Genomic DNA, 845,161 nt, shown 5'->3' on the forward strand with positions numbered 1-845,161 from the left:
AATGATGTATTCTCTATGCACGCCTTGTTCGGAATGTTTGTGCATACTGAAAATGAGGGTTTTAATAGGGGGGACTATTTCAGTCCGTGCTGCGCACAGGCACCTTGAACACGCGTGGTGTTAGCGAACATTAAAATTGAGTACATGTCGTTATTACATTATTTTTTCCTATGGGTGTGCTATTGATTAGTACACCGCCATGGGTGTGACATGCTGCGGTGGTTGTAGCCAGGGCCTAGAGTCTTGGATGCATTGCCGTAGGCCGTAGTCCGAAGGCCATACTTCCAAGACTCTAGGCCCTGGCCACAACCACCCAGCATGTCACACCCATGGATACACCTGTAGTATTGCTTATCCATTAGATGGTTGTGGGGAGTGTGTACAGTCTTGGGGGCATGGCCACAGGCCATGCACCTAAGAACAAAGTTATAAGCACTGGAGGTATAAGCCACTGCACACCCATACATTGTAATATCTATGGACATACAGGTAGGAGTCTACGCTCTGGCCAGAACCACTGAAGCATACCACCACTATCGATACACCCCTACTACCGCACATCACTCAGGTGGCTGTGGGGAGGATCTGCAGTCTTCGATGCATGGCTAAAGGCAATGGACCTGAGAACACACTTGTCAACTCTAAAGTTATAAGCCAACATGGATTTCACATAGTGCGGTGGTTGTGGGCAGGACTTATAGTTTTGGGTGCATGGCTGCAGGCTGTAGGCCGTACACCAAAGAGTGTAGACCCTGCCCACAAGCAGTGCAGCATATCTCATTCATACATCACACCCATACATTTGATTATGTATCTGGTAGGTGTGGGCAGGGCCTTGGCCCTCATTAGGAATCCGGCGGAAAACCATGGTGTTAATAGCACCATGGTCGATGCCGGAGTCCGCCATTGCGGAATGGGGAAATACCACCCCATTCCAAGGTTGGCGGGGTGGTAATTCCCAATGCCACCATGGCCCTTCCCCATTCTTGCCCCATAGGGCATAATGGGAATGGGGAAGGCGGTAAGTACGGTACTGCAAATTGCAGTACCGTACTTACCTCGAGAGTCCCATTGCGGGCCCCTACATTAACGGCTTGCCTAGACCAGCCGTTAAGGTTGGGTCCTGCAAAGGGACCTCGTAGTAAGGCGTTAAGGGTTTAACGGCGCTGACACCTTTTACGGCGCCGTTAACCCCTTAACGCCAGGGTCCTAATGAGGGCTCTAGAGTCCTGGGTACAAAATGAGTGCATGCTACAGTTATAATGTTTCATTTCATTGTATGGGTGTGTCACTCATTTATAAGCTGCAGTGGTTGTGGCCAGGGCCTAGAGTCTTGGGTGCATGGCCGTAGGCCATACTTCCAAGACTCTAGGCCCTGGCCACAACCACCGCAGCATATTACAGAAATTGATACAACTGTAGTATTGCTTATGGGTCAAATGGTTGTGGAGAGTGTGTAGAGACTTGGCTGCATGGCCAAAGGCCATGCACCCAAGAACAAAGTTATACGCACTGGAGCTATAAGCCACTACACACCCATACATTGAAATATGTATGGACATACATCTAAGACTTTAGGCCTTGGCCACCACAACCCCTGCTGCATATCACAGCTATAGATATGCCTGTAGTATTGCACATCACTCACAGAAAATGAGGGTTTTAATAGGGGTACTATTTCAGTCTGTGCTGCGCACAGGCACCTTGAAACTGTTCTAAGGACACGCGTGGTGTTAGCGAACATTGAAATTGAGTGCATGTCGTTATTACATTATTTTTTCCTATGGGTGTGCTATTGATTAGTACGCCGCCATGGGTGTGACATGCTGCGGTGGTTGTGGCCAGGGCCTAGAGTCTTGGATGCATGGCCGTAGGCTGAAGGCCATACTTCCAAGACTGTAGGCCCTGGCCATAACCACCACAGCATGTCACATCCATGGATACACCTGTAGTATTGATTATCAATTAGATGGTTGTGGGGAGTGTTTTGGGTGCATAGCCAAAGGCCATGCACCCAAGAACAAAGTTATAAGCACTGGAGGTATAACACACTGCACACCCATACATTGTAATATCTATGGAGATACATGTAGGAGTCTATCATCTGGCCAGAACCAGTGAAGCATAGCATAACTATCCATACACCCGTTCTACCGCACATCACTCAGGTGGTTGTGCGGAGGATCTGCAGTCTTTGGTGCATGGCCAAAGGCAATGCACCGGAGAACACACTTGTCAACTCTAAAGTTATAAGCCAACATGGATTTTACATAGTGCGGTGGTTGTGGGCAGGACGCACAGTTTTGGGTGCATGGCTGCAGGCTGTAGGCAAAACATCAAGTGTAGACCCTGCCCACAAGCAGTGCAGGATATCACATTCATACATCACACCCATACATTCGATTATGTATTTGGTAGGTGTGGGCAGGGCCTAGAGTCCTGGGTACAAATTGAGTGCATGCTACAGTTATGTTTCATTGTATGGGTGTGTCACTCATGTATAAGCGACCATGGGTGTAATATGCTGCGGTGGTTGTGGCCAGGGCCTACAGTCTTGGGTGCGTGGCCGTAGGCCATACTTCCAAGACTCTAGGACCTGGCCACAACCACTGCAGAATATTACAGAAATTTATACAACTGTGGTATTGCTTAAGGATCAAATGGTTGGGGAGAGTGTGTAGAGACTTGGCTGCATGGCCTGAGGACATGCAGCCAAGAACAAAGTTAAACGCACTGGAGCTATAAGCCACTTCACACCCATTTATTTTTTTTATTAAACATATTTTTATTGTTTTACAGTGTAACATAGTACAAAATAACAGAGTAACATCCCCTTAGATCCCCCCCCCCTCAAACACTCCCCCTCGGGAGGCGTGTTCAATATTCCAACTTTCCTCAGGATCGTCTATGAGGTAAATATGTCCGTGATTCTGATATTGTGCGGGCACCATTGTGCCATATAGTCTGAATGTAGGTATTCCAGAACTCCCCCCCCACTCCTTCACGAATGACCCATTTGAGCCCTGTAGATGGTGTGTGATCTTTTCCATTGTCATTTGAGACCAGCACTTTTGCAACCAAGTGTATATTAATGGTGGGTCTTGTTTTTTCCAGTTTTGGGCGATAGTGGCCCATGCCGCTATGACTAGGCTCATGAAGCTTCCTCTTGGATTGATGCCCTATCATTCCGCATAGCCACACTTTCTCCCCCAGTTGGTCTGCCTCTGGGAACATCTTATTCATTTCTGTTATTAGTTCCAACCAGAATCCTTTGACCCCTTGACAGTCCCACCAGATATGCCTCCACGTGCCGGCTTCTGGGCAGCCTCTCCAACAGCGGTCGGGCGTTCCTGGGTACATATTGTTAAGCCTCTCCGGAGTGTAGTGCCATTGCGTGACTATTTTTATCCACATTTCCCTGGTCTGCACCGCTCGTGTTAGTTTGGGAATGCCCGCCCACAGCTTCTGCCACTGCTGAATTTGGATCTCTTCCCCTAATGTTCTTTCCCATCTTTTCATGTAAGTCCATTTTATATCTTTGTCCTGTGTATTGATGAAGTTGTATAGTGTGGAGATCAGTTTCTTAGTTCCTGAGTTGGATAAGATGTATTTTTCGATGGGGTTAACTCCCTTGTGGCCGCCTGGGTAATCTCTGGCGTTGCCAGCCAGTGTGTGAGCTGTTCGTACTTTTATCTATCCGGCTTTGTCAAGTTCCACATAGTTTTACAGTCTGCAAAGGGTCGTACTTCCTTGTCTAGGAACATTTCTCCTATTTTCCTGCAGCCTGCCTCTTCCCATTTCTCAAAGGGCCCGGGCTCTTGTCCTGGTGGGAATTGTGGGTTCCTACAGATGGGCGTGAATGGTGCTGTCGCCGTGGTCATGTAGCCCTTCCGTGTCTGTTCGTCCCATGCGCTCAGTGTAGTTTTCATGATTTCACTGATGCGGAGATTCGGTGTCTATGTTGTTTTAGCTTCCAAAGGATCTCTTCCAGCGTAGTTCTAATGACTGCCCTATCTTGAGTTACCCAGATCGATTGTTGGTCATCCCCCAGCCATTCTTTCAGGACCCATAATTGCGCTGCTTGGTAATATTTCCTGAAGTGTGGTAGTGACATTCCCCCCTCTTTGACATGTGTCGTGAGGATCGATCTCGTGACCTTTGGGGGTTTCTTATTCCAAATATATGAAGAAATTGTCTTTGACAGTGCTTTGAAGAATGAGTTAGGAATTGTTATCGGGAGGGTGTGGAAGTGATAAAGTAGCTTAGGTAGAATATTGATTTTCACCGACTGGATTCTATCCCACCAAGAGATCCTCAGAGGGCACCATCGTTGCATGTCCTTTTTCACTCTGGCCAGTAATGAGGGGTAATTGCCTTTGTACAGTGAGTCCACCCTGTGCGTGATTGTGATGCCCAAGTACCTGATTCCTTCATTTGCAATTTTTAGACCTTGTGCTCCCACCGCCCTTTCCTGTGCCTCTTTGTCCCCTGCCAATAATAGTATTTTGGATTTGTTCCTATTGATTTTCAGGCCTGATATCTCCCCAAATGCCTCCAGTTCCTGCATCGTACGTGGCAGGGACTCCCCATGATCCTCCAGGGCGAGTAGCATATCGTCAGCATATGCTATCACCTTATCTACCTGTCTACCTGCCATCACTATCCCTTTTATTTGGGTAGTTTCCCTAATCCTAATTAGCATCGGCTCCAGAAATATCGCATATAGGAGGGAAGATAGTGGGCATCCTTGCTTTGTTCCCCTGGTAATCTCCACCCTGTCTGAGACTTCTCCGTTGATTGCTATTCTTATTGATGGGGAGATATAGTTGGCTTTGACCATTTTTATGAATTGTTCTCCAAAACCCATATGCTCTAGCGTTTTGAAAAGAATGGACCATTCCACCCGATCAAAAGCCTTTTCGGCATCGAGTGAGAGTAGTATAGCTGGCGTATGTGTAATGCCTACTTTTTCTATTAAGTGTATCACTCTTCTTAGGTTGTCATGGGTTTGCCTGCCTGGGATAAAGCCTGATTGATCTGGGTTTATTAGGGAGGACAATAGCGGGGAGAGCCTGGCTGCAAGGATCTTTGTGTACATTTTTTAATCTAAGTTTATCAATGCAATTGGGCGGTAAGAACCAGGGACGGAGGGATCTTTGCCTGGTTTGTGGAACACCAGGACCTTAGCCTCATTCATGGATGGGGTTACATTTCCGCTTTCTTTGAAAGTGTTTAGTAGTTTTGTGAGGAATGGGGTGAGGATATCTGCGTATATTTTATAGAAGGGGGCCTTGAAGCCGTCTGGGCCTGGTGCCTTGTTATAAGGGAGTACTGCTATTGCTTTCTTCACCTCTTCCTCCGTGATTTGGGTTTCTAAAGCTATTTTCTGTTCTTCCGATATCTTTGGGATGGGGAGAGACGGCAGGAATCTGTTTTGATCGCCCTCGTCTGGGTGCTCAGTCGCGTAAAGTTTTTGATAGAACGACTTGAATACCTCCCCTATGTCCTTTGTGCGTGTATGGGGCACGCCTTGTGCATATTTAATGTTTAGAATGGTTAATGATTTTTGTTTTGCAGAGAGTTGTCTGCCTTGTTTGCTTTGATAAAGTATCTCTGCTTGAGATAGAGGAGGGATGTCTCTGCCTTTTTATTGCGAAGCATATCCAGTTGCCCTTGCGTGTGTCTCAGTGCTTTCTTAAGGCTTTTGGTAGGGTGTATTAGAAGCTCCTCTCATATATCAGTGAGTTATTTTCTAGTTCTCTTTCCCACCCGTGTTTTTGTTTGTCCTTGGTCGCTTTGAGAGCTATCATGTGTCCCCGGGTAACTGCTTTGAACGCTTCCCAAACCGTACCCAATGGGACCTCCCCCGTGTCATTTTGTTCGAAATATTCTGCTACCTTGTCCCTGATTGCTTCTCTAGTCACCGGGTCTGAAAGCAGATCCTGAGGGAGTCCCCATCGCCAGATCCCCCCACCCTTCCCTGGGGTCTGTACGTCCAGCCAGAGTGGGGCATGGTCCGAGATTGCGATTGGGCCAAGTTCCATCCCTTTCACTTTGCCCAACATCCCCACCGACACCCAGAAGTAATCTATTCGCGACATTGTGTTGTGGACATGCGAATAGTATGTGTAGCCTTTGTTTTGGCCCTTCAGTTCCCTCCATGCATCACACAACGCCATCTGGTCCATTCTTTGCTTGAGATGCCTGGATGGGGCCCCATGGTTCTGTGATCCCCCCGCGCTCCTATCTAGTTGCGGCTGCCATGCCATGTTGAGGTTGCCTCCCAGTATTCTCTCCTCCTTCGCAAACCCCTCCAATTTCTCCATCGTATCCCGCATGAATCTGTCTTGGCCAGTGTTTGGCGCGTATATTGATGCCAAAGTGAGCCTAGAGCCCTCTAACAATACATTGGCGAACACAACCCTCCCCTCTCTGTCTGTCTGCTTATCAATTAGTGTTGCGTCCCTTACCCCCAGTGTGGCTATTAGAACCCCCGCTCTCTTTTCTGTAGCGTTCGATTGTGCCAGTACATTGTACCCTCTGAGATAGACCTTCCGTCTGTCTTGTGCTCTTATATGTGTTTCCTGGAGTAGTAGGATGTCCGCCTTCTCCCTTTTAAGCATATTCTCTATTTTCTTCCTCTTCACTGGGGAGTTCAGGCCCCTAAAGTTTAACGTTAATATTCTGATTTTCCCCATTGCAGTTGACCATGATCAGGTGTCATGTGAGCCCGAGTGTTGTGATCCCGGCTATCTTCCAGAGTAGCCCTCCCGTCCCTCCCCAACTTCCCAACTCCCCCCCCATTATAAACAAACAACCAACTTTGATCCCGAGGAGGGCCCGGGTACCTGTGGATGCTAGGGCGTTGCGCCTATTGCTCCCTGCCCTCTGGACTCGGGTTAAACTTTGCGGGGAGTCCTAAACCCTGCATATTCCTCAGACCTTCTGCGTGTTTGTACCTGATCCCCAGCTGGGCCGCTGGGAATTGCTTTTTCCGAGTTCCTTCGTAGAGTGCCTCTGCAAGTTCCGTAGTCTGGGGGGTGCCCCCTAACAACGTCCTGTATGGGTGTTCCTCTACTCCACTGCTGCCGGTTTGGTGTTCCCCCTACCATTTGATTTCTTTTTCTGCCGAACCACCTCCCAACCTCTCAGCCTTTTTTGCAGTTCCCTTTTGGCTTTGATGCCCCTGTCACCTTCCTCCTCTGCTTGTATGTCCAATATATGGAGCCCTTCTTCCCAAGTTGTCACTCTCCTTTGTTTCCCTTCCCACTAGAATAGCAGGCCAAAAGGGAATGTCCATTTGTACCTTATTTCTTTTGCTATCAACTGTTTTATTAGTGGTGCCATTTCCCTCCTCTTTAGTAACGTCACAGATGCCAGGTCCTGGTAAAGCTGTATGTCTGCCCCATTCATCCTTATATGGTCTGCCTGCCTCGCTCTCCTCAGTATATGTTCTTTCTGTGGGTACGATGTGAGGGCTGCCAGTACGTCCCTAGGTCTTTCCCCAGGGGCGCCCGTTCTTTTCGGGCCCACTCTGTGTATTCTGTCGATCCCTAGGATGTCTGCTTCCTGTGCTTCAATTAGGTCCCTGAACACTTCCTGTACCGCTTTCTTAAGATCTTTGTCCAGCATGATCTCAGGCATGTTTTTAATGCGGATGTTAGATCTGCGGGACCTATATAATCCTCACATTGGATTTCTAAGTTGTGTGTTAATCGCACTAGGTGTTCTTGGGTTTCGCCATTTTGTTGTGACTCTTCGTCCACGTTTTGCACAATTTTCTCTAGAGTGTCCGTCCTTTCTTCCAGTTTGGCTACATCTTGCCTTAGGTCCTGAACTGCCTGTTTCATGTCGTTCCTCATCGTGGCGAATTGGTCTTGAACCATCGACATAAGTTTGTCTTGCAGCTCTACGAACCAGGCGTGCATGTCGGCCCTTGACAGGGGTTGGTTACTTGCATTAGGGGGGGGGGGGTGGAGTCCAATGGTGGTTCATTCTGCGACCTTCCCCTGGTGGTTATAGGGGTATTGGACGCCCACATTTGGTGTATGCTTGAATCTTGTCAAGCCGACTGCTGGTTTGGTTGCGTCGCACCCCCTTTCCCCTTTGCCTCGGACATTGCCCTTGCAGTGTGAAGTACTCTCTGGCTTTATTTACTCCTTGGCTGCTACGTTGTGCCTTGGGCGCTACTGCGTAGCCGTTCTTGATTTGGCAGGGTGAGCTTGGTTGATAGTGTGCCCCGAGTTATATTGCCTCCTCTCTTCAGAGGCGCTTGTTCGCCCTTCAGTCTCCGGATACCTCTTGCCTAGTTACTCCCAGTGCTGTTAGGAGTTCTGGGGGTAGAGTCCTTGACTCTAGTCTGTCTCTTCCCGTTAACTCTGTCCAAAGTACAAGGGCTGAAGTGTATGGGGATTTGCCCCCTGGATGCAGAGTGGCTTGGTTGGCCTTGTGGGGGAGCCTGTGTGCAGGTGGGGTGGGCCCTTTCACCTGTATTGCAGTCCGGCCCGTCACTGAGACTCCTCTGGTCCTTGGGCTGTAAGCTTCCTTCGATCTATTCCTCACGTGCTAAGGCCCAGCCACGGCTCCAGATTTCTAGCGGGAGCTCCTCTTGCCAGACATAGTTTTACCAGGAGACGATGCAATGCCGGGCCGCCGCTCCCATTGTTGTTCCGTTCCCCGGCGCATAGTGTGCTTTGCTAGGAGGGGGGAGGGGCGGATCCAGCGTGGCCCGCCCGCGACCCCCTGCACCTCGCTCCGGGCGTCCCCTTCGCCGGGTGGGTATGTGTTGGAGTGCCTGTATGCCCCGGCTTGTCGTCCGCAGACAGGTCCATGTCCCGGTCTCTCCTTTCACCGGTCGTTCAGGGCACGCTGCGTCCTCGGTGGGGGAGGGGTGGCACTCCGATACAGCGATGCCTCTGCTCGGGCTCTCCCCCGCGGCGATTCTCCTTCCCGTAGCAGCGGTGAGTCCGGGGAGGGTCGGCAGCCGTTGGGGGTGCTTTTTACCCTCGGATCTGGTGCTAAGTGAGGTGCTTCGGTGCGGCCCGGCAGGAATGAGACTCAAGCACGTCTCTCTGCCCCGGCGGCCATCTTGGAATCCCACACCCATATATTGAAATATGTATGGACATACATCCAAGACTTTAGGCCCTGGCCACAACCACTGCTGCATATCACAACTATAGATACACCTGTAGTATTGCACATCACTCAGGTGGTTGTGGGGAGGCCCTGCAGTCATGGGTACATGGCCGACGGCCATGCACCCAACAGCACATTTATACATACTGTTGTTACAAGGCACAATAGGTGTGATATGGTGTGGTAGTTGTGGCCAGGACTTAGAGTCTTTGGTGCATGGCCAAAGGCCATGCACCCAAGAACAAAGTTATAAGCACTGCAGTTGTAAGGCACTATGGATTTTATACACTGCATACCCATACATTCAAAAATCTATGGCCTTACACTCAAGTCTGTAGTCTGTGGCCACAACTACTGCAGCATATCACAGGCATAGGTACACTCGTACTATGAAACATCATTCCTTGTTCTTTCTGATTAATGTTATGTTTGTTGCCTTGTTGCTATTTTTAACAGCAGTTAGATACCTGTTGGCGTATTCTAACTGTGCATTTGTTGTTATGCTTCTGTGGTATTCATTTATCTGTGTTGTTGTTATACACTCTTGGGCAGTTAGATACCTGTTGGCGTATTTTAACTGTATGTAGGCTTTCACTTCATTTTTTGGTAATGTTGAAGTACACATTAGTCATAAAATTTTGGCTTTAAGAAGATTAAGCACGCATTTGTAAGATTAGCTGGCAATCTCTGCTTTAGAGTAATGGTGCTATCATTACATTCCACCCATCCACATTTCTTTTTAATGTATGCAGTGTAGTGACCTGCATTGGTTGTAGCTCCTGCATGGTAGATTATACCTACTGTTGTAAAGGTTTTCTTTCCAAGTGACCCTTGACTGTGTGTGAATCCAGTCAGCTTGCAGTTGTTTTTTGTACCATCTGCATTATAACGTAGCAGCATAAGTATTATGTACTTACTATGAGTTTTTATCAGTAGGGTGGAGCGATTGTCTGAATTGCACATAGTACATAATCTGGCATGGTTTGCATTCTGTACCAGTTGCCGAAATGGAATAGATTCACAATTAGGTATGGATATATACACAAATCGCTCACTTGGGATTTGTTCCTGTATGACATTGCTACAGAGAGTGCAAGTATGTTTCCACATGTATGAAATCTGGAAGATTTCATTTATAGGTATGCTTTTGTTTTCCAGTACTTGTAGTAAATACATTAGAAATTCCTGTGGATCTTCTTGTGTGTTTATAGAGAATCTCACCATTCCAGCACAGTAGTCCAAATCTTATCTTATTCCGTAAACACTGTACATGTTGTCAGGATTGTTTGTTGCGTTTCTATGAAGGACTAACATTTGCAAACACAATTGGTCTGTACTGTGTAAGTAAATATTGTTAACAATTGGTGGCAATTGAAATAGAATATTCATTGCGACATTTGCATAGCAACTTACACCAGTTTCATTTGAAAATTTGAATGGACCAGTTAGTTCCATATCAGAGTGTTTTTTTGGAGTTTCTCTTCCTTTTTTGAAGTAGTACCTGGTTTACTTTCCCTAATAGGTGGTTCTTTGCTTGTGGTAATTGATTAACCTTTTCCTTCGTTTCTTTTCTTTGAAGGATTTGCTGTCAGATTCTGTTGCATTTCTGATTGAATTACTTTTCTTTTACCACGTTTTCATTTTTCCGGAACATGATATTGTTTCAGATGGGGGTGTACAGTGAACGCAGTCTATTATATTCTAAAATGCAAGGAATATCAGCGGTCACTTTACTTGCATCAAAGTTGATTAGAAATAGACTGTCAAGTGTACGTAAGCGTGATAGTGCTACGTAGCTCATGCTTTCTTTAAAGACTGTTTCTTATATCTATAAATGCTTTGTCTAGGGTAAGACCTTGGGATTTATGAATGGTAACTGCATTTGCAAGAGTTAGAGAAAATTGCTCTCTACGTACATACATGTCTTTGAATAGAAGGAATCGAGCAGTTGAGTGCCCTATCCTTTTCACTTCTCAAAGTTGACAAAGCGAATATTGAGAAACTGAATGTTGTTGTCACATGGGTATGATTGAAAGCCAACAACTGTACCCAGTGCACCATTAACTAGCCCTTGCTCCACATCAAGGTTACGTTTAAGCATTATTCTACAATTTAAGGATAATTTTAATATTTTTTCCAACCCAGCTGTATTGGATATTGAATTTTCTAAACTACTTAAGTCTTGTTGTGGCTTGCTCACACATGGGTAGTGTCATACCATGAACGTCTAGTTTGTCTGTGGCGCAAATTTCAATTATGGGTTGCATTTCTTTACTTCACATTGTTTCATTGAATTTGACACAGCTTGCAAGAGTTGGCATTAAGGCCATACAATTGACATTTTTGTACGCCAATTGTTCCATAACATCAGTAGCACATGCATTATTGCCATAAAGTGCATGAATGTGCCGGTTTTTCAATATTGCTTGTGCTTCCTGAGATAGTACACCAACTCAAATACTTTTTAGGATGTTGGCATAAGTGAGATCTGCAGATTGCTGCATGTTTTCTGTTAATTCTCTGTATTGGAAATGTTGCCAAAGGTTGACATTTCCTATGCTGCCAACAGTTTTACGGCAGAGTTTGTGTCCTACGGTTTTAAAAAAGAGGTTCACCTTTCACTGGTGTCAATTGTAGAAGATTTCCGAAAACGATAATGTGCTTCCCTGCAAAGAGTTCTTCATAGTTTGTTTTAAGTACTTCTTGCAATCTGAGGTGAATCAAAGCCAACATTAGGTTGGAGACCATGCTCACTTCATCTATTAGTAGCATTTTCATTTGCTTTAATACTCTGCGTAGTTCCATTGCAGCTTCTGCAGAAAGTTTGTAGTAGTCTAATTTGTTTTGGTGTTCTACTTGAAGTAGTAGTAATCGGTGTAAAGTGACACTGCCTATGTTGTAGATAGCTAAACCTGTGGTGGCAGTTACAACAGCTGACAGTTTGTTTTTGTCAATTGCTGAAGGAACTTGCTGATGATTTTGATTAAGAATGTTTTTCCTGACCCCACTTCACCACTGACGTACAGCAGTATTGGTTTGTAATTTTGGCAGGTACATTCTTTATTTTCGTGTTGTACACCATGTGCAATTTGTTTTATTACGTCTTCAAAAATGATGCGCTGATCTTAAGTTTTGCTTGTTGTACAGTTAAGTCTTCTATATTTTCTTGATAGTGACACATGGGCCCTCATTACAACACCAGCGCTAAACCATGGCGCTATTAGCACCATGGTTGGTGCCGGTGTTGTAAGGGGTCTGCCATGGTTCAATGGGGAATTAACACCCCATTCCAAGGTTGGCGGGGCGGTAATTCCCCATTGAACCAGGGCCCTTCCCCATTCCCATTTTCGCTCCATAGGGCTCTATTGGAATGGGGAAGGCGCTAAGTACGGTACCGCAAATTGCGGTACCGTACCTAGCACCAAGGTCCCTTTGCGGGTCCCTAGGTCGGGTCCCGCAAAGGGACCTCATAGTAAGGTGCTAAGTGTTTAACGGCACCGCAGCCTTTTACTGCGCAGTTAAACACTTAGCGCCAGGGTTCTAATGAGGCCTTTGGTGTTTTCCACTTCTGTCATAGCTAATTCTGCCTCATTTGCTATTGGTGGCTGTCCTAGTGGTTCTTGACTTCCTGTTACAGAAGGTTGACTACTGTCGGAAGAGTCTTTATCTAGTTGGGCCTGAAGTTCTTCTTCGTGTTGCTGTTCATTGTGCAACATTGCTTTGTACTGCGTGAAGTTCACAATGGTGATAGTGCTTTAATTTGCTTTGAAAGCATCTTCATAGCAGTCATAGTTATCTACTATCCCTTCCTCTTTTCTCCATGGTTTAAAATGTTGTAGCAGAGACATGTAATATAGTTCTTCCTGTTGAGGAGTTTTTAATGTCAATTTAACATGATTAATTAAGCTTCGTTTTGTAAGTTTCACTAAGCTGCCTTCACAATCTGGGACTCTATATCTGCCTTTGCTTTCATCAGGTTTTATATATCATTTTTGTATGCAAAGTTTTGAGCTATGTGATATAGACAAATGCTTTCCAAAGTGCTACTCCTGGTCGGATAGAATGTGGCCAGTAAATTGTTTTTTTAAAATGTCTTGGCTATTGGGATCATTTCTGGCAATTGTTTCTATGTCCTCTTATGATTTAAGAACTCTTTTTCTAGATTTAGCAGGACCAAGACTTAGCCATACTATGTTGTCTGATTTTCCGTACAAAGCAGTACCAGTTAAACGATCTGCTGCTTCATAGGCGCCACATTCTCTATGAGAGAACATTTTTATGCCTAGGCTGTATAATTTCTGAGATAGTGTTTTGTCTAAGTCGTCCCAGAGGCCTTGAAGCGCTGTTTTTTCTGCTTTTGTTAAGTAGGCTGTAACATATCGTGCAACAGCAGTGGAATTGTGTGCAATGTACTGCACATCTATGTTTGCATTCCATAAGATGCCAATGATTGCATTGTAATCATTGATATATTTACATTCTTCGGTTCTTTTTATGTAGTACGTGTTCTTAGGTGATTTACCTTTCACACTGTGTCGAACTGAAGACATGAAGTTGTTCACTTCACCTGTTCTGTAACTGGTCTAGGGAAACCAAACCGGCATTTGGTGTAGTATTTCCCTTTGTTTTTGTATTTGCAGCGACAATATTTGCCACATTTGTGTCTTTGAAATTGTAAAATCTGCCAGTGCAGGTCACTATGTGTCCGTTGTGAAGGGATTTCACCAGTGACATATTTTTGGATGAACTGCAAAACAGTGGCATCAGTGTCGTGACCAAATTTAGGTGCACCTTTGATCCATAAAAGCATGTGAATATGTGGTGCTCTTCTCGCTTGGTATTCTTTTCTCCAAAAGAAGTGCTGCACTTCTCAGAGGAGAGGGACAGTTTTATTGCAAATAAAGTGTAGCATAGCAATGAAACGATGATGGAAATATCTTGACACATTAACTGGATCTAGAGAGCAGTTCTCCAGGTGTTAATAAATGTATGTTGGTTTTGCTGTTTGATATGCGTAGGAACTCATGTAAATCTTCCCATGCATATTCTGCACAACTTAGTGTAACAGACCAAGTTGGTGGTCCAAGGTTTCTGATCATACAACGTACGTCTCCGTGCCATCGGAACCAGTATTCTTTTTGTACCACGCATGTTTGCAAACAAATTTGTTATACTTGACTGTAAACCCTCATATTTTCTTGTACTTTTTGTATTAATTGCTTAGCTGACATAATTTGAAAGTGGGTTCCAGATTTAAAAATGTGTGCATAGGGTTGCTAGTTCACTTTCAAAGAGTAGGTGGAATATGTATTCCACATTTTGTCTAAACCTGGGATCTTGCGAATACATTCGTAATGAGGGGTATTCTGATGCCATAATATGAGTGGGTCTATAATCGTACCTTCCACCTTTGCCAGTAGGAAATAGCAGTGGAAAAGCATGTGCTTCTATACTCTTTTCCCATATACTCATTGGTGAACCTTTGGTTTGTCGCATTTGGTAAGTTTCTAGTGCATCATCTATGCTTTTGTTGGAATGCAATGGATGAATTGTGTACTGGTCCAAAAGAGTGGATACTGCAGTAGGATCCAAAAGCTCGAATTGTCCAGTTTCTGATGACTCTTCAATTATTTCAGTTGTTTCCCTTAAGCTTTCTTCAATATTTATTTCCTTGTAGTATTCGTTATTGTCTTTTAGATATTGCAAGGCTTGTCTAACTTTATGTAAGTCCACCAGTTGTTGCCAATTTTTTTTGTCTTTTGTTGGTACACCATTTACCAAGACAATTAAAGAATGCTCTATTGAACGTTGCACTCCTTGAGTGTGTACATTTTCTGTAAGATCTAATGGCAAACAAACTACTTTGCCACGAATGCCTTTCACCAATTCAGAGGGAGGTAATTTAGCTGTTGTTGGGTGAAGGAGTATAATTGCTTTAAATGGGTGAACGGTTTGAATTAGGATGCTCTCGTACAATGAGTTGTTGCAGGGTTTTTGGTAGTGGGAACAATTCCAAATTATTTGTGATAGCATGTGAAGGACTTTGGTTGTTGTCTAGTTTTGTAGTGCAGTAACTACAACATATTAGGGGTTCACTTATTTGATATTTGTTTTCGGCTAAAAGGTAGAGAGCTAATTCAAACCATTTGGAATCTTCATTGTCTTCTATTTTGTATGCTATGTCTATATTTTTTGTGTTCCTTTTGTAAAACATTCTGCGGCAACACACACACACATGGTTTATTATTTCAGCCGATGCACTTTTAAATTTTAGTATTTCTTTTTTGTATGTGCGTAATAGAAGGTTGCTCTGTGCAGAAATGTTGGTAGTCTGTTCTAAAACTATTGCATTTTGTAAGTGGCTTTCACTTCCAAAATATTTTCTCCGAATACAGTCAATTTCTTCTTGTAGATGTTTGGGCGTACCATGCAGAAGAGTTATTTAAATTGGCTAATTCTGAAGCTGGACTTTTAGCATAGTATATTTTATACACTAGATTTCTTACATTTAAATGATGTACTGATATCCTTTTGATATCATGGAAGGTGCTTTTGCAAATAGGTCCAGAAATGCAGGCTAATGAATGTTCTTGTAGTCCTGTGTATTTGCGCACTGGACAGATATCCATATTTTGCAGCACTTTCATTTTAATTTTGTCTTTACCTTTCACATACTGATTGAGGAACTGAAGTAAAGATTTGAAAGATTTGTTAGAAATGGTACACATTGACGTGCACGGCCACTTGTATAGTGAACGGTCTGGTTCAGTCAAATCGAGAGGTAAATCTGATTTTTCACGGGATACTTTTCTAAGCAGAGTTTCTTGTTCCATGATGCTATTATTGATTTTTTCATACTCTCGTCCACTGCTATGGATGGCAATTGTGTTTGTTTGATTTTGTTTGTATGCTTCGTCATTAAAATATGGTTCTGTGGTTGTTGTGTGACTCCATTCACCTCCACAAATTTGTAAGAAGTTATTTTTGTTCACATTCCGTTTATTGCTAAGTTTCTTTTGCAGTTTGGTACTTAGTTTTGTTAGTGGTTTCATTCTCTTTAACACTAATATAAATAACTTCCTTTTGAGAATGATTGCACTGTCCACAAGAGCTTGTAGGATTACTTTTCTACGGTAGGTTTTAAGGGTTGAGGATGATATCGGTCCTCTTCTTATTAGATTCTGAAGGACTCTGTGGCGAAACATTTTTGCTAAATATTTTTTTTACTATAGGTTCTTGTTACTATATCAGGATTAATAGGAGCATTGTTAGCAGTACTGGTAGCCGATTTTTTGTGCAGAGTTTTGTGCTTCGTGACACATTTTGTTGGAGGAGGTAAGGTTTCAGTAGTTGAAGCTTCCTTTGTTTTGGTAAATGACTATTAGCTGTTTTGTTCCAACGTTCTCTACAAACTCTGCTACAGATGGATGCTTAGGTTGGCAACTTTTATTTTTATTTGCTCTAATTCTGCGTTCTTTTCTATGGACTTGTTTTTTGGTAGGCATTTTTTGGGGTCTGTTGAAAAAAAGAAGGCATGGTTTGGTCTGTTGCACAATGTATGTGTGCTGTGTGCATGCATGCACAAGTTTGATGGGCAAGCTCTTTGTGGTGGTGTGTGAATGTGCATTGGTCTCTTACAATGATTTGGGAAGGCTATTTTTCTGTTTGCATACTACTACAATGCGCTTCAGATGAGAGTAGAAAGTGGGCTAGTAGTGAGAAGCATTAATAGTGAACGTACTGGCATAAAATTGAAACAGCTATTTGTTTTCTAGTACTAACATTCTAAGGGAGCTGTATGTTATTCGAGTTCCAAACATACGGGGATTTGTGAGTCATTCTGCCTGTTATTCTTTGTTTAATAAATGGGGATTTGTGGGTAGAATGGTTCAGAAATCACTGTTTTCTTTGGTGTGCAAATGAAATACATAACCCACACAGTCTGTTTGAGGAATAGTTAGAATATAAAGGTCGTACTGTACTTACGCTTTTTTGCAGAATGACTAGGTTTCTTCGGATATGACGTTTGCAGTGTAGATGCTGTTGATTTTCAGGAGAGTAGTCTTCCCTGCGATTGTAAAAAGAAGAAGTTAGTAACTTTGTGCGTTTAAAGCTGTGATGTTAATGCAGACGTTAATTTTGTATTTTTCGTCGGAGTATTCTCCTTTGATATTTCAACACAGTGCATGTGTGCATTTCACTTCACTATGTGCTGCCTTTCTATGTTACTTGCAGTATGTCAGTTGCACGTGTTTCAGAAATTAGTACAATTTTTATGTAACGAAAATGTCTTCTTTCTTTTAAGCTGTGTTATCTATAGCAAAGAGGTTTGTAAGCGATAGGTCATTATAGTAAATGGGGAAAATTTCTGTACTTTCATATTATAAGTATGATTTCGAAAAATCGGGAGACCCTCGAAGGGAGATGTCACCACAGCAATCGGGAGTGTTTACTTTTTCTCATACGATCGCATTGGAAGTAGCATTTATGTAGGCGGTACACAGTAAAAAATTGTGCCATTTTATAATGGAAAATCGAGTTTCGCACTAAATAGGGAGGGTTCCAACGTATGTATAGGTTAGGCGGGAGACAGTAAGAAGTAGTGTGGTTTGTCAATGAAAAATTGGACATCTTGTACTTAAAGGGGGACCGTTGGTATGTATTGGCTATGCAGATTTAGTGGCATTAATTTGTTTAAATGAAATCATAAAGGTTGCACATGTTCCCCGAGTAAAATATGCATACCTGTAGTTTATGCGCATGCATATGCGCATTGAAACACTTGTGTATAGGTGCGTTATAAATGCCATATCATATCATATTATGGAGCTGTACGTACAAATCTGCGACACTTGCACAGTAGTTTTTGAAGTAGGTGATTTGCAATGATATGCGACTTGCATTCAGAGTGATCAATAGTACATTTGAAGTGCGAAATTTTGATGACGGAGTTAGATGTAGGGATGGTTAATGTGATTGGTGGATGGTTGTGTGACTGCTTAGCTGTGTCCAATGAGGAAATGGAATCGCGAGTGATGTGGAAAGGGTAGAAGGACTGGCTAAGAGTTACGTGCCGCACGTATACAACGCTTGTCTGCGGGTAGGGTGTGTCACATACGGGTCTCTACAGCGAATGCAGCATGGAAAGGGGACTGTGGGCATTAGCCAATCAGATGTTCACATTGTTCCTTTGTGTCAAAAGACGGTGCATATATTGAAGATGGCAGAGGCGCAGAGGGCCAGGGTTTTGGTCCTTGGAGATATTTTTGTCCAAGGTTTACAGCTCTATGCCGAAAGCAGGCATGTGGCACATCATTTTGATGTGAGAGGAGTGGAGGTGGAGAGGAGCGCCGAGACTTATCGCAATGTTGCATCACTTCTCCAAGTTTGCACCGAGATGCGTAGGATAACCATTCCTCATGTGGTACTTTTGCACTACAGTGCTTGCCATTTGGGCTACGTGAGTTCATGTACTTTGTTGAAAGATTTGGAACAGTTGGTTGAAGCAGTCATGAACATCTTTCCAACTGCAAAATTATTTTTTCTGGGTTACTGCCTAGAGGAAAATGGGGCAATAGTTCTGTTTTCTGTCCTGATTGTATTGAGAGGTGTAACATCAATCCCGGCATGTGTGCTTTTATTTTACGTGCTGGTATGTTTTTCTGCAGCCACGAGAACATTGTTCCCACTAATGCGGCTTATTTTGAAGCAGATGGTGTTGAGTTATCTTCTTTGGGAAATGCCATGTTCTTATGGAATGTGAGGCTTGCTTTGGAGAAGGTTCTGTAATGGTTGCAGGAGTAAAGTAAGAACAAAAAATATTTTAAAAAAAACAAAACAACAGGTGTCTGTAGGGCATCTGGCCCAAAAAAAAAACATCTCTTTTCAGAGCCCTCTTTAAAGGGGAAAAGGGGAATAATATTTAAATGTACAGACGTCACGCTCTGATCCTGTACGTGTCCACGAGCGTGGCGGTAGTTTGCAGGCGGCGCCTATTACCAACAGGGATTTTGGGGTGGAGGCGCATGCAAATGAGAATGTGCAAAGGTAGGGATTGGTCAGTGAAGGTCAGTGGGTGTGTTCTGTATGGAGAAATTTAGTCAGAACGTCTTTTCCCTGACAGGACACCAGACAGCCATGGCTCTGTGTGCTCGAAAACAGATTATCTGGATTTTGGGAGACTCATGGATACATTGGTTGAAGGTGCATGCAGAAAGTTGCGGTCTATCTGCAGATTTTGGATTTCCTCATGTGGAAGTGCACTGGCATGGTGGCCGTGGAATGAGGTGACTGGACTTGGTACCTCTCTGCGCTACTTTACAGACAGAGCGTCATCCTGATATACTTATCATTCATTGCGGAGGAAACAGTTCAGGCCACATTTCTGGAATTTCTTTGCAATTTGCAATGAAGGAAGGACATTCCAAAGTGATGGACATGTTTCCAAATTGCCAAATACTTTTTTTCCCATATTGCACAAAGACAAAAGTGGCTGCGTTCTTCTGCATTTGGTCCACAAATGGAGAAAGCGAGGCGCAATGTCAATAAGGCTGTTTGTACCTTTCTGAGAGATGTTGGCATGTCCTCATTCCACAATGAAAACATTTTGTTTCGCAGCTCTTTCATTTTTCGCAGAGATGAAGTCCATCTCACATATGCTGGCAATCAGATTTTTCTTTGCAATGTACAACATGCATTGCAACTTTTTTTGGAATCATAGTCAACTATTTGGCAATCTGTTTTTTGCAACCTACAGTTTTTGAAGCACACACAACACCACCGAAAAGCTCTTTTCAGAGCCACTACTTACGTCCAGTGAAAAGTACATTGGTTTTGCTTTGCTTGCACCCTCCATTTTTGTATGTCCTACGACTGTCCGCGGACTTTTCAAAAAGTGCGAGGGGGCCTACAACGATCACTTGATGGTTCTATTGTTAAACAGAGAAAGGCGGCTCTGAAAAGAGCCTTTTTTGTCATTTTTGTAATTTTCCAGTTTACTGCTTTTGTGGAGACGACACACTAGGAGAGGAGGGCAAAGGAGGGTAAGGAAGGGACACCAACCACAGGGATAAGAAGGGCCAGGTGGAGAGAGAAAGATATAGGGTGGGCTTTACTTAGGTTAGGCAGCAGTTCTTCTGGTGCTCAGTGACCGTAGCCTCAAAAGCACTTCGAAGACTCTCCCCCCTGCAGAGTACTGCGTCACAGTACACACACAATATCGTGACTCTCGAAAGATAAGGGTCAACAGCATTGCGAATGGCTTGTGAAGCAGCTGGAGGGATGCGCTCCCCCACAGGAGTGTCTCTTGTGGTGAGAGGATTGGACACAGGGGGTGCTGTGGAGGAACTCAATCTACTACATTCTTCACATGGCACCACCTTGCGAATGTCCGCACTGTGGAACGACATTAGGTATCATTTCATGGTTGTCGTACCAAAGCTGTACGCACCAGGTCTCCCGCGACTCAGCACCAACTGGCACTGGTTGCACCTTGCCAGGTTCGCACATGCTTTCGGTACGTTCCCAAAAACAGAAAACAACCGCCACACCCACGACTCCCGGCGAGTGTTTGTAGTGCAGCGTTCCTCCAGCTCATTGTCTTCTTCCTCGTTCTCTACATCCTCACCCGTATATCCCTCTGCAGGCCCTTGGGGAGGTGGTGGCGGTGGAGGGTTTGGGGGTGGTGCTGAGGCTAATGCAGCAACAATAGCCATGGATGCCATAAGGATGATTTGCCTAATGGTCGCTACAGCAGTAAAGGCATCACAATTGTAACTGCTCTAGCCAGAAGCACAACGAAGATGAGTTTGGGGGTGTGGCCATTTATATGGTTCGAGGGGTGCGGCTCGTGACCATATTGATCACTCAAAAGCGCTGCAAAACTTGTAAACGATACGTTCACAGGTAGAGCTATTGCATGGGACATGTCAAATGGTGATTTTATACTGAAAAATAATTTCCCATGTATGTGTAAGTTATTTTGCAATGTTGCAGAAGCAAAGTGCACAAATTAGTACACACGCTCAGCGTGGGTGCGGTCACATGATGACATCCTAAACACATCCGCAAGGGGAAAGCGTGCCCGCTGGACAGCAAATGCAGACTAACAAACGTGCGCATGTGCGCCAGTGTTCTACGGACAGTGTTTGGGTCCTGAAACTAATTAAAAGTTCGACACAAGTGAGACGGACAGTTAGGGACAGGCGGGATGTTCGCATTACTTATGGGTGTACTGTGCATGTGCGTACCTGATCTGATGACTGTACGGACAGGTCCAGGGTCCTTAGGACACCTCCATTTTGTTTGACAACAGACATGCCGGCCACCGCGCCTGTTCTACGGACGGTTTCATCTTGCTGCGGACGATACGGACAGGTATAGTGTCCTTAGGACACTTCCAATATGGCTCATTTAGATACATAATGGCCATCTGGTATGTTCTAGGAACATGTTTTATCTCGTTTGTGAGCGGTACAGAGAGGTATAATGTCCTTAGCAAGCCCCATTCTGTTAATTTACGCACAACTTGCACAGATGGTGTATTCTAAGATCAGTTCCATCTTGGTTGGCAATGGTACGGGTAGGTGTATTGCCGTTAGAACATCTATATTATTTTGCATACGGCTAGCTCGAACAGACGCGCTGTTCGCGAACATTTGAAGTCTTTTTAAAAAAAGGTTTTTTACTCAAACCCTTACTCTACAACAAATATACAAAAACTTTCTAAAAACACACACACTTCAATCAACAGAAATACAGGGGGATGCAGACACTGGCACAAATATAGGGGTATTAGGGTTCAACACAGGCTGACTGTGAGGTGATGATTTGTGTGGGGAAGAAGGGATGGATGTTTCATCAAAACGTCTATTTTCTTCTTGAAGGTTTGGGGACGGTTCACTAGGGAATGGAGAAGGGGGGGCAGGTACAGGTGGGACAGTGATAACATATTTTTCCTCTAACAAATTCCTCGACAAATTGCCTTAAACTGTTAAAATTGTCATTTAGTGTGTTCTTTTTCAGCTCTATCCTTTTCAGCCTGTTTTCCTCTGTGCCGTGTGTTGGCATTTCTTCTTTTTTTCCTGATCTCGTATATATATTTATTTGTATGTTAAATGCCCATAAAATACTGACCATTATGTTGCTTATGCAGAGCACTGTGTACCATTCTATCGCTATCTTCGGACATTTCGCCATGCGGAAAATTCTCCTCCAGCCTCTCCAAAGTACTGCACATTTCTATATCAAAAGAACAGAAAGAAAAAAAATGTTCTGCCCCTCATACCAAAAAAAGTACACACACATAAGAAAAATGAAGTTGACTTACTCTTTTGTTGCAATTTGTCTTCGTTGAAGTGCGTGCATGTACTGTCAGTCATTGGCTGCAGAGTTTCTGTGAGGTACTTACGTTGGAGTCATACTTTCTTTTTTTAATGGTACAATCCATTTCATTCTACATGGTCATTAAATGCATGGTTTTTGTTTCAGACGGTTAGGTTTCCCTATTTATTTACTAGTAATTATAATGTCTTTATGTGTCCTTTTTCAAAGTTTTTGTGTAAAACAATAGTACAATTTCCGATGCCCCTGACTGTTTGGGTAGTGGTGACCTCATCCGCGCCCGTCCGCAGACAGGCACTCAGTCCGTGCCTTTCCAATATCGATAGGGAGGGGGTTCTGTATGGTCTATGTTATATGTTTATAAAGTAATCAAATGATACTACATATCTCCCAAGATCACATGATGATACTGTATATTCAGCAAAAAAACTTTATTTATGCGATGTTATGATTAGGTTCCCCTTCTGAAAACCTATGAAATTCAGTTAAAAAAAACGTTGTTAAAGGGACGTTAGGGTTAAGTTGCTCTACTAACAACCTGTACAATTCACTAAAAAAAAAAAAAAACTTTTTTAAGGGGACGTTATGGTTAAGTTGCCCTACCAAAAACCTGTTGTGGAATTCACACAAAAAAACTTTATATCCGTGACATTATGGTTCAAAGTAAAACCGAAAACCCCCTGAAATTCGCCAGTTATGGTAGGCTAAGCAACCATAACTGCCCGCACTACTGTGCACTGTTAACACTAACATCCAGGACATCAAAAATGACATCACAAATGCCATTGATGACATCACTGATGACATCACATGTGCAGCCCCTTCATTTTGCTCACTGCCACATCTAGGCCAGGTGGTTTTATTTACTGACAGTCGGAAAGTTAACTTTCAAAAAGTATTACATTTATAGATATTGCTATTCTCACATGTTCTTACAATACTTTTCTTACATTTTAACCCCTTAAGTGCCAGGCTATTATTGAAGTCTATGTAAAAAGGATGAGTATACTCGTCCTTGGCACTTTCGCATCTTATGATGTACATATATAGGGGAAGAAGCAGGCCTGAAACAAAGCTATCATTTTTGTGCGTGAATACAATCATGTAGATTACACACAGTTGCTAATGATACTGCCTCTTGTTTGCTTACTGTACTCTCCATATATAAGCCCCATATGGGTATGCATTGTGGTATATTTATGTTTTTTGTGCATTACTAGAAATATGAAGTAAGTGATGCATTATTAGCAACTTAGTACATGTTTCACAGACCAGAACAGTCTGATACAGAAGCATTCACTGTTTTATTATACAACTTTGGAAAGTGCAAATAGAGCACCTCTATGGTGTATGCTGCAGCCTCTACCTACATTTGTGTATGAGTAGGTTCCTGTATTAGAAAGAATACTGCAATGGATTTTTCTTTAGAACCCTATATTGCGTGATGAAGTATGTAGTTTATTACACATGTCCCAATAACCCCTGATACTTTTTTGCCAACATTACATTCACAACCCCTTGTCTGAAAAGTAAATACACATGTGATGTCATCAATGACATTTGTGATGCCATATTTGATGTCCTGGGTGATAGTGTTAGCAGTGCACAGTGGTACGGGCAGTTATTGCTGCTTAGCCTACCATAACTGGGGAATTTCAGGGGTTTTTCGGTTTTACTTTGAACCATAATGTCACTGTAATAAAGGTTTTTTAGTGAAAGCCCCACAGGTTTTTGGTAGGGCAACTTAACCATAACGTCCCCTTAACAAAGTTTTTTTTAGTGAATTTATATATCTATAGGGGCATGAAACATGATTTGATTAAGGAGATATTGCTCCTTTTCTATCCTGGAGGAGATAGAAGGGCACAAATTACACTCCCATAGGGGGTATTTTTAGAGAGGATTCCTCAGGCAAGGCTGAGATGAAGAATGCGTGTCATACTCCAAGATGGAGTATTTAGAGATGAGATACTTTCACTAGAGAAAGTAAAGAAGGCAATCGTAGAAATTATAGTGAACATCTGTTTGTGGTTGTGAAAAATATTAGTGCAAAACGTTGACCTGTTTTGTATTAGATCGTGATAATATAGGATGTAGGCTAAAACTATAAAACGATAGTAAATAATTCAACTAGTTATTAGACTCTAAAAAACAAGCAATTGGCGCTAATCAATCATAGGAGAGTAGCATATTCTTAGATTGTCAATAATAAAAGAAGCATAGTACAAATATATAGAATCATAAATGAACAAAGAAAGATAATATTATTGCGTAGGCTTGGAAATTGTTTTGAAGGATATTTTGCGATAATGAGTGGCAATTGATGGTGCTGGCCAGATAATAATTACAGTAATAACAGAATAAAAGAACTAGTAAGTATTGACAGTTAAAAATGATGTGTCATTATGGGGGACACTCCCCCTACTACACTTGTGCAAAACATTAGCGAGCTACAACCCCAATATTAGGTAGTACCATGCCGAATGGGTAAAAGGCACGGCTGACAAAATGTTCAAGACTTGGCCTCAAGAAGGTTTGATGTCAAGAACAGTATTGCAACAAATGACAACATACTTACATGCTGCATATACAGGGAAGAAATTACAGTAAAGATCAGCCATTTTAGAACTATGGAAAATGTTTCAGAGCGAGAAAGAAGACCTGCCCGAAAAGGAGTGAATACTTAATCAAAATAAAGGGGGGACATAAAGCCCTCGGCTCCTCTTTCTCTTCCTAACAATGATAGTTCAACTGAGGAAAAACAGGGATTTTAACCTCAAAAGGAGTTAAAAGCAGCAGCGGGGTGTATAAATCAGACATGTGTGCCCCCTGCTTATAGTAGTGAGGAAAATATAGAAGAGAGCAAGATTAAAGAACGTAAATATATGTCAGCATGCGATGAACATAAAGAGCGTGATGAAAGAACGGACAGACAGATAGTAATAGAAGAAGAAGTTAAGAGACAAAAAGGAGAGAAGGATGAAGCCAACGAAGTTGAAGTGACAATAGTATAGAAAAAGTGGATGGGAGGACGGATATTACTCAAATTAGATGGAAAGGGTATCGACAGTGTTAGAGAAAGTGAAGAAAGACGAACGGGGAATGGAGGAAAAGGAACGATAAAGGGCATACAAAGAAGGGAACAAAAAAGAGGAAGCAAAAGTAAGAACAAAGAAGGTATGAAGAACAGAAAAAAGAAAGAGCAGAGAAGAAACGTGAAGAAATGGAAACCCAAAGATCGCAAAGAAGGTGAGAGGAAGAAGAGAAAAGGTAAATGGGAAGAAGAAATGAGAAGGAGTAGGGGACAAAGGGATGACGAAATAGATCACATCGTTAATAGATGTGTAATACCAATTTAAGCACAAGAACAATGGGAAGAAGAGAGAGGGTCACAACAGCCCTGAAGGGAGCTGCAAGGGATACCTAGAATACAGATATGGGCTGATGAGCATGAGGCAGAAGGCATAGGGAAAAGGATTGTGGATTTATGTAGGCAAATAAGGCAGAAAGATGGTTACAAGACCAAAGGGAGCATTGAAGTATTGCCACTGAAAGAAACAGGAGAGCGAATGGATGACATAATGGACGAGCATAGAACACTCTCCTTAAGCAGACTAGATTGTGATGATGAGGAAATGGACAATAGCCATACCAGCTGGGTTACAATAATGTCAGACAAAGAAAGGGAAGAAAGAAAAAGAGCGCAAAGAGAAGGCACATGCAGTTTTTCAATAGATTCAAATATAGAAAGATGGGTAAAGTGGTCAGATTTAGAAGAACCAAAAGAAAAAACACCAGAACCGACATCATATTCCGAAACGACTACAAGTATGGTCGCCTAGCGAATGGGATGTATCCCCACATTATGTAAGTAGATTAAGGTCATTGCCAGGACGAAGATGAACAGGTGAAACTGGACCCACCTGGAAGACAAGAAGTGTAGGTGGGTACGATTGCAAACCAGGAATTACACAATTCCCGTTATAATAGAAAGGGGGAGGACCACCACAATATATACGATGGCCACAAATGGATAAAGATAATTTGAAATGTAAATTACCTAATTTGACTGCATGTGTGGGAAAATGGATCTATGAGTCCGTAAGAATGAAAGCAGGAATGATGTTAGCAGTGGGTGACACAAAAGGCCTACTAGCAGCTATTTTAGGGGAGAGAGAAGATGAGATTTGGAGACGAGTAGGATATGCGAGTGTGACAGCGCTAAATATGATACATGATTGAGCGCCATTTAATAATTGTAGAGCAGACATATTGAGGGCACTTAGAGTTCAATATCCTGACACATCAGACATGGCTGCGATTATGACAAGGAAAACGGGTGAGGACGAAGATCCTGTTGCTTTTATTCAGGAGATTCAAGAACCTTGGCGTCTTGAGATGAAGGAACCATGGGATAAAACAGTAGCATTATTCTATTATATTTGATGTCAGGTACTGCCAAGCCAGTGAACCGGCAGATGATGAAACAAGTAGGCATGGAAGCGAAGCCATGGCCAGAAATACAGTTAACCATCGTACATCATCGCCGATTATTACAAGAGAAGAATAAGAAAAAGCTGAGAATAAAAAGCAGGAAGAAGCAAAGTTAGTTCAGAAACAATTGTCAAAATTTGCCATAGAAGGAACAGTATTGACGAGTGGTGAACGTTTGGCCATACAAGAGTTACAGCCAGCTGTAAGGAAGGCATGCTATTAAACTGTAAAACAGACACAAGTGATCATAGTTCAAGGGTGTTTATTGAACTTCAATTGGGTTTGAATCCTAAATCTGAAGATGGGAGCAGGCTAGGACCATCGAATAATAATAACGCAGTCCTAGTCAAGTCTATAAAAATAAAAGGGCCTATACTAATAAACCTATTGTCAGTCCTTACTTCTAAATACAAATAGTGTGGGAAACAATGTTATGCAAAAGGAAAGTGTTAAAGAAAGGATATGTCAGGATATTCAAGCTGTTGGCTTCCCTTCCCCATGTTTTCAGCACAGGACAAGGTGGCACACTCGAGTTTAGCACACTCTTTGGCTTCTTTAGCACAAGTATGCAGTCACAACTTCAATATCAACATCTTCTGTGTCAAAGATTCTTTGACATTCAAAGGGCCTCATTACGGGTCCGGCAGTAGCCATGCCAGTAAAACCGGCAGGTAGCCACCGGACCCATAATGAATTACCAGCACCTGACTACCCGGTGCCACCGGGCTATTCCAAGTCCGGTGGCCGTGACGTCAGGCGCCGGTAATTGTGTTAGTCCCCATTCCCATGGAGTCCAGTAGGACTCCATGGGAATGGGGACCTGGGAGTACTAGCACCGTTAACAACTGTGCCAATGCTTCTGTGAGAACTCTGCGAGAGGGTGCCGTCCCGCCCAGCAGGTCTGACCCTGGCGAGTGGGATGGCACCTGCCTGCAGAGTTGTACTGTGCCGGACCGGTAACAACAGTGCCGGGAGGCTTACCAGCACCATTGTTACCGCACTGGCACAGTTATAATGAGGCCCAAAGTCTCTTATTTCAGAGGGCCTGATGCAACGCAACATACATTAAAGTTAATTTCTTCTTAGGATTTCACATATGCAACTTCTCTGGTGATTTACTGTTCACCCTGGGTTCCCCTCTGCCGGGCTGAGACCCACTTTGACACAAAATCTTCAATTGGTCTCTCTCCGCTGGGCTCGGACCAAAGTACTTTTTCAAACTTTCTCTAATTCATCAAAATTGATGATTTTCGACTGTCCGCAGGATTTATCTTGACCCGTCGCAGGACCACTTCAATTTACAATTATTCATTCCCTTCTCGATATACCCTTTTTCTCACTTTCACTTTTGCCACTTCTCAGCTGGATACCTTACAGAGACCTTCGATTGAGCACCCAAGCAGTACCGGACCACTCTGTCAAAGGTATAATATCTTGCTTTAAAGTTCAGATCAGCAGTTCAACTTTACTTGCTTCTCTTATCACACACGTTTTAACAATGTTTGTTTCAGTGCTCCCCATGCACTGTTGCTGTTTGCAACCTTGGCTTCAACACAGACCGGTTTTGTATCAGTCTCCCCAACTCACCAGCTGTGTTGATGGTACCACGGTGGCTGGTGATTCTCGCCGCCTTGATTATTGACGCCAGAGGGCCATCGGGCATCTCCGACACACAATGCAGGATTCTTCAGCCTGGTTTCCTGGTCTTACATTTTCTATTCTCGAGGTTTTGGGAAAGTAACAGTTGCTTGTCGAAAAAGTCAAGGGAACTTCCCTCTTTGCGATCCCCTTCTGTTTTGCTGGCTTTCCTCTCTCTTTCAGCTGCTGTCTCGAAACTGCCGTTTCCTTGCGTGCTTTGCCTCACTTAGAGTTTGCTCGCGTGCTCTGCTTTTTATCCATTTGGGGAAGCTTAATGGAAGTCAGGTGTGTGTGATGGCCAGTAATTGGCTAACCATTGTATTGGGGCACATCAGGTATACTAATGGGTTGTTATTCTGTTTTCTCTCATAGCGGGATGTCCATGAGAAAGTGTTCATGTTGTAAAAGCGGGGTAGATTCCTAAATATCCTACCTGGTAGGATGGGGTAAAAGTGTTACAGGGAAGGGGATGCCGTGTCTCACCGTCCGGTTTCCTACTGCCCGAAGACCCCCTCACCCAGGTGATCCTCCAGCACTGGTCCACCCCCAGGAACTGGATCCAAAAGTGATGGCTGCGTCCTGGCCACCTGGGTGACAGATCCTCCAAGATCACACGCAGAATCATATACATGTGTCACAAATACAGCAAACGCAACAAGTTCTGTTGCAATCACAGTCACCACAAGGGCAACCACAGCAAGTGCCTATGCAAACACAAGAAGTGCAGACCCAGCAAGTACAGACACAACAAGCAATGGTGCCACAATGGAATGCGAATACATGAGCCCCATACGCATCCACACCCAGGATAGGGAGTGTGACAGTAGTAGGAGGGAATCCTTTTACAGGTACAGGGATGAATTTATATCCACAATATGAAAGCCCAGAGAGTGACCTGATGTGTTCAGTGCCATCAGTGACACCAGACCCCCAAGAGAAACCAAGGGACAGGGTAACGAAAGCGACACATTCCTGTGTTTGAGAGGGAAAGTAGCCAATGTCTGGCTTTGCCATGAGTGTGCAGGAATTTGTTGGGGCTGTGAGTTTAGTTCCTTTTACTGGTGAATTACCAATTTCTATAGGAGAACCTAACGTGTCCATGCCACTATTGTATTCTCGGCAGACACCAGTTAACATATAATGATGTGACCTGATGACAAAACTTAGCACGACAATGGGTCTCATTACGAGTCAGCCGGTCCGGGAAAATAACGGTTGTGGTAAACCCGCCGCCACTGTTTTCGGACCGGCTGATCTCGAGTTCTGCAGGCGGGAGGTGTCATTCCCACCAGGTCTGACGTGGCGGGTTTAACACCACCCACCTGCAGGCGGACGTGGAAACACCGGCACCATTACAAGATGGTGCCAGTGTTTCCACTTCCCCGTCCCCATGGAGTCCTATAGAATTCCATGGGAATGGGGATTTACCAAATTCCGCCTCCAGAATTACCAGGTCACCGGGGTTGTAATGCCCCAGTGATTCCGGGAATCACAGAGGCGGAATGGTAATACGAGTCCAGCGGTAACCTGCCGGACTCGCAATGAGGCCCAAATATCTTTCACTGACAAAGGGGTAGTGTGTTCTACTCCAGGGATACATTAATTAGCTTTTACAGGTCAAACAGCACTACAAGGAGTTCCTTTAGAGCCAGAAGTATCTTTGTATGTAGTAAATATTTTGTTGACATGGCTTCCTGGATTGATAGGTAAACTGTTGAGAATACCTGATACATTGTTGTTTAGGCCATAAATACCTATGGATGATGAGGAAGGACAGATTGTTCCCATAGAATAGGAGGAAGTGATAGTGAAAGAAGAAAGGGTAATTATTCATGGGACAGATGATGAGGGAAGAGCATGGAGAACAGGAATAGCCCTTGACAAAGGATACAGACTAACAGAATTGACAGATGAGCGTCTGTTTAGAGGTAAGAATTCAGATGATGAGTTAGTATTTTTCATAAGTCTCACTTACTGGATTAAAGTTGAGAATAGAGAAATAACACAGAGAATGGAATAAAAAAAAGAAAACCACAATATTTCGAGGAAGAATTAGTAAAGGTGGCAAGCATCTTGTGGACCAATAGTCCATATGACGTGGGTCTATTGAGTAGAACAGGAGCAGTTCAAATTAAGCTCAAGCCAGGAGCAATTTTGCCATGGGCAAAGCAGAACCCCATGTCCAGAGAAGCACATGAAGGTATATTTGAAACCATTTCCGCTTTAGTACAGCAGGGAATGTTGGTGCCATCAGAATCCTCATGTAACATGGCTGTGCACCCGGTGAAGAAAGCTACAGGGGGGTTGTGAGATTTATTCAGAATCCACGTCCCCTAAACAATATTGTCGAACAGAGTTTTCTCTTGTTCAAAATCCAGCTATGAGATTATGTAACATGCCAGCCAAAGTCAAATATTTTACAGTTACTGGGCCTCATTACAAGTCAGCCGGTCCAGAAACAACAGTGGCAGTAAATCCACTGCCACTATTGTTTCCGGACTGGCTGATTCCGAGTCCAACCGGCGGGAGGTGTCACTCCCGCCAGGTGTGACCTGGCGGGAGTAACACCACCCGCCTGCTGGCGGACATGGAAACGCTGGCTCTGTCATTGACGTAACCAATGTTTCCATGGTCCCCATCCCCATGGAGTCCTATGGGACTCCATGTGAATGGGGATTTACAGAATTCCGCCTCCAGGTTTACTGGGTCACCGGGGTTGTAATGCCCCAGTGATTCCTGCAATCACGGAGGCGGAATGGTATTACCGGTAGGCGGCAGCCTGGCAGTTTTTCCAGCACGGCTACCGCTGGACTAGTAATGAGGCCCATAGACTTAAAAACTGCCTTCTTTCAATTCCCCTTCATGAGGACTCCCATAATTTGACCTCATTTTCGTACTGAAATCAGCGCTAGAAACATTCAGGATTACCTCAGGGGTACTGTGGGTCCCCATCGATCTTTAATGGGGTCCTTCAGATGGACCTTGGTAACATATAACTTGAGAGCACAATAATTCAGTGCATAGATGATATATTAATGTGCAGCGAGACAGAAGAAAAATGCAGAAAAGATTCAGTTCAACTAATGACCATACTAGCAGAAAATGGATATATATGGTAGACAAAGACAAATTGCAATATTGCCAGGAAGAGTTCCTGTACATAAGACAGCTAATCTATCAAGAAGAGAGAATAGTGGCACCGGAGAGAGCAGAAGCAATCATGAAGACTCCTAAACCTGAGAAAGTAAGGGAAATGGAACAATTTTTAGTGTTACGCTCACCTGGTCTCTGCGGGGACGTTGGGGCATAGTTGGAGCCCTCCCTGGATTTGGCTTCCCTGGATCTTGCTTTACCCCCAGCTATGGCGATTTGGTCTGGTCAGGTTGCTGGCAATGCCCTGTTATTTTGCAAAGATGAGCTCTCGGTCCTGCATCTCTTCAGCAGGGGTGCTATAGACAGACCCGGTTGCTTCCCTGGTCTGTATGTGTAATGGCCCAGACCGGCTGCGACCAATCCTCATGGGAGGTGAGTGCAGATAACAATGATTATTGTCCGTATGCTCCTGTAAAGTCTTTCCCAATGATTATTGTCCGTATTCTTAATAATGTCTTTCTTTTCCCCTATTGGTGTTGAAGATGGCTCTGCTGAGCATGTTGCTGACAGTGTACCCACGCGGTGTCAGAAAGGAATGGAGCAGACCCCACTAGAAGGTAAGTAGGGTTTCTAAATGAAACGCAAGGCTTAGGTGTTGCACGGCCAAGCGTCAAATGTTTATGCGGTTTCTAACCTTGTGCTGTCTTTATTTCTTGCAGGGATGGCCTGGCGTCGGAAGATGGAGAAGGGCTATCCGGGAAGCTGTTCGCGGCTGCGAGATGGAAGAATCGCGAGGATGCCTGACAAGAAGAAGACTTCTGCGTGAATGAAGACTCCGACAGGTGAGGAAGAGGCGCCCAACAGAAGATAGATTCGAGGAGAAAGGTAAGGTGTGCGCTGAAGATACTGGCGTGAAGCTCGTAGTACTTCAAGCGGCGGTGTGGCTGGCTTCAGGTAAGTTGCGCGCTGAGGATGCGGGATCGAGATTGGATGCGCTCCGGGCGATGGTATAGCTGGATCCAGGTAAGATGCGCGTTGAAGATGTACCAGCTGGAATCAGGTTGGTGCGCGCCAAAGATGTACAGCGGGAATCAGGTAGGTGCGTGCCAAAATGTGAAGCTGGAATCAGAAGATGCAGAGCTGGATACAGGTAAGAGCTTCACATGGCGGGAAGCGGTACGCTGCATACAGCAGATTAACGCAAAGCCGCAACATGCGGGTGGGGCCGGCTTAAATAGTCTGGCCCTAGCCACTCCCCTTTAGCTCCGCCTTGTGGCCCCACCTCACCACTCCCATAGATGATTGCACGTGCCTTCCAATGCTTTCTAATGGCCTGGATACAGGTGCCTTGGACCCCGAGTGTGCAGAGCACACTTTCTTATGAGCCTGGCGCCAAGGTGCCAGGACAGGGTCCATTTGGACCCTTTGGAAGGAGGAAATAAAGGCCCTTGGTTAGTGGCCATGACATTTAGGCCTATGTAATTATTGAAGGTCCTTGATTTTTCATTTCAATACATATATTCAACCACTTTTGAAAGAACTTAAGGATGCACAGATAGGTAAAAGTGAGATAATATGGATAGATGAGATGACTGAAGGATTTGAAGAATTAAAAAGGGTGATATGTACAGCCCCGGTTTTAGGAATTCCACACTAAAACAAAGAGTTTTACTTATTCTCACATTCAAAAGTAATGACAGCAATCCTCACACAGAAAACAACATTAGCACATGGACATAAACCATTAGCCTACTATAGTGGGATTTTAGAACCAGCAATTAAAGGATATTATCCTTGCAAACAAGCGTTAGCTGCTGCTGCTGTCGCGATTGACAGAGCTGTGAGTATTACAATGGGGTGCTCGATGTTATTCATCGAGCATTACTTTTTCACCATTTTAGAAAAATTGAAAAGCACATTGGGCCTCATTATAAGTTTGCTGATCCGGTAACAATGGGACCGGTAAGCTTGCCGGTACCGTTGTTAACGGACCGGCAAACTACAAGGTCTGTTCGCGGGTGCATTTTTGCCCGCCAGGTCTGACCTGGCGGGCGAAACAGCACTCGCGAGCAGCCCATATCGGATGCACCGGCACCATTCATGAATGGTGCCGGTGCATCCGACCTCCCCATTCCCATTGAGCCCTATGGGACTCGTGGAACTTCTTCTCTTGCTTCACTGTCAGCGGGTGCAGGAGAGGTAAGAGTCTCTCTTTTGTAATGCTTTACATCATTCAGGTATAACCAAGCTTTTCTTCCTTCTATCTTCACTGTGGTGGGAGTGACCCCCTCTACTAGGTACGGTCCTTCAAAATGAGGCTTATTCCAAGTACAGACAAAACTCTTTACAAGCACTGGGTCACCAGGGTACAAACTAGGTTGTTTCAGCAGGTCCATAGGATCAATTGTTTGGCTGTCTTCTTCAATCTTCTTTGATCCTTCCCTCCGATGTTTTATTTGTAAGGAAATAAAAGAAACACTAGCGGTCATATTTGTCAAATAATCATGCATCTCATCCCCTAGTGTTTTTGCTACACTATATGCATATTTCTGTTAAGTGGGAGGAGCAAGGGGTACTCTCATGTGGCGTCCAGTCACCAACTCATGAGGAGTCAGGTGGTGATCTAAGCCAAGCTGGTTTCTCAGTGCAAATAATGCAAGGCATAGGCAATGTAACCATCCCTTCTTCAAAGTAATTTTGATCTTAGCCATCCTTTTCTTAAGGAGTCAGTTTAGCCTCTCATAAACACCATTCACCTGTGGGTGATTGGTAGATGAAAACTTGTGCTTCATGCCTAATAAAAGAGTGATCTGATCGAACATTTAATTTACAAAATGTAGCCCATTGTCAGGACCATTCGGTCTAGGGATTGCTCCTCTCACAGTTCGCAATGTGTGCCCTGCTATAAACATCTGGCAGACACTGCAGTTCACAATAAACTGTGCCACATGTTCTAACAAAGTTGGTGAAACCCAATCTTCTGTGATTATGGCAGCAAGAATCTGGGCCTCATTACAAGTCTGGCAGTCTGGAAATAAGGGTGCCGGTATCAACATACCGGCACCGTTTCCAGGTCATTATACTATGAGAATGCCTGCAGGCGCTGGTGCTCCCGGCAGGTCTGACCGTTAGCAACAGTGCCAGTGCTTCCATGTCCCCATTCCCGTGGAGTCCAATAGGACTCCACGGGAATGGGGACTTATAGTTACCGCCACCTGACATCCCGGGCCACCGGGATTTGTAATGTCCCAGTAGCACCAGGCTATCAGGCGGCGGTTGTTAGGAAAGATTTATCTTTACTGCACCTTTCCTTCCATCATTATGGAACCCCCAAACGTTTTGCTTATATTTTTTAATCTGACCTGTACTTTTTACACTGCAGTGAAGCCCTAAGTTTCACTACATTGACCTTTGCTCATATGTTATGGGGAAACTGATATGTCCTTCAGGCTGTCAGTACTGTGAAACCTTGTTTCCCTTAGTCATGTTACTGTGTTACTACTTTTGGTTACTTTTGTATCACTTGTGGTAGCTTTTTATCATTGTGCACAGCAGCTTACACTGCAGTACAATGGGGTGCATTTTTGTTTTGCCCTAAACTAACACTCAGAGAATATTTGGTTACTCTAATTGTGCTAAAAGGATAAGCCGGTGGCAGCAGTGACTTTTTCCTACTTTTTGGGGATTTTCATTTTAGCCTTACTGCATTTACCGCGTTTGGCTACTAACTGTAGCTACTGGCCAAACGTGGCCGTGCCACGAGATTTTTTGCTTGTCCTTTTGCAATCTTGTTCTTTAGCTTTCTCCCTGGCCTAAGACGCCAGGAAAATCCAGTGCCCGTGAAAGCAGGATCTTTTGGTGGGCTACTGGAGGGCTGTGTGTGTTTGCTGGCAGGATGTGGGCTGGGACTGTCTGATCCCAATCCACAAACTGATTTCGGTGTGTCTGAGTGGTATGCATACATTTCATCTCCAGTGGTCCTGATTGGACCACTGCTGGGGTGTGTGTGTGGGCTAGTCCTGCTATTGGCTTATCTGGCTTTTAGGATAAGAAAAGGACTCCTGCACCCATTCTTCAGCCATCCTGGAGAAACCTGAAGGAGCCAAGTATCCTGTCCAGCTATGAGACCTGCGAAGAAACCTGAGACCTGACAGACGGAGGCCTGGCAACCAACTTCTGCTGCTGTCCTGGAGGAGCCCTGTCTTGCTTGTGATGTTTAGTAGTCCTGCAAAGGAGCTGCGACCCTTGGAGTGGAGGGACCATCCATTCCTGACGTCTTCTCGGTGCCCTGCCAAAAGAAGGCTTCGGAAGAGCCCTGGAACCGTCCTGTGGCTGACCAGCTTTGTTTTTGTTAAGGAGGAGTGTTTCCAGTCTCACTGCGCCAACACATACAAATTTAAGACACTGCTTGGTTTGCAGTTTTATTAGGTGAGTATGGTACAGCCTAACACGTGTTTCGAGCAACACTGCTCTTCCTCTGAGGCTTGTACATCAAAATTAAAATTAAATTAAATATTGGTCAACCATATAAGGGGTTGTAAAGGTAACAAAATAAATAACGAGAAAAACATAGAAATAAATGCAAAGCAACCATAAAGTGCAAATTCATGGATTTCAAAATTTAAGAAGTACCATGGGGCAGTAGGGGTGATATGACCCCCAATTTTTTAAGCTTTGTTTTTGGGCTACTATGCTGCCGGCGTCATCGTACCAAGTTTTGGCCTGAAACTTGGAGGATCCTCTGCTGGCCCTACAAGACTACCTCATGTGAAATTTCACCATCGTAGCATTGAGGGGACTCCAGAAAGGAGGGAAAGTCCTTTTGCATCGCCCTGATGCAGTAACCACCATCCAAAATAGCTTACCTGACCCGAGTCCAGTCCTGAGAGGGGTCATGCATCAAGTTTTGCTGCATTCTTCAATCGAGAGACCTTGCAACAGTGAAATACACCAGCTGGCGATCAGCTCAAATCTGCAACCCCAGTGAATTGAGGACTGCGACTTTCAGCGGTAAAAGCAACATTAGGCCCTCTACCTTTGTCCTGCCAGGTCTGGGGAAGAATCGGAGTATGGGAGTAAGTTACAGAGCTTTTAACCTACCCTTATACTCCCATTATAAATCAAAGGGATTATAATAAACTCAATGATAAAGAAATTGGCTTTGCCATTGCTTTATTGCACAAGGCATCTGACTGTTGGGGCTACTTTTGGGCATTAGTCTAACTTGAACTCTAACCCTAAGAACCCCTTACTGGACCCCAGAGACCCTACCTGCATTTTAGCTAGGGATCATCTCTGTGGACTGTTATTGCATGCTACTATTCTAACCTTTCCTGTGCAGGAGTTTCTGATGTTTATTATGCCTTATAACAAAGTGAATCTATATATGTATTTAATTTGATAATGTGTAATAAGTCTACCAGCCAGTAGTCATTTTTCTATAGTGTGTTTTGGCCATAAATAAATAACTGTATTTGTATACATCCTGTCTAAGTGTAATCTGTGATTCCCATTGTGTGACCTCATTGTGGACCCTTTACAAGCTAACCACCTCTGAAGAACTTGGCCTAGACTGCCTGTTACTGCTACCAAAACTGGTTTGGCTACAGCTTCCCAGAGTTGTTCCTGTCACAATCTAGGTTGGCCTTCTAGACATCGGTCCACCAGGCCAGAGAATAGAAAATAAGTCCTAACAGCGGTACGGCTGTTACAGGGTTGCCGGAAACCCACCACCTACTGGCAGATTTTCCGGCAACCCCTGTAATGAGGCCCTCTCTCTTTAGTTGTGTGCGCATTGTAGTGAAGCTGCTCCAGTGCCACCTTCAAAAATGCTAGAGGCATAACTGTCTTTCCAGTGCCATCTTGTCCCCATATAGCCTCTGTGGGAGATAAAGAACACCCCATCTCTTCCATAAATCCTGATCTTCTTGTGGAGCTCGACCTTGTAGCTCAATTAACTGTACAATGGACAACATATTAAAACCTTCCTTCACCATCATACATTGCTCTGACATTTGCTTAACACTTTTTACTTCAAAATCAGAAATATTTGGAAAATATGCTGCCCTTTTCACTTCAACTTCCGCAGCTTTGTTACCACGAGAAATCATGTCTGCCCTCTTAGTATGGGCTGTGCATTTTACCACAGCGATAGCTAATGGGAGCTTTAGTACCTTAATGAGTTCATCCAGTAGAGACGCATGTTGCACTGGTGTGCCGTCTGCATGGAGGAAACCCCTCATTTTCCAGCGTTACAATCCTGCATGTAAGTTAATGTCAAATAGGCAGAGTCAGAGTAAACTGCCACTTCCTCATCTTCATATATCTGAAGTACGGCTATAATCGTCACTAATTCTACAGTCTGTGCTGAGCAATGTGAAGGCAATTTTGCACTTGTCACTACTTCAAATTCCCCATTCTTTTTTTAGATTTACTACTGCTGATTCTGTATGCCTCTCTCCTGTTCTTTGGTACATTTTTGAAGAACCATCAATGAATAGTATTCCCCTCCCACCAGGAGCTTTTTCTTTAACATGGGGAATATCGTCATAATACTCAGTATATGTTGTGCAGTCATGTACTTAGTTCTCCTTCCCTACTGGTGCTGCTATAAATGTGGCTGGATTCACTACTCTACATCTAACAATTCTGATCACTGGGTTCAAAATAATCAGTTCATATCCTAATGCTTTTTGTGTAGTCAATGGGCCTCATTACAAGTTCAGTGGTAGCCTTGCCGGTAAAACCAGCAGGCTGCCGCCGAACTTGCAAATTTTTCCAGCGCCTGACAATGGGGAAATACAGGTCCATTACAACCCTTGCGGACCCTTTATTTCCCCCTTGCCAGGCTGCGAAATGTATTACTCCCCATTCTTATTGAGCCCCATAGGGGCATGGGAATGGGGAGTAATGCAGATGAGATCGACTACCAAGAGCCAAAACAAAGAACAGATGAGGTAAAAAGAATTTGAACTATTGACTATTCCCAAGTTTAAAGGGAAAGCAAAGAATCAACTGAACAATTGCAGTGAGGCTAAAGAGACAGAGTCTTGGAGATAAAACACAAAGTTTCCGCAACACTTTATGTTGCCTATAACGTTGCCTATATTTCTGCATGCTGTCTTTGTATACATACTTCAATCTTAAATAGCTTTAGTGAGATGACACGTTGATATTGGCAAATTTTGGTGAAATCCTAAAAACAGTTCTATCATTTGCAGGATCATTATTGCAATAATATTACAATGTCTATTATAAAAGAGTGTGGTTGTTATAAAGAGTAACACAAATTACATGTTGATGAAAGATAATGGGAATTTTCTAATTTGTACGAGACACATTGGCAGCAAGAAGATCGATGAAGTCTTTCGCAATACTTCTTGTAACTTCATTTTGTAGAATATTTTGGCTTTTCTTCCTTATTATTATTTTTTATTATTATAGCGTTTCATCAAATAATCTTCTATAATGCAGATGAAGTGTCTAGCAATAAAACATTTATTTCTATCCCTAACAAAAGCACAAGTGATATTTTCCCTGAAATTTCCAAGCAAATGATCCGACTTAAAAGAGATCCTGAAGAAGATCCTGAGGATATAAAGACATACGCTGATAATTCAGCCCATTTAAAGAATAACATGTGGCATCAGCACATGAAGGAGGTGGGTAGAAGAACATCAGGTGAGAGCTGCTATGTGTGTTTTCTCATCCCTTATGCCATGAGCACATGCAGAACATTTATCGCAAGAGAAATACCTATACATGATGTGAAGGGCCTAAGCCATCTAGCAGCATGCGCAAGAGAACAATTTGAAGGAAGATGGGCAACCCTATGTTGGAGGTCGAAACAGATGTTCCTATATGAAGATGCATACATATAAATGCAGAAAATTGAGAAGGACACAGATTGGAAAAGCAGAATGCTCCTATATTCATTCACAGGGTTCGACTTTGCCGGGCGCTGGGAGCTATTTAGCTCCTGGTTTGGATGATTCAGTGCCTGCTAACATTACACTTCATTGTTTTCAAGCGCTGGCATCAGCGCCTGCTGTATATCGAGAGTATGTGCTGCATTTACATGTGAACACCAGGTGGCAACAAAGCAGACACACAAGCAGAGTGAGAATGCAGAGAGGCATACAAGTGGCAGTCATTAATCTTGTGATCAGAGTTGTTCCCTGTAGAGGGTTTAGTGCATGCAGAAATTAAATGGGGCTTCAAATGGACTAGCACCCCGATATACATTTTTAGCTCTTTGCTCAAAACGGTTCCATGTCATTTCATCGTGGGCTCTTTTTTCTCAGGTTTTTTTACTGCAGATTTTTTAACGAAAAAACTCAACATTTTTATTTTTTTTATTTTTGGGGGATCCATCCCCAAACCCCACCCCTTTTAATTTGTGCTATATTCCAGAACACCCACACCCCAAATATATATTTTTCTAACCCCCCTAAAAATTCCGGTGAGTTTTTTCCCTAAAAAAATCTGCAGTAAAAACCCTGCGAAAAAACATCCCGCGATGAAAGGACATCATACTTTCAAAACAAGACAAGGCAGTAGATTTCCCCCAGTCTGGAGAGGCCAAATCTGGTTTGCTTTATTTTTAATTTTTACGAGGTTGAATTCAACCTCGGAATCGATTTGTGGTAAAAATGAGAAGGTCACAGTCACCATCCTCTCACCAAGCTAAACTAATGGGTCTGTTTGACTACCATGCATACTGCCCACTGGAATAGGTGAGCAACACATCCATCTGAAAAGAAATCAGTGAACATCATTTTTGTCTGATCAATTATGTAGTTTGTAATGGTAACCCATGAGCATATGAAAAAAGGATTTAGCGTGCAGAGTATTTTTCTTTTCCAAAAACATCATGCTGCCTGGTGAATGTACATCATGGCTTTAAGAGCAACAGCAACAGTCTCTGTGAGATGAATTCATGTGCCAGAAGTGGCATTTGTCATTACAGTGCATGAATCCTAACATTACAACAAGAATTGTAAGGAAACATTTTGATGGGGGACAAGTTACTGCACTGCAGTTTAGTGTTCAAATGTGCATTTCCACTGTTATGGGTCCAAAGAGTTCTGTTGAGTCATCATAAAAAGTGCAATACTTTGGCCTCAAAATTAAAAAATAATTAGCTTTCCCCCCTTAGAGACATTGATGCAAGGTTCAGAATTATGGATAGATAAAAGTATGGGTCTAGGGTGTAGAGTTATGAATATCTGGATTGAAGACTCAAGGAGGAGTAACTTTTATCTGCACCACCAAAGAGTTAACATCTGTGCAATATGGAGAGAAAGCTGTATGGGTACGATCCAAATAGAAGGCACTAGGGCCTTAATGAACTTTGTGAAATGGGAGGTTGCGTGCTCCAAACCCATAGACCACCTGTAAGGGCCTATAATATATGATAGACAGTGAAAAATGTGCTGGGTCTTGGAAATCCACATTCTGCCCAAAAGCTATCTAATGATCCAATGTAGTAAATTCATTTAGTCCATTGAACAAAATACACACATATTTTGGATTGTTTTATTGTCCCATGCGTAATTTCTTCAGCTGACACGTGTTTCGACCACTCTAGGTCATCCTCAAGGCTGACATTGGATATATATTTATCATAGTCCAAACAAAACAATGGTGCATATATTTGTGCAAGAGGTATAAAAACAAAAACAATAAAAAATTGGATTGAACTTTACCCAACATTGTTGAGAGATATATAATTCACAAAAATCAAATATCGTGAATACATACCAATGTGAAAATGTCACAAAAGAGGTATTGCAGGAGCGGGCAAAACAAAACAAAAAAATAGGTATTTATATTAGATGCTCTGCATTGTATCTCTGGTGTTAGTTGGTGGAACACCCATGTTCCCGTGCATTCAGATTGCGTGTCATTACAGTAATATAAATGTACATCATACTTTGGTGAAAAAGGATGGCCCATATTTGTCAAGCCCAGCCTCATATTGCCGGAAAATAAGAATCAAATGATGAGTAAGTAAGTCGCAGTCAAATGCGCCAGGGAGCAAACGGTTCCCTGGCACACGGATGTATTAACACAGATGTATTGTAGGCTAATGCAACCATCCTGTCTAGTGCTTTAGTGTTAACACCTATGTTATTCCAATAGCAGAAATACCAACCAAATACCTATGGGGGGATTTGCCATTCCCTATGTTTGCGAGGCTCAGCCTATAGTATCCAGGCCCGGCTGGTCTTCCACATTAAAGTCTCTTTCTCTGACTTCCAAAATAATTTTTCAACCAAAATGTTCACAAAGATCCCCCTCTGCTGGGCTCCCACCTTTCATCAAACAGTTCTCATAGGTCCCCCTCTGTCGGGCACAAACCTCTCACAATAAAGCTCAACACAAAGTTGCAAGGGGGCTCCTTACCCCAATCTTATTACACTTTGGGTCTCCCTCAGTCGGACTCAGACCACTTTCAGATGTCAAAGTCTTTCGAATGTACGCAGTTTTCGTTAAAGACCACGGCAGGACCACTTCGTCTCAAAGTTCACTGTTTTACTTTCACTCTTCCCTTCTCTAGGAATGAATCTTCTTTATCTCACTTTTGCTGTTCATTCGCTTTCTCGCTTTAAACAAAGTACCTTTCACTAAGACTTTCGAGTGGGCTACTTCCTTTCACCAGACGACTCCGTTACTTAGTATTGCTGATTCCCCAGCTGTCCTTTACATCATAGTTCACTCACAGGTCTGCCTTTCTTTGCATGTCATTCACACGTATGCAGCCTTCACTTGCGATATCATGTTTCTATTTCAAAGGTTTACAAACACCGGTCTCTCAGGTCACTTGCCTTCTCACCGGCTGTGTGCATCATTTCCTGGGTTTTGCGATTTCTAATTCATGAGTCAAGGTTAGTACCACAGGCTTGGCCTCAACCTCCCACTTGTGCTGTTCACCCATGAGGGTGGCTGACGTCCTTGAAACACAATGCGATCTTCGCTTGTGGGATCTGCACTTCTCCACATGTCTTTCACAGCCTGTCAGAGGCAACGACCTCCAGTAGGGAACTTTTGGGGTTTTCTACCCGCAGCTCTCGTCCCTTCGTCCATTGCTCTGCTCCTGTAGGTTTGCCTTTGTCCCGGAAGTTCTGCTCGTACTTGTGTTGCGCCTTGCTCAGAGTGTGTCTTTAGGTGTTGCCTTTTATACGTGTGAAGAGAACTAATTGGTATCAGGTGTGTGCACTTGAAGCCAAGTGCCTGATCCAGTATGATGTATGAGAGTTAGTCTTGTTACTCTCAGTCACCCTCTTCCCCAGCCCAGTGTTTGTGTAAAAACGGGGGAGTTGGGATCTCGGAGTATCCTAAAGAATAGGATGGGGTAATGAACAAAAAAGGGGGAATACTGCATCTCACTATTGGTTGCCTCACCTCCACTCCCTGAAGACCCCTCACCCAGGTGATCCTCCTGCACTGGTTCACCCCAAGGGTCTGGATTCAAAGGTGATGGCTGTGCCCTGGCAACCTGAGAGAGAGATCCCCGGGGACCAACGGGTGGGACACCTACTGGTTTTTCGAATACACTTCCCCTATGTTTGGTAGCTGCATCTGTTTCACAGGGAAACTGGGAAAGGAAATAAGTTCCCCTATTCTTTACCTTTTCGGTGTTCTACAGTGAAACAGTAGGGTTGCAGGCCTAAGAACCATTGCATGACTTGAGGGTTAGAGTCCTTTCATTGACTTATCTATACTAAAGTTGAGTGGTCAGAGACAAGTGCGAACTTCCTCCCTAGAAAATAGTACCTTAGATGGACGATTACCCATTTGATGGCAAGGGCATCTAATTCCAACACAGAGTAGTTCTTCTCACATGGGAAGTGTTTATCTGGAACAGGATAATAGGATGGGGTGTTCTAATCCATCGTATATTTGCAATAAAACTGCTCCTAACCCTGTGAGAGAGGCATCTGTTTGTAACACAAATTCTTTGGAAAAGTCTACTACTTTTAGGTTTGGGTTCAGACACAAGATTTGTTTTAGGCTGTTGTAACATGCATCGTTGTCATCAGCCAAATTAATCTTCTGGGGTTCAGCATTTCTTAGTTTGTATGTTAACCTAGCTGTTCTATCTGAGAAATTTGTGATAAACCTATGGTAATAACCAATCAATCCTAGGAATGCCCCGAGGTCTCTCTTGGTCTTGGACATGGGGGCATCTAGGAGGGGTTTCACTTTTTCTTGCTGGGGCTGGACACTGCCATTCCCTACAAAGAAGCATAAGTATTTCATGGCTGATTGAGCCAGCTTACATTTGGATGGATTGGCAGTTAAGCCAGCTTCTCTGTGGGTTCTCATAATAGTAGAAAGATGAAAAAGGGTCTTCCCAAGTTTTACTATAAATGACTGTGGGGGTCATTACGAGGTTGGAGGTAAGGGGAAAACGATGCCGGTAATGGATTACCGGCATCGCTTACCACGCCGCACGATTATGACACTCCAACCCGCTATTAGCGGCACCGTAATTAATGGTGCCGCTAATAGCGGCAGGGGCACGGGCACGCGACTCTTCATGCCGGCAATACCGGCATGGTGTAAACAGGAGAACATCACAAGTCAGGCGGACATGCAAATAAAAGCCTACTGAAGCCCGAAAAGTACCTTACCGGCATGGAGCAAATACCGGCATCGCGGACCACCCGTAAAACGGCCATGTGCAGTGTTCCCAACTGTCACAGGTGTACACAATCAGCACAGGTGGAGGCAATATAGACTGGGCCAGCACAAAAGGAGCACACCCCACCCCTTCCCACACCCAGTCACACACCAAAATTATTCCAATAATACTAGCAATGCTGGGGCTGGAGAACACGATTGCAGTGGAACTGCTCCAACAACAACAACAACAACAACAACAACAACAACAGGCAGCACAGAGGAGACGCAGGAGGAGAAGGAGGCTGAGGTAGGCCCAGCATGCCCCACCAGTGCAGCCACTGGTACCACGCAGGCAGCCCCCAATCCCTCACATCAGAGCTAGTCCATTCAACCTAACCCCTGAGCAGATCCACACCCTGTACCGTCTGGACCGGGACACCATCACCACCATTGTGGACATGATACATGACGACATTGTCAGCCTGATTGAAATACGCACCGCCATCCCACCCCTACTGAAGGTAGTGTCTGTGCTCCACTCCCTGGCCACAGGCACCTACCAGCACACAGTGGGGCACATGCATGGCATATCACAACCATTATTCTCACGTACGCTGAACCAAGTGCTTGATGCCCTCCTGAAGCACACAGGCGACCACATTTACCTACCACAGACAGCCCAGGAGATCTCCAACACCAAAGTTGGTTTCCATTCACTGGCCAGCATCCCTGGTTGCATTAGCGCCATCGACTGCACCCATGTGGAATTGGTGGTCCCACATGCCATGGAGGTAGTGTACCGCAACCGTAAGTTATACCACTCCAACGTGCAAATGGTATGTGACTCAAACAAGATCATCACACATTGTTGTGCCCGATTCCCCGGATCAACCCATGATTCAATGGTCATGCGGAACTCTACGATACCACGCTACATGGAGCGACATGCAGGGCAGAGATCCTGGCTTCTTGGTGAGTTGCATGTTAGGCTCATGGAAATGCGATGTGGGTAGGTGATTGGGGGGAGCCATCTTCACCTGGCTGAGATGGGGGGGAGAGATGCATACTTCACCTGGTTGAGATGGGGAGGGAGATGCATACTTCACCTGGCTGAGATGGGGAGGGGGAGGAGATGCATACTTCACCTGGCTGAGATGGGGGGCGGGGGGAGAGGCATACTTCACCTGGTTGAGATGTGGGGGGGGGAGAGATGCATACTTCACCTGGCTGAGATGGGGGGGGAGAGATGCATACTTCACCTGGGTGAGATGGGGGGGGGAGAGATGCATACTTCACCTGGTTGAGATGGGTGGGGGGAGAGATGCATACTTCACCTGGTTGAGATGGGTGGGGGGAGAGCTGCATCCTTCACCTGGCTGAGATGGGAGGGGGAGATGCATACCTCACCTGACTGAGAGTGCCTGAGAGAATAGACCATGCTCATACCCCAAAGCTGGCCAGACTGGACCCGACACCTGACCCAAAAGTGCAAGACGTAAACTGCCCTACCATGAAAATGATGCAGTGTTACAGCCATCCCATAGCCATCAACATGTGCACTGTACATAATCAGACCGTATCCCCCGCAACACAATGAAGCTATAAGCAATTAGTATGGCCAATGCACAGCACCAAATACCATCAACAGAAAGGACAGTCCTCCATTACTGCGTACAAAGGAGTCACATGAGGGACAAATACATTAAAACACCACTACACTAACACAGAGGTCCACCAAAACTGCATGTCACCATTTGTCGTGCATAGTGAGAGCATCATGAGGCTGCCATCAACGGTGACAGGATGAAAGCATAGAAATGACTGAACATCAGCCAGATCATGGGAACAACCAGCACCAGCGTGGACTAACACAGTGCATGATCACTCACAAGGAATAGGACTCCCCTGCGCCCACTAGACGATGGCACGCACACCTGTCCATAGGAGGAATACACACATAGCAGTCACTTCGTGTGTCTCTATTCATGCATGGATATGTGGTAGCAAACAGGAAATAAATGCATGCTATGGTGTCATTGATACAGGTCCCATATGATGTGATGACTTACACATAATCATTGTTGCCCTCATGCAGGTTATGCAGGCTATCCCTTGAAGAGGTGGCTCCTTACCCCAGTCCGGAACCCGCAGAACAGGCACGAGGAGGACTACAATCGTGCGCATACCCGTACCCGTGTGGTGATTGAGCAGACATTTGGGCTGTTGAAGGCATGGTTTCGCTGCCTCAGCAGGTCTGGTGGGGCACTCCTGTCCGCCATGAGAAGGTGGGCAAGATCGTCATGGCATGTGTAATGCTACACAATATGTGCATCAGACGGAATGTGCCTCTGCCCTCTGACGCTGAACTGCAACCACCTGACGATGAGGAGGGTGGAGGTGGGGCTGCACTTCAGGGAGGCAGCGATGCACAGGAGGGACGTGACATGCGCCTGACTCTGATTAACCAATGTTTCTAGCACACATGGATGGGGGGTGTGACATGGAGGTGGCACTCAGGGCACTGGGTGTGTCAGAGACACGGACACTGTAGACTGTTCACCAATAAAGCACATGTACACAATAAGCAATATCCACACATGTGAATTATGATATTCCAACAGGTGTATTAAGGAAACAAAGTGCACAAGCCCTCCATCCCACACACCCTCTCCCCCTCAACTCCCCCACACACCCTCAACTCCCCCACACACCCTCTCACCCCTCAACTCCCTCACACACCCTCTTCCCCCTCAACTCCCCCACACACCCTCTCCCCCTAAACTCCCCCACACACCCTCTCCCCCCTCCCCACTCAACTCCCCTACACACCCTCTCTCCCCTCCCCACTCAACTCCCCTACACACCCTCTCCTCCCTCTCCCCTCAACTCCCCCACACATGGTGTGCACTTGCATGCACCGTAAGTCAACATGAGTTCAGGATGCCTGCCAGAGCCTACACCCCTTCTCCTCTTCCGGCATCAGGTGGACCCTTGGCCGACCTGCGCAGGTTCCGCCCAGACCTACGCAGGGGGATGGACCTCATGGAGCTGGCATTCGGCGATGTAGCAGGTTGTTCGGCCACCTGTGCCGGAGCCATGGCCTGCATTGCTGCCACCATTTGTGAGAGTACCTGCCTCATTGCTGCTAATTCGCTACAAATGTCTTTTGGAGCTTGTCTCAATAGCAGATCTGATGGAAGAGGCACATTCCCTTATCTCATCCCTTGCATGTCCACATTCTGTGATATGCTGGGTTAACAGCCCTGCCAGCTCCTCCTGCCGCTGTTGAATTGCCCTCATCCCCTCTTGGCTGATTGGGGCACTGGTGGAGCTATGATGTGCCACTGCCATTGTTGGTTCCTCAGGCAGGCTTTGAGTGGGGCTGAAACTGGTGGCCCATGACTCCCCAGGAGACAGCTCTTGCCTGTTGATGTTGTCAATGCTGGTTGCTGAGAGTTGTGGCGAATGCAGTGGTCCTGTAGCGGCAGTTGTGCCTTGTGTGAGACTTTCAGCCTCATTGTCGGACACGGCTGCTGTGGCAGCTGTCTCCCCAACAATACTGCTGGCACCCGAAACAGTGCCTTCAGCCACTGGCTCCTGGGTGTTGGTGGCTGGTGTGGGTGCTGTGGTGTTGGCCGTAATGGAAATTGGTGGTGGAGGTACTGGGGTTGTCTTGCCATTGCGCAATACTGCAGCTTGCCCTCTTCCCCTTGATGTAGAGGGGCAGTTTGGTTCCTCCATGCCCCTGGCCTTCTTGTGGGGTGTTGTGGCATCCTCCCTGGTGTCCTGCTCATCAGTGTCTGATTGCGTGCCTGTGGGGGAGCAAGAGAGGGAGGGCATTAATGATGGGTCAATGTGCATCAGGGATGCATTGGGTTTGCTATTTCTCTATGGAATGGCAGAAGATTGTCATTGGGGTAGTGACATACGGGTTGCTTGGCTTTTGGGTGGGTAATGAAGGGATGCGTCTGGGAAGAGACATATATGGGGTGCATCATGCATGTGGACGAGTTGGTGCCGTGCACTGCCTGTAGGCAGTCTTGCAAAAATGTGTCTGGTGGACCCTGCCTTCCATCATTGCACTGTCAGTTCAGGGGGACATCATCGTGTTGTACTTTAGAGTGTTTATTTTGTGACACCTACCTGCATCTGCCGACGACGGGGCTCCTCGCTCCATGTCTCCCACTCCTTCTATGGCCTCCAATCCCTATTGTGCTTGCGCAGATCTTCTCCCACGGTTGCAACTTGATGGCGGAGTCCTCACCACCACCTGTAGCCATCCCCCGTTTCCGGTTGACCGCAAGGATGTTGCGCACGCATAAGCGCAGGTCGTCCCAGCGCTTCCGGATGTCTTTTGGTGCGCGCAGGGTGGTGCCAACGGCACTCACTTTCTGTGCCACCTCCGCCCATATGGCCTTTTTGCGCAGCAATGCGGGTCGGGACATGTTGGTAGAGAAAACTACCTCTGCATGTTCCTGCAGCGTCTCGGCGAGCATGTTCAGCTCCTCCTGTGAGAAGCGCTCCTTGCGCAGGCGGTCTGCGCTTTTTTTGAGAGATTTTGGCATTATTAGATGCAGCAGGTTATGGTACAGGTGAGGAAGAGGTGTGGTCGGGATTGGGGTCCTGGTTACAGAGGATGGCAATGGATTGTGTTTTTAAAGATGGCTGCTGTGCTCTTTCCTGTTCCTGTGCGATGATGCTAAATGCGGTGACCGCTAATACAGATGGCTTGGATGGCGGTGGAGCTATCTACGCTTCGCACAATGCCGGTAAGGGTGATTTGTCGCCCTTTACCGGCATGGCGTTAAGGTCGTTACTGGCATGGCGCAAAGCTTGTGCCCGCAAAGTCGTAATAGGCCGCTTTTAGCGGTCTATTGCCAGCACGGACACAGTATTTGCTCCATGCCGGTAATGACTGGTACTTACCTCCAACCGCGTAATGACCCCCTATGTCACAGAAATCAGAGTAGGGCTGTAATACCCTGTCCAAAAGTCATTGGAAAGTGGCTGGGGCCCCATTCAGGCCAAAAGGGAGGACTTTGAACTGGAATAGTCCAAGGGGTGTCGAGAAGCTGTCTTTTCCAGGTCCATGTACTGGGACCTCCCAATATCCCTTGGTTAAATCTAGGGTTGATAGGAATATGGCATGTTCACGTTTATCTATAAACTCATGGATGCGTGGCAAAGATAGGCATCAAAGGTACAAATGGCATTGACCTGCCTGAAGTCTATGCAAAACCTCCAAGAATTATCAGGTTTAGTTACCAACACATTAGGGGAGGATCATGGACTTGAAGAGGGCTCAATTATGTTTGCCTTCAGTATTTATTTCACTTCCTCAACCACTATTTATGTTTGTGAGGAGGGAATAAGTGCTGCTTCTCTCTCTTCCCAGATTTCCTGGAGCATGGGTCTTTCTTACTGCAAATAGGACCCATGTGATCATGCGATCCCAGTCCTTCCCATCCTCATCTACCAATTTTCTCAAAATCATGTAAAGAATTTTGGGACTGGGATCTCGGAGTATCCTAAAAAATAGGATGGGGTAGATGAACAAAAAAAGGGGGAATACCGCGCCTCACCATCGGCTGCCCCACCCCCACTCCCCAAAGACCCCTCACCCAGGTGATCCCCGGGAACTAGCGGGTGAGACACCTTCTGGTTTCTCAAATAGTATTGCTGCGATTCTTGTAAGAATAATCATAGGACAGTGCAAGAAGACAGCAGACAGGTATTGTGATGAAGATAAATGTAAATGCTGTGACTGACTAGCACACGCAAACTGAAAGCACCACCTGCAAACACCTGAAAGGAAGTACTCTGGCACCCCCAGTAACAAAGTCTCATCACCCCAAGGATCATAAGAACTATGTGGGTGTTCCATCAGCCGACTGGGTAGTGTTGCTATAAGACCTGGAGTATGCATGAGCACAAAAAGAATGCAGGGACCTGAGGTGGGTGACGAAGATATGGGCCCTCATTATAGCTTTGCCGCTCCAGAAACAACAGTGCCTGTAAGCATAGCGGCACCAGTGTTTCAGGACCAGCAAACTAGAAGTCGGCCTGCCGCTGTGCCCGACAGGTCTGACCGTGCCAGGTGCAGCGGCCACAGTAGGCAGACTTGTGATAGGTTCACCGGCACCGTTACTAACAGTGACGGTGCTCCTGTGTCCCCATTCCCACAGAGTGCAACAGGAATCTATGGGAATGGGGATTAACAAAATTAGCGACGCCTGACTTCCCGGCCGCCAGACTTGGAATAGCCCAGTGGCACCGGGAAGTCAGGTGCCAGTAATTCATTACGAGTACGGCGGCAACCCGCCAGTAGCACCGGCAGGGTTACCGCCGGACTCGGAATGAGGCCCATGGATTCTGAAAAAACCACAGTGTGAAGAAAAGGTTAAGACAATTGAGGAGGTGGTTGAGGACTTGACCAAAGGGGGGGAAAGTAGAGAGGCAGATGTACATGTCATCTATAGTGGCCGCCCCCTCACCTCTGTCAAGAACAACAAGAAGATATTGTGCATGACACCAGGTATCATCAAAATACTGAATCGGAGATATGAGATGCGTTATGCGCTCAGACAACTGTATCGAATGTACCCTCGATGTGACGTGGTGGAAGGCTGTCTGCAGACACCACTGAACATAGAAGAGCTATAAGTGAAGTCTGACAAGTGTATCATGACATCATGAAGAGAAGACACAAAGATGCACTGAAACGATATGCGAATACTTAAAGAATGAAGAAGTAACTGCAATAACAAAGTGAACATATAAATGCGAATACGAAGAAACCATATACACTAAGAAGGTAAGTGAAAAGAGATGCAGTAGATGTATATACAGCAGCCTTGATGAGAAAATGGACTTTGACTCTGTATAAATAGTAAGCAAGAAGTCTGCAGAGCTCACTGGTGCTGCACTACAGCTCTGTGCAAGAACAAAGAATATTTACTTGGCTTGGGATCAAGGATGCCACAGCAAGAAGCAACTGAAAGGCCCAAAATGAGTCAAAGAGGATAAGCTACATAAGCACAACATATTTCTCTTAAATTATGCTAGCGAACTACAGAATCCTGTTTAAAACTACAGGATGAAACTACAGAATAGACTGCCTTTTGTAGTCTTTGCTGTTATCTATGTTTTGTATTTCATGAGAACATTGGCCTTCATCCCAGAAAAGGCCTACATAGTAATCAACGGCCATGTTTATTCAATAGGAGTGTGATTTACCAGGCTCAAGGCCAATGGCGCGCAACCCGGACTATTCAGAAAACGTCTACGGTACTTCATTGCAACATGAAATAGCAAATATTGCAGCCTGTATTTCACTAAATATGGAAGTGTTTTCATCACACTGCGTTTCAGCAAGAAAGGATGATCTGCGACTCAGACCACATGCTATATTAAGCATGGATAAAATGGGCAGTCTAAGGAAGGCATGGTATCAAACAGTGAAGACAGACACAAGTGATCACAGTTCAAGGGTCTTTATTGAACTTCAAATGGGTTGGTTAAATGCCTATCTAAACCTAAATCTAAGGATGGGAGCAAGCTACGACCATCAAATAAAAATGAGTCTCCGTCAAAATAAAAGGGCCTATACTAATACACCTATTGCCAATCCTTACTTCTAATACAAAGTGTGTGGGACAATGGTGTATGCAAAAGAAAATGGTTTAAGAAATAATGGGCCTCATTACGAGGTATGTGGTAGACGGATAACGGGGCCGGTAGAGATGGCGGCCCCATTATCCCTCTACCGCCCCCTTACGAGTCTCCTTGCAGGACCGCTAAGGATGTCTGGTAAAACTAGGTGTCCTTAGCGGGTACCGCGAGCAGACCAGGATGCAAACAACGGGCCCATCATTAACGGGCCCGTTGTTTGCATCCTTCCCAATCCCATTGAGCGCTATGGGGCTCAAATGGGAATGGGGATGTACCGGCTCCGGGTTCCCGGGAAGGGGAATTACCGGGCCCTTCAAGGTCAGAATGACCCAGTAATTCCCCATTCCGGGAACATGGACCCGGTACCCGGTATGAGGCCCAGTATGTCAGGATGTTTGAGCAGTTTGCTTCACTTCCCAAAGTTAATCTAACAGCCTTAATTTCTGTCGATAGAAGTTACAGATTTGGCCTAGCCTCTTAATAGGTCCTTCTTTTATGGATATAAAGGTATCCCTGGGGCAAGGTTGAGTAGCTAGTAGGCAGTTTGTTGCTCACCTTTCAATATGGGCCCAGATTTAAAAAAAAATGATTTTCTTCCCATCCCAATTGCTCAGCTAATCACTCAAAATAAAAATAAAAGTTCCCTAGGTCTTTGTCCTCCTGACAAGGGTGTAGTATCCCTTGAGATAGTATGAGTCGTGCCTGTAATTCGACTAGTTTTGTTAAATTCTCTTGAAGACAGGCTTCGGCCTGAATCTGATGGGCAGCTAGTTGCGCCATGATATCTTCAAGGTTGGCCATGTCTTCCGGGGTTTCCTCCGTGACACTTTCTGAGTCCGAGAAAAAAGGGTCCGAGAGTGTTTTGAAGTCGCTTGACTCCTCTGAACGTGTGCGTAACGGAGGGGAAGACCTGGGTAGGTATATCTGTATACCAGATGGACCAGGAACCAACACTAGTCTGGTACCAAAAAGAAACAGTTTGTGGGAAGGTGGATTCAGGGCCCTAGGTCTAATGAAGATGTGTGCAGGTCTTATTTTTAAGACTATTCAATCCCATTGTTGGATATTATAGTGGGAGAGCGCAGTGCCTTAAGTGGCACCACAAAATGAGCCGGGGCTCATCAAGGGGGCGTGGCCTAATGGCGGGGGTCCCGCTGGCCAGTTAGGCCACGCCCCCTGACGAGCCTCGGCTCAATAGCTACTGGCACCCCTGCCAGGCAGCCTTTTGTAGAGCAGCACCCTCTCCCCGTTGGGGAGAGGGTGCTGATCTCTACATTTATTTTCTATAGGCTAACCTGGCAGGGGATAGCGTCTCGCCTATTCAACCTTAATGGCGGCACTGCCCCTCGCCAGCTGGGGAGAGGCAACGTCACCATTAAGGCTGATAGGGTGAGGCCGCTGGAAGCAGAGGCCTTTTCCTAAAGAATGAAACTCCCCCGAATCTGCGGGAGCTTCAGTATTTAGAAAGCAAGGCCTCTGCTTCCAGCGGCCTCACTTTGTCTCCATAATGGTGGCGCCGGCCCACGGGCTTCCCTTGCTTAAAGGGATGCCTCGTAGGTGCGGCGCCACCATTATGGCGGAAAGGCATTTTTTTCTGAAGCCTGAAGCTCTCGCACACGAGCGAGAGTTTCAGGCTGTAGAAAAAAATGCCTTTTCGTGTAGTGGCCGGGGCTGCCAGGGTAGAATAGTGGGCCCCGGCAGGGCCCCGCCTCAAAACGAAATTTCGGAGCCTGCCAGGGCCCAGCCCCGGCAGGCCCCGGCCCACTTAAAGCCCTGGGAGAGCGGAAGGGTATCTACCAATACCTGGGTTTTGAAATAAAAAATCTTGTTCGCCTATTGGGACTTGAAGCTTGGAAAACTAGGTCTCTTTTATGGTGTATATTCTGTCAGACTCAAGTAGTTCAATAATTCTATTTTCTCTTTCTGGTGGTATGACGATTACCAGCATGGGATTTCAATTATTGTCAATTGAATCAATTCCCATGCCTGACACTACATGTAAGGAAGCTATATTAACCATGGATAAAATGGGCAGTCTATGGAAAGGCATGGTATCAACAGTGAAGACAGACACAAGTGATCACAGTTCAAGGGTCTTTATTGAACTTCAAATGGGTTGGTTAAATGCCTATCCAAACCAAGGATGGGAGCTAGCTACGACCATCAAATAATAATAACACAGTCCTAGTCAAGTCTCTGTCAAAATAAAAGGGCTTATACTAATAAACCTATTGCTAATCCTTACTTGTAAATACAAAAGTATGTGGGACAATGGTGTATGCAAAAGAAAAGTGTTCAAGAAATAACATGTCAGGATGGTTGAGCATTTGGCATCCCATCCCATGTTTTCAGCACGGTGCAAGGTGGCACATTCAAGCTTCCACACACTCTGGCTTTTATGCCACGAGGATACAGTTCAAACCATAGGCATCAGGACCATCTGTCAAAGCCTCTTTTGCAATAACAGTCTCTTACTACAGAGGGTCTGTCGTAACAAAACAAATCTCAAAGTTCCATTCCTATTAGGATTTTCAAATGCACCAGTTTTAGCTTTTAATGTTCATCATGGGTCTCCCTTCTTCAGATGGAGACCCCCTTTTTTCCCAATGTTCACACTTGGTCTCCCTCGTTCGGGCTCAGACCATGGAACTCTCTCATTCGGGCTCGGATTCTCTTGATGTGGATCTCCCTCTTTCAGGCTAGGATCCCCTTAGTATAAAAATCAAAGACTTTTGAATATGCAATGGTTTTTGCTTAAGCCGTTGCAGGACCACATCGATTCACTTCATACAATTGTTTTCATCAATCTTCTACTTTCATTTCTCTTGATGGAATACCTTACAGAGACCTTTTTATTGAGCACATTCACAGTGATGGACCACTATATCAATGGTATCGTATCTTGCTTTCTCAAGTTCAAACATTAATCAGCAGTTTAGCTTTACTTGCGTCTTTCCTCACACGCGTTTAACATTGTTCATTCCAGTGCTTGTTATACAATGTTGCCGCTTGCAACCTTGACTTCAATACAGACAGGGCTTGAATCGGTCTCCCCAACTCACCGGCTATGTTGATCTCTCTGTCGCTTCTTTGTTCCTGGAGCCAAGGACGATACCACAGCAACTGCTGCTCCTCCCCGCCTTGGACAGTTACGTGGGAGGGCCTTTGGTATCTTCGACGCACAATGCAGGATTCTTCAGTCTGTTTTCCTGGCCTTACGCTTTCTGCTTTGAAGGTTTCTTAAAAGTAACAGCGTCTTGCCCAAAAGCTCACATGTATTTCCCTTCTTATGAACCCTTCTGGGTTTGCCGTCTTTCTCCCCTCGTTCAGCTGCCAAATTGAAACTGCTGTTACTTTGTGTACTTTGCCTCGCTCAGAGTGTGCTCTCATGCTCAGTCTTTTATCGGTGTGGGGAAGTTTAATGGAAGTCAGGTGTGAATGATTGTCAGTAATTGCCTGACTTCTCCTGACCATAGTAGCGGGACATGTCAAGTACACTGCTCATGTGTGAGTCTGTTTTCTCCCAAAGCAGGCTGTCTGTGTGGAAGTGTTGTTAAGGAAAAGGGGGGTTAAAGTTCCCACGTATCCCATTTGGTAGGATGGGGTAAAAGTGTTACAGGGCGAGGGATACCGTGTCTCACCATCTGGTGTCCCACTCCCACTCCCCAAAGTCCCCTAACTCAGGTGATTCTCCCGCACTGGTCCACCCCCAGGAACTGGATCCGAAAGCGAAGGCCATGGCTTGGCCATCTGGATGACAGATCCCCGGGGACTAGCAGGTGAGACACCTTCTGGTTTCTCACAGCAGACATAGAAAATACATGCCATCCCCCCATGAGACATAGAACATGTTGTGGAGGCATCCTATGAATAATGTGAATAAGAGTGAAGAGACAAAAGAGCATGTAAAACATGCCAGAATAATTATAAGCTAAAATGTATTCACTTAGGGCCTCATCACGAGTTGGGCAGTAGCCCTTAAATGCGGTGGTAACGCCATTACGGCTGCATTTAAGGGTTGGCCCAATCACGAGTTTGGCCCTGCCAGAAAGCGATCACCTCAAGCTCTGAGCGGGGGTGGAGAGGGCATTTTCAGTACTATTAGGCTGACGCAATTTGTGCCGGTGCTAATAGCACCCTCAGCCAACCAAATGGGAATGGATATTTACTGCCTTACCGCTACTCTTAATCCAGTGCTAATAGCATTGGACTGAGTAGCAATAATTCTATTTGCGTTGGCCGTATCCTGGTGCAATTATCGCTGGGATACCAGCAACCTTGTGATGAGGCCCTTAGACTCTTCATTAATTACTAAACAATATAACATACACATTTCTTCATGAGATGAGCCAGCTGCAGCAGGTACTGGTCAGAAGACAATCTTCAGCCCCTGATGATTGCAGATGAATCAGGGATGTTTAGATGTTTGCCACACAAAAAAGTTCCAAACAGTTTTCTTCTGCCAGGATTCAGTTTTGGTGTATTGAGAAGTAGGAAGGAGCTCCCATTTGTTGGAGGAGAGCCTCCCACCACGGCAGGAATCCCCCTTTGGCCATTCTGGTATTCTTCGAGTATATCTCTAGTCCACTGCAGTACTCTGTTTGATGCTTCTATGAAAGTCACTGTTGTGCTAGTGCTGTGTATGTTCATATCCAGGGAATTTTTCAGTTTCAGTGTTAGTTGCAGGAACTTCAGTGGTGATAGCTTCATTTCAGGTCAGTCCAATTGCAGCCCCTCAGTCCGTACTGGTAGATGCACAATGTAACTGTAACAGTTAACAACATTTGAGACAGTGATCAAGCTGGCAATCTCCACAGGCACCACCGTATGAATCATTGAACAACACACAGTTCATGATGCTGAACAGCATTAGTTATTGGTAGAGCTTTTCTACTGAAGGATTCCATTCAAAATGTCCCTCAGCATACACTCGGTTGAGTTTGAATTCTTCTTGCATGTGCTGATCTTAAGAATGTCCTGGCATCTTGTGTGGGGTGTTCTGTGAAATACCTGAGGGTATCTCACATAACAAACATTGTGAAACCCTTATTCAGGTGGCCAAAGAAGGGCTGATCCCCTCAGATCCCAACTCGAGGGGTGAAAGAACGAGAAAGGCTTGCCAGGATGGGGAAACCCGAGGTTATATTCGGGGGAATAACCCAAGGGAGACACGGTTTTGTACCGAGGGAAAAGGAGAGGACGAAATCTCAGAGGCTTTTGTAGGATACAACACCTCTACCTCGCCTCCTCCCGTTCAATCTCTCCTACCCAGATCAAATGACCCCTCTGTACAGAGCCAATCCCCTAGGATCTCCAACCCGCCTGCACCCAAAGATTATTTATCTCAGACTTCCTTTTTCCCTATGTCCTACCTGAATACTCCCAGTCATTTTCTGTCCCGTCCCTCGGATAATTATTGCCCGCACTCTCAACCTGCTCAGGCAAAATACTACCATTCCCACAATACCTCTTGTTTATTTCACGACCCTAGCTATTCCCGTTTGCCTCACAAACCCTCCTACTCATTTTAAAACACACCCTTCTGAGTTTACCAAAAAAACCCCTCTAATACGAGGGTTGTAATCCCGTATAGCACTGTTTCCCAATCCTACCCCGTAGAACAATCTGACACTCTAACACCCATCCCTCCTTTCTGACCCGAACACCTTTTTGCCCCACGAAAAATGACTGACTCATAAAGCTGTTTACCTGACATGTCCTGACACAAGGGTCAGGCAGAGTCAGGCAATTAACTCGAATCACACACACCTGAAGGCCCCTTACTTTCCCCCACAGGGATAAAAGGTGGAGCAAGAGAGCACAGTACGAGCAAGGGCCGAGGACAATAGTCCAAGTGTGCTGCAGCAGATGCCAACCGTACATGGAGAGTATTGATGCTGATAAGTCGAGGAGACTCCTGCTTCCGTGGTACAGGCCTTGACTGCAATAAAGAGGAAAGCCAAGTGGTTCATCACAGCCGGTGAGTCGAGGGGAGAGCTGATAAGAACCTGGCTGTGTTGAATGAAAATTGCATAGTGGCAAAGTGAAAGAAGTTAAAAAAAAACTAACATTGTAAAGGGGAGACAAGCTGCAGAAGGGGACCGGCAACACATGGGTGCTGCTCTGGTCGATCCTCGTCTGAGTGAAACTACAGATACCAGAAGGCTGTAGGAGAGCTGCCAGGATAGGTCAAAGTGGTCATGCAGGAGGTCAAGCAAAATCCCTGTACAGTCGAAAGCCTTTGACCTAAGAACTAAGAACTATAACGAGAGCAAGGGAAGTGAATCCCGCCAGATGAGAAAGGAAGGGAAGTTAATCCTGTGAACATTGAAAGTAAATGTTAATGCGAAGTTGGAAAGAGTGAACCTGGAAGAGGGATGCTGACAAGAAGGGGGCAAGTCTAACGCTCCTAGAAACAGTGTGTTGAAAAGAGTGAACCAGGCCGAGGGATGTCCACTGGAACTGTTTAAGACATAAGCCATAGTGAACCCGGTGGAGGGAGGCTGAAAGCAAAGAGCGGTCTACGCCTGGAAGAGGGGGATCCAGGGTTGAATCCATCACCCGAGAAAAGCCACAGTGAACCCAGTGGATGGAGGCTGAAAGCAAAGAGGTGTCTGAGCCTGGAAGAGGGGGACCCAGAGGTGAATCCATCACCCAAGAAATACGTAGAACAGAACTTTGTGTTTGTTGGTTGTTTTGTTATCTGAAAAACCTATCAGACCCTCGGGACCAGGAGACACACCCACGAGGCCCTGATATCGATAGGAACAAGAGTCAGCACCCGGAAGATGGAGACCCAGGGGTGAAGAATCCTCACCCTAAGTAAAACAGGAAACAGACTTTCATTTTGTTGAAGGTTACTTTTGTTTTGTTATTTGAGTACATCAGACCCTCGAAGGCAAGAGAATTGGCCATTAAGGTTCCTGATAAACTGAAACAGAACTGTCGATTCATACTGGGAGAGCTTGAGTGTGTGCTGTGCTCGAAGATCCCACCTTACGCCGTACTCAAAACATCGGCAAGGGGGGCCCAAGCTACCTCTTCCTGACATATTATTTGCAAACACTTTTTCTTTTCTTGAAAATTACCCCACACCCTTTTTGTATTAGTTGTAAGGTTTGGCAATAGGTTTCTTAGTATAAGGCCCCTTTTTATTTGACATGATGCCACTAGGACTGCCTTATTTTCATTTGATAGTTGACGCTTGCTCCCATCTTGGCATTTTTCCAACCTGCATACAGTTTAATAAACATCATTGAACTGTGATCACTTGAGTCTGTCTTTACTGTTGCCACCATGAGTTCCTTGCAGTTCCCACACAGTTCTTGAGAGATTACAATTGTACTGTAGAGTCCTTACGATACACACAGGCATCGTTGTAGGGCACCTCATAGAAAGTTTGTATCCATTGCTTCTTTACTCAATGCATAGTGCCCCAGGACTGCAGTTCTTCGCACAACAGAGCAGTTTCTGCTGGCATGGGAATATTCAGGATCCCATGCAGTGTCCATGACAAGGAGTCTTTGTTCCACACCGATATTCTGGAGAATGTTCTCTTGAGTACACTCAACAAGGTGTAGTTGGACTCTGAATGACCTGTCCCTGACCTTGTCTTGATTGATTCAGTTCTGTCAGATGCTCTGGTCATGTTTGTGTAGACCATGCTGTAACACATATGATGTGCAGAAAGGTCAACAATTGCTTGTTGTAGATCCTGTAAAGTTTCCTGGTCCTCTTGGATGACATAGCCCCACCACAAGGGCTCGATATGGTAGTTTTGCTATGAGAGGTTTAACCTTAGAACACATCCTTACGTCCCACCTTAATATGGAGCCAAATGACCGATATACCCGAGAAAGCTATGACATCCTGGTGAGACATTTTTACCTTGTCTGCGCTCAAGTTGTAGTATATAGAGCCTTGGGAGGTGCCCCAGCAGCACCCAGACCAATGTTAGCAGGGGGATGTGGGGGGGAGAGACTTCCATTCCAGTCCCTAAAAGCCTTACTGGGCACTTGTTGCACAAGGCAGGAGGACATCCCTGAATGGTATTCCACTAAGCTGAGCCAGCTAGAGGCAGTATAACCTGAGGTCACTCCTCAGCAAAAGTGGAAGGTGCAGGCAATTATAATACCAGCAGGTTGTAATCCTCCCATAGAACACTGTGATACTTTGGTTTCAGTATACAGTTGGGTATACCTCCATTTAAGTGGGACTCCTTCAATTGCAGCACTAACCTGCATTCTGAAATACATATAAAACACCCAGTTAGCAGAAGCAGCAATGGGTTTAGGGCTGGCAATAGATTCTAAATGATCCGACCGCGGCTAATTTTGCCACGGCCGGAAAGTTTGCATGAGAAAGGTCCGAACTACCAAAAGTTTGCACCTTTCTCATGCGAACACACTTTACATACTGTAAAGTATAGTGAGCAGGGTGTTGCGGGGGACACCCCTTAAGCCCCCGTTTTGTGTTTTTATTTTATTTTCGCGGGTGTGCTGCAGGGGTGTCCTCCACAACACCCCGCTCACTATACCACACAGTGTAGTGAGCGGGGTGTTGTGGGGGACACCTCTGCAGCCTCTGCAGTCTTTTTTTAAAACTTACCTGCAATGCTACCACCAAAGGTTCGAACTTTTGGTGTTCGAACCTTTGGTGGTAGCATTTTCCGGTCGTATTGTACGGTCAGACCTTTTTTTTCCGATCCGATCGTACCTTACCCTGGCAATAGCTAGGGGCAATTATCCCATGGTAGAAGGAGTACTAATGCCCCTCATAAAAGGTGAATCAATACGACTAGAGGTTCTCAGACACTTAGCAGATTTGCCCAGTGACCAAGAAAGGAAACTCCAGTTTGGCCACATATTAACAGCTATTTATAGGTCCTTAGGCAGCAGGGTTGGACTGGGGCATACAATTGTCTTGGGCTCCAATGAAAAAGTGGCCCACACTTGCAAATGGCAATTCATTCCTTTTGTGATAGACTATCTGAATAGTACCCAAGAGTATGTTTTTTGATAAAATGTGATGCAAATTGTGCATTTTAAATAATATTTATTCAGCAACACTGGTGGTCAAGACTACTAGCCGCATAGTGAAGTAACTCATCAAACTGGCCCACATTAACCAACAAAGTGGCTCACTAGCATTTTGCATTTCTGGTTTGGGCATTGCCCTATTGCCCTATGGGCCAGTCTGAGGCTGCTAGGCAGAGATCACCTGGGTATACACCCTGGGGAAAGGCAAAGGAAGGAATCGGGTGAGAATAAGCACTCTCAAAGAACACCACCTACTAACCTCATTGGTACCGGACAGGAACCATGCAGGGATACCTTCTCAACTAGAGGAAGAAAGGGAAGCACAAGGGGTTACAGTATGCCCACTGCCAATGAAGAAAGGGAGTCCTTTTGTAGAAGATCGTTATCTGTAGAGAGAGAGCTAGTATCCGTCCCAGGCAAGAAACTAGATGGGACAGAAGACCCTATAAGGGCAGAAGTGGGGAGAAAAGCACCTTTCAGTTAAGAGATAGGGCTCAGTTTAGGCAGCCAAAAAGGTACAGAGATGAAGACTATACTTCTTCCCTTTCACAGAAAGAGAAGAAACAGGCTCAGCCCCCAATGGAGAGTAAAAGCCCAGAGAGAAGAAAGGAGAAAGGAAGCAAGCTGCAGCTTTGAGAATGGACAATGGCAACAATGGTAGAAACTCTAAACCAGACTCCTAGGATAATGCCAGAGACGAAAGATCCAAGGGAATGGTTAGTGGTACAGTTGGACACTGGCACACAAGTCTCCATATTCAAAGAAAGACACAATAAGCTTTTACATCATAAACCTGCTAAACAGTAGAGGTTAATGCTCCCACAGGAAAAGTGGTTGAGGAGACTAAAGTGTATATAGTTACAATCCAACTTGAAGGGGAACATCTACGGGGAATAGAGGCACTATTTTGGTCAAATATGCATATTACACAAAATGGCCTTTTAGCAGACCATGGGCCTTATCATTGGTTGGGCAGTAGCCCTTAAATGTGGAGGTAACACTATTACTGCCGCATTTAAGGGTCCGCCCAATCCCGACTATGGCCACATTAACCTCCAGCTCAGAGCTGGAGGTAAATGCGCCATTATCAGCGCTATTAGCGCCGACGCTGATAGCGCCCCCAGCCCCATTGGGTCCAATGGACCCAATGGGGAATGGGCAATAACCGTTTCCCCGCTACTCGTGATCCAGCGCAAATAGCGCCGGACCAAGTAGCGGTAACGCTATTTGCCCTGGCGGTATCCAGGCAGTATTACCGCCGGGATACCGTCAGTCCCATGATCAGGCCCCATAAGTGCCACAGGTTACATGCTAGGGAAAGCCCTAGAGGGGATTAGGTAATTAAACCAACATTTTCAGATAAACTTGGGACAAAGTAGTGAACGCCTGTGCAGCCTCATGGTCGGATTTAGGTGCAGTACAGTTGTACATAAATCATGTATGACATGCCAGATCGATGACATTAAAGAGAAAGGCAAGGTTGCCATCCTACACCACCTCTCTTCTGCAGCCCATTTCTCCTCTGCTGTCACGTGGATACAATCCTTCTTGGCCAACAGAACCATGAGGGTTTTTTCTTCCGCGGCAGCAGCAGACCCTATCCCCATCACTTGTGGTGTCACACAAGGATCCTGTGTTTCCCCCACCCTTTACAACATCTTTACAAAGCCTCTCTTTGACAAACTGGACCATCTGGGTGTCACCTACACCAACTACGCGGATGACAACCAGCTACTCCTCACCATCTCTGGCAACTACAGTGTTGATGTCACCAGGATCAACGAAATCTTCTCCATCATTCAGGCATGGATGGCCACACATGGCTTATGCCTGAATGATGAGAAGACTGAACTTCTCCTTGTCTGACTACTTGCCCCGACTACTCCAACATCATCATCGACGGCAACACTATTCCCGTCGCTAAAAATGTGAAAACCCTCGGCTTTTATCTCAACGCCAATACTAACCTCAACAAACAAGTTAACACGACCGCCTCAGCTACCGCCTACACAGGAAAACTAATTAGAGCCTGTAGACCTTTCTTATCCACTAATAGCTGCCTCACGCTGGCTAGGGCTCCCATACAATCTAAGCTAGACTATTACAATAGCCTCTACCTAGGTGCCAACCAATCCATAATCAAAAAACTTCAGGTTCTCCAAAATAATACGCTACGAGCAGCACTTAACATTCCTAGGCGTGAGCATATATCCGCCACCAGAATATCATACAAATGGCTTTCCATTCAACAAAAAATTGACTTAGAAACTCTCTGCCTCACCTACAAAGCCCTTAACCACCTAGCCCCTCCCTACCTCACCAACAAATTCACCATGAAACCGGCCACTAGAATCACTAGATCTTCCAACTCTCTATGCCTCACCATGCCCAGATACACCTCTAAAAGAGCCGCGGCTCAAGTTTCACGGTCCTCGCCTCTCAACTCTGGAACACCCTGCCTTTGAACATTAAATCGACTAAATCCTTCCAATTATTCAGGAAACCTGTCATTGGCTGGTTACTGATTAAAACCAACCTTAAGCTAGACTTAGCCTACTACAAATTGTATATATTGTACATGCCTCAACTGTAAGTTTTAACTACCTCTGTCTGTATATACTGTACATAACCTTACAAACGTTTTACTGCAAATGCTTTATATATTGTGCCATGTAACCTGTCCTAAGCGCCCTTTTACTCCCGGGTCTGGAGCGCTATATAAATAAAATAAACAAACAAACAAACAAACATTGATTACCCTTCACATACAATGGCAAGTGTCTGCAACACCAAAGCCTTGGGAACAATACCCAAACAAAGCACAAGCTATGCCACATTTGAAAGTAATTGTGAATCAGTTATTGGAACAAGTGGTTCTGATACAACAGGTATGCCCCTGCAATACAACATTAATTCCAGTATCCACACCAGATGGTTCATATTGATTGGTAATAGATTTTAGAATCTTAAATGCTAATACACGCAAAGAGACTGTACAGGACATACATGTTTCATGCCTTCTGGGTAACATACAGAGACACAAATATAGGACGGTATTGAAACTGGGAATGGACTTGATACACAATCTACACAGTCTTTGGATAAAGAGAGTTATACATGCACAGGTATAATGTTTTAAGGGGAAACTGTTTTGTTTTACTAAACACTGTAAGAAAGGCATGGTATCAACAGTAAGCAGTACGACAGACACAAGTGAGCACTGTTCAAGGGTGTTTATTGAACTAAAAAAGGGGTTTGAAAAATGACTATCTAATCCTAAATCTACAGATGGGAGCAAGCTATGACGATCAAATAATAATAACGCAGTCCTGGTGGTATCTTGTCAAAAGAAAAAAGGCCTATACCAATAAACCTATTGCCATTCCTTACCTCTAAATACAAATAGTGTGGGAAACAATGTTACAAAAAGAAAGAAGTGTTCACAAAACGATATGTCAGGATGTTCGGGTCGTTGACCTCCTTTCCCCATGTTTTCTGCACGGGGCAAGGCAGTACACTCGAGCTTAACACAGTTTATGGCTTCTCTAGCACGAGGATACAGTTCAATCTTTAGCATCATGGCCTTCCGTGCCCAGGTCTCTTGCCTTTCAAATCACTTCATTCACAGGGCCTGATGTGACAAACAATACGTTATTTTCCTCTTTCAGATTTTCACAAGTACTCAATATCTTAGGCGATTCACTATTCACCTCGGATCCCCCTCAGCCGGGCTCAGATCCTCTCAACACAATGTTTGCTAATTATTTATGCCTCCAATTTCTAGTAGGATTTTCTTTGTCGGGTGACTCACGGTTCACCCAGGATGCCCCTCAGCCGGGCTCAGATCTCGGATACCCCTCAGTCGGGTTCAGATCTCGGATCCAGCTCAGTCAGGCTCATATCCCTTTTAACACAATGTTCAACTTGTCTCCCTCTGCCTGGCTTGGACTAATTCCAATTTCCAATATAACTTTAAACAAACTTGCTTTAACCAAAAGCTTATAGCTGATCTCGCTCTGCTGGGCTCGGATCTATATGTTTTCATCAACTATCGAAGACTTTCGAATGTGCACAGGGTTTTGGCTTGACCCATTGCAGGACCACTTCGATTTCACAACTTCTTTGTCACTCTTCACATTTGCCACCTTTCAGCTGGAAACCTAAAAGAGACTTTCGAATTAGCACCCATGTGGTGCCGGACCACTCTCTCTACGGTATAGTAACTTGGCTTTAAAGTTCAATCACTCATCTTCTGTTTAATTGTGTTTGCGTCGCTTTCCACATGTGCTCCATACAAGGTGTTCTTTAGTTTTCACTATACAATGCTGCTGCTTGCAACCTTGGCTTCAACACAGACCGGTCTGGTATCAGTCCCCCCAACTCACCGGCTGTGCTGATGTCACTGGTGCTGCTTTGTTGTAGGTGCCAAATACACTACCAACAATTCTCTCTGCCTTGACTATTGACACAGGAGTGCCCCGAGTACCTCTGACAAACAATACAAGATTCTTCAACCTGGATTACTGGTTTTACGTTTCCTATTCTTGAAGGTTCATGAAAATAACTGTCTTTCGTTCAAAAGCTCAAGGGCTCTTCCCTCCTTGCAATCCTCTTCAGTCTTGCTGTCTTTCGCCTTGTATTAAACTGGCATCTTGGAACTGCTGCTTCCTTGTGTGCTTTACCTTGTTCAGAGTGTGCTTTCGTGCTCCACCTTTTAGCCATGTGGGGAAGTGTGATGGAAGTCAGGTGTGTGTAATTGTCAGCAGAAATATTGCCTGACCGTGCCTGACCATTGTATTGGGACATGTCAGGTTACGGCTCGGGTGTTAGTCTGTTTTTTCTTGTAGTTAGCTGTCCGTGTTTTTGTTGGGAAAGTGGGGGGCTTGAGTTCCTAAGTATCCTACTTGGTAGGATGGGGTAAATGTGTTACAGGCAAGGGGATACCGCGTCTCGCCATCGGGTGTCCCACTTCCACTCCCCGAAGACCCCTCACCTAGGTGATCCTCCCGCACTGGTCCACCCCAAGAAACTAGTTCCAAAACCGATGGCCGTGTCTGGGTCACCTGGATGACAGATCCCCAGGGATTAACCTGGTGAGACACCTTCAGGTTTCTCACAACACCCACAGGGGTACAGGCAGTCCTGGGCTATTCTCTAATAGAATGCAATCCCTCTTAGAAGGCATATAGACATGCTGGACATATGTAGATGACGAATACAGTACAGATGAGAACTTTGAACTCTTGGAGAAAGTGACTTGATCATTAGGACATTTGTAGCATATTCAATTTCAAGAAGTATAAGTTAGCCCGTAGAGAAATCATATTTCTGGGGTTTCCATTCTCTGATGAGGGACGGGGACTTGCTCCGCTGGAAAAGTTCTACGGAAGTTCCAGTCCGTTTTACATGCGGTGGTAACTCAAAATTCCAATAGATTCTGTTGCTGTCTCCTGACTGAGTTTATGATGGGTGCGTGTTGGTACTAACTGTTTTAAATGCAGAACAACAATATGATGCTTCAAAGGTAGGCTGAACGAGCTCCCGCAGAGTCTGTGCTCGGAGAAAGAAAGCAGGCCTTTCGGAGATTCTTTTCGTGCCTCGTTTGGAAAGATGATGGGAGAGCTAAATAAATTGCATGCAATGCAGGGAATAGGCCACACGGCAAATATGGAGTCGCGCTCGCTCCACAAGGCGTAGAGAAATGTGCACACACCTGTAGAGCCCATGTACTGTTAAGCAATTGAAGGCCATACTTGGCTTTTTTTACTTTGGCTGATCATATGTGGAAGACTATGCAGCATTTGTGAAAGCACTATATGAGTTGTTGAAGCATTCCAACAAACTTTGATGGAGAGCACACACGCATCCCATACCATGTCTACCAACAGATGACCCAAAGTAGTCCGCTTCAGGACAGGAGCACAGACAAGGGGCCTCATTACGAGTCAGGCGGAATGAGTTAACGGGTGCCGCTAATGGATGCGGACCCGTTAAACCCATTCCGCCTGATTACGAGGTACCCTCACGGGACCCGGTAAGGTCGCCTGATAAAACCAGGCGTCCTTACCGGGTCCCGCGAAGGGCCAGGGAGCTAACAACGGGCCGGTTGTAATCGACCCGTTGTTAGCTCCCTGCACCCATTCCCATTGAGCCCTATGGGGGCTCGAATGGGAATGGGGAAGATCCGGTCCCGGGTTCCCTGAGGGAGGAATTACCGGGCCCTCCCAACTCGGAATGTCCTGGTAATTTCCCATTCAGGGAACCCAAACCCGGACCCGGTTTTGGAGGCAGCCATGCCGCCAATAGCAGCAGCCAAAGCCGTATTTGTTGGTCCAATAACTCCTACATATGTAGTATGTAATCAATGAGAGACAAAACCCATAGCATACCATCTACATGTCTATACAATTTCTGGGCTACACCTTGCTCCAGAAGAAAAGATTTTGGTTGCTGTACAAATGATAGCGCTGAAGCAATGCAGATAAGGCATCACTATAAACCACAATATCTATAAATGCATGATCTGATGTTGTCTCTACAACAAGAAGCAGAGGCAGCAGTAAAACATATCCCTCTTTGGGTGTTTGCAAATGGACTATACTGGTATTGAAGTGCCGTTCCAGCAATTGGGACACCCTTTAAGTATTCGCTGCCTGTGCTGCTGTAATGGGGAGATTCAACCATAACAATATGTTTGAAAACCAGGATACACAAACAGAACACTTAGGGGATACATCAGCTCAGGTTGGTGAGTTTCAAGGCCTCCTCCTTGCACTAAAACAAATTGATCCACAAAAGCCCACTCTAATTGTTTCTGATTCAGACTATGTAGTGCAAGATTATAACTTCGACCTTCAATGGTGGCAAGCCAACTCATTCAGAGATTCTAAAGGCAAGCCAATATTGTCAAAAGAAATTTGACAAAGAATCTGGTACATCAAGAAGGCTAGTCCTCTCATCTGTATTATGCATACAAAGGCACACAAAAAGGATTCTGTGTACAGTGCATGCAATGAGCTTGATGATCAGTCTGCAAGACAGCGGACTGCACACAAAGTGGTAGGGGCATTAACACGCTCAGTCACATACATAGATGAGGACATAAAAGCATGTCTAGATGCAAACAGTCCTAGCCCTCAAGGGTTCCCCACAACTTATAACCATAGTGTAAAAGGGAATACAGTGATAGTCACTATACCCAAGTCAAAAGGAGGCCATGTTGACATGGTAGTACCAAACAAACAGGATAGGTAAACATTAATCTCTGCAGCACATGCAGGTGTAGCCTCAACCCATTTTGGGATTTCAGCTACTACACAACTTGTACAGGATAGATACTGATGGCCAGGGCTTAGTAAAGAGACATGGCAATACATAGCAAATTGCCCTAAATGTCTCCATAAAAGTGTGGATAATTCCCACAAACCACCAGTAGGCACACTAACAAGGGCAACAGTGCCTTTTGAGTGCATGTATATGGACCATATAGGTTCATTGACACCCTTCATCAAGTACAAACATGTGTTAGTTGTGGTGTATTCTTGCACTAGGCTCACTTGGCTAAAGAAAGCTGATTGTAAGAAGGTCATAAAGTGTTTGCTGTCCTTGGTAGCTATGACAGTACCGAATTTTCTCCAAAATGGCAATGGGCCAGCCTTTTCAGGCAAAGCCTTAAGAGAGACCCTGTCAAGCTGGGGCTGTACGCTTCAGTTCTCTAACCCATGTTGCCCACATGCTAATGGAGTCGTAGAGAGAGCCAATGGGATAATAAAGCAAGCCTTGACTAAGTGCATCCTTTCATCTGGGGGTAATTGGGTGAGTCACGTACCTATAGTGCAGCCTAGCATAAATAATCTACCTCGCCTTGCTCAATGTGAGGGTAAAGCACCTTCTGAGTTGCTGTTTGGTGCTTCTATGCATATGCCCGATTTACACAATTCTTGAGTTCTCCCAACAGGCCAAATCAGCTGCTCCTCATAAATCTCCTAAGAGACTCCATCAATGGTGAAGAAGCACCACAGCATAAAGACAAAGAAAGGTCATAGACCGAGCAATCTGGGAACTAATTCCTAGAGAAGATTCATGAAGACTCATGACAAAAAAGAACTTAAACCGTGCTACTGACTTCCTGTGAAGGTACGGAAATGTAGCTCTGCCTCTTGAGAAATGTACTTGACAAGTGCCCGTCGACCATCTTAAGCCAGCTCCAGATGGTTCTGCCCCTGTTCCCGAGGGAGGAGACTCTCTTTCTTGAACAACCTGATAAGCAGGCAAGAATAGATAAAAATGTGAAGTTAACAATAACTTCAGAAACCTCCATGTCAAATGAAAACATGTCTATTGTTCCAGGAACCAAAGTGCCAGAAACAAGGCTAGAAACAAAGTAGAGCGCAACACCCATCGTGAAGATGAAGATTTTCCTCCATCTAAAGTGCCCAAAATCTTACATCCTTTTTGTTGGAATAGTAATCATGTTTTGCATTTTTGCTTTGGAGAAGCCTTTGAACCCTAGAGGCCCTTTAACTCAAGGTAACATGTGATACTATGGATGGGACGGAGAATAACTTCTCAAACTAAATAATAAGACCGACTGAGGCAAATAACTCTGTTTTAATATCAATTGTACAATGGACATCAACAGACGTCACACAGCATAAACTCGAATACATTTGATGAAAAACAACACATTTATACTAAAGGTTCGTCATAAGTGACATCATACTACGTGGAAAATTAAGAAAACATACGGGAGATTGTGGTTGGATCAAGGGGAACGTCTAAGTATACTTTCTATATTGAATAGGATCGTGATTGGGTCTCTATAGTCAGGTGGGCATTCATGCCCTCTCCTGGTGCAAGCCATAGCGCAAGTCATCTTCGACAATAATTAGAAACGCAACACTTCATTGGCTCTCAAACCTTAAGGCTCTTCGTTATACAGCCTTCTATAATTGGTTTGCACGCTTGTACCCTTCTGGAACATTTGATGCTCTAGCAGCACGTTAGCAGGTACCCCAGGTGCTGGTGGGTGAACATGACCGTGTCTTCCCCACCCAATTAGCCAAACATCTCTCATCACTCCTCCCGTCTGCCATGCACATTGTCTTTGAACTCGGCCTTGTAGTAGCTTCTTGTCTCTGGGAATATAAGGGAGTGTAAGCACTCCCTCTCTTCAATCTGGTGCGCCATGCCCATCGTCTATTTTCACCCTCAGCTCACATGATCAGAGACTGTGAATCTGCTCGTTTCGAATTCAAGCCTATTCTTTGCTGCAACACACCTAGATTTCAATCCTTCTTCCTTCATGGAGACTTGCTTACTAAAATAGATTATCGAATGTCCAGAACTCATACATATAAGTTGGCGGCACCGCCTGCTGTCTATATACTATGTATAGCCAGCCTTATGATTACTTAGTCTACTTGTATTGCAGCATCTGTACAATTGTAAAACGACTTGTGTTTTCCTGCAGTGCTCTTCACACATGCAAACTTCATTCCGCACATGAAAGTCTTCTGAATTCTTTGCTTTGCCATCAGATTCTATATCACCTATGCATTCTCTTCTCGGTGATGTCACCAGCTTCTCCTTTTCACATCTTCACACTTCTTCAGTCGTTTCTCTCAGGAGACCATCAATCTTTCTGGGATACTTTTTTTTTTTTTTAATATATTTTTATATCACATGGGGCTTTCTTAGTGGATACCTCACCTCAAAGATTCTTCATGGTATAGGTACCAATACTGGCGTTGCACATGTTGCAATTTCCGGTTTCCTGCATATAGGAAAGATAGGGGCGTGACTTCCTATAGAGGCATTCGGCTGCGCCTCTACACTCCCCCCTCTGGTCGAGTCATCGACCACTCCTTCACCAGATTCGACATCTCAACATCCTTTTTTGAAAAATCGCTTTTTTGGAGTCCAAATTTTCATGACTCCTTTCAGAGATCCTGCTGATTTGACATGTTCATCGATACTCCAGGTCATGTGGCTACATTGGCCATTCGGGTTACAGTAAATCCATCGTCCTACTTGTTGTCTCTGGATACAGGAACTTCGTTCCCTCTGGTGCTACGATAGTTTCCTTTATGTAGTCTCCGATTTCTTCATCTGTCAACTCCTTGGGTCCAAACCCTGATTCAGCATCTATCATGAACTTCCTTCCTACTGCTTTCTTCGCTGTCTTCTTACAATGTGTAATTATTATCCTGATTACACAGAATCCAAACATCACCATCACAAGTATGGCTCCCAAGAGCTTGAAGATATTCGCCGTCCATTGTGGAGCCCATGAGAAGATGGATGCGAACCAGCTGTCATCCGCTAGGTCTTCAGTATCATCTTCCATGTTGTTGTGCAGGTAGGTCAGCAGCGTCATGGCCTTCGTCAAAGTCCCATTCTCATCATCATGAGAAAGTATGAAAGTGAAACGTGATTCGCCGATTTTGGCGCAAACACCTCCATCCGTTGCTGTGATCATATCAAGGACATATCTGTTCTGGAGGGTCATCAGCCTTATGGCCCTCAATTCCACCTTGATCGCATTGATCGTGTTGATTGCCTGCAAAAGTTTCCATCTGGTAATCTGTACCCATTTGGCATTGGCCATCGTCTGGTTTCCTGGCATATAGATAGTCGTAAAGACCGCTGCAGTCTGGCTGAACAACCTGTGCTCATACAAAATAGCATCAAAGGCTTGTATTGATTTAGCAGAGAAATAGTTCTCCCTCTTGGTTCGATTGAGGAATTCAAGTGATCTCCTCCTCCTTAAATGGGCATCTGCTTTCAGAAATTCTTCAATATTCAGGCCACTTTTTGGGATCACTAATGCTGGAATGTGATAGGCACCAGGGAACAAATCCCTCCCCAATCCTTCAGCAGCCTCATATAAGCTCTGGACCCACAGGCCCAGTAATGATCCATTAGAACTACTGTTCCATCCTTCATGCCTAGTACATCAAAAATTATTCAGCCACACTGATGATTTGCTCCAACCTTTCTTTTACCATTATTTCTGAAGCATAGGGCTGCACTGGCCAGAGGCACTATGTGCAAAGGTCCTCCTTTGCCGTTGACCCATGTTAACAGGTTCACAATCTTTGGCCAGTGGTGCTTGCATTCATTCTCTGCTGTATTTATAAGTGACTCATAAAATCCTGTTATTGCTGCTGCCTTGCACACAGTCAGGCCTTCTGCCCATCCTTCCTGAGTCAACACTGTTCCTTTAATTTGTAACTGGCCTCTTTCCTTGCATTGCTGTATCTCTTCTGGATTCTTGCCTTTACAATCTAGCATGTTGTTTTCTTCTCTTCTGATACCTGCCCCATTTATTCCAGGCTGTTCATATCTTATCACTAGATTTCGTGTTTCTCTGGCTTTTCTTTTGTCTTCAAATCTTGTACATAATTGTCTTCTCTTGGAGACTTCTCAGTCACCCATATCAAGGATGCTGTTCGACCCTGGCACTGACCTTGTGTTGAGCAGAGGGCAAGATGCGAGAGGCAATGAGCTTTTTGTACTGGTACTTCTGTTGCTATGAAGATCTTAGAGGTGCCCCACAGCATAAGGTATGAGTGCACAAACATAGCAGCTCTCCTTACACATTTTTTCACCCATCTTTTTCATGTGGTGATACCACATGTTATTACCCAAATTTGCTGTGCTGTCTAAATATGTGTCAATATGATCATCTTCCTCTGTACTCCATCTTCCTCTGTACTCCTTTCACGTCTTCCCAAAAGAATGGTTGCTGCCCGTGGAAATAATTCTAAAGCAGCTCTGCTCCGGGCAGAGAACACTAGAGAGCTAGGTTTGCTAGTTGTTGGTAAGTGGAGTGGGGGAGGATCAAAGGAATTTCAGCTTTCTTCGGATCAATAAAATAATAAATCAGAAGAAACAGGAAGGCACAAAGCATAATTGTGAACACATATGAAAAACCAACATATGAAACCCCACCACTTGTGTCATACTTGTTACGCTCACCTTGTCTCTGCAGAGGCGTTGGGGCACAGTTGCAGTCCTCCCAGGGATGAAACTCCTCTTGTCTGTTTCTCCCTCTGCGTCTGTGTGGGGAACTGTGGTGATGAGCAGTGCGGTTCCTGCGTGAATATAAGGGTGGGGTTGTATGAGTATGCAGCCTCTGGTCCCTGTCCCCTTCTCCAGACCTCTTCTCCCTGGATGTGGCTTCCCTGGGGTTGCACTACTCTTGAGGCTCAACTGCTGAATGATGATGATGATGAGCTCTCCGCCCTGCTGCTTCTGGCAGGGGCGCTTGTTGAAGGGAACTGAGTTCCTTCACTGGTCCCTTGCCGTGGAAGTCCAGGTCAGCTGCGACTAGTCCACTTCTCTTGTGGGTAAGTGTTTCCCTCGTTTCCACTTGCCCGCTTGTCTTACAACCGTTGCAATTGTATTTGTATGTATTTGTATGTAATATCTCTTTTCTCTGCTCTCTCCCCTTGCAGGTGGTGTAGCGGTGCCAGCGGTAGCTGCGGTAGAAGAAGCGGAGCCGGCGGTACGGAGGAGCGTGGCTGAGATGGTACAACAGCTGGTAAGTAGCCTTTAATGGTGCCTTAGGGTGCACGTTGGGTTTTAAATGCGGCGCGACCCTGGATTGGTTGTTTTTGGGAGTTCTAACCTTGTCTTGTCTTCTTTTCTCATTTCAGGACTTCGGCTTCGTGGGACAGAGAGCGCAGGTGGTGCAGCATTGATTCGGGATCTGCCAAGAAGATGGAGCGTTTCCACGAGATGCGAGCCAGGGTCCAGGTAAGGATGCTGTTGTTGCAGGATCATGAGGTAAGTAGCTGGTGCAGGCGGCAGTGAGCGTCACGTTGCACGGAGGTGCTAAGCAACGTGAAGCGTTTGCTTGAGGGATCAGTGGGTTTCCATAGTCTTGTTCCCGGCCATGTCCAATAGCTCTGGCTAGACTGCTGCCACGCCATGCCACACCAGATCAGTCAGCACCTGAAGACCAGGCCTAGGGAGCCATGCCCGATGAGTCAGCACATGGGGATGTTCTCTGGAATAAAGGCTTCCAGCACCTGGAATGTTCTTGTAAAATAAAAGCACTCCAGCTCTGAAGTAAAATAAAAGCACTCCTGCACTGAAATAAAATGTGCACTGAAGTAAAATAAAAGCACTCCTGCACTGAAATAAAATGTGCACTGAAGTAAAATAAAAGCACTCCTGCACTGAAATAAAGTGTTCCTGCTCACATCTCTATATGAGCCTGGCGCGTAAGGCGCCAGGACTGAGTCCAGCCAGGGCCCCTGTGTTTATGAGTCCCAAAGGGACATAAGTGAGTCAATTGACCTATTGCCCCCGTCACTAGATGGTGTGGTTTTTGTGTTCTGGAGCCCGTGGCCATGACATTGTGGAATCTCTTGGCCTTGCTCACTTTCTAAAATCATATAATTTTCAAGATTCCTCATTGTGCCTGTGTACTACTTTAAGGAAGGAAACCCCTTTTTAATCAGGCAAACCTCCTTGTCGCAGGGCCATTTTTAGGATCATGCAAAAAAAGTAGGTATGTTGACACTACGTCCAACAAGAGAAGGCTAAGTTCTAAGTATAAATATAAAAACAGCAAGTAGGATCCTTTGGGCATTGTCGTTTGTCAAAACCATAGCTTCAATCGATCAAAGTAAAGAATGAATCGGGACACTGCTCCCTTTTCCAGTTGTCGAAAATTAATTCAAAATCCAGCTCAGGCATTTTTATGATGCATTGACAATTTTCTAAAGTTCATTTCCGAAGAACTGTGTGGTTTAAGAAATGAATTTGCATGCCTGCTATAATATATATAAGGAGTGTTCAGGAGAGCCACAGTCCATGTGCAAATCTGCACTCATCGATCAATCCTTTGGTTTATTGTCCTTCTTCCTCGTCATGGATCGAGTCTGCACGTGCTGAAATTCTTCTCGTCTTGCTTTCAAACTGATCGTTAAGGGTGCGTTGGCCTCTCCAATGCAGGTTTTAACATCGCTTAAATGGATCCAGGCTCATCTGCGTTGAGCTTTAACTGCAGGTGGAGTAATGTCTTCCACAACAAACTGGCCAACGAAGCTAGGCTCGTGCCACTCTCTGGTAAAGTTCCAAATTAGGACTGTGTCACCAATAAACAACTTTGGTGCTGATAATAATTCAGAAACTCTGGCTGCTGAATGGTCTTCCTCTCTGTTCTGAGACCGACCCCCCCTGGCGCTTGAGTTGATCTGAGATGACAGAGATACTAGTGGTCATACATATTAAGTACTCATTTAATTCATTTCCTAACAGTTTTTCAGAACTCTGGGCATCACTTTTGCTCCTCGATGGCGGATTCAAAGGCATTCTCATTAGTCTCCCTGTCACTAATTTGTGGGGTGTGATCTGATGGTCCGAACCAGGCTGATTCCTTAGGGCATATAGCGCTAAAGGCAGGCAATACAGCCACCCCATCTTCCGTGTCAATTTTAGCTTGGCGACTCTCTCCTTTAAGAGGCTGTTGAGTCTCTCACATATTCCGTTCGCTTGGGGGTGATAAGAAGAAGAAAACATATGTTTAATATTTAAAAAAAATCCTATTTGTTCAAATACTTCATTAACAAAATGAGGTCCATTATCTGATCTCAGCACTTCCCACACTCCCCATCTTGGAAAGACTTCACATACTAAAAACGTTGCTGCACAAGTGGCATCAGGGTGTGTACAAGGACCTGCTTCAATCCACCTGTAGAAGGGACACACAACCACTAGCAGATACCTGTATCCTCTACGTACTTGCAGCATATCAACATAGTCAATATGTAAATGCTGAAAAGGACGATTCGGTCGAGTAATCACTCCTTTAATTTTTCACAGTGAGTGCCCAGTGGTAAACTTTTGACATACAATGCAATTTACTACATAAAATGCAATGTGTTCTAACAGGCCCGGTACGAACCAGTCTTCTGCAATAGCTGCAGCGCGACTCTCCCTAGTTCCATGCGCTGGGTAGTGCAGCTGTTCAAGCGTTACCCTCAATAATGCCACTGGCCTCACTAATGCCACTAGCATTACCGGCTTTCTGGTACTGTCTTCTCGAAAGAACACCCCCTCCGTTTCCATAGCTCTTGCTCGTCGTGTGGTGCACTGCCTTGGATCTCCATTAACTGAGCTCTTGATAAATGGTTAAACCCTTCATTTGCCACCATAATCTTAACCCCTTTTTCTTAAACATCTGGAGCATCAAAACTTGAAATATCTGGTGAATATGCAACCCTTTTGGCTTCTGAGTCTGCGGCTTCCTTCCAGCGAGAAATAAAATCAGTTTGCTTAGTATGTGCTGCACATTTAACTATTGCTATGGCTACTGGGTGTTGTAGTGCCTTAATAAGCCTGTCCAATAGTGATACGTGTTGCACTGGAGTGCCGTCCACTCTGAGGTAGCCCCTCCTTTTCCAATGTGCTAATCCTGCATGCACATGCGACGTCACATAGGCGGAGTCACTGTATATCGTCAATTCCTGCCCTTCGTGTTTTTCAAGCGCTGCAATAAGCACTACCAATTCTGCTGCTTGGGCTGAAAAGTGAGACGGTAGTCTTGCACTTGGCACAACCTCAAACTTGCCGTTTGTTCTATGCCTCACTACAGCTGTGTGTTGTGACTGAGTGTCGTGTAGGCAGAAGAGGTCTCCGTCCCCAAATGCCGCACAGAGAGAACCCAAAGTCACCCAAGTCACCCAAAGTCACTCTCTGTGCAGCCGTTGAGGCCACAGGCGGAGATGTTCAAGCCGAAGTGCTAGAGGGAGAATCCGTGAGGCAGTCCAAACAGTCCGTGGTCGAAAGCCAATAATCACCAAGTAACAAATCCAAGGGGAAATCCAAGAAGAGTCCAGTAGAGCAGGTCAGGTCGATTCCGTGAGTAGTCAATGATCCGAAGTACGTAACGCCAAACAGGATGCAGAGCACAGCTGTGAAGCAACGAGTACCTGGGTTTCCTGGGTTTAAGTACTTGCGCTTCTGGTCACGTGATGAGCGCTTCTGGTCATGTGATGCGCAGCTGGGTCACGTGATCGGGCAAGCACGTCACGCGACCTTACAGTCCCGCGACGCGGAAGCCCGATGCTAGTCCTTCGTGATCCCAGGCGCCAAGGTAACTGCCAGTGAAGAAACGGCCGTAGCCTGAGAGCAGTCCTGTTATGGACCAGGCGCGGCCGCGCGCGCGCAAGGCATGTGAGTATCCACGTGAGTCCCGGAGAGGAGAGGGAGAAAGGGATGAGCGAGACGGGGGTTGGGGGAGTGCTTTGGAGACCACACGATCCCGGGCCAGTGGTGTGCGCGTGGGAGGAATCGTGACAGAGCCCCCCCAAAGGCCCATGACCCCGTGGGCAGGAAGGGTGATCCCGGTGAAAACGAGCCACCAACCGGGGAGCGTTGACATCGATAGCGGGGACCCAAGAGCGCTCCTCGGGGCCATAACCATCCCAATCCACCAGATACTGCAAGCGCCCCCTGTAGAACCGGGAGCCCAGGATGGAGGACACCTCGTACACATCAGAGGACGGCAGGGACACCGGGACAGCAGAGGCGCGCAAGCGGGAAGGGGCTGGACATGGCTTGAGGAGGGAGACATGAAACACAGGGTGGATCATCCACGACCCCGGGAGAACAAGACGGTACGTGACAGGACTGATTACCCGGGACACCACATTGCTTCCTGAAACCCACTAACCTCAAGTGACGGGTAGAAAGCCACACCCAGGAACCCACCGTGAAACTAGGGGCTAACAGACGCTTCTTGCCTGTCTGGACCTTCATAAAAGACTGGGCCTCACGGAGATGCAACATGGTCTGGGCGTGGATAGATGACAGATCCCTAAGACAGGCACTAGCGGCCGGATTGGTGGAGGCCGCGAGGTCAGGGATCAGCAATGTGCGGAGATGCTGGCCATAGAGGACATAGAAGGGAGAGAACCCAGTGGATGCATGAACCACATTGTTGTAGGCGAATTCAGCGTGTCGAAGGGCACGCAACCAAAAGCACTCCTGCTGCAGGATCAGACAGCGCAGATACTGCTCCATGGTCTGATTTGTCCTTTTGGTCTGACCTTCCGTCTCCGGGTGGTAGGCCGAAGAGAACCGGACATCTATACCCATTAACCTGGTCAGAGCACGCCAGAAGCGAGAAGTAAATTGAGAACCCCGGTCAGAAATAAGGACAGAGGGCAACCCAAATAGACAAAAGATGGAATCAAAGAACAAGGTGGCCAGGACGGAAGCGGAGGGTATACCCTTACAGGGGATGAAACGGGCCATCTTTGAGAAGGAGTCCACCACCACCCAAATAGTATCATAACCCTGCACCCGGGGAAGTTCTGTAATAAAATCCATGGTTAATGTATGCCACGGTCTCGGAGGCACGGGTAAAGGGAGCAGTAGGCCCAATGGGCGTCCCCTATGGGTTTTGCATTGTGTACATACGGTGCAGGTGTTGACGTAGCAATCCACGTCCCTCTTCATTCCCGGCCACCAACACCAGCGTTTCAGGAGACATAACGTCCGGCGTTGGCCAGGATGACCGTTCACAGGGGCATCGTGCGACCATTCCATGGCCATATCGCGTGTATCGACAGTGGGCAAGAACAGGCGGTTCAACACATACGGGAGACCATCATGGAATACCGGATCCCACTCTGATAACTGGTCGGGGTGCAAGGAAACCCAATTGCGTACCGCGTCCACTAAGGGCACTGAGGGGGTACATAGACAAATTACCTTGTTGTTGTCCAACAATGTGTCAGGGAATTCTGCCAGAGAAACCCCCCAGGGAGAGCGTGACAATGCATCGGCTTTGCCATGTGCGGGACCAGCCCGATGTCGGATCTGGAAGTCGAATGCCGCGAAGAAAAGATGCCACTCACCTGTCGACTGTTAAGACATTTTAGGGATGCCAAATCCTGCAGGTTTTGGTGATCTGAGAATACCGTGACTCAATGCTTGGCGCCCAAAAGGTGGTGTCGCCAAACGCGGAACGCGTCCATCACCGCTAACAGCTCCTTCTCGGTCACGGTGTAGTGGGACTCGGGGGTAGTAAACTTGTGGGAATGGAATGCAACCGGGTGCAGGCGACCCGTGGACTGACATGCTTGGGACAAGACAGCACCAAGAGCAAAGGAGGAGGTGTCGGCCTCTACAATAAAAGGGAGTTCTGGGTCAGGATGCTGGAGAACAGCGACTGTAGTGAAAGCAGTCTTTAATGCGTCAAAGGCCTTCTGATGTGTATCAGACCAAAGAAAGGGGACGTTAGGGCTGGTTAATGTGGTGAGGGGGGACACAATGTTTATGTTTATGTTTATTTATTTGTATGGCACTCCAAACCCAGAGGTAGAAGGGCGCTTAAGAATTTGGCTACAGAGTTGAGAAGTATCTGTGTGTTGCATACTTCGTACATGTTTATAATATATAAATATATATACAGTGGTCAATAAACAGAAGCATATGCAGTGCGTACAATATACAATTTTCAGAATAAATACAGTGTCTAAACCAGTATCCGCACGGGTCTAGAGTTAGTGGTGTCATTCTTTGTTTAGCAGCCAGCTGATGACCTGCTTCCTGAAGATTTGGAAGGATTCGACAGTTTTGATGTTAAGCGGTAGGGAGTTCCAGAGTTGGGGGCAAGCACTGTGAAGCTTACCCCTCCCGCTCTTTTTAGGTGGAACCTGGGCACTAGTAGGCAAAGAGTGTTGGAGGATCTGGTGAATCTGGTGGCAGGTTTCAGGGTGAGTTTATTGGCTAGATAAGGTGGTGCTAGGTGATTGAGGACTTTGTACGTGAGGCAGATGATTTTTAGATCAATTTTTTGGCGCATGGAAAGCCATTTGCAGGCTTTCCTAGTGGCAGAGATATGCTCTTGTCGGGGAATGTTGAGGGCTGCGCGTAAGGTGTTATTTTGTATTACCTGCAATTTATTGAGTACGGATTGATTAGCGCCTAGGTACAGGCTGTTACAGTAATCCAGTTTGGATTGTATTAGGGCCCTGGCAAGGGTGAGGCAGCTGTTGGGTGATAGGAAGGGTCTGCTGGCCCTAATGAGCTTGCCGGTATAGGCAGCGGCTGAGGCGGTCATATTGGTGTGTTTGCTGAGGTTGGTGTTGGCATCTAGATAGAAGCCAAGGGTTTTTACGCTTTTGGCTATGGGAATGGGATGACCATCGATGGTGATGTTATTATAGCAAGGGTCAAGTTTAGTTAGAGTGTTGGGGGAGCCGACAATTAGGAGCTCTGTTTTCTCATCATTCAGGCAGAGACCATGGGAGGCCATCCATGCCTGCATGATGGAGAATATTTTGTTGATCCTGGCGGAGTCTTCTTGGTAATTACCAGAGATAGTGAGGAGTATCTGGGTGTCATCTGCGTAGTTTGTGTAGGTGACACCCAGATGATCCAGTTGGTCAAATAGAGGCTTTGTAAATATGTTATACAAAGTGGGGGATACACAGGAACCTTGTGGGACCCCGCATGTGATGGGGATGGGGTCTGCTGCAGCTGTAGTGGAAAAGACTCGTATGGTTCTGTTAGCCAGGAAGGATTGTATCCATGTGATGGCAGGGGAGGAGAAGTGGGCTGCGGTGGCAAGGTGATTACAGAGGACCTCATGGCTGACCAGGTCAAAGGCCGCTGAGAGGTCTAGGAGGAGTAGGATAGCGGCATTGCCTTTGTCTTTAATTTCATCAATCTGGCTTTTGAGATCAACAAGGGCGGTTTCAGTTCCTTGTTGAGGTCTGAAGCCAGATTGACGTATTCCTAGCAGTTGGTTGGATTCTAGGTATTCCTGAATTTGGATGTAGGCGACTCTGTCCAGGATTTTCAGTAGGAAGGGGACTGTGGTGATGGGCCTGTAGTTTGTGGGTGTGGCCGGGTCGAGGGATTGTTTTTTCAGGAGGGGGAGAACCCATGATTGTTTTAAGTTGCTGGGGATGGAGCTACTGGTGAAGGATAGGTTGATGAGTTTGGTGATGAAGGGGGAGAGCTCTCTGGCTGCATCTTTTATGATTTGAGCCGGGCAGCTGTCTCCTTTACAGTTAGAGGGTTTCAGGGATATGATGATTTTTTGAACTTCCAGTATGGTGACTTTTTTGAACGAGAAGCCTGCGCTAGTAGTGTAGTTAGGTGTGGGTAGGTTAAGGTTGGTGACATTGTTGTTGAGTTGTTGCCGTTTGTTTTAGATTTTAGTTTGGAGTCCTAAAATTTTATTGTTGAGGGCGTTCTGGATGTTGGTGCACCAGGATTTGTCTTTCAGGCAGGTTTCAGGGGCGAAATAGGGTTTTCTAGTTCCTACAGAATTTTCCGTCCCCGGAATTTTCCGTCCCCGGAACGGATGCGGACCAGGTTGTAGGCTCCGCGGAGGTCTAATTTGGTGAAGATAGTAGCGTGTGTGAGTCGATAGAAGAGAAACCAAAGATGAACCTCCTGTAGCAATTCACAAAGCCCAAAAAGGACTGAAGAGCTTTCAGGTTCGCAGGAACAGGCCAGTCCAAAACCGCTTTCACCTTGGAATGGTTCATGGACAACCCTCCGGGAGTGATATAGAACCCGAGGAAGTCAACGTTATCAACGTGGAACAGACACTTCTCCGGCTAGGCATATAACGAGTGTTTTTGCAACCGTGACAACACCTCATGAACATGGCGTACATGCTCTTCCAGAGATTGAGAAAAAATCAGGATGTCATTGAGGTAAACCACAACGTAGACATCTAGGATATCATTCATAAACCTCTAGAAGGTCGCCGGGGCGTTGCACAGCCCAAAGGGCATGACTGTATACTCGTACAAGCCGTACCGGGTACAGAAAGCGGTTTTCCATTCGTCCCCGGAATGGACGCGGACCAGGTTGTAGGCTCCGCGGAGGTCTAATTTGGTGAAGATAGTAGCGTGTGTGAGTCGGTCAAGCAAGGGCGTGATGAGGGGAATACGGTACCGGTCTTTCCTTGTGACCGTATTCAGGCGTCTATACTCTACGCATGTGCGCAGATCGCCTTCTTTCTCTCGGGCCAGGAGGTTTCAGCGGAGAGCTGGTTAAAACGGGTTATGAATTCAATGAGGGAACCCCTACCCTGACTCAAGTCCAGGAGTTCCAGGTCCCGGGACTGGGCTTTGTGTCTGGTATCAAAGACCCTGGACTTTCAGTGACAAGGACATCGAAGTCATATAGGGCCAGGTTGTCTTTCTCCAACAAGGGGTTGGCCCATGCAGCAGCCACTCCAGCCAGATGGGAAAGGGTGAACGCTGCTTTTGTGGTGGAATCTGGGAAAGCCTGAGGTCGGCACAGAAAGTGCAGTTTGCATTGGTTTAGGAAGGTCCTGAATTTCTTGGGATCCCCATAGTATCTCTCAGGAGCTACCAGCGGGAACGGGGTGGGTAACACCACGGGAATGGGATTCTGAGGTGAGGGAACCAGTGGCGGAACGGGTTGAGGGACAGGGGGTGTATCTCCGAACTCCGCATCTGGGGGCAAAGGGTGTCTGAGACTCTGTATGTTGTCAAGGCGTTGGTGGATAGCCGTGTTGGCTGCTGCCATGTCAGCTCGTAGCACTGTGATGGCTTGGATTCTAGCAGTCATGGATCTTCAGCGTTCCCCTCCATTGCCTACATGACAATAGGCTTCACAGTCTGTTGTGACTTGAGTGTCGTGTACGCAGAAGAGGCCTCCGTCCCCAAATGCCGCACAGAGAGAACCCAAAGTCACTCTCTGTGCAGCCATTGAGGCCACAGGCGGAGATGTTCAAATATCGGACCGCGAACCTCTGGGACCCCACGCTGCTGCAAGAAAATGCGGATTAAGTACCAAGCAATAAGCAATAAACCACAGTATTAGGAAAAACGTAAAGGTCTTACCTAAGGAGGTCATTGTAGATATGATGAACCTAATGGGGAGGTCTGGGACCCACGTGGACTGAATTACCTCAAAAGGAGTAGTAGTCGGCTTATCCGCCTGTTAGCAGGAGTAAACTGTGGAGCTGAGAGACAAGAAGTCCAAAGAGTCGAAGTGCCAGAGGGAGAATCCGTGAGGCAGTCCAAACAGTCCGTGGTCGAAAGCCAATAATCACCAAGTAACAAATCCAAGGGGAAATCCAAGAAGAGTCCAGTACAGCAGGCCAGGTCGATTCCGTGAGTAGTCAATGATCCGAAGTACGTAACGCCAAACAGGATGCAGAGCACAGCTGCGAAGCAACGAGTACCTGAGTTTCCTGTATTTAAGTACTTGCGCTTTTGGTCACGTGATGAGTGCTTCTGGTCACGTGATACGCGGCTGGGTCACGTGATCGGGCAAGCGCGTCATGCGACCTTACAGTCCCGAGACGCAGATGCCCGATGCTAGTCCTTCGTGATCCCAGGCGTCAAGGTAACTGCCAGTGAAGAAACAGCCGTAGCCTGAGCGCAGTCCTGTTACGGACCAGGCGCGGCCGCGCGCGCAAGGCATGCGAGTATCCACGTGAGTCCCGGAGAGGAGAGGGAGAAAGGGATGAGCGAGATGGGGGGCGGGGGAGCGCTTTGGAGACCACACAATCCCGGGCTAGTGGTGTGCACGTGGGAGGAATCGTGACACTGTGCCAGTATGCCTTTTCCCACTTGTCTGATTAATTTTTGATGAACCATCAATAAAGAGAATCTCCCCACCTGACACTGTGTTTTCCTTAACATGTGGTATGTTATCATAAAACTCCTTGTAGTTTGCGCAATCATGCACATGGTCATCCTCTGCCATTGGCTCAGCAACAAATGTGGCAGGGTTCACTATTTTACATCTAACAATTTTAATTGCTGAATTAGATAAAATAACTGTGTGCACAGAAGCCCTCTGAGATGTCAGTGTACCCTTAGTTTTCTCCAAAATGGCAAACAAAACATGCTCTACAGAAAGTGTCATGGAACAACGCAGTATAATCCTTGCAGACTTCTCAATTGCGAACACGGCTGCTGCCAATGCTGTTTGCGTGGAAAATGCCCTTTCAAAACTGGTTCTAGCATCCCACTGTAATATGCCAGGGGTTTGCACCCTAGTGTAGTTCTCTGTGCTAGCACTGCTGTCATAACTGTCCCATCAGTGTGTGAAAATAAAAATGATTTGTCAGCATAATTGAGAACAAATTGCTTTTTTCAACTCTTCAAATTCTTCTTCTCCTTCATCAGTCCATTCTATTTTCTCATTATTTACCTGTGTTTTCTTTAAAGCCTGCAAAAGGGGTCTTGTGTATGAGCTATAGTCAAACACCCAGACTCTCACATATTTACATTATCTCAAGAATCGCTGCATCTGTTTTACCTTGTACGGTTTTGCAGTTTTCAAGATTGCTTCAGCTCTTTTAGGTATCACCGTCTTTCCCTCATGTGAGATTAACTAGCCTATGTACAACATCTCTTCTTGGCAATACTGTAACTTCTCTTGATCTACTTTGTATCCCTTGTCTGCAAGGATAGTCATTAGTTGAATCGAATCTTGTCTACACTCACCTTCTGTTATGCTACAAATCAGAATATCATCTACGTACTATATCACAGTACTCTTCAAATAGATATTGTCAAGATCCATCTGCAGGACTCTATTAAAGATCAATGGGGACTCACAGAACCCCTGGGGCAGCCTAGTATGTTTCAGTCAAATTTAGCGAAACTTACAGGAAGTTAAGTCATGTGAGTTTTTGTGCAATGGAATTGAGAAGAACGCATTCTTTAAATCAATCACCGTGAAATATTGTGCTTCTACTGGGATACTACATAATATTGTCGCTGCATTCGGAACTAAAGGAAACTTGCCCTCTACAATCTGGTTAATCGGTCTCATGTCTTGTATGAATCTCCACGACCCTCCCTTTAATTTCTTCACAGGGTACACCACGGTATTACACAATGACGGTACCAAAATACCTTAATTCATTAATGCCCTCATCTGCTTCTTGAGACATTGGATATTGCCTCACCTGAGTTAAAATTGCTCCTGATTTCAGTTTTATCTTAACCTCTCCCACTCCCTAGGCCTACATCATAAGGGCCTGTAGTCCATAAAACACTTGGCACCTTTTCCAAGTCTTCGTGAAAGAATGCTGGACGCTGTCGCATTATTGCCATGCGCTGTGGGATCTCCCTTTTCTCTATTCAGATCCAATATGTAATGCACATAAAGAACACCACTTCATCATCTGCTGAATCATCTCTAGACATGTCATTGTCAGTGACGTCAGTCAATCTACACTCTTCCCCATGGGCAATCACTCTTCTCCATGGCCAACCCTCAACATCTGTGCCTTCGAGCATTACCATTTCCCCTCGTACTATGGCTGCATCTAATTCTAAGGGAATAGTCTGTCACCCCTCTTCGTCCATAGGTACCTGTGGTCCATACAGGAATTCATTAGGTATCCTCATAGTCCTTCCCACTAAGCCAGGTAGCCATGTTAACAGAATGCTCACCGCTTTCGGGCTCCATCGTCACCCCTCGCAGAGCCATTTGCCCTATAAATGCCAATATAAACTCACCCACGTTCATATAGTGTATCCATGGAGTGGAACACACTATACCTTCACCATTAAAAGAAATCGTCATATTAAGTTTTGTCATTAAGCCTCTTCCTAGAATATTAACTGGTGTCTGCCGTGAATACAACAATGGAACAGACATATCACATTCTCCTAAAGAGACTGGTAATTCATCCGTAAAGGGAACTCGACTTGTAGCTCCAGAGAATCCCTGAGCATTCATGGAATTTCCCCGACATTGGGTATTTTCCCTCTCGTATACATGAACGAGTAGCACCAGTGTCAACTAAAAATGAAAAGGATTTGCCTCCTATCGTCATATCAACCCTTGGTTCTTTTTGAGGGTCTAGTGTCAAGGATAGTACTGAACACATCAAGTCGCCCTGTGAGCTGTCCTATTGTGGATTCATACATACCCCTGTACATGTAAAAGGATTCCCTCCTACCACTGTGACACCCCTATTCTAGGTGTCAATAATTGCCCTGTGCTTGCGTTCTGCTGTATCTGCATGGTGTCGTGCTGCGACTGCCCTTGTGGTGGGTTCAATGGTGCTTGTTGTAATTGCTGCGGTTGCGGTACCTGTTGTGGTGCTTGTGCCTGATACACTGTCTGATCTTGGGCATAGCCATCCCTAGCCTATGAGGTATATGCTGGAGGATAAGCTATCCCCCGTCTTGAGTATTTATCATTTCTGATATATGCTTGGCTTCCACATGTGCGCGCAATGTGTTCTGTCATTCCACACATCCCATCCAACATATAGGAGGGTTTTGCCTAATTAGCCCTCCTTGATAAAATCTCCTTGCACATTCTGATTCTCATTCTGCCGATTCTGAAACCCACTGTGGGTGTTTTGAAATCCACCCCTTCCTCTGTAACCCATGCCTCTACCTTGTGGTATGAACCCCCTTCCTCCTTGATTAATTGGGCGCTGATTATTTGCATGCAATGGGTCCACTGCTTGGTGTACTTCCAGCCCTTCTCCGCTTGTTAATACCACTCCTTCTATGGCATATTTAGATTTTTTTTGTGGACTATCTTAGCTTCCTCAATTTTTCTAGCATTGTCTTTCTTTTTATTCTTCTCTTGTAACAGCCAACAGTGCTGCACTATAGTGAACTGTATTTCAGACCATGGTGTTGCTTTCATCCCCACTGACCTCTTAAGGTGCCTTTGTACTGGCTCAGGCAATCCCTGACACAGAATGTGGTGAAATACTGCCACTGTATTACTCCACTGCTCAAGAGTTTCAAGAGACCAGCGCTCTTGAATGTCTTGAATGTAAGCAAGCAGATCATCTTCTTTCATTTTTTGCGTCACAATCGCTCCCATATCTGATACATCTAGATATTGTACTCTAAGGGCTCTCCACACATCTACCCTACAGTTATTAAATGGTACTCCATCGTGCACCATGTTTTGTGCTGTGACACTCGAATAACCTGCTCTCGTCCAAATATCATCTGCTATTTCCCCAAGAATAGCTGCTAGGAGAGCCTTGATATCCCCTATTGCTAAGGTATTTCCTCTGGTCATTTTCTCTAACTCGTAAATCCATTTTCCTGCACCCACCGTTAAACTGGGGAGTTTGCACCTTAAATTATCCTTGTCCATCTGTGACAATGGAATATACTGTGGTCTGGCCCCTCCCTTTTCCAATAAGGGAAACTGCGTAAATCCTATTCCGCAATACGCTCCCATCGTTTGCCTGTCCATGGTAGGAACAATGGTTCGTGATCGCCTTCTTCCCTGCAATGACCTCAGCCTGCTCACATATGGCGGTTACTCTCCCTTCTCACTATATATCGTCCTCTAGGACACTCTGGATATGCTACAGTATCTGGGGTCCTATCCTTAGGTTGTTCTAGATCAGACCATCTTACTCACTTGTCTGTCTGCAGACATCCCTCGGTACTGAATACACTTCCTCCCTCCTCCCCATAGAAGTTTTCTCTCTCCTCGTCTGACATATCTATCCCCCAGCTAGTATGGCTCTCCTCTCTTTCGCCCTCATCTAAAGTCAGCCTGTCTAAGGACAATGCTCTATGCTCAATACTAAATGGGTGGCCTTCTTCGCTTCGTGATTGGAAGACCAGGGATCGATCTGCCTTCCCTCGGCTTCCCAATTTGCTACCTTCCCTAAAATCCTGATAGGCTTTATCGATCCTATCTCCGATGCTCCCTGTATCTCAATCCTCACCTAATGTAACCTTAAATTACCCTGGCGTTTCTCCCTGTAATGGGAGGAACTCTTCTATGTCACTCCATTGCATCACTGGACTTGGCTCCATTAATTAATTCTGAATGCGTTCTCGTTGTCTCCTTTTTCGTTCTAACTCTTCATCTACTTCTCTTCGCTTTCTTGCCTCCCATCTAACTCTTTCTTCCTTTTTCACTTCTTCTCTTCTTTCCCCCGCTCTTCTTTCTTCCTCTTCCTTTTGTCTCTGTATCCTCTTATCTCTTAATTTCTGCACTTCCTATTCTTCTCTCTGCCTATCCTGTCTATCCGGTTCTTCCATTGTTCTCTGTCTGTTATCATACGTCCTTTGTTCCTCTGCCCTTTCTTCTGTTGCTCCTCCTGATACAGCTGTTCTTGCCGCTGCCGGCTCTTCCTTTTCTGCTCATCTTCCTTTAATCTCTTTTCTCGTTCCCTGTCTTTTCTATCTTGCTCGTCTCGATCTTCCCTTTGCCTAACTTCCTCAATGCTTTTCCCATCTAGCTTAAGCAATATCTGTCCTCCCACCCATTCGTTCTGTTGGAGTGTTACTGTAACGCTCACCTGACTCCCACGGAGGCGCTGGCCTGGTTCGCGCTGCTGTGACCTCTTCTAAGGTGATGCGCAGGGTTGGGAAGATGGACTGGACCGGGCCCCCAAATCTGGCTCGTCTGGCTCGCAGAAGTATCCTTCTGTAGGCGAAAATAGGGGATTAACTGTCTGCGGGGTAATGCAATCAGCCTCCCACTTTCCCCTCTAACCCTCCTCGAAACCCTTCTGTGATTCCTCGTAGCGTCTCACCTTAGGGTCTGGAAGGACGAGCTCTCCATCCTGCTTCTGATGCAGGGGCGCGTTGGTATCGAGTTACTTCACTGGATTTTCTGATTGGTGAGAACCAAACTTGCTTGGCTTCCAGGAAAGTTTTTTGATAAGAGGTTCCCCTTGTGTCCATGCATTAATGTACTAATGCTAGTGTCTTTTTCCCCATAGGGGCCGGGGTACGGAATGCCGGGGAACAGGCACCGACCCGAGATGAGAGGTGAAATCCTTGTAGAAATCAGGTAAGTCTTTAATGAGCGTTTTTTAGTAATGTCTTTTCATTCGCTCATTAACGCTGATGTCTCTTTTCCCCTTAGGGGCCGGGGTCCGGAGATGCCAGGATGCGGCGCGGACCCGAAATGAAGAGGGAATGAATCAACAGGTAAGTCTTAACATGGAGATTTAGCTTTCCTTATCCCCTTCTCTCTCTCACCTTTTGTTCTGATCTATTTCTCCCTAGGCGCTGGGGCGTGACTGTGAATCCGGATGATCGCTGCTGAACATGGAGGCGCCCTGTAAAGGTGAGTGAAATGCAGCGCTGCAGCGATCGACGCGATGAGCTTTTAAATAAAAGTCTTCCTTTTCAGGATTGTCGGCGAGATGTCTCCGGGATGCGGATTTAGCAGGTAAGGACTTTTCCTTCTTCTGTTCTCTTCTTCTCTTCCTTTGCAGGTGATCCAGGATGCTGGCAGGCGTGGCAGAAATCAGGATGCAGGAGCAGACACGGTGAGCGTCCAGCTGCTAGATGCAGAACAACGCGAAGCACGTGTGGCTGTTCGGGTGGGGTTTAAATAGCCTTGGAAGAAGTTCCAGGTATGTATCCTTCCTCCAATCAGGTATGTATCCTTCCCCGGCCACGCCCAGATGGTAAATTAGTCCCACAGGTAAAGTAGTTCCTTTCAGGCCTCAAGGAGGCCGGGATCCTGCAGCATGGTCTGCATCAGGTAAGTGCACCCAAGCACTTCCATAATGAGCCTGGTGCCTATGGCGCCAGGACTGATGTCTTTTATGAGCCTGGCGCCATAGGCGCCAGGACACTGTCCAAAGGGCCCCTATATGGGGTTGCTGGGTCCTTCCTTGGGGACTGGATGTCCGCTTTCGGGGATGCAGGGCTTGAACCGGCTCCCCGGGAGCGGGCATCATGATAGCACTCCCCCCCCCCCCCAAGGCCCCTCCCAAGGTTGTTCCCTCTGGAGTTTTTGGTTTGTCTGGGTAGAGTCGGTGGAATTTCCTGACTAATCGAGGTGCATGCACATGGTCGCTGGGTTCCCACGACCTCTCCTGAGGTCCGTACCCCTTCCAATCAATTAGGTAGAACAGTTTTGACCTAAACATTTTTGAGTCTAAAATGTTCTTCACTTCGAATTCGGGCTCCCCATCTATTAGAATAGGTTCTGGAGGTTTGAGTAGTCGGGTTCCGGGTACCACTAGTTTCAGAAGTGACACATGAAAAACAGGGTGAATTTGCATACTAGCTGGTAAATCAAGTTTAACAGCCACTGGGTTAATTATTGCCGTAATAGAATAAGGTCCCAGATATTTTGGGTTAAAAGTTCGAGGCCCTTTGAGTGGTAAATGTCTGGTAGCTAACCACACTTGATCCCCAATCTGATACGGAGGTGCTTTACTCCGATGTAGATCAGCATTCTCCTTGTATTTTCTCTTGGCTTGTTGTAAATGCGTAGTTGCCTCTTTGAAGGCTTGGGTAATTGTAGAATGCAGATGTTCTACTGCAGGCATTCCGAGGTTCTGAGGCTGGTCAAGGTTTGAGGTTCGAGTGTGATGCCCAAACAAAGTATAAAAAGGACTGTGGCCAGTTCCAGAGTGTACCGAATTATTATATGCGTATTCGGCTATCCAAAGAATGTCTTTCCAGTTGCTTTCAGATAGCTTTAACATATACCGTAAGTATTGCTCAAGGGTCTGATTTGTCCTCTCGGTCTGACCATCGGTCTGAGGGTGGTGACTGGTCGATAATCTTACGTCGATCTCCGCCATTTGACAACATTTGCGCCAGAAGTGGGAAATGAATTGGCTTCCCCGGTCAGAGATTAGTATAGATGGGAATCCATGTAGCCGAACAATATTTTCGAGGAATTCTTTGGCTAGGACAGAAGCTGAAGGTAAACCTTTCAAAGGAATAAAGTGGCCCATTTTGGAAAACAAATCCACAATTACCAGAATAGTATTGTACCCCGAACAAGGAGGCAGGTCCGTAATAAAATCCATTGTTAGGGTGTGCCAGGGTGCTGGCAGTATGTCTAGAGGTTGAAGGAGACCGGCTGGTCTTTTCTTTTGACTTTTATTTTGGGCGCAAACACCACAGGACATCACAAAAGATTTAACATCTTTTCGCCAAGAGGGCCACCAAAATTGTCGTTTCACCTTTTCCTCTGTCTTGGCAATACCGGGGTGTCCCTCTATTAATGCATCATGATAACCGGAAATAACTAGTTCGTGTAATTCCTTATGTGGCAGGAATAAGCGTCCTTGGAAATAAGGTAAACCATTATCTATAGTAAAGTATGATCCCTTTTGTATCCAATCCTGTAAGGTTGTAGAGTCCAGGAGTTGTTTCACTCTGGCTTGAATGTCTTCAAGCGTCTGTAACAAAGTCATCCCTAGAATCCTCTGTTCGGGAATTATTGGTACTGGTTCTGAGTTTGTACCAGATTCTCCCATTCCAATTCGGGATAAGGCGTCTGCTTTGCCATTCTTGCAGCCAGGTCGATAGGTAATCACGAAATCAAATTCAGCGAAAAACAAAGCCCATCGGAGCTGCCGTGATGACTGAGCCTTGGCGGTTTTCAAATACTGTAAATTCCGGTGATCAGTGATCACTGTGATGGTATGTCGAGCACCAAGCAGATAATGCCGCCAGGCTTTAAAAGCGGACTTAATGGCTAACAGTTCTTTGTCCGTGATTGCATAATTAACCTTGCGTGCCGAGAATTTTCTGGACCAAAATGCTACGGGATGCAGTTGGTTGGTTTCGGGATCTCTTTGGGACAGGACAGCTCCCATGGCTAGGCTGGATGCGTCAGTCTCGACGACATAAGGGAGATCTGGATGCGGGTGTTTCAATATAGGTTTTAAATCCTGAAAGGCCTGCTGGGCTTCTTCAGACCATTCAAAACGTTCATTTTTCCTCAAGAGTGCAGTAATGGGTTGTACCACGCGTGAAAATTCCGGGATAAACCTGCGATAGAAATTGGCAAAGCAGAGCATGCTTTGAACCCCTTTTACAGAGCTAGGTAATGGCCATTTGAGGATGGCATCCACTTTTCTTGAGTCCATTCGGACTCCTTTGGGTGTCAGGATGAAACCTAGAAACTCGACTTCTGTGGTATGGAAAACACATTTCTCCAATTTAGCAAATAGTTTGTGTTGGCGCAGTTTTTCACGTACTGCCCTGACTTGTTTTCTGTGATCAGATTCCGAAGAGGAGTACACCAGAATGTCATCGATATATACGACAACACAAACATCGATGAGTTCCCGAAGGACATCATTCATGAAGTATTGGAAGGCAGCCGGCGCGTTACACAATCCGAAAGGCATCACCTGGTACTCGAATAATCCGTATTTAGTACGGAAGGCAGTTTTCCATTCGTCGCCTTCTTTAACTCGTACCAGATGATAAGCCCCCCGGAGATCTAACTTGGTGTATATGCAAGCGTCCTTCACCTGGTCAAGGAGTTCAGGGATCAGAGGCAGAGGATAACAGTTTTTAACCGTTATCTGGTTCAATGCGCGGAAATCGATACAAGTTCTAAGGTCGCCTTCTTTTTTGGGAACGAAGAACAAAGCCGAGGATGCCGGGGACTTTGACGGGCGAATAAAACCATTAGCTAGGTATTGATCCAAATATTGTCTCAAATGCAGATTCTCAGGTTCGGTAAGGGCATAAATCCTGCTACAAGGGGGTTCTGCACCAGGCACCAGATCGATTTGGCAATCGTACGATCTGTGAGGAGGTAACGTGTTGGCCTGTTCCTTTTGGAAGACGTCCTGAAAGTCTTGGTATTCCGGAGGTAGTTGCATGGAGGCAGAGGTTACAGATGCTAGATTAATCTTCAGGTTTTCTGGGTAGCAGGTTTGTGTACAATCCGGGAAGGTTATTCTCTTAGCTCGCCAATCAATTCGAGGACTATGTGTCTCTAACCAAAGGATTCCAAGAATAACCTGAAACTGTGGAGCCTTGATTACATCAAACAACACCCTCCCGATGGCCGTCGGGACCAATAAGAGTCACCTCAGTAGTGGAATGTGTTACCGGTCCAGAGGCAATTTCAGTTCCATCGACTGTGGTGATGACATCTTTGCTGGTTTTAGGACGGAGAGGGAGGTTAATCCTAGAGACCAATTCACGATCCACATAGTTTCCAATTGCCCCACTATCGATGTATGCCTTTATTGCATGCAACCGCTTAGGCTGTTCTGGATCTACGAGAACCATTGGCACAATGAAATGCGAGGTCTGAGAGTTAGTTTTCAAGCTCGGCAAGCGGACCCCTACACTTGTCGGGCGGAGTCGTTTCCCGAAACAGAGTCTTCATGGTTTTTATCAGCGGCTCCTACCGCCTTTCGGGGCGGCTTTGCCGTGCAATCTCGTAGAAAGTGTCCAGAATTCCCACAATAAAGACATAATTTTAACTGCCGCCTCCTTTCACGTTCCTTTTGAGTTAAGGGTCTTTTAACCCCTCCAATTTGCATAGGCTCAGAGACATCAACTCCCTTGGGATTAGCATGGGTCTTGACCAACACCCGGGTCTCAAATCTGGACCGATCTGCTTTTCTGTTTTGAAGTCTGTGATCCAATTGGACCACTAAGTCTATATACTCTGTGCATTCTTGGGGCGGATTTACAACTTGGGCCAAGACATCTTTAAGTTCTCCGCGTAGGCCTCGATAAAACAACGTGACTCTTTTATCCTCTGGCCATCCCGTTTCCACAATTAGTCTATTAAAGGTTGCAATATAGGATAGGAGGTCCTGATTGCCCTGTCGCAGGGATAGAAGTTCGTCATCCAGAGCCTGCCCCTGAGAGTGTCGAGCAAATAACCTTTCCATGCTTGCTTGAAACCTTTGAAAATCACAGAGAATCGGGTCATCTTGAGTAACCAGTGGAACTGACCAATCGGCAGCGCAGCCGCTGAGATATGACAATACAAAGGCTACCTTGGTCTGATCATTAGGGAAGGCCCCAGATCTGCATAGGAAGTGCAAACGACACTGATTCATGAATACGGCGAATCGTTTGGGGTCCCCAGCAAAGCGTTCGGGTGAGGCCAGCGGCATGTTTCCAGGTAGATTAATCTGCACAGGGTTACTGGAAACCACAGGAGCGGGGTTCCCTCCGGAACCGGGTAGAGGAGTTTGCCCAGCTTGACTTTGCAAAAGCTGTCTGGCCAGGTCATCAGTTCTTTCCTTTGATATTATTAATTCTCTCCTGAGGGCATTAGTCTCTTGACGAGCGGCATGTATTTCGGCCCGTAATTCCCCCAGTAATTGGGCCAACTGATCAGTCTCAGAACTTTCCATAGCGCCTGGGTGGGAATTTGTAGGAAGGCTTCGCGTTCTGTAACGCTCACCTGACTCCCACGGAGGCGCTGGCCTGGTTCGCGCTGCTGTGACCTCTTCTAAGGTGATGCGCAGGGTTCGGAAGACGGACTGGACCGGGCCCCCAAATCTGGCTTGTCTGGCTCGCAGAAGTATCCTTCTGTAGGCGGAAATAGGGGATTAACTGTCTGCGGGGTAATGCAATCAGCCTCCCACTTTCCCCCTCACCCTCCTCGAAACCCTTCTGTGATTCCTCGTAGCGTCTCACCTTAGGGTCTGGAAGGACGAGCTCTCCATCCTGCTTCTGATGCAGGGGCGCGTTGGTATCCAGTTACTTCACTGGATTTTCGGATTGGTGAGAACCAAACTTGCTTGGCTTCCAGGTAAGTTTTTTGATAAGCGGTTCCCCTTGTGTCCATGCGTTAATGTACTAATGCTAGTGTCTTTTTCCCCATAGGGGCCGGGGTACGGAATGCCGGGGAACAGGCACCGACCCGAGATGAGAGGCGAAATCCTTGTAGAAATCAGGTAAGTCTTTAATTAGCGTTTTTTGGTAATGTATTTTCATTCGCTCATTAACGCTGATGTCTCTTTTCCCCTTAGGGGCCGAGGTCCGGAAATGCCAGGATGCGGCGCGGACCCGAAATGAAGAGGGAATGAATCAACAGGAGATTTAGCTTTCCTTATTCCCTTCTCTCTCTCACCTTTTGTTCTGATCTTATTCTCCCTAGGCGCTGGGGCGTGACTGCGAATCCGGATGATCGCTGCTGAACATGGAGGCGCCCTGTAAAGGTGAGTGAAATGCGGCGCTGCAGCGATCGACGCGATGAGCTTTTAAATAAAAGTCTTCCTTTTCAGGATTGTCGGCGAGATGTCTCCGGGATGCGGGTTTAGCAGGTAAGGACTTTTCCTTCTTCTCTTCCTTTGCAGGTGATCCAGGATGCTGGCAGGCGTGGCAGAAGTCAGGATGCAGGAGCAGACACGGTGAGCATCCAGCTGCTAGATGCAGAACAACACGAAGCACGTGTGGCTGTTCGGGTGGGGTTTAAATAGCCTTGGAAGAAGTTCCAGGTATGTATCCTTCCTCCAATCAGGTATGTATCCTTCCCCAGCCACGCCCGGATGGTAAATTAGTCCCACAGGTAAAGTAGTTATTTTCAGGCCTCAAGGAGGCCGGGATCCTGCAGCATGGTCTGTATCAGTTAAGTGCACCCAAGCACTTCCATAATGAGCCTGGCGCCTATGGCGCCAGGACTGATGTCTTTTATGAGCCTGGCGCCATAGGCGCCAGGACACTGTCCAAAGGGCCCCTATATGGGGTTGCTGGGTCCTTCCTTGGGGACTGGATGTCCGCTTTCGGGGACGCAGGGCTTGAACAGGCTCCCCGGGAGCGGGCATCATGACAGTTACCTCATCAGCTTTATCCTTCTCTCCTTTCCATCTCTTAATTTTTTGTTCTATATCTGTCGATACATTTGATCGCTCACCTTTCTCTTCCGTATTTTGCAAGGCCTTAAAAGTCTCCTCTTTTCTCTTAGTCTCCTCTGGATTATCGTCACTGCCATAAGCAGGTGTTTCGTATATTGGATTACTATACCCCATTGCCGCTTTAAGTGCTTTTAATGGATACAACCCTGCGCTTTCTGTACCATCGCTTTTTGCTTCAAGCGAGGCAAGGGGAGCCGAGGGCTTGGTACCTTCCTCTTTGCACGGATTAAGCATCCAAACTTTAGGTGGCGGATCCTCTCTCTCTTCCTGGTACATCTTCCAAAGCTCTAAAATAGCTAACCTCTTCTCTAATTTCTTTCTTGTGTATGTAGCGTGCAAGTGTGTGGTCATGTGTTGCAATACCGCTTTTGCCAAAGATTTCCCTTGTGGCCATGGCGTGACCATCTTATCTGCCGTGCCTTTCACCCAATCTGCACTATACTGTTTGAGCTTGGGCATGTGTTTTGGCAAGGTTTTACACAAGTGCATTAAAGGACTAACATCTTCCATTGTGGCAAGTCTCAATTGACTGTCAATACTTACCGGTGCTTCACAAAAAAATATGTTTTTTTAAAAACAACAAATATGAGCGTACTCCAGCAAATAGCAGATCAAAACCTCTATTTTCCAATAGTCTCAGTCTAGTTTTAAGTCAGTACCGACAACTTCTCTTAGCTAAATACTATATTTTCTCAACCTTTCCTTAGATTTCTTTACTTTGTTGTCGCTCTTCGACACTTCTATACAACACAAATACAGACAGACTAGTCGACTCTTCACATTAATCCTCAGCGCTTTTTCCTTATTTCTGCCCCTAAAATATACCCTGATAGGGGTTTAAGTCATTATCTTACAGGGATCTATCTTCTGCGTAGCCTAGATGACTTCAACTGAAGTGTGTAACGGCTTCTTATGAAATTCCCTTGAACCAGAACTCCTTGGGCTTCTCTCCTTATCTCTTATCTATATACGCAAAAAACACCACTCCTTACTTTTCTTACACTATTTTTTAAGTCCCCTGTTACTTTTTAATTACCACAATCCCATGCACTCAATTTGTCATTCCCCTTAGGCTACTTACCATTCGCTCTTATAGCTCGAGGCCTTCGTTATCGACTCCAATGGACGACTTTCACTTTCCGTCCGTTAAGTGCCTGTGGAAACAAGGAGGGATTTCGTCAAAGAGGGGCCCGTCCCACCTGTATCGATTTCCTTGTAAATTTTCTATATCGGCCGCTCTCCACAGGAAACCTTGCGATCTTCCGGCTAGATGGCGAAGGGCACTCGATCGTCCGAAGCACTGGAGTCTATAGGGCGATGGGTCTTAACGTCAACCATCCGACATGCTACCACGTGAACCCTATAGGCCCTTTTACTCAAGGTAACATGTCATACTATGGATGGGACAGAGAAGAACTCCTCAAACTAAATAAGAAGACTGACTCAGGAAGTTGCAAATAACTCTGTGTTCACATCAATAGTCTAAAGCTGGGAGTACAATGGACATCATTGGACGCCGCACAGCATAATCTCGAAACATTTCACAAAAAACAACACATTTATACAAAATGTTCGTCATAAGTGACGTCATACTACGTGGCAAATTAAGAAAACCTACAGGAGATTGTGGTTGACTCAAGGGGAACGCCCAAGTATACTTTCTATATGGGATATAATCGTGATTGGGTCCCTATAGTCATGTGGGCATTCATGCCCTCCCCTGTGCCCCCTTCCCAACATCTCACTGACACGGCTAACTTCTCCCAATAAGCTACTGCCTGGATCACCTCCTTCCTGGAGGACCGAGCTATGAGGGTCTTGTCCGACCAGGCTTCGGCCTCCCCTTCCCCCATTGAGTGCAGAGTGCCACAACGTTCATGTACCTTCCCCCCACTATCTACAATCTATTCACCCTTCCCATGTTCAGCGACCTAGAAGAATTCGGTATAGCTTCTACCAACTATGCCGAAGACACACAAATTCTTCTTCCCCTAACAGGGAACTATGAACAAGACCTCAACACCCTCCAGAAGGTATACGGACGCATCCAGGCCTGGATGGCAGCCAATGGCCTCTGTCTAAATGGGGGGAAAAACTGAAATTCTACTGGTAGGCCGAAAAGAATCCCTAAAAAAATTAGGCACCAAATACAATTCCTTCAGTATTGAGAACACTAATCACAGCCTCTACTGCAGTAAAAACCCTTGGTGTATATCTGGACACCACCCTATCAATGGACAGGCAAATCAGCGCCATCTCAGCTTCAGCTGCACTCACAACAAAAATCATAAAACGCAGTCAAACCCCACCTGTAATCTAGGAACTGTCTTAACATCGCTAGAGCCACAATTGGCGCAAAACTTGATTACTGTAACATCCTACTCCTAGGCACATCTGCAAATAACATTCACAGATTGCAAATTGCACAAAACAGCGTCCTGAGAGCCGCCCTCAGCATCCCCAGGAGAGAGCACATCTCCCAGGCGAGAAAAGATGCCCACTGGCTCCCTATCAAAGAACGCATAACATTCAAGGCCATCACGATCACACACAAATGCCTCGCTCAGACCACCCCAGCCTACCTAGTAGAAAGAATACACCAGGCTCCACTCTACAGACCAAAACGTGACCAATACTCTCACCTACTCTCAGTCTCAGCATTCAACAGAGCCAAAGCCGGTGGCACCAGCTTTGAAGTACTAGCCCCAAAAGCCTGTAATGCGCTTCCGGTTAGCTTAAGAAACAAAGAATCCCTCACAGTTTTCAGAAAGGTACTAAAAACAAAGTTATTTAACTAGACCACCTCCAAATTGTACAGCCTCCTACACTGTTCCTATGTAACCATGGAACACCTTTAAAACTGTCATTTACCTGTATTACTGCTTATGTACTATCGGTGCTATTTGTATCACTACCTCTGTATATCTGCCTTCATGTACTTCTGCTTACTTACTATATATGATATTTGAATCACTGCATCTGTAATATCTGCCTTCGGGTAATAGGTGAATATTCTGTAACAGCGCCACGATGCCCAAGGGCCACTGGGCGCTCTATAAATCCAAATAAATAAATAAAAATAAATAGGGCAAGTCATAGTGCAAGTCATCTTCTAACATAATTAGAAACGCAACACTTCATTGGCTCTCAAACTATAAGGCTCTTCATAGTACAGCCTTCTATAATTGGTTGGCATGCTTGTACCCTTCTGGAACATTCGATGCTCTAACAGCACGTAAGCAGCTACCCCAAGTGCTGGCGGGTGAACTTGACCGTGTCTCCCCACCCAATTAGCCCAACATCTCTTATCACTCCTGCCGCCTGCCATGCGCATTGTCTTTGAACTCGGTCTTGTAGTAGCTTCTCATCTCTGGGAATATAAGGGAGTGTGAGCATTCGCTATCTTCAATCGGGTTTGCCATGCCCATTATCTATTTTCACACTCTGTGCACATGATCAGAGGCTGTGAATTTTCTCTTATTATAGCCTTAATTGTCTTTAATAAAGAAACTTGGCACCCATGGTGTGCTCTCCTTGCAATTTATCAAGCGATACCTCGGCTTCTCACGTTTTACTGTTCTTCTCAGCTGATAACCAGTTCTTGGCTGCTTCCAGTCTTTGACATCAAGACAGAAAGGTAGAACAAATGTGGAATGAAGTGGTTAACAAGTAATTTTTTGGCTTAGTTTCTCCCTTCAGAAAATGCCTAAAATCCCACCTTAATAAGAGGATGAACGCATATGAATGCCAGTAACAACATAACAAAATTATATTTTTCCATCATTACTGGCTATCTATATAACTAATTTCTTTATGCATACACACCAGAGTACCAACTATTCTCAATACAAGCTGCTGTAAAATACATCATCACACTTGCACATGTAAGAATAATGTACCATCATTAGTATGTAAAACCTAATGCTTTTTATGTCACATTTCAGTGGGTTTGGAAAGTAAATTGCACATTTTGGAAGACATTTTTCAAACTATTTCATGGGGGGGGGAGAACCCCCCCCCCCCCAGATCCCTAGTGCTATGGTGTGGGCCTGCTCCCGAATTGGGACCAGGAGTTTTACACACCACCAGCTTTCAACCTCACCAGCCACCACTGCCGATACCTAAACCAACAAAGGTGAACGCCATGCCGATCACACTACAATGCCTAAACTTCCAGCAAAAGCTTGCTGTGTTTAAAGCATATTGTGCTAAAGGGGTTATACAACAGTAAGGATCGAAGATTCCCCTTTTCAACAACTTTTCAGTGGAGGTATCCAGGTGGCATAAAGAATGAATTTATTTTAACCTGCTATTCGAAGCATTGAAGAGATCCGACCATTGCTACTACCTTACATTTCCTGCAATATGGTGTTTTCAACACTTTCAGCACTCGTTTGAATCCCTGGGGATGCCTGGTACTTTCTAAAACACCACAACTTGGTTGTTGCATATCGTACACGGGAAATTGTCAAACCAGATCAACGCAAGGGATACTGACCAACAGCCACTCCCAAAGCTAATGGAAAATGACCCAAAGAAAACCCAGTGGCCAATCTACATGTCTGACAAAAGACCTAAGAGATGAAATGGCAGGACAGCTATATTGGACTTAGTACTCATAATGGTATCTGTAGCCTGATTGGATGGATCACTGAAGATATGGGATATATGCTCTGTTGCTTTTACTCTACACAGTCACTACAATTGGTTATTACTGTGACCTGCCCCGCTGCCATGCTCAGAACAACCCATGGCCCTATGATCGTCCTGGTCGCACCCTTACGACAAGTTAATGGAGATGGCTCAATCATCAAAGACCTCTCCCTCCATACAAGAGGCCACTACGGTACTGCTTCACTTAAGGCAGACCATCTATTGTCCCCCTTTGCAACGAAAGCCTTTTTAAAATTATTTATTTCAAGATTCATGCTATGCATAGGGCTGATTGTGGGGCTTAAGTGGCCTTCCCTATGACTCTTATATTGGTTGCTTGGTTTCCTTATTATAGTCCTACCATTAGACCCTAATGTTGATGGGGTTCTGTGTGAATTACATATGGCAAGTTTGAATGCTGTTTATATTGTCTAGGCACGTATATTTCATGGCACGACATTCAGATATGTGTATGCACTGATGAGCCGAAAAATCAACTCATTATAGATCCCCTATTGCTAAAACCATTGAACAGGGTTACACACGCACATCAGATTAGGCGAGGTCACAACAAGATTCAGATGAAGAGAATAGACATATCAAGGTTTATGAGCCTCAGAGGCTATGTGATATTTTTACTTGTTTTCAGATGAATACTCTAACATGCATAAAGATTAATATACAGGGGTTGGAAGACCCAATCAAGGCTTTTGAAATACATGAGAGACAATCACACCTTGATCAAATAGAATCAGCTAAATTACGAAGGAAATGGGTGGAGTAGGTAGTGCATGCGCCATACCATAAGAAACATGGTGTTTCCATCTTGGTTCACAAATGTTTACTCCTCCCGATTCTCAATGCCTTAGTTGACCGAGAGGGGAGATTTGTGTTGACACACAGGATGCTTTACCAACAGCGCAACACCCTTATTAACATATATGGCCCAAAAGACGATACTCCTGGCTTTTTCACGCATGTTTTTGCAAGATGTGCATCATTCATGGGTCAATTGACACTTAAGGGAGGGGACCTTAACATCTATCTATCACACGCACTGGACGGACAAACAACAGCTCATGCTCCCCACCACATACCCCATAAGAATAGAACTGTTCTCGCCCTGATGGATGAGCTTCATATAGCAGATTTATGGAGAAAATTACACCCCCCGGTTTTAATGAAGATTACCCTTCCAAATGCACCTAAACAATCCCCCACTTGGAGACTGAACTTGATGACATTGCAGTACCCAGCCTTTACAGAACATTTGGTGGAGGTCACCAAAGACCTTTGGGCTGAAAGCATAAGTGAAGAATAAAACTCATTCAGATGCTGGGATGCAGAGAAGGCCTTTCTCAGGGGGTGTTGCATCTCACGTTGGGCTCATAAACTTAAAGAATGGACATTTCAAGAATTCCCCCTGACTTCTGAGCTCCAAATAGCTGAACCCAGGCATAAGAGAACTGTTGGCAACACTGTGCAAACACTTGAGTCCACAAACTTAGATCGGAGGCCAAACACTGTGCTACAAAGAATGTACAAAAGGTCTTTTCCAAGTAGTCGCAAACCTTCTTTGAAGAGGGGGATAGACTTATATGGATGATGACTGACATTAAAAGGACAGCAACAGGCCCAAATAATCAAAATTATTCTAAATAAACTAGGAGAGACAATGATTGGGTATAGAAATATCAATGCACGCTTTGCTGAATACTGAAAAGAATTGCACACAGCTGTGCCACTTAGGGAAGAAGATAGGTTATGATCTTTTCTGCAACAAATTCAGCTCCCTGCAGTTATGCCATAAGAGCTACTTTCATTAAATGCTCCAATTTTTGAGGCAGAGGTCAACAGAGCCATTGCGGGTCGTGCTCCTGGAAAGGCTGCTGGAGCTTATGGCCTACGCATAGACCTTTAAACGGCATTGAACGCTGGTGCCGAGACTGATGGTGGTGTACACTGAAGACTGTGACTCGGGCTGCCTTCCAGGGTCCATGTTGGTCGCAAACATTGTGGTTCTTCATAAACCTGGCAGGACTGCGAGGATTGTGGCTCAAAACGGCAATATCACTCATCAATTCAGATGCTAAAATATTGGACAAGCGTATGGCTGGGTGATTACAGTGGCTACTCCCTAACCTTGATCAGCAAGACCAGATGGGGTTGATACTGAACCGACATTCTTCTGACAACATGAGACGCCAATCACATGTAATCTCAGGCTACCCAGACGAAGAGGATATCATTTTATCCCTACATGCTAAAAAAGCATTTGCCAGAGTGCAGTGGGATTATATGTTCACTGTCTTTAATACATTTGAAAGAGAGGGACGCTTTATCAAAATGATCTTACTAGTGTACCATAATCCAACTGCGATGGGTGTTACGAATGGCTATACCTCTGAGGCGTTTCCACTGTATAAAAGGCACACGCTAAGGCTGTCCGCTATCGCCACTCCTATATGCATTGGCTATTGAACCACAATCCTCAAAAACACGGATGTAGAGCAGATTGAGGGGCATTACTAGAATGAATGAGGAACATCGTATATCTTTATACGTCAATGATATTGTACTATACATTAGTAAATGCTCCTTGTATCTGCCACGCTATGTGAGATCCAAAAATAATGTCATGTAGCTGGGTACAAAATCAATTGGGACAAATCAGAGGCAATGTCACTGAGGACTGACATACCATGGGATCTGGGAGGGGTAGCCCATTCAAGCTGCATCTGCACTCGATTAAATATTTGGGGATGCGGTTAGCCCTGACCTAAAAGAGTTGGTTCAATTCAACTAACCTACTTCTTTGAATAAGGTTAAGAATGGCCTAGCTGAATGGAAAATACTGCCACTATCACTTACTTGCAGGATCAATGCAGTGAAAAAGAGCACCTTGCCCAAATTAAAATATCTAACGCAAATCATCCCATTGCCTCCAACTGTCTCCTTGTTCAATGACTTAGAGAGGCATATGGCGCAATAAGAAAGCAAGGCTGAATATTAAAATTGTGCGGGTGCCGGAAAATGATGGAGGGCTGGCGCTACCATCCTGGAGGGAAAGCTATCTTGTGGCGCAAGTATGCTTGCCAACAGATTGCTTAATGATGAGGATGTCACTAATTCCATTACTGCCATTTTTCCAGTATTAAAAACAATGCTTAAGTTACGAGCAGATACAGAAAGAAATAGAGAAAGAGGAAGGAGGGGAACAATCTCAGAACAATATTCTTGGTTTTTGAAGGGTTAAGATGGAGAAAATGAGAGCGCATCCAGAACTTAATCGCGGAGAGGCAGTCAGGGAGTGATGAATGGAGTAAATCAGAGAATGATGAGATAGAGATGTAAGAGTCCTCATGGTTAAAAGGTGACAAGGAGGGAGATTCCAAGATGGCCGCTGTGAGGTGAGGACGTGTTCCACAATCCTCCGTCCTGGCCTCTGAAGCACGCCAAGGCCTACATACTGCAGAAACCACAGCACATTGTCACGACCCACACTCTGAAGACCCCCTGGCCAACCTATGGGCCAGGGAGAGTTGATTCCAGTCCCCACTAAACCCAATAAATTGCAGCCTGGGCCTTCTTGGGGCCAGTCCTGGTGCCTTTGGTGCCAGGCTCATGTTTGAATATGGACTTGTGCTTGGGAACTACTTTTCATTAATGCCAGTCATGTGGAGGCATCCTCATAACCTGGCTCCTTGAAACCAGGCTTGCAGTGTAGTGTTTTTGGGTGTGGTACCATGGGGACTATTTTACCTGGACTTCTTTCTTGGAGCTATTTAAACCACACCCAAATAGACTGACACGCTTCGCGTTAGTTTGCATTACTGCAACGTAACGCTCACCGTGTTCAGCTTCATGCACGAACCTCGTAAGAACAGCACCTGCAAAGGAAAAGAGAAGACATGGTGAGAAAAAGGCAGCTGCTTAGCTGGACTTCATCGCCAGCGGTCCGCAGCTCTTCCAACCATCATCCTGGAACCAGCGTTCCTTCAGATCGACGGACCTGTAAAAGAGAAGAAACAAGGCATTAGACATTGTACAATTAACGAACTGTGCCGAAAGGCTTACCTCGCCAGCCGCTCCTCAATCAGCCTCACTACGGAAATTCCATACTCCGGCCGAGTACCGCAACCTGTGGAGAGGAAAAGATAACAGGTTATCAAAGGCAAGGCATCTTAAGCGCAGCGCATAGCGCCTACTCACCGCATCAAGGCGCTCCAAAAACACCCATTCTTACCGGCGAAACACAGATTCCACCTTGCCACATATTGGACTTCCACGTATCTAGGAAGAAAAGACATTGTTTAAAAGGCATGCAAGAACAGCAATATTCAAAACAATAAGACCTACCTGAAAGACTCAAGACGGGCCGGCATGAGTGAAGCAACTCGATCGCCATTGCCCACCAAGCTCAACGTGCCCCTGCCAAGACAGCAGGACGGAGAACCCGCCAACATCTAAAACAAGGCAGAACTCTTCCGCTGGTCGCATCTGGGCATCGCAAAGAGGGACATCTGAACCCCAACTGCTGGGTGGTGCCCCCGTGGAACCAGGTGAGCGTAACACACATGAAGCCAAGCTCCCTCGGCAGGGGCCAACCCCTCTCCTGCACTCCTAGCAAGGTTCGCAAGCCTCCCCAGCAATAACACCAATGAGGAGCTCCACGGCCCGGCAGAGACACTTTGGCAAGGTCTAGTGGACGCAGCAAAAACAACGCCGTAGGGTGGATCAGAGAGGGAACTCCAGAGGGTGTCAACTCGGAATATACCAGGTGGTGGTGAAGTGTCCCCCCGCACAAGGTGGAAGTGGGGTGAAAGCGGACCCTGTTGGGCGAGCAGGATAAGCGGAGAGAAAGGGTGGGGGGAGCCCCCCTACTTCCAGAAAGTTGCACAGAGGACACCCATAGTGACCGTCCCCTCCCCTCCCAGGCAACCAGAGAGCGAGGCCACAGGAGCCGCACGACGGAAACGGCCACAGAGTCGGGGGCACTGAGGAGCAGAGGAAAGAGGAGCAGGGCAGCGGACCATAAAGGGGTGTGAAAGGGGGCCAGCAATACCGGTCACACTAGCCAGAGAAAGCCGGAGGTACCACATTGAAGGTGAGCGGGAAGCCCGGCGGTGCATGGCCCGGACCGGCGCTTCCTCCCCTCGCCCTGCAGGGAGGAACAAATAAGTGGCGGAGCGAGGGAGGGAACCAGAAGAGAGGAGCGCTGCCACTGATCACAGTTGCCCCGCGCCAGGGTTGGAGGAGAGGCCCCCCTGAATGATACAAATCTGCTCAGCTTCACGTGAGGAGCTAGGCCTCCCCCCTCCTGCCACAGGAAAGACTGCAAGGCAGCTTCCGTTCCAGGAGCGGCCGCGGAGAAACATTGAGGACAGTGGGAGCGGGAGAGCCGAGAGCGGCACGCAGAAAGAGGGGAAACAGAAAATAAAGGAGGAAATAAGGGGAAAGAGGGATTGTGGCGTGGTTCCCCACCTACAACGCAGGAAAGGACACAATAAGGGGTACAGAGGAGACATTACCAGCATCTAAAAGAAAGCAGTGAAAAGGTCCTCAGAGCCAATGTTGCCTTGTCTCCCTCACAACAGTAAGCTTTAGTGATCATAACTGGTGACTTAATACCGGTCGGACCTTGTCCTGGGGCCACATAGGGTGTAGGAACCATTGTGCCACAGGTGGCTGGGGGACCCCCCCACGAGTCTCCTCTAGCTACAGGCGCAATATCAGACCTCAAAATCACTGCAACATCCACTCAACCTCTGGACACAAAGTGAGAGGAAGCAGGTTGCGAGGAGGGACACGGGAGCCAAGAACTACCCACAGAAGGTCAACAGCCTGTGGGCTAGAGAAATCCGAAATGGGACGCTGCTACCAAGCAGTGCAAAATCAGAACAGCCATAAGAATACAGAAAACCACAAAACTAACTGACAAACATGAAAAGGGGAGGAGGCAAAGAACAGGGCAAGCTCAACAGAGGTGTACCCGCCTGACAGCAAGGGGGGAACAATTGAGCCAGTCACCCCACAGCACACCACCGGCCACTGGCCCCCCACGAGAAAACCAACGGATGACAACATCCATGGGCCCCGGTCAGAGAGCCCCTGATGCCAGGGGCAAGGTCAAGAAGCACCCCAACGAGAGCTAAAGGTACAATGAAACGCCAAGAAGGGCAGCTGGAAAGGTGCTGGAGGCAGAGACAACTGGAGGAGGCCCAACGTTCTCACCACCACAAGAGACAGCAGAGACAGACACCAACAAAACACCCAACACGATGCCATCAGACAAAGAGGAACTACTAAACTGCTTAAAAGGCATGGAAACCAAGATGACGAACACATTCCAAAATCAAATGGAGCAAACGAAGGAGGAGTTGAAATCAGCTTGAAATCAGCCCTACAAGAGGTCAGAAAGGAGATGAATGAATTGGACAAAAGAGGGGAGGTGGTGGAGAATGGCCTATCCAGCATGGCAGAGGAAGCGAAACAATGCAGCATTTTGCTGGAACAGGTGGCCAGAGGACCTAGAAAACAGATCCCGCAGATCCAACATCAGGGTCAAAGGCTTAGCAGAATCAGTGATGGACAATGACCTAAAGGACGCTATGCAGCAATGCTTTAGCAGCCTGTTCAATGGTACCCAACCTAAAGGAGTTTGGATAGATAGAATACATCGAGTGGGCCCCAAGAGAAAGGAACCGCAGACAAGACCCAGAGATGTGTTGGTAGCCCTGTCTTCGTATATCCTAAAGGAAGTCATTCTGAGAGCCGCAAGGTCTCAAACGGATCTGACGGTCAATGGAAGTCGTATTCAGCTTTATCAAGACTTGGCACTCTGAACGCTACATAAGAGAAGACTAATGCAACCGGTCACAAAGGCTCTCATGGCAAAGCATATATCCTATAAATATACATTCCCCTTTCGGGCTAACCTTTACTTGGGAATGCAAACTATGACAAATTAGCATGTGTGAAGAGGGCCCAGCACTGTTATACATGGACAAGGACCAGAATTACATGGAGCACAACCCAAAACAAAGCACCTCAAAAGAAACGGTCAATCCATGGGAATGGACGACAGAAAGGACGAGGAGGAGCGGAAGGGAAAAGAAACTCACAGGCCCCTACAAGAACTAAGAATGACCCAGGAAGAGGCATAAAACAAAACAAAGCACTTGTGAAACTAAACTGTCAAGGTGGCCAGAAAGGAGGGAGAAGGTCGCCGGAAGCATAGACTGAGAGCCTGGATGGAGGTAGGAGGGCGACACAGGGTATGAAAGTATCCTGGCGCATGGACACCCCGGAGGGGATCTTGGCCCAACGCCCATGGGACGAGTCCAGGGGGGATTCTTTGGAATCCTGGCCACATTGGGACAAAGGGAAAGGGAGAAGTTGGGGTTAGGGAGTGGGGAGGGTACTGGGGAGGGAAGGCAGGAGGGGAGGGAAAAGGAAGGGAGGGAGAGACACAAGATGGTTTAGAGTCCAAGGAACGAGGGGGAGGTTCAAAGCTTGGAGGGACAGGAACTTAAGAAGGAAGTGTGGTAGTGGCCAGAGGCAATATGGTAGCTTAACCATACCAAATGGCTGAAGCAACAATAGTAACCCTGAATATACAGGGGCTGAACTTACCAACGAAACGGCTTGCAATTCTGGGTAGATTGGTAGAGATACAAGCATTGATAGGGATCCTGCAAGAAACGCATCTCCTCCCCGGGGATGAAAGGAGGATGGTCCATAAGGCGTTCCCCCAACAATTCTATGTCAAGCGGGAAAAAGACGAGAGGGGTAGCTACATTACTCAACCGCTACCTGGGGTTTAAGAAGCACCATCTGATCAAGGACACAGAAGGTAGATACCTGGGCCTTAAGGGCACTATAAAAGGTCACACCTACATGATAATTGCACTTTTCGTTCCCAATGAGAAACAAGACACATATAAAACAGGGATATTGCGGAAACTGGGAGGCTGGTGCGAAGGCCATGTAGTGATAGGCGGGGATTTTAACTGTGTGATGGACCCGGCATTAAATAAAACACTCCCAGCAACAGCGGTAGATGGGAAAAACAGGAAAGCATTGGGAAAGCTCTTTAGAGACCTGGGGGTGATTGAAACATGGAGGTTCTTCCAGGAGAAAAATAGGGAATACACGCTTTACTCAGCGGTACACAAGGGATACTCTAGGATTCACATGGTCTTAGTATCAGCTTCTCTGATCCTCCAAATGACGAAAGTAGAAATAGGGGTGAAGTATCTCTCAGACTATGCACCTGTATTGGTACGTATGGAAGTGGGCAAGGAAGAGGGGGGAAGACCGCCACGTTGGAGACTAAAAGAGATGATACTGAGGGACATTTCGCTCAGAGCACATATGGAGGGAGCAATAATGATAATGGAGAAACGGACTGGAGTATAGTGTGGGACACTGGGAAACCGGTAGTTCGGGTGAATTCATATCACAAGCAGCCGCATACAATAGAGAGAGAGCCCTCATCACACAGAAACTCGAAAGGGAGGTAAGTGAAGCCAAAAGACAGCACAAAGCCCGACAGACACAAACATCACTACGAGCCCTTAGGAAAATTAGAGCTCAGCTGGAAGCACACATTGCAGACCGGACGGCAAAACTCTGCTGAACACAAAGCAAACATGTTATACACAGGGAGGGAAAGCGAAAAAATATCTAGCAGCTAAATTAAAGACACTAAGATCACACAACTACATAACTCTACTTAAAAAATGGACAGGGGGAAGCATGTACGGAGGAGTTAGGGAAACGGGGAATAATAGTGCGGTTTCATGAAGGACTGTTAAAACGGGAAAACTTGGTGCCCGAAACCCAAAGAACCTACATGACATCGAGCCCCCTGCCCCAGATCACAGAGAACAACAGGCACACACTAGGCGATCCAATAACGGCCCAAGAGGTCAGCGATGCAATTTCAGCATTACCAGCTAACAAAACACCGGGCCCTGACGGGCTGGGAAATGGGTACTATAAGACATTTTGCACACAGCTACTGGCACCACTTACACAACTCTTCAATGTCATCCGGGAGAAAGGTTTGATCACAGCGGATATAGGGAAATCCACAACGATACTAATTCTGAAACCAGGGAAACACCCCACCGACTGTGCCAGTTATCGCCCCATTGCGCTCTTAAACACTGACACATAGATTTATGGTAAGGTATTGGGAGGCACATTAATGAAGACTCTTCCAGGAATCATACATGTTGACTAAGCAGGGTCCATCACAGGGCGACACACACAAGATAATGTTAAACGGGCCAGTGATATTATTAATCTGGGGACAAGAACGGAACAAGGGTTTTCAGTGGCTACGCTTGATGCCACCCGGTCCTTTGACAATTTAGATTGGGAATATCTGAAGCTGATATTGGAGGTGTTCGGGTGCGGACCCAACTTCACTAGGATGGTGCTAGCAAATTTCCGAATCCCATCTACGAGCTTCTTGGTCAACTGACAATGCTCGGAACAGATTGAAATAAGGAGAGGCACACGGCAGGGCTGTCCCTTTTCCCCTCCTTTCCCCTCCGATTATTGCAATGGCAATGGAGCCCCTCGCGGTGCATATCGGACAAGACCCGGAAATTAGAGGTGTGACATGTGGGAAGGCTATAAACAAAATTGCACTATATGCGGATGACATAATGCTATTTCTGAAAGACACCAGAAACACACTACCTAGAGTAATGCTAAAACTACACAAGTTTGCCAGAATATCAGGGTTCTCCATGAATTACTCCAAATCAAAAGCACTAAACATAACGGAAGAGGGGGAGGTGATTATGAAACTGGAGAAAACATACCCCCTGATCTGGGAAAAAGAGACCTTAGAATACTTGGAGATAAACTTAACAAGAGGCATGGGAAACCTGTATGGAGCAAATATTAAACCCCTCTGGAAACAATTGCAAGATGATATGCACAGATGGGAAACCCAAGATCTGTCCTGGTTTGCAAGACCCTCCTCTCCCGAATGCGGCAATATTCGCCTTCATGTGGCAAGGCAAAAAAACAAGGATATAAAAGAAAATCTTAGCGTGCCCAACCCTCCATGGGGGCCTATGGGGTTCCTGACATAGAAAGATAAATACTGGTGGCGCACCTAGCACCTATGTTGAAATGGCCAAGAAGCCACACAGTAAACAGATGGTGTGGGATAGAGCAAGCGGTCACTACACGCCCTCAACACTGGAGCCCCGAGAAAGAGGTGGTCAATTACTGGAAGCCACTAGGATGTCCTTATGTAGCTGGGACAAAGCACTCGGTAAGAAAGAAATTTGGCAAGGACTAGGTTCCCTTTCCCCTCTAGCACATAACGCAGACTTCACTCTGGGCCTACAACAGAAATTCTGGGAGGGGTCGACGGGTGCGGGAACAATGACCCTAAAAGACATGTACCAAAGTGGGGCAACCCTGTTGTTTGAAGAATCTAAACAAAAATGTGGCATTGGGGAGAAGGAAAGATACAAATACATGCAAATTAGACATTGGATCTCCCAGCCAGCTGTGAAGAAAGCAGGCAGTAGAACCCCAGTTGGGCTTGAATTGACCATGCATAAGGGTTCGACCTCGAGAGGGGTAACTAGAATATATAGGCTATTGAACAACGCACAAATGGGAGACAAACTTCTGTGCAAAGATAACTGGGAGAAAGACATAGGAGAAACTATCATGGAAGAGGAATGGGGGCAGATTTGGATGAGGGCGCATACAACATCCAAATGCACAGCGATGAAAGAGTCAGTTAACAAATTGTGTTACAGGTGGTATATGTCCACCCATCGCCTACACAAATAAACGCAAAATACCCTGCTCAGTACTGGATACAATGTGGTGGGAGGGGGATATGTATCACATGTGGTGGACATGCCCAAAAGCTGTACTATACTGGAAAGAGGTCCAGGGGCACATAAAAGAGATAACGGGAGTGACTCTGCCAATGGCACCAAAGGTGGTCCTACTAGGAGCAGTGTTAGAAGGCACATACGCAGCAACGGGGCATAAGGCTACCTTTATCACACACTTACTAATGCCAGCGAGAATGACACTGGCACAAGGATGGAAAAACAATTTGGGCCCGATAATAGCCTGGTGGTAGGTTAAGATATGGGTGGTCATGGCAATGGAAAAAATATGCGCCCTAAAAGCAGGGCAATACTTGAAATTCCTAGCGATATGGAACCCCTTGCAGGAATTTGTGAAAGACAGAGAAGCCTGCTTCCACAAACCGTCGCTACTTAAGAACGTTAATGTTTGCTGAGTACCAGAAATCAGGCAAAGGACTGCCCACACGAACCTTACGGAAAACTCCAAATAGAGAAAGGACACCTGAACCACTCAAATCAAGTTGGGAGAAATGGGTGGGGTGGATACCTGTTGGGTGAAAGGGACATGTGTTAGAGAAGTAACGTAAAAACTTGGGAGCAACTGAGCTGTCACAGAACTTAACGAAGGGTGAACAGTAAATGACATGGTATGTACGCAAAACGCACAAATGTGATTATAACTGTTGTATCCCAACTCTGCTCCTGATAAATAAATACAACTTGTTGAAAAAAAAAAGGTGACAATGAAAACTGAAATATTGAATAGTAAAATAAAGAGGGCTAGTGTACAATAAGAAAAGTAGAACCCTGAAACAGAAAGGTAAATGAGAAGATTTCCCAACATATGAAACAGAATATGTGCAGTCAAAAAGATAAGAAGAAACCACGACAGAACAATATCATATACACACTAAGATAAGACAGAGAAAAGCAGAGAATAGAAGGATCCACCATGTTAAGAGCAGCAGGCGGAGCAAGAAAATTAACAGAGTAGATCATAACAAGAAGAGATTCAAACATTAGTGACATGCTAGAAAGCAGTTTCACTAGATTGAGCATTACCAGAACCAGATTGTAAAGAGGGTCTAAGGAAGTTTGATGCTGTTAATAAATAGCACATTGTAGACGTTTGGGGGGAAAAGGAAGAATTGAAATAGGGCAATAGTTGGCAGAAGGAGAAGGATCAATGGAAGACTTTTTGAAATTGGAAGAATGGTAGCATGTTTAAAAGCTAAAAGAAACATACCAAAATAAAGAGAAGAAATTAAAAGAGGTCAAATAAGGAAGAAATTGTGACATGGAAAATCTCTAAGGGAGCACAATAGGATTTGATGGTTGCAGAAGAAGAGATACTGAGTTTTCAGAAAGAGGAGGAAAACAGGAAAATGAAAATGAAGCAGGTCGAGGAGAAAAAGAGAGGGCATGAGAGTAAAGAAAAGGAGGAACAAAGATGATCAATCTTTGATGTAATGTAAGAAAGCTAAATCCATCTCAGTGAGAAGAGAATTTGAAGAATAGGAGAAAAACCTGAAAAGGGAGCAGTTATGCCTGGAGATCTAACCAGCGGGTTGAGTGGGGGAGGATCTGAGTTGGTTGCAGAGAGTGTATGTACTGAAGTTGAGACTTTTGTCTAGATGGAGCAAGGAGTAGAGGAAGGGCAAGGTATGAGCACAAGCAGTAGCCAAGTTTGCTGAGCACGAGGGTGCAGATCAAAATTATCATAGAGTGGTAAGCAATAAACACATTTTCCAAATGTGGTGGTTAAAAAGAGCAGCAGACGCATGGGTAGTGTTGAAAAATTGCAGCCAGCGGCTGCTCTCTAAGAGGACCTCATGTTTGTAAGCCTTAGGTGAGGGGGCAAGAAAGTCAGGTGGAGCAGTGGAGAGCCATCGAGGGGCAGATTGCAGTGAGACAATTGGTAACGTGTTCTGAGAATGGCTGTGGTGAAGGAGGGAAATGGGAAACAGATTTGAGTAATGTCATCAAAAAGGTGATAGTGGAAGCCAAAGGATGAGATAGGTCACCAGGGCAGAGGTACATAAAGTAAAGGCCAGCTGTCAAATGACTGATTCTTGAAGCATGCCAACAGGGAGAGGGATGGGGTCAGAGGTTTGTGATTTCCCTGACATTTTAAAGGAGTGACCTTCTAGGTAGAAGGCATTTCAGGCTAAAGCAGATTTGCAAATCGCAAGGTGCTGGAAGGTGCAGAGAGAAAAGTGGTCGGCAGTGTCAAAAGTGCAAGAGAGTTCCAAAAGGGTGTGTATAGAAGAGAGTTTGGAGGGGTGATGACCCAAATGCATCAGAGATACATATGGAAACAGGCAGGAGTGTAGTTTTGAAGGAGTGTTTACTACAGAAGCCAGATTGAAGTACATCTCCAAGGACATTATCCTCAAGGTATTTAGTATTGTATTGTAGTTGTCATTTATATAGCGCCTTTTCCCCATTTGTATGGCCTCAACACGCTTTGTGGTAGGAGCGCTCTTGGGGACCGAAGTCCAAGGTATGGGAAAGTTCTCAGAAAAGCTTAGAGTGTATGTGTGCATTTTGCCAATAGTCCAATAAGCAACCCAAGAGGTCATGCATGTGGATGGGTGCTGAGGGAGGTCACGACAGAGCGCTAGTGAAAGAGACTTGTTATGTGTCCAGCTAAACCAAATTTCTTGTAGGTTGTCACTGTGTTCTAATGGCAGAGGTGTTGAGGCAAGTCTGGTGAAAGGAGGTGAAGTTGTGAGTGTACAGGTAGACCAAATTTGTCGTAGTCGTAAGCTGCATTCTAATGTGTTTGGTGGATAGCCGTGCCTGTGGCAAATGTCCACCGAAGTGGCGTGTTATAGGTACCTCAGGCTCAGATGGAGCTTAACTTTGATCTTGCTGTTTGTTCAGATCGTCTGTGTGAAAAGAGAAGGTACCCTCCTAGCCTCTTCTAGGCACTATGGACAGGCTACCCTAAAAATCTTCTAAGCGCATTAAACCGGATACCTTAGTACCTCTTCTAGGCATGACAGACGGGCTACCATAAGATCTTGGGATCATAGGATTCTCTAAAATGCAATAGACAGGCTACCCTTATATTCTTCCTTTATATCTTCTAGGTTCGATAATAGGCTACCGTCAGGCCTCTTCTAAGTTCAATGTCAAGTATACTTGCATATACCTATGTGTATTACAATGGCTAACTTATAGATCTTCTAAGTGCAATGGATAGGTTATCGTCATATCTTTAAGTGCAATGAACAGGCTAACATTATAAAGTGCTACACAGGTGCCCACTCCCAAGTCCATCTAAGTGCAGCACACTGCCTACCCTCAAATCTGTCTAACCTTCACAGATCTTCTGAGTGCGATATATGTGCTACCTTCTCAATTTCTACAGTTCTTCACATGCAATACATCTGCTAATCTACACAAGTTCTTCTATGTGCAACACACATGCTAACTTACCCAATATCTTCTACCCCCAATCCATCTAATTGCAACACCTTTCCTTCTCCCCAAATCCATCTGAGTGCGGCAGATATTCTACCCCCAAGTACAGCTAAGTGCAATAAATTGGGAAAGGGTTCTGACAATACTGACCCAGTTGGTTGGAAACACAATACCACAATGTCCCAAACTAACCTTTATCCATATTCTGGGGGATGCAGTAGGTTTGGGAGGAGACAAGAAACTGATAAACAGCATTGTTGTTAGCCAAAAGAGATTTGGTAATTAAATGGGGAGTCACTGAAGTCCCAACAGTGGCCAACTGGAAGAAGGGACTGGACCACTGTCAAACAGTGTTTTTTTCATATAAACTAAGCATTGCATTTTATGTGCTATTTCACCTTTCCTTAGGTCATCTGAGATGGTTGTGTTAAGACAGCCTGGGGATTTGTCCAGATGGAGACCCATAACAAAAGTGGTTTCAGTCTCAGATAATCCACTAAGTACATGGATCCCAATTCTAAGTGGGTCAAAAAAGTCAAGCCCCCTTGCAGGACTAATTTTCGCAATGTTCCAACAGTGTCCCCTCGGTATAGCTCCAAGTGTCTGAACCGTATGCCTTGGTTTTGATTTCGCATAGACCGACTATGTGATGTATTGAAAAATTGCCAATGTTTTGGCAAAATGAAGCATTCACTTGTGTCATACACTTTTTAATATCGGTTGTCCATGACAGAGTGCATAAAAAGGGAACCCCCAATTGATCTTATTAGGGAGCCACTCCTCTTTTGGTTTTTGCACTATATGACCATAGTCAATAGTGTCCTCCTCCCCCTTCAGGGTTACAAGCTACAAAGACCATCATCCGCATAGAGTAGTAATGAATACGGGCAACTCGCTACCGCTGGAACCAATGCCAGAGAGTTCAGCAAGCAGATAATTGATGTATAAATTGAAGAGGAGTGGGGCAGCACACAGCACTGCCATATTCCTCTCCCTGATGGAAAGGGTGCAGCTAGATCACCATTTGGGCAATATCTTACTTTAATTGCAAGGTCTGAATGCAAACTTTGCAGAATGTTTAATAATGTTGCGGGAATCCCTTTGTTCTTCAATGTGGACCATAATTGGGCCCTATGCACAGTCAAATGCCGGCGATGGGTCCATTAATGATTACAAGGAAATTTGTTGCGCTATGAGAACTACTTAACAGGAGATTCAGAGATTGTTCATTTGTACTCATCCCCTCTCTAAAACCATATTGGACTTCAGCTAAAGGATAGAATTCCTATGGCCAGTCAAGGGCCTTCCAAATAACGTAACTGCTGCAACTAACAGGTGAACTGTTAAAATTGGGGAGAGTATTGTCCATTTAAAAGAAGTAGGAACACTGGACTTACAAACCGCATTAAACACAGCTGTTAAAACTGGTACCAAAAACCTAAAGTCCAACTTAAATACATCACCTGGGCAAAAATCAGGACCTGGACTCTTTGGTTTGTTTCTTTCAAAACCACTGCCTACTCATGAGAAAGTCATAAATACTCCACTGAAAGTAGTTGAGTTCCATGTTAGCTCACTAGGGCTTGTGGTTTGCGTTTCACAGCAGTGTTGATTCATGTAATGCTGCAAAATGTTTAACCCAAGCGACCTCAATAATGTTGTTCTCACAGACCGATTTATCATGTCCACCTCTGGTTGCACCTGGTATTTCCACCTTATACCTAGGACGGTTAACTTCTCCCTCTGCCCCTGGTTTATTGTCACATCTATCTACCAGGAGTTTGTATTTTTCAATTCTAAATGCCATATTATACTAAGGTGGAACCTACTTGTTTCCTACTGCTGGATCTAATTTTGCTTGACAGAAGGGGCACTAGGCTAGCAATTAGTTTGATGAAAGATTCTACAATTTCACTAGGATCCATTAACTGCAGCAAGACCTCGCCTTTTGGGTGATTTAGGCTCTTGAACAGAGACCATTGGGATGAAGCAAATTGCTGACCATTTTAACGATTGCCTATTTCTCCCTACTGGTCTTCAGGTATGAGCTGTTTTCCCCAGAGTGCATTTGGGGTTTGAGTCTTAGGTCAAGCAGCACAACCAAAGGATTATGATCACATTCAGGGTGATCTACCACCCTCATATCTTTCACCAATTATCAATTCTCTAATCGCAGCTCAAAGTAGTCTAGAGTGCTGCTTTTCCGTGAGCCTCTCTTTTTTTGTTAGCCTCTCCAGGAAATCTGGGGATTTTCGCCAATTAAGTATCCTAAAGCCCCTCATGAAAGTAGACTAAAAAATTGACCCCACCATCTTTCCTGAGGTCAGATAACAAAGTGCGCTGTAGTTAAAGGTGATGTTCTCTTCCTCATCTGAGGGGTCCTGGTCACTCTGTGAGCCCTATCTTCCAGATTACACCCCCCGCCACAATCAGTATTCCTTCTTCCGCCCCATTCTCCAAAAGGTCATCAATCAACAACCTAACATTGTGAATTTTCCATTATTTGGACCCTTTGTTAGATTGTAAAGGTTTACTGAAATAAGGGTAAAACGGCACTTAAATGACATTTCACTGTTAAAATGACATATACATCAAAAAAGAGTCTATGGAAAGAATATCCCCTTTTTATCGTAATCCAAAGACCCTCCCCAATTATTTCATCCCCTTGTGGATCTTTTTGCATTTGGGCATACACACAAAAACATCCATCTGGTGCAATTACGTCTCAGGTTTCTTGGATAAAGGCAACATTTGAAGTTCTTGCAAATATTAAGCAGTCTTAATCATCCATTTTTGAAGAGATCTGCTGGTTCCAATTGCCAATGGGGAGAACTGTTTGACTCCCATAAGGACCATCCACTTCGGATTCCCATATTGATTCGAAGTCATTCAATGTTGTCCATGTTGCTTAGTTCATCAAACCTGTTTGGTACTGCTATATGGGAGCAAATAGAACGTTCAGAACCTAATGTTGGCTGCTGACCTGTGAAAAGCCAAATTAGCATGTGATGGTAAGCATCCTTCAGGGAATTACAATGTGGGTGTGTGTTGTCACCCTGAACTTGTCTGTAGGTAAAGAAGACCATAAGAGGCAGGGGGACCGGTCGAGCATAGTCCTCAGGCTCACCCCGTTTTGCTTGGGGACAGTGAAGAGCTTGAAATAAACCCCTGGCCCTTCGGAAAATGCTCCAGAGCTCCCATTCACGTACGTTTATGTGAGAGGCACTTCTAAACCCACCTGATGCAGGGCGGGGAAAGAAGAATCAGAAGGTTTACCTGTACCAAATGGAAACCACAGATAAAACCCAGATGTCTTTCATGAGGTTGATGGAACCTGTCACAAAATGCCTCCCACCAGAGATGGGTGGACCCAGACAACCAAGCCATTTTTGCTTCTCACTGTGTGAGGGCGTGGTTGGTGCTTGATGGACAATAAAAACCTGTGGTCATTGGGCACGGTCTCTTTATGGGTATGCAAGTATATCTATCCAGTTGTCAGTTTCCTTTCAAGGAACGCTCGGCAGCCATCTGAGGTCCTAAATCTAAAATCTTCGAGCTAGACTGGAAGGTCTTCTGAGGATGCTTTGGCAAGATCAAAGATATGGCTGCAATGGCAGATTTCATTATGAGCTCCTAATCAGTTAATCCATTGAAGAGTTTACAGCCCTGCACCACGCACTTCGCCCACCTCACCCCCAAGGGGGTGTTCTAGCATCTTGTACTGAACATCCAGTTGAAGACCAGCTGCTCACGAGTCTTTGAATAATGAGGTAGGAGGGAAAGCAGAAGATCCTGATTGGGTCAGCAGAGGGTGTGAATGAGGATGCAGACTAGTGTTGGCCAATGGGAGTCATAGGTGCATAGTGAAAGTCAGAAAAAGCATGGTCAATGGAAGATACATCAATAGGGGAGGGAGGCAGGACAGAGGTCCTCACATCTACAAGGTAAGGGGCAAGAGAGTCCTGCTTGAATTTCCTCTTGTTCATTGCAGAGGGGAGAAGGGGGAACAGTGGCTGGAGTGACGGAGATGGTATGGTGAGAAATTGAGTGATCAATGGAGGGGTGATCAATGGAGGGGTTTCAATAGTTAGCTCAGAAGATGAGAAAGAAGCATAGAGAACGTCAAGGCGAAGAGACCCCCCACAAGATAGGATAGGCTAGCCATAGAGGGAGTGTTCAGACTGGAGGAAGTTATGTTCAAGGAAGATGGCTACGGAGTCTCCCAGCATGACAATGGGGATGTCGGTGGGAAGTGACTCAAGAAGGTTCAGGCAAGGGAAGGAGTTGAGAGGGCCAAGGGGTTGAAAGCTAGCTAGATCAAGGAGAGGAATAGGAGTGGGGAGTTGAATATTGGCATAGTCAAAAGAGGAAAGGAGATGTCTGAGGAGTTGTAGGAGGGCAGTGGTGAGGGCCTTATTAATCCTTCACACAGCTCACTCCATGCGCCTCTAGCCTGAATTTGGGACTTCTTGTCATTCCTCACAATACTGTCTAAAGGCCCTTCTATTGTCAGACCAAATGCCTGAGCTCTCCTCACACTAAATCTGATCCCGCTCCACACACAAAGTCGTGGCATGCATGCAAAGAGGGGCACAGGAACCTAGACACCTCCAAGTGTCAAAGCCTGAGGTAATATCTATTGTGTGCACATATGCATGGTAGAGACCTGCAATGGCAGCTGAAATGGCAAACATGGCGGCTGTCATGTCATTGCTCGCTTTCATTCTGTGGATATTTCTTTGTACAGCATAAAGGGGCACAATATGTGGGAAAAGGCCAGTATGAAGTTCCTGTAAGGGGTTCCTGGACCACACGCAACCTTCTCATCGTATATCACTGACATGGGATTGGGCCGATGTGGAAGAAAAGCATGTAAAGCCATTTTCTGTGATTTTGTCCTCATCCGCTTCAAGTCAGAACGAGGCGGGTATTGCTGATACTCCTTATCCTTTCACTGCTCAGCCACCCCACCACTCTTAGGATTCTTTTTTTAACTGTATCTGAATCTGTATTGCAAAATGATGATAGCATAGCTACCAACCGGCCTGCAAGTCCAGGGCTTGCTTGCAATAAAACACAAAACACTCAAGCCTGCAAAGGTGTGTGAAACCCCCTGGCAGAGCAGGCAGAGATACAAGGTTATCATTTTACTAAAGTAATTATTCTTTTAGATGCAAAGTGAGCCTTCCTTCAGCTTACAGTGGCATTACTGAGGTCTGCTTCTCTGCAAACAGTAACATGGCATTGACCCTGTGATCTCCTTGGCTTTGTGCAGGCATGGCAGTCCACAAGTATTTCTCATTGCTCGCCTCATCAGGGGAACAAGTGATTTATGTGTTATGGGGGTCCAATTCACAAGTTGTTGGTGAGGAGCACTTAAAAACAAAGCTAATTTCTGAAAATAACAAAAAAAGCATTCACTGGGCAACCAAGTATACACTTGCTTACCTTTTGGTTAATTTTAAGACCAGACAATTGTATTTGCTCTATTACAACATATATTTATTAATGATGTTTTAATATGCAGAGAAAGCCATTAATAGTGAATACAAGATCTCAGAACCATTTGGTCTAAGACCACAAGGCACTCCAGTACAATCACACCACTTCCCAATGCTGATAAAAAAAATACTGAAATGTATGATAACAAACTCGCATCATGGTAAGATAACATGGTACTTCAAAGCTGAAGCCCTTAAGGGCGTAGGTTTTCATTAGAAACTATGAGATGAGATTGTCTCCTCATTTGCTATTAATGAAAGCTTGGTAGACTCACCCGGGGTCCTATGGGAATCCTTCAAGTGTTACATTAGGGGAGTGTGCATTGCCAAAGAGGCTTGGATCCTTAAGTTGATCAGGAAGGAGCTGAAAGCCAACAAAATCAAACAAAGTTCTGGAGAATGACTTCCATTTGACCGGGGACAAAACATTGAGGCAGATATTAAAAGGGACTTCGATAGATTTCAGGACAATGCTTTGCGTGAAGTTAAATTCCTGAGCAGGGCTCATGAAATACAACAGTATGGGGAGGGACAAAAGCCAGGAGCCTTACTAGCTAGAATGCTTGCCAGGGAGAAAACAGCAACACCCATAGACTCAAAAGAGGATCAGAAGGGTACCCATGTACGGTCGACATCTGGCATAACTGAGATGTTCCAGGAATTTTATACTGCTCTGTATGCTCCGAGTAGGTCTCAATCTGGGTCAAGCATCCAAAAATATTTGGATGAAAAGAAGCTTTATTGATTGCCCATTGAGCAACGAGAGGCACTGAACTGGGATATATCGGTTGAAGAGATCCTAGGTGTTATTAAAGGGCTGCCTGGTTTGAAGGCGCCGGGACGTGATGGCATAACAACTGGATTATATAAGGCTTATGTGACCACCTTGGTGCCGCACCTACACAGAATGCTTCAGGAATCAGTGGAGCAAGGTATTTTTCCTCCGACACTTCAAGAGGTGAAGATAACATTATTGCACAAACCTGGGAACCATCCAGACGAATGTGCATTGTATCGACCAATCGTTTTCATTAATGTTGATAGCCAAATCTATGCTAAATTGTTGGAGAACAGACTCCTTCCTCTTTTGCAGGGCTTGATCCTCGAAGATCAATCCAGATTTATCCCCCGACGGAATACTACTTATTGGTTGCATTGGTTCTTTGGGCTTCTCGATATAAAAGACCCAGCTGTGTCAGCATTTTCCGTACTCCTGAGTGCTGAAAAAACCTTTGATTCGGCTGTACCGGTTTTGATTTCTTGGGAAAGTTGGGATGGGTTCTGGGTCAATTTCTCAGGTGGCCCTCTTGTATAATTCCCCATCAGCCAGGATCACGATGCATGGGATGGTGTCGGAGCCCTTAGTAATGGGCAGGAGGACGAGACAGGGAGGACCTCTCTCCCTACTGTTATTGGCTCTGGCTATGGAGCCGTTTGCTGCCCTATTGAGGGATCAGCATTTGCATAGAGGGATACAGTTGTATTCCCATAAATTGAATGTTGCATCTGCATGATGCAACATCATCTTGCATCATGCAGATGATGTTGTGCTGTTCATTAAGGAACCAAATTAAAACTTAAATCCAGTGATGAGACATGTGACCAGATTCGGTGAACTCTCGGGTCTACAAATAAATCATGTAAAATTTGCTTTTTACCCGACTTTTACAGATGACTTTGGTATTAAATGGGAATGGGACTACGCTAAATACTTGGGGATAGAGGTATCGCGAGACTCGGACATCCTCTTCTGTGAAAATTACAGTAGAGTGGCCGACAAACTTAAAGAGCAGGTGAGGAGATGGTGCGGTCTCCCACTATCGCTAATGGGACGTATTGCGGTAATTAAGATGGTAGTATTGCTGAGATTCCTTTATCTCTTTTTGAACATTCTGCTTCTTCTCCCATCATTTGTACTCGACTCGGGGGGGATCATCCTGGACTTTCTCTGGGCTGGTAAACAACCCGGGGTTAAATGTGAGACACTATCACAGCTGTTAATTAAAGGGGGATTGGCACTTCAAGAGGTACTATCTTGCGCCTTAGGCCCACTTATTATCTTTCTGGTATGCCGAATGTTCAGTCAAGCCACACGTACAGATAGAAAGGGCCATGGCTGCCCTGGCTTTGCTACGGACTACGATACTAGCCAGGAGTAACTATAGACCCAAGGTAGCAAACATGGTGTCATGCACATTTGTAGCCTGGTATATAATAGAGAGAAAAATTGAGGTTATTCCCTGCTGATCCCGGCCAGATATGTACATGAGATGGGAATCACACACAAGAGGGCATACAATGCACTAGTAACTAAGCCTGGCATCGTAACACTTGGGGATTATTATGTAGATGGATCCTTTTTGTCGCTGGGGACCTTAAGGGACAGAGGGGATGATATTCCGCTGGACATATTTATGTACTTTGGTTTTAGGAATGAAGTCAGGGCAGGATTCCCCTCCTTTCCTGATCAACCCCCTGTTTTTACACTTCTACATGATGTTATCAGTGCGCAGGGAGAGGGATGACTGGTGTCATGGATATAGAAAGGACTCATGTCTGGGATTCTGTATGATGGTGATGCCCACAGAAGAAGGTGGGAAACTCAGCTGGGAGTGGAGAGCTCAGACGATGATTGGGGGTATGTAATGTGCCACACCAAGACTGCATAATTTAATGCTAGTTATAAAATGATCAATTTCAATATTCCGTACCAGACATACTATACTCCAGCCAGGCTGCACAAATATGACCCTGACTAAACACATCATTGTCCACGCTGCAGAACTGCTGGGGCAAATTGCTCACTTAGATTGGACATATTCCCAGATAGCTGATTTCGGGGAGGTGGCTTTTGAGAGTGTCTCCCTTATCATGAAAGAGCATATCGAGATGGATCCGATGCTGGCTCTGCTGGGATTGACTGGCGGCCTCTCCGGACACATGCGTAGATTAGTGGGGAATCTATTAGTCTTTGCTTGCAGGAGGGTTGCTACGGCTTGATGGAAGGGACCCAAGCCTAAGGTAGCATTTTGGTTTGAAGACCTTGCATATTATTGCGATATGGAAGCAACATTTATTCATACCATGTCCTTGCATGCACGTCCCCCGGATGCATAGGGCCCAAATGTGCAATATTTGTTGTCCTCTTCAAATGATGAGATCTATATAGGTGGTCAAGACATTGGGGGTCATTACGAGTATGTTGGTAAAACGGCGGTAATATCGGTCTGGCAGTGTTAGTTAGTGGTGGGGTGACTGGTGGAAGTACCACTGTATTACAACCTTGTGTGGGCACGCACACCACCCCCACTGGTAACAGTGATACCGCCAAACCGGTATTAACAGCAATATGCCTTTGCTGGAAATACCACCATAAAAACTGCGGTATTACCGATACCAGTGGCATATCTGCCGGTGGTACTTGCTGCCGGTATCGCCATGACGGGTAATACCAGCAGCAGAAATAACGTTGCAGCCAGAACAGGAACCACGGCAGTGGCCATGTTTAAAAACTCAATCCACCCCGAATTACTGCTTTCCTGCTGGCATCCAGTCCCCATAGTTGTGGCAAAATCATGCCACAAGACAAAAAGGCCTGTCTACCAGACCTCTGGTTCTGTAAGCTAAAATTCACAGAGGCTGAGCTAACTACATTAACAGATGTAGTGGTGAAGCATGCCGACGAGCTCTTCAGCAGAAGGAAGAGAAAAACCTTGGCCCAGAAGAAGACAGCTATATGAGCTGACATGATGACAAGGGTGAGGGCAGTGGGAACCATACCCCATAGCACCAGAGATTGCCACAAGCACTGGGACTACCTAAAGGTGAGGTTCTGCAGCCTCATAGCCAGATACCGGAGGGAGAGAGCCAGCATAGGAGGAGTCATGGTGGAACCCCTCCACCTCACGCCCTGGCAGGAGACGGCCAGCTCAATACTCTATATGGAGGGCATTGAGGGGATAGGGAGCATGTAGGCTGGAGCAGGGACCCCAAGTGATGGTGGCTCGCAGATCTGACACCATGTCCATGTGAATGTAATATCCAAAAGCATGTGTGCCCGTGCAGAGATGAACAAAATGGGCACAGGAATAAGGCAACACATGGAAGTCACAGTAAATGGCCAGTGAGCCCACACATGTGGCAGGGGAGGCCGGTAATCGTAGCAATGCAAATGCACTTTAGTCGAAACGTGCATGCCAACAAATGGACACATGAGAAGCGCCTATGTGTGCCACGATAGTTCATGTCCGAAAATGAAGCCCCACTGCAGCCACAACAACAAGCCACCTTGGCAGCCCATCAGGCAATGAACACATGCATGTACCGTGTACACCCTCAGAAGGCACTACCACCACCTAGTAGTAGCAGCACACATTGGAGCGATAGCACCCAAGCCAACCACATGAAATGTGCATGTCTGGGGGACACACAATGTTGTATGAGTGTCATGCAAGCCTGCAGACATTTCTGCTAGATGACTAACAGCATGTCATTTTATTCCCAACAGGAACACAGTCCACGGACAGTGACGACGCCGACCCTCCACTGTAGGCACATTATCTGCTCCCACCCCTGCTCAGACCAGACACCTTGCCAGAGGGAACCAACAGCAGGGATGGGCTGCTGGGCTACCACCACCAGCAGCACCACCACCACCTACCACCGCCGTGGACACACCGGCAAGTCCTGTGGATGACACAATCCTCTTTGCAGCGCTCAGTGGCCCCTCCACCGGCTAGCAATGCCGCCGATATGACACAGCCAGCACCTGTCATGCGAAACAGTGCTGCTGTGTCTGGAAGATGCCGGGGATCAAGCACGCCCTCCTCGCCATCATGGGCAGTGCAGCCACTGCCCCCTGATGGCAGAGCCCATGTGGACACCATAGATGAAGATTAGGAGGATGAGGAGGAGCACGAGATGGGAGGTGCATCTGAATGCTTCAGCCCTGGCTCTCCACACAGTCCAGCATATCTGCCTGTGCCCAGTGTGTCATCCATCTGTGTGCGCCTGCATGCCATTGAAGAGTGGCATGTTTCCATCGAGGATCTGGTGGGTCAGCAGTATCAGGAGATGCGGGATATGCATGAGTGCATGCAGGGTTGCAGCTTCCGAATGGCCTGGTCACTCTGCCATAGCACCACTACCATGACCGCAATGGGGCAGAGGGTGCGGGAGCTCACAGAGGCTACCTCCGCCTCCACCAAGACCCTGCACCAATGTATGTAGCTTAGCCTGCAGTCCATGCGGGACCAGGGGTCACAGCCCTCCACCTCTGTGACCCCACAGAGGGATCCCTACATGGTACCCCCAAGGTGCTGCTCACTGCGCATCCTAACTGGCAAGGAGCCAGTGAAGAGCCGTATGGCCAAGAGGCAAATGAAGTGACAGCTGGACACTGCCAGGGTGTTGTGAGGGTGGGTTTTTGGGGAGGATCTGTTGAGGGTGCATTTTTGGGTAGGGTGTGTTGAGGGTGGGATTTTGAGGAGGGGGATGCTGTTCTTGGGAAGGTCGTTTCATGTTTCACGTTCTGGTGGCATATATGGTAGGTCATGCTCAATATTTTTTGTTTTCGAGGGGTCCATTTTATAATAGAGCAGAAACTATATAGAATACGTATTAAACACAAACTACCCCTGTCTCCTGTTTGTTTAATGTGATTTACAGACCATACATTATGACATCAAGATAATATGTATCATCATGATAAAATACCCATACTCAGTTCTCTTATGCTTATACCAAATGTACCTGTTGGTTAATTTATTTTTCAACAGTAGTTTCCTGTTATAGCTTTTCATATACAAAACATCACAGTATAAAACTATACATTTTTCAAGGGTTATACGTAGACTGGTTTTCTTAATATACCGTCCGGTTGTAAACATTCAATTTGTTTCAAATTAAATTCTTTCTTTTTTTTTGGTTTTTCTACATACAGAGAAATTTTGTCAAGCTAATATGTCTTTAGGATGATGTGTCAACGCGTTTTGGCCTCTTTTCAAGGAAAAAACCCCATCCTTAAGTAGGATTTTCCAAAGGCCTTCGTCAGGACAGATGGTGCTCTTTTTTGCTAATAAGTCTTCTAACCCGCAATATACAGTTTTCTACAAAAAATAAAACCAAAAACACTCAGATCACTGGGTTGATTGATTTGATTAAAACAATTTTTGTTATGTCATAATAAGGTCTACTCTACTAACCTTTTTGGTATACTTGAAACAGGGACCATTTTCTTGCGAAGGTCTCGTTTAGTGAGGCCACTAGTTTAGCTGTTGGACAAGCATACAGGAAGCCTATCTTAATATGAGTTAATTTCTTTGGCCCTCATTACGACCCTGGCGGAAAGCGACTGACCGGAGCGCCACAGCGTAAATAGCGTTTCCGCCATTGCACGAAGGAGCAAAGTGCGGCCCATTCCGACCCATCGGGCACGAGCACCACGGCATGGCGGAAGTGCAAAGTCCGCGATGGCGGAAATGACCCCAAAACGGCCCACACCGCCGCCGTACGGCGCCCTAGGTGCAATACCGCCACCCCTCTTAGCGGTCACCGCAGTGTGCGCCTACCGGAAAGTACGGTGCCCGGAAATATACGGAAACGGAAGTTAAAACATGGGCCCGGAACGGGAAACATCCCGGCGTACACCTATAAATACACTAAAACCACACAACCACTAAAATCACTACCCCGAAACACACCCCAACCCGCCAACCACCCTAGCGAAACCAAGAATAATGGGAAAAGCAGCGAAGAAAGCGTGCGACCGCAAGCGGCAGGTCCACTTCTCCCGTGAGGAACTCACCGTGCTAACAGAGACCCTCCAGGAGAATGCTGCCGTCGTCTTCTCCACGCAAATGACCAGGACGGCACTTGCAAACAAGAAGGCCATATGGGCTCTGGTGGCACAGCGGGTAAGTGCGGTGGGGACCGCACCCCGCACCCCACAGCAATGCCGCAAGCGATGGGACGACCTGCGGATACGCGTCCGCAGCATACTCTCTGCCAACCGCAACATTGCCACAGCCACCGGGGGAGGTCCTGAATCACCCATCAAGTTGACCCCCTGGGAAGAAATCTGTGCCTCCACCATCGGAATGGAGAGCATAGAGGGAGTCGGAGGGATGGAGAAAGGAGTGCAGACATCCGAAGATTCAGGTAGGTGGCCCAGATAAAACAATGCCAAATCCACAAAGTCCATTCATGTGAAGTACCATGTGTCCCCATAGTGCAACAGAAACACATGTCCAGGAGAACGTCCACACACATCGGCCTGATAGCGCACGTTAAAACCCACAATAAATACATAATTAATTAAAAACCCCTAAAACACGCACTACACGTGCAGCAGGCACACCCTAACTGCAGGCTGCCAAACAACTGCACCCTCACTCCACACACAAATGAAACCACCCCCAAGACCCCGACCCAAATCACCCTCAGGCACCACCCCAATGCATGTGATACAATGCCATTCCAATTCCCACTGACCCATCAATAACCCTCGCCCTCCTTTACTCCACCACAGGGTCCGATCCAAACGACGAGCTACAGGACACCCCTACCAGCACACCTGCAAAGAGGGCCAAGACCAACGGCCAGAGACCCTCCACCTCAGCTGCACGCATCAAGACACGGCAGCAGCACAAATCAGGTGGCAGCACAGAGGAGGGAACATCAACAGGCACCCCAGCAGCCAGCATGCCCACAACACCACCACCACAGGTCCCCCCAACGGATGCCACAGAAGGCACTGCCTCTGGTGGCAGCAGCACCATAGGTGACACCCCATTGATGGCAGCATGCTCCGACACAGAAGACGGGGATGTCGAGGTCAGATCCATCCATGACCTGTCCCAATCCCCCTGTCTGTCCCCTCCCGTACAACATGAGGATACCACGCAGGGGCACCCACAAGACGACGACTGGCCATCCCCCACAAGCCCTGTGGCAAGGCAACATGAGGACAACAGCCCCTCTGTGACACCACCGCAAATGGCCATGGCCCAGCAGAGGCAACAGTCCCTCGACAAGTTAATCGTCCAACAGCAGCAAATGGCCACACTCCTCAAGGGCCATGCCGATGAATGTGGGGGCACCAAGGCAGACATAGAAACATCAACAGAGACACTTAGGGCAGAAATGGAGAGAGGTACAGAGACGCTAAGGGCACAAATTGAGAGTAGCACCGAGAGCCTGAGAGTCCAAATGGAGAGTAGCACCGAGAGCCTGAGGGGGGAACTGCATGCGACGTCCAAAGACGTATGTGCCGAACTTGCCGCAGTGCGCCGTGTGCTCACTGAGCTCTCGCAAACCCTTAGGGACATGCATGGACGTGAGCAGGCAGACACATCATCCGTTGCAAGTTCCGTCCAGGGCAGCCCCCAACGTAGATCTGGAAGGAACCTGCGCTCCACAGGCAGGGGTGCCCCTGATACCCGCAGAGGGGGCATGCAATAGCGACAGCCCACTGACAATGAGCATCTTTGGACACTGGTGTTCGGGGGGGAGGTAGGAGGGTGGAGGGGGTGTGTTGGGCTCACTTGGGTGGCGGGTCGATAGGGTGTTCAACATGATATCACATATGCCATAAAAAGTGCACGATCAACCAATGAGAAGTGTGGACATTGATCTTTGTGTACTAGGCCATCATAGGCGTACAGTCCATATTGTGCATGTCCCAGACACACGCAGTGCCACGAGTCCCGTGTCCATGCATCAGCCACCAGGCGTGAGTGCTAGAAGCATACATCAATGAGATGCTGACGAATGTCACGGCCCTCCGGTGCCTCGCAGACTCCATGAGGTGCTGCCACATCCCCACCCTCATCATGACCATCTTCAGGTGCTTGCAGTTCTGCGTCAGGGGGCATGGGCACATTTCTACGTACGCACATGTTGTGGAGCATGACACATGCCATGACCATCTTTGCAACCTTCTCATGGCGGTACAGGAGTGCCCCGCCAGACCTGCTGAGGCAGCGGAAACGACCCTTCAGTAGGCCGAATGCCTGTTCAATGACTACACGGGTACGTGAGTGGGCATGGTTGTAGTCCTCCTCATGCTGGTCCCGTGGGTTCCGGACTGGTGTGAGGAGCCATCTCTTCAGTGGATATCCAGCATCACCTGTATGTGGACGAGAAACGTATGATGTGGAATGCCATTGATACGTACGCACACCCCCCCCCCCTTCCTGGCAGGTCATTGACAATTCACATACCCCACATCATCATGCATGTAATGAGACTCACCGAGTAGCCAGGATCTGTTCCCTGCGTGTCGTTCCATGTAGCGTGGTATTGTCGAGTTCCTCAAGACCATAGAATCATGGGTTGATCCAGGGAATCGGGCACAACAATGTGTAATGATCCTGTTGGAGTCACACACCATCTGTACATTCAGGGAATGAAATTGTTTTCGGTTGCGGTACTGGGCCTCCATGGCATGTGGGACGACCAATTCGACATGGGTGCAGTCGATGGCACCAATGCAACCCGGTATGCCGGCAAGTGCATGGAATCCCACTTTTGTGTTGGTTATTTCCAGCTCCGAGCGTGGTAGAGAGATGTAGTCGTCTGCGTGCTTCAGGAGGGCATCGAGCACTAGCAATAGTGTCCGTGAGAACAGTGGCTGAGAAATGCCATGCAACTGTCCGACTGTGTGCTGGTAGGTGCCTGTGGCCAGGAAGTGGAGTACAGACACCACCTTCAGTAGGGGTGGGATGGCGGTTGGGCTGTCTATCATGCTGACAAGGTCAGCCTGTGTCATGTCCACAATGGCGGCTATGGTGTCCCGGTCCAGACGGTAGAGGGTGTGGATCTGCTCATCAGTGAGGTTGAACGGATGTGCTCGGAGGCGTTGAATTGCGGGCTGCCTGCGTGGTGGTAGTGGCTGTGCTGGTGGGCCTTGCTGGCCCTGCCTTGGCCTCCTCCTCCTCCGTGCGGCTGGTTGTAGTTGGTGTTCGTCTACTTCTTGGAGTCGGAGCACTTGCAGTGCTATCAGGTCCCCCAGGGCCAACATCGCGAGTCCTGCCGGTAGCATTTCGGTGTGGTTGTGGGAGGGGACTGGCTGTGCAATTTATGTGTTTTCAGGCTGTATGGCCTCCACCTGTGGTGATTAATTCCACCTGTGCAAACTGCTCTCCCCTTTGGCCGAGCACGTCCCGCGCACAACGCTGCAATTCGGTGAATGGCATCTTGCTATTGCAATCATGTATTTGTACCCGATGGCCGTGTAAGATTGGTTGATATGTTCATTCTGCTGTGGTCCCATTGTTTCACGTACTATCTGTGCAGTCGCGAACAGACTTGTGAGGGGTCAGTGGGACGTAGTACTCGGTTAACGGTGGGCCCTCATGCATCACTGTACCGAGTTGCAACGACGGGCGGGGCGTCCCATTCGTGGGTGAAGGCAGTTGCCATTTTCACACACAGCCGCACTCGATGGGATAATTAGTGATTTCAAACGGCCACAGATGCCTTTTCGACGTGATGTTGCAAATGAGGAATTCGAAGGGCGGCGCTTTCGGTTTCCAGCTAGCGGCGAGGAGATGCCCACAGGTCTGACTGCAAATGTAACGTTCTATTGTTCTATGTCCTTGAGACAGGGCCCATGGCGAGGGAGCAATGATTGATATGAATAGTTTGGGATGCGCAATAGCTACGTGGGCGATGAGGCCGTCCGTTCCCAAATACATGTTACTTCACAACACTGGAATTACGGGCTGGGGCACTGTGGATTTAGCAGGCTGCATAACGCACAGACTCAATGGATGTTTCTAATGTCATGTGAGTAATTATTCAGGCATTTTGATCCCGGGATGAGGGAATGATGGATGGATGCATGGGCAGGTGATTTGGTACAGAGTTTGCCATGTACAGGGCTTCTTGGGATCTATCCGCCTCCCCTACGCTATGTGATGCAGGGCTGCCATAGTGGGACCATCGTCCATCTGGCCTTGTTGAGCCCTCCCTGTCTCGAGGCGCCCTCAGACACTCGTTTGTGATGGTGTTTGCACCTCGATATAGATGGTTGTGAGTCGCAAGTGGTTTTGGGGTGGTGATGTTCCTTTGGAGTGGGCTAGCATGCATATGGCTGTGGATTTCGTGTGATCATTGAAGTGAGTTGTTGGTATGTAGTTCTGATGGCCATTCTGTTCTTTTTCTTTTCTTTTTGTTGACAGGTATCTCCTCCCCTTTTGCCACTGCCATCTGTATGCCACTCCTGCAGATGGATTTTACTCCCGACACCTGCTGCTTCGTGTTAATCAGTGGAGCAGCATTACGATCTTATGGGACGATCGCCAATGGCCCACATGCCCTTACGCAGTACTGGTGGCTCGGAGCAACATTTCGGCCTTTCAGCTGGACTAGTGCCTCCCCATTGGGACGGCCCTGCGGTTGTGTGCGCTTCCATGTTGCCTTTTCGTACGTGAATGTGGCTCTGTGTACCATGGGGGAACAGGGCGACACACAGGTAGTGGCTGGTCGTTTCTTGCGGAAGCAGCCCACAATGGTGGTTGGTGTTTTGGATTTCATGGCCTGATGGCTGTATGTGCTTGGTGATTTTGATGTGCATAAATGTCTATTCTGATTTGGCCCGTGTAGCGTTTTTCTTTGCAAGTGATGTGGCATATGCCTATTTGGGGGGCGATGTATTGTGAGGAGATCTGCATTGGGTTCCAGCTTCGGGGTTTAGTTGCGTGGTACTGTGCTGTGCGCGTTTGCCTACGAAGCCCAGTGAGGTCAGGGATGGGGGCTGCCAATATGCCAGTTTGAATGTTGTCATGCTCAGGGGCGGGGGATTGGGTTTTGTGTAACAGATGCCGGTCAGCCAGGTGGACTGGTTGAATGATGTGGTTTTCGGTATATTGCTGGTCACAGGTGCCTGTGTTTGCGTGCGTTTCTTGGTGGGGGACTGTGGTCATGTCCATTGGGATGGCTTGTGTATTCGTGCCATCTGTGCCCTGCAGCTCCCATTGGCCCCTGTTGTGTTTCTTTTGTTCGTTGGCATGCATGGGTGACTTGTACATTTCAATGGTTGCATTGTGGCTTCATTGCACCTACGGGGAGTTGTACTTTGTGGGCAGGGAGCGGTGTACAGGCACTCAGTGGGGCCGTTTACGGTTGATTCGCGATGCCGTACTTCTCGCCATGGCGGTATGGTCCATTCCGCCATGCCTGATGGCGTTAGGTACATGTCCGCTAGGGTCGGAATTGGCGTACCGTTGCACCATGGTGGTGTTTGCGGTTTGGCATGGCGCGCGCGCGCGTGCTTGGTGCAGTTAGCGTTGGCGTTCACTACGGTGTCGCTAATGGCATCGTACTTTGCGGTGACGGGTCATAGTCGCACCGAGCGCTATTCGATGGCGGTATTGCATTTCCGCCATCGTTTTTCGATTTCCGCCAGGGTCGTAATGAGGGCCTTTGAAAGAAGTGTTATATTGCCGGTTAATTTATGAATTAACATACCTGTAGCACACACCAGATTTCCAATTATCGTAAGGTGTTGTCTGTGTGACAATGTAGACAATGGCCCTCATTACGACCCTGGCGGAAAAGGGTTTACGCCGGCGTAAACCATGGCGCCCCTTTCCGCCTGAGTACGAGTTCCCGTAGCGCCATGGTGATTTTTACGCCTGCTTTTTGCAGGCGGAAAAATCCATGGCGCTACGGGACTTGTTGTTAATTACGCCACCGTAATTTACGGTGGCGTAATTAACGCCTTCCCCACTCCCATTATACCCTATGGGGCAAAAATGGGAATGGGGAAGGGTAAATGGGGATTGGGGACTTACCGCCCCGCCAAGGTCGGAATGGGGCGGTAAGTCCGCCAACCACCATGGCGGAGTTGGCAGCTTAGCGCCATGGACCATGGTGCAAATTGCACCATGGTTCTCCGCCAGGGTCGTAATGAGGGCCAATGTATTTATTTCTCTTGCTTGGTTGGCCATAAAGGACCCTATCTAATACACGTGGTCTGCATTGTCATGTATACCCTCGTGTTGTATAAACATATTTCGGCAAAGTTACACACCCATATTGTTAGGTGTGACCCTCCCATGTGTATTGCCCCTTTAAGGGGATGTGTCCCTCCCACGTGGGTTGCCCCTTTAAGATGGGCCATGACTGTGTCATGGCCCAAGATGAATAAAGGGAGCCCCTGCAGGCACGTGAGACAGAACGGCTGCAGACTCCATAAGAGGTTGGTCTGAGTCCGTGTCTCACTTATTGATGTAGGCGGCAGGCCTACCCGTGGAGGCACAGGCCTGCAGGTCCTGTTGCCATGGGACCCCTTTGCCAGGACGGTGGCCTAGGTCCGCATGGTCAGGAGCCTGGCAGGCTGTGCCCCCACCCCGATGGCGCTGGTGTCCCATAGTGCCACGGGGCCTCCCGGATGGACATGGCAGGCCCCAAACTCCCACAGGCGCTGGGCCTGTTTGGTGCTGTGAGGAAGCAGCACCCAGGGGCGCCTGCCAGATGGACATGGCAGGCGACCCCCAACAATGGCGACGAGGAGAGGGGCCCTGCTTGCCCCGAAGGAGATATGGTGCGGGCCCATCTCCACCTGGGCCCGCAAAGGAGGTAGGCTGGCGAGCTGCCTGCCAGTCCCCCGCCAGAGGCGAATCAACTCGGCAGCTGCGCTGCGAGAAGGAAAGTTTGTGCCCCGGGGGAGATGTGGCTGCCCCCGTGTGGAGGTAGCGTGTTTGCATCTACTGGGGGCCGCCAAACAGCTGAGGCAGCCCCGTCTCGTGGGCGGCGTCGGCCGCATGAAGAGGAGCAGCAGGAAAACAAAGGATGGCGGGCCCGACTCCAACGGGGCCCGCGAAGTAGTGACGGTTGCCAGCCGCTGCCCCACCCATGTGGGGGAGGTGAGATCTGTGGCTCTGGCCGCGTGCGTGGCCCCCCCCCACCTGAGGGGAGAAAGCTGGCCCCGCGGGGAGCAGAAGTGCCTGCGGCGTCGGCCGCGATGGGGAGGCGCTGCCCCTCTCCCGTCCGGGATCGGGAGAGGTGCGGCTCCCAAGAGGAAAGGAGCAGCATCCGCCGCAATGGGTGGATGTGCCCTGCATGCTTCAGCCCCGGCCGCGGCCCACAGTAAGAAGAACGGGTGTCGGAGCCCGCGATGGGGAGGAGGTGCGCCCCCCCCCCCCAAAGAAGATATGAAGTGACATCCACCGCGGAGGGGGAGGAGCAGCAATGTTCGAAAAAAAAAGAGAAAAAAATTGCAAAAGGGAACTTTTGCCAGCAGCAGCCCATCCAGAATCCGGGCCTGCCGCGGCGAAGAAGAAAAAAAAAAAAAGTGGGGACGGAGCGCCTGATGTGGCAGGGCTGCAGCCCCTGTGCCTGGACGATGGTGGCACGCGCCCGCAGTAAGGTGGGCTGTGCCTGCTCCCGCTGGGGGTGCCGACATTTCCCATTCCCGGGTGTGTCTGCCCCGAGGGGAGAGGGGCACCGGCAGTGCTGCTGCTCCATTCTCTTGCACCACGGTGCAAGGTATCTGTGTTTCGCTGCAGAGGAAGGGAGGTTCAGAGATTCTCCCATCTGCGCCTGGATGCTGCCACCTGAGAGAGAGTGGAGAGTGTCATTCCCCACTGGTTCGCCCCCAAGAAGGAGAGGCCCCGCCAGCATGGGGAAACAAAAGGGGAGGGCCCAGTCACTCCCCCATGATAAAAGAATAAAGCGGCCCCAGGCGGCCGCTGGAGCACGACTTTGATCCCGGACCTACGGCAATGGAAGGAAGCTCCGGGACCCCTAGCGTCAAATACATATAAAACAGAAACATCCTGCTCTCCTTGTGCGTGGATACACACTGACACACTCCCCGCATCTGCAATCTTCACCACGATGAACCCGTCTTCACCACGCTGAACCTTGAATAATTATGTTAACATGAAGGAGATGCCATCTTCATCTAAAGCCTTAAATGTGGCATGTCTTCCAGGGTAGTTGTTTAACTCCTACCAATACAGGGTGTAGCGTTGTCTTTTGCGTGCTGGTGGGCAGGACTCCCAACCAAAGACACGTTAAATCCAATACGTGTTGAAGAGTAAATACGGTTTTGTCATTTTCTTTGTTGTACACCATACATTGAACATCACCAACCTTCTAACTTTGTAAGCTTTGTGGCACGCCACTGTGGTGTGGGCGGTCATACCGTGAGAACATTCTGTGCCCCTCCACAGTAGGTAAAGGCTGCACATATCGGTTTAAAAAAAAGTACATTTGGTATTTCTGAAGTTGGAGTGCAGCAACAATGCCTGAAGGCAGGTAGGGTGATGCAAAATCCTCCCTGGGGAAGAGGATGACGTCAATTGGCCAGGGACGTTTGTCGACCAAGGCGAAGCATCCATCCAGTGGGATGCTACAGTCAGGAGCCTGAGAGGATGAAAGCACCCCGGGGAGGACACCAGACTGCTTGGGGTGACTGCGGCTGCGCCTCCGCAGGGCCAGAGCGACATGTATATGTGCGCGTGCTCCCCGCCGGAGTAATTCAAGATAATAGCTGCTGGCCCTGCGAGACCAAGGGCCACTCAATGAGCGACAACAGTGTGCTCTACCCACCAGCATGGCGAAAGGGCCCTCAGCATGATCCGGGACAGATGGTGAGGGCCAAGAGGTGCTTCCACCTGGAGCAGCAACTGGACCGGGCTGCCATGATCCTCGGCCGACAGGTGGTGAACTCGAAGCACAGTGCCCAGTCCAGCGAGGCAGAGAGGAGAGCCATAGCCCTACTCTGGGCCCTGCAGCGGTGACCTCAAGAATGTGCGCCGTTCTGGAGTACTGCTGCAGTGCTCTGGTGAGAGCAGATCGACCACCTGCCAGAGCCCCAGCACGATTATAAGCCTCGGCGGTGACTGTTACTAGGGTCGAGCACCCAAACAAAGAAGGGCGATGGCGGCATCCCTGCCTGTCTCTGTTGTGGTGGCAGCAAGAATCAGAGTCCCAGCGAGGTCCCCGGATGCCTGGCGGTGATGGAGACATCAACGGTAGACAAGAGGTGCTCCAGCAGCCAGTCCCAAGGCGCAACCCGTGGGGAGTGCACAGGACAGCAAGCGGAGCTACGGCACCAGCACCCACAGGGACCACAACACCTCGACAATAGGACGTTCACCCTCATGTTCATCGAGGCTCCACTCTGAGAAACCGGGTATCGCGGTGCACCTGCTCTGTCGGTCCCAACCCACACCTGTGATGCCAATCCAGCCCAGCGGTGGCAGCCGTGCAAGAACTGGTACAACGTTACAACAGTCAGAAGGGAAGGCCAACCAGCATAGAAGTGACTATCTCCCGGAACAGCGCCAGCGAACCCCGAGCCACCCTGCCTACCATGTCAGTGGCCCTGGCTGCTTGCTACTAATCACACCCTGCATGCGATGCCATCGAAGGACCAAGCTAAACAGCGCTTGGGGGCGATACCTGCCGGACCCCCTGAGGTCCGCCGACAGTTTGTGTCTGACCAATCAACCGGGCGGCCCAGGGCCCCAACACCAAGAATCAGTACATCGATCAAGAGATGGGTTGCAGCTCATCATGAGTGCTTGTGCGCCCTCCTGTACTCCTGGAGGAAAGAGATGAGCCAGATCGGGAGAACATCAAAGACGAGGGGGGTGAGTGATGTCCTGTCACCCCGTACGCCATCAACAGTACATGGAGCAGCCTGGATGCCCCGCGAACGGCATATCGCTGCTCTGATCTGAACATCAAGGGACTATGCTGATGTGGCCCCTGGTACCAGCCAGGTGCGGCTTTGCCGGCTGTGAACTGCACCATCAATGGACCTGGACTCGGGAGATGACTCCTGAACGGACGCTGAGGGAAGGTGAACTGGTCTCCTGATCTCCTGCAAGTGCTTAAAGAGGACTCAGTAATCCTATGTGTTTTGATGCTGTGAACCTGCATAGTAACTACATGCTTTAAGTGGTCTCAGTAGAGAATAATACGGTGGGGCTGTGATCCCGCAGCCGCGAGTTGTGCATGGAGTGCCAGCCGCCCACCATGGTGTTGTTTGCGTAGGTGCTATCCCAAACCCCAGGTTAATAAAGGGGTTTGTCAAACGGTGTTAGAACTACCTGTGTTCCTCCAGCAGCTCACCGGCCACGACTGGCACATATTGAGTGTGTGTAGAAATGGGTTAGTAGATGTTGTGTTTGTAACTGTTGACACATGCGTTATTGGCATAACCTGTTGTTGGGCTACACCACCAGTCCTAAGTGATAATTAGGTTGCTGTTCAGTAACCGGTGGGATGCATGTGTGTTTCAGCAAGTTTGTTTGTTTGTTATGAAAAAGGAGGAGTGTTAGGTGTGACCCTCCCATGTGTATTGCCCCTTTAAGGGGATTTGTCCCTCCCACGTGTGTTGCCCCTTTAAGATGGCCATGACTGCATCACGGCCCAAGATGAATAAAGGGAGCCCCTGCAGGCACGTGAGACAGAACGGCTGCAGACACCATAAGAGGTTGGTCTGAGTCCGTGTCTCACTTATTGATGTAGGCGTCAGGCCTACCCGTGGAGGCACAGGCCTGCAGGTCCTGTTGCCATGGGACCCCTTTGCCAGGACGGTGGCCTAGGTCCGCATGGTCAGGAGCCTGGCAGGCTGTGCCCCCACCCCGATGGCGCCGGTGTCCCATAGTGCCACGGGGCCTGCCGGATGGACATGGCAGGCCCCAAACTCCCACAGGCGCTGGGCCTGTTTGGTGCTGTGAGGAAGCAGCACCCAGGGGCGCCTGCCGGATGGACATGGCAGGCGACCCCCAACACATATGTCTTAATAAAGTGTAATACTGTGGTCAATTTTTAACATTTGTCCTGCTCCGATGTTCAAGTGCATCTCCAATTCATAGCGCTGTGTTACACTAAATACACAGATACGTTTTCTTTCATTTAGATAATGACTGATTCACTGCGTCACTAACACAGTCGTTTTCAGGTATGTTTCAATAATGTTTACCTCTTGGATCTTCATTATTGTCAAATTTTTTAATGGCAACTTAAATGCAAAAGAGGAGAGGGCGCATTCGCATTCTGCCGTTACTGAGGGCAAGCCCCTTCCGTCGCAGCAATGTATGTATGAGCGCAGCCTTACCTTGTGTTTACTTTATAGTATGAATCATATGCTGTCCCTAAATCCATTTATTGAACGTGTAAACTAGGGGTAGAGTGGTTTAAAACGTGCGTCTTGTTTCCGGCATCATTTCTTAAAGGTATCTCTCTTCAATAGTGTTTGTGATAGTGAAGATAGAAAGAGGACTCTGCTTTTGAGCGTTTCCTATCTTCAGTTGTTGATTCCACATATCTCATAGTTACGTTACGTTTAAACAGAAACATTAATTCAAACTTAAGAGTATTTTCTCTCTATAAATAACCCACGATGAGCTATTTATCCGGACTTTGGACATAAATCGCCACATTAGTATATTAGCTTGAGAAATCATCTCTCCTATGACGTTTCACCTTCATTTGATTACAAAGGATTTTTTGGCATACATTCTTTTGTTTTTACATAATCCTCAAAAAGTACATCACATTACAGTTCTTCATTAATAAATCTTACACATTCGTGGGTCTTATGCATTTTAGTTCTTTTACCATTTTGATCGTTCATAAACATAATTTCACCTTTACTCGGATACTGAAGTGCTATTTCCATTCAGTGGACCTATTGTTACATTCTATGACAAGACTGGAGGCGAGCATTATGCTTCAACTTCTTTATTTACTACCCTTCAGCAGTTTCAACAAAACTATTTCAAACCAAACCAAGAATGTTCATATGTCCATATAACTTTCGTTTTCCTGAAACTACAAATCCCAAAGTCTCTGTAGTCCATCCTTCCAGCTCAGCTATGACCACATCCTGTCCCTGAGCTCCTCCTCTTCTTTTACTGCTCTTCACGCAGATAAGTCACGTTCTCTCTACTTTCCAGTTAACGTGTATATGCATTGCAATAACTGATGTCTAGATACTATTATTTGACTTTAAGTAGCATAACGACTGTAATATGCCATAGTTCAGTGAGTTTTATGAGGAAGCGCGAGCGTAGGCTCTACTAGCGCATAGCGATATTCGGACGGCGTCGGTTCGAGTTTCTCGAAGTACGGCGTACCACTCCGAGGACGCAGTAGGAGCTCCGGCAGCCGCCTTGGCCCCGTGCTGTATTCCTGGCACTTCAGGGGGCGCCGGCGAGCCGCAGAGCTCACGGAACCCGCGCTGGCTCTCCCCGGGAGGTAGCGCAGTTTTCGGAAAAAAAAAAAAAAGGCAGCCGTCAGAGCGGCGGATAAGGAGCGCAGAGGCGGGGCCAAGCGCTGAGCGCAGACAGCCGCCAAAGACTGATACGAAGCGCAGCCCTCTCCCTCCCCCTCCCTCCTTCGCGTGGGCGGAGCGTGCCGAGTGCCGAGCCGCGTCGCATTTAGACTGCGACGCGGACCGAGACACCGGCTCCACTGTGTAAGCACACAGAAGAAAGCTGAAACCCAGCCGAGCGTCGAAGCGTTTGACTTCATTTGCGGGAGCAGCTCCCGGAGAGAGCTGAAGGAGGAAGCAGGCTGCTTCAGCTCCCGTGTGGATTGAGCTGGCTAACAGCACACGCACACGAGGCAGAAGCCTCATAAAGACGGTCAGTGTACCCAAGCCTCCTCAGGCATAAGATATATCTCATCACGAGGCAGAAACCTCATAAAGACTGTCAGTGAACCAAAGCCACCTCAGGCATAAGAAGTATCTCAGTAGTCCGGTGCAGCCACGAAAAGAAAAAAAAAAAAAAAAAAAAAAACAAATTTAAAGAAAGGGAATTTGGAACCCTGATAAGCAGCTACTAGGAAGTGGACAGCGAAGACACCTTCTCACAGGTACCAAGGCACAGAGCACCCCTTGTCATGTCCGAATTCGAGTGGAGCGAGGAAGAGCAGCCGCTAGACCTGGCTGCCAGTTTCAAGGAGGTGCTGGGGAGTTCCCTAGTAGATGTGGTGGCGCAAGGGGTAAGACCCTTACAGGAAAGGCTGGAGACCCTGGAAGCAATGCTTCATCAGCCTAAAGAAAGCACCATAAGGACTCGCAGCTGGTCCATCGAACCCTCAGGAACAGGGTATACGGGGAGTATCCAGGCCCGCAAGAGGAAAGCCTCTGCAGACCCCCAGGGCCCTTCAGATGGGGCGAATGATAAGGCCCCGGAGGTCGCCGACGCCTTCGCGAAGCTTAAGAAAGCATATTTGCAGCGTCAGGCCGTGCTGGACCTCGCGACCCCCTCTCCTGGGGAAGAAAAAGAAGGAGATGATGACCTAGGCTCGGAAGAAGAGTCAGAGGAGGGAGTACTGCCTCCTCAAGAGCCGGAGGACCCAGTCGAGGAAGATTGGGCTAAGCCCAGCGGGGGGAAGAAGACCCGCAAAGAAAAGCACCTCGAGGAGGAGCAAGACGATATGTTCGATCCGGATGCCATTAGAAATCCGAGATCATCCGACTGGCAGCCTTCTCCGAGAGTGGCTCAATATATGACGGCGAGGCTGAGGAAGGCCTTAGGTAAGGAAGTGAGACAGCGTCTACGAGCAGAATGCCCTCGACCTGATCTACCAGGGAAGGTGGCGGAAGCTCCCGAATTGGACCCTAAGATGCTCACCTTCGTCTCAAAGACCAATAAAGATCCCCGTAAAGGGATAGACAGATCCTGGAAGAGCTGCCAGGAGAAAGTCCTGGACTTAGCCGGTCCCCTTGCCAAGATCATGGACCTAGCAGAGAGGGCAAGGGACACGGGCGAAGAGGTGGACCCAGAAGCCCTAGCAGGTTGGGCGCAGAGAGCGGTTTGCCTACTAGGTAATGCGAACTCTGCCATAGCCTCTGAGAGAAGAAGAGGACTGCTTCTAAAGATAGACTCGAAGCTTAGTGACCTGGCATCCTACGAGGCTGGAGAGGCCGCCCAAGGTTTCCTGTTTGGGGAGACATTTGGAAAGGAAATGGGCCGCTTTGTAGGCACTTACGCCTCACTGGAGAAAGCGCAAGCATCCATACGAAAAATCTTCCCACAGAGAGTTTTTGCCGGGACCGGTCGACACAGGGGTCGCTCGACCGGTCGCCAACAAGGAGGTAGAAGACCCTCGAATTACAGAGCACAGTATTGGGAAAACAGGCAGCAAGACACGTTCTTCCCAGCCAGAAGTCGCAACCCCAGAGGGCGACGAGGAAGAAGTTCCGGACGAGGCCAAGGGTTTACACCAGGTGAGAGCGAGAACCTATCCTCCGGTGGGAGGGAGGACATGTATGTTCTGGGGAAACTGGCGCGCGCTTTCCAGCGATGCCTGGATTTTGCAAACCGTCAGAGGTCTGCAGCTAGAGTTTATTCAATATCCAGTACAGACCACTATCCCCCAGCGCCCGCACTTAGCGAAAGCGGAGCAGGAGGCTCTCAATGCAGAACTAGTGCAGTTAGAAAAGAAAAGGGCCATAGAAAGGTGTCCCGGGGCCCCGAGCTTTATCAGCAATATGTTTCTCGTTCACAGGAAAGAGAAGGTACGCCCAGTGATCAATTTGAAAGAATTGAATGGATGGATAGTCTACCATCATTTCAAGATGGAAGGGATCCATCAGCTCAGAGACTCCCTGAGAGAGGGGGACTGGCTGACCAGGCTAGACCTGAAGGACGCATACCTTACAATCCCAGTACAGGAGCAGTTCAGGGGATTCCTAGCTTTTCGCTGGAAGAAGCATTTCTGGCAATTCAGGACAATGCCATTCGGGCTGTCATCGGCGCCTTGGGCGTTCACGAAGCTGATGAAACCAGTCGCCGCAGCCATTCGAGAGAAAGGCATTCGGCTGATTATATACCTGGACGACCTGTTGCTTCTTGCAGAGGATCGTCAGGCGCTGGAATACCAGACGAAGTGGGTACTAGACCTGCTGCAGTCCCTAGGGTTCCTAGTGAACACGGAGAAGTCAGATACAAAGCCGGCGCAGAGGTTAGATTTCCTCGGCTTCATCCTGGATACAAGGAAAGCCACCCTGGAGCTACCGGCGAGGAAAATACGAGACATCAAGAGAGAGATCAGAGCATGTCTAGCGAAGAAAGTGATTTCTCTAAGAATCCTGGCAAGAGTAGTGGGCCTCCTAGCAGCCTCTATCCAAGCCATTTTTCCGGGTCCCTTACACTACAGAGCATTACAGAGGTTAAAGATAAGACACCTGCAGCAAGGGTTGAGGTATCACCAATCGATACCACTAGATCAGGAATCTATAACGGAACTGGAATGGTGGTTGCAGAATATGGACGCCTGGAATGGGCGTGCCATATTCGGAGACAGGCCGGACCTCGTGATAGAATCGGACGCCAGTCGTCTAGGATGGGGTGCCCGGTGCGGAGAGTTGCAGACTGGAGGCAAATGGAGTGTAGAGGAGCTCAGCCTCCACATAAATTGCCTAGAGCTCCTAGCGGGCTCTTTCGTGATAAAGACGTTCACAAGAGACAAAGTGAAGTCTTGCGTCCTGCTGAAGATGGACAACATTTCAGCAGTTCGCTACATAAACCACTTAGGAGGGACAAAGTCCAGGATGCTAGCCGAGCTAGCAAAGGACTTCTGGCATTATTGCCTAAGGACAGGGACATCAGTGACGGCAGTGTATCTGCCCGGAGAGCTGAATGTAGTAGCAGATTGGAACTCGCAATACCTCACGGACTCCAGCGATTGGAGGTTGGATCCAGAGGTGTTTCAGAGGTTGGTCCAGAGATGGGGGCCTTTGCAGACAGACTTGTTTGCGTCGCGCCTGAATGCACAGATACCCAGTTATTTCAGCTGGAGATTGGATCCAGACGCCAAGGGTACGGACGCGTTCTTACAGGAATGGGCAGGCGGCACGCATTACGCATTCCCTCCATTCATGATGCTGAACAGAGTGCTGGCGAAGTGTCGGAGGGACAGAGCGGAGCTAGTACTGGTAGCACCGTTGTGGAAAGCGCAGGTGTGGTTCCCGACGCTGATAGAACATCTGATAGATCTGCCGAGGGTCCTTCCGGAAGGAGAGCGATTGCTCACGGACCCAGCTGGGCAGTGTCATCCTCTGAGAGTGAGGGGTACACTCCCGCTCATCGCGTGCAGGATATCCGGAGACGATGGGAACTGCCGGGCATTTCGATGCAAGCGGCGGAACTTATTGCCGAATCCTGGGCTCCATCGACTAGGAGGAGCTACGACACGGCTTGGGCCAGGTGGACGGATTGGTGCAGAAGGAGAGGTTTTCATCCCGTTTCGGCACCTGTAGTAGCCATTATAAATTTCCTAGCACACCTGTTGCATAATGGGAAAGCTTTCCGTACTATCGGAGTATACAGATCAGCGATCTCAGCAGGTCACAGTCCGATCGAAGGGGTGCCAGCAGGCTTTCTGGTATGCAGGCTTATTAGAGGAGCTAAGTTCAGAGCGCCACCCGCTCCCAAATATACAGTCTTATGGGACGTGGCAAGAGTATTGAAATTATTGGAAAGCTGGCCGAGAGATAGATACTTGTCTCTCAAGCAGTTATCAGGTAAACTGGCGATGCTGTTATGTCTTATATCCTGTAAGAGGGTATCGGATGTTAGGGCATTAGAGATTAATAGAAGGACATTTGGACCAGAAGGGGTGACCTTTATAGTAGTACAAAGGACTAAGTCGAACACAACCTCAGTGCACTATCCCTATTTTCCAAATAATAACAAGTGGTGTGTAGCTAGTTGCATATAAGAATACGAAGCCAGGACGGCAGAAGTGAGAGCGACAAACGCGAATCAGTTGCTAATAGCGCGCAGGAGGCCTTTTCAGGCGGTAAAGACAGCTACCATTGCGAGATGGGTTAAAGAGGTGATGCTAGCAGCAGGTATTGATTTGAAGCTCTATGGGGCGCATTCAGTGAGAGGGGCCATGGCTTCTAAAGCATACAGGACGGGAGTTCCATTGCAGGATATTATGGCAGCTGCTGACTGGGCGAATAATCAAACTTTCAGAGTATTTTATCTTAAACCATCTGAGAGTTTAGCGAGCACAGTGTTGGGACAGCTTTGAACAAGCATAATGCTCGCCTCCAGTCTTGTCATAGAATAAAGATTACCCCTGCTAACTGCGCAGGGAGTATTAATTCTATTAAAGACTAGGAGGCGAGCATTAGTTCCCACCCTCACAAGTTTGATAATCATATTGTATAGTGATAAGGTGTGGATATGATGACAAACTAGCTGCCACCCTGATGTTATGTTTATGTTCTCTCTAGGGGAAGAGCAGAAGAATAATTGATGGATGAACTAGAAGGTTTAAGCCGTGGTGAAGTTAATTGTTGGAGTTCGTGAAGTCCTTGCTCGGTTCGCGGGACGAGAAAGTTTGCTGACAAGCCATTCAGAGCACGTAAAAGAGAGGAGGAGCTCAGAGACAGGATGTGGTCATAGCTGAGCTGGAAGGATGGACTACAGAGACTTTGGGATTTGTAGTTTCAGGAAAACAAAAGTTATATGGACATATGAACATTCTTGGTTTGGTTTGAAATAGTTTTGTTGAAACTGCTGAAGGGTAGTAAATAAAGAAGTTGAAGCATAATGCTCGCCTCCTAGTCTTTAATAGAATGAATACTCCCTGCGCAGTTAGCAGGGGTAATCTTTATTATTCACTTTGGTGTTTTTGTTGTTAAATATTTATATACTTATTCTACATATTTCTTCTAAATTAAAGGCATGATGTTCCCTTTTAATTAGCCTATTTGAGTACTCACTCTCACATTCAAATATATTCACAACCTCAATAGAGTCATAATGTGTATACTTGCCAACCCTACTGATTTAGGCAGTAAGCTACTGCTTTTTAAGCAATCCTACCGACTACAGATTTGGGTGACAGATCCTACTGCTTTTTACAGTGGTAGGTAATTAATGTGACTCTGAGGCAATTAATCTGTCCGTGCGGTGGGCAGGTAAATGATACATTTGAGTGATGGGCTCAGATCAATCCACTGACTTGACAGCTACAGAGACATGCCAACATTAGTCAGGCCCTGAGAGGGAGATTTCACAACAGCAATCGGGAGAAAGTATTTTTACCATAGGATTGCATTGAAGTTATAATTATTTGAGGCGGGAGACAGTAAAAAATAGCCTGATTTTTCATTAAAAAATCGGGAGTCTCCCGCCTAAATCGGGAGGGTTGGCATGTATGGCTACATGACTCTGCCCTGCACTCTTGCCGGGACAGACCTTAGGTGAACCACCAGTGAAGGCCAGTGGCAGAGCGTACCACCATCACACAGCATCTGCCTATCAGACTGAGGAGGTTATCCGTCTCCATGTTGTTCAGTGGTCAACCAGCACTGTAGGAGTAAATATGTATTGCCTGGGCTGCTGCTACAAAACAGTGGCAAACATTGCCTACTAGTTCTGTGTGATTATTTTCTGTGAAGTTAGTCAACTGTATTTGGTGTTAAGTTACCATTCATAATTATACATTTTAAACATTTGAGCATCTTTCCATGTTGTGCTGTTTGATGAGTTGTGCATTTTAGAATGCTCCAGTGGTGCCAACAATGTATGTTTTGTAATTTCCTGTGATGTAATTGTTATGCTAATTATTATTTCTGAAACTTGAAAAATCCTACATCTTTTTGGTCACAGAATGTTGGCAAGTATGAACGTGTGAGATACAATTGTTCTTTGTTCATTCTTTGCAATTCTGTAGAATGTGTACACCTTCTTATTGTGCATACAATTTTCGTATTAGTCCCATAAATGTTGCCTAATGACCATGCCTATTTTCAATATGATCACATCCGCAATGGCCATGCTTCTAATGTTTCACAATATTGTTAAAACATTATTCACATCCATAAGATCTGTGTTGCATTCAATTTCTATTTTTCGTGGAAGGAGGAAGTATTCTACTATATTTAAGAGTTTCCTCCCCGAGTTAACACATGATATTCTTAGAAAAATAGACTCCATTCTATGGCTGAGTTCAAGCCCTTTTTTACGCTGTCCATTTTTTTGATCCATTTTTGTTCCAATCTTAAGTTCTAAATCTCTGTCGCCTCCCCGAATTCTTGCTTTTACAGTTTGAATCATGACCCACTTAAATTCTGTTTTATTTATTTTATTTTCTGTAAAGTTCTGTTTTATTTGTAAATAGTGGTCTACAAGAGGTTTGTCAGGTACACTGTTTTTCGAACACGACCGCTGTTCACATATGCGTTGTCGCACTGGTCTTTTTGTTTTCCCTATGTACGAAAGGTAACAAGGGCATTTTATCCCATAAATCGCCCATGGTGTTTTACAGTTAGTGAATTCACTCAGATTCCACTTGATGTGATTTAGATCAATACCTTTTGCATTGGTTGTTAGATCAAATACTGAACATTGTGCACACTTATGGTGGCCTATTACGGGTGGCAATGCCCACAATGTGGTTTGATCTGTTCTTGATTTAGGTTCCTCTTTGTACGTATGTACCAGCATTTGTTTCAGATTGTTTGTTTTCTTGAATGCGAATCTCGGTTTTGCTGGATGAAAATCAGGTGTGTTCACTAATAGCCAATGTTTCAGTATACTCTTTTTAATTGCTGAACTTATTGGGCTGTATGTTGTAACACACACCATTTTATCTTCTTCTACATTCCTGGTGTGTTTTATTAAACAGGTCTCTCATCTTGTATTCCTTGCTCTTTTTCTTGCATTTTTTATGCATTTATTTGGATAGCATTGTTCTTTCAGATGGTTGGTCAACTCCTGTGCATGTTCATTGTATTGTCAGATGTCAGTACAATTTCTTCTAATATGGAGAAATTGATCATAAGGTAAATTTAATTTCAGATGACTCGGATGATAGCTGCCGTAGTGAAGTAATGTATTCTTCTCAGTTGGTTTCCGAAATAGCATAGTTTATAGCTTTCCTTTGCTTGCTTTTTTAATCATTAGATCAAGGAAAGGGAACCTGTGTGTATCTGCCACCATGGTGAATTTGAGAAAAGGATCTTGGAGATTCAGCCATTCCTTATATTGGTTTAATTCTTGTCTTGTACCAGTCCAGATAGTGAAGACATTGTCTATATAACGATTCCAGGTTCTCATATGGTGTCTGTATGGATTATGGTCCTTGAAAATGAAAGGGGCTTCAAAAGTATCCATACATAAATTCGCGATTTCTGACGCGAAAGTCGCTCCCATGCTTGTTCTGTGTATCTGCCGGTATAGTTTTGTTTCAAAAAGGAAAATATTCTCTGTAAGTGCCAGTCTTGTGCATTCGAGAATAAATGCAGTCAGACCCCTGCCGACTGGGTCAGGTCTTGGATATAAGTATTCCTTTAATACTGTTAGACTTGCAGTTTGCAGTATACTCGTAGAAAATGCTTCAACATCAAAGCCTACCAAAATATCGTTTGCTGCTACCTCAAGATTGACAAGTATGTTAATCATATCGGTATTATCCCTTACATAGGACTTCATTTTCTTTACGATTGGCCGTAGGAACAAATCAGCATATTGGGACAGAGGTTCTAAAATGTAACCAATAGCTGAGATGATAGGTCTACCCGGAGGGTGCTTATCATCTTTATGCATTTTGGGCAAGATGTAGAATGCAGCAAACGTGGGATGAGGTTTATTCAAAAAGCGTTGTTCATCTTCCTCTATCCAACCTTCTAACATGGGATGTTAGATCATTTATTTCTTCTTGAAGTCTTTGGGTGGGGTTTGTGTCAAATAGTTTATAATGATTTTTGTTATTCAGTATCTTCATAACTTCTTTTCGGTAGTCGTCCTTGCCCGAGATTACGATTCTGCTGCCTTTGTCGGTCGGTTTTATCAAGAAGTCGGTGGATGCATCTAGGTGTTTAATGGCATCTCGTTCATCTTTAGTCATGTTATCTCTTGTATAGTTCTTGCACTTGATAATGTTTTTGACTTCCTTAAGCACTCTGATAAAACTGACCACAGCAAGGGAAAATAGAAAGCACTACAGGCCTCAAACTGCCGCCCTCTTTTATGCCACTGCCAGCGACGATAAGCCCGGAAACAAATGCTTTAGAACACAAAGTGCTCGCACAACACAATGTCACATTCCAGTCCTTGCATGCTGATTCAACTACTCAGGGGGCATGTGCAGTCTGTCATGGTATGTCTTGCAGACTGCTCATAGCCAACACTCATTGCTTTCATGGTTTGTGATTCACAAGGCAGCATGCCATGGTGGGTGGTTAGGGCCTTTGCACTGCCTGTGCATTGCTGCCATGTATGATTATTGATGGGAGTATGTGTTACATGTGCTGGTTGTCTATGTGGATACCCTTATGGATTCAAATACATGGTGACCTGAGTGCATGGCATGTCAACTGCCAGTGTCATGTCCCTTAGTTGCACTTTAGCAGAATGTCACTCCATGTATGCCAGTGGTCCTCACACCATTATATGACAGACACCCCATGAGCTTGACTGGTGCTTGTGGGCCATGCACCTAGTCGTTCGCCAACACCCTTAGGTCGCACAAAGGGTGTCGGGGGTGGCCAGGCTATACAGAAATGCAGAGAGACGTTGTGGTAAATACTCTCCTTGTGTAACATTGTACTGTGTGGTCTTACTTTGATTCAACTGTAATATTGGCCATTGGTGATTTTATCAAATGTCCTCTTTGCCCTTTTTCCCTGATTCTTGGGGTATACCCTGGACATATTTTGGACAACCCTAGGTGAGCCAGCCCCCCAGTGGCAGCCCATAGATGTTGTGGGATATGTGATGTTGCATTGTGGTACCTGTACTCCAGTGTGTGTAGCTGGCCTGTTGGGGTAACATGCTTTGGCATTTACTGCAGCACTGTGAGAAATGTCCTACTCCTGTGTGTTGCATTCTATCATGTGCGGCCTGTGCCAGCGGGCACTGCATGAACAGGGCCTTGTCAGGGCAGGCAATCTCCATGTGTTATCCCCCCCCACCGTCACATTGCATGTCACTTGTACTGCAATGTTAGTGTGATGGTACATGTACTCACCTAATATCCAGGTCCGTTGGCGTCTGTACCCCTCCATGCATACCAGCAGAGTGCTGTTCCACTGGATCATGGCATCATGGGTCGATCTGGGGAAGCGGGTCTAGAAGTGCGTGATGGTGAGGTCTGCATCACAGGTGACCTGGACATTGAGTGAGTGGAACTGCTTGCGATTCCCGTACACCTCCTATTATGTCTGGGGTTCCACCAACTCTACATGGGTAGAATCCAGTGCTTCTAGCACATTGGGCATGTGTGCCAAGGCATAGAATCATGCCTTTGTGGCATTCACCTGTGCCGGGATGGTGGGTATGGTGATATGCCGTGACACATGGTGCAGCAGTACTTCCGGCACCTGACTGAGCACATTCGAGAATGTAGACTGGGAGATGCCATGCAGTGTGGCCACAGTGTGTTGGAATGTGCCTGTTGCAAGGAAGTGCAGGACCAACACCAGCTTCACCAGCAGTGGAATGGCTGACCTGCTGTTGATGCTCCTTCCAATTTCCTCCTGGATCAGGGTCATCAGATCAGCGGTTGTCTCCCTGTTCAGCCAGCACAGGGTGAGTATCTGGCTGTCTGTGAGTGTCCATGGTGATGCCCTGATGCAGGGTATGGGCGCTCGCCTTCCATGGCATCTCCTCCTCACCATCCTCTGCCTCCTCCTCATCTCCTCTTTTACATGTTCCTTGCGTTGGTTCTCTAGCCCCTGCAGCTCAATGTTCAGCTGGAGCAGCTGCATGTCTATGAGTACATACACCAGTGGCAGCATGGTGGTGTTCGGATTTGTGGTTGGAGGAGATGTGGCCCTTTTGTATCCTTCATGAGTGCATTGGGTGCACCTGTGGCTTCCTTTGCATCACCAGTATGGTGGTATTATCACCATTTCCTATTTCATAATGCGCTGGTAATACTGTTGTGCCGGTAATACCAGCGCTGGTCCTGCAGTCGTCGGACAGACCGTTGCTGTACTTTCCTGTGCGGGTATTACCATTGCCGATATCACCAGTGTCGGAAAAAACAGCAATGGTATTGCTGCCAACTTGTGATTCACTGGTGGTGGTAAACGGAATTATCGCCACTTTTACTGTATACGGCATACTCGTAATGACCCCCATTGAGTCGTTTTGTATATGTGTTATGTATAGATATTCTTTATTGTGTTGCTAGGGACCTAATTTCACCAAAATGCCAGGAGTAGCGGAAGTGATATCACATGACCCTTGGCCTCGGATGACATCAGAGAAAGTGATGTCATTTGGCCCCCAACCCCAAGTGACATCACAGGAAGTGATGGCACAAGTCCTTTCACTGCTTGACAAAACCGCAAGTGGCATTACATAGCATTGTTCCTCAGTACACTAAGAAAAATATGGTTACGATATCAATGTGATATATCTTATTTATTTATTTATTTAGACATTTATATAAGCACACCAAGCCCATGGGAATCCAGGAGCTAGTTACAATAAAGCAGCGAAAAAACATAGGACAATTATAGAAATAGAGGTAGAGGAGTGTCAGTTAAAGAGGTGAGTTTTTAGCTTTTTTCTGAAGATGTAGGACGGTTCGTCTTGCAGGTGCATGGGGACATCGTTCCAGAGAGTGGAGACACGGACTGGGATGATGGACCCCACAGATGTTTTGCAGTTGAATCTTGGGGTGATGAGGCAGTGTTTGTAGGCAGATCTTAAAAGTCTTACAGGGGAGTGTTTTTTGAGTTTTTGTGCAAGGTAAGATGGTGCATTGTTATGTAGACAGCGATGGGTGATGGAGAGGATCATGAAGTTGATTCTCTCTTTGACTGGGAGCGAATGGGTGGATTTTCTGGCTTCTGGAATGCAGTTGCACTTGCCAGTTTTGAAGGCTGCTTGCAGTGCATTGTTCTGTATCGTTTGAAGCTTGCTCTAATTTTTGACAGATGCGCCACAGAGCAGTGATTTGCAATAGTCAGGTTTGGAGCATATAAGAGCATGTGCAACTTCAAGCCATTTTTTTGCAGACAGGAAAGGTTTGCTGGCGGTGATGAGCTTTATGGCGTATCCAGATCTCGAGACAATATGATTGACCTGACGAGTTATGTTTAGCGAGGAGTCCAGGTATACACCAAGGGTTTTCACTTAGGTGGCAACAGGGATATTATGTTAATTGAAAGTGAAGGCTTTGTAGGCATGGCTAAGTTTGTCTAGGCAAGTCAGGGGGCTGGGGGGCGATGAGGAGAAGCTCTGTTTTTCCATCATTGAGGCAGAGGCTGTGTGTTTATATGGCTTTGTAGATCATGTTTACTCTGAGGGAGTCATGCGAGTAGTTGCTGGAGAGAGGGGCATGAGGATTTGCATGTCATCAGCGTAGTTAGTGTAAGAGATGCCTAACAAGTTGAGGTGGTTGAATAGTGGATTTGTGTATATGTTGTACAAAGTGGGTGAGACACATGAGCCTTGCGGTACCCCACAGGAGGTTGGAGTGGGGCACGCAGAGGCTTCATCAGCAAAAACCCAAGAGGTTCTGTCAGCTAGGAATGAGGCAATCCACTTAGCAGCATCTAAAGAGAAATTAGCTGAAGATGTGAGGTGGTGACAGAGCGTTTGGTGGTCGACAAAGTCAGATGCTGCGGATAGGTCCAAAAGTAGGAGAAGGGAAAGGTTGCCCAGGCCATATGCACCATCTAGCTGATTCTTGAGATCCAGAAGGGCTGTTTCGGTTCCATGCTTTGGGCGGAAACCTGGTTTGCCGAATCCCCAGAATATGGTGTGATTCTATGAATTCCTGGATTTGTACGCAGGCGACTCTATCATTAACTTTCAAAAGGAATAGGACTGTAGTGATAGGTCAGTAATTGGTGGGGATTGAGTGGTTGAGGGAGATTTTTTTTAGCAGCAAGGAGATCCAGGATTCTTTGAGGACAGGTGGGACGGAGCAGGTGGCGAAAGAGGAGTTCATTATGGCAGGGATGAGAGGGAGAAGTGGTTTGGCACAGTCCTTTACAATAGAGGCTGGATAGGTGTCGCCTTTACAACAAGAAGGTTTAAGGCCTTTGATAATGTTGCCAAGAGTGGAGATACAGGTAGGTTGAAACTGGAAGGACGGAAGGTTTCTGGGTTCTGCAGGCGGTGGTATAAGCTGGGGGTGCTGAGATACAGGTTTGTTTGTCTTCAATCTTCGTTTGAAGTAGTGCAATTTTGTTGGTGAGGATATACATTTCATACAAGAATGGATCGGTTCTATGTCATTATCTCAAATATTAAAGGATGTTGGGTGGTTTTTAATATTCAAAATACTTGAATTTGTCAAGAGTCGAGGACCGCAAGGAGTATGAATACCTCCGTCCCTAAGCAACCAACAGCGAAATAGAAGACACTCGCTGGTCGAGGATTAGGCCCACAGGTGGCAGGAACACCAGATTCTCCGGATGGCTGCTGAAAAGGAATGGGCAGATTAAGTGAATGCAATAAGTGCAGTGGTTTCTGTATAAACAATAATAGAGACTCCTACCAGGAGCCAAGATGTTGATGTTACTGGGAGATAAATCCGGGGTGGCAGGAAATGCAAGGGTAAATACCTGTTCCCTCAGTGGGTTAAGCAGCAGAAAGAGCACTTGGAGGAATGAACTGGCGCTGGAATAACACACTGGAAGCACCTGCAGACTTAATCTGAGTTCAAAGTAGCTGTGGTATTCCTGAAACCAGAAACTGAAAGCAAGTTCAACTTCCGAGTCAACTGAGCCAAAAGGGGGAAATCCTTAGAAATCCGTGGACAGTCCAGGGTCAAGCAAGCTGGTCCAAGAGATCAAAGATGCATGGTTTGAAAGGGTGAGACGAGCAGAAGTCCAAAAAAAACAAAGTCTGTGGTCCAATAGACAAAGTAGCAAAAGAACAAGTACAAACGCCAAACGCTGAAACAGAACAGCTGAGAAGCGCTGCTCGGCGGAATTGCAGCTGATTTATGGAGCAGTGACGCAACTCGAATCACGTGAGCCTATTGCCTGCGCAACGTGACAGGTGTCGCCATTTGCTGTGCGAGAGTCCAATGAGCCTGACTTTGGGCCTGGCGAAGTCCGGGACGCTGCATCTCGTTTTTTCAATTGAGACGAGCGTTTCAGCTTCTGGCGTTGCGTTATAGAGGTTCAACTTTTGTTCATTTGCGTGTAAGCACGCCACGGGAGTTGCCATTTCTGGTACAAACGATAGCTCCTCCCGTAACGTCTTCTCCAATGGCTCATTTGCCTTCCCCTGACTGAAGGAACAGACCCCTGATGCTGGTGCAGAGATGTATAGGAAACATGAGACCTAGGGAGAGTACCTAAGTGTGCCTGTGAGTGTGGTCTGGGGTGAGTGCCTGAGTATGCCTGTTACTGTGTGTGCATGACAGAATTCCTCCCCCTATGCCCATAGAAATTGGGGGTTTCACCTCCAAGCCCCCCTTCAACCTTTACCCCACCCCAACCCTGCTTCATACTCAGACGCACCTTTTCCCCAGCACCCCCTTACATACAAAAGCACTCTGAAACACACACACGCAGACACACTCCTTCCCCTGGCTCCCTCCTCACCACAAACACTGTCCACTTTCATACAAAGATGCATGCAAACACACACTTTCCTGTAACCCATCTTCCCATGCCCATCTCGGTCATGTCAGCCCATGCGCGCACTCGTATGTGGCAGGGGCATGACAGTTAAGATTTAGAAAGACCTCTCGGAGCATTCTCAGAGCGGTCTTTCTAAATCAGTCTTTCTCATTTTGAGGTAAATGAAAAATACTTTTTGACCTAATACCTAATGGATCACCATATGTAGCATTAATATCAGTTTGTATAGACCCATATTACTACATTTCTATGAATGTAAGCAGACGTCCAACACAACAACCTGGACTATTTTACATCACTCGGGCTAAACTGTAAACAGACAGAGCATCTCGAAGAGGCCTTAAACCCAAAGCGCAGACATCCAGTGCCTGCCAAGTGTTTAGCCATAGACTGGAAACAGCAACTGACCAACACAAGTCCAACCAGAAAAACAATGGTCTGGAGGGTTGCTCAGAGCTGTGCCAGTGGATATGAATGATTTTAAACCTTCCAGCCATCATCTTTCTGTTTTACCTATTTCGTAAGTAACCCACAGTTTTTTTTGTTAGATGGCAGATAGAGGGGAAGGATGTGTTGCAGGTCACAGTAATTGCAGGGCTTTTTATTAAAAAATGTAAACAGCAGCAGCAGCTCCACGTCATCATGACATCACCCCTAGAACAGCCTGCTGGGCCTACAGACCTAGACTACTCCTCGCTGATGACGCCCAATGAGGCCGAAACATGCCCGGAGATGATTGTGGTGTTGTGCAGAAGTAATGTGACCTAGCAGTTTGGGTGGGATGGCCCATTTTGGGGTGGGACCAGGCCTGATTTGCATATGGGCTTTACCCCTCCTGTAGTGGCTTAGCAGGCTGAAAAACAATGGTTTGGAGGGATTCCCACAGCTGTGCCAGTGGTTATGAATGATTTTAAACCTTCCAGCTATCACCTTTCTGTTTTGCTTATTTGGTAAGTAACTTACATTTCTTTTTGTTAGATGGGAGGCAGAGGGCACATGTTGGAAGATGTGTTGCAGGTCACCATAATTGCAGGGTTTTATATTTTAAAATGTAAGCAGCAGCTCCACGACATTACCCCTATGAAAGTCTGCTGGGCCTAGAGACCTAGGCTACTCCTCACTTATGACGCCCAATGAGGTTGGAACATACCTCGGGATTCTTGGGGTCTAGTGCAGAAGGGATGTGACCAAGCAGTTTGGGCTGGACTGTCCCTTATGGGGTGGGTCCAAGCATGATTCCCCCTTCTGTAAAGGCTTAGCAGGCTGAAAAACGATGGTCTGGATGGTTGCACAGATCTGTGCCAGTGGTTATGAATGATTTGAAACCTTCCAACCATCACCTTTCTGTATTGCTTATTTGGTAAGAAACCCACAGTTTTTTGTTAGAATGGCGATAGAGGAAAAGTATGTGTTGCAGGTCAGAGTAACTGCACTTTTTTTCATTTTAAAATGTAAACAGCAGCAGCTCCATGACATCACCCCTAGAAAAGGCCAATTTTATTTTTCTCTTTAGTCCTTTATATCTTGCTTAATGCCATCATCCTCCAGCTTCTAAGCACTGGAACGGGAATTGAACCCATGTTGCACTGCATCCTCTTGCTCACAAACCAAGTGCGCTGCACCTACGCTATCCCTCCAAATATATATATATTTTTGCTTGAGAAAGCAACAGATGGTTTATTTCAAAGACAGAGGGCAACTTCATGTAAATTACTGATCTCACCTTGCATCTATCTGCAGTGTGCCTGTGATGGAGGTGCCCAGGAAGGATTGGTGGCAGAAGCCGCTGGGGTACAACCCTCTCATCACAGGCCCAGTGGCTTGCTGGATGTGCAAAGTTGATAACGAGAAACACTGATGAGATTTGCGTTCATGCTTTGCTGTCACTGAGAACTGCAGGTTGCTCTTACCCATTCCCAGCTAGCTGGACCCAGCCCCCCTACCCTTCCTGTTGCTACAGTACCGGGGTATGAGATGCACAGACAACCCTGCCTCTGAACACAACCATTCAGGCATTCCTCACTAATGGACTGCCAACCTGTTAGTGATGGCAGTTTTGTGTTTTTTCCTGCATCCCTGTAATTACTCCAGCTAACGAAATTGAGATTCTAGGTGAAAAAAACCTGTGGCATATTTTGCTGCATTTAGAACCGCCTGATTTTGGTGCAACACAGATATCTGCTCTTGGCACTGCCACTTCTACATATTGGAACGCTTAAAGTTATATACACTATTAAACAACTATTACAAAAAAGTAAATCAAAGTTAACTGCTTGTTTCTGATTCTAATGTAATTGTCCTCATTAAATGTGGTGGGTGGGTTCACATTGCATTATGTCATTTTAGGTTGGTGGTTAGAAATATACAAATTAGCCCAACATTCACATTTTTAAAGGGTGGGCCATGGGGAAGTGGGGAACTCAAGTGACCAACGGCCCACTGTGAATGGTTGTCTGCAATGAAATAAGGCCACATTGAACATTCCTGCATCACGTCACCCCTCACTCCAACATCTTTATATAATATCTTCGCCCTCACTAAACACACACCTCCCACAGAACATGTAAACAACCCGCGAACACTTTGCTGCTGGGCAAGGAAACCGCGGGAATTTTATATAAGCTTTTAAACACGGTCCTTTGCCATAACAGCTTAATTAATCCTTCAATTTAGAATCCGGGGTGACATCGGGAAAACCGGATGGTCTGGCATGAACCAGGTCAGCGTACGCCTGGATTCCTCAAGGTTGCCTGGAGGCAGGTGATTAGTAACCGGCCCATGCGAAGCAAGCTTCCCGGTCTGCACGCTGTGTCCACAAGCTGTTGCTGAGATCAACACACTCGCCTAGCAACCGAGGCCACGACACAGCCGTGCCAGCAGGCCTCAGCGTGAGGCGAGGCTTGTGGCTGTTTACAAACAGGATATTCCCCTTGGAGAGTTTACACGCTGCTTTCACAAGTGTGACTCTTGCATTTATTACACCTGCACCCCAACCACCCACGTTCCGAACTAGCAATGGGGTCAATTGTTCCATCTTCTACTCAGGCCGGACTCCAGGATTCTATAACAGTCGTGACACCAAGATGCCAATGGGAGCAAATGACATCAAGGAAGTTCTTGAATTTAAGATACCCGGAGAAAAATCAGAGACATTTTAAGCATATCTAAAAACCATGCTTGAACTGGGAAATATAGAACCAGCATGCTGCCGTTCATGTAATGTGTTCACATAGTAGAGTGGCCAGTGAAAAGGAAGTAGGGTGATCAGTGAAAGATGGTGGCTGAGCAGTGGGGGGGGCAACAAGAGCAATGGTGATACAGGAAAATGACTAGTGAATTCAGTTGGTGTGACCCTCTGGGAGAAGCTAGCACAGCTAACCCCTACTATAGACCCCTAAGCATTGGAATAAATCAAAATAAACATTGTTTCCTAAAATAATTTTGACGAAAACACATTTTTGATTGGAAAAACATATGGTCACTTTATTGAAGTCCTCCTAATGGCCGGTTGTAGCCCTGCTCAGGCCCAGCCCTGCCCATTTTATGTGCCTGCACAGGGCCAGCTGATTCCAGCCGGCCCTGGGGACACGCCCCTTCCACCCCCACCCCACCCCTGCGGGGGGAGGTGAACCTGGCTCAGTGGGGGCAGAGGGGCGGCCCGCTATGCCAGCTGCCCCTCTAGCGCCCCCTGCATGGGATGGGGCATCTGCTGGGTGGCAAGTGAAAATGGCATGGTGACAAGTGAACGAGGCAGGCTGACCCCCGGCATGGAGGCATGCCTATAATTGATTGACAGCAAATGAGGCAAACTGTACCCAGAGATTTAATTGCAGAATATTCGTCAGGCACATTTTTCATTGCAGAATATTCTTTAACGAGAAATTCACCTAAATAAATACTGTAATTTACGGCACTGATAGTACGTTTGGGAAAGGGTATAATGCTTTTTAGGGGTGGAGTTGGGGGCTAAAGGGTGGTGCGGGGGGCTAGTTTCCGCTATATTTTGCTGCTGCTCTAAAATTCAAAATGGAGATAATTCAAAAATGAAATCTTTGCAGATGAAAAAAGTCGGTGGTAAAAACGCATGGAAGTGTTCCAGTATCATGAGTAGGTAGGTGAGCTCACTCCACTACTCTCTACAGAATATGCAATCGGTTAACAAAATGATCCCATTTTTCAGAGTGCCTTCAAGGGTTGAACAACCAAGGAAGAAGGCTTACAATGCAAGGGGTCCCATCTTGGACAAGAAGAAAAGGTTGGTTTATCAGGTGTAGCATGATCTGAAAGGGGCAAAAAACCATTGCATCAGTTAGTGCTTCCCTAACCATTTCAGTGAACCGTAATGAACCTGGTGCACTCCCATGTGACTTCATCCCACATAGGTTTGGCAAAGACTCAGGACCATGTCCTTTCCTGATTCTATTGAGCAGGAATATATCGCCATCTTAAAGTACTATGCATCTTACAAAATATGTCGAAGACCATAGCTACCACTGTTCTAAAAGCACATCTTCAACCCCCTCCAGGGGTTAATGAGCCTTTTAGTTGCACCATCACGGACATCTCGGTACCTTTGGAACCTTGCAAGAGCACAAACCAGTCCAACTTGTCATTTTCATTGACTCTCTTTGCCACCCAGAAAACACTGCTAGTGTCTGCTGAATTCTAGCCATTTGCGTTGGTCTACAGGAGGGAGCCTCAAGTTGTCTTGGCATTCTGAAGGAAGGATGGGAAAGTTCGGTCGCAGCTGAAGGAGAGACGTGGGAGTTCATGCAAACCACCCAAGAGAGACTGCCTGATTCAGAACTTGGCACAGCTATAACTACAGGGCATCCAAGCAAAATAGAAGTGTTTCTATGGGCCTCATTACGAAGAGGGCGTTAAGGGGTTAACGGCGCCGGTAAACGTGCTGGTGCCGTTAACCCCGTACCGCCCTATTATGAGGTCCCCTAGTGGGAATCGCTCTGGACGTCTGGTTTTACCAGACGTCCTTTGCGGGTCCCGCGAGGGGACAATCATGCTAACAACGGGCCCGTTATTAACAGGCCCGTTGTTAGCCGCATCCCCATTCCCATTGAGTCCTATTGGGCTCAATGGGAATGGGGATTAATTTTTACTGGGTCCATGGAATGGGCAATTACCTGGTCCGCCAAGGTCGGCATTACCCGGTAATTGCCCATTCCATGGACCCGAAAAAAAATCATTACCTGCGGCAGCCGTGCTCTTAATAAGGGCTCGGCTACCACCAGGGTCCTAATGAGGCCCTATGACTGAGAAGTTCACTGTGGGCGATCTCGTGCTTGTCTCACTCCTGACATCAGAACATAAGCTAATGGTCAGATGACATTGACCTTACAAAATCAGCCAGGTACTCTGCAACCTCAATTATCACATCCAATAAGATAACAGACGAATGACCACTCATATATACCTTGTGAACTGATTAAAAGCCTGGGATAAATCTGTGGAACCCAGCCTCATGGCACATTTAGTGGCAGATGAGAGGGAGAATCTTGCCGCCACCTTGACAGAGCTGATTCCGAATGATCTGAATGGTAATCAGACACAAGATCTGCAAACCTATTTGTGACACTTGACCAGTGACTTTGTGGACCGGCTTTAGCGAGGAAAGGGTTTGTGTACCCCATTTTGACCCATCTCAGAAAACCAGTTTGATTGTGGGCCAACAGGTAACTGCTGGCTTGCTGGAAGGCTATTGAGGAAAAAGGCAAAAAGATGTGAGCTCACTTTGTTATCCAGCCCTCAAAAAGTCACTGGTTGTCTCGAATTGTCCTTGCCCCAAAGCCTGATAGTACCTTGCACTTCTGCATAGATTTTGGGAAGATAAATGAGATCTCCCGTCATTGTGCCCTCCAATGCCTAGGATCGATGAAATGATTGAAAGAATGGGGCCAGCCAAATACATTTCTACCCTCAATATAACAAAAGGCAATTGACAAAACCCTGTTGCTCTGGAAGATCAAGAGAAGTCTGCCTTTGTGAACTCAATGGGGATATTACAGTTTACCGTCCTTCCCTTTGAACTGTACTGGGCCTGGCCACCTTTCAAGGAGTCATGGGCACCATACTCCAACAACACCAAGCATTTGCAGCGGCATACCTCAACAACATTCACATGAGACATCTGTATCTGGTCACCAAGAGTCTGAGGAAAGCATGACTGAAAGACAATCCAGCCAAATGGCAGCTGGCTCTACTCTCAGTCAAGTACCTGGGATTCCACATTGGTAAGGGGAGTGTACAGCCCGAGGAAGAAAAGGTAAGGATTATCCAAAATATCCCAACTCCCAAGAACAAAATACGATTGTGGGCCCTGCTAGGCCTTGCAGGATATTGCCAATTCCTCATTCCCAATTTTTCAACCATCACTGGACCACTCACTGCCCAACTGAAGGGACCAAAGGCCTAAGTGCTAAGAAGGCCTTTAAGCTATTGAAGAGCTTCCATGGCCATCCACCGCTCCTAATCATGCCACACTTCAAGGATCCATTTGTCCCACAAAAAAGCCCTCCCAAATAGGTCTCGGGGGAGTGTTGTCACAAGTAAAGAATGGGTTGGAAAAACCTATCCGTTTTATAAGCAGAAAAGGTTACCTCTGAGAAAGAAACTATGCTACTATTGAGCTGGAGTGCTTAGCCATTAGATGAGCTTTAGAAGCCTTAACATATTAACTTTCAGGCCACAAGTTTACCTATATGGCTACAGACCATGCTCCATTAACATGGCTATAAAGGACCAACAATGCAACCTGAGATTAATGAGGTCCCTAGCTCTCCAGCCCTATTCTTTTTCTGTTGTACATTGAGAGGCCCAGTTCCAAATAAATGGTAACTACCTAATTTGGTACCAGTAGGAGTTCCATATGAGAGTCATAAAGATGGGGAGATATGTTAAGAAGTCATGTTCCTGATAAGGAGGACTATTAGAGAGGTTACCAAGGGGGCTGGGTGTCTCCTAAAGGCAGATGATAATGGGCCTTGGGGTGGCATGGGATTTATCCCTGTCACACCACTTAATCCCCTTCCTGCGGCAGGGGATGATCACAAAGACACAGCACTGGCCCTTTAAAAGCATCAGGGTTGCCCCAAAATCATCACAAAACTAATGCACAGCCAGCCCTGTGTCCCAGTAGGAACCAATCAATCATTTCTGTGCTCAAAGATTCAACTAGCACAGTGTTTTTAAGCCAGTCCAGCCCACGAAGGGGGATACACATGGTCCTTTTATGGGAAGGTGACATTCAGAACAAAGCCAGTTACCTTATCATTAGAGGAACTCTGGTGCCAGCCAGAGTGCACACTAAACCCTCAGGATCCTTTTCATTTTGTAGAGTTCCCCACTGTGCAAGAGACAAAGATGCCAGGAATACTTTGAAAGTTCTCACACAGCTTGCTGACAGGTCGTGTCCAGTTCCTGAGTAATAACAACTCTTAGGGCTCCCAAACTGCAAGCAAGATGATCATAGTGTCCGTGGGCAAACTAAAATCCCTGTGGTTACACTTTCCAACTCCTGTGGAATCGGCAAATGTTTAAATATCATACCAGGACAGGTATAGCTTTGCAAAGGATATCTATTTCAAGGAATTACCATCCAGGTTGTTGAACCAGTCCTTTAAAGTCTTGGTCTGCCCTCAGGCGCCCTCAGTAAGCCCAGCTGAGGTATACAGGTAGCCAATCACAGACCTCCACTAATTCTCTAAGAAAGGTGCAGACACTGCTCAGCCTAGGGAGTGGGATCACGCTACTATATAAACTCCAAGCCCCAGCCAGTGTGGGGGTTTGTAGAGGGTTGTGGCAGACAGTTGGTGCAAGTTGGTGAAACTGGAAGGAATTGGTGACAGGAGTGTGGAAATGAGATAGAATGCTACAGGGGGACAAGGAGGTGAAGGAGAGTGGGACAGGGGGGAGGTGAGTGGACATCAGGAGGAAGTTGACAAACAGCAGAAGGAGGTTGAAGGAGAGGTTAAGGTGGAAGTGGGTGAACATATTGAGAAGGTTGGTGGACTGAAGCACATGGAAGGAGAAAATAAGTAGGAGGTGGTGGGCATCAAGAGGAGAATGGTGAACAACTTGAGGAGGTGTGAGAGATAAGAGACAGTGGGAATATCAGGAGGAGATGGTGGAGAACAACAAGGAGGTTGGACTAAAATAGCCAGGTGGGGTGACATCAGGAGGAGAGTGGTGAACAACTTGAGGAGGTGTGAGAGATAAGACGATGGGAATATCAGGGGGAGATGGTGGAGAACAACAAGGAGGTTGGACTAAAATAGCCAGGAGTGAACTGATAAACAGCATGGGAAGGTATGAGAAAGCCAGATGGGTCCAAGGGAAGAAGGATGGGAAAGATCTTGCTCTACAAATATTACGTTTGCATGAACGTGTTACAAATTATTTTGTTGTTCTGGGCTTTTGTGCTGCCCACCCAGCTGTATGTTAGGGGTTAAGATTTCACCTTGACCACCAGTATGTAATCATCCAATACATTCTTAGTGGGAAAGAGAGAAGGGCAATCTTCATGGCAAAAGGCTTAATCAAGGTCACATAGGGAGTTTGCGGAGTAACCAAAAGCATTGTACTGTGGTAAAGGATGTTTGGACTCTCTGCCACAATGGCCAATGGCGTATTGAGTTAGCGCGGCATGTTAAAGAGCCATACTTTTACTGCTTTCCTGAAGGTCAGAAATTCCTCCATTGTGCATTTTCTCTAGGGGAGTGAGTTTCATCGAAATGTAGGAAACAACAAAAACTCCAAACTTCTTTCTCACATGTCATTGCTAGTCCTGAAGGCTCTATTTGGTCTGTACAAGGAGACTTTGCCTTGCAGGAATTTTGTTCCTTGGCCATAAATTGCTCTGTGTACAATGCAGAGCATTTTGAAATAGAGCCCTTTTATCGACTGGTCACTAGTGTAGAGATCTTAGTGCTGGTGTGATTTGTTACCTCTTGCTGAATCGTCGAAGGAGTCTTGCTGCTGTGTTCTGAATCAGTTGCAGTTTTTGGGTGATGTAGTCAAGCATGCCAAGGTAGATGCTGTTGGCATAGTCAACTCTTGGCATGATAACTGAGATAATGGTGAGGGTTCTATGTGGAAATGTGAGAAGGGGCATGGTGCATCAGTAGGAGCGTAGTCGGAAGACACATTTCTTCACTACTGTGTATACCTGAGTTCCAGTGTTAGCTCGTAGTCCATGAGAATTCTGTGATATTTTAACACTTTAGTTGGTTCCGGTCTGGTTCCCATTTTCGTCGGACATGGTATAGGTGGTTGCATAGTGGGGGTGATGCGATATTATTTCAGTATTGTCCATGTTGAGTATAATATTGTTCTAGCTCATTAACGCATTGATGTGAGAGAGGCAATTGATAGCAGTCTGGTCTGTATATTTGCTGGTTATTGTTATTTGGCATTTATATAGCACTCTATGGGCCTCATTACATGTTGTCCGGTAAAAATCGGAATTTAACTGCATGGCGCTATCAGAGTTTCCGCCCTCGCAAGAGGCCGCTAATAGCGTCCCATCACGAGTACGCGGACACGAGCATAGCGCCATGCCGTAAATGACAGTACCGCCCTGCCGCTAAATTCCCCAAAACGCCCCTTACCGGCGTCATCCAAACCGTCGATAGCGCCTCCGCCCTCCCGCCACCTGTAAATAGCGGTCACCGCTATTACCGGTCACTGTTAAAAAGCGGAACCGGAAATTACGCCATCGCACAGGAACGGGAAAGAGCACGGCGGCCATCTTTAAAAACACAATCCATTGCCAACCTCTGCATCCAGGAAATATATCCAGGGAACTCCGACCAGGAACCATACCGGATAGCCCGAAGATGCCGAAGGCCCTAAAGAAAACAGCTGGTCGCCAGCGCAAAGAAATATTTTCCAATGAGGAGCTTGTGATGCTGACCACCACACTTGCTGCCAATGCAGAAGTAGTGTTTGTGAATGACATGCGGAGGGAGGCCCTCCTTAAGAAAAAGGCCATCTGGGCCGAAGTCGCACAAAAAGTCAGTGCTGTGGGCACTACCACCCGGAGTGTCAAGGACTGCCGCAAGAGGTGGGACGACCTCCGGGTCCGTGTGCGGAATATATTATCAGTGAACCATAACATGGCAATGGGCACAGGAGGTGGCGCAGAGTCCCCATTGAAGTTGAAGGAGTGGGAGGAGATATGGCCCTCCACGATTGGAGTTGAATCGATCGAAGGGGTCGGAGATATGGAGCTTGGCGTGGCCATTTCAAACGATGGAGGTGAGTGTATACACCAAACAATGCGCAGTGAAGGGTGAGGGGTCCCCCAATCATGTGTCCATATGAATGCCGTGGATCCAACCACAAACAGACATGCATGCATCACCACATACCCGTCCAAAACGGACCAATCATGCATGAGCCAGCCAACATCCCCATTACCTGCCTCCACACTGAAGAGCCCCAAATGCATTGGACGGCATGACGTATGCATCCTGCATAAGGCAGGTCGACCCATAGATGATGATTTACCCCTTTTCTCACACCTGCAGGATCACACACGGAAACTGAGAAGCCACACACTTCAACACCTGCTCACGCACCCAGGAAAAAAGCCAGGAGGGATGCCACGGGGGACACCGCCACATCCTCTAGGGGACCCAGGAGGAGTGACCATGATCACAGGGACAAAGGCAGCAGTAGCAGCAGTTCGACGCAGCCAGAGGCCATGCCTGCTGCCGTCGTGGCACCCACGGGAGTTTGTCTCCCAGCAAGTGAAGGCAGCATTGAGGGAGTGCACTCTGCTGCCACCAGCTCAACGGGTGAGGCAGCAGCCACTGCCCCACTTTTGGATGCGGAGGTAGCACCTGGCATTGAGGATCTGAGTCAGAGCCCCACACCGACACGCCCCTTACTGTCAAGCCCGATGTTCTCACCAGGTCCGTTTAGCCAAGGCGGATCACCCACCCACAACCAAGATGTGTCATGGAGCCCCCAGGTATCCTCACCTGATGCCAGTGCAATGGATCCAGGCGCATCAGCCATCCCACTGGCAGCCACCATGCAACATGACCTCCCAGCCATCTTTCAGCGGCAGACCGAAATCACTGGTCTAGTAGGGCAACATGAGGCTGAGACAGGGCACCTGAGGGAGGACATTGGTGCATTTGCACAGCAGACAAGGGAGTGCATAGAGGCATGTACCACCCGGATCTGCGATGAAATGGCCCAACTAAGGAAGGCCATGAACCGCATTGCAGATGCAATTGAGCGCAGTTGCCCACTCCCAACCCAGGAAGAACAGGGCCCCGCCTCCTCAGGGAGTTCACGGCAAACTAGCCCCTTACGCCGGTCTATGCGCAACCTGAGGCGCACCACATAGCAACCACCCGAAGACGGAGCAGGCACTGACAAATAGGGCCATCAAGGACTATCTGCCACATGTGGAGAGGGACACGTTCACGCCTTGAGGCTCACGTGGGAGTGTTGTGGGGGGAGGGTGGTAAGGGTGTATTCGGGAGTGTTGTGGGGGGAGGGGGGTAAGGGTGTATTCAGGGGTGTTGTGGGGGGAGGGGGGTAAGGGTGTATTCGGGTGTCTTGTTGGGGGTGGGGGGTAAGGGTGTATTCGGGGGTGTTGAGGGGGGAGTGGGGTAAGGGCGTTTGCACAGTTGGGGTCATGCACTTTCTGGTCACATTATGTTCGAAATACACTGTTCTGAGGTTGAAACACAGGCATGGTCTCCATCATTGTGTATGTGTGATTTTCTTTGGGACAGGGGCCTTTGTGGGCCTCAAAATGGGCACAAGGGCAACAATGCACATCTCTCCATCCATGATATCCCACCTTTGTACATGATGCTATTCCTGATTCAGATGCTGACGCAGATCCTGTCCCGCCGTGCCATCGCCTCTTGCATGTCCTGGCAGAGCATTTTACCCATAATCATCCACATCCACATCATGCTCATCTGGTGGTTGCATAGTGGCATGGGTACATTCTATCAGATGCACATTTAGTTGTGCCTTACACATGCCATGGTCATCTTCGCCTTGAATCCGGGGGTTTGTTGGATGCCCTTGTGGTATTTCTGGGTGCCCTGGTAGTGCTTGCTGCGCCAGTCTTGCCCTCCTCCTCCTCCTCCTCCTTCGTCTCATCTGTGCTGCCTGTTGTTGTTGGTGCTGCACTGCAATTATGTACACAGGTCCATGTCATGCTGCTGGTATTGGGACCATCTTGCTGTGGGAAGGGGTGTGGGAAGGGATGTGGTGTGCTCTTTAGTGTTGCCTGTCTCCATTGCCTCCACCTGTGCTGATTGTGTCCACCTGTGGCAGATGGGAACACTGCTGAGGTCTGTTAACGTGTGGTTTTCGTTGCTGTTATTAGTGCCATGCCGGTAAGTGCTTTTTGGGTCTTTGGGATGCCGGTATTGTCATGTACGCATGGGTTGTGATTGCGTGCTATTAGCGCCATGGCGCTATTTACGGTGTGGGGGTCGCCCGCACGCGGCCCCGCCGCTATTAGTGGCACCGTACTTTACGGGTCCACTAATAGCGGTGGGTCCGGGTCGTGATCGGCTTGGGAGAATAACGTTGCCAGTATTTCATTACCGGTAACGGTATTCCCTTACCGGACAACGTGTAATGAGGCCCTATATATCATTGGTATGACCTCAAAGTGCTTGTGCGTTGAACACCTTTGGGGACCGTAGTCCAGGTCATTCGGGAGAGTAAGGTAGTATAAAGTGTTTGTGTGCACTCAGTATGTGTACAGCTAGTGTGAATTGTCAGATGGAAGCTGCATCCTAACATTAGGTGCGGTGGTATTGAGAGATCAGTTGAATGTGTGCAGTCAGGTGATTGGTTTCCGAGGCTGCATTCTGGTGGCATTAGGCCTATTTAGGACGTATATGTGTGCATCTAGGCCGATTATTTTCGTGGGGTATAGCTGCGTTCTAGCAGGATGTTGAGGTGTTCATGGAATAATGTTTGTATGTGAGCAACAAAGCCAAAGTTGATCAAGGGGTATAGTTGCACTCTATTGTGTGTTGGTGAAAAGTAGAGTGAGCACAGTGGTAGGAGAGGTGAGTGTCTGGAGTGGGTGTTATATTCCTACGAGTCCGCAGTTCCAGGATTACACCCTGGATCTGGATAAGTTGGTGGCGGTCGTCCTAGTGATTCGTTGAAGTGACCCTCTGAGGTTAATATATCGCTAGGAGCAGAATAGTGGAGCGCCAGCAGTTTGATATCCTAGAGCCTGCAGGACGCTAAGGTTGTCATCAGTGGTGCTCATTTCTTGATTCAGTCAAGGTGACTTATTGGGTGCTTTCTGTCATCTCACTGCTCGGTATTCCCAGAACATCTGTCTATGGTTGTAAATACTTTCGGATGTAATGTCACTGTAGTCGTGGTCTATGATTTTGATGGGTTTCAGCTGCCCTAGTTGGTCCTAATCCGGTTTACGGAAAGAGTCAGGTTTTTAGCGCTTTGCGGAATGCCATGTAGTCTTGGTTGTGTCAGATGTGCGGAGGGAGTGAGTTCCACAGAGTTGGGGCCAAGGTTGAGAATGCAGACCCTCCAATCCTGGCTGAATTGGAGGCTGGGATCACTAGTAAGAGGGCAGAGCTTGATCTTAGGGTGTGATGGGCGGTAGGATTTTACCTTTTCTTGTAGGTAAGCTGAGCCAGTCTTGTGTACTGTTCGGTGGGTAATGCAGAGGGTTTTGAAAGTGGCCCTTCGTCCTACAGGGAGCAGTGAAGTGTGCAGAGAGCTGGGGAGATGTGGTCCCTGTGTCCCAGAGCAAGGAGGAGTCTTAGGCAGCGTTTTGTGCTTTCTGGAGTTTGTTAAATTGGTATGGCGGTGCACCTAAGTATAGGGAGCTGGCATAGTCCAGTCTCGACATAAAAATGGACATAATAGCGGCAAGTCTGTTGGGATAGGTGAGGTAAGGGAAAATGGGTCTTAGGAGTCTGAGCTGACAGTGACAGGATTTTGATACATTATTGATCTGACGGGAGAGGGATAGGCCAGAGTCCATAGTGCAGCTAAGGTTTTTGACTATTTTGACTATTTTGGAGGGAGGAGGGGGAGTGCCAAGGGATGGGGGCCATGGCAGTGGTTGTGGGAGAAGGGCAGTATTGCTGCACACCATGATCTCAGTTTTATCTGGGTTCAGAAGGAGGTGGTTTCTTGTCATCCATCAGTCAATATTTCTGAGAGATGACAGGCATGCCCCTTGGGGTACTCCAGTGTTCACGTTTCGAGAAGTTGAGGCAGAAGAGGAGAGGAGAGTGATGTCTTTCCTGTTGTTGAGGAAGGAGGCAATCCATTTTAGTGTGGAGTCTCAGATTCCTAGGTAGTGGAGACGGTCAAGGAGGATAGAATGGTTAACGGTGTCGAAGGCTGCAGACAGATCTAGGAGAATCAGTGCTGCACAACCTTCCCTGTCCACAGAGACCATGAGATTGTCCCAGATTGAGATCATGGTGGTTTCTGTTCCATGCCATGGTCTGAAGCCTGATTGGGTGGGGTCGAGTTGTTTGTTGGTTTCTACAAAGCGGTTCAGTTGAGAGTATGCAGCACAGTCAATGAGTTTCGACCAGGAATTGGGTGTTGGAGATCGCTCTGTAATTCTTAGGGTCAAGGGGGTTGAGAGATGCCTTTTTTATGAGCGGTTTGACATGCGCTTTTTTAAAGGTCTCTGAAAAGATGCCAGAGGTGAGGGAGTCGTTTAGTATGCTCCTTGCTAGTTCTCCTGCACAAGTGGAGGAGAATATTTCTTTCAGAAGGGAGGCGGGATAGGGGTTAAGGGGGGCACTCATTTTTCGAGACAGGGTTGAAAGAGTCGAAAGATGGCATTGCAGTGGTTGGGGCAATAGAATCAGGAGGGGCTGGTGCGAGGGAGGGGGTGAGGGTTCAGAGTTTGGTATTAAGAGTTGCCATACTGTCTCATGCTGTGTTGTCGAAATGCAGCAAGAGATAGTCGCAGAGCGTTTGCATGGGCGTGGTCTGGGTGGAAGTGCAGGTGGGTTTCATGAATTCGGAGATGATCCTTTGGAGTTCTTTGCTGCTGCTGTGACTGTTCAGGATTAAATAGTACATTTATAGATTATTTTAATATTACCTGCATAGATGTAGCATGCAAGTCTGTGGGCCTCATTACACGGTAGGCCCTAAAACCATGGCGCTATTAGCGCCATGGTTCATGCCGGTAATTTACTGGTACCGCCTTGGAGGAAAGGGGAATTACTGCCCTATTCCAAGGTTGGGAAGGCGGTAATTCCTCCTTCCTCCATTGCCCTTCCCCATTCCCATTTTTGCCCCATAGGGCATAATGGGAATGGGGAAGGCGCTAATTACGGTACCGCAAATTGCGGTACCGTAATTAGCACCCCGGTCCCTTTGCGGGTTCGTTTTTGAACGCCTGCTAAAAGCAGGCGTTAATGTACCAACCCGCAAAAGGACCTCGTAGTAAGGCGGTAAGGGTTTACCGGTACCGGTAAGATACCGGTACCGGTAAACCTTTACCGCCTACCGTGTAATGAGGCCCTATGTCACTTGATGAGTTTCATTAGAGGAATCATGTAAATGTTGAAAAGCAGTGGTGAGAGGGTTGGGTCTTGTGAATCAACACATGTTTGAGGTTGGGCTAAAAGGGGGTAGACAGGAGGTTACTGTTCTTTCCATCAGTAGTGCTGATTCTCTTCCTCACATAGGCCTAAAACCAACTTGTGCCTGGTCCAGTTGGATTCGATGATGCGTGTCAGGGTGTGTCCAGATATGCATAGTGTCACGCTCATCTGATTCCCATGGAGGCACAGGCCTGGCTTCGAGTGCTGATGCTTCTTCAATGGTGAAGCGCAGGACTCTGATGATGGACAGGAAGGGCTCCTCTACTCTGGCTTTTCTGGATCGCAGGAATATTCCCCTGTGCGTGAAAAGGGAGTATTACCTACTGACGGAATAATGCTCAAGCCTCCCACCCCCTTCCAACCCTCCTCGATACCCTTCCACGATTCCCCGTGAAGTCTCACCTTAGGGTCTGGAAGGATGAGTTCTCCATCCTGCTTCTGATGCAGGGGCGCGTTGAAACCCAGTTACTTCACTGGATTGAGGTTTGATGGGAGTTCAAAATAAGCTTGACTATTCAGGTGAGGCGCTGTAAGAGTTCTGTTGCAAGTTCAAAAGTTCAAGCTTAATAATAATGTTCATTGTCTTATTGCAGCAAGCGCTAATGCTTATGTCTTTCTCCTCTTAGGGGCCGGGGTTCGGAATGCCGGAGATATGGCGCCGACCCGAAGTGTAAGTTCTGTATGAGCGTTCAGGTAATGTCTTTGCATTCGCTCATTCAATGTCTTTGTCTTTTTTCCCCACTGGGGCCGGGATCCGGAATGCCAGGAAGCGGCAGAACCCGAAATGAAATGGGAATGACCCAACAGGTAAGTCTTAGAAGGAAACTGAGCTTTTCCTATTTCCCTTCCTTCTCTCACCTTGTTTTCTTGTCTTTTCTCTCTAGGCTCTGGGAAGTGGGTGCGGATCCGGATGATCGCTGCTGAAGATGGAGGCGCCCAGGAAAGGTGGGTGAAATGCAGCACTGCAGCGATCGAAGCAAAATGCATTTAAAATGATGTCTTCCCTTTCAGGATCGTCGGTGTGATGTCCCCGTGATGCAGATTTAGCAGGTAAGGTCTTCTTTCTCTCCAATTCTCTCTTATCTCCCTTTGCAGGCGACCCAGGATGCTGACAGGCGTGGCTGAAGTCCAGATGCAGGAGCTGACACAGTGAGCGTCCAGCTGCGAGGAGCAGAACAACGCGAAGCGTGAGTTGCTGATCGGGCGTGGTTCAAATAGCTTTGGAAGAAGTTCCAGGCATGTATCCTTCCACCGATCAGGTATGTATCCTTTCCCGACCACACCCAGGTGGAAAGTAGTCCCACAGGTAAAGTAGTTCCATTCAGGCCTCAAGAGGGCCTGGATGTAGCAGCATGGTCTGCATTAGGTAAGTGCACATTAAAACACTTAAACACATGTCTAGCTTTGTGAGCCTGGCGCCTAAGGCGCCAGGACAGGGGTCCAACATGAGCCTGGCGCCTACGGCGCCAGGACTGTGTCCAAAGGGCCCCAGCTTGGGCCCGCTGGCACTTCCCTGGGGGGAATGATGCCTGCCTCTGGGGTTGCTGGGTCGGACCTTGCTCCTTGGAGGTAGGCATCATGACAGTACCCCCCCTCAAGGCCCCTCCCAAGGTTGTTCCCTCCGGGGGTTTTGGCTTGTTCGGAAATCTCCGGTGGAACCTTTGTATTAATCGAGGTGCGTGAACATGGTTACTAGGCTCCCACGATCTCTCCTGAGGTCCATATCCCTTCCAGTCAACAAGATAGAAGAGTTTTGACTTTAACACCTTGGAGTCTAAAATGTCTTTAACTTCGAATTCTAATTCCCCTTCAATTTGAACTGGGTCTGGAGGCTTGGACAGTCGGGTCCCTGGTTGTACTGGCTTCAAAAGTGATGCATGAAAAACTGGATGAATACTCATGTTAGACGGTAAATCCAGTTTAAAGGCCACGGGATTGATTATAGCCTTAATGGGATAAGGTCCTATGAATCTGGGATTGAAGGTTTGCGGGCCCTTGAGGGGTAAATGTTTTGTTGCTAGCCATACCTGGTCTCCTACTTGGTAAGGAGGAGTTTTACTTCGGTGCAAATCAGCATTTTCTTTATACTTTTTCTTGGCTTGCTGTAAATGAGTTGCAGCTTCTTTGAAGGCTCAGGTTATTGTGGAATGCAGATGATTTACTGCGGGCATTTCCAGGGTCAGAGGTGGATCTAGGTCAGAGGTCCGAGGATGGTGACCATACAAAGTATAAAAAGGAGTTTGTCCGGTTCCAGAATGCACTGAATTGTTGTATGCATATTCTGTGATCCAAAGGATGTCTTTCCAATTTAACTCGGATTGGTGTAACATGCACCGAAGATATTGCTTGAGAGTCTGATTGGTTCTCTCGGTTTGTCCGTCGGTCTGGGGGTGGTGGCTGGTGGATAACCGCACATCTATTTGTGCTAGTTGGCAACATTTCTTCCAAAAATGGGAGATAAATTGACTTCCACGGTCCGAGACTAATATGGAAGGAAGACCATGTATGCGAACTATATTCTCCAGAAATTCCTTGGCCAAGGTGGAAGCTGAAGGGAAACCTTTTAAAGGGATAAAGTGGGCCATTTTGGAGAATAGATCCACAATTACAAGGATAGTGTTGTAACCAGCACAAGGAGGCAGGTCAGTTATAAAGTCCATTGACAAGGGGTGCCATGGTGCCGGTGGAATATCCAAGGGTTGAAGTAGGCCGGCTGGCCTTTTCTTTTGACCCTTGTTTTGGGCACAAATTCCGCAAGACAATACTTTATGTCTTTTCTTATTTCTTATGACAAGACTTTATGTCTTTTCTCCAAGAAGGCCACCAGAAGTGGCGTTTGATTTTTTCCTCCGTTTTAGCGATACCAGGGTGTCCTTCCATTAATGATTCATGATGATGGGCAATAACATGTTCTTGCAATTCTTTACTTGGCAGAAACAACCGCTCCTGGAAGTAGGGTAAATCATCCTTAACGGTGTAATGAGGACCCTTTTGACTCCATTCCAGTAAGGATGAAGTTGTTTTACTTGCGTTTGGATGTCCTCAATAGTTTGCAATAAAGTTAGGCCTAAGATTCTTTGTTCAGGTATGATTGGCACAGGTTCTAAACTCGAATTGGGTTTTTCCATGCCAATCCGGGATAAGGCGTCCGCTTTACCATTCTTGCAGCCAGGGCGATAGGTAATTACGAAATCAAATTCCGCAAAGAATAGAGCCCATCGGAGTTGTCGTGAAGATTGAGCTTTGGCCGTCTTTAAATATTGTAAATTTCTGTGGTCCGTAATTACGGTGATGGTGTGTCTTGCCCCGAGAAGGTAGTGACGCCAAGCCTTGAAAGCAGATTTAATAGCCAGTAACTCCTTGTCGGTAATTGCGTAGTTGATTTCAGGAGGAGAAAATTTCCTGGACCAAAAGGCCACAGGGTGTAGTTGGTTAGTTTCTGGGTCTCTTTGCGACAGGACAGCTCCCATGGCCGAACTGGATGCGTCGGTTTCCACAATGTAAGGGAGATCTGGGTGCGGGTGCTTCAATACAGAGAAGGTAGTGACGCCAAGCCTTGAAAGCAGATTTAATAGCCAGTAACTCCTTGTCGGTAATTGCGTAGTTGATTTCAGGAGGAGAAAATTTCCTGGACCAAAAGGCCACAGGGTGTAGTTGGTTAGTTTCTGGGTCTCTTGGCGACAGGACAGCTCCCAGGGCCGAATTGGATGCGTCGGTTTCCACAATGTAAGGGAGATCTGGGTGCGGGTGCTTCAAAACAGGTGCAGAGGTGAACTTGGTTTTCAGGTCCTGAAAGGCTTGTTCGGCCTCAAGAGTCCATTCAAAGCGTTTGTTTTTCTTTAGGAGAGCTGTGATGGGTTGGACTGTTCGGGAAAATTCCGGAATGAATCTTCGATAGAAATTGGCGAAGCCGAGCATGCTCTGAACTCCCTTCACCGAACTAGGAGATGGCCATTTGAGGATGGTGTCCACCTTTCGCGAGTCCATTCGGACTCCTTGAGGTGTCAGGATGAATCCGAGAAACACAACTTCTGTGGTATGAAAAACGCATTTTTCGAGCTTTGCAAATAGTCTGTGCTGGCGCAATTTCTCAAGAACTGCCCTAACATGTTTTCTGTGATCGGATTCTGAAGAAGAGTACACCAGGATGTCGTCAATATAAACAATGACACAGACATTGATAAGTTCCCGAAGAACATCATTCATAAAGTACTGAAAGGCGGCAGGTGCATTGCACAAACCGAAGGGCATCACCTGATATTCGAAGAGCCCAAATTTGGTGCGGAATGCAGTCTTCCATTCGTCGCCTTCTTTTATACGCACCAGGTGATAAGCTCCTCGGAGATCTAACTTGGTGTACACACAAGCGTCTTTCACCTGGTCGATAAGCTCAGGGATCAGGGGCAGAGGATAACGATTCTTAATCGTTATTTGATTTAGGGCGCGATAGTCTATACATGTTCTATGGTCGCCCTCTTTTTTCGGCACGAAGAACAGAGCTGAGGAGACAGGAGACTTGGACGGGCGAATAAAACCATTGGCTAGGTACTGATCTAAATACTGACGCAAATGCAGGTTCTCAGGTTCCGTAAGAGCATAAATCCTACTACAAGGTAGTTGAGCATTGGGTACCAGATCGATTTGGCAATCATAAGACCGATGGGGAGGTAACGTGTTAGCCTGTTCCTTCTGAAAAACGTCTTGGAATTCTTGGTATTCTGACGGTAGCTGTACAGGGGTGGAAGTTGCTGAGGCTAGACCCATAACTGGATTTTTTGGATAACAAGTTGGTTCACAATCAGGAAAACTTATCTTCTTTGCTCGCCAGTCGATTCTGGGATTATGTGTTTCTAACCAAGGAATTCCAAGAATTACTTGAAATTGTGGGGCCTTGATCACATCAAACACGATTGCTTCCCGATGTCCATCCTGACCCACCAGTGTCATTTCAACAGTGGAATGCGTTACAGGCCCTGAGGCTATTTCGGTTCCATCTACTGTAGTAATGACATCTTGGGTTACTTTCGGGCGGAGAGGGAGCTTAATCCTGGAAGCCAATTCACGGTCTATGTAGTTTCCAATAGCTCCACTGTCGATGTATGCTTTTACAGCACGCAACTGCTGAGGCTGTTTTGGGTCCACGAGCACCATTGGCATGACAAAATGCGAGGTCAAAGATTTTCTTTTCAAGCTCGGCAAGCGGACCCCTACGCTTGTTGGGCTAGGTCGTTTCCCGAATCAGGTGTCAATAAATCGTTATCAGTGGCTCCAACCACCTTCTTAGGTGGTTTAACCGGACAATTTCGAAGAAAGTGACCGGAAGTCCCGCAATACAGACAAAGTTGCATTTGCCGCCTTCTCTCTTGTTCCTTCTGCGTTAATGGTCCTTTAACACCGCCGTTTTGCATAGGTTCGGATATGTCGGTACTCTTGGAGTTAGCGTGGGTTTTGATCGGTACTCGGGTTTCGTACTTGAACCGATCTGCTTTTCTATTTTGAAGTCTGTGATCAAGTTGAACCACCAAGTCTATGTAGTCTGCGCAGACCTGGGGTGGATCTACTATCTGAGCTAGAACATCCTTAAGCTCTCCGCGCAGGCCTCGATGAAACAATGTGATCCTTTTGTTTTCTGGCCATCCAGTTTCCACAACCAGTCTATTAAAGGTGGCAACGTAGGACAGGAGATCCTGATTACCTTGTCGTAAGGATAGCAGTTCGTTATCAAGGGCCTGTCCTTGAGAGTGTCGAGCAAACAATCTTTCCATGCTGGCCTGGAAGCCCTGAAAATCCTGGAGAATGGGATCATCCTGATTTACCAATGGAATAGACCAATCGGCAGCACTGCCACTGAGGTAAGATAGTATAAAGGCTACCTTGGTCTGGTCGTTAGGGAAGGCCCCGGGTCTGCATAGAAAGTGTAAACAACATTGGTTCATAAAGACGGCATACTTCTTGGGATCCCCCGCAAAACGTTCAGGCGGGGCCAAAGGCATGTGTCCAGGTAGATTGATTTGTACCGGGTTATTCAAACCCATTGATGTGGAAGTACCTCCGGAATTAGGTGAAGGAGTGTGCCCTGCCTGGGCCTGCAATAACCTTTTGGCCAGGTCATCAGTTCTTTCCTTGGATAGGATCAGTTCTCTTTTGAGAGCGTTGGTCTCCTGGTGGGCTGAGTGCACTTCTGCCCGTAATTTCCCCAAAAGCTGGGCCACCTGATCTGTCTCGGAAGTCTCCATAGCGCCCGGGTGGGAAATTGTGGGTAGGCTTTGCGTTCTGTCACGCTCACCTGATTCCCACGGAGGCGCAGGTCTGGCTTCGAGTGCTGATGCTTCTTCAATGGTGAAGCGCAGGACTCTGATGATGGACAGGAAGGGCCCCTCTACTCTGGCTTTTCTGGCTCGCAGGAATATTCCCCTGTGCGTGAAAAGGGAGTATTACCTACTGACGGAATAATGCTCAAGCCTCCCACCCCCTTCCAACCCTCCTCGATACCCTTCCACGATTCCCCGTGAAGTCTCACCTTAGGGTCTGGAAGGATGAGTTCTCCATCCTGCTTCTGATGCAGGGGCGCGTTGAAACCCAGTTACTTCACTGGATTGAGGTTTGATGGGAGTTCAAAATAAGCTTGACTATTCAGGTGAGGCGCTGTAAGAGTTCTGTTGCAAGTTCAAAAGTTCAAGCTTAATAATAATGTTCATTGTCTTATTGCAGCAAGCGCTAATGCTTATGTCTTTTTCCCCTTAGGGGCGGGGGTTCGGAATGCCGAAGATATGGCGCCGACCCGAAGTGTAAGTTCTGGATGAGCGTTCAGATAATGTCTTTGCATTCGCTCATTCAATGTCTTTGTCTTTTTTCCCCATTGGGGCCGGGGTCCGGAATGCCAGGAAGCGGCAGAACCCGAAATGAAATGGGAATGACCCAACAGGTAAGTCTTAGAAGGAAACTGAGCTTTTCCTATTTCCCTTCCTTCTCTCACCTTGTTTTCTTGTCTTTTCTCTCTAGGCTCTGGGAAGTGGGTGCGGATCCGGATGATCGCTGCTGAAGATGGAGGCGCCCAGGAAAGGTGGGTGAAATGCAGCGCTGCAGTGATCGAAGCGAAATGCATTTAAAATGATGTCTTCCCTTTCAGGATCGTCGGTGTGATGTCCCCGTGATGCAGCTTTAGCAGGTAAGGTCTTCTTTCTCTCCAATTCTCTCTTATCTCCCTTTGCAGGCGACCCAGGATGCTGACAGGCGTGGCTGAAGTCCAGATGCAGGAGCTGACACGGTGAGCGTCCAGCTGCGAGGAGCAGAACAACGCGAAGCGTGAGTTGCTGATCGGGCGTGGTTTAAATAGCTTTGGAAGAAGTTCCAGGCATGTATCCTTCCAACGATCAGGTATGTATCCTTCCCCGACCACACCCAGGTGGAAAGTAGTCCCACAGGTAAAGTAGTTCCATTCAGGCCTCAAGAGGGCCTGGATGTAGCAGCATGGTCTGCATCAGGTAAGTGCACATTAAAACACTTGAACACATGTCTAGCTTTGTGAGCCTGGCGCCTAAGGCGCCAGGACAGGGGTCCAACATGAGCCTGGCGCCTAAGGCGCCAGGACTGTGTCCAAAGGGCCCCAGCTTGGGCCCGCTGGCACTTCCCTGGGGGGAATGATGCCTGCCTCTGGGGTTGCTGGGTCGGACCTTGCTCCTTGGAGGTAGGCATCATGACAGTACCCCCCCCCTCAAGGCCCCTCCCAAGGTTGTTCCCTCCGGGGGTTTTGGCTTGTTCGGAAATCTCCGGTGGAACCTTTGTATTAATCGAGGTGCGTGAACATGGTTACTAGGCTCCCACGATCTCTCCTGAGGTCCATATCCCTTCCAGTCAACAAGATAGAAGAGTTTTGACTTTAACACCTTGGAGTCTAAAATGTCTTTAACTTCGAATTCTAATTCCACTTCAATTTGAACTGGGTCTCGAGGCTTGGACAGTCGGGTCCCTGGTTGTACTGGCTTCAAAAGTGATGCATGAAAAACTGGATGAATACGCATGTTAGACGGTAAATCCAGTTTAAAGGCCACGGGATTGATTATAGCCTTGATGGGATAAGGTCCTATGAATCTGGGATTGAAGGTTTGCGGGCCCTTGAGGGGTAAATGTTTCGTTGCTAGCCATACCTGGTCTCCTACTTGGTAAGGAGGAGTTTTACTTCGGTGCAAATCAGCATTTTCTTTATACTTTTTCTTGGCTTGCTGTAAATGAGTTGCAGCTTCTTTGAAGGCTCGGGTTATTGTGGAATGCAGATGATTTACTGCGGGCATTTCCAGGGTCAGAGGTGGATCTAGGTCAGAGGTCCGAGGATGGTGACCATACAAAGTATAAAAAGGAGTTTGTCCGGTTCCAGAATGCACTGAATTGTTGTATGCATATTCTGTGATCCAAAGGATGTCTTTCCAATTTAACTCGGATTGGTGTAACATGCACCGAAGATATTGCTTGAGAGTCTGATTGGTTCTCTCGGTTTGTCCGTCGGTCTGGGGGTGGTGGCTGGTGGATAACCGCACATCTATTTGTGCTAGTTGGCAACATTTCTTCCAAAAATGGGAGATAAATTGACTTCCACGGTCCAAGACTAATATGGAAGGAAAACCATGTATGCGAACTATATTCTCCAGAAATTCCTTGGCCAAGGTGGAAGCTGAAGGGAAACCTTTTAAAGGGATAAAGTGGGCCATTTTGGAGAATAGATCCACAATTACAAGGATAGTGTTGTAACCAGCACAAGGAGGCAGGTCAGTTATAAAATCCATTGACAAGGTGTGCCATAGTGCCGGTGGAATATCCAAGGGTTGAAGTAGGCCGGCTGGCCTTTTCTTTTGACCCTTGTTTTGGGCACAAATTCCGCAAGACAATACTTTATGTCTTTTCTTATGTCTTATGACAAGACTTTATGTCTTTTCTCCAAGAAGGCCACCAGAAGTGGCGTTTGATTTTTTCCTCCGTTTTAGCGATACCAGGGTGTCCTTCCATTAATGATTCATGATGATGGGCAATAACAAGTTCTTGCAATTCTTTACTTGGCAGAAACAACTGCTCCTGGAAGTAGGGTAAATCATCCTTTACGGTGTAATGAGGACCCTTTTGACTCCATTCCAGTAAGGCTGAAGTTGTTTTACTTGCGTTTGGATGTCCTCAATAGTTTGCAATAAAGTTAGGCCTAAGATTCTTTGTTCAGGTATGATTGGCACAGGTTCTAAACTCGAATTACGTTCTTCCATGCCAATCCGGGATAAGGCGTCCGCTTTACCATTCTTGCAGCCAGGGCGATAGGTAATTACGAAATCAAATTCCGCAAAGAATAGAGCCCATCGGAGTTGTCGTGAAGATTGAGCTTTGGCCGTCTTTAAATATTGTACATTTCTGTGGTCCGTAATTACGGTGATGGTGTGTCTTGCCCCGAGAAGGTAGTGACGCCAAGCCTTCAAAGCAGATTTAATAGCCAGTAACTCCTTGTCGGTAATTGCGTAGTTGATTTCAGGAGGAGAACATTTCCTGGACCAAAAGGCCACAGGGTGTAGTTGGTTAGTTTCTGGGTCTCTTTGCGACAGGACAGCTACCATGGCCGAACTGGATGCATCGGTTTCCACAATGTAAGGGAGATCTGGGTGCGGGTGCTTCAATACAGGTGCAGAGGTGAATTTGGTTTTCAGGTCCTGAAAGGCTTGTTCGGCCTCAAGAGTCCATTCAAAGTGTTTGTTTTTCTTTAGGAGAGCTGTGATGGGTTGGACTGTTCGGGAAAATTCCGGAATGAATCTTCGATAGAAATTGGCGAAGCCGAGCATGCTCTGAACTCCCTTCACCGAGCTAGGAGATGGCCATTTGAGGATGGTGTCCACCTTTCGCGAGTCCATTCGGACTCCTTGAGGTGTCAGGATGAATCCGAGAAACTCAACTTCTGTGGTATGAAAAACGCATTTTTCGAGCTTTGCAAATAGTCTGTGCTGGCGCAATTTCTCAAGAACTGCCCTAACATGTTTTCTGTGATCGGATTCTGAAGAAGAGTACACCAGGATGTCGTCAATATAAACAATGACACAGACATCGATAAGTTCCCGAAGAACATCATTCATAAAGTACTGAAAGGCGGCAGGTGCATTGCACAAACCGAAGGGCATCACCTGATATTCGAAGAGCCCAAATTTGGTGCGGAATTCAGTCTTCCATTTGTCGCCTTCTTTTATACGCACCAGGTGATAAGCTCCTCGGAGATCTAACTTGGTGTACACACAAGCGTCTTTCACCTGGTCGATAAGCTCAGGGATTAGGGGCAGAGGATAACGATTCTTAATCATTATTTGATTTAGGGCGCGATAGTCTATACATGTTCTAAGGTCGCCCTCTTTTTTCGGCACGAAGAACAGAGCTGAGGAGACAGGAGACTTGGACGGGCGAATAAAACCATTGGCTAGGTACTGATCTAAATACTGACGCAAATGCAGGTTCTCAGGTTCCGTAAGAGCATAAATCCTACTACAAGGTAGTTGAGCATTGGGTACCAGATCAATTTGGCAATCATAAGACCGATGGGGAGGTAACGTGTTAGCCTGTTCCTTCTGAAAAACGTCTTGGAATTCTTGGTATTCTGACGGTAGCTGTACAGGGGTGGAAGTTGCTGAGGCTAGACCCATAACTGGATTTTTTGGATAACAAGTTGGTTCACAATCAGGAAAACTTATCTTCTTTGCTCGCCAGTCGATTCTGGGATTATGTGTTTCTAACCAAGGAATTCCAAGAATTACTTGAAATTGTGGGGCCTTGATCACATCAAACACGATTGCTTCCCGATGTCCATCCTGACCCACCAGTGTCATTTCAACAGTGGAATGCGTTACAGGCCCTGAGGCTATTTCGGTTCCATCTACTGTAGTAATGACATCTTGGGTTACTTTCGGGCGGAGAGGGAGCTTAATCCTGGAAGCCAATTCACGGTCTATGTAGTTTCCAATAGCTCCACTGTCGATGTATGCTTTTACAGCACGCAACTGCTGAGGCTGTTTTGGGTCCACGAGCACCATTGGCATGACAAAATGCGAGGTCAAAGAGTTTGTTTTCAAGCTCGGCAAGCGGACCCCTACGCTTGTCGGGCTAGGTCGTTTCCCGAATCAGGTATCAATGAATCGTTATCAGTGGCTCCAACCACCTTCTTAGGTGGTTTAACCGGACAATTTCGAAGAAGGTGACCGGAAGTCCCGCAATACAGACAAAGTTGCATATGCCGCCTTCTCTCTCGTTCCTTCTGCGTTAATGGTCCTTTAACACCGCCGATTTGCATAGGTTCGGATATGTCGGTACTCTTGGAGTTAACGTGGGTTTTGATCGGTACTCGGGTTTCGTACTTGAACCGATCTGCTTTTCTATTTTGAAGTCTGTGATCAAGTTGAACCACCAAGTCTATGTAGTCTGCGCAGACCTGGGGTGGATCTACTATCTGAGCTAGAACATCCTTAAGCTCTCCGCGCAGGCCTCGATGAAACAATGTGATCCTTTTGTTTTCTGGCCATCCAGTTTCCACAACCAGTCTATTAAAGGTGGCAACGTAGGACAGGAGATCCTGATTACCTTGTCGTAAGGGTAGCAGTTCGTTATCAAGGGCCTGTCCTTGAGAGTGTTGAGCAAACAATCTTTCCATGCTGGCCTGGAAGCCCTGAAAATCCTGGAGAATGGGATCATCCTGATTTACCAATGGAATAGACCAATCGGCAGCACTGCCACTGAGGTAAGATAGTATAAAGGCTACCTTGGTCTGGTCGTTAGGGAAGGCCCCGGGTCTGCATAGAAAGTGTAAATGACATTGGTTCATAAAGACGGCATACTTCTTAGGATCCCCCGCAAAACGTTCAGGCGGGGCCAAAGGCATGTGTCCAGGTAGATTGATTTGTACCGGGTTATTCAAACCCATTGATGTGGAAGTACCTCCGGAATCAGGTAAAGGAGTGTGCCCTGCCTGGGCCTGCAATAACCTTTTGGCCAGGTCATCAGTTCTTTCCTTGGATAGGATCAGTTCTCTTTTGAGAGCGTTGGTCTCCTGGCGGGCTGAGTGCACTTCTGCCCGTAATTCCCCCAAAAGATGGGCCAGCTGATCTGTCTCGGAAGTCTCCATAGCGCCCGGGTGGGAAATTGTGGGTAGGCTTCGCGTTCTGTCACGCTCTCCTGATTCCCACGGAGGCGCAGGTCTGGCTTCGAGTGCTGATGCTTCTTCAATGGTGAAGCGCAGGACTCTGATGATGGACAGGAAGGGCCCCTCTACTCTGGCTTTTCTGGCTCGCAGGAATATTTCCCTGTGCGTGAAAAGGGAGTATTACCTACTGACGGAATAATGCTCAAGCCTCCCACCCCCTTCCAACCCTCCTCGATACCCTTCCACGATTCCCCGTGAAGTCTCACCTTAGGGTCTGGAAGGATGAGTTCACCATCCTGCTTCTGATGCAGGGGCGCGTTGAAACCCAGTTACTTCACTGGATTGAGGTTTGATGGGAGTTCAAAATAAGCTTGACTATTCAGGTGAGGCGCTGTAAGAGTTCTGTTGCAAGTTCAAGAGTTCAAGCTTAATAATAATGTTCATTGTCTTATTGCAGCAAGCGCTAATGCTTATGTCTTTTTCCCCTTAGGGGCGGGGGTTCGGAGTGCCGGAGATATGGCGCCGACCCGAAGTGTAAGTTCTGGAGGAGCGTCCAGATAATGTCTTTGCATTCACTCATTCAATGTCTTTGTCTTTTTTCCCCATTGGGGCCGGGGTCCGGAATGCCAGGAAGCGGCAGAACCCGAAATGAAATGGGAATGACCCAACAGGTAAGTCTTAGAAGGAAACTGAGATTTTCCTATTTCCCTTCCTTCTCTCACCTTGTTTTCTTGTCTTTTCTCTCTAGGCTCTGGGAAGTGGGTGCGGATCCGGATGATCGCTGCTGAAGGTGGAGGCGCCCAGGAAAGGTGGGTGAAATGCAGCGCTGCAGCGATCGAAGCGAAATGCATTTAAAATTATGTCTTCCCTTTCAGGATCGTCGGTGTGATGTCCCCGTGATGCAGCTTTAGCAGGTAAGGTCTTCTTTCTCTCCAATTCTCTCTTATCTCCCTTTGCAGGCGACCCAGGATGCTGACAGGCGTGGCTGAAGTCCAGATGCAGGAGCTGACACGGTGAGCGTCCAGCTGCGAGGAGCAGAACAACGCGAAGCGTGAGTTGCTGAACGGGCGTGGTTTAAATAGCTTTGGAAGAAGTTCCAGGCATGTAGGCATGTATCCTTCCACCGATCAGGTATGTATCCTTCCCCGACCACACCCAGGTGGAAAGTAGTCCCACAGGTAAAGTAGTTCCATTCAGGCCTCAAGAGGGCCTGGATGTAGCAGCATGGTCTGCATCAGGTAAGTGCACATTAAAACACTTGAACACATGTCTAGCTTTGTGAGCCTGGCGCCTAAGGCGCCAGGACTGTGTCCAAAGGGCCCCAGCTTGGGCCCGCTGGCACTTCCCTGGGGGGAATGATGCCTGCCTCTGGGGTTGCTGGGTCGGACCTGGCTCCTTGGAGGTAGGCATTATGACACATAGGTTTCCAGATGTTTGGATCGGTTAGGGATGTTTGATACTGGCCAATAGTTGGCGCGGTCAAAGGAAATCTTTGAGACTAAGTTCACAGATTAGAAACTCCTAGTGACAGTTCCTGGTTCCAGCAAAAAGTTAACGAGTTTGTGAAATATTGTGCACAGGATTCTTTGCTGAGGATGTTCTTGCAGATGTCTGGTGGGCAAAGGTCTGCTGGGGAGCCAGCTTTGTTAATTTCCTTCACAAGTTTGATAAAGACTTCTGGAGAAATGACTGTAAAGTGGTTCAGCCTTGTGGTTGTGTGTGGGCGTGTGCTGCAGGTGATATCATTGATCATGTCATTGGGCTTGCACAATGATAATGCCTTTGTTTGTAAAGTGGTTTGCAAGTTCGTCACAGAGTTTCTCAGAGGGAGTAGGGTTTTTTTTCTATGACATCAGGTTTCTTTTATCGATGATGTTGAACACATTCGCTCTAGTGCAGTTTCATTGCTTTTAGGATTGCTTCTTTATGAAACCGTATCTACTTTTGGTAGTTGATTTTGTCCTGTGGATTATAATGTTTCCCCCTTGCTTGTTCTAGTTTCTGGTTTGTTGTCTTCAAATCTCAGAGGTTGGGGTAAGTCATCTCCTGGGCTCTTTCTTCTGAAAGGGGATGAATAATGCCTTTGATGCTGCTAAGTCTAATACTTATGTGATCCATCTTGGGAGTGTCTCCTTTATTTCTTCTGCCGGAAGTTGGTCCAGGAGAAAGTTGGTTGGTTTCCAATATAATATTTAGCATCACTGGGACGAGGGATTTCCAATTTCTCTTCTCAATTGGAGCTAGATTTATGTGGCTGGTGCGTACTTGCACTGAAGCATGAATCACAAACGGTATTATAAGCTGGTCGCTCTAGAGGATGTGTACCAGGGGAGTAATTGTAGATAGGCTTTTTGTGAGGAAAACTGCATCCAGTTCCCCTTTAACCAATTGTTGTAGGTGCGTGCTGGCTAGGTGAGAGGTTAGCGATTTGGAAGAGTTTGCATTCTCCTCTTTGAATGCGTTAATAAAGTCACATAGTATGATCATGTGTTTGTGTTCCAACTGTAATGCAAGGTTATGGCGTTTGCAAGTTTCTTTCTGAATGTCGGGTTGCATGTGGGTGGTCTGTAAATGATAGACTGGTTTAATGGTCCAGTGATATGTGGAGGAATAGTGATTCACAGTCGATGATGCTTAACAATGTTGTTGCTGTGATTCTTACGTGTTCTTTGTAAGCTACGACTAGCTCTCCTCTTTTTCTCTTTTCCCTTTGCAGTTGATTATCTAACTTTGAAGTTGTTAGGGAGGGATTTGTGTGCAACAACTTTAAATTCATCCAATAGCTAGATTTCTGTGTGGAATGGCATGTCCATTCCCCCCTTTGCTGAGGAGCTCGTCTATCTCTGCGATGTGCTTCAATATTGAGCGGGCAGTGATGAGGTTGCAGTGAATCCTATTGCTTTCCCGGGTCTGTTTAATCATTAGGAGTCATGCAGGAAAGAGAATTCGCCTTCGGTTTCTCTTGTTCCTTGACCCAGTAATTGAGTTCAGTTTTGAGAGTTGATTGAGAGACTTGTGTTGCTTCTGGTTCTTCATTGAGGAGGTTGAGTAGGTTGCATGTAGGATCAATGTTGCTTCGCAGGTGCTTGTGAATTTGTGAGTTAGTATTCTGTATTGTCTCTTGTCCTTAGTGATAAAAGGTGTGTTTGTGTGGGTTGCTTCTCGTCTTGCCCTCTGATCATTTGTTAGTCCGTTGGTGGTGACTTCCTCCTCTCTCCCGGTGTAGGTGTGAATTCATTGATTGGCCAGGTGTGATGGTTTGTAGTTGCACAGGTATCGCGAGACATAATGTGATTTCGTCTCACATGTCACAAAAGGGCTCTCTTCTTTGAGAAGGGTTTGTGTAAGGTTTCCCAGAGTATTGAGGTTCCATGAAGCAGTTGTTTGCAGTGTTGGCTTTTTTGGCTAGTAATTGCACATGAAGGTTCATTCTTGTCCGGCATTCTATCCGTGTGCAATGTATTTTGGTGTGGTTCTTGGAATTAGCTTACAGGAAAAGGTGGTGCGAACAGTCTGCCAGGATCTTCTAAGTAAACAGAGATTTTTATTCATTAATGTATTATAGTCTACAGTGAACAGTCTTACACTGTCAACATAAAACATAGCACACAATCTTCATTTAAATAAAGTTACAATATTTTCACATCATTTCAACAAAGATAAAATGAAGCCAAGTTGTTTACCATTTAAACAGTCTTTCAAAAATCAATCTTCCTTTAACATATCAATATTATTTAGGCCTCATTCTAAGTTTGTCTGTGCAATTAAAAAGTGGTGGTAAATTCCGTTATGGCCACTTTTTTGGTGGTCACTGAATAACTACTGCATTTACTGCACCACCAAACTCTACGTTTGGCCATGAAGTGGAGGATTTACCTCCAGCATGATGCTAGAGGTGAATCCTCCACTTTAACCCCAAAAATCGGTGGATTTACTATGGCAGAATTACAGCTTGCAGTAAATCCGTCAAAAAACCCATGGAGTCCTATGACTCCAAAAAGGGGACTAAAAACCGCCATACCACCCCTCGGAATTCTGTGTTAAGTCCACAGGATCGAGTGGCGGTAATGGTAACCGATTTTGGCAGTAATTAGCTGGATTAACCATTGAATTACTGCTAAACTCGGAATGAGGCAAACGTTTCCTAAAACCTCAGATGTTCATTCTCCCGACTGTTACAATACAAATGAGTTCTGTACAAATACTAAAACTCAATGTCCCTACTTTCTTCATTGGAAACATTACTTAACTGGCACTCTCAGAAGATTAATTCTGAACAACATACATTTTCATCTCAATCTCTGGTCCATGAATTTTAATATATACGGCTGAACAGTAGTACATCTAGGGACATTATCTTAGGCATTGCACTGCCTATGACTTGTTTTTTTAAGAGATTTTTATTTTCTAGTCAGTGCCATCTGTTGGTTTTCATTTTTAATTGCATCTTGACCTCTTGTGGGCCAGGAGAAATGGGCTGATCCATCATTCCAAGTACATCAACTAACACTTCAATCAAGGCACACCTCATTGCATGCAGAGCATACCAAGAAGAAGGGGGACATCAGCTGCTGTAGGCAGACACTGACCAAGTCTCTACCAAGCCAGTTCCACGACGCCGAGCAGGACCAATACAAGACAGAGATTCAGATATGAGGTAAAAAGAAGGTTATTAGGGGTATTTACAATAGTGGTTAATATTAATAAAGGAAACATAAATGGTGATGTTCCATTTCACCACCTCCTCTGCCTTTTTGATGTTCTCTTTCTTAACTCTCCTCTATCTTTCTCTCCTCTCCAACTCCTTTCCAATACCTCTCTCCACCTCCTCTCCAAGTCAATTTTCCATCTCCTCTCTGACCTTCGCTGTGCCCTTTCTCTATCTCACTTCTGCCACCACATTTCACCTCCAGCAACCTCCATAACTTGCTTGACATCTACTCACAACCACACTACTTGTCAATGGCTCATTTCTTTTATAAAGAGTTCTTATAAAAGAAATGGTCAAGAAATCTAACACTGCCTTATTCTATCCCTCTGATGTTCCTCTCTCTCTACTACTTACCTCCACTTTGATCTGACTCTCTACTGCTCTGTTTCTCCCATCTCCACACCACTACTACCCTCCCCTCTTCCCACTACTGCTACTTTCCCATCTCCACACTATTACTACTCTCTACTCTCATCACTACTACTACTACTACTACACTCCCATCTCCTCACTACTAATACTCTCCCCTCTCTGCAGTAGTACTACTCTCCTCTCTCCACACTATACTGCAATCCACCCACACCTTCTGCTATAGTCACTCTCCTTTCACGCCCTCAGTCACTTTCCCATTCACTCCCGACTGCCCTTCTATTGTTCTCACTCACGCATCTTGCATGCACACCCAAACACAATAGCCACTTTCTCTCACCAACAGATACCTCACCTTGCACACTCCTTGAGCAATTCCCATCAATACTCCTCTGCACCGCACTTCCTCTGGCTGGTCTCTTGGTCCTCCTTCTCCCTTGAACACTCCCAAACAACCCACACCTACCTTCCTGTTTTTTGTTCCTCCTGTTTATCCCCCCTCCCTTCCTTCTCCATTGGCTCACTTCCTCACCTAGTTTCCCTGGCCACCCAATGTGTTTCCTTTCCCAAGGGAGGTGTTGCACTTGCCCAAACATCTCAATGGGGTCTTAAGAGCTGCTCTTTTCTGATAGGAAATTTAAACGTTCTGCCCCTTTCCCTCTGACCTATCGTTCTTACTGTCCTCCTTCAGACCTGATACCTCTACCACTAACACTGCCTTCTCGAGCTTCCAAGCCCTACTATATGACTAAGTCGCCTCTCACGTCCCACTGGTAGCTTTCACCGCTAAGTCTCAGCATTCTTAACCATGGGTCACCCATTCATGCGCTCTCTCCACACAGGTGTGTGTTGGCTGCTGCACAAATGGAGGCGGATCCATTCATACAAGGTCCTGCAACTCTACCTCTCTGCCCTGAACTCTTGCTAGTACTATCATGATAGAGTGAAAAGGAAATTCTACCTCACCCTTATTGACTCTCACTGCAACCATCCTCGATGTCTACAGGGCACCCTAAGCTCACTCCTCATGCCTCCTTAACCTATGACTATCAACTACACTGTCCCAGCTAATGGCCTAGTTGAATACTTTGCTGCAAACATTTCCAAATGAGAGACTCTCTCCTGACCTTCCTCACACTCCCTCCTCCTAGATTCTACACTCTGCCTACTCTACCATCATCCTCTGCCTTTATCTCCCTCTTCAGTCACACTAATACTGAAGAAATCCTATCTCTACTGATGAATGCTAACTCCTCTTCTGCGCCATCAGACGCTCTTGTTCCTCAGCTCGTCAAGCTGTGTGCCATTTTAGTGGCCTATCACCTCACTGAACTCTTCAACCTGTTGTGAGGAGCCAGGAATGAGATGCGCATACAGGGGGTTCATGATTTTGGCCATAAACCTTTCTTGACTAAAGCAAAGGGGGTTGGAAAAGCCTCTCTGTCACTACACTAAGAGGTGTTTCTCTACCTCACACGAAATTGAGGGTCTGTCAGATGTCAGAATGTCCAAAGCAAAATGTCCTGTGTCCAAAGTACTATTCTGGCCCTCACATTCTAAAAATAAATTCTAAGGTGGAAAGGGAAAATGTCTTCGGCCTTGAGTAGTGCACAAATGTTCAAAAGGAAATATGTAACTCCAAAACAAAGGTTCCAGGAGTATATAGTTCCTTGATTTAGACGGGGGTTCCCCTCCCCTGGACTTCTCTTCATTCTGCTTTGAATTTTCAAGAATATGAGTTCTTTAATTTTCTCTTGTTCAACAACATAACTGGTACACAAACCAACTTGGCTGTTAGCCTTTGTCTTGACAGGATACTTGGTGTACTCTCCTGCCAGGTTTCTGCTCCTTTTCAATATCGTTGAAAACAGCCTTTGTTCTCAGGATCTCTTTAGATGAGATATTTCACATACATTTGTCCAAGTTGTCCTGGTGTGTTTCCCTTCCAGGGCTTTCTCCCATGAATGCACGTGTACTTGCATCCATCTGGTATACTTTCCTGCCAGGGTTTTCTTATATAAACTCACTTGCAACTGCTTGGTATACTCTCCTGTCAGGGCTTTCTTGTATGAACACACTTGCAACTGCCTGGGATACTCACCTGCCAGGACTTTCTTATATAAACACACTTGCAACTGGCTGGTATATTTTCCTGCCAGGGCTTTCTTATATGCCTTAAATATGCCTAGTATATTCTCTTACCAGTGTTTCTCTCTTGTGACTTCAATCTGCGTGGTATCTGCTGTTGCCAGGGCTTTTCTCATATATGCACTTTGCCCATTTACAAACTTGGCAGTCTCTTATCTTAGCTTTGTTCTGTCTCTTTAAATGATATTCAATAGCACTTTCTTTCCTGTATATTGCATTTGTCGTTAGATGCTTTTTTTCGGCATGCTTTCCAATGCGCCCCGGTGTCGCCGCTTCCCTCGGGTGGACTCACTGGTTCTTGACAGCACGTGGAGGTTCTCCTTTGGTATGCATGCAACAGATTTTCGGCATTCCGCTCCGCTCCACCGCCTCTGTGCTGCAGCTTCTGTCTCTCTCGCAGCTCCCAGTCACCTGCTCGGTGTCCCTCCTGGCTTGGGAGGTGGGAAAAAGGCTTTATAGTGCCTGCAGATGCTTTGTAGCCCTACTCCTGCTTTGGGCATCCCTGCAGCGGTCCGTAGCTTCCTGACAGCTTTCCTCGGTCTTCTCGATGAACCGGTTGGCTCGACGGACCTGGTACCAGCACTGCAGTCTCTCGGTCAGAACCGAGAGGCAGTGAGTTCTCCAGCCAGCGTCTGACGGTCACCTGGTTTGCCGGTTTAAATCTCCCAGTATCCGGCAAGCTCTCGCAACATCTAGAGCGCGGCTTGCTCTCTTGGTCTTCAGTAATCTGCATCGCTCGGTGCACCTTTCTCGTCACAGTACCTTCGCATTTAGGAAAACAAAAGTCAGTTCTTGATAACGTGTATGCAGAATCTGGGACAGTATTTTCAATGATCTTGAAAGGCATATCAGTTCTTGGTGCAGAGTATGGGAAGATGTTTTCAGGAGTCTCCTTAGGTGGATAATGAGTGGGGGTATGACAATAGGCCATAAAGTCATGGGGAATGGATGGGGTATCCACAAAAGGAAAAGGGGGATACCATGTCTCGCCTGATGATGAACTGCTACTCCCCTGAGGGTTGCTGCCCCCCCATGTGTTCCTCCCTCATATAGCTGCCAGTGATGAGGCACCCGTATCTGCAGAGATATCGGTTGGATAGGGTTTGAACGGTTGTCTAAGAGAATATCTGTTGTCATACGTGGGATACACTGACTCCCCTCGGGGTTGGCCGAACAGCGACTGGCATCTCTCGTTTCTCATCCTTTGGGCCGTCATGCACAAAGGGGACACAAGGGCCATCCCCAGGATGCTCTTGAAACACTCTCTGGTTGACTTGTCGACCACTTCTCCAAACGTATTCACCTTTGCCCTGGGGAGGCAAACCTTCATTACTCCTCCTAGATGTCCATAGAACCTTGCATTGTCATCTAAACTCCATGTCACGTAACACCAACCTACTTCCAAGTTGCACCACACCCACTTTCCCCCAATATTATTTGTAGTCGTTGGGATCCTCGAACACTAACCTTACCAGGAACAGTGGACACCCTGTTATTTGTGTTCTAAGAGTATCTCAAGCCGCTATCATCTTGTCTTCCTCTGAAGTTGTTTCAGCTAATACTTCCATGCCTACAGTTTTTTCTGTCATTTTTCAGCATTGTGTGATGCATATCCTGATCACGCATAGTGTCGCTAGCACCAGTATTAGTGCTGCCAGCAACACCTTCAGTCCGTTTTCCATCTATGTAGGTATCCATGAGAATATATATGAGAGTATATATGACATGAGAATATATATGACAGCCAACCTTCATCTTTTCCTGCCTATTTTGCTACTTCCTACATTTTCATCTGCATTTGTGACAATCTGGTAACTGCCTTAGTTAGTGTTCAGTTATCTTCATCATTTGCTGGAATAAATGTGCAGCAAGAAGATCCGATCTTGACGCAAACTCCTCCTTCCATTGCTTTGAGAAGATCCAGAACATACCTGTTCTGGAGAGCCATCAACCTTACTGCTTGGAGCTCTTCTTTTGTGGCGTTGAAGCCATTTACAGTTGAGTTTATTGTTTGCATCAGCTCCTACCCCGTAATTTGGAGCCATTTTGCGTTTGTGTATGTCTGTACTGCAGGAACCACTAATGCGAAGAACATCTCTGTTCTGCTGAACATCCGGTGCTCCAGTGGTATGTCATCCAGAGGGTCTTCCATTGCTGACGGTATGTAGTTCCTCTCTTCACCCTAGTTAATTCTACTGACCTCTTCTTTCATCTGGCATCGTCCATTTTGGGAAAGTCCATTTTGATGGCCTTTTGTGGTACTACTAATGCTGGTATGAGCACGTCCTTCCCCAGTTGGGTGGCAGTTTTTCGTATGCCTTGGACCCGTAGGCCCAATAGCGATCCATTAATACTGCTGTCCCAACTTTCATGCCTGGAGCTTTTACTGTCGGCTTGAATTCCTTGTTTTCTCCAATCTCTACTGCTCTGCCATTCTGGAAACATAATGCTGCTTTCTTCAGGGGTTTCATGGGAATTGGTCCAGCATCGTTTTCCACCCAGGTCAGTAACCTTGCACTTGCTTCCCATTCCTTCAGCCACATGTAATTTTCTTCATGAACCTTACGCACTGGAACAGTTAGGAGCATATGTGCCCTGTTCCCTGCTACTCCTTTTTTCCATCAAAACAGGTCCACCCCTGTTCCTCCAAAACTATCAAGGACCACATCGACTCCTTGGCTCCTGCCCTTGCTGACTTCTGCAATCACTCCTTCACCTCTGGAGTCTTCCCATCCCCTCTCAAGCACTCCATTGTGCACCCCCTTCTTAAGAAACCTTCTTACGACCCCTCCTGCCCTGCTAACTATCGCCCAATCTCTATCACTCCCTTCCTGGGCAAACTCCTGGAGCAACTGGCCATCTCCCTGCTTAATCTCCATGCTGAATCTGTTGGTAGTCTTCATGACCATCAGTCTGGCTTCAGAGCTGCCAGAAGCACGGAAACTGCTCTCCTGAACATCCGTGAGGACCTGCTCTCGAATCTTGACTATACACTCCATGTGTTCTCATTTTGCTTGATCTCTCTTCTGCCTTTGACACCGTCAACCATACATCCTGATCAACCGTCTCTGTGATAACCTGGGTATCACTGGTCAGGCTCTGGCGTGGCTGTCCTCTTTCCTCTCCAATCGACCCTCCCAGGTCCAACTGGGGTCTTTCCTCTCTGACATCTTTTTCTCTACCTGTGGTGTCCCCCAGGGATCTAACCTCTCTCCTTGGCTGTTTAACCAGTATCTAGCACTCCTCGCCCACCGCATCGCCGCTCTCTGCCCCAACTTTCAGTGCTATGTGGATGATACCCAGCTCATTTTCAGGCTACCCTCGGCCTCCTCTTCTCCTTCCCTCATCTCTGACTGTCTTTCTGCTATCCAGGAATGGTGTGCCGCCAACGACCTCTGCCTTAATGCCAGTAAGACTGAGATTCTACTCATCGGCACACCCACTCCCTCCTTCCCTGCAGCTCTCTGGCCGGCCTCTCTTGGCCCTCTTCCTGCTCCTACCTGCAAGGCAAAAAACCTCGGGGTCATCTTCGACTCCACACTCTCCTTCTCTCCTCACATATCCGACGTCTCTAAGAAGTCACACTACCAGCTCCACCTCCTCCGAGGTATCCTTCCTTTCGTCTCCTTCCCCCAGAAGCTCACTGTCTCTGGAGCCCTGGTTCTCTCGAAGCTGGACTACTGTAACAGCCTCTATCTAAATCTGCCTGCCTCTACTCTCCGCCCTTTGCACTCATCCAGAACAGGACTGCGAGACTTGTCCTTAGCCTCAAGCCCAGGGACCGTATCTCTCCAGGACTGAAATCAATACACTGGCTCCCAGTGACTGCGAGGATCAAGTTCAAAACCCTCTGCATTGACCACAAGGCCTTCTGGGGCCTTGGGCCAAAATACCTTCAACTCTCTCTTCCTAAATATCTTCCTTCTCGAGCTCTTCGCTCATCCGCCTCCAACTCCCTAAGGGTCAGCCGCTTCTCCAAACAACGAGTTGGGGGCAGATCTCTCTCCGCTGCAGGGGCCTCCTTCTAGAAAAGCCTTCCTGCCTCCCTGAAACTTGAGGAGAACCATCCCCGGTTCCGGAAGCACCTCAAAACCTTCCTCTTTGCCTCTGCTTTCTCTCCCCCTCTCCCCTGCTAAACTTCTGAAACTGCACTGAATCTGCAACTGGGCCACTCACCGTTCCCGGTCCTTGGCCCAGCCACTCTCCCCTGCACTGCCTCCCTGGCTACCCCCTGCACTGCGGGACTGTGTCTGTATCCCTACAGCCCCCCTTCCCAGCACTTGTCTGCACTTATCTCGCACTTACCACTAGCTGGCCCTTGTTATTTATCTTGTATGCTATTAACCATGTAATGCACTCTCCCCTCTCCACTTCCCCCTGGCACTTTCCCTTCCCCTCTACCCTTGCACTTGCGCGATCTGAATGACACCTGGCCTAGTAGGATCGTTGTCTGTCTCCCCTTGTTCCCCACCCCCCCGCCTCGTCGCGCCTTGAAACACTTGTGTATAGGCGCGTTACAAATGCCATATCATCATTATCTTTCGGCTCTGTATACTTGGCCATATACAAGCATATGTGGTCTTTCCCAGCATCCTGATTTTCCTCCTATTTCTATTCACCCTTTCTTAGGACATGGTAATTCTTTCAATGTTAATGTTTTGTCTCCCCTTTTTGTGGGCCGTCAGTGATATATTGTATAGCCTGGTCCTTTTTCCAATAACTGTTTATCATGTCTAGTGTTTTTATATATCTGTCTTCATAGGGAAATGTTGCTTTGGACATCCATCTTAGCGTTGCCATTTTCCATTGGAATTTTCCTTGGGTGGTACAAATTGCTCAGTACATAAGGCATTGTGCTCTTGCTGCTGGTATTTCAGTTGCCACAAACGTTCTGTAGGCACTCATGGTATAGGGGATAGGAGAGCAGACATAGCAGCTCTCTTCAGTGGTCTGTTTACTTACTTTAGTCATGTGCTTGTACCACATGTTATTGGATACTCGGACAGTATCCGTGAAATAGAGATCAACCCCGCCTACATCTACATCAACATTGCGTCTAGCTCTCCTTACTTGTGTGGCAGTGCTTACCTCTCCACCTGACATGGTAGACACACTGGCATGACTTGTGGTTGTATTAGTAGGGGTCACCGCTTTGTTCTCTGTAGCAAATGGCATTCGCCAAAAAATAAGAGTAAAAATGCCAAACTAAAAAAGACACAAGACAACATTTTCACACTTTTAAAATGGCATTCATTACTTACTCCGCTTCGGAATCTTGTGTAGTTTTGAAGAAATTGATGAACCACCTGAAATGTGCTAAAAATGTGTTATTATGTTATTAGTACTTATTATCTTTAAGCTCTATGATCACAATGTTGTGCTAGTGCAATAAAGAACAACTGTTCCGACACAATGCGTGTTCTAAGGTCATGAAGCACTGCAAGTACGGATGGATTTCCTCCATGAAGTTGTGGGTATGTTTTGGACAAATAGGCCAGGAAAACACTGAATAATAAATTGGGAGAGGGTCTCCTTACATGGTTGCTCCTAACAAAGATAACAAATTGGCCTTGAAGGGTCGCAGGGTGAGGGTCTTTGGGAAGTATGGGGCATTGGAAGGCAACAGTCACAACTTTCACAATGAATGCTGTCAATGTGTGAAAAGAAAAATAATAAACAAACAGTGTACCCTCACTGTGGATGTGTAGGAAGTCCTTTCCATATCTCTCTTGCTCTGGAGCGAGTAATCATGGGTTGACCGCTGCTGGACTGCAATGCCCCAAGGTGATCCTTTTGCTCTTCTTCTTGTGGAACATTTCAAGGCATGCTTCTAATGCAGCAGGGGGTGTCTGCAGCTGCGCTGTGCCCCCACCCAGCACAAGAAAGCTTGCAGCCCCTCAGGGAAATGACTCGGTTTGAGTATGAATCACCCCTTCCCAAGATGGCAGCCGCAGAAAGAACAAGAAACATTCTCCAGGAGGAGGTACATACTGCCATTGTTGCTCCCGATTGGTCGAATCAGCTTCCTGTGGCCCAGCCCTTGTTCCACCCGACGGTGGAGCCGGCATCATTCCAAGGCATGCTTCAAAGCAGCAGGAGCTGTCTGCAGTTGTCCGCTGCTTGCCGCCATTACCCCTTGCCATCGCACACGGCACCTCACGCCTCATCATGGAAAGCAAAGGTAAGCTCAAAGTACTCCCAAGTACCGCCGGCACTCACTTATTGCCTCACTATGTTTTACAGCCTGCCGCATGCTCACGCCATACTCTGCTGCCATGCACCAACCCCTTTTCTCCATCCCGCTGTTACTCCTGATTCATCCGAAAACTATCACCATGATTCACATAGTTTCACCAAAAATTGCCCACCCATAGCACCAGGCGCATCCAAGTCTGCACACTCAACCCTCCATACCTCCCGCCGCACACACACACATTCAGACAATGTAGATATTCTGCCAATTCCCCACTGTAACAAGCTTATGTCCCTCTCTACCTCTGAGGAACTATCAGCGTCTGCCTGTGAAGAGACAAGCCCGCCTGCTAGCCTCCTCTTACCTAGACAAGCCCATGAGTCTTCCATGAGCCCTGCAGACATCCGCACAAGTCCCACTGCCCGCCTTACAAAGCCACGCCTATTCCACTGGTTCCAAACCTGCCAACAGACCACCAGGTAAGCAGCCCTCTACCACTGATTCTCATCCCCCAGCTACTCTTGCCACGGACCATCAGCCACACACTTCCATACCGCCTCATGTAAATGGTCGGCACCACCCATCAAGGAAGCCCACAACTCTTCTACCGCCCCACCTCCACCACACTCACATGAATGCTCCAATCCACACAATACACCTCCCCAATCACTCATCTCTCCAGGGAACACCAGATTATGCACTCACACCACCAGGAGCCCACCCACACACCTCCCATCCTCTATCTTATTGAGAAACACTCACCTGAGCGCTAGATGCAGCACCAAGCACCACCTCTCCGAAACACCAACCACAGGCCCCACGCTTAAGTCAGCACTCAGTTCACCCACTCATGTACTAATAACAACCACTTTATCTTCAAGCCTCAGTCCCAACCCAGTTCCTAACAACACTAAGCTAAAAACAACTGCTGTCACCATTCCTACCCTAGAATCACCCCCTCAAACATCCCACCACTCCAGGGCGCCCTCATTAATGCTAGGTCACTCCCAGCCCACGCCCTAGATATAAATGACCTCATCACTGCCCAAAACCTAGACCTCCTAGCCATCACAGAGACATGGCTCCACAAGTCTTCCTAGCCCTTCCACCAGGCTACACTGCCATAAGGTGCGGCAGGCCGGACTCCCGAGGGGGTGGTGTTGCCCTTATCTACAGGGAGTCCCTTCAAGTCAGACCCTGCAGCAACTCCAAGGAGAAACACTGAACACTTCGCACTAAAATTGACCACATCTCCAACGGACTCCATCACCCTACACATTCTCTACCGGCAACCAAGATATACAGTCACTTTCGAGGAACATACCAACTACCTGCTAGGCAGCAACATCAAATCCACCACCAGAGCCATAATCCTAGGTGACTTCAAGCTGGGCCCTTACGACCCCTCTGACGCAACAACCACCACTGCAGCAAATGTACTTTCAGACCTTAGCTTCACACATTGCATATCCTCTCCCACCTACGATGAAGGCAGAACCCTCGACTGGATAGCTGACCTGAACAGCCAGGTAACCATCACCTCCAACACCCCATGTCCATGGTCGGAACACCACATCATCAGCTTCTCCTTCCTACCCTTAAACAACCCATCGGCCCGCCTCCTACACTCCCACCTACTCTGTCCCGTAGCTCGTGACTAATCACCAAAGACACCACCCCCTCACTCAAGCGCCTTACCTCAGTACCTCTGGAGATATCCGACCCCCAAGCCATAGCTGACCTATATGCCATCACCCTCACTAATGCATTCCCAGAAAGGCTAAGCCCACTTGCCACCTCAACAGCCCACAAATCCGCTAAAAACAGCCTTTAACAAATTTGCCAAATAATACAAGCAAGCTATTACAGCTGCAAAAGCCCAATTATACAACACTAGAATTGAGAATGCCAACTCAAACTCTAAGAAATTGTTCAAAATCCTAAGAGAACTTGAGACACCAACCACAGCCCCTAATCCCATTGACAAAGACGAAACGTGCTGCACAAACATTGAGAATGCTATGCATGAGTAAATCTCCCTACTACAGAAAATAATTGAACAGAAACAGAGAATAAACAACCCCCTAACCACCCACACGCCTCCAAAGTACACCCGGCACCTGCCTTCAAATTCAAGCAATTATTTGAGGCCGAAACAGTCAACATCCTAAATAACCTTAAACCCTCCAACTGCAAGGGTGACATCTACCCAGAAGCTACTTTCAAAGACTGCTCAGAGCACATAGTGCCATCAATCACCAAATGTATTAATGCTTCCTTCGCCAATAACACAGTTCCAGTGAGCCTCAGGGAATCCTGGGTCCACCCACTACTTAAGAAACGTCATTGGAACCTGCAGCGCCAAATAACTACTGCTCCATAATGACAATACCTTTCCTCCTGAAGATCTTAGACAGAGCAGCATACAACCAAATCCAAGACTATCTCAAATCTAACCACATCCAGGTATGCAGCAATCCCGCTTCCGTCGTGGCCATGGCACTGAAACAGCTCTATTAGACCTTAAAATCTAACTCGATTCATTCAGAGATGAGGGCAAACCAGCCATTCTTCTCTTGCTAGACCTATCTGCTGCGTTCACCCTTGTAGACCATCCCACTCTATGGCACCACCTCATCACCTCAGCCAATTTCTCCCCCGATGCCACATCTCGTATAGCCTCCTTCTTGGAAGACAGAGCCATGAGAGTCTTCTCAGACACTGCCAGCGCCTCTCATATCCCTATCCCCTGCGGAGTCCCCCAAGGTTCCTGCATCTCCCCTTCCCTCTACATCATATTCACAAAACCTCTTTTTGACATCCTGGATGAAATCAACATATCCTACACTAACTATGCCGATGACACACAAATCCTCCTTCGCTTGTCAGGCTGCTACGAAGAAGAACACACTGTCTTAATAAAATCTATTCCATGATACAATCATGGATGGCAGCTAACTACCTATGTCTAAACTATGACAAGTCCGAGATCCTACTGGCAGGCCCACCTGCAATGCTGCGGAAACTCGGTCCCCAATAAACCACATTCACTGGTGTAGACGGACACCCAACCCAAGTATCGGCCGCCTTAAAAACACTGGGGTCTACATAGACTCTGCGCTCTCCCTCACCAAACAGGTTAATGCAATTGCCTCCTCAGCAGCTTACACAGCCAAACTTATCAATGTCGCAAGACAATTCTTAATCCCACAGAGCTGCTTAACCATCGCCAGAGCAACGACAGGAACAACACTGGACTATTGTAAAGCTCTCTTTACAGGAACTTTAAAACGATATTGATGGCTCACAAATGTTTGAGCAACTGAGCACCGCAATGCCTAGCCTAAAGAATTGAGACATCCATATCCAATAGACCAGTAAGGTCCACCTATGCCCACCGCCTCACCCTGCTTAAAACCAAAAGAGCGAAAGGAGAAGGGGCGAGCTTCCCAACGATAGCAGTCAACCACTGGAACGAGCGGAGTGCTCCTACTGGACATTCCGCAAAGCTCTAAAAACATGGCTTTTCACTTAACTGATAAGTACCCACTCTGGCCTCTGAACACTGTTTGAAGTCCTTAATCTTCTATTCATGCTGTTCTCTCCTTTGATGTGAAATGTACTATATAGTTCGCTAATATTGTATCATGTTATTGTATCATGTAACTGGTCTTCCAACAGCGCCCTGGTGCCTCAGGGTTTGGGCACTTTACAAATGTAAAAATAAATAAAATAAATAAAATAAATAAATACACGTTGGCCCTTTTGCTGTAGTTTCTAGGAGGGGCCGCTGCTCGACAGGGCTTGACGTCCCCCAGGTAATTCCACGCTTTCTTGCCTTTGATTTTCACTGGCCAATCTCTTATTTCTTCTATAGCATGGGGACCCATGAATCTCGGTTTAAGCCAGGTCCTTGTAAAATCTGGTAAATGGACTTTGTCGCCGGGGTAAGGTTGTGGTTGGTTCAGTCGTTCCTCGTTTGTTTCTCGATTGTTGCTCTCTTCTTTTCCTTTGGGCCTCTCCCATTGAGCCTGCAGTTGACGAAACACAAAAGAGGCACTAGCCATCAAGGCAGTTGTGTACTCATACATTTCCTGTCCCAATACATCAGACATTTTTTCGCTATCAGTCAGCATCCTAGTGGGAGGAGTCAGGGGTAATCACATGCGCCGCCCAGTTACCAACTCATGTGGAGTTAAATGGTGGTGGGACCCTGGTTTGTTGCAGAATGCGAATAAGGTTAAGGGCAAACAGTGTAGCCAGCTTTTATTCAATGTTTTCTTTACCTTGGCTATGTTCTCCTACGTTCGCTCGTTGAGGCGCACACACACTCTGTTCACCAGCGGGTGGTACACACAGGAGAATTTGTGTGGTGCTTCTTTCCCAGGGTAATACTTGCTGATTTCTCCACCACAAATGCTCCGAAGAGTAGTGTCCTCTTATTCCTGGGTCTAGTTTCCTGCTGTAATATGCTAATGGTGGGGTGACCCATGGTTGTCTCCCGTGTCAGTACTGTGGAAACTACTACTCTGTTGGAGTGTGAGAATAAGTAAAATTCTTCTTAATAGTCTGGGAATAGTCTGGGATCCCTAACACTGGAGCTGTGCATATTGCTGTCTTCAGCTCCTCAAATGCTTCAGTCATTTCTTCTATTCACTGAAAGGTACCCTCCCCTCTTTGTGCTTCTTTCAACGCGCTTAATAATGGTCTTCTGTAGGTGCTATAGTCAAAGACCCATGCTCTGCAATAATTACACAGTCCTAGAAACTGCTGCATTTCTCTTATGGTTGTGGGATTTGGGGTTTTGCGTATTGCCTCTACTCTTTCTGGTGACACCTTCCGCCCCTCTTGCGATATTAGTTGCCAAATATATAACACTTCCTTCAGGCAATATTGTAGTTTGTCCTTGTCTACCTTGTACCCCTTCTCCGCTAGTACAGTCAACATGTGAACAGAGTCATTCCTATACTGTGTTTCTGTTTTGCTGCAAATCAAGATTTTGTCTACATATTGTATAACAACACTTTCTAACTGTACATTGTCTGAGTCCATCTGGAGGACCCGGTTAAATATAGAAGGGGACTCACAGTACCCTTGTGGAAGCCTAGTGTGTTTCCATTTCTTATTTCTATATAGGAAGGAAGTTAAATCTTGTGAGTCTGGATAGAGGGGCAGATAGAAGAAAGCATTTTTCAAATCTATAACTGTGAACTGGGTAGCTTCTGTAGGAATGCCTCACAAACTTTTTGCCAGATTCAGAACTAAAGGAAATTCTGCCTCAACAGTATGGTTTAAAGTGCACAAGTCTTGTATAAATCGCCACAACCCCCCTATTGCTTTTTTCACAGGGTACACTGCTGTGTTGCACAGTGACTCTGATGGTATTAGAATACCTTGCTTCACTAGGGCTGCAATGGTCTCATAAATGCCCTCATCTCTCTCCCTCGACAGAGGGTATTGTTTTGCTCTTGGTAGAATAGCTCCTGGCTTAAGTTTGATCTTGACTGCTCCTATTCCCTTAAAAGAACCCACGTCATAGGGACTTGTGGTCCATACGCCACTGGGGACCTTAGCCAGGGCTTCCTCAAGAAATGACGGCGGGGCTTGTAGCATCATCACCATTCTCTGTGGTACCTCCCTGTAGTGTATTTTAACCAAATATGTAGTGCTAATATCGAACACCATCTCATGATCCGATCGGTTATTTTTGAACAATTGTTCATCAGGGACGGTAGTCAGACTGTACCTTTCTCCCTCTGCAATCACTGACATCCATGCCCATCCGGTGTCATCTGTCCTGTGTACTGTTATTCTGTCCTCCCCCACTACTACTGCCTCTGGTTCTAGAGGGATCACCGTCTCCTCTTTCCCGTCTAATGGTAGTTCTGGTATGAATATGTACTCATTTGGAAGGCGCCATAGTTTTCCTTGAATCCCCGGGAGCCATGCTATTATTACTTCAGCTCCATATTGGAATAATTCTGCATCTGCTGGCACCCTCCTCTGTACCGTGCGGCTGCAATAGGCTTCAATAATTTCCCTCATGTTTAGCAGTTGAATCCCAGGTGTGGAACACACTATCCCTTTGTTATTGAATGAGATGGTCATGTTGAGTTTATTCATAATGTCTCTCCCCATTATGTTTACTGGTGTCTGTCGAGAATATAACAAGGGTAGCACTAAGTCACGCTCCCCTATAGAAAGTGTAAGATCGTCTGTAAAAGTACCAAATCTGTTGCCCCAGAAAATCCATGCGCATTCATGGCATTGCCCGACATTAGATACTGCCCCTGTGTCTACAAGAAAGGAGAAGGTCTTGTCACCTATTGTCACCCCTAGCCGCAGTTCCTCTGCCGGGTTGGGTGTAATCGATAGGATGGAGCACATCAGGTCTGTCTGTGGGCTATCCTATCGTGGGTATAATGACATTCTGCTCCCTGTGAATGGGTTGCCCCTACCACAGTCACCCCTCCCAGTTTCCGAATGGTAGTCATTCCCATGAAGTCTGCGCGTGTTAATGTCCCATTGTTTTGCTGTGCTGTGTATGGTGACTGTGTGTTACTCTGCATCTGCGGTGCAGGTGGTGTCTGTGAGTACTACTGTGCGGCCGCCTGCATCTCGGGTGTCTGTGTCATTGGTTGATATGCCTGCGGGTATGTGTTCGATGTCTGCACTGGTCATTGTGTTTGGTCCTGAGCATAGTACTCAGTGTGTTCTCCCTGATATGTGGGCTGATATTGCGCCCCCCATTCTGTTGCATTTCCCACCTGCTTCTAAACACCCTGGAAATGTGTCCTACTTGCCCACACAACCAGCACTGAGGTGGTTCTCTTATTGGCCTTGGATATCCTCCTGGAAATCAATCTGGGCCTTGCTGTATTGGGTGTCCATACCCTTGGCCCCTCAGTGGCCACCCTCTTCCTATGAAACTGTGATGTGCATCACCACGCCCCATGAAACCTCCTCCCGTGGGCGATGGTCTGTACTGTGCATGTTTATTTATTTATTAAATAGTTTTTTTTAACGCGCCTAATACTGTACCCGAGTTTGGTTTCTAAGTGCAGATCCGGGATTCAAACCTCTCTTGCTCTGCGTGGCCTTGCTTCCAAGACCAGCGCATTACCCCTGTGCTATTCTCCGGTCATGTGAGGCACTTTGTCCCTCCCTGCTTGTTAACATTGTCCCTTCCATGGCATATTTTGACAATTTCTTCTGCGCTAGATTTGCTTCTTCTTGATTCCTTTCTTTGTGTTTCTTGCTTGCATTTTCCTGCATTAACCTACAGTAGTATACTATTGTGAGTTGAATTTCAGACCACGGTTTTGCCTCTATCACCACTAACTCTTTGAGCTGCTTTTGCACCTGCTCCGGCAACCCTTGACATAATATCTGATAGAATAATCCCACTGTTTTGTTCCACGGTTCTCACGTTTCAAGTCTCCATTTCTCTTGAATAGCTTGAATGTACCATTTTGATAAGCTGGGGACAAAAAATTAAAAAAAAAGAAAAGTACCCTGCGGCGTCAGCTTTAATCCACGTTAGTGGGAGGAGCTGACACCACAGGGATAGCAGGGTGTGGGTGGCACACACAGAGGTGTGCCGCCGTCAAGGTTAGTGGGGTGGGGGGTTGGGAGGCAAAATGCCGGACGGGGATGCAGGCACAGTGATCTATCTGATCACTGTGCCGTGCCATAATTGGCATCAACATTTTCGTCGTTGCAGTTACGGGCGGCGCAGTGATCACATAGATTTGAGCTATGTTCCCTACTGGCCTGCCCCGCACAATACAAACCCCCAAACACATACACCAGCTGTTGAAGGGATCGTTCTGTGCCGTGCGCTGAAAGTGCAAGTTTCAACTTTTTCCTACACTTCATTTAAAACAAAAACATTCCAGAAAGCTTTCTTTTTAAAATAAAAGTATAGGAATAGCACAACTCAATTACAAAAATTAGAGGAGCAACTCTCCCAACAGCTCCCGCCCACTTCGACCCCTGACAACATGCGTGTGAACACAGAAGCGTAAAAAAAGGTCAACGGAAACAGAAACTGAAAAATCATACGTAATGCCACGAAACAAATCTCATAAATTGGGCACACGCACAACCCATAAAAAACCCAGAAATGCAGAAACATTAACAAAAAAGAAACCTGCTTTTGCATACACAGATCTATCAAACAGTCTTACCAGACGGTATTACACAAACTGATCGAATACCAAACTTACCTACTCAGAATTGACCGCATTTTTTGGGTCGAATTCGTTAGGTATTTTGGTTAATTTGTATTAAATAAAGGGAATAGGTTAAGGTAGGTGTGAGGGGGGGAGTGCGGGAGGCGTCTACCCCCGCATCATTACTCCCCACCACATTATTTAAAACAATTTGAGCAAAAACAATTTGGTCAATTCTCCAGTAGGTACATTTTTTTCAATCAATTCACGGTAATCCCACACATGTAGACACTGACATTGCATACCTTACTCAGGAAACAGATATACTATGATGTCACAAAAATATACAGAAATGGCCACGGACGTTACACACTTTAAAAGGAAGGGGGAATCAGCTGACAAAAAAAAAACAATATGTTATAGCAAGTTCAAATTATTACATTTTAAAAAGTAAAGCCTAACAACCTTAGAAATGGTAGTGTTAAGTTAACTATAAACGGTCAGTCCAAATAAATTATTTAACGAAAATAAATACATTCCCTTTGACTATAAATCAAACTGAAACTTAACACTACACCACTACTTCATAAGGTTCACTTTAAATATAAAATAGCCTACCTCAATATTATAGTTAACGTTATGTGACATAGCAGACCATCCAACTGTCCCGATATACCTGGTACATAACTTTTTCTAAGCTAGTGCACCAGGTATTCTCTGTAGGCTTTCCTACACAGAGTTGTCCTCATATCTGGGAGTTGTATGCATGCAGCAAATGATCTGCTCACCCAGCACTCCTCAGACTAGGCACACGCTAACTCAGTGTAGACAGATTTCATGTGTATGCCTGCTGGCAGAGCGGTTTGTGGTTAATGGTGGAATAAACAACAGCATTACCTACATTGCTGGCTATCAATTCCCGGTACCTTGATCAAGGATTGACCCAAGTCTGTAATAGGATGTGAGGTTTAGTGAACAGTATGCTGCACTCTCATTTTTAACTGTTTATAGGGTTAACTGTCAGCTTACATACCATATCAATTACTAAATGCAGGTGACCTTATCAACTGATTATTTTGGTGTGTTTCTTGAAAGTACAGCAGTAAAACTCAAAGCCTTTTTACACTCACATAAATGTGCATTATGGTACATGTAGTCACCCCCAAGCTACCTCGCTGTGAAGCTAGGCACTTCTGGAGGCCTACAATGCACCAGAAGCAAGGACATGTGCAGACCTGAACTCCGCCCTGCAGGAAGGAAAGAACCAGAAGACAGGTCTTCTCTGTTTACTCCACCAAAGTCTGGAACCTCCTCCCTGACAACACCCGACTCGCCCCCTCGCTTTTATATTTCAGGAAGGAGCTCAATACCCTCTTCACCTTTAGCACCCTGCTCCCTTGTATTGATCCTTTGCAATCTGCTTCACTTGCTGTTTACTTCCCCCAATGACTTGTAAAGCACTCAGTTGCTTCCCGAAGCTCAATAAATGCCATGATATGATGTGGCATTTATAACATGCCTGTACACAAGTGTTTCTAGGCGCGACAAGACAAGGAGAGGAAAACAAAGGGGGGACAAAATAATGATCTTACTAGGCCTTGTGCCATTCAGATTGCGCAAGTGCAGGGAAGAGGGGAGGGGAGAAGTGCTAGGGGTGGGTGAGGGGGGGAGAAGTGCCACAGGGAGGGGAAGGGGAAGTGTAGTTAACTCACAAGTGCAGCCAGCGGGTGGCTCATAAGTGCAGAGAGAAGGGACTGTAGGGTTGCAGATACAGACCCTTAAGTGCTGGGGAGCCCGGAGGCAGTGTGAGGGGAACTGGACGTGCCGGAGCCTGGGCCCGAGATTAGAGGGTGACCAGGTGACGAGTGCGCGGAGCAGTCAGGTGCATCAGCAGGGGAGAGGAAGAGAGAAAGCGGAAGCGAAAGGGAAGGTCTTGAGTTGCTTCCGGAACCCCAGGTGGTTCAGCTCAAGTTTGAGAGAGGCAGGGAGGCTGTTCCAGAGGAAGGCCCCAGCCGAGGCGATAGATCTGCCCCCAACAATCTGCTTGGAGAAGCGTCTGAGCCTCAGAGAGCTGAAGGTGGATGAGTGGACAGCTCGAGAAGGAAGATGTTTTGGAAGAGAAGGTTGGAGGTAGAGCAGTCCCAGGCCCCAGAAAGCCTTGTGGATGATGCAGAGGGTCTTGAATGTTGATCCCTGCAGTCACGGCGAGCCAGTGAAGAGATTTCAGAGCTGGAGAGATACGGTCCCTGGGCTTGAGGCCACGGACAAGTCCTGCTGTCCTGTTCTGGATAAGTTGTAAAGGTCAAAGAATAAAGGCAGGAAGATTTACAAAGATTCTGTGGCAATAGTCTAGCCTAGAGAGGACCAGAGCTCTGGAGACAGTGAGCTTCTGGGGGACAGTGAGAAAAGGAAGAATACCTCTGAGGAGGTGCAGCTGATAGTTTGACTTCTTAGAGGTGTCAGAGGTTTGAGGAGAGAAGGAAAGGGTGGAGTTGAAGATGACACCAAGGTCCTTAGCCTCACAGGAAGGAGCAGGAAGAGGGCCCAGAGTGGGCGGCCAGAGAGAGAGAGGAAAGGAGGGAGCGGGTGTCCCAATGAGGAGGATCTGAGTATTACTGGCATTAAGGCAGAGATCATTGGCGGCACACCATTCCTGAATTGCTGCCAGACAGTCTGGTATGAGAAAAGATGCAGATGTGGCTGAGGGGAGCCTGAAGGAGAGCTGAGTGTCATCTGCATAGCATTGAAAATTGGGGCAGAAAGTAACGATGCAGTGGGCAAGAAGTGCCAGGTAGGGGTTGAAGAGCCAGTGAGAGAGGTTAGAGCCCTGGGAAACACCACAAGTAGAGAGAGAGATACAAGAGAGGAAAGACCCCAGTTGGACCTTCAAGGGTCGGTCGGTGAGAAAGGAGGACAACCAGGCCAGGGCCTGATCAGTAATACCAGGGTTGTTGTGGAGACGATTGAGCAGGATGGCATGGTTGACCGTGTCAAAAGCAGAGGATAGATCAAAGAGAATGAAGACAGTAGGGTGATTAGAGTCAAGATTGTAGAGCAAGTCTTCACAGATGTTCAGGCAAACATTTTATGTGCTCCTGGCAGCTTTGAATCCAGACTGGTGGTCAAGGAGGCAACCAACAGATTAAGAGGGGAGATGGCCAGATTTTCCAAGAGTTTGCCCAGGAAAAGAGTGATGGAGTGTAAGGGAGATTTCTCACACAAGTGCTAAATTCCCTCTACCTTAGAGCCCTCCAGGTCCTCTGCTATATTTTGGAACTTTTCATTTTCAATGTGTTTTTCTTATGTGTTCTTTGGTTATGGAGTTTAAAACAACTCCAGTGGCATCATCTTTTTCTGTGTGTCACACAGCACCTACAGTGCAGTGGCACAGGGATGTCTTTTAGACTTCCAAAGGTTTAAATACCTTCTCTGGGTCTGACTACCGTCTCCCTGAGCCTGTAAAGTTAAATGGACTTTACTAGTCTCTTTAAAGGGATGGTCTAGTAAACATTTTTATTTTAAAAATAGATAGGCAACAAAAAAAAAATACTAGCATTCTCAGTTTTAAAACTTCCTATGTAAAATGTTGAGCTATTCAAGCTCAAAATTCGCAAAAGCAAGCACATGGGCGCATCCATTTTGTGAAATGAATGCCCCGCCTGTGCTGGCTTTTGCTTTTGCGGCACTAATGAAGGAAAAGCCAGCAAGCTGTAGTAAACAAAAGCTACCGCTGGGTGGCTTTCCCTTCATTAGTGCTGTAGGCGGAGGACGGGGACCGGAGACCAGAGCAGGAAAGCTGCAGCTGAATCTCGGTAAGTGCTATTTATTTATTTTTTTAAAATAAGCACTAGCTGCGTTTTTTTTTCTAAGTTTTCCGGGCTGGAGGAGCCCGGAAAACTTAGAAATAAAACCGCAGCTTTAAAAACGTTGTATTTATGTTTGCGGTCGCTTTTGAAGCGACCGCAAACATAAATACAACGTTATTGTGTTGGAAAACGCTGCGGAACCGCAGCGTTTTCCAACACAACCGCGTTGTTTCTGCCTGAATCTGCTTTCCCATTTGGGGCTCTCAGGCTCCCCAAAGGGAGCCTGAGAGCCCCAAATGGGAAAGCAGATTTAGGCAGACACAACGCAGCATTTAGCATTTCCCATTTGGGTCTCCCGGGCTCCCCACGGGGAGCCCGAGAGCCCCAAATGGGAAATCAGCTGCAGGTAGAAACACTACGCGGCATGTAAACATAACCGCGTTGTGTTTCTGCCTGCTGTGGCTTTCACTTTGGGTCTCCGGTGCTCCCCTGGGAGCACCGGAGACCCAAAGTGATAGCCACAGCAGGCAGAAACACACGCGGTTGTGTTTGAAAACGCTGCGGTTTTTCTTTCCGAGTTTCTCAGGCTCCTCCGAGCCGGAGGAGCCTGAGAAACTCGAAAAGAAAAACTGCAGCGTTTTCCAACACAATAACTTTGTATTTATGTTTGCGGTCACTTCAAAAGCGACCGCAAACATAAATACGTTTTTAAAGCTGCGGTTTTATTTCTAAGTTTTCCGGGCTCCTCCAGCCCGGAAAACTTAGAAAAAAAACCGCAGCTAGTGCTTATTTTTTAAAAGGAAATAAATAGCACTTACCGAGATTCAGCTGCAGCTTTCCTTCTCTGGTCTCCGGTCCCCGTCCTCCGCCTACAGCACTAATGAAGGGAAAGCCACCCAGCGGTAGCTTTTGTTTACTACAGCTGGCTGGCTTTTCCTTCATTAGTGCCGCAAAAGCAAAAGCCAGCACAGGCGGGGCATCCATTTCACAAAATGAATGCGCCCATGTGCTTGCTTTTGCGAATTTTGAGCTTGAATAGCTCAAACCTTTACATAGGAAGTTTTAAAACGGAGAATGCTAGTATTTTTTTTTTTATGTTGCCTGTCTATTTTTTAAATAAAAAATTTTACTAGACCATCCCTTTAAGTGTACTGACCCAGCCCGCCCTATCTCCCTATAGAGTGCTGGAGGGGTTGCTTAGCTTCCCCTGAGTCAAAACACTCATGTAACAGTAAAATGTTACCCTTTTCTACTTTAAATGGCTGGTGGCAGTGGTTTAGATCAAACTACCATGATTTTTTTCGACCGCTAACAACAGAAGCTAAAAAGCAGGTCAGCCATGTTTTTCAATATCGCGCCCAAGACCTATCTGTAAAAACAGACTCGGTCATCTTTTTTCGCCATTTCTTTTAGGAAAGGTCCTTCTTGTGTTTGTCTCTTCGCGCCAAACCAGGTTTGATGCCTTTGTTCGTTGGCCTTTGGCGGGCTTCAGTGCTGAAGCCCTTCTCTGGCGCCTGAGTGTCTGGGGTGGACAGCATGTGAGGGAGGTGCCCGAAACTCCCTGTGCTTAGTCTCCTAGGAGACCTGAATGCACTCTGGCGTGATTGGCCGGCTGGCTGTCCAGCAAGGACAGCCACCCAGCTGTGTGAATGACTGCAAGGCTGGAACGAACTGGGGAAAACTGTTTAAAAGCGGGTCTCTGGCATTTGGAAAGCAGAGTCGACCACTGGAAGGAAATAACCGAAGACGAGCTGAAGGAAGAGGACTGCTGCAACTCCTGGACGACCGGTGAAGCCCTGCTGCAGGTCCGAATTGCATGAAACTCCATCGACAGAGAAGCCCTTCAAGGTTAATTTCTTCCCTTGAGTTTGGTGGGAACAACCAACTCGCAAGCCACCTGAACACCGTCCCATCAGGTCGAATTTTCATCAGAGAGCTGTTGAAAACTGGATAGCCGGAGGGAAGGAAACCAGCTTGTGAACTTTAAGGCACTCACACCTTAAACCGACGTCTGGCTACTTGTCTTGGCAGTGCAGGAACCTACTGATGTCCTCCTTCCTGTCTCCACGACTGAAGCTCAGGAACAGCGAGATCTGCTCGAACAGCCAGGAACAACTGCCTCAGTTACAGCTCTTCTTCATTAACAAGGTACTGTGCAAACGCGGTCCGGAAATCTTTTCGGCCATCGAGAAAGTGCATGAAACTTTCCTCAAATACGAAGGCTTGGCCTTCCCTTAACATTCGTCAAACTTTTCGCCTAGCCATATTCTTCTAAACTCTGCGGCAAAGACTTAACCGTTATCTACCAGAACTGTGCTATCCTATACAAAAGACTCTGAACCATTGACTTTGGCCCAAGCCTATTCAGAAGAATTGCTGGTTGTATTTAACTGTAACCCTTTGCCCTGCCTATGAATGTATTTGGGTTGTCTATTCTTATAACCTTGTCTTTTTACCCCTTTATTAAGTATCTGAAATGCCATTTTGGTCCCACTTCATTTGGAGCTAAACTTGTTCATTTACTTACCGGTTGTATTTTTGTGGTTTATTAGTGTGTGATATTGAGCTGCTTATGCTGGTGTAATGTTTTCTAACTGACTGAGTAAATACATGTACATTCATTTACCAAAAAACCATGAGTAAGTGTATATTTGAATCACTGTGTTTGTTGGTCCTTTGTGAAACTTGTTCTACTGCTCACTTAAACTCTTGAGATAAGTCTGGCTGCTCAGCCATCGCTACCACTTTACTGTGTAGTACAGCCTTGCACCAAAGGTGAAATTGTGTTTGCACTTGTAGTCCTAATTGCCTGTCGTTTTCCTAAAGGGTACTGCAGGTGATTCTGCCTAACATGGAGATCGGCGATAGTTAGCCGGATAGGAAGGATCGGCCGAGCGCTTCTTTAGAAAGGGGTGCACAACAGGGTGCTTAGGGGGAGGGGAAAGTTCAGTGGCAAAGGAGTGATTGCAGAAATCGGCCAAGGCTGGAGCAAGGGTGTTGATGTGGTCCTTGATTGTTCTGGATGAGCAGGGGAGAACCTGCATTGACGAGACTTCATAGATCAGACTTGTCTAGAAACATTGTCAGGGGTGAACAGGGGAAAGGGGGAGAAAGGAGGAGGAGAGACGTCTCAGATGGGCCAGAAGTCATAGAGGAGGAGGAAGAGGAGGTAGAGGAAGAGAGGATGAACAGGATGGCTGAGTTTTAGTAGTGAAATGAGAGGTCAAGGATGTGCAGAGGGCCTGGGGGGGAACAGGAGAGGTAGAGACTGCAGCAGAATTGGCCAGCTCCTTGCAGATTTTGAAAGGTTTGGCCTAGTTGTTAAATGCCGCGGAGATGTGGGCATGGATGTAGGCTCTCTTCTTAGAGAGGACAGAGAGTCTGTACTGCCTTTAGAGCAGGCGGCAGGCCATTTTGTCAGGGGGTGCGCCCATTGCCCTCCATTTCCTCTCTGCCACTCTACACTTGCGTTTAAGTGAGGCGAGGTTGGTACTGTACCAAGAGTTGCACTTGGATTTGAGCTTCAACAGATTCTCATGACAGGGGCATGGACAACCAGAGTGTTAGAGATAGAGAGGTGAAGGTTAGAGAGGGCTTTGTCAGGGTGTGAGTCAGCCAAAGGTACAGGATGATGGGAGAAAGTAGCGGCAAAAGCCTCAACTGAAACACGCTTCATGGGTCGGATGACCGAGAAGGTAGGTGGCAGTGCTGGAGACGGCTTGACCTGAGGGGAAAATAGAGATGTGGGAACAAAGGATAAAGTGATCACTCCAAGAGAGGAGTGATGAGAGGGTTAGAGAAGGCGAGGTCTGAGGAGATCAGAACATCCAGGATGTGCCCTGCAGAGTGAGTCGGGCCAGAGGGAAGAATAGAGAGAGAGAATTGCAGGGGTTGCCAAAGAGTTCTGAAGAAGGGCTAGTAGCATCCAGGTGGATGTGCAGGTCTCTGAGGAGAAGTTGAGAAGTAGAGGCAAGAAGCGAGGAGGAGAGGTCTGCCCACTCAGAGAGAAAGAGGGGGCGACCTGGCCAGGTGGCCTGTAGATAGTGGCCACAGTGAGAGAGAGGCCAGGAGAGATAGAGAGCCAGCAGAGCAGGCATTCAAAGGCATTCAAAGGAGTAGTGCTGCATTGGAATGAGAGAAGCAGGGATCCACTCTGGGAAAATCAAGGCTACACTCCCACCGGGACGCTAGGTTCTGGGTTCGGAGAGGATCTTGTAGCCATCAGGAAGTAGAGTATCAAAACTCGTGACAGAGTTGGCTGTGAACCAAGTCTTGGTGAGACTGAGTACATCCAAATCAAGCTATTCCAGGAGATGGCAGATATCAGGGGAGTGTTTGACAACGAGAGTTGAGAGTAGCGATGTGGAGGGTTGTATAGTAATTGACCTTTTCACAATTGACCTCAGGAGAACTGACCTAATTTTGAAGGTCAATTAGGATATATGTGCGGGGGGATACCCCCCATAAGCCCCACCCACGCCAAAACCCCCTGCAACTTCCCACCCAATCCCATTATGTTATTTATAATCCAAAATCAACCCAATACATATATAAACCAACTAAAATAATATAAAGGTCAATTGTGCAGAAGGACAATTAGGACCACTATAATTAGGTCAATTGTGCAAAAGTTCAATTGTAAAAGGTCAATTTGGGTAATATCATGTGGAACAGGTTGCCATATTTGAAGGACTTCCGGGGAGGGGTACAGGACAGAGGTACACCCTGCAGAAGTGTTGGAGGTGACAGAGGATGGGCAGAGGAGGAAGAAAAAGAAGGGTAGCCAGAGCGGGAGAAGAGAGTACCAGAGGAGTGGCAGAGGGAGGCAACAGGGTGGTTAGTGAAGCAGCAGGAGGTGCCGAAGAGGTGGCAGAGGAAGGAGAGGAGGAGATTGGCCTGATGATAATGTAGGCTTCTCTTTATGGTGGGCGGAACAATGCTACAAATGCTGTAGAGGGAGGAATGCAAATGACGCAAGTTAAATACCATCAATTACAGAACATTGCCTGGATGTTTAGTTCCTACGGAGAGGCTGTGCATAATCACCACCAATAGCTGCAATTTAGGTGTTGGACGTGCCATTTTTGGCCTTATATCTATGATTCGTTTGCCAGGTTTTATATATATATGTTGGTTAAGCCCGGATGCCTGCAGGGCGATTGAACAGAACTCTGCTATTTGGCTGTGCAGATTGTATCACTGTGCGAGTGCAACATCGGGCTGCTTAGCCCCGCCCAATCAGGAAGTGCGGAAGATAAAAGTACGCCCCAGCGACCCTTGCAGCGTTAAGCCCAGACGCGTGAAGGGTGACTGAACAGAACTCTGCTGTTTGACTATGCAGATTGTATCACTGTGCGAGTGCAACATTGGGCTGCTTAGCCCCGCCCAATCAGGAAGTGCAGAAGAGAAAAGTACGCCCCAGCGACCCTTCCGGCGTTAAGCCCGGACATGTGAAGGGCGATTGAACAGAACTCTGCTGTTTGCTGCTTTGTTGCTCCTTAAAGCCTGGACAGCCGGGACATCTTTAAACATTAGAGGTGCAAGGTAAGGAGCCGCGGTCTTGGCCACGGGTACGAACCCCTGCATTACAATACTTACCAAAGGCGACCCCCCAAAACTGCCCTGTGCATCTGACCTTGCCCCTCCTTCATTGCTCTCCACCGTTCGGGCCGTGTTCATCAACGACGCAGCTCACCCTTCTCTCCTGAATATGCTATGCGGAACGGTAACCATAATACCGCAACCTTAAATATTTTCAATCTAGGCTAGCCCAATTCCTGGGGACTGTGGAGTGAGAGCAATACGTAGTTTATCCACCCTGTAAGTGCTGCAGCTGCCTCAAATGTTCGATTCTTCCAGGTGGTATACAGTGTCCGGCATGGATGTAGCACCTCTTTCTTACAGGCTTGCTGAAATAAAAACCGGCTCTGAGGAATGTGGGCCTTGGCCTTTGACTCAGTGACACGCTATACTTTGCGGTTCAAACCTTGCCATAGATCGAGCTCTCAAAAGGAAAAGAGTCACCCAACGATACTGGACCTCGCTGTAAACACCTTACCTGATATGCAGGAACAAAAGGAAACTTCAAAGCATATGATCATTTTACATTGACACAAGAACCTGAGATTCTGCGGCCGATGTCCTCAATCTTATGATCTCTGACTTAGTGCACTAGTTACGATGGAAGAAGAATCTGCATACTCCCCACAAAATGACTCTATAAGTGGTCCACAAACAAGACAACGCTCAAAAGCATTGCCCACAACTACCTATGCAAAAAAACTCTGAAATCTACTAAAAAAGATGATCAAAAGATAAATGAATCTCAGAAAGAGGATTTACAATCAAGTATTCCTCCATACCTCCAGAACATGCTTATTGCGGTAACATCTCAAACAATGATTCCTTTTTTAAAAATGCAAGAGGCATGTGTGCAGGTGAGTAAAGATCAAGCGACACTTCTTGCCCTCATTCACACAAAACAGATTTTCATTGAATCTTTTGTCCTCAAAATTCAGGACTGTTTAGATTATGAGGCCAAAACAAGCTAAATGTGGCAATCACGCCTTTCGGACATAGCCAGAAATGATTGGGCCAATAAGACACAGCTCACTTCAGATTTCCTCTATCAACCGTACAAACGCCCCGCTAATAACTGAGCCACAGTACGGACACAACCAAACCAAAGAAGGCGTAGCAAATAAAGATAGGATAGACACGCCATCAGATGACCCCATCAATAATCCCCATTTGACATTGGCTCCAAATTCCAATGGCTGTCCAAAGGATTTGAACCCTCTAATCAAAAATAATTAAAATAAACTCAATCCTTCAGCAAGTAACTATGCTATCTTCACTCCTACGGCGCAAAATGCAAAATGTCAAAGAAAGACAAGAACAAAAAAAAGACAAGTCGGTTCCATGGCTTTTCTTAGAAACCTTACCACGCCTAAACCAATACTTGAAAAGCCCCTTATGAAAAACTCACTTGGAACAAACATCTCATCATTACAACGATCAAATTTGCCAGCAAAAAGATCATCGACGCCTCATGATAATTTGCAAACTGATGAATTAACTGAGGACGTGCAGCTAGATATGCTGCTAAATCTAACACCGCATTTTGATGAGGAACTAGATATTTCAGAAGCACAGATCCAGCTAAGCGACACTGTGCTTGTGATCGTGGATGAATACGAGCAATCAGGCTCAATGCAGGAATCACAGATGACTCTGTCGTGTGAAGGATATCCAACACCACCATTGACTCACTTAGGGCACAGCCAAAACACTCTGGTATGGAAGTTCCTCATATCCAAATACTACCTTTGACAAATCAAACACCAAATACTGCTTTAATACAACCAATATTTGTTAACCCGTGAAAAATCACAACTTCACGCGCTGTCTCTCTGAAAAGAATACAAAAAAATGCAGAAGAATTGATTCTTAACCAAATAAATGTTCTGCGTCTATTCAAAGCCATCCCCAATCTAAAAAACATCACCAGACAAGATATTTTGACAGTAGAATTTACTGATGAGAGACATTTGGATATAATTCAGTTACTCCTCATATCTAGTAACATAAAACAGCTCATCATTAAACAAAAGAGCTACCTAACTTTGCTTGTATTTGAAGTACAAAATGCAGAACCACAAAAAGAAGAGCAAATGGAAAAAACTTTAGGAAAAAAAGGATTATTGTTAAAACAAGACAGCTGTTTTGGCAATTATCAAGGAGCAGTGAGAGACTAAAACATCCAAAGAAATAGCTGGACTAGAGAAAACAAACACCAAGAGCTTCACAAGTCATATCAAAAACAATCCGATCATAATGACCACCACATACGGAGAGTAATGGATTGGTCACAAACAGTATATTAGGAGACAACAGACGTTACTCAATAACCACTATTGCAACCACCTAATTGCAAAATGTCACTATGCTCCTGGAATACGCGTGAAAATAGCCATCTATTTAGAGAAAAGACTGACGATCTGACTCAATATGACATCATCTGTATCCAAGAATCGTGGCTCTCAACTCAACCGATCTGTGATGGCTACACTGTTATGATGACACTTGCGATAAAGAGTAAAAAAGGACGGCCATCTGCAGGTATGTTGACCTTAATTAAAGTGGACAGCAACCTCACAATCGCGGAATCAACTAATTTCAATGAATGGATCCAAATCAACGTACTTAGTCTAACCAAGGCTGATCCGCACATCAAACCTGAACTACTCGTCATAGTTAATAACTATTGGAATCCTGTGGCCATTGCCGACGAAACATATATTGATAAAGCTTACACAGGAATTGATTAAACCGTCTTAAAATATCCAAAAATCAATTTTATACTGTGTGGTGATCTGAACCTGCACATGTATTATCATGCAGGAATGCTGTTAGAAACAAATAACTAGTCACCCGTGCTCAACGCTGGATTAAAGAAATGTCAACCAGAGGTCTATCTAGAGTGCACTTCTTGGACAAAGACACCAATAAACTGTCCCATACGTGGATTCGAGGCACATCTGGTGCCATCATCGATTACATCTTTCTTTCCGAACTGATCCACTCAAAACTCCTTCAAGTTGGAAATGTGAAATCAGAGAACAGCGATCATACTATTCTGACAATCTCGTGGCAAATGTACAATCAGTTGAAGGAAAAATTACATCTCCCAGAACTGACATTAAATCTGGGTTTGAATAGATTAAACATCTCCCACGATGATCTGAGAAATCTGTCTGATCTAATCAACAATAATTCTCTGTCAGACACACGATGGTTGAATTATCCACAACTAGTGAATACTTTCAAGCTCCTCCGAACATCAGAAAACCAAAAGACCCACCATCACACACATGCCTCCTCAAACATAATTGTGAACAAGAAAAAGGAATTTAGACGTGCAGTAAAAAAAATACGGCGACTTCCTCAAGTAAATCATGAAAAAATAAGATTACTCAGGCAGCAGTATAAAAACTGGATGAAGCGCAATAGAGCTTTGCAAAGCCTAAATGATGCTGAAAAAATGCTGCAAGCTCTAATCAAGCACAACACAAGAGATTTGTGGAAACTACTGGACCCTCAACTGGTGTCCGCAGATAAAATGTCAACAGATGTGGATGAACAGGGTTGGAAAACACATTATATGAACCTCTACAAGAACAGCAGCAATGTAGATAACCAGGCCCCACATCGACAAGAAAACCTCTGGATCTTTACTTGGCAGATTGAAGATATCGAGAGGGCGATCACCAAACTCAACTCCCCACGGGCGCCGGCCCCAATGGCCTTTCAAATGAAATTATTAAAGCGAGCAAACCAATTTGGATAGACATCTGCTCCCAAATCTTCAAAACAATTGCCAAAACCAAGACCATTTAACCATCATGGCAAAAAGCAGTACTGTTACCAATTTATAAAAAGGGCGACACAAAAGATCCATGTAATAATAGACCCATCGCCCTCCTAGACCCATTGGGAAAGATTTTTGCTAACATCCTTCTGGGAAAACTAAACACCTGGGCCAAAGCAAACCAGATATTCGCAACAAGACAAACAGGTTTTGTGAAGCATGTCGGCACAAATATCAATCTACTCCTATTGAATCTGTTAAAACAGGAGGCATTCAACAACAAAAGACAAATATATGCAGCATTTATCGACCTCAAACTGGCGTTTGACTTAGCCAACAGAAGTCAGCTGTGGACCAAACTACATCTATGGGGATGCCCGGATGGCATATTGCACGCAATAAAGCTTCTCTATAATAACACGTCCATTAGAGTCAGACTATCAAAAGATGGAACAGTCTCAGATGACATCACAACATCCAAAGGCCTCAAGCAAGGCTGCCCATTGGCAGCGACATTATTCAATCTCTTCACTGCTGATTATGAAACCGAGACCAATACCCCGCTGGCAAACCAGCCAAAGTTAAATGCAACAAGCCTCCCCTGTATTATGTATGCAGACAACATTGTTTTATGCCCACACACCCCGAGAGGCCTCCAAACAGCCTTGTCAAAATTAGAGGCCTATATGAAAGCAAATCATCTTGAAATAAACACTCAAAAGTCGAAAGTTATGCTACTAGCACTGATACACAGACAAATAGGCCAGCAAAAGCAATGTTCCTGAACGACCAAGCCTTAGTGCAAGTAACAACTGTGAAATATGTAGGGATCTGGCTGAATCAATATCCCACAGAAACCAACTGGAGTAACCACTTGCAAACGAAAACGTTATCATTAGCCTGCCAAGGTCGCTATATACACCAAAAATATGAGAAAATCTCAATGCAGCCAATTACAACATTCTACATGCAAAACGTTGTGGCAATCCGGCAATCCTTCTCTATGGAAATCTATGATCAAACGGAACGATATAGCTGCGTCTAGAAGGTCTTTTTTGGAGGAAAGTGCTGCTGTTACCACAGTCATTCCCAATGGCTCGTTTCACATATGAACTGGCACTTCACTCACTGAAATCACTCTACATATTGGGAAAACTTGATCTATGTAGGAAAATCACCACAGATCTCCATACACCGGCGCTAAAAATATTTCAAGAAAAAGAAAGTACAACACAAGCAACTACCCTGAGAGCATGGAAAAAACAATGGAAGACATTAGAATTATGGCAAATATTTCAACAGAATTGCTATCTCTAACGCCCAGAAAAAGCAAAAAAAAGAATTGCCCACAGCGACTGGATAGCGACTATTGAGGCTAAAGCAAACTTCAAACTTAACCAAGAATGCAAATTCGATACCCATCCAATAAACTGCCTCCCATCCTATCTCCAACACTTTCCATCTGCCCAAGTCAGAGACACTTTTTTACGTTTCCGCCTAAATTTGATACCAACTCGAGAACTATTGTCAACTAGGAAACTTTTACCAAAGGAAATGGCTTTTTGCAGATTCTGCAAACAAGAAAACGAGTTTGAAACTTTGAAGCATATTGTCATCTACTGCCCAGCTTTGACTGATGCAAAGGTTTTTTATTTAGAGACATGTATCTATCCTCATCAATTCAACTTGATTCCGAAGACCAATTGGCTAAATTTCTTCAAGGCGGAACCAAAAAGGAAATTTTCACCATTGTCCACTTTCTAAACACGATTTTAAAAGAAAGTGGAAAAAAAAGAAAGAATAACTAAATACATTTTATCTGATTACGATTCTTAAAACGGCATATACTAAAGATGAAAGGTTTAAAATATAAACCACATCATTTTAAATAATATATATATATATATATATATGTGTGTAGGTAATAGCCTGTACAGTGAGTTTGATAATATACTTGGTTTCAGCAGCAGAAATCCTCGTTGAAGTTTCAACATTTTTTATTTTTCAGCATTTGACACGGCTTTTCCAACATTTTCGGTGAGGGTGTTATGTTGGGAGTTGGGGATCCACACAAACTTTCGATTTGTGCACTCTCATGTTTGAGAGTATGGAGTAGCAGTGTAAAGAGTTAAAGTTTGACTAGCAGTGGCATGGATATGTGTGGGTTGTTTGTAATTATCTAAACTTTTTGCATACAATAATCTTAAATCCCACTAAAAAAAGATATTCACGTCGGTTCGGTTAGGATGTTTATCAGGTAGGTAAAATATATAAAAAGCATGCACTTTTCTTAAGTAATTTGAAGAAAAAAAATAAGTATGATTTTCTAGAAGAGACGAAAGAAATGCAAATGTAAAAAGGGGGCTTGTCATCACGGATTCATGTTATGAGGTGCAAGCAGGTTTCTTCTAACGGAGACGGGCTCTGGGGAACCATGGACACTGGTTATGTTTTGGAATGCGTTGGCTTACATTTCAGAAACTAATGGTCAGCTTCAATAACTTGTCTGGACACGACGGGGGTAACCAAGACACAGTACGTGTTGGTGTCTGGAGAGTCTCCCTCCTCTTCTCCCTGTGGTTGGGGGTAGAGGCTGTGACATTATGCGTAGTGCCTGGGACACAAGGGATAACCTGCGTCACGTAATTAGCGTAGTCTGCCACAGGGATACGGATTTGCTTAGGCGAGTGTTTGCTGTTCACTTGTCTCTAAGCGCGCGGCTGCAGAGAGACGGTTACTAGGACGCTGCTTTTGGCTCTCCGCAATTAACGTAAACTGAGGACGTTCCCAACACTACGGACAGTAGGTGGGACGATCAATCATTTCAAAAGGACCAATCAACTGTCAATGAGTCAGAAAAAAAGTGATTCTGACAGCTAGCACCCCCAATGAGATCAGCCAATGGAAAGTTAGTTTCGGGTGGGAGGTGACATAATAACGTGATTGATGGACTAGCAGCCAACCAAAATCGAAGATTGATCTGGAAGGCGTGGAACTACGCGTCACTCGTCCAATAGCTACTCGAGTATTGTGAGCGAAGGGCACGCTTTCTATATAACACGAAGCGCAGGCGGTTGGTACTTCATTCACTGAAGACTTCAGACGTCTGGTCTGATTATCTGGCAAAGATAATACACACGAAACAAGAATATGAGGGAAATTGTCCACCTGCAGGCCGGCCAGTGCGGCAACCAGATTGGAGCCAAGGTAAGATTTCAGAGTGTAGTAGTTCATTTCACCCGGTGCTTGCTCCTTTACAGTCCTATCGTGACGAGAGGCGTTCCGAAATGTAAACTTGAAGCAACGTACTTAGTTGCAAGTTGGAAAGTGCGTAGCTGCGCGTCTAGTCACAATATGGCGCTCCTGCTCCTATTCTAGAAGGAGTGCGATCCTGAGAGTTACTGGAAACTTCCAGGTTAAGCCAACGTCTATCTCGTCTCACCCGCGATGGGTTTGATGTCAAGCAGTAGGTTCGATGGCGCGTGCAACTTTTTACCGTTACGCGTTGGGTGGTGCATTGCTCTTATTTCGTATCCTTTCTGTTTATTTACAATTCGTTTAATTTTCTTAGGATGGGTACTCTGGGACTACTTGGTTGCCGCTTGCTGCTCTCCACTGCAAGGCTGGCGCGCGCTAGTTTGCAGGTGGCGGTTATTTACCTGACGACAAACCAGTTGACGTTTGAAATTATTAGTTTACCACATGAGATTTAACTACCGAGCAAGGCACCTTGAGAAACGGCGGGTTCTCTCCTATACTATTGGGTCGAGGGGGAACGGAACTTGTCCGTCAAGTTCAACCGTACGAATGAATGTATGTGTATACCTGTCACAAGGGAGTGCTTGGTCGTCTCATGGAAAGGCCGCTGAGTGACTGCCTGCATGAGGACGATTGGTCGCTAGGCTCCTCATTCCGACGAATGTCGCTGACCAGGGTCCTGAGCCAACGCCCGTCTCTAAAGAACTGCGTCATCAGAAGTCTGTTTCATGGCAGCTCCTCTGCGCGCTAGTGGATGAAAAGAAAAGCTAATTAGTCATTTATTTTTCAGTTCTGGGAAGTGATAAGCGATGAACATGGCATTGATCCCACCGGTACATACCATGGCGACAGTGATCTTCAACTGGAAAGAATCAATGTCTACTACAACGAGGCTACAGGTAACCCCGATACAAACAGTATTAAACTTTAGGGCATTATCACATGTATTCAATTAAGAAAATGCTATGTTGATGTGGTTTACGAGACGTGTTGCATGTTGATGTAACAACGGACCTGTTTAATAGCTCCTTCAGAAGTCGAGTATTTTGACACATGTGAGAACTACCTTCATTGATCGTTAATGGTTAAACCAGCCGTGGACATATTTACTGTTTGCCCCTTAAGTACAAGGTAAATCCCAGGAAACCTTCACTGAACTTTTTTTTTTTAAACGGTATATTTTATATGGCCTAAAGTACAAGTAATTATTTAAACGTCAATTATCCACCTCTGGATTCGATATTGGCAATTACGATTTGGGGTGAAGGAGATGTCGATAACCCTCAAGGTTGGTAGGCAATTTCCTTTGTTGGGTAAGGTTTGGCACATCTTGGTCGCACATATTTTGCCTGGTGTTATATTCGCTGATCCCCGTTTTCCTTACTAACTAATCCCTGGGTAGATGTGAAAGCAGATTACTCAACTATGTGCCTGTGTACGATGGAAATATACTTTTATGTTAACTTCTAACGTGGCCTCTTATTTTTGTAGGTGGAAAATATGTACCCCGTGCGGTTTTGGTGGATCTTGAGCCAGGAACTATGGACTCTGTGCGATCGGGGCCTTTTGGCCAGATCTTCAGGCCAGATAACTTCGTCTTCGGTTAGTATATTTTGTATGTGTTTATTATATTTTTAATTTTTTACACACTCGCCTTCTCTTCTCCCCCCCACCCCCAAAAAAAATATGTGGAATAGAAGATGGGTTTTGACTTGTGTTCTACGGTTATATAGTGGCACACAATGGCCCTGTCCTAGAAAAACGAACCACCTTTGGTAGGCATTAAGAACTTCGCTGTAAGGACACATACCTTAACTGCTGCTCTTCTCGGGAGTTTTTTTTTAATTTTTTTTTATTTATGCTAGGGTGCACAGTAGCCAGTACGGCCTTGAAACAAGGCTGCTTAGTAGTTCCTTGTTCTGTCATCTGCCCAGGGCGAGTTTGGGTTCCCCTAGACATGGCACTTCCTTTTTTTTCTATAGCTTAAATGGGTTTAAACGAGCTCCAATTACTCATGTGGGGAGAACAATAAAGCTTTAGTTCGTGATCCGGCTTGAGGGTTTAAGGTTGCAGACCACAAGGCCAGGCAATTAAAGGGATGGTGGGTTTGCAGGACCTAGGAGCAGGATGAAGACCATTATGCCAACAACCTAACGTGTCATGTATGTTTGCAATGCCTCCAACTCTGCCTAATTGGTTTGGATGTGGACAGTACGTTACTAAGTAGTATTGAGATCATAGTGAGGTATATTTTTCTCTTGCTGAAGTCGCAGTTTTGTTCCCTGGGCAGGAACAAGACTTGAATTACCTAGTTCGTCTATGTTGGGCACAGGACCTTAACAATAAATTGACAGGGAGGGGGGCTCTCGAAGATGTCTCCTTGGTAAAAATGTTACTGCTGGCACAGCCCTTCACGAATTCCACCTTATTTTCGTGTTCTATGTTGGGCACACGAGCTATGGAACGTTTTACATCCGCCAGAATATAATGCTGTATTTAGTGTCCCTGTTTACAGAGTTAAGGTAAGCTGAGCCTGATTAATGGTGCACTGCATCCAACAACTGTATATGCTGTCTGCAAGGGATATTATAATTCCATCTGGAAACAATCCGGGCCTGGCCTCCTGTTGCAGTTCGAATTTTGCAGTGCTTGGTAATTCTGACTGTATACAGATATCTCCAGCAGGTGCCTTGCCTCGATTGGAAGGGATGATGGGTGGGTCTTAGACAACAGTGGATACTCCTATTTCAAGGATATTGCTGGTGTCCAAATATCCAGACTTGTATGAATAGCCCACTTCATATAAGCTTCTAGAGAGGGATCTTCAATCATGTTCCCCCTGCATTCTCAACACGCTCCAATATGCTAGAAGAGAAACATTACTTTTTCTGCTGCTGCTTTATAGCTTGTCTTCTAGAAGACCTTTAATAACTTGGGATCTCTAATCGAGTTATTCTGAACATGCTCCAGAGCCCTCTGCAACGTAGCCCGTTGTATGCACCTCCTTCGTCCCCTCACACGCAAGTGGCATTACGAGTGTTCCTAAAATACTATTCACGTTTTCTCTAACACAACCCACCTGGTTTGTCCTTCAAAAGAAATTCTGCTTCACTACTTACCCCCTACCAGAGATCACACAGGCCACCTATGCATGGTCTTGTAACTCTCACATCAAAAATGGTTACACCATCCAGATGGATACAGTAAATGTAGTCTATCGTCACTTGAGTGTGATTCCTGCCATCAATACAGGCAACGGTTAACCCATGTTGGTTTCTCCACCTCCAGCTGTAGGTGCTGGGATTTCCCTTCAGACTTTACACTCAATCCTGCACCACCACACCCACCAGATTATTCTTTCTAAACGCTAAAGAGTAGAGGGCATTACCTCAATCGCTACCCTTGCAAAGAAAATGTACACCATTCACTTTTTTTACCTAGCTTGTCCTTCAGTATTTTACACACCCACTCAATTAGGCGCCCCCCACCTCCACTTTTGACGATCTCGCAGCAGTAACCCTGCTGTCATTCGGGCAAAGTGTTTGGATATTGGACAGTGGCAGGGATGCAATGTGGTCCAAGACATGTTCTGGAAGGCTGCTTCAGTGTGAGCTTTAGCTCATGTAGTGGAGAAACGTGTTTTTTTTATTCATAGTAGAGAAGCCAGTTATAGGTATACGTGTTTGCTTGTGGTCACTTTTGGCATGGGAGGGTTAGAATGTGTATTCTGGAAAGTATAAACTTTGAGGTACGCAATAAACTAATCCCTATTGGATGGTACTCTCCAGTGTATTTTGAATGCATGTTCCAAAATCTGAAGGACTTTGATGGTAACTCAGGGTGCAAGGTGTTAGCCCTTAACAGGTTGATGCAGTGCTGCAAGAGCTTGCTGCTCAGTCCTGCACTTAAGATGCTGGAGTCTGGCGTTAAGCGCAATATAAATGAATAGGAGTAATTTTAAGATGGATTTCCAGTCTTAGTACAGTAATGGAAGCCCTTTTGGTTAATAATTCTATAAATGTGTTATTTTTCAGGTCAGAGTGGTGCTGGTAACAACTGGGCAAAGGGACACTATACAGAAGGTGCTGAACTTGTGGACTCAGTATTGGATGTAGTAAGGAAAGAAGCAGAGAGCTGCGATTGCCTTCAAGGATTTCAGCTCACCCACTCGTTGGGAGGTGGTACTGGCTCTGGAATGGGTACCCTTCTAATCAGCAAAATCCGTGAGGAGTACCCAGACAGAATAATGAACACTTTCAGTGTGGTGCCATCCCCCAAAGTATCAGACACTGTTGTTGAACCATACAATGCCACACTTTCTGTTCACCAGCTGGTAGAAAACACTGATGAAACCTACTGTATTGATAATGAAGCACTGTATGACATCTGCTTCAGAACCTTGAAGCTCACCACTCCAACTTATGGTGACTTGAATCATTTAGTGTCTGCAACTATGAGTGGTGTTACTACCTGCTTGCGGTTCCCAGGTCAGCTAAATGCTGACTTGCGTAAACTTGCAGTAAACATGGTCCCCTTCCCCAGGTTGCACTTCTTCATGCCAGGCTTTGCCCCACTCACAAGTCGTGGTAGCCAACAGTACCGTGCCTTAACTGTTCCAGAGCTAACACAGCAGATGTTTGATGCTAAAAACATGATGGCTGCTTGTGATCCGCGTCATGGCCGGTACCTTACTGTGGCTGCTGTGTTCAGGGGCCGCATGTCCATGAAGGAAGTGGATGAGCAGATGCTTAATGTGCAGAACAAAAACAGCAGCTATTTTGTTGAATGGATTCCAAACAATGTCAAAACTGCTGTGTGTGACATTCCTCCACGTGGGTTGAAAATGTCTGCTACTTTCATTGGTAACAGCACGGCCATCCAAGAGCTATTCAAACGCATTTCGGAGCAGTTCACTGCTATGTTCCGCCGAAAGGCCTTTTTGCATTGGTATACAGGGGAGGGTATGGATGAAATGGAGTTCACAGAAGCCGAGAGCAACATGAATGATCTTGTGTCGGAGTATCAACAATATCAGGATGCTACAGCTGAGGAGGAAGGAGAGTTTGAGGAGGAGGCAGAAGAGGAAGTTGCATAAAACTAACATGTCTGTAAATTTGGTTGTAAGATGTTTATTTGTTAACGAGAACCTGTTTAACTGCATTGTTCGTTTGTTGCCCTGCTCCTTGTGTTCTGCATTCTGTTTCATTTCCAATGCTGTACAGACCTGCACCACAATAAAAAAAGAATTTTTCGTAGTGGCGTGTCTTGCTGTTCTGGGCTTGGTTGAATGCTTGATGGTCCGTGCACTCCTATATCAGAGGGTATTGCTTGAAGGGCTGCTTAACAGCTCCGTGTGTAAAGCCTTGCTTGTAATTTTCCCTTGTATCGTCACCAAATGTTAACCCATAGCTCCATCTAGCACCTGGGGTGGAAAAAGGTACAGTTACTATTTAGGTAAGAATATTATTTTCTGCAAGGTTTTACAATTTACAGCAGCCTTTGTTGATGTATACTCGATGCATAATTAGTAGCACATTTTCCTCCATCTATAGAACACCGTTAAGCATGGTGTCCTCTCTTCCCTTTCTAACCCAACCCCCGAGGTTGAAGATGGGTCCAAGTTATTTTGGTGACTGAAAAGGGTTCAGGTTGTCACCTGGCAAGAACAATTCAAGATATTTTTATAGTCCCATTTACTCATGCCAATTATCTAGGTGCAAATCTAATTCTTGCAATATGGGTAGTGCTGCTGCTCAAAATGGCGTTATTCCACAATCCTGCATGCTCTCCAATTACCCCGAAGCTTTACTCTGGTGCAACACGAAGTCAAAGTTGGGGTGGGCCGTGTAACTGGCTGCAGAACATGTTCACTTGTGCAAAAGTGGGTTGTTAAAGCGAATTAATTCTCCCACCTTTGGAAAGGGGTGGTTCTAGCAAATAGTATTAAGAGCGAATCAAAGAGTTTACAAAAAAAAAAGCATCGTCTCAAGACTGCATCTGTTTGGTTTCCCCCCACCCCACACGATACTGCAATGCAGGAGTGCTACTCTGCCTGCTAAAAGGAGGGAGGGGGCGAATACTGAGGCATTTTAATAACTGCGTGTGGCTTTTGCAGGTGAGGGAGGCTCACCTGCAAATACCACAAGTGGCTATTAAAGGCTTGAGTTGAAGATGAACCTACTCTGGCATGCTTGAAGCAGCCCATAGGCCTTTTCTTTATGCATGATGTCCTGGTAATACACGATGAACTTGGAAATGCACCATAGCTTCAGTGAACTCCCATCACCTACAAGAAAGTCATGGCCGTTAAAGTGGGCTGATGGTAATGGCACCAACTGTGAAAACGGACCCTGAACTTCGTGGTTACGCTTTAACGGGTTTGAGTGGCCGGCCTAGTTATTCATCTTAGTCAACAACTGGCCCATTCCAAACGCTTCCTAATCAACATGGAGCTTCTGGTTTTACTTTTTTTATTTGGCTTGGACAAGAGAAATCGTGAATTCGCTCATCATTTGCACAAACAAAGGATGGCGCCTCGGATAACCTATTCCCTTTGGTACCCGAAGAATGAACATCACCTGCATGCTTCCAGTGTTCTGAAGCGAAGCTGGCCAGTAGGCTTCCCATGCCAGTAGCTGCCTGCCACCTAAGTTTAAGCACCTGAACGTTCTGAAGGTGCCTTAATGTGGGCAGCAGTGCTGGGCTGCTTTATATTTCCATTAACATTTTCAAAGACCTCCTGCGGGTGCTGAAAGAGTACGTACAAAAACCGAAACAAAACCTACTCTCTCAGAACAGCTAGCTTGCAGTACTGCGCTTAAATTCTGGCTACCAAAGCCTTGTACAGTGCTCTGCTGCTCTCGAGCTTGGTCTTCACTTTGAACAAAATGTTTCGGAATGCAGGATTCTATGTTTATTCACCTGCATACGGAGCTCCTTGATATGCCAGGGTGTTTAGGATTAGCAACCCAGCTGCATGGAAATTATTCCAAATGCTCATGGATCACATGTTGGTTTTGTTCACTGTAGAAAAACACCACTCCACTTAATTGCCAAGCTGTGAGTAGACCTGTTCAGTAGCATGAGCACATTAATTTGGATCGGGTCACACTAGTCCTGGCAAGACATTTAATAGGACTGCTGCATCTTTACCCCTCTAATCGAGAAACGCAAAGTGTGACTTTAATATAAGGATTTCCTCTCCTTCAAACCATTTTTCCTATGGCTAATCAAATGTAAAACGGCTTTTCTCGTAGCGGGCATCAATGCCAAGAACAAATGAGGTGTAATATCTTGTAGGGATCTGTGATATTATTGTGCTTTAATAAGGATGAGGTAGACTAGTCTTTCTGGATGTTTTTCCTGCAAATCCTTCTGGCATACAAATATTGATCTTTTCACAGCCAAGTTGTTTAATCTTCACATTACAGCTATGATATCTTGCACGAATTAAGATGGTTGGCAGGCTTCATGGTCTAGTGATCTATAGTCCTTTCAGACACATGCAGCATTTGCCCCCACATGCATTTTGTGAAGTACACAAGCGAGTGGATCATTCTAGTGGGATTATTACCTGCACCCAGTTAATGACCTGTTGCCAAGCAAAGTCCCACTAGTGGGGTCAGGGTCATTATCCCGTGTGAAAATCATCCCTTGAAAGTTTATAAGGCTACACCATGCAAGTAGCAATAAAGGTTTTGGAGTTGGTGGCATCTGTTTTAAGTATTTTACTCGCTAGTGTGGTTGCATTTTGTAATTCTTAAATGCCCGTGTTGTCCTTTAAGATGAGATTTTTGATCTCATAGAGAAGGAAACGCCTGACTTCCAGGTAGTAGCAACGTATGGGGAATTAATGTTGGGTTTCTGGATTAAGAGTGGTCCTAGCTAGCAGGAAAACTGAAGTTAGCTTGGTGCCAACTATCCAAAACTGCCACTGCAAAGAACTTAAAGCTGCTTGGTAACAAATGGACCACTTAGCACAAGGGTGCTGCGTCACTCGGGTGGCTGGGCAGTGGGTGAGTATGCACATCTTACTGTTTCCAGCCACATGAGGCCCTTCCGTGTGTGGCACCAACTTTATTGTGGGGAGGCAACCAGGATCCCCTCCCTGCTGTCTCCCCACTCTCACCCCAAAAACATACCTTACCCTTTTCCCCATGGACTGGAGCTTTGTGCTCTGGTCCCAGTGCTGCTCCTGCAGCCATAGAGATTTTTGGGAGAATGGGGTTGTGCAAAATGCAGAGTTGTCGGGGGTGGGGGATGGGTGCGAGACATGGGCTTTGCTCGGTCTTGCCTAGGCTCAGGTTGGCGAGCTACTGGCCTTGTCCGCCCCTGGTGTGGGGGTGATTGCCATAATCGTAGCACACATGTGTGTAAACTAATGTAGGGGACGAAGACTGGCACATAGTGAAATGCCATATGCTAACCCAGCGAACCCCTCTTATGTTATAAAAAGTCACCACCATGCCTATTAAGGGTAGTTTGTATGCTTTTGTATTCACTACAAAGGATGTTGCTAATGCTATTGTTAATATCACCTGATTGCTGGCATGATTTGTGTCCGGATTTAGTTGCTATCGGGGCTCCTGTAGACCATTTGTTTCAATTCACTGATTAAGACTGGCAAGGTACCAACTACCTGGAAAATCTCAGCAATTCACACAATTAACATAAAAGGAAATGGAGAGGCCCTCGGCCTACATACACTTTTCCCTCCTTGTTCCCGGTTGAAAATATTTGGGAGGGTCATGTTTACGAAACTGAACCAATGAGCAAGTTAATAACTGAACAAATATTCAGCTGGGATTTTGGATGAGTTTGGGGACAAGTAACGGGCCCTTAATTTATACTTGGTTGTGCCTTACTTGTGTCTATAAAGAAACTCATTTGCGTATAGGGGTGTCATGGTATTAGTTTTATGGCGGTACGATAACCTTCTTGCCAAATGACGGTATATCATGGTTATCGCGGTATAGCAGGTGTAGTTAACTAATCTTAACAAATATTTTCTTAAAAGGTCATAAATTGTCCGATTATTATCACAAAAAAACCAGGTACCCAGCATCAGAATTGGGCTTTTCAACATACTTTCGACTGAAATACCACCCCTTGCTTCCCCCAAACAACACAAAGACACGTGTGGAGAGGAGGAGGGGGTGGGGGGAGCCCTGCTGCGACTGACAAAGCAAACTTAATAGCTTTTCTTAAGTGCTCATTTAGGCTTTTAGCTCCCCCGCTGGCTACCGGTTCTAGTTTGCCCATGAAATTCAGGTCTGACGGAGTCTATGAACTGGATTCTCCGGTATGCTTATAGAGCCTGTCAGCCAGCTCATCGTTCCCAGCTTTGCATGGGGAAAACGCAAGTTCAGGCACTGGGCAGCTTTCAACACAATTTGCACAAAGTCGGCTTATCTTTGACCCGACTACTGATCACAGAAAAAGAGCGGTCACACCAGCAAGGCTGCATTTACTAATGTGGCCTCACTTTCCCTAAGCTCTTGTCTGCCAAACAAGGCCCCCTTAGCAGACGGCATATCCAACAGTGCAAAGCAATAGCTAAGTCTCTTCTTAAAGTTCCTTTAGAAAATGAAAGTTTGTTTCTAATATTTGCTGGGTGATGGGTTCAACCCTGGGTCCCAGTCATCTGGGCACAGACCCTTCTTGATTTCCTGTTCACTTTACTCTCAAGTGTTACAGGATTTACTTCTCTTTCTTACTCTTGATGCAGGATTCACTTCCCTTCCTTTCTTTCAATGTGCGATTCACGTCCCTTGCTTTCTCTCAATGTGGGATTCGCGTCCCTTGCTTTCAAAGTGCTTGTAGATCAACATTTTTTGATTGTATGCAGATTTTGCTTGACACTCTATATGACCAATTCGACCTATTTCGCGGGCACTCCTATGGCCTTCTGGTACTTGTAGTTTCTCTTATATGCGGCTCGACCAGAGTCTCTTGAATTAGAACCCATGTGGTGCTGGTTTCCCTTTGCAACTGGTCTCCCCTTCCACCTTTTTACTGTTCATTCAAAGTTTGTTAAACTTGGTATAAACTTCTCACTTTGCGCTTCTCATTCAACACAGCCCGGTTCTTATCGATTCTCCCCTCGACTCGCTGGCTGTGATGATCGGCCTGGCTGTTGCCTCTCTGGACTCAAGGCCGGTACCACGGGCGCAGGAGCTTCCCTCGCTCCTGCCTTTCGGCATAGGTTTGCCCCGTGTAACGCTGACATCGGCTGCAGGACACTTGTGCTATTGTTCGCGGTCTTAGGCTCTCTTCCACAATGGTTCTGCAGGACTGGGACGAAAAGGGCAAGTGCACTTATCTCCTCACCACCCTCTCGATTCCTACCGCCTTTCTGCGGTACTTGCCTTGCTCGTACTGTGCTCTCTGGCTCCACCTTTTATCCCTGTGGGGAAGGAAAAGGGCCATCAGGTGTGTGTGATTCTGATCAATGTCCTTACTTTGCCTTACCCTTGTCCTGGGACATGTCTAGGGGCGCCGACTACTAGGGTTCTACCGGACCGGGGCACCCGCTGGGAGAATTAATGTGGGGTCGAGCCCCCTCCGGCACAGAGAGAAGACGCAGTATGAATGGCCCTTTGTGTTGGACTCCATACTGAGTCTCTCTCTCTGGCCCATGGCACAATGGGAGTGTCACCTAAGCTGTCTCCACCAGGCCCCCTGTTGGTGGTTAGGCCTAGAGGGGAGGGTTTAGGGACAGGCCATTGGCATGTCTTGCACCTTCTGGGTCACGCACAGTTCTGCCTCCAGTAGGCCCACGTAGATACAATGTCAACCGGCCTGATAACTCGAGGATGAGGTAGATTTTTATTTTTCTCGTCATTTTGGCCTGCTCTTCCTTCCTCCCCTACTTTCCTTATCCTTCTCCCCCTACTTCCTTTCTCTATCTACCCCCACAGACCGCCACTCTCTTATTTGCTTTCCCACAGCCCGTTTGTTTTTCCCCGGTCCCACAACACCCCCGGGCCCTGCCTCTTCACACTTAACTCGCCCTTCCAACCCCCCTCATCGCACACCCCACCCCAGGGGTGTATCCAGCATTGCAAGAGTAGGATGGGGGAGGGCGAGCCACAAAAAAGTCCTGCTACACCCCCCCAAGTGCAGTGCACACAATTCCATACATCTCACTCTTGCCCCCAAGCGCCCCCCCACCCAAAATCAGCTTCTTTGGTAACATTAGTGGCCGATGGCATTTTAACACATACACATAACAAAAAAATAAAACTGCAGGAAACTCCTCTATTACAGCTCTGTCCGGGCTCTGTGGGGCAAAATACATGCAAACCTCCGAATTTGCATATGCTTTACACTACATACATCACCATAGAAATATGACCAATAAGAGTATGGCTTTAGTTGTATTCTCCCCATTCTGCATGCAAAGTCACAATAGCATCATGTAGAATAATGTGAGCCTAACAAATCCCCCGTGGGTTTTCCTAAAGCATGCAGCATCTTGCACCCTTCACATTTCTCATTTTCTTAAGGGGAAAAAGTACCTGCTAATAATCACCCCCCCCCCCCATAATCAGTGCATAATTGCTGCCTTTGTAGTGCTTTGATGAAACACAGAGCAAAGTGTCAGGGCCCGGGACAGCTGCTCTGCTGCCAGAGCTCTGTGGGACAGTGTCTGGGCAGAGGGACACCTCCCCCGTTCGGCACCCTCATTGCCAATGAAGTTGCTGAACGGGAAATGTGTCCTGCTGCCAGGACAAGGAGTGTGCTGAGCAGGAACAGTGTGCTGCTCGGCACCGTCATGGTTCTGCCAGGTGACCTACCTGAGGGGCCGAACAGGAGTGGTGTCCTGCTGCCAAATGTCATGGTCTGGCTATTGAAAGAGCCACTGGAGGGGCAAGCTTCCCCACATGGACCTGCCTACATTTGGAAATCAAAAGCCCTGACATTTATGTGGTCAGCTGTGCGTGCACTCCTCGCGGCACCTCTAGGTACTATAAACCATGCCCTCGCCTCCTCGCCATGAAGCTCTCTGGTAAACCTAACCATCCAGCATGATATGGACTGCCTGTAAAGGACCTCTCTGTAATGGGGTGTCTTGCAGCAGAGACCCGATCAGGCTAGAGGGTAAAATCTGGCAACAAATCCTGACTAAAACGGAACTGCATGACCCAAACCCAATAACGATGAGTCTAGGAGTTAAATCTGAAAGTGCTGCTAAGGAATACAGAAAATAAATGCGCACAGGGAATGGGAGATGTGAGGGTTGGCTCTATGGTGCTGGGGGAGATCTCCTTCATGATGGCGTATGGAGGACATTCCTCGAATTGGGGAACCAACATGACCTGTCTGTGGGATAATTCCTGATGTATGTAGGAATAATGTGTAGAGCCATAGGACGCTGACAATTGCTGCCAGAGTAATTAACATTAGGCACGTTTCTGAGGACTATGCCCAAAACAGGAGACAGAGGAAGGCCCATTTCCACAATCTACCATACACTCTTAGATTTCATGCACAACAGAGCGCTAAAGGCTAAGGACTGGAAGATAGATTTGAGTACACTGCTGACAGATACACAACAGAGTGCAATATACAGTTACTTTAATAATATATGGTGTGACATATGGTTCAAATTGATACAGCATACCATACTGGGTAGAATATACCTGACCCCAGTGAGACTCCCAAAAATGTACCAGGCTGCCCCAGACTTATTAGATGCAAGAATTTGGGTGCAGGCATACTACACATGTTATAGAACTGTTCTGTCCTACAACATTTATGGCAGGGTGTGCTGATAAATATGTAATGTGGGAGCTACTGGAATTAAACAAAACCCAATAGTATGACCTGTTGGAACTGTACATACTCACCTACACCACTCCCCCACATTTGGAAATCAAAAACCCTGGCATTTATGTGGCCTGCTGTGCGTGCACACCTCGCTGCACCTATAAGTACTATAAACTATGTCCTCACCACAACTAAGGTTACATTATAAAAGCGGGGTATATATATATATATATATCATGAAAACACGGAGGAAAAAAAAACCACACTCCACGTGTGAGGACAAGAAGTCCCAAAAAAAGGAATAACCACAAACTCGAGTGAAGTAAACAACACGAGTTTAATATATGGTAAAAACTTTAACAAAATGGACAAAACACACAGCAAAACAAAACAGGACGCCAGAACTGTCCTGAACGACGCGTTTCGCGCTACACAAAGCGCTTGATCACATTAGGGAGACTTGGAAACACTGACGATAGATATTGTAGTTTAGTCCTTTTTCCATGTCCATATATATATATATAATCACACAGCCACGGTAGTTATGGTTAAGTTGCTGTTTTCATAGGAAGAGCACTTTTTGGGTGGCTTATAACTTCGCTCCCCCTGGACGAATCCTCACCAAACCTTGCAAAAAAAGTATATGGGCCACTCTGAATTCGTTTGCAGAGTTTGGTGATGTTTGGCCCAGGGGGGGAAAAGTTATAAGGGGGGTCCCAAAACATCTTTTTTCTCATAGAGTGAATGGGGGAAAAACTTTGCGCACGCCTATAGGCCAAACCGCTGGACGGATTTTCCCCAAATTTGCGGCAGGAGGAGGAACTTGGTCCCGAAAGCGTGCTTTTGTAAATTTGGTGCCAATCCGTCCAGTAGTTTTCTTTAAAACGACCAAAAAGTATGCCTAAAAAAATTAGTGATATCTATGTCTGCTCCACGGTCACACTTCCCTGTTCGCTCCGTGGACAAGATACCGATTGGCTAAGGGGCTCGCGTCATGACCGCAGGCACGCGACGTGTCCGTCGATTGGCTGGAGTGAGGCGTGATGTGCGTCGGATTGTTTGGATGCGCCTGACATCTTGGATCAGGCGGCGACCAGAGGTGAAATGCTGTTTCGGAAAGTGTTTTGGTGTGTCAGAGTGCTTGGGGAGGTTCAGAGAGTAAGAGATGGGTGACATACTGTATTTGTTTAGGAGGCAGGTGCTAATGATGTATTCGCCATGCCCGCCCTGTCCGGGATGTTTGTAATTACTGAAAATGAGAGGTCTCATAAGGATAGTACTTCCATCCGTGCTGTGCGCAGGCAACTTGAAACTGTTCTAAGGACACGCGTGGTGTTAGCGAATTTTAAAATTGAGTACATGGCGTAGTTAAAATGTTTGCTTCTATGGGTGTGGTACTGATTTATAAGCCGCCATGGGTGTGATATGCTGCGGCGGTTGTGGCCAGGGCCTAGAGTCTTCGGTGCATGGCCGTAGGCCATACTCCCAAGACTCTAGGCCCTGGCCACAACTATTGCAGCATATCACAGCAATAGATACACCCGTAGTATCTCATATCTATCAGGTGGTTGTGGGGAGGGCCTAGAGTCTTGGGTGCATGGCCAAAGTTATAAGCACTGCAGTTATAAGGCACCATGGGTGTGATATTCTGCGGCGGCTGTGGCCAGGGCCTAGAGTCTTGGGTGCATGGCCGTAGGCCATACTCCCAAGACTCTAGGCCCTGCCCACAACCACTGCAGCATATCACATTCATACATCACACTCATACAATCGAATATCTATCTGGTAGGTGTGGGCAGGGCCTAGAGTCCTGGGTGCAAATGGAGTGTATGCTGCAGTTAAAATGTTTCATTCTATGGGTGTCCTAATGATTTATAAGCCATCATGGGTGATATGCTGCAGTGGTTGTCGCCAGGACCTTGAGTCTTGGGTCTGAAGTTATAGGCACTGAAGTTATAAGTTAGCATGGGTGTGATGTGGTGTGGTGGTTGTGTGCACGACCTAGAGTCTTAGGTGCATGGCTGCAGGCCATGCACCCAAGACCAAAGTTATAAGCCACCATGGTTTTGATATGCTGAGGTGGTTGTGGGTAGGACCTACAGTCTTGGTTGCTTGGCCGCAGGGTGTAGGCCGTAGGTTATACATCCAAGACTCTAGGCCCTGCCTACAGCCACTGCACCATATTACTGCCATAGATCAGACGTATAGATTCGATTATGTATGAAATGTGTGAAATTATACTTAGTATTTAATTTGTTGAGATTCAATATATTTCTTACATGACTTTAGTACTTGGAGGAAATATTCTTTTTCAATTTCTGTGATAAAAGAAAAGAGCATGTTAGTGTTTGTATTTTATAAAGACTTATTACATTGTATAATAGACATTTTAGCTTTTTTTTTACCCTCATATTTAGTTTACAAACCGGTGTACTGTGCATTTTGCTCAGTTTCTGTGTTTGTTTTTCAAATCATTGGGTCTGGGGGAAAAAAATCCTTGTTGGATTAAAAAAAACCTTTATTTGCTATGCTACCAACTATTTCTTTGTTTCCTTTGAGTGTTCACTTGTTGTTTCTGATTAATGTTCTGTATGTTGGCTTGTTGCAGATTTTTTAAACAGTTAGATACCTGTTGGCGTATTCTAACTGTATTTTTTGTTGACAAATCAGTGGTATTCATGTATCTGTGTGGTTGTTATACAATCCTGGGCAGTTAGATACCTGTTGGCGTATTATAGCTGTTTATAGTCTTTTAATTGAATTTTTGTTATTGTTTAAGTACACATTAATTATTACATTTTGGCTTTAAGAAGATTAAATACGCGTTTGTAAGATTTGCTGGTAATCTCTGCTTTAGAGTAATGCTACTATCATTACATTCAAACCATCCACATTTCTTTTTAATATATGCAGTGTAGTGACCTGCATTGGTTGCGACTCCTGCGTGGTAGATTATACCTATTGTTGTGAAGGTTTTCTTACCAAGTGACACTTGACCGTGTGTGAATCCAGTCAGCTTGCAGTTGTTTTTGGTATCATCTGCATTGTAACATAGAAGCATTAGTATTATGTAGTTACTATGTGTTTGTATCAGTAAGGTGGAGCGATTATCTTAATTGCAGATAGTATGTAATCTGCCATGGTTTGCATTCTGTAGAAGTTGCTGAAATGGAATGGATCCACAATTAGGTATGAATACATACACAAATCGCTCATTAGGGATGTGTTTGTGTGTCACATTGTTACAGAGAGTGCATGTATGTTTCCACATGTATGAAATCTGGAAGATTTCATTTGTAGGTATGTTTTTGTTTTCGAGTACTTGTAGCAAGTACATTAGAAATTCTTGTGGATCTTCTTGTGAGTTTATAGTGAATCTCACCATTCCAGTACAGTAGTCCAATGCTTGTCTTATTCCGTGAACACTGTACGTGTTGTCCGGATTGGTTGTTGCGTTTCTATGAAGGACTAACATTTGCAAACACAATTGGTCTGTACTGTGTAAGTAAATGTTGTTAACAATTGGTGGCAATTTAAATAGAATATTCATTGCTACATTTGCATACCAACTTATGCCAGTTTCATTTGAAAATTTGAATGGACCAGATAGTTCTGTGTCCGATGATTTTTTCAGAGTTTCTGTTCCTTCTTTGAAGAAGTACCTGATTTACTTTCACTAATAGGTTCTTCTTTGCTTGTGATAATTGATGAAGTATTAGCTTCTTTTGTTTTCTTTGAATGATTTGCAGTCAGATCCTGTTGCATTTCTGTTTGAATTAGTTTTCTTTTACGTTTTCCTTTTTCTGGAACAGGGTATGATTTCAGATGGTGGGTGTACAGTGAATGCAGTCTACTGTATTCTAAAATGCAAGGAATATCAGCGTTCACTTTACTTGCATCAAAGTTGATTAGAAATAGACCGTCAAGTGTACGTAAGCCTGATAGTGCTACGTAGCTCATGCCGTCTTTAAACACTGTGTTTCCAATATCTATCAATGCTTTGTCTAGGGTAAGACCTTGGGATATATGAATGGTGACTGCATATGCAAGAGTTAGAGAAAATTGTTCTCTACGTACATACATGTTTTTGAAGCGAAGGAATCGAGCTGTTGAGCGCCCTATCCTTTCTACTTCTGAAAGTTTGTCAAAGAGAATATTGACAAACTTTTTTTTTTATTTATAATTTTTTTTATTTTTTATAACCAACACACCAAACATTACAACTTAGAGGACATTTACATTCAAGTCTGTTGCAATATAGTCATACATCAAACATTACAGTCCTCCCCCCCCCATTACCCCGAGCCCTTATTTCCATGCCGCCCGCCAAAATATCTCATTGTGCTCTCACCTCTCCTGCGCGGAGTCCCCTTCGGGACCCGCCTTGGGGGTGGTGCCTGCTAGTGTAGACACCAGTTGCCTCCATTCAATCAAGGGTCCCACTTCTTCCTCCCCACCCCTGCTGATTGCTTCGTACCAGACTGTCGTTTCAGCATCCGCCCATTTTAGGAGGTCCGTCCACCAGACCTCTATTCTGGGGCGCCAGGCGGCCTCGCAGCACATTGCGATTCTACGCTTAGCCAGAATGTAGGCCAGGTCCTTCATTTTACTAACATGCTTCAGGTTACGCGGTCTGGCGAACACCCCCAGCAAACATGCCCATACTGATTCAACCTCCAATGTGATCCCTTCCTCCGCAAGGCGCAACTTGATCTCTGTCCAGAATCTGCCCACCTCCGGGCAAGCCCAGAACATATGTATTAGCCTCGCTTGCTTCCGCCTCTCCACACCGTGGACACTTTTGCGCTGCTGGGTTCCCAAACTGGGCAATCCTACCGGGGGTCATATATGCCCTATGGGTGACATAGAGCTGTATCTGCTGAAGCCTTGCGTTGCGAGACACCTTCTTGTGGTACCTCTGAACTCTGTCCCATTGTCCATCTAGTAGGGGTTCTCCCACCTCATCCTCCCAATCCCGTCTCAATTGCAACACCTCCTTACCCACCCTGGACATCAGTAACTCATATATGCGGGACACTTTATGCCCTCTCTCCAAGATGTCATACATTGTCTCGATGGCCATATCTGGTTCCTCTGATAACTCGTCCACAAACCATCTGTCCAACACCAGTTTAATAATTCTAGTATGGGTAATGTGTTGGCCTGCATGCACTGCGGTGTCATCCATCAGCCTACTAAAATCTAGTGCCGCGCCCTCTTGCCATACATTCCCAAGGGTCACAAGTCCCGTTGATTCCCAGTATTTACGGACCGCCATTATCAATTGCGGGTCCTCTCCGCACACCGCTACCAGTGGCACCTTCGGGGAGCACGGAATCGGGATCCCCACCAGCTGCCACGTTTTGTTCCAGATTTCCCAGCCCAGCTTCGGGAGCCCTGCCCTTCCCTGCACCTTAGCCTTGGGCAACCACACCACCTCCCTCAAAAAATAAGGGGCCGAGTCCTTATACAGCAGCCTGGTCTCAGCAGACTCTTCCTCGGACAGCCACCTGGTCACGTACTGAAGTTGTCCTGCCAGATAATACAGCTCAAAGTTTGGTAAATTTATGCCCCCTTTGTCGCTCGGGTTTTGTAGCTTCCATAAAGCCACCCTCTTTCTGCTATTGTGCCAGATGAAGCCCCTACATAAACTATGGAGCATTTGAAAAAAACGTCTGTGGAGCATACATGGAATATTCACAAAGAAGTGCAACAGTCTCGGCAGTACTACCATCTTATGCAGCACCGCCCCGCCCATCATGGCCAAAGGGAGCCTACACCAGAACCCCATACTGTTCTTAATACCTGCTACTGCCCGCTCCGTGTTATGTTTGTCCTCCACTGAGTGGTATATATCAATGCCTAGATACCTAAAGGTCCTGGTCTGCCAGGGTATCGGCAAGACCGGCAAGTTCTGCACTGGGACCCTTCTAAATCTTCCCAAAGGGAACAAGCTCGATTTCTGGGGATTCACCGCTATGCCCGAGAGGGTGGCATAATGTTCCATAACCTCCAGGACAAATTACAAGTTTTTCTCTGGGAAGCGCAGGTATAACAGGATGTCATCTGCATACAGCGAGGTGGGGTGCGTCCCTCCCCTTGTGGGGATGTCAATCTCCCCATACTGTTGTCTGAGGCAGATTGCGAGCTGTTCCAAAGCAAGGATATACAACATGGGCGACCATGGTCAACCCTGTCTTGTGCCCCTGCTAAGCTGCCACTTGTCCGAGATCATGGCGCCGGTTTTAACCCTGGCGGTTGGGGAGCTATACATTATTTTGGCCCACCTCAGATACCCCGGCCCCATGCCGTACTCCCTCATCGCCGCCAGCAGCCACGGCCATCTCACCAAATCAAAGGCCTTAATTGCATCCAACGAGGCTATCGCCATTTCGCCCGGGTCTTTCTCAGTTTGCTCGATTATGTGGTGGAGTCTCCTAGATTGTCTGTTATATTCCTTCCTGGTACGTACCCTGTTTGATTGGTATGGACCAGTTTCCCTATGACGCGTTTAAGCCTGTTTGCTAACACGGCTGTAAGAATCTTACTATCTGTCATGATTCCTGCCCCTCATGTCCCCAGCCCTCCAAGATGTCAGGATGGAGCCAGGCCACGATCACCTACATGGCCCTCAAGGGCCTCTCCATCCCTCCAAAGACCCACTTGGAGTCAGACTTGGCGTTTGTGGCACCAGACTCACTCACTCCCATAGGATAACATTGGGGATTGGACTTGTAGTGCATTGATGGGGAAAGATGGATGCCCTCACATATTTCGGTTCCCAGCACTGCATGTGCGGTCTAGTCTTTTGGGTGTGGTTCAGCCCAGAGGCACCTGGGATACCCAGAGACTATTTAAGCCACACCCAGGCTGAGAAACATGCTTTGCGTTTTCTGCACCTGCAGCGTGACACTCACCGTGTTCGGATCGGTCTCCAGTAGGCCTGCATCTTTCTTCTGCGCTCAGCTCCTGCAAGAACAAGAACACTGTTAGGAACAGCCTTACCTTGCGGCGCTTCTGCCCATCAGTCATCGCTCCTTCTGTTCTGCGGGCATCTTCGGCGGTGTCATTCCCATCCCGGCACGCCGCTTCCTAAGGAAAAGGGAAAAGAACAGAAAAAAGGCATTAGTAAGCATTCTGTAAATCTTCGCTTATTTTTAAATACTGTCCGAGCTTCAAATGCTTACCTGAATCCCAGCCGCTCTGGGGGAACTCTGTCTCTGGAACTTCTCATCCATCTGCAAGAGGGAAAAGACACTCCAGGTTAGCGTGGAGACATCTAGAGGTGCCGCATATCGCGCTTACCCACAGCATTTGTTCTTCATAACCGGCATCCACGCTGAAAACGTCGCTGCACCTAAAAGACACAGAAAAAGAACTTAGTTCATTGCAAATACGAAAGGGGTGCATCGCGCATCGCGCTCTCGCTCACCTTCAGCGCTACTCATCTCAGCAGCACGCCGCCATCCCCGGACGCCGGCCATCATCTAAGGAAGGAAAGGAACGAAGTTAGAGAACTGTTCAAAAGACTCATTATACTTACCTGTCGGACTCTTGCCAGTGAAGTAACTAGGCAGCAACGAGCCTGCATCAATCAACGCGCCCCTGCGCTGAAGGTAGGACGGAGAGCACACTATCCAAGAAAAGAAGGTGAGCTGTGGATCAAAGGGAAGGGTTGGACCCCGGTGAAGAAGGGGTACAAGCACACAGAGACAATAGGGAGTTAAACTCTACCAATCCTGTGTTTCAGGCACAGTCTCCAGTCGAATAGCCTCCAGGGAAGGGTTTGAGGTCATAAGAGGTGAGAACAGGCTGAGTGACGTCCCTGTGGATACCAGGTGAGCGTTACACTATAGTGGTTAAGCATGGACAAGGGTCGGTAAGATCCGCAGTCCGAGCCTGGTTTGCCTGGTTTCAGGAGTGGGATTATTACCACCTCCCTCAGGGACATCGGCAACTCCCCTTGTTCATACGCCTCGTTTAACATGGCGAGCAGCGGGGGGAGCACCTCCTGCTTGTATGTTTGATAAAATTCACTCGGGAGCCCATCTGACCCTGGGGCCTTACACGTGGGTAGGTGATGTACCACCATCTCTAGTTCTTCGAGAGTGATTGGGGCGTCTAAGTCCTCCCGCCCCTGATCACTAAGCTTGGGCAATCTTATATCCTCCAGGGTTTCCCGGGTCTCTCTTGCCATCTCCTCCCCCGTGTCCTCATATAAGCGCCTGTAGAATCTGAGAAATCCCTCATTTACTCCTTCTTGGGTATCCCAAGTCTGGCCATCTTCGTCCTTTATCTCCCTAATCAATGGGCGCGGCCTTTCGTTCTTGTAAAGCCACGCTAGCAACCTGCCCAGTTTATCACCTCCCGCATGTTGCCTCTCAATGTACTTTTTGTAATTTAACTTACAGAGCCTGTCCAGTGCCCACTGCTAGCCTGCTGGAGTAGGGCCACCCTCGCCGTATCTTCCTGTGAGGTGCATCCCATCCGTATTATGTCTTCGAGCACCCTCTCTGTCTCTTGCAGCTCCCGCTCTATGCCCCCTTGGAGCCCTCTAGACTTAGATATGGCAACGCCCCACACTACTACTTTAAACGCCTCCCATAAGGTGCCCTCCGACTGCACACTGCCAGTGTTAATATCGAAATATTCAATTATGGCCTCCCTTAAGTCCTCTCGAAATCCCGAATCCTGCAAGGCCTCAGCTCTGAGTTTCCACGTCGGGATTCTTGCCCTGGGGGGGCCTCTGCCTCCACTCCACCACTAAGGGGGAGTGGTCCGAGAGCACTCTGGCCTTGTATTCCGAACCTGTTATTTCCCCGGCCATGCCCGAGGACACAAACATGTAATCCAATCTGGTGTACAAGTCATGTGGGGCCGATTAGTGCGAGTACTGCCTGTCCCCCGGGTGTAGCAATCTCCAAATGTCGTCTAGATCAAAATCCTGCAGTAGGGCCGTTTGTGCCTTCGCCGCAGGGGTTGGTCTCTCAAATTTCTTATCGGACCTGTCCATCTTGGGATCTATTGTACAGTTAAGGTCGCCTCCCCAGATGGTAGCGCTGCGCATCAGGGGGCTAATTTTGTCATATAGGGCCCTGTAATAGGCCTCTGTGTCCTGATTGGGAGAATATGTATTCACAATGTTGACCTCCCTATTCTCCAACATCCCCCGCACCACTAGCATTCTCCCATCTGGGTCTGGCATGGATTGGAGCAGCTGGAAAGGTACATGAGGTGCTACCCACGTGACCACCCCCCTTGCATATGCCGAGTATGTAGCTCCTGAGGTGGTTCCCCTCCACTTTCTCTTGACCACCTCTAATTTGTCACTGGTAAGATCGGTCTCCTGTAGCAATGGTAGATCGACTTTTAGCCTTCTCAGATACATCATTACTTTGTTCCTTTTCAGGTAGCTGTTGAGACCTCTTACATTCCAGGTTACAATCCGGAGGCTATCCATAGCCGTGTGAAAAATGTACCGCCTCCCACTGGCCACCCCCCCCGGATCACCGTTCCAGTCCCAGCCAGCATGAAATTGGGCTCGTTCCCCACCCTCCCCCAACTTGGGCTCTCCAACTAGCCCGCTCCCCACCCCCCACTCAACTGTTCGAAGCGTGCAAGGTCCGGGCAGTTGTGTTTATGGTCACTTCTTTCTCTAGTTCATCCGTGCGTTCCGCCATTTTCTGCACGTCCAACCTGAGCAAGTTGACCTCCTCCTGCACTGTGCCGATTTTAAGCTCCAACGCTGCCTTAAGCTCGGCAGCGGCTGCCCCTAGCTTGCTTTCCCACGATGCCTTAAGGTCTGCAATTGCCTCCAGGATCTGCCGGTCGACGCGTGTAGAAGTGATGTCCACTGGTAGATTCTTGTCTTTAGGTCTCGCCCCATCCGCCTGTTGTGGGGTCTTGGTGAAATCTTCCATTGTAGGCTGCTTCATCTTGGATTTGAGCAGTATGGACGCCGTCCTGCCATCTGGCATTCCTGTGGTCACAAGCGAGGCCCACTGGCCCCTTGTCGCGGTGCCGTAGAACAAGTAGGCCTGCAGTCTCGCAGTCTCACCGGCCGGCCAGCCGTATGTTGGGGGCCCACTCTTGGCCCCTGCCTCCCACCAGTTCCGGGTGGATGCCGCCACTGTATGTGTAACCGCTCTCGGGGCCCCTCGAAAGTGTCCTATGTCGACTGCTTCAGGTCTACAGGGCGCTTGTGCACCGCCAGTTCTATGGAGCGCACGTCCACTCCCATTTCTGATGACCGCCTGAATAAGCAGCACAGCTTGGGCTCTTCACGATTATCCTCTAAGCCGCCACCTCGGCCGACCAGGGACCCTGTCCCTCAGGTTGCCCATCGAGGCCTCCTCCTCAATCCTTCTGTTTCTTTGTTCGGAGAGCTTGTACGGCCGCCATCTTAGATTCCGGGCGCTGTCCTCCACCACCAGCACAATTTTTGCGATAGCCGCACTAATGCTTAGTGAATTACGGGCGGAGTGCCGTCATTCAAAGCAGCTAGGGTTCCCACCGACTCTGGTCTGTCTTTGGTGGCGAATGTTCAGGATTACGGTGCCGATGCACCCAAGGATCATTCCGGATTGGCAGGAGACGGTCTGAAGCGCGTCTTACTCCATGGCCGCCTAGCCACGCCCCTGTATTGACAAACTTAATGTTGTCACGTGGGTATGTTTGAAAGCCAACAACTGTACCCAGTGCCCCATTAACTAGTCCTTGCTCCACGTCAAGGTTACGTTTAAGCATTACTCTACAATTTAAGGATAACTTTAATATTTTTTCCAACCCAGCTATGTTTTCTAAGCTATTTAGTCTAATTGTGGCTTGCTGACACATGGGTAGTGTCATACCATGTACGTCCAGTCTGTCTGTGGAGCAAATTTCAATTATTGGTTGCATTTCTTTTTTTAACATTGTTTCATTGAATTTGAAACAGCTTCCAAGAGATGGCATTAAGGCCATACAATTGACATTTTTGTGCGCTAATTGTTCCATAACATCAGTAGCACATGCGGTATCGCCGGGTTTTCAATATTGCTTGTGCTTCTTGAGATAGTACAGCAATTCTAATACTTTTAAAAATGTTGGCGTAAGTGAGGTCTGCAGATTGACGCATGTTTTCTGTTAATTCTCTGTATTGGCAATGTTGCCGAAGGTTGACATTTCCTTTGCTGCCAACAGTTTTACGGCAGAGTTTGTGTCCTAAGGTTTTAAAAGTAGGTTCACCTTTCACTGGTGTCAATTGTAAAAGATCTCTGAAAACGATAATGTGTTTTCCTGCAAAGAGTTTTTCGTAGTTTGTTTTAAGTACTTCTTGCAATCTGAGGTGAATCAAAGCCATCATTAGGTTGGAGACCACGCCCACTTCATCTATTAATAGCATTTTCATTTGTTTTAATACTCTGAGTAGTGCCATTGCAACTTCTGCAGAAAGTTTGTAATAGTCTAATTTGTTTTGGTGTTCTACTGGAAGGAGTAGTAATCGGTGTAAACTGACACCGCCTATGTTGTAGGCAGCTAAACCTGTGGGGGCAGTTACAACAGCTGACAGTTTGTTGTTTGTCAATTGTTGTAGGAACTTGCTGATGATTTTGATTAAGAATGTTTTTCCTGAACCAGCTTCACCACTGACGTACAGCAGTATAGGTTTGTAATTTTGGCAGGTACATTCTTTATTTTCGTGTTGCATACCATGTGCAATTTCTTTTGTTACTTTTTCAAAAATGGTGCGCTGATCTTTTTTAAGTTTTGATTGTAGTACAGTTAAGTCTTCTATATCTTCTTCATAGTGACACATGGTGTTTTCCACTTCTGTCATAGCTAATTCTGCCTCATTTGCTATTAGTGGCTGTCCTAGTGGTTCTTGACTTCCTGTTACAGAAGGTTGACTACTGTCGGAAGTGTCCTTATCTAGTTGGGCCCGGAGTTCTCCTTTGTGTTGCTGTTCATTGTGCAACATTGTTTTGTACTGTGTAAAGTTCACATCGTTGATAGCGCTTTCATTTGGTTTGAAAGCGTCTTCATAGCAGTCAGTTATCTAGCATCTCTTCCTCTTTTCTCCATGGTTTAAAAAGTTGTAGCAGGGACATGTAATATAGCTATTTCTGTTGAGGAGTTTTTAATGACAATTTGACATGATTAATTAAGCTTTGTTTGCTAAGTTTCACTAAGCTGCCTTCACAATCTGTCACTCTATATCTACATTTGCTTTCATCGGGTTTTATATTATTTTTGTATGCAAAGTTTTGGTCTATGTGGTATAGACACATGGTTTCCAAAGTGGTACTCTTGTTTGGGTAGTATGTGTCTAGTAAATAGTTTTTTTAAATGTTTTGGCTGTTGGGATCATTTTTGGCAATTGTTTCAATGTCCTCATATGATTTGAGAACTCTTTTTCTAGATTTAGCCGGACCAAGACTTAGCCATACTATATTTTCAGATTTTCCATACAAAGCAGTACCGGTTAAACGATCTGCAGCTTCATAGGCGCCACATTCTCTATGAGAGAGCATTTTTATGCCTAGGCTGTACAATTTCTGAGATAGTTTTTGTCTGATGATAGGTCATTCCAGAGGTCTTGAAGCTCTGTTTTTTCTGCTTTTGTTAAGTAGGCTGTAACATATCGTGCAACTGCAGTGGAATTGTCTGCAATGTACTGCACATCTATGTTTGCATTCCATAAGACGGCAATGATTGCATTGTAATCATTGATATATTTTGATTCTTCTGTTCTTTTTATGTAATACATGTTCTTAGGTGATTTACCTTTAACACTATGTTGAACTGAAGACATGAAGTTGTTCACTTGACCTATTTCTGTAACTGGTCTAGGGAAACCAAAGCGGCATTTAGTGTAGTATTTCCCTTTGCTTTTGTATTTGCGACCACAGTATTTGCCACATTTGTGTTTTTGAAATTGTACAATCTGTCCATGAAGGTCACTATGTGTCCTTTGTGAAGGGATTTCACAAGTGACATATTTTTGGATGAACTGCAAAACAGTGGCATCACTGTCCTGACCAAATTTAGGTGCCCCTTTAATCCATAAAAGCATGTGGATATGTGGTGTTCCTCTGGCTTGGTATTTTCTTCTCCAAAAGAAGTGTTGCAATTCTCTGAGGGGAGGAACAGTTTTATTACAAATAAAGTGTAACATAGCAATGAAACAATTTTGGAAATATCTTGAAAAATTAACAGGATCTAGAGAGCAAAGTTCTCCAGGTGTTAGTATATCTATGTTGGTTTTGTTGTTGTTTGATATGCGTAGGAAATCATGTAAATATTCCCATGCATATTCTGCGCAACTTAATGTAACAAACCAAGTGGGTGGTCCAAGGTTTCTGATCATACAACGTACATCTCTCTGCTGTCGGAACCAGTATTCTTTCGTACCACACATGTTTGCAAACAGATTTGTTATGCTTGATTGTAAAACCTCATCTTTTTCTTACACTTTTTGTATTAATTGCATAGTTGACATATTTTGAAAGTGGGTCCGAGATTTCAATGTGTGTGCAACTCCGTAACATAGGGTTGCTAGTTCACTTTCAAAGAGTAGGTGAAATATGTATTCCCAGATTTAGACAAAATGTGGATCTTCAGAATACATTCGTAATGAGCGGTATTCTGATGCTGTTATCTGAGTGGGTCTATCATCGTATCTTCCTCCTTTGCCAGTAGGAAATGGCAGTGGAAAAGCACGTGCTTCTATACTTTTTTCCCATATGCTCATTGGTGACCCTTTGGTTTGTCACATTTGGCAAGTTTCTAGTGCATCATCTATGCTCTCATTAGAGTGCAATGGATGAATTGTATAATGGTCCAAAAGAGTGGATACTGCAGCAGGATCCAGAAGTTCAAATTGACCAGTTTCTGATGACTCTTGAATTATTTCAGTTGTTTCCCTTAAGCTTTCTTCAATATTTATTTCTTTGTAGTATTCATTATTGTCTTTCAGATATTGCAAGGCTTGTCTAACTTAATGTAAGTCCAAGAGTTGTTCCATAATGTATTTGTCTTTTGTTGGTACACCATTTACTAAGACAATTAAAGAATGCTCTATTGGACGTTGCACTCCTAGATTGTGCACATTTTCTGTCAGATCTAATGGAAAATAAACTACTTTGTCACAAATGCTTTTCACCAATTCAGAGGGAGGTAATTTTGCTGTTTTTGGTTGAAGGCGTATTATTGCTTGAAATGGGTGTACTGTTTGAATTATGATGCTCTCATACAAATTGAGTTGTTGCAGGGGTTTTGGTAGTGGGAATAATTCCAAATGATTTGTGATAGCACGTGAAGGAGTTTCGTTGTTGTCAAGTTTTGCAGTGCAGTAACTGCAACATATTAGGGGTTCACTTATTTCGTATTTGTTTTCTGCTAAAAGGTAGAGAGCTAATTCAAACCATTTGGAATCTTCATTGTCTTCTATTTTGTATGTTACGTCTATAGTTTTTGTGTTACTTTTGTAAAAAGTTCTGCGGCAACACACACACACACATGGTTTGGTACTTCAGCGGATGTACTTTTAAATTTTAGTATTTCTTTTTTGTATGTGTGTAATAGAAGGTTGCCATGTGCAGAATTGTTGCTAGTCTGTTCTAAAACTATTGCATTTTGTAAGTGGCTTTCACTTCCAAAATATTTTCTCTGGATACGGTCGATTTCTTCTTGTAGGTATTTGGGTGTACCATGCAGAAGAGTGTTATTTAAATTGGCTAGTTCTAAAGCTGGACATTTAGCATAGTACAGTTTATACACTAGATTTCTTACATTTGAATGATGTGTTGATATCATTTTGATATCATGGAAGGTGCTTTTGCAAATAGGTTGTGAAAAGCAGGCTAATGAATGTCCTTGTAGTCCTGTGTATTTGTGCACTGGACAGGTATACATATTTTGCAGCACTTTCATTTTCATTTTGTCTTTACTTTTCAAATACTTATTGATGAACTGGCGTAAAGATTTGAAAGATTTGTTAGGAATGTTATACATTGACGTGCATGGCCATTTTTATATTGGACGGTCTGGTTCAGTCGAATGGAGAGGTAATTCTGAGTTTTCTGGGGATACTTTTGTAAGCAGTGTTTCTTGTTCCATGATGGTATTATTGATTTTTTCATATCCTCGTCCACTGCTATGGATGGCAATTGTGTTTGTTTGATTTTGTTTGTATGCTTCTTCATTAAAATATGGTTCTGTGGTCGTTGTGTGACTCCATTCACCTCCACAAATATTTAAGAAGTTATTTTTGTTGACATTCTGTTTCTTTTGTAGTTTAGTACTTAGTTTTGTTAGTGGTTTCATCCTATTTAACACTAAAATAAATAACTTCCTTTTGCAAAGGATTGCACTGTCTACGAGAGGTTGTACGATTCATTTTCTATGGTAGGTTTTAAGGGTTGAGGATGATTTCGCTCCTCTTCTTATTAGATTCTGAAGGACTCTGAGGCGGAACATTTTTGCTAAAATACTTTTTTTTACTATGGTTTCTTGCTAGTATATCAGTATTTATAGGTGCATTGTTAGCAGTAGTTGTAGCCGAATTCTTGTAAAGCATTTTCTGTTTTGTGCCACATTTTGATAGAGGAGGCAAAGTTTCTGTAGTTGAAGCTTCCTTTGTTTCGCTAAATGACTGTATTTCAACGTTTTGTACAAAAACTGGTAGAGATGGATGCTTACTTTGGACACTTTTATTTTCATTTGCTCTATTTCTGCGTTCCTTTCTACAGACTTGCTTTTTGGTAGGCATTCTTTGGGGTCTGTTGAAAAAAAAGGTGGTCTGGGTTGGTCTGTTTTACAATGTATGTGTGCTGTGTGCATGCGTGTATGAGTTTGATGGGGAAGATGTTTGTGGTGGTGTGTGAATGTGCATTGGGCAGTTACAGTGAGTTGGAAAGGCTATTTTTCTGTTTGTCTATTACTACACTGCTTCAGATGAGGAGAAGCATTAATAGTAAACATAATGGTATAAAATTAAAACCGCTATTTGTTTTGTAGTACTAACATTCTAAGGCTTGTGTATGTTATTTGTGTTCCAAAAACACAGGGATTTGTGCCATTCTGCCTGTTAATCTTTGTTTAATAAATGGGGATTTGTGGGCAGAATGGTTCAGAAATCGATGTTTTGTTTGGTGCACAAATTACATAAATAACCCACACAGTCTCTTTGAGGAACAGTAAGAATATAAAGGTAGTACTGTACTTACTTTTTTTTGTGGAATGACCAGGTTTCTTCAGATATGTTGTTTGCAGTGTAGATGCTGTTGATTTTCAGGAGACTGGTCTTCACTGCAATTGTAAAAGGAAGAAGTTAGTAATTTTGTGTGTTTAAAGCAGTGATGTTAATGTACACGTTCATATTTCATCTTTTGTGGGAGTATTCTCATTTGATATCTCAACACAGTGTATGCGTGCATTTCATTTCACTATGTGCAGCCTTTATATGTTATTTGCAGTATGTTAGTTGAACCTGCTTCACAAATGAATACCACTTCAGTTCATGAAATTCCCTTGTTTTTTTCCAGCTGTGTTGTACATAGCAGAGAGGTTTGGAAGTGATGGGTCTTTAAAGTAGATGGGAAAAATTTGAATACTTTCATATTATAAGTAGGAATGCGAAAAATCGGGAGCACCTGAGAGGGAGATGTCACCACAGCAGTCAGGAACGTTTATTTTTCTCATAAGATCGCATTGGAAGTAGCATTCATTTAGGCGGAAGACAGTAAAAAATGGTGACATTTATTCATGGAAAATCGAGTTTCGCGTGTAAATCGGGAGGGTTAGTACGTATGTATAGGTTATGCGGGAGATAGTAAGAAGTAGTGCGATTTTTCAATGAAAAATCAGAAGTCTTGCGCTTAAAGCGGGAGCGTTGGTATGTATGTATTGTCTATGCAGATTTAATGGCATTAATTTGTTTAAATTGAATCATAAGAGTTGCACATGTACACTGAATAAAATATGCATACCTGTACTTTGTAATCATGCAAGTGGGTATGCATGGAGCTGTAAGTAGAACTCCGCGACACTTGCACAGTAGTTTTTGTAGTAGGTGCTTTGCAATGATATGAGACTTGTATTCAGAGTGATCAACAGTACCTTTTAAGTGCGGAACTCTGATGACGGAGTTAGATGTAGAGGTCTTGGATGTGACTGGTGGATGGTTGTGTGATTGCTTAGCTGTGTCCAATGAGGGAATGGATTCGCGAGTGATGTGGAAAGGGTAGAAGGACTGGCTAAGAGTTACGTGCCGCACGGACACCGCGCTTGTCCGTGGGTAGGGCGCGCCACATACAGGGTTTTATAGCAAATCCAGCATGGAAAGGGGACTGTAGGCATCAGCCAATCAGATGTTGACGTTGATTTGTGTAGAAAGAGAGTGTGTGTAGTGAAGATGGCAGAGGTGGAGACAGTCAGAGTGTTGGTGCTCAGAGATATGTTTGTCCATGGTTTACAGCACTATTCAGAATGTAGACATGTGGCAAACCATTTCGATGTCAGATGAGTGGAGGTGGAGTGGAGGTGGTGTGGAGTGCTGCGACTGATTGCAATGTAGCGGCAATTCTCCAAGTTTGCAGAGATATGTGTAGGATGACCAGTCCCCATGTGGTAGTTATGCACTATGGTGCTTGCAATTTGGGCTACGTGAGTTCACCTACTTTGTTGGGAGATTTGGAACAGTTTGTTCAAGCAGTCATTAACATCTTTCCAACTGGGAAAGACATTTTTTCTGGCCTACTCCCTAGAGCAAAATAGGACAACAGTTCTGTTTTTTGTCCTGAAGCATTGGTAGGTGTGCCATCAATCGCGGCATGCATGCTTTCATGTTAAGAGCTGGTATGTTTTTCTGCAGCCGCGAGAACATTGTTTCCAGTAATGCGGCTTATATTGAAGCAGATGGTGTTTCTTTATCTTTTTTGGGACATGCCATGTTCTTTTGGCCATGTTCTTTTGGAATGTAAGGCTTGCTTTGGAGAAGGTTATGTGATGATTGTAGGAGTAAACTAAGAAGAACCCCCCCCAAAAAATACAAAATAACAGGTGTCTGTCAGGCATCTGCAAAATAAACAAAAAAAATGGCTCTTTTCAGAGCCCACCTAAAAGGGGAATACTATTTAAATGTACAGTCGTCACGCTCAGATCCTCTACATGTCCGCGGAAATGGCGGTAGTCTGCAGGCAGCGTGTATTACATAATGGGGATTCTGGGGTGGAGAGGCATGCAAATGAGAATGAGCAGAGCTAGGGATTGGTCAGTAAAGTTCAGTGGGTGTGTTCTGAATGGAGAGATTTAGTGAGAACGTCTTTTTCCTGAGAGGAGAACAGACAGCTATGGCTATGTGTGCTCGAAAACAGATTATCTGGATTTTGGGAGACTCATGGGTACATTGGTTGAAGGTGCATGCAGAACGTTGTGGTATATCTGCAGATCTTGGATTTCCTCATGTGGAAGTGCACTGGCATGGAGTGTGTGGAATGAAGTGGCTAGACTTGGTACCTCTCTGTGCTACTTTACAGACAGGGTGTCATCCTGATATAATTATCATTCATTGTGGAGGAAACAGTTTAGGGCATTTCTCTGGGATTTCTTTGCAATTTGCAATGAAGGAAGGACTTTAGAAGGTCATGGACATGTTTCCAAATTGCCAAGTAATTTTTTCTCGTATTGCACAAAGACAAATGTGGCTGCGTTCTGCTTTATTTGGTCAACAAATGGAGAAAGCGAGACGCAATGTCAATAAGGCTGTGTTACGCTCACCTGGTATCCACGGGGACGCCACCCAGCCAGTTGGTCGTTGGTGCCCTTCCCAATGATTCCCTGGTGTGGTCTCGGTGTCGATGGGATTCCGCCTGGAAATGAAAACTATATTAGGACTGGGCGACCAAAGTAAATTTTCCCCCACCTCCCTTGTGTTTCCAGCTCCTCCAGGTTCTCTCCTCACCTGGTTGCCAGAATCGGTGGGCCCTCCGTCCTGCTCTCTGGGTAGGGACGCGTTGTCTTTTGTGGGCGCGGGCGGTCCAGTTACTTCACTGACTGCTGCCCTTGTAGTGTCTTTCAGGTAGGTCTTATTGCGATTGATGGCGTTGTAATTTTTGCATGCCTTTTCTCTGTTCTAAATGTCTCTTTTTTTATCTCCCTGGGAGCGCGGAGTGTCCGCTTGGTGAACTGGATATGCTGGTTCTCACCGGGAGATGATGGCGCGCTATAGCGCTATGATGCAGTAAGGAGGCGCTTTGCGTAGCGCAGCGATGTCTTGTCCTCACTGACCTGTGCTTTTCTCTTTTCGTAGGTCGCGGTGAGTTCCCAGCGCAGATGGAGCTCCGGAGCTATGCCGGCCGAAAAGCAACCAACCAGGTAAGTCTTTAAGCGCTTTGTGGTTGTAATGTCTCCACTACCTCCTTTAATGATGTCTTTCTCCTTTTCTCAGGTCCTTCGATCCGGGCGGTGAACTCCACCAACAGAGCTGCCCAGGAGCTGCGAGCAGTGAAGGATTATGAATGCAGGTAAGATTTTGCTGCGAACAAAATGTTCTTGGTTTTTCTGCAGGTCCGGAATTCACCAGGCTTGTGAGAAAGCTGGACACGGTGAGCGTCTTGTTCGGGTGTGGTTTAAATAGCCACTGTAAAGTAGTCCAGGTAAAGTAGTCCCTAGGCCACCACACCCAAAACACTAGACTGCATAACTTGGTTCTAGGAACCAAGCTATGTTGATGCCTCCATGTTGGCTGAAAGCCTAAATAAAGTAGTTCCTCAAGCAGATGTCTTTCCTTACTGATGAGCCTGGCGCCAAAGGCGCCAGGACTGGCCCCAAGAAGGCCTGGGAAGTGGATGCAAGGCCTTATTAGTGATCCAAGCCCTGATTCTACCTGGCCAATGGGCTTGCCAGTGGGGATCAGGGCTGAGGGTCGTGACAGGCTGTTTGGCCTTTCTAAGAGATGTTGGCATGTCCTCTTTCCACAATGAAAATATTTTGTTTTGTAGCACATTCATTATTTTCTTAGAGATGGAGTCCATCTTACTTATGCTGGCAATCAGATTTTTCTTCGAAATGTACAAAATGCATTGCAAGCTTTTTTGGATTCTTAGTCGCCTATTTTGTATTACATTTTGACAAATCCAAGTTTTTCAAGCACACAAAACACCACCAAAAGGCTCTTTTCAGAGCCACCACTTACTCCCAGAGAAAAGTGCATTGGTTTTGCTAGGGCTGCACCCCAAATTTTTATCTGTCCTAAGACTGTCCGCAGACTTATAAAAAATGCGCAGGGCCCTGCACTGTTTATTTGACACTTCTATTTTTAAACTGTGAAAGGTGGCTCTGAAAAGAGCCTTTTTTGTGGTTTTTGTTGTTTTATATTTTTCTTATTTTTTTTTACACACACACTAGGATAGGAGGGGAAAGGAGGGTAAGGAAGGGACACCAACCACGGGGATAAGAAAGGGCAGGTGGAGCGAAAAAATGTAGGTTGGGCCTTATTTAGGTAGGTAGCAGTTCTTCTGGTGCTCCGTGACCGTAGTCTCGAAAGCACTTCGAAGACTCTCTTCCCTGAAGAGTACTGCGTCACAGTACATACACAATATTGTGACCCTCGAAAGGTAAGGGTCAACAGCATCGCAAATGGCCTGTGAGGCAGCTGGAGGGATGCGCTCTCCCACAGGAGTGTCTCTTGTGGTGAGAGGATCGGACACGGAGGATGCTGCGGAGGAACTCAACCTACTACGTTCTTTACATGGTACCACCTTGCGAATGTCCGCACCGTGGAACGAAGTTAGATGTCGCTTCATGGTTGTCGTACCAAAGCTGTACGCACCAGGTCTCCCACGACTCAGCACCAAGTTGCACTGTTTACAGGTGACCAGGTTTGCATGTGCTTTTGGTACGTTACCAAAAAAGGTAAACAACCGCCACACCCACGAATCCCGGCGAGTGCTGGTAGTAGGGAGTTCCTGCACCTCATTCTCTTCATCCTCTTCTTCCTCGTTCTTTACATCCTCACGTGTATTTTCCCTCTGCCGGCCCTTGGGGAGGTGATGGCGGCGGAGGGTTTGGGGGTGATGCTGAGGCTGATGTTGCAACAGCAGCCATGGATGCCATTAGGGTTGGTGAGATAATCTCCACTACAGCACTAAAGGCAGCAAAACTCAATCTCCAATCACCAGAAGTACAATGAAGATGAGCTCGGGGGTGTGGCCTTTTATAGGGGTGGAGTGGTGCGCCTCGTGACCATATCAATCACTCAAAAGCGTTGAAAAAGTTCCAAACAATATGTTGAAAGCTAGGACCATTGTATAGGACATGTGAAATGGTGATTTTGTATTGTAAAATAATTTGGCATGTTTGCATAAGTTCTTTTGAAATGTTGCGGAAGCGGACAAAGTGCGCAAATTAGGACACACGCTCAGCGTGGGTGCAGTCACATGATGACGTTGTGAACACATCTGCGAAAGAAATGGGTGCCCGCAAGACGCCAAATGCACAGGAAAGGATGTGCGCATGCACGCGTGTGTTCTACGGACAGTGTTCGGGTCTTGAAACTAATTAAAAGTGCGACACAAGTGAGACGGACAGTTAGGGACAGACTCGCGATGTTCGCAAGACTTACGGGTGTGGTGCGCATGTGCGTAGATTTTCTGCTGACTGTACGGCCAGGTACAGTGTCCTTAGGACACCTCCATTTTGTTTGACTACGGACATGTCGGACACCGTGCCTGTTCTACGGACAGTTCTATCATGGCTGCGGACGGTACGTACAGGTATAGTGTCCTTAGGACACTCCCATTTTGTTCATTTACGGACATCCCAGACACCTGGTGTGTTCTAAGAACAGTTTCATCTTGGTTGTGAACAGTGCAGAGAGGTAGAATGTCCTTAGGACGCCCCCATTCTGTTGATTTACTGACATCTTGGACTGCTGGTGGGTTCTAAGAACAGTTCCATCTTGGTGGCGAATGGTACGGGTAGGTGTATTGTCCTTAGAACATCCATATTTCATTAATTACGGACAGGCCGAACAGACCAGGCCGCGGACATTTTAACTCTTTTAAAAAAAAAAAAATGCCCAAACAATTCCAGTAAAACTAACGTAACATTTTCTTTTATTAAACACACTTAAAGCAATTAAGAGAGAGAGGGGGAAGCATACACTGAAACAAATATAGGGGAATTAGGGCTGGTTGTGAGAGGATGAAGGGATGGAAGTTTTGTCAAAACGTTTGTTGTTCTTGAGAGTTTGGGGATAGTTCACTGGGAAATGGAGAAGGGGGACAGGTACAGGTGGGACAGTGATATCTGATTTTTCATTTGACTTGGTCCTCCACAAATTGCCTTAACCCATTAAAATTCTCTTTTAGCATGTCCACTTTGTCTTTTATGTGTTTCAGGGTGTTTTGCACTGTGTCATTTGGTGGACTTTCTTCAATTTTTCCCTGGTCTGTTAAAAATAAATATATATATGTTAAGTGCCCATAAAGTACTGACTATTAATTTGCTTATGCAAAGAAGTGTGTACCATTATTATCGCTATCTTCCGACATTTCGCCATGCGGAAAATTCTCCTCCAGCCACTCCAAAGTACTGCACATTTCTGTGTCAGAACAACAGAAATACATTATTTGTTCTGCACCTCAAACAAAAAGTATACACACATATAAGAAAAATGAAGTTCACTTACTACTTTCTTGTAATTTATATTCGTTGTGTTTTGTTTGTCTACTGTCGCTCCTAGCTGCACAGTTTCTGTGAGGTAATTACGTTGGAGGCATATCTTTTTTTGTTATGGTATAATCCATTTCATTTTACATGGTAATTAAATGAATGGGTAATGTGTGAGACGTGTAGGTTCGAATGGTTATTCATTAGTACTTATGTGCTGCTTTTTAAACTTGTGCATTTTTCATATGGCATGATAGAACAATTTCAGATACCCCCTGAATGTTTGGGTAGTGTTGATCTCGTCTGTGCCCGTCCGCGGACAGGCGCTCAGTCCGTGCCCTTCAAATATCATTAGCGAGGGGGTTCAGTATGTTTTATGTTACATGTATATAAAGTAAGGGAATTATAGTACATATCTCCCAAATTCACATGATGAAAGTGTATATTCAGTAAAAAACGCTGTTAAAGGGATGTTATGATTAAGTTGCCCTACTAAAAAAGTATGAAATTCAGTAAAAAAAAAACTTTGTTAAAGGGACGTTATGGTTAAGTTGCCCTACTAAAAACCTGTGAAATTGAGTAAAATAAACTTTATATACGGGACGTTATGGTTCGAAGTAAAACCGAAAAACCCCTGAAATTCACCAGTTATGGTAGGCTAAGCAACCATAACTCGCCCCACCACTGTGCACAGCTAACACTAACACCCAGGACATCAAAGATGACATCACAAATGTCATTGATGCCATCACTGATGACATCACAGGTGCATTTACTTTTCATGAAAACTCTATACAAGGGATTCTTATTATAATGTTGACCAAAAAGTGTCAAGGATCATTGGAATAATTAGTGCATTAAGCAATGCATTGATATAAATAGCATTCTATTATGAAGTTCTATCCAGTATACTAAGCTACTCATGCAGAAACATAGGCAGTGTGCAGCATAAATGATGAAGGTGCAATATTCATAATCTTGCCATGTTGAATAGTGAAATGATAACTAGTTTCTTATTAAAGTTTTGCGTACTGTGAAACATGTAACAAGTAGCTAATAAAACCCACTTAATACATAATTGCATTATTACAGAAAACACAGAGACAACAACACATACAAATATGAGAATATACAGGGAAAGTGAAGTAAGCAAAAAAGGAGAAGTAGTAGCAGAAAGAGTTCATAACCCAACTGATTATCTTTATGCAGAGAAATGATTGCTCTGTTTCAAAGCTGGCTTACCCTATGTATGTGTATCACTTGATGTGACTGGATCCTAAGGAAAGGAGTGTGAGTACAATGTATACAAATATGAGCAAATACAGGGAAAGTACAGTAATAAAAAAAAACTATGAGAAAGTGCTGATAACCCTAATGATTATCTTCATGCACAGAAAGGATTGCTTTGCTGTCTTTCAAGCCTGTGTCTTCCGCTATGTATATGTTTCATATGATGTGACTTGACCGTAAAGGAATTACTGTAAGAACATACTTGAAGGATAAGTCTACAAATACAGTACCTTTTCAATTTTTAGTTCTTGATTGTTACTCAACAAAACCATGTGGCCTAGATATGTCAGTAAAGGAAAAAAAGGGGGAGCCAGACATGTGATGTCATCAGTGACATTTGTGATGTCACCTTTGATGTCCTGGGTGTTAGTGTTAGCAGTGCACAGTGGTGGGGCAAGTTATGGTTGCTTAGCCTACCATAACTGGCGAATTTCAGTTTTTTTTTCGGTTTTACTTCGAACCATAACGTCCCGTTTATAACATTTTTTTTAGTGAATTTCACAGGTTTTTAGTAGCGCAACTTAACCATAACGTCCCTTTACAAAGTTTTTTTCACTATATATATATATATATATATATATATATATATATATATATATATATATATATTACAAAAAACAAAGTCAGACAACGCTCCGAAAACAATATCCCCTTTATTCAAAAACAGCACACTAGAGGGGAGGCCCCCTACTGATGCCACGTTTCGCCCTACTCCGCTTTGCCCAAGTGGTTGTGTACACAACCCCCCCCACCCCTCCAAAAAGAATATTTAATATTAGGAATCTGAACACCATAACACCTCAATTGCAACTTACTATCTTCATCACTAATGCATTTTGACCTGCAAAAGATAAACCCCATTATATTTTTTCAAAAGTACAGATGGGGAAGCAGGGCAAGATTCGGGGGGGGGGGGCATGTGGCAAACTCTGGTTTGAGGTTGGAGCCAGTACCTGGTGAAAACACAGGCCAAACTGTGCTTGCTTGTGAAATAACACATTTTTGTTTTTAAAAAGAGAACACGCACGTCCACCTGATGCTACGAGACAGTGACTGGGATTTATCTTGGAGGCACTTACTGCAGAGTTTAGAAATGACGTGGAAGGGTTTTTAACCTGACTGCTGATCAGGTACTGTTGCCAGGGGGTGGCAACTGAGAACCAAAAGAGGCCCTGGAAATAATTTTCAAAGTGGCCCCATATTAGCAAGCCCAACCCTTTTCCTATGAGACCATTTGGAAATAAAATAGGTTATCATACAAAACAGGCCCAGGGTGCATAGGGCTAACGGGAAATCTCCAGAGTTCCCTACAGGCGAGTCCACCCCCGAGTCTGTTGCTGTGCATGTCGGGTCTTTTTCCTTCATAAGATTAGTGTGGCAAACCTATAGTAGTTGGCCACGTATTCTGGTGATGTGCTAAAGAGTGATTTACTGAAACCGTAGGGAAGAAATAGATAGCATCTAATGTTTATCATACACACAACACCAGGGTAATAAGAATAATACATATATTCAGACAGAAGGCGGGCCTAAAACAATGTTGGTGTCCAATGTTAAGTCTCTGCGGTTCTCAGGGGTTGTAGTTTCTCTTGCACCAGAGCACAGTGACCCAACATTTTCCATAGCCTTTCTGCTGACACAGCAATACGGTCTAGCGTAAAACCTGCCATAGCTTCCGGTGGGCATTTAGACCACCTTTGGGGTGAAGGTTATGTTACGGTACGCAAGGTATAATGCAGATCATGGCAAAGCAACGTTGCCCTTTTCATCAAGAAATGTCTTTACTTGTACTTGTTTTCCCTTGAATTCCAAATGTTTTTTTGGTGGTGGTGGTACTTCTTGCAGCTGAACCTTCTGTTTAGCGATCATGTCGTCTCGTTCACCCATCCTAGTGGTGTTGCTCCACCTTTTGAGGGCTATTACAACCTGGATGATTATAGAGGGCTGGATTAGGGGCAGTGATGGCTTACTGGAATGCAACTGGAAGGCTTGCATCTCCTTCTTACTTGACTTAGTAAGAACATGCTAGCTAATGTTTCCACTGTTCTGCAACCCCCACCCTTTCAGCAAGTTGGCCACTAAGTACAAATGTGGTGATATTACTGCCGGCAATGTCACTTTCGTCTGTCTGAGCAACTCCCGGGAAATTCATAAGTTGGCTCCCCTGGACATGTAAGGTAAACTGCTCTGGTGCTAGTTTGTTGTCCTTTTGTGTTGTGTGAAAGTGATCGTATTGGAAAAGGGGGGCGGGCAGTTGTTTGGAACATCCAGCGAAAAAAGGATGGGTAACAGGTGTTAAAGGAAGGTGGATACTGCGTCTCACCCATCGGTGTCCCACTCCCTGAGGACCGCCATCCAGGTGATCTTCCCTCACTGGTCTACCCCAGGAACTGGATCCAATAGCGATGGCCGTGTCCAGGCCACCTAAATGACGGATCCCCGGGGACTAGCCAGGGAGACATCTTCAGGTTTCTCACACTACGCACACCTCCTGCTCTACCGCAGGCGTGCCCACACCAGCGCACACTCCCTATCGGGTGGCATGCTCTAATATCTACACTACTACGGCCGATCATCCTCCCCTCTCCATGGATGCATCCTATACACCATAAAAATAATCTATCCCTTCCTCTCCGTAAGCATTCACTACTGTGCAGTGTCTTCTTGCACGGTTATGGTCACGTCCTGGATACTCTCAAGTCCCCTCATTACTGAGCTTCCACCATGGGATCACCCTTCCACTGAGCACAGGATGTCACTCGGGACCCGGCGGACCTTTGCAAACCTGCCATTTGCTGGGCCACCTCTGTGATGCGCTGTGAACAGGTCTGCGGTCACCAGATCCAGGTCCTCAGGGAGGGTGGCCTGGATACCCTCAGTGGTCTGGGGAAGACTGAGAGATCTCGCTGGGGCCTCCAAAAATGTAGTCAGGGGTCCACCAATTAGAGCAAAATAAAAACCATGTACTCAAAAAGTAGAACAAACACTGGGCAAGAAGCAAAGCTGTTTATAACAGCTTGGTGGGCACAAATCAAACAGATCTGATCGAGAGGCTGGCATCTGAATGGAGTATGAACAGTTATTTTATGCCAAGAAATACAACGGTGTGAAATCCAACAAAACCCTTGCAAGTTTGGGGAACTCCCTTTTTCTAATTTTCCCAGTGATTTCATTGGCTTATGGCCATTACCTTCTCGAAGTTTACGTTGATTAGTGAAGCGTAATTGAAGCAAAGAGTTTAACAGTTTCCCATTACAATGCCTCCCCATGTGGTACCACATTTATTCCCACCCCACCCCGGAGAAACTTGTTATAACTGTAGTAACATTTGTGCTGACCGCCAGAATTTTAATACACTGCCATTGGTCAGCATGAGACACCTTGCACCTTGCAGCTCGTGGGAAAGGGGACATTCACATGATACCTGTTAGATAATGACCTTAGTGAACTCTGTGATAGATCCTTTTAAGGCTGGCCACCTACCAAGAGCTCATGAACTTACTGTCGGATTGGTTCTCCCAGGGACGTCACTCTGTCAAGCGTTCCTCTTCCACATCCCCCTGTAGATGGGCTTTAGCGGCCATGTGACCAGCACACTGGTAAAGAACCACCCTCCCCACTGCCATATAGGGTGGCTAGTTTAGGTGACCGTCCTGTGATTACATCACCTTGTTCTAGTTATGTTGTTTTTTCATATGAGTAGCTTAAGGCCCACCCCCTTTGCAGATCCCTATCGTGTTGGTCACGTGTTTCAGATTGAGGGTTCCCAGGTCCAGACCACCCCGAGGGATTTCCCACTACATTTGTTTATGATGGTGCTATTTTTATCTGTCCCCCTTCTTTAGGTAATCATAGGACAGTGTTTTGGACTCTGTGTACACTGTAAGAAACCAAAGGGTGTCTCACCCACTAGTCCTCTGGGACTTGTCATCCAGGTGGCCAGGACACGGCCATCGCTTTTGGATCCATTTCCTGGAGGTAGCCCAGTGCAGGAGGATCTTTGGGGAGTGGGGGTGAGGCAACCAATGGTGAGATGCGGTATTCCCCCTTTCCAGTACACATGACCCATCCTATTTTTTTAGGATTCTCCAGTGTTGAACTCTCCCCCCCCCCCTCGACACAAGCACTGGGCCGAGGAAGAGGGCGACTAAGAGCAACAAGGCTAACTCTTACATATCGCATAGGACATGTCGCCCTAATCGGGTCAGGCAAAGTCAGGCACTTGACTCTAAGTGCATAGACCTGATACCAATTAGATCTCCTCACGCGGATAAAAAGCGAAACATAGAGAGACACTCTGAGCAAGGTGGAACACAAGTAAGAGCAGACATTCCGGGACAAAGGCGAACCTACTGGAGCAGAGCAACGGACCGAGGGACAAGAGCAGAGGATGGAGAACCCCAGGAGCTCCCTGCAGGAGGTTGTTGCCTCCAAAAGGCTGCAAAAGATACGTGGAGAAGGCCAAATCGCAAACAAGAAGGCTGCATTGTGTTTCAAGGATGCGAGCAACACTCCCGGGTGCACGGCAGGGTTGGGGAGGCAAGGCCAAGCCTGTGGTACTAACCTTGACTTGTGAATTGCAAAACTGAAAGACCAGAAAGAAACGCACAAAGTCGGTGAGTTGGCAAGCGACAAGAAAGACCGGTGTGTGTTAAGGAAAGATTGAAGTGGCAACATTATATCGCACAATTGAAGGCTGCATGTGTGTGGATGAGGTGCGAAGAAAGTCAGACATGTGAATGAACTTTGAAGTAACGATAGCTGTGAAACCAGCTATTCTGAGTAACAGAGTGGTCTGGCGTTATAATGTCCACAGTGGAGCCTGAGAATTTGGGCCATAGCAAGTAAGTCCTCCATTTCTGGTGGAGTCAGAGTCTTAAATGAACTAAACAGTTCTGAGGTTCCTCTAGGGGAGTTTATGAGATAAAGAATGTGTGCTGTGTGTAGTGTAGTTAATGGGTTACTAACATTTAGTATTGGGGACAAAAGAGGGTGACATTGGTTACTAACACTTAGGACCGGAGTGAATTGAGTGGGCAAGATTTGTTAGGCCACCGTCTCGGAAGTGTTTGCTGCAATATAAGTACACTCAAATGATCATTGCCAGTTTCAGAAAATAATTCAAAAATGAAAGCTGAACAGCAGTAGTGTAACAGCTCGATCAGCCTTGAGAATAAACGTTAATTGTGCGGAGAATGAAGAGAGGAGGAAAGATGCAACGTTATTGGAAGGTTGTGTTATGCAGAATACTGTCCAAAGGTCATTCAAGCCAGGGGCTGGAAAATTATATGAACGGAATCAAAGGGGGCAGGAAAATATCTCCTAGAATAGGGATAGTGAGGCATTTTCCAACCCCTTTTTGTTTCAGCAAAAGGTATTGGCCAAAACCATAAGTCATCTGTGTCCACGACTCATTCCTGGATCCTCACAGTGTGCATTGCAGCACTGTTTCTTTAGGAAGCTAAAAGTAAATTCCCAAATGAATGATCCAACCATATGGGCTGAAGGCACAAGAGAATAAACGTTAATTGTGCGGATAATGAAGAGATGAGGAAAGATGCAACGTTATTGGAAGGTTGTGTTATGCAGAATACTGTCCAAAGGTCATTCAAGCCAGGGGCTGGAAAATCATATGAACGGAATCAAAGGGGGCAGGAAAATACCTCCTAGAATAGGGATAGTCAGGCATTTTCCAAACCCTTTTTGTTTCAGCAAAAGTTATTGGCCAAAACCATAAGTCATCTGTGTCCACGACTCATTCCTGGATCCTCACACTGTGCATTGCAGCACTGTTTCTTTAGGAAGCTAAAAGTAAATTCCCAAATGAATGATCCAACCATATGGGCTGAAGGCACATGGTGTACTGACACTATGATATGAATGTAAAAAATGTGATCTAATGTGTGACCCCCTCTATATGTATTGGTTGATCCAGGATGGGAATAAGTGCTCTTTCAGCCACTGATAGTATCAACAATTTCGTGGGCGTATCATAGGGTATCTTGCATGAAAAGTTAAAATCACCAAGAATTACTAATTGTGATTTACATAGAGCTAATTCAGCTGCAGCATCAGACATTGTTTTCAGAAATAATTTTGTTGGCATGTACATAAATAACATATAAATATAACTGGTTTTTGTGTGGTTCATTTTGACTAACCTGACCTCCATATTAGGAATAGATGAAGAATCTAGTGTGGAAAATGTTAACCCATATAAGTAAATAGTTCACTCTTGGGGTCACATCTTTATGAGGAACATTTTAAGTTGGTCAGGCAAGTTCCTATATGCCTTTCCTCCGATGCCCGTGATTCACAGGGTTTCACAGAAATTTGGTCTCATGATTCTTATCACTTTGAAAGGACAATTTCAATTCTGCAACCAGTTTCTCTTGTGAACAACATTTTTCTGGACTTTTCCCTGAGGAAAGAGTTTGGTTCCTGGGAGTATGTTCAGGAGAGGGATTCTTGAACCAGCATTTGGATTATGTGCGTGGCAGAAATTATTCTATTCTGCGAGGAAAAAGTACAAAAGCAAATAGGCTGCTAGTTGTGAGACGCATCGATCTGCAAACGACTTGACATGGGCAAAGTAGTAGAAAGACTGGTGATCAAGCAACTTCAATCTCATCTTGACAAAAACTCCCTCCTCAACACCCATCAACCAGGTTTGAGACTAGCTCACAGAATTGGCTGTGAGATGCTTGGCATTTGGGAACAAATCCTGGAACAACTAGATGCCACACAATTTGCCATCCTTATATTCCTCAATCCGGCCTTGACACAGGGGACCTATGGTTTTGGTCATACATTTCTATTGGAACAAAAAGGGGTTGGAAAATGTCTCCCTGTTCCTACTCTAAGAGGTATTTCCCTACCTAAAACAAAACTATGGAGCTTGTGCGATGTCAAGAGGTCAAAAGCAAAATGTGTGTCCAAAGTACTATTCTTCCCTCACATTATAAAAAGCAACTGTAAGGTGCAAAGGGACATTTATTTGCCTTTTGAGTAGTGTACAAATGTTAAAAAAAAGCAATACGTACCTCCGACACAAAAGTTCCAAAAGGATACAGTTCCAGAGGATGGATCCCTTCCCCTGGATTTCTCTTCATACTGCTTTATACTTTTAAGAAAATCAGTTCCTCGAGTTTCTGTTGATCAACAACACAACTATTATGCAAAGCAACTTGGCTAATAGTCTGAATCTTGGTAGGATACCTGATGTACTCTCCTGCTAGGTTTCTTCTCTTTAATACATATTAGCACAGTCTTTGGCTATTCCGGATGTATCCTTATCAGGACTTTCTCATGTGATGTACTTTACATACTGTCCAACTTAACCTTGCCAGGGCTTTTCTCATATGAACACAGTTGCAATTTGAATCTGCATGGTATACTCTCTTGCCAGAGCTTTTCCCATATGAAAATGCTTGCAACTTGAATCTGCCTGGTGTACTCTCTTGCCAGGGCTTTTCTCATACGAACACACTTGTAACTTGAATCTGCACTGCAATGCCCTCTCCTGCCAGGGCTTCTCTCATAGGTATAGTGCGCACACTTGCAAATTTGATAGTCTCTTATATTTGTTCCATTCTGTCTATTTAAGAAATATTGAATCTCGTTCTTTCTCATATGCTTCATTTACTTATATTTGCTTTCAGAAAGATTGCCGAAATGCCCTGGTGTCCCTGCTTCCTTTGGGTTGGTTCTACTGTGGCAAGCGTGCAGTGGCTCTTTGGCGTCCCGCTCCCTTTGCTATGTAGCTTCTGTGCCCTTCCCCTGCTCTGAGTTTCTGTGTGCTCAAGCAGCTTGGTGGCTGCCTTTCAGTACCTGCGAATGCTTGGAAGCCTTTCTTCCTCTTCTGGCATCCTCACAGCATAGCATCTCCTGCAGTCTGCGCTCCTCGGCTTCTTCTGCAAGCCAGTTGGCTCCACAGACCTCCCACCAGCCCAGCGGTCCCTGTATCTACACCGAGAGGACAAGACTTATCCAACCAGCATCTCTCTGTTGTTCAGTGGTTTAAATGTCCCGGCATCAAGTATGCACTTGCAACAACTAGAGCGTAGCTTGTGCTCTTGCCCTTCAGCTTCCTCGTTACAGCACTTTTGTATTGAGGGCAAGGGAAGTCTGTTCTTGATGACTTGTATACAGTGTCTGGAAAAGTATTCTTAGGAGTCTTGAAAGGCAAGTCAGTTTTTGATGGCTTGTATACAGAGTATAGAACATTATTCTCAGTTACCCTCATAGGTGTGTGAGGGGAGTTATGACAATTTGCTATTAAGGCATGGGGAATGGAGGGGGTATCCTCAAAAGAAAAAGGGGGATTGTATGTCTTGTCTGATGATGTTGTGTCCCTCCCCTGCATGTTGCCTCCCCCCATGTGATCCTTCTTCATATAGCCACCCACAGAGTCAGGATCAGGTAGCGGCTGCCGTCTCCTGGCCACATTGGGAGAGGTCACACTGGGCAAGGCGTGATGACACCATTATGTTCATCACATACCCTTCTTCTAAAGACTGGGCTTCCAGCCCAAGGGCTATTCTTTCTGCTTTGATCTGTGGTTTCCCCTAGGGGAGGAGCTCCTTCCCCTACCTTAGTTTCCCACCTCCAGACAGGGCTTTCAGGTATAAACCCTTCCTCTTCCCAGGAATCGAAAGGGGAATACGGAATAGCATTTTTGGAAGGGTCTCGAATCTTGGAAAATCTCTACCAATTATGGTCTCTTCCGGAAGGCCGGGAATGACAGCAGTGTTTATTTGTGTTGATTTTCCCTGGACTCGGATGGTGACTTTTTTTGGGATATATTTCTCATTCCCCATGAACACAGGTGAATTTCACAGGATGTCCCCTTTCCAGGTCTGTGGTTGAGCTTATTTCAGCTCTTACAGCTGGCTGCTTGCTGCCAGAATTGATGAAGGCCTTAACTGGCACCCCATTCACCTTTCTGGAATGGTGTGTTTTAAATGGTGTAACTCTGCAGAAGAAATTACTCTTAGTTTCAACAAGCTCCTCTTCGGGGAAGCTAAATTTGTCCCACTCTCTTCCAGTCATATAACCAACTTCCATGGGCTCCTCCTGTTTATTTAATGAACATTGTCTAGCCAAATGTTCAGACTTCCCATAGGAGAAACACATGATTGCGGTGGGTTTAAAAACTTGTCCTCCTTTTGATTTTGTTCCTCCCTATCTTTGCCCACTATGGTTCTTTTCCCTTCCCTTCCCAGATCGTTAAACACTGGTTTCGAGAAATTGTCTTGACTCCTGTCTCTTGTGGGTCTTCTTTCTCCTAGGGAAAACAGGGTTTTTTGTTAATCTCTTCACCCCGGTGGATTGTTTTTAAATGTCTGTTGGCCTCTGCATAATTTTGCAGGTCTCAACAGCCATTGCTAGACTAGGTTTGCTTAAGGTTTGCTTAACTGAAGGACTGCTCTTTGTAAGTAAGGCAAGGAATGTATTTAATGCTCAATTGTTAAAGCTTCTATTACCTCAGGTAAGGATTTTTACTGAGCCATAAAGAGATGGTGTTTTGTACTCAGGCTCCCAATTCGATAGGTGTTTCTCTGGGGTTAAATTTGATTACCCTTAGTTTCTGTTAGTAGAAGTTACCTGTTTGGCCCACCCTTTGTAATAATCCTTGTTTTATTTAATTAAATGTGGTAGTTCCCAAAGGATTCAAAAGTTGATATGAATTTTGTAATTCTCCTCGTAAGAGAGGACCCCGAAACAAGTTTTTAAGTCATCCCCCCAGCGGGATTGATTGCTAAATTGAGAAAAAAAAAATCCAAGTCTTTCCCCTCCCTATAAGGCTGTAACACTCCGTGGGGCAGGAAAGGTCTGTGCTGGGAGGCAACAATTTGATCCAACCCAGCCTCAACCTGTATTTTGACTTGGATCTGGTAGGCTGTTAATTGCCTCAATAGGTTTTCTATAGTGGCCATTTTGGGGTCCTCTTTTATGGTGGGGATCTCAGTGATATATTATTCTTTTAAAACAAAATCAATGGGCCTCATTATAATGTTGCCAGTCCAGAAACAAGGGTGCTGATGAGCTTGTTTCCGAACCGGTAAAGTACAAGTCTGCCTGCCGGAGCCACTGTGCCTGACCGGTCTGACCCTGTTGAGCACAGTGACCACAGTGGCAGACTTGTCTCGGGAGCACTGGCACCGTTTCTAACGGTGCTCCCGTGTCACCACTCCCATAGAGTCCCATAGGCCTATGGGAATGGCGATTAACAAATGTACTGGTGCCTGACTTCCCGGCCGCTGGACTTGTAATAGCCTGGTAGCACCGCGAAGTCAGGTGCCAGTAAATTATTACAGGTCCGGTGGCAACCTGCCGGTAGCACCGGCAGGGTAACCGCCGGACCAGTAATGAGGCCCAATGTCTTTTTCAAACGCACACAGGTCAGCGTTCCTAATGGGAACTTCTATTTGATCGGTGGAAAAGGAAAACACTTTTTCTTCTGGTTCTTGAGGTTTATCTATCGGTAGTCATAGTTTCAGAAGGTAGCCACGGACACAAAGATATAAGTTTCAACACCTTTATTAAGTTTTAAATGGGGGTTGGAGACTTCCTAGCTGGCCCTAAATCTATAATGGTATTAGTCTCGACCATTACATAAAAGTAATCAGAGTCAGTGTAGTCAAAAGAAAGCAATGTCTATGTCTGAAACCATGCTTTCCCTCATGCTTTTACAATAACTAAGTGGTGGGAAATAAGTCAAAACAAAAGAGTGCATCAAAAATAAGTGAGGATGGCAATGGAGTTGAATAACACTCCCTTCCTCAAGCTTGACCAATAAGAGTTCTTCAAGACCTTGGGTGGCTAGTTCACACAGTTCAATGAGATATAGTTCTTCCAGGCTTCCCTTGCCTGGCCTGAAATTCACACAGTTCAACAACATACAGTTCACTTAGGCTTCCCTCGCCTAGTTCGGCATCAATTTCTCTCAAAAGCACAGTTCCCTCAAAAATGCTTCGCAATGGGGTTCTCTTCCCCACTAGTTCAATATTTGTTTCACACTTGGGTTCCCTTCCCCAACAGTTTTAACACTGGTTTAGAGATACTGTCTTGACTCCTGTCTCTTGTGGGTCTTCTGTCTCCTAGGGAAAAAGACGGGGACAGGGAAGGCTCTTTTGATCTTTCTTAATTTCTTCACCCCGGTGGATATTTTTAAATATCTATTGGCCTCTGCGTAATTTTGCACGGTCTCTACAGCATGTGCTAGACTAGGTTTGTTTAACTGAAGGACGGCCCTTTGTAAGTAATGTGGCAACAAATGTATATACTGCTCAATTATTAAAGCTTATATTACTTCAGGTACAGTTTTCTTCCTGAGTCAAAGAGATGGTGTTTTGTGCTCGGGCCCCCAATTTGTTAAGTGTTTCTCCAGGGTTCAGTTGGAGTTCCCGTAATTTATATTTATAGAAGTTATCTGTTTGGCCCACCCTTTGTAATAATACTTGTTTTTATTTCATTAAATGTGGTTGTTCTCAAAGGATTCAAAAGATGATATGAATTCTGTAATTCTATGTCAAGACCGGAGGCGAGCGTTATGCTTAATTTCATTATTAGCTACTCTCCAGCAGCCCTTCAAAACTTTAAACTCAACTTTTTCTGTTGCAAAACACTAGTAACAAACTGTAGAAAAAAGAGAAAACGAAAAAGGGAACTACTATCCCCCATACTTCCTTTCTTTCTAGTAGTCCAGAGTGCTCTGCTCCTGGTCCATCAGGATGCACTCCTCCCCAGGTCCTGCCCTGCCTGGGCCCCTTCCTCTTCTTTTGACTGCACTCTAACAGAAAAGTACCTCGGGATTGTGCTCCAATTATAATGCATAATATATGGAAATGATAGCGTTTTTATGAGCATTGTATAATTAAATGAGTTGTGATATCAGCAGACATTCATTGCTGCATGAGGATTATGGTACTAGATGCAGAATAGTTCCTGCGATAGAGCAGAGAATTCGGCTTGTCGCTCTTAGCTGAATGCGAGATTAAGTGGCCAGTGCGATTCCTACTGACCACGTGCCTAAATTCGGTTGTGCTCTACGCTTGGAGGAGTGCGGCCGCATCGCGTCTATCTTTCGGTAGCCATCATTGCACCTTGAGAAGGAGCTAGGCGAGCCGGCCCGTGGGCGAACTCGCTCACCTCAGGGCATCGGCTTGTGCTCCGAGCGACGATATTCGCCACATTTCTCAAGGTGCTAGCGCCATAACTTGCATATTGCGCATGCCCTTAGAGAAAAGGGCAGCGTGCAACAATCAGGATAAAGCTCGCAAGAGCAAAGCATTCATGAGAGCAACCGGAGCAGAGGCTTTTCCTGCCCACTGCTGCATCAGCGCTGACCTCTGTACACTAAACAAAGAAATATAGAGAGCTAAAAGCTCTGTTCAAACATACATAGTGGTTTTCAGAGCTAAATACTCTGTTCACTTCTACCGAGTGTTTTCAGTGCAGTTTATTTAGCTAGCACACGCTGCACCATATAGACAATACATGGCTTCTAGCCAGAGAGACCTTAACTGGAGTGGAGAAAGTGAACAGGAAGAGTTGACAGAACACGATTCTGAATTCACCTTAAGTTTTAAGAAGGTGTTAGGGGATTCCTTAGCCAAGGCATAGGCACTAGGAGTGAGACCCTTTCAGGACATATTGCAGGTCCTGAAGAACCTTCTGGGCAAGAATATTTTGAATAAAGGCACTGGCAAAGACAAAGATGGTACTGAGGAGGGGCCATCCACAGTTAACCCCGAGAAGGGGACTGACAAGGGGAGCAAACCTGTCCGGAGGAGAAAGGCTTATTCTACTCCCCCGGGCTCAAATAAGGGGATAAAGAAGAAGCCCAAGGAGGGAGTTGATATGTTAATAGATTGAAGACTGCTTTCTTACTGAAAACAGCTTTGCCTGGCCTTATACCCCCCTACAGCAAGGGCGGAAAATACAGGGGATCCGCAGGAATCCACAGAAAAGGACGACCACACTGATGATGACACAGGTACCGAGACCCAAACAGGGGACATAGTGAATACCTATGAACCTAAATCCAGTGCAGTGGAGACCTCACAGGATGACCCCCAACGATATGTTCGAATCAGACAGTATAAGGTACCCTAGATCGACGGACTGGGTACTGTCTCCCAGGGTAGTGCTCTACATGTCTCAGAAAATGTGCAAGCCCCTAGAGAAGGAGATCAGATTGCGGCTAAAAGTGGAGTGCCCTAGACCAGAGCTGCTGGGTAAAGTGGCCGAGACCCCAGAGCTGGATCCTAAGTTGGCCACTTTCATGACTAAGGCATCCACAGACTTCAGAAATGGAATTGACCAAATGTGGAAGAGCTGCGAGGATAAAGCGTTCAACCTAGCAGGGCCCATTGCAAAAATCATGAACCTCGCAGAGCGAGCCTGTTACACAGGGGAACTGGTGGATGTGCAGGAGTTAGTGAATTGGGCACAACACACTGTGTGTATGCTCGGAAATGCAAATTGCGGCATCTCTTCCGGGAGGTGGAGAAGCTTGCTTTTAAACATGGATAACAAATTAGGGGACCTAGACTCTTATGAAGCAGGGGAAGGAGCTCTTTTATTTATTTATCATTTATTTATTACTATAGCGCCAAAAGCCCGCAAGCATCGGGCGCTGAGACATAAACACAGAAGACAATCCATAAAACACGGTACAAGGGGAAAAATCAGCAGCTCAGGGAGGAAGGTGGGCTATAGTCAGTGCAAGGGTTGTGTTATCTGAACAGGTGCGCTCATGGACTACTGTTTGGCGAGGCTTTCGTCAAGGAGATGAATACATTTGTGGGGACCTTTACCGCGCTCGAGAAAGCTCAAGCATCCATAAGGAAAGTTTTCCCTGGTACAATTCTTTTCAGTGACAGACCATTACAGGGGTCGTTTGACCAGTCGTGGCCATTTCCAGAGAAGACCCCAAGGGCTGAGGGCACAATATTGGGAGACAGCAGGGTGCATTCTTCCCCAACAGAGGCAGAGGCTCAATGCCGCGGTGTTGTGTGATGCAGGTGTTGGCGACGAAGGGGTCGGAATGCAGAGTGGGAGCATGCAGTCCAGCCATTGACCAGCAGAGACCGCAAGGTGCGGGGAGGGGACGCAGCCATTACTGCGTCCTACTAAACTGCCCTACCTCATGCTTACTTCCATTTCAATGCAAATCTCACCCTGCACTATGCATCCATTAGGTAGTGGTTGAAGTGGGCGGCAGCGGTGCTCCTCTACTTTTTATTTTTTGTTTGTTTTACGTTCCTATACTTTTATTTTTAAAATGGTTTAGTTTTCAAATAAGTGTAGGAAGAAGTTGGAACTTGCACTTCAGTGCACTGCACTGAACATTCCCTTAAATAGCCGGCGTGTTTGTTTCGGGGGTTGGATTGCACCTGGGAGGGGGTGTGGCGATAAGGTTTGTGGGGGAGCCAGCAGGGAGCATAGTTCCACTACTTCTTTTAGTACACTTCGACCACTGCCATTAGGCTGTCTCTCTCCCAGGTAGCCGTACCTTGTTTTCGTGTCTTTGCAACTGTTTCTATGCATTTCTTTGCATCTTCTGAATTTCTTCCCCATCTAGGTGATTGTTTTGGCCTCCATCACTGTTTCTCATGTTTCCCCTGCCTGTTCTTCATTTTTCCCATCTAGGTGAATGTATTGGCCTCTATCACAGTTCTTCACATTTCTCCAGCATTCTCTCCATCTCCTCTCTAGGCAAATGTTCCTAGGTGTGCTTGCACACTGCTTGCTGTGTCCACTAGGACTTTCTCCTCTTCTCTAGGTTCCCTCTTACACTTGCCCTCCAGGCTTTTATTTCCTCTCTAGGTTGAGCTGAGCCAAGTTGGCTCCCACTGCTTTCTCCACTCACTGCCTGTTGCTGTCCTTGCTTACTTGTCTCCGTCTGCGCTCTGCTATTGCCTATTGCTCCCTCTGTTTACCCCCCCATTTTTCACAAATCCCCTCCTTGTGCACCCTGTGGGGGTAGCTCTGTGCAGTGTTCCTTCTCTTCTCCTCTTCTCGCCTGCCCTTTCTCTTCCCTCTATCACACCCACTATGGTGCTCTCAATTTCCCCCATCTTCTCGAACTGCTTTTCTATCTCCTATCTCACTCTCCTCACTAAGATTAGAAGGAAGAAGCTCTAGAATGCGCACCCTGGTCTCCAATCCATGCCTTCCCATCGCTGACACCTATGTCAGTGCTTCCTCCAGACAAACTCATCGACATGCTCTTTGTCGTTCCTTCGCTTGAACAATGGACACTTCATATGGTCATACTTCTCTCTCCTTCCTCTTCTCCCATTAATGTTGCCACCCGGTAGGAGGTCCTCTTGGCCCCCTTCCAGTCCTAAATGGCACCGTCATGGTCCAGGGCCCTCAGCCCAATCTCCTACATTATGATGTGTGCCTCCCTTCCCTCATCAACTTCCTTCCTTCTCCTGCCATTCTTTCTGCCACTTTTCTGGCTCCTCTACCACTGCCTTCTTCTACTGATCTAGCTCTTATTCCATTTACTGCTGCTCTGGCTCCTCGGCACCTCTGTCCTCCACCTCTCTGGCTCCCTTGCCATCCACTACCTCTCTGGTTCCTCTGCTGCCTCCTCCTTCCATCTCTTTGGCTCCTCTGCCACTTCTGATGGGTACTCCTCTCCCCTGTACTCCCCCCAGCAGTCTTTCAAAAGTGGCAAACTGCTCCACGTGGCTACTCTCAACTCTCTGCTGTCAAACACTCCTCTGAACTGGATGTTCCCGCTCTCGTCGAGACATGGTTCAAGGGCAGCTCTGTCATGAGTTTTGACATACTCCTCCCAATGGGCTACAAGATCCTCTCTGAGCCCAGGCACAACAGGCCCCACAGGCCCCGGGCGGAGTGTCCCTGATCTTTCCTGAGTGGATCCCTGCTTCCATCATCCCCACTCAGACCTATTCCTCCTTTGAATGCCTGGTCTGCAGGCTGTCTATATCTCCTGACCTCTCTCTGACCTTGGCCAGCATCTACAAGCCACCTGGCCAGGTCACTCTTTTCCTCCCTGAATGGGCTGACTTCACCTCCTCTCTCCTTTCCTCTACCTCCCAGCCTCTCCTCCTTGGGGATATCTGCATCCACCTGGACTCCCCAGACTCTGCTGGGCTTTTTACCAACCTATGCGACTCTCTCTCCCTCTCCATCCTACTCTTTGGTCCAACTTACTCTGCTGGCCATACCTTGGATGTTCTCATCTCTGCAGACATCCCCCTCTCTCATTCTCTCACTACACCTCTCTCCTGGACTGACTACTTTCTTCTTTCTTCTCACTTAAAGCTTCCTGTTCCCTTGACAAAGGCCTACCCAGCACTGCCACCTTCCTTCGCGGTCCTTCAACCTATGAAGTGAGTGTCAGTGGCAGCTTTTGCCTCCACTTTCTATTCCCCACCTACTCCTGCGGCTTACTCCCATCCTGACACAGCCCTTTCTAACCTTCACCTTTCCATCTCTAATGCTCTGAATATCCTTGCCACTGGTATGAGGATCTGCCTGAAGCCTGCCACCAAGTACAATTCTTGGTATGACTCTGATCTTTCCGCTCTGAAACGCAAGTGCAGAGAAGATGAACGTAAGTGGGGAGCTTCCGGTGAACCCTCAAACTGGCCTGCCGCCTGCTCCAAGGGCAATACAGAATGATCGCGGTGACTGAACGTGGTGTACACACTTCACAGACTTATTTATACTCATAAGACAATTGACCTTGTTATAGAATGAAAGAAACAGATTTTCATTTTCACCAAATGTTTTAATGTATAAATAAATTTCATTTTCATCAAATGTTTTAATGTATAAATAAAAATTGAAACAGAGGATGTTTTTAAGATTTTTCAACACAACGTATATTAATAGGGAGACAATGGGCCTCATTATGTTTATGTTTATGTTTAGCATTTGTATAGCGCACCAGGTACCCTAAGGCTTAAGGGCGCTTAGAAAACAACAACACAAACAATACGAAAACAGACAAGAGTCGAAACCAACTCCAAAACAGGTTCATATGCAGAAGTCATACACAGGTCAAAGCCCAGCCTACGTGAAGAGAGCGGTTTTCAGCCCCGTTTTAAACATTTCAACGGAGGTGGTAGTCCTCAAAGTGACAGCCAACGAATTCCAATTAATGGGGGCTGCTGAGATGAAAGCTGAGTCTCTGGATTTTTTGGTTTTCACGCGTGGCATAGCCAGAGTGTTTGTTTCATCCGAACAAAGAGATCGGATATTGTTTTTTACTGAGACTAGTTCTTTCAAGTAGAGTGGCATAACTCTGTGTATGCATTTTTGAGTGATAAGGAGCAGTCTGAACATAATCCTGGCCTGTACCGGTAACCAGTGTAGGCTGCGCCGAGCCTCCGACACATGGTCTCTTCTTGATAAGCCCTTCACAACCCTAACTGTGCCATTCTGTATGACTTGCAGCAGGTGGATGTCCGATACTGGCAACCCTCCAAGTAGACTACAACAATAGTCGATCTTAGAGCCGATTATGGCTCTTGCCAGAGTTTCGGCATTAGATTCTGATATAAAAGGTCTAAGGCAGCGAAACAGCTTAAGAAAATATGAAGCAGATGAGACCAAATTATTCACTTGGGCGTTCATACTCAAATTTTTGTCCAAATAAATGCCTAGAGTTTTCACCTTACTCATAACCTGAATATGGCAGCCATCTATAATGAAAGATTTGTAACTAGGTCCTAGCTTATCTAATTTGGCCTCTGAGCCAGTAATTAGAAGCTCAGTTTTTGAACTGTTTATGGCAAAACCATTCAGTACCATCCAATCCTGGATTTTGTTGTATATTTCATTAATTCTAGCTTCGTCTTCTACATGGGAACCAGATATGGGGATGACACATTGAGTGTCATCCGCATAGTTTGCAAATATGATCCCCTCGTTCTCGAGCATCTGGAAAAAGGGAATCATAAATATATTATAGAAGCATGGCGACACGCAGGCTCCTTGAGGGACCCCATACGTAAGTATAGTTGGTTCTGCTCTGCAATGTCGCTGGCCACTCTGTTTTGTCTATCCTTCAAAAAAGAGAAGACCCAATTAGTTGCTTCCTCTGAAAAGTTAGCATTCTGTCTTAGCCTGGTGGACAGTATGTTATGGTCCACCAAGTCGAAGGCAGCCGACAAATCTAAGATCATGAGGAGAGAAATATGACCGCCGTCCATCCTCTGTAGAAGATGAGATTTGAGTGCCAACAGGTATAAGTTTGCCGGTCTGGTAACAACGGTACCGGTAAGCTTGCCAGTACCGTTGTTACCGGACCGGAAAACTACGAGTTCTGCCCGCAGGTGCCTTCCTGGCTGCCAGGTCTGCCCTGGCGGGCGTACTGGCACCCGCGAGCAGAGCATGTCGGATGCACCGGCACCATTCATAAATGGTGCCGGTGCATCTGACCTCCCAATTTCCATTGAGCCCTATGGGGCTCAAATGTGAATGGGGAGCATTTATTTCCGGCACCCACAAATCGGCAATTACCGGGTCTGGCGGGCCGTAATGACCCTGTAATTGCCCATTCGCCGGCGCTGAAAAATAAATTATACCAGCGGCAGCCGTGCCTGTCCTACCGGCATAGCTACCGCCGGTATTGTAATGAGGCCCAATATCTATAAGCGATACATTGGTTGCTTTTCCAAGCCTTTTTGCCTGGACCTAAATACATAGACATGTACAATCCCTTGCAAAAATCAGGGATCATAGTGAACAAATGACATGTAGACAATGTGCATTAGATTACAACATTTGTAGTGTTGACATTTAACACTGGGGGAGTCGACACAGTGTTTCGGCCAATAATTAGCTGATCTGTGTTGTTGAGGAGTAGATGCCTTCATCAGGATGAGGAGGAAAGTGGGATGATGTGCCACTCTGTTAAGAAATCAACAGAGATATATGTATGAGAATGTGTACTGGTTCAGGTGCTGATTAGAATACATTGAATAGGCATTGAATGAATGTCTTATTGGGAAAGTACAGCTCTCCCTCTTAGAGGAAGGAGATCATCGATCTTACCGTGTTTTTGTAATTCCACCGTGTATTTCTGGACTCCATTGCTTCCATTCCGGTCTAGAAGATGGCAAAAAAAAATGTTTTTTCTTGTTTACCAAAGTACCTATAGGTAGAAAGAAATCGATTTTGATAGTAGGTCTCTACTCCCCAATGTGCATCAATACCCATATGTCATGGATACCAAATGGTGGCCTGTTCGAAATGGTACTCCACTAGGGAGTTTGAATAGTCATTGGTGGACAATTCTTACCCTGTGTGTTGATCACAGTGGGGACATGGCTTAATAACCTCTCAACAAATGCTGGGGTTCGTGGTTGGTGCTGCTTGACTGGAGTTGGTATGGTCCAACTACTATAGAAAAAGTAACATTGGTTACCCTAGGAAGGTGTAGGCCAGACCATTGGTAGCGGGCCTGCCAGCACAATACTACAATGGGCATAAAAGCCTAATCTCTGGGGACCTAGCCGATGCTCGATGTTTATTAAAAAAATTCGAACACACGTATCTGACCCTAGTGGTAGAACCCGAGGGGCCCCAATAAGTAACTACTTATATATCCGGTGTGTCAGCGTTGTGTTAAAAACCACTGTGCATTTGCTGGCATTGAAAAGATCCATGCAACTATTCGCAATTTGTAAGAGAATGTGCAAGCCAAATGGTTCCATCAGCTGCACGCTCTTTGTGGATTTATTAACAAAACCATGTCTAAATATCTGCATACCTATTCAAAACGTCTTTGTGAGCATTTGTAGAAAGGTATCACTGACAGAAAATCACTGACAAAAATCAGGGCCGCTGTGCTGACTAGATCCCGGCCGCTGTGCGGCCTAGAGTTCTTCTGAGCGGACATGCCGCTCCTGTTGACTCTGTACTGTCTGTGCATGTTCTTTTTTTTTCAACATTTTTATTGAATTTTCTGCAAACATACAACCAAACTTGCAGCACATATCACAATATTTCAACTGTACACAGGTCCATCAATGTCTGCTGCCTCCCCATTCCCTCCCCCCATTCGAGCTTACTGTACTTTACGCTCTGCAACTCCGTTTTGCAAAGGGGTTTCCTTGACTAGGTTCTCCACTGAGTCCTGGTCGCTTGGCCAGTCCTGAGTGGACCCATACAGTTTAGCCATCACATGCTTCCAGGCCGTCAGGGTCTCCGCTTCTTCATCCCCTCCTATATTGCCAGCTTCCTGCCACACTGCTGTCTCAGCTTCAGTCCATTTCTGGAGGTCTTTCCACCATGCCTCTAGTCTATGGCATGCCTTCCACCCCATGGCAATTCTACGCTTTGCAAGTATATACGCCAGATCCTTTAATTTACTTATGTGTTTCAATTTGCGTGGTCTAAGGAACCCTCCTATCAGACATGCCCACGCTGTTTCAACATTTATATTAATCCCTTTCTCTTCCAATCTATGGGCTACTTCTTCCCAGAAATGACCAATCTCTGGATACGCCCAGAACATATGCATCATGCCAGCTTTTTCTTCCCCGCGTTTGGGGCAGTTGTCGTTCCACGTTTTTATATTTAGCTATCCTCTTTGGTGTCATATATGTCCTGTGGGTTATGTATAGCTGTATTTGCTGTAGTCTCGCATTCCTTGACACTTTTTTGTGGTACCCTTGGGCCCGTTCCCACATCCCATCACTCATTGGGGTACCCACCTCCTCTTCCCAGTCCCGTCTTAGTTGTATCACCTCCTTCCCCGCTTTGAACATCAACAGCTCACATATCCTGGATATCTCGTGCCCTCCTCTGCTATGTCGTATATTGTTTATATGGCAGCATCCGGTTGCTCCTCTAGTGTTATTTCAGACCATGTCTCTTTAATCCGCCTTACCATTCTGGTATATGTAATATATTGTCCTTTGTAACCCTGTTTCCTCGGCCAACATCCCAAATCCCTTGATCCTCCCCTCTTGCCTCACATCTCCCACTGTTGCTATCCCTACCGGTTCCCAGTGCCTCCTAATCATCTTCATTAGCTGGCCGTCTTTTCCTGTCAGTGCGACTAGTGGCACTTGCGGAGAGCACAGGGTTGGGTTCTCCATGACCTGGCAGGCTTTATGCCATACTTTCTATCCTAGTGTCATCATCTCTGGGCGTTCTCTCATCTCCCATTTGGGCAGCCATATCACTTCTTTCAGGAAGTACGGGGCACATTCCAGTCTCAATAATCTGAATTCTGAGGTTGGATCTTCTGAAAGCCATTTAGCCACATATTGTAGTTGGCTAGCTAGATAATACATCTCATAGTTTGGCAGTTTTATGCCCCCTTCATACGTGTTTTGTAGCTTCCAGAGGGCAATTCTATATGCTATGTAGTTTGACAAAAAATCGCCTTGGTATCAGATATGGTATATTCCCAAAGTAGTGTAATAATCTCGGCAGAACCACCATATTCAGCATTGCCCCCCTCCCAATCATTGCTAACGGGAGTTTCTCCCAGAACCTCATGCTATTTACTATGTTTCTTACCACCTTCTCAGTATTGTGTTGGTGTTCTGCCTCCACCGCATGGTAAATGTCTATCCCGAGGTATCTAAACGTGTTTGTTTCCCATGGTATTTGTAAGATTGGTAGCTGATCTCGTGGGGTCCGCACATACCTACCCAGAGGAAATATATATTACTTTTTGGGGTTCACTGCTATGCCAGATAGCGACGCAAATCGCTCCAACACCTCCAGGACATACTGGAGGTTCTCTTCAGCGTACCTTAAGTAGAGCAGCATGTCATCTGCGTACAATGAGACTAGGCGTGGCTCCCCTTTGATGTCAATCCCTATTATGTCGTATTGCTGCCTCAGATATATCGCCAGAGGTTCCAGTGCTAGGATGTACAACATCGGGGACCACGGACATCCTTGCCTAGTACCCCTACCGAGTTGCCACCTCTCTGATATTATCGTTCCCGTTTTGACTCTGGCCAGTGGTGCACTATATAGAAATTTGACCCATTTAAGGTACCTGTGCCCTATCCCGTAATTAGTCCGAGCTGCCATCAGCCAAGGCCATTTGACTGAGTCGAAGGCTTTTATTGCATCCAGCAATACAATCGCTATCTTTCCCCTTTTGTATGTTCTATAACTCAATGTAATTGCCTAAGGTTATCAGATATGTTCCTATGTGGAACATATCCGGTCTGATCCGGGTGTATAAGCTTATTAATGATCCTTTTCATTCTATTTGCCAGCACCGCCGTGAGCATTTTACTATCTTGGTTAAGCATCGATAGCGGTCTGTTAGATCCACAGTCTTTACCCAGCTTATTGGGTTTGGGGAGAGGAATGATTATTATTATTATTTGCATTTTTAAAGCGCTCACACAGCCCGTGGGCATCGAGGTGCTGTTACAGGAATTGTTTTTTGTTTTTCAGTTGTGTAATTGTTTTTTTTTGTTGTTGTCTTAGTTGCGTATTTATAACACGCTTAAATACCCAGAGGTTTCTAAGCGCGGACCTGGGGATCGAACCTGTGTTGCTTCGTGTTGTCTTGCTTTCAAGGCGAGCATGTTGCTGCTGAGCTACCCTCCCGGGACAGATGATCGTCTCTCTTTGTCATATGATACAGCCTTCCTGTATCATATGACTCATAGCATAGCTAAAAGCGGGGGGAGTACCTCATTAATATATGTTTTAAAATTCACTACGGAGTCCATCGGCCCCCGGGGTCTTGCTAGTAGGTAGCTGACGTACCACCTCTTCCAGTTCCTCTAGGGCAATAGGGGCATCCAAGTCCTGTCGCTCCTCTATGCTAATTCGTGGCATGCTTATGTCTTCCAATGTTTCCCATATTTCCCTGCGGTCGCTTCTCTCTACGTCCCCATACAATCGTTGGTAATATTCCAGGATTCACGCCCTCTTGGGTGTCCACTATTTGCCCATCTTCCCTTGTTATTGCTCGGATTGTGGTTCTGGGGGTCTCGCTTTTGTATAACGATGCTAGCAAACTCCCTGGATTGTCTCCTCCTGCATGCTGTCTCTCTACATATTTTTATAGTTCTGATTGCATAGCCTCTCCCAGTGTCCCATGCATTTCTGTTGTAGTTTAAGTATGGATTTGGCCTCGTCCTTGGTACCACTCGCTCTACCCAGGACACCTTCTAGTCCTGCAGTTCTCTTAGTATCCCTCCTTGTAGTCCTTTGGATTTGGCTATAGCTATCCCTCTTACTACCACTTTGAAGGCTCCCCGGAGCATATTGGCTGACTCAACGCTTCCAGTGTTGGTCTCAAAGTAATTTGTAATCTCTTCTCTCAGATCCTCCCTAAACATTATATCTTTTAGTGCCTCCGCTCTGAGTCGTAATGTTGGGATCCTAGCACTTGGGGGCCGATATTGCCACATCAGGATCAATGGCGAGTGGTCTGACAAGACCCTTGCTTTATATTCTGTCTGTGCTATTTCTGCCATCAGCTCCTGTGTGGCAAACATATAGTCAAGCCTAGTATGCAAATTTTGTGGGGCCAAATAATGCGAATACCGTCTATCCTGTGGGTGGTGCACCCGCCATACGTCCACCAGCCCGAAATCTGTCAATACTGACTGCAGCACCCTAGCAGCGGGGGAGGGTCTGTCTATTTTGCCGTCTGATCTGTCTATTTTCGGGTTTAGCGTGCAGTTGAAATTCCCACCCCAAATCACCGCCCCCCCCCCCCCCCAGGTACATGCTCATTTTGGTATATAGCATCTTGAAGTATGCCACTGTCTTGGTTCAGGGCATACATATTTATAATACTTATTTCTTTATTTTCCACCAGTCCCCTTATTGCCACCATCCTCCCATCTGCATCCACAGCGGACTGTAGTATCTGGAACGGAACATGCAGTGCCACCCAAGTGATCACCCCTCTGGCATAGGCAGAGTATGTTGCACCCACTGTGGTCCCCCTCTATATCTTCCGGACCACCTCTCGTTTTTCTCTCGTGAGGTGAGTCTTTTGTATCAGAGCTATATCTATCTTCTGTCTGCGCAGGTACATCATGACCTTGTTCCTTTTTAAGTAGCTATTGAGCCCCCTGACATTCCAGGTGATTACCTTAAGGTCCCCCATATCCTCATCACATCCTGCCCCTCCCTTTGTCTATCTCCAAGCTCTTCTCGGAGGCCATCGCTCGCGTATGTAAGCTCGTTCCCCAACCTGCCCCAACATTTCCCAACTACCACTTCCCCTCCCTCCCTCCCTCCCAGCCCCAACTCAACTCCCAACTCCCCACACCCACAACCCCCTCCCAACTGTTTCCCAGCTCCATCCCTGGATCTCAGGCTCCCCCATATCTAGCCCCTTTCTCGGCGCTGCCTGTACTTGGGACCCAATGGGGAGATGCTGTCCTATCGGCGCACCTATTATTACACCTAATGGGGATAGAACGCATGTGTCCTGTGGCTCCGATATAACTATAAATCGCTGTGCTGTGCATCACATGTCTAATCTACTCGCCTCTATATTCCAGTCCACAATGTTCACTTGGCGAGTGCATATGGCAGGTGGTCCCTCCTCTTCTACCACCCAGCCTTAACAATCTCTGCGCCTTTACCACTGCAGTGTCTCTCTCCCCCACCTTTAGCCCACATGTCGTCGGATCACTTAGCCTGCCCATCTCGGTCATGGTCTTCCTCCGTCTCTAGGCACCCTTGCGTATCCAGCCAGCTTGTCGCTGCCTCCGGGGTCTCAAAAAAGTGGGCTTTACCTTTGTGCAAGACTTTCAGTTTCGCTGGGTATAGGAGCATATATTTCAGCCCAGCTTTGCGCAATCTTCTTTTGACTGCCACGTAGTTGTATCGTTGTCTCTGTAATAGCATGGAGTAGTCCGGGTGTGCCGTGATCGTTGCTGACGCTCTGGTTATTGTTCCACCTTTCCGAAAAAATTCTAGGATATTTTCTCGATCTCTATAGTTCAATATTTTTGCAATACTAGCACGGGGCGGAGCCCCTGGTTGAGGTCTTCTCGTCTGGGCAATGTGTGCCCGTTCAACCGCGAACCCCTGGGAGAGTTTACCAGCTCCTATTTCTTGGAGTATCATGTTCTCGACATAATCTGTGGGGTCCATGTTGCCTTCTCCTTCCGGTAGGCCCACCACTCGTATGTTACTGCGTCCCGCGCATCCTTCCGCTTCTTCTGCCCGGTTTTCCAGATTGACCACCTGTTGTTTCAATATATGGACCTCTCTTGCATTGGCGGCGCTAACCTCCATATTTGTCTTAATGGCACTCTGCAAGTCACTTGTTTGGTCTGCCAACGCCCTCACATCTTTCCTCAAAAATTGACATTGATTCCCACAGCATCTATCTTCAGTTCCAGTGCCTCTTTCAGCTCAGCCATTGCCGTTCCCCACAAGGATTTTAGTTCCGTGATAGCTGCGAGGATCCGTTGATCGTCTCTTGCCGAGTTTGTGTTCTCTTTGGTCATAGTCATGGCCTGTGCTGGCGTGGTTGGGGGCTGCTGTGCTTTGGTGAATATATCCATGGTCGGCTGCTTCACTTTGCTTTTGCTTCCTTTTTGGGCCATTGTGTGGGCGTCACCGTGTGCCTTAGCGTCTCGGTTCCTGTGGTGGTGCGCTGCTTCACTTACTCCACCATGGGCTTCTGATAATATTGCTTCCCGCTTCGCTTTTGCATGATGTGCGTCCGTCCCTCCTGAGGATCAATACTGTGCCTTGTGTGCTTGAAGTCCATATATGCGTACTTCACTCTGATGAGCTTAGGCACTTCGAGTGACCAGTTCTTGGCTGCAGCTCTTTTAAGTTGTGGACCCTTGTCTCTGTGCAGCCTCACCGTAGGACGTCGTGTCTGCCAATCTTTAGCGTGTGGCTGTTCACTCTATGTGGCCTTACCACCAGTCTACCCTTTTTGGCAGGCCAGTCTCAGGTCTGGTATCTCATGGCAGTACGTGGGGCTGCCCTCAGTTCGCTGTCGTGCTGCACACTGCGGATTCCTCCGTGCCTCCTTCAGTTCGCCTTGAGTGTCTCATTCACATAGCGTTAACTATGTTCGCCTTCGCCTCCTTGAATTACCCTTAGTCGCTTGGGGTTTGGCCCCCGGACACTCCTGTTAAGGTCTGTGTTGCTACCCCTTTCTACTATGCTGTGTCGTGTTGTCTGTGTTGCCTGCACGTTTTATCTTGACGTTCCTTGTTTATGGACTTTAGGGATTACTTTTATTCTTCCGCCGCCACTGTATTATAGTGCCCTTGCAGCTTCCAGGTAATGTCACTGAATGGGCCATGTGCTTGTTGTTACATTAGGGCTGGTCCTGCAACTCTATGCGCCGGGCTGTCTTTTGCCCGCAACGCGTATGCGAAGTGCATACGGCGGGGGTCCTCTGCTGTCTTCTTTGGTGCTCCACTAGCAGTCCCGTGCAGCCGGGGCTGCCAGCTCCACGTTGCAGGTTATTTCGCAACGTCTTCCAGTCTGCACATGGGCTAGTATTATAACGCTGCTTCAGCTGCCAGACACCCCCGCAGCGACGTGCCGGCTTCTACTTTCTCGGTGGGGCACTCCACCTCCACTGTTGTCACCTTAGAGGATCCCTTTGTCTCGGGTTGCCGCCAACTTGATGTCGATTTCACAGCTCTCGACCCAGGATACAAAGTATTATATCTTCTGCCACACTGCCCCGAACTTCCAGCCGGCTTGCGTATTTCAGTCCCAGCGTATTCATGCACATCTAGTGCTCTTTTGGGAGTGGAATCAGCTGTTGAGCTGCAAGCGCTTCCACGGATCGTATTGTGGCTCATGGAGCTCTCAGGAGATGCAGCCTATTCCATGGCTGCCTAGCCACGCCCCCCTGTCTGTGCATGTTTAAGAAAATTCTTTGTATATGCTCATTTAAGCGTGCATGGAGGATCTAAACTGCCAGCTCATTAACTCGATTCAATGTCCTTCCAAGACCAGGCAAAACAAAGTCATAAAGCGACCCGTGCGTGTGAACAGCAGTGCCGCAGTGTGTCTGGCTAGGAAAGCAGAACGCTGTGCACCGTTGCCATGGTGACATTTCCCTTTGTAGGGACGCAGCCATTTTGTGAGGCAGAGAAAACCATGGTAACCACTGTTGTTGATGCTCGCTGCATCGCTGTCCCTTAAAACCGACCCAATCTGAGTCCGTTGTGGCCATTTGCCCAAAGAAAAATGTGTTGCGCATTGAAACACATGTGTATAGGCGCGTTATAAATGCCATATCATATCATATCATATCAAAGGAAGGATACGATGAGAGAAAATGATAAAAAACTAATTGTGGAGACGCCAAGAAAGCACTTTGCCATGGCAACATAACGCTATTCTGTGAACAGCCATATTGAAGCTATAGCACTCCATGGTAACCCACTGCTGTCCAAGTACACCCGAGCTATCTAGGACATGGAAAAAGTGGGTGTTTCCGGTAATCTAAAAACAAATCTAGCGTTCCTAAACTGGATTGTGGCAACAGTGGAACAAGTCTGAGTAATGTGGGCGCTCAGTACTTTTGTTTGCTTGGTGACCCCCTACATCTATATAAGGGGGGCACTATAAGGGAATTTTGCTTTCATGCAAGGATTTCATACTGGAATACTTAGGGATATCATGGTGATGGCATGAGCCAATGTCTCTGATCAGTTTATTGAATATTCATTGTGGTTGTGAAACTACATGTAGGACAGTCTGTGGGTCTAACGATGAAAGTGATACACATCAACCCAAAAAAGGGATGTGTGTAGCTGACCCTTGGTGGTTCCACCCATTACTTCTACGTATTTGTAAGATGCATTAGCCTCCAAAATCTTACATGGAATTCATGTCGACATTCACAGGAAGAGGTTAATAATACAATGCTGAGGTCATGTATTCAATTACTAGTATCATCACATTTTTTAAAGTATCTAAGCATTAGTTATCCATGAATTATACACATGCACATTTAGAATATGTAGAAGAAAATGACAATTTCCATATTTATTGGACTAAAATGCAGATTCTGGTGAGGACTCACAATGATACTCAGCCTAATTGCTAAATACTGAATGGTTGAATGACAGTGATGTACCTAAGTTCCCATGAAATATTTCCATTCGACTGTTATGTTTAGGCCTTCTCTTACTTTGTCCAGACGGTGTACCCATCTGTGTTCTAGATAGGTGAGGGCTTTATTAATGTCACCCCTCTCCTTTGTGGGGCCATTTTTTGTAGTACAAACCATATGTCTCTTTTCGGTGTAGTGTTCAACAAGAGGCTTGTCCGGTACCTCATTCTTTATGCATGACCTGTGTTCCGAAATCCTTTCTTTCACCGTTCTGATGGTTCTTCCAACGTATAGTAGCCTGCAGGGGCATTCAATGATGTAAATTACGCACCCACTGTTACAGTTCATGTGTTCAGTGATTTCCCAGTGGACGTTCTTGTAATTGAACACTTTTCTGGTTTCAGTGCAATTGCAGGCTACACATTGTCTGCATTTGTAAGGGCCCTTCACTGATGGCAAATCCCACAGAGTGGTGGGAACTCTCGAGGGCTCAATGTAAGTGTGGACTAGGGTCTCTTTTAAGTTAAAATTCTTTTTGAACGCAAAGAATGGTTTTCTTGCCAGACTCCCTGCAATTTTTATCATGTGCCAGTGTTTGTTTACTGTGCTCTTGATTAAGTTGCTGAGTGGACTGTAAGTGGTTACATATACTAATCTATCCAGTTGCTTTTTTGGTTTTGGGGTCAGGCAGATATCTCTGTCGATGTTTGCTTCTCTCTTTCTGGCACATTTGATGGATTTCTTGGGGTACCCTGCTCAAAAGTCTTTCCTGTAGGTCATTGGCGTGTGAGTTGAATTTAGCATTGTCTGAACAATTTCTCCTAATCCTAAAGAATTGTCCATAAAGTAGATTGTATTTCAAGCCTTTCAGAAATATAAGACTCAAATATTTCTTTGAGATATATTTACCAGAAAATTGGACGGCATCACACGCAGGAGACAAAAAAGTAGTTTGGCGTTGGTATATTGACGATGTTCTGCTGATATGGAATGGCACCGATACTGATTTGACTTTATTCCATCAATGGCTAAACCAATGCAACAGATATAAAATTCACCATACAATGGGATTATCACGCTATTGATTTTCTTGACCTACATATATACAGGTCCGGCAACATTCTGAAAACAGAAATATATCAAAAACCAATAGACCGCAACAGTCTTTTACACTTCACTAGCTATCGTCTGAAAGGCCTGAAATACAATCTACCTTATGGACAATTCCTGGACACAGTAAGAGAAGGCCTAAACATAACAGTCGAATTGAAATATTTCATGGGAACTTAGGTACATCACTGCCATTGAACCACTCATAATTTAGCAATTAGGCTGAGTATCATTGTGAGTCATCACCAGAATCAGCATTTTAGTCCCATAAAAATGGAAACTAATTCGCTTCTACATATTGTATATGTGCATCTGTATAATTCATGGACAGCTAATGCTTAGATACTTTTAAAAATGTGATGATACTAGTAATTGAATACTTGAACTAAGCATTGTATTGTTAACCTCTTCCTGTGAATTTCGACACTAATTCCATGTAAGGTTTTGGAGGCTAATGCATCTTACAGATATATAGGAGTAAGGGGTGGAACCATCAGGGGTCAGCTACACACATCCTTTTTTGGGTTGATGTGCATCACTTTCATCGTTGGACCTACAGACTGTCCGACATGTATGATATGATATGGCATTTATAACGTGCCTATACACAAGTGTTTCAAGGCGCGACGAGGCAAGGGAGGGGAAACAGAGGGAAGACAGAGACAACAATCCTACTAGGCCAGGTGACATTGATACCGCGCTAGTGCAGGGGAGGGGGGAAGGGGACAAGTGCAGAGGGAAAGGGGAGTGGGCAGTGCAGTACATAGGATAACAGTAAAATAAATAAAAAACATAAATAAAAGTGCAGCCAGCTAGTGGCAAGTGCAAGGGTAAGTGCAGACATCAGGTGAAGTGCTAGTATGGGCTGTAGGGATACAGAAACAGTCCCTGACTGCAAGGGTTGCCAAGGGGCAGTGCAGGTGTGCAATTGGTGGGGGGACCAGAGCCCAAGATCACAGGGTAGCCAGGTAACCAGTGCAGTTTCAGATTCTGCCAGGAGAATCAGCAGGGGAGAGGAGGAGAGAAAGCGGAATCAAAGAGGAAGGTCTTGAGGTGCTTCTGGAACCGGAGGTGGTTCTCATCTGGAGAAGCGACTCACCTTGAGGGAGTTGGAGGCGGATGAGCGAAGAGCTCGAGAAGGAAGATATTTAGGTAGAGAGAGTTGAAGGTATTGAGGTCACAGGCCCCAGAAGGCCCTGTGTACAATGCAGAGGGTTTTGAACGTAATCCTCGCCTCCACTGGCAGCCAGTGCAGTGATTTCAGTCCTGGAGAGATACGATCCCTGGGCTTGCGGCCAAGGACAAGTCTTGCAGTCCTGTTTTGGATGAGTTACAGAGGGCGGAGAGTAGAGGCAGGCAGATTTAGAAAGAGGCTGTTTCAGTAGACCAGCTTAGAGAGAACCAGAGCTCTGGAGACGGTGAGCTTCTGGCAGAAGGAGAGGAAAGGAAGAATACCTCTGAGGAAGTGCAGCTGGTAGTCTGACTTCTTAGAGACGTCAGAGATGTAAGGAGAGAAGGAAAGTGTGGAGTTAAAGATGACACTGAGGCTTTTAGCCTCACATGTGGGAGCAGGAAGAGTGCCAGGAGAGGCTGGCCAGAGAGTGACAGGAAAGGAGGGAGCAGGTGTGCCGATGAGGAGAATCTCGGTCTTACTGACATAAAGGCAGAGACCATTAGAGGCACACCACTCCTGGATGGCAGACAGGCAGTCGGAGATGAGAGAAGGAGAAGAGGTGGCTGAAGGGAGCCTGAGAATGAGCTGAGTGTCATCTGCATAGCACTGAAAGTTGGGGCAGAGAGCGGCAATGCGGTGGGCAAGAAGTGCCAGGTATTGGTTGAACAGCCAGGGAGGGAGGTTATACCCCTGGGGAACACCACAGGTAGAGGTAGAGTGAGGAGAGGAAGTGCCCAAGTTGGACCTGGGAGGGTCGATCGGAGAGGAAGGAGGTCAGCCAAGCCAGGGCCTGATCGGTGATACCCAGGTTATCACGGAGACAGTTGAGCAGGATGGCATGGTTGACAGTGTCAAAGACACAAGAGAGATCAAGTAAGATAAGGACACAGGGGATGTTGGAGTCGAGGTTGGAGAGCAGGTCTTCGCGGATGTTCAGGAGAGCAGTTTCTGTGCTTCTGGCAGCTCTGAAGCCAGACTGATGGTCATGGAGACAGCCAACAGATTCAGAGTGAAGATTAAGCTGGGAGATGACCAGCTTTTCCAGGAGTTTACCCAGGAAAGGAGTGATGGAGATTGGACGATAGTTAGCCAGGCAGGAAGGATTGGCAGAAGGTTTCTTAAGAAGACGGTGCACAAGGGAGTGCTTAAGGGGGAGGAGAAGAGTACAGTGGCGAAGGAGTGGTTGCAGAAATAGAAATCAGCCAGAGCCGGAGCCAGGGTGTGAATGTGATCCTTGATGGTTTTTGAGGAGAGGTGGCTGAAGAAGGGCCAGAGGAAAAGCAGGGAAGAGACAGAGGAGGAAGAGGAGGAGGAGGAGGAGGAGAGGAATAGAAAGAGAGAGAGAGAGGACAGGATGTCCTGAGTTTTAGAGACTAAATGAGAAGCCAGGGCCGTGCAGAGGGCCTGGGAGGCGACAGGAGAGGTAGAGACTTCAGCAGGATTGGCCAGCTCCTTGCAGATTTTAAAGAGTTCGGCCGAGTTGTTAGATGCCGCGGAGACGCGGGCTTGGATGTGGGCTCTCTTCTTGGTGGGGGCAGATAGCCTGTATTGCCGTTGGAGCAGGCGACAGGCCAGTTTGTCAGAGAATGTACCAGAAGCATGCCATTTCCTCTCGGCCACCCTGCACTTGCGTTTAAGGGTGACTAGGTCTGAATTGTACCAAGTGTTGCACTTGGCTTTGGGCTTCAAGCGGATCCTCATGACAGGGGCAAGAACATCAAGAGTATCAGATATAGCAGAGTGGGGCATGTAAAGGGCTGTGTCAGGGTGTGAGTCAGCCAAGGGGGAAGGTGGGGGTGAGAAAGTGGTGGCGAAAGCCTCCACTGAAACATGCTTCATGGGTCGGATAGCCGAGAAGGTAGGTGGTGGTGCTGGGGTTGGCTTGGCCTGAGGGGTAGAGAGGGTGAGATGGGAGGAAAGGAGAAAGTGGTCACTCCAGGAGAGAGGAGTGGTTAGAGGGGTCGAGAGGGGAAAGTCTGAAGAGATCAGAACATCCAGAGTGTGCCCTGCAGAGAGGAGTTGAGTGATTGAGACCAGGAGGGCGGAGGAGAGGTCCGCCCAATCAGAGTATGAGGAGGAGATCTGACCAGGTGGCCGATAGATGCTAGCCACAGTGAGGGAATGTCCAGGAGAGAGAGCGAGAGCCTACAGACAAGGCATTCAAAAGAGGAGAAGGCCTGCGTAGGAATGACAGGAATCCACTCAGGGAAGATCAGGGCTACACCCCCTCCGGAACGGTTGGATCTGGGCACGGAGAGGATCTTGTAGCCATCAGGGAGGAGAGTGTCGAAGCTCGTGACAGAGCTGGCCGTGAAACATGTCTCGGTGAGACCGAGGTCATCGAGGTCAAGTTCCTCCAGGTGGCAGCAAATGTCAGAGGAGTGTTTGTCATAACTACTGTGAGGGGGCACAAGTAGTGCCACAAGCAGGCTCCCACCAGACCCTGAGGGCCTTAAAACCACTGCGAAAGGGCTCCTGGAGCCAGTCCTGGCACCTTTGGCACCAGGCTCATATGTAGGAAGAAAGGGCTGTTCAAACTAGGTCCAATTTATGTACATGGGCCTTTAAATCCAACATGGAAGCACCCAGACAGTCTAGTTCTAAGAATCAAGCCATGGGGGCTAGTGTTTTGTGTGTGGCAGGGAACTACTTTACCTGGGCTATATAAACCACACCCTGACTGCAGAACACGCTTCGTGTTATTCTGCAACCTGCAGCGCAACGTTCACCATGTCCAGCTCCTGGTCTTCAGCATCTTCCTGTTATCCTGCAAGAACAAGAACAAGATTATTCTGTCTTACCTGCGAAAACACCATCCAGCACTCAGCATCTCAACTGGGCTGCAATCTGTGGAAACCGAGAGAAAAAGAAACATCACTCACCTGTGAGTACTAGCTTAAGGACTTCCGGTGAACCGCTACCACAGCTGCTGTTCGAACATTGCGACCTGCAATAACGAGAAAGGGGAAGAACAATATTAGAAGGCGTGCTTCCAAAACATTGAATTCCAAAAGTCTTAGCTGAATTCCATCACGCTACGCCACGCTTCCATCCGGAGCACCACAGCAACATCTGCAAAGGAAAAAAGACGTATTCAGGTTTGCTTTCAATATTAAACAACCGCACAGCGCTTTTCTTACATTAAAGGAGTCCGGGGGCCTGTTTTTCATCGCGCTCTCATCCACCTGCAACACCACAGCGGCCTGACGGAGAAGAAGAAAAAAACACAGGTTAGCTTTAAAAGACAATAAAGGCGCTGCGCTTCATGCTTTCTCTTACCTAAAAAACGTGCCTCTCATCCGGCACGCCAGCATCAAGACCTTCGGACCTGAAAAGAAGGAGATAAAGACATTAACAAATTCCCACCTTAAACAGAACAAAGACTTACAATTAACAAACCTACCTGCCTACCAGCAGATTCGGGGTCACAGCAGGCCTGGGCCCAAGGAAGGCGTACTGCACCAGTGAAGCAACTCGGGCAGCTCGCCAACAAATGTCACGCGCCCCTGCACAAGAAACACAGGACGGATAGCTCACCCTACAAATAACTAAGGTGAGAAAAGAACCCAGTGGGAAGGGAATCAGTCAGTGGGAGGTGGGATATTCACCCATTATAGACAGTTATCACAAATCCTCCCTTCTGTAATTGCAGATTCATTATTCAGCTCTGGGCAACTACGCATCCAGGGTTCCAGATCTCAGAGCCTTCCAGACGCCCCCGGGGATATCAGGTGAGCGTAACATGTTTGACAGTTAAGCCAGTGTTTAGAGTGGGAATATGGAGAAGGTTGCCATCCTTGAAATACTTCCGGGAGGGGTACAAAGCAGAGGTATGCCCTGTGGAGGTGTAGAAGCAGTCCGCGGTAGGGGGGCAAAGGAGGAAGAAGGAGAGGGCAAGGTAGCCAAGGAGGAGACAGCAGGGGGAGGCAAGGAAGCCGTAGTGGGAAGAGAGGGGACAGCAGGAGAAGAAAGGAAATTGATAAAGCGCGGGAGGTGTCTATCAAAGAGGAGAAGGTTGGCTTGAGGGCCTTGGACCAACCCGGTACCATTCAGGGAAATATTAATAGGTATTGGTGTCAGCGATAGGGAGGCCTGGGTTGGAGACCGGGATGTCCTTTTTAAACTTCTTTCTACCAGATTTAGTGAGGAGCGCAGGATAGTCGACAGAGAAGCAGTTAGAGAAGATAGGAGAAACAGAGAGCACCATAGAGTAGGTAGGGAGAAGAGAGAAGAGGGGAGTAGGAAGGGGTAGGGGAGAACACTAGGTAGGGACACGGGGCAGGGTGCAAGCAGACGAGACAGAGACCAGACAAATTGACAACTGGACAGGAGAACATGCACTTGGATAGTGGTAGAAAGTTTTGCTAGTTGAGTGCTTCACAACCACAATGTAGTTTCACAACCACAATAAACTTTCAATAAACTGATCAGAGACATTGGCTCATGCCAGGACCTTGATATCCCTAAGTATTTCCGTATGGAATCAGTGCATGGAAGCAAATATTCCCTTATAGTGCCCCCCCTTATATAGGTTAGAGGTCACCAAGTAAACAAAAGTACTGAGCACCCACATTACTTGGACTTGTCCCACTTTTTGCTACAATCCAGTTTAGGAACATTAGATTTGTTTTTAAATGACTGCACACACCCACTTTTTCCATGACCTAGATCGCGCCTGCGTTGATTTGGACAGCGGTGGGTTACCATGCAGTGCTATAGCTTCAATATGGCCGCGCTCAGATTAGCGTTACGTTGCCATGGCAACGTGCTTTCTCTGAGTCTTCACAATTTTTTTTTTTATTCATTTTCTCTAATCGTATCCATTCTTTGGGCAAATGGCCACAACTGACTTAGATTGGGTCGTTTTTCAGGGACAGCGAATAGGCGAGCATCAACAACATTGGTTACCATGGTTTTCTCAGCCTCACAAAATGGCAGCGCCCCTATAAAGGAAAACGTTGTCATGGCTACGGTGCCCAGCGTTCTGCTTTCCTAGCCAGAGTCACAGCACCACAGCTGTTCACACGTGCGGGTCCCTTTATGAATTTATCTCGCCTGGTTTTTCGAAGGACATTTAATCGAGGTAAGGAGCTGGCAGTTTACATCCTCCACTCACGCTTAAAAAGCATATACAAAGAATTTGCTTAAACGCGCACGGACAGTACATAGTCAACAGGAGCGACATGTCCGCTCAGAAGAACTCTAGTCCACACAGCAGCCAGGATCTAGTCAGCACACCTGATATTTGTCAGTGATTTTTGTCAATGATTTCTTTCTACAAAGGCTCACAAAGAAGTTTTGAATAAGTACACATATATTTAGACATGGTTTTGTTAATACATGCACGAAGCGCATGCAGCTGATGGAAACATTTGGCTTGCATGCTCTCTTTCAAATTGCAAATAGTTGCATGGATTTTTTCAATACCAGCAAATGCACAGTGGTTTTTAACACAATGCTGACACACCAGATATATAAGTAGTTATGTATTCGGGCCCCTCGGGTTCTACCACTAGGGTCAGATACAATGTGTGCTAGAATATTAACATCGAGCATTGACTAGGTCCCCAGAGATTAGGCTTTTATGCCCATTGTAGTATTGACCTGTAACACCTTCCTTGGGTAATCGATTTAACTTTTTCTATAGTAATTGGACCATACCAGCTCCAGTCATGCAGCACCAACCACGAACCCAGCATTCGTTGAGAGTGTATTAAGCCATATCCCCACTGTGATCAACACACAGGGTAAGATTTGTCCACCAATGACTATTCAAGCTCCCTAGTGGAGTATCATTTCGAACAGGCCACCATTTGGTATCCATAACATATGGGTATTGATGCACAGTAGGGAGTAAAGACCCACTATCCAAATCGTCTTTCTACCCATAGGCACTTTGGTAAAAAAGAAAAACCAAAATTGTTTAGCCATCTTCTAGACCTGAATGGAAGCAATGGCGTCCAAAAATACACAGTGGAATTACTAAAACACAGTAAGATTGATGATCTCCTTCCTCTAAGAGGGAGAACTGCACTTTCTCAATAAGACATTCATTCAATGCCTATTCAATTTATTCGAATCAGCACCTGAACCAGTACACATTCTCATACACATATCTCTGTTGATTTCTTGACAGAGTGATACATGACCCCATCATCCCACTTTCCTCCCCATCCTCATGAAGGCCATCTACTCCTCAGCAACACAGATCAGCTAATTATTGTCCGAAACACTGTTGTGTCAACCACGCCCCCACTGTTAAATGTCAACACTACAAATGTTGCAATCTGATGCACATTGTCTACATGTAATTTGTTCACTATGATCCCTGAATGTTGCAAGGGATTGTATATGTCTTTATGTATTTAGGTCCAGGCAAAAAGGCTTGGAAAAACACCAATGTATCACAATTGCCCTCATTACGAGTCCAGCGGTAGCCATGCCGGTAAAACCGGCAGTCTGCCACCGGACCCGTAGTGAATTACTGGCGCCAGACTTGGCCGATTTACAGAGGCATTACAACCCCTGTGGTCTGGTAAATCTGGTGCTGGCAATTCCGTTAATCCCCATTCCAGTGGATTCCTGTAGACGCGGGAATGGGGACCGCAGAAACACTGGCACCATTTTGTAATGTGCCATTGTTTCCGTGCATCTCTGTGGCCGGGTGCCGTTCCGTCTGCCTGGTCAGACCTGGCAGGCGGTACGTCACTCTCCCACAGAACTCGTAGTTTGCCGGTCTGGAAAACGGTGCCGGTACGGTTTTACCGGCACCATTAATTCCAGACCAGCAAACTTGTAATGAGGGCCATTGTCTCCCAATTAATGTGTCCTGTTGAAACATTCTCTGTTTCAATATTTATTTTTACATTAAAACATTTGGTGAAAATGAAAATCTATTTCTCCCAATCGAATACAAGGTCAATTGTCTTATGACTGTAAATAAGTGTGTGAAGGGTATACACCACGTTCAGTCACCCTAATCATTCTCTTTTTAGGGGTTTAGCCAGGAGCCCTAGTGTTCACTACCAAAGGCAATAAAGACTCTCTCTATATTCTCTAACAAGAGGGTCCATATTCAAGCCCGCATCTCTGCGGTCTCTAAAAACACGTCCAAACTTTTCAAAATCTGCAAGGCCAATCCTACTGCAGTATCAACCTCTTCTACACCTACCCAGACCCATTGCATGGCACCGGCTTTTCATTACACCACTAAAACCCACTGCACTCTCCTCCTCTTCTCTTCTCTCACCCTCCACCTCTTCCAGGCCCTCCTCGGCTGACCCCACACTCCTCTCCTCTCCTCTCCTCTGCTCTACTCTCCTTTCCTCTCTCCTTTAATACCTGAAGATGTTTCTAGACAACTCTGGTATATGAAAGTCTCATCCAAACCTGTGACCCCCTGCTCCTCCATAACCATTTAGGACAACATCAGTTCTCTTGTTCCAGCCTTGGCCAATTTCTGTAATCACTCCTTTACCACTGGATGTTTCCCCTCTCTTCTCAAGCACTGTAGGGGTAGGCAGAGCAGAGAAAGTTGAGACAAAGGCGGCCACTAACACTCACTTCATGGGCCGGATGACCGAGAAGGAAGGTGGCAGTGCTGAGGAGATCTTTGTCTGGGGGACAAGAGGTTTCAGGTGAGAGGAGAGCAGAAAGTGGTCAGTCCAAGAGAGAGGAGTAGTAAGAGGATTAAAGAGGGGGGTGTCTGAGGAGATGAGAACATCCAAGGTGTGTCTGGTAGAGTGTGTTGGACTAGAGGGTAGAATGGAGCGGGAGAGAGAGTCGCAAAGCTTGCGGAAGAGCCTAGAGGAGGGATTAGAAGCATCCAGGTGGATGTTGAGGTCTCAGAGGAGTAGAAGTTGAGAGGTAGAGGCACAGAGTTGGAGACTCCCACCCCTTACATAATTTGGTAGGCCAGAACCCTGTTTTGGGCTTCAGAACAATGTATTGCTACTTGTCTTGATACTATCGCCTTTTTATCCCACCCGCAAACCTGCTCAACCATGGCTTTCCCCCATCTTTGTTCCATGTGCTGTTTCATCCGTGGTCTTGAAAGACTCTGGCTCAAGACCAAATCCACGGCGGATCATTCTTCATACGTTTCCTATCATGCTCTCTATGATAACTGCTTATTCTCTGCTAAACGTCCCTACTTTTTTGATCTCCTACACACCCAGTCTGCCCACCCTAGGTGTCTTTTTCAAATTCTTTCTCGCCTTCCATGTCCTCCCACCCTTGACTACTCTGTTAATTTTACTCTGTCAGGCTCTGACGTTCCAAATGTTTCTCCTCTAAGATAGCTTCTCTTTGTGCTGACATTGAAGCTTCCATCTCACCTGAACTCACAACTTATTTTACTCCTGCCTCCTTTGCCTCCATCTCCTGCTTTCAACCAATGTCTAATACTGACACTTCTTTTTTTTGGCTAAAGCTCACCCCACTGCCTCTCCTGCTGACCCAATCCATTCTGCACTAAGTCTCAAAGTTTACCCTCCTTTACTGTCTTACCTCACCTCTTTCTTCAATATCTGTATCTCAACTTCTACTTTTCCCCCATGTCTTTTAAGCATACTTCTATCATCTCAATTTTAAAGAAACCTACCGCTGACCCACTAATTGTTTTATATTTTCTCTGTATTTCTCTGTTACCCTATCTCTCTAAATTACTTGAACGGTTGGTCTATTCTCTAGTTTCTACTTTTGTTTCTAACTCTTCTATTCTCCCACAATTCCAGTCTGGCTTTCGTCCTCTTCATTCCACGGAAACTGCTCTTCTTTCTGTTTTGGACTCTCTACTTACTGCATGGTATTGTAAACACTCATCTCTTCTTATTCTTTTGGATTTATCTGCCGCGTTTGACACTGTTGACCGCTTCCTTCTACTGACATCTCTTCCTTCCTTTGGTTTCATGGGCCGGGTCCTATCCCGGTTTCAATCTTATTTATCTCAAATAACCTTTCCTGTTTCATGGGCTGGCAAATCATCTAAATCTTTTTTGCTTGCCTATGGTGTTCGTCAATGGTCCGTCTTGGGCCCTTTTCTGTTCTCTCTTTAGACTTCCCCTCGTGCTGCTGTTATTTCTTCCTTTGGTCTGTCACACCACTTTTATTTTGATGACACTCAACTTTTTCTCTCCTTTTCTTCTGAGATTCTCCGCACTTTCTGCTCGTCTTCTGGCCATAAAATATTGGATGTCTTCTCACTATCTTACACTTAATGCAGGGAAAAATAAGGTTCTCTTTTGCCCTGCTAAGACCTTTTGCCCTCTTTCCCCACGTCCTTTATTTCTTGCCCCATCCCAGCTTCCAACCTCGTCTCTGGCCCAAAATCTTGGGCTTTACCTTGACTCTAGCCCATCCTTTTCTCATCACATGTCTCTAACTTTGCGTGCTTGCCTCTTTCAACTACACAATATCCGTAAAGCTTATCTATTTCTTACTTTTCAAGCTTCTAAATTATTGATCTCCTCTTTGATCTTTTCAAGACTCTTTTACTGTTCCTCTGTTCTTTTGGGGTCCCAATTTCTCATCTTGTCCCTCTAAAATCTGTTTTTAACTCTTCTATTCATCTCCGTTGCCTCCTTCCTTTCTGAGACTCTCTCTCTTCTTTTCTTGCTACTCTTGGCTGGTTAACTTTTCACCCTCAACTTAAATTTAATTTCCTATGCCTCATCTTCAAATGCATCCATGGTGTTGCTCCTGACGATCTCTCTGTCCTGGTATCTTTCTATACCCCTTCTCGTTCTCTACGCTCCGCCTCTCAATTTCTCTTGGTGGCATCTTACCCCCCTCAATCTCATTTTCGTACTTTCACTCTTTTAGCTCCCCTTCACTGGAACACCCTCCCTTACCCCCTTCATTCTATCTCTGTCTATTCTTTATTTCGTAAGTCATTGAAGTCTCACCTTTTGTAACATGCTTGATTGATTGTTTTCTTATTTTTTTGCTTATTCATTTTATTGTAGCGTTTCCTTGACTTAAGGCGCTATATAAAACATAAATACATACAAATACAAATACTTGTGAAGGAACCACAGTTGCGTCTGAAGAACCAATCAGAAAACACTCATCAGGTCCCACACTTGCTAATCGAATCCCTGATAAATATATGAAATTCCAAGAAGTGTTTTGAAAGAAGACCGAGAAAACGTTGTCTCCACACAGATCGGAATATTGTTGCATTGACCTTATGTCCGGCTCATTCTTTTCATTTAGCCGGATGTTCATTTTATCCCCAGCTGAGAAGGATGTGCCACAAGCATATCTGGATGAAAACATAAAGAACGGTCGCATCACAGATTCAAAATCCCCTCTTTATTTTTTATATCAAAAAAGGAGGCAACAGAGCTACGTCCTTGTATCGATTATAGAGGACTAAATCAAATAACTGTGAAGGACGAATACCCACTTCCACTCATCCCTGACATCCTTGAAGCAGTGAAATATGCCCGTATATTCACCAAGTTATATTTACCGGGTACCTACCATCTTGTGAGAATATGTGCTGAGCATGTGTGGAAAACAGCTTTTCGAACTCCTTTTGGACACTTTCATTACCAAGTTATGCCCTTGGTTTAGCCAATGCCCCCCGCAATATTTCAACAATTTATGGACCGATTATTTGCAAATCTCCTCCTTTACTCAGTCGATGTCCATCTAGATGACATCTTGCTATTTTCCAGGAATCCGGACAAACACTAATATCACGTTTGTAAAGTACTTCGCTGATTACATGAGAACAGTTTAAAGGCCAAACCGGGTTACATATGTCGGACCAATGTATCAAGATGGATCCCAAGAAGGTCACAGCATGATGCCTTGTGAAGCCCCTAAGACACTTAAAGATTTACAGAGGTGTTTAGGCATGGCAAACCTTTATCGAAAGTTCATTCAAGGATTCTCTACTGTGGTATTGCCTTTGACTAGACTCTTGAAAAAAGACATACTGTTCCGGTGGGACCAAGATGGCAATCAAGCTTTTGAGCGTGTCAAACTCCATTTTACATCAGCACACTTTCTAAGGCATCCCGATTATGAACAACCTTTCATCCTGAAGTCAGATGCCTCGGAATATGCAGTAGGAGCAGTGCTGAAACAACAATCCTCCAAGAAACAAGAACATCTAGTTGCTTATTTTTCAAAAACTCTGTCGACAGCGGAACGTAACTACTCAGTGCTTCCAGGGACGTCAGAGTTGAGAGCTACGCAATTGTTACTAATATATTTTACTGGAAATAGTACACTAAGTTCCCACAAGTGGGAGAACAGAACACAGTCAAACCTGGAAGAAGGCCTTGTGGTTGAAACACGTGTCGGCTGTTTTCACTTTCATAAAAATATTCCATTAATCTAAACTTAATGTGTATGCACAGCGTGGTTGTGAATCCTTTGTACTTAAATTCTGTGTTGGTTACCCTGGGCATAGGGTCCAAATCATCACAACCACCCACTGCATCTTCATTAGAGAATCAACCAATTGTCAACCTTGAATTAGAGGGTTAATATGTACATAGCACAAGTTATAGCATTGACAAGCGCCTTGTGGTTCCAGTCTTATGGCATACAATTATTGTTGTAACCCACAAAGAAGGCTTGTTCTATTATCGTGGAAAGATCTATGTACCTTCTGACACACTAAGTTCAAAAGGTTTATATTTCACACAGGACTCTGTTTCAGCAGGTCATCATGTTGAACAAGCTACTTTGAATCTAACACAAAGGTATTTTTGGTGGCCACATATGATGATCAACATACATAATTACATGGCAAGATGTAATACATGCGCCCAGAACAAGACACCATGACAGCAGCTGGTACGAAAGATTATGCAAGGCATTCCACCAACAAGACCCTGGCAACGTATATCCACAGACTTTATTTTTGATTTGCCAAAATCTCAGGAATGTACAGTAATAATAGTAACTGTGGATACCTTTACCAAATTTGCTCTTTTTTCAGCACTACAGAAAGAGCCAACTGCAATTCAAATGAGTATGATCTTTATCCAGGATTTCTTTCCACTTACATGAACTTCCTGAAGTCATCGTCTCAGACAAAGGACCTCAGTATACCTCTTAAGTTTTGGGTATGGAACATGCGCTCTTCTCTGGAATTATCCAGAGACCAATAGGCAAATTGAGTGGCTAAGCCAGACCTTGAAGCAATATCTTTGCTGCTTTATCAATGAAGTACAAGATAACTGGTTATCACTCTTACCCCTCACTGAATTCTCCTATAACAATACTCAACATTCAGTACTTTGTCATACCCCTTTTTTCTGCACTTATGAGTTCCACCCTAAATGGCTAACCATGATTCCTGCAGTAAGTTCGAATATGCCAACTGTAGAAGGTCTTCTTCAGGACATTCATGCTGCACACCATCAAGCCTCACAGACCTTGGAACACACACACAAGCACAGATCAAGGAGTATACTGACTTAAAAACAAACTGCTGCGCCTTCATATAAGAAAGGGGATCACATATGGCTCTCAACAAAACATTTACAGAGAAGACTGACTCCAGGAAAATGTTCCCCTATATACTTTGGCCCGTTTCCTGTACTCAAAGAAAGAAATCTTGTAGCCTTTCCGATACGATTGTATCTTCGGCTCCACTCTCTCCTTCTCTCCTCACATCACAGACCTTGCCATGAAGGCCCACTTCCAGCTGCACCTTCTCAGAGGTATTTTACCTTTTCTCACCTTCCCCCAAAGCTTACTGTCTCCAGAGCCTTGGTGCTCTCCGGGCTGGACTACTGCAATAGCCTTATTCTCAATCTTCCTAACTCTACTCTTCGCCCCCTGCAACTAATCCAGAACAGGACTGCAAGACTTATCCTTGGACTCAAACCTAGGGACCGCATCTCTCCTGCCCTGAAATCTCTCCACTGAGAGCGTAAGCCCTGTGGAGAAAGGGCTGGATTTTCCTGCTGTTAGGCTGTTTGGCGAGTGGCGTCTGGCGGGAGATCAGTGTATTGCCAATGATGTCCACACAGGCTACTCCCGTATTGAGGTCGCGGGCGCAGAGAAAACGCGAATGTCCAGAAGGTTTTGAAGGACGTGGCACCGTACAACGGTGTAGCCCTCGTAAAGTAAGTCGCTTTTATTCTTGCAGCTCAACACATGAAGAGCTTAACGTTATCATTCTCAGTGCCTCGGTTGTGCCCTCTAACTGCAACTCTAGCGACCCCTTGTCCGACCCCTTCAGACTGTGTGAGGAGTCAGATACATGCTCTGCTCCGGGGGCGGGCTCAATTGTGGGTACTGTTCACTTGTACAACGATAACGTTTTTTCGCTGAAACAACCGGCTTTCAACTCGGCATCCGGCGACTCTGGGGTAAATGACAAGTCGCCCCAGCGTAAACACTCTAATAGAGACACGAGTATTGACTTAAAGAGTTTGGCGGCGTCCGACAAGCTGTGTATGCAAGCTGCCGATGGCCATGGAGTGTTGTCTTTGCCATGTCCGGAGGTGGATTTATTGGGTTGGGGGGTGGAGTCGTGAGTGAGGATGGACTCATGCGGCCATCTCTCGTTCCACGTGTGTTGCCTTCGCGGAAGGCCAGGGCAGTGACGTCTGAAATGGAGCGGGCGAGAGAGGGGTGCCTGGCCCTTGCTGATAGCCATAGCCAAGTCACTCACGTCAATCGCAATGCAAATGCATCGGTTTGGTCTTTGGCACCCTTCAATACATCTTTGAATGCCATAGGGGACGTGTCGGCAAGCGCTGTAAGTGCTGGAAATAATCTGGAAGAGCCTCCCAGTGCAAGCTCGCCAACCTGCATCCTAGACAGGACATTTGAAGCAGAACATAACGATTAAGTATTTTGCTTGCCTCGAGTGACGTCGGTAGAGTTTGCAGACTCAAATGTGGCTATCACTCTACCGCAATTTAAGGCCGGATCTAAAAAGTGGTGATCGTCGGGACTCGCTAGAGGTCGCCAATAATGTATTGCATAGCCTGATTTCTATGAACAAAGCATGCAGCAGTAAATTACAAAGAGATGCATTGCCGCATCTTGACCAAATGTAAAAAACATCCTTGAAACGTCATAATGCACAATTAACTGAACTAAACGAAGACATATGGTCAAATGTAAGTTACAAACGAAGGAAGCCATCGGGTAATGTTGTGATTGAGACCTCTACGCATGACCTATCGTTTAACCAGTTGAATTCCCAAAAAAGAATAACCATTTTGAAACATGTGGAAGTGAAAGAAGCTAAACAGCCAAGTCAAAATCCACAATCTTCAAGTTCTGCTGAATCAGACATGGGCGACCTTTCGGACTCTTCATTTATAGAGCGCCCATTTCCGAAAATAAGGCACAGAAGGGTGCCCAGGCATAAGAGAGTTTGGAAGCGGGGAACTCAGGTCACTGACTTTGAGGTAAACGAGTCTGTGTCTCCAACTGTGCTGCAAGCCACGATAATATCCTCAATGGCGATTTCTTTGGCCCCTTTCATGAAATTATATGAAAACTTAAATGAAGCGACCAAAGATCTTTCAACACTGATGGCTCTAATGAATACTAAAGTGGGCCATCTGGAACAAATATGTAGTCAGTCATCTAACAATTACAATGAAGGGTTCAAAATACTAGATGTGTCCTACAAATCACTGTGTGACCAAAGGAGAAACTATTCTATTGACAAAAAGCTTTTTGCGTAAGTGGCGAGGGAAGCACTCTCATTATTTAAACATGAGGGTATAGGAGCAGCAGGGCTCCTGCAACGTAACGATTCGGTTTCTACTAGAGTCTCAATAAAGGATCCGAACCTGCCCTTACCTGAGTGCTCTAAGCAGATGTTACAGTTTCCCTGTGAAGCTCTCATTGGAAGCTCCAGTCACAGACCAGCAGAGTCGAGCTACTGTTTCTGTGATAGCTGTGACTGCTGAGTCTGCCGTTGGGCTTTACTCAATTCCGGAGTCCACACCTTTAAACACACAAGGTCAATTGATCAGAGATTCACCTGAGTGCGACGAAATTGCTGACATTTCTTTTAACACTGCTTTTGAACAGGCTAGAGCCCTCAAGAGGCAAATTTGTATCGATGACCAAATAGCAACGGCTTCCAATACGTTAGCACACATGTATGGAGAAAAGCACGATCCCCGTGATCCAGACTGTAGAGAAGCCCAATGTATTTCCCATTTTTGGTGGTGGGTCTCAGATCCCCATGAATCCGCCAGAAGTAAAATCTAAAACTGTGCAATCTACCAAAAAAACTAAAAATTTGCCTGGCAGAAAAAAATAACAAAAATATACGAGCAAGGACATTTTTGAGGAATATAAAAATGGTGCAAATTGTGACCAAGAACATCAACAAACCTGTATTGACTCCTCCTTTGAGCAATAAAAATATGAAGCAATTGGATGTGACAAAGGAAGTGGACACCCACCGGGATGTGGTGGATCTGGAACTTCCATCCAACGACATATCGGTTGAGCTTCTAAATATGTCCACGTGTGACGACATCGAGGACGCAACGGCAACACTCTTGCCGGTAAAATGCGTGAAAAACATGCTGGAGTCTAATACGCCTGTAACTGCACCAGTGTGTAACATAAATGAGCACCTTGAGGACACTGATGTCCGCCCCACAGTGGCGGTGGATAAGAACATACGCGAAAGTGGGGGGGTGTACCTACGCCGACGGATGGGATGAAAAGAGCAAGAACCTGCAGCTTTGTCGAAGCACCTGCAGTTTTGGAAACGGGTTCAGGTGCTCCATTAAGTCCGCCTTTCGTGACAATGTACGAAAAGAGGCTGAAGTTATGTACTATTTTAAAAAGTGCCCCAATAGGGGGAACAGAGCTCAATCCCCATGACACACGTGGGAACCTGGAAGTTAACTCCCGTAGCCCTCACGTGCTATCTGGGGCTTTAGGGGGTATCATTAAAAATCTGACCAAAAATCAGACAGGCGATCAACCAGAATCAGGGCCTAGACCTCAACTTAGTAAAGGCAACTATGCGCGAAGGGAGCGCATTAAAATGCCAAATTTATGATTGAGTGTCTTCACTCAAAAGACAAGTTGATTCTCAACCGTGCTAATATCATTAGGCTATTTGACTATATTCTGAGTCTGCGTGCAATAACGTCAAATGACCTAAGGATTTTTGAGTTCCCCAGTGAAAGACGGAATGAGAAGGTAATCCTTCACGTATCCTCGTCATTAATAGCCACCACTATTCTCGAGGCTAATGTAGCGCTTTTCTCGCTGGGGTTCGAGGTCTGCAATTTGGAAGCCTCTTACACGACACAAACTACATCATGTGAACGGGTTAAGTCCGATACACCAACCTGCCTGCAACAAAGTACGGTGCTACGTCCGCTGAATGATTCGGAGAGTGCCCGCCCCCAGTCAGTCGATATAAGGAAACTTGGAACTGGGCCGTCTTTGAACTACAACTCTGATAATTTACAGGCTGCTAGAATGAACTTAGTTGCAAAGCCTGAGGAGGAGGGGAGCGAACACGATGCTACTAAAACAGAAATAAGAACTACCATACATGGAGCCCAAGGTTCTAGTGACTCTCTGGATACTGGCACCAGACGTTCGAATTCAATGGATAGCAATGGGGACTGGCGTTGGTTAGCCGCAACGCTCAATAAGAACTCTCAACAATAATGCCAGGAAGAGATCAACTTTGTCGTGGGTACAGTGGCCTCTTGGAGCACGCGAGGTTTTATGCACCTGTTCAACTTGAATTGGTTGGATGGCCTACACATTGTTTGTTTGCAAGAAACTTGGCTAAGTGAAGTCCCCATGTCGTGCATATGCAGTAACTTGAATCCGGCGCTAAAATTGGCGAAAGGGCGTCCGATGGCTGGTCTGTTAATACTGGTCAGCAGGTAAATAAGAAGATGTACCCTTCCTAGTGTACGAAGCTCAAGGCTATAATACTTTATTGGTACAGGAGTATACTCCTGTCCATAGATTAGTGTATAGGTTGGTCTATTAAGTGGTAGATCCATACCTGAGGAAAAAGGTATATTAACCTCTCACTGAGCTAAGACAAACCAGAGGGTAGCAAGCAAGGGTTTTATTTGCTAATCGTACAGGTAAATATTCAGTACATAAAGCTTAAAAGAAGGTGTTGAAAAATGCAACATAGATGAACAAAAGGTAAAGACAACATATAATACCAACAATAAATACTCCGAAAAAGGGAGAGAAGTGCAGTATTTACAACAAAGTGAACAAAAAATGCTGTATTAACAATATACAGATCAATCTTGAGCAAAGGTTTTTATCTTTCGTTTTTTGCATAACAGTGTACCAATTCATGTGAACACACAGGTCCTTTGTGAATAAATCCCAAGGTAAAAAAGTGAAAGGCGAGGGAGGCTATACCATCGCCCAATTGTCATAAGGGTATCCTTGATAAAGGAAAGTCTCTTAGTCAGGTATTGCTTTACAACAGTATGTGTTTCCAGGATCCTATGGAGAATAAGATATCTTGATAGCCAACGTGGCAGAGACTGAGTTAACAGAGTCTGATTCAGGCGGGAACAAATGCATGTGGCTGTTCCCGGATTGACACGTTTCGGCGGAAGAGCATTAAGGTAGCGTCCGCCTTCTTCAGGGCTCCATAGGGGCGACCCTGCAATGTGGATAGAGTGCTACAGTGAGTGATTTATAAGCATGCCAATAGTCATTTGGCATATGTGACAATATGTCTGTTTTCTCAAGCACCGAAGCGGCGGCTTACCTGCCGGTGCTGAAATCCCAAAGTCTCGGTCTTCAGTCACCAAAGGGCAAAAGGGCTGGGCAAAGAAAGTACTCAATTGGGTCCTATTGGAAGGTAGGCAGGCCCAGGGCAGTAGTCGTAGTGTTGAGCATTTTTCTGCGCAAGAGACAAAAGTGGGGGTAGAAAAAATATACTGAGGATGTTGTAAGGACCTCACTACTGGCTTCAGTGGCTTGCAGGCAAATACCGATGCAGGGTGCAGTGAATACATAAAACAGGTACCTGCAAGAACGCAAGTGAAAGTTCACTGGATGGTTAAAGAGCTGGGATGGGTGCGCAGAAAATCTTCATCAGCATCAGGTGAGATGTCTGCAAACAGTCCTAGATGGATCCCTGGACAGAGAAAGAAAAGAACAGCCCAGGGTGAGATGGGGAACCAAAGTTGACTGGTCCATAAATATTAGGCGTATGGATTTCATTGCGCTGTCCATGTGTAGGACATAAGAGCAAGGTGCGGGATAAAGTCATTTGCACATACACAAATAGTTACCAGCAGTGGACGTTAGTTCTGTTCGTTTCGTGGTGTACAAAAGGGAGAGTTAGTTTTATCCCTCCCTCAGGTGTCCTTATTGTGCTTATAGGTCAACCCCGTGTGGCCGTGTGCACAGGGTATGTACAGGGTATAAAGAATAGGTAGTTCATCTGTGGTCATGCCAAATACCGCACCCGACGTGTGTTGATAGGTGGGCAGACATGCTACAACCTCTAAGCGTTAGCTTACCTAGCACGGCGGCTTCTACAGTCCAGTCGCGCGCGCAGAGGAACGCTGTCTGGCTGGACAGGGGCCGCGAGTACGCGTTGCAAGTGAAGGCGCGGGCGCTGGATGCCGTTGTGGAAGAAAAACGGCGTCCATGGCAACCGCGCGTGCGCGGGGCCCGAAGCTCCATGACGCTAACCAATCCCCTGCAGACACGGAAACAGTGTCATGCAGGGGTGGAGGCGCGCGTTCCCGTTTGTTATGGGAATGGTTGCTATGGGAACTAGCGACGGCGTGCGGCTGCGGCCACTGAAAAACTGCTCGTGTAGCGGCTAGGACTCATCTCGCGGGGCTGATACGGGTGAAGAAGGGGAGGAAGTGGGAGGGGTTGGAGGGGTGAGCGGGAGGGTGGGGAAAAGGGAGAGAAATTGATTTGAGAATGGTGTGTCCCAGCACTGTGAGAAGTGGGACAGGGTTGGTGGTAACAAAGCACGTGGGCTAGAAACCTCATGTGTGTGGTACCTTTGCCCCAAAAAACGTGTGGTGTGAGAAAAGCTCACATGCAAATCTAGGGGCGATTGAGAAGCCCAAGGGGGGGCAAAGTGCGCAATTGTTGCTGCGAGATAAACGGAGGATGTATTGAAGGTGGTATATTGAGAAGCCAGGCAAGATACGTGGTGAGGTGGCATACAACAAGCTGCTCATGGATATTTGCACTTAAATACAGGGCTGGAAAATCTCATTCAGTCTGTGGTGGTATGTGTCAAGGCGGTGGATCCATCTGGATTCTTTTTTAAGAAGGCTATGTTGTATGTCTGCCCCGCCTTTCACCTTTTCCACCACCCACCACAGAATATCGTTGGGGGTGTGATTCATCGTTAGGTAGTGCTCCACTAAGGGGGCTGACAGGTTCTTACATCTAATTTTGGAACGATGTGCTGAAATCCGTGTGTTGACAGCCCGGGTTGTTTGGCCTATGTATCTGAGGCCACATGGGCACTCAATGCAATAGATCACTTTGGAACTTTTGCAATTGGATAGGTCTTTAAGGATCCATTGTCGTGTACCAATGGGAAAGGATTTTATCTTCTTTGTAAATTTGCACGCGACACAATTACCGTAAGGGAGGTGACCTTGTAGAGGTCAGAGTATACGGGAACTGCTGCATGTGGTATCCGGTTGGTAAAGAGAGTGTACCAGATACTCTTTAATATTTTTGGAGCGTTTGAAGGTGAACCTCAGGAATTGTTCATCAGGTAGGTTCAGGCGTGCTATATGCCAATGTTTCTTAATGATTTTCTTCAATTGCGCCGTGTGTGCACCGAATGTCACCACGCAAGTCATGCGGGTCTCGATTGGCTGGTGGTCTTCCGGTGTTGGATGAATGAGGATATCCCGATTTGTATACCGGGCTCATTCCTTGGCCTGTGCAAGTTGTTTCTTCGGATAGCCTCTAGCTCGTAGACGAGCAGTGAGGTCTTCCGAGTGTCGCTTGTAGTCCACAACCGAGGTACAGTTCCTCCGGATGCGGAGGAATTGCCCGTAGGGTAGGTTGTCTCTTGTGTGTGATTACTAGTATAGTGCAGGAGGGTGTTCCTGTCCGTGGGCTTTCGGAAAAGGTCACATTGTAAGGGACCCTCCTCATGTCTGATAGTCAGGTCCAAAAAATTAATCTCTGAGATGCTCTTTTCGATGGTGAATTGAATGTCCCTATTGCAGGTATTTAGCCATGTCCAAAAACCTGTTAACTCAACATCAGAGCCCGTCCAGATAAAAATGACGTCATCTATATAGCGATGCCAATTGGTGATCTGCGCCTGCCATTGGTTCTGGTCTGAGAAAATATGGTCATTCTCAAACATGGCCATATACAGTATTGCCAGTTTTGGGGCGAATGCCACACCCATGGCCGTGCCTTTGGTCTGAAGATACATTGTGCCCTTGAAGGTGAAAAAGTTTTTGCAAAGAGCGATCTCCATTAGTTCCAGGACAAAATTGGTCAGGGTCTTATGGGGAGTGGGGTCAGCGGACAGCCACTCTCGGGCACACTCAATGGCATCCGCCTGGGGGATGTTCGTGTACAAGGACTTAATGTCCATTGTCACCAAAAGTTGACCTGTGGTGTCAAATGAAAGACCCTCAAATACGGAGATAGTGTGCGTGGTGTCTTTTAGATATGTACTGGTCGACAGGGCATCTGGCTTTAGGATTCTAAAATCAATCAAGCATACTCCATTTATTCAAGAAACCACGATTGCAAGACAAACCTTGTGTGCAGAGGTCACCGACGAAATAACAATACTAAAAGTGTATTGGAACCACCAGAGGGCAGGAAAAGTAGAATTTATAGAGCAGATCTCAACAATATTAGATTGTATGCAAGAAAACACGGAATGGGTGAACATCATGATCTCTGGGGATTTAAACATTTACTTTTTCAAACTTGTGGCGGTGGACAAAAAGATCCTAGTCAAAGAATGGCTCGAAGAGATGGAAGTAAGACAATTTCAAATGTTGAATGGGAACATCCTTGGTGACATCCTGCCGGCACTAACCTGGCATCGTGCAGATTCGTCATCAACAATCGACTATATATTTGTGCCTATGATTCTGCATCCTCAAATTAAATCCTTAAAGATCATGGGTAAAATCAGCAGTGATCACAACATGTTAACAGTTGAATTACTAACGTCGCTGAAGGCTCCAAATCTGAGGTGGCACCATAACATCTTGGTAGAAGCAAATAGAGTCAGATTATGTTTGGAGGAGCATGAAGTTGCCCAATTGTCAACCGACTACTGTCAAAGTAGTACGTTATTGGAATACAACCAGTTACTACTGCAATTTAAAGTTAAGAACGTTGGGTTGAAAAACTCGAACTTTGTTCGTAAACACTGGTTCGATCTGGAGATTCAAAAACATAAACGTCTGATGAGACGTGCAATCCGCCATGCTCAATTTTTGGATTCAGAGGCACGAAAGCTGGAAATTAAAGCTGTGAAACATAGATATACAAGTTGGTTAAAGTTCCACAAGCATTTGACTATACAAAACGACGCTGAAGTAATGTTGACATCATTAAAGAATAAGAACACACAGGATTTTTGGGGCCTCATTAACAACATGCAGGCACCACAAAAAGCCCTTCAAACGTGTTTGGTGCCCGAAGTAGTGTGGATTTCCCATTTCGAGGCGCTATATAAAGGATTCAAGAATGCAGACAACGTGACCACTCCGGTCTTCTTACCACGGTCACTTACATTTTTTAAAGACGACATTGTGGCTATAATCATGAAGGCCCAAAACTCGAGAGCTCCCGGTCCGGATGGCCTCACAAATTATCCCATCAAACAGCATCCCCAGATATGGGCTGAGACTTGTGTGGCTTTATTCATTAGAATAAACAAGCTAGGTCGGTCTCCAAAATCATGGAAGTCAGCAATCATTGTGCCGATATTTAAAAAAGGCGACAGAACAAGTCTAAAAAACTATTGCCCGGTTGCATTGTTAGACGTGTTAGGTAAAATCTACGCAACAATGCTACAACAAAAACTGGTCGAGTGGGCTGTAAAAACAGCGCATGTAAATGCACGTCAGTCTGGTTTTGTCAAACAAGTTGGCTGTTCCTTAAATCTCCTGCTACTTAACATGATCAAAATGGAGGCTCTGAAATGTAACACAACAGTATACTTGGCGTATATTGATTTTTCAAATGCCTTCGACACTGTCGATCGCTATCTTTTGTGGTCTAAAATGCGAATGTGGGGGTGTCACGAAGAAATAACAGCAGCAATTCGTGAGCGTCATACTGAGACTTCCATTAAGATCCGATTAGATCAAACTGGGACCTTGTCAACCGCAATTAAAACACACAACGGCGTAAAACAAGGATGCCCCCTTGCTGCAGCCATATTCAGTCTGTTTATTTCTGACAGGAATATCTATAGATGCAGTAAACTCATTTCCACCAAAAGTAAATAACTCGCATTTAAGTTGGCTTCTATACGCCGACGATTTAATTTTGATGGACGTAACACCTCTTGGACTGCAAAGGAAACTTGATGCCACTCAGCGCTATGTAAGCGAGAACCGACTCACGATTAATACAAAAAAATGTGAGATTCTCGTGCTTATGAACTTGAAAGGCGGTGGCTCGAAAAGCACAAAAAAGTTAAGATGGACATTAGGCGGAGACACAATGCTGATATCACAAAGCATAAAATATCTGGGAATGGTCATAAGCTCCTGTATTAACGATGGCCCTTGGATCACAGACACAAAAAGGAAATGTACACAACTAGCGAGTCAAGCCCTAATCATGAAGAAGAAATTTGGGAAATGTTTGCTTGAACCGCTGTTGTTGTTTTACCAACAAAAAGTTATTCCAGTCTTGATTTATGAGGCCGGGAACGCGTTGGGGTGTTCCCATGAAGCATGGTCCTCTTTGGAAAATCAATTCTGGACGAAAGTACTGGGCTTACCAAAGGGGACAATGACGTCATGCATAAGATATGAACTGTCTCTCATATCACTTCATGCAAGAATTTGTTGGAACTTGTTATCTCTGTTTCGCAAAACTCGTGCTCGAGAACATATTCCACAATTCGAAATTCTTCATAGTGCATCGTCTTCCAAGCAGAACTTTGTGTCCATGCGGATGCACAGATGTGAATGTTTACTGGCGGAATTTGATAGTAAAATCAATATGCTTCATGAAAACCCAAATGCAGCAAAATTGAAAATCTGGCGCCTTGATTGGGAGCAAACATGCTCTCAAAGAGCAATGGCCAAATTGATGATAGATGTGCCTGCTGAAGCACGTGCCTTTAACACCACTCAGCGTTACATCACTTTGTTCCCGGATCCTAATGCACGAAGACGCTTCATGTTATTTCGCATGTATTTGTTTAAAACGAAGGAGCGACTTTGGACATGGAGGCATAACAAAAACCTAAACCCAAGGTGCAGATTCTGTACAGAGGAAATTGAATCACTGAAGCACTTGGTGTTTTTCTGCTCTTATTTTCGAACTGAAACAACTTTTCATTTGGGGCCTTGGAGCGTAAATCACCCTTCTCTTTGTGCGGATGAATGGTGGGGACATATGTTTAATTGAACTGATTTGAAATTGTTATTTCCTTTGACGCATTTTTTTAGCAATAATTGAAAATCATTTGAGCTTGGACTCTGGCTAACAGGCATCTGAATGTAATTGAAAGACCCTTGGGGAAGGCGCATATGTGGACATGATATGGGAAAAAGATCAACGTAGATTGATGTGTGTCTTGTTTGTCTGTTTGTGAATATTTTAAAGGTTTGTATAAACCAATAAAACAAAAAAAAATTAATAATAATAATAATCTCTCCACTGGCTCCCGATGGCAGTAAGGATCAGGTTCAAGACCCTCCGGCACACAAGGCTTTCTTCTATAGCACTTTACTCATCTTCCTCTGATTCTAAGGGTCAGATGCTTCTCCAAGCAGAGAGTGGGCAGTAGATCTCTCTCTTCTGCAGGTGCCTCCATCTGGAACTGCCTCCCGGACCATCTCAAACTTGAGCCGGATCACCTGAAGTTCTGGAGAGGCTCAAGACCTTGCTTTTCTCCTCTGCCATCTCTCTCTCACTTCCTTGCTAACTTACCTGTCTACGGCACCGACTGGTTGCTTGGTACTAGGCTCCCCCTTTACCAGTCTTCCTTGCACTGCCTCCTGGCCTAGCGTGCACTTAGAGGCTGTAGCTGTAACCCCTACAGCCACCCTGCCTCCTTTGCACTTACCCAGAGCTGTGTGGCCCTGGCTGCACTTACTCAGAGCCATGCTGCCCTGATCGCACTACCCCCCCTGCTTTTCCCCTGCACCCCCACTTCCTCATCTACTTCTCATTGTCACATTTGCACTATCCCAATGCCACAAGGCCCAGCAGGATTGTTTGTCGTGTCTCCCCTCTGTCACCCCTCCCTTGTCTTGTGGCACCTAGAAACACTTGTGTACAGGTGCGTTATAAATACATTGGGCCTCATTACGACCCTGCCGGTCTGGTAACAACGGTGCCGGCAGGCTTACCGGCACTGTTGTTACCGGACCGGCAGATTGTACAAGTTTGCAAGCCGGTTGCCCTCTCGCCTGCCAGGTCTGACTTGGCAAGTGGAACAGCACCCGCTCGCAGACTTTGACGGTAGCACCAGCGCCATTATGAATGGTGCCAGTGCTACCATCCTCCCCATTCCAATTGAGTCCTATGGGACTCGAATGGGAATGGGGAGTTACATTTTCCGTCGCCAGGCTTCACGAATCGTCGGGCTGTAATGCCCCAGTGATTCTCCAAAGCCAGGTGCCGGAAAAAAAACACAACTCCAGCCGCAGCCTGCCGTTTTTACAGGCACGGCTACCGCCTCAGTTATAATGGCGCCCATTAGCATATCATATCACGGTATCCCCAAAATCACTGGGGAATGTGCTCCGGTGATGAGATCAAACAATACATTTTTTGTGTGTTGTGGAATCGGCATAATACCCGGAAGGGTACCTTTCGTAATGGGCCCGCTGCTCAGAGGTCTTCCACCCATTCCTTCAACGGGTACGGGAAGATCTTTTTGTGCAAACAGTATTCTCATCTTTTGGGCCCAGGTCTTATCCATAAACAGCCCTGCTGCATCCGAATCCACCATAGCAGTGGTTTCATTTGCGAGTGCAAGTGGATAGTGTAGCGTGATCTTAGTAATCAATGGGGATAGCACTTCACTCTGCACAAGGCGACATGACCACATCATGGGATTACACGTTGACTCCCAGACTAACATCCCTTCTAAGTACGGGAGCTGGCATTTCCCACTGTACAAGGGTGCGCCAGAGGACATAAACGCACAAGATGTTCAGAGGATCCCCAATACATACAGAGCCCTTTGTGGCATCTTCTTCTCCTTTCTTCATCAGTTAGAGGACTTCTAGCAACACCTATTTGCAGCGGCTCTTCTCCCTGTACTGCTTTAAGAGGTCTCAGGAACCATAGGAAGAGATGGTGGATTTCGATGTTCCTTCTTTCGTGTAAACGGTAATCTAGATCACTGTCCCTTTTTACAGTTTGCCTGGAAAGGGCAATCCTGGCAGTTCAGGAGTCTCCCTTTCGTTCTCTCCTCAGCCCTGTGGGCCTTTATTTATTTATTTATTTATTTATTTATTTATTGATGAGGCTGGTGGCAGCCGCAGTCAGAGAGAAGGGAGTGAGGAGGATCATATATTTGGATGATATCCTTTTCATGGTGGAGGACAGAGAGCCTCTGCAGGTTCAAGTGCAGTGGGAGATCTCTGTCTTTGCCAGCCTGGGGTTCATAGTGAACGAGGAGAAGCCAGCACTCACCCGCAGTAAGAGGACAGGGTTCCTAGGCTTTGCAGTGGACATCAGGAAAACAACTTTGGAGCTTCCAGCTCCCAAGAAGAGAGTGATAAAGAAAGAGTTGAGGGTAGTCCTTGGGCTATTTCACTTCAGAGTCTTACCAAGATAGAGGGTCTGCTGGCAACTTCCATCAAAGTGATTTTCCCTGACTGGTTACACTACACGGCCCTGCAGAGGCTGAAGATCAGGCATCTTCAGGGGTGCATGAGCTACCACCAGCTGGTCCCGTTGGACGAAGAAAGCAGGACAGAGCTTCAGTGGTGGCTACACAACATGGAGGCATGGAACAGTCGAGCCATATTCAGAGACATTCCAGAGCTTATCATAGAATCTGACACCAGCAGGTCAGGATGGGGCGCCAGATGCAGACAGAGGCATACAGGAGGAAAATGGTTGCCAGCAGAGCTAGAATTAAACATTGACTGCCTGGAGCCACTAGCAGGATCATTTGCAGGGAATGCATTCACTAGGGGGAAGGCGCATTGTTGCGTACTACTGCAGATGGACAATATATCTGCAGTGCAATTGATCAACAAGCTGGGGAGAACGCGGTCCTGTGTGCTGGTGGTGCTAGCGAAAGATTTCTGGCACTTTTGTCTGGCCCAGAGGATCTCGGTCACGACAGAATACCTGCCGGAAACACAGAATATAATAGCAGATTGGAACTCCCGCTATTTGTGGAACTCGAGCGATTTGAGGTTACGCAGAGCAGTGTTTGAAAAACAGAGAGATAAATGGGGGCCATTCAATACAGACCTCTTCACTTTCAGACTGAACACGCAACTACAGAGCTACTTCTGTTGGAGGCTAGAACCAGAAGTGTCAGTACGGACGCATTCCTGTATCACTGGGCAAGGAATGTTCATTACACGTGTCCGCCCTTCACGAGGCGAGGGCACTAACAAAGATTTGCAGAGACAAAGCGGAAGTAGTGATAGTGACGGTATGCAGTGATTTTACCGAATGGAAAATAACTAAGCAACATTTTTACCTAAAGATTTTTAGCAAAAAAATAATGTTTTTGTATATATATATTTATTACACGGCCCACGGTAGCAGCTGTGTAGTTATGGTTAAGTTGCTAAACTCACAGGAAGAGCACTTTTTCGACGGCTTATAACTTCGCTCCACCTCGATGAATCCTCACCAAACTTTTCAAAAAATATATGGGCGGCTCTGAAATTTTTCCCTAAGTTGGACGAGGTTTCGTGCGGGGGGGGGCATTCAGTATATGGGGAAACATTTTTTCTTCCCCATATACTGAATGGGGAACCACTTTGCGCACGGCTACAGGTCGAACGGCTGGACGGATTTTCACAAAATGTGCACTGAGTGGGGGCTTGGGCCAGAAAGTGTGCTTTCGTGTGTTCGGTGGAAATCAGACCGGTAAACATGTTACAAAACACTGAAATGTACCTCCCAAAAAATGTGTGATATCTGGGTCCGCTCCGCTGATCCATTTCCCTGTTCGCTCCGCGGACAGAAGTGTCAATGGATCGCGGTACGGCATGGTGTCGGAAAGGTCTGGACGCGGCCGGTGGTTGGCTGGAGGGAAGCGTGCTGTGGGTCAACATTTTTTGTGAATTCTGCCATGGTGTATCGGAGGACAGTGCAGCGGCTGCGGCAGGGTCTGGAAAATGTACTGTACGCATTGTGTCTGCGGTCATAAAGGAAGGAAAGGCTGGAGGAGTGAGAAGTGGTTCATGTGACATACGTAGGCTAGTATTTTCTGTAGTGATTGGAGGCAGCTGTCGTAACGTCCCTCAGTTTCTGCCGCAACCTGTTTGGGGCGAACTCTTTTCGTGGTGAGTGGTGGCAGGTCATTTGCAGATGGGGAGTGAATTGCACATGAGATAGGTTAGGTCGGAGCGCGGGTGGCGGTGCGCTGCGGATGGAATGCAGTAGTTGGGCACATGGAGGCATGCATGGGTAAATGAAGGTGCAGTGGGTCTGTGGAAGGATTACACTATTGAGTGCATGGCCGAAGCCCGTAGGTCGTAGTCTGTAGGGCATGCACTGAGGAGCGTAGGGCTGCAACATACACACCGCAGGAAGGCATGTTTCAGTCTGCATCCGTTACAGGGTGATGCTTGCAAAGTGCGGTGTGTGCGGCTTGGTTGCAGTAGCGTTAGTGCTGCAAAGTGATTGCGGGTAGGTTGGCAGTGGCACAATACTTTGTGAATGGTAGTGGGTATGGCCATAGTATGTAAATGAAAGTGCACGGTGATGCAGGAGAGAGTGGGCCTCATTACGAAATTTGCGGTAATGGAAAAACAATGCTGGTAAGGGAATACCGGCACCGCATACTGCTCCGGCCTATTACGAGTCGACAACCCGGTATCAGCGCCACCGCTGAGACCATGCTGCCCCGTACTGGCATGCACGCGGCCCTTCGGGCCGGCAATACCGTGATGCCACTAACAGGAAGACATCACAAGTCATGCGGACATGCAACTACCGGCATCATGAAGGTGGCAATAAGGGATACTGGGATGCCGGCATCACCGGCATTGCGCATCACCCGCTAACAGCAATGTGCAGTGTTCCCAGCTGCCAGAGGTGCACACAATCAGCATAGGTGGAGGCAATGGAGTCTGGCGCAGCACAAAAAGAGCACAACCACACACCACACCCCTTCTCACACCAAAATGATCCCACTTGCACTTGCGATATTGGGGCTGGAGGACATGCTTGCATTGCTACACCAGGAGCAACAACTACAACAGGCACCACAGAGGAGACGCAGGAGGAGAATGAGGATGAGACAGGTGCAGCAAGTCCCACCAGTGCAGCCAGTGGTACCATGCAGGCAGGCTCCAATCCCTCGCATCAGAGCCAGTCCTTTCAACCTAACCCCTGAGCAGATCCACACCCTGTACCGCCTGGACCGGGATACCATCACCACCATTGTGGACATGATACACAACGACATTGTCAGCCTGATTGAAATATGCAAAGCCATCCCCCCTCTACTGAAGGTAGTGTCTGTGCTCTACTTCCTGGCCACAGGCACCTACCAGCACAGAGTGAGGAAGATGCATGGCATATCATAACCTTTTTTTTTCCACGCATGCTGCACCAAGTGCTGGATGCCCTCCTGAAGCACTCAAGCGACTACATATCCCTACCATGGACTGCCCAGGAGATCTCTGACACAAAAATTGTCTTCCATGCACTGGCAGGCATGCCAAATTGCCCTCGACTGCACCCATGTGGAATTGGTGGTCCCACATGCCATGGAGGTGGCGTAGCGCAATCGTAAGCTATACCCCTCCATCAATGTGCAGATGCTATGTGACTCCAGCAAGTTCATCACACATTGTTGTGCCCGATAACCCGGATCAACTCATGATTCAATGGTCCTGCGGAACTCAACGCTACATGGAGCGACATGCTGGACGACGTGCCTGGCTGCTTGGTAAGTTGCATGACAGGCACATGGCAGTGTAATGGGGGGGGGAGATGCACACACCACCCGGGTGTGATTGGGGTGGTGACTGGACAATGCCCATACTGCAAAACACTGTGCTCCAAAGCATCCCAAACCGGACATGACACCTAAACCAAATATGCCTGACTTGCAACCAGCCTACATCCCACAACACGTCCACTGCCCATCATCAGACCTTACCCTCTGTAACACAATGCAGCAACATGCTGTGAGTATGCACCATGTAAATGACTGCAGCAAAACAACACAGTACATGCATCCATGAGTGTGCACAAATCAATTCCACCAAGGGAATACACTGCTTGTCATTGGCCCACCACCACAGTAGCGCTGCATGTCACTATGGGAATAATAAGCGCTTAATGACTAATCATGATGAGACTTGTGCCAATGATGCTAGTAAAAAAATGTACGAATCACTCCACATCACATAGATGATAGCAAATACAGCGGTAGGCATCCACAGTGCATGAAGACCAGCAAGGAAGTGGACACCCTGCATCATCTGGACGATGCAACCCACACCTGTAGACCATGGAACAGCACACATTGTGGCAAGTTAAAATATGTGCATACATCCAGGGGCATGTGCATGTGAACAACAAATATCTGCAGGCATGAGAGTGATAAGTACAGGTGTCATGTTAGGAATTGACTCACACATACCTTATTTTGCACCCATGCAGGTGATGCTGGCTATCCATTGAAGCCGTGGCTCCTCACCCCTGTCTGGAACCTGCAAAACAGGCACGAAGAGGACTACAACCGGGCCCATACTTGTACCCGTGTGGTGATTGAGCAGACCTTTGGCCTGTTGAAGGCACGGTTTCGCTGCCTCAGCATGTCGGGTGGGGGCACTCCTGTAAGGGCATGAGAAGGTGGCCAAGATCATGATGGCATGTGCCATGCTGCACAACATGTGCATCCGACGGAACCTGCCGGATGACGGTGATGAAGAAGAAGGGGTTGCACATCAGCCAGGTGGCGATGCACAGGAGGGACGTGCTGTGCGCCAGTCTGTGATAGGCCAATATTTCTAAGTCACATGGATGCAGAAGGTGCCATGGATGTAGGACTCTGGCCACTGGGTGTGGGGGTACATGGACACTGTGCACTGTAAACCACTAAAGCACACATGCACAATAAGCAATGTCCAGTCATGTGATTTTTTGGTACACAACGGGTGTATTGAACAGGTAATATGAACAAAGTGCTTTAACCCTCCTCTGCACACACACACAAACAGACACACACACACACACACACACCCCCTCCCCCCTCCGACTCCCCCCAAAACTGCCCGACACCCCCTCTCCCCCTACAACTCCCCCACACACCCCCTCAACTCCCCCACACATGGTATGCAATGGTATGCAACATGAGTCTAAATTAGTCTGCACATGCAGGTTGCCCCTGCTACTTGTGTCCTCTGTCGGCCTCCGGGGCGGCATGTCAGTGTTCCACGTGGTGCGCAAAGACCATCGCAGGGGGCTCGTCTGGGTGGAGCTGGCCGATTACCCCGTGCCCGCATACTCCACTGTCAGGGCAGGACGCTTGACTCAATGGCCTCTTTCATGGCCGCAGTGTTCTCACAGGCCTCCCGCCTTGTCAGGGCACCATCTGAATTGTATTGTTTAATGAGCCCTGTCGGCTTCTGCTGCCGCCCCTCCATTTGGGCCATGCGCCACTCTCGGTCCCGGACTCCTGCTGAGGTGGATGGGACATCTGCCAAGGGGCCCAATGGGTCCTCTGTGGGGCTCCAGGCCTCTGGTATTGCCTCTGCTCCAGACTGGTCGAGCGTGGTGCTATTGGGGAGCTCATTTGGGTGTGCTGGGGTGTTTGCCCGGGGCTGGGTGTGCCTACCACTTCCGTTGACAGGTTATCATCCTGAGGAACACATACCTCAGCCTGGCACTGTTTTATCGCCACACAGGGTCCCATCTGCCACTGGCTCAGGTTCAGTGGATTCCAACGGTATAACCACTGTTGGTATTGCGGCTGTTCTTTGCTGCCCCTGTGCCTTGCCATCCTGTGTCTGCTTTGCCTTCGGTGTCTGTTGTTGCTTGCCTAGGCCCTTAGATGTGGAAGGCCTGTTGCCGTCTTCCCTGCCCCTTGCCTTCTTTGCCGGAGTTGTGGCCTGTGCAGCTGTGTCCTCAGCATCACTGTCGGAATCTGAGCCTGTGGGGGACTGAGAGAGGGACGGCATCAGTGATGGTTGTACATGCATCATGCAGACATTGGTATTATAGCAGTTGTACACATTTGATGATTTGCTGTCTTGGAGTTGTGACATACAGGTTGCTTGCTATATGGGGGGGTGTTATTCAGGCATATGTCTGGTTCACACATGTGTAAGTTGGTGTATGCTGTGTGACCTGCCTTTTTGTTGTGGACTGCGTGCAGTGTGACACATGCTGTTTTGCTGTTTGTTGGGTGTGTCTCAGGTATGGCATTGGCATGCTGCATGCATGTAGATGTGACGGTGCTGGGGACAGCATCTAGGCAGGGATGTGTCCATGTGTGTGTGATGGCCGATGGATTGGCTCATGGCACTGTCACATTTGTGGCCCATCACCATACTTTGCATTCCAGTGGTTTGTGTGGGCACTCACCTCCATCTGCCGATTACGGCACTCCACGTCTCCCACGCCCTCTATCGCATCCATGCCAATGGTGCTTGCACATGTTTCTTCCCATCGGGTGAGCTTTATGGGGGAGTTGGGCCAGCCGCCTGCAGCCAAACCCTGGCTCAGATTTGCAGATAAGATATTGCGCACACGAAGGCGCAGATCAATCCCACCTTTTTTTGACATCCTTGATGGTGCAGGGGTGTTGCCGACCGCACTGACCTTCTGGGCTACTTCCTCCCATATTTCTTTTTTCTTTAGCTGGGCAGCTCGCCCCAGGTCTGATGCAAACACCACGTCTCCATTCTGGGCCACAGTGTCTGCCAGCATGTTTAACTCATCCTCGGAGAAGCGCTCCTTCCGCTGGCGGGATGCTCCTTTTTTAATGGCCTTTGGCATTGTGCTGTAGGTGTAGCTGGAGATGTAGCTGGTGTTGTGTGGATCCAGGTCCTGTGTCTCGAGGATTGCAATGGATTGTGTTTTTCAAGATGGCCGCCATTGCATTTCCCGTTTCGGCGCAATGGTGTTACTTCCGGTTCTGGTATTGCCGGACCGGTTATTGCCGGTGCCCGTTATTTAGGGGTGGAGGAGGTGTCAGCTCTTTGCATGATGCCGCTAACGGAGGTTTTAGGGTCATTTACGGCATGCCGGTACAGACGATACCGGCATGCCACTATGCGCGTGCACGCATTCTCCTAATCGACCGCTGTTAACAGTGTCAGTGCTACCCGGACGCAGTATTGCCTCCGTGCCGGTAAGGTTTGCTTTTTACCGCGAATCTCGTAATGAGGCCCAGTGTCTTGTTTGTACATTATGGTAACTGTTGCAATTTGTTGTCGCATACCCCCATGGCGGTTCTCTGTGTTTGGAGACGCTGCAGTGAAAAGTCACGCTGTGTGGGCACTGGGTGCAATGCTTGTATACTGTCAGTATGTTACAGGGTATGGTTGAAGGGCATCTTATAAGTGCTTAGCTAGTGTGCTGTGTGCACAATGCTTGCAGTATGGGCAATGTTCTAAACATGTTGTGTTAACGTTGCCAGTGAAACAATCCTTTCTGAGTGGAAGTGGGTAAGAGAATAGTATGTGAATGAAAGGGCGTAGGGGTGCTGGAGACATTGTAATGTTTATACATTATGGTAACAATTATACCTAATGATGTGTATGTCCATTGTCGTGTTGAGGTTGGTTAGGAGTGCTGGAGCCAGTGGTGCATATGTGCATAGTGGTAGTTGGCAATATGCTGACATGTGTTGTTCAATTACGGTGGGGGGAATGTGTGCAAGGAGCAGACCAACTGGAGTAATGCAGGTTTGGCAGTGTATGTGGCACAGGGTGGTGATGTTTGGGGAATGCGTGTGGAGCACATTGTCAACGTGGTTCAACAGGACAAGTGCATTGCAAAGCGTGATTTGTGTATTCTATGGTTGTGGTGATAGTTGAAACATGCCACAGTATTTGGTGTGTGGCAGGAGATGGTGCAGTGAGAAGTTGGGTAGTGTGGCCACAGGGTGCAGTGCCTACGTAATGTGAGTATGGAATTGGGTATGGTTGAAGGGCAGCTTATATGTGGTTGGTTACTCTGCTGTGTGCACATTTATTGAAGTAGGCCCAATGTTGTGAAGGTGGTGTGCATAGGTTGGCAGTGACACAATAGCGTGTGAATGGTAGTGCGTAGGGGTGGTGCAGGCTGCGCTATGTTTGTGGCTTCTGCTAAGTGTGACATGTTTTCCTGAATGGGTGTTTTACGGTTTGGGGGGCATGGGTAGAACTGGCGCTACTTATGTAACATTTGTGCATAATTGTAGGTGCCCAAATGTTCGCTTGCTTGGATGTGTAGTGTTGCGGTGGGTGTGGAAAGGGTTGCAATGTTGTGTGCATAACTAAAGGTATGCTGGGGGCGTGTTAGGATGTTTGTGGATGCTGCAATAGTGCCTTATTTAGCAGACATTTCTGGTGGAGGGGCTTTGCAAACAACGGAACGTGTACTGAGAGTGTTTAACGGTAAAAAAGGAGTGGTGTATGGAAATGACAGTATGCAATGCAGAGGTTTTGTATGCGATTGGTGCATGCCTGCTTTGAAATGTGACGGCACCCAATTTGGGGAGTGCTGCAAAAAGTGACCATGCAAAGGGAAGTATTGTCATAGCTTTATTTGGTCGTGGCCCTCACTGTAGATGGGAAAGCGAACATGCACATCCTCCCATTATGAGCAGGGTGGAAATGGAAATTAAATTGTGGGAAATAGACAATTAAGAGTTTAGGGCGTGGTTTATAGGAACAGGTGTTACCATTTCATCACAATACTGTCTCGTGAGGGTAGTCGGGATGGAGAGACCCACAGTGCTTATCGTCGGTGATAGCTTTGTGCGCCATCTACAGAGGTGTTGCGTACAAAGAGACAGTGCTGGTAATTTCGGGTTGGAAGGAGTGGATGCTTTCTGGGCCTGTCAGGGTGACTGCAGTTTCGGTGGGATGGTTCGCCTTTGCAGATATGTGGAGTCCGTCATGAACGTGGACTGTGTCATGGTGCACTATGGAAGTGCACATTTGGGTTACATGTCGTGTGGACGATTAATCCATCTACTGATGAGGTTGCTGACCGCAGTGATGCAAATATTCCCTACTGCCAAGGTGGTTTTCTCATGCATAACACAAAGAGCAGTGTGGGTTCATGACGTTGTAATTTGTCCCCAAACAGCGGTCGGAAGGTGTGTTATAAACAGATTTATGCATCGGTTAATGCAGACTGCTGGCATGTTCTCCACCCACTATGAGATTGGAAAATATGCAGTGGTTCCTGTAGAAATGGCATTTATTTGAGCGCCATTGGCAATGCCGTTTTTCTTTTACAATGTGCAAGAAGCATTGACCAAAATGTTGTAAAAATGTGAGGACAGGCAAACAGAAACGCATACAAAGAGAAAATACAAAAGAAATTTGCTTGCACGCCTGAGAAAAAAAAAAGAAGACATTATACATATACGCTGGAAGACTGTATGCCCTGCCTAGTTTCATATTGTTTACCACCCACTCCACCCTCCCCCTCTTCACTATCTCCAAAAGGTAGTGGATTACACAGTACTTTCAGGATGGCACGTGCCACATCCTGGGTGGCTATGTGGATGTATGCGGATGGAGAAATCGTGCATACTTTCATTGAACTTTGTAGTGGACGTGCCATGGAATGGCACGACATTTGTACTGTGAATGTGTAATGGTGCATTTCAAGTGTTGCATAGCACTGACAGTGTTCGATGATGGCGGCTTTAATGCGTTTGCTGGATGCATGTGTGCCTATTTACCAGTAACCTAATGAAGTACAGCTGCAGAGAAGATAGTGCAAAGGGAAGAATGATTGCTCCAGTTTTACAGGGGTGCGGCCCACACGCTACTTTGGGAGGCGCATGTGGCAAAATCTGCCCTTTATACCACCTTGCCCAATTGTCATGGCAGTGTGGGGATTAGCCAACCATGTAGTGTGGGTGTGGTTAACAGGAAGGGGAGGTGAAACAGTTGCACATTATACTCTGCGTACTGAGGGTGGCTGACATGACAAAACGTACTGTATTGCCTGTAGGTGCTCCCTTTGTAATAGATATGCACAACTGTGCTCTGCAAAGAAACTTTGACGGCAATTTTGGTTTGGAAGGAGTGGACGCATTGTGGAACGCTGCGCATGAGTGCCATTTCATTGATATGCATGCACTTTGCAAAGACCTTACCACGTTTCCAGTAGTAGATGTTATCATAATTTATTGCAGCGGCATGCTTATGGGTTACCTGCCTTGCTTACATTTGTCCCATAGACTGAGGAGGTTTCTGGGTGTCATGAGGACTCTTTTTCCCACCGCCAAGGTGCTTCTCTCATCTACAATACCGCAGAGTATGGCCTACTGCTCATGGATGTTGTTCCGAGCCAGACGACGGAAGTTGTCTCATCAACAGAAGCATGTACATTTTTTTGTTCTTCTGCAACAATGACCTCATTACTTGTGGACATGCAGTGTGTTTCCAAGAAAATGGCATTTTGTTGACATCCATTGGCAAAGTAGTTTTGTTTGCTCGTCTACAGGATGCGGTGAAGAGTTCACTGAACTAATGTGCATAGAAGAAAACACTGCTTAGTTGCTCAGTGATGTCATGAATGAGATTTGTGATGGCATCTTTGATGTCATGGTTGTTAGTCCTTGCAGTGCACACTGGTGGCACGAGTTATGGTTGCTTAGCTTACCATAACTGTCGAATTTCAGGGGTTTTTCGGTTTTATGTGTGACCATAACGTTCCTGTAACAATGTTTTTCCATTGAATTTCACAGGTTTTTTAGTAGTGCAACTTAACCATAATGTCCCGTTAACAACGTTTTTTGTTAGTGATTTTATATATATATATATATATATATATATATATATATATATATATGGGTGGGCTAAGGGGTTACAACAGGTTGGGAGGGGTTTGGGGTGGGATTATAAACAAAGGGAAATGGGTGATTGGGGGGGCAATAAAAAAATATTTTTTACATTTTTTCCTTCAACATGTTTAGTTAAAAATGTTTTCGTTGTTTTCCAATTCGGTAAAATCACATGTAACCGATGGTGAAGCCAGAATTGAGGATGCAAGCATGGTTTCCAATTCTGATGGAACTTTCCTCTGATTTCCCGTTGAGGATTCCCTATCAGCCAGACCTGCTGACGGACCCATCAGGAGCAGTACACCCCCTAGTGCAAGAGAAGAACCTTGCTCGAATATCGTACAGGGATCCAGGTACAAATAGAATATGCCGGGACTTTTGGAGAAAGCTGTTGAGTTTATGAAAGTATCATGCCCCCCCCCCCTGCACCCCACATTTAATGCCAAGAGCTATGGTGCTGCATGGAATTCCTGGAAGAGGTGGTGTGAACAAAAAGGTGTCCATTCCATTTCTGCCCTTGCAGTGCTGGTGATTAATTATTTGACTGCTTTACCCAGGCATGGTAGAGCTTTCAGGTTGGTAGGAGTGTACAGATCCACCATTTCAGCGAAGCACAAGCCTATAGGCGAGCATAGAGCGGTCATTCAGTTGATCAAAGGAGTGAAGGTTAGCAAGCCCCCTTTACTGAAATAGTCCTCTTTGTGGGACGTCAATGTAGTGCTCGAACTATTCAATTGGTGGCCGCATAGCGAGTTACTGTCAGTACGGCTGCTATCTGGCAATCTAGCCACAATGCTATGCTAGTTTCTTGTAGACACGTGACAGACCTGAGGGCTTCAGAGGTAGATAGCAATGTTTTCTACCCGGAGGGGATCATGGTTAACATAGCGCAGTGTACCAAGAGCAATTTCACAGTTATCTCTTACCCATACTTTCCCCATAGCGCCAAGTTATGTGTTGTGCAATGCATTAAGCGGTACAAAGCTGCCACGGCGGAGGACGGGCCACACAGAACTTTTGATTGCACACTGGAAAACTTTCCATGCTGTTGCATCAGCCGCCAAATCAAGGTGCGTGAAGGATGTGATGGCCCTGGCAGGGATCGATAGATTGGTTTTCGGGGAGCATTCTGTCCGGGGAGCCATGGCTTCCTAGGACTTTGTGGCAGGCGTAGCATTGCAAGGCATCATGAGAGCTGCAGATTGGTCTGGCGACTCCACATTTAAGACCTTCTATTTCAAGCCAGTATTGGCCATTGCAGTAGCGGTAGTGGAGAGCTTTGAACAAGCACAATGCTCGCCTCCAGTCTTGAAGACATAGAATGAAGATTACCCAAGCTTTCAGCACAGTCAGTTTTGATTCTATTAAAGTGAAATCGGTAGGGCTCCTGACGATTCCCTGATCTACCCAGGTAAGTCAAAACAGTAACGTGTACAATTGATCAGGGCGTCCTAACGGACTAGCAACCCCACATGACTCAGGTACGCTTGTAATGAATATATTAATTAATTACAAGAGTCCCTGAGTCACATGGGGTTCCTAGTCCGTTTGGAAGCCCTGATCAATTTTACACATTACTGTTTTGATTCTATAAAAGAAATTGAGGCGAGCATTAACCCTTCCGATGAATACACGATGCATTGTATGTGCGCTGTTATGCTGAAGCTAAGCATATTCCCCTCCCTAATTTTGTTATCAGATTCCAGGGGAAGAGCAGAAGGAAGCCTGAGCGAGGACAAAGCTAACAGTTACGCCATTGATGAAGTGGGCGTCCCAGCATGATCGCGAGTGGGTGATCGGCAAGAGCAGAAATTCTAGCAGCTTTCTGTGCTAATAGAATAGTTGGGTTTTGTTGGACTATTATTCGGAAGAAGTGTCAGCTTCAAGGCACCCAAAATAAGAGGAATGGACCCAGGCAGGGCAAGACATGGGGAGGAGTGCATCCTGGTTGGACAGGAGCCGAGCACTCTGGACTACCAAATTGAAAGGTACTATGGGGGATAGTAGTTCCCTTTTTCATTTTCTTGTTTTTTCTACGGTTTATTACTAGTGTTTACACAAAAAATAACATAAGTCTGAAGTTTTGAAGGGCTGCTGGAGAGTAGCTAATACAGAAGCAAAGCATAATGCTCACCTCTGTGTCTTTAATATAATCTAGACTCTCTGTGCTGTAAAATGGGGTCATCTTCATTCTCCTCTTAATAGAGGACCCAGGTAACAAGATTTTAATTTGTCCCCCCAGCGGAATTGCTGGGCCAAAATTCCCATGTCTTCCCGCTCTCTATAAGACTGTAACACTCTGTGGGCAGGATAGGTCTCTGCTGGGAGGCAATAATATTTGATCCGGCCCAGCCTCAAACCGTATTTTGGCTTGGATCTGGTGGGCTGTTAATTGCGTCAATAGATTTTCTATGCTGCCCATTTCTGGGTCCTCAGTTATGGTGGGGATCTCAGTGGTATAATATTCAGTAAAAAAAATCTAATGTCTTTTTCAAAAGTGCAAAGATCAGGATTCTTAATGGGATCTTCTATTTGATCGGTTGAAAAGGAAAACACATTCCCTTCTGGTTTTTGATTTTACCTATCTCTATCAGAGTTATTTGGTGAGGTGTGTCACTCGGCTTCACAGAATCCCCATGATCTTCTTTTCCTGCGGGGATGCTAGTGGGTCTTCTGAGGCATGGTTTTATGCCTAAAGCAGTTTCTGGTGGGAGGGATATACTGGTCTTAACCATAAGGATTAATTTACTGTTGGGGTTTACCGCATAATCTGTCAATCTTAAAGTATCTAGCACAGGGCACCCCTGGAAAAGGAGCTGTTGGCATCCGATGGGGAGATGGAACTTACTATTGCTTGCTTAATGTTAAGGATAATTACATCTGTGGCTACTTTAATAATACATTCCTCACCATGTGGCTGTTTGATAATCAGTATCATAGAAGATGGAAGTTAAGAAAGTCTAACATGTAACTCTAGTGAGTTCCTCAGCTTGTGTCAGCTGAGTGAGTATCCCACTTTTAACACCCTATGTGAGGAACCAGGAATGAGACACGGACTAGGAGGACTTATGGTTTTGGCGATACATTTTTATTTAAACAAAAAGGCGTTGAAAAATGCCTCTCTGCCCCTACTCTAAGAGGTATTTCCCTATCTAAAACAAAACTAAGGGTCTGTCCAATGTCAAGATGTCCAAAGCAAAATGTCCTGTGTCCAAATTACTATTCTGGCCCTCACATTCTAAAAATCAACTCTAAGGTGAAAAGGGGAATGTCTTTGGCTTTGAGTAGTGTACAAATGTTCAAAATGAAATGCGTAACTCCAACACAAAAGTTCCAGAAGGATAAAGTTCACAGTTCCACAGGATGGTTCCCTTCTCCTGGATTTCTCTTCATTCTTCTTTATACTTTTAAGAATATCAGTTCCTCAAGTATCTTTTGATCAACAACACAACTGGTATGCAAAACAACTTGGCTATAAGTGTGAATCCTGGTAGGATGCCTAGTGTACTCTCCTGCGAGGTTTCTTCTCTTTAATATATATCAGCAGAGTCTTTGGCTATTCCTTATATATCCTTATCCGGACTTTCTTATGTGATGTACTTTAGGCACTGTCCAACTTCACCTTGGATGGTATGCTCTCTTGCCAGTGCTTTCTTATATGAATACACTTGGAACTTGAATCTGCCTGGTATACTCTCCTGCCAGGACATTTCTGATATTGAACACACTTGCTATTTCAATATGCCTGGCATACTCTCCTGCCAGGGCTTTTCTCATATGAACACACTTGCAACTTGCATATGCCTGGTATACTCTCCTGCCAGGGATTTTCTCATATGAACACACTTGCAACTTGAACCTGCCCGGTATACTCTCCTGCTAGGAATTTTCTAATAGGTACACTGTGCACACCTACAAACTTGTGTTATATTTGTTCCGTTCTGTCTCTTTAAGAAATATTGAATCTCTTTTTCTTTCTCACATGCTTAATTTACTTTGTTTGCCTTTGGTAGGATTTCTGAAATGTCCTGGTGTCCTTACCTCCATTGGGTAGACTCATGGACTCTCTTTGGCATGCGTTGGTTATCCTGCGGCATGCCTGCAGCTGCTCTTTGGTATACCGCTCCATCCCTCCGGGTTTGCTGCCTCTGCTCTGTTGCTTCTGTGCCCCTTGTGGCTCTTGCATGCCTGCTCTGTGTTTCTGTGTTCTCAAGCAGCATGGAGGCTGCCTTTTGGTACACGCAACTGCTCGGAGGCCATTCTCCTTTCTTTCTCTTCTGGTGTCCTTGCAGCGTATCATCACCTGCAGTCTTTTCTCCTCTGCTTCTTCTGCGTGCCGGTTGGCTACACGGACCTCGCACAAGCCGAGCGGTCCCTCGGTCGACACTGAAAGGACATACTTCTCCAGCCAGTGGCTCTCTGCCAGTTGGTTCAACAGTTTAAGTGTCCCAGCATCAAGTATGCGCTTGCAACAACTAGAGCGCAGCTTGTGCTCTTGACCTTCATTGATCTTCATTACTCAGCTCAGCTTCCTTGTTACAGTACTTTTGTATTGAAGGCAAGGGAAGTCAGTTCTTGATGACTTGTATACAGAGCCTGGAAAAGTATTTTCAGTAGTCTTGAAAGGCAAGTCAGTTTTTGATGGCATGTTTTCAGACTACGGAAAAGTATTCTCAGTAGTCATGACAGGCAAGTCAGTTCTTGGTGACCTGTATGCAGAATTTGGTCAAATATTATCAGTAGTCTTGAAAGGCAAGTCAGGCTTGTATAGAGAGTATGGAAAAGCATTCCCAGTAACCCTCATAAGTGTGTGAGGGGAGTTGATGATGACGTGTTACTCCCTGAGGGTTGCCTCCCCTCATGTGATCCTCCCTCATATAGCCTACCCCAGGGTCAGCATCAGGTAGCGGCTGCTGTCCCCTGGCCCCATGAGTAGAGGTCACTGCTGGGAAAGGAGTGATGACACCATCGGATTCATCACATATTGTACCAAAAACAAAACAACTAAATGGGCAGCTGCAGTCTAGCAAAATAAAAACTTTAAGACAGAAACATTGCTGCCCAGCATCTCTAGATTAAGAAAAGAGGATAAAAGAATGTATGTAAAACCCAGCTACCCGAACCTTGGACTGGCCTGTTTAGCAGTAGTTATGCTGGTTGGCAGATGCCTGTCTTTGATGATTACATCTTTCTTGGGCCTATCCAGGGAGCCGCCAGGCATTAGCCGGCCCCCCAGCACATAGGCCCACAACTAAAGCCCCTGTCTGACTGGGCTACACTTTCTCCAGCCTCCTACCTGCTTCCGGCTCTCTCTCTCGCCTCCTTCCTCAGCCCTGGCATGCTGTTGATCCCAAGGATTCTTTTTTTCTGCAACTTATGAGAAGGTAAGCCCTTTCAGGCACCTCCACTTGGCTGTGTGTGTGTCTTTCCAACTTTTAATGAGAACACTGATCTGAAATATGTGGATTCCCGTTCCCACTTTCTTCATCGAAGCCCATGTGGGCTGATCATTTCTTCATTGTGTGTTGCACATTATAAATGGCTGCCGTCATCTCAAGCACCAGAGGGCTTTCAAGAGCTGGCCTAGAGCCCGCCCTACTGTGAGCCTGATTGGTTAATACATCCTTCTTGGGCCTATCCAGGGAGCCAGCAGGCATAAACCGGACTCCCAGCACAAAGGCCCACAACCAATGCCCCTGTCTGGCCCTGTCCAGCGCTGGTAGAGCCCCTCTCCATGCCACCGTAATCATCCTGCCTTCAGGCAATTGCCCCCAATGTTCAAACTGACAGTGACTCATGTATGGCCTGACCTGAAATCGCCTGCTTCTTCATTGCACTGGTAAGCATCCAGATTGCAATGATATGTCCTACACACCTCCTCTGGTCCTGCTGCCATTTACTGCTCGGCTATTTCTTCTCCCTACTTTCCCCCACTAGCCTCACTGTAAATTCTAATTTCAGTACCAATTGAAATTGTCTCTTGTTGTGCCTTAACTTAAATGCTTGCTGTGTCTTAAGCCTTGCTTATAATTCAAATGTAGGTGTGCTTTACATCTGTGCACCCTCCATTTTATACTGCATTGTGTGCTTCTGGGAACATTTGATTTCAGGTGTGCTCTACATCTGTGCACGCTCCATTTTATACTGCCTTGTGTGCTCCTGGGAAAATTTGATTTCAGGTGTGCTTTACATCTATACACCCTCCATTTTGTACTGCATTGGGGGCTTCTGGGAAAATTCGAATTTAGGTGCGCTCTACATCTGTGCATCCTCCTGCCTCCCTCGGCTGTTAGGCCGCCTGGTGAGTTCACCTGTGCACTGTGCAGCCTCTCTATTTGTCCCCTTTTCCCCACCTTAATGGCACTCTCCATCTTCCCCATCTACTGTAACTGTCAAACTATCATCTATCTCTCCTCTCTCACAAAGTCTGGAAGAACAAATTTCAAGAAAGATCTCCTGGCCTCTAATCCCAGCCTACCTATCGCTGATACTTATTTCAGTGCTACTTCTAGACAGACTATCACTGATATCCTCTTCTCTGTCCCTTCTCCAGACCTCTGGATCTCTCATCTAATATCTACCCTTGCCCCTTTTTCATATTCACCCATTAATGGTGGCACTAGATGGGAAGTTCTCTTGGCATACTTCTCATCCTATAAGTGCATCATTAACATCTATCACAATGGCACTGTCATGGCTCAGGGTCCTCAACCCAATCTTTTTCTCCTTGACTGGCACCTGCCGGCCCTCATTAACTTCCTACCTTCTCCTGCTACCCCTCCTTCCTCTCTCTCTCTCTGCACCTCCTTCACCACCTCTGATGGGTGTACTACCACCCTGTACCCTTCCTCGGAAAACCTTCAAAGGTGGTGACTGGCTTCACTTAGCCACTCTGAATGCTTGTTCTGCTGTCAAACATTCCTCTGACATCTGCCTCCTCCTTGAAGACTTTGATCTCGATATGCTCACCCTTACCCAGAAGTGGTTCAAAGCCAGCGCTATCCCTGCTTTTGACTCTCTCCTCGCTGATGGCTAAAAGATCCTCTCCAAGCATTGGCCCAACCAATCTGGTGGTGGAGTATCCTTGATCTTCCCTTAGTGTGTCCCTACCTCTCTCATACATACCCAGCCCTATTCCTCTTTTGAAAGTCTTGTCTGCAAGCTTGGTGACTCTCTCTTTCACCATTCCTACTATCTACAGACCTCCTGGCCCTGTGTCTGTCTTCGTTTCCAAATGGGCTCACTTTACCTCCACTCACCAGACCACTACCTCAAAACTCCTCCTGGGTGACTTCAATAACTACCTTGACTCCACTGATGTCCCCTCTACAATCTTCCATGATATCTATACCTCTCTCTCCTCACTATTCTCCATTCTGGTCCTACACATTCTACCAGACACACTCTTGACGCCTTCATCCCTGCTGATCTCCCTTTCTCCAACCCTCTCATTACCCTTCTCTCCTGGTCCAATCACTCTCTCCTCTCATATGGGACCTCTTGTCCCCCTGACCCAGCCTCCACCAGCTATGCCAGCCTCCTTCGCAGTCATTTGACCAATGAAACCAGTGTCAGCTGCTGCGTTTGCCTCCACCCTCATCCCCCCTCCCTCCCCTCCTCCAGACTCCCCCACTGACTCTGTCCTAACCAATCTTCATCTTGCTATCACTTGACATTTTTGCCCCTATCACGAGGAACTGCCTGAAACCTGCCTCCAATCGTAACACCTGGTATGACTCTGATCTCGCCACTCTGAAACGGAAGTGCAGAGTTGCTGAAAAGAAGTGGGAGACCTCAGGTTCATCCTCTGACAAATGGGCCTGTCACCTCCTCCAAAGGCAATATCTTCTCTCTATCTTCTCCCAAAGAAGGGCACACATCCAGACTCCTATCTCCAGAGCCTCTGACAGCATGGCTGAACTCTTCAAAATCTGCAAGGAACTAGCCAATCCATCTGCAGTCTCTGCCTCACCTCTTCCTTCTCAGGTCCTCTGTACTGCACTGGCCACCCATTTCACCTCTAAAACTCAAACTATTCTGACCTTTCTCTCTCTCTATCTCCTTCCCCTTCCTCCATTCTCCCCATCCCCCTGCCTCCTTGGCCTCTCTCCCACCCCCACCTACTTTCCCCTCCTTCTCTCACATCATAGCGGCTGAGGTCTCTAGAGTTTATGAAGGTCTCATCCAAACAGGTATCGCCCTGCTCCTCTAGAACCATTAAGGACAACATCTCCTCCCTTGCGCCGGCTCTTGATGACTTCTGTAACCACTCCTTAGCCTTTGGCTCTTTCTCTTCCTCTATCAAGTACTCCCTTGTACACCCCTCCTAAAAAGGCCTTCAGCCAACCCCTCTTGTCAGGCCAACTACTGCCATATCTCTACTACACCCTTCCTCTGGAAACTCCTAGAGAAGTTGGTCATCCCCCAACTGACCCAACACATTGAGCTTGCTGGCTGTCTTCATGACCATCAATTTGGATTACGAGCATCCAGACAGACGGAAACTGGTCTCCTGAACATCTGTGAAGAACTGCTAGCAAATCTTGATTCTAACTCTCCTGCTGTTCTCATTCTCCCTGACCTCTCTTCTGCTTTTGACAAGGTCAACCACTCTATTCTTACATAGCGGCTCCACGATACCCTCCGTATATGTCATGATGCCTACCCCCGGGGACCCAGACCAGGTCCAGCAACCCCGGAAGCAGGCATCAAGTTATTTTGAGCAAGCCCAAAAACCCCTGCTAGGGACTGTTTGGGTGCGGTCCTGGGGCCTATGGCGCCAGGCTCATATGGAGAGTCAGTCCTGGCGCCATAGCCGCCAGGCTCATAGAGTAGAACTTACCTGATGCAGGCCATGCTGCAAACTTACCTGATGCAGACCATGCTGCAAGAGCTCCAAGGCAAATGAGGCTTGGAAGGGACTATTTTACCTAGGGTCTGTTTTTTACTCGAGTGGGGCTGGGGAGGAATACTTACCTGGGACTACTTTGGAGGCCATTTAAACCACGCCCGAAAAGGAGCACACGCTTTGCGTTATTCTGCATCCGGCAGCGTAACGCTCTCCGTGTCTGCAAGCCTGCATCCAGTCTTCTGCCACGCCCGCCTCGAGTCTGCAGCTCCTAGAAAAAGGGAGGAACAGAAGGAGAAAAGGTTAGAACAAGAGCAATACCTTTGATCCTTACCTGAATTCCGGATCCACCGCACTTTCGAGCTGGAAGAAAGAAGTATTTTACGTGCACCGCCTCGCCTGCTGCAGCGCTGCGCTGAACTCACCGGCCTTCGCAGCATCCTCACGATCCACCGCATCCTTCTGCACGTTCCCGCCGCACTCCAGCACCTAAGGGGAACACAAGAACAGCAAAGGTGAGCCAAGGGAATAAACAGAGGTAATAGTAACTACCCCCATAGACTTACCTGATTTACCGCCGGGGGTACTATTCCTCTTCACGGGTCGGCGCAGTCTCCATTGCATCCTCGCCGTACCCCGGCCCCTAAGGGGAACAAAAGGACAACAAGGTGAGAAAAAGGGACAAACAAGGGGAATCCTTCTCACCACAATAGACTTACCTAATTTTACCGCCGGAGGCATTATTACCCGAACTTCATATTTTCTCTGCGCACCTGAATAAGGGAGCAAGCAACAGGTTACATTCTGGCCTTATTTTATAGAACTGTGTTGGATAAAACAAATCCTTACCTGAACTTCGTCAGCTACCATGAGGAACCCTTCGCTGGAGTCAAGCTGCAAACTGCAAGGAATCGGACAAGAGTGAAAGTCAGACATTTGAACTCTTACGAACTACAATGTTCTGAAACTCACCAATTCCTTCTAACCAGTGAAGCAACTGGTTATCTACGTGCCCCTGCGCTCGATGCAGGATGGAGGGCTCATCCTTCCAAACCATCAGGTGAGACTTTAAGAAGGGACATTAGAGGCGATCAGTGGGGAGAACAGCAGGGGGAGGTGGTGGTTAACTCTCAACTCCACGGTTGGTTTATTCCCTTTCTCCATTTACAGAAGAATACTCCTACAGGGCCAAGCAAACCAAGCTGGGAGGGTCAGTCCAGTCTGTCATCTCGGCACTACACGTCACATTGGTGGAGACCGCAGCTGTCCAGTTCGGATCGACGCCCCTGTGGGAGCCAGGTGAGCGTAACAGTATATTAGACCATTACTGGATTGGTTGACCTCCTTCCTCACGGATCGCCCCTCCTAGGTGCTCCTGGGCTCCTTCTCCTCGACCACCACTCTCTCCACTTGTGATGTTCCCCATGGCTCCATCCTATAGCCCTTGTTTTTCAACATCTAGCTTGCACCTCTTCAGCCCCTGCTCTCTGCCTTCTCTCCTAATTTCCAGTGTTACGCAGATGATACATAACTCTTCTTTAACTTCCCCTCTTCCTCCTCTATCATCCCTGGCTGCCTATCTGCTATTTAGTCCTGGTGTGCCTCCAATGATCTCTGTCTTAATACCAGTAAGACTGACATTATTCCTATCGGGACACCTGCCCCCCGTTTCCCTCCTGCTCTCTGGCCAACCCTCTATGGGCTCACCTTCCTCTCCTTCCACTGAAGCCAGAAACCTTTGGGTCATCTTCGACTCCTCTATCCTTTACTCCTCGCATCTTGGACCTTGACAAGAAGGCCCACTTTCCACACTACCTCCTTAGAGGCATCCTCCCTTTCCTCACTTTCCCCCAGAAGCTTAATGTCTCTAGAGCTTTGGCCCGCTCCAGGCTGGATTACTGCAACAGCCTCTTCCTCAACCTGCCTCTCACTCCTCTCTGCACTCTTCAGCTAATCCGGAATAGGGCTGCAACACTTATCCTTGGCCTCAAGCCCTGGGATCATATCTCTCTAGCCCTAAAATCTCTCCACTGGCTCCCGGTTGCTGCAAGGATCAAATTCAAGACCCTTTACATCATCCACAAGGCTGTCCGTGGCCTGGAACCACACTGCCTGCTGATTTCTCTTACTAGATCCTCTCCTTCCAGATCCCTTCAATCTTCTTGCTTCAACTCTCTGGAGGTCAAACGCTTCTTCAGGCAGAGAGCTGGAGGCAGTTCCCTCTCCTCAGCTGGCTCTCTACTATCGAACAGTAGTCTCCCTCACTCTCTCTGTCTGGAACCGGACCACCTCAAGTTCTGCAAACTACTTAAGACCTTTCTCTAGTCCTCCTCCTTCCCTCTGCCCCTTTCGTGCTAACCACCCCCTGTGCTTGAGATTGGCAGCCTTATTTCTCAATAGGATCCTGGCCCCTTGCCCAATCGCCACCAGCACCCCCCTGCACTGCCCTGTGGACCCAAACCCCCCTATCAGAATGTTTGCCCCACTCTACACTTACCTGTTTGGCGGTACACCCCCCTCACCCTCCCCACATGCACCTGGAAAGTCTCTGCCCTTGCATTTTACCTGTTGTCCTCCAACAGGCACCACTGGCACCCCCCCCCCCACTGGGGGAACCAAATAACACTTATCCACAACCCGTCCCCTTTTCTTTCTCTTCACTGCACTTGCACGCTCTGTATGTCACAAGGCCTATTAGAACCGTTATTTTGTTTCTTTTTATTCATCGTCGATTCATATGTTTACTGCTCCCTTGTTGCCTTACCTTTTGCCTTGTGGCACTTTGATACACTGTATTGTAGTCCATTTCGTTGGAGGGGATTTAAGGAGGCGTGTAGCATTGGGACTACACAGACAAAGGACGACAGCCTTAAGCCATCGAGCACAAAACGCAAACAGAAGCACCTAACCAGAGAGGACCACCTGAGCCCAATGCTACACGCCTCCTTAAATCCCCTCCAATGAAATGGACTAAAATACAGGGCTATAAGCCTCCTTCTAATCTCTCAAACCAAAACATCACCAGCCCATCCTTGAAAAAGACCCGTTTATGGTCGAAACAGGTGTTGGCACTTTCTGAAGATTAACATAACCTCAATAATTCACAAATAAGACATAACGCAAAATTGTGTGGACCATATCTACTACGCTTAACAAAGTGAATGAAGTGAATGCATACAATCAAATGCACCAGCGCCATATGAGTAGAAACACCAACCAAACTGCATTAACCTACACTTTGGGCACAAGAGCGTGGGCCCTACGGTTTCTACCAACCGGCAGCAAGTGCAACAAAACCTGACGGAATATATTGAGTAAGGCGCGGCAACCACCAGCTCCTAGTGCTCTTTTCTCTCTTTGGACTTTGATACACTGTCCTGGTGTAGAAGCGCCTTAGAAATAACCAATAAAATAAAACAAAAATTAGGAGTGTAATGGACTTGCTGCAAGTATGGGGTGCTGATACACCAGCCTGTAGGCCCGGGTGTTTGAGTGGCTCACTAGAAATAGCTTGTTTTTGTCAAACCTGACAGCTTCACTTGAAAATCGAGGTACACTAAAGAAGAAAAGCCTCCATTTATTTATTTTGTTTTTACTTCTATGCACCCAGGAACTGACAACTGCATATTATCAGAGCCTAAACAGCCATTTTTAATGGTGAGAAAAATGCCTGATTACTTTGCTCTTTACAAACAGTCTGAGAGGAACGAGCATAATATCAACTCCTCAGTTCGTGTTTCACTTTTCTGGAGAGAGGAAAACCTGCCGGAATGTGAACTCAGAGGCCACAGGCAGCTAGTTACATGGCCACTGCGGCCATGGAGTGTAGCTCAATGACCCAGGTACTTCTCACGGTTACATGTCATTTCGCCGACAAGCATCTTTACAACGGTCTTTTTTTATGTGGACACTATTACGTAAACAGTCATCAACATTTATTATTTTTGGTGGGGGGGGGGATTCCCACAAGCCCCCAGTTCCCCACCTATTTTTAACTATTCCCGACCCCCCAGCCCCTTATCTGCCCTTTCCCACCCCCCCAAAATTTCGATTACTTTTTCGTAATAGAGTCCACGTAAAAAAGGCAGTCATAAAAATTCAAGTTGATGAAAAGACGGTATACTGTTTATTTAGCTATGCATGCGCTAATTCTTCAACATAAAGAACAATGAAAGTGGCCCAACAGGTGTGCTCTGGGAACAGTCACTTTATTTTATTTATTTATTGTTTATTTATATAGCACGTATACACAGGTGAAGTTCTTCACTTCACTTTGATGAGTTTTCCCTTCTGAGAGCCACAAGACCTCTGTTACCTTCACCTGGGTCTGACTGATAAAATCTACAGCCCAGGACTTAGAGCAGTAGCAGAGACAGATTTTGGTGCCCCTGGGGTGGATAATAGGGCACGAGTGGGAGAATAGGGGGGGCACACTGTGCCGCAGTGGAGACCGGGGGGGCTGCCCCCCTGTGCCCCTCTTCCCCCCGACTCCAACACTGGCATAGAGCAGTAAATTTGGCCATGGTCTCTGTTATGTTGTTCATATGCCCTTTGGTCCTCCCGTGAGCAGGCCCTGCCCTCCCGTACCTGAAGAAATACGCAGACACAGGTCTGCTCGTTACGGGTTCCTGGCACACTCTGACATGCTTCGGGCTGCCCCTTTATTCCTGCGCATGCGTGACAGCGAAACTTACCATCGCGCTCACGTGACTCTTTTGCATCCTTCCTTTTTCATAACAAAACAACTTATTGCATTATATCATTAACTTGGTGTCAACGTGACATATAAACATGTGTATGATACAGTAAACAGTGTCACAGCTCAACGTGGGCAAAATACAGTCAACTTTAGGTCCTGGTTAGCTCAAGTCCAATATATAATGCTTGAACTTGACCGGACATCTCCGACCCTCTCGGTGGGGGTATCTCTCTTCACCTCGTTCTCTGTCAAGGCTATGTCCTCCTGGTTTGGGGTCCCCCGAGTCCTCCTCGAGAGTCGGCCTACTCGACGCTGCTCGAGCTGGAAACACGCCGACAGCAGTCTCCTGCCATTGTTCTCTTGCAGCAATCTTCTTAAAAAAAGCATGGGTTTCTTGTAACAGTTCCCCGTTGATCAGCCGCCGTCACCATGGGCCCGTTGACATGGGTTACCTCCATGGGAGTAGGCTCGTAGTTGAGGGATAGCTTCCCCTCTAGGTGTCGATTCCTCACTAGGACTGTGTCCCCTACTTCAATGTCAGAGGGTTTCAAGCTGCACCTGGCATTCTCTCTCACATTGTGCGCCCGTCGGTCTTTTAGTGTCTTTTGATCATCAATGACGTCTGGCGATCGGCCATCGGTCTCTGGTATCAACCCCTCGTGCATCGGTTGAACAGAGCCTCTGCTGGCGCCACCCCAGTAGACTGATGGGGAGTTGATCGATACTCTGAAGAGAAATCTATAGGAATTGATATAGATTTCTCTTCAGTTCCCATACCTGACTCTGTCAGATTCAAAATATCTTATTGAGGGTACGCATGAAGCGCTCCACCTCCCCATTGGCTCTTGGCCAGGCTGGAGTCACTTTCCAGTGCATGATGCCACAGTCACGCACAAACTCTGCAAACTGTCTGCCGTGAAACGGCAGCCCATTGTCCGAGCACATGACCTGAGGAAATCCATGGGTCGCGAATATCTTTTCCATTGTTTGTATGGTTTGCTCACTTGACATTGATTCGACAATCTCCACCTCTGGATAGTGTGACCACTGGTCGATTAGTACTAAAAAGTACATACCCCTCCCAGTTGATCCAAAGTCAGCATGCACCATGCCCCAGGGGCTTCCACTTCGTTCCATCGACTGAATGCACGGCTCCCTGTTCCCAGGTGTGGCCGCTTGGCCCCACACGCAATGGCCAATGTAGTCATTGACTCTTCCCTCTAGCGCTGGGAACCATACCTTGGTTCTCAGTCTTGCCTGGGTCTTTGCGGTGCCCTGATGGCCACTGTGGGCTAGTTCTAGCAACCTCCCAATCAGTTTCCGAGGCACTACAATTTGCCTCCCACGAAGTAACAGGCCTTCCTCTGACCTTGACAGTTCGTGTTGGGCTCACCACAGTGACTGTATGTCGCGCTGCATGTCTTTAGCCCTGCGGGACATGTCAGAAAGAGCTGATTTCCAGTCACCGCTGTCAATGGCATTCTGGATGAGTTGGAAGCATTCATCAGCATGCAAGGCCTTGGACAGTTCTCTGAGCGTCAGGGTTATTGGTATGGCCGCATCTATCACTTGACGAACGTAGTCCTCACAGCTCCCCACTGGCTTTGCATCCTGGGAGCTGCTACTCCTGGGGTGACGCGGTAGGTAATCTGCCGGGTTATGGTTGCCGGGTCTGTACTGCAGCTTTTCTCTGTATTCCATGAGGGCGAGCATCCACCTCTCTATCCTCAGTGGTGGTTTAGAGGATGACCCCGTTAGAATGGGGATCAGTGGCTTGTGGTCGGTGATGACAGATACCGGCTTGCCCAAAATATAGATGCAAAAATGTCTACAGCCCCACAGTATGGCCAGCGCCTCTCTTTCAATTTGTGAATATCTTTGTTCGGTGTCTGTCAACGCCTTGCTGGTGTATGCAATGGGCTTCATTTGTCCTTGTGCATCAGGTTGGAGCAAAATGGCTCCTAGCCCCATCGGGTTGGCATCGACGACCTACTGTGACTCTCTGGGTCGAAGAATGCCATAGTCTCATCTCCCGTAAGGGCGGCTTTAATGGTGTCAAAGGCTGTCTGTTCGACTGTAGAGCAGGTCCAGGCTGAGTCCTTCTTTGTGAGGGCCCGCAGAGGGAGGCCAGATTTTAGATGAACCTCCCACAATATGTTACCATACCTAGGAAGCTCCTCACCTCTGAGGGATTCTCCAGTGGCCTTGCTTCCTGGATGTCTTTCACCTTCTGTGGTTCTGGAGAGATCCCGTCAGAGTCGAATATGAACCCAAAAAACTCGATACTTCCTTTCAGAAACTCACATACACTGAGAGCGCAACAGACACAATGTCTAACGCCTCGGACGCAGCACAACTCAGGAGCGAATGTGGGCTGACCTCTGTCAAAAAGAATTTCGCTCTGATGGTGTTGTTGGCGTGAGTGACTTGAGCCACAAATACTCCTTGCAGTGGAAATGGGTGATCTCCTCCAAATGAGTAAATCTTTGCTTTGGTTGCCCCCAGTGCTGGTGGTCCTGGTAATGACTCATAATGTCTTGTTACCAGCACACATACTGACGCGCCTGTGCCTATTAACACTGGAGTCAGAGTCTCACAAATGTTCACCACGCACGTGGGCTGCCTCCTTTTCTTGGTTTTTGAGTCAATGTTTGATATGAAGAACACTTTTTCATCTTCTTCCTCCGCAATTTCCAGCTCCTGGAACTTCTGTTCCACCACAGCTATTTTTCTTGTCTTGAGCTATCCCAAATTGCTAGCTCTACTCGGACCTCTGGTGATGGTGGCTGGGTTTGCAGCCTGGCATATTCTGGCAAAATGGCCAGCAGTCCCACATCACCCGCACCCCTCCCTTTCGCTGGGCATTCACTGGAGTGTGGGAGGTCGTACCCACCCTTGAGACATGGCTGAGGCGTGTCAGTCTCCTTTTGGGACCACCTTGGGCGTGATGGGCCTGTGTTCGCTGTTCGTCCAATGGCACATACCTCTTCACCCTTCACCGATTTGACTGTGGCGTCCATCCTGGTGGCGCGGCTGTCGGCCAATTCATAGGACCTACCCATGTCGAGGATCTGTGTTAACGTGAGCCCCGGTTCCCGGAGTATCTGTCGCCGTAGCTTCCCCGAGCTACAACCCTGTATGATCTGGTTTCGGACCATCCCCTCCTCATTTTCCCAGTGGCAGGTACTGGCTAGGTGACGTAATCTTCCACAGAATTGGTCTAGCGACTCGTCTGCGTGCTGCTTCTCGCTACACATCACGAAGCGTTCAAGTCCTGGTTGGCAAGGGGTAGGAAATGTTCCTTGAGTGCGGCTTTCACGGCCTGGTATGAGCCAGCAGTTGGATTCAGAGACTCAAAGATGCTGTCTACTTTAGACCCTCAGCATACAACAGCGTTGCCACCTTGGCCTCATCTTCTGTCTCCGCTGCGGCCTTAAAATACATTTCCAGCTTCTTGACCCACAGCAGCCACCTCGGGCCCAGTTTCGATGGAGGGCCAGACATGTCAAATTCTGGCATGGGGTCCAGCGTGCCTTGTTGTCTGGATGCTTTCCTGAGGCAGCGCATTTGCCACTTGAGCGTCAGCTGCAGGGTAACTCATGACTGAGGACCGCACAGGCACCTCTCACACTGGTGAAGGCTGCAAGTCCAAAGAGGCAATGGCTTCTTGAGATCACAGAGGGTCCTGGTGTAGCCGTTCCCTCCAGGCTCTGCGTTGGACGTCACTTTTCCTTGGCATATGTTGCAAAGAGGAGAGGAATGCAAAATGTCCATGTACTATGGATGTTGGACAAAATAAAAACTAAATACAGTCTCATCATGTGCCTGCAATGACTGAGAATCTTCAATTGCCAAACATTTCCACTTTTTCTTTTTTTATTAAAATTGAGTGCCCCCCAGCCGCTCTTGGTGGCACCAGCAACCGCTTTCACTGTTCAGCCTTGAAAGGCTCCAAAAAGTGTACCGGATGGCGCATGAGCAGCCCACGCGTGGGTTGCAACCATCCGAAACACAAAATGGTGGGCGGAATCGCACCGTGCGAGTAACGTACATGGTAGGTGTCAGGACAACACTATAGATGCTGATCCTGGCGTCGGAAATTGCCTCCCATAACCAGTGGTGTCCTCGTCGTTGTTCATATGCCCCTGGGTCCTCCCCATGAGCAGGCCATGCCCTCCCGTACCTCAAGAAAACGCGGACACAGGTCTGCTCATTACAGGTTGCACCTTTATTCCTGCACATGCGCGACGGTGACCCTTGCCGTCGCGCTCACGTGACTCTGTCACAGTCTACTTTCTCGGTTTCACGACTGCGGAAGGCTCACGCCAGGCAGGCTTCCTCAAAGTTGAAATACGACTGCCAGCAACAGCAGGTACTCGCTTTATCTCCACTCTCAGCACCCCCAAGGGAGGGGTGACAGATCTCTGCAATCCTGGCTGGGCCTTGGTAGGCCTCCCACGGGTTGACAGACATGTGGCAGGCTCCTTCCTCCCTTCGTATCTCCTCCCTACTCTCTCCTCAGAGAAAAAAACGCAGGTTTTTCTGTTTACAGGGTCATACCATATTTGCACTCCTGACAGGGGTGCAGCCTGGCAATATCACTTTATCTTGGATTATTCTCCTCAGGGACACAGAGATCCCCATGCACACACTGCCACAAAAAACTCACATTTTCGAGTCCCCACACAAGGAGAGTTATTTGATAGCACAAAATGGCTGGGCTTGTTTACTTTTCTTTTCCAACGTATAGCCAACCCAGATTACATCCTCCACATAAATCAGCAAAGTTGCACGGATACTACATAACACAAGTACATTAGCAGGAGAATATAAATATCCCATTTTAGGCACGGACATTTTTTTTTTACACTTCTCCAAAATGTAACTTTACATGCAACTGTGAAGTGTCACGTTACATTGGTCATGGCGCTTTTCTTTTTCCAATCATCCATTGAAGATCACGTTCTGTTCACTGTCAAACCCAGAAATTATGACGGGTTTCATCCAATCCCTTCCTCCAGCATCTCAAGGTCATCCCTCCTGCTCCAATCGGATACCATTCCAACTTGTCTTAACCCCTTAAGTGCCAGGCTATTATGCATTTCTATGCAAAAAGGACGAGCATCCTTGGAAGACATCCATAGCTGGATAATTGAAAGCAAGTGTGAACGGTGACAGGTCAGAAATCCTCACCCTAGGTTCCCAAAGCCCCTTCACCTGTCCCAGAGGACTATTTGATGAGTGTCACATCGGTGAGCAAAGCCTATTCTGTTATCAAGATCTTCAGTTGTCATATTAAGCTCACTTCCAGGCACAACTAAGCAAAGCCATCATTCCATCTAAGCTTGTTTATGCAAACACACTTTGTATCAGCCTCCCACAAATCCTGATGGACAAACTACAGGGAATTCCGAACAAAAGGCCATGCTCATCTTCTGGTAACTCCCACACTTTACACCACATCAGCCTTGAACAGGACTCGAATTGCTAAATTGCACTGGCAGCCAGTTTAGTCACACATCAAGTCCTAGACTCTTCGCATCACCCACAAATCAATTCATAGCGTTGGGTCTACATGCCTACCGGAGCTTTAATTAGTATTGCCACCCAGACCTCTCTGCTTCATGGATGCCCCTCCTTCAAGTCCCTACTTTCAAGAAAACAAGAAACGGAGGCAGAAGACTCATAGTGATAGGCCCAAGGATGTAGAGCGCCTTACTACCCACCTTCGAAGCAAAGACAACATGACTATGTCCACCGACCTTGCCCTTCTATAATTCCCACTTGACTGTTCCCCTTGTCTCCAGGCGATCTGAAGCAGGCTTGTTTTTTCATGGGTGAATTCCATATGCCACTAAAGACATGGCGACAGGGACCACAAGGGATAGCTCAGGGGCAATGCATTGTTTGTCTAGGAAGCACGACAACACATAGTAACATAGGTTCAAATCCTGGTCTCACGCATAATAACTTAACAATTATGTGTCTTATTTAGTCAGTAGGGCATTCGAATTCATCCTTGTAAGGTTTTTCAGATACTGCAGAATATTTAAAAAGCATGCACAATGGTATCCCTTTGGAATATCACACAATAACGTGCCAGTTTGTTGGCCTGCTTTACCATTAAGCTATTGTTAGGAATCCCACCCCTCAGTGAGATGTGAATTTGTTTGTAGATTCACTCACTAAGCAAGCATAGGAAGCCTTCTGAGCTGCTCCAGGGTGGACTTGACCTCCAGCGTCCTGGCCGCCAGTGAGTCAATTACCATGCGCCACAAGTCCTGTTGAATGGCGGACTTAAGTATTCTGAAGCAGTCGTCCTCACAAGAGGCTTGCAAATGACCTGTATGGGCACCGAGTTGGGAGTTGGGGCCTCCACCACGAGCTGTACATGCTCATCTGCCTCCTCTGCACACGTGGACGGCACACGACCAGTGCCTTCCCCGTGGGTCTCTCGACAGATAGTCCACTGCGTTGTTCTTCCCAGGGCGATAGACCAATGACACGCCATACTCTAACAGGGCCAGCATCTACCTTTCAATTCTGGCGGGAGGCTTGGAAGATGACCCCGCCATGATGGGCAGCAGAGGTTTGTGGTCCGTGACGACAGTCAGTGGTCGTCCCAGGACATACAGTCGAAAATGGTGGCAGCCCCACAGGACGGCGAAGGCCTCCCGTTCAATCTGGGAGTATCTTTGTTCCATCTCGGATAACGCCTTGCTGGCATAGGCAATGGAACGGACCTCCTGGTTGGCCCCTATCTGCGTTAGCATCACCCCCAGGCCAAACGGGCTGGAGTCTACCACAATTTCTGATTCCAGTGTCGGGTCAAAGAATGCCATGATGTTATCAGCCATGAGAGCACCCTTGATATCCTCAAAAGCCACCTGCTTGAGAGGGCCCCATTGCCAGGCCATGTCCTTTTTCGTGAGGGCCCTGAGTGGCTCTGATCTTGCTGCCAGATTGCGGATGAAACGGCCACAGTAGGTGACCATTCTGAGGAAGCTCTTCACCTCTGTGACGTTTTCAGGGGCCCTGGCCTCCACAATGTCCTTCACTTTGCGTGGGTCGGGCGACACTCCACCGGCCCTAAACAAAAAACCAAAGAATTCGATGGCCGTGCGAAGGAACTCTCATTTCTCTCGGTGTAGTGTCAGGCCCAGAGATCGTAGGCATTCAAATGTCTTGGCTAGCTTCACCAGGTGGTCAGATTCGGATTTGGCAAACACCAAAATATCATCACTAATATTCACAATGCCCTCCAGGTCCACCAGTGCTCCACAAATGATATTTTGAAATACCTCTGCTGCGGAGGACACCCCAAATCTCAGCCTCTTTTATCTATAGAGGCCCTTATGCCTGGTAAACATTGTGATATACCTTGATTCGTGGTGTAGAACCACTTGATGGTACACGGCCCGACGATCTAGCTTTGAGAAAAACCAGGCCAGTGATAATATCATCAATCGTGGGGTTGAGGTGTTGCTCCCTCTTAATGGCCTTGTTGGGCAGGTGCATGTCCACGCAGATGTGAACTGAGTCTGGTTGTTCTGGTTTTTGAGCCACAACAATTGGAGACACCCATGATGTAGGGCCTTCGACCTTTTCTATGATGTCCAACTTGACCAGGTTGTCAAGCTCTTTGTCCACCAGATCTCTTAGGTGGAAAGGGACCCGTCTATGCTTCAGAGCAATGGGCTGCACCGAGTTGTCTATATGCAGTTTGACTGGGTCCCCGACCATCTCCAGGACGCACGCTGGTTGGAAACCTCCTCGCACCTACCCAGTTCCAAGATACGTGGCAATGTGATGCTGGGCTCCCTCAGGACTTGTCTTCTTAGCTCGCACTGGGCCTCTGGAGACCACTACAGAGCAGTGGCCCTGCATATTCTGGCGTAGTGATTGGGGCCACCACACCTGCCACAGGTCTTTCTAATCGCGGGGCATTCCGCTGGATGGGGAATGTCATATCCACACTTGAGGCACAAGTTGGCAGGGGCCGACCCTCTCTCACGCTGGTTCACTCCCCCACGTCTGGCACCTCAGCCGCACCCGACTGCATAGATCTCCTCAGTCTTGCTGGGGCGCACCCCTGCCTCCATTCGGGGCGCACCCCTGCCTCCATTTGGGACGCACGCAGGTCGGAAACCTCCTGGCACCTACCCAGTTCCAAGATGCATGGCAATGTGATGCCGGGCTCTCTCAGGACTTGTCTTCTTAGCGTGCCAGACGTGCAGCCCTGGATCAGCTGATTTCTGATCATTGTGTCAGGATCCATCCATGCACATGGCACTGCGAGCCGTCTCAGCCTACCATAGAACGTGTCAAGTGTCTCGTCCTTCTGCCGTGCTGCCCCCATGAGGATTCCTTCATAGTCCGTGTTGGCAAGGGGTAAGAAATAGTCATGTAGAGCGTCTTTGGCTGCAGCATAGGAGACGTCACGTGGCTGAAGCGACAAGAATACTTCATGCACAGCTGGACCTGCACAGTACAGCAATGTGGCTAACTTGCTGTCCTCACTAGTCTCCATGGTGGCAAGGAAGTACATCTCCAGCCTGTCCATCCATATCTTCCAGCGTGGCCCTAGGCTCGAAGGTGTCCCTGAGATATCAAACTCACCTGGGGGTCTTGCACCTGGTAGTTGTGGAGCCTCCATCACAGGGGGTTGCGCTGGAGGCTGACCAACTGCACCCAGAAGTGGGGCTGGAGGCTGAACAGGTGCCACAGGAGACTGCACCGGAGGTTGGACAGCTGCCACCGGAGGCTGCACTTGAGGTTGAGCAGGGGGTTGAGGCTGACCTTGATCTTGTTGTGTTGCTGGTCCACCGCCGTCCATTGACCAGAGCGCACAGGCACCTTTGTGTGGAACACCAAAGGCCGCAACTCAGGCTCGCCCTCCTTGTAGGCAGACAGAATGAAAATCAGCCGACATTTTTCCTTTGCAGGCAGGCAAATGTTCTTTCCACCATCTGAACTCTGTGAAGTGGCAAGGATGTTGCCAGGGTAGATGTCACCAATGTCTTACCCCTTTTGTGGGTGGGAGTCCCAAAAATTGAGCCACGTGGGTCCTAGAGATCTCCTACTGGCTTAGCAGGCCTCTCCAGGAACCACCATTCACTCGGTGAAAACAGACAAAAATGCACAAATTTATGTCCAAAAAAACCACAGTGTGTGGTAGTGGCAGCTCTCTACTGCCAAGTGTTCCAAAAATTGGTCTTGGATGGCCTTCAGAAGTGAAAGAAATCACTGCTGCTGCCTTCCTAGGCCGGGTCACAAAATGGCCACCGACCGCGTGGACTGCCTCCTGCCCTGCGGCATGATCGAACGGTGCTAATGTTCTAAAATAACAAAATTCACTGTTGATTTTCACTGCCCGGCCCGGGATGCATCCGCACCTCGTCGCCACTGTTGTGGTGCACTGGAAGTGCAGACCGATGCCCGTGAGCCCCCTCCTGCCACAGACGACACACCAGGACACGTCTTCACAGTTCGGGCTCCCCGGTGGCTCTGCGTGGCTGGGAACGCTCCCTTTATTTATAGTGCATGCGGCGGAGTGCAACGTCACTCCGCTGCGTGCGTGCAGCTCTTAAAGGGGCAGCATCACAGCCTGGAAGTTGCAGGCAATACTGGGACTTCTTCACGCGACGGAGCAGCTGCAGGAGCGTGACATTGCCGGCTCACACATCGTTGCGGCACTGACTTTGGTGAACTCTATCACAGGGACTTTCTCCAGCTCCTGTGTCCGCAAGCCCGCACTCCAGAGCCCATGGGGCTCCCCCTGGCGCTCTCTCAGGCACAGGTTTGTTTACCCGCAACATTATAGACCGAAACCACGCATTTCTCACAGAAATTGAGTGGAACTTTGAGACCTCATTCACAGCATTTCACTTTTGCTGGGAACCACAGACGAACCGCATTGTCTTGCGCTCCTCTGTTGGCCACATTCGCCCCTTCTACGTCCTGAGGAGAGCTGGGCCCATTTTCTGCTGAAATGCGGAACCCTTCCTATGCCCGGTATTTAAGTTCTTGAGTCGACGGCGCACACCCTTTATGGTTACCAACTTACTCCCTTCTGACTGAGACATTTCCAAAACAGACTGGTTGCAGTAATTCCTAAGTAGTGATATGTCACAATTTGATTAGACTACACTCTATAGAACAGTGTATATTCTAAATACTGCATTCTGAATGTTCAGGTTTAATTGTTTCTTCGCATTGTCTTGATTTTGTCACCTTTTTTGCTATTGTTTTTCACATTCTATTTTTATGCAAACGGTGTGCCCAAGCATCCGAACTGAGCTGGATGGTCACATATGGGTTTTTGCATCTCTATATGTTGTATGAATGAGAAATTGATGTATCTCTATCTTTGCTGTCAAATTGTATTTCATTTGGTTATTATTAAAAAATCTCATTCAACATTTTTCAACATACATTACTGTGTGTTTGCTGAACCCGTTTAGGGTCATTATGAATATGTCTCAAATATTCCTTTGAATTCATTTGAATGCACTACATCTGTGCTTTCAGGCATTAGGCTTTTTCCTTTGCAATAATACTCTGTAAGGAGCTCTATACAGTATAATATGCTGATAAGGTTATTTTAAGGAAGGTTCCTACCTTCATCCCCAAGGTTCTATCCATTTGTGCTTGTTTTTCATGGTAGGCCCCATGGTTCTCCAGCACTCTTGGTCTTTGATTTAGCCTGTTTGAACAAGACCTTTACAAAGGTCTAATATCGGATTTATTACTCATCATTGTGTTTCACCTAAATAGAAGGCAGTCCAGGTCAATATCACCAAGTTTACTGTGGCCTGCATTTCTAAGGCCTAAACGTGGAATGGTGTTAGCGTTGCAGAGACTTCATGCACTTTCTAACAGATCGAAGGCAGCACCTGTAGGTCTGTAGCTTTTCCGAGGCATTTACCCATCACAGAGACCTCCATACCCTCACAGAGACCTGAAGGGTGGCAACATGGGCTAAAGGCTATGCCTTTAGCAAGCATTAGTTGCTGGGTATCTGTGACGAATCAACTTCCGGGCCACCAGTGGTCCAGGGATGAATATCGGTTTGTAAACCATCAAGCAGCCCCACACCTCTAGTACACCAGAAGGGATCTGAACAGATTGGAAACACAAGCAAATTATAAACCTCCCTGTCCAATTTTGGTAACGTGGACGGAACAGCAGGCTTATCTCTGCAAAGTCGTGGATCGTTGGTTAGTTGCAACACAGCAAAAATACAATTATAACCCAATGATAAAAGGGACTGGCTAGTCAAGGTTGTGTAAAAATATGTACTTTATTGTACCACAACAGACAGTTCTAGCAAACTACAAAATACAACCCATCCTGTGAAAGAATGCAGAGGACAGACATTTTCAAGATAGAAAAGGGATGTACTCTGGATACTGACAGGAGGGTATTCGGTAAAGTAATTAATCGCAATAATTCAAGGATACTTGGTTTCAACACAAAGGGTAACATGGGTTGTAAAATGTCACTAAGGACCAGGGGGACAGAACCACAATGTGTCTTGTGCTTGTAGAAGTTCTTGGTGCTCGACAGGGTCGAGTCGGTTTCAGGGCGCTTTGCAGCTCTTGCGACAATGTTCAAGAATAGAGACAGCTGTGGGTATCAGGTGGCAGGCAGATGGGAGAGCGAGGCTGGAAAGACGGCTTCAGGCTGGCCTACATGGAGACTCGGGTCAGGAATCGTTGTCTCAGTGCTGGTTGGTGGGTCTGAAGCGCTGGTTGAGGCGTCTCTGATGGCGTTGGTGACTGTTTCGTGACAACAGTCAGCGGTGCAGTCGGTTGCAGCTCGAGGGACTCGACTGGCTCGAAAAAAAATGTCCTTTAATGCGGACGCTGGCTGATGCTTGTCAATCCACTCCTAGCTTCTTCACTAGGCTTGTGTCGTCCTTTAAGGCGGATGGCCCTAAGCTGAGGAGAGTGTTGAAGGCAACAGCCTTGTCCTTGGTTTGGTTCAGAGACTCCCTTGCACTTCCCACCTAGGAAGCTTGCTTGTAGAGCCTAGCAAGGCATGCTGTGTGCTGGCTGGGTACCGGTTCTGGAGCTACTGGCGATTACCCTGGAGTCAGTATCTCCCTCTGTTCCCTGGGAGATGTTTAGGAGGGGGACCTTGTTTCCCTCTTTGGAAATCCTGGCCTTCCTTCAATGGCGGAAGCTGTAAGGCAGACTGTACCTTCAGCCAGGGTCCAAATGAGTTCTTCTTTTCAGATGATCAGCCAAAAGAGGGGCTCCACCCTCTTTTAAAGTCAAATGGGCCACAATGATTGTGTAGGCTAAGCCTACCTTAATAAACCAATCCTGGGTCCCCACCACCAATCTCTTGTATGTGTGGGGTCATAACCAGAGGGCTTTGCAACAGAAAAGGTAAAGGGGTGAACACATGTAATACTAAGTCCCACCCATCTTCCTGTCTATTGTGGATCAAAGGGTCTCTCTGGTTAATTGAACACTCTGTGGTTCCTGATTAAAGTGGCAGTTTTCCCTTGAAGCTGCGGCGGGACCAGAGTTTTGGTCGCCGCCAAACCACATACTCGTACCTTCTGAATGGGGTCCCCCTACGGGGTTGACTACTGAAAATACATAGTCCCAGACATGACAGGTCACTGCCCTTGATACTGAGAGATGGGAGCTGGCTTCAGGTTGACACAGTGCATATCAAAGGTTGTTGGGCGTGTCCTGTCTTTTGTTAGTCCTGCGACCAGGCCTCCTGTGGGCCTGCTTGAATTAACTCTGATTAGTATGCAAAGCTACCACCACCAGCTAGCAAAGGACAGGACGAATCCAAGGAGCCTTTGTTAGTTTATTGGGCTGGCCATGGCAGGAGGAAGGTTTGGCCTTCCCCCTTCTGAGATGCCTTGATGTATTCTTAACTGTCATAGTCCAACTAAATATGACATGAGGGACGGTGCCTGTAGGCTGTGTCCACCCAGAGTACACAGGTTGTGCTGTGAGCATAGGAAAATGTGTGTGGATTAGCCCCACACATTTTTTGGCGGTTGATCTACCATCATTCAATTTCATTTCAAATTTCAAAAACAGCTCAGGCGGGCGCACACCCACTGTGCGGATGGTCGAATTCCTCACAAGATCTCCTCCAGAAGGCCAGACCTTGTTGCAAAACATGTTTGCTTGAAACCTGCTGGCATATGTTATCATGCCCTCAAGCCAGTTAATTCTATGTATTCTGCCCAAATACATTTGGAGATATGGAGAGCAAGAACAAAAGAGTAATTAAATATTATCTGCATGTTGATGAAGTTACTTGTTGGATCTCAGCTCCTGCATCAGATCAAGCCGGAAAACTGCATTTTTTTCACATGAAAGAGAATTTAGAACCCTGTATTAGATACAACTCAGGTTTCTAAATTCTCCTTCATATGGAAAATAGCAGTCAGTTTCTGGCCTGTCCTGATGCAGGAGCAGAGATCCAACAAGTTGTGAAGGAGCTATGGACTAGGAGTTCCTGGATCACTTTGGAGGTAATATCTAATTTATATTTTTATTTTTATTACTTGTTACTCAAGGGTATTTCTTCGTCAGTGACTTTTATTCTGGTTAAAATCAAAGCGGATAAAAAAAAAGCAAACAGGTAGCAAAAGGGCTGAGGATGCGGATATGGGAGAACAAATGAAGTCTAGGAGACTATAGGCTTGATTTACAAAAAATGTTAACATGGTAAAGTCCTGTGGAAAACATTTTTGTAAATCAAGCAAGCCTGACAATGAAAGGAACACAGATGAAACTATATGGATCTGTAGAACTCATATTTAGTGAGTTATTTATTTGTTTTGGTTGGGATCAAGGAAAGTTTAAGTTTCCCTAAGTTAAGGGTCTCCGTCCACAGAGTCAGTGGGCCTCATTACACGGAAGGCGGTAAGGGTTAACGGTCATCGGTAAGGGTACCGGTGACAGTTAACCCTTACCGCCTTACTACGAGGTCCCTTTGCGGGACCTGACCTTAACGGCTGGTGTAGTTGGGAACCGCAAAGGGACCTTGGTGCTAATTACGGTACCGCAATTTGCGGTACCGTAGTTAGCTCCTTCCCCATTCCCATTATGCCCTATGGGGCAAAATGGGAATGGGCAAGGGGCATGGAGAAAGGGGGAATTACCGCCCCGCCAACCTTGGAATGCGGTGGTAATTCCCCTTTCCTCCATGGTGGTACCGGTATGGTACCGCCTACCGTGTAATGAAAACACTTCAGGATATTTCCTATTTAGAATTCTACACTTTCATAAAAACTCTAATCACAGTCTGTTTCTCATGAATCTATCTGAACTGAATATTAATGTTATGCATTCAAATCCACTGTTGTATTCATGCATTTATATTTCCCACCATTTTAAGAGCAAGACATTTATTTCAAAGAATTGCTTGAAAACGTCATGTAGCGTAGACAGAAAAACTAGATCAATCACAGTCTCAGCTTTAAAGTGCCAAGGTGCATGCTCCCTTACCTCCCAAGGCAATTCCCCAGGCACGTTGATCATAGAATGGTTCCAGTAAGTAATATAGCCTTTTATATAAGACTCTCTAATAGACACCCACGATTAGGTAGTGAAACGTATACCTTCTTTTGTCAGGTGTCTTAGACTAGGGCATCAACAAAGGATTGAGACTTATATGAGGGTTGCACAAAAACTGTTATTTGGTCCAAATCCAAGGGACAGTTTGAGTGAGACTAATCACTGACAGTATGTTTCCTCAAAAGAATGTGAAAGGTCAGGTCAAATCAACAAAAGTGCAAATAATGTATATGTAGTCCAGAGCAAAGCTACTGATAGGACTGTGGTCCTAAGTCCCAAAGTCGGGTGAACACTTCTGACTGAGTTACCCAAAGTTCTCAAGGTGGTCTCAGGCACCCCTCTTGGCAGCTGCTGGTGTATGATGACCTTCTTTAGCTGTTGCCTTCTGGCTTGCAGATGACAGTTTATGGGCCTCATTACGACCCTGGCGCTAATGGGTTAACGGCGCCGTAAAAGGCTGCGGCGCCGTTAACCCATTAGCACCTGATTACGAGGTCCCTTTGCGGGACCCGACCTTAACGGCTGGTCTACACCAGCTGTTAAAGTAGGGACCCGCAAAGGGACCTTGGTGCTAAGTACGGTACCGCAATTTGCGGTACCGTACTTAACGCCTTCCCCATTCCCATTGAGCCCTATGGGGCAAAAATGCAAAAATGGGAATGGGGAAGGGCCATGGAGGAAGGGGGAATTACCGCCCGCCAACCTTGTAATGGGGTGGTAATTCCCCCTTTCTCCATGGCGGAGTCGGTAAGTTACGGGCATGGACCATGGTGCTATTAGCACCATGGTTTTCCGCCTGGGTCGTAATGAGGCCCTATGTCTTCCCCATCTGTCCCTAGTTTATTTGCAGGCTTTCATTATTCGAACCCCACATCAAGTGCAATGCTTTTGGAATTGAACACCCGCTGCTGACTTGGGTCCTGATGAACTTGAGCCAAGTTCTTTGTATGTTCCAAGAAATGTCTGTTGCTCAGGCTCCACAGTTTCCCAAAAAAGCTACTCAGCTTGGTTAGTGTAGCTGTTTAATTTCTCAGCTCAATGCCTCTCCTCAATCCTAGGTTCAGTTTCACTAGTAATTCTGATCATGACCCTTTTCCGCTCCTGAGTTGCATTCCTTATGGAGCCCACCTGGCTCGGCCTCTCAATGAGCCTACCTGGCTCAGGTTCTCAATGATCTCTCCTGGCAGGTTCTTAATTAGCATTTATTATTTAGTTTCCATGGTTGGCTTGCCAGTCTCAACAGAGTCCAGACTATAGCTTCCGGCTAGCATCTATTGGTTTCTATCTTTCAGTATTTTGGGTTCTTGAGGCTTTCACGCTAACAATCTCTGGGCCAGGTCTTCGAGACTCTCCATCTATCTAAGACTTGCATAGTGGCAGCACCCGGCTTAGAACCCATTGGTTTCACCATCTGCCTCTAAGCATCCCTTATAGCCTTTAGCCATACTGGCCTGGCCCATACATGTTATCTGTTTGGGACCTCTCTGACTCTGGTGTTCTTCTCCTTACTCTCTTCCCCTTTCTTCTCTAACTTCCGCCAGTGTCATCTTTCCTTCTCTTTCATCTCCCTCTCCCTGCATATATACCATAGGCTCGTTCACAAGTCCCCCTTTTTCCTCTCTGATCTTTCCCTTCTCCAGCACCAGCCATGGGAAACCCTTTCAAGCCGTCCACCTTCCCCAATGCTTCTAATCTTACCCTTCTCCCATGCCTTCATTTCCCTTATCTTGCATCCTTCCTCATCTCGTGCTTATTCTCTCTGCTCACTTTCACACTGTCTCCTTGTCTCCATACTCCCACACTCTGGCACAGTTTCAGTGAGCACACCTGCGGAGGATAAGTGGCTCGCTCTTTAAATTGGATTTGCACCCCGAGTCCCGCCCCAACCCATGTGTTGTAGTTGATTTGGAATTACTGTTGATTGACTTGCAGCTCTGTGGACCAAGTCTACAAATCGGGGCTTCCATGTTGGAAATAGACCTCCCTCTTATGTCCCTTGCAGATGGCTTCTCTATTACCAGCCATCCGCCAATTAAAAAGCAACCTGTTCTTATTTTAAAAGGTAGGTTTATAACAAAGATCACTCAGACATTTACTACTTTGTCCTAGCTCCCGTCCGTTCCGAATGAATGGATACGTATTCAACGAGGGAAAGATCAGAAATTGCTTCTCAAAGCTCTTAACCAAAGCTATGCAGAGTCCATCACCCAGCATGCATCTGTACACAGTAAGACTTGCCCCATTATCTTGCACGAGTGAACACCACACCAATTTTGTTTTTGTCCGATTGCAGTATGACTAATATCATTAGATACGATCAAGAAATTCAAGAAGAAATTACCTATTTTCTTTTTACGACCAATACCTTTTGATGCAGTGCTTCTAGCAGTACTAAACAGGTACGATTATGGGCATGTCACTGCATTCTGTCATGGCAACTAGAGCTAAACCCCAATTGCCTTGTATGCCAACACTTTTACCCTAAGCCTGCGACTAGCCTTTCCATCTTTGGCCTTGCTGCTCAACATGAGATTGTTGTCATTATTATTACGCATGGACCCAGCTTTGGGAAGCAATGTAGTGCTTTATAAATCATGGGGGAAGTACACAGTGAGGCAAGCAGGTTGCAAGGGATCAATACAATGTTGTGGGGTGCTAACACTGGGGGACGGGAAGGGCATGCAATTAGACAGCAAGGGAACTACAAGCAACCAGGGATGGAAACCGGGAGTGCCAGAAGGGCCACTGTCATGTTAGGTGGGGAGTGTTAGGGGTGTGGACCAAAGTGTTAAGAAGGTGACATTGCTTGAAAAGGTATTTCATGAGTCTTTTCCTGAAATGTAGAAGCAAGGGAAGCGAGGGAGTTTGGTGTTGTTGGAGAGGAAGTTGCAGAGTTGTCTTGTCTTCTGGTGGATCGTAGGCTGTAGAGATGTTTAATTTCCTAGGCCTACAGAGCCATCCTCAGAGGAGGTCAAGATTTTCCAATGATTTCATGATTGTCCATAGGAGGACAAACTACAGGAAGAGGAGAAAACCTCCTCTACCCTACCACCCATATTCTCTGAACAAATACTACATGTGGGTCCTGTCTAACAGCTACAGCTTTGCCAGCCCACCGCCAAAAAGGACCCGCAAGTAATCAGTCAGTATTCCCTTTTTGTTCATCTCACCCATCCTATTTTTTAGGATTCTCTGAGGTCCCGTCCCTCTTTCCCCCCCTTTTTACACAAACACTGGACTGAGGAAGAGGGTGACTGAGAGTAACAAGACTAACACTAATACATCATACTGGACATGTCCTGCTAATCGGGTCAGGCAAAGTCAGGCACTTGTCTTTAATTGCATAAACCTGATAACTAATAGCGCTCCTTAGACGGATAAAAGGTAGAACCTACAGACACACTCTGAGCAAGGCGAAACACGAGTACGAGCAGAACTTCCAGGGCAAAGGCAAACCTACTGGAGCAGAGCGACAGACCAAGGGGCGAGAGCAGCGGGTCGGAAACCCCATGAGTTCCTTACTGTAGGTTGTTGCCTCCGAAAGGCCCCAAAAGACACATGGAGAAGGCCAAATCCCACATCAGAAGGCTGCATTGTGTTTCAAGGATGCCAGCGACCCTCCGGGTGAACAGCAGAGTTGGGGAGGCGAGGCCAAGCTGTGTTACTAACCTTGACTTGTGAATGGGAAATCTTAAAAACAAGAAAGAAACACACACAGCCGATGAGTTGGCAAGCAACCTGAGAGACCAGTGTGTGTTAAAAAAAGTTTGAAGTGGCAACATTATATCGCAAGTGAAGGCTGCACATGTGTGAATGAGACGTGAAGAAAGGCAGACCTGTGATTGAACTTTGAAGTAAGGACAGCTGTGACATCAGCGATACTGAGTAACAGAGTGGCCCGGCAAAAGGAAGTAGCCCACTTAAAAGTCTCAGTGAGAGGTACATTGCTTGTAACGATAAAGCGAATGAACTGCAAAAGCGAAGTAAGCAAAATTAGCTCCTAGAGAAAGGGAGAGTGAAAGTTGAACCTTGAACTTTTAGTTGAAGTGGTCCTGCAGAGGTCTGTAAAGAAAGCCACGCACATTCGAAAGTCTTCGACATCTGAAAGTGGTCTGAGCCTGACTGAGGAAGACCAGAAGTGTAATAAGCTTGGGGAAGGGAGCCCCCTTGCAAGTTTTGTTGAACTTTGTTCTAAAGAGGTCTGAGCCCGACAGAGGGGGACCTATGTGAACTTTGTTGTGAAAGGTCTGAGACCGACGGCGGGGGACCTACGTGGACTGTGTTTTGAAGAGGTCTGAGCCCGACAGAGGGGGACATACGCAAACTTTTTGTTGAAACATTATTTGGTCCAGGTGGGCCTCGATCCACATTTTGGAACTGGTTATTGTTTTGAAAACCCATGCCAGAGTGTGCCATTTTGCCTACAGGGACCACCTTACTCTGTGTGGTCTAACGTGGGGAGGAGAGCTGATTCAGCCACGTTGATTATTTTGAACACTGATTTTTCCTTTGCATACATTTCTCCTTTATACACTTTTATACAAGAGATAAGACAGGCATTATATTCTGTTAGCATGGGCCATTTAGATTTGACAGACTCCACTAGGACTATTTTGTTTATCATTTGATGGCCGAGACTACTCCCATCTTAGTTATACGGCAAAGTAGGAGTTTTCTCAACCCCACAAAGTACAATAAAGGTGTTACAAATTGTACCTATTGTGTCAGTGTCATACTTGTGATACCATGCCTCCCCTACGGAACCTCCACAGTAATTGGGAGGTAGCAAATGTTCATGCTGCCAAGAGGCAATACTCGCATTTCAATGACAGATGCCCATAGATGGTAGTGTTGGCACGACTGTGGCACATACACCAATGGCCGGTTACGATCCTCAGAAGCTTATCATGACTCCCTGTTGCTGACAAAGTATCCATATCTTACCAGAGGTTGTCCTGTAAGAATGCTTCCCCTACATTTTGGTAGATGATATGATCACAGGTGGGTTAATTGCAAAAAGAGTTCAATATGATCCCGGAGAGAACCCATGGATATTACTATATGGTGGTTATGGTAGCAGCTGTTGAGTAGTTTGTGGTATTGACTTTCAGGCCAAATGGACAAACACACACAGAAATATTTGAAGTTCAGGTATTATTCTATAATAGACCACAAAGTGAATCTGTGATAGTTTTTCATTGTCTTGTTCAGAACGATCTTATGTGAACATCAAATGACAGAAATAACAAAAACCTGTCATATGCTGACGGGTAGTCCCTATATGCACTCCTGAGGGAAACAATTCCAAATCTTTATTTCATATAGATACAAAAGATTAGCATGTATTTCAGTAGCTGCCCATAAGGGCAATTCAACCTTCAATGCATTGAGACGGGATCTGTCAATAAAACGAGTACACTTTTGGGTTCAGAAGCATATTTATAAAGAATGTTTTTAAAGTAAAAAGTAATTTGAGAGGAAGCACATTATTTTTGTCAAGAAGAAATTGTTCACAAATATCTCATAACAATGTCATATGTCATTATTCCATTTCATAACAATATTCGTCAAATTCACAAAAAGACACAAAGAAACACCCAAGTGCAGGTAGGTAAAAACAATTTGTTCAAACAAGTTAAATTCGAATAGTCAATAGAGTTCAGTGTAACACATCTCAATATCATTTCAAAGAGTGATGTGTTAGAGTCCACACTTTCAAGTGTCATGTGGTCCTGTCTCTAATTAATCGAAATATGTAGGCTGTATCAAAGATGTTGTAAACAAGATGCCGAGTTTCGGAATAAATCCTTCTTCAGGGCTGATGTTGCCTTATTCTATTTTCAATTTCCAACTTGCAACTCCCAATATGTATCTGTAGATTACATATAAATAATATGTTTTACCATAGGGTTCTATTCAGTTCAAAGAGCATAGCGCAATAACATAGATAAAGAAAGGGCCAGTGGCTAGCCAATATTGTGTCTGTCCTTCCAGCGGGTCGAATACCAAAAAGGGTATGTTTGTAGCGGTTGTAAACTAACCTTAGCTAGTATGTATACCAGCGTGTGTGCATTTACTTCCTATAAGAGGCGTTATCTACAACCCACTTCTTAAAGTAGCACCCCTCCAATTGTCAAGAGAGGGGCTCACAAAGTTCAATGGTATTTCTAAGCTAACCTGCCCTGCCCATGCAGTCATACTGCATCGAATAGAGGAGAGCTTGTTGAAGTGCTGTAGGACGGGTGAAGGGGCACTACATCATCAATGTAGACCCGGTGCCCCTCCCACCGCCCAAGGTAAAGAGTATAATTAAATCAATATGGCTAATCCTGCTAATGCAGGCGACCCACACCAAATTGCCGGGAGCCAACACTTTGTATATCGCTCTCTCACGAGCTATCATAGTTAGCATTTTGTCGGATGTCAGTTGTGTAGTCTTTCAATAACATAGGCCCAATCTACGTCAACCCTAATGAGAAATTGCATAGAACCAATTGAAACACACGTAAATGCACATATGATCAACATCAGTAAAAACAAGAACAGCAAAATCAACTGTGCATGTCAAGTAGAATGATTCCACCACATGAGAAGCTCTTAATCCACAATGCATTATCAAACGAAGCACATCATGTCAATTTCAGAATTAATTCCCCTTGGTTGCATTGAGTCTAGCAAATCAATCCACAAAACTTCTCTCTGTAATAGTTTCCTATGGATATCACCCCCTCTGTTCCCCAGAGTTATTTGTTCTAAGATGACACATTTAAGCTCGGCTATTGTGTGTCTAGCCTCGAGGAAATGTGATGTCACGGGAGATTTCAAATTTCGTGAGGGTATATTTGTCTTATGCTCTGTCTAACGGAGCTCAGCCTTTCTAGTTGTAATTCGGGGATAGTAAAGCCCACATGGGCCTTTCAGAGCATATACAACATTCTTTGAGTCACAAGTGCAGGAATGTTTGAGCGAAATCGGTTTGCCTGCGTGTGGATGCGTAATAGTATTGCCTTTGATGATATTACCACAATGTTGGCAATGATAACAGGGCAATGTGCCTTTATATTTATTGTTGGTTGGGCCACTCGTGGACATTTCCGCTTTAATCAGGCTTTTGCGTAGTGATTTACTGTTGCGGTAAGCAAATGTTGGTGGTTCTCTGAATAGTTGCTGGAGAGTCAGGTCTATCTGTAGCATGGGCCAGTTCTTTTTGATGATGCCCTTGATTTTCCTGCTTTGTAGTGAATGTGTAGTCACATACACCAATGATGGTCCCTCCTTAGGTGGTTTTGGCGTGAGCAAGAATTCTCTTCGGGTCGATTCCACTTTTCTTGCAATATCCGTGATCAAGGTTTGGTTGTACCACGTTCTTGCGTAATGCACTGGATTGCAATCTATATTCTTCTGGTTCTGAAATGTTACGTCTGTAGCGTACGAATTGGCTGAGGGGAACACTCTCAATTGTCCGCTTAGGATGGAAACTTGTGGCTAGTAATAAGCTGTTACGGTCTGTAGTTTTAGTGTAAATTCCCATAGCCAATTTGTTATCTTTGACATACATTTCAACATCCAGGTAGTTAATCTGAGTCCTGCTAGTGGCATTGGTAAATTACATTTTTGGATGCATGTTGTTCATAATTTCCAAACAAATTCTGTAGCTCGTCCTCTGGTCCAGACCAAATTCCAAACACATCATCTATATACCTAACGAAAAGGGGTAAATGTTGAATCCACCTCGGTGTTGACAAGATGTGTTCGTGTTCAAGATAGAACATGTAGATGTTGGCGTAAGCGGGGGCCGTAGCCGCCCCCATGCTGGTCCCAGATAGTTGTAGATAGTATTTATCCCTGAATCTGAAAAAGTTGTTCATTAAAAACAAGTTTCAAGATAGTGAGAATAGACAGCCGATCACCTTGGCAATCCGGAGAGCGAAGGAAAAGCCATTCAATCGCTTCTATGCCTGCCTCATGAGCAATATACGTATATAACAAAGTGACATCCATAGTGAAGAGGATGTCTCTATTCTCCACAAAGTTGATGTCTTTTAGCATGCTGAGAAAGTGCATGGTATCTTTGACATACGTATTCATTTTCTGTACCAATGGTTGGAGAATCTTGTCTAAGTACTTCGCTAAGGGTTCCAGCAGGCTGTCCGTTGCTGCAATGATCGGTCTTCCCGGCGGTTTCTCGAGTCTCTTATGAATTTTGGGAAGGATATTTATAACCAGTGTAATAGGGTGTTTATTCTCAAGTTATGCACGTGTCTTCTCAGTGATCACTTCCCTGTTAATAGCTTCATCCAAGACTTCTGAGATCAATGCTCTAACCTGATCTGTAGGATTGAATTGAATTTCTTTTTATGTCTCTTGGTCTGCCAATTGACATTCGATCTCTTCTACGTAGTCTGTCTTTTTCATTAGTACGAGCGCGCCACCCTTATCTGCAGGTTTAAAGATGATATCCTGATTATTCAATAGATTTCCAAGGATTTGTGTGTCCTTCTTTGAAAAATTACCCTGTTTCTTGGATTGAAATGATAGTTGTTTGAAATCTTCTAGTACTGATTTTTCGAATACTGATGGAACGTGATTTTGAATGGGAGGATTGAAGGTACTTTTCGAAAACATCTCCAGGAACTCAGATGGTTGTTCTTCTATCGAGTCTGCCTTAAGGGAGTTGAAACAACCTTCAGTTTCAACTTTATAATTAATTTAAAAAGTCTATTTTTTCTTTTAGTAAGTTGCTGCTATACTGTGGTATAAATGATAGTCCCTTTCTTAGAATCGATAGTTCCAATGGTCTCAAAATATGTGATGAGATATTGAAAACTAGGTCTTTTTGTTGTTCTGTTTCTTTCTTTGAGGGTTTTATCTTTTTTCCCCTTCTTGTGGGGTCTTTCCTTAAAAATCACTTGTGTTAGCTCAAACTCCCACTTCCTGGTTTGGAGTTGGGATACTACCAGTTGCGACTTATTCTACTGCATTTAACTCAGTACTGGAAGCTTCTGAAGATGTATTCTCAGGCTTTGATGGTCCTGTTTTTGGAGTCCTTGATGGTGCTGTTCTATCTGGTCTGTGGGTATAATATTCTTGCCATGTGTATTTCCAACTTATGATCTTGTGTATCTCTCCTGAATTTTCTAATTTTCATACAGGCCGATTCATGGAATTAATGTGCGCTGAAAGTTCCCACGCAAGCGTGCGAAAGCGTGCGAATTGCAGCGCAAGTGCAAAAATCGCAGCGAAACCCACGCACAGCGATTCATGGAAGTCCGTGCGCGTGTAAATCCATGGATGTGCGCTAAAATCCTGCGTGGCGCACACGTCTTCAAACAGCGTGCGCTATGTGCACAGCGAAAGCGCACATAGTGCAGCGCACACAACAAAAGTAGGCGTAACACGGGGCATAACACGCAGAATGGGGAACAACGTGTGAAAATGTGGGCGTCACGGGGGAAGTACAGGAGGCAAATGCGCGGAACGCCCACACGCGCGCCTACAACGCGTCTTCATGGAATCAAACGGGGTGAATGCGTGCGCCAAAAAAGACGCGCTAATCCGGAAACACGTACGCCAGCAGGAAGCAGGCGTACGTGGACCCGCACAGCATAAACGTACACGCAAACAACAAACAAACTCAGATGCTAAGATGAATATACCGTTCCTTAAAGCAGTGGTTGTGGGATATCGCAGAAGGAGGAGGGGGATAGTTAGGCCCAGAATTTATACACCCAGAACCAGCCTTTTTGGGATGCCTGATGACCATGTGTACGGGAGGTACAGGTTTCCACCTCACATAATAACTGTCATGCTGAGAACCTGGTGTCTGCAGAAGCTGCTGAACCCCCGACAATCCACCCAAAATGTGGCACTCTGAGCTGACATATATATAACTGCTCAGTTTACCTCACTTTCAGGGGAAAGGGGGAAGGGACAAAGAAACAAACACCAGGCTGGAAGCTATCAACTCGCTGGTTCTTCACCTGTAGTTAAAACATAAACATGCAATATACCTCATTACTCATGGGTTACTTATCAACAATGCCTGACGCTGTGGGCGTATCGACAGGGTTTTCCGTTATGTTGTCCACCCCACTCGAACCCTAAGAGTCTGCAAATTCCCCTTCCTCCTCACCTGATGAAGATGAGAAGTCCAACTTCTTTCCGCGGGATCGACGAGTGAAAGTCCTCCTCTCCTTGTGTAGATAGGGTCGGCCTCGGGAGGAAGCCACCGCGACCCTTTGGGAACGAATCGGCGGTGACTCCCCCCCGCGGCAGACAAGTGAGGCAAGGGGAAAAGCCTTATGGCACAAAAACCCCTTCGGAGTGTAGATATCCGATGCAGCGGAACGAGAGGATACACCAAGACCAGCTGGAATATGGGAGACCGGAATTCCGGTGGGTAGGGCTCAGCAAAGGCGAGTTGAGAGAACGGCACAAAATGGAATCAAAAGGGGGGGGAGCCAGAGAGAGAAACTCAAAAGAGGCAAGGCAGGAGAGGAGAAGGGATGCGAGCAATCCACGCGCCCAAGAGAAATAACGGGGCGCAGGCAAGAGAGAGAAGAGAAGACAACGGAAAGAGAGAGGTAAGCAGAGGAAAATAGGACAGGAGCGGAACACCGCCAAGCGAGAGAACTGTGGAGCGCTAGCAACGAAGAGGATTCAGAAGTTGCAACGCGCCGAGCCGCCGAGCGTAAACAGGGAAGTACACTCGGCAGCGGCCATGATGGAAAGGACTAGACCGCTAACAGCGCTTGGGAGCACAACGTGGCGGCACAGTCGGACGGCCGCCATATTTCCACCTCTTCCATAAACGCCAGGAACCTGTGGTTGTGACAGTATACCCCCCTCAAAGTCGGGTTCCCCCCGGCTTGCTGGGATGTAATCTGTGAAACTGACGTAACAAACGGGGAGCATGTACATGGGTCCGAGGTTCCCAGGTATCCTCAGATGAAGGATAGCCTTTCCAATGAATCAGATATTCAAGGCGACCTCTGTGGTAACGAGAATCCCAGATGTGGGAGACCTCGTATTCCTCAGAGGTGGGAGCAGGCAAAGTGTGGAGTCTGGGGGTATTCTGTTTTCTGTTCCCTGATACGAAGGGACGTAATTGAGAGGTATGAAAGGTCGGATGAATGCGACTAAGATTCTTAGGCAGTCTGAGGCGATAAGCTACTGGATTGATCCTGGATAGGACTTCGAAGGGACCAATAAATCGGGGAGATAGCTTAGAAGGACGTACCCAGTGGGGCAAAAACTTGGTGGATAACATGACCTTGGATCCTCTGTTCCAATCCGGTACAGGTCTCCGGTGTTTATCAGCTTGTAGTTTGTTACGGGTGTTGGCCTTTAGAAGACTTTGGTTGGCGGTGTTATGGGCTTCCTTTAATCTAGACAGAGAGGTTTCTAAGGATGGTATAGGAGTCTCAGTCCAGAAGGTGGGTACTATAGATTTAGGATGGTACCCATACGTACAAAAGAAAGGGCTGATCCCAAGTGCGCTGTGTACAGAATTGTTATAAGCTAACTCAGCTGTTGGTAAGAGGGAAACCCAGTTATCCTGTTGTTGGTTAATGAAACACCTCAAATACTGCTCAAGGGTCCCGTTTAGCCTTTCCGTCTGCCCGTTAGTCTGTGGGTGGAACCCAGAGGACAGAGCCCTTTCGATACCCAACAGTCTGCACAAGGCAGTCCAGAATTTTGAGGTGATTTGGCTCCCACGGTCAGACACGATCTTTTTGGGGAGACCATGCAACCTGAAGACATCTTTCATGAAGACTTCCGCCATAAGGGAGGCCGAAGGTATCCTGGGTAAGGGGGAAAAATGAGCCAACTTCGAGAAGGAGTCCACAGTTACCATGATACAGGTACAGCCCTGGGAAACCGGTAGATCTACGATGAAATCTGTAGATATGTGCTTCCAGGGGCCTGAGGGAATCGAGTCTTGTTGAAGCAGGCCAAGGGGACTTCGAGTGGGATGTTTATTTTGCATACAGGTCAGACAGGTCTGGATGTATGCCTGAGTATCGGCTCGCATACCGGGCCAGTAAAAGGATCTCTGCAGTAATTCCAAAGTCCCTCGTAAGCCTCTATGCCCGGCCACCTTCGAGTTGTGACACCACTGGAGAGCTTGTATTCTGAGGTCCTGTGAAGGAAGGATGAGCCTCCCTCGAGTGAAGTACAGACCGTCCCTCTGATCCACCGGAGTCCTCCCCACTTGCAAGAGTGTTTCTTCTGGGGAAAGAAATCTTTCCCTCACTTCTTCCAAGAAAGACGATACAGCGGAAATGATCCTGATATGGGGAAACATGAGCTCTTTATCGTATCCCAGAGAGGTCTCATCTCTGCGAGATAAGGCGTCAGCAACCTGGTTTTGGGTACCAGGTATGTATGTTATGAGAAAATGGAACTGTGCAAAGAAATGCGCCCATCGGGCTTGTCTGGTGTTATAACACTCTTGTTGACGTAGGATCTCTAGGTTCTTGTGATCAGTACGTATCAGGAACGGGTGTAAGCTTCCTTGGAGAAGATGCCTCCATTCTAGACAAGCCAGTTTCATAGCTAAGAGCTCCTTTTCTATGACGGAGTAGTTTAGCTGACTAGAGTTCAGAGTCTTGGAGAAATAGGCGATGGGATGTTCTTGGCCCTGATTTGATTGTAGGAGAACGGCGCCAACCGCACCCGCGGAGGCGTCGGTCTCAAGAATAAAGGGAAGCAGTTGGTCCGGCTGTCTCAGAATAGGGGCAGAACAGAACCTTCTTTTCAGGCAGATGAAACTCTCCTTGGCTTCCCTGGACCATCGAAAGGGCCTGGAGGCTTTCTTTAGTAAGGAGGTGATAGGCAAAGTGAGTCTGGAAAATTCGGGAATAAACTTCCGGTAAAAGTTGGCCAGTCCCAAAAATCTTTGAATCTCCTTGACCGACGAAGGGGAGGGCCAGCCTAGAATAGCTTCGACTTTCTTGGGATCCATGGCGATCCCCTCGCTGGACAAAATAAACCCCAGATAGGAGACGGAGGATTTGGCGAAAGCACACTTTTCCGGCTTCACCAATAAATGATGTCGCTGCAGCCTGTGTAATACTTCCTTCACATGACGAGTATGCTCTTCGGGCTGACGGGAGTAAACCAGAATATCGTCTAAGTAGACAATGGTGTTTTGGCCCAAGAGATCAGAAAATATACGGTCCATAAACCTTTGAAAGATGGAGTGAGCGTTGACCAGTCCGAACGGCATAACCTGATATTCGAACAGCCCATAGGGAGTGCGGAAAGCCGTCTTCCATTCGTCACCAGTCCTGATGCGGAGCAAATAGTAAGCATTACGTAGGTCGAGTTTGGAAAAAACTACTGAGCCTTGGACGGTCTCCAGGATCTCCGAGATTATGGGCATAGGGTACCGGTCCTTGATGGTAAGTTGGTTAAGCCCTCGGTAATCAATACAAGGTCTTAGGTCCTTGGAGTCCCTCTTGGGAATGAAGAATAGAGATGCTCCTGCTGGTGATCTGGAAGGTCGGATAAGTCCGTTGGCTAAGTTGTCATCTAAGTAGCGTCTAAGGACTTCCTTTTCCGACAAGGAAAGGGGATACATCCTACAAAACGGAACCAGAGCCTGAGGGACTAAGTCTATCCTACAGTCCTCAGGTCGATGAGGAGGAAGTTCCATGGGTTGTTGGTCTTGGAACACTGTGGCGTACTCCTGAAGACAGCTTGGGATACAATGGATCGTGCTCCTCTCTCGGGCACACCCCATCTTGACGCTTTCGAACAAGGGTCCTGGAAGTCACTTCTCCTGGCAGTAAGCAGAATGAAAACTTAGAAGATTTGCCGACCAATCTATGGTAGGGTTGTGTCGTCGGAGCCAACCAATCCCCAAAATGACTGGGAAATGAGCTGCGCGAATGATATCGAAGCTCAGTACTTCAGTATGTTGTTGAATGGATACCCATACCTCCTCTGTGGTGTGGGTAATGAGGCCGGAGCACAGAGGGGTACCATCTACTCCCTCTACCTTCTGGTCTTCCTTCTTGGCTATCCTGCGAAGGCCTACCTTGTCGGCCCATAGGGTGTCCAGGAAGTTCCCGGCTGCTCCACAGTCCAGCAGGGCCAGAGTCCATTTCCTTTTCTCTGAACTGAAGCTGGACGGATACCACCATGAGACGTTGGTCGTCCGAGGTTTGGGCAGAAGTAACTGAAAGAGTGACATAGGAACTGGGAAAAGCCCCTCGGTAGTCCGTCCTGCCAACTACCGAGGGCGTTCGTTTCCCGGACGTCTGGGGGGTACATCTGGGCAGTCTCTCAAGAGGTGTGTGGAGGAGCCACAGTATAGACAAAGGCTGCCCTCTCTTCTCCTCTTCTTCTCTTCCGCTGTCAAGGGCGCTCTGGTTGCTCCTATTTGCATAGGTTCTTCCCGGGTGGATGGACGAGCGGCAGGTGAGGAGGTCGATGGGTGAGTCTCGGGGTAAGAGCTGGAGTTACGGGTCTTTCTCTTTTCATTCCTCCGTTCAGTCAACCGAAAATCTATCCGTACAACAGCCTTTATGAGATCTGAGAAAGAATCTGGGTGAGGGATCCTAGCGAGCTCGTCCTTCAGCTCTTCGCGCAAACCCCTCCTGAAGATGGTGTATTGAGCCTCTTCTTGCCAGCCAGCTTCTGCAGCTAGTCTTTTGAAGGAGGATATGTAAGTGAGTAGGTCAGAACCACCCTGACGTACATCCAACAGGTCTTCAATAGCCAGGTGAGCGCTCTCAGTGCGAAGAAATGTCTGCTTGAGAAGATCCTTGAATGCTACAAAGTTCTGTAACACTGGGTCGGACTGGGACACCAATGGGGTAGCCCACGCTAGGGCATTACCAGTCAGGTGTGTGATCATAAACCCCACTTTAGCGTGATCGGAGGAAAAGGTGTTCTGTCTGAAAGCGAAATGGATATTACAAGCTTCCAAGAATTCTTTAACTTTTTTCTCTGATCCGTCGAATTTGCCTGACGCCAGAGGCAAAGGCGGTAAATCTGTGACTTGCTGTTCTCTGGCGGTAACTCTCTGTTGGAGAGCGGTATTTGCCGTCTTAAGGGCTTGAACTTCCAGGTTTAAGTTTTGTACAGCCGCAACCAATTCTTGAAGTTGCTGGGGAGTTGCCATGTCAGTATTTGGGCGTTGCAAGCTATCAACAATGCCTGACGCTGTGGGCGTATCGACAGGGTTTTCCGTTATGTTGTCCACCCCACTCGAACCCTGAGAGTCTGCAAATTCCCCTTCCTCCTCACCTGATGAAGATGAGAAGTCCAACTTCTTTCCGCGGGATCGACGAGTGAAAGTCCTCCTCTCCTTATGTAGATAGGGTCGGCCTCGGGAGGAAGCCACCGCGACCCTTTGGGAACGAATCGGCGGTGACTCCCCCCCGCGACAGACAAGTGAGGCAAGGGGAAAAGCCTTATGGCACAAAAACCCCTTCGGAGTGTAGATATCCGATGCAGCAGAACGAGTGGATACACCAAGACCAGCTGGAATATGGGAGACCGGAATTCCGGCGGGTGGGGCTCAGCAAAGGCGAGTTGAGAGAACGGCACAAAATGGAATCAAAAGGGGGGGGGAGCCAGAGAGAGAAACTCAAAAGAGGCAAGGCAGGAGAGGAGAAGGGATGCGAGCAATCCACGCGCCCAAGAGAAATAACGGGGCGCAGGCAAGAGAGAGAAGAGAAGACAACGGAAAGAGAGAGGTAAGCAGAGGAAAATAGGACAGGAGCAGAACACCGCCAAGCGAGAGAACTGTGGAGCGCTAGCAACGAAGTGGATTCAGAAGTTGCAACGCGCCGGGCCGCCGAGCGTAAACGGGGAAGTACACTCGGCAGCGGCCATGATGGAAAGGACTAGACCGCTAACAGCGCTTGGGAGCACAACGTGGTGGCACAATCGGACGGCCGCCATATTTCCACCTCTTCCATAAACGCCAGGAACCTGCGGTTGTGACATTACTATACTAACCTTAAACTCTAAATCCTTTACCAAAATAGTTTAAAAACCATACCTGGTACTTCTCTTCAGAATGCCCAGAGACGTGATAAGCAGACAAGACTTCCTTACTTGTGGACCAGAATCTTATAGATCATTCAGCCTTCTCAGTAGGTCCATGAATGTAATTTAACTTTGTAGCTAGTCTGCTCAACCCTAAGATTCTTGAACAAGGTCTTCAAGTAAGTTTAAAGAAGTTCTTTTAAGTTCTTGTATTTGTTTTTAATATTTTCTTTGTAGAGTGTCTTTTTCTCAGGAACGAATTTAACCTGCGATGGAATCTTCACGTGGAAAGCCAGCACATGCGCTAAAATCCAAAACCGTGGGAAAAAATCACACGCGCTTTTCTCCAAGTCGCGGGAAATTCGCACACAAGCTGACAATCCAAATCACGGGAAAAAACACACTCGCTTTTCTCCAAGTCGCGGGAAATACGCACACGCGCTGACAATCCAATTTGCGGGTAAAACGCACTGGCGCTAAAGTCCAAGACGCGATAAAAAAATTACACGCGCTTTTCTCCAAGTCGCGGGAAATACGCACACGAGCAAAAAACCAAATCGCGAGAAAAAACACACGCGCTTATTTTATCACGCAGAAAAAACCCTCGCGTAAACGAACAGTAAACGCGAGTCCAAAGTTCACGCTCACGCTTCACTCTCACACACAGAGACACACGCGCGGGCTCAAAGTAACGGGAAAAAACTCACGCGCTAGTTTGAATTGACACGTAGCGATAAAAACAAACGTACGCGCTTCAATCTTTTTAGATACAGATTTGCGATTTCAATCCCTTAGATAAATATAACCTTTTAACATAGTTCAACAAAACTGGAAAGTCACCTATCTTGTGAATGAGACTTGAAAACTTCTTTTCTCAGAAAATTGGAAGTTTTCTGACTCCTGTCCTGTGTCTCCACCAAAATCCAAACACGACTCCTGTTGTACTTTCAGATCTTCCGCTCAACTTCTAGAAACTTGTCACCCTTGACAAAGTTAAGCAGGAGCTACAAGGCACACGACCTCTCAGCTGGGCAAGGACGATGAAAGGCAGTTTAGAATGTTCATTGTCCTCCCTATAAACAATCTCCAGCCAATCAGAATTTAGACTGAGAACCTCCATCTTGGCTTGGGGCAATCTCCATAGACTGCAATGAAGGTTAAGGGCAAAATTGGCTGTTTAAAAATATAACCCATAATAACTTCCTAAAACCTTTCTATACTAAATATGTGTCTCCCCTGACCCAATGTAAATGAGTATATGATACTGTATGTAAAGAATATGTCACTCCAACCTGACAGTACCTGACAGTACCCCCCCTCTTAACGCCCAGTCCCTGGGCCACTCTTCAATGGAAATTTTTTATGGAATCTTTCTACCAAACGAGGAGCATGCACATCACGTGCTTTCTCCCAAGTGCGCTCTTCAGGACCAAAGCCCTCCCAATCAATGAGATACTGTAGCTTTCCTCTTACTCTTCTAGAGTCCAGAATTCTCTTAACCAGAAATTCTTCGGAAGCATCTTCCTCAATCACAACTGCCGAAGGAGTAGGTGTTAATCTAGTTCCTTTAACCACAGGTTTTAATAAACTAACATGGAAAGTTGGATGAGTTTTCATATGACTGGGTAATTTAAGATGAACAGCCACTGGATTAATCACCTTTTCAACAACAAACGGTCCTACGAAACGAGGACAAAACTTATTTCTTCCTTTAATTCTCAAAAACTTGGTTGATAACCACACCAAATCTCCCTCACTATATTGAGGACTAATCTTTCTTTTACGGTCAGCAAACCCTTTGTATTTTTGTTTACTCTCCACCAACACCCCTTTTGGCTTTTCCAAATTTCTTTTCATAACATCTAGTCTCCTTTCGACTTCTGGGTTTCCTGAATCATTATTAATCTCAATACTAAGAAAACGAGGATGAAAACCTCGTCCCAAATAAAACGGAGACATAGAGGTGGCATCCTTACTACAGTTGTTATATGCGAATTCTGCAACCCACAACAAATCTACCCACTCTTCACCTGTCTGCAGATAACACCTCAAATATTTTTCCAACTCCTGATTTATTCTTTCTACCTGCCCATTGGTTTCTGGATGGTAACCTGATGATAAACATACCTCCACTCCCAATCTCTTACAAAAAGCTCTCCAAAACTTAGAAATAAATTGAGAACCTCTATCTGAGATGACCTGACTGGGAATTCCATGTAATCTTACCACTTCTTGCAAGAAACTGTGAGCTAAACTATCAGCGGTAACCTCTCCCTTCATTGGAATGAAATGTCCTTCTTTAGTGAGTAAATCAACTACAACCAATACCGAAGTACACCCTTTATCTTGTGGAAGATCCGTGATGAACTCTAAAGACACTGAGTACCAAGGCCGCAGTGGAACTGGTAACGGCTCCAATAACCCAGAAGGCTTTCCGATGAGATTCTTAGATCTAGCACAAATTTCACAGGTCTTAACAAAATTAAGGGTATCTTGTCGAATTTGTTCCCACCAAAAATTTCTTCTGATCAACTCAAGAGTCTTCCGATACCCTGGATGTCCTGCCAAGACTGATTCGTGACACTCCTTCAACATTTTTTCTCTAAGTTCAATTGATGGTAAATAGAGTCTGTCATCTAAATAAGGTAAACCATCTTTAATTTTGCGAGCTGGATCCAAACGAACCCAATCTTCAAGTTGTGTCTCAGAAATGGATTCCCGTACTTTCTTGAAGATTTCGTTCTCCTTTTCAACCCCAGCAAGAACAAAACGTTCTGGAGCGATCAATGGAAGAGGCTCACAGACCGACTTAACCTCACTTTCTGGAAACTGCCGTGACAGAGCACCTGCCTTTTCATTTTGATTACCTGGCTTAAAAGTAACTATAAAGTCATAATCCGCAAAAAATAATGACCACCTAAGTTGTCGAGGTGTCAGAGTTTTTTCTGTCTTCAAAAAAAGTAAATTTCGGTGGTCAGTTAATACAGTCACAGTGTGACGTGCTCCTTTTAAAAAATGTCGCCATTCTTCAAATGCTGCTTTGATAGCAAGAAGCTCTCGGTCTGAAATGGTGTAATTTTCCTCCGCAGGTGAAAATCTCTTAGAAAAGTAGGCCACTGGATGCAATTGTCCTGTAACATTATGCCTCTGAGACAACACTGCTCCCATTGCCACATTGGAAGCATCAGCCTCTACAAAAAATGGTTTGGAAGTATCAGGGTGAATCAAAATAGGAGAGGTAATGAATTTCTCCTTCAAAATTTGAAAAGCCTCATCAGCCTTAGCTTCCCAAACAAATGGAACTCCTTTTCTTAAAAGTCGAGTAATTGGAGCTACTAAACTGGAGAAGCCTTCAATGAATCTTCGGTAAAAATTGGCAAATCCCAAAAAGCTCTGGATCTCCTTCACCTTAGTTGGAGTAGGCTAATCACGAACCGCTTCCACCTTTTTTGGATTCATTTCCAGCCCACAAGGAGTGATCACAAATCCTAAAAATTCTACCGAATCCGTATGGAACTGACTCTTCTCCAATTTAGCGAAAAGATTATTCTCTCTCAATTTCCTCAAGACCTGTCGAACGTGAATTTTGTGTTTCTCCAAATTCTGGGAAAAAATCAAAATGTCGTCAATATAGACGATAACAAAAACATCAAGAAATTCCCGAAGAACCTCATCGATAAAAAATTGAAAAGCCGCTGGGGCATTGCAAAGACCGAAAGGCATCACTTGGTACTCGTACAGGCCAAATCTGGTTTTAAATGCCGTCTTCCACTCATCCCCCTCTTGGACCCTTATAAGATGATAAGCTCCACGTAAATCCAACTTAGAAAATATCGTTGCACCTTGGATTTGATTTAACATTTCTGAAATGAGAGGGAGAGGATACCGAATTTTCACTGTCATTCTATTTACTGCCCTGTAATCTATACAAGTTCTGAGAGAACCATCAGCTTAGGCACAAAGAACAATGGTGAGGCTGCCGGCGATTGAGAGTGCCGAATAAATCCCTTAGCCAAATTTTCCTTTAAATATTCTTTCAAATAATCATTCTCTTTTTCAGTCAAGGCATAAACCCTACTGCTTGGTAAAATAGCTCCAGGCTCCAACTCTATCTTGCAGTCAAAAGGCCTATGAGGAGGCAACTCTCCAGCTTCCTTTTCATCAAAAACATCCCAAAAATCCTGATAACAAGTTGGAAGTTCACCCACAACTGCTCCAATGTCAAAACCTATTGCCCCTCTTTCTGCAAGTGAGAATGAAACGGAATTCACAACTTTTTCTTTCTCTTCAAAAGATTTTCCTGAAAGACAATGTTCCTGACAAAAGGTTGATTCTAAGGATACAATTCTTGCACTCCAATCAATTCTGGGATTATGAAGTGTAAGCCAGGGCATACCCAAAATAATTTTCAAGATTGGAGCGTCAATTAACTCAAAAGAGATATTTTCTTTATGACCTCCAGTCATCTCCATCTCAAGTAACTCTGTATTATGAGTGATTGGACCTGAAGAAAGAGATGTCCCATCAACTGCTCTGACCTGCTCCATTTCTTTCTTAGCAACTATAGGAACACCTAGAGTTTTAGCCAATCCTCTATCCATAAAATTACCCGTAGCTCCTAAATCAATAATAGTTGGCCCAGAACCTAAAAATACCTTTTCAAACATCAAGGATACGTTCACAGTTATGTGAGGAACCGCTGTCTGTATTGTGTTTGCCACTTGTTGTACTCTGCCTGAAGATTTGGAGATCTTCTTGGGGGTAAAAGGACAGGTTTCAAGAAAATGACCACTCCTACCACAGTATAAGCACAAATTATTCTCCCTTCTTCTTGCCTTCTCTTCCTTGGACAACGGACCTCTCACCCGGCTCTGCTGGTCAATTATCTTTGACTTCACTTCTCTGTTCACCACCTCAACTTTAGGCCTCTCCATTCTTCCCGGAAACCTAACCTCTCCCTGAGTACGTCTATGCTCTAAACGTCTTTCAGTTAAACGAAAATCCAACTGAACCACCAAATCAATTAAGGCATCTAAAGTATTTGGTCGCTCCAAAACTCCAGCCAGAGCATCTTTTAACTCATCTTTTAAGCCCCTATAAAATAAGGAAGCCCTCTTCTCCTCTGGCCATTTACTTTCTAAAATTAAAGTTCTAAATTGAGTGATATAAGAAATCAACTACTTTCCTCCCTGGCGCAGTTCCAGTAATTCTCCATCAACCTCTAAAGATAACTGTCTCTTATCAAACATTTTCTTAAATTCGGTCTGGAAAAGGGAATAATTATTCAAAGTCAAATTCTTTTGACTCACCAAAAGACTTCCCCATGCAGGAGCTTCTCCAGATAAATATGATAAGATGAATGTTACCTTTGAAGCATCTGTGGAAAACAACTCTGGACGACTTAAAAAATGCAATTCACATTGAGTCTGAAAAATTTGAAACTTTCTAGAATCTCCTAAGAAACATTCTGGAGCTGCCAAAGGAACAGGCATAACTAAAGTTCCTAAACTTCCCTCTGCCCCTCTGGGAAGCCTAGGTTCTTGTTCTTCTCCTACTCTCACCAACTCAGGTGGGATTCCTACACCTTCCGAAACTTCAACTTCTCTTTCTTGTATTTGGGTTACCTTTAAATTTAACTCGTCCATTCTTTGACAAAGACTTGAATACTCCTGATGAGCCACCCGTAACTCTTCTCTCATTTCCCTAACCATTACTCCCAATGCCTCCATGGTTGTCTCGTCGGGGTTCATAACAGCTTGGGCAGACACTTTTTTTTTTTTATTGGCCTTTCATACTGTCATGCTGAGAACCTGGTGTCTGCAGAAGCTGCTGAACCCCCGACAATCCACCCAAAATGTGGCACTCTGAGCTGACATATATATAACTGCTCAGTGTACCTCACTTTCAGGGGAAAGGGGGAAGGGACAAAGAAACAAACACCAGGCTGGAACTATCAACTCGCTCGTTCTTCACCTGTAGTTAAAACATAAACATGCAATATACCTCATTACTCATGGGTTACTATACTAACCTTAAACTCTAAATCCTTTACCAAAATAGTTTAAAAACCATACCTGGTACTTCTCTTCAGAATGCCCAGAGAAGTGATAAGCAGACAAGACTTCCTTACTTGTGGACCAGAATCTTATAGATCATTCAGCCTTCTCAGTAGGTCCATGAATGTAATTTAACTTTGTAGTTAGTCTGCTCAACCCTAAGATTCTTGAACAAGGTCTTCAAGTAAGTTTAAAGAAGTTCTTTTAAGTTCTTGTATTTGTTTTTAATATTTTCTTTGTAGAGTGTCTTTTTCTCAGGAACGAATTTAACTTGCGATGGAATCTTCACGTGGAAAGCCAGCACACGCGCTAAAATCCAAAACCGCGGGAAAAAATCACACGCGCTTTTCTCCAAGTCGCGGGAAATTCGCACACGTGCTGACAATGCAAATCGCGGGAAAAAACACACGCGCTTTTCTCCAAGTCACGGGAAATACGCACACGTGCTGACAATCCAATTCGCGGGTAAAACGCACTCGCGCTAAAGTCCAAGACGCGATAAAAAAATTACATGCGATTTTCTCCAAGTCGCGGGAAATACGCACACGAGCAAAAAACCAAATCGCGAGAAAAAACACACGCGCTTATTTTATCACGCAGAAAAAACCCTCGCGTAAACGAACAGTAAACGCGAGTCCAAAGTTCACGCTCACGCTTCACTCTCACGCGCAGAGACACACGCGCGGGCTCAAAGTAACGGGAAAAAACTCACGCGCTAGTTTGAATTGACACGTAGCGATAAAAACAAATGTACGCGCTTCAATCTTTTTAGATACAGATTTGCGATTTCAATCCCTTAGATAAATATAACCTTTTAACAAAGTTCGACAAAACTGGAAAGTCACTTATCTTGTGAATGAGACTTGAAAACTTCTTTTCTCAGAAAATTGGAAGTTTTCTGACTCCTGTCCTGTGTCTCCACCAAAATCCAAACACGACTCCTGTTGTACTTTCAGATCTTCCGCTCAACTGCTAGAAACTTGTCACCCTTGACAAAGTTAAGCAGGAGCTACAAGGCACAGGACCTCTCAGCTGGGCAAGGACGATGAAAGGCAGTTTAGAATGTTCATTGTCCTCCCTATAAACAATCTCCAGCCAATCAGAATTTAGACTGAGAACCTCCATCTTGGCTTGGGGCAATCTCCATAGACTGCAATGAAGGTTAAGGGCAAAATTGGCTGTTTAAAAATATAACCCATAATAACTTCCTAAAACCTTTCTATACTAAATATTTGTCTCCCCTGACCCAATGTAAATGAGTATATGATACTGTATGTAAAGAATATGTCACTCCAACCTGACAGTACCTGACAGGGAGGTACAGGTTTCCACCTCACATAATACTCGACCTGGTGAGTGAGTGGGAGGATGACCTCACATCACCCACCCTGTGCTCCCAAGCACTGAGCCCCCTGGAAAAGGTGCTTAATGTACTGCACTTCTTGGCCACTGGCTCATTTCAGCGGACAAGTGCTATAGTGGGGGGGGTGTCACAGGCCACGCAGTCACGCTGCCTATACCAGGTGTTGGCCATCATGACTGCACGCCCATCAGTCCGCAGGCACATATACCTGCCCAGAACACCTGCAGAAAGGCAGGCTGCCGTCCAGGATTTCTACGGGGTGGCACAATTCCCCAAAGTGCTAGGTGCCATTGATTGCACCCATGTGGCTCTACGTCCCCGCAGGGCAATGGAGCACATCTATAGAAACCACAAGCACTGGCATTCCATCAACGTGCAGGTAGTATGTGATGCCAAGGGAATCATCACCTCAGTATATGCCAACTATCCAGGGTCCACCCATGACAGTTTCATTTACAGAATGTCAACCCTAAACCGGGACCTAGAAGCTGGGCGGCATGGCAATACATGGCTGCTTGGTGAGTATAAATGCCACTGCACATGCATGCATGTCAGATACTGAGTAATGTCACAACCCCACTAATGATACCCATCACCACCTCCCCAGGGGACAGTGCCTACCCTCTGAGCACCCACATGATGACGCCAATTCGGAACCCCACCACACTACCCGAGGTAAGATACAACACAGCCCATATTGCAACCCGGGGCATAGTGGAGTGTTCAAGTCACGCTTTTGCTCCCTTGACCGCTCTGGTGGGCAGCTGCTATACGCTCCCCCAGTAGTGTGCAGGATCATAGTGGCAGCATGTGTCCTGCACAACGTTGCAACATGCCTGGGCCTGCGGGTGGACATGGTGGTGCCCCCACATCCCCAACCACATGCACGGCTGCTGCGCATGGGAGGGGAAAGGGCATGTGGTGAGGCAGCCCGTACGCAGCTGGTGGCTAATTACTTCACCTAAAATCACACCCCTGTGGAGTGCATACAGCCTTGGCACATAACAGCTGACAATCAATGATGATGACATAAGGGACAGTCAACTGTCACAACCATACCACCCTGAGATTGGTCACCTGGAAGTGTTACATTGTGTGCATCCCTACCTGCCGTAACACCACCAATGCTGTGTCATTAAAAGACATACATCTATGCTTCTAAATTGATAACCCCCTTGCAAAATGCAACATGAAAACAGCACCATGTCACCCAACCCCTCCCCAGCTCCGCCACCCAACACACCATGGCATGTCATGCAATGTGAAAGCAAACAAAGCAATGCACAAGACCTGACACAAGTGTCACAAAGTGCACTGTCCCAAATGGAAACTGCCCACAGACAATATGCTCCCAGTAATGAATAACAAACAGCACACATGAACAAATACTTACCACCAACACAATTCAGCAACACACCATGAAACATTGCAAAAACATGACAGTACTAAGTCAAAGTAGTGGTAGTCTTACAACCTGAACAAGCCAGCACATCGACCCCTTCCAACTGTAGAGTGTTGCTGCCACGCAAATGTGTCAGTGTACTGCATACAACATGAACTCCAGCCGCAAAGGAGACGGCCTTGTGAAGACATGAGGAAGGAACCTGCAAATTAGGATGAAGACATGGATGCACAAGCACATATCAATACACCATGCAGTGTACAATACAACAACATTACCCACTAGGGATGTCCACACAGTATTGACTAGAGACTGCCCACACAGCTCATGGGAGCCCAATGTCACTGTGCAAGTCACTGTCACTTGGTCACACCCTTTGCAAGCCCATGGAAATGGGAAGCAGTAGGGGTGTGTGTGTCACGAACCCAAGCATCTAACCCAAACTCAGGACAAGCCTGCATGTGCCCAGCCGGAATACAGTGGATGCCCACGGGAGCCACACAAGGCAACACACTGTAAAAAAAAAAAAAAAAAAATGGCCACGGGGGAGGCCACCCAGGAGGTTCGAGGACAGGGTGCACACCAATACCCACCTGCGTGGATGTTGTGGAAAAAAAAAATACCTCCATGGGCTCATGGCCTGCACGGCTATGCTGTCGCTCTCTTCGCCCTCTGCTGCTGCATCAGGAGGTGGTGGCGGCACTATGGGAGGCAGCCCACGCAAAGCCCTGGTATGGTCCTCCATGACAGCAAGCATGCGGGTCTGGAAGGTCTCATTCTGGAGGATTAAAGTGCGGAGATCCCCATGCTGCACCTCACGGGTTGCCTGCACTTCTGCACACATGGCCTCGCGTGATGCCCGGATCTCCTCACGTGTTGCCTGCAGCTCAGCTCAGAGCGAACGTGTGAGCTGCTCCAGCTGCTGTTCTGCCCTTAAATTTCGGGAAGCCTCAAGTTCAAGCAGACTCTGCCTGAGGTTATAGAGTTCTACCCTCAGGGCTTCCCTGTGGCCCTGTGACTCTATTGATATGGATTCGCGCAGAGTCTCCAGTGCCGCCCGTCGGTCCCTGTTGGACGCCAACATGTCTTCCCTGTGTGATTGGAAAATGGAGTATGTTGCCTGCTGTTGTTGCTCCATCTGCCTTTCAGGAGGGTTAATGGAAGTAGCCACCCTCTCCATTGTCTGAGCCATCATTTCTACTGATGCTGCCTGTTGGGTTGCCATACCGTAAATGGAGTTTTCCCATACAGTATTGCCTGGTGGCGCACGGCCACCGCGTCGGCGGGCACCACACCTGTTCGGGGCAAGGCGATCTGCACCTTGCTGTGCTGGCACTGCCTGAGGCTGCAGGACTGCATTCCCCCTCTGATCTGATGGCCCAGGAACAGGATCAGATGCTGTGGAGTGTGACCCTGCATCCATAACCGCCAAAGGCGGACCTACCAACACTGACATCCCCATAGAGGGTTCTACCCCTGGTGCAGGTGGGTTGGACAGAACAGAATCCCTGCCAGAAGCACTGACCTGCGAAAGCACATAAGTCTCATCATCCGACTCAGCACCTGAATAGAGGTATGGGGAGCTGCACCCAGAGACACCCCTCGACAGTGTGGTCTGCAGTACCAAAGTGTTTTCACCCACCACCACACCACGTCCCCCACTGGTGCTTGGTCGTGGCTGAGAATCCTCCTGGGTCTGCACCATCTCCTGAACCTCACCAGCATCAAGTGCGTCGTCACCTGCAAAAACATGAAATACAACAAATGGAAACAGGCATTAGCACCATAGCACACACATAGGCCTGACAAGCCAGAGATCCAGTACATGATTTACACATGTCCCACATGACTATAACACTGTCACTGAGTTGGAAGGGGAGGGAAAAAGCAGACACTGATGACACCAAGATGGAAAAGCAACACATTTGCTGCATGCTGGGTAGCACTGGCATCACACATTAGCCTGTGAGTGGCATGTCCAATACACATACATGACACATGCCAGCACACAGATGGCATGTAGCATAGCCATGGTACATTTGACAAGTACAGCCATATGTCAATGAATGAGTACTGTCAACCATCCATGTGAGATGGACATGATGAGATGAAAAATGTTACATAGTGTGACAAAATATGCATGTGCCACTCACTGCAACACATCCGTGTACAAGAATACTGTGATTGCAGGCAGATGTACACATCAATGGTTGGTCACTTAAACATCACAGGAAACAACTATCAAGTACCACATACAAACAGGCACCAGAAATCAATGTGAGCAGGCCAATACTCAATCAGCCTGAATGGTCTAATCATTCACATAACAAGGCAACAAATGTGGGCCAATGTGGGGTGTAATCAATGACAGAAGCATGTCACATATGTGACAATAGGGATGAAAAATGCATTGCAAAAGTGGGAGAATTGAAACAATCAGCCTGAATGAACACTGAAAAATTCTGAACAATGTTGTTGCAAGATGACAGTTCAAGGGCAACTTCAGTAATGTGGCGCTAAATGGCTACTGTGGGCAGAAGGGATACTGTCATACCCAAATCCAAGGCCAGTGAATGTTTTGGAGGAAGCACATGGGTGACCCATACCACTCAGGTGCACACACCCTCACCTGGCACTCACCTGTCACCCACACAACATACACATGGATTACACACATATGCATGGACACTCACCGGACAATGCGTCGTAATCTGGTAGGTTTCCCACGCCTTGGATCTGTCCCTCTGTGACGAAGGTTCCAGCAACAGACTCATGTTCAGTGAGTTGGTTGTCCTCTTGTGGAGACCCACCGCCAGTCACCAGAGTAGAAGCATGATTTGAGGCCAGCTTGTTCTTTGCTCTGCGTTTCAGGTCATTCCAGCGCTTGTAGCAATCATCAGCTGAGCGCCTCACAAATCCAAGGGCACTAATGATGTCCGCGATGGTCTGCCAGTGTACCTTACGTTGACCAGGTGTGGTCTTGCACCCTGCAGTCACCACCATTTCACGGCTATGTGCCGACACATAGGCCACTAGTGCATCAAGTTCGGCGTCATTAAAGCTAGACTTCCTTGACGTGCCAGAGTGTGTAGCCGTGTCTGGGGTCTCAGCCTGTAGTGCCAGAGTACCCTTCTTCCTCTTTTTCAAAGGTAGTGCGTATCCTGAGTGGCTTACGCCGCTCTGGTCAGTAGGGGCAGAAGCGCCGGTGGACTGGGTACTAGGAGTGTGCGAAAGCACAATGACCATAGGTCTTGGTGCAGGCATTGGCTGCAGGGTGATGTTGGCAAGGGCAGCGTCGGTTTGATGGACCAGAACCGACACTGTCCTGGCTGGGAGACTCAGAGCTGGAGTGGATTGAGCTGCAGCTGCCCCTGCAGCCTCCCCATCCTGCCTACTTGGGGCAGCAGATGACATAGCTGCCCCAGATCCACGTGGCCTAGTGACACCAACTTGCACCGCCACACGTGGCGTAGACTTGCTGACCTGGAAGTCAGCCTGGGAGTCATCCTGTGCCGGTTCAGGTGCCACAATGGGCCGGTCCAACAAGGGCTGAGCTGGGATGGTGTCAGCTACGTTTCCCACAACCATGGGGGGGCATGGGCGTCCCTGATTGCTCCTCCACACATGGGGGTCTAGGGTCACCCTGCAAATCATGGCCACGTCCCCTACCGTGCCCACCACGCCCACCTTTTGGAGGTCGGCCACCTTTGCCTCCCTTACTGCTTGGTCGCCTCCCAACCATGGCACTGATGTTGTTGCGCGTATGGGAGTAGCAGTAAACGATTGTCCTGGGCAATTGGGGGTGAAAGGAGTAGGGTACTGGATGGAATTCGTACCTTAGTGCTCTAGCAAGGCTGTCTGTGACCCCTGGGGGAAGATGACGGGTCACGCAATGCACAGGCACCCCGAAAACAAAAAATAACAAGCACGCAATCCCTCGTAGACCACGTGCATGGAAAAATGAACCCGCACTATGCTGTGTCACCCAGAAACACAAAAATAAGCGTACGCGTGTTACACGCAGCCTACAATGACCTCTGAAGGGGTACGCGACACACGGGGCAAGCACAGTTGGTAAATACGTGCGCGACTCACCGTCTGCCTGGAAAAAGAACGTGAAAAAGACGCGCCACCCCCGCCAAAAGAAGAATTGTACGCTGTCTGAGGAGACAGGACAAAAGAAGAAGTGAACGCTGTTTGAGGAAACGGGCCCAACAAAAGAAAATGAATGCTGTCAGTGGTAACATGGAGTAAGAACTTGAAATACTGTGAAGTAATCGCATGCAAACCGACAAGAAGTACAGAATTCACCCACTTGCTCTCCACGAAAAGCACGTACAAGGAAATGGGGTCCTACACGTACCTTTTAAACCGGCCCACACTTACAACGTCACTTACGCGTATACGTGCTAAGGCCCTTTCCTCCAATTACACGAGGTGACATTCGGACGTGCAGTTTTTGGACGTGTACGATGAACATGCACCCGTGCTGAGGGAAACGCCCGCACACGTCACAGACGCGTAGGCCCTTTGCTCGGATTATACGCATTCACACGCAGACGTGCAGTTTTTTCACGCGCCATGAACCACTATGCCCGCGTCACGAGGGAACGCCTGTGTGCGTCACGTCACAGACGCGCTTACGCGCTAAGGGCCTTTGGTTCAATGAAACCGCGTACGTGTGCTGACGCCCTTACGCGCTAAGGGCCTTTCCGTGAATTATACGCTGACGTGCAACTTTTTCACGTGCCAAATCACTCCGTATCAAGCTGGCCACGCCAAAACACACAGAAGACCACACTCCTGCCCAGAAGGCCTAATTACTGCCCCCCAGAGCCCCAAGCACGCTCCCACCTGCCATCTGCTGCTGTCTGCCTGCCTACTGCCCACGTGCCCTGCTATTTGGTGCCTGCACATCAGCCAGGGTTCCAGTTGCTGTGTCCACCCCTGCTGGAACAGAAGACTCCCGACTGGGATAACATTGCTCCACAGCCCAGCCCCGGGACCCAGTTGCCCACCCACGCCTGCCTCGGGGGTCGCCATGTCGGGGCAAACACCATCTGAGACCACTGGCTACCCCCAGCCAGAGAGGCAGAGGGCCACCAGCTCCAGTGTGAAGGAAGTTGGTGTCCTGGTGGAGCATGTCCTGGGGCATTTTGATGCCCTCTTCAGAACATCACACGCCAACAAGGAAGGACGGGAGAGGATCTGGGACGACGTAGTGGTTGCCATCAACGCGGAGGGGGTGGCAACCCGCGACCTAAAGCTTGTCAAGAAGCGCTGGGAGGACTTCAGGTCCAGGACCCTCCACAAGGTCCGGTGCCTCACGGAGGGGGGCCGGGTCAGCATGAGTGACATCCAGATGAGGGTCCTGGAACACGTATGCCCAGCGCTCCACGCCCAGATCCTTCGGAGGAAGACCCGTCTGGAGTTGAGCGGTAAGTGGCCAAGCATTGGTGTGTGAGACAGGGCATGTTGCAGTGTGCTGGTAGTCTGATACTTGCCTGTATGTGTGACATGGGCCATGTTTGGATGTGTGTGTGCAGGGACATCATGGTCATGCATGTGAGACCAGTAATGTGTGAACCACATGGTTGTGCATGAGTTCCAATGCAACATCTGGAGCTGTATGGCAAATGCACACATGAAAGCATGCCAGCGTCTGTTCTTGCACATGGTGGGGGTGTGAGGGATGGGTGCTGCTGTCATGTACATGCATGGTGCACATGTGTGTGTGTGTCTGAGAAGTGTGTATGTGACTTTGATACGCCATGGATTCATGACACATGTCTGTGATGTTGTGTACATTCACTCATGCAGTGCGGTCACCGTTGTATGCACTGTGTCTATCCACTGTGTCTGTGGTGTACAAGGTATGATGCATGACCCTCCGGTGATGTGTGTGCATGGGATCAGTGTGAGCCATGATGCATGTGAGTTTGAAGGCAACATTTTGATTAATAGAGGCCCTTGTACATGGATGCTGATGTTGATTGCAGGCGCCGTGCCTGTTTATGCATGTGTGTTGCGTGCATTCACCCATGTGTTGTGGAGGGTCAGGATGGAAGTGACGTTAGACACTGCCACTCATGTGTTATTGCTTCCTGTCTAGGGGAATATTGTACTGTACCCTGATGCTTGTGTTCTATGTCTCCCTCTATGCAGCGTCAAGTGAAGAAGAGGGCGGAGATGGCGCTGTGGAGCCAAGCGGCGGGGATGCCTCCACTGGGCGGCGACGAAAGGCCCAGCCACCCTCCCAGGACTTGCCATCATCCATGATGCGATGGGGCTGGTGCCGCGTCTGTCACTACGGCTGTGGCGGAAGGGCCGGGTGAGTCCCCACAGGGGCTTGCAATGGCGGAAGACGGTATGGAGACATCCAGGTTGGTGGTCTCCACAGAGGAGGAGGAGCCCGCTACTGAGCCGCACATGGGGCCTGGTGGGGGGTAGTACCACTGGTGCAAGTGGTGCAGTCCAGGGCCAGGGTCAGGAGGCAGCACAGGTCACCGCAGAGGGGCCTGTGCATGTCCCTGTCCTTGACCCTGTGACTGCACCACCATGCACCAGCAGGGATGCCCGTCCCAGGCCCGTCCGCAGGTAGGGGAGAGTGTCATGTCATCTGCCTCTCCACTACCTGCGGACGAGGGGTCCCATGACCGTATGGGCTCCTTCCTGATTGGTGTTGCGTTGCGCACGCGTGACATTCGTGATGACGTGCGTTCTTCCTGAGCAGAGAACGCACGCCATCATGAACAGCAGCGTCACGACGTGGCACTGTTGGGAGGGGCCCTGGTCGGTGGGTTCCTACATGTGTCGCGCACTCTGGTGGACCTCTCCTCCTCTGTGGAGACTATGTGCCAGTCGTTCTCCCTGCCGTCTTCCGGCCCAGATTCCACCAGGGCCCCCTGTGGACCTGGCCTGACCAACACAGCCAGCTTGGTGAAGATCCCATCCCTGCTACAGTCGAGAGTCGGCGGTCCAGCAGGGGTGGACACCACAACTGGAGACCAGCTGATGGAGGGTGTGCAGGCATCATCGGACAGGGCACATGGACAGCAGCAGCAGGAACAGGCTCTAGGTGGGAGCAATGATGGCTCGGGGCCATCGACATCAGTGGGGCAGGCATCGGGCAGAGAACAGGAGGACCCTGGAATGGATGTGTCTTCCGTGTGGCTGCGGTTGGGCCAGCGTATAGGTGCGGAGTGGCGGCGGGCGGAAGAGGCGCAGCTCACCATGGTCAGGGCGGAGTTCTCCATGCGTCGGGCATTGAGGCGGGCAGAGTGCCTCGAGGCGACTCGCAGGGAGTTGGAACAGGCCATGAGTGCCTCCTGCGAGACCTCAGGGCCAGGACAGAGACCCGCCTCCAGCAAATAGACATGGAGTTCGATGATGCCCTGGCCGAAAACATCACTGAGTGAGCCGCAGGACTTGCTCATCGCCATTGTAAATAGTTTATAGTGTTAGGTTTCCTTTTTTTTTATTTTGGGGCTTTTGGACTATGCCCCACACTTTTGTAAATAGTTTTTTTGTTAGGTAGGTTATTAGATAGGTTTCATTTGTTTCGTTGGGCTCATGGACCCTTGAAAATTGGATTGTACATAGTTGGACGTTGGATTTATTTGGACATTTTAATTTCATTTCACCATGGATCAATGGATTTACCTTTTTGCATTTCATTTGGATTTGGTTTGGTGGACAGAGAGTTTTGGCCACTTTTCTTTTGGATTACTTGGGTTTTTTTGAGGAATTTAATTTTTTTTATTTGGACATGCATTTAATTTCATGTTTGCCATTATTTTATGCTTTAAGTACTTTCAATTGGTTTTCATGTTAATACATTTTGATCTTTTATTTCAATGTGTGGGATTCACTCATTGGGTTCATGCATGTTGACATGTGGGTTTACTCAATCAATGGCAACCTGTGTGTGTGTGTGTGTGTGTGTGACGGACATGTGTTGATGTACATAGATGACTTTTGGTTTGTGTCATGAGATGGGTATGTCAATGCTGGGTGGGTGAGTGGGTGGGGGGACATGAGTGGGGGCCTGCTGGCAGGAGCCCATCACCGCTGGGGGGTGGGGGTGCTGGGGGACATGAGTGGGAGCCTGCTGGCAGGTGCCCATCACTGCTGGGGGGTGGGGGTGCTGGGGGACATGAGTGGGGGCCTGCTGGCAGGTGCCCATCACTGCTGGGGCGTGGGGGCGCTGGGGGACATGAGTGGGATATGAGTGGGGGCCTGCTGGCAGGTGCCGATCACTGCTGGGGGCTGGGGTGCTGGGGACATGAGTGGGGGCCTGCTGGCAGGTGCCCATCACTGCTGGGGCGGTGGGGCTGCTGGGGGACATGAGTGGGGGCCTGCTGGCTGGTGCCCATCACTCCTGAGGGGTGGGGGTGCTGGGGGACATGAGTGGGGGCCTGCTGGCAGGTGCCCATCACTGCTGGGGGTGGGGGTGCAGGGGGACATGAGTGGGGGCCTGCTGGCAGGTGCCCATCACTGCTGGGGGGTGGGGGTCTTGGGGGACATGAGTGGGGGCCTGCTGGCAGGTGCCCATCACTGCTGGGGTGTGGGGTGCTGGGGGACATGAGTGGGGGCCTGCTGGCAGGTGCCCATTACTGCTGGGGGGTGAGGGTGCTGGGGGACATGAGTGGGGGCCTGCTGGCAGGTGCCCATCACTGCTGGGGGGTGGAGGTGCTGGGGGACATGAGTGGGACATGAGTGGGGGCCTGCTGGCAGGTGCCCATCACTGCTGGAGGTGGAGGTGCTGGGGGACATGAGTGGGGGCCTGCCGGCAGGTGCCCATCACTGCTGGGGCGTGGGGGTGCTGGGGGACATGAGTGGGACATGAGTGGGGGCCTGCTGGCTGGTGCCCATCACTGCTGGGGGTGGGGGTGCTGGGGGACATGAGTGGGGGCCTGCTGGCAGGTGCCCATCACTGCTGGGGGGTGGGGGTGCTGGGGGACATGAGTGGGGGCCTGCTGGCAGGTGCCCATCACTGCTGGGGGGTGGGGGTGCAGGGGGACATGTGTGGGGGCCTGCTGGCAGGTGCCCATCACTGCTGGGGGGTGGGGGTGCTGGGGGACATGAGTGGGACATGAGTGGGGGCCTGCTGGCAGGTGCCCATCACTGCTGGGGGGTGGGGGTGCAGGGGGACATGTGTGGGGGCCTGCTGGCAGGTGCCCATCACTGCTGGGGGGTGGGGGTGCTGGGGGACATGAGTGGGGGCCTGCTGGCAGGTGCCCATCACTGCTGGGGGGTAGGGGTGCTGGGGGACATGAGTGGGGGCCTGCTGGCAGGCGACCATCACTGCTGGGGGGTGGGGGTGCTGGGGGACATGAGTGGGGGCCTGCGGGCAGGTGCCCATCACTGCTGGGGGGTGCAGGGGGTCATGAGTGGGGACCTGCTGGCAGGTGCCCATCACTGCTGGGGGTGGGGTGCTGGGGGACATGAGTGGGACATGAGTGGGGGCCCGCTGGCAGGTGCCCCTCACTGCCGGTGGTGGGGGTGCACGGGGACATGAGTGGGACATGAGCGGGGGCCTGCTGGTAGGTGCCCCTCACTGCTGGGGGGTGGGAGTGCCTGCAGGACATGACCAGGGGTGCTGGGTAGTTCCCTGTGGTGTGGTTTGCCTGCAGGGTCCGTGGAGGGGGTAGAGGGCACACCTGTGAGAACCCACACTGCCAATTGACCTGTGGGACTCCCCGCGCACCCCCCTGGATAAACTACCCCGCTCTGACAACGAAAGCATGTGTGGAACTTCCCCCGGACCGCGTTATACACGTACACCGCTCGCACAGGCCCAATCGCGTGTGGAACTTCCCGCGCACCCCCCAAATCCACGTACCCTGCACGCACAGGGCCAATCGCGTGTGAAACTTCCCACGCACCCCAGTAATCCATGTAGCCCGCACGCACAGGGCCAATCGCGTGTGAAATTTCCCGCGCACCCCAGTAATCCAGGTAGCCCGCAAGCACGGGGTCTGCCGCGTGTGAAACTTCCTGCGCACCCCCCAAATCCCCATAGCCCACACGCACAGGGCCAATCACATGTGAAACTTCCTGCGGACCCCAGTAATCCACGTAGCCCGCACGCACAGGGCCTGCTGCGTGTGAAACTTCCCACGCACCCCCCAAATCCCCGTACCCCGCACGCACAGGGCCAATCGCGTGTGAAACTTCCCGCGCACCCCAGTAATCCACATACCCCGCTCGCACAGGCCCAATCGCGTGTGAGAGTACCTGCACGAGTACGTGTATTCGGAGGGGTGCGCGGGGAGTTTTACAGGCGTTTTCGTGGTTGTGAGCCTGTGCACCATGTATGGGATTTGTGCGCTGTACATGGCGCACGGGGAGGGGTTGGGGGCGTAACTGGCGCTGCTGCAGGGTCCCTGCGCCACTCTGCACCACGGCTGGTTTTGGATGTTAAAATCCATGAATACGCTGTGCATGGAAATGGATTTTAGCGCACGCGGCTGGCGCAGAAAGTCGTATGCGCACACTGTGCGCCAGCCGCATGTGCCACTTGTGCGCTGAATTCTATGAATTACCCCCTTTGTTTCTAGTTATTGTTGATAACGTGCAAATTTATTGTTGGTCTCCTCCAGTATTTGTTTCATTTGATCTGCTGTTAAACTTTTGCTAAGATTTGTTTTGATGCCATTTATGTCCTCATCCAGGACTTGCAGATTTTTCGCCAATTCTTCAATTGTTAGGAGAATTAAATCCAAGCTGCACTTATTTAGAATTTGTCGCCTTTTTTGACGAAAGTCGGATTCTCCTTACAGAGGGTCGGTTCTAAGTTGACTCTTAAACCCCGAGGGATATGTTGCGCTTTATGATATTGGGCAAATTTAGTTGTGTGTTTCTCAAATTACTTTTTCCTTTAAAAGCATACTTTTTCCTTTAAAAACATTCATTCTATAAATGCATTGAAGGTTGAATTGCCCAAATACTGGAGGAGACCAACAATAAATTGCCATGTTATCGACAAGAACTAGAAACTAAGAAAATTAGAAAATTCAGGAGTGACACACAAGATTATAAATTGGAAATTGTCTACACATGGCAAGAATACTACGGCCACAGACCAGATAGACCAGCACCATGAAGGACTCCAAAATCAGGACCATCAAAGCCTGAGAATACATCTTCAGAAGCTTCCAGTATTGAGTTAGACATGGTAGAAGAAGTCGCGACTGGTAGTATCCCAACTCCAAACCAGGAAGTGGGAGTTGAAGCTAACACAAGTGATTTTTTAGGAAAGGCCACACAAGAAGGGGAAAAAAGAAAAAACCCTTAAAGAAAGAAACAGAACAACAAAAAGACCTAGTTGTCAATATCTCTTCACATACTTTGACACCATTGGAACTATCAATTCTAAGAAAGGGACTATCATTTATACCACAGTATAGCAGCAACTTACTAAAAGAAAAAATAGACTTTTTTAAATTAATGAGAAAGTTGAAACTGAAGGTTTGTTTCAACTCCCTTGAGGCTTACTCGATAGAAGAACAACCATCTGAGTTCCTGGAGATGTTTCTGAAAAGTACCTGCAATACTCCCATTCAAAATCACGTTCTATCAGTATTAAAAAAATCAGTACTAGAAGATTTCAAACAACTATAATTTCTACCTTAGAAACAGGGTAATTTTTCAAAGAAGGACAGACAAATCCTTGGAAATCTATTGAATAATCAGGATATTATATTTAAACCTGCAGATAAGCGTGGCACGCTTGTACTAATGAACAAGACAGACTACAAAGAAGAGATCGAACGTCAATTTGCAGACCAAGAGACCTACAAAGATATTCAATTCAATCCTACAGATCAGGTTAGAGCATTGATCTCAGAAGTCTTGGATGTAGCTATTAACAGGAAAGTGATCACTGAGAAGACACAAGCATACCTTGAGAATAAACACCCTAATACACCAGTGATATATATCCTTCCCAAAATTCATAAGAGACTCGAGAAACCGCAGGGAAGACCGATCGTTGCAGCAACGGACAGCCTGCTGGAACCCTTAGCGAAGTACTTAGACAAGATTCTCCAACCATTGGTACAGAAATCGAACACGTATGTCAAAGATACAATGCACTTCCTCATGCTAAAAGACATCAACTTTGTGGAGAATAGAGACATTCTCTTCACTATGGATGTCACTTCGTTATATACGAATACTGCTCATGAGGGAGGCATAGAAGTGGTTAAATGGCTTCTCCTTTGCTCTCCGGATTGCCAAGGTGATTGGCTGTTTATTCTCGCTATTTTGAAACTTGTTTTAATGAACAACTTTTTCAGATTCAGGGATAAATACTATCTACAACTATCTGGAACCAGCATGGGGGCGGCTATGGCCCCCGCTTACACCAACATCTACATGTTCTATATCAAAGAGGAACACATCTTGTCATCACTAGGGTGGATTCAACATTTACCCCTTTTCGTCAGATATATAGATGATGTGTTTGGAATTTGGTCTGGACCAGAGGATGAGCTTCAGAATTTGTTTGAAACTATGAACAACATGCATTCAAAAATTAGATTTACGAATGCTACTAGCAGGACTCAGATTAACTACCTGGATATTGAAATTTAAGTTAAAGATAACAAATTGGCTAAGAGAATTTACACTAAAAGTACAGACAGTAACAGCTTATTACTAGCCACAAGTTTCCATCCTAAGCGGACAATTGAGAGTGTTCCCCTCAGCCAATTCCTACGCTACAGATGTAACATTTCAGGACCAGAAGAATATAGATTGCAATCCAGTGCATTACGCACTAAGTTCCAAGAACGTGGGTACGACCAAACGTTGATCACGGATATTACAAGAAAATTGGAATTGACCAGTAGAGAGTCCTTGCTCATGCCAAAACCACCTAAGGAGGGACCATCATTGGTGTATGTGACTACACATTCACTACAAAGCAGGAAAATCAAGGGCATCATCAAAAAGAACTGGTCCATGCTACAGATGGACCCGACTCTCCAGCAACTATTTAGAGAACCACCAATATTTGCTTACCGCAACAGTAAATCACTACGCAAAAACCTCATTAAAGTGGAAACGTTCACGAGTGGCCCAAACAACAATAAATATAAAGGCATTTTGCTCTGTTATAATTGCCAACATTGTGGTAATATCATCAAAGGCAATACTATTATGTATCCACACTCAGGCAAACCGATTTCGCTCAAACATTCCTGCACTTGTAACTCAAAGAATGTTGTATATGCTCTGAAATGCCCATGTGGGCTTTACTATGTCAGAATTAAAACTAGAAAGACTAAGCTCTGTTGGACAGAGCATAAGCCAGACATACAATAGCCCAGCTTATATTTGTCATCTTAGAACAAGTAACTCTGGGGAAAAGAAGGGGTTATATCAATAGGAAACTACTACAGAGAGAAGTTCTGTGGATTGATTTGCTAGACTCTATGCAACCAAGGGGAATGAATTGTAAAATGGACTTGATGTGCTTCGTTTGATAATCCATTTTGGATTAAAGGCTTCTCATGCGTTGGAATCATTCTACTTGACATGCACAGTTGATTTTCCTGTTCTTGTTGTTTTTACTGATGTTGATCATATGTGCATTTGAATGTGTTGTTTCAATTGGTTCTATGCAATTTCTCATTAGGGGTGACGTCGATTGGGCCTGTTATTGAAAGACTACACAACTGACATCTGACAAAATGCTAACTAGGATAGCTCGTGAGAGAACGATATACAAAGTGTTGGCTACCTGCAATTTGGTGTGGGTCGCCTGCATTAGCAGGATTAGCCATATTGATTTAATTATACTCTTTACCTTGGGCAGTGGGAGGGGCGCCGGGTCTACATTATATGATGTAGTGCCCTTTACCCCGTCCTACAGCACTTCAACAAGCTCCCCTCTATCTGATGCAGTATGACTGCATGGGCAGGGCAGATTAGCTTAGAAATACCACTGAACTTTGTGAGCTCCTCTCTTGACAATTGGATGGGTGCTACTTTAAGAAGTGGGTTGTAGATAACGCCTCTTATAAGAAGTCAATGCACACACAATGGTATGCATACTAGCTAAGGTTGGTTTACAACCGCTACAAACATAGCCTTTTTGGTATTCGACCCACTGGAAGGATAGACACAATATTGGCTAGCCACTGGCTCTAAGTGTATTGACTGGAATATTGAGATATATATGATCCGTACGATTAATCTTCTATGCCCTCTATATCTACGATTTTTTAGCATATTAGACGGTTCGGAGAGCGTTGCCTTGGTAACGCGACTCATGCCCACATCAACATGGCGCATGCACGAGGGTGAGTGAATGTGCGTAGGTCGCCTAGGCAACCATATTAACAGAGCCTCCACTGTGGCTCAGTTTAGAGAGCAGATGAACGAACGACGTGGTGAATCGCTGCTCCTGTACGTTTCCCTTTACTTAAGCTGATACGAATAAGATGTGAGACGCGAGGTCGGGGACAGCTTCATTTATACAAGATATACATCCGTACACGGACATAATATCTAAATCATTACATGACGTTTCTAGTGAAACCTTACGGCACTAAGCCTAAGGGCTACAGTTACGTTCCTGTAACAAAGAATTGTCTCAACATTGCGCATAGTCAATAGCGCAGACCACACTGGCCTGATTAATGTTTTATAGAGGCTAGCTGGAATTTTTTAGACCTCGGCTACATTTTAATCTATGGGAACCACGCGCTATATATATATTTTTTGATATATATAGATACAGTGCAGTGACAACCATCATTTGTTGCTTCTATAGCTCCGATACTTCTGGCCAGGTGATCAGGCTTATTATGGGATATGGGAACTTGAAGCGCAGATATAGAAGGACCCTTACTATCTGTCAGGAATAGGATTACCTACCTGTTCCCTCTCCTCACCTGAGTCCTCCAGAGTCTCGTTGGAATCCTCAGACACCTTCTCCCTCCTTGCCTTCTTGGTTTCCTTAGGCTTCCTTTCTTTCTTTACGTGCAAGTAAGGGCGAGCTCCCTCGGAGGCCACCGTGACCTGCGAGGAATCAGGCTCACGGGGAGCCCCGAGGAGCAAGCTCCCAAAAAATGTCTCAGGGAAATAGCCAGGTATGGCAAAAAAAACCCTGGTAGGAGGGGAAGACACTGATGCCGTTTGAGTATTGAAGAGCTGGAATAAAGAGTTCCTGCTTTGCATGTGGAAGGAGTTCTTTCGGTGGACTCTTGTCTGGAACAATGGAATTCCGTGGGTTGATCTCCGGTGCTCCACAGTTGGAACCCACTGAACACAGCCCAGAAAGGTAAGACCAATCACAGTCTGAACCAAGTCTCCAAGGATGGGAGACCCAGCGATACGCAATAGAAAAACAAAAGGCAGAACGGAAGGTTACCTAAGACGGAAGAGGCTACTGACAGGACAACAGTAACAGGTAAGGAAGGATTTCCGAGTCAGAGGTAAGAATACTTAGCCTGTACCATAGATGATCACCCACAAGTGTTTCTCCTTGAAAACGGGAGCTGAAAAGAGAGAAATCCGAGTGCAGGGTGTAATAGAAGTAGAAAGACCAATTCTTAGAAGAGAGAGAGAGAGAAAGAGAAAAGGAGAGAGCAATAGAAATAGGGAAGAAAGCTTAAAGTAAATAGGAAGGGGAAAGGGCAAGCGAACACAACAAAGAAACCCACAGAGTGGCTCGTATGAGGACGGGGGAGAAAGAAACAAAGGTTTCGGATCCAAAAGGAAAAGGACAGGCCCGAAACCGAACAAAAATAGGAGAGAGTAGTTAGCGGAGCAAAAACGCTAGCACTAGTAAGACCAGTACGAGCAGCGTATAATCAGAGAGGAATACAACGCATCGAGTACCCAGAAGTGATCGCCTTTATTACACCGGTGGGCATCTTGGGAGTAGACTACACCGTTGAATATGGTTTAAGCGTACTTTATCGCCCAACCTCCACTGAGACCAGTGCTTCCAGGGACGGCGCATGACACTATCTCCCGAATTGTACTTCACCGAGCCAAGTCATCTGTCACTCTTATCTCAACCGCCATCTGCGGAATACTTTAGCGAAGTTTCCTCCAAGGCAACACAAGGTTACTTGTTCCTAGTTAATAACTTTATTTATCTAGGTTATTGCGCTATGCTCTTTGAACTGAATAGAACCCTATGGTAAAACATATTCTTTATATGTGATCTACAGATATATATTGGGAGTTGGAAATTGGAAATTGAAAATAGAATAAGGCAACATCAGCCCTGAAGAAGGATTTATTCCGAAACACGTTGGCACCTTGTTTACAACATCTTTGATACAGCCTACATATTTCGATTAATTAGAGACAGGACCACATGACACTTGAAAGTGTGGACACTAACAAATGACTCTTTGAAGTGATATTGAGATGTGTTGAACTGGACTCTATTGACTATTCGAATTTAACCTGTTTGAACAAATTGTTTTTACCAACCTGCACTTGGGTGCTTCTTTATGTTTTTTTGCGAATTTGACGAATATTGTTATGCAATGGAATAATGACATTATGACATTGTTATGAGATATTTGTGGACAACAATTTCTTCTTGACAAAAATAGTGTGCTTCCTCTCAAATTACTTTTTCCTTTAAAAACATACTTTTTCCTTTAAAAACATTCTTTATAAATATGCTTTTGAACCCAAAAGTGTACTCGTTTGATTGACAGATCCTATCTAAATGCATTGAAGGTTGAATTGCCCTTATGGGCGTTGATTGAAATACATGCTAATTTGTTGTATCTACATGAAATAAAGATTTGGGATTGTTTCCCTCAGGAGTGCATATAGGGACTGCCCGTCAGCATGTGACAAGTTATTGTTCTTTCAGGTTTTCCTTTTTTTTGTCTCTGGTGGTCATGAAACAAACTTTGTCCCTCTGCACCTGAAGAAATTCACTGCACACTAAGAATTGCAGATCTTAAGTATAATTCTGTAACATTTTCTGACAAGCTAGTGCCCCTCTACACCCATGTTGTATTGAACATCTAATGACACCCATACAAAGCAACAGCATATACACATAGGTAGGGCAGAATTACATATTTGGGGTGCTTTGGTCCCATTTTTGGGACCCCTAAACTTTGCTTTTCCCCTTTGTTTTTTTAGGATCTCTGAATTATTTTTGTTGGCACAGCAACTCCTCTTTTTGTCCTCCTGCCAATGCAAATTCTTTTTTAGTATATGTTTCTATGGTAGATCATAAGGTTCATACGACTCCTATGACAGGGGTGCTTTCTAAGCACTCCATTCTAGCCCTGGGATTACTTTATTATTGTATGTTGATTTTGTAGAGGATCCTGCTAGCAGTTGTAATTTAGTATCGCTTCACCAGGGATGAGTGGCTTAATGTAGCTCTTTGGTAGTCAGTGGGGTACAGAGTTTTATTTAACTCCCCATGCCATGTTGCTTTTGGGCCTTTCCTTTGTTTGGGTAATGATGAGGCAGGCTTAAAATGACTGGTGTACGAACATGGGCTCACTCTGAGCCCAGCCCTGCACCCTTTATTTTGCTTTGGACTAGTTTAGACTGGTGCCTAGCACTAGAGAATCCCATACACAAAGTATGTGTCAATGTGTGTGTTTGGCAGGTTTTACGGCCAGCCCGATTAGTAGGCCACTGGCAACTTCGTGTGTTTACCTGTTTCTGTGATTAGAGGGAGGGCTTAAGCCATCACAAGAGCGAATTGGTGAAGTTAGGGGGTACCCTGAGCCTACATCAAGTCTGCTGGAGTTTTCTAAATTCCGCTGAGAGGTTTGCAGGCTTACTTTGCCACAAATCAAATCTGTTGCTGAACCTTTAGGACCAAGGCAAGGATACATACTGGTTCAGCTTTGTGTTCTGTTCCTTAAGCACCAGTTTCCTGTTTGACTCATCAACATCCTTCATGAACTGTCCTCATTCCCCCCAGTCCTCTGCACTGGATCGGCTGAATGTCCCATGCTGGGATGGTTTCTGGGCCGTCTTACAGGTGTCTTCACAAATTATTATCCCAGTCGTGTGTTTAAAGATCACATTGTCCGGAATGGTGAAGGGTTGTCACAACCCTGGTGCTTCCGTTTGTCGTGCACATCCTAAGTCCCCTCCACTGCTGTTTCCACCGTGGGACCATTAACTGCTCATTGGCAGCCACATCGTACCCCCCAAGCTGTCCAGATCTGCTTGGTTATGTTCCTCCGACTTCCTGGGGTCTTTGAGCAGTCTAAAGACTCCAGTGAATATACAAATGGCTATCATATTTTTCTTGTAAAACAGGGATGGGAACGACAACCATTTGATGGGTCATAGCACAACTTGAAAGACAAACAAAAAGCAAGACAAAAACCATTCACGTTACAGATGGGAGATAGCTTTAAAACAACAATTTCATGAAACTATTTTGCATGAAAAAAGAACTTAAAGACATCCAAGATTAACAAATGCCTAAGAAGACAATTAATAAAGAAGGGATAACACACTAGAAACACTACTGTCATAGCATGACATTTTAAAGTGAAACACGTATTAGCCATTTTAACCTTACATGCAGTAATTTTGAAAATGTTCCTTTGGTTCCATAATTCATGTAATCAACGGTTCACTAGATCCAATGAATATGTGAGATAGAAAGAATTGGCTAGCCTCAGTGCCGTGGGCCTTCACAAAGATCATGAGATCAGTGGCGGTATTGAATATACCCCAAGATTGTGTATGGCTGTTCAGCATTGTAGAAATAAATCATTTATGATAATTGACAGTCCCACTATTGAATTAATGCAAGAGTAGAGCAATAAATACTGTGAAATAATTATATGTTTGAGCAGATTGGATCATATTCTGATATTTTAGTCATTTCATTTACATATATTTCCATGAGAGATACGCAGAGTATGGTTTGCTGCATTACACCCGCTTAACCGCATATACACCGTTAACACAGAAGAAACAGAAAGCCCTCTGCCAATCCCAGCAACCCAGCCGACTATTGGTCTGTTTCCTCCCCCACTACTCCAAAATCTTGGAAAGACTTGCCTTTAACTGAATCATTGACTACCTTGAGACCAATGGCATACCAGACACCCTCCAATCTGGATATTGCAGAAAGCACTCAGTGACAGCACTGCCTTACATCTCCAACTTCCTCACTACTGCCCAAAACTCGTGAGTCTCCTCTACTCTACTCTCACCCTTCTCACCCTTCTTGATCTATCTTTCACCTTTGATGCTGTCAGCCACTTCTGCCACCCACTCACCCTTTCCAACATCCGCGTGAAAGGCTCGGCTGTTGACTGCATTTACTTCTATCCATCTGATTGATATTACTCCGTCTTGTGAAATACTAGCACTTCCACTCCCCGAATGGTCGGAGAAATTTACAGTCTGTTCCTGGTCACTTCCTCTTCACACCCGTTTCCCCCTTCTATCCTGAACTATAGTCCTGCACATACAACGTCTTTTTGCCATCCTGTCACTGGTTGACAATTCAGTTCTTCATGCTCAATTCCTCTAAAATTATTAATCTACCTCCCAGCATCAACAGTCCTGCCCCTCGTACCTTTTCTCAGTGATCTCCCATTTCCATCTATAAGGCTTGGAACCATGGGGTTCTTTTCGATGCAACCTCTTGCTCCAGACTTTTATCACCTTTGCTGCCATGGCAGCTAGGATTACTTTCCTAAACATAAGTAAAATTGATTGCCACCTCACCTGTCACTAAAACATTGATTTATGCCGTTGTTCCTAGTTGCTTCAATTATTGTTCTAGCCTTCTCCGAGCTCTTTCCCTCAAACAATGCTTTGCTTCTATCACAAACGTTTTTACTTCGCTACTTGCACTCACTATCACCTCCCACATGCCCCTCCCAACCCCTCCCATCACCATTATGCAGAATGGCTGTTGTTAAGACAGAATTCCTCTTTTAGGAGATTGTGGGGCCAATTTGTATTGGTCCATAAAATGTTTGCTTGTTTCCCTTTATTGTTTGGATCACTGTCTTCTTTCTGGGGGCCAGGTGCTTCTCCAGACGTCCCCCTGCCATTACAACCTTTTTTTTAGTCTTACTTAAGGTATTTGGCATTGGGTCCCCTCCTAAGGCGCCCAGTCCCAGTGGTGCCTCTGAGGCACCCCATTTATTTTTGCCCAATGGTGATTCTATCACCCTAAATTCCTTTTTAGAGAGTATAATGCTAGGAGCTGCACTTGAGTTTTTGCTTTACCAGGGGTGCAAACTGTTTTACTGCATTGGTAGCCCACTGTGCATTTGTGCTGTCCATTTAGGCACCACTGCATTTTTTTACTAAATCCTGCTCTCTGCCATTTTGTAGTTTAGGGCTCCCTTTGTTCAGGGCAACCACAAGATGTCCTTAAAATGGCCATTCTGACCATTCTCATCTCTGCTCTGCCTCCCCGTCTACCCTTGTGGCACCTCGCCCTTCCTGTGCTTCCTCTCGTTTACGCTCTTTCTCTCTTCTTGCTCCACCTGAATGGAATGCTCTTCCCCGGACATCCGCGAAACAGTACACACTGATTTGTTCAAAATAAAAAGCATACCTCCTAGACTGCAAGTTACCCTCTTAACCTACCTCTCATCTGCCTTCTAGCAAACATTTTCCCATCGCCTATAACCTGCCTTTATCTGCCTCCCCTATAGCACTTCATCCATCGTGGCCTCATCCCTAACACAGCTGGACGTGCCACTGATGTGCACTTAAAAATGTCTAATGTTGGTAGTTATTAATCTATGTATGTCCACCCATGTATTGTCCTCGGTCACTGTTCCATTTACTTCCCTCCACAATTGGATCAGAATGTCACTCAAACTCACTCCATTGTAAGAAGCTCACTGCTTCCGGTCAAATCTGATTTCTTATCTACTGTAAATTCCTTTGTGATCAAAATAACATTGTCCCTCCCTGTATAAAGAAATACATACATGTGGGCTCTTTGTGAGCCCACAATGGCAGCCAACATATTGGTTAAACCCCTTCTAAATTCATGTGTGGGTGGTCTAGGCTGAGTGGCTGTCCTACTTACCAACCAGTATGGTTGGTCATCTGACCCTTTGCCCCAAGCCACCTCTAGTGAGTGGCCACCTTTTGTAGTGGACATAAGCCTTGTCTGGTCCCTACTTCCATCTCTTGGTTTCCTCTTCTGCTGCTTGGAAGAAGCCGGTCTAAGGAGTTTTTCCTGCTGATTCCGGCTGTGTTTTCCCTTTAAAGCCCTTACATGGCCATACTACCTGCATGCAGTGGCTTGGGCATATACCGGTTTGGGTTTTTTACCTCTGGAGTTCCAATCCGTGCCTCCTGAAGACTCCTGCTGCCTCCCCACATTGAAGGTCAATGTCATGGGAATTGTTCTCTATTCCTTTCCTTGGCCGTCTTGATCATCACTGACTCAGAGTGCAAGCCTATACGCCCGAATCCTGGAAACCACCCTTAGGGAAAGGAGCACCAAGATCCCAGTCCAGCCAGGAAATAACACTTATCATGCCTGCTTTATCAGAGATGCCCAGTAAAAAAATGTCAAGCCACACTAAGAAATCTCTACAATGGATGCACCAACCTTGCCAAACTGCCCACTAATATCACATATCATATAACATGCTTGCTTTTTACCATAGATGCTGATTAAAACGGATATCTTAGTTCACACCTCTCCCTCCCACCTGTCCCTTTTCCTTCCCCCACAACTCGTACACTCACCCATTCACAAACACACTACATAATACATATACACACCTCTGCATCCACGCATACATACACACAACCAAAATACATCATGAACTTGCAAAACCCTCACACGCATGCAAGCACACACCTTTACAACAACAAAAAAGTTCTTAACGTTTTTGACAAATCAGTCGCTGTGATGGACTCCCCTCCTGGCAGACCTCCAGCTTCTCTGCTCCTGAAGCCTCCGTCTCACTTGAATTTCTTCTGATGTCACTTTGACTTCAGAAAGAAATAATTTCTGTTCTGATTTGAAAAAGAGATCATTTCTTTCCAGAAACAAAGAAATTATTTCCAGCTGAAATACTTTCTTTCTGAAGTCAACGTGATTTCGGAAATAAATTAAGTCTGAGGGGGCTGTGTGTCCCCCCCCATGCAATTCTTTAAGATCCTTTCTTTTTTTTGGTTATATTAGCTATCTTTTTTATACTGTGTAGTACCCTTAAGGACTTATTTCACCTGAACGATTTCAATATGTGACTCAATAAAGTATTTATATTTTCAGTATATCAGTGTAGGTTCTTTTTTAGAGACATGTATGTAGACTAATTGTACCTTTGTGTCAATCTGCTACCTGACCTAAGCCTTGTTGCTCTGCCCAAGTTACTTGCCTTTAAGAGAGGTTTGGCTTCCCTTTCTTGCCAGGTGTGTTAGCCCTCCATTAAGGTCAGTGGTCGTAGTTCTCTCAACGGTGGGTGGTACACAAACTGCGTTAACAGCTGTCTATTAACATTAAATCACTTTTTAAATGTCTCCTCTTCTTGTTTTATTCATCTATACATGACCCTCCCCATGACCCTGCCTTAATCCATCTCCCCATCTACTTTCCTTCACACACTCTGAGATACAAGCATTACCTACCCTATCTGCGTCCTCCCTGCACTGCCTCCCAATTCTGCTCCCTCTCACACTTGTTGCTTTTCACCTGGAACATTGACACAGTTAAGGGATTCACATATGCCTGGAAGGGAATCGCCTGCTGTCATATGGCTCACCCCTTGTCCCGTTTCATTTTTCCCTGCTTTACCCGGTGTATCACTGTAAACATCGGCAGCGGATTTCCAAGGTACAGCTTGCTGCTGTGCTTTTAATCTTTGACTTTTGCATTTAATTTAGCTGGGTGCGCACGATTTGTTTTCCTTTAAGGCACTGGGTTATAACCCGAGCCGCAGCGCATGACGGGGCGCTACTTACATTCATCCACGCTACTTTGTAGCGACTGCATTTGTTTATTTTATTCTTTTATTTATTACCTCTCATTTTAATCATATTTGTTCTTGTATGCTAACAAGTGGCAGAGGGGGCCTGGCCTCTAGTGCACACCGATTCTCGCGCTCAGAGTGTGCAGGTCTGTCTTTCCTTTCTCTCCTGCACGCAGGCACCTGGGGCAGTCTGTCCTCACTGCGGATATGCAGTGGGACCTGATTGGCTCTGGTAATACAATGCAAACATATACCCGGGGGTGGACTGACAGCGCAACAGTCGTGGGCAGCGGGAGAGAGCCTGTCACGCTGAAGTTGCGTCAAAGTTAAGCCCGTTTGGGCCTGTCCGGGTCCGTCTGGGACAAGGGCGGGTCCGGCGGGCATGGACGCTGAATGATCAAGTGCTACTCGAAACAGGCCCTGCTCGACTTATCACCTCCAGGTAAAGTGCTGCCCTATGCTTTCAGGATGGTGGTACCTCCGACTGACGCCTCTGCTGATGTTTAAGTCTACTGAACTCACGGTCATTAGTAGCCCATGCTCTGTCGATTCAGGAGCTCCTCGTGGATAATCAGCCTGATGCCGTTTTCCTTACGGGGAAATGACGATACCTCTGCTCCGGCCCTGTCCCATGCTATCCCTGAGGGCTATAGTATTATTCATCCGGGTGGGGGTAGAGTGGTTATTTTCCAAACTTTCTTTTCTGATTCCTCTAGAGATAAGCTGGGCATGGAAGCTCTTTTAGTGCGCTTTACAGTGTAGGCTTCAGTCTCTTGGCATTTCTCAATTGTATATCGCTCACCGGGCTCTTACCTATCGTTTCTTAATCCTTTTTTAGATCTTGTAGCAGCACTACAGGTGAAACATGTGAATTTAGTGGTGCTGGGGAATTTTAATATGAGATTTAACTCTCCGCAACTGCCAGCAGTGGCCCAATTATCCAAGGCCATGCTGGACCTGGAGTTATTTCAATCAGTGCAGGAAACCACTTATTTTTTTTATTTATTTGATTTAATTGTAATACAATTTTACAATTTTTACAAAACAAACAAGCAGATGAAAGTTCATCCCTCCAAATTAGATTGCATTCCATCCGAATTAAATTCAAAAGTTCCTAGCTTAAGAGAGCAAGAGTTTAGGCTTCAGCTTACTGGTCTTTTCGCTCCTGAACTCTTTTTGTACTCCTGTACGAGTCCAATTTGTTTAAAGAACAAAGTTACTGCCACTGACCATTCGGTCCCCCCCACCCCCCTCCCCAGTAAGTCGTTCCACCAATCCTCTTCGTCAACTGTAGTTACACTGCTTAGGTGTTTCATTAAATAGATTTCTCTTGCCTCTTGGGTACCCTTACACTTTAGCAGAAGGTGTCTGATGGATTCCACCTGCTGGGTATTACAATACCGGCACTTATCAGAAGTTGCCTCTCCTCTTCTGGCCAAGATCTCATTTGTTTTTAAGAGGTTCAATCTGATTCTGAGAAAGGTGTTACGCAACTGTTTGTCTGGAAATTTTTTCAAGTACCCTCTCACCTCGTTGACTCTCTTTTGGATTATCGGAAGGTTTTTGCTTGATTTATACGAGGCAACATTATCCTGCGTTCTGATTCAATCCAATTCGGTCAGCTTTTTCACCACCTTCGTTGGATTTTGTATTAGGGTTGCTCTAGTGATGGCCACCTCTTGTAACAGGTTTACACAATGTTCCTCCCATGATGCTGGTATTTTGTTTTTCTCGCTGGCCAGTTCGTTCTTCAGAATCTCAAAAACTGGCACTGACGAGTCCATGATCACTTTCCTGAAGAGCATCAGAGTATTCCTCGCCACCATCCCCTTCACAGATGCTAGGCAGAGTTCTTGTCTAATGTGACATATGGGAACAGACATTGGCAACCCCAGCACCTTCTTCCAAAATTGGCCCTGCAACCTGTCCCAAAACTGCCTCGGAATTTATTTGTGGCATGGCTTCAGCTCCATACGTTATGCTCGGGACGACCTTGGTTTTAAAGAAAGACAGCACTGGAATCAATGAGACCTTTCCATATTTCATGTCGATTGTCCGTGCTTGGCATGACAAGGTCTTTGTTTTAGCTATTAGCATCTCCTGCATTGGAATTTCCGTGGGGCTGTTACTTAGCGTCACTCCCAAGTATTTAAAGCTGTTTACGATTTCAATTTTTTCTTTTTCTAGGCTCCATTTTTCTTTGCCTGCTGTTCGAGTTGTGGTTTCGAAGGCCATAATCTTGGTTTTACTTTTATTTAGTTCTAAATGGTTGTTTCCCAAGTATGCAAGTAGACTGTTCAACTGCCTTTGGAGCCCCACAGCTGTCTGATCTAATAAGATGATATCATCCGCATAGAGTAGTCTCTGTATTTTCTCTCCTCCTAATGATGGGAGAAAGCACCTAGTTTTAGCGAAGTCGTCTTCCAGGTCTGCTATATAAGCATTGTACAGTGCTGGAGCTAAGGGACAGCCCTGCTTTACTCCTCGGGCGGTATGAATAACCTTTGACAGTGTCCCTGCACCATTCAGCCGGACTCTCATGGTGGTATCTTCATAAAGAGCTCTTATTGGGGATAAGATTTTTTCTGGGCAGTTCTTGCCAATTAGTTTGGCCCACGGGCGCTCACGGCTCACACGGTCGAATGCCTGCACGAGGTCGACGAAGGCCATGAATATTCTCGGCGCTCCTTGTTGCTTTCAAGGAACGTAGTACCAGAATGTTTGCTGTGGTGCCTATGTTTCTGACAAACCCCGTCTGGAATTGATCTCTATAATTGGATTCCTTTAGCCAGTTGTTCAGGCCGTCCAGAGCACAAGAGCCAAATACCTTCCCGATGACGTCCAAGAGCGCTATGGGACGGTAATTTTTTGGATCTTCTTTCGCTCCTTTTTTAAAGATTGGGACCACATTTGAAGTCTTCCAAGAGGGGGGCACAGATTTAGAAGTGTTACAGTTCTGGAAAATCTGGCTAATTAGTGGAGCCCAAGTTGCAACGTTGGTCTTCAGATCTATGTTTGAGATGCCGTCCGGCCCTGGCGCTCTAGAGTTTTTTAGCTTCTTAATTTTTGATGTAATGGCGTCATAGTCGCAGGGTATTTCCCAGTTTGGCACTTGGCACCTCCGGATGTTCGATATCCGACTATCCTCCTTTTTATATAGCGATGCAAAGAAGTCCACCCATTTCTCTTCGCTGACATTATTCTGGACGGTGGTCTGGGTACTTGTTGTTTTCATATGAATCAAAGACCAGAATTCTTTGCTGCTTTTCTTTGAAAGTATGTCCAGCATTTGTTCTGCGTCGTGCTGTAGGAGACTTGCACGCTGATGTCTCACCCAATTTTTATACCTGCATTGCGCTAGATGGTATTTCGTTTGCAAGTTTATTGAGTTACTGGATTTTGCCATTCTCTGGATTTTTCTCAAGGCCGCTCTTTGCTTTACCAGTTCCTTATTGTAACTGTGTTCATGGACTAAGTGCGTAGGGCCCCCTTGTTGCTTCGATCTGCGGTAAGTTTCCAATAATGGCACATAGTCAGCAGTAGCGGCTCCAACTGGCTTATCAATAAGCTTATTGCTGATGATTTTATAAATCGTTGTTATTTCACTAATGGCTTTAGCCGTTAACCTAAGACGATTGCCACTCGGGTTAGCTTCCAAGCCTTGTAGCATGGATTCTTGCACCGGCCTGTAAGGGTGCCAGGTCGTTTTTAAGATGTTATGGTCGCTTTTGTCCGTTTTCACCACGTTGAAAGACTTTATCATGCTCAGTAAGGCCTTCGATACAAAAGTATGATCAATAATTCCCTTTTGATAATTTCTTTGCCATGTTGGGATCTTCTTGTTCTCTTTAGAGCGTAACCAATGCAAGTTATGCAGATCCCATTTGTCCATCAGGTTACCCCATCATTTAGCTCTGTCCCCATCCGTTGTAGATCTCGTGCATGAGGGAGTCTCATCATCCTCCATTGTGCAGTTTAGATCGCCATTTATAATGATGAGGCTCGGTTTTTGGCTTTCGCTTTCATCCTCCAGGAGGTTGTCGATAGCCTCTAGATATTGACCTGTAGTAATCTCTGTCGGATTCCAGTATGTGTTGATAACTAGCAGTTTTTTAAGAGAATTTTCCTTCCCCGTTGCAACACCGTCCAGTTGCCACTCTAATAATCCATCTTGATGCGTTTGTTCATTCTACTCCTTGTCCGTTCCTTACTGCTCTCCTGCAGCGATCGGCCCCTGCTTCGTTCTCTCTCCTTATTTCGCTGACTATTACTAGAAAGATTCTTTAGAATCCTCCTGGTTTTGGACTCTTTCCGCTGAGACCTCTTGTCTCCAGTACTTAGGTCGTTGTTGCGTTTGTCATAAGGAGAGTTACTCTCTCTTCGTGTCGTTGGGACGTTGGCTATGAGGGGATTTGAGGTCTTCATTTTCTTCCCTTCCGTATGTCTGAATTGGTCCTTACTGTGCTGTCTCCCCATTTGGCTCCCTGGGTGGGGGGCTGGGACTACATCACCTCTAGACACACTTTCTGTATGTGATCTAGTCTTAGGAGATGGGATGTCTGTTTCTGAATCTTCCAGTGTATATGTACTTAGATTCAATAAGGCTTCCATAGAGTTAAACTCTTCCTCCACTTTCTCTTCCTCCGAGAATTTTCTTTTTCTCGATTCACCCTTTCCTGATGGTTTTGCGTTGGAGGTTTCTCTCGTTCCCATTCGTCGTCTCGCTGTTGCTGTTCTTCTTGGCAACTTTGGTGGGGTCATTATCTTTAGTACTACCTTCTTGGCTTCTATTTTTTCAGGCACTAGTACCTTTTTTAAATTTAAATTTTCCACTGGTTTCACTTTCTTGTTAAAGAAGTTTCTAAATTCTTTCTGTTTTGTGTTTGTACATTTAGTTTTGGATTTGCCCCCCGACCCCTTTTCCGCTTCAATCGGGGTTATTCCTGAGCAGTCTAAATTAATGCATCCATTCTCTGACATGGGCGTCGCCTTCTTTCCACCAGGCGGCAGGTCGCTAGGTTTAGTTTGGCCGTTGATACTCATCTGGGCACTTGTGTTTTTTTCCTCCATATCCAGTGCCAAGTCATTATTTTTGTTCCAGCAGTTGGCACTGGTCTGTGTTCCTTGTGTATTCCGCTCCAAGTCTAGAGAGCACGATGATCCTTGGTCTCTGGTGTTTTCTTGTCTCACTTCCTTAGCCAATATGTATTTTTCCAAGTATAATAACTTGGTGTGTATTAGGGCCGTAATTGCTGCTTGATCTTTCACAGAGTCATTCAGTGCTTCGTATAGTTTGTAAAAGGGAGTCAGAGCGATCGTCACTGTGGACATTATACCCATTAGGTCTATTTTCTTATGCAGTGTTTCCTTTACACTCCCATGTAATGAGTCTGTCGGTCCTCACTCTACCTGGGGTAAGGCACGCCTCGGGGACCGGTGTTGGTTTTCCTGTGGCACCTCTGGGCGGTGTCTTTGCCAGGCTTTTTTCGGGTATGTTTGAGGCCACACTACATCCCAGTTCCTTCTGGCGGCCAAGGTGGATCTGGCCAGAGGTTTTCTCTTGCAGGTGCCCACTTTGAGACCACACGTTCAATTCCTCCGTCACCTCCAAAGGCTTGTGGGTACTCTTTAGGTTGTTAGTGGTCTGGTTAGGCTCCAGGGGCGGCACACCTGCCATCAGTGCAGGAAGGTGCGGAATAGGAGAGGCCAGGGGGGGTTTCCCAAAGTGCCACCTTACTGGCGTTTCAAGTTATGGCAATTTGTCCCCGATCCTCTGTTTAACAACTCCCCTCTCCTCTTGGCTATTGGATGGTTGTTCTTTTAAAATAGACTCTTCAACCGCCACCCACCCCTCCAAAAGCTCTCCATCTGATATTTTTTTTTGTGGTGTGGGGGGGGCTTACACCCTTTTTTTAAAAGAAATTAGTCACCTGATTGCGGGACGGTACTTTGAGTGTCTTACTTTTTTTGCCTGATCCTCTGTAGTAGTGTTTAGTGGAGGATTTTCCCCCCGTTCAGTTTATTTTGTTTTAGTGCTGTTAATGCACGTTCCTTTCTATTAACTTGCCTGGCCTCCGCAGTACATGCGGGCCGCCAGCAGGTGTCAGTGTCCACTCCTGCTGTGTGTTGGCCAGCAAACTCAGCCCCGTTCTCTGCCGCGGCTTGACTTTCCTCCCCCTCCTTTACTGGGGACACCGACTGCTCTATCGGCCAGGCTGAGTAGGGAACCCCCTCCTCCTCCAGTGCTCCGCGACCAGCATCGTTGCCAACGGCGTCCCCCACGAACACCACACTTGCCGCAGCGGCAGCACCAATATCGCAGAGTGCCGCGTCCTCTCCCCGCCGGGGCTCCAACCACAGCGTCGAACCCATTCCCCCTCCACCTCCCTCAACCAACTCTCCACGGCCCCCTCCTCGGGCGCGTGGACGACCGCCGCAACCACCACCCCCCCGAGGAGGGCGGGTGTCGCCGCGGCCAGCATAGAACCGCTCGAAGATTCTACTTCTGCGGCAGGCAGCGGCCCTAGAACGCCTCCCGTGTCTCCTGGGTCACGAGGCAGAGCCCCCCTGACCGCCCACACTAGGTATGATAAGTAGGGCCGGTGGGGGGTTGTGTGTCGTTCTCTGCAAGTTTGTTAATATTATTTGGTAGCTTGGACAATGCGTTTGGATTGGTGGTAGGGACGATGGTTCCAGTTTTGTGGGTAGTCACTGCGTCTACTTCAGAGGACACAGCAATGTCAATGGAGTCTATGTTGCTGGCACCATCGCTAATTCCGTTTTTTGACTTCTTCACATTTTCAGGAAATTCAGAAAGTTCTGCGTGTGATACACGCCCCACCTCCTTCTCCCCCTACTGCACTGGGCTCTCAAAAGTTTGCCTGTCCTCCAATGCAGGCTGAACCAAGGGTTCAGAGTCCCGAATGTTGAAAAGAATTGGGGGTGCACTAACAGGGGTAGTGCTTAGTTTATTTGGAGAGTGCAGCAATTCAGTAGAGTTATTGATAATGTTAGTGGTGTTAGAGATGTTGGAGATGTTTAGAGGAAGCTTTAAAGGGGGCTTCAAAACAAGTATACGCAGTTGTCTAGGTCTTAATGTAACCAGAGATGGCCCAGAGCCTGTACCCAGCTTCCTTTTACCTCTAGACTCTTGAAAGTCATCCCGACCAGCCGGGTCCTCGTTCTCCTTATTTTGTGACGGCCCCCCGTCACGTCTGCATCTAGTGCTTCTAAGGCGCCGCTCCTCGTTCTCCTCCGTCTCTGTTGCCGTCTTGCCTGTCATGAATGCACGACTGCTCCACTCGTAGGCCGCTCCGCGGCCGCTCTGCGGTCAGACTGGGCTTTTAAACACCAGCTCCTCCCAGTCAACCAGCAGGGTAAACAGAGTAGAAAGACTGCTCAAAGCAGCATAGAGTAGAGTGACTGCAGGACTGCTCCACTCGTCGACCACTCTGCGCTAACCCACTTATTATCAAGGGGGCATGCTTGATCTGATTTTTGCTCAGGAAGGCAATATTTCTGTTGCCTTAGGGAAACAGGTGCTGTGGTCCCACCATACCTTATACCTTTTAAGATATTAGGACAGGTAGCTTCTGCTAAAGCGGCACCCACTACCTTTTGGAGACGCAATTGGCGCCACATGGATCACAATTTATTATTGTTTCTGATTTTGGATAGATGTAGGGGCACTTCAGAAATTAGTCTCTTTTCTTTTGCAGATTCTAATTGATGTGGCTAATCAAATATCCCCACTCAAACGTACCCAAGCACGGAGGAGTCGCTCTGAGCTTTGGTTTACTGACAACTTAAAAACACATGCCTGCAAGTGAGGCACGTGTAGCGTAAGTGGTGTGGCTCTCATAGCCTTGCTGAGAAAGTTGCAACTTTCAAACAGGTATCACAGAGAGATTGGGATGGCTGAGCAAGCCTTCTTCACTCAGAGGGTGAGCTGGTTCTTAACCCGTTGAAATAACTTTTTTCAGTGGTGAAGTCATTTTCATCTACCACTCGTTTCTCCCCTGGAGTCCTACCAACTCAAACACTATGTGACTCTCTCTCTAAATTCTTCCTTTCAAAAGCGGTGAACATTCTGAAGACCATCTATGACAGCAACCTGAATAGGGCTGTCTACCCTCCTCCTGAAATAGTTGTTACAGCTATGAGCATCTGGACACAGTTTCCAAAATTCTCTACGGATAAGGTCTCACAGGCTATTGCTTGACTTAAGTCTGCCACCCTGTCAGATCCAATCCCTTTGGCCATTCTTAAAGCTGTCATGCCAGGCATGAACCCTTGGGTCACAAAGGCGGTGAATAGTGCCTGTCAATCTGGCTCAATTCCTATAGAACTGAAACAGGCTACGGTAAGCCCCCTTCTGAAGAAACTGTCACTGGATGCTTCGGTGTTGGCTAACGTTTGTCCTCTCTCTCTTCTCCCTTTCTTTATGAAATTGCGTAAGTCTTTGGTGGCCCCTCTTCTTTCAGCTTTTCTGGAAACTTCTAAATTCATTGACTATTTTCAATCTGGGTTTTGGCCAGGGCGTGGCACAGAGAGTGTCCTGGTGTCCATGGTTAATGACCTGACTACACTGGTTGACTACGGAGGGGTGGGGGCCCTGATACTGTGGCCTTCGACACTGTTGACCACTCCATCCTGCTGTTCCAGTTAGTCCCAGCTGGCCTCGCCGGGCAGGTGCCTGGTTCACTTAATTTCTAACAGAACACAGTTGCTATCCCTTTCCTCTTTATCGTTCTCTCCTCTGTGTACTCCCCTGTAGTGTTCCTCAGGGCTTTGCCTTGTCCCCAATGCTTTTTAATATCTATGTTCAGCTGCCGGTTCGCCTCATCCACTCCAATGGCTTGAGATGTTACTCTTAAGCTGATGACAACCAGATTCTGGTCGATTAGATCTTGACCAGGTGGGGTTGTCCTCAGGGTTGTGTGAGTGCCTGTCAGCTGTGTGGGGGTGAATGAATGCGAACTGTCTTAAACTGTATGGGGACAAAACGGAAGACCAGATAGTGGGTTCACCTTCTAGCTCTGCAGACTTCCCCATTCTGGCCCCCCACTTTGGGTGATCTTACTATTCCCATGATGCGCAACAAGAATTTGGAGATTCTCTTGTCATCTTCCCTTTCGATGACCCTGCAGGTGAGTGTGGTGGGCAAAACAGGATATTTTCTCCTTAGAGTACTTAGGAAAGTACTCCCCTTCCTCCCTAGTCATTAGCAGCCGCTGGTAGTGTCATCATTGATCACCAGCCGCTTTGACTATTGACTATATACCTGGCTAATTTTGCAAGCACTATCTACCATCTGCAGCTGCTGCAAAATCCGGCTGCCCAGGTGGCCACAAATTCTCCCTATGGAGCACATATTAGTCCAGTGCTTCAAGCCCTCCACTGGCTACTATAAATCCTTGTGCCTGGTTCAACAGGTTTTCTACGGCCAAGGGCCAGGATACATTTCGCCATTATATCCCAGGGCAAGAACTCTGTTCTGGTAGTGCTGATTTGATGGCAATCCCCAAGGTCCGGTGATGCCGAGTTGGAGGACGTGCCTTTTCTTTTGCTGCAGGGAAGTTGTGGAATGGCCTCCACTCTGACCCCAGAGGTATTGAGAACCATCTTCAATTTAGACTTTCTTGTTTTAATCATATGTGGTCCTGCTACCACCTTGGAATATCTTGTGCCAAGATGCCCTTGGGTGAACAGGTGCGCTATAAGTGTTAATAACATAACATAAATATTAGCAGATAGCAGTAAACAATGGTTCACAGTCTATCTGTTGGTCAGTATTTTCCTAATTCAATGTATCATACTTCAGCTTTAAAGCACCCAATTACAGGAACACTCTGTTTTGTGTATTGTTCCCATTGTAGGGTGTTTCCTACAGAAGCACAATGACATCTCTATTAAAAAAGCAAAAATAAAGTAACATTTGTATCCAAAGTTCTGAAAAGCGCTTAGTCGCATATAGTGCTTTCAAACTGATTATACATCACATATGTTTATTGCTAGGTGGGTAGTGTGACAAAGTGAACTCTCGGTCATCGTCACTGGACCTGAGAATGACAACACCCGGCCCTCAAAGCCAGCTATAACCTGGAAAGCTATATACCCAGGTCATGGCACCTTCTCCATTTTGTAAATCTCATCTCTCCAGTGGCATAGAGCAGATTCAGAGGTCACAGGTGCACATCTGACAGCTGTTGTGACAGCCAAATCACTGCAATGCAGAGACTGCATTTAAGATATGCACCTCTGTTCCCAGACAACGTAGTAATTAGGAATGCTCTTCTAATGCCAGTTTAATCTTTAAATATAAAGCCATACCTGAGTTTAGGGTATGGTGAATAGTAATTCACATAAATATAAGCAATCACATGAATATGGTATCATACATATGTCAACAGTGTGGGCCCAACCCAGCTGTGGACAGGCTGTGTATATTCCCTCCATCCAGGCTGTCTCTGCTGCTCCCAGCAAGACTATAGCCCTGGTGCTGCCTCACTTTGAACTATTGTGAGGAAGTGTAACACCTCTCTCTAGTGTGAAGGCACCTCAGCAGGACAATGTCCTCGGAATAGGAATCAAAGGGCACATCTTTCTTAAAGCACATAGCCTTACACATGGGTGTTACACACCAAAAAAGGGCCTTTCATGCTATTGACAAGGAAAGGGGTGAAGTTAGAGTAGAAAGGGAGCAGAGCTTTGCTGGGGGACAATTCCACCCTCTTATTTATCTCTATATTCTCTGTTCCTTCCTTTCCCCTCCACTTCCTTTAACACAAAGCACTGATGTAAGAAGGCAAAGACCGCTTGTCTCAAAAACAGGGATTCAACCCATAAAAGAGGGCTTGCTTTTGTCAAATCGCCCGTGTACTTTTGCCTTTAAAAGAAGAGATCACTCACCCCTTTTTTGTTTCATCACTGGACGTCAGCCCTTGAAGATGAATTGTGTGGGCTCTGTTGAGAGAGCAGTCCTTTCCAAAGACCTCCTGTTGTGAGGCGAAGACAGGTGATCCAAGGCAGAGGCACGCTCTGCTCCCTAATCATCCCTAGGGCACATTGGGGGCAACCTGCTGCTGGAGCAAGACCAGCATCTCTGCCAGCCACATTGCTGCCCAGGACCTCACTGTCCCGAAGGACCCGCAAAGGTGTGTGCCAGCCTCCCATGTGTTTGGGATTCTGAGAACAAGGACTACCCTTGCCTCTGAGACCCTGGAGTGGGACCCACAGCACTTGAGAGCCAAGACAGCCACAATCCCTGCAATGTCGTTGTCAAACTGCTGAAAACTGTGATTCCAGCCCGCTTGACCCCGATTGGACCAACAAGACCCTTTGTAGCTACCTTCGGCACTTCTTCAAACTCTTCAGACGCTGCTGCATCCTCAAACCAGTTAGTTGCTGCACTACACCAGCTGAGCGCATTGTTGCCTCAAAAGAATTCGAACTGCTGAGTGCCTCACTTTGAACTCAACTCAGTACCTGCTCCCCATCTGGATCACTGCGTTTGCTGCATATGAAACTGATTCAAACTGGTTGCACAGCAGCAAGAAGCCTGGTTCACCAAGAGCAGCAACAAGGTATTATTGAGGGCTAACTACTCCCCCTCCCCAGTGCATCTTTGGGCCATAGAGACTGGTTAGGTCACCCTTAATACCTTTCATTGCACAAGAGCATATCCTTTTAAAAACATTGTAGTTATTGATTGCCTTTCAATCCTGTTTCATTACCCAGGGTGCTGGAGCTTTTTATCTTTTGCATATTCTGTGTTCTTTCCACTGGGGTGGATTTTTGCAGTATATTCTATGTAGTTATTTTTGGATATGGTGTGTTTAAGAGCTGAGTAGGTGGATTAGCCATGCCTCATCCTTGTACTCCTGCGGGCAGAAGTCATTTTGTCACAGTTACAGTATGTATGGGTGGGGACGGGCTGCCTCAAACTCTGTACTTTTATTTCACATTGACTATTAGAGAGTATTACACAGCATATTGTCAACAGTGAGCCTGCCAGCCTCTCGCTAGTTGCTATGAAAAAATGCAATCCACCGTGTACCATTTTTTTATGCTTTGCCAATATTCATGTTGACCCTGTAGTGTTATTCATGTCACATGTATTGAAACTATATACAGTTGACCTTGTTTAGAAAGCATTACTTTATATTAGAGGCTATTAGTTCCAAGCTCACCTGGTACAAATCCTGTATAGTATGGAATGATTCCGTCAGGGTTGTAAATGTTAACCTCAGGCCAATAATTTGGTCTAAACTGGTCTTGTCCCTTCCCAAATGGGGATCTTATCAGTTGCTGAAAGAGGAAACAGTAAACGAGTTGATTAGAGGTCTACGAATATGCCCACTTTAAAAAAAGAGTGTGTAAACAGTTTCAGGTTAACAGGCCAAAATCACGTATAAGAATACAAAATCCACCAGGTTCCATTTGCTGTGACCAGTCCACTTTCCACCAACAAACAAAGCTACCAAATGCAAAAGAGTCTGTGATTAGAAGGTGCCCATTACTCGGCCATTTTCAACTCAGAGCTGTTAGGAAGTAGCATTGATATTATGCGAAACGTCTCTGATCTGGGCTTCCATGAATAATCCAAGCGCCCCTCTAGCAGGGCCTAAAGAACAGTCCCTTTTCAAAACATTAAAAATGTAGTCCTAGGCGCCCCTCTGCGAGAACGAACACGGCCCATTGATCTGTTCTTTGGGAAGGTACCCACTCCGAGAGTCTGCAGGTCAATGGGCCGTGTTCGTTCTCGCAGAGGGGCAACTATGGACTATTTTTTGATTGTTTAAGGGACTTGGGCTTAGTCACCATAAGTTTCCTAGGGTCATCCAGACGTGGACCCCTTGCTCACTGTGCTCAGAGAGGCACAGCTCAACTTCACTGCTGAGGCCCAACAAGGCTGAAACACGTGTATGGGGTTCCTGTTGGTACTCTTGTTCAGAAGGGAATTGCCATAGCATTTCGGTGCTGGACTACCCATATTGGTGGGACAAAGACTGATATGCAAATTATTATTTCCCATCTGTGAAAGGTACAGTGAGCCAAAGTGTGGCTGCGGACTCTCGAGTGGGTGCCTTCCCAAAGAGCAGGTCAATGGGCCGTGCTCGTTCTCGCAGAGGGGCGCCTATGGACTATTTTTCGACCTTTTCAAAACATGTCTCTGTATCCCTTCATTTTTTAAAGCACAGCTTTGAGGAAGTCTCCCCGCCATCTGCTCCCTTTTAACATGCATAAAGCCACTGATAACCAAAACTTCTACAAGCCAATACTTCACTAATAATTAATTATTAATGGCCATAGATTGCAAGCACATTTTTAACAAAAACGCTGCATTTATTTCCCCTCTACATTTCTTAAACTAAACTATGTCAAATGTAATTGAATGCATTGTGAAATCAAATCTAGAAAAAAATGTAAAACATTCAGAGAATGCCACATATTTATCATCATAGTGCGGAGTCCGTATCTTAGCAAAGTAGGCATTTTCAAGTACAGTACCAATATGCACTCTTGTAATACAGCTAATTAGATGACTCCACTGCAGGCTGGTTCAATGCGCCTCCCTTTACTATAATTGGCTTTTCACAATCCGACTCATTTTGGAGTCCTGTGGTAGTTTGGTGCGGGGACGCGTTGCGTGATGACATACACGTAGGCGTGTCCTAGCCGCCGAATATTGGTCATGTGCATGGCCCAACGCAAGTGTGCAGGGCAATAGGCGGCATACAAGCATGTAGGCTGCCTTTTCCCCTGCACTCTTTCATTCCGCAGTGCAAAGAGAGTAGACACTGCTTGCCAGGTATGCATGCCAGGCAGCTCTTTTAATGGATATTCATGGAGGATGCTTTTTGCTGGCACATGCAGCCGGCTGCCCCCATAGAGATTGACAGCATTTACGCCGGCTTGAAAATTCATGCCAGTCCAAATGCTGTGAGTATTCATTCGTACGGCTGAGAGGAAGGGAGCGTGGACATGCAAGTTGTATTCTGCCCCTCCTGGAAAAGGGGTTTGGCCTAGACTCTAATTATTGGAAAATGGGTTTGACCTGTTCTAGCCTCTAATTATGATCCTTTGCATCATAAACCCGATCATTGGTATTAAAATGTGCACCACATGGCCATGTGCGTCCCCTTATTTCTATGCCAGCATAGTCTGAGTGGTGTAATTACTGTTTTCTTTCTCAATATCCACATGTTGTAGCAACAAGGAGGCCGCCCCATATTAGCTAGTGTGATATGTAGGAGCTTGATATTGATTATACTTTCAGCAAACGAGTAGCGAATATACAATATTCTCAAGAGAGCCCACAAGTGCACAAGCCCATGTGGTTCACATCAGACTGCCACTTGTTCCTCATGGGTGGTGGGTGCATAGTATACAAATATGTTTCCTTATCGTAAATGCCTTTATCTTGAAAGTACTGGAGGGCGTCAGTATTTCCTAGCATGACACATAATAGAGCACCACACACAGGTCGACTCACAATGCATTGCACTTGAAGCCTGTGAGGCGCAACCTTCAATGGAGTAGCGTACTGAATGTAAGCAGTGGGGCAGGGGATAGTGGCGAGGGGAAGTGGGTTGAAGGGGCGCACAGCAGGGACAATAGTTTGTGAGGGACTAGGGAGGACCCCTCTGAAAATTACATGGGGGAGAAAAGAAAGAGTGATCTTGCAAGGGGTATTGCTTTCCAGTAGGCCTTCCGTAACATAGCTCTTTCTAGTGTGCTGTTCGGCCTTAGATCCAATATTTCTGTTGGTACATTCCAGTTTTCTATTCTAAGAGCATGCCACATAGACATTTTTCAGTTCAATTGTATTCCTTTTTGTGAGTTTATGAGGGGAGTTCCATAATTGGTTTAAGTTAACAGCCTAAAAATATTTTGTATATCTTTTTGGCATCTTCAGATTCTAGCTAAAGTGGTTTTTAAATTAGCTTTCTCCATTATAGGTACTACCCCTAGCTCCTCTTGGATTCGACGAGCTGAAGCAATCTAGGGTACGGATGTCAAGGTATGGAACAGCCATAAAAAAATACTAGGGCCGGCCTGTGGAGAAGAGGATGTTAGATGATCTTAGGACCGGTAAAATAGTGGACCTTCTGATGGCAGTATATGCTGGAGAAAACAATATAAGGTGCTTCAGATCCTCTCTAGCCGCACCACATGCTGGACAGCTAGATGAATCGGAACACCCAGGCAACTTTGCCGTGTTTCCCTTCAGCAGTAAACAGTAAAATCTGACTTGTGTGATCAGCCAGCGCCCTCCCCTTTTTTGAACTCAGGAGAAGGTATGGCTGAATCTCGTTTACCCTACTTATGACAGCGTGATTTCTATCTCGATTAATTTCGAGTTCCCTGAAGTCCCTCGTGTCATTCATTGCACTATTCAAAATACGCTTGTAAGAGCACAATTGCCCATGGGTCAACAAACTAACTGGGGGAAAAAGAGCCCAAAGGTTACTTCTGGACAGTCACTCATAAATAGATGCCAACCAGGGGATTTTGTGCCAATTTGTCCTATCCATGAGAGCCCTGATAATAAAGTGACATCAAATTGCACACTCGGCCCACAATCGAAACCAAAAAATAATCAGAGCCAGCGCCCATTGGTCCTACCAGAAGTCCATTCCCAGTTCCCTATGGACTGAGACACAAGCACCGGCTCCCGGCAGTTCCAATAGACTTCTAAAGAACTTGTTTTCCTTGATCTGTATCTCTGGTGCTTTTGTATAACCCCATAATGGTACTCCATATAGGGTTGCAGCCTTGGTCTGCACAGTATAGACTTTTAAAACCAGGTCAAGGGGTTGTCTCTGACAGCGGGACAAGAAGCAGGAAATCCCTCCTACATACTGGCTCATCTTCAGGGATTGTTTATTGACATGGGCTTGGCCCGTGACCGACCCTGAAAATCTGACACCCAGATAATCAAATTCTTTAACTCTGGATATGATGTTACAGATCATAGGGCACATCTTCACCAATCTCTTCCTACCCCACACCCCATCACCGCTGATTTTGAAGTGCTAATTTTTATCCATAGGTTATTCTTGAAGGTCGCATAGGCATCTTTCAGAATCTGGAGGGCCCTTGGGGTCCTGGCTATCAACACTATCACCCGCATAAGCCAAGACCAACGCCTCCAAAAGCCCATTAATATAAAGTGTGAACAACATTGGGGCCAGAACACACCCCTGGCGGACCCCACACCCCACATCAAAGCACACAGTGCAGTGGCCCCCCGATCTACTGCGTACGCACGGCTGGTTCTCCCTGTGGAGTTCTCACAACACAGTCAGAATTCCCTCTGGACATCCAATGGACCTGAGCATGGCCCACAACTTCGATCTGTCCATCTTATCGAAGGCTGTGCTCAGATCTATGAAGGCAAGGTACACCGCCTTCACCCTGCAGAAGCCAAAATTGTTATTAACAGATGCAATCTCTGTTCCATAGTTCCTACCCCAGGACGAAAACCAAACTGTAGATCGGAGAACACTGCACCCTCCATTATCGGAGACTACGGGCCTCATTTCACGGTAGGCGGTAGGGATTTAACATTACCGGTAATGTTAAATCCCCATCCAAATTACGACCTGGCTCACTGCTATTTGCGGCACCGCTAAGTACGGTGCCACTAATAGCGGCCAGTCCGCGGGCGCGCGACCCTCGAGTCCGTAATTTACGCCATGCCGCTATTAGCACATCATCACAAGCCAGGCGGCCGTGTCAATAGCGGCATGGAAAAGCACCCAAAACCCCTTACCGCCTTGACGCTAATACTGCCATCGCGAACCACCCATTAAGAGAACTGAGCAGTGTTCCCACCTGCCACAGGTGGACACAATCAGCACAGGTGGAGGCAATGGAGACTCAGGCAGCACAAAAGGAGCACACCACACCCCTTCCCACACCAAGATGGTTCCAATACTAGCAGCATTACATGGGCTGGAGGACATGATCGCAGCGCAGCAGCAGCAGCAGCAGCAGCAAGCAGCACAGAGGAGACGCAGGAGGAGGAGGAAGAGGGCAAGACAGGCACAGCAAGCACCACCACGGCACCTAATCATACCACAGAGGCACCCACCAATCCCTAGGATCAGAGCCAATCCATTTAACCTAACCCCGCAGCAGATACACACCCTGGACCGGGATACCATAACCAGCATTGTAGACATGATACACAACGACATTGTGAGCCTCATAGACATCCAAACTGCCATCCCCCCTCTACTCAAGGTGGTGACTGTGCTCCACTTCCTGGCCACATGCACTTAGCACCATATGGTGGGGCAGATGCATGGCATCTAACAACCAGTATTCTCACGCACGCTGACCCAGGTACTCGATGCCCTCCTGAAGCATGCACCTGAACACATATTCATGCCACGGACTGCCCAGGAGATTGCAAACACCAAAGTTGTCTTCTATGCACTGGCAGGCATCCAAAGTTGCATCGGGGCAATCGACTGTACCCATGTGGAATTGGTGGTCCCACATCACAATGAAGTAGTGTACCGAAACAGGAAGCAATTCCACTCCATCAATGTCCAAATGGTATGTGACGCCAACAAGATAATCACTCATTGCTGTGCCCGATTTCCTGGATCAACCCATGATTCCATGGTCCTGTGGAACTCAACTATCCCACGCTACATGGAGCGACAAGCCGGACAACGTTTGTGGCTACTTGGTGAGTAGCAGGGCAAGCACATGGCAGTGTGATTGGGGGGGGAGAGATACATACTCCGATTGGGTGTAGCTTGTTGTCCGTTGGACAAATGCACATACAGATGTATGCCAACATCCATCTGGGTAGGCCCAAAACGTACCAGAGATGAATGGACATGCAAGTGTGAGCTACATAACATAGATGACAATCAAGGTCTAGAAAAATCAAACATCCATCCACATCAACATTGCACAACATTCCACACCTCAAAATACACAAATCTCATACATGCCACCAACATAGTCCTACAAAATGAGCACAGCACAACAGCAATAATGCATTGTGGCCTTGAATGCATGCGAAGGGATCACCCCTAGCCATAGCATTACACCACGCACTTATAGCACAACTCAAGTGATGCCTCTCAGCATGGCAACATCAATGTTGGAATGGCAGTACACCCGCAGTGTGATACCAAATCTGCCTAGGACCAAGGAACCCCTAACACACGGCTTCAGCCAGGACATGTCAATTACTGTTGTAGGCATTGACGGGGCATGTGTACTTGCAGGGTCGCCCTTACCTTTGCACATTCCAGTCACACAGACAGTCTGCATGTATGCTGTTACTTGTGCACTTCAATCACAATGCAAATTAAAAAAGCCTGAAATGAAGTGGCCGCAATTGAGCTGAACAGTAACAGGTCCCCATTTGTCCCCCCCCCCCCATACAGGTGATGCTGGCTATCCCCTGAAGAGGTGGCTCCTTACCCCTGTACGGAACCCACAGAACAGGCACGAGGAGGAATACAATTGTGCACATACCCATACACTCAACGTGATTGAGCAGACTTTTGGCCTTTTGAAGATACAGTTTAGGTGCATTAGCAGGTCTGATGGCGCTCTCCTGTATGACCATGAGAAGGTGGCCAAGATCACCATGGCATGTGTCATGCTGCACAATATGTGTATCAGACGGAATGTGCCACTGCCCCCTGACGTTGATATGGAAGCACCTGATGAGGATGATGATGGTGATGAGGACGGAGGTGAAGGGGATGCAGGACATGCAAGAGGGGATGGTCAAGAGGGACGTGCTGTGAGACAATATCTGATCAACCATATATTCCTAGTAACGTGGTTTTTTACTGTCACATGGAAATGGGTATGAATGCACTGGTGGATGTTTGGAAGCACGCAATGGACCCTGTCGCCAATAAAGTACACAAACACAATGAAGATGTCCAAGCCTGTGTTTTGATCAGACACTAGTGTATTAAGTAACGGAAAGATGAAAAAGTGCATGTCCCCAAACATCCCACCACCCTTCCACCCACCCCCCACAACAGACCCATAACACCCTTCCACCCACCCCCCACAACAGACCCATAACACCCTTTCCTCCACCCCCACAATAGACCCATAACACCCTTTCCCCCACCCCCCACAACAGTTCCTCATGTGTCTGCCACTATGTTTGCATCGGGCCATGCACACAGAAGCTTCGCCATAAACTCCCTATTGGCCATTGTCTGCAGCAGCATTTGGAGGCTGGCTAGACATGCGCCTGGTGGTGCGTGTGGAGCGGCGGAGGGGGCTTGTCTGCGTTGAACCAGCGGATGACGACATGGCTGACTGTCCTGGTGGTGTGAAGTGGCGGTCCATTGTGTTAGCTATTCGAGTGAGGACCTCCCTAAGTCTGCCTATCTCCTCACACAGCCTGTCTGTACAGGCCTCCATCCACTCCCTGGAGTGCCTTGCTGTCTCCACAATCTCCTCCCTGAGATGGGCAGCCTCCTCCACATGCTGGCCAACCAGCAGAGTTAGTTCCTCTTGCCGCTGGCTGATGGTGGCCAGGTCGAGGGCAGTGCTGGGTGCTGGTGGAGTGGCTGCTGTGCCCTCTGATGCATCCATGTCAGCAGGTGAAGCCACCGTGGGGGACATAGAACCTAGAATGTTGTCCTTGCCAGTGGCATCAGACCCAGGTGTCTGGAGTGGTGATGGCTCAGGTGTTCCAGGGGGGGTTGGGATGTGCATCTCCATTGTGACATCTGTTGTGTCCTCAACATCAGCTAGTGGGGCAGTGGCTGCTGCCTCTCCTGCGGAGCTTGGCGCAGCTGATGGTGGGCCCTCCGTGGCTGGGATTGGTGGTTGTGGGTTCACCTCCGGTGGTGGGGCTGTAGTTGGTGGTGTGGCTACTTCTATCCTGGCAGTGGCACTCCTCCGATGCTTGACACTCATCATGTGGAACCTTCCCCCCTTGCCCCTTGATGTCGTGGGGGTGTCCTCAGAGTCCTGTGCCCTTGTTCTCTTACTTGCAGGGGGTGCCTGGGATGCATTTCCGGCATCCTCACCGTCTGTATGTGAGCCTGTCAGGGACAAGAAGGGGGATGGCATTGGTTAGGTTTCTATGTACTTTATGCAGAAAACATCAATAATGCAGTTGTGGCCATTGGGACTTCATTGTTGGGGATGCAGATGATGTGTCAGTTCAGTGCCTCATCCATGCATGGTTGTGTTTGGCACTTGTCTCTGGTGATGTGTGCATGTGTGTGTTTGGGTCTGACACTGACATGGGCAGGGATGGATGCATGTGTGGATGTTTGTCCATCCATGAGATGATTCTGGGCTCACATTTGGGGGGACCAGTACATTCACATAGCATCCTGTCATGTGTACACTCACCTCCATCTGAAGTGGTTGCCACGCCATGCTCCATAATGCCGACTCCCTCAATGCATTCCACTCCGATTAGGTTCACACAGGTCTCCTCCCATTCCTTTAGTTTGATGGGTGAACCGGATCCACCTGCAGTGGCTAGTCTGTGGTTTTCGGCAAGGATGCTTCTCATCCGGAGTCTGAGGTCATCCCACCTTTTCCTGCACTCACGCACATTGCGGTGGTGGTGTCCACTGCACTAACTTTCACCGCAACATCATCCCAGATTGCCTTTTTTTAAATAAGTGTCTCCCCCCGCATGTCGTTGGCAAAGACAACGGCGGCATTGTCAGCCAGGGTCTGGGTCAGCATGATTAGCTCCTCTGAGGTGAATTTTTCTTTCCGCTGCCGGTCGGTGGTTTTTTTCAATGCCTTGGGCATGTTGAGTGTGTCCCTGATGATTTGCAACTGCAAGCTACTCCAAACAGGTCCAGGGGGCAGAGGATGGCAATGGAGTGTGTTTTTAAAGATGGCCGCCTTGCTCTTTCCCGTTCCTGTGCGATGACGCTATTTCTGGTTCCGCAATGTAACGGTCATGACCGCTATTTGCATGCAGCGTGAGGGCGGAGGTGCTATCTGCACTTTCATCGAGGGCGGTAAGTGACCTTTTGGGGTCTTTAGCGGCATGGCAGTAGGGTCATTACCGGCATGGCGCTATGCTTGTGTACACGTACTCGTAATGGTACGCTATTAGCGCCCTCTTGCGAGGGCGGACACGTTAAGAGCGCATGCCGGTAATTTGAGATTTTTACCGCACAACGTGTAGTGAGGCCCTATGTGCCCCAAGAGCACCCTCCCAAATATTTTTAACGAAGTATCCAATAGGGAGATCGGTCTGTAAGACCTTGGACCGCAGGGTCTCCTTTTTTAAAAATGGGAAAAATGATGGCAGACTTCCACAAGGGCGGAAAATGGTGTGATTCTAAACAAGCATTAAACGCTATGGTCAGCACTGGAGCCCACAAGTCAAGCTGGTCCTGAAACAAATCCGAGGGGATAGCATCAGTGCGAGGGGCCGATTACGTCCCTGCAATTTAATTGCTAAAGAAATATCCTCTAAACTGAAACGCAATTGGTATCATTACTTCTTAATTCCTCCAATGGTGCTCTAGCTCCATACAGGGATCCAAAATACTCCACCCACACTGCCGCTTCGACTTGGGTACCCCTTGATATTTCTGTGGGTTGGATGGTCCCCCATTCACAAATTCCCAGAATGCTTTTGAGTTTATCGACCTTGCAGCCTCCAAAAATTCTTCGGATGCTTCCACTTCAAGCTCTAGTTTCCTATTCTCCAGCACCATGCGATTATTACCCCTATCCTGGATGATCTCCCCCCCTAGAGCTGCTCAGTGATTTCAGTACCATCAAGAGTAACTTTTTTTGCAGAAGTATAGGAGTCATTAAACCACTGCCTCTTGCATGGGGTCACTTTTCGCGTGCACTGCACCACAAAGCCCTCTGTTAGTGCCCCCATTACGTTGATAAAGTGCTCCACTATCCGCTCGGGATTAGCTTTGCATTCTAGAATGCCCCGGATATCAGAGATTTTCTCTGCTAAGTTTCAGCTTAAGAGTCCGGAATTTGTGCTCAATTAATTCTCCTCTTAGACTGAACTTCCATATTTACTAAGCAAGGCAAGCTATCAGTCGGACCAGCTGCTCCGACAACTCCCCTAAGTTTCAAGCCAATCGAATCCACCAACACTTCAAAGTCCGCTATCCTTACCCACAATTCTACCGAAGCACAAAAATTGTCTATTGTAGAGGAGCCCAGATGCTTATTAAAGGTCTGGTTGCCTGGTCTATCAAGCGCTACATGGCCATTTACAGATCGCATCCCCCATTCAGTAAGCCAAACACAAAACTGTAAGCCCTTCACACATACCCGGGCATCCTTCATTTGCGATTTCGGGATGTGTAGGGACAGATCCTCCTGTAAATTAAACAAGTCACCAGATAGTCCTGAGCCCATTCTGACATTGAACTCTCCACCCCAAACAAACTTAGCTCACCTATTCCCCCTATTCCTTAGTTGCTCATCAATAAAGGCCTTGTGTTTTTCCAATATGTTCACATCGGACTTATGGGGACTGTTATAGAAATTAACAATGGCTACCAGATCACCCTGGGAGGGCAAAATTTGCAACATCTGGAGGTAGTCCAGCTGAGTGTCTACTACCTTAACCTTGCAAGTCAGCGAGGCTTTAATTAATATGGCCATTCCCCCATAGCATCTCCCTCTGCCATTTTCCTTTGCAGGAATTCCATAGGATACATATCCATCTAGGAGGGGGGTCTCCAATGCCCACGTTTTTTTTTTACAAAAGAATAATTTCGTAATAAGACTTCAAGAATGCCACTATATCTTCCTTCTCAAATTTCCCTCTAGCCCCCGCTATATTCCAGGACATCAGACCCCCCACCGGGAGTGCATACCCTTGAACACCTGTGTGTTCCTCATTATCGGGGCCCCGGCCTTCCTCACCCACTCCACCTTCACTCAGCTCAGTGACAATTGGGGCAGAGCTGCCCATCAATCTATCTCTTCAATAGATGTGAGGTGGTCAAACCTATTGAAGATCACCACACCCAATGGGGTAGCCCCCTTACCCTTCCCCGTCTGCTAAGCTGGTATTAGTCCTGGTATCTGAGTTCTGACTAGGGCAGATATTTGGTATGGCAGATCCCACAGAAGGTACACCCAGCCGTTCTCCCTTCTCCATGCGTTCTCCCTTGGCTCCTTCTTCTGATCAGCAGCCCTCCCCAAGGGTGAATAAAAAAAGTTCAGCGAGGCCAGCCTGCTATGAAGTCTGACTGTTTGGTTTGAGCCCTCTAGACAGATTAGAATGTATCAAATAGTTGACAATCAGTGGGGCTGAAAAGGAGACTACGATATAGTCTCCCTCTACAGATTTTTGATGTGGACCAATCCACCCTACCCATCAGGATAAGACTAGGGTCAGAGCTCAGGCCCATGAGGCTTGTGTTGATCCAGTGGCTTGCTTTATTCATCAGAGGGATTGGTGATTCAGAAACACCCTCAGGCAGCCCTGATATGCCCATGATTACACCCACTAACGTGGCTGCTGCAGGGCATAGGTTTAGAATACTCCTTTCGTTCATAACTCTAAATTCCCTGGGGATCATTGCAGCCTCTGGTTCCCCCAAGAGAGATCCCTTGACAGCTCACACTTAGTTCACTGGGACACCACCTTGTCCGAAATTTGTGGTCAAAGAGTTGAACATTAATTGGCCCTCCTCTTCAAAGTTCAATTCCTCCATCACAACCCCTCAGCCCTTTCTTGGTCCTGCACTGCAACAATCTCTAGGACATTGTTACAGTTGGGCCTAACCCTATCTGAGGTGCTTTCCTCAACTTTTCTATTGAGTTCCCTAATAGAGTCATACGTGATGGCAAGAGTGTTCATTACCCGACACTTGAAAGATTGGAGCTGCTCATGGATAAACCAGAGATTTACTTTGCCCTTCTCCTTGCAGGCTAGTTCCAAATCCCTCTCAGGAGGGGCCTTACTACAATTGGCAAACAAATGATATAGGGGTTTGAGCTTTTCATCCAGTATGCTTCCAGCCAGGCCTTATCTTCCTCTCCACCGGACTCCTGGGTTACCAACCTTACCAAGTTCTCATCATTAGAGCTCTCCACCAATGCATCGTCACCCTCTATCTGTGCCTGCTGGGCTCCCTCCTCCCCGTCTGCATTGCCCAATCCCCCAGACTATGCCGTGGAGCTGTTCCCTGAGTTTTTCCCCGACCATCTTCAGACTGGTCAATATTAATTTGGCTATTCTTTCCCACCAGACCATCAGTACTAATTATCAAATTGGCACTACTACCACCCTCAACCAGACCCTCTGAATACCCCACAGCAAGGCCCCCCATACCAGAGGCGGCATCCCAGATTGCCTTTTCAGTAACCTGTATGCGATTTTCAATTTTCCAAGCCATATCTTCCAAATAGGAGTCCAAAGAGAGTTGTGTAAGATGTGACTTGGCCCTTACTTGTAGCTGGGCTGATTTATGTTGCTTGGGTTTTTTGGCACTTGTGTCCAACTTCCCAGATCTGCCCTCGTCCAAAACCATGCTAAAAACCAATGTACAAACCAATGTTAAAATCAGATAAAAATTTCATTTTCTACCTTTCCTGAATTCACATTTATTCTAAAATTATCAATTTATGCCCCCCCAAAAAATACTACTAATAATAATAATTTAAAACTATAAAACCGTCATAAAAACAGAAACCTACAGAGACATGCACCACTTCAGGTTAAAAATCTATGACACAGGTATCCCACATTGTCCTAAGTCCAAAATCGGAAGTCCATATACAAATTCCAAACAATTTCCAAAGAGGGAAAAAGAAAGAAATAGAAGGAAAACAAGGTTTCAGCCAAATGCAATGTACGCCTGGGCGGGCAGGGAACGCCCGATGGCTCGAGGGGCAGCCTTAGTCCGTCTCCCCCACCCTGCCCTCAAGGTAAAGGTGAGTAAAAGCGGCATAGCAAACCCAATTGTGGAGTTATAGTACTTGAACCCTCTAGGGACTCAGGCTGTAAGTCCTTGCAGATCCTTATGATGGTTACAATGGGTCCCTTGCGGGGCCAGAAGAGGAACCACATTTTCCGTGCAACAGCCCGGCCCATCAGCTGCCACTGATAGAGGCTGTACTACTTCACCCACCGAACACAGAAGTTAAAGAACTTGAAGCCCCCTCGTTATAAGCGGCGTTTCAATGAACCCACAATTGCCGTTCACACTGAAGTATGAGGTTGAGAGACGCAAAGGACTTACGCGCCACAGTCTTGGTTCACCCTCCATACCGCTCCACCACCAACCACCAGTAACCACGTGCCTCCACTTATTCTCTGCGCCATGCTACGCGCTATACTGGTGATTTTATACAGCGTTAGAAACCCAGGAACTTCTGGGGGAGAGGATTACAAACTTTATTACTCCCCTTCCTCTGTTCCAGAGGACAATGGGGTGGGGTATCTAAACATATAACGATATTCCCCTCGTAGGGTCAACCAGTTTCAGCGACAAATACCAATTACTTCATGGTCTCATTCTTCAGGACCGAATCGGGATGTTATTTATATAGACAGTATATACTTCCTTAGTGATTGTGGAGCCCCTAGAGTGTAAATCGCTTCTTTTGCTTAGTGAATAGTTCTGGATGATGCAAAGTTAAACTTCCTTCCTTCTGTGTGGGTGACGCAGAAATCATGGCGTGTCTAAGTTGCCACCCAGGAGAACTCATTTTCCTCACTGTTCACAGATCCACATTTCATTCACTTACATCTTTCTTGGTCGATTCATGTGGCTGTCTATTCTACATCTTGAGCGTGAGGCAGGTACTTTAGTCAGCCTGGCTTGAAAACACCAAACATTAGTACCTTGTTAGGCGTCATCTCCAACCCTCTATTTCGTTAGACGGCAACGCCCCTATTGACCCCATACCTTTTTGGCACAAGAGCTAATGTCCCTTAACCTCAACTTCTTTCAGTGAATGTTTACGTTATTTATTAACATAGGCTACTATATATTGCCTTCTTTAAGTTTTGTAAATACATACTTTGACTATGTAACTCCCAGTCACAGTGTCCCTGGCTGTACTGTCCACAGGCAATGTCCAGGGTCATTTTCTGTTAACAGTGCACACTGGACCTGGAAACAGAAAGGGGGCTTACTCACAGTGCCTAAAGTGTTTGCCATTCTGCCATTACCCAGGCACACTACCACTACCCTGCCCATTGCAACACAGTGGTAAGGGCACTGCACCAGAGCATAGCCTTGACCATGGAATAGTACCCATAGGGTATGGTGTGTAGGCCTTACCTTAGAGGCAATGCATCCAGGGGCGCAGTGAACCTAGGAAAAAGGCACATCCCATTCTCTACTGGCACTGTGGCTAGAATTACATACTAAAAGTGTATCATTAAAAAACTCAAATAATTCACTGAGCAAACTTCGTTTAAGGGGAGTTACAGGTCTCTGCTAAGGTTAGATAGTATTCTCCATTAATATGAAATATGGAGAGGTAGTGCATGCAGGATATGGCTTTAGGCCTTACCCTGTGTGGAATGCTCACAGGACGTGGGCGTAGGCTGTGCCCTGTGGGTACCCAGGGCGTAAGCACTATGATTAGGGAAAGTCTGTAACCTTGTCCGGATGACAAAACATCCAAGAGTGCGTGCAGTAAGACCTTGACTGTTCGTACAGTCTAATGTTTTGTTTTGTTGTGCAATGGCCTCATGGTCCCTCTTGTGCCCAACTTCACTTTACTTTTTGAGAGAGTCACTTTGCTTTCCTAATCATGCATTGGGCGGGGACCATTTATCTTTAGTTCTTTTGGGTGAAGATTATTAGTTACTTAATATAAGCATGGCAGAGTATCTCTCCCAATGGCCTCCTTCCTCTCGTGCTCCAGTTAGTCTTTTTAGTTTTGGATGAAAGTTGGCAAAGCCAATTTGTCCAAAATATTACTGTTTTATATGGTGTTGGCTTCATGTTAGTACACATAAGGATACACTCTACAGCATTCTTCCAAAAACGTTTTTGCCTGCCCTCTTACAGCATCAGGCAGACCCTAATTGACGAAATAATCCTGTCACTCCATTGATAGCACTACCTCTGGCTCCCACTCACCTCTCCTAGCCCCATACTTGAAAAAAGTTAATAAGGAATCAGGGTTGCCAGATGGAGTTATTTCCGGCACATTTGGGCTCCAGTGAATCATGCTGTGTGGAAAGAAATCAGGCGTATGTATGTTCACTGGAAAAACATTGTTAAAGGGGTGTTATAGTAAAGTAAAACCGAAAAACCCTTGAAATTCACCAGTTATGGTAAACTAAGCAACCATATCTCGCACCACCTCCGTGCATTGCTAAGACTAACACCTGGGACATCAAATATGATATCGCAAATGTCATTGATGACATCACTGATGATGTGACCTATCTGGTCACTTCTGTTTGTTCACCGACATATCTAGGCTATGTAGTTTTGTTCATTGATAGGGACCATTTTAGAAATGAAAAGGTGTTACATATGTAGACATTAACCTTGTTGTATGTTGTTAAGGCACTTACTTTAGGATTTGGCCTCAGTTCATGATGCACATTCATGGGGAAATAACTAAGCCTCAAACACACAATTCATTTGTGTACTTGATGATAAAGTCTAATGTTACTGTCATTTTAAGGTGGTATTGTTTCTTTCCTCCTTACTGAAGTTTCCCTGTACGTGCCTCAGATTTGTATGCATTGTGGGTCTTGATATGCATTGTCTGTGCTAACACAAGTATGTAGTAAGTCTTGAATTATTAGCCATTACCGATTTAGTCCATGTTTATCATTACTCAAAACACTGATAATGTACCATTTATTATTTTACTATCCAAAATGACCAGATTAGGATTCCAAGATGGCGGCAGGTGGAGGATGACGTGTGTGAGCGTCTCTGTCCCCATCGGGCAGCAATTGAAGCCAAAAATAATGCAATGGCTGTTGAAGGTGTGAAAGTCCGCACTACAGGGGTTTTCGCAGAGGGAGATTGCGAGAAGCAGAGCTGAAAGAGCGTTTGGAGGGGAAGCAGCAAGAAGTTACGGGAAGCGGCCCGCTGAGAGATGGACAGGTCATGCCCCGCTGCTAGGACAAGGAGATCCCGCCACGGTGTGGATGAAGGAGGGACGGTACAGATCTCCCCAGACTGATGGATTGTGAAGAGCAGTGCTGTGACCAGAGTAGGGGGAGAGCGGAGATGAGGTAGCGCCTGGGTCCAGAGTAAGAGGGGGGGTGATGAGAGGAGTGAAGCCGGAGCGGTAGCAGGGGAGGCCCCCATGCAACACCAGTGCGGAAGAAGAAAAGTATCTGGAGTGGGAACCCCCAGAGCGGACCCGGTGAGCCTGAGGAGGTGGAAGGGTGGAGGGAGCGGAACGGAAGCCCACCCACCCACACTGCACTGTTCTGGAAGGGAGTCTGACCGTGGGAGAGCCAGTAGAGGTGGAGTCACAAGACCCACTGCCCACAGGCAGACGCCAAGGGCAAGAAACAAGACTATTGCAACCAGCAGAGCCCAGAGGAGACCTTGAGGAGATTACTGCCCCCGTCCTGGATCGGTGGGGCAGAGGTGCGGCAGGTGGTGCCAGCAAGGGGGATGAAGAGAAGAGAACCAATGAGGAATGGCCTCTTGGCATAGCTTTGCAAATAACAAAGAGAGTCCCATAACACTTATGCGGCTGAAGGGAACCAGCAATAAGGATGATTCCAGAATGTGGAACAGGGCGGATGGAAGGAAATAGAGCATGGTAGGACCACGGGGAGTGGCCTCAGTATCAGAAAATATCAGGCATGCAGGAATTTACAGGTAGAAAGCGCAGATACTCAGGGTGGTTAACTTAGAGGAGAAAGAGGGCGTGGGAAGACGTGGGAATGGATAACTGTACCGACAAAAGGCAAGGGGGGAACAAGGCGTGAAGGAAAGTGGCAGACCCAGTACAGTAGACAATACATCAGGGTAGACCATGGAATGAGAAGAAGCGGACATACTTTGAACCTCGGTGTTGGGGTAAGACTTATACATGTTTCAACGTAGCCTGTGGCCCAAGGGGTCAGGGGTGCTGGTGGGGCTTGGAATCTAAAAGTGGGGTTTAGTACTCCCCACAAAATTTCTCTGAGATTTACTGGGGGCCAGGCACGGCAGGCAATACGTCCGAACGATCCTAGTAACCTGTGCCTTCCCCATGGGATGGGATGGATGGGGGTAGGGTAGGGGTAGGGGTAGTTACAGTTGAGGGTTTTACTTTTTTGTTGGGGGAAGTTGTGGGAAAAGGGAAGGTTGTGGGTTATCAGAAGGGGGAGGACGAGGATATCAAGGTCAAGGGGCAGTGGGGAAATTCAGGGTTCTCGATAATGGGAAAGTCCCTTAAGGTACTGTTGTTCAATGTAAGGGGACTTAACAACCCTGTCAAGAGGAAGATGCTAGAATGTTTGGTACAGGGGAAAATCCGGATATTGTCATGTACCAAGAAACCCATATACGCAAAAGTGATAAAGGGAAATGGAGGATCAAGGGGAACACGGGGGAAGACAGTTTGGGTGCTTATAGCATTACACGATAGCCTGGGGGGCGGGTTTTGGAATCCCGCTTAGATCAGGAAGAGAGATCTCTGTTTCTGAATGTCATTTTAGATTCGCACATCATGCTGGCCACAGTATATGCCCCTAAATGGGTCAGGATGGTTTCTTGAGAGGGGTGCTATCAAGGCTGGAGGATTTTGCCAAGGGGGATATCTTGGCAGGGTATTTTAATAGGACATGGGTGCCACAATTTGACAGGAGCACTAGAACTACACAACAAACCATGGGCCAATCCAAGGCTCTCAAGCTAAAAATAAGCATGATGGCCCTTCACAATGTTTGGCGATCAGTAAAGGGACAGGCACAGGGATTCACCTATTATTTGCATGTATATTCATCCCTCTCCAGTATAGACTATATCTGGGCTTCCACAGGATTGGTGGGAAAAGCAAATAGAGTGGAGGTGGGATTTATATCCATGTCAGATCATGCCCCTTTGTCGATGTCTATTACACTGGGGTAATTCCGGGGGGATCTCTGGAAGTGAAAGTTCCCATCAGAACTACTGCACGTTCGAGTTCAGGCTGAGCTCATCAAAGATAAGAGAGAACAATACTTTGCAGAGAATAAGACCCCAGACACAACACCTGAGATGGTTTGGTATGAATTTAAGGCTGTATTGAGGAGCCAGGTGATAGCAATTGAGGCAGTAAGGGATAAACAGTGGTGGCATTGGGAGACAGAGCTAGTGGGGAAGCTTAAAGTTATTCAAGGGAAACTAACTAAGGTAACAAATAAAAAACTGATGAGTGCAATGAGGCATATTCATGGTCAATTAGAGATGCTTCGTACGAAGCAAGCCGAGAAAGCGTTACTATATATGAAGCAATGGTATTATTATGTGAAGGCCAACAAGGCAGATAGGCTACTGGCTAGATAGTTGAAGGGCAAGGGCCGGTCCAGGACGATTATGAAATTTCGGAATACAGCTGGGGAAGACAAGACAATGTACGAGGAAATAGGAGATGTATTTTGGGAGTATTACCAATCCTTATACACATCTGACAACCCCTCAAGTGCCAGGCAGGAGGAGGTTTTTTCAGGGGTATCGCTTCCACAACTTTCGGAGGTAGAAAGGGAGATGCTAGATGAAGACATCCGAGAAGAAGAGGTGAGAAAAGCGGTTGGATCTCTTCCAAAGAATAAGGCCACGGGCCCGGATGGGTACCCAGAGGGCTTCTATAAACAGTATCAGGATATATCAGCCCCATGGCCTACAAACCTATTTAACACATTCAGGTCAAGGGGCCATATTACACAGACAATGAATGAAGCCAAAATGATGTGCTTCTTAAGCAGGGCAAGGACCCCACATCTCAGGGTTCATATAGGGCGATAGCATTGCTCAACCTCGATGCTAAACTGTATTCTGAGATCTTCGCAAGCAGGTTGACAGAACTGTTACCGAAACTAATAGGACAAGACCAATCAGGGTTCATACCACAGAGACCAACACATGATAATACTCTCAGAATTTGTCACTTCATAGAAAAATGTCCATGATTAAGAACTCGGAGCTGCTGGTATCAATAGACGTAGAAAAGCTGTTCGACAGTGTTGAATGGTCATTTTTATTCATAATCCTCCTCCCCCTCCTGGACAGGGCATTTTCCTGCTGCGCTGGCTAGCTTAAATGTTCTACAAAATAAAAACAAAACAGGACACAGATAATAACCGGTCCCCTGACCAGCAAGATTTGAATAACACACTTCCCAAATCCTTGCAATCATTACACAATAATGAAGTGGTCTGTTTTAGAAATTATGAACCTTTTAAGATTAAGACAGACCAGTCTAGAAAACTGCTGAATATTTCTCAATACGCTTTGCAGCCAGAAGCTGAAGAGGGCATAGCGCCAGTAATAGAGTTCCTGTTTAAGCACGAATTATAGTGCCTATGTCTGTAGCCCCTGTAGCATTACAATTCTCCTGGTTGAGAAGTCATGAAGGAACCAGTATATATTTATTCAATCTATACTGATTGAGTATTATAAGGGGCACTCCTTGAATAAGGCTACTCTCTGTAAAAAGGAGGGCCGAGGGAACTATCCCACAGAGTACTAAGGGATTTACTCCAACGCAGGAGGTCTACAATTAGATGAGAATTATCAGCCCAGGTTTGATAAGGGCGTAAGTGAGGCTGAAACAAGTGTCACTTGTGGGCAATTTTTTGAATGGCACTGCACACAATATAATTCTTCACCTTCATATATGTCTTCTGACCACAGTGTTCCTTGACAGGAATAGCAATTCTTTACTGAACTCAGAGAAATACCTGCCGCATCATTCGGGTGCATTCTCAATGTATTATTTCTAAGGAGCAGGTATACCTTAGGACACCCAGTAGGAGCGACGGGCAACAAATATAAAAACCATTTGGTGCAGAGTGACAAGTTTCTATACCCAATAGTTCTTTGAGTAGATTTATTCAAGGTCTAAGAGCTGTAAATATGGTTCTACGTGAAAAGACCTAAATTTAAAGCTCTCAAGAGAAAAAGACCAATTAATGACCGATTTTCTATTGATCGTAAAACCAGTATTGTAAAGGTCTTTTTCTCTTGAGAGCTTTAAAATTAGTATTTATTATATTCAGCGGGTTTCAGCCCCTGAATCTCCAATTGTGGCATTTCCTTGAAATCAGTTGTTTTGCTGCCCGAACCCCCATCCCCGAGCCGCCGCTCCCTCCTTCCCCACCCGACTCCCCGACCCAAAACACAGCCATACATCACACACACCAACTCACACATGCACACACTCGCTACCCATTCTCCTGGAACTGCGTTTCCGCGTCCCACTGAGCCTGTCAGCCCCTGCGTGCACTCGTGTGCGGCAGGTGCATGACAGTTTGATTAAGAAAGACCGCTCCATGCAGTCACGGAGCGGTCTTTCTAAAAAAATCTTTTTTCCATTTGGATAAAAAAGGTCATTTGACCTAGAATGGTAAATACAGTAGATATTCCTGCCTAAGTGGTATTCCACCGTGCTACTATCATATCCTGCATGCCAACACCTACTTCACACTTTACTGTGGTAGATTTGTGTTCTGCTTTCCTCTCCATTCCCATAAACCTAGAGAGCCAGAGTTTAATTCACATTTTTCTGCTGTGTAATTTAGTGTCACAGCATAGTGATGGTCCATCTGGCGTTGATTGAAACATTCACACGTGAATTTGCTGACACATCTAGTCTTTTTTCCAATATGGCACCTCTGGTGTCTTACTTGTTTCCAGTGGGTGTGAGGATGTCTGCATTGCAACCCTACTACCTACTTTGGGTAAGACGTGAGTTTATTCCTCTCCTGTTTTCCCCCTTCTATTTGTATTTTCTTTAGCATTTCTCTCCTACATTCTTCAGATTCTTTTCCCGGCCCTGTCTCCTGTTTTCCCTTCATTACCGCTATTAGCCGCACCGGTTATCTACACTGTGCTCAGCTTTGTTGCCTATTCAGTTGCATCTCCTTTTCCTTGCCTGCTGCTTGTTTGCTGCTTCTTTCCTTCTGCTGACATCTCCTTTGGACAAGCCCTGGTGGTATCTCTCTGGTAGTCCTCCTGTTTCAATCCATCTCTCATTATCTGGAGCTAAATACAAGACAACCCTGCCAAGACCTATTTGAACTTTTGAGCCATATTATGATTGTTTTTTTTTCTGCCCATACTTCGCTTTTCCGCAAGAAGGCTATTTCTCCAGTGGTCCGTTCTGCATTGCCTTGAATATACTTAGGCAGGCACTATGGTCTCTAGCAGGGACAGAACATTTCTCTACGATAGGCGACAGTCCGCTAAAGGCAGAAAACGTACACAAGAGAAACAGGTCTCCATCTGAATCATCACCTCAAGATCAAGGTGAACCAATTGATCATAATCCTGAGATTCAGTCCACGTGGACGAGGCTTCCCCAGGTGTACACAGAATAACCTGCACTCTTCTCACAACAGCTTAGGAAGGATGTAGATCACATTAGGTTTCACGGAAAGTCAGTGTTGTTACAGAACATAGACAATTTATTGTTAGCCTTCCCATCATATGATTCATGGAAAGAAGATACCCCGATCTTACTGATTGCATAGGTGAATAAAGGGCAAAAAGCATCCAATCAGAAGTTTCAGTTATACAGAGAAAGAGTAAAATATTTAGGACATGATTTTATGGTAGTACACAGAATTGCAGCCACCCACAGGAAAGAGGTTGTGCACAAGATCCCCAAGCCTCAGCATGTCACACAGAGGAGAACATTTTAAGGTATGGTGGGTTATTGTAGGTACCTGGAGTGAGGTTATGCCCAAATAGTTAAACCACTACAGCACTATACAAAGACCAAAACATGTGAACCGCTCCAATCGACAGTAGAGGCAGAATAGGCAACATCAAGGAAGAGGTAGCTGAAGCACCAGCTTTAGCTCTCTCTGATTATAAGAAGAAATGCATACTGTATTGTCATGAGAGAAATGGATTTGCATCAGGAGTATAAACACAAACACATGGTCAGCATTTGATGTCTGTCTCATGTTGTAGCAAGGACTTCGATGCAGTAGCTGCAGGAATTCCTCCATGTCTCGGCTCAGTGGTTGCTGCAACCAAATCAGGCCAGCTATATAGTTCTGGGGTCCACTTTAGAAGTAGCATTTCTTCATTCAGTGGTTACATTATTGTTGAAGACCGAAACACAACACACGTATGTGCACTGATCAAACAAATATGTGGTATTGCTTCTAAATTCCTCCACCATTACTCTCAGCCGCTGTCCTGTGCTGAATCTGGCATGCTTGCTCACAGTTCCAACAGATGGAGAACCACATAACAGTGACCCGCATGATTGTGTGGCTGTTACTTATTACCTCTTGGCATTGCAGAAGGAAATGTCTGATACACCAATACACAATACTGATCTAGTATATTTCATTGATGGTTTTTGTTATAGAGAGAACGATAATCTGGGATCAAGGTACAGAGTATGTACTGTAGGAGATGTTGTTGGAATGGGAAATTGCCCAATGTGGCATCAGCACAAGTAGCAGAATTAGATACACTGACACGTGCTTACAAGCTGGCAGAATTCCGAACACTAAACATATACACAAACTTTCATTATGCATTTGGGGTTGTGCACGATTTTGGTCAATTGTGGAATCAGGATCACTTCCTGACATCATCTTGTTTACCCATCAAGAATCATGCCAATCTAAAAGCTTTGTTGGAAGCTATATTGTTGACCTGAAAGCCATAATCAAATTTGCAGCACATCAACCATACAGTAGGTTGCTTGCAGAAATAATTTAGCAGACTTAACTGCTAAACTGGGGGCCATATTCGGGTCTTAGTATTTAAAGGAGCATCAGAGTAACTTCCCTTCCGAACACTTGAGGAATTAGCCCATATCCAGGAAGCATTTCAGCCTTGGCCCAAGCTTATTGCAGGCAATGTGTTATCTGTCAACAGAATAATATCAGGATACATTTTGCACTACACAAGGAGCAAATCCACCACCGTATGGTCCTTTTTGGCAAATTGCAAGTCTCCTTTATTCACTTACCCCAATGTAATAATTAGCATTATGTTCTGATTGTGCTTGACATTTTCTCTGGCTGAGTGAAGCATACATGTGCAGGAGTGCAGACACCATCTGCATTGCCAAAGTGTTTTTGAAGGACTTTATGCTTACCTTTCGGAATCAATCAGTATAAACATTTATAAAAGGTACCCACTTTGCCAGTTAGCTCATTAAGGAGCTCTACGCACTGTTGAACATACTGCATATGCTTCACTGCCAACACCATCCTCAGTCAACAGAGGCCGTTGAAAGCCAAAATGGAATCATCAAAAATAAGCTCTCCAAGTGGTGCACTAAGACTGGTCTCAAGTGGTTAGAAGCGTTTTCAGTAGCGTTGCTTATAATCAGAAGCACTGCAAATGAAGACAGGACTGACCCCCCATGAAATCATTTATCGGTGGACAATGCGTTTCACCTCCTTACTGCGTGTGAAGAACGCACATGTCAAATGACTTTCTCCTTAAGTATTGCAAAACATCGATATCTACTATTCAATGTGTTCATTTTTTGCAGTTGGGGGAAGCCTTACCAGAGGAACCAGAAGTCAGCGTAGGGAGTTTTACATGGTGCTGCAGTTCCAGTGGAAGACAGCATTAGAACCCAGCTGGCGAGGTCCCTTCCAGGTACTGTTAATTACTGTCTTCTGTAAAAGTCAGGGATATTGCCACCTGAGTGCACACCTCCCAGTGCAAAAGGAGCTTTGTATCCAGGAATGAGGCCTAAAGGTTGTTTGGCCCACATAGTATTGGGACTTTATTGGGTACTGTTCAGCCAAAGGGAGTTTTTCCTCTCACAAGGCTATAAACTATCTCCAACAAGACACAGCCCTGGCAAGACTATAGTCTTGCAAATGTAGTGACCACCTCAGACCCGTGAGAGATCTTATGACCCTGCCAGCTCATAAGATATACGTACTTTGATGTGGGCACATATATCTTATAATCTGGCAGTGTGGGCCTGGGATCTGGAGGGATTCTGGAAATGTAGAGTGGGCCTTATTTGGTATTTCTTCCAAAGCCTATTGTCTCTTTAATCTGTATGTTATAGATGGCAGTCAGCATATGAAGAGAAAATGATCTTTGTTCACAAATGGGGCAGTAAAGGTATATGTGTGAGACATGACACTAAACCAATCAGGTATCCAAATGAGTTATAGGAGGGTAGACGTCACAGAAGGGTGGGCATGGTGGCAACAACCGGAATGTGCAATATAGTCAAGGAAGAAGTAGAAAGTTGTGGTGAAGCAAATCACTATAATGACTATTATTGTCATTTGGTTGTTTATATGAATTTAAGGAATCCAACACTAATGAACCAATTATGTGTAAATGAAGCCTAGTTACTCTGTCGTCTCCAGGTTGATGAGAAAGAGCACAAACCTTATATTATTCAACCTTCAGTATCCCACAAAATTATTGTATCTGAATTTCAAAGTGCGACTAGAATTGCTCCACAATCTATCCAGTATGGTATGGCTACTGAGATAGACAGGTTAGGGTATACATATACCATTGGGAATGCATGCACCTCAATTTCTCTATCTGTCTTCCAGGAGACATGCCTGTTCCCTGATTGCTAAAGAGGAGCAGTGAGTCCATTAGCGCAACAGTGGCAAGTATTATTGTTCAGTAGGGGTAAGAAGGAATTTTGTGATAAGGTGTTGGATGGGGAAAAACAGTCCTTGCAGCGCAGAGTGTGCATGGAGGCCAGTCACTCCGTGATCGCTAAGGTTGTCTCGAATGAGCCACAGGGCTTAATATTGGGGCACAAATCACGAAAACTGATGTAGGTTAGCTCTGCATAATATCCTCTCACAGCTCAAATACCAGACCTGTACTGACTCAGTTAATCTGGAACATCACAGCTCCAGCAACAGCACTAGAATGGGACTTTGACTGTGGCGAGTTGAAAAACTACCTGAACAGTGAACTTGCAAGCATCAGGGAAGATCTGAGGCATCAAACCTGGCCATGGGAACTTGGCAAGAACTCCAGTATCTTGTGGCCATGGAGGAAGATGTGGAGGAATAGCAGTTGGAAATGCAAGGGACTGCTGTGCAACTATCTGGCCAGGGGTCCAGTTGATGGCGTGTGGGCCCTGACAAGGAGATTGTACCAGGTCCATGGGCGGACTGTAACTGCGACTGCGTAACCCTTTGTAAGGTGTTGGAGGTAAAACCTTCCAAAAAGTCCACCTTGAGAGCCGACGACTGCCCCAGGAACAACCCCCTATTTGTGGAAAGGATTAGGCATCAATTGGTTATTATGGTGCTTTCAGTCACCGCAGCTACAATGTCACAGCAAGTTAGCTCGCAGTCAGGTCCTGATAGTGGGAACTCAAATATGTTGGGAGGGATTTGTAGAAGTTATTACTCTTCAAGGCATAGTTCTGTTTCAGGCAAATTGTAGCTGCATAAAAATGGTAGCATTGTCGTCAGTAGATGTTCATTTCCCACTCAGACACCATTCCTGGACATACAACGTGTTCTGGCCAGCCGAAAGGACTCAAATGATAAGCTTACATCCTACATGGAACGGAATTGGACCCATTTGATCCTCATTGGTTTGAGCACATCCTAGTAATGCTACCACAGCTCAAGAAAATGAAAGAGGTTAAAAAAGAATTGCATGAATTAAAGATCATATTTAAGAAAGAGAAACAAGCATTTCAGATGGCACACCGGTGGTCCACCTCCTCAGATATGTTATTCAAGAGCAACCTTTAGTCCCAACCGCCATGATCTTGATGCTGTTTTCTGTTCTGCTAGAAGATATATTCTCATGTTGCCTCACGCGTAGAAGTAGTAGGAACGCGGTAACAGTGATAGCCTCCAGACCCCCACCAGGTGTGGATACTACATTCTTCTATTCTGATATATGGTTTGATGATGATGTACTTGATGAACAAGATACAATAAAGAAAGGGATTGACGCACTGATGAATATTAAAATATAGAGAATTGAAGGCCTGTCTGTATAGGCCCAGTTCCCTTGAAACCTGCACTTTTGTAACAGTGTGAGGGACCAGTTCTCAACCTGAAATTAAATGTTTTGATGTTTTCCTCTGGTTATATTGTGTTGCAGTATAGTGCAAAATGGGAGACTGTGGGAGGAGGTCAAATGGATAAAATAAATTAGAAAAAATAAATGGATGGATAAATAAATAAAATAAAATCTTCGCCCGCACGTCAAGCAATGTCACACTAGCGAATCCTTCATTATATTTCTTTCCCTCTAGCAGACATTGAGAGACGCTCATGTTTATTAAAGTTGGCTTAGCCATTACTTATTTTCCTAGTGCCCTTCCAAGCATGTGCATAAAGTAGGGGTGGAAAAGCTTAGTCTTTCAGAAACTCCTTCTTTTAGACCGGTGTGACTGCATAAACTGGCATCGACAAAATATCTCTTAGAGAGCACAAATAACAGCACGATGGGGGGGGTATGAACACTCATTAGTGGAACGCATTTGAAGAAGACTCGTCATGTGAAACGGTCACTGGAAGTAGCTGGTTCTTAAATAATTCTGGACTATTTCTTAGATTAATTTGTTTAGTTCCTCATGGGGATTTTGCCACCTTTCTGGTGTCCCTCTTCTTTCTTGAATTAGACTTTACCTCTTCGCTATGTTTGGAATTTTATCCCTTGTACTACACCTTCTTGAAGTTTCTCAGTAATATTACTTTTCCTTACTTCTGCATAGTCAATATGTCCGATATCAAATTCATCGTGTTCTAATCAACTGCCCTTCTCCTTAGATGGAATAAAGCAGTCCAAACAACTATGTTTGCTCCCTGGTTCGACTCCTGTCCTGTTGTGCTGAGCGAGAGAGGTTTGACTGCGATTTTCTTCCTTATGGGCATTGGACCCTTCACTGAGATGAATAAACAGGTTCTCAGAATTATTCTCACTTGTATAGGCACGTGTCCTCTCACTGGGGCGGGTAGGTTGATTGTTGCAGTGGTTCTCGCTCTAATGAACATTTGTTCTTTCACTGGGACGAGTAGGCTGAATGCCTTAGTGGTTCTCACTCTGATGATCACCTGTCCTTTCAGTGGGTTGTGTAGGCTGAATGCCATAGTTATTCTCATTCATATAAACACTTGTCCTCTCACTGGGACAAGTACACTGAGTGTCGTAGATACTCTCACTCTTACAAACTCTTGTTCATTCACTGGAACGAGAAGGCTGTTTGTGTCCTTCTTCCCTGTATACTCTTGTGGGTCTCCTGCCTCCCCCATTATTTTCTTGTTCATGGGCTAGCATCACTGGGTCTTTCTCCAGGATCGGGATGACACTTGGAGTCTGAACGTTTCCTGCATTCACTTCAACACTTCTTGGTGCTTTTTCTCGGTCAGGCAGGGCCAGCATTGAAATGGTCATGGAATTGTTCTTGGACTCAACAGTCCACCTTCAACTGGCCATGCCACCACTCTTATGATTCTCCTTCGCTCAGGGTCCTCTTCCCCTGCACATCTCAGCTCTTTGCATGCCTCCTGGTTACACCCACGGGCTGTATCCTTCCAACAGAGGATCGCCCTGTTCTCAGCACGTTCCTTGTCTTGGCTGATTCGATCTTCGTGGGTTTCACACACTTTCATAGGGATTCTTCCATGGTTATGTTGGCTTTCTGGGTCCTCCCCACAGGACCATCGAAGTCCCTTTTCTCTTTCCACTAAGCATTACTTCTTGTTCTTTAATTCTTCATCCACCCAGTTTCGTCGGCATTACTCGCTCACCTCACTTTTTCTTATCAGTATTTTTATCAAACATTTCTTTAATTTGAATGTGGGGTGAAATGTTACCATAACAAACAGTGGCTTGTTCTAATGGATTTCTCTGACTCGTGGATGGTACTAATTGCCCACCAGGAAAGGTTTCAGGGAGTTCCTCGAGGGAACAGGTGTGCTTTTCCCTAAAAGGGGAGTCTCTCCCAGAGAGGTCCTGCATACCGCCACCCCTAGGAGGAATGCTGTTTAGCATGCTCACCTCCCTAGCCTACAAGGAGAGGCTCCCCTCTGGGGAGAAGTGATGAAACCCTGCGATTCTTCACGTTAAGTTCACTTATATTTCTGCTGGGAAAGCCACAATGCAGTAAATGCTTCAGAAAGAAGCAAGATGAGCTAAGTTTTGACGTGAAGCAGAGCTCCCATAGTTAAAGGAGAAAAGTTCCTCAGATGAAGAACACAATCCTCAACCTCAAGACTTAAAATTAGAGGACAGACAGGTAGAGCTACAGGAAGAACTGTCAGGCACATAGAGTACTGATAAACTCTGAGAAACAGTAATTACTTGAGAGATACAGTAATTACTTGAGAGATAGTTTGAGTATGGAAGATCACCATAAGCGATAGTCTCCGGGCATTGGGCGGAGACTACTCTCTAAAAGTGTTTTTGAATACATAGTAAGGAGGGAAAACTGTAAAAAGAAAAGGGCAAGATTGTGCATTAAGTGTATGTGTTTATTTGTGGATCCACAAACTGAGTCCAGGAATCCAGAATTAAAGAGCGAATGTTATGAAAGATTTCTTAATTGTAGGTAATTTTCCTTCCATGTGGCAACCCCTAAACTTTTTGCTGTTATTTTCACCCTGATCTAGACTTTGCCAGAGAAGCGCAGCCTTCCACCGCACTCCTCTGGGCTTTCGCTCCATTCTTACGGGGAAACTGACATGCCCTTAAGACAGTCAATACCGGGAAACATTGTTTTCCGTAGTTCTTTTATCATGTTGCAGCTTTCGCGCAACATGACACAAGAGGGCCCTGTAAGCTAAGTTACTGCTCTCATGGGTCTCTAGTCACACTACAGGCCCTAGACACTCTCTTTGGATTGTTAACAAACGGTGCAAGTGAATCACGGACAGGACTGGTGGCAGCGATCGTTTCTTTGTGTTTTGAGCTCCTTTTGGCTGTTTAAGCGCGTTTCTCGCGCTTAGCCCAAAATGGTGGCCTGGCTGCCAAAATGGCCAGACCACAAGGCTCTTTGTCCTGCCCGCTGACCGTCTTGCCCCCTTCACCTTCCCCAGGTCGAGCCGACCCGGGGCCTTCCTTATTTGGGCATGTACTTTCCCGCGAAATACAGATGCTTTTGCGGGCTTCTACAGGCCTTGTGTGTGCCTCCAGGATGTGGGCTGGTATGTCTGGTCCCAATACACATCCTGGGTGCCAGAGAGTCTAGTGTGTCTTGAATGCCTGGGACCACCGTGGTCCGTGATAGGTCCACGTATGGTGTGAGTGTTTTGTGAGCAGATCTCCCATTGGGTCCTCTCTGTTTTGGCGCGAAGGGAACTCTGGATAAGAGGAGACTGGAAACACCACTACCATGTCGATCTCCTGAGTTCTCATGAACGACTGATACAGGAGCCAAGTATCCTGCAACTAAGAGGCTGAACCGAGGAATCGCTGGTGACCCGCTGAAGGCTGCTCCTCTGCACTGCTGTTGCCCGGTGAAACCATTCTGCCGCTGATCGAACGAGAAGGCCTGTACTTGTACTTCGACCATTTGGAATAGTGGGAACAACTATTCTTGGCATCTTCATCATCTCCTGCACGTAAGCCTTCGGAAGCGTCTCTGGGCCATCCAGTGGACTGACCAGCTTACCCAGGAGTCTTGCTCTGTTACCGCCGTCAGGTTGTGTTGTATTCCAAGCCCTTAGCACTCTCACACGATTCGTACACTTGGCATTCCCAGGTCTGAAGTGAGAAGCGTACATTGGGCTGAAATAGACACAGCCGCTTCGTTGCCCTGATGTGGTAACAATCTATGCGGGTTCACTGCGTCTGGGACATCCTCAACACTACCTTCTGCTGCCGCGGAATCTACACGATGCCGAGACGTCCCCTGCTCTTATCTGAACCTGCCAGCACGGAAACTGACGCGGAGAAGCCTGGGTCTGCCTGCATCGGAGACCGGTGAGTAGCAAAGCTAGTAACTGGTCGCCCTCCTGCAGTAGCCCGTAGCTTTTCCTCGCTGTGTTAAACAGCACACCTTTTTCGCACTCGCGCTCTGCTTCCGCCCGCAAGTGGAGGCCACGCTTGAGTAGCGGAGATCTATTCGCCCTCCTTTGTTCACCACTCTGAACTGCCTGACTTCCTTAAAGAGACTCCCCTTGGCCCATTGGCACCAGCGTGTGCAGGTACTTTTGAGCACAAGGCTCCACTCTTTGTAGGGCTCGGACTTCCTTCTAGTTAGGTGGCCTCTGAAGGCGAACTGGGTCTAAACGATTACTTGCACTGCCTGTTTTCCTCCCCATCTAGGTGGTCTGCATATTTTGTGCTTCTAACTCTTTAGAACCGTCGGTAATTGTATATATATTGTATTTGATGGTGATGTGTTGGTTTACTTGAGTTTTATTGTGATTCTTTGCTATGGTCAATATTACAAAGGCCTTGTAATAAATGTGCCTATATTTTTAATATAACACCTGCTTGGAGTAATTTGTAAGCGTCCTTGCTCTGTGTGCTCATTGCGGGTTTTCAGTCACCCTCACCCCTCTTGAGACCTAGTCTTGACCGCCGCGATCGCTACCTTGATTGGTCTGGCTTGTCCAGAGGTTACCCTGTTCCAAGAAACTAGGCTGGCCTTCTGAACCTCTGCCTCTCCAAGACAGAGTTCAGAAATCCATCTTAACAGCGAACAAGTTCTTGAGATCGGATGCATACGAATTGACCTAATGACAATTGATTGCGGGAGAATTGATTGCGGGAGAATTGATCTAATTTAAAAGGTCAATTGGGACATATATGAAACCCCCCGCAACCCGCACCCAATCCTCTTATATTATTTATTATCCCAAACCTACCCCACAGATATATAAAAGAACTAAAATAAAGGTAAAGGTCAATTGTGAGGTCAATTAGGACCACTTATTTTAGGCCAGTTAGGACAAAATGTAAATTTGAAAAGTCAATTTGGGTAAGACCTTGAGATCTGATCATTTATTATTTTGTCCACTTCCCCATACCTGCTGGGGGTGTTGATTCTGTTGGTGGAACTTAGAAGCTGCAGATTAGAAATCTCAGTAGGGTTTAGTGGGGTTCATCAACATCTGCAGGGCTGCAGCTGGCACCTGAAACATATCAGCTGAAAGCCCAAATGATTGAAAGCTACACAATACAACCCTATTTTGAAATACCATGTTTTTGGCATCTATTTCCGACACTAGGAGACTTAATGGGTAGGAATGGTACATTATCCTTTTTTGAACTCAGCTTAAACATTTCTCTTCAAAATTCTCAATTCTTAAAATGTTCATATCTAGGAATATTTATTTTCACACCTGTATCAGCAAGCCAAACTCATTCTCATGCCATACGTGTATGCATTTATGCAGTCACATTCTATAACCATGTATTATTCAAAGTCAATCTGTGGAATTTAAAGATTACTGTACTCCATAGGTGGCCATCTTAGTGGTAGAATGAGAAAGAAGCTGTTCCTCAGAGTTTTAATGGTTGCCTTTCAAGGGTGTGTAAATAATTGATCCCAGTGAATCTTAGATTGCAGCAACACTATTATGTTTTTAGTCATTATTATGACCCTCTTCATATGTACAAACGATATATTAGCAATTACTCAATTGGTCCAAAATACAGAGGAAGCCTGACCTGAGGCACAAGCTAGCTACCTGCTTTGTTAATACAATGATTTGAGAAGGGATAGTTCTTAGATTCAGTCGTGTTTGTTGTTTTGAACTTCTCCTATTTAGAGAACTAATTGTTTTTCGATTTTAGGTGAATACATATTTGACCTTTTTGCAGCTTGGAAAAAGATATCAGCAGCACCTGTGATCCTTGCTGGAAGCACTCAATACATTGTTATCATACTGAGGAATCGATTTACAAAGCACAGGGGCAAATGGTTAAATCTATGCAGATTTAGGGATCTTTTGTTCCGATTGTTTTAAACATGAATAAGCACATTTTGAGAGGAGTATCCCGTGGTAGATCATCAGATTGCCATTTTGCTTTTTTATGGATCTACTTCTTGGTCTATTTTTTGTAATAGATGTATACTTCTGATAAAAAAGAATAGAAATCTGCCCATCCTTTATGCATAATATCTGCTTCAGTATCTATAATAAACGTGGTTGTCTTCCCACAATTTATGGGGAAAAACAGCCTAAAGTTTAGTCATAACTGGAGGGGCGGGGGCGAATGGCACCAGTAAAATATTGTATATACACTGTGTGATGCAATATTTCACTTTGTGTTCTACATGTTTGATACCATGCAGAGTTAGCAGTCATTTTGTTTCTTCAATGCAAAACAATGTACTTTTCTATACTTGACATTAAGGTATCCCATACAGGGCGACCTTTATATGGAATAAATGGAGAGGACCAGTGCTATGGAAACTAAACGGTTACATTTGAGTTGTGCTGTGCCAGGAAAAGAAAATATGATCATTTTGAATAAACCAGTGTTTCTATTACTTTCAATTGCATATGCCCCCTTGTGTACTTTTAGCACCTCCTCATCCATATGGGAGGAAAGCCCAGATTAAAAGAGGCATCATGAGTTCCTTTAATTGTGATGTTGTTGTAATAAAACCATATTACCAAGATTGTGTGGGACCTATGCGATAGAAAACAAATGGATAATGGTGAATACGTTTAAAATGTGTAATACAGATCAATCTGTTGTTTTTAGAAAAACAATTTTGTATTGCAATTTTTTGCAAATATGTAATGTAGAGGAGCCGCCAAGTGCCCCTACTGGAAATCCTGCCCCCTTCACACATATATGTTGGAAGCCAGAAACCGTGCCATGCGTAACGCCAGCGGTTATGACTATTCCGTTGCAAATCTTTGAGAAAAGGTATTCACTAGGAAGACCCTATCAGATGTATCCCCCAATAGATGACAATCTCATGAAGGAGATCTGTGAAGGAATATGAAAATAAGAAAAAGAGAAGTTGGTGACATCACAAGAAACCAACGTGGTGCTCTAAGAAAACTGGATGAAGTAAATAATTGAGTACATTTTCATATGTGAGATAAAGATTGCACATGTGAAGAGCACTGCAGAAAATGCAAGCTGTTTAATAACTGTACAGATGCAGCAACGCAAGTAGATTAAGTGATCATAGAAGCTAGCTATACGTAGTAAATAGACTGCAGGGGGATCCGCCATTATATAGAAGCTGGACATCAGTGTCAAACTTTAGTATGTTCAACCCCATGAAGAGAAAAGCTGAAGCTGTGTCACAGCAAAGAGTTAGCCAAAACCGTGGATGAGCCTGGAAAGGCTGTCTGGCCTAATGTCAAGGCTGAAGCAGCCAGGAACTGGTTATCTAATCTTGAAGATAGTGAACGTGAGAGGCTGAATCCTCCATTGTTAAGGTGCAAAGGAAGAACACCATGAGTGGCAAGTTTTATTAATTTAAGACAATTAAATGCTGCAAAATGGGCCAAATTGCGGTCTCCTGTCACGTGAGCTATGGATGGAAATAGAAGTTGGGCACGAAGTTCCAGAACTATGATAGCACGTGCTCACACTCCAGTGCATTCTCAGAAGCAAGGATCCTTTGCAAGGCCAAGTTCAAGGACAAGCTGCATGGCAGAAGGCATGGGTGATGAGAGATGATGGGCAAATTGGGTGGGGAGCTAATGTCATGTCCACCTCCTGGCACCTGGGGTTTCGCTTACGTGCTGCTAGTGAGCCAAATGTTCCAGAAGGGCACAACCGTGCCGATCAATTGTAGAAGGCCATAGAATGAAGGGCCTTATCGTTTGAGAGCCAATGATGTACCGTGTATCTAATAGATGTTGAAGATGACTTGCACTAAGGTTGGACATGAGTTGTCCACCTGACTGTAGAAATCCAATCACAACCCGACTCCTTATAGAAAGTATTCTTAGATGTTCCTTTTTGGCGTATCACAACCCACCCCCTCAGGTTATTCTTATTTGCCATGTAGTATGACATCACGTATGACGAATTGTCACTATACAGGTATGATTTTTTAATTAAATGCAGAGAGAAATTGCTGTGCGACGTACATTGATGACCGTGGTAACTCCCTGTTTTAGACAACTGATATTAAAACAGTTGAACTTGCCATCTTCCTGCGTTGGTTCCGTTATTTGGTGTAAGAGTTACTCTGCTTCCCATTCACTGCATGATATGCTATGGTATAATATGTTATTTATATCGCTCTCCTAGACAAGTGTTTCATGACGTGTTACCACGATAAAAAGGGCTCTAACGCTCAGTAAGATAGGATGTAATGTAGGATCATAACCAACTTTAATTTGTTTTTACTAATTTCCTGTATATGCAAACGAATTTTGCAATGTTATAGAATTGTATTGTTATTTTAGTACATTTTGTGTATATAAAGTATGTAAAAAGTTCAGATTTGAACTAAAGCGCATGAATAGAAATAAAAATAAATTTTTGTACCTGTGTCCGCTCAAACTCATCCAAAGAATGATTGACTGCTGTGTGGAATCTTTCTCCGAGGTTCCAGGTGAAACGTGGAATGAACCCAGCGTATCCTGGCAAAAGAAATATGAAAAGAGATCCCATTATATTTCATGCAGTTCATGACAAAAAGCTCCATAATGTGAAATGCGTACATTGCAGTATATGATAAAATGTTCATATTGTACACTAAAGGACGCACATTATATACTGAAATCCTAATGTTGCTGGGAAAATGACCTGAGGCAGCAAGCTGACCCTGTTGGTAACGGGCCTCAGGAAGCGAGGGCCCCTTAACACGGTGACGGTGTCATTTACGACAGGGTTGGCACAGTTCCAAGGGTCATATGGCCAGTAGCACTTGTGAGTAACTACACACAGGTGCTAAAGATGACAGACTTTATCTTCGTTTGTAAAAATTGTTTTGTACAATTAAATCAAATAAAAAATAAAATTAAAATAAAAAAATAAAATAAAGATGATGTTAAACAAAAAAAAAGAAAAAGAAAAATATACCGTGTTTCAGTCCTGCAATGCCGCGTCAGGAACAGGAGTCTGTTTTCAGTGTTGATTATTACACTGATTATTAATCAACACCGAAGACAGACTCCTGATGCAGACCCGGCTCGGAGGACTCAAGAAAAATAAGTTTCTTCATTTTTTTTTAAAATGCTCACTTCGCCTTTAGCACCCACGTGTAGTTACTCACTGGTGCTAAGGGCGAAATGTGGTATGTGGGAGGGGGCAAGAGAGGCACGGGTGAGGGGTGCTCAGCCGTGGGGGAGCTTGGAACACGGGCTTAGACCAGAGATTACTGCCTGACGTCCGAGCTCCCTGATTGGCTGGCACCCCCGCCCAGGGTGCTAAATTCTAATAATGCCTCTCAGGAAAAATTAACTGTAAAAGTAATTGGTTGATTGCCCCCACTAGGTACTGCCATGTGTCTGCCAGTGGTGCCTTAGCAGTGCAATTAATCCACCTGCCAGAAGCATTTTCACTAGACTGATTACTGGCTCTGAGATACTTCTGAGAGGTGAAATGGAGGGAGCCGTTGGCAGAGCTGGAGCAAGTGAGCTGATTCCACCAGGTTGCTAAATTGAAACCACAGCGCACTTTTGAATTACAAAGCAAAAACCTGGCTCTATTTTCTTCTACCATATTTTTGTTTATAGCCATGTCTCCATTTTGGAATGGTATCTTAAGCTGAAGCGTGAACCGATACATTTCCTGTTGTTACATTTGTGAATATGCAGATCCAATGCATACAAGGGGGTGCACGTATAAGCTAAAGAAGTAACGCAGTAATGCCAAAAAGTAACTCGCAGGGTAACATTATGATGCACATACATTACACCTAGTGTGCCACATGCCAGGGAGTAGGGCACTGTGCAGGAAAATGCACACACGAGAGTACAGAACATATATGTGTTCCCGATTTGTAGATGAATAGGGACAGGTGAGCATGGCTGCCATGCAGAAAAAGGCACACAGTGAGCAATAACAACATCTGTAAATGTTTGCTCATTTGTTTTTATTTTTTGAGCACATTCGTGCATGCTCTCTGGTATGCGTGCACACAGGTCTTTTCTGTCCGTCTTTTTATTCTATTAGCATAGGTGGAGCAGAACTTTCACTCCTAGGTTGTATTAACAACATATATATTGTATTGTTTTTAACACATGGCGGTAACCCCATTTATATTATTATATTGAGATAGGTACTGGTAGTATTTGGAGTAAAATAGAAGTGTATTAGGGTTAAAGGGTAGGCATATTAATGAACAACAGTTCAGCCATGTTTAAGCAGGCCCAGGGTAGACCGGACAGAAGCTCTCATTGGTTATTTGAAAGGCCACAGCACACAGTAACATTTTATTTCTGCTGACACATGCAGAAACATTAGCTCAGCTCACTAAGGTCAGACACAAAGAAGTCCACAGTATCTAATTAACTGTTGCAAAGGGAGAGGTTTCTCGTGGGAGGAGAGCTCCAGCCAGACCCCAGGTGCAGCCTCACACGATAAGTTTCAAGGACATTGCGCTGGGTACTGAGGGTCCATGCAGCGAATACAACAGTAAAAGAACTAAATAGTAGAAATAGAAATTCACCAACGGTACCTCACAAGGTTTTTTCTAACTAGAGCTGGCATGATGCAGGGGAAGGGACGGGGGGCTGACACCTGCAGGGAGCGAGGGAGGAGGGGAACCAATCAGGAGGCTGGGATATGGTGTTCCGTTGGCTGTAAAAATGGGTCTGACATTGTTGCTGTTCCCTCATTATTTAATTGGTCAGACTCTGTGGGATGCTGGAACTCGCGCTATCTCCAAACACAGAGTCCAATTAGTTTCCAGCTATTTATCCATTTGTATGTTGAACTGTGCGAGCCAATTACAGCTAAGAGTTTGTCTGCTGGTCAGCTTAGTGATGTAATTTGTGATTGTTGGGGGGATAGGATCATGATGTCATGAAGGGATGTGAAAGGGGTTTTGTTTAGGGCATGTTTACCCACTCACAGTGTACAATGTATAGCACTTTTAGGGGCATACTAATGAATATCCAATCATGTATTAAAACTGCCCTTACAATGTAACTAATGTGGATTATAATTTGTGGGTAATTGTATAAATAGTGCAGCCTGCCATGGTCGAAGTGGAGAACACCTCACAGTTTAGGTCCACACAGATGTCTGTCTTATCCCAGCTGTTTATGCAATAAAGCAGTGTTCCTTCTTGCACTGTGCACACTCTTCTTTGGATTACTTTTTTGTACTATTTGGATTGCTTACAGAAAGAAGCCTTGCTTAACACATTGTGGAATGTTACATTTTAATTTGAAAAGAAGCGACACCATGCTGGGTTTCTGTGAGATAAAATATATTCCTGCTACAAAATGTGTCTCTCTCTTTTTCCCTCTCCTGTAGTGCAGAATCAGCATTCAAAATAGCCTTTGTCCTTGCCCGAACACTATACTTCTTTACTTTTACTTAGCACACTCGTAGACTCTGCCTGTGTGGAAGACTATTTCAAAATTCTCCTAACAGTCTGTTACTCCAATCGCAGTATTATTTACTAAGGCCTTTGTGTGGTTTTAAATGTCCTGCACAGTTGCAGCCTTCTCAAACTCATTTGCTTCATCATCTGACAGTAGTCTTAATTTCGAACATCCATTATCTCTGGTTCTTTCTGTTTTATTACCTCATACAGTATGGTATAATAATCCACAAAAGCCAACTACATTGAGGCTTGCTCATCAATGATCAATTTGCCCGGTCATATCTGTTTATTTGAGATGTGTTGGCTCTGCATTTCTGGCTGCAAATATGCCTTACGAGGGCTTGTCTTTCGAGCATCCTCTTATCACTTCTTGCTTTGTCCCTTTTTGCTGTAGCATTCCTATTCTGACATCATGTTCTTTCAATTTGGAGGGATTTTCCCTGTTGTATCCTTCTCCCATTATATCGGTCAATGACCAAAGCTTGTTAGGATGGTCTTGATTGAAGGTTTTCAGGCATGTAATACATGGTGATAGACTAGGAGCCATCATTTGTCAATATGTACTCAGGCACCTCCTTGTTGATCTGCTCAATGAAGCCAGTCTTTGTTAACAAAGCATAGTAATCTTTCAAAGATGGATGTCTAAATATGTCCCTGTGAGCATCAATAGTACATGAAGTTAAAGGGTAAGAGACATCTGAACCTTGGCAGAACATGTTGGCCAAATGATTGCTATTACATTTTTATTCCAATAAAATTAATAGTGCAAACATACATGTCTTTATTAATTGTTGTTTGATATGGCACAAACCTTACAAATTTCATTCAAAAGCACCTCTGAGGCTCTAACAAACTTCTGCTGTGAAATAAATTGAGGAATCCAAGGATGTGAGACATAAAAGCAAAAGACAAGCTTCTCACTGAGAGAAGAATGCAAAGAAGTACTCTGCGCAAACTGCTGTTGGTAACAAAGCCTTCCAATGGGACTTCGTGACATTCTCAGAACACTGTGAATGATGCTCCAACATTAGATTCACCATCTAGGTTTGCCCATTTGTCTGCCAATGAAATCCAGAAGAGCCAGTTCAGAGCTCTTCAGACAACCAACCCACAATTTGCTACGAATTGAAAATTCAGGGCAGAATTGTTCTTACAGGGTAACGCAAGAAGGTGAAAACCTCCAACTTCAGTACTGTCAGAAACCTTTCAATGGTGTGCAATGTTCCATATTAGAAAAAGTGTTCACTCTCCCCATTATCGTGGTACAACCTTCAGACAACAGCAATTCCACAACACAATTAGTTGAAATGGGGTGCTGAGGTTATGGAACAGATTCCAACAGTCTGAACAATCCAGCTGGTAGGTGGCGAGCAAAAACATTGTCTTATCAGGTCTACCTAGTGTCAGGTTGCCTCAACTCCTTGATGGCCAACAGTCACCTTTTAATTATAGATTTTTTGTTTGAAATTTCACTAGGTGTGCAAAATATGCATGATCAAAAAAGAAAGCTATCCATATAAACCAATTCTGGTAATAATTATACAGTACTTCATCTCAAACAGCTGCAAGCACTTATCTGCATCCAAAATGACTGTGCTGAACCCACAATCTTCTCAAGAAAAATCAAAAAAGGAATGCAGGCTTTCCCACGCAAGCTAACTCGACATATCACCTAGACAAACCATCAGCCTTTATTAATACATAATAGTAAAAACAAATTGTAGACAACAATACGCCCATACGAATATTTCAGCTCTGCACCTACTAAAGTACCGGCACATTTCTCTGGTCCATTTGGATCCTAAAAAGAAAATGGGCTCAAGCAACAGAAGCCCCTTTCATAGCCAGTAGCTCTCTTAATGACCAAGTAATACCCTTTCACAAAGAGTAAGCGTGCTACAAAGGTATGAAATCGGACGATGTAAATATTGTATCTTGTGAACCAGTAACACATTGATGACCATATCCATATCCATATCCAAAGGATCCACCCTCAATACAAAAGGTTTAGAGGTATCAGGATGTCTCAGAAGTGACCTAAACGTAAATGCCCATTTCACTCTGTTACTCCACCATCCCAATGAAACACCTTTTGCAAATTCTCCTTCTTGGGCAACCAAAAATCTCAGAAGCAAGATGGAAATAGCGCCGGATAAACTGCATGGACAGATTGGCCAATTTAAAAAAAAACACTGAAGCAGGAACAGGCCAATCAATCACTGTGGCTATCTTCTGTAGCTCCACTGCCAGTCCTTTGATTGGCAATATGAACCCCAGATTCACACTTCTGCAACTTGATGGACATTATTAGTGAATCATTTTGCCAAAGAATTACTGACATGATTTCCATGCTGAAGTAAGGAGACTGAAAAAACAAACGGGGTAATTCATAGAATTCAGCGCACAAGTGGCGCACGTGGCTGGCACACAGTGTGCACGTACGACAGTCTGCTCCAGCCGGCTGCGCCAAAATCCATTTCAGCGCACAGCGTATTCATGGATGTCAACATCCATTACCACCCGTGGCACAGAGTGGCGCAGCGACCCTGCAGCAGCGCCAGTTACGCCCCCCAACCCCTCCCCGTGTGCCATGTACAGCGCACAAATCCCATACATGGCGCACAGGCCCCCAACCAGGAAAACACCTGCGCACCCCTCTGAATACACGTACCCCGCTGCGCGCAAAGTTTCACACGCGATTGGCCCTGTGCGAGCAGTGTACGTGAATTTCTGGGGTGCGTGGGAAGTTTCACACGCGATCGGCCTTGTGTGAGCAGGGTACATGTATTACTGGGGTGCGCGGGAAGTTTCACACGCGATCGGCCCTGTATGAGTGGGGTACGTGTATTACTGGGGTGCGCAGGAAGATTCACACGCGATTGGGCCTGTGCAAGCGGGGTACGTGTATTTTGGGGGTGCGTGGGAAGTTTCACACGCGATCGGCTCTGTGTGAGCAGGGTACATGTATTACTGGGGTTCGCGGGAAGTTTCACACGTTATTGGGCCTGTGCGAGCGGGGTATGTGTATTTCGGGGGTGTGCAGGAAGTTTCACATGCGATCGGCCCTGTGAGAGTGGAGTACGTATATTACTGGGGTGCGCGGGAAGTTTCACATGCGATCGGCCCAGTGCGAGCGGAGTACGTGTATTACTGTGGTTCGCTGGAAGTTTCATAAGTGATTGGGCCTGTGCGAGCGGCGTACGTGTATTTCGGGGGTGCGCGGGAAGTTTCACAAACGATTGGGCCTGTGCGAGCGGGGTACGTGTATACAAGTGGGGGAACAAAGGGAGGACAGATAACGATCTTACTAGGCCAAGTGTCATTCAGATCGTGCAAATGCATGGGAAGGGGGGACAGGAAGAGTGCAAGGGGGGGAAAGGGAGAGGGGGAAGCACAGTACATGGGAAGTGGAAAAAATAAGATAAATAAAACACATAAAATAAAACAGGCAAGTGCAGGAAGTGCGGACAAGTGCTGGAAAGGGGACTGAAGGGATACAGAAACAGTCCCCAAGTGCAGGGGTTGCCAGGGAGGCAGTGCAGGTGGGCAGTTGACAGGGGCTGGCCCAGAGATCAGAGTGGTGGCCAGGTAATCAGTGCAATTTCAGTCAGCAAGGGAGGGGAGGAGAGAAAGCAGAAGCAAAGAGGAAGGTTTTGAGGTGTTTTGGGAACCGGAGGTGGTTCTCCTGGAGTTTCAGGGAGGCAGGAAGGTTGTTCCAGAGAGAGGCCCCTGCCGAAGAGAGTGATCTGCCACCAACTCGTGTGACCTGACACCATGGCGTTTCAAAGTCACACACACACACACTTCTCAGACACACACACCTGTGCACCATTCATGTACATGACAGCAGCACCCATCCCTCACACCCCCTCCATGTCCAAGAACAGAGACTGGCATGCATTCATGTGTGCATTCCGCATACAGCTCCCCATGTTGCATTGGAACACATGCACCATCCATGTGGTTCACACATTACTGGTCTGACATGCATGACCATGATGTCCCTGCAAACACACATCCATACATGGCCTATGTCACACATACAGGCAAGTATCAGACTACCAGCACACTGCAACATGCCCTGTCTCACACATCAATGCTTTCCCAATTACCGCTCAACTTCAGACGGGTCTGCCTCTGAAGGATCTGGGCATGGAGCGCTGGGGCTACGTGTTCCAGGACCCTCATCTGGATGTTACTCATGCTGCCCCGGCCCCCCTCCGCGAGGCGCCGGGCCTTGTGGAGGGTCCTGGACCTCAGGTCCTCCCAGCGCTTCTTGACGTGCTTGATGTTGCGGGTTGCCACCTCCTCCGCGTTGTTGGCGCGTGATGTTCCGAAGAGGGCATCATAATGCCCCAGGACATGCTCCACCAGGACACCAACTTTCTTCTCACTGAAGCTGGTGGCCCTCTGCCTCTCTGACTGGGGGTTGTCAGTGGTCTCAGATGGTGTTTGCCCCGACATGGCGACCCCCGAGGCAGGCGTGGGTGGGCAATTGGGTCCCGGGGCTGGGCTGTGGAGCGATGTTATCCCAGTCAGGAGTCTTCTGTTCCAGCAGGGGTGGACACAGCAACTGGACCCCTGCAGATGGCTGACTTGCAGGCACCAAATAGCAGGGCACGTGGGCAGCAGGCAGACAGCAGCAGATGGCTGGTGGGAGCGTGCTCGGGGCTCTTGGGGGCAGGAAAATGTCCTTTTGGGCAGGAGCGTGGTCTTCCATGTGTATCCGCGTGGCCAGCTTGATACGGAGTGATTTGGCACGTGATAAAATTGCACTTCAGTGTGTAATCAGAGGAAAGGCCCTTAGCGCAAAAGCGTGTCAGTGACGTTACGCGCAGGAGTTGCCCACAACACGGGTGCATAGTGAATCAGCACGTGAGAAAACTGCACGTCACCCTGCTATTGGAGGAAAGGGCCTTAGTGCGTAAGCGCCTAAGTCCCATTTCACGTGTGGGCTGGTTTAAAAGGTACGAGTATCACGCTATTTCCATGTACGTGCTTTTTGTGGAGAGCGAGCCGGTGTTTCTTGTACTTCTTGTCGGTTCACACGCGATTACTTCACAACGTTTCCAGTTCGTACTCCCTGTTTCCTCAGACTGCGTTCTTTTCTTCTTTTGGCGGGGGTGTTGCCTACGCGCACACGCGCATATTTTTCACGTTCTTTTTCCAGGCAGATGGTGAGTCGCGCATGTATTACCCAACTGTGGTTGCGCCCGTGTGTCACGTACCCCTTCAGTGGTCATTGTAGGCTGCGTGTACGCTTATTTTTGTGTTTCTGGGTGCCACAGCGTAGTGCGGGTTTATTTTTCCATGCACGTGGTCTACCAGGGGTTGCGTGCATGTGTGCTTTTGTTTTTGGGGTGCCTGTGCATTTGCGTGACCCGTCATCTTCCCCCAGGGGTCACATACAGCCTTGCCAGAGCACTAGGGTACAAATTCCATCTAGTACCCTATCCCTTTCACCCCAATTGCCCAGGACAATTGTTTACTGCAACTCCCATACGCACAACAACATCAGTGGCATGTTTGGGAGGCGACCAAGCAGTAAGAGAGGCAAAGGTGGCCGACCTCCAAAAGGTGGGCGTGGTAGGGGACGTGGCCAGGATTTGCAGGGTGCCCCTAGACCCCCGTGTGTGGAGGACCAATCAGGGACACCCATGCCCCCCCCCCATGGTTGTGGGAAACATAGCTGACAGCATCCCAGCTCAGCCCTTGTTGGACCGTCCCATTTTGGCACCTGAACCGGCACAGGCTGACTTCCAGGCTGACTTCCAGGTCAGCAAGTCTAAGCCACATGTGGCGGTGCAAGTTGCTGTCACCAGGCCACGTGGACCTGGGCCAGCAATATCATCTGCTGCCCCAAGTAGGCAGCTGCAGCTCTATCCACCCCAGCTCTGAGTCTCCCAGCTGGGACAGTGTCGGTCCAGGTCCATCAAACCAACGTTGGCCCTGCAAACTTCACTCTGCAGCCAATGTCTGCACCAAGACCTATGGTCATTGTGCCTTTGCACACTTCTAGTACCCAGTCCGCCTGCGCTTCTGCCCCTACTGACCAGAGCGGCGTAAGCCACTCAGGATCCGCACCACCTTTGAAAAAGAAGAAGAAGGGTGCTCTGGCACTACATGCTGAGACCCCAGACACGGCTACACACTCCGGCATGTCAACGAAGCCTAGCTTTAATGATGCCAAACTTGATGCACTTGTGGCCTATGTGTCGGCAAATAGCCGCGAAATGGTGGTGACTGCAGGGTAAAAGAACACACCTGGTCAACGTAGGGCACACTGGCAGACCATCGCGGACCAGATTAGTGCCCTTGGATTTGTGAGGTGCACAGCTGATGATTGCTACAAGCGGTGGAATGACCTGAAACGCAGAGCAAAGAACAAGCTGGCCTCAAATCATGCCTCTACTCTGGTGACTGGCGGTGGGTCTCCACCAGAGGACAACCAGCTCACTGAATATGAGTCTGTTGCTGGAACCTTTGTCACAGAGGAACAGATCCAAGGCGTGGGAGACCTACCAGATTACGACACATTGTCCGGTAAGTGCCCATGCATGTTTGTGTAATCTATGTGTATGTTGTTTGGGTGACAGGTTCTGATTGATTGCCAGGTGAGGGTGTGTACTCCTGAGTGGTATGGGTCACCCATGTGCTTCCTCCAAAACATTCAGCGGCCTTGGACTTGGGTATGACATTATCCCTTCTGCCCACAGTAGCCAATTGGCGCCACATTACTGCAGTTGCCCTTGAACTGTCATCTTGCAACAACATTGTTCTGAATTTTTCAGTGTTCATTCAGGCTGATTGTTTAAATTCTCCCATTTTCGCAGCGCATTTTTCAGCCCTAATGCCACATATGTGACATGCTTCTGTCATTGATTACACCCCACATTGGCCCACATTTGTTACCTTGTTATGTGAATGATTAGACCATCCAAGCTGATTGAGTATTGGCCTGCTCAGATTAATTTTTGGGGCCTGTTTGAATGTGGAACATGATAGTTGTTTCCTGTCATGTTGAAGTGACCAACCATTGATGTCTACATCTGCCTGCAATCACTGTATTATTGTACACTGGATGTGTTGCAGTGTGTGGCACATGCGTATTTTGTCACACTATTTAGCATTTTTCATCTCATCATGTCCATCTCACATGGATGGGTGACAGTACTCATTCACTGACATATGGCTGTACTTGTCAAATGTACCATGGCTAGGCTACATGCCATCTGTGTGCAGGCATGTGTCATGTATGTGTATTGGACATACCACTCACAGGCTAATGTGTGATGCCAGTGCTACCCAGCATGCAGCAAATGTGTTGCTTTTCCATCTTGGTGTCCTCAGTGTCTGCTTTTTGCCTCCCCTTCCAACTCATTGACAGTGCATGCATGCCAGGGTTATTGTCATGTGGGACATGTCTAAATCATGTACTGGATCTCTGGTTTGTAAGGCCTATGTGTGTGCTATGGTGCTCATGCCTGTTTCCATTTGTTGTCTTTCATGTTTTTGCAGTTGATGACACACTTGATGCTGTAGAGGTGGAGGAGATGGTGCAGACCCAGGAGGAATCTCAGGCACGACCGGGCACCAGTGGTCAGAACAGCAGCTGGAGCAGCTCACACGTTCACTCTCAGCTGAGCTGCAGGCAACTCGGGAGGAGATCCGGGCATCACGCGAGGCCATGCGTGCAGAAATGCAGGCAACCCATGAGGTGCTGTATATGGGGATCTCCGCACTATCATCCTCCAGAATCAGACCTTCACCACCCGCATGCTTGCTGCCATGGAGGACCATACCAGGGCTTTGCGTCGGCTGCCTCTGATAGCATAACCACCTCCGGATGCAGAAGCAGAGGGTGAAGAGAGAGACAGCAGCAGTTCTCCCACAATAGCGTAGCCGTGCAGGCCATGAGCCCATGGAGGTATTTTTTTTTCCGCAACATCCACGCAGGTGGGTGTTGTGGTGCACCCTGTCCTCGAACCTCCTGGGTGCCCCCCCATGGCCTCCACATTTTTTCTTTTCTTTTTTTTTTTTACAGTGTGTTGCCTTGTGTGGCTCCCGTGGGCATCCACTGTGTATTCCAGCTGGGCACATGCAGGCTTGTCCTGTGTTTGGGTTAGATGTTTGGGTTCCTGACACACACACCCCTCCTGCGTCCCTTTCCATGGGCTTGCAAAGGGTTTGCCCAAGTGACAGTGACTTACACAGTGACATTGGGCTCCCACGAGCTGTGTGGGCAGTCTGTAGTCAAAACTGTGTGTACATCCCTAGTGGGGATTGTTGTTGTATTGAACACTGCATGGTGTATTGATATGTGCTTGGTGCTTGTGCATCCATGTCTTCCTCCTTATTCACAGGTACCTTCTTCATGTCTTCACAAGGCTGTCTCCTTTGCGGATGCAGTTCATGTTTTATGCAGTACACTGACATATTTGCCTGATGTCAACACTGTGCAGTTGGAAGGGGTGTATGTGCTGGCTTATTCAGGTTGTAAAACTTGCACTACTTTCATTTGGTACTGTCATATTTTGGCAATGTTTCATCCTGTGCTGCTGTATTGTGTTGCTGGTAAGTATTTGGTCATGTGTGCTGTTTGTTATTGATTACTGGGAGCATATTGTCTGTGGCCTGTTTCTATTTGGGACAGTGCACTTTGTGACACTTGTGTCATGTGTTGTGCATTCCTTTGTTTGCTTTCACATTGCATGACATGCCATGGTGTGTTGGGTAGCGGAGATGGGGAGGGGTTGGGTGACATGGCGCTGTTTTCATGTTATAATTTGCAAGCGGGTAGTCATTCATGCAGCATAAATGTGTGTCTTTTTGTGACACAGCATTGGTTGTCTTTGGGTAGGTAGGGATGCACACAATGTAACACTTCCAGGTGACCAATCTCAGGCTGGTATGGTTGTGACAGTTGACTGTCCCTTATTTCATCATCATTGATTGTTAGCTGGTATGTACCAGGGCTGTGTGCACTCCACAGGGGTGTGATTTTAGGTGAAGTAATTAGCCACCAGCTGCGTACGGGCTGCCTCACCACGTGCCCTTTCCCCTGCCATGCGCAGAGGCCGTGCATGTGGTTGGGGATGTGGGGGCACCACCATGTCCACCGGCAGGCCCCGGAGAGCCCCGGCGGGTTGCAACGTTGTGCAGGACACATGCTGCCACAATGATCCTGCACACTACTGGGGCGTCTATAGCAGCTGCCCACCAGAGCAGTCAAGGGAGCGAAAGCGTGACTTGAGCACTCCGAATGTGCGTTCCACTATGCCCCGGGTTGCAATATGGGCTGTGTTGTATCTTACCTCGGGTGGTGTGGTGGGGTTCTGAATTGGCGTCATCATGTGGGTGCTCAGAGGGTAGGCACTGTCCCCTGGGGAGGTGATGATGGGTATCATTAGTGGGGTTGTGACATTACTCAGTATCTGACATGCATGCATGTGCAGAGGCATTTATACTCACCAAGCAGCCATGTATCGCCATGCCGCCCAGCTTCTAGGTCCCGGTTTAGGGTTGACATTCTGTAAATTAAACTGTCATGGGTGGACCCTGGATAGTTGGCATATACTGAGGTGATGATTCCCTTGGCATCACATACTACCTGCACGTTGATGGAATGCCAGTGCTTGCGGTTTCTATAGATGTGCTCAGTTGCCCTGGGAGGACGTAGAACCACATGGGTGCAATCAATGGCACCTAGCACTTTGGGGAAGTGTGCCACCCCGTAAAAATCCTGGATGGCAGCCTGCCTTTCCGCAGGTGTTCTGGGCAGGTATATGTGCCTGCGGACTGATGGGCATGCTGTCATGATGGCCAACGCCTGGTGTAGGCAGCGTGACTGCGTGGCCTGTGACACCCCCCCCCACTATGGCACTTGTCCGCTGAAATGAACCAGTGGCCAAGAAGTGTAGTACATTGAGCACGTTTTCCAAGGGGCTCAGTGCTTGGGAGCACAGGGTGGGTGATGTGAGGTCATCCTCCCACTCACACACCAGGTCGAGTATAATGTGAGGTGGAAACCTGTACCTCCCATACACCTGGTCATCAGGCATCCCAAAAAGGCTGGTCCCGGCTGTAAAAATTCTGGCCCTGACTATCCTCCTCCTCCTGCGGTGTCCCACGACCACTGCTGCGAGGAACGGTATATTCATCGTAGCGTCTGAGCTTGTTTGTTGTTTGCGTGCACTTTTATGCTGCCCGGGTCCACGTATGCCTGCTTCCTGATGGCATATGTGTATCCGGATTAGCGCGTCTTTTTTGGCGCACGCGTTTCCCCTGTTCGATTCCATGAATACGTGTTGTAGGTGCGCGTGAGGGCGTTCGGCGCATTTGCCTCCTGTACTTCCCCGTAACGCCCACATTTTCACGCGTTGTTCCCCATTCCGCGTGTTATGCCCCGTGTTCCGCCTGCTTTTGTTGTGTGCGCTGCGCTATGTGCACTTTCACTGTGCACGTAGCGCACGTCGTTTGATGAGATGTGCACCCGCGTGCGCCACGCAGGATTTTAGCGCACATCCCAGTATTTACACGTGCACAGACTTCCATGAATCGGTGTGCGCGGCTTTCGCACGCTTGCACTGCGATTTTCGCACTTGCGCTGCGATTCGCACGCTTTCGCACGCTTGCACTGAGATTTTCGGCGCACATTAATTCCATGAATCGGCCTGAAAATATCATTCAAACAATCAATTTCAAATGGATTACAAACATCAGACGCACATGCATTTAATAAATTGACAGATCGATAAGACAGTACAAAGCCTAAAGGTCATTCATTAATACTCATAGTGCTCATATTACTATCACATGAACTTACACATAGAAGGTCATAAGCACTTGAAAGACCTGGCTTCATTAAAGTCATGCTCCCTTGGCAAATTTGAAAATATCACTAATCAGCACTAAAGGATACTGATCCTTGACGGATTTGCTGTTTAGACCACGATAGTTCATGCATGGTTACCATTCATTAGATATTTAGGGAATGCAAAACAAAGATTCCACAGTTAGGTCTGTTTGGGAATTATTGCAGGTTCTGTGGTCCTGGTAGAACAGGTGTTCAACATCTGCCTGCGTTATCACCCAACATCTTATAGCCTAAGGTAAGTTCTATCATGTTTTCCCAGGGCATAGCAGCAGCATTAAATGCAACCTGATTACAAGGTGAAATAGAGCCTCCAGTCAAGATATGGATCCAAAAGTGAAAAGTCCCCTAATACTGTTAAAGATTCTTTATCCTGTACAAAAGGGAACAATCACACCACTTCAATACAGGGAAAACAAGTTTAAATGTAGACATTGAGCTGGGGTGAAAAGGTCAGCATCACTCCAACATGAGGAGAGTTATCATAGGATTATGTCCTTCCAGTGAGGTCATTAGTGGCTTGAAATTCCCAGAATCCTTCTTCTGGGTCTAACTGTCTTCTTCACTGTAAATACATTACTGTTGCTATTATTGTTTTTTTCTAAAGGTTATGTTTAGAAGTTTTTCTGTAAATCATATTAAGGGTCTGTAAGGGTCCACCCCTGGACTACATTCTCTCTGTCCCATAAGATGTATTCTAGGGTCAGCCCATATAGCCCTAGGGCGAGAAGTGGGGTGCAAAAGCCTGCTATCAAAATCCCCCACTTCATTGCATAGCAAGAGTTATTTTATCCACAATGCTGCATTGTGCACACTGGCTCCCATCCACTCCATAATAATATGGTGTTTAGCTAATACCAACAACACATTTGCACATCTCTGGTGCACAACAAATCTGGATGTATCAACAATAGAATATTGGTTGGATCTTTCCAAATTTCAGTGTGAAGTATAACATCTACTTCTGATATTACCTTGTCCTAAAATGTACATATTGCTTGATGTTCCCAAGAATGTGTATCAGTATTGTATGTTTGTGACCACACTTCCTGCACTTTGGATCAAAGTCCGGATAGATCTGATGCAGTTTATTTGGTGGTTTGTAGAAGTGATTAAGGACTTTAGAATGTATTAGCCTAAATCCGGCTTTGAAGGATATCTTCTTAGTCTGTGAGCATGACTTTGACCATTGTTTATCTTTTATGCCTACCATTGTTTATGTTTTATGCTCACCGCTAGTTCAGCATCCCCAAATGAGATTCCAGTTGATTTCTATCTTTTCTCAAAAATCATGTAATGCCTTAACGGAATCAGAACCTTTATGGCAGATTTCACAGGCCTTCAACTCACCTCCATCCTCTAACTATGAGTGTTGCCTCTCTCGCTTTCAGGAACACTGTAGCTCAATTACTTACTTCCCCTCTGAAGACTGCATTCTGTGGCGGATCAGAAGAAAGACACAGATGCGGAAAATACATTTTTACTGTGAGGTTTATTTAAAGTAACATAAGTCTTATCTTTCCCTTTGACTATGGGGTGTTCCCTACCTATTTTACTAACTAAGGTGTTTGTCAGCCAGTGTAAATGTCCAAAGCCAGTCCATCCACTGTCCAAATCTAACCTATCTGATCCTACCACTAATATAACTAAGGTCAGGGGAATGACTCTCTTCTCCTGGTTCCTGTGTTCTTCCCAGGGAGACTGTTTTGATTATTATGTTCCACTCAGTAACCCAAATGAAAATAGTATTTTGTTATCATTTTAGTTGAGTTCTGTAGCTCCCTTATGGGACTGGTAGTTTCCTTTTTCTAACTTAGCTTGATTGAAGTTTGTTCTGTCTCTCTTTTATAGGGTTCCGGGACCCTTTCTAACTTGTTCTCCTCTTGCATTCTTGGAATTCTCAATTTCCAATTACAGGTTATCCTTTCCCAGAGTGCTGTCTCATTTATGAGGTTTATCTTCTTGCTGTCAGAAGACTGCATTCCCCAAGTGTCTTTTCCTTTTATAGTCTCCCTTTTATCTTTGGGATATGGGTTGTCTTTTCCCTTTACCCAATGTGAGAAATGTCCAACTTTTCTGCCCTCCCACTTTGTAGTATTTGTGTTTCTTTCTGTTTCAGTAACATAGTTCTGAGTTCTGGGTTCTTACGTAATTTCCAATTTCCTTTACACCAATACTGGGACATGTTTCCTTCACTGTACATTGAGTCCCTCTTGCCCTTCCGGTATTCCCGTTCCCCATATTACCTTCTATGTTCAGGGGCAACAGTGCCGGTACTTGGTGGACATTGGATTGTCTTTTGCCTGCTTGGTAGCTCCACCGCTTACTTTCCACAGTGTCTCTTTCTTCTGTGTCTCAGTCTCGTCTTCTAAATGTCACTGGTGCCATGACTCGGACCAGGAGAGATTTCATTTCATTTCAACAGCTTTATTTCGACGAGAAAGTCATAAAAGCGATGCACAATAAATCAATACATCAAAATCATAATCACTTATCTCACCAATAACTTACAGTGAAGAACAAATTCATCATGTCACATGGTGAAAGCGGTTTAAAAAGCAACAAAATTCCTTAGCCTTTCTCTTATGAATTCTCCCTGCCCAGCTCAGGTAGTTGCTAGTGGCGAAGTGTCTGCTGAGTCCAGATACTTAGCCATCACTTCGCTTAAAGTCCTGCAGCTGCGATTTAGGAATAAGGGCTTCAAACAACGCTTAATCAAGGGCTTAGTCCGCTGGCAGAGGAGTAAATAATATTGCAAAGTGTGGGCTGCCTCACCGCAAAGAATACATGTTGCGGAAACGGCATCATTCCATTTGTGCCGGAGTGCGGCTGTGGGCAAAATGCCAATGCAGAGTTTTAGGCACACATCCCTTTCCCAGCTGGAGGTGACATAATCCAGGTACTCTTCACAACCAACCCGTTTCTTAACAGCAAGGTATCTGGCCAGTGGCTCTGAGACCCTGGATTTCGTCGGGATATGACGCTGCGCCTCAGACCCAGCTGCGCTCTTGATCACTTCCCTAGATGCAGATGTTATAACAGAGGGATTAGACCAATATTCCCCCAAACCTAGCTGTCCCAAATAACTTTTCACGTGGGCAGGCCACTTCAGAGAGCTGCTCCCTTGCTGAGACAGAACATCCAAGACAGCCTCTTTATATTTGCACAGGTGGTCATTTGACCATAAACGGGTCCAATAAAGGACCGAACACAGTTTGCAAATCATCTGGAAACCTTGTAGAACAGTTTCCAGTAACACTGGATTATTCGGAGCAGTCCAAGGATGTTTTTTAAAAATGTGTTCTCCGCCTCTACAAGGAGCTGAATCTACATTTGTCCCCAGAGTTTTGCCCCTTACAATGCTGCCTGGCGTGCTTTTTCTTTATAAGCCTCCAGGAAGACCTGTACCGCCCCATTCCTGTGCTCATTAGAAAATCTAGCAAGGGCCGCACTGTATCTGGCCAGCGTTAACTTGGCCTTCTCAACCTGCATTTCCAGCCACATTACACCATGACTCTCACTCCTAGATAATCATATGACTGGACTTGCTCAATCATACTGTTCTCAAACGAGAAATTTAAGGCCTTCTGGTTCTTCCTGGTGTTGGATGTGAAAATCATACCCTTGGTTTTACTGACATTCAGGGAGAGTCTGTTTCTCTTAGTAAAAGCCCAGAGACGTGTTCGGGGTACAGTGTTGAAGGCAGTTCATAAATTGACGAACACTGCATATACATTTGCCTGTACAGCGTATTTCTCACAGACCAGTGGGAATTTGAGGCTTTGATCGATGGTGCTCAAGCCCTCACAAAACCCCACTTGGCGATGGTCTATTACTCCGTTAGTCAGAGCCCATTCATCCAGATGGAACAGCAGTGCCGGGCAAGTGTCTTCCCCACAGCGTCTAACAGGGAAATATGTCTAAAGTTAGCAGGGTCGTCATATCAGCCCTTTTTATGAATTGGGAACATTTTTGCCGAGGTCCAAGACTCTGGGACCTGTATGCTAGACAGCGCTACGTTAAATAGTTTGGTCAAATACAGTACCCAGACCAAAGACTAGTCTCTATAAAAGTCTATCAGTACTCTATCCGGGCCTGGTGCCTTACCTATCTTTTGGCACACCGGTGCAAGCTCTACCTGGGCATTGGTGAGTATCAGTGGAGTAGGGAGTGGTGTCCTAGTTCATACGCACATTCCCTGATGGATGTAAGCTCCATCGAAGTCCCACCACCGGCCGGTTAGAGGTTACTGTAATATTCTGCCCATACTGCTTCAGGCATCGAGCTATGAGACTGGCTTTGGCTCCTTCGATGAGCAGCCCCCATCTTAGAGCAAAAACCCCTGGAGTCTCTGCAGCCTATTGCTTCCAGGAGCTCCTTCCATAAGTCATCATGTCACCCCCTCTTCTTGTCCTTCAGTATCTTACGATATTCACCTCTTACCCGTCTCATCTCAGCACACCTCTGGGGCCCTTGGATGTTTGCAGCCACAATAAGTCGCCCCTTGGCCTCCTGGCAATCCCTATCATATCAAGGGGTGGATTTCCTTCCGCTGGTGGTGTTGGTGTTATTGTACGGGCTGACTGACACACACAATTGCTTTGTGGTCATGCCTCCACCGAACTCTCTCTTCCACAGGACTAGGAATTTCCTTATCTTTTCCACACTAGTGTCCCAGCCTTTTTCGCTCTGAGTCTGAGCTGCTCTCGCTTACCTGGGCTTTGGGTTATACAACAGCCCCGCCTTCTTCCATTCTCTTACGTACAGGGGGCTTCCCCTGGTTCTCTGTGTTCGGTGTTCTCTCGGCTCTTCACCTTCTCTTGCTGTTTCTAAGGCACTGTAACGCTTACCGCTAGGGCCCTGCAGGAGCACCTGGTCTGGATCATTGGGACCGCGGCCCTCTCTGGTGGGATGTGCTATCCAATCCACTCCCTCCCCACTGTTTCACTGAATGGCTATTGTCCAGTGTGCAGTGTGGTTGGGAGTGGTTTGGTGGATTCCCAATTCTGCTGGGATGGTGATGGGACAACTGGTAGTTCAGCTTGGTTATCACCTAGGGTAAACAAGGAGAGAATATCAGTGTCTGCCTGTCTGCACTCCCGCCCCTCCCTCTTATGATCCCCAGGGTTTGCTGACTGGCTGGCAGGCTGCACAAGCAATCTGGCTCACCTTAGATTCTGTAGTTGGGCACCCAAGTGCCAGGATATGCATCTAGTCCAGTTCCTTCACTGGAGAGTAGTGGTGCAGGCCAGCTGCGATGCACGAGATGCACAGGTAAGTGTTCTGTTGCAATACTGCACAGGTAAGTGTCTCGTAATGCTTCTAATGTCTTTCGAGTCTTGCAGAAGCTGCGATGCCAGGCGCAATCGCAGTTCAAAAGTTCATGTCTTTGTTTTGTCTTTCTTTGCAGGTGCGGAATGCCGTGGTCCCCAGATCTGAAAATTGAGGGATGTGCCTGTAGAGTTGGAACGCTAGCGAATGGCGCGCAGATGTCCGTTCACAATACTCATCGAGGTAAGTTGGTTCATGGGGGGAAACGCGGGGGAGCATCGTAAAGTCAATGGAAGTTTGCTTACTGTGTCTTTACTTAGTTGCAGGAGCGGATCGATGCAGCGATATCAGAGCGGTGACTTTCTCCAGCTGATCAGGCTTTTCTGTTTAGCTAGTGTAGCCATGTCACGTCTTGGAACAGCATAATTTTCTGCACCTCTGAGGGGAATGTCCTTCAAAAGTCTACATGCTGCCATTATTTTCTTCATATGATAAAAGTGAACACATGTCAGCACATTTAGTAGAAGATCCTTGGCTTCTTGATATGAAGAGTAGTGTGTGTGTGTGTGTGATGTAGCATCCTTTTACCTTCATCAGGTAAGTGATGGATGCTTCAAAATATGTCTAATACAGATTCCTCTAGATCCTGATCTTGGACATTTCAAGGAATGCCTCGGTTTCTAACATTATTCTGGCATAATCTTTTCTCAGCATTCTATTGCTTCATGACAATTGTATCAATTTGAGGTCCTTATAATTCTATCCATTTCCAGTGATCCTTCTTAGCACATGCTTGATCACACAGGTTGGTCATCGCCTTGTCCAAGTTTTTGGGGCCATCAAGAAGTGCTTGTCCAGATCAGAGATGGATTTAGATACTTCAGCTGGACTCCCTGTTAGTTATTTAGTCCCAGCAGCAGTAGGTGAATATCAATCTTGTGACTGAGGCTTCTGACACTTGATTGCTTTCCAGAGGTGCATAGACCTGTGCCACCAACTGTTGTTTTTGTTTCTTTGAATTTTCTTGGACTAAAATCATAACTAATGCAGAGAGGCAAATGTACACGTCATTTATAGAGACCACCCCCTCACTTCTGTTATATTGGAAGAACAGCAAGAAAGCACCAAGTTTGATACCTGGTATCATCCCAATACCCCATCGAAGGTATGAGAGACATTATGTGCTCGATGTATGAATATCTAAAGAATAAAGATATAATTGAAGCAACAAAGTCAACATATATGTGAATGAAAAGGAAATCCGTATATATTAAGAAGATAAGTGACAAGAGATGTAAAAGATGTATAGACGCAGAAATGCAAGGTAGATAAGACAACATAGAAGCTTGCTAAAGTATGAAATAGAATGCGAGTAAAGCAGCCATGTTGGGAAAATGGACATCTGCATCATATAATAGTTAGTGAGAAGACTTGAGAAAGGAAATCAAGGCCGCAGTGCTGACAGGCACTGAAATACAAATTTGTGCAAGAACAAAGGATATTTGGTTGGCTCAGAATTAAGGAGAAAGAAGCAACTGTAAAGGCTTGAAAGGAGTCGAAGAGGATAAGATACATACGCAGGACAAATTTAGATTAAGTAAAGGAGTGAACAGTTGCGAGTGCCAGTACTGTTCAATTAAAGATGCAGAAAGTACATGCAGGACGGAGCAACCAAGTCTCCAGAGGCCAAGAAGAGTAATAGCACCCATTATAATTGAATCAAATAGCACTAAATAGAAGGACAGAATGGACAAAATCATGGTCTCCTCACACGTGGTAGAAGACCAGAAGACAAGGCCTATTCATATAGCTCCAGACGAAGATAGCAATGTAAGTTCACTCCCTTTAAAGTTCCGAGGAAGAGAACAGTCAGCAAGGTTAACTACAAAGAAGAAGACTTGGCTTAGGGCCTAACTGAGAGATGGTAGGCTAATTAGCTAGGAAAGGCAGTTGTCTGACATTGTTCCGTTGCACCTGGGTTTTTTTGTTTACGTGCTGCTAACAAGCCAAATGTCCAAGGTTGGTAAGAAAGTGCCAACTAATCATGAGCGTCTATGTAATGGTGGACCACTGATTGTTGCACAGGCCTATCCGCTGCTGTTATTACGTTATTATCTATATTTATGTAGTTAGAGGTAGTTCAAGGTGTGCCTACCAGATAACTATATATGTATACGTTTACATTAACCATTCTCTACCCAGATTTCTACTGTTAGCCACGTAGGATGACATCATAGCTGATGTATGCCGAGGTATACAACCTTTTGTGTAACTGAAATGCATTGAAAGTGTCTGAGCTACAATCTGTTTGTTCGCCAGATTTCCCTACTTTTTCGAACTGATAATAAAGTATATTTTTCCATATTCCTTGAGTCTGTTCAGTTATTTGGGCCTGAGATAATTTATTGTGGTAATCCCATTCGGCACTTGGAACGCTCCAGGCGCTATTGCACATTTGGTAGCGGTCCAAATGGTTAAGAACCAGACTCTCCGACTTCTGACATCTTCCACCATCAGCCGGAAGATCACAGTCTCCTGTGGAGAGCGTAAGACTCACGTTCATAAATCGAGATGGTCGGCAGGTGCCTCTTTGAAGACATTCCTGTCCGTTCCCCACGGTCACCCTGGGGACTCAAGGCGAAGTGGTCGATTGGGGAAGAGTCGATACCGAAGGGATCGAACTGAGCAACGGACGTAAGTAGGACATCGTAAGTGGCAAATAAAAGGGGAGGGATGATATTGCATGTGTAGATATATATAGTGGGGAAACATAACAGGATTTGTTTAAGAGAGAAAGAATACCTCAATACCTATTTTCAAGGAGATAGAAGGGAACTCATCACACTCCAAAATGGGGTATTAAGAGAGAGGATTCCTGCGGCAACAAAGGATGCGTTTCACACTCCAAAATGGGGTAATTTGGAGATGAGATACTTTTGCTAGAGTAAAAAAGACGATTGTAGAAAGTGTGCACATTTTTGTTTGGGGTTATGAATATGCCAGTGTAAGAATTTGATTTGCTTTAAAAAAGACATGTTTTTATTAGTTGTGATAATGTAGGTTGTAGATCAAAACAATAGAAAGATAGTAATAATGTGACTGTTTATCAGACCCTAAAAAACAAGTGATTGGCGCCAATCATAGGAGGATAACAGTTGAAGGAAGAAATCTAGCAAAATAAAATTCATAGATTGTCAATAATAAAACAGCAGGACAGTGAGAATCGACAGAACTGTAACAAAGAAGCAAACAGAATATTATTGTATCGTTTTGGAAATTGTTTAAACAACCATTTTTGGGAAATGAGTATGTGGGGATTGATGGTGCTTGCCCGAATTGACTGTTGCAGTATATGAAGTATTGTGAAAGAAGAAAAGAATACGGTTGATATAATATTAATTAAGTAAAGTAATATAGAATAGAAGGTCCGGTAAGTATTGACATTTAAAAACGACTTGTCATCATGGAGGACACTCCTCTTATACACTGGTGCAAAAACATTACCGAGGTACACACCTATGATTAGGAAATATCATGCTTAATTGGTAAGAGGCACATCTGACAAATGTTCATGCCTTGGTTCAAGAGGGCTCCCTATCAAGAACAGTATTACAACACATGACAACATACTTACATGCTTTGCATACAGGGAAAAAGGTACAAACATTTTTAGCCATTTTAGAGCTATGGAAAATGTATCAGAGTGAGAAAGAAGAGAAGGAGTGGATGCTTAATCGGCATGAGGAGGGGGGCACAACACCCTCGGCTCCTCTTTCTCCTTCTGAAGACAGGAGCACAGCCACTGAAAAACAGGGATTTTATCCTCTAAGGGAGTTAAAAGCAGCCGTGTGGTATTAATCCGATATATGCACCCTCCGCTTATTGTAGTGAAGATAGTACAGAAGAAAGTAAGATTAAAGAACGTGAATATATGTCCGGACGTAGTAAAAATGAGGAGTGGAACAAGAGAAGGGATAGACTGATAGAGATAGAAGAAGAGACCAAGAGACAAGAAGGGGAGAAAGATAGAGCAAGTGAAGTACCAATCGTACAGAGTGAGTGGATAGGAGGACAGATATTACTCAAATTAAACGGAAAGGGTATTGATGATGTTAAAGAAAGTGAAGAAAGAGAGCAACAAGAAAGAAAGGAATAAGAACGAGAAAGGACACACAAACATGAGAGGGAAAAGGAGACGAGGCAAAAGGAAGAACAAAGAAGGTAAGAAGAATTGAAAAAGTGGAAAGAGAGAAAAGATGGGGAGGAGAAGAAATGTGAGGAAATAGAAGCACAAAGCTTGAAAGAAAGAAGGTTGCAGAGAAGGCGGTAAGGGGAAGAGAATAGGGATATGAGAAGACAGGAAGAGGAAGAACAAAAGGAAATGAAAAGGAGCAGAGCACAAAGGGGTGATGAAATAGATCACATCGTTAACTGATGTGTAATACCAGTTGAAGAATGAGAAGGATGGGAGGAAGTGAGAAGGTTGCAACAGCCCTGCAGGGAGGTGCACAAGATATCTAGAGCACCGGCATGGGCTGATGAGCATGAGGCAGAAGGTATAGGGAAAAGGATTAGGCAATTATATTGGCAGATGAGGAAAAAGGATGGTTATGAGACCAGAGGGAGTATCAAAGGATCGCCAAAGAGACAAACAAGAGATAGATCAGATGACATAATGATGGACGTGCATAGAACGCTGTCCCTAAGTAGACTAGATCTTTATGTTGAGGAAAGGGATAACAGCCATACCAGTTGGGGTATAATGATGTCAGATGAAGAAAGAGAAGAAAAAGAGAGAGCGCAAATAGAGGGCGCATGTGGTTCTTTGATGGATCTAAACGTATGAGAAGGAGTGAAAAGGTCAGATTTAGGAGAACTGAAAAGAAAAACACCAGAACCTCTATCATATTCCAAATGACCAAAAAGACTGTTGCGTAGCATAGGGGAAATGTCTGCCGCCTTATGTAAGTAGATTGAGGTCATTGCCAGGACAAAGATGAGCGGGTAAATGGATTTATGAGTTAGAAAGAAGGACAGCAGGAATGACATTAGCAGTGGGTGACATAAAAGGCCTACTAGCAGCTATCCTAGGGGAGAGAGCGGACGACATTTATAGACGAGCAGGATATGCAAGTGTAACAGCACAAAACACGATACACGATGGAGAGCCATTTAATAATCGTAGAGCAGACGTACAGAGGGCACTTAGAGTACAGTATCCTGATAACGTCAGAAATGGGTGCGATTAGCACTTGCACTATCTGAAATGTCGCTAGAGTATGATAATTATTTTCCCATTCTTGTTGTTCATGGCCTGTAAGAATATTTGTATTTTCCCTTGTTCCTTCCCTTGTCGTGAAGCGCTTTGAAACACATTGTGTATGGGCACTATATAAATAAACAATCATATCATGTCATATCATTATGCCGATTATGACACAGAAAATGTGTGAGAATCAAGATCCTGTTACTTATATTCAGGAGATTCAAGAAGGTTGGTGTCTTGAGACGAGGGAACCGTGGGATAAAACTGTAGTGTTATTTTGTCATATTTTATGTCAGGGACTGCCCGAGCCAGTCCAAAGGCAGATGAAAAAACAAGTGGGGATGCAAGCAAAACCATGGGCAGAAATACAGTACATCATTGTCTATTATCACAAGAGAGGAATAAGAATAGGAAGCTTGAGGAAACAAAGTTAGTTGAGAAAAAGTTGTCAAAATTCACCATAGAATGAGCAGTACTGACGAGTGGCGAAGGAGTGGTCACACAAGAGTTACCACCTACAAAGTCAATCAATGTAGGGTACCCTGTAGATCAGGGCAGGTAAAATGTTTCACCACGTGGTAGAGGAAATGGATTTAGAGGACGACGAGGCTAATTTCAAAAACCTCAAGGGGGGATTTAATGGAGGACGGCCACAACAATGCTGGAATTATGGGAGGACAGGAGATATTGCCCGAGTATGCAGAAGTAGAGGGGGGCATGAAGCCAGCAGAACTGGCAAAATCCAAGAGGGGGGATGGTTTATTTTCCACCATATAGTACAGAACCATTGAAGTATTATGCCCAAGATCACATACAGTATCAGACATAATGCGCCGCAAATGCAGCAAACGCAGCATATTCCACTGCAATGACAGTCGCCACAAGGGCAACCACAGCAAGCGCCTATGCAAACACAACAAGTGCAGACACAACAAGCGAAAATGCCACAATGGAAGGCGAATGCAGGAGCCCCACAAAGACCAACACCCAGGATAGGGAGTGTGCCAGTAGTGCAAGGAAATCATTTTACAGGTACAAGGATGAATTTATATCCACAATAGGAAAGTCCACAGAGTGACCAGATGTGTTCAGCACTATCTGTGACATCAGAACCCCAAAAGAAACCGAGGGTCAGGGTAATGATAGGAGGCAAGGCATTTTTGTTTCTTGTAGACAAGGGAGTGACTTGTTCCTGTGTTTGAGAGGGAAAGTATCCAATATCTGGGATGATAATGAATGTGCTGGGATTCTCTGGGGCTATGAGTTTGGTTCCTTTTACTGATGAAATACCAATTTAATAGGAGAACATGACGTGTTTATGCCAGTATTGTATTCTCGGCAGACACCAGTTAAGATATAAGGATGTGATTTGATGACAAAACATAAGATGACAATATCCTTTACTGACAAAGGGATAGTATGTTCCACTCCAGGGATACATTACATGAATGTATGAGAATTTATATTAGCATTTACAGGCCAAAAGGCATTGCGAGGAGTTTACTTAGACCCAGAAGTATTTTTGTATGGAGTAAATATTTTATTGACATGGCTTCTTGGATTGATAGATAAAATGCTGAGGATACCAGACACATTTTTGTTTAGACCGCCTATGGATGACAAGGAAGGGCAGGCAGGTTATTCCCATAGAACTGGCATCTGTAGTAAGAGTGGAAAGGGTGGTTGTTCATGGGATGGATGATGAAGGAAGAGCATGGAGAACAGTAATAGCTCTTGATGAAGGAAATAGATAAAAGACAGACGAAGAATTGTTCACAGATGTGAATTCAGATGATGAGTTAGTATATTTCATTAGCCTTACATATGGGATAAAAATGGAGAATAGGGAAATACCACAGAGAAGGACATTGGTTAAAAAGAAACCGTCATTTTTTCAGGAGGATTTAGAAAAGGTGCCAAGCAGCTTATCGACCAACAGTCCATATGACCTGGATCTATTGAATAGAGCAGGAGCAGTAAACATAAAGATTTAACCAGAAACAATTTTACTACGATCAAAACAGTACCCCATGTCCAGAGAAGCAGATGAAGGTATATTTGGGACTATTTCCACCTTAATAGAGCAGGGAAAACTGGTACCATCAGACTCCACATGTAACACGGCTGTGTACCCTGTTAAGAAATCAACGGGGGGTCATGGAGATTTATTAAGCATCTACACCACCTAAATAATACTGTTGAAGCAGAATTTTGGTTAGTTCCGAATCCAGCCACTATATTATGCAACATCCCAGCTACAGCTAAATATTTTACAGTATTAGTTTTAAAAACCACTTTCTTTTCAATTGTCCTTCATGAGGATTCCCAAGATTTGACCTAATTTCGTATACAAATCAACGGTGGAAACATACAAGATTACCACAGGGGTACTGTGAGTCTTAATCGATCTTTAATAGGGTCCTTCACATGGACTTAGGTAGCGTACAACTTGAGAGCACAATAATTCAGTACATAGATGACATACGTGTGTGCAGTGAGACAGAAGAAAAACGCAGAGAAGATTTGGTCCTGTTAATGGCAGTACTAGCAGAAAAAGAATGCAAAGTGGACAAAGAGAAACTACAGTATTGCCAGGAAGAGGTCCTGTATAGAGGACACCTAATCTCTCAAGAGGGGAGAAAATTGACACCTGAGAGAGTAGAAGCAATCATGAAAATTCAAAGACCTGAGATAGTAAGGGGAATGTAGCAATCTCTAGGCCTATGTACGTATTGTGGGGCTTGGGTTTTTGATCACAGTGAATACATTAGACCACTTTTAAAATGACTGAAGGAAGCACAGATAGTTAAAAGCGAGATAATACGGACAGACGAGATGACAGAAGGATTTGAAGAGTTGAAGAGGGTGATTTGTACAGCCCCTCTGTTAGGGATTCCAGACTATAATGAGGAGTTGTACTTATTTTCGCATTCAAATGGAGTGGTGATGACAGCAGTCCTTATGCAGAAGACTACATTAGGATATGGGCATAAACCATTGGCTTATTACAGTAGAATTTTAGACCCAATAATGAGAGGGCATTACCCCTGCAAACAAGCACTAGCTGCTGCTACTTTTGCAACTGAAAAAGCTGCATTACAATGGGGTTCCTTATTTGCCATTTTGGAAATACCTAAAAGCATGTTGACTACACAAAGACCATCAGTTTATGAGGTGATCATTTAAATTCCAGCAATCAGAATTGTTAGATGTAGTGAATCCAGTGACATTCATAGCAGAACCAGTAGAGAAGGAAGATATTGTACATGATTGTACAACGTATAATGAGTTATATGACGATATTCCCCACATTAAAGAAGGGAGGAAATTCTATCCATTGATGGTTATTCGAAAATGTATCAAATAACAGGAGAAAGACATATGGGATTGGCAGTAGCAAAGTTAAAAAAGAATGATGAATTTGAAGTAGTGACAAGTGTAAAATTGCCTTCATATTGTTCCGCACCGGCTGCAGAATTAGTGGCGCTTATCGCCGCATTTCAGAGATCTGAGGAAGTGACAGAGTACTCTGACTTCACCTATGGAACTTCAACTGTACACGCAAGATTGTCACACTGGAAAAGGAGGGGCTTCGTCCATGCAAACGGCACACATGGGTAACATGCGTCACTATAGGACAAACATATTAAGGTACCAAACCTCCCATTGGCTATCGCCGTGGTGAAGTGCACAGCCCATACTAAGAGGGCAGACATGATTTCTCGCAGTAAAGAAGCCGCAGGCACTGAAGCAAAAAAGAGCAGCATATTTTCCCAACATTGCTAATTTTGAAGTCAAAAGCGTTAAGCAAATGTCATAACGGTGCATGATCAAGAAAGAAGGCTTTAATATGTTATCCATTGTACAGTTAATTGAGCTGCAAGGTCGAGCACCGCAAGAAGAACAAGATTTATGGAAAAGACGGGGGTGTTCTTTATCCCCCACCAAGGCTATATGGAGACAAGATAGTACTGGAAAGTCAGTTATGCCTCTAGCATTATCGAAAGTTTCACTGGATCAGCTTCACTATCCTGCGCATGTAACCAGAGAGAGACTTGCTGCTATGATCGCAGAAGACTAGTTTTCACCAAAATTGTTACAACATTTTGCACAGTTTATTGTAAATTGTATTGTTTGTCAGAAATTCACAGAAGGGCACACCTTGTGAACTGTGAGAGGAGCAAAACCCCATCCTAATGGTCCTTTTCAGCATCTACATATAGATTATGTGGATGTATTGCAAACATGCAATGGCTACAGATATTGGTTAGTAGTAGTATGTCCTTTTTCCTGATGAGTTGAGGTAGGTCTATGCATGCACCCAGATGCCATATGTGCTGCCAAATTTCTCCTATGCGAGGTGTTTCCTAGGTGGGATGCATGCATAGACTTACGGTCTGATAAAGGGCTGCTTTTTGTAAATTAGATGTTTGAGAAAATAACTCTTCTATTAGGCATACAACATACATTAAGAAACCAGCCTGGCTCTGATCACCACCTGACTCCTCATGAGTTGGTGATTGGATGCCACATGAGAGTACTCCTTGCTCCTTCCACTCAAATAGAAACGGATGCCCATAGTGTAGCAAAAACATAAGGGGATTTGATGCATGATTATCTGACAAATATGGCCGCTAGTGTTTCTTTTATATCTTTTATATCCCAGCAGATGAAAAATCAGAGGGAAGGGTCGAAGAAGATTGAAGAAGACAGCCAAACGATCAACCCAATTGAACTTATGAAACCACTTAGTTTGTATCCTGGAGACCAAGTATTCATTACACATTTTGTCTGCACTTGGAATAAGCCCCGTTTTGGACCGTACCTATTAGAGGAGGGTACCCCACTGCCGTAAAGATTCAAGGAAGACGTACTTGGCTGCATCTGAATGATGTAAAGCTCTGCAAAGGAGATACACCTACTCCTCTGGCAACCATTGACAGTGAGGCAAGAGAAGAAGTTCTGTTTATGCAAACCAGATTGGCTAGCAGGAGCCAACAGGAGTCATCAAAATAAAAACAATTTGAACTATCGATCATTCCCAAGTTTAAAGAGAAACAAATACACTTTTCAGTGTACATAGAATTATCTCTGTTAGGTTAAAGCGACAATGTTTTGAGGAAAAGAAGAGCACACAACACTTTATGTTGCCTATAACGTTGCACACATTTCTGTATCCTGTTTTTACATATATACTTTGATCCTATCCAGCTCTAGTGAGTCGAAACGTTAATATTGTGACCTTTTTTGTAAATCCTAAGACAGCCCCTGCAGGATCATCAAATTAATACTATTTCAATTTCTGTTATAAAAGACTGTGGTTATTATGAAAAGTAACAGTAACTAAACATTGACTAAAAAAAAATAGGAATCTCCCATTTCGTAAGATAAACATTGCTACTGAGAAGGCCGATTAATACGCAAAATGCAGTATGGAACATTAATTATTTTGCAATATTCCTTGTAGCTATGTTTTTTACAATGTGTAGTCTTTACTTCCTTATTCTTTTCTATCCCTAACAAAAGCATGAGTGATATTGTCCCCCGATATTTCCAAACAAATTAACCGACTTAAGAGGGAAGTTGGAGAAGATTATTAGGATATAAATACATACCTTTATAAGTCAGCCCATTAAAAAAATAACATGTGGTAGCTGCACATGAGTGAGGTGGGGAGAAAACATCAGATGAGAGCTGCTAAGTATGCTCTCTCATCCCTTATGCGAGGAGCACAGCCAGAACATGTATAGCAAGAGAAATACTGACACATGATGCAAAGTGTCTCAGCCATCTAGAAGCATGCATGAAAATAGGACAATATGAAGGGAAATGGGCAACCCTATGATGGATGTCAAAAAGAACGTTCCCATATGAAGATGCTTAAATGAAAACTCATAAGATGACAAAAGACCAAATTGAAAGAGCAAACCAAACTGATCCTGTTCTCATTTAGTGGTCTGAATAGAGGCGAGATGAAGATTGTGGAACAAAAAATACTAGATTGTGCAGATACATAGGAAATACCAGGATTGGTAGGATGTTGGGAGGGATCTCAGCTATTGATACGATATGGCATTTATAACGCGCCTATACACAAGTGTTTCAAGGTGCAATGAGGCAAGGGAGGGGGAACAAAGGGAGGACAGACACTGATTCTACTAGGCCAAGTTTCATTTAGATTACGCAAGTGCATGGGAATGGGGAAGGGACAGTGCAGTACATGGGAGTAGATAATAACAACAAGTAAAAGTAACAGCCAGCGAGTGGCAAGTGCAAGGGTAAGAGCAGATATCAGGTGTCAAGTGCTGGTAGGGGGATTGTAGGGATACAGAAACAGTCCACAATTGCGGTGATTGCCAGGCGGGCAGTGCAGGTATGTGTGACTGGGAGGAACCAGGGCCCGCGCTCAGTGGGTGTCCAGGTAACCAGTGCAGTTCCGGTTACAGCCAGGAGGTCAGCAGGGGAGAGGAGGAGAGAAAGCAGAAGCAAAGAGAAATGTTTTGATGTGCCTCCGGAACCGGAGATGTTTCTCCTCCAGTTTAAGGGAGGCATGGAGCCTGTTCCAGAGGGAGGCCCCAACTGAAGAAAGAGATCTACCACCAACTTGTTGGTTGGAGAAGCGACTGACCCTGAGGGAGTTGGAGAAGGATGAGCGAAGAGCTCGAGAAGGAAGATATTTAGGAAGAGAGAGTTGAAGGTATTGAGGCCCCGTGCCCCAGAAGGCCTTGTGGGCAATGCATAGGGTTTTGTACTTAATTGTCGCAGCCACTGGGAGCCAGTGCAGAGATGTCAGTCCTGTGGCGATACGATCCCTGGGCTTGAGGCCAAGGACAAGTCTTGCAGTCCTGTTCTGGATGAGTTGCAAAGGGCAGAGAGTAGAGGCAGGCAGATTTAGAAAGAGGCTGTTGCAGTAATCTAGCCTGGAGAGAACCAGAGCTCAGGAGACAGTGAACTACTGGGGGAAGGAGAGGAAAGGAAGAATACCTCTGAGCAGGTGCAGCTGGTAGTGTGACTTCTTAGAGACGTCAGAGATGTGAGGGGAGAAGGAGAGTGTGTAGTCGAAGATGACCCCAAGGTTTGTAGCCATGCAGGTGGGAGCAGGAAGAGGGCCATGAGAGGCCGGCAGAGATTGACAGGAAAGGAGAGAGCGGGTGTGCCGATGAGGAGAATCTCAATCTTACTGGCATTAAGGCAGAGGTCATTGGCGGCACACCACTCCTGGATAGCAGACAGCCAGTTAGAGATGAGGGACGGAGAAAAGGTGGCCGAAGGTAGCCTGAAAATGGGCTGAGTGTCATCCGCCTAGCACTGATAGTTGGGGCAGAGAGCGGCAATGCAGTGGGCAAGGAGTGCCAGGTATTGGTTGAACAGCCAGGGTGAAAGGTTAGACCCCTAGGGACACCACAGGTAGAGAAAAAGATGGCAGAGAGAAAAGAGCCAAGTTGGGCCTGGGAGGGTCGGTCAGAGAGGAAGGAAGTCAGCCACACTAGGGCCTGATCGGTGATACATAGGTTATCACAGAGACAACTGAGCAGGATGGCATCGTTGACAGTGTCAAAGGCAGAAGAGAGATCAAGCAAGACGAGGACACAGGGGGTGTTAGAGTAAAGGTTGGAGAGCAGGTCTTCACGGATGTTCAGGAGAGCAGTTTCCATGCTTCTGGCAGCTCTGAAGCCAGACTGATGGTCATAAGACAACCAACAGATTCAGTGTGGAGATTAAGCTGGGAGATGGTCAGTTTCTCCAGGAGCTTGCTCAGGAAGGGAGTGATGGAGATTGTGTGATAGTTAGCCGGGCAGGAGGGGTCAGCAGATGTAACGCTTACCTTAGACTCCTCGGGGACACCACGTGATATTCGGAAACTTCTCAGGGTGCGCAGTTATCTTTTGTTCACTATCCCAACTGGACTCTCAATCTATGCCATAAAAACAATTACCACACCAAATAACTGAGTGATTCCTGAAGTAGGGAAAAATAAGAACCTTTTCCAAAAAAAACTGCATAGTTTGGTTACCTTAGTTGGTGATTTAGTTAGCTCTCCATCCTGCTTCTGTGCAGGGGCGCGTGTTCTGAAGAAGGGATGTGAGAAGGAAGGATGAATTGCCCAATATGGAATTTACCTATCAACAGAACTACACAACTGTGACTGGAGAATGAAGGGAACACTACGGAACTCCTAGAAACACCTAAAAGGGTACACTTCCTAACAGTGCTCAGACAGGAATGGTGTCGCTAGCCAACTAATTGCAAGAAACACCCAAATGTGTCTAAAAACTGAAGTGCACAACTCGAAAGATTTTAGATTCCTAAATGTGTAAACTTAGTGTTCCTAATGACGACAGAAAACACGAACACTACTGTTCCTAGAAACAATATTCTCCACACAACTCCCTTAGCTCTGTGAGGCAGATACAACTAGTATGGTTTTAGCATTCACTTGCGCACTAAGAACGAACGTGTGAAGAGCCCCTATGGCACCTTTAGTAATGGAGAAAACTAGATGAGTAAAAATACTTGCTGTGATACAAGGGGCGACAACTGGAACGAGCGCCTCGAAAATTCTCCTCACAAATTACGCCAAAAGGAAAAGCGTATACTGCCAGCTCAACGCTGACGAACGCCAACTTCACACAGGGTTCACAGAAATAGGGACTGCGGACTGGACGGGAAAAGCAATAACCAGGGCACTACAAAAAGGGTATCTATGAAATACTAAGGAAGCTGAGGAATTCCTGTCAGAGGGCTGAACCGCAGTAAGCGTTTGCTGAAACAGCTGAAGACGCGAAGCGCCGTTGAGCAAAGGGGAGGGGCTTAAATACTCCAGAGTGACAGAAAACTAGACTGCTGGCCCAAACTAGAGGTTGTAACATCAGGCCGCCATGTTGGGTGATGAGGAAGAGTCTAACCTACCTATCCTTGGACCAGCAGGAAATCTTGGAAATTCTTTTGCGAGGGAACCCCGTAATCATGACAGTATTCCCCCCCAAGGCCCCTCCTAAACTGAAATTCCCCCTCCCTGGTTTGGGCGGGTGGTTGCGGTGAAAAATTCTGAGTAACCTAGTGGCATGAACATTCTCGCAGGGTTCCCAAGTTCTGTCTTGAGGGCCATAACCCTTCCAATCTACTAAGTAAAATAGCTTGTTACGCACAATCTTGGAATCTAAGATGGCCTTGACCTCATATTCTAGTTGGTCATCATCAACGACCACAGGGGCTGGTGCTTTGGAGATTCGTGTGTTTGGGTTAACAGGCTTCAAAAGAGAGACGTGAAATACTGGATGGATTTTCATGTTTTTTGGAAGGGTTAACTTAATGGCCACGGGATTGATGATTTTTTCAATCGCAAAAGGCCCCAGGAAGCGGGGAAGGAATTTTCTAGACCCCTTCAAGGTCAGATTTCGGGTGGCTAGCCAAACCAAATTCCCCACTTCATATTCTGGTGCCACACTTCTTTTGTTATCCGCAAATTTCTTCTGGGATTCTTTAGCCATGGATAATTGTTCTCGAGCTTGAGCGATGGCAGTGGTGATCTTTTCATGCAGGGATTTTACTGCTGGCATTTCTAACGGTTCAGGTGGATCGTAAACTGAGGTGCGTGGATGTCGACCATGTAAGGTGTAGAAAGGACTCAAACCAGTGGAGGAATGGACAGAATTGTTATATGCATATTCGGTTATCCACAAAACATTTAGCCAGGTGTCTTCCAATTGATGCAACATACACCTGAGGTACTGCTACAAGGTTTGATTGGTTCGCTCAGTTTGACCGTCAGTTTGGGGGTGATGACTGGTGGACAAACGTACATCGATTTTGGCCAGTTCACAACATCTTCTCCAAAACTTAGCAACAAATTGGCTACCTCGATCAGAGATTATCACCGTGGAAAAACCATGCAGCCTCACGATATTCTCCAAAAAGGTTTTTGCCAGAACTGCGGCTGATGGCAATCCTTTCAATGCTATAAAATGTGCCATCTTGGAGAACAAGTCCACCACCACCATGATCGTGTCAAACCCTTCACAAGGAGGCAAGTCGGTGATGAAGTCCATGGAGATGGTGTGCCAGGGGGTTGGTGGCACACTTAACGGAAGAAGCAAGCCTGCAGGTTTCCTTTTTTGATTCTTGTTTTGAGCGCAGTTACCACAAGTTTTCAAATGCTGAATGACATCTTTTCTCCAAGTAGGCCACCAATATGATCTCTTAACTTTCTCCATGGTTTTTTTGATTCCGGGGTGACCTTCCAAAAGAGCGTCATGATAGTTGGTAACCACTTTTTCTTGTAGTTGAGGCGTAGGCAAGTATAACCGTTCCTGATAAAAGGGAAGGCCCTCCTGTACTGTAAAGCCTACTCCTCTGGACTCCCAGTTCACCAATTCATCCTGCGTGAGGTGGTTTTGAATTTCTCTTTTTAATTCTTCAAAGGCAGAGTCCATTGTGTTCATTACTCCCAGGATCTTTTCTCCAGAAATGATCTCCACAGGATTCACTGGCACATAGGCTTCTTCCCCGTTACCCATTCGAGACAAGGCATCAGCCTTACCATTTCGCACTCCTGGTCTGAAGGTGATAACGAAGTCATATTCAGCTAGAAAGAGAGCCCATCGTAACTGTCTTGAAGATTGTGCCCTAGCAGAGCGTAAGTATTGCAAGTTCCGATGGTCGGTGAAGATGGTCACCGTGTGTCGTGCGCCCAGCAAGTGATGCCTCCATTCCTTCAAGGCACAAATTATAGCCAAAAACTCCTTATCTGTAATGGTGTAGTTTAATTCTGCAGCAGAGAACTTCTTTGACCAGAAGGCTACGGGGTGCAGTTCTTGGGTGTCAGGATCACGCTGAGACAACACTGCTCCCATAGCCACTTTTGAAGCATCAGTCTCAATTACAAATGGAAGATCGGGTCTTGGATGTTGTAGAACAGGTGCAGCAGTGAATTGCTCCTTTAATTTCTTAAATGCCTCATCAGCTTCATTAGTCCATTCAAATTTCCTGTTTTTTCAAAGTAGTGAGGTGATAGGATGAACTAGGCGAGAGAAATCAGAAACAAAACGCCTATAGAAATTTGCAAATCCCAGAAAACTCTGAACTCCTTTGACAGAAGTTGGAGCGGGCCAAGACAGGATGGCATCAACCTTTCTGTTGTCCATTTTGATTCCACTTGAAGATAGAATGAACCCCAAGAATTCAATCTCAGGGACATGAAAATGACACTTCTCCAATTTCACATACAGAGAATTGTCTTGGAGCCTTTGAAGCACCGATGTCACATGCCTTACATGATCCGCCAGGTTTGCAGAGAAAATTAGAATGTCGTCCACATAGACCACCACACAGATGTCCAGTAGTTCTCTAAAGATATCATTAATAAAGGCCTGAAAGGCAGCAGGAGCATTGCAAAGCCCGAAGGGCATGACTTGATATTCGAAGAGCCCGAATCGTGTCCGAAAGGCGGTTTTCCACTCCTCGCCTTCCTTAATGCGAATGAGATGATAGGCACCTCTAAGATCGAGCTTGGTGAATATTCGTGCCTGCTTCACCTGATCCAGCAAGGTCGAAATAAGGGGAAGAGGATAGCGGTTCTTCACCGTGATTTGATTCAGTGCCCTGTAATCTATGCAGGTTCGCAAATCCCCTTCCTTCTTGGGCACAAAAAAGAGAGGAGATGCCACCGGTGACTTGGACGGTCTAATAAACCCATTGGCCAGGTATTGATCCAGATAAGTCTTTAGATGAGCATTTTCTTTTTCAGTGAGGGCATAAATTCTGCTGCAAGGAAGCTGAGCCCCTGGAATGAGATCAATTTGACAGTCATAAGGTCTGTGAGGGGGCAAAATTTCCGCCTGTAGTTCTTCTTGAAAAATATCCTGGAATTTTTTGTATTCTACTGGTAATGAACCTATGAGACCCAAGGTGGTGTTGATAGTCATCTCAGACTGCCTGGCATCTTTCGAACCTTCTGCAGAAAAACACATACTCTGACACTTGGAGTCAAACTTCAATGTCCGGGAACACCAATCGATCACAGGGTTATGCTTCTCCAACCAAGGTATTGCCAAGATGATCTGGAATTGAGGAGCTTGAATCAGGCCAAAAGAGATCCTCTCCCTGTGTCCTTCCTGGCAGAGCATTATGAGGGGGTCAGTGCACTGGGTCACGGGACCTGACACCAAAGGTGTGCCATCCACCCCGGAGACATTTTCAGCTTCTAACTTATTCCTCAAAGGGAATCCCAATTTACTAGCCAGATGTTGATCCATGTAGTTGCCAATGGCCCCACAGTCTATGTATGCAACCAATGCATGCCTCTGTGTGGGGTTATTCGAGCAAGAAAGGACGATAGGACACACGAAGTGTGAGGTCGCTGCAACCTTTTCCATGCTCGACAAGCGGACCTCTAAACTTGTCGGGCACTGGAGTTTTCCTCCGTCTGTTCTTTTTTATCCGGATTGATTCCTCCTAAAGGCCTCCGTGAAGGTTTTACTGGACAATCCTTTAAAAAATGACCGGCCTTGCCACAATACAAACACAACTGCAACTGTCGTCTCTTCTCTCTCTCTGCTTGGGAAATAGGGCCTCGAATTCCACCCAACTGCATGGGTTCATTGGGAACATCTAATCCTGACTTCGACACTGGTTCCCTTGAACGGACTACAAAGGGTCGACTGTCCTGACGAGCTCGATCCGTCCTCCTATCCTGAAGACGATGATCCAACTGGATTGTCAGGTCTATGAATTCTGTGAGACATTCGGGCGGATTGACAACTTGAGCGAGAACATCCTTCAGCTCACTGCGCAGACCACGATAAAACAATGTCACTCTCTTTTCTGTAGGCCAATTAGTTTCTGCCACTAATCGATTAAATGTAGCCACATAAGCGAGCAGCTCCTGATTGCCCTGCTTGAGTGACAGTAACTCATTGTCCAATGCCTGACCTTGTGAATGGCGAGCAAACAATTTCTCTAACTCTCGCTGGAATTCCGAAAAGTTCTGTAACACGGAATCATCCCGATTAACCAAAGGTATGGACCAATCTGCTGCGTGACCACCCAAATAAGACAACACAAAAGCAACCTTTGATTGGTCAGTGGAGAAAACCCCAGTTCTGCACAAAAAATGTAGTCTACACTGATTTAAAAACACTGCAAACTTTTTTGGGTCCCCCGTGAATCTTTCAGGAGGGGCTAAGGGAATATTTCCTGGAATTACCACTTGGACTGGAACTGAGGGCGATGTAGATGAGGAAGCTTGGGCATTGCCTTGGGGAAGGGGAACCTGTCCCGCCTGATTCTGTAATAACTGGCGAGCCAATTCTTCAGTTCGTTCCCTATTGATTCCCAGTTCCCTTCTAAGAGCACCGGTTTCGGACCGGGCTGCATGGACTTCAGCTCTAAGTTCTCCCAGTAGTTGAGCTAACTGATCTACCTCAGAAGTTCCCATGATGCCCAGGCGGAGTATTTTTATGACTGGCTTCGCGTTCTGTAACGCTTACCTTAGACTCCTCGGGGACACCACGTGATATTCGGAAACTTCTCAGGGTGCGCAGTTATCTTTTGTTCACTATCCCAACTGGACTCTCAATCTATGCCATAAAAACAATTACCACACCAAATAACTGAGTGATTCCTGAAGTAGGGAAGAATAAGAACCTTTTCCAAAAAAAACTGCATAGTTTGGTTACCTTAGTTGGTGATTTAGTTAGCTCTCCATCCTGCTTCTGTGCAGGGGCGCGTGTTCTGAAGAAGGGATGTGAGAAGGAAGGATGAATTGCCCAATATGGAATTTACCTATCAACAGAACTACACAACTGTGACTGGAGAATGAAGGGAACACTACGGAACTCCTAGAAACACCTAAAAGGGTACACTTCCTAACAGTGCTCAGACAGGAATGGTGTCGCTAGCCAACTAATTGCAAGAAACACCCAAATGTGTCTAAAAACTGAAGTGCACAACTCGAAAGATTTTAGATTCCTAAATGTGTAAACTTAGTGTTCCTAATGACGACAGAAAACACGAACACTACTGTTCCTAGAAACAATATTCTCCACACAACTCCCTTAGCTCTGTGAGGCAGATACAACTAGTATGGTTTTAGCATTCACTTGCGCACTAAGAACGAACGTGTGAAGAGCCCCTATGGCACCTTTAGTAATGGAGAAAACTAGATGAGTAAAAATACTTGCTGTGATACAAGGGGCGACAACTGGAACGAGCGCCTCGAAAATTCTCCTCACAAATTACGCCAAAAGGAAAAGCGTATACTGCCAGCTCAACGCTGACGAACGCCAACTTCACACAGGGTTCACAGAAATAGGGACTGCGGACTGGACGGGAAAACAATAACCAGGGCACTACAAAAAGGGTATCTATGAAATACTAAGGAAGCTGAGGAATTCCTGTCAGAGGGCTGAACCGCGGTAAGCGTTCGCTGAAACAGCTGAAGACGCGAAGCGCCGTTGAGCAAAGGGGAGGGGCTTAAATACTCCAGAGTGACAGAAAACTAGACTGCTGGCCCAAACTAGAGGTTGTAACATCAGGCCGCCATGTTGGGTGATGAGGAAGAGTCTAACCTACCTATCCTTGGACCAGCAGGAAATCTTGGAAATTCTTTTGCGAGGGAACCCCGTAATCATGACAGTATTCCCCCCCAAGGCCCCTCCTAAACTGAAATTCCCCCTCCCTGGTTTGGACGGGTGGTTGCGGTGAAAAATTCTGAGTAACCTAGTGGCATGAACATTCTCGCAGGGTTCCCAAGTTCTGTCTTGAGGGCCATAACCCTTCCAATCTACTAAGTAAAATAGCTTGTTACGCACAATCTTGGAATCTAAGATGGCCTTGACCTCATATTCTAGTTGGTCATCATCAACGACCACAGGGGCTGGTGCTTTGGAGATTCGTGTGTTTGGGTTAACAGGCTTCAAAAGAGAGACGTGAAATACTGGATGGATTTTCATGTTTTTTGGAAGGGTTAACTTAATGGCCACGGGATTGATGATTTTTTCAATCGCAAAAGGCCCCAGGAAGCGGGGAAGGAATTTTCTAGACCCCTTCAAGGTCAGATTTCGGGTGGCTAGCCAAACCAAATTCCCCACTTCATATTCTGGTGCCACACTTCTTTTGTTATCCGCAAATTTCTTCTGGGATTCTTTAGCCATGGATAATTGTTCTCGAGCTTGAGCGATGGCAGTGGTGATCTTTTCATGCAGGGATTTTACTGCTGGCATTTCTAACGGTTCAGGTGGATCGTAAACTGAGGTGCATGGATGTCGACCAAGTAAGGTGTAGAAAGGACTCAAACCAGTGGAGGAATGGACAGAATTGTTATATGCATATTCGGTTATCCACAAAACATTTAGCCAGGTGTCTTCCAATTGATGCAACATACACCTGAGGTACTGCTCCAAGGTTTGATTGGTTCGCTCAGTTTGACCGTCAGTTTGGGGGTGATGACTGGTGGACAAACGTACATCGATTTTGGCCAGTTCACAACATCTTCTCCAAAACTTAGCAACAAATTGGCTACCTCGATCAGAGATTATCACCGTGGAAAAACCATGCAGCCTCACGATATTCTCCAAAAAGGTTTTTGCCAGAACTGCGGCTGATGGCAATCCTTTCAATGCTATAAAATGTGCCATCTTGGAGAACAAGTCCACCACCACCATGATCGTGTCAAACCCTTCACAAGGAGGCAAGTCGGTGATGAAGTCCATGGAGATGGTGTGCCAGGGGGTTGGTGGCACACTTAACGGAAGAAGCAAGCCTGCAGGTTTCCTTTTTTGATTCTTGTTTTGAGCGCAGTTACCACAAGTTTTCAAATGCTGAATGACATCTTTTCTCCAAGTAGGCCACCAATATGATCTCTTAACTTTCTCCATGGTTTTTTTGATTCCGGGGTGACCTTCCAAAAGAGCGTCATGATAGTTGGTAACCACTTTTTCTTGTAGTTGAGGCGTAGGCAAGTATAACCGTTCCTGATAAAAGGGAAGGCCCTCCTGTACTGTAAAGCCTACTCCTCTGGACTCCCAGTTCACCAATTCATCCTGCGTGAGGTGGTTTTGAATTTCTCTTTTTAATTCTTCAAAGGCAGAGTCCATTGTGTTCATTACTCCCAGGATCTTTTCTCCAGAAATGATCTCCACAGGATTCACTGGCACATAGGCTTCTTCCCCGTTACCCATTCGAGACAAGGCATCAGCCTTACCATTTCGCACTCCTGGTCTGAAGGTGATAACGAAGTCATATTCAGCTAGAAAGAGAGCCCATCGTAACTGTCTTGAAGATTGTGCCCTAGCAGAGCGTAAGTATTGCAAGTTCCGATGGTCGGTGAAGATGGTCACCGTGTGTCGTGCGCCCAGCAAGTGATGCCTCCATTCCTTCAAGGCACAAATTATAGCCAAAAACTCCTTATCTGTAATGGTGTAGTTTAATTCTGCAGCAGAGAACTTCTTTGACCAGAAGGCTACGGGGTGCAGTTCTTGGGTGTCAGGATCACGCTGAGACAACACTGCTCCCATAGCCACGTTTGAAGCATCAGTCTCAATTACAAATGGAAGATCGGGTCTTGGATGTTGTAGAACAGGTGCAGCAGTGAATTGCTCCTTTAATTTCTTAAATGCCTCATCAGCTTCATTAGTCCATTCAAATTTCCTGTTTTTTCGAAGTAGTGAGGTGATAGGATGAACTAGGCGAGAGAAATCAGAAACAAAACGCCTATAGAAATTTGCAAATCCCAGAAAACTCTGAACTCCTTTGACAGAAGTTGGAGCGGGCCAAGACAGGATGGCATCAACCTTTCTGTTGTCCATTTTGATTCCACTTGAAGATAGAATGAACCCCAAGAATTCAATCTCAGGGACATGAAAATGACACTTCTCCAATTTCACATACAGAGAATTGTCTTGGAGCCTTTGAAGCACCGATGTCACATGCCTTACATGATCCGCCAGGTTTGCAGAGAAAATTAGAATGTCGTCCACATAGACCACCACACAGATGTCCAGTAGTTCTCTAAAGATATCATTCATAAAGGCCTGAAAGGCAGCAGGAGCATTGCAAAGCCCGAAGGGCATGATTTGATATTCGAAGAGCCCGAATCGTGTCCGAAAGGCGGTTTTCCACTCCTCGCCTTCCTTAATGCGAATGAGATGATAGGCACCTCTAAGATCGAGCTTGGTGAATATTCGTGCCTGCTTCACCTGATCCAGCAAGGTCGAAATAAGGGGAAGAGGATAGCGGTTCTTCACCGTGATTTGATTCAGTGCCCTGTAATCTATGCAGGTTCGCAAATCCCCTTCCTTCTTGGGCACAAAAAAGAGAGGAGATGCCACCGGTGACTTGGACGGTCTAATAAACCCATTGGCCAGGTATTGATCCAGATAAGTCTTTAGATGAGCATTTTCTTTTTCAGTGAGGGCATAAATTCTGCTGCAAGGAAGCTGAGCCCCTGGAATGAGATCAATTTGACAGTCATAAGGTCTGTGAGGGGGCAAAATTTCCGCCTGTAGTTCTTCTTGAAAAATATCCTGGAATTTTTTGTATTCTACTGGTAATGAACCTATGAGACCCAAGGTGGTGTTGATAGTCATCTCAGACTGCCTGGCATCTTTCGAACCTTCTGCAGAAAAACACATACTCTGACACTTGGAGTCAAACTTCAATGTCCGGGAACACCAATCGATCACAGGGTTATGCTTCTCCAACCAAGGTATTGCCAAGATGATCTGGAATTGAGGAGCTTGAATCAGGTCAAAAGAGATCCTCTCCCTGTGTCCTTCCTGGCAGAGCATTATGAGGGGGTCAGTGCACTGGGTCACGGGACCTGACACCAAAGGTGTGCCATCCACCCCGGAGACATTTTCAGCTTCTAACTTATTCCTCAAAGGGAATCCCAATTTACTAGCCAGATGTTGATCCATGTAGTTGCCAATGGCCCCACAGTCTATGTATGCAACCAATGCATGCCTCTGTGTGGGGTTATTCGAGCAAGAAAGGACGATAGGACACACGAAGTGTGAGGTCGCTGCAACCTTTTCCATGCTCGACAAGCGGACCTCTAAACTTGTCGGGCACTGGAGTTTTCCTCCGTCTGTTCTTTTTCATCCGGATTGATTCCTCCTAAAAGCCTCCGTGAAGGTTTTACTGGACAATCCTTTAAAAAATGACCGGCCTTGCCACAATACAAACACAACTGCAACTGTCGTCTCTTCTCTCTCTCTGCTTGGGAAATAGGGCCTCGAATTCCACCCAACTGCATGGGTTCATTGGGAACATCTAATCCTGACTTCGACACTGGTTCCCTTGAACGGACTACAAAGGGTCGACTGTCCTGACGAGCTCGATCCGTCCTCCTATCCTGAAGACGATGATCTAACTGGATTGTCAGGTCTATGAATTCTGTGAGACATTCGGGCGGATTGACAACTTGAGCGAGAACATCCTTCAGCTCACTGCGCAGACCACGATAAAACAATGTCACTCTCTTTTCTGTAGACCAATTAGTTTCTGCCACTAATCGATTAAACGTAGCCACATAAGCGAGCAGCTCCTGATTGCCCTGCTTGAGTGACAGTAACTCATTGTCCAATGCCTGACCTTGTGAATGGCGAGCAAACAATTTCTCTAACTCTCGCTGGAATTCCGAAAAGTTCTGTAACACGGAATCATCCCGATTAACCAAAGGTATGGACCAATCTGCTGCGTGACCACCCAAATAAGACAACACAAAAGCAACCTTTGATTGGTCAGTGGAGAAAACCCCAGGTCTGCACAAAAAATGTAGTCTACACTGATTTAAAAACACTGCAAACTTTTTTGGGTCCCCCGTGAATCTTTCAGGAGGGGCTAAGGGAATATTTCCTGGAATTACCACTTGGACTGGAACTGAGGGCGATGTAGATGAGGAAGCTTGGGCATTGCCTTGGGGAAGGGGAACCTGTCCCGCCTGATTCTGTAATAACTGGCGAGCCAATTCTTCAGTTCGTTCCCTATTGATTCCCAGTTCCCTTCTAAGAGCACCGGTTTCGGACCGGGCTGCATGGACTTCAGCTCTAAGTTCTCCCAGTAGTTGAGCTAACTGATCTACCTCAGAAGTTCCCATGATGCCCAGGCGGAGTATTTTTATGACTGGCTTCGCGTTCTGTAACGCTTACCTTAGACTCCTCGGGGACACCACGTGATATTCGGAAACTTCTCAGGGTGCGCAGTTATCTTTTGTTCACTATCCCAACTGGACTCTCAATCTATGCCATAAAAACAATTACCACACCAAATAACTGAGTGATTCCTGAAGTAGGGAAAAATAAGAACCTTTTCCAAAAAAAACTGCATAGTTTGGTTACCTTAGTTGGTGATTTAGTTAGCTCTCCATCCTGCTTCTGTGCAGGGGCGCGTGTTCTGAAGAAGGGATGTGAGAAGGAAGGATGAATTGCCCAATATGGAATTTACCTATCAACAGAACTACACAACTGTGACTGGAGAATGAAGGGAACACTACGGAACTCCTAGAAACACCTAAAAGGGTACACTTCCTAACAGTGCTCAGACAGGAATGGTGTTGCTAGCCAACTAATTGCAAGAAACACCCAAATGTGTCTAAAAACTGAAGTGCACAACTCGAAAGATTTTAGATTCCTAAATGTGTAAACTTAGTGTTCCTAATGACGACAGAAAACACGAACACTACTGTTCCTAGAAACAATATTCTCCACACAACTCCCTTAGCTCTGTGAGGCAGATACAACTAGTATGGTTTTAGCATTCACTTGCGCACTAAGAACGAACGTGTGAAGAGCCCCTATGGCACCTTTAGTAATGGAGAAAACTAGATGAGTAAAAATACTTGCTGTGATACAAGGGGCGACAACTGGAACGAGCGCCTCGAAAATTCTCCTCACAAATTACGCCAAAAGGAAAAGCGTATACTGCCAGCTCAACGCTGACGAACGCCAACTTCACACAGGGTTCACAGAAATAGGGACTGCGGACTGGACGGGAAAAGCAATAACCAGGGCACTACAAAAAGGGTATCTATGAAATACTAAGGAAGCTGAGGAATTTCTGTCAGAGGGCTGAACCGCGGTAAGCGTTCGCTGAAACAGCTGAAGACGCGAAGCGCCGTTGAGCAAAGGGGAGGGGCTTAAATACTCCAGAGTGACAGAAAACTAGACTGCTGGCCCAAACTAGAGGTTGTAACATCAGGCCGCCATGTTGGGTGATGAGGAAGAGTCTAACCTACCTATCCTTGGACCAGCAGGAAATCTTGGAAATTCTTTTGCGAGGGAACCCCGTAATCATGACAGCAGAGGGTTTCTTACGAAGAGGGCGCACAAGGGAGTGCTTCATGGGGGATGGGAAGACTCCAGTGGTGAAGGAGTGGTTGCAGAAGTCAGCCAGGGCAGGAGCCATGGAGTCAATGTGGTACTTGATGGTTTTGGAGGAAAGGGGATGAACCTGTTTTGACGAGACTTTCATAGATCAGACTTGTCTAGAAACCTTGTCTGTGGAGAACAGGGGAAAGGTAGAAAAGGAGGGAGAAGAGGAGGCTGCAGAAGGGCCAGAGGAAGAGCAGGGAGTAGAGGGAGGGAGAGGAGAGAAGGAGAGTGAGGACAGGGAGGACAGGATGTCCTGAGTTTTCGAGATGAAGTGAGAAGCCAGTGCCATACAGAGGGCCTGGGAAGGAACAGGAGAGTTAGAGACTGTGGCAGGATTGGCCAGTTCCTTGCAGATTTTAAAGAGTTCAGCCGAGTTGTTAGATGCCGCAGAGACGCAGGCTTGGATGTGGGCTCTCTTTTTGGTGAGGACAGAGAGCCGGTATTGCCTTTGGAGCAGGCGACAGGCCAGTTTGTCCGAGGATATACATGACGAATGCAACACAGTGTTGGAAACAGTGGTCTGACTAAAGTTGGAGAAAATTATGGATGCAAACACATAATTGATGTCAGGAATGAAAGGAGGAACTGTAGTGCTAAGGGACCACTTTGGATCCAAAACCTATATGAAGCTACCTATAAATTGTGGAGGAATACGTTCTATGGAAGTAATGTTGGGGACGAACCCCCATGTATGCCAGAGAGACACTGGAAGTTTGCAGACTTGGAGGGCCCAACACCCTCCCCCAGGATACACAGAGGACTCACTCAACGTCAAGTTCAAACTGAGGTTTATTACAGACAAAGCCAACAAGGCTCAGCACATGAACAGAAAATATTCATGCACATCTCGCTCTTCCTCGACTCGCAGGCTAGTTTTACTCCCAGATGGCAGCACTTCGTCACAACTTGGATCCCTTTACAGAAAACCTATTGGGCCAAGTGATTGGGTATCGAGTATTCTATTACCAATATAGGACATCATAGATGTTATTTTATTGGCCCTCGCCTGTCAGGTGGCTGGCCTGATCCATCCCCAATTCAATAACTATAACATTGTTGCAGTGTGGTGGACTTACCATTGGTTCTTGCCAGATGCTACCCACCCCTAGGGTACTAAACTGTGATTGGCTAGAGCTGACATCCCCAGGCCTGGGATCCACAAAGGTTCTCAGCTCACTGTGTACCTCTTCAAGGTGATGAGAACTATTACGTGTCTGTATTGTAACTTGTGTGTACCACCTTTGCCTTATGAGAGCGCTCCCCTGACCGGCACAACACATGTTACATACTGGTGCATACTTGTTGCAGTCTGTGTCTGTCTGCCTGGGACTAGCTCTTCTTTACCACCGCCGATCACTGTCCATTGTCTTCTTCAGCCAAGTCACGTGTTCACAGACCACAAATTTGAGCTGTACAGCTCTGAATTATGAGGATCTATTCGTATTTGCTGCAGCTGGCCCTTTTGTCACCTGGGGATTGGAATGTCATCGTATCTCTTGACCTTGGCTACGGGTCTTGTTTCACACATTTTGCTCTCTGTCTAGCCTGAATCGACTCAGCTCGTCTCCTGCTCAGAGGCCTGAGGCCTGCTGTAATTTTCTAAATCCTTATAATGCAGTTTGTACAGTGTCCATGCTGTACTACATTTCCATAGGTTAGTCACACTTGGCTCTGTCAGGTCCCATAGGTGCTCCTGCAGTTCCCTTGGGTTATTCGCATGTAAACATCTGCAAGCTTTGCTCAGGATCTCTTGTGCCTTGCAGTTTCTGCGTTGCTGCATTTGGCTGATGGCAAAAATAATAAAAGCAATGACAGTATGTATCCTGTCCTCTAACTATAGAACTGTACGCTTGTGTTCTTCCATGTATTCGAGTGAGTGTTTGTGTCCCGAAGTGTGGATGGCACATGTGCTTCAAGTCTTACTCTATGTCATGGTGTCTCTAACAACATCAGCAATATGGCTTCTAGCTGTTTTAGTCCAAGCTGTCCATACAGGTGTCTCTGACCATGCATGGATAGATCTGTATGTCCCTTGGTCGGTATGGCTGGTTGAGGGGATTCCTCTCGACGTACTTGTCAGTCATAGGTCCATTAGGAATTTGTCCAAAATAGAATGGGGGATTGCAGTGTTTTCTGACCTTCTTCCTTGTCATGAATTTAGTAGGGGGGGGTTGGTGGCAGGATTCCCCATCCTTCTTCAGTCCCCGAACTGGTCGGCCTGTCGACCACATCCTTATACCAGAGTCCTTTTGCTCTTGGCTGCCATATCTTTGTTATTCCTCTGAGGTGCCCATAGTAGTTTGTGTGGTCATCGAACAACCAGTTCATGTAACACCACACTCCTTCGGTGTTACACCAAACCCACTTCCCTTCATAGTACTTTGCATAGAATGGGTTGTCCAGCTTCATTTCTCCAAGTGGGAACAGTTCGCATTGTGCAATCGTTTCCCTTACTTTGTTCCTTTCTGCCACAATTTTGTCCTTTGCTCTTCCTATATTCACATCCATCAGGACCTGCATCCCAATAGCTTCCTCCACTGTTTTCTTTCACCTTGCCATGCAGATTTTGATCCCACACATCGATGTTGCTGCCAGCACTAGTGATCCCATTATCAATTTTAGCCCATCTGACAGCCATGATGGCATCCATGACCATATATACGCTATTCAGGTCTGGCCCTTTCCTGTCCCCCTTGCTTCTTCCATTTTGGCATGCATCAGTGCCAGTTGCGCCACTGCATCTGATAGTGTTCTGTTATCTTCATCGTTGGCAGGTATGAATGTGCAACAGGAACTCCCTATCTTTGTACAAACTCTTCCTTCCATAGCTGTGAGGAGGGCCAGAACATATCTATTCTGGAGCGCCACAAACCTTATTGCTCTGAGCTCTTCCTTTATTGCGTTGAACCCATTCACTGTGGAATTAATACAGCTCCCAGCTGGTGATTTGTAACCATATCGCGTTTGTGTACATTTGTACAGAAGGCATTATTGAGGCAAAGAACATTTGTGTTTTGCTGAACAGCCTGTGTTCTGCTGGAATTTCATCTAGTGCTGTCTCTGATGCTTCTGAGAAGTAATGTCCTCCTCTCTTTACTCTGCTCCATCATGCTGGCTTCACTGCATTCTCTGCCTTGGCTGTTGGTGCCACCTCAATCTATCTCTTCTTTCTTTTGTCACTGGCCATTTTTGGGAACTCACCGAGCTTCACATCCTTGCGGGGCACGACTAGGGATGGCATGTTGATGTGTACCAGCAAGCAAACTCCTCACCAGTCGGGTGGCAGCTTCTTGTATGCTTTCGATCCGCACGCCCAGTAATGATCCATCAGTACAGCTGTTCCTGCCTTCACAGCTGCGTGTTGTTCAATGCTTCTGCATCCAACATTCTCTCTAAATTCAACTTCGCCATCATTTTGGTAGTTGCTGGTGTCTTGAGAGGTATTATCGGCTTCAGACCAGCTTCATTTTCCACCCATGTCAGTAACCTTGCACTCGTCTCCCATTCCTTCAGACACTTGTTTTCTTCCTGTACCTTCTTCACTGGAGACTCTGCTAGTGTCAGTGCTTTGCTTCCCACCACTCCATCCTTCCATCCATCTTCTGCATACACTTGGCCATACACTAGTATCTGTGGTATTTACCAGCAACATGGCTCTCCTCCTGTCTCCTTCACTCTTGTCCATGGACATGGTAGTTCCTTGAGGGTAATAGTCTTGGTTTCTCCTTTGTCAGGTCCATCAGTTATGTACTGCATAGCTTCATATAGCTGCTAATAATTGTTCATCATGTCTAATGCCTTTATGTAATTATCATCATACGGGAACGTTGCTTTAGACATCCAACTCATTGTTGCTGTCTTCCCTTGAAATCTTCCTCGAGTTGTCACATCGAGAGATACATTAGGCATTGTGGCCTTGCAAATGGTATTTCGGTTGCTATGATCATTCTGGATGCACTCGTTGCATAGGGGATCAAGGAGCAGACATAACAGCTTTCCCCAGTGGTTTCCTTACCTACTTTGGTCATGTGCTTGTACCACAAGTTATCAGACACTCAAGCAGCATCAGTGAGATACATGTTCAAAGAAGCAGGGGCGAGGCACGCACTCCAATTCCTGGCCAATATATTACCAAAAACAATCACAGGGTTAAATCCCAAAATGTCCAAAATATTCACAGGGTTAAATCCCAATTACTGCCCAATAGTTCACAGGGTTGATTTCAATGTAGTGAACCCATTTAAACAATTCAGGTGGGGAGTATTTCACTGGTCACCTGAATTGTTTAAATGGGTTCACTACATTGACCATAATTCCTAGAGACTGCAACTGCATTTAAATTGGTTTCACCTGAATTGAATGGCAACTCAGCCTCCCTGATGAGTATTGCAGATACCAAAGCGCTTGGAGGAGTACAACAGTGCAAGAAGAGAATCAACCCTGTGTACTATTGAGCAGCAAATTGAGAATTAACCCTGTGAATGTTTGGGAAACTTGGAGGAGCACAACAGTGCAAAAAGGGAATTAACCCTGTGAACTATTGGGCAGTAATTGGGATTTAACCCTGTGAATATTTTGGACATTTTGGGATTTAGCCCTGTGATTGTTTTTGGACACTTGTTCAGGTAATATATTGGCCAGGAATTGGAGTGCACACCTCGCCCCTGCTTTTTTGAACAATCAGTGAGATACATGTCTACCCCTTCATATCTGTGTCAACACTGCGCTTACCTCTCCTTACCTTATCAGCAGTGTTCTCCTGTCCACCTGACATGGTCGTTTTACCTGCCTGGGTTGGGGGAATGTTAGTAGAGGGTACAGCGGTAGCACTAGCATAGCAAGTAATTTCCAAAATATGAATATAATAACACTGCTAGGAATAGGTAGGACCAACAGAACCATCACATTTTTTAATATGTATTTAACTTTTAACTTACGCTGCTCGGTCTTTGCAGCTTGAAGATATAGTTGCCAGCCTGAAATGTGCAAAGAAATTTGTTATTTTGTTAGTATTGTAAATGCTCTGAAGCCCAGCAGACCAAATAATCACTTATGGCGAATGCAAACACTTCTTCCCACACTTTTCTTACTAACGGGTATTGGTGAGGATGGGAGGATTGCCATGCTCAAGCTGTGGGTATGTTTGGGCCAAATACTCTAGAAGGGCAAGAGAGTACACTCCGGGGGTCAGGCTCAGAATCTGCTGGGTCCCCTCACAGTATGGACAAACTGGTTTGAGAAAGTATCTGCGTGATCGGCAGAGGGCAACATGGACAATCACAACAATGACATCAACTTTCACGTTGGTTATGTGTGGAAAAGAAAAATAACAAACAGACAGTGTGCCCAAATCTATGTCCACAAGGAGTCCGGTCTCTACTTCTGCTGCTCGCGAGCGCATGACTATTGGATGCCTTCCTCCTGGTTGTGTAAGTTCAGAACACACTTGTAGCTCTCCTAGGTGGTGAGCGTTGGCCCTGTCAGTCAAGGTGACCTTGTTGCCAGGCGAGGAAACTGCTTTGTAGGGCTTGACATCAACCAAGTGGTTCCTGACCTGCTTCCCCTCGAGTTTGACAGCACAGTCGGCCACTTTCTCCACGACGTGCGGACCCGTAAACCATGGCGCATTCCAGCCCCAGACACAATTCCTCAGGAGGACGATGTCCCCACATTCACATGGTTTTCAAATCCAGAGTCTTGAGGAGCACTGTCGCAGTTGCTCTCTTCGCTGTATTCTGGGCCTCCCTGGTGTCAGCGTATCTGGCGAGAGATAAAAGAAGTGCCAGCCACCAAAGAAGTAACATAGTCATGCATCTCTTGCCCTAATACATCTGCACTATTTGCACAGTGCTTCAGTGCTCTTGTGGGAGGAGCCAGAAGAAGATGCATGTGCCATCCCGTCACTACCTCATGGGGCGTTAAATGGTGGTTGGACCCAGGCTTATTGTGCAATGCAAACAGTATGAGAGGTAAGCAGTGCAGCTAATTCTTCTTTGTGCTCTGCTGTGTCATGGCTATGCACACCTTCAAGAGGCCATTCGGGCGTTCATACACCCCATTTGCTTGCAAGTGATATGCACAGGCAAACTTGTGTTGAATGCCCAACAATGCTGTGATGTGCTGGAACATTTAATTGGCGAAGTGAGGGCCATTGTCAGACCGCAGGACCTCACACATGCCCCATCTTGGGAACACTTCCCTGACCAGGAACTTAGCCACTCTAAGGGCATCAACATGCAAACAGGGGCCTGCCTCAATCCATCTGGAGAATGGTCATACAACCACTACCATGTAGCGGTATCCTTGGCAAACCTGGATCATGTCTACATAATTCACATATGCTGGTATGGGCCTACTAGTCTCGGTATGGCTCCTCTCACAACTCTCAGAGTATGCCCTGCTGTAAACTGCTGGCAAATCAAACAATTGATCACAAATTCAGCCACGTGTTCTGCATGATTAGGACAGAAGCATGTTTCTCCAATACGTGTAGCAATTACCTCCGTCTCTGTGTGGTTGGATAGTGCAATTGTATCAGTGCAGTGTTCAACAATGCTATTGGAATAACTACCTTTCCTGCTGCCACAGGGCATCTGTCAGAGACATTGTGCATCCCTCCTTGTCCACAATTCCTTTTCTTCCTTAGGTGTAGCTGTTTGCAACTCCATAATCTGTGCTTCTGACATTACGTACCTTAGGTACCTTAGGTACCATATTCCTGGTGCACTCTTGCGTATTTGAAGCTGCTCCAAGTTCCCATGGCTCCTCAAAATATGCTGCTTCATTTCCCCTTGAAATGGGATCTTCCCCTTTCGTGTGTGCTTGGCACTTCACTATTGCTATCTGTCTTGGATTAGCAATTACTTCAATCTGTCCAGTAAAAGTCCATGTTGTACTGGAGTCCTGTCGCCCTTCTGAACCCCCTCCTGAGCCATCAGAACAGTCCAGCGTAGACTGTGGATGTCACATAGGCGGAGTCGGAGTAGATTGTCACCTCCTTCTCTTTGCTATCTTCCATTGCTAGTATTAGCGTCACTAGTTCTGCTGCTTGTGCCGAGTAATGGGATGGTAGTCATGCACTGGCTACTAGTTCACTTGTCCCGTGCTTCTTCAGTCTTACTACTGCAGTCCTAGTATGTCTGACCCCCTCTGTCGGATAAATTGTTGAAAACCTGTCAATGTAGAGCACGTCTCCTCCCTCAAGTGCATCCTCCTCTACCTTGCAAGTGTCACTGAACATCTCTATGCTTGCTGTACAGTTGTGTGCATAGTCTCCGAACTGTAGGACATGTGCTAGACATGTTGCTGGGTTGACAATTCTGCATCTCACTATCTTCAGTCTTACATTCGATAGTATCACCTTGTACCCTGATGCTCTTTGTGTAGGAAGTGTGCTCTTTGTCTTCTGCAGTATTGCAAAGAGGGTGTGCTTCAAGTAAAGAGTGGTGGTGCACCCAATGGTTTTTGCTGCTGACTTCTCCACTGCAAATGCGGCAGCTGCCAAAGCTTGTTCGTACTGATAGTGTCCTCTCATTACTGGGTCTAGTTTCCCACTGTAGTAAGCTATTGGCTAGTGGCCCAGGGTTGTCTTTTGTGTCAGTTCCGCCTTCATCACTACACCGTTGGTGTGAGGACCCAGGAAATATTCCCTTTTGTTGTCTGGGATCCCTAGCACTGGTGCTGTGCATATCACCTATTTCAGTGTGTCAAATGCCTCAGCCATTTTGTGGTCCATGTCAGTGTTTTGTTTCCTTTCTCTGCTTCCTTCATGGTGCCTAGTATTGGCCTCGTGCATGTGCTCTAGACAAAGACCTATGCCCTGCAATAGTTGCATAACCCTAAGAACTGTTGCATTTCCCTCACTGTTGTGGGCTTAGGTGTTTTGCGTATTGTCTCTGCTCTTTCAGGGGTGACCTGTCACCCATTTTGGGATATCATCTATCCAATGTATAGCACCTCTTTCTGACAGTACTGTAACTTGGCTTTGTCCACCTTGTATCCCTTGTCAGCTAAGCTAGCACAGTCAGCATGTGTACTGAATCCTTCCTACACTGATCTTTGGTTGTGCTGCAAATCAAAATGTCATCTACGTACTGTAAAACTGTGCTCTCCATCGGTATGTTGCTTAAGTCCATTTGTATCACTCTGTTAAAGTTAGATGGTGATGATTCACAGTACCCTTGTGAGGGATGAGAATGTTTCCAATTCTGGTTTCTATGCATAAAGCTGGTCAAGTCTGGGTGTAGTGGTACTGAGAAGAATGCATTCTTCAAATCAATGACCGTGAAGCAGGCAGCTTCTGCTGGAATGCTGCACAAAATGGTTGCTGTGTTTGCAACTAAAGGATTTTCTGCTTCTACAATGTGGTAAAGAGTTCTCAAATCCTGTATGAAATGCCATGTCCCCCCACCCCCTTCATTTTCCTCACAGTATACATAGCAGTATTGCATGGGGACTCCGATGGTACACGGATGCCTCTCTCAATCAGGGCTGTGATTGTCTCATAAATGCCCTCATCTGCCTCTTTAGTTAGGGGGTACTGCTTTACGCTTGGTAAAATTGCTCCTGGCTTCAGCTTGATCTTCACTCCCACTATGCTCCTAATGTGACCCATGTCAGAGGGACTTGTGGTCCATAGGGTGCTGGATACCTTTGTCATATCCTCCTCCCAGAATGGTGGTGGTGCCTTGTGTGCCATTGCCATTCTCTGTGGTACTTCCCTGTAGTGTATTTGTAACCAATAGGTTACACTCATTTTGAACACCATCTCTATTTCTAGTCTTTCTTCCCTGAAAAGCTCTTCGACTGTCGCTGTGGTTAACCTGCACCCTTCTGCCACTGCAATCACTGCTCTCCATGCCCGTCCTGTGTCATTCATCCCATGCACTGCTATCCAATCCTTTCTAGCAACCACTGCCTCTATTTCGATTGGCATTATGGTTCCCTCGTCCTCGTCCATTGGTAGCCTAGGCCTAAACAGGTACTCTTTTGGAACTCAACACATTTTCCCTGCAATTCCTGGAAGCCAAGCAATGGCAATATCAGTTCCATACTGGAACATTTCTGCGTCCACTGGCACCCCCTCTGTACCTTGCGTCCACAATAGGCGTGAACAATCTGTCTACATTGAACATGTGTATTCCTGGTGTGGAGCACACTATTTTATTTTCTGTGAATGAGATGGTCATGTTCAGTCTGCTCATAATGTCTTGTCCCAGTATGTTTACAGGTGTCTGTCGAGAGTAAAGTAAAGGCAGTGATCTCCTATAGAAAGTGAGATGTCTGAAAAAAGGAACCACTTCCAAACCCCAGAGAATCCTTGAGTGTTCAGGGCATCGCCCGACAATGTAAATGCTCCTTCCCTAATGCAGGACCTAGTTGCCCCTGTGTCAACAAGAAAGGAAAAAGTCTTGTCACCTATTGCCACCCCTATGTGAGGTTCTTCCGCAGGGTTAGGTGTGATCTACAGGATGGGACAAATCAAGTTCGTCTGAGGGCTGTCCTATTGAGGTTACAGGGACATTCCATTTCCTGTAAAGGGGTTGTTCCCTACTATGGTAAGTGCTCCCAGTTGTCTGACGGGAACTTTCACCATTGAGTACACGTGTGCCGCTGCATCATTGTTCTGTATCTGTGCTAATTGCTGTGTATTTCCTCGAATCTGTGGTGATAGTACATAATGCGGTACCGGTGCTGGAATCTGTGGTACCTGAATTTGTGTTTGTGGGGCTGGTACTTGTGCTTGTGGCATCTGTTGATATGTGACCTGCACTTGTCCTTGCTGTTGCTGGTCTTGTGCATAGTAATCATCCGGATTGTTTATGGGGATTAATATGTTTATATACAGTTGTCTGCATGTTTAAACTGATAGATGTAAAAACACAAACAAAAATAAATAAATAAAAGTGATTTTTGGTACACTTTTTAAATAAAGGATTGATGTCAATCAGAAGGTTAAAATCAGATGACATTAATATATACATTTTAGAAAACCTTGAGATACTAAAAAAACAAGAACGATATAAAAATAATTGATTGAAAGTGTAAACGAAGAAACAAGAAGAGTAGTGGTGTAAAACGTTTTCTAAATATTTTGATTCATGGATTATGAGCGGCGACTGATGGTGCCTGCTCAGAAAGATTAAAACAATATGTTTAGTAAATCTAGGAAGAAGAATAATAGACTGGGTAAGCATTGACAGTCTGAATTGACAAGTCACCATGGAAGACACACAACTTTTACACTTATGCATAACATTGTCGAGACATACAGCCAAAATTAGAAAATACCATTCCGAATGGACCAAGGGTACAACTAATGAAGCACTTATGCCATGGTCCGAAGAGGGTTCATTATCGAAATCGATGTTGCGTCACATGACAACATTCTTTCATGCCACTCAGGAATGAAAAAGGTTAGATAAAAGGTTGTCAGTTTTAGAACTCTGTAAAATGTATCAGAGTGAGAAAGAAGATCCAGTTGTAAGAGAGTGGATGCTTAATCTGAAAAAAGTAGAATATGTAACACATTTGGCTCCTATTTTACTTCCTGAAAAGCAAGATGAAAAACTTGAAGAAAAGGGTTTTTATCCTTTAAAGGAATTAAAGGCAGCAGCTGGGTACTTTAATCCAATACATGAGCCCCCTTCTTATAATAGTGAAGACACCTCAGAAGAGAGCGGAAATAGAGAACGACAAAGTATATTAACACGCAATGAAAGCAAACAACGCAATGAGAGAAAAGACACACAAGACAAACAGGTAGATATGGAGGCAAAAGCAGAAAGACAGAATGGAACAAAGGATACAGCTAAGGGCATGACAATAGTATAGAATGAATGGAAGGGAGGACAAATATTGCTCAAATTAGACGCTAAGGGCATCAATGAAGTATGGGAAAGTGAGGAAAAGGAGGAGCGAGAGAAAAAAGAAAGAAGAAGAGAGATTATATAAAGAAGAAAGGGACAAAAAGTGTAAGGCAAAGAGAGGAACAAAAAAGGTGTGAGATAAGAAAAGAGAAGGAGAGATTGGAAGAGGAGAAACAAAAAGTGTCAGAAGTCCAAAGATTGAAAGTATGAAGGTTGCAACGATGGTGAGAGGAAGGGGAATTAAGGGAATTAAGAAGAAAGGAAGAAATGGACAGGAGTAGGGGATTAAGAGATCACGAAGTAGAATATGTATGCCACAGAGGTATAGTGCCCATAGACTCAGAAAAATAATTGGAATAAGAGGGTCACAATAGTCCTCAAGGGAGTTGTAAGTAATACCGCAATCAGCATGGGCTGGTGGACGGGACACAGAAGACATAGAGCAGAGGCTTGGGAAATTATATAGGCAAATGAGGGACATAGAAAGTTATGAGACTCAAGAGAACATTGAAAGTTCCCAACTAAAGGGAACTGAAGGTAAAGCAAAGGGCGCTCTAATAGACGATGATAGAACAATGTCCCTAAGTAGGGTAGACCTTGATGATATAGACAAAGATAACAGTCACACAAGTTGGGGCATAATGATGTCAGATGAAGAAAAAGAAGAGAATGAGAGGGCAAAGAAAGAGGGTGCATGCAGATTTTCAAGGGAATTGAGCATAGATAAAGGGGTAAAGTGGTCAGATTTAGAAGACCCCATAGATAAAACACCAAAATCAACACGATATATTGAATGACAGCAAGCACAGTCACATAGTGCAGGGGTTATAGCCCCACCTTATATAAGTAGATTAAGGACATTGCCAGGACGGAGACAAAATGGCGAGGACAACACTGCTTGAAAAACAAGGAGCGTGGGCAGGTATGATTATGAACCAAGATTGTCGCAATTCCCACTATTAGAGAAAGGTGGGTCGACCACAATGTAAACAGTGGCCCCAGTTGGATAAAGAGAATTTAAAATGTACGCTTCCAAGTTTAACTTCGGGGATGCGGGAAAATTGATTTCTGAACTAGAGAAAAGGACATCAGGAGCGACTTTAGCTAAAGGCGATATTAATCGCCTATTATCAGCCATCCTAGGGTAGAAAGTTGACGACGTGTGGAAAAGAGCAGGGTATCCCAAAGTCACTGCACAAAACATGGTGCATGATGGAGCACCATTTAATAATTGTAGACTAGATCCATGGCGATCACTTAGAGTACAATATTCTAACACATAGCAAATTGGGGCAATAAGGCCTAGGAAACTAGGGAAGACTGAAGACCCTATTGCCTTTATTCTGGAGATTCAGGACAGATGGAATTAGGAGACGCATGAATCATGGGTGTTAGGGAGAATTCTCTGTAAAGGCTAATTTCCCAAACCTAGTGAGTCCCCCAGCAGCTTTGCTGGATTTTTGGGGTTTATTTGTTTCTCCTGCTAAGAGTGAGACTCTTTTTCTCCCACTCTTAGACATGATTTGAGGTGTTCCTTTGACTTTGTATGTGTTTTATGGGCTACGGGGTCCTTTACCCCATAGGGCTTCATGTGTTTTTGGTATGTGGGTTACACAGCACCCTCCGTGCAGTAACCCAGGGGTGTCGTAGCGATCCCCAAACATAGACTCCATACCCTGGGACTGATTACTGTCTCCCAGGGCATGTAAAGTCACCATTGGCTTTACTAGTCTTAAATTGTGAACAGAACCAGTACAAACCATCATATTGTGGACGTACTGGTCGGGGCAATTCGATTGCCCAGGGGTCTGTTGTTTGAGGGGGCACTGTCCAGTCCCCCACGACTGAGTTTTGGCTGGTGGCAATGGATACCACTTTTTATATTCCTATGGGATTTTCCCATTGTTCGAGGCTACCACTTTTTAAAATAGCCTCGAACATACCGCCGGTTTATTAAATTAATATAAATTCACCGGTTGGTATTTTTTGCCGAAACTCGGTTCCAAAATGGTGTTTGTGTTCACTTCTGTGACTCCAACCCAAGTCGAGCCCTTTGTTCCACTTTTTGATGGGGTTCTCCACAGAAGCCTCCAAAAGTGGTGCCACTCTGTCTGGGTACCACAGGAGGTGTGGGATGGGGTTTAGGCACCCTGGACTGAGTTGCCTTCGCAACTCAAGTCGCACTCTGGTGTGATTGGCCCAGTGGTGAGCCGCCCGGCTCACCACTTAGCATGTTTGAGTGACAGCTAGGACTGATGAATGGGGGTTTTCTGCATAAAAGCAGGGCTTTGGGGACTGGAACTTCAGAAGTCGCCACAGGACCTAAAGAACCCAAGGAGGGAGAAGCCGAGCTGACCTGCAACGACGACACCACCGGTGGAGCCCTGCTGAACCGTCTGACCACTTTTCCTGATGATAGAGGAGATCTCCATTCCGGAGAGTCGTCCTTTGACTGGTGGGGATAACCAGTTTTCCCATCTTTTCACCTTCCTGGACCATCTCGTGGCCGCCTTGCCTGTGCCAAGCACCCCGGCAACCGGAATACCACGGTTTACCACTACCACGAAGAAAAGGGTAGTACCTTGTAACCGGAAAACTCTGCGGCTGGTTTCTTCCCTGGCAGTGCAACGACCTTCATCTTTCCTCCGCGTCGAGACCTCCTCTTCCTCTGGACGAAACACTGACTTGCACACGCTGCCAGGAACAACTGCCCCCGCTGGAGCGTTTTTCCCATTTCAGGTACTGTGTCCCACCTGGCTTCCCTTGCGACAGATCGTTCGGGGTGACAGTAAATCCTTGACTTTCTAACTTGGGTTAGCCTGGGGCCTGTTAACTAACTTTTCCTGAATTGATCTCAATCTTTTGTGAACTATCTACAGAGACTCTTTGGGCATAACCCCACTGTGTGATCCTGGACACATTTTGCTTGCTCTCTCTAAGAGTGGGTCTGGCATTTGAACTTCCTTGCTCTCCAGTAGACTTTGCCTAACCTGCCTCACTGTGGTTCTTTGAAAAGTATTGAAATTGTGTGCTTTCATAACTCTGCCTTTTCCCTCCCTTTTTCTATAACTTATTAGAGTGCCATTTAGGTTAAGCGCTCACCTCTGTCTGAAAATAAGTGGTGTTTCTCACTAATAAGTAATCAGGGTTGTATATATATAATAGTGACTGTGTGTTGAATTTACGTACCTCTTTTTGTGCTAGTGTAATTTACAAGTGTGTCTTTGAATAAATAATTATATTCTTTTACACCAAAGCTCTGGTCAGTGTTTGCTTGTGCTACTGTATCCCTGTACCTATTGTGTATACTATATATACTGCCTAACTCATCTTGAGAGAAGTCTGACTGCTCAGCCACAGCTACCAGGTAAATCTGGGTGGTACAGACTGCTACCAATTGGGTTTACTGCCAACCACCTGTAGTCCTAAATCTTTTGCAGTGGTCCCTAAGGGAACTGCACAGGTTTCTGCCTAACACTGGTGTAAGCGGTGGGATTTGTATTGAGTATACATTTTAGTGTGCTTATAGATACCTTAGTGCAACTAACCACAAAGCTTAGCACTAAAGAAGTTATTTTCTAAACCTGTCAACTATGGAAAGTTATAGTCAAGAGTCCCTTGCTACAAAAACTGCTGATTGTTTAAGAGTTCTCTGTAAGCATAAGAATCTCCTGACTAAAGGCAAGACAATGGAGCTAATAGAAAGGTTGTTAGCAAACCAAAGTCTGGATGGTGGTTTAGAGGAACCTACCACTCCAGCAACTGTACATAACAGCAATGATATTGATATGAATGTTAGTATTGATAACTTTGAGTCAGAAGCAGAAGAGGAGGGTGAAGATGATAGAGGTCTCCCCTGGGCCTCTACCTGCTCTGCCAGCTGTACCTACTGGACCTTTACCAGGTCCCACACTTAATCCCCAATATATGGAACTAGAAAAAATGAAGCTTGAATTAGAATTCAACAGAATTAGTGCTCAAACAGAACAACGGCAACAAGAACTAAGTCTCTGAGAAACGGAGCTCAACCATCAGCTAGAAATGAAAAAAATGTCTGTGGAAGGTGCTTCTCTCTCCGAATCCTCTAGGAGTTCCAGTCCCAAAAGACCCCGGATGCCTAAGGAGTTGGTGGATACGTATGAGCCTAAGTTGAATGTGTTGGATTGGTTGAGTTTGTTTGAGTATAATCATGGGCTCCAGAAAATTACAGGAAATTAGTTACTTTCCTGGTTGTTCTCTAGGCTCCCCCCTGTTGCAACTGATGTGGTAATGGAGTTGGGGGAGAAGGATAAGAAGGATTATGAATGTGTGAAGCTAGCGTTGATAGCTAGATTTGGGAAGACCCTTTCCCAGTACCTTAAGAGGTTTAGGACCCTCAAAAAGCATGATGGTACCCCTTGGGCTACCTGGGTGAGGGAAAGTTTGAAGAACTTAGAGGGATGGATTAAGGGTTACAAAGTGAACACTTATGAGGGAATGAAGAATCTTGTGATGTTGGAGTCAATTTATGATGCCTGCTCTCCTGAGCTCAGACAGCACTTGGCTGATTCAAAGGAATTAGATTCCAGGAAACTAGCTAAGGCTGCTGACTTGTGGGTTGCCAACAGGGCTACTCACAAGGACTCTGGGGTAACTCAGAAAAAGGATGAGAGGAAACAGCCAAAAAAGGACTCCAAAGAGAATTCTAATAATTCCAATCCCAAAGAGGGCCCCAAACAAAACAATAAGGGTAAGCCACAAGAGAAACCAAATCAGGGTAGTGTACCTTCCGGTGGTAAACCAGAAGGAGGTCAGAGCAAGCCACCATTCCAGAAAGCATTTGGTAAATGCTATGTTTGTAGCTCGCCTGACCATGTGAAAGGAGACCCCAGATGTAAGGGTAAACCTTCAGGGGTCCAGCTTGTCTCCTTAGCCTTCGCTCCAGAGGAGGAAGTACAAATGGCAAGTGGAAACTTTCTACTGCTGGCTGATGAACCCATTGGAGTCTCAACCAGTGTTTCCTTAGTGTCTCTGGGTCTGTGGGAACAACAGAATTTAGATGTCTATAACTCTATCCCAGATAATACTAAAGAATATTATAAGGACAGTGTCCAGGTGAATGGTCAGGAGACTCCTGCCATTAGAGACACTGGGGCCAGCATAACTGTGGTGGATACATCTTTTTTTCAGGCTGAGGCTAAGGCACCCAAACGCCTCACCAAATTAGCTGGAGGGCCTGTGCAGATGCTTCCCCAATTACCAGTTCTCATCCAGTGTAATGACATGACTGTGAAGATACCTGTCAGCATACAAAGTGAGGTACCAGGAAGGGTTCTGTTGGGTAATGACCTGAAGACTCTTGCAATAGTGTCACATACCCCCAGACCTCCTAGTAAAAGGTTACAGGAGCTCACCAGACCTGCGAGGGAGAGAACCATGAGAGGTGCTCCCACGGAGATGATGAAGAAAGATATCACTCCTACTGCACTGGAGTTACAACTTGCTATCACTGAACAAAAAGAAGCAAAGGGGAAACCCAAGACTTCTAGGAAATAGCCAACAGCAAGCACTCCAGTGCTTCCAACAAGGACTTCCCCTAGGTTGTCCAAAGTTACACCTGTAACTCCACCTCCAGCTGAGGCTGGAAGGGAGGTACAGCCCTGTATGGTTGAGCTAGACTCTGAAGAAGAGCTAGTGGAAGGCCAAGAACTCATTGTAGATCTGGATCCTGTTGACCATCCTGAGCTGCAGTCTTTACTGGCAGAAGGTGGACCCAACAGGTCAGACTTCAGTAAGGGACAGAGAGAATGTCCAACTCTAGAAGGTCTTCGCCAACAGGCAGCTTCTCAGGCTGATGGGCAAGAGCCTGGGAAGTATAGGTTGCACTGGGAAAATGGCCTCTTCTACAGTGAACCAACTGAGTCTGCACCTGGAGACTACAAGCGGCTTGTAGTACCTCAAGAAAACAGACAACAGTTCTTGCAACTGGCCCATGAGATTCCTTTGGCTGGTCACTTGAGTTTCAAGAAGACCAAGGAAAGGCTCTCACTCTACTTTTATTGGCCAAAGATGGGGGCTGAGGTAGATAAGTTTTGCAAGAGCTGCCACACCTGCCAGACTTCTGGTAAGGTGGGTTCAAAGAATGTGGCACCTTTAGTGCCTCTCCCAGTTGTGGGAATCCCATTTCAAAGGGTAGGGATTGACATTGTTGGTCCCCTTGATCCCCCAACCTCCTCAGGCAACAGGTCTATCCTTGTTGTAGTAGACCATGCTACTAGGTACCCTGAGACAATTCCTATGAGGACTGTTACAGCTCAGGCTGTGGCTAAGGCCCTCCTTGGTATTTTTACCAGGGTTGGGGTTTCCTAAGGAAGTGATCTCTGACAGGGGGTCAAAATTTATGTCCCACTACATGAAAGCCATGTGGAAAACCTGTGGAGTTACTTACAAGTTCTCTACCGCCTACCACCCTCTGACAAGTGGGTGGGTAGAAAGGTTAAACAGAGCCATGAAGAGCATGATAGGTGCTTTCGAAGATCCCCTTAAAGGAAAGTGGGACCTTCTATTGCCATGCTTCTCTTTGCTTATAGAGAAGTCCCTCAGGAGGGAGTAGGTTATTCTCCCTTTGAACGTCTTTATGGCCATCCAGTCAGAGGCCCATTGGCCCTGATTAAGGAGGGGTTGGAGAGTGCTCCTTCCCCCAAGCCAGTCAGAGTGAGTGACTATGTGATAGGTCTCCGGAGGAGAATGTCACAAATGATGGCAGAAGCTAGTGATAACCTGAAAGCTGGACAAGCTTTGGTCAAGCATTGGCATGACCAAAAGGCTAACATGGTTGAGTTCACTCAAGGCCAGCTAGTTCTAGTTTTGATCCCAACAAGGCAGAGGGCCTTGCAAGATAAATGGATGGGACCCTTCAAGGTTGTGGGTAAACTTGGAGATGTGAACTATCTGGTGGACTTGGGCAATTGCAAGGAGGCTCCCAGAGTCTTCCACACCAACCGACTAAAGGCGTATATCTCCAGGCCTGAAGTAGGAGCTTTGCTTCTAGCTTCAACAGAAGAGGAGGAAGAGAGAGAAGCTCTCCCTTATCTCCTCAGAGGCTTACCCTTGACACCTGAGCAACAAGAAGAGTGCAAAGCTATGTTAAACCAGTTTGCCTCTCTGTTCTCACTTTCACCAGGCTTGACCCCTTGGGGACAGTATGATATACTCACTGGTGACTGTCTGCCAGTCAAAAGCAGAGGATATAGAATGTCAGAAAATGTAAGGACCCACATTAAAGGGGAGGTCAAGAAGATGCTTGATCTCGGGGTAATAGAGCCATCTACTAGTCCATGGTCTAGCCCAGTTGTGTTAGTACCAAAGGCAGTATCCAAAGAATTGAGATTCTGTGTGGACTATAGAGCTCCTAATGCAGTGACTAAGACTGATGCCCACCCTTTGCCAAGGACAGATGAGTTGGTGGATAGACTTGGTTCAGCCAAGTTCCTCAGCACATTTGACCTTACGTCAGGGTATTGACAAATAGCCCTGACAGACCATGTCAAGGAGAAGAATGCATTTTCTACCCCAGTTGGCTTATACCAATTTAAGGTTATGCCTTTTGGATTAAGAAATGCACCTGCAACATTACAAAGGATGGTAAATCAGGTTCTGGCTGGGATGGAGGATTTCTGCATGGCCTACTTGGATGACATTGCAGTATTCAGCCAATCCTGGGAAGAGCATGTTAACCACCTAGGACATGTTTTGCAGGCTCTTGGACAGGCCTAATCCGACCATAAAGGCAAGTAAATGCCAAATTGGTCAGAGTAAGGTGGTCTACCTTGGGCATGAGGTAGGAGGTGGAGAAATAAGGCCTTTGCTCAGTAAGATTGAAGCTGTGCAAAATTGGACAACACCTACTACTCAAACCCAGGGGATAGCCTTCCTAGTCCTCACTGGGTATTACAGGAATTTCATAGAGAACTATGGGATCATAGCTTCTCCACTGACTGTAATCTCCTCTCCAAAATTCCTAAGAAGTTCATATGGAATGAGGAATGCAATCAGGCTTTGAAAACCTGAAGAAAGCTCTTTGCCAAGCACCACTATTGAGAGCTCCTGACTATCACCAAACTTTCATTGTGCAGACAGATGCTTCTAATGTAGGTAAAGGTGCAGTCCTTAGCCAACTGGATGAGAAAGGTAGGGAGCACCCCATTTGCTTCATCAGGAGAAAGCTGAAGGATCCCGAGACAAGGTGGGCAACTATTGAAAGAGAATGTTTTACTATTGTGTGGGCACTGAAGAAGTTTAGGCCATACTTGTATGGTTTTACTTTTGTCATTCAGACTGACCACCAACCCTTGAGATGGTTGATGCAAATGAAAGGGCAAAATCCAAAAATATTGAGATGGTCAATCTGCCTACAAGGGTTTGATTTCACCATTGAGCACAGGTCAGGGTGTCACCACCAAAATGCTGATGGTCTCTCTAGGATGTATGTCATCGACTAGAGGTATGGGATTCATCCAGGAGTGGATTAAATCCTCCTGTCCCTTAGTGCGGGGGGGCGAGTGTTAGGGAGAATCCTCTGTAAAGGCTAATTTCCCAAACCTAGTGAGTCCCCCAGCAGCTTTGCTGGATTTTTGAGGTTTATTCTTTTCTCCTGCTAAGAGTGAGACTCTTTTTCTCCCACTCTTAGACATGATTTGAGGTGTTCCTTTGACTTTGTATGTGTTTTATGGGCTATGGGGCCATAGGGCTTCATGTGTTTTTGGTAAGTGGGTTACGCAGCACCCTCCGTGCAGTAACCCAGGGGTGTCGTAGCGACCCCCAAACATAGACTCCATACCCTGGGACTGACTACTGTCTCCCAGGGCATGTAAAGTCACCATTGGCTTTACTAGTTTTAAATTGTGAACAGAACCAGTACAAACCATCATATTGTGGACGTACTGGTCAGGGCAATTCGATTGCCCCAGCGTCTGTTGTTCGAGGGGGGCACTGTCCAGTCCCCCCCGACCGAGTTTTGGCTGGTGACAGTGGATACTACTTTTTATATTCGACCGCAAATATATTCCTATGGGATTTTCCCATTGTTCGAGGCTACCACTTTTTAAAATAGCCTCGAACATACCGCCGGTTTATCAAATTAATATAAATTCACCGGTTGGTATTTTTTGCTGAAACTCAGTTTGAAAATGGCGTTTGTGTTCGCTTCTGTGACTCCAACCCAAGTCGAGCCCTTTGTTTCACTTTTTGGCAGGCTTCTCCACAGAAGCCTCCAAAAGTGGTGCCACTCTGTCTGGGTACCACAGGGGGTGTGGGATGGGGTTTAGGCACCCTGGATTTAGTTGCCTTGGCAACTCAAGTCGCACTCTGGTGTGATTGGCCCAGTGGCGAGCCGCCCGGCTCACCACTTAGCATGTTTGAGTGACAGCTAGGATTGATGAATGGGGGTTTTCTGCTTAAAAGCAGGGCTTTGGGGACTGGAAATTCAGAAGTCGCCACAGGACCTAAAGAATCTGAGGAGGGAGAAGCCGAGCCAACCTGTAACGACGACACCACCGGTGGAGCCCTGCTGAACCGTCTCACCACTTTTCCCGACGACAGAGGAGATCTCCAGTCCGGAGAGTCTTCTTCCTTTGACTGGTGGGGATAACCAGTTTTCCTGTCTTTTTGCCTTCCTGCCAAGCACCCCGGCAACCGGAAAACCACGGTTTACCACTACCGCGAAGAAAAGGGTAGTACCTTGTAACCGGAAAACTCTGCGGCTGGTTTCTTCCCTGGCAGTGCAACGACCTTCATCTTTCCTCCACCTCGAGACCTCCTCTTCCTCTGGACGAAACACCAACTTGCACCCACTGCCAGGAACAACTGCACCCGCTGGAGTGTTCTTCCCATTTCAGGTACTGTGTCCCGCCTGGCTTCCCTTGCGACAGATCGTTCGGGGTGACAGTAAATCCTCGACTTTCTAACCTGGGTTAGCCTAGGGCCTGTTAACTAACATTTTCTGACTTGATCTCAATCTTTTGTGAACTATCTCCAAAGACTCTTTGGGCATAACCCCACTGTGTGATTCTGGACACATTTCGCTTGCTCTCTCTAAGAGTGGGCCTGGCATTTGAACTTCCTTGCTCTCCAGTAGACTTTGCCTAACCTGCCTCACTGTGGTTCTTTGAAAAGTATTGAAATTGTGTGCTTTCATAACTCTGCATTTTCCCTCCCTTTTTCTATAACTTATTAGAGTGCCATCTTAGGTTAAGCGCTCATCTCTGTCTGAAAATAAGTGGTGTTTCTCACTAAGACTTGTCTAATAAGTAATCAGGGTTGTATATATATAATAGTGACTGTGTGTTGAATTTACGTACCCCTTTTTGTACTAGTGTAATTTACAAGTGTGTCTTTAAATAAATAATTATATACTTTTACACCAAAGCTCTGGTCAGTGTTTGCTTGTGCTACTGTATCTCTTTACCTATTGTGTATATTCTATATACTGCCTAACTTATCTTGAGAGAAGTCTGACTGCTCAGCCACAGCTACCAGGTAAATCTGGGTGGTACAGACTGCTACCATTTGGGTTTACTGCCAACCACCTGTAGTCCTAAATCTTTTGCAGTGGTCCCTAAGGGAACTGCACAGGTTTCTGCCTAACAATGGGATAAGACAATAACATTATTTTATCATATCTTGTGTCAAGGGCTGCCAGAGCCGGTGCACCGTTAATTAAAGAATCAGGTAGGAATGGAAGCAAAGCCATGGCTAGAGATACAACTGGCATTGTGCACCATTGTAGAAAGCCATGGCCAGAGATGAAATTCGCATTGTGCACTATTATAGAATCTTAAGGGAGAAAGACAAAAAGAAAGCAGAGTGAAGAAAACAGGAAGAGACAAAGTTGGTTCTGAAAAAATTATCAAAATATATCATGGAAGGAGCGATTTAATGGCGGAAAGCCACCACGACATTTAGTTAGATTATGCAGAAGTAGAAGAGGCATACAGCAACAGAAATGACAATCTCCAAGAGGGGGGATGGGATATGCTCCACGGTATAATACAGATTCATAGAATATTATGCCAAAGATCACACGCAAACTCAGACATATGCATCGCAAACACAGCAAAATCAACAGGTTTCAATGCAGATGCAGCCACCGCAGGGGCAGCAACAGCAAGCACCTATGCAGACGACCCAGGCACCGACACCACAAGTACAATGTATTCCAATGCAACAGACAGGTACATCACAATGGGCCATAGATACGGGAGCCACACAAGTAACTACACCCAAATCAGGGAGTATGACTGTGGTGAGAGGAAATCCTTTCACCGGTACAGCGATGAATTTATATCCACAGTAGGACAGCCCATAGAAGGACCTGATATGCTGTTTGTAACACCGGACCCAAAAGAGGAACCAAAGGTCAAGGTGATGATAGAAGGCAAGACATTTTCATTTCTTGTGGACACTGCAGCAATTTGTTCCTGTGTCCGTGAGGGAAAATATCCAATGTCAGGTGTTGTCATAAATGAGCTGGGATTTTCTGGAGCAACACATTTTGTTCCATTTACAGACTAATTACCGATTTCTATAGGTGAACACGACATGTGTATGCCATTGTTGTATTCTAAACAAACGCTGGTGAACATCTAAGGACGTGACTTGATGACGAAACTGAACATGACAATATAATTCACTGATGAAGGAATAGTGTGTTCCATCCACTACAGGAATACATTATGTAAATGTAAGGGAGCTTATACTAGCGTTTACAGGAAAGAAAGCTCTCCGAGGAGTACCTATAGATGAGGAAGTGTTTTTGTATGGAGTGACAATTTTATTTTCATGGTTGCCTAAATTGATCGGCAAGATGTTGAGGCTACCTGGTAAAAAAAAAAATTGAAGCCAGGGAATCCTATGGATGATGAGGAAGGGTAGATTATCCCTTTAGAGCGAGAAGCAGCAATAGTGAGAGCAATAGTGAGAGAAGAAAGGGTTTTGCTTCATGGGGCAGATGATGAGGGAAGGGGATGAAGAACTGTGATAGCCTTTAATGAAGAATACAGGTTGACAGATTTGACTGATGAGGAACTATTTAGAGATGATGGTTCAAGTGAGGAGACAGTGTTCTTCATACACTTTACTTATTGGATTAAGGTAGAGAATTCAGAAATACTGCAGAAAATGGCATTGGTAAAAAAGAAACCACACTTTTTTCAGGAAGATGTGGGAAAGGTGCCAAATATATTATGGACTACAAAGTCCATATGACGTGGGTCTATTGAAAGGAGTAGGAGCAGTGAAAATTAAGTTCAAACCAGTAGCGATTTTGCCGCATGCAAAGCAGTATCCCATGTCTAGAGAATCGGATGAAGGTATATATTCAAAACCATATTCGCTTTAATGAAGCAAGGCATTTTGGTACCATCATATTCTCTGTGTACCTTGTCAAAAAATTAACAGGGGGTTGTGGAGATTCATACAGGATCTGATACCTCTAAACAATATAGTTGAAGCAGAATCCCCTTTAGTTAGTAACATCCCGCCAAAAGTGAGGCATTTTAGGTATGCAGTGATTATATCGAATGAAATTTTAACAAATGAAAAAACTACAAAAACAAAAAGAACTAATTTTGGAAAAAACTTAAAATGGGGTTGGGAGTGGGAATAGTGGTTTTGGGGGAGGTGGAAAAGTATTACTGAAACAAAAAAAGGGAGGTTTTGGAGGGAACGCCCCCCCAAAAACAATGAAAAAGAAATTCGTTATTTTGGTTTTTGTTGCTTTTTATTCGTTAACATTTCATTAGTTGTTTTTTCATTCAATGAAATCACATGTAACCAGTATTTCACTGTTGTAGACTTAAAAATGCATTTTTCTCAACGCCACTTCAAGAAGACTCACAAGACCTAACTTCCTTTTCATATAGAACAATTCGTCTGAAACATACTCGTTTGTCTCAGGGGTACTGTGAGTCCCCCTCAATTTTTAACAAAGTACTTCAGATGGACTTGGGTAATGTTCAACTCAAAAGCACCATAATTAAGTACGTTGATGACATTTTAGTGTGCAGTGAAATGGAAGAAAGTTGCAGAGAGCACTCTGTCAAGCTAATGACTATACCAGCAGAGAAAGGGTGCCAAGTGAATAAGGAGAAATTACAATATTGCCAAGAAGAAGTATTAAATATAGGGCAGTTTTTTTTACATGAAGGAAGAAAAGTGACACCTGAAAAGGCAGAGGCCATTATGAAGACTGAACAATTCTTAGGCCTACGTAACTATTGCAGGTCCTGGTTTTGCGACGAGAGTACATATGTTCAACCGCTTTTAAAAGGACTCAAGGAAGCACAAGTGGCAACAATTAACTAATATGGACAGAAGAGATGACTGAAGGGTCTCAGGAATTAAAAAGACAATCAGTACAGCCCCTGTGTTAGGGATTACAAATCATAGTGTAGAATTCTATTTATTCTCTCATTCAAATGGAGATGTAATGACTGCAGAGCTCACACAGAAAACAACATTAGGACATGGTCATAAACCATAGGCTTATTACAGTAGGATCTTAGATCCAGTCATGAAAGGACATTATCCTTGTGAGCAGTCTTTGGCAGCAGCTGCCTTTACAATTGAAAAGACTTCTAGTGTGACCATGGGGTGATCACTAATGCTGTTTACATTGACCACACAAAGAGCATCAGGATATGAGGCAATTATTTCAAACCCTGTGATAAAAATGGTTAGGTGTAGCATAGTGAATCCAGCAATGTTTATAGTTGAACTAGTGGGAGAAGATGATGATATGCATAACTGTACTACGTATACCGAGAGTGATGTTGTTGTTTTTCCCCAAGTTAGGGAAAATGCTCTAGGGAGAGGGGAAGTGGTCTTCATTGACAGTTCATCGAGAATTGACGAAGAGAGGGGGTGAGACATACTGAAAAGGCAGTGGTAAAACTAAACCGAGAGGATAGATTCGAGGTCATGATCAGTAGGCGATTATCCCCAAATTACTCAGCACAGGTGGCAGAATTAGCCGCGCTTGTTGATGCGCTGCGAAGCTTTGAGGATGAGGAAGTGACAGTGTACTCTGACTCCACCTATGTGGTACGCGCAGGCCTGTCACGTTGGAAAAGGAGGGGCTTCCACCGTGCAGAAGGCACTTCACTGCAACATGCAGGATTAGTAGAAAAACATATTGAAGCGTTGAGTTTCCAAGAGACCATAGAGATTGTGAAATGTGCAGCCCATTCAAAGAGAACAGATTTAACCTCTTGTGGAAATGAAGCCGCAGACTTAGAGGCCAGAAAAGCAACCTATAATCCAACTCCATCCGAGAAGGAGGTAAAGAATACAAGATAGCCAAAAGGGCGTTGCATGCATGTTAAGGAAGGATTCAATATGATGTCCATTGTACAGTTAATCGAAATACAAAGACGAACATCGCTAGAAGAGAAAGAGTTAAAGAAAAAGCAGGGATGTCCATTGTTCCCCTACTCAGGCAATTCGGAGACAGGGTAGCACTGTAAAGCCAATTATGCCTTTAGCACTATTGAGGGTAGCGTTGGAGCAGCTTCACTAGCCAGCACATGTGCTTTAGGGAGTCTAGCTGCTACTATTGCAGAAGAATGGTTCGTACCGAACCTATATGACATGTGGCACAATTCATTATAAACTGTATTGTGTGCCAGAAATGTACTGCAGGTCATACTCTTTGAACAGTGAGAGGAGTAATTCCCAGACCAAGTGGACCATATATTTTGCAGACTTGCAATGGATTTAGGTATATGTTAGTTGTAGTATTTCCCTTTTTGGGATGGATCGAGGTGGGTCCATGCATGCACCCTGATGCTGCATGTGCTGCCAAGTTCCTTGTGTGCAAAATGTTTCCAAGATGGGGTGTGTTCGAAGTTTTGCGATCTGACAATGGACCGCACTTCGTGAATGAGCTATTTGAAAATATAGCTCTGCTATTAGGCATTAGGCTAAGTTTGCTACAGTTTATTATCTGCAAGAAAACAGCCTCTGTGAGAAACTCAATGGCCTTTTAAAGGAGAGGAAAGCAAAAAAAACTTTAACAAAGGGATGGCTTCATTGCCTACCCCTTGCTCTGTATGTGCTGCAGAACCAGCCTGGCTCAGATCATCATCTGACACCCCATGGTTTGGTGACTGGACGACACATGTGAACTCCTCTCACTCCCCCAACAAGGGCAAATATAGATGCTCACAGTGTAGCAAGGGCTCTAGGCGATGAAATGCATGATTATCTAAATACGATGACTGAAGGGGTTTCTTTCATGTCCCAACAGCTACAGAATCGACAGGCAGGGTCAAGGGAAAACCAGAAAGACAATCAGCCCATTGATTTGGAATAGTCACTCAAACCTCTCAGCCTGTACCCAGAGGGCCAGGTGCTGGTGCGCAAGTTGGTGTGTACCTGGACCACCCCATCATTTTGGTGGCCCTCATGAAGTGGTGGAAGTGAGCCCTACCGCTGTAAAATAGCAAGGCCAGCAATCGTGAATACACCTCCATGATGTCAAACCTTACAAAGGACAAACCTTGACCTCTCCTGCAGCTACCTCTACCAAAGCAAGTAAAGAACCTCATTGAATACAAACCAGATCCCGGACCAAAAGCCAAGACAAGACAAAGGATGAGGAAACAACATTTTTAGATTAGGGTTTCTTAAGAACTAATGGACTTATAGTGATCTTGGAACACTTTCCCTAGACTAGGTACAAGAGACAATGGCACAGAAGCAGTACAAGTCCGAAGAAAGGAATACTTTATTTTTCTTATGCATTGTACATGCATTCTTGCTTGCAGTATTCTCGTATATATTACAGTCTTACCCAGCATTAATACGAAGGCATATTGATATACTTAAAGTTTCTTCGAAACCCTAAAAATAATACGATAGTTATGGGAATTATAATGGTAATTATTTTACAATTCTTGCTATAAAGTTATAAATAAGCAATACATTTGGTGTATGTCAGACACAATTAAAGAAATGGAAATGTCCCAAGAGGTAAGAACTGTAGCTTCACAGAAAAGATGTACCAAACAAAGAATAATTATTGGAACTTTCTGTGGTATTTTGATTTTGACTGTTCTCCTTATAACGTTGGCATTTACACATGCTATAAGCAGCGAGGAGCCAGAAAATAAGAAATCCCCCACTATTCACAATATTTCTACTGTCCCTATTAAGAACCCAAAAACCCCATTGCGTTCTGATATTAAAAAACCCTTTTCCTGAGTAAAGAGAGATGCTGAGGAAGATAATGAAAGTATAAACACGTAATTAGATAAATCGGCTCATTTAGCAAATAACTTATGGTACTAGCACATGAAAGAAGTGGGAGAGAGAACATCAGAAGAGAGTTGTTATGAGTGCTCATTAATACTGTATGCCATGAATGTGGCTAGAACATTTATTGCAAGATAAATATCCCCACATTATGTAAAATGTCTCAGTAATCTTGCAGCATGCACTACGAGGACAATTTGAAGGGAAGTGTGCAACCTTAAGATGGCGATCAAGACAGACTTTTCCATACGAGGATGCATATGTAAAGACAAAAAGAATGGAGAGTGGATTAGGGTGGACAAACAAAAACGTATGTATCCATCCCAATTTGGAGAGAAGCTACAAACTTTTGACATGAAGAGAATGAAGTGCTCAGACATGACTGAAAAATTAGGAGAGCCAGGATGCTGAGAGAGCACAGCTGAAGTACCAGGAATGAATAGAGGAACTGCAGTTCTGATGGATCGATATTGGGCCTGCGGATCCAGAGCCTACATACAGGTTCCCAAAAATTAATGAATTTAACAGAAGGAAGAGATCATTTCATCTTCGCTGACTGAAAAGAGAGAATTATTTGTCATCGAAATCAATAAAGGCTTGTGAAAACCTTCTTGATGAGCACAAGCTATTCAGCAAGACCGTCATGATAATGACATCTATATTCATACCTGGACTTCAAGCTGCAGTAAACGCCAAGTGGTTGCAGATCACTAGATGGAAATTGCTAAAGACGATCAATGCAACAATGAAATAATTTAATTGAGAGCATCAGGCTTGTGACTCTCCAGAATAGGTATATTCTGGATCTGAAAACAGCAGTGGAAGGAGGCGTTTGTGCCAAGGTTGTGCCTTCTTGCTGTATATTTATACTATCTCATGATGGAGAAAATGGAAGCCTAACAGAGGCAATAACGATTTTAACGACAGGACACGATTGGTTCTCACCCCTGTTTTCATGGATTCCATCTTGGTTGGCAAATACTTTCAAACTACTTGGAGCAATACTAGTGTTGGTGTTGCTAGGATTCTGTCTTTTACGTATCATCTTGGGACAATGTCAGAAAACAGCCAAAAAAGCTATTGGGATGAAGATAATGATTGACCTTAACAGTGGCACTGGAGAGAAAACACAGACTGAGGAAAGTACTTGAGAAAACATCAAGAAAAGTTATCTTGCACCTCCAGGAACCAGGTTCTACTATCCCCAAGATTAGAAGAGATATGTGGGATGATGGATATACTGTTCACCAGCAAAGGATTCTCGCTACATGACCTTTTTTTTTTTTTAAACTCTTTTTATTAGTGGTCCGGAAAACACAAACACAGTAACAGCAAGAACGTACAAATTGAAATCAACATGATACGGAAATAGAGAGATACAACAGTACATATAACCTGAATCCACAAGGGGTATCGAATCTAACCATCACTGTCATCATCAGGGATCATATCACAAAGAAACATTCTGAGGGGTCCCCAAATGTCCTTAGGCCTGCACACCGAAGGGCGTGTGAGGACAAACTGTTCTTCAGCCTCATTTACATAGACCAGCTCCCGGAGGAACTGCTTCACAGTGGGTGGCGCCGTATTTTTCCATTGTTGCAGAATACATTTTTTGGCCACTGCACATGTGACATTGAACAGTCTTCTGATCTTTTCGGAACACTTTCCTATATCCCCAAATAAGTATTTCTGTGGAGTCAGCAACGGGGGAATTTGTGTGGTTTCATCAAGTACATCTGCCACCTCCCTCCAAAACACAGCCACCACCGGGCAGCTCCAATACATGTGGAACGAGCCAGCATAATCTGTTTTGCATTTGGGGCACTGACTCGGAGCATCAGAAGCGAACTTGGCTATCTTGGCCGGGGTGTAGTGCAACCTGTTAAGAATTTTAAATTGGATCACTCGTAGTCCAGCATTTAAGGAAACCTTCTTGGTGAGAGAGCAGTACCTGTCCCACGTTTTATCATCTAGAGGGATCTGGAGATCTCTCTCCCATTTATCTCTGTTCAAATTGGCCGTTGGTGAGTGTGCCTGTACTATGGCATATAAACTGGATACCTTCAAGCGGTCCCCGGCCGTGATCATCTGAACGCAGGGGTATGTAGGGGGTTCATCAGGGAAGGACGCCCAGTGTTTTTGGAAAGCCGATCTCATACGGCAGTACTGCAGAACTCTAAGTGGGCCCCTGTCGAATGCACCAGTTATCGACTGAAGGGTTGCGAACTTCCCCTCAATAAACATATCTACCAGGCGCATCTCGTCTCCGGGGTCCCAGGCGGACCGTAGACAGACATTGTGTGTCGGAGGGATGCCAAGGTAGTTCCAGAGTGAGACCTCCGGGTTATACAGGGTCAACAATCCCAGTTTCTTGAATATTGCCCTCCAGGCACCGACAGTACAACTAACCGGGTTGAAATCACATGTATCCCTATAGCGGGCATCAAAGATTACAGACTGTATGTTCGTGGGAGAGGTGGTGAGTTCCTCTACATCAACGTGTGGTGGGCCGCCATCCCTAGAATACCAATATTTAGAGAATTGGGCATGGGACACATAATAATATAGTTCAAAGTCAGGGGCCACCAGGCCGCCCGACGAGTATGGTTCAGTTATTTTTCCCATCCAATTCTGGGAGTCTGCCCATGCCAAAGGAAGGTTGTAGCCATTGACCTAAGTTTAGTGAAGAAGAGTCTCCCCGGCCAGATCGGTATGTTCACAAACAGATATAGCAATTTAGGCAAAACTACCATTTTAAGAACCGCTATCCTGCCATGTAATGATATCGGAAGGCGGTCCCACAATAGAAGCTTGGTCTTTAGGGCCTGTAGTGTGGCGTCGTGATTGTCAGCGTATAACCTATTTTTACCGTGCGACATAAGTATTCCCAAGTATCTGATGGACTCACTGGACCACTTCAGCCCGCCCAGTGAGCTAGGGCAGCCAGTTGCCGGTGTGAGAGGGAAAACCTCTGACTTATCCTTGTTTATGGAGTAGCCAGAGTATGAAGTGAATTCTTGAATCTCCGCCATTACAGGCGCTAGGTTGTTTTCCGGTTCACTGATATATAGGAGGGTGTCGTCCACGTACAGAGATATTAGCTGGGTCGCCCCCTTTAGGTTAATGCCCCTGTGGGAATGTCGAAGCATGACCGCTATTGCCATTGGCTCTATTGTTAGGGCAAATAGTATAGGTGAAAACGGGCAGCCCTTTCTAGTGCCCCGTACCAGCAGAAACATATCTGAGATTGCCTTATTGGTCAGGACCCGGGCCCCGGGTTTCGTGTAAAGCAATTTCACGTACCTGACGAAGTTCGGGCCTATCCCAAATGCCTCAAGTACTGCTAGTAAGTAGGCCCAGGACACAGAATCGAAGGCCTTTTCAGCATCCAATGAAACGGCCACAGCGTTCCTTCCCGGGTCAATTTGGGCCATTATGCCAAAGAGCCTACGCAGGTTAAGCGCAGTAGATCTAGCGGGGACAAACCCATTCTGATCCGGGTGAATGAGTGCCGGGACCGCCGGTAAAAGCCTGTTGGCCAGTACCTTGGTGAATATTTTGGCATCTGTATTAATAAGAGATAGCGGTCTATAGGACGACATATCCTGTGGAGGGCGGCGAGGTTTAGGGAGAAGTTATCAACGCCTCTCTCATGGATGTAGGCAATATGTTACATTCAAGGGATTCTTCCCAGACCCGCAACAACAACGGAACAAGCTCCGCACTGTATTCCTTGTAGAACTCTGCACCCAGGCCGTCTAACCCCAGAGCTTTATTAGACATTAAATCTTTAATCGCCTCAGCAATCTCATCTACAGTGAGAGGTTGGTCCAGTGGCAGGTGGGTCTCCTCCTGGAGTTTCGGCAGCAACAGTGCCGCAAGGTATGCCCCTATCTCAGTAGCCGATTTAGTGTCTCTATTTTTATACAATCGTTCGTAGAACCCAGCAAACTCAGCATTAATCTCGTTCTCATTAACCAAAACCGCCCCGTTGGGTGTTTGTATGCTGGTAATTTGATTAGTTTGTCTGTCCTGTTTGAGTAAATTAGATAGTGTCCTACCCGCCTTGTTGCCCTCGCCATATCTTCGGGCTCGGATCGGTGCGGCAATGAACTGCACTTTCCTGGAGGCTAGTTTGTTAAATTCCTGGAGATGTTGCTGTATGTCAGCTAATAAGGTTTTGTCATGGGTACAAGCATAAGTGTCCTCCAGAACTTTCAGTTTACCTTCAGTCAGGGCCAGTTCAGCCCAAACTCCTTTAAGAAGACCCACAGATTTAGAAAGTAGCGTGCCTCTGACCCAGACCTTGAAGGATTCCCACACCGTGGAGCGTTTATCGAATGAGTCGATGCTAATTTCAAGGAACTCAGAAATCTCAGTGTGTAGCCCCTCCACCACCCCGGGGTCCCTCAGCAAACCCTCGGGCCTCCTCCATCTCTTGGGGGGTCTAGGGCAATTATGAAACGTGACCTCTGGTGTTATAGGGGCATGGTCAGACAGTATTTCACATGCCTTTGTTCCAGCAATCAAAGAGGGGGAGACAAACCAGTAATCGATTCTGGACTCGGAGTCATGTACCGATGAATAGTACGTGTATCCCCTCGCAGTCGGGTGGAGGATACGCCAGGCATCCTCTAGGGAGAGCTGCGAGAGGATACATTGCATAGTGAGAACAGCCCTGCTTGGTGCTCTAACAATCGTGCTGGATCTATCGAGTACCGGGTCCATAGCAATATTGAAATCCCCTCCCCAGACTATATTAGGAATATCGATCGCAAAGATCAATTGGTATACATCTGTGTAAAAGGCAGGGTCATCAATGTTCAGCCCATAAGTGTTTACCAACAGTATCTGCTGACCAGCGATCGAGCCCCAGACAAGAACATATCTACCCTGAGGGTCTAGTTTATGGCCCTGGAGCCGGAGCCCAAGATTCGGGTGTATGAGCGTAGCGACCCCCCTGGACTGGGATGAGTAGTTGGTACAGAACCTGGACTTGCCCCAACCAGGCAACAGTAAACCGTTATCGGAACCAACAGTATGAGTTTCCTGTAGCATAACAATTTGGGCACCCTGCCTGAAAATGTAGTTTCCCACCTTCTTGGCCTTCAAACGATTATTTAGACCCCTTACATTCCATGAAACAAGTTTAACCCTCAAAGCGTGAGCAGAGCCTTGCAAAACAATTGTAAGGATAGTAACCCAAACCCCTCAGATGTCACATCAGGCATCATGGACCATGTTAGTGCACTCCAGACCACTTGTTTCAACAGTAACTTATAACCATTTCCCGAAAGAACTTTCCCAGAACAGAGATCCATGCAGTCGGGTAGCCATCCAGCTACACACCATGGGGTTCGAAAAAAACAGTCCCCAACTTTCCCCATCCTGACCCGCCCACCACCCTCACCGTCTGCCCCAACTCGACAGTGTCCGATCCCAAACTTGTGGAACACTCGCGGGGTAGCCATGTTGCCTCACATGACCGCCATCCCCGGCCTCCAACGCCACCACTCACAGGAGATGGCTGACTGTAATCTCACATCAAAAGGGCCCGTGAAATAGGGCCAAAAAAAACACTGAATGCCAAATCATGAAAATATGGAATTCCTAGTCCGCTGGTCGGGGTCTATTGTTCAGGGCAGGTCGCTCCCCTCTTGGAGGGAAGGGTATAGAAGACTCAATGTAGGATAGGGCTTCGGATGGGTTCTCAAAAAAGTGCGACCTTCCAGCATGTTGGATTCTCATTTTGGCCGGAAACATCAAGGCGTACGTGATCTACCGTTCTCTGAGGAGCCTTTTGACAGGTTCATATGATCGTCTGCTCATCTGGACAGAGGCGGAAAAGTCAGGATAGATATGTATGCGGTTTCCCTCATAATGCAATGTGCCGGTCTCTCTAGCCAAACAAAGGATTGTGTCCCTGTCCCTATAGTTCAGCAGACGAGCAATTATAGTTTGTGGTGATGCCCCCAGATTGGGCGCCGGGGCAAGGGTGCGGTGTGCCCTCTCAACTAGGAAGTGTTCAGACAATGCCTCAGGCCCAAATACGGATTTAAAAAGTTCTTCCATGTGTTTCTCCATCTGGCCCTTGCCGAAGGATTCGGCCACCCCAACAACACGGACATTGTTTCTTCTGGACCTGGATTCCAGGTCCTCACACTTGCTCTGCAGCTTGCTCTTCGTGTCTTTAATATAAGATATATCAAGACTGTGGTGCCCAATAGTATCCTCGTTAGCACTTATCCTGCCTTCAGCCTCGGTGACACAAGCACTCTCCTTATCGATCCTGGCCTTCAAGGAGCCTATGGTACTACCACTATCTCATCCAGTTTGGTATTTACAGCCAGGAATCCATTCTGAACTAGCGTGGCCAGTTTATCCTCTCTGTCCAACACATCCCGTTCAACCTGTTCTCCCTCATCTGGCTGCGTGCAAGTTGCCACAGGATGGCTAGCCGTATTGGTAAATGTGTCCATGGGGCCCTTCTTCTTGCCCCCAGGGGTCTTAGAGGCTCTGCTTGACTTGCTAGGCTTCCCCATGTTTGTATCTTATCTGTGCGTGTATTGGATTTGACAAGGGATCTCCGTAGGGTCGAGGCACACCCCACAGGGAGCAGACTCAAGGGGTACAGAACAAAGTGCGAAATCAGGGTGGAATGTATCCTCCCACGTATATGGAGACCAGCGCACCAGCGAGAAATCCAGTATATTGGCCCCCAGGGGTCCTCCCCAGACAGTAGTGTGAAACCAGAAAGACCGCGTATCTGTTGCGCCGAGGGGGCGATTAGTCGTCCCAGCCAGCAAGAATCAGCCACCAGCAATACATAGGTTACACTGCAGTCCAGACTACAAGTAGATTATGGCTCTAGTGTGGCAGGTAGAACGCGGGAGGTTCACCGCCCCAAATCAGGAGTTCTCGAGAGACACTCCGGCACCCAGCACCGGATGCCGCCTTTACCGCCAAGTGAGGCACTCCAGGAGCCACAGGTGTACAACTCAGCTGGCGACGGTAGTACGTAGGAATTTCGGCCCTCGGCAGCAGGGCAACCAAGAGGCACTCGAGGTGTCCCAATTTAAGAGACATGTGCATGGGCCCAACAGTCTGTATATGCAGTGCAGCCGGCCCCCAGCCGTACAGACAAGCGGAGGGGCTCAGAAGGGGGCAAGCGGCGCCGCAGAGGGACCACGTCTGCCGGGGGGACTAAGGGCCAGGAGGTCATGACCCCCACAGCACCGGCAGGGCTCCGCGTCCCCTCCCCCCACACCCGGCAGCAGCTTACTTGGTTCGCCGGATTGGCGGCATCAGGATCGAGCACCAGCAAAAGTCAAATAATACCAGGGCAATGAAAGGCGGTCCGGCAGGCAGCAACGGGTCAAAGCAAGGACCGGGGCACGGTAGACCATCCAGCGCAGCAACGAGTCTCCCAGAGCGTCCTCACAAAAGGATGCAGGATCCGGCGCCAAGGAGAAAGCTCCGCCCAGCAGCGGCCCGCAGTGCCCAGCAGCCCCGACTGTCAGGTTGGTTCGCCTGGAGCCAGGGGTCGCCCCGGGAGCGCCACTCGCGTCGGAGGAACTGCGAGGGCAGAGCTCGAGAATGCAGCACCGCCAAGGGCTCAGATTTTCACAAGCAGCGCACGAGCCCGGCCGCAACCGGCACACCAATCTACAGCAACTCAGCCAGCCAAAGAACGGATTTATCAGCTCAGGATGTGAAGGCGGTGCGGGAGCTTCGGGTCTAAGCGGCCATCTTCTCAGTGCGCAACAGCGCCCCCGTCGCTACATGACCTTAAGTGTTGACGAACGCATAAAGAATGCGGGTAACCTGATGGGGGTGATTAAAATATGGGTCCCAAAGAAAAGAAAATATGACGAGATGGTGGAAGAAATGAAGCAAGAATTGCAGAAGAAGAGGAAAAGAAGAGTATGGCCGAGTTTTTGACCAGAGGGTGGAATGTAGAGGAGCTGGTGGAGGCCTCTTCTCTAGTCCCTGCCCCTTCACTACCATCCTATCGGAGCAGCAGACAAAGGGCTGCCATTGGGAATCCATGCACGAGTTTATGTGACATGTCTATACCGCCTCGAATGTATGAAAGATGAAATGCACCCAGACAGCCATTCAGAAGATATCCTCATGTTTAGTAAATGGAGGGAAGTTACCAAGAAGCATGTCAATTGCCTAAATGCAAGGAAGCGGCTCTAAGATTCATGGATGAACACTAAACAAAGGTCTGATGGCGATGATATAATGTCACAAAGAAGGCATATAAGCCTAAGTCAAAATGAGATGAAAACATGTAAAACTGATGATGTAACAGAAACATATACAAAAAGATGAAGTTATCATGAAAATAAAAGCATGAAGTAACATGCTGACCAATAACTGTAAATACACTCTAACCAAGGTAGAAGAAGCATATAGAAGCTTGCTAAAAAGATATATATATATATATATATATATATATATATATATATATATATATATATATATATATATATATATATAAAACGTTTAGGACGGCCATTGGAAGAAAATGGACGATGGCTTGTGCTAAAGAAAAAAACCTGCTACCTCAAAAACAATCCTAGGATCGCAAATTGAAGAATTGACGAAGAAGCTGTTTTCATGTGCGGAATAAGGGAGCACTTTGGCCTGAAGTCAAGGAGGCTATTTCGAGAGATGGGTGCAAAGCACAGAGAGAGGCGAATGAATAGACCATGTGTATAAGACATAATTCTGCTAAGATTAGGGGGGCAAGGACATTTGCTGATGCCAAGTATTGAACAAATCACGAAGGCAAAAGCCTATGTTAGGTGGAGTGAGCAAGTCTCTAAATGCCAGAGAGGGTAATAACACCCTGGTTAATTTAATCAAATAGCAGAAATTAAGAGGCAGAAAAGGACAACATTGTGGTCTCCTGACACGTGATGAAGAATTCAAAACAAAGGCTATTCATTAGAGCTTTGAGTTAGATAGTGGTGTGCTCACACTCCCTCGAATGTCCCAGAACAGTGAGCAAACTACGCGGTCAACTACAAATGATAGACCTTGGCTAAGGATCAGGTCAATGACATACGATGGACTAATTTGGAAAACAACGAACAAGTTGACGCAGCTTGCACACCTAGGTTTCACTTTGTTCACATGCTGCTAAACACCCTGAAAGTCCAGAGTTGTAATTGTAATTGCTTATTTATAACATGCTTAATACCCAGAGGTTTCTAAGTGCAGACCCGGAAATCGAACCTGTGTTGCTTCGCGTCGTCTTGCTTCCAAGGCGAGCAAGTTGCCTCTGAGCTATCCTCCCAAGACTGTTGGATAGGGTGGCCAACCAATCAAAAAGCATGCCACGCATGTTCATATACAATGGTGCAGTTATTAGCACACTGCCATATTCTCTGCTACAATCAGTATGTGACATGCGTAGAGGTAGCTCAGGGCATCTCCTACAGATGAGGGGCAGCCAATGAGATATTAACAATTATGTTATTCTATAAGTAGATATTTTCCCCTAATCCAATCCCCCCCGGCGTTAGGTTTTTATGAAATGCCACGTAGGATGACATCACGATTGACGTATGTAGAGATATATAAACTCTGTCTAAGCAAATTGTAGTGTGAAGAATCGAGCATCTACTGTGATACTGTATTTTTCCCTGCTTTCTTTCATCGAGATTAAAGCATTGTTTTGCCATCTTCTGTTGGTCTGTCCGATTATTTCGTCTGTGATCATGTTTGGTAATCCCATCTAGACGCTTCAAGGTGCTACAGCACAGTATTGTTCTTACATTTTTAGGATTTAGGGAGGGATCCCTACTGTATATTAGTACAATTGGTACCTAGCGCAGCAGCAATCTAAATCATTCCCAATCAAAATGTAGTTTCAATGATATTACTTTACAACCCCATGCCTACATCTTCAATAATTGCATTGCCTCAGATTGATATCTGGTGCATGAGATGACTTTGAACCAAAGAATTTGAGAGTGAATACAGATATTTGAAGAAGTAACAAGGAAGCTGTTCCAAATTGCTTCACAGAAACCATTAATCAATTTAGAATGGCATAGAATATTGTAAATATTTGTGTCTAAAATATTTTGATGTAGAAATGACGACTAAATGTGAAAGGGCATTAATATATCAGTATGCCCTCTACTATAAATTGTTATGTAATTTGCCTTATTTTTTCTGTTTTGTAAATGTAGAAAATTGCAGTGAGCGATTCTTTGGCACTTGAGTTGAGTGCAAATGGTCTACAGTGCAATTTCGGATTTGTTTAAATTTACTGCAAGGCTGTTTGCAATCTGAGATTTGAGTGGCATATTATTTGCTAAGATTTAGTTCACTTAGATGCAATCATGGGTAGTGAATAATAGTATTACTCCATATAGACATTCTGAACTTAAGAAAGCAATGTTGACTATTGAAAACTGTATGCTGCCACATGTGCAGACCAGTATTTACATAGTGAATAAAGGGACTGCCGTTTTACACTGAGCTGTCTGGATTGCTCACTATAAACCTTGGCTAAATCGCCAGAAGTTGGCCTCCTGACTGACTTGTGAATCTGGTGGGTATATGGAAACTTCAACCAGAGTTAGGATGTGAAATAATTAAGTTACCACTAAATGAATTTAAGCCAATGATTGATCTTCGCAGGGAGCTACTTATTTGTCAGTAGTCACAGTAAGATGTCATTTTACTTTGCAAAGCTGATTTAGGTTATATGCTCTTCCTTTTTATCTGTTTTTGGTAGCTGGTTGGGTTTAGATTTAATGGAAATGTTTTGCCCTTGTGATGCCTTGAAGTGGTGACTTTAATCAATTTTTTATTATTTTGCCCATTATGTAGTCAGTCAAGATCTAATTATCTTTGGTCTTTACTCTTGCAAAAGACCAGCTTTTGGATATCTTTTATTGTTGCAGGATGTTATATAATGTCTTTCTGTGGATGCACTTATATTATTAGTAATTATATTATTATTATTATTATTATTATTATTATTATTATTATTATTATTATTATTATTATTATTATAATATTGCTTTGTGACTATGTCTGCACAAAATGAGGGATTTGTCATTCTTGGTTTTTGAACGTTTCTACCTGTGAGGGAGGTCTCATTTTAGTATTTCTTATTTTATTGCTTTTTTGTTTCTTATATCATAGCATTACAACATTGTTTTATATACTTGCTGATGCACTTATTTGGACCCCATGACTCATATAAATTTAAATAACTGATTGATTAAAACAGGGTGCATTTTAGTTGCACTTTTCTTTGCATTAAACGTTGGCCGGGTGGCTTGTTAAGGACTGCTCTTTATTGCTCAAACGAAATACAGTCATGTTTGTCATCCCTACATCCTCAGATGATACCATCTAGATTGATGCAATGATCAATTACTTTGCACGGACCCTGATTAGCTCACTGGAGTACTGGTTTCATCAGAATTTTAAAATCTATTATGCTTAAGTGAAAACTGTGATTTGTGTTAAAAAGAAACACATTCTAGAAGTGGCACAATCAGACTCTGTGCCTTGGGATAGTTTGTCAATATATACATTTTTATTTTTGTAATTGTTTATTGTGAAACATATTCATAAATAATTTGATCACATAGTTAAAACATGGTAATGCAACAATACAACCATTATCATAAAACCAATATCTAAATTATAATAAAACAGTAAAAACTACACATATAAATTTTTCCTCAATTCAACGAATACAAAAGTTAAAAAGAAAACAATTCATAAAATGTATACAAGAGATTCAAATACTGAATGAAAAAAATCTGCCAATCCCTGTTCAATTAAACAAACAGATACTTAAGAAATCAAAGCGCTGCTAAACCCCAACACTTGTTCTCAGATGTCATGATTTGTTGCCAAACAAAACCAGCAGATTAAATATTCAAAGCTTGTATAAGATGATCAAAATGTAAAATCTGACGCTCCTTCAAGAACTCACACTCCAAAAGAGCATGTGCAATTGTTTCAACAGTTGTAACAGACTTGCAAAATCTGCAGGTTCTAAGACTTCGCTCCACCCGCTCCCGAACACTTAAAATGTCTTTTGTCGGGAGGAGGTTAAGTGGCAAACGTAAAAAATTGGGATCTCCAGGTGGAACTCGGGCAGTTAAACAAGTAAGCTGGTAAAACACCCAGAGCCCTGACATTCACAAGGATGCCAGAGAACAATGTGGTCCTACGTAACTTCTTGTATAGTTAAAATCCAATCCCACATTTTCTTTTTGGCAAGTTGGGGAGTAGTCTGCAACATTAGTAAATCCTCCTCATACTATGCCATTACATTCGCACATTCAGCAATCCATCTGTTAAGTGAAACACAACATTTCCCCTTCACAACCTGCTTCAATTCCCACCAGAATGTTGGTTTTTGTACTGATGTTATTCCACGCTACATGCGCCTCAATGGACAAAAGACCCAACTCGTAGCTTTGAACAGCGGCGATAACCCCAGGCGGAAGAGATAAAACCCTTCTACAAAAACAGCCTTCATGTTTGCCCCAGCTTACCTTAGGAAATACCTAATTATGCACTTGTAGCACCGGTGGTGACTTTAGCCCTACAGCCCTGTATTGATAAAGAGGGGACAGCTGTTACTGCGTCAGGAGAGGCCCTGGAGTTAAATAATGAGCAATCCTCAGCAACGGAACAGCATAGCTCAAATCAATGGTTGCAAGTAAAAGAGGCTATTATTGACGACCTTCTCCGATGCAGGAATTTTTATGATTTTGGCCTATGGCTGGACTTAGCGGATACATTTTGGACAATGGTACGCCCTACTATGGCAGACAACCTGTGTCAAACAGATACAATATTGGAGCTGGGAGCTGTGGATATGAGCGCCCAAGACACCCAGCAGGCCTTGGACGTCTCAGACTGGATTAAATCCCATGGGGCTGATTGTCAAAAGCATAGTTTAAGGTCGGAAGAAAAAGCTAGTCAGACTAAGCCGCTTCCTGCGATCAGTCAAAATCTGATTACCTGACCCCAGAAGACCTAAGCCGTAGGGTTTCATCTGAGGTGGAAGCTATTGCAAGGCAACCTGACGTTAAAGAGTGATCAGGCTCTGGGTGTAACTGTATGAAAACTAAATCCACCTCATTTAAGGTTTTATGCCTTAACAAATCACAGATGCCTCACATTGCAGAGAAGAGTGTGAAAGACTTAGTTCTTGACCAAACAAATCTTGTCATCACTAATGTCACGTCACCATCAGGGCTTGAAGCCAGGGATGCTCCTAGGAACAAGGTACTAGCTTGGCTGCGACAAATAAGTGGACCTGGAATTGTTAGAAACTCTGACCTCAAGGTCCTATGGAGGACAAAGATTGAAGGATGGTGCACTCAAGCTAATATGGACTGTATATTTATTGGATGTGGTTGCACCTATCTTCCTAGTTTTTTAGCTAATTGCAATCTATTCATAAACATGTTTTTGGAACTGAAATTGATTGTATACCGTGGATAGTTTTTCTTTATTTATTTCCTGTACTTGCATTGACTCCTGTTTATTGTGCCTTGTATTACAATGTTATCTTTATATGTGGTTCAGATGTTGTGCTCCGTATTCTGGGCTTTCTGTACATGTCAATGTTGTTTTTGTGTGCGCCCTTAAGCCTCAGGGTAAATGGTGCACGGTATAAATAAAAAATTAAAAACTTAGGACAAAAAAGCAATGTCTCTGTCCCATATACGGTATTACCCAAATTGTTCGTTTACAATTGTTCGAATGAACAATTGACCGAATTTAAAGGGTCACAATTGACCTTTTCACAATTGACCGTATATATATATATATATATACATATATATATCGCTTTGGTTATATATATATATATATATATATATATATATATATATATATATATATATATATATATGGGGTTTTGGGCGGGTTTGGGTTGGGTGGGGGGTTGCGGGGAGTTTCCCCCTGCATATATGTTACAATTGACCTTCACAATTCGGTCAATTGTGAAAAGGTCAATTGTCATTCGAATAGTTGTAATACGAACAATTCGTATACAACCCCATATACTACTACCGGGAGAACTTTTTTCTCATAAAATTCGTCCACATGGGCCAGTGAAAAAGTACCACATTTTTTATTAACTTGAAAGGCCTTCACTGCTGGAGAAAAGAAATACCATGGTTGTGACCCTCAAACAGTTGGAATCCCAGGTAAACAAAATTAGGCAATTGTTCTACCATGGAGTTTTCCAGGTGTCACCTGAACTTAGTATTGTGATTTTTGTTTCCCGCTCTAAGTTGTCTTTGTAGACCTATCGGAGTAAAATCTGACAAGACAAGGTCATCCGGTAATTGGTCTTGCTCGCAGCTAAAAAAGGTGGGAAGCAGCGAGTATCATTAAAAGCATCTGCTATGTCAGAAATAAAATGATTAAAAAGAAGAGGGGCCACAACACAGCCTTGTTTAAGGCCTTGTGAACTTTCAATCCTATTTGACACTGTGCCCATGTTGTTTAGTCTAACTCTCACAGAAGTGTTAGTGTGGAGTGTAATAATCATACCTAAAAGAGCCTTTGGACAACCCCATTTAGAAAGTTTCCATCAAAGGAGATCATGCTCCATGCTGTTGAAAGCACTTGAAAAATCGATAAATGAAATAAAGGCAGCCTTCGATTTTACCCTTGTCCGCATTTCAGAATACTCGAAACAGAACCATTTTCACTGGTGCCGGTTCCTTTCGTAAACCCTGTTTGATGAGGGTCCAATCTCCCAGTATCTGTTGCCCATACAAGTATACTACACAACAGGATAGAAGCAAAGATTTTTGAAGAAACGTCCAATAGGGAAGTTGGTCAGTAATTTAGAGGGTTTGCCCATGAGCCCTTTTTTATGAAAAGGGACCAATATTGAGGTCAGCCATGAATCCAGTAACGTATTACCCTTCAAAATCTTCATAAAGATTGTCATTAAAAAATCTGCCCAAAAGGGAGGATTCTGGTTCATCACCATGACAGACATCCCGTCTGGGCCCAGGCTCTAGAATTAGAGCTACGTATGATAAGGCGTCTTAGGTCTTCGTGGTCCATGTTCAAAGACCATAGCTCGTGGGATAAACCTCTGAAGAACACGTGTTCAAGCGGGCCCTCATATATCCCGCAAAAATCGCTACCCATTTGGACTCACAAATAGGATTTACCTGCAACCTTGTTTGCCGGTCAGAGTTAATGATTTTCTGAAAAGATCGCATATCTTTGGAAGTCAATACGTCTAGCATTCTTAGCAAGTCTTTTAGTAATTGGGTATGCCTATAGTTACATACTATATTCAAATGGAATGGCTCATTCATGCAAACCTCATCTAGTAGAACAAAAAAGTACTCAAGTCTCAATGGGACCTCATTTAACATATCACAAGTCCATTCTAAATAATTTATGGCCACTTTTTTGGGTATCAGATAATAATGTCTCCATACATAATGTCGCTGGGAAAAGCCATTGGCAACATTATATATGGTGACATTATGTATGGGGACGGGTTGCGTGGATGTCCCCTGCTCCCATTTAAAAAAGAAAAAAAAAACAGGGGTGTAGGGGTGTCCCCCGCATGTTCAATGTAATAATGTCTCAGCAAAAAACAGCAACATTTTTGTCAGGGGACATTTTTGTGGGGACATTATTACATGGAACCCTTTTCTGTATATCGTGAGCCGAGATAGGAAATGGAATGGTTCAAGACAACATATACAATGCTCCATCTTGCTGTTGGATTTGTGAAATTTCAAATGAAGAACTGATTAGTAAGTACATTGCTTAAAGTCTATAGGCCCTTACCACGAGTGAGCCACTCAAGAAATAAGGTGCCGGTAACAACTTTACCGGCACCTTTTCCCGATCTGCTCACTCTGTGTTTGCCGGTAGGGGCTGTGAACCACCAGCAGGCCTAACCTGCCGGTAGTTCAAGCCCCGACCAGCTGTGAATTCACTGGTGCACCGGCACCGTTCACAACAGTGCTGGTGCTTCAGTGTTCCCATTCCCATTGAGTCCTGAGGAATGGTAACTGACCGCTCCACCGCCGCCCATTATGTCCCAGTGTTACTGGGATATTCGGGCAGTGGAAACGGTAAGCAGTGGTTGCCGGTAATAACGGCAGCCTACCGGCAACCTCGTAATGCGGCCCTATGCATTTATAGTAATGTATTAAATGGGATGGGATATGTTAAGTAAGGTCCGATTAACACGTACGTTTATTTGGTTCTAGTAACTACTCACAGTAGAACAACACAGGTATCCACATTTTTGCATCTCAGATGTGGGAGAGAATTTAAACCGGAAACTGCTGATTAAGATCAGTAACTGATGCATGGTTTCATTTAGAGGGCATAAAATACGTTAGTTACAGTATAGCGAGACATGTTTTTTGTTATTTTAGAACATTCAAGAAGTTGCAAAGTATTTTCTGCTGGAGAAGGCTACATTCTTAAAGGCGAAGAGATGACAATTACATTTGAATGCACAGAATGACAGTATTGCTTAGTTTGAAAACGTTGTTTAACATATTATCAACATATGTTAACAAGTATTCTCAAACGTGTGATTTAAGAATATGATCATTATTAATGTATTTTTATTGTACCTTTTGAAGGAACATGGTCATTAAAAGAACAGTATTATTTCGATTTAGTTATCATGATGTTATCATATTATTTCATGTTTTTAAATATTTTATATGATCACGTTACTTGGTTTCGCTTTTTAATATTATCAGAAAGCCATTAAGGACTGTGATTACTTTTTGATTGGGAACAATCAGTGCGATTGTCTTGTTCAAAGCGCGACACTGCTCTAGCGGGGTTTTCTGCAAAAGAGCATTATTAATTGGGCAAAAATACCCAAACGGTAATTTCGCTGAGGTAGGTATTGTGACTCTTCCCATACAAAAAAACATTGCAGTAAAATCCTGTCCTGCATTAACAGACAGAAAGCAAAAAAGGCACTTAAAAGTGAAAGAGTGAGGGGAATGTTGCCCCTCTAGAACCCAACCTTAAAGCTAGCACACCCTCCAGCCGACTTGCACAGAATGTGGACCATTCTCTGTCCGCACCCCACCTTAGCCCGTTTTCAGTTTGAATCCAATTTGGTGGGGCCGTTGTACCTCCATTAACACTTTTTGCCCTCCCCCTTACTATCGCCCGACACCAGACAACAACATCTGTACCTTCTGGCCGAAATAACAGGTATTAACGACAACATTTGTTTTTTTTTGGGGCTCTGTGTTTTTTGCACCAACCATATCTCTGGTTATTGGTCTGGACTCCTAGCATGTCCTTTGGAAATGCCTCAAGAAATGACTTTTCACATTGAGTATTAGCCTTTTTGAGGGTTTCTTTGAAGACATTTTGACGATTCACTCAGAAAGTAATAACCTGCAAAACTGTGAAATATTGGAGAGTGATGTTTAAAATTGAGTCTCTTGTATGAATTAATGCAAACAAGCTCATGCTAGCCTATAGGAAAGTTTTGATTTTATTGAAGACACAGAGGCGAGTATTGAGATGTAACCTTTCTTTACTTCTTTATGGTAGCAATACAAGAAACTTCAAACAAAACTACATTTTCCAGGAAAAGTAGGAAAATGAAAGTAAAGCGAATTGCATGTAAGAGTCCATCCCGTGTCTCTAGATCCCATACTACTGTGTCTAATGTAAAATCTTCTCTTTCTTGCTGCTCCATCGGAAAAAAAACTTGAACCTTCTTTTAACTCATTTCCGTCCGATAAGTGGTTATGGAATTTTACCCCGTTCTCCTGTTACTTCTTGGACAACGACTACTACCCAGTTAGGTTCTCAGCTCCTGGAAAAAACAGCAAGCAGAGCGCCATCAGGGAGGGAAAAATAAAAACCAATTATAGCAATGCAAAATTGATATATTGGTAATGCAATATTTAAGGTATATTTGTATAATATTCATTAATTAGAAATGAAACTCAATGCTGTTTTGTCCAATATGTTTCAAAGCTCAATCCTTAGCTGTACAATCTACATGCATGGGTTGGATAATACTCGCTCTGTGCCTTTAATACAATCCTGACTTTCCTATACGCTATTAGGGAATATCTGAATCTTCTAGCAATACCACAGGCTCATTTTAGGCAAGCTTAATACTTACATATTACCACAGAAGACAACTGGTTATTTGTGTTAGGGCAGAAAGTCTTAAATATGGAACGCCCTGACCGATCTGTCGCTCTTACAACATTTTCTGCTCTAGCCGCCATTAACCGAGCCTTTGAGGAGGACACAGGGAAATTAGACTTCCTGATGGAAATGTATAATTGATGATTTCTCTGTGTAGAAAGAAGCTCTTTGGTCTTTGCATCATAGGCATTAGGGCACTGAACCACACACAACAATGGTTGCAGGGGAAATGCTGGATTTATTATTTATCTAGTATTTGTATTGCTTCCTCCAAATATTGGCAAACAAAAAATTCTAAACATCCCAGAAAATGTACTGGGGACAAATTCTTGTTATTGAGCCTGTCATTGAAAACAAAATGTACCCCGGTTTTTATCCTAGCATTTCGAGCATGTGGTCTTGGTGGCCACATCTACCTAATCCCTTTTAGCAATCTATACACCAAACGCTGACCCCCCAAAAGAAGCAACTGAAATATATTTATGGCTTACCATCACTGATCTGTACACATTGACTTTCCTGGGGAACTTCTTTTCTGTGGCTAAAATGTTTATTAAACTCCATAACATGATGAAGCAGTCTTTCCAGTAGCTCAACCAGGCAGCCCAGGCTGATCTGTAATTCTTTGTACTGTCTGAGTCCTATGACTCTGAGATAAACAAGCCCTTTTCTATCAAAAGCCCTTACATTCTCTCTTTTGCCCTGAATCATTTTTGCCAAAGGCAAGCTTAGGAAACCTTTGTAACATAGTGCCTAAGAAAGGCTTTGTGGTTTCTGAATAAGTAGAGAGGTTACAGAAGAAATTATGGCACTATCTGTGGGTAGGTTCAGCAGTACTGGCAACCATTATTTCACGTTCATAGACAATGATTTGATCAAGTATATTGATGCCTTCTGTATCTAAATATAAACTGTTACCCAAGCGATTGTTATGAGTGGGGCAAAGGCATAGTGTTTCCCCTTGCAACAGTCGTGTAGTAATGGAGTTGTTGCTACTGCTTATGGGCCATGCATACAGCTGGAAAACTAGGGCTTTCAAGCTGGCTGAGAAGCAGAGACCATGCATTCTTATGAATTCTTGAAACACGCAATGCTCAAAGCTCCAATTACAATGGTCTCTTTACATGACTTCGTTTACCGCCCCCAAATGAATATTTCCTACTCCAAAATTTGGTGATCCAGTCAATAGAGTCAGAAATCCTAGCCTGGATTGCAAGGACCCAATGGCTTACCATTCTGATCACTGACACTTTGCCCACCCATAGAAGGAGCTTCACAGCATTTCTCTGGCCCCTCAACATTTGACTACAAAAATAATCTGGTAGGAAATGTGGGCAAGGGAGCAATTCTATTGAGAACATTGAACACCCGCTGCTTTCATGCCTTTTCCTAAGTACAAGGAGGTCATCTGGGAATGTCGGTTCATTGTGGTGTCAATTACCATTAGAAACAGCTTAGTGATCCTGGAAATCATATTCAGTGTGGTGTTGGGGTAGGTGAGTTCCAGCAGGAAGCCCAGGGGAGTCTTGACCAACAGAATGCCAATTGGGACCTCACACTAAGGGCCTGTTAGGCAGTAGGATTGCATCATATGTGTCAAGGTGTATACTTCAGGGTTGTTCTCATTCGATGATGCAGAAGTGGTTGATGTGCTTGATGCATCCCTGTTCTCGTGTAGCATGGCTATTGTGTGCCCCTTCCTTCCATCATTTGTTGGTGAAATGTATATAAGTCCCAGTGACAGAATATGGGGTCTTCTACGTTGATTACATTTACATTGCTAGTGAATGTGTGCTCTATCTACCTCATATTCCTTGTCAGATTCCACTGCAATGCTTTTTATGCTGATGGTCTTTTTCACTACCAATGACTATAGTCAGTTGGCATCCTGTCTAGCTCTGTGCAGCAGCAAGAGAAGTGAAGGTGGCTCTCCAGGCCTGTCCCTTTCTTCAGATAAAGGAAGGAAGGAGTGAAACCAGAGTGTCTGGATCCTGACATTTGCCCCCAGTGGGAATATGACTGAACTGACATTCCTTCTCCAACTTCTGCCACCGACTCTCTTACCAGATCTGGCAGCTCCAGAACATTGCTTTCTCATTTCTATCCTCCATAGGCTCTGTCGACAATTGCAATTCCGCCCTTGCATTGTCCGATAATGGATTCATTTCTGTGTACCCCAACTCTTATAAAATATGACAAATCTTCAATCTCTGAATGATTCTGCAGTGCATAGGTAAGTAAGTCTGTATGGAGGAAGAGGGCAGCCCTGCAAATCTGGAGAACACTCACAGGGGAATTGTCTCCTTTCATTAACTTCTTGACCGTACTCTGAATACTGTGACATTTTTAGAGGCCTAATTATGAGTATGGCAGCCACTGTAAAACATGACATTTCAAATTCCTTCTATTTTTAAAATACCACCTAATTATTAGTTGAGGTCACATTTGACCTTTACAGCATAGTGAGACATAAAGTCCTGAAGTGTTAAATGAGCCATATTTACACAGCCGTCATTTCTGCACACCCACATGGTTAATAACCCATGGGATGGCAAATCATCTTATAAGTAGGCAGAACTTTAATAACAAGTGGCATTTAAAATACGGAATACATTTAATGTAACCAACGTACTCACAATGAGTCGTTTAATGTCCCCATGCTCATATCTATGTTGACCCTCGATCATTCTAGCTATTGGAGGGGGGCGCTACCTATGGTCATGCAGAAAAGAGGCTGAAGGGAAAGGCTGGCTGTAGTCCGGTAGAAGGGCGACCATGTTCTTTCTGATAAACCAGGAAGCCAAGGTCGTTGAATACGTTGACTGTCTGTGTATCATGAGGCATGAAGATTAGTCCCTGTTGTCCTGAGAGTTGTTGCTACTACCCATAGAAGCTTGGTAAGTAACTGAGGGGCTGAAGACCACCCAAAAGGGATACTGAAAAATTCCCAAACCGTGCCTACCCATGAGAACTGCATAAATCTTATGTGTGCACGTGTGTGCGTATGCTGTAGTGGGGGAAGGTACACTGTAAGCTAAGCTCTTTGTAATATATAGCTGTATTACAAACTGCCATGGTGACTCCAATTGGTAGAGTCAATGTTGTCAGGGATGTCCTCTTGGTCCAGCAGGTGGTGAAACAAGGTGAGTCAAACATGCAAGTAGGAAGAAGCAGGCCGCCACACTAGACTAATATGGAACAAAGTCATTCTATCACGCTACATGACCAAGGTGTTTCGCTCAATAAAGAGCTCCTTTGGGGCCAGGGTGAAAAGAAAGCATATTCAAAGAATACACAACTCACGTGTGTCTCTCGCCATCTTAGCAAGCCTGAAGTTCCTTTACACAGCAGAATGAATATGAAATTCTAAGGGTAGTCAAGCAAATGGATTTCGTTATGTGAATTGTTATGTCCTGGTGAAGGCCTTGATGTCAAGTCAAGAAAAATAACACTTTGTATGGCTGAAGAAGCTGCTTTCCTTTTAAGGAATATTTTCTTACCTGAACTCTGCTTCCTGGCGCTGGCACTGCGAGTCTTGGAGGACTCTTGCCGTGGAGAATCTTCGCTCGCTTCCTGGAGGAGGCGGAGCGCATCGGCGCTCACGTGTGCGGTCACGTGACTTGTTCCACCACAGAAATTGCAGCCACAGCCACCCTTGCGGCGTTAAGCCTGGCTGCGGAGTAAAGGGAGGCGCATTTTTTCGGCAGCAAGAACTATTTTGCTGCTGTTTGGTGCTGGGCTTTGGGTACTGAGTCCGGTTGATTACCAAATTGCCCGGAGGTGACCTGGGGAGATGGTTGCCACGCCAAAAGCCTCACTCTCGAGCGGGCCGCAGATGCGCCACAAGACGCTGCAGCAACGTCGGATGTTAAACCCCTGGACTGCCCTGCCGGCAAATTCAGCTGTAGTTGCAGCAAGCAAAAAGCTACAAGGTAAGACTGTTGCCGGCGCGTGACTGTGGGTTCCCTAGCTATGTCTCAGACTATTGCCCAAGTACACCTTGATGACTCTATGATCCATTTGGAGCCTACTACTACGCAAGGTGGATCTGACATTTGCGATCAAATTTCTATTCCTATCCCTATTCCTATCACAGTAGGCTCAGTACCCCCCCAATCTACATCAAGACCATTGGTTTTACTCTCCCTTACTGACCTTGCACCGATCCCCACGCTCCCAGACGATGGTGAGGTGGCAAAGGTCCCGCATGTTGAGAAAACTCCTCTACCTGAATTCTACTTTTCCCCCTTTGATCTTACAGACGCTGAAATTATAAGCGCCATGTCGGCTACGCAAGACAAAGCCAACGTAGCAGGCATATCGGGGGTACCTTCTATCTGCCCTGCGGTCCAGAGGGGGGTTGATGCATGCAAACATTCTGAAATGCATGCAAATGATGAGCCGGAAAACCTCTTCACCATAGCTGATTTAAGTACCACACTGACCACGCAGCCTGCTCCCTCTGATGGCACATCAGATCGGATTTCCCCTGTTTCAGGCATCAAAAACCCTGACCCTAAAAAAACCTTGCAGCCGACAACAGGGCCGGTGGAAAACAATAATCTGCTTGAGGCATCAAAAGCCTTGAAATTGCCAGTATCAAAGTCCAGAGAATCAAGCATTCATACGAAGGTGCACATGCTGCAGTCTGCTGTAGCCCCAGCATTGCCCTCTCAAATCTCTGGTGGCATGCCCGAGAGGGCAATATTGGCCCCTTCTGCATCTAAAGTGGACAGGCAAGTACAACATCGGCCACAAAATGGATTGTCTGACGATATTCCAGTCCAGCAGCGCCTGCCCAATGATCGTCCGACCTTCAATCCTCGGACGACTCATATGGGCCAGAAACCTGTGGCACATCCGATTACAACCCTGTTGGCCACATCTACATTGACATCTGAAACAACCCCGTGTCCTGGTCTGGTCTCCAAGAAAAAGTTAAACTTTTGTACTTGTCGAGTACAGTGAAACAACGAGAAGGCAGCAGTTGTTTACCAGGTCCAAATTTTTCAACACTATTAACCACTCCATCAAAAGCTTCCACGTCCGGCTTAGAGCACCCCATAGCTCCAACTCCAGTTAAAGATGGACAGAAAACACCAAATTCAAAAATCAATCTAACTGATGGTGCTGCAATACAGCTACATAACAATGTGCTAGCGGCGTTGTCACAAGCCATGATTCCGTTTGTTAAGCTGTATGAGTCATTAAATGAAACAATCAGAGACCAAGGGGCCATATTAGTGAATCTCACATCTAAATTGGACCAAATTGATTCCTTTACTAAGGTCATCCAGCAAGATGTGCAAGCAGGAAGAGACGCAAGCTCGCATTGGCATTCTCGTCTAAATGACCTCGTCACCCTACAACAGGAGAGACATGATCTTCAGTTAAAATGTCTCTTGGAAGTCCTGACTGAGATTGCGCCCCTACTCAACTCAGGTCATTGTTCAACCCAGTTTAAAGCTGACACCATCACTGAACGCTTTCTCTAGGGCGCAGGCTGAGAAGCAATGTGGTGCTTCCTCTGTTTCAGTGACATTTCAAAATGATTCACCCACTGACCTGCAGGTGATAAGTCAAAATGTCTCTCACTCAGCTGCAGCGGATTCTTCTCACATCTTGGCTAGGGTCGACCAGCATGGTTCGTGAGACGCCATGTCGGCAGCAGTGGCAGTGGAGCCGCCATCTCAAGTTACATCGTGAGTTACATCGTGAGCAACATCAGCCGCAATACAAGCAGATGTGCAGGAAAGTGTACCGTCCATAGCTAGCATTTTTGGGGGACCTGTAAAAAAGAACGAAATTGCAAGCTGCTCTGCACACTCAAATACAGCTAGCACAAAATCCAAGCTCATAGTTCAAGCCAAAACTGTAAAGCAAACTACAAAGGCTAAAAAAGTAAAACCAATAACACACACCTCCACGAAAAAGTTAATTAGAAACCTGACTACTCCCCCGCGGTTGGGGCTTTTTAAGCACAACATTGAGGACGTGAACGGTCTCTCAGCAGTACAATCGTGTGTTTTGAATCCACCTATGAAACAAGGTGCCACGCGTCGTCATTCAAACTCAGACGACAGTTCCTCAGTTATTTCTGTGAAAACAGATGCGCCAGACCTATGTGATCTTTCTACGTACTCAAACTCGAGCGATGATGAGCTATCGCAGGATGCCAGTGAAGAAAATCCGCTTGAGATGCAGAGGTCTTCCAAAGGTACTCACTTAAGGCAAAGTCGCTCACCTGAGAAGTGGCAAGTAGTAAAAAGTCGATGTTCAACCATTTCTCATAAGGCTGATTCAGACTCCATGGCTGCCACATCTAGTCTAAACCCAAAGTTCACTATAAAGCAACGTAACCAGCAAATTCGTCCCACTTGGAGGTCTCAAGCTTCGTACTTACAGCGACAAAACAATCATAAGTGTAAATTAAGGCTACAAAATATCCATAAAGACGACAATGAATTGAATCTGAATCGAACAAATGTCTTGCGTCTATTCAATCATATCCCTCCTCTGCGGTTGATAAACTCGGATGACATTAAAATCGTTGAATATGTGAGTGAACGTCGCTCTGATGCTGTGCTGTTACACATAGATGCAGCAGGTGTACGCAATACACTCCTCAAAGCAGCTGAAGATCTACTGCTGTTTGGCTTTGATATTTCGGTCGAACCAGAAAAGCAAGAAAAAAAAGCTAGTCTCCAGAAAAATCGGAACCAGGATTAGCCATGACTATGCTACCAAGACGTCACCTCTTCCATCATATCATGGAACACACGAGGGAACCATCATTTGCTTCAGGATTTCGAGGTCCCCTTAGATGATGTCTTTGCTATCTGCTTGCAAGAGACCTGGTTGATCGATGCACCAATGAGAGATGGATTTGTCACAATGATCACAATGATCAACCCGGCTATTAAAAACAAACAAGGGCGCCCGAGTGCAGGACTATTGACCATGATACGACTGTCGCAAAATTGGTCTAGCCCAAGTTGTGTCAATCCAAACCCATATATTCAAGCCTCTTTAATGCACTCACAGACTCAAAATCCAAACGTCTCTTATGCCTTGCTACTGATAAATTGTTATTGGAATCCAGCGAAAATACAAGAAGCGGACTACATCTCTGCGATCAGTGGCCTAATGGATGACGCACTGATGAAATATCATAACCTGACAATCATCTGCTGTGGAGACTTAAATGGGTCTTGGTTCAAGTGTGATCCTCAGTCCAACATCTACAGCCATCTCGTACATGAGGATTTAGGCGCGAAGGAACAACGTTGGTCCACTCTAATGGAGACGCATAACTGTGTGATGTTGAATGGCAGAGTGAGAGGTGACATGCCGGCTCAACCGAAATGGCATCGTAAATCTTTGCATAGTATTATTGATTACTTCTGGGTGTCCAGGAATCTTGAAGAAAAGATAAGCTCTCTGCAGTCCATAAGTTCAACAAAGAGCGATCATAGGATACTAAAACTAGATTGCCTATTGCCAGGGCCCAAATCTGTACTCTGATATCCGATGCAAGTCGAGGCATATCCAAGTGGCAATCGCCTAAGATTGAGCATCAAGAAGATATGCGCCTTAACGGAAAACCTGATAAACCTGCCAAGTGGGGTTAACTATACGCCGCTGTTAGCAATATATAAATCAACAAACAACGCGGTACCTAGTCAACCTACAATTCATAATCTTTGGTTTAGCAAAGTGATGGATGCCAAAAATAAAGAGTTAAGAAGTGACATCCGCCGTTTAAAAAAACAAAAAAACGTTTCATGGACAATTATACGTAATGAAGTCAAATCAAGAAGAGCAACCTATAGAAACTGGACTAGATCCCAGAAACTCATCGTTGAGCAAGACCGCGCTGAACTCATGATGAAGTTGTTGGTCACCAAGAACACATGAGACACTTGGAAAATCTTGAATATGGGGCCGTCAATAAGTACAAACCTAACATAGAATACGATCACCGGTGATAGTTGGTGCAAGCACTTCACAGCAGTCTTTAATAACCAGTCTATAGTGCCGATGTTAGATCTTGAAGCCAATCTAGTGCCGTGGGATGTTCAAATGTCACAAACTGAAATTGTGGATGCTATTAAGTCACTCAAAAACTCGCGCGCTGCTGGGCCAGATATGATTAGCAATATGATGCTAAAAAAAATCCACAAATCTGGGCCCCCTTTATTGAGCGCCTTTTTCAAAACATTGCAAGTGCACAAAGAGTGCCTGAGTCCTGATTTACTGCAATTGTGATCCCGGTTCATAAGAAGGGTAGTTGGGAGGCTCCCTAAAAATATAGGCCCATTGCTCTCTTAGACTGCATCGGTAAACTATTCGGTTCCAATTTGAGAGAGAAATTGGCATCCTGGTCCAAAAAAGCAGGAATTCCTGATGTACGTCAAACAGGGTTTTCAAAGGGCACAGGAGTAGACGTAAATCTCTCTATATTAACAGCCCTGAAACTAGACGCCCTAAAACAAAAATCCAAACTACATCTAGCCTTCATTGACATGAAGCAAGCGTTTGATGGCATTAATCGCGAACTTCTCTGGAAAAAATTAATTAATTGGAATTGCCCTGAAGATATCCTTATCCCAATAATGGCTCTTCATACGAACACTTCATTTCGCGTTCGCCTTAATAACAACGGCGACTTATCAGACAGTATCCTCACGACAAGGGGCGTGAAGCAAGGTTGTCCGCTTGCCGCCGACCTGTTCAAACTATTTCTTGCAGATCTCCCGAATCATCTTGAGCAGGCACACTGTTTCCCCCCAAGATTAAATCTGTCCTCCGTACGCTATATTGCATACGCAGACGATCTGGTATTGATTGATACAACTCAGATCGGCTTACAGCGGCTCTTGAATTGTCTTTTTGATTACCTAACCATTAATGAGCTAGTAATCAATCCAGACAAAACGAAAATTCTATCAAAAACTAGCAAAAAAGATTGTGCATTTAATTGGGCCGTTGGAGGACAGCGATTATCTACAACTAATTAAATCCGTTATCTAGGTGTCCAGTTTAACTTTTCAATTTGTGAAGAGCAGTGGCTAAGTGTCCTAAAATTGAAAGCAGCACGATTGGCGATCCAAGCGGCAAAGCTCAATAATACCTTTGGAAAATGTTCGCTAACGCCGGTTCTAACGTTCTACCTTCAAAAGGTAGTTCCTATCTTAACATTCGGCGCAGAAGCCAGTTGGAACATCAGTGAGCAAAAATGGAACCAATTAGAGGGGCTTTTCTGGAGACAAGTTTTGAATCTTCCGGACTGTGTGTCAATCATCTTGATACGCCATGAATTATCATTGAATTCCCTCTTCACCCATATGATATGGAAGTCCATCTTGCTATGGCGGAAAATAAAAGAGGTGAGTGGGGGTCCAGCCTATAAAATATTTACTCCTATTGACAACCCACACACCAGCCGACTGTTAGACCAATGGCTCAATAAAGTTCAAGCGTGGATCATGGCTGCAGAAATCAATAACTTCGATTTATTTTCTCGTCCCAAACTTGCCAAAAGAAAATTTGATACATGGTTGTGGATCGCTAATGTTGAAAAACGTTCAGCAATTTCAACTGCTCAATGGCTAGGTAATGCTAAAAAAAAACTCAACTGCCAAGCCAAATATCTGTCACAATGTTATACTCGTTTCTATCGGGAGCAATTTCTACGCTTCCGGCTAAACACCTTGACCTCGAAGGAAATCCTATATCAAAGGAAACACCCCAATATAAATAATAATTTATTTCGCTTTTGTGCTGCTGCTGTAGAATCACTAAAACATTTAATCCTAAATTGTCCAGCAACATGCGACCAGCGCACTGCCTATTTAGGCGAATTTGCCCCCTTGGATGAGAACATGGCGACATAGTGGGACATGATTTCCTCTGGACAAAACAACAAACATGTATGTGCCATTGTAAATTATCTAACTATGCTTCTGAAGTTTCCTTTGGACTATAAAGACACTCCAAACTGAAATCTCGGTAGCACATAAAGATGCCGGTAGACATTGTGTTTATTGCATAGAAATGATGTGTCGATGTCTTGAAACAAAAGTTTTTTCTTTTTGTCAAAACTGTAGTCTTTCAATAAAATATATTTAAAAAAAAAGAAACTTCAATAGAGAGGAAAATAAGATTGACATCATGGGAAAGAAGGGACAAATAATGAAAAAAAAAAGGAAATTACTCTAGACATGAAGATAAATGCTACCCGATGTATGGAAATCCCAAAACAAACAAAAAAAGAAAAAGCAGAAAGTGGACGTGAAGTGTTCTGCGGTGTTCTCGGGGGCTCGAGTGGGGCGGAACATCGACTGAAACCAAAGCAAATCACCATGACATCGCACTAGGACCATGATCTCCCTGTAGAGGGAACAGGGAGAAAAAACCCCTGCGCACCGCCCGACAGACCCAAAGGTTTGGGACGAATTCCCAAGACCATCTATGCCCTCTCCTTCAGTCGCAAACCCTTCAAACTTCTACTCGGGAAAGGCGGGATAAAACAAGATCACTTGACATCAGCCCGCCAAGGCGACAACCGCCAGTGTATCTGGCAGCGCCCAACAGGCATAGTGATGACGAATGCGCCATAAAGATTACCACTAATACTGCCCCCAGCATTAATCAAAACAAATTTCAAAACAAAGCCCTCCCAAACACGGCAACTAGGACCACTTCGCCCTCAGAAAAGGGGTCAAACCCTGGACGGCCGAATAAAACAGAATGCCCTCCAAGACGCACGGTTTCCCCCCTGCCTAACTCTGATTTTGTTACCCGCCCATGGCTAGCCGGAGGGCAGACGAGGGCGGACTACGACGAGAGGGAGGCAAGGGGGTTGGGGAACCAACGAAAGAGGCAGCAGCCAGGTCGGCGCAAAGAAACAACAAAAAATCCAACCCTACCTTAGAGGAGGCAGCTCTGGTTCCCTCTCCCTCCGCGGGAAGTGGGAGAGGGGTTCTGTGACGCCTCGTCCGAAGGGATCCGGCGCTCCAGAACGGTCGGAGAGTCCCGAGCAGAGCGGGACTCCGGGACCAGTGAAGCCGGTAGCGGCATCGGGCTTGGAAGAGGCGCCCCGTGCGGGCCCAAGCTGAATCACAGCCCAAGTCCATTGGGCTATGGACACCGTAGACCAGCGCCACCCTCTGGCGGAAGACTTTCGGATCACACAGCCAGAGGGAGCAGAGGCGCAAAAGGAAATGGCATCAGATCAGAGGGAAGCGCCCTCGAAACGACCCACAAAGGACACTCCTCAAACAATCATAATAGACAAAATCAGTATGGAAGACGAAAATATCAGAGCAGCGTCCCTGAAAAATCAAAATAACAAAAAAAGAAAAAAAAACGTTATCACAAAAAGGAAGACAATGAAGGACCATGTAAGAACGGTAAATAAGAACAAGCCGAGCTCAAAAGACATGTGGATTGAGATAGAGGAAGAAACAACCACGATTTCTCCCCTCTAGGAACAAAAAACAAAAGGTGGACAAACGAAAAGAACACAGGAAAACCCCCCAAAAAAAGTAACGAACAAGGAAAACAAGCAAAAAACACAGGCTAGCAAGACACCTCTCAAAAAGGGGCAGTTCAACTCGCTGATGGACTTTTTCCAAAGCCAAGGAAAAAGGAAATATGACATCCTGGAATTATCTGACGCAGAAATCTTGGCAGCAATAACAGAAACAGAAACATCACCGCCGTCTAAACCACGCAAAACGACGACAACTGAAGATACGCCAAGCGAAATACCCCCAAGCTCGGCAAAGAGACCGTCTCATGGAGACAAGTTAGAGGCAGCCTCAGGTATCACAGACCAAGGAGGGGTAGCAGGACCCAAATCAATGCCTGCGGACACCTCAAATGAACACGCACTGGAGGTGAATAAAAAAGGCAGTACGAACAGTACAAGTAACATGGAGAACCGTGATAAAGATACAAGCTCACCAATAATCACAGAAACCGAGGTCCAGAAAAGTCCAAAGCCTGTGCCACCATCACCAAAGGAGCCACTAAAGGTTCCTGCAAGCACTTCGCCGTCATCAGCAAGTCCAGTCAGGCGGGGCCGTAAGGAAGATGCCAAAGATCCACAATCATTAAAAGAACGTCCCTCAGGAGATCTTGGACTGCAGACTCCACCAGTTCCAAAAAACAAAACCCGAGAGGTAAGAATTAACGACGTGGAGAGCCCAAACCCGATAGAAGAAAGTTATCACATCATCAACAAGAAAAATGGGCCGAAAAGAAATTACAGGCTGTCCTCACCACCTGCATGACGGCAATCTCTCAACCCGTTGTTAGACTCTCCATCGGGTTGTTTACCCAGAAACGAAAGAGCTAGCTTGGGCCAAAAAGAGACACCAACAAAAAAATCGGACCTGACAACCATTATGTCTGCCATTACCATCGCCCTTGCTCCATTCTGCAAATTGTACGAAGCTCTAAACGACTCGATGAAAGACCAAACAACAGTCTCTGCAATGACACTGACAAAACTGAATTACTTGGAAGGTTACGTTAAGGCATCGGAAAAACGCTTCGAGCACCTTACCGCCGCGAAGAACAAGGAGAATCAGAACAACTGTACATCAGAAGAAAAGGAACATGCAGGAAAGAAAAGTCAGGGTAAAAAACCCCCATCAGAAAATGTGTCAACACAGACTCCGGCCTTAACAAGTGCTATCGACTTGACCAAACAAACGACTAATACTTACTCTCAAACACAAGGGGCCTTCAGCATCTTTAACATCAATCCGGGAAATGTTCACACCTTCCCTTTGCCACAGAACAAGGTTTTCAACTTCAATCCAAATATGATAGAAGAGAACAGACCATCATCATCAGGCCTGCAGAAAAAGAAAGAAGAAACACCAGTAAAAAAGAACAACAGTAAAGAGGAAATCTTGACCACAAAGACAAACGGTCAAAAAACAAATCAAATACCCTTTAAAACAATGCAGGAAATGACAAGTAAAAGATCATTGCCACAACAAAAAAAAGGGGGAAGATTAAAACCAACCTCAGAGCAGAAGCCCAATCCAAAGGAAAGAATTGGGGGTGACTAAAAAGAAAAACAAAACACACACGGGCTCCACGAACCAATCACCAAAGCAACTGAACAAGTCCCCAACTACGGCTGAAGATTTTTTGAGGGACAGAGCAATGATGGATATCTCTGTCTATGAAGAGTCTGAGAGTCTGAGGTTGTATTAAAAACCAAGGAAATGAGCCAACAGACACCTAGGGAGGCAGACCCCCAGAAATGTACCCAATATCACGAGCCAACACGCAAAGGCTCTACAAATGACTTCCAAGATAAAAGCGTAAGACGGGAGAGGAATGAAAAGACACGTGAAGTATATGTCAGAACCTCCCCGGACCAAAGAGCGGAAAGGCTTTCTGACAGACGAACTCAGCAACTGCCAGCTCAACCCAAGAAAAGATATCAGCAAGATCATTATGCAGGGCGAGAAAAAAAACACCATTTCCACACAACCCTAGACGAGAGAAGGGACCCAAGACACCACGCCGACCACGCTCATCCAAGAAAGACCCAGTCTGAATCTGGACTCTCAACCATAATTCTGAAACTGGAACAAACAAGATAGAATAAAGAGGACATAATCCTGAACAGAAGTACAGTCTTGAAAATTTTCAGACAACTTCGGTCAGTCCATCACCTGTCAACTGAGGACCTAACTTTAGAGAACCATACCACTCGGGGAGTAAAGCAAAATGCTATTTACACATAAAAGCAAAGAAATACGGATTTCAACTTAAAATGGCTCAAGACTTATTAGCAGAGAAAGGTCTCTGGTTTACAGAGATTACACCCAAGAGAGCCGCGAACACACCTAAAACAATGCAAACAAGCAAGGAAAAGCAAGGAAAAGAAAATGCATTTTGTGTCTAGAACGGAATCACTCTATAGAGACAACAGGTTGCAGTATGACAAAGAAGTCCCAGAGACATCAAAAGACAAGCAGACACAAATGACAGCGGCGCTAAAAGCAAAATCGAGGAAAAGAGATAAGAAGGCAACACACTATCTAAAACAATAAGCTCAAAAAGTAACAAATCGGTGGACGAAGGGACTTCAGAACAAGCAGTCCACCTTAACAGCCCCTTATTGGGGGCGGAAAACCAGATTATGCCTTCGGTCACCTCGTAACCGCCCTGGGCGTGGTTACCAAAACAAATAGCAACCAACAGCCTTGGGAGAAGGGGCAACAAAATCAACATCTCCAACGACTCGACCAGTGAATGAAAAATTGATTCAGATCGCCTCATGGAATACGTGTGGGTACAAGCACCTCATGACACACGGGGGCCCGGATTTGGGTCAGTTCGATATAAATGCACTACATGAACATTGGCTAATTGAGAAGCCAGCGCTTGAGGGCTACGAGATCGCTTTTGCTCCGGCAAATAAGAACAGACTGGGGCGCCCGTCATCAGGACTCCTGGTGGCAATAAGAGTGGATAGTGGACTAAGCATCATAGAAACCATCACGTCCTCAAGCCACAACCAAGCGATCAGAATGTCTTGGACAACACCCGAGAAACACTCGGGAAAAAAAACAGCAAAAGAAATTGGTATCATCAACATTTACTGGAATCCACAAGCAATCTCTGACAAGAAATTCCTAACAATACTGGAAACAGAAATTGACAGGATATATGCAGAAAAAAACCCATCTCTTATGTATCATCTGCGGTGATCTAAACTTGAAACAGAAAAATGTAAGCCAACCTAATATACACAGGAAAAAAACGGCATTAGAACCGAGCGGAGAACAGTGGAACAACCTGATGTCTTCAAGAGGCTTCTACAACTTAGACCCGACTCTCCCCTCCCCCCCAGTAGACCACCAACTTGGGAGAGAGGTGACCTAAAAGGCACACTAGATTACATCTATGCCTCGGAGGTGATGTTGGCGGTGATAACTGAATTCGAAGTCATCCGAACTGCACCAAGTGATCACAACCTCCTAAGAGCCGCCTGGAGCTCGACAGTGGTCTGCAACCCAACGCCCAGGGCAACCGCCTAAAACTGACCGCAGCAAGAGTTGCAGATCTGCTGAGAAACTACAAATTGAAATCAAAAGTAACTGAACACGACCAAGCAGTTATTGATTATCGACCACTGCTGAGCCCCTATAAAGTACCCTTCCACACAAGATCTGGAAAGGCAGCATTAGGGCTCCACCAATACGATAAACAAATCGTGGCAAAACGGGCAAACCTGAGACAACTAAAACACAAAGTAAAAAAGTATTTCTCACCTGAACTAGCAGCCCAAGTAACATTAGAGGAAAGAAGATACAAGGCTTGGATCAAAACTCACCGAATAAATCTCTATCAGAAAGACTCAGAAGAGATATTAAGAAATGGAGCAGGGAAAAACACCAGAGAATTCTGGTCACTCCTAAAAACAAAAACGGAACACAAAATCAATGAACCATCAAGCTGTGTGAGTGAAGAAAAATGGTCAAAGCACTTGGAAGCTCTATTCAGTAAACCAAAGGCTCCTGACGGTCCAGAACGTAGCCAGCAAAACAGCCCATGGGTGGACGTTTCCGATCAAGAAGACATCAGAGAGATAATCAGTAAACTGAAAGACTCAAGAGCAGCAGGTCCAGGCGGCGTCACTAACATGGACCTAAAAATCTTTCAGAAACAATGGACTCCTTTCATCAGTCTGGTATTCAAGCAATGTGAAAAATCAAGAGCCATACCAAGATCCTGGACATCTGCAAACTTGCTACCCATTTACAAAAAAGGAGATAAGTCTGATCCCTGTAATTACCGGCCCATAGCTCTGCTCGATACAATTGGCAAAGTTTTCGGTATGCTTCTCTTAAAGAAATTCCAGTTATGGGCGATGGAGGCACCATGCAACAACCCATTCCAAGCAGGCTTAAAAAAAAATTCATCTACGACAATAAACATCATGCTCCTCAGCATAGTCAAAAGCAAAGCCATAGAGGAATCGATCACAGTCTTTGTAGCCTTCATCGACCTGACCCAGGCCTTCGATCGTGTGGACAGAGAGCTCCTATGGAAGAAACTGAACACCTGGAACTGTCCGCAAGCTATCCTGGCTCCGATCAAAGCGCTACATACAAGCACTTCCATGAGAGTGAAGTTAAACACAAAAGGTTTACTGTCCAGCGAAATTCCAACACGGAGGGGAGTTAAACAGGGCTGCCCCTTGGTGCCAGCCCTGTTTGTTGCATTAATGGGAGATTTTAAAGACACATGTGCTACGGTGAGAGCCTTCCCTGCGAAAATAGGGAGCACACCAATGCCATGTCTGACATATGCAGACGACATCGTCCTAATGGACTTGACGCAGATAGGACTGCAGAGACAATTAGACAATCTGTCAGCCTACATGAAGCGCTCATACTTGGAGGTAAACAAGGAAAAAACAAAAATCCTAATCTTAGGAAAAGCAACACAGAAACAAAGCACCTTTAAATGGACGATGGAAAAAGTCAGATCGAGAAAATAGCAAAATTCACATTTTTGGGAGTCGTCACAGACAATTCACCCCAAGAACCGAGCATGCAAGCCCATCTGTGGGCGAAAGTGAGATCATTATCGACGCAAGCCAAAATTTTAGAGAAAAAATACGGAAGATTCTCGCTAATTCCAACCATCAAGTTTTACAAGGCGAAAGTAGTTCCGGCACTTACATACGGTACGAGGCAATGCCTGCGATACGAGGAAGAGAGTGGCTCAGAGAATTGCAGACTGTCGAGTATGCTAAATCAGCCAGGAGAGACTGGTGAGCACAGGAAGGGGAGTTGGGACTCCAGGGCGCTTTGCGGCATAGACCCTTGAAGGAAAATTGGATTAACTGGATGGACCCGAGCAGGGAAGCTGGGACACCAAGGCAATTGGTGAATACCATTGACAGAGTTACATGAACTGGGTGAACCCGAGCAGGGAAGCTGGAATGTCAAGTCAATTGTTGAATGAAGAAAGTGAAAGCGGGTTGAGGACCCAATGGTTGAGTGAAGAAAATATAAAAGGTGGAACTGTTACACATTGAGAAAGTCCTGGCAGGAGAGTACACCTGGCAAACTGATTAGGAGTCTGGGACCCCCATCCAAATACAAGTGAGCAAGTTGAGAAAGTCCTGGCAGGAGAGTACAGCAGGCCAACTGTTTGCGAGTCTGAGTCCTGCACCCAAATAAAAGTAAGTAGGTTGAGAACGTCCTGGCAGGAGAGTACAGCAGGCAAACTGATTGCGAGACTGGGACCTGCACCCATTTGTGTTGAGACAAGTGTTTGGAAGCGAAGGAAGACAATGTACCAGACTGATAGAGGAGGGTCTGGGACTCACTCTCATGCTTGCCAAGAATATGCAAATAAACTGATCAAAAGGAGGGAGTCATTCCTCCTGGAGTTGGGACTTGAACATGGTGACTAGGGGAAGGGAGGCATTCCCCTGGTGATTAAAGATTGTGTACTGTGAACATTGCAACCAGGGGAAGGGAGACATTCCCTCTAGTATTGCTGGAAAACTCAGAGAAGCAAAGAGAAGAGAAAAATGTTCTTGGCATTGTGAATTGTGAAAGTGCGAAAGAGATCAAGGTAAGAACCATACCCTTTGATACTGTGAACTTTAAAGAGCCTGAGAAACTCAATGGAAGGGAATCATCTCCTGAGACTTGTGGAACTTTGGTTATTTACATCTTTTTGCACTGTTTGTAACTTTGTGTTGGAACTTTGGAAAAGTGCTGCAGACGACAAGTCGAAAGTCTATTTCCCTTTTCACTTTATCTTAAGTTTAGCGTGTAAGGGTCAGGTTAGGATTTGGACCCAGGACGGAGAACTTTACTTTGGGCATTCTGACACAGACATCCTTTAGTTCCGTTGAGTAAGGGAAACTCCTCTTAGAGGTTTTTGTATTTGTGTATTTATTTGTTATTTATATAGAGCCTTACACCAAGGCGCTGTACAAAACCAATTTACAGTATAATAAAATGAACAAGTGGATGCAATAAAACAATATGGCTTACAGCAGGACTTAAAATATAATTAAGGCTGACGTAAGAAGGTTTTTAGAGCAGTACGGAAAGTAGAGTAAGAATTAATAGACCGCAGGGAGAGAGGGAGAGCATTCCAGTAAAGAGGAGCCAGAAGAGAAAAAGAAGGAAGCGAGAGGAAGCACATGGGGGACGAGGCACAGTTAGAAGAAAGTGGGTTTGGGAACAAAGAGTACGAGAAGGGACAAAAAGAAACAAGAGAGGCAAGGTAGATAGCTGGGGGTTGCGTAACGTAAGGAGTTAGGGCGAGATAGGACTTTCTCCAACCCTCTTTTTACTTTAATACAAGTCTTTGCTGCAACCAGCATAATGCCATTGTGTTTTAGTCTCACTTATGGATCCTCACATGTCCTAAATCCAAACTCCAATAACCACACAGAATACCATGGTGAGATACACCACCAATACACTCACTGGTAGGTAGATTTCTCAACAGAAGGTTGCACACCTTCCAACTCTATTACCCAAAACTCAAACAAAACAAACAACGTGTTTTACACACTTGTAGTAGACACACACTCCTGTAAGGCCAAGCTCAGTGGAACTAATTCCCAACCAAACCTCAAGTAGCTGTGTCAAATGTGCAACACCTAATGTGATTTACACTAAAGCGATCACTTTGTTACAAGAAGAATGCTCTAAATCCTCGCAGCAATGTCGCAGCATTACTTACTCCTGCTAACCCTCAATATTTAGTTAAAACTTACTCACACATACATGTGTATAAAATGTAAACATCCATACTCCAAACTCCTGTTTAATTCACAACAAAGAACACATTTTTGTTCATACAGGTATACTGATGCACATATACAGTTCAAATGTCTTTGGACAGGTCCAACCACTCAGAGGAGATCTAACACCTGAAATTCCTAAAGATGGTTAATCCTAGTATAAACAAGTAACACACCCACTCATGTTATCAACTGTGGCACAGTTGAAAATGCATATACTCGATGCAATAAACCAATCATGCAATATATTTTTCAAGCATTAACACACTACTGTAATGCATTGATGCATGTTTTACATACATTCTATAAATCCACACAGGTAAAACTTGAAAAGTCCTTTAAAGCAGTTAATGGCTAATTCATTACAACACTGCTAAGTGACAGTGCACAGTGCTCAGTAAAGCAATCCTTCACTTGCTAAAATGTGACTGTAGTTAAAAACATACCATGTTTGTTGAAACACTAACGCAAACAGCCAGCACGACAAACAAGACATTTTAGGGTTAAGAATTTGCCGATCATTAGAGAAACTTTCCTGCTTCTGACAAACGCATGGAGAGAAAACGAATGTTATCTGCTCATTGCGCCAACCATACAGCAAAACAGCGGTGAAGAAGACATTGCAACCGCTGAATAACACAAAGCGAGATTGCCTTTCTTTCTTTCTTTCTTTCTTTCTTTCTTTCTTTCTTTCTTTCTTTCTTTCTTTCTTTCTTTCTTTCTTTCTTTCTTTCTTTCTTTCTTTCTTTCTTTCTTTCTTTCTTTCTTTCTTTCTTTCTTTCTTTCTTTCTTCGGAGGCGTGGGCGGACCCACGCAGGTGCTTCCCCATCCTAAAGGATGATGTGCACCAGACCCACCAATCAATACTTAGCACACATAAACTCACAACTCCTCCCACCGCCCCGTCTGCCTCACAAAATCCAACATCACACTGCTCCTCCTCCTGCCTCTTACCCCGTCACCTCCCAGCAAAGCCTTCCCACTCATCCAGCGCAGACAACCGAAACCTCATCAACTCTCTCTCTTCAACATGTCTCTCACACCTAAGCAAAAAATGTCCCACAGTCTCAGGCACCCCACACACCGCACAGTCCCTCGACTCACGCTTCCCCACTCGAAACAGACAGTCATTCAGCCCCACATGCCCTATCCTCAACCGATTCAACATCACCTCCTCCCCCCTCCTCCATTCCAGACTCGCCGCATCCACCTTCACCGACACTTTTCCACGAACACCAAACATCCACCTGCCCTTCACCCCACTCACCCACCTCTCCTGAGTCACATGTGGATTGTCACATGGGCTAGTGATGGAGTCAATATATCCCCGCTCGACAGTTGCAGAGACAGTAAACCTAGCCTCTGTGTCTTCTTGCAGCCCTGCTCTGCTGGCTGCATCATGGTCCAGTAGGGCTGCCCTGCACCACAGGGCACCATAAACACGATGGGGCCGGCCCCATAAACACTGCCGACGAGGGGTCTGAGAACCCATGCAGTGTTAGCAGCCCTGCAAAGAAAAAAAAGAGAAAAAACCTTGTGCGCCCTGGAGGGGAAGCTGAGCCAGGGCCAGCCTGCATGCTGCAGCACAGGCACATCGCTCAGCCTTGAGGGCCCTTCGACAGCACCAGCCGCCCCGGCCCGCATACATCTGCCCCCATGGGAGGACGAAGAGGAAGTGCGCGGCTCCCGCCCCATCCATGACCGAGAGAGTGGTGTGACCATCGCCTGCGCTGAATCTCCCGCCTGGGGGGGAAGAGATTGCGACATGGTCTTCGCAGTCAATAAGGAATTCCCGGCTGGGGGAGACACGAGCAACGTCCATTGCATCCTCATTGACATCCAGGCCTCCCACGTGGCGAATGAAGATGCCGCCGTGTGGCGCAGACCCGCAAAGCTGGGCACGCAACCTTCCGCCTGGGGGAGTGTAAAAGGCGTGCTCGTTGTTGAGTTCCGCCCTGCGTCCCGCTACGCGGTGACGCAGGGCGTCCTAAATAAAAGCCCCGCCCCCGCGTTCGGGAGGGAGTTCCGGGGCCGACCAGCAACCTGTGTGGGTGTATCTTCATTTCGCTCCCGCTGGAGCTGCGCACCAGGCCGCGCGGCCTGCTAACATTCTGCCAGCCCCCGCGCACAGGCCGAGGGCTGACGACATAACAATGGCGACGAGGCGAGAGGAACTCCACGACAGGCTCGGTGCTTTGAAGGCACCCTAGGACGTCAGAGGGAACTGGCACACACCAGAGCGGCCAACATGGAGGCCACGCTACACAGGCTGCAACCTGCTCTCAACACAGCTATGGTGGCACGTATCACCAACAAACAATCCTCGAGAGACGACAACAGTGGCGGGTATGGCCAAAACAGGTGGCAACCGTGCATTCCGGGACCCACAGAGTGTGGCTGGTGCGGTGGCCCACGACATGGCCGTCGCAACTGTCCTGCTCAAGGCACCACATGTGGAGCATGTGGCCGGAAGGACCATTACGCGAAGGTATGCCGATCAGCGGACACCCCCATACAGCCCCTGCAAAACCAGCCGGAGAAGGTCGCGACCAAGAAAAAGAAGCAAGCCAGTGCCAGAAGGATCGCAGTGGCCAGCTCTTCCACGGAGGATGAAGGGGATGATGTCTCGGCGATGCAGCAGGACCCCTCCAAGGGCATCGAGAGAAAAGGAAGGAAGGTATACCTGGTGTCTGCACTGTGCCAAGGCCGAGGACCTCGAAGAAAAGCCGTCCGAAGGCGCAAATGCATGGTCACCATCCAAAACCAGTGCATTCTCATGACCATCGACACAGGCGCTTCGGTGAACGTCATGCCTGAAAGCATCTTCCTGACTCTAAGTCCTCCACCAGAGCTGAAAAGCACAGACACTCTGTTGTATGCATACGGCTGTCGAAAGCCCCTGCCGGTGATTGGCAGGTTCCGCACCACGCTGGAACACGGAAAAAACAGACTATGGTCCAAGGTCTATGTCGTGAAGGCAGGTGTTGAGAGCCTCCTGAGTGGGGACGCAGCAGAGGACTTGGGAGTGGTCCAATTCATCTGCCATGTCAACGAAGACAAGGAAGTGGAGCAGATGCTGAGCCAATACCCTGACTTGCAAGAGGGAATAGGCTGTCTAAAAGGCAAAACCATCAAACTTCATATTGATGAAACCGTGCAGCCGAAAGCCGTCAGGCACCGAAGAACGCCATTCCACATGAGAGAACAAGTGGAGCAGGAACTCAAGGCACTGGAAGAAGCGGGCATCATTGAGGAGGTCACAGGGCCCACACCGTGGGTCTCCCCAATGGTGGTGACACGGAAGCCTAAGCAGCCTGGAAAGGTGCGGATCTGCATAGACATGCATCTCCCCAACACTGCTATTAAAAGAGAACGCCACATAACCCCAACAATCGACGAGATCGTGGCTGACCTCACAGGATCAAGCATATTCTCAAAGATTGATCTCAAGGCAGGGTATCATCAACTCAAACTCCACAGAGACTCTCGCTACATTACAACGTTCTCAACGCATTTGGGGCTGCGGAGATACAAGCGCCTAAGTTTCGGAATATCGTCTGCTGCGGAGGTATTCCAGCAAACCATCCAAGAGGTCATCCGGGGCATCCCTGGTGTCCTCAACGTGAGCGATGATATTCTGATTCACGCCCCCGACAAAGAAACACACATCAAGAGGCTTCACGCTTTACTGGGCTGACTACAAGAAGTTGGGCTCACAATACACCGGGAAAAGTGCGAGTTCCTCAAGTCGGAGATCACCTTCTTCGGGTACAAGTTTGGCAGCACAGGCATCTCCCCTGACCCGCAGAAGGTCGCAGACATTCAGGCGGCAAGCCCACCGATGACCCCCACAGAAGTGCGCAGTTTCTTAGGCATGGCCACCTACTGCGGGAGGTTCATCCGAAACCTGGCCACACTATCTGAGCCGCTGCGGGAACTCACCAAGGCCAACGTCAAGTGGGAGTGGGGGCAGAAATGCCAGGACTCGTTCGAAAGCATCAAGGACTCTCTCTCCGCCGACACCAAGATGGCCTACTATAGCACCGAGCTGCCCACAGAACTGTTCGTGGATGCCAGCCCTGTGGGGCTCGGAGCCATCCTAATGCAAGTCACGAAGGAAGGGGAGAAGAGACCGATAGCATATGCATCGAGAGCCCTCACAGAGACCGAACAAAGGTACTCACACATCGAAAAAGAGGCCATCGCCGTGCTGTGGGGGTGCCGGCATTTTCACCTCTACTTATATGGGCGTCATTTCACGACGATCACGGACCACAAGCCCCTACTACCCATTTTCATGGGAACATCAGCACACCCTCCGGCACGGATCACCAAGTGGTTATTGCACCTCCAGCAATATGACTTTGATCTCATCTACCAACCGGGCAGCGGAAACCCGGCGGACTTTCTCTCCAGGCATCCGCGAGAGGCAACTCAACAAGAGATCCAAGTAGCTGCAGAGACGGAGGAACACATATGCCAAGTGGTGCGCGCAATGAGGCCCAAGGCGGTGAGCATCGAGGAAATCGAGGCGGAAACGCACAAGGACCCGTGTTGTGACTTAGTGAAAGATGCCATCCTTTCCGGTGACTGGAAGACCTTCATGAGACACACGCACAACAGAACAGCGGACGCAAAAGGGTTTTTGTCCGGCATATTCACAGTACGACAAGACTTGTCAATCACGGAAGGTGGACTAATACTACGAGGAAACCGCATCGTAATCCCTCTCAAACTACAAGACAGGATAGTGGCCCTAGCGCATGAAGGACACCAAGGACTGGTAAGGACGAAAGCCCGCATTCGGCACCGGGTATGGTTTCCCCAGATCGAGGAGTGGGTCGAGACACTCGTTAGCACGTGCCTATCCTGTCAGATAACGGGGGCCCCGCCAGACCCGGAACCCATCATATCAGCTGAACGGGGCCGCTCTCGCTGGGAGGCCATCAGCATTGACTTTTGCAAGCTAAGGGAGGGCCTACACCTGTTGGTGGCCGTCGATGATCACTCCCGATACCCGGAAGTTGAGGTAGTTGAATCTACAGCAGCTGAAGTGGTCATTCCGGCCCTAGAGAAAATGTTCGCAACTCACGGGCTACCCATCTCAATCAAAAGCGACAATGGGCCACCGTTTACGGGAGAGGATTTCAAAAAGTATCTACAGGAACTCAATGTTAAATATCATCACATCACTCCAAGACACCCCCAGGCAAATGGGGACGTAGAACGGTTTATGAGAACTATCAACAAGGTGCTCAGGGTGTCCAAGGCTAACGCCAGCCCCTGGAAGGTTGACCTCTTCCGGTTCCTCCGGAACTACCGGGTCACGCCCCACAGCTCAACCGGCATACCGCCAGCAGACCTCATGTTCGGCACCGTCATTAGATCTTCGATCCCGCATCACCCTAGCAGAACCCCGGACGCGGTCAACGAGGAACGCACAGAAAGAAGGAGAAGGGATGCTAACGCACACATGAGCGGCAAGCGGAGAGCGAGGCCGTCCCATCAAGTGGGTGACCAGGTCATCATGCTACGAAACCCCTCCAAGTCAAAACTTGACACCAGGTACGAAGAACTTCCATGGACCGTCAGCAACCGGCATGGAACCATGGTAACTGTGACACGAGGACGCCGCCAAGTGACTAGAAATGCGTCATGGTTCAAGGCCATACCCCGTACCCTATGGACCGATAAGGAGGGCCATCGGGAATGCGAGGACACTCCTCCCAGCGAAGAAGAGCCGGAGGCCATCCCTGAGGAGAAAGGAGCGGGGGATGGAACCTGGGAGCCGGTGGATGCACCCGGCCTCGAGGACCTGAACAGCGAAAACGAACCAGAGCATGAAGCAAGGGAGAGTGGCCCCCGCGAAGGGCGATACCGGCTGAGAACAACGACGAGACCGCCAGCCAAGCTAAGTGACTATGTGTGGTAACGGGTGCCATGAACCCCATGGCAGGGTGGCTGAGTGTTGAGGACTGGAAGCTTATGTTGGACTTTGCCGTTGTTTGGCAGTTAGTGTGATGTTTTTGTTTGTTTTATAATAAAGGAGGAATGTTGAGTTCCGCCCTGCGTCCCGCTACGCGGTGACGCAGGGCGTCCTAAATAAAAGCCCCGCCCCCGCGTTCGGGAGGGAGTTCCGGGGCCGACCAGCAACCTGTGTGGGTGTATCTTCATTTCGCTCCCGCTGGAGCTGCGCACCAGGCCGCGCGGCCTGCTAACATTCTGCCAGCCCCCGCGCACAGGCCGAGGGCTGACGACATAACACTCGTCTCCATCACGCTGCAGAAAAAAAGAAGCAGACAATTTTCAATTTCTCCCCCATGGGGATGAGAAGCGACTCACTCAATTGACTACTCCCGCCTGGGGGAATTAGAGAAGCGGCTTGCTGCTGTCATAAATAATGAAGGATCCACCTGGGGGAGAGTGAGCAGCGCGGCTCTGCCACCGGCGAGATAGTGGGAAAAGCTCCCGCCTGTGGGAGAGACTTCGGCCCGCTCTCAGCCTTCATTATCGGAAGAACTCCTGCATGGGGGGAGAAAAGCAGCCTATGTTGCTCCATCATAGCAGACACGCTCCTACCTGGGGGAGAAGAGCAGTCAATGCTTCTCCACCTATAGGACGTACCCCTGCCTGGAGGGGAGAGAGCGCCCCACGACGCCGCATGGCGTTGAACTCCTGCCTGGGGGAGAGCAGGCGGCCCATGCCACAACATTGACTTTTAGTGCTCATGTCTGGGGGAGAGCAGGTGGACCATGCTGCCACAAGGACATTTGGTACTCCTGCCTGGGGGAGAGCAGGCAGCCCACGCCGCAACAGCGCTATCATCCCCTGCCTGGGGCAAAAGACCAAGGAACGCCCTGCCCCCCTGGACATTCGATACAAAGCACTCCCATCGGGGGTGGGGGGGAGAGGTGCACCGCCTCAAGCAAGGCACTCCCGTCAGGGGGAGAGGTGCACTGCCTAAAGCAGCTCCTGTCTGGAGGAGAGGCCTAGGAGGAGAAGAGCGGACCATGCCGGTACAGTACTGGACACTCCTGCCTGGGGTACAGGCCTGGTTGGACAAGTGTGGCTCAGCAAGAACCAGCGCTACAGTGGCTGTACCCCAGAGCCCACGACAGGGACCTCCTGCTGGAAATGGAGCCTGCAGATGGTGTGACCTGGACCTCTGCAGATCTTGCACCCGTCACCACAAAAAACTCCTGCCTGGAAGGGAGCCAGCTGATGGCACGACCTGATCCACTGCCCACCCTGCAATTCAGCACCTCGAACTACTCCCTCCTAGAAGGGAGACAGCATATGGTGTGACCTGGACCGCTGGCCATCTTGCACCCAAGCACCACGTATCCCTGCCATGAGGCTGGCATGACTGCGGCTCTCCCGGGTGAGAGTGCTCATGCGGTCGCATAGAAGGCGGGCAACAAACGACAGCCTGGCCCAAACAGGTTGCTGTCAGCGCCTGCCTGGGAGAGAAGAATGGCGCAGCAACAATCGACACCGCCATGGCTTCATGGAAGCCACCGCAGTGACTCTGCCTATACTTGTGGCTGGAGAGGCCAGGAGCAGACGACGCAGCAGGGCACGTCCCTGCCACCACCACCACCATGAGAAGAGCGCTGCGGCAAGCTCCGCCACTGCAGTTGCTGTACACCAGAGCCCACCACAAAGAACTCCACCAGGGGGAGACAACAACTATGTGACAGCCTTACTAGGCTGTGGTTCTTCCCGAAGAGAGTTCTTGTGCAGCCTGGCCGTGGCGTGGCAGTTACCGCTGCTGTATCAACACACGTTCTGTGGGACAAGGGGAGGGGAGACCTGAGCACACTGTGGCCCTGATTGCAGCATGTGCCAATTCTTGCAGCAGGAAACCTCAACCGGATGGGGCTGCCGCCACGGTGGTAGCAAGAAAGAATATCTGCCTGAAAGGGGAAACATGGGCACGGGTCTGCCGCTGCTGTACAGTGGTTCCTTAACTGGTGAGGGACGCAAGGAGAGTGTCCGCCCCTTGCCCCTATCTGCATTGAGGAGAGGAGACCTGAACGACAAAGATCTGCTACAAGGGACAAAGACCTCCTAGGCACACTGGAGGACCATCCTACAGCAGGTGGGCCAGAGATGTACTGGAAAGACAACAGCTGATGTGGCCTCTGGTATTCTCGGGTGCAGCTTTGCAGGCTAGTGGAGCATACTCCACCTTGGGTGAGTGGACAAACAGAGACTGCTCCGTGACCATCTGTCAATGTGGCCCCGGTATCCACAGTGCAGCCTTTCAGCCAGTGGGGCCATCTCCACTTCCTTATTGGACTAATAATGCTTTTAAGTAACTAAGCATCAAAGGTGTGTCACCCACCAATGTATATATGTGCATAACAATGCTTCCTAACGACCCACGAGGTCGGAGCGAGTTCCGTAGTTGTTGTAACACATGCCATCTTACATGCTGTATCATTTGTTTGTCTTTACTCTTGGAATGGGATGTTGTGACCTCAGCACGACACCATGAGGTGCGTGCTGAGTCACATGTGGATTGTCACATGTGCTAGTGAGGGAGTCAATAAAAGAGCCAAGCGGTTTCCCATTCGGCAGTTGCAGAGACACTAGCCCTATCCTCTGTGTCTTCTTGCAGCCTGGCTCTGCCGGCTGCGTCATGGTCCAGTTAGGCCACCCTGCACCACAGGGCACCATCAACACGGTGGGACCAGACTCCCCGGCCCCACAACACCAATGTCTCCCGATGCTGAGCAATGCAGTTCAGCGTGAGTCTCTGTGACCCGTACGTCACGTGAACTATCACACTGAGGAACGACGTAGGGTCCTTTGTTTCTCTTGTTGGCCAGGAACCTTCAAGGCACCGAACATCTTGCTCACCATCGCCCACAGCAGAATCAGTGATGTCACCATAATGTAACGGATGGGGCAGCCGACCAGATCTTGGCTGTGCCAACAGTCATCACTCCTGGCGAGGCCACTTCCTGGTCTCAAGAGGCCCCTGGGGCTCCCGCTCATCACTAGGAACAGACCTCCGGGTGCTACAGACACACTCCAGTCACATGTGCTGTGAATTGTAGGCACACAGACTCTGGGCACATTCCCCATCCTGAATTCAGCCCATGGACAGCTCACCATGGGTTCTCAGGTGTTGGAAGGCCCTGCATGAATCTTTTCCCAGCTCCTTTGTCCAGCTCAATACTCCTGAACCTGGGCAAACCTTCAATGATTCTCCCCCAGTTACTCCTCTCTGCCAGTTTCCAGCCATACAGGCACTGTGGGGGACACTGGAGCCCTTCCCCTGCAGTTTGCAACTCTGGGTGGTCTTGGCTTCACAGAGCAGAGCAGCAGGGTTGAAAGGAGCATACCAGCGCCAGCCCTGTGTGAGTGCTCCAAACAGTCTAGGGACTGCCCCAGCACAGCGCCATTCTTCAGCCCTGTGTGGTGGGTAATTGACATTCGTGGGGCAGGGGCCACTGTCTAACCATGCCTGCACCCCCAGAGCAGGTAACCCTTGTTCCTGGTACAGTTCCTTCTCGTCTGAGTCCAGATCAAAAGAACACCTCTGTTGCCAATATTAATATGTGTCCTTGTCCTTGCTTCCTGCTCTTCCCCCCTCTTCCCTACCTCCCACCCACCGCTCTCCCATTGGAAAACAAGCCTGTTTCCCATCGAGGGTCTACACCCTCCGGGCTCTGTTTTGTTTTTCTGCATTTTGTGGCCATCCTTGCTGAGGGGTGAGTTCTCCCTGTGTCTCCTGAGGCACAGGGATATATTTCTTTTTTAAGCGCATTTCAGCGCCCCTGCACCTGGCACCTGCTCCCCCTCTCTCCTTGTCCCCTTGTCCTCGCTTCCTGCTCTTCCCCCCTCCTCACTGAATCTGGGAGTTTTGCTTTGTGCTCTGTTTAAAAACTGAGCCCTTTTCCACCCCTCTAGAAAATTTGAATCTGGGTGTATTCCATTGTGCTGTGTTTAAAAAAGGAGCCTTTTTTCCCCGTTCTAGGAAAGTTGAATCTGGGTGTTTTGCATTGTGCTGTGTTTGAAAATGGAGCCTCCCCCAGCCCCCTCTAGGAAAGTCTAATCTGGTGTTTTGCATTCTGGTAACTGTGGCACTGTTACTGGGTCTCTTTAGGCTCCCTCCCACCCTAGATCCCCCTGCAAGGCATGCCGTTCACCGCTGTGTGTTACAGGTTCTCCCCCTGTGTCTTCCTTTGTTGCCCCCCACTGCGCATCCCGAGTTGTGTGCCATAGGGCTGTGTGTCGCTCGCTCTTCCCTCAGGTCTGTCTCCTCCCTGCTACCTCCTTCACACACTCTATGATGCTTGCTGTTTCCCCCCATCACCTGTAACTGCTACTCTATCTCCTATCCCATCCCTCTCACTCATTCTGGTAGGAAGAAGTTCAAAAGGGACATCCTGGTCTCCAACACAGGCCTCCCTATCACTGATACCTACACCAGCGCTTCCTCCAGACAGACCCTTGCCAACATCCTCTTTGTTGTTCCCTCTCCAGGCCTATGGAACCCCCATATGGTCTCTGTTCTCTCCTCTTTTTCCCCCTCTCCCAATAATGGTGGCACTCAGTGGGGGGTTCTCCTGGTCCCCTTCCAATCCTCCAAGACCATCATTAATGTCTGTCTGAATGGCACTGTCTTGGTCCAGGGCCCTCAGCCCAATCTTCTCCGTTTCCCCTGTCTTATCAACTTCCTTCCTTCTCCTGCTACTCCTACCTACACCCCTTTGGCTCCTCTGACAACTCCCTCTTCCACCACCTCTCTGGCACCCTCCTCATCTTCTCTGGCTACGCTGCCACCTTCTTCCTCAGCCACCTCTCTGGCACCGTATCATCCTCTTTGTCTACTATGCCATCTCCTACTTCCTTCTCTGCCCACTCTCAGGCCCCTCACCACCTCTGAAGGGCATACCTTTTGCCTGTACCCCTCCACAGAAGTCTTTCAAATGTCGTCATCTGCTCTGCGTCACTAATCTCAACTCTCGTTCTGCTGTCAAACACTCCTCCGACATCTGCAGACTTGTCGAAGACCTTGATCTGGATGTTCTTGGTCTCACAGAGACATGGTTCACAGCCAGCTCTGTCACAAGGTTTGATACTCTCCTTCCTGATGGTTACAAGATCCTCACCAAACCCAGAACCAACCATCCAGGAGGTGGAGTAGCTCTGATCTTTCCGCAGTGGATCGCTGATTCTGTCATTTCTATGCAGTCCTACTCCTCCTTTGAATACCTGGTCTGCAGGCTCTCTATCTCTCCTGGCCTCTCTCTTACTGTGGCCACCATTTACAGGTCACCTGACCAGGTTGCCCTCTTCATCTCTGAGTGGGCCAACCTCTCCTCCTCTCTCCTTGCCTCTACCTCTTAACTTCTCCTCCTTGGAGACCTCAACATCCATCTGGATACTTCTAACCCCTCCTCAGGTCTCTTTGGCAATCTCTGCGACTCTCTTGCTCTTTCTATTCTACCCTCTGGCCCGACAAACTCCACCGGGCACACCCTGGATGTTTTCATCTCCTCTGACATCCCCCTCTCAAACCCTCTCACCACTCCTCTCTCTTGGACCGACCACTTTCTTCTCTCTTCCCACCTGACACTCTCTGTCCACCAGATGAAGACGACCCCAGCACTGCCACCCAACTTCTCTGCCATTCAGCCCATGAAGCGTGTGTCAGTGGAGGCTTTGGCTGCTACTTTCTTGCCTCCTCCTACACTTGCGGCTGACTCACACTCTGACACAGCCCTCTTTAACCTGCATCTCTCTATCACTAACACTCTTGATGTCCTTGGCCTTTGTCATGAGAATCCGTTTGAAGCCCACCTCCAAGTGCAACTCTTGATATGACTCAAACCTTGCCAGCCTTAAATGCAAGTGCAGGGTGGCCGAGAGGAAGTGGAGGGCATTAGGTGCATCCTCTGACAAACTTGCCTGTCACCTGCTCTAAAGGCAATACAAACTCTCCGTAAGGGAGCCTACATCCAAGCCAACGTCCCTGCGGCCTCTAACAGCACAGCCAAATTCTTGAAAATCTGCAAGGAGCTGGCCAATCCTGATGTAGTCTCCACCTCTCCTATTCACTCCCATGCCCTCTGCACAGCACTGGCTTCTCGCTTCACCACTAAAACTCAGGACATCCTGTCCTCTCCTCTTCCTCTCCCTCTATCTCTCTTGGCCCCTCTCTGGCCGCCTCTCCCTCTCCTCCTCCTTTCTCCTCTTTCCCTGTGTTCACTCCTGATGATATTTCTAGACAAGCCCGATCTATGAAAGTATTATCCAAGCAGGTGCTCCGCTGGCTGATTTCTGCAATCACTCTTTTGCCATGGGAACCTTCCCCTCCCCCTAAAGCGCTCCAGTGTGAACCTTCTTCTGAAGAAGCCTTCTGCCGATCCTTCCTCTCTGGCAAACTATCGCCCGATCTCTATCAGTCTTTTCCTGGGCAAACTCCTAGAAAAGCTGGCCATCTCCCAGCTTACTCTCCACACCGAATCTGTTGGTTGTCTCCATGACCATCAGTCTGGCTTTAGAGCAGCCAGAAGCAATGAAACTGCTCCCCTGAACACCCGTAAAGACCTGCTCTCAAATCTCGACTCTAGCCTTCCTTCTGTCATCATCCTCCTTGATCTTTCCTCTGCTTTCAACACGGTCAACCATGCCATCCTGATCAATCATCTCTGTGACAACCTGGGCATCATGTATCAAGCCTTAGCCTGGTTGGCCTCCTTCCTCTCCGATCGACCCTCCCAGGTCCAACTGGGGTCCTTTCTCTCCACCACCTCTCTCTCTCTCTCTCTCTCTCTCTCTCTCTCTCTCTCTCTCTCTCTCTCCACATGTGGTGTTTCCCAGGGCTCTAACCTGTCACCCTGGATCTTCAACCTTTACTTGGCAACTCTGGCCCATCTCATCTCTACCTCCTAACTTTCAGTTGTATGCAGATGACACTCAGCTCTCCTTCAGGCTCTCCTCAGCCTCCTCTCCTCTCTCACTCATTCCTGATTGTCTATCCATGATTCAGGAATAATGTGCTTCTAACAATCTCTGCCTGAATGCCAGTAAGTCTCATTGGGACCCCACACCTGCTTTCCCACTTTCAACCTGGCCACCCTCCTTGGGGCCTCTACATGTACCTTCCTGCGAGGCAAAGAACCTTGGTGTCATCTTCGACTCCACCCTCTCCTTCTCGCCTCACACCACAGACATCTCTAAGAAGTCCCACGACTAGCTGCACCTCCTCAGAGGTATTCTTCCTTTTCTCACTTTCTCCCAGAAGCTCACTGTCTCCAGAGCCCTGGTTCTCTCTTGGCTGGACTTCTGAAACAGCCTCTTTCTAAATCTGCCTGCCTCTACTCTTTGCCCCCTTCAACTAATCCGAATAGGACTGTGAGACTTGTTGTTACGCTCACCTGGTCTCCGCTGGGGCGCGGTTGGAGCCCTCCCTGGACCTGGCTCCCGTGGATCAACTCTTTTCCCCAGCCACTACATTATCGAGGACCCAGGATACTGGTTCTGCTCCTGAGAGAAGATGAGAGACGGTGAAAATGGTGTGGTGACGTCGGGATTCACCTCAACCCTTTCGTGCCAGAAGATTGTGAGCAAGAGTTTGTCCATGCAGGCTCACCTATTTTGATTGAAAGATGAGCTCTCCATCCTGCTTTCTTCCAGCAGGGTGCTGTAGATGGACCTAGTTGCGTCACTGGTCCTTGGCATGAAGGTCCAGACTGGCTGCGACCATTCCGTCTTGAAGGTAAGTTTTGTAACTATGATTATTGATTGTATTGATTGTATTAATCTTCCTCCATGATTATTGTCCGTAACCCTATATTGTCCTTTCTCTCTCCCTTAGGTATGAAGATGACCCAGGAACGTGTGATGACAAATTCTACTCTGGAGGAGCTGCCAGAGGTAAGTGGCCTCTACCTGAACCTCGCTGCTTAGCGTATGAAAGTCTATGCAAGTGCTAACCTTGTGTTTCCTTTCCCTTTGCAGGTGAAGATGATTGGTGCTTGATGGGCGGTTTACATACTCCGACAGGCAGCCGGAGATGAAGATCCTTGAGGATGGAGCTTCAGAAGAAGATCCCGTGTTGATGGAAGTTCGGGACTGGTAAAGATGCCGGGCTGCACCTGCGAGGGGCTGCAGATCCAGGTAAGTTATGTGCATGGCTGCAGAAGGAGAAGCGATCGCAGTGCTTCCAGCGAAGGTGCGGCTGACTCAGGTAAGATGCGCGCGTACCTGCAGATGTGAAGCAATGGTGTGGCTGACCTCAAGGAAAGATGCGCGCGTAGCTGCAGAAGCGAAGCAGTGGTGTGGCTGACCTCAAGGTAAGATGCTGGAGTAGCTGCAGAAGTGAAGCGATGGTGTGACTGACCTCAAGGTAAGATGCTGGAGGGTTCCGGAGACTGATGATACACGTGCTGAAACTGGTAAGGTCTTCTGAACGGCGGTAAGCGTTGCGCTGCTCTAGCAGACTAATGCGAAATGCCACCATGCGAGTGGGGCCGGCTTATATAGCCTGGCCCCAGCCACTCCCCTTAGGCCCCGCCCTGAGGCCCCACCTTGCCACTCCTCCTGCCTTCTGCACGTGCCTTCCATGCATTGCTAGGGCCACGCCCTGCCCAGATGCACGTGCCTTCAACAGTCTGTGTGCAAAGCACACTTTATAATGAGCTTGGTGCCAAAGGCACCAAGACTGGGTCCATTGGGACCCTGAAGGATGTGAAGTGACTGGCCAATGACTTGTGCTTGGCCTCAAGCCCAGGGATCGTATCTCTCCAGCCCTGAAATCTCTCCACTGGCTCCCAGTGGCTGAAAGGATCAAGTTTAAGACCCTGTGCATTGTCCACAAGGCTTTCTGGGGCCAGGGACCACACTAAATCTGACTCTCTCCTAAGCACTTTCCTTCTCAAGCCCTCCGCTCATCCACCTCCAACTCTCTGAGGGTCAGACGCTTATCCAGGCTGAGAGTGAGGGGTAGATCTCTCTCGTTGGCTGGTACCTTCCTCTCTCAAACTTGAACAGAACACCTCAGGTTCAGGAAGCAACTCAAGACCTTCCTTTATGCCTCTGATTTCTCTCTCTCCCCTGCTGATGTTCTTGTCTGCTGCACTAACTGGTTACTTGGCCTCCCTCTGAGCCTTACGGGGACCAGGCTCCTTCATGACCAGTATCCCCATGCACTGCCTCTGTGCCTACAGCTCACTAGGGGCTGTTTCTGCAACCCCACAGACCCCTGCCTCCCTGCACTTACTTAGAACCGGCCACCCCACTTACTTGAGCTTTGCTATTGCACTCTCCCTTTCCCTCCCTCTGGCACTTCTCTCCCTTCCGCTTGCATGATCTGAATGACACAAGGCCTAGTAAGATCATTTGTTTTGATCCCCTTTGTCTTTCCCTTCCTTGTGTTGTCACGCCTAGAAACACTTGTGTACAGGAGCGTTATAAATGACTTATCATATCATATCATATCTTGCAATTGTATCAGATTGTTTCTTCGTACATCAATCATTCCTACAATATTCTGGGTTGGAATGATGTCCCTAGGTTCTGACCCGATCAGGTGTCCGCCTTCCCATTCCATGCCCCCGGCCGATACAAAATGGTGAAATCATACTCTGTGAAAAGCAGTGCCCAATGTAATTCTCTGGCAGATTGATCCTATGCTGATTTTCGGTACTGCAGGTTTCGATGGCTGGTGAAGACTGTGACCTGGTTTCTGGCCGCCAAGATGTAGTGTCTCCATTCCTTAAACGTGGGCTTGATAGGCAGGAGCTCCTTGTCAGTTATTCCTTGTCAGTTATTGCATAATTTCTTTATACTGCAGTGAACTTTTTTGACCGAAAGACAATGGGATGATGCTGTCCAGTCTCTGGATTTCTTTGTGACACGACTGTTTCCATGATGTACGAGAAGTCAGGATTTGGATGTCTTAAAATCGGTGCCATGATGAACTGTTGCTTCAGGGTTTGAAATGCTTGTTCTGCCTATTTGCTCCACTGGAAGGATTTATGTTTGCATAGTAAAGAGGTGATTTGATGGACAATATCAGAGAATTCCAGAATGAAGCATCTGTAGAAATGTGCAAAATGTGAAGCAAATGTGAGAAACTTAGTAAACTCTGTACGGTTTTCACCGACGTGGGGGCAGGCCACTGTAGAATCGCCTTAACTTTCCAGCTGTCCATGTGTATCCCATGTGGTGATAGAATAAAGCCCAGAAATATGTCCTGTGGAATGCGGAACACTCACTTCTCTCCCTTAGCAAAAGGTTGGTGCTGCCTTAATCACTCTAGTACTGCCTTGACATGTGTCACATGATCACCCAATGTTGTTGAGTACATCAAGATATCGTCTGTGTAAACAATGGTGTAGACATCCATTATTTCACGTAGGACATAGTTCATGAAATACTCAAACACTGCTGGGCCATTGCCTGAGCCAAAGGGCATGACCTGATATTCAAAGAGGCCATATTTGGTACAAAAGGTAGTCTACTCATCACCCTCTTTTATGCGCACTGGATGGTATGCTCCCCAGAGGTCTAGTTTTATGTACACAACTGCCCTTAGAGCTGATCCAGGTGAACATTATTAGAGGCAAAGGGTACCTGTTCTTCACCGTAACATCATTTGACTTTTGATAATCAATGCAGATCCAAAGATTCCCTTTATTTTTGGGAACAAAAAAAAGGGGCAAAGCTGCCGGGGATTTCGAATGACGGATAAACCCGTTAGCCAGGTATGGGTCCAGATAAACGCCAAGGTGTTCATTCTCCTGTTCAGTTAGCAAGTAAATATGGCTGCCAGGTGCTTGGGCCCCAGGAATCAGATCAATTTGAAAGTTGTATTGCCTGTCTGCTGCAAGGGTGTTTGCCTGTTCCTTTCTGAAAACGTCTTTGTATCCCTTGTATACAGGCGGAAGCAAACCATGGAGTCCCAGCCCTCACTCTGAGCAGCAAGGCGTGGCTACTGACAGAGAGCCGACTGTTCTTGGTAACTGAAGGCATGACTGAAGGCAATCATTAGAAAAGGTCAGCCTTTTCACCTTCCAATCGATGTTTGGATTGTGGGTTTCTAACCAAAGCAGACCCAAGATAACTTGCATGTGAGGAGCATTGGTCAAATCAAAGGATATCTGTTCTCTGTGTCCATCTTGGCACAATAAGCATAGAGTTTCGGTAAGTAACGTTACCAGGCCGGAAGGTAACAGTGTACCATCCACTGCTACTACATTCTCCACAATTGGTTTCGATAACGTTAGTACACCAATTTGTGTTGCCAGTGTTTGGTCCATATAATTCCCGATGGCCGCACAGTCTGGGTATGCTTCCAAAGCATGCATCGTTTGGGGTCTGTGGAGGCTGACTAGTATGCTAGGGTTAGCAAAATGGGAGACTTGAGGTTCTCGTTCTATGTTCGGCAGCCGAGTCTCACCGCCTACCGGCTTTCTAGTTTCCCGACTGACTTGCCATGCTGGTGGTGTCTAATGCACCTACTGCCTTGCGCTATGGTTTTTCTGGACAATCTTGCAGGAAATTACCTGGTTTTCTGCAAGACAGGCACAATTACTGTTGTCTTTGCCGATTCCTCTCTTCTTTGGTCAACAGACGCCAAACACTATCTGCATCGATTCAGTGGGTGGTTTGGTATTGCGAGGATTGTTTTCCTTTGGGCATGCATAGGACGTAACTCTGAATGAGAAGAATCTGTTCTTCCTTCCTGCAGATGATAATCTAGTTGTACAACTAAATCAATGAACTCTGAGCACCCAGTGGGTTGTCAGGGATCACTGGGTCTTATTCTGTGATGGTGGTTGATTGGGAGTGGGATTAGTTTAGTTTTACTATGAATTATTTCATTTAGTGCTGGTTGGGCCTTAACTCTATCATTTAGAGTGTTGACAGAATCCCAAGTCAAGATGGAGGATCACTGCCTTTCATTGTATACCTTCAGCTGAGCAAGTCAAGTGATTTTGGTGATCCAGTTTTGGGGCCTGTTTGCCTGGGCCTGGACTGATTTGAGAGAGCCAAGAAGAAAGATTTGGTGATTTCAGGAGAAGCAGGAATGAACTGAGAGCTGTGGGATTTTCAAGTTAATGAGATAAGTACCTTGCTGACTTTCTCACCTCATCTGTTAGCCAGTCAATGTTGTGAACCATAAAACCGACTTGGAAATGTTTTGACGTGGAAATGTTTTAATTATATTAATATCTATGAGTTCTTAGGGCAGGAAGGCAGGTTTGATGCTGTGAGGTGCGCGCACGACTTTCTCAAATTTGAGCGAGCACGGATTATAATGAATCCCTTTCTTTCTCACACATGAGAAGGAAGTGAAATGTTAGCTCAGAATTAATTTATAGGTTGTAGAAACCAGACGCATTAGTTTTGTCATTTATTATAAAAGTAAAACAGTTCTTTAATAGTAGGAAGGATAGATTTTAAAATAGATAAGTAAAGAAAACAATTTTAGCGAGGTTAAGTTGAGAAAGCAGAGAAAGATTTATCTGAGACTTAAGGTTTAAGAAGCTGACTTCAAAGGCAAGAGGTAGTTACATGACTTTGTTGATCTCGGTGACTACATCCCTATCAGTGGAGAAAGGAGCGCGGGAGACTTTGTAAACTGCTGGCATCCTAGCCAATGAAAACTATTAGTCATTGACTGAAAGTGTAAAGAGCTGTGGTTAGTGAACAGTGCTTAAAAGAGGAACCAGTTATCTGTGCATGCTTTTGATCTTTTGAGTAAAGACAGACTTGTGTCTTTGTGAACTCAGTTTCCAGCCCTCCAAAGTAAAGCCATTCAAGCAGTGTTGTTTCTTATTTTGGTGAAGCTTCCAATGATTCCATCCTCTGGGCTAGTAGCAGAGGATTAACAGGTACAAGAGTAATTCAGCAGTTCATTTTTCTCAGAAACAAAGTTTATGTTTGGTTCTGTATGCTGACTGCCATAATCTCTGCTTCATTCCTCACTGCAGATCATCCTGAGGGTCCAGAGTTCCGAAAGGAGTCTGTTATTTGTTATTTTCTCCACATCCCCTTTCCCCCAGAGGTGTGGAATTTTTAGCTGTAGAAATTATTGGTTGAGTGTTTCACACCTTAGAGGGTCTGTTGGGGTTCAGCAGCTCTGCAGATAATCAGAGAAGACTCAGCCTGACACGGGTGGATTCACTACCTGAACAAGGACATCTTTCAGTTCACCATGAAGCCCTCTGGGAAACAAAGATGTACGTTTATCTTCTGGCCAGTTCATTTCAGCTACTGACCTATTAAAGGTGGTGATATATGCCAATGGATCCTGTGATCCCTGCCACAAAGACAGTAGTTAATTGTCTAGAGCCTATGCTTGAGACTTTTCGGAAAACAGCTTCTCTAATTCCCTCTGAAATCTCCTAAAGAATAGGGTAATTCATCTCCGCAAGTGTAATGGACCCATTCGCTGCATGGCTCTCTAGGTAGGAAAACACAAACACCACCTTTGTTTGATCATTCGGGAAGGTCCCAGCTCTACAGAGAAAAGTTAATTTGCAATAATTCATAAATATAGTGTACTTCTGTGGATCACGTGAACCGCTCTGGTGGGGCTAATGGAACTGGTGTTGGAGCGACCACCTGAACGGGGGATGGTGCAGGTAGGCTGGGAAGTGGGGTCCCGGTAACAGGGCTTGTCCGGCTTGGGATTGAGTTCAACCGCTTGGTCACTTCCTCTGTTTCTTTTCGATTAACTACCAGCTTGCAGCGAAGTGTATTTGTCTCAGAACTAGCTGCATGTACCTACTCCCTAAGCTCCCCTAGAATGACGGACAACTGATCTACTATTTCCGAGGACTCCATCCCACCTGGGATAGACAAAAACATGGGCTTGCTATTCTGTAACGCTTACCTGGTGTCTTCCAGGGGCGGATGAAGACCTGGATGACACCTCAGATGCTCTGCCCAAACCACTACCTGACGCAACCATGTGGGGTGCCCTGAAGGTACACCCACTCACTCACAGCAAGAGAGGTTGGATGTTCTATGGTTAATGTGGGATGCAGCACCCAGAGTTGCTTTATCTTCAGCTGTGTGTTCCCTGAGAAAGACAGAGTCAGGATTAGGAAACTTCCCTGCAATGTACTCACTAGATAATGCCTCCCTCATAGCCCTCTATGGGTTTCTGGGTGGTTGACTCACCATGTGATGCTACTTGTGTTGCACAGACCAGTTATATCACTGGGCCTGGATATCCAGTCCAGCTGCAACCTCTTTATCTTCTCAACTCTATATACACAGTTTCCTCTTGCTGCTTAGGTTGCAGTGTTTAATTTTCCATTTGTCTTAATATGCTGAAAGTCTCTGCCTTTTAATGTTGTTTTCAGGAATGACATGGGTAGAGGGATTTTAGGCTAATATGTATATGTTTCTTTTGGAACAGAATCAATTGGGTTTGGTCCTTAACTATTCCTTTGCAGGGAGAAGGTTTCCCAAACCATCATGGAGGTGAAGCTTCTGGGAGCTGATTCGATTGGATTGTATCCAGTTGCTTATTGATTGTTAGACTTACTTGGAGCCTGAGTAAACATTGTAAACTGCCTTTCATTGTCCTTCCTTGAACAGGAAGGTCCTGTTTCTTGTACTCTGTAGTTAGGCAGCATAAGCAGTTTTGTATCTGACCTGAAAACTTTGTGTGAGGAGTGATCTGGGCAGCATGGGACAAGACAAGCGTTTACTTGGTGGGAGCTCAGCAAAATAAGAACAAAGAACTTTCTCTTCAAGCTAATTTATGAAAGTCAATTGTTGCTACAGTTGAATCGTTTAGGTATTTAATAAGGTTTGAAGTGCGCATGTGTAGCGATTCGTTTCAGCAAGTAGCAAGTTCAAATGTATTAATATTACTTACCTTCTGAGCGCGAGCAAATGTTTCATGTTCACATACAGTGCGTACTTGGCTTAGTTCAATGTAAAGTCAAGTGAACTTCTGAACATTAGAGGGCAGTGAAACGCAAGCGCATTGTTTGAGACACTTGCTCTTCATTTGGCCATGCGTAAACCGCAAATACAGTTTCTTTAGTACTTCACGCAATACGCAGAGGCAAACGAGTGAAACACTATATCAATCATCCATTTCAGCTGCACGTATTCACCCAAGGAGAACACTTATCTGCTTAAGAGAGTAACGTCTGCCTGTAGATTATTAGCGTTCTCTGAGGACAATCATGTAACAGACCTGCGCAAGGGAAACGTTTCAGAGGTCTCCACGCGACGAAAGGAAGCAAGTACACAAATTGATCTTTTAGAAAAGACTGAGTTACAATAAAAATAACTTATTTAAGTTTGCTAAAGATATGGATGGTGGAGGGCAATGTGGTATGCCTATTTTATTTGTACAATAGACCTTTGGGATTGATGACCTTGGCTTGTCTCCAGAAATTAGCTGAAGCCACAAGCTCGTCCTTGCAATGCCATAATGGTCTTGTTGTGTTGGGGGATTTTAATCTCCAGGTAGAACCCCAAAATGATATTATAGTTCTCTGGGATGATCAATATGTGGGTTGGGATATTCCATCTCTTATTGCCACCGCCCCACATAGTGCATCGCCTTGCTATAGAGTCGGTTTGTATTTTGTTCAAACTGAATCTAAGGACGTGTAATGGCTGCTTTGAAAGTGACCAGCCTGGAAAAAATACCTTCCATGGTGTTAATGGGAGCTCCCTGATAGATTATATATTAATATCAGGAAATTAATGGGCTAGGATTGGTGATTTCTCAATCCAGGATAGACCAGAGAGTGACCATTATCCCCTAGTAGCAGAAATCATGTGACACATTAGGGGGGAGGATGGGATCATGGAACACCATCTTCACCAGCCGACGTTACTAACTGGTCATGCTCGAAATGGGGTTAGATGGGTTAATTTGTTGGATCTGGGCTTGAAGTCAACCATGTATGCCTCCATTCTGAAAAAATCACTGTAGTCTGTGATATAGACTCCAATGATAACAAGGTACTGTGTGAATTTGAGCAACTCGAAGAGAATTGGCTACCTCTTGTATCTCTCCCTGCACCACATTGTCAAAAGGGAGAGTGTCTCTTGCATAAATAGCCCATTGGGGATTAACAAATCTGTCCTACGAGCATTAAGACTAAAATATAAAGAGCTAACTGGGAAGAAAAAGAGAGTTTGTGATTGAACAATGGAACAGGTTAAATGGCACCCTGAAAGCAAGGGATACTTGTTCATCTGGAAGTTGGTTACTGATAAGGAATGAAATGGGGACAGAGATTTGCAAGGTAACATTTGTGAGTATGAATGGCGAACCCATTTTGAAATTTTTTACCAAGACGATATCCAACCAGCCCCTAGTGTGGCAGTCTACAGACCATTGGCCCCAACTCATTTTTTATTTTCTGTCAGTGAGGTGATGGATTCACTTAACACCTTAAAAAAAACCAGAAGGCGACAGGCCCTGACTTGATCCCTATAGACCTCTTTAAGGATGATGTAGCTATGTGGACAGTGGAGGTTGTTTAATGCTATTGTGCATAGTGGTGAGATACCAGCTTCCTGACGCAGGGCGACAATCGTACCTATCTATAAAAAGGGTGGTAAACTTTCCCAAGCCAACAGCCAACCTATTTCTCTTTTGGACGGTGTTGGTAAGCTCTTTGGGAAAGTACTCTCAAATCTCTCCAGGAGTGGGTAGAACAGGAGGAAGTGGTTAGTTACCTCTAGGCTGGGTTCAGGCCAAATAGAGTTACAATAGATCACTGTTACATCCTTTTTTTGATCAACGCCAAATATACCATCCTAAAGAAAATGTACCCCTATGTGGTCTTCCTGGATCTAAAAACTGCTTTTGATACCGCCTCAAGAGAGCTATTGTGGAACATTCTGTTGAAGCGTGGTGCCCCGACTGATTTGGTGGCCATTATATGCTTGTTATACTCTGCCAATAAAGCGATTGTTAGATATGGGCTGGGTGGTGAGCAGGCTGAGGAGTTTGCGGTAAATGTTGGAGTAAGACAGGATTGTACCCTGGTTCCCATTTTATTTAATATCTATATACAAGAAATGATTGATGCACAGATGAGTGGGTGCCAAGATTGCCCCAAGATGGATACAGATACATACCCTGCGCTTTTTTACGCAGATGATGCAGTTCTCTTGGCCACCATGCCTCAGGTTCTGAAACATGCTTTAACTATCTTTGACACTAAGCGCATAGAGATGCAGTTGTCTCTAAACATCCCAAAATGTAAAGTGATGGTCTTTAGGCCCCAGGTGCCAAAAGGAGATCACTAAGATTGAGTGTACGTGATTCTGTCATTGAACAAGTCACCCATTTTGACTAACTTGGAGTGCGTTTTAAGGACTCTTGTAGCTGGCAGCCACAGGTAGCCAAATCAGCACACTCCTTGACTAAATATTGTGGTGGAATCTTGTCTTTTTTTGTCAAACATGGTAGAGGTGCAATCTCGCCTGCCTTGCAATTACCCCACAAACAAGCAATACCTGCGTCTATGTATGGCTCTGAATGGTGGGGACACATTAATACCTCTGAGCTGGCTATATGTGAAAATACATTTTTAAAGAAATTATTGCTCTTGCCTGGGTCAGCCCCACCGGCTCTGGTCCATTTAGAACTTGATAATAGTAGCGTATTGGCTCGGATTTCACTGAAACCAATACTGTTCTGGGCCAGGGTATGGAATGGAGAGGAGTTAGGAAAATCTAGGAATGCTCTGTCTCACCTTATGAGCCTCGAAGGGGGGAAAAGTTTAAAGTGTCTTGTGCATGTGAAAGCATGTCTCTTCCAATTTGGCCTGCCAAATTTGTGGAATAAGCCCCAGGCCCATCAGGCATGGGATTTGAACACCCTGAAAACAGAGGCAAACATGTCAATGTATGAAGATTCGATAGCCAATGCCACAAAGTTGAAATTCGATGTGGAAAACCTTGAAACTACAGCGGTATTGGGGTTTAAGGTTTACATGGATACCATTATTTCGCCATGGGAAAAACCTCTTTTATGTTTGATTCAGACTTGTTTTTTTTTCCAGCAGCATGTATAACCAAGAGATGGCAAGGGGCACAACCTGACCTCTGCCTAATGTGTGGATCCCACACCGAGAATATTTTACACTTTCTCCTAATTTGCAATGAAACCCATTACCTGAGATGTATGTAACTGCGACCTATTTTGAATGATGCTGGTTTTCGCCATGTAGAACCTGCTCTAAGGTATTTAATAGAATGTCTGCTCCCCTATGTGGTTTTTAGAACTGCACGTTTTATCTACTGGGCATGGTTGCTGAGAAATAAGACCTTTAAGAATGTCTATGGTAATGTGGTAAATGATGAATAAGTGTCAAGGGCTGCGAGCAATTGCTCTCCTTGGTCACTATTGTTTTACTATTATAACTGCTTAACAGATGTGCACTATGTGCTGGCTCATGGAGCTCTGTTCAAGTTTTATCTTCTAATTTTTGTATTTTTATGCTAAGTAATTGTGTACTTCTTTCTCCCCATGGGCTGCTAAACTTGGGAGTTTTGTATGAGTTATGCTGCCGATTTGCACCTGTTGACTCGTAATTGTGTGTACCTACCCACTCCATTGATGTAACATTTGTAAGCTTTGTACAGGAACACTCTGCCGATTTGTACTTGAAGTGTTTTGTATATGTGTATTTGGGCTCTTTAATTTATTAACTGTAGTGTTTGTTCACTCCTACGATGTAACAATTGCAAGTTTTGCACAGGAATACCCCGCTGTTTTGATGAATGATGGTGCTGATTTGCACCTGTTGACTTGTACATTTGTGTATCTGCCCATTCCAATGATGCAACCTTTGTAAGCTTTGCACAGGAACACTTTGCTGATTTGTATTTTAAGTTTTTATATGTGTATTTTGGCTTTTTATATATTAACTGTAGAATGTGTCCATTACCTCGATGTAACAATTGCAATTTTTGCACAGTCCTAGTCGAGTCCCCGTACTGAAAACATGGGGAAGGGAAGCCAATCGCTTGAATATCCTGACATATCATTTCTTTTTATATATTAACTGTAGAATGTGTCCATTACCTCGATGTAACAATTGCAATTTTTGCACAGTCCTAGTCGAGTCTGTAAAAATAAAAGGGCTGATACTAATAAACTTATTGCCAATCCTAACTTCTAAATACAAATAGTGTGGAAAACAATGTTATGCCAAAGAAAAAAGTGTTCAAGAAATGATATGTCAGGATATTCAAGCGATTGGCTTCCCTTCCCCATGTTTTCAGTACGGGGCAAAGCAGCACACTCGCGTTTAGCACACTCTCTGGCTTCTCTAGCATGAAGGATGCAGTTCAAAACCTCAACATCAGGGTCTTCTGTGCAAAAGCTTCTTTGCCATTCATCCAGTGTTCCACTCCCACTCCCAGAAGACCCCTGATGCATGTGATCCTCCCACACTGGTCCGCCCCCAGGAACTGGATCCAAAAGTGATGGCCGTGTCCCGGCCACCTGCATGACAGATCCCCGGGGACTAGTGGGTAAGACATCTTCTGGTTTCTCACAAAGCCCATTCGGAGAAAAAGCTATTTACTGTGGGAGAAGCTTTACAAATGAAATGTGTTTGTGTCTATTTTCATTTTCATTTTTGAATCACAGGGAATGTCATGTGAAAACTCAGTACAATATACATGTTGTTTGTATTTTTCATAAATTCTAATTGCTTATAAAGTATATACAAAGGAAGTAAGCCAGCCTTGGTCTATTTGCTATGTGGCCTAGTTACGTGTGATAGCATACAGACAGGTGCAAAGCTGGTAAAGTATTTTCATCTTACTGCATGTAGTATTTTCATTTTACAGCGCGTGGTAAAATGCAAGGTAAGACAGGTCATTGTGAATGGGGTCATATGCTAAGGGGCTGGTTACATAGATGACAGTATTCAGGTGAACTGGTAAGTGTATTCGGAGATTCCGCCAGACAGATCCCGATCACCACATGATAATGAAATGATGCTTTAGTGCACATGAGATCCGGTGATTGGTTTACCGCTTATGATTCTGATATAGGAATAATATCAGGTAGTCCTATGTATTTGGTGCTCACCAAAATACCACAAAATACCCCAACATGCTCACCAAAATACCATAAAATACCCTAACATAACCCCTTCTGCACAGCCATTAGCCACACAAGTGAGACTTGCTTGGTACTTAGAGAGTGGATGGGAGCTTGAAATGGGCAAAGGCAGTGTAACTGCCCATGTGTGCAGTCCCAGATATAACACAGGGGATGGTACACTCTTATAACCACAGGAAAAGGCTGTAGCTTCTCATGTTGTCCAGTTTGTACAGTACAGTCTCCATCTAGTTTCCACTAATTTACAGTGCCATTTATTGTCTGTTGGTGTGGGCAAAAAATGTGGAAGGGAAGAGTGAGGCACTCTGAAGACTGAAAAGGTAGAAACATTAAGGGTTACTTTTCCAAGCACCTGCTGAATCGATATTTACACATCTTCTCGATACTTCAGCACAAACTAGCAATTGGGACCACCTAGCTATCAGGAATGACCTAAAAACCTACTACTTCCGAGTAAGAACTGCCTTCAAAATTGAATAAGAACCAGTGAAAGGCACACACTTGCTGACTGTTGACCACATTCCCCAACACATGGCACATCCTACAAAACACACCGCCTCAATGGAGACACACCAGATCCAACCAAACACATCTTAACAAAAAAAGATGACTCCACCTCTATGCATGACTACTTGGATCATTATCTGTTTCTAATATCACACATTAGATCACTCAATACACACTACTTACAGTGACACACAAGTACTCACTTTTGAGGACACATTGTAGAGTATCCACCAAAAGCGACAACACACAATTTCAAACTGCATAAATCTCATCCAAAAGCCCATGTCATGCAGAAAATAAAGAACAGATCCAGACAACACTCATCAACTCAACAGTGTAGACACCACTTGCAACAGCAGTTAGTGCATCCAACAGCAATAAACATTAACTACACTAAACAAATACAACATCAATCTCCAATGACAGCCAGTGCTATGACAAAACCTAGACAGCTTTCATTCCCAAGATGCCGTGCAAATACAGCACACAAATGTTAAGTAACATAACATAACTACCCCATGTGAGTGAGATTGTGGCCACAGACAATGCCTTTACTCTCCCTTTGTTGCAAGAAATATGCAAATAGATTCATGCAGCAGTGCATGCCCAAGATGGCCACTGAGAAGTAAGCTTTATGAATACACAACAAGAGGATATTTTCGAATGCACAAATCCACATTTGCACTTGAACAAAAGAATACATCCTTTTGTGCATAGTGTAATATCCTGTGCTTTTCTTTCGTATTGTTCACCTTATGCCATGGTACAAAGAGGATATCATTGTGTAGTGTTGTCACAATTCTAGAACATGTTTGCTTTGTAATGGCTCCAAGCTGTAATCGATTAGGGCCACTCCCAAGGATGGCTCCACCATACGTTCATCAAAGCCTCCTGTGCTCACCTGGTATTGCAGTCCGCTGAAGCATATAAGGCATCTGCATTTGCGGGAACCGTTCACAATGAGTGAGATCAAGTGACCTGGATCTTGGCATTGGAGGACACAGGTGGTATTTCCTGATGGGCTGGAATCAAACAGTAAATATAAGATAGATTATGGGTCTGCAATTCCACTCAGCCAGCATGTGCTCTAAGATCAGGGTAACACAGGCACTGTGTGTACTAGGTTAGAACTATTATCCAAAGAAATATACATAATTAGGGCTCGCTCAAGATGCATGCTGACCCATTTCAAAATAATGTTCAGCCCATCTTCATTGTTTGCCATTGGCCCCAACAGCCGGCAGGTGAAGCCGGCCCACTCCAAAGGCCCACTCACAAGACTGTTTCCTGCCTGGCCTTGTCAGGTCATGGAGGCCTGGAGCCTCGCACACAAATCTGCAAAACACATCTTGTCCACACATCGCTATTACTGAGTACTGCACGCAGTCTTCGAGATATAACAACCGTTTGGTCCACAAACCTGCTGCCCCTGCGTTCACCAAGTGACCCACGATACAACGCAACCTACGCTTAACTTTGAGAACAGTAAGTGTTTTGCCACCAAAAACATACCAGTACTCCACCCGCACAAGTCGCCTCTCAGGCCGGTGCACGCCCCGTGAGAACCCCCCATGCCACTCTTCCCCTCCACTCCCCTGAATGACCACACCACAGTCGCCTTCCTGATTCGCACACTATTCGTATGTAACACAATCACCCCAAAACCCCTCCTCCCTTTCAACCCCCAACCTGCATGGCAACATTCAAACCTGATCAAACCCTGACCAGTCGCTCTTTACCTCAGTGCTCGAACCCACCCCTTCTGTCTCCTACAAACAAGGCGAACTAGCTGACCACAATCTAGGCAAAATCACTGCGAACTCTCCACGCAACGATATTGCCATGGTCACCACTGCATTCGCACGGAATGAGCCCTTCACAATGTGCCCCACGCATCTCAACCTATGCTATTTCAACACTGCCACTGAACGCGGTGACCACATCGCTAACCCCACCAAAAAAGCTAATGCTGATCCGATTGTGCCCTTCACCTTGCGTCCTGGTGCTGGATTCTGTGCACGTGCTATAAATGTTCCAACGAACGTTGCTCCTATTGAGCACTCCGACACTTGTGACCTCATTGACTGTGCAAAACCTTATTCCCATGCAGTAAATGCTATGCTGAATGCCACCATGAATGAGCCCCTCACCATGTGTCCTGCTATAAATGCCTATCTGAATGTTGCTCCGAATGAGAGTTTTGATTCTTGTGACCTCAATGACTGTTTTAAACCTTGTGCCCATGCAGTAAATGTTACTCTGAATGCCACCCTGATTGAGCCCCTCACCATGTGTCCTGACTCCTGTATTCACAACAAAGATGTAGAACCATGTGCTCATGCCACAAATACCTCTACGAATGCCGCATCGAACGAGCCACCTACCTGCCCTAAACACCCTGAACCCCACGGTCTCCATGACCCTACAGAAACACGTGTCTCTGCTGCTGAGACCAATGAGAAGCTCGATGCTATCCCTAATGATCCCCTCCCTGTTACACTTGTCCAGTTCGTATCTGCCTGCAAACCTAACCGTCATCACAAGAGTGTTCCTCACATAAGGAATGCTGCTATAATCGATACCAATCACACCCCTGGGATCAAATCAGATGGTCCCAAAACTACATTGCCCACAGACAGCCCCAACCTAGCCCTCTTCAAGGGCGGACTTATTAATGCCAGATCACTATTAGCACACACCCTGGATATCCACAACCCCATCACCATCAACCAACTCGACATACTTGCAATCACAGCAACATGGCTGCATGCAGCAGCTGGTCCCTCCTTATCCTTAGCTATCCCAGAGGGGTACACAATTTACAGGAAAGATAGTCCTCTAGCTAAAGGAGGCAGGGTCGCCTTGATCACTAAATCCAATCTGACTATCAGGGAACCTCCAATCCAATCCTTCCCATCAGGTGAAATACTTTCACTCAATCTGTCAATACCTAACACTGCCTCACTCATCTTCCACATTATATACAGACCCCCAGGCCCACTCCAATCCTTTGAGGAGGACATAGCCCTCTACTATCTAATAGCACTAAGACCTCCTCTAGAATTATCGTCCTAGGTGATTTCAACTTAGGCCTCCACGACAAGACTGACAACCCTGCCAGAGCCATATACAACACCATTGCCTCACTAGGCTTTACCTAGCGCATTGACCTCGCCACTCACGATAAATGCCGAACCCTAGACTGACTCGCCGACTTGATTGGTTCATCCAGTATCACAGCAAACTCCCCCTGTCCTTGGTCTGACCACAACGTTATTACCTTCACCATCCCTTAGCAAACCACGACTAAAACTTCTCATCAGCTTGCCCCTGCGTCACTTGCGAGAAACATACGCAATATTAAGCATACAAACTTGCTCCTATTGCTACTCCCCATTACAGATCACACCCACTCTACCGCTAGCCCAGCCTCTATGGTAGGGTTATACAACACCGCCGTCCTACAGGCCCTCGACAAGATAGCACCACCGCAAACCTAAACCAACAGCCCACCTCAACTCCTGGTATACACCCAACCTCAAAAACCTAAGATCCACCAAATGCGCCACCAAGTTCACCTGGAAAGTCTCCCCTACCAAAGCCAACGGAGAACTCTTCCTCACCTCTGCTAAAAAATACAAGCAAGTGGTACTTCAGGCGAAGATCCTCACATACAACGAGCAAATTTCCAACACTAAATCACAGAGGAAAGAACTCTTCACTATCCTGCGGGAACTTGAGTCCCCAGTCAATCTGCAAGAAACCTGCCACAAAGACGAAGCTTTGTATACTAACATCCAAAAAGCATTACTAGAGAAAATATCTATGTTCCAGACCAAAATTGCTAATAAGAAAAAAGATAAGATACCCGCCACAGATCAGATACCCTCATTGACACCCTCAACACCACCTAAAAATACAATCAACCTTTTGAATTCAGGCCTGTCTCCACCACAGAGGTTATCAAGATCATCTCTAGCCTCAAACCATCCAGGTGCCCAGGCGACATCTGGCCCGCCCCATCTATCAAAGATTGCGTCATGGAGCTTGCCCTATTTATCACCTCCCTTATCAACTACTCCTTTGCACAAAGTAGCTTTCCTAACAACTTAAAAGACGCTTGGGTACTCCCACTTCTAAAAAAACCCATCACTTGACCCCAACAACCCAACCAACTACCGCCCCATCACCTCTGTCCCATTCCTCCTCAAAATCCTTGACCAAGACACCTATCTTCAAATACAAGAACATCTTGAAACAAACAACCTCCTGGGCCAACGCCAATCAGGTTTCCGACCAAGGCATGGCACGGAAACGGCGCTCCTCGACCTCCAAAACCAAATCGACACCATTATCGCCAATGGAAAGCTTTTCCTCGACCTCTCCACAGCCTTTGACTTAGTGAATCATGAAATCCTGTGCCGCCACTTATCTATTGCTGCCCATTTCTCCCTGAAAGCCATAACATGGATAGAATCATTCTTCTCAGATCGAACAATGAGAGTCTTTTCTAACACAACAAATGCTGCTCCTGCCCCAGTTTGCTGTAGCGTGCCCCAAAGATCGTGCGTATGACCAACATAATTAATATCTTCACTAAGCCCGTGTTTGATCGCTTAGATGAACTAGGAGTGTCCTATACTGACTATGCGGACGACACACAGATCCTTCTGCACCTCACAGGCAACTACGAAAAAGACTCCTCACTCAACAACATCTATCAGATCATCCAAATTTGGATGGCCCAACATGAATTATGTCCAAACAACGACAAAACTGTGCTGCTACTGATAGGCACCCAGACTTGTCTCAAAAAACTCAACCCAAAATACAAAACCTTCACTATAGATGGTAATACCATCACCGTCTCGAAGGAGGTAAAAACCTTGGGAGTGTACCTCGACTCATCACTATTGCTCACTAGACAAGTCACTGCTACTATTTCATCTGCAGCATACATAGCTAAGCGTATCAATACATGCAGACGCTATCTCTCACCAGACAGCTGCACGACCCTTGCCAGAGCCCTCATCCTGTCCAAACTGGACTACTGTACCATTCTACTTGCTGGGGCCTCGATGAGCAACATCAAAAAACTTCAGGTCACACAAAACAACGCCTTACGAACCACCCTAAATAGCCCCAAGAGAGAGCACATAACCGAATGAGACGCAAAGCACGCTGGCTACCGGTCCAGGATAGAATCAGGTATAAAACCATGTCAAATACCCACAAATGCCTGGCCAATACTGCGCCAAAGTATCTATCCAACACACATCTTCCCAAACAACCAAATCGACAAGCGCCTCGACTGCCCATATCCTCACTGTGCCTAAATGCAAGAGGGCTAAGGCCGGGGGGCCGCAGCTTCCCGTAGTAGCAGCAAAAGAATAGAACACCCTCCCCCTAGCCATCAGAGCTGACCCTTCCCACATATCCTTCTGCAGAAAACTCAAATCCTGGCTAACACTCAATCGGTAATAATGTCCCAGGCACTCTCAATCGCTCTAATTGTCAGGTTTCATGGGGTTTGGTTGAATGTGGTGGAATGAGTATATGATTAACACAAATTATGGTTTGGGCCTTAACCTTAAGTGCAGAGTGTGGAAAGCTTCCCAAGACAAAATGGAGACTTCAAAAAGGATCAGTAATTGGTCAGAAGTAAAAGAAAGGCATTGTTAGAACATTCTAAACTGCCTTTCATTGTCAGCAGCCCAGCAGGAGGGCCTTATGTTTGAAGCTCTGAAGATTTAGAAACTTTAGCTGGGCCCTTGTGCCTAGGATTTTGTTATTAGGATCAGGAAAGTGTTGGAGACTTCAAGAAGAAAGTCAGTAACGTTCCGGAAAAAGAAAGAAGCAAGTGACTTATTTATTTTAACTGAACTCTGTTTAAACTCAGGGAGGAGTTATCTTTCTACATAGTTTATTTACCAGTTTCTGTTTTCTTTACTTTTAAAGAGTTAGTTTAGTTTTGTTCTTTCAAGACATTATTTTTGGATTTCTTGAACAGTACTTTTTATTAATGAACTGCACAACGTATTTAGCGCGTGGCAAGTAGGTGTGTGTTAGTGCTGTTCATTGTTTCAGCGTTGCATGTTTTTACGGCCGTATAAAAAAGTATTGAGCACCGTTCCTTCTTACGTTAACTGTGCTTTCTTTTAACGTCGGGTTAGTGCTAGAAATCTTACACTGTCTGCGCAAGTGACAGTGCTATAGATACGTGTACTTGGACGTTATGTTTTTATTTACTAACATTCTAACCTGGCTCGCGTTCCTCATTAAGCTGCCTCTTCAAGGATCTGTGTCCGGAGCTCAGTTATTTCCTTTTTCCTACGCAAACTATTCAGGAGAGAGAAATACTGAACCACTACGCATGTGCATATGCCATTTTTGAACTCTATTCTTTTTTCCCATGCGTGCACTATTTCAGAAGGAAAAGGAATATCTTCACGCATGTGCGTTAATCCAGCCAAGTGAACGCTGCCCTGAAGAGCGATATTTATACGCAAGCAAATAGATCCTGTTTAGTGAACGCTGCTTTCTTTCCACATGCTCAAACTATTCTAGCAGGAAGACTCATATTTTAAGGCATGCGCATGAAAGCTACCATCTGAATGAACGCTGCTTTTTTCTTCATGCGCATTCTTATCTAAAAAGTGAAAAAAAGTAATTTTCACATTTAGTTTTGAAATTTGACATTTTATTAATTCCCACAGACACGTTATTCATGTTTGTGACTTTTTAAGTTTTGTGCTTATACTAGAGATTCACACAAAAACTGACCAAGCATTTCAGATGGGCGTGTGTGTTTTGGAATTTGAACTGCTAGTTAATTAATTCATGGAACTTTGAGAGTGAATTCAAGGCAGCAGCTTTCCAATTCAGAATTGAAGGAGATAGTAATTGCATCAGAGACACTTTACTATTTCTTCAGTAAGAAAACACTTCCTCTAAGTTATCAATAGAGGATATTCAGGTATGGTGGTGTGTTTTATTATTCAATTTAATAAAGAGAAGTCAGAACCTAGAAAAAGAAAGGTTAGTGACTAAAGTTTGTTGTTATTTATCTACAGGTTAAGAGATATTAAGAAGCTGAGCCAGACCTGAAGTTTATTATTTTGTCCCATTTTCCCCCTTTCCCTTGGGGATGCTCTCAGCTAAACTGTTTGTTACCAGTTGAGAGGTTAGCATCCAAAGGGGACTGTGGGGGTTCAGCAGCTTCCACGGACAACATCCTGATTGAAGATGAAGCCTGACACTAATATTCTCATCACACCGCCTCAATGTGCCGCCTAGTCATACTGTAGATATTGTAAATCATGTACATACTGTAAATATATTAACTATTAACCATGTATAATTGTATTATTACGCCGCTATTGTGTATTTGTATATTAAATGCCTGTCCAGCACCCAGATACCTATGGGTTCGGCGTGCCCTACAAATGCCAAATAAATAAATAAATAAAAGGGTCCCCCTTACCTGGATCTTGGATAATCAGATTGTATATGTCAACAAAAAACATGCATTGATGGACTGTAGTTGAAATTGCTCCAATTCAAAAGGGAAGTAGAAAAATGATATATACGTTTCTAGGGGCACACACAGTTTCAATTGGTACAGTTTTGTATCTAGATACATATATCTGATCCCACGATAAACATATTATACTGTATCGGAAAACATTTGTGCAAAATTATCTGTTTTATTTCACATAGTTCACAAGGATGTCATTTGGGGGTTGCCAGCAGTCACAGCTGCGACCCCTGGTGTCTCCCCTGCGACCCCTGAACTGGAGTTTGCATTTAAAAAATATTTTTTTTGTTGCTTTCAAAAGGGAAACTGTGCATGTGCGAAGGGATACCCAAAAGACACTGCTGATCACGGTGCACTCACTCAAAATCAGGAAGAAATATTTAAATTATGCAAAGACTGTTTTGAACAATACAGATTGAGAAGATACATTGCTTTCAAGACAATTCAATTCAATTTCAAAAAGGAAGTCTGCATTATTTTTATGAGAGAAACTATTCCAGTCTACAAACTTTAATTTATAAATAAAACTCTTCTTCCCATTGGAGTTGGAGCTTAGTTTCACAAGTAAAGGTAATTCAAAGATAGTGGGACTCATTACGACCCTGCCGGTCCGGAAAGAACGGTGGCAGCAAAACTGCCACCACCCTTCTTTCCAGACCAGCTGATTAAGAGTCCTCCAGGCGAGGTGTCACTCCCGCCAGGTCTGACCTGGCGGGTTTAAGCCCACCTGCCTGCAGGCGGAAATGGAAACACTGGCTCCGTCATAGACGGAACCAGTGTTTCCATTGTCCACATTCCCATGGAGTCCAATGGGACTCCATGGGAATGGGGACTTACACAATTCCACCTCCAGAATTCCCAGGTCATCAGGGTCGTAATGCCCCGGTAATTCTGGGAATCACGGAGGCGGAATGGTAATACGAGTCCGGCGGTAACCTGCCGGTTTTTCTGGCTCAGTTATCGCCGGACTCGTAATGAGGCCAAGTTTCTCCTTATTAGTGGAATTGGCAGAAAAGTTTAGTTCATCACACCTTCCAGCTATCCACGGAGGCGCAACATGTACTTGAAATCCCAAGGGAATCTGGTGGGGTTAGTTCTGAGAGGGTGGAAATAATGCTTATGTTTTTCATCCTCTGCAGGTGTACTGTCAGTCGGAGAGTGAAACCTGTGTTTTTTTTTTATTTTATCCACTTCCTCTTTCCTTCGGGGTGTTGAGACCTATGATGTTTTCATCAGTAGTTGACTAAACACCTTGGAGGGTCTATGGGGCTCAGCAGCTCCTGCGGACGAGGATTTACAGGACCAGACAATTCGTGCCTTAAGTGATAGAAGCCCTAATTCAAACTGTATTGCCGGCCTTGGGATTGAATTAGGAAGTTTCAAGCACCGCCTCCAGATTAGGGGTTCAAGGGACTCCAGCTTTTCCGTGAGAGACACCCCCAACCTTCCCCCCATACAGCAACTTGGGTACGATTTTCTCTTCATAAAATTGGACGACTAGTTTGATTGAAAATCTACCCAATCTTCCATCCAATTTTATTAACTGAATAGCCAATGCCTCCGCCTTAGCTTTCAACCAATCGTAGATTTTTACTTTAGATGGGCGTGAGAAAATGTCAAAGCCCAGATATGTCATGTGCTCTGAACATCCGAGTTTACACTCCTCTTAGAACCAGGACATATTCTCTCTTTTCTCCCTCTCGAGAAGTGCAAAATCTTAGTTTTGGCTGGATTGATTTTTAACCCATTTTCCTCAGCGTACCTCAAAAAGCTGTTCACGAGTCGTTGCAGATCCTTTTTTGTAACATCAAAAAGAACAAAGTCATCCACGTAAAATAACTGTCCGGTCCTGTACCTGTGTCCGCGGAAGCTGCTGAGCCCCCACAATCGCCCCGGGTTGTGCAGTCAACTACTGAATTTTAACAGCAGAAATCTCCACAACCCCAAGGGAAAGGGGGAAGTGGAGAAAATAACAAAAGACACAGGTATCTCTTCTGGTAGTCGGAAACCTGCAGTGGATAAAAAAACAAATTATGTTATCTTTCTTTATAATTATTTCTTCTCCCACTATGCCCCTTGTAGAACCTAAAATACCTGTTAAGCCTCCCTGAAGATCTGAAAGGCTTGCTTATTAGTAACTTCAAAATGAATAGATGAAAACTGAAGAATACTTCTTGGCTTCACATGTTAGATGAATATGTTTTCCATGACTCAAAACATAAAGTTCATTAAATTAAATTGAACTGAAGTTTTCTTTTTACTGCTAGTCTCTTTTAAACCTTGTATTTCGCCTTTGATGACTCCATGAGTGTAAACTTCATTAACCAGAATTAATATGAAATTACTGTTTTTAAGATGCTTTAAAAAGAACACATCTTCAATTAAAGAGTCTGTAAAATGCTTTTTTGCTCAGATACGGCGTTTCAGTTCCTTTACATAAATTGAAATTGTTCATGCGTTTTGAATCATTGCAAATAAAAACCTTTTAGCATGCTTATGAAAGTCACTATTCATTTATATTTGCAGAGTCTGCGCATGCGTGAAGAAACGTTATACATAGACTCTTCTACGCATGCGAATTGAAAGTCTTTCACAGTTCGTGTTATTTCACTCCATCAGCGCATGCGTGAATAAACACTTTTTAGACTCTAAACTAACGGCGAGTTGAAATAATAACTCGACGCCGTTTACACTAGTTCCTTGTTGTTGCGCAGTATTAAAAATAGTCTTTCTCACTACTTCACCGCACATGCCCAGATAAAACTCCCTCACAGAGCATGCGCGAGAGAGTAGCGACGGAACCTTTTCAAAATCGAAATGAGACTGCGCACGTTAGGAAAATATAGCTTTCACAGAATATACTACATTTACAATAAAAACGAACACGCCAACTACCTCCTCACGCATAATCAAATTACGCTCTTTCTCTCAGAACATGCGCGAGAGAGTAGCTTTTTAAACAAAGGAACGTTACTTTTCTTCGTAGTGCGCAACACATGGACTAAAACTTTAAGCACTACTCTTGAGGAAATAAAATGTTTCCAATATGATAAGCAGATTACTTTAACAGTTCCTTTGGATTCCAATCTCCAAATCAAAACAAAGGCAATAAGAAAACTTTAAATTGAAAAGATGCATAAAAGCAATGTCACTTAAAAAGACCAAAATACTTAACTAAATACCTAAACGTTGAAATGACTAAAAATAGGCGCTTTAGTAGATGACTTCTTTACTTGACTTGAATTGATCTTATGCCAGATAGCTAGTTATTTGACTTAAAAGATTAACTTGAACGCTGCGCTCCCACCAAGTCTCTGCATGTCTTGTCCCACGAAGATTCTTCACCAAACCTGCTTCATACCTAACTCTTGATTCAAAAAGGTAAATACCAAGGCCAAAACTCAGAGCTGAATTATACAGGACCTTCCTGGTAAAGGTTGAACAATGAAAGGCAGTTTAGAACTCTGAAACTGCTTCCAAGACTCCATAGCTTCCAATCAAAATGTATCATCTTGTCTACCAATCAGATCCCTGATTGATTCCCTCCTTCCTTCCCACCATGCTTGATTGGGACAATCTCCCTCCGATAAAAAGATAGTTAAGGAATATGAGGGGAATAATAGTCAATAACATTACAAACAGATTACAAAGTGTACACTTGTAGTGGATTATAGGCTGACATTGAGTGAATGAGACTGGCAATGATTAAAACCTGACAGTACCCCCTTCTCAAGCCCTGACCACAGGGCCTACCTTAGTTGGAAATTTACGATGGAACTTTCTAATCAAATCAGGTGCATGAACATGTTCTGCCACCTCCCAGGATCTCTCCTCAGGACCATAACCCTCCCAGTCTATTAAATATTGCAACCTTCCTCTACTTTTTCTGGAATCAAGAATTGCTTTAACTTCAAATTCCATAGAATCATCTTCCAACACAATTCCTTGAGGAATAGAACTCAACCTAGTTCCTTTTACCACTGGTTTAAGTAAACTGACATGGAATGTTGGATGAACCTTTAAACTAGCAGGTAAACGTAATCTAACAGATACTGGATTGATAATACTTTCAATTTCAAAAGGACCTACAAATCGTGAACTGAATTTATTTCGTCCTTTTAACCTCAAATATTTTGTAGAAAGCCAAACTAAATCCCCAACTTCATACTCAGGGCAAGGATTATGTTTTCTATCAGCAAATTTCTTGTACTTTTCTTTCCTAGACAATACAATTCTACCTGACAATTCCACCTGACCATTGGATTCGGGATGATATCCAGATGTTAAATGAATTTTCATCCCTAAGTCTTTACAAAAGGCATTCCAAAACTTGGAAATGAATTGTGAACCTCGATCTGAAATAATGCTACTGCGTAACCCGTGCAAGTGAACTATTTCCTGAAGAAATTTCTTCTGAGCAAGAACTGGTGCTGTAGCTTGACCGTTAACATGAATAAAATGAGCTTCTTTTGTCAAACAATCTACAACTACCAAGATGACAGAACAACCATGATCTACTGGCAGATCAACAATGAAATCAACTGAAATCGTGTGCCAAGGATGTGGCGGAACAGGTAAAGGTTCTAACAAACCAGCCGGTTTACTACAAGATACTTTAGCTTTGGCACAGACTTCACAAGTTTTGACATAATTTAAAGTATCAACTCTCATAGTTTTCCACCAAAATTGTCTCTGAACAAGATCTAAGGTTTTTCGAAAACCTGGATGTCCCACCATACTTAAATCATGACATTCATGTAAAATCTTTTCTCTTAACTTTTCACTGGGAAAATATAACCTATCACCCACAAATGGTAATTCTTCATGAATTGATCTTGCTGAGTCTTGACGAACCCAATTCTCCCTTTCTTGTTCATCCATGGCATCTTGAATTTCCTGTTTAAACTCATTACTAATGGAAATACTTGCAGAGATAAAATGATCCTCAGAAATTATAGGTTTAACTATATTTCCCGTCTCCTGCTCACTACCCGGAAATTGCCTAGACAAGGCATCCGCCTTGCCGTTCAACTTTCCAGGTCTGAATGTCACAATAAAATCAAAATCTGCAAAAAACAGGGACCAACGCAACTGCCTAGGTGTCAAGGTTTTAGCAGACTTCAAAAAAAGAAGGTTTCTATGATATGTACGAACTGTAACCACATGTCTTGCACCCATTAAGTCATGTCTACACTCAACAAATGCAGCCTTAATTGATAATAACTCACGGTCCATAATAGTATAGTTCTTTTCAGCTTCTGAAAATTTTCTAGAAAAGAAAGCCACAGGATGTAACTGTCCTGTGCTTTCATGTCTCTGAGATAAGATTGCTCCCATGGCTAAATTGGAAGCATCGGCTTCCACAAAGAATGGCTTAGACGGATCTGGATGCAATAATATAGGACCTGATATGAATCTTTCTTTTAACTCCTGAAAAGCCTTCTCAGCGTCTTTACTCCAAGAAAATTTAATTCCTTTCTTAAACAACTTTGTGATTGGCGGAATTATTTGGGAAAAACCCTCAATAAATCTTCTATAAAAATGTGCGAAACCTAGAAAGCTTTGAACCTCCTTTACTCGAGTTGGGGTTGGCCAATTTTTAACTGCCTGAACCTTCTTGTCATCCATTTCCAGGCCTGACGGAGAGACTACAAACCCGAGAAATTCAATCACCTCTGAATGAAATTGGCTTTTCTCAAGTTTAGCAAAAAGATGATTTTCTCTTAATTTATCAAGACCCAATCTAACATGTATCTGATGTTGTTCTAAATTAGAAGAAAATATTAAGATATCATCTATATAAACAATCACAAAGATGTCCAAAAATTCTCTTAAAATATCATTAATAAAAAACTGGAAAGCTGCAGGGGCGTTACACAACCCAAAAGGCATGACCAAATATTCATATAAGCCAAATCGTGTCTTGAAGGCTGTCTTCCACTCATCACCCTGTCTCACTCTAACTAAATGATAAGCTCCTCTAAGATCCAATTTAGAAAAAAACTTTAGCTCCTTGAATACGATCTAACATTTCCGAAATCAATGGCAAGGGATATTTATTCTTAACAGTTACTTTATTCAAGGAACAATAATCAATACAAGTTCTCAACTCACCATTCTTTTTAGGAACGAAAAATAGAGGAGATGCAGCAGGGGATTGAGAATTTCTAATGAATCCCTTCTCTAGATTTTCCTGTAAATACTCTTTCAAAAACTCATTCTCTTTTTCTGTTAAAGCATATACTCTACTGATAGGAAGTAATGCTCCATCTTCTAAATCAATCTTGCAGTCGTAAGACCTATCTGACGGTAACTCTCCTGCCTCTTTCTCATCAAAAACATCTTTAAAATCAGAATAGCACTCAGGTAGAATTCCCATAACAGCTCCAATTGAGTGAATCACTCCTCCATTATTTGCCAAACTCAAAATGTTCAAACTATTTTCACTTTCTTCAAAATGAACTCTTTCAAATTTTTGACAATATTCTTGACAATAGTCTGAGTTAAATTTCACTACTCTCCTTCCACAATCAATTAATGGATTGTGTGAAGTCAGCCACGGCATTCCCAAAATTATTTTTAATTGAGGAGCATCGATAAGCTCAAAAATAATTTCCTCTCCGTGATTCTCCATAATAACCATTTGTAAAGGAACAGTATCATGTGTAATTGGACCTGATGTTAAATACGACCCATCAACAGCTCTAACCTGTTCCAATTTTTCTTTCATCACCAAAGGTATATCCAAGGATTTTGCCAAACCTTTGTCCATAAAATTACCTGTTGCCCCTGAGTCAATCATTGCTGGACCTGAACCCTTTAGAATTCCCTCAAAAGACAAGGATATGTTGATTGTAATGTGAGGTACTGCAGCCTGAAGAGTGTTTGCAGCTACTTGAGGACTAAATCCTGATGGTCTTGATTTCTTGGGAGTATAAGGACAATTATTCAAAAAATGTCCACTTCTACCACAATATAAGCATACATTATTTAATCTTCTTCTTTCCTTTTCCTCTTTAGTCAACGGACCTCTCTTACTAACTCCTGAAATTGAAGTCTTGTCTCTTTCCTCCCTACCTGACAATTCTTTATTCTTTTCCACTCTTTGAACTATCTTACCATCGCCAAAACCCTTCCTCTTCTCACTTCTTCTTTCACTTAATCTGAAATCCACTTGTAAAACTAAATCTATTAAAGCCTCACAAGAGGTAGGTCTATCTATAATAGTAGCCAATGCGTCCTTTAAATCATCTCGCAAACCTCGATAAAAGAGTGTAGCTCTCTTTTCTTCTGGCCATCTGCTTTCAAACACCAGGGATTTGAAATGAGTAATATAACAAGACAAATCTCTATTCCCTTGTTTTAACTCCAATAACTCCCCTTCTACCTCCACGGAAAGCTGTCTTCTACCAAACATCTTTTTAAACTCATCTTCTTGAAACTGAGCAAATCTTTTCAGAATAGGATTTCTTTGACTAACTAACAAAACTGACCATGCTGCTGCCTCTCCAGTAAGATACGACAGCACAAAAGCAACTCTAGCTTCCTCAGTTGGAAAACTCCCAGGTCTACATAAAAAGTGAAGTTCACATTGTGTTAAAAATGTTTGAAATTTTTTGGGATCTCCACCAAACCGTTCTGGAGGAGCCAAAGGTACTGGAATCCCTAAGTTCTGAATTCCTCCCGTCACATTCTGACCACTGCCGGAATCTTCTCTAATTAAAATTGGAGGTTGATCCCTTAGTTCTTCTGTCTCTCTTCTTTGCTGCCTAAGAGTTCCTTGGATTTGAGAAACAGCCTCCCCCAACTCCTCAACTTTTTTACTCATTTTTGCATTCTCTTGATGAGCGATGCGAAGCTCATCCCTCAATTCCTTAATTAAATCCCCTATCTCAGACATTATTTCCAATGGACTCAGCAGCTCAGGCGGACTTAATTTAATGGCCTTTCATTCTGTCCAGTCCTGTACCTGTGTCCGCGGAAGCTGCTGAGCCCCCACAATCCCCCCGGGTTGTGCAGTCAACTACTGAATTTTAACAGCAGAAATCTCCACAACCCCAAGGGAAAGGGGGAAGTGGAGAAAATAACAAAAGACACAGGTATCTCTTCTGGTAGTCGGAAACCTGCAGTGGATAAAAAAACAAATTATGTTATCTTTCTTTATAATTATTTCTTCTCCCACTATGCCCCTTGTAGAACCTAAAATACCTGTTAAGCCTCCCTGAAGATCTGAAAGGCTTGCTTATTAGTAACTTCAAAATGAATAGATGAAAACTGAAGAATACTTCTTGGCTTCACATGTTAGATGAATACGTTTTCCATGACTCAAAACATAAAGTTCATTAAATTAAATTGAACTGAAGTTTTCTTTTTACTGCTAGTCTCTTTTAAACCTTGTATTTCGCCTTTGATGACTCCATGAGTGTAAACTTCATTAACCAGAATTAATATGAAATTACTGTTTTTAAGATGCTTTAAAAAGAACACATCTTCAATTAAAGAGTCTGTAAAATGCTTTTTTGCTCAGATACAGCGTTTCAGTTCCTACATAAATTGAAATTGTTCATGAGTTTTGAATCATTGCAGCAAATAATAACCTTTTAGCATGCTTATGATAGTCACTATTCATTTATATTTGCAGAGTCTGCGCATGCGTGAAGAAACGTTATACATAGACTCTTCTACGCATGCAAATTGAAAGTCTTTCACAGTTAGTGTTATTTCACTCCATCAGCGCATGCGTGAATAAACACTTATTAGACTCTAAACTAACAGCGAGTTGAAATAATAACTCGACGCCATTTACACTAGTTCCTTGTTGTTGCGCAGTATTAAAAATAGTCTTTCTCACTACTTCACCGCACATGCCCAGATAAAACTCCCTCACAGAGCATGCGCGAGAGAGTAGCGACAGAACCTTTTCAAAATCGAAATGAGACTGTGCAGGTTAGGAAAATATAGCTTTCATAGAATATACTACATTTACAATAAAAACGAACACGCCAACTACCTCCTCACGCATAATCAAATTACGCTCTTTCTCTCAGAACATGCGCGAGAGAGTAGCGTTTTAAACAAAGGAACGTTACTTTTCTTCGTAGTGCGCAACACATGGACTAAAACTTTAAGCACTACTCTTGAGGAAATAAAATGTTGCCAATATGATTAGCAGATTACTTTAACAGTTCCTTTGGATTCCAATCTCCAAATAAAAACAAAGGCAATAAGAAAACTTTAAATTGAAAAGATGCATAAAAGCAATGTCACTTAAAAAGACCTAAATACTTAACTAAATACCTAAACGTTGAAATGACTAAAAATAGGCGCTTTAGTAGATGACTTCTTTACTTGACTTGAATTGATCTTATTCCAGATAGCTAGTTATTTGACTTAAAAGATTAACTTGAACGCTGCGCTCCCACCAAGTCTCTGCATGTCTTCTCCCACGAAGATTCTTCACCAAACCTGCTTCATACTTAACTCTTGATTCAAAAAGGTAAATACCAAGGCCAAAACTCAGAGCTGAATTATACAGGACCTTCCTGGTAAAGGTTGAACAATAAAAGGCAGTTTAGAACTCTGAAACTGCTTCCAAGACCCCATAGCTTCTAATCAAAATGTATCATCTTGTCTACCAATCAGATCCCTGATTGATTCCCTCCTTCCTTCCCACCATGCTGGATTGGGACAATCTCCCTCTGATAAAAAGATAGTTAAGGAATATGAGGGGAATAATAGGCAATAACATTACAAACAGATTACAAAGTGTACACTTGTAGTGGATTATAGGCTGACATTGAGTGAATGAGACTGGCAATGATTAAAACCTGACAATAACCCCGGAACTCTCACATTACCTATTTTTGGTGCAACAAAACCACACTTCTCCAAGAATTTCCAGGCGTCTGAGATGTACTGATTAAAAATACACTGAGCAAAAATTCACCCTTAGTCTTATTCTAATAGCAGAGTTACTGTGTAGTTACTTTAGTATCTTCAGTAAATTGTCCGGCATCCCCCAGTCTGCAACTTGGACCAGAGTATCTTACGGGCCACCCTGTCGAATGCATTGGATAAATCTATGGAGGCTACAAAAATCGATCCTTCCTTTGCCATCCAAGCCCACTGCTGGAAGATTCTTTGAACTACTGCATTGAGAGAAGTTGAGTGACCCATTCTAAAGCCTGTTTGTAGCATTGATAGCCTCTTTGAGTCCCTGACCCATTTATTTAAATGTCCCAAGATTACTGTTGAAAATAATTTGCAATCGATTCGGTGAAATAGGTCTATAGTTCTTAGGGTCATTTCTGGGTCCCCTCCTATAGATAGGCACTACATTGGCCAGTTCCCAGGATGATGGAAACATCCCAGATCTTATAATTCCTCTAAATCGGATTGTCAAGATCTTCCCCCAGATTACTGTGTCGGCCTTAAATAAGGCGTTAGATGGCCAATTCGGACCTGCTGCTCGTGAGTTACCACATGCACCAATCAAGGCCATAATTTTATCTGCCTCAATGAGCAGAGATCTCTCATCCACCCATCCTCCAGTTTCTACATCCTCAGTCTCTCCCTGCATCTTCTCCCTACTTCCATACAGCTCTTCAAAGAAGACTACCCATTGCTGTTCTGACACTGCATTCAGCTGTTTAACTGAGTGTCCCATGTCCCCCCAATTTACCAGCTGGCTGAAAACTCTAGCATCTTTCTTAATCACGATGTTCAACATAGATTCAGCATCGCTCTGCAGCATAATCATACTTCTGCTTTTGCAATAGTTTCTATACATTTGTTTAATACACTTCACCTTTTTAGAATACGCTGCCCCCTCAAGTTGCCCAATTCTGACCATTCTCAGCTCCTTTTTCATCCTTCTTTTTACCTCCGCCAAATCCTCATCAAAGACATTCTTGATGGTGTTCTTTGTCTTACTAATAGTCTTTCCCCCATTATGACTGCTCCCCTGATGGAATTTATTAAGGAGCCCATCAAATGCCTCTGCACAAAACACGTTCATTTTCCATTCCAAATCTGACTGGCCATATGTGATCCTGAGATAGCTATTTAGACCTGTGTAGTTTTGTATCACTCCAAGTCTGTTCCCCTTGGCGTTAGAAATCAGGTTCCTATGGTCCTGTGGATTAGGAATAGCTTTTCTAACCAAAATATCCACCCTTAACATGCAACGATCGCTACATTCAGTCATAATAATTTTAAAATAACTGCATTTCTCTACGAATTCAAAGTCTGTACAGATATAATAGCAGAGGTTTGAGAGCCCCTATGCCATGTGTGCATCCCCTTGTTTCCCCCATCAAAGGAGTCATTCAACACTGACAAGCCCACTGATTTCAACATCCCCATCCATTTTTTGCCTGGAGTATGTTTTGGGTCTTTTCTTTCCAAACCATCCCTGATGTCTTTTGTGGTTAAGTAGTTTGCATTCAGGTCACCTGCGACTATAATATTGCCCCCCTCAATCCTCTCACGCCACTGTATAATGCACTCTGATATTTGGGACAGAAAATCTTAAAATCTGCTATCCCTGAGGGCCAGTATACATTTATTATAAGCAGGTTCCTTTTTAATGTATCACTATGCAAGGCAGCTGCCAGATCCTTTTTTGTAACATCAAAAAGAATGAAGTCATCCACGTAAGATAACCCCGTAACTCTCACATTACCTATTTTTGGTGTAACAAAACCACACTTCAAAGTACCGACCTTGGTCAGGCCCAGTGTTGTCCATACCTCAATTAGCAAACCTCCTGATGGGCGCCCTCCACAGCTAGATTTAGCCGACTGGAAGGTTACCTCATAACTGTCCAACACAAGAGCCTCCATAAGCCAAGTTTCCTGAAGTAGGATTAGATCTGTCTCCCTCAGAAGTGTGACCAGATCAATATTTGTTTGTAATTGCCCATGGCCCCTAGAATTGCAAGACATGAGCTTCAATGATTCATGTTCTAGACTGCTTTTGCGCAATACCTACCATGCAGAGGAAGATAAAGACTAAGGCATTTGTGGAAAAGTGTAAATGCCTCCCGCAGTTACCAAATCTGTGATGCTTTTACAAGGGATTCCTATGGAATCCGCCTGATTTTTTCTAGTGGTCATTTCGTGCAGATTCCATGGAAATACAATGCTTTACCACTAGCATGATAATACATGCTGGCAGTAATGCATTACCGGAGCGGGACCAGCAAGCAGACATGTGAAGCCTGTCCTCCTGACAAATTGTTGAAAATCCTGTGGATCAGTAAAAATGGCAGTAAATGTGTACTGAGTCTTTTATTGCCATTTTTATCAATGCGAAGGACTCGCAAAGATTCTCCCAATGAGAGACTGTGTAGTGAGTACTCCCAGCGGAGACATCCGACACCCACACTTCACCAATGGGGCTCTGGGGCCCAACGGTATGCTAGAATATTGAGACTTCAGATTAGCAGGCTTGTTGTGCGCCTGTCTTTAAGAATGGACACTAAGCAGGAGATCTCTTTCTGCCAGGTTCTTGGTCAGACTTGCACATTTCTATGTTGCAAAGGCTAATGGGTTTTGGTTATATTCTATGATCCTAGGACTGCTTACAGAATTGTGTTGGTTTACAAATGCAAACAAGTGTGAACTGGGCTCTTCCAGGCTCAAGCAACTACACCATGAATATAAATTAATCATTAAATTAGTTGTGAGATGGGCAGCACTGATCTGGACACAAGTGTGGCAGTGCACAACGTCACAGAAAGGGTTCCATGTGTTAAAATCGCGGCACAAATGGCAGTGAACACAAACAGGCCGATTCATGGAATTAATGTGTGCCGAAAATTCCGGCGCAGAGGTGCCAAAACGTGCGAATCGCAGTTCAAGTGCGAAAATCGCAGGGAAACCAGCGAACATCGATTCATGGAAGTCCGTGCGCGAGAAAAATATTGGATGTGCGCTGAAAAAGTGCACGGCGCACGCTGGCGCACAGGTCATCCAACGGCGTGCGCCACGGCCACAGCGAAATCGCACATAGCGCGGCGCACAAAACAAAAGTAGGCGGAACACGGGGCCTAACACTCGGAATGGGGAACAACGCGTGAAAATATGGGCGTCACGGGGGAAGTACAGGAGGCAAGTGCGCGGAACGCCCACACGCTCGCCTACAACTCGTATTCATGGAATCGAATAGGGCAAATCAGCGCATGGGCAAAGACGCGCACAGGGCCAAACAAGTCCGCCACAAGAAAGCAGGCGGTAGCATCCCTGCGCCTGAAATAAATGTGCGCCAAAATGTGCGCTTACAAAAGGCACCTATATACAGCTTTGATGAATGATCCATACTATGGCCCTCTAGGACAAATGAGGTGCAAAGGGGAACGCGACAAACACGGACACCCGCTGTGTGAAAAATAGCATGTGCCTGTATTTCGGAGTGTGCGGGAAGTTACACACGCGATTGGCCTGGGTACGTGTATTTCGGGGTGCGCAGGAAGTTCCACACGCGATTGTCCTGGGTACGTGTATCTCGGGGTGCGCGTGAAGTTTCACATGCGATTTCAGCAGGGTATGTGTATTCCAAGGTGCGTGTGAAGTTTCACACGCGAATTTGCAGGGTATGTGTATTTCGTGGTGCGCGTGAAGTCCCACACGCGATTTCAGTAGGGTACGTGTACTTCGGGTGCGCGGGAAGTTCCACACGCGAATCCAGCAGCCTACATGTATTTCGGGGGTGCCGGGGAGTACTACACGTGAATTGGCCGTGTGGGTCCTCCCAGGTGTTCCCTCTACACCCTCCACGGCCCCTGCAGGCAGCCCACACCACAGGGGACTACCCTGCACCCCTGCACATGTCCCGCAGGCAGCCCATTCACCATGGCCATGCCCCCCAGCCAACCCACATGTCACCTTGCACTACTGCCCACCAACGCATGTCTCCCTGCACCCCCACCCCCCAGCATCCAGGGGCACCCTCCACCAGGCCCCCACTCATGTCTCCCAGCACCCCCACCCCGCAGCATCCAGGGGCACCCTCCACCAGGCCCCCACTCATGTCCAACTCATGTCTCCCTGCACCCCCACCCCCCAGAAGTCAGGGGCACCCTCCACCAGGCCCCCACTCATGTCTCCCAGCACCCCCACCCCCCAGCATCCAGGGGCACCCTCCACCAGGCCCCCACTCATGTCCAACTCATGTCCCCCTGCACCCCCACCCCCCAGCAGTCAGGGGCACCCTCCACCAGGCCCCCACTCATGTCTCCCAGCATCCCCACCCCACAGCATCCAGGGGCACCCTCCACCAGGCCCCCACTCATGTCCAACTCATGTCTCCCTGCACCCCCACCCCCCAGCAGTCAGGGGCACCCTCCACCAGGCCCCCACTCATGTCTCCCAGCACCCCCACACCCCAGCAGTCAGGGGTACCCTCCACCAGGCCCCCACTCATGTCTCCCAGCACCCCCACACCCCAGCAGTGCAGGGCACCTGCCAGCAGGCCCCCACTCATGTCCAACTCATGTCCCCCTGCACCCCCACCCCCCAGCAGTCAGGGGGACCCTCCACCAGGCGCCCACTCATGTCTCCCAGCACCCCCACCCCCCAGCATCCAGGGGCACCCTCCACCAGGCCCCCACTCATGTCCAACTCATGTCTCCCTGCACCCCAACCCCCCAGAAGTCAGGGGCACCCTCCACCAGGCCCCCACTCATGTCTCCCAGCACCCCCACCCTCCAGCAATCAGGGGCACCCTCCACCAATGCCCCCACTCATGTCTCCCAGCACCCCCACCCCCCAGCAGTGCAGGGCACCTGCCACCAGGCCCCCACTCATGTCCAACTCATGTCCCCCTGCACCCCCACCCCCAGCAGTCAGGGGCACCCTCCACCAGGCCCCCACTCATGTCTCCTAGCACCCCCACCCCCCAGCATCCAGGGGCACCCTCCACCAGGCCCCCACTCATGTCCAACTCATGTCTCCCTGCACCCCCACCCCCTGCAGTCAGGGGCACCCTCCACCAGGCCCCCACTCATGTCTCCCAGCACCCCCACCCCCAGCAGTCAGGGGCACCCCCCACCAGGCCCCCACTCATGTCTCCCAGCTCCCCCACCCCCCAGCAGTGTGATTGGCCTGGGTACGTGTATTTCAGGGGTGCATGGGTAGTTTCACACGCGATTTCGGCAGGGTACATGTATTACGTGTTTGCGTGAACTTCCACATGCGACATCAGCAGGGTACGTGTATTACGGGGTTCGTGTGAACTTCTACACGCGACTGGGCCCAGGAGAGTGGGGTACGTGTATTCCTGGGGTGGCCGGGAAGATTTACACGCGACTGGGCCTGTGTATTCCTGGGGTCGCCTACAATGTGCCAAAAAGACGGTCCAATCCGGAAACACGTACGCCAGCATGAAGCAGGCGCACGTTGACTCACAGGAAGCAGGCGTACGTCGACCCGCGCAGCATAAAAGTGTGCGCAAACAACAAACAAGCTCAGACGCCAGGATGAATATACCGTTCCTAGCAGCAGTGGCCGTGGGATACCGCAGGAGGAGGAGGAGGATAGTCAGGGCCAGAATCTTTACACCCAGAACCAGCCTTTTTGGTATGCCTGATGACCAGGTGTATGGGAGGTACAGGTTTCCACCTCACATAATACTCGACCCGGTCAGTGAGTGGGAGGATGACCTCACATCACCCACCCTGTGCTCCCAAGCACTCAGCCCCCTGGAGAAGGTCCTCAATGTACTGCACTTCTTGGCTACCGGATCATTTCAGTGGACAAGTGCCATAGTGGGGGGGGTGTCACAGGCCACGCAGTCACAGTGCCTACACCAGGTGTTGGCCATCATCACTGCACGCCCATCAGTCCGCAGGCACATATACCTGCCCAGAACACCTGCAGAAAGACAGGCTGTCATCCAGGATTTCTACGGGGTGGCACAATTCCCCAAAGTGCTAGGTGCCATTGATTGCACCCATGTGGCTCTACGTCCCCCCAGGGCATCTGAGCACATCTATAGAAACCGCAAGCACTGGCATTCCATCAACGTCCAGGTAGTATGTGATGCCAAGGGAATCATCACCTCAGTATATGCCAACTATCCAGGGTCCAGCCACGACAGCTTCATTTACAGGATGTCAACCCTAAACCGGGACATGGAAGCTGGGCGGCATGGCGATGCATGGCTGCTTGGTGAGTATAAATGCCACAGCACACGCATGCATGTCAGATACAGAGTAATGTCACTACCCCACTAATGATACCCATCACCACCTCCCTAGGGGACAGTGCCTACCCTCTGAGCACCCACATGATGAAGCCAATTCGGAACCCCATCACGCCTCCCGAGGTAAGATACAACACAGCCCATATTGCAACCCGGGGCATAGTGGAGCGCACATTCGGAGTTCTCAAGTCACGATTTCGCTCCCTTGACCGTTCTGGCGGGCAGCTGTTATACGCTCCCCCAGTAGTGTGCAGGATCACAGTGGCAGCATGTGTCCTGCACAATGTTGCAACACGCCGGGGCCTGGCTGTGGACATGGTGGTGCCCCCACATCCCCAACCACATGCATGCCCGCTGCGCATGGGAGGGGAAAGGGCACGGGGTGAGGCAGCCCGTACGCAGCTGGTGGCTAATTACTTCACATAGAAATCACACCCATGTGGAGTACACACAGCCCTGGCACATACCATCTGACAATCAATGATGACTCAATCCGACAATCATGATGAATGAAGGGACAGTCAACTGTCAGAACCATAGCAGCCTGAGATTGTTCACCTGGAAGTGTCACAATGTGTGCATCCCTACATACATAAACACCACCAATGCAGTGTCATCAAAAGACACACTTATATGCAGCAAAAATTAATACCCACTTGCAAAATACAACATGAGAACAGTGCCATGCCACCCAACCCCTCCCCGGCACCGCCACACAACACACCATGGCATGTCATGCTATGTGAGAGCAAACAAAGTAATCCCCACAACATGACACAAGTGTCACAAAGTACAGTGTCCCTAACGGAAGCTGGCCACACATGAAATGCTCACAGTAATGCAGGACCAACAACACACATTACCAAATATTTTGCAATAATACAAAACACCTACACAACCTCAAACCTACCATAAACATGACAGTACGGATTTAAAGAATTGGTAGTCTCACTACCTGATAATGCCAGCACTTCAACCACTTCCAACTGTACAGTGTTAGCGCCACTCAAAAGTGTAGGTGCACTGCTTACAACATGGACTCCATTTACAAAGTAGACCGCCTTGTGAAGACATGAGGAATGAGATGGATGCAGAGGCACATATCAATACACCATGCAGTGTACAATACAACAATATGCACTAGGAATGTATACACAGTATTGACTACAGACTGCCCACACATGAAATGGGAGTCCAACGTCACTGTGTAAGTCAATGTCACTTCGGCACACCCTTTGCAAGCCCATGGAAACGGGAAGCAGGAGGGGTGTGTGTCACACAAACCCAAGCATCTAACCCAAATTCAGGACAAGCCTGCCTGTGCCCAGCCACAATACAGCGTATGCCCACGGGAGCCACACAAGGCAACACACTGTAAAAAAAATCAAAAATCAAAAATGGCCATGTATGGCCCCGGGGGTATGGGGAGGCCACCCAGGAGGTCCGAGGACAGGGTGCACACCAAAACCCACCTGTGTGGATTCTGGGGAAAAAAAAACACCTCCATGGGCTCATGGCCTGCACGGCTACCCTATTGTGAGAGAATCGCTGCTGTCGCTCTCCTCACCCTCTGCAGCTGCATCAGGAGGTGGTGGTACTATGGGAGGCAGCCCACGCAAAGCCCTAGTCTGGTCCTCCATGGCAGCAAGCATGCGGGTGTGGAAGGTCTGGTTCTGGAGGATAATCGTGTGGAGGTCCCCATGCAACAACTCACGGGATGCCCGGACCTCCTCCCGAGTTGCCTGCATCTCAGCTGAGAGCGCACGTGTGAGCCGCTCCCGCTGCTGTTCTGTCCTCATGTCAGTTGAAGCCTCAAGCTCAACAAGAGTCACCCTGAGCTGACGGAGTTCCACCCTCAGGGCTTCCCTGTGGCCCTGGGACTCAATAGAAATGGCTTCCCGCAGAGTCTCCAGTGCCGCCCGTCTGTCCCTGTTGGACGCCAACATGTCCTCCCTGTGTGACTGGCAAATGGAGTCTGTTGCCTGCTGTAGTTGTTCCATCAGCCTTTCTTGGGGGACAATGGAAGTGGCCACCCTATCCATGGCCTGAGCCATCATCTCAGATGATGCTGCCTGTTGGTTTGCCGTATATGGATTGCTCCCATGCGGTATTGCCAGGTGGCGTACGGCCACCGCGTCGGCGGGCACCATACCTGTCTGGGGCAAGGCGAACTGCACCTTGCTGTGCCGGCACTGCCTGAGGCTGCAGGACTGCATTCCCCCTCTGATCTGCTGGCCCAGGAACAGGATCAGATGTTGCGGAGTGTGACCCTGCATCCGTAACCACCAAAGGCGGACCTACCAACACTGACATCCCCATTGAGGGTTCAACCCTTGGTGCGGGTGGGTTGGACAGTACAGAATCCCTCCCAGAAACACTTACCTGCGACGGCACATATGTCTCATCATCCGAATAGACACCTGAATAGAGCTCGGTGGAGGTGCACCGAGAGACACCCCTTGAGAGAATGGTCTGCAGCAAGTGTGGGTTCTCACCCACCACTACACCACGTCCCTCACTGGTGCCCGGTCGGTCCTGAGACCCCTTCTGGGCCTGCACCATCTCCACAACCCCAGCAGTATCAAGTGCGTCATCCCCTGCAAAGACATGAAAGAAAAGAAATGGGAACAGGCATTAGCACCATGGCACACAATTAGGGCTGAGAAGCAACAGAACCAGTACTTCATTGACACATGTCCCACATGACTATAACCCTCCCATGCATGCACCGTCACTGCGTATGAAGGGGAGGCAAATGGCACACATTGATGACACCAAGATGGAAGACCAACACATTTGCTGCATGCTGGCTAGCAGTGCCATCACACATTGGCCTGTGATTGGCATGTCCAATACACATACATGAGACATGCCATCACACAGATGGCATGTACCATAGCCATGTCACACATGTGACAATAGGACTGAGAAATGCCTAGTGAAAGTGGTGGAATGCAAACAATCAGCCTGAATGAACACAGAATAATACGCAACAATGTTGTGGCAAGATGACACTTCAAGGGCAACTGGCGTGAGGTTGGGCTAAATGTCTACTGTTGCCAGAAGGGATACTGCAATACCCAAATCCTGGTGCGCAGAATGTATTGGATGAAGCACTTGGGTGACCCAAACCACTCAGGCACACACACCCTCACCTGGCACTCAATCAGAAGCCCTCACACACACACCATGCACATGGATGACACACACATGCATGTGCACTCACCGGTCAATGCCTCGTAATCTGGCAGGTCTCCCACGCCTTGGATCTGTCCCTCCGTGACGTAGGTCCCAGCAACATACTCATGTGGAGTGAGTTCAATGTCCTCTGCTGGAGACCCACCTCCAGTCACTAGAGTAGCGGCATGACTTGAGGCCAGCTTTTTCTTTGCCCTGCGCTTCAGGTCATTCCAGCGCTTGTAGCAATCATTAGCTGTGCGCCTCACGAATCCAAGGGCACTTATGATGTCCGCGATGGTCTGCCAGCATGCCAGACGTTGTGCAGGTGTGGTCTTGCATCCCGCAGTAATCACCATTTCGCTATCATGTGCGGACACATACTCCACAAGTGCATCAAGTTCGGCCTGATTGATGCTGGGCTTCCTTGGCGGGCCGGACTGTGTAGCCGTGTCTGGGGCATCAGCCTGTACTGGACGAGCACTCTTCCTCTTCCGCTTGGAAGGTGGTGGGGATCCTGAGTGTCCTACGCCGCTCTGGACACTAGGGGCAGGAGCCCCGGTGGACTGTGGACTAGGAGTGTGGGAATGAACACTCCCTATGGGACTTGGTGCAGGCATTAGCTGAAGTGTGATGTAGTCAGGGGGAACGTCAGCAGGATGGACTGGGACGGACACTGTCCTGGCTGGGAGACTCAGAGCTGGGGTGGATGGAGCCGCAGCTGCCCCTGCAGCCTCCCCACCCTGCCTATTCGGGGCAGCAGATGACATAGCTGCCCCTGATCCACGTGGCCTGTTGACACCAACGTGCACCGCCACACGTGGCCTAGACCTGCTGACCTGGAAGTCAGCCATGGAGTCACCCTGTGCCAGGTCTGGTGCCACAATGGGCTGGTCCAACAAGGGCTGAGCAGGGATGGTGTCAGCCACGTTACCCTCAACCAGGGGGGGGCATAGGTGTCCCTGACTGGTCACCCACACATGGGGGGCTAGGGGCACCCTGCAAGTCCCTACCACGTCCCCTACCATATCCACCACGCCCACCTCTTGAGGCTCGGCCACCTTTGCCACCCTTACCGCGTGCTCGCCTCCCAACCATGGCACTGATGTTGTTGTGCGTATGGGAGTTGCAGTAAACTATTGTCCTCGGCAATTGGGGGTCAAAGGGGTAGGGTACTAGATGGAATTCGTACCCTAGTGCTCTAGCAAGGCTGTATGTGACCCCTGGGGGAAGATGACGGGTCACGCAATGCACAGGCACCCCAAAAAAGGGAGATAATGTGCACGCAACCCCTCCTAGACCACGTGCGTGGAAAAATAAACCTGCACTACGCTGTGGCACCCAGAAACACAAAAATGAACGTATGCGTGTCACACACAGCCTAGAATGACCTCTGAAGGGGTACGCAACACACGGGGCAAGCACAGATGTTAAATACGTGCGCGACTCACCGTCTGCCTGGAAAAATAGCGTGAAAAAGACGCGCGTGTGCGCGTTGGCAAAACCCACGCCAAAAGAAGAATTGTACGCTGTCTGAGGAGACAGGACAACAGAAGAAGTGAACGCTGTTTGAGGAAACAGGCCCAGGAAAAAGACAAAAAGACAAAAAGCTGTCAAAGGTAACAGGGAGTACGAACTTGGAACGCCTTGAAGTAAATCGCGTGTGAACCGACAAGAAGTACAGATTTCACCCACTCGCTCTCCACGAAAAGCACGTACAAGGAAATGGCGTTCTACACGTACCTTTTAAACATGCCCACACCTTCAGCGTCACTTCCGCGTGTACGCGCTAAGGCCCTATCCTCCAATTACACGAGCTGACACTCTGACGTGCAGTCATTGGACGTGTAACATGCACCCGTGTACAGGGAAACGCCCGCGCACGCACGTCACAGACGCGCATACGCGCTGAGGCCCTTTCCACCAATTACACGCTATGACACTCTGACGTGCTTATTTTTTCTACGCGCCATGGAAAACGCACGTGCGCGTAACGTCATAGACGTGCCTACACGCTGGGGGCCTTTGGGCCAATGAATTTGCGTAGGTGTGCTGACGCGCTTACGCGCTAAGGCTCTTTCCTCGAATTACACGCAGACGTGCTGGATTTTCACGTGCCAAATCACTCCGTATCAAGCTGGCCACGCGTAAGCACACAGAAGACCACGCTCCTGCCCAGAAGGCCGAATTACTGCCCCCCAGAGCCCCGAGCACGCTCTCACCTGCCATCTGCTGCTGTCTGATTGCCTGCTGCCCACGTGCCCTGCCATTTGCTGCCTGCACATCAGCCAGGGGTGCTGTTGGTGTGACCACCCCTGCTGGAACCGAAGACTCCCGACTGGGATTCCATCACTCCACAGACCAGCCCCAGGACCCAGTTGCCCACCCACTCCTGCCTCTGGGGTTGTCATGTCGGGCACTGCAACATCTGGCACCACTGGCAACCCCCGGCCAGAGAGGCAGAGGGGCACCAGCTTCACTGCCACCGAAGTTGGTGTCCTGGTGGAGCAAGTCCTGGGGCAGTATGATGCCCTCTTCGGAAGTTTGCGCGCCGACAAGGAAGGACGGACTCGGATCTGGACGGACATCGTGACTGCCATCAACGCGGAGGGGGTGGCAGTCCTACTATTCCATCATGTCAAGAAGCGCTGGGAGGACTTCAGGTCCAGGACCCTCAACAAGGCCCGGCGCCTCTTGAAGGCAGCGGATGCTAAGGGGCACCGGGGCCACTTGTCGGAAGATCAGATGAGGGTCCTGGAACGCATATCCCCAGCGCTCCACGTCCAGGTCCTTGAGAGGCAGACCCTTCTGGAGTCGAGCGGTAAGTGTACATGCATCCTGATTGTAAGCTGTGCGTGTGGTGGTGTGCCAGTAGTGTGCAGGTTGTACATGTGTTTTTATGGGGCCAAGTAGGGGGGGGGTGTTCAGGACCGTGAGGCTAACACATGCAAGGCCTCTCATGTGTGAGACATGGATGGTGCTTGTGTGTGTAGGCTTGCATGCCAAATGCAGATGTGTGGGCACACATGTTTGACTGAATGTGTATGTAAGTAGGCATGTTCGTGATGTCACACATGGATGTTGGTTTCAGCTACATGTATCTGCACTGTGTACATGTGCACGTGTGTGTATTTGACAAGGGGGCAACAGTGATGCAACATGGATGCATGTGACATCGGTATGTGGAAGACTGATTGGCACATGTGACATGGATGCCGATCTCAACACTGCAACAGTTGGCAGAGGTGTACACATGCATGCAAGTGTGGTGGTGTGTGTGCATGTGTAGTGCACTCCCTGTGTGCATGTGATGTCTGGCTCACCTTTGCCTGCTCATGCTGTTGTATGTGTATGGATGGTGCTGGCTGTTGCGATATGGCTGTGGTATGGCTCCTGTGCGCAAGTTGAAATGACATGTGCCCTGATGGAATCGCGTGTGAAACTTCACGCGCACCCCTGAAATACACGTACCCTGTAGGGATTGCGTGTGAAACTTCCCGCGAACCCCTGAAATACACGTTCCCCGCTTGGCGTTTGCTGTTTGGCAGCCCTGTAATCTGGTCCAGCGTTAGCACAGACATTTGCGATGAATTGGGGATTTTGATGGATTTTCTTTGCGCAAGGGCGTTCTTGGGGGCGTAACTGGCGCTGCTGCAGGGTCGCTGCGCCACTCTGTCCCACGGCTGGTTTGGGAGGCTAAAATCCATGAATACGCTGTGCGATGAAATGGATTTTATCGCACGTGGCTGGCGCAGTGTATTGCACGGGGACACTGTGCGCCAGCCGCGTGCGCCACTTTTGTGCGAAATTCTATGAATTACCCTGAAAATATTGTGGCAAAAATGCTGTGGTTTTGACGCCGCAATCCATGTAAAGGATGCGGGGGACATGCCCGCAACTCCCGGACTCATTATACCATTTAAGAGGAGCGGGGGACATCCCTGCAACCCCCGCTCCCTTTAAATGGTGTAATGGGGTACACCTTTAACTGGTCAAACCACAGCATTTTTGCCGCGATTTATTTTACTGCCGATATTTTTGTTGCGATTTTATCACTGGATACCACAGAAAGTTGATAGGTACACATTGATGTCCTGACCATCATGCACTCCACATCGTATAATAAAACAAAGCCATTAAGCATACCAGAAATTCTAAGTTAAATAACAGAAAATAGGTCAAAGAAAATTGTTAAGACATGTATTCCTTTAATTGCGTGAAGAATCGAATTGACATTACAGCCAACACGTGTCTCGACCTTTACTCAGGTCTTTTTCAAGGCTGTTACATATATGTGCTGACGAATGTTTTCAAAAGCAAAGTAATCAGTCCTCAACCGAAATAGATGAGTGTTGCGAACATTTCAAAATACATTTGAAACCAAAATAAAAAAAAATGAAACACAATAGGAGAAGAACAGAAGAGAAAGCAGGAAAAAGAACAAAAAATAAACATTGTTAATAAAATGTACATTGACCCTACAATCAAATATCCAATATACTCAAACCAACGGTGTAAAGGATGCAATTCCATGCACACATGTCCTTCTGGGACCAGAAAACAATTAGTGGCGAACACAGTGACAGTGATTCAAAAGTTCCAGCATCACATGCCAAGTGTAAGGAATCATAAAAGTCCAAATAGTCTGAGCAACTGGAACCTCATGGAAAATAATGCCTGTAAAAAACACACACACAATCACTATATGCCATAAATCATTTACAAACTCACCTGATAGTATTACGCAAGTCGATCAAAAATAAGCACAGCCACAAGACTGGTCCGAAATTCCAAGTTTTAATAATATAACTAGGTGGCCTTGTTCAATCACACCTGAAATTGAAAGTGGGCATCCACATGTTGTGGCAGTCGGCAGGGCACTGGGCTATTTGTTTACTCCCTGGTGAAGTTTGCTGGAGGATAGGTCTATCAGGATGCAGCGTGCTGGGCTCCACCCACCTAAACGCTCAAATCTACCTCAGCGCGCAAAGCGCGTTCCCAAGTGTTGTGGCAGTCAGCAGTAAGCGTTTACGCTAGGCACGCAGGTGCACCCGTTTGCCTTCTGCCGGGATTTTGTGATCCCGTCAAAGTCTCTCACTTCAATCGAGTAAACTGTGAGTAAACTGGATATATTGCTGGTTGCCATTGTTGTATGGTGGTTTTATTCTTAGTACAACGTGCCAGTGGTCATTTCGGCCATGTACAATCTTAGAAGCAAGTGTTTTTCCTCCAATTGCTTCGTAGCGCAGCCTGTCTGTGTTTCAGTTCCCATGACTGCTGCAATGCAGACAAGCGAGTTATTCACTATGGAGAGGACCCAACATGATTTGGAGCTTAGCCCCCAGAATGCCCTCGAAGAAGGGAATTATAACAAGACTCAGACTATAGAGCACTTAGGAAAGTAATGTGTCAGGTTGACATATCCTTATATACTCTGGGCCAGGTGTTACATACATACATTGGTCAGGTGTTGCATACATTGACATTACATACATTGACATATTTTCACATACATTGGGTCAGGTGTGACACATATATAGTATGGAAGGGTTTGGGTGAGTTATGATGGGTTTTTATTTTGAAACAGACAATTTGGCCTTAACCTTAATTGCAGACTATGGAAAATGCCCCAAGCCAAGATGGAAGTTCTCAGCCTAAGTTCTGATTGGCTGGTGATTGTTTATAGAGAAGACAGTGAACATTCTAAATTGCCTTTCATCGTCGTAGCCCAGCTGAGAGGACGCGTGCTAAGCTGCTCCTGCTTAACTTGATCAGGGGCTTCAAGTTTCAAGCGGTCGAGCGGCTTCTTTGAGAAAATTACAGGAATTGAGTTTGGAGTTGTTTGGGACACAGGACAGGAGTGCTAAAATTCCATTTTCCTGAGAGAAAAACTTATTCAAGACTCTTTCAAGAGATATTTGCCTTTAAATTATTTCAAAGTGAAGGATTACTTTAGTTCTGAACTCGCTTTCTACTAATTTTTGTATAAAGGTTAAGTTGTGTTTAAAGGTCTAAGAGCGCGAACACGTTCTTCTTACGAATGCATAAACTGAAGCGCGAGCGCATGTTTTCATAAGCTACGTGTCTTTTCAAAGCTAGCGCGTGTTCGAGTCGTTAATAAGCTTCAGCTCGTGTGTGTGTTAGCGCGAGCGTGAACGTTGAGCTACGTGGAACTAACCGCGTGTGCACGAGAATATTGTTACGTGGATTCTACTGCGCGTGTGCGAGAACATTGCTACGTGAACTAACCACGTGTGCGCGAGTATATTGCTACGTGGATTCTACTGCGCGTGTGCGAGAACATTGCGACGTGAACTAACCGCGTGTGCGCGAGTATTTTGCTACGTGGATTCTACTGCGCGTGTGCGAGTACATTGCTATGTGAAACTAAAGCGCGTGTGCGTGTTTTTATTCTACGTGGGGCTTTAGCGTGTGTGTGTGTTTTCCGCGTCTTGGATTAGTAGCGCATGTGCGTGTTTTTCGCAACTTGGATTTTAGCGCTTGTGCGTGAATTTCGCCACGTGAATTTTTCATCGCAAGTTTCAAGCTCTTCATTTTTTAAAGACAATCTTTACATTAAGAAAAAAGAAGAAGAAACTACAAAATTGGTTTTCATTGAAACTTCTTTATTTCATAAAAAAACTTTAAGACTTTGTTTAAGTAAATAGAAGAATAAGAAGTTACAGAAAAAGACTTCTAATGCATTCAAGGACCTAACAAAGAAGGCAGAATGGTCATTGAGTTTCATGGAAACTAGTAAGGAAGTCTATTCTACTAAATCACTTCTCTGGGCATTTTGAAGAGAAGTACCAGGTATGGTCTTTACAACGTTTTAGTAAAGGATATAGTATTTTAAGGTCAGTGACTCAATGAGAAATTGAGGTGTTTTTATATGCTTATGTTTCAACTACAAGTGATGAACCAGATAGTCGATAGCTTCCAGCCTGGAGTTTGTTAATTTGTCCCTTTCCCCCTTTCCCTTTGAAGTGTGGCAAACTGAGCAGTAATTTGTCAAGAGCTCTGAGTGCCATATTTTAGGTGGATTGTCGGGGGTTCAGCAGTTTCCGCAGACGCAACACCAGAATCTCAGCCTGACAGTTGTAGTTGAGCAAATTGGCATTAAAACCCGAGGACATAGGAAAGCTCTCATGGTGAGCCAGCCAATCTAATTGCTAATTTGGATATTAATGTCGAGCTGGGTGGAACTCTCAGCAATTCAGAGTTGATGGAACCAGAGCGGTTGTGGAATCGTAGAATATTTCTGTTGATCACATTTGTTTTACTGGTTGTTTTACTGGTGACTCCGTGGCTATGGAGCTATGTTACCTAATAGGGTTGATGCAAAGAGTGGGCAAAAAAATGCTCCCATACAAAAAAAGATTCATGAATTTTACCTGACAGCAGGCTCAAGTACGGAAGTCCAGGTGGTTACTAAGAGCAGACTGTGCAACCATGAAGAAAGTAATTTTATAAATGATGGAAGTATCCTCAATGTTGCTGACGAACATGGTGCATTATTAGATATCTTTCGATCCATCTCATAGCCACTTGTCATGGAGGATTATAGCCAATTAATTGTTGAGGAAGTGCCCTCTTTCTTAACGGAGCACCAGTCCACAATCGACTCAAATTCAGATACAACCAGTAGTCCAACTCCTTGGCATGATTTACATCATACTTTAAGAGATTTTGATAACATAGTGAAGTTGACTGCTTCGTCTATTTCAGCCTTAAATTTGGTATTGAGTTAATTTGTATCACTATATGACAATATAAAAATTGAATTTACCTCCCACACATCCAACCAAGTGAAATTAAATTAAGATTAGAACAAATTATCGACAATGTTTCCTCGATTTCTCCCAATGGTAATAAGATAGGCGGTCGTTCAGCGCAGCAAAAAACATGGGCCAACATCATTACATCACAGCGGAAAGCCACAAAAAAGACTAAGAACTGTCCGAAGAGCAATGTAAGTAAGCAAAATTCATGAACATTTCTCAGAAACTTGAATATGACTGAAGAAGCAGCAGCCAGCAAGTCATAGAAGGATGGGCAGCCATGGTGCAGAGAACATTAACGAAAGTATGCCTGCACCATTTACAAACTCAGAAAAATGATGTGTGTTGTACATGCTTTGCTTTATTAAAAATAACAGAGGATAGAGGCCAGAGTAAGGCCATGGTCTGGGCTTGCAGGTTGACTCGACTGATGCATTGCCTAATAAGGGTTTGTTAGTTGCTTCAAAAAAGGTGTCTGTAGATGTGGAAATGCCAATCGCAGTTATTCAAATGGTTGAGGAAAAGGCAGTGAATACAGAAACGTCTTGCTGGAGGAGAATGATATATCCACCTGTTGAAGTACTCGGCTGGTTGTGTGATTGGGGTCAAGTAATTTTATGAGTCATTTAAATAATAATGTAATTAAGCCCATTAGTAGTTCCCACTCTAAGGATGTTAAAATGGGGTCCCATCGATTGAGTTGGTATATTGATTGGCCCATAGTGAGAACGACAAATCAGCTTAGTGATGGGGAGAGAACATGAGAACGGTATAAGAGCTCAATAGAGCAAGATCTCCCACAGAAGCTACTGTTAGAGGTAATTGTACAAACAGATGATATAATTATTTTAAATCACACAAATGCTTTGAGACTCTTTCCTGAGGTTCCTTGTCCACGACTTCTAACTTTGAGGGATATTGAACTGTTTTTTTTCACATATGAATTAAGAACTGATGTGGTTGAACTCACTATCCATTTGAAGTTGATGGTTAAAATGCTGAAGCAATAAGGCTAGTGGGTTATGATTTAAACCCTTGAAATATAAGGTTTGAACAAGAAAAGGAGAACATGTTTCTTAATCATACTCTAAACCATAATGGTCGGCAAGGAGACTCTATAAAGGTAACTGGTGCGAATGGCTTATTGTCAGCTCGTTCTGTCCAAATTATGAATTCAACTAAAAGTAATTGGACAGGATAACAGGAGGATTGGTCTTGGCTTCCACATAATTTGGGAAGTAATTCAAGAAATTTTGGAGCTGGGGGTATGGGCCTTTAACCCGAAGCACTGTGCTAATCGGAATATGCTGATTTGGAATACAAGGGGTTCGAATAGTTTTTTTAAATAACGTTGACTCAAGGAAAATTATAATTTAGGAATATATTGGGGGTCATTACAGCTTTCCCGGTATCCCACCGGTAATTCCAATGGGATACCAGGAAAGCTGCATTACCGTCTCCACCGCCTGAGCATAGTTATTAATGCCCATCAAGGGAGACTGGCTTGCTTATGCTGTCGATGTTTTGCTGATTGACCATACTCAATTAGGATTACAGTGGCTCTTGATGGGCATTAATAACTATGCTCAGGAAAATAAGTTGGTGATCAATGTAGGAAAAATTAACAACGCCCTCTTTCCCAGAAATCGGAAGAAACAGCACACCTTCAATTGGAACATTGCTGACTCTGTTCTATTACCAGTTGACAGTATTAAATGCCGTAGGTGTAAAATGGATGGAGTGCCTAGCGAGGAATGTCTGGTAACTGGATTAAAGAGCAGGGCTAAGCAATTTGCAGCCCAAATGAAGCAGAATAAAGGAAAGTATGCCAGGGTTACTATAGTCCCTCTCATGGAGTACTGTAATTGTAAGGTAATTCCAACTCTTCTATGCTGTCTGGAAATGAATTGTCTAGCCAGAAAAGTAGTTTGGGAAAAAATAGAAGACATAATATGGAGAAGAGTTCTTATCTTGCCTTTCTGTTTACTGGCAGTGGCACTCAGGTATGAATTAGGGCTAGTAGCCATGTGTGCCTGGTTTAGGTGGAATACATTGGGCCTCATTACAACCCTGCCGGTCCGGTAACAACAGTGACGGTAGGCTTACCGGCACTGCTGTTACCGGACCGGCAGAGTACAAGTTTGTGGGCCGGGCGCCTTTCTGCCCGCCAGGTCTGACCTTGCGGGCGGAAAGGCACCCGCTTGCAGACTTTGCCGGTAGCACCGACACCATTATGAATGAGGCCGGTGCTACCGTCTTCTACATTGAGTCCTTGTCAGGCTGAGAGGTCCTGTGTCCGCGGAAGCTGCTGAACCCCCGACAATCCCCCTGAAATGTAATTCCCAGAACTAGATTTCAATTCAGCTCTGTAAAGTACACCCCAAAGGGAAAGGGGGAAGTGGATAACAAAACAACACCAGGCAGACTGCGTCAAGGCTAACCAAAGCTGAACCTGCAGAGGATATAAGAAAAGCAGATACAATTCCTTTATTTACTTACTTAACCTTAGGAATGGGAAAGACTTTAAATCCTTAACTAATAATTAAGAATCATACCTGGCTCTTCTCTTGAAATTTCTTAGAGAAGCTTGTAAAGAAGCTGAAAATCTCTCTCACTTGAGACTCTTGAAATTCACAGCAACTTCTTAATTTGGGCAAATCTGAAAAGTTTAGTTCTTTGCCTCTTTTCCAAAATTCACTAGTTGTCCAGTTAAATTGTCTTTATTTATTCTTTCCTTTTCTTTCAAACTTTTCTTTTGTTTTTTCAAACTATTTACAATTCAATAGAGTTTGTGAATTCTTGAAGAAACACGTGTTAAACTCACACGCGGGTTATTTCAATACAGATGAATTTCATGTTGAAAACTTCCTACGTTGAAGAACACGCGCACGGTAAGCAAAATCCACGCGCAGAAATCACACGCGCTTGCCTAAACACGCCAAGTAGAATTCACGCGCAAACGAGAACACGCGCAGAAAAAACACACGCGCTAATAAATTTCCATGTTGAAGAACTTCCGCGCCTATTCACACGCGCCTTATAACCCACGCGCAAAAAGATTTCACTCGCGATCGAATACACGCGTTTAAAAAGACACGCGCAAGAAACCACACGCGCAATTGAGTTCTCGCGCTGAAGCACACGCGCTTGAAAACACACGCGCTATAAAGTTCTCACGTGGCAAGCAGATTATCGCGTCAGGAAGCACACGCGCTGGAAACACACACGCTTTAAAGTTCTCACGCGACGAACGAATCTCACGCTAGGAGCACCCGCGCTGGAAAACACACGCGCTCTTGAGTTCTCACGCGACAAACAGATTCTCGCGCTAGGGAGCACACGCGCTGGCAAACACACACGCAGTTGAATACACTTGCACGCGCAAAGGTTCAACGATAGTTTCAGATTACACGTAGTACGCGTTTTTACAAATAGCGTTCAAGCGCACTCAGGGAGTTCAAAAGTACAAATTCAAAGATAATGTTTTACAAATTTTCAAGTAAATGTCATTAAGATGAACAGAGCTGCAGTACAAACAAAGTCACTCATCTCCAGAGCGAATTCTTAAGGATCTTCAGAGTTTCCTGTCTTCAAAACGAATTCCTGACAACTGATAGCTTCTCCAGAAACCCCCAAGAAAGTAGCCGCTCAACTGCTAACGCCTGAAGGATAAAATCCACCAGGCCCAAGTCTAAAGCAGGAGCAGCCACTAAACACGTCCTCTCAGCTGGGGTTTAGATGATGAAAGGCAAAGAGTGACAGTTTAGAATGTTCATTGTTGTTCTGCAGTGTCTTCTAACCAATCAGAGCTGTCACTGTGAGACTCCATTTTGCCTTGGGTCAGAACCAGGATTCTGAATCAGCAAGTTAAGGCCAAACCAACTACAATAGAAAACTTCCCACCCACACAAGGCTAATCTAAAAAGGATAAATAAAGAGAAATAATGAGAAGGAAACTTGAATAAGGGAAAATAGCCTGAATAGGGGACGGAAACCTGACAGTACCCCTCCTAATGCCCAGTCTCTGGCCCTACCTTATGTGGATTTTTAGCATGAAACTTAGCAACTAAACGGGGGGCATGTACATCAAATGAATCTTCCCATGATCGTTCCTCAGGTCCATATCCCTCCCAATCAATTAAATACTGCAACCTTCCCCTCACTTTCCTGGAATCCAAAATTTGTTTAACCACAAATTCCTCAGATGAATCCTCCAAAATCACAGGGGAAGGTGGTGTTCTAAATCTAGTTCCTGAACAAACTGGTTTTAAAAGGCTAACATGGAAAGTAGGATGTACCTTCAATTGCTTGGATAATTTCAATCGTACTGCCACAGGGTTGATGATTCTCTCTACCTCGAATGGGCCTACAAATCGTGGACTGAATTTATTCTTCCCCTTAATTTTTAGGTACCGGGTAGAAAGCCAAACTAAGTCTCCCACCTTATATTCAGGACCAGCCTTCCTTCTCAAATCAGCACACCTTTTATATTTCAACTTGTTTTCTCCCAGCACCTTTTTTGCTCTATCCAAGTTATTCTTCATTACCAACAAACGATCTTCCACTCTAGGATTCCCAGAATCCTCCAACACCTCAAAACTCAGAAAGCGAGGATGAAACCCACGACCCAAAAAGAAAGGGGACATAGAAGTAGCATCTTTGCCACAATTGTTGTAAGAGAATTCTGCCAACCATACCAAATCCACCCATTCCTCTCTAGCTTGTAAACAACACCTTAAAAACTTCTCCAATTCCTGATTTACTCTCTCCACTTGTCCATTACTCTCCGGATGATACCCAGAAGTCAAACTAACTTCCACTCCAAGTTTCTTACAGAAGGCCCTCCAGAATTTTGAAATAAATTGAGATCCCCTATCAGAGAAAACTTGACTTGGGAGTCCATGTAGTCGAACTACACCTTGCAAAAAACTATGAGCCAGTTTTTCCGCGGTAACCTCTCCCTCCATTGGTAAAAAATGCGCTTCTTTAGTAAGAAGATCCACCACAACAAGAATGGTAGTACAACCCGTATCTTGAGGGAGATCAACAATGAAATCCATAGAAATAGTGTGCCAAGGACGAGGAGGAACAGGTAACGGCTCCAATAAACCATGCGGCTTCCCAACTTGACTTTTTGCTTGTGCACAGACTACACAAGTTTTAACAAAGTTCAATGTGTCTTGGCGAATTTTTTCCCACCAAAAATTCCTTCGAACCAATTCCAGAGTTTTTCTGAAACCAGGATGTCCTGATAAAATGGATTCATGACAATTTCTCAAAACCTTTTCTCTTAACTCTTCAGTAGGTACATAAAGCTTGTTATAAAAAAAAGGAAGATCGTCTTTCAAACTTCTGGCTGGATCCCGTCTCACCCCTCCTCCATCTTCTGCAAGGACATATTCTGGCGAACTTCATTCAAAAAATCAATTTCTTTAATGGCTCCAGCTAACAAAAAACGTTCTGGAGCAATTATAGGTTCTGGTTCCAGAATCTCTCTCTCCTCACTACCAGGAAATTGGCGGGATAAGGCATCAGCTTTTTTGTTCTGACTTCCGGGTTTAAAAGTCACAATGAAATCATAATCGGCAAAGAATAAGGACCAACGAAGTTGTCGTGGAGACAAGGTTCTTGCAGATTTTAAAAACAATAAATTTCGGTGATCAGTAAGAACCGTTACCGTATGTCTTGCCCCTTTCAGAAAATGTCTCCATTCTTCAAAAGCGGACTTTATTGCTAATAGTTCACGATCTGCAATTGTATAGTTCACTTCAGCGGCAGAAAACTTTCTAGAAAAGAATGCAACTGGATGTAGTTGACCAGTAGTTTCATTCCTTTGAGAAAGCACCGCCCCCAACGCTAAATTTGAAGCGTCCGCCTCCACAAAAAAAGGTTTAGAGAGATCAGGATGAATTAGAATTGGACTAGAAGTAAATCTTTGTTTTAACTCTTAAAAAGCTTTTTCTGCTTCAAGGCCCCAGTCAAATTTCACTCCTTTTTTCAAAAGTCTCGTTATAGGAGCAACCAGCCGAGAAAAACCTTCGATAAATCTCCTATAAAAATTGGCAAACCCTAAGAAACTTTGTATTTCCTTAACCTTAGTAGGAGAGGGCCATTCAAGAACTGCTTGAACTTTTTTAGGATTCATTTCTAAACCCTTAGGTGAAATTATAAAACCTAAAAACTCCACAGAATCTGTATGGAATTGACTTTTTTCCAATTTGGCAAACAAATGGTTTTCTGGCAGCTTTTGTAAGACTAAGCGCACATGTTTCTGATGTTGATCCAGGTCCGAAGAGAAAATCAAAATATCATCGATATACACGACAACAAAAATATCCAGGTATTCTCTAAAAACCTCATCAATGAAAAATTGGAAAGCCGCTGGAGCATTACATAAACCGAATGGCATAACTTGGTATTCAAACAGCCCAAACCTGGTCTTAAACGGTGTCTTCCATTCGTCCCCTTCCTGCACATGCACAAGATGGTAAGCTCCTCTCAAATCTAATTTAGAGAAAATATTTGCTCCTTGTATTTGATTAAGCATTTCCGAGATGAGAGGAAGAGGATACCGGTTCATAACAGTGACTTTGTTAACTGCTCGATAATCTATGCAAGTTCGAAGCGTTCCATCCGGTTTTGGTACAAAAAATAAAGGAGAGGCCGCCGGTGACTGGCCGCCGGTGACTTAGAATGACGAATAAACCCTTTGGCCAAGTTTTCGGACAAATATTCTTTTAAATAATCATTCTCTTTCTCTGTAAGAGCATATACCCTACTACTAGGCAAAATTGTTCCTGGCTCCAGCTCAATTTTACAATCAAAGGGCCTATGGGGTGGTAATTCTCCTGCCACTTTCTCATCAAATACGTCCCAAAAATCTTTGTAACACTGGGGAAGTTGACCCACTACAGCTCCCACATCATGACATCCAATTCGAGTCTCAGCCAGAAAACTAGACACTGAATTACATTGTTTGACATCTTCCTCTAAGAGACTTCCTGAAAAGCAATTCTCTTTACAAAAATCTGACTGCATGTCAATTGTCCTAGCACTCCAATCAATCATAGGATTATGGAGAGTAAGCCAAGGCATACCCAAAATAATCTTCAACAAAGGAGCATCAATTAACTCAAACGAAATTATCTCTCTGTGACCTCCTGATAACTCCAAAGTTAAAGAACCAGTCCTATGAGTAATAGGACCAGAAGATAGATACGTACCATCAACAGCCCTAGCCTGCTCTACAACCTCCTTCTGAATAATTGGAATTCCCAAAGATTTTGCCAGACCCCAATCCATGAAATTCCCGGTGGCACCAGAGTCAAGCATCACGGGACCATTTCCCTTACACTCCAACTCAAAGAACAAGGATACATTTACGGTTATATGGGGAACCGCTGTCTGCACAGTATTGGCGATCTGTTGTACCTTGACCGCTGAGGTAGAAGTCTTCTTAGGAGTGTAAGGACAGTTCCCTATAAAGTGCCCACCTCTTCCACAATATAAACACAGATTGTTATCTCTCCTCCTAGCCTTTTCTTCCACTGTTAAAGGGCCTCGGACCCTGGGAGATGGATTATTCCCTTTGGATCTACTCTCTACCTTAGGTCTATCCACTCTAACTAGAGACTTTACGTCACTCTGACAATGACGCCTCTCTGCCTTCCTTTCACTCAAACGAAAGTCCAATTGAATAACCAAATCAATCAGACCTTCACAAGTAGAAGGGCGTTCAACTACTCCAGACAATGCATCCTTTAACTCATCTCTAAGGCCCCGATAAAACAACAAGGCCTGTTTATCCTCGGGCCACTTGCTTTCTAACACAAGGGACTTAAATTGTGTTATATAAGCAATCAAGTCTCTATTACCTTGTTTGAGTTCTAAAAGTTCACCATCCACTTCCAGAGATAACTGTCTTCTATCAAACATCTTTCGGAATATCTCTAAAAAACTGGTGTAATTTCCTAAAACCGTACTCTTTTGACTCACCAACAACCCAGCCCAAGCAGATGCCTCCCCAGAAAGATAGGACAACATAAAAGTTATCTTAGATGCATCCGAGGGAAATAATTCTGGTCTACTCATAAAATGTAATTCACATTGTGTCAAAAACACCCTAAACCTCTTGGGATCCCCATGATAACGTTCTGGAGGCGCCAAAGGAACTGGCATAATTAAACTCCTTACCCCTTCTGCCACTGGAGGCGCCCGTTGTATTTGTGGTAAATGATCTTCACCTTCCCTTTTTAACTCAGGTGGAGAACCAGCGCCCCCTGAAACCTCATCCTCTCTCCTTTCTCCCCTCTGTTGAATTTGTGTTACTTTAACACTCAAGTCATCCACCTTTTGACTAAGTAAGGCATTTTCATCCCGAGATATTTTCAACACCTCCCGTAACTCCCTGATCAAAGATCCTAACATCTCCATGGATTCGTCAGGGTTCATGAAAGCTCGGGCGGACGAAATTATTGGCCTTTCATTCTGTCAGGCTGAGAGGTCCTGTGTCCGCGGAAGCTGCTGAATCCCCGACAATCCCCCTGAAATGTAATTCCCAGAACTAGATTTCAATTCAGCTCTGTAAACTACACCCCAAAGGGAAAGGGGGAAGTGGATAATAAAACAACACCAGGCAGACTGTGTCAAGGCTAACCAAAGCTGAACCTGCAGAGGATATAAGAAAAGCAGATACAATTCCTTTATTTACTTACTTAACCTTAGGAATGGGAAAGACTTTAAATCCTTAACTAATAATTAAGAATCATACCTGGCTCTTCTCTTGAAATTTCTTAGAGAAGCTTGTAAAGAAGCTGAAAATCTCTCTTACTTGAGACTTCTTGAAATTCACAGCAACTTCTTAATTTGGGCAAATCTGGAAAGTTTAGTTCTTTGCCTCTTTTCCAAAATTCACTAGTTGTCCAGTTAAATTGTCTTTATTTATTCTTTCCTTTTCTTTCAAACTTTTCTTTTGTTTTTTCAAACTATTTACAATTCAATAGAGTTTGTGAATTCTTGAAGAAACACATGTTAAACTCACACGCGGGTTATTTCAATACAGATGAATTTCACGTTGAAAAGTTCCTGCGTTGAAGAACACGCGCACGGTAAGCAAAATCCACGCGCAGAAAACACACGCGCTTGCCTAAACACGCCAAGTAGAATTCACGCGCAAACGAGAACACGCGCAGAAAAAACACACGCGCTAATAAATTTCCGTGTTGAAGAACTTCCGCGCCTATTCACACACCCCTTATAACCCACGCGCAAAGAGTTCACTCACGATCGAATACACGCGTTTAAAAAGACACGCTCAAGAAACCACACGCGCAATTGAGTTCTCGCGCTGAAGCACACGTGCTTGAAAACACACGCGCTATAAAGTTCTCACGCGGCAAGCAGATTATCGCGTCAGGAAGCACACGCGCTGGAAACACACACACTTTAAAGTTCTCACGCGACGAACGAATCTCACGCTAAGAGCACCCGCGCTGGAAAACACACGCGCTCTTGAGTTCTCACGCGACAAACAGATTCTCGCGCTAAGGAGCACACGCGCTGGCAAACACACGCGCAGTTGAATACACTCGCACGCGCAAAGGTTCAACGATAGTTTCAGATTACACGTAGTACGCGTTTTTACAAATAGCGTTCAAGCGCACTCAGGGAGTTCAATAGTACAAATTCAAAGATAACTTTTTACGAATTTTCAAGTAAATGTCATTAAGATGAACAGAGCTGCAGTACAAACAAAGTCACTTATCTCCAGGGCAAATTCTTAAGGATCTTCAGAGTTTCCTGTCTTCAAAACGAATTCCTGACAACTGATAGCTTCTCCAGAAACCCCCAAGAAAGTAGCCGCTCAACTGCTAACGCCTGAAGGATAAAATTCACCAGGCCCAAGTCTAAAGCAGGAGCAGCCACTAAACACGTCCTCTCAGCTGGGGTTTAGATGATGAAAGGCAAAGAGTGACAGTTTAGAATGTTCATTGTTGTTCTGCAGTGTCTTCTAACCAATCAGAGATGTCACTGTGAGATTCCATTTTGCCTTGGGTCAGAACCAGGATTCTGAATCAGCAAGTTAAGGCCAAACCAACTACAATAGAAAACTTCCCACCCACACATGGCTAATCTAAAAAGGATAAATAAAGAGAAATAATGAGAAGGAAACTTGAATAAGGGAAAATAGCATGAATAGTGGAAGGAAACCTGACAGTCCTATTGGACTCAATGGGAATGGGGAGTAACTTTTTCCGACGCCTGGCTTCAGGGATCGCCAGGGCTGTAATGTCCCGGTGATTCCCCATTGCCAGGTGCCGGAAAAAATACACAACTCTGGTGGCAGCCTGCCGTTTTTACCGTCATGTGATGAGGCCCATTGTCTTTTTTAGGAATATCCTGGATCCCCTACAGAACTCCATATTACAAGATTTGAACCAGACATTGATTGCTGGTGATCGTGGTCCTGTGTGCAATTTTAGACTGTTTGCAGAGACCATTCTAGATAGCATCAGAAAGTCAATGGAAAATATAAAACATAATCCTAGGTATGTAAAGAAAATAGTCAGCGAAGATTGGATAGTAACAATTAATAAGATGCAAGCCTATAAGTGATACTGCAGTCTTTCAAGATGTGATAAACCCATGGGAGTTTTACCATTATATCTCCAAATGTTTCCAAATGCTTTCTGGAGAAATCCATTTCTCTGCTTTAGTTTAAAAGTACTAAAGACAGGAGACATCATGTCAAAACACTCAAAGGAAAGCAGGGTTATTGCACACTGTGTGCATTGTTATAATGAGGAAGTAATTCAAACTAGAAAACATGTCATCCTTCATTGCCCTGCCTTACAGACCAATAGAGTACTGTTATTCTGGAGTTTTGTACATAATGAATTGTGGGGTTTTAAGGGGGAATTTTGGGAAAGACTGGTGAATGGTCATGAGATACAACTTACTATAGCCAGTCTGAAATGTTTGAATCAAATTGGGTCAGCTAACTTATGTTGGTGAATATGAAATTCTTTTGTTCTTTTTTCTTGAGTTTGAATGACATTTACGTGTATCTATATTTATGGAAAATGAATGTTTTACAATCCTTTTTTAACTGTATTTACGTATAATTGTATTGTTTTTATTGTAAATAGTATGTCAGGAATTAGTAACTTATTCATTGTTGGAGTTAATTGTGTACAAATGTCTTGATGTGTTCTGTGTAAGGTTAGCTGATTTAACCAATTCACAATAATAAAAAAAAAGAAATTGAAAAGGTATAAAACAATAAGGCAACCTCGAAAGTGTGCAAACATGACCAGTTACATTCATGCTGACTTACATGCCTGTTTAGCTAGTCTTAGAAGATGCAAATCAATGGGAACTTGGAGCCATCCAAGGTTGAAGTGTCTGTCAAGTATACACATTGAAATACCTAGTCAGAAAAGGGACAGCCCCAGCCAAGTATCAATGGACAGTGAAGAAATGAGATCAGATACTGTGTACTTTAAATTGATCAGGTGCAATGTATGTATATAAACTGAGTTTATGTCAGGCTGAGATTCTGGTGTCTGCAGAAGCTGCTGAGCCCCCGACAATCCACCCAAAATGTGGCACTCTGAGCTGATACTATAAACTGCTCAGTTTACCTCACTTCCAGGGGAAAGGGGGAAGGGACACATTAACAAACACCAGGCTGAAAGCTAAAGGCTAGCTGTTTCTTCACCTGTAGGAAAACATAAACATATAATACACCTTGTTATTCATGGAGTACTATACTAACCTTAATTCTCAATATCCTTAACCAAATAAAGTAAAAACCATACCTGGAACTTCTCAACAAAATGCCCAGAGAAGTGATAAGCTGACTAGACTTCCTTACTAGTTGACTTGAATCTCAACGATCATTCAGCCTTCTTAGTAGGTCCATGAATGTGAAATTAACTTTGCAGGTAATCTTCTTTAAACTCAAGAAGCTTGAACAAAGTCTTAAGTTCATTAAAAGTAAATGGAAGTTCTAGTGTTTCTGGAAAGAACTTATATTTCTTCTTATTATTTTATTAGTGTCTTTACTTCATAAAACTGTTCTTGAAACTTGCAACAAAAATTCTCACGTGGAAATATCTTGAACATGCATAAAAATCCAAACTGCGTGAAGAATGTAGAAGCGCTGAAGACTAAACCGCGGGAAAAAAACCACACGCGCTTATCCAAGGAGCGAGAAAACTCACACGCGCTGAAAACGAAAACCGCGGGAAAAATCCACACGCGCTTTATCCAAGATGCGAGAACACGCACCCGCGCTGAAGTCGAAACCGCGGGAAAAATCCACACGCGCTTAGTCCAAGATGCGAACACACGCACACGCGCTGAAGTCGAAACCGCGGGAAAAATCCACACGCGCTTTGTCCAAGATGCGAGCACACGCACACGCGCTGAAGTAGAAACCGCGGGAAAAATCCACACGCGCTTTGTCCAAGATGCGAGCACACGCACACGCGCTGAAGTAGAAACCGCGGGAAAAATCCACACACGCTTTGTCCAATATGCGAGCACACGCACACGCGCTGAAACCCAACCGCGGGTAGAAAAAACACACGCACAATAGTATCACGCGACACCAAAGAGTTCGCGCTAGATTCTCAAGCCAAGACTTTCACGCGCAGGCTTCTATTAACGGAAAAACCACGCGCTCGATAGATAACGTAGCGTAGCAAAGCCAAAAATACGATAGAACTACAGTTCTTATTAAATGTTTTCATATGAACCTGAAAATCAATTTAACTCTTCAACAAGAACATTAGATAAAGAGTTTTGAGTTTTTAAAGAACTTATCTTGTGAAGAGTCTTGGAAACTTATTTTCTTAGGCAACTTGAAATCTTCTTACTCCTGTCCTGTGCCAAAACGAACTCCACAAAGATTCCGGTTTACTTTCCAAAGAAGCCGCTCGACTGCTTGAACTTGAAACCCCTGAACAAGTTAAGCAGGAGCAGCTTAGTACACGACCTCTCAGCTGGGCAAAGACGATGAAAGGCAGTTTAGAATGTTCACTGTCTTCCCTATAAACAATCACCAGCCAATCAGAACTTAGACTGAGGACCTCCATCTTGGCTTGGGGCATTCTCCATAGACTGCAATGAATGTTAAGGGCAAAATTGGCTGTTTTAAAATTAAACTCATCATAACTTCCAAAAACCTTTCTATACTAATTTTCCCCATACCTAATGTAATTCAGAATATGTCACTGTATCCTGACAGTACCTGACAGTACCCCCCTTCTAACGCCCAGTCCCTGGGCCTTTTTTTAATGGAAATTTCTTATGGAATCTTTCAACCAAATGAGGAGCATGGTCATCACTTGCTTTTTCCCAAGTGTGTTCTTCAGGACCAAAACCCTCCCAATCAATGAGATACTGTAGCTTTCCTCTCACTATTCTAGAGTCCAGAATTTTCTTGACTACAAATTCTTCTGAATCATCTTCCTCAAATACAACTGCTGAAGGAGTAGGTGTCAATCTAGTTCCTTTAACCACAGGTTTCAACAAGCTAACATGAAAAGTTGGATGAGTTTTCATATGTCTTGGTAATCTAAGGCGAACAGCCACTGGATTTATCACCCTTTCAACAACAAACGGTCCTACAAAACGAGGGCAAAACTTATTTCTTCCTTTAATTCTCAAAAATTTGGTTGATAACCATACCAAATCTCCTTCCCTATACTGGGGACTAGTCTTTCTTTTAAGGTCCGCAAATCTTTTATATTTTTGTTTACTCTCCACCAACACCCCTTTTGCCTTCTCCAAATTTCTTTTCATGACTTCTAGTCTCTTTTCCACTTCCGGGTTTCCATCATCATTATTGGTCTCTATACTAAGAAAACGAGGATGAAAACCTCGTCCCAAATAAAATGGAGACATTGAGGTGGCATCCTTACTACAGTTGTTATATGCAAATTCTGCCACCCACAACATATCTACCCACTCTTCCCCTGTCTGTAGATAACACCTCAAATATTTCTCCAACTCCTGATTTATCCTTTCCACTTGCCCATTGGTTTCGGGATGGTAACCGGATGATAGACATACCTCTACTCCCAATCTCTTACAAAAAGCTCTCCAAAACTTAGAAATAAATTGAGACCCTCTGTCTGAGATGACCTGACTGGGAATTCCATGCAGTTTTACTACTTCTTGCAAGAAACTGTGAGCTAAACTATCGGCGGTAACCTCTCCCTTCTTTGGAATGAAATGTGCTTCTTTAGTGAGTAAATCAACTACAACCAATACTGATGTACACCCCTTATCTAGTGATAGATCCGTGATGAAATCTAAAGACACTGAGTACCAAGGCCGCGGTGGCACAGGCAACGGTTCCAATAGCCCAGAAGGCTTTCCGATGAGGTTCTTGGATCTAGCACAAACTTCACAGGTCTTAACAAAATTAAGAGTATCTTGTCAAATTTTTTCCCACCAAAAATGTCTTCTGACCAACTCTAGTGTTTTCCGATATCCAGGATGTCCCGCCAGAACTGAATCGTGACATTCCTTCAAAATCTTTTCTCTAAGTTCAATAGATGGTAAATAGAGTCTGTCGTCTAGATAAGGCAAACCATCTTTAATCTTGCGAGCTGGATCCAAACGAACCCAATGTTCAAGTTGTGTCTCAGAAATGGATTCTCGTACTTGTTTGAAGATTTCGTTTTCTTTCTCAATTCCAGCAAGAACAAAACGTTCTGGAGCGATCAGAGGAAGTGACTCACAGACCGACTTAACTTCACTTTCTGGAAATTGCCGTGACAGTGCATCTGCTTTCTTATTTTGATTTCCTGGCTTAAAAGTAACTATAAAATCATAATCTGCAAAACATAAAGACCACCTTAGTTGTCGCGGTGTCAGAGTTCTTGCTGTCTTCAAAAAAAGTAAATTTCGGTGATCAGTTAATACTGTCACAGTATGACGTGCTCCTTTTAAAAAATGTCGCCATTCTTCAAATGCTGTTTTGATAGCAAGAAGCTCGCGATCTGAAATGGTGTAATTTTCTTCCGCTGGTGAGAACCTCTTAGAAAAGTAGGCCACAGGATGCAATTGTCCAGTAACATTATGCCTCTGCGATAACACTGCTCCCATTGCCACATTGGAAGCATCAGCCTCTACAAAAAATGGCTTGGAAGTATCAGGATGAATCAAGATAGGAGTAGTTATGAATTTCTCCTTCAATTTTTTAAAAGCCTCATTAGCCTTAACGTCCCAAACAAAAGGAACTCCTTTCTTCAAAAGTCGAGTAATTGGAGTTACCAAACTGGAGAAGCCTTCAATGAATCTTCGGTAAAAGTTGGCAAATCCCAAAAAACTCTGGATCTCCTTCACCTTCGTTGGAGTGGGCCAATCACGAACCGCTTCCACCTTTTTCGGATTCATTTCCAGACCACAAGGAGTGATCACAAAACCTAAAAATTCCACCTGATTCGTATGGAACTGACTCTTCTCCAATTTAGCGTAAAGATTATTCTCTCTCAATTTTCTCAAGACCTGTCGAACGTGAATTCTGTGTTTCTCCAAACTTTGGGAAAAAATCAAAATATCATCAATATAAACGATAACAAAAATATCAAGAAATTCCCGGAGAACCTCATCGATAAAAAATTGAAAAGCCGCTGGGGCATTGCAAAGACCGAATGGCATCACTTGGTACTCGTACAGGCCAAATCTGGTCTTAAATGCCGTCTTCCACTCATCCCCCTCTTGAACTCGTACAAGATGATAAGCTCCCCTTAAATCCAATTTAGAAAAAATGGTGGCACCTTGGATTTGATTTAACATCTCAGAGATGAGAGGGAGCGGATACCTATTTTTTACTGTCATTCTATTTACCGCCCTATAATCTATACAAGTTCTGAGGGAACCGTCAGATTTTGGCACAAAGAACAATGGTGAGGCAGCCGGCGATTGAGAGTGCCGAATAAAACCCTTAGCCAAATTTTCCTTTAAATATTCTTTCAAATAGTCATTCTCTTTTTCTGTCAGGGCATAAACCCTACTGCAAGGTAAAATAGCTCCAGGCTCCAAATCTATCCTGCAGTCAAACGGTCTATGAGGAGGCAACTCTCCAGCTTCCTTTTCATCAAATACATCCCAAAAATCCTGATAACAAGTAGGAAGTTCACCCACTACTGCTCCAACATCAAAACCTATTGCCCCTATTTCTGCAAGTGAAAACGAAACTGAATTCACAAATCTTTCTTCCTCTTCATGACTTTTTCCTAAGAAACAATGTTCCTTACAAAAAGTTGATTCTAGGGATACAATTCTTGCACTCCAATCTATTCTAGGATTATGCAGAGTAAGCCAGGGCATACCCAAGATTATTTTCAAGATTGGAGCGTCAATTAATTCAAAAGAGATAGTTTCCTTATGACCTCCAGTTAACTCCATCTCAAGTACCTCTGTATTATAAGTGATTGGACCTGAAGAAAGAGATGTACCATCAACTGCCCTTACCTGCTCCACTTCTTTCTTAGCCACTAAAGGAACACCTAGAATCTTTGCCAATCCTCTGTCCATAAAATTTCCTGTAGCCCTTGAATCAATAATAATTGGCCCAGAACCTAAGATTTTCTTTTCAAACATTAAGGATACGTTCACAGTTATGTGAGGAACAGCTGTCTGTGTCGTGTTAGCAACTTGTTGTACTCTGCCTGAAGAATTGAAGATCTTCTTGGAGGTAAAAGGACAGTTTTCAAGGAAATGACCACTCCTGCCGCAGTATAGACACAAATTATTCTCCCTTCTTCTTGTCTTCTCTTCCTTTGACAACGGACCTCTCACCCGACTCTGCAGCTCATTTACCTTTGACTTAACTTCCCTGTTCACCACCTCAACCTTAGATCTCTCTACTCTTCCTGGAAACCTAACTTCTCCCTGAGAACGTCTACGCTCTAAACGTCTTTCGGTTAAACGAAAATCTAACCGAACTACCAAATCAATTAGAGCATCTAAAGTAGTTGGTCGTTCCAAAACACCAGCCAAAGCATCTTTCAATTCATCTTTTAAGCCCCGATAAAATAAGGAAGCCCTCTTCTCCTCTGGCCATCTACTCTCTAAAATTAAAGTTCTAAATTGAGTGATATAAGAAATCAACTCCTTTCCTCCCTGACGCAGCTCCAGTAGTTCTCCATCTACCTCTAAAGATACCTGTCTCTTATCAAACATCTTTTTAAATTTGGCTTGGAACAGGGAATAATTATTCAAAGCCAAACTCTTTTGACTCACCAAAAGACTTCCCCACGCAGAGGCTTCTCCTGATAAATAAGATAATGTAAATGTGACCTTGGAAGCATCCGTTGAAAATAACTCAGGACGACTTAAGAAATGTAATTCACACTGAGTCTGAAAAATTTGAAACTTTCTCGGATCTCCCAAAAAACGCTCAGGAGCAGCCAAAGGAACTGGCATAACTAAAGTTCCTAAACCACCCACCACTTCCCTTGGAAGCCTATGTTCTTGTTCTTCCCCTACTCTCACCAACTCAGGTGGGTTTCCTGCACCTTCCGAAACTTCCACTTCTTTTTCGTGTATTAGTGTTACCTTTAAATTTAACTCATCTATTCTTTTATTAAGATTTGAGTATTCCAGATGAGCCACCCGTAACTCTTCTCTAATCTCCCTAACCATTTCTCCCAACGCCTCCATGGCTGGATCGTCGGGGTTCATACAGCCTGGGCAGACTTTTTTTTTATTGGCCTTTCATTCTGTCAGGCTGAGATTCTGGTGTCTGCAGAAGCTGCTGAGCCCCCGACAATCCACCCAAAATGTGGCACTCTGAGCTGATACTATAAACTGCTCAGTTTACCTCACTTCCAGGGGAAAGGGGGAAGGGACAAATTAACAAACACCAGGCTGGAAGCTAAAGGCTAGCTGTTTCTTCACCTGTAGGAAAACATAAACATATAATACACCTTGTTATTCATGGAGTACTATACTAACCTTAATTCTCAATATCCTTAACCAAATAAAGTAAAAACCATACCTGGAACGTCTCAACAAAATGCCCAGAGAAGTGATAAGCTGACTAGACTTCCTTACTAGTTGACTTGAATCTCAACGATCATTCAGCCTTCTTAGTAGGTCCATGAATGTGAAATTAACTTTGCAGGTAATCTTCTTTAAACTCAAGAAGCTTGAATAAAGTCTTAAGTTCATTAAAAGTAAATGGAAGTTCTAGTGTTTCTGGAAAGAACTTATATTTCTTCTTCTTATTTTTTAGTGTCTTTACTTCATAAAACTGTTCTTGAAACTTGCAACAAAAATTCTCACGTGGAAATATCTTGAACATGCATAAAAATCCAAACTGCGTGAAGAATGTAGAAGCGCTGAAGACTAAACCGCGGGAAAAAAACCACACGCGCTTATCCAAGGAGCGAGAAAACTCACACGCGCTGAAAACGAAAACCGCGGGAAAAATCCACACGTGCTTTATCCAAGATGCGAGAACACGCACCCGCGCTGAAGTCGAAACCGCGGGAAAAATCCACACGCGCTTAGTCCAAGATGCGAACACACGCACACGCGCTGAAGTCGAAACCGCGGGAAAAATCCACACGCGCTTTGTCCAAGATGCGAGCACACGCGCTGAAGTAGAAACCGCGGGAAAAATCCACACGCGCTTTGTCCAAGATGCGAGCACACGCACACGCGCTGAAGTAGAAACCGCGGGAAAAATCCACACGCGCTTTGTCCAATATGCGAGCACACGCACACGCGCTGAAACCCAACCGCGTGTAGAAAAAACACACGCACAATAGTATCACGCGACGCCAAAGAGTTCGCGCTAGATTCTCAAGCCAAGACTTTCACGCGCAGGCTTCTATTAACGGAAAAACCACGCGCTCGATAGATAACGTAGCGTAGCAAAGCCAAAAATACGATAGCACTACAGTTCTTATTAAATGTTTTCATATGAACCTGAAAATCAATTTAACTCTTCAACAAGAACATTAGATAAAGAGTTTTGAGTTTTTAAAGAACTTATCTTGTGAAGAGTCTTGGAAACTTATTTTCTTAGGCAACTTGAAATCTTCTTACTCCTGTCCTGTGCCAAAACGAACTCCACAAAGATTCCGGTTTACTTTCCAAAGAAGCCGCTCGACTGCTTTAACTTGAAACCCCTGAACAAGTTAAGCAGGAGCAGCTTAGTACACGACCTCTCAGCTGGGCAAAGACGATGAAAGGCAGTTTAGAATGTTCACTGTCTTCCCTATAAACAATCACCAGCCAATCAGAACTTAGACTGAGGACCTCCATCTTGGCTTGGGGCATTCTCCATAGACTGCAATGAATGTTAAGGGCAAAATTGGCTGTTTTAAAATTAAACTCATCATAACTTCCAAAAACCTTTCTATACTAATTTTCCCCATACCTAATGTAATTCAGAATATGTCACTGTATCCTGACAGTACCTGACAGTTTATTAGACTCAGCTTTGCCACAGTGGGATGTGGATGGAATGCCACGTGTCCGTAGCTGCCATTTTGACTGGTATAGGCACTTATTCTCTTGATGATGTCACACGCACATAAATGCCGTCATGAGTGTGTCATTACGTGCATAGACATTAAAGATTAATTACGCTGCATGAAAGTCGTCGTGAGAAAGCACCAATGTTGGTATTAATTGAATGCTCGCATACGTTATTTGCAAGCTAGTCTAGAGGATAGAAACATGCCAACAAAGAGTTGATAGTGCTACAGGATGCCAATAGGGTGTATACCTCAAATTTGATTGTCAGACTCGGAACCCAATAAAGGATACATACAACAACATCCATACAATGTCTGCAAATGTGAACAATGAATTAGAAAGTGCCACAGATTTGGATGATTATATATGAAGTTGAAACAATCTTACTGAGCTTTCAAGCCATAGCAATGGATCAGACATCATGTACTGTCCAAATAGTGAAAAGCGTAGACTCAATATAATAGATCAAAATTGGGAACGTGCTCACTAATTGGAAACTTAATTGTATTATACACGAATGCCTGCTATACAATACATGTTTGGCCCAATCAGGATTGCCACTGTGCAAATGTAAAGACAAACGGCATTCACAAGTATACACCAGGTTTAAAAGTCGCATTTGTCACCTAATAAGAAATAGAAACAACAACATGAATAAGTTATCTACAAATATAAGCACACATATAGAAATTGCTAAAGGTCTGAGTCATTAAATACGAAGTCGAAACATTCTTACCAATTATACAGGTCATAGCTATGGATTACACAAGACCCAATGCTCAAATCATAATATGCATAAAATCAACATAACAAAAAGCAGATTTAGGCAAGTGCATCTGTAAGCTCCACAAACGGTAACCATTAAATGCCAACTAAAAGGAAAGTTAGTTACATTAAATATGGACGCCAAATGAATGGGACATGTTGGACCCAGTCTGAGTTGACACTGTACCAGGATTAAGAATGTGTAGGAACCTGCAGTTACAGGTATGCAGGAAATAAATTGAACAAATAATTCCCATGAAGGTGGCAGAGTGGCAATGCAGTGCAAATAATAATATGTAAGCCGAAATATGGGGTGCCAATCTTCTGAAGCTAAATTCTTCTTCTATAAATGGGGGGTATAAAAGTTTGCAGTCCCAAGACAAACGCGGTAAGGGCACTGGCCATAAGGAAACAGCAAAATGTGCAATCAAGCAGAAAACAAATGGCCAAGTGAAGCATCTGAAGCAACCATAGGTGGCAGGCTAGTAATGCTTGCGGAAGTGTCAGAAAGACATTCATCTCATGATCTGAGCTCAGTCCCAGAAGCCCCAATCAGTATTTGCAGACATACCTGGCCTCAAGTTGTCTGAGGCACAGTTTACTACCTCTGCCCTTTACAATCCTACAAGGTTGACATCACTCTTGGAATCCAGTTGGTGCTTCTCTTGCCAATGTACTGCTAGGGGTAGTTTTGGATCATGACTGCCCATTTAGTTAAAATGCTCCTTTATTCGCATGCGTGATTCCCGTATTGTGCTACATAAGTTGACGTTCCACATACACAGAGAGTATTTTTTGATTGTAAATGGTTCCATTACATTCATTCTCAACGTTTTGCAAGAAAAGACATTTTGGCCTACTTTGCATGAGCCACACCTGTGAAAACCTGTCAGGTTTGCATGCATCCAAGTCCGTTTCGGACAATCCTGTTGACTCATGTAGAGTCAGTGTTTTCTGAAAATATTTAAAACAAAGTGACTATCAGAAGTGTAACGAGTGATCATTCTGGCAAGGTCAGGACCCTTAGGCATGGTTTTATTTGTTGGTACCAGTAAAGCTTTTCTATCCTTATTACAGTCAAATAAAGTTTGTCCCTGTCATAACCTCAGTCTTGTAATCTCTCAGTGAGTGTTGCACACTCCTTCCTGAATGACTGTTCTGTACTACAATTGCGACGGGCACAGATATTCCCCTGTTCCCCTGAGTGTGATGAATGTTGTTCATCACACTCATGCAGTGACAGCTGGTGACTAGGAGTACACAATTGACTTCTGTGGGTTTTTTCTGAATGTGGATGATTGAATCTTATTTGATAGATAGATAAATGCACGTCCAGGAAGTTAATTTTCATGGCTGTTAGAACTGAAATAAGTAACCAAATCAGAAAGCATGTTGGCATTGCCTCTGCATATGAGAAAACTATCCTCTATAAACCGGCACCAGACCATGATTTTCTGAATTTGTGATTAGAGTACACATACACTTTTTCCAAAAATCCCGTAAAGAGACGAATGTAGGTGCATACTTTGCCCCCATAGCAACTCCTTTGATTTGTTTGAAAATCTTGTCATTGAAAATGAAAACAATATTGTTCAATGTTAACTCTAACATTTCCTTTCAACATGGACAAATGCGCAGAATATGATGCAGATCTATCTGCATTGGGGATGTCTAGTGTCTTTAAAGCTAATTCATGGGCAATGGAGATGTAGAGAGCTTTTACATCTAGGGTCAGCAGACAGGGGTCCTTAACAACATTGTGCCTCTAAGATAGGCCGGGAGTTTAAAGACCTAGAAATGGACGCTGACATTGTGTGAGTTTGTGAGTTACAGGTTTAAATCCCATTATTGTGTTCATCCATAACATTGAGCTCTTCTGCAATCCTTCATGCAAAGCAAACCCCTCAACATAGTTCCTTGTTCTAATTGTTGCAGCAGAGTGGTGGGGGCCGTGTGCAACAAATCCTTTCTAGAGGAATTTGTGTAATACCCTTACTGCTGCAAACTCAGGACTGGGGCAATCTTCTGGAGTAACGCACACAATCAGGGCTACATCATACTGTAAAGAGGCCCTTGGTTAGGTGCTGGACACTAGCTCTTCAACTGCTGTGCACGCACAGACATGCGTGCCCACACACACACCCACACATGCACAGACAGACACACACACGCATGCACAGACAGACACACACACACACACACACATGCACACATCTTGGAAACATGACCATTGCATAAGTAAAGAATCTGTAACTTGGCTTGGGTAAATAGGGATACAAACATATTTATTGGTAGATAAAGCAGAAAGGGTGGAAGCCCCTACTAAAATCATTTTAAAATAATGTATTGAAGTATTTATTTCTCTCAATCACGAGATTGGCAATAGTCCTAGACAATAGATTTGGGCGAACTCCAAATTGTCAAAATGTCCACTTGATTCAAAGTAAATCGAAATTCCCATTTCTTTCCGGAAGACTATTGGGGCATAAAACGGAAAAGCTGCAGAAACCTTGTGCGGTCTCAGGAATACATCCACAGAGAGGAATCCGGCCGCTGTCGACCATCCGGTCGCTGTGCTTGCCACAGAAGTTACTGCAGGGATTTTGAAGGAAAGGTAAAGTCAGGGGCTTAAGGAGGACATTTTTGGACAGATTTATTTTGCAACAAAGAGGGCGAGACAATTACTTTTAATAATGTGTTGCTACATTTTTCAATGTATTCCGGAAACACACACTGAAGAGGATATATTACAACTATTTTTTTTAAAAGAGACATTTACTAGATGGTAATGCCAGGTTAAAAGATGAAATTAGGCTCCAGAGGGATATGCGATAGGTACATCAATTGAATATAATGTGCAAAGTAAAGAATCATTCAGCAGACAGTTTTGTAAGGAATATACAAGCCTAGAAAGAGATTTAATGTATTAAAGACCAGCGTTTCATTTTGAGAAGAGAAGTCCCAAAGCATTTAAAGAAAAGAACATGTCTGAACATACAGAAACAACACTGCATTCTGGGAAGTAGAGCCCCAAAGCATTCCATACACGAGAACGCTACACATAAAGAAAAACACTGTATACTTGGAATTGAGGGGAAGTTAGAAATACCTTGCAGAGACAAGAGAAAGATACATTCTAGGAATTCCAAATCAGATAATTGTGGAAGCTCATGCAGCCCAGATGCCCCAATCGCAAGAGGCATGGATGGAGTAGTTGCTCTCGGATTGGAATGAGAGTACTTAGGGTTCTTCACTTACCTCCATCGCTTGGCCACAGTTGGCGAGATGCTCTGCCTCCTCTCTCTTCGCATTGGTCTTCAACAGACTTTCTAAGAACTCCTGTCGGGAGTCAGCAGCCAGGTGACCAAAGGTTTTCCCATGCTGGTACTTGGAAAGCGGCATGTAACCTGCAAACAAGTACAACGCACACACGTTATCGTGTAGTTTGCCATTTAAAGGCGCCTCAGCAAATAAATTGCGCAACGCAAGTTAGCGCTTTCTGCCATTGCTAACAATCTGCACCCCCAGCAAAAAACTCTCATGTAGTCAATCAGCATTTTAATGGCAAAATATATTTCAACTGTTTGTCCCAACATACGTTTATTTACAACTTATCCCGCCACCAGGAAACAAAGGCTGTACAATGACAGACCTAGATACTGGACAAGAGGTTGCAGCTTCTTTTCTCCATGGTGTGCTCAGGTTATGTGCTTCTGGAGAATTGGTAGTATATTAATCAATTTTCCAATCTGAAATTAAGGACCTATAATTTCGGTCTTGTCCCATCACAAAAACCCCTTTTAACCATGGAGAAAATGAAACATACATATTGGACGTTTATTAGACTTGCTGAATATACCTGTGGGTGTAGGGCACAGCCAAGCCTCATTGCTCCTGGGCCCAACCTGCCAGTCAAACCACAAATAAGATGTGTGTAAATCTGTTTTCCACAGTTGATGAGGTTGCACAGTTTCTGGATGCTCAAAAACCCTGTAGAATTATTTTGTGCACGTTGGGCAAGTGTGGTTACGAAATATTTCCTCTCATTTAAATGTTTTCTATTGAATAAAAAAAGAACACGCTGCATGTCTGGGGCAGAAAATGACTACAAGCATGGCACCTTATCACAGAGAATCTTCTGGGGGGTGTTTACGGCTTAAATGTAGTACAACCCACTTAGCTTGATCTCATGTTGTCTCATGCCAGGTGTGAAATAATCCGCCAGTCTTGGATTTTAGGTTCACACCATATTGCATTCTGAAACGCGTTCCTATATTTATAAACTGTACACACTTACAGAATGGCATAAGGACACAGAGAACATGATTTTTCAAAATACGTTTAAAAAACAAAAATATGAAGGAATGCATTGCGAGAAGAAAAGTCTGCATGTGTTTGTCTGCATTACCAACTTTAGAATGTTTACACTCAACAGTTATTGTGCGTGCCGATTACTATGCATGTGTGTTTGAATATGGGATTTACACAGTGCAAACCTTGCTACCAAACAACACAGCACTGTACAGCATGGGGGAGATTAAACGGAGAGAAAGGGTGAGCAAAGCAAAGGGTTAGCAGATACGAGGGTTCGTCCAATGGGGCCTGGTTTACCTGGCAGATCACCAAGGATTGATGTGGAGCCTGCATGTAAATGTTAGAAATCCTTCCTGACGTTCATCCTTAAACAGCTGATAAAATTAGTACCATTTAGTTGGTATTTATTAACATCTGTTATTTACAGTGCAATGAAGATAGCCTATAAAAGCACTAATTCAGCCTGGTCGTTAAGTGCTTTAAAGAAAACACCCTAATTAAACACATATACCTCCCTTATTTTATGGGGGGCACTTCTCTACGCCCAGGACTATGCAGTGCAGGCCCATCCTGTAGTACAACTCTGGCTAGACCACTATTAGCTAAGGAACCAAATAGATGTTCGCTGCCCCTCCCACCTCTTCCTGGTCCTCAGCCCTGTGCCTGGGTCCCTGGCTGCACCCATAAGGAATAAGGACACAATCACAGTTGCTAGACCTCAAGGAAAAGGGAATAACGCCACCTGGCATGTGAATGAATTGATGCTCATGGCGACCAATCTTGGATAAGGCTATCCACATTCAGCCGTGACTCGGGCTATAGAATGAAATGGGACCATGAGACAAGTGACAAAGTCACAACCTATATTTCACAGGGCTGTCAAGAAGTCCATGATCCCTATGTACTGAAATGCCAGAAAGAACTGATAAAATACCCTGGAATTGACAGCTACATATCAATGCATCAATTAAAAAAGCAAATGTGGCATTTGGAGGTGGGACCATTCTAAGCTTCACCCCTAGCAGCAACTGAGCACTCTACATAGTATTAGCAGTACATGGAGGCGGGTGGTATTCATTATGATTGGGGACAGAAGGAAAAGTTGCAGGGGGGCTAGCAAAACATACATGATGTGCAAAGCACATACCATAAGATAAATATGTATACAATAAATATAGATTATTAGAAGCCGGTAAAATATCCATAACCTGTAATTGGCTAAAGAGTGTAACTGATCCCTGGGGTCCACATCTGCAAAATAAACAGAAAGGCTGTGGCTGGAAGGTTTTCAATGAATCCTAAACCCTGGCATTGCGATGGGCCACCTTCCAGACCGCGGAGTCCACGCAGAACATGGAATCGTGTATTCATAACTCCTTAGATGTTTTACTTATTGGTGATTTGTAATGTGCTATATGCTTCAACCCACCACTTCTAAACTTAAGAGGTGGGCTAGAGGGCAGACCTAAGAGGACGAGAAACAGATAAGAGAGCTAGCTAGCCCAGTGTTGCATTCCACGGGCCAGATGCTCTGAATACTTTTGGTGCAAATGAGATGTGCCAAAATAGGAGCAGCCCAATTCAGAAAGGGCCCTTATTCACCCTCTTTGTGCATTTGCGCAAATAGGGGGGCATGTCTGTGCATTTAAAAGTGCACCTCGAATTCACAGGCTGAATGCGCTTTTAAATGTGCAGAAATGAAAGCCATCTCGCTGCACCTGTTGGGAACATTTGCACTGACAAGGGGGAGTTTCTGTGTGGATTCACAAACTGGATTCGCTTTCAAATGTGTAAAAATGAGAGTCATCTCCCTGCGCCTGTTGGGGACAAATGTAGGCGCAAATGATGGCACAGTCAGTTCTAGCCCTGTCATGATTTTTTCTTGAAGTGTGACAGCCATAGTTTAAAATCACAGCCGTCACACTGGCATTTCCATCCCCAAAACGGGGACGGACATTTTGTAGTTCTTTGCTCATTCCACAGACAGTGTCCTTTTAACCCCCCCCCACCCCCACCTTCCCCCCTCCTTGAAATGTGCTCACATGGTTGCTGGGAGTCTGTCATACATGAGTGTTATAATGAATGAAAGGGGGCTGCACAGCACCTTTTTTCTCTCTGCTGTCCAGCCCCTTCTGTATTGCATAGGTCCCCTGCTTCTCATTTTCAGCAATGAGCGCACATGAAAAAAGGGCATCCTCTAGGGTCGAGAAACCTATGCAGGCACCCTCCATGAGAGACAAACAGACAACTAAAAGTAGACGCATGGCTCAGTGGTGCTTATCCAAGATGCCCTCATCTACCAAGCCCGCCTGCAGGAAGCAGGCCAGCCCAAAGGGACACACTCCAACCACAAGCCATAGAAGAAGGCCGGAGCTGCTTTTAATGAACTTGGCTGCTGAGACTGTTAAGGGAGATGACAATGCCCATCGAGGGAATGGTATCCTGGTGCAGAGTTTCGAGAGAGAGAGGTGAACCCCAAGACAAAGAGACGGGATGATAGAGCCAGAGAGTGAGCTCCAAACCCCAAGGCATCCGAGTGGAACCCAGGAAGAGCTCATCAACGGGAACACAACGAATGACCAGCACGGGAGCCCCAGTGAGGAAGGTACCAGCCAGAAAGAACTTGAAAGTAACGGGGGGAGAGTAGACTGCTTTATTGTGAAGAACATGGTCCAGAGACAGCACTTCACAGAACAGGCAACTTTAAGAGACTGCATTCTGATTCTAGAACTGGTGGCAGCAGCGTAACTGCCCAGCTTCAGGGCTCCTACCTGAATAGGCCTCTTTTACAGTAGATTGGCACAGGGAGTTTTGGAAATGGCTGAAGAAACTACACACCTCACACCTAAGACCCACCCTGACCCCGACCTTGCTTAGAGGGTGAGCGGAGATGCAGAGAAATCCTGCCAGGCAGTCCCTGTTCCAGCTTCCTAGGCTAACAGGCTCCTATCTATCATGGACGAGGTGTAGGAATCCCTCAACAGTTCCAGGGACACTATCCCTGCAATGAAGGCAGACCATAGGGAGGTCGCCAAGTGTACCCAGGGCCTAGGAAGCCAAATCTCAGAGAAAGAGGTCCGGCCATGTTGATGCCTTTGAGGGAATCGTGCAGGCTTGGACTGACCTATAGGGCAACAGGGCAATGCCAGAAGTGCAGACCCAACATTCAAGCATGGGCCCCTTTTTTTTTAGCCAAAGTATGTCCGTTTTTTGGACAAAGTGGCCCAGTTTGATTCGTTGATTCAAAGTGAAGCTAGTAGTCTTGATCAGTGTTACTTAAGAAATAGTCTTTAAAATGCACAGTTTGCAACACATTTTACTCAAAAAATCCACTCTGTCTATTTCTCGAGATGTCTTCCACAAAAGGAAAGAATTGCTATTTGTGACGGTGTGCAACTTTTTCATTGGAGCCTGAGACAATTTTATGGCCCCATCTGAGCCTGAGAAGGTGACGTCCCTCGGTAATCATCTAGAGGCTGCCAGCACAAACACTGATGAGCAGAAAAACTATTCTCTCGTAGTAACCGTGAGGTGACTGATTTTCTTGAAGGGGTTGAAAGGGGAAAACCCATTGACTTAATTCAAAAGTCTTTACCTGCGCTATCGAATTTGACACCAAGTCGGTCGTTTTAAAATAAAAAACGGGTCACTGGACACTTACTGTCCCCTGGGCCCTTTCTTGTTAGGTTCCTTGGTTCCTATTAATGGAAATGCTTCTCAATAAAGCAGGTACACAAGAAAAGGTCACACGGGGTGAGGAGAAGTCTAGGAAATATGTTCTTCAATGATGTGGGTAGATCTGTGCTGGACGAGAGGAAAGACTTTTATCAGTCCATTTAAGAGACAGATATTCACACACTATCACAACCCTGAAGACTGTGAAAAGATGGAAGGACTTGTATCAATGGCATTTGGTATTCATCAACGTTTTTATTCTCTCTGACGGTGGCTCTGTATTATACGCCTGATCTGCTTATTGTCTCTCATGCCTCAACACTGCCCTTTATTGACTTCCATATTATTAATTCGCTGTACTTTGCCTTGGCAACAGTGATGGCTTTCATATCTGCTGATTTTATTTTAAAGTGTAATATTTTTTGTGGCCGGTAGGTGGCAGTGGTGTATCGGTTGAGTACGCACTCTGTGGCTTGTGATCCTTTTTAATGTACTCCATCTGTTTCGTGTTGGGCCATGTCTAGGCCCCATGGGCTAGTAGTTTATTTCCTAGCGCTCCTCACAGAGCTTCTTCAGTTGCGTTTTTCACTTTGCTGAGGTCTGCCCCAGCGTTGCTCTACTATGACTCTGTCGTTGTGGCTCTAAGGTGCATTGGATGGGGGGCAGTTGAGGAAGTGGGGGTGGGCTGGCGGTCAGGTACGTCATTTCACCAAAATGCCATGGGTAGCGGAAGTGACATCACTTGACCCTTGACCCCAATGACATAACAGGAAGTGATGTCATTTGACCCCACCCCGAAGTGATATCGCGGGAAGCGATGGAACACGACCTTGGAAGTGGCATCACAATGCATTGTACACTACGACAAATATGGTTACGATATCACTATAATGTGATGTACATTTCATACAAGAATGGATCGCCATATGTATCGTTAAGATCAGTGTGTATAGGCCCATATTACCAATTTACTGTGAAGGCAAGCAGACGTCCATGACCAAATGATAATGATGTGTTATTATATAGCACTTACGCTTAAGCGCTTTATATAGAAAAAATATACACCCAATATTACCCAACCTGTGTTGGTACTCATTTATCGACCTCAGAAGTATGAAAGGCTGAGTTGAGGTATTTAAGAACAGACTAAATCAGTGACTCACATACTGAAGTGTGCCTGAAATAAACCTTTAATGAGTTTAGGAATTATTGTATAGAATTTCAGAAAGACACATTATTTGGTATTCCTATTCTTTTTATTTAGGGTCAGTGCTGAAAGTGTTAGACTTGTGGCACTCCTGTTTTTATTTTTCTTCTTTTTTTAAGGGGCCTGAACAAGAAAGCCAGCCACTGTAGAAGTAAAGAGCCACATGGTGCTGGCCACAGCCCAGGAGCTTGCATTACCAAAAAAAAAGGAAAAACACTTTTTTTTTTAAGAGGTCGCAAGGGAGACCTCAGAGGTCGCAGTGGCGACCTCTGGCGACCCGTAAATTACGTCCCTGCTGGCGGTCGGAGATCCACAACTGCAATATTTGGCTGATACCTTTATCTATGGCCAGGGCTTTAAGTGGTCCGGGGCTAGCTGGGGCCAAGCCTGTGCAGTCTCCAGAAAGGGCTCCCGAGCTGGGGCCCATCCCTCGCTAGCCCCAGCCATGCGACACCTCAGGCAGCCTCTGTAGCCGAAGCGCAGCACAGTTACACAGGCTGCCTATAAGTGTCAGCACTTCGGATTAGAAACAAATAAGTCATCCCCTTTTCTTTTTTTCTAAACCGAAGTACTGACACCTACAGACAGCCCTTGTAACCATGGGTTTGGGTACATTGGCAGGTTTCCTGATGCCTATGTGCTCAGAAACAGGAGGAGGGAGTCTACTTAGAAACAATAGAAAAAGCCAGGCCCTCCAACCCTCCTCCTCTTTCTGAGTACAGAGTCATCACTCAGCAGACAGACCCTTCTATCAAGGAGCTTATGGTTTTTAACTACACGGCTCCTGAATGAAAGGGCGGCCTGCTGTGTCTGAGAGATGGGGCACACTGGTCAGACACATTAAAAGGAGGGGCTGTGCGCAAAGTTAATAATGCCAGTGTGCCCCAGCTCCCCTTTCACCAGCCCCCCTTAGGTGAGAGGGGCTCTCATTAGGGGCGTAGCCTTAGTACACACATACTTATGCCACACACCCCTAATGAGAGCCACCCCTCAATTTAGCATCCCACTTAAAGCACTCTCTGCGCCTCTGCTGATTTGGAGGTCCAGCTTTGAAATATATACTCTGCAGTGATGTGGCGAAGGAGGTCAGCCTTGGTGGGAGGTATGCGGGGGGGGGGTTCTGAATAGGGGCAGAAGGTTTGTACCTCCATGTACCTGCACCCATTTGGAACCAGGACAAAAAAGTGGACTCTAGTCCCTCAGGTTGGCCTTGAGGTGCAGCCGTGGGGATTGCCTGATCCCCACATTCCATTCACGCCATGGAGCAACAGGCTATGAGAAGAATGCCACGTTGTGTGTTCAGTCTTTCTCAGATGTCTGCTACTTTTTTTTGTCCAAGGTATGATTAATTGGCCCCACATGCACTTTTTCTTTAGTTTTGTGCAGCGTATAAAGGGTAGGCCTGCTAAGGCTGCTGCACTTGAATGTTTTTTTAGGTAGCTGTTTTTTATTGATTAGTGAAGATACAAACAAACAAGTATAGATGTTAATGGTATGTGAAATACATGGGTTTCAACACGTTAGATACATAGTTTCAACAAGAGCGTGGGAGCCCCTCTACTGAGAACAAACATGGTTCAAATAACCTGTTCTATGGAATTTCTCCCACTCAGGAGGTTCTACTACCACGTTTTAGTTCAATGACCTTTCACTGAGGATACATTTTCATGTGTATACTTAGTTTTGTCCCGGCATTTCGGTGCTGGACTGTCCTTGTGGGTGGGACCATACTGGTATGCAAATGGATATTTCTCCTCCATGAGGGGTCAGTGAGCTAAAGCATCATTTCAGTCCCTCCTGAGTAGAGTGGAAGACATTCCATAGGTTATTTGAACCATCTTCGTTCTCATTAGAGGGGCTCCCACACTCTTGTTAAATTTGTAAAACTTGGCATCTCACCCTAAGTAAAATGGGGTAACCCAGACATGGGCTCTTTCTCACTATGCCTTAGAGACCCTCAGCTTCACCTCACTGAGGAGGCCCAACAAGGCCGTAACATGTATCTGGGGTTGCTGATGGTACTCTTGTTTAGAGGAGAATTGCCGAGCAGTTTGGTGCTAGACTGCTCTTGTTGGTGGGACCAGACTGATATGCAAATGGGTATTTCTCCTTTGTGAAGGGTCAGTGAGCTAAAACGTGGTTGTAGACCCACCAGAGTGGAAGAAATTCCATAGAACAGGTTATTTCAACCGCATGCTCGTTTTCAGTAGAGGGGCTAAAAATATTAGATGTATAGTTCAGTGATATTTTATAGACTAAAACGAGCAAATCAGATGCAACAAATAATAACATAAGGACATTGGGCCTCATTACAAGCTTTGTGGTATCTCAGCGGTAAATCCAAGGAGAAAACAACAAACAGATTTACCTTTACCACCACTTGGTCCGGCGGAATTAGTGCAGAATTACAAATGGCAATATGGCGGTGTTAGTAGGAATCCAGGGGCATTTTGGCAGAATTACCGCAAGCAGTAATTCCACGAAAATTGCAGTTTGATATGATATGATAGGTTATTTATAACACGCTTAATACCCAGGGGTTTCTAAGCATGGACCCGGGGATCGAACCCATGCTGCTCTGTGTCATCTTGCTTCCAAGGCAAGCACGATTTAAGGTGACAGAATGGCCTTCAGCATTTTGCTGGAGGTTTTCCCTCTTCCTTACCTCCAAACCCATAGTTCGGTAGTGCAGTAATTGGCGGTAATGCAGGTACAACTCTGTTACCACTGCATTCCCACCGTTTATGGCCACACTGCCGAACGCATGATGAGGCCCATAATGCAAGGTATTTTACAGTTCCATCAGGTCACCTGTGCTTAGTAAAAGTTTAGTCTTAAACCTGAATTCTAAGGAGCGCTGGCCTTCCTATCCCACTACCTTACCTGCTGGCGATTTTGACTTTCTTTTTTGGTCACTTTGCCTTTGCTGGCTTGCCAAACTTGAAGGATGTTGTTAGAATTTTAATGCAATGTGGTAGTGTTATATAGTGTATTTATTAAGTGATTAGACTCATCTCCCACAGCAGGCTCACATGTTATGTCTGGGATTGTGGGTGCTGCTGGGGAAAGATTTGAACCTGCTTTGCTGTTTAAAATCCTCCTTAAGGTTGTTGAGTTTCAACTACTGGTATTAGGCTACTCACCATCAATGGTCATCCTTAGCTCATGTCTAGCGGGTGAGTGTGTATATATGCATCTAAACCTGTACATATCTGGATATGTCAATGTACCTCTATTATTTAATTCATCTTTTATAACGTCCTTTATACCGGAGGCCAGTCTCTAAGCATCGGACCGTGATTCAGACGTCCGTTGCTTTGTGTTATTTTCCTTCCGAGACAGACTCGTTGTCCCTGAGCTATCCTCCCGGTTGTGTGTCTGTTTTCCACATCCACCACAGCTACTCCGGGATCGACATGCCCCCCCCGCTCCTATGGCTATGTTGGATGCTGTTCAGGAGGCCAAGATCAGGACCAAAGTACATTCAGATCATGCTCTGATTACCTTAACTGTCCCCATAGGACAAGACAAAACATCCAGACCTCCATCCGGCACTTAAATGATATGCTGCTGCGGGACCCCGCAGTTAATGAACACATCACCCAATATTTATAGCTAAACGATAATGGGGAGGTATCTCTGGAGACATTATGGGAAGCCTGGAACCTGGAAGACAGTGTTCCGGTGGGGGCTGAGGGGGTTCAGGGGGGTGATGATCCTAGCGGTCTCATGCCTTAAGATGTTGAAAATCTAGGTGTCTACCCTAGGGACCCAAATCGCAGCCTTGGAACAAGAGCATAAACGTGCAGGTTCAAGAAAAGTCTATCATAAACTACAGAATGCTAGATGGCTGCTAGGGGCCTTGTTTACAGAGGAAGCAGCCAAAGCGTTACTACGCACAAAACAGTTTTATTATAGTAAAAGTAATAAGGCGAATAAGGTCTTAGCTTCTAAACTGAGATGCCTTAGGATGTAAACCATATTCAGAGGCTGAGAGCCCCCAGCAGAGCCTCTGATGAGACGTCTAAGCTGAAAATCTTCTCTGACTATTACACTTCCCTGTTTAAGGCTGAACATCTGGACAGAGCACAGCAGCAGCTTTATTTTAATCAATTGCCCCTCCAGGCCCTTTCAGAAGAAGATAAGCTTCAGCGACACCATTCAATTGAAACCGAGGAGATCCTACAGGCTATGAAATCAGTACCCTCAGGCAAATCCCCAGGCCCGATGGATTCTCTAGAGCTTTTTATAAAAAGTTCTCAGCCCAGCTGGTAGACCCCCTAGCAATACTCTTTAACCATTTCCTGATCACGGCAGTGTGACCCACCCATGGATGGATCCACCCTTTCCCTCCTGCTCGTCCTATAGCCATTCTAAAATATGACACACAAATCTATTCCAACGTCCTAGCTAACCGCCTAGCTCCCCTATTACCTAAATTGATTGATTTGAATCAATTAAGTGTTATTGTTGACTGCCAAACCCATGACAACATCTGCAGAGTAATTAATACTTGGTGAAACAAAAAAAAAACGCCTTTAGCTTTATTGACACTAAGCACAATTAAAGCGTTCGATAGCATAAGAAACGTGCCTGGAAACACTTGTGTACAGGCGCGTAATAAATGCCTTATCATATCATAGCATGTTCTATCATAAGCTGGTCATATCTAGCAGAAGTCCTGACCACCTTTGAATTTAAGCTCAATTTTATTAAATGGACCTTTGCAAATTGTAGCTGTCCCAACACATCTATCAGTAAGAACAACAGGCTCTCTGACCCAGTCCCTAACTGACTAAATAAAGTCTTATATAGCGCAACACTAACCCAAAGGGTCTCAGGGCGCTCACATAACAAGAACAGACAAAAAAACACAGAAAGTTGTCAAAACAACTGTATGGACTGAGCAAAACTCAGTGGTTTTATTGGTTGTTCAGTTAGGCATCAAAAATAAATGTTGTGAGACGTTTCTTAAACTGCTGAATAGTGGCATATTGTTTTACTTGTAAGGGAATTGAGTTCCAGATGTATGGAGCCCATGCATTAAAGGCTGCCCCTCCCAACTTCTTCCTGACAATCACGGAACGTGACTGGGGTGCCCCTTTTCTCACTGTTTGCCCTAGCCCATGAGCCCTTTTCTTCCAAGATCTGGCATAACAAATCGATCACGGGGGTTGATACAGGAACAACTATGCACAAATTGGCCGACCACGTCCTCTTTATAATGAGCAAGGCTGCAGCCACACTCCTGCCGATTATCGCAGAACTACACCTGTTTTGACAATCTCCGCCTACACCATTCACTATTCTAAATGGACAGCCTTTAATATATCGATGACTCAAGCCGAAACGCAGCACCTGAAACAAACGTACCCCTTTAAATGGGAAACCGAAAAGAATAAATATTTGGGAATACATCTCTCACGCTCCCATGACACTCTCTTCCATCATACATTTCCAGGCATCCTTCAGGAACTATCCCGAGAAATGGACTGCTGGAAGAACACTGAGAATTCATGGTTTGGCAAGTGTATTGCAGTCAAGATGAATTTACGTCCGCGATTGTTGTATGCTTTTCAGTCCCTCCCTGTACAGGTTCCATCGCATACTCTTAAGATATTACAATCTAAAATGTGGAACTTCATTTGACAAGAGAAAACCCCCTAAGATAGAAAGGAAGGTCCTGATCTGCCCAAAGTGGCAGGGAGGGATAGCGATGCCCCACATCCACACTTATCTATTAGCAACTCAGTGTCAGGTTCCATAGTAAATAGGTGGTAATTAAAGAATTATTATCCTTATGTTCTTTGTTTATTTCATTGTTAGGTTTAAAAACTAAATATAGTCCGTTCACTGTTAAAATGGTTGGGCCTTAACTTCCATATTCAGAGTACTGCAGATACCCCAACCCAAGATGGAGGGCAGAGGCAGGAGTTCTGATTGGGTGGCAGGTTGACAATGGTGTGACTCCCAACATTCTAAACTGCCTTTCATTAGTTTAGTTTCCTGAGCTGGTCATGTTTCTGTTTATCTCCTATGTTTTGGGCCTTGGAAAACTCTTAAGAAAATATCTTCAACACTAAAAGAAAAAGAAACAACTCATTCAAGTTACATCTACTCTAAAGAAATTAATTTTCCCTGTGGAAGAACATGCTGAGAGGTCTTCTAAAGCAAAAAATAAGCTAAGTAATTTTTATGTAATTAATCTAAATGAACTGCCAAAGTTAGCCTTATCTTCTGGTATTTTCTCCTCTGAAGTGCAAGGATTAAAAGACGTCGTGTTGTGAAGCCAGTGTTTTTACATGGCAAACTCATTCATCAGAGATTAAGTCATGAAAACATGATATTTAAAGGCTATTAAAGTTAATGACTGCACAGGCAACCTTGTTTTTTAAAAGCAGCACCAAGAAGGATATTTATTTTTGAGCCAAGGTATTTTTAACAAAGAGGAAAATATATAAGACTTGTTTACCATATTATATGAGGAATCTTCCAAATGCATCTCATTACATGCAAAGACGTTTTTGAGGAATAACTTTACTTTAAAACTGCACTCAACATTAAATGGTATTTCCTTTGGTTGTTGAACTATTTCCATAAAGAGAGGTAAATGAAATGGAATGAACTGATTAAGGAAATAGTATCATTTTAAGGAAAACAAAAGATTATTTCTGTGTTTTCAACTATTTTTTCAAGTGTGCTTCATTCAAAAGACTCATCTTCTTGAGACATTCTGGAGTTTGTGTTCACAGTTTTATTGACATTGTTTGGAAACACATTTTCTTTTCTTCAAGTTCATTTATTTCCACAAGGAACCGCCATCAGTTTAGTCACTTGTAATGACATTCAGTTCATTGGTTTTCAGCAGCACAGTTATGAAACATGACCACCAAAGTTTGCTTTTAGGGTAAAAGAGTTGGAGTTATTTCAAAACTAAAAAAAATATATAGAAATAATTATCATCCTCTGGGCTTTTTGCAGAAGGTATTCAGGTAGGATTGTTGATATTCATAAAATAATAGTTGTTTAGTTTTGTAATATTATTCAATGCTTAACAATTTTCATTCATGCAGAGACCGGATGAAGATAGAAGATCCAGTGTCTGATTTGTTATTTTATCCACTTTTCCCCCTTCCCCCCAGGGGTGTCTAGTACTCAGCTGTTCAGTTTAGTTGTGAGCTAGACATCTTAGTGGGATCGTGGGACTCAGCAGCTCCTGCGTTGGATGTGGATATTACCAGCCTGACAGAATGAAAGGCCCAAGTAGTTAACTTCGCCTGAGCTGCTGAGACCACTTCCCAGAATAATTATGGAAGCCTTGGGGGATATGATTAAGGAGTTGAAGGAAGAATTAAGGGTTTCTATAAATGAGAATGTCCTTTTAAATAAAAAGATTGAGGAGTTAAATATTAAGGTAACACATATTCAGGAAATGTCAGAAGAAAGGTTGGTAGGTAGGAGAGAAGAACAGATTTTGGAACCTCCAGTTCTGGAAAGGGAAGGTTCTAGACAGAGAGGAGATTCTGGGTTAGGAGCAATTGGAGGTTTAAAGTCTTTAATTTTACCGGTGCCTCTGGCACCACCTGAACGTTTTTCTGGTGAGGCTAAAAGATTTCAAACATTTTTCACTCAATGTGAATTACATTTTTTAAGTAGGCCGGAAGTGTTTTCTTCTGATATGTCAAAGATAACATTTATGATATCTTATCTTTCAGGGGAGGCTGCTAGTTGGGCAGGAGTGTTGGTTAAACAAAAAGATTTAGCTTTGTATGATTTTAAATTATTTAAGGAGGAGTTCAGTAAGTTATTTGATAAACGTCAGGAATCCTTACAAGTTGATGGTGAACTGCTTGAGTTAAAACAGGGGAATCGAGAGTTAGTAAGTTATATAACCCAATTTAAGACTCTAGTTGTTGAAAGTAACTGGCCAGAAGAGAAGAGAGCATCCCTTTTTTCCAGAGGTTTAAGGGATGAATTGAAAGACGCCTTGTCTGGGGTGGTAAATAGACTAACTTCTTGTGACGCCTTGATGGATTTAGTTAGTTAGATTTTCGCCTCTATGAAAGAAGATTGGAGCGTAGGAGGGGAGACAATAAACAAGAGAATAAATCTAATCCTAGATTTGATAGACCTAGGCTGGAGTTTGTAAATAGAGATTTTAGGTCAAAAAATTCAGAAAGTTCAGGAAGAATTAGAGGACCTCTTTCTAAGGAGGAAAGAGATAGGCGAAGAAATAATAATCTCTGTCTTTATTGCGGAAGGAGAGGACATTTTCTTGGGAACTGCCCTTACACTCCAAAGAAAGTACAAAATCCTGACGGCAAGAATCATCAAGTAGCCAATACTCTTCAGGCGGCAGTTCCTCACATAACAATTAATGTATCCTTGATTTTTTAAAAGAAATTGGTCCTGTGATTATTGATTCAGGAGCAACTGGGAATTTTATGGATTGGGGAGTAGCAAAGAGTTTAGGTACTCCCTTAGTGAAGAAGGTTTTATCTGAGCAGGTTAGTTCAGTGGATGGATCAGAATTAACTTCAGGATCAATCACACATGAAACTTCTCCCTTACTAATGATTATGGCAGGGAACCATGGAGAGGAGTTGATTTTTGAGATTATCGATGCTCCACAATTGAAGATTATTTTAGGCATGCCCTGGCTTACACATCATAATCCTTTGATTGATTGGGGCAGAAGGGTGATTGAATTAAATTCCAATTTTTGTAAGGAACATTGTTTTGAAGGTAAATCCCTTGAAGATACTCAGATTGATGATGTTAAGGGTGCAAGGTTCTTAGGAGAGGTTGGAGCTCTTTTTCACTCTCATACTATTGGAGCTGTTATGGGAGAGTTACCTGATTGCTACAAAGAATTCAGTGATGTCTTTGATGAGGTAGTGGCAGGTGGTCTTCCTCCTCATAGACCATTTGATTGTAAGATAGAACTTGAACCAGGAGCCATTTTACCTTGTAGCAGGGTTTGTGCACTTACTGAAAAGGAAAACGATTACCTTAAGGAGTATTTAACTGAAAATTTAGCAAAGGGTTTCATTAGACATTCCAAGTCCCCGGTGGCATCTCCTTTATTTTTTGTGCCTAAAAAAGAGGGAACATTGAGGACTTGTATTGATTATAGAGCTCTAAATAAGGTAACCATCAAAAACAGATATCCACTTCCTTTAATTTCAGTTATGTTAGATCAGATACAAGGAGCTGAAATATTTTCTAAATTGGATTTGAGAGGTGCTTATCATCTTGTTAGAGTAAAAGAGGGAGATGAATGGAAGACAGCTTTCAAGACTAAGTATGGATTATTTGAATATTTAGTGATGCCTTTCGGATTATGTAATGCCCCAGCTTCATTTCAGTTTTTTATTAATGAAGTTCTACGTGAGTTTCTGGACATTTTTGTTGTAGTCTACATCGATGATATTTTGATTTATTCACAAGATTTGAAACAACATCAAAGTCATGTAAAATTGGTCCTACAAAAATTGAGAGAAAACCATTTATTTGCAAAATTGGAAAAAAGCCAATTTCATACTTCTTCAGTTGAATTCCTTGGTTTTGTGATTACTCCTGGTGGTTTGGAGATGGATTTAAAGAAGATTAAGGCTGTCAAAGACTGGCCATCTCCGACTAAAGTTAAGGAGGTGCAGAGTTTTTTGGGCTTTGCCAATTTTTATAGGAGATTTATCGAAGGATTCTCTCAAATCATTACTCCTATTACTAAACTTCTTAAGAAAGGAGTAAAATTCATTTGGAGTGAAGAAGCTGAAGAGGCTTTTCAGGTTTTGAAAGATCGTTTCATTACAGGACCTGTGCTTTTACATCCTGATCCTTCTAAGCCTTTTTTTGTTGAGGCAGACGCCTCCAATCTGGCTATGGGAGCGGTTTTATCTCAAAGGCATGAAAACACTGGACAATTGCATCCAGTTGCTTATTTTTCCCAAAAATTTTCTTCAGCTGAAATCAATTATACCATCATGGATCATGAGCTTTTAGCGATCAAGGCAGCCTTTGAGGAATGGCGCCATTATTTAAATGGAGCTAGACACACTGTGACAGTTTTGACTGATCACCGAAATCTTTTATTTTTAAAATCAGCTAAAACTTTAACACCCAGACAATTAAGATGGTCATTATTCTTTTCAGATTATGATTTTGTAATTACTTGTAAACCTGGAAGTCAAAATGGAAAGGCAGATGCTTTGTCTCGTCAGTTTCCTGGTAGTGAACAATTGAAGGAGATTGATCAACAACCTGTGATTTCCTCTGAACATTTTATTGTGGCGGGAGTTTTTGATGAAGGAAGTTTTTCTAAAGAAATTCAAGACTGTATGACTTCTGAACAAATGGATGAATGGGTGAGACAGGACCCAGTGAGAAAAATTAAAAATGGTTTACCATATTTCGACACTAGATTATATCTTCCTTCAGAGAAGCTCCGTGAAAAAATGTTGATTGATTGTCATGAATCAAAACTCTCAGGTCATCCAGGGTTTAGAAAAACTTTAGAGTTGGTCAGGAGGGAATTTTGGTGGGATACAATGAGAAGTGACATTTTAAACTTTGTTAAGACTTGTGAGACTTGTATTAGAGCCAAGTCACATGTGGGTAAACCAATGGGTTTATTAGAACCTCTTCCAATTCCGCCGCATCCGTGGCATACTATTTCTATGGATTTTATAGTTGATCTCCCTAAGGATCAGGGTTGTTCTACAATTTTGGTTGTTGTTGATTTACTTACTAAAGAAAGTCATTTTATTCCAATTAAAGGGGAAGTTACTGCAGAAAGTTTGGCACAGCATTTTTCTCAAGGCATTGTTCGGCTGCATGGTTTACCTAGTCAGGTGATTTCCGATAGAGGTTCTCAGTTTATTTCAAAATTTTGGAGGGCCTTTTGTAGAAGTCTTGGTGTGGAAGTTAAATTAACATCTGGATATCATCCCGAGACTAACGGTCAAGTGGAACGTGTTAATCAAGAGTTGGAAAAGTACTTAAGATGTTACTTGCACAAGCAGGAGACAGTTGGGTAGATCTAATTTGGATAGCAGAATTTGCATATAATAATTCTATGAAGGATTCTACTTATATGTCACCTTTTTTCTGTAGTCGTGGTTTCCATCCTCGTTTCCTTAGAGAACAGATAGAGAAAGACATTGGTAGTCCAGCAGTTGAGATTAGATTACAGACTATGAAGGAAAATTTGGTACGAGCAGTCAAGGCACTTCAATTGAGTAAGGCTAGTTATAAGAGATTTGCTGATGTTAAACGCAAGCCTGGGCCAGAATTTTGTGTTGGGAATAAAGTCTGGTTGTCTACCAAGAATTTGAAAATCAAGGGTCGAACTAAATTTAGTCCAAGATTTATAGGTTCTTTTGAGATTGAGACTGTGATAAATCCAGTTGCAGTTAGTTTCAAACTTCCCGAAAATTTAAAAGTACATCCAACATTTCACATTAGTCAGTTAAAACCATTTGTTGATGGAACTAGATTAGGAGTTCCTCCTAGTCCAGTTTTAGTGGAGAATCAATCTGAAGAATTTGAGGTCAGAGCAATTTTGGACTCTAGAAGAAGTCGTGGAAAACTTCAGTATTTAATAGACTGGAAAGGTTTTGGGCCTGAGGAACGCTCTTGGGAATTTGCTAGTGATGTCCATGCTCCAATTTTTGTCGCCAAATTTCATAGGAAGTATCCTTTCAAGCCTGGTCCGGGAGGGAGGGCTTGGAGAGGGGGTACTGTCAGGTTCCATAGTAAATAGGTGGTAATTAAATAATTATTATCCTTATGTTCTTTGTTTATTTCATTGTTAGGTTTAAAAACTAAATATAGCCCTTTCACTGTTAAAATGGTTGGGCCTTAACTTCCATATTCAGAGTACAGCAGATACCCCAAGCCAAGATGGAGGGCAGAGGCAGGAGTTCTGATTGGGTGGCAGGTTGACAATGGTGTGACTCCCAACATTCTAAACTGCCTTTCATTACTTTAGTTTCCTGAGCTGGTCATGTTTCTGTTTATCTCCTATGTTTTGGGCCTTGGAAAACTCTTAAGAAAATATCTTCAACACTAAAAGAAAAAGATACAACTCATTCAAGTTACATCTACTCTAAAGAAATTAATTTTCCCTGTGGAAGAAAATGCTGAGAGGTCTTCTAAAGCAAAAAATAAGCTAAGTACTTTTTATGTAATTAATCTAAATGAACTGCCAAAGTTAGCCTTATCTTCTGGTATTTTCTCCTCTGAAGTGCAAGGATTAAAAGACGTCGTGTTGTGAAGCCAGTGTTTTTACATGGCAAACTCATTCATCAGAGATTAAGTCATGAAAACATGATATTTAAAGGCTATTAAAGTTAATGACTGCACAGGCAACCTTGTTTTTTAAAAGCAGCACCAAGAAGGATATTTATTTTTGAGCCAAGGTATTTTTAACAAAGAGGAAAATATATAAGACTTGTTTACCATATTATATGAGGAATCTTCCAAATGCATCTCATTACATGCAAAGACGTTTTTGAGGAATAACTTTACTTTAAAACTGCACTCAACATTAAATGGTATTTCCTTTGGTTGTTGAACTATTTCCATAAAGAGAGGTAAATGAAATGGAATGAACTGATTAAGGAAATAGTATCATTTTAAGGAAAACAAAAGATTATTTCTGTGTTTTCAACTATTTTTTCAAGTGTGCTTCATTCAAAAGACTCATCTTCTTGAGACATTCTGGAGTTTGTGTTCACAGTTTTATTGACATTGTTTGGAAACACATTTTCTTTTCTTCAAGTTCATTTATTTCCACAAGGAACCTCCATCAGTTTAGTCACTTGTAATGACATTCAGTTCATTGGTTTTCAGCAGCACAGTTATGAAACATGACCACCAAAGTTTGCTTTTAGGGTAAAAGAGTTGGAGTTATTTCAAAACTAAAAAAAATATATAGAAATAATTATCATCCTCTGGGCTTTTTGCAGAGGGTATTCAGGTAGGATTGTTGATATTCATAAAATAATAGTTGTTTAGTTTTGTAATATTATTTAATGCTTAACAATTGTCATTCATGCAGAGACGGGATGAAGATAGAAGATCCAGTGTCTGATTTGTTATTTTATCCACTTTTCCCCCTTTCCCCCAGGGGTGTCTAGTACTCAGCTGTTCAGTTTAGTTGTGAGCTAGACATCTTAGTGGGATCGTGGGACTCAGCAGCTCCTGCGTTGGATGTGGATATTACCAGCCTGACAGAATGAAAGGCCCAAGTAGTTAACTTCGCCTGAGCTGCTGAGACCACTTCCCAGAATAATTATGGAAGCCTTGGGGGATATGATTAAGGAGTTGAAGGAAGAATTAAGGGTTTCTATAAATGAGAATGTCCTTTTAAATAAAAAGATTGAGGAGTTAAATATTAAGGTAACACATATTCAGGAAATGTCAGAAGAAAGGTTGGTAGGTAGGAGAGAAGAACAGATTTTGGAACCTCCAGTTCTGGAAAGGGAAGGTTCTAGACAGAGAGGAGATTCTGGGTTAGGAGCAATTGGAGGTTTAAAGTCTTTAATTTTACCGGTGCCTCTGGCACCACCTGAACGTTTTTCTGGTGAGGCTAAAAGATTTCAAACATTTTTCACTCAATGTGAATTACATTTTTTAAGTAGGCCGGAAGTGTTTTCTTCTGATATGTCAAAGATAACATTTATGATATCTTATCTTTCAGGGGAGGCTGCTAGTTGGGCAGGAGTGTTGGTTAAACAAAAAGATTTAGCTTTGTATGATTTTAAATTATTTAAGGAGGAGTTCAGTAAGTTATTTGATAAACGTCAGGAATCCTTACAAGTTGATGGTGAACTGCTTGAGTTAAAACAGGGGAATCGAGAGTTAGTAAGTTATATTACCCAATTTAAGACTCTAGTTGTTGAAAGTAACTGGCCAGAAGAGAAGAGAGCATCCCTTTTTTCCAGAGGTTTAAGGGATGAATTGAAAGACGCCTTGTCTGGGGTGGTAAATAGACTAACTTCTTGTGACGCCTTGATGGATTTAGTTAGTTAGATTTTCGCCTCTATGAAAGAAGATTGGAGCGTAGGAGGGGAGACAATAAACAAGAGAATAAATCTAATCCTAGATTTGATAGACCTAGGCTGGAGTTTGTAAATAGAGATTTTAGGTCAAAAAATTCAGAAAGTTCAGGAAGAATTAGAGGACCTCTTTCTAAGGAGGAAAGAGATAGGCGAAGAAATAATAATCTCTGTCTTTATTGCGGAAGGAGAGGACATTTTCTTGGGAACTGCCCTTACACTCCAAAGAAAGTACAAAATCCTGACGGCAAGAATCATCAAGTAGCCAATACTCTTCAGGCGGCAGTTCCTCACATAACAATTAATGTATCCTTGATTTTTTAAAAGAAATTGGTGGGTAGTGGTCCTGTGATTATTGATTCAGGAGCAACTGGGAATTTTATGGATTGGGGAGTAGCAAAGAGTTTAGGTACTCCCTTAGTGAAGAAGGTTTTATCTGAGCAGGTTAGTTCAGTGGATGGATCAGAATTAACTTCAGGATCAATCACACATGAAACTTCTCCCTTACTAATGATTATGGCAGGGAACCATGGAGAGGAGTTGATTTTTGAGATTATCGATGCTCCACAATTGAAGATTATTTTAGGCATGCCCTGGCTTACACATCATAATCCTTTGATTGATTGGGGCAGAAGGGTGATTGAATTAAATTCCAATTTTTGTAAGGAACATTGTTTTGAAGGTAAATCCCTTGAAGATACTCAGATTGATGATGTTAAGGGTGCAAGGTTCTTAGGAGAGGTTGGAGCTCTTTTTCACTCTCATACTATTGGAGCTGTTATGGGAGAGTTACCTGATTGCTACAAAGAATTCAGTGATGTCTTTGATGAGGTAGTGGCAGGTGGTCTTCCTCCTCATAGACCATTTGATTGTAAGATAGAACTTGAACCAGGAGCCATTTTACCTTGTAGCAGGGTTTGTGCACTTACTGAAAAGGAAAACGATTACCTTAAGGAGTATTTAACTGAAAATTTAGCAAAGGGTTTCATTAGACATTCCAAGTCCCCGGTGGCATCTCCTTTATTTTTTGTGCCTAAAAAAGAGGGAACATTGAGGACTTGTATTGATTATAGAGCTCTAAATAAGGTAACCATCAAAAACAGATATCCACTTCCTTTAATTTCAGTTATGTTAGATCAGATACAAGGAGCTGAAATATTTTCTAAATTGGATTTGAGAGGTGCTTATCATCTTGTTAGAGTAAAAGAGGGAGATGAATGGAAGACAGCTTTCAAGACTAAGTATGGATTATTTGAATATTTAGTGATGCCTTTCGGATTATGTAATGCCCCAGCTTCATTTCAGTTTTTTATTAATGAAGTTCTACGTGAGTTTCTGGACATTTTTGTTGTAGTCTACATCGATGATATTTTGATTTATTCACAAGATTTGAAACAACATCAAAGTCATGTAAAATTGGTCCTACAAAAATTGAGAGAAAACCATTTATTTGCAAAATTGGAAAAAAGCCAATTTCATACTTCTTCAGTTGAATTCCTTGGTTTTGTGATTACTCCTGGTGGTTTGGAGATGGATTTAAAGAAGATTAAGGCTGTCAAAGACTGGCCATCTCCGACTAAAGTTAAGGAGGTGCAGAGTTTTTTGGGCTTTGCCAATTTTTATAGGAGATTTATCGAAGGATTCTCTCAAATCATTACTCCTATTACTAAACTTCTTAAGAAAGGAGTAAAATTCATTTGGAGTGAAGAAGCTGAAGAGGCTTTTCAGGTTTTGAAAGATCGTTTCATTACAGGACCTGTGCTTTTACATCCTGATCCTTCTAAGCCTTTTTTTGTTGAGGCAGACGCCTCCAATCTGGCTATGGGAGCGGTTTTATCTCAAAGGCATGAAAACACTGGACAATTGCATCCAGTTGCTTATTTTTCCCAAAAATTTTCTTCAGCTGAAATCAATTATACCATCATGGATCATGAGCTTTTAGCGATCAAGGCAGCCTTTGAGGAATGGCGCCATTATTTAAATGGAGCTAGACACACTGTGACAGTTTTGACTGATCACCGAAATCTTTTATTTTTAAAATCAGCTAAAACTTTAACACCCAGACAATTAAGATGGTCATTATTCTTTTCAGATTATGATTTTGTAATTACTTGTAAACCTGGAAGTCAAAATGGAAAGGCAGATGCTTTGTCTCGTCAGTTTCCTGGTAGTGAACAATTGAAGGAGATTGATCAACAACCTGTGATTTCCTCTGAACATTTTATTGTGGCGGGAGTTTTTGATGAAGGAAGTTTTTCTAAAGAAATTCAAGACTGTATGACTTCTGAACAAATGGATGAATGGGTGAGACAGGACCCAGTGAGAAAAATTAAAAATGGTTTACCATATTTCGACACTAGATTATATCTTCCTTCAGAGAAGCTCCGTGAAAAAATGTTGATTGATTGTCATGAATCAAAACTCTCAGGTCATCCAGGGTTTAGAAAAACTTTAGAGTTGGTCAGGAGGGAATTTTGGTGGGATACAATGAGAAGTGACATTTTAAACTTTGTTAAGACTTGTGAGACTTGTATTAGAGCCAAGTCACATGTGGGTAAACCAATGGGTTTATTAGAACCTCTTCCAATTCCGCCGCATCCGTGGCATACTATTTCTATGGATTTTATAGTTGATCTCCCTAAGGATCAGGGTTGTTCTACAATTTTGGTTGTTGTTGATTTACTTACTAAAGAAAGTCATTTTATTCCAATTAAAGGGGAAGTTACTGCAGAAAGTTTGGCACAGCATTTTTCTCAAGGCATTGTTCGGCTGCATGGTTTACCTAGTCAGGTGATTTCCGATAGAGGTTCTCAGTTTATTTCAAAATTTTGGAGGGCCTTTTGTAGAAGTCTTGGTGTGGAAGTTAAATTAACATCTGGATATCATCCCGAGACTAACGGTCAAGTGGAACGTGTTAATCAAGAGTTGGAAAAGTACTTAAGATGTTACTTGCACAAGCAGGAGACAGTTGGGTAGATCTAATTTGGATAGCAGAATTTGCATATAATAATTCTATGAAGGATTCTACTTATATGTCACCTTTTTTCTGTAGTCGTGGTTTCCATCCTCGTTTCCTTAGAGAACAGATAGAGAAAGACATTGGTAGTCCAGCAGTTGAGATTAGATTACAGACTATGAAGGAAAATTTGGTACGAGCAGTCAAGGCACTTCAATTGAGTAAGGCTAGTTATAAGAGATTTGCTGATGTTAAACGCAAGCCTGGGCCAGAATTTTGTGTTGGGAATAAAGTCTGGTTGTCTACCAAGAATTTGAAAATCAAGGGTCGAACTAAATTTAGTCCAAGATTTATAGGTTCTTTTGAGATTGAGACTGTGATAAATCCAGTTGCAGTTAGTTTCAAACTTCCCGAAAATTTAAAAGTACATCCAACATTTCACATTAGTCAGTTAAAACCATTTGTTGATGGAACTAGATTAGGAGTTCCTCCTAGTCCAGTTTTAGTGGAGAATCAATCTGAAGAATTTGAGGTCAGAGCAATTTTGGACTCTAGAAGAAGTCGTGGAAAACTTCAGTATTTAATAGACTGGAAAGGTTTTGGGCCTGAGGAACGCTCTTGGGAATTTGCTAGTGATGTCCATGCTCCAATTTTTGTCGCCAAATTTCATAGGAAGTATCCTTTCAAGCCTGGTCCGGGAGGGAGGGCTTGGAGAGGGGGTACTGTCAGGTTCCATAGTAAATAGGTGGTAATTAAATAATTATTATCCTTATGTTCTTTGTTTATTTCATTGTTAGGTTTAAAAACTAAATATAGCCCTTTCACTGTTAAAATGGTTGGGCCTTAACTTCCATATTCAGAGTACAGCAGATACCCCAAGCCAAGATGGAGGGCAGAGGCAGGAGTTCTGATTGGGTGGCAGGTTGACAATGGTGTGACTCCCAACATTCTAAACTGCCTTTCATTACTTTAGTTTCCTGAGCTGGTCATGTTTCTGTTTATCTCCTATGTTTTGGGCCTTGGAAAACTCTTAAGAAAATATCTTCAACACTAAAAGAAAAAGATACAACTCATTCAAGTTACATCTACTCTAAAGAAATTAATTTTCCCTGTGGAAGAAAATGCTGAGAGGTCTTCTAAAGCAAAAAATAAGCTAAGTACTTTTTATGTAATTAATCTAAATGAACTGCCAAAGTTAGCCTTATCTTCTGGTATTTTCTCCTCTGAAGTGCAAGGATTAAAAGACGTCGTGTTGTGAAGCCAGTGTTTTTACATGGCAAACTCATTCATCAGAGATTAAGTCATGAAAACATGATATTTAAAGGCTATTAAAGTTAATGACTGCACAGGCAACCTTGTTTTTTAAAAGCAGCACCAAGAAGGATATTTATTTTTGAGCCAAGGTATTTTTAACAAAGAGGAAAATATATAAGACTTGTTTACCATATTATATGAGGAATCTTCCAAATGCATCTCATTACATGCAAAGACGTTTTTGAGGAATAACTTTACTTTAAAACTGCACTCAACATTAAATGGTATTTCCTTTGGTTGTTGAACTATTTCCATAAAGAGAGGTAAATGAAATGGAATGAACTGATTAAGGAAATAGTATCATTTTAAGGAAAACAAAAGATTATTTCTGTGTTTTCAACTATTTTTTCAAGTGTGCTTCATTCAAAAGACTCATCTTCTTGAGACATTCTGGAGTTTGTGTTCACAGTTTTATTGACATTGTTTGGAAACACATTTTCTTTTCTTCAAGTTCATTTATTTCCACAAGGAACCGCCATCAGTTTAGTCACTTGTAATGACATTCAGTTCATTGGTTTTCAGCAGCACAGTTATGAAACATGACCACCAAAGTTTGCTTTTAGGGTAAAAGAGTTGGAGTTATTTCAAAACTAAAAAAAATATATAGAAATAATTATCATCCTCTGGGCTTTTTGCAGAAGGTATTCAGGTAGGATTGTTGATATTCATAAAATAATAGTTGTTTAGTTTTGTAATATTATTCAATGCTTAACAATTTTCATTCATGCAGAGACCGGATGAAGATAGAAGATCCAGTGTCTGATTTGTTATTTTATCCACTTTTCCCCCTTCCCCCCAGGGGTGTCTAGTACTCAGCTGTTCAGTTTAGTTGTGAGCTAGACATCTTAGTGGGATCGTGGGACTCAGCAGCTCCTGCGTTGGATGTGGATATTACCAGCCTGACAGAATGAAAGGCCCAAGTAGTTAACTTCGCCTGAGCTGCTGAGACCACTTCCCAGAATAATTATGGAAGCCTTGGGGGATATGATTAAGGAGTTGAAGGAAGAATTAAGGGTTTCTATAAATGAGAATGTCCTTTTAAATAAAAAGATTGAGGAGTTAAATATTAAGGTAACACATATTCAGGAAATGTCAGAAGAAAGGTTGGTAGGTAGGAGAGAAGAACAGATTTTGGAACCTCCAGTTCTGGAAAGGGAAGGTTCTAGACAGAGAGGAGATTCTGGGTTAGGAGCAATTGGAGGTTTAAAGTCTTTAATTTTACCGGTGCCTCTGGCACCACCTGAACGTTTTTCTGGTGAGGCTAAAAGATTTCAAACATTTTTCACTCAATGTGAATTACATTTTTTAAGTAGGCCGGAAGTGTTTTCTTCTGATCTGTCAAAGATAACATTTATGATATCTTATCTTTCAGGGGAGGCTGCTAGTTGGGCAGGAGTGTTGGTTAAACAAAAAGATTTAGCTTTGTATGATTTTAAATTATTTAAGGAGGAGTTCAGTAAGTTATTTGATAAACGTCAGGAATCCTTACAAGTTGATGGTGAACTGCTTGAGTTAAAACAGGGGAATCGAGAGTTAGTAAGTTATATTACCCAATTTAAGACTCTAGTTGTTGAAAGTAACTGGCCAGAAGAGAAGAGAGCATCCCTTTTTTCCAGAGGTTTAAGGGATGAATTGAAAGACGCCTTGTCTGGGGTGGTAAATAGACTAACTTCTTGTGACGCCTTGATGGATTTAGTTAGTTAGATTTTCGCCTCTATGAAAGAAGATTGGAGCGTAGGAGGGGAGACAATAAACAAGAGAATAAATCTAATCCTAGATTTGATAGACCTAGGCTGGAGTTTGTAAATAGAGATTTTAGGTCAAAAAATTCAGAAAGTTCAGGAAGAATTAGAGGACCTCTTTCTAAGGAGGAAAGAGATAGGCGAAGAAATAATAATCTCTGTCTTTATTGCGGAAGGAGAGGACATTTTCTTGGGAACTGCCCTTACACTCCAAAGAAAGTACAAAATCCTGACGGCAAGAATCATCAAGTAGCCAATACTCTTCAGGCGGCAGTTCCTCACATAACAATTAATGTATCCTTGATTTTTTAAAAGAAATTGGTCCTGTGATTATTGATTCAGGAGCAACTGGGAATTTTATGGATTGGGGAGTAGCAAAGAGTTTAGGTACTCCCTTAGTGAAGAAGGTTTTATCTGAGCAGGTTAGTTCAGTGGATGGATCAGAATTAACTTCAGGATCAATCACACATGAAACTTCTCCCTTACTAATGATTATGGCAGGGAACCATGGAGAGGAGTTGATTTTTGAGATTATCGATGCTCCACAATTGAAGATTATTTTAGGCATGCCCTGGCTTACACATCATAATCCTTTGATTGATTGGGGCAGAAGGGTGATTGAATTAAATTCCAATTTTTGTAAGGAACATTGTTTTGAAGGTAAATCCCTTGAAGATACTCAGATTGATGATGTTAAGGGTGTAAGGTTCTTAGGAGAGGTTGGAGCTCTTTTTCACTCTCATACTATTGGAGCTGTTATGGGAGAGTTACCTGATTGCTACAAAGAATTCAGTGATGTCTTTGATGAGGTAGTGGCAGGTGGTCTTCCTCCTCATAGACCATTTGATTGTAAGATAGAACTTGAACCAGGAGCCATTTTACCTTGTAGCAGGGTTTGTGCACTTACTGAAAAGGAAAACGATTACCTTAAGGAGTATTTAACTGAAAATTTAGCAAAGGGTTTCATTAGACATTCGAAGTCCCCGGTGGCATCTCCTTTATTTTTTGTGCCTAAAAAAGAGGGAACATTGAGGACTTGTATTGATTATAGAGCTCTAAATAAGGTAACCATCAAAAACAGATATCCACTTCCTTTAATTTCAGTTATGTTAGATCAGATACAAGGAGCTGAAATATTTTCTAAATTGGATTTGAGAGGTGCTTATCATCTTGTTAGAGTAAAAGAGGGAGATGAATGGAAGACAGCTTTCAAGACTAAGTATGGATTATTTGAATATTTAGTGATGCCTTTCGGATTATGTAATGCCCCAGCTTCATTTCAGTTTTTTATTAATGAAGTTCTACGTGAGTTTCTGGACATTTTTGTTGTAGTCTACATCGATGATATTTTGATTTATTCACAAGATTTGAAACAACATCAAAGTCATGTAAAATTGGTCCTACAAAAATTGAGAGAAAACCATTTATTTGCAAAATTGGAAAAAAGCCAATTTCATACTTCTTCAGTTGAATTCCTTGGTTTTGTGATTACTCCTGGTGGTTTGGAGATGGATTTAAAGAAGATTAAGGCTGTCAAAGACTGGCCATCTCCGACTAAAGTTAAGGAGGTGCAGAGTTTTTTGGGCTTTGCCAATTTTTATAGGAGATTTATCGAAGGATTCTCTCAAATCATTACTCCTATTACTAAACTTCTTAAGAAAGGAGTAAAATTCATTTGGAGTGAAGAAGCTGAAGAGGCTTTTCAGGTTTTGAAAGATCGTTTCATTACAGGACCTGTGCTTTTACATCCTGATCCTTCTAAGCCTTTTTTTGTTGAGGCAGACGCCTCCAATCTGGCTATGGGAGCGGTTTTATCTCAAAGGCATGAAAACACTGGACAATTGCATCCAGTTGCTTATTTTTCCCAAAAATTTTCTTCAGCTGAAATCAATTATACCATCATGGATCATGAGCTTTTAGCGATCAAGGCAGCCTTTGAGGAATGGCGCCATTATTTAAATGGAGCTAGACACACTGTGACAGTTTTGACTGATCACCGAAATCTTTTATTTTTAAAATCAGCTAAAACTTTAACACCCAGACAATTAAGATGGTCATTATTCTTTTCAGATTATGATTTTGTAATTACTTGTAAACCTGGAAGTCAAAATGGAAAGGCAGATGCTTTGTCTCGTCAGTTTCCTGGTAGTGAACAATTGAAGGAGATTGATCAACAACCTGTGATTTCCTCTGAACATTTTATTGTGGCGGGAGTTTTTGATGAAGGAAGTTTTTCTAAAGAAATTCAAGACTGTATGACTTCTGAACAAATGGATGAATGGGTGAGACAGGACCCAGTGAGAAAAATTAAAAATGGTTTACCATATTTCGACACTAGATTATATCTTCCTTCAGAGAAGCTCCGTGAAAAAATGTTGATTGATTGTCATGAATCAAAACTCTCAGGTCATCCAGGGTTTAGAAAAACTTTAGAGTTGGTCAGGAGGGAATTTTGGTGGGATACAATGAGAAGTGACATTTTAAACTTTGTTAAGACTTGTGAGACTTGTATTAGAGCCAAGTCACATGTGGGTAAACCAATGGGTTTATTAGAACCTCTTCCAATTCCGCCGCATCCGTGGCATACTATTTCTATGGATTTTATAGTTGATCTCCCTAAGGATCAGGGTTGTTCTACAATTTTGGTTGTTGTTGATTTACTTACTAAAGAAAGTCATTTTATTCCAATTAAAGGGGAAGTTACTGCAGAAAGTTTGGCACAGCATTTTTCTCAAGGCATTGTTCGGCTGCATGGTTTACCTAGTCAGGTGATTTCCGATAGAGGTTCTCAGTTTATTTCAAAATTTTGGAGGGCCTTTTGTAGAAGTCTTGGTGTGGAAGTTAAATTAACATCTGGATATCATCCCGAGACTAACGGTCAAGTGGAACGTGTTAATCAAGAGTTGGAAAAGTACTTAAGATGTTACTTGCACAAGCAGGAGACAGTTGGGTAGATCTAATTTGGATAGCAGAATTTGCATATAATAATTCTATGAAGGATTCTACTTATATGTCACCTTTTTTCTGTAGTCGTGGTTTCCATCCTCGTTTCCTTAGAGAACAGATAGAGAAAGACATTGGTAGTCCAGCAGTTGAGATTAGATTACAGACTATGAAGGAAAATTTGGTACGAGCAGTCAAGGCACTTCAATTGAGTAAGGCTAGTTATAAGAGATTTGCTGATGTTAAACGCAAGCCTGGGCCAGAATTTTGTGTTGGGAATAAAGTCTGGTTGTCTACCAAGAATTTGAAAATCAAGGGTCGAACTAAATTTAGTCCAAGATTTATAGGTTCTTTTGAGATTGAGACTGTGATAAATCCAGTTGCAGTTAGTTTCAAACTTCCCGAAAATTTAAAAGTACATCCAACATTTCACATTAGTCAGTTAAAACCATTTGTTGATGGAACTAGATTAGGAGTTCCTCCTAGTCCAGTTTTAGTGGAGAATCAATCTGAAGAATTTGAGGTCAGAGCAATTTTGGACTCTAGAAGAAGTCGTGGAAAACTTCAGTATTTAATAGACTGGAAAGGTTTTGGGCCTGAGGAACGCTCTTGGGAATTTGCTAGTGATGTCCATGCTCCAATTTTTGTCGCCAAATTTCATAGGAAGTATCCTTTCAAGCCTGGTCCGGGAGGGAGGGCTTGGAGAGGGGGTACTGTCAGGTTCCATAGTAAATAGGTGGTAATTAAATAATTATTATCCTTATGTTCTTTGTTTATTTCATTGTTAGGTTTAAAAACTAAATATAGCCCTTTCACTGTTAAAATGGTTGGGCCTTAACTTCCATATTCAGAGTACAGCAGATACCCCAAGCCAAGATGGAGGGCAGAGGCAGGAGTTCTGATTGGGTGGCAGGTTGACAATGGTGTGACTCCCAACATTCTAAACTGCCTTTCATTACTTTAGTTTCCTGAGCTGGTCATGTTTCTGTTTATCTCCTATGTTTTGGGCCTTGGAAAACTCTTAAGAAAATATCTTCAACACTAAAAGAAAAAGATACAACTCATTCAAGTTACATCTACTCTAAAGAAATTAATTTTCCCTGTGGAAGAAAATGCTGAGAGGTCTTCTAAAGCAAAAAATAAGCTAAGTACTTTTTATGTAATTAATCTAAATGAACTGCCAAAGTTAGCCTTATCTTCTGGTATTTTCTCCTCTGAAGTGCAAGGATTAAAAGACGTCGTGTTGTGAAGCCAGTGTTTTTACATGGCAAACTCATTCATCAGAGATTAAGTCATGAAAACATGATATTTAAAGGCTATTAAAGTTAATGACTGCACAGGCAACCTTGTTTTTTAAAAGCAGCACCAAGAAGGATATTTATTTTTGAGCCAAGGTATTTTTAACAAAGAGGAAAATATATAAGACTTGTTTACCATATTATATGAGGAATCTTCCAAATGCATCTCATTACATGCAAAGACGTTTTTGAGGAATAACTTTACTTTAAAACTGCACTCAACATTAAATGGTATTTCCTTTGGTTGTTGAACTATTTCCATAAAGAGAGGTAAATGAAATGGAATGAACTGATTAAGGAAATAGTATCATTTTAAGGAAAACAAAAGATTATTTCTGTGTTTTCAACTATTTTTTCAAGTGTGCTTCATTCAAAAGACTCATCTTCTTGAGACATTCTGGAGTTTGTGTTCACAGTTTTATTGACATTGTTTGGAAACACATTTTCTTTTCTTCAAGTTCATTTATTTCCACAAGGAACCGCCATCAGTTTAGTCACTTGTAATGACATTCAGTTCATTGGTTTTCAGCAGCACAGTTATGAAACATGACCACCAAAGTTTGCTTTTAGGGTAAAAGAGTTGGAGTTATTTCAAAACTAAAAAAAATATATAGAAATAATTATCATCCTCTGGGCTTTTTGCAGAAGGTATTCAGGTAGGATTGTTGATATTCATAAAATAATAGTTGTTTAGTTTTGTAATATTATTCAATGCTTAACAATTTTCATTCATGCAGAGACCGGATGAAGATAGAAGATCCAGTGTCTGATTTGTTATTTTATCCACTTTTCCCCCTTCCCCCCAGGGGTGTCTAGTACTCAGCTGTTCAGTTTAGTTGTGAGCTAGACATCTTAGTGGGATCGTGGGACTCAGCAGCTCCTGCGTTGGATGTGGATATTACCAGCCTGACAGAATGAAAGGCCCAAGTAGTTAACTTCGCCTGAGCTGCTGAGACCACTTCCCAGAATAATTATGGAAGCCTTGGGGGATATGATTAAGGAGTTGAAGGAAGAATTAAGGGTTTCTATAAATGAGAATGTCCTTTTAAATAAAAAGATTGAGGAGTTAAATATTAAGGTAACACATATTCAGGAAATGTCAGAAGAAAGGTTGGTAGGTAGGAGAGAAGAACAGATTTTGGAACCTCCAGTTCTGGAAAGGGAAGGTTCTAGACAGAGAGGAGATTCTGGGTTAGGAGCAATTGGAGGTTTAAAGTCTTTAATTTTACCGGTGCCTCTGGCACCACCTGAACGTTTTTCTGGTGAGGCTAAAAGATTTCAAACATTTTTCACTCAATGTGAATTACATTTTTTAAGTAGGCCGGAAGTGTTTTCTTCTGATATGTCAAAGATAACATTTATGATATCTTATCTTTCAGGGGAGGCTGCTAGTTGGGCAGGAGTGTTGGTTAAACAAAAAGATTTAGCTTTGTATGATTTTAAATTATTTAAGGAGGAGTTCAGTAAGTTATTTGATAAACGTCAGGAATCCTTACAAGTTGATGGTGAACTGCTTGAGTTAAAACAGGGGAATCGAGAGTTAGTAAGTTATATTACCCAATTTAAGACTCTAGTTGTTGAAAGTAACTGGCCAGAAGAGAAGAGAGCATCCCTTTTTTCCAGAGGTTTAAGGGATGAATTGAAAGACGCCTTGTCTGGGGTGGTAAATAGACTAACTTCTTGTGACGCCTTGATGGATTTAGTTAGTTAGATTTTCGCCTCTATGAAAGAAGATTGGAGCGTAGGAGGGGAGACAATAAACAAGAGAATAAATCTAATCCTAGATTTGATAGACCTAGGCTGGAGTTTGTAAATAGAGATTTTAGGTCAAAAAATTCAGAAAGTTCAGGAAGAATTAGAGGACCTCTTTCTAAGGAGGAAAGAGATAGGCGAAGAAATAATAATCTCTGTCTTTATTGCGGAAGGAGAGGACATTTTCTTGGGAACTGCCCTTACACTCCAAAGAAAGTACAAAATCCTGACGGCAAGAATCATCAAGTAGCCAATACTCTTCAGGCGGCAGTTCCTCACATAACAATTAATGTATCCTTGATTTTTTAAAAGAAATTGGTCCTGTGATTATTGATTCAGGAGCAACTGGGAATTTTATGGATTGGGGAGTAGCAAAGAGTTTAGGTACTCCCTTAGTGAAGAAGGTTTTATCTGAGCAGGTTAGTTCAGTGGATGGATCAGAATTAACTTCAGGATCAATCACACATGAAACTTCTCCCTTACTAATGATTATGGCAGGGAACCATGGAGAGGAGTTGATTTTTGAGATTATCGATGCTCCACAATTGAAGATTATTTTAGGCATGCCCTGGCTTACACATCATAATCCTTTGATTGATTGGGGCAGAAGGGTGATTGAATTAAATTCCAATTTTTGTAAGGAACATTGTTTTGAAGGTAAATCCCTTGAAGATACTCAGATTGATGATGTTAAGGGTGTAAGGTTCTTAGGAGAGGTTGGAGCTCTTTTTCACTCTCATACTATTGGAGCTGTTATGGGAGAGTTACCTGATTGCTACAAAGAATTCAGTGATGTCTTTGATGAGGTAGTGGCAGGTGGTCTTCCTCCTCATAGACCATTTGATTGTAAGATAGAACTTGAACCAGGAGCCATTTTACCTTGTAGCAGGGTTTGTGCACTTACTGAAAAGGAAAACGATTACCTTAAGGAGTATTTAACTGAAAATTTAGCAAAGGGTTTCATTAGACATTCGAAGTCCCCGGTGGCATCTCCTTTATTTTTTGTGCCTAAAAAAGAGGGAACATTGAGGACTTGTATTGATTATAGAGCTCTAAATAAGGTAACCATCAAAAACAGATATCCACTTCCTTTAATTTCAGTTATGTTAGATCAGATACAAGGAGCTGAAATATTTTCTAAATTGGATTTGAGAGGTGCTTATCATCTTGTTAGAGTAAAAGAGGGAGATGAATGGAAGACAGCTTTCAAGACTAAGTATGGATTATTTGAATATTTAGTGATGCCTTTCGGATTATGTAATGCCCCAGCTTCATTTCAGTTTTTTATTAATGAAGTTCTACGTGAGTTTCTGGACATTTTTGTTGTAGTCTACATCGATGATATTTTGATTTATTCACAAGATTTGAAACAACATCAAAGTCATGTAAAATTGGTCCTACAAAAATTGAGAGAAAACCATTTATTTGCAAAATTGGAAAAAAGCCAATTTCATACTTCTTCAGTTGAATTCCTTGGTTTTGTGATTACTCCTGGTGGTTTGGAGATGGATTTAAAGAAGATTAAGGCTGTCAAAGACTGGCCATCTCCGACTAAAGTTAAGGAGGTGCAGAGTTTTTTGGGCTTTGCCAATTTTTATAGGAGATTTATCGAAGGATTCTCTCAAATCATTACTCCTATTACTAAACTTCTTAAGAAAGGAGTAAAATTCATTTGGAGTGAAGAAGCTGAAGAGGCTTTTCAGGTTTTGAAAGATCGTTTCATTACAGGACCTGTGCTTTTACATCCTGATCCTTCTAAGCCTTTTTTTGTTGAGGCAGACGCCTCCAATCTGGCTATGGGAGCGGTTTTATCTCAAAGGCATGAAAACACTGGACAATTGCATCCAGTTGCTTATTTTTCCCAAAAATTTTCTTCAGCTGAAATCAATTATACCATCATGGATCATGAGCTTTTAGCGATCAAGGCAGCCTTTGAGGAATGGCGCCATTATTTAAATGGAGCTAGACACACTGTGACAGTTTTGACTGATCACCGAAATCTTTTATTTTTAAAATCAGCTAAAACTTTAACACCCAGACAATTAAGATGGTCATTATTCTTTTCAGATTATGATTTTGTAATTACTTGTAAACCTGGAAGTCAAAATGGAAAGGCAGATGCTTTGTCTCGTCAGTTTCCTGGTAGTGAACAATTGAAGGAGATTGATCAACAACCTGTGATTTCCTCTGAACATTTTATTGTGGCGGGAGTTTTTGATGAAGGAAGTTTTTCTAAAGAAATTCAAGACTGTATGACTTCTGAACAAATGGATGAATGGGTGAGACAGGACCCAGTGAGAAAAATTAAAAATGGTTTACCATATTTCGACACTAGATTATATCTTCCTTCAGAGAAGCTCCGTGAAAAAATGTTGATTGATTGTCATGAATCAAAACTCTCAGGTCATCCAGGGTTTAGAAAAACTTTAGAGTTGGTCAGGAGGGAATTTTGGTGGGATACAATGAGAAGTGACATTTTAAACTTTGTTAAGACTTGTGAGACTTGTATTAGAGCCAAGTCACATGTGGGTAAACCAATGGGTTTATTAGAACCTCTTCCAATTCCGCCGCATCCGTGGCATACTATTTCTATGGATTTTATAGTTGATCTCCCTAAGGATCAGGGTTGTTCTACAATTTTGGTTGTTGTTGATTTACTTACTAAAGAAAGTCATTTTATTCCAATTAAAGGGGAAGTTACTGCAGAAAGTTTGGCACAGCATTTTTCTCAAGGCATTGTTCGGCTGCATGGTTTACCTAGTCAGGTGATTTCCGATAGAGGTTCTCAGTTTATTTCAAAATTTTGGAGGGCCTTTTGTAGAAGTCTTGGTGTGGAAGTTAAATTAACATCTGGATATCATCCCGAGACTAACGGTCAAGTGGAACGTGTTAATCAAGAGTTGGAAAAGTACTTAAGATGTTACTTGCACAAGCAGGAGACAGTTGGGTAGATCTAATTTGGATAGCAGAATTTGCATATAATAATTCTATGAAGGATTCTACTTATATGTCACCTTTTTTCTGTAGTCGTGGTTTCCATCCTCGTTTCCTTAGAGAACAGATAGAGAAAGACATTGGTAGTCCAGCAGTTGAGATTAGATTACAGACTATGAAGGAAAATTTGGTACGAGCAGTCAAGGCACTTCAATTGAGTAAGGCTAGTTATAAGAGATTTGCTGATGTTAAACGCAAGCCTGGGCCAGAATTTTGTGTTGGGAATAAAGTCTGGTTGTCTACCAAGAATTTGAAAATCAAGGGTCGAACTAAATTTAGTCCAAGATTTATAGGTTCTTTTGAGATTGAGACTGTGATAAATCCAGTTGCAGTTAGTTTCAAACTTCCCGAAAATTTAAAAGTACATCCAACATTTCACATTAGTCAGTTAAAACCATTTGTTGATGGAACTAGATTAGGAGTTCCTCCTAGTCCAGTTTTAGTGGAGAATCAATCTGAAGAATTTGAGGTCAGAGCAATTTTGGACTCTAGAAGAAGTCGTGGAAAACTTCAGTATTTAATAGACTGGAAAGGTTTTGGGCCTGAGGAACGCTCTTGGGAATTTGCTAGTGATGTCCATGCTCCAATTTTTGTCGCCAAATTTCATAGGAAGTATCCTTTCAAGCCTGGTCCGGGAGGGAGGGCTTGGAGAGGGGGTACTGTCAGGTTCCATAGTAAATAGGTGGTAATTAAATAATTATTATCCTTATGTTCTTTGTTTATTTCATTGTTAGGTTTAAAAACTAAATATAGCCCTTTCACTGTTAAAATGGTTGGGCCTTAACTTCCATATTCAGAGTACAGCAGATACCCCAAGCCAAGATGGAGGGCAGAGGCAGGAGTTCTGATTGGGTGGCAGGTTGACAATGGTGTGACTCCCAACATTCTAAACTGCCTTTCATTACTTTAGTTTCCTGAGCTGGTCATGTTTCTGTTTATCTCCTATGTTTTGGGCCTTGGAAAACTCTTAAGAAAATATCTTCAACACTAAAAGAAAAAGATACAACTCATTCAAGTTACATCTACTCTAAAGAAATTAATTTTCCCTGTGGAAGAAAATGCTGAGAGGTCTTCTAAAGCAAAAAATAAGCTAAGTACTTTTTATGTAATTAATCTAAATGAACTGCCAAAGTTAGCCTTATCTTCTGGTATTTTCTCCTCTGAAGTGCAAGGATTAAAAGACGTCGTGTTGTGAAGCCAGTGTTTTTACATGGCAAACTCATTCATCAGAGATTAAGTCATGAAAACATGATATTTAAAGGCTATTAAAGTTAATGACTGCACAGGCAACCTTGTTTTTTAAAAGCAGCACCAAGAAGGATATTTATTTTTGAGCCAAGGTATTTTTAACAAAGAGGAAAATATATAAGACTTGTTTACCATATTATATGAGGAATCTTCCAAATGCATCTCATTACATGCAAAGACGTTTTTGAGGAATAACTTTACTTTAAAACTGCACTCAACATTAAATGGTATTTCCTTTGGTTGTTGAACTATTTCCATAAAGAGAGGTAAATGAAATGGAATGAACTGATTAAGGAAATAGTATCATTTTAAGGAAAACAAAAGATTATTTCTGTGTTTTCAACTATTTTTTCAAGTGTGCTTCATTCAAAAGACTCATCTTCTTGAGACATTCTGGAGTTTGTGTTCACAGTTTTATTGACATTGTTTGGAAACACATTTTCTTTTCTTCAAGTTCATTTATTTCCACAAGGAACCGCCATCAGTTTAGTCACTTGTAATGACATTCAGTTCATTGGTTTTCAGCAGCACAGTTATGAAACATGACCACCAAAGTTTGCTTTTAGGGTAAAAGAGTTGGAGTTATTTCAAAACTAAAAAAAATATATAGAAATAATTATCATCCTCTGGGCTTTTTGCAGAAGGTATTCAGGTAGGATTGTTGATATTCATAAAATAATAGTTGTTTAGTTTTGTAATATTATTCAATGCTTAACAATTTTCATTCATGCAGAGACCGGATGAAGATAGAAGATCCAGTGTCTGATTTGTTATTTTATCCACTTTTCCCCCTTCCCCCCAGGGGTGTCTAGTACTCAGCTGTTCAGTTTAGTTGTGAGCTAGACATCTTAGTGGGATCGTGGGACTCAGCAGCTCCTGCGTTGGATGTGGATATTACCAGCCTGACAGAATGAAAGGCCCAAGTAGTTAACTTCGCCTGAGCTGCTGAGACCACTTCCCAGAATAATTATGGAAGCCTTGGGGGATATGATTAAGGAGTTGAAGGAAGAATTAAGGGTTTCTATAAATGAGAATGTCCTTTTAAATAAAAAGATTGAGGAGTTAAATATTAAGGTAACACATATTCAGGAAATGTCAGAAGAAAGGTTGGTAGGTAGGAGAGAAGAACAGATTTTGGAACCTCCAGTTCTGGAAAGGGAAGGTTCTAGACAGAGAGGAGATTCTGGGTTAGGAGCAATTGGAGGTTTAAAGTCTTTAATTTTACCGGTGCCTCTGGCACCACCTGAACGTTTTTCTGGTGAGGCTAAAAGATTTCAAACATTTTTCACTCAATGTGAATTACATTTTTTAAGTAGGCCGGAAGTGTTTTCTTCTGATATGTCAAAGATAACATTTATGATATCTTATCTTTCAGGGGAGGCTGCTAGTTGGGCAGGAGTGTTGGTTAAACAAAAAGATTTAGCTTTGTATGATTTTAAATTATTTAAGGAGGAGTTCAGTAAGTTATTTGATAAACGTCAGGAATCCTTACAAGTTGATGGTGAACTGCTTGAGTTAAAACAGGGGAATCGAGAGTTAGTAAGTTATATTACCCAATTTAAGACTCTAGTTGTTGAAAGTAACTGGCCAGAAGAGAAGAGAGCATCCCTTTTTTCCAGAGGTTTAAGGGATGAATTGAAAGACGCCTTGTCTGGGGTGGTAAATAGACTAACTTCTTGTGACGCCTTGATGGATTTAGTTAGTTAGATTTTCGCCTCTATGAAAGAAGATTGGAGCGTAGGAGGGGAGACAATAAACAAGAGAATAAATCTAATCCTAGATTTGATAGACCTAGGCTGGAGTTTGTAAATAGAGATTTTAGGTCAAAAAATTCAGAAAGTTCAGGAAGAATTAGAGGACCTCTTTCTAAGGAGGAAAGAGATAGGCGAAGAAATAATAATCTCTGTCTTTATTGCGGAAGGAGAGGACATTTTCTTGGGAACTGCCCTTACACTCCAAAGAAAGTACAAAATCCTGACGGCAAGAATCATCAAGTAGCCAATACTCTTCAGGCGGCAGTTCCTCACATAACAATTAATGTATCCTTGATTTTTTAAAAGAAATTGGTGGGTAGTGGTCCTGTGATTATTGATTCAGGAGCAACTGGGAATTTTATGGATTGGGGAGTAGCAAAGAGTTTAGGTACTCCCTTAGTGAAGAAGGTTTTATCTGAGCAGGTTAGTTCAGTGGATGGATCAGAATTAACTTCAGGATCAATCACACATGAAACTTCTCCCTTACTAATGATTATGGCAGGGAACCATGGAGAGGAGTTGATTTTTGAGATTATCGATGCTCCACAATTGAAGATTATTTTAGGCATGCCCTGGCTTACACATCATAATCCTTTGATTGATTGGGGCAGAAGGGTGATTGAATTAAATTCCAATTTTTGTAAGGAACATTGTTTTGAAGGTAAATCCCTTGAAGATACTCAGATTGATGATGTTAAGGGTGCAAGGTTCTTAGGAGAGGTTGGAGCTCTTTTTCACTCTCATACTATTGGAGCTGTTATGGGAGAGTTACCTGATTGCTACAAAGAATTCAGTGATGTCTTTGATGAGGTAGTGGCAGGTGGTCTTCCTCCTCATAGACCATTTGATTGTAAGATAGAACTTGAACCAGGAGCCATTTTACCTTGTAGCAGGGTTTGTGCACTTACTGAAAAGGAAAACGATTACCTTAAGGAGTATTTAACTGAAAATTTAGCAAAGGGTTTCATTAGACATTCCAAGTCCCCGGTGGCATCTCCTTTATTTTTTGTGCCTAAAAAAGAGGGAACATTGAGGACTTGTATTGATTATAGAGCTCTAAATAAGGTAACCATCAAAAACAGATATCCACTTCCTTTAATTTCAGTTATGTTAGATCAGATACAAGGAGCTGAAATATTTTCTAAATTGGATTTGAGAGGTGCTTATCATCTTGTTAGAGTAAAAGAGGGAGATGAATGGAAGACAGCTTTCAAGACTAAGTATGGATTATTTGAATATTTAGTGATGCCTTTCGGATTATGTAATGCCCCAGCTTCATTTCAGTTTTTTATTAATGAAGTTCTACGTGAGTTTCTGGACATTTTTGTTGTAGTCTACATCGATGATATTTTGATTTATTCACAAGATTTGAAACAACATCAAAGTCATGTAAAATTGGTCCTACAAAAATTGAGAGAAAACCATTTATTTGCAAAATTGGAAAAAAGCCAATTTCATACTTCTTCAGTTGAATTCCTTGGTTTTGTGATTACTCCTGGTGGTTTGGAGATGGATTTAAAGAAGATTAAGGCTGTCAAAGACTGGCCATCTCCGACTAAAGTTAAGGAGGTGCAGAGTTTTTTGGGCTTTGCCAATTTTTATAGGAGATTTATCGAAGGATTCTCTCAAATCATTACTCCTATTACTAAACTTCTTAAGAAAGGAGTAAAATTCATTTGGAGTGAAGAAGCTGAAGAGGCTTTTCAGGTTTTGAAAGATCGTTTCATTACAGGACCTGTGCTTTTACATCCTGATCCTTCTAAGCCTTTTTTTGTTGAGGCAGACGCCTCCAATCTGGCTATGGGAGCGGTTTTATCTCAAAGGCATGAAAACACTGGACAATTGCATCCAGTTGCTTATTTTTCCCAAAAATTTTCTTCAGCTGAAATCAATTATACCATCATGGATCATGAGCTTTTAGCGATCAAGGCAGCCTTTGAGGAATGGCGCCATTATTTAAATGGAGCTAGACACACTGTGACAGTTTTGACTGATCACCGAAATCTTTTATTTTTAAAATCAGCTAAAACTTTAACACCCAGACAATTAAGATGGTCATTATTCTTTTCAGATTATGATTTTGTAATTACTTGTAAACCTGGAAGTCAAAATGGAAAGGCAGATGCTTTGTCTCGTCAGTTTCCTGGTAGTGAACAATTGAAGGAGATTGATCAACAACCTGTGATTTCCTCTGAACATTTTATTGTGGCGGGAGTTTTTGATGAAGGAAGTTTTTCTAAAGAAATTCAAGACTGTATGACTTCTGAACAAATGGATGAATGGGTGAGACAGGACCCAGTGAGAAAAATTAAAAATGGTTTACCATATTTCGACACTAGATTATATCTTCCTTCAGAGAAGCTCCGTGAAAAAATGTTGATTGATTGTCATGAATCAAAACTCTCAGGTCATCCAGGGTTTAGAAAAACTTTAGAGTTGGTCAGGAGGGAATTTTGGTGGGATACAATGAGAAGTGACATTTTAAACTTTGTTAAGACTTGTGAGACTTGTATTAGAGCCAAGTCACATGTGGGTAAACCAATGGGTTTATTAGAACCTCTTCCAATTCCGCCGCATCCGTGGCATACTATTTCTATGGATTTTATAGTTGATCTCCCTAAGGATCAGGGTTGTTCTACAATTTTGGTTGTTGTTGATTTACTTACTAAAGAAAGTCATTTTATTCCAATTAAAGGGGAAGTTACTGCAGAAAGTTTGGTACAGCATTTTTCTCAAGGCATTGTTCGGCTGCATGGTTTACCTAGTCAGGTGATTTCCGATAGAGGTTCTCAGTTTATTTCAAAATTTTGGAGGGCCTTTTGTAGAAGTCTTGGTGTGGAAGTTAAATTAACATCTGGATATCATCCCGAGACTAACGGTCAAGTGGAACGTGTTAATCAAGAGTTGGAAAAGTACTTAAGATGTTACTTGCACAAGCAGGAGACAGTTGGGTAGATCTAATTTGGATAGCAGAATTTGCATATAATAATTCTATGAAGGATTCTACTTATATGTCACCTTTTTTCTGTAGTCGTGGTTTCCATCCTCGTTTCCTTAGAGAACAGATAGAGAAAGACATTGGTAGTCCAGCAGTTGAGATTAGATTACAGACTATGAAGGAAAATTTGGTACGAGCAGTCAAGGCACTTCAATTGAGTAAGGCTAGTTATAAGAGATTTGCTGATGTTAAACGCAAGCCTGGGCCAGAATTTTGTGTTGGGAATAAAGTCTGGTTGTCTACCAAGAATTTGAAAATCAAGGGTCGAACTAAATTTAGTCCAAGATTTATAGGTTCTTTTGAGATTGAGACTGTGATAAATCCAGTTGCAGTTAGTTTCAAACTTCCCGAAAATTTAAAAGTACATCCAACATTTCACATTAGTCAGTTAAAACCATTTGTTGATGGAACTAGATTAGGAGTTCCTCCTAGTCCAGTTTTAGTGGAGAATCAATCTGAAGAATTTGAGGTCAGAGCAATTTTGGACTCTAGAAGAAGTCGTGGAAAACTTCAGTATTTAATAGACTGGAAAGGTTTTGGGCCTGAGGAACGCTCTTGGGAATTTGCTAGTGATGTCCATGCTCCAATTTTTGTCGCCAAATTTCATAGGAAGTATCCTTTCAAGCCTGGTCCGGGAGGGAGGGCTTGGAGAGGGGGTACTGTCAGGTTCCATAGTAAATAGGTGGTAATTAAATAATTATTATCCTTATGTTCTTTGTTTATTTCATTGTTAGGTTTAAAAACTAAATATAGCCCTTTCACTGTTAAAATGGTTGGGCCTTAACTTCCATATTCAGAGTACAGCAGATACCCCAAGCCAAGATGGAGGGCAGAGGCAGGAGTTCTGATTGGGTGGCAGGTTGACAATGGTGTGACTCCCAACATTCTAAACTGCCTTTCATTACTTTAGTTTCCTGAGCTGGTCATGTTTCTGTTTATCTCCTATGTTTTGGGCCTTGGAAAACTCTTAAGAAAATATCTTCAACACTAAAAGAAAAAGATACAACTCATTCAAGTTACATCTACTCTAAAGAAATTAATTTTCCCTGTGGAAGAAAATGCTGAGAGGTCTTCTAAAGCAAAAAATAAGCTAAGTACTTTTTATGTAATTAATCTAAATGAACTGCCAAAGTTAGCCTTATCTTCTGGTATTTTCTCCTCTGAAGTGCAAGGATTAAAAGACGTCGTGTTGTGAAGCCAGTGTTTTTACATGGCAAACTCATTCATCAGAGATTAAGTCATGAAAACATGATATTTAAAGGCTATTAAAGTTAATGACTGCACAGGCAACCTTGTTTTTTAAAAGCAGCACCAAGAAGGATATTTATTTTTGAGCCAAGGTATTTTTAACAAAGAGGAAAATATATAAGACTTGTTTACCATATTATATGAGGAATCTTCCAAATGCATCTCATTACATGCAAAGACGTTTTTGAGGAATAACTTTACTTTAAAACTGCACTCAACATTAAATGGTATTTCCTTTGGTTGTTGAACTATTTCCATAAAGAGAGGTAAATGAAATGGAATGAACTGATTAAGGAAATAGTATCATTTTAAGGAAAACAAAAGATTATTTCTGTGTTTTCAACTATTTTTTCAAGTGTGCTTCATTCAAAAGACTCATCTTCTTGAGACATTCTGGAGTTTGTGTTCACAGTTTTATTGACATTGTTTGGAAACACATTTTCTTTTCTTCAAGTTCATTTATTTCCACAAGGAACCTCCATCAGTTTAGTCACTTGTAATGACATTCAGTTCATTGGTTTTCAGCAGCACAGTTATGAAACATGACCACCAAAGTTTGCTTTTAGGGTAAAAGAGTTGGAGTTATTTCAAAACTAAAAAAAATATATAGAAATAATTATCATCCTCTGGGCTTTTTGCAGAGGGTATTCAGGTAGGATTGTTGATATTCATAAAATAATAGTTGTTTAGTTTTGTAATATTATTTAATGCTTAACAATTGTCATTCATGCAGAGACGGGATGAAGATAGAAGATCCAGTGTCTGATTTGTTATTTTATCCACTTTTCCCCCTTTCCCCCAGGGGTGTCTAGTACTCAGCTGTTCAGTTTAGTTGTGAGCTAGACATCTTAGTGGGATCGTGGGACTCAGCAGCTCCTGCGTTGGATGTGGATATTACCAGCCTGACACTCAGATCTCAGGGCGTCTCTATTTTGCAGACACACAATCATGCAAAAAATTGAAGGATTCTGAACAAGCGAATTTAGGGGTTTCACTGACCTCACTCGCATGGCTATTACCCACTAGCCGACCACGTCAACACGTTCTACTACCCTCCACCCTGGCAAGCTTGGTGCACAACTTAAACTCGCTAGTTTTTTATAACCTGAGTTTTACACCTTGGCTACGAACCAGCAGTTTTGCCAAAATGAGGGAGGGTGGGCTAAGAGATTTGGGCCAACTATGCAAAGACGGGATGCCCTTTGTATTCAAACAGTGCAAAACAGCATTTGCAGCAATGGAATCAGAAAGATTACAATACATACAGCTAAGACACTGGGCGTCACTACTGGAGGTAAACAACTGAGGCGGTAGAGATATGAGCCCCTTTGAAAAGTTGGTATTGTTTACTATCTCGTGTCACAAGATTTCTAATATATACATAATACTGCCAGATGGGAAAACAGACGAGGTGATGAGTTACATGGGGAAAAGGGAGAACGAGCTGGGCCGTGAGATTTTACCCACATCTTGGGAGACCATATGCCGGAGGGCCACCAAAACATCCATATGCACTAATACCTTTGGAGAACTCCTATAACAGTTATATCGCTGGCACCTTACACCTGACAGGCTGCACAAAATATATCCCCTTTGCTGGAGAGGTTGTAAGAAAATTGGTACTATGACTCAGATATGGTATCAATGCTCAGTCATTAAACCTTTTTCGGTGGCTATCATTTCCCTGATTCACAAAGTGGTGGGCATTAAACTCCCCCAGACCCAAGGTCTCCAACCAGTACATTGCAAGCCATTGGTAGCTCGTCTGAGCCCTCCGAGTTGCTCCTTGTATCAGACATCAAAGTGAGCATCGTGCATTTATTTTGGTCCCTGGAGTGAGTCCCTGGGCCTCTTCCCTTGCTCCCTCCCTCTTCTTTTCCTGCAAAGCAAACCGTCAAAAGCTATGTGCACTGTGAGAGGAGGGGCTGCATCAAGGCTTTAAGGGCTGGGACAGTGTCCCAACAAGGGGTTCTCTATCAATAACAAAAGGAAAGGGGAAATGTGTGTTGTGGCCATTGTCACTAAGAGATGGAAATGATGGCTGATTAGAAAGGGTAGGGGTGCATACATCTGCATGCCATGTAAAAAAAAGCTGGGGCTGTGCTAGTTTCAGTCTCACTGCGTTTCTAAAGATTTATATTGCCTGGCATTACTTTGCATGCTGGTAATTGCAGGCTTTTAATTAGAATGGGGAAAATAAAGCTCAGCGTGTGCATTCTGATGCTTGTCCACCTACATTTATAAAACTAAATAGGCTTGTAAAATGAAATGTGCTATCAATGCCAGGACATAAAAAACATAATTTGAGAGTTCTATTTAAGTCTATGTCTTACAAACCAACAAGAGTATGAATTAAGTAATTAGGTGGGAAAAGTGAGCAGTGGTTTGTATGCATATATTTTGATATGTATACGATTAATATCGCCTTCACCTAGTAACCAAGTATTGGAGCACAAAACAAGGTAGTAAATACAGGGAGAGAATCTTGAGGGGAGACATTGGATGGGAGAACAATTAACAGGGTTGATCCCCTTAGAGTTTGCACACAAACTGGGAGATCTTCAGACATCTGTGGGTAACCTGTACAGAATGTTCAAATTCTTGCAGGGGATAGTCGGTCTTTCGATACTGGGTTAAAATGGTGCAATTTATGATCACTGTTTTTTGCAATTGGGCAAATGGCCAAGTGTCCATGCACCAGAATGACCTGCATGATTCCTGAAGGGTAAGGTTGCGATCCTGTGAGCTGTTATCTGTGATACTGCCTCCTTCTTAAAAGGTTGCCACTCATTATGAATAAGTCGCCCCTTGCTACAACCATACTCTCTTTGCTCAAAATGTTAATATAATAACTCATATATTGTCTGGTTGAGTTGTTATATGATTCATGCACATTTTCAAGTCATCGCTATAAAAGTGAATGTTACTTTAGCCCTGTGATTTACACTTTTTTTGCATATAACAGGATTACATGGTTTCCACGTGTTAATTTTTCCAATCTTGCCAATTATTTTTCCTGGGTTGAATTCTGTGACTTGGCATTTGAGCAATTTGCATGAATTGGGGATATGCTAATCTGGCAGTGGATTTTATATTTTGACAAAGCAGAACGTGGCATATGTTGCATTTTTTTAAAACGGTATAGCACATTGATTGACATACTCTTCAGTTTGTTTTTGCACATGCAGCCCCACAAGAACAAATAAACTACCCTTGTTGAAATCCTGGATACAAATGAAGACACACAATCCAATAAAAGGCAAAAGATGTACCATTTCCATCCAGATGGGCAAACACATTTTTCCTCTTCCACCGTAAATAGAAAATGTGCATCTTTAATCTATGGTGCCCAAGTTACAGTGGGATAAAAAGAGTAACTTTGATAGGCCTTTTGAAAAATTACACACATTTTATTAAAGGACAGTTAAGTATGTACAGACTACAAACTGATGAGATTACCCGCAAGTCAGTTTTAGACCTAAGAGAGGCACCATATCGGCACTAGTATCCATCTGGGCCATCCTCAAAATATCCATGCAAGAAAACACAGCCTTGGCACTCACTTTCTCTGGACTTTGACACCGGGAACCACAACACAATCAGAGGACTTGAAAAAACTGGATTCCATAACACCTTTACAATGGATGAGATCCTTCTTAATGGACAAGACAGAAATCACCTGGCGTCCCCCTTTACTTCATCCCATTGATAATAATGTGTGGAGTTCCTCAAGGTACAAGACTTTCATCATTCCTCTTCAACCTATATATAGCCCCATTGATGAAGATCATAAAAACATGTTGGCTGACTTGGTGCAACTACGCGGATGACACTCAAGGAGTTCACAAAATGATGAAAATTACACACAGCAACTGCCTCACACAAGTAAGGAAAGGGATGATGGTTAACCACCTAAAACTCAACCCAGAGAAAATAGAATGAATGATAGTCTCTCATCATACTGCCCTTAAAAAACCTCTACTGTAGCATCCAGAAATGAGTACTTTCCCTAGAACATCTAAACTGACAAAGAATCTTTGCATAGATAATGGTCTCACATTGGAACCAAAAACAACATAAAAGTAGAAAAGAATTTCGACCAACTATGCTCAGGCGGATTATGCCTTGTCTCACTTTTCCCCACAGAAAATTGACCATCATATCATTGATTCTCCTAAGAATAGTTTATGTCAACCGCATATTCCGATATATGCCAGACTACCTCACAAAAAACTACAACGGATCCAAAACACAGTAGCAGGACTTTTACTGAAACTCAACAGGACAGAAGACATAACACCAGCTCTTAGAGCCGTGTACTGGCTACCAGTTAAAATAACAATCAACTTCAAGGCCCTCGGCATTACCCATATAGTCCTCCAGGGCCAAAGCACAGAATGTGTCCAATGCAAAATTTTACATTATCAACCATCAAAGAGCAACGATCCAGATAGAAACCAGGTGATTCTGCAGAGAAAGGGTGGGTAAACTGAAAAACAGGATTGCCTGTCTTCTAGTTTGTAGGGAACAAAATATAAAAATTTGAAAAATCTAATTTAGAACAATAAATCAACACTTCAAATAGAACAGTTTCAAATTAATACAATTTGTTTTCTATCCATAACCATCAGCATTGCATCATCAGTACAAACAATAATGATAAGACACACATAAAGACACTTGAAAAACGAATCACGTCTAACTTAATAAAATTACCTACATATTACATCCATAACATATGCAATAGAATCTAAACCAGTTAGCCCAACAACACTTGTGTATAGGCGCGTTATAAATGCCATATCATATCATAACACAAATAGACAAAGAGAAAGTACAAGTTTACATAAGCACAATAATCCTAGATTCAATATTTAATCCAGTTTGAACAGAGCTGTAGCCAATTGGAGACAAAATAAATCAGTTACATGTGATTTTATCAAACTAAAAAACGAAGTATGCATTTTTAACTAATGCAAAACAATGCAAAAATATCAAATTTCTTTTGTTTCTTTATTGGGGGGGTCCACACCCAAGCCCCCATGTTTTGTTTAAAACCTCTCTGCACCAGTTTTGACCCATTACCCCACCTCACATATATATATTTATTTTTAATTCAATATTTTTTAATTGTTTTTTGATTCGTTAAAATTTCATTCTTCGTTTTCAATTCGTTAAAATCATTGCATACCAATAAATAAAGTTGGTGTCGTTGTCTTCTGGCTACTTCTATATACACTGACTGGTTTCGACGTTAACACATAATTTTGAACGTCTTCATCAGGGAAAGAAGGTTTGACAGAACAAATAGAACATATATAAAATTTAAAAATCCACATTTGACCATCAATGGTACTGAGAGATTACAAAACTAACATAATTTATACTTACAAAATCTAAGCCACACATTATTACGAGGCCTTTAAATTGGCACAGGGTACCAGTCAAAAATGGTGGATCCCTGCAACAAAAATGATTAATTTATCAGAGTCATTAGCTGAGTGTGCACCGTAGGCTGGACACCCTTCACCTCACCCAGTGCAAAAAATAACAAAACTGGATGGTTGCTACATACCCAACACCATAAATCAAGCAACATGCTCCCTAACAAAAGTGCAGAAAAATAAAATAAAAACCATCACCAAAATAGCAACATGCTAACACCACTGTATGCATACTTGCCGGAAAGACCCAAAGTAACTAAAACTGACAATACAATTAATATATTGACACAAAATACAACACAACTCTTACCTCTTCCACTCTTGTAGTAAATACCACCCCTCGACCAGCCCAAAGGCTTGCAAGTTAAGCTGAGAGAATGGACATAGGAAACTGAAGAGACCTGTGCCTGCAAAGATGTATGCCTGCGCTAAAAAAACAATTGATAACTAAAACCAGAAAAAACACAAGAAAAATAGATAAAGTTAGACAAACAGGAAACCACTCCAGCATGGGAAAGAAAGGGCTGTTCAATCTCAGCTAGCCAAACCGAACTGACCGCAGATCTCAGCAAACTGACAGCAGATCTCAGCACTAAAATAAAATAAATAATCACTGCATGTGCACAATGAACGCACTCAATTTGTGAACAGACTTAAACAGGAGCCACTCTGGGGTAACCCTCGTAGTCAGGGTTGCAGCAAACAGCTATACAAGTTCAAGAAACACAGATTATAGTGGGGCTGGGAAATGACAGATGGTTCTCAATACATTACACTCAACGCTACAGCTCAATACACATAACCTGTTATGCTCACCTGGTATCCACGGGGATGCCCCTTTGCCCTGGTTGCTGGATTTGCCCTGGACCCTTCCTGATCCCGGATGGCGCCTTCGATGGAAGTCGGGCCTGAAAGCACAGGAGGACTGGATTTAGGAACAGATTCAGTCTCCTCCCACCTGCCCCTGGATTCGACCTGATGGCCCACTCCTCACCTTGTCGTGATGTCTAGCGTGCTCTCCGTCCTGCCTTCTGTGCAGGGACGCATAGTTTTCTGCGGGCTTGAGCGACCGAGTTAACTTCACTGGTGCTAGCCCATTCGAGTGTCTTTTAAGGAAGGTAAGTCTGATTACAGCAGTCTTTATATGTCTTTGCCTTCCTTTCTTGTGATTAATGTCTTTTCTTTATTTTCCCCCTTAGGTGCACGGAGGTTCGGTGAATGCGCAGCTTGGATCGGGCTCCTGCCAGAATGGAGGACGCAGCAGCGTACAACGAATTGGTAGGTAAAGCGCGAAGTGCGGCGCTGTTATGCCTTTTACTTGCTAACTTGTATTCTTTATTCCTTTTCAGGTCGTGATGCTCTTTCCGGGCGTGTGAAGAGTTCCGGAACAATGCAGGCCAAGAAATGCCCAGCCAGGTGAAGTTCTCGTGATGACTGCGGCAAGTGCCGTGAGTAACTTGTTTTAACATTGTCTTTCGCTCTCTCCCTCCAGGTGCTTCGTTCCAGTGCGTTCGTGGTGTCCCGATGGTGCTGACGACTGGATGGATGACCGCGAGCAGCAGGAGGATGGACATTAGATGGTCAGAGGTGGGATGGAGTTCGCGGGTAAGTAGAGACTGCTAATGATGTTCTTTGTCTCCTCTGCAGGTCCGCTGTTCAAGGATCGCCGGTATCTGGTCATTGGACACGATGAGCATCACGCTGCTGGCTGCAGAATAACGCGAAGCACGTTCTGTAACTCGGGTGTGGTTTATATAGCCCTCTAGTAAAGTAGTCCAGGTAAAGTAGTCCGGGCTACCACACCCTAAAAAACTGCACTGCACAGTCTGGTTCTAGGAACTAGACTGTGTGGGTGCCTCCATGTTGGCTGCAGGCCTCCAAAGAAAAAGTAGTCCCTTCAAGAAGGTTTCCCATCCTGAACATGAGCCTGACGCCAAAGGCATCAGGACTGACTCCAGGAGAATCCATGAAGATAGTGCAAGGCCCTTGGGCCCCAACTGAACCTCGAGGCTTAACCCTATCTGGCATGTGAGCATGCCAGTGGAGTTTTAGGTCACGGGACATGACAGCACTCCCCCCCAAGGCCCCTCCTAAGGTGATTCTTCTGCCTGGTCTGGGTTTGGCTGGAAAGTTCTGATGAAATGTCCTAATCAAACGTGGTGCATGAATGTTCTCGCTAGGTTCCCAGGATCTGTCTTGAGGGCCGTAACCCTTCCAATCGACTAAGTAGTATAGTTTGGACCTGGTATATTTAGAATCCAAGATCTCTTTTACTTCGAACTCTGGTTCCCCATCAACCATTATGGGTTCTGGTGGTGGCTTAACTCGTGTACCGGGTTGTAACAGTTTAAGAAGTGAGACGTGGAATACCGGGTGAATTTGCATGTTGGCTGGTAGTGCTAGTTTTACTGCTGCCGGGTTGATAATGGCTTTGACAGAGTAAGGTCCCAAATAGCGAGGACGAAAGGTCCGGGTTCCTTTTAGGGGTATATATTTTGCGGCTATTTTTCGGCTAGCCAAACCCTGTCTCCTACTAGCTAGTCAGGTGCCTTCTTCCGATGTTGGCCAGCAAATCTCTTTTGCTTGTTCTTGGCTTGGACTAAATGCTCTGTTGCCTTTCTAAAGACCTGAGAGATGGTTGCATGAAGAGCTTTCACTGCTGGCATTTCTAGATTGTGAAGCCTGTCCAGTTCGGAAGTACGTGGATGTCTGCCGTAGAGGGTGTAGAAGGGGGTTTGTCCAGTACTGGAACCAATGAATTGTTGTGTGATGGCTGGTGGATAATCGGATGTTGATTTAAGCCTTAGAGCAGCACTTTTTCCAGAAGTTGGATACGAACTGGCTGCCTCGGTCAGAGACCAGGACTGATGGGAAACCATGTAGTTTGATAATGTTTTCCAGGAACAATTTTGCTAGGCGGGATGCATCTGGGAGGCCCTTGAAAGGGATAAAGTGTGCCATTTTTGAAAATAAGTCTACTACTACTAAAATATTGTTGAATCCTTGGCTGGGAGGCAAGTCTGTAATAAAGTCGAAAGAAAGTGTGTGCCATGGTCCTGGAGGAATTTCCAATGGCTGCAGAAGGCCAGCTGGTTTCCTGTTTTAGTGACTTGTTTTGTGAACACACCCCACATGACTGGACATATTGGATGACGTCTCGGTGCCAAGTAGGCCACCAATAGTTGCGTTTCACTTTGGCTAGGGTTTTGGCAATCCTTGGGTGACCCTCAATCAGGGAATCGTGATATTCCGAAATGATTTGCTGTTGTAGTTCTGTTGTAGGCACATACAGACGTTCACCAAAATATGGCAGTTGGTTCTTAATGGTATATTGTTATCCTTTAGTATGCCATTCCAGTAAGATATTAGGGGTTCGTTCACGTTGAATCTCGTTTCTGAGTTCAGTTTGTGTTAAAGCTGTGGTGAGGCCTAAGAGCTTGTCTTCAGGGATGATGGCCACCAGATCTGGAGTTGCATACACCTTCTCATCGATGCCCATGCGAGATAATGCGTCAGCTTTCCCATTTCTTACGCCTGGGCGAACAGTGCTTACGCAGTCATACTCGGCAAAGAAAAGGGCCCATTGTAGTTGGCGTGAGGATTGTGCCTTTGCTGTTTTCAAATATTGTAGGTTCCGATGATCTGTGATTACTGTGACCGTATGTTTGGCCCCCAAGAGATAATCTCGCCATGCCTTGAAGGCGGATTTAATAGCGAGAAGCTCCTTGTCGGTAATGGCATAATTGAGTTTGGGGGGTGAGAATTTTCGCGACCAGAAGGCCACGGGGTGCAATTGGCCGGTTTCAGGGTCTTTTTGAGAAAGAACCACCCCCATAGCCATACTGGAGGCATCCGTTTCCACAAAGTAAGGGAGATCGGGGCGAGGGTGTTGTAAAATCGGGGCTGAGACGAACCTTCTCTTAAGTTCTTGGAAGGCCTTTTCGGCATCTTCTGTCCACATGAATTTTGTATTGTTTTTTCGTAGAAGTAACGTGATCGGATGCACAATCTGAGAGAAGTCTGGGATGAACCGATGGTAGAAGTTTGCAAAGCCCAGCATGCTCTGGACCCCCTTTAAGGAAGTTGGAGAAGGCCATTTAAGAATGGCATCCACTTTGTATACATCCCTTCTGATGCCTTTCGGAGTGAGGATGAAACCAAGGAATTCTACTTCGGTTACGTGAAAAAAGCATTTTTCAAGTTTTGCATATTGTCAATGCTGGCGAAGTTTGGCGAGAACGGCGCGGACATGCTTGACATGGTCTTGTTTTGAGGCTGAATAAACTAGGATGTCGTCTATGTAGACCAAGGTGCAAACATCGATCAATTCCCTCAGATCATCGTTCATGAAGTATTGGAACGCTGCAGTGGCGTTGCAGAGTCCAAAAGGCATTACCTGGTACTCAAACAACCCATATTTGGTACGGAAGCCGTTTTCCATTCATCTCCTTATTTAACTCGGACTAGGTGGTACGCTCCTCTGAGTTCTAATTTTGTATAAATCTGGGCATCTTTGACTTGGTGCAGCATTTCAGGAATAAGTGGCAGGGGGTAACGGTTCTTCACGGTGATCCGGTTTAATGCGCGATAGTCGATGCAGGTCCTCAAGTCCCCTTCCTTCTTCGGTACGAAGAATAGGGGACTGGCTGCCGGTGATTTAGATGGGCGGATAAACCCGTTTGCCAAGTACTGGTCCAGATAGGATTTTAAATGCTGGTTTTCTGGTTCTGTGAGCGCATAGATTCTGCCACAAGGGATTTGTGCACCAGGTATGAGGCCAATCTGACAGTCATAGGGCCTGTGCAGCGGTAGTGTATTAGCTTGCTCCTTCTGGAACACGTCCTGCAAATCTTGGTATTCTTCTGGGAGAGTACTAGTTGCGCCAAGTGCAGATGTGCTGGTTCTAGGATTCTTAGGGACATTGAAACTGGATTTTTCTTCCTGGTAATAACAGGTGGGAGCGCAGTCATGGGGGAAAGTCACATTTCTTGCACGCCAATCTATCCGAGGGTTATGAGCAACTAACCATTGCATCCCTAAAATTAGCCGAAACTGAGGTGCCTTGATGAGATCAAAGGAAATAAATTCCCGGTGTCCATCCTGGCACAGCAGGGTTACCCCAACTGTACATAGGGTTACTGGCCCGGAAGCAATTTCTGTCCCACCCACAGTGGTTACATTTTCTGTGTTTGGCTTGAAACATAAGGGAAGCCCCATCTGTGAGGCCAGGTCTTGATCAATATCATTCCCAAATGCTCTACTGTCTATGTAAGCCTCAATGGTATGCATCCTTGATGGTTGTTGGTGATTGATTAGGATCACTGGTATTGCAAAATGTGCGGTCGGTGGCTCATTCTTCTCACTCGACAAACTGACCTCTACATTTGTCCAGCTAGGCAGTTTTTCGACTCCTTACTCTCATAGCTTTCTGTAGCTCCTACAGTTTTCTTGGGAGGTTTTACTGGACAGTCTTTTAGGAAGTGCCCTGATTTTCTGCAGTACAAACATAACTGCTGTTGCCTTCTCTTATCTCTTTCAGCTTTTGTTAACGGTGGTCGTATGCCTCCAATTTGCATGGGCTCTGTGGTATTCTCTGACATGCGTGGAGCAGCATCCTTGGTTCGCAGATGCATGGCCCGAGTGTCTGACCAGGACCGGTCTGCCTTCCGATCTTGCAATTGGTGATCTAGTTGCACAACCAGGTTGATGAATTCACTGCAGTCTCTAGGTGGATAAACCACCTGGGCCAGGACGTCCTTTAATTCCCCTCAAAGGCTTCAGTGAAACAATATGGTTCTCTTGTATCCAGGCCACCTAGTTTCAGCAACTAACCTATTGAAGGTTGCTATGTATGTTAATAAGTCTTGATTCCACTGCCGAAGTGACAGGAGTTAATTGTCTAGAGCTTGTTCATGGATATGACGAGCAAAGAGCTTTTCCATCTCGCTTTGGAAAACCCCAAAGTCACGTAGTAAAGGATCATCATAGCTCACAAGCGGCAATGACCAGTCTGCTGCACTTCCACTCAGGTATGACAGAACAAAGGCTACCAGTGCCTGATCGTTGGGGAATGCGCCTGGTCTGCAGCAGAAGTGTAGATGACATTGATTCATAAATGTAGCATACTTCCTGGGGTCTCCTGAAAACCGTTCCGGCGGTGCTAAAGGAATTGCTCTGGGTAAAGTGATCTGCACTGGAGCGGTAGATAACGTGGGTGCCTGTGCCGGTGGATTATTTCCAGGCAATGGAGTTTGTCCAGCCTGTGATTGTGTAACTGCCTGCTGATTTCTTCGGTGCGATCCCTGGTGATGACGAGATCCCTTCGTAGGGTATTAGTCTCTTGCCTAGCCGAATGAACTTCGGCGCGTAATTGTCCTAATAACTGAGCCAGTTGGTCAATTTCTGATGTCTCCATGGTGCCCAGGTGGATAATGTTATGAAGGCTTTGCGTTCTGTTACGCTCACCTGGTATCCAGGGGTACGCCCCTCTGCCCTGGTTGCTGGATTTGCCCTGGACCCTTCCTGATCCCGGATGGCGCCTTCGATGGAAGTCGGGCCTGAAAGCACAGGAGGACTGGATTTAGGAACAGATTCAGTCTCCTCCCACCTGCCCCTGGATTCGACCTGATGGCCCACTCCTCACCTTGTCGTGATACCTAGCGTGCTCTCCGTCCTGCCTTCTGTGCAGGGATGCATAGTTTTCTGCGGGCTTGAGCGACCGTGTTAACTTCACTGGTGCTAGCCCATTTGAATGTCATTTAAGGAAGGTAAGTCTGATTACAGCAGTCTTTATATGTCTTTGCCTTCCTTTCTTGTGATTAATGTATTTTCTTTATTTTCCCCCTTAGGTGCACGGAGGTTCGGTGAATGCGCAGCTTGGATCGGGCTCCTGCCAGAATGGAGGACGCAGAAGCGTACAACGAATTGGTAGGTAAAGCGCGAAGTGCGGCGCTGTTATGCCTTTTACTTGCTAACTTGTAATTCTTTATTCCTTTTCAGGTCGTGATGCTCTTTCCGGGCGTGTGAAGAGTTCTGGAACGATGCAAGCCAAGAAATGCCCAGCCAGGTGAAATTCTCGTGATGACTGCGGCAAGTGCCGTGAGTAACTTGTTTTAACATTGTCTTTGTCTCTCTCCCTCCAGGTGCTTTGTTCCAGTGCGTTCATGGTGTCCCGATGTTGCTGCCGACTGGATGGATGACCGCGAGCAGCAGGAGGATGGACATTAGACGGTCAGAGGTGGGATGGAATTTGCGGGTAAGTAGAGACTGCTAATGATGTTCTTTGTCTCCTCTGCAGGTCCGCTGTTCAAGGATCGCCGGTATCTGGTCATTGGACACGATGAGCGTCACGCTGCTGGCTGCAGAATAACGCGAAGCACGTTCTGTAACTCGGGTGTGGTTTATATAGCCCTCTAGTAAAGTAGTCCAGGTAAAGTAGTCCGGGCTACCACACCCTAAAAAACTGCACCGCACAGTCTGGTTCTAGGAACTAGACTGTGTGGGTGCCTCCATGTTGGCTGCAGGCCTCCAAAGAAAAAGTAGTCCCTTCAAGAAGGTTTCCCATCCTGAACATGAGCCTGACGCCAAAGGCATCAGGACTGACTCCAGGAGAGTCCATGAAGATAGTGCAAGGCCCTTGGGCCCCAACTGAACCTCGAGGCTTAACCCTATCTGGCATGTGAGCATGCCAGTGGAGTTTTAGGTCACGGGACCTGACAGCACTCCCCCCCAAGGCCCCTCCTAAGGTGGTTCTTCTGCCTGGTCTGGGTTTGGCCGGAAAGTTCTGATGAAATGTCCTAATCAAACGTGGTGCATGAATGTTCTCGCTAGGTTCCCAGGATCTGTCTTGAGGGCTGTAACCCTTCCAATCGACTAAGTAGTATAGTTTGGACCTGGTATATTTAGAATCCAAGATCTCTTTTACTTCGAACTCTGGTTCCCCATCAACCATTATGGGTTCTGGTGGTGGCTTAACTCGTGTACCGGGTTGTAACAGTTTAAGAAGTGAGACGTGGAATACCGGGTGAATTTGCATGTTGGCTGGTAGTGCTAGTTTAACTGCTGCCGGGTTGATAATGGCTTTGACAGAGTAAGGTCCCAAATAGCGAGGACGAAAGGTCCGGGTTCCTTTTAGGGGTATATATTTTGCGGCTATTTTGCGGCTAGCCAAACCCTGTCTCCTACTAGATAGTAAGGGGCCTTTTTCCGATGTTGGCCAGCAAATCTCTTTTGCTTGTTCTTGGCTTGGACTAAATGCTCTCTTGCTTTCTAAAGGCCTGAGAGATGGTTGCATGAAGAGCTTTCACTGCTGGCATTTCTAGACTGTGAAGTCTGTCCAGTTCGGAAGTACGTGGATGTCTGCCGTAGAGGGTGTAGAAGGGGGTTTGTCCAGTACTGGAATATAAATGAATTGTTGTAAGCATATTCGGCTATCCATAATAGGTCTCTCCAAGGTCCTTCTACCTGGTGCAGCATGCACCGTAGGTATTGTTCGAGAGTCTGGTTGGTCCTCTCTGTTTGACCATCTGTTTGGGGGTGATGGCTGGTGGATAATCGGATGTTGATGTAAGCCTTAGAGCAGCACTTTTTCCAGAAGTTGGATACGAACTGGCTGCCTCGGTCAGAGACCAGGACTGATGGGAAACCATGTAGTTTGATAATGTTTTCCAGGAACACTTTTGCTAGGCGGGATGCATCCGGGAGGCCCTTGAAAGGGATAAAGTGTGCCATTTTTGAAAATAAGTCTACTACTACTAAAATATTGTTGAATCCTTGGCTGGGAGGAAAGTCTGCAATAAAGTCGAGAAAAAGTGTGTGCCATGGTGCAGGAGGAATTTCCAATGGCTGCAGAAGGCCAGCTGGTTTCTGTTTTAGTGACTTGTTTTGTGAACACACCCCACATGGCTGTACATATTGGATGACGTCTCGATGCCAAGTAGGCCACCAATAGTTGCGTTTCACTTTGGCTAGGGTTTTGGCAATCCTGGGGTGACCCTCAATCAGGGAATCATGATATTCCAAAATGATTTGCTGTTGTAGTTCTGTTGTAGGCACATACAGACGTTCACCAAAATATGGCAGTTGGTTCTTAATTGTATATTGTTATCCTTTAGTATGCCATTCCAGTAAGATATTAGGGGTTCGTTCACGTTGAATCTCGTTTCTGAGTTCAGTTTGTGTTAAAGCTGTGGTGAGGCCTAAGAGCTTGTCTTCAGGGATGATGGCCACCAGATCTGGAGTTGCATACACCTTCTCATCGATGCCCATGCGAGATAATGCGTCAGCTTTCCCATTTCTTATGCCTGGGCGATCAGTGCTAACGCAGTCATACTCGGCAAAGAAAAGGGCCCATTGTAGTTGGCGTGAGGATTGTGCCTTTGCTGTTTTCAAATATTGTAGGTTCCGATGATCTGTGATTACTGTGACCGTATGTTTGGCCCCCACGAGATAATGTCGCCATGCCTTGAAGGCAGATTTAATAGCGAGAAGCTCCTTGTCGGTAATGGCATAATTGAGTTTGGGGGGTGAGAATTTTCGCAACCAGAAGGCCACGGGGTGCAATTGGCTGGTTTCAGGGTCTTTTTGAGAAAGAACCACCCCCATAGCCATACTGGAGGCATCCGTTTCCACAATGTAAGGGAGATCCGGGCGAGGGTGTTGTAAAATCGGGCATGAGATGAACCTTCTCTTAAGTTCTTGGAAGGCCTTTTCGGCATCTTCTATCCACATTAATTTTTTATTGTTTTTTCGTAGAAGTAACGTGATTGGATGCACAATCTGAGAGAAGTCTGGGATGAACCGATGGTAGAAGTTTGCAAATCCCAGCATGCTCTGGACCCCTTTTAAGGAAGTTGGAGAAGGCCATTTAAGAATGGCATCCACTTTGTATACATCCCTTCTGATGCCTTTCGGAGTGAGGATGAAACCAAGGAATTCTACTTCGGTTACGTGAAAAAAGCATTTTCCAAGTTTTGCATATTGTCAATGCTGGCGAAGTTTGGCGAGAACGGCGCGGACATGCTTGACATGGTCTTGTTTTGAGGCTGAATACACTAGGATGTCGTCTATGTAGACCAAGGTGCAAACATCGATCAATTCCCGCAGATCATCGTTCATGAAGTATTGGAATGCTGCAGTGGCGTTGCAGAGTCCAAAAGGCATTAGCTCCTACGCAAACAACCCATATTTGGTACGGAACCGTTTTCCATTCATCTCCTTATTTAACTCGTACTAGGTGGTACGCTCCTCTGAGGTCTAATTTGGTATAAATCTGTGAATCTTTGACTTGGTCCAGCATTTCAGGAATAAGTGGCAGGGGGTAACGTTCTTCACGGTGATCCGGTTTAATGCGTGATAGTCGATGCAGGTTCTCAAGTCCCCTTCCTTCTTCGGTACGAAGAATAGGGGACTGGCTGCCAGTGATTTAGATGGGCGGATAAACCCGTTTGCCAAGTCCTGGTCCAGATAGGATTTTAAATGCTGGTTTTCTGGTTCTGTGAGCACATAGATTCTGCCACAAGGGATTTGTGCACCAGGTATGAGGCCAATCTGACAGTCATAGGGCCTGTGCAGCGGTAGTGTATTAGCTTGCTCCTTCTGGAACACGTCCTGGAAATCTTGGTATTCTTCTGGGAGAGTACTAGTTGTGCCAAGTGTAGATGTCCCGGTTCTAGGATTCTTAGGGACATTGAAACTGGATTTTTCTTCCTGGTAATAACAGGTGGGAGCGCAGTCATGGGGGAAAGTCACATTTCTTGCACGCCAATCTATCCGAGGGTTATGAGCAACTAACCATGGCATCCCTAATATTAGCCGAAACTGAGGTGCCTTGATGAGATCAAAGGAAATAAATTCCCGGTGTCCATCCTGGCACAGCAGGGTTACCCCAACTGTACATTGGGTTACTGGCCCGGAAGCAATTTCTGTCCCATCCACAGTGGTTACCTTTTCTGTGTTCGGCTTGAAACATAAGGGAAGCCCCATCTGTGAGGCCAGGTCTTGATCAATATAATTCCCAAATGCTCTGCTGTCTATGTAAGCCTCAATGGTATGCATCCTTGATGGTTGTTGGTGATTGATTAGGATCACTGGTATTGCAAAATGTGAGGTCGGTGGCTCATTCTTCTCACTCGACAAACTGACCTCTACATTTGTCGAGCTAGGCAGTTATTCGACTCCTTACTCTCATCGCTTTCTGTAGCTCCTACAGTTTTCTTGGGAGGTTTTACTGGACAGTCTTTTAGGAAGTGCCCTGATTTTCTGCAGTACAAACATAACTGCTGTTGCCTTCTCTTATCTCTTTCAGCTTTTGTTAAGGTGGTCGTATGCCTCCGATTTGCATGGGCTCTGTGGTATTCTCTGACATGCGTGGAGCAGCATCCTTGGTTCACAGATGCATGGCCTGAGTGTCTGACCAGGACCGGTCTGCCTTCCGATCTTGCAATCGGTGATCTAGTTGCACAACCAGGTTGATGAATTCACTGCAGTCTCTAGGTGGATAAACCACCTGGGCCAGGACATCCTTTAATTCCCCTCAAAGGCCTCAGTGAAACAATGTGGTTCTCTTGTATTCAGGCCACCTAGTTTCAGCAACTAACCTATTGAAGGTTGCTATGTATGTTAATAAGTCTTGATTCCACTGCCGAAGTGACAGGAGTTCATTCTCTAGAGCTTGTTCATGGATATGACGAGCAAAGAGCTTTTCCATCTCCCTTTGGAAAACCCCAAAGGCACGTAGTAAAGGATCATCATAGCTCACAAGCGGCAATGACCAGTCTGCTGCACTTCCACTCAGGTATGACAGAACAAAGGCTACCAGTGCCTGATCGTTGGGGAATGCGCCTGGTCTGCAGCAGAAGTGTAGACGACATTGATTCATAAATGTAGCATACTTCCTGGGGTCTCCTGAAAACCGTTCCGGCGGTGCTAATGGAATTGCTCCAGGTAAAGTGATCTGCACTGGAGCGGTAGATAACATGGGTGCCTGTGCCGGTGGATTATTTCCAGGCAATGGAGTTTGTCCGGCCTGTGATTGTAGTAACTGCCTGCTGATTTCTTCGGTGCGATCCCTGGTGATGACGAGATCCCTTCATAGGGTATTAGTCTCTTGCCTAGCTGAATGAACTTTGGCGCGTAATTGTCCTAATAACTGAGCCAGTTGGTCAATTTCTGATGTCTCCATGGTGCCCAGGTGGATAATGTTATGAAGGCTTTGCGTTCTGTTACGCTCACCTGGTATCCAGGGGGACGCCCCTCTGCCCTGGTTGCTGGATTTGCCCTGGACCCTTCCTGATCCCGGATGGCGCCTTCGATGGAAGTCGGGCCTGAACGCACAGGAGGACTGGATTTAGGAACAGATTCAGTCTCCTCCCACCTGCCCCTGGATTCGACCTGATGGCCCACTCCTCACCTCGTCGTGATGTCTAGCGTGCTCTCCATCCTGCCTTCTGTGCAGGGACGCATAGATTTCTGCGGGCTTGAGCGACCGTGTTAACTTCACTGGTGCTAGCCCATTTGAATGTCATTTAAGGCAGGTAAGTCTGATTACAGCAGTCTTTATATGTCTTTGCCTTCCTTTCTTGTGATTAATGTCTTTTCTTTATTTTCCCCTTTAGGTGCACGGAGGTTCGGTGAATGCGCAGCTTGGATCGGGCTCCTGCCAGAATGGAGGACGCAGCAGCGTACAACGAATTGGTAGGTAAAGCGCGAAGTGCAGCGCTGTTATGCTTTTTACTTGCTAACCTGTATTCTTTATTCCTTTTCAGGTCGCGATGATCTTTCTGGGCGTGTGAAGAGTTCCGGAACGATGCAGGCCAAGAAATGCCCAGCCAGGTGAGGTTCTCGCGATGACTGTGGCAAGTGCCGTGAGTAACTTGTTTTAACGTTGTCTTTCTCTCTCCCTCCAGGTGCTTCGTTCCGGTGCGTTCGTGGTGTCCCGATCGTGCTGCCGACTGGATGGATGACCGCAAAGAGCAGGAGGATGGACATTCGACGGGCAGAGGCGGGATGGAATTCGTGGGTAAGTAGAGACTGCTAATGATGTTCTTTGTCGCCTCTGCAGGTCCGCTGTTCAAGGATTGCCGGTATCTGGTCACTGGACACGATGAGCGTCACGCTGCTGGCTGCAGAATAACGCGAACCACGTTCTGTAACTCGGGTGTGGTTTATATAGCCCTCTAATAAAGTAGTCCAGGTAAAGTAGTCCAGGCTACCACACCCTAAAACACTGCACCGCACAGTCTGGTTCTAGGAACTAGACTGTGTGGGTGCCTCCATGTTGGCTGCGGGCCTCCAAAGAAAAAGTAGTCCCTTCAAGAAGGTTTCCCATTCTGAACATGAGCCTGGCGCCAAAGGCGCCAGGACTGACTCTAGGAGAGTCCATGAAGATAGTGCAAGGCCCTTGGGGCCCCAACTTAACCACAAGTCTTAACCCTACCTGACATGTGAGCATGCCAGTGGGGTTTTAGGTCACGGGTCGTGACAGCACCTCACACTGCTGCACAACTAACAGCAAGGTCAGCAGCTCACTGTCGCTAGCCAAACCTGAAGAAAGTAACAAAATGCCAGCGGAATTCACCTGGTGTACTTGTGAAAGCTCTGGTAGTCTAACACGCTTGCCAGCGTTGCCCCGTGTCGGACCGTCAGTTCAGGGCGACCCAGATCGGCAACATCAACATGAATACAACACGTCAGAGCAATAGAGGCCAACCCGTAAAAAAGCTAAAGACTGAAGATGGACCAACATCCATTCCAAACCAACAGCCATGTTGGAAAGGGTGAATGCCTAGTTGGAATGGCTTGCTGTCAGAGCGGGAGGTAAGAGCCCAACCACTGGCGGCCTGTGTATGGAACTGAAACAAATGCTTTAATATTTTAGCGCTTGTTTTGTATGAGAACGTTCGTTTGATTTTTCTTGTCATGTTTTTGTATCCAGTGAAAGGTTTGTACTTCTGTCTGAACCAAAACACTTAAATAAACAACAACAAAAAATGCAACAAAAGTATAATGATGCTCTCCACATTGAATGCAAGCATGGCCAAGGAAATGTTTAGATATATGTTGTAAAATTACCACGGGCATAACTGTACATCTATCACTGGATGTGGAAAGAGAACTGTTAAATACAGCTGGTAAACTGCCACAATGGGCAGGGTGATTCTCTAAAGGGGGGAACGCAATTAGCATCTGGGTGAATGGACACCTAAGAAAACAGGCTCCTGCAGAGAAGGACATAGAGGCTCAACCATTTCCAATATAATGGCCAAACAGCACATTACAGACCAATCTATAAACTTTCAAAGGATAAACAACGGAAACACTCATCAAGCAATGAAACAGTGCCACTACATCGACCAGCACTGCCAACACGTTAAAAGAACAACTTCCACTGGCCACCAGGGGGCACAAGGATGAGCACCTCCCCTGCGTGAGCTCCGTTGACCGAGGCCCCACAAGTGAATTGAGCCCCCACTTACAGCCCCCCACCCTGAAAATTTGATTAAACCATATGGGAAGGTGAGCCCCCTCGAGCAAGCGAAAATCTGCTTAAAATCAGAGGCAGACTGTTATGTTTTACCTATCCTGTGTTTGTAGCTATTGCCTATCAATGTGTGAGTCTGTATCTGGAATGTTTGTAATAGTGTTCCACTTAGAATGTTATTGTGTGAGTGCCAATGTTCTTATAGTTTCAGTTGGAAACTGAGCTTGGCACAGGGGGACCGGTGGATGTTTCTGTACCATGAACCTGTCCTAAACTGTAACCTAATTGTACTTAACTATAAGATACGAACCTACTAAAATCACATGACTTAACAAAGGCTCCTGAGTGTTCATTCAACCCTCAAACCCCCATCACAACACGGACTCACTGAGCAGCTAGTGGAGAAGAGGATTCCCCCTCCCCCATCTGCTCCGGCCCACGGTGAGGAAGGAGACCGCAACCCGAATCCAGCTAGGGGTTGCCATGCCCGGACTTGAGAGAGAGAGAGCGAGCAAGGATGGACCAGCCGGGCCCTGGTGTTCCATCAAGAAGGGCGAGCCCACATCAGAATACGGAGATCGGGGGAACGATTGCCCGTGAAAACACCAGAGACGTCCTGCCGGACTTCTGTAATCATCAGCGACTCCTCGGTAAGCAAGCGCCCCTCCCGCAGTGCCAAGCACCACACAGGCAACACGCATGCAGGATGAGAGCGTGTACTGGTTAAATCAAGGATCCCCCTGCAGGACAAAGCACGCACATTTTGCCCCTGCCACACAACAAAGCAGCGTAGAAGCGGACAGATCCAAGGGGAGGAAACAAAGGCGCGAACGCCACCAATGGACCACGCACCCCCACTGCACACGGACTGGATTCAATAGATGAACCAACCCGGTGGGACATTTGATATATCACGCAAATACAAAGGGGCAAAGTCATTATGGCTCAATAATACTGAACTGCGCAAGGACCGAATTAATTGATTGATTGATTGATTGATTGATATTTTATTTCTATAGCGCTCGTACACAAGTGTTTCAGAGCGTGACAAGGCAAGGGAGGGGAAGAGGGGAGAACAAAACAGCGATCTTACTAGGCCCAGTGACATTGAGAACGTGCAAGTGCATGGGAGAGGGGGGGAGGGGAAAAGTGCATGGAAGGGGGGAGAGGTGGAAAGTGCGAAGCAGAGGAGAAACAGATAAATAACAATAAATAAATAATAAAGACAACAAACAGTTGTAATGCAGCCAGCAATTTGCAAGTCCTAGGTTTAAGGCAGCAGACAGGGTAGGTCCGATAAGTGCAGGAAGAAAAAGGGGGGGCTGTATGGGTACAGATACAGACCCCAGTACAAGGGGTGGCCCGGAGGCAGTGCGGGAGGGTGACAGGATGAGCAGGTACCTGGGCCCTAAAGACAGAGGGTGGCCAGGTGCACGGTGCCAAGAGAGAACAGATCAGCAGGGGAGAGGGGGAGGGAAGGCAGAAGAAAAGAGGAAGGTCTTTAGGTGCTTCCGGAACTGGAGATGGTTCTCCTCAAGTTTTAGAGTGGCAGGGAGGCTGTTCCAGAGGGAGGCCCCAGCCGAAGACAGAGATCTAACCACAGCTCGAATTACACTATATCTCTCCTCCCGTTGGGTCCTAAAGTATTAAAAATAAAAACAACGCTCAGCCTTAAAGCAGAAAGGCCCTCTGTGAGGCAAATAGCAGTTCCCCATACCTGCTAGGTAACGTGTGTACGATAAACGCTCAAGATATAATAATAAGAAACTACCATATAAGTGAACGAATGTATGAATGTATGAACAAAGTGGGGCAGCAAAGGAGAGAAGTGGAGACACGTGGTAAGCGGCTGCTTGGCCTATCGTGAGGGGAGGTAAAGAGGGGAAACAACCCCTTGAAGACATAAGAACACGTCAATACCCATATAGACATTTCGGATTCCTGGAATCATGCTGGAAGCATCTGTGGTGGACTTCAGTGAAACTGTCCATCAATGATAAACCTCTTGTCATGACCATGACAGATCATTGACGTTTGCGGGCATATTTGCCCCCATGGGAACAGCTGCTATACTCCATCTGAACCCCCTCTCTTGAGAGACTGTGCACTCATACCCTCCCTGGACCAAGTACACCACACACCAATCTAACGGAGAGGTCGGCTACACGGAGGTCGAAGGGACCACATCACAGGTGTAGAAGGGTGTCTTGTAATAGAGCTGCTGGTGCCCTCACTCCATAGCTGATACAGTCAGGTGAGCAGACCAACTCACTAATTAAAAGTTCAGCCCTTGCGATTGAGAGGTACGTCCCCCCTCTGTAGCAATGTTAAATAGAGGCCATAGTTGATCAACCTCCACAAGCCGGCTGCTCCTCCTGTGTGCACCAAGCACGCTACCCACCGTGAACCCCACGAGCATACCTGGGACCAATAACATTACGAGACTCAGTAGCAGACTCATAAGAAAAGAAGGAGTCTCCACACCAATGGAAGGGGCCTAGAGTGCAATCCCAGGAGACAACATACAATCAGCAACATTTCAGGCCTCCTGAGATCCTTGAGATATGAACGTATCAGTCCAGACAAGGGGTGTATTGCCGTGGATTCATCCTTCCCGCACAACGTTGTTAGTCCCACTCCGCCGTTCCCACTACAAATCAGTTGCTCCAAATACTCAGTGGAAATCCCGCCTATGCCTATACGGACATAAAGCTGAAATTAGCCAATTTTGCCTACTCCCCGGCTCCTCCTCCTACTGAGAGCTTGCATATGGCAAATATGGAAGCATGGGGGACCGAATTAGCCGCCATAAAAGGAGATATTGCAGCCCTCCTGAGTGAAATTAAGAATATGGGTGCCAACATAAGTGGAAAGATTGCCAAAATCACACAGCGCATGGACAACATAGAAGAAAGAGTTGAGAACAACCAGGCATCCATTGACACGCTCGAGACACACATTGAGCACAGAATAGCTCAGTTAGAACAGAGAGGGGAGGAGTTCAGACTTAAAATGGACGATTTGGAAAATCGGGAGAGACAAAACAATTTGCGCTTCTTTGGTATTCCGTAACAGGAGAGACGAAATGGAGGAAAACCTTAGGCAGACACTTCACAATAATATTAAGCTCTGCGTTGCTGATGAAGCGATCGACGAACCCAAAATGGAAAGAATCCACAGAGCGGGAGGACCATCAGGCGGCCTGAGGTCTGTCCTTGCCCGCTTCCACAACTATCAGGATAGGGCCAGGATACTGGAAAAGGCCAAGAGTGGTAGATCGATTACTCTTGAAGATGCACGGATAATGATCTTTCAGGACTTATCCTCCTTGACTCTGGCCCTGAGGCAGATGTGCTGCCCCTGAAGAAATGGCTGAAGGAATGCGAGATCAGATACAGATGGGGTTATCCTTTCGCTCTCTCTTTTGAATACGAAGGCAGGAAAATACAGCCGAGGTCGGAAAAAGAAATTCGGACATGCACGTCCGAACTCATGGAGCCACAAGGGGAGAGAGGATACCGAGAGGAAGCGGGACAAAACAGAAGGGAGTGGTGCATCCAAGGCCCTAGGAAGAGGCGGGTGAAGGGGTCGAGGAAATTCCAGAGAGGCAATGTATCTCCAGAGGGAGATAACTGACTCTGTCAGCGCTCCACCGATTATCTGAACGACTCTGGAACTATGTGATAACTGAGTTTACGATTTATTAAGATGTTGTTTTGATTTGGGAAAGGGTGGGGGGGCGGGGAACAGGTAATGGGGGCTCAAATGTCAATGTGGTTACTGTATGAAGGGGGCCATGAGGTAACGGTCTCTACTGGTGGTCCAATGCTGAGCCGGTCCTTCTGACTGGGCTCGATCGGATGCCATCAACCGGGAATGAAGATGGGGGGTGGAGGGAGGGAGAGAGGGGGAAGGTAACGGGAGGGGGGAAGGGCGGGAGCAAAATCCTCCTCGGATCAAAGGTTGGAACATAAAGTGCTGCATAACGGTTTGCCGAATTGTCGATCAGGGTTGCAAGGTCACTATATTCACGTAATTGAAAATGGCGGTAAATTCTGACCCACGGGTAAGAGGCCCCCTTAAAGTAGGAACGCTTATTGTCAAGGGTCTCAATTCCGCAACCAAAAGATCCCTGGTATGCCGAAAATTTCATAGTGCAAAACTGGACGTCCTTCTCTTGCAGGGGACAAAATACGTCAAAGGTGAAGAGAGACAAATCCTTGGGAAACGAATGGGGCCATTGAGAAGGGGGGAGTGGGGATACTCATTAGAAAAGGACTAGATTTTACAGCTGTCAAGGTATGGGCAGATGTAGAGGGGCAACCTTTTCATGGTGGCCGGCTTTATTAGAAAAGTAAATGTCACATTTGCTACTGTATAGTCCCCCAATTCAGACAAGTCCGGTTTCTTGCCAAAACAATCCCCAAAATCATGCTTGAGGCCACGGGCCAAGTCCTCGTTGAAGGCAATTTTAATTTATGGGCCGATCCTAATTTAGATAGGAAGACGGGTAATCCTGATCGAGAGAGCCAGCTGAGGGAGGTCGCACTGAGTTTGTAAATATGATGAATGTTTATGGTTTCGGAGATGTATGGCGTGGGCTTCATCCAGACGGGCGGGGTTACACCTTCTATTCTGCCACTCATAATACATTTACGAGAATTGATTATGTATATCTGTCCGCAGAAAAATATAACACCGCAACGGGATCAGAGATTGTCCCAATCACTTGGTCTGACCACAATATGGTTACTGCCGATGTCCAATGGGAAAATTTACCTGTGAAAGGGGGACGATGGAGGTGTAACGAAGCTCTCTGGAGAGATCCTGTTTTTAAAACAGAGATGGAAACCGAAATTAGCGAATATTGTAAGGTCCATAAGGTTTCCAAGTGGACAGTCTGGGAAGCAGGGAGGTATTCTTATGAGAGGGGGGTCAAACAAAAAGAGGGAGAGGGTGCTGGTGGAAAGTAAGCTCAGAAAAGAGATATGCCTCCTTGATGGGGAAGCGAGGAGGGACGTGTGTGGGAATACTAGTAAGATCTCCAAGGTGAAAAGGAAGAGAGGAACTACGTCTGTTGGAACATGAACAGACGGTCCAAAAGCTGCGACTCCTGAGACAGAAATTTTATGAAAAGGGGGACAAAGCGATGCTCGGGAAATGAGAAACGGGCTGAACAAAATGTATTGGAAATAGAGAGGGGTCGAACTCCCCAACCACAACAATGACCGAAATCCCAGAGGCTTTTGCTACCTTCTATGAGAATCTGTACAGTTCAGAGGTAGACCCCGACCTACCATGCACTGAAAGTTACCTGTCGTCTGTCAATATGCCAAAACTCTCTTTCGCTGTCTTGCTGTTCCTAGAGGGCCTGATAACGAACAAGAAATCCAAAATGCAGTCAAGAGACTAACACTTGGTAAATCCACAGGAGAGGACGACTATACTGCTGGATTCTATAAATCTTTCCTCACCCCCCTTCTCCCGTTTATGGTTGAACTCTTTAACGAGATCCTGGCTACTGGAAGGGCCCGGTCTCTTTTGTTCGAGCCCTTGTCTCAGCAATTCCCAAGAAAGGAAGAGACCCCAAGAAGTGCAGTTTGTATCACCCCATATCCTTGCTCAATATAGATGCCAATATTTACACCAGAATACTTGCCGCCAGGTTGGAGACATTCATGCTCCGCTTAATACATTCTGACCGGGTGGGTTTTATACTGGGCAGACTTGGAGCTGATACAATGAGAAAGACCCTACATTTAATTAACGAGTCTTGGAAAATGGGCGACGATCCTGTCCTACTGTCGGTCGACGCAGAGAAGGCCTTTGACAGGGTTGAATGGGGCCTCTTAATGGCGGTCCTTCAAAAGGTGGGGATAGGCCCAAAGTTTAGAAGAGGGATACAGGCGGCGTACACATCTCCTAAGGCCTCTGTTTTTGTGAATGGAGAATATTCCCACTGGTTTGAGCTAGGCCGGGGTACAAGACAGGGATGCCTTCTCTCAGCAATTCTCTTTGCCCTCTCAGTGGAACCTCTGGCCCAGAAATTGAGGGACAATCCCCACGTGGAAGGATTATGATTGGGAGGTGTCAAATATAAGGTGGTTCTATATGCTGATGACATACTTCTCCACATTTCGATCCGATGACTTCAATACCCAGGACACACCAAGTAATGGGTGAAGACGGGGAACTCTCGGGCTTCAAAATAAATAGGACAAAGTCCATCCTGTTCCCTTTGCAGGAATACGCACAGGCTGACGTAGAAAGATTTGCCCTGCTGGTTCTTGTGGTAGAACATGTCAAATTGAAATACCTGGGCAAACAGATCACAAGGGACGTACAGGATCTATATGAGGCCAACTTCCCTCCCTTCCTCCAAAGGTTCTATGCAGACCTCGCCAAATGGGACAGTTTGACGATATCCTGGTTGGGAAGGCTCAACGCTATTAAAATGGTTTGCCTCCACTGTTTTCTCTATCCCTTTCAAATACTCCCCATTAAAATGCAGAGACTCTTTTTCATTGAGGTTAAAAGAGCTATTGTGCGATTTCTCTGGCAGGGAAAGAAAACCTGGGTTGCTTATAATACCCTGACGTTACCTAAGGATAAGGGTGGAGTAGGCCTCCCAGACTTGAAGAAATATGAGGCCGCCCAGCAACGAATTTTGATTCCCCATCTACGAAATCACAAGGAACCTCAATGGATTGCTATTGATAATTATTACTTGGCCCCGGCAACTGTCTCCGAATAGTTATGGGTACCAGGAAATAAACTCTTATTGGTGCCCTCACTCCATAGCTGATACAGTCAGGTGAGCAGACCAACTCACTAATTAAAAGTTCAGCCCTTGCGATTGAGAGGTACGTCCCCCCTCTGTAGCAATGTTAAATAGAGGCCATAGTTGATCAACCTCCACAAGCCGGCTGCTCCTCCTGTGTGCACCAAGCACGCTACCCACCGTGAACCCCACGAGCATACCTGGGACCAATAACATTTCGAGACTCAGTAGCAGACTCATAAGAAAAGAAGGAGTCTCCACACCAATGGAAGGGGCCTAGAGTGCAATCCCAGGAGACAACATACAATCAGCAACATTTCAGGCCTCCTGAGATCCTTGAGATATGAACGTATCAGTCCAGACAAGGGTTGTATTGCCGTGGATTCATCCTTCCCGCACAACGTTGTTAGTCCCACTCCGCCGTTCCCACTACAAATCAGTTGCTCCAAATACTCAGTGGAAATCCCGCCTATGCCTATACGGACATAAAGCTGAAATTAGCCAATTTTGCCAACTCCCCGGCTCCTCCTCCTACTGAGAGCTTGCATATGGCAAATATGGAAGCATGGGGGACCGAATTAGCCGCCATAAAAGGAGATATTGCAGCCCTCCTGAGTGAAATTAAGAATATGGGTGCCAACATAAGTGGAAAGATTGCCAAAATCACACAGCGCATGGACAACATAGAAGAAAGAGTTGAGAACAACCAGGCATCCATTGACACGCTCGAGACACACAATGAGCACAGAATAGCTGAGTTAGAACAGAGAGAGGAGGAGTTCAGACTTAAAATGGACGATTTGGAAAATCGGGAGAGACAAAACAATTTGCGCTTCTTTGGTATTCCGTAACAGGAGAGACGAAACGGAGGGAAACCTTAGGAAGACACTTCACAATAATATTAAGCTCTGCATTGCTGATGAAGCGATCGACGAACCCAAAATGGAAAGAATCCACAGAGCGGGAGGACCATCAGGCGACCTGAGGTCTGTCCTTGCCCGCTTCCACAACTATCAGGATAAGGCCAGGATACTGGAAAAGGCCAAGAGTGGTGGATCGATTACTCTTGAAGATGCACGGATAATGTTCTTTCAGGACTTATCCTCCTTGACTCTGGCCCTGAGGCAGATGTGCGGCCCCCTCATGAAATGGCTGAAGGAACACGAGATCATATACAGATGGGGTTATCCTTTCGCTCTCTCTTTTGAATACGAAGGCAGGAAAATACAGCTGAGGTCGGAAAAAGAAATTCGGACATGCACGTCCGAACTCATGGAGCCACAAGGGGAGAGAGGATACTGAGAGGAAGCGGGACAAAACAGAAGGGAGTGGTGCATCCAAGGCCCTAGGAAGAGGCGGGTGAAGGGGTCGAGGAAATTCCACAGAGGCAATGTATCTCGAGAGGGAGATAACTGACTCTGTCAGCGCTCCACCGATTATCTGAACGACTCTGGAACTATGTGATAACTGAGTTTACGATTTATTAAGATGTTGTTTTGATTTGGAAAAGGGTGGGGGGGCGGCGAACAGGTAATGGGGGCTCAAATGTCAATGCGGTTACTGTATGAAGGGGGCCATGAGGTAACGGTCTCTACTGGTGGTCCAATGCTGAGCCGGTGCTTCTGACTGGGCTCGATCGGATGCCATCAACCGGGAATGAAGATGGGGGGTGGAGGGAGGGAGAGAGGGGGAAGGTAACGGGAGGGGGGAAGGGCGGGAGCAAAATCCTCCTCGGATCAAAGGTTGGAACATAAAGTGCTGCATAACGGTTTGCCGAATTGTCGATCAGGGTTGCAAGGTCACTATATTCACGTAATTGAAAATGGCGGTAAATTCTGACCCACGGGTAAGAGGCCCCCTTAAAGTAGGAACGCTTAATGTCAAGGGTCTCAATTCCGCAACCAAAAGATCCCTGGTATGCCGAAAATTTCATAGTGCAAAACTGGACGTCCTTCTCTTGCAGGGGACAAAATACGTCAAAGGTGAAGAGAGACAAATCCTTGGGAAACGAATGGGGCCATTGAGAAGGGGGGGAGTGGGGATACTCATTAGAAAAGGACTAGATTTTACAGCTGTCAAGGTATGGGCAGATGTAGAGGGGCAACCTTTTCATGGTGGCCGGCTTTATTAGAAAAGTAAATGTCACATTTGCTACTGTATAGTCCCCCAATTCAGACAAGTCCGGTTTCTTACCAAAACAATCCCCAAAATCATGCTTGAGGCCACGGGCCAAGTCCTCCTTTGAGGCAATTTTAATTTATGGGCCGATCCTAATTTAGATAGGAAGATGGGTAATCCTGATCGAGAGAGCCAGCTGAGGGAGGTCGCACTGAGTTTGTAAATATGATGAATGTTTATGGTTTGGGAGATGTATGGCGTGGGCTTCATCCAGACGGGCGGGGTTACACCTTCTATTCTGCCACTCATAATACATTTACTAGAATTGATTATGTATATCTGTCCGCAGAAAAATATAACACCGCAACGGGATCAGAGATTGTCCCAATCACTTGGTCTGACCATAATATGGTTACTGCCGATGTCCAATGGGAAAATTTACCTGTGAAAGGGGGACGATGGAGGTGTAACGAAGCTCTCTGGAGGGATCCTGTTTTTAAAACAGAGATGGAAACCGAAATTAGCGAATATTTTAAGGTCCATAAGGTTTCCAAGTGGACAGTCTGGGAAGCAGGGAGGTATTCTTATGAGAGAGGGGTCAAACAAAAAGAGGGAGAGGGTGCTGGTGGAAAATAAGCTCAGAAAAGAGATGTGCCTCCTTGATGGGGTAGCGAGGAGGGACGTGTGTGGGAATACTAGTAAGATCTCCAAGGTGAAAAGGAAGAGAGGAACTACGTCTGTTGGAACATGAACAGACGGTCCAAAAGCTGCGACTCCTGAGACAGAAATTTTATGAAAAGGGGGACAAAGCAGATGCTCGGGAAATGAGAAACGGGCTGACCAAAACAAAATGTATTGGAAATAGAGAGGGGTCGAACTCCCCAACCACAACAATGACCGAAATCCCAGAGGCTTTTGCTACCTTGTATGAGAATCTGTACAGTTCAGAGGTAGACCCCGACCTACCATGCACTGAAAGTTACCTGTCGTCTGTCAATATGCCAAAACTCTCTTTCGCTGTCTTGCTGTTCCTAGAGGGCCTGATAACGAACAAGAAATCCAAAATGCAGTCAAGAGACTAACACTTGGTAAATCCACAGGAGAGGACGACTATACTGCTGGATTCTATAAATCTTTCCTCACCCCCCTTCTCCCGTTTATGGTTGAACTCTTTAACGAGATCCTGGATACTGGAAGGGCCCGGTCTCTTTTGTTCGAGCCCTTGTCTCAGCAATTCCCAAGAAAGGAAGAGACCCCAAGAAGTGCAGTTGGTATCACCCCATATCCTTGCTCAATATAGATGCCAATATTTACACCAGAATACTTGCCGCCAGGTTGGAGACATTCATGCTCCGCTTAATACATTCTGACCAGGTGGGTTTTATACTGGGCAGACTTGGAGCTGATACAATGAGAAAGACCCTACATTTAATTAACGAGTCTTGGAAAATGGGCGACGATCCTGTCCTACTGTCGGTCGACGCAGAGAAGGCCTTTGACAGGGTTGAATGGGGCCTCTTAATGGCGGTCCTTCAAAAGGTGGGGATAGGCCCAAAGTTTAGAAGAGGGATACAGGCGGCGTACACATCTCCTAAGGCCTCTGTTTTTGTGAATGGAGAATATTCCCACTGGTTTGAGCTAGGCCGGGGTACAAGACAGGGATGCCTTCTCTCAGCAATTCTCTTTGCCCTCTCAGTGGAACCTCTGGCCCAGAAATTGAAATACAATCCCCACGTGGAAGGATTATGACTGGGAGGTGTCAAATATAAGGTGGTTCTATATGCTGATGACATACTTCTCCACATTTCGATCCGATGACTTCAATACCCCGGACACACCAAGTAATGAGTGAAGACGGGGAACTCTCGGGCTTCAAAATAAATAGGACAAAGTCCATCCTGTTCCCTTTGCAGGAATACGCACAGGCTGACGTAGAAAGATTTGCCCTGCTGGTTCTTGTGGTAGAACATGTCAAATTGAAATACCTGGGCAAACAGATCACAAGGGACGTACAGGATCTATATGAGGCCAACTTCCCTCCCTTCCTCCAAAGGTTCTATGCAGACCTCGCCAAATGGGACAGTTTGACGATATCCTGGTTGGGAAGGCTCAACGCTATTAAAATGGTTTGCCTCCACTGTTTTCTCTATCCCTTTCAAATACTCCCCATTAAAATGCAGAGACTCTTTTTCATTGAGGTTAAAAGAGCTATTGTGCGATTTCTCTGGCAGGGAAAGAAAACCTGGGTTGCTTATGATACCCTGACGTTACCTAAGGATAAGGGTGGAGTAGGTCTCCCAGACTTGAAGAAATATGAGGCCGCCCAGCAACGAATTTTGATTCCCCATCTACGAAATCACAAGGAACCTCAATGGATTGCTATTGATAATTATTACTTGGCCCCGGCAACTGTCTCCGAATAGTTATGGGTACCAGGAAATAAATTCTTAAACAGGCTGAGGGATCACCCGATATTGGGAACTATTTGGGAAGTATGGAAGGAGAGAACCGACATGCGGAAAGTCACTTCGTGGCCGTCCCCCCTGAGTTATCTATGGGCTCCGGGCATTAGAGAACATATTCCCAACGTGGAGAGATTCCAATCGTGGTTTGAGGCAGGGCTGGAGAGGGTGGGCCAATTATGGAAAAATTGCTCCTTTATAACAATCTCAGAGTTTGAAGAGGCACTGGATCTGGGCCCTCTGCCAGTCTTTCAGTCCCTGCAGATTAAGGGCATCCTGATGAAGCCCGAATGGAGAGAGAAGACAGGCAGGGATCTCACCCCCTTTGAAGTGCTTCTGAATTCGAGAACTGAAATGAAGGGCCTGATTTCTGCCATGTATGGAGAATTGATTGGGGCGGGGAGGGGGTCCACCGTGCCATTGAAGGGTACATGGGAGAAGGATTTTGATGATAGCATCCAACCGGGTATGTGGGGGAGAATATGCAGGGCTGCTTCCCAAACCTCTATATCGAGTCAATATAAACTCCATGCGATCAAATTATTGCACCAGTGGCAATATGATCCGCACTAGCTCTCTCAGATGTTTCAGTTGATGTGCCCGCAATGCTGGCATAAATGTGGTGAAGTCGCAGACTACTGGCATATGTGGTGGGGTTGTCCCTGGATCACGGTCTATTGGGAGGAGGTCCTTGGGTGGATCAAGGACCTCAATGGCATTCAGAGAATTGCAGACCCCTATCTTATTCTATTTGGCTTTGAAAGATGCAATGATGACTGGAATATAATCAAAGGCCTGGCGGCGCAGCTTCTGCTAGCAGCGCGTGCCATATAGGTCATGAAGTGGGAGTCTCCGAATCTACCAATTAAAGGTGAATGGGTGAATGTGGCTTCAAGCATATGTGTCATGGAGAAAATAACTTCATCCCTACATGGGGAATCCATGCAATGTGACACACTTTGGATGGACTTTGTAAGCAAATACATGCCTGGGGCTACGCATTGATCCGTGGAAGGGGAAACGAGAGATGCAGTCTGCCTTTTCGGCAGACAGAAGTTGAACTACTCATACATGGGACCTATATTATGAACCTGGGAGGATCAGGAAACGGCAACCAAGCACACTGTTACTGCTAAAAGAATCTCTTTTTACTTCAATTGAGACCATTCCAACACACATGACTGAATCTAAGAAAACCACTCTTTGTGGGGAGGGTGGGGGCGGGGGAAAGGGAAAATTACTTTTAAGATGTTCAGTTTTTGCTGTGAGAGATTATGTGCTGACTAGTCACATACCAGTATGATGAACTTCGAGCTCTGACTTGTATTGTTTTTTTTGTCCTTTTGAAAACTAAATAAAATTGAATTTATAAAATAAAAGAACAACTTCCCCCTTTTCTTTAATATAAATAACTAACACAGGACATCAACCCACTAAAACCACACAAAGCCCAATAGCTTTCACCACAATGCAACCACCATTGGCATTATTTGCTCCCAATATGGAGACCAGAAGGTCCAGTAACTGCCCCTATTGACTAACCCCCAATTTCTCCACCTTACTTACCCTGATACTCACACGCAGTGTTTGAAGGCCCTCTTCCCAGACTCCAAACCACACAACTCTACACCTCTAAAACAAACAACAGACACACCCAGCCTCTGGCCAATGCACTCACACACTGCAAGCACAGGATATCCTCCCTGAACACAAAGCCTTCAAACCTACAAAAGCGATCACACGTGCAGAGTTCAGGGTACTTCCAAACTGCACCATCAACACAAAGCACCATAATCTTGCGTTTTCCCTCTCCTCCTAAGTAACCAAATTCATCTTCTCTCTTTAGTATTCACTAGAGCGCCTGCAGACCATGCAAATGTCAGTGGTGCGCGGCACATTAACCATCATACACACCATTTATGCATCATATAGGAAATAAGGGACAAAATGGAGTCTGTTGCAAACTGCACTCCTTATCAGACCAAGCATATGGCCATGTTCCTTTTAGACTTATCCCACAGCCTTTAATATTGTCAATCCCTCTATTCTTATCTCTCGGCTGTTAACTCATTTAGAATCCTTGACTCTGCTATATATTGTCTTTCTTATCGTAACAACTGCACTCAAGCAGTGTCGCGCCCTCCTTTCACCTCCACCTTTCACCCTCTTAACAGTGATGTACCCTATGCATCCTCTCTTCCTCTTATTGTTTTCAATCTCTCTGGTCTGCCTCATGCTCCTCTTATGCACTGACATGGGTTTTCTTTCTTGTGCCGATGTTACTGGACTTATGGTTCTTCTTGGTGACATTGCTGCTCACCTTTCTGCACGTTTCCAGAATTGCATGCAGGTCATTGGATAAACATGAACTCCCTGAAGTTAAACTCAACTAAAACAGTGGTGATGGTTGTTTGCAGCCCTCTTTCCCCTTGGGACCATCATATGTGGCCTGTGTCCTTTTTGCTGCTTCTTCTCCTCCTGTCTCTTCTGTGAATAAGCTGGGATTTAAACTTGATTCCTCTTTTCTCTTATTCCAAAGATTAATGAAGTAGCTCCCTCCTGTTTTCATCAGCTCTGTAGTCTTCAGCAAATCCTTCACTGCCTTTCTCCTTCTGCTCGCATCTCTGCTGTCACTGCTCTCGTTCAATTCCGTCTTGGCTACAGTAATGCTCTCTACCTCGATCTTCCCTCCTGTCATCTTCACCGTCTTCAACTCATTGAAGACCCTGCTGCGTGTTGAATCAGAAACTCTCCTAAATGTTGACATGCCACTCCGCTCCGCTCCTTTTATCTCTACACTGGCTTCCTATCTGTTTCCAATTCTGTTCAAACCTCTGCCTTGCTCATCATGGTTATTATACCCTTGATGCTGGTTTTATGAACAAATGTCTTGTCAAATATTCAGCTGCTCGTTCCCTTAGGTCTTCACAATGCCTACTGCTCCAGATCCCAGGTTTTCATCATTCCTGACCCAGTGGCCATTCGTTTATTGGCTCTAGGCAATCGATAATGGAAAGTTACTCCTCTTCACTTACGCTCTTTAGTTTATAATGCCTCTTTTTGCCACCGCCTCAAAACCCACTTGTTTATCTCTGCCTTTTATGATTTTCCTTCGTACCCCACGAGGTCCCTTTATGGTTTAGATGCGATCTACACATTTTCTTTACCAGAACAACTATAAGTTACTCTGACATGTATATTAGGGAATCTTATAGTAACTTCTTTATGAATTGTAATAGCACTATATAATAGTAACTCAGGTTTTTAATTTTTTTTTATTTAGCATTTGGTTTTACAATTAAAAACCTTAAACTTTTATCAAAACGGAAAGATGAAGGAAGATCATCAAAAAGAAGGGAAAAAGGAGCCAGCGAGAGAAAAGTAGAAAGAGAAGAGAGAGAAGAAAGACATTTTTTTTTGTAATTCATCAAAGAAACAAGATAAACATTAAAAATGTGCAAGAACAGGAAAGGCTTAGATACAATCTGGAAGACCGACACCATGAGTTGTCTTTGAGTTGTCTCTGAGTTGTCTTTCCACTAACCCTTCCCGAGTAGTTTTCTTTTTCAATATTGGAAAGACGATGCATCGGTCTTATCCAGATGTAATGGCCTTTTCCTGTATCCTTAAAAACACTTCTTTCAAGTAGGCCAAAAGAGCCAGTGTCAGGGAAATTCTTTCTCCTTGGCGTAACAGTAACCACCAGTCCTCTATTGATCGCGTCCTGTGTTGTGCAAAGACTCAGGTTTTACGCATAGTAACCAGCACAACTACATTTGATACGCCATTCGTGTTTCGACACCTGGTCTATATCTTGATATGATAAATGCTGAGAAATCTCACTTCTTAGAAGGCACATTTTGGTAGACGTTTGCACGCAGAAAGATAAGCTAAGGGTTTTGTCATGAAGGAGGCAGCAATGGTGAAACAGGTGGTATTTACAAATATCACCTGGGTTGCTGTTCCGCCTGTCTATAGTTTTCAAAATTCATATACAAGAGAACAGCCCACTGTTGCCGACTATTTTCACCTGTGGCAGTGGTAACTGAGCTTGGCAGCATTAGTACTGCTAACACTGACAACCCAAACCCTTAACATATGGGACAAAAGATGCAGTTCTGCTTCATGACAATAAATCAATTTTTTGGTTTCCCTCATTCCACACGCCTCACCTCATATAGAATAATTCATCTACTTACCCGAGTATCCCGGTATATACTTGTCCGCCCATCCCTTAGAATGCAATGGCAGCTGCTTTACTTGATGGGAATTGGCTTGGTAGTCGCCGGGGTGACCCAAGTCCCATGGCAGTTGAGGCTTTCCCAGTGGTGCAAGTACAGATTTAGGACTCTTCTCAATGCTGGGGTCTGTCAGGAGGTTGTTGGTAGCTGTGCCATAGGTGTTTCCAATCTGATAACGGAGCTGGGGGTAGAAGCCTCCATATCTGAGAAAGCAAGAGGCAAAAATGATCAGTCATTGACAAGCAGTACCTCTGATATTTATTTCCTACAATGCTGTTTGAGCAAAATTTATACAAATAATACAATTTGACTCCAAACTACAGGCCCGAGTCTTTGAATTGCTACAAATCTGAACAGACATATTTTTCATGTTGAGATTTTTAGCAGCAATTAATGTGGTGAAAGGCACTCGTACCACGGACTACACCGGGGAGTAACGGCCCGGCAGCCTAAGTCAACGGCCCGAGCGAAGCAAGGACGGTTAACAAGGGCACCGGGACGTTACTCCTCGTTGTAGCCTGTGGAATAGGTTACTAATGCTATTAGCACACCAGGTTAACCCACAGTGCTAAAATAAAGTATCACATTCAAAGAATGAACATACTTTGCCAAGATGGCCACCATGGTTGTAGAAAGCGCATCTCCGTACAGAGCCCCTTTTCCATTACCATGGCAGCAGGAAATCCAAGATCCAGGGAAGCTGCTGCGGCGACAGGCGGTGGTGCCACCACAATCAGGCTAGTGGGATTGAGGAGGGGGTTGCGTCCAGTAAAAAATAAATTAATAATAATTAATAAGAAGGGAGGGTGGGGGCAACATGGCGCTGCAGGGTAGGAGAAGCAGCGTGTGGTTTCCATGGAATGCGGGCTGAGATCAAAGGTTTCAGCCTGCGATCCATGGAACCTGATTGGCTGATTGGCTGCGCGCTCCTTTGCGGGTGCTAATAACTCATCAGTCCTGGAGTAACTTAGTGTAGAGCAGGCTGTGAGAGCTGCTGACCAGCATGTTAACCTACTGCCGGCCTCCTCATCAATGGGCAGCAGTGTCAGGGGTTCAGAGTGGTTTGCCAGGGCCAATCTGGAAGCGAAGCCAGAACTAAATGAGCATTAATGCATGCAGATGAAGGGGGCATGTCTGGGAGGAGCGCAAGAGAGTGAGGGCCTTAACCACGGTGACATCGGCCCTCGGTGGCTGAACCCCCAGGCATTCCCTTCCCCAGACACATCCCATGCTTTCTGATCCGAGAGACTGGAGCGATTTGCTGCGTTAGCCACTAAGCAGACGGGCAACAGGACTTCCACGCTTATCATGGCAAGGTTTTACAATTGTGCCCTGAGCTCAAATTAAGGACTTGTAAGAAGTATAAATTACTAAGGAAACTCAAGAACCAATATAATTTGACCAACAAAAGAGAATTCTTATCCGGTATCTCTTTAAACTTTAAGTTGAATCATTGGACAAAAAAGATACATAACAGGACAACCTTTTCTCTCCTAATGAACCATTGGCATTAACAATGGGGAAACACGTGTTGAGAAATACTTGTAATAATAGAACAGCTGTGATGCCAATGTACATTTTCATCTTCATTCCCCCCTGGTCGTATGTGGGAAAACAACACTTAGTTTTCCAGGCCTACCTTCAGCATCTGCTGAATCTCACAAGTGTGGGATGTCTCAGTGGTATCGCTAAGTTCCCGAATGCAGAGTTAAAATCAGGTCTGGACTAGCATCTCCCGATTGGAATGTATAATGTTGACATGTTTGTATCGCCAATGATGTAGATACACCACAGGCATGGGGAGACACCAGCTGGCCCGGAAGACTAGAAAATCATGACAAGTGTGTTAACAACGGAGGTGTCCTAATTGTGCATTGTCCCCAGCGAGAACCAACAGTACTCCAACCCTGAAGAACACCACTCAGAATACAATCAGCAGAGGGAGACTGCAAAAGAAAGGCGTCTCACTTTCTTTTCTCTGCTGTACAGCAAAAGCTTCAGGTCAGAGAAATACAGAGGATTTTAATTTGGTGTACAGAAATTACCAGGAAGGGGGACATCGCTGATGAGGAAAACCTCTGCCTGTGGTGGATCCCACCACAGGCAGAAAAATGTACGCATTCATATTTTGGTTCCTGTGAAATACTTTGCATACGGTTTGCAAAGCGAGATAATGAGAGAAATGTGTTCTTGTCCACGAGACCCAGACATTGTCTCAATATCTGTGAAATTAAGGGCTGAACTATGCAGGTTGCCACACACATGCATGATGTACTGTGAGGGGTCACTAATGCGAGGCAGACAACTGCTTGTGTTGTTATCAAGATTAGACATTTTATTAAAGATAAAATGGGCAAAATAAATCCTTGTATTTCCTACTCTATCAGGGAATTTGCTACCTGGTCTAAAGGCTAAGGGAATAACTGCGAACTTAAACAAACTGGCCCTCACACTAACCAACAACACATTCAAAGGAAATCATAAACAACAGAAAAGAATGAACAGTATTTAACCAATGTTTGGATGACCTTCACCTGTCCTGGGTAAATCCCTTTCCCAGGATTTTCCAAAGTCAATTCTCCAAATGGCCAAAGGAAAAGGAACGTCTTGAACCAGTTTTTGTCAGCTCCAAGTCAACACAAAATTTCATCAAACAAAAATCCACTGCTAACACTTCCTCAGCTTTCAGTTGAAAAGATCCCCTTCCAGTTTCAGCCAAGGAAATAGCACCAATGGTAATCCTGGATGTCTTCCCAAGATGAATTGCCATAGTTCAAAGATTAGGTTAACAACTTCTTCTACAACTTTACAATTGATTAAGACCTTCACAGTACATTTGGTATATTTGTCAGGATGCATCTGTTTGGGTTGGTGCTTTCCTCTTGACAACCACCCTTCTACTACTGTTACCATGGGACCAGTCTCATTTGCTGCACAGTTGGTAGTTCTTCAACCAACATCAATGTGACATTCACTGATAGCTTATACACCACCACAGTTCAGGTACTTCTGCTTCTTCCTCTACAACTTTATACTTCCGAATTATTAGGCATATATAAACAGGACACTATGACCTCTACAGGTAGGCAAGGCACTCTTCTTTCCTGTACTTCAAGAACAGGGCAGCCTATTTGCCTCTTCTGTCTGCCTTAATTCCACAAGTATAACCTGCTGCTGCTCCAAGACTGACTTTCAACTTCAGCAGCCTTCAGCCTTACAGATTATCTTCTTCTGCATGACTCTTTTACAAGCACTCAGCTCCCCTTCCCCAGCTTTGTTCACACTTGGTTCCAGTAACAACCCTGAAGCTATATTGTCACTCTTACAGCTTCAGGTAACAATGCCACACCTGTATCAGAGGACACTGGACCTTCAGCAACCTCATAGATCAGATGGATAGATCTCAATAGGACTGGTGTCCCTATGGAAAGGGTTCGCCTATTGGATTTGGGTAATGCATGTTCTTCTAGTCAATAGAACAACTTCTGGACTCAAAGAATAAATGTTCTGAATACAGTACACACGACCACTCTTTAAGATAGATCTTTAACCTTAAAGATATAACAGTGATTGTATTTCTATTCAATATCATGAAGACAGTTTCAGGTTCCTTTCGGGGAATACAATTGGCCATACGTGACCTTCCTTTAATGCTGCATTTAACGGTTACACTTGTGAAAGTCAACATTAGTTTTTCGGAATGGTTTTTAACAGGTGTTCCCTTTTAATGAGAGACACGCGACCACTTCAGCAACAGTAAATTGCTCAACATTTCCATTATTAAAAGGACTTTCCACAATGACGCACAGTTTGTACTCGCTTTTGAACTTAAGCGAGTTACTTCTGGGTTGGTAACAGTTACTGGCAAGGCTTGCTAAGTGAACCTGAACACCAAGCTTCACTCACCGGCTCCAGGAACACTGCGGTTGCAGGCTGCTTCACTTTCCCGACTTATTCAACTGCTACTACTGCTTGGGGCACTCATGTTACCCACACCCTTCTGCAGCACGGGTGTCTCCGGTCCGGCCATGTCAATTGGCAGTCTCCTTTATTCCTCAGTCCCGCTGCTTGCCTTCTGCTACGGGCCTCAGGCTTCAGCGTGGTCACGGCTCTGCAATCACAGCCATCTGGCGTACCTGGGCAAAGCAGCACTCTCAGCACGTCTTCCTCAGTGCAGCCACAGCAATGTAGGTTTTGAGACTACAGGACCCTCTCAGAACTTGCAGGTGAAATCTGCTGTCTCCACGTGGCGGCGTCCTTCCTGTGATCACACTTCCACATGAATTTACTGCTACTTCCAGCCTTCCTTCTCCTGCTCCAGCTCCTGCCTCCTTTCTCCTGCTGAAGCCTTTCATGCCTCACACATTTGTCAATGGGCTTCAGGTATGAGCCATTGGTTTCAATTACCTGAACCTTGCAAAGGCTGATAGGACTAATTTGTTAATGTTAAAGGACATTTGTACCGTGTACTATAACCACCGGAGTGGTCCCCTGGCGCTCTGGCGGTTCTGAAAGAGGAGGGGAGGTTGAGTTAGTGGGAGGAAGCAGGAAAAGTGCAAGAGAGCAGTGATGTGCTGTGGGCGGCCTCAGCCCGCTGGGTCAGTTGGCTGGGCCTGGGGTGTTTGGGGCCGGTAGTCGTCGTGCACTGTTGTGCAAGACTATGTGTGTTTTTGTTTTGTTGTTGCAATGTAGTGAAGTTTGTGCAGTTTGTTGTGCTGTAGGTTTGGTTGTGTTTGGTTTGGAGTTTGAGAGCGGTATGCAGAAAGGGAAATTGTTAGTAGGGATGGTTAGTTTGCGTCTCTATCCTGAATTGAGGCGCTTGGCTTGCGTGGTCTCCCCTGATGCTGCTCTGTCCTAATCTGGGTCCGACTGACATGTAAGGTTCCTTACTCCTCTGGCCCCCACCTCTAACATGCTCTCTCATTGCTCCCCTTATCCTTCCTTCACACTTCTGTGGCCAGTGCACCTGCCAATGTCAACCTCTCAGGTAGTGTGGTGATTGCCAATATCTCGACAATTCCATGCCACTGTGGTACCTGGCGGTAACTAAGGGGCGGGCGAAGTGTTGGTGGGATTGTCTGGGGTAGTTGACTCAGTCTCCGTGCGTGCCACCTGTGTTCGAGCCTATTCGGTGTCACCCGTCCAGGTGCCGTGGGAGTTACCCTCTCGGGTCGGGGATGTCCGTGTCCTTTCCGGTTTAGTCATCCTTTTTCCGTTTTTGGTTTCCAGATTTAGTCTGTGGTGTTGAAGAGCCAGGTTTTTAGTGATTTCCTGAATTTTAGGTGAGCTTCAGTGTTTCTTATTTCTTTTGGGATGTTGTTCTAGGTTTTTGCGGCTAAGTGGTAGAAGGAGGTGCCTCCAAGTTTTTTCTTAAGGTATGGTTTGAGTTCCAGGCGGATTTCGTTGCTTGATTGGAGGGGTCTCGTTGGTTTGTAGACTGTTATTTTCTTTTGTAGGAATTGTGCTCCTTGTCCGCTGATTGCCCTGTGCGTTATGCACATTGTTTTGAAGGTGATGCAATGTTTTACTGGGAGCCAGTGTAGTGTTGCCTGATTACTACATCTAAATGCTTCTTAAGCACACTTCTTCGTCTCAGTTCCTTTAGGATTCTGGGACGTGTAGTTTACTTCATCAAAATCAGGTTTTCTACTTCTTGGGTATTCTTAAGGGTAGATTTAATTTCCTTAGTAATTATAACAGAGGGGATGTAGGATTTAACTTTGCTAGAGGAAAATGATTTAGAGAAGACAACATTTCTGCCATTCCTTGTAGTGTACCTTTGGTACTGAGGAGGACATTTGATTTTAGAAACCAAAATAATTTGTTCCTTTGGTATGTTATGCTTTGGTGTCATATCCTTAGGGTTTACCACCTTGGATGCGGTTGAGAAACATTAAAATGACAGTAAGCAATAACCTCTTCTGGTACAGTGGTCAGAGTCCCCCTGTTAGAGCAAAAATATTGTGTCTCATCCCACAGAATCTCCCCACTACCCTGGGACTTGTCTCCATCTAAGTGATCTGATCCTCTCGCAGAACACCACCCCCAGGTTTGGGATCAGGAAGCGTCTGCCTTCCCCTGGCCACCTGTTAGGAAACATTTGATAGCGTTTCACCGAGGGATCCACAAGATTCTTCAACCTACCCTGTGCAAATATTTTCATCTCCTTTTCAGGCTTCATTGTATACAGTCTCAGTTTCCCACTTTTCTTTACTGTTAATTTAAAGCAGACGTTTTATCCCTGTATAATTCTATGCAGGAACACCTCATTGTTAGATAAACTCCTTCTGACACCTCAGGATTCACGTGTTCTGCTTTTCCCTTGACTCATCATCCTTCCAGCTGCAGCACACGGATCTTTGAACATTGGCCTGTACATGTCCAGTGGAATAAAACAAGGGAAATTCTAGTTGTCAATAAAAAATACCACTTAAAAGAAAATACATGATTAAACACTGTCAAATATTTCCTAGAGATACGTGGAATCATCTGTAGTTTAGGCTAGTAACAGAAGCTGAGGTTTCAGATATTGTCGCTCAGCTCAAACCTACTACCTGCAAGGGTGATGATTGGCCAGCAATCGTGGCTAAAGCCTGTGCTCCAACCTTAATCCCTCTTATCACCAAGTTCATAATACATCTTTTATAGATAGATTTCTGCCGGATATTATTAAACAAGCATGCATTACATCACTATTAAAAAAAAGGCCACTTTAGATCCTGCAGTTGCAACGAATCATAGACCTATTACAAATGTGCCGTTCTTGTTGAAAATTTTTGATCAAGTTTTGTATCTCCAAGTTCAGGCACATTTTAACAACAAAAACATTCTTGGCAAACGCCAATCAGATTTTTAGCAGGCACACAGCACTGTCACCGGCATGTTGGATCTGAAAGCTAACATCTTGCAGACCATTGACAAAGGCAGTATTCTCCTCCAGATGTTGCTGCATCTATCAGCTGCGTTTGATCAAGTCGATCATATAATTTTGGTCAATAGATTGTCTCAATCTGCCAATTTTACACCTTCTGAGGCTGGGTGGGTGAAATCGTTTCTTTCCAATCGGTCGGCTTGAGTGTTTAGTGGGGCCAAATCCGCTGATGCTGTCAATGTGCCTTGCAGGGTGCCACAGGGCTCGTGTTTATCACCAACCATATATAACATCTTTACAAAACCCCTGTTCGAAATTACTAAATGCAAAGGACATTACCTACACTAATTATGCTGACAATACTCAGTGCCTTCTCCCCATCTCTGGGGATTATAAGGACACTGAGGTCATCAATGAGGTGTACTCCCTCATCCAGCATTGGATGGCCCATAATGGCTTGGCACTAAATTACTCCAAGACAGAGTTAATGCTAGCAGGTTCTGCCGTGAGACACAAGAAGACTAGGTCCCGAGTATTCAATCTTTACTATTGCGGGATGTACTATTACTATCATTATTTTAGACAAAGTCAAAATATTAGGCGTCTATTTAGACTCTGAAATTTCCATGAAGGCCCATATTAATAATATTGTCGGAACCTAGCCTGCTGTATGGAATTAGTAAGGGCAGTATCGCTAAATTGCAGGCGATACAAAATATTGCTGTGCGAATTGCTGAAAGACTGGGAAGAAGAGATCATGTGTCTCAGGCCAGGCGTGCACTTCATTGGCTACTTGTGGATGCTCGCATAACGTTCCAGCTTTTTATTCTCACTCATACATGCCTGTTTGGTGTTAGCCGCAGCTATTTATCTGAAAGAGTTTCCTGGTCACCTGCTCGAAGAAGCTTGAGGTCTAATTCTGCTAATCTCTTGGTCTTACCGAGAATGAATCTGGTGTCAGGCGGGCAGTGCACCTTTGACTATGCCGCTCCTATGCTCTGGAATGCTATGCCACCCGAGCTGCAGGGCTGTCGTCTCTTCAAACCTTTTAAATGAGATCTGAAGGCTCATCTGTACAGGTGATTAGTTTATTGATTAGCTTGCTTTTCCTGTGTGCTTTTCATGCCATATCTGTGTGAGTGGCTCTGTGCCTGCCTTTGTTTTAGTGTATGTTTCTGTTGCCTATTTTGTGAGCGCCCTGATGCCTCTGGGCTTGTGTTTGGCGCAATACAAATGCAAATAATACTAATTATAATAGTAATACTAATAGGTTAATGAGTCCTGAGTACCTGTAGGTATACAAGTGCATATGAGGGGTTGTAGGTCAAATGATCGAATCTAAAGGGTCGACAGGTCAAATGGTCGACACCAAAAGGTCGACAGGTCAAATGATTGAATTTTTTTTTTTCACATTTTTTTTTTTTGGGGGTCATGGGGCGTCCCCCAACCCCCTTTTTTTGCTACAAAACACTTTTTTTCCCATCAACAAAAACCTAAAAAAAATATATATAACTAAAAAAAAAATTCGATCATTTGACCTGTCGACCAAATTGTGTCGACCTTTTGACTGTCGACCCTTTGTCTGTCGACCATTTGACTAGACAGCCATATTATTGAGGATCTACAATGAAACATATGCTTAACTCCCTTCCCCAATATCTCATGGAGGACACTTTGTCATCACGGTTTTAGTGTTGTGTATTGTCTTGTTCTGTTGCCTTTCATTTTATTATCCTTTTTGTGTTGCCCCGTCTTTGTGTTGCATATTTTGAGACTTATTGGGCCTCATTGCAAGTGTTCCGGTCTGGAAAAAAGGGTGCCGGTAGCAGCGTACCGGCACCCGTTTCCTGACCAGCAGACTACAACTCTGCTTTCCGTGGTCTCTGTGCCCAGCAGGACTGACCTGCTGGACGGAACGTCCCCGGAAAGCAGAGTTGTCACGGAAGCACCTGCACCATTAGCAACAGAAGTGTTCTTGGAATACCGTCACAGGTATTCCACAAATACAATTTAATTTGCTCTTTTTTTTTAATCGAATTCGACCATCATGTTGATGATGGAAATGGATAATGCACATTGGTGGCTCATACCACTGCTGATTTTTTTTTAAAATGTATGAAAGTGTCAAGTCTAACACTTTTGCTCATTACATAGGGAAGGAGGTGAGAGATTGCATGCTCACCCCCATATAATGGCCCTTACAAAGGCCCAAAATACCACGTTTTTCACTGTTTTGAAGGGAAGTGCTTCCTGCTGTAAAATCACTTCCCTTCTGTACAGTAAAAAAAGTGAAAAACAAAATTTAGAAGCCATTTTAAAATGTTATAATTTTTTATACATTTCTGTTTGGGAACTCAAACTCAAAATACCTCGTAGGGTATTCCAGTGGCATATCACCAGATCTACCCTCCAACTCAACTCCACTCTACATTGGGCGTGCAGTGGAAACTGCCTTTTCAGCCCAACTAGTAATGACCCCCGACTCAGGGGTACTCCCAAATATTCGTTAAGGGGCCAAAAAGTTTAGTTTTGTCTTGGACTGGGGGCTGCATTGTTCGCTTGCCACTGCCCAACATTCAAAGTCCCCCCAAAAATCAATTCTTCAGTTTTGATGACGATAGGGTTTCCAAGTCCCAAAAAATAGTTATTCTTAAAAGCACATCGAGCCAGTAAAATGAATAGAATGTTATGCTTTTTAAATACCACGGCATTGGCGTCATTAAAGGACCCAAGTTTCTTTCTTGATAATTACGACCAGTGGTAATCTGAGAGTCCTCCTCATTACAGGTGTGCAGTCATCATAGAAGTAGCAGCAAGAGTTGTACTCAACTAGCACCGGTCATTTTTCAGTAAATCCACATAAAAAGTATATTTTCATAATTTCCATTGAGGATGGAAATGGCTTATGTACTATCATTGATCATACCACTACTGTATATTGGCCTCATTATGAGTACAGCAGTGCAGGAAAAATTGAGGTTACATGGCGGTAATCCCATTACTGCCAGGCTAACCCACCACCTTACTATGAATTTCGTGATCATGCTGGAGGACAAAACTCCACCAAACAAAAAACTGGAGGTAAATCCTCCACCTTATCACCAAAAATGTGCAGCAGTTATGGAATTAACGTGGGCAATTACCGTCAGTGGTAATTCCTCAATAATCCAATTGGAGTCCTGTGGACTCCAAAACTGGGAACTTACACCGACCTACCGCCACTTCTTATCCTTCGGTAAATCTGAGGGTCCAAGTGGCAGTAATGGTAATCGAGTTTGGACGTGTTTCAGTGGATTTACCACCAAAATACCGCCAAACTCATAATGAGGCCAGTTTAAGGTGGACCCTTTTATGCATTACATGGTGAAGGTGGGCATCAGAGATGCGTACATTTTCATTCCCTTACAATGTCCTAATACAAAAAGTGTTTTCCCTGTCTTGAAGGAAAGCAGTGCGCTTCTTTTCTGCAGAGGTAAACACATTTAGAAATGTTACCTTCAACACTTGGCTGGAGGGAAAAAATGAGGTATTCCAAGGAAATATTCCACTTTGGAATACAGGGCTACTTACTGGTCCCAGCCCTCCAAGGGAGTAATTTCATGTTTATAATCTCCCACACATGTAATGTGGTTGGCTCTAAAATAGGCGGTTCTTGGGTCACCACCATCAATGAAATGTGACCCAATGAGCAGGGGGTTTGGCATTTCTCTCCCAAGGAACACTGGATGAAACTAGTGCCAAGTGGTGTATTTTAAAGCACATTGAGCAAGTAGCATTAGTAAGACATGAAGAGATGCAAAGAGCAAGTTATAGGGGTATCGAGAGAATGGCTACATGGAATAATCACGAAAAACCGAAATTGTACCAGAATCATGCAGTTTAAAGCATCTTGCGAAAGAAACACTCATCGAAATGTGATGGAATTTTAAAAAAGTCGTTCGAGAACTTATTGATGACCTTTTTAGAAAATTATTTTAATATCATACATTTTAAAGGAATGTGTGCCAGTAACATGAATCTGGGGCACTAACTGCTACTGGGTGGCATTGAGAGACACACCCTAGCTCCTAATCTTTAAAAGAAAACTGAAGACCTTGTTCACTGGACCTTTGGATGTCATGGTTATAGTGCCAAGAGGCCACTCATGGCGATAGAGAACAAAACTTAGCACATAACATTTGAGCTTTTGCTTGGGATATGTAAGGAAGGCATGGCATCAAGAGTAAGACAGACACAAGTGACCACAGTTCAAGGGTGTTTATTGAACTTTAACAAGGGTGTGATGAACGCTTATCTTATCCTAAATCTACGGATGCGAGCAAGCTACGACCATCAAATAATAATAATGCAGTCCTAGTGGCGTCTCGTCAAATTAAAAGGGCCTATACGGGTCTCGTCAAATTAAAAGGGCCTATACTCAAGCCGGTCGGCTTGAGTGTTTAGTGGGGCCAAATCCGCTGATGCTGTCAATGTGCCTTGCAGGGTGCCACAGGGCTCGTGTTTATCACCAACCATATATAACATCTTTACAAAACCCCTGTTCGAAATTACTAAATGCAAAGGACATTACCTACACTAATTATGCTGACAATACTCAGTGCCTTCTCCCCATCTCTGGGGATTATAAGGACACTGAGGTCATCAATGAGGTGTACTCCCTCATCCAGCATTGGATGGCCCATAATGGCTTGGCACTAAATTACTCCAAGACAGAGTTAATGCTAGCAGGTTCTGCCGTGAGACACAAGAAGACTAGGTCCCGAGTATTCAATCTTTACTATTGCGGGATGTACTATTACTATCATTATTTTAGACAAAGTCAAAATATTAGGCGTCTATTTAGACTCTGAAATTTCCATGAAGGCCCATATTAATAATATTGTCGGAACCTAGCCTGCTGCATGGAATTAGTAAGGGCAGTATCGCTAAATTGCAGGCGATACAAAATATTGCTGTGCGAATTGCTGAAAGACTGGGAAGAAGAGATCATGTGTCTCAGGCCAGGCGTGCACTTCATTGGCTACTTGTGGATGCTCGCATAACGTTCCAGCTTTTTATTCTCACTCATACATGCCTGTTTGGTGTTAGCCGCAGCTATTTATCTGAAAGAGTTTCCTGGTCACCTGCTCGAAGAAGCTTGAGGTCTAATTCTGCTAATCTCTTGGTCTTACCGAGAATGAATCTGGTGTCAGGCGGGCAGTGCACCTTTGACTATGCCGCTCCTATGCTCTGGAATGCTATGCCACCCGAGCTGCAGGGCTGTCGTCTCTTCAAACCTTTTAAATGAGATCTGAAGGCTCATCTGTAAAGGTGATTAGTTTATTGATTAGCTTGCTTTTCCTGTGTGCTTTTCATGCCATATCTGTGTGAGTGGCTCTGTGCCTGCCTTTGTTTTAGTGTATGTTTCTGTTGCCTATTTTGTGAGCGCCCTGATGCCTCTGGGCTTGTTTTTGGCGCAATACAAATGCAAATAATACTAATTATAATAGTAATACTAATAGGTTAATGAGTCCTGAGTACCTGTAGGTATACAAGTGCATATGAGGGGTTGTAGGTCAAATGATCGAATCTAAAGGGTCGACAGGTCAAATGGTCGACACCAAAAGGTCGACAGGTCAAATGATTGAATTTTTTTTTTTCACATTTTTTTTTTTGGGGGTCAGGGGGCGTCCCCCCAACCCCCTTTTTTTGCTACAAAACACTTTTTTTTCCCATCAACGAAAACCTAAAAAAAATATATATAACTAAAAAAAAAATTCGATCATTTGACCTGTCGACCAAATTGTGTCGACCTTTTGACTGTCGACCCTTTGTCTGTCGACCATTTGACTAGACAGCCATATTATTGAGGATCTACAATGAAACATATGCTTAACTCCCTTCCCCAATATCTCATGGAGGACACTTTGTCATCACGGTTTTAGTGTTGTGTATTGTCTTGTTCTGTTGCCTTTCATTTTATTATCCTTTTTGTGTTGCCCCGTCTTTGTGTTGCATATTTTGAGACTTATTGGGCCTCATTGCAAGTGTTCCGGTCTGGAAATAAGGGTGCCGGTAGCAGCGTACCGGCACCCGTTTCCTGACCAGCAGACTACAACTCTGCTTTCCGTGGTCTCTGTGCCCAGCAGGACTGACCTGCTGGACGCAACGTCCCCGGAAAGCAGAGTTGTCACGGAAGCACCTGCACCATTAGCAACAGAAGTGTTCTTGGAATACCGTCACAGGTATTCCACAAATACAATTTAATTTGCTCTTTTTTTTTAATCGAATTCGACCATCATGTTGATGATGGAAATGGATAATGCACATTGGTGGCTCATACCACTGCTGATTTCTTTTTTAAATGTATGAAAGTGTCAAGTCTAACCCTTTTGCTCATTACATAGGGAAGGAGGTGAGAGCATGGCATCAGAGATGCCTGCATGCTCACCCCCATATAATGGCCCTTACAAAGGCCCAAAATACCAAGTTTTTCACTGTTTTGAAGGGAAGTGCTTCCTGCTGTAAAATCGCTTCCCTTCTGTACAGTAAAAAAAGTGAAAAACAAAATTTAGAAGCCATTTTAAAATGTTATAATTTTTTATACATTTCTGTTTGGGAACTCAAACTCAAAATACCTCGTAGGGTATTCCAGTGGCATATCACCAGATCTACCCTCCAACTCAACTCCACTCTACATTGGGCGTGCAGTGGAAACTGCCTTTTCAGCCCAACTAGTAATGACCCCCGACTCAGGGGTACTCCCAAATATTCGTTAAGGGGCCAAAAAGTTTAGTTTTGTCTTGGACTGGGGGCTGCATTGTTCGCTTGCCACTGCCCAACATTCAAAGTCCCCCCAAAAATCAATTCTTCAGTTTTGATGACGATAGGGTTTCCAAGTCCCAAAAAATAGTTATTCTTAAAAGCACATCGAGCCAGTAAAATGAATAGAATGTTATGCTTTTTAAATACCACGGCATTGGCGTCATTAAAGGACCCAAGTTTCTTTCTTGATAATTACGACCAGTGGTAATCTGAGAGTCCTCCTCATTACAGGTGTGCAGTCATCATAGAAGTAGCAGCAAGAGTTGTACTCAACTAGCACCGGTCATTTTTCAGTAAATCCACATAAAAAGTATATTTTCATAATTTCCATTGAGGATGGAAATGGCTTATGTACTATCATTGATCATACCACTACTGTATATTGGCCTCATTATGAGTACAGCAGTGCAGGAAAAATTGAGGTTACATGGCGGTAATTCCATTACTGCCAGGCTAACCCACCACCTTACTATGAATTTCGTGATCATGCTGGAGGACAAAACTCCACCAAACAAAAAACTGGAGGTAAATCCTCCACCTTATCACCAAAAATGTGCAGCAGTTATGGAATTAACGTGGGCAATTACCGTCAGTGGTAATTCCTCAATAATCCAATTGGAGTCCTGTGGACTCCAAAACTGGGAACTTACACCGACCTACCGCCACTTCTTATCCTTCGGTAAATCTGAGGGTCCAAGTGGCAGTAACGGTAATCGAGTTTGGACGTGTTTCAGTGGATTTACCACCAAAATACCGCCAAACTCATAATGAGGCCAGTTTAAGGTGGACCCTTTTATGCATTACATGGTGAAGGTGGGCATCAGAGATGCGTACATTTTCATTCCCTTACAATGTCCTAATACAAAAAGTGTTTCCCTGTCTTGAAGGAAAGCAGTGCGCTTCTTTTCTGCAGAGGTAAACACATTTAGAAATGTTACCTTCAACACTTGGCTGGAGGGAAAAAATGAGGTATTCCAAGGAAATATTCCACTTTGGAATACAGGGCTACTTACTGGTCCCAGCCCTCCAAGGGAGTAATTTCATGTTTATAATCTCCCACACATGTAATGTGGTTGGCTCTAAAATAGGCGGTTCTTGGGTTACCACCATCAATGAAATGTGACCCAATGAGCAGGGGGTTTGGCATTTCTCTCCCAAGGAACACTGGATGAAACTAGTGCCAAGTGGTGTATTTTAAAGCACATTGAGCAAGTAGCATTAGTAAGACATGAAGAGATGCAAAGAGCAAGTTATAGGGGTATCGAGAGAATGGCTACATGGAATAATCACGAAAAACCGAAATTGTACCAGAATCATGCAGTTTAAAGCATCTTGCGAAAGAAACACTCATCGAAATGTGATGGAATTCTAAAAAAGTCGCTCGAGAACTTATTGATGACCTTTTTAGAAAATTATTTTAATATCATACATTTTAAAGGAATGTGTGCCAGTAACATGAATCTGGGGCACTAACTGCTACTGGGTGGCATTGAGAGACACACCCTAGCTCCTAATCTTTAAAAGAAAACTGAAGACCTTGTTCACTGGACCTTTGGATGTCATGGTTATAGTGCCAAGAGGCCACTCATGGAGATAGAGAACAAAACTTAGCACATAACATTTGAGCTTTTGCTTGGGATATGTAAGGAAGGCATGGCATCAAGAGTAAGACAGACACAAGTGACCACAGTTCAAGGGTGTTTATTGAACTTTAACAAGGGTGTGATGAACGCTTATCTAATCCTAAATCTACGGATGCGAGCAAGCTACGACCATCAAATAATAATAATGCAGTCCTAGTGGAGTCTCGTCAAATTAAAAGGGCCTATACGGGTCTCGTCAAATTAAAAGGACCTATACTAAAAAAACACGATTGCCAAGCCTTACCGCTAAATACAAATAGTGTAGGGTAGTGTTCATGAAAAAGAAAGAAGTGTTCACAAAATTATATGTCTGGATGCTCAGGCCATTGGCCTCCCTTCCCCACATTTTCAGCACGGACAAGGCGGTTCACTCGAGCATAGCACACTCTCGAGCTTCTTGGCATGAGGACACAGTTCCATTACCAGCATCAGGGCCTTCTGTGCCCAAGTCTCTTAAGTTATCAAAGTCTCTTGATGCAGAGGGCCTGATGTACCAAAACAAACGAAAAGTTATTTTCCTCTTACAAACACTCAAGTTAGGTGATTGATTCTTCACCCTGGATCCCCCTCAGCCAGGCTCAGATCCCTTTTATACCACAATCGTTACTTTGGATCCCCCTCTTCTGGGCTCAGATCCCCCTCTCCAATGTTCAAAGAATATCCCTTCTCAGGTGACTCACAGTTCACCGCAGATCCCCGTCAGCCGGGCTCAGATCCTTCCTATTACACAACCAGTTTCCCTCACCCGGGCTCAGACCAATTGCAGTTTGTATTAGCTATTGAAGACTTTTAAATGTGCACAGGATTTAGCTCGAACCTTTGCAGGACCACATCGATTTCACAATTCACATTTCAAATTTGCCACCTCTGAGTGGGATACATAACAGAGACCTTCGAATGAGCAAACCACAATGTGCCGGACCACTCTGTATATAGTATCTATCTTGGCTTCAAAAGTTCAGTCACTCTTTGGATGTTCAATTATATTTGCGTCGCTCACCACATACGCTTCACACACGGGTTCTTCAGATTGCTTCATACAAAGTTGCCGCTTGCAACCTTTGTTCTAACACAGACTGGTCTGCTATCAGTCTCCCTGTGCTGACTTTACTGGCTCTGTTTTGTTGTACGAGCCAACGACAGTACCATGGAGGCAATCGTTCCACCCTGCCTTGGCTATCGACGCGGGAGAGCCCTTGGTTCTCTGTCACACAATGCAACTCACTTCAACTTTCATTCCAGGTCTTATGTTTCTTATTCTCGAGGGCTCGTGAAAGTAATGTTTTTTCTCCGAAAAGGTCAAGGTCACTTCCCTCCTTGCAACCCTCTCTGGTCTTGCCGGTTTCTCCTTGTATTAAACTAGCATCTCGGAACTGCTGCTTCCTCGTGTGCTTTGCCTCGCTTAGCGTGTGCTTTCATGCTCCTCCTTTTATCAGTGTGGGGAAGTGTGATGGAAGTCAGGTGTGTGTAATTATCAGTACTTGCCTGACTTTGCCTGACCCTTGTGTTGGGACATGTCAGGTATACGGCTTGGGTATTAGCCCGTTTTCTCTCACAGTGAGCTGTTTGTGAGGAAGTGCTTGTGTCGGGAAAGGGGGAGGGGGTTGAGTTCCTAAGTATCCTACCTGGTAGGATGGGGTAAAGGTGTTACAGGGAAGGGGATACCGCATCTCACCATCCGCTGTCCCACTTCCACTCGCCGAAGACCCCCCATCCAGGTGATCCTCCCGCACTGGTCCACCCCCAGGAACTGGATCCAAAAGTGATGGCTGTGTCCTGGCCACCTGGGTGACAGATCGCAGGGACTAGCGGGTGAGACACCTTCAGGTTTCTCACAGATATGAAGGCATTTTACTGGACACTTGAGGGTTGCATCTTACATATGGTGACTATGCCTTGCATCAGGCATTAACTGGCAGTACAGAGACATTTGGGCCTGCACTTGGCGTAGGATGGCGACAAATGGACATGTGAGTCTTGCATTCATTTGGTGACTACACCACGTTATGTTCTCCTCTGTTACAGAGATAACTCACACCATTGCCATTTGCATGATCTCCAGACACACCAGCAGTAGCAGATCTAAAAGAGGGGGCAGGGGTTGGTTACGTTAGTGGCGAGGGAGGGAAAATGCAAGATATGTTTGCTGCTGCGCTTGGTAGACATTACCCGGCATTGGATGGCATTATTTAGGTTTTGGGAGGCAATCCTTGCACATGATTGCAGCAACTGCCCATGTAAGGCTGCATCTTTGTTCTGAGCTTTTTCATCCTGTTCGCTGCTCCCCCTCATCACCACGTGACTGTTGCAGAATTGGTTACTCATGACCATCTGCCCTCATCCTGTAGTCGAGGTCGATGGTAAAATAAATGCACTCAAAGGCTCAGCAAATGCTAAACTCTGGAGACGCCCCCTTATCGCTTCTGTGCCCGGGGTGGCAGCTGAGCCAGAGCAGAGGTGATGCCAGGCGGGCCACAGCAAAGGTCTGAAGGGCCAAGATGCCGGCTGGCCACACAACCCATACTCCTGCCCTGCTTGCACCAGTACACATTTTTGTGGAATGCCGATTTCGCAACTGTTATTTGAAAAAACAGTCTAACATAAAAAAGGGATAACTTGCCCACTCATGGATGACTTTGTTTGGGTGACTTGCTGACGGACGGCAATATTGTTTTTCAATGGCTGTCTTAGGCAAGGGCGGCGCAATTGGGAAGGAAGTCCACCACTGACTAAGATACCTGAACTATATCTTGACATCGACTTATTCTCACATCTACTTCCTTGCTGCTTATAGGTGGTGAGGAAGATGTGTACAGCTTTGAATGCATAGCTATTGTCTTGCACTCAAGGCCAGATGTTACCAGCTTAGGTACACCATTTACTAACCCATGATCGGAAAATAGACAATAGGCTATCCCATTCATTTGAACTTATTTTTATTCAAATAGTGCTTGTCAAAATAATATTTTTACTAGCCCAATACAATTGGGAAAATTGTTTTATTCCGAATCTGTGTTGTCTGAATAAATCAAGAATGAAGAATCAAGAATGAACATGCAGTGAGAGCTGGCAGGTGGAGGGGGCGGGGGTCATAAGAAAGCCAGAAGTATATGCAGAGGGGAAATGTGGATAAGGATTGTCTAAACAGAGTTTCTTGGTAAAAGAGTTAGTGAAAAAGGAGCAACTTCTTGCTCTGTCTTCACTGGCTTCTATGTGAGAAAGCCATGTCTGCCATCCCAGGAAGAATGTGGAACTGGCGAATGGACATACTAGTGCCTTAGAAATGAGGCCCTTCTGGCAACTTGATGTCACCATGTGGTGCCAGATTACTTTGTGAGTTGGGAGAAATAGGCAGAGTCCACAACATTCGGGAATCTGACATTCTTTGTGTTAACACAGGCTGGTGCTTCGCTATACTTGGAATTGCAGAGTTAGGCAATCAGCAAAGTAACTGATCAACTATAATCAGCTTACAGGTAAAGTTTCTATTTCTAGGCAGTACATTAACATGAAGGTACATCTCGGGCGCAACTCAGGCAAAAAATGATTGCAGGGTTAATGTAGTACTTACTCAGTGTCATATGGAACTTACCCAGGGATGTAATAAGGATCTGGAGTGAAAAAGCTGTTTTTAGGTTCTCGTTTCATGGTGGTGGTATCATGGCTCCTTCTGCCCTTGTTGGCTTAGAGGAGTCAAGAGCTGCTGGTTTCAGGATAGAGGGAGTAAGGCTGTTGCCAGGCAACCATTGTGAAGCTGCAGGTAGGATGCAGCATCAGAGACGTAAGCCCAATCAGGGCTTTAGTGAATGTATCGATGTGGGGTTAGTGCAGGCCTTGCCCAAAAGTTCTCATTCCCTCATGTGGACAACATATACACTCTAGATTTTTAAATAGGAGACAGATCAGGTTTCTTAACACTTAATCCTGGCTAAACACACTTGGCAATCAAGCACTGGATATATAGAAGTGGCTTGAATTAGTGAATTCATTATTTTGTTTTTCCAAAATAAAGCTTATTTGAATCTGAATATTCTTTTGTTAAAACACTTGGGTCTCGATTCATGGAACGTTTTCCTATGGGATTGCGCAATTATAAAACACTTCCATGAATCAGGCCCTTGGTTCCAACTTTGCTCAATGTTCGTAATGTTGTGGTGGCCTTCACTATTTCAAATCCTTTGCTCAAGATCACAGGGTTTCTAAACAGTTTCTTCTATTTTCCTCTAGTTCACTTCATAATTGAGCATTTGTCCCAGAACGATCATTCTTTACACCCTTCACTTTTCGTGCTCCCTGGGTTAGTTCTCCTTTAAGCAGCATCTGATTTACTATGCTCTTTGCCAAAGGGTTCTTTGATATTCTCTTTCTTGGTATTCTCATAACTCATACCAATGAATATGTTGTAGCCTTGGAACGTTTGTCTTTTCCATATATTGCCATTTCTTCCCACCACTCAACGTTAAGGTGGTTTAAAGTTCAAAGTCTCAATATCTCTTGACTTTAATGTTTTATCAATTCTCAAGTTTCAGCACCTCTCAGACTCAATTTTCCAAAAGGATTTCAGCAAATTTCAGGGTCGAGGTTTCACAACCTCTCAGGTAGGGCGTTTCAGTACCTCTCAGTTCAGGATTGCAGCACTGTGCAGGTTCACAGTTTCAATGCTTCTCAGGTTGGAGCAGTCCGCACTTATTAGGTCTAAGGTTTCAGCACGTCTGAGGTTCAGGTTGTCCACACCTCTCTAGTTTGTGGTTTCATCCCATCTCATATCCATGGGGCCTCATTACGACCCTGCCAGTCCGGAAAGAACGGTGGTGGTAAAACCGCCACCACCGTTCTTTCCGGACCAGCTGATTAAGAGTCCTGCAGGCAGGAGGTGTCACTCCCGCCAGGTCTGACCTGGCGGGTTTAACACCACCCGCCTGCAGACAGAAATGGAAACACCGGCTCCGTCATAGACGGAACCAGTGTTTCCATTGTCCCCATCCCCATGGAGTCCTATGGGGATGGGGACTTACACAATTCCGCCTCTGGAATTCCCGGGTCACCGGGGTCGTAGTGCCCCGGTAATTCCGGGAATCACAGAGGCGGAATGGTAATACGAGTCCAACGGTAACCTGCCGGTTTTTCCAGCTTGGTTACCGCCGGACTCGTAATGTGGCCCACGGTCTCTGAATCACTCAGGTTCAATGGTTCACTCTCTCTCTGGTTCAAGTGCTGTCTGTATTTGGCATTTCTTATACTCTGTCCTGAGCCTATTGTGGTCTGGGCATTTTCTTATGCAGAGGCTTTGGAGCCAGCTTTTATAGGGTCCTGGGACACCCTCACGAAAAACCCCTTTGTAGTATATGTACATTTCTTTCTCACCTATGATTTTATTGGTAGTTCTCATATGAATTTGTCCTTCCTCCAAAGGGAAGATAGGCAACTGTAGGAAGTTATTCAAAGGCCAGCGTTGATCTCTTTTTTGCAGGTAAGGTTCTATTCTGATTGCAGGATTCTGTCTGCACACCGCAGTGGCATGCTGGCCTGTCCCCTGGATGTAGCAATCTAACTGTTCATTTAAATAATCAATTTTTCCAATTCTCTCACTAGGGAATGGAAACAGTGAGTAAAGCACAAATGTAGGCTTTTCTTGGTCAAAACCCCCCTAACCATGCAATCATCATAAGCTTTGAGTCCCTAACGGGAGTGATGACGCAAGATGTTTTGTCTGGAATACGAACAAGTTGTCTGCATTCTTCTATTTTAGATCCATCTCCGTGGTCCACCTGCTACTGAAATGGTTGCAATGCCAATAATTTAACTAATGCCTATGCATTAGTTTCTTTATGATAAGCAACAATACTAAGGATGCGTGGTCTGTAAAAGGTGTAATTGGTCTTCTGTCTAAGCAATAGCAAAGAGATTCCACTGCCCACCAGACCGCAAGACCTACCCATTCTACCACCTCATACTTACGATCCGGAGGGAACAACTTGCTACTGATGTATGACACATATCTTTCTTCACCTCTATGTAGCAGAAATAGTACAGCTCCCAGGCACTGCCTGGAGGAATCTGTTTGTAGAAAAAATTAGGAGTTGAAATGTAGGGTGATTGTTATAAATCCTCATGTTGTCATTGAAGTTGGTCTCAGCACTCAAACACAGACCATCTGTGGAGCCATTGGTTTAGTCCAGGTGGAGCCTTATTATACATAGGTAGAAATGTACATGAACCAGTTTCCCTCGAGTATATACAGCAGTACATCAGACAGGACAGGAACAGGGATAGGTGGTTTACAAGACAGATAGAAGGAGCAGACCCACCGGCCATCCTAGCATACCCAGCTCAGGCCCCCAACTGACACTCATGGAACATTCACTCACAGACCCACTCAACATTCTCCTGAGCTGCTCATCATTCATTCATCAACATTCTAATAGCAAGCACTCCTAGCCAGTGACAATACAAGACTTACAATACAGGAGTGATCATGACATGAGGAAAACATAAGTCCTGGAAGCTACTGAGAGTTTAATCATATTATTTGATCTGATTTTGATGTTTGTCGGACAACATGTTGATGAGAGAATTAGCATGCCCTGAAAAATTAGGTACCGATTTTCGATCATATCTAATGGTAAAAATGCTCTCAGGTCTTGATGTTTTGAGAGATGGATATTTTGGACTGCTTTTACTTCAGTATTTGTGGTTGTATGACCCTTTTACCCACATGCAATCCCAGAGACTGAATGGAAGATCATGTCAGACCATACTTAGCCTGGTTGCCAGTTAGTTCAGCTAACTCCATGATTGTACAGGCTGCTCTTAGAAGTTGGGCATGGGTGGTGCAATCAGGGCTCTGGATGATGACATCATCGCAGTAGGATTCAGGATATTCACCGCAGGGAATTAGGACGTTTTTCATTGGCTTCTCAAAGGCTGTTGGTGTTGTATGCAACTCAAAAGGTAACATCACAAGATAAGAATGACCCTGAGGGGGTGCAAATGTGGTCTTTATCTGCACGGTGAAGGAGAACCTGCCAATAACCCTTAGTTAGCCGGTGTTAATAACTTGCTCCTAAAAGTGGGAGTTATCCACATACCATGGTTAGCATACGTGGATGATGTTATTATTCTTGTTCGTACGCTTATGACTCTTAAGAGAAATTTAGGGCAGGCTATAACCACAGGGAAAAAGAATTCTGAAAGTATTGAAACAAAGCACCAGAAAACAATATTGATTATGTCCATGATTAGAAAGTTTGCAGACAAAACGGCGGGATAGAGTTTGAAGAGCATTTTATTAGCACAAGCAGAGTCTCGCTATCACAATCCTTAATGCGTTAGAAGCTAGTTGCGGCGATGACTACTCTTGGTTAAACACACTAGCAGGGACTATCTTGAGAAGAATATTGGGACTGTCTCTGTGCATCCCCGTGGAGGCAATTCGATAAAAGCCGGGATTAACCTCATTGCCAGCCTTGATGTCCTTAAAACGTGGCAAATTATATATGAAGGCGATGAAAGAACCTGTGTTTCCGCTGCTATATCTCTTGGGGGGTGGGGGGTGGGCACACTTTGAAAATACTGCGCAGGTTCTTCAAAAATTGAATCTGGAATTGTTTGAAGCTATAGGATTCCCCCCGAGTTGGGACTCTGACTTTTACCAATTGAAACATGATTTTAACAAAAAGGTAAAACTATAGGATTTATGTAGAAATATGGAGCATTTTTCCTCCTTACAAACATTAAAGGATTACTCAGGCACAGACTTCACTTTCACCTCCCCTCAACAATACTTGATTCAATGCCCTGCCCCGTGTTTAAGGAGATTTCTATTGCTATTAAGGTTGAATACTGCATACTTTATCAGTATGTGGTCCACGAAAATCAATCCCAGTTTTAAAAAGGTATTGCCGACTATGCAGAATGGAGCATACGCCATGTCATGACCTGCTGTATAGAATTGGGACCGAACAAGCCTCCCTTCCTTAAGCAAAGCGTAGCGGCAGTGGAGAGTCAGTTGCGCGCAGTGACAAGTAAGTTCTTTGCATTTCGTGCATTTCTGTGCGCTTTGTTGTGAGGAGGAGCCTGCCAGAACGACATGCCATGCTAAGGAAAGAAAACGCCTCCCTTCCTGAAGCGAAGTGTAGCAGAGCAGCAATGGAGAGGTAGTTGCCTCCAGTTCCCTGCGGGAGGCCGGCGGGAGGTCGAGCGCTGAGCTGCAAGTGAACGAAAGTGAACGAGTGCTTCTGCGATGCGGGAATATGTATGTTTCTTCTAATCCTCATGCGCAGGTTATATTATGCCCTGGAGAATATCCCTTGAGAATATCTGTGTGAAGCCGCACCGTTTACTGTGTCAGCCTCATATTAACAACTGTTTTTGGGAAAGGACTTTGCTAACACACGCACGGCAGCTCTTATTTTGGGAAAGCGAGTGAGCATCGCAGTGGGAGCTCCTTGTTAGATTGCCCAATATATGTTCTTGGGGAACGGTTGAACACACAGACGGCAACATAAGGGATTTCTCTTTGCTCCATGACAGCAATACATTGTATCAAGGGCTGTAGGAAAGGGCCGGTCAGCGCTGAAGCCAGAGTGTTGGAACCGGTTGCAAGTGTTTGGACTTGATACAGACGGTGGAGTTCAATTCTCTCAGCGATGTGTGGAGGCAAATTGAAGAAAAACAAGCTTCTGACAACCGAAAACAGACAACTTTAAACCTCTGCATTAAACATGTGCACCCCGTGAGAGTGAGAGATGGAACGTTTTGCGTCTTCTACATACTTGTATACCTACAGGCCAACAAAGAGAAATACCCCGAAAGTAACAGCAATTGTGACTGTGACTGACTGAGAGGGTGAACATCAACTCTGTTACTGCCACGAAGGGGAGAGATCTTGGTGTAAAACAGTTGATAAGTTGTCACAAGCGGTTGTAAGTGCCACAGGAGTGCCCTCCAAGGGGCGATATACCTACTTTGACATCTGGAGGCCTTGGTTAACAAGATGGAGCCTGTTACGGAGTCAGAAACAAAGCATGAAGATGGATATAGCCTGAGGGATTATCGAAAGAACAATCTTGAGCGAGCAAAGTCGGTGACAGAAGTGAGCCACTCAAAAGCCCATAGAAGAGACCGGATCATCACAGAACAATGAGTGCCTCAAAAGTTCATTGTACTATAAAAAATGTCACAAATGAAAAAGCCCTTCTAGATTCAATCGCAGGGACCGAAGATGAGAGAAATGAGGCTAACCCAAACAAAATACTACCATCGCTAAGCACCTCAGAAAATACTACTACAAGAGTCCTAGTGCATGATGTGCCAGTATGGATTCAGGAAAAAGATTGGATGAACTAATCAAAAGACTGGAAACACAAAACAACCCCAGCAGCTGAATTAGGGAATTGGAGGAACAGAAGCTGCAGGATGACAGTCCCGATGGCCCAGTTCCTGAACAGCAGCAGACGACTCCAACTGATCCAACAAAGAGTGGAAGTTATCCCGACCAAATATCATTCAAAATGAAGGAGATGAGGTGAACGAAGTGAGCGGTGTAATGGATCTGACTCTTAATATAATTACAGCCCCCTCGAGTAGGTCCCAAACAACAACCCCAGAAAAATAAAAAAACAAAAATTGGGGGAAGTTGCGACAGCAAAGCAACAGGGAAATCACCTTAAGAATGTAGGGGAAATTACAGATGGCGAGATACTGGAGGGCACATGGGAGGAAGAACCAGAAGAGCCCCCAAAAGCGTTGCTGGAATCCGATAGCTCGGATGCAATACTTTTAATTAGGAGAGGTGGATTGGCTTTTGAGGGATATGACCTACTGTGTTTCCAGGAGACGTGGCTGTGTTCAAAAACCAGTTCTGGACGGGTCTGTAACAATATTAATTCCTCCAAAAAAGGGCCCTAGAGGGAGGCCTTCCTCTGGGCTACTTTTTGCAATCAAAGCCGGCAGGGGGATCTCATTGCAGAAATGGGAACATCGAAACCTTTACATACAGTCCATAGAATCAAAATGGCAACACAAAGAATTCCCGGGACCAAGGACTATTCTACTGATCAATTTATACAGAAACCGAGTAGCGATCAGTTAAGAGGACTTCACTGAAGGAGTCCAGGATGTACTGGACTCAGTCTATATAAGATCAGAGACCTGTGATGTCATCCTGTGTGGGGACCTAAATCTATTATGCAACCCACCAAGGTGTGATCAAAAGACTGGACTATGGCCTTTACACTCGCCGGCAGAAGAGAGAGGACAGCAGTGGTTGCAATTGATGGAAGAAAGGGACTTGCACTTATTAAATGGTCGTATGCCAGGCGTTATATCAACAATTCGACCTGGCACAGAGGCCCTCAGCAGGCAACCCTGGACTATATTTTTGTTATCTTTACCATCCGGCCGCTAATACAAACATTTGAAGTGGTGGAAATGGCAAATAGCGACCACAACCTCTTGAGAACAATCTTGACGACTGGAGCCAGGGTGGAAAAGCTGGCATGCTGCTGCAATATAGAAAAAAATCCAGGGAAAAAACGTCTGATCTCCCAATATGAAGCTCAGATAGCAAGACAGGGAGCTCAAGAAACCTTTGATGCCCTTAATTATGTCCCCATTCTACAGAGCTTCGCTGATACAGAGGAGGGAGGATACGATTGCACAACCATCGATACACATTTGATGCCACCATAGCCCTGGAACGGAAACTATACAGACAGGACCTAATACAAATCGCAAGGAGCCTGATTACTGAAGACTTCCTTAATAAAAGCAAAAGGCGAAAGCAGCAGTACAAAAATTGGCTGTCTGCATATAAGGCATCTATGACACACGGAGACGTGGAGGCCATGCTGAAATTGATTTTTTTAAAAAAAATAGTTTATTAATTTTATTCAAAACAAACAACAATACAAACAAACCCAACACGCAGTGTAATTTACAACAATTCCAGTAAACACCATTTGTATTTCCAGTTTGCCACTGCTCCCCAAGTCCCACCCTCCATTATGAGCCTATTTGTACATCTCGTTCAGTATCTGCTACATGTGGCTGGGTTTCACTATCTTCAGATTCAGTTGGATTCAGTCGGGTCTGACATAGACCCAAACAGTTCCGCTATTAATAGTTTCCATGCCATCAAGGTACCCACTTCTTCCTCCCCACTCATGCTGCTCGCCTCCTGCCATACTACTGTTTCAGCCTCTGCCCATTTCTGTAACTCCCTTCACCATACCTCCACCCGTGGCTTGTGGCACTTCTTCCATCCCATGGCGATCTTCCGTTTTGCTAACACATATGCCAAGTTTCTCAGTTTCTCAACATGTTTAAATTTCCGTGGTCTGGGGAACCCTCCCAGCAAGCAGGCCCAAGCCGTATCTATGACAAGCGTGACCCCTTTTGTCGCTAATTTTTGTGCCACTTCACCCCAGAAACCTTCGATTAATGGGCATGAACAAAACATGTGTGTCATGTCAGCATTTTCCATGTCGCACTTAGGGCACGCCTGTCGCCCTGCATTCCAGAACTTGGATATCTTCAGAGGGGTCATGTATGCTCTATGCATTATGTACAGCTGTATTTGTTTAAGTCTGGCATTTCTTGACACTTTTTTGTGATATCCCAGGGCGCGTTCCCACATCCCATCTCCCATCGGGGCCCCCCACCTCCTCCTCCCAATCAAGTCTCAAATGTGTCAATTCCTTCCCCACCTTGGTCATCACTATCTCATACAATCTAGAAATCTCATGCCCCCCTTCCGATATGTCATATATTACCCCCACAGTAGCATCTGGTTCCTCTGCTAACACTGTTTCAGGCCACGTTTTCCGAAATTTCTGGACCATCCTATAGTATGTAACATATTGGCCAGTGTGTAATACCACCTCCTCCCCAAGTTCTTCAAAATCTCTAATGGTCCCCTCTTGCCAGATGTCCCCCAACGTTACCAGTTCCACCGATTCCCAGTAGGTCCTGATAATCACCCTCAGCTGCTTGTCCCCTCCTGCTAATGCGACCAGCGGTACTTGCGGGGAGCACGGGAATGGGTCCTCCATCATCTGACACGCTCGACGCCACATTTTCCTCCCCAACATCGTCATTTTAGGGCGCTCCTTCATATCTGTTTCAGGCAACCATATCATTTCCCTTAAGTAAAATGGGGTACAAACCCACCCAAACAACCTATGTTCAGTGGTTACTTCGTCGGAGAGCCAATTGGCCACATATTGTAATTGACTTGCTATGTAGTAGACCTCAAAATTGGGCAGCCTGATTTCTCCCTTTTCGTAGAGGTTCTGCAACTTCCATAGCGCTACTCTATTCTGGGTACCATGCCATAGAAATCCCTGCACACACTATTCAGTTTAGCGAAGAACTCCCTGGGTTTCATATGTGGGATATTGTTAAAATAATCTAAAAGCCTATGTTGGACCACCATCTTAAGCATTATCCCCCGTCCCATCATAGCTAGGGGCAACTTCTCCCAAAACTTCATGCATTTCTGGATTTTCTCAACAGCTACCACGGTGTTGTGCTTATGTTCCTCTTCTACGGTGTGCATCTATGCCAAGGTAACGGAAAGAACCAGTCACCCACAGTATCTGTAACACCGGTAACCTTTCTTCCGGGGTCCCCTTATAGCTACCTAGGGGGAATATACTGGATTTTTGGGGATTTACCGCTATGCTGGACAACCCCGCGTATTTCTCCATCACTTCAAGGATATATTGAAGATTCTCTTCTGGGTATTTCAAGTATAACAAATAAATCAAATAAAACAAATAACAAATAAATCATCTGCATATAAGGATATTAGATGCCGCTCCTCCCCAACCTCAATACCTATCATATCGTATTGTTGCCTGAGGTATATTGCTAGGGGCTCCAGGGCTAAGATGTAAAGCATCGGGGACCAGGGGCACCCCTGCCTGGTACCTCTGCTAAGCTGCCATCTCTCGGATATGACCGATCCCGTTCGAACTCTGGCTAACGGCTCACTGTATAGCATTTTCGCCCACCTGATATAACCCGGCCCTACTCCGTAACCTCTCAGGGCTGCCAGCAGCCATGGCCACTTAATGGAGTCGAAAGCTTTAACTGCATCTAGGGATACAATCGCCATTTCGCCTTCATTTCTATCTGCCCATTCGATCACACGGTGAAGTCTCCTATGATTATGGGTTATATTCCTGTTTGGGACACAGCCCGTTTGGTCTGGGTGGATTAATTTACTAATTACTCTCCGCAATCTGCTTGCCAGGACAGCCGTCAGTATCTTGCTGTCCTGGTTCAGCATCGACAAAGGCCTGTAGGAGCTACAGCTATACCCCGGTTTGTTGGGTTTAGGAAGCGGTATTATGATCGCCTCTCTGAGTGACTCCGGCAAACTTCCTATCTCAAAGCATGTCTAGCAATGGGGGTAGCACTTCTTCTCTATATACTTTGTAAAATTCACTAGGGAACCCGTCTGCTCCTGGGTTCTTACTGGTGGGCAACTGCTTCACAACCTCCCCCAGCTCCTCCAGGGTAATTGGTGCATCAAGCTCTTCTGTCTCCTCCTCACTTACCTTAGGTAATCCTATATCTTCTAGTGTTTCGGTTATCTCCTCTTGACTACTCCACTCCTTAGTGCACAGAGTCCTGAAGTATGCCGCCGTGTTATGGTTAGGGGCATACGTATTCACGATGCATACCTCTTTATTCTCCAACAGCCCTCTCACTATAACCATCCTCCCGTCAGTTTCCGCCATTTCCTGCAGTAGCTGAAACGGGACATGAGGTGCTACCCAGACAAGCACACCCCTGGCGTAAGCAGAGTACGACGAACCCACCACAATCCCTTTCCATGTTCTCCCAACTAGCTCCAGTTTCTTCCGCATCAAATGCGTCTCCTGCAACAGTGCAACATCTATCTTTTGCCTTTTCAAATACAGCATGACTTTATTCCTCTTCAAATAACTGTTAAGTCCCCTGACATTCCACGTCACTATTCTAAGATCTCCCATAGCGCTCTGATATCTTCCTCCCTCATTCCCAACCAAACCCTCCCGGTCATGCTATGCAGATACAACCCTTCAACTCTTCCCTGTAGGCTCATATTTAAACTTAAACTCCCCAAAACTATGTACAAACCAAACTTCCCACCTCCCTTCCCTCCCCCAACCCAACCCTTCCCCAACAACACCCCCCCAAATGTTGCTTAGCTCCATCCCTGGATCTCAGGCACCCCCACATCTAGCCCCGTCCAGCACAAACTTATGCTCAGTGCTCAGTAGGGTAAAGTCGCTCTAATGGCCACTTAACTAATAGTATTTAAGGGGGTGAGTTGCCTCCATCCTAATGCTCCTATTTCCAAATGTATTACGCATTGTGTTAACTTTATGCTGCTTCCAATTACAATTTACCTACTATATTCCAGTCCATGACGGGCACAGGGCCCGAATGCTATCCAGTGTTCAACTAGTATCGTTTCCCGGTATAATCCGGTACCTTCAATGTCTGCGGCACCAGTTTTTTAGCCGTCCTGTTCCTGCCGGTCATGGTCCACTTCTTGTTCCGGGCAACCCTGCAGATCCAGCCACGCTACCAACTCTTCGGGAGTGTCAAAAAAGAGCGCTCTGCCCTTATGTATCACCTTCGGTTTTGCCGGGTACAGGGGCATGCTTGTTGCTCGCAGCCTCCTCTTGACGGCCACGTAGCTGTATCTCAGTCTCTGCACCAGCATCGTATATTCCGGGTATGCTGTAATGTTGGCGGATGCTCTCTGTATTGTCCCACCTTTACGGAAATATTCTAGGATCATCTCCCTATCTCTGTAGTTCAGGATCCTCGCGATGATAGGTCGCGGCGGAGCCCCAGGTCGCGATTTCCTCATCAAGGCTCGGTGCGCCCGCTCCACCGTGAATCCCTGCAAAAGCTTATCTGCTCCTATTGTTTGTAGGATCATGTTTTCCACGTAGTTTGAAGGGTCTTGACCCTCCTCCCCCTCCGGCAGGCCGACCATCCGAATGTTATTTCTCCTCGCTCTTCCCTCAGCTTCTTCCACATGATTTTCGAGGTTAGCAACCTGCTGTTTGAGCACATGAACTTCCTTTGCGTTAGTTGTGCTGACATCAGTATTGGTCTTTACGGCACTCTTCAGCCCACTTGTTCTCTCCGCCAGCCCCCTGAAATCTTGCCGTAACAGGGTAAGTTCAGTCCCGACCACATCGATTTTGCCCTCCAGGGCTGTCCGCAAGTCCGCCATTGCCGCGCCCCACTTGGTACTCAGCTCCGATATAGCCTCCAGGATTTGGTGCTTGTCTCCTTCTGGGGCTTCTTCAGCAGACGTAGTGGACGCGCTCCGCTCCGATGTTGTGGGGGTCCTCTGCGCTTTCGTGAACACCTCCATTGTAGGTTGTCTGGTCTTGGCTCTCAAACTTTTCACCGACATGGTGCAACCTTGTCTACGTGTCTGGCTCTGGCCCGGTGCCGCTTAGTTGTTATTCGAGTCGTTGGAATCTCTGTATATCTGCCTACACCAATTGTTATACATGTCATTCAGGTGGATTGTAACTTTTCCGCGTCACAATTACCTCTCAGCATCCATGCCCGTCATCAGCAGGGTGCCGTCATCAGCATCTCTGGTGCTTCTTCATGGTCTTTGCACCCATCAAAGGCGGATGGTACATACAAGATGTATATAACCATCTGCTGCGTCCCAGACCTTACGAGGCCGCTTCATGGTCCACCAGTGTAATCCTTTGTTCAGGATCAGTCGCCATTTTGTTTCAGGCGTACAGGTCTCGGCGCCACTTATCGTGTCCGTATTTGCTCATCCACTCCTCGGTGCGGATTCGGGATGTAATCCCTGCGTGCTCGACGCTTCCAACTTACTGCGGGAACGCTATCAGTCTTCTTGTCTGTTTCATGTATACATCGTCCTGGTCTAGTGGGAGCACCAAAGGCCGTGCCACCTATCTCGTGGCCCAGTGGCCCAGCGCTGTGTGCATCCTCTCGGGCTATTCGTGAGCTCTTCTCCGGTAGGCGGCCACTCACTGTTTCATCCGCCGCCGCACGCCTGCAGTCCAGTCACTGCCCGTCTGGCACCCGATTTCAAGTGCCGCCGGGGGACCCTTTGTGTTGGGAAGCTGCCATCTTAGTATCGATTGCACCGCTTCCGGATCAGGACACAAAGTGGCCTAATTCAATCTGCTGTGTCCACTTTCTCTCGCCGATACGCTCATCTGCTGCCTGAAGTATTCACCCAGATACTGCATCTTTTTTCCGCTGGAATCGGCCGTCAACACATGCGTTTTGCTTCGAATCAATAAGTCGGATCATGGAGCTCCAAGGAATCGCAGCCTACTCCATGGCTGCTTGGCCACGCCCCCGGCCATGCTGAAATTGATATGTAGGTCATGCACCAAAGACATCTGGGCCCTGATCAACAGCGTGGAAACCACACAAGAGTCTTCCTAAGCAACCGTTGTGGAGTAAAAAGAATGGATTCACTATTTTTCCAAGCCAGGGGAGATCTCCCGAACATGGAGGAAAACCCTGGGGATCAAAGACATTGGAATATACCAATGGGAAGAGAGGCCATAGCTACAAAAATCGGCGAGGCAAGCTCTTCTAGAGCTCTGTGGCCCAATGGGCTTCCAAACGATGTCCTGAAAAATTATCCAGAAATGTGGAAAGACTTTTTCTTCATATTGTTTAAACAGGTACTGAGGGCGGGAATGGTGCCCCCGTCCTGGAGAAGATCTGTAATAATCCTGATATTCAAGAAGGGCAATAGGGCTGATCCCAAGAACTATCGCCCTAATGCCCTTCTTGATCTCATGGGGAAGATCTTCAGCTCCCTAGTCCTGCATGGGTTGATGGAATGGTCAAGAGCCAGCGGAAGATCCAACATATTCCAGACGGGTTTCACAAAAGGTATGGGAACCAACGATAACATCCTCCTTATTAATATTTTAAAAGGTAGGGTGCTGTGAAAAAGACAAAATTCTATCTGCACTTTACAGACCAAGTGCAGGGTTTTGATAGTATCAACAGGGAACACCTGTGGGTCAAGTTGGAGAGCTGGGAGTGTCCTGAGGATACTTTGGAGGCTATAAATACCTTATACACTACTACCTCACTGAGAGTGAGAGTTAGAAGAACTGGACTCATTTCAGATGAGATTCAAACTTTAAAGGGCCTGAAGCAAGGATGCCCCCTGACTCCTGCATTGTTTAACCTTTTATTTCCGATCTGGGGGATACACTAGCAGGAGCCAGATCCTTTCCACCGATGCTAGGAGGAAAGCCTCTCCAGAGGGTTTTGTATGTAGACGATTTGGTCCTGGAGGATCAAACAGCCATTGGTCTGAAATGTCAATTGAACAAACTGAGGGAATACGCTGACAATGGTTTACAGATTAACATCTCGTAATCCAAGGTCTTGATCATGGAACTGGCGCAGGAACCTGGGTGGGGAGCCTCCAGAACAAGTGCAAACGTTCCGTTACCTGGAGGTATTGATCAACAACAGTAGGGCTGATGCACCTAATGAAAAGGCATTATAAATGAAGATTAAAAACCTGGCCTCTCAAAGCAAAACAATACATTACCAAATGTGCCCGTTTCTCAATGGCCCCACTGATACAATTTTCTAAACTCAAGATGGTGGCAGCCTTGACGTATGGCGCAGAGACTGCCTTGTTCCTACCAGTAACAGTCTGGTGGAAAAGTCTGTCTTTTTATCGTAAATACATGGAAGACACTCAGGCTACATTATGTTATCTGATAAAGACAGCACTTGACCAAAACAGGGATGCAATTCTAGTGGTGTGGAGTCAGGCCTGCAAACACCTACTTACAGAACTAGACACCACACTAGCCAACCTTAAGAGATACCAAGATAAAGTGAAGGTAAAAGTCTGGAGAGCTGACTGGATCAGCGCGTTGAGTGAAATTAAAAGGTACAAATTGTTCTATCACTGTAATCACAAAACCAGGGCATATGGCACAGTGCTGTCATTCACCCTAACAGTTATTATTGGCCCCAATTCCTTAGGGTGAGATTGAGAATGTACCCGACAAGGGAGCCACTTGTGACACGGTAAATGGATTACTGACTGTTGATACTGCAAAGAGACTAATAGACAGGAAACATTATACTATACATACATCCTGCAGTGGTTTAATAGACCTGAGCACTGTATACATGGGGATTCTTCCCAGATAATGGTACCCTGACTCTAGAAGAATGTTTGGCCTCTTTGATTGGAGGGGACAATGTGCACTTGGCCTTAGCAACTGTACGTTTTTTTTTTAAGGATTCTTTTGTAAGAGATGTAATGTTTGCAAAGATGTCTTTTAAATGGATGAAATGAGTGCTTGACTATGCATAGCATGTGATCGGTTGCTTTGATATAGCTAAAAGATGTTTGTAATAAAACAAAAAAATCAATGCAAATAAAAAAAATGAAAAAAGGAAAGAAAAGGTGGCAACAAAACTATTTGTTGCACCTGGGAGATGTGTCTATAATCCAAATGATATAAAATCGGGTATGTTCAGGCGATTGTGCTTATCTGGGAAACAGATATAGTTAATTAGTATCCGGCGTGGGTGTGTCCACGGGATACACATAACGTGATTGGCTCGTTTCCAAGCCATACCAGGGTGTAATCCCGTGGGCGCACCTATGTGCTTGTGTTTTTTCCCGGCGGGGGCGTGGCAGCCCCTTAGCCAATGAAGAGGCTCGAAACAGGGCAATCCCCGCTCCGAGCCTCCCCAAGGCTGGAGGCTGCCTTCGTCCCACATCGGGGACTCAGGTATGGTTTTTTTTTCCTCTACCCTCTCCCCTCCAAACTATCCCCTCCCCACCCTTCCAACCCCACTTACCTTCTTTTTTCTTCTTTTCTCGTGAACGGACGCGCTGGGAACACTTCTGTTCCCAGCGCGTCCGCTCCCGATGGCCGCCATGGAAAGGGAAAACGGACTATGTGTTCCCTTTCCCGGTGGCCATTTTATTTGACTTTTTTGTTTTTTTTTGTTCCGAAACACAGCAGCATTTCGGAACAGAAAAAAATGCTACTAGTACACCGGTCTAATGGGCCGGGGTACTAATGGCTATAAACCCCTCGACGGCAGGCCAATACCACCCACAGTAATGCCCCCGGGGCTTCGTTAAGGCCCTCGCTATGCTCGGGCCTGTAACTACGGCCCCGGGGGCATTACCTGGGGCGGTATTGGCCCACCGTCTCATGGCTTATTGCCACACTATAGTCCTTAGCTGAATATGGAGGATTGTTGAGAGTAAATTAAATGACTGGGAATATGATCATGCAAAGGAAAGAGGAAGCAGTGTGCCATGAGAAAAAAAGAAAACAAGGAACACTTACAGCAACTGGCAATAGCATCATAAGTTTGACATTTGTGACAACATCAGTGTAGTAAAGATGTTGTGTACAGACTTTTAAAAGAGAGAACCGTGGAAGCTTTTTTTTAGTTGTAAATATCTTTGACGATTCACAGTCATCTGGTTTTAATATATTGTGTAAGGTGATTGATGGTGTGATCAATTAGGTAAACTATGATGAATTACATTGTATATGTATACATTGTATATGTATCGTATTGGAATTACTTGTTTTACATGTGTTACAAGTTTTTATTGAACTAAAACACAGAAATTTAATTAACAAAAATAATAAATTACCCTGTGTAAGATCACGAATGGTGATGACTTTAGACTTTTCCAATCTTTAAATAAGTTATTTGGTGAGAGGCATGGGATATGTGTCAAATGTCAAAACTGCATTCACCATGAAGATGATACATTGTTCCCAGCTCCCACCTGGTCGATAGACTAAACCTATGGGGGAAGACCTCCCCTCGATGGGCTGGGTCGAGGAGCCCACAAAAATGCTGTATTGCCTGTTTACTTTCATTCTTAATCGGCATGTCTGACAAGTAAAATAACGTCAAATTCTTTTTACGTTGTAAGAAGGACAAATGCGAGCATGTTATCTTTACACACTCGTTAATAAAAGAGAAAATATCATGCATAAATTCACATTTAATTACAAAAAAAATGCGTTTCTTTCTTTGGAAAAGCACACATTTTCTATAGGATGGTTTGAGACAAGAAGATGTTATTCGAATTGAAGAATTATAGCACATCTCGATTCACTGCTAAACTGCCACATCACACTACTACGCTTACTCTCCTATACACCATCATTCAACTAGAACACAGCTATGCTATGACACATTCGGCCTAGCTGTTCTCATACTAACATTACCCCACGAACAACCCATCATCCTAATAAAACACAGCTAGCTGAGCACATTCCGACTTAGGCGCCTCGTCAGGCCGAACGCAGCCAGAACTCAGTCTGTGTGTCCACCCTCCAGACTGAACACATCCAACTGATTTCCTCAGCACATCACCTACTGCTATAAAGCAGCTATCATGCAACAATCACACTAGCTGCACACATATCCGGTGCGCCCATGCATCATACCAAACTCTCTCTCTCTACTGACATGAACTGCGGTTCCCGAGGGCGTTCAACCTACCAGCGCTTTGAGGTCATACCAATGATACATAAGGCACTATATAAATGCCAAGTAACATAACATAACATAACATAACATAACATATGTAATATGAACGAAATTGTATTTTATAGATAGTACCTATTTTTGCATTTTGCTAGTTTCCAAGCACGCCTGATTTTGACAGACATCAGAGACCCAAGGAGATCAAGTGAATCCCAAGAGAGTATATAATTTGTTGAAGTGGGGAAGCTGGGATTGCCTTCTTGCTCGCCCTCTTCCTCGTCACAGTCACTGTCAGGTACTGTCAGGTTGGAGTGACATATTCTTTACATACAGTATCATATACTCATTTACATTGGGTCAGGGGAGACACATATTTAGTATAGAAAGGTTTTAGGAAGTTATTATGGGTTATATTTTTAAACAGCCAATTTTGCCCTTAACCTTTATTGCAGTCTATGGAGATTGCCCCAAGCCAAGATGGAGGTTCTCAGTCTAAATTCTGATTGGCTGGAGATTGTTTATAGGGAGGACAATGAACATTCTAAACCGCCTTTCGTCGTCCTTGCCCAGCTGAGAGGTCGTGTGCCTTGTTGCTCCTGCTTAACTTTGTCAAGGGTGACAAGTTTCTAGCAGTTGAGCGGAAGATCTGAAAGTATAACAGGAGTCGTGTTTGGAGTTTGGTGGAGACACAGGACAGGAGTTAGAAACTTCCATTTTTTCTGAGAAAAGAAGTTTTCAAGTCTTATTCACAAGATAAGTGACTTTCCAGTTTTGTTGAACTTTGTAAAAAGGTTATATTTATCTAAGGGATTGAAATCAAATCTGTATCTAAAAAGATTGAAGCGCGTACGTTTGTTTTTATCGCTACGTGTCAAATCAAACTAGCGCGTGAGTTTTTTGTCCGTTACTTTTCGCCCGCGCGTGAGAGTGAAGCGCGAGCGTGTACTTTGGACTTGCGTTTAGTGTTCGTTTACGCAAGGGTTTTTTCTGCGTGATAAAATAAGCGCGTGTGTATTTTGCGCGTGTACGTATTTATTTGTGAGTTGGACATTAGCGCGAGTGCGTTTTACCCGCGATTGAATTGTCAGCGCGTGAGCGTATTTTCCGTGACTTGGAGGGAAGCGCGTGTAATTTTTATCGCGTCTTGGACTTTAGCGCGAGAGCGTTTTACCCGCGAATTGAATCGTCAGCGCGTGTGCGTATTTCCCACGACTTGGAGGAAAGCGCATGTAATTTTTATCGCGTCTTGGACTTTAGCGTGCATGCGTTTTACCCGCAAATTGAATCGTCCGCGCGTGTGCGTATTTCCCGCGACTTGGAGGAAAGCGCGTGTAATTTTTATCGCGTCTTGGACTTTAGCGCGAGTGCGTTTTTACCCGCGAACTTGATTGTTAACGCGTGTGCGTATTTCCCGCGATTTGGAGAAAAAGCGCATGATTTTTTCTTCCCGCGGTTTCTGGCTTTCCACGTGAAGATTCCATCGCAAGTTAAATTCGTTCCTGAGAAAAGGACTCGCTACAAAGAAAATATTAAAAACAAATACAAGAACTTAAAAGAACTTCATAAATCTTACTTGAAGACCTTGTTCAAGAATCTTAGATTTCAGCAGACTAACTACAAAGTTAAATTACATTCTTGGACCTACTGAGAAGGCTGAATTATCTATAAGATTCTGGTCCACAAGTAAGGAAGTCTTGTCTGCTTTTCACTTCTCTGGGCATTCTGAAGAGAAGAACCAGGTATGGTTTTTAAACTATTTTGGTTAAGGATTTAGAGTTTAAGGTTAGTATAGTAACCCATGAGTAATGAGGTATATTGCATGTTTATGTTTTAACTACAGGTGAAGAACCAGCGAGTTGATAGCTTCCAGCCTGGCGTTTGTTTCTTTGTCCCTTCCCCCTTTCCCCTGAAAGTGAGGTAAACTGAGCAGTAATATTTATGTCAGCTCAGAGTGCCACATTTTGGGTGGATTGTTGGGGGTTCAGCAGCTTCTGCAGACACCAGGTTCTCAGCATGACAGTATGAAAGGCCAATAAAAAAAAAAGTGTCTGCCCGAGCTGTTATGAACCCCGACGAGACAACCATGGAGGCATTGGGAGTAATGGTTAGGGAAATGAGAGAAGAGTTACGGGTGGCTCATCAGGAGTATTCAAGTCTTTGTCAAAGAATGGATGAGTTAAATTTAAAGGTAACCCAAATACAAGAAGGAGAAGGTGAAGTTTCGGAAGGTGCAGGAAACCCACCTGAGTTGGTAAGAGTAGGAGAAGAACAAGAACCTAGGCTTCCCAGGGGGGCAGAGAGAGGTTTAGGAACTTTACTTATGCCTGTTCCTTTGGCAGCTCCAGAACGTTTCTTAGGAGATTCTAGAAAGTTTCAAATCTTTCAGACTCAGTGTGAATTGCATTTTCTAAGTCGTCCAGAGTTGTTTTCCACAGATGCTTCAAAGGTAACATTCATCTTATCATATTTATCTGGAGAAGCTTCTGCGTGGGGAAGTCTTTTGGTTAGTCAAAAGAATTTGGCTTTGAATAATTATTCCCTTTTCCAGACAGAATATAAGAAAATGTTTGATAAGAGACAGGTATCTTTAGAGGTTGATGGAGAATTACTGGAACTGCGCCAGGGAGGAAAGGAGTTGATTTCTTATATCACTCAATTTGGAACTTTAATTTTAGAAAGTAAATGGCCAGAGCAGAAGAGGGCTTCCTTATTTTATAGGGGCTTAAAGGATGAGTTAAAAGATGCTCTGGCTGGAGTTTTGGAGCGACCAAATACTTTAGATGCCTTAATTGATTTGGTGGTACAGTTGGATTTTCGTTAAACAGAAAGACGTTCTGAGCGTAGACGTACTCATGAAGAGGTTAGGTTTCCGGGAAGAATGGAGAAGCCTAAAGTTGAGGTGGTGAACAGAGAAGTTAAGTCAAAGATAATTGACCAGCAGAGCCGGGTGAGAGGTCCATTGTCCTAGGAAGAGAAGGCAAGAAGAAGGGAGAATAATTTGTGCTTATACTGTGGTAGGAGTGGTCATTTTCTTGAAACCTGTCCTTTTACCCCCAAGAAGATCTCCAAATCTTCAGGCAGAGTACAACAAGTGGCAAACACAATACAGACAGCGGTTCCTCACATAACGGTGAACGTATCCTTGATATTTGAAAAGGTATTTTTAGGTTCTGGGCCAATTATTATTGATTCAGGAGCTACGCGTAATTTTATGGATAGAGGATTGGCTAAAACTCTAGGTGTTCCTATAGTTGCTAAGAAAGAAATGGAGCAGGTCAGAGCAGTTGATGGGACATCTCTTTCTTCAGGTCCAATCACTCATAATACAGAGTTACTTGAGATGGAGATGACTGGAGGTCATAAAGAAAATATCTCTTTTGAGTTAATTGACGCTCCAATCTTGAAAATTATTTTGGGTATGCCCTGGCTTACACTTCATAATCCCAGAATTGATTGGAGTGCAAGAATTGTATCCTTAGAATCAACCTTTGTCAGGAACATTGTCTTTCAGGAAAATCTTTTGAAGAGAAAGAAAAAGTTGTGAATTCCGTTTCATTCTCGCTTGCAGAAAGAGGGGCAATAGGTTTTGACATTGGAGCAGTTGTGGGTGAACTTCCAACTTGTTATCAGGATTTTTGGGATGTTTTTGATGAAAAGGAAGCTGGAGAGTTGCCTCCTCATAGGCCTTTTGACTGCAAGATAGAGTTGGAGCCTGGAGCTATTTTACCAAGCAGTAGGGTTTATGCCTTAACTGAAAAAGAGAATGATTATTTGAAAGAATATTTAAAGGAAAATTTGGCTAAGGGATTTATTCGGCACTCTCAATCGCCGGCAGCCTCACCATTGTTCTTTGTGCCTGAAGCTGATGGTTCTCTCAGAACTTGTATAGATTACAGGGCAGTAAATAGAATGACAGTGAAAAATCGGTATCCTCTCCCTCTCATTTCAGAAATGTTAAATCAAATCCAAGGTGCAACCATATTTTCTAAGTTGGATTTACGTGGAGCTTATCATCTTGTAAGGGTCCAAGAGGGGGATGAGTGGAAGACGGCATTTAAAACCAGATTTGGCCTGTACGAGTACCAAGTGATGCCTTTCGGTCTTTGCAATGCCCCAGCGGGTTTTCAGTTTTTTATCGATGAGGTTCTTCGGGAATTTCTCGATGTTTTTGTTATCGTCTATATTGACGACATTTTGATTTTTTCACAGAATTTGGAGAAACACAAAATTCACGTTCGACAGGTCTTGAGGAAATTGAGAGAGAATAATCTTTTCGCTAAATTGGAGAAGAGTCAGTTCCATACGGATTCGGTAGAATTTTTAGGATTTGTGATTACTCCTTGTGGTCTGGAAATGAATCCAAAAAAGGTGGAAGCCGTTCGTGATTGGCCTACTCCAACTAAGGTGAAGGAGATCCAGAGCTTTTTGGGATTTGCCAATTTTTACCCAAGATTCATTGAAGGCTTCTCCAGTTTAGTAGCTCCAATTACTCGACTTTTAAGAAAAGGAGTTCCATTTGTTTGGGAAGCTAAGGCTGATGAGGCTTTTCATATTTTGAAGGAGAAATTCCTTACCTCTCCTATTTTGATTCATCCTGATACTTCCAAACCATTTTTTGTAGAGGCTGATGCTTCCAATGTGGCAATGGGAGCAGTGTTGTCTCAGAGGCAGAATGTTACAGGACAATTGCATCCAGTGGCTTACTTTTCTAAGAGATTTTCACCTGCAGAGGAAAATTACACCATTTCAGACCGAGAGCTTCTTGCTATCAAAGCAGCATTTGAAGAATGGCGACATTTTTTAAAAGGAGCATGTCACACTGTGACTGTATTAACTGACCACCGAAATTTACTCTTTTTGAAGACAGCAAAAACTCTGACACCTCGACAACTTAGGTGGTCATTATTTTTTGCGGATTATGACTTTATAGTTACTTTTAAGCCAGGTAATCAAAATAAAAAGGCAGATGCTCTGTCACGGCAGTTTCCAGAAAGTGAGGTTAAGTCGGTTTGTGAGCCTCTTCCATTGATCGCTCCAGAACATTTTGTTCTTGCTGCGGTTGAAAAGGAGAACGAAATCTTCAAGAAAGTAAGGGAATCCATTTCTGAGACACAACTTGAAGATTGGGTTCGTTTGGATCCAGCTCGCAAAATTAAAGATGGCTTACCTTATTTAGATGACAGACTCTATTTACCATCAATTGAACTTAGAGAAAAAATGTTGAAGGAGTGTCACAAATCAGTCTTGGCAGGACATCCAGGGTATCAGAAGACTCTTGAGTTGATCAGAAGACATTTTTGGTGGGAACGAATTCGACAAGATACCCTTAATTTTGTTAAGACCTGTGAAATTTGTGCTAGATCTAAGAATCTCATCGGAAAGCCTTCTGGGTTATTGGAGCCGTTACCAGTTCCACCGCGGCCTTGGTACTCAGTGTCTTTAGATTTCATCACGGATCTTCCACAAGATAAAGGTTGTACTTCGGTATTGGTTGTAGTTGATTTACTCACCAAAGAAGCACATTTCATTCCAATGAAGGGAGAGGTTACCGCTGATAGTTTAGCTCATTGTTTCTTGCAAGAAGTGGTAAGATTACATGGAATTCCCAGTCAGGTCATCTCAGATAGAGGTTCTCAATTTATTTCTATGTTTTGGAGAGCTTTTTGTAAGAGATTGGGAGTGGAGGTATGTTTATCATCAGGTTACCATCCAGAAACCAATGGGCAGGTAGAAAGGATAAATCAGGAGTTGGAAAAATATTTGAGGTGTTATCTGCAGACAGGTGAAGAGTGGGTAGATTTGTTGTGGGTTGCAGAATTCGCATATAACAACTGTAGTAAGGGTGCCACCTCTATGTCTCCGTTTTATTTGGGACGAGGTTTTCATCCTCGTTTTCTTAGTATTGAGATTAATAATGATTCAGGAAACCCAGAAGTCGAAAGGAGACTAGAAGTTATGAAAAGAAATTTGGAAAAGGCAAAAGGGGTGTTGGTGGAGAGTAAACAAAAATACAAAGGGTTTGCTGACCGTAAAAGGAAGATTAGTCCTCAATATAGTGAGGGAGATTTGGTGTGGTTATCAACCAAGTTTTTGAGAATTAAAGGAAGAAATAAGTTTTGTCCTCGTTTCGTAGGACCGTTTGTTGTTGAAAAGGTGATTAATCCAGTGGCTGTTCGTCTTAAATTACCCAGTCATAGGAAAACTCATCCAACTTTCCATGTTAGTTTATTAAAACCTGTGGTTAAAGGAACTAGATTAACACCTACTCCTTCGGCATTTGTGATTGAGGAAGATGCTTCCGAAGAATTTCTGGTTAAGAGAATTCTGGACTCTAGAAGAGTAAGAGGAAAGCTACAGTATCTCATTGATTGGGAGGGCTTTGTTCCTGAAGAGCGCACTTGGGAGAAAGCTAGTGATGTGCATGCTCCTCGTTTGGTAGAAAGATTCCATAAAAAATTTCCATTGAAGAGTGGCCCAGGGACTGGGCGTTAGGAGGGGGTACTGTCAGGTACTGTCAGGTTGGAGTGACATATTCTTTACATACAGTATCATATACTCATTTACATTGGGTCAGGGGAGACACATATTTAGTATAGAAAGGTTTTAGGAAGTTATTATGGGTTATATTTTTTATACAGCCAATTTTGCCCTTAACCTTCATTGCAGTCTATGGAGATTGCCCCAAGCCAAGATGGAGGTTCTCAGTCTAAATTCTGATTGGCTGGAGATTGTGTATAGGGAGGACAATGAACATTCTAAACTGCCTTTCATCGTCCTTGCCCAGCTGAGATGTTGTGTGCCTTGTTGCTCCTGCTTAACTTTGTCAAGGGTGACAAGTTTCTAGCAGTTGAGCGGAAGATCTGAAAGTATAACAGGAGTCGTGTTTGGAGTTTGGTGGAGACACAGGACAGGAGTCAGAAACTTCCATTTTTTCTGAGAAAAGAAGTTTTCAAGTCTTATTCACAAGATAAGTGACTTTCCAGTTTTGTTGAACTTTGTAAAAAGGTTATATTTATCTAAGGGATTGAAATCAAATCTGTATCTAAAAAGATTGAAGCGCGTACGTTTGTTTTTATCGCTACATGTCAAATCAAACTAGCGCGTGAGTTTTTTGTCCGTTACTTTTCGCCCGCGCGTGTGTCTCCGCGCGTGAGAGTGAAGCGCAAGCGTGTACTTTGGACTCGCGTTTACTGTTCGTTTACGGAAGGGTTTTTTCTGCGTGATAAAATAGGCGCGTGTGTATTTTGCGCGTGTACGTATTTATTTGTGAGTTGGACATTAGCGCAAGTGCATTTTACCCGCAATTGAATTGTATTTTCCGCGACTTGGAGGGAAGCGCGTGTAATTTTTATCGCGTCTTGGACTTTAGCGCGAGAGCGTTTTACCCGCAAATTGAATCGTCACCGCGTGTGCGTATTTCCCGCGACTTGGAGGAAAGCGCGTGTAATTTTTATCGCGTCTTGGACTTTAGCGCGTGTGCGTTTTACCCGCGAATTGAATCGTCAGCGCGTGTGCGTATTTCCCGCGACTTGGAGGAAAGCGCATGTAATTTTTATCGCGTCTTGGACTTTAGCGCAAGTGCGTTTTTTCCCGCGAACTTGATTGTTAACACGTGTGCGTATTTCCCACGATTTGGAGAAAAAGCGCGTGATTTTTTCTTCCCGCGGTTTCTGGCTTTCCACGTGAAGATTCCATCGCAAGTTAAATTCGTTCCTGAGAAAAAGACTCTCTACAAAGAAAATATTAAAAACAAATACAAGAACTTAAAAGAACTTCATAAATCTTACTTGAAGACCTTTTTCAAGAATCTTAGATTTGAGTAAACTAACTACAAAGTTAAATTACATTCTTGGACCTACTGAGAAGGCTGAATTATCTATAAGATTCTGGTACACAAGTAAGGAAGTCTTGTCTGCTTTTCACTTCTCTGGGCATTCTGAAGAGAAGAACCAGGTATGGTTTTTAAACTATTTTGGTTAAGGATTTAGAGTTTAAGGTTAGTATAGTAACCCATGATTAATGAGGTATATTGCATGTTTATGTTTTAATTACAGGTGAAGAACCAGCGAGTTGATAGCTTCCAGCCTGGTGTTTGTTTCTTTGTCCCTTCCCCCTTTCCCCTGAAAGTGAGGTAAACTGAGCAGTAATATTTATGTCAGCTCAGAGTGCCACATTTTGGGTGGATTGTCGGGGGTTCAGCAGCTTCTGCAGACACCAGGTTCTCAGCATGACAGTCATTACAAGGGTGATTAAGGGTTGTTACTAATAACAAAAGAATATGAGTTGTGGTGATTAACCCCGTGTATGTTGTTGTTCTTCCTCCCTAAGGATCACACAATTTGGTTGCATAGTGAACCCTGGACAGTAGAATGCCCCTCATATCAAGCATGTGTAAAAGTCTTTTGTCATTTTAGTAGTTTACGTAAAGCACAACATTTGCCATTGTTGTAGCCCCATGGTCTTGCCCCAACACCTAATTACTATAATATCTGCCAGGGGCAGCCAACCATAAGAGATGCTAGGGCACTGCCCCACCTTCATTTATTGGAACCTCTGGGTTCTGTTGCATGATTTTCTATTGCATATTGTAATGCAAGTATAGTCTTTATATTTGCAAAGAATCTCAAAATGTCTAGATTCTTTAAAAAATGCAAAAAATTGGGGATGCTACGATTCCTTTTGTCTTTAAGACGGCCACACGTTGGCCAGAGCAGGAGTGCCCCTTACTGTCTCTCGTGAAGCCCTTTGAAAGACATTAGGGAGGCGTCAACTTACGTCACAGCATTTATTTCCCTGCATTGGGCGCAGGAAATCCAGCATGAGCAAGGTAACCAGTGCCTCTTGACCCCTCCCTCTCTATAACTGTCTCAGGTGCGGCCAGATTCAGAGCACGAAGGCGGATAGGAGAAGGCTGACGCCTATGTCCTGCTCCCGGGCCAAGCCATTGAGAAGATGTTATTGCTGGTGCCCGAAGGTAAGTGTAATGTTGAGTGTGTGTGTGTTATGTTATGTTATAGAAATGTATTAAGCGCACGGTCACCCAGGGGTATCATGGCGCTGGAGAGGAAGGTAAATAATCCACAGGCCCATAAGCAGCAATCATCTAGAACAGATATATGTGTGTGAGAGAGAGGTGTGTGAGAATGTGCAAGTGTTGTGGTGCATGCATGTTTTTTTGTTTCAGCCTGTGTGTGTCCGACAATATTGACTGTGTGTGTGTATGTGTGTGTGGTGGGGTTAGGGGGCTGTGTGTGATGATCACTGATGAGTGAACAGATTCTCTTCACTTGCCAGTATCACAGAGGAGATATAGAGAACAATCACGTTGTCTTGGCCCATTATTCAGTAATATTGCAAATATTACTGGAATAGTGGGCAACACCGCGTGAGTGTTCTGATGTGGGGGACATAGGTTACATTGCTGCAGTATGCAGCCAGTCTGCACATATTTTCTTACAATAGCATGGGACACCATACTTGCATACAGTGGTGCAGCTAGTATGGACATATTTCTCACAGCAGCATGGATTTATTTACTGGCATCAAGGGTAAAGCCAACATGAAAAGTGTTTTTATGTGATCCGCTGTACTGGCCTACATTGGCGCAGCCAGTCTGGACACTATTTTCTTACAATGGCATGCCATGGTGTCCAGGCAGATTTTCGAAACAATAGTTTCGAATGCCAAATGTTCAGACACAAAAGTGTCAAAAACAAAAGTTTCAATTTTTTTTTTTAAATATTAAAGGGTTTATTTTTATTTAGTTTATTGAAATAAGTGTTTTAAAAAAGGGGCTTGGGGGGGCCCTCCATAAAAAAAAAATGCAAAAGTAAAAAAAAAATGTTTTCGACACTTTTGTGTCGGAACTATTGGCATTCGAAACTATGACTGTCAAAACAGTCACTATAAACCGCATGCCATAGTAAGATAATGGGCCTCATTATCAGGTCGGCGGTCACCCGCTGGTGCATCCGGCCGGTTGCCACTGAACTCGAAACACTGAATCCGCCACCTGAATTCCCTGTGCCACCCGGATATTACAAGTCCTGGCAGAGCTGGAAGTCAGACGGGGGATTCAGTATCTCCCCCTTCCCATGGAGTCCAATAGCACTCCACGGCAATGGGGACTCAGAAGCACGGTGCTGGTGCTTCCATGACAACTCTGCATATGTGGGCCGTTGCGTCCAGCAGGGTCAGACCTGCTGGGCGCCGCAGCCCAAGCAGGCAGACTTGTAGTGTGGCGGACTGCCACACTCGTAATGAGGCCCACTCGTAATGAGGCCCACTGTCATTGTACTGTGGCATGGCAGTTTTTACTGAGCATCAAGGGTAAAGCAAACATAAGTGTTATTATGTGGCTAAACTAGCCTACATTGGTGCAAACAGTCAGGATATATTTTCTTACTGTGGCATGGCATTTCTTTTACTGGTCATCAAGATGTGAAGCAAACATGATAAGTGTTATTATATGGCTAGACTGGCCTACCCTGGTACACCCAGTTTAGATATAGTTTCTTATTGTGGCACAGTATTTTTTACTGGGCACCAATGATAAAGCAAACATGATAAGTGTTATTATATGGCTCAAATGGCCTATATTGGTGCAGCCAGTCTAGATGTATTTTCTTATGTTAGCATGGAATGTTTTAATGGGCATCAACAGTAAAGCAAAATTATAAGTGTTATTACATGGCTAGATTGGTCAACATTGGTACAGCCAGACTCGACATGTTTTCTTGCTGTAGTATGACATGGTTTACTGATCACCAAGGGTAAAGCAAACATGAGAAGTGTTATTATGTGGCTAGACTGGCTTCCTTGATGCAGGCAGTCTGGATGCGTTTTCTTACTGTGGCATGACATATTTTACTGAGCATCAATGGGAAAGCAAACATCAAAAGTGTTATTGTTCTATAATGGTGCAGCCCGTCTAGACATGTTGTCTTACTGTGGCATGGAATTTTCTACTGGGCATCAAGGGTAATGCCAACTTGATAGGGTTTTTACATGATCATACTGGACTACTTTGGTGCAGCCAATCTGGATATGTTTTCTTACTCTTGCAGGGCATTTTTACTGGAAAATCCAACAGGAGTATATTTCTTACGTGGGGATACTGGCATTTATTGCCAGAGGCAGCATGGACATGTTTTCTTATAATATAATTATTGCCATTATCTGCAAAGCAAACATTAGTATATTCCTAGATATGGGAATACAGGCATATATTGGTGTAGATCAAAGGGGGGTTTGGGAGTCTCGCTACCAGCACAAACACAGCCCATTGACCTGTTCTTGGTGGATGGCCCCTGGGAGAATCTCAACCAAGTCTTTAGCTCACTGTCCCTTTCACAGAGAAGAAATATCCCTGCATATCAGTCTTTGTCCTGCCCAAGGGCAGTCCAGCACCGAAATGCTAGGCAATTCTTCTCTGAACAAGAGTACCAACCGCAACCCCATACACGTGTTTCAGCCTTGTTGGGCATCATCAGTGAGGTGGAGCTGTGCCTCTCTGAGAACAGCGAGCAAGGGGTCCACGTCTGGATTCCCCTGGTAACTTAGGGTGAGACCCAAAGTTACTTAATTTGCAAATCAAAGGGGGGTCTGGGAGTCTCTCTACAGAACGGACATAGCCCATTGACCTGTTCTTGGGTGGATGGCCCCTGGAAGAGTCTCAACCAAGTTTTTAGCTCACTGTCCCTTTCACAGAGGAGAAATATCCCTGCATATCAGTCTTTGTCCTGCCCAGGGGCAGTTCAGCACCGAAATTCTATGCAATTCTTCTCTGAACAAGAGTACCAACAGCAACCCCATACACGTGTTTCAGCTTTGTTGGGCATCATCAGTGAGGTGGAGCTGCGCCTCTCTGAGAACAGCGAGCAAGGGCTCCACGTCTGAATTCCCCTGGTAACTTAGGCTGAGACCCAAAGTTACTTAATATGCAAATCAAAGGGAGGTCTGGGAGTCTCTACTATATTGGTGTAGCCAGCATGCACATGTATGGGGACAGCCAGTATGAAAATGTTTTTATACTGGTATTTATTATGGGAAAAGCCATGAATGAAAATTGGAAAATGCTCCTGTGCATTATTTATGACTTGCATCTATTGGATTTTTCAAGAGTTACCTTACTAAATCGATAGCAAACTGTGTGGCTTTTTACTCAATTTGTCATAGAAAGTGTACTGTAAAATGCACCATTCAACACATTAGAGCTCATTACGAGTTGGCTGGTGCAGTAATCATGTGCCAGTATTAACATATACCAGCACAAAACCGCACTGGCTAACTACAAGCTTGCTGGTAAGGTGACGGAATGACCTCCAGCTAAGAGTTGGAGGTCATTCTGCCACCTTACTGGCTAAAATCGCCTGTAACACTGGCAAAATCCCCCATGGAGTCCAATAGGACTCCATGAAATTGGCACTTATACCGACTACCACCACTCGTAATCTGGTGGACATTCCACCGGACCAAGTGGCAGTATCGGGTAATCCATTTGCTGATATTCTGGTGGATTTTCTGCCAGAATAATGACAAACTCGTAATGAGCTTTGTCTCTGGGGAGAAACCCCCTGAGCCCCTTTTGTTTGGTTCCAAATCCCTTGCAAGTTGGTCGCTCCCGCATACTCGTGACAAACATTTATGCCACTCCAATTAAACTGATATCTGCAATGAAGGACTCACGTGTTCATTTGGAGTTACAGTATATCATCTCTCCAAAAAGAATTTCTTTGGCATCAGATTCTTATTCCCACCAATTTAAAAGTTAATTGTGTCCTATCATTTCTGTGGTGGGCCATTGCATGCCTTTTTGAGATGTGGGCAGTTGACAGGTGAGGGTGTAGTTGGGGGAGGGGGTCCAGCTGAGGATGTGTGCATAAACTCTCATTTGAAAAGTGAAAGGATGCACATGTGAGAGGGGCGGTTCTAAACATACATGAATATTGAATGGGTGAACAACATGGGGGATGTATTGCGTTTAATCAATGGAGCCTCAAATCACGTGTTTTGGGGGTTACTGTTTTAAAACAGACTAGTAAGAAACTGAAATTATAAAAGCAAATCTGTGTCAGAGGCAGCTTCAGATTAGCTGTGGTGCGGCTTGACACGTTGTCCTTGATGCTGTTATGTCCTCCCTACTAACTTTTCTTTGTCGGAGTGCCGGAGTGCTGGCGTATTGGTGTTTTGGAGCACTGGTGCACCAGTGATAGAAGCCTTTCTTTAACCCATTTTGTTGCTGGTTGTTGCTGGTTGCTGGCGGCAGAAGATCCTAGGTGAGAGGACATGAGGAGACTGTTGGATTTGTTAGGAGCGTGAATGCTTAAGTAAACAGGCGCCACCCCTTTCTGGTGTCCCCAGCCACGCGCCAAGTTCCTAGTTCTCCCTAATTGGGTTTACCTTGCCCTTGCCCACACCTTGCCCTGACTTGGGCTGTTCGGCCCGCTGCCATTTCCGAATTCTGCAGTGAGTGCAACCTGGGGGTACGGTGGTCAGGGGGGTGGCGACTCTTGGTGGAGCGAGAAAACCGACACTGAGCTATAGATCTCAGAGTGGGCTGCTGAGAGCCTTAATTGTGCAACAACACCATTGTGTACTGGACTAGAAGCTATCGAAGCCAGTGTGTTGGTGAGATAAGCAATTGATTCTGTGACTTGCCCTGCCCTGCAGTATCTTCGCACCATATATTTCCTCTGTTGCAATGACCACACACGTCAAGACCAAATTACACCCAGAAACTGCAATGCCACTCAAGCTCTGCTAGTACTCTGTATTCATTCAGCAAACAAAACATGCAACTGTCGATATCCAATGAATTGCCTAGTGCCGGACTGCAAGAGTCACAAGAGCCACAATGGCACCGATTGATAGATAGCTATGGGAATGGAGATGGACGTAGTGATGATCAGTCAAAGGCTCAATTTCACTCTTGTGCAAGTCCCCTCGGAGGAGGAGCTGGTGCAGGTTTTATGCACTGACCTGGGAGTAGAGGTAAAACATCAGGCACCAGGAACTGTAGCTGCGGCTTCAGGCATGGAAAAGAATCCCAGGTGTGAAGCTAAAAGAGTAGCTAAGTTATGTGCAACACCAATTGCTGGTCAGAAAATTACAGACTTCTTCCTGTGAGCAGGCTCAAGTACTGAGATAAGACGCTCAGAACCATTTAGAGCATGTCTCGTACAAGGCACAGGAAATAAAACCGCCTACAGCATTTTGGAAGGGGTTGGCAACATTGGTTGCCTTGCGTCAAAGTCTGAGCAATTGAGCAGTGGTGAGATCAATGAAAAGGATGGGTCAATGGATAAAAGTGTGAATGTTCAAGTACCGGAGGGCTCTATATTTGTGATTAAATTTGAGACTACTCCAGGATCACCTTCAGAGCTAAATGATCTTTTGTACCCTAGTAATCTGGCACAAGGTCCAGACGCCAGGGGGCATAAAGTAATGTACCACGCATTAAGGGAAGCAGATGTCTTGATTAAGCTATCATTGCCCTCTATTGTAAGTGCCTCAGTGGAACTTTATGATAACATTTGAGATGAGGTGACAGCCCATATGTTAATTTTAAGTGAGCTCAACGTAAACATTTATATATTGAGAAATTGGGCATACTCATCAAAGTCAGCTACAGTATTAATGATAGATAAACAGGTTGGGACAAGTGGAAATGTATTTTGTATGGACAATAATGCTGTAAAAGATAAGGAACAGGTAACAACTCAGGGGATCAGACAGGAGGGAACACATTTTGAAAGTAAACCTAGAAAGGCACTGAAAAAATCTAATGGGAGGAAAAAGCAACCGAGGAATAACTCTAGAAGGTTCCTCAGGAACCTACACTTTACAGAGAAAGACTGAGGTAGTGCAAATGTCTCACTTGTTGGCCCTGAAGAGGTTGTTGGAGACTTAGTTAAACAAAGCTCGCTGTTATTCACAGAGCGATGATCAATGAAATGCCCAATTTCACTCTTGTGCAAGTCCACTCGGAGGAGGAGCTGGTGCAGGTTATATGCACTGACCTGGGAGTACAGGTAAAACATCGGGCACCAGGAATCCAGTTGCTACTAAAATTGATGTCTTCTTGGATAAGATATCAGAAATTGTGGACATTTGGCTGGCCTCTAATGAGGCAAATGTAATACTGGCTGGAAATGTAAACTCGCATTGTTATGTGAACCCCAATCCCAACAATAATTCCCTTATCTACGGCCGCATCGGAGGTCGGTTGCCTTTCCCCGCAGCTGCTTGCTGCAGAGCCTCCCTATTTATCACGTGGCACTGGAGGCATATGGCCTGTGTGCCTCACCTTATTCATCATTGAAGGTAAGCCCTTCTTGGGCTGAATGCGGATCAAGTGGTGCTTTCCTCCAAATGCAGGGTGGAACTCTCGCTTTGATTCCGTGCATTTGTTTTTCATTATTCTGATCGGCAGAGCTGTTTTCTCCACATTGGGCCTTCCCTGTGTGTGGAGAAACACCCTCTCCAAAAAAACACCTCACCCACAAGAACCAGGAGTGTGCTGGAAGTACAGCCTGATGCAGCTGTAATTGGTTGCCTTCACCCTTAACCAGGCCAGTCAGGGAGCCAGCAGGCAAACGCCGGCCCCCACCAAAGACCCACGCTCAAGGCCCCTATCCGAGCCTGTCAGAGCATGCAGGCGTATCCCACCCTGTCACTGACACCTCAAGGCTATGTCCCGCTGAGGTAAATATCAGCTGATCCCTGCATAGTCTGCTCCGGCGCAACCCACATGAAGTAAGTCACCTGAACCATGCCACTGGTTCAACACCACCTCCCCAAAATGTCCGCTGACTCCTGGCCCCCTCACAGTCACCACAACTGTCCAGATGTGCAATAGCCTATCTACATCAGCCTGCTCGTTGCCTCTAGGGTCCTCTGAAGTAGACTAACAAACACACTGAGGCCTAAGGGCATCCTATAACTCACTGGAAACTATGATCGGGCACCATACATGGTCGGCCAACACCCTGGCTAAACCCAAGCCTACCTCCACAGGCACCACAAGCATACTGAACCTCGTGCATTGTTGTTATGCAGGTACAGGCTTTATAAACACTCCATTCTGTTAGCTATATGTGCTTATTATATGCCACAAGCCCTTTGACCACCAATCAAATCTTTTGTGTGATCCTTTTAATGTGTTATAAGCCCTTAGTTACCAGTCATATCTATGTGTGATTTTATTAGCATGTCTTGAGCCCCTGGCTTTCATTCAAATCTAGGTGATTGTTTAATGTGCCATATGCCCCTGGCTTGCATTCAAATCTTGGTGTGATTGGCTACCATTCTTATCTATGTGTGATTCATATCTATGTTTCATTTTTTAGCATGTCATGAGCCCCTGGCTTTCACTCAAATCTAGGTGTTTTTTTAATGTGTCACATGCCGTTGGCTTGCATTCAAATCTAGGTGTGATTTTGAACGTGTCATAAGCCCTTGACTTTCATCCAAATCTAGGTGTGATTTTTAACGTGTCATAAACCCCTGGCTTGCATTCAAATCTGGGTGGGATTTTCTAACTTGTTAGAAGGCTATTCGCAATGACCAGCCGGGCCCCCCCTATGGCCCTTCAAGCTTGGGAGTCCCAGGTCCAAATAGATGGCTTGAATAACCTTTTCCCAAGCCCACACATACTGAAAATGGCACATACGCTCCCTAACTCATATGATATTCCACCCACTCACTTCCTTCCGAAGGTGCACCCCTTCACACACATGTCTACCTCATACCTGAATACTCCCGACCACCGTGAGCTCAGGAGTGAATTTTCACCTTCCGCACAACACCCTGCTCCCTCGAATACAGAAACAAACTCCTAGCCTCCTGCAAACTCTCAACCCCAAAAAACCCTCCCACCTCCATCCCATCCTTTGCACAGAGAAATGAACGACTCACCTCCAGAACGAAGACCTGCATATATACTAGGCATCATCATGCACCTATGCGTATTAGCTCACCCCGGAACGTTGTAACCCATTCTGGCTCACCTTCACCCAATATGGAGAAGCCAAAAAAACTAACCCCATGATAACCAACACTGTGGACATTGTTAACAGAGACACCCCAACACACATTAAAGGAGCCCTTATCAGTGCCAGATCCCTCCTGGTACACGCTTTGGACATCGCTGACCTCATTAAGACCAATGATCTAGACATCCTTGCTATCGCTGAAACCAGGCTACACCCAGCAGCCGGCCCTGTCCTCTCTATGGCCATCCCTGAAGGGTACACCATTCTCAGGAACGATAGAACAATCTCCAAAGGAGTTGGAGTGGCGCTCATCGGCAAGAAAAACATTAGTTTGAGAGAATCCACCAACCACGCCTTTCCCTCGGGAGAATTGATTTCATATAAAATCTCCCTCTCTGCCACATACACCCTCACGGTCAGACCATAATGTCATTCTATTCTCCATCGCCGCGATAACCAAGCCCAACATTCCGCCTCAACTCACCTCGGCGACTCTCTCAAGAAGCCATCGGAACATCACCCCTGACAACATGCTCCGAGGGTCGGATCGGCACCTCGGCCTTTCGGCCCATGCCCGGGGCGAAATCGTCCCTGGGGAGCGGAGGGCCGGTTTCTGGCCATGCTTGGGCTGGTTTAGAAAAAATAAAATTGAAAAAAAAAATGTTTCTTTTCCATTTTTTTTTTTTTTCAAAAAGCCTTTCATCCTTCTAAGGTCGATAAATGAATACTAACACAATTTGGGTGATATTGTATGTATATTTGTTCTATAAAAAAGAGCTTAGGCGTAAGTGCTATACAATAACATATTTTCATTTGGCCTTCGACGTCTGCTTGGATTCACAGTAATTTGACAATTTGGATCTATACACAAAGATATTAATGATACATATGGTGGGTGATACATTCTTGTATGAAATGTATATCACATTAGTGAAATCATAAGCATATTTTTTGTAGTATACTTAGGAACAATGCCATTTGATGCCGCTTCCTGTTTTGTCAAGGGGTGAAAGGTAGTTTTTCATCGCTTCCCGGGATGTCACTTTGGGGTGGGGTCAAATGACATCACTTCTGGTGATGTCATCAAAGGTCAAAGGTCGTGAGGCGAGGGGTGGGCCACTTTTTTTGGGGTGACCGGATCTATTTCTTGTCCCAGTCCGACTCTGCATGTTCCCTCTACTACTACCGATAACTACTCACCCCGACACTACTTCCGACCCCACCTCCATGGTAACCCTCTACAACCAAACCATCCAAGCTGCCATCAACAAAGTTGCTCCACTGGGCAACCGCAAAGCCAAACCAAAAGGCCAACACTCATTCTTGGTTCAAAACCCTATCCTCCGCTAAAATAACCATCAAGTGTGCCTAGAAAAAAATCCCCCCCGACGCAAACAAATCACACTTTAATACCTTAGCCACTGAATACAAGGAATCCACCATCCAATCAAATGGCAACTCATAAAATCTGAGAATTGAAAACGCTCACTCGGGCTCTAGAGAGCTCTTCTCCATACTACGGGAGCTTGAATCACATGCCCCAATACCTGACCACTGTATCAAGGAACATCCCTTGTGCACGAACATCCAAAATGCCCTTTCTGACAAAATCACTCTACTCCAAAACAAAATCAAAGCAAAAACATCTAAACTCACCTTAGACACCCAACTGCCTGTCTGACCCCCCACACCACTAACTACCACTCCTAGATTTGAATTCACTCCTCTTCACCTCCGAAACCACAAAAATCATCAAGGGATTGAAGCCCTCCAGATGGCAAGGTGATATTTGCCCTGTCACTCTCATTAAAGATTGCGTCACAACCTTGATTAACAACTTCTTCTCCTCCAGTAAAGTACCAGAACATTTTAAAGAAGCCTGGGTACTCCCACTGCCCAAAAAACCTACACTGGACCAAAATGTTCCCACCAACTACTGGCCTATCACAACGGTACCCCTCCTTCTGAAAATACTCAAAAGAATAGCTTACCTACAGATCCAAACATTTCTGGAATCCAACAACCTTCTAGTCCTCCGTTAGTCAGACTTATCACAGAACTGAAACCGCACTCTTGGACCTCAAAATTCAAATGAACCAAATCAAAGATAAGGGGGACCTAGCAATTCTCCTTCTACTTGACCTATCTGCAGCATTCGACCTAGTTAACTAAAATATACGCTGCCAAAACCTTGCCCTAGCTGCCCACTTCTCAATCAATGCCATAAACTGGATTGAATCATTCCTCTCCAACCACACAATGAGAGTCTTCTCCACCTCTGCAGCAGCTGCATCGGCCCCAGTCTCCTGTGGAGTTCCCCAAGGCTCATGTGTCTCACCAACTCGTACAACGTGTTCACGAAGCCACTATTTAACCTGCTAGGCAAATTGGGAGTCACGTATACCAATTATGCTGATGACACCCAAATACTACTACCAATTACGGGAATTTATGACACCAACTCCCTCCAACTTAGTGAATAAAATCTACCTCACCATTCAAGCTTGGATGTCACAGCATGAGCTTTGTCTTAATGATCAAAAAACGGAACTACTCATCATCGGTAGTCAATCCAAGATAAATAATCTACCCCAATCTTACAAATTCTTCACCATTGACGGCAACATCATCACTGTAGCAAATGAGGTAAAAACCTTAGGAATTTACCTTGAATCATCACTCTCACTAACAAGGCAAGTAAATGCCCTAGCCTCAGCAGTGGCCTACACCGTCAAACTGATCATAGCTAGTGGATCCTTCTTAACCACAGATAACTGTATTACCCTTGCCAGAGCACTTCTCATATCAAGTATTGACTACTGTGACTCCCTCTTTGCAGGTTACAATGCCCAAAACATCAACAAACTACAAATAGCTCAAACCGATGCAGTCAGAGCCACCCTCAACATCCCTAAAAAAGAACACATCTCTTCAGCCAGTCGCAACATCCACTGGCTGCCGGTACGAGATTGCATCAAATTCAAAATCCTCTCATTAACACACAAATGCCTTTCTAATAACGCCCCAATTTACCTGGCAAGACACATCTCTAAAGCCCAGTCCAACAGACCCACCCGCTCAGCCTACGCTTGCCACATTGCCATCCCCAGGTTTAGACGACAAAAAGCAGGTGTTACGAAGGGTCTACGGGCCTGGTACTTGTGGCGCCGTTGCTGTCAATTATCCTCCGTTCGTTTGCCTTCCCCCAAGATGGCGTCCTGTTCTCCTGGTATGGGTTGAGTGCTGCAGAATTGAACTTGTGAGTCTCCTCCCCTACACCCGGATACAGTACATCGGACTGTGGAACCGATAACGCAGTGCGTTGCTACTGCTCTTAGTGGTCACGCTTCGGAACCTCCATTCACCTGTAACACCATATCCTGCGCGGTAACCGACTCAGCTAGTGGACAGAGGACCGTTTGTACCTACCGCTGCATACGTGTTCCATTCCTTTCCCCTTCTCAATATTTAAATCGGACTTCCTTCGTTCAAGGTACTAATGCTGATCTCTTTTGCAGAAAGAGATTGTAGCTACCATTACCGAGACTACATTTACCAGCATTCCATACAATCCTTTCGCAGACTCCTCCGCTTCTGAATTATCATTGAGGACTTGTTTTCCTGGTAGGTGGGGCGTACGGTTAGGCTAACAAACATTACTATTCTCTGTCTTCATACAACCCTAATACATACGTCTTTATTCAAGGACCTCACCTGTTATCCTACCTGCAAGGATCCGCCTCCCATCTCCTTACCTACGGTTACGTCCGTTCAAAGGAGAGGTACGCTTCCTATCCTGCAGAAAGATAAATCCATAAATAGTTCAACCAAACTAATCCTTCCCCTCTGTTTTAGAACCAATCCGGTGAATTTTACGAATACATAGTGCTCCACACACCAGCTTCCAGTAGGATTCATACTACGCTCTCTAGCTAAGATCCCGATCTACACATACCTTCGCTCACAAGCAACACAGGGTTTTTTCCCCCACGAGGGTTTCCCTGGCACATTCTCTTGCTGCCTGTGGATTAGGCATAGAAAGAGTGTTTCAGGTGAACAGCTCATTTCCTCAAGCTGAGTCTGAAGACAAGGTAGGCGACTCTTTTGTTTCTATTGCCTATTTGTTGAGCAGTGGGGTGGTTGCCTTTGTGTGTGTGCTTCATAACAAATAAGGGGCACAAGCTATCAGATAGCAAGGCCTAAAAGAAAAATAAAAGGGAAAAAGAGAAAGGAGTGTCACAGGCTACCACCCAGTGTTGACCTGTGTACAATAGATTCGAAGGTCAGTCAAAATGGAGCAACAAGTACAGCAGCTGGTCAAAGCCATGCAGGCGCTCTCCGCTGAGGTGCAACAACTCAAGCAGGAGAATATGGCCTTAGGACAACAAATGGGTCACTCTGCTCAGAGCTCAGAGGTCCCTCCAGGAACTCTACTCTGTGGACGATTTGATGGAAACACACATTTAGTTAAGGAATTTTTAGAGTCTTGCACGGTCCAATTCACTTTTAAGGCAGCTTTTTTACCTACAGACCGTGATAAGGTAGGACACATAATATCCCAAATGATGGGTACAGCCTTAGCTTGGGCAACCCTGTTAGTTACCAGTAATAATCCCATACTAGACTCCTATTCTGCCTTTTGTAACAGCATAAAGAGCATGTTTGAGAGACAGGAAGTTACCATTGCGTCCCAAGAGCATTTGTTAGATTTCAAATAAGGAAGTCAGGACATATTGTCATATATCACTAAATTCAAACAAATGGCGGCTGACACTTCTTGGGCAGACAACGCCCTCATAAGGTGGATGGTAGTCCTATAACATCAGGACCCATCAAAGACCAGACATGTTCTCTGACAATGACCACTTCCTCTCATTAGGAAGCACTAATCCTAGATATCATCAGGACTGCACATTACCCTGTCCTCCTAGGATTGCCCTGGTTACGGAGTCACAATCCTTATATCAATTGGTCTGCGGGAACTCTTTTTTTGGGCTCAGAATAGTGTGTCCATCGCTGTTTGGGACAAAAAGATGTTCAGTCTGGCGAGAGTTCTACCAGCAAGGTACTCAATCAGATATCTTTTCTTCCCCCGGAATACAGACACTACCAGTTGGTGTTTTCTCAGACTGAATATTCCTCACTTCCTCCACATCGAAGGGATGATTGTGCCATCGAATTGATTCCCGAAAATCCACTACCATTTGGGCGGATGTATATCCTTTCAGCTAAAGAAAAAGAAGTCCTGAAAGAATATTTACACACACATCTGCAGAACGGTCTTATCACTGAGTCCACCTCACCGGCAGCAGCCTCTTTGTTCTTTATCCCAAAAAAGAATACCACAGAACTCCGCCCATGTATTGATTTTAGGGGGTTTAACAAAATCACAGTCCCTGATAAATACCCTATGCCCTTATCCCGTACATACTGGAGGCTGTCAGAGGTGCTCAAGTGTACACCAAACTTGACTTACAAGGGGCCTACCACCTGATCCGCATTAAAGCTGGGGATGAATGGAAGATGGCGTTTAGAACACCCTTCGGCCATTATCAATACTGTGTCATGCCATTTGGCCTAGCAAATGCCCCTGCAGTCTTTCAAAGATTCATGGACCATTTTTGCAGACATCTCACTACACTATGTCATCATCAATCTGGATACATACTTGCCAACCCTACCGATTTAGGCGGTAGGATACCGCTTTTTAAGCAGTCCTACCGCCTACCGACTTCTGTGGCTGCACTACGGCCTTTTCAGGCCTCTGTCTGAGGCCCCAGAGCACTGGGGGCGTGACGGCCCCATTTCACGCCAGCGCCTCTGTCATCAATCAAAATCTGAGATGGGCGGCCGTCACGTGACTCCGGCTCTGCCCTGCTGCGCACCAAGCAAGGCTTGGTTGTGTGATAATATGTCTGCATTAGTGGCAGTGCATGCAGCGCCGTCAGTGCCATCCTTCGTGCAGTGCTGGTCACAGTGCCTATTCTCACTTTGCTGAGAACCAACGCAGCCTCTTGTTCGTCGTATGTCCACCCTCTATCTAAACGAAACGGCGCTGCTTGCGGAGTCAGCTGGCTGAAACGAATACGGCCTGGAGAAGGAGGCGTGTGAAAGGTATTTATTTTTCAAAAGAAAAAAGTCATGGCATTAAAGACATAAGGAGCTTAGAAACCCATACTGGAACACTAGCAATGCTCCTGGCAGTTGAGTTTGCGGCACGCCTACTATTTCATTGTGTAATGGGGAGACTCAACTATGTAGACTAGTGTAAAGCACGTGACGGGTTAGATGTTTTCCAAAGAATCTGCTCACGAATAAAAGTAGACACTCCGGTGGGCGATGACATTTGGGTACAGTAAGAGTCGTGCTAGTCCCTGACAGTGTGGCGCCTCCGGGCAGGTGGGCAAAGACAAGTACAAAGGTGAAACAGTGCTGCGTTTCCACTTTTATTTTCTATGCATCTTGCACAATTAATCAGCCACCTTGAATGGATCGTTAGGCATTGAAAATAAACATGCACCTAGAAAGTTCGAAAATAACAGCAGGTAAGCAGGTTACAAATGAACTCTTCCATTAACCAGCACGAGGCTTTCAACATCTCATATCAAGGTATTTCCTGCGCACCTCAAGGGCAGTGCAAAGTATCTCTCTCACGTTAGCTGTGATCTCTGAACGACCTTCAAGGGGCACACAGAGACCCGTGTCCCTACAAAGGCCTGCACTCAATTCATGCCTGCTCTTGTGAGAGTACTCAGTGTATATATAATGTAAAAATATCATTACGTCCATGACCTGCCAACTAGATTACAGCACGATCCTAGTGCACAGCCTGTAGCCTGCACGCACTGTCTCTACTTCATGCTGAGGAACAACGAGGAGGTGTTGCCACTCCATAGGACTTCTGCAGAAAGCTCGAGTTGTCAGTGGCCTGGCAGCTGATGGAAAGCAAGGAAGGCTGATCCAGCCTTACACCTGGGTGACCACATGGCAGTCAATGGATAAGTGTTAGTTCTTGTCACAGCGCTGACTGTGCTGCAGAAATCGTGTCCCCCAAACACTGAAGTGTCCCCATGCATTTCATGCCCATTCATTATTGTGAAAGCATTGTCTCTCTGAGCCGGCAATTAAGGGATTTAGGGCCTCATTACACGGATGGCAGAGAACCATGGTGCTATTAGCGCTATGGTTCATGCCGGTAAAATACAAGCACCGCCTTGGCGGAAAGGGGAATTACCGCCCCATTCCAAGGTTGGCGGGGCGGTAATTCCCCGTTCCCCCATTGCCCTTCCCCATTCCCATTTTTGCCCCATAGGGCTTAATGGGAATGGGGAAGGCGCTAATCACGGTACTGCAAATTGCGGTACCGTAAGTAGCTCCCTGGGTCCCTTTGCGGGTTGGTTTTTAACGCCTGCAAAAGCAGGCGTTAAATCCCCCAACCCACAAAGGGACCTTGTAGTAAGGCGGTAAGGATTTACCGGTACCGGTATTTTACCGGTACCGGTAAACCCTTACCGCCATCCGTGTAATGAGGCCCTTAGTTTCAATTGTGCCTCGCTGTGCCACCAAAGCACTACACAAAAGAAAGGGGGGCGCCCAATACAAGCTGTAATGTGTTTTTAATGGGTCTGCGCTCATTAGCAGGGGCTTAGCATGCCAAGGTGGGATGGGAGGGAGAGGGGCTGCAAGGAGGTTAAGGCAGGGGAGTGGGAGGAGGAGGTAGGCCACGGGTCCCAAGGAACTTACTACATTGTATGGTTCCTACCGCAAGCCCACGTGTTTGTGTTGCCTGAGATGAGCTTCTAGAGTTGTTTTTTTTGGTTTCCACGCTTCCCCCGGCTTGGTGGGTTTGCCTCAGTGCCCCAAATGTCAGTGTAAAAATGGCCAGCAACCGTGGCCTTGTGGAGGATTCTGCCCGGAATATATTAAGACACCAGCAGGGGTGGACTGGGAACTAAAAGAGACCCTGGAAATAATTACTGGGGACCAAAAGAGGCCCTGGAAATAATGGTCAAAGGTGCCTCATATGACACATTTTCAGCAAGCCCAATGCTTTTCCTATGAGACAATTTGGAACTACCACACAAAAGATGCCCAGGGTGCAGAGGCCCACCGGGAAATCTCCAGAGTTCCCTATAAGCCAGTCCACCCCTGGACACCAGGTGTCTTAATACATCCGGGCAGAATCCTCCACACGGTTGCCGGCCATTTTTTTTAACAGAGCCATAAGTGGGAGGAGGAGGTTGAAGAAGAATGCGAAAAGGTTTAGAGTGCGGCATTGGAAGGCAACATGAATGTCCCGGCCTTTGAAATGATTTACGCATGGTTGTTGATGTGCTGCAAGTCTTAAACCAGCTTGGAGATTAACTAAGAACAAAATTGAGGGAAACAACAAAATACGAGCAAACGGCACTTGATAAGCAGAATGTTCGAGCTGGTTTAATCATGTGTTGTGTTTCATCTACCTACGTTTTCTGTCAAGTATGCGGCTTTCATCTTCAGAAACCAAATGCAACAGGGGATGTAAATCGTTTTTCAATAAATAATCTACATTAAGTGGACAGAACAGGTGGCAGCAAATGCCAAAACATAAACAAATAAATAAATAAATGGAGCCTGGTTGACAATAATACATGTTTTCGTAGCCACCGCTTGTTTCAGATGAGAGGGAGACATCATGTATGTGTGTACTTCATTAGAACGTGCCACATGTTTATACATTGCTCCGGAGCCTCGCAGACACAATCGGTGTGGTCGTGGTAAGGGAGTCTGGAAAATAGCGGCATAGAAGAGACAGGCTGACAGGCTTACATACACACTCAGCCAAACAACGCATCATACCAGCACTGAAAGAGCTGAGCTCGTTCTGTGGGGTTGGTTGCCGAGCCAGTGATATGTTAGGGTTCTTTCCCTGTTCCTACTGTGCGATGCTCTCTAGCGCGTCTCACGTGCAGGAATACCTACCGGCTTCCCCCATGCTCACGCTCCAGAGTCCGTCGGCGCAGGCATGACGCTCTTGTGCATCGGTCTTCACCCTGGTACACGCCAGACCCAAAATGATATAAATTAGTTGTAAGTGTGTAGAGGTCTGTCAGAGTTTTATGATGTATGCGCAAAGCGACAGGCCCAATATTACACTCAGGCAATTGCAAGCAGCGGAAGGCACCAAGTTGGCCCTAAAAACTTGACTTCTGGCCTTAAAGTAAGGTGGGTAGCAAAATGGCATTTTTCTTGGGGCAGCATACATCTTTATGCCAGTCTGACAAAGCAACATTCTCAAAAGTACGGCAAAGCAACATTCTCAAAAGTACAAAAAAACTGATTGCATAAAAAGCTGGTCACACCTTGTATTTCAGATCTTTAAATATAAAAGGCTCAGCTTGTGTCCCTATTTCTTTTAAGGGTGCAAGGCATACACCTCTAAAGGCAGGGGCCCTACTAGGGATTGTGTCGAACAGTTCTGGTTTGGCCCAATCTATTCAATGTGTGTGACCGTGCAGTTAGGGCTGTACTGCCCCTTTTGTGGAGGGATCACACCTGATTTTAACATGACCTTTCACTTTCTGTAATGGCATGGCAGTCTGAAAAAGGATGGTCTGGAGGGTTGCCCAAAGCAACACCAGAGATTATGCCTCATTGAAAACCATTCAGTCATCTGTTCAGTTTTGCACTGGTCCGAGAGGAAACCGGCCCGATTTCAGGCAATAGCATAGCATTTTTGGGTATGGATGAACAGTGAACACCTGCCTATGCAGACCTATCCTGTGTTCTTCTCCGAATATATATTTGAGCCGAGAGATATGACTAATTCAAATCTGGACACGTCTTTAATCAGGCGTGAGTAAACTTGTGCCCATTATGGAAGAATGTTGCACTCTGAGCTGAATAAATCTTTGATTGGGTCTGAGCGAAACGACACCCTCGCCCCCAACCTCACCCCTTTCGATCCTTTTTGGTAAGATAGCTCAGCGGGTTGAGCGCTCGCTGATGAGATCTGAGCGTGATCTGCAGGTCGCAGGTTCGAATCTCGGCAAGGCCAACTCAGCCTTTCATCCTTCCGAGGTCGATAAATGAGTACCAATTTCGGTTGGGCGATATTGTATGTAAATATGTGCTCTGTAAAGCGCTTTGGATTAAGGTGCTATATAAATAACACACCATTATCATTACTCTAAACCTTGCTTGTCTCTCGAGAAAGGCTAATATTGCATCTTTCTGGAAATTGACAAAATGTACTGGGGGACACCACCACCCTCCCTTCCCGGGTGGAGGAAGGTGAATTGCCAGTGGTGGGGGTGCGATTGAGGGGGCTGAGCTAGGTGTCATATAATGTCCATAGCCTGAATATAGGATGCTGGCGGCTTTGCTTAAAAACAGCGTATTTTGACAACTAAAACATGACCAATTCATCAAAAAGTGCATTCCTTCTGAGCCTGCTCATTTCATGTCAGAACAGTCACCATGACAGTAAAATGTATGCAAAGCATGAGGCATGGGACTCACACATCTCATTGCTCGTGGTTCAGTCAGCAAGGGCTTGGTCAGTGCTATGTACTCACCTCATTGCCTTTTCACACCGGTTCCCCCACAGCAGGCCCTTGCTGACATAGAAGGATTTATAGCTGTTAAGTGGATATTTCGTGTTTCAGCTCCCTGCTGTGTGGGCATCTCAACATAATGTTTGTCAATTAACCCTCTGCTTTATTTATTTGTCTCCCTTGTAATGTATTCACCTGACAGATGCCTCTGACTGTTTTCCACTCAAGGGGGGTACCCGACCATTATGTTGATGTGGATGCCCACACATCCTCAGCTGGGCCTGGGCAAGGGCAGTGAATCTTTGTGGCAAACTGAAAGTTGCCTGTGTGTTTGTTTTTTGTGAGAAATAAAAATTCTGGCCAGTTAATAGCCTGGTGTTAACTCCATACAAGAATATAATTTAAACAGTTAATATCTGGACATCACACGTGCCATTGGTTGCATTTGAATGCTTTAGTGGCACTTAGTTAACCTGAGTGAAACGTGATACAGAGTTTGTTAGAATACCTAAGGTTGAGGGATAAAGTCAACATATTTTAGACCATGAGACCAGAGAAATCTGAATAAGCCTTGAACGACCTTCAAGGGGCACACAGAGACCCGTGTCCCTACAAAGGCCTGCACTCAATTCATGTCTGCTCTTGTGAGAGTACTCAGTGTATATATAATGTAAAAATATCATTACGTCCATGTCCTTCTTCATCACAGTACTTCTTGAAGGTGATCTGCCTGACTTCTAACAGAACCCTGTCACAATTTATTTTCACAATTCCCTCTCCCCCTACCTCCTGCGCTGTGAGGGGCTATGACTATGAAAATGTGGGTAAGGGTCCTATTGAAAGGCAGGTCACTTTCAATAAGTACTCTGACAAGGAAGAGTTGGGCTATGAGTAATGAAGATTAACCATTCGTAATCAGAGCATTAGAGCAGGATTTGCAATAAAAGACCCGGGTGCTAGACATTAAAAAGGAATTTTGGGCAAACTCTTGCATATCTTGGCATTTGTACTTTGCTAAATGGTTTCAAGATGTATACTTTTAACCCAGCTTACCCAGGCCTGTCAAAGGCCTTTGTGCGACAACAGTCAAGACCTTTCACAGGCCCCCGGTAGTGTATCTTTATCGTGTGTTATCTGACTGACTGTCTAAGAAAGTGAGTGATATGTTATGTTAGACTCTAATGGACCTTTCACAGGGCGGGCCCAGTGATAAATTGTCAGTGTGCGATGTCTCTACTTTCCCGCTGTTGCTCACCACATCTCCTTAGCCGGTGGGTTTTTTCCAGTTTAAGGCACAGTAGGTTCTTTCATGGTTTTGCTGTCTCGCTAACTTTTGAGAAGTAAATGTAAAATCTTCTGTCTTGTACTTTATTTTGCACCCTAATAGAAGCTTTCATGATGTTGCACCTCTTGACATCCTTTGTCTTGGTACCCATTATTATAAAGTATTATTGTAGCTTCAGAACTGGACTCAGGAGCCCTGCATGAAAGCAGATTGTGACAGAGGAAGAAACCAGGCAAGATAGTTCAGAAATTATTATTGACCATGTCAAAGCCAGCTCGGTGGGACAATGTATACAAGACATCATGGGAAGAGACATATCCATTTCTAAAGCCTTCAAGACTGGGCAAAAAGGAGGCTCTCTGCACAATATGTAGGTGTGATTTCTCCATAAGACACGGTGACATGGCAGATTTGAAGAAACATATTACCACTTCAAAACACAAGTCACGTGCCTCTGCAGTTAGTGGAACAAGTAGTATAATAGCTTCTATGCAAACATCATCCCAACTCTCTCACAAAGTCATAAAAGCAGAAGGTTTTTTTCAAGGGCTAATTGTCAAGCGTAATTTGCCAATTAGTGTAAATGATGAATTTTCCAAGATGGCTGCTGTCATGTTTCCAGACAGCAAAATTGCTCAGTCATACTCATGTGGCCGACCCAAAGGAAGCCATATCATCAATGCAATTGCTGCTGATGCCATGCAGGATTTAAAGGTGTTCCTTGCTGTCAATAAAAAGTGGTATTCTCTTGCAACCGATGGAAGTTCAGATGAGGAGGATACGTTTTTTCCAGTGGTTATAAGTCATGAAGACCAAACATCTGGCCTAGTTGTACATTCTTTTCTGGACATGCCAGCTGTTAATGAAGCAACAGGTGAAAATATTTACATTGCTGTAAAAAGATCATTGGAAGAGAAAAATCTTAGTCTTGCACAGTGTGCCTCATTGTCTTATGACAATGCTTCTGTTATGACTGGGAAAGGCAAGGGAGTTCTTGGGCATCTGAAAAAAGATAGGGCAGCTATGTATATGATGGGGTGCCTATGCCACCTTTCTCATCTAGCTGCAAAAAATGGAGCGAAGGCTCTCATTCGCTTCAATCCAGAAGAATTTGCTATTGACTTATTTTACCACTTTGAAAAAAGTGCAAAAAGAAAATCTAAATTGAGGGAATCCCTACTTTTTTGTGATCAGGAAATTCGTAAGGTGCTCAAACATGTAAGTACAAGATGGCTGAGCCTCAGTAAATGTCTTGAAAGAGCTCTAAAATTGTGGGATGGTTTGAAATCTTACTTTCTTACAAACTACGAGGATGATAAGCCAAGTGAGGAGCCAGCAAGAAAACGGCAAAAAAATCTAAAAGGTGGAGACAGAGAACAACGACTAGTGAAAGTTTTCAAAGACCCTATACTGAAGTGCTATGTTCTGTTTCTCCATGCTATCATGCCCAATTCTGATAAGTTTAATGTCCTACTCCAGACAGAGGCTCCTATGATACATGTGCTGCACCAGTCACAGATCAAACTATATGAGTCAATTCTGTCATGCCTGGTAAAGCCAGAGATCATTGAGCAGCATAAGGATGACATTTTAGAGGTTGCTTTTAATGACCCGCGCAATCATCGAAGTGATTCTGATTTGTTCATTGGCTATGGGGCACAACAGGCGATAAGGCATTCTGATATCGAGGGGACACCTACAGTTGGAGCATTTAGGAAACAAGTGAGAGAATTTTATATTAAGGTGCTAACATACATCAAAACTAAGTTTCCCCTCTATGATCCAGTGGTAAGGAATGCCACATTTTTGTCTCCAAACATGCGGATGACCTCGTCATTTACAAGGATTGAGGAGTTGTGTAACGTTTTCCCTGATGTTGTTCCTGAAGAAGATATGCAGCAACTTTCTCGAGAATTCTTAGACTATCAGTCTACTACACGTCTGCTAACCTGGCAAGATGGTATTACAAGAATTGATCAGTTCTGGGAAGATCTTTCCAAATTGAGGGATCCTGCAGATAACTCTCTTCGCTTCAAGGTGCTGTGTGTTCTGTCAAAGTACATTCTGTTAATACCTCACAGAAATGCATTCTGTGAAACTCTGTTCAATATGGTACGGAATGTGACAACTGATGTGAGGAATCAGCTGGGACGGAGTCAAGAAGGCCATGCTTCTGACAGTGTGTATGCAGCCCATACAGGTATTAGGAATACACTGTGTGGCATTTTATCAGCAAAGGTCAATGTGTTTAGCAATACTGACCCTCACAAGTGGAAACCATCTGACAAGTTAATCAAGAAAGCAAACTCGTCTACATACCAAACATCATTGGCTAGGAGGGAGAGCAGTGGCCCTACAGCAAGCACAAGTTCAGGACCATCCGTCTAATTGTTAGAGAGACATTCAAGAAAAGGGTCCCAAATGGAGAAGCAATATGTCACACATTATAAGAAAGTAAATAGTGTACTAAATATGCTAGAACAAACAGGTTTCAACATGTTTACAATTCCCACTTTGTACGGTCAGTATGTGCTCTGTTCTAATACACAATAAGTATTATATGTTGTTTTATCTTATTTTGTGCCTAATTCTCTGATGCTTATTTATTTAACTATAAAGTTAGGTTTTCTAACACCACTTCTACTCATCTTTTGTTAAAGATGTCGGCTTTGTTAGGCCTCTGCAAAAGATAATCTCATTGAACCCATGGTACAGTTTGTTGTTTATAAAGTTAGTGAATTTAGCTACTGAGTGAGAATATTATCACTTTATTTATTTTGCTTGTTTTTACTTAACAGAGATGTTGTTCTTTTTAAGAAAAACTATTAAAATGTCTTATTCCTAAAGAAGTAGTACACGTCCTAATCTAATAAAATGTTAACCAGGTTTCATTAACTTCTAAAAATCCCAAATGAATGGAGAATGTATACATCATTGTTATGGGTATGTTTGAAGGGGAAAACCTGTGTTAATGAGGAAGAAGCTGGTCACAGTGTGCACAGCTCACTTATTTGGTAAATTTTTTTCTAATGATGGGTCAGAGGATCTGGATAGGCCACCCCAGGCAGTCGTTTCCTGTGAGCTCTTCAAAGCCATGTCACTTGAGGTCATTTTCTGTGAGGTCACAGGGTCAAAGTTCACGTCACATTTCCTGTGATGTCATGTCCTATCATTTCATTGGGTCAAATTGATGTGACATCATTTCCTATGATGTCATCATTATGCTAATTACTATTTTTGAACCTTTAAGATTCCTACAGATTTTTGGTCACAGAATGTTGGCATGTATGTGGATGCTATCCTGGTTTTTTCGTCCTCATTAACAAATCACATACAGCATGTAAGCGAAGTCCTTCACCGCCTACAACAAAACCATCTATTGTGCAAAATCGAAAAATGCGAGTTTCATAAATCTTCCGTCGCTTACTTGGGATATATTCTTTCTCAACATGGCATCTTTATCGACCCTGCTAAGGTCTCTGCCATTACCGAATGGCCTTTGCCTAGATCCGTCAAAGATATCCAGAGATTTTTGGGTTTCACCAATTTTTATAGGCATTTTAAACCCCATTTTTCTTCTCTCACCCTGCCATTGACACACCTTCTCAAGAAAGGGATCCCATTCATCTGGACACCCGAGACCCAAGGGTCTTTTTAAGCTCTAAAGAATTTGTTTACTAAAGCCCCCATCTTGGCTGTCCCAGATCAACGATTGCGATTTATTGCAGAATCAGATGCGTCTCATTATGCTGTAGGCGCTGTTCTCCTACAACCAGACACCAGGAATAGGGAGAGATCTGTAGCGTATCTGTCAAAGACCTTAACCCCTGCCAAGACCAACTACACAGTGTTAGAAAAGGAGCTTCTCGCTATAAAACGTGCATTTGAAGAATCGCATCATCTCCTCTTGGGAGCTCAACACCCAATAGAAGTAAGGACAGACCACCATAACCTTCGCACTCCCCAATATGCACAGACGTGCAATAGCCGTCAAGCAAGAAGGGCTCATTTCTTTTCACCCTTTTGCATCATCTTCACTTTCATCCCTGGTAGAACAATTTTGAAGCTGATGTGCTGTCTCGTAGAGACCCCATGGAAATGACTTTGTTCAAATCCGAACCCATGTTCCCCGAGGCGGTCTTTGTACCCGTTATTCATAATTTCTTACAAACGGTGCAAACCAGGGTTAGAGCCTTGAGATCCACCGATCCTGACCTTATTTCACAGCACAACCTAACCTGTAGTAAGGGACTGCTCTTTAAAGAAGACAGAACTCCATGAATAAGTGTTAAGGCTTTGCCATGATTCCCGAGCCGCAGGGCACAGAGGCTTCACAAACACCTTGGAACTGATCCAAAGACATTTCTGGTGGCCCACGATTAGAAAGGATGTTCAGGAATACATCACATCCTGCACGGTTTGTCTCCAGACCAAGTCCCCTCGAAAGTCACCCATTGGAGAACTGGTACAGTTGCAACTACCCATTAGACCTTGGCAAATCATTTCCACAGATTTTATCGTGGATCTCCCCTCCTCAGAGGACTGTAGAGCTATAATGGTCACTGTGGATTCACTAACTAAGATGGCACACTTCATCCCTCTCCCTACAGTACCCTCAGTGGCACATATGGCTCGGGTCTTCTTGGAACACATCTTTTCCTTACACGCTCTTCCAGAAACAATCATCTCAGATCGTGGTCCACAATACACCTCACGATACTGGCGACACCTATGCAACACACTAGGCATCTCTCGTGCCTTGAGTTCGGGTTACCACCCACAGAGGAATGGACAGACCGAATGCCTTAACCAAACACTGGAAGGTTATCTACCATGTTATGTGTCTGCGGCCCAAGACAACTGGAAGGAATTATTACCCTTAGTTGAATTTACGTGTAACAACGCTGCCCATTCTGCTACCCGAGTCAGCCCCTTTTACTGTACATATGGGTTTCATCCATGAGTGTTCATCTCATCGATGCCTCAGACTTCACCTTTTCCCAGTCTGGAGAGTCTAGTGGATACTATTCACCAGGGACATCATAATGCACTCGAAGCTCTATGAGCAGCCCAGACTAGGAGCACGAGACAGGCGGATAAACATCTAACACCAGCTCCCACTATCCAAATCGGGGATCAGGTGTGGTTGGCAAGCACATTTCTTCCCAGGCGGCTCGTTCTAAGCTGTCTCCTAAATTCTATGGCCCTTTTACAGTTTTGGAAAAGAAAGGTCCGGCTGCCTTAAAGTTACGACTTCCACAGTCCTGGAAGCGCATTCACCCCACTTTCCACGTGTCACAATTGAAACCGGATGTCAAGAACTGTTGCCATCAGGTTCCTACAGGTACACCCCCTCCGGTACTGACGGACACTGGTCCTGAGTATGAGGTCTCGGGAATATGTGATTCCCGCTACCGGCGGGGGGTTCTTCAATTTCTTGTGGACTGGAAGGGGTATTCTCAAGCAGAGTGTTCTTGGGAACCAGCTTCTGCGGTTCACGCCCCGTGACTTGTTCGTAGCTTTTACCGGTGTCACCCAGGTAAACCGGGGTTCACATCCCTTGGGAGGGGGCATGCTGTTACGAAGGGTCTATGGGGCTGGTCCTTGTGGCGCCGTTGGCGTCACTTATCCTCCGTTCATTTGCCTTCCCCCAAGATGGCATCCTATTCTCCTGGTATCGGTCCAGTGCTGCAGAATGGAACGTGTGAGGCTCCTCCCCTACACAAGGATACAATACATCTGACTGTGGACCGATACTACTGCTCTTAGTGGTCACGCTTTGGAACCTCCATTCTCCCGCAACACCATACCCTGCGCGGTAACCGACTCAGCTAGTGGACAGTGGACTGTTTGTACATAACGCTGCGTATGTGTTCCATTCCTTTCCACTTCTCAATATTTCAATCCGACTTCCCTCGTTCAAAGAACTAAGGCTAATCTCTTTTGCAGAAAGAGATTGTAGCTACCATTACCGAGACTACATTTCCCAGCATGCCATACAATCCTTTTCAAGGACTCCTCCGCTTCTGATTTATCATTGAGGACTTGTTTTCCCGGTAGGTGGGGCTTACGGTTAGGCTAACAAACATTACTATTGTCTGTCTTCATACAACCCTAATACATAAGTCTTTATTCAAGGACCTCACCTGTTATCCTACCTGCAAGGATCCGCCTCCCATTTCATTACCTACGGTTACATCCGTTCAAAGGAGAGGTACGCTTCCTATCCTGCAGAAAGATAAATCCATAAATAGTTCAAACAAACTAATCCTTCCTCTGCGTTTTAGAACCAATCCGGTGAATTAGACGAACACATAGCGCTCCACACACCAGCTTCCAGTGGGATTCATACTACGCTCTCTAGCTACGATCCCAATCTACACATACCTTCGCTCACAAGCAACACAGGGTATTTTCCCCCACAAGGGTTTCCCTGGCACATTCTCTTGTGTGGATTAGGCATAGAAAGAGTGTTTCAGGTGAACAGCTCATTTCCTCAAGCTGAGTCTGAAGACAAGGTAGGTGACTCTTTTGTTTCTATTGCCTATTTGTTGAGCACTGGGGTGGTTGCCTTTGTGTGTGTGCTTCATAACAAATAAGGGGTACAAGCTAATAGCGGGAGGCTCCAGCTTCCTTGTGATTGCAGCCAAACATGGAACTCCATGCCCCTGTCCTTGAGAACAGACTCATACCTCTGGTCCTTCCTCAAAGGCCTCAAACCATGTCTCTTCTCCCAAGAACATAACTAACCTAAGGTTTGATGTATCTTATGCAACTAACGTCTGAAACTCATGTAAACTCGCCTGGAAACAATATAAGCAATTTCTGTAACTTATTCTAAGCATGCAATGTCTGTAACCTACTACCTCTGCAAGTGACCTGTAACCAATGTAAGCAATTTCAGTAACCTATTACCCTTGCAAGCTAATTATGCAATTTCTGTAACCTATTACCTCTGCAAGCAACCACTGTAACCAACTCTCTTAAGCAAAAAGCACCAAGATGCCTCTGGGTTATATGCGCTATACAAATAACAAATAAAATAAATAAAATAAGTAGCTCTAGTGGCAAGAAATGGAGAGCCATGTTCAAAGAATCAGACTTGATCATAGCAAATGTAATTATGAAAGGAGAACTTATGAAAAATGTAACATGGAAAAGTGGAGCTAAATCATCTATAATCGACTATATGATCATCTGGAAGACAATGTTTGCACCTGTAAATTGTTCATGGTAATGGATACACATTTAAGTGATCATAAAATGTGCATAGCGAAAATTAAGCTCAGTTCAAAAGTTAATATCTCTAAAAGACACACATATCTCACTGCCAATTGTGGAGGTAATCGGATTAGGAAATAAAAAAATGGGGGTAGAACACTACTGAAAGAACTGGAGAATTATGTGAACCATGTTACTGAGAGAGACAGTAAACATCAGCTTGCATCAGTGAAGTGTTTAAGAACTTCATATGGGATAAAGTGGAGCCATACTGTGTGAGGTTATGAATAACAGCCCATAACCTTGTGTTTGATTTAAGTAGTTTGGGTTAGGAAGATAATATACTGACAGCAGTTACGCCAATTGAGGTTGAGTCGCATGGATAGTGAGAACTATAAACACAGGCAAAGAGATTTAGCAATGGGTTATAAATGCTGGTATCAAACTCATAGGTAGTGGATGGTCCAGAAAGATAATGCTCAACTCCCTAATACAAAAGAAGTCATGCAATTTCTGATCTTTAATTAATGAGACTAAGAACAATCAAGGTGGTCTACAATGCAACGCAGTTAGTGAAGCAAGTTGGTGCTCATATTGGGTGGAAATTAATGGTATTGTAAGTAAGGCCAGAAGATTGCATGAGTTTACATCTTGGCATATTGACTTTCAGATGGAACATATAGAACGCCTAATATCTAAGGCATCCACCTCCAACTCAGCAGGGCCTAATGGTTTGACAAATGTGATCTTAAAGCTGAATAAAGAACTATGGGCAGCTTTGTTGGCTATGCTATTTAGAATCATTTTGACCCATAGAGTAATGCGGGAATCATGGAAACTATCTATAATAGTCCTATCTTTAAGAAAGGTGATTGATCCGAACCTGTAAATTACAGACCGATTGCACTGTTAGATTCAGACAGTAAGATCTTTGCTGCTTTGATTCCCGTGAAGTTGGAGGCTTGGGCCATGGATATGAGAATATTATTGAAAGTCCAAATTGGGTTTAGGAAAGGCATGGCAACAAGTTTGAATGGTCTGATACTGACAACTCTGAGGCATAATCTATGGTCAAATGGGGATTCCTGTAAAATTCCATCTGCGCTTTTGCAATTCTCAAATGTATTCATGATGACACTCAGGTACAAGTTAAACTAGATGGATATAGTAATTTAATCAATCCCATTGACACGACAGGCCTTTAGCTAATCTGAATGAAGCTTTAAGCAAGGTGGCCTTTGTTAGTCCTGAAATAGGAGGACAACAAATTAGCTGCATGGAATATGTAGATGACGTTGCTCTCTTAGACATAACTATAGGTCTGCAGAGGCTACTTACGGCCCTGGGACTATATGCAGGTCATAACGATCTAATACTAAATCAAAAGAAGTCTAACGTTATTCATTTTGGTAAACATTATAAAAACAGTGTACATTTTAAATGGTCTATTAATAAGGTACAAATTGATTCAGTGAGATAAGTTATATACCTGGGCTTCATGATTATAGTGCAACCAAAGGATGAAACCATTGTTAAGAGGCTAGAGAATAAAATAGATCAATTGGTCTGTCAGATAAAAATAATCTATCGCACATATTGTATGTTCTCAATTAAACCATTGCTCAGATTTTATTTTGGTAAAGTAGTACCAACGATACTATATGGGACTGAAATAGAGCCGGTGTCATACAGACTGTTGTGAGACAGACCCAAAGGGAGAGTATGGAACAAAATACTAAACCTCCAGCTTTCGGTTCCTATGGCGTCACTATGTTATAAACTCGGCCACCTGTCTCTTCAGGCCTGGCTTCATTGGAATGTGGTCTCACTGTTCGGCAAAATAATCTTGCCTGTTAATGACTTCCTGTATAAAGATTTGCGAACACCTATGCATAGTAAGACATCTAACTTTTTATCCAGTATAGAGCTATATGCTAAATCTATTTTAGCTCACTGTGTGAGATTGAAAAGTGATTTTAAAGATAATCCATTGTGGATGAAGATATTTCTTTAAAAAATGGACTGGATTGATACCGTGAATAAAACAAGAAACTACAGTTTGCATTTTCAAGAGTAGACAAAACATTGGGGATTTTACCGAAATGCCTGGAAAAATGTCCATATTTTTATTTTTGTGATCAATGTTTACAGTTTCGCTTAAAGGGAAAGTTTGCTCAGAAATGTTACTGTCCCAATCGATCAGGCATGTTTTTTTAAGCATACTGTAATCAATCTTAAAAAATGTTCTCTGCATCTTACATTAGTTTTCCTCACATTTACACATGCAAAAAAAATGGGTTGCGCGCCGCCATCTTGTGCTAATCTTATCAATTGATACATCGCCCTAAGTTCAAGTGCCCTTGCAGAACTAAATCGTATCACCTGCCCCTCAAGCTGACATCACTGGACGCTTACGCCCATTTTGACAATGCTAATGCACGTCTCGTATCAATGTCCTCTGTGCACAAGCTAGTGACGTGTCTCCATGGAAATGGCAAGACACCTTTTTCCTCGAAGTATAAACAACCCCTTTTTGATCACACAACAATGGAGTTTCTTTTTCCTTCGTGTCAGTGTATTCCGTTTGATCCTCCGTGACTTGTTTCTGCTCTGTTCAGCTATCTTTCCAGTTCAGCGCCCTGTGAACAGGTAGATAGAGTATTTGAACTGATTCAATGCAGCTGTTGCATATATTCATGCATGAGAAATGTAATAGTTTGTGCCCATTGTTCATGTGTTTGTACTATAGGTTTTTGTAACATGGCATTGTGTTCTCTTCTACTGCTTTAATAGTAGTAACTGTATACAAAATAAAAAACGTTCTAATTTTTCTGACTGTACATTTTTTATTTCTTTAATTTTCAGGAACTATGGCAACAATACAGCCCTACCAGTACGAGCACGAATATTCAGAGGAGGAATTAATTGAAAGAGAAAGAGAAAGAAGTGGAAACAATGGGGAATCGGATGAGAGTCCTGAGGATCAATCACCAGAGCCTGAATCCAGTTGCATGGAAGACGTTTCCACCTGGCGTACCTGCGATCGTTGCAAGGTTATGCCAACCAAGGTGAAGAAATGCTGCTGGCGAGAAAACTTTGGATGCTTGGCCTACGTAGCAGAAGAAGACACACCGCCGCTATGCGTTACCAAGCTGCATGACTTCAGGTCAGTCTGCCTCACAAGATCCGTGTTTTGAATGATAATGATCAGTATGCATGAACTTCGAGCAACAGTTCACCCTCGTAATCCAAGTAACAAGTAAGTTCACTCTAGATCTGGTGTATGTTTGACAACTGAGACAACTAACTTTTGATGTTGTTCTGCTACATCATTGTAACTTCCATCGATCAACGCTGAATGTTTTTTTTCTGTTAATTGAATACATTTCTCGTACTTGTGTAAAAGCAGAGTATTCACTCTGAACGTCTGAACAATTATGTTTCATTCACTTTGAACTTTAAAACAATATTGCCCTAGGTCCAAAACTGTTTTAGCTTGAATGGGTGTTCACATTTGTACTTTATTGATACTTCAAATACCAAGAACTTTATTCTGAAAGCTACTTTTTCAAGGTTAACAATGCCATCAAATGTATGTGAGGATTTCAGAATAAAGAAACACAGTCATCTGGGTCATTCATGTGAAATATTTCTGTTTCTCTATCATAGGTGGTACAGGCTTGTTTGTGGCTTATCGTGTGTTCACATGGTGGATTCATGGAAGGCTTGGATTCTGTGTTCAACGAGTAATGCCTGCCTGTGTCGTTCGAGCCATTCGCGTGAAATTCCCCAGTGAAGACAGACAGTACAGGGGATTTTTACACACAGTAACGCAACCGCATCAATACAAATCGTAGTTTGTTTTTGCCAACATTATCGAAGTAAATTAAAAAAAAGTGAATATGAATAGTTTGAACGTTTTAGTAAGTCAACAACACGTTGAAACCTTCTAGGAGGTTCATGAAAGAAGTTTGGTGCCTTTTGCCCTTGCCTCATCAATGATGTATTGTGCAATAAATTCCACTGCTTTTTATTGCCAACACAAAACCAATGTCTCAGTCATCTTTATGAGCAAAACTCACCGGGGTGGCGTTTTTGGTGTCTTTAGCCGCAGTTGCCATCTCGGCTTCAGAGCTTATGTATCCCTTGAACATTGTTCCCGGCCTTTTGCCCTCGCTCATGTCCATCCATTCCACTCCAGTATCAATGGCAGCTCGCACCTGTGACCATGCGCTTGCAAGGGGGCTGGGTGGATGGGGACGCTCAAGGTGCCAAACATCATGTACACCCAAATGAATCTTCCGCAGTGTGACCATTGTCCACATGGCCTCCCCAGACCCAGTGTCTCCAGACTCCCCTTTGAACAACCCCTTCCCTGCAATCAACATAAGTGTGTATCCCTTGAAAATTGCTCTGGGCCATTTGCGCTTGCCTCATGCTCATCCATCCCCCTCCAGTATCAATGGCAGGGCGCTGGGTGGAAGGGTGTGAGTGTGTTAAACAAAGGCATTGAGGTTTGGTGGGTGTTGACTAAAATTTCACACATTCACATACACACCCACTTTTCTAAGCCTTTATAAATACCTTGATAATTACCAAGATAACATCAATGCAATCAACAAGGTCTATTGTCAACAATCTATTTGTTACATGGCTTGCTGAATTGGCCCATCTGTTTGTCCAAGTAAGGGTTGGTCAACTATTTTATTTGGTGGTTTCATTGATCGCTGCATGGAAGGTTTTTATTGCTTTATACCAAATGTACGCTGAATTCTTATTTGTATTTATATAAAAGACTATAGCCTTCATTGAGAGTGTTATGTATTTCTATCTCTGGAATTATCACATTGCATTCCAGTGCATTGAATCGGAATGTAATGTTTCATAGTCTATGTTTTAAACGCATGCTTTATTCTGGTGGCTCAAAGTTTAATGAATGGAATAGTAATACGTGACAATTTACGGTATTATGAGTTCTGACTAATTTCATCGCCTTGATAATTAGACGAGGTTACAAAGGTTTTTTGTATTTAAAACAAAGCTATGTGATTGATGCTTTGCTCACAGTTATACTTTATTAATTTTAATAATTATTTATATTTTTTAAACAGATCCTATGGACATTTCGAGAGTGCCTTCTTGTATCGTTTTTTTGGTTGCCCTACTGTGAGCCGTGTGAAAACTCCTGGCACAGTCCTGTTTTCCCAAAGGATTTAGATTTAATAAGAAGATGGCTTTTGTCTGAGATAGAAAGCAGAGCTAAGGATGTCTTGGAAGACGTGAGGGGCAATCGATTCAGAGTCTGTAGCATGCACTTTGCAGACGATATGTACGAGGCATCACAGTAGACTAAAAAGCGCAGATGTAAATGATTTATAGCTGCCATCAACAAATGTTCACAAGCAAGTTTGAATATGTTACCCAATATTTGGACACTGTATCGATTAAAGCTATAATGTAATGGTATATTCTTGGGTTTTACTTATTCTGGTTATTCCCTGATGTGTGTGTCTGAGCTTAGAGTGTTGAGTATGGAGTGTTGGCTGTAGAATGTTATTGTGTAAAGCTGCTCTGGTTCCATAGAGAGTACGTTGGGAACTGAAGCCTAAGAACAGGGGGACCGGTGGATGTCTCTCAGATTAAGAACTTGTCCTATGTTTACATTACATATATTCCTGTTGTGCTTACCTTAAACCACGAACCCAGTAAAACTGTCTTTGTCACCTGAGGCTCCTGAGCAATCTGTACTACCCTACCCTTACAAACTTAACATGTATCACTTGCAATATTAATGTTCAATAATGTATTTTTATTTATTTATTTTTGCCTATGTAATCGCGTTAAATATGCATTGATGGTTTCATTTATCCTTTCCTTTCTTTATATTGCTTTTCCTCTCTCATTGATGTATATGTTAATGTTAATGTTAAAGGTATTTATATCGCGCACTGTCACCAATGGAATTGGTCCGCAGGCACTCAGTCGGATCTGCAAACAAGAAGGTGGGTTTGGTTAGTCTGGAGAAGAGGGAGTAGGAAAGTGGGAGAAGATGTGTGCTCTTGGCGGCTTCAGTTAAGTTTTCACTGTGCACTAAGCTTTGGTGTGAATATCGTACCGGTGCAAGCCCGCATGTGCTGTTGGTGTGGTCTATGAGTGTTTGTTTGTTGTTGCAGTGTGGTGAAGCGACTGTGGTTTGTTCAGCGAGAAGATGGTTGTGTGGATTTTTGGGTGAGTTAAGTAAGCAGAGATTTGAGGATAGGGTTAGTGGGTTATATCTCATAGTTCTAACAGATCTTGTTCTATGTATCCAGTTGTCCTGTAGGTAGGCATAGTTTCCACTTTTCTTTCTTGTCCATCTAATTGTTATGAAGGATTGCATGGCACGTTCCCAGCTGTGCTGTATTTGAATTTAGTGTAATGGGACAGGTTATGTCTAGTCCCTGTCCCTGATATTGGTGCTGTAGATTAGCAGTCGCCTACTCCCATGCTATCTATTTCCGTCGCTTGTCTTATCGGTGCTTGTGTGTAATTTGTAGGCCAAGGTGCTATTGGTAAATCATCCTTGTTCTTCCTTCCCGATCTAGCTTTGTTTAATCCATGGTATCGTTCTATCACATCTATAACTCAGTTGGTAAATTGGTATGCCATAGATTGGCTTCCTTAGATTCTGTTTATGGATGATAGTTTATGGGGATCCTTTATCGGTTTCTGCACCCATTGTCATTTCAGCTGTGTATATGCCCTCGTAGGCGTTCTTCTAGTTATGAGGTGAAGAGCCAGGATTTGAGGAGTTTTCTGAATAGTAGGTGGTTTATGGTGTTAAGTATGTTCTTTGGTAATTAATTCCAAGTTTTTGGTGCGAGGTGAGAAAAGGAAGATCCAACAAATTTTCTTTTGTTGTAGGGTTCTGGTTCCAGGCGGATGTCGCTGCTTGACTGAGCATCGGCATCCGTTTTATATAGTAGTAGTTGTGGTTAATTTGCTAAACCCATAAGAAGAACAATTTTTTGATGGCTTATACCTTCGCTCCCGTGGACGAATCCGCACCAAACTTTGATTAAAAAGTATATGGCCTGCTCTGAATTTTCTCAGCAAGTTTGTTGAGGTTTCGTGCAGGGGGGAAAAAGTTATATGGGGGTCCCAAAATGTTTTTTTCCCCACAGACTGAATGGCCAAAAACTTTACGCATGGCTACAGCCCAAACGGCTGGATGGATTTGCACCACATTTACGGCAGGAGCGGGGGCTTGGGTCAGAAAGCATGCTTGTGTGTGTTTGGTGGGAATCCGATCAGTACTTTTGTTGCAAACAACTGAAATGTACGTCTCTTAAAATGTGTGATATCTGGGTTCGCTCCGCAGACCCATTTCCCTGTTCGCTCCGCGGACAGAAGTGTCATTGGCTTGCGGTATGGCTTGCTGTCGGAGAACTTTGGACGAGCCAGTGGTTGGCTGGAGGGAAGCATGCTGTGCATCAACATTTTTTGGCTAACGCTGCCATGGTGTATCGGAGGACAGTGCGCCGGTGGAAGGGTCTGGAAAATATACCGTACGCCATGTGTTGGCGGCAAGAAGGGAGGGAAAGAGTGGAGGAGTGAGAAGTGGTTCATGTGACATATGTAAATAGGTGGAAGAAGACGGAGGAGTGCAGCAGTATTCGTGCGTATTGGGCCACTTCGTGGGTACCCAGACAGGCGACTACTTTGTGTAGTGATGGGAGGCAGCTGTCGTAATGGCCGATAACTTGTGCCCTGACCTGTTTGCCGCAACTTCTTTCCGTGGTGAGTGGTGGCAGGTGAATTTAAGAAGGAGTAAATTGCACATGACATAGGTTGGGTGGGAGTGCGGGTGGCTGTGCTCTGCAGATGTATTGCAGTAGTTAGGCGCATGGGTGCTTAAAGTAGCGGTGGGTCTGTTGAAGGATTAGACTATTGGGTGCATGACTGAAGGCCGTAGGCCGTAGGGCATGCACTCAAGAGCCTAGGGCTTCAGCACACCCAGCGCAGCAATGCATGTCTGACTCTGCATCCGGTGGAGGGTGGTGCTTGCATAGTGTGGTGTGTGCAGATTGGTTGGAGTAGGGCCAATGTTGCGAACAGTATGTGGGCAGATTGACAGTGACTTGTACAGAATCATTGTGGAGCACATTTTAGACGCAATAGATCTGCAGAAGTGAGCTGCCACGCGTGTATGTTTGGTTTCGCAGGTGAGGTTACTGTTAGAAAATGGTAACATTTTTCATGTGTTGTTGGAGATGGTGCAGTGAAAGGTCACGCAGTGTGGGCACTGGGTGCAGTGTTTGCATACTGTCAGTATGGAAAAGGGTATGCTTGAAGTGCAGTTTATATGTGCTTGGATAGTGTGCTGTGTGCAGATTGCTTGGAGTAGGGGCAATTTTGTGAACATTTTGTGGTTAGTTTGGCAGTGACACAATACTTTCTGATTGGAAGTGAGTAAGTCCATAGTATGTGAATGAAATGGCATAGGGGTGCTGACGACACTGTAATGTTTTTAGATTATGGTAACTGTTGCATTTTACTCTTTATAGTTCCATTGCGGTGAGGAGGTTGGGTAGGAGTGCTGGTGCCAGTGGTCGGTATATGCATAGTGGTAGTTGGTGACATGCTGACATGCATGGTTGCATTATGCTGCGGGAATGTGTGCAAGGAGCACACCCACTGCAGCAATGCAGGTTTGACAGTGCATCAGGCACAGGGTGGTGATATTTGGAGAATGGATGTGGAGCACACTGTAGACATGCTACAGCAGCACAAGTGAGTTGAAAAGCGTGTATTGTGCATTCTATGGTTGTGGTGATAGTTGCAACATGCTACAGTATTTGGTGTACGGCAGGAGATGGTGCAGTGTGGCCGCAGGGTGCAGTGTTTATATAAAGTGAGTATGGAAGAGGGTATGGATGAAGTGCAGCTTATGTGTGCTTGGTTACTCTGCTGTGTGCAGATTTATTGAAGTAGGGCCAATGTTGTGAATATGTTGTGCATAGTTTGCCAGTGACACAATAGTTTGTGAATGGCAGTGGGTAGGAGTGGTGCAGGCTGTGGTACGTTTGTGGATTCTGCTAATTGTGACACATTTTCATGAATGGGTGTTTTATGGTGTGGGGGAGTTGGGTAGAAGTGCCACTACGTATGTTACGTTTGTGCATAATGTTAGCTGCCCACATGGTCGCATGCATGGATCCATAGTGTTGTGGTGGGTGTGGGCAAGTGCTGCACTGTTGTGTGCATGGCCAAAGGTGCGCTGGGTGTGCCTCAGGATCATTGTGGATGCTGCAATCGTGCATTCTTTAGCAGAAGTTTCTGGTGGAGGGGCTTTGGAATCAAATGGAACGTGCACTGAGAGTGTTTAACAGTAAATATGGAGTGGTGTACAGAAATGATAGTGTGTAATGCAGAGGTTTTGTATGTGATTGCTGCATGCGTGTTTGAAAATTTGACAGCATCCAAAGAGGGAGTGCTGCAAAAATGCCAGTGCAAAGGGAAGAAGTATTGTGTCTGCTTTACTGGGCCGTGGCCCTCACTGTAGATGGGAAAGCGCACGTGCCACATCCTGCCATTATGAGCAAGGTGGCCATGGAAATGGAATTGTGGGAATTAGGCAATTAGGTGTGTAGGGTGTGGTTGACAGGAAGGGGTGGTCCAATTGTTTCCCAATACTGTGTTGCAAGGTTGGTAGAGATGGAGAGACGCATCAGTGCTTATCATCAGTGATACCTTTGTGCGCCATCTGCATAGGTGTTGTGTGCAAAGAGGAGTTGCTGGTAATTTCGGGTTGGAAGGAGTGGACGCTTTTTGGGGCTGTCAGTATGACTGCAGTTTTCGCGTGATGGTTCGCCTTTGCAGATATGTGACCTCCGTCACGAATGTTGACTTGTTGTGGTGCACTATGGAAGTCTACATTTGGGTTACATGGCGTGTGGACGTTTAATCCGTCACCTGAAGAGGTTGCTGAACGCAGTGATGCAGATTTTTCCTATTGCCAAGGTTATTTCTCATGCATAACACCAAGAGGACTATGGACCCATGCTGGTGTAATTTGTCCCCAGGCAGAGGTCGAAGGTGAGTTATAAACAGAAGCATGTGTGAATTTATGCAGACTGCTGGCATGTTCTCCACCCACTGTGAGATCATGAGGTCACAAAATATGCAGTGGTTCCATAGAAATGGCATTTATTTGAGCGCCATTGGCAATGCCGTTTTCTTTTACACTGCAAGAAGCACTGTGCAGAATGTGGTAAAAATGTAAGGGGAGGCAAACAAAAACACACATAAAGAGAAAAAACAGTCGCTTGCACGTACGTAAAATAAAAATAAAAATAAAAAACCTTCCTACATCTACGATGGAAGACCCAATCCCCTTCCCAGCTTGATATTGCTTCCCCCGCCACCTGCCCCCCCCTCACTATCACAAAAAGGTAGCGGATTCCGCTGTACTTTCAGGATTACACGTGTCACATCCTGGGTGGCCATGTGGATGTATGTGGATGGAGAAATCATGCATACTTTTTACTGAACTTTGTAGTGGACTTGCTTTGGAATGGCACGACACTTGTACTGTGAATGTGTAATGGTAGATTGGATGATGTTGGCTTCGATGCGATTGGTGGATGCGTGTGTACTTATTTATGCGTAACCCAATGAGGTAGTGCTGCAGAGAAGAAGGCCTGCTCCAGCTGTACAGGGGTGCAGCCCTCGCAGTACTTTGGGAAGCGCACGTGCCACAAACTGCCCTTCTCACCATGTTGCCCAATTGACATGGCACTGTTTGGATTATCCAATCAATGAGATTTGTGATGGCATCTTTGATGTCATGGGTGTTAGTCCTTGCAGTGCACACTGGTGGCGCGAGTTATGGTTGCGTATCTTACCATAACTGGCGAATTTCTGTTTTTTTTCAGTTTTACCTGTAACCATAACGTCCATGTGACATTTTTCCATTAAATTTCAGAGGTTTTTGCTAGTGCAACTTAATATGTCAATATGATTATTGAAGTATGTTGTTTTATTTCAATATCTTGGAAAATAATGTTTTGATTGAAATTCTTGATACATTTGCTTTTAGATTCTATAAATGTTTGTGAAAAGTCTGTGTAAAATGTTCATTACGACAAATAAAAAATGAACTGTCAATAATTAGATCCCTTCGTTGATTATTTGCAATACAGCAGAATCAAGATGTAATATTGACATTATTAGAATTTATCGTGAATACAGAACAATCCTGGCATGCCTGTCGCTGACACCTAGATGGGAAGTACTGTTTTCTATCCGAATGGCAGTGTCATGACCCATAGCTCTCAGCAAAACCTCCTCCTTATCGATAGTCATCTTCCGGGTATCATATTCCTCACTGATCCCACCAATACTCTGTCTGACTCCCCTCTTGCCCCCTCTCCACCACTGGCGTGGGGACCACATACCTGTACCCCTGTTCGGAAGAGCCTTAAAGGTGGCAACTGGATTCACTAAGCTACCTCAACTCTCAAACTGCTGTAAAACATTCCTCTGATATCTGTCTGTTTCAAGTATTGGATCTGAATCTTCTCGGCCTCACTGAGACGTGGTTCACAACCAGCTCTGTTACTGCTTTTCACACACTCCTTACTGGGGGCTACAACATCCACTCTAAGCCCTCACCTAACCAGTCCAGCGACGGAGTGGCCTTTGAACACCATTATTTGTGTAGGCGCATTACAGACCTCCCCAAAAAATAATTAAAATAATTAAAATGCAAAGGATCGACAGAACTGTAACTATTAGTTGTGCGGTTGATATTAATCAAGATATTAATCAAGTAATGTTATCAGACGCAAGTCATATGGGCACTAATGTTTGTACGTATTAGCCCAACTGCATTAGCCGACCACAAAAGGGATTGGTGGAAGGTTTCGAATGAATCTAAACCACTGTCAATTGCTCTGGGAAACCTTCCACACCACCTTTTTTAGCCCGTCTGCGCCATTGCAAAAGGGGACCGGGCATGTGCAAATCAGTCAGCAGCTGCCGCCACCGAAGGTAGCAGCCCAGCCCGAACTGCTAGGCCAGGTCCCCTCTGCATGTTTCGGCCTTGTTGGACCTAACATATTCTGTTGATCAATTTTCTTGCAAATCACCACCCACCATTGCCCTGGTTTAGTATGTACATGGTAGATCACATTTATTTACCATTCATGTAACGCGAAACACGAGAAGAAGTTGTGGTTGTGCACTTGATGGTGAAGTCACGCCCATGTTCGCTCACACCAGAAAAAATACAACCCGCTGGGATAAAATTCCCAAGAAACTCTTGCTTTGATAACAAGTTTTATTTTTACGCAAAAATAGGTATCAGCAAATAACCCTGCTGCTAGGGAACGTTCTGCCAAAAAACTGCAAGCAGAAACATATAAAGCCAAAAATTGTCAAGAGTGACGCATACATGTACAGTAAAATTCCTGCGTGGTTGCTTGGTGAGACCGTAAGCCTGTCCAGCCAAATCTCTCTAGGAGATGCCAGGCCATTGGCCTGAGCCCAGTCCATCTATCTTCCATCACGTGGGGTCTGCTGGGCTTATCATCTGCATGGAACCGAGGTCGAGCTAGCAATTAATTGCGGACTATCAAACAATGTTGCTTTATCATTACACTGTGCACCTAGGAAGCTTGGGGACTGGCAAAGAGGGAGTCTTTGGTGACGCTAACCCACACATCCTTCACTCACTTCTTTTCGCATTGTCCTCACCAAAGGCTTCCGCCCTCCTTTTAGACTATAATGTATTCCTCCCCGTACCTTGCATTACATATCTTGGCATGTTCTTAGATCTTTTATGGCCAGCTCGTTTATGGGTGGGGTCAACTACTATCGTGGAATTCAGGGGGTCTCAGAACTGGGACAGTTGTAGGGGCGATAACTCGTGGTTGGCTAGGTGGGGGTGGGAGGCTTGCTTTGGCTGGCTTTGATAAACATGCACACTAAGTAGTTTTGGGGGGTTGGCAGCATGGCCCGTCTCTATGGTTTGGGACTGGTCAGGTTTCCCTGTGCAACTTCTAAGTCTGTATTCTGACGTGATAAATGCCATGTGGCTGTGCTTTGGCTATATCTATAAAAACAAAATGCCATTTGCTTGCATGCATACACTATGCCTAAATTTCTATACTGATCATAATGCCCACCTCCCACCATGGTCCACTGCAATACTTCTAACGGGGCTCGTCTCGCTTTGAAGCACCTGGTAATTGTATCTATGGGGACTACCCACGAACAACTGAGCTAAGACAATCAGTGCACTTGACAATTATTGTACAGACATATAGCACATTATTTTAAACTTTGATGCATAGTTAAAATAATGGAAGCATCAATAAACGCGTGGAGATTCATCCGTGGATATGATGATGCAGAGGTAATAAGTATGATCAGTAATTGTTTTTTTTTCATCTGTACGAAGTGGAGGTACTTTCCTTGGAGACTAAAAGTTTTCAGAAAGTGCCATGGAAAGTGGGGAAAAGGATGACATCCCTGATGCGCACATTCAGAATGTCAAACAGTCAAACGCTTCTCCAAGCTGAGGGTTGAGTGAACGTCTCTCTCCTCAGCTGGTGCCTATCTTTGGAACAGCCTGTCTGCCCCACTCAGACTTCAGCCGCACTGCTCAAAGCTCTGCTCTTCTCTACCTCTTTCCCTCTTTCCCTTCACCACTAATCACCCCACTGTAGTTGTGACCAGTGGCTTGATCATCATGTATCTCACAGGATACCAGGTCCATCCCCCAAGTCAATGCCAGCACTCCTCTCCCAATGCACTGCCCTGCGGGCCCCAGCTTGATGGCTCAACATATCTCCACTGAGAGCCACCTGTACTAGCACTGAGCCTGAGGTTCACCTCCTTAGCTCTGCTTGGCACCTCTCTCTCAGGCCCTCCAGTAGCACTTGTCCACCCCTATACTCTTGCCATTGTTTTTATTTCCCAAGTTCTGTTCCCAATAAGCATTGGGGTGCCTTCAAACCTAATTCTTTTGTATAAAGTGACTTAAAATGTAGGAGGAAGAAAACAGTAGGTTTTTTGTTTGCTCCCATTTACAAGGAAGCTGTCGCTCCTGCAAGAAGTAATTGCAGCAAACCAAGTACTCTGACTGGCAACAAGCGCCCAAAAAAAGCGCTATGTCACCTGCCTTAACCTAAGGTAGTACACCGTTTTTAATCACCATGATGGTAGCTTATAACATTAAGAATAGATAGCAGAGAGATGTTCAACCAGGTTTTCGAAACCAATGTTATGTTTTACATTTTAGGTTATGTTAATGGTGGGGCTGTCATCTGAATGATCCTGTATTAGAATCGATTATATTTCCTGAAGATGCCTCTGTAAATCTGAACATTGTGAACACGTGGGTACAGAGTATCACGAGCAAAGAGCCGAAACACGTGTTAACTTGAGAAAGAAAGCCTTACCTTATGGTCTTCTGTTTTGTGCGCCTCAAAAATTAAGAAAAGACACTGAGTAATAGCACAGCATTTACAAACTGCATCACTATAAAATCAATGTGTAATAAGAGACATCTGTTGAAAAACAAGACTACAACACAGACTTGCATCTAATAGTGGTTTTGCATGTCTGAGTATTGTGATATTGTGTCAAAAAGTATTATGCAAAATCACAATATACTAACACCCAGTTACAAATTTATGTGTTAAAGGTTTCATTTTTAAGCAGTGATGTGTAATGTCTTTTTGTCTTTGAAATATTGTCAATGTTGATTTTTTCATGTTGTTTAGTTTAGGCATTTTTTCGGCTGGTCTCGTACAATCGATATGAATTTTTCTTAAATAAATGAGTGACGTAAGACTTTTGTGGTCTTCACTCTCTCAATCTAGCTGGATGCACTAGAAGCAGCAAACAGCGATGTAATTTAGACAGTGTGAGTAAATTGTCTTCACTCCTATACTAAGGGAGGGGTAACCATTCTCCTATAGACAGATATATTAACTTGAAAAGTGCCTGAGATTGGCAAAGGGAAGCCTGAAAGGACCAAAAATTATTTTTGTGTTTCAACTTGGAATCTTGAATATTTTGTATTTCTGAAGGAACTGAAGCTTGGAGAAGGGAACCTCAGGGCATTAAGACATTGACATTGTTTGAACTATGGAGAAGGTCCTATGAACAGTCATTTTCGATTGAACTCATCCTTTTGAAGCTGACCGACTTACATCTGGTGAAAAGACCACCTGAAACCATTCCTGGCTTCCTATTTTTGTTGAACCACTACTTTTTGCTTTTGAAAGACTTCCTAACACATTTTTGTCAAAGAGTGAGGGCAAGCATAGTTTTAGACACAGGCAGATCTTTTTTGGGGGAGGGGGGACTTTTAGACTTTGACGGCCCCTAGAAATATCATTTAAGGGAACCATCCCTTTAGTGTTACGGCCACGTAGGTATTACACCAACCCAGGAACTTTAGTAAATAAAGGTGTTCAAACCAATCATCTTTGAGCCTGTGTCTCTCTTGATACCATGCTTGTCTCAGATATGGTGTTCGGGTGGGATGCACCTCAATAGATACAAGTTGGGGACCCTGAAATATGAAAAACATAGTGATAGAGCCTCCAACCCTACATTGGCCACTAAAGGCTCTGTTGGGTTTGACTTGTGTAGTAGCTGAGCAAAAACTATTCTACAAAAGAAAAAACGTCTTACCCCCACTGATCTTGTCCTTGTTCCTCTTTCGGGTACTTACATTCGGTTAGTGCCCATGTCCGGCCTCACCTGGAAATTTGGTGTCGATGTCCTGACAGGGGTGATTAATCTGGATTTTAGAGGGGATGTGGAGGTTTTATTCCAGAATCATGGAGACAAGTCCTTTGAGATACAAGCAGGAGATCAGATAGCCCAATGGATACATGAGAGGATGATGCTATCTATACTTAAAGAGGATGTTGAAAAGAAAACTACTGATAAGGGTACTCTGGGTTGTGGGGAAGGCGATAGTCAACCAAGTTCTTCGCAGCCTACTCCCATTGTTGATGAGAACTCTGACATGCTCTCTAATCTGGCCTTTGCTCAGCGAAACAATCCATTACTTGCTGAAGCCCTTTTACAAGTTAAACTGGAGGCTAGGGGTCGGAAGGAAGGGGTCCATTCTTCTTTCTCAAGAAAGGACTCCGATATAGAGCAGATGTCACTTCTGAAGGCTTCCCAAGGGTAGAACTGGTGTTTTCCCGAAGCCACAAGCAGATAGTGCTTGAGATCACACACTCCCAATTTACAGGGGACACCTGGGTCAAGCGAAAACACAAGCTCACCTGGCCAACAAGTGTTACTGACCAGGAATACACAATGATACCAAAACCTTTATTACAACATGCAGGATCTGCCAACACACTAGCACCCACTTACCCCAGCACCTTTACCTCCATTGGCCATTATTGAGGTACCTTTTTTGAGAATTGGGATGGACATTGTTAGGCCTCTTGAGAAATCGAAATTGGGTAACAAGTTTGTACTGGTGATACCTGATTATGCCACACGGTACTATGTGGCATTTCCTCTATGCAATAATACCACTCAGCAAATACTTAAACATCTACTTCCTTTATTCTAACAGATCAGGGTACCACCTTTATGAGTAAGCTCACGGGGGAGGTCAAGGAATTACTCCACATAACTACACTGTGGACGTCCGTATACCATCCCAAGACGGATGGGTTAGTTGAACGCTTTAAAAAGACCTTCAAGACCATCCTTAGGAAGTTAGTTGATAAAGACAGAACTAACTGGAACCAAATGATTCCGTGGACCTTGTTCGCAATAAGGAAAATTCCCCAAGCATCCACCGGTTTATCACCCTTTGAATTACTTTATGGGCGTGAGGGCAAGGATGTATTAGACATGCTCTGATAAACGTGCGAAGAAAGGGAGGAGGCTCCAATACCCTTTCCCAGATAGCCACACGATTAAAACAACACATGACTGCTGTCCGGGCCTTAGTACAAGATCATCTTGGTAAAGCCCAAAGTCATCAAAAGACATCTTATGACAAAAATGTTGCACTCAGGTCATTCTCTATCGGGCCGAAGGTGCTTGTGCTTCTCCTCACCTCAGACAACAAACTTGTTTTCAAATGGCATGGGCCATATGAGGTCCTGGAAAGAACAGGTCCGCACAATTACAAAATTGGCCAACCAGACCGCCGTTAAAAGATGCAGATTTATCATGTGAACTTACTAAAAGAGTGGGAGGAAAACACCACTGAGATAAATGCCACAGTATTAGCTTGTTTATTACCAGAAGAGGTGAGCCATAACATCTTAATTCCCTCAGATCTCCCTGATACTCAACAACAAGACCTCAGGGATATGTTAGAACAGTTCCCCAACATATTTTGTGAAGAACCTGGCAGGGTGAAGGATACTTTCTACCACATCTGCACCACTGCAGGCAAAGTAGTATATCGCAAACCATAGCGATTGAATGAGGCCTGTAAAGCTGTTGTAATAAAGGAGGTAAAGCAAATGCTCCAGGCCAATACAATCGAACCTTCAACCAGCCCTTTGTCCTTACCCATTGCTCTAGTAGAAAAAATGGATAAAAGCTGGAGGTTCTGTATAGGCTTCCACAAGGTAAATAATATCTCAGCCTTCGATGCCTACACCATGCCTAGTATCAACGATCTGATCGATAAATTGGGTAGTGCCGTCTATCTTTCCACTCTAGATTTGACTAATGATTATTGGCAAGTCCCATTACATGGACCTGACAAAGATAAAAATGCTTCTGCCACCAAAATAGGTTCATATCAGTTTAAAGTCCTACCCTTCGGGTTGCATGGTGCCACTGCAACCTTCCAAAGGTTGATGGATAAGATTCTCCAACCTTATTCAGATTTTTGCGTGGCATACATCAACGACACAGTTATCCATAGCAAGACCTGGGAGGACCATCTATTCCATTTATATACTATAGTCAGAGTCTTGAGAAACGCAGGGTTGACGGCCAACCCTAAGAAATGCAAATTGGTCCAATCTGCTGTCACATATTTTGTTTTTGTTGGTGGAAACGGCAGTGTACAACCACAAGAGGAAAAGGTTCAGGCAGTGTTAGTCACCTACACCTAAGACCAAACAGGATTTAAAATCTTTCCTCTGGTTAATCGGATATTATCGCTGGTTTATACCTAACTTTCCCAGCAAAACTGCCTGTCTAACTGACAAGTTACGTAACGCCCCACCCCAAAAACTTAAATGGGATAATGAGGATGAACTTTGTCATCAAACCCTCAAGCAAACCTTATGCCAGAGCCCCATTCTTAAGGTGGCAGACTTTTCAAAAGATTTCATACTCCAAACTGATGCTTCTCTATCCGGATTGGGCGCAGTGTTCCAACAGAGCCATGACAGGCTAGAACATCCCATCCTCTATGCCCGTCGAAAGCTATTCCCTTGGGGGAAAAATTATTTGGTGATAGAATTGGAAGCCTTAGCTATAAAGTGGGCCATTTTATATCTTAAATACTACTTACTATGCAGAAGGTTTAGACTAATCACTGATCACTCCCCCTTAATATGAATCAGCCAAAGGAAATAATCTAACCCAAGAGTTATGCTGTGGTTCCCCAACTGGCTACCCTATTGCTTCTCAGTGGGACATCGAAAAGGGAGTGAGCAAGGAAATGTCGACTTTCTTTCGAGGTTCCCCTGTGAAGCAATACAGTCTAAACTGCATAGGGGAATGGTCTGTGAGAAACCTGATGGTGTTCTCACAGCGACTTCCCCGGGATCCTCTAGTCAGGTGGCCTGGAAATCCATCGCTTTTGGATCCCAACCCTGGTGGTGGGCAAGCGAGGGAGGATCACCCGAGTGGATGGTCAAGGGGGACTGGGAGGAGAACATCCAAGGGCAAGACATGGTATTCCCCCTTTTCACCTTCCACCTCAAAAACCTTTCCCTCAGCTTTCATGGGGCATTTCCAAACCCATACCACAACACCCCCTGCGCATTTCCAACAAATACTCGGATGAGGAAGAGGCAACCAGGAGTAGTGAAGATTCCCCATAGGAATAACATGGGGACTGTAAGGGAAACTGGCTATAGAAAAAACTTAAGTTGTCCCATTGATAGAGTCAGGCAGAGTCAGGCAGTCACTAATGATCACTCATACTTGACTCTACTTGACTGCTTTTCCAACCATAAAACGTTGTGGTTCTTCACAGCTGAGTGAGCGAGCTGGGGACGTTGTTTGGACCAGAGAAACCAAGGAGCAGAGAGCAGCAGGATAGATGGCTCAGAGGAGAGCGGCATGCCGAGACGCTGGCCCAGTGCTTCTGAGGGGCTGCAGGGTGACTAGGGAGCCGTGTCTCCAGAGAGCTGGAGCGAAGCACCTTGCAAGCTGCTGTTGGCATGGGAACTGTGCCGGCCCCAAGGATATCTGAGTGGCAAGTGGTGAGAACCTGACCTCAGGCCCGCATAACCAGAAGGGCCCACTTGTCACTGTGCTGCTTCCCCGGGTGAGTCTCGTGGAAGAGAGAGAGAGGGAAAGAGAGAGAGAGAGAGGGAGAGAGAGAGAGAGAGAGGGGCTTGGGAGCATGCGACTAATTGAAGCAGGGTGGGCGAAAAGGAAATGCATAAAGCGCACAGAGCAGAAAGGAGGAAAGAAAAGGAAAATAATAAAGAAAGCAGAGTGACGATATTGAGAGAAAGTAAAGAGAAAGTCAGAAGAACAGAGCATGCAAGGGACGCAAAGGAAAAGGATTATATTAAAGAGGGTTCGAGTGACCCGAAATGATAGAGAAGGTGCAAGCGACCCGGCAGAGTGAAAAGATGCCAGTGGGTACGGAAAGTTCAAGAAAGAGAAAGTGTGCATGGGAAAGTAAGAAGGAAGGTGCCAGTGGGCACAGAAAGGTAAAGGAAGTGCAAGTGTGCACGGGAAAGCAAGGAGGAAGCGCCAGTGGGCACAGAAAGGTTAAGAAAGTGCAACTGTGCAGGAGAAGTAAAGAAAGGTGCTAGTGGGCACAAGAAAGAATGTCAAGAAAACAGAAGGGAACAAGAAGGGGTGCAGAAAAAGGTTAAGAGCAGGAAATAAAAAAGAGGGGTTAAAACTCAGAGTTGTCATGCTTAGGAGGAGCAAATAACCTGGCGTTTTCGAAAGTCTCTGAGGCTAACCCTTTGAATGAACTGTATATGAAAAAAGGTACATCCTGACAAACTGAACTTGTGTTTTGTTTTTAGCTCAAGAGGGGCCTAAGCTTGAGGAAGGGAACCCTGAGAGGCCGAAGAGCTGAACTTGTGCTTCAACTTGAAAGATGCCTAAGCTTGGGGAAGGGAACCCTAAGAGGCCTCTATCACAGTGGAATCTCGATTCTTTTGTGTTTCTGAAGGAACTGAATGGTATAGTGGGTCTCTTACGTATTGCAATTACTTATGTTTTGTATGGTTCTGGAATGTAGCTATTCCAGAACCATTTGAGTGTGAAGATGCCTCGGTGGCCATACGCTCCTGGGGCTCTCTAAATAAACTTAGATAGCTACCAATAAATGCCTCATACGTATTTATTACATATGGCGACAAGGAGAGGCAAAAAGGTACCTGTGATGCAGAGCCCCCGGGGGCAAACATAATATCGCAGCTTGACGATAGAGGTTGTGCGGCCCGCCGAGAAGGTGAGAGAACCTGCCAACACCCACATCGTGGAGGAAATGCTGCTGTGCCCCGATCGGCCGCAGCGAGCGTCTCCTAGTCCTGGCGTGCCTGCGGTGAGGGGACATTGGGTGAGCTTCATGGAAAAGAGGAAACAAAAGAGGATTGTAGAAATGTGGCACTGCACAAGACCATGCATCCTATGAAACACTTCCATAACGGCAACACAGAAGAGAGGACCCAAAGACGTGCCGAAACGTGGCGGCCATATTGCAAATCTGATTGTTTTCAGTAGGTTATGAAGGCAACAAAGTAACGGAGCAGTGCTGGCCCATGAACTTTAATGAAATGGCGATTTGGCACCACATGCACATGTGATAAAGAGAGTATATAACAGTATATGTGATCAGATGAACAGTAAAATCTGTATAGACATTTAATAACACATGAAGGTATATTAAGATGATTTTTTGAACACAAAGCCACTGACTGCATTGAACACTTGCTCTATATATATATAAAAACAGGTAAAGGCATACAGATTTTACTCTGCAGATTAACAAGCCGATTCATGGAATAAATGTGCGCCGAAAATCCCGGCGCAGAGGGGCCAATGCGTGCGCTGCGCCGAAAATCAGCGCAAAGCGCAGGGAAACCAGCGCACGTCGATTCATGGAAGTCCCTGCGCAAGAAAAGCAGAGGACGTGCGCGGAAAAAACGCGCGGCGCAGGCCGGCGCACAGGTCAACCAACGTCGTGCGCCACGGCCACTGCGCCATCACTCCGAGCGCAGCGCACAGCTCTAAAGTAGGCGGAACACAGGGCGGGACACTCGGAATGGGGAATAAAATGGGGCACAACACTCGGAATGGGGAAGAATGTGGGCGGCACGGGGAAAGTTCAGGAGGCAAGTGCGCGGAACGCCCACACGCTCGCATACAACACGTATTCATGGAATAGAATAGGGCAAAAAAGCGCACGCTCAAAGCAGCGCACAGGCACAAACAGGCACAAACACGACCGCCACAAGAAAGCAGGCGGTAGCGTGTCTGCGCCTGCAAGAAATGTGCGCTAAAAGGCGCGCCAACAAATAGCACCTATATACAGACATGACCAATGTACAATACTGTTGCCCTCCTGGACAAATGACGTACAAAGGGGTACCCACAAACACAGACACGCGCAGAGAGAAAAAATAAACGTGTGCGTGCATACCGGGGTGCGCGGTAAGTTCCACACGCGATATGGGCGGGTACGTGGATTGCAGGGGTGCGCGGGAAGTTCCACACGCGATATGGCAGGGAACGTGGATTCGAGGGGTGCGCGGGAAGTTGCACACGCGAAATGGCCGGGTACGTGGATTTCAGGGGCGCGCGGGAAGTCCCACACGCGATATGGCAGGGAACGTGGATTCGAGGGGTGCGCGGGAAGTTGCACACGCGAAATCGCCGGGTACGTGGATTTCAGGGGCGCGCGGGAAGTCCCACACGCGATATGGCAGGGAACGTGGATTCGAGGGGTGCGCGGGAAGTTGCACACGCGAAATGGCCGGGTACGTGGATTTCAGGGGCGCGCGGGAAGTCCCACACGCGATATGGCAGGGAACGTGGATTCGAGGGGTGCGCGGGAAGTTGCACACGCGAAATGGCCGGGTACGTGGATTGCAGGAGTGCGCGGGAAGTTGCACACGCGAAATGGCCGGGTACGTGGATTGCAGGAGTGCGCGGGAAGTTGCACACGCGAAATGGCCGGGTACGTGGATTGCAGGAGTGCGCGGGAAGTTGCACACGCGAAATGGCCGGGTACGTGGATTGCAGGAGTGCGCTGGAAGTTGCACACGCGAAATGGCCGGGTACGTGGATTGCAGGAGTGCGCTGGAAGTTGCACACGCGAAATGGCCGGGTACGTGGATTGCAGGAGTGCGCGGGAAGTTGCACACGCGAAATGGCCGGGTACGTGGTTTTCAGGGGCGCGCGGGAAGTTCCACACGCGATATGGCCGGGTACGTGGATTTCTGGGGCGCGCGGGAAGTTCCACACGCGATATGGCAGGGAACGTGGATTCGAGGGGTGCGCGGGAAGTTGCACACGCGAAATCGCCGGGTACGTGGATTTCAGGGGCACGCGGGAAGTCCCACATGCGATATGGCAGGGAACGTGGATTCGAGGGGTGCGCGGGAAGTTGCACACGCGATATGGCCGGGTACGTGGATTTCTGGGGCGCGCGGGAAGTCCCACACGCGATATGGCAGGGAACGTGGATTCGAGGGGTGCGCGGGAAGTTGCACACGCGAAATGGCCGGGTACGTGGATTGCAGGAGTGCGCGGGAAGTTGCACACGCGAAATGGCCGGGTACGTGGTTTTCAGGGGCGCGCGGGAAGTTCCACACGCGATATGGCCGGGTACGTGGATTTCTGGGGCGCGCGGGAAGTTCCACACGCGATATGGCAGGGAACGTGGATTCGAGGGGTGCGCGGGAAGTTGCACACGCGAAATCGCCGGGTACGTGGATTTCAGGGGCGCGCGGGAAGTCCCACACGCGATATGGCAGGGAACGTGGATTCGAGGGGTGCGCGGGAAGTTGCACACGCGATATGGCCGGGTACGTGGATTTCTGGGGCGCGCGGGAAGTCCCACACGCGATATGGCAGGGAACGTGGATTCGAGGGGTGCGCGGGAAGTTGCACACGCGAAATGGCCGGGTACGTGGATTGCAGGAGTGCGCGGGAAGTTGCACATGCGATATGGCCGGGTACGTGGATTTCTGGGGCGCGCGGGAAGTTCCACACGCGATATGGCAGGGAACGTGGATTTGAGGGGTGAGCGGGAAGTTGCACACGCGATTTGGCTGTGTGCTCCCAGGCATTACCTGTACACCCTCCACGGCCCCTGCAGGCAGCACACACCACAGGGAACTACCCTGCACACCTGCTCATGTCTCCCACCACCCCCACCCCCAGCACTGTGGGCAACCTGCCAGCAGGCCCCCACCCATGGCCAACCCATGTCTCCCACCACCCCCACCCCCAGCACTGTGGGGAACCTGCCAGCAGGCCCCCACCCATGGCCAACCCATGTCTCCCACCACCCCCACCCCCAGCACTGTGGGGAACCTGCCAGCAGGCCCCCACCCATGGCCAACCCATGTCTCCCACCACCCCCACCCCCAGCACTGTGGGCAACCTGCCAGCAGGCCCCCACCCATGGCCAACCCATGTCTCCCACCACCCCCACCCCCAGCACTGTGGGCAACCTGCCAGCAGGCCCCCACCCATGGCCAACCCATGTCTCCCACCACCCCCAACCCCCCATCCACCTGGGGCACCCTCCACCAGGCCCCCACCCATGTCCCCCTGGCCCCTGGTCCTGACGATACACAATAATGACCAGCATACCCAGCACAAACACCCAGGCAAGGATTGCATGCACCCACATAGTGAATGCAATCACATGACACAACCCCAAAGGCAAGTAAGCAAAAGAACACATGTCCGCCACACACACATACACAATGGGTGCAAGTCAATGTCAAAACCCATATCATGGCATGTAAGAAACCAAAGAAAAAATGACACAAGTGTAAGATAATATTAAAATGTATTAAAAAATAAAAATAAAGTAAACTCTGACAACTATCTGGTAAAGCAAATAAAAGGTCCATGTCCGGGAACAAAAATGAGAAACCAAAAAACAAAGGATAGAAAAATGAATAGATTTTGTCCAAAGTAAACACATGTAGAATGAACTGAAAGATAAACCATTACGACATGGTGTGACCAATATGAAAGTAAAAAAATTTATCTCACAAAAAATAACTATATTTACAGGATTGTTCAAGGGTCCATCAGGCCAACACCACAAATTAAACCTAATACTAACTATTTAAAAAAATATGTACAAAGAAGTGGCCATTGTCCAAGCGGTCCAAAAAAAAAAAATTAAATAAAGGAAACCTAGCACTAACTAACTAAAAAACTATATACAAAGGCAGCGGGCTAGTCCTGCGGCTCACTTGGTGATGCTGGCCAGGGCATCCTCGAACTCCATGTCAATGTCCTGGAGGCGGGACTCAGTCCTGGCCCCGAGGTCTCGCAGGGACAACCCCATGTGCTCTCCAAATTCCCTGCGAGCCTCCTCGAGGCACTCAGCCCGCCTCAATGCCTGATGCATGGAGATCTCCGCCCTGGCCATGGCGAGCCGCTCCTCTTCCGCCCGCTGCCGCTCCGCACCTATCCGCTGGCCAAACTCCTCCCACACGGAACACACCGCCATGCCAGGGTTGCCCTGCCCTCCGGCCGATGCCTGCCCCTCCGATCTTGATGGCCCTGAGCCATGATGCCTCCCACGTCGAGCCCGCTGCTGCCTGCGACGCCACTGCCTCTGCCAGCACGACGGCATCCAGGCTGATGGTAACCACCGACGCCGTCGTGCACGTGCCCTGCCCGATGATGCCGGCACATCTTCCATCTGCTGGGGTCCACTTGCTGTGTCGTCCACCCCTGCTGGACCTCCGACTCCCAACTGCGGCAGGGATGGGATCCCCACCGAGCTGGCTGCATTGGTCGGGGCAGGTCCACAGGGGGCCATGGTGGCATCTGGGCCGGAAGACGGCAAGGAGAACGACTGGTGGATAGCCTGCACAGAGGAGGAGAGGGCCGTCAGATTGGCCAACACATGCAGGAACCCCCCGAACATGGCCGATCCCAATTGGGCCACGTCGGCACGGTGCACTTCGTGATGACGTGCGTGCTCCTCCCGGGAAGCACGCACGGCATCACGAATCACAGCCGTGCGCATCGCGACCCCAATCAGGACCTGCTCCACGCGGCCAGGGGTTCCCACGGCCGCAGGTGGAGGGGAGTCAGTTGACATGGACATCCCCTCTACCTGCGGACGGGCCTGGGACGGGGCATCCCTGCTGGTGCATGGTGGTGCACTCACAGGGTCAGGGACAGCGACATGCACAGGCCCCTCCACGGTGACCTGTGCTGCCTCCTGCCCCTGGCCCTGGACTGCACCACTTGCACCAGCAGGGATGCTCCCACCAGGGCCCATGTGTGCACCAGTGTCGGCCTCCTCCTCCTCTGTGCAAACCACCAACCTGGATGGCTCCTCACCGTCTCCCGCCGTAGCAGGCCCCTGTGGGGGCTCACCCACCCCTTCCGCTGCAGCCGTGGGGGCATCCCTGCCGCCTTGCTCCACAGCGCCGTCTCCGCCCTCTTCTTCACTAGCCGCTGCGTAGAGGGAGACAAAGAACACAAGCATCAGGCTACTGTACAATGGTCCCCTAGACAGGAAGCAATAGCAGATGAGCACCCCTGTCAAAGTACACTTCCATCATGTCCCTCCACAACACATGGGTCAGTCCAGGCAAAACACACACAGTAACAGGCATGGTGCATGCCATGCACATTTCCATGCATGTCCAATTGACTCTTGAAACATTCAATGAAATGTAACTCACATGCATCATGGCTCATGCATATCACATGCACACACTACACCTCAGTCACATCCATCTGGCCACAATCACACCAAACACAGGCAAAACAAGGGTAAGGTGGGTGCGTCACTGAATCTGTGCATTGTCACACACATGAGTCATGCATCCATGGCATGCACAAGTCACAGACATGCAGGTCAGGCACACAGACATGGCTACCATATATGTACCTGGCATCAGCACCCATCCTCACACCCATCCATGTCCAGGTACAGAGACTGGCATGCTCTCATGTCCCAAATCTGCATAGTGCTCCCCATGCCGCATTTCTACACATGCAACAACCATGTGGGTCACACATCACTGGTCGCACATGCATTACCATGATGTCCCAGCACACATACATGCATACATGGCACATGGCACACATACAGGCAAGTATCATAGAACCAGCACACCGCAACATGCCCTGTCTCACACAGTGATGCTTGGACACTTACCGCTCAACTCCAGACGGGTCTCCCTCTCAAGGATCTGGGCGTGGAGCGCTGGGCGTACGCGTTCCAGGACCCTCTTCTGGATGGAACTCATGTGGCCCCGGCCCCCCTCCACGAGGCGCCGGGCCTTCACAAGGGTCCTGGACCTCAAGTCCTCCCAGCGCTTCTTGATCTTCAAGACGTTGCGGGTTGCCACCCCCTCCGCGTTGATGGCAACCACACAGTCGGCCCAGATCCTCTCCCGTCCTTCCTTGCTGGCGCGGGACGATCCAAAGAGGGCATCATACTGCCCCAGGACATGCTCCACCAGGACACCAACTTCGGTGGCAGTGAAGCTGGTGCCCCTCTGCCCCTCTGGCCTGGGGTTGCCACTGGTGCCAGATGTAGAAGTGCCCGACATGGCAACCCCAGAGGCAGGTGTGGGTGGGCAACTGGGTCCTGGGGCTGGGCTGTGGAGCGATGTAATCCCAGTTGGGAGTCTTCAGTTCCAGCAGGGGTGGACACAGCAACTGGACCCCTGCAGATGGCTGATGTGCAGGCACCAAATGGCAGGGCACGGTGGCAGCAGGCAGGCAGGCAGGCAGGCAGCAGCAGATAGCACGTGGGAGGCTGCTCAGGGCACTTGGGGGGCAGTAACTCGGCCTTCGGGGCAGGAGCGTGGTGTTCCGTGTGTTTTCGGGTGGCCAGCTTGATACGGAGTGATTTGGCACGTGAAATTCCTGCACGTCAGCGTGAAATCCGAGGAAAGGCCCTTAGCGCGTAAGTGCGTCAGCACGCATACGCGATTCTATTGGACCAGAGTCCCTCATCGCGTAAGCGCGTCTGACGTGATCCGCACGGGCGTTCCCCACTCAGCACGTGAAGACGGAGCACACGTGGAAATCCTGCACGTCAGAGTGTCATCGCGTGTAATTGGCCAAAAGTGCGCGTACACGCCATTGGCCTATGTACGTGTATTTCATCGCGTGTAATTGCCCAAAAGTGCGCGTACACGCCATTGGCCTATGTACGTGTATTTCATCGCGTGTAATTGCCCAAAAGTGCGCTTACACGCCATTGGCCTATGTACGTGTATTTCAGGGGCGCGCGGCCACTTACACAGGCAAGTACGTCAGCGCACCTGTATGCCTGCAGCGTGGGAATTTCCACACGCGATTGGAGTGGGAACCCGATTCCAGGGGTGCGAGGCTCACACGCTGCCTACTACACGCGCAAGGCATTAATTTGCGCACTTTTCAATAAACAAGCCAGATGCCAGGATGAACATACCGTTCCTAGCAGCAGTGGCAGTGGGCTACCAAAGGAGGATGAGGAGGAGAGTCAGGGCCAGAATATTCACACCCAGAACCAGCCTATTCGGGATGCCTGATGACCAGGTGTATGGGAGGTACAGGTTTCCAGCACACATCATACTGGACCTGGTCAGTGAGTGGGAGGATGACCTCACATCACCCACCCTGTGCTCCCAAGCACTCAGCCCCCTGCAGAAGGTCCTGAATGTACTGCACTTCTTGGCCACTGGATCCTTTCAGCGGACAAGTGCCATAGTGGGTGGTGTGTCACAGGCCACGCAGTCACGCTGCCTACACCAGGTCTTGAACATCATCACTGCACGGCCTTCAGTCCGCAGGCACATATATCTCCCCAGGACTCATGCAGAAAGGCGGACGTGCATCCAGGAATTCTATGGTGTGGCTCAATTCCCCAAAGTGCTTGGTGCAATTGACTGCACACATGTGGCTCTACGTCCACCCAGGGCAACAGAGCACATCTATAGAAACCGCAAGCACTGGCATTCCATCAACGTCCAAGTTGTATGCAATGCCAAGGGAATCATCACATCAGTATATGCCAACTATCCAGGGTCCACCCACGACAGCTTCATCTACAGAATGTCTACCCTATGCCGGGACCTAGAGGCTGGCCAGCATGGAGATACATGGCTGCTTGGTGAGCATGAATGCCACTCCACATGCATGCATGTCAGATACTGGGTCATGACACAACACCACTAATGATACCCATCACCACCTCCGCAGGGGACAGTGCCTACCCTATCAGCCCCCACATGATGACCCCAATCCGGAACCCCACCACGCCACCCCAGGTAAGGTACAACACAGCCCACATTGCTACACGGGGCATAGTGGAGCGCACATTCGGAGTGCTCAAGTCACGCTTTCGCTCCCTTGACCGTTCTGGCGGGCAGCTGTTATATGCTCCCCGAATAGTGTGCAGGATCATAGTGGCAGCATGTGTCCTGCACAACGTTGCAACACGCCGGGGCCTGCCCGTGGACATGGTGGTGCCCCCACATCCACAACCACATGCACGCCCGCTGCGCATGGGAGGGGAAAGGGCACGGGGGGAGGCAGCCCGTACGCAACTGGTGGCCAACTTCTTCACCTAGGAATCACAGTGCTGGCTAGTGCACACTGCTCTGGCACATACCATCTGACAATCAATGATGACTCTACCTGACAATGTCTGAAAATTACTTGACAATGAACTGTCAGATACACATCAGCCTGAGATTGTTAACATGGAAGTGTCAATATGTGTGCACCCCTAGCTACACATACACCAGCTATGCATCACAACGCAAAGACACAACTCCATCAATCTAAAATGCATTGCCACAGGCGATTCACTACATGACAACATTGCCATGTCACCCACTCCCTTCACAGTCCCGCCACTGAGGACACCATGTCATGGTATGTGACAGCAAACAAACTGGCCATCACAACATGACACCAGTGTCACAAATAGCAGTGCCCCAAATGGAACATAGCCGCACTTGAGCAGCTAACCGCCCTGGAGCCACTACTACACACCTGTGTAAAAGTAATTTCTATCAAATTACACACCAACCCACCCTGAAGCCCACCCAAACAAGACACATTGCATGTAATCAATGGTAGTCTCATTACCTGATTCAGCTGGTATGTCCTCACCGTCCAGATGTACAGTGATGGCGCCATGCAAAAGTGTCAGTGCACATCTACCGACATGTAGTGTGACTCCAGAGAGTATGCCCTTGTGAAGATCTGTGTGAAATACCTGCAAAACATGAGCAACATATGTAAGTAGAGGCACATATCATACCATCATGCATAGTTAGGTGCAACAACAATGAACACTATGAATGTCTACACAGTATTGACTATGGACTGGCCAACAGCTCATGGGAGTCCAATGTCACCGTGTAATTTGCTGTCACTTGGGCACACCCTTTGCAAGCCCATGGAAACGGAAGCAGGAGGGGTGTGGATGTCTGCTACCCAAGCATCGAAACCAAACTCAGGACAAGCCTGCATGTGCCCAGCCACAATACAGTGTATGCCCAGGTACCCACACAAGGCAACACTCTTGCAAAATAAAAATGAAAAAGAGAAAAAATGGCCATGAAAGGGCCGGCGGGGGGGGGGGGCCACCTATGAGGTCCGAGGACAGGATGCACGCCACAATCCACCTGTGTGGATCATGGGAAAGGAAAACACCCCATAGGCTCGTGGCCCACACGGCTACTCTGTTGTGGGAGATGAGTCGCTATGGCTCTGCCCAGACCCTGCAGCTGACTCTGGAGGTGGGGGAGCTGCCTCAGAAGATGGTGTGACAATGGGAGGCAGCCCACGCAAAGCACGAGTTTGCTCCTCCATGGCTGCAAGCAGGCGGGTCTGGTAGTTCTGGTTCTGGGTTATAATCATGCGGAGGTCCCCATGCAGTAACTCCCGGGATGACCTGACCTCCGCACGAGTTGCCTGCATCTCGGCCGAGAGTGTCCGTGTCAGACGCTCCAGCTGCTCCTCTGTCCTTCTATGGGATGAAGCCTCAAGCTCTAACAGGGTCGACCTGAGGTGACGGAGTTCTTCCCTCAGGGCTTCCCTGTGGCGCTGGGACTCCATGGAAAGTGATTCCCGCAGAGTCGCCAGTGCCGCCCGCCTGTCCATGTTGGACGCCAACATATCCTCCCTGTGTGCCTGGCAGATGGACTCTGTAGCCTGCTCCAGTCGCTCCATCAGCCTTTCTGGGGGGACAATGGAAGTGGCCACCCTATCCATGGCCTGTGCAATCATCTCGGATGATGCTGCCTGTTGGGTGGCCATACCGTAGATGGATTGCTCCCATACGGTATTGCCAGGTGGCATACGGCCACCACGTTGACGGGCACCACACCTGCCTGGGGCAAGGCGGACTGCGCCTTGCTGTGCCGGCAAGGCCTCAGGCTGCAGGACTGCATTCCCTCTCTGATCTGCAGCCCCAGGAACAGGATCAGAGATTGGGTGGTGTGGCCCTGCATCCGTAACCACCGGAGGCTGATCTGCCGACACTGACATCCCCATTGAGGCCAATGGCCTGGCTGCAGGTGGGTCGGACAGAGGAGATTCTCTCCCAAGAACACTCACCTGCGACTGCACATAGGTGTCATCCTCCGAGTCTACACCTGAATACTGCTCGGGGGAGGAACCCCCAGAGACACCCCTCGACAGCACGGCCTGCAGCACTTGTGGGTTTTCACCCACAAACACACCACGTCCCTCACTTGTGGTAGGTCGGCCCGGGTTGCCCTCCTGGGACGGCTCCACCACCACATCCCCAGCATCAACAAGTGCTTCGTCCCCTGCAAAGACATGAAAGAGAAAAATGGAAACAGGCATTAGCACCATGGCATGCAACAAGGGCTGATGAACAACATAGGCAGTAGTCCTACGACACATGTCCTACATGACTGGGAGTCCTCCTATGCATTCACCATCACTGGGTCTGTAGGGGAGGCTCAGGGCATACTATGTACTGATTGGAGAGCAACGCCTGCTCACCTTGATGCCTAGCACTGCCATCACACATTGGGCGGTGATTGCCATGTCAAAGGCACATGCCATCACACACATGGCATGTGACATAGCCACCAAGTGAAGAGGGAGAGGAGGGCTACTTTTTTGGATTTCAACCACTCTGGTCCTGACATTGCATCGTCACATCAATTAGTATACATGTTGTACATGGATCTGCTAGTCCAAATTGGCAACGATGCACAGTGCCTTGTCTACATCAACATAATGCAGTAAACATTGTGATTCCACCTCCCCAACACCTGTAACGGAATAATTTTGCATTTGTGAAGCACCGGTCAAGTAATGTTTGTAGGTGCAGCGGAGCACTGAGGGGTGGTGGGGCAGAAGGGGATGCCAGTCAACAATACTACTGGTGCTGGTGTCATTCATGTCACGCAAGTGCAGGGGTGGGTGGCACAATGAAGTGCAAGGGGGAGTGGCGGCTGGAAGTGCTGTACAAGGTAAGTAGGACTTGACGTCAAGGGCAGATGGTGTTAGGCGCAGACAAGTGCTGGGGGGGTGGCCTATAGGGGTACAGAGACAATCATGCTGTGCTGTGGGCTCGGAGGGGACAGGGGAGGTACACACTGCTTCTGGCTCGGCAAGGTCCTTTCAGATTTCTATGTGTCCTGCAGAGTTGTCACATGCCGCAGATATGTGCCCTTGGATTGGGGATCTCATCTTGGTGAGAAGGGTGAGGCGCTATTGCCTTTGGAGCATGTGGCAGGCCAGTTTGCCAGAGGATGGCCATGATGCAGGACATTCCCTCTCTGCCACCCGGCACCTGTGGTTTGGGTTCCCAAGATCCGAGTCATGCCAGGACTCTGCATTGGCATGGGGCTTCAGACAGGTGGTCATGACCGTGGCTAAGACATCCAGTGTACCTGACATGGAGTGGAGCATGGAGTGGGCCCTGTCAGGATGGGAGTGAGCCTAAGGGGGAGCTGGATGGGGGGGACATTTTGGCAGCATGAGCCTCGACTGACACACACTTCATGGGTCGGAATACCAAGAAGGTGTGTGACAGTGGTGAGGGTGGCTTTGCCTGTGGGGTGTTGAGGGTGAGCTGGGAGGAGAGGAGAATGTGATCACTCCAGGAGAGAGGAGTGCAGAGATGGACGGAGAGGGGAAAGTCAGATGAGATCAGAGCATCAAGAGTGTGCCCTGCAGAATGAGTAGGGACAGACGGGAGTCTAGAGGGTGAGAGGGAGTTGCTGAGGTCACAGAAAGGTCACGTGGGGGCGTCAACAGGCATGCAGGTGGATGCGTACCGCACCAAGGATGAGGAATTCTGTGTCTGGGGACATGAGTGAGGAGGAGAGGTGAGGACACTCAGAAAGGAAGTAGTACATTTGACCAGTTTTCCCAGACACAGTACGCACTGTTTGAGAATGTCAAGGTGTGGTGGACAGAAACCTCACACAAGCCATTCCAGAGTGGAGTAGGTCTAAGTAGGTGTGACAGTGGCAGGAATACCCTCAGGGAAGCCAAGGGCACACCCCCCCTGCACAGTAGTGGCGGGCCAAGGAGAGGGTCAAGGATGCAGACAGAGCTGGCCGTCAGACATGTTTCCATGAGACCAAGGATGTCAAGGTGCATAACCTCATGTAAGTGACAGTTATCGGAGGAATGCCTGATGCAGCCGCAGTGAAAGGAGTGTAATTGTGGAGGAGGTTGACAGCCTTGTAGGACTTACGGGGAGTGCTAGAGATCAGAGGTGCCGCATGTGTAGGAGTTGGAGTGGGAGGCGGAGAAGGTTCATGGGAGGGTGCAGGGAGGCAGTGCAGGATTGATGAGGAGAGAGGAGGGGGGACAGCAGGAGAGGTAAGGAAGTTGATGAGATGTGGGTAGCATTTCTCAAGGAGATTGAGGTTGGCCTAAGGGCCTTGGACTGAGACGCTCCCATTACCATGCACATCAATAGTGGTATCTGAGGATTGGAAGGAGGCCAGGAGTACACCCCAACGGGTCCCACCTATGATGGTGGAAGAGGAGCAAGGAGAGAGGACAGGGACCATGTGAAGGGTCTATGGGACAGGCAAAGGCATGTATGAGCAGATGTCAGTGAGAGTTAGCTTAGAGTAGGCTCAGATGCACTGGTCAGCAATAGGGTGGGTCGCATTGGAGGGCAGGCTGCCCTCATTTGACTTTTGGCAAGCAGGTGTCGTGCGTAGGGCACGATGGTCTGAACTGTAGAAGTCATGGAAGATAGACCATGAAGAGCAGCATGGAGTGTGAGGGAATGGGGCTCGAAACCAGACGGTACCAAAGGACCCAGGAAGGAGGTGGATGTCAAGGCTACATCCACAGTATGACTGCATGTTGGTAGGCATTTATATACAGAGGACGCATTGGCATGTGGTATCATTGCATGTCAGGCATGTGAAGATGAAACTTGAATGGCTGGGGGAAAGGAGAGGAATGGTATGTAAGACATCAGATGAATAGACAGGGGAGTATGAGCAACAATGTAGTGACAAAATTACTAATCAAGGGCAACTTCCATGGTGTTGGCCCATATGTGCACTGTTGCCAGTAGGGATAGTGCTGTGGCCAGATGGTGTTGCACTGAACATACTGGATGAGGCACATGGGTGCCACTATCAACTCTGCCACACACCCCCTTGACAGGCACCCAACATGAATGCTTCACACACACACCATGCACATGGATAATACACACATGCATGTGCACTCACCGGATGATGCCTCGTAATCAGGGAGGTCTCCCACACCTTGGAGTTGTCCCTCGGTGACGTAGGATCCAGCTACGGACTCGTGTGGTGTGAGTTCTATTTCCTGTGCTGGGGACCCACCTCCAGTCACCAAGGTTGCGGCATGACTTGAGGCCAGCTTATCCTTTGCCCTGCGCTTAAGGTCATTCCAGCGCTTCTGGCAATCACTAGCTGTGCGCCTCACTACTCCAAGGGCACTTATTCTGTCAGCAATGGTCTGCCAGTGTGCCTGGCGTCTGGCATGTGTGGTCTTGGACCCTGCAACGATGACCATTTCCCTATCATGATCTGACACATACTGAACAAGTGCATTAAGTTCGGCGTCTGTGAAGCTTGGCTTCCTTGATGGGCCGGACTGTGCAGCCGTGTCTGGGGCATCAGCCTGTGCCGGACGTGCACTCTTCCTCTTGCGCTTGGAAGGGGGTGGGGATCCAGAGTGTCCTACGCCGCTGTGGACACTAGGGGCAGGAGCCGTGGTGGACTCTGTACTGGGTGTGTGTGATTGCCCACTCAGCATGGGAGTAGGTGCAGGCATTGGGGGTAGTGGGATGGGGTCAGGCCTGATCTGAGGTGCATGAACTAGGACCGACACAGTCTTGGCAGGGTGTATGAGAGGTGGGGTGGATTGAGCCACACCCTGGCTACGGGGGCCAGCAGATGACCTATCTGGCATAGATGCGCGTGCCCTGATGACACCAATGTGCACCGGTGCACGTGCAGTGGACCTGCTGACCTGGATGTCAGCGATGGAATCACCCTCGGACAGGTCTGGTGCCACAATGGCCTGGTCCGACATGGGCTGATCAGGGTTGGTATCAGCCACATGACTCTCAACTGGGGGGGGGGGGGGCATGGGTGTCCCTGACTGTTCCTCCAGACTGGGGGGAACAGGGGCGCCCTGCAAGTCACAACCACGTCCCCTGTTGGATCCTCCACGGCCACCACGTGTGGCTCGGCCACCTTTGCCACCCTTACGGCTTGCACGCCTCCCAACCATGGCACTGATGGTATTGTGCGTATGGGAGTGGGTGTGCACAATTGTCCTGGGCAATTGGGTGTCAAAGGGGTTGGGTACCAGATGGTATTCGTACCCTAGTGCAGTGGCAAGGCTATATGACACCCCTGGGGAAAGATGACGGGTCACGCAACGCACAGGCACCCCAAAAAAGTTAAGGAACGTGCACAATACCCCTCCTAGACCACGTGTGCTGATGGAAAACCCTGCACTACGCTGTGGCATCCAGTAACACAATGAACGTATGCGTGTCACACGCGGCCTAGATTGACCTCTGAAGGGGTAGGCTACACACGGGGCAAGCACAGATGTTAGATACGTGCGTGACTCACCGTCTGCCAGGTAAAAGAGCGTGAAAAAATAGCACTTTTGGTTGGCAACACCCCCGCCAAAAGAAGAGGTGTACGCTGTCTGAGGAGACAGGACAACTGTAGAAGGGGACACTGTTTGAGGGAACAGGCCCAGGAAAACCAGTACAAGAGGAAAAAGAGAAAAGAGCTGTCTGAGGTAACAGGGAGTACGAACTGGAAACGCCGTGAAGTAAATCGCGTGTGAAACAACAAGAAGTACCGAATTCACCCACTCGCTCTCCACGAAAAGCACGTACAAGGAAATTGTGTTCAACACTACCTTTTATACAGGCCCACACGTACATCGTCACTTACGGCGTGTACGTGCTTGGCCCATTTTCACCAATCACACGCTTTGGCACTCCTGCGTGTAGCTCTCTTTTCACCAATCACACGCTTTGTCACTCCTGCATGTGGATCCTTTTTCACCAATCACGCGCTTCGACACTCCTGCGTGTAGCTCACTTTTCACCAATCACACGCTTTGTCACTCCTGCATGTGGATCCTTTTTCACCAATCACGCGCTTCGACACTCCTGCGTGTCGCTCACTTTTCACCAATCACACGCTTTGTCACTCCTGCATGTGGATCCTTTTTCACCAATCACGCGCTTCAACACTCCTGCGTGTCGCTCACTTTTCACCAATCACACGCTTTGACACTGCACGTGCAGGTAACTATTGACGCACATATGCTGGTGATGGGTTTTCGCGCGATGAGTGTGGGGTTTTCAGGTGCAAAATCACTCCCTATCAGGCTGTCCACGCGTTCTAACACGAAAGACCACGCTCCTGGCCAGGAGGCCAAATTTAAGTCCCCAAGAACCCTGAACACGCTCCCACCTGCCATCGGCTGCTGCCTGACTGCCTGCTGGCCACGTGCCCCACAGTGCTGGTGGGTGGGGGTGGTGGGAGACATGGGTGGGGGCCTGGTGGAGGGTGCCCCTGGTGGATGGGGGTTGGGGGTGGTGGGAGACATGGATGGGGGCCTGATGGCAGGTGCCCCTGCACTGCTGGGGGGTGGGGGTGGTGGGAGACATGGGTGGGGGCCTGGTGGAGGGTGCCCCTGGTGGATGGGGGTGCAGGGGGACATGATCAGGTGTGCAGGGTAGTCCACTGTTTTGTGGGCTGCCTGCAGGGGCCGGGGAGGGTGTACAGGGTACACCTGTGGGGGCCCACCCAGCCTATTCGCATGTGATAATTCCCACGCACCCCTGTGATACACGTACCCTGGCCAATCGCGTGTTGAACTTCCCGCTACCCCTGTAATACACGCACCCTGCCTGTTCGCGTGTGATGATTCCCGCGTACCCCTGTAATACACGTTCCCTGGCCTATCGCGTGTTCTACTTCACGCGTCCCCCTGTAATACACGTTCCCTGGCCCATCGCGTGTTGAACTTCCCGCTACCCCTGTAATACACGCACCCTGGCTGTTCGCGTGTGATAATTCCCGCGTACCCCTGTGATGCACGTTCCCTGGCCTATCGCGTGTTCTACTTCACGCGTCCCCCTGTAATACACGTTCCCTGGCCCATCGCGTGTTGAACTTCCCGCTACCCCTGTAATACACGCACCCTGGCTGTTCGCGTGTGATGATTCCCGCGTACCCCTGTAATACACGTTCCCTGGCCTATCGCGTGTTCTACTTCACGCGTCCCCCTGTAATTCACGTTCCCTGGCCAATCGCGTGTTGAACTTCCCGCTACCCCTGTAATACACGCACCCTGGCTGTTCGCGTGTGATGATTCCCGCGTACCCCTGTGATTCACGTTCCCTGCCTAGTCGCGTGTAGTACTTCCCGCGTACTCCTGATTTGGAGATTGCCCGCTTTGCTTTCCTTGTTTGCCTGCCCTGTGAAGTGGTCCGGGGTTAGCGCAGCCCTTAGCGATGATTTAGCGCTTTTGATGGCTTTTCCGTGCGCGAGGGCGTTCTTGGGGGCGTTACTGGCGCTGCTGCAGGCTCGCTGCGATTCTCTGCGCCACGGCTGTTTTGGGAGCTTGAAATCCATGAATACGCTGTGCGCGGAAATCTGTTTTAGCGCACGTGCCTGGCGCAGACTATCGCAGGCGCACGCTGTGCGCCAGCCGCGTGCGCTACTTGTGCGCTGGATTCTATGAATTACCCTGTAAGACTATTCGCCTACATCATGCAGCAGGTTACAGCACTAATTCAGTTTCTTCCGCAACCTCGAAATCCCACGTGACCATGGAAACAGTGGATTAACGGATTCCAGGAATACTTAAAGGCGGTTGGTGGAAACAAGTACAATGATGATCTCAAGGAAGCCACTTTGCTATACTTCATAGGAGCAGAGGCTTTAAGGATTTTTAGTGCGCTCCCCGACCTGGATGGTGCTGAAGGTGGTTCAGGCAACAACAATCGCACATTTGAGAATGCCCTAGGAAAGTTAGCCAAACATTTTGTTAACAAAACCAATGTAGTTCTAGAAAGGTACACATTTTGTTCACAATGTCAGTTAAAGGATGAATCAGTAGACACCTACATTGCAGCTCTAAGGGGACTCATGTCCACATGTAAGTTCACTGGTGTCGACGAGGAATATCTGAGAGATCAATTTTGTTGAATGTAGCTGATTCATGTATACAACAGAGACTGTGGCAAGCTAGAGACCCATCGCTTGAACAAGCGCTAGAGAGCGCTAGAACGATGGAGCTGGGTGATCATTGTATGAAAGAAAGGTTCGATAAAGGTGAGGATAGAGAAATCAAGATGGTCCAGGAGGATGGGAGGGAGGACGCTGATGAATCTTTGGTGGCAATGGTAAGAAGAATGACCACTAGTAATTCTAGGGCAAACTTCAAGAGAGGAAGAGAAACGGGCTACAATAATCAGAGTCAAAGCCGTTGTCAAAAGTGTGGCTGGTATAAACACAACAATATTGAAAAGGAACGCCCTGCAGCAGCTGTCGAATTCTACAAATGTGGCCATATAGGACACTTTTCTAAAGTGTGTAAGAATATTCGTGGAAGAGGGGGCAGATTCAGTAGATATCCCATTAATAGACGGTCACAAAACATGGTGAGGGTTGTCGAAGAAAACTATGGACCAGACAACATGTTAGCCATCAGCAGTGAAAACACACAACATGTACAGATCCTCACAGTCACTTCGGTAGAGGAGAATAAAGGACCTTGGGTGAACATGCAGATAAATGGAGTGTCCATACCTATCACGGTCGACACTGGGTCTCCATACACCTGGTGGATGTCGACCCATTTGTCAAGGTACTGTCTGGCAACCTTCAAGAGATACAATGCACTGGGATGAGAGCAACAGGATACCGTAAAACTCCCATAGATATCATTGGATTTACTTGGTTGAAGTTGCGTTTCCGTGATAGAGAAATGTACTGCAAGTTATATGTAACCAAGAATGGTTCATCTGTAGTAGGATGGGAAGAACAAGCCACTCTACGTGTTAGGATTCACCCTGGTGAGGAAGTTCCTATTTTGAGTGTTTTGAAAGATAATAATGACATTAAAGGTGTACTTGCCAAACAGTTCCCCAAAGTGTTTAATGACAAGATTGGACTCCTGAAAGGGTTTCAACATAAGATGATTCTTAAAAAAGGAGCAATACCCATAACACATAAGGTACGGGGTGTTCCCATTAGCACAAAGAAGCATTGAAAAAAGAACTCTCTCAATTGTGTGAACAGAGTATAATTGAGCCTATAGAAAGCTCAGAATGGTTAGCTCCTATAGTGTTGGTGAAGTAACCAGATGGGACTATAAGGATGTGCATAGATCTGAGGGATCTTAACAAAATATCTGGATAGATAGACACGCTCTTCCAAATATAAGGGGAGTTGTTGACAAACATGAAGCCAGCCAGATATTTCACCACGTTAGACCTATCCTCTGCATACCATCAGATAGCACTCCAAGAGTTTAACATCGTTTGTCACTCCACTCGGTGCCTTCATGTTCAAGAGGATGCCATTTGGCCTTTCTTCGGCTGCAGCGGTCTTTCAGCGACTAATGTAGCATTTGTTTGGAGGCTTTGAGGGAATACATTGCTTCCAAGGTGACATTTTAATATCTGCTGAGATGGAAGAAGAACATGATGCAAAACTGACGGGAGTGTTACAGGTGATTCAAAAAAGTAGACTCACCTTAAAGTTGGAAAAGTGTAAGATTAAGTGTGACAAAGTATCGTATTTGGGCCATTCCATTAATGCCGATGGTATTAGCCCCAGGAAGGAATTCATACATTCTATTATGAACATTCCGGAGCCAGTCAACAAGGACCAATTGAGAGGCTTTTTGGGCATGACAGAGTACTACTCGGAATTTGTGGGTGATCACACAAACAAGACCAAATGTATGAGAGAATTAATGAAGAAATGCACAACATTTTTGTGGTCAGATGAGTGTAAACAGGAATTCGAACAGATCAAATCTGCAATCAATGATGCCCCTACGTTAGTAATGTTTGATTGCAAGGCGAAAACCATAATATCTGTGGATGCCATCAAGATTGGTCTAGGGGGAGTATTGGAGAAAGTTCAAGACAAAGGTTTAGTGACAAATGCGTTTGCATCAAGAATCCTGAAGGGTACAGACTTAAACTATTCCACAATTGAGAGAGAAGCTTTAGGAGTAAAATGGATTTTGGAGCACTTTAGGAATTTAGTGTGGGGGCTACCCATTCTCCTCAAAACTGATCATAAATGATTAGTACATGTGTTACAATCCAAAGCTCCACATCTGATATCACCAAGGATTAGACGTTGGATTTTAGATATAATGCAATACAACATTTGCATATGCTATACTCCAGGCAAACTAAATGTAGTTGCCTACTGTTTCTCTGGGTTGCCATGGGATTGTGAAAATGCAGACACTGAGTCAAGGATGGAGTCTTAGCCTGATGACATCATAGCTACTATAAACCCGAGCATAACAAAATAAGTGTGGAAAGATATGGCTGGAGTTGACCCGGAGCGATTGGGCCTCGAGAAGCCATAAACAGTGCATGGAAAGACTATGATCAAAGCTTAGGAGCTTACTCTCAAATAAAAGATGAGATATCCATGGACTCAACACACATTTATATAGGGGATTGTGTCATCCCTCCCACAAATTTGAGAGGAAAGATAATAAAGTTGGCCCATGAAGGACATTTGAGCACAAGTTTAACCAAGAGAAGAGTGAGGAGTAATTACTGGTGGCCAGGAATTTGGAGGGACATGGAAGAGAGTGTCAGGAACTGTATTACATATGCAGCAAGTGATAAAGTAAAAACTGTCAGGAAAACACCCTTACAACTAGTGGAGATTCCCAGTAAGGTGTGGGCGAAGCTGCCGATTGATGTCATGGGACCGTATGAAAACCTAGATACTGTCACAATCTACATTGTGGTTCTATTAGACTATACCTCAAAGTGGGTCGAGTGGGGAGTTGTGGAAGGGAATGTCACCACTGGGAAAATATTAAGTTTTTTTAATTAGATTTTTAATAGGTGATCCCAAAGAAATAGTTTCTGACAATGGAGCTCAGTTTACCTCCCTTGAATTTCAATTGTTTTTAAAAGATAGGGCAATTGAGAATATAACTACATCACTCTATCATCCCATTGCCAATGGTCTTGTTGAAAGAATGAACACATTTGTAAACAGTGTAATTCAACTGGCTGTGGCCAACTTGCTTCCATGGAGAGATACCCTTAAGGAGGCTTGTTGCACTTATAGAGCAACTCCACATTCCACCACAGATGTAGAGCCATTTACTATGATGCATGGTAGACTAGCATCCAATCGTTTGAGACCTGCATGGATGTTCAAGGACACAAGTAAAGGTCATTTCGACATTGAGCAGGTTATATGAAGGGTGAGAGAGAAACAAGCAAAATACAAAGAGTACTATGATTGGAGAAATGGAGTGAGGAGAACATAATCAGAAGTGGAGACTGGGTCTGTATCAAAGAAGCCAAGAAAATGTTAAAAGGGGAATCCAGCTTCAGGTCGCCACAAAGAGTACAGAGTAGTTCTGGAAAATCAGTTGTGTTGGAGGATGGAAAAAAGTGGTCATGCAATGATGTTGTAAGGGTGGAAAGGGATTCCAATATGCCAAGTACCAGTAAGTCAAATACTCAAGTGGCGACAGACCTCGCAAACAGGAGACTACAGGACAGCAATTCTGACAGAAGAGACAATGTGGCGGGAAGTAGGAGTGATGTTTCAGGAGGTGTATTATCCAAGAGAAACCACAGGATGATCCAGAATTTCAGAAATTACTATATTTATTACTGAGACGCGTTTAGATACCTAGGGAACATGGATGTATCATTTTTATCTCAGTGCTGTCTTCTTGTTGTTATTTGATTTGTTTTTTTGTTTTTTCGTTCTCCCCCTGTAATTGACCAAACCCTTTCTTTGTCTTTGTTTTATTTTATTTTCATTCTTTACTTATTTCTTCTTTCATAATATAAGGGAGGGTGATGTTATAGTGGGTCTCTTATGTATTGCAATTACGTATGCGTTGTATGGTTCTGGAATGTAGCCAATCCAGAACCATTTGAGTGTGAAGATGCCTCGGTGGCCATACGCTCCGGGGGCTCTCTAAATAAACTTAGATAGCTACCAATAAATGCCTCATACATATTTATTACACTGAAGTTTGGGGAAGATAACCTCAAATGTACTTTAAAAAATATGGAGTACCAAAAGATCGAATTACAAAATAGTGAACACCACTTGATCGCATTTTGTAACTCAATCATTTTTTTTTCCCACCACGCATGTAATCTATGTGGGGGACACCCCTGCGACCCCTGAAGCCCATAAAACCAAACTAAGGGAGCAGGGGATGACCCTGCATTTCCTGCTCCCCTTGTCTGGTATTTTGGGTTTCAGTCTTTTCAACCAGACCGAATGCACACGAATTGTGAATAAGTTCTTTTTTTTCAGTCTTTTCGTGCAAACCCCGGAACTCAGGGCATTAAAGACATTGGGGGTCATTCCGAGTTTGGAGATAGCCATGGTGCTATTAGCGCCATGGCTGCCTCCAGACCCGGGTCCGGTCTCACTGAATGGGGATTTAACGGCTCATTCTGACCTTGGAGGACCCGGTAAGTCCCCATTCAGTAAACCAATCCCCAATCCCATTGAGCCCTATGCGGGCCCATTATTAGTGCCCTGGTCCCTTAGCGGGACCCGCTAAGGACGTCTGGTCTGACCAGGCGTCCTTTGCGGGTCCCGCTAAGGGACCTCGGAATAGGGCGGAAAGGGTTTACCGTCACCGGCATCCTCACCGGTGCCCGTAAAACCTTACCGCCCAACTCGGAATGACTCCCATTGACATTGTTTGAACTATGGCGAAGGTCTTATGAACCCTCCTTTTCGATTGAACTCATCCTTTTGAAGCTGACCAATTTACATCTGGTGAAAAGACCACCTGAAATCAATCCTGGTTTCCTATTTTTGTTGAACAATTGCTTTTTGCTTTTGAAAGACTTCCTAGCACATTTTTGTCAAAGAGTGAAAGCAATCATAGGTTTAGACACAGACAGATTTTTATTTTGGCATTTTAGACATCGATGCCCCTTAGAAACATCAGTTAAGGGAACCATCCCTTTAATGTTAGGGCCAGTTAGGCATTACACCAACCCACGAACTTTAGTAAATAAAAGTTTTCGAGCCAATCATCTGTAAGTCGGTGCGTTTCTCTACCTTTATCTTGTGCCATCTTCCATACATAAAATGTCTTCCCCCAATGGGTATTTCTGCATCTCTTGAGCATCTCTTGAAAGATGGAGGCTTAGGTATTCTGTCACACAAATTGTTCAGGAAATGACATTTGTCTACTTGTCTATGAGCACCTTTCTGTCTTCATTTTCAGAAAGAGAGTGGCCTTTTCAGTTTATGGATCTTGGATGGAAGATGATGGAGAAATTCCAATGAAGAAAAAATAAGGAACATCAAAACTGTCTACTAAATCTACCAGTAACCTCTTAGCAGATTTCCAAAATTGCTAGTTTCAAAGTTCTGTGCATGCATTGATTGTTTCCCCTCTGCAGATGCTTTCATAATATGTCAGCAATGGAATCGTTTTATCCCCAGTACAGCATGTATTGAGAAGAAAAGGTGACCAAATAAAGCAGCTCTTCTGAAGGTGGAAGGCCACAATTGCCAGATTTTAGGCATTGCAGTCTATTGCATAACACATTTCCTCATGAGGATTCAGGAAAAGGGCGATTCTTTCCTAAACATTAATGGGTTTCACCACTTAGGAGAATTACATAATTAACCTGCTGCAAAGGTGTGGAAACCTTAGAGCCCATGGTGTTCCATGAACAGGCTTTGATTGGCCAATACAAAACATGGTTAACATTGTGTGGTCCATTCACACTCTGTGAGGACAAAAATTAATTTGGGACGCCCACTCAAATATCTTCATATAAAGCTGGTGACAGACTTGCTCCTGCTCAGAATTTGGAAACAAATATTGCCAATATGGACTATAGATATCCAAACATAGTCTTTGCAATTCATAAATGAAAACAGACAGGCTGCTTCGGCTTTCAAGAGAGTATATGACAGGAATTGTCACTCATTCAGGCAAAGTGAAAAGTCCCCTAAAATCTTGGTGTTTATGCCCTCCTCATTTATGTGGTATAACAAGAGCAACATCAAATGTAAAAATATGTATTGTTTATGTAATGTAGTGGGAACTGATCTTGCACAGAACGTTTCTGCCATTTTGGGGGCCTGCTAGATTGGTGTCTGATTCTGGAAGAGGAGGGAAGTTACTGGGAGGAGAGAGAGGCAAGTACCATATATGCACTGTTGATGGTTTCATGCCTGAAGTATGTTTCTAAATTTTTTGTGGCAGTGAGATTAAATACTGATATAAGGCTTGTAGTCATTGCATGATCTAAGCTTGTCTTTGGTTCAAGGGACAATGAAAAGAGGCAAATGGTTGTGTGACATTGACCGTATGATGAATCCGTTGGCTAGGTTTTCTTGCATGTAGATGTAAAGAGGAATTTTCGGGTTCTATGGGTGACCAGATGTTACTGCATGGCATGGCACCACCAGAAAATAGATGGATTTGAAGCTCACATTTTCTATTGAGAAATAGTGTTTCAATACATATTCAGGATGTAGAGTCAGATTTACAATAAGAAAACCCTATGGAGATACCTCAGTTACCACCATTTCTAGGCAACATGATTGATATTATAGGCCCTAACAACATAAACTCTTGCCCCTTTGAAAGGGAGTGCTGCACCAATGGTTATTCCGCCGAGGTGGCATACATTCTTGCAACTGCCCTGTCAATGGCTCGGCAGGCTGAAGAACAATGGTCTGGAGGGTTGCCCAGAGCAATGCCAGTGGTTCGGACTAATTTCAAATCTTCCAGCCATCACCTCTTTTGTTTTGCTTAACTCATAGTGAGTGACTGAAACATTGCAGTGGGGGTCTGACAAGTTCTTCTGAGTGAAAGATCCCACAAACATTTGGCCAACACTCAAGTGGTGATCCTCATCTGACTCTGTTCATGTCTATATGGTTTTCTGGAAATTAACACGACTAAGATATTTTCATTAAGATTGAGCTTTTGTCATCTTAATGATGCTATGTTCTTGGGTCTTCTATCTCATGGCTTCTGTCATTAGAATGACTTCTTAGTGTTAGATTGATTCTTAGCTGAACTCTCTCATTTAACACCTCACTGTGGGCTTTGTGGAAAAGTATGTTAGACAATATCTCTTTTTACTTTCCACATTACAGGCATATGCATATGTCTTCCAATCAGCCAAGTTCTTCTTGTCACCTACCTATCGGTTCCGGTGGTTGTCATTTGGGTACTTCTCCTGCATTGATGCATATCGATTCAGAGCATGTTCTCAACCTGATTGACATACACCTCAGATGCACACTGGTGTTATTTCCTATTTCTCCTAATCCCTCCTTTGTGAGTACCTATGACTAGCAGTTATTTAAGTTGTGCATTTGGCAACACTGCTTTCTTACAGATATTGTATGATTGGAATGTTATGAACTTCGGCATTTATTGCAAAATGGCATGGCTTTGTTAGGCTTGAGATACAATTACATCAATCGAAGGCCAAATGTTTGATGACACTAATAATATCTTAGTTGCGCTTGATGTTACATCAATTGTTACATCAATTTTTAGCAATATTCCACAAGAGGAGGCACTAGAAATTACCCATTCATGATAGTTATGCCCAACTCCACGTCCAGTTCCGACTGGATTAATTGTCAAGATTTTCAAGATCGCCCTATCCAAAACATTATTTTCTATTTCCAAACAGACACTACCATCAGATCAAAGGCATGCCAATGGGCACTGCTTTTGCCATCAGTCTAGCCAATTTATTTATGGCTTGTTTTGAAGATTAATTTATTTTTTCACATCATCAGTTTTGTTCGAACATTATCTACTGGAAGAGATACATTGACGACATGTTTTTGACATGGCAAAGAAACACCACAATATTAAAGGAATTGTAGGTTTGGTTAAACATTGTCAATCCACACTTGAAGTTTACAATGTCCTTTAATACCCTAGAACTTGCTTTTCTGGACATATTGGTTAAATATTGGTGTGGCGGCTATTTACTACACTGTACAAAAAAGACATGGATGGAAACACCATGTTACATTATTCCAGTCAACATCGCAAGTTCTTAAATGATTATCTGCCCTAGAGTCCATTCTTATAAATAAGGAGAAACTCTACATTTAATGCAGCCTGCACATTAAATGCAAATACCCGTATTGGCAAATTATTATAAGGAGGATATCCACTTTGTTTCCTAAACAACATAGTTAAAAGAGCTTGGTGTGATAAAAGAGATGCTTTACTAATTTCTCAAATCCCTAGGACACAGATGAACTTACAGTTCATATCACTACGTTTTCACTGTACAGATACAAGTTGAAACACCTGAATAAGAGATATTGGACGTCCTTGTCATGCACTTAAAAAAGGCAAACATATAAAAGCTAGTTAATGCCTCTTTCATTCATACACCTTGAATGAGTAACCTAGATACATAATTAGATTCTTCACATTCTCCCAACAGAGACTACTCTCAGTATGGCCACTGTATGTCATGTTGATTTACTACTAAACATACTTAATTCTCTTAAGGCAAATATTACATGCCAATTGAAGCATGAGAAAAATTGCCAAACTAAAAAGTCCACCTATTTAATCTCTGGTACATGATGTTTGTAGCATATAGGCATGTCAACTCATCCTGTTACAATTCGAATTTCAGAGCACAGATCCAAGATCTGTATCTGAAATATACAAGCACCGCTACTGAGCCCTTACTTGGAAAAATACCACTCTTAAAATGTCATATGACCTCATCACGAGTTGGGCGGTATCCCGGCTGGATACCGGCCAACTTTATTTGCTTTAGCGGCCAACCATCCGGCGGTATTACCACCGGATCACTGGTTGGGCACTAACTGTTACTCCGGTTATTAACTGATACTCCAAATTTTCAGCACAATTACCTTGCAGTAATACCGCTGGCGGTAATTGCACTGAAAATGGGCATTTTTCTGCCATGTTTACCCCCAGCTCTATGCTGGGGTAAACACGCCGGACTCGAGATTGGGCAGAGCGGTAAATGCGGCAGTAACATTGGTACCACTGCATTTAAGGGCTACTGCCCAACCCGTGATGAGGCCCATAGAATCGTTCATGATACCTTACAACCTGATTTCAAAAGATAGTGGTTTGGGAGTATAGCTCAGGAGCACCACACTTGTCTTGGAAACAAGTGGGACGAATCTCAGGAATTCGTTCCTTCTCCCCAAGGGTGAGAATCCCTTCAGAAACCTTCTAGTAATGCATCTTCAAGCACTTCCAGGAAAGAAAGGTGGGAAGAAACCTCCAAAATGTGTTACTGTTGTACAACGGCTTAGATCACTCCTTCAAAAGAAAACCTCCTTTTTGCAGAGACGAAGAAGATCTATGGAGGAATGGACAATGTAAAACAAACAGAGAAGAAGGAAAATGGGATTCCACCTGGGGACTCCCATCACTACTTCCCAAAGAGAAGGGGGGAGGTGGGACAGAGAGGAAGCCAGCAAGATACAAAGTTACTTGCTGACTGGTACACAGAGGAGAGAGGATGCACAGCGTTGCATGGTCAAGTAAGCAGAAACTACTGAATTGAATTCCCGATGTGAAGGAACCCGGGAAGGGAGAAGAACTAGTGCTGACACAGGTCATCCTTATTCCAAAGAGGAACTGAGTGGTGTCATATCCACAACCAAAGTGTGGTGAGCCAGGAGTCTGGAAAATAACACTGATACCGCTCTGTGTAACTTTAAGTTCAATCTACTGACAGCCGAGAAGCCGGAGGGTTGGCACAGACAGCGTACTGAAAGGAAAGCAACCAGGAAGTCATGGAAAGTCATTCTGACGAACCCAAAAGAAAGTGCCAGCCAAACACAAACCCAGTGATGTTATCCCTGAATGCAACAGGTAATGGGTAGAACAGGAGACCCGGGAGGCATGCCACAAATCATTATTGGAACGCTCATACTTGTCCCAGTCGAGACAAAGTATTCATATTGAGTGACGTGAAAGAGAATCATTATTTGAACGTTCATACTCATCATAACCAAGATAAGACCTTGATATTGAATTAAGTGAAAAATAATCATTGTTGGAACATTTATACTCATCATAAACAAGATAAAGCAATAATCCTGAATGAATTGATTGAGAATCAGTATAGGGGTACTCATACTTATCCCAATCAAGATAACAGAGGGAAAGAATGCCAGACTCATAAGATTCAGCATGAAAATCAATCGAACCAAGAAGGTCTAAATAAAGAAGGGTGATATCTTAATAAAAGAAACCTTGAAGAGAAATTAAAAAGAGAGGAACAGAGTCAAGTTCAAAAGGGAACAAGAATAGTGAACTGTATGTTAAAGGTCAGATATCCACAGGGGAGAGCCCCAAACCATGGATAAATTTACCTTGGAAGAATGGAAGGCTAAATACAAATAAAATAAACCAAGACAATGGGCCTCATTACAACCCAGGCGTTAAGGGTTTAACGGCGCCGTCGGCGCCGTTAACCCTTAACGCCTGATTACCATTTTAACGCCTGCTTTTAGCAGGCGTTAAAATGCAAGGCGCTAACCCGCCTTGGTGCTAATTACGGCACTGTAATTTACGGTGCCGTAATTAGCGCATTCCCCACTCCCATTATGCCCTATGGGGCAAAAATGGGAATGGGGAAGGGTAAATGGGGAATGGGGATTTACCGCCCCACTCACCTTGGAATGGGGCAGTAAATCCGCCATCCACCATGGTGTAAACGGAGTTTACACCATGGTGGTAAAGTAGGGAACTTACCGCCTGGGTTGTGATGAGGGCCAATAACTAAAGAGAAAAGGAGAAGCAATATAAGAAAGAGAAGAGTCAAAAGCTGAACCTATCAATAAAAGAACTATATCAACTGATTAAAAATGTTACCCATAGCTACTTAAGGATCCACTACTGAAGTTAACTGTCTGTAAACTCCAGTGTTCAGGAGAAGAGAGACATTCTTGTGGTTTTAGTTATCATAGTGATAGGATTAGGACAGTTTGGTTTGGGTATTGGACAGATTATCATTTGGGCACTCACTGATGACTGACAAGCACCTTAGTAAGTTTTGTTAGATCGGGAATCCCATGGCATAGGGAATGATATGCATTTCTTCTGCAAGTTAATAAAATCATCAGTGAGATGGAGAACCAGTGTCTGTGTCCTTCTTCTGACCGGTCACATTTGGTATCAGGAATGGGATCGGCTCCAGCTGATTAAAGTTGGAGGACCCTACAGCTTACTAGGTTAAGTACCAAGGCCAAAGCCTCTACGATCAGTACCACACAATCCATTGGCTTTGATTTACAGAGTACCACTCAAATAACAATACCACCTGGTGAAAGATGCTTAAACAATACAGGCTTAATATTAACCCCCCCTAAAAGTAACACATATAAGGTTAGCTTCAAAGTCAGGACTAGCTTGGAGATATGGTTTAGATGTGATGGCAGGAATTATTTACCCCGACTACATGGGTGATGTTAAAATCCTTCTACATAATCACAGGAATAATCCAGATACAGTGAAGGAGAGAGAACAGATTGCTCAAGTAATATTAGAAAAATCCCTGTTCCCCATACCTCAGGAGATACAGATGCAGGAAGATACTGGCAAGGGTTCCCAAGGATTTGGGGAGGCCGATATACTGAAGAAAGATAAACCTCCACTGGAAACCGAGGAAACCGGTATTCTGTGTACTTAGCATTCACCCTAAGAAATGACCCATTTCTCACCATAGCATTTGCTAAGGTGATTATGGAAGAAGACGGAACGAATCAGACTGGACCCTTCTTCTTAGTATTACTATATAGAGGTGATACTACCTCTGTTGGAATCCCTCATACCCAGTTAGTAGTACCCACAAGTCATAGGAGAGGGGTATTAAAATGAGCCCATTCACACTTCACTGCAGCCCATTAAGGTGTAGGGAAGACCCAGAATCAGGTAACGCCAACATTTTATTGGCCTGGGGTCTTTGCATATGTGAAAAACATTGTGTTAACCTGTAACATCTGTCAAAAGACTGCAACCACCCCAGTGCCCCGGTGCCCGAACAACTTCTACTTATCATTGATGTCCCTTTTGGTCAAATAGCTATGAATAAAGTAGGACCACTAGAAACTTCTAAACTAGGCAATCTTTTTATCCTAGTTATAGTGGACTACACCATTTAATATCCTGAAACCTTTCCACTGAGAAATAATGCATCTAAACGGATATTGAAACACCTGATACCCTTCCACTCCTGCGTAGGATTCCCTAGAGAAATTCTCACAGAACAAGGTATCACCTTTATGTCTTGCCTTATCCAAGAGGTGAAATAAATCCTCAATATCACTCAGAACCCTAAAGGGGGACCCTCTGTCCTCCATCAGATTTTGACATCTGTAGACAATGGCACTGGTACAAGACCAAAGGAAAAAAGACGCCCGGATGGTTCACAGTCATCTTTAATACAAGTTCAGAAAGATACACTGGAAGCACACTGAGCTCCTATAATCATCTTGACTTTTATATACTTTTGAGAATGATGCAACATTTCATACAATTTCACAATACATGTCTGATTGGTCCCTTCAGCCAAAAATAAAACCCTATTGATCTGTGATTGTTTGGCTTATCTGTCACTCACAAAGCCACATTAGTTCATCTTGGCAAGCCTTATTTGACTGACACATAATCTGATAAGGTGGCGTGATATCCAGCCCGGCCTCATTATAAATCCATAAATGCCTGCCAAGAAGCAGCCCTTATCTGATTCTTGAGGCCTGCCAAAATCTACTTGCCAGCTAAATACCGTGAAGGCCTCCATGAGCTAATCTTATTTGTTGCCAAGTAAGCAGCTGCTTGGTCTTATTGGTAGCTTTCCCATGCACTTATCTGATTTACTATCAATCATTGTCTGCTTTGTCTGCCAAGAAATTCTAAATTTACCAATCCCAGCCATGCTTATCTATAGTGAACTGCTGCCAAAGAAATAATTCATAATTCTGCATGATTAAAAGCTTTTGACACTGGCACCCAAGATGCCATTTTCTCTCTGGCATCCATCTTAGAAAATATCTGAGCCTGTTCAGCCTAGATGTTCGGCAACCAAACGGCGAACCAATCTACTTTTGTACATAACTTATTTTCTATCCAGTGTTCAGACTACATTTTCACATGTTTATGATGTGCGTTTAATACCTGAGACACCCTCCATCTCCTGGGTCCTTCTGACCCAGAAAATATATGTTGTCCTATTATGCACACTTTGTCTTCAAAAAGCACTATAATTCTGATTTTTTCAATAGTGGAAGAACTGATCAGCCCACCATGCCATAGACCCCTACAGGCTCATCACGAGTTGGGCGGTATCCCGGCAGTATTACCGCCAGGATATCGCCTGGGCAAATAGTGTTACCGCCAAACCCTCCGGTGCTATTAGCGCCGGATCACAGGTTTGGCGGTGACGGTAATTCCCCATTGGGTCCATTGGACCCAATGGGGGATTTTTTGCACATTTAGCGTGTGCTAATAGCGCAGCACTAATTGAGCCCGAAAATGGGAATTTTCCCGGTGCATTTACCCCCCAGTTTAGCTTAGCTTAGAGCTGGGGGTAAATGCAGCCAAACCCGTGATTTGGGAGACCCTTAAATGCGGCGGTTATAGCGTTACAGCCGCTTTTAAGGGTTACTGCCAAACTCGTGATGAGGCTGCTAGTCTTTTAAGTAGGGCAAATAAGGATTGACAGTAGACATTAAAGAGAGACAGTGACAAACACAATCCCTGTGGGACACCACAGCTCAATGTTTCGAACGGAGAACAAGCATTACCCCAGACAACTCTAGATGTTCTTTTGTCAAGGAACAACGCAAACCAGGCGGCTGCATCCTTTGTGCAGCCTCCGACTGATTTTAGCAAGTCTTACTCAATATGCCAACCCAAACATACAAAATAATATAGATGATATTATAATAAACACGTCTCACAAAGTGTATCCTTTTACAAAGTTTAGTGAGGTTTTAGGAAGATACCTGATTATTCATTCTAATATCCTGTCCTAAATATTTCTTAAAAATACCCAATGTTATACAGGGGGAAATATCACTTCACCAAAAAAAGGAGTACTAAGCATCTCCAGAGAGATTGTACTTCTTATATTTTGCGGTATGCAATAGCATCCATGAAAATACAGAACATGCTTTTTTTGAAGTGCAAATCACAGAGGTCTGACTCCTTGATTTCCTATTTAAAAGTTCCTTTTTGGCTCTCTCAAGTGTTGGCTCTGAGCATTGAAAATAAATATGTTAAAGCAGTGTCCCAGCAGGGCTTAATGCTGGAATGCAGTCCCTTTTTCATCCATTCTCTTTGTTTCATTTAAGCCACATATTCAACATTCCTTTTATAAGGAGCCACAAGTGTGAATGGAGAGTGGGAATAGCCTGTTTATTTGTCAAGTTACAGCTCACTGGGATGACGCCATTTGTATTTCAAAGCCCCCAGTTGGCGTCTCAATATGTACCTCGCGCCAAGTAAATTAATTCACAAGTAAGCTTCCTTTAAACTTTACAATGATGATTAGTCTGTGATGTCTGCTTTGTTTACAGGAAAACAATGCCTTCACTTTTTTGTGGGATTGGACATTTTATTACAATCATGCATGACAAAAAACATGACTATATTAAACAATAGCTAAAAGACCTCTGTGGTGTGAAAGCAATAGAAACGATAAGTAGTATACAGATATGCAAAGTTGCCTCTTGAAGGTATGAACGTGTCAGCCTGTCCTTACTTTCAGGATTCCATTATATTGCATTCTGGTACTTGTAGTCCTGCATTTATGATGTAGAAAAACAACAGATAATGTATAGTAAGTGTGACGAATCTGTAGATGTCGTCCCTTCTCCCTGAGGGGGAGCCCCTTCCCATGAGGCAAGGGAGTTGAAGCCGCTACCAGATAGTCACTCTGGGGGTGGTACTCAGTGGGAGGATCTCATGGAGAGAGATGCCCCCTCTACGGATAGGGATGACAATCCAAGGGAAACGCTGTATGCCAACCCTCAATCACCTCCACCTACCTCCTACACACCCTACTATCCCCTCACTCAACCCCCTGTAGACTACACTTCCGTTTGCTTCTGTAGCATTAATAACTCAGGGTTAAATGGGGAAAGGAACAGTAGGGATGACTTCAGGAAGATTTCCCTAGAAGGTACTGGGATGAGGAGAACATGCAGAGCAATGAAGAGTCCTCAGGGGTACATACATACATGTTCTAGTTGTTTTGCTAAACTCAAGATAAAAACAGAAGAAGGACGTATCAAAGCATCTAGCCCTCCCGGGAGCAACTGCAAGTGTGAAGGCGGTACAGCACGTAAAGAGGAATGCAGATTGGGACGCAGAGAAGGGAGCCGAGAGGTCTGAAGCCAGTCCAAGTAAGAGGGCCAGCATTGCAATCTGCCAGTCGGAAGCTCTGGGTGTTCCTGATGCCTGGGAGGTGCGGAGGAGAAACGCTATACAACCGGGAAGAAGTCAAAGTCTGTGGAGGAGCCGCCGCAGGACAGCTGAAGTCCACAAAAGCTACAGGGACCCCATGGCTTATGGCAGATGCCCAGGAGAGGCTGGAACCCTTGCGGACCACGCACAAAGGTACGCGGGTTGCCGGGAAGGTGTTGGGGACCCGAAAGGGCTGTGGCAGATACAGAGGGGCTGCGGAGAGTCACCAAACTCCTGCTGGGACTGGCAAAGTAAGACACGCGGTGCACCGCCATACTCCGGTTGGGACGGGGAAATCCAGGAAGCAGAGAAAGCCAGAAAGGGTCAGATGGAAGACCATACCCAAATTGTGGGAAGCCAAGGGGAAGGAAGAGGACATCTTCCTCTTCACAGTATTAGCAAGATGACTGAAGAGTAAGGGCGGAAGCCCACCCAACCGAGATTCCCATGATCATACTTGCCAGGTTAGTGAACCAAGTTGGTTCAAGCCAGGGGAAGGCAGACCTTGCCCCTGGTATTGTGAACTGCTCGAGAAGGCCAGGAGAAGGGAGACATTCCTCCTGGCTTTGTGAACTGCCTGAGAAAGGCCAGAGGAAGGGAGACATTCACCCAATTATTGTGAACTGTAATAAGAAGCTTGAGAAAGGCAAGGGGAAGGGAAACATTCCCCCAACTGTTGTGAATTGTAATAGGAAGCCTGAGAAAAGCCTGGGGAAGGGAGACATTCCCTCTGCTGTTGTGAATTATAACAAGAAGCATCAGAAAGGCCAGGGGAAGGGAGTCATTCCCCTTGGTGTTGTGAACTGTGAAAGTAAAAGCCAAGAGAGTGTGAGAACTAAGCCAGGTAAGGCCAGGAGAAGGGAGACATTCCCTGGCATTGTGAAAGTCTGAGGCCAAGTAAAGATAGAGTCCAGTGGGAGGGAGTAATTCCCGCTGGCTGCATATTGAGAGGAAATACTAAATGTCACTCACCTGTATAAGGGAGTCATTCTCCTGGTAATTGATCTACAAGATATCTGAAGAAGGGAGACATTCTCCAGGTACCCAATAGTGAAGAAGCAACTATGGGTAATAAGGAATGTTGATGTTTGACCTGGAACTTTACCCTTTGAATTGAACTGAGACCTTTACTGCTTGTTGATATTTCAACCTGGAGCTTTAATTTGTACCATTGAAAGGGATTGAGACCTGGGGAGTGGAGTAATTCTCTCAGGTTAAGATCCCACCTAACAACTTGAATTGTGATCTGCTATCCAGAAGAAGGAAGTCATTCTTCTGGACCAAGAAGATCCATCATCTCTTTAGTTTAGTTATAAATGTAAAGTACAGAAGCAGGGTTTTGACACAGGACGGTGGACTCTTGATTTACCTGCACATCCTTACTGAATCCCTAGTATTTTAGTTGAGGTAGGGAAACCCCTCTTAGAGTTAGGGAGAGTTAGGTTTTCTCTTCATTGTTTGGTATAAAAAACGTTTATGCCAACAGCCATGCCACCTGTGTGTCAGTCTCCTCCTCCTGCACCCTTAGAGAATACAAAATGTCATGCATTAAAGAATACTTACAGAACGTGACTAAATAGCTCTCTTTTTGCACATTTTGCAAAACAACATTGTGACTGGTATAGGTGTGCTATTTGATAAAGGTGTGGAGTACTGCAAGTGCACAACAGCTTAAGTGGGATTTAGAATGTTAACACTTAGCAGTTACAATGCATGAAAACTACTGTTGTGTGGCAGAAAAAGAACACCTACTTCTGCCAATAACATCGGTTCAGCCCCTCTTTCCCGGTACACATACATGTAGATTTTCAGAGGTCTGTCATGAAATCTGGAGGTTTGTATGCTTCCTAAATGTATATGTATGAATTCCGGCTGGGCAATCTTTACCTTCCATCATTCATTAGTCAGTAAAATTAGTATTATCGAGTTTGGTAATAGAAAAAGAAATGTAGAATGCCGTGCAGTAGGACATCAGTGCTATCAGGTGTTGTGTGAAGTAAGTTACTTTTATTAAAGAGAAATGAAGTTGGGAGCAAGGTTAAAGCAGAATAAGAAAAGCAATGGGTAGGGCTGAATGTGGAAGAGAGGTGATGGGAGAGAGTGACACAGGTTTGGTTTCACAATGGAAGAAGGCAGAGCTTTTGTATCTGTTGAAGTAGATAGGTAGTGGACGGGTTGCTATGCCCTGTCTTGTAAGGCAAGTGGGCACAGCTAGTATATGTTTTAGACTAGTTTTGTGGGTGTGTGTTTGTTCTCTTGCTGCCTGTGTTGTGCCTGTTTGGTGGGTAGAAAGCATGTACTACAACTTTCTGTGCTGCATGACATATTTGTTTTGTGGGTGGGGAAGCATGACATGCTGCTGCCTCTGATGTAGATGTTACGTGGGAGGGACGCTTGCCCTTTTGCTAGCAGAAAATAGTGATGCGGTGGGCAAGAGGTGCCAGGTAGTGGTTGAAAAGCCAGGGAGAAAGGTTAGACCCCTGGGGAACACCACAAATAGAGAGAGAGATAGAAGAGACGAAAGACCCCAGTTGGACCTGAGAGGGTAGGTCAGTGACAAAGGAGGTCAGCCAGGCCAGGGCCTGATCAGTGATACCCAGATTATCACAGAGGCGATTGAGCACGATGGCATGGTTGACCGTATCAAAAGCAGAAGAAAGATTGAAGAGAATGAGGACAGAAGGAATGTTAGAGTCCATGTTAGAGAGCAGGTCTTCATGGCTGTTCAGGAGAGCAGTTTCTGTGCTTCTGGCAGCCCTGAAACCAGACTGGTGGTTGTGGAGACAACCAACAGATTCATTGTGCAGATTAAGCTGAGAGATGGCCAGCTTTTCTAACAGCTTGCCCAGGAACGGAGTGATGGAGATTGGGCGATAGTTAGCCAGAGAGGAAGGATCGACAGAGAGCT

At 45.5% G+C, this 845,161-nt stretch overlaps 3 protein-coding genes across 3 annotated transcripts; 1 reads left to right on the forward strand and 2 right to left on the reverse strand.

Moving 5' to 3' along the window:
* Nucleotides 1-47,487: 47,487 nt before the first annotated feature.
* On the reverse strand, nt 47,488-48,899 carry LOC138471774 (nuclear apoptosis-inducing factor 1-like). The gene is made up of 2 exons (XM_069609596.1): nt 48,599-48,899; nt 47,488-48,146 (listed from the first exon to the last, which is right to left on the reverse strand). Exons 1-2 carry the CDS (start codon nt 48,897-48,899, stop codon nt 47,488-47,490), a joined length of 960 nt encoding a protein of 319 aa, XP_069465697.1.
* A 169,928-nt stretch (nt 48,900-218,827) lies between these two features.
* On the forward strand, nt 218,828-224,675 carry LOC138471992 (tubulin beta-4B chain). Its single transcript, XM_069609899.1, has 4 exons — nt 218,828-219,369; nt 220,211-220,319; nt 220,912-221,022; nt 223,455-224,675. Exons 1-4 carry the CDS (start codon nt 219,313-219,315, stop codon nt 224,513-224,515), a joined length of 1,338 nt encoding a protein of 445 aa, XP_069466000.1. The 5' UTR covers nt 218,828-219,312; the 3' UTR covers nt 224,516-224,675.
* CIMIP2A (ciliary microtubule inner protein 2A) lies at nt 224,534-735,838 on the reverse strand. The gene is made up of 7 exons (XM_069609900.1): nt 735,675-735,838; nt 716,723-716,967; nt 638,992-639,140; nt 581,663-581,783; nt 445,192-445,286; nt 410,869-410,986; nt 224,534-224,842 (listed from the first exon to the last, which is right to left on the reverse strand). Exons 1-7 carry the CDS (start codon nt 735,728-735,730, stop codon nt 224,730-224,732), a joined length of 897 nt encoding a protein of 298 aa, XP_069466001.1. The 5' UTR covers nt 735,731-735,838; the 3' UTR covers nt 224,534-224,729.
* Between the last annotated feature and the right edge of the window lie 109,323 nt (nt 735,839-845,161).

This window comes from Ambystoma mexicanum, chromosome 8 (assembly GCF_040938575.1).
Source record: "Ambystoma mexicanum isolate Mex_15411 chromosome 8, UKY_AmexF1_1, whole genome shotgun sequence".
NCBI lineage: Eukaryota > Metazoa > Chordata > Amphibia > Caudata > Ambystomatidae > Ambystoma > Ambystoma mexicanum.

Excerpts from the sequence above, each read along its gene's own strand:
- LOC138471992 (XM_069609899.1), top strand. The coding sequence starts at position 219,313 with ATGAGGGAAATTGTCCACCTGCAGGCCGGCCAGTGCGGCAACCAGATT. Across the intron at positions 220,320-220,911 it reads CTACTACAACGAGGCTACAG|GTGGAAAATATGTACCCCGT; the intron begins GTAACCCCGATA and ends TTATTTTTGTAG. Across the intron at positions 221,023-223,454 it reads GCCAGATAACTTCGTCTTCG|GTCAGAGTGGTGCTGGTAAC; the intron begins GTTAGTATATTT and ends GTTATTTTTCAG.
- CIMIP2A (XM_069609900.1), bottom strand. The coding sequence starts at position 735,730 with ATGAAACGAGAACCTAAAAACAGCTTTTTCACTCCAGATCCTTATTAC. Across the intron at positions 716,968-735,674 it reads GATCCTTATTACATCCCTGG|ATATGGAGGCTTCTACCCCC; the intron begins GTAAGTTCCATA and ends TTGCTTTCTCAG. Across the intron at positions 581,784-638,991 it reads ACTGTGGCCAAGCGATGGAG|CCCATCAGGAAATACCACCT; the intron begins GTAAGTGAAGAA and ends GTTTGATTCCAG.
- LOC138471774 (XM_069609596.1), bottom strand. The coding sequence starts at position 48,899 with ATGCCAAAATCTCTCAAAAAAAGCGCAGACCGCCTGCGCAAGGAGCGC. Across the intron at positions 48,147-48,598 it reads GGGGATGGCTACAGGTGGTG|GCACGCAATCAGACACTGAT; the intron begins GTGAGGACTCCG and ends GCTCCCCCACAG.